This window comes from Rana temporaria, chromosome 4 (genome assembly GCF_905171775.1).
Source record: "Rana temporaria chromosome 4, aRanTem1.1, whole genome shotgun sequence".
In the NCBI taxonomy this organism is placed as follows: Eukaryota; Metazoa; Chordata; class Amphibia; order Anura; family Ranidae; genus Rana; species Rana temporaria.
The window spans coordinates 323,978,669-325,132,101 of NC_053492.1; the positions used below are offsets into that span (position 1 = coordinate 323,978,669).

Below are 1,153,433 nucleotides of genomic sequence, written 5' to 3' on the forward strand. Positions count from 1 at the left end.
AAAGGAGAAAGGAGAACGTCAGTGTACAGTTATTGGAGGAATGTCAGACAGGAGCAGTGGGGTGGCTTTTATGACTATAACCTGGATGTCCAGGGATACTTTGGTTTCACTGGGTGTACAATATGGCACTGGCGGGCAAGAATGCTCATGCGTCTTAAAAACGTATATGACTAGTTACATTATCCTGAGAAGATGGATGATAGAAACCAAAAGAAAAACTTAGAGAGCATACTATTACCAAAGGAAAGGACGAGAGGCGAGTAATGAAAAAAAGAATAAGGAAAATAGAAAAAAAAAATAATAATAAATATAAAAAAATAAAAACTACAGATTTAATGCTGCTCCAACCAAGATCTCCAGTTTACATTCCACTTTAGATTGTTAAAGAGCATTGAATCTGTATCCAAAAAAACGAATACCTAGTTACCCTGCCAACTTTAGCTGACAGGAGACACGACCCTTCCTTGTGCCAGCATTGTTGTCTCATGATCCTATCCTGTTTCCCTTGACATAACACCATCCCTTCCTTTCTCCAGCACCCACCAGTATCAATCATTTGAGGTTGTTCAGACTCAGAAACCATCAGATCATGATGGACTCTGGGGTGTAACACGGTAGTGCCCGATAGGATAGTACCCAAATTAACTGTGGTATAAGCACGATGTTCAATCCCGGCGACCGGAATCAGGGATGAGACTGTGCAAATCAGGTTTTGACAGCCATGGAATTGAGTCATCCACCAATCCATATGACTCATAGCAAATTTTGATACTACCCTACCTGCTTGTTTTCTCAATTTTAGTGGAAATTGTCCTGCTGAAGCAATCATTACTCTGAGGTCCTAGGACAGTTCTGATTGTACCTGGGTGCAAGATAAAGCAAGTTGGATGTCTTCCTGTACCTTGGCTAATCCCACTATCAGACCAGTGAACTTCTGTTTCATTATCTCAGACAATGAGGCAGTAGCATCAATATGAGCATGTTGTAGATTTTCAAGGATATGATTCACATCTAGCTGCACCTCAACCCCTTCCCCAACATGCTATGCCAAACTTCCTAGCTTGTTTCTGAGTACCTCTAAATCCATTGTGTTTAGGCTACTCAGGACAACACCTCCTGCTCCTCAGGCAGTATCTATTAGGTCTCTCTTTGCTCTAATGGGGGAATATTCTCCCCACCCCCATATGTCCAGTCAGGCACTACCCTTTCCACACCTAGGTGTCCAAAAAACGATTTTATCCGGGAAGCCTACCCCACCTCCACCTAAAATGTTCTCTCAGCCAGCTCCATGTCCGATAATTCCCAGCAGTTATTATATTTGTTCCACCCCCTCCCCTTAGATTATAAACCCCTTGAGACGGGCCTTTTTATTCACGCCTTGCACAAACTGTTGGCACCATTTAATTTCTGTTGCCCAAAGTTTAACTACCTAACTTTTAATTCCTCCCCGAATCCCAACGGAAGTTTCAGTAAGTGTAAAGGGGATGTCAGGTTTGCTATAAAACCTTTCTTCAGGGCAACTCGGGGTGTAACCCGGGGTTCCGTCTATATCCATCCCAAGGACAAGAGAATAGGTACAATAGACTCCCCGAGGTAGTGTACCCAGCTGGGTACAATTCAACCTAGTGCTGACAACAGTGCATGATTAGACATGTGATACCAGCACCCCGGCATTTGGTATTGAGTCTAACAGCACATATACCATTGAAACAATGACAAAACTCACAAAAAACTCCATCCTTGTGACTAGATTTCAGTGACCCTGCCCCTCTACCACCTGGTAGGTTCAAGAAACACCCTAGTTCCATGACTAACACCCAATCTGTATCCTCTAGGACAAAGAAACAAAACTCGCCTATGTCATAAATAATACTTAGGTGTTTCCTCCCCCGCCATGATCTCCCCATCCAGAACACAGAGTGAAATGCCTTCCCAACATTTCTCATTCACCACCAAAAGACATCGTGGTCACGCTTCTGACAGGGGAAATATCAACCTGCTCTCAGCTTCCGTACCCTCTGCTCACATGTGGGTCACTTAGCCACAAATGCACCAAGATAGAATCCCCAGTCAGTAAGCTCATTGATGCCAACAGATCTACAGATCGAGTCTGCACTTCCGTATATGGGATCATACAGCACCTCACCTTTCACAATCCAAACCAGTACAGCCCATCCCGGCATTTGACTACTACTTTGGATTAGTGTAAGCGACGAGTTTTGTCAGTCTTACTGAGTGGTGATGCTAACTCCTCAGGCTACCGCCCATCATACAGAGATTTGTACAATCAGCCTGATACTGGTCAATAACTCCGCCTGCCCCTGCATGTACCCCAGAGCCAATTACATATTTTTGTCCTATACCCTATCACACTCTCTTCCAACCTCTTATCATGGTCAATAAAATCTTGAGCCATATTAAACTGGGTATTTATGTAACTTTGTTGCATGTTGTCACAACTGTCACCAATCTCTCTGAGCAACAAAGCCGTGCTTATTGTCTGAAGCCATGGCTGCGAGTTTGTTCCTCAGGAGACCACTGTCCACTCCATTACTAACACCCATCCCAGCTCCTATTCCCCCCCATTGTAGCACCGAATACATTTCTCCTCTTTTGGGTTACTCCTCAGAAATAAGCGTCCTGCGTGAGCCTCATTCTGTGTCCGCACATCTCTGGGAGAAAGCCACTGGTCACTTGATTCAGTGTATACTCAGCACATACAGGGTAATAGTCTTATCAACCACTGTGAGATGCTGCATCGCCATGTGGTGAAGGCATACTGTACCCTGTTAGCCAGCATTTATTCCCTTTATTTAACAGGGCATGTTCCGGTATGTAGTTACTGGCATTATTCGTGCAGGGATTCAACCTCTCAGGTGAGACATCAACTAGGTGTACCTCTCCCATGTCCCGTAACCGAGAGCTTCTCTGTAGGACTGCTAAGCTTGAGACACTGCCTCTACGAGGAAGTTTTCACCCTATTGATGTATCACCTGGCACCCTCTAGTTTGGCCAACAGACACCTTATTATGCATAGGTGCCAGTCTCCTGGGTACCTGCACCACATACATTTATGTCATACTAGTCACCCATTCCAACATTTCTTTCAATTCCTGTCTGGACTCACAACCCTCAGAACAGGATGGACTCCAGGGTGTAACCCAGTAGAGTCTGATAGGATAGTACCCAAATTGACCGTGATATATGCCCAAAGTTCTGTCCATGCCCAAAGTTCCGTCCCTGCCCTTAGGGATGAGAATAGAACGAGTTGGATTTTCCTAATCTTCCCTGATATGTAGCCCAGGGCCTCCCAATGTGTTCCTGATTATCTCCAGCTCTATAGTGATTACGGTACCCAATGACCCACCTCCCGCTCCAAAGACAGTCGCCATTGAGCCTCTCTTTAATATGGGAAATAGTCTGGATACCCGGATTGAAAACCACCTGCCACCAGGTACACCCGATCCCTCATAGAGGCTGCACACTTTCTCCCTCCTCTATAAATTCAGTAATTACACTATGTTATCCTTCACCCCTACAAAACAAACTGCCTTCACCATTCAGACAGGACTCCCATGAAAGACAGGAGTCTAGTGCCACCCTGGGGCACTGATATTCTTGGCATGCAAGTCACAGACCACCAGTTAAGGTACACAAGTAATCTAGGACAGGAAGGACACCTGAATATTAACTGAGGAGAATACTGCATGCCCACATATATAATCGGAAGTGAGGGCCCCTGGAACAGCCAAGAGCTGGTATCACCCCATACAATCTTCTTGCACACCTTTTCTCCAGACTCAACCACTCAACCCAAAAACTATACAATACAAGGCCAGACCTATGCACTTTCAACTCGTATGCCACCAGGCAGGCCCTCGTACTACATGTCAAAGAGGGGTGTAACGTTCGGGGGCTATAGCTCGGCGGGATTAAGTGCGTAAACTGCTTGGGGGGACCAAAAAAGGCTTTTATTCCCAGACAAACCAACAACAAGGCTTTGCTCAGCACACAAGGAGAAACTATAACAGAAAAGTCCATTTATCTTCGGCATCAAATAAAAGTCTGCTTTTCTTCAGCACAAAATTAGTCAAAGCAAAACACATACGGTTTAGTTGTAGACGGGTCTCCGGGCCCCACAATTCAAAGGAAAGTCCTCACTGTGTTCTTAACAGCACTCCGAAGTAGCTGACAGCTAGGCAGGCCGGTGCTCTCCCAGCCCTCCGCGGCAGCCTCTCTCCCCCTGTTTTTTTTTTCTCCCCTGGCTTTCCCCACTGCTCCCCCCCCCTTCCTCCACCGCAGCCTCCGCAGGACGCACGGCTCCCAGAGCCAGATAGGCAGGGCTTTCCACCCCCAGCCGCAGCGTCCACTGCCAGACTCTCTCTTGCCCCACGATCCGCCTTCCCTGGATCCCCTGAGGTCCCCCCTGGTCTCTCCCCTGTCTCCCAGGAATCCAGCCTCAAGGTAAGCCCCTGATACAGGGCCTTCTCTCTCACCTCACTGTGCACCGCTGGCGGGCGTCCTTTTCAGGATAAACCGCGGCGGTGACCCTCGCGCCACCTCGTGGAACTGTTCGGTGGCCGCGAATCTAGGATAGACCACGGCTTCACCCGCGGCCTAGCGGCGCGCCGCTCTGTTCTCCCCAGCAAACCCCAAATAATCCTCAAACAGGAACTAGCCCACCTGTACCCCCAGCAGATTCCCCATCCATCACCTGGCATTCCTGGGCTACCTTAGGAGTGGTGATTCGGGTCCCCCAGCCACACACCCCTGACTGGGCCCCTGAAATCCTCACTCTTGCATCCATCTTGCTACACCCCCTGTAATCTGGGCTCCCCACCCCCCCTACTTACATCCAAATCGCTCTTTGATCCAGGGACTCCTCCGATCGCCCCCAGGGGATCAGGAAGGGATTCTTTTTCCCCGGACGTGGCTTATTGGCATTGCACGGACCGGGGTTTTTTCGCCTTCCTCTGGATCAAACAGGGAGGCAGGTTCTAGCGTAACCTCCCCCCCACCCATCACCAAAAATCCCCTACCCATGTCAGACATCTGCCCCCAATACATCAGTATCATGAGATACTCGGCAGAAACCATTCTGGGGTTAAAGCCGTTTGCCTCAATATTACCAGTCGAACACCTGTTTAGAATCAATCGACGATCGGCAGTCAAACACCACTTCCCAATATCCCAACCAAGGCGCATATCATGCGCTTTGGTCAACACAAGATCGGCAGTAAGACACTGTTTAGAAATCCATGATCTCATCCTACAATGTGATTTAGACTGTCTCTTTATTACAGAAAGCTGGCTCACAGCGGACTGTAACACCATCCTAGACGAACTGGTGCCTGGAAATTATCGCATCATAACGGAAAATAGAGTAGGGCAAAGAGGAGGAGGCCTGGCAGTGATTCACAAGACTCACCTCGCGATCACTAAACCAGTCCTTCAGAACCCACTTCCACTCATGGAAACCCTTTCTCTACAATTTCAAACAAACCCCCAGGAGACCGTCCATATCCTACTCTGCTACAGACCACCCGGTCCAAAATCGCAGTTTTTCCCATCTTTAACATAATTCATTTCCACTTATACCCTAAGCAGCAAACACCTCTTGCTGCTTGGAGATTTCAACCTGTGGGCAAATTGCTCACAGGACCCCATTGCCGACGCTTGCATTGACCACTTGGAAGGACTGGGTCTGCAGCAACTAGTATGTGGGCCCACACATGCTTCAGGGCACACACTTGATCTTATCTTCAGACAAGATCTGGAAGTAAAGATCCTCAAAAATGAGCCGTTACCATGGTCTGACCACCATGTAATCAAGTTCATTATTACCAAAAATGCCCCTTTAACAAAAACATCTAAACCAGCGACAATGCACTGGACGAGATCGCAGAAGAAGCTCCATTCGGAGCTCTTGAAAACAATATTAAAAAACAAAATAAAAACAATCCAACCACACCTAACAACCACAGAAACCCTGGATGCCATCAACAAGGCTCTGCTGCAGTCAGCTGACTCAGCAGTGCCAAAACGCAAAATCTGCATCCGAAAAAACAATTCCAGCTGGTTCAACGACCAGCTGTCATTGCTGAAGCAAGAGCGCAGGAGGGCCGAAGCCGCCTGGAAAAGAAGCTCTTCCGAGGGAAACCATGCCATCTACAAGGCAATAACAAATAAATACCATAAAGAAATTTTTCAAGCCAAAAGAAAAATACTTTTCAACTGTCATCACCGATGCCCTAAACCGCCCCGAGAACTTTTCAGACCTGTCACCCAGGCTATGAATCCAGCCTGTCTTGAAGCCCCCAACACATATAGTCAAGAATTCTGCAATGAATTGTCGGACTATTTTATCAGTTAAATTGAGGGAATCCGTCAAAGCATTCAGCAAAATAACACCACCGCCAACCTCCCCCTCAAGCATTCCCCCAACTTCCACAAAACTTCACCGCAATCACCAAAGTTCACTCTCAAACCCATTTCCATCGATACCACCAACAATATCATCGGCGCTCTGCGAAATAGCACAGCGCCCAATGATATCATCCCAACCAAACTGCTGAAGGAATGTGCTGATATTCTGGCTCCTCCCATCACGCAGCTTATAAATCAGTCCTTCAGGGAGGGCATAGTGCCCACACATTTGAAACCAGGCATAATCCAACCGATCCTAAAGAAACCAACCCTTGACCCCAAAGACCCAACTCACCGTTGCCCCATAACAGGCCTAAACGCCCTCTCCAAAGTAATGGAGAAAGTAGTGGTACAACAGCTGCAACAGCATCTAGATACCCATAATCTACTCGATCCACTCCAATCGGGTTTCCCCCCTGGTCATGGAACGGAAACAGCACTACTTAAAATATGGGATGACGCTCTCAAGGCCGCAGACGAAGGAGAATCTTGTCTTCTAGTTCTGTTGGACCTTAGCGCAGCTTTCGATACGGTAGATCAAAAACTATTACTGGCACGGCTAGCGGAAGTAGCCAAAGTCGCAGAAAATGATCTTTCCTGGTTCTCCTCTTTTTTGGAAAACCGATCACCGATAGTGAAACTGGGACCTTTCACTTCTGAAAAACGCACGGTCCTTCAAGAATCCCCTCTGTCACCGGTGCTCTTCAACATCTATCTCCGCCCTCTTTTTGAAATCATCAGTAGCCAAAATCTACTTCACCACTCCTATGCAGATGACACACAACTGTATTTTCACATCTGCAACAAAAAGGATCATCATCTCAATCTAGAGACATGTCTCTCTTTGATAGAAAACTGGATGACAGAAAACTGGATGACAAAGAGTTATCTTAAACTCAACAGCTCCAAAACAGAACTTCTCCTGTTTCACGCCAGTCGTAAGAACCAACCTGCAACAACTTGGACACCCCCACCCATTTTGGGCCAAATCATCACCCCTAGCACCAAAGTCAAAAGTCTGGGGGTCATCTTCGACACCTACATGACAATGGATGCACAAATAGTGTCAAGTAGTCAGCGGATCGCACCATCTGCTGCACCTACTACGCAGACTTACTCCATTTATTCCCAAAGAAGACATAGTAGTCGTGGTGGGAACAGTTGTGAACTCCAGACTGGACTATGCTAATGCCCTCTAACTCGGACTCCCAAAGTAACAAATTGCTCGTCTGCAAGTCGTACAAAATACGGCCGCCAGACTGGTGACCGGGAAAAAACCCTGGGAATCAATCTCAGCTTCGTTAAGAACCCTCCATTGGTTGCCAGTGAAAGACAGAATTGATTTTAAAGTGCTCTGTCTGACGCATAAGTGCATCCATGGGAAGGCCCCCCAATACCTATGCGAAAAAATAAAAACCTACAATCCCAATCGCATTCTGCGATCCACTGACCAAAATCTGCTTCAGATGCCCAAAGCCAGATACAAATCCAAAGGGGAAAGAAGATTTGCGTTTCAAGGCCCTAGGCTATGGAACGCTTTACCAACCAGCATTAGGTTAGAGGAGAACCACTTGGCCTTCAGAAGAAAGATCAAAACTCATCTCTTTTGATCTCAAAAGAGAAAGGAACAGCAAGCGCCCAGAGGCGATTTAGTTCGCATGTGCTGCGCTATATAAGTTTCTCACTCACTCACTCACTAACAGCAGATAGCAGGCTCCCAGCTCACCTTCACAGGTGCAATCCCCACACTCCTTCACACACCTCCAGCACCACTTCCTGTTTTATGTGTGGTTCTCTGGAAGTGTTAACTCCTTGTGTGCTGACTCTCAGTGTTTAGGAGTGGAGGCTCTTTCCCACCCAAATAGCACTTTAGAGCCTCCAGAATTCCAGGCCCCAAATTACTCTATCAAGACAGAGAGAACTGCGAGCCAGTCCTCTCTGGATTAACTCTTACCTGGAATCCTTCATCCACTTTGGGTGACCCCCTGAACACTCTTCCCGTTATTTAAAGGGACCATAGCCCAAATAGTGGTGCTGTATAGCACCCGTCCAGGACCCAACCCTGGCGTCCTGTACATATGCCCCCCTCTGCCTCAACGCGGAGGTGTTGGAGGCACCAGTAGACACCATACAATGGACACGGGAGAGGGCATCGGCATTCTGATGTTGTCTCCCGGGTCTGTGCTCTACCACGAAATTGAACTCCTGGAGAGAAAGGAACCACCTTGTTACCCTGGCATTGGTGTGCTTGTTTTGTCTCATCCACATAAGGGGAGCGTGGTCTGACACCAAGCGAAACTTCCTACCCAGGAGGAAATATCGTAGGGAGTCCAAAGCCCACTTGATGGCCAGACACTCCCGCTCCACCACTGCGTAGTTTCTCTCAGCTGACGTCAGCTTCCTACTAAGAAAAACCACGGGGTGCTCCTCTCCATTGATTTCCTGAGACAGGACCGCTCCCAACCCTTCACTGGAATCATTTGTCTGCACTACAAAATCTTTTTTAAAATCTGGAGCTACAAGCACCGGATCTTGGCACAAAGCTGTCTTAAGCTTTTGAAAAGCTGTCTCGGCTTTGGCGTTCCACTTTATCATCACTGACTTTCTGCCTTTGGTCAAGTCAGTCAGCGGTGCAGCAATACTGGCGAAGTTGGGAACAAACCTCCTATAATAGCCAACTATGCCTAAAAATGCTCTGACCTGCTTCTTGGTTAGGGGACGGGGCCAGTCCTGTATGGCCTCCACCTTATTCATTTGGGGCTTCACCAGCCCTCTACCCACAATATACCCTAGGTATTTTGCTTCCTCCATCCCAATGGCACACTTCTCTGGATTGATGGTGAATCCTGCTCTTCTCAAGGAGTCTACGACTGCCTGAACCCGGGGAAGGTGGGACTCCCAATCAGTGCTGAAGATGACTATGTCATCTAGATAGACCGAAGCGTACCATTGGTGTGGACGCAGAGTTTTGTCCATGGCCCTTTGGAATGTGGCGGGGGCTGAGTGTAGACCAAACGGCATCCTTTTATATTGGAAGTGGCCTTCCGGGGTAGAGAAGGCCGTTTTCTCCCTGGCTTCCTTAGTCAGGGGGATCTGCCAGTACCATTTTGTGAGGTCCAGCGTGGTGATGTACCTGGCAGGACCTAACCTCTCAATTAGCTCATCTACCCGTGGCATGGGATATGCGTCAAACTTGGAGACTTCATTAAGTTTTCTGAAGTCGTTGCAGAAGCGGAGGGTGACGTTGGGCTTGGGTACCAACACGATTGGACTTGACCACTCGCTCTGCGACTCTTCAATGACTCCAAGCTCGAACATTCTTTTAACCTCTTCCGACACTGCCACCCTATGAGCTTCTGGGATACGGTAAGGCCTTAATCGGATTTTTACATTCGGCTCGGTCACAATGTCATGCTCGATGACATTGGTGAGACCAGGCAACCCTGAAAACATATCCTATTTCTTTGTAAAAATGATTTTGTTTGCTGGGTTTGGGGCCCAGTCAGGGTAGCAGCAACCTGCACCAGGTCGATCCCTGCATGGTCCCTTGACTGTACCCCTACTACCGCGGACACTTGTTCTCTGTCTCTCCCAGGGTTTCAACAAATTAACATGATAGATCTGGTATGGTTTTCTTTTCCCTGGCTGGTGTACCTTGTAGTCCATCTCACCGACTTTCTCTACCACCTCAAACGGGCCTTGCCACTTGGCCAAGAATTTGCTCTCTACCGTGGGTATTAGAACAGCCACCCGGTCTCCTACTTGGAACTGTCTAATTTTAGTCGACCTGTTATACACTCTTCTTTGGGCATCCTGAGCCTTCTGCATGTGCTCCCTCACTAGCAGCATCACCTTAGCCACTCTCTCTCGCATTTGAGAGATATGCTCTACCACCGTTTTATGCGGTGAGGACTCACTTTCCCACGTCTCTTTTACCAGATCGAGTAACCCCCGGGGCCTTCGTCCATACACTAATTCAAATGGTGGGAAGCCCGTGGATGCTTGTGGAATCTCCCGGATAGCAAACAACAGAGCAGGGAGTAACATATCTCAATCCTTCCCATCTTTCTGGACCTCTTTTCAACATGGACTTTAGGGTTTTATTAAACCTCTCAACCAGGCCATCAGTCTGCGGGTGATAGACGGACGTCCGCAACTGCTTAATTTGAAACAGTTTGCACAAGTCCGCCATCACCTTTGACATAAAAGGGGTACCCTGATCTGTCAGTATCTCTTTGGGGAACCCAGTTTGTGAGAACATTTGAAACAATTCCTTGGCAATGGCCTTAGAGGAGATTTTCCTCAAAGGGACGGCTTCTGGATACCTAGTTGCATAATCTAGGATGACCAATGTGTATTGGTGCCCCCGGGCCGACCTTTACCAGGGGTCCCACCAGATCCATAGCGATCCGCTCAAACAGGACCTCAATAATTGGCAAGGGTACCAGAGGGTTTCTATAGTGGGACACTGGGGTGGTTAACTGGCAAATAGGACAAGACGCACAATACCTTTTAACCTCGGCCTTCATCCCTGGCCAGTAAAACCGGTCGGTTATCCTAGCCTCTGTTTTCTCCGCCCCCAGGTGTCCTCCCAGTGCATCGTTGTGGGCCAGATCAAGGAGTATCCGCCTATACGGTTGGGGAACCAGCAACTACTCTATAGTTTCCCCTCGGCTCTCAGCCACTCGATATACCAAGTTCCCCTTCAATGCAAAGTGAGGAAACCTATGATCTGCGCCTGGCATTTGTGAGACCCCATCAATAACAGAAACCTGCTCTCAAGCATTGACCAAGGTAGGGTCCTGTAATTGGGCGGTGCCAAACGCACCCCTGGATACATCCAGGTCTGGATGTACTGGCCTTGAGGATGTTTCCCCTTCCCCCTCCTCAACCTGGGAGAGCTCCTCATCATCCTCCCCCAGCATAACTTGCAATGGGAAGACTCCCCCCCCCCCTCAGAGATCAACTCGGTTTCTAGACCTGGGACAGGGGCATTATCCTCCACATTAGCATTCTCTGCAGTTTCATTATTGGTGACAGGTATCTCCATATCAGAGGGGTGTGTTGGGGAGGTTTCAGGTTCGGACCCCTCAGACCCTGTCCCTTCCAGGTCCAGTGTCCCCAGTTCTCCTGGCAGCCCCATCTGTACCTGGGTCCATAGTTCCAGAAATAGTGGACAGTCCCGCCCCACTATGATGTCATGAATTAAACATTTTACCTCCCCAACTTCCTGTGTAACTGAGGCATGGCCATAGGAAACAGTCACCGGGACCATGGGGTACTCCTTGGTGTCCCCATGGATACACACTACCCGTAGCGTCTTGGTTACTGGCCCAAGCCTCCCAAGTACCCTGGCATGTACTAGTGTTACCATGCTACCGGAGTCCAGTAGAGCCCTGGCAGGAAGGTGGTTCACCCACACTTCACATTCAAACCGTCCTGCAGCCAGATCAAGATGAGTGGCACACACACTTTGCACATAGAAGGAGCTTCTCTGACCAGTCCCGCAGTCCATAGGCTCTGCCTGCAGTGGGCATTGTGCCCGGGTATGCCCCCAGGACTGACACCGCCAGTCCTGGGGGCATCAGCTTCCGCAGAAGCACAAAGGTTGGCGCCAGTCCCAAGGACAGGGTGCGGAAGCTGATGCAGGTCTGCAAGTTCCCATGTCTGGTAGGGCTTCTCTCCTAGGTGTTGTGGTCGGTCTGGTTGGCCTTAGCGTGGGTTCCCGACGCTTGGCAGGCCCAAGCAAGTCCTCTACAACGGTATACCTTTCAACCAACTCAACCAGCTGGTCAGCAGTTGCAGGGTCTCCATGGCTTATCCAGCGCTGTAGGTCCTCTGGCAGGGACCGTACCAGTCCATCACCACCCATTCCACCATTTGTGGACCGGACAACTTTTCGGGCTGCAGCGATTTTTTGACCAACTGTATCAGTTCATGCATTTGTGACCTGGGTGGTCTGTCAGGTTTGTACCGCCAGCGATGCACCCTCTGAGCCCGGACGGCTGTGGTTACCCCCAGGCGGGCCAGGATCTCTGCCTTCAGTCGCTCATAGTTGCTGATGTGCTCAGACGGGAGATCAAAGTGGGCCTTTTGCGGGTCACCGGTGAGGAAAGGGGAGATAATGCCAGCCCATTGGTCACGGGGCCACCCCTCTCTCTCTGCTATCCTTTCGAAGGTGGCAAGAAAGGCCTCTACATCATCGCTGGGTGTTAACTTTTGTAAAAAATGACTGGCTCTCACAGACACTGGGTTGCTAGCGGTAACGACCGCTTGCTCTCGTCCCTGAACCAGACGCTGTACTGCTTCCTGCAAGGCAGCCACCTGTGCTTGAGAGGACTCCTGCTGAGCCGTAAACTGGGCAACTAGCAGTCGTGTGTTTTCTTGCTGCTGAGCCATCGCTTCCTCATGGCGACGGTTTGCCTCTGCCAACGCTTGTTGCTGGGTCGCAGTGGCTTGCTGCTGGGTCACAGTGGCTTGTGCCAAAGCCTTGATGACCTCCTCCATGCCTTTATCTGCAGTTTGCAATGTCTGAGCTGACTTCACCCAAGACATGCCATAAGCACACTGGGGTAGATTCAGGTACGACTTGCGCCCACGCATTCTCGATTTGCGCCGCGTAAGTATGGATTTGCGCCCACGCAACTATGCGGGTGACCCAGAAAAAGAGCTAAGCCTGAAATTTGGCTTCTTCCTACAGACGCAGTTTCTCTGCCCCGGGGCATGTAATGTGCATTTTTGCGCAGGGTGCAACTTGCGCTCTCATTGTTTTCCCTCAGCAAATATGCAAATGAGGAACTAACGCTGATTCAAAAACCTGCGCGTGTGAGGCGCAGTTTGCGCAGAAAGCGCGCAAGCTGTTTGGCCAGGGCAAACTTGCTCCTTATAAAAGCAGGGGCAAGTTAGCAACAGACATCCACAGGTCAGCTGGAGAGCAACTACAGCAGCACCAATACGGACGAGCTGAGCAAGCAGAGCACCCACACTTGCAGGACCTCACATCTGTGTGCCAACATTCCAGGGGCAGCCATGGTTCTAGCAATACTACTGAGTGAACCGACTCGTAGGAGGGCACGGGAGAGGATATACCGAGTGCGCAGGAACATCTTTGACATGGGGGAATCGGAGGTGTATCGCATGTTTTAGATACAGCCCTGAAGTCATCCTGGAATTAGCCACAATCCTGCATGATGACATCACCAGCAAGACACATCGTGGGCATGCAGTGGAGCCACTGGTCAAGGTAGTGGCAACCCTGCATTTCCTGGCAAGTGGATCTTTTCAGCGTACAGGTGGAATTGTGGCTGGGATGTCACAATCCTCCATGAGCAGATGTGTGCACCAGGTTGTCCCTGCAATCCTGAGACGCATGTCCCACCACTTCATCAAACCCACCCAGGATGACCTGCGGCAGAAGGCAGTGACAGATTTCTTTCAAATTGCCAGATTTCCACGCACCGTGGGGGCCATTGATTGCACACATGTGGCACTACGGCCCCCCCGTGACATAGAGCATATATACTGTAATAGGAAGCATTGGCATTCCATCAATGTCCAGGTGATAGTGGATGCTGTCAGAACCATTGACGTATCTCGGCATAGAGCCTACATATACCGTCAGAATATTTATTCTGAACTATAAAATATTATTGTATTATGAAAATATGTATATCTGTGCTTTGGGAGAAATACAATTTTCCTACAATACAAGATATCTAAAATTCTTTTATCCGTGCTATTTTGAGGACAAGCAATACAAATGAATATTTAAAATATATATATTTATTAACTAAAGGTACAGTGCAAAATCTAAAATCAGGTACAATTCGTATTACAACAATTAATTGATATGTTTCTATAATCAGAAATAAGCAATGGCTGCATGTTTAGAGACTATTTACAATATTATGACAAGGCATTCATAGCTCTCATATTTAAATCATCTTGGCGTATTTAAAACCTTTTAGCTTTTAGTGACATAACCTTGACATTGAATTATCTCTTCTCAATAACAAACAGATCTCTTGCCACTGCTACATAAAACACAAGGACAAGATGTCCTGTGGACAGTTCTTGGTAATTTGGCCAATAATGTCTTTTTAACACACAAGGCTATCTCTACTGCATCACCTGTTTAAACATATCCCAACATTAGGCCATTCACTAGGATTCACAATGATATAGTGATCGATATATGTAGGAAGTGTCTATTTACAGCACGTCTAGGCGTTACTTATCTAATTGCCTCTGAAGAATCTCATGCTGCAGTTAAAGATATTTCAGATCCAATTAACACTTGCTAAGATAATACAATGGCCCCAGTTGGTAACTGTTTAAACGACCTATTGCATAGAGGATGTAAGATCAAAATTATACGTTACCAGTAATAAGAGATCTTTCTGTTTGAGAAGGGAAAGTCCTGATGAAGGACCCTCTTCATTCCCCTACATCTTTGCGGTCACTCTCTGCCTTTCCAGCTTCCTTCAGAGATCAGAGCAGCTGGAGTCATCTCCCATCAAGCTTCTTCCCATCAGACTCCCCTCCTGTCTGGTGTAATCCCTTTTTATCTCTCCCAAGAAGTGGGTGTGTCACATCACTATCACATGACTGCCGATGTCACATAATAATATGTTTTGATAAGTCTATATTGAACCAATGCCGATATTAACCTGTAGGGGGCAGTAGCGTGTAAGGAATTATTCCTAATGATGAGGTCAAGCAGAGTTAATCATGACTTATGACCTCTCTAACTTGGGCCTATAAAACCCCCCCCATAAATTGTCCTGTATGTCAAACAATTGTCAGACATCTTGGCAACATCTAAAGTTATGATTGAGATAAGGTTTTATGATCAACAGACAGGCCTTGGAAAGTTCCTTTAAACTAATGTCGGGCTGTGATCAAGGCAGTCTAATACTTTGAAGTTATTTTAGGATCCTTTACCTGGGACCCCAGTAGTGTCTATGTATTAACGAGTAGTATTATGTGAATTACTGATATACATGTTGTTGTTGTGGCATTATAAAGATACAATACTATTTAAGATAATATAATTTCACTGGGATTGTGAATAGCCCCCTTAGTCTCATAGTGCAAAGACAATGCTGAGTTTCGTGTCATGCTGTGCAGGCTTTTCATCTCCCATGAAACCAGAATTCCTCATCATTCTCTTATCTTCTAAGTGTTAACCCCCCAAGATATATGACCTTGGAGATGGCACAGATAGGCATCCAGTTTCTTGTGAAGAGATAGGTCATTCTGGGAACAAGGCCTTATTCACAGGTTTAAGACACAAAATGGCATCTCTTCTGCTAAACATATTATGAATATGGAACACTATGAAACATATCAAATGTGCGATCTTATGTGTATTCTTTTAACCCCAAATGTTCCGACAATGCCCAAGGCCTCATATGGCACGTCCGTGCCAAACACCCCGGGTCCTGTCATGATAGCTTCATATTCCGTCAGAGCAGCATCCCAACAGAATTTGAACAGAACGTGTATGGGGACAGCTGGCTGGTTGGTGAGTGACATGGGTGTCAGGTATGACTGTCCCCCCCCATGATGCAGACATCACGAGGGGCACATGCATGACTAACATCCTCCTGTCTTTTCCCTTCCAGGTGACTCTGCATATGCACTGGGACCCCATCTTATGACCCCATTCCGGAACCCCCAAACCCCAGGAGAAGAAAGATACAATGCTGCACACGCACGTACCCGTGCAGTGGTGGAACGCACCTTTGGCCTCCTGAAGTCCCGTTTCCGATGCCTGGATAAGTCTTTGGGGAATACAACAGGGTACCCCCACTTTGTATGCAAGATCATCGGGGCATGTTGCATTCTGCACAACTTTGCCGAGAGAAAGGGCCTGCAGATTGACATACGTGATGACCTGACCCCCCAACCACACAATCCCCCCCCAAGAAACTCTACCCGGTCTACTGAGGGAAGAGCAATCAGGAGTGGTCTCGTGGAACGTATCTTTGCATGTTAAACACACACATTAATCATGTCACAAGTAGAATGCACGCGTGCACACCACTGTGGTCCCTAGCACACACACCCCACATGCACCAAAATTGGATTAGACCCAAGGATACCGCATGGTATTAGGGAGCAGCAACGCCGCACCAAGGCTCCAATTATGTTGCTGTCCATTCATACACCTTTCACATGGCAGAGGGTGACACCCCTTTTCCAGCAGGAGTGACACCCCCCCCATTCACACACCAGTCACACTGTAGTATACACTCCTCACCGTGTGTAGGGACTACAAAATAAAAATAAAGCTCAAACTTTGAGCATAAAATAAATTAAAAAAAAGCTCATAATCTGAGCATTATACAAATTAAAAAAAAAGCTCATAATCTGAGCACAAATCGCTATTTAAAAATAAAATAAAAAAAACGTTGAAAATTATTTTTTTTTCTTTTTGACATCCTGGTGCCAAGGGTGCCCCGGCTCTGGCTCCTCAGTCGGCGTGGTGGAGCCTGGTCTGAGGATGGAGCCTGGTCTGAGGATGGAGCCTGGTCTGAGGATGGAGCCTGGTCTGAGGATGGAGCCTTGGGTGGGGATGAAGGGGGGGGAGGAGCAGCAAAATCCCCTACTTCCTCACTCCTGGCAGGTGGTGCCTGCCTGCCCTCCATGGCGTTGGCCAGGCGGGTGAGCACACAGTTGGTTTGTGCCAGCATCCGCAGCTGCCGGGTGGTGTTGTGCTGCTGTTCCCAGCGGGTAAGTCTCCCCTCCTCCCGCACAGCGGCAGTGTTGGCCTCAACCGCCCCTGCCAACCTGCTCACCTCCGCTGTCAGCAAAGCGGTGGCGCCCTGCTGCTCCACCATGCAGGTGACCATGGCCAGACAGTTGGAGCTCACTTCCTGCAAGCTCTCAGAGTCTTTTTCCCCAGATCCGCATGCAGGGTGAGGGCCTGCTGCACTGAGGAGGAGGAGGAGGCCAGGCTGTCCGCCACCCGCCTCAAATCTCCCACCATGGCCCCTATATGATGGGTCTGCCGGCCCTGTTCCTTCTGCAGCCCTTCTCGGAGGCCTGAGGGGACACCCCTCGTTTTCGAGAGAGCCTTCCTGGGAGGAAAGGCTGGGGCACGGACTGAGGGAGAAGAAGGGGAGGGGGCCACACTGGAGGGGGCGACACTGGAGGGGGCTACAATGGTGGGAGGGACACTGGAGGGGGGTGATGTGATGATCCGGGGGGTGGTGGCTTGGTCAGGGATGGTGGGATCCTCCTGGAGGTATATGGAGTCCTCCTGGTGGAGGTCAATCGACTCCTCCAACACTTCCTCCTCCATAGATGGCCTATGGGTGCTCTCCTCCTCCACCAACATGGCCAGGATCTGCATGGGGGTTGACTGGACCCCATGATGTTGTGGGGATGGCGTGGGTCGCCCTGCAGCCGACGACGGCCCAGCTTCATCCTCAACATCTGTGGATGACACAAAAAAACACATGTTTCTGGAGCCACACACTTGTCACATGTTCCCTTCTACCCCCTCACATGTTCCCTTCTACCCCCTCCCATGATACACAGCAAATAGGAGATAAAACACACTTACCTGTCCCCAAGTCCCCAACAGTGGAATCATAGCCTGGGACTCCCTCCACCTGCTCCAGCGATAAACTTTGGGCGATCACCTCCTCCTCCGCATTCAATCGCAATGGGCAGGCTGGTCCTCCTCCCGTGCCCCTGGTATGTTTGCGGATTATTACCAGTTTATCCCGGACCCGACGCCGCATGTCATTTAATTTTTTTTGGATCTCGACCCAGGTCCTCTCCTCATTCCCGAGCGCATTGATGTCCAGCGTTATCGCATCATAGATTGCCCTCCTTTGGGCTATGGTGGTGTGTTTGCGCTGGGCACCATACAGGGCAGCAGTATGTCTAGTGAGTGCCGCCAGCATAATCTCCATCTCAGAGGAATTAAAGTTATTTTTCCTCTTTTTTACCCTCTGAGGAGCTGCCATTGCAAATAAGGGGCAAAATTACCTTGCTCAGGGGGGGTGAAAAAAGCAGGATGTAATTTTGCACAGGACCTGCGCATGTCTGCCCCTATTTATTTGCTCAGTGCAAGCAGGTGGGCCGGCGTAGCCCAGGAAGTAGGACAGGCGCAGTTGCACGCATGCGCACACGGAAGCGTTCGATCTGCGCATGCTCCGTCGAGGATGCTCCGGGCGCAAGCCACTGCTGGACATGCAGACCATCATTTGCATAGGGGCACACTCACTTTCACTTGCGCAGGCTTGCGCCCTCAAATTTGTCTTACGCAGGCGCAAATTTACACACAAAGGCATCCTGAATCAGGTGGCAATCTCGCACGATTGCGCCGGTGCAGCGCAATTGAGCTGCGCTGCGTATGTGTAATAAATGGACAAATCTACCTGAATCTACCCCACTGTCTTTTTAAATGTCAGTTTTTAGTTTTAAACGGTTTTTGCGCCTGCAAATGTACTTTGCCCGCATTCGACACCAGTTGTAACGTTCGGGGGCTATAGCTCGGCGGGATTAAGTGCGTAAACCGTTTGGGGGGACCAAAAAAGGCTTTTATTCACAGACAAACCAAAAACAAGGCTTTGCTCAGCACACAAGGAGAAACTATAACAGAAAAGTCCATTTATCTTCGGCATCAAATAAAAGACTGCTTTTCTTCAGCACAAAATTAGTCAAAGCATACAGATTAGTTGTAGACGGGTCTCCGGGCCCCACAATTCAAAGGAAATTCCTCACTGTGTTCTTAACAGCAGATAGCAGGCTCCCAGCTCACCTTCACAGGTGCAATCCCCACACTCCTTCACACACCTCCAGCACCACTTCCTGTTTTATGTGTGGTTCTCTGGAAGTGTTAACTCCTTGTGTGCTGACTCCCAGTGTTTAGGAGTGGAGGCTCTTTCCCACCCAAATAGCACTTTAGAGCCTCCAGAATTCCAGGCCCCAAATTACTCTATCAAGACAGAGAGAACTGCGAGCCAGTCCTCTCTGGATTAACTCTTACCTGGAATCCTTCACCCACTTTGGGTGACCCCCTGAACACTCTTCCCGCTATTTAAAGGGACCATAGCCCAAATAGTGGTGCTGTATAGCACTCGTCCAGGACCCAACCCTTGCGTCCTGTACAGGGGGTGTAGGTGTCCAATTGGAATTAAGCCAAACAAACCTAGGTCTCACCACATCCCTGAATTAGAACAAATATGTGTACCCCAAAATTGGGGTTGTGTTTCCTCGGTGGGACTTTTAGATTGGGAGACTGGTTGTAAATAAAGTGAAAAATTGATTGGTAAACAATGATATTGTCACAAAGTATCACATTTTATTCAGTGTTGTTAAGGTGAACAACACATCAAGGCCAAAGTTACAAAATGTAATACAAGCATCCAATATGACCAAGAAAAGGGGAAAGCAAATCCGGGCATACAGAGGTCAAACAACTTTAAACATCAAAAATTACAAGGATAATAACAAAACACAGAAAACAATATATAATAGCGACAAAAAATTGCGTATAGAAAACACCCCCTCAGAAAGCTGTCCATTGCAGTAAAGACAGACGTTTCGAGGCTTATATAGGGTGGAGCCTCTTCATCAGAGCGAGGGTCAAGCAAGGTTGTCGCTGTATAATCTAAAATGAAAGAAAAAATATAAATAGTAATGCAAAAGTGAGATACCAGAAAACAAAAACACAGAAAATATCAATATTCCCTCATTCAGGTCGTTCCCCTTGTGTGAGGAGATGCACAAATGGACATACAGGGGGAGGGGCCATAAAAATGTGTGCCCCCTATGTCAGTAAATGTATGTCTGGCTGCACAGCTTATGCGCTAAAAAGCACTTAAAAATCAATTGGTTTGAACATTAAAATAATTAAATTAATTAAATATTGGAGTTGCTTGGGATTACTGACAACAGAAGGCGGCCGGGGGAGGGGCTTGTGGCATACCTTAAAACGCGAGAAACATAGGTCATCTGCTGAAAATATTAGAATGAACTTGAAGTGCCTTTCCCATAGTGAGACATGTAAATTGAATACTGTGAAGGGAAAGCAAACATCTATGTAGGGAGCCCCAAGCCATATAGAAGGAATATAATGATCTGAATTCCTTTATAATGTTTACATGTCTGCCGGTAAATCTAAGGCCCCATACACACGATAGAATCCATCCGCTGAAAAATCCCAGCGAATGGGTTTCAGCGGATAGATCCTATGGTGTGTACACTCCAGCGGATCTGTTTCCGCTGATATTTCTCCCCTGGGATGGATTCCAGCAGATCAAATATTTGCTGACATGCTAAACAAATCTATCTGCTGGAATCCATCCCAACGGATGGATCCGCTGGTCTGTATAGACTCACCGGATCCATCCGTCCGAAGGGATCCCACGCATGCATCGTAATGATTCGACGCATGCGTGGAATTCCTTATATGACAGCGTCGCGCACGTCGCCGCGTCATAATCGCGGCGACGGCGCGACACGTCATCGCCAGAGGATTTCGGCGCGGATTTCAATGCGATGGTGAGTACACTCCATCGCATGGAAATCCGCTGAAATCCTCGAGAGGATTTATCCGCGGAAACGGTCCGCTGGACCGTATTCGCGGATAAATCCTCTCGTGTGTATGGGGCCTAAAAGAAATTGGAAAACAAGAATTGCATAATGTGTATCCAGCTCAAGGGAACGGGTGCTACCAGGCACAACTGACCAATAGACTAAGGAAAATCCCTTGTAGCACTGAGGCGCCGGGATCACTGAACCGTAGGGGATACACGAGACGACCAGTGTGCCTGGACACACACAGCTATTCATTAGGCAATTGGTAACAAATAGCCACCACAACTGACAAAATAAACTCTAGGAGAAAATAGTGTCGCATGGTGACACGGAAAGAAACCGTTGTGAACTTCATTTGGGGACATACAGATAGCTAGGGACATTAGCATAACTTAGCCTGAGGCAATGCAACCATGTATAGCCAGGCTTAACAGCAGGGGGGAGTTTAAGCAGTCCTAAAACACAAGTCTGGCCAAAGTAGCATCATGCTTTTACCTTTTCGATCAGGGGTCCTCAAACTAAGGCCCGCGGGCCGGATCCGGCCCGCCAGTGTGATTTACCCGGCCCGCGGACTGCCCCATTAATATCGCAGCAATCCCCCTCCCCTCTGCTACCTTTTTATCACACAAGATGAGAAACATGACAGGTCCAGACAAAAGGCGGGTCTTTTGAGTTAAGCAGCGGGGCGGTTTCAGCAATCAAACACCTGCCTTTTACTAGCAAAGCCCCGCCCTTTGTCCGGATTTGCCATGCTTTGCGTCTTGTGTGATTGAGGTAGCAGAGAGGCGGAGTGCTGGGATGTTATAGAAGGGGCAGCAGTGTAATATCGATGGGGGTATCTGTGATAGGGTGGGAGATTTGTGATGGGGAGGCCTGTTATGGGGGGCTATGTGAGGAGAGGAGTTTGTGTTGGGTGGGCTTTGTGATGGGGGGAAGTCTGTAATGGGGAGGATCTGATATGGGGGGGACCTGATATGGGGGCTTTTTGATGGGGGAAATCTGTGAATGGAGAGGAGTCTGTGATGGGGGACCTGTTATGGGGGGTCTATGATGGTGTGGTCCGTTATTGAGGGCTTTGTGTTGCAGATGTGTTTGTGTTGGGGGGCTTTATGATGGGGAGGATCTGTTATGGTTTTTTTTTGATGGAGAGGAGATTGTGGTGGGGTCTGTTATTGGGGCTTTGTGATATAGAGGAGTTTGTGTTGGGGGGCTTTGTGATGGAGAGAAATTTGTGTTGGGAGGGCTTGTGATGGGGGGCCTAATATGGGGGAATCTTTTATGGGGGAGGAATCTGTGATGGGGTGGTTCCGTGATGAGGGGGGTCTGTGTTGTGGAGGGGTTCTGTGATGAGGGGAGTCTGTGAAATACTAATACGTTTTTATGTTGAATAAAACTGTTCTTTATTTTAAATATTGTATTGTTTTTTCCTGTTTTTTAAACTATAGTCTGTGTCTGAGGGACCGTGAACTGGCCCCCTGTTTAAAAAGTTTGAGGACCCCTGTTTTAGATCTATGGAACTACACGTGTGAGCATGGCTGATCTTCGGTAATAAGAAAACAGATATGCCACGGATCTATGGCCGATCCATTTTAACCCCAAAACCCTTTTACCACTTAGTGTGGTACCCCTGAACGCTACTTAGCCTAATATATGTGACTTCAGTTAGTTTGTTCTGCTATTCAGTGGATCAGAACTTGCAACCCACACTAGGTGGTCCAAAAACATAGTCTGGTGGACTGACAACTAGACGTTCCAACTAGATAATGGTCATGAAAACCTAAAACACTTTGAAACCTGACCGACCAACATAAAGTGGTCCATGGGGGCTAAGATTTCCTCTTATTCTGAAAGGCTGAAAACCCAGTTATCGAGTCTGAGGGATAAAACACAAAATAAAAGTTAGTAATAAACATTCAATTTTTTTTAACCTGGAAACAAAAACAATGGTTATATACCTGTAACAAGACATTAGCATATGAAACACAAATATTCATTACTATATATTACATAAACCGTGCACTTTTTTTTAAAATACCAAAAAATTTTGAGCTCAACTTTTTATTAATATGTATTACTATAATGCATATTAATGCCATATGGATTTTCGTTTTATGGTATACCAATAATTCCCCCTAAAAAAAAAAAAAATGTTTTTACTATGGTAGGAGAAAAAAAATTAACAACTCGTAATAAACCTTTTAACGGTACCATTTATTAACCAATCATAATACTTCATCACAACGTTTTCGCAGAACCTTCTGTAAAAAAAACATTTTAGTAAATGCCCTTTTCGATTCACCATTACAGATGTTTCCTTGGCTCAGGTCATTTGCAAGTCAATACGATCTGTTTTACATTCTCACAGACCTGGAAAGAAGGGGGGTCATTTGGGCTGTCAGCAGCTGAGAACACACGTCGCACACTCTCAATTTAACTTGTGTCAAGGAAAGAGAGGGGGGGTGGTTGCTCTTTGAACTATAGAACACCATTCATAATTTTTAAACTTTAGACAACACAAAACAAATCATCATGCCACCACACACAACCTCACAATCCATGGATCTCACACATTTCTGCACAACACACTTAGCTAGGTCAAATATGACCTCAAGACCTTACACAGATCTGCATGTTCTATATCCTACTTAAACCCATAACCTCTGTTCATCACTTCTTTTGGGATGTGGATTCCCACCATTTTAGTGGCTGTCCCTATTAAAAATACTCACCTCATCAGTTCTGTTATCCTACCATCCCTGCCCTCCAAGCATCTCTCATTTCTCTTAAAAATACAGTTTCCAGTCTAGCGATTCCCATCATCTATATATTTCACAACCCAAGGTCTATATTTATCAATCATTACTTCCTTCGGAGTCAAGTGGTAAGGTTCCCCACGGTTAGACTTCCTTTTTAAAGCGATTTGATTTCCCATCCTTTTACGGACGAAGGACTTTGAGCTGATCCCGCAAACCTTATAGGTCGCTTATTCCAAAGCTAGCTAAACTTTGACATGATTGGGTTGGCGGGTACCTCCCCCATCCCCTTTACCGCTTTTTTTTCACTACTTGCCAGAACAATCCATGTACTGATTATAGTCCTTCAAAAAATTAGCCCGGAGATTTTCCAAACCAAATGGTTCAATTTCCCCGTGGACTTTCCAAAGTATTCCAAAAGAAATGCTTACCAAGCGTTAAGCTTGATTAGACCCTATGATGGCTTGTAGTACAGAAGGCAATTTTAACTGATGAACACCTAATTACACTATGATTTTTTAGCAGTTACAATATAGCCAGTGTTTCCAGATTTAATTACACCGCTTACAATCCCCAGTTATTAGTTTAAACAGAGGAAAAGATTCACATACATCCAGATAATTCAGTGTGATTTAGTCTCCGTTTCCACTGATGCGATTTGCCATGCGACTTTGGACACAAAGTCGCATTACAAATCGCAGTCCATTGATTTCAATATCACCCATTCCAATCTATGTGGCTCAAAGCTGCAGCGACCGATAAGGTACCTGCACCATTTTGATGCGACTTCTGCATTAAAAACGCATTCAAAGCCACACCACAGTCGCACTAAAGTTGCATCTCAAAATCGCACCCTGGATCAGGCGACATTGGAGTTGCACCAGTGGAAACGCAGCCCAAAAGCATAGGTGTGTTTCACTTACAAAGATTGGCCTAATCTCATTCAAAGGGTCAACTGCAGAGAGGCAAACTGTCTTCAAGATTCCAAACAGAATCCCTATTATTTGCACTGACACCCTGCTGCAATTTCATTCTATATATCTACATTATTCAAAATCAGTCTCATCAACATATTCGCATAGACAAAAATAAAAAAGTTAAGTTCTGAAAAGTTAGTTTGTTGTTAGGTATTCAGACAGGTTAAAACAAAAGACTTAAACCAGCTCTGTCTACCATACAAGAAATCATATTCATCCAAACTTTAAACTCTGCTTACACACAGGGCACCATTTGTCATAGAAATATTAATATTGCATGTAAATAATTAAAATAAGCTATAAAAACCTTTTTGTCTATATAAAAATTAAAGCAAACGATAGGGGTGCGAAAAAGAGAAAAATATTACATTTATTGATACAGAGAAGAAACTTGTATTACTCCAATATTCGTGACTATAACATAACCGATACCACCTTTAAAACCAAGATGATATCCAAGGCACACATTTATACAAACAGTAAGATGGCTAAAATGGATACATCAGTAAGTAATGACAAGTTATAGTTAAAGGAATCTAGGAGGAAAGCAACAGATAAGTGAGATTAATCTTAAAATAGAAGCAAAGTAAAGAGGGGGAGAGAGAGAGAGGGATATTACGTCACCATGCTGCCAGGTCATCGTGCCCAGGGAAAGAAGAGCTCTGAGAGCTTTCTCTCTGACCTTTATGCTCCCCTGGCCTCCTCTACCCCCCCTCCAGGTTTCAAAATCCTTAGGATGCTATTGGTGTAAAATTGCCTTACAACCAGATTGGTTGAATCTCAAGCCTAGATATTCATTGGTCCCGAGTACCAATCCGTATTGGATTGGTCGCATTTTCAAGCCTTAAAGCAATGTTTCTAGTATTAAAAAAACTCTGTTTGATGTGTCAAGCAATCCTTTGATGACCATTTGTTACACTAGTATGTTAAGGGCCCCTGCTGTGATGGAGCCTTTCAGCCTGTCCAGCTTCCCTTCAAACAAAGGGACAATTAGGCTAATGTAATTTTTATCTGGGGTCTTTACCCATGACACAGGAAGAAGTCATTTTTAAAAGCCCAGCTGAGTGCTTAGTTTTGTCATATCACAAAATTGAACCAGTCCAGTAAAACATATACATTATCTTTGCACTGGTTCCCCTGGTATAAATATGAAATTCAAACTTTCCACCACAGTCCGGTGCCTCAGCAGAAGCGCTGGCTACAGGGCAGAGTGCCGCTGGCCTCTGCCCAGCATCAGAAAAATAGTTGGATCTAGAGAGTCTAAGAGATAATTTTTCGTGAGCCGTTTCCCCAACAGCAGATAACCCAACTGGGAGTAGAGGAAGCAATTCTCCCTCCCGAGCAATTGGACACTATCCCAATGTTCATCCCCCCAGCAGAAGCGCTGGCTACGAGGCAGAGTTCCGCTGGCCTCTGCCCACCCTCAGAGTTAGATCCAGGGAGTCAGAGGGATGACTTCAGTGAGCTGTTTCCCCAGCACTTGGACACTACCCCAGTGTTTATCCCCCCAACAGAAGTGCTGGCTGCATGACAGAGTTCCGCTGGCCCCTGCCCATCCCTCAGTATGTTTTTGGAGGGCTTGGGGGACAGCCCCTGTCAGAAGTCGCCTCAGCAGCTGGTCACAGAACCAGGAGGGGAGAAAACCCTTCCCCCTCTCCAGCGGTTGAACCCTACCGTTGTATATGTCCCCCTAGCAGAAGCACTGGCTACGGGGCAGAGCCATGTTGGCCTCTGCACAGCATCAGAAAAAGAGATGGAGAAGTTCCTGCAAGATACCTTCTCAGCGGCTGGTAACTACACCAGGAGAAAAGCAAGTACCTTTTCCTCCCCAAATGCATAGCCCTACCAGCCTACGTTCCCTACCAGATGAAGCGCTGGCATCGGGGCAGAGGATTATTCAGCTCCCCCCAATATCTGCAACCCAGCCCTGGATCAGAGGAGTGCGGACAGCTGTTCCCACTCTGCAGCGGCTGTTTTTATTCATGGGAGACCGTATGTGCGGTTTTGCTCCCCAGTGCCAGAGTCATACTATTAATTTTTCTGTTTGTTTGGGGTGGAAGTTTGTGACTAACACAGGTCCAGACCAGTTGAGGGTCAGGAACCTGTTTGCCTGTTTGTAAAAGGGGAGAAATGTGACAGAACCCACTGTCACTGTGTGTTTTGGAAGGGACTGTGGGCGGGCCTCTTACGCACAGACTATAGCCCAGAAGAGACTGGAGACCTGGGGACAAGCTGGCATTGAGATAATGTAATGTAATGCTACATGCCTTCTCCCCCATCCCCCCCTCTTGTTGCTGTGTCTAATTGTGTTGGCAAATGACACATAGCATAGACAATGGTCTGGACTGGAGATATCTCTCCGCAGGGGATATGTATTGAGAGGCTGCCTGCTTACCATAATCTGATTATGTTTATCTGTAGTCTCAATGTACAAGTGTTCCGTTCCCATTGGTTGTTCCTTGTCCCCTACCCCTCCCCTCTATGACAAAGCTAAGGGGAGTGTCCCTAACTGTGTGTAAAAGTGTATGTCTTGTATTTAATAAACAGTTTATTCTCTGCATGTTTAACCCTCAACACCTGTGTGGATTGTCTCGTGATTGAGGGGTTAAGGGCTGGTTATGGCAAATCTGCAGGCTGCGGGTGCGTTTGGAGGACAGGAGACACAGGTCTGGCGGATGTGTCCACCTGGGGTATCCAAGATCCGTCACAGGGCCTACTAGTCCAGAGGTGGTCCTGTGCTGTCTTGCCTGCGGGAAGAAGCCGAGCAAATGAGAAGATCTAGGGGAGGACTTTTCTTGGAGAGAACCGAGTGGAAGGCTGGTTTCTCAAAATGGGCCTGGTGTCTCATTTGGAGGACACATCTAAACCAATTTACTCTCACAGTACTGCCGGGTGGCTTAAAGGCTCTGGTACTGTGTGGCTGTGTTTCAATCTACCAAACACTGGTCACACAATCCTGTGGCAAAGGATTAACCAGCAGTTTCGTTGTATTTCTAAGTCTGTGGCAGAGACGTTGGGTTAGATTCACATAGCCCGCCCTAACTTTGTGGCGGCGTAGTGTATCGTGTTTACACTACGCCGCCGTAAGTTAGCGAGGCAAGTACATGATTCACAAAGTACTTGCCTGCTAAGTTACGGCGGCGTAGCCTAAAGCAAGCGGGCGTAAGGGCGCCTAATTCAAAATAGGCTGAGGGGGCGTGTTCTATGTTAATTTGTGTTGACCTGACGTGATTGGCGCCGTCCGCCTACATATCCCAGTGTGCATTGCGGCAAAGTACGCCGCACGGGCCTATTGGTTTCGACGTGTACTTAAATGACGTAAATCCCTATTCACGGACGACTTACGCAAACAACGTAAAATTTTCAAACATTAGCTACGCCACCTAGGGGGCATGTTTATCTTTAGGCGGCCTATCTCTTACGGAAACGGCGTATCTTTACTGCGACGGGTGGACGTAAGTTCATGAATAGGCGTACAGTAGCTAGTGATTTACATATTCTACGCAGACCGCAATGGAAGCGCCACCTAGCGGTCAGCCTAAATATTGCACCCTAAGATAGGACGGCGCAAGCCATCGTATCTTAGATTTTAGGTTTAAGTGTATCTCTGTTTGAGAATACACTTAAACTTAGGACAGCGCAAATTCCGAGTTAGGTCGGCATATCTACTGATACGCCGGCCTAACTCTTACTGAATCTAGCCCTTTGTCTGTGCATCATACCGGCTGCTAGGTCGGTGAGAGAGGCCTATCCGGGTGTGCAAAAAATCCACTGACAGAAAGTGGCATTTGTCTTTTGGATCCTAAAGTTCCTCAGTGATCTGCAATAAGGTATCTGAACTTCCCCTAACCCTCCATCCCTCTATTGCTACTATTGCAAGTTTTGTTTATTAAAAGCATTTGGAAAACATGACTAAGTGATTTTTCCAATATAGACTCCAATATAGACTCTTATGCCCTGTACACACGATTGGGCCATCCGATGAGAACGTTCTGATGGATTTTTCCATCCGTTAACCCAGGGTTTGACAAATTTGCTTGGAATCTAGGGGCCAGCTAAAAAAGTTAGGAACCAGAAAACGCGCCCCCACGCGATCGTTAGAGCGAGAGCAATAATTCTAGCTCTAGACCTCCACTGTAACTCAAAACATGTGTAGCGCTACCCCCTCAGGAGCCGCTGGTTGTTGTTGGGATCGGCATATTAAGTTACCTCTCAGTGTTGTCTAGGGGTGTAGTTGATGAGCAGAGTAGTAAGCAAAGTAGTGAGCGAATGTCCAGTTAATGAATAAAGGTTTTCAAATGCTTTATTTCCAGGCCCAACATCAACATGAGGTATAGCAAAAAGGTTGATGAAGCAAAAGAGAACTTTGCAGTATCAGGCCTGGATAAGAACCTTGCAATCCTGCTATCGACAGCACAGTAGTAGTAGTTACAGTTTGTCGCCACTCTAGCCAGAGTGGGTGTAGTGCCCCCGGACAGACTCCTGCCACAAACCTGGCAGCCGAAGTGTCACTTTAGGTTGCTGGGAGGAACAGGCCTCTGCCACAGGCCTGGCTCTAGGGTATCTGCCACAGGCCTAGTACTTTAAGTGAACCGAACGGATTGAGCGAATCCTCCCAGTAGATTAAATAAGGGTCACCGGGTGACAGTTGAAGTGTACCTGTCAATGTCCTGGTCACCAGATCCCCGATGGTTCGTTCAAGCCCTGTTGGACAACCTGCCTCCGGGTTCTCCTCAAGCCGATCCCCCATCGAACGGCATCCAGCCTGGGATCTCCTTAGTTGAGTTGGGAACCCAGTAAGTCACTGGGACCCCTTTTCAGGAACATGGAGCTCCGCGTAGCGTGTGACCCCGGCCTGGTAGGCCATCGCCGGGGCCGGTTGGATGCGCACACCCTGAAGGTGGGTGCCGCATCTGGAACCTGGTACCCGCGAAGAACCACACAAAATGGCGTCTGCCACAGATATACTCTCCCCCAGCATACCCCGCGAGGGAAAACTCCTCTAATTGGCTGCTGGGGAAAAGTGGCTCTGCCAATACCCCTCTAGCGCCACCTGTCGCCCAGGGGTGGAATTAGCACCCCTGGATCGCAGACCGATCTACAGAACAGTTCAGAAAAGGCAGCAGCCCAGAATTTAGCAAATTGTGAATGGGAGCAAAATAACTCTCCCATTCCCCACTAACTTTAGCGTAGTGCCCATACTGAAAGTAAGGGGGTGCTACATACTCCCCCACTTGAAATGACATTGTCCCCAGTGTCCTAAGGCATTTAAGCCTGAATGCCAGCCTGATACTTGCTAACCAGATAGAAAAGTGGGAAAAAGAGAAAACACAATTGTAACATCAATTACAATATTGTCATCATTTAAATAACATATGACATACACACATACACAACCCTATCTATCTAGCTGCCCATTCTCCTCAGTGTTGATAGTAGGTGGGTCAAGAACCTGCATAGGAAATATAAAAACATATGCGTCCTAACATATTAATATCATTGTCTATCTATATACAACCTCCAAGGTCAGAACTGAAACTGTACACTCGGGCCCGAGTGCAAAATTTCCCTTCCTCCCAAAGAGTCCTAAATGTTAGTGCTTGAGCAATAATATCACAGTTGCAAGAAATATAAAATAAAAAAAGTAAAAGAACTGTATGTACATTTCTGTCTTGCAATGTAAATGTTGCAGAACACTGCCCCTAGCGGTCAGTGCGCTGGTACTGCGGCAGTTCAGTTCAAGTGCAAAGAAATAGCAGCAAAAGGGAAGTTGAAAGGCAAAACAATTATTTTCTTACTGAATCTTCCTGTACTGCTGTGGAGAAGTTGGCAAGGTCCCACTCTAACTGACTGAACCCAACCCCTCTGAAGTTCTTCATATAAACCGTGATATGGATCCAGAGGGGCCAGGGGGGAAAGGGAAAACTGGGAGAAACAAAATAAGTGGGGGCAAAAGCCCTTGTCCAAAACTTCTTTAGCACGAGTAGGTCAGGCAAACTCACCATCCGACCTACTCAGTAAAACAAAAGGGCCCGACATCACAAGCATCGGATGCCCACATGGGGTGGACACAACACGGGTTGGAGGAGCGGTGAAAGAAAAACACACAGCGAAGGACTCACCGGCTCCTCAAGTTGGGCATGTAATGCTCGGACAAGCAGTGCCAGGCTCACGAGCCGCACTCCGGACGGAGCGCTTCTTCCTCCTGCTGTGAGAACCCAGAACTCCCCTGAAACCTTACGACTGGGGGAATTGAGGCTCAAAAAGGTGATCGGGAAAATCGCCGCCATCCGTTAGGGAATCGCCCGACCAGGATTCGAAATCCGATGAATGGTACTCCTCCGTGGGAAGACAGTTTCGGCCCTTGGATAGAACAGGAGCCAAATCGGGTCGATAGGGTAGCTTCCATTCACTGAATCTAGGTCGTTGGAGGGGTCCTTCTCCAGCAGTGACACACTGGACAGAGGCCGCACCGACTGAAATGGCCTCTCGGGTGATCTCGGCCTGCGCGCTGGGCACGCGGCCCACATAGTCATTATGCTCCATCTCGTCCGGCGGGCTTACCTCCATCAAGCGGGAGGGCGAGGTAGCCGATGCTGAAGTCTTGGAAGGCGGGACGATGATAGCAGCATCAGCACTCAGGGTCTCTGATTCCACGATCCCCTCGAGAAAGAGAGGTTCCGGCCATGGGGCCTCCACCTCCGCGGTGACTGCTCCCGAGAATCGGTCCACTCGGTATTCTCGTGGGAGTTCAACCGACGGCATAACATTAAATAGGTATGCCCGACATCTACAGCACTGGGCGAAGGGTAGAAGGCGAACGGCCAACTCCTGGCATTTAGGGCAGGCCAGGCCCAGCATTTCTGTCCCTCCGGAAGACAGCAACATGAATTTTCCCTGCGTGGACAACCGAATGCCCGTATCTGTTACGGATATACCGGGTGCGGCAGCCGCCGAGAACATCTCCGGTGCGGTCAAAGGGCGTCTCAACCCAGCAAAGGCAGCAGAACTCTCAGACGGTACAGACATCTTCGATAGTGGTCCGTCCTTCACGAAGAAAATGGTGGTTCTGCTGATTTGGCGCAAAGGTGGGCATTTCTTTTCTCGTTGGCACGAAACTTTACCCACGTCTCACGCAGAGGAGTGTGGCTCCTCCCACTTGAAGAACTTGTCCAGACACATTGTAGGCGCGTGCTGTGCTGCACGTACGCCCAAGCTTAGCTGTGTGAGGTTAACTCCCTTGTAGCCGGACAGTTCTAAGTACACAACACTCTTCGCTCTTTAATAAATCGCTACTCACGATTTCCGTTGCCAGAGGTAACAGCCGATAATCCCGCAAGAGCCCCCACGTGCCCTCAGGAGCCGCTGGTTGTTGTTGGGATCGGCATATTAAGTTACCTCTCAGTGTTGTCTAGGGGTGTAGTGGTCCCCCTCAGCCTCTGTCCGATCTGACGTCACGCATCAGCTGATGAACTCATTGCCAAGCAGCGGCACAACAGCGAGGATTTAGCCGTCTCTCCCCGGCTCCCTCCGGCTGCCCAGCCCTCATGCCTTGCGGACTGTCAGCTACACCAGCTCCCACGATTGCACCATACTACTATGATGTAAGTGCTGGATATATTTTTATGTTTTAAAATTAAAAGCAGTATACTCAGAGGCGCTTTTCTCTTTTGTCTTTCTCCTGCATATACTGAGCTGGCTTCGCTCCTGGACAGCAGCCCTGATTTACTGCCTTCATCCACAACAGTTCCTCATTGTCATCAATCACAGCCTTTTTGGCATCCTGCTGAGACTGAACCTTTCATGGACTTCTGAATATGAAAATTTATACCATATATCCCCAATGTGGTTCGTGATTTTAATCTTAATTTAATTGATCATTTAATTTTATTATTATTTTTATTATTATTTTTAATTTTTAACCCTTTGTTGATTGCTTTGTGCAAACACCCTGAGCGCTGTACTCCATCCATTTTTTCTAGGGGTGTAGTTGATGAGCAGAGTAGTAAGCGAAGTAGTAAGCGAATGTCCAGTCAATGAATAAAGGTTTTCAAATGCTTTATTTCCAGGCCCAACATGGCCAACATCAACATGAGGTATAGCAAAATAGTTGATGAAGCAAAAGAGAACTTTGCAGTATTAGGCCTGGATAAGAACCGAGCAATCATGCTCTTGACAGCACAGTAGTAGTAGACACAGTTCGTCGCCACTCTAGCCAGAGTGGGTGAAGTGCCCCCGGACAGACTCCTTCCACAAGCCTGGCAGCCGAAGTGTCACTTTAGGTTGCTGGGAGGAACAGGCCTCTGCCACAGGCCTGGCTCTAGGGCCTCTGCCACAGGCCTAGTACTTTAAGTGAACCGAACGGATTGAGCGAATCCTCCCAGTAGATTAAATAAGGGTCACCGGGTGACAGTTGAAGTGTACCTGTCAATGTCCCGGTCACCAGATCCCCGATGGTTCGTTCAAGCCCTGTTGGACAACCTGCCTCAGGGTTCTCCTCAAGCCGACCCCCCATCGAACGGCATCCAGCCTGGGATCTCCTCAGTAGAGTTGGGAACCCAGTAAGTCACTGGGGCCCCTTTTCAGGAACATGGAGCTCCGCGTAGAGTGTGACCCCGGCCTGGTAGGCCATCGCCGGGGTCCATTGGATGCGCACACCCTGAAAGTGGGTGCCACACCTGGAACCTGGAACCCGCGAAGAACCACACAAAATGGCGTCTGCCACAGATATACTCTCCCCCAGCATGCCCCGCAAGGGAAAACTCCTCTAATTGGCTGCTGGGGAAAAGTGGCTCTGCCAGAACCCCTATAGCGCCACCTGTCGCCCAGGGGTGGAATTAGCACCCCTGGAGCGCAGACCGACCTACAGGACAGTTCAGGAATGACAGCAGCCCAGAATTTAGCAAAATGTGAATGGGAGCATAATAACTCTCCCATTCCCCACTAACTTTAGCGTAGTCCCCATACTGAAAGTAAGGGGGCGCTACATATGCAACCTGTAGAATTTTTTGAACGTCACCTATGGAGATTTTAAAGGGTAAAAGTTTGTCGGCATTCCACGAGCGGACGCAATTTTGAAGCATAACATGTTGGGTATCAATTTACTCGGCGTAAAATTATCTTTCACAATATAAAAAAAAACTGGGCTAACTTTACTGTTGTCTTATTTCTTAATTTAAAAAAGTGTATTTTTCCCCAAAAAAAGTGCGCTTGTAAGGCCGCTGCGCAAATACGGCGTGACAGAAAGTATTGCAACGACCATTTTATTCTCTAGGGTGTTAGAATAAAAAATATATATAATGTTTGGGGGTTCTAATTAGAGGGAAGGCGATGGCAGTGAAAAATTACATATTAGAACTGCTGTTTTACTTGTAATTCCAACGGCCACCACCAGATGGCGCAGGTCACAGAAGGAAGTTTGGCACTTCGCAAAGCCGCTGCATCAATTACCGGCCATCGCGGGCCCGCCACGATTGCGCGGCGGTAGAGGTGGGGGCGCACACTGTGCCTCCGTGCACCCCCACCTCCCCCGCGGCGCGATCGGCAGGCCCGTGGCAGCCTTGTAGGCCGCAAAGCCGCTGCCTCAATTACCGGCGGGCGCGGGCGCCGGCGCCAGGTCACAATTTATTTTTGCAATTGCGACCTGGCGCCCGGATTTTGTCGAGCCCTGGGTTAACCGATGAAGCTGACTGATGGTCAGTCACGCCTACACACCATCGGTTAAAAAAACGATCATGTCAGAACGCGGACGCGTAAACCACGTACAACGGCACTATAAAGGGGAAGGTCAAATCCAATGGCGCCACCCTTGGGGCTGCTTTTGCTGATTCCGTGTTACCGCATGTTAGTAAATGTTTGGTTAGAGCCGATTCGCGCTTTTCAGTCTCTGTGTTTTGCAGATCGTTTTCTCGGGTTCAGTTTGTTCTTGTGGGTTCGTATCTGTTTTTCAGTGCTTGCAGTCAGGTCGTATCTGTTTAGCAGTGCGTTCCTGTCCACTCGTTTTCTGTTTTTCAGTACATTCTTTAAGGGCCTTACTTAGGTACTTTCTGTTTTAAGTGCGTTCAGCCGACCGGTTTGAAGCCATGTTGGAGGCGCGTTCTCATGCTTGAGTTCGTGCTGCATATGGGCTGTCTTCTGCAGTTCATACTGTTTCCAGATCTCTGGCCGTGAACAGGGTGAGGGGGAGTTCATGGGCCAAGAATTGGTTGCGCCAGCGTGACCAATTCTCTCATATGCCTCTGCTTAGGGAAATCCAGGAGAATAACCCTGATGATTTCAGGAACTTTCTCTGTATGTCGGACCACCGTCTTTTGGATATTCTGTCCCCCTATATCACGAGGCAGGACACTGTGATGCGCCAAGCATGTTCTGCCATCATACAAGTGATGAGTGAGTGAGTGAGAAACTTATATAGCGCAACATATGCAAACTGAATCGCCTCTGGGCGCTTTGCATGCAGAAGGACTATATAAAGGTAAGTTTTCTCCTTTCACATTACAATCTATGTCTTTAATGTATGCTAATGTCTTGTATTTCTTGCATCATTCCCTAATTACCATGATTGTAATATGCTGTGAATGTCCCCATGCATGTTGTAAGCTTTCATTGCTCCTGGCCTGCATGCATATTTCCCTTCACTAACCTGTCCAGCATGCTATCCTAGGCCCAAACACACCTAGCCTAGTCTGTTTCAAACTTGTTTTTGTCTGCTCCATTGTAGTTCTGCCCCCCCACCCCCCTTAAAATGTGTCCCATTTTTTTTCACATTCAATTTAGGCCGAGTGCTAGAGGGATTTTTTTTCTGGGCCCAAACTCAGCTAGAACACCCTTCCCCCCTTAAAATGTTTAATGGCCCATCAGAGGGGTGAGGAGTCTGATAAGTGGGCCTATTTTATTTTTGGCATGAAATGCTCCAATAATAAATGTTATACTGATGTTGGACAGAAATGTCTTTTGTATTGAGATTGCAATGTTTATGTGCCAAAGTACTAATTTTTTTTGTTTGACTCCACAGTTTCCTTCAACGCCACAGGAATGGCAGACTGTGGCTTCTCAATTTGCCCAGTGGTGGGACTTCCCGAACTGCGGAGGGTCAATAGACGGGAAACACGTCCGCATAGTGCTGCCACCCCGTTCGGGGTCATACTATTATAACTATAAAGGTTTTAATAGTATTGTGTTGATGGCGGTGGTGTCGGCACAGTATGACTTTCTATATGTGGACGTGGGTAAGAACGTATGTCCGACTGTTGCAAAGAATGAATTGTCAAAGGCTTGAGGGACTTAAAAAGACGATTGTTGTGATAATTGTGCATAATAACTGTCTTTATGTTCATTTTTCTAGAGGCCAGGGAAGACGTTAAACTGGTTTGGATACTAATGTTTGTTTTTTTTACAGATCCTACAAGTGAGAACAACAGTGGGCAAATTTACCAGAAAAGGGGTTGGGTTATTGTAAATGTATAATCGATTATCACATGGTACCATGAGCTCATTAATTAGTAATTGTTTGCAAACAATGAAAAAAATATTAAACAATAGTCAGACATTGATGGATTATAGAGTTACAAGTGAGGTTACAAATGATTGTGATGAAGTACAGATGTTTGTTTTTGTTTTGTTTTTCCCATTAACTAATTCTCTTCCAGATAGAAATGAGCGCTTACTCTTCTCAGGAGGAAAGTCCATGGATATCTTCAATTAAAAGTTGAGTGTTTGTCATTGTTTGATGGTGGTTGTCTTGCCGTGTTATTGTTGTGTGTTGATGGCCAGATTTTAATTTTTTTTTCCATAATTTGTAGTATAATTTTTTAAATCTTTGTTATTTTTTTCATTGTTCATTTTTTTATGATTATAATTTTATTAATTTTCATTTTTAATTATTTTTCTTATTTTTCAATTTGTTTTATTATTTTTAATTTTCATTTTTTATTTAAATTTTTTTTTTCATTTTTAATTTTTCCATTTTTTTTATTATAATTTTAATATTTGTTTTATTATTATTATTTTTTTTTTTTATCAAGTAACTTTTTATTGAAAATAAGAAAGAGAAGGAGTACATTTCTTACAGAATACAGAGCCACATGTCGCAGCATGAGGAGACACAAGTAGACAAGGCACAGGTCAACTTTCCTTTGGTTTCCTACTGCTTCAGTGCAGATAATAACAAGTATGAACCGTCTACACGATCCTATATAATAACAGGCAGTTTTATTATTATTTTATTCATTTTCATTTTTTTCCCAAGTTTTTTTATTATTATTATTAATTTTTAATTTTTCAATTTTTTTTTGTTCATTTTCAAAAAATAAATAAATGTCTCCTTCATTTGTTGGTCACTAGTGTTTAATCTATTTTATGTTTGTTTCATTCAGGTGGAAAGAATTCCAATATTTTTGTGATTTATCCACCTGAAAGGGAGAGTAGTGCATAGATCTTAAAATACAGATAATGCATTGGTTTTTTTTAGTGCTTAAAATTTTGAATTTTTGGGAAGCAATGTTCAGTTTTTTATTATTTTAGATTTTTGCTTGTACCATGGGGATCCATTTTAGAATGGGTCATCCGAGAGGAGTCATGGTTGTTTTGATAATTTGTTTAGAAGTCAGGAACACTAAATTACTGTGTTATGAGATATTATAAATATGAATTTGATTCTGCCCTTGTGTTTAATTCCAGAATCTTGGTGGAGCGAAATTGGAGAGGATTCTGGAACAGAGATGAAGAATGTTCATCTGGTTGGCAGTTTGCCTGTGCCATACCACACCGAAAATTTGTTCTGATAAACGTTCAGGAGAGGAAAGATTCAGATCAACTAATACTTGAAATATAAGTGTTAGGACCTGGACTCGAACTTGGGACCTCTGGTGTGTCTGGTGGTGACTCTGCTTGCTGAGCCACCTGGAATGCTGGACAGCTCCTTAGACATTTCCTGGCTAGTTCCTTGAATGATCTTGTCTTGAATCTTGTTTGCCTTGAACTTTGAACCCTTTGCTCCTCCCATGAACTTCCTATAAAAGCCATGTCCCTGCATTTCCTGGTTGCCAGAATATTGTGCTATCTCCAGCCTGTATCTCGCTCCTGTCTTCCCTGCTGCCGTCCATACTTTCTACTGCTCGTTATCGACCCTTGGCTTGTTCATCGACTACGCTTCTGCTTGATCCCAACCTGAAAAATACTCATTACCGACCTTTTGGCTTGTTTACCGACCACGCTTCTGTTTGATCCTTACCTGCTCATCCGCTATTGTACCCCGGCTTGCTCACCTCCTGGTGGGGCGATCCTGAGGACTGCGACCTGGTGCTAACACGCAGCAAAATCCATCTCCACCTTCAGGAGCCCTGGTGAAAACCAGTTAGCGCTTAGACTCCGCACCTCAGGTGACCCTGTGTCATCTGCCAGAAGTGACTGTCTGTACATCTGTCATCAACTGCTACAGCTACTGGCCTCTGAGCCTGACTCCAGACCGTGACAGAATATTCTGGCCCAAAACATGGAGGCCGTTGTAGCAGCTGCTGTAGCTCCTCTCAGGGTGCAAATCGCTGAGTTGCAGACCTTTGCTGTTAACTACCAGGAAAAATGTTCTGAGTTACAAATTGAAGTGAAAGCACTACAAGAGGAGATCCTTGAGCTGAATAAACAATTACGTGACTTTCGTGCCCGAGATACTGCTGCCGTAGATACTAATGCACGAATGCCCCTACCACTTAAGTTTAACGGAGACCGCCGCCATTATAGAGGGTTCTTTAATCAATGTCGTATATACTTTCAGATGCAACCTGCTGCATTTACTTCTGGAAAAAAAAAGGTGCTGTTTATTATCAACCTCCTGACTGAGGAAGCTTTAGCCTGGGCCTCCCCTTATGTGGAGAAAAATGATGTCATCCTGGATAATTTAGATTCTTTTGTGACTGCAATGAACCAAGTTTTCGATGATCCTAACCGCTGCGCTACTGCTGAAGCAAAATTGCACAATTAACGGCAGGGTAGACGCTCTGTTGCAGAGTACACAACTGAATTTCGACGTTGGATCTCAGATACCAATTGGAATCCAGCAGCACAAAAGAGTCAGTTCTGTCAAGGACTCTCGGAACAAGTAAAAGATGAGCTTGCCAGAGTAGAAAGTCATGCCGACCTTGAGGCTTTCATTAAATTATGTATTCGAATTGATCAGAGACTTACTGAAAGGAGAAAGGAGAGACTGGGAATCTTAGGCAGTAATGGTGGCATGCGTTTTTTTACTACTCAGTATCCTCCTAAGGGTCCAAGAGTTTTTCCTGATTCTGACACTCCTGAACCTATGCAGGTGGATGCTATTAAAAGATCCATTACCACTCAGGAGAAAGAAAGAACTTATGTCTGTATTGTGGAGACTCCGGACATTATGCAGTTAATTGTCCCAATAAATTTAAAAGAACAATTGCAGCAACAGATATTACTGTATCTGAACAAATAAACTCAATTTCTCAGTCCGTCTCTCCTTTGATTCAGGAAGCAAATAAAGTTAATTCTTTTTTTTTTTTTACCACCTCAGCTTTTTACCAAATACTAGAGACCCGCTCATGATTCGATGCTTCTTACGTCTCTATTTGCGGTTTGCATCATGTGTGGTATATATTCTGTTCACTATCTTTCTCTTTTTTTTTTTTTATTTATAATTTATTTTATTATTTGCGCCCCCCCTCCCTCCCCTCATCCCCCCTCATGGCTCCCAGGAATCTCCTGCTTGTCCCTAGGAAAAAAAGAAAACAATAGGAAGAATAAGAAGTAAGGAGGAAAGGAAGAAGACTTATCCTCTTCTGTTCGACTAAAGATAAACTAGGAAAATGGAGAAGAATAGGTAAGATGTAAATAGGAGAGATACGAAGGGGGAGAAAGATATATGTGTCTCGCATTAGGATGACAGAGGAAGGGATGCAAATATTTGCAAGACCCTTGCATAATCAGACCCTAACTCTCTCTGCTTAGCTCCATGTTTTTTTATATTCCTTCCATTTTCCCCATTTCTCCCTATGTTCGCTATTCCTCTCCAAATAACTAACCTTTAGTTCTTCTAATCTATACGTTTCCTCCACCGCGTCTATCCAACTCCAGATATGTGGGCTTTCCGTCTCCTGCCACTTCTTAGGTATAAGTCTCTTGGCTGCATTTAAAAGGTGGGGGAGTAGGGACTGCTTGTATTTTTTTACGCCTTCTTGGCTGCCATGAAAGAGGACGACCCATGGGTCTTTCTTGATCTCCTCTCCCGTGATAATCTTTATTTGGCTCAATATTGTGTCCCAATACGTTTGGATTTTAGGGCATAGCCACCATAGATGGGCCATCGTACCTCTTTCTAGGCAGCCCCTCCAGCAGTCTGCGGTCTGACCTGCTTTAAATTTGTTTACTTTGTCGGGGGTAATATACCATCCTGAGAGGCACTTATAATTTGCTTCGGCTGTTCGTATATCTATTGCAGATGTGTGAGTTAATTGAGTGATCCTCGAAACAGTGTTAGTCCCCCTCGTGACCCCTAACTCTCTTTCCCATTTGTCTATAAAAGGTGCTTCGCCCCGAGTTCCCAGCTTAACCAATATCCCGTACAATTTAGTGATTGTGCCCTTAGAATTCATAGATTTGCAAATTTTCTCAAGTGAGGTCAGCTCCGCCTCCGTCCGTAGTGGGCGGGGGAGGTGCCGCACAAAGTGAGTCAACTGGGAGTAATGCCACCTATCCAGATTCCAATAATCCGTTTTAGCTTTCAAATCTTCGTAGGTCATTATCTCTCCGTTTTTTATAATATCCCCCAAGTGCACTGTGTCTCTCCTAATCCAGTTCCCTCCTATTTTTTTTTCCCCAGGTGGGAAATAAGAGTTTTCTTTTAGGTTCATTAATGGGGAATTGAATTTCCCTTCTAATTGTGCCTGCGTCCTATCCCACATTCTTAAAGTATCCCGTGTTATATCGTGTGTTTTGTGATCTAGTGCTCTGTGTTGTGCAGGGATCCAAATAATATTATTCAGATAATTGTTTGTTAGCGCCTTCTCAATTTGCACCCACCTTTTATCTATCCTGTCCCTAGCCCACTCTACCGCTCGCGATAAGACCGCCGCCTTATAATAACTTTTGATGTCCGGGACTGCCAGGCCGCCGAGTGGTTTGCCCTGTTTTATTATGGAGAGGGATAATCTATGCTTTTTATTTTTCCAAACGTAATTTAGTAGCAAGGTGTTAAGGATTCTCATAAATTGCTGGGGGAAAGCAATTAGAACTAGTAAGAATTTGTAGAGAATTTTAGGAACTACCACCATCTTCAACATATTTATGCGTCCAATCCATGATATGGGTTTATTGATCGTTCTTTTTAATTCATTCTTGATCTCATTTAATAAGGGAATATAATTTATTTTATACATCTTCTGTATTGTGTTGGCAAGTTTTATTCCTAGGTACTTAAGATCTTTAGTCCAGGGGAACGCGCATACTTCCTTAACTAAATATACCTCTCTTTTATTTAAATTAATGTTCAGAATTTCAGATTTGGTTACGTTAATTTTAAAGTTGGAGATAGCGCCGTATTGTTGCAACACTCTAGAAAGCTTGGGGATAGATTTGACTGGGTTGGTTACATCAAATAATATATCATCGGCAAAGGCCGATAGTTTGTGTTCCTCCCCTTCTACTCTCACTCCGTTGATGTCCGGGTCATTACGAATAGTGGCCAACAGCGGCTCTAGGGATAGGATAAAGAGGAGGGGGGATAATGGACACCCCTGCCTCGTCCCGTTTTTCATCTCAAAAGGTTCCGATAATGAGCCATTAATTTTTATTTGCGCGGTAGGGTGGTGATATAATGTTTTAATCCAGCTAGACATCCTACTTCCTATTCCCATAACAGTGAGGGTTTCCATCATGAGCCCCCAGTCTACCCTGTCAAATGCTTTTTCAGCATCAACTGACAGGAATAGACCTGGGGGCTCATTCAGCCTTATGGTCTGGAGCAAAAGGATTGCCCTTAGGCTGTTATCTTTGCCCTCTCTGTTGGGGACAAAGCCTACCTGGTCGGGGTGTACCAGTAAGTGCATGACCCCTTTCAGGCGGCCCGCCAGAATTTTTGCAAAAAGTTTGATGTCTGTATTTAACAGAGAAATAGGTCTGTATCCCGAACAGAGAGAGCTATCCTTACCTTCCTTCAAAATTATTGCAACCACTGCCGCTATCGCTCCACTGCTAGTTTCAAATTCCGACCCCAGTCCATTAAAATATTTACATAACCTCGGTATCAAAATGTTACTAAATCTCTTATAATAAAAGGTGGAAAACCCATCCGGCCCCGGACTCTTTCCACCAGTGGTGGAATTTATGGCCCTTTTTATTTCTTCCTCGTTATGGGGCGGTCGATGGTCAGGCTTTCCATCTCCTCCAGTCTAGGAAGTCCTGCATTATCAAGGAACACACGGGTCTCCTCCTCCCTTCCCCTTCCTGCCGTCCTGGATGTTTTATAGTGTATAGGTCCTCATAATATTTTTTGAATGTATCCGCGATTTCGCAGGTTGCGTAAACCAATTTCCCGTCTTTACCTTTAATTTTCTCAATATAATTCCTGGCTTTCTTTTTTTGGGCCATTTTAGCTAAAAGTTTGCTTGGTTTGTTTCCCCATATGTACCTCTCTTTGGAGATGCAGTTTAGTTTATACCTTGCTTCTTGTTCCATGATCTCTTTGAGTGCGTCTCTTTTTAGGATTAATTTATGATAAGTCTCTTTGGATCTCTGCGCTTTATGTTCGCGTTCTAAAGTCTCTATCTCTTTCCTCAAGGTGATAACTTTGCTTTTTCTCTAGTTTTTTTTTTTGCGCCTTCGGCGATTAGAATCCCTCTGATATAAGCTTTGTGCGTCTCCCACAGGGTTGCGCTGGTAATACCCTCTGTGTCATTCGTGAGGAAGAATTGTTTTAATTCTGCCTCCACCCTGCTTCCCCCTCCTTCATCATGGATCAGGCTATCATCCAGGCGCCACATCGGCCGCTGTCTCCTTTGTATAGCTAATATGATTTTCATAGAGACAGGGGCATGGTCCGATACAGTCATAATTCCGATTTCTGTCTCCGTAATAGAGTCAATCAGCCTGTGGTCCGCCAGGATGTAGTCGATCCTGGAGTACGTTCCGTGGGGGGGGGGGGGAAACGTGTAATTATGTTCATTTGGATGGTTAATCCGCCAAACATCCACTAGTTGACATTCATGGAGCTTATGTTTAATTCTCTGTAGGGCACATTTTTTGTCTCCCTCCCACGGAACGTGCTATCATCTGTTGGATTCAAAACAAAGTTTAAATCGCCCATCAGGATTATAAAACCCTCGGCGAAGTTGTTCAATTTTCCCAGAATTTTGTTTAAATATTGAGTTGGGTGTACGTTTGGGGCGTATATGTTAGCTAATGTGTAAATAATATTTTCAATCCTTATTTTAAGAAACAAGAATCTCCCTTCTGGGTCAGTCATCCTTGCCTCCAAGGTAAACCCAAACCCTCTTATGAACCCAATTTCCACTCCCCTTGCGCGTTTTGAGATGGAGTCACCGTAAAACCAAATAGGGTACGCCGGGGAGTACAGCTTGACATTAGCATCCAGGGTCAAGTGGGATTCTTGAATAAACACTACATCCGCTCTAAGTTGTTCAATCTCTGCTAAGACCTTTAATCTTTTACCTGCTGAGTTTAGTCCCTTTACATTATAGGATAAAAATTTTACTTCTGTCATTTCCAATAACTAAGTCACCTCCTTGAACACAGAGGACTTTTCAGGCAGATCCCTGGGAGCCATGATCCCCTTCCCACCCCCCTCCCCTTCCCTCCCCCCCACCCACATCCCCCCCCCACCCAGGCCTAACCATCACCTCTGAACCGTAGGGATCCTCGATCTCCCCTACCCGTCGGTTCTTGTGGATGAGGTGGGGCCTCGCAACGTCCCACCCTCCCATTTTCCCCCTCGAGGTGTTCTTCTGGGGGTTGATCTTGTATGGGTAGGGTACGGACCTGGCCTCCTTGCTCCCCTATCCAATCCCCCCCACCCTCACCCTCCCGTCCCCCCCAGTCACCCTAGATCAAACCTCTTCAAACCACTAGAGGAGGCGATCTGTGTCGTGTGACTATTCAACCCAACCTGGGATCTCCAGCACGGGCATGTCCAATTTGCGACAGAACTCTACCAAGTCCTCAGGAAATATCAACTTTGCCGAGATCCCCTCTTTGTGACCTATCAGACATGCCGGGAACCCCCATTGATAATTGATATTAAGCTGGCGCATCTGTTCCAGGAGAGGTTTGAGGAACCTTCTCCTGGCCAGAGTTTCCCAGGCTAGGTCCGTGAAAATCTGGATATCAGTCCCGTCGTAGCATAGGGGGGGCTTTCTTCTCAGTTTTGACCAGATCTCATCTTTATCTCCAAAATATCTGAACCTCACAATAATGTCCCTGGGCCATTTGCCTCCTCCCTCTCTCATCTTTCCTACACGGTGTACCCGTTCTATTTTGAGGGGGCCCTCCGTGCCATTATCTAGGAGGGGGAGAAATAGGTTGTTGAGAATTTTTCTCAAATCTTCCCCTTTCTCCTCCTTGATAGATCGTATTCTTAAATTTTGTCTTCTGTTACGGTTCTCTTGGCCCTCTAATCGGTATTGCAGCCACCTCTGGTTTTGTTTCATAGTCTGATGTTGGTTTTTTAATTCATTTAATTCTAGATCCTGTTTTTCCATTCTTTTTTCCACTTCCTCTACCCGTTCCAACATATGAGATAAATCCTTTCTTAATGCGCTAATTTCTTCTCTTATCGCGATTTCCACTCTCCTTAGCATCCCGTCCAGTTCCCCCTTTGTGGGGATGTGAGTGTCCAGTCTGGGGTCGTCCATTTGGCTAACCTCATGTTCACAATCTATTGATGTGTCCGCAATTGGGGTAACTGCCCCCCCTACTCCCTTTTTAGTTGTCCCGGTTTTTTCTGCTCTTTTTGACAGGCCTGGGCTCTTGGAGCTCCCCTCAGAGGTCATATAGTGTCTGATCGTACTGGTGGGGGGGTTATCTTTAGGAATTTTCAGGGCGGCCCCCCTTGTAGATTTATTCATGTTATATTTCTTTGTCCCTCTAATACGTTTCCCCAGTTTGAACAGCAGATGGTCACCCCCCCACCTTTTTTTTTTTTTTTAGACGGTGGTTTTTATTTATTTAAGGAGGGAAGGTAAAACAGAGAAGTGTTAGCTTCTCCTTCTGAGGATTTTACGCTGGAGTTCTAGAGAATCAAGGGGTCGTCCCGTGTCGCTAGACTGTGAACAAAGGGGAAAATCACCCACGCTCTGTTTTAAGGGTGCTATACCCCCCGTTGAGCCAATAGAGCAGACCAGGCAAGGCTCATGTAGTGGGCCAATGGTGAAAGAAAAAAAAATGACTCCAATATTTCCGCCAGTGCTTCAAATCCAACCCACTGTAGTTTAACAATGCTTAGCGCCGAGGGAGGTATAATGTCTCTAGATAGCTGAGGCCTTTCAGCCAAGCCCCCTTACCAATGTCCTCAATATATATGGGGTAAGGATTTACAGTCCGTGGGTGTTTAATGCATTTAATGCATTCAGTAAAACTGTGTAATGGGTGCGGGTTAAATCTTAATGGAGACTAGGCAACTGGATGCCCCAAGGTGTTCAAAACAATATTGCACAAGTCATTCAAACTGAGTTCGTGGCTAGTTTCACCAGCTAAGTTGCATCAATAACATATGGAATGTACTTTACAGTGCAGTGATACACATGACACTCTTACCACATCCCTCTGCTGTCAGGGCTCGATCCCAGGTTCAACACGCTGGTCCAATTGCATCCTTATAAAGAAAGGGTTAATATTACCTGATAGACGTTTTTTTTTTTTTTTTCCCAGCCTAGGACCGGAATGGCCAGATATCACAGCAGGCAGGGGGGGGGGGCAGCTGCTAGGTGCACCACAGATGGAGGCTTCTGTGCCTTCCTCTACGCTGCACCGCGCCTGCCTTCTCCTCGGGGGGCAGGGGTTAGGGGGAGGAGGGTTTCCCGGAGAGCAGCGTGAGACGGTATGTCGGGCGTTCGGCGGGCTTGGCGACTAGCAGCTCCGCAGACTCCCGCTCTGCATCATAGCCGCTGCCGCTGGAACGCCGTCGGATCTTCCTCCTTCCGTCTCCCATGTTCAGGCCAGGTCCGTAGCGCAGGAGGCCCCTCCCTCAGACGTGCGTGCTTCACGTGCACCACGTCATCTCCTCTCATAAAGTTAATTCTTTATCAACTCATTTTGTCATCCCAATTAGGCTCATCGTTGAAGGCAATGAAATACCTTGCTCTGCTATGCTGGACTCAGAGGCCGGGGGAAATTTCATGGACATAGAATTTGCCCAAAGTAATAACATTCAAATAAGAAAAAAACTCGCCCCTATTGATATGGAAACTGTGGATGGCTCACCTTTGTCTTCAGGACCAGTTACCCATGAGACCATCCCGCTTAAACTCCTAATTGAGACTGACCATCAGGAGACTACCAGCTTTGAGTTGATCACATCACCCAAGTTCCCTATTATCCTAGGCATTCCTTGGTTCTCTATCCATAATCCCTCCATCAACTAAGAGACAAGTTCTTTAAGCTTTACATCCGATCCATTGCAAAAAACATTGCAAAGAATCTAAACAAATAAGCCATCCGTCAACACAAGATTTACAAGCAGCTTTGGCAACTATCAAGTCATACGACAAGCTACCTCCACAATATCTCGAGTTTCGGGACGTTTGTGATAAAAAGAGCGCAGATCAGCTGCCTCCTCATCGCTCTTATGATTGTCCCATTGAATTGCTTCCAGGGGCAGAAATACCATTTGGGCGCCAGTTTATTCTTTATCAGAACCTGAACTGAAGGTGCTCAAAGAGTGGATTAATGAGAATCTAGAGAAGGGTTTTATCAGACACTCAACCTCTCCTGCTGGGGCAGCCTTATTCTTTGTGGTGAAAAAGGACTCCACACTGAGCCCGTGTATTGACTACAGAGATTTAAATAGGATCACAATTAAGAATCGCTATCCACTCCCACTGATTCCAGAAATGCTTGAGAGACTCCGCTGCACCAAGCTCTTTACCAAATTAGATTTACGGGGGGCATACAACCTTGTCCGCATTCGTCCCGGAGATGAATATAAAACTGCTTTCAGAACCAGATATGGACATTTTGAGTCTTTGTTCATGCCCTTTGAGCTTTGCAATGCTCCTGCAACTTTTCAACATTTTATTAATGATGTTTTTCGAGATTTGCTTGATCAGTTTGTAATAGCATATTTAGATGACATTCTCATTTTCTCTGATACTTTGGAAGAACACCGCAAGCATGTCTGTACTGTTTTTTCGAGAGATTAAGGCAGAATAAACTTTACATCAAACTAGAGAAATGCGAGTTTGAACAAACTCAGATCCAGTTCTTGGGATACATAATCTCTTCTGAAGGGATAAGCATGGATCCTGATAAGATCAAAGCAGTGGTGGATTGGCCTGTCCCTAGAAATGTTAAGGAGATACAGCAATTTGTTGGATTTGCCAACTTATACAGAAGATTTATAAGGAATTTCTCCAAGGTAATTGCTCCAATTACACAGCTGACAAAAAAAGGCCCTTTTTGTGGTCACCTGAGGCACAGGCTGCCTTTAATAAACTTAAAACTCTCTTCACTTCTGCGCCAATACTGGTACATCCAGATCCAGAACTACCTTTCATCGTAGAAGTTGATGTTTCTAATTCTGCTGTGGGAGCTATCCTTTCTCAGCGAATTGGAGAAAAGATGCAGCTTCATCCTTGCGCTTATTTCTCTCGACTGATGTCTTCTGCCGAGAGGAATTATGACATTGGAAACAAGGAGCTGCTGGCAATTAAGGAAGCATTTTCTGAGTGGAGCCATCTGCTGGAAGGGGCTAAGCACCCTGTAACCGTTCTCACCGATCATAGAAATTTGGAATTTATTAGGTCTGCTAAAAGGTTGTCATCTAGACAAGCACGTTGGACCCTTTTCTTCTCCAGGTTCAATTTTGTTATTTCATACCGCCCTGGGTCGAGGAATGGTAAGGCTGATGCCCTATCACGGAAGTTGCCTGGGCCTCTCCAGGAAAGCAACTCTGAATGTACAATCCTGCCTCAAAAGAATTTTCTAGGGGCCACAAGTTCAAAGACATTTCTTTTTTTTTTGAAATTTTTTATTTATAACAGGAAGATCGGCCCACACAGGCCATAATGGTACAACAGTTCAACTTGTGTGATACCACACATCAGGTTACAGGGTCAACAACAGTGCAGCCTATTATCTCATGGGACATTACAGATCAGTTATTGAAAGTCTGTATTATCTACTGGTGGTATCATCAAACAACATCAGCGTGTGTCTAAATATAAGACGTCTCTAGAGAATCCCTGGATGTATGACCCCATTTAGAGTGGCAGTGTGTGTGCTATTGAGAGGCCTAAGAATCTGTCTGCCAATCTACGTGTGATGTCCCTCGCATGGATCCCCTCAGGGGTCCGAACGAGCATCACGTATTCCCCTTGGCCTAGGGGGGCCCTTAGGTAGCTTGACCCATGCCGGACCAATCCCTCCTTCATTTTCCAAAGTATTTAAATAATAAGAAATTAGAAAGACCAGGTACTGGTGTACCGAAAGAGAAGAAGAAGAGAAAAGAGAGAGAGAAGAGAAGTATCAGGTTGGTGGGGGGGGATTCCTGGGGGGGGGGGGTGTGGTCAGTCAGTCAGGGGAACGTACTAATCGGCATCTCCTGCTTGCTCTTCCCTAAGGCTCCGTCCTCCAGAGGAGTATTTAAACACGTAAAAACAAAGTGCAACACAGGACCTCGTGGCACTACTCAGCGCCTTGGTCCGTATACCGATCTGCAGTCTGATTGACAAATCTGACTAAATAATATTGATCATATGGGACAAAGTGATTATCTCTATATGTCAGTATTAGGAGACCTAGATCAAAAATAACAAAAATATGTTGCCGGGTTCAGATGACAGAACTGATTAACAATTGTGTGGACAGCAGCTATTTAAATACATTGTCAATTGGCAATGCAGCAAGCAATTACAAAAAAAGAATCAAACAGAAGGAACAGTAAAGTTCAAGTTGATAAACAGCGCTCAGTATTGGTATTTAGGTTGGATTGAGGTTTTGGGGGGCCGAACACCTCAGCCCAAATTGGAGGGGTTGCAATCGGATAAGAGAGTTATCTAAGCTTGAAACTAAATGGTTCCATTCGCTTGATACTCTTGCTCCGAGAGGTTTAAACATAGAACTGGACATTAACTGTTTTATAAGTGATTTTTAATCTTGCTCTGTTTAATGACCAATTTCTTATGAATACCTCTCTCTTGGTTTTATATTATTTCATAGACACTCTTTCTCTTATATATATCGTATATATATTTATACTCTTATATATATATATCTGTATTTTAATATTTTTATCTGTACTTCTAAGAAGTTTTAATACGATTTTTATGTATATATTTTAACATATATCATAATCAAGTACATTAATATGAATTTCCTAACATGAGTAATTCCTGTACTATATGAATATATTGTTTTATATATATATATATATTTATTATAATTTTACTTTGTCCTATTTATGGACTCCTCACTATTGTTTCCCACTTATAGGAATGAGTGACTTTTAATTACAATCTGCATTATCCATTTTAATATTAATTTATATATCGAAATACTGCTAAGATAACCATATATTCATATAGGAACCACTATAGTGGAGATCTGTGTATATTGTCAAATGCACTTTAGATTCTCCACTGACAGTTTTACATGAATTATGTTAGCAGGAAGTAGTTCCGACTGGTGACCCGTGACCCCAGTTTACCTTGTTAATATTTTTAATATATTTGGTTGTTTTTATTAATCATAGTTAACTTATGGCAGCTCCGCATTGTCGGGACAGTAAATGTGCGCCGATATCGTATGGAGACTGTTTCTGTGCTTTTATACTCTCTAGCGCATTACCTTGTGAATCGTTTGTTTACTTCCGCCTTTAGGGCGGATGTTTAACTCTCTGATAACTAATTATGCGCTGCTCCCGTCCATTGATTGGATGCCGAGCTCTATTTGATAGAGAGACTGACACCGCTGGTCCACGCCCTCTGTGGAAGTTGATTGGACAACGAAACCGGTCAGGGCGGGACTACAGCGGCGATCCGGAAGTGACGAGTGCGTTCCAGCCGTGCGCTCCACTAGCGCTCTATCCAGGAAGGGACTCGGCGTTTCGATTCTCGACCGAACCCCTGGAGATACGAACACCGGTTGGAATCTGCTTACACTGCTTTTAATGAGTGTTTACATCTACTTAATGGTACGTGCATTGAGAGCGGGGTTTTGATTGTGAAGGGGTGTATATATTGTATCAATTAAACGGGATTACACTATTTTTGGCATCCTCTTGTATTTTATATGGAGCTTTACCTTCACTGATCCCTACTTTGGAGCGGATGATCCAGCACAAAGATACCTTTCAGAGCCTGTTTTTACTTAACCTTCTGGTGAGTGAATACCCCAAAGGGGAGTGTGCCCCACGTGTGGTGTCTCTTTCGGGAAAAGGTGTAGGACTATCTTCACATCTGCGATCTATAAAACCTGCACCCCAATGAATGCACTTTATCCAATTGGACATTAATACCAATACTGAGCGCTGTTTATCAACTTGAACTTTACTGTTCCTTCTGTTTGATTCTTTTTTGTAATTGAGTATTTAAACATGTTCCACAGTTGCCATGTGTTTTTGTATGCTTCCTGTCTATTTTGGCTGGTGAGGATAAGATCCTCCAAACGGTTGATACTATCGACTTTGTTGAGCCAGAGGGCTAGTGTGGGTGGGTTCTGGGATTTCCAAGTCAGCGGGATGCAGGCCTTAGCCGCATCTATCAGGTGGCGTACCACCGATTTCTTGTAAACCCGCAACGGGGTGTCCGTCGCGTGAAGCAGGAAGAAAGCTGGGTTGTCTGGGATTTCCCGGTCACTGAATTTCTGTGTTATGCGACGTACTTCGCTCCAGAATCCCCATAGGCGGGTACAGGACCAGAAAACATGTAGGAGGGTACCTCTCTCCTCCCGACAGCGCCAACACAGGTCCGACGCCTCCGGGAAGAGAGTGTGCAGCAGCGCCGGGGTCCTGTACCATCGAGTCAAAATGTTATACTTAGTTTCTTGGGTCCTGGAGCATATGGAGGACTTGTGGGTTAGCTCAAGGATGCGTTGTTTTTTACCCGTGGAGAAGGAGCAGCCCAAATCCCTCTCCCATTTAAGAATGCATGGGACAGTGCTGTCAGCGGGCGGGACATTTAGTATACCGTACATCAGTGACAGAGTGTGAGATACCATCCCAGACCCCATACACAACTCCTCCAGGGGCGTGAGTGGTTGCTGTGTGCCATCAGGAGGTGGCATGCTGCTCAGGAAATGTCCCAGCTGAAGCGCTCTCATGTGGTCCAACCCATAAGGACCCGTGGGATCCGCCAGCTCCGCGGCGGTCTTCCATTTCCCCCTATTACTAAAGTGTGATGCCTGGCTAAACCCGGCCTCACGTAATTCAAGGAATTTTTTATCCAGCAGGCCCGGGGAGAATTGGGGATGGCCCAGTATTGGTCTCAGCCTGGAGTTGCGCGTTGTGAGCAAGGGTTTTATCCACAATTGCGAGCAGATCTTAGTTGTCGTACCTATCAGTGGGTGACTCTTTAGACCCGGCGGCAGCGCCGCAAAGCACCACGGGGCTCCGCGTAGTGGGACAGAAATCTGGCTCTGCTCAATCTGTGTCCACAGTTTGGTGTCTGTATTACGACACCAATCCACAAGTCTCCCCAGGTGTGTCGCCTAGTAGTAAGTGCGAAGGTCTGGCATTGCCAGGCCCCCGTGGAGTTTCGGGAGTGACAGCATTTTCCTGTTCAAACAGGGGCATTTCCCCGCCCAGAGGAATTTAGTAAATGCAGAGTGGGCCTGTCTAAAGAAATCTCCCGGTATCCGTACCGGTAGGGCCTGCAAAAGATACAGGAACTTAGGCAGTATCGACATCTTAAGGATGTTGCAGCGCCCCAGCCACGAGTGTAAGCCGCCATTCCATTGGTCCAGTAATTTTTTCACTGACCCGAGAAGGGGTGGGAAGTTAAATTGAAATAGGTGGGATAGTGACGTTGGTATATAGGTCCCAAGATATTTCAGGGCCTTATCTGTCCAGCTTAAGTCAAAGTCGTTCCTAAGCTCCCGAAGTTTGTGTTGTGGGATCCCCACTCCCAATGGCCTCCGACTTACTGAAGTTAATCTTCAGGTTAGAGAGCTGGCCATACACCTCGAACTCCTGTAGGAGATTTGCCAGCGAAGTGTAGGGTTTCGTGAGGGTGAACATCAGGTCGTCCGCATAAGCCGAGATCTTATGCTGTGTTCCGCCCACCGTTATCCCAGATATGTTGGGGTTCTGTCTGATGTGGCAGAGGAAGGGCTCCAGTGACAGAGCAAAGAGCAGGGGTGAGAGAGGGCACCCCTCTCTGGTGCCTTTAGATATCGGGAATGGCTTTGATAACACCCCGTTCGCTTTGACTCTGGCCGTAGGGTCAACGTAGGCAGCCCCCACCCATCGCATCATCCGCTCCCCCAGGCCTACGTGTCTCAACGTTGCAAACATGTATTTCCAATTCACGCGGTCAAACGCCTTTTCGGCGTCTGTCCCTACGAGGACCCAAGGTGTCTTGCTGCTAACTGTGACATGTAATAGGTTAAGGACTTTGGTGGTATTGTCCCTGGCCTCTCTCGTCAGGACGAATCCCACCTGATCCAAATGAACCAGTTGGGGAAGATGTTGCTGCAATCTGGAAGCCAGGACCTTGGTAAATACCTTAAGGTCTGCGTTGAGGGAGATGGGGCGGTAACTTCCGCACAGAGATGGGTCCTTGCCCTCTTTCGGTATAACCGAGATCTGTGCCTGCAGCGTGGTGGTGTGAAACTGTTTCCCGGTACCGAGGCCATTGAACAACCCAACCATCCTTTGACCTAAAGATGGCAGCAAGGTCTTGTAATAGTGTGCGGTAAGGCCATCCGGGCCGGGGGCTTTGCCTAATTTAGTATTGCTGAGGGCAAGTTGGAGTTCAGGTAGGGTGATGGGTTCTTCTAGTAGTTCACGGACGTCGGTCGGTAGTGTGGTCATATGAGATCCGTCAAGATAGATGTCGGCATGTGCAGGTTATACAGGGCTTCATAAAATGTCCTAAATTCCTGGGTGATTTGGTGCGGTAGTGATGTCTTCAACCCGGCTGCGGAGACTACATGTGGGATGTAAGATGCTAGGCGTTGTGCCTGTAGGGTCTGGGCCAGAAGTCTGCCGCACTTGTTGCCCGACTCATATACCTTCCTCCGGCATCTCTGCATCGCCGTCTTGGCTTTATGTTGCAGCATGTCGGTAATCTGCGAGCGGACTACATTTAGGTCCGCCCCCAGATCATCCGTTGGGGCTGTCTTATGTGCAGCCTCCAATGTCTGTAGCTTTGTGAGGAGTACGTTCAGTTGTGCCGTCCGGGCCCGTTTTAGTCTCGCCCCATGTTTTATAATCACGGCTTTATGAGCCTCCCAGACCACCCCGACGTCACTATCTGCTGTAGTATTAGTCTCAAAGTAGCGGTCTATTTCCGTAACCACATCTGCCAAGACCACTGGGTCTTGTAAGAGGCTTTCATTAAGCCTCCAGGTCGGATTCTGTCCCGCCCGAACGTCGGACAGCGCGTATTTCATCCCTACCGGCGCGTGGTCTGACCACGTGATGGAGCCAATCGAGGTATCTTTAACCATATGCAATTGGCCGTGGGGTACCAGGATGTAGTCAATGCGCGAATACGATTGATGGGGTTTGGAGTAGAAAGAGTAATCCCTCTCACCAGGGTGAAAGAGCCGCCAAGTATCAATCAACTGCGCAGCATGAAGCGCCGCAACTATCCGTCCCCGGGCGTCTCGCGACGTAGACGACGTCCCCGCGGAGGTACCCTCTGGGGGAGAGAGGGGTATGTTCAGATCCCCTCCCAGGAGAAGTTGTCCTTCCGTGTATCGCATAAGTCTATCTACAGTTTTCTTAATGAAAGTGTCCTGATGGACATTGGGGGCATACAAGTTCGCTAACGTCACCCTACTGTTTCCGACAAGGCCTTTCAGGAACAGAAAGCGTCCCTCGCTGTCTGTCTGGGTGTCTTCAAGTCTCCAAGGTACCTGTCAGGTCACCAGTGGCCAGGTGACAAGTGCACCCTGTAGGGGTCAGGGATGCACCACAGGAAAGTGAACCCTATAGCCGACTACTGCTGGCAGGGAGGAAGCGTAACCCAAGATCACCCAGGGCGCGGAGTCTAAGACCCAGTTTTGTATTCACCAGAGCCCTTGGTGGTAGGGATGGTCTTGGCCGCAACTGGGTCCAGGTCGCGTTCCCGGGATTCCTCAAGTCACACTCCGCAGGGAGAAGGGGGAAGCAGCCAGCAGGACAAACAGTGGTGATGGACAGGCCGAGGTCAGGGCAACAGGCAGACAAGGATAACCGTGGGACATGCAAATAGTCAGGGGCACAGGCAGACAGGGAAGTCGGGGACAAGCCAAAACGGTACACGGAAGATGATCGTAGCACTCTGCAACCAGGAACTAGCAATACACTGCAGACAGGAACTGAGCATAGGAACACTGTTGAACAGCACTGCAGACCTGTAGAGCAAAGGTTAATATAGGCTTCCTGGGATGGACTAGGGTGGAGCCATACAGGAAGAGGAAGTGATAAGAAGGGAAACCAGAACAGGATCTGCCTCTAATGAACACATGGAGATCAGGTAGGCAGACAGACATGATGCATATTCATGACAGTACCCTCCCTCTTACGAGGCCTCCCCCTTCCCTGCCTGGGTCCGGGTTTAGAGGGAAACTTGAGATGAAAATTCTTCAATAGACGAGGTGCAAAGACCTCTGATGCAGGAACCCAAGACCTCTCCTCAGGACCAAAGCCTTTCCAATGAACAAGGTACTGAAGAGCGCCTCTACAGAGTCGGGAATCCAGAACTTGACTGACCTCATATTCCTGATTCTCCTCAGAGACTGGTGCCGTGGTGGGGAGAGGACGAGAGAACCTATTAAGGACTAAAGGCTTCAGAAGGGAAACATGGAAGGAGTTAGAGATTTTGAGGTTTTTGGGAATCTGAAGCTTGAAACAAACTGGATTCAGCTTAGCCATTATGGTGTATGGACCAATGAATCTTGGAGCAAACTTCAGAGAAGGAACTCGGAGCTTGATGTTTCTGGTGGAGAGCCAGACTTTGTCCCCTGGTTGAAGAGAAGGCGGTTTACGCCTGCGGCGGTCAGCAAAGCCTTTGAATTTGTCGGCAGCTGCCCGGAGGGAATCATGGACGTCGCTCCAGATGGAATTGAATGACTCTTGAGCTGAAGCCAAAGCTGGGATATCCAGAGAACAGGTCATGGGAAGTGGAAGTTGAGGATGTCTTCCATAAACTGAGAAAAAGGGTGTTCTCTGCGAACTGGTATTCACATGATTGTTATGGGAAAATTCCGCCCATGGAAGTAGAGAGGACCAATCGTCATGATGAGCGGAGACTAAGGTACGAAGAAAAACCTCTAACTCCTGATTAACCCTCTCCGTCTGCCCATTGGATTGAGGATGGTAAGAAGAGGAAAAATCCAAAGCAATATTGAGGGATTTGCAAAAGGCTCTCCAAAAACGAGACGTAAATTGAACACCCCTGTCAGAAACAATATGAGAAGGAACCCCATGAAGACGGAAAATCTCTCGAACAAAAATGGGGACCAAAGCAGGAGCAGAAGGCAGACCAGGAAGGGGAACAAAATGTGCCATTTTGGAGAACCGATCGATTACCACCCAAATGACCGTATTACCGTCAGACAGTGGAAGATCGGTGATAAAATCCATGGCAATGTGAGCCCAGGGCTTCTTGGGAATGGGCAAGGGCATGAGGAGACCAGCAGGAGCTTGTGTGGAGGATTTGAACTGAGCACAGACATGACAAGCCTTGACATAGTCTTTAACCTCTGAGCGGAGATTTGGCCACCAATAGTGACGACTAATGAGTAGGAAGGACCGGAGGAAACCAGCATGGCCCGCCACCTTGGAATCATGTCCCCAACGAAGGATCTTGGCTCTTAGCTCAGTGGGGACAAAGGTCTTACCAGGAGGAATTTTTGAGTCCAGGGTGGTAGAATGGGCAACAATGCATGAAGTTGGAATGATCGGCTCAGGTTCAAGAGTGAGATCTTCGTCCAAGGTGTCAAAGGATCTAGAAAGCGCATCAGCCCGACCGTTGCAGGAACCAGGTTTGTATGTAATCGTGAAACTGAAACGGGACAAGAAGAGACTCCACCTGGCCTGTCTGGGATTCAGACGTTTAGCATTCTGTAAGTACTGTAGATTCTTATGATCGGTGAAGATCGTTATGGAGTGAGGAGAACCCTCCAAAAGATGACGCCACTCTTCTAGCGCCAATTTAATTGCGAGAAGTTCCCGGTCACCGATGGCATAATTTCTCTCTGCCTGAGAACATTTTTTGGAAAAGAACGCACATGGTTGACGTCTCTTCTCAAAAAGTTGAAGAAGCACCGCTCCCACTCCCACTGAAGAAGCGTCCACTTCAATAAAGAATGCCTCCTCAGGGTTTGGTCTCCTCAAAAGAGGTCCAGAGACGAAGGCCTGTTTCAGATCGTGAAACGCAGAGACAGCTTCGGGAGGCCAGTCTTTGGCATTAGCACCCTTCTTGGTCAAAGCGATAATAGGCGCGGCAATGGAAGAATAATTCCTGATGAACTGCCTATAATAATTTGTGAAACCAAGAAAGCGCTGTGTGGCCTTGAGGCTAGCAGGAAGAGGCCAATTGGTAATGGCTAAGACCTTCCCAGGATCCATACGAAGGCCCAAGCTTGAAACAAAGCATCCTAGAAACAGGACCTCAGAACATTCAAAGGAGCATTTCTCCAGTTTGGCATAGAGATTATTCTCTCTGAGGCGCTGGAGTACAGTGCGAACATGGTTCCTGTGGACATGCAGATTTTTTGAAAAGATTAGAATGTCATCCAGATAGATGACAACAAACTGGTACAGCAGGTCCCTGAAGATTTCGTTGACAAAGTTTTGAAACACGGCTGGGGCATTACATAACCCGAAAGGCATGACCAGATACTCATAATGGCCGTCTCGAGTGTTAAACGCAGTCTTCCACTCATCACCTTCTCGTATTCAAATGAGGTTGTACGCCCCCCTGAGATCCAACTTAGTGAAAATGGAGGCACCCCTCAACCTATCGAACAATTCAGATATCAAGGGTAAGGGGTAACGATTCTTAATAGTAACAGCGTTTAATCCTCGATAATCAATACAGGGTCTCAAAGTACCATCCTTCTTGGCAACAAAAAAGAACCCTGCTCCTGCAGGCGATGACGATTTCCGAATGAAACCTCTGTCAAGGTTTTCTGCGACATACTCAGACATGGCCTGGGTCTCTGGGATGGACAAAGGGTATGTGCGACCCCTGGGCAGAATTGCTCCCGGAACAAGGTCAATGGCACAGTCAAAAGATCTGTGGGGAGGAAGCACCTCGGCTGATTTCTTACAGAACACATCCCGGTAATCGCTGTAAGCAGTGGGAAGATCCGAAGATACTGATGTGGTAGCAACCGGAAGTTCCCCCTTAGGAGTCACCTTGGAAAGACATGACGAGAAACATGAAGGACCCCAAGCCAGAATCTGCCCAGAAGCCCAGTCCACATGGGGAGAGTGGAGCTGTAGCCAAGGAAGGCCCAATACAATGGGAGTGGAGGCTTTAGGTAGGATGAGAAAGGATATCCACTCCTGGTGGAGAATCCCTATCGACATCCTAATGGGTAGTGTCTGGAAGCGAATAGGACCCCCTGGGAGAATAGTGCCATCAATTGCCGAGACTACCAGCGGCGTAGTGAGGGGTGAAAGGGTAAGCTTCATAGAAGAAGCAGTTCTCCAGTCCATAAAGTTGCCGGCAGCCCCGGAATCCAGATATGCAGAGATCGATAGGGGAGAAGTGCCTACATGAAGGGACACCGGAAGGAGCAGACGGGAAGGTGATGTTTCTGGGTCCAATACTCCACCTTCTAAATGTATTAGACCTGAGCGTTTCCCGGGAGAAGCGGGCAGGAGGCACGAAGATGGCCCTTGCCTCCACAATAGAGGCACAAGCCCAGAGTTCTGCGTCTAGCACGTTCTTCGGGTGTTAGTCTGGTCCGGCCCAGCTGCATAGGTTCCTCAGCAGGCAGGGGATGGTCTACGGGACGAAGTGAGGGAAGCACAGACTGACTACGACCTAGGGAATGCTGGTGTCTTTTCTCAATGGACCTCTCCTGAAAACGAATATCGATCTGATTGCACAGGGAGATGACATCGTCCAGACCGACGGGGATGGTTCTTCCCGCAAATTCGTCCTTCACTCGGTCAGAGAGGCCATGTAAAAAGGTAGCGACCAGGGCCTCATTGTTCCAGCTCAATTCAGCTGAGAGTATACGGAACTGAAGAGCATATTGACCCACTGAACGAGATTCTTGGCGGAGACGTAGCAGAGCACTGGCTGCTGAAGAGGCCCGAGCCGGCTCTTCAAAGATGTTCCGAAAGAGCTTTAGGAAGTTGAACAGGCTGGAAACTACCGGATCATTCCTCTCCCACATAGGGGCAGCCCAGGCTAAAGCTTCACCGGAAAGGAGGGAAATAATATAGGCTACCTTTGCCCGATCAGACAAGAAGTTTTGAGGCTGTAGTTCAAAATGGATGGTGCACTGGCTAAGAAACCCCCTGCAGGCCTTGGAGTCTCCAGAAAAACGGACTGGAGGTGGTAGCTTCAGCGAATGCGACTCTGCGACTGGTGCGACGGGCGCAGCCGCTGCCGCTGGTTGTACTTGGGGTTGTAGATTCGGGGCTCCCAACGAGGTCTGAAGCTGATCAAAGCGGGAAGCCAGATCCTGAAGGAAACGCATCACCTGAGCCTGATTAGCTTCATGCGTCTCGAGTCTGTGAACAACGCCCTGTAATGGGTCATCTGCAGGAAGTCAGGGGCACAGGCAGACAGGGAAGTCGGGGACAAGCCAAAACGGTACACGGAAGATGATCGTAGCACTCTGCAACCAGGAACTAGCAATACACTGCAGACAGGAACTGAGCATAGGAACACTGTTGAACAGCACTGCAGACCTGTAGAGCAAAGGTTAATATAGGCTTCCTGGGATGGACTAGGGTGGAGCCATACAGGAAGAGGAAGTGATAAGAAGGGAAACCAGAACAGGATCTGCCTCTAATGAACACATGGAGATCAGGTAGGCAGACAGACATGATGCATATTCATGACAGTACCTTTGCTGAGATAAGGATGGAGACTCCTCTGGATTTGGCCTCTGAGTACGCCGAATGATAGACCAGGGGGTAGTATCTATTCTTAAGTAGTGGCAATCTAATGTCCCTGAAATGTGTTTCCTGTATCATGACAATGTCTGCCTTCAGGCGACGCATGTCATGGAGTAACATCTTTCGCTTTTCGGGGGTGTTCAAGCCCTTTGCATTTAGGGATATGATGTTGAGTGGGTCCATGACCGCACCTTGTATAGGGGGGTTGGGGGAGGGGGTATTAAGGTAGGGGGGGTTGGTTGGTGTGAGTAAGAAGCAGAGAACAGTACACCAGGGAGAACTAGAAAAAGAAAGAGAGAATAGAATAGAACGCTGGCACTAGGTCGTGCAGCTACAGGGAGAACTAATATAGCCCTAACAGCTGTGGCGCTCGCCGAGGCCCCCGCTCAAAGGGTGACCCCGGGGTATAGAGGGCCGCCCTACTTGGGGAAGTGGGTGTGCAGAGCCAAGGTATGAGCTACACGGCCCTCTCCCCCAAAATGTGTAGGTGAAAAGTGTAACATATATCGGTAATATGAATAAGGCATAGTTATACCAAAGAACATGTAAAAAGGTACTACAGCGCTATTACTAAAACCATATAAAATACTAAAGATAAGCTTCAGACAAGTGAGGTGCACAAAACCAAAGTGAATAAATAAGAAAATATTGTGTTGCGCTGATAATCAAGTAAAAAATTGCATACATATATATATACCATATACATAAATAATAACCCCCTACACCTCAAATCAGGGAGGTATATGTGCAAAAGATAAACAAAAACCACTAAAAAACTATAATGTGAAAAAGTTCTAATAGAACCAGCAAAAATAGTTCATGGAAAAAACACAGTTCAGTCCATAGGCACTAGGAGACAGGTGTGAGATCCACAGTCCTCTGGTGTGCAGCTGTCATTATAGCAAATTCCCTTCTGGACTCCCCGATTAAACACAGGATATCAGCCGCTCATAAGGAGAAAAGAAAGATATGGTGCAAATAACGTAATAAAATGGGAAATGAACCCTGCAATACAATGATTGCACTCACGGAACCTTGATGGTAAAAAGGCTCAACTGCAATCAGTCATTGAACGCCGCTCAGTGCTACGATCTCCTCAGAAGGACGGATTCGACCCGACCGTCGACCGTCGATCGCGTCACTCGGCTTCTCCCCCACGCGTATCGTCAATAGCCACTTGACTTATTCATGGGTTGCCATGTGACCATGTCAGCAGTCTATTTATACAAGCTGACAATGGAGGCAAGAGCAGAGGGGTGGATCCTTCACATCATTGCCGACTGACTGGTGCGCTTTAGCCACAACATTTTAATGTGATCTTTACAAGCAAATAAAATACATATATACGAGACCATTTGGAACAAATTAAATGTTAAAATACATTATAGAATTCATTTATGAAACCTTCATTATGAACAACTAATAGCCTATACACATCACTGCCTCCAGTGGTGAGAAGAATAAATACACCTAATATTACTCAACCACTTTCAAAAATAAATAAATAAAAGAAGGCATAGATAATCACCCCCCCTAGTGGGTGATAGTAATATTACAAGAATTACTATAGACATGACATACAATGGAAGGGGATAAAAATCCCCCATACTGGTGAATCTTCACCAAAAAAAACACATGATCAGCTGATCAATAGGTTATAATAATAAACCCAGTCCATAAGATTATTAAAAAATATTAATAACAATATATAATGATAAAAATATATTGATAAAAATATATATATATATAAAAAATATATATATATATATAAAAAATATATATATATATAAAAAATATATATATATATGGATAAAAAATATAAAAATGTCTATAAAATGCCCCTAATTAGAAATCTGCGATGAAGCAATTGAGGTCAAACTCGATGTTAAGGCCATTAGGTGCCAGGGTAGCCATCTCGTGAATCCACCGAGATTCACATTTACTCAGCTTCCTGACTTTGTTACTCCCCCTCCAGTGGGGTATATACTTGTCTATGGCCCAAAATTTGAAACCTCTTGGATCATTATTATGGCATTGTTTGAAGTGTCGTGAGACATAATGTTCATCACAACCTTTTTCAATGTTTTTTGTACGTGCTCCCTAATCCTTTTCCACATGGGTCTCTTAGTGCGTCCCACATACTGCAAAGAGCACGGGCACTGGAGCACATACACCACCCCCTCAGTCCTGCACGTTATTAGCTCTTTTATTTTATAGTCTTTTTTGGTCACATTAGATGAAAAACTGGAACATTTTTGGCCATTTTGATTTGTCTTCCTACATGCAAAACAGCGTTTGCAAGGGAAAAAAACTTTTCCTTGCCAAAAAGTCAGAACCTCCTTTTTATTTGGGGGGTCTGGGACACTTTTTGCAACTAGATCCCTTAAAGTGGGAGCTCTTCGATACACAACTTTAGGTGCGACAGGCAATACATCCTGGAGCTGCCTATCAGCTTTTAAAATCGGCCAATGTTTCCTGAATATTGATTCTAGTTGCCTGTGTTGTACATTGAAATTTAGGATGATAGGTATTTCTTGTTCCACTTTTGCAAACTTTTTTTTATCTGAAATCAGGTTCTCTCTTGATACATTCTTAACTTCCTCAATCTTTAGTTGAATAAAATCTTCACTGTAGCCCTTTTGTGTAAACTTAGAGCCTACAAATTTGGCCTGATCCATAAATGTATTATCATCCGTACAGTTCCTTCTGATCCGCGTCAATTGCCCTTTTGGTACGTTGATCAGCCACGGGTCATAATGACAACTGTCTGTTGGGATGTAACTATTACGGTCTACTGGCTTGAAGAACGTTTTGGTACTTATTTTCTGATTTTCCAAGGAGATTTCTTTTTTTTTTTTTTATCTTAATTTCTTTTTATTGTTTTCAAGAGAATAAACATAAATACAGGTTTATATGCTTACATATCTGTAGTGTAAAATTGCTTAATTTAGTTGCATTAATTCATATAAACAAACATGTATTATTTAAGTTCATTAATTTACCCCCTCCCCTCCCTCTCTTCTCCCCCCTCCCACCCCCCCCTGTTAATATTATAGAGAGATAGGAGTAGGTATCTTCGTCCTAATTAATTTTTAGTTGGTTGAAGGAGAGAGAGTAAAAAGAGAAAGTGGAGTCCCAGAGACATATAAAAGAGAATCCAGTCCATCAGAGGGCAGAGAGTGCAGAGATGTCTTTAATTTCTCCTTGTCGTTAGAGAGCTTTACCAGCCTCTGAGATAGTGGGGTTTACACACTCTATACGGAGGCTATCTCTCCAAGGGGACTCCCATTTCTATCAGCCAAGGCTCCCACACTCCTCTAAATCTGTTATAGTTTCCTTGTTTAATAAAGGCTACCCTCTCGCACCAAATCAGAGCATTGATTGTTTCAACCCAATTCTCAACTGTTGGAGGTACATGCGCTTGCCATCTCTGTGCTATCAGCTTCCGAGCTTGGAATAGGCACCTAAGCACACTTTCCATGGCTCCTGCAGGGATTCTATGGTCTTCCATATCACCTAGCAGGCAAGTTCTAGCCTCCGGCTCTAGAGAGGTCTTGAAGATTTTATTGATCTTAGTTATCACTGCTGTCCAATATCTAAAGAGCTTGGGGCATCTCCAAAACATGTGTATAAGGTCCCCTGTTGCCCTACACCTGGGGCATTCATCGCTTTGCTTCCAACCTAGTACAAACATATTTTTAGGGGTATTATAGACCCGATGGAGTAGGAATAGGTGGGACAATCTCTGAGCTGGGGCAATTGACACCAATGTTCCTCTATATAGGATTTCATTCCACTTTTCCGGGGTCAATAGCCCAATGTCTCTTTCCCACTTTTCTCGGCTCTTAGACACCCCGATTTGACTTATGGATTTGGCCCCCAATTTGTCGTATAGTACAGAGAATTGACCTTTTGTAATGTTAGTCTGGATCATTTTGAGAAGTGCAGGGGTATGAGTCCTAACCATCGGATGGATCTTAAACTGGGTCTGGAGAGCATGCCTAACCTGTAGATAATTAAAGAATGTCTTATTTGGTATGTTAAATTCATCTCTCAATTCCGAAAAAGTTTTAATAAGGTTTCCCTCATACATGTGTAGTAGCCGTGTTATCCCCTGGTTCTCCCAAATTTTAGGAATTTCTATGTCTCTAAGTTCTGTTAGGTTCTTATTATGCCAGAGAGGGGCAAACTCAGTTACACCAGTGTATCCCAACAAGGCTTTCGTGGTCTGCCATACTTTGTTAATTAGCTTTACAGTTGGGCATTGATAGTAAAATGAGTTTGCCTCTAGGGCTTCTATTAGGATCGTATGTGGAGCCCTTAATAGCATTAATTTAAAACTATTATTACCCAGATTTTGAGAGCCACACCCCACTATGTGCTGTAATTGGGATGCCAAGAAATATGTTCTCGGGTGTGGGACCGCCATCCCCCCCTCCTTCACCGGTAGTTGCATAGTCTGGAGTCTGATTCTGGCCTGACCTCCCTTCCACACTAACTCCCTAAACAGTGTCTCCATTCGTTTGAACCATATTTGGTTCACCCAGACTGGAGAGTTGTGAAGAACATACAATATCTGGGGAAGCCAGATCATTTTTATCAAATTGCATCTCCCGGCTACAGAGAGGGGGAGGCGGCTCCAGATATCTTTTTTTAGTTTCAATTTTAACAGTAGTGGAGCAATGTTATTACTGGTGTACTCCTTAACCTCGCTAGTGATCCAGACCCCCAAGTATTTCAATTTTGTTGTAATTTTCAGCTGGGGCATTTTGGCTATTGTCTGGTCCCCCAACGGGTCTATCGGGAGTAGGGCCGACTTATCCCAATTAACCACTAGTCCCGAAAACTTTCCAAACTCCCCAACCATTTGAACCACTGTGGTCAGCGAACTATCCACATTCCCTATAAAGAACAGGACATCATCCGCGAAGAGCGATATCTTGTCTTCCTCTGAACCCCTTCTAAACCCCTGTATGTCTTTATTTAGTCTAGTTTTGATAGCAAGAGGTTCCATGGCAAGTGCGAACAAAAGCGGTGAAAGGGGGCAGCCCTGTCTCGTCCCTCTCTCGAGCTTAAATGTGTCTGAGACTTCACCGTTAATTTAAATTTTTGCTCGTGGTTCGCTATATAGGAGTTGAACCCACTTGATAAACAATGGGCCAAATCCAAAGCTTTCCAAAACCTTCCATAGGTATGGCCACTCAATGCTATCGAAGGCCTTAGCTGCGTCTAAGGCCAACAGTGCTCTGGGGCCCTCGTTGTCAGTGGGGATCTGTATGTTCAGGAAGGCCCTTCTGATGTTTATGCTAGTTGACCTGTTTGGAATGAACCCTGATTGATCAGAGTGGATAAGGCTCTCAATACACCCTTTTAGTTGATTTGCCAGTACTTTAGCAAGAATTTTTGCGTCTGTACAGAGCAATGATATTGGACGATAAGAGGTAGGATCTAGTTTATCTTTTTCCTCCTTATGGATTACAACAATCGTTGCCTCCATCATAGAGGAAGGGAGCTGCCCCTCCAAGAAAGCACTTTTTAAGATCTGAAGCAGTTCTGGTAGTAAGATTTTACTAAAGCGCTTGTAGATCTCTATTGGGAGCCCGTCCGGGCCAGGTGATTTATGGCTGGACATCCCCGCTACTGCCGACTGTAGTTCTTCCAGTGTAAGTGGGGATTCCAGTTTTTCCCTGTCCACTTCTGGGAGAGTTGGAACTGGAATTCCCTGGAAGAAGGCCTCCATTCCTGCATTTCCTCCCCTAGACTTATAGAGGGATTTATAAAAGCCATGAAATATTTGTCTTATCTCACTACTATCAGTGAAAATATCGCCTGTTGAGGCCCTAATTGCCGAAATATTTGAAGAGGGGGAATTGGCCTGAGTCAGCAAGGACAGAACTCGCCCCACCTTCTCCCCCTCCCCAAATTGGGCTTGTTTCTGGAATATTCGATGGTTCTCTGCCTTTCTCATGGTGGCCATCTTATAGGCCTTCTGTTTGTCGAGCCACTCTCTTTGACTACTTACGGACGGGGTCTCAATATATCTCTGTTCAGCCACCATCACTTCACTTCTAAGATCCTCTTCCCATGCCCTAGACTCCCTCTGTACTCTTGCCACTCCCTGGATCAACAAACCCCTCAAATAGGCCTTCAGCGAGTCCCAGACCACTCCAGACCTTGCCGAGCCTGTATTTATTTCGAGATATTCTTTCAAGCTGTTCAACATTTCCTGTGGTTCACCCAATAGCTCAAGCCAGTATGGACTAATTTTCCACTCTCTTTGAAGGGTATTCTTGCTCCTCCTAATAACTAGATCCAATGGTGAGTGGTCTGAGACCCCCCTTGGCCCATATTCTATCTCCTCGACCATACCCAGAGCCAACTCGTTGCCCAAGGCCATGTCGATTCTGGACAAGGTAGCATGGGAGCTAGAGAGACAGGAATACTGTCGAATACAAGGATGACGAGTGCGCCAAATGTCCTTTAGTCCCATCTCATCCAGGAATCGGGTCAATCGGCTCCCTTGTTCTATATTTGGTTCGTGTGCAGAGGGAAATCTATCATAGGCTCTATCTAGCACTTCATTGTAGTCGCCTACTGCTATCAGGGGAATATCGGTTTTATCCAGCATAAATTCCACTAGTTTCTGTAAGACATCGAACTTGAATGGGGGGGGATGTAGATATTGGCAAGAATATAGGGCTTATTTTCAATAGAGCAGGTCAAAAATACATACCGACCCTGTTCGTCTATCAAACTCCTCTCACAAGTAAATGACACACCTTTCCCTACCATTATGCTCACTCCCCTCGAATATGAGGAGTGTACAGAATGGTAGCGAAATGGGAATTTTCGAAGGCCCAACTGGGTCATTGTATCCTTGGTTAGGTGTGTTTCCTGTAGGCAGAGTATCCCTGGCCCCCTCCTTCCATTGATGCTAACACCAGTGCTTTCTTAGTGGGGTCCCCTAGCCCCCGTACATTCCAAGATCTAATCCTCAGAGCCATGGACTAGATAAAGTAGTAATAACATGAAATAAGATAACGCCACATAAGACAGCCACCTTTTTTTCCCTCTCTCCTTCTTTTTCTCTCCCCCTCAACCACTTTTTTTTCCCTTTTCCCCATCTTCCTGTTGCTTATCAAGACCAAGACCTCTCCTCTTTTCCATGATAGTTAAAGTATCTCTCTCCCCCAAAATTCTCTCCCAACACCCTCCCTCCCAGATCTCCCTCCCCTCCCTTCCTCCCCCTGCCCACCTGGGCTTCCCCATAGGGCTTCACTTGTGACCTCACCACTCTCGCCTACCCACACCCATCCTCCCATTCTCACACTTGTTCACCTCTCTCTCCCTCTATTGAGGAGCGAGAGCCTCTCATCTCCACCCCCCCATCACCCTAGTCAAAATCTGGTACCCCATCTCCCATATCTGAAAAAGAGGCTACCTGTCTTCCCCCAAACAAAAAAAAAAAAAAAAAAAAAGAGAAAAAAAAAAAGGGGGGGGAACCCCACAATCAATCAAATTGGTCAAATTGATCCAGTTATCGAAAAGTGTAACAATCTAGGCTAGTTGTAATCATTGGCATAGTAGAAAAAGAATAGTGCACCCCCACCCCCCGATTAATAAAATTAATTAATTGTCAATACATGTAGAAACTCAATTAAGCTAAACCCACTAATAATAAAAAAATAGACGTAGTTCAACTGTAAGAATATCAATAAAGTGCCTATAGATACAGATTGCTCCCTCTATACCCCAAAGCAACCTCCACCTAAAAAAAAAAAAAAGAAAAAAAAAGGGGAAAAGAGGGACCCCCCCATTGGTCAAGTTAATCAAATTAAAGTTAAAGTGTAAGAATCTAAACAAATTTAAATCATTGACATTGACATAATAAAAGTGAACATAGTGCACCCCCGTCCCCAATTAGTGAAATTAATCAATTATCAATACATGTAATATATCAAACCAACTGGAACCAGTGATAATAAGAAAGTAATCATAATTCAGCTATAAAAGTGTCAAATAAGTGTCTATAGATAGGAATTTCTCTATACCCCAGATCCGCCCCCCCCCCCTAAAAAAAAAACAAAAAAAGAAAAAAAGGGGGGAACAGAATAGTGGAACATTTAATACCACTTATCCTCTAGTGCGATCTCCCTTATATACATGATCAAACTAAAAAGGAAAAAAAGGGGGGAGAAAAGGGGAGAAGGGAAAAAACAACAAAAAAAAAAGGGGGGAAAGGGGGGGGGAGGACGAGGGGAGACCCCCAAGTTAATTAACTTAGGCCAACTATCCATATAGTATAGAAGTGAGTATTGTATTGTGTGACTATACAAGTGACTATACAAGTGGCAATACATATCGCTCCCTCCAAAAAAAAAAAAAAAGCAAAAAAAAAGGAAATCTTACCATACTGATTTTCCCTACCCTCCTCCCTCCCCTCTCCCCCCCTCTCCCCCCCCCCAAAAAAAAAAAGGGGGGGAACCCTCACAGAAATATTAAGACATTTGGTGAAACATTTAGTGCTATTAATCTTATAATACTATTCTTCTTGTGTAATCAATCAAGGGAAAATTTCAGTAGCTCAGTTGCTACCCAATAGAAAAAAGTGTCCCTCTCCAAAAAAAAAAAAAAAAGGAAGGGGAGGTATATATCTATACTATGTCAATGTCTATAGATCTTTGCTATTTGCTTCCAGCCATTGTGTCCCCTCTGCCGGCGAGTTGAAAAAAAAAGTCTTGCCAAGGGCTGTGACCCATAAACGAGCCGGATACTGTAAGGCATATACCACCTTGTGGTGCTGTAGGGTACGCTTTATTTGTATAAATTCAGCTCTACGTTTTTGCAGATCAGGAGAGAAGTCGGGGTAAAAGGAAATTCTCGCTCCGTTGTACATAATATCCCCCCTTTCCCTGGCTTTTTGAAGCAAGGTGACTTTATCGCCATAGTAGAAAAACTTAAAGAGTAATGATCTAGGGCGTCCTCCTTCCTGCGGGGGTTTGAAAGGGACTCGATGAGCCCTCTCAATAGAAAAGAAAGCTGAAAAAGTGGCGGGGCAAAAGATTTCCCTAAGCCAGTTCTCCATAAAGGATATAGTGTTGGAGCCCTCACTCCTTTCCGGAAGACCACTCGGAATATCACTCGGATATTATTTCTTTGAAGCCTATTCATCGATTTCATCTAATTTGGCTGCTTGTTGGTTCGTTTTCTCCTGTAAGCCCCTAAGTTCATTCTCAAACGGATATAGGGTATCCTCAACCGTACTTATTCGTTCTTCCAGGGTATTAACTCTTTCGACAGTTTTGCTCATATCCTGATGTATTAAAACCAGCTCGTCTCTCAGGTTTTTTAGCTGATTATCAAAGCCCACCATAAATTCTTTACAATCATTGACAGCCCGCAGAACATCCTTCAGTGTAGGTTCTTCTACTAATACAGGCCCAGGTAGGGTGGTAAGATCAGGTATTGCAAGTGCAACCAATGCAGGTTCGGTCCCATGTCCCCCCCCCTTAAGCCCTTTAATACTCGGGGCCTTGGTCACAGCTAGATTTATGGGGTTGGTTGGTTTAGAGGCCACCGAACCCTGGCTTTTTCTAGCAGCCGATGATCCTACGGAGCCCTTAGGTTGTGTAACTGATGGTGATAGGCCTCCTTTAGTGGGTGAATGAGATGTAGACTGAGAGGGATGGAAGAAACGCTCTAGCTTAGCCGCTGCAACCTGACTACCCTTCTCCTTTCCCTTAGCAGACCGTGTGGTGGGAGCTCCCTCTGAGTGCTGCTGGTCCTCAGGCCCACGTTTGTTGGTCATAGTGAACATGGGTGTGAGTTACAGGAGGAAGAAAAAAAATAAAAAAAAATAAAAAAAATTTAGTTACCATACAAATTGTCTCCGAAAGGAAAAAAAAAAAAAAAGGGGGGGAAGAGGTCAAATTTCTGAGGAGTTCCTAGGGACTGTCAGGGATCCCCACCTCGTAACAGTTCATATGGGAGGGTAATCCCCCTTTGGAGAAAAATGGGCAGCAAGTTGTGATTTATGCAATACACAGTCCACAATCTATATAGCAGGCAAATCTATTGATAGATTTTAAGTTTGATAAATTTTAAGTCCACTCCTCCTTTTATCCTTTTTCCCCCCTTCTTTAACCACTTGACAACTGGGCACTTAAACCCACTTAATAACCAGACCAATTTTCAGCTTTCGGTGCTCTCACATTTTGAATGACAATAACTCAGTCATACAACACTGTAACCAAATGAAATTTTTGTCCTTTTTTTCCCACAAATAGAGCTTTCTTTTGGTGGTATTTGATCACCTCTGCGGTTTTTATTTTTTTCGCTATAAATGAAAAAAGAACGAAAATTTTGTAAAAAAATGAATTTTTCTTCATTTCTATTATAAAATTTTGCAAAAAATGAATTTTTCTTCATAAATTTGGCCTAAAATGTATACTGCTACATATCTTTGGTTAAAAAAAAAATAAAAATTTGGATATTATTTAGTCTGGGTGAAAGTTATAGGGTCTACAAGCTATGGTACCAATTACTGAAAATTGATCAATTTGATCACATCTGATGTACTGACAGCCTCTCTCATTTCTTGAGACCCTAACATGCCAGAAAAGTACAAATACCCCCTAAATGACCCCTTTTTGGAAAGAAGACATTCCAAGGTATTTAGAAAGAGGCATGGTGAGTTTTTTGAAGTTGTCATTTTTTCCCACAATTCTTTGCAAAATCAAGGTTTTTTTTATTTTTATTTTTTTTTCCACAAAAGTTTCATATTAGCAGGTTATTTCTCACACACAGCATATGCATACCACAAATTACACCCCAAAACACATTCTGCTATTCCTCCCGAGTATGGCAATACCACATGTCTGAGACTTTTACACAGCGTGGCCACATACAGAGGCCCGACATGCAGGGAGCACCATCAGGCGTTCTGGAACACCCAGACCAATTCTGACATTCCTCTCCTACATGTAAAAATCATCATTTATTTGCTAGAAAATTACATAGAACCCCAAAACATTATATATGCTTTTTTAGCAAAGACCCTAGAGAATACAATGGCGGTCATTGCAACTTTTTATCGCGCATGGTATTTGCACAGCAATTTTTCGAACGCATTTTTTTGGGAAATAAAACAGTTTTGTGCTTTTTAAAAAAAAAAACATTAAAGTTAGCCCAATGTTTTTTCATAATATGAAAGACGAAGTTACGCCGAGTAAATAGATACCCAACATGTCACCCTTCAATATTGCACACGCTTGTGGAATGGCGCCAAACTTCGCTACTTAAAAATCCCCATAGGTGACGTTTTAAATGTTTTTACTGGTTACATGTTTTTAGTTACAGAGGAGTTCTGGGGCCAAAATGATTGCTCTCGCTCTAACGTTCGCAGAGATACCCCACATGTGTGGTTTGAACACCGTTTTCATATGTGGCCGGGACTTACGTACACATTCGCTTCTGTATACGAGCACGCGGGAACAGGGGCGCTTTAAATATTTATTTTTTATTTTTATTGTTCATTTTACTTAATTTATTTTAGTTTGACACGTTTTCCCCCAAAAATAAATGTTTTGATCACTTTTATTCCAATTACAAGGAATGGAAACATCCCTTGTAATAGGAATATAGCATGACAGGTCCTCTTTACAGTGAGATATGGGGTCAATAAGACCCCACATCTCACCTCTAGGCTGGGAAGCCTGAAAAAAAACAAGAAAAAAAACGATCCTGGCTTCAATCGCAGCGGTGAGTCAGAAGAAGCACCGGAGGGCGAAGAGAGTGGGGACGTCCCTTTTTGCCTCCGGTAAGAACGATCAAGAGGCGGAACAGCCGACATGATCGTTCTTATGGTGTAGAGAATCGCCGGCTGAAAAAAATGATATCTGAATGATGCCTGTAGCTGCAGGCATCATTTAGATATCCCTGCACAAAGTCAAGGACCTCATATGACGTGGGCGGGAAGTGGTTAAAACACATTTTTTTCCCCAGAGTATTTTCTGGGTATTGCAGAGTATTGGCTGGGGTATTGCAAAGTATTGGCCGGGGTATTGCAAAGTATTGGTGCGGGGGTATTGCAGAGTATGGTGCGGGGGTATTGCAGAGTATTGGTGCGGGGGTATTGCAGAGTATTGGTGCGGGGGTATTGCAGAGTATTGGTGTGGGGGGTATTGCAGAGTATTGTGTGGGGGGTATTGCAGAGTATTGTGTGGGGGGTATTGCAGAGTATTGTGTGGGGGGTATTGCAGAGTATTGTGTGGGGGGTATTGCAGAGTATTGTGCGGGGGGTATTGCAGAGTATGGTGCGGGGGTATTGCAGAGTATTGTGTGGGGGGTATTGCAGAGTATTGTGCGGGGGGTATTGCAGAGTATTGTGCGTGGGGTATTGCAGAGTATTGTGCGGGGGTATTGCAGAGTATTGTGCGGGGGGTATTGCAGAGTATTGTGTGGGGGGTATTGCAGAGTATTGTGCGGGGGGTATTGCAGAGTATGGTGCGGGGGTATTGCAGAGTATTGTGTGGGGGGTATTGCAGAGTATTGTGCGGGGGGTATTGCAGAGTATTGTGCATGGGGTATTGCAGAGTATTGTGCGGGGGGTATTGCAGAGTATTGTGCGGGGGGTATTGCAGAGTATTGTGCGGGGGGTACTGCAGAGTATTGCGCGGGGGGTACTGCAGAGTATTGCGCGGGGGGTATTGCAGAGTATTGTGCGGGGGTACTGCAGAGTATTGCGCAAGGGGTACTGCAGAGTACTGGCAGGGGGTACTGCAGAGTATTGCGTGGGGGTATTGCAGAGTATTGCGCGGAGGTATTGCAGAGTATTGCGCGGGGGTATTGCAGAGTATTGCGCGGGGGTACTGCAGAGTATTGCGCAAGGGGTACTGCAGAGTATTGCGCGGGGGTATTGCAGAGTATTGCGCGGGGGTATTGCAGAGTATTGGTGCGGGGTATTGCAGTGTATTGTGTGGGGGGTATTGCAGAGTATTGTGCGGGGGTATTGCAGAGTATTGAGCGGGGGTATTGCAGAGTATTGAGCGGGGGTATTGCAGAGTATTGAGCGGGGGTATTGCAGAGTATTGAGCGGGGGTATTGCAGAGTATTGCGCGGGGGTATTGCAGAGTATTGCGCGGGGGTTTTGCAGAGTATTGCGCGGGGGTATTGCAGAGTATTGCGCGGGGGTTTTGCAGAGTATTGCGCGGGGGTTTTGCAGAGTATTGCGCGGGGGTTTTGCAGAGTATTGCGCGGGGGTATTGCAGAGTATTGCGCAGGGGGTATTGCAGAGTAATTGCGCAGGGAAGGCAGAGCATTGCAGAGTATTGCGCAGGGAAGGCAGAGTATTGCAGGGGTTAATGCAGGGATGGCTGAGCAGGGATGGATGGATCTGTGACTGCAATAGTCACAGATCCATCCCACACTGCTGCTGCCATCCGCGCTCTCCTCTCACACTGTACCGATCGGTACAGCGAGAGGAGGGAGGAACCGGCGTCATCAAATGACGCCGGTTTGTTTACCTGTGATCGCGCCGCCATTGGACGGCGCGATCACATGGTAAAAGACCGCTGTTGTCAGTCAGTTACCGTGATCTGTGTAGCGCCGGGTCTCATAGACCCGGCGCGCACAGAATTTTCTGTGTGCGCGCCCGAGGCGGCGCGCATTACAGCTTCTGCGGGGCGCCGTTTCAGAACGGCGACCCCCAGTTAAGCAACCACCTTGCCGCCGTTTTTGGACGGCGGCTGGTGGTTAAGTGGTTAAGGGGTAATTGCATCCACTCTCCCTATTCCTTTATATGTAGTATATAGCAGTCCTTAAAGAAAGAGAGGAGAGACCTCGATACAACTCAGGCAGCCACCAGGGAGCCTTAGGTGGCCATACCTCTGTACAGGAGCAGATATCTCCTTACCAGTACCGCCGCGTTAGTGTCCCGCTCCTCTATGGGCTCCTCTGTCCCCTGCAATAGTGTCCAGTAACTTTCCTCCGACTCGCCGACCCGTCTCTCCTCGCTCTAGTCAGTGTGACCGGCAGACACACGAGGTCCCGTAGTCTCGCGAGATCACGGGAGCAGCGTCGGGGGAGGCTCCAGGCCCCAGACTCTCGCCTCTCCTTCGCAGCGTGCACAGCAGCTCCAGCCCACACAGCCCGCAGACCAGCACACAGCGCCCAGCAGCGTCCAGCGTCCAGTCCCCGAGCCCCAAACAGCCGAGGTCCAGGGCAGGAGGTAGGTGGCAATCCTATTGAGATGGAAGTTTCCAGGGATAGGGGTCCATTCGTGGGTTTAGGTATAGCAATGGAGCGGCATGGTTTTTCACTCTGGTGTGGGGAGGTGTGGAGATCCTTACTCACTCATACTGCCACCACTACTCTCACACTCGCTCCCTCGCTCCCTCCTGCATCCGGTCACGCCCCCCAAGCCTACATTTTTTAGTTTTAATCCCAAGGAGATTTCTAAATCCAAGAACTGGATAATCTTATCGCTTATAGTATAAGTGAGTTTTATATTTTTTCCATTCTTATTCAACTTTTCAAAAAATTGTTTCAGTGAGGTGTCATCCCCTTTCCATAACACAATGCAGTCATCTATAAATCTTTTGTAAACTATTAAAGAGTCCGGTGAATCATTATATATGGCAGTCTCCTCCCATTCTGCCATATAGATATTGGCAACACTTGGTGCATATTTGGCACCCATAGCTACTCTGTTAAGCTGTCTGAAATATTCCGATTTGTGCCAAAAGTAGTTGTGTTGCAAACCGTAGGCCAGACTCCTCAAAATAAAGCGTTTTTGCTTGGACACCAAGTCGCTGAATTTATCCAAGGCCCATTTGGACGCATCAATAGCCTCCTTATGGTTGATCACCGTATAAAGTGAGGCCACATCTGCTGTGGCAAGCAGATAGGTATCACCCGTCTCCATTTTAATAGTTTCCAAGATTTGTATAAGATGTTTTGTATCCCTTAGATACGCTCGAGTCTTGGGCACCAATGGTTGCATGAAACGATCCACATATTCACCCAACCTAGAGTTTATGGATTGAATGCCATTTATAATTGGTCGCCCGGGAGGTTTTTTAGCATCTTTGTGTATCTTGGGAATTGTATATATGATAGGTACCCTGCATGTGTCTGGCACCAGATACTTATACTCTCTCTTATTCAGGACCCCTTTTTGTCTCCCTCTGTACACCAGATAAGCCAATTCTTCTTTATATTCTCGTGTGGGGTTCCCTTTAAGTTTAATATACGTATTAGTGTCCTTTAGTTGATTATCCAGTTCCTCATAGTAGTACTCCCTTGAAAGGACCACAATTGCTCCGCCTTTATCTGCGGGCCTTATAATGATTCCTTTGTTCTTCTCCAGCTCCTTGATCCCCCTATGTATAATCATAGGGTCAGGTATGCGTTTAACCTTTAGGCTATCCAAATCTTTCAGGACCATTTTACTGAATACCTCAATATGGTGATTATTAGGCACCTGAGGGTTAAAGAGGGATTTGTTTCTAAGAGTGCTATATTGAACTCTACCTTCATCCATGTTTCTATCAGCCTGATTCCTAACAGGCTGATTAAGCATATATTTCTTAATGTTCAGCTTACGCACAAATTTTCGAACATCAACATATGCATCTAATTTATTTAAATTCCGTTTCGGGGCAAATTTCAAACCCTTATCTAATGTCATTAATTCTGCAGGGGTAAGGTCAATTCCACTTAGGTTATAGATACCCTCGCCTACTGTACTTTCCGTCTTTTTGACCTTGTGTCCCCCTCTGCACCCCCTGGTTCGTTGGGGCTTCGGGCGTGATCTAACTGTTCGTACCGAGGTGGGGTCTTGTCGCTCCGGCGATATTCTAAAAAAGAGGAACGTGAATCTTCTTCGTTCCTATAGGTGCTAAGTGGTTCATATCTGTTTTGCGTATGCCCCGGGCTCCTTCTGTTATCATAATAATAATTATTATGGGGAGGAGCACCAGTTTGCTGGGGGTGCTGAGAAGGTCCTCCTTGTTGTTGGTAATAATTTACTGGTGGTTTATAATAATCTCTTGGGTCTCTATACTCCTGATTATGTTGTCTAGATTCCTGATGGTAATTTTGTTCATAACCCTGTTGGTTCTGGGGTTGTCCATGATTTTTATTTTTATTTTTCCAGTTTGTCTTCCTTGGAGATTTTGATTTCGGTTTTTGATTACCTTTATTCTTCCACCAAGACTTTGGTGTCCTAGGTCCATTGTGATCATTCCTAGGATGTCTATCATCAGAGTGGTCTCTAGGGGGCCTAATATGATTGGCTTCTGATGGTCTAGAAGATTCACCAGGCCTAGGGTCAGGGCCTCTGGTGGGAGACCTTATCCGTACCTCTCTATCCGGGGAGGAGGCCACCGATCCTCCATGATGTTCACGGAGGTTCAGCTGCCATTTAAACACCTGATGCAATTTGTAATCATGTGTATCCCTCAGATATTTTCTTTTCTTTCTTTGCTTAATTTCCATATCCCTTTGTTCTAAGACTTTGTTCAGTTGGTTAGTGAGTGTAACAAACGAGGGTGAGTCCTTATACCCCTCCAAGAGTTTTACACTCTGAGATTTGTTTATTAATATTTGCCATCTTTCTCTGTTTGCGTTTTAAAAGAAACTGCTGCACTTCCATACCCTTGGTATTAAAAAATAGGTACCATTCTTCAATGGAATCTTTATCTGTTAGGCCATCCATAATAGGGAGATCCCACCTAAGTCTTCTAGGGACTATATTCTCCTTAATGTACTGATCATGAGTGGTAAGATCCCACCAAACACTCATCTTTTTTTCTATCAGGTGTCCAAATCTTCTAAAATTAGTGTCTAGATCACCCGACTCTACTGTAGGCTTAGTGGTAAATACATCCTTCGGGTCTATTGTGCGATTTTCCATGTACTGAAAAATCTCCATAATGGCTGCTGGTAGTGATATAGTGAAAAAGTAATAATATGTAAAAAGGTACTACAGCGCAATTACTAAAACCATATAAAATACTAAAGATAAGCTGCAGACACGTGAGGTGCACAAAACCAAAGTGAATAAATAAGAAAATATTGTGTTGCGCTGATAATCAAGTAAAAAATTGCATACATATACCAAAGAACATACTCTACAACAACACCTAGGAGTAGTGTAAGCAATACAACGATAGGCATTAGAAAAAACATCCCAAACTTAGCAGTGCAAAATAAGGTGCAGATCGCTCAGCAGTCCCCCTCCCCTCCCAAGCAAACCAAAACCAACTGGTGCCCGTCCCCCACATCTCCCACCCAGTGGCAGGTCCAACTTTCCCAGGCATAATATAACGCGTGGCGGGGGGATTCTCCGCACGGAAGTCAAGGCCCCCCCTCCCGATTCCAGCCGCTCCATGTCAGTAAAACGTGATATCTACCTCCAGGCAGTGGATCGTCATCCTCTAAGCGTTGTGGGGAGACAGCCATGGCCCCCTCCAAAAACAACAGCCCACACCCCTCAATAGGAGCATCCCTAAACAACCACCCTCCCCGAAAAAACCCCCCGGGCAGCCGGCACACTACCAGCGGGCTGTCGCTCCGTTGTGCGTGCGTGTCTGCATCAATCAGTTTCATCAGTGCGGGGGGGGGGGTGAGGGGTGGTCCGGCAGGCACCACAAAGTACACCCGGTGCGTGTCATGGTTCGGGCCGCGGCCCTGCATGCCTGAATCTGGCGTGCATGGCAAGGGGGCAACAAGGCAAGATAATGGGATGTGGTGGGGCAAAACAGGCCAGTGCGAACAGCGGGAGGAGTGGAGTGGAGATCAGAGACGGGGAGATATGGCCCTCGGCCTACTCACGTGGCTCATCCCGCGATGCCGAACGGTTCCTCCATCTTCCCCGTTGCTGGCAATGTGGAGGGGGGCCGCGTCTTGCAGAGGGTCCGGAGCGCCCGGGAGGTCTCGGCAGCAGCTGCAGCCAGTTGGGTACCTGGATGGGTTCTGCTTCTAGGAAGTCGAATAGCGCCGGGAGGTCCGCCATCGTCTGCAGCGTGAAGGATCCCGAGTCTCCCCGGAAGGTCACCGATAGCGGGTATCCCCACCTGTATGTTAGGTATTTCTGCCTAGCCAGGTCAAGCAAGGGACGTAGTAGGGCTCTTCGGCGTAGCGTCGCCCTGGAGAGGTCCGGGAGGATCCTAACGTGTGCGCCCGCAAGCTCCACGTCGCCATGGTCCCAGGCTCGCCAGAGAATGTCCTCCTTCTGCACGTAGCGATGGAGCCGGCAGATGACATCTGGCGGCCTGTCTGGTGATCGCAGGCCTAGTGCTCTGTGCGCGCGGTCCAGGATTATCGTCGCCTCCGGGTCTTCCAGCACGCTTCAGAACAGCCCCATGACCGTATCTCCGAGGGTCTCTCCCTCCGCACCCTCCGGGATTCCCCGCAGCCGCAGATTATTGAGGTGGCTGCGGTCTTCGATGTCCTCTAGGTGGAGCTGTAGATCCACTGCCGCGTCCCGGTGCAGGTCCCTCGCGGTCTCCAGGGCCGCCACCCTCGCCTCCAAGGCCGACACCGATGCCTCTCCAGTCGTCACCCGTTCCGTCAATGTGGAAACCTCGCCACGGACCTCCTGGATGTCCCGGTTATGCGTTTCCTCCAGCCGGAGGATAAGAGACTCTATGTCTGACCGGGTCGGGAGGGCCTCAATGTCTGCGCGTGTTGGGAGGGCCAAAAGCAGAGTCCTTATTTCCTGGTCTTGCATCTAGTCGGCGGTTTGTTGGGTCTCGGGCAGCTCAGGACCAGGTAAGCAGTGAAGCTGTCTCGGAGGCTCAACCACCGGGGGGGCTGTATTAGGTGAGCCCGCTCTGGTAGATGGCGAGGTGCCTCCCTGTGGGGATACACGTGTTAGGCCTCGTGGTGCAGTTGCTCTGGTGCCCGGGGATCTGCTATGTAGGCTGTGGAAATATTTGTGAATTTCGCCTGGTCTTGCTCCAGAGGGTGCCTTGCGGTTAGTTGCCCTAGTGCTATACCTTCTAGCCGGGTGCATACTGATATTTCAGTGTATTTGCTGGGTTTTAGGGGATTCGGGCCGGGAGCTCACAGAAAGTGCTGCTTCACTCAGCCATGTCCAGGCCATGCCCCCAAAGACATTTCTTTAATCTCCTTAAGGAGGGGTATGAGAATGACCAACTTCTTAATAATCCTCCTAAAGACATTAACCTCAAGTACAACAATGGTGTAACGTACCTGGTGTGTAGAGTCTGATGCAGGGTAGCCTCTCTTACGACTCTGGTTCACGAGCCACTGGATATGGGACAGCGGGCTCGGAGCACAGAGGGGTAGGAGTGCCGGGTGGTGATGTGTAGAAGCAGGTGGACGAATACCTCTGGCAAGTAGATGCTGAACGTACAGCGGAGGATGGGTCAGCGACCCGCACAGAAGCTGCGACTACAGCGGCACAAGTTGGTAACGGTTCAGGTAGGATGGGTCAGCCACCCGCACAGAAGCTGCGACTACAGCGGCACAAGTTAGTAATAGTTCAGGTATACCGGGAAAGCAGGGTCAAACAAGCCGGGTCATAACAGGTGATCGTGCAGAAAGATGACTGAAGAATGGTCGGTAAACAAGCAGGTGGATCTGGCAGCAGTGAAGTCAAGCAGGCGGATGGTCAAACGGAGCCGGGTCAGGATAGGAGAGATGAGAGGAGTCAGACAAGCCGGGTTCGGTGTTCAAATCAGGTTTCAGGTAGAGTAGTCAAAACAAGCCAAGTTCAGTGTTCAAATCAGGTTTCAGATAGCAAACAGGTCTCAGATAGGATCCACGTCAGAACTGCAGATCAGGCAGCAAAGACCCTGTGCTGCTGAAGTGTTTAAATAGGGCAGCCTGCTGTTAATCACTGAAATCAGTCTGCACCATTAACCCTTAAGTGGCAGATCCATGACATTGCCCCCCCCCAAGGGGCAGCCTCCGGATGCCCAGTCGGTCTTCTTTGTCAGGATGAGCAAGGAAAAAAGCACGTAACAACCTCTTGGCATGTATATTACCTTCTGGCTCCCAAGAATTATCCTCTGGGCCGTACCCCTTCCATTTGACTAGGAACTGATTCTGAGCCTTGGTAATTGCGTCGTGCAAAAGTTGATTGTTGCGTCTGAGAAAGTCCATAGTACTTTGTACGGCTGGAACTGGTGACTCTGAAAAGAAATCTGTCAAAAATGTTAAATTGAACCCATAATTAGCAAAGAAAGGAGATTGCCCAGTAGCTGAATGATTGGCATTGTTGTATGCAAATTCTGCCAAAGGTAGCAGGGAGACCCAATCGTCTTGGGAGAAGGTTGTGAAACATCTAATATATTGCTCTAATGTTTGATTCGTCCTTTCCGTTTGTCCATTGGACTGAGGATGATAGGCAGAGGACAAGGACAGTTGAATTTGTAGTGTTTCGCAGAGAGCTCTCCAGAATCGGGAAGTAAACTGAACCCCTCTGTCAGAGACGATATTAGAAGGTACTCCATGCAATCTGATAATCTCCTTGATAAACACGCGGGCCGTCTCCGCTGCAGAAGGCGTGTTTTTCAGGGGCAAGAAATGGGCCATTTTGGTGAAACGATCCACAACAACAAAGATCGCCGTACATCCCTCGGAACGAGGAAGTTCAACAATGAAATCCATTGCGATCATTTCCCATGGTCGGTTGGGTACTGGTAACGGTTTTAGTAAACCCCAAGCTTGTTTCCGGGGTGTTTTATTTCGGTTGCATATAGGACAGGAATTGATGTATGACCTACAGAAGTCCTCCAGATTGGGCCACCAGAATGTGCGTCGTATTAATTCAAGAGTTTTATTAACTCCAAAGTGGCCTGCTAATGGATGATCATGGCAAACTTTCAAGACCTCGACTCTGATATCTTCTGGTACAAAAACCTGACTTCCTCTCCAAAATAGTCCGTCTCTAGAGGTTAGTGAGATATTAGAGGGTTTAGAGGAATCGGAAGAGGCCCTTCTGATCATAGAGAGTAGGTCGGTATGTAACAGTAGGAAGTTGTTGTCCGGTAAAATGGTATTAGGAGTGGATGCATCCTTCGGATTGTCGTGCATTCGGGATAATGCATCCGGTTTCACGTTTTTAGATCCTGGCCGGTAAGTAATGTGAAAACAAAAACGAGAAAAGAAAAGAGCCCAACGAGCTTGTCGAGGTTTAAGGCGTCTGGCAGTTTTTAAGTATTCCAAATTTTTGTGATCCGTATAGATCAGAACAGGGTGAGCGGCACCTTCTAGCAAATATCTCCATTCCTCTAAGGCGGTCTTAATGGCTAGTAATTCCCGATCTCCCACGTCGTAATTCTTTTCTGTGGGGGAAAGCTTTCGAGAAAAGAATCCTATTGGATGTATTAGATCTTTATCTCCTAAACGTTGGGAGAGGATGGCCCCAACGGCAACTTCAGAGGCGTCTACTTCGAGGAGGAAGGGTAACGCTGGATTGGGGTGTCTGAGAATTGGAGCTGAAGTAAAAAGTATTTTTAGAGTGTCGAAGGCCTTCTGGGCTTCAGGGTTCCAACGGAAGCGAAGGTTCTGTTTTGTGAGTTGTGTGATGGGGGCGACAATAGCAGAAAAACCTTTAATAAATTTTCTATAAAAATTCCCGAATCCTATGAAGCGTTGTACCCCTTTCTTATCTAGAGGTGTTGGCCAGTCTAAGATTGCAGATACCTTCTTTTGATCCATCTCAATTCCTGTTGGAGAAATTACCAAGCCTAAAAATTGAATGGTTTGCTGCTCGAACTCGCATTTTTCTGCTTTCGCATACAAACTGTGCTGGCGAAGACGATCCAAAACTTTACAGACATGTCCTCGGTGTTCTTCTAAGGAACGAGAGAAAATTAATATGTCATCTAAATAAACAATAACGAAAATGTCCAAGAAATCTCTGAACACGTCATTAACAAAATGTTGGAATGTAGCAGGCGCATTGCATAACCCGAAGGGCATGACCAAGTACTCGTAGTGGCCATAATGGGTACGAAATGCTGTCTTCCACTCATGTCCGTCTTTGATACGTATTAGGTTATACGCTCCCCTCAGGTCTAATTTCGTGAAAATGACGGCAAACCTTAGCTTTTGAAAGAGTTCCGGTATTAGGGGTAAGGGGTAACGGTTTTTCACTGTAACATTGTTGAGTTCCCGGTAGTCAATGCAGGGACGGAGAGATTGATCTTTCTTTGTAACAAAAAATATTCCGGCACCTGCTGGTCAAGTGGACGGGCGGATAAATCCCTTTTCCAGATTTTCATCCAGGTAGATCTTTAATGCGTCCTGTTCTTTTTCGGAGAGTGGAAAAATTCGTCCGAAGGAAATCTCAGCCCCGGGAAGGAGGTCGATCGGACAATCATATTGCCGATGAGGTGGAAGGGAGTCAGCTCCCTTCTTGCTGAAGACATCCAGGAATTGGTGGTAGGGTTTAGGGACGGATTGTAGCAGACTTGGATCGGTATTCAAACAAAGTAGGGCAGAAGATGGATCAGGGCGTCCAGGTAGACAGTGTACTTGACAGTAGGGGGATGAAAACAAGATTTCTTTGGATATCCAGTCGATCTGAGGATTATGTGCTTTAAGCCAAGGTATTCCCAGGATCACCGGGAACAAAGGAGACGAGATAACGTCCAAAATCAAAAGTTCCTTATGATTGGAGGCAGTGATGGCAGGTAAAGGAAAGGTTTCCTGGGTGACTTGCCCGGATTTGATATGTGAGCCATCAGCCAAAAAAACTGAAAGTGTAAAGATCTTTAAGCGGACAGGGATGTTGTGCATATCGGCAAATGAGGAGTCAATAAAGCAGCTGCACGCACCTGAATCAACGATGGCTTTGACCGACACCGTCTTTCCTGGAAGCTGTAACAAAAGGGAGATATCGAGAAGGTTGGTATTGGTAGAGATAGCAGAAATGTTACCAGGAACTGATGATCGGGACTTACGTAGTTTAACAGGGCAATTGTGAACGTAGTGGCCGGCCTCACCGCAATACAGGCATAAGTTCAGCTGGCGGCGGCGAATGCGTTCTTCTGGCGGTAAGGTAGGTCGCATCACGCCTAACTGCATGGGTTCAGGAGTGTCCAAGGAAGAGCCAGTAGAGTTAGAAGAAGTTGGTGGCTGATAACGAGAAGGAGGCAAAGGAGCTCGGGTAGTGACCCAGACTGGGCGACTTGGCTGAGAAGATCGTTCTGCTCGGCGCTCCCTTAATCGTCGGTCGATCTGCACAGCTTTATCGATCAGGTCATCCAGGGTGTCAGGTACCCCAATACGGGCCAATTCGTCTTTTAAAGCTTCGGACAAACCTAAACGAAATTGATGGCGCAAGGCTGCGCTATTCCACTGAGTGTCCGCACTCCAGCGGCGGAAATCTGTAACATAGTCCTCTACGGCCCTTCGCCCCTGTTGGAGAGAGAGTAGAGCCGCTTCAGCTGTGGCAGTTCTCTGAGGGTCGTCATAAAGTTGCGCCATGGCCTGGAAAAAGAATGGCAAAGTCTCGGTTTGGACACTGTTCTCCTCCAGTAATCGATGTGCCCAATTCAAAGGTTCCCCTTGAAGCAAAGAAACAACAAATCCTACTTTGGTAGCTTCCAAAGAAAATGTGCGAGGTTGCAAGGCGAAATACAACTGACAGGAGTTGCGAAAGTCCCGGAATTTGGTTCGATCTCCAGAAAATCGTTCGGGCATGGGAACCCTGGGTTCGGGCAGTAACATCACTACTGACGGACCAGAAGCGGATGAAGATGTAGATGGTCTAGCAGCAGATGCTGAAGTTGCGTCCCCAGATGCTGTTAAGTTCTGAACTTGTCCCTCCAACCTTAGATAGCCATCTTGCAGATTTTTCACGGCTTGGGTAAGGAAAGCTAGATGTTTACACACCTCTTCCATGGCCGGAACTACACCTGCAGACTCTGTCATGGCTGCCTGATACTGTAACGTACCTGGTGTGTAGAGTCTGATGCAGGGTAGCCTCTCTTACGACTCTGGTTCGCGAGCCACTGGATATGGGACAGCGGGCTCGGAGCACAGAGGGGTAGGGGTGCCGGGTGGTGATGTGTAGAAGCAGGTGGACGAATACCTCTGGCAAGTAGATGCTGAACGTACAGCGGAGGATGGGTCAGCGACCCGCACAGAAGCTGCGACTACAGCGGCACAAGTTGGTAACGGTTCAGGTAGGATGGGTCAGCCACCCGCACAGAAGCTGCGACTACAGCGGCACAAGTTAGTAATAGTTCAGGTATACCGGGAAAGCAGGGTCAAACAAGCCAGGTCATAACAGGTGATCGTGCAGAAAGATGACTGAAGAATGGTCGGTAAACAAGCAGGTGGATCTGGCAGCAGTGAAGTCAAGCAGGCGGATGGTCAAACGGAGCCGGGTCAGGATAGGAGAGATGAGAGGAGTCAGACAAGCCGGGTTCGGTGTTCAAATCAGGTTTCAGGTAGAGTAGTCAAAACAAGCCAAGTTCAGTGTTCAAATCAGGTTTCAGATAGCAAACAGGTCTCAGATAGGATCCACGTCAGAACTGCAGATCAGGCAGCAAAGACCCTGTGCTGCTGAAGTGTTTAAATAGGGCAGCCTGCTGTTAATCACTGAAATCAGTCTGCACCATTAACCCTTAAGTGGCAGATCCATGACAAATGGTTTTTGGACTCAAGCACATTGCCTTTATGTACCTGAATCAGTTTGGGTAGAAGCCCTCAGGTTGGTACACGACTCTAAACTTGCTGGTCATTTTGGGGTTTCTAAGACAGAAGAACTCTTATCACGTTCCTTTTGGTGGCCTGGGTACAAGAAAGATGTAAAGAGATATGTGGCTTCATGTCTAACCTGTGCCCGCAATAAGACACCCCGATCTTCTCCTCTGGGTTTACTTCTACCACTGCCTGTTCCATCAAGACCATGGGGGTCAATTTCTATGGACTTTGTGGTCGACCTTCCTCTTTCAAAAGGGATGACCACCATTCTGGTAGTCGTTGACCGTCTCACTAAGATGGCGCACTTTATTCCAGTTAAAGGGGTACCCTCTGCCGAACATACTGCTGAGGTAATGGTTAGAGAAGTTTTTAAACTTCATGGAATTCCTGATGATGTGGTGTCTGACAGAGGGGTACAGTTTACCTCAAAATTTTGGAAACGTTTTTGCTCAGCTTTGGGTGTAACAATTAATCTGTCCTCAGCTTTTCATCCGCAGTCTAATGGTCAAACCGAGAGGACCAAACTCTGGAGCAATACCTTCGATGTTTCGTGAGTTATCTCCAGGATGACTGGGTGGACTACCTTCCTACGGCAGAGTTTGCTTATAATAACTCTAAACATAGCTCCACTTCCCAAAGCCTATTTTTCCTAAACACTGGGTATAATCCAGTTTTTATTCCTGATCTCCCTATCTCAACTTCAATTCCTGCTGTTACCAACAGACTAACTTCATTACATGAGATCCAGGAGAAATTGACCGATACATTGAAGGAGACGCAGGAATATTACAAGAAGGTTGCTGACAGACACTGTAGGTCTATTCCCACCTTTCAGGTAGGTGACAAAGTTTGGTTATCTACCAAAAATGTAAAGGTTCAGGTTCCATGTGCTAAGTTGGGTCAAAAGTTTATTGGACCTTTTGAGATTTCTGCTCAAATCAACCCTGTCACTTTTCACCTAAAACTTCCTGACAATATGAAGATTCACCCTGTTTTTCATATATCACTACTCAAACAGTTTCATGAAAATGCTTTTTCTGGAGGAATTCATCCTCCTCCTCCACCTGTTGAGGTACAGGGTGAAGAAGAATTTGTGGTGGGAAAAATTCTTGACTCCAGGATCTCTAGGAACAAATTACAATATTTGGTTCAATGGGAAGGATATGGGCCAGAAGAAAATTCTTGGGAGCCTGAAAACAATGTTAATGCCCCTAGATTAACAAGGGAATTTCACCAGAGGTTTCCTCAGAAACCTGGCCCTAAGACGTCCAGGGGACATCCTGGGAGGAGGGGAGTACTGTTAGGACCTGGACCAGGGCCGTCTTTAATATGGTTTGGGCCCTGGGCAAAAAAATTTTTGGGGCCCCCTCCAGCTTATTTTGGGCCTGGCTGGTTCACATGTATGTTTTGGCGGTCCTCATTTGTGAAGGTACAGCAGCCCATTGATTTGAATGGGCTGCCATGCTTTTGTTTCCTGCAGAAGGTACATTCAGCATTTTAAAAATACAGTTGCCTTGAAATCCATTCTGTGTTTTTAAAAGCGTGACCTAAACGTCTAAAAATGCAGCAAGTTTGACAGTGCGGGAACTGCAGATAAGTCACAGCAGACAGCATAATGGACAGACAGTGCTGTGTTTCAGTGCTTGATGGGCATAGGCATGCCGCGTGCGCAGCCTATTACATGAGGCATGCGCTTTTCTTTGCAGGAAACGCAGGCATGGCGGCCCATTCAAATGAATGGGCTGCTGTGCCTGCACAAATGTGGGCCGCCAAAACACATACATGTGAACCAGCCAGGCCCAAAATAAGCCCATCAAGCAGTTAAAAACAGACAGTAATGCCATGTGCTCTGAGGCCTTACTCAGCCTGGACTGCAGGTCTGGTCTGTGATTTAAAGAGTTCCTCAATTTTACACATGGCATGGCATGGGGTCTCATGGTGCTAAAGCAGAATGGACAGACGGTGCTGTAACCCCCATGCCATGCCATGTGTAAAATAGAGGAACTTTTTAAAACACTGACCAGACCTGCAGTGAATCATCAAATATTATAAAGACTTTGGGCACACTCTACAGAAAACTTCTATTTACAACAGGGGTGTCCAAACTTTTTTCAAAGAGGGCCAGATTTTATGAAGTGAACATGCGTGAGGGCCGACTATTTTGCCTGACATTCTTTGAACCATTAAAATTCTGTCTAAGTGTGGTCGTCTGAGCACGGCCCAACAAGAATTCTCTTGCTGCTGTGTGTGGTGAAGTGATGAGCTTGGGCGTGTTATTTGGATATACTGTCTATATTTTATTTGTGGCCCCAACGAATCCCAGAGCGCTGCTTAGGACTTATGATGAGCTTGGGCGTGTTATTTGGATATACCGTATTTATTGGCGTATAACATGCACAGCCTCGCCATTGCCATGAGTGCAGCCTCGCCATTGCCATGAGTGCAGCCTGAACAATGCCCATCTGCAGCCTCGGAGGGCAGAGGGAGGAGGCGTGACGAGTGCCGACAGATTACAAACGGGAGAATGTCTTATTTACCCTGTGGCCTCTTTAATACAAAGTCCTGCCTCCTATGATAGACAGAACAGTCGTCCAATGGCATCCCAGGAGACGGGACTTCCAATAGAGATGCTGCTGACCAAACAGGAGATTTTCTTCATGTAATCTGATAGCGCTCGTCCTGCCCCCTCCCTGTCCCCTCCAAGGCAGCGCCAATAAATACAGTATATATCTTTTGTGGCCCTGGGGGCCACAAACAATATATATATCCAAATCCCCAGGGGGGCCATATTAAATCAACAGGGGGGCCGCATTTGGCCCCCGGGCCTGACTTTGGACATGCCTGATTTACAATATAGATTAGCAAACAGTGACATACCTTGAGGAGCAGGACATGAAGAAGTCAGCCTCGGGAAGAGCAAACTGGGGATGTTATAAAATCACATTCTAAAGGGAAGCCAGGGGTGCTGTACATTTTAAAACACTGGGAAGGGAAGCAGTACTGTCACTGGCTGCGTGCCGCTGATGATTTTCAGCCTGATTTGTGGGCAGCACAGGGGCTTAACGGGCGGCAGGGATCAGGAATTATGGGGCCACTTACACAGCTTCAGGCATGGGCCCCCTGGAGCAGAGAACGGGGGGGGGGGGGTGCTGCCGCCTGAAATTGAGAAGCAGGGGGGGGCTGCCGCGAATTTAGAAGCAGGGGGGCCCTTTACAAAAAAAAAATAAAAAAAATTAAGTAAAATATATATAAAAAAAGGGGTGTAGCCATCCGGGGGCCCTGGGGACCTCTGAGCCCTTTAATAAAAAGAAAAAAAGAAATAAAAAATATATAAAATATATAAAAATAAATTACAAAAAAAGGGGGTTGCCATCCGGGACCTCTGGGCCCTTTAATAAAAAATAAAAAAAAAAATATATAAAAAAGAAACATTTATAAAAAAAAGGGGGGGTTGCCATACAGGGCCCTGGGGACCTCTGGGCCCTTTAATAATAAAATATATATATATATAAACAAAAATAAAAAAATAAACATTTATAAAAAAAATAAAAAAGGGTGTTTGCCACATGGGGCCCTGGGGACCTCTGAGCCCTTTAATAAAATATATAAAAAAGAAATAAAAAGAAAAAAAAGAAATAAAATAATATGAAAAAAATTATACAAAAAGGGGGGTTGCCATCCGGGGGCCCTGGGAACCTCTGAAACCTTTAATAATAATAATAATAATAATAATAATATATTATATATATATATATATATATATATATATATATATATATATATATATATATATATATATATATATATATATATATATAAAATAAAAGAAATAAAGAAATATATAAAAAAAAAAAAATTTATAAAAAAGGGGGGGTTGTCATCCAGGGCCCTGGGGAACTACGGGCCCCTGGGGACCCCCAAACCTCTAAAAAAAATTGGTTCTTTAATAAAAAATAAATTAAAATATATTAAAAAAATATATTTTTTTTATTTAAAAATAAATAAAAAAAGGGGGGTTGCCATCTGGGGCCCCGGGGGCCTCCTGGCCCCTGTGAACCACTAAAAAAAATTGTCCCTTTGAAAAAAAATAAAATAAAATATATTAAAAAAATATATTTTTTTTTATTTAAAAATAAATAAAAAAAGGGGGGTTGCCATCTGGGGCCCTGGGAAGCTCCAAAAAAAAATTGTCCCTTTGAAAAAAAACTCTAAAAAAAATTGGCCCTTTAATAAAAAATAAAATAAAATATATTTTTTTTATTTAAAAATAAATAAAAAAATGGGGGTTGCCATCTGGGGCCCTGGGGGCCTCCGGGCCCCTGGGGACATCCTGACCCCTAAAAAAAAAAAGTTTTTTTTTTTTTTAAAGGGGGTTGCTTTGGGCCCCCAACAGTGACAGGGCCCTGGGCAGCTTCCCCATTTGCCCTGTGGTAAAGACGGCCCTGACCTGGACTCGAACCTGGGACCTCTGGTGTGTCTGGTGGTGACTCTGCTTGCTGAGCCACCTGGAATGCTGGACAGCTCCTTAGACATTTCCTGGCAAGTTCCTTGAATGATCTTGTCTTGAATCTTGTTTGCCTTGAACCTTGAACCCTCTGCTCCTCCCATGAACTTCCTATAAAAGCCATGTCCCTGCACTTCCTGGTTGCCAGAATATTGTGCTATCTCCAGCCTGTATCTCGCTCCTGTCTTCCCTGCTGCCGTCCATACTTTCTACTGCTCGTTATCGACCCTTGGCTTGTTCATCGACTACGCTTCTGCTTGATCCCAACCTGCAAATACTCATTACCGACCCTTTGGCTTGTTTACCGACCACGCTTCTGTTTGATCCTTACCTGCTCATCCGCTATTGTACCCCGGCTTGCTCACCTCCTGGTGGGGCGATCCTGAGGACTGCGACCTGGTGCTAACACGCAGCAAAATCCATCTCCACCTTCAGGAGCCCTGGTGAAAACCGGTTAGCGCTTAGACTCCGCACCTCAGGTGACCCTGTGTCATCTGCCAGAAGTGACTGTCTGTACATCTGTCATCAACTGCTACAGCTACTGGCCTCTGAGCCTGACTCCAGACCGTGACAATAAGGTTTCTTTTTCAAGGACAATTTTTGCACTAACACTGAATCTGAAAGACTTTGCCCAACAACGAGACGCGTGAAACATTTTGCCAAAGTCTCTCCTGTCATTTATGGATGCAAACGGACTTGAATTTAAATGCAATGGGTTGGAGGTTGGGGAAGGAATATAACGTATCCAATCCTTCAGAACAAGAGATGTAAAATATGTTTTTTTTTTATTTTGAAAGAAGGAAATGTTTTTTTGTTTAGATGTATTGACATAACTGAATATGGTGCAGGTACCTAGGAGGCTGGCACTTATGCATAATACAGTGTCTGTTGGCCAGACTAGAGGGTGCCAGGTGATACATCAATGGGGTGAAAACTTCCTCGCAGGGGCGGTGTCTCAATCTTAGCAGTCCTATAGAGAAGCTCTCGGTTACTGGACATGTGGAAGATACACCTAATTGATGTCTTACCTGAGAGGTTGAAACCCTGCATAGGTAATGCCAGTGACAGCAATTAAACGCTGGCTACCAGGGTACAGTATGCCGCCACCACATGGCGCTTCAGCATCTCGCAGTGGTCGAATGAGTCCTAGTACCCTATATGTGCTGAATATACTTATTTGTGGCTTGCTCTCAGAGATGTGCGGACACAGAGTGAGGTTCAGGGCGCTTATCTCTGAGGAGTAACCAGAAGAGGAGGATGTATTCAGCACTATATTGGGGGGAATGGGACCCAGTATAAAGTGGCTCAAGATTTTGTCAACCAGGGTGAGAGGTTGGTAGAGAGTGTGAGATGGTATAGGACAGATATGTCAGTGGCTCTGGCGTGCACGCAGCGGCAGGCGGAGTTATCGACCACCATCAAGCTGATTGTACAGTCTCTCTATGAGGGGCAGTGGCCTGATGAGTTAGCATCACCGCTTAGTAAGACTTTGCAAAACACGTCGCTTACACTAATCCAAAGTGGTAGTCGAATGCCTGGATGGGCTGTACTGGTTTGGATTGTGAAAGGGTGTGCTGTATGATCCATGTACAGAAGTGCAGACTCGGTCTGTAGATTTTTGGGGCGTCAATGGACCTACTGACTGGGGATTCTATCTTGTTGCATGTGTGGCTAAATGACTCGCATGTGGTCAGAGAGTACGGAGCTGGGGGCAGGTTTATATTTCCCTCTGTTGAAAGCATGACCACGATGTCCTTTTCCTCATAATGTCCATTTCACTACTGCATTCCATTATTTCTTGTATCACAATTTTTGCACTAGCACTGGAGAAAGGTGTACTAGTACTTGCTGTGACAGCACCATGTTCATCCCCTAAAAAAATAAAAAAAAATAAAAAGGGGTTTATTAGAAATATGCAGGCCTACATCTCTTTTTACCTGAAGCTGTGGTGACAGACACTGACCTGTTGTGCTGATAATCTCCACCTCCCCTTCTTCTACCTCCCCTTCTTCCACACCTCCTTCTTCCACATCCACCTCCTCCACATGCTGAGGTTGGTGGTGTTTTTCATGTCTGTGCTTCCTTGCCTCCTCCGAATGATGTCCTCTTCTTTCCCCTAAAAAATGAAAGAAAATGTATACTCAGCAGCACACAGATATTGTAGGGCAGAAATAGAAAACATTGCTTGGAAGTGGGGTACAATTGTCTGTTTGGGATCATTCCTAAAAACATCACCTTTGTTTTTCTGAGTTTACCCAAGCTGGAATACTGACGCTTTTTGTCAAAGTTGCACACATGGAGGCACCCCAAAAGTATCCTTTTGTGTGAGACCCTCATAAAAAGGTTATTTATGGGGGACACACAGGTGCTTCTGAGTCCAGATGTGTTACCAGCTGCTTATTATCCTCTCCTTTACACTGTGTGAATGAATCCGATTTGCATTTCACATTCTAGTAAGGTCGAACAAACACATCATCTTGACAACAATGTTTAAAAACTTTGGTTTATGCCAAATAGGCATGACCATGTGTGCTTTTCCTGGATCTGCAGTAAAACATTGGATTTTGGAGGAACAAGGTTTACTACGAATGAAAAATACTACACTTTGCCCACTTTTAACCTGAAACTTGCCATGTTCAAAAGTACAACCAGGCCAAACAAGCACATGGAGAAAAACATGTAAAGATATAATAAAGATAATTGCAACAAACACATGAAAAATACCTACTTTTGTCAATAATTTTCCTGATCTTCCTAGACTGCTCTGGCTCCCGCAATTTCAGGTCAGACCACCTTTTACGGAGCTGCTCCTTGGACCTCCTGACCCCAAATTTATTGTAAAGATTCCTCGCCACTTTGTCCATTATTTGGGCCTTCCTCCGATTAGGGGTGTTGTATGGGCCATGATCGCCATCGTAATCTTTCCTCCGCAGTATGTCCACCATCTCCACCATCTCTTCAAGTGACATATTCATGGCTTTGTAGTGTCTGGGCCTAGATCGTGACATTCCCGCCTCCGGGCTTTCCTCGTCGGGACAGGGTATACCACGCACCTGTGACACCGCCATATTGTCGTTTCACACTGATTAGGGGCGTGGAATAGAGGAAAAGGTCCGTCATGGGCGGGCGAAGAGGGTGGCATTTCACGCATGCGTGGGGTATATAAGGAGAACGACGTGACTACGTTGATTACGCGGAGTCTGGACGAGCGCAAGTGACGACCGACTTAAACAAAGGTAAAAATGAAAATGGGGCCAGCAGAGGCCTATATAGACTTGAGTCATGGGATGGGGGGTTTATGTTAATTGGACCCTTGAGCAATTTAATCTTGGGACCCCCCATGCAATTTTGCTCTCTATCTGCTCGGCGAAATCTACAATATGTATATGGGAGACTCAAAAACATCTTTATTTTACTGTGTATCAGATCAGGCAATGATTGTGATTGTTGGACAGAGGTAATTAAGCAGGGTATCATCTCATCAATGCTGAGGGGCATGATATCTCCACATAAATGGTGCCTTGATGAATGCTCTCATTACTTTTGCATATTTTAATGCCACTTATTTATTTACATGTAAACACAGGGTCTGCAGTTAAATCATCATTACACAACAATGGGGCAGAGCTGGGCAGCATTTTAGTGGCAGCAGTAGACACAGGGCCAGATTCAGAAAGGAGATACAACGGCGTATCTCTGGATACGCCGTTGTATCTCTTAGTGTGCGGCGTCGTATCTATGCGACTGATTCATAGAATCAGTTACGCATAGATTTCCCTAAGATCCGACAGGCGTAAGTGTCTTACACCGTCGTATCTTAGGCTGCATATTTACGCTGGCCGCTAGGTGGCGCTTCCGTATAGTTACGTGATGAATATGCTAATTAAGAAAAGTATACCGCTCTAAAAACAATCAATCCCCATTATTTCCGTCCCAACAAACCAAGAGGGTGCTGGCTGTGCTCAATTACCATGAGATGAAAGAAAAATCCTGGATTGCCGCACTCCTCAAAAACGATGTCTTTATTCAAAACATGAAAAAACAACAAAAATTCTAATGGATAAAACAGCCAAAATTCATGCAGTCAACCAAGAAGTGGATTAGGAAAAAAGAGCTGACATGTTTCGCATCCTGTGATGCTTACTCATAGCTAGTGAACAAATGACCAAAGTGTGCTTAAATAGGGGAGGGAAAGAGGTGAATGGGGCGTTTCACCAAACACTCCCAGGTCATCATTAGTCAAAGGAACACCATTTTCCTTGATGTATCACACATGAGGTGCTCCTGTGTATGAGATTAAAAAAGATTTGTGAATAAAAAAATCTAATTTCTCAAACTCTTGATGGTGAAACCAAACAAGAGAAAGAAAAAAAGAGGAGAGACCCCATGTGTGAGACACATATATATGTCATAACCAGTGAAAAGGATGAATGAACAACAACAAATAAAACAAATAATAATACATTTGTGTGACATTATAAAAAGGTTGTGAAGTAGACATATGTGGCTATAGGGTGAAATAGGCAATAAATAAAGAATGTGGAAATTCTGAAGACTGCAGCCTTTTGTATGTCTAAAAACAAACAACATTTATATGTATAAAAATACGATATTTTAATTAAAATGGTATATGTGTGGTTATGATACCATGCACTATGTCGCTGCGCATTTCTGGTTTGCATGTCATTATTAAACGTATATAGTCATTGTAATGTCTATATAAAAAGAAAGAAAAAAGTAAGCAATATATATGCTCCAAAAAAAAAAAACCTTTCTTCAAAAAATGACATAATGAACAAAAACCAAACCTGAAATGACGCAGCGGTATGTGTCAAGGGCAGAACCTGTTGGAAAGCTCCACTATAATTTATCTTCTATTTTTTATATTATATATTTAAAGTGGGACACATCCCACTCAAAGTTGAGCCCTGAAGGGCGTCTGGAATTAAGAATAAAAATCCATCGGACTTCTTGCCTGCACAGTATGTTAAATTTGTCCCCACCTCTAGCTGGTTTTGTGATTCTTTCTAGCCCTTGAATGACTAAACTAGAAGTGTCCTTGTCATGAGCAATGTTCCAATGTCGTGCGACATTGGTGGCATGGTCTTTATTGATATCGTATAGGTGATCATAGAGGCGATCCTTAAGTCTTCTGGTTGTCCTACCAACATATTGTATTAAACAAAGTTTGCATGTGATCACATATACTACATATCGTGTGTTGCAATTAATGAAAGAATGTAGCTTGTGCGATTTCCCTGTAGAGGTGGAAGTAACAGTGTCCCCTTTTTGGATGAAAGGGCAGTATGTGCAACTGCGACCACCACATCTAAATCTTCCATTAAAAGATAACCAATTGGTGGGAGTGCGCCTACTGCAAAAAAGACTGGGGGATAACAAACTGCTGAGGGATGGAGCCCTCCTGGATACAGTGCGGACACCTCCTTTTAAAATTTCACAATAAATAGGGTCATTAGACAAAATTGGAAGATATTTGGTGACAATCTTTTTTATTTTGTGAAACTCACTGCTGTATGGAGTAGAAAAAGTAGTGGTATAATTTTGATCTTTAAGCTTTTTTGTACGGCCCTGTCCGTCGTGACCAGGAAGTTTATCTAAGAGCAGTTATTTTCTTTGTACTCTCTTGGCTATTGATATGCCCCTATTTATTATGGCTCTTGGGTAACCCCTTTCCTTGAATCTATTGGACATGTGTATGACTTCCTGATCAAAGTCTGATTCTTTGCTGCAAAGCCTCCTCAATCTTAGGAATTGACCAACCGGGATACTGTTTATAGTATGTCCCGGATGGTTAGAATCAGCCCGTAGGAGGGTATTCCCAGCGCTGGGTTTCCTATAGAGGTTGGAAATAACTGTACTGTTTTCACCCGTCAGTGTGACATCTAGAAATTCTATGCATTTCTTATCTAGAACTCCAGTAAAATTTAAATTGAGTTGATTGTCATTCATATAGTTTAACCACTCCTGTAAATCTACATGTGGATCGGAAACAATAAACAAGAGGTCATCTATATAAACAAGTACTCTAACACTTATTGAAAAGGTAAGTCCATTCAACAAAAATAAAGCACAACAGCGCTACTCTATAGGTGGTGTTATCACTCCCACCAAGCAGTCCAAAAATCAAAAATCAATGCTGAGAAGCAGATGAGAAATGTCCCAGAAGGAATGTTGAAAAAGAAAGAAAAATAGCAGCGTGCACCATCCACCAAGACTTACCTTTTCAATAAGTGTTAGAGTACTTGTTTATATATGCTTTTCTTTCTAAACAGCTGCTTTTGTTTAGGTTGTCTGCTATTCATTTAAGTTAACCTAAGATTTAGATCTTTTTTCTTTTACTCTAGGTTGTGTATAGGTATTCATCCAAGTGGCGCTAAGCAGTGTATTATAGGCCTTTTTTTACACTACTTTATTAAGAGGTCATCTATGTACCTGCAATAGAAAGCCGTGTCACTGCGGCGGGGGCTACCAGGTCCAAAAATGCGGTGCCTCTCCCACCATCCCATGTAGAGGTTAGCTAAAGATGGTGAAAATTTGGCGCCCATCGAGGCACCGCACTTTTGGAGATAGTAGTCCCCGTCAAACATAAAGAAATTATGGGTGAGAAGATATTCCAAACATATCACAATAAATTCTTGGAGCAAGAGAGAAAAGCATCCCGATCTTTTCAAAAAGAAAGACACCGCTTGCAAAGCAAGGGTGTGTGGGATGTAGGAGTATAAATTGGACACATCACAAGTAATCCAGCAGAAATTCTCCTTCCACACAAAGTCTTCCATTTTGTAAAGCAGCTGTTTAGTATCCGGGTAGTTCCATAACTAAAGGTTGCAGTTGTTCATCCACCCATTGTCCTAGGCATTCGTTCAGAGAACCAATTCCTGCCACAATGGGCCTGCCTGTCAAAGGTGTAAGTCCCTTGTGTAACTTAGGGAGGTGATGAAAAATAGGCATAATCGGAAAATCAGGAATAAGAGTGTCTTTATCTTTGATGGAAAAAATGCCTGTTGCAACCGCCCTGTCTAAAATAGAGGAGAGTTCTCCTTTAAAGGGTTCCGTGGGGTCACCTTTGAGTTTCTGGTAGGTTTTAATGTCAGAGAGCTGGAGTAATGCTTCTGCCCTATAAGAAGTCGAATCTAGGACTACCACAACCCCACCTTTGTCAGCATTTTCTGATGACTATAGAGGGGTCTGATTTTAACCCCTCGAGGGATGCTTTTTCACCTGCAGTGAGGTTGTTGGTTTTGTCTTTTGTGATATTTTTTGCTAGGAGTGTAAGGTCTCTTTCAACCAGCTTTTGATATAAGTCCATGTCTTTACCCCTAGAACTAATTGGGTAAAAGTCTGATCGTGTCTTAAAAGAAACAGGATTAGGTTCAACATGAATCTCACTATCCATATTGACATCAGACTCTATGGCTATATCTGTCAAATCTAGTAAAGCACAAATATCAATGAAACAATTAGGGGAAGGAACGGACTCACCAGTTGATGACTTGTCTTCAGACAGCTTTGATTGATCACTCTCTTGTTCGGTGTAAAAATGTTTTTGCAAAGTCAGTGTCCGTGCCAGGCGGTTAACGTCCAAAATTGTGCCAAAGAGATCAAAGTGGTTTGAGGGGCAGAAATTCAAGCCCCTAGATAAAAGAGAAACATCGATATCAGATAAGGGACGCGCCGACAAACCAGCTGCAGTCATTTCTGAAGTGGACATAGGATTTAGCAGAACCCTAAAGGCTCCATCTGAGAATCCGCTTCGTTCCAGTAAAAGTTGTCTGCTGCAAGTCCCAGATGAGGATATATCCCTGAAATGCACCTTTCGCAGACTGGAAAGCCTTATGGCTAAGGAAATAAAAGCATTCTGGGATGTTAACACTCTTAAGGAGTATTTATCACTGGAACAAATTCCTCGAGGACTACGCATCAAAAAGTTTCCAACCTTTGAGTTCCCCAATGAGGAGTCTAAATTGGAATGGACTAATACCCTCTCAACATGTTCTTTTGAACTAATGAAAATCATTGTAGATTTCAAACAAAAGGAATTGGATAGAGTACAAAAGGAAATGATTCCCATACAAATTGAACTCACTGAACAACAGAACTCACCTGGCTATAATGATCTGGACAGCCAGCTTAATAAAAGGATGGATAAGTTAGAAAGAAGTGTTATTGCCACCAAAAAAGAAAAACGCATCAGAGACCAATCGGATTATGACAGCAACAATGTGTACATTTGGAAGAAACCAGCTTTTCACACCAATCGCTCAAGGAGATCCACATCCAAAAAGCGAGTGAGCTTTTCTGACACAGAGGGGGAACCCTTGAATGACACGATGGCAGCCACTGGATCAGATTCTTTTTCGGACAACAGTCCGGATCTTGAACATACACCAAAAGGAAACGTCATGCCTTTAAACCAGGGCGGCCGTGGCCGCAACAAGAAGGGAAAAAAGAAAGGCACAAAACAAGAAGAGGGGGGAGGAAAAATAAAAGAGCCCAATGGAAATCGCTATCCACTTCGGGGTCGCAAACAGGTAGGGAGACCGCCGCTCCAGGTGAGCACAGGCAGGTAATCAATGTCCACTCAGGAATCACACGGGTTCTGGCAATGCATAGAATTAAGCAGGTGGGAGAATGGATGGACAGCCGCACTCCAAAAAGTCTTGTTGAAAAAAGACGTGCTCTTTATTGTAAAAAGGAAAAAATGCACAGCACACAACAGCATACAGTGGGATAGACAGCTGACGCGTTTTGCATTAACAACTAATGCTTAGTCAGCATGCCTTTAAACCAGGGCAGCCGTGGCCGCAACAAGAAGGGAAAAAAGAAAGGCACAAAACAAGAAGAGGGGGGAGGAAAAATAAAAGAGCCCAATGGAAATCTCTATCCACTTCGGGGTCGCAAACAATAGAAAGACACAATGGGCCTGATTCCCAAAAAAGCTGCCTAACTTAACTTTCAGCAGTTAAGTTACACTGACTTAAAATCTCTACCTAAGTGCCTGATCCACAAAGCACTTACCTAGAAATTTCAGGCCGTGTAACTTAAGTGCCGCCATCGCAAGGCGGTCCTCCTCTCCGGGGGGCGTTTAAAATTTAAATGAGGCGCGCTCCCGCGCCGGCCGTACTGCGCATGCGTGTGACGTAATTTTCCCGACGTGCAGCGCATGAACGTAATTGACGCCGGGCGGCTTTGTGGATTGGGACGGGACCCTAAAGTTGCGACGGGTGAAAAAAAATAGACGCGCCGGGAAAACAAATAATTTTAAAAAAAAATGACAGCGTCGCTCAGCATGCATTCCTGAGAGGGAGAACTCCATGCCAATTTTCAAAGAAAAAAACGGCATGGGTTCCCCCCCCAGGAGCATACCAGGCCCTTAGGTCTGGTATGGGTTGTAAGGAGACCCCCCCATGCCGAAAATTCGACGTAGGGGGTCCCCCTACAATCCATACCAGACCCGTATCCAGAGCACGCTACCCGGCCGGTCAGGAAGGGAGTGGGGACGAGCGAGCGCCCCCCCCCTCCTGAGCCGTGCCAGGCCGCATGCCCTCAACATGGGGGGGTTGGGTGCTCTGGGGCAGGGGGGCGCACTGCGGGCCCCCCCACCCCAGAGCACCCTGTCCCCATGTTGATGAGGACAGGACCTCTTCCCGACAACCCTTGCCGTTGGTTGTCGGGGTCTGCGGGCGGGGGCTTATCGGAATCTGGGAGTCCCCTCAAATAAGGGGGCCCCCAGATACCGGCCCCCCACCCTAAGTGAATGGATATGGGGTACATCGTACCCCTACCCATTCACCTGGAGGCAAAAAGTAAAAGTTATTAAACACACAACACAAGGGTTTTTAAAATAATTTATTATTCTGCTCCGGAGGCCCCCCCTGTCTTCTTTATTAGCTCTATTATCAGGGGGGGCTTCTTCTTCCACTCTCCGGGGGTCTTCTTCCACTCTCCGGGGGTCTTCTTCCACTCTCCGGGGGGGGTTTCTTCTTCCGCTCTCCGGGGGGGGCTTCTCCGCTCTCCGGGGGTCTTCTTCTCTCTTCGCCGCTCTCCGCTGTTGACTCGGCGAACCCCGGTTCTTCTCCAGCTGTCCGGTGCCTTCTTCTTCAGCGCTGGCTGCCTGCTATCTTTGTGTGTTAGCTCAATTAGTAACAGGCAGCCAGCGCGGTCTTCTGTGACGTCATGTTCTTCTTCTCCCCTCTTCCGATGTTGACTCGTCGCCTCTTGTCGCTGTAATGATGGAAGCGCGCCTTGCATCCCATTTATATAGGCATCACCGTCCCATCATGCTCCGGTAGGTACCCACGTGGTGGGTGCACGTGGGTAGGCAGCCAGCGCTGAAGAAGAAGGCACCGGACAGCTGGAGAAGAACCGGGGTTCGCCGAGTCAACAGCGGAGAGCGGCGAAGAGAGAAGAAGACCCCCGGAGAGCGGAGAAGCCCCCCCCCGGAGAGCGGAAGAAGAAACCCCCCCCGGAGAGTGGAAGAAGACCCCCGGAGAGTGGAAGAAGACCCCCGGAGAGTGGAAGAAGAAGCCCCCCCTGGTAATAGAGCTAATAAAGAAGACAGGGGGGGCCTCCGGAGCAGAATAATAAATTATTTTAAAAACCCTTGTGTTGTGTGTTTAATAACTTTTACTTTTTGCCTCCAGGTGAATGGGTAGGGGTACGATGTACCCCATATCCATTCACTTAGGGTGGGGGGCCGGTATCTGGGGGCCCCCTTATTTGAGGGGACTCCCAGATTCCGATAAGCCCCCGCCCGCAGACCCCGACAACCAACGGCAAGAGTTGTCAGGAAGAGGTCCTGTCCTCATCAACATGGGGACAGGGTGCTCTGGGGTGGGGGGGCCCGCAGTGCGCCCCCCTGCCCCAGAGCACCCAACCCCCCCATGTTGAGGGCATGCGGCCTGGCACGGCTCAGGAGGGGGGGGGCGCTCGCTCGTCCCCACTCCCTTCCTGACCGGCCGGGTAGCGTGCTCTGGATACGGGTCTGGTATGGATTGTAGGGGGACCCCCTACGTCGAATTTTCGGCATGGGGGGGTCTCCTTACAACCCATACCAGACCTAAGGGCCTGGTATGCTCCTGGGGGGGGAACCCATGCCGTTTTTTTCTTTGAAAATTGGCATGGAGTTCTCCCTCGGGAATGTATACCAAATGCCGTCGCTTGAATGGGCCTTTACAAGGTGTGACTAACTTTCCACATTGTAAAACCAGCCCTAGTTTTGCGCAGGCAAAATCGGAACTTATGCAGAAATCACAGTGCTGGAAAGCGTTGTGGATCTGCTTAAGTCCTCATTTGCATACTCAAAGCTGCATTTCCATGAGAAATGCCCCCAGTGGCGGATGCGGTACTGCATCCTAAGATCTGACCGTGTAAGTGTCTTACACATGTCAGATTTTCTGCCTAACTTTGGAAAAAGCCTTTTGAGGATCGTTTCCAAAGTTAGGCACAGACTGAACAGCAGTTAAGTCTGCGTATCTCTTTTGGGAATCAGGCCCAATGTCACCAATTTGTCGGCGCGTCCATTATCTGATATCAATGTTTCTCTTTTATCTAGGGGCTTGAATTTCTGCCCCTCAAACCACTTTGATCTCTTTGGCACAATTTTGGACGTTAACCGCCTGGCACGGACACTGACACTTACCCAATTAGTTCTAGGGGTAAAGACATGGACTTATATCAAAAGCTGGTTGAAAGAGACCTTACACTCCTCGCAAAAAATATCACAAAAGACAAAACCAACAACCTCACTGCAGGTGAAAAGGCATCCCTTGAGGGGTTAAAATCAGACCCCTCTATAGTCATCAGAAATGCTGACAAAGGTGAGGTTGTGGTAGTCCTAGATGCGACTTCTTATAGGGCAGAAGCATTACGCCAGCTCTCTGACATTAAAACCTACCAGAAACTCAAAGGTGACCCCACGGAACCCTTTAAAAGAGAACTCTCCTCTATTTTCGACAAGGCGGTTGCAACAGGCATTTTTTCCATCAAAGATAAAGACACTCTTATTCCTGATTTTCCGATTATGCCTATTTTTCATCACCTCCCTAAGTTACACAAGGGACTTACACCTTTGTCATACACATGTCCAATAGATTCAAGGAAAGGGGTTACCCAAGAGCCATAATAAATAGGGGCATATCAATAGCCAAGAGAGTACAAAGAAAATAACTGCTCTTAGATAAACTTCCTGGTCACGACGGACAGGGCCGTACAAAAAAGCTTAAAGATCAAAATTATACCACTACTTTTTCTACTCCATACAGCAGTGAGTTTCACAAAATAAAAAAGATTGTCGCCAAATATCTTCCAATTTTGTCTAATGACCCTATTTATTGTGAAATTTTAAAAGGAGGTGTCCGCACTGTATCCAGGAGGGCTCCATCCCTCAGCAGTTTGTTATCCCCCAGTCTTTTTTGCAGTAGGCCCACTCCCACCAATTGGTTATCTTTTAATGGAACATTTAGATGTGGTGGTCGCAGTTGCACATACTGCCCTTTCATCCAAAAAGGGGACACTGTTACTTCCACTTCTACAGGGAAATCGCACAAGCTACATTCTTTCATTAATTGCAACACACGATATGTAGTATATGTGATCACATGCAAACTTTGTTTAATACAATATGTTGGTAGGACAACCAGAAGACTTAAGGATCGCCTCTATGATCACCTATACGATATCGATAAAGACCATGCCACCAATGTCGCACGGCATTGGAACATTGCTCATGACAAGGACACTTCTAGTTTAGTCATTCAAGGGCTAGAAAGAATCACAAAACCAGCTAGAGGTGGGGACAAATTTAACATACTGTGCAGGCAAGAAGTCCGATGGATTTTTATTCTTAATTCCAGACGCCCTTCAGGGCTCAACTTTGAGTGGGATGTGTCCCACTTTTATTAGTTGGGCCTGGCTGGTTCACATGATCATTCCATACCCCATTATACCCCATTATATATGAAACATATAATTTTCTGTTTTGTTTCAGATATTCTTATTGTATATACTTCTTTCCTTTGGCCACATTTTTCTGATCACTTTTTCTCAAAACGTTTTCTCTTTTTGGGGACATTAGGAACATTGCGGCTCCTTTATCACCCTTCTTTCTAAATAGGCACTAATTTTGTGCCTCAATTTAAATATATAATATACAAAATAGAAGATAAATGATAGTGGAGCTTTCCAACAGGTTCTGCCCTTGACACATACCGCTGCGTCATTTCAGGTTTGGTTTTTGCTCATTATGTCATTTTTTTAAGAAAGGTTTTTTTTTTTTGGAGCATATATATTGCTTCCTTTTTTCTTTCTTTTTATATAGACATTACAATGACTATATACGTTTATTAATGACATGCAAACCAGAAATGCGCAGCGACATAGTGCATGGTATCATAACCACACATATACCATTTTAATTAAAATATCGTATTTTTATACATATAAATGTTGTTTGTTTTTAGACATACAAAAGGCTGCAGTCTTCAGAATTTCCACATTCTTTATTTATTGCCTATTTCACCCTATAGCCACATATGTCTACTTCACAACCTTTTTATAATGTCACACAAAATGTATTATTATTTGTTTTATTTGTTGTTGTTCATTCATCCTTTTCACTGGTTATGACATATATATGTGTCTCACACATGGGGTCTCTCCTCTTTTTTTCTTTCTCTTGTTTGGTTTCACCATCAAGAGTTTGAGAAATTAGATTTTTTTATTCACAAATCTTTTTTAATCTCATACACAGGAGCACCTCATGTGTGATACATCAAGGAAAATGGTGTTCCTTTGACTAATGATCACCTGGGAACGTTTGGTGAAACGCCCCATTCACCTCTTTCTCTCCCCTATTTAAGCACACTTTGGTCATTTGTTCACTAGCTACGAGTAAGCATCACAGGATGCGAAACATGTCAGCTCTTTTTTCCTAATCCACTTCTTGGTTGACTGCATGAATTTTGGCTGTTTTTTCCATTTGAATTTTTGTTGTTTTTTCATGTTTTGAATAAAGACATAGTTTTTTGAGGAGTGCGGCAATCCAGGATTTTTCTTTCATCTCAATATGCTAATTAGGTAGATACGCCGATTCAGAAACGTACGTCCGGCCGGCGCATTTTTTACGTCGTTTACGTTAGTCTTTTTCTGGCGTAAAGTTACCCCTGCTATATGAGGCATAGCCAATGTTAAGTATGGACGTCGTTCCTGCGTCGAGTTTTGAAAATTTTACGTCGTTTGCCTAAGTCGTTCGCGAATAGGGCTGTACGTAAGTTACGTTCACGTCTAAAGCAATGACGATTTGCGGCGTAATTTCGAGCATGCGCACTGTGATTTTTTCACGAACGGCGCTATGTTTTTTGTTTTCTCTTCTAGAAATTTCTGGAATATGCATAAGCTCAAAGATCCCGATACCATGATGCACGTCATTGAGAAATATTGGGAACTAAAATGCTTGTGGGAAATAAAAAAAAAACTACTATCATAATAAAAATGTCCGAAGGACAACAATTGACCATTTGGTCACTTATACAGTATGCAGACCTGGTATCAGAGCTGACTTCCACCATGATAACCAATAAAATCAATAACATCAGGAATGCTTACAAGAAGTGTTTAAACAGGTCCGTGCTTCTCGGAGGTCAGGAGCAGCAGCAAATGAAGTACAGGAGCCCACGCTGTGGTACTATAAACAGCTCAGTTTTCTGGACGATCAGATCGAGGACCGGGAATAACTTTCGAGTCTTCCTTCCACCCTTCCCTCCACCGTTCCCTCCAGCGATCCTTCCACTGTTCCCCCCGACCCTGCAGAGTGTGCCGAGGAGCTGGCTGAGATTGAGGAGCCAGATCTGCACATCTTCAGTCAGGTATAGTAGTTTACGATACAAGTGTTGCTGGCGCAAGTGAAATTATTCTGTAATAGTGGGTGTGTTGCAATCAGAAAAGAAGGGGCAAGACAACCTATGGTGTCTAGTCCTTAAAAATGAATGTGGTATGTGAATTGCGCTCCCCTGGTGGTTCATCTATCGCCACCTACTTCTGAGCAATATTTTTAATTATTAACCCCAATGCATATCACCTCCATTTGACAATACACCAAATAAATATAAATATATATATAAATGTGTGCCAAGTGCCCAGTTCCAAGTGCTTATATACAGATATTCTTCTCAGAAATAATGCAAAAAAACATACATATATATGCTATACACTTATTAAATAGTGCTCTTATAAAGCATGTGTTTCCCTATAGTGATGTCGCGAACCTAAAATTTTCGGTTTGCGAACGGCAAACGCGAACTTGCGCAAATGTTCGCAAACGGGCAAATCGGGCGAACCGCCATAGACTTCAATGGGCAGGCAAATTTTAAAACCCACAGGGACTCTTTCTGGCCACAATAGTGATGGAAAAGTTCTTTCAAGGGGACTAACACCTGGACTGTGGCATGCCGGAGGGGGATCCATGGCAAAACTCCCATGGAAAATTACGTAGTTGTCGCAGATTCTGTTTTTAATCCATAAAGGGCATAAATCACCTAACATTCATAAATTGTTTGGAATAACGTGCTTTAAAACATCAGGTATGATGTTGTATCGATCAGGTAGTGTAAGGCTTAGGGTTACAGATAGGGTTACAGACAGGGTTAGGGTTAGGGAAACAGATAGGGTTAGGGTTAGAGTTACAGACAGGGTTAGGGTAACAGATAGGGTTAGGGTTAGGGTTACAGATAGGGTTAGGGTTACATACAGGGTTAGGGTTAGGGTAACAGGGTTAGGGTTACAGACAGGGTTAGGAATAGGGTCACAGATAGGGTTAGGGTTACAGATAGGGTTAGGGTTAGGGTTACAGACAGGGTTAGGGTTAGGGTAACAGATAGGGTTAGGGTTATTACTGTCTGTAATAGGGTTAGGGTTCACAGTAACAGACCAAACTCTGACAGACCAAACTCCCCGTTTAACGCACCGCAAACACCTGCAAACAGTCAATTTGCACAACTGCAAACTCCCCATTTACACAAGGTTGGATACCAAGCTAGCCATGTCCCGTTACTTGTCCTCACTGACGTCAATGAACGTTTTGGAGATTGCAGGCGATGGGGGTTTTTCAAAGCCTATGGTCGTACTGAGGTATTTCAGTGACAGCTAAGTGACCCAGAAAACAATGATTCTGCAGTGTGGGCCCATTGTTGGTCTAGTAGGCTTTAATGATCACCTTAGATGATCACAAAGAAAATTAATGTTTTTTCTATGCAAAATTATCCAGCCGATCGCTTTTGGTCTGTTCACAATGAAGCAACGATCTTATCATCTGGGGTGTGCCAACATTGCCATTGCCAACACACTCATAGAGGTGGTCGCTTCATTGTGATATGCAAGCCCCTTCACCACAACAAGGTAACGATCACGAAGGGGAATTGACACATGTATGTGACTTTTTTTTTGTTTTGTTTTTGCAGCCACAGTGCAGCACAAGAGGCCAGAAAAATTAGGCATGTACACATGCCTGAAAAAGTAGGTATTGTTGCAGCTGCTGCTGTAGCAGCGGGCAGAAAAATTGATGTTTTTCAGGCAGAAAGTGCACTAAAACATTGTGGCTTGAACCCTATTTGGTGGCGGATAAGTCACGCAAGTCATCCAGCATGCAGAGATAAAATACAGCAGCGTGTGGACCATTTGTAACCCAAGGAAGCTCATCTCATCAGGCCTTTAGTCAAATGTATCGCCCACTGTCAGTCCCTTCTGGATCCATGCCTCATTCATCTTTTTTTTTTTAACAACAAGGTTGGTCTTTATTGAGTCAGAGATAAAATAAGGACATATACAAATCAACGGGTTACAGTGCATACATGGCTGGGCGGAGAAGTACATATAGAAACAATACAGAGCAAAATGAAATCAAAAGAGATCCAATCGTGGACTTGGTGTACGCTACAGGACTGCAGTACTTATTTCAGGCGGGGAGACAAGGGGGGAACGTAAAGTGGGAGAGAAAGAGGGGGGAGGGGGGAAGGGAAGGCAGGGGAAGGGAGAAGGGAGAAGGGGAGAGAGGCGGGGCCGAGAGGGGGGGGGGGAAGCACAAGGATGCCTGAGAAATCAGCGACAATCCCAAGTGTGGTGCTGACTCTTATCAGAGGATGTCCGTCCATGGACCCCACACCCGCTCAAACTTTGTCGGGCACCCCCTGCACAGATAAGTCATTTTATATAAAGGAAGGACGGCGTTGACCGCATCTATCCACATTCCCAGAGTAGGAGGAGCCCTGGATGTCCATTTAACCAGAATAACCTTCTTAGCGTAGAAGAACAGCAGGGACATTAGCAGTTTAGTAAACCTGGGTCTCTGCTCATCATCCTGCACCCCCAATAGAGCCAGCTCTGGAGCGGTCGGAAGGTTGAGTTGAAGGCGGACGTTCACCGTTTCAAAAACCGCGGACCAAAAGTCCGATAATTTGGGGCAGGACCAGAACATATGCATGTATGTGCCTTCAGAGGTACAACACCTCTGGCAATTTGGGGAGCATTGCGGATAAATCCCATGCAGCCTCTGAGGCGTAAAGTAAACCCTGTGCAGGAACTTAGTTTGTATCAACTTATGCCTAGAGGAGATCACCAGCTTATAACTATCTTCAAAACAGTCATCCCATGTCTCCCTATCCAGGGACGGAATATCCCCCACCCATTTCCTCCACAGGGAATCCATCTTAGGGGAGTCTTTAGTTAGAAGTGTAAAATATAAGGAGGACAGAGTCTTAGTCAACGAGCACTGGGCCAGCAGTTCCTCCACAACATCCGCCTGGAGTACAGGCGGGGTGGGGAATTGTGCGCTGAAGGCAGGGCCGTTTGAAGGAATTTGGGGGCCCCAAGCAAAAATGGACATAGAGGCCCCCCAACCCCCCCCTGTACGCACACAAAGCCTACAGGAACCAGTGGGCGGCCTCCTCCTGGCGGCTCCGGACTGTGAGGGAGGGAGGAGGAGGGGAGAGGGAGCCAGGCAGTACACGAGCGGCGCATGGATACAGACCGACGGTAGTGGCTGCTACATGGCGGTGGCGATCTTACCGAAGGCTGGGACAGACTCGTATTTAGGTTTTGTGCTGCCCTAGGCCTGGTGAAACTCGCGCACCCCTTCCTTTTTAAGACTCGTCCTGTCATTTTCATGGGATGAGGACAGAGGGACAGGGTGGGAGAGGGACAGGGTGGGATGAGCACAGGGGAACAGGGTGGGATGAGTGCAGGGTGGGATGAGCGCAGGGTGGGATGAGCGCAGGGTGGGATGAGCAGAGGTGGGATGGATGAGCAGAGGGTGGGATGAGTGCAGGGTGGGATGAGCACAGGGTGGGATGAGCAGAGGTGGGATGGATTAGCAGAGGATGGGATGAGCAGAGGGTGGGATGAGCAGAGGGTGGGATGAGTGCAGGGTGGGATGAGTGCAGGGTGGGATGAGCGCAGGGTGGGATGAGCAGAGGGTGGGATGGTTGAGCAGAGGTGGGATGGATTAGCAGAGGGTGGGATGAGCGCAGGGTGGGATGAGCAGAGGTGGGATGGATGAGCAGAGGGTGGGATGAGCAGAGGGTGGGATGAGCAGAGGGTGGGATGAGTGCAGGGTGGGATGAGCGCAGGGTGGGATGAGCAGAGGGTGGGATGGTTGAGCAGAGGTGGGATGGATTAGCAGAGGGTGGGATGAGCGCAGGGTGGGATGAGCGCAGGGTGGGATGAGCGCAGGGTGGGATGGATGAGCAGAAGGTGGGATGAGCAGAGGGTGGGATGAGCAGAGGGTGGGATGGATGAGCACAGGGTGGGATGAGCAGAGGGTGGGATGAGCACAGGGTGGGATGAGTGCAGGGTGGGATGAGCGCAGGGTGGGATGAGCAGAGGGTGGGATGAGTGCAGGGTGGGATGAGCGCAGGGTGGGATGAGCAGAGGGTGGGATGGTTGAGCAGAGGTGGGATGGATTAGCAGAGGGTGGGATGAGCGCAGGGTGGGATGAGCACAGGGTGGGATGAGTGCAGGGTGGGATGAGCAGAGGGTGGGATGGTTGAGCAGAGGTGGGATGGATTAGCAGAGGGTGGGATGAGCAGAGGGTGGGATGGATGAGCACAGGGTGGGATGAGCAGAGGGTGGGATGGATGAGCACAGGGTGGGATGAGCACAGGGTGGGATGGATGAGCAGAGGGTGGGATGAGCACAGGGTGGGATGAGCACAGGGTGGGATGAGTGCAGGGTGGGATGAGCAGAGGGTGGGATGAGCAGAGGGTGGGATGGATGAGCACAGGGTGGGATGAGCAGAGGGTGGGATGAGCACAGGGTGGGATGGATGAGCAGAGGGTGGGATGAGCACAGGGTGGGATGGATGAGCACAGGGTGGGATGAGCACAGGGTGGGATGAGCACAGGGTGGGATGAGCACAGGGTGGGATGGATGAGCAGAGGGTGGGATGAGCACAGGGTGGGATGAGCACAGGGTGGGATGAGTGCAGGGTGGGATGAGCGCAGGGTGGGATGAGCAGAGGGTGGGATGAGTGCAGGGTGGGATGAGCGCAGGGTGGGATGAGCAGAGGGTGGGATGGTTGAGCAGAGGTGGGATGGATTAGCAGAGGGTGGGATGAGCGCAGGGTGGGATGAGCACAGGGTGGGATGAGTGCAGGGTGGGATGAGTGCAGGGTGGGATGAGCAGAGGGTGGGATGGTTGAGCAGAGGTGGGATGGATTAGCAGAGGGTGGGATGAGCAGAGGGTGGGATGGATGAGCACAGGGTGGGATGAGCAGAGGGTGGGATGGATGAGCACAGGGTGGGATGAGCAGAGGGTGGGATGGATGAGCACAGGGTGGGATGAGCACAGGGTGGGATGAGCACAGGGTGGGATGGATGAGCAGAGGGTGGGTGGGATGAGTACAGGGTGGGATGAGTATAGGGGGACAGAGCATATTTTAATTTGGGGGGGGGAGAGGGTGGTATGGAGATATGTGCTGGGGAGTGATTTTAGAGGGAAGATATGTGCTAGTGGGGGGGGGGGAATCGGACCCCCCCACACACACATATCATCTTCCCTTACAGGGTGGGATGGATGAGCAGAGGGTGGGATGAGCACAGGGTGGGATGGATGAGCAGAGGGTGGGATGAGCAGAGGGTGGGATGAGCACAGGGTGGGATGAGTGCAGGGTGGGATGAGCGCAGGGTGGGATGAGCAGAGGGTGGGATGAGTGCAGGGTGGGATGAGCGCAGGGTGGGATGAGCAGAGGGTGGGATGGTTGAGCAGAGGTGGGATGGATTAGCAGAGGGTGGGATGAGCGCAGGGTGGGATGAGCACAGGGTGGGATGAGTGCAGGGTGGGATGAGCAGAGGGTGGGATGGTTGAGCAGAGGTGGGATGGATTAGCAGAGGGTGGGATGAGCAGAGGGTGGGATGGATGAGCACAGGGTGGGATGAGCAGAGGGTGTGATGGATGAGCACAGGGTGGGATGAGCACAGGGTGGGATGGATGAGCAGAGGGTGGGATGAGCACAGGGTGGGATGAGCACAGGGTGGGATGAGCAGAGGGTGGGATGGATGAGCACAGGGTGGGATGAGCAGAGGGTGGGATGGATGAGCACAGGGTGGGATGAGCACAGGGTGGGATGAGCACAGGGTGGGATGGATGAGCAGAGGGTGGGTGGGATGAGTACAGGGTGGGATGAGTATAGGGGGACAGAGCATATTTTAATTTGGGGGGGGAGAGGGTGGTATGGAGATATGTGCTGGGGAGTGATTTTAGAGGGAAGATATGTGCTAGTGGGGGGGGGGGGGAATCGGACCCCCCCACACACACATATCATCTTCCCTCTAAAATCACTCCCCAGCACATATCTCCATACCACCCTCTCCCATCACTTCATTTGTTCACCTTGTATCTGCTCCCCCCCCCTTACCTCCTGCTTACTGTGCAGCACGGCTCTCTCTCACTCGTGTCTCTCCTCGGCTCCTCCTCCTGGCTGTGTACACATTAAACCAAGAGGGGGGAGGAGCCGAAGTGTGACTGTGTATTGCAGTCAGTGGAGAGAGAGGGACGGCTGCGGGACCCCGGGAGGCAGATGTCCCGGGTGACCGCGCCACTTTGCGGGGGGGCGGCCCCCCCCTTCCGCACGGGGTGCAGTTGCACTGGAGTTCAGTGCAACTGCACGCTTCGGCACTGAACTCCAGGATTCAGCTGTGCGGCTCTCCGTGCAGGAGGAGGGGGGTTCGCGGGGAGCCTGTGAACAGCAGCAGGCAGAAAGACGAGCCAGCTTGGGGGCCCCTTACTAGCTCGGGGCCCCAAGCAATTGCTTGCCTTGCCTGTGCTGTTGCGACGGGCCTGGCTGAAGGCATGCCGCAGTTGAAAGTAGCGGAATAGCATCCAGGGCGGCAGGTCAAATCGCCTTGACATATCCTGAAAGGGCAACAGGGAGCCCCCCGAGACGATATCCCGTAGTACCTTGACGCCCCGCCGGGCCCACAGGTGTGGGTCGGGCACCGAGCGGAAGTGAGCGAGCGCAGGGTTGCCCCATAGCGGGGTGAAGGAAGACCATTGACCCGGAGACAGGAAACGCCGTCTGGCCCTGCTCCACACCCGTAGCGTAGTTCTCGTCGGACCCGGTAGCGCGGGGTACGGAGATGACCCTCTATAGAGCAGATTACTGAGTTCCGTCAGGGACCCGACTATCGCCGCCTCGAGGCAAACAGCTGCATTAGCCCTGGACTGCTCAAACCACCAACGCGCCGTAACCAGTACAGCGGCCCAGTAGTAGACCATCAGGTTGGGCAGGGCCAACCCCCCAAAGCTAACAGGCAGCTGGAGGGTGGTCCTGGCCAATCGAGGGGGGGAACCCCGCCAGAGAAATGAGCCAATGCAGCCATCCAGATTCCCAAAAAAGGAAGGGGGCACCCACACAGGACAGTTCCGGAACAAGTAGTTGAATCTAGGGAGGAAGATCATCTTCAATACGTTGATTCTACCAAGGAGATTTAACGGGAGATTACGCCAACGCGTACAGTGATCCTTCAGGCGTCCAACCACCGGACTCAGATTAAGCCGGTCGAAGGACTGAAGGTCCCGGGAGACCCTGATCCCCAAATACGTGAACTCATCCACCCATTGTAGCGCCGTCGTCGGGGCCATCTCTCTAGCCTTAGCATCTATCGGGAACAAAGCAGATTTAGACCAGTTGATGCGTATCCCCGAATACTTACCAAATTCGTCAAACAACTCCAAGGCCGCCACCAAGGAGTCACCAGGATCCCGGAGATAGAGTAGAGTGTCATCTGCGTATAACGATATTTTCTCCTCCAGAGGGCCAACCCTAAGACCGACTATGCGATCCGAATCTCGGACCAACACCGCCAAGGGTTCCAAAGCCAAGGCGAACAAGCTGGGTGACAAGGGGCACCCCTGCCGGGTCCCCCTCTGGAGGAGAAAATAGTCAGACAGAGAGTCAGTCACTCGGATCCTAGCCTTAGGGGACTTATACAACATCTCAAGCCACTGTAGAAATTTAGGTCCCACACCGAATCTCCTCAACACTGCCCACAAGTAACCCCACTCCACAGAGTCGAAGGCCTTCTCCGCGTCCAGAGAGGCCACAACTCGAGTCCCCGCATTGCTGTGGGCCGTAGATAGGTTAAGGAACAGCCGACGGATATTAATGTCGGTGCCTTTGCCCGGCATAAAGCCCGTCTGATCCACCTGAACCAACGACTCAATCACTGCCCCAAGCCTGATAGCCAAAATTTTTGCAAGGAGTTTTGCGTCCGCATTGATCAGAGAGATGGGCCTGTATGAGCCACACTCCTCCGGGTCCTTACCAGGCTTGGGGACCAGCACGACTATCGCTTCCGACATGGAGTCCGAGAGGGACGTCGCAGAAAAGTCTAGGTAAGTCTAGGAGCAATAAGCTCTTGAAACACAGAGTAAAACTCAACAGGAATCCCATCCGGCCCAGGTGTCTTCCCGGACTGCATGGAGCTCAGGGCAACCTGCACCTCCTCCAGAGTAACATCAGAGTCTAGTTGAGCACTCTGCGCGTCGGTCAAGGACGGAAGTGTTATCCGGTCCAAGTACCGACGCAATTCAGATACATCGTACTGCACCCTAGAGGAGTACAGGGCCCAGTAGAACTCCAGAAACCGGGCCCCAATATCCTTCGGTGATGTGAGCAGCCCCCCCGCACCGTCCCTCAACCTGCAAACGTGTGTCATCGGCCGCTGACCCCTGGCTAACCAAGCTAGCAGCCTACCATTCTTATCCCCGTACTCGAACACCCATTGGGCACTTTCCAGCATAGATTTCTTGGTGAGATCAACTCTGAGCAGGGAAAGATCCCTAAGGGAGATCTTCCAGGGCACATAGTGGTCAGGATCAGGAGAGCGGACATATTCAGCCTCCTGAATCCTAGCTCGTTCCTCAAGGTCCCTCAAAGACTGCATAGCACCCCGTTTCCGCACCGCAACTCGAGCCACAAAGTCACCCCTCAACCAGGCCTTAAAGGCGTCCCACCCCACCAGGGGACCCACCGAACCCTTGTTATCTAACCAGTAAGTACACAAGGCCTCCGGCATCTCCTCCTGAATGTCCGGGTCCATTATCCAATACTTAGACAGCCGCAACAGCCGCACCCCTACCTCTTTGGATAGCTGGATCGTGACAGAGAGCGGAGCATGATCCGAAATACCCCTAGATAGTATCTCCGCATCAACCACCCTACGCAGCAGACCTTGGGAGGCAAATGCCAGGTTGATGCGGGACATAGTTCGATATGTGCTTGAAAGGCACGTATATCCTCTGGTGGAAGGATGCACATGACGCCAGACATCTGTCATATGGAAAGCAGACGCCCAGTCGGCAAGTCCATGCTGCCTAGGGCCCGAGGCCCGGAGTCTGTCTAGCTTCCTGGAGACAACTAAGTTGAAATCCCCTGTGATAAGCACATTCTCAACATTATACATGGTCACCTGATGCATGAGAGAGTGAAGCATGTCCAGATCCGCCGGGGGGGGGGGGGCAGATATACCCCCACTAGCACAAAAGGAATTGCAGAGATCAAGGCATGTAGGAGCACATATCTGCCACCGGGGTCCAATTTCACATCCAGAAGCTGAAAGGGCAAAGATCTATGCACAAGGATGCTAACGCCTCTGGCGTAGTTAGAGTAGGGTGCATGATAGTGCGCACCGACCCATGCCCGCTTCAGACTCAGGTGCGTCTCCTGAAGAATGCACACATGCGGGTGGAGTTTCCTCAGGTAGTTAAGCACCAGAGAGCGCTTCACAGCTGAGTTCAACCCCCTCACGTTCCATGAAACTATCTGACAATTAGTCATAAGGGGGGGTCACATAACATAACTGAGCCAGCCCTCCCTAGACCACAGTCGAGCCCAACGCGGCAGGGAGAGGAAAACCCCCTTCCCCCGCCTCGCCAGGGCCGAGGAGGACCTCCCACCCAGAGCAGCATCCAAGCCCCTAGTCCTCTGCAGCAGCCCAAAAACACTGTATTGACCCAGACCTACCAAAATAAAACCAGTGTCAGTAAAGAATAACCCCAAAAAAAACCAAGCAGCCGAACATCGGCGGGAACCCCCAACCCCCCCCTCCCCCCACCCCATGCACCTCGAGAACCTGAGGAGCATTTAGTCCCAAAAAACCCATAACACAGGAGCCTAGAACGAAGGCTGGGGGCGTGTAGCCAGTGTCAGAACTCCTCAGCAGCCAGAGGGTAGAAGAGAAAGGGCAAGCACAAGTCTCTTTCCGCCGGCCCTGGAGTGATACAGTACACATTCAAAAGGTCTCCATTTCTCCCGCCATGGGGGGGCACAAACTTAGGGTGTTACAAACAGGTGCTGGCGGGGGCAGCCATCACAGTACAGTTATAGTTCCATACGGGAGTCCGTGTGAGGGGCATCGTCCCGGAGAGTTCCCAAGGGCAGACCCAGTCCATCAAAAACCACATAACTTACCCCCAAGCCGGAACGCCAACCAGGACCGGCGCGGCAGCGGAACAAGGCACAGTGGCGCACAGCTCAGGGAGTCACAGTACAGCAGTAGGGCCCTCATTCACACGGTCTCACCAGATAGTAGGAACATAGGCTTACCCGGTAGGGACAACAGAACATGGAGAGGTCCGCCAGCCCAGCAAAGGGAACAGGAACAGCGCAAGGCAGCCATCGGAACAGCGATTAGGGTAGGGTGTCCACCCACGCAGAAGCATCCCTCGGCGAGGTAAAGAATCGCACCGTCTCACCATCCACGACCCGCAGCTTAGCTGGAAACAGAACACTGTATTTAATGCCTTTGCGGCAGGGAGCGGCCTTCACCGCGTCAAAAGTGCGGCGCTGTCGTTGGGTCTCCATGGTGTAGTCGGGGAACAGAAGCAGCTTCCCATTGCGGTACGCCAGGTCTCCAGCGGCACGGGAGGCACGAAGCAGTTCATCTCTGTCCCTAAAATTCAGCAGCCTGAGAATAAACGTGCGGGGGGGGGACCCCTCGGGCCCGGGCCTAGGAGGGACCCGGTGAGCGTGCTCAACCGCAAAGTAGGAAGAGAGCCGGGCCGCAGAGACCGAAGGACCTTTCAGCAAACAGGGCAGGAGCACGGCCTTCTGCACCCTCCGGTAGGCCCACTATCCAGATATTGTTGCGGCGGCTCCTATTTTCAGCATCTTCGGCGCGGTATTCAAGCGCCTTAACCTTCGACTGCAGGGCCCTAATGGAGGCGTCGTGATCCGACACAGTGTCCTCCACCTCCCCCGCGCGTCTCTCAGCCTCCGTCACCCTCGACCTGATCTTGTCGAAGTCCTGCCGGATCAGACTGACATGCAGCTGGACCTCCTCGATCTTGTTCGTCAGGGCCGCCTGGCACATCGTGATCGCCGCCATCACTTCTGGAATACCAGGGGCATTTGGAGCATCGCCCTCCTCATGGTCCGTTTGCGACGCCATGTTGCAGAGGCGCGCAGGAGACGGCGGGGAGACAACAGCCGGCGCAGGATCCTCCGGGATGTAGGTAGGGAACTTCAATCTTTTAGGCTTCTTGCGGGACCCGAACGCCTTGTGAGACATCCAGAGCACTGCGGAGCCTCAAGGCAGGCTCAGGCAGGAGATAGGGGATAAAATACGGATCACACTCCAGGAGAGCTTAGGGAACACGTCCGCTCAGTCCGCCATCTTGGCCACGCCCCATGCCTCATTCATCTTAATAAAGGTGAGGCAATCTAGACTTTTTTGACCTAGGCGACTTCTCTTCTCAGTGACAATACCTCCTGCTGCACTGAAGGTCCTTTCTGAAAGGACACTTGAGGCCGAGTACTCACGGCAGGACATGTCCGATGAAAACGGTCTGCAGACCGTTTCCATCGGACATGTCTGGCCGGGGACTGCCCGGGGACTTCTGTTCGATGGCTATACACACCATCGAACAGAAGCCCGCGCGTAAACATTACGCGGGGCGTGTCCGCGGTGTCGCCGCGTCGATGACGCGGTGTCGCCGCGACAATGACGCGGCGACGTGGGCGGGCCGCCTTAAAAATGCTTCCACGCATGCGTCGAAGTCATTCGACGCATGCGAGGGATGCGGGCGGCAGGACATGTACGGTAGGTCTGTACAGACGACCGTACATGTCCGGGCGGACAGGTTTCCAGCGGACTGTTTTAAAACAAGTCCGGGAAACAGTTGTCCGCTGGAAACCTGTCCGATCCGTCCCAAAATGGTCCGCTCGGGCCAACACACGGCCAAACATGTCTGCTGAAACTGGTCTGCGGACCAGTTTCAGCAGACATGTTTGGTCGTGAGTACGGGGCCTGAAGCGGGGCAGGCCAGAAGTTCTATCGCAAATCGGGATAGCTCAGGCCACAGGTCAAGCCTGCACACCCAGTAGTCAAGGGGTTCATCGCTCCTCAGAGTGTCGATATCTGCAGTTAAGGCAAGGTAGTCTGCTACCTGTCGGTCGAGTCGTTCTCTGAGGGTGGACCCCGAAGGGCTGTGGCGACGCGTAGGACTGAAAAAGCTCCGCATGTCCACCATCAACAACATGTCTGTAAAGCGTCCTGTCCTTGCCGGCGTGGTCATGGTAGGAGGAGGATTACTTTCACCTCTTCCACTGTTAGATTCCCGTTGTGCTGTGACATCACCCTTGTATGCTGTGTAAAGCATACTTTTTAATTTATTTTGGAACTGCTGCATCCTTTCTGACTTCCAGTAATTTGGTAACATTTCAGGCACTTTCTGCTTATACCGGGGGTCTAGTAGCATGGCCACCCAGTACAGGTCGTTCTCCTTCAGCCTATTTATACGAGGGTCCCTCAACAGGCACGACAGCATGAAAGACCTCATTTGCACAAGGTTGGATGCCGAGCTACTCATGCTCCGTTCCTCGTCCTCACTGATCTCACTGAAGGTCTGTTCTTCCTCCCAGCCATGTACAACACCACGAGTACCAGATAGGTGACAACGAGCACCCTGGGATGCCTGCTGTGGTTGGTCTTCCTCCTCCTCAAAGCCACATTCTTCCTCTGACTCCTCTTCCTCACACTCCTCTTCCAGCGTTTCTGCAGGTCCAGCAAGTGATGCTGATAAGGCTGTTTCTGGTGGTGATGGTGACCACAACTCTTCCTCTTCCTCTCGCTCATCTACGGCCTGATCCAGCACTCTTCGCAGGGCACGTTCCAGGAAGAAAACAAATGGGATGATGTCACTGATGCTGCCTTCAGTGCGACTGACTAGGTTTTTCACCTCTTCAAAAGGACGCATGAGCCTACAGGCATTGCGCATGAGCATCCAGTAACGTGGCAAAACAATTCCCAGCTGCGCAGAGGCTGTCCTAGCACACCGGTCATACAAATACTCGTTGACGGCTTTTTCTTGTTGGAGCAGGCGGTCGAACATTAGGAGTGTTGAATTCCAACGTGTCGGGCTGTCGCAAATCAAGTGCCTCACTGGCATGTTGTTTCGCCGCTTGATATCTGAAAAGTGCGCCATGGCCGTGTAGAAACGCCTGAAATGGCCACACACCTTCCTGGCCTGCTTGAGGACGTCCTGTAAGTCTGGGTACTTATGCACAAAGCCTTGTACAATCAGATTCATCACATGTGCCATGCACGGGACATGTGTCAACTTGCCCAAATTCAATACCGCCAACAAATTGCTTCCGTTGTCACACACCACTTTGCCGATCTCCAGTTGGTGCGGAGTCAGCCACTGATCCATCTGTGTGTTCAGGGCGGACAGGAGTGCTGGTCCGGTGTGACTCTCTGCTTTCAGGCAAGTCAACCCCAAGACGGCGTGACACTGTCGTATCCGTGATGTGGAATAGCCCCTGGGGAGCTGGGGGGTGCAGTTGATGTGGAGCAAGACGCAGCAGCAGAAGAGGACTCAGCCAAGGAGGTTATCGAAGAGGATGGAGTAGGGGGAGTAGAGGAGGAGGCAGCAGACCTGACTGCAAGTCGTGGCGGTGTCACCAACTCCTCTGCAGAGCCACGCATTACATGCTTGGCAGCCGTCAGCAGGTTTACCCAATGCGCACTGTAGGTGATATACCTGCCCTGACCATGCTTTGCAGACCAGGTATCAGTGGTCAGATGGACCCTTGCCCCAACACTGTGTGCCAGGGATGCCATGACTTCCTTTTGCACAATAGAGTACAGGTTGGGGATTGCCTTTTGTGAAAAGAAATTTCAGCCGGGTACCTTCCACTGCGGTGTCCCAATAGCTACAAATTTTTTGAAGGCCCCAGACTCCACCAGCTTGTATGGTAAAAGCTGGCGGGGCTAAGAGTTCCGAAAAGCCAGCTGTCAGACGCTGGGCAAGGGGGTGACTCTGTGACATTGTGCTTCTTATGCTCAAACATGTCCTTGACAGACACCTGACTGTGGGCAGATGAGCATGAACTGCTCAAGGTGAGAGACGGAGTGGCGGATGGTTGAGAGGGGGCAAGGAGGACAACAGTGGTTGACGTGACTGAAGATGCTGCACCAGGAGGAGGATGGTGGCTTTGAGCTTGTGTGCTGCTTGTACTCGTCATCATGTGTTGATCCCATAGGCGTTTGTGATGTGCGATCATGTGCCTTCGCAAAGCAGTTGTACCTAGGTGGGTGTTGGATTTCCCACGACTCAGTTTCTTTTGGCACAGGTTGCAAATGGCATCACTGTTATCAGAGGCAGACACACAAAAAAAATGCCACACTGCAGAGCTTTGCAATGACGGCATTCTGGTGGTGGCAACAGCATGCGTTGATTGGCGTGCTGTGTGGCTGACCCCGGGTGCCGATACATGCTGTCTGACTGTGCCGCTAGCTCCTTGCGACGACCTCCCCCTGCTTCCAACTCGTCTCCTCCTCCTCTCTGTCTCCCCATCTGAACTCTCCCCCTGTTCTTCTTCTCTTCGAGCGGGCACCCACGTGACATCCCCGGACACATCGTCATCATCAACCGCTTCACTTGTATCTGACAACTCAGCAAAGGAAGCAGCAGCGGGTACATGATCATCACACCATACGTCCATGTGTGTAATGCTGCCTGACTAAGTCATATCCCTTTTATCTACAACCTCTGGCAATAATGGTTGCGCATCACTCATTTCTTCCAACTCATCTGTAAATAACTCCTCTGACAGATCAAGTGAAGCAGCTGTGATGCTAGTGTTGGTGGTGGCGGCATGCGGGCGAGTGGTAACTTGAGAGGTGCCCGAAGCTGAGCTGGAGGAGGATGGTGTGTCAAGGTTCCGAGCGGAAGCTGTAGAAGATTGGGTGTCCTGTGTTAGCCAGTCAACTATGTCCTCTGAACTTTTCGAGTTCAGGGTACGTGGCCTCTGAACACTGGGCATTATTCTAGGGCCAAAGGGAATCACAGCACCACGACGGCCCCTGCGGGGTGGCCTGCCTCTGCCAGTCATTTTTTTTTATTTGTTTAGTTGTACTATGCGTGCAAGCTACTGTGACACCAGATATGAGTGGCACTGTGCACTGGCAGAAGTTGGCAAAGTAGACGCTGTAGGCCTGACACACGCCTGCAGACAACTAACTGCTATTCTATTGCAGTCAAAATTTCGTTTTTTTTTTAATTTAATCTACTATGCCACCAGATATATGAGTGGTGGCACTAGGCAAGTGGGCACAGTATACACTATGAGCCTGACACACGCTGGCAGCCAGGCAACTGACTACTATTCTATTGCAGTCAAATATATATATATTTTAAATGTTATGTACTGTGCCACCAAGATAGATGAGTGGTGGGTGGCACTGGGCACAGTGTACGCTGTACCCCTGACACACGCTGGCAGCCAGGAAACTGACTACTATTCTATTGCAGTAAAAAAACTTTTTTTTTTAAATGTTATGTACTGTGCCACCAAGATAGATGAGTGGTGGGTGGCACTGGGCACAGTGTACGCTGTACCCCTGACACACGCTGGCAGCCAGGTAACTCACTACTATTCTATTGCAGTCAAATAATTTTTTTTTTAAATGTTATGTACTGTGCCACCAAGATAGATGAGTGGTGGGTGGCACTGGGCACAGTGTACGCTGTACCCCTGACACACGCTGGCAGCCAGGCAACTGACTACTATTCTATTGCAGTAAAAAATATTTTTTTTAAATGTTATCTACTGTGCCACCAAGATAGATGAGTGGTGGGTGGCACTGGGCACAGTGTACGCTGTACCCCTGACAGACACACGCTGGCAGCCAGGCAACTGACTACTATTCTATTGCAGTAAAAAAACATTTTTTTAAATGTTATCTACTGTGCCACCAAGATAGATGAGTGGTGGGTTGCACTGGGCACAGTGTACGCTGTGATCCTGACACACACACGCTGCCTAGCAGGCAACTGCAATTAGATTACAGAGAAAAAAAAAGCAGACTGATATACTAGCCCTAAAAAGGGCTTTTTGGGGTGCTGTCCTTACAGCAGAGATCAGATGAGTCTTTCAGGACTGGAGTGGACACTGAAAACACTAGCCTAGCTATAGATTTCCCTATCAATTCAGCAGCAGCAACACTCTCCCTCCTCTCACTAAGAATGCAGGTTCAGAATGAATCTAAAATGGATGCTGCCCATGAGGTGGGAGGGTCAGGGAGGGAGGGTATGCTGCTGATTGGCTGGAATGTGTCTGCTGACTGTGAGGTAGAGGGTCAAAGTTTGCTCAATGTTAATTAATAGGAGGCGGATCGAACATCGCATATGTTCGCCCGCAGCGGCGAACGCGCAAAAATCGCCGCTAATTATTCGCCGGCGAACAGTTCTGTACATCTCTATTCCCCTATGCCAGATTCAAAGAATCACTGCCACAAAAACAAACAAATATTATAGTAACCACAAAGAAATTTGAAATGTATATATGGAAAAAAACATGTGACAATTAGGATTTCTAGATTGGTCCTCTTCTCATTAAAGTCCCAATATCAAGTGCTTATATGAATGCTTCTCCCGTGAGATGTTAAAACACAACGAAATTTCACCACTTCAGTGATATTCCCGTCATCATTAGAAATGGCCACTCACCAGATCTCATTTAATATATATGTATTTCCAACTGCCAGGTACCTTGGATATACTAGTGGGGTCTCTTTTTTTCCTACAAAGGCTCACAAAAAAGAGGAGTGCCCCTCATGGTGTAGTACGTAAAAAATGTATTAGTTTCTTAAAAACAAGTAAGTATTGCACTCACATTTGGTTGTGCCCGTATGCCGGCACCAAGCTTCTCCATCCGTGTATGCAAAACAGGTGAAGGATAAAAGCCGTTCCTCTTGTATTCCCCCTACGCCTATCTCACGATCAGCGCGTGTTTTTCCGTAGATGTCAGCAGCCTCTACGCGTTTCACAAGGTATATTGCGTCCTCAGGAAGCCTCCCGAGGACGCAATATACCTTGCGAAACGCGTATATATACATTTCAAATTTCTTTGTGGTTACTATAATATTTGTTTGTTTTTGTGGCAGTGATTCTTTGAATCTGGCATAGGGGAACACATTTATAAGAGCACTATTTAATAACTGTATAGCATACAGTATATATTAGGGTTGTCCCGGTACCGATACCAATACCAAGCATTTGCCTGAGTACTTGTACAAATTCACATACCACATTCAGGTATAGTAGTTTACAACATATTCAGCCAGGAGGAGGAGGAGGCTCCGGGATGTGGCAGCCAGGAGGAGGAAGGGGTGAGTGGCAGACAGGAGGAGGCAGGGCCGAGTGGCAGTCAGCAGGTGTCCGGGCCCAGTGGAAGCACTGTATCCCAGGTGCCTCCCCTCCAGATGCACCACAAAAGACCTAAGCACATGTCCCAACTGGAGGAGGAGTCTCTGCGGGTCATTAAGGAGGCAGCTGAAATCATGAGGGCCCCCCTTAAACCTGTTGAGGGCTACAGCTCCTACCTTGCACACCAGCTGCAAGAAATGGATGAGCGACAACGGGCCCTGGCAGAGGATATCTTTGCATCTGTGATACAGAGGGGAAGAAGAGGCGTGCTGACTGAGACCACACGACTCAGTGACCCAGCCAAGTCTCCTCCTCCTCCTCCTGCTGCCACATTCTCACAACCTGCAGGGGGCCATGGAGGGAGCCATGGAAGGAACGCTGCAGGGAGCCGTGGAAGGAAGGCTGCAAGGAAGACCAGAAAGTGATTCCCTGGCTTTAAGCTGATCTGCCAGACAACTGAGGTTGTTGTAGTACCACAGCTTGGGGTCATGTATGACATCTGCTGCTGCTTCTGATTTCTGGGATTTGGGGAGCACATTGTGACCCAAATTAGAGGGACTCCTCATGTTATTGATTTTGTTGGTTATCATGGTGGAATGTGGCTTTGGGCTCCAAAGTCTGTATATATTTGGCTGATTGGTCAATTGTTGCGAGGGGAGGGCTGGCAGGCTTAGGCCTGGGGGGCAAGTCCAGTCAAGTGGCCCATTGAATTGCCGAATAAGCTCACCATCCATGGCCCGCCTGTTTTTTCAATGCAGCCTCACCAGTGCCAATCAGTGCAGCAAACTCCAGTGCCCATCAATGCAGCCTGATCACTGGGGCAGGTTACATGGGGTGTATGGGGGGTCAGAGTCTCTCACCTCAGTGATCTCAGCTCAGCAGGTCCTTGCATGCCATGGCCTCCTGGGGGGTAATGCTCCTGGTCCTGAGGTCAAGTTGCAGCCAGCGCCCAGCCCTGTATCCTGAATCCATGTCACACACTGCCTCTGCCTACTTCCAAGAATCCGGTCCCAGGGAGTTGTAGTTTCCTCTGCACTGCTCTGTTTTCCACCCACCGAGAGCTTGAGCATGGACTACAACTCCTGGAATGCAACAGCTAGTGGTCAGCCGCTGTGGCCGTGCCCCCAGCCCTACTTCCTAGTGCAGAATAAAAAAGAAAATGGTAGCGGGCAGCAGCTGCAGGCCAGTTTGAACATAAATTAGAGAGGCCTGGGAGGCAATTGCCACTCTGCCCCCTGGCCCAACCCTCCCCTGATTGTTGCCCTTCATGTTTAATTTTTTGATCCAGAATAAATGGAGATTTAATTTAAGTTAAATACTTGTCTATTGTGTTTTTTTGGTGAATAGCCATCAAACATTACAGAAATACAATGTGTAATTAACAAAGGACACAACCTCCTTAAGGGGGGGAGGAACACAAATTTTGTTGTGAGAACTTGATTTTAAAAAAAAAGGAAATAAAAAAAAAAAAAGATGTGGAGTACAAAAAAGTATTTTGGAGATCTGGCTTTTTAAAAAAAAGGGATTATTCATGAGATCACAAGCCAAAAAAAAGTCAGTATGGGAGAACTCTGTCTAAATACCATCAGCAAAACAACGTCTTTATTCTAGCAATAGAATGAAGAAAAAAATGCGCTGCAATAAACGAGGCACTAATTTAAAAAATGTAGAATAACGAACGGTAGTTTTACCAGAACGAGCGCTCCAGTCCCCTAATTTAGTCTGAGCATGCGTGAATTTTTAACCGATGGTCGTGCCTACCAACGATCGTTTTTTTCTATCGGTTAGGAATCCATCGGTTAAATTTAAAACAAGTTGCCTTTTTTTAACTGATGGTTAAATAACCGATGGCGCCCACTCCATCAGAACATTTGTTTCATGTATCCTGCTCTGCATCCCCTCTTCCTGGTGGGCTTCTTCTTGACCTGTCATCTGTCCTTCCGTTTGGGGGTCCGTTCCTGATTCCGCTCCTTTAAAAAAATGCCTCAGGTTTCTGTTAGCATCAGAATCATCCCTCAAAGGTTCATATCTATTTTGAATTTGTAGGGGGCTTCTTGCTTGATGGTAGTAATTTTGCTGTGGTTCCTGTCTATAGTATGTTGGTGGGGGGGGGGTTCGTGTTTGGTGACCAGAAGTCACGTTGGTTCTCTTGTCTTTGGTGACCCGGTCCTGGGCTCCTCCTTTCATTTTTTTGGTTTCCATGCTGCTGATATCCTTCATTGTGATTTGCATAATTATTGGGTCCTCTATAAGCATAGTAGGGTCTTCCCCCCCCCCTCTCCATTGATTTCCACCTCAATGGCCTTCTCCACTATGTTAACCTTGATCTTCCCTTTGTCTCCACAGTCCCCTGGGTGTTTGGTAATTGCCCTGTTGTTGATTAGGTTGAGGAACACAGCGTCTCGTGTTTTGTGTGTAAGTTCCATTTGTGCCATTCACGGCTATTCTTACTCCCTTTTCTGGTGTTGAGCTGGTTGAGGGTAATTCTCCTTCCTTCAGTTTATTCTGCCATTTAAAAACTGAATTGGTACAATAATCATTTATATCCCTTTGGTACTTTTTCTTGTTATGCTTCTTAATCTTTTGATTTTTAAACTCCAAATCATTGTTTAGATCAGGGATCTCCAAACTTTTTACTTCGAGGGCCACATTTTACTGTATTCATATATTCGCGGGCCGGAAAAAAAAAGAAGTTATTTATAAATGAATCTGCAGCAGCAGAATAGAATAGAATTTGACAGGCTGCCGGCAGGAGAGCTGGATGGCGCACCTGTATTCTCAGATCAAACCTAAATGCTGTAGCCTCATGCAGGGGGATAAACTTCCAGTGTGCACAAGACCTTACATCTGTGTTACCGTGACACACACTGCCCATACATTTGGTCCTCATCAGAGTCTCCCAACACATTTGTGTCCCCATCAGCCTCTCCGCTGCACATTTGTGTCCCCCTTAGGTCCCCCTTCCATATTTGTGTCCGTATCAGAGACCCCTGCACAATAATGTCCCCATCAGAGACCCCCACACACAATAATGACCCCATCAGAGACCCCTGCACATTATTGTCCCCATCAGAGCCCCCCCCCCCCACACGCACACATTAATGTCCCCATCAGAGACTCCCCACACACATTAATGTCCCCATCAGAGACCCCTGCACAATACTGTCCCCATCAGAGACCCCCAACACACATTAATGTCCCCATCAGAGACCCCCCTGCACAATAATGTCCATCAGAGACCCCCTGCACAATAATGTCCCCATCCGAGACCCCCTGCACAATAATGTCCCCATCAGAGACCCCCACACACATTAATGACCCCATCAGAGACCCCTGCACAATAATGACCCCATCAGAGACCCCTGCACATTAATGTCCCCATCAGAGACCCCTGCACATTATTGTCCCCATCAGAGACCCCCACACACACACATTAATGTCCCCATCAGAGACTCCCCACACACATTAATGACCCCATCAGAAACCCCTGCACAATATTGTCCCCATCAGAGACCCCCCACACACATTAATGTCCCCATCAGAGACCCCCTGCACAATAATGTCCCCATTAGAGACCACCCACAAACATTAATGTCCCCATCAGAGACCCCTGGACAATATTGTCCCCATCAGAGACCCCCCACAAACATTAATGTCACCATCACAGACCCCCTGCACAATAATGTCCCCATCAGAGACCCCTGCACAATAATGTCCCCATCAGAGACCCCCACACACATTAATGACCCCATCAGAGACCCCTCCACAATAATGACCCCATCAGAGACCCCTGCACATTAATGTCCCCATCAGAGACCCCTGTACATTAATGTCCCCATCAGAGACCCCCCCCCCCCCCCACACACACACACACACATTAATGTCCCTATCAGAGACTCCCCACACACATTAATGACCCCGTCAGAAACCCCTGCACAATATTGTCCCCATCAGAGACCACCCACAAACATTAATGTCACCATCAGAGACCCCCTGCACAATAATGTCCCCATCAGAGACCCCCTGCACAATAATGTCCCCATCAGAGACCCCCTGCACAATAATGTCCCATCAGAGCAGTGGCATAGCGTGGGTTGTCAGCGCCAGGGGCAAGGTAAGTAATTTGTGCCCCCCTAATCCGCTGACTTTTCGCACGCCCCGAGTACATTCCCTTCCTACAATAGTACTGACCTGCCTGATTCCTATACTGACCACTACACTATACACTGACCTATCTTATTCCTATACTGACCCTTACACTAACCCACTTGATCAACCACTACACTACACACTGACCTACCCGATTTCCCACAGACTGCTACACAATACACACTGACCGCTACACAATAAACTACCCACTGACCGCTACACAATGCACACAGTGACCGCTACACAATACACACAGTGACCGCTACACAATACACACAGTGACCGCTACACAATACACACAGTGACCGCTACACAATACACATAGTGACCGCTACACAAACTACCCACTGACCGCTACACAATACACAGACTGACCACTACACAATACACTACCCACAGACCACTACACAATACACACTGACACTACAGCATTGGTGCATTTTACTATAGAGGCATTGGTGGACTACAAGGTCCAGCATTTTACTATAGGAGGCTTTGGTGGACTACAAGGCCCAGCATTTTACTATAGGAGGCATTGGTGGACTACAAGGCCCAGCATTTTCCTATAGGAGGCATTGGTGGACTACAAGGCCCAGCAGCTGGGCCTTGTAGGCCACCAATGCCTCCTAAAGTAAAATGCTGGGCCTTGTAGTGATCACTTCAGTATAAAAAGAGAATAAAAGCAATATGGGGTGCAGGTATAGCAAGCCCGACGCGTTTCGTCCAAGTGGACTTCAACTGGGGCATCTGGACGAAACGCGTTGGGCTTGCTATACCTGCACCCCATATTGCTTTTATTCTCTTTTTATACTGAAGTGATCACTTTTATGTTATTTTTGGTTTTATTACAATAAAACCTATCCTCTTTTACCTGCACCATCCGGCGCATTGTTTTCTTTCTCTCCCCTGCATGACCTGCTTGGATACAAAGTTTTTTCAAACTCCATGTCTGTGTGCACCTTGCATCAGTGGACACCACTGTTCACATCATCGTTTGTCGCTTGCAACAAGCTGACCTTCTGTTACTGTTCACGAATCGGAGTTGGAGCAAGTACACCTACGGTGAGGTTCCAGTCCAGGCTTACAGCCATCCATCAGGATACCCCGTGGTGAGTCTACTATTGTGCCATCGTCCAGCCGAGCAGATTCGAGTGGAGTCCTTCCATGCGTTTATGATCTGTTGTCGCTGACAAGCAGATCCACGTCATCTGGTAAGAGTATTCCATCTACTCCTGATTTTATCGTGCAGAAAGTTTTTCCAATGATGAGGATGTGGTCATACACCCCCTATTGATGGACTTTTTGTTTTGCGTTTTTTTGTGTTTTTCATTTCAAATGGACACTCATTCACAGGTTACTGTGATCTTATCACATTGACGCATAATTTGTACCTTTGTAAGAATTTTCAGCGCTGCATATTTTTTTCACCCTAGCATAAATAGTACATGCGTGTATTTTTTGTATTGCTTTGTATTTTATCATATTTTTCTTAGAACAAGCATTACAGACATAGGCCCGGATTCACAAAGCACTTGCGCCGATGTATCTCCAGATACGCCGCGTAAGTGCAAATATGCGCCGTCGTATCTGTGCGCCGTACCCACAAACTAAGATACGCCTAAAAACAGGCTTAATCCCGCCAACGTAACTTGCCTACGTCGGCGTAGGGTGGGCGCACATTTACGCTGGCCGCATGGTGGCGCTGCCATTGATTAGCTATTCAAATATGCAAATGAGGAAAATACGGCAATTCACGAACCTGCGCCCACCCGATGCAGGCTACGAGAGGTGCGCGTAAGTTGTACGTCCGGCGTAAAGTTAAGCCCAATAAAGGAGGTGTAACTCAGCAGCAGACATGTAAAGGTCTGCATCAGGGAACAGAAGCCGCCGGTTTTTACATAGTTTACGTTGGACGTGTGTCTGGATGGGCGTAGATTACGTTCATGGCGTAGGCAGTGATCCGGCGTATCTTAGGTAGTTGCTCCGATGTGGTTAAGAGCGTGCGCACGGGGGTGCGTCCACGACAACGTTCAACGTACTTGTCTGGCTCTCAAACCATCATTTGCATGGGGTCACGCCTCATTTGCATGGCTTTGCATGGGGCAAGCCCACTTCCACCTACGCCGGCCTGCGCCTTCGAAATCTACGCCACGCCGACGCAGCTTTGGGAGCACTGGCTTCCTGAATTCCATGCTTGCCTCTTTGCGCTGCGTCGGCGTAGCGTACATTGAGATGCGTTACGGCGGCGTAATGTGCGCCCGTTCTCTGTGAATCAGGGCCATATTGTTTAGTAAAGATATATTAAAAACACGACCTGTTTCCTGAAATACACGTAATCTGTCTCCTGAAATAACTAAAGAAATTATGTTAACACACTGCCAATCACTACCCTACTTTCTTGTAGAATTGAAAAAGTTTTTGTTAAGAAAAAAATAAAAATAGACAGCTGTATAGTTTGACAAACAAGAAAACATTTGTCACAATTACAAGTGAAATGCAACTTGTACAAAAAAAAAAAAAAAGCAAAAAGTACAAACAGGATATATTAGATAAATTCGGGGTATATAATCAGTATTATTGCATTTTTGACAGCACATTCAGGTAGCATGACAAAATGTAACAACATTTTACCTTAGGGCAGTAAGAAGGAGAAAGAAAGGAAATAAAAACAAGAAGAATAATAAAGTTAGGGTAAAAAAAAGAACAGAGGAGGTAAGCCTCAATAAAGTAAGGGGTCCACTGCCCTTTTCAAAGGTCAATGTTTTTTTTTTTTTTTACGTAATTTGTAATGAAGATATTTTATCCTTTATGACCTAATAAAAGCTGCCCTTTTGCTCGCTATTGCTGTTCATCGAGTGAATGAGTAACCATTTGTAAAAAAAACATTGTAGGATCAATAACATTTTAAAGCTCAGAGTCTTACAGACAACATTTGCTACCTTCCAGATCAAATAATACAAACTGCATATATATGCTAAAAAAACATAAGAACATTTAATTGATCTTACTTTAGGCTAAATATTGGAATGGACAAGTACCTTAAAAACGTTCTTGTTGTATCCTTTGGATTTTTATTACTATTTACTGCTTTTGGAGGACTTCAAAGTTTACAGGTAAGAAAAGCAAAAATAAAAAGTTTAATTGTTAAAGCATTACTCTACTTTGTTTTTAACATTCAACTATACGTTGCTGCATGATGTTTAATCAACCTCATTAATATCTAATTACATTTATTTTACTTTTTGTCAGTGTTAAAAGGGATAACATGGTTATATGCTAATTTGAAGGATATCTAAACTCATTGCAATCCTTAATTGTGGGGGCAGGATTAGTTGTAATTTTTCAGACTATGACAGAAAATACCTGATGATCCTCCCAGGAACTACAGCACCCCTGTCACTCCCTGTGAGCCAAACTGAAATCACAAATGTTAACTTCTATCCTATAAACTACTTATTTCAACCTAAGGAAGAAGACATATTTAAGAATCAGGCCTGGGTAAGAAACATGGCTACATCCACAGTGGACTTGAGTGAGCATAGTCACCTTAGGACAGGAAGTGTATTAATTGCGGAAATGTCAGGAGAAAAATAATGAAAAAAAGGAAAACTAGTGCAACCATCTCATCCAAGGATTGGTGAGCTGCAGAGTGTTGAAATATTGTCTTGGGCTTGCACTTAAGGCATGTGGCATTTAGAACATTATTTTAGCCAGATGTGATTAAAATTTGCCTAATTAGGCTGTAGTTACTAACCTGTAAGTTGAACTCCTTTGTAAACAAATTTATTACTCAATTCCAATTTCTGGAATTGTGGGTCCTGGAGCTCTGAAGCTTTGTAGAAATTTAAGAAGGATGAAATATCCATTCTTAGGTCCTTGTTTTGCCAATAGCAAGCACAATAGTTCACTCCTGACTGGACAGGAGTGAACAGCCCTCATGATAGAATGTTGTAACACAGTGCCTTGAAAAAGTGTTCATACCCCTTGCGTTTTCATGTAGTGGGTCCACACCAAACAGGCATATATTGTTAAGGGCCTGGTAGCCCACTTTATTAAATGAGAAAAAACAAAACAAAAGTCCACTCAGGAATCTCACGCAAGGGTTTAAACGTCATTCAGAGATAACTGAAAATACTAGCCAACCTGGCTACCCTTAACAGCACTGCAGCTATAGGTACTGGTACCTTAAACCACCAGATCTTCCAGTCTCACAGTCTTGGACTCACACAGCTTTGGGCTTCTTAACACACACAGCTTGAAGTCCCTTAATGCACACAGCTTTAGGCTCCTTGGGCGCACACAGCTTTGAAGCCCTTCAACGCACACAGCTTAGAACTTCTTAATGCACACAGTATTTATCTTCATACAGAGACACTCACTAGCAGCCACTGCTCCAACTCCACCTTCCTCTCACTTCTGCTCTCCCCAGCCCTTCATTATATGGGCTGTGTGTACCTGGGCACAAACCCTGCAACCTTGCTATAAGATCTGGACACAGGGTTGGAGATCCTGTCCCACTCAAGACTCTGAAGGATCTCCAAGCCACAGAGCCCCATGCAGAAATAGAAAAATCTGAGAAAACTGAGTATTTTTCTCTGTTTTTAAATTTACGCTCTGCAGCACTGCACTCAGCCTATATGCAGCCTCTGTGTCCACTTTAATCCCATTTTCATTGGGACAGAGCCTTACTCTGCCACAATATATATATATATATATATATATATATATATATATATATATATATATATATGAAAAGTGTGGCGTGCATTTGTATTCAGCCCTCCTGAGTCAATAATTTGTAGAACCACCTTTTGCTGAACTTATAGCTGCAAGTCTTTTTGGGGATGCCTCTACCAGCTTTGCACATCTAAAGAGTGACAATTTTTGCCCATTCTTCTTTGCAAAATAGCTCAAGCTCTATCAGATTGGATAGAGAGCCTCTGTGAACAGCAATTTTCAAGTCTTGCAACATATTCTCAATTGGATTACGGTCTGGACTTTGACTGGCCCATTCTATAACATGAATATGCTTTGATCTAAACCATTCCATTGTAGCTCTGGCTATATGATTAGGGCCTTGTCCTGCTGTAAGGTGACCCTCTGCCCCAGTCTTATGCAGACTCTGAGGCCACGTACACACGGTCGGACAAAACCGATGAGAATGGACCGAGGTTCAGTTTCGTCGGTCCAAACCGACCGTGTGTATAGCCCATCGGTCTGTTTTCCTTCGGTCCAAAATTTTAAAACATGCTTTAAAATCGAACCGATGGACTGCTGCCGATCAGTCCAAACTGATGGTTAGTACAGAAAGCATCGGTTCAAAACTTGCGCATGCTCAGAATCAAGTCGACGCATGCTTGGAAGCATTGAACTTAATTTTATTCAGCACGTCGTGTGTTTGACGTCACCGCGTTCTGACCCGATCGGTTTTTGGAACGATGGTGTGTACACACATCAGACCATCAGGCCACTTCAGCGGTGAACCGATGGAAATGGCCCGTCGGACCATTCTCAAAGGTTTGGAACGACCGTGTGTACGCGGCCTAACAGGTTTTCTTCTAAGATTGCCCTGTATTTGGCACCATCCATCTCCCCATAAATTCTGACCAGCTTCCCTGCCCCTGGTGAAGAAAAGCATCCCTACAACATGATGCTGTCACCAGCATTTGTTTAAGCCAAATAGTGTGATTCAAGGCTACCACTTTTTTTTTTTTTTTAACAAAAAGATTTTTATTGATGTATAAACAGAGCAAATATACAGTTGCCAGACATTGGTTATACATAGATCAGCAGTAAATGCAGTTTAGATACCTGAAAGCAAGTTAAAACAACACATAAGGTGAACGTCCATGTAGGAGCACGCACTCCCTGTACCAAAATTGACAAGAAAAGGAAAGGGTACACAGACAGAGATAAAAATTGAGAAAGAGGGAGACGGAGTGCATAGCCCAGATTCAATAAATACGTCAGCACTTGTATACTCCAAGTAACCCCCGAGACCCCCCCCCTTACAGAAACACACATGTTGGGAACAATAGCAATACCACACATTCTACACTTGAGACGGATATATTTTTCCCTAACAGGGCAAAAGGGAAGACCTCCACCACTGTACCATGAGTCGTGTATTCAGGGGAGAAGGGGGATGGGGTGGGGTGGAGGGGGGGGGAGAGAGGCCTCCATTACCGGATCTAAGGAGCTTCAAGGTTCTTGCCACCGCCCCCATGTGACCCCACGTGGCTCCCAGTGCAACCAACCCCAAGACCCAAAAACATAGGGGAAAAGAAGGGGAAAGAAAGGGGTAACCAGGCCATCCCGGGATGCCATCCACCTAGTCTAGCTGCAACTTTTCTGCCTTTACCCAGGCCGCCCATACCTTTTCGAACTTCCCGGGGCAGTTGCGACCCATATATGTGAGTTTATACAGAGGAAGGGCCGCATTGATCAATGCCCTCCATTGCTGCACCGAAGGGGGAGGGGCCTCCCTCCATTTTAAGAGAATTGCTTTCCTGGCATAGAAAGCAGCGAAGAAGATGAACAATTTCTTTGACTGAGTGCCCGGCAGTGTATCAACTATACCTAAGAGCAGCGGCAAGGGTTCACAGGGTACACTTATCTTACTCACGGATTGAATCACACTCACCACCCCCTGCCAATAGGTTAGCAACGCGGGACAAGACCAGACCACATGGAAAAAGGATCCCTCCTCTTCTCCACAACGTGGGCAGATGGGGCTCCGCTGCGGGTATATTTTAGCCAGGCGCTGGGGGGAGTAATAAGCCCTGTGTAAAAATTTAAGTTGGATAAATCTATCCCTGGCAGACACCACCAGGGTAAGATACTGTTGTATCCCCTCTTCCCAGTCGTCATCAGCCAGTGTTGGAATGTCCCCCTGCCACACCGAGTACAGCTGAGAGACCTTAGAGGTGTCCAAGCCTATCAATAGTGAGTACAAGGCGGACAAGGGCTTAGTCTCGTCCTCCGCCCTCAGCAAGCGTTCCACCCCTGTAGTCTCCAGCACCACCAGTTCAGGAAATTGCGATTTAAATGCATGACGCAGCTGAAGAAACCGAAAGAACATCGGATTCGTGAGTCCCTTCCTCTGCTTCAATTCATCAAAGGTGAGTAACCTACCCGACGGGGCTATGTCCGCTAGCGTCTTTACCTCAAAGCGAGCCCATAGGGCCGGGTCAGGTATGGTGTGGAAGTGTAACAGTCGCGGGTTCCCCCATAGCGGAGTACGCGGAGAGCAGCGACCCGGGCCCTGAACCTTGGTCCTAACTACCTCCCATACCCGCAGGGTAGTCTTCATAGAAGGTGTGACAGACGGACTGGACCTAGGTCCCCTATAAATCAGATTGCGGAGTTCAGAATAGGATCCCAGAAGCGCAGCCTCCAGAGTAGCAGCCGGGTTGGCCGGCTCCTCCGAAAGCCACCACCTGAGTGTGACAAGGACCGCAGCCCAGTAGTACTTCTGGAAGCATGGCAAAGCCAGACCGCCAAGAGTAACCGGCAGCTGCAGGGTGGACCTGGCTATTCTAGGAGTACTTCCATTCCAAATAAAGGAAGTGATCAAGGCATCCAGTTTCTTGAAAAATGTGTTGGGAATAGGGACGGGGGTCTGTCTAAAAATATACAAAAACTTCGGCAAGACAGTCATCTTGACCAGATTGACCCTCCCAACCGGGGTAAGGGGTAGTGTCTTCCAAGCAGCGCACCTCTGAGTCAGGAGGGACAAGACCGGGGTCAAGTTGAGGGGGATAAACTGTCTTAGGTCCCTGTGGATCTCCACCCCCAAATACCTGAATTGTGATACCTGTCTCAACGGGGTGCCCGCCGTGGCCGCCGCTTCCGAAGACATTAGGGCGAAAACGACCGACTTCCCCCAGTTAATGCGAACGCCGGAAAACCTGCCAAAGGTGTCAATAAGCGCGAGGGCCGCCCCAAGAGAGACAGCGGGGTCCCTTAAATACAACATTGTATCGTCCGCGTACAGAGATATTTTTTCTTGGATCGGACCCACAGGAATACCGCGCACCGCCGGGGAGGAGCGAAGGAGGATCGCCATAGGCTCAATAGCCAGAGCAAAAAGGCCGGGAGATAGGGGGCAACCCTGCCTTGTACCCCTGTGTAGGCGAAATGGTTGGGAGAGAGCCGACCCGGTACGGACCCTAGCAGTGGGCGCCCTGTAGAGGGCCTGCACCCACGATACAAACCTGGGACCAAAGCCGAACCGACGCAGGACCTCCCACAGGTATGACCACTCTACTGAGTCGAAAGCTTTTTCCGCATCTAGGGAGGCCACCACGTCGGACTCAGCCAGGGCCCCTTGAGCACCCAGTACCGTGTACAACCTACGGAGGTTTATATCCGTGCCCTTTCCAGGCATGAAGCCGGTCTGATCCTCATGCACCAACGTCAAAATAACCGAATTAAGACGTCTGGCCAGAACCTTAGCGAGGATTTTAGCATCCGCATTCAAAAGCGAGATAGGCCTGTAGGAGGCACACAACTCGGGGTCCTTGCCCGGCTTAGGGATCACTACGATGACGGCCTCTGCCATAGAGGGAGGGAGACTGCCATCTTTGAGAGTCGCAACCACCATAGCATGAAGCCTTGGGGACAGCAACTCTCCGTGTTCCTTATAAAATTCTGGGGGAAGGCCATCCACCCCCGGTGTTTTCCCCGCCTGCAACTCCCCCAAAGCCTGCTGCACCTCCTCAAGGGTTATTCCACTGTCCAGGTGGGTACGGGCCTCATCCGAAAGGCTCGGAAAGGTCAGTTGCCCCAAAAAGGAGTCCAGCTCCTCTCCCGTGTAGTCAACCCTGGACGAGTACAGCGCCTCATAGTAGGAAGCGAAGCATGCGTTGATGGCCACTGGGTCTACCTCAACCAGTCCGTTAGTATTTTGAATCCTAGCTATGGTAGTAACGGGTTGCTGCTCCCTAGCCAACCAGGCCAAGAGGCGCCCCGTCTTCTCCCCCTGCTCAAAGATGCGCTGCGTTTGGGCCAACTGTCTCTTCCCCGCCCTGGCCACCCGAAGAAGCATAGCTTCCCGATAGGCTGCCTGCATGTCCACGTATGTGACTGGGTTTTGGGTCGCTACATATTGGGCCTCTAAATCTTGGGCTTTAGCCTCAGCTTCCTCCAAACAGATAGTGGCGGCCCTGCGCTCCCGAGAGATAGCAGCCTGATAGCACCCCCTTGTAAATGCTTTGAATGCATCCCACCTGTTGCCCTCCGTTGTGGATTCCTCATTGTCACCCCAAAACTCAGAGATGCGTCTGGGGATCTCCGCCGTCACTCTCTCATCCGAGATCCAGTAGCGAGAGAGTCGCCACAGTCTCTCCGATGGGGGCGTTAGGGTCTGTATTGCTAGGAGCACGGGCGAGTGGTCCGAGATACCTCTGGGGAGTATCTGCACCTCCCTGACCTTCGAGAGCATTCCCCCACTGGCATATACTAGATCTATCCTAGACATAGCTCTAAAGGAAGTGGAGTGGCAAGTGTAGGCTTTAACATCTGGGAACTTCCATCGCCAAACATCCGTAAGACCGTACAGGGAAGCCCATCGCCGCAGGGGAGAGTCAACGGTAACATCAGAGGACAGCCTATCCATGGATGGGCTTGGGGCCATGTTGAAATCCCCTGCAATGATGATATTATCCGTAGGATACGTGGCCAATATAGGAATCAGGGATTTCAGGAAGGACATCGTAGCCGGTGGCGGTATATAGATACCCAGAATTAACATTTCAACCGTGTCTACCACAGCATGCAGGAGCACGTATTTACCCTCAGGGTCAATCTTAACGTCTAGAAGGGAGTAGGACAAGGACTTGTGGATCAACACGCTAACCCCCCTGGCATAGTTGGAGTAAGTGGCGTGGTATGAATGACCCACCCATTGCTTTCTCAAGCCTAAAATCTTCCGTCCCGTCAGGTGAGTCTCCTGCAGGAGGCATATATGGGGAGAGTATTTCTTGAGGTAGGCCATAACCAACGACCTCTTTATTTTGTCGTTTAGCCCGCGGACATTCCACGAGATTAGCCTAATGGGAGCCATTGGAATTCCAACCCTACAGGGCAGCTGAGATAATAGCAGTGGAGCCAGCGTGGGAAAGGGTACCCCCCCGACCACACATAAACCTTCACCTCAAGAGCATTGGACGCCCAGCCCAAGCGCCCCGAGGAGGCCGAGCTAGGCGCCCAAGGCATATTACTGCATGTATTAGTCTGGCAAACGAATTGGCAACTCAAAAAAACATCAAATAATAAAGAAAAAAACATGAAAACATAACCAAACCGCCCCTCCCCCCCACCCCGCACGTCCGGAAAAAGGACCGGAGTGCATACACCTAAAACCAACCCCATCAAACAGTAGGAAGGTCTCCTATGGGAGCAACTGGCAAGGCGACCAATCCAGAGGCACCAGAAGAGCAAACACCCGGCTCAGCAGCGGCCTCGAAAGAGGATATCGCCCCCAGACCCATACAGAGCACTGGATAACATTGGATCCACCATAGCATAGTGACTGAAATATGATCATCTTAAACGAATATAAAATATAAAAATTAAAGGCACAAAACGGTTCACCTAGTTACACTAGGGGCACACACTTAAACATTATAACGTTACAACCCCAGTCCCGGTCAGCATCAACTCGGAAGAGCCCCCCCGAGCCCCCCCATATCAACCAGCACCCATTCCCGAGCTGCCCCGAGTCCCCCATCCTCTAATGCACCTCCAGCAAGCCTGAAGTCCAGCCGGCCAGCACCAAACAGTGCCATATTTGCTACCCGTGGAGGCTCATGCGGGGGGACAGGCAATAGACAGGGGGGGAGGAAATGGCGGGGGCCTCTGGCCAAGCACGCCATAGAGGCACAGCTCTGTCCCCCAATCCATGTGGCAGGTAGCCAAGAGAGCAACGTTCAGGTGCAGCCACTTTTGAGGAGAAGAAACAAAATAAGAGGGGGAAGGGAGCAAGGAGGGGATCACAGCTGAAACAATACAGTTACTGATGCCGGGGCAGGGTGTCCAGCCAGTGAGAAGCTTCTTCCGGCGAGGTAAAGTAGCGGGTGGACTCGCCGTCGATGACCCTCAAGCGAGCCGGGAACAGCATACTATATTTCAGGCCTTTAGCCCGGAGCAGCACCTTGACATGGTCGAATGTCCTGCGAAGCCTCTGGGTGTCCAAGGAGTAGTCCGGGAACATCATCAGCCGCGTGTTTTCAAAGCAGAGTTCCCCCACTCTCCTGGCCTCTCTAAGCGCCAGATCCCTGTCGCGAAAGTTGAGCAGACAGAAAATAAAGGTGCGCGGGGGGGCCCCAGGCATGGCGCGGCCCGGTGGCATCCTGTGGGCCCTCTCAACCACGAAGTGCGGGGAAAATTGGGCCTGCGGCAGCAAATTCCGGAGCAGAGTTTCAGTGAACGCCGTCGGGTCTTGGCCCTCCGCCCCCTCCGGGAGACCCACCACACGGAGATTATTTCTCCTGCTGCGGTTCTCGCTTCTCGTCTTCTGCCTGCGACTCTAGGGCCTTCACTCTCACCTGAAGAGTATGTATGGAGGCACGGTGATCGCGGATGGAGTCCTCCGAATCACCGACCCGCCGCTCCGCCTCCCCCAGCCGCTCCCGTATGCCATCCAGGTCCCTCCGCAGGAGCCCGAGGTCCAGCTGCAGGGTGTCGATCTTACCCGTGAGGGTGGTCTGGCAGCCTTGTATCGCCAGCATGAGCGCCTGGAAGCGGTCTTCCTCCGATGCATTTGCCGGGGGAGGCGCCGTCTGGGATGCCATGTGCGCGCGGCCTACAGGAGTCAGCGGCAATCTCGGCTGGGGACTTGCATTAATCGTGGAGCCTCCTTTCCGTCCAGAGCCGGCCTTGCCCTTACGCATACCCGAGGGCCTCCAGCTTCCGTCAGGGTAAAAGATATTGGTGGATCCCTGGAATAACGGGTAAATGGGTCTCGGTGAGCGGAGCTCCTCTAGCACACGTCCGTCTAGGTCGCCATCTTGGCCACGCCCCCCCAAAGCTACCACTTTGATTACCGTTTTGGCACAGCAATACATATTACTGCTCTGGACCAGCCGTGTCTCCCCTATTCCACTTTTTGCTTACCAGCACAGATCGTCCTGTCATTTGCTACCCTAAATTTGTTTACATAGTGAGACTTTGTTTATCATGCTACCTTTTTTTTAGACCTTGATATGTACCGGACAGCTATGGTTGTTATGGTTGTTCGATGTTTACATAGTAATTAATAACCCGGATGTATATTTTACATATCCCTGTTGTTACTACTATCTACAGATACGACTCCCTTGACTGGTTATTTGTTACAACACATTGCCAATGTCCAGGCAAAAAGAACGATTGTTGTCTATTCTCAATGCGGTCAGTTTTCTATGACCAAACTTTACTATGTTAATACTATTGTGATAACCTGTGTGGACCAGTTATTGATTTAATTTCTTTATTTTTTTTATTTATAACAGTTTTTTATGACATCTTTATAAATAAAATACCTCTAGTTTTTTTTACTATATTTACTGTGTGCCTTTAAAGTCCAAAATTACTAGTCTCTAGTCAAAATCTACATGATGCTGTCACCACTAGGTTTCACGGTGGGTATAGTGTGTTTGCTTTTAGGCCAAAAAGTTCAATTTTAGCCTCATATGACCAGAGCACCTTCTTCCCCATGTTTGCTGTGTCACCCACATGGCTTCTCGCAAACTGAAAACAGGACTTCTTATAGCTTTTTTTTTTTCAAAATGGCTTTCTTTTTGCCACTCTTCCATAAAGGTCACATTTTTGGAGTGCAGGACTAATAGTTGTCCTATGGACAGATTCTCCCACCTGAGCTGTGGATCTCTGCAGTTCCTCCAGAGTTACCATGGGCCTCTTGGGTGCTTCTCTGATTAATGCTCTCCTTGCCAGGCCTGTCAGTTTAGGTGGATGGCCATGTCTTGGTAGGTTTGCAGTTGTGCCATACCCTTTCCATTTTCGGGTAATGGATTAAACAGTGCTCTCTGAGATGTTCAAAGCTTGGGATATTTTGATTATAACCTAACCCTGCTTTAAACTTTTCCACAACTTTATCCCTGACCTGTCTGGGCGTTCCTTGGCCTTCATGATGCCGTTTGTTCACTAAGGTTGTTTAACAAATCTCTGAGGGCTTCACAGAACAGCTGTATTTATATTGAGATTAAATTACACACAGGTGAACTCTATTTACTAATTAGGTGATTTCTGAAGGCAATTGGTTCCACTAGATTTTAGTTATGGGTATCAGAGTAAGGGGGGCTGAATACAAATGCACGCCACAGATTCAGATTTTCAGATCACGTTTATTTGTAAAAAAAAATTGAAAACCATTTATCATTTTCTTCCCACTTCACAATTATGTGCCACTTTGTGTTGGTCTATCACATAAAATCCCAATAGAATACATTTATGTTTTTGGTTGTAACTTGACACAATATAGAACATTTCAAGGGAGTATGAATACTTTTTCAAGGTACTGTAGTTGAGTACTCGATGTGGCTACAAAGGACTAACCATAAGAGCATATATGTGTGCAGTAGTTGAGAGGCCTACGTTTAAGGCCAGAGCAAAAGTGCTTCAAGAGCAAGCCAGGAGGTGGGTACATGTGTTTATATGCTGTGGATTGCTAAAATAATATTGTTTATTTTTAAATAAATTAACTGAAGAGTTTTTGGAAGCATTAACACTTAAGCTACTTTCACACTGTTTCTAATGACAGGCTGCAACAAATTATTCAATATTTTTCCTGACGTTGGTCCACAAATATGTTCTGAAAATAATACTCTTGGTTTTAGGGGCATGGTTCGGAGTCGCTGCCACCTTTGGTTCAATAATGATCTCTCGCTTTTGTGGTTCAGCTAAATTCTGAGTTTAAAGCAAAAAATATGTGCCCTAATTCAATATGTATCAGATTTGTGCTAGGTTCAGCAAGATCAGCAGACGGGCGAGAGTCATATGTCCTAGTGGCACTGGTATCTTTGGAGGGATAGGAGTGGGACCAAGTGCTGGAGAAGGTGGTCTAGTAACATAAAAGTAGAAGCAGCAAAAATATATTTATTTTAAAATAAAATAATAAATACTGTATGTATTTTACATTACCCCATCATTGTTCTACACAATATTACTACAATGCTAACATAAATATTATAATTCTATTCCAAACTTTTTGAAATCTGTGGGCTGACTTTTTCTCTGCACAGGGAACTACAAGAACAAGGCATGTCAAATTAGTTTTAAGCTGAGAAGATATGGTTGATAGGGTTGAAGTTTAGCACCAGCCAGACTTACCAGAAGTTCTGAGGAAAATAAATGTAAAACAGCTAAAACAAATTTGCCTTAATGTAAAAAAGTTGTCTGTGATTATTAACCATTTTGAAGACTGTTCCTGTACCTCAGCTCTTTTGAGACTTATAAAGTCAGTGTCAACAACCACTTTACTGGGGATTCCTCGCATTCTAAACTATTACAAGTGTAGTGTTCTCCCCCAACTTCCAAGGGCCTGATGGTGACCCCAGAGCCAGGGAGAACTGACATATCTCCTCAGGGTGCCAGTCACAGTTGTGTAAAAATTAACAAAGATATTTTATTTCTCTTAACATGAATGGTGGGAGAGAGGGTTGGAGCACAGGACACCTACAAAAATAGACTTCTTGGACTCTCAGCTACCTGCTGGATCCCTCAAGCTTCACCCACAGCTAACCAACCAATGTACTTATCTTCAAGCTTTACTTACAGAAACCTACCATACTCCTTTAAGCTTTACTTACAGCTACCCACTGTATTCCTGGATGAGTCTCCACTGAAGCTTTCCCATTTATTTCACCGTCCCCGGCTAGTGAAGCATCTGCTCTGATAACAGGAATGTTCGTCCTTCCGGCAACTTCTTCTCCTTTACCTCTGGCAACTGTCAGGCTCCCCTCGGACCGAACCTCTAACACATGCCCTTCGGGCTTAACCTTTGTTGCTCCTCCTTTGCGGAACCCTGAATTACTGGATAGGCCTCACATAGACCTAGCAGCCAGTAGGACTCCTAAATAGGCCTCAAGCTTCAGGGCTAGCAGCCAGGAGCTGTTTGACACATGTCCACCCAGGCTGCAGCCCCAAGCTGGAGGAACCCCGATCACCTGACTCCTCCTGAAAAAATAAACTCTGACTTAGGACAGAAGTCAGTGGATCAAAACTACCAATTAACCAGGCCAGTTACCACCCAGCACAACTAGATTTATTAGCAGCCCTGTTTAGGTCCAGGGTGCTACACAAGAAATTGTCTCATCATGCAACAGGACTGGAAGGTAAGCAAGAGAAGGGCTATGGGTACCAATCAATCATCTGCACATTGTCACACATGACAAACAATGATACCCTTCCCCTTCTCTGAGTTTCTTCTCTGCAGCTCGAAGCTGAAGGTTGGGCAGAGTAATAATCAGACAAAAAATATTGCTGAACCCCCCGGTACTGTGCTTCTTGACCTCCCAGTACTGTGTTCTCCTAACCTCCCAGTACCATGCTCTCCTGACCCCCCCTGTATTGGGCCCTCCTGATCGCCTTTGCTGTGCTAACCACCTGTTTTCTACCCTGCTCTTCCCTGAACACTGCCGTACCTACTACTGACCTCTATACATTATGATAGGCGAAAATTCATGATTCATTGTTTACTATTGTGATTGCTGTTGTTTATAGACATGTGATCACTGTGATTTTCTACTGAGTTTGTGTAATTGTCTCTTATCTGCTCGTACAGCAATATTTTTTGTCTGATTATTACTCTGCCCAACCTTCAGCTTCGAGCTGCAGAGAAGAAACTCAGAGAAGGGGGAGGGTATCATTGTTTGGGCATGGTACAGGAGGGATCCGGGGGGCACAAGGAGTCATTGTACAGGGGGGAGCAAGATGGCACACCACAATAGGGCTCAGAATGGCATGGTAAAGGGAGCCTCAGGAGGGCACAGTACAAAAGGGATACCACAGAGGGGCTCAGGAGGGTGCACCACTGGGTAGCTCACAAGTGAAAAGTACAGGGGGGGCTCAGGTGGGCACACCACATTAGGGCTCAGGAGGGCATGGTGGAGGGGGGCTCAGGAAGAAACACCACAGGGAGACTTAGGAGGGTGACGTGGAAATTTCACTATACGCTATGCATAATCCATGTCTCCTGCACTAATAAAGTGCCCTTTCAGCCTTTTGGTATAATGCATCTTTGTACACCCCTGTTTCCCAAGTAAAACAGCTATAACCACCATCCTCACATCCTTAGCTCCACTAACAGACTTGATGATAATGGTAGCAATCTTTATTTACATACTGCCTGGTTGCTCCACAATCGGACAATCAAGCACAGGCATTCCTTCAAACAGGAGGAGTTATACAAATCTCAACCAATGAACAATGACTAGGGGAGTTTATGGGCTTGTCTGGGTAAGGGCAGTGTGTATGATTTCAGCCCCCTGTACCTCTAAGCTGTGTTCTCCTGTAAGACAAAGAAAGCCGCATGGCTGGCTTTGAAATCATGAACACTGTCCCCGACCATAACGCACCCAAAGACTCACGTTTTTCCATTGGCGTGAATCCCTATTCTGCATTGTTCAGAGAACAACGCATACTCAGATTATCCTACCATTCCTGTTGATCAGATATTATCTGCAGGGACACGCCATAGTCCCCCCATGTGCTGATCAGACACACAGAGACACACAAGCGTACATCCTCATAACCGATAATGTCTTCGCAGAGTGAACACATCCCCCCAGACGATCGTCTGTGCATTGCACAGGGGCCCTTCGCTGGCAAACATATCCACAATCTGCAAATATTTTCCTACATCTTACAGGAAGCTTTTCACTACCAAAACGGGTCTCAACATGCGTCAGTCCGCTCTTTAGAGCAGACTGCAGGAGAACTAACACTGGGAGACACTGTGACAATACATATTGTGAAGAAAATAGACTTTATTCTGTATTTTCTCATAGGTTCGGTTTTCTTTTAAGAACCCCTGCACCGATCTGGGTGAAATTTGGATATGTTGGTCCCCCAGTTCGGGGCTATCAGGGGATATGTAATTGTAGGGATACCTTGTGTGGAAAGGGGTGTTCCAACTTTTGGGAAAATTGTGTACTCTCTGCCTGGAGATAATTGGTTTATACCTTAACTGATCTCAATATCTCCCAGGCAGAGAGAGGGCAGGTGTGGGGTACTCCTGTTTCAGCTTCACCGATGACTCTTATGTCTAAAGTCATCCTATGTCCACTAGGGGCATAGGATGACTGAGAAATTATATCTTGGATTACAGGAAATGGAACAGTAATGATAATTCACAATGTATTCCAGGATATCTTGAAATATTACAGGTTGTTGATTCTAAACCCAACCGGCCAATAGAAAGAGTGATTCATTCAATGTGGGAACACAGACTGTTAGGGTGTTTAATGTCATCTGCTACTGTCATGTAAATGAACCTTAGTCTGGCTCTCAAGAACCTTTCATTGTGTGATGCTAATTGACACTGTATTGTGTGAATTTCTATTGATGATAAATGTGTATTGTATAGCAGGTGAGAAGAGCTTATCTCGGAGTCAGTAGAATTTTTTTGGGGAAAAAATGGAATGGGAGAGTGCGCAAGTCTAGTCCAGTAGGTAATGAACATGTGTAGGATCTCTCATTAATGATGGGAGTGGGGCCGTAACCATTAGCATATATCAAAGAATTAGCAGATGAAAAAGATCAGTAATAAAGATGAGATAGAAAAAAACCTTAGATAAGGTCGTGAAAAAAAGGGGTTACGATGGGCCACACTGTAGTGATCCTGATCTTAATAATGGCAAACTCAAGAATATGGTATCAAAAAGTTTATACCAAAGATTAAATAATCAAGTAAGGATCAATTCAGATGTCACAACACAGTTTAAAAAGAACATGGTATTGATTGACTAGTATCTGACCATGAACACACATAACGTACAAGACATACAATAGACAACATAAACACACAACACTGTCCGGACTATACAGGGGTCAGTCATTGGTTGTCGGCACTATAATTCGGGTAGTGTGGTGTGCGGGTTATTTAAGATAACGGTGGTCAGGAAGATAATTAACACCTGACATCCGAGCTATGGCCCTATGGGTGCACTCACCAATGACTGAGCCCTGGAGGAAAGGGAGGGGGGGAGACGTGAGAAGGGTGAGGAAGTTGGGAAATAAGGCTGCAGCAGGTATTGATGATTATGCCAGTAAACGAGAAAAAATAGTAAACTAGAATTAGGTTCACTATTGATGAAAAAACATTTCCCCTCATAGGAAATGCAAAAATTTACATAAATTATTGGTACATTAACTCTGCATGATGTTGTAGCATTTTGGTATTATCAATGATCGTTCGAGTGGATGGTGAATCACATTGGTCTGGAGATGAATGCACTCAGTATTCTCTGCGGTCTGGATATATGTATTCAGTTAATCAGATTGCATTGGATGCTGTGTGCAGTATGCTATTGACTGTGAAGGTATTTGATATCTGGAAATGCACAGATATATCGGTATAGATAATACGGATTATTACAGTGTATGTGGAGTTACACACCGCCGATCCTTTATATGACCTTCCAGTGGAGATAGTGCTTATTGCAACACAGCTATATTATCCCACAAGTGTAATTAGGTAGGACTATACATGAATGGTTCTCAATTTTCAATGCAATACAGGCTGTATTTCGATTAGATTCAGAAAACTGTGTCCCGAGGGATATATGACATCAACGTGTCAGTACTTGTTTGTAGTGATTTCAATGCATATGATGGTCATCCATATAAGTCCAGACAGGAGCATTCAATAAAAGATAACTACAGACCTTTTGGTTGACATTTGTTCGCTCGATGTAACGATCAGAGTGGGAATAGCACCTGTGCAGTCAATCCTCTGGTTGTTCAGCCCGTGTAGTATGCCCGAAAATGCAGGGGGCCTGATGGAAAGTAAGTGAAGTTCACTCCGTGTCCGGAGTGCGGGCTGAATAGCCCAGTATAGCGCCTCCGTCTCTATATTCCTCCCTCGTTAGGTCGAATCACATGGACAGGTCACATGGACAGCGTCAGGTGATGACGTCGACGTGTTTCGCCGTAGCCAATGGCGTAGCTTCTTCCTGGACGTAATGAAATGTCTGCTGATGGATGTTTTTATACGCAATCCACAGCTGATACGAGCACCAATACAATGTGAGTTGATGCTGAACTGATGTATGATGCGGCGGACGCTATGGCGGTCATGGGGGTCAGACAATCATGTTACTTTGAAATTTAGGAGAAAGTTTATTTTTCCTGGTCACTTTCTTTCTTCATTGGATATGGCGTATTTGGACGTTATTATCCTATTATAAAGTGAAAACACAGTGGGGGAAAGGCACAGCAAGGGAAGGGGAGGGGAGAAAAATATATAGACGTTTTGGCTTAACAGATAACAGTCACAACAGAGATTAACCATGTCCTTGCTGATATTCTAATATAACAGTCCACTCATGCAACGGATATGTAACAGATATTAATATTTTAGTCCCTCCGCCTGATTAATCACAGGCTAGAAGTGCAATAAAAGAGACTATTGATGTGGGAAGGTGCTATAAGTTGGATGCATGATTATAGGACATGATTATCCTGGCAATGGTCTAAGCTCCATATTTAGTGATGAATGGTATTTGGGCGTTATACAATAATAGGTCAGGAGTGGCTATGGAGAATTAACAATAGGATAGCTGGGCTATATATTAATGATATGCAAAATGCCTAGTGCACATTGAAAATATATGTTAGTATAGTAGAGATCGAAGTCAAAGCTAACCTAAGGATTTAGGAAGACTTGTAAGTTTAATTCTGTATTCAAGCCAACAGGGACAAGGGATTTGAGACGGTATACCCACCACTTCTCTTTTTGCTGGAGTATACGGTCAAAATCACCGCGTCTGCCTGGTAATTTGAGGGCATAAATTCCCCTCACAGTCATACCCTTAGAGCTTCTATTATGATGTTCAGCGAAATGCTTGGCAAGTGGCTTTTCAGGGTTTTTTGTTTTTCGTTGATTTCACGTAGGTGCTCACCTATCCGAACTTTCAGGGCACGTTTCGTTTTGCCCACGTATATTTTGGGACAGGGGCGGTGATTAAGTAAATCACCCGGGTTGTCGAACAGTTTATCAGGTCCCTAATCTCAAAAGTACATTGTCCGTGCGCATCCTGAAAAGAAGCTGTACGGTCAACGTAGGGGCAAATTTGACATTTATTGCATGGGAACATTCCCAAAGATCTTGGATAGTTAGAGAGCCAGGTGGCATTTGGTTCTTTTACGAACTCCGACTTGATAAGAATGTCGCCTAGGCTATGTGCACGTCGTGCCACCAATTTAGGTACAGGGCTGACTATCTTGGATAGGCCCGGAGCATTGGTTAGGATCCCCCAATGTTTCTCCAGGGCTGTTCGAACCGAATTCCACTGTGACCCAAAAGGAGTCTCGCTTTTTTAATTTGGCCGTGCGAGTAGCCACGCTCGCGAAATCGCGTATATAATTCGTGGCTTTCGCGTCGGTAATCAGAGATGTTGGAGCAGTTGCGTTTTATACGCATGAACTGTCCCACCGGAATACCATTTTTAAGCCAATGTGGATGATGGCTGGCGGCGTATAAGAGGGTATTAGCCGCAGTATTTTTGCGGAATGTACAGGTGCTTAGTTTATCCTCTTTTAAAGTAATCAGTAGGTCAAGGAAGGATAGGTGTTCAGTGTCAACAGTATAAGTTAGGTGAATATTGCGTCCGTTCTGATTAAGTTCGGTCATAAACCGGTGCAATAATTCAATATCTCCTTTCCATATCATTAGTACATCATCTATGTACCGCCACCAGGTTAATACGTGGTGGCGTGTAGAAAAAATGCTATACTAAAAGTATAAACAAACACCGCGCTACTAAATTAACCATATAAATTGCAGCCAACACCACAGAATAGATCAATCCTGCCAAAAATAAACAAATAGAACATAAAGTGTAGGTGAATAAGAGATTGGATATGTTGATAAATAACCAATCATATAAAACTGTACATGTGAAACATGATGAAAATATCCACAAACATAAACTGAAAAAAAGTCTCTACTGAATAGATCCTCAAAACCAGTTCATAATTGGCAATTGTGCAAAAAATTGAAGTGGCTAATCTTCATAGATAAAAGATGGAAAAAAGTGGGTCATATGCGCTTGTGATTGATGGTACCAGCATAGAGGTGAAGTCCAACGCAGGATCAGGGGAGGGCCAACTTGGAATCAAATTGTTGTAAACTTGGATCCATAAGGAGGTTCAGACACTCAATGTAACAAAGGGAAGGAGAAAGAAGGCAAAGATGCACATAGTGTAAATCCGTTTTAAAAGTTTACTTGGTAGCAAAATTAAAAGGTTACACTCACATTTTCAGCACTTGTATCAAGCATATAACAAAGAGCAGTAATGTCAGCAGGTTCCCGACATGTTTCGATCTACACGATCATCATCTGGGGTGGCGGTACATAGACGAAGTGTAGACATCTTCCTCTTCCCAGAGGCCTAGATGGAGGCAGGCATAGGCCGGGGCCCATGCTGCGCCCACCTAGGTACCTCGTATTTGTCGATAAAAGTTTCCCATGAATTGAAAATGATTATTCATGAGAGCAATCTCCAACAGTTCAGTGACAAACTCATTTTGCGGTCCAGAGAGGGGGTAGGTATTTTCCAAGAAAGCCCCAACTGCCCGGATTCCTGTCTCGTGGGGTATTGAGGTATATAATGATTCCACGTCTATACCTACCAGTAAACAGCCTTCAGGCTGCTGACTGGTGCCGAGATCATCCAACTTTGCCAGGACATGTTGTGCGTCTTGTACAAAAGACTTTAGGTCAGTCACCATCTCTTTTAACATTAGGTCTAAGTATCGTCCCATACGTTCCATAGGTCCCTGGCAGTAACCTTGCTCCCTCGGAGTCACCTTGTCTGGGTAAATGATTAGTAATTAGTTCATGTAGATTATCTCGGAGACAGAATGTCTGTATCCTAAAGGATGTGTATTGGAGGCTCGTTAGTACCCGTTGTATGATGTTGTGGGTGGAGTGTGTCATTGTCCATTTGATTACTGCAAGTATTCTTTTTGGTGTATTTAAGAGCCTGCCTTCTCAATAAAGATGTTCTATGCCTGGTACACCCTTCATGAAGTCTTGGCTCATGTTTAGTGTTGCTCACGAATATTCGTATTGCGAATATTCGGCTCGAATATGGCATAATCGAGTATTCGCGAATATCTCGAATTTCGCGGCCAATATTCGCTATTCCGAATATTTGTGATATTTTATAAAAAAAAAAAAAATTGCGAAATTGCGCTAATGCGATTTTGCGATTTTTTTTTTTTCGATTTTTTTTTTTTTTGGTGATTGGCTCTGATGCAAAAGAAGGGCGGAGAAAGTATTCTCGAATATTCGGAAATAGAATATTTGGAATATTTTATCAAAAAAAAAAATGTTGTGAAATATTCTATTTCCGAATATTCGAGATTACTTTCTCCTCCCTTCTTTTGCATCAGAGCCAATCACCAAAAAAAAAAAAAAAAAATTCTATATACTCTATATACAGACAGGAAAAAGTATTCATACCCCTCTATATACAGGAAAAAGTATTTATACCCCTCTATACACAGGAAAAAGTATTCATACCCCTCTATACACAGAGACAGGAAAAAGTATTCATACCCCTCTATACACAGAGACAGGAAAAAGTATTCATACCCCTCTATAGACAGGAAAAAGTATTCATACCCCTCTATACACAGAGACAGGAAAAAGTATTCATACCCCTCTATATACAGACAGGAAAAAGTATTCATACCCCTCTATACACAGAGACAGGAAAAAGTATTCATACCCCTCTATATACAGACAGGAAAAAGTATTCATACCCCTCTATACACAGAGACAGGAAAAAGTATTCATACCCCTCTATATACAGACAGGAAAAAGTATTCATACCCCTCTATACACAGAGACAGGAACAAGTATTCACACCCCTCTATAGACAGAGGCAGGAAAAAGTATTCATACCCCTCTATACACAGACAGGAAAAAGTATTCATACCCCTCTATATACAGGAAAAAGTATTTATACCCCTCTATACACAGGAAAAAGTATTCATACCCCTCTATACACAGAGACAGGAAAAAGTATTCATACCCCTCTATACACAGAGACAGGAAAAAGTATTCATACCCCTCTATAGACAGGAAAAAGTATTCATACCCCTCTATACACAGAGACAGGAAAAAATATTCATACCCCTCTATACACAGAGACAGGAAAAAGTATTCATACCCCTCTATACACAGGAAAAAGTATTCATACCCCTCTATACACAGAGACAGGGAAAAGTATTCATACCCCTCTATAGACAGAGACAGGAAAAAGTATTCATACCCCTCTATAGACAGAGGCAGGAAAAAGTATTCATACCCCTCTATATACAGACAGGAAAAAGTATTCATACCCCTCTATAGACAGGAAAAAGTATTCATACCCCTATATACACAGAGACAGGAAAAAGTATTCATACCCCTCTATAGACAGGAAAAAGTATTCATACCCTTCTATACACAGAGACAGGAAAAAGTATTCATACCCCTCTATAGACAGGAAAAAGTATTCATACCCCTCTATACACAGAGACAGGAAAAAGTATTCATACCCCTCTATATACAGACAGGAAAAAGTATTCACACCCCTCTATAGACAGGAAAAAGTATTCATACCCCTCTATAGACAGGAAAAAGTATTCATACCCCTCTATAGACAGAGACAGGAAAACGTATTCATACCCCTCTATACACATACAGGAAAAAGTATTCATACCCCTCTATACACAGAGGCAGGAAAAAGTATTCATACCCCTCTATACACAGAGACAGGAAAAAGTATTCATACCCCTCTATAGACAGGAAAAAGTATTCATACCCCTCTATAGACAGAGGCAGGAAAAAGTATTCATACCCCTCTATATACAGACATGAAAAAGTATTCATACCCCTCTATACACAGAGACAGGAAAAAGTATTCATACCCCTCTATAGACAGAGGCAGGAAAAAGTATTCATACCCCTCTATACACAGACAGGAAAAAGTATTCATACCCCTCTATACACAGAGACAGGAAAAAGTATTCATACCCCTCTATAGACAGAGACAGGAAAAAGTATTCATACCCCTCTATAGACAGAGGCAGGAAAAAGTATTCATACCCCTCTATATACAGACAGGAAAAAGTATTCATACCCCTCTATAGACAGGAAAAAGTATTCATACCCCTCTATATACAGACAGGAAAAAGTATTCATACCCCTCTATGCACAGAGACAGGAAAAAGTATTCATACCCCTCTATAGACAGAGGCGGGAAAAAGTATTCATACCCCTCTATACACAGACAGGAAAAAGTATTCATACCCCTCTATAGACAGGAAAAAGTATTCATACCCCTCTATACACAGAGACAGGAAAAAGTATTCATACCCCTCTATAGACAGAGACAGGAAAAAGTATTCATACCCCTCTATACACAGAGACAGGAAAAAGTATTCATACCCCTCTATAGACAGAGACAGGAAAAAGTATTCATACCCCTCTATACACAGAGACAGGAAAAAGTATTCATACCCCTCTATAGACAGAGACAGGAAAAGGTATTCATACCCCTCTATACACAGACAGGAAAAAGTATTCATACCCCTCTATATACAGACAGGAAAAAGTATTCATACCCATCTATACACAGAGACAGAAAAAAGTATTCATACCCCTCTATAGACAGGCAAAAGTATTCATACCCCTCTATACACAGAGACAGGAAAAAGTATTCATACCCTTCTATACACAGAGACAGGAAAAAGTATTCATACCCCTCTATAGACAGGAAAAAGTATTCATACCCCTCTATAGACAGAGGCAGGAAAAAGTATTCATACCCCTCTATATACAGACAGGAAAAAGTATTCATATCCCTCTATATACAGAGACAGGAAAAAGTATTCATACCCATCTATACACAGAGACAGAAAAAAGTATTCATACCCCTCTATAGACAGGCAAAAGTATTCATACCCCTCTATACACAGAGACAGGAAAAAGTATTCTTTTCAATTGGTTTTTTATTGTTTTTTTTTAAAAAGGAACATATCATAGGCAAGACATCAAAAAGAGGACACACAGGTCCACAGAAGATAGTCAATTAGTAATAACAATATATTGTGTGATATCCAAAAAGAAGTTACTACATGTTGTAAATGAAAATTCAGGGTCGGAGACCGCGCGTCCTACTACACAATGTGGAGCCACGGTCCCCTACAAAGGGAAAAGCTAGTAACCTGAAGCATGTTAGGTAAATCAATCAAATATTGTTGTAATAAGGCATGTTTCTTTTAGTGCTTATTCAAAGCGATAGACCATTGCCCGCAGGCCGGACCCAAGTGGGCGGGCCCACAAGCAAAGGCCGAAACCACTATGTGTATACCCATATCATTTTTAACATTATGATATGGATTGTAGAACTCATTAAAGTAATTAAAGAGTAACAAAAAAAGAAAAAAGGGGAGAACAAAATAATAATATTAACACATAAAACATAAAACATAAAACGTCTGTACCAAATGATCCCCTATTGGTTGTCATTAGACAGTTGAGCGGAGTGACTTAATCAGGAAATTTAGAAGTCCAAGGTAGCCATTGTTCATGGAAAGAGCGGGAGTTGCCAGACTGAATGGAAAAGTATTTTTCATATGAGTGTTGTGTAGATACTCTTTGTATTACCTCGATTAGCTTGGGAACCTGGGCAGTTTTCCACTTTGAAGTAAGGGTTAATCTGGCAGCTATTAGAATATGTATCACTATGCTTCTTAATGAGACCGGTATGGGAGTAATCGAAATATTCATTAAAGCTAGAGGAGGTGTTGGATACACAATAATACCTGTGACATATGACATTAACTTAAATACATCGTTCCAATATGTACAAATGCGTTCACAGTCCCATAGTATATGGAAGATATTACCTTTGGTTCCGCATTTCCTCCAGCAGAGGCAAGTTTCGGAAGGGAAGATCAATGACAGTCTAACTGGCGTGAGGTAGGACCTATGTAGGATTTTTAGCATGTTATCCCAATGGTTGGTACAATGGGTATATCTGTACGTCAGTTTAATCGCCTTTGTCCATACATCAAGTGGGAATGTGTGGCCCCAGTCTTTTTCCCAGTTAGTCATGTGTGATGTCTTAGTAAGTTTTTTGCTATGTTGTAATAGGGCATAAAACCAAGATAGTCCCCTAGGTTTATCATAGGATGTGCAAAGATATGACCAGATATCTATAGGGAGTTCAAAAGTTAAATTCGAATGTGAATGTTGGAAGTGTTTCAGTCTAGTGAAAGAGTACATATGTGTGGGCGGATGTCTATTCAATACCCCTTGGACGGTTGTTAGTCCGTCCTGTCTCCATGAGGAGGTTGTTAGGTCAGGTATCAGGTGTTCAATGATTGCAAGGTCGGTAATTCTGCGTTTATTTTTGGTCGTAGGGTCAATGTGGGGTTGTATGTTCCCCCAAACTGTGAGTGTGGTCTCAATAGAAGGCAAAACAGTTTGTGGTAACGGTAGGCTCGTCAATTTAGCTAATAGTAGTGCCGGAAGGTCCCTTCCTCTGACAGTTGCCTTTTCTATTTTAACCCAAAGTTTGGAGGGAGCTGGTTCAAACCACGCCTTCATTTGGTCTAGGATTGCGGCTCTATAGTAATTTCGTAGAGTGGGGAACCCTATACCTCCTTCCCATTTATGTCTTTGAATTGTGGCAAACGTCACTCTAGGCATCTTACCCTGCCATATGAACCTCCTGAATATCTTCTCAACTTGTGAAAAAAAGGCCTCAGGAATCACCACAGGGATGGTCCTAAAATAGTAAATGATTTTGGGGAGAAGTGTCATTTTTAGTGCTGCTATTCTGCCTAGCCATGACATTTCAAATGTTGTGATATGTTCTAGGTCCGTTTTGATAGTTGCGAGAAGTGAGTTAAAATTCATCTTGTATGTTTGTTTAGAGGGATGGATCAATTTAATACCCAGGTATGTTAGGGAGTTAGTCATCCATTGGAATGGGAATCTTTCTTTGAGATATGCCACCATTGACTTAGAGAGGTTAATGGGTAGGATACAGGATTTAGTGATATTTAATTTATAATAGGATACTGCACCAAACTGCTGTAATATTTCTTGTGCCTTTGCCAAGGAAGAAGCCGGATTTGTCACTGTCAAGACTACATCGTCTGCAAAGAGACCAATTTTATGGATGTCTCCCGCTACCTTAATCCCTGATATGTCTAGGTTGGATCTGATAGTCTCGGCCAGGGGTTCCATCATCAGGGTGAAGATTATAGGGGACAACGGGCATCCTTGACGAGTGCCATTTGTAATATGGAATTGATCGGAGATGGCGCCGGACGAGAAGACCCTAGCCGAGGGGCATGTGTATAGTGCAGAAATTGCTGATAGGATGGTGCCTTGCAGGCCAAATTTTTGTAGGGTAGCACTGAGATAACCCCAGTGCACCCTATCAAAAGCTTTTTCTGCGTCTAGGGCTAAAAAAGCTGCTGGTGTCTTCCTGTTTTCCAATAGGCTGATCAGATTAAATAGTCTCCTAGTGCCATCTGGGGCTTGACGTCCCTTAACAAATCCCACTTGATCCGACTTTACTAAATAAGGAGTGATATTGGCCAACCTATTCGCTATAATCTTCGCGTAGACCTTAAGGTCTGTGTTAAGGAGAGATATAGGTCTAAAATTCTGTGGAGTATCGGGCTTCTTCCCTGGTTTAGGCAATGTTACAATAGTTGCTTGTAGCATTTCTTCAGGAAATATAGAGGAGGAGGCAACACTGTTAAACAAGGCGCATAAGGACGGAGCTAGAATCGGAGAGAAAACCTTATAGTACTCTGACGAGAAACCGTCTGTACCTGGAGATTTATTATTAGGAAGGGCATGTATGGTGTCTGTGACTTCTGTAAGGGTGATCGGGGCATTGAGTGTGGTTAAGTGCTCGGCATTTAATGAGGGTAAAGAGATTGCATTGAGAAATGAGTTAATATTTAATTCGGTGGGTTGCGTGGTGAGTGGGTCTAGTTGGAGATTATAAAGATCTCTATAGTATTTCATAAATGCGTTTGCTATATGTGTCGGGTGATTAACCATGTCATTAGAATGTGGATCTCTAATGTAGGGTAATTTGGTCTGTTGTTGCCGTTTAGTTATGTATCTTGCCAAGACTTTCCCTGCTTTATTGCCGTGGGCATAGTATGTTGCCTTAGACCTTCGTAAGTACGTTTGGTGAGTGGCCATTAGTAATATGCGAAGGTTGTGTCTACATAGAAATAGTTTGTCTTCTAGAGTGGGGGTAGGTTGTTGTTTGTGATGGGATTCTAGGGTTTTAAGCTCCTCTAGCAAGTCGTTCAACTGTTTTGCCTTCCTCCTCTTTTGCCTGGCAGAAGCCTGGATCAAAATGCCTCTACTGAATGCTTTATGTGAACACCACAGGGAGGCCACAGAAGTGTCATCATTGTCATTAATAGCAAAAAACTCTTTAAGTTGCAATCCAATTCCATCCGTCAAGACAGGGTTGGAAAGCAACTCAACATTATTCCTCCACAAATAGGTCGGAGCGGATGGATAGCCGTCCTGCAACAGGATGGTCACAGGAGCATGGTCCGACCACGTTATAGAGTGTATTTTGACCTCCAAAGTCCTTTGTAGAAGAGGTAGGTCGGAGAGGATCAGGTCAATCCTGGAGTATGCCCGGTGGGGGTAGGAATAGTGGGTGTAGTCCCTTTCTGAGGAGTGAAGGCATCTCCAGGTGTCATATAAATTATGGCTGTGGATAAGGGATCGAATCTCTGTTCTGCATGAGACCTGCGGTTGAGAACAGTCCAAAGTTTGATCAGGTATGCAGTTAAAGTCACCGCACAGAATCAGAGATCCTTTTTTGATTTTTTCAATTTTCCTCAGCAGAGAATTCAAAAATCTCGGTTGCCTCCTGTTCGGTGCATATAGGTTAACCAAGGTATAGGTTGCATTATTCAGATCACAGGTCAGGATGATGTATCTTCCGTTCGTGTCACACACTAACTCGTGCAATTTAAACGCCACAGTATGTTTAATGGCCAACAGAACACCTCTTTTCTTGACAGGGGCAGTGGATTGAAAGATGTGTGGATAGGCCTTGTGTGAACACTTAGGTTGTTTAGAAGTCATAAAATGTGTTTCTTGGATGCATATCACATCTCCTTTAAGTTTGGCCATTTCTGACCACATGGAAGATCTCTTAAAGGGGCTGTTAAGACCATGTACATTCATGGATACTATTGAAATCGTCATGGTGGTAACAATAAGGGATGCTCCATGTGTGGTGAGGAGTATTCTGTATGCAGATGTAGTGCTTTAAGTTTACCTGAAGATGGTGCTGTTGGTCCACTTTTCCAAGGCTGTAAAAGTTCTGAAATGCTGAAGGTGTCTGTGGTTAGCAAGTTCTCTGAAGGGAGATCCTTCCTAGTGTGGGAATCCTTTGGTACAGTAAAAATGAAAAATAAAACAAATAACTTGAACAAAAACGTGAAAAACAAACGAACAGTTCCACTAGGTGCAAGCATTTTCGCAATGGAGATAGGGGGGTACGTCTCCCCGAGACCCAGAGCCAGCTACTCTGGTGTTCATACTTTTAAGGCAATGCATAGTACTGCGGTGAGAAAGGAAGAAGGGAGCAGGATAATGCTCATTTGAAGGTGTGGAGTGTCACTTCTGACGCCACTCAGGGGATAGCCTTGGGAGATTTTGATCCTGTGTGGGGACATCAGCTTCCTCTGGGAGCAGGTTCCATTTTTTGGCCAGGACAATTCCATCTTCAATATTGGTAATCGCATATGTGCGATTCTCTTTGGTAACCAGTATTTTGGTCGGAAAGCCCCAGGAGTATGTGATATGGTGATTCTGCAGTATTTTGGTAAATGAGGATAGATTTTTGCGCGCCATCATGGTGTGTTTGGACAGGTCAGCAAAGACACTAATGTTGGAGTAGGGGCCTGGCAGGGGCTGATTCTTCCGGGTGAATCTCATGAGGTCATCTTTAACGTGGAAAAAGTGTACCCGAGCTATGACATCCCTTGGTACCCCTTCAGGCAGGTATTTGGGCTTAGGGAGCCTATGAGCCCTGTCCACTATAATTTCGTTAGTAGAAGCATCAGGAAGCAGGGCTGCTATGAAGGCCTGTACATAATGCCGAAGCTCCGCTGGGGTCACGGCCTCCTCCACCCCCCTCAGCTTTATGTTATTCCTTCTCGACCTGTCTTCCAAATCTGCTAATTTCTCTTTTAGGGCTTGCATTTCTCCCTCAGCATCGTTGTGGGCATCCACTAGTTCATTGTGGGCTGTAGTGAAGTCCCCCATCTTGTCTTCAACATGGCTGATTCTATCCCCAATGGCAGACACCTCACTTTTTAGCTGGGTGACACATAGCATCATGTCCTTATGCAGGGAGCCTCTGAGTGTAATCAACATGTCCCTCATCACTGTATCACTAAGGGGTTGGCCTGTAGTGGGGAATTCATTAATCTGCTCCACAAAGTCACTGGTGCTATTTTGTGAGTTACACCCATCCCCTGGCTCACCTGCATATCTGTGGGATGAGGACGTTTTCTGCGCCGATTTTTGCGGGCTGTGTATGGGTGATGTGCCGGGCGATGAGACTGCTGATGGTATGTGGAGGATAGGAGCCTTGGCCGCGAGGTGGAGTTGCTCCGTCACCGCTACTGAGGTGCAGGCCGGAACGCGAGTCCGAGGCCTCGGCGCCATCTTGCGGCCTAGGCGTGCTCGCCGACGGGTAGAAGTCCGTCAATTTCCTCGGCCCTTTCTCCTTCTTTCTCTTCCCCATGGCTGCGTCTGGGTTCCCCGAGGTAAGGGACAGTCGGATGATGCCCAAAAATAGCTGCTGCGTCGCTGGATGGAGCTGGATTCGAGCGGGTCTCACGGAGCTCTCTCCTTACACAGCCATCCGCCTCGGCTGCTGGCCACGCCCCTCCCAGGAAAAAGTATTCATACCCCTCTATAGACAGGAAAAAGTATTCATACCCCTCTATACACAGAGACAGGAAAAAGTATTCATACCCCTCTATAGACAGAGGCAGGAAAAAGTATTCATACCCCTCTATATACAGACAGGAAAAAGTATTCATACCCCTCTATAGACAGGAAAAAGTATTCATACCCCTCTATAGACAGAGGCAGGAAAAAGTATTCATACCCCTCTATATACAGACAGGAAAAAGTATTCATACCCCTCTATAGACAGAGACAGGAAAAGTATTCATACCCCTCTATACACAGACAGGAAAAAGTATTCATACCCCTCTATATACAGACAGGAAAAAGTATTCATACCCCTCTATACATAGAGGAAGGAAAAAGTATTCATACCCTTCTATACACAGAGACAGGAAAAAGTATTCATACCCCTCTATAGACAGGAAAAAGTATTCATACCCCTCTATAGACAGAGGCAGGAAAAAGTATTCATACCCCTCTATATACAGACAGGAAAAAGTATTCATACCCCTCTATAGACAGGAAAAAGTATTCATACCCCTCTATACACAGAGACAGGAAAAAGTATTCATACCCCTCTATACACAGAGACAGGAAAAGGTATTCATACCCCTCTATAGACAGAGACAGGAAAAAGTATTCATACCCCTCTATAGACAGAGGCAGGAAAAAGTATTCATACCCCTCTATATACAGACAGGAAAAAGTATTCATACCCCTCTATAGACAGGAAAAAGTATTCATACCCCTCTATATACAGAAAGGAAAAAGTATTCATACCCCTCTATATACAGAGACAGGAAAAAGTATTCATACCCCTCTATACACAGAGACAGGGAAAAGTATTCATACCCCTCTATACACAGGAAAAAGTATTCATACTCCTCTATAGACAGAGACAGGAAAAAGTATTCATACCCCTCTATGCACAGAGACAGGAAAAGGTATTCATACCCCTCTATAGACAGAGACAGGAAAAGTATTCATACCCCTCTATACACAGACAGGAAAAAGTATTCATACCCCTCTATACACAGAGGCAGGAAAAAGTATTCATACCCCTCTATATACAGACAGGAAAAAGTATTCATACCCCTCTATAGATAGGAAAAAGTATTCATACCCCTCTATAGACAGAGACAGGAAAAAGTATTCATACCCCTCTATACACAGAGACAGGAAAAAGTATTCATACCCCTCTATAGACAGAGACAGGAAAAGTATTCATACCCCTCTATACACAGACAGGAAAAAGTATTCATACCCCTCTATATACAGACAGGAAAAAGTATTCATACCCCTCTATACACAGAGGCAGGAAAAAGTATTCATACCCTTCTATACACAGAGACAGGAAAAAGTATTCATACCCCTCTATAGACAGGAAAAAGTATTCATACCCCTCTATAGACAGAGGCAGGAAAAAGTATTCATACCCCTCTATAGACAGGAAAAAGTATTCATACCCCTCTATAGACAGAGGCAGGAAAAAGTATTCATACCCCTCTATATACAGACAGGAAAAAGTATTCATACCCCTCTATAGACAGGAAAAAGTATTCATACCCCTCTATAGACAGAGACAGGAAAAAGTATTCATACCCCTCTATACACAGAGACAGAAAAAAGTATTCATACCCCTCTATAGACAGAGACAGGAACAGTATTCATACCCCTCTATACACAGACAGGAAAAAGTATTCATACCCCTCTATATACAGACAGGAAAAAGTATTCATACCCCTCTATACACAGAGGCAGGAAAAAGTATTCATACCCTTCTATACACAGAGACAGGAAAAAGTATTCATACCCCTCTATAGACAGGAAAAAGTATTCATACCCCTCTATAGACAGAGGCAGGAAAAAGTATTCATACCCCTCTATATACAGACAGGAAAAAGTATTCATACCCCTCTATAGACAGGAAAAGGTATTCATACCCCTCTATACACAGAGACAGGAAAACGTATTCATACCCCTCTATACACAGAGACAGGAAAAAGTATTCATACCCCTCTATAGACAGAGACAGGAAAAAGTATTCATACCCCTCTATAGACAGAGACAGGAAAAAGTATTCATACCCCTCTATAGACAGAGGCAGGAAAAAGTATTCATACCCCTCTATATACAGACAGGAAAAAGTATTCATACCCCTCTATAGACAGGAAAAAGTATTCATACCCCTCTATATACAGACAGGAAAAATTATTCATACCCCTCTATATACAGAGACAGGAAAAAGTATTCATACCCCTCTATACACAGAGACAGGAAAAAGTATTCATACCCCTCTATAGACAGGCAAAAGTATTCATACCCCTCTATAGACAGAGGCAGGAAAAAGTATTCATACCCCTCTATATACAGACAGGAAAAAGTATTCATACCCCTCTATAGACAGGAAAAAGTATTCATACCCCTCTATAGACAGAGACAGGAAAAAGTATTCATACCCCTCTATACACAGAGACAGGAAAAAGTATTCATACCCCTCTATAGACAGAGACAGGAAAAGTTTTCATACCCCTCTATACACAGACAGGAAAAAGTATTCATACCCCTCTATATACAGACAGGAAAAAGTATTCATACCCCTCTATACACAGAGGCAGGAAAAAGTATTCATACCCTTCTATACACAGAGACAGGAAAAAGTATTCATACCCCTCTATAGACAGGAAAAAGTATTCATACCCCTCTATAGACAGAGGCAGGAAAAAGTATTCATACCCCTCTATATACAGACAGGAAAAAGTATTCATACCCCTCTATATACAGAGACAGGAAAAAGTATTCATACCCATCTATACACAGAGACAGGAAAAAGTATTCATACCCCTCTATAGACAGGCAAAAGTATTCATACCCCTCTATACACAGAGACATGAAAAAGTATTCATACCCCTCTATAGACAGGAAAAAGTATTCATACCCCTCTATACACAGAGACAGGAAAAAGTATTCATACCCCTCTATAGACAGAGACAGGAAAAGTATTCATACCCCTCTATACACAGACAGGAAAAAGTATTCATACCCCTCTATATACAGACAGGAAAAAGTATTCATACCCCTCTATACACAGAGGCAGGAAAAAGTATTCATACCCTTCTATACACAGAGACAGGAAAAAGTATTTATACCCCTCTATAGACAGGAAAAAGTATTCATACCCCTCTATAGACAGAGGCAGGAAAAAGTATTCATACCCCTCTATATACAGACAGGAAAAAGTATTCATACCCCTCTATAGACAGGAAAAAGTATTCATACCCCTCTATACACAGAGACAGGAAAAAGTATTCATACCCCTCTATACACAGAGACAGGAAAAAGTATTCATACCCCTCTATAGACAGAGACAGGAAAAAGTATTCATACCCCTCTATAGACAGAGGCAGGAAAAAGTATTCATACCCCTCTATATACAGACAGGAAAAAGTATTCATACCCCTCTATAGACAGGAAAACGTATTCATACCCCTCTATATACAGACAGGAAAAAGTATTCATACCCCTCTATATACAGAGACAGGAAAAAGTATTCATACCCCTCTATACACAGAGACAGGAAAAAGTATTCATACCCCTCTATAGACAGGAAAAAGTATTCATACCCCTCTATACACAGAGACAGGAAAAGGTATTCATACCCCTCTATAGACAGGAAAAGGTATTCATACCCCTCTATACACAGAGACAGGAAAAAGTATTCATACCCCTCTATAGACAGGAAAAGTATTCATACCCCTCTATAGACAGGAAAAAGTATTCATACCCCTCTATAGACAGGAAAAAGTATTCATACCCCTCTATACACAGAGACAGGAAAAAGTATTCATACCCCTCTATAGACAGAGGCAGGAAAAAGTATTCATACCCCTCTATAGACAGAGGCAGGAAAAGGTATTCATACCCCTCTATAGACAGGAAAAAGTATTCATACCCCTCTATAGACAGAGACAGGAAAAAGTATTCATACCCCTCTATAGACAGGAAAACGTATTCATACCCCTCTATAGACAGGAAAAAGTATTCATACCCCTCTATAGACAGAGGCAGGAAAAAGTATTCATACCCCTCTATAGACAGGAAAAAGTATTCATACCCCTCTATAGACAGAGACAGGAAAAAGTATTCATACCCCTCTATACACAGACAGGAAAAAGTATTCATACCCCTCTATAGACAGGAAAAAGTATTCATACCCCTCTATACACAGGAAAAAGTATTCATACCCCTCTATACACAGAGACAGGAAAAAATATTCATACCCCTCTATACACAGAGACAGGAAAAAGTATTCATACCCGGAAATCGGGTATTCGCGAATACAGTTGTCAAAATATTTCACAACATTTTTTTTTGATAAACTTTTTCCTGTGTATAGAGGGGTATGAATACTTTTTCCTGTCTCTGTGTATAGAGGGGTATGAATACTTTTTCCTGCCTCTGTCTATAGAGGGGTATGAATACTTTTTCCTGTCTATAGAGGGTATGAATACCTTTTCCTGTCTCTGTCTATAGAGGGGTATGAATACTTTTTCCTGTCTATAGAGGGGTATGAATACTTTTTCCTGCCTCTGTCTATAGAGGGGTATGAATACTTTTTCCTGCCTCTGTCTATAGAGGGGTATGAATACTTTTTCCTGTCTATAGAGGGGTATGAATACTTTTTCCTGTCTCTGTCTATAGAGGGGTATGAATACTTTTTCCTGTCTATAGAGGGGTATGAATACTTTTTCCTGCCTCTGTCTATAGAGGGGTATGAATACTTTTTCCTGCCTCTGTCTATAGAGGGGTATGAATACTTTTTCCTGTCTCAGTGTATAGAGGGGTATGAATACTTTTTCCTGTCTATAGAGGGGTATGAATACTTTTTCCTGTCTATAGAGGGGTATGAATACTTTTTCCTGTCTATAGAGGGGTATGAATACTTTTTCCTGTCTATAGAGGGGTATGAATACTTTTTCCTGCCTCTGTCTATAGAGGGGTATGAATACTTTTTCCTGTCTCTGTCTATAGAGGGGTATGAATACTTTTTCCTGTCTATAGAGGGGTATGAATACTTTTTCCTGTCTCTGTGTATAGAGGGGTGTGAATACTTTTTCCTGTGTATAGAGGGGTATTAATACTTTTTCCTGTCTATAGAGGGGTATGAATACTTTTTCCTGTCTGTATATAGAGGGGTATGAATACTTTTTCCTGCCTCTGTCTATAGAGGGGTAAGAATACTTTTTCCTGTCTCTGTGTATAGAGGGGTGTGAATACTTTTTCCTGTGTATAGAGGGGTATGAATACTTTTTCCTGTCTATAGAGGGGTATGAATACTTTTTCCTGCCTGTATATAGAGGGTATGAATACTTTTTCCTGCCTCTGTCTATAGAGGGGTATGAATACTTTTTTCCCTGTCTCTGTGTATAGAGGGGTATGAATACTTTTTCCTGTGTATAGAGGGGTATGAATACTTTTTCCTGTCTCTGTATATAGAGGGGTATGAATACTTTTTCCTGCCTCTGTCTATAGAGGGGTATGAATACTTTTTCCTGCCTCTGTCTATAGAGGGGTATGAATAATTTTTCTTGTCTCTGTGTATAGAGGGGTATGAATACTTTTTCCTGTCTCTGTCTATAGAGGGGTATGAATACTTTTTCCTGCCTCTGTCTATAGAGGGGTATGAATACTTTTTCCTGTCTCTGTGTATAGAGGGGTATGAATACTTTTTCCTGCCTCTGTCTATAGAGGGGTATGAATACTTTTTCCTGTCTCTGTGTATAGAGGGGTATGAATACTTTTTCCTGTCTCTGTCTATACAGGGGTATGAATACTTTTTCCTGTCTCTGTCTATAGAGGGGTATGAATACTTTTTCCGGCCTCTGTCTACAGAGGGGTATGAATACTTTTTCCTGTCTCTGTGTATAGAGGGGTATGAATACTTTTTCCTGTCTCTGTGTATAGAGGGGTGTGAATACTTTTTCCTGTGTATAGAGGGGTATGAACACTTTTTCCTGTCTCTGTGTATAGAGGGGTATGAATACTTTTTCCTGTCTGTATATAGAATATATAGAATTTTTTTTTTTTTTTGGTGATTGGCTCTGATGCAAAAGAAGGGCAGAAAAAGTATTCTCGAATATTCGGAAATAGAATATTCGGAATATTTTATCAAAAAAAAAATGTTGTGAAATATTTTGACAACTGTGGTAGGAGAACTCTGATTGGCTCTGATGCAAAAGAAGGGTGGAGAAAGTATTCGCGAATATTCGGAAATAGAATATTCGCGAATACTTTCTCCACCCTTTTTTTGCATCAGAGCCAATCAGAGTTGTCAAAATCTCGCAATCAATTTCGCATTCGCATTTGCGAAATTTTGATAAAATATTCAGAATATTCTATTTCCGAATATTCGAGAATACTTTCTCCGCCCTTCTTTTGCATCAGAGCCAATCACCAAAAAAAAAAAAAAAATCGCAAAAAAAAACATCGCAAAAAATAAAAAATCGCAAAATCGCATTAGCGGAATTTCGCAATTTTTTTTTTTTTTAAATATCACGAATATTCGATTTTAGCGAATATTTCACGAATATTCGGCTATATATTCGTGATATATCGCGAAATCGAATATGGCGTATTCCGCTCAACACTACTCATGTTTGGGGGAATATTCTAACAATTGGGAAGAATCATCCTGGAAACTGCATTCATCTCCACTAGCCCTCTACCTCCTATGGTAGCGATAATCACTTATGCTCGGCGATTGAGGGATGGAAAGAAGGCCGCAGTACCATAACCACTGCAGGTCTTAACACATATTAAATACATCTTAATAAAATTTGCACAACAGTGGAGTGTACAGAGGGCTCAGGAGGCGGCGATACAGATATCCTCAGGGGGCTCAGGAAGGAACAGTACATGGGAGGCTCAGGAGGGAGAAGTACAGTGGGGGCTCAGAAGGGCAGGGTACAGGTTGGCTCAGGAAGTATAGTACCGGCAAGCTCAGAAGGGAACACCACTGGAGGGCACAAAAGGAGTTTAATTATGCAGCACAGTTCAGGAAACCTACTGCAGCTGATCTACATGTTCTGGTCCCCGGTGGCCCTACTCTTGTCTATTTCATTTGATATCATCTAAATGATCCTTGGGTGGACTGGAGAGGAGGGACGATCAGTGCAGTGCAGTCTGGGGATGAGCTATCTCAAATGAAAGGCTTGAGTGACGCCCACTCCTGTTATCAGAGGCAAGTTTGGAAGGGATGAAGTTCTGAAGGAGTACCATAGGCAGCAGAAGTCTGTGCCCCGCAGCTGCTAGTAAACAAGGGATAGGCTTTGGGACAGGGATTGGATTTGACAGCTTCCCAGCCTTTAAACTCAGGCGGTCAATATGCCCGAGCCAGAGGCGGCTCTATAATTAGGCAAATTAGGCGATTGCCTTAGGCCTCGCCCACAGAAAAGGCCTCGCGTCGACTAATTTGCCTTTAAGGTGTTGTGTGACTTGTGTCATATTGTTGTGCAGTGTGTGCACAGTGCGGGACAGACAGGGACTCGCAAGCGGCGGGGTGAGCGGGTGGCTGGCGTGCGGCTGCACATAGCAGCAGACTGAGGGAGCTGAGCCACCGCCGCGATCCGCGGCGGCAGACGAGGCAGGCGAACAAGTGGCAATGCGATCATTCCTGGGGTGGATGGTGGGCAGGCTCAGGCTGCCTGCATCCAATAGCAGGCTGCCTGGCTCCCAGGCTCCACCTAAAATCAGCGATGGCGGCCCCAGTGCATGGCGGGAGTTGTAGTTCTCCCACAGAGCACAGGCACACAGACTTTAACTTGGCCGTATGGTGCCTGTGCTCTGCAGAGAGACTACAACTCCCAGATTGCACTGCAGGGCAGTCTCAGAGAGAGCGGGAGAGATAGAAGTTGCTTCTCCCTCAGAGTCCTGCTGCCTATAGTCGTGGAGGAGGACCAAGTCACCAAGCAGGTGAGGAGCAGAAGGTGGTCTAATATATATATACAGGGCTCAAAATTTCAAGTCCTGAGCTACTAGCCAGGCCTCAAGAGTAGTGTTGAGCAGAATATGCCATATTCGATTTCGCGATATATCTCGAATATATATTCGAATATTCGAGATATATTCGCTAAATTCGAATATTCGTGATATTTTATCGAAATTAATTGAATGCGATTTTTCGCTATTGCGAATGCGAAAATAATTGCGATTTTTTAATAACTGCGGTAGGAGCGCTCTGATTGGCTTAGAATATTCGTGATATTTTATCGAAATATCGCAACATGCGAATGCGATATTTATTGCGCAATTTCGAGATATGCTGGAGGAGCGCTCTGATTGGCTCAGAATATTCGTGATATTTTATCGAAATATCGCAACATGCGAATGCGATATTTATTGCGCAATTTCGAGATATGCTGGAGGAGCGCTCTGATTGGCTCAGAATATTCGTGATATTTTATCGAAATATCGCAACATGCGATTGCGATATTTATTGCGCAATTTCGAGATATGCTGGAGGAGCGCTCTGATTGGCTCAGAATATTCCTGATATTTTATCGAAATATCGCAACATGCGAATGCGATATTTATTGCGCAATTTCGAGATATGCTGGAGGAGCGCTCTGATTGGCTCAGAATATTCCTGATATTTTATCGAAATATCGCAACATGCGAATGCGAAATTTATTGCAGATATTTCGAAAACTGCTGTAGCAGCACTCTGAAATCGAATATGTATGATATTTTAACCAAAATACATATTGCGATTGCGATTTTTCGATCGCGCATGCGCAATTGCGCGAACAACACGCGACCATTTCCTGGAGCCTTGCCAGTTTCCCAATATTACAGCAACATGGTGGGAAGCAATTTCTCAAAGTCTGAGGAAAAGTTGCTGATTTGTGTAAGTATTTTGACCACTGTTATTTCATCATCTTCAACTGCATTTAAGTCTAGTTTAAAAGTTAGTATATATGATCAGATATTAGTATTTAACCAAAAATGTGTCTCCTGCTTTTACAAAACTACAAGTCCCAGCATGCCTGGACAGCTGCAGACACCCTGGTTGGCAAATGTGTATTTAGGCACTTTTCCTTGTTATTTAGCATAATGAATTTAAAATTTTTTTGGACATAGGACGTATGCGAACGTCATGACTTCAGTGTCCTCAAGGCCCAAGGACGTTCGAATACATATTGCCCTTTAGATGTTGCAGAACTACAACTTCCAGCATGCCTGGGAATGCTGGCACTTCTAGTATTGTAAGTTCTGCAGGCCCACATTTTTCAGGCCTTTATGCACGGGTCTCTAAACTGTGGCACCCTAGATGCAGCAAAAGTAAAATTCTTAGCATGCACTGACAGACCGTGGCTGATGGGAGTAGTAGTTTTGCAACAGCTGGAGGTGGACTGGTCTTGAAACCCAGAGTTAGGTAACAAACCCGTAGTGTTTTGCAACCATTCTGCCTCCAGCTGGTTATTTTCTGTTGAAAAGCCTGTGGCGTGCAAAACACAACCCAAAAACTCCACCCGGTGCAAGGAAAAATTTGCACACACCTAAAGAGTGACATCACAAAAAACTGCGACGGTTGCATACGTCAGTGGTCCTCCGAAAAGGTCCCGTCTCTGACCCCCCGGGGCGTTAGGCTCCTGACAGGGAAAAGAGTTACTGTGGTCCATACAGCCGAAGCCATATGGACCCATCTCGGTCCAAGCAGCGCAATCAACACGCGAACAACACGCGACCATTTCCTGGACCCTTGCCAGTTTCCAACTTTATGATCGCAACGCAATCGCAGAGCAAGATGGTTGGAAGTAATTTCACTGTATCTGAGGAAAAGTTGCTGATTTGTGTAAGTATTTTGACCACTGTTATTTCATTATCTTCAACTGCATTTTAGTCTAGTTTAAAAGTTAGTATATATTCATAATTATGCAAATGATAATGGCTGCTATATTTATGTAAAAAAGGTGGCGACGGAAATGGCAGTATATAAAATCTGTCATGTTACCCCTGTCATTGATTAATAAGGCGAGAATGCTTCCAATTGTTGAATAGCATACATTTATGTCATATATCCATAAGGCTGTCAACAAAAGTATTACAATATACTTTGTTCTTCATCTTGCAGAAGTTCCTGGAAACAGGATACGATGAGCTGCGGAGGCAGCAAGAAAAACAGGGAGTTATAAGCTCCCTGATTGAGGAACTAGGCGAAGAACACACTCGCATGGCGATCCTCAAAAAGTGGTCCGACCTGAAGAGGCGCCAGATGAACCGGGTCAGGCGTATCCGGAATAAATATCATCCTGGTAAGTTATTGGTCACAGTTATGTTTTTTTTTCCCTAAAGTGTATTTTGTGCGTGTACTCGAGAGAGGAGCCGGACTGCAGGAGTTGGGAGTAGGCAGGCCTCCCCCAGAGGTAATCTGCCACCTTTCTCCATGCCCCGGGTGGCAATGGCGGGTGTGAGGGGGTCCTCCCACACAGACCGTCCTACCTGCTCCGCTTCGAAGCCCCACGGGGCAGAGGGACTCCCTATAAGGGAGTGAGAGGATTTGCCCGCTCAACCAGCCCCGTTAGTCCTTCGCCTCTCTTTTTAGAGACCGCATGGTCAGAGTGCGTGCATGTTAACCCAATTGCGAGTGCGTGTGTAAGTGTGGTGGTTTTTGTGGGAGGGAGGTGGGCATACTAAGCGCAGGCTTACCTTGCATAGCACACCCACCGGGGGCCGAGCTGAGACCACCAAACTCAATTCACATGTAGCCGAGAGCGGGATCCGAACCCCTAGCTGCAGAGGTGAATGGCTTGTCAGCGCAGTGGCAATCGCGTTGAGCCAGCCCGGGTCCCTTGGGGACAGTTATGTAAGGTCATATGTAATTAATGTAAGGTCAGATGTTGTTAACCAAGACGCCATGTTGTTGTAACATATATCACCACCAGCCAAGGTATTCATAGTACTGTTGGAAAAAAACATGGGACAGCAGACAGGAACACAGAAGTTATGTGGGAACATACTTTTCCCATTGCTTTGCATGGGACTTTAAACAAAAAGCCCGACCCTCACCAATGGGGTTAGTTAAGGGATAAATTAACGATCCTATACTTTAAGTGGACGTATAGATAACATGTGACCAAGTGTTATCGAAATATCTACAGCTGTTATGAAATAACATGTATTTCCCATAGAGTTGAATGGGACTTTAAAGAAAAACCCTGACCAAGGCAAATGGGGGTGGGTATGGGTTAAACCACCAATCCTATATTTGTGGCTGACATATAAGTAACCTGTGTGCCAAGTTTCATGTAAATATCTTTAGCCGTTTGGACGTGATGGTGGAACATACATACATACATGCACACACACGTTGAGTTTTATATATATAGATTCCCACTAAATTCCTGTGTTAGGCGTGGGGTTGTTATAGTAATCCTGTGTACTCCATCAAGTACTTTTTTTTAACATGAGATCGTCTGAACAAAACAAAGGAGACAAAAACAGCTCATTTTACCATGGTGGCAGCCCAGCTCACGCTCAGTCCCCTGTAGTGCCCACAAGACCCTTTAATATAACATTGTCCCATTGGTTAACTGTCTATATAAATTAATTTGTATTCATATACAATTCAGTAGAGTACACAGAATTTGCATACGTCATTAGAAAACATTTTTATAATATATGAACATTGTGTTATTATAGGAGCTCCGCTACCAACTGTGCGCCCCAAGCGCACAAGGCGACAGGCCGCAGAGGAGGAGCAGGAGGAGGATGTGGAAGAGGAGGAGAGGGATGAGGAGGAGCAGCCAGGGCCATCCACATCACCACCCCCAGTTCCTGTGGAGGAGCAAGAGGAGGAGCTGCACCCCCCCCCCGAAACTTCTGGTGGAGTAGTGGGTGACGAGGAAGAGGAGCAGGATGAGACGGTTAATTATACCGTCAATCAGGAGGGTAAATATGTGCACATATATTAATAAAATTTCAACAATAAAATGTAGCTCTAAAAATGGACAGCATTTAAAGCAGGGCTGTGGAGTCGGTAGATAAATTTTTCGACTCCGACTCCTCAGTTTTATGTACTTCAGACTCCGACTCCCCGACTCCCCGACTCCCCGACTCCGACTCCTCTGTATTAATATGCGAATGTATTTTATAGATTCCTTGAGGGAAAGAAACGCAAACTACCACAGGACTACTGGCTGGGAAGCCAACAGTCTACTGTATTGCACAGTTTAAGCAAAAGACAAACACAATGAAAACAATCAAGTGACTGGATAGTAGCAGCAGGCTTAAACATCAGGAACATGATCTTTAACAGTTCAAAAATACAGACCACATTATTTGGCTGTTTTAGAACCAAAACAAAGCTTATCTATAATGAACCCAAAAAAAAAATATGAAAAACCTAGAAATGGTTTATATTAATCTTGAAATGTAGTTCTAGGCTTAGCAAATGCAAATAAATGCAATGTAGAGTTCTAAGGAAGAGAATTGCCTCTGCCAGATCCTCTTTCATAGAGTCTCTTAAGTCAGACTTTATTATTTTTATGGCTGAAAATAATCTTTCGTAACGGTCTTTGAAATCCAAATGTTTTTTTCTTATATCCTAACAGTTCTAAAAAAGCTAGAGGTGAAACAAGCTGCCATGAAAAACCTCACGAAGAGAGTAATGGCAAATGAGCAGCAGATACTGTTTTTGATGCGCCAAAATCAACAACTGGTGCAACAACTGGCGAAAAACATGGATGAGGTGACAGAGCTTCAGAAGTTAATGTCCTAATTTTTTTTTTTTTTTTTTTAATAAAAAATGTTATATTTTGCAAAGGTTTCATTTCTTATTGAAATTGTTAGTTTTTTAAACACATCTAACTTCACATCTAACTTCACATCTAACACATCAACATCAACATCAACACATCTAGCTTAATAATAACCGAAAACATTTTATACTATTACTAGCTGAATACCCGGCGTTGCCCGGTCTTCCTATCTTAACCTTTTGGGGAGGAAAATCATAGTAATATAAATATACCCATCTTTTATATAAGGGTGTTGGTAAGGGTTAATTTAACTGTTATATATTTTTATTTGGCATATAAGTAATATGTATAGCGGGTATTATTGAAATATCTCCAGGCGTACAGAAGTTATGTGGGAACATACATTTTCCATTGATTTGCATGGGACTTTAAAGGAAAACCCCGACCCTCACAAATGGGGGTAGTTAAGGGATAAATTAACTATCAGTGGTATCAGTGAACAGCAGTGGTAATAGGAGTATATATAGAGTGGGAATTAACTTTTTACATAGGTGTCTTGACAGAGCAGCAGCAGCAGCAGTAGTAGTAGTAGTAGTAGATACAGAGTCATATCACTTGGGCAGGAGGTGCCATGATGAACAGCAGTGGTAATAGGAGTATATAGAGTGGGAAATTACTTTTGACATAGTTGTCTTGACTGAGCAGCAGCAGCAGCAGCAGCAGCAGTAGTAGTATTAGCAGTAGTAGTTGATACAGAGTCATATCACTTGGGCAGGAGTTGCCATGATGAACAGCAGTAGGAATAAGAGTATATAGAGTGTGAAACAACTGCTGACATAGGTGTATTGACTGGGCGGCAGCAGCAGCAGCAGAAGCAGCAGTAGTAGTATTAACAGTAGTAGTTGATACAGAGTCATATCACATGGGCAGGAGTTGCCATGATGTACAGCAGTCTTAATAAGAGTATATAGAGTGTGAAATAACTGCTGACATAGGTGTATTGACTGGGCGGCAGCAGCAGCAGAAGCATCAGTAGTAGTATTAACAGTAGTAGTTGATACAGAGTCATATCACATGGGCAGGAGTTGCCATGATGTACAGCAGTCTTAATAAGAGTATATAGAGTGTGAAATAACTGCTGACATAGGTGTATTGACTGGGCGGCAGCAGCAGCAGAAGCATCAGTAGTAGTATTAACAGTAGTAGTTGATACAGAGTCATATCACATGGGCAGGAGTTGCCATGATGTACAGCAGTCTTAATAAGAGTATATAGAGTGTGAAATAACTGCTGACATAGGTGTATTGACTGGGCGGCAGCAGAAGCAGCAGTAGTAGTATTAACAGTAGTAGTTGATACAGAGTCATATCACATGGGCAGGAGTTGCCATGATGTACAGCAGTCTTAATAAGAGTATATAGAGTGTGAAATAACTGCTGACATAGGTGTATTGACTGGGCGGCAGCAGCAGCAGAAGCATCAGTAGTAGTATTAACAGTAGTAGTTGATACAGAGTCATATCACATGGGCAGGAGTTGCCATGATGTACAGCAGTCTTAATAAGAGTATATAGAGTGTGAAATAACTGCTGACATAGGTGTATTGACTGGGCGGCAGCAGCAGCAGAAGCAGCAGTAGTAGTATTAACAGTAGTAGTTGATACAGAGTCATATCACATGGGCAGGAGTTGCCATGATGTACAGCAGTCTTAATAAGAGTATATAGAGTGTGAAATGACTGCTGACATAGGTGTATTGACTGGGCGGCAGCAGCAGCAGAAGCATCAGTAGTAGTATTAACAGTAGTAGTTGATACAGAGTCATATCACATGGGCAGGAGTTGCCATGATGTACAGCAGTCTTAATAAGAGTATATAGAGTGTGAAATAACTGCTGACATAGGTGTATTGACTGGGCGGCAGCAGCAGCAGAAGCATCAGTAGTAGTATTAACAGTAGTAGTTGATACAGAGTCATATCACATGGGCAGGAGTTGCCATGATGTACAGCAGTCTTAATAAGAGTATATAGAGTGTGAAATAACTGCTGACATAGGTGTATTGACTGGGCGGCAGCAGCAGCAGAAGCATCAGTAGTAGTATTAACAGTAGTAGTTGATACAGAGTCATATCACATGGGCAGGAGTTGCCATGATGTACAGCAGTCTTAATAAGAGTATATAGAGTGTGAAATAACTGCTGACATAGGTGTATTGACTGGGCGGCAGCAGCAGCAGAAGCAGCAGTAGTAGTATTAACAGTAGTAGTTGATACAGAGTCATATCACATGGGCAGGAGTTGCCATGATGTACAGCAGTCTTAATAAGAGTATATAGAGTGTGAAATAACTGCTGACATAGGTGTATTGACTGGGCGGCAGCAGCAGCAGAAGCATCAGTAGTAGTATTAACAGTAGTAGTTGATACAGAGTCATATCACATGGGCAGGAGTTGCCATGATGTACAGCAGTCTTAATAAGAGTATATAGAGTGTGAAATAACTGCTGACATAGGTGTATTGACTGGGCGGCAGCAGCAGCAGAAGCAGCAGTAGTAGTATTAACAGTAGTAGTTGATACAGAGTCATATCACATGGGCAGGAGTTGCCATGATGTACAGCAGTCTTAATAAGAGTATATAGAGTGTGAAATAACTGCTGACATAGGTGTATTGACTGGGCGGCAGCAGCAGCAGAAGCATCAGTAGTAGTATTAACAGTAGTAGTTGATACAGAGTCATATCACATGGGCAGGAGTTGCCATGATGTACAGCAGTCTTAATAAGAGTATATAGAGTGTGAAATAACTGCTGACATAGGTGTATTGACTGGGCGGCAGCAGCAGCAGAAGCATCAGTAGTAGTATTAACAGTAGTAGTTGATACAGAGTCATATCACATGGGCAGGAGTTGCCATGATGTACAGCAGTCTTAATAAGAGTATATAGAGTGTGAAATAACTGCTGACATAGGTGTATTGACTGGGCGGCAGCAGCAGCAGAAGCAGCAGTAGTAGTATTAACAGTAGTAGTTGATACAGAGTCATATCACATGGGCAGGAGTTGCCATGATGTACAGCAGTCTTAATAAGAGTATATAGAGTGTGAAATAACTGCTGACATAGGTGTATTGACTGGGCGGCAGCAGCAGCAGAAGCATCAGTAGTAGTATTAACAGTAGTAGTTGATACAGAGTCATATCACATGGGCAGGAGTTGCCATGATGTACAGCAGTCTTAATAAGAGTATATAGAGTGTGAAATAACTGCTGACATAGGTGTATTGACTGGGCGGCAGCAGCAGCAGAAGCAGCAGTAGTAGTATTAACAGTAGTAGTTGATACAGAGTCATATCACATGGGCAGGAGTTGCCATGATGTACAGCAGTCTTAATAAGAGTATATAGAGTGTGAAATAACTGCTGACATAGGTGTATTGACTGGGCGGCAGCAGCAGCAGAAGCATCAGTAGTAGTATTAACAGTAGTAGTTGATACAGAGTCATATCACATGGGCAGGAGTTGCCATGATGTACAGCAGTCTTAATAAGAGTATATAGAGTGTGAAATAACTGCTGACATAGGTGTATTGACTGGGCGGCAGCAGCAGCAGAAGCAGCAGTAGTAGTATTAACAGTAGTAGTTGATACAGAGTCATATCACATGGGCAGGAGTTGCCATGATGTACAGCAGTCTTAATAAGAGTATATAGAGTGTGAAATAACTGCTGACATAGGTGTATTGACTGGGCGGCAGCAGCAGCAGAAGCAGCAGTAGTAGTATTAACAGTAGTAGTTGATACAGAGTCATATCACATGGGCAGGAGTTGCCATGATGTACAGCAGTCTTAATAAGAGTATATAGGGTGTGAAATAACTGCTGACATAATTGTCTTGACTGATCCAAAGGAGTCATGGGAGAAAATCATGTGGTCAGATGAGACTATAATATAATTTTTTGATCATAATTTCACTAACCGTGTTCGGAGGAAGAATAATGATGAGTACCATGCCAAGAACGCCATCCCTAATGTGAAGCATGGGGGTGGTAGCATCATGCTTTGGTGGTGTTTTTCTGCACATGGGACAGGGTGACTGCACTGTATTAAGGAGAGGATGACCGGGGCCATGTATTGCAAGATTTTGGGCAACAACCTCCTTCCCTGAGTTAGAGCTTTGAAGATGGGTCGAGGCTGGGTCTTCCAACATGAGAATGACCCAAAGCACACAGCCAGGATAACCAAGGATTGGCTCTGTAAGGAGCATATCAAGGTTCTGGCGTGGCCTAGCCAGTCTCCAGACCTAAACCCAATAGAGAATCTTTGGAGGGAGCTCAAACTCCGTGTTTCTCAGCGATAGCCCAGAAACATGACTGATGTAGAGAAGATCTGTGTGGAGGAGTGGGCCAAAATCCCTCCTCCAGTGTGTGCAAAGTTGGTGTAAAACTACAAGAAATGTTTGACCGCTGTAATTGCAAAGAAAGCCTACTGTACCAAATATTAACATTGATTTTCTCTGATGTTGAAATAGTTATATTCAGCACTGTAAATACATCAGGTCCGGGGCTTCATCAGGGAATGCATGGCAAGGGACCCTTCAGCGCCCTGAACCGACGACGGGTGCCAGAAAGTCACCGCCGATCCAGGACTCATTCATCTTTATGAATGTGAGTCTGTCCACGGAGTCTGTGGACAGACGGGTCCTCTTGTCCGTGACCACCCCACCTGCCGCGCTGAATGTCCGCTCAGATAGTACGCTGGAGGGGGGGCAAGACAATAACTCCAGCGCATACTGAGCGAGCTCGCGGCAGGTGTCCAATCTGGCAACCCAGTACTCCATGGGGTCGTCGGTGCTCATACTGTCAGAAGCACCGACGGACGCCATGTAGTCTGCCACCATGTGGGCCAGCCGCTGGTGGTGACTGCTGCTGCTGCTGCTGGTGGTGGTACTGGGTCGCTCGGTTTGGAAGAACATCCTCATCTCTTCCATTAGGTCCCCTGCTCGGCTGCAGCTGGGTGCAGCCACCTGCTGGGTGAGATGAGGGGGGACAACTGGAGGCCGGGGAGTTGCCTGCTCCAACCGTCTGACAATGGCTGCCTGCAGTTCCTCCATCCGGTGCTGCCTCCGGCTGGCTGGGATGAACTGCTCCAGTTTCCCCTTGCACCTGGGATCCAAAAGGGTGGCCATCCAGAAATCATCCCTCGTCTTGATGGTCTTAACCCGGGGGTCCCTCCTGAGGCATCTCAGCATGTGGGCAGCCATGGGGAAGAGCACAGCCCGCTGTGACTCCTCAATGCTGGCCAGGTGAATGAGGTGCGACTCTTCTTCCCTGAGGCGCTGCTGGTCAAACTCAGACATGCCCAACCCCCGGACTATCGGTGCCCCCAACACCGGCTCTCCCTCCTGACCAGGCCCTGACTCCGGGACGACACCAGCAACCACCTCCTCCTCCTCTTCATCATCATCCTCCTCCTCCTCCTCCTCCTCCTGGTCCTGGCCCTGGTCTCGGTGGAGCATTGCTGACTCCTCCTGCTCCACCAAGGCACTCTCCCCAGCCTCGAGCAGGCGATCTAGTGTCCTCTCCAGCATGAACAGTATTGGCAGCACGCTATTGAGGCCAATTTGCTCACTGCTGACCATCTTGGTCGCCTGCTCGAAGGAGGACAACACTTGGCAGACCTGGTTTATCTGCCCCCACTCCGCACAGGCGATGAAAGGGAGTTGTGGTGAAGCCCTCTCAGTGCCTAGTTCCATCAGGTACTCCCTCACCGCCCTTTGCTGCTCCCACAACCTCTTCAGCATGTGGAGGGTGGAGTTCCACCGCGTCACACTGTCCACAATCAGCCTGTGAAGGGGCAGATTGTACTTCCGCTGCAATTTGGACAGGGACGCGGTAGCGGTTGGGGAGCGCCTGAAGTGGCTGGCAATCCTACGCGCCTTTGCCACAATGTCACTCAACCCTGGATAAGTGCGCAGGAACTTCTGCACCACCAGGTTGAGGACATGTGCCAGACAGGGCACGTGCGTCAGACTGCCAGCATGGAGGGCGGCGAGTAGGTTGCTGCCGTTATCGCAGACAACCATACCTGGCTGGAGCCTTCGGGGTGTCAGCCACTTCTGGACCTGAGCTTGAAGTGCTTTCAGCACTTCTTCTGCAGTGTGTCTCCGGTCCCCTAAACTAACAAGCTGGAGCACGGCCTGACAGCGCACGTGCCCCACACTTGAGTAGCTACGGGGGCGCTTGCTGGGAGGCTCAGCAGCTGCGGAGACAGTGGCTTGAGGGAGACCAGCAGTTCTCCCCTGGACACCCCGGGGCGGCACCACAAGATCGGTTGCCGACGATCCCTCACCGACGCCTCGGAGGGAAACCCAATGGGCCGTGAAGCTGATGTAGCGTCCCTGCCCATGCCTGCTGGTCCAGCCATCCATTGTCAGATGAACCCTGTCGCTGACAGCGTGATCCAGCGACAGGGTTACATTCTGCACAATGTGCTGGTGTAGGGCAGGGACACCAGTCCTGGCAAAGAAATGGCGGCTGGGGACACGCCATTGGGGTTGGGCCTGCTCCAACATCTGCCTGAAGGGGTTGCTGTCAACTATGTTGAAGGGCAGCAGATGTTGGGCAATAACCCTTGCCAGGAGCCCATTGAGGGAACGCACACGTCGGTCTCCAGGGGGGAAGGGAGTGGTGCGGTCAAAGGCGTCTGAAATCGACGCCTGGCGCCGGACGGCAGTGCGGGACACAGACGTGGAGGGTGCTGTGGAAGTAGAGGTCTGGCTGCCGGTACCAGTACCTCTACTAGAGGGAGCGGGGGGGCATGACCTGCTGGAAACAGATGAAGATGTGGCAGGGGCTGCTGTACCCTGCTCACTTGTGGTGGTGGCGCTGCTACCACCACCACGCTTCATCTCCTCATACAACGCCCAGTGGTTTATCCTGAGGTGCTGGTTCAGGGCTGTGGTACCCACCCGAGCCAAACACTTCCCTCTCTTCACCCTCACTTTACAAATCCGGCAGATGGCCACGGTAGGGTTGTCTGCCACCAGGGTAAAGAAATTCCAGACAGGTGACTTCAGCACCGCCCTCCTGTCAGATGGGGTGACGCTTACTTGCACCTGCTGGGATTCGGTGCGCACAGGTGGAGCTGCCTGCTGCTGCTGCTGCTGCTGCTGCTCCTCCTCCTGACACCTCCTGCTGCCATCACCAGTGGAGACCCTGACGATGGTCTCCCTGGTGGTGACCTGGCGCACCGTTTCACCAGGGTGCCTACCTTCCCCGTCGTCACTGACGTAGTGAGCCGACGCGTCAGATGGCAACCATGATGGGTCACCCTCTTCGCCCCCAGAGATGTCAGACCAAGGGCTGAGATGTGTTGGTCTGAGGGAACCACGTGACATGGAGCCTCTAGCCTGGCTCCGCTGTCCCCTCACCCACGCCTGGGTCTGACTAGGTGCTGCTGTTTCCTGCACCAAAACAGCAGCACCAGTTTGAAGGGATGTCTCTGGGATACTGCCAGCAGGTATCCCATCCTCCTCATCCATCCCTTCAAAAAGGTCCTGACCATCAGGACAGAGCTGGAGGTCTGCCTGATGCATGGCCTCCCCCAAGAGATCCCTATCACTGTCGCTGTCGAACAGTAAGATGCTGGACTCTTGGGGGCTGGGGGGGGGTAGTACAGGCAACGGTGTAATGGTGGTACTACTGTGAGTCGGGACCGACGACTCAGTGGCACTGCTGTGCCCCATGTAGTCCACCACTACTTGAGCCTGAGATGGCAATATCGGGCGGCTGCCCGATGGGAAGAACTCCCGGATCAGGCGTACTCCCCTTGCACCCGATCCTCTACCACTAGTAGGGGCACGAGAGGTACCCCGTGCTGGCAGCGATCCAGCACTGGGAGTAACTCCCCTACCCCTACTGCCACGGCCACGGATGCCGCTCATAATTGCTGATATGTGTGTGGGGGGGTTAAACTTTATTGGGGGGGAAAATGTGAACAAAATGTGTTTTTGTGTTTTTTTTACAAGACAGGCACGCAGACAAAGACGTACACAGACAGCTACTAAACTATAAGAAAAGTAGTACACCAGACAAGGACTACAAAATTAAAGAAAAAAAAAAAAAGCACTAAACAAACACTAACTTTTTTTTTTTTTTTTTTTTTAAACACAGACACTAAACACACACTAAGCTAAGCTAGATGAAATAAATGTACACTAACAGTGTGTACACTTACTACACAAAATTTAACTAAACTGAACACAAAACTTAGCTTTTATAAAAGCTCTTTAGGGAAAACTAAACAAAATTTGAACTGAGATGCCTATCAAATATCACTGAACAGTGAACCTGCAAGATCTGACAGTAACACAAGATGAACAAAACTTAGCTTTTAGAAAAGCTCTTTTATAAAGCTCAGATCAATATGTGTTCTGAAATCTCTTGCAAATATAACTGAACAGGGAGGATTGCAGGATCAAACAGTAACACAAATGAAAAAAACAGCACAAAACAGCACAAAACGTAGCTTTGAAAAAAGCTCTTGGGTCTATTGCTTTGAAAAAAGCAGTTGATATACTGGAAAAGATCCACTGGAATCACTAAATAGCAATGCTGGTGATGATCTAAATCAATCAAGAACAAAGACACAGGAAACCAGGAAACCAGGAACACAGAAACAGCCTCCACACTCTATAGCAAGCTTCTGAATCTGCAATGAAATGGTGCTGGGAGTGAGCTTATATAATGTCCATGCAGGCAGGTTCCTATTGGTTGCTAACCTGTGACGAGTGTGGAAGGAGAACTCTGATTGGCTCTGATGCAAAAGGGCGGAGCAAATAATCGCGCAATATTCCTATTGCCGAATATTCGCATTGCGAATATTCGGCAATATAAAATGATCGCTTCAGCTACTCGGCCCAATGGCTCTAATCATACCAGCAATGCTTTCAGACGTCTATGGAGATCACTAGGATGTGATCTGTTTTAAAAATGAAACTGTAAAAATCGCTCTGATGCGGAAGATCGGGGCGAGGAAAATAATCGCGCGATATTGCGTTTGCCGAATAATCGCATTGCGATCTTTCTGGAAAATTCAATGAACGCTTCAGCTACTCGGCCCAGGGTCTCTAATTATACCAGCAATGCTTTTAGACGTCGATGGAGATATCTAGGATGTGATCTGATTTAAAAAAAAAATTGTAAAAAATCGAATATTCGGAATTGCGAATATTCACCGCGAATTTCGAAATATAGCGCGATTTCTCGAATATGCTATATTCGAGTCGAATATTCGCAATGCGAATATTCGTGAGCAACACTACTCAAGAGTTACTCGCCACCAGTTGCCCCACCTAATTCATACACTGTCCTGCGCCTAATTGCACCCGTAAACACGCCCTCATAGATTATCTCATGGAATGACAATGTTTTATGCAGAATCAAGTTACAAAATTAAATATTACCAACAACAACTTTAACAAAATGGGACAGGGCACTGGGGGCAGACCAGAGGGACAGGGCACTGGGGGCAGACCAGAGAGACAGGGCACTGGGGGCAGACCAGAGGGACAGGGCACTAGAACTGGGTCTCTTCCCCATTCTCTTGCTGTCTCCTCTGCAACTCCCATCCATCCTCTCTCTCTCCCATTCATCTCATGTGTGTGCGGCTCCACGCTTGCATGTCCCCACTTCCCCCTTTTATTCAGGCTGGCAGTGAGGAGAGGAGCTGCAGCACAGCGTGAAGGAGTACAATCCAGCGCTGAGATCCACACAACTGCACAGCCATTGACACCATAGCACAGCGCACACTGACAGCGCACAGCACACATTGAGACCAGTCTGTTCACAGTGCTCAGGCTAAACTGTTGGACACTTACATGGAGCACAAGGAGAAGAAAACTGCACAAACTGGAAGGCTGCCGCTCTCATGTCAGGGCAACTTTCAGTGAGCGCTGCACCGGAGTGGTAATTTTCGCAATCCTCCACCTCACTCATTACTTTCTGCTCTCCAGCTACATTGGTCGGGCCCGGGGGAGGGGGGCAGGCTCAGAGAGGTCATACTGTTAGGTCCCATGTCTTAATGAGAATTGTAAGGAGAGCACCTGTGTACTGCTCTGCCTGTGCGCGGCTCACCAGACTACTTTTCCCGAGCATGCACCTTTCCTCTTTGGCTGCCAATCTCATCGGGACTCTAAGTGTAGGCACAGATTGGAGGGAGATTGGTCATGCAGCCCTGTCATCACTCGCCCCCAGCTTAAATCCACTCGCCAAATGCTAGTAGGCGAGTGGAAATTTTGAGGGCTGTATATATATATATATATATATATGAAAAAAAAAACCTACAATAATGCACCCCCAGGTTAAAGTGGAGGTTCACCCAATGTCCTAATGACAATCGGCTGTTTTTTTTTCTCCCGTACATACCGTATTTTCACCGCCGCTTCCAGGTATGTCGTCTGCGGGACTGGGCGTTCCTATCTGATTGACAGGCTTCCGACCGTCGCATACTGCGCGTCACGAGTTACCGAAAGAAGCCGAACGTCGGTGTGCAGGCGCCGTATAGAACCGCACCGACGTTCGGCTTCTTTCGGCAACTCATGACGCGTAGTATGCGACGGTCGGAAGCCTGTCAATCAGATAGGAACGCCCAGTCCCGCAGACGACATACCCAGAAGCGGCGGTGAAAATACTGTATGTACGAAAAAAAAACAGCCGACTATCATTAGGACAACTAGGCTGAATGTAATGTTAAAAATGTATTTTTGGGTGAACCCCCACTTTAAATACCATATTATCTCTGCAATCTGCATGGGCTTTTATGAATTCTGTTGGAGGAGTTTGTTTCTTCATTCATGCTAAGTGCTTCTTTTCTCAAATAAATAATTTTAATTGGTCTCATCATCATTGTCTGTAGTGTACCTTGTCACAGTGGCAACTTTTGATGGGCACAGTGGCAGCGTTTAATGGGCACAGTGGCTGCATTTGATGGCGCAGTGGCTGCATTTGATGGCACGGTGGCTGCGTTTGATGGGCACGGTGGCTGCGTTTGATGGGCACGGTGGCTGCATTTGATGGCACGGTGGCAGCGTTTGATAGCACAGTGGCAGCGTTCGATGGGCACAGTGGCTGTGTTTGATGGGCACGGTGGCTGCAATTTATGGGCACAGTGGCTGTGTTTGATGGACACGGTGACTGCAATTGATGGGCACGGTGGCTGCAATTTATGGGCACAGTGGCTGTGTTTAATGGACACGGTGACTGCGTTTAATGGACACGGTGACTGCGTTTGATGACACGGTGACTGCAATTGATGGGCACAGTGGCTGCGTTTGATGGGCACAGTGGCTGAGTTTGATGGCACAGTGGCTGCGTTTGATGGCACGGTGGCTGCGTTTGATGGGCACGGTGGCTGCAATTTATGGGCACAGTGGCTGTGTTGGATGGACACGGTGACTGCAATTGATGGGCACAGTGGCTGCGTTTGATAGGCAAAGTGGCTGCGTTTGATGGGCACGGTGGCTGCGTTTGATGGGGCACGGTGGCTGCGTTTGATGGGCACGGTGGCTGCGTTTGATGGCACGGTGGCTGTGTTTGATGGCACGTGGCTGCGTTTGATGGGCACAGAAGCTGCGTTTGATGGGCACGGTGGCTGCAATTGATGGGCACAGTGGCTGCAATTGATGGGCACAGTGGCTGCAATTGATGGTACAGTGGCTGCGTTTTGCACAGTGCCTGCGATTGATGGGCACAGTGGCTGCGTTTGATGGGCACAGTGGCTGTGTTTGATGGGCACAGTGGCTGAGTTTGATGGCACGGTGGCTGCGTTTGATGGGCACGGTGGCTGCAATTTATGGGCACAGTGGCTGTTTTTGATGGACACGGTGACTGCAATTGATGGGCCCATTGGCTGCGTTTGATGGGGCACGGTGGCTGTGTTTGATGGCACGGTGGCTGTGTTTGATGGGCAAAATGGCTGCGTTTGATGGGCACAGTGGCTGCAATTGATGGGCACAGTGGCTGCAATTGATGGCACAGTGGCTGCGTTTGGCACAGTGCCTGCAATTGATGGGCACAGTGGCAGCGTTTGATGGCACAGTGGCTGTGTTTGATGGCACAGTGGCTGTGTTTGATGGGCACGGTGGCTGCAATTGATGGGCACAGTGGCTGCATTTTATGGCACAGTGGCTGAGTTTGATGGGCACAGTAGCTGCGTTTGATGGCACAGGGACTGCAATTGATGGGCACAGTGGCTGTGTTTGATGGGCACAGTGAGGCTGCAATTGATGTTTTTTTTCAGTCGCTGCATTTGATGGGCACGGTGGCTGCGTTTGATGGGCACAGTGGCTGAGTTTGATGGCACAGGGGCTGCAATTGATGGGCACAGTGGCTGTGTTTGATGGGCACAGTGAGTCTGCAATTGATGTTTTTTTCAGTGGCTGCATTTGATGGGCACGGTGGCTGCGTTTGATGGGCACAGTGGCTGAGTTTGATGGCACAGGGGCTGCAATTGATGGGCACAGTGGCTGTGTTTGATGGGCACAGTGAGTCTGCAATTGATGTTTTTTTCAGTGGCTGCGTTTGATGGGCACGGTGGCTGCGTTTGATGACACAGTGGCTGCGTTTGATGACACAGTGGCTGCATTTGATGACACAGTGGCTGCGTTTGATGGGCACAGTGGCTGCGTTTGATGGGCACAGTGGCTGCGTTTGATGGGCACAGTGGCTGCAATTGATGGGCACAGTGGCTGTGTTTGATGGGCACAGTGAGGCTGCGATTGATGTTTTTTTTTTCAGTTTGTTTGTGCCCCCCCAAAAATTTGGAGCACCAGCTGCCACTGGATGGGATCATCATTGTGCCCTACTCCTTACTTGTTGAATGACAGGCTGAGGGCATGTACATTCCAGTTGAATGAGGCTGGCTGTTGTTCAAACTGGAGGGCTTATTTTATTTTTTTTATTTTAATTATTTATCTTGCTTCAAGCGGGGGTTCACCCGTACAGAACACTTTTTCCCCTTAGATGGATGCTCGCTTTGTCTAGGGGAATCGGCTAGTTGTTTTAAAATATGAGCTGTACTTACCGTTTACGAGATGCATCTTCTCTGTCGCTTCCGGGTATGGGCTGCGGGACTGGGCGTTCCTATTTTGATTGACAGTCTTCCGAGAGGCTTCCGACGGTCGCATCCATCGCGTCACGATTTTCCGAAAGAAGCAGAACGTCGGTGCGCAGGCGCAGTATAGAGCCGCACCGACGTTCGGCTTCTTTCGGCTACTAGTGACGCGATGGATGCGACCGTCGGAAGCCTCTCAATCAAGAAGGAACGCCCGCTCCCGAAGACCCATAACCGGAAGCGACGGAGAAGATGCATCTCGAAAACGGTAAGTACGGCTCATATTTTAAAACAACTAGCCGATTCCCCTAGACAAAACGAGCATCCATCTAAGGGGAAAAGAGAAAAAAACCCATCATTGGGTGAACTCCCGCTTTCAGTTCTGCTTTCAAAATTAACCCTAAGCAAACATCTATTCAAACACACATATGTGAAATGTTTCCTCTACCAATAGATTTATAGTTCTGTGCAGCTATTTTTGTGATTCATATTCCTCTCCCAGACAGTACACCCAGAATGGTGTACCAGTATTACTTTCTCTTTTACAGTTAAGTAATACAGAAGTGTTATTTATTTAAGTTAATATATGCATTTATACAGTTCATTTTTATAGTTTTTATAATATTTTTCCCATTATGGGCGTGATTGGGGCCTCAGGTCTAAGTTTTGCCTAAGGCCTCACAAAGTCTAGAGCCGCCTCTGCTCCTGTGAGCTCTCAGCCTCTGGAGGGATAGGAACACAGAGAATCTGTGATTGCCGTGCTGATCATCCATTCCTCTGTATCCTGTTCAACATTTGCAGTCAGGGTCATAATGACAGTCAGAGAAGGCAGACCGAGCAGCAGCACTTCCACCCTAAGCCCCCCCCCCCATGTGTGTGTGTGTGCAAAACTTCATCTCCAACCTGTACTGTGTGGAGAAGTGCACACAACAGGAGGCTGCATGATGATAATTCACTGTCCCGACTCCTGACCATCAAAGGGAGGGGGATATTTGCATCTCATCCCAGGTGTTAGCCAATAATGCTTTGTCCCTGTTGCAGCCCCTCCCTCTTCCCCTCCCACATTTTGCCTTCAGTTCCAGGAAGAAGACAGAAGCAGTCCTCCACTTGCTGAGGCCATGTGAGTTTTTTTTTTCATGTTAACTTCAGGGAGAAGGAAGTTCTGCAGTCATAGATTTGTGCTTTTAGTGCAGGTGACAGAGGACAGGACCAGCATTCTCTTATCTATTCATGTCATGTATTTACTCTGACACTATGTCACCTAACCTGGCACTACTACCCTAACCTGGCACTACCCTAACCTGACACTACTACCCTAACCTGACACTATGGGGCTGATTTACTATTGTCAGTGCGCTGCGCTGGTTCATGCCTTAATTAGTACTCCGGGTGAAGCCTTAATTAGGCGCATGAACCAGCGTAGCAGCCGGCGCATTGCAAGTGATATGTAAAGCCGCGCCGAACTCCCTATAGAAGTCTATGGGAGAAATCAAAAGTGTTCATATTAAAGGCTAATATGCAAGTTTTGTCCTAACAAGTGTTTGGGGACCTCAGTCCTGCCCCAGGGGACATGTATCAATGCTTTTTTTATTTTTTAAAACGGCCGTTTTTTCGGGAGCAGTGAATTTAATAATGCTTAAAGTGAAACAAAAAAAGTGAAATATTCCTTTAAATTTCGTACCTAGGGGGGGTGTATTGTCAGCATGTCCGTCCGTCCGTCCTTCAGCCTTCTCGTCCACATCTTGCCCGGTGTCTTCTCCTGTCTTCTTCTCCGTCCGCCAGCCTTCTCGTCCACATCTCGTCCGGTGTCTTCTCCTGTCTTCTTCTCCGTCCGCCAGCCTTCTCGTCCACATCTTTTTCTTCCCCGGACGCATCGCTTGAAATTGAATTAGCCGCTCCTGGGACCGCTCCTGGGACCCGCCCCCTCTGACGCCACAAGTAAACTCCTTAGAAAGTCATGTGCGTCAGAGGGGGGGCGGGGTCACAGAGCGTCACACGGCGGGGGAATTCAATTTCAAGCGCACCGTCCAGAGAAGAAGAAGCCGCCGCACTATGCTGACGAGCTTCCAATTGAAGTTCCCGCCGTGTGACGCTCTGTGACCCCGCCCCCCTCTGACGCACATATGCCACACGCAGACTTTCATATGAGTTAACCTGTGGCGTCAGAGGGGGGCGGGTCCCAGGAGCGGGAACACGGCGGGATCTTCAATTTCAAGCGCAGCGCCCAGAAGATCAAGAAGATGTGGACGAGAAGGTCGACGGACAGAGAAGAACATGGGAGAAGACGTCGGGCAAGATGAGATGAGAAGACCCTAGAAAGAAGCAGAGGAAGAAACCCGAATGAAAGAAGAAGAAGGAACCGCGGAAAGAAGATTTTATTAAAAGATTTGTCAAAAACCGGCTACTGTCATTTTTCACACTTTTGTCATTTTTTTTGGGGTGAAATGGTAGAGGTACAATGTACCCCATTACCATTTCACATAGGGGGGGGGCCGGGATCTGGGGGTCCCCTTTGTTAAAGGGGTCTTCCAGATTCTGATAAGCCCCCCGCCCGCAGACCCCCACAACCACCGGGCAAGGGTTGTGGGGATGAGGCCCTTGTCCCCATCAACATGGGGACATCCTCCTCATGTTGAGGGCATGTGGCCTGGTGCGGTTCAGGAGAGGGGGGGGGGGCGCACTCTGTCCCCCCCTCATTTCTGCGGCCGGCCAGGTTAACGTGCTCGGATAAGGGTCTGGTGTGGATTTTTAGGGGGACTCCACGCCATTTTTTTTTAAATTTGGGGTGGAGTTCCCCTTAAAATCCACACCAGACCTGAGGGGCCTGGTATGGATATTTGGGGGGACCCCACGCCATTTTTTGGGGTTTTTACGGCGGGGTTCCCCTTAATATCCATTCCAGACCTGAAGGGCCTGGTAATTTAATTTGTGGGGACCCCCATACATTTTTTTTTTTTAGTTTTAATGAGCAATGACTGTATTCTTTATAGCCATGAGTACTTTTAAATTACTTTTTTTTCACTTCAGAAATGACATCTTGTACAGGGACAGTTCTAAGCACGGGAAACATGCGTGTACCCCCCTCCCCCCCTGTAGGAAATTTAAAGGAATATTTCACTTTTATTATTTCACTTTAACCACTTCCATACCGCGCCTATTCTGGCACTTCTCTCCTCCATGTAAAAATTATATTTATTTCCTGGGAAATTACTCAGGACCCCCCAAACTTTATATATAATTTTTTAGCAGACACCCTAGGGAATAAAGTGGCGGTCATTTTTTATTTGATTTCCAACGGTATTTGCGCAATAATTTTTCTAACGCCTTTTTTTTTTGGCCCAAAAAAAAACGGTTCATGAATTAAAAAAGAACAAAACAGTAAAGTTAGCCCAATTTTTATGTATAATGTGAAAGATGATGTTACACCGAGTAAATAGATACCAACATGTCACGCTTTAATATTGTACACACTCATGGAATGGCGCCAAACTTCGGGACATAAAAATATCCATAGGCGATGTTTGATTTTTTTTTTACAGGTGACCAGTTCAGAGTTACAGAGGAGGTCTAGGGCTAGAATTATTGCTCTCGCTCTAACGCACGCGTCAATACCTCACATGTGTGGTTTAAATGGTGTTTACATATGTGGGCGGGACTTACATGCATATTCACTTCTGAGTGCGAGCTACTAGGGACAGGGACATTTTTTTTTACCTAATATTTTTCTTTTTGCTCTTTTCTGTCCCTTTTTTTTATTTTGGATCACTTTTAGTCCTATTACAAGGAATGTAAACATCCCTTGTAATAGGACTAGTGTGTGACAGGTCCTCTTTATGGAGAGAGGCGGGGTCAATAAGGCTGGAAAGCATGGTACTGGGGAAAAAAAAAAGATCTCATGCTTTCAGCTGCAATCATGTTCGTTCAGCACAGTGGTGTAGTGTATAGCACTTTGACCTAGCAGCAAAAGGGTCGCTGGTTTGAATCCCGCCCGTGACACCATCTGCCTGGAGTTTGCATGTTCTCCCTGTGCCTGCGTGGGTTTCCTCCCACAATATAAAAACATGCTGTAAATCGGATCCGATATAAATAAGCCCTAATATGCAGTAGTATATTTAGGATTTGTGCTGCCCTAGGCCTGACTACATTTCTGCACCTCCTAATAGAAAAATGACCCACCCCTTCCTGTCAAGGCCACACCCTGTTTTTGTATGACCCGCCCAGGAATTTTCAGGGGACCCACACACTAGTTGTGGGGGGGAGGGGGTTACTGGATTCCCTTAATTTGCATAGTTTTTCTCTCACTTCCTGTTTGACTATGGGGCAGGAAGTGAAGGCAAATCTCCCCAATTGGACACAGATAATACAAAATAAACTGACAGGGCCTATAACCCTCCCTCACTCTATCCAAATGTAAAGAAAATAAAAAGTGTTGATTATAGTTCTAGTTTAAGCACAAATTTCAGAGAGTTTTATTGAGAGGCCTAAGAAAATAACCATGCCAATAGGCCAGGATACAGCGTTGCTAATATGTATGAATGTGTGTGTTAGGGCCCCCCACAAACACCACCCAATGTTAACTAAAAAAATATTAATTTGCAAATAAGTATTATCTGCTCATTTTTTGGGGATGTCTGCACCTCCTGATAGTAACATTTGTGAGGTGTCTTCACCCTTTCTAATTCAAATTCATTCACTTCCTGTCACATAGCCAAACAGGAAGTGAGGGCAAATCCTTACTAATATATTTTCTTGGGGACACAGATCAATCTAAATAGTTTCCCATTATCTAAATTGCACTCTAGCATTTTGCTGTGTACACCCCAAATTATTAGGGATCTTGGACTTTGGGGGTCCATTTACTAAAGGCAAATCCACTTTGCACTACAAGTGGACAAGCAAGGAAGAAAACAAAACAACTTTGCTTCTACAGGATTGGATGTTAAAACCATCAGTGCTTCCTCTCTGATTTTCAGCGACTACGCTTGTACTGCAGAGTGGCTTTGCCTTTACTAAACCCCAAACTAAATAATCATTTGGGGCAGGGATCCTCAAACTACGGCCCTCCAGCTGTTGTAGAACTACACATCCCATGAGGCCTTGTAATGCACTGACATTCACAGACATGACTAGGCATGATGGGAATTGTAGTTCCTGAACAACTGGAGGGCCGTAGTTTGAAGACCCATGATTTGGGGTGTACACAGCAGTGCTGGAGTGCAATTTGCTTAATGGGGACACTAGTTAGATTGACCTGTGTCCCCAAGAAAAGACACTGGTAGGGTTTTAACCTCACTTTCTGTTCAGCTGTGTGACAGGAAGTGAAGCCAATTTTAAGAAAAGGGACACAAAGCTCAACCCCAAAAAAAACACAAGCAGGGGTTCGAACACTCACTTGGCTTCCCTCAAACACCCACAATTTGAATAGGATTGCCTTGCGCTAGATTTAAGCACAGTGCTGTAAATCAGCACTTCAAGCCTGTCCACCAATACCCCCCCCCCCCCAACAGGCCATGTTTGCAGGTTTTCCTTCATCTTGCACATGTGCTTTAAAAGACAGTCTGGACAGCAATTCTTGATAAGAGAAATCCACAAAACATGTCCTGTCGGGGGTACTTGAGGGCTAAGGACCACTGCAGTAAAAAGAAAATACTTACCACGTTGTCTTTAATTTCCTGGAGATTAAACATGGCAAACATTTCATGCCTACACACCAGGAAAGAAGCTTAGACAAAAATCACACCTAATTTGTTAGGCCCAAACCTATTTCAGCTGCAGCTGTCAAAATATGTAGCATGAAAAAGTAACAAAAAACAAACTTCAAAATTTGAAAGTAATTTTTATTGGTCAACAAAACAAGGAAAGCAAAAAAGACAAACAAACAATCAAACACACAAACAAAAATACATTTCAAAAATCAAAATAAACATAGGTTAACCGTCCCAACATCTTCAGAAATTTTTATCAAAATAAGGCAGCAGAGACAAATACATCAAAGTGAACATCATTTAAAAATAAACAAAAAACATTGGCAAAATAAAAATAAACATGCCCCAAACCACATTTCTGTTTAGCAACGGCAGCTGAGGACTGATCGATCCACGCTTTTTAAAACATGTGTTCTAATGAAGCAATTGAAATCACATGAACAAATTTCAGTCTCTAGTTTGGGTGAGCTTGTAAGTGCTTACACCTGGTAAGGATGTCCTTAAATTACTAACCCACCCATATGAGCATTAAGTGAATTTCACCTTTTAAAAAGAAAGGAAAGATTTTCTAACTGCCTGAGCATGCTCAGTTCATCTCACATGCAGGAACAAAGCGGCAATGGCTGCTGAAAGCATGAAATTTTTTTCCCCTGAACTCATGCTTTCCAGCCTGAAGGGGAGGTCTTAGTGAATTATTACGTAACAAAAATAAATAATAATAAATAAAATGCCCCTGGCCTCCCAGTCAGAAGCGAAGACGCACATTTTTTTTTCTTCAGGTTAACAGTTTAGAGTTACAGAGTAGGTCTAGTGCTAAAAGTATTGCTCTCGCTGTAACGCACGCGTCAATACCTCACATGTGTGGTTTGAACGATGTTTACATATGTGGGCGGGACTTGCGTAAGTCCCGCCCACATATGTAAACACCGTTCAAACCACACATGTGAGGTATTGACGCGTGCGTTAGAGCAAGAGTAATACTTTTAGCACTAGACCTCCTCTGTAGCTATAAACTGGTAACCTGAACAAAAACAAAAGGTCGCCTATGGGGATTTTAAAGTACTGAAGTTTGGCGCCATTCCATGAGTGTTTGCAATAGTAAAGCGTGACATGTAAGGTATCTATTTACTCGGTGTAACATCATCTTTCACATTATCACCAAAAATTGGGCTAACTTTAGTGTTTTGTTAATTTTTAACCACTTGAGCCCCAGACCATATTACTGGTCAATGACCGGGCCAGTTTTTGTGATTCGGCACTGCGTCGTTTTAACTGACAATTGCGCGGTCGTGCGACGTGGTTCCCAATCAAAATTGGCGTCCTTTTTTTTCCCACAAATAGATTTTTTTGGTGGTATTTGATCACCTCTGCGTATATTTTATTTTTTTGGGCTATAAACCAAAATAGAGCAACATTTTTTTTTTTACCCAAAAAAATCATTTTTACTGTTTGCTATAATAAATATCTTTTTTTCCCTCAGTTTAGGCCGGTACGTATTCTTCGACATATTTTTGAGTTCCAATAAATCGCAATAAGCGTTTGATTGGTTTGCGCAAAAGTTCTAGCGTCTACAAAATAGTGGTTAGTTTTATGGCTTTTTTATTATATATTTTTTTACTAGTAATGGCGGCGATCAGCGATTTTTATCGGTACTGCGACATTATGGCGGACACATTTTTGGGATCATTGGCATTTTTCTAGCGACCAATGTTCTAAAAATGCATTTCTTACTATGAAAATGTCACTGGCAAGGAAAGGGGTTAACACTAGGGGCGAGGGAGGGGTTAATTATTTCCCTGGGTGTGTTCTAACTGTAAGGTGGGGTGGGACTGACTAGGGGAAATGACAGATCGCTGTTCATACATTGTAAGAACAGACGATCAGGCATTTCCCCCCCTGACAGGACCGGGATAAAGGGGAACTCCGCTCCAAATTTCAAACAAGAAACCGGCGTGGGTCCCCCTCCAGGGGCACATTAGGCTCTTCGGCTTGGTCCGGAACGTGAGGGTTTAAACCCACGCCGAAAACCAGCGTGGGGTCCCCCCCTAGATCCAGACCAAGCCCTCATCCCAGGCACGCAGTCTGGCCCGGACAGGAATGGGGGTGGGGACGAGCGAGCGCCCCCCCCCCCTCCTGAGCCGTACCAGACCGCATGCCCTCAACATGGGGGAGTGTGTGCTGTGGGGGAGGGGGGCACTGCCCCCACCCCAAAGCACTCTTGTCCCCATGTCGATAGGGACAAGAGACTCTTCCTGACAACCCTGGCCATTGGTTGTCGGGGTATGCTGGCGGGGGGCTTATCACAATCTGAGAGGCCCCTTTAATAAGGTGGCCCCCAGATTCCGGCCCCCCCACCCTATGTGAATGAGTATGGGGTACATTGTACCCCTACCCATTCACCTGGGGAAAAAAATGTAAAAAAATAATACACCACACACATTTATAAATTAATTTATTAGTCAGCTGGGGGTCTTCTGCCGGGGCCCCGGGCTTCGCCGTCTTCCACCTGGGCCCCCCACCCCATAAGGCTCTTTTGCATTCGGGGGGGGGGGGGCATGCTTCACTGATTTCTGCCGGAGGGTACACCCACCCCCCCCGGTCTTCTGCGCCGTCTTCTGCCAGAGCCCCCTTCACCACGAGGCTCCTTGCCTATGGGGGAGGGCTCCGGGCTTCGACGATTTCTGCCGGGGGGGGCGGGGTGCTGTATAAACAATAATTTGTCATTGTATAAAGAGACATACTATAATAGAGGAAATGGGGAAAAGTATAAAAAAATATGGGCAAATTGGACAGAGAATGTGACAACGGCTTCAGGGTAGGGGGGCATGGAACTACAGTAATGGAAGAAAGGGATAAGAAAGAGGTTAAATGGGAATAAGATGTAATGGAATGTTTGTATTAATGTGATTTTAATAAGTAGAAAAATGAAAATGTGAAATGAATATTTGTATATGAGAAAGGAAAAAATTAATAAAGAGATTTAAAAAAAATAAGATCTCAACATCCCAACCCTATCCTATGAGTTTTGTGCGATTTGGTGTTCCACAAGGCACACTAGCGACATTAAGCTTGTTTTTTGGGAGCTTAACGTACAAAAAAGACCTTAAATGTTAACCAATTTCCCCCAAACTTCACACAATGGAAGACTCTATCCATGCCAACATATTCTAAAATTTTCACTTCACTTGGTTAATCACACCAAAAGTTATTCACATTAAGATATATTTTACAATGCTAAAACATTTAATGTGAAATCGGCTTAATGTAGCTTAATGTAGCTTAACGAGCAAAAAAGTGCCTAAACCTCAATCAATTGCCCTATCCAAGATCTCGACCTTCCAAACCTATCCAAGAAGTTTCCCACAATTTGGGGTCCCACAAGGCAAACTAGGGACATTAAGCTTGTTTTTTGGGGAGCTTAATGTGGCTTAACGTACATAAAAAACCTTAAATGTTAACCAATTTCCCCAAAGCTTCACACAATAGAAGACTCTATTCATGCCAACATATGCTGAAAATTTCAGCTCATTTGGTTAATCACACTAAATGTTTTTCACATTAAGCTATATTTTACAATGCTAAAACATTTATTGTGAAATCAGCTTAATGTAGCTTAATGTAGCTTAACGTATAATAAAGTGCCTAAACCTCAATCAATTGCACAGCCTAAGATCTCAACTGCCCAAACCTATCCAAGAATTTTTGTGCGATTCGGTGATCCACAAGGCAAACTAGTGACATTAACTGCTTGCCGACCCGCCGCCGTAGTTATAAGGCGGCAGGTCGGCTCTGCTGGGCGAGAGCACGTAGCTATATGTCACCTCGCCCAACAGCCAATAGGGGCGCGCGCGCCGCTGGAAGGCGAGCGCTCGTGCCCCCCGCTCACCCCCGACTCCCGTGCGTGTGCATAGATCGAGTGTAAACACGGCGTCCCCGTGCTTCACTGTGGCGGCTGCATCGATCGAGTGATCCCTTTTATAGGGAGACTCGATCGATGACGTCAGTCCTACAGCCACACCCCCCATCAGTTGTAAACACACACTAGGTGAACCCTAACTCTTACAGCGCCCCCTGTGGTTAACTCCCAAACTGCAACTGTCATTTTCACAATAAACAATGCAATTTAAATACATTTTTTGCTGTGAAAATGACAATGGTCCCAAAAATGTGTCAAAATTGTCCGAAGTGTCCGCCATAATTTCACAGTCATGAAAAAAATCGCTGATCGCCGCCATTAGTAGTAAAAAATAGTACCCCCCCCCCCCCCCCCCCCGCCTATTTGTGGTTTTTTTTTTTTTTTTGGTGCTTTTATTTTAAAATGCGGGTAATGTTCGCAATAAGGGAAAATTATAGTCCCTATAATAGACTGTCTTGTCTTTGTTTATTCTCTCTCTTTTTCTTCATAATATAGGGGAAATTGCTTATTCCCCTTCTGATTTTGTAGTTGTTGTTTTTTTTTTCTCTTTTCTGTTTTTATTTTGTACACTTAAGCACATACATAACAAGGGGAATTAACCCCTATGTTTTATATTATATCCTAGATAGGTCTAGTGTTTTTTTTTTCTTCACAACACAGGGGAAATTTTAATAATTTTTTATTTTTTTTTTGCTCACTGAAGTAAATGCACAATTAGGGGAAATGATCCCTATACTTTATATAGATTTCTTACAGGTTTATTGGCTTTTTTTTTTTTTATCACAAAATAGGGGAAAGTGCCTTTTTTCGTATTCCCCTTCTTATTATCTAGTACTTGATTTTTTTTTTTTTTCCTTCTCATAATATGGGGAACTTGTCTATATATTTTTGGATTTTTTTTTTTTTCTTCTCTCTCTTCTCTCTCTCCCTTCTCTTCCCTCTTTCTCCCTCTTTGCCCTTTCCCCCCATCTAATATGGGTAGGGTATTCCTATCCTTAAGTATTTCCCATAGACAATAGATAGGGAAAGACTGGTTCGGGAGGTAGAATGGGATGGAGAAATCCAGGAGTAGGACGGGCAGAGGACTATCCAGCTTTTATACTCTTTTAGTGGAAGGGGTACATATTGAGACCTTGTATGTTAGTTTGTATATTGATTTTATGTTGTATTTATTGTACTGTTTTGTAAAAAAATGAATAAAAGATTAAAAAAAAAAAAAAAGTAGTAAAAAAAAAAAAAATTATAAAAATGCAATAAAACTATCCCCTATTTTGTAAACGCTATAAATTTTGCGCAAACCAATCGATAAACGCTTATTGCGATTACCAAAAATAGGTAGAAGAATACGTATCGGCTTAAACTGAGGATTTTTTTTTTTATATATATATGTTTTTGGGGGATATTTATTATAGCAAAAAGTAAAAAATATTGCATTTTTTTCAAAATTGTCGCTCTATTTTTGTTTATAGCGCAAAAAATAAAAACCGCAGAGGTGATCAAATACCACCAAAAGAAAGCTCTATTTGTGGGGGAAAAAAGGACGTCAATTTTGTTTGGAAGCCACGTCGCACGACCGCGCAATTGTCTCTTAAAGCGACGCAGTGCCGAATCGCAAAACCTGACCTGGGCATTTAGCAACAAAATGGTCCGGGGCTTAAGTGGTTAAAGCAACCATGACAAGGGAAAATTATTATTATTTTTTTCTAATTACATGTTCCTTTGTTGAACCCCTTATTAACCCTTTAGTTTTCTCTAATCAGCACTGATTAACTCTATATTCTCCTTCTCTATTCAATTTTAATTTTCCTGGTGATTTTTTTTTTCTTTTCTATTTTATTTATCTAATAGTTAAACTTTTTTTTTGGTTTTTGTTTGCTTTGCTTATTAATATTTTTTACAACTTTTTACATATTTTTACTGCTGAAGAAAATGCCTTTTGTTTAGTTTTATTACATTTAATTGTCTAAGGATTGCAAAAAAAAAATATTGTTGCAGGACAATATTCACAAAAAGAAAGCCTTGTTTGACCTTAAATAAAAATTGTATGTATTACGTCATTATCTTAAAGCGGAGTTACACATAAAAATGGAACTTCCACTTTTCGGAATCCTCCCCCACTCTGTGTCACATTCGACACCTTTCAGGGGGAGGGAGAAGCAGATACCTGTCCAATACAGGTATTTTGCTCCCACTCCCGGGCATAGATAGCCGCAGTAGCCATGGATACGCCACGTCCGGCGCCTCCTCCGTCCCCCTGTCTTCTGGGAGACACAGGTCCCAGAAGACAGCAGGGACCAGTGGGATCGCACAGAGCGACTCGCGCATGCGCAGTAGGGAGCCAGGCTGTGAAGCTGCAAGGCTTCACTTCCTGATTCCCTTCCCGAAGATGGCGGCGCCTCCACGCGAGAGCCGAGGGACAGATTGAGGAGAGAGAGGGGGCGGGGCCAAATCATGGCTCTGTGTCTAAATGGACACACAAAGCTGTGGCTCAGCTCGAGTGGGAGGGAACTGAGAAGAGGAGGATCAGAACTGCTCTGTAAAAAAAACACTGTACAGAGGAGGTACAGTATCTCACAAAAGTAAGTACACCCCTCACATTTTTGTAAATATTTTATCTTTTCATGTGACAACACTGAAGAAATGTCCTTTAAGAGCCATAGCAGGCGCATGCCCACTGCACGGTGAGGGACCCAATGCGCATGGCCAGCAGGCGCGTTCGCCACCGCAACCAGCAATCACAGGCATGAGAGCCAGGATGGGGATTTGTGTGTGTAAACACACAAATCTCTGTTCTGACAGGGGAGCAGAGACAGATTGTCTTTTCCTACTAAGTAGGAACAAAGGGCCAGATTCACAGAAGAAATACGCCGGAGTATCTACTGATACTCCGGCGTATTTTCAAATTTGCCGCGTCGTATCTTTAGTTTGAATCCTCAAACCAAGATACGACGGCTTTTGCCTTCGATCCGACAGGCGTACGGCTTCGTACGCCTTCGGATCGTAGGTGTAATACTTTGGCGCCCGCTGGGTGGAGTTTGCGTCGTTTTCCGCGTCGGGTATGCTAATTAGCTGTTTACGGCAATTCACGAAGGTACACGCGGCCGTCGCATCCTCTTACGTCGTCGCTAGTCGGCTTTTCCCGGCGTATAGATAAAGCTGCTATTTCTTGGCCTATCTTTAGACTTGCCATGTTAAAGTATGGCCGTCGTTCCCGCTTCAAATTTAAAACATTTTTGTTTTTTGCGTAAGTCGTCCGTGAATAGGAAAGGACGTAACTCACGTTGACGTTCAAAAAATTACGTCGGTGCGACGTCATTTCGCGCAAAGCACGGCGGGAAATTTCAAAACGGAGCATGCGCAGTACGTTCGGCGTGGGAACGCGCCTAATTTAAATGATCAACGCCCCATTTGAATTAGGCGGGCTTGCACCGGAGGGATTTACGCTACGCCGCCGCAAGTTTACAGGCAAGTGCTTTGTGAATCAAGCACTTGCCCGTAAAACTTGCGGCGGTGTAACGTAAATGCAATACGTTATGCCGCCGGAATTGTACCTGAATCTGGCCCAAAGATCTGGCTCCCCTTCTTGTCATTCCCATCCCCTCACAGTTAGAAACACACTAAGGACACATTTAACCACTTGATCGCCCCCAGTGTTAACCACTTCCCTGCCAGTGACATTTGCACAGTAATTAGTGCATTTTTATAGCACTGATCGCTTTATAAATGTCGATGGTCCCAGAAAAGTGTCAAAAGTGTCCGATCTGTTTAGAGGAAGTGTCGCCTTTCTGTATATGGGAAACACATAAATGCTATATAAGAGGCATATTTATAGCAGCAGGAGCACAGAGAAAATGACAACAGGGGGCCCAATTAGAATGTTTGCTCAGAAATATTAAGAGGCTAGAGACTTTACATAAGAATTTGCAGACAATCCAGAGAGAGAAGGAACTAACGTGTCTGAGAGAGGAATTGAATGCCCGGTTAACAGATAAAGCAAAAGCAGCAATGACCTGGGGTAGACAAACTTTTTATGAATTTGGGAATAAACCTAGCAGGATGATGGCTAATGCATTGAAAGCGACAAGGATACAAAACTACATAGAACGTATTAAAATGCAGGGAGATATACTGGTAAATTCATCTCAGGCAATTGCTAAGGCGTTCCGAGACTACTACGTTGGCCTATATCAATTGGAGGCGCAAGATCAGAGAGCCAAGGTATGCAAAGAAGAAGAGGCTGGGGGATAAATAGAAGCCTCGGGATGTCTAGATTGACAGACAAAGAAGCAGAAGATATTGACGGCCCAATCACCATTGAGGAATTTCTGGAGGCTTTGAAAACATTAAAAACCTGGTAAAGCCCCGGGCCCGGATGGATTTACCCTGTTATACTATAAAACCTAAAAAAATTGGCACCAAGGTTTGTAGAGGCTTATAATTCGATATAAGAAGGCCAAATAATACCAGTAGAAATGTTGATGGCCCATATAAGGCCTTGTACACACGACCGAACATGTCCGCTGAAACTGGTCCGCGGACCAGTTTCCGCGGACATGTCCGACCGTGTGTAGGGCCTAGCGGACATTTTCCCGGCCTAGCGGACAGGTTTCCAGCGGACAAAAGTTTCTTAGCATGCTAAGAAACTTGTCCGCTGGTAACCTGTCCGTCGGACATGTCAGCTGGTTAGTACGTCTAACCAGCGGACCGAAATCCCGAGCATGCGTCGAATTGATTCGACGCATGCGTGGAAGCATTGTACTTCCGTGTTAGAGAATGTCGGTGTCGTATACGTCACCGCGTTCTCTGTCCGCGGGGATTTTGGTCTGATGGTGTGTACACACATCAGACCAAAACCTCCCAGCAGACATGTCCGATGAAAACGGTCCGCGGACCGTTTTCATCGGACATGTCTGGTCGTGTGTACAAGGCCTAAGAGTGATACACAAAGAGGTGAAAGATCCGGCTCAATGTTTAAGTTACCATCCAATCTCATTGTTGAATGTGGACCTAAAGATTCTTGCGAAAATACTTTCAACCAGACTATTACCATTTATACCCACTTTAGTACACTTTGATCAAGTAGGATTTATGCCAGAAAGGGAAGGTAGGAAGAATACGCAAAGAGTTATTAGTGCCATATATTACGCTCAATATTATCAAAAACCATTAGTATTAGTATCCACAGACGCAGAAAAAGTGTTTGACAGAGTTGACTGGTCTTTCCTGAGAGCAACTATACAACATATAGGGCTGAAGAGGGGGATGCTAGAATTAAGATAAATGAAGTACTCTCAGAGCCCTTTTCTATTAACAATGGAACACGTCAGGGATGCAAATTGTCTCCGATTATCTTTATTTAGACACTGGAGCCATTTCTAAGAACTATTAGGGCTAATTAAGACATTAGGGGCATTAGACTAAAGGGAAGGGAACATAAAGTGGCTGCATTTGCGGATGACCTATTGTTTTTTATAACCCTCCCAGCTCTGTCTCTGTCGTCATTAATGACTGAAATGGATAAGTATGGGAGATTGTACAATTTTAAGGTCAACTATAACAAATCGGAAGCAATGGGTATTGAGACGAGTATAGCATTACAACAGCAGCTATCAAATTTCTTTCCGTTTAGATGGACACACTCTCATATAGGTTACCTCGGGACAAAAATACCTAATAGGCTAAATAGGATATTTGAATTGAATTATGTACCCTTGGTATGACAGATTAAATTAGATCTACAGAAATGGGATAAGGAGGCGTTTACATGGTTCGGCAGAATCAAAATAAATGTAATGCCAAGATTGCTATATCTATTACAGACCTTGCCTATTAAGATCCCGGGCGGGATACCTGAGAGAGTTGAGAGCAAGATTGGCAAGGTTTGTATGGGCTAGAAAACCTGCTAGAATTCGTAGAGATATCCTGACCTTACCAAAAGACAAAGGAAATGTAGGGCTCCCAGATCCAGAGGGATATTATGAGGCAATACATTTAGCAAGAGTGTTGGATTGGTGTGCACTTCAAAAAGAAAAACCATGGGTACACATGGAACAAGCAATATTGTAGGTACTCTTGGAGGGGTTAATTTGGCTAAAAAACACGACTATACCACAAGTAGCAAAGCAACATCCGACAGTAGGTACGACACTTAGCATAGTTAAAAGAACATTTTTAAAAGTTAAGACATCGACCCTGCTAAACCCTATGGGGTAGATTCACGTAGAATGGCGTATCTTTGTGCGGGCGTAACGTATCCTATTTACGTTACGCCTCCGCAACATTTACAGGCAAGTGCCGTATTCTCAAAAGAAAGTTGCGGCGGCTTAGCGTAAATTGGCCGGCGTAAGCCCGCCTAATTCAAATTGTGAAGAGGTGGGCGTGTGTTATGTAAATTAACCATGACCCGACGTGATTGACGTTTTTCCCGAACAGCGCATGCGCCGTCCATGGAATTTCCCAGTGTGCATTGCTCCAAAGTACGCCGCAAGGACGTATTGGTTTCGACGTGAACGTAAATGAGGTCCAGCCCCATTCACGGACTACTTAGGCAAACGATGTAAATTATTCAAAATTCGACGCGGGAACGACGTCCATACTTAACATTGGTACGCCGCATATACGCCACCATATAGCAGGGGTAACTTTACGCCGTGAAAAGCCTAACGTTAACGGCGTAACTGTGCTGCGTCGGCTGGGCGTACGTTCATGAATTTGTGTATCTAGCTGATTTACATATTCGAGGCGTAAATCAGCGTACACGCCCCTAGCGGCCAGCGTAAATATGCAGTTAAGATCCGACGGCGTAAGAGACTTACGCCGGTCGGATCTAATACAAATCTATGCGTAACTGATTCTATGAATCAGGCGCATAGATACGACGGCTCAGACTCAGAGATGCAACGGCGTATCTGGAGATACGCTGTCGTATCTCCTTTGTGAATTTGGGCCTAAGACTCCTATCCTAGGTAACCCAGAGTTTGAAATGGGCCTAAAGGATAAAAGCTTTATGGCGCAGGTTCACAAATATCTGCCCCGGCGCAGCGCATCTGAGATACGCTACGCCGCCGTAACTTACTTTTTTTGGTTTGAATCCTGAAAGAATTTGCGCCGTAAGTTACGGCGGCGTAGTGTATCTCTCGCGGCATAACGGCGCCTAATTCAAATCGGCGAGTAGGGGGGCGTGTTTCATTTAATTGAAGCACGTCCCCGCGCCGAACGAACTGCGCATGCGCCGTCCCTAAATTTCCCGCTGTGCATTGCGCTAAATGACGTCGCAAGGACGTCATTGTTTTGACGTGGACGTAAATTACGTCCAGCCCGATTCACGGACGACTTACGCAAACTAATTTTTTTTTTTTAATTATACGCGGGAACGACGGCCATACTTAACATTGAGTACGCCACCAAACAGCAGCTTTACGCCACCATAGACGCCGAAAAAAGCCGACTAGAGACGACGTAAAAGAATGCGACGGCCGCTCGTACGTTCGTGGATCGTCGGAAATAGCTAATTTGCATACTCGATGCGGAAAACTACAGGAACGCCACCCAGCGGACGCCGAAGAAAAAATTTATTTAACACTGCTTGCGGCTTTAATGTAATGTTTGGTCCCTGCAATATGGATAAAAATCATTGAAAAAATAGCATGGGTTTCCCCGCCACCACTCCCCCCAGGTCATTACAAGACCCTTTGGCCCTATATACTTTGCAGTATACAGGCGGTGCAAACAAGACAAGGACTGTAGGTTTGTTAAGTAGAATCTGAACCATGTCATACTTTGCTGCTGCATATTGCACAATTTCCTAAAGAGACCCTCAACAAACTACATGACACTTGTGCCTGATGAGGCGATTGTTGTTCCAGTGGTGGCCCATGAGCCTGGCCATACAGGCTTGGCCCCCCAAAGCGCATGTGCTGTGTGGCAACAATATATCGATTATTTTAGGGGTGGGGGGGGGGCCATTCCAATGCCAGATCTTGGCTGAATAAATTATTTTTTTGGGAAAGAAAAATTCTAGAAAAAAGGGGGGTTGCCATCCGGGGCCCCCTTTGAACAAATTCTGTGAAGAACTCCTGTTCTCTGAAGGCCTCCATTATTTCTGCAAGTCAAAATTAAGCAAAAAAAGATGTAAGTCAAGCCTCTTACTACTAAGCTTTCTCCCCATATCTAACCCACAAACTCATCCACTGATCATAAAGTCCAAAATCAAGTTACGTACCGTCGTACTATACAATCGTTTCTTCCGCCTTTTTCTACAGACTGTGAACAACGTTTTCACTCACGCAATATCCCTTTATACACTGTGCATGCTAAAAGCTCTGCACGTTTCCCCGCCCCTGACGATCAATCTAGTACTTGCCACGCCCCTTTTCAGTCGGTCAATGCAAGACAGTGAAGACACCATGGAGGACACACAGCAAGCTGCAACCTCAAGCCAGGAGCGAGGCCAGGCGGTAGCACACACCAGGAGCAGGAGGTACAAGGCCACCAATATGTCCTTTGAGGAGATGGTAGAAATGGTGACAATCCTAAGGAGGGAGGACTATGATTGCAAACATGGCCCTTACAAGAACCCAAAGAAAGTGAAGGCCCAGATCATGGAGAATGTGCAGAGGAGTATCCATCAGAAATTCGGGGTGCAGAGGTCAAGGGAACAGTTGCGTAAAAAGGAACACTAGCTAAAGTGTTTATCTCACACGTACAGATATGGAGGAAACACTGCAAACAATGGAGGAAACACTGCAAATTATATATTTTTGCCCTAAATGGGTGTTTTTTGAATAGAACAATAGAAAAACACTAGCTAAAGTGTTTATCTCACACGTACAGATATGGAGGAAACACTGCAAACACTGGAGGAACCACTGCAAAATATATATGTTTGCCCTAAAAGGGTGTTTTTTGAATAGAACAATAGAAGAACACTAGCTAAAGTGTTTATCTCACACGTACAGATATGGAGGTAACACTGCAAACACTGGAGGAAACACTGCAAAATATATATGTTTGCCCTAAAAGGGTGTTTTTTGAATAGAACAATAGAAGAACACTAGCTAAAGTGTTTATCTCACACGTACAGATATGGAGGAAACACTGCAAACATTGGAGGAAACACTGCAAAATATATATTTTTGCCCTAAATGGGTGTTTTTTGAATAGAACAATAGAAGAACACTAGCTAAAGTGTTTATCTCACATTTACAGATATGGAGGAAACACTGCAAACACTGGAGGAAACACTGTAAAATATATATGTTTGCCCTAAAAGGGTGTTTTTTGAATAGAACAATAGAAGAACACTAGCTAAAGTGTTTATCTCACACGTACAGACATGGAGGAAACACTGCAAACACTGGAGGAAACACTGCAAAAATTTTTTTTTGCCCTAAATGTTTTTTTTTTAAATAGAACAATAGAAGAACACTAGCTAAATTGTTTATCTCACACCTACAGATATGGTGGAAACACTGCAAACACTGGAGGAAAAACTGCAAAATATATTTTTTTGCCCTAAATGGGTGTTTTTTAATAGAACAATAGAAGAACACTAGTTAAAGTGTTTATCTCACACGTACAGATATGGAGGAAACACTGCAAACACTGGAGGAAAACACTGCAAAATATATTTTTTGCCCTGAATGGGTGTTTTTTGAATAGAACAATAGTAGAACACTAGCTAAAGTGTTTATCTCACACGTACAGATATGGAGGAAACACTGCAAACACTGGAGGAAAAACAGCAAAATATATATTTTTTGCCCTAAATGGGTGTTTTTTGAATAGAACAATAGAAGAACACTAGCTAAAGTGTTTATCTCACACGTACAGATATGGAGGAAACACTGCAAACACTGGAGAAAACAGTGCAAAATATATATTTTTGCCCTAAATGGGTGTTTTTTTGAATAGAACATTAGAAGAACACTAGCTAAAGTGTTTATCTCACACCTACAGATATAGAGGAAACACTGCAAACACTGGAGGAAACACTGCAAAATATATATTTTTGCCCTAAATGGGTATTTTTTGAATAGAACAATAGAAGAACACTAGCTAAAGTGTTTATCTCACACGTAAGGATGAGCCGAACACCCCCCTGTTCGGTTCGCATCAGAACTTGCGAACACACCAAATGTTCGTATGAACTTTAGAACCCTGTTAAAGTCTATGGGACTCGAACATTTGAAATCTAAAGTGTTAATTTTAAAGGCTAATATGCAATTTATTGTCCTAAAAAGTGTTTGGGGACCTGGGTCCTGTCCCAAGAAACATGTATCAATGCAAAAAAAAGTTTTAAAAACGGACGTTTTTTCAGGAGCAGTGAATTTAATAATGCTATAAGTGAAACAATAAAAGTGTAATATTACTTTAAATTTCGTACCTAGGAGGGGTGTAAAGTCAGCATGTGAAAAAGCGCATGTTTCCCGTACATAGAACTGTCCCTGCACAAAGTGTCATTTCTGAAAGAAAAAAAGGCATTTAAAACCGGCTTTGCGGCTCTAATGAATTGTCGGCTCTAGCAATTCAGAGATGATTCATTCATAAAAAATAAAAATAAAAAAGCTGGGGGTCCCCCCAAATTCCATTAGCAGGCCCTTCAGGTCTGATATGGATATTAAGGGGAACCCCGCCGTCAATTTAAAAAAAATGACGTGGGGTTCCCCCCAAATATCCATACCAGACCCTTCAGGTCTGGTGTGGATTTTAAGGGGAACTCCACCCCAAATTTAAAAAAAAAATGGCGTGGAGTTCCCCCAAAAATCCACACCAGACCCTTATCCGAGCACGTTAACCTGGCCGGCTGCAGAAAAGAGGGGGGGACAGAGTGTGGCCCCCCCCTCTACTGAACCGCACCAGGCCACATGCCCTCAACATGAGGAGGATGTCCCCATGTTGATGGGGACAAGGGCCTCATCCCCCACAACCTTTTCCCGGTGGTTGTGGGGGTCTGCGGGCGGGGGGCTTATCAGAATCTGGAAGACCCCTTTAATAAAGGGGACCCCCAGATCCTGACCCCCCCCTATGTGAATTGGTAATGGGGTACACTGTACCTCTACCATTTCACAAAGGAAGTGTAAATAGTTAAAAAAAAACACACAGACACCGTAGAAAAAAATCCTTTATTAATAATAATAATAAAAAAAATCCAGCGATGTGAATCCACTCTCGGCCCGGCCCCCCGCTCCAACGTTGTCTTCTATCCAGCAACGGATGATCTCTCCAGCGACGGGTGATCAGCGGTCCGGTCCAGCGATGAGAAGATCCATCTGTCCAGAGCGCAGCAGGCGAGCTCCTCTCTCCGTTGGACACAGCCCAGCGGAATGACGTGCTGGAGCTGTGACATTTCTTATATAGGGGAAGCGGCCACCCGTCACGTGACCCCGCCCCCTCTGACGCACCCTCGTACGTACGATCGTACGATCTGAGGAAGGATGATCTTGATCAAATACTGAAGAAGGAGGAAAATGGGGGCGTGACCTGACGCAGCATGGAGTAGGACGTGTGTCATCTGTGCTCCGTCCATTACTCCTTCTACACAAACTCCTGCTCTCAAGCATAATCCTCCATCAGCCCAGCGGGATCACCTGAGGGCGCTTAACACTAGCAACCGCAGCTCCACTCTACTCTGACCGCACGGCGGCATCCGCGGAGCGGCGACCCCTCCCGCGGCCGCCGCATTCAGGAAAGACCACGGCTTCGGCCTAACTCCGGAGGTCCGCGGCCATCTTGCTCCACCCGGCCTGTGGGTACTTACCCACAGGCCGGGTGGAGCAAGAGTCTTGTGATTCCCCCTGGAGGCCCTGCACACCGGTGGCCACTACCCTCTGCCTGCACTACCCACACGTGGCTGCCATACTCAGGAAAGGCCGCGGCTTCGGCCTAGCATCAGAGGATGGCAGCCATCTTGCTTCACCCAGCCTCCTGGTAAGTGCTGCCCCACCAGTCCTGTGAGATCCCCTGAAGGCCCTGCACACTGGTGGCCACTGCCGTCTGCCTATACCACCCACACGTGGCTACCTGTTTGGGGAGGGCCGCGGCTTCGGCCTGGTATAGGAGGGGGGTATTTGGCTTCACCCAGCTTACTGGCCATTTCTGCTCCCAGGCCTTGCTGGCTCACAACTCTATACCTTCAGAGACAGCCTAACTAGCCAGGCACAGTGGGGGTGGGGACCACCGTAGATCTTTTGCCATGACCCCGCCGAAAACACCAAAGGCCACCCTGGCTAAACTTGATCAATACCGCCGTCAGGAGATGGAGGGCGCTGGGGAGGATGGTGGCGCCGCATGCAGCGAGCGGGACACCCCGGGAAGTGACACTGCAAAAGTGCTGGAGGCGATCACACTCTGCCGGACGTCTTTGACAGCCCAGATTGAGGAGGTCAAGGTGGACATCTCGCTTATACGACAAGACTTTCAAAATCTCAGTGAGAAGGTCATAACAGCCGAAACCCGCATAGGAGTGGTGAAGGACGCCATCGCGCCGCTTCAGGTCAGCTCGGATAGTATGCAGCTCCAAATCAACCAGATCCTGAGCAAGCAAGATGATATGGAGAATCGGCTCAGGAGGTGCAACCTCCATTTCATCAGTCTCCCCGAGGGAGCTGAGGGCAAAGATCCAACCACCTTCCTGGAGCACCTTCTTGTCAACACCTTCGGCCGTGAAGCCTTCTCCCCCACCTTGGCGATGGAGAGAGCCCACCGTATGCCTGCCAAACCTCCCCCCCAGGGGACTCCCCCCGCACGTTCAATAGCGAAATTCTTGAATTTCAAAGACAGGGATGCCGCGCTGCGCATGGCCAGGGAAAAGGGTAACATCCACCTTGGAAACTCCAGGATCGCCATCTTCCCTGACTTCTCTGCCGAGGTGCAGCGCCGCCGCTAGGGCTTCATGGAGGCGAAGAGGCGGCTCCGGTTACAACATCTTAAATATTCTATGCTGTTTCCAGCTCGCCTTCGAGTCAAGAGAAATGGTCAAATGTTCTTCTTTGAGAATCCTGAGGAAGTCCTGAATTGGTTTGAGTGCCCAGAGCCTTCTAGAAGGGCAGCGAAGTGACCTGGCCGATTGTGTCCGCCGGCTTTACTGATCATCTGTCATCATTGCTCACATATACCGCACCGTCGAGGGAGTCCGCAAATGCATTGAATCCTGGTATGTTACCTTTCAGTTGTCCTTCCTTGGCTGCCCGCGGCCAATACCCCTCCCCCCCAGCTCCTCACCCCTGGGCTATCCTGAGACCCCTCCTTGCCTTCCCCTGTTTGTCTCCTACCTCACTGTAACTTACAAGGAGAGCCTCCTACATTTAGGACTTCCTATTAAAAGGTGGATCCCTAGACGTACCCTGGACACTATAATTGCGGAGCACAATCAGTCCTACATCCCATATGCATAAAGCAGCGATTTTTCGCCCCCCCGGCAACCGGAACATGCATCTCTTTATTATATGACTGCATCCCATTGTCCCTATATTGTATTTTTTGTTCACAGTACAGGAAGAGCCTGTTGCTCTTTATTTGTTGGTCCTTTGCTCCACCTGCACTATTCATGTGGACTGATCACTGCAGTTTTTTCAAGTCGCAGCAGGACATTTTGTTTTTACCTGCTCCCGGTTGTCACTTATGTTTGGTTTTGGGCACATACCCACATCAGTTGGGGAAGATGCAGGGTGGGGAGGGGGGAAGGGGAGGTTAGTTTTCGTTTGATGGAATGCAATACAATGGAATGCGAGCCGATAATGCACAGATGGCAAGCCTTAGGTTCATGTAATATGCACAGTGTCTTTATGCTAGAACTGAAATGTGGACCACATATACATTTAGGGGAGGGGCGGGCCTCTACTGTCCCACGATATATCTTGATGTCTGACTTATGGCCTCGATTAAACTGCTCACTTGGAATGTACGTGGGCTTGGGGACAGGGTGAAGAGATCTGCGGTCTTCTCATTTTTTAAAAAACAGCGTGCTGACATTGTGGTGCTGGTGGAGACGCACGCGGGAGGTCGGCTCCAGATGGCACTCCGCCGGCCATGGATCGGGTGGGCCCATTTATTCATCCCACTCCTCCCATGCGTGTGGAATCTCAGTCTTAGTGGCCAAGTCTGTACATTTTGAGCTTTGTGATGTCCAGTCTGACCCGCAGGGGCGATATGTTTTTCTTTCTGTTAAACTATATGGTGAACCTTTTCTTTTGATGGCATTTTATGTACCTCCCCCATTTTGCTCTGCTATAGTTACAGGGAGCTTGCTGTATATGACTCGTCACCCTTCGATTCAGGTGGTGTGGCTGGGGGATTTTAATATCATGCTAAACCCAGCACTAGACAAACTCTCACCATCACCAATACCTAATACAGCTCCAACCCAGACTAGATTCTCCCGACTTATCACCTCCTTTAATCTCACCGACTGGCGCTTTAAATTCCCGCACAGTCGCGCTTACTTCTGTTTCACAGCCACTCATAACACTATGTCCCGCATAGACTTAATACTAATCTCCAACACCCTCACTCCAAGGTTACTGAGTGCCGAGTTTTCCCCTAGGATACTTTCAGACCATAGCCCATATTGGATTAGCCTCTCTGTCCCGCTAGACAACCCACCTCGTACATGGCGCCTGAACCCATTCTGGCTCACCCTGCTTTCGGAGGGTGACAAGCTTGGTAACAGTTGGAGGACCTACTTTCTTGAGAATGATGGATCCACGTCCCCAGATATAGTATAGGAAACCTTTAAACTACACGCACGCCTGACTCTGACATCCCATATCAACAGGCTGAAGGCCAACTCAGCAGCCGCACTGGACAGGGCAATATGGGACTTGTCCTCCTCTGAACAAAATTATCTGTTAGACCCCTCTCCTGCTGGGGCTGCCCAACTTAACCTGCCTGGCGGTGTTCCAGAGTCTGACTCGGGGTTAGATTTTCCTGCTGCGAGCGGTAACCCCGAGTCAGACTCGGGCTTGCCTCGCTAGATCCACAGGCAAAGTTACTTACCTTGTCCCCGGATCCAGCGATGCCACCGCGCTGTGTGAGCGAGCGGGACCTCGCTCGATTCACACAGTGCCTCCGTGTGACGCCGATCTCCGTTCCCTGCGAAGTTACGACGCACGGGGACGGAGAACGGCGCCAAATTCAAAAAAGTAAACAAACACATTACATACAGTATACTCTAATCTTATAGATTACAGTACTGTATGTAAAAAAAACACACACCCCTTGTCCCTAGTGGTCTGTCCTGTGTCATGCATGTCATTTTATATAATAAAAACGTTTCTTTCTCCCTGCAAACTGTAGATTGTCCATAGCAACCAAAAGTGTCCCTTTATGTCAAAAATAGTTTTAGATCAGCTAAAAAACAGCGATAATAAATTATAATCACTTGCAGAATTGTGCGATAGCGATTTGTGGGGAAATTCGTCATAAAAAAAAAAATAATAATGACAGCAACAATTCTGCAACTGAGCAAATTTCAGTGATTTTGATTTGATTACATTATTGAATAATTTTTATTATAATTATATTATTATTTGTTATAATTATTTATAATTATTTATTATATTATAATTTATAATTTTGTTTTTAAAAAAATGTCATACCCGGGATGCCTATTAGAAGCTTGTTTGGTCAGATTTAAGTGAGTTATTTCTAAAAATGACAGACCTACAATATAAAACGCCAAATTTCCTTGCAAATAATGGTACCGCTTTCAGCATGTTTTTTCTGAAAGAATCATACCGCCAGGGAGGTTAAGTTGCAAACCAGGGTGGTCAAAGAGTTACAACACGAGTAGGCCAGGAAAAAACTTTTCTTGGTCAGGCACAAATTGTTTGAGCATGGGGAGAGAGCGGGTAAACTGCTAGCCTATCTAGCACATAGCGAGGATAGATCCCCCACTGTCATTTCGCTTAATGGCCCTAATGGGGAGAGGATCACCGTGCCTCAGGCTGTGGCTGCCAGGTTTAGGGACTTCTATACACAGCTCTACACGACTCAGGTCTCCACCACCGAAGCCCAATTGGAGGATCTACTGGCGGGAATTACTTTCCCACAGTTAAACGATGCCCAAATGGCTATGCTAGACGCGCCTCTCACACAGGATGAAATAGCTACAGCGATTGCGAGCTTTGCTAGATCCAAGGCCCCGGGTTCGGACGGGTTACACATAGAATTCTATGCTCAATATAGTGAGATACTTACTCCCAAGTTATTATCCCTCTATAACCACTTGTTCAACAACTCCACTCTGCCCCCATCGATGAGCAAAAACCCGGGCCTCCCGGAATCTTATAGACCCATATCGCTCCTCCTCCCCTGTTGGGTCATTGGTGGTGGTGACACAGCTAAGGCCTTTGATTCGGTGGAGTGGAGTTACCTTTGGGGATGCTTACGCAACTTTGGCTTTGGGCCCATCTTTGTTAAGTGGGTGCAACTGCTATACCTGGAGCTCAAGGTAAGGTAATGGCCAACGGGAGGGCTTCCCAGACGTTCGACCTGTCCAGGGGCACTAGACAGGGCTGCCCACTGTCCCCACTCCTTTATGCTCTGGCAGCAGAGCCACTTGCAATTTCCATTAGAGATGACCCAGAGATCCAGGGTCTTTGCCTTGGATCCCTGACTGAGAAAATACGCCTATATGCAGATGACAGACTACTGTATCTAGCCGACCCCGCCACATCCCTTCAGAAGGCACTACACACGATCGAACATTTTGGCCAGTTTTCCGCCCTAAAAATTAACTGGGAAAAGACCCAAATACTCCCCATGGACAGCTTCCCCTCTCCCAGGCTACAGGAACAGTTACCTCTTCAGCGAGTAAACACTATTAAATATCTTGGAGTGTTGGTGAATAGGACACCAGGTGACTATATATCACTGAACATAGAGCCCCCTTTCAATCTCATCAAGTCTAGGACTCAGGTGAGGGTGAGACTGCCCCTTGGTGTCTGGGGACGCATTAATATTATTAAAATGATACTACTTCCCAAAATATTGTACATACTCTGTAGGGTTGTTCCGATACCACATTTTTAGGACCGAGTACAAGTACCGATACTTTTTATCAAGTACTCGCCGATACCGATTACCGATACTTTTTTTCTCATGTGTCAGTAGTTAATTTTTTTTTATTTATTTATTTTTACTTTTTTTTTTTTTTTTATAATGCTTTATTTATTGAACTTCAAAGCAGGTGCGTCTGGATACCCAACCGACAGAGGCGTTGTGTCAGTCAAAATAAAGGAACACTTCCTGGTTAGTGCTAGGAGCTTGAATAGGCCGCCCAGCAGCTTAACAGGAAGTCACAGGCTAATTAGAAAGAAGGAAGTAACTATAGTTGAACTTCAAGTGAGAGACTCTTCAGGAAGAAGGTTTGGGAAGAAAGTAACGGATGAGAGTTAACTGGGAAAGAAGCACAATTGTATTTAGTGCAAAATTGTTTGTGAGACGTTACAAGCACAGGTCTAGGAAAAGATGGGATTCTGAAATACTCTGTTGGACTCTTGTATCATCTGTGGACTTTGGACTTTGTATGTTATTGGAAATTAATTAAATTTGCGTTCTCTGGAGAGCCTGGTGTGAGTTGCTGCGAAACAATGTAATTTATAGTCATCATACTAACATCTCCTGATACGTCGTCGTATCTCTGTCATTCTCTGTCGCTGGACGCCATTTACATTAACGTCGAAACCAATGACATCTTTGCGACGTCATTTAGCGCAATGCACGTCGGGTAATTTGACAGACAGTACGGAGCATGCGCAGTACGTTCAGCGCGGGAACGCGCCTAATTTAAATGGTGCCCTCCCCATTTGAATTAGGCAGGCTTGCGCCAAGCGGATTTACGTTACACCGCCGCAAGTTTACAGGTTAGAGCTTTGTGAATCAGGCACTTACGGTGTTAACCTGCGGCGGTGTAACGTAAATTGGATACGTTACGCCGCCGCAGCGTAACATGTTTCTACCTGAATCTGGCCCTATATACTTCTATATCACTACATTTATTGAGGAACATATGAGATCACTACTACAATAGGGAGTGGGTCTCCCCCTAAAATTCCCTCTATAATTACCTCTGGGTGGCCTAGGTGGATAATGGTTGGGTCCCTGATTGTAGTAGGGATATCCATAGTCCATAGGCCTATTTTCCAGAGGGGCATACCTATTCTGAGTAGGCACAATATAGGGGGTAGAATGATATTCATTTAGTGGAGGGTAATTACCTGCATATTGAGGTGGTGGAGGCGGACCTCTCCCACCTTGTGTTCCATATCCCATATCCATATATTGAGATTTGAGGGGAGTTTAGTAGATTTCTTTGGAGTATGTGTCTTATTTTTAAAATTCTTAGCTAATTGAGCGACCACATTATGAACCTCCATGTCCCTCTCCACTGATAATTCTTTGGAACTGTTTAAATTTAATTCCTCCTGCCATTTGTAAACCTTACTATCTTCGAAGTCCTTGACATCCCTCTGATATTTTTTCAATTTTTTCTGTTTAATTTGACCATCATATTTGACTTCCTGCTGTCTAAGGTGGAACGCACGCCAGAGAACCTCCACTCGGGACACTGTTTGTCCATATTTTCATTGCTCTCTAGCCTCAGTGCCGGGTCCTTTGGCACTCCCTCATGTAAGCAGGCATTTGGCATTTTGTATTTTTTTATATTGATTTTATTAAACAGGATTACACTATTGCCGTTTTATCTTCATTTCCACATATCCTGATCCGAGCCCATGGTTAAGCAAGGTTTTTTTCCATATGCATCATCTCCACGCATACCAGCAACTGGTTTTCTACAAGCGCTATTGACTTCTTTTTCAATTAGAAGAGTAAATTTTTTCTGGTAAGCTGCCATCCTTATTTTGAGCACGATTTGGGTGTTTTGGTTTGCAATATTTGGTGAAGGTGAACATAGCAAGTTGTCACTTCCGGATATTGATTCACAGGATTCACTTCAGAAACCTTTCACAAGGACTTGTTTGTGTTGATATATCAGGACTGTCATAGCCCTGTCTATCCTGGATTTAGCACATGTTTAATTTTCATAATGTTTAAAGTTGCAAAACTTGGCACATTCACTGTGGACATTATTTTAATTGTTTTCATTCATTTTTTGTTCTAGTGGACGAATTATCACTGTTTTTTTTATCAGTTGTGTTATTATTTTAGGTTTATAGGTAGGCTTGTGTTATATAATTTACTTCCTGGGCGTCCTAAGGCGGCACACCATGGGTTAAGCCTTCCTTCTAACCCTAAAGGGAAGAAAACTAAAACTAGCACCGAGACAAGTTAATTAATCAATTAAACATAATGAGTTCACCTGTCCGAAACCCATAAACCTCCCCCAAGAACACAGACACATGTATTTATTTTTTTCTTTCTTCCTACCGGATGAAGAAGACGTGAGGCAAGTGGCTCACACCCGGTGCTTCTGGGTCCCTGAGCTTAGGGGCAGCCGTATACCGGGTGCTATCCTCGGTCCCTCAGCCTGCACCCTGACATCCCCTGGTCCGGCAGTATAGGACGTTAATCCTGAGGAGGCCACCATGTATTTCCCGTTCAATGATCGGTTAGATGGACGCCGGGGATGTCTGCGCGCCGCAGTACCGGAAGTCGCCGGAGAGGACCGCGCAGACGTGTGATGCACTTCCGGAAGTTCCGGAGTTCGCGTCTAGGACCGGATGGAGAAGGCAAGCGGTAAGCGCCGGTGATCGGCTTGAGTGCATAAGGTTACAGTAGCGCTTCCTCCGCTCGCAGCATTAACGTGGGGGACTCCAGTATGGGCGGCTGGGTCTCGCGTCTGGGGTTCCCCAGTACTCTGCCGTGTCACATCCGGTCCGGATCTCCAGGCTATTTCTGACCGGCGGGATCTGCAAATGGCTGCACTCAGCCTAGGCAGCAGATCCCTTGGCCGGTCAGAGGTAGGAGATTCTTTCATGTTCCTTTTCTTATGTTATCTGCAGAAGCATATTACTTAGGTGGGGGCCCTTTTGTGTTCTCTGTTTTTCCCAGATGGTTCCCTCTGGAAAAGCCACGAGAAAGTCTAGACACAACTTGTGCAAGAAGTGTGAACAACCCCTACCAGAATCATGTACAAGGGACACTTGTGAATCTTGTCTGAATCAATCTGATAACACCAGTTCTTTCCTATCATGGTTTAAAGGAGAAATGTGTAACATGTTCAAAGAGCTTAAAGACTCCCTGGTCCTCAAGAAGAGAAAGAGAGTTATCAGAGATGTGTCCCCTGCTGCATCCGACTCCTCATCTGGGGAATGTAGTGCCTCCTCATCCAGTCCGGAGATAGTGTTTGATGATCTGGATGACGACCTGTACTTGTTGCCCAAGGATAAAATTCCCAAATTACTGTCTGCAGTAAAGTCTTCCAAAGACGTATCGGCTAGACCAAAAAAGGACCAGTTGTACTATTTTCCACAGATCCCAGATATGAGACTGCCTTCTCACCCCATTCTGAGTGACTGGTTCAAGAAGGACTGGGCCAACCCTGATAGAAAATCTGATGCGGGGGCCCGCTTTAAAACTACTTATAGGTTGGACCCCAAAAATTCATCTGAGTGGGAAAATCCACCTAAGCTTGATCTGGCGGCTGCCCGGATGGTCAAAATGTCTCTATTCCCCTCAGACGAATCATCCAGATTGTCCGACCCATTAGAGCGCAAGGCAGATAGCTTGGCTAAAAAGAATTACCTAGCTGCAGCTTCCACCTCCAAAATTGCGGCATCCTCAGTTCCGGTAGCTAGAGCTCTAAGGATCTGGCTGAGTCAATTATCTCAGGATATAGAAGAGGGGGTGTCCAGAGACTCTTTATTGAAAGGGGTTGACATGATGAAGTCTGCCGCAGAGTTTTTATGTGATGCTCCTGTGGATGTTCTAAAGTTTTCATCCAGATCCCTCGCTTTATCCAATGCAACCAGGAGGGCGCTTTGGATAAAGCAATGGAAGGGTGACATGTCATCAAAGTTCAGTTTTGTTAACATGCCTTTTCATCCTTCATCCATGTTTGGCCCTCATCTGAAAGATATACTCAAATCTTACAATGAGGAAAAAGACGCAGCCTTTCCCTTAGAGAAGAAGCCGTTTTATGGGAGATCCAGATACTCCCCAAAGAGGAACTATTCTTTTCGGGGCAGAAGGTCCTACTATAAGAAAAGGCAAGATTCAGCGGCAGCCAAGAAGCAGCCCTTCAATAAGCCCAAAGAATCCTGACGCCATCAGCGCCTCTCCTCCAGTGGGTGGCAGGCTGAGGTTTTTTTCACAGGTCTGGCAAAAGACGTCGTCGGACTCCTGGGTGACAGACATCGTCACAAGAGCGTACTCTCTAGAGCTGAGTTCTTTCCCACCACAGAAGTTCATGCTCAACAAGCCCTCCAACCCAGTAGTTCTAGAGTTGGTGGAAGATTTCATAAGAAAGCACGCTCTAGAAAAAGTTCCAGATCAAGAGAAATTCCAAGGTCTCTACTCCCCGATATTTCCAGTACCCAAAGCCTCAGGAGGATGGAGGCTAGTAATAGACCTGTCTTATTTAAATCAGTTTTTTGTCAAACGCAAATTCAGGATGGAGTCAATCCGGTCTGCCATAGCGAATGTAGAAAAAGGAGACTTCCTAGCGTCAGTCGACCTTCAGGATGCATACCTGCACGTCCCTATTCTCAAAGCACACAGGAAATATCTACGGATCGCTCTCCTCTTCAATCACCAGATTCTCCATCTTCAGTTCACATGCCTACCATTTGGCATTACCTCGGCACCTCAAGTTTTTACAAAAGTTGTGGTGGTCCTGACTGCAGCTCTGCGGCTACAGGGGATATGTGTGACACCCTATCTAGACGACTGGCTAGTCAGAGCCCCCTCAGAAGTCATGTTGAAACAACATCTTCACAAGACTCTTCAAATGCTGGACACCCACGGTTTCATAGTGAACTTGAAAAAGTCTTCTCTGAACCCTACTCCAGTCATTCCCTACCTCGGGTTCACAATAGACACCCTTCAAATGAGGTTGTTCCTTTCAGATCAGAGGGCTACCAATCTTCAACAGGCGGTGCAAGATCTCCTGCAAACCGATCACTGCTCAGTGAGGAAGGCGATGAGGGTACTAGGAATGATGACATCATCCCTAGAAGCTGTTCCATGGGCCAGGGCTCATTTCAGGATGCTACAGAACTGCATTTTGACCCAGTGGGACAACAGCCTAGACTCTTTGGAGAGGACTATCAACATTTCTCTTGCAGTGAAGAAGGATCTCCTTTGGTGGATGCACCCTCAACGCTTCCTGCAGGGCAGATCTCTCAAGACTCCGATTCAGACGGTCCTTACCTCGGATGCCTCAGGCTTAGCCTGGGGTGCCCATGTAGAGGATCATTGGGTACAAGAAGCCTGGTCGCAGAAGGAGCTTCAAATGTCATCGAACTTGAAAGAGCTCACGGCGATCAGGAGAGCGCTCATCCATTTCAAGTCCAAGGTTCTCCACAAGGCTGTTCAGGTACAATCAGACAACTTAGCTGCAGTATTCTACCTGAACAAACAGGGGGGAACACGAAGCCCCTCCATGCAGAAGGAGTGTGCCCGCATCATGCTCTGGGCGGAGGAGAACCTCCTTTCCCTAACGGCCATCCACATCAGAGGAGTGGACAATGTGAGAGCGGATTGGCTCAGCAGAAATTCGATCGGCCCGGGAGAGTGGGAGTTGAACCCTCTGGTCTTCAGGAAGATCACGTCCATGTGGGGTCTGCCAGAATTGGATGCTATGGCCAACTCTCAGAACAAGAAGCTTCCCCAGTTCTGCTCCCTATCCAGAGTGGGGAACCCGCTAGCAATAGACGCTCTGTCAATAAGCTGGAAGAAGTTTTTCATCTATATCTTTCCCCGATTCCATTGATCCCGAAAGTGCTGCAGAAAGTTTGGGAGGAGAAGGTGAGAGCAGTAGCAATCCTGCCATTTTGGCCCAGGAGGGCATGGTTCCCGCTAGCCTTGAATATGGCAAAGAATCAGGTCTGGAAGATACCCATCCAGAAGGACCTTCTTCTTCAATCGGGGATGCTCCACCCAGACCTCGAGAGACTCCAGCTTGCGGCATGGAATTTGAACTCAGAGCCTTGACGGCTCAAGGCCTATCTCAGGAGGTTATTGCTACCCTTCTAGCATCTAGTAAACCTGCTACCCTGAAAGTCTACAGTAGAGTGTGGTCTCTCTACTCGGCCTGGTGCGCCAGGAATTCATCTTCTTGCAGTGGCATCCCTTTTGCAGTTCTTACAAGAGGGCTTCCAAAAGGGTCTGAAGCCGAACACACTCAAAGTGCAGTTGACCGCCATTAACTCCTGCCTGAATGGAATTTTTGCAAGAACACCTCTCGTCAGCAGGTTTTTCAGAGCGATTAACAAATTGCGACCGTCCTTCCATAAGCCATTACCAGCTTGGAGCTTACCCTTAGTACTAAAGAGGCTAACATCACCTCCTTTCGAGCCTCTGGAAAATTCATCCTTGAAGTTCCTGACTTTCAAGTGTATCTTCCTAGTGGCAATTACATCTGTCAGAAGAATCAGTGAGCTTCAAGCCCTGTCATCCAAAGAACCCTATCTCAGGTTACTATCGGATGCAGTTGTACTAAGGACTATGCCGGGTTTCCTTCCCAAAGTCTCCACAACCACTAATATCAATCAGGAAATCATATTGCCTGTGTTTGATGATGAGTCTGAAGACGACCTACACCTCTTGGATGTAAAAAGAACCATCTCTACTTATTTACAAAGAACCTCAGAGTTTAGACAGTCCGAAGCCCTGTTCCTACAGTTCCAAGGGCCAAACAAGGGAAAAAAAGCGAGTAAGTCATCGCTAGCAAGATGGATAAGGGGCACCATCAAGCACTGTTATTTTCTAGAAGACAAAGAATCCCCTCTTCTCTTAAGAGCTCACTCCACAAGGTCTACAGCTGCGTCCTGGGCTGAGAGGTATCATGTTCCAATGGACCAGATCTGTAAGGCGGCTACGTGGGCTTCACCGAACACGTTCATAAGACACTACAGAATCGATGTAGTATTGTCCGAGGGATCGGCCTTTGGCTCAAGAGTGCTTCAAGGTGCCATAAACCATTGATGTCCCTCCCTTTCTTTTCTTGCACTGCTTTGCAAGTCCCATGGTGTGCCGCCTTAGGACGCCCAGGAAGTAGAAAATTTACTCTTACCTGAAATTTTCTTTTCCTGTAGTCCGTAGGCGGCACAAGTATACCCTCCCATTAAATAACTTTATTGCTGCATAAGATACATGTGTCTGTGTTCTTGGGGGAGGTTTATGGGTTTCGGACAGGTGAACTCATTATGTTTAATTGATTAATTAACTTGTCTCACTGCTAGTTTTAGTTTTCTTCATTTTAGGGTTAGAAGGAAGGCTTAACCCATGGTGTGCCGCCTACGGACTACAGGAAAAGAAAAATTTCAGGTAAGAGTACATTTTCTACATATTATTTATTTTTTATATTTAATATTTTCTTATTATTTTTGTTTCATACAATTAATTCTATTAATCTTATTAGCGCTCCCATCAATATATTTATTCATATATTTTTTTCCACCACCATATATAGTCCCCACTGTAATATCCACAGACGTCTCCCCCACTGTAATATCCACAGACATCTCCCCCACTGTAATATCCACAGACATTTACCCCACTGTAATATCCACAGACATTTACCCCACTGTAATATCCACAGACATCTCCCCACTGTAATATGGTCCACATCTCCCCCACTGTATAGGAAGATTAGTGCTTGCTTAGTCTTACCAGAGAAGCCAGCGGAACACGAGCAGTTAAGGCCGGGTGATGACGTCAGCGTGCCGCTCTAGGCTTACCTAGGCCGCCGCCAGGTGGACCAAGATGGCCACTGCTCCTATGGCCGAGGCAGCAGCAGAGCTCCGGATCACGTGGTGTGCCGATCCGCATATGGTGACCCGTTCAGATCATGGATCATTTACAATCTGTTGCACCACTAGTACCGATCAAAAGATTTTTGATCGATCAAAAAAATTAACGATTAATCAAGGAATTAATCTTTAATTTCCACAGCCCTAGTTGAAACCAATCTGTATACCTTTATTTTTGATACATACTATTTTCTTTGAACTATAGCCCTGTCTGATCCCTTTTCCTCCTTCCCTTTTCTTCTTATGGGATGCCCTTTGCTCCTGGGAGCAGGAGTAAATGTTTTAATTATTCCAGCCAATGGGGACATGTCTGATTTTTAGAAGAAGGTGGATGTGTCACCTTCTAGTGTGTGCTACTAGTAGTGAGAGTAGACAAACTTTACTCTGACCCATGTTAACTGGTGAGTCTGTAATTGGGTCAAGGTCACTAAAGTTCAGGGCTGGATGACTCATCCTGGAAGCTCTCCTGGCAGGGAACTGAGAAACCCATACATAGTCATGGTCATGCCAGCAGGGGGAGTCGGGGTGGAAGATGGTTTGCATAAACCTAATGTAATTGTCAATTAATTCCTTTTTTTTTTATAAATTCTTTGTTTATTTCAAGAATCACTTTACAGGATGGTACATTGTAGTTCATCTACTTACTTAAACTATATTATAGAATTTAATAGAGTGATGGCAAGAAAAGCACCCTACCATCCCCCCTCCCACTTCCATCCTGGTTTAGCAACACTTCTCCTTTTCCTCTCTTTCTTTCTGTCTCTTACAGCCCAACCCTCCCCCCACCCCTTCCCCAAAAAAAAAAATATTATTGTAAAAAGGCACCCGCTGGCTATTCCCCGCTCCCCCTCCCCGACTCCTCCCTATACCTCTCATACGGGGCCCAAATCGATTGGTATCTCTTATCCTGATCTTTCAATGTCATCGTTAAGTTCTCCATTTGTTGGATCACTGCCACTTTTACGAGCCATTGTGCTCTTGATGGAGGTGTCTCCTGCTTCCACAAAGCTGGGATACACGCTCTTGCAGCTATAATAAGGTGTCTTATCAACGAGTTTTGATATTTTTCCATTGTCATTGGAATGTCTAATAGTAGAACCGCCGATGGTCTGTCAATCAGATTAATTCCTGTAATTTTATCAATTATTTCTGTTATCATTTGCCAGTATTCCTGTATTATTCTACACTCCCACCAAATATGTACTAACGTCCCTTCCGCTTCCCAGCATCTCCAACAGACCTCTGATGTTTCTGGATATATTCGGTGTAATACCGTTGGTGTTCTGTACCATCTTGTTAATATTTTATATCCCCCCTCCTCGTATTTACTTGCTACTGATGCTTTGTGCGTAAATCTCAAGATCTTATCTTTTTGTTCTTGTGTGAATGTCAATTTCAGGTCTCTCTCCCATGCTTTTATGAATTTAAATTCTTGTGGTATATCTAAATTTACTAATGTTGCATAGAAGTAGGACAACGAGTGTCGTATTGACTTCCCTTCTAGGCATGTCTGCTCAAATTTAGATGGGGTCCTGACTATCGTATAAATACCAGCCTTTGTCCGGAGGAATGCTTCTAGTTGCATCAGCCTCAAAAAGTCTAATTCCTGCATCCCTGCCCTTTCAATCTCTCCCCTTGTCATTAGTCGGTTATCTTTTGAAAAATGGATAACCCTGCTTATACCCTTCTGTCGCATGGCCTTAAACCTTGGATCTGTCATTCCCATTTGAAAGGCATTAGTACCCAGAATCGGTGCGAGTGGGCTTGGATATTCTGACAATTTCGTTTTTTCAAAAATCTTTTTAATAATCCGTATAGTGGCTCCTACCATGGGGTGTTTCTTTGCCTCTGATGTTATTTCACTATCTGGGGTCCATGCCAATCCTCCTAATGATACCTCTACCGTCGCTTGTTCCATTCTTATCCACAGCTTTTCGTTCCGCCCACACCAATCCACGACTTTGGCTAAATGTGCTGCCTCCTGATATTTTATCAGATCTGGAAATCCAATACCACCTTTCCCCTTAGGTAGAGATAGAATGGTCCTGCTTATCCTTGCTGGTTTCCCTGCCCATATAAATTTAAAAAATTTTGATCTTAATTCTCTTAGGTAGCTTTGAGGGATCTTAATTGGTAAGGCCTGTATTATATATAGAATTTTTGGGAGCACATTCATCTTTAATATGTTTATCCGCCCGAACCACGTGAAGGTCCATTTGTCCCATTTATCTAGGTCTGTTTTTATTCGTCTTGCCAGCGTTGCATAATTTAGCTCAAAAAGTCTATTTAGACACCCCGTTATCTTTGTGCCCAAATAATTTATATGAGAGTCTGTCCACCTAAAATCAAAATTTGTTTTAATCTGCTCCAGTGTTTCCGTTTTTACTTCTATTCCTAATGCTTCTGTTTTCCCATAATTGATTTTAAAGTTGGACAGCATTCCATACTCTCGTATTTCTGTCATTAGACACGGTAAGGAGATAATTGGTGATGTTATAAAAAAAATTAAATCATCCGCGTATGGCGCTACTTTCTGTATCTCTCCTTTGGCTGTTAACCCCCTAATATTCTCATTCGCTCGTATTTTCCGTAAAAAAGGCTCCATGGTCAACACAAAGATTATGGGCGATAAGGGACAACCTTGTCTTGTCCCATTTCGAATATCGAATGGGTCAGATATCTTACCTTCTATTTTAACTTTCGCACGTGGGTCTGAGTAAAGGTTCGTAAACCAACTCAACATTCCTACCCTCAGTCCTATATGCTGCAGTGTTGCTTTCAGAAACGACCATTCCACTCGATCAAATGCTTTTTCTGCATCGCTAGCTACTAATATCATTGACTTCTTTTGTTTTTGAGCTAAGTATATCGCGTTTACCACTCGCTATGTATTCTCTCTTCCCTCCCTTCCTGGTATGAATCCCACTTGATCTGGATGTATCAGATCTGGAATAAATTCTATTAACCTTGTAGCAAGAATCTTATGCCTTGTTTCCACTGCACGGATCGGTTCGGGTCAGAAAGAATGGAGCGGTTAGAATGGGACCGGTCTATTCTGCAGAGCATTTCCACTGCAAATCGGACCATCCGGGACCATGCAAGGTTTAGAAAAAAAGCCTAGCACGTCCACCAATCAGTGAGATGTATTTGTAGGTCCGCCCTAATGGAACCGTTCCATTCTCTATGGCCCCACATCTCAAGCAGGACCCAGAATGGTCCGGTACGGTTCGCTTTTATGGCACGCTTTCATAATGGAAACACCCAAAAAAGCGTACCGTACCGAACCGTACCGAACCGATCCGCTCAGTGGAAACGAGGCAATAGTGAATACTTTTAAGTCCACATTCAGTAATGATATAGGACGATAGCTGGCACACTGTGAGGGGTCTTTTCCTTCTTTTGGAATAACTACTATATGCACCATCAGTGTTTCGTTTGGTATTTTATTCCCTTCCCTTAATGAGTTAAAAGCTGATATAAATCTTTGTGCCAGTTTCTCTGAGAACATTCTGTAATATGTTATGGTAAACCCATCTGGGCCTGGTGCTTTACCCAATTTTAATATTTTTAAGGCATCCATAAATTCCCCTGTTGTAATTGGCTCATCTAATTTCCTTGCTATATCCTCTGGTAATTTTGGCATCAGAGTGTCTGTTATATAATCCCTGGCTTTTTCTATTTTCTCTTTTTCCTTCTCTACAGACCGTTTATCCTCCAGCTGATATAATTTCTCATAGTATTTTTTAAAACTATTTGCGATTTCTTGTGGGGTGCTGACCATTTCATCATTTGATATCTTAATTTGTACGATCTGATTAGCTTTGTGTGCTTCTTTCAAAGCATTTGCTAATATTCTACCTGGTTTATTGCCAAGCTCGTAAAATGACCTTTTCCCCCTTGTTAATTTAGCCTTAGCTTTGTCTATCAACAGAAGGTTTAATTTTTCTCGCGCCGTATCTAATTCTAGTTCTATAGCCTGAGCCTGGGATTTTTTATGTACTGTTTCTAGTTCTCCGATTCGTTTAAACAGTGTATCTATCTGTTCATTTAATTTCTTTTTTCTGTGTGCTCCCATTGCGATAAGGTTGCCTCTCATTACACATTTATGCGTTTCCCATAAACAAAAAGAGGTTATCTCATTTGTATCGTTTGTCTCAAAGAAAAACTCTAATTCTGCTCTTATTTTTTCGTCATAATTACTATCTTTCAACAAGGTCTCATTTATTTTCCAATGCCATTCTTTCTTATCTACCTCTCCCCATTTTATTGTACAGTCTGTTGGAGCATGGTCCGAGAGTGTAAAGGTTCCAATATTGGCCCCCATTAACGATGATGCTAAATTTTGCGGGATAAAAACTTAGTCGATTCTGGTGTATGACCTATGTCTTGCTGCAAAGAACGTGTAATCCCTCTCTTGTGTGTGAGCTGTTCTCCAGCTATCAATCAGTTGTAATTCTTGTAGGAGTTTTTTGGCTTTCCTTAATTTAATATAAGACAGGTGAGAGATACCTTTCGATGTATCTTTTATAGGATCCAGGGCTACATTCAGGTCACCCCCTATCACCAAAATTCCCTCTCTGTGTTGGTGGACCTTTTGTAAACATAGTTCTAAATAATTTATTTGGTCAACATTTGGTAAATATATATTTACCCGTTGGTAAATATATATTTACCAAATGTTGACCAAATAAATTATTTATTTATTGGTTTTCTGTTGGTTCAGAGTTCCTTTAACTATTAACATACGACCCACTTCATCTTTGATCACCACCGATTCCTCCCACTTCACCTGCTTAGATATCAAAATAGATACCCCACATGATTTTGAGTTCTGTGATGTACTATGATATACTGTTGGGAACTTGCGGTTTTTCAAGTTCGGGGTTTTTTCTCCTTTAAAATGAGTTTCTTGTATAAGTGTAACCTGAGATTTAAGTCTGTGTATTTCTGATAGCAATCATACTCTTTTTTCCACAATATTAAGCCCTTTAACATTATACGATGTGAATGTTATATTCGACATCTTTCTTTTTTTCAGGGGGGGGGAGCGGGGGTTTCAGCCAGCAGACAACAAACAAAAAAAAAAAACCTTATTCCCCTACGCTCGGATTGCTCCTCACGTCTGCAGTCGTCCGGTGTCCTTCAGAGACCGAACTGCCACAAAAAAATAATAAAAAATAAAAATTTCCAAACGTCTCCGGCTTATCCTCCACCCGGAGGAAAGGCGTTTGTTGTGGGGGTTCAGTAGAGCATGGCAGTGCTAGTGCCCGGCGTCCCCGTCCACGGCCCTTACTCTTCTTTTCCATATATTTAGCCCTCTTTCTCTCTTATCAAATATAGTTTTACTTTTATGCCTTTATACATTTTTACATTTCTGACTCCCTCTTTCTCTCTCCCCTCCCCTCCCCCTCCCCCCCCTGTGTACTTAGGATGTTTTCCTCCCTCTCCCCCCTCCCTCCCTGGGAACATCATTTTAACCATCCTATGTATCTTAAGTAGCATTTCGAAATTATCTGTATGTACCGCCAACATTCTCTTCTCACGTAGACATAAAAATATAGACATAGACATAATCATATAATTCATATTCATATAGATCATGCATTTCCACTTCGTTTCATATTCTTCCACTATGATCTCTCCTTCCCTCTATATTGATATTTAAACCAATCCCCTTCTAACTCCCATCCCACCTGGTCTGCCCCTTCCCCCTTTCTCCCTTTCCTCTCTATCCCCCCCCCCTATAGTGTAAATCAGTCATTTCATGTGCTCCCCTTCCTTATCCCCATTAAGTTGTGGGCCCCTGTGAGTCTGCAGGACAATCCTGTTCCATTTAATTGGTGTCTTAAACCATATTACCTTAAACCCTCCAATCTTACTTATCTACCCCCTTCATTCCTACCCCTTTAGTATCCCCTCCCCCCTTTCCCTCACCCTCACCATCCCCTCTACTGTTCCCGCATAATCTGTGATTAACCCCCTCTGTTTCTTCTCCCTCCCCCACTATTTGTCCCTCCCCTCTATCCCGCCCCTTTTACCTGCTAGCTACTCCCCAAAAAATAAAAAAAATAAAAAAAAAACCCTAGTGAATAATCACATGCAGATATCATATTTTTAACAGTCCTAAGGATATCATCATCACACACAGGGGCTGATTTACCAAGCCTTTACTTCATGACTCATGGAGTAAAAGCAGGAGTAACAGCCGTTTTGACATTTACTATTGAAATACGCTGCTAGTGCAGTGTATTTCAGTAGTTACTAAAGTGCTCAGTGCGCCCAGGAGAGGGTGCATTGTGCACCACTATAACCTGGCGCACGGCACATTGAAATGTAAATTGCGGGGGTTCGGGCGAGAGTTTATTAGGGGAGGGAGGGGGGTGATGCAGGGGAAGTGAAGTGACATGTGTTTGAATGTGTTTGGCGGGCCGAATTGAAAGTGAAAGTGTTTTTTGTAAACAGATCCCCGTACGCTTGCACAGTGCGCCTGAACTTTGGGAGGTTCATTTGCATACTGGGCATGCGTAGAGAGAAATTTCGGAGCTTCCCGTGCGCCGTGTCAGTACGCCGAGAAAATCTTGGTAAATACCAATCGGCGTACCCGTGATTACGCTGCGTGACGCGGCGCACGGGAATCTCCGACCTGTTTTCAGCCTGCGCTGACCATGAAGGGGAACTCCGCGCCAAATTTCAAACTTGAAACCGGCGCGGGTCCCCCTCCAGGGGTACATTAGGCTCTTAGGCTTGGTCTGGAACGTGAGGGGTTAAACCCGCGCCGAAAATCGTCGCGAGGTTCCCCCCCAGATCCGAACCAAACCCTCATCCCAGGCATGCAGTCTGGCCTGGACAAGAATGGGGGTGGGGACGAGCGAGCGCCCCCCCCTCCTGAGCCGTACCAGACCGCATGCCCTCAACATGGGGGAGTGTGTGCTGTGGGGGAGGGGGGCACTTCCCCCCCACCCCACAGCACTCTTGTCCCCATGTCGATAGGGACAAGAGCCTCTTCCCGACAACCCTTGCCATTGGTTGTCAGGGTATGCGGGTGGGGGCTAATCGGAATCTGCGAGCCCCCTTTAATAAGGGAGCCCCCAGATGCCGGCCCCCCACCCTATGTGAATGAGTATGGGGTACATTGTACCTCTACCCATTCACCTGGGGGAACAATTTAAAGTTAAAAAAAACACCACACAGAATAAATTAATTTATTAATCAGCTCCGGAGCCCCCCCTTTCTTCTTTAGCTCTTTCACAAGGGGGGTTTCTTCTTTCCCGATCTTCCGCCGGGACCCTGGGCTTCGGTGATTTCTGCTGGGGGAGGGCGCCATCCCTCGGTCCTCTCCGGAGCCTTCCGTCGGGGGCCCCCACCCCATTTAAGCTCTTTTACATTAGGGGGGGGCATCCGGACTTCGGCGAGTTCTGCCGGGGGATGGCGCCTATCCCCCGGTCTTTCCGGTGCCTTCCGCCAGGGTTCCGGTCTTGTTCGTCTTCTGCCGGGGGTGCGCCAACTCCCCGGTCTTTTCTCTGCTCCCTCTTCTGCCTGGCTCCCCCGCGGAGCCAGGGCTTTCTTTCCGCTTCTTTCTTCTCTGTTCCCTCTTCTGCCTGTCTCCTCCGGGAGCACAGGGCTTTCTTTCCGCTGTCTTCTCCCTTCTCTTCCATTGGATGTTGACACAACGAGGTTCCGCGCTGACATGCCGTGTGAGCGGCGGGCATCGACTTATATAGGGCAATGCCACCATGTGACCTCAACCCATGTGACATCACATTCCGTGGGCATGATGGGAATGTGATGTCATATGGGTTGAGGTCACATGGTGGCATTGCCCTATATAAGTCAATGCCCATCGCTCACACGGCATTCCAGCGCGGAACCTCGTCGTGTCAACATCGAATGGAAGAGAAGGGAGAAGACAGCAGAGACAAGCCCTGAGCTCCCGGAGGAGACAGGCAGAAGCGGAAGGCACCGCAGAAGCCCGGAGGGTGGCGCCCTCCGGCGGAAGAAAGCCCTATGCTCCGCGGAGGAGACAGGCAGAAGCGGAAGGCACCGCAGAAGCCCGCGGGTGTCGCCCCCCGGCGGAAAACACCGTAGAAGCAGAAAACACCCCGGGGGGCTACAGCACCCCCCCCCCGGCAGAAAACGACGAAGCCCGGAGCCCTCCCACATAGGCAAGGAGCCTCATGGCGAAGGGGGCTCCGGCGGAAGACGGCAAAGCCCGGGGCCTAATGGGGTGGTGGTGGGGGGCCCCGGCAGAAGACCCCCGGCTGACTAATAAATTAATTTATTAATGTGTGTGGTGTTTTATTTATTTAAATTTTTTTTCCCCAGGTGAATGAGTAGGGGTACATTGGTACCCCATACTCATTCACATAGGGTGGGGGGCCGGAATCTGGGGGCCACCTTATTAAAGGGGGCTCGCAGATTCTGATAAGCTCCCCGCCCGCATACCCCGACAACCAACGGCCAGGGTTGTCGGGAAGAGGCTCTTGTCCCTATCGACATGGGGACAAGAGTGCTTTGGGGTGGGGGGGCAGTGCCCCCCTCCCCCACAGCACACACTCCCCCATGTTGAGGGCATGTGGTCTGGTACGGCTCAGGAGGGGGGGGCGGCGCTCGCTCGTCCCCACCCCCATTCCTGTCCGGCCAGACCGTGCCTGGGATAAGAGCTTGGTTTGGATCTTGGGGGGGACCCCACGCTGGTTTTCGGCGCGGGTTTAACCCCTTATGTTCCAGACCAAGTCTAAGAGCCTGGTATGCACCTGGAGGGGAACCCCCTTTTTTTTTTTTGGTCTGGAGATTTTCTTATTTAAAGACACGACATTAAAAGCCAAGCCCCAATTGGCTACAAACGGAGTAACATAATTATGTCATTACAACATTAATACATCAACACCCCACAAACTTACTTACTCTATAAAAGAAAACAAAGTCTTCACAACAAAAAACTCCAACTCATTAAAATCCCAATATTAACAATTACCCAATATTACCAAATACTCTAGAAACATCAACACTTTTAATTACTTCATACATTTTTTTTTCCTTTTTTTCTTTTTCTCTTTTTCCTTTCTTTTTATATATATATATAAATGTTATTTACCCTTAATATACCAAACTTTACTCAACCTCCATGTTGGGGTCTCCATCTGAGGGACCCACAACTGCAGTGTCCAACACAAGAAATTTATTGTGCACGGACACTGGGTTAGGAGGAGGGGGACCAGGACCACAACCAGCACCAGACACTGAAGTCTGTTTTTTCTTGCCCTTCCCCTTGACAGATTCCCACTCAACCTCTCGACTCTTATCCCTCCTCCTCTTTTCCCCCCGAGATTCCCCAGGAGCATCAGAGAGATCAGAGGAATCGGAATCTATTGTTGTATTGTTGTACACATCCGAATTTGACTCAGAAAAAAGATTGCGACCACCATCAAAGGAAAAATCCTCATCCTCATACTCTGAGGGTGCAGGAGATGGACCAGGGGATGAAATGGAGGATGGGGCAGAGGATGGAACAGGAGATGGGGCAGGGGATGGAGTCCAAGTAGGAATGAGCTGTGAACCACCATCCAAAGGATGGAGCACCACCACAGGCACACGCTTTACCTTTTTATGATGCTTAACAGGCTCAACAGAACTCAAAACTTGGGGTGTAGGTACCTTGAAAACCCCCTGAGGTACCTCTGTAAGCACTGGGCCTACAGGAGAATCGGTCTTTTCCTCAGCTGACCTAAAAGCCGCAGGGCAACGACTGAAGGGGTGCCCCAAGACTCCGCACAAATTGCATCGAATCCGGGTACACCCCTCCGCCCTGTGCCCCACCTCATCACACCTAGAGCAACGTGTGGCAGCACACTCCGCACTAAAGTGCAAAGAGCTGCCACATTTGAAGCATAGCTTCGGTTGCCCCAGATAGAAAGCCACCAGCCTATCACGCCCAATGTACCCAGAGGCTGGGACATGGGTGACAGTTGACCCGATTCTTCGGAGTTCGACAGGGACAAACCATGCCCCCGTCCAAATCCCCTTAGAATCCAGCTCCTTCTTTGGGGGGGCCATAACCTGCCCAAACCTCCCCAGCCATGTTGTAATGTCTTCCGCGGGCACGGATTCATTGCGGACCATGACTGTAACTTTTTTAACGTCATCCTGGCGGGACAAGGGGGTTGCCTTAAAAGGCTTCCAGGCAGGACGATTTTTAACTACTTCCAATTTAGTAAGGAAGCTCTCCATCAGAGTTGCTGTACAAAAACTGATATCATACTCCGGGGAGCCCGCGGGGTGAATAATGGCAAATATATCTGCCACCCTGAAACCCAGGGCAAGCACCATATCCACCACTACACTCCTCCCCGGAGCACGATCTGAAATACATAAACCACCCTGCCAACGCAGCTGCACCACATTGCGGCGCCTCCTCTCTACCGCCGCAGCACGGGCAGCAGCCGGCACAGTGCCCGTGAAAGCCATAGTGCCATGCTGGGCATAAAATCGCCCAAGCTGCACCCTATCCCCAGCAACATCTGCAAATGACATGCCAGTTTTTAAAGCAGACACAACTTGGGCCTCTTGAGACCCACTAATCTGGGGGGGAGGTGGGGTAGGGGAAACAAAAGGAACAGGGGGGGCAGGGAGGGCAGCAGGAACGGGAGAGACAGCAGGGGGCACAACAGGGAGAACAACATGAGGGGCACCATTATCCACCAAAACATTATCAGCATTTATCATGACATTGTCCATATTGCTCTGGTCACCCACGGGAGCCGCAGGAACACTGGACATACCAGTACTACCCCCAGCCACCAAAGGTGCCCCAACACCAACCCCCTGAGATTGAACTTGTCCATTTTGTTGGTTAACCCCAGAGGGGACCACTGGAACATCAGATGACAAATTGTCCATGGTGACACCATCCACACCCTGAACCACTTTACACGGCTCACCCTCTATCTGCCTGATATAATTGATGGCAAGACTTGAGCTTGGTGATACACCCTGCTCGCACTCACCCCACTCACTGGGCAGAGGGGTCACTGCCGCAGCCGAACACATCAAGGCTGGGGAGGGTGGGGACACAGGGGGCAACTCCACTAGGGGAACAACAGGGGAGGGGGACTCAGGGAGCAACTCCACTGGGGGGACAGCACCTGGCTGTGTAAGTTCCGTTTTTGGGGACACAGCAGCCGCTGCACCAGACAGTCCATGCGGGACCTCCACCACTGTAACCACCGCCGGATCGGGTCTCTCACCTCCCACCATGACCTCCATCTCGGCTCCCTCAGCTCTCTCGTCCTCCATCGCGGCACCTCCGACCTCCATACACGCAGCAGCACCTCCGTCCATCACAAACACTTCCTGGTTAGACTCACTCGCGGCACTCGCGGAAACAGCGCCACCTAGCGGCCGAGACGCAACGGAGGTCCTGGCCCGGGAACCCCGTCTAACGGCCTGACTGCCGTTTCCATGGGCAACCACAATCCGCTGATTGAAGTCAATTATCTCAGGAGTGACAGTACCTGCAGACTTGACAAGTCCATTTAGTAGGGCAGTGTACTCAACTGAAACATCCCTCAGGGTTTGGATGTTCAGCCGAAAGCCTTTCCTGCGGTTCTTATTAACAGAATCTCTAGCACTCCTCAGTCGGGCCAGCTCAGCATATACAGCCTCCAGATACACCACCACTTTCTCCATAAGGCAATACATGGCTTGAATCCTGAGGTCTCTCTTGCTGACATCTTCCCCCGGCTGTGCTGCAAGCCAACAGACTTTCTCCTGGGAATGCAGATAGATTACTTCAACTCTACTTGGCTTTAGTCCTTCGAACAATACTGAGATCTTATGTGGGCCTCCAGGCCCACTCTCCACCGGCAAAACCTGAGACATTGACTGGGGATTTGAGCCATCCCCTGGGCTTGAAGCCTCCATAGCCTCTGGGATCTCCAGGAGCTCTCAGCACCGGTTTGGTCTGGAGTTCCCCTTCATGAACAGCGATCTGTCATTTACCCATGTCAGTCCCACCCCCCTTCAGTTAGAACACACCCAGGGAACATATTTAACCCCTCCCTCGCACCTAGTGTTAACCCCTTCCCTGCCAGTGGCATTTTTCTAGTAAGCAATGCATTTTTATAGCACTGATCGCTAGAAAAATGCCAATGGTTCCAAAAAAGTGTCCGATGTATCCGCCATAATGTCGCAGTACCGATAAAAATCGCTGATCGCCGCAATAACTAGTTAAAAAAAAAATAACCAAAATGCCATTTTTTGTAGACGCTATAACTTTTGCCAAAACCAATCAATAAACGCTATTTGCGAGTTTTTGGAACCAAAAAGATGTAGAATATGTATCGGCCTAAACTGAGGGATTTTTTTATTTTTTAGAATATATATTTTTGGGGATATTTATTATAGCAAAAAGTCAAAATTATTCTTTTTTTTTTTTAAATTGTCGCTCTATTTTTGGTTATAGCTCTAAAAAATAAAAAACCGCAGAAGTGATCAAATACCACCAAAATAAAGCTCTCTTTGTGGGAAAAAAAAAAGGCTGACAATTTTGTTTGGGAGCCACGTCGCACGACTGCGCAATTGTCAGTTAAAGCGACGCCGTGCCGAATCACAAAAACTGGCCCGGTCATTGACCAGCAATATGGTCCGGGGCTCAAGTGGTTACAAATTAACAAAACACTAAAGTTAGCCCAATTTTTGGTGATAATGTGAAATATGATGTTACACCGAGTAAATAGATACCTTACATGTCACGCTTTACTATTGCAAACACTCCTGGAATGGGGCCAAAATTCAGTACTTGAAAATCCCCATAGGCGACCTTTTTTCTTTTTCCAGTTTACCAGTTTATAGCTACAGAGAAAGTCTAGTGCTAAAAGTATTACTCTCGCTCTAACACACGCGTCAATACCTCACATGTGTGGTTTGAACGGTGTTTACATATGTGGGCGGGACTTACGCAAGTCCCGCCCACATATATAAACATCCTTCAAACCACACATGTGAGGTATTGACGTGTGCGTTAGAGCGAGAGCAATACTTTTAGCACTAGACCTTCTTTGTAACTATAAACTGGTAACCTGAAAAAAAAAGTCGCCTATGGGGATTTTCAAGTACTGAATTTTGGCCCCATTTCAGGCGTGTTTGCAATAGTAAAGCGTGACATGTAAGGTATCTATTTACTCGGTGTAACATCATCTTTCACATTATCACCAAAAATTGGGCTAACTTTAGTGTTTTGTTAATTTGTAACCACTTCAGCCCCGTACCATATTGCTGGTCAATGACCGGGCCAGTTTTTGTGATTCGGCACGGCGTCGCTTTAACTGACAATTGCGCAGTCGTGCGACGTGGCTCCCAAACCAAATTGGCAACCTTTTTTTTCCCCCACAAATAGATTATTAAATGTGCGTGTTCACTTCTGTCTGTAAGGACAGGGGCATTTTAATTATTATTCTTTAGTTTTGTTACGTAATAATTCACTAAGACCTCCCCTTCAGGCTGGAAAGCATGAGATCAGGGGAAAAAAAAAAAAAAGCTCTCATGCCATTGCAGCTTTGTTCCTACATGTGTGATGAACTGAGTCTGCTCAGACACTGAGGCCCCATACACACGACAGAGTTTCTCGGCAGAATTCAGCGAGAAACTCGGTCAGAGCCGGATTCTGCCGAGAAACTCTGTCGCGTGTACACTTTCTGCCCGATGGAGCCGCCGAGGAACTCGTCGAGAAAATAGAGAACATGCAATTGGTGGACAGGCTTGAAGTGCTGATTTACAGCACTGTGCTTAAATCTAGCGCAAGGCAATCCTATTATAATTGTGGGTGTTTGAGGGAAGCCAAGTGAGTGTTAGAACCCCTGCTTGTGTTTTTTTTGGGTTGAGCTTTGTGTCCCTTTTCTTAAAATTGGCTTCACTTCCTGTCACACAGCTGAACAGGAAGTGAGGTTAAAACCCTACCAGTGTCTTTTCTTGGGGACACAGGTCAATCTAACTAGTGTCCCCATTAAGCAAATTGCACTCCAGCACTGCTGTGTACACCCCAAATCATGGGTCTTCAAACTACGGCCCTCCAGTTGTTCAGGAACTACAATTCCCATCATGCCTAGTCATGTCTGTGAATGTCAGTGCATTACAAGGCCTCATGGGATGTGTAGTTCTACAACAGCTGGAGGGCCGTAGTTTGAGGATCCCTGCCCCAAATGATTATTTAGTTTGGGGTTTAGTAAAGGCAAAGCCACTCTGCAAGTACAAGCATAGTTGCTTAAAATGAGAGAGGAAGCACTGATGGTTTTAACATCCAATCCTGTAGAAGCAAAGTTGTTTTGTTTTCTTCCTTGCTTTGCACTTGTAGTGCAAAGTGGATTTGCCTTTAGTAAATGGACCCCAAAGTCCAAGATCCCTAATAATTTGGGGTGTACACAGCAAAATGCTAGAGTGCAATTTACATAATGGGAAACTATTTAGATTGATCTCTGTGTCCCCAAGAAAAGATATTAGTAAGGTTTTACCCTCACTTCCTGTTTGGCTATGTGACAGGAAGTGAATGAATTTGAATTAGAAAGGGTGAAGACACCTCACAAATGTTGTCACTATCAGGGGTGCAGACATCCCCAAAAAATGAGCAGATAATACTTATTTGCAAATTAATAATTTTTTAGTTAACATTGGGTGGTGTTTGTGGGGTGCCCTAACACACATTCATACATATTAGCAATGCTGTATCCTGGCCTATTGGCATGTTTATATTTTCTTAGGCCTCTCAATAAAACTCTATGAAATTTGTGCTTAAACTAGAACCAGGGGCGGACTGACAACTCATGGGGCCCCCGGGCAATAGAAGATTATGGGGCCCCTCTGGCTTACAGATGGCCACCACGCCAGGAGGCAGTGCAGAGGCAGGGCAGCTAAAATCTTGGGATCTTCACATTAAAAGCATGTCAGTTTCGGACATATCAGGGACAGATCTAAAAAAAACACAGATTTGTACATACTGTCCCTGGTTTTACTGAGCCTGGCAACCCTGACGGGGCCTCCTAGTGGCATGGGGCCCTCGGGCAGTGCCCGAGTGACTCAATGGTCAGTCCGCCCCTGACTAGAACTATAATCAACACTTTTTATTTTCTTTAATTTTGGATAGAGTGAGGGAGGGTTATAGGCCCTGTCAGTTTATTTTGTATTATCTGTGTCCAATTGGGGAGATTTGCCTTCACTTCCTGCCCCATAGCCAAACAGGAAGTGAGAGAAAAACTATGCAAATTAAGGGAGTCCAGTAACCCCCCCCCCAGAACTAGTGTGTGTGTGTGCCCTGAAAATTCCTGGGCGGGCGATACAAAAACACGGTGTGGCTTTGACAGGAAGGGGTGGGTCATTTTTCTATTAGGAGGTGCAGAAATGTAGTCAGGCCTAGGGCAGCACAAAACCTAAATATACTACTGCATATTAGGGCTTATTTAGACCGGATCCGATTTACAGCATGTTTTTATAGTGTGGGAGGAAACCCACGCAGGCACAGGGAAAACATGCAAACTCCATGCAGATGGTGTCACGGGCGGGATTCGAACCAGCGACCCTTTTGCTGCTAGGTCAAAGTGCTATACACTACACCACTGTGCTGAACGAACATGATTGCAGCTGAAAGCATGAGATCTTTTTTTTATTTCCAATACCATGCTTTCCAGCCTTATTGACCCCGCCTCTCTCCATAAAGAGGACCTGTCACACACTAGTCCTATTACAAGGGATGTTTACATTCCTTGTAATAGGAAGAAAAGTGATCCGAAATCAAAAAAGTGTCAAAAAAGTGCAAGAAGAAAAATATGAGCTAAAAATCAAATAAAAAAAAACGCCCCTGTCCCTAGAAGCTCGCACTCAGAAGCGAATATGCATGTAAGTCCCCACATATGTAAACACCATTCATACCACACATGTGAGGTATTGACGAATGCATTAGAGCGAGAGCAATAATTCTAGCCCTAGACCTCCTCTGTAACTCTGAACTGGTCACCTGTATAAAAAAAACAAGCATCGCCTATGGATATTTTTATGTCCCGAAGTTTGGCGCCATTCCATGAGTGTGTGACAAGTTGGTATCTATTTACTCGGTGTAACATCATCTTTCACATTATCCATAAAAATTGGGCTAACTTTACTGTTTTGTTATTTTTTAATTCATGGACCGTGTTTTTTTTTGGGCCAAAAAAAAAAAGGCGTTAGAAAAATGATTGCGCAAATACCGTTGGAAATCAAATAAAAAATTACCGCCACTCTATTCCCTAGGGTGTCTGCTAAAAAATTATATATAATGTTTGGGGGTCCTGAGTAATTTCACAGGAACAAAATATAATTTTTACATGAAGGAGAGAAGTGCCAGAATAGGCGCGGTATGGAAGTGGTTAAAGTGAAATAATAAAAGTGAAATATTCCTTTAAATTTCATACAGGGGGGAGGGGGTTTACACGCATGTTTCCCATGCTTAGAACTGTCCCTGTACAAGATGTCATTTCTGAAGTGAAAAACAAAAAGTAATTTTAAAGTACTCATGGCTATAAAGAATACAGGCATTGCTCATTAAAACTAAAAAAAAAAAATGTATGGGGGTCCCCCCAAATTAAATTACCAGGCCCTTCAGGTCTGGAATGGATATTAAGGGGAACCCCGCCGTAAAAACAAAAAAAAATGGCGTGGGGTCCCCCCAAATATCCATACCAGGCCCTTCAGGTCTGGTGTGGATTTTAAGGGGAACTCCACCCCAAATTAAAAAGAAAATGGCGTGGAGTCCCCCTAAAAATCCACACCAGACCCTTATCCGAGCACGTTCACGTTAACCTGGCCGGCTGCAGAAAAGAGGGGGGGACAGAGTGCGGCCCCCCCCTCTCCTGAACCGCTCCAGGCCACATGCCATCAACATGGGGAGGATGTCCCCATGTTGATGGGGACAAGGGCCTCATCCCCACAACCCTTGCCCGGTGGTTGTGGGGGTCTGCGGGCGGGGGGCTTATCAGAATCAACAAAGGGGACCCCCAGATCCCGCCCCCCCCTGTGTGAAATGGTACATTGTACCCCTACCATTTTACCAAAAAAAAGTGACAAAAGTGTGAAAAATGACAGTAGCCGGTTTTTGACAATTCTTTTAATAAAATCTTCTTTCCGCTGGTCCTTCTTCTTCTTTCATTCGGGTTTCTTCCTCTGCTTCTTTCTTGGGTCTCCTCGTCCACATCTTGCCGTCTTGCCGTCTTCTCCCATCTTCTTCTCTGTCCGTCGACCTTCTCGTCCACATCTTCTTGATCTTCTGGGTGCTGCACTTGAAATTGAAGATCCCACCGTGTTCCCGCTCCTGGGACCCGCCCCCCTCTGACGCCACAGGCTAACTCATATGAAAGTCCACGTGTGGCATATGTGCGTCAGAGGGGGGCGGGGTCACATGAGTGTGACACGGCGGGAACTTCAATTGGAAGCTGCGGCGGCTTTTTCTTCTCCGGACGTCACGCTTGAAATTGAATTCCCCCGCTGTGTGACGCTCTGTGACCCCGCCCCCTCTGACGCACATGACCTTCTAAGGAGTTTACTTGTGGCGTCAGAGGGGGGCGGGTCCCAGGAGCGGTCCCAGGAGCGGCTAATTCAATTTCAAGTGCTGCGTCCGGGGAAGAAAAAGAGGTGGACGAGAAGGCTGGCGGACTGAGAAGAAGACAGGAGAAGACACCGGGCAAGATGCGGACGAGGAGGCTGAAGGACAGAGAAGACAGGAGAAGACACCGGGCAAGATGTGGACGAGAAGGCCGACGGAAGGAGAAGAAGATAGGAGAAGACACCGGGCAAGATGTAGACGAGAAGGCTGAAGGACGGACGGAGAAGATAGAAGAACACGTCGGGCAAGATGTGGACGAGAAGACCCAAGAAAGAAGCAGCGGAAGAAACCCGAATGAAAGAAGAAAAGAAGATTTTATTAAAAGATTTGTCAAAAACCGGCTACTGTCATTTTTAACACTTTGACATTTTTTTGGGGGTGAAATGGTAGAGGTACAATGTTCCCCATTACCATTTCACCTGCCCGCCAGTACCCCCCCAAAAAAAAAAAAAACAGGACCGAAAAAAAATCACCAAAAAGCTATTTGCCAGGGGTGGAAAAAACAAACAAAAAAAAACAAAAGGGGAAAAAAAGGGGCTATCCTGATGCCCTTCTCCAGTAGGGGGAAGAAAAAAGAGGAAGGGGAAAGAAGAGCAAGAGTCAGTGTCCTTATCCTTGTCCTAGTCCTTATCATTCTCCATCTCATATCAGAAATGTAGATCCTCTCTCGAGAGACTTTTATTTACTGTTCATCAGTACTGAAATTTCTCACTGGCTTACTGGGCTCCGGCCTCGCTGTCTTGTCCCTTCCCTATTGGGGATTATCTGTACTTCTCTCCAGTTGGGTACTTCAATTGCTTCAGACCCCAATAATTTGAATAACTCTGGTAGCTGATCTGTGTCATCTAAATGGAACGTTTCTCCGTCTCTCTTAATATTCAGAGATATCGGGTACCCCCAACTGCATGACCCCCCTTTCAGACGGATGTGGTCTAACAGGGGTTTCATCCTCCTTCTTCTGGCTCTCGTCTGCTGACTAAAGTCAGGGAACACTTGGATTATGTCCTTATTTATTTCCATCGGGCCTTTCTGCCACGCCGCCCTCATTATCGCCTCCTTTATCCTAAAAAAATGCACTCTGCAGAGTACGTCTCTTGGGGGTTCTTTTATTGAATAGGGACCTGTTGGGATTCTGTGTACCCGGTCAAGCTCAATTTGATTATCGGGTAGGTTCCCAAGTATCTCGTTAAAAATGTCTGACACTCTCCCTCTTAAATCAGCTGTAGTAACTGCCTCTGATATGCCTTTAATCCGTATATTATTCCGTCTGTTTCTATTTTCATTTTCTTCTACCTGTAGTTGTAGTGTTAGCAGTCTCTGATGTTGCACTCTGATTACATCTTCCAGTTGATCTACCCTGGCCTCTGTTAATCCTTGTGCTTTTGTACAACTTAACACCTTTTCATCTAGAATTTCTGCGTTAAGCCATATCTCTTCCATTCCGCCTTCAAAGGACCCAGCCATTTACCCATCAATTCTTGAATATCATCCTTGGTAGGGAGAGAGTTTAGCAATTTTTTAATATCTAGGTCCCCCTCTTCCGCTTCCTTAGTCCCCTCGAGCTTCCTGGCCCTGTGTGGACCACTATTGTCAGCCATATAAACTGTAGCAGCCATAGAAGCTCTACCACCTCCGCTTGCCTTATTGACCATGTCTGCATCATTATCTTGGACAATACGTTTTATAATATCTCTGTCTCTGTCTGGCAACAATACGGTTTGAAATATCATTTGACTGTCTGCAACACCGTGCTCACCTGGCATGTCATGCTGCGGCTTCGGCAGCATCTCCGTCTGCGCCTTCTCCTCTGATGTCTGTGCCTTTTTTAATTGTTTTTTCTCCATCTGAAATGTGTGGGTTAAGGTTGTTTCTGAAGTAGACTCTGAAGACTCTGAGGTAGGTGTAATTATATTTAAATGCTCTTTTGTTTTGATGTTTACCCCCAGGGCACTTTTCTCACTCCCAGCCTGGGACTGCAGCCGAGTCGCATACACGTGGGGGGGATTGTTCCCAACTTGCTTCCCCTGTTTTCTCATCAGCCACCTTCCTCCACCACTACCGTCCGTCCGTCCTCTCAGCACCTTGCGTCCTGTGGCCTCCGCCGGGTCCCCCTGATCGCCTCCTCTCTGCGTGCCGCCGATCTGCAGGCTATATAGCTATGTAGCTGCCATTTATATTTCTCCGGGGGGAGGGGGGGGACATGCGGAACTTGATGCCTAGTGCCCGATGCCCAGTGTTTGCTCGGCTTACCCCCTCTGTGCCTGGGTGTCTGCAGCCACGCTCTTTGCTGCTTTTCCACTCCTCTCCACGCCGCGCTGTTCACTCCCTCTTGCTCCCTCTTGCACCTGTCAGCGTATCAGCGTGTCAGCATATCAGCCTGGAGTCAGCATGGAGTCAGCACGGATCGTGGATGTTACGAGTAAGTGAGTGACCGCTCCTCCGTTCCTCCGCTCCTCTGCTCCAGCCTTCTCCCTCACTCTCTTACTGTCTCTCTCTCCCCGCCGCTAGTTCAGCTGTTCAGCTGTTCAGTTTGCTGTTCAGCTTCAGCTCGAATGCTCGGATGCTTCAGAAGCCTCCCGTGCTTCTCAGAGAGGCCGTGTCAGGACGCCGGCACACACGCACACACGCTGTGTCTCACACCGCCATGCTCAGTCACGCCCCCAAATTTCTGTGTCATTCTCAAAACTTTTGGCCACGGCTGTATATGTTATTTATGATATATACAAGGGCCCGGATTCAGATACAATTTACAGCGGCGTAAAAAACTGCGCTGTCGTATCCTTTCGCTGATTCTCGAAGGCAGATACGCTTAAAAAATAGGCTTCCTCCGCCGACGTAACTTGCATAAGCCGGCGTATAATTGTGTGCCATTTTTTACTCTGGCCGCTAGGTGGCGCTTCCGTAGATTTCCACGTAGAATATGCAAATGACCTAGATACGCCGATTCAGAAACGTACGTGCGTCCGGCGCATTTTTTAAAGTCGTTTACGTAAGCCTTTTTCCGGCGTAAAGTTACCCCTGCTATATGAGGCGTACGCATTGTTAAGTATGGACGTCGGGCCAGCGTCGATTACGTTGTTTGCGTAAGTCGTTCGCGAATAGGGCTGTGCGTAAGCATTGACTATTGCGGCGTAATTTGGAGCATGCGCACTGGGATACCTTCACAGACGGCGCATACGCTGTTCGTTAGAAACGTCAATTACGTGGGGTCACACATAATTTAAATAAAACACTCCCACATCTTCAACATTTGATTTAGGCGGGCTTACACCGGCCCTTATACGCTACGCCGCCGTAACTTCGGGCGCAGAATCTTTCTGAATACCATACGCGGCTCACAAAGTTACGATGGCGTAGCGTATAGTAGATACGCTATGTCCGCATAAAGATACACATTTGTATCTGAATCTGGGCCAGTATGTGTAGGTAAAGGGAGGTAGAAGATTACTATTTTATTAGTATTAATATTATTATTAGTATTTAATAATTATTTTTTAATAATTAATATTAGTAATATTTATTAATATTACAATTAGAAGATTATTATCTCACTAATATATCTAATAGCGTTGTATCTTTATATACATAATACTTTAAATATCCAGCAGCAGCTGAGTTCGACTTTCTGAGCCTTTGGTGCAGACTTATTATTGTATATACAATATAATGTTTTTTAAAATTTCAGTGATTTTAAGGAAATCAATATTAATTAAATATCTTTTTTTTTTTTTTTTTTTTAGAGCAGCCTGAATGCTGATGAAGGTCTTGGAGTAGCTTCCCTAAGTATTATATATGGAGCACTTATCTTATCATCAATGTTTGTTCCTCCTATTGTTATTCAGAAAATTGGCTGCAAATGGACTATCGTTGTTTCTATGTGCTGTTATATTACATATTCTCTTGGCAATTTCTACCCCAGCTGGTACAGTATATTTAATGATTGTACAGTAGAGTTGAAAATGTTCTATGTACAGTAACTAGAATGTAATTTAAAAGACAGGTGACCAAATATGTAATATCTAATATTCTGATTGGTATACTTTTGATTTATATGAATATATATTTTTTTATCTTAAAGGGTAAGTTCACCTTTGTACAGTTTTTTTTCTAATTTCCAGCTCCCCTATGCATCAGTATAGCATTCATGTACTTTTTTTTGCAAAAATATCAAAGTGTTTCATTAAATCTAGTCACTTACTTTTTTCCTAGTCCATGTTTCAATTAGTAATGTATTCTTCCTGATCAGACTTTAGGTTATGACACAGGAAGGAGTTGACCAGCTGACCTTATTAGCACACACCTTGCATCATCCACCCTCCCATTCCCAGGTACACATTTTTTAAATGAAACACAATCAGAGATCACCCGTCTCACTAAATATACAATATACAATCAGATTGCATAGTGTATGGCCATCTTTATGCACCTAAAATTACTAGTTGCGCTTTCAGTGCCATTAACTGTTAATGGCAAACCAAACACAGAGGCAAACACACATTTTTCATGTGAAAAAACGAGGGGAAAATGCCACAAAACACACATTAAATAACACACAAACCACAAAAAGCCAAAATGTCCCATTAACCACATATTGAAATCAACAGGCTACCCTATGCGTATCACAAGAAAAACGAGCCACAAAATGTGCACTCCCACTATTCCAGATGTGAATGGGACCTGAAAGTGAAATTGGTGGGTTTACACAAGAACAACGAGGCTCCATTCACATCTGTGTGTTTCCTTGCATTTCAGAAATGCGCAGCACCAAAAATCGCAGCAAAAAAAACGCACCAGGCTCTGCTCTAAAAATAGCTTTTTTTGGGGGGTTGCTGTGTTTAGGGCAGCTCATTTAGGTGAATTGCCTGCCATATGTGTGGTGATGAGTGAAAATGCTCCAAAACACCTCCCCATCGCTATAAAAAAAAATGTGGGAATGCGAGTTTCTGCTGTGCAGAGTTGTGAACGGGCTTGACAGCTGAGTGTTTCTTTTCACCCCCCCTCTATGTACTTGTATAAATATGGCCATACACTATGCAATCTGACTGTATTTAGTGAGGAGGGTGATTGCATTTCATTTAAAAAACGTGCAGCTGGAAATGGGTGGGTAGATGATGCAGGGTGTGTAATAATGAGGTCAGCTGGTCAACTCCTTCCTGTGTGATGACCTAAAGTCTGATCAGGAAAAAGACATTACTAATGTGGAAACGTGGATTAGGACAAGAAAAGTAAGTGACTGTAGATTTAATGGAAAGCTTTGATATTTTTGCAAAAAAAGTACATGAATGCATTGAATGAATTGGTGCATAGGGGAGCTGGAATTTAGAAGAAAATAAAGTGTACAAAGGTGAACTTACCCTTTAAATAAATTATTCAAAATGCATCTTCAGTGAAAATACAAGAGGGCTATAACAACATCACTGCATCATGCAACTGCTCATGGTCAACACCCTGAGTAAACCTTTGTGGTGTTGTAGTTGGAACTAAAATCCACTGAAACAGACAACATTTTCACTAATCATGGACAACAAGTCCACCATCCAGTAGAAATATCTTTCCTGTAGAGGGCCCAGGCAAAATCTGTCAGAATGAAAAAACAGCACCCTCTTTAACTTTCTATTTTCACAAAATTAGCATCAACCTCCCCTAGTAGTTTGCAAAAAGAAAGATAGGTAAGGGGAGGTGTTTAAAATGGAAAATTGTATCAAATACTTACCATCATTTTCCTTTCCTGATGCCAAGACATGACAGCATATACATATGATATAGCCCCACCCCTATATCCACCCACAGGACTCGTTTAACTCTCTATAAAAGTCTGACTGAGAGCTACCTCCCCCATTCTCTGTATAAAGCACAAAGATCAGAGGGAGGGTTTGTATGCTGCCATATCTTGGCATCAGGAAAGGAAAATTACAGTAAGTATTTGATACAATTTTCCCTTTTCCTGACACCACACATGGCAGCATACATATGATAAATGATGAGCTTTTGAGAGGGAGGGTTTAATGCTATAAACTTAATCTTTATTTAACAAAAAGACATAGAAGCTCAAGCTTGGATAGACTTGCTCCCAAACTCTACTGTAGTAAGAGCTGCTGGATCCACCCTGTAGTGTTTTAAGAACATAATGTGATGACCAGCTAGCCACTTTGCAGACTGTCTCTAGAGACCACCCTGCCTGTGCCGTCCCAGAAGTGATGAGCTCTAACCACCTCTGGAGGTTCCTTCCCGACTCTCCATGCCCTGTGAATATTTTCACTATTCAGGCCGAGATGGTTCTGGCAGAAGCCCCTTACTCTTTAAATCTTCATGATTCTGAATGTAGAAGTAGCCCGAGATAGGCTTTGAGGACTTTTGGAATGTCTAACTTGTGCAGATCAGCATCTGATTCCACTGGGAAGGCTGGAAGCACCCATTCACTAAAAAGACGAAATATGGATGCCACTCTTTAGAACAAAATGATCCAATGGTCTCAGCACAACCCTGTCTGGGAAGAACATGGAATAATCTGCCGCCCCAAATTTTTGGAGTCAACACACTTTTCCCCGAAATCATGGCTAATAGAAAAGCCGATTTTAAGGAGATCTCACATAAGAAACAGTCTTCTGTCAAGAGTACACTGAGGGTTTGCTAGAAAATTGAGGACTACCGCCTGGTCCCATTAAGTGAACCTATTTCTCTTGGGAGGGCGTAGTCCAAGTACCTCTCATGAAGTGATCCATAAGCAGGTTTGCTGCCCATTTCTTTTGGGTAAAAGTCAAGATGGCAGAAATTTTCACCTTAAACAAACTGAGCCCCAAATCCAATTCAGGTTGTAGAAAAGACAGGATTTGAGATAAATTTGGGTCACGAGGGTCAAACTGATGTCCAGCTGCAAAGCTTGTGAACCTAATCCATATTCTGGAGTAGATAGCATTGATTGACCCTTTCATAGAACTCTGTAAAGTTCTAATCCCCTCTGGAAAACATCCTAACTCTTTTACAAGAGTAAACTCTGCCTTACAATTTCCAGGCTGCTAAGGTTAGCCGTGATGGTTGCAGATGTAGTGCATCTCCCTTAGACAAGAGGAGATGAGGGGTCACCGGCAGAGTAATCGGTGTGCACACGCTTATACCCATTGCCAGAGATACCCATGGTCTGTGAGGCCCATAAGGAAAACCTATGATGAATGTCAAAAATCTCATCAGGAATTTCGGGATTAAAGAAATTGGGGGGAAGGTATAGGCCAGTTGCCCAATCCAAGGATTGGTAAAGGCACTGTCCCCTCCACTAATGGATGAGGGTAGCGTGAGAGGAATCGGTTCCCCTTGTAATAGGCTGATGAGGCAAAACAGATCCAGTTGCGGGATGATCCTTTGGAACACTTCGGGGTGAAGGGACCATTAGTTGGGATCCTTGAATTGTCCGGATAGACAATCCGCTTCCAAATTCTGATAGCCTGGAAGATATATGGCCCTCAAATCTGGGAAATATTGCTGGGCCAAAGTCATGATTGGTTCCACCTCTCCAAAGAGGGATTGGCTGTGTGTGCCACCTTGTTGCTGTATATAAGACACTGCTGTCATGTGGTCCAGACCGAGTAGGACTGGCAGACCCTGTATGTGTGGCAGTAAGGTGTTCAATGTCATGAATGCTGGTAGAAATTCCAGAATATTGGAAACTAGGCCCTGAGTGGGAAATTCCCACCTGCCCTGGATCTTGAGATGCTCACAGGTGGTGCCCCACCCTGCTGTGCTGGCATCTGTGGCAACAATGATCCATGGCTGCAGCCCTAATAGACTAAGCCATTTAGCAGTTTTTTTTTTATCACCAGAAACTCTGGTCCCTCCGGCTGGAGATCCTGAATGGCTGGGCTAGACAAACTCTTCCATTGCATCAGGAAGCCTTGTTGGAAAACTGAGTTTCCAGTGAGCCCAGAGGATCATCGGAATACAAGAGGCGATTCAGTTCGCATGTGCCGCGCTATATAAGTTTTTCATTCATTCATTCATTCATTGTCCTGCGAGGACTCATGCACTGGGATGCTGACATCACTGATGCAGCCAACGCCTGTTGAAACGTCTCCCTGGCTTTAGGGAGTTTGAGGTGGCAAAGAAACTGAGGCCATTTGAGTATTGAATCGGGCCCCTAGGTAGAGCATATTCTGCGTAGCCTCCAGCTGGTTCTGGCAATGCCTGCCCCTCAACTCGAAACTGAGGAACTGCTGGTATGACTGAAGGATTGGGACGCGCTGATGGGTATATTGCAAGTCCACTGAAATACTCCAGTAACCAGGTTGAATGACCTGGATTTATGGTATGGAGAGACTCTATCTTGAGTCTATACTTATAAATTGATTCAGCCTCTTGAGGTACTTCTGGAGGCTGCCGTTTGAACAACCAATAATGGCGATGCCATTGGTAATGAATAAGCACAAAACGAATGTGTGAAATGTGTCTATGTGACCTTGTGTTGGTGTCTTTGGTGTTATCACTTTGAACAATAAAAGGCAATTGGAATTCCTGGATGTGCAGCCATTTCTTTTCTTACATGGCCTTGCGCCACTGTGGACTGAAACCACCATTTTTGGCTCCAACTGCCTCCTGGGCAGGCCTGGCGTTAAAAGGGCTTCTGGGTATCTTACGAAGGTTGACTGTGTCCCCCGCCAATGCCTTCTGAAGCCCTTGGATGGGCAAAAGCCTCCGAAATCCCAGTACCTGTTTGGCCCCCTCTGGCTCTTCGATCTTGGGGCAGAAGACCTGATTTTCCTCCTATAACCCTGGAGATGATAGTTTCCATTTTTTTTTTGAAAAACAGCGCCTTCCCATCAAAAGGTAGTTTACAGCAATTCTGCTTTGAGGATGGGCCAGCTGTCCAGGATTTTTGCCACAGTGCTCTTTTGGCTGTGACTGAGCCGAGCATGGCTCTGGATGACCATCGAATGATGTCTATAGCTACCTCACCTGTAAAGTCTGCTGAGAGTTTTATCTCATCAAGAGCCTTGATGACTCTTCTCTTTGGCAGCTGGTTTTAATCGCATACTCCAAGTTCTGCACCCACACGCACTTGCTACGGATGTTAAAGCAATGCGTCAATCAAGGATATCGTGAAAGGAGGAAGAGTCTTCCACCGGAAGTGTCACATTCTTGGCCAGTTTGGTGGGTTAGATAAAGGAGTCGCATCCTTCTCCGTTAGTGGATACAACTTCTGCAACCTATTGGTTGAGGAGGATTTTCTCTCTCTCCCTTTTCTTATTCCTCCTGAAACAGGCTTCTTATTTCTGTCATAAGAGAAAAGGTAGCTTACCCGCTTCTTTAGATTATTCCTATGGAACCCAAAGGCTTGTCCACACTTTCAGCAGGATCTGCTATTGTACTGAAAAGCAATCTGTGCTTAGGTCACTTTTCAGAGGCAGAGGCCTTTGATAGTGTCACTTAGAGGTGACTAGTGTTTCTGCAGTGCAATTTTCAAAGAGCGATTTGTACACAATGTTGCAACTCGCATGGGTTAGTCCAATTCACTTGGTTGCCCTATGTGTGCAAAAAGAAGCCCCTGCTCCTATTTCAGGGTGACCAGTTTTGCACAATGTTTTAAAAGGTGCGTTCTCCAACGTGACCTATCACACCAGAATCGCATGCCATTTGGGGTGCCCCGAAAGGATAACGGCACCTAATGCATATTGTACAGTGATTGTCACACAATTTTAAAATCAGATTGTATGGTATGTAATAACAGGTTTTCTCCTTCTTTGGAGGAGGTTTCCGGATCCTCCCGTTCCAGTGCAGCTTAACTGCCATAACGAATAATAATAGAGTATACATTCTATTAAACAATAAGCCCTTAATAAAAAGATATCTCCCTTCAGAATCTGATTCCATATCTCTTAATACAAAAGGGGTATTCCTATCAAACCCTATTGCTATGCCTTTAGATCTTTTATTAGATGAGTGTGCATGAAACCATAATGGAAAGTGTCTAGAGTTTAATCCAGCCTTAGAGGACAACTTAAAATGAGTCTCCTGTAAGAAAACAATATTTGATGCCCAGTTTTTCAGTTCTTGCAGTATTTGATATCTCTTGACTCTGATATTATATGTAATAATTTTTAAGGGTGCCATTTCTTATGCTCTTTCCTCTCCCCTCTCCCCCCTCAAAAGTGCACCTTTCATATATACATCATAGAGTTTGTATCCTTTTATATAACAATTTCTGTAGGATGGACCTCTCAGTGTACCCAGACAATAACAAACATAATTAAACATCACATACAATCCCTCTCCCTTCCCTCCTCCCCCACCCCCTCCCTCCATTGAAAAACAATGTTTTGGTCAGCCAAGCCGGGGCCTATTACTAACTGTTACCAAATAACTTTATATTTAAGATTTAATATCTCGCATATATGATATATGGTTAAAAATAAGAGAGTTCAAGTGTCAGAGTGAAAGTTTCAACCTAAGACATTTTTTAGAGCTTATACAAAGTCTAATCTAACAAACAGAACCTATCTATAGTCTCAAAACTCAGACCGTAGGTTAAAATACATACATTTACATGAAGGAATACAGAGTATATTCCTCTAAAACCTTAGATTACAAGCATGGCCAGTTGCTACAAGTAATTATCACATGCCTATACCATAGTTACCCTTTTAAGACCCATGCCTTTAGGCCATCTCTTCATCAAGTCACCTTTCCATCAAGTGAGGCTTCCATAAAAGTGACTCCATTAATCTGTGCTGTGGAGTATATCTTTCTAAGCTGACGTCCCATTGGTTGGCCTAGCTAGGATCATGATTGGAGGCCCGACTAAATAAGTCAGCCCCCTTTCATGCAAATCTTGGTGACTATATCCGACAGCAGAGTAAAGTGAATTTTCCCTAAGCTTAAACAGGATGTGGCTATCTTGATTGAACATCCCAGCATGGGGTCCATCACATAAGGTGGTTTAATTAATTGGCTCCACAATGTCTGTGTAACAAACAATGAACTTTGCTATATGCTAAATGCCATGAATTAGTATGCTAAATGAACCATAAACTTTGTACTCTGACTGAAATGTCTTCCGCCTATACTCAGAGAAATATATATATTTAGAATATATATATCTTTATATTCATACACAGACACAGCCATATACATATATATATATATACATATATACATACATATACACACATCTATATATATATATATATATATATATATATATATACACATATGTATACATATACATATACATACATACACATATATACACACATATCTCTATTTAATCTAGATTACCCAAAAACCATATGGCAATATAACCCTCAGACCTGGCTGGCCCTTCCTAGGGGGTCCTGTAGATGCCAGCCCGTGCCCACGGGCTCCCCCTCCCATATAGGAATGGACCCGAGGGCACAGGCGGGCACTGCCAAATCCTCCCCCCCCCCCCCGTGCAGATCTTTCTTTATGACCCAGAATCTATCCGTCTGCCACCCTTTTATTTATTCTCTTCCTTATTTCTATTGTACTTTATTCCAAGACTGGTTCCTGAGCTTTCCCCATTCTTGCGTTTTTTCCCCCCAATTTTCTATATTAATATATGGCAATTCCATCTTGGTGCAAAATTCTTTCAGATCTTCTGGGAATCGCAAGACAGCAGATATCCCTAGATTTTTAGCTGTTAGACATGCCGGGAATCCCCATCTATAATAAATCTTTTTCTCTTGTAGTTGATTAATCAAGGATTTCAGGGCTCTTCTTCGCGCCAGTGTTTCTTGTGAAAGATCTGTAAAGAGAAGCAGCTTTGATCCTCCATATTCAATATCTTCAGTATTTCTCATAACGTATTGAACTTGTTGTTTATCCTTATATTGGGAAAATCTTACTATTACGTCTCTTGATGTTTCAGGAGGAGCTTTCATGGATTTCTGTACTCTGTGTATTCTATCGAAAGCTAATGATGAATTTGCTTATTTTTTCCTTATTTTATTAAATATTTCTCAAATCACATCCTCTAGGTCTTTGTTTTCTACCGATTCTGGTAAGCCTCGGACCCTTAAATTGCTTCGTCTACTTCTATTTTCTTGGTCCTCCAGCTTATATCTGAGGTTCCTCATTTCTATCCAGTTCCTATCAGCTCTTTCCTGTAATTCCAAGATAGCTTTTTGGTGTTCACCTAATTGTGCCTCCGATTCTTCAATTCGTGTTAATACATCTTTAATATCTGCTCTGGTTGCGTTCAATTCACCTTTTATCGTACATTCCAAATACTTCATCAGCTCAGCCATGTCTTGTTTGGTAGAGGGCATCTGGGAGTTATCCATTCCTTTTCTGTTCTCCGATGTTTGCTGTTGTTTTATTTCCTCCCCATTAGAGTTTCCCACTATTGAGCTCTCCAATAGAGGGGCTAATTCTTCCATCTCCTCCACCTCTTGCTCTACCCTTAGATCTACTTTATCTTGTACCATATACGACTTTATGGAGTTCCCTTTCCCACTTTCTGTAACCTTTGGGCCTTTCTTCACCATGGTTTTGTTTCTTAGCTCCGTGATCCAATATTTCGTTGTTAGTTGTCAGTTTCCTTCCTTCCCTTCCTTCACTTTTTTCTCTCCCTTTTTCTCCTTTTCCCTTCCTTCCCTTTCCCTTCTCTTCCCCTTCCTTCCTCTTCCTCTTCTTCTCTAACCCCCCTCCTCTCCCTCCCTCCCCCTTCCCCTAATTAATTAGTGAATTTATTTAACCTCAAAGTGTACTTATCTATATATATCTATTTTATTATGTGTTTGTCGTGTGTTTACCTGTGTGTTTACCTTTATATCCAATCTTATATTATACTGTATTGCCTACTGCAATGCCTGCTGTAGTATCAGGTGTCACTGCTACTTATCTGAAATTCTGAATTTTAACATTTTCAAATTTTCGAATTAAATTATTATTATTATTCGAATCCTCGTGCGTGATTGTTATTCTCGTGCGTGATATATAAATGAAAATGATCAATAAGGATATATTTATTGGTACTTCCAACAAAATCGGTGTTTAACCACTTGACCACTGGGCACTTAAACCCCCTTCCTAACCAGACCAATTTTCAGCTTTCGGTGCTCTCACAATTTGAATGACAATAACTCAGTCATACAACATTGTGCCCATCTGAAATTTTTGTCCTTTTTTCCCCACAAATAGAGCTTTCTTTTGGTGGTATTTGATCACCTCTGAGTTTTTTATTTTTTGCGCTATAAAAGAAAAAACACTGAAAATTATGTAAAAAAAAATTAAAAAATTATCGTTTCTGTCATATTAGCAGGTATTGCGGAGTATTGGGGGTATTGCAGAGTATTGGGGGTATTTCAGAGTATGGGGGTATTGCAGAGTATTGGTGTTATTGCAGAGTATTGGTGGTATTGCAGAGTATGGGGGGTATTGCCAGAGTATTGGTGGTATTGCAGAGTATTGGGGGTATTGCAGAGTATGGGTTGTTTTGCAGAGTATGGGTTGTATTGCAGAGTATGGGGGGTATTGCAGAGTATGGGGGGTATTGCAGAGTATGGGGGTATTGCAGAGTATGGGGGGTATTGCAGAGTATGGGGGGTATTGCAGAGTATTGGTGTTATTGCAGAGTATTGCGCAGGGAGGGATGGCTGGATCTGTGACTGCATTTGTCACAGATCCAGCCCACAGCAGCTGCTGCTGCTTCCACTCTCCCCCCTCTCCTCTCACACTGTACCGATCGGTACAGAGAGGAGAGGGAGGAACCCCTTCCTAACCAGACCAATTTTCAGCTTTCGGTGCTCTCACAATTTGAATGACAATAACTCAGTCATACAACATTGTGCCCATCTGAAATTTTTGTCCTTTTTTCCCCACAAATAGAGCTTTCTTTTGGTGGTATTTGATCACCTCTGAGTTTTTTATTTTTTGCGCTATAAAAGAAAAAACACTGAAAATGATGTAAAAATAAAAAAAAATCTTGTTTGTCATATTAGCAGGTATTGCAGAGTATTGGGGGTATTGCAGAGTATTGGGGGTATTGCAAAGTATTGGGGGTATTGCAGAGTATGGGGGGTATTGCAGAGTATTGGTGGTATTGCAGAGTATTGGTGGTATTGCAGAGAATGGGGGGTATTGCAGAGTATTGGGGGTATTGCAGAGTATGGGTTGTATTGCAGAGTATGGGTTGTATTGCAGAGTATGGGTTGTATTGCAGAGTATGGGGGGTATTGCAGAGTATGGGGGGTATTGCAGAGTATTGGTGTTATTGCAGAGTATTGGTGTTATTGCAGAGTATTGCGCAGGGAGGGATGGCTGGATCTGTGACTGCATTTGTCACAGATCCAGCCCACAGCAGCTGCTGCTGCTTCCGCTCTCCCCCCTCTCCTCTCACACTGTACCGATTGGTACAGAGAGGAGAGGGAGGAACCGGCGTCATCACATGACATCACATTTGACGGAGCGATCACGTGGTAAATGGCCGCTATTAGCGGCAATTTACCGTCATCTGCTCACAGATGATTCCGGGAGCGCGCCCCAGGAAGCGTGCGAGAGGAGGATTCTGGGAGGACGTCCCAGGGACGTCCTCCCAGAACAACTCGACCGCGCTGTAGACGTCTTTTGTCTATGGCGCGGTGGGAAAGAGGTTAAACATTAACACAACGTTTGGACAATATAACACTAGCTTGAAATGCAAGAAGTTGAAAAACAAGAAATTACAGATTGAAATGGGACAGTACAAAAGCACAAATAATTTTTTAAATTTGCGATACTTCTTTGTAGAGAATTCCTTTATAATTGGCTTGAAGTCAGTGGTTTTTAGGATGTAGACATGTGCACTGCCGAAAAATTCGTTTTTTTTCCGTTTGGTTCATTCTTTTTTTGCTTTTTTCGGAAATTCAGGAAATTAGAAAAAAAAAATTTGTTTTTGTTTCATTCGGAAATTTAAAAAAATCTTTTTTAAAAGCATTTTTTAAATTCCGAATTTCCTAAAATTAGAAAATTAAAAAATTAGAAAATTCCACTATACGAAAATCCTGAATTTCGAAAATCTGAATTTTTCAATTTTCGAATTATTAATTTTAGAAATTTTCAATTTTCGAAAATTAAAAAATTTGGAATTTCGAAAATTTTAAATTTCGGAATTTCGAAAATTAAAAAATTCGGAATTTCGAAAATCTGAATTTTTCAATTTTCGAATTATTAATTTTAGAAATTTTCAATTTTCGAAATTCAGAATCTTATAATTTTCGAAATTCCGATTTTTCTAATTTTTAAAATTTCGAAATTGCAAAATTTGAAAAATCTAAAATTCGGAAATCTGAAATTCCGAAAATTTGAAAATTTATATTTTTTTTTTCCGAATTTCGGAAATTTCGAATTTTAGATTTTCGAATTTTGCAATTTAGAAATTCTGAATTTTCGAATTTTTTAATTCGAAAATTTAAAAATTCGGAATTTCGAAAATTTCGAAATGGCAAAATTCGAAAATTTTACAATTTCGAAATGTTCGAAATTCAGAATTTACAAATTTTCGAATTTTCGAAATTCAGAATCTTATAATTTTCGAAATTCCGATTTTTCTAATTTTTAAAATTTCGAAATTGCAAAATTTGAAAAATCTAAAATTCGGAAATCTGAAATTCCGAAAATTTGAAAATTTATATTTTTTTTTTCCGAATTTCGGAAATTTCGAATTTTAGATTTTCGAATTTTGCAATTTAGAAATTCTGAATTTTCGAATTTTTTAATTCGAAAATTTAAAAATTCGGAATTTCGAAAATTTCGAAATGGCAAAATTCGAAAATTTTACAATTTCGAAATGTTCGAAATTCAGAATTTACAAATTTTCGAATTTTCGAAATTCCGAATTTGAAAATTTTTGAATTTCCGAATTTATAAATTGCAAAATTAAAAAATCTAAAATTCGAAAAATGTTCGTATTTCCAAATTTCGGAAATTCGAAAATTCCGAAAATCCAAATTTCCGAAATTTGGAAATTCTAAAATTTGGAAATTAAAAAATTTGGAAATTAAAAAAATTGGAAATACGAAAATTCGGAATTAATGAATTTCTCAAAATTCGTTAAAAACTAATTAGAAACTAAACAAATTGCACATGTCTATGGGATGTCATTTTCTATACACATGAGTTAAAGCCAGTTCAAAAGCTGCTGCCCCATTGTGCTGCGAAGCTAATTTTTTTCAGTTTAGGCAGCACTGATGTTAGGCAGCATGAACTGCACTAATTTTCACTGATGAGCTGGACTGATGGGCACTGATGAGCTGGACTGATAGGCAGCACTGATGAGCTGCACTGCTGGGCACTGATAGGTGACATTGGCACTTATAGGTGGCACTGACTGATGAGCTGCACTGATAGCTGACGGCGCAAGAGGCTGTGCATTGGTGACTGCGCACCATAAGAATGATCATAGCGGCGGTTCCACTGCTTGATCGTTCTTATAGGCGGCGGGAGGGGACATCCCCCCTCCCGCCGCCATCCAGTGCTTCTCCGGGCTCCCCCGTGCCATCGGGGGCCCGGAGAAAGGATCGCCCTGCGCCGGATAGGAAGCATAGAGATGAATGGTCACCAGTCATCTCTATGACCGTCGGAGGCCCGGGAGCGATGTGATGACGTCACACCTGGGTACCCATAAGTAAACAAAGAGGATCTGTCACCCAGTATTCCTATTACAAGGGATGTTTATATTCCTTGTAATAGGAATTAAAGCGATCAAAAATATATTTTTTTTAAAAGTGTAAAAAATAAATGAATACAAAAATAAATTAAAACGCCCCTGTCCCCGGTAGCTCGCGCTCAGAAAGCGAACGCACACGCAAGTCCCGCCCACGTATGTAAACGTCAATCAAACCACACATGTGAGGTATTGCCTCGTGTGTTAGAGCATGTGCAACAATTCTAGCACTAGACCTCCTCTGTAACTCTAAACTGGTAACCTGTAAAAATTTTCAAAGAGTCGCCTATGAAGATTTTTAAGTAACGAAGTTTGGCGCCATTCCATGAGTGTGCGCAATTTTAAAGCATGACATGTTAGGTATCTATTTACTCAGCGTAACATCATCTTTCATATTTTACTTAAAAATTGGGCTAACTTTACTGTTTTGTTATTTTTTAATTAATGAAACCATTTTTTTTCCAAAAAAAAGGCGCTTGAAAGATTATTGCGCAAATACCGTGCAAGATAAAAAGTTGCAATGACTGTCATTTTATTCCCTAGGGTGTCTGCTAAAAAAACCTATATAATGTTTGGGGGCTCTGAGTAATTTTCTAGCAAAAGAATGATGATTTGTACATGTAGGAGAGAAGTGCCAGAATAGGCCCGGTATGGAGGTGGGTATAAAAGCCCTGTATTGAAGTGGTTAAACATTAAGAGTGAGTGAGTGAGTGAGTGAATGAGTAACTTGTATAGCGCAGCAAATGCAAACTTAATCGCCTCAAGGCGCTTGACATCCAGAGTTGTACAGATCTTTCAGAAGAGGTGGGTCTTTAGCTTTTTCCTGAATGCCCACATAACACAATGTTTGGACAATATAACACAAGCTTGAAAAGCAAGAAATTGAAAAGCAAGAAATTACAGATTGAAATGAGACAGTACAAAATGTTGTGCTTTTTTAAGGTCAGTAATTTATTTTAAATTCTTTTATAACGAAGATATTTTTAAATACAAGACAATCTATATGACATAGTCTATAATATGAAACTTATTCACGGAGACATATAACCATACAAAATAGCTAATTTATTGGTAGACAAAATATGAATATTTACATGAAATTAAAATACCAATTGCGTTACATGAACGACTTGAAAGTCAATAAAATACCCCCAAAATGGGAATGCAATACCTTTGATCTGTGTGTCATGGTAAGTTCTCAAAATAACTTATATAAATGACAATAAAAACAAAAGCGTCTATTTCACATGCCCAACCGTTACTATACTGCAGGTAAGTAAGTGGTTAACAATGTGAAATATATTGGACGTTTGTTTTGTCAATAAAATTTGAACCACGTAAAAATAAAAATATAATTAACCACTTAAGCCCCGGACCATATTGCTGCCTAAAGACCCAAGGTGTTTTTACAGTTTGGGACTGCGTCGCTTTAACAGACAATTGCGCGGTCGTGCGACGTGGCTCCCAAACAAAATTGGCGTCCTTTTTTCCCCACAAATAGAGCTTTCTTTTGGTGGTATTTGATCACCTCGGCGGTTTTTATTTTTTGCGCTATAATCAAAAATAGAGCGACAATTTTGAAAAAAATGCAATATTTTTTACTTTTTGCTATAATAAATATCCCCCAAAAACATATATAAAATTTTTTTTTCCTCAGTTTAGGGCGATACGTATTCTTGTACCTATTTTTGGTAAAAAAAATCGCAATAAGCGTTTATCGATTGGTTTGCGCAGAATTTATAGCGTTTACAAAATAGGGGATAGTTTTATTGCATTTTTATTAATTTTTTTTTTTTTTACTACTAATGGCGGCGATCAGCGATTTTTTTCGTGACTGCGACATTATGGTGGACACTTCGGACAATTTTGACACATTTTTGGGATTTTTGTCATTTTCACAGCAAAAAATGCATTTAAATTGCATTCTTTATTGTGAAAATGACAGTTGCAGCTTGGGAGTTAACCACAGGTGGCGCTGTAGGATTTGGTGTACACTGTGTGTGTGTTTACAACTGTAGGGGGGTGTGGCTGTAGGAATGACGTCATCGATCGAGTCTCCCTATATAAGGGATCACTCGATCGATGCAGCGCCATAGTGAAGCACGGGGAAGCCGTGTTTACACACGGCTCTCCCCGTTCTTCAGCTCCGGGGAGCGATCGCGACGGAGCGGTTATAAACAAATAGCCGCGCCGTCGTCCCGGATCGCTCCCCGAGGGGACCCGACCGCCGCAAGTCGCGGGGGGGGTCCCAATCGGACCCCGACCCACGTCTAGGCAGGGACGTACAGGTACGCCAATGTGCCTGTACGTGCCATTCTGCCGACGTATATGTACATGCGGCGGTCGGGAAGGGGTTAAAACTGTACTCTTTAAGGAAAAATTACAAGTTATTGATTATGAGAACAAACCATAACTAGAAAAGATACAATTTCTGGGGAAATTGTGCGACGTGGTCTTGCCTCCACCAATACTCCTGACTGGAGACGGTGCCACTGGAGATGTAAATGTGATCCAACAGTGTGTCGATCCAGTTCGGTCCATTGCCCCATCAAAAACTGCTCCATCAAAAACTACCCCATCAAAACTGCACCATCAAAACTGCACCATCCTATTTGCCCCATCAAAAACTGGTTGCTATGGAGGGTTGCTATGGAGTGGTTGTTATGGAGTGGTTGCTATGGAGTGGTTGCTACGGACTGGTTGCTATGGACTGGGTGCTATGGACTGGTTGCTATGGAGGGTTGCTATGGACTGGTTGCTATGGAGGGTTGCTATGGACTGGTTGCTATGGACTGTTGCTATGGACTGGTTGCTATGGACGGTTGCTATGGATGGTTGCTATGGTCGATTGCTATGGACTGGTTGCTATGGACTGGTTGCTTTGGACTGGATGCTATGGAGGGTTGCTATGGAATGGTTGCTATGGACGGTTGCTATGGAGTGGTTGCCTATGGAGTGGTTGCTATGGACAGTTGCTATGGACTGGTTGCTATGGACTGGTTGCTATGGACTGGTTGCTATGGATGGATTGCTATGGACTGGTTTCTATGGACGGTTGCTATGGACTGTTGCTATGGACTGGTTTCTATGGACTGATGGCTATGGATGGGTTGCTATGGACGGTTGCTATGGACTGGTTGCAATGGACTGGTTGCTATGGACTGGTTGCTTTGGACTGGTTGCTATAGACGGTTGCTATGGAATGGTTGCTATGGAATGGTTGCTATGGACAGTTACTATGGACTGGTTGCTATGGACTGGTTGCTATGGACTGGTTGCTATGGACGGTTGCTATGGCCTGGTTGCTATGGCCTGGTTGCTATGGACTGGTTGCTATGGACTGGTTGCTATGGACGGTTGCTCTTGACTGGTTGCTATGGACTGGTTGCTATGGACGGTTGCTATGGACTGGTTGCTATGGACTGGTTGCTATGGACGGTTGCTATGGACCGGTTGCTATGGACCGGTTGCTATGGACCGGTTGCTATGGATGGGTTGCTATGGACTGGTTGCTATGGACTGGTTGCTATGGAGGGTTGCTATGGACTGATGGCTATGGACGGGTTGCTATGGACGGTTGCTATGGACTGGTTGCTATGGACGGTTGTTTTGGACTGGTTGCTATGGAGTGGTTGCTATGGAGGGTTGCTATGGAGGGTTGCTATGGAATGGTTGCTATGGACAGTTGCTATGGACTGGTTGCTATGGAGTGGTTGGTATGGACGGTTGCTCTGGATTGGTTGCTATGGACTGGTTGCTATGGACGTATGCTATGAACTGGTTGCTATGGACTGGTTGCTTTGGACTGGTTGCTATGGAGTGGTTGCTATGGAGGGTTGCTATGGAATGGTTGCTATGGACAGTTGCTATGGACTGGTTGCTATAGACGATTGCTATGGAGTGGTTGCTATGGAGGGTTGCTATGGAATGGTTGCTATGGACAGTTGCTATGGACTGGTTGCTATGGACTGGTTGCTATGGAGTGGTTGCTATGGAGTGGTTGCTAGGGACTGGTTGCTATGGACAGTTGCTATGGACTGGTTGCTATGGACTGGTTGCTATGGAGTGGTTGGTATGGACGGTTGCTCTGGATTGGTTGCTATGGACTGGTTGCTATGGACTGGTTGCTATGGACCGGTTGCTAAGGACCGGTTGCTATGGACCGGTTGCTATGGACTGGTTGCTATGGACTGATGGCTATGGACGGGTTGCTATGGACGGTTGCTATGGACTGGTTGCTATGGACTGGTTGCTTTGGACTGGTTGCTTTGGACTGGTTGCTATGGAGGATTGCTATGGACGGTTGCTATGGAGTGGTTGCTATGGAGTGGTTGCTATGGACTGGTTGCTATGGACGGTTGCTATGGACGGCTGCTATGGACTGGTTGCTATGGAGTGGTTGCTATGGAATGGTTGCTATGGACGGGTTGCTATGGACGGGTTGCTATGGACTGGTTGCTATGGACTGGTTGCTATGGACTGGTTGCTATAGACGGTTGCTATGGAGTGGTTGCTATGGAGTGGTTGCTATGGAGTGGTTGCTATGGACAGTTGCTATGGACTGGTTGCTATAGATGGTTGCTATGGAGTGGTTGCTATGGAGGGTTGCTATGGAATGGTTGCTATGGACAGTTGCTATGGACTGGTTGCTATGGACTGGTTGCTATGGAGTGGTTGCTATGGAGTGGTTGCTAGGGACTGGTTGCTATGGACGGTTGCTATGGACTGGTTGCTATGGACTGGTTGCTATGGAGTGGTTGGTATGGACGGTTGCTCTGGATTGGTTGCTATGGACTGGTTGCTATGGACTGTTTGCTATGGACCGGTTGCTATGGACCGGTTGCCATGGACTGGTTGCTATGGACTATGGAGGGTTGCTATGGAATGGTTGCTATGGACGGTTGCTATGGAGTGGTTGCTATGGAGTGGTTGCTATGGACTGGTTGCTATGGACGGCTGCTATGGACTGGTTGCTATGGAGTGGTTGCTATGGAGGGTTGCTATGGAATGGTTGCTATGGACGGGTTGCTATGGAAGGGTTGCTATGGACTGGTTGCTATGGACTGGTTGCTATAGATGGTTGCTATGGAGTGGTTGCTATGGAGGGTTGCTATGGACTGGTTGCTATGGACTGGTTGCTCTGGACTGGTTGGTATTGACGGTTGCTCTGGACTGGTTGCTATGGACTGGTTGCTATGGACTGGTTGCTATAGATGGTTGCTATGGAGTGGTTGCTATGGAGTGGTTGCTATGGAGGGTTGCTATGGAGGGTTGCTATGGAATGGTTGCTATGGAATGTTGCTATGGAGTGGTTGCTATGAAGTGGTTGCTAGGGACTGGTTGCTAGGGACTGGTTGCTATGGACTGGTTGCTATGGACTGGTTGCTATGGACTGGTTGCTATGGAGTGGTTGCTATGGAGTGGTTGCTATGGAGTGGTTGCTATGGACGGTTGCTATGGACTGGTTGCTATGGACTGGTTGCTATGGACTGGTTGCTATATGCAGAGCATGCAGAAGTTACGCAGAGCCAAAAAAAACTGAGCCATATCACCTCACAGTGTGTGGGAGGAGCTATAGAAAGCCCTCACAGATGTGTGTATGAAGGTTTTTACCTCAGCGTCTCCTAGGAAACCAATGTAAACATATGCAAGCAGCCTCTAACCAGGCGTCTCAAACTGGCGGCCCTCCAGCTGTTGCAAAACTACAAGTCCAATGAGGCATTGCAAGAATGACAGTTACCAGCATGACTCCCACAGGCAGAGGCATGATGGGACTTATAGTTTTACAACAGCTGGAGGGCCACCAGTTTGAGACCCTTGCTCTAAGCAGAGGAAAGTTCCCTGAGCCATATCACCACAGTGTGTGGGAGGAGCTATAGAAAGCCCTCACAGATGTGTGTATGAAGGTTTTAACCTCAACGTCTCCTAGGAAACCAATATAAACATATACAAGCAGCTAAGCAGAGGAAAGTTCCCTCAGCCTTGTGTGGGAGGAGCCATTTCACCTCACAGCTGTTTGTGAGCAGTTATAAAACTCCTCAGCGTCTCCTAGGAAACCAATTGTTTGGTTTGCAGCCTCTCTGTAAACACAGCAGAAATTGAGGAATGTTTTTTATTACATGTCCTGTTCAAATGGTTGTATTTTAAAAACTATAAATCGTACAGCGAATATCTTTATATTTTACGAATCACAAGACCCAGACCTACATTTTGATGTATAGTATGTCTCTGAAGTAATAAAATTGAAGGCACAGTCGCAGTTTACAAATTCCAAAGCAGATTTTCGTTTTCTAAACTTTGACCTCCATTGACTTCCATTGAAATAATGGATGGCGTAGGTTGCAAACAAATTATCATATTGTGAAAACGGTTTGGTCAATCACTTAGCCGTGAACATGTGTGGTGGCAGCAGGGATAGCTGAACGTTTTGATATAAGATTTGTGTAGGTCGGTTTGAAAATGAGGGAGTGGTCGCAGTTTACAAATCATGTGCTGATTTTTCATTTTTAGAAATCCCACTCTAGCTCTCCCCATTCATTCCTATGGGAAAATTTTGCCGCAAAAATGACGATATTTCGCGAACGATTCGGCGAAACGTTCCACACAGTAATAGCCCACCGATCGGGAACAATCCGCACAATTCGATATATTACTCGTCTATGTAGTGTAAAAACTGTGGGAGGAGTTAGGGTGGCAAATTTGGCTAGAATAAGAATAAGAATAACTAGAAAAGATACAATTTCTGGGGAAATTGTGGGGCGTGGTCTTGCCTCCACCAATACTCCTGACTGGAGACGGTGCCCCTGGAGATGTAAATGTGATCCAACCGTGTGTCGATCCAATTCGGTCCATTGCCCCATCAAAAACTGCTCCATCAAAAACTAGCCCATCAAAACTGCACCATCAAAACTGCACCATCCTATTTGCCCCATCAAAAACTGGCTGCTATGGAGGGTTGCTATGGACTGGTTGCTATGGACGGGTTGCTATGGAGTGGTTGCTATGGAGTGGTTGCTATGGAGTGGTTGCTACGGACTGATTGCTATGGACTGGGTGCTATGGACTGGTTGCTATGGAGGGTTGCTATGGACTGGTTGCTATGGAGGGTTGCTATGGACTGATGGCTATGGACTGGTTGCTATGGACGGGTTGTTATGGACGGTTGGTATGGACTGGTTGCTATGGACGGTTGCTATGGATGGTTGCTATGGACTGGTTGCTTTGGACTGGATGCTATGGAGGGTTGCTATGGAATGGTTGCTATGGAGTGGTTGCTATGGAGGGTTGCTATGGACGGATTGCTATGGACTGTTGCTATGGACTGGTTGCTATGGACGGTTGCTATGGACTGGTTGCTATGGACTGGTTGCTATGGAGTGGTTGGTATGGACGGTTGCTATAGACTGGTTGCTATAGACGGTTGCTATGGACCGGTTGCTATAGACTGGTTGCTATAGACGGTTGCTATGGACCGGTTGCTATGGAGTGGTTGCTATGGAGTTGTTGCTATGGAGTGGTTTCTATGGACTGATGGCTATGGACGGTTGCTATGGACTGGTTGCTATGGAGTGGTTGGTATGGACAGTTGCTCTGGATTGGTTGCTATGGACGGTTGCTATGGACTGGTTGCCCTAGACTGGTTGCTATAGACGGTTGCTATGGAGTGGTTGCTATGGAGGGTTGCTATGGAGGGTTGCTATGGAGTGGTTGCTATGGAGTGGTTGCTATGGAGTGGTTGCTATGGAGGGTTGCTATGGAGGGTTGCTATGGACAGGTTGCTATGGACTGGTTGCTATGGACTGGTTGCTATGGAGTGGTTGCTATGGAGGGTTGCTATGGAGGGTTGCTATGGACAGTTGCTATGGACTGGTTGCTATGGACTGGTTGCTATGGACGGTTGCTTTGGACTGGTTGCTATAGACGGTTGCTATGGAGTGGTTGCTATGGAGGGTTGCTATGGACTGGTTGCTATGGACGGTTGCTAGGGACTGGTTGCTAGGGACTGGTTGCTAGGGACTGGTTGCTAGGGACTGGTTGCTATGGACGGTTGCTATGGAGTGGTTGCTATGGAGGGTTGCTATGGAGGGTTGCTATGGAGTGGTTGTTATGGAGGGTTGCTATGGAGTGGTTGCTATGGAGGGTTGCTATGGACGGTTGCTATGGACTGCTTGCTATGGACTGGTTGCTATGGACTGGTTGCTAGGGACTGGTTGCTATGGAGTGGTTACTATGGAGTGGTTGCTATGGAGGGTTGCTATGGAGGGTTGCTATGGAATGGTTGCTATGGACAGTTGCTATGGACAGTTGCTATGGACAGTTGCTATGGACTGGTTGCTATGGACTGGTTGCTATGGACGGTTGCTTTGGACTGGTTGCTATAGACGGTTGCTATGGAGTGGTTGCTATGGACTGGTTGCTATGGACTGGTTGCTAGGGACTGATGGCTATGGATGGGTTGCTATGGACGGTTGCTATGGACTGGTTGCTATGGACTGGTTGCTATGGAGTGGTTACTATGGAGTGGTTGCTATGGAGAGTTGCTATGGAGGGTTGCTATGGAATGGTTGCTATGGACAGTTGCTATGGACAGTTGCTATGGACTGGTTGCTATGGACTGGTTGCTATGGACTGGTTGCTATGGACGGTTGCTTTGGACTGGTTGCTATAGACGGTTGCTATGGAGTGGTTGCTATGGAGGGTTGCTATGGACTGGTTGCTATGGACGGTTGCTAGGGACTGGTTGCTAGGGACTGGTTGCTAGGGACTGGTTGCTAGGGAGGGTTGCTATGGAGTGGTTGCTATGGACTGGTTGCTAGGGACTGGTTGCTATGGACTGGTTGCTATGGACTGGTTGCTAGGGACTGGTTGCTAGGGACTGGTTGCTAGGGACTGGTTGCTATGGACTGGTTGCTAGGGACTGGTTGCTATGGACTGGTTGCTAGGGACTGGTTGCTAGGGACTGGTTGCTATGGACGGTTGCTAGGGACTGGTTGCTATGGACTGGTTGCTAGGGACTGGTTGCTATGGACTGGTTGCTAGGGACTGGTTGCTATGGAGTGGTTGCTAGGGACTGGTTGCTAGGGACTGGTTGCTATGGAGTGGCTGCTAGGGACTGGTTGCTATGGACTGGTTGCTAGGGACTGGTTGCTATGGACGGTTGCTAGGGACTGGTTGCTAGGGACTGGTTGCTAGGGACTGGTTGCTATGGAGTGGTTGATATGGACTGGTTGCTATGGAGTGGTTGCTATGGACTGGTTGCTATGGACGGTTGCTAGGGACTGGTTGCTAGGGACTGGTTGCTATGGAGTGGTTGCTATGGAGTGGTTGCTAGGGACTGGTTGCTATGGACAGTTGCTATGGACTGGTTGCTATGGACTGGTTGCTATGGACTGGTTGCTATGCATGGTTGCTATATGCAGAGCATGCAGAAGTTACGCAGAGCCAAAAAAAACTGAGCCATATCACCTCACAGTGTGTGGGAGGAGCTATAGAAAGCCCTCACAGATGTGTGTATATGAAGGATTTTACCTCAGCGTCTCCTAGGAAATCAATGTAAACATATGCAAACACACTCTAGCAGAGGAAAGTTCCCTCAGCCTTGTGTGGGAGGAGCCAACTCACCTCACAGCTGTTTGGGAGGTGTTATTAAACCCCTCAGCGTCTCCTAGGAAACCAATTGTTTGGTTTGCAGGCTCTCTGTAAACACAGCAGAAATTGAGGATTTTTTTTGAATACTTGTCCTTCAAATGAAGGTATTTACCTCACAGAAAACACCTCACAACTACCTCACAACTGTGTGTATGAAGGTATTTACCTCACAGAAAACACCTCACAACTACCTCACAACTGTGTGTATGAAGGTATTTACCTCACAAAAAACACCTCACAGAAAACACCTCACAACTGCCTCACAACTGTATGTATGAAGGTATTTACCACACAGAAAACACCTCACAACTGCCTCACAACTGTGTGGGAGGAGCTATAGAATCCCCTTACAGCTGTGCGTGAGGAGTTTTAGTTACCTCAGCGTCTCCTAGGAAACCAATGTAAACATAAGCATGCAGCCTCTAAGCAGAGACTCAGATCCTGGATTTTTCTTAAATACTTGTCCTATTCAAATGATTGTATTTTAAAAACTATAAATCGTACAGCGAAGACCCTTGCTCTAAGCAGAGGAAAGTTCCCTGAGTCATATCACCACAGTGTGTGGGAGGAGCTATAGAAAGCCCTCACAGATGTGTGTATGAAGGTTTTTACCTCAGCGTCTCCTAGGAAACCAATATAAACATATACAAGCAGCTAAGCAGAGGAAAGTTCCCTCAGCCTTGTGTGGGAGGAGCCAACTCACACTCACAGCTGTTTGTGAGCAGTTATAAAACTCCACAGCGTCTCCTAGGAAACCAATTGTTTGGTTTGCAGCCTCTCTGTAAACACAGCAGAAATTGAGGAATGTCTTTTATTACATGTCCTGTTCAAATGGTTGTATTTTAAAAACTATAAATCGTACAGCGAATATCTTTATATTTTACGAATCACAAGACCCAGACCTACATTTTGATGTATAGTATGTCTCTGAAATAATAAAATTGAAGGCACAGTCGCAGTTTACAAATTCCAAAGATGATTTTAGTTTTCTAAACTTTGACCTCCATTGACTTCCATTGAAATAATGGATGGTGTAGGTTGCAAACAAATTATCATATTGTGAAAACGGTTTGATCAATCACTTAGCCGTGAACACGTCTGGTGGCAGCAGGGATAGCTGAACGTTTTGATATAAGATTTGTGTAGGTCGGCTTGAAAATGAGGGTGTGGTCGCAGTTTGCAAATCATGTGCTGATTTTTCATTTTTAGAAATCCCACACTCTAGCTCTCCCCATTCATTCCTATGGGAAAATTTTGCCGCAAAAATGACGATATTTCGCGAACGATTCGGCGAAACGTTCCACACAGTAATAGCCCACCGATCGGGAACAATCCGCACGATTCGATATATTACTCGTTTATGTAGTGTAAAAACTGTGGGAAGAGTTAGGGTGGCAAATTTGGCTATAATAAGAATAAGAATAATAATATATATGTGAGATAACAATAAGTGCTCTTGCTATGCAAGACCACTTAACTAGAAAAGATACAATTTCTGGGGAAATTGTGCGGCGTGGTCTTGCCTCCACCAATACTCCTGACTGGAGACGGTGCCCCTGGAGATGTAAATGTGATCCAACCGTGTGTCGATCCAATTCGGTCCATTGCCCCATCAAAAACTGCTCCATCAAAAACTAGCCCATCAAAACTGCACCATCAAAACTGCACCATCCTATTTGCCCCATCAAAAACTGGCTGCTATGGAGGGTTGCTATGGATTGGTTGCTATGGACTGGTTGCTATAGACTGATGGCTATGGACGGTTGCTATGGACTGGTTGCTATGGACTGGTTGCTATGGACTGGTTGCTATGGACTGGTTGGTATGGACGGTTGCTCTGGATTGGTTCCTATGGACTGGTTGCTATGGACGGTTGCTATGGACTGGTTGCTATAGACTGGTTGCTATAGACGGTTGCTATGGAGTGGTTGCTATGGAGGGTTGCTATGGAGGGTTGCTATGGAGTGGTTGCTATGGAGGGTTGCTATGGAGTGGTTGCTATGGAGTGGTTGCTATGGAGGGTTGCTATGGAGGGTTGCTATGGACTGGTTGCTATGGACTGGTTGCTATGGATGCTATGGAGGGTTGCTATGGACTGGTTGCTATGGAGGGTTGCTATGGACTGATGGCTATGGATGGGTTGCTATGGACGGTTGCTATGGACTGGTTGCTATGGACTGGTTGCTATGGACTGGTTGCTATGGAGAGTTGCTATGGAGAGTTGCTATGGAATGGTTGCTATGGACAGTTGCTATGGACTGGTTGCTATGGAGTGGTTGGTATGGACGGTTGCTTTGGACTGGTTGCTATAGACGTTTGCTATGGAGTGGTTGCTATGGAGGGTTGCTATGGACTGGTTGCTAGGGACTGGTTGCTAGGGACTGGTTGCTAGGGACTGGTTGCTATGGACTGGTTGCTATGGACGGTTGCTATGGACTGGTTGCTATGGACTGGTTGCTAGGGACTGGTTGCTATGGACTGGTTGCTAGGGAGTGGTTGCTAGGGAGTGGTTGCTAGGGAGTGGTTGCTAGGGACTGGTTGCTAGGGACTGGTTGCTAGGGACTGATTGCTATGGACGGTTGCTATGGACGGTTGCTATGGACTGGTTGCTATGGACGGTTGCTATGGATGGTTGCTAGGGACTGGTTGCTATGGACTGGTTGCTATGGACTGGTTGCTATGGACGGTTGCTATGGACGGTTGCTATGGACTGGTTGCTAGGGATTGGTTGCTAGGGACTGGTTGCTAGGGACTGGTTGCTATGGAGTGGTTGCTAGGGACTGGTTGCTAGGGACTGGTTGCTATGGACTGGTTGCTATGGACTGGTTGCTATGGACGGTTGCTAGGGACTGGTTGCTAGGGACTGGTTGCTAGGGACTGGTTGCTATGGAGTGGTTGCGGTTGCTAGGGAGTGGTTGCTAGGGACTGGTTGCTATGGACGGTTGCTATGGACGGTTGCTATGGACTGGTTGCTAGGGACTGGTTGCTATGAACTGGTTGCTAGGGACTGGTTGCTAGGGACTGGTTGCTATGGAGTGGTTGCTATGGAGTGGTTGCTATGGAGTGGTTGCTAGGAACTGGTTGCTATGGACTGGTTGCTATGGACGGTTGCTAGGGACTGGTTGCTAGGGACTGGTTGCTATGGAGTGGTTGCTAGGGACTGGTTGCTATGGACTGGTTGCTAGGGACTGGTTGCTATGGACGGTTGCTAGGGACTGGTTGCTATGGACTGGTTGCTATGGACTGGTTGCTATGGACGGTTGCTATGGACTGGTTGCTATGGACTGGTTGCTATGCATGGTTGCTATATGCAGAGCATGCAGAAGTTACGCAGAGCCAAAAAAAACTGAGCCATATCACCTCACAGTGTGTGGGAGGAGCTATAGAAAGCCCTCACAGATGTGTGTATGAAGGATTTTACCTCAGCGTCTCCTAGGAAACCAATGTAAACATATGCAAGCAGCCTCTAACCAGGCGTCTCAAACTGGCGGCCCTCCAGCTGTTGCAAAACTACAAGTCCAATGAGGCATTGCAAGAATGACAGTTACCAGCATGACTCCCACAGGCAGAGGCATGATGGGACTTGTAGTTTTACAACAGCTGGAGGGCCACCAGTTTGAGACCCTTGCTAGCAGAGGAAAGTTCCCTCAGCCTTGTGTGGGAGGAGCCAACTCACCTCACAACTGTTTGTGAGGTGTTATTAAACTCCTCAGCGTTTCCTAGGAAACCAATTGTTTGGTTTGCAGGCTCTCTGTAAACACAGCAGAAATTGAGGAATGTTTTTTGAATACTTGTCCTTCAAATTAAGGTATTTACCTCACAGAAAACACCTCACAACTACCTCACAACTGTGTGTATGAAGGTATTTACCTCACAACTACCTCACAACTGTGTGTATGAAGGTATTTACCTCACAGAACTCACCTCACAAAAAAACACCTCACAGAAAACACCTCACAACTACCTCACAACTGTGTGTATGAAGGTATTTACCTCACAGAAAACACCTCACAACTACCTCACAACTGTGTGTATGAAGGTATTTACCTCACAGAAAACGCCTCACAACTACCTCACAACTGTGTGTATGAAGGTATTTACCTCACAGAAAACGCCTCACAGCTGTGTGTATGAAGGTATTTAACTCACAGAAAACGCCTCACAGCTGTGTGTATGAAGGTATTTACCTCACAGAAAACGCCTCACAGCTACCTCACAGCTGTGTGTATGAAGGTATTTACCTCACAGAAAACGCCTCACAACTACCTCACAACTGTGTGTATGAAAGTATTTACCTCACAGAACTCACCTCACAGAAAACACCTCACAACTGTGTGGGAGGAGCTATATAATCCCCTTACAGCTGTGAGGACTTTTAATTACCTCAGCGTCTCCTAGGAAACCAAATGTAAACATATGCAAACACACTCTAGGCAGATTCTCAGATCCTGGATTTATTTTTTAATATTTGTCCTTCAAATTGTTGTATTTTAAAAACTATAAATCGCACAGCGAATATCTTTATATTTTACGAATCACAAGACCCAGACCTACATTTTGATGTATAGTATGTCTCTGAAATAATAAAATTGAAGGCACAGTCGCAGTTTACAAATTCCAAAGCAGATTTTAGTTTTCTAAACCTTGACCTCCATTGACTTCCATTGAAATAATGGATGGCGTAGGTTGCAAACAAATTATCATATTGTGAAAACGGTTTGATCAATCACGTAGCCGTGAACACATCTGGTGGCAGCAGGGATAGCTGAACGTTTTGATATAAGATTTGTGTAGGTCGGCTTGAAAATGAGGGAGTGGTCGCAGTTTACAAATCATGTGCTGATTTTTCCGTTTCTGACATTCCACACTGTACCTCTCCCCATTCATTCCTATGGGAAAATTTTGCCGCAAAAATGACGATATTTCGCGAACGATTCGGCGAAACGTTCCACAACGTAATAGCCCACCGATCGGGAACAATCCGCACGATTCGATATATTACTCGTCTATGTAGTGTAAAAACTGTGGGAGGAGTTAGGGTGGCAAATTTGGCTATAATAAGAATAATAAGAACTAGAAAAGATACAATTTCTGGGGAAATTGTGGGGCGTGGTCTTGCCCCATCAAAAACTGCTCCATCAAAAACTAGCCCATCAAAACTGCACCATCAAAACTGCACCATCCTATTTGCCCCATCAAAAACTGGCTGCTATGGAGGGTTGCTATGGACTGGTTGCTATGGAGTGGTTGCTATGGAGTGGTTGCTATGGAGTGGTTGCTATGGAGTGGTTGCTACGGACTGATTGCTATGGACTGGGTGCTATGGACTGGTTGCTATGGAGGGTTGCTATGGACTGGTTGCTATGGAGGGTTGCTATGGACTGATGGCTATGGACTGGTTGCTATGGACGGGTTGTTATGGACGGTTGGTATGGACTGGTTGCTATGGACGGTTGCTATGGATGGTTGCTATGGACTGGTTGCTTTGGACTGGATGCTATGGAGGGTTGCTATGGAATGGTTGCTATGGAGTGGTTGCTATGGAGGGTTGCTATGGACGGATTGCTATGGACTGTTGCTATGGACTGGTTGCTATGGACGGTTGCTATGGACTGGTTGCTATGGACTGGTTGCTATGGAGTGGTTGGTATAGACTGGTTGCTATAGACGGTTGCTATGGACCGGTTGCTATAGACTGGTTGCTATAGACGGTTGCTATGGACCGGTTGCTATGGAGTGGTTGCTATGGAGTTGTTGCTATGGAGTGGTTTCTATGGACTGATGGCTATGGACGGTTGCTATGGACTGGTTGCTATGGAGTGGTTGGTATGGACGGTTGCTCTGGATTGGTTGCTATGGACGGTTGCTATGGACTGGTTGCCCTAGACTGGTTGCTATAGACGGTTGCTATGGAGTGGTTGCTATGGAGGGTTGCTATGGAGGGTTGCTATGGAGTGGTTGCTATGGAGGGTTGCTATGGAGTGGTTGCTATGGAGGGTTGCTATGGAGGGTTGCTATGGACAGGTTGCTATGGACTGGTTGCTATGGACTGGTTGCTATGGAGTGGTTGCTACGGAGGGTTGCTATGGAGGGTTGCTATGGACAGTTGCTATGGACTGGTTGCTATGGACTGGTTGCTATGGACGGTTGCTTTGGACTGGTTGCTATAGACGGTTGCTATGGAGTGGTTGCTATGGAGGGTTGCTATGGACTGGTTGCTATGGACGGTTGCTAGGGACTGGTTGCTAGGGACTGGTTGCTAGGGACTGGTTGCTAGGGACTGGTTGCTATGGACGGTTGCTATGGAGTGGTTGCTATGGAGGGTTGCTATGGAGTGGTTGCTATGGAGGGTTGCTATGGAGTGGTTGCTATGGACAGGTTGCTATGGACTGCTTGCTATGGACTGGTTGCTATGGACTGGTTGCTAGGGACTGGTTGCTATGGAGTGGTTACTATGGAGTGGTTGCTATGGAGGGTTGCTATGGAGGGTTGCTATGGAATGGTTGCTATGGACAGTTGCTATGGACAGTTGCTATGGACAGTTGCTATGGACTGGTTGCTATGGACTGGTTGCTATGGACGGTTGCTTTGGACTGGTTGCTATAGACGGTTGCTATGGAGTGGTTGCTATGGACTGGTTGCTATGGACTGGTTGCTAGGGACTGATGGCTATGGATGGGTTGCTATGGACGGTTGCTATGGACTGGTTGCTATGGACTGGTTGCTATGGAGTGGTTACTATGGAGTGGTTGCTATGGAGAGTTGCTATGGAGGGTTGCTATGGAATGGTTGCTATGGACAGTTGCTATGGACAGTTGCTATGGACTGGTTGCTATGGACTGGTTGCTATGGACTGGTTGCTATGGACGGTTGCTTTGGACTGGTTGCTATAGACGGTTGCTATGGAGTGGTTGCTATGGAGGGTTGCTATGGACTGGTTGCTATGGACGGTTGCTATGGACTGGTTGCTAGGGACTGGTTGCTAGGGACTGGTTGCTAGGGAGGGTTGCTATGGAGTGGTTGCTATGGACTGGTTTCTAGGGACTGGTTGCTATGGACTGGTTGCTAGGGACTGGTTGCTAGGGACTGGTTGCTAGGGACTGGTTGCTATGGACTGGTTGCTATGGACTGGTTGCTAGGGACTGGTTGCTATGGACTGGTTGCTAGGGACTGGTTGCTAGGGACTGGTTGCTAGGGACGGTTGCTAGGGACTGGTTGCTATGGACTGGTTGCTAGGGACTGGTTGCTATGGACTGGTTGCTAGGGACTGGTTGCTATGGAGTGGTTGCTAGGGACTGGTTGCTATGGAGTGGTTGCTATGGAGTGGTTGCTAGGGACTGGTTGCTATGGACTGGTTGCTAGGGACTGGTTGCTATGGACGGTTGCTAGGGACTGGTTGCTAGGGACTGGTTGCTAGGGACTGGTTGCTATGGAGTGGTTGATATGCACTGGTTGCTATGGAGTGGTTGCTATGGACTGGTTGCTATGGACGGTTGCTAGGGACTGGTTGCTAGGGACTGGTTGCTATGGAGTGGTTGCTATGGAGTGGTTGCTAGGGACTGGTTGCTATGGACAGTTGCTATGGACTGGTTGCTATGGACTGGTTGCTATGGACTGGTTGCTATGCATGGTTGCTATATGCAGAGCATGCAGAAGTTACGCAGAGCCAAACAAAAACTGAGCCATATCACCTCACAGTGTGTGGGAGGAGCTATAGAAAGCCCTCACAGATGTGTGTATATGAAGGATTTTACCTCAGCGTCTCCTAGGAAACCAATGTAAACATATGCAAACACACTCTAGCAGAGGAAAGTTCCCTCAGCCTTGTGTGGGAGGAGCCAACTCACCTCACAGCTGTTTGGGAGGTGTTATTAAACCCCTCAGCGTCTCCTAGGAAACCAATTGTTTGGTTTGCAGGCTCTCTGTAAACACAGCAGAAATTGAGGATTTTTTTTGAATACTTGTCCTTCAAATGAAGGTATTTACCTCACAGAAAACACCTCACAACTACCTCACAACTGTGTGTATGAAGGTATTTACCTCACAGAAAACACCTCACAACTACCTCACAACTGTGTGTATGAAGGTATTTACCTCACAAAAAACACCTCACAGAAAACACCTCACAACTGCCTCACAACTGTATGTATGAAGGTATTTACCTCACAGAAAACACCTCACAACTGCCTCACAACTGTGTGGGAGGAGCTATAGAATCCCCTTACAGCTGTGCGTGAGGAGTTTTAGTTACCTCAGCGTCTCCTAGGAAACCAATGTAAACATAAGCATGCAGCCTCTAAGCAGAGACTCAGATCCTGGATTTTTCTTAAATACTTGTCCTATTCAAATGATTGTATTTTAAAAACTATAAATCGTACAGCGAAGACCCTTGCTCTAAGCAGAGGAAAGTTCCCTGAGTCATATCACCACAGTGTGTGGGAGGAGCTATAGAAAGCCCTCACAGATGTGTGTATGAAGGTTTTTACCTCAGCGTCTCCTAGGAAACCAATATAAACATATACAAGCAGCTAAGCAGAGGAAAGTTCCCTCAGCCTTGTGTGGGAGGAGCCAACTCACACTCACAGCTGTTTGTGAGCAGTTATAAAACTCCACAGCGTCTCCTAGGAAACCAATTGTTTGGTTTGCAGCCTCTCTGTAAACACAGCAGAAATTGAGGAATGTCTTTTATTACATGTCCTGTTCAAATGGTTGTATTTTAAAAACTATAAATCGTACAGCGAATATCTTTATATTTTACGAATCACAAGACCCAGACCTACATTTTGATGTATAGTATGTCTCTGAAATAATAAAATTGAAGGCACAGTCGCAGTTTACAAATTCCAAAGATGATTTTAGTTTTCTAAACTTTGACCTCCATTGACTTCCATTGAAATAATGGATGGCGTAGGTTGCAAACAAATTATCATATTGTGAAAACGGTTTGATAAATCACTTAGCCGTGAACACGTCTGGTGGCAGCAGGGATAGCTGAACGTTTTGATATAAGATTTGTGTAGGTCGGCTTGAAAATGAGGGTGTGGTCGCAGTTTGCAAATCATGTGCTGATTTTTCATTTTTAGAAATCCCACACTCTAGCTCTCCCCATTCATTCCTATGGGAAAATTTTGCCGCAAAAATGACGATATTTCGCGAACGATTCGGCGAAATTTTCCACACAGTAATAGCCCACCGATCGGGAACAATCCGCACGATTCAATATATTACTCGTCTATGTAGTGTAAAAACTGTGGGAGGAGTTAGGGGGGCAAATTTGGCTATAAGAATAATAATAATAACTAGAAAAGATACAATTTCTGGGGAAATTGTGGGGCGTGGTCTTGCCTCCACCAATACTCCTGACTGGAGACGGTGCCCCTGGAGATGTAAATGTGATCCAACCGTGTGTCGATCCAATTCGGTCCATTGCCCCATCAAAAACTGCTCCATCAAAAACTAGCCCATCAAAACTGCACCATCAAAACTGCACCATCCTATTTGCCCCATCAAAAACTGGCTGCTATGGAGGGTTGCTATGGATTGGTTGCTATGGACTGGTTGCTATAGACTGATGGCTATGGACGGTTGCTATGGACTGGTTGCTATGGACTGGTTGCTATGGAGTGGTTGGTATGGACGGTTGCTCTGGATTGGTTCCTATGGACTGGTTGCTATGGACGGTTGCTATGGACTGGTTGCTATGGACTGGTTGCTATAGACGGTTGCTATGGAGTGGTTGCTATGGAGGGTTGCTATGGAGGGTTGCTATGGAGTGGTTGCTATGGAGGGTTGCTATGGAGTGGTTGCTATGGAGGGTTGCTATGGAGGGTTGCTATGGACTGGTTGCTATGGACTGGTTGCTATGGAGGGTTGCTATGGAGGGTTGCTATGGACTGATGGCTATGGATGGGTTGCTATGGACTGGTTGCTATGGACTGGTTGCTATGGACTGGTTGCTATGGACTGGTTGCTATGGACTGGTTGCTATGGAGAGTTGCTATGGAGGGTTGCTATGGACTGGTTGCTATGGAGTGGTTGGTATGGACGGTTGCTATAGACGTTTGCTATGGAGTGGTTGCTATGGACTGGTTGCTATGGACTGGTTGCTATGGAGAGTTGCTATGGAGGGTTGCTATGGAGTGGTTGCTATGGAGTGGTTGCTATGGACGGTTGCTAGGGACTGGTTGCTAGGGACTGGTTGCTAGGGACTGGTTGCTAGGGACTGGTTGCTATGGAGTGGTTGCGGTTGCTAGGGAGTGGTTGCTAGGGACTGGTTGCTATGGACGGTTGCTATGGACTGGTTGCTATGGACTGGTTGCTAGGGACTGGTTGCTAGGGACTGGTTGCTAGGGACTGGTTGCTAGGGACTGGTTGCTATGGACTGGTTGCTATGAACTGGTTGCTAGGGACTGGTTGCTATGGAGTGGTTGCTATGGAGTGGTTGCTATGGAGTGGTTGCTAGGGACTGGTTGCTATGGACTGGTTGCTATGGACTGGTTGCTAGGGACTGGTTGCTATGGACGGTTGCTAGGGACTGGTTGCTAGGGACTGGTTGCTATGGAGTGGTTGCTATGGAGTGGTTGCTAGGGACTGGTTGCTATGGACGGTTGCTAGGGACTGGTTGCTAGGGACTGGTTGCTATGGACTGGTTGCTATGGACGGTTGCTATGGACTGGTTGCTATGGACTGGTTGCTATGGACTGGTTGCTATTCATGGTTGCTATATGCAGAGCATGCAGAAGTTACGCAGAGCCAAAAAAAACTGAGCCATATCACCTCACAGTGTGTGGGAGGAGCTATAGAAAGCCCTCACAGATGTGTGTATGAAGGATTTTACCTCAGCGTCTCCTAGGAAACCAATGTAAACATATGCAAGCAGCCTCTAACCAGGCGTCTCAAACTGGCGGCCCTCCAGCTGTTGCAAAACTACAAGTCCAATGAGGCATTGCAAGAATGACAGTTACCAGCATGACTCCCACAGGCAGAGGCATGATGGGACTTGTAGTTTTACAACAGCTGGAGGGCCACCAGTTTGAGACCCTTGCTCTAAGCAGAGGAAAGTTCCCTCAGCCTTGTGTGGGAGGAGCCAACTCACCTCACAGCTGTTTGGGAGGTGTTATTAAACTCCTCAGCGTTTCCTAGGAAACCAATTGTTTGGTTTGCAGGCTCTCTGTAAACACAGCAGAAATTGAGGAATGTTTTTTGAATACTTGTCCTTCAAATTAAGGTATTTACCTCACAGAAAACACCTCACAACTACCTCACAACTGTGTGTATGAAGGTATTTACCTCACAACTACCTCACAACTGTGTGTATGAAGGTATTTACCTCACAGAAAACACCTCACAACTACCTCACAACTGTGTGTATGAAGGTATTTACCTCACAGAAAACGCCTCACAACTACCTCACAACTGTGTGTATGAAGGTATTTACCTCACAGAAAACGCCTCACAGCTACCTCACAGCTGTGTGTATGAAGGTATTTACCTCACAGAAAACGCCTCACAGCTACCTCACAGCTGTGTGTATGAAGGTATTTACCTCACAGAAAACACCTCACAACTAGTGATGTCCAGTTCATGAACGAATCGTTCTTTTGAATCGGTTCTTTTCAGTGAACTGAGTGACTCGATTCATCTGAGTGAACTGAATCGTTTGGAATGGTTCTCTGTGCACTCAATACAAAGCATAGCAGAGCAGGCCTGGTAATATGATCCTAGAGTGAGAGAACTCGGCCCCTCCCTGCAACCAATCAGCTCAAGGCACAGAGACGAGTTACTGAGTGAGTTGAAGAACCATAGGAGTTACTGAGTTGAAGAATCATATGAGTTGTTAGAATACAGTACACTGAAATACCAGGAGTCACCACCAGTAAATCAATGATCAGGTAGCAGAAATACATTGCAGACTGCTTTAAAGACAGAGAGGACAAAGAGTCAGGATAAGAAGAAGATCTCCTCATTCCGATTAATTCTTTAACCCTTTAGTATTTAGTTATCTTATCCTAAAGGAGATGTGTGTTAAAAGGGACAGACATCCCTTCTGGGACATGTGTCTAATTTAGTAGCCGTTTAACTGATTTTTTTTTTCATTAAACAATAAAGAAACCCCTTTGGGGCACTTTGTAATAGAGGTAGTTATAACAGGTATTACAGGACATTCATTAACCATAAATTTTATTTCTAGAATGATTGCAGTCACTCTGATGTTTGTGGTGACATCTAACGTGTGAAGCAATCATTGTTTATGTACACATGCATGCCCCCCTACGCATGTTTATTCATATGTAGATATCAGGGTCAGTGGGGATGGTTTTAGTTATTTTGTTTATTTTTTCACTTAACAAGCCCCTATGTCAAGGGTGCTCAACCCGTGGCCCTCCAGCTGTTGTGGAACTACCAGTCCCATCATCCCTCTGCCTTTGTGAGACATGTGTGTAACTATCATCCTTGCAATGCCTCATGGGGCTTTTTAGTTCTGCAACAGCCGGAGGGCTACAGGTTGAGCATCCATGCACTATGTGATAGTTTTTTTTAAAGTGACAGGTTCTCTTTATTGCTTCTGGGGTCTGTTAAATGATCATATGAGTATAGGATTGTGCTCAGTAACCTGGGTAGCAGGTGTTCTGTCAGATCAAGCAATCTATAGGATCAGCCAATATTGCCACTTACGGTGACGCACAAACAGCTGTGTAAACGAAAAGCGTGGTTTTGTGCATGTGACCTGCATTCTGATGGGCCAACGTCACAGTTAGGATGGCTAGCCATCAGATTTGTCCGTAGTCTTTACAGTGCATAATGAGGCCCCTTTCACACTTGTGCGACTTGGGACTACAGTCACATGACAAGTGGTACCCCATGATTTCCAATGAGTGCCGCCCATATCTGTGTGTCTTCAAGTCGCAGCGACTTCAAAGTAGTCACTGCACTACTTTGGTCCGAATTTGATGCGACCTGAGGCAGAAACCTCAAGATTACATAGGTATTGCTTTAAGTCGCATCAAAATCGCATCAAAGTCACTGTAAAATTTGTGGCAAAAATTGCACGACTTTCAAGTCGCACAAGCGTGAAAGGAGCCTAACGATTGGATTTTACTACCGTGGGTACTTTGCCCGCCCACGCTAGTAAAATGCGATAATTTTTCCCTGGGCATGCACTGTGAAGACTACGGAAAAATATGATGGCTAGCAATGTTAACTGAAGTTGGCCCATCACAATATCACATGCACAAAAACCTGCTTTTAATTTACACAGCTTTTTGTGCGTCACCAAAATTGATGACGCTGTCTAATCTGACAAATTGTGGTCTGATACAATAGGATTGTGCTCTGAGCAAGGAACTAAATACAATTAAATGTCCCCAGGACCTGCAAACCTTCTGTGAAGAATCGTTCTTCTGATTCTAATCATTTAAGGTTGAGTGAGAGCTTTGGTTCACTTGCTTGTCAGTAGACTCAGCAAGTGAATCGAAGAATCGATTCATTGAATCGGTTCATTTCAGTGAGTGACTCGAAATGAACCGATTCAGTTAAAAGAATCGAACTTCCCATCACTACTCACAACTACCTCACAACTGTGTGTATGAAAGTATTTACCTCACAGAACTCACCTCACAGAAAACACCTCACAACTGTGTGGGAGGAGCTATATAATCCCCTTACAGCTGTGAGGACTTTTAATTACCTCAGCGTCTCCTAGGAAACCAAATGTAAACATATGCAAACACACTCTAGGCAGATTCTCAGATCCTGGATTTATTTTTTAATATTTGTCCTTCAAATTGTTGTATTTTAAAAACTATAAATCGCACAGCGAATATCTTTATATTTTACGAATCACAAGACCCAGACTTACATTTTGATGTATAGTATGTCTCTGAAATAATAAAATTGAAGGCACAGTCGCAGTTTACAAATTCCAAAGCAGATTTGAGTTTTCTAAACCTTGACCTCCATTGACTTCCATTGAAATAATTGATGGCGTAGGTTGCAAACAAATTATCATATTGTGAAAACGGTTTGATCAATCACGTAGCCGTGAACACATCTGGTGGCAGCAGGGATAGCTGAACGTTTTGATATAAGATTTGTGTAGGTCGGCTTGAAAATGAGGGAGTGGTCGCAGTTTACAAATCATGTGCTGATTTTTCCGTTTCTGACATTCCACACTGTACCTCTCCCCATTCATTCCTATGGGAAAATTTTGCCGCAAAAATGACGATATTTCGCGAACGATTCGGCGAAACGTTCCACAACGTAATAGCCCACCGATCGGGAACAATCCGCACGATTCGATATATTACTCGTCTATGTAGTGTAAAAACTGTGGGAGGAGTTAGGGTGGCAAATTTGGCTATAATAAGAATAATAATATATATGTGAGATAACAATAAGTGCTCTTGCTATGCAAGACCACTTAATAATAATATATATGTGAGATAACAATAAGTGCTCTTGCTATGCAAGACCACTTAATAAGAATAACTAGAAAAGATACAATTTCTGGGGAAATTGTGGGGCGTGGTCTTGCCTCCACCAATACTCCTGACTGGAGACGGTGCCCCTGGAGATGTAAATGTGATCCAACCGTGTGTCGATCCAATTCGGTCCATTGCCCCATCAAAAACTGCTCCATCAAAAACTAGCCCATCAAAACTGCACCATCAAAACTGCACCATCCTATTTGCCCCATCAAAAACTGGCTGCTATGGAGGGTTGCTATGGACTGGTTGCTATGGACGGGTTGCTATGGAGTGGTTGCTATGGAGTGGTTGCTATGGAGTGGTTGCTACGGACTGATTGCTATGGACTGGGTGCTATGGACTGGTTGCTATGGAGGGTTGCTATGGACTGGTTGCTATGGACTGATGGCTATGGACTGGTTGCTATGGACGGGTTGTTATGGACGGTTGGTATGGACTGGTTGCTATGGACGGTTGCTATGGATGGTTGCTATGGACTGGTTGCTTTGGACTGGATGCTATGGAGGGTTGCTATGGAATGGTTGCTATGGAGTGGTTGCTATGGAGGGTTGCTATGGACGGATTGCTATGGACTGTTGCTATGGACTGGTTGCTATGGACGGTTGCTATGGACTGGTTGCTATGGACTGGTTGCTATGGAGTGGTTGGTATGGACGGTTGCTATAGACTGGTTGCTATAGACGGTTGCTATGGACCGGTTGCTATAGACTGGTTGCTATAGACGGTTGCTATGGACCGGTTGCTATGGAGTGGTTGCTATGGAGTTGTTGCTATGGAGTGGTTTCTATGGACTGATGGCTATGGACGGTTGCTATGGACTGGTTGCTATGGAGTGGTTGGTATGGACGGTTGCTCTGGATTGGTTGCTATGGACGGTTGCTATGGACTGGTTGCCCTAGACTGGTTGCTATAGACGGTTGCTATGGAGTGGTTGCTATGGAGGGTTGCTATGGAGGGTTGCTATGGAGTGGTTGCTATGGAGGGTTGCTATGGAGTGGTTGCTATGGAGGGTTGCTATGGACAGGTTGCTATGGACTGGTTGCTATGGAGTGGTTGCTATGGAGTGGTTGCTATGGAGGGTTGCTATGGAGGGTTGCTATGGACGGTTGCTATGGACTGGTTGCTATGGACTGGTTGCTATCGACGGTTGCTTTGGACTGGTTGCTATAGACGGTTGCTATGGAGTGGTTGCTATGGAGGGTTGCTATGGACTGGTTGCTATGGACGGTTGCTAGGGACTGGTTGCTAGGGACTGGTTGCTAGGGACTGGTTGCTAGGGACTAGTTGCTATGGACGGTTGCTATGGAGTGGTTGCTATGGAGGGTTGCTATGGAGTGGTTGCTATGGAGGGTTGCTATGGAGTGGTTGCTATGGAGGGTTGCTATGGACAGGTTGCTATGGACTGCTTGCTATGGACTGGTTGCTATGGACTGGTTGCTAGGGACTGGTTGCTATGGAGTGGTTACTATGGAGTGGTTGCTATGGAGGGTTGCTATGGAATGGTTGCTATGGACAGTTGCTATGGACAGTTGCTATGGACAGTTGCTATGGACAGTTGCTATGGACTGGTTGCTATGGACTGGTTGCTATGGACGGTTGCTTTGGACTGGTTGCTATGGAGTGGTTGCTATGGACTGGTTGCTATGGACTGGTTGCTAGGGACTGATGGCTATGGATGGGTTGCTATGGACGGTTGCTATGGACTGGTTGCTATGGACTGGTTGCTATGGAGTGGTTACTATGGAGTGGTTGCTATGGAGAGTTGCTATGGAGGGTTGCTATGGAATGGTTGCTATGGACAGTTGCTATGGACAGTTGCTATGGACAGTTGCTATGGACTGGTTGCTATGGACTGGTTGCTATGGACGGTTGCTTTGGACTGGTTGCTATAGACGGTTGCTATGGAGTGGTTGCTATGGAGGGTTGCTATGGACTGGTTGCTATGGACGGTTGCTATGGACTGGTTGCTAGGGACTGGTTGCTAGGGACTGGTTGCTAGGGAGGGTTGCTATGGAGTGGTTGCTATGGACTGGTTGCTAGGGACTGGTTGCTATGGACTGGTTGCTATGGACTGGTTGCTAGGGACTGGTTGCTAGGGACTGGTTGCTAGGGACTGGTTGCTATGGACTGGTTGCTAGGGACTGGTTGCTATGGACTGGTTGCTAGGGACTGGTTGCTAGGGACTGGTTGCTATGGACGGTTGCTAGGGACTGGTTGCTATGGACTGGTTGCTAGGCACTGGTTGCTATGGACTGGTTGCTAGGGACTGGTTGCTATGGAGTGGTTTCTAGGGACTGGTTGCTATGGAGTGGTTGCTATGGAGTGGTTGCTAGGGACTGGTTGCTATGGATTGGTTGCTAGGGACTGATTGCTATGGACGGTTGCTAGGGACTGGTTGCTAGGGACTGGTTGCTAGGGACTGGTTGCTATGGAGTGGTTGATATGGACTGGTTGCTATGGAGTGGTTGCTATGGACTGGTTGCTATGGACGGTTGCTAGGGACTGGTTGCTAGGGACTGGTTGCTATGGAGTGGTTGCTATGGAGTGGTTGCTAGGGACTGGTTGCTATGGACAGTTGCTATGGACTGGTTGCTATGGACTGGTTGCTATGGACTGGTTGCTATGCATGGTTGCTATATGCAGAGCATGCAGAAGTTACGCAGAGCCAAAAAAAACTGAGCCATATCACCTCACAGTGTGTGGGAGGAGCTATAGAAAGCCCTCACAGATGTGTGTATATGAAGGATTTTACCTCAGCGTCTCCTAGGAAACCAATGTAAACATATGCAAACACACTCTAGCAGAGGAAAGTTCCCTCAGCCTTGTGTGGGAGGAGCCAACTCACCTCACAGCTGTTTGGGAGGTGTTATTAAACCCCTCAGCGTCTCCTAGGAAACCAATTGTTTGGTTTGCAGGCTCTCTGTAAACACAGCAGAAATTGAGGATTTTTTTTGAATACTTGTCCTTCAAATGAAGGTATTTACCTCACAGAAAACACCTCACAACTACCTCACAACTGTGTGTATGAAGGTATTTACCTCACAGAAAACACCTCACAACTACCTCACAACTGTGTGTATGAAGGTATTTACCTCACAAAAAACACCTCACAGAAAACACCTCACAACTGCCTCACAACTGTATGTATGAAGGTATTTACCTCACAGAAAACACCTCACAACTGCCTCACAACTGTGTGGGAGGAGCTATAGAATCCCCTTACAGCTGTGCGTGAGGAGTTTTAGTTACCTCAACGTCTCCTAGGAAACCAATGTAAACATAAGCATGCAGCCTCTAAGCAGAGACTCAGATCCTGGATTTTTCTTAAATACTTGTCCTATTCAAATGATTGTATTTTAAAAACTATAAATCGTACAGCGAAGACCCTTGCTCTAAGCAGAGGAAAGTTCCCTGAGTCATATCACCACAGTGTGTGGGAGGAGCTATAGAAAGCCCTCACAGATGTGTGTATGAAGGTTTTTACCTCAGCGTCTCCTAGGAAACCAATATAAACATATACAAGCAGCTAAGCAGAGGAAAGTTCCCTCAGCCTTGTGTGGGAGGAGCCAACTCACACTCACAGCTGTTTGTGAGCAGTTATAAAACTCCACAGCGTCTCCTAGGAAACCAATTGTTTGGTTTGCAGCCTCTCTGTAAACACAGCAGAAATTGAGGAATGTCTTTTATTACATGTCCTGTTCAAATGGTTGTATTTTAAAAACTATAAATCGTACAGCGAATATCTTTATATTTTACGAATCACAAGACCCAGACCTACATTTTGATGTATAGTATGTCTCTGAAATAATAAAATTGAAGGCACAGTCGCAGTTTACAAATTCCAAAGATGATTTTAGTTTTCTAAACTTTGACCTCCATTGACTTCCATTGAAATAATGGATGGCGTAGGTTGCAAACAAATTATCATATTGTGAAAACGGTTTGATAAATCACTTAGCCGTGAACACGTCTGGTGGCAGCAGGGATAGCTGAACGTTTTGATATAAGATTTGTGTAGGTCGGCTTGAAAATGAGGGTGTGGTCGCAGTTTGCAAATCATGTGCTGATTTTTCATTTTTAGAAATCCCACACTCTAGCTCTCCCCATTCATTCCTATGGGAAAATTTTGCCGCAAAAATGACGATATTTCGCGAACGATTCGGCGAAATTTTCCACACAGTAATAGCCCACCGATCGGGAACAATCCGCACGATTCAATATATTACTCGTCTATGTAGTGTAAAAACTGTGGGAGGAGTTAGGGGGGCAAATTTGGCTATAAGAATAATAATAATAACTAGAAAAGATACAATTTCTGGGGAAATTGTGGGGCGTGGTCTTGCCTCCACCAATACTCCTGACTGGAGACGGTGCCCCTGGAGATGTAAATGTGATCCAACCGTGTGTCGATCCAATTCGGTCCATTGCCCCATCAAAAACTGCTCCATCAAAAACTAGCCCATCAAAACTGCACCATCAAAACTGCACCATCCTATTTGCCCCATCAAAAACTGGCTGCTATGGAGGGTTGCTATGGATTGGTTGCTATGGACTGGTTGCTATAGACTGATGGCTATGGACGGTTGCTATGGACTGGTTGCTATGGACTGGTTGCTATGGAGTGGTTGGTATGGACGGTTGCTCTGGATTGGTTCCTATGGACTGGTTGCTATGGACGGTTGCTATGGACTGGTTGCTATAGACTGGTTGCTATAGACGGTTGCTATGGAGTGGTTGCTATGGAGGGTTGCTATGGAGGGTTGCTATGGAGTGGTTGCTATGGAGGGTTGCTATGGAGTGGTTGCTATGGAGGGTTGCTATGGAGGGTTGCTATGGACTGGTTGCTATGGACTGGTTGCTATGGAGGGTTGCTATGGAGGGTTGCTATGGACTGATGGCTATGGATGGGTTGCTATGGACTGGTTGCTATGGACTGGTTGCTATGGACTGGTTGCTATGGACTGGTTGCTATGGACTGGTTGCTATGGAGAGTTGCTATGGAGGGTTGCTATGGACTGGTTGCTATGGAGTGGTTGGTATGGACGGTTGCTATAGACGTTTGCTATGGAGTGGTTGCTATGGACTGGTTGCTATGGACTGGTTGCTATGGAGAGTTGCTATGGAGGGTTGCTATGGAGTGGTTGCTATGGAGTGGTTGCTATGGACGGTTGCTAGGGACTGGTTGCTAGGGACTGGTTGCTAGGGACTGGTTGCTAGGGACTGGTTGCTATGGAGTGGTTGCGGTTGCTAGGGAGTGGTTGCTAGGGACTGGTTGCTATGGACGGTTGCTATGGACTGGTTGCTATGGACTGGTTGCTAGGGACTGGTTGCTAGGGACTGGTTGCTAGGGACTGGTTGCTAGGGACTGGTTGCTATGGACTGGTTGCTATGAACTGGTTGCTAGGGACTGGTTGCTATGGAGTGGTTGCTATGGAGTGGTTGCTATGGAGTGGTTGCTAGGGACTGGTTGCTATGGACTGGTTGCTATGGACTGGTTGCTAGGGACTGGTTGCTATGGACGGTTGCTAGGGACTGGTTGCTAGGGACTGGTTGCTATGGAGTGGTTGCTATGGAGTGGTTGCTAGGGACTGGTTGCTATGGACGGTTGCTAGGGACTGGTTGCTATGGACTGGTTGCTATGGACTGGTTGCTATGGACGGTTGCTATGGACTGGTTGCTATGGACTGGTTGCTATGGACTGGTTGCTATTCATGGTTGCTATATGCAGAGCATGCAGAAGTTACGCAGAGCCAAAAAAAACTGAGCCATATCACCTCACAGTGTGTGGGAGGAGCTATAGAAAGCCCTCACAGATGTGTGTATGAAGGATTTTACCTCAGCGTCTCCTAGGAAACCAATGTAAACATATGCAAGCAGCCTCTAACCAGGCGTCTCAAACTGGCGGCCCTCCAGCTGTTGCAAAACTACAAGTCCAATGAGGCATTGCAAGAATGACAGTTACCAGCATGACTCCCACAGGCAGAGGCATGATGGGACTTGTAGTTTTACAACAGCTGGAGGGCCACCAGTTTGAGACCCTTGCTCTAAGCAGAGGAAAGTTCCCTCAGCCTTGTGTGGGAGGAGCCAACTCACCTCACAGCTGTTTGGGAGGTGTTATTAAACTCCTCAGCGTTTCCTAGGAAACCAATTGTTTGGTTTGCAGGCTCTCTGTAAACACAGCAGAAATTGAGGAATGTTTTTTGAATACTTGTCCTTCAAATTAAGGTATTTACCTCACAGAAAACACCTCACAACTACCTCACAACTGTGTGTATGAAGGTATTTACCTCACAACTACCTCACAACTGTGTGTATGAAGGTATTTACCTCACAGAAAACACCTCACAACTACCTCACAACTGTGTGTATGAAGGTATTTACCTCACAGAAAACGCCTCACAACTACCTCACAACTGTGTGTATGAAGGTATTTACCTCACAGAAAACGCCTCACAGCTACCTCACAGCTGTGTGTATGAAGGTATTTACCTCACAGAAAACGCCTCACAGCTACCTCACAGCTGTGTGTATGAAGGTATTTACCTCACAGAAAACACCTCACAACTAGTGATGTCCAGTTCATGAACGAATCGTTCTTTTGAATCGGTTCTTTTCAGTGAACTGAGTGACTCGATTCATCTGAGTGAACTGAATCGTTTGGAATGGTTCTCTGTGCACTCAATACAAAGCATAGCAGAGCAGGCCTGGTAATATGATCCTAGAGTGAGAGAACTCGGCCCCTCCCTGCAACCAATCAGCTCAAGGCACAGAGACACTCAGGAACTGCATACAAGTCAGTCATGAGTACACACAGTACACCGAGTTAAAGAACCAAACGAGTTAAAGAATCATATGAGTTAAAGAACCGTACGAGTTACTGAGTGAGTTGAAGAACCATAGGAGTTACTGAGTTGAAGAATCATATGAGTTGTTAGAATACAGTACACTGAAATACCAGGAGTCACCACCAGTAAATCAATGATCAGGTAGCAGAAATACATTGCAGACTGCTTTAAAGACAGAGAGGACAAAGAGTCAGGATAAGAAGAAGATCTCCTCATTCCGATTAATTCTTTAACCCTTTAGTATTTAGTTATCTTATCCTAAAGGAGATGTGTGTTAAAAGGGACAGACATCCCTTCTGGGACATGTGTCTAATTTAGTAGCCGTTTAACTGATTTTTTTTTTCATTAAACAATAAAGAAACCCCTTTGGGGCACTTTGTAATAGAGGTAGTTATAACAGGTATTACAGGACATTCATTAACCATAAATTTTATTTCTAGAATGATTGCAGTCACTCTGATGTTTGTGGTGACATCTAACGTGTGAAGCAATCATTGTTTATGTACACATGCATGCCCCCCTACGCATGTTTATTCATATGTAGATATCAGGGTCAGTGGGGATGGTTTTAGTTATTTTGTTTATTTTTTCACTTAACAAGCCCCTATGTCAAGGGTGCTCAACCCGTGGCCCTCCAGCTGTTGTGGAACTACCAGTCCCATCATCCCTCTGCCTTTGTGAGACATGTGTGTAACTATCATCCTTGCAATGCCTCATGGGGCTTTTTAGTTCTGCAACAGCCGGAGGGCTACAGGTTGAGCATCCATGCACTATGTGATAGTTTTTTTTAAAGTGACAGGTTCTCTTTATTGCTTCTGGGGTCTGTTAAATGATCATATGAGTATAGGATTGTGCTCAGTAACCTGGGTAGCAGGTGTTCTGTCAGATCAAGCAATCTATAGGATCAGCCAATATTGCCACTTACGGTGACGCACAAACAGCTGTGTAAACGAAAAGCGTGGTTTTGTGCATGTGACCTGCATTCTGATGGGCCAACGTCACAGTTAGGATGGCTAGCCATCAGATTTGTCCGTAGTCTTTACAGTGCATAATGAGGCCCCTTTCACACTTGTGCGACTTGGGACTACAGTCACATGACAAGTGGTACCCCATGATTTCCAATGAGTGCCGCCCATATCTGTGTGTCTTCAAGTCGCAGCGACTTCAAAGTAGTCACTGCACTACTTTGGTCCGAATTTGATGCGACCTGAGGCAGAAACCTCAAGATTACATAGGTATTGCTTTAAGTCGCATCAAAATCGCATCAAAGTCACTGTAAAATTTGTGGCAAAAATTGCACGACTTTCAAGTCGCACAAGCGTGAAAGGAGCCTAACGATTGGATTTTACTACCGTGGGTACTTTGCCCGCCCACGCTAGTAAAATGCGATAATTTTTCCCTGGGCATGCACTGTGAAGACTACGGAAAAATATGATGGCTAGCAATGTTAACTGAAGTTGGCCCATCACAATATCACATGCACAAAAACCTGCTTTTAATTTACACAGCTTTTTGTGCGTCACCAAAATTGATGACGCTGTCTAATCTGACAAATTGTGGTCTGATACAATAGGATTGTGCTCTGAGCAAGGAACTAAATACAATTAAATGTCCCCAGGACCTGCAAACCTTCTGTGAAGAATCGTTCTTCTGATTCTAATCATTTAAGGTTGAGTGAGAGCTTTGGTTCACTTGCTTGTCAGTAGACTCAGCAAGTGAATCGAAGAATCGATTCATTGAATCGGTTCATTTCAGTGAGTGACTCGAAATGAACCGATTCAGTTAAAAGAATCGAACTTCCCATCACTACTCACAACTACCTCACAACTGTGTGTATGAAAGTATTTACCTCACAGAACTCACCTCACAGAAAACACCTCACAACTGTGTGGGAGGAGCTATATAATCCCCTTACAGCTGTGAGGACTTTTAATTACCTCAGCGTCTCCTAGGAAACCAAATGTAAACATATGCAAACACACTCTAGGCAGATTCTCAGATCCTGGATTTATTTTTTAATATTTGTCCTTCAAATTGTTGTATTTTAAAAACTATAAATCGCACAGCGAATATCTTTATATTTTACGAATCACAAGACCCAGACTTACATTTTGATGTATAGTATGTCTCTGAAATAATAAAATTGAAGGCACAGTCGCAGTTTACAAATTCCAAAGCAGATTTGAGTTTTCTAAACCTTGACCTCCATTGACTTCCATTGAAATAATTGATGGCGTAGGTTGCAAACAAATTATCATATTGTGAAAACGGTTTGATCAATCACGTAGCCGTGAACACATCTGGTGGCAGCAGGGATAGCTGAACGTTTTGATATAAGATTTGTGTAGGTCGGCTTGAAAATGAGGGAGTGGTCGCAGTTTACAAATCATGTGCTGATTTTTCCGTTTCTGACATTCCACACTGTACCTCTCCCCATTCATTCCTATGGGAAAATTTTGCCGCAAAAATGACGATATTTCGCGAACGATTCGGCGAAACGTTCCACAACGTAATAGCCCACCGATCGGGAACAATCCGCACGATTCGATATATTACTCGTCTATGTAGTGTAAAAACTGTGGGAGGAGTTAGGGTGGCAAATTTGGCTATAATAAGAATAATAATATATATGTGAGATAACAATAAGTGCTCTTGCTATGCAAGACCACTTAATAATAATATATATGTGAGATAACAATAAGTGCTCTTGCTATGCAAGACCACTTAATAAGAATAACTAGAAAAGATACAATTTCTGGGGAAATTGTGGGGCGTGGTCTTGCCTCCACCAATACTCCTGACTGGAGACGGTGCCCCTGGAGATGTAAATGTGATCCAACCGTGTGTCGATCCAATTCGGTCCATTGCCCCATCAAAAACTGCTCCATCAAAAACTAGCCCATCAAAACTGCACCATCAAAACTGCACCATCCTATTTGCCCCATCAAAAACTGGCTGCTATGGAGGGTTGCTATGGACTGGTTGCTATGGACTGGTTGCTATGGAGTGGTTGCTATGGAGTGGTTGCTATGGAGTGGTTGCTACGGACTGATTGCTATGGACTGGGTGCTATGGACTGGTTGCTATGGAGGGTTGCTATGGACTGGTTGCTATGGACTGATGGCTATGGACTGGTTGCTATGGACGGGTTGTTATGGACGGTTGGTATGGACTGGTTGCTATGGACGGTTGCTATGGATGGTTGCTATGGACTGGTTGCTTTGGACTGGATGCTATGGAGGGTTGCTATGGAATGGTTGCTATGGAGTGGTTGCTATGGAGGGTTGCTATGGACGGATTGCTATGGACTGTTGCTATGGACTGGTTGCTATGGACGGTTGCTATGGACTGGTTGCTATGGACTGGTTGCTATGGAGTGGTTGCTATGGACGGTTGCTATGGACTGGTTGCTATAGACGGTTGCTATGGACCGGTTGCTATAGACTGGTTGCTATAGACGGTTGCTATGGACCGGTTGCTATGGAGTGGTTGCTATGGAGTTGTTGCTATGGAGTGGTTTCTATGGACTGATGGCTATGGACGGTTGCTATGGACTGGTTGCTATGGAGTGGTTGGTATGGACGGTTGCTCTGGATTGGTTGCTATGGACGGTTGCTATGGACTGGTTGCCCTAGACTGGTTGCTATAGACGGTTGCTATGGAGTGGTTGCTATGGAGGGTTGCTATGGAGGGTTGCTATGGAGTGGTTGCTATGGAGGGTTGCTATGGAGTGGTTGCTATGGAGGGTTGCTATGGACAGGTTGCTATGGACTGGTTGCTATGGAGTGGTTGCTATGGAGTGGTTGCTATGGAGGGTTGCTATGGAGGGTTGCTATGGACAGTTGCTATGGACTGGTTGCTATGGACTGGTTGCTATCGACGGTTGCTTTGGACTGGTTGCTATAGACGGTTGCTATGGAGTGGTTGCTATGGAGGGTTGCTATGGACTGGTTGCTATGGACGGTTGCTAGGGACTGGTTGCTAGGGACTGGTTGCTAGGGACTGGTTGCTAGGGACTAGTTGCTATGGACGGTTGCTATGGAGTGGTTGCTATGGAGGGTTGCTATGGAGTGGTTGCTATGGAGGGTTGCTATGGAGTGGTTGCTATGGAGGGTTGCTATGGACAGGTTGCTATGGACTGCTTGCTATGGACTGGTTGCTATGGACTGGTTGCTAGGGACTGGTTGCTATGGAGTGGTTACTATGGAGTGGTTGCTATGGAGGGTTGCTATGGAATGGTTGCTATGGACAGTTGCTATGGACAGTTGCTATGGACAGTTGCTATGGACAGTTGCTATGGACTGGTTGCTATGGACTGGTTGCTATGGACGGTTGCTTTGGACTGGTTGCTATGGAGTGGTTGCTATGGACTGGTTGCTATGGACTGGTTGCTAGGGACTGATGGCTATGGATGGGTTGCTATGGACGGTTGCTATGGACTGGTTGCTATGGACTGGTTGCTATGGAGTGGTTACTATGGAGTGGTTGCTATGGAGAGTTGCTATGGAGGGTTGCTATGGAATGGTTGCTATGGACAGTTGCTATGGACAGTTGCTATGGACAGTTGCTATGGACTGGTTGCTATGGACTGGTTGCTATGGACGGTTGCTTTGGACTGGTTGCTATAGACGGTTGCTATGGAGTGGTTGCTATGGAGGGTTGCTATGGACTGGTTGCTATGGACGGTTGCTATGGACTGGTTGCTAGGGACTGGTTGCTAGGGACTGGTTGCTAGGGAGGGTTGCTATGGAGTGGTTGCTATGGACTGGTTGCTAGGGACTGGTTGCTATGGACTGGTTGCTATGGACTGGTTGCTAGGGACTGGTTGCTAGGGACTGGTTGCTAGGGACTGGTTGCTATGGACTGGTTGCTAGGGACTGGTTGCTATGGACTGGTTGCTAGGGACTGGTTGCTAGGGACTGGTTGCTATGGACGGTTGCTAGGGACTGGTTGCTATGGACTGGTTGCTAGGCACTGGTTGCTATGGACTGGTTGCTAGGGACTGGTTGCTATGGAGTGGTTTCTAGGGACTGGTTGCTATGGAGTGGTTGCTATGGAGTGGTTGCTAGGGACTGGTTGCTATGGATTGGTTGCTAGGGACTGATTGCTATGGACGGTTGCTAGGGACTGGTTGCTAGGGACTGGTTGCTAGGGACTGGTTGCTATGGAGTGGTTGATATGGACTGGTTGCTATGGAGTGGTTGCTATGGACTGGTTGCTATGGACGGTTGCTAGGGACTGGTTGCTAGGGACTGGTTGCTATGGAGTGGTTGCTATGGAGTGGTTGCTAGGGACTGGTTGCTATGGACAGTTGCTATGGACTGGTTGCTATGGACTGGTTGCTATGGACTGGTTGCTATGCATGGTTGCTATATGCAGAGCATGCAGAAGTTACGCAGAGCCAAAAAAAACTGAGCCATATCACCTCACAGTGTGTGGGAGGAGCTATAGAAAGCCCTCACAGATGTGTGTATATGAAGGATTTTACCTCAGCGTCTCCTAGGAAACCAATGTAAACATATGCAAACACACTCTAGCAGAGGAAAGTTCCCTCAGCCTTGTGTGGGAGGAGCCAACTCACCTCACAGCTGTTTGGGAGGTGTTATTAAACCCCTCAGCGTCTCCTAGGAAACCAATTGTTTGGTTTGCAGGCTCTCTGTAAACACAGCAGAAATTGAGGATTTTTTTTGAATACTTGTCCTTCAAATGAAGGTATTTACCTCACAGAAAACACCTCACAACTACCTCACAACTGTGTGTATGAAGGTATTTACCTCACAGAAAACACCTCACAACTACCTCACAACTGTGTGTATGAAGGTATTTACCTCACAAAAAACACCTCACAGAAAACACCTCACAACTGCCTCACAACTGTATGTATGAAGGTATTTACCTCACAGAAAACACCTCACAACTGCCTCACAACTGTGTGGGAGGAGCTATAGAATCCCCTTACAGCTGTGCGTGAGGAGTTTTAGTTACCTCAACGTCTCCTAGGAAACCAATGTAAACATAAGCATGCAGCCTCTAAGCAGAGACTCAGATCCTGGATTTTTCTTAAATACTTGTCCTATTCAAATGATTGTATTTTAAAAACTATAAATCGTACAGCGAAGACCCTTGCTCTAAGCAGAGGAAAGTTCCCTGAGTCATATCACCACAGTGTGTGGGAGGAGCTATAGAAAGCCCTCACAGATGTGTGTATGAAGGTTTTTACCTCAGCGTCTCCTAGGAAACCAATATAAACATATACAAGCCGCTAAGCAGAGGAAAGTTCCCTCAGCCTTGTGTGGGAGGAGCCAACTCACACTCACAGCTGTTTGTGAGCAGTTATAAAACTCCACAGCGTCTCCTAGGAAACCAATTGTTTGGTTTGCAGCCTCTCTGTAAACACAGCAGAAATTGAGGAATGTCTTTTATTACATGTCCTGTTCAAATGGTTGTATTTTAAAAACTATAAATCGTACAGCGAATATCTTTATATTTTACGAATCACAAGACCCAGACCTACATTTTGATGTATAGTATGTCTCTGAAATAATAAAATTGAAGGCACAGTCGCAGTTTACAAATTCCAAAGATGATTTTAGTTTTCTAAACTTTGACCTCCATTGACTTCCATTGAAATAATGGATGGCGTAGGTTGCAAACAAATTATCATATTGTGAAAACGGTTTGATCAATCACTTAGCCGTGAACACGTCTGGTGGCAGCAGGGATAGCTGAACGTTTTGATATAAGATTTGTGTAGGTCGGCTTGAAAATTAGGGTGTGGTCGCAGTTTGCAAATCATGTGCTGATTTTTCATTTTTAGAAATCCCACACTCTAGCTCTCCCCATTCATTCCTATGGGAAAATTTTGCCGCAAAAATGACGATATTTCGCGAACGATTCGGCGAAACGTTCCACACAGTAATAGCCCACCGATCGGGAACAATCCGCACGATTCGATATATTACTCGTCTATGTAGTGTAAAAACTGTGGGAGGAGTTAGGGTGGCAAATTTGGCTATAATAAGAATAATAAGAATAAGAACTAGAAAAGATACAATTTCTGGGGAAATTGTGGGGCGTGGTCTTGCCTCCACCAATACTCCTGACTGGAGACGGTGCCCCTGGAGATGTAAATGTGATCCAACCGTGTGTCGATCCAATTCGGTCCATTGCCCCATCAAAAACTGCTCCATCAAAAACTAGCCCATCAAAACTGCACCATCAAAACTGCACCATCCTATTTGCCCCATCAAAAACTGGCTGCTATGGAGGGTTGCTATGGACTGGTTGCTATGGACGGGTTGCTATGGAGTGGTTGCTATGGAGTGGTTGCTATGGAGTGGTTGCTACGGACTGATTGCTATGGACTGGGTGCTATGGACTGGTTGCTATGGAGGGTTGCTATGGACTGGTTGCTATGGAGGGTTGCTATGGACTGATGGCTATGGACTGGTTGCTATGGACGGGTTGTTATGGACGGTTGGTATGGACTGGTTGCTATGGATGGTTGCTATGGACTGGTTGCTTTGGACTGGATGCTATGGAGGGTTGCTATGGAATGGTTGCTATGGAGTGGTTGCTATGGAGGGTTGCTATGGACGGATTGCTATGGACTGGTTGCTATGGACGGTTGCTATGGACGGTTGCTATGGACTGGTTGCTATGGACTGGTTGCTATGGAGTGGTTGGTATGGACGGTTGCTATAGACTGGTTGCTATAGACGGTTGCTATGGACCGGTTGCTGTAGACTGGTTGCTATAGACGGTTGCTATGGACCGGTTGCTATGGAGTGGTTGCTATGGAGTGGTTGCTATGGAGTGGTTTCTATGGACGGTTGCTATGGACTGGTTGCTATGGAGTGGTTGGTATGGACGGTTGCTCTGGATTGGTTGCTATGGACGGTTGCTATGGACTGGTTGCCCTAGACTGGTTGCTATAGACGGTTGCTATGGAGTGGTTGCTATGGAGGGTTGCTATGGAGTGGTTGCTATGGAGGGTTGCTATGGAGTGGTTGCTATGGAGGGTTGCTATGGAGGGTTGCTATGGACAGGTTGCTATGGACTGGTTGCTATGGACTGGTTGCTATGGAGGGTTGCTATGGAGGGTTGCTATGGACAGTTGCTATGGACTGGTTGCTATGGACTGGTTGCTATGGACGGTTGCTTTGGACTGGTTGCTATAGACGGTTGCTATGGAGTGGTTGCTATGGAGGGTTGCTATGGACTGGTTGCTATGGACGGTTGCTAGGGACTGGTTGCTAGGGACTGGTTGCTAGGGACTGGTTGCTAGGGACTGGTTGCTATGGACGGTTGCTATGGAGTGGTTGCTATGGAGGGTTGCTATGGAGGGTTGCTATGGAGGGTTGCTATGGAGTGGTTGCTATGGAGGGTTGCTATGGACTGCTTGCTATGGACTGCTTGCTATGGACTGGTTGCTATGGACTGGTTGCTAGGGACTGGTTGCTATGGAGTGGTTACTATGGAGTGGTTGCTATGGAGAGTTGCTATGGAGGGTTGCTATGGAATGGTTGCTATGGACAGTTGCTATGGACAGTTGCTATGGACAGTTGCTATGGACTGGTTGCTATGGACTGGTTGCTATGGACGGTTGCTTTGGACTGGTTGCTATAGACGGTTGCTATGGAGTGGTTGCTATGGACTGGTTGCTATGGACTGGTTGCTAGGGACTGATGGCTATGGATGGGTTGCTATGGACGGTTGCTATGGACTGGTTGCTATGGACTGGTTGCTATGGAGTGGTTACTATGGAGTGGTTGCTATGGAGAGTTGCTATGGAGGGTTGCTATGGAATGGTTGCTATGGACAGTTGCTATGGACAGTTGCTATGGACTGGTTGCTATGGACTGGTTGCTATGGACTGGTTGCTATGGACGGTTGCTTTGGACTGGTTGCTATAGACGGTTGCTATGGAGTGGTTGCTATGGAGGGTTGCTATGGACTGGTTGCTATGGACGGTTGCTATGGACTGGTTGCTAGGGACTGGTTGCTAGGGACTGGTTGCTAGGGAGGGTTGCTATGGAGTGGTTGCTATGGACTGGTTGCTAGGGACTGGTTGCTATGGACTGGTTGCTATGGACTGGTTGCTAGGGACTGGTTGCTAGGGACTGGTTGCTATGGACTGGTTGCTATGGACTGGTTGCTAGGGACTGGTTGCTATGGACTGGTTGCTAGGGACTGGTTGCTAGGGACTGGTTGCTATGGACGGTTGCTAGGGACTGGTTGCTAGGGACTGGTTGCTATGGACTGGTTGCTAGGGACTGGTTGCTATGGACTGGTTGCTAGGGACTGGTTGCTATGGAGTGGTTGCTATGGAGTGGTTGCTATGGAGTGGTTGCTAGGGACTGGTTGCTAGGGACTGGTTGCTATGGACTGGTTGCTATGGACTGGTTGCTAGGGACTGGTTGCTATGGAGTGGTTGCTATGGAGTGGTTGCTATGGAGTGGTTGCTATGGACGGTTGCTAGGGACTGGTTGCTATGGAGTGGTTGCTATGGAGTGGTTGCTATGGAGTGGTTGCTAGGGACTGGTTGCTATGGACAGTTGCTATGGACTGGTTGCTATGGACTGGTTGCTATGGACTGGTTGCTATGCATGGTTGCTATATGCAGAGCATGCAGAAGTTACGCAGAGCCAAAAAAAACTGAGCCATATCACCTCACAGTGTGTGGGAGGAGCTATAGAAAGCCCTCACAGATGTGTGTATATGAAGGATTTTACCTCAGCGTCTCCTAGGAAACCAATGTAAACATATGCAAACACACTCTAGCAGAGGAAAGTTCCCTCAGCCTTGTGTGGGAGGAGCCAACTCACCTCACAGCTGTTTGGGAGGTGTTATTAAACCCCTCAGCGTCTCCTAGGAAACCAATTGTTTGGTTTGCAGGCTCTCTGTAAACACAGCAGAAATTGAGGATTTTTTTTGAATACTTGTCCTTCAAATGAAGGTATTTACCTCACAGAAAACACCTCACAACTACCTCACAACTGTGTGTATGAAGGTATTTACCTCACAGAAAACACCTCACAACTACCTCACAACTGTGTGTATGAAGGTATTTACCTCACAGAAAACACCTCACAACTACCTCACAACTGTGTGTATGAAGGTATTTACCTCACAAAAAACACCTCACAGAAAACACCTCACAACTGCCTCACAACTGTATGTATGAAGGTATTTACCTCACAGAAAACACCTCACAACTGCCTCACAACTGTGTGGGAGGAGCTATAGAATCCCCTTACAGCTGTGCGTGAGGAGTTTTAGTTACCTCAGCGTCTCCTAGGAAACCAATGTAAACATAAGCATGCAGCCTCTAAGCAGAGACTCAGATCCTGGATTTTTCTTAAATACTTGTCCTATTCAAATGATTGTATTTTAAAAACTATAAATCGTACAGCGAAGACCCTTGCTCTAAGCAGAGGAAAGTTCCCTGAGTCATATCACCACAGTGTGTGGGAGGAGCTATAGAAAGCCCTCACAGATGTGTGTATGAAGGTTTTTACCTCAGCGTCTCCTAGGAAACCAATATAAACATATACAAGCAGCTAAGCAGAGGAAAGTTCCCTCAGCCTTGTGTGGGAGGAGCCAACTCACACTCACAGCTGTTTGTGAGCAGTTATAAAACTCCACAGCGTCTCCTAGGAAACCAATTGTTTGGTTTGCAGCCTCTCTGTAAACACAGCAGAAATTGAGGAATGTCTTTTATTACATGTCCTGTTCAAATGGTTGTATTTTAAAAACTATAAATCGTACAGCGAATATCTTTATATTTTACGAATCACAAGACCCAGACCTACATTTTGATGTATAGTATGTCTCTGAAATAATAAAATTGAAGGCACAGTCGCAGTTTACAAATTCCAAAGATGATTTTAGTTTTCTAAACTTTGACCTCCATTGACTTCCATTGAAATAATGGATGGCGTAGGTTGCAAACAAATTATCATATTGTGAAAACGGTTTGATCAATCACTTAGCCGTGAACACGTCTGGTGGCAGCAGGGATAGCTGAACGTTTTGATATAAGATTTGTGTAGGTCGGCTTGAAAATGAGGGTGTGGTCGCAGTTTGCAAATCATGTGCTGATTTTTCATTTTTAGAAATCCCACACTCTACGCTCCCCATTCATTCCTATGGGAAAATTTTGCCGCAAAAATTACAATATTTCGCGAACGATTCGGCGAAATTTTCCACACAGTAATAGCCCACCGATCGGGAACAATCCGCACGATTCGATATATTACTCGTCTATGTAGTGTAAAAACTGTGGGAGGAGTTAGGGGGGCAAATTTGGCTATAAGAATAATAATAATAATATATATGTGAGATAACAATAAGTGCTCTTGCTATGCAAGACCACTTAATAACTAGAAAAGATACAATTTCTGGGGAAATTGTGCGGCGTGGTCTTGCCTCCACCAATACTCCTGACTGGAGACGGTGCCCCTGGAGATGTAAATGTGATCCAACCGTGTGTCGATCCAATTCGGTCCATTGCCCCATCAAAAACTGCTCCATCAAAAACTAGCCCATCAAAACTGCACCATCAAAACTGCACCATCCTATTTGCCCCATCAAAAACTGGCTGCTATGGAGGGTTGCTATGGACTGGTTGCTATGGACTGGTTGCTATAGACTGATGGCTATGGACGGTTGCTATGGACTGGTTGCTATGGACTGGTTGCTATGGACTGGTTGCTATGGACTGGTTGCTATGGAGTGGTTGGTATGGACGGTTGCTCTGGATTGGTTCCTATGGACTGGTTGCTATGGACGGTTGCTATGGACTGGTTGCTATAGACTGGTTGCTATAGACGGTTGCTATGGAGTGGTTGCTATGGAGGGTTGCTATGGAGTGGTTGCTATGGAGGGTTGCTATGGAGTGGTTGCTATGGAGGGTTGCTATGGAGGGTTGCTATGGAGGGTTGCTATGGAGGGTTGCTATGGACTGGTTGCTATGGACTGGTTGCTATGGAGGGTTGCTATGGACTGGTTGCTATGGAGGGTTGCTATGGACTGATGGCTATGGATGGGTTGCTATGGACGGTTGCTATGGACTGGTTGCTATGGACTGGTTGCTATGGAGAGTTGCTATGGAGGGTTGCTATGGAATGGTTGCTATGGACAGTTGCTATGGACAGTTGCTATGGACTGGTTGCTATGGAGTGGTTGGTATGGACGGTTGCTTTGGACTGGTTGCTATAGACGTTTGCTATGGAGTGGTTGCTATGGAGGGTTGCTATGGACTGGTTGCTAGGGACTGGTTGCTAGGGACTGGTTGCTATGGACTGGTTGCTATGGACGGTTGCTATGGACTGGTTGCTATGGACTGGTTGCTAGGGACTGGTTGCTATGGACTGGTTGCTATGGACGGTTGCTAGGGAGTGGTTGCTAGGGAGTGGTTGCTAGGGAGTGGTTGCTAGGGAGTGGTTGCTAGGGACTGGTTGCTATGGACGGTTGCTATGGACGGTTGCTATGGACTGGTTGCTATGGACGGTTGCTATGGACGGTTGCTAGGGACTGGTTGCTATGGACTGGTTGCTATGGACTGGTTGCTATGGACGGTTGCTATGGACTGGTTGCTATGGACTGGTTGCTATGGATTGGTTGCTAGGGACTGGTTGCTATGGAGTGGTTGCTAGGGAGTGGTTGCTAGGGACTGGTTGCTATGGACTGGTTGCTATGGACTGGTTGCTAGGGACTGGTTGCTATGGACTGGTTGCTATGAACTGGTTGCTATGGACTGGTTGCTAGGGACTGGTTGCTAGGGACTGGTTGCTAGGGAGTGGTTTCTAGGGACTGGTTGCTATGGACTGGTTGCTATGGACGGTTGCTAGGGACTGGTTGCTAGGGACTGGTTGCTAGGGACTGGTTGCTAGGGACTGGTTGCTATGGACTGGTTGCTATGAACTGGTTGCTAGGGACTGGTTGCTATGGAGTGGTTGCTATGGAGTGGTTGCTAGGGACTGGTTGCTATGGACTGGTTGCTAGGGACTGGTTGCTATGGACGGTTGCTAGGGACTGGTTGCTAGGGACTGGTTGCTATGGAGTGGTTGCTATGGAGTGGTTGCTATGGACTGGTTGCTAGGGACTGGTTGCTAGGGACTGGTTGCTAGGGACTGGTTGCTATGGACTGGTTGCTATGGACTGGTTGCTATGGACTGGTTGCTATGCATGGTTGCTATATGCAGAGCATGCAGAAGTTACGCAGAGCCAAAAAAAACTGAGCCATATCACCTCACAGTGTGTGGGAGGAGCTATAGAAAGCCCTCGCAGATGTGTGTATGAAGGATTTTACCTCAGCGTCTCCTAGGAAACCAATGTAAACATATGCAAGCAGCCTCTAACCAGGCGTCTCAAACTGGCGGCCCTCCAGCTGTTGCAAAACTACAAGTCCAATGAGGCATTGCAAGAATGACAGTTACCAGCATGACTCCCACAGGCAGAGGCATGATGGGACTTGTAGTTTTACAACAGCTGGAAGGCCACCAGTTTGAGACCCTTGCTAGCAGAGGAAAGTTCCCTCAGCCTTGTGTGGGAGGAGCCAACTCACCTCACAACTGTTTGTGAGGTGTTATTAAACTCCTCAGCGTTTCCTAGGAAACCAATTGTTTGGTTTGCAGGCTCTCTGTAAACACAGCAGAAATTGAGGAATGTTTTTTGAATACTTGTCCTTCAAATTAAGGTATTTACCTCACAGAAAACACCTCACAACTACCTCACAACTGTGTGTATGAAGTTATTTACCTCACAGAACTCACCTCACAAAAAAACACCTCACAGAAAACACCTCACAACTACCTCACAACTGTGTGTATGAAGGTATTTACCTCACAGAAAACACCTCACAACTACCTCACAACTGTGTGTATGAAGGTATTTACCTCACAGAAAACGCCTCACAACTACCTCACAACTGTGTGTATGAAGGTATTTACCTCACAGAAAACGCCTCACAGCTACCTCACAGCTGTGTGTATGAAGGTATTTACCTCACAGAAAACGCCTCACAACTACCTCACAACTGTGTGTATGAAAGTATTTACCTCACAGAACTCACCTCACAGAAAACGCCTCACAACTGTGTGTATGAAGGTATTTACCTCACAGAACTCACCTCACAGAAAACACCTCACAACTGTGTGGGAGGAGCTATATAATCCCCTTACAGCTGTGAGGACTTTTAATTACCTCAGCGTCTCCTAGGAAACCAAATGTAAACATATGCAAACACACTCTAGGCAGATTCTCAGATCCTGGATTTATTTTTTAATATTTGTCCTTCAAATTGTTGTATTTTAAAAACTATAAATCGCACAGCGAATATCTTTATATTTTACGAATCACAAGACCCAGACCTACATTTTGATGTATAGTATGTCTCTGAAATAATAAAATTGAAGGCACAGTCGCAGTTTACAAATTCCAAAGCAGATTTTAGTTTTCTAAACCTTGACCTCCATTGACTTCCATTGAAATAATGGATGGCGTAGGTTGCAAACAAATTATCATATTGTGAAAACGGTTTGATCAATCACGTAGCCGTGAACACATCTGGTGGCAGCAGGGATAGCTGAACGTTTTGATATAAGATTTGTGTAGGTCGGCTTGAAAATGAGGGAGTGGTCGCAGTTTACAAATCATGTGCTGATTTTTCCGTTTCTGACATTCCACACTGTACCTCTCCCCATTCATTCCTATGGGAAAATTTTGCCGCAAAAATGACGATATTTCGCGAACGATTCGGCGAAACGTTCCACAACGTAATAGCCCACCGATCGGGAACAATCCGCACGATTCGATATATTACTCGTCTATGTAGTGTAAAAACTGTGGGAGGAGTTAGGGTGGCAAATTTGGCTATAATAAGAATAATAAGAACTAGAAAAGATACAATTTCTGGGGAAATTGTGGGGCGTGGTCTTGCCTCCACCAATACTCCTGACTGGAGACGGTGCCCCTGGAGATGTAAATGTGATCCAACCGTGTGTCGATCCAATTCGGTCCATTGCCCCATCAAAAACTGCTCCATCAAAAACTAGCCCATCAAAACTGCACCATCAAAACTGCACCATCCTATTTGCCCCATCAAAAACTGGCTGCTATGGAGGGTTGCTATGGACTGGTTGCTATGGACGGGTTGCTATGGAGTGGTTGCTATGGAGTGGTTGCTATGGAGTGGTTGCTACGGACTGATTGCTATGGACTGGGTGCTATGGACTGGTTGCTATGGAGGGTTGCTATGGACTGGTTGCTATGGAGGGTTGCTATGGACTGATGGCTATGGACTGGTTGCTATGGACGGGTTGTTATGGACGGTTGGTATGGACTGGTTGCTATGGACGGTTGCTATGGATGGTTGCTATGGACTGGTTGCTTTGGACTGGATGCTATGGAGGGTTGCTATGGAATGGTTGCTATGGAGTGGTTGCTATGGAGGGTTGCTATGGACGGATTGCTATGGACTGTTGCTATGGACTGGTTGCTATGGACGGTTGCTATGGACTGGTTGCTATAGACTGGTTGCTATAGACGGTTGCTATGGACCGGTTGCTATGGAGTGGTTGCTATGGAGTTGTTGCTATGGAGTGGTTTCTATGGACTGATGGCTATGGACGGTTGCTATGGACTGGTTGCTATGGAGTGGTTGGTATGGACGGTTGCTCTGGATTGGTTGCTATGGACGGTTGCTATGGACTGGTTGCCCTAGACTGGTTGCTATAGACGGTTGCTATGGAGTGGTTGCTATGGAGGGTTGCTATGGAGGGTTGCTATGGAGTGGTTGCTATGGAGGGTTGCTATGGAGTGGTTGCTATGGAGGGTTGCTATGGAGGGTTGCTATGGACAGGTTGCTATGGACTGGTTGCTATGGACTGGTTGCTATGGAGTGGTTGCTATGGAGGGTTGCTATGGAGGGTTGCTATGGACAGTTGCTATGGACAGGTTGCTATGGACTGGTTGCTATGGACGGTTGCTTTGGACTGGTTGCTATAGACGGTTGCTATGGAGTGGTTGCTATGGAGGGTTGCTATGGACTGGTTGCTATGGACGGTTGCTAGGGACTGGTTGCTAGGGACTGGTTGCTAGGGACTGGTTGCTATGGACGGTTGCTATGGAGTGGTTGCTATGGAGGGTTGCTATGGAGGGTTGCTATGGAGTGGTTGCTATGGAGGGTTGCTATGGAGTGGTTGCTATGGAGGGTTGCTATGGACAGGTTGCTATGGACTGCTTGCTATGGACTGGTTGCTATGGACTGGTTGCTAGGGACTGGTTGCTATGGAGTGGTTACTATGGAGTGGTTGCTATGGAGGGTTGCTATGGAGGGTTGCTATGGAATGGTTGCTATGGACAGTTGCTATGGACAGTTGCTATGGACAGTTGCTATGGACTGGTTGCTATGGACTGGTTGCTATGGACGGTTGCTTTGGACTGGTTGCTATAGACGGTTGCTATGGAGTGGTTGCTATGGACTGGTTGCTATGGACTGGTTGCTAGGGACTGATGGCTATGGATGGGTTGCTATGGACGGTTGCTATGGACTGGTTGCTATGGACTGGTTGCTATGGAGTGGTTACTATGAAGTGGTTGCTATGGAGAGTTGCTATGGAGGGTTGCTATGGAATGGTTGCTATGGACAGTTGCTATGGACAGTTGCTATGGACTGGTTGCTATGGACTGGTTGCTATGGACGGTTGCTTTGGACTGGTTGCTATAGACGGTTGCTATGGAGTGGTTGCTATGGAGGGTTGCTATGGACTGGTTGCTATGGACGGTTGCTATGGACTGGTTGCTAGGGACTGGTTGCTAGGGAGGGTTGCTATGGAGTGGTTGCTATGGACTGGTTGCTAGGGACTGGTTGCTATGGACTGGTTGCTATGGACTGGTTGCTAGGGACTGGTTGCTAGGGACTGGTTGCTAGGGACTGGTTGCTATGGACTGGTTGCTAGGGACTGGTTGCTAGGGACTGGTTGCTAGGGACTGGTTGCTAGGGACTGGTTGCTATGGACGGTTGCTAGGGACTGGTTGCTATGGACTGGTTGCTAGGGACTGGTTGCTATGGACTGGTTGCTAGGGATTGGTTGCTATGGAGTGGTTGCTAGGGACTGGTTGCTATGGAGTGGTTGCTAGGGACTGGTTGCTATGGAGTGGTTGATATGGACTGGTTGCTATGGAGTGGTTGCTATGGACTGGTTGCTATGGACGGTTGCTAGGGACTGGTTGCTAGGGACTGGTTGCTATGGAGTGGTTGCTATGGAGTGGTTGCTAGGGACTGGTTGCTATGGACAGTTGCTATGGACTGGTTGCTATGGACTGGTTGCTATGGACTGGTTGCTATGCATGGTTGCTATATGCAGAGCATGCAGAAGTTACGCAGAGCCAAAAAAAACTGAGCCATATCACCTCACAGTGTGTGGGAGGAGCTATAGAAAGCCCTCACAGATGTGTGTATATGAAGGATTTTACCTCAGCGTCTCCTAGGAAACCAATGTAAACATATGCAAACACACTCTAGCAGAGGAAAGTTCCCTCAGCCTTGTGTGGGAGGAGCCAACTCACCTCACAGCTGTTTGGGAGGTGTTATTAAACCCCTCAGCGTCTCCTAGGAAACCAATTGTTTGGTTTGCAGGCTCTCTGTAAACACAGCAGAAATTGAGGATTTTTTTTGAATACTTGTCCTTCAAATGAAGGTATTTACCTCACAGAAAACACCTCACAACTACCTCACAACTGTGTGTATGAAGGTATTTACCTCACAGAAAACACCTCACAACTACCTCACAACTGTGTGTATGAAGGTATTTACCTCACAAAAAACACCTCACAGAAAACACCTCACAACTGCCTCACAACTGTATGTATGAAGGTATTTACCTCACAGAAAACACCTCACAACTGCCTCACAACTGTATGTATGAAGGTATTTACCTCACAGAAAACACCTCACAACTGCCTCACAACTGTGTGGGAGGAGCTATAGAATCCCCTTACAGCTGTGCGTGAGGAGTTTTAGTTACCTCAGCGTCTCCTAGGAAACCAATGTAAACATAAGCATGCAGCCTCTAAGCAGAGACTCAGATCCTGGATTTTTCTTAAATACTTGTCCTATTCAAATGATTGTATTTTAAAAACTATAAATCGTACAGCGAAGACCCTTGCTCTAAGCAGAGGAAAGTTCCCTGAGTCATATCACCACAGTGTGTGGGAGGAGCTATAGAAAGCCCTCACAGATGTGTGTATGAAGGTTTTTACCTCAGCGTCTCCTAGGAAACCAATATAAACATATACAAGCAGCTAAGCAGAGGAAAGTTCCCTCAGCCTTGTGTGGGAGGAGCCAACTCACACTCACAGCTGTTTGTGAGCAGTTATAAAACTCCACAGCGTCTCCTAGGAAACCAATTGTTTGGTTTGCAGCCTCTCTGTAAACACAGCAGAAATTGAGGAATGTCTTTTATTACATGTCCTGTTCAAATGGTTGTATTTTAAAAACTATAAATCGTACAGCGAATATCTTTATATTTTACGAATCACAAGACCCAGACCTACATTTTGATGTATAGTATGTCTCTGAAATAATAAAATTGAAGGCACAGTCGCAGTTTACAAATTCCAAAGATGATTTTAGTTTTCTAAACTTTGACCTCCATTGACTTCCATTGAAATAATGGATGGCGTAGGTTGCAAACAAATTATCATATTGTGAAAACGGTTTGATCAATCACTTAGCCGTGAACACGTCTGGTGGCAGCAGGGATAGCTGAACGTTTTGATATAAGATTTGTGTAGGTCGGCTTGAAAATGAGGGTGTGGTCGCAGTTTGCAAATCATGTGCTGATTTTTCATTTTTAGAAATCCCACACTCTAGCTCTCCCCATTCATTCCTATGGGAAAATTTTGCCGCAAAAATGACGATATTTCGCGAACGATTCGGCGAAATTTTCCACACAGTAATAGCCCACCGATCGGGAACAATCCGCACGATTCGATATATTACTCGTCTATGTAGTGTAAAAACTGTGGGAGGAGTTAGGGGGGCAAATTTGGCTATAAGAATAATAATAATAATAACTAGAAAAGATACAATTTCTGGGGAAATTGTGTGGCGTGGTCTTGCCTCCACCAATACTCCTGACTGGAGACGGTGCCCCTGGAGATGTAAATGTGATCCAACCGTGTGTCGATCCAATTCGGTCCATTGCCCCATCAAAAACTGCTCCATCAAAAACTAGCCCATCAAAACTGCACCATCAAAACTGCACCATCCTAATTTGCCCCATCAAAAACTGGCTGCTATGGAGGGTTGCTATGGACTGGTTGCTATGGACGGGTTGCTATGGAGGGTTGCTATGGAGGGTTGCTATGGAGTGGTTGCTATGGAGGGTTGCTATGGAGTGGTTGCTATGGAGGGTTGCTATGGACTGGTTGCTATGGACTGGTTGCTATGGACTGGTTGCTATAGAGGGTTGCTATGGACTGGTTGCTATGGACTGGTTGCTATGGACAGTTGCTATGGACTGGTTGCTATGGAGTGGTTGGTATGGACGGTTGCTTTGGACTGGTTGCTATGGATGGGTTGCTATGGACGGTTGCTATGGACTGGTTGCTATGGACTGGTTGCTGTGGAGAGTTGCTATGGAGGGTTGCTATGGAATGGTTGCTATGGACAGTTGCTATGGACAGTTGCTATGGACAGTTGCTATGGACAGTTGCTATGGACTGGTTGCTATGGAGTGGTTGGTATGGACGGTTGCTTTGGACTGGTTGCTATGGAGTGGTTGCTATGGAGGGTTGCTATGGACTGGTTGCTAGGGACTGGTTGCTATGGACTGGTTGCTATGGAGTGGTTGCTATGGACGGGTTGCTATAGACTGGTTGCTATGGACTGGTTGCTATGGACTGGTTGCTATGGAGGGTTGCTATGGAATGGTTGCTATGGACAGTTGCTATGGACAGTTGCTAGGGACTGGTTGCTAGGGACTGGTTGCTAGGGACTGGTTGCTATGGACGGTTGCTATGGACTGGTTGCTAGGGACTGGTTGCTAGGGACTGGTTGCTAGGGACGGTTGCTATGGACTGGTTGCTATGGACTGGTTGCTAGGGACTGGTTGCTATGGACTTGTTGCTAGGGACTGGTTGCTATGGACTGGTTGCTATGGACGGTTGCTATGGACTGGTTGCTATGGACTGGTTGCTAGGGACTGGTTGCTAGGGACTGGTTGCTATGGACTGGTTGCTATGGATTGGTTGCTAGGGACTGGTTGCTAGGGACTGGTTGCTAGGGAGTGGTTGCTAGGGACTGGTTGCTAGGGACTGGTTGCTAGGGACTGGTTGCTATGGACGGTTGCTAGGGACTGGTTGCTATGGACTGGTTGCTAGGGATTGGTTGCTAGTGACTGGTTGCTATGGAGTGGTTGCGGTTGCTAGGGAGTGGTTGCTAGGGACTGGTTGCTATGGACTGGTTGCTATGGACTGGTTGCTATGGACGGTTGCTAGGGACTGGTTGCTAGGGACTGGTTGCTAGGGACTGGTTGCTAGGGACAGTTGCTAGGGACTGGTTGCTATGGACTGGTTGCTAGGGACTGGTTGCTAGGGACTGGTTGCTATGGAGTGGTTGCTATGGAGTGGTTGCTAGGGACTGGTTGCTAGGGACTGGTTGCTAGGGACTGGTTGCTAGGGACGGTTGCTAGGGACTGGTTGCTAGGGACTGGTTGCTAGGGACTGGTTGCTATGGACTGGTTGCTATGGACTGGTTGCTATGGACTGGTTGCTATGCATGGTTGCTATATGCAGAGCATGCAGAAGTTACGCAGAGCCAAAAAAAATTGAGCCATATCACCTCACAGTGTGTGGGAGGAGCTATAGAAAGCCCTCACAGATGTGTGTATGAAGGATTTTACCTCAGCGTCTCCTAGGAAACCAATGTAAACATATGCAAGCAGCCTCTAACCAGGCGTCTCAAACTGGCGGCCCTCCAGCTGTTGCAAAACTATAAGTCCAATGAGGCATTGCAAGAATGACAGTTACCAGCATGACTCCCACAGGCAGAGGCATGATGGGACTTGTAGTTTTACAACAGCTGGAGGGCCACCAGTTTGAGACCCTTGCTAGCAGAGGAAAGTTCCCTCAGCCTTGTGTGGGAGGAGCCAACTCACCTCACAACTGTTTGTGAGGTGTTATTAAACTCCTCAGCGTTTCCTAGGAAACCAATTGTTTGGTTTGCAGGCTCTCTGTAAACACAGCAGAAATTGAGGAATGTTTTTTGAATACTTGTCCTTCAAATTAAGGTATTTACCTCACAGAAAACACCTCACAACTACCTCACAACTGTGTGTATGAAGGTATTTACCTCACAGAAAACACCTCACAACTGTGTGTATGAAGGTATTTACCTCACAGAACTCACCTCACAAAAAAACACCTCACAGAAAACACCTCACAACTGTGTGTATGAAGGTATTTACCTCACAGAAAACGCCTCACAACTACCTCACAACTGTGTGTATGAAGGTATTTACCTCACAGAAAACGCCTCACAGCTACCTCACAACTGTGTGTATGAAGGTATTTACCTCACAGAAAACGCCTCACAACTACCTCACAACTGTGTGTATGAAGGTATTTACCTCACAGAAAACACCTCACAGCTACCTCACAACTGTGTGTATGAAGGTTTTTACCTCACAGAAAACGCCTCACAACTACCTCACAACTGTGTGTATGAAGGTATTTACCTCACAGAAAACGCCTCACAGCTACCTCACAACTGTGTGTATGAAAGTATTTACCTCACAGAACTCACCTCACAGAAAACACCTCACAACTGTGTGGGAGGAGCTATATAATCCCCTTACAGCTGTGAGGACTTTTAATTACCTCAGCGTCTCCTAGGAAACCAAATGTAAACATATGCAAACACACTCTAGGCAGATTCTCAGATCCTGGATTTATTTTTTAATATTTGTCCTTCAAATTCTTGTATTTTAAAAACTATAAATCGCACAGCGAATATCTTTATATTTTACAACAAGACCCAGACCTACATTTTGATGTATAGTATGTCTCTGAAATAATAAAATTGAAGGCACAGTCGCAGTTTACAAATTCCAAAGCAGATTTTAGTTTTCTAAACCTTGACCTCCATTGACTTCCATTGAAATAATGGATGGCGTAGGTTGCAAACAAATTATCATATTGTGAAAACGGTTTGATCAATCACGTAGCCGTGAACACATCTGGTGGAAGCAGGGATAGCTGAACGTTTTGATATAAGATTTGTGTAGGTCGGCTTGAAAATGAGGGAGTGGTCGCAGTTTACAAATCATGTGCTGATTTTTCCGTTTCTGACATTCCACACTGTACCTCTCCCCATTCATTCCTATGGGAAAATTTTGCCGCAAAAATGACGATATTTCGCGAACGATTCGGCGAAACGTTCCACAACGTAATAGCCCACCGATCGGGAACAATCCGCACGATTCGATATATTACTCATCTATGTAGTGTAAAAACTGTGGGAGGAGTTAGGGTGGCAAATTTGGCTATAATAAGAATAATAATATATATGTGAGATAACAATAAGTGCTCTTGCTATGCAAGACCACTTAATAATAATAATATATATGTGAGATAACAATAAGTGCTCTTGCTATGCAAGACCACTTAATAAGAATAATAATATATATGTGAGATTACAATAAGTGCTCTTGCTATGCAAGACCACTTAATAATATATATGTGAGATTACAATAAGTGCTCTTGCTATGCAAGACCACTTAATAATATATATGTGAGATTACAATAAGTGCTCTTGCTATGCAAGACCACTTAACTAGAAAAGATACAATTTCTGGGGAAATTGTGGGGCGTGGTCTTGCCTCCACCAATACTCCTGACTGGAGACGGTGCCCCTGGAGATGTAAATGTGATCCAAGTGTGAGTCGATCCAATTCGGTCCATTGCCCCATCAAAAACTGCTCCATCAAAAACTAGCCCATCAAAACTGCACCATCCTATTTGCCCCATCAAAAACTGGCTGCTATGGAGGGTTGCTATGGACTGGTTGCTATGGACGGGTTGCTATGGAGTGGTTGCTACGGACTGATTGCTATGGACTGGGTGCTATGGACTGGTTGCTATGGAGGGTTGCTCTGGACTGGTTGCTATGGAGGGTTGCTATGGACTGATGGCTATGGACTGGTTGCTATGGACGGGTTGTTATGGACGGTTGGTATAGACTGGTTGCTATGGACGGTGGCTATGGATGGTTGCTATGGACTGGTTGCTTTGGACTGGATGCTATGGAGGGTTGCTATGGAATGGTTGCTATGGACGGTTTCTATGGAGTGGTTGCTATGGACGGATTGCTATGGACGGTTGCTATGGACTGGTTGCTATGGACGGTTGCTATGGACTGGTTGCTATGGACTGGTTGCTATGGAGTGGTTGGTATTGACGGTTGCTATGGACTGGTTGCTATGGACTGGTTGCTATGGACTGGTTGCTATAGACTGGTTGCTATAGACGGTTGCTATGGAGTGGTTGCTATGGAGTGGTTGCTATGGAGTGGTTGCTATGGAGTGGTTTCTATGGACTTATGGCTATGGACGGTTGCTATGGACTGGTTGCTATGGACTGGTTGCTATGGAGTGGTTGGTATGGACGGTTGCTCTGGATTGGTTGCTATGGACTGGTTGCTATGGACGGTTGCTATGGACTGGTTGCTATAGACTGGTTGCTATAGACGGTTGCTATGGATGGTTGCTATGGAGTGGTTGCTATGGAGGGTTGCTATGGAGTGGTTGCTATGGAGGGTTGCTATGGAGGGTTGCTATGGACAGGTTGCTATGGACTGGTTGCTATGGACTGGTTGCTATGGAGTGGTTGCTATGGACGGGTTGCTATAGACTGGTTGCTATGGACTGGTTGCTATGGACTGGTTGCTATGGAGGGTTGCTATGGAATGGTTGCTATGGACAGTTGCTATGGACAGTTGCTAGGGACTGGTTGCTAGGGACTGGTTGCTAGGGACTGGTTGCTATGGACGGTATCTTTGGACTGGTTGCTATAGACGGTTGCTATGGAGTGGTTGCTATGGAGGGTTGCTATGGACTGGTTGCTATGGACGGTTGCTAGGGACTGGTTGCTAGGGACTGGTTGCTATGGACTGGTTGCTATGGACGGTTGCTAGGGACTGGTTGCTATGGACTGGTTGCTAGGGACTGGTTGCTATGGACTGGTTGCTAGGGAGTGGTTGCTATGGAGTGGTTGCTAGGGACTGGTTGCTATGGAGTGGTTGCTATGGAGTGGTTGCTAGGGACTGGTTGCTATGGAGTGGTTGCTAGGGACTGGTTGCTAGGGACGGTTGCTAGGGACTGGTTGCTAGGGACTGGTTGCTATGGAGTGGTTGCTATGAAGTGGTTGCTAGGGACTGGTTGCTATGGACTGGTTGCTGTGGACTGGTTGCTAGGGACTGGTTGCTAGGGACTGGTTGCTATGGAGTGGTTGCTATGGAGTGGTTGCTATGGACTAGTTGCTATGGACTAGTTGCTAGGGACTGGTTGCTATGGACGGTTGCTATGGACTGGTTGCTATGGACTGGTTGCTATGGACTGGTTGCTATATGCAGAGCATGCAGAAGTTACGCAGAGCCAAAAAAAACTGAGCCATATCACCTCACAGTGTGTGGGAGGAGCTATAGAAAGCCCTCACAGATGTGTGTATGAAGGATTTTACCTCAGCGTCTCCTAGGAAACCAATGTAAACATATGCAAACACACTCTACCAGGCATCTCAAACTGGCGGCCCTCCAGCTGTTGCAAAACTACAAGTCCAATGAGGCATTGCAAGAATGACAGTTACCAGCATGACTCCCACAGGCAGAGGCATGATGGGACTTGTAGTTTTACAACAGCTGGAGGGCCACCAGTTTGAGACCCTTGCTAGCAGAGGAAAGTTCCCTCAGCCTTGTGTGGGAGGAGCCAACTCACCTCACAACTGTTTGTGAGGTGTTATTAAACTCCTCAGCGTTTCCTAGGAAACCAATTGTTTGGTTTGCAGGCTCTCTGTAAACACAGCAGAAATTGAGGAATGTTTTTTGAATACTTGTCCTTCAAATTAAGGTATTTACCTCACAGAAAACACCTCACAACTACCTCACAACTGTGTGTATGAAGGTATTTACCTCACAGAAAACGCCTCACAACTACCTCACAGCTGTGTGTATGAAGGTATTTACCTCACAGAACTCACCTCACAGAAAACACCTCACAACTGTGTGGGAGGAGCTATATAATCCCCTTACAGCTGTGAGGACTTTTAATTACCTCAGCGTCTCCTAGGAAACCAAATGTAAACATATGCAAACACACTCTAGGCAGATTCTCAGATCCTGGATTTATTTTTTAATACTTGTCCTTCAAATTGTTGTATTTTAAAAACTATAAATCGCACAGCGAATATCTTTATATTTTACGAATCACAAGACCCAGACCTACATTTTGATGTATAGTATGTCTCTGAAATAATAAAACTGAAGGCACAGTCGCAGTTTACAAATTCCAAAGCAGATTTTAGTTTTCTAAACCTTGACCTCCATTGAAATAATGGATGGCGTAGGTTGCAAACAAATTATCATATTGTGAAAAAAGTTTGATCAATCACGTAGCCGTGAACACATCTGGTGGCAGCAGGGATAGCTGAACGTTTTGATATAAGATTTGTGTAGGTCGGCTTGAAAATGAGGGAGTGGTCGCAGTTTACAAATCATGTGCTGATTTTTCATTTTTAGAAATCCCACACTCTAGCTCTCCCCATTCATTCCTATGGGAAAATGTTGCCGCAAAAATGACCATATTTCGCGAACGATTCGGCGAAACGTTCCACACAGTAATAGCCCACCGATCGGGAACAAGCCGCACGATTCGATATATTACTCGTCTATATAGTGTAAAAACTGTGGGAGGAGTTAGGGTGGAAAATTTGGCTATAATAATAATAATAATAATATATATGTGAGATAACAATAAGTGCTCTTGCTATGCAAGACCACTTAATAAGAATAATATATATGTGAGATAACAATAAGTGCTCTTGCTATGCAAGACCACTTAATAACTAGAAAAGATACAATTTCTGGGGAAATTGTGCGACGTGGTCTTGCCTACACCAATACTCCTGACTGGAGACGGTGCCCCTGGAGATGTAAATGTGATCCAACAGTGTGTCAATCCAGTTCGATCCATTGCCCCATCAAAAACTGCTCCATCAAAAATTACCCCATCAAAACTGCACTATCCTATTTGCCCCATCAAAAACTGGTTGCTATGGAGGGTTGCTATGGACTGGTTGCTATGGACTGGTTGTTATGGACGGATTGCTATGGAGTGGTTGCTATGGACTGGTTGCTATGGACTGGTTGCTATGGAGGGCTGCTATGGACTGGTTGCTATGGACTGGTTGCTGTGGACTGATGGCTATGGACTGGTTGCTATGGACGGGTTGCTATGGACGGTTGCTATGGACGGTTGCTATGGATGGTTGCTATGGACTGGTTGCTATGGACTGGACGCTATGGAGTAGTTGCTATAGAGTGGTTGCTATGGAGTTGTTGCTATGGACTGGGTGCTATGGACTGGGTGCTATGGACGGATTGCTATGGAGTGGTTGCTATGGACTGCGCCATTATCTGGTTTTTTTTCAGCCCTTCCGCCTGGTTGGCTGGTGGAACTGTCTGTCTCCCTCGATGTGAGAGTGGCGGGGAACACCAGCCAACCAGGCGGAAGGGCTGAAAAAAACAGATAACGGCGCAGGAGCCCAAGTGAAGTGGGACATTTTTTTCCCTAGGCAGCGATTGGCGGGCGGTGGAGTGGGAGGCGCTGTGCCTCTGGTGCGCTGATTGGCCGTATGGGATATGATGCCCATGATGTGTACACGTATTTACAGCGCGGTGGCGGCGCCAAGTTTGATTTTCTCCATCTGGAGATGGAGAATCCAGGCAGCAAGGTAAGCAAAACACTTTCTCCTGTACCGCAGGGGAGAGAGACAGTAAGCAGTGCCAAGTAGAGAGCTGCTAAAGTAAGTAAACCAGCAGGTGATTGCCCTCTGTTCAGCGCTGCTCACTGTCTCTCCATGTGCATGGTTAATGTAGGAAAGGACAGAGCTGGGGGGGTGTCTGTGTAAATCTAAAGGGGTCTAGTGGTGAAGAGTGTTGCTGTGTAATGTAAAGGGGCCCAGAGGTGCATGGTACTGTATAATGTAAAAGTGGACCAGAGCTGTGTAATGTAAAAGGGGTCCAGAGTGCTGTGTAATGTAAAAGGGGTCCAGAGATGCAGTGCTGTGTAATGTAAAAGGGGTCCAGAGATGCGGTGCTGTGTAATGTAAAAGGGGTCCAGAGGTGCAGTGCTGTGTAATGTAAAAGGGATCCAGAGTGCTGTGTAATGTAAAAGGGGTCCAGAGATGCAGTGTCGTGTAATGTAAAAGGGGTCCAGAGATGCGGTGCTGTGGAACGTAAAAGGGGTCTAGAGATGAGGGTCAGTGTAGTCCGGTCAGTGTAGTGTATGCAGGTCAGGTCAGTGTAGTGTAGTCAGGTCAGTGTAGTGCAGGGATATGCAATTAGCTGACCTCCAGCTGTTGCAAAACTACAAGTCCCATCATGCCTCTGCCTCTGGGTGTCAGGCTTGTGGCTTTCAGAGTCTTGCTATGCCTCATGGGACTTGTAGTTCTGCAACAGCTGGAGGTCCGCTAATTGCATATTCCTGGTGTAGTGTATGCAGGTCAGGTCAGGTCAGTGTAGTCAGGTCAGTGTAGTTAGGTCAGTGAGGTCAGGTCAGTGTAGTCAGGTCAGGTCAGTGTATGCAATGCAGGTCAGGTCAGTGTATGCAATGCAGGTCAGGTTAGTGTATGCAATGCAGGTCAGGTCAGTGTAGTCAGTGTAGTGTATGCAGGTCAGGTCAGTGTAGTCAGGTCAGTGTAGTGTATGCAGGTCAGTGAGGTCAGGTCAGTGTAGTGTATGCAGGTCAGCTCAGTGTAGTCAGGTCAGTGAGGTCAGGTCAGTGTAGTCAGGTCAGTGTATGCAATGCAGGTCAGGTCAGTGTAGTCTATGCAGGTCAGGTCAGTGAGGTCAGGTCAGTGTATGCAATGCAGGTCAGTGTAGGCAGGTCAGTGTAGTCAGTGTAGTGTATGCAGGTCAGTATAGTCCGGTCAGTGTATGCAATGCAGGTCAGGTCAGTGTGGTCAGGTCAGTGTATGCAGGTCAGTGTATGCAATGCAGGTCAGGTTAGTGTATGCAATGCAGGTCAGGTCAGTGTAGTCAGGTCAGTGTAGTGTATGCAGGTCAGGTCAGTGTAATCAGGTCAGTGTAGTGTATGCAGGTCAGGTCAGTGAGGTCAGGTCAGTGTAGTGTAGTGTAGTCAGGTCAGTGTAGTGTAGTCAGGTCAGTGTAGTCAGGTCAGGTCAGTGTATGCAGGTCAGTGTAGTGTATGCAGGTGAGGTCAGGTCAGTGTATGCAATGCAGGTCAGGTCAGTGTAGTGTATGCAGGTCAGGTCAGTGAGGTCAGGTAAGTGTAGTTAGGTCAGGTCAGTGTATGCAATGCAGGTCAGGTCAGTGTATGCAATGCAGGTCAGGTCAGTGTAGTCAGGTCAGTGTAGTGTATGCAGGTCAGGACAAGTCAGTGTAGTCAGGACAGGTCAGTGTTATTGTATGCAGGTTATGTCAGGGTGTACTGACACATACACATACTCACGTAGGTCTGGGTATGTGTCAGCAGGGCCATCTTACTGAGCGGGCACCCCTGGGCACAGCTGGGGCCCCATCAGAGCCAGACAAATAGCACTAGCCGGGGGAGTGTCAGACTGTCAGTTGGTGCACTCGGGACACAGAAATTAGTACTGGGAAAGCCTGCTGTGGTATGGCCGACTTCAATGCGACAGTGTAGCTGTCAAATTCTGCCTCTGATGTTGGGGATGGGCGGGCCAATCAGGTGTCCCGCCTCCTTCGTCAGGCAAACTATCTCCCCACACACAGAGTACATCCTTGACCCGGCCAACCACAGAGGGGAACCCTGCTCCTCCTCCCTTCTCCGACCATTAGAGCAGCACCCTGCCGTCCTCTTGACTCCGCCCACCACAGAGCGCCACCCTGCCCCTCCCTGACCCCACTCACCACAGAGGGGAATCCTGTTCCTCCCTTCACCGAATCGCAGAACGGCACCCTGCCCTTCGTCCTGACTCCGCCCACAGAGCAGTGGTCACCTGGTGACACGCGGGGTCCGGTGATCTCGCTGCTGATCAGCGGGATAAAGAGGATGGATGCCGGGGCCCCCAGAAGGGCCAAGAGTAGTTTGGCGATGGTCCGGAGGCCCCCCGTGGTGCGAGCCAGATCCTCCCCCTGCAGTCTCTGAACCCCAGGTGCTGGCAGCGGTAGAGTATGCTATGAGGGGGAATATCATCACCAAAGTCAGGAGATCGAGAGAGAGCTGCAGAGGGTAGTGGCTGCAACTACCAGCATGACAGGGGGACTACAACTACCAGCATGACAGGGGGACTACAACTACCAGCATGACAGGGGGACTACAACTACCAGGGGGACTACAACTACCAGCATGACAGGGGGAGTACAACTACCAGGGGGACTACAACTACCAGCATGACAGGGGGACTACAACTACCAGGGGGACTACAACTACCAGCATGACATGGGGACTACAGCTACCAGGGGGACTACAACTACCAGCATGACAGGGGGACTACAACTACCAGCATGACAGGGGGACTACAACTACCAGCATGACAAGGGGACTACAACTACCAGGGGGACTACAACTACCAGCATGACAGGGGGACTACAACTACCAGGGGGACTACAACTACCAGGGGGACTACAGCTACCAGCATGACAGGGGGACTACAACTACCAGCATGACAGGGGGACTACAACTACCAGGGGGACTACAACTACCAGCATGACAGGGGGACTACAACTACCAGCATGACAGGGGGACTACAACTACCAGCATGACAGGGGGACTACAACTACCAGCATGACAGGGGGACTACAACTACCAGCATGACAGGGGGACTACAACTACCGGGGGGACTACAACTACCAGCATGACGGGGGACTACAACTACCAGGGGGACTACAACTACCATCATGACAGGGGGACTACAACTACCAACATGACAGGGGGACTACAACTACCAGGGGGACTACAACTACCAGCATGACAGGGGGACTACAACTACCAGGGGGACTGCAACTACCAGCATGACAGGGGGACTACAACTACCAGCATGACAGGGGGACTACAACTACCAGGGGGACTACAACTACCAGCATGACAGGGGGACTACAACTACCAGCATGACAGGGGGACTACAACTACCAGCATGACAGGGGGACTACAACTACCAGGGGGACTACAACTACCATCATGACAGGGGGACTACAACTACCAACATGACAGGGGGACTACAACTACCAGGGGGACTACAACTACCAGCATGACAGGGGGACTACAACTACCAGCATGACAGGGGGACTACAACTACCAGCATGACAGGGGGACTACAACTACCAGGGGGACTACAACTACCAGCATGACAGGGGGACTACAACTACCAGCATGACAGGGGGACTACAACTACCAGGGGGACTACAACTACCAGCATGACAGGGGGACTACAACTACCAGCATGACAGGGGGACTACAACTACCAGCATGACAGGGGGACTACAACTACCAGCATGACAGGGGGACTACAACTACCAGCATGACAGGGGGACTACAACTACCGGGGGGACTACAACTACCAGCATGACGGGGGACTACAACTACCAGGGGGACTACAACTACCATCATGACAGGGGGACTACAACTACCAACATGACAGGGGGACTACAACTACCAGGGGGACTACAACTACCAGCATGACAGGGGGACTACAACTACCAGGGGGACTGCAACTACCAGCATGACAGGGGGACTACAACTACCAGCATGACAGGGGGACTACAACTACCAGGGGGACTACAACTACCAGCATGGCAGGGGGACTACAACTACCAGCATGACAGGGGGACTACAACTACCAGCATGACAGGGGGACTACAACTACCAGGGGGACTACAACTACCAGCATGCCAGGGGGACTACAACTACCAGCATGACAGGGGACTACAACTACCAGGGGGACTACAACTACCAGCATGACATGGGAACTACAACTACCAGCATGACGGGGGACTACAACTTCCAGGGGGACTACAACTACCAGCATGACAGGGGGACTACAACTACCAGCATGACACGCTGTAAATCAGATATATTGTACTTTTATTCTTGAGAGTAGGTGAGTAAATTGGGGCAACCTTGTAGGGGCCTCATAGCATCACTTTGCCCAGGGGCCCATGATGCTATTAAGATATCCCTGTGTGTCAGGTAGGTCACCCTGCGCCACTCCACCGGCCGCATTAAAAATGCTGTCCCCCCCAGATTTGTAAGGGTTCCTACACCCATGAATTTGCCTCAGTTGTGTGGTAGAAGCCAGAACTCACCTCACAGAAAACACCTCACAACTGTGTGGGAGGAGCTATAGAATCCCCTTAGAGCTGTGCATGAGGAGTTTTAATTACCTCAGCGTCTCCTAGGAAACCAATGTAAACACATGCAAACACACTCTAAGCAGAGGAAAGTCCCCTCAGCCTTGTGTGGGAGGAGCCAAACTCACCTCACAGCTGTTTGGGAGGAGTTATTAAACTCCTCAGCGTCTCCTAGGAAACCAATTGTTTGGTTTGCAGCCTCTCTGTAAACAGCAGAAATTGAGGAATGTTTTTTAATACATGTCCTGTTCAAATGGTTGTATTTTAAAAACTATAAATCATACAGCGAATATCTTTATATTTTACGAATCACAAGACCCAGACCTACATTTTGATGTATAGTATGTCTCTGAAATAATAAAATTGAAGGCACAGTCGCAGTTTACAAATTCCAAAGCAGATTTTAGTTTTCTAAACCTTGACCTCCATTGACTTCCATTGAAATAATGGATGGCGTAGGTTGCAAACAAATTATCATATTGTGAAAACGGTTTGGTCAATCACTTAGCGGTGAACACGTGTGGTGGCAGCAGGGATAGCTGAACGTTTTGATATAAGATTCGTGTAGGTCGGCTTGAAAATGAGGGAGTGGTCGCAGTTTACAAATCATGTGCTGATTTTTCAGTTTTTGACATTTCACACTCTAGCTCTCCCCATTCATTCCTATGGGAAAATTTCGCCGCAAAAATGACGATATTTCGCGAACGATTCGGTGAAACGTTCCACAAGGTAATAGCCCACCGATCGGGAACAATCCGCACGATTCGATCTATTACTCGTCTATGTAGTGTAAAAACTGTGGGAGGAGTTAGGGTGGCAAATTTGGCTATAATAAGAATAATAATATATATGTGAGATAACAATAAGTGCTCTTGCTATGCAAGACCACTTAACTACACGATTTTCAATACTTCAATATTTCAACATTTGTAGGGAACAATAATAGATTTCAGATAAAATCAAAATGGCATAATTACCGATTCCAAAAATGGCTATTTCCTACTGGCAAGTGATCGGAGCTAAAATGTTTGCAGTCTCCATGGTTGCAGTCTTCGCTAGGTTGTGCCCCTCCCCATCAGAGTCAGTCCTCCCTGCATCATACTTCAGTCATTGCTTCATTCCTGCTCTCATGGGGTGCTCCTATTGATGGGTTCTTCCTTGGGGTCTTCCTTCATTGATCCATTGATCCCTGGGCTCCCTCACCTCTAGTTTTCTTCCCTCATTATATATCGATCAGAACAATAGGATTGCTGCCAAGACGTGTCTGGTTTTTCTATTGGCTGACAGCTTAATGTTTAACTTGTTCTCTGGGCTTTGAGAACCTCAAGTAATATCACTTTCAACCACTAGGTGTCTCACCTTTATTGTGAGATTACCTATACGTTAATATCTATATCTACATATATGTATCTATATCTATATATATATATATATATATATATATATATATATATATATATATATATATATATATATACATATCCGTACACATATACAACTCTGGTAACTTTATATTATATATGATACAATTAGTATTTCTCTGATTCCTACATAACATGTTTCCACATTTCCCTACAACCGCATATTTCCCAAAAACAGTTTTTTCAATCAATGCATAGGTTTACATTTCTCAATCAAATGCAAAATAATTATTAATGTGGATACATGAATTTTTGATATGTGTTTGATGAATTTGTGTTACAGGTTAATTCACATTTTTATAATCACAATTTGATCTTTTTCATAATGTTGGTTAGCTTCTTTAACACTTCTATTTATAAAAACAAATTTCTCATATTTCTTTCTTCTAACAAAGTTCTAACTCAACGGATATGATGGTCATATTTTCCCTCTGTCCTAAGATGTCATTGATAATCTAAACATTATTTCTCATTTATTTCATATCAACATATATTCTTTGAATACCATGTGTATTTATACTGCAAGTCAAACTTGTACATTGGTTTGTGAGGATCAGACTTTGGCATCATTCAAGGATATTTTAAAAGCGACACAGCTTGTTTAAACAGTTCCTCACTTTAACACAATGGCCCAGATTCAGGTACGACTTGCGCGGGAGCAAGTGTGATTTGCGCCGCGCAAGTACGGATTTGCTCCCAGGCAAATTTGCGGGTGACCCAGAAAGCAAGCTAAGCCTGAAATGTGCCATTTTTGCACGGAGGCAGTTTCTCTGCCCCGGCGCAATTAAGGGGCAATTTTGCTCAGGGAGCAACTTGCGCTCTCATGGTTTTCCCTCAGCAAATATGCAAATGAGGAACTGCCACTGATTCATAAACTTGCGCGTGTGAGGAGGATTTTGCTCCCAAAGCGCGCAAGCTGTTTGGCCGGGGCAAATTTGCACTTTATAAAAGCAGGGACAAGTTAGCAACAGATGGCCACAGGTCAGCTGGAGAGCAACTACAGCACTCCTCACCGTGTGTAGGGACTACAAACAAAAAAAAAAAAACTTTGAGCATAAACTAAATATAGAAAAGCTCCTAATCTGAGCAAAAAAAATATATCCCCCCAAAAAAAAATATAAGCATAATCAAAATAAATAGAAAAAGCTCATTATATGAGCAGCAAGGGATAGGTAAAAAATACAAAAAATAAAAGGAATTTTTTTTTTTGTGGACATCCTTGTGCCAAGGGTGCCCCGGCTCTGGCTCCTCAGTCTGCGTGGTTGAGCCTGTGGTGGGGATGGAGCATGGGCTGAGGATGGAGCCTGTGGTGGGGATGGAGCATGGGGTGGGGATGGAGGGGGGGAGGAGCATCAACCCCTACTTCCTCACTCCTGGCAGGTGGTGCCTGCATGCCCTCCATGGCGTTGGCCAGGCGGGTGAGCACGCTGTTGGTTTGGGCCAACATCCGCAGCTGCCGGGTGGTATTGGTCCTCTGCTGCCGCCGGGTTAATCTGCCCTCCTCCTGCACAGCAGCAGTGTTGGCCTCCACCGCATCTGCCAACCTGCTCACCTCCGCTGTTAGCAAAGCGATGGCGCCCTGCTGTTCAACCATGCAGGTGACCATGGCTCCACAGTTGGCACTGACTTCCTCCAAGCTCTCAGTATCTCGTATCCCCCGGTCAGCATGCAGGGTGAGGGCCTGCTGCAGAGAGGAGGAGGAGGATGCCAGGCTGTCCGCCACCCGCCTCAAGTCTCCCACCATGTCCCCTATATGGCGGGTCTGCCGGGCCTGCTCCTCCTGCAGACCTTCACGGAGGCTGGAGGGTACACCTCTCGTTTTATATAGAGCCTTCCTTGGAGGAGAGGCTGGGGCACGAACTGAGGGAGAAGAAGGGGAGTGGGCCACACTGGAGGGAGGGACACTGGAGGGGGGGGACACTGGAGGGGCTTGCCCTGGAGGGGGATGACGTTATGGTCGGGGGGGTGGTGGGGAGGTCAGGGATGGTGGGATCCTCCTGGAGGTACACAGATTCATCCAGGTTGAGGATAATGGACTCCTCCACCACTTCCTCCTCCCTAGATGGACTATGGGCGATATCCTCCTCCACCAACATGCCCAGTATCTGCAGGGGGCCTGACTGGACCCCATGATGTTCTGGGGATGGCGTGGGTCGCCCTACAGCCGACGATGGCCCAGCCTCATCATCAACATCTGTGGATGACACAAAAAAAATATGTTGCTGGAGCAACACACTTATCAAATGTTCCCTTGTACCCCCTCCCATGATGCACAGCAGATATGAAAGAAAAATAATACTTACATCTTCACTTCTACCCACAAATATGTTCACTTGTACCCCCTCCCATGATGCACAGCAGATATGAAAGAAAAATAATACTTACATCTTCACTTCTACCCACAAATATGTTCACTTGTACCCCCTCCCATGATGCACAGCAGATATGAAAGAAAAATAACTTACCAGTCCCCAAGTTCCCAACAGTGGAGTCGTACCCTTCAAGTCCCTCCACCTGCTCCTGCACGAACGTTTGGGCAATAAGCTGCTCCTCCTGATTGAGCCGGATCATACATCGCGGCCCACCTCCCGTGCCACCGGTATGTTTCCTGATAAGAGGCAGTTTTTCCCGGACCCTGCGCCTCATATCATTTAATTTCTTCTGGATGTCATCCCAGGTACGCACTTCATTACCCAGGGCATTGATGTCCAGGGCAATGGCTTCATATATAGCCCTCCTTTGGGCAATGGTGGTGTTTGCCCGCTGGGCACCATATAGGACTTCCTTATGCTGCTGGAGTGCAGCAATTAGGATGTCCATCTCCGCAGCCACAAAGTTGGCCTTCCTTTTTTTGGTCCCTTTGGGAGGTGCCATGTCTTGCAAATGGGCTGAATTTCCTTGCTCAGGGGGGGTAGGAAAAAGCAGGATGAAATTCAGCAAAGAACCTGCGCAAGTCTGCTCCTATTTATTTGCTCAGTGCAAGCAGCTGAGCAGGATTTGCCCTGAAATTATGCTAGCAAACCTCTGCTGAGCCGAAAATTCCTCATTTACATAGGGGCACACCCACTTTGACTTGCACGGCCTTGCGCCCTCAGCTTTGCCTTAAACAGGAGCAAATTAAATGAACAAACGATTCCTGAATCAGGTGGCAATTTGGCAAAATTGCTCCAGCGCAGAGAAATTCAGCTGAGCGGCTCATGTGTAAGTAATGGGCAAATCTACCTGAATCTGGGCCAATGGTTCTTCTTAGATAAGGCTTGTTTCCGTGTCATAAATGTTTAGTTTAGTTATCTGTGAAAAATATTCTCTATTGTAGGTTTTCTAACCAGCAAGGATTTTCTGTTAATTCACCAAGGCTGGGACAACATTTATTTGTTCTGTGACGAAAGTTGCCATTGTTTCTGACCTCTCTGTTTGAGAAAAGGAGTTGTAAAAATCAGCAAATGGCTAATGTATTGGGAACTTGGAAAATATGAGTCAAGTGTGTTTTCTCTTCAATGACTGAAAGACTTCCATATACAATTGTTCACTAGTGATGTCGCGAACCTAAAATTTTGTGAACGGCGATTGCGAACTCGCGCATATGTTCGCGAATGCGCGAACCGGGCGAACCGCCATAGACTTCAATGGGCACAATAATGATGGAAAAGTTGTTTCAAGGGGACTAACACCTGGACTGTGGCATGCCGGAGGGGGATCCATGGCAAAACTCCCATGGAAAATTACGTAGTTGTCGCAGAGTCCGTTTTTAATCAATAAAGGGCATAAATCACCTAACATTCATAAATTGTTTGGAATAACGTGCTTTAAAACATCAAGTATGATGTTATATCGATCAGGTAGTTAGGGTTAGGGTTAGGGTAACAGATAGGGTTAGGGTTACAGATAGGGTTAGGGTAACAGATAGGGTTAGGGTAGGGTTAGGGTTAGGGTTACAGATAGGGTTAGGGTTACAGACAGGGTTAGGGTTACAGATAGGGTTAGGGTTACAGTCCATGCCTCATTCATCTTAACCACTTGCTTACTGGCCCATAGTCAAAAGACGTCCTGTTTTTAAAGATGGATATCTCGAGAATGGCAGCAGCTGCTGCCACAAACGAGGTATCCATCTTTAGTGTGCGCAGTCCTGTAACGGCGGTCTCCACGGCGGATTCACCGCAAGATCGCCGTTATCGGTGGCGGGAGAGGGCCCCCCCCTCCCGCCGCTCTCCAGCGCCCTCCGCCACTTACCGGAGCCGTCGGTAGCGGCGGAGGCGATCGGGACCGTTCAGCTGGTGACTGGGGACGAGACTGAAGGAAAAATCTCCTTCACCCGTCCCCATAGCTCTGCTGGGCGTAAGTGACGTCAAAACGTCAGTCCCGCCCAGCCTCTTAAAGAAACATTTTTTTTTTTTGTCATTTGAAAAAATGACATTTTCACATTTTTTTTTCTTGCATTTTAGTCTAAATATGAGATCTGAGGTCTTTTTGACCCCAGATCTCATATTTAAGAGGACCTGTCATGCTTTTTTCTATTACAAGGGATGTTTACATTCCTTGTAATAGGAATAAAAGTGATCAATTTTTTTTTTTTATTTCAGTGTAAAAATTATAAACTAAATAAAAATAAATAAGAAAACAAAAAAAAGATTTTTTTAAAACGCCCCATCCCGACGAGCTAGCGCACAGAAGCGAACGCATACGCGAGTAGCGCCCGCATATTAAAACGGTGTTCAAACCACACAAGTGAGGTATCGCCGCGATCGTTAGAGCGAGAGCAATAATTCTAGCCCTAGACCTACTCTGTAGCTCAAAAAATGCAACCTGTAGAATTTTTTAAACGTCGCCTATCGAGATTTTTAAGGGTAAAAGTTTGACGCCATGCCACGAGCGGGCGCAATTTTTAAGCGTGTCATGTTGGGTATCATTTTACTCGGCGTAACATTATCTTTCACAATATATAAAAAAATTGGGCAAAAATTATTGTTGTCTTATTTTTTAATTAAAAAAAATGATTTTTTCCCCAAAAAAATGCGCTTGTAAGACCGCTGCGCAAATACTTTGTGACAAAAAGTATTGCAATGACTGCCATTTTATTCCCTAGGATGTCTGCTAAAAAAATATATATAATGTTTGGGGGTTCTGATTAATTTTCTAGCAAAAAAAATGTGATTTTTACATGAAGGAGAGAAGTGCCAAAATAGGCCCGGTTGTCAAGTGGTTAATAAAGGTGAGGTAATCTAGACTTTTTTGACCTAGGCGACTTCTCTTCTCAGTGACAATACCTCTTGCTGCACTGAAGATCCTTTCTGAAAGGACACTTGAAGCGGGGCAGGCCAGAAGTTCTATCGCAAATTGGGATAGCTCAGGCCACAGGTCAAGCCTGCACACCCAGTAGTCAAGGGGTTCATCGCTCCTCAGAGTGTCGATATCTGCAGTTAAGGTGAGGTAGTCTGCTACCTGTCGGTCGAGTCGTTTTCTGAGGGTGAACCCCAAAGGGCTGTGGCGACGCGTAGGGCTGAAAAAGCTCCGCATGTCCTCCATCAACAACACATCTGTAAAGCGTCTTGTCCTTGCCGGCGTGGTCATGGTAGGAGAAGGATTACTTTCACCTCTTCCACTGTTAGATTCCCGTTGTGCTGTGACATCACCCTTGTATGCTGTGTAAAGCATACTTTTTAATTTATTTTGGAACTGCTGCATCCTTTCCGACTTCCGGTAATTTGGTAACATTTCAGGCACTTTCTGCATATACCGGGGGTCTAGTAGCGTGGCCACCCAGTACAGGTCGTTCTCCTTCAGCCTTTTTATATGAGGGTCCCTCAACAGGCACGACAGCATGAAAGACACCATTTGCACAAGGTTGGATGCCAAGCTACTCATGTCTCGTTCCTCGTCCTCACTGAGGGTCTGTTCTTCCTCCCAGCCACGTACAACACCACGGGTACCAGATAGGTGACAACGAGCACCCTGGGATGCCTGCTGTGGTTGGTCTTCCTCCTCCTCAAAGCCACATTCCTCCTCTGACTCCTCTTCCTCACACTCCTCTTCCAGCGTTTGTGCAGGTCCAGCAAGTGATGCTGATAAGGCTGTTTCTGATGGTGATGGTGACCACAACTCTTCCTCTTCACGCTCATCTACGGCCTGATCCAGCACTCTTCGCAGGGCACATTCCAGGAAGAAAACAAATGACTGACTAGGTTTGTCACCTCCTCAAAAAGGACACATGAGCCTACAGGCATTGCGGATGAGCGTCCAGTAACGTGGCAAAAAAATTCCCAGCTGCGCAGAGGCTGTCCTAGCACCCCGGTCATACAAATACTCGTTGACGGCTTTTTCTTGTTGGAGCAGGCGGCCGAACATTAGGAGTGTTGAATTCCAACGTGTCGGGCTGTCGCACATCAGTCGCCTCACTGGCATGTTGTTTCGCCGCTGGATATCTGAAAAGTGCGCCATGGCCGTGTAGGAACGCCTGAAATGGCCACACACCTTCCTGGCCTGCTTGAGGACGTCCTGTAAGTCTGGGTACTTATGCACAAAGCGTTGTACAATCAGAGTCATCACATGTGCCATGCACGGGACATGTGTCAACTTGCCCAAATTCATTGCCGCCAACAAATTGCTTCCGTTGTTACACACCACTTTGTCGATCTCCAGTTGGTGCAGAGTCAGCCACTGATCCACCTGTGCGTTCAGGGTGGACAGGAGTGCTGGTCCGGTGTGACTCTCTGCTTTCAGGCAAGTCAACCCCAAGACGGTGTGACACTGTCGTATCTGTGATGTGGAATAGCCCCTGGGGAGCTGGGGGGGTGCAGTTGATGTGGAGCAAGACGCAGCAGCAGAAGAGGACTCAGCCGAGGAGGTTATCGAAGAGGATGGAGTAGGAGGAGTAGAGGAGGTGGCAGCAGACCTGCCTGCAAATCGTGGCGGTGTCAACAACTCCTCTGCAGAGCCACGCATTACATGCTTGGCAGCCGTCAGCAGGTTTACCCAATGTGCAGTGTAGGTGATATACCTGCCCTGACTGTGCTTTGCAGACCAGGTATCAGTGGTCAGATGGACCCTTGCCCCAACACTGTGTGCCAGGGATGCCATGACTTCCTTTTTCACAATAGAGTGCAGGTTGGGGATTGCCTTTTGTGAAAAGAAATTTCGGCCGAGTATCTTCCACTGCGGTGTCCCAATAGCTACAAATTTTTTGAAGGCCTCAGACTCCACCAGCTTGTATGGTAAAAGCTGGCGGGCTAAGAGTTCCGACAAACCAGTTGTCAGACGCTGGGCAAGGGGGTGACTCTGTGACATTGGCTTCTTATGCTCAAATATGTCCTTGACAGACACTTGACTGTGGGCAGATGAGCAGGAACTGCTCAAGGTGAGAGACGGAGTGGCGGATGGTTGAGAGGGGGCAAGGAGGACAGCAGTGGTTGACGTGACTGAAGATGCTGCACCAGGAGGAGGATGGTGGCTTTGAGCTTGTGTGCTGCTTGTACTCTTCATCATGTGTTGATCCCATAGGCGTTTGTGATGTGCGATCATGTGCATTCGCAAAGCAGTTGTACCTAGGTGGGTGTTGGATTTCCCACGACTCAGTTTCTTTTGGCACAGGTTGCAAATGGCATCACTGTTATCAGAGGCAGACACACACTGGTGGTGGCAACAGCATGCGTTGATTGGCGTGCTGTCTGGCTGACCCCAGGTGCCGATACATGCTGTCTATATAGAAAAAAACAGCAGACTGCGCAAAGGAACAAATAATAACAAAGCTGCTGAACACTGAGGGTCAATAAGTCCTTGGTCAGAGTATGTAAAAGAAAGCAGTGCAGCACTACAAACAAAATAATGAAAGTCCAAAACAGATGACCGGTCAGGATGAAGAAAGGATAAGGGTGACTTCTGGAACCTCAATAAGGTGATCGGATGAAAACTCCTTATACACAATAGACAAATATCCTTAAAACAGAAGTGCTAGCCGCTCACCTTAACGGAAGGACCTGTGGGTGAGCAGCAGGTCAAAAACGCTGTCCCTCTATTGAGGGGATAATATGGGATGATAACAGTTCCTCCTCAGTCAATCCTTTTCTCCAAACAGACTTTCAGTGACGGATGGTCATCCGTTATACTCTCATGTGTGTTGGTGGCATGAAAAAGTATAGAATAGACACATAGTGCTCTCCGTATGATAACCAAATCACAATAAATTTATTAAAAATAGAGGTACTCACAAAAGAGGCACTATATCCTAGTGCATGGAATATGAGCATATAGCAATAAAAAAACAGGTAGGTGGCTGTCCTGACATCAAAATGAAAGCCCCCCGCACGCGTATCGTCCCAAGGTACAGGACTTCTTCAGCGGATTGACTGAGGAGGAACCGTTATCATCCCATATTATCCCCTCAATAGAGGGACAGCGTTTTTGACCTGCTGCTCACCCACAGATACATGCTGTCTGACTGTGCCACTAGCTCCTTGCGACGACCTCCCCCTGCTTCCAACTCGTCTCCTCCTCCTCTCTGTCTCCCCATCTGAACTTTCCCCCTCTTCTTCTTCTCTTCGAGCGGGCACCCACGTGACATCCCCGGACACATCGTCATCATCAACCACTTCACTTGTATCTGACAACTCAGCAAAGGAAGCAGCAGTGGGTACATCATCATCACACCATACGTCCATGTGTGTAATGCTGCCTGACTGAGTCATATCCCTTTTATCTACAACCTCTGGCAATAATGGTTGCGCATTACTAATTTCTTCCAACTGATGTGTAAATAACTCCTCTGACAGATCAAGTGAAGCAGCTGCAATGCTAGTGTTGGTGGTGGTGGCACTTGAGAGGTGCCCGAAGCTGAGCTGGAGGAGGATGGTGTGTCAAAGTTATGAGCGGAAGCTGTAGAAGATTGGGTGTCCTGTGTTAGTCAGTCAACTATGTCCTCAGAACGTTTTGAGTTCAGGGTACGTGGCCTCTGAATACTGGGCATTATTGTAGGGCCAAAGGGAATCACAGCACCACGACCACGACAGCCCCTGCGGGGTGGGCTGCCTCTGCCAGTCATTTTTTTTTATTTGTTTAGTTGTACTATGCGTGCAAGCTACTGTGACACCAGATATGAGTGGCACTGTGCACTAGCAGAAGTTGGCAGAGTAGACGCTGTAGGCCTGACACACGCCTGCAGACAACTAACTGCTATTCTATTGCAGTCAAAATTGTGTTTTTTCTCTTTAAATTTAATATACTATGCCACCGGATATATGAGTGGTGGCACTGGGCAAGTGGGCACAGTTTACACTATGAGCCTGACACACGCTGGCAACTGACTACTATTCTATTGCAGTACATTTTTGGGGTTTTTTAAATGTTATGTACTGTGCCACCAAGATAGATGAGTGGTGGGTGGCACAGTGTACGCTGTACCCCTGACACACGCTGGCAGCCAGGCAACTGACTACAATTATATTGCAGTAATAATTATTTTTTAAATGTTATGTACTGTGCCACCAAGATAGATGAGTGGTGGGTGGCACTGGGCACAGTGTACGCTGTACCCCTGACACACGCTGCCAGCCAGGCAACTGACTACTATTATATTGCAGTATTATTTTTTTTTTAATGTTATCTACTGTGCCACCAAGATAGATGAGTGGTGGGTGGCACTGGGCACAGTGTATGCTGTACCCTGACACACGCTGCCAGCCAGGCAACTGACTACTTTTATATTGCAGTAATAATATTTTTTTTTTAAATGTTATCTACTGTGCCACCAAGATAGATGAGTGGTGGGTGGCACTGGGAACAGTGTACGCTGTGATCCTGACACACGCTGCCTTGCAGGCAACTGCAATTAGATTACAGAGAAAAAAAAAAAGCTGACTGATATACTAGCCCTAAAAAGGGCTTTTTGGGGTGCTGTCCTTACAGCAGAGATCAGATGAGTCTTTCAGGACTGGAGAGGACACTGAAATCACTAGCCTAGCTATAGATTTCCCTATGAATTCAGCAGCAGCAACACTATCCCTCCTCTCACTAAGAATGCAGGTTCAGAATGAATCTAAAATGGATGCTGCCCGCGAGGTGGGAGGGAAGGTATGCTGCTGATTGGCTGGAATGTGTCTGCTGACTGTGAGGTAGAGGGTCAAAGTTTGCTCAATGATAATTAATAGGAGGCGAATCGAACAGCGCATATGTTCGCGCGCATCGGCGAACGCGCAAAAATCAATGCAAATTATTCGCCGGCGAACAGTTCTATACATCTCTATTGTTCACCTCAAATTTGAGGCCTAATGGACTTTCCATATTTTTGTTGGTAAATATTAAAATCTTATTATTATTCTCGTCAAAACCTATAACATGTAGTATTCAAATGCCGGAAGTCGTTTGATAGACTTCAAAACGCAAAATGTTGAAGGAATCTTGCTTTATTCGGCCTGGTATTGTATCCGGATTGTGGATACTGAATATAGCGTTTAAGAAGTGTTGACACCTGCAGATGGGTGTAATTCCTTGAGGAAAAGAATTGGGTTTGTGATTGATGCGTGCATCTCAGGGTTGGTTAGCCGTTGGTTATCGGGAACTGGATCACCCGGGCGCCTTGGTGTTTGGCCGTCCTGGTGGGTTCTGTCCGTGCAGACTAGCCATCAGCAGTGTCTCTGATTCCCCCATACGGTCCCTCCTCTGAATGAATCACACGTGTTGTACTCTCAGTTCTGAAGACTGGCTCATGGACATCTTAGTCCTGTAAAGGAAAATGGATTCCATGAGAAAAAGACAATATATGTTTTTTTGTTTTTTTTTACATGACCTGGGTTTTGAGATCTCAGTGTCAGGCTGGTATCCTGGCTTCCTCAGAGCCCACCCCCCCCCCCTTTTGGCCCATTGTGTCACCAGTCCTTTAACTAAACACTCTGGCTATCAAGACAATGTCTGAATATCTGTTATGGGAAACAAAGCTCTAGGGCTCATTAACATGAGGACATTTATAGCTGAGGATACCATATATTAATAACTGACATTCTTCAGAACCATTTTTTTTAGCTTAATTGTAGCGGTTCTGGAATAATAAAATTTAAAAACATGTCATTTGACATGTGACACTTACTGTCAGCAACAAAATATCTGATATGATAGTCAACCTTCTACTTAGGAGGAATAAAACAAATAAAACCTTCCCCCTTTGGGGTGTCAATACACTTCATTTTAGGCAATCAAACGACCTTATGCGGGTGACTCATCTGTTACCAAAATATCAAACCATTTTCGGCCTTCTGATATTAATGTCTTTAGGATTCGGTCATCCTCTGTAATTATCGTCTTCTGTGACTTCTTGAAATTAAGCTGTTTGGAGCGACCTGTTTATGTCAGAGGAATGAAGTGACCACTGAAAGATAGGATAACAGTTAGTTCCCAACTACCAAAATCCCTGTTAGGGATTTCAGAATCCTTACTACTGTAACCTGGAAAAAATATGGTGTTAGAACCTCTGTCTCCTCTACCTTTCCAGTGCATTCCTCTGATTTACTTTAACATAGGGGCTTCAAAGGCTCTGTGGCCATTGGCTGGCCCCAGCATTTGCCCCTTAAAGAAATGTGATTCACACTTCGTACAGCAATGAAACCGTATAACATATCCATAACTTGCTTTATTTTGGTTTCTGTATTGCCTACAGGCTGATCAGAATAGGGTTCTGTGACCCAGTTTCTGTATTTTCTGGGGACTACTGGCTCAGTTTTATCAGACATATCCTCCTCAGCAACACTGTTCTGATTCTGGGATAGTTGTCTGGGCCTTAATTTCTCCTTATTTTTCTGGGAATTTTGGGGTGTCTTACCCTGCGGCTGCTACCTATTTACCTGTGTTGGTCCCCGGGGCGAATTGGACCGGTAATAGTGCGGGTTTCTACCTTTGGGTTTAAATTTGACCCGTTGGAGGTACACCCTATAGTTTCTCTTAAACCTTGCGTCTGGTTCACTAGGGTGGTACCCCTGAGGGGGTCTTTGTTCCCTCCCTCTTAGCCCAGGTTCACACTGGGTATGATTTGGTACGATTTGAGATGCAATTTGACATGTCAAATCGCATCTCAAATCGGTGGCATTTGCCGGCAATTGTCAGCAATGGCACTGTGCTAATCGGTGCGACGCCGCATCTGCGGCGCTGCACCGATTTCAAAAAGTAGTTCCTGTACTACTTTTTGCGATTTCGGGCCGCGATTTACATTGAGCCCTACACAGATGTCTCTTAAATCGCGGCCGAAATCACGGCAAAATCGCAGCCGCAAAATCGCGGTAAAAAACGAGATTTTACCGCGATTTTGAATTTGCAGCAGTGTGAACCTAGCCTAAAGGGTGTTTTCTGTTCCCCCCTTCTAATTGGTGGGGTATGTGGTCTCCCGCTGGGAAGACTCTGTGGCATGTCTCCTCTGATTATATCAGCACATTTAATTTTCTGGGTTTCAAACCGTAACAATTGAGGAGATACATTAATTTCATCCACAATTTGAGTTATGGGTTGAGGCCTTTGTTTGTATTCACCAGTTTGTTGAATAGAGTACAAATTGTCACTCTCTTTTACCAAGTATTCCAGTGAGGACACCCCTTTGGAAAGTCTTTTGCTAAACGCACTTTTACGTGGGTAGGTAGGGGCTCGAAGAACGTGGATTTAAACTCAGTTTCATTGTAATCTGGCTCATTTTCTGCTAAGTGGTAAGCACTTCTGAGCACAGCTAAAACTTCTGTGGGGCTTTGATTACTGGCACACCTCAGATTGTGTATAGCCGCATTAGTCACTGTAACATTTTTGTACTGGCCAAATTCTAGATGACAGCGGTGTTAAATTTCTTGCCATGAAGTACCAGACAGACCTTTTAAAGATTTGCAGAATCTGCGGTGTTTGGTTTCAAATACCCACGGTAAGAAATTAATCCTTGACTGGTCATCATCTAGGCCTAAAGATGATAAGGTATCTTCATAGGCCTTGATGTGGTCAATGACACACATGGATCCCTCTTCCTCAAAGACTGGGAAAGTATCATTTAACATTTTTATTATTTCTGAGGCGTCCTGTTTAGGGGTGCCTGTCTTTTCCTCTGATCCCAGAGAAAACTGATAAGGCCTACTTTCATGTGGTGGTTCACTTTTTACCCCCCTTTGCTCTACAGGTGGCTTGGGATAGGATGAGGGTTCTTTTTCTGGTCCCTCTCCAATGTCTAACTCCCACATTTCAGATTGAGAGTCAGATATTAGATTTTGGACAGATTCTATACTTTAAGGGTTAGGCATATGAGCATTACCATGAGATACAAACTTCACTTGCTCTTTTAATTCTTCTGATTGCTTAATTGTTCTGACTGAAGCTGATTTGTTTCTTGTTTTAAATTTTCACTGCTTATTACTTGGCAACTTCCTAAATTTCCACTGCTCATTACTCTGCAAATGTGTCAGGAGACACAATTTCCTGCAGAAAATCCTCCATCTTTTCTATTAATTGTTCACAATTTTCATCTTGCACTGTCATTATAGACTTGTGATAATGATCTGCCTTGTCATTGGTCGCTTCTCAATTTTTAGTGAGCACACATTCCTTTTCTGTTAAATGTGGCTGGGGTTCTAAGATATCAGATTTCTGTTGCGCATTTTGAGACTCAAACTCTTTTTTAACACAATACAGCAGGAACCTGCATGTTTCTGTTTTTCAATTTGTTTTTATTAAGTTTTTTTAAAAAACAGATTTAATTTACATTACATTATCAGTAAGCTTACAAAAAGATTCCACAATTAAAATAAACACAACATAACATACACATAAATCACAATACTAAACAATTACATAACACAACAATATGGGTCAATCCTGCCTCCTTCTGATCTTTTACTCTCTCCTCCACCTTTACCCTTTCCTCCCCATCACCCCCACACCAGGGAGAAGGCAAAAAAAAGGGGGGGGGGGTTTTAAGTGCTTGGTGCTCAAATTCTATTTCTAAACTTATGGTGCCTATACCCTCCACATTCTATCGTTATGAGGGGACCAGAGTAAACTCTCGTACCCCATTGCCTATATACCTCTCTCAACGGAGGGAGGAAAAAAATATATATATTTTTAACCCATCTCCCTTTACTCGCCCAAGCTATATTATTTAAGTACAACTTGTGCTTCTCACCCTTTAATTTATGTGAATTCACAAATCCCCCCCCCCTCCCCTAAGCCAGGGAGAGAAGGAAGGAGAGAGAAGGGGAAAGAAGGAGAAAAAAAAAATAAAAAAATCAGCCAAACTTCCTCCCGGGGAGGGGAAAGAATCCCTAATCCTACCTCAGGCCAGAAGGCCAATGTTACCTAAGTTCTATCTTCACTACACATGTAGTCTATGTAGCCCGTGGACTGTCTAAACTTCGCCCAGCCCTCCCAAGTTCCAATATCTCCATTATTTGGTTCCTTATGTTGGATCATTACCTCCTCCATGCTTCTTATCCTTTCTACTTCCCTTAACCATTCTTGTATTGGAGGGGCTAGCTTGTCTTTCCATTTTTTCGGAATCAGTGTCTTTTCTACAATATTGGGATAATTGTCATTTTATATTTTTTCCTGGGGATAGTCATAGCGTGGAACAAACATTGCCATGGGTCCAAGCTAATTTCAATTCCGCTAATCTCTTTGACTAGTTTTAATATTTGGATCCAATATAGCTGAATCTTTGGGCACTGCCACCAAATGTGGGCATGCGTTCCCACCTCCCTACACCTGCATGTTTCTACACGAACATCTACAAGTCTTTTTATTTCCTCTGTTTCATGGGAGCTATCTTTTTGTGCAACAATTTGACCTTCCGCTTTTCCCACATCTTTTATTACCTGACTGGCGCGGTTTTTAAGGTATTTAACGTATGCTTCTAGATTAGTCTCCTTATATAAACTTTTTATGACATGGCTCTCTGCCATTTCCATATTAGAAATCATTTCCAACATTTGTTGTAGTTGTACTATTTTTCTCTGAGTACTCATCTCACCACTAAGGGCTGACTCTTGGTAATCCCCATCAACAAACAATTCACTTTGACCAGAAATTTTTAGGCAAAAAAAAAAATATTTTTTCAAAAATTAATAATTAATAATTTCATGAAAAATATTATTTATGTCACCACCATAGCTATGATTGATCTTGTACAAAACATCGACATTATCTCAGCGAGTGCCTCCATTTATATGTTGTGCTTTTTTAAGGTCATATTTACCTGCACAGTAATTTATTTTGAATTCTTTTATAACATCCTTAGATCTCAGGGGTTCATGCTGAGACTTGTAGTCCTTCAGTAGTTGGGGGGGTCAATTTCTTAGGTGTCAGGCCTTAATGCTTGGACTTGTAGTCCTTCACTAGTTGCTTCAATTGGTCGGTTTAATGGGCCACTTGACTGGACTTTCCCCACAGGTTAAGGCTCTCTGGGGACCCTGATGTAAGGGGGGGTTCTCTGGGGACCCTGATGTAAGTAGGGAGGCTCTTTGGGAAGTGAGTGGGGGGGTCTCTGGGAACCATGATGTAACAAGGAGGGCTCTGAGGACCCTAATGTAAAGAGGGGGGCTCTGGGGACCATGATGTAAGAAGGGTCAATAATAACAATAATAACAAACTATGGGATCTGCACCCAGATGATATGTAACAATATATTATATATATATATGTAGCGCTACCCCCGAAAGAAGCCGCTGGTTGATTTGGGATCTACTCTCTTAAGCTCAGCTCACCCCCTTTTAAATAGCTTGAGCCCTCCCTTGACACATCAGAAACCTAGTGGTGAGGTATGGTGACCCCTGCTGAGCTGGAGTCACAATAACTGGACCACAGTATGTAATGACAGTATGACCATAAATTACTTACTGCAATGGTACGGTCCCTCTGGATAAGAAAATATACTCCACACAGTGAATATACTTGAATATAGAAAGGGTAAGTTTACTGTTTAGAAACGTTGAAAACAACAGCAACAAGGATTTCGCATAAACACAACTAGTCAGTAGTAATTTGATCTGATTCGCAAGGGCCCTTGCAATAATCAGTAATTAAAGTGGATTAACAAGACATTCTGAAACTAAGAATGGTACCAAAATGGTTCGCCTAAACTCAAAGTCAGTTTATGCTCGCGAGCGCCCCTAGCGGGCAGTCTTTATATTAGTTAATATTTTGTGGCGGCCGGTAGGTGCACATTAAATTGTAATCCACAGGGAACAGTTAAGAGAAGAATCACACAACAGGAGGCCTATGGTAGTCAGGGAATTAGAAGCTGAGCAGGTGCTCTCTCACCCGGCGGGCGAGCTGCCCGATCTTTCCTCAGGATATTGAGTGAGCTGATGAGATGCTGCTCCGAGACACACGGAATCCCGTACGAGAGCGTCCCACTGCTACAGTTGTCAGCTGGGCTGCCTCTTCAACTCCGGGAATGCTGGCGTGGTGCTGGAATCTTGCTTCCGTCTGCATTGCTGGTCTCTCAGCAAATCTAGGCCCAGGCTTCTGGCCTAAACGTGCCGCTGTCTCCGTCCGCAGCTCCGCACAGAAGAGAAGGCTGGTCCCGAGCGCGCAAAAAGGCGCCACTCCCCTTCCTTAAGTAACCTCCCTCAACGGTCCGAGCTAAACGTCACATCCTCCTGAAGGGCAAAGAATTGCGGGAAATGTAGTCTATTGTAGTCAGTGGAGTCCATATCTCCTGCTACTTGTAGTCCCGCGATGCATAACTTGTGTAAAGGTATCCAACATATTTACAGGCGTAGGTAAAGTTCCAGCGGGGGAAAAAATCTGCCACTGGACTGGCAGGATGACCCCGCTACATATATATATATATATATATATATATATATATATATATATACACACACACACACTATTAGCCAGATTCACGTAGGCGCCTACAACGTTATACACTACGCCGTCGTAAGTTAGAGAGGCAAGTGCTGTATTCACAAAGCACTTGCCTCCTAAGTTACGGCGGCGTAGCGTAAATGGGCCGGCCTAAGCGCGCCTAATTCAAAAGAGGATGAGGGGGCGTGTTTTATGTAAATTACTCGTGACCCGACTTGATTGACGTTTTTTACGAACGGCGCATGCGCCGTCCGTGGACATATCCCAGTGTGCATTGCTCCAAAGTACGCCGCAAGGACGTATTGGTTTCGACGTGAACGTAAATTACGTCCAGCCCCATTTACGGACGACTTACGCAAACAATGTAAATTTTTCAAATTTCGTCGCGGGAACGACGGCCATACTTAACATTGACTAGGCCAGCTATTTGTTCGACTAACTTTACGCCGGGAATCGCCTTACGTAAACGGCGTATCTTTACTGCGACGGGCAAGCGTACGTTCGTGAATCGGCGTATCTCGCTGATTTACGCATTCTAGGCGTAAATCAGCGTTCACGCCCCTAGCGGCCGGCGGAACTAGACAGCTAAGATACGACGGCGCAGGCTGAAAATACACTTAAACATACGACGGCTTAGATTCCGAATTACGACGGCGTATCTATTGATACGCCAGCGTAACTCTTTGTGAATCTAGCCAAATATATTTAGCCCTGTGTAGATCAACGTGGCATTCATTAGATATTTTGTAGTTTCTCTCTTGCTTTTGGATGGATAGGCTTAATTTGAAGTTAAATAGACAGATTTTTCCCAGTCCCCGGTGGGGAGTGAATAGCTCAGTTCTCTTTACCAGTCCCTGATAAAGTATGAATGATAGGGAAACTATATGGTAGATTGTTGAAGACAGATGGACGCAATGGGGGCTAGATGGATATAGCTGGAAGTAGTAGGTCCCTGGGGGTATAGAATCTGAAGGGGTCAAATTGCTTAGGGGTTTTGGGCCTGTGGAGCCTGCCTGTAGAGATGTACAGAACTGTTCGCCGGCGAATAATTTGCGGCAATTTTTGCGCGTTCGCCAATGCGCGCGAACATATGCGCTGTTCGATCCACCTCCTATTTATTATCATTGAGCAAACTTTGACCCTCTACCTTACAGTCAGCAGACACATTCCAGCCAATCAGCAGCATACCCATCCCTCCCTGACCCTCCTACCTCTCGGGCAGCATCCATTTTAGATTCATTCTGAACCTGCATTCTTAGTGAGAGGAGGGATAGTGTTGCTGCTGCTGAATTGATAGGGAAATCTTTAGCTAGGCTAGTGTTTTTAGTGTCCACTCCAGTCCTGAAAGACTCATCCGGTCTCTGCTGTAAGGACAGCACCCCAAAAAGCTCTTTTTAGGGCTAGTATATCAGTCAGCTTTTTTTTTCTCTGTAATCTAATTGCACTAGCCTGCTAGGCAGCGTGTGTCAGGGTACAGCGTACACTGTGCCCAGTGCCACCCACCACTTATCTATCTAGGTGGCACAGTAGATAACATTTAAAGAAAAAAAATGTATTACTGAAATATAATAGTAGTCAGTTGCCTGGCTGGCGGCGTGTGTCAGGGTACAGCGTACACTGTGCCCAGTGCCACCCACCACTCATCTATCTTGGTGGCACAGTAGATAACATTTAAAAAAAAATATTATTACTGCAATATAAAAGTAGTCAGTTGCCTGGCTGGCAGCGTGTGTTAGGGTACAGCATACACTGTGCCCAGTGCCACCCACCACTCATCTATCTTGGTGGCACAGTAGATAACATTTAAAAAAAAAATATTTCTGCAATATAATAGTAGTCAGTTGCCTGGCTGGCAGCGTGTGTCAGGGGTACAGCGTACACTGTGCCCAGTGCCACCCACCACTCATCTATCTTGGTGGCACAGTACATAACATTTAAAAAAAAAAAATTACTGCAATATAATTGTAGTCAGTTGCCTGGCTGCCAGCGTGTGTCAGGGGTACAGAGTACACTGTGCCCAGTGCCATCCACCACTCATCTATCTTGGTGGCACAGTACATAACATTTAAAAAAAAAATTATTACAGCAATATAATTGTAGTCAGTTGCCTGGCTGCCAGCGTGTATCAGGGGTACAGCGTACACTGTGCCCAGTGCCACCCACCACTCATCTATCTTGGTGGCACAGTACATAACATTTAAAAACCCCCAAAAATTTACTGCAATAGAATAGTAGTCAGTTGCCGCAGGGGCTGTCGTGGTCGTGGTGCTGTGATTCCCTTTGGCCCTACAATAATGCCCAGTGTTCAGAGGCCACGTACCTTGAACTCGAAAAGTTCTGAGGACATAGTTGACTGGGTAACACAGGACACCCAATCTTCTACAGCTTCTGCTCATCACCTTGACACACCATCCTCCTCCAGCTCAGCTTCAGGCACCTCTCAAGTTACCACTCGCCCGCATGCCACCACCACCAACACTAGCATCACAGCTGCTTCACTTAATCTGTCAGAGGAGTTATTTACACATCAGTTGGAAGAAATTAGTGATGCGCAACCATTATTGCCAGAGGTTGTAGATAAAAGGTATATGACTCAGTCAGGCAGCATTACACACATGGACGTATGGTGTGATGATAATGTACCCGCTGCTGCTTCCTTTGCTGAGTTGTCAGATACAAGTGAAGTGGTTGATGATGACGATGTGTCCGGGGATGTCACGTGGGTGCCCACTCGAAGAGAAGAAGAAGAGGGGGAAAGTTCAGATGGGGAGACAGAGAAGAGGAGGAGACGAGTTGGAAGCAGGGGGAGGTCATCGCAAGGAGCTAGTGGCACAGTCAGACAGCATGTATCGGCACCCGGGGTCAGCCAGACAGCACGCCAATCAACGCATGCTGTTGCCACCACCAGAATGCCGTCATTGCAAAGCTCAGCAGTGTGGAATTTTTTTTGTGTGTCTGCCTCTGATAACAGCGATGCCATTTGCAACCTGTGCCAAAAGAAACTGAGTCGTGGGAAATCCAACACCCACCTAGGTACAACTGCTTTGCGATCACAAACGCGATCACAAACGCCTATGGGATCAACACATGATGAAGAGTACAAGCAGCACACAAGCTCAAAGCCACCATCCTCCTCCTGGTGCAGCATCTTCAGTCACGTCAACCACTGCTGTCCTCCTTGCCCCCTCTCAACCATCTGCCACTCCGTCTCTCACCTTGAGCAGTTCCTGCTCATCTGCCCACAGTCAAGTGTCTGTCAAGGACATGTTTGAGCATAAGAAGCCAATGTCACAGAGTCACCCCCTTGCCCGGCGTCTGACAGCTGGCTTGTCGGAACTCTTAGCCCGCCAGCTTTTACCATACAAGCTGGTGAAGTCTGAGGCCTTCAAAAAATTTGTAGCTATTGGGACACCGCAGTGGAAGGTACCTGGCCGAAATTTCTTTTCACAAAAGGCAATCCCCAACCTGTACTCTATTGTGCAAAAGGAAGTCATGGCATCCCTGGCACACAGTGTTGGGGCAAGGGTCCATCTGACCACTGATACCTGGTCTGCAAAGCACGGTCAGGGCAGGTAGATCACCTACACTGCGCATTGGGTAAACCTGCTGACGGCTGCCAAGCATGTAATGCGTGGCTCTGCAGAGGAGTTGTTGACACCGCCACGACTTGCAGGCAGGTCTGCTGCCACCTCCTCTACTCCTCCTACTCCATCCTCTTCGATAACCTCCTCGGCTGAGTCCTCTTCTGCTGCTGCGTCTTGCTCCACATCAACTGCACCCCCCCCCCAGCTCCCCAGGGGCTATTCCACATCACGGATACGACAGTGTCACGCCGTCTTGGGGTTGACTTGCCTGAAAGCAGAGAGTCACACCGGACCAGCACTCCTGTCCACCCTGAATGCACAGGTGGATCAGTGGCTGACTCTGCACCAACTGGAGATCGGCAAAGTGGTGTGTGACAACGGAAGCAATTTGTTGGCGGCATTGAATTTGGGCAAGTTGACACATGTCCCGTGCAAGGCACATGTGATGAATCTGATTCTACAACACTTTGTGCATAAGTACCCAGACTTACAGGACATCCTCAAGCAGGCCAGGAAGGTGTGTGGCCATTTCAGGCGTTCCTACGCGGCCATGGCACACTTTTCAGATATCCAGCGGCGAAACAACATGCCAGTGAGGCGACTTATTTGCGACAGCCCGACACGTTGGAATTCAACACTCCTAATGTTCGACCGCCTGCTCCAACAAGAAAAAGCCATCAACGAGTATTTGTATGACCGGGGTGCTAGGACAGCCTCTGCGCAGCTGGGAATTTTTTTGCCACGTTACTGGACGCTCATCTGCAATGCCTGTAGGCTCATGCGTCCTTTTGAGGAGGTGACAAACCAGTCAGTCAGTCGCACTGAAGGCAGCATCAGCGACAACATCCCATTTGTTTTCTTCCTGGAACGTGCCCTGCGAAGAGTGCTGGTAGATGAGCATGAAGAGGAAGAGAAAGAGTTGTGGTCACCATCACCACCAGAAACAGCCTTATCAGCATCACTTGCTGGACCTGCACAAATGCTGGAAGAGTGTGTGAGGAAGAGGAGTCAGAGGAGGAATGTGGCTTTGAGGAGGAGGAAGACCAACCACAGCAGGCATCCCAGGGTGCTCGTTGTCACCTATCTGGTACCTGTGGTGTTGTACGTGGCTGGGAGGAAGAACAGACCTTCAGGGAGATCAGTGAGGACGAGGAACGGGACATGAGTAGCTCGGCATCCAATCTTGTGCAAATGGGGTCTTTCATGCTGTCGTGCCTGTTGAGGGACCCTCGTATAAAAAGGCAGAAGGAGAACGACCTGTACTGGGTGGCCACGCTACTAGACCCCCGGTATAAGCAGAAAGTGCCTGAAATGTTACCAAATTACTGGAAGTCGGAAAGGATGCAGCAGTTCCAAAATAAATTAAAAAGTATGCTTTACACAGCATACAAGGGTGATGTCACAGCACAACGGGAATCTAACAGTGGAAGAGGTGAAAGTAATCCTCCTCCTACCATGACCACGCCGGCAAGGACAAGACGCTTTACAGATGTGTTGTTGATGGAGGACATGCGGAGCTTTTTCAGCCCTACGCGTTGCCACAGCCCTTTGGGGTCCACCCTCAGAGAACGACTCGACCGACGGGTAGCAGACTACCTCACCTTAACTGCAGATATCGACACTCTGAGGAGCGATGAACCCCTTGACTACTGGGTGTGCAGGCTTGACCTGTGGCCTGAGCTATCGCAATTTGCGATAGAACTTCTGGCCTGCCCCGCTTCAAGTGTCCTTTCAGAAAGGACCTTCAGTGCAGCAGGAGGTATTGTCACTGAGAAGAGAAGTCGCCTAGGTCAAAAAAGTCTAGATTACCTCACCTTTATTAAGATGAATGAGGCATGGATCCCGAAGGGACTGACAGTGGGCGATACATTTGACTAAAGGCCTGATGAGATGAGCTGCCTTGGGCTACAAATGTTCCACACGCTGCTGCATTTTATCTCTGCATGCCGGATGACTTGCGTGACTTATCCGCCACCAAATAGGGTTCAAGCCTCAATGTTTAAGTGCACTTTCTGCCTGGAAAACATACATTTTTCTGGCCGCTGCTACAGCAGCAGCTGCAACAATACCTACTTTTTCAGGCATGTGTACATGCCTAATTTTTCTGGCCTCTGGTGCTGCACTGTGGCTGCAAAAACAAAACAAAAAAAAAAGGCACATACATGTGTCAATTCCCCTTCGTGATCGTTACCTTGTTGTGGTGAAGGGGCTTGCATATCACAATGAAGCGACCACCTCTATGAGTGTGTTGGCAATGGCAATGTTGGCACACCCCAGGTGATAAGGTCGTTGCTTCATTGTGATCAGACCAAAAGCGATGGGCTGGATAATTTTGCATAGAAAAAACATTTATTTTCTTTGTGATCATCTAAGGAGATCATTAAAGCCTACTAGGCCAACAATGGGCCCACACTGCAGAATCATTGTTTTCTGGGTCACTTAACTGTCACTGAACTACCTCAGCACGACCATAGGCTTTGAAAAACCCCCATTGCCTGCAATCTCCAAAACGTTCATTGATGTCAGTGAGGACAAGGAACGGGACATGGCTAGCTTGGTATCCAACCTTGTGTAAATGGGGAGTTTGCGGTTGTGCAAATGGACTGCTTGCAGGTGTTTGCGGTGCGTTAAACGGGGAGTTTGGTCTGTCAGAATTTGGTCTGTCACTGTGAACCCTAACCCTATTACAGACAGGGTTAGGGTTACAGATAGGGTTAGGGTTACAGATAGGGGTAAGGTTAGGGTTACAGATAGGGTTAGTGTTAGGGTTACCAATAGGGTTAGGGTTAGGGTTACAGACTGTAACCCTAACCCTATCTGTAACCCTAACCCTGTCTGTAACCCTAACCATGTCTGTAACCCTAATCCTATCTGTAACCCTAACCCTGTTACCCTAACCCTGTCTGTAACCCTAACCCTGTCTGTAACCCTAACCCCAACCCTATCTGTAACCCTAACCCTATCTGTAACCCTAACCCTAACCCTTACACTACCTGATCGATATAACATCATACTTGATGTTTTAAAGCACGTTATTCCAAACAATTTATGAATGTTAGGTGATTTATGCCCTTATGGATTAAAAACGGACTCTGCGACAACTACGTAATTTTCCATGGGAGTTTTGCCATGGATCCCCCTCCGGCATGCCACAGTCCAGGTGTTAGTCCCCTTGAAACAACTTTTCCATCATTATTGTGGCTGGAAAGAGTCCCTGTGTGTTTTAAAATTCGCCTGCCCATTGAAGTCTATGGCGGTTCGCCCGGTTCGCGCATTCGCAAAATTTTAGGTTCGCGACATCACTACCTGCCTGCTCAGGAAGGGCACCATAGATAATTATGATTATGATCATAGAAAGCGTATGGGTTGAAAGCCTTGGGGAATTCAGGGTTGCCCATGATTGCCATTAGTGGGCCTGGTACCAAGGAAAAGCTTTAGCTAAACAGCTAAATCACTACACCGCCAATAGAGAATTTGTCAAAGATGACAGTGACTGCCCAGGTAGGCAAATTCTTTGCCTGATCCAGGGAAGAAAAGTTTGGGGGACGTTAGACAAGTGCTGTGGAAACATCCCTTCCAACAAATCAATTATATGTGTAAAAACCGTCACTCTATGACAAAGTTCCATGTTGGGTAGACCACAAAACTGAAATATCATGGCCTAGATGAGCCGAAGACCAAGGCCAGAAATAGCAGTATGCAGGGAGTGAAAGAAATAAGCAGAAGGTTGACGGGGAGTTTCTGGTATAAATATAAAAAGTAGGGGATCCATTTTATATAGGGTCAATTCTACCAAGACAAGAATGCTGTCCCGATGACCAGCTTTAAAGGCTACAGTAGATAGAATTTAGTAACGACAAATAGCTAAGTTTGCATAGTTTGTCTTTTGATGAGGGAATAAGAACTTCCAGATACTAAAGCATGTTGGGGTCTCTACCTAAAAGAAAAGTAGGCTGCCAAGAATTCCTTTTCACCCTGGCATTGTGATTTTGTGGCATTTACTTTAAAGTTACTCCACAAATTGGTCCAACTCATGATGAATACCAGGAAACACAATTCTAAGGAGGTCACCTGCAAAGAGTCTTAATTTATGGGAGAGATCTCCTACTTGCCTTGTTTAGCAGCGTTGGCTTGCAGGACTACAACCATTTTGTGGCTAATAATTATAATAATTAAATCTAATAATGCAGCACTTCAATAATATATATATAATGTGACAGTCTAAGTGTAAATCAATATGAGAAAAAGTTGATGTAAAACTGATAGAAGACATCCACCAGAAACTTCAGTGTGCAAAAAACAGGGGGCAGAGCACAGCACACCACCGTGCTAATAATCTGCTTACCAGATGGTAAAAGCAACAAGCGTTGTAATCATGCAATGCAGAGGGTTAATGATAAGACCGGCACTCCAAACTTGATGGATCGATCAGCATCAAAGACTTCCGCGGCTCTCAGCGTGCTTGCATCTGCCAGCCCGACATGTTTCATCCAAATTGGATCTGATGATCCATCAAGTTTGGAGCGCCGGTTTTATCATTAACCCTCTGCATCGCATGATTACAACGCTTGTTGCTTTTACCATCTGGTAAGCAGATTATTAGCACAGTGGTGTGGTGTACTCTGCCCCCTGTTATTTGCACACTGAAGTTTCTGGTGGAGATCTTCCTTTAGTTTTACATCAACTTTTTCTCGTATTGATTTACATTTGGACTGTCACATTATATATACTGTATTAGTTTAGTTAGCGCAGATATTTGTTCACCCTGGTTTACAATAATTATAATAAAGTAGGGTGGGAGTGGGCAACTTTGGCGTGTGCCTTTGGATATTTTCACGGAATCAGACAGAAGGCCGCTAACCATTATTCTGGCTGTGGGAGAGGCCATGGTTGCATGTATGAATTCTGCGGGAAGGCCAATTTGCTGCAGAGCAGCCACTAGAAAGTGCTACTTTAGGAGGTCAAATGCCTTTTTCTAGGGATGCACCAATGCCACTTTTTTGACACCGAGTACGAGTACCGATACTTTACCTCAGGTACTCGCCGATACCAATTACCAATACCTGATTTTTGTCATGTGATTTTTTTTTAAATAAATGAAAGATTATACATTTTCCTGATAATATGAGGAATTGAAACTCAAGACATTATGAAAGAAATAAAACATTTTTATTTGCTGGTCACAAAGCTGTTAACGTGCAAATTGCACATGACTATAGTAAGTCAGATAAACCTTCCATTATCATATTACCCAAAATTATACCTTAACTTATAAATAACCCAGCGACATCCATTTTGGAGTAAAATTGTCCGCTTGGCCATTTTATTGATTAATCCAACATCTTTATTTCACTACACAATCCTTCAGAGAAACATCTGCTACCCTGTTAGGAGATGATTGAAGCCACGCTAATACCCAATTTCCCTCTTACCAGCGTCACCATCCAAGATCCCAGTCGCAATGCGCCGACTCAAGGACCATAGCACTCTGAACCTTCCCCACGCTGATACTCATCAACCAATGCCAGCTAAACCACGGTTAGCTGGCATCAACCGAGGATCTCATACCTTGATGGTACCCCACTTATGCCAAATTGCCTCCAAACATCCCCAACCACCAAAACCAACCCAACACAACACATTACATACAATCCCAACATAATAGGGCGGGAGGGTGGGAGCTTCCTCTTCCTATGATGCCTACAACTGAACTGCAGACCTTCCCCCAAGCCCCTCCTACCCTGGGAAATATTAACTCCGGCTACCCCCTTCAAGCTGAAAATGGCCCTCCCTACTTTTTACACCTTCTTCGGTTCCCTGCTACTTAGTCATGCCAGCCCTCTGCCTATACTCTGTATTAGCTTCCGGGCTTCTCTGAACATGTTATATAAAAATGTCAAATGTCAATGACCTGTACATTTCAAGTTCACAATGTTTAGGCATGAGGAGAAGCAAGAACAGTACAGTACTCACAAGACATTATAAAATTAAAAAAACAAAAAAACAAAACACAACATGTGTTTGTTTCTAGTTCAACTTCTTATACATGTGTAAAAGAAACAACACATTTCACAGACAGAACAAATTATGTTTATTCCAGGATGGCAAGGATGTGTGTTAGGTTGTGACATGGCAAAATAGGCTGTATGCAGAGCACACCGCCATTCTGCCCTGTGCTAAAAAGCACATAATTTGTCTTAATGAAATAAGCCATCTTAAAGCAAAATAAGTTCACTCACCATCCATTCTCTGCCCATCCATTCAAGTCAAGAGACCTAACCAATTTTTCTCATTCCTTCTAGCTCCCAGTCATCACTGGTTTGCCAACGCCCTCACAGGCAGTTTTATTAAAAACCCAGTAGGAAGTGATGTCACAACATGTGACCTCCTCCATAGGAAGTGAGCTCACAGGGTGTGAGCTCCACCCAGCAGGATAATCCTTCTAACAGGGACTCAATACAGTAACAATAACAAAATAATACAATAACACCACACACAATACAATGAATAGAAATACATACAATGAATACAATACAATGAATAGAAATACGTACAATGCTGGCTAAAGTCTTATGGGCGTGTCTGGGCAGGGAGTGCATGTGCCCCCCTCACCCAAAAATGATCACAAGCTCTCATATTAATCGCTAATAGAATCCTTAATCTGCGCCATTCCATAGAATAATGCATTTCCAGATTATACCCTTATTAAAGGTGGAATGGAGGCTATCTACAGGCGTACGCTAGGAATCCCAAGCCATGCTGATCAGACAAGACCCAAATAAGAGATTGCTCCCACTTGTCCTTTGAATCCTGATAGTCTTCTTACACCTAGAAACTAATCAGTCTTTACAGTCCATAAAAAGGAAAACACGGCTTGACATGTAGACTCTGTTCTTCAGGAGCATGAATTATAAGGAGGGCACAACTTGGTGAGCTGTAGTAATCGCAGATCGGTCTGGGGTCCTCTGTCTTGTACGTGGGTCCGGCTTTGGGGCGTCTCATCAAGGAAGATGTGGTCATCTGCCCCAGGTCTGGTCACGCGTCCAATCAGGCAACAGGAGCCCTCATCACGACATAGAAAGAATAGAGATAAAAACGACATGAGTATATATATTACCATTTCCATCAACCACGATCCGCTGTAAAATAAAAATTAAATCCCCTCAGATTCCCAGACCCTTCAAAGGACTCCCAACCTTCACTTAGCTACAGCTCTGGCTCTGCCTTGCAGAGATCCAAACCTTGTCCATATGGGCCTGAACTCCAATTCCCAGTATTCCCGATCCAGGTATAACATAACAATCTTTACTTGTAAATTCCCAGAAATCGCCCTTGGACTGTGAGAACTTCCTTGTAGCTTCAACAGTTACATGAAACATTCCATCCTCAATAGGTTAGAATTGTTCAATCGTATCATAAGCTCAAGCCCCCCCACCTTGTACATGCAGGAAACCATGCCCAGACCTGGTCGGGGTTGGTGAACAATTCCCTTCTAGCTGTCTCTGCCATTCCTACTTTCTCTTGCGCCATCAGATCCTTGCGATCGGCCGCGATATAGGATGCTGGGACAGCTTCACCACCACGCATGAACCTCCTGCATTGGGGGGATTACCTTATAAGCTGTAGATCCGCATAAACACTAACTAAAGTTACACACTTGTGGGCTACCTATTTGTCCTGATACCCAACTGACAAGAGGCAGAGCCATAAAAACGATAACCAATTCTACCCTCTAAAAACATATCATTAAATTCCATTGACAAGTGTCTGTTTGGAGTCTTCACTAGTTTGTCAATAATCCTCATACCAATAATAACATCATAAATAGCATGTACCGTTGTCATCGCTGGGGACTAAAGCTCGGTGGAGACTCAGAACAGACCCCGCAATAGGTCCCGTTCACTTTATTAATTAGTCATAGAATACACTTTAAATAATAACTTGGGATGTGTTTCATCGTTACCCTTGTTAAAATTTACTAAACAAACAAATACAAAATAAACTAAGATACTACTCATTTCTTTGATGTGGTTGAGCCGCTTCTTGCAGTGGCTGGCGTGGTCTCATCCATCAAGCTTCTTTACAAACGACCCAGTCACCTGGTTGGGAAAAATTAAAACCAATTACCGTGTCAGGGTCCAGGAGAGACTCCTGAACCCTTTGAAGTTCATGTTACAGTGATCGCACCCACCCAATCACCTTAGAATAGACGTGACAGCCGATGAGGGGAGTACGACCCTGGTTTTGGTTGACCTCCAAACAAACCTTATGACAATAACCCAGACATCGGGACTGTGTTCACTGCACAATCTGCGTGTGGCTTACCATCACCTGTAATCGCTTACCATCGCCTGTAATCGCTTACCATCGCCTGTAATACCTAGAACCATTGAGAAGTTCTTGGCATCTAAGATGGGAACCTACTTCACCAGACTGCTGCTTGCCGATTCAAATTCTATCAAAGAAAGACAGTCTTGGCACAAACTTGATTAGAATTAGAAACATTAGTGTTATTAGTTCGAAAAACTGTCACGTTTACATTTATTTATCCCCCCCTTTTCTTCCTCATTACAGACTGGAGGAAGAAGAAACAATGAAATAGCCTATGATACTTTAACCTCCTTAGACTCTTGTTTATCAATGTGTACAGCTGTCTACATACACCTGCTCGCTATGTACAAACACTTCCAGAAACTCCTTGGACCTGAAAAATACTTATAAGCAGAAATCATTACTCCATCCTTCATATTTATCCTGCATAGAATGGCAAACAAAAATGACATTCTTGTAAATTTTCAATGACATTCTTTCAAAACCGATTCAAACAAAACTCTCTGTAACCCTTACTTTTCCTGTTCCTACAAAAATACAACAGCCGCGACGCGTTGGAGGATCGCAGCGGTAAATTCGAACATATTCACGTTACTACATACAAACATTCATATACAAATGTGGAGGAGATATTCATAGTATCCGAAACAAAAATGAAAAAAAACAAAAACCAGCCGGAATTCTGCCTTCACTTTCAGCAATAGAAGAAAATACAATGGGGAGAATATGAGAACAGCTCGAGAGCCTTGCATAGACCAGCTATACAACGTTCTCTTCTGAGGGTCACCAACGTGTGTACCACACCCTCCATCCACACTCATCATTACAGATTTCTGAAGCCACATCTGAACTACATCCAAGGCATCTTTATTCTGAGGTCTCGTACCTCCAGCCACAGTACCTTCCAAAGGAGTACACCTTACTGTACCCTCTGACCACCTATGTCATTCTTTAAGGGGTCTCATGTCCGGAGCCCCAAACCCAGACCTCATGTGCGGTGCAGCTGTCTGACTGGTGCACTGCATAGGCGGCACATCCCATGACGATTCAAATCGCTTTTTTTGGTGACCTCTGCGTCCAGAGTACCATGTGCTTTATTTTCAGAGCGGTTATGGCTTGCGCCTTTATTACCATAACCGACCCCGGACTTACCGATTATTGTACACGGCCTCACCGGGCGTTAGAATACCACTCCTCACATTTATGCTAATACAATCGTGCACAGGAATTCCGGTTATTCTACACGGCCCGACCTGTCTCACAATATAAAGCCTCCTAAATGTGTTCATCAGACAACTTACAACGCATCATGAAATCCTCCACTGTTCAAAACAATTTTATGGCTTCTTTCTACCTGCATCTAGATGTAACAACAATTAAAAACCCAGTAGGAAGTGATGTCACAACATGTGACCTCCTCCATAGGAAGTGAGCTCACAGGGTGTGAGCTCCACCCAGCAGGATAACCCTTCTAACAGGTACTCAATACAGTAACAATAACAAAATAATACAATAACACCACACACAATACAATGAATAGAAATACATACAATGAATACAATACAATGAATAGAAATACATACAATGCTGGCTAAAGTCTTATGGGCGTGTCTGGGCAGGGAGTGCATGTGCCCCCCTCACCCAAAAATGATCACAAGCTCTCATATTAATCGCTAATAGAATCCTTAATCTGCGCCATTCCATAGAATAATGCATTTCCAGATTATACCCTTATTAAAGGTGGAATGGAGGCTATCTACAGGCATACGCTACGAATCCCAAGCCATGCTGATCAGACAAGACCCAGATAAGAGCGCACATCTGTCCATAACCACTAGTGTGCTTGCGAAGTGAGCGCATCCCCTCCTCAATGATCGTCGGTGTTAAATGCACAGAGGGCCCCTCGCCGGCGGACATACACCCACGCTGCAAACATCACACTCCAACCTCAAGACATTTTCTACTACCAGATGAGATTCAACCAGCCTCAGACTGCCCCAGTCAGTTCTATTTAGAACGGGTTGCGGAAGTACTAAGACTGGGTGACACTATGACAATACATATTAAATACATCTTTACATTTCCACAACAGTTGGCATTTAGGCTCCAGTAAGGCCTCATGCACAGCTCAAAGCAGCTGCTTCTCCAGGTGTTTTAGCTCTTTTGAGTTTATTTTCTCTACCTGTTACCTCTTCCCATTGGTACCCGATGGTACCATTGTACCAGGCAGCACTTTCAGGGGGCGGCAAACAAGCCGCCCACCTACCCGCCATACCGTTCTGTGAGGCTAATTGACACCGAGGTGTGTAAGTGTAGTGTGGATGCAGGGGTGGCGCCGCAGCTCCCTCCCCCTTCTTCCGCTGCAGAGGAGAGAGGAGCAGGGAGAAGTGCATCAGGATGTCAGTACTTTCGGTAGCACCCCCCCCCCCGGCTTCTCAGGCTTCTCAATCCACGATGAAGAGGAGGGGAGGGAGAGGAGAGATGCATCCAGCTGTGCAGCCGTGCCTCTGAAGTATGTCTCTCATCTGACATCCCTCTCTCTGCACAGACACACTGGGCAGGAAGTTTGAACCCAGAAAAGTGGCAGACAGACACTGCCTCAGCCTCCATCTCTCTCCTGCCTCCCAGTGTATAAAAAAGTGGTGCTTTGTGGACTTTATTAAAGAGGAGGGGGGCAGGCTTTGGTGAACAGAGACCCCCTTTACACCAGAGTCCATAGCATGCCCCCTTAAATCAAGTTTTCCAGAACAACCCTTACATTAGATCCCCCCTTAAATCAGGGTTTCCATTTACATTAGAGTTCACAGAGCTCCCCCTTACAGTGTAAGTGGAAATGCAGACTCTGATGTAAGGGGGGGGGCCTCTGTGCAGACTCTGATGTAAGGGGGGGCCCCTGTGCAGACTGATGTAAAGGGGGGCCTCTGTGCGGACTCTGATGTAAGGGGGGGCCTCTGTGCGGACTCTGATGTAAGGGGATGGGGCCTCCCGGCTGGGGGGGTACTGCCATGCCTGGATGGGAATTTATCCAGTTTCTTATCCATTACGTTATAGTCTTCCAACAACCAAACAGGGACATTGGGGTATGAGACCATGAATTGGGCCAAGTGTTTCAAACTGTCAAAAGAAATGGGTGGAGGAACATAAATGTTTGCAACTATATATGTCAGCCCCGTCAGTAAAAAGATATGCCGTCCCTGATCGTCAATCAGGGAGTGCAGTAACTGAAAGGCGACAGCACGCAAAATGAGTATGCTGACGCCTCCCGAGTAAGCTGTGTGGACGGAGTGGAACTGGGTGGGGTAGCCATGGTTCTTGAGTGTAGATATGGAGTTGGCCTGCAAGTGAGTTTCCATGAGACTATAGTACAAACATTAGACATAAGAATGCATATTAACAATCTCTGAAAGGACACCACAACAGGTGCAGAGGGTACTCCACACCTCCACCTGGCAGCTTATAAAAAACAGGTGCTCCAGGTACAGTTCAGAAGAGTAAGTAAGTGACAGTAGACAGTATCTGTCATGTAGATACATCTCCGGCTGGAAGAACTGAAAAAAATAACAACCTATTCCCCTTGCCAACTGCAGAGGGCAGCGTGAGCAAAAAAACAACACAGTGTGAAACAAAACAGAAGAAGAAAAAAAAAGGTCCATGCATCCTGTAAACAGCAAGGAAGCATGGTAGAGAAAAATAAAAACAGTTTTTGTTGTCCACGCAGGACGAGTGTAGGAGCCCCAACGTCTAAGTTCAACTCTGATTCAAAGGGACTTGCGATTCCAAGTCAACAAATAAAAGAAGTGCAAGTAACATTCGTCCTCCGAGGCCTCTCGAAAACATAGGGACCAGAAGAGTCAAAAAGAGCAAATCCCGAGCGGCTCATCCATCCCCCTCCCACCCCCCCCCCCCCCAAACAAAAAATAAATAAAAATTTGTGTATTTTTACCCCCTCATATTTACCCCTCATTATATGTATCCCCTTTCTATATCTGTGCATATATACATATCCATACATTCGGAGAAGGGAAAGGGGAGGTCATAAATCCCCCCTTATATCCCTTCAAATTATGTGAAAAAGAAGAAAAAAAAAAAAAGGAAGAGGTCCCCCGCCTTATATATATCTAATTTCAAACATATGTGTTTATGTGTCTCTTGCCTGCAGGCCAAGAGAGAGAGAGAGAAAAAAAAGGTGATCGTGTATTTTTACCCCCTCAACCACATATATTTACCCCTCTTTGTGATCCCATGTCTATTTCTGTGCATATATACATATCCTCACTTTCGGAAAGGGGGGAGAGGAGATCATATATTTCCTCGTCCACCCTTATATCCCTTCAAATTATGTGAAAGAAAGATCGAAAAAAAAATAGGAGAGCCGCCACATATGTGTTAGTTTCTATGTACTCTCCCCACTCCCCAAAATCTCCAAATAAATTAGGGACTGCCTAAATTCCATCCATTTCCCCCATGTACTTTGAAATCTTATTTCTGCATCCTCTTGGAGACTTATTAATTCTTCCATTACCCTCATTCTGTCTACCTCCTTAAACCATTATTTTATCCTTGGAGCTTCCTTCAGTTTCCAACATTTCGGGATTAGTGCTTTCGCTGTGTTCAGCAGAAATAGGGTAAGTGCCACTCTGTACTTCTTCCTAGATCCTTTCATTGCATGAAATAAGCATTTCCAGGGATCTAATTCTACCTCCTTCCCTTCTATCTGCTTTATTAGATCTAGTATTTCTACCCAATACGTTTGAATCAATCTACATTGCCACCATATATGGGCATTATTTCCTCCCTCCCCACATTCCCTCCAACACAAAGGCGAGATGTCATGGTTCATTTTATGCATTTTGGAGGGAACATAATACCACTTAGTCAATAATTTATAATTAAGTGGTCTTGCATAGCAAGAGCACTTATTGTTATCTCACATATATATTATTCTTATTAAAGCGGATGTGCCACTAAAAAAATATATTAAAAGCCAGCAGCTACAAATACTGCAGCTGCTGACTTTTAATATAAGGACACTTACCTGTCCTGGAGTCCAGCGGTGATCGCAGCAGATGACGAGCCGATCGCTCGTCACCCTGCTGCTCCCCCCTCCATCCACGGTGAGGGAACCAGGAAGTGAAGCGCTCCGGCTTCACTGCCCGGTTCCCTACGGCGCATGCGCGAGTCGCGCTGCGCCCGCCGATTGGCTCCCGCTGTGTGCTGGGAGCCGAGTGTTCCCAGCATACAACGGGGGACGGACGGGAAGCGAGGAAAAAACCCGTCCTTTGCCCGTATCGTAGGGCCGGAAGTGGGTGCAGATACCTGTCTGTAGACAGGTATCTACACCCCCCTCCCCCCTGAAAGGTGTCAAATGTGACACCGGAGGGGGGGAGGGTGCCGATCAGCGGGACTCCACTTTAGAGTGGAGATCCGCTTTAAGTGGTCTTGCATAGCATCTCACATATATATCTTGCATCTTGCATCTCACATATATATTAAGTGGTCTTGCATAGCAAGAGCACTTATTGTTGTCTCACATATATATTATTAGTGGGAATGCTTTAATAAGCATTCCCAGTATTGATATCCGTAAATTTATTATTAGTGGGAGGGAATGCTTAATAAGCATTCCCAGTATTGATATTCGTTTTTTATTATTAGTGGGAATGCTTTAATAAGCATTCCCAGTATTGATATTCGTTTTTTATTAGTGGGAATGCTTTAATAAGCATTCCCAGTATTGATATTCGTTTTTTATTATTCTTCTTCTTAATTTTAATTTTAATTTTAATTTTAATTTTAATTTTAATTTTATTCCGTACGTTTTTTGGCTCTGCGTAACTTCTGCATACTTTCAGCTATTGAGACCATTCAACTATTAAAATGTTCGTCTCGTTCAGCTAACGATGGGACTTCTTCAAGTTTTTTTGTACTATTTATACTTTTTAAAATATTAAGCTTTTAGACACTTTTTTTTAACATTGAAGTCAATGAGAACATGCTTTTTACCGCTTCAAAACACACGTTCTGCCAAAAGTTTCAGCTCCTTCATACTTTCACTTACAGACACCAAACAAACTTTAAAGTGGTCACAAAATATTCAGCTATCCAAACATGACTTTTTAGATTGATATCTTTTACGGTTTTTGTGAAAACGCAATTTACGTTTAGTGATATTTTATCGGTTATAATGTAATCCTATGGAGCAGGTTTAGAGTGTGTCATGTGACCTTTAGAGTGCAGATCATCCACAAAAAATATTATCTTTAAAAAAAGGGGGAACAAATTGCTCTCACGCCCACAAGATCTACTTGTCATACACAATTTATATATCAAAACGTAGGTATGCTTGTCTGGTTTCAGGCAATGTGATCAGTTTTGTGATACATATTTTAGTTTTAGTTCCAGGAGCTTCTAAAGGACAAGAGTCATGTTAAAAAGTCTAAAAAATGTTTCTGCAAAACACACAAAGACGCTCTTTTCTAAATCGCTGACATGGCCACATTTTTAAGTTTATCAACATAAATTTCATATCGATGCGTTCACAAGGGCCGTGTCTTTCAAACGGTGAAGTCGCTGTATCGATCGCATGTACGGTTGTGGATTTATTACGTTTTGTTTGAAGGCTTCGATAACTGATTTTGTGTGTGGATGAAAGCGTTTCTAATGGTATTTTGATTCCCTAAATAGCTTTCTTTACCTCAGTGCAGTCCTCCTCCCCCACCTCATGTGGAGAAAGCCTCTTGAGGGGGGAGGGGCGACCAGTCAAGTCAGGACACTCTCTATATTGCAGATAGAGAAAGGACCTGTGTGATATTAGGCTTTATAAGTACTGAAGGAACACTGCTTGTATGTCCTAAAGATAGTGTAGTGGTTATGGTGAATGGCTTTTGTGCGGGCTCAGCAATTCAGCTATTCAGCATTCCCACTCGCATTTTCCTCAGGAAATGCATTGTCTAGTTATTCTTCTTCTTCTTAATTTTAATTTTAATTTTATTCCGTACGTTTTTTGGCTCTGCGTAACTTCTGCATACTTTGAGCTATTGAGACCATTCAACTTTTAAAATGTTCATCTCGTTCAGCTAACGATGGGACTTCTTCAAGTTTTTTTGTACTATTTATACTTTTTAAAATATTAAGCTTTTAGACACTTTTTTTTAACATTGAAGTCAATGAGAACATCCTTTTTCCTGCTTCAAAACACACGTTCTGCCAAAAGTTTCAGCTCCTTCATACTTTCACTTACAGACACCAAACAAACTTTAAAGCGGTCACAAAATATTCAGCTATCCAAACATGACTTTTCAGATTGATATCTTTTACGGTTTTTGTGAAAACGCAATTTACGTTTAGCGATTTTTTCAGAAAATGGAATCGGTTATAATGTAACCCTATGGAAGGGATTTAGAGTGTGTCATGTGACCTTTACAGTGGAGATCTTTGAAAACAAAAATTATCTTTAAAAAAAGGGCGAACAAATTGCTCTCACGCCCACAAGATCACTTGTCATACACAATTTATATATCAAAACGTAGGTATGCTTGTCTGGTTTCAGGCAATGTGATCAGTTTTGTGATACGTATTTTAGTTTTAGTTCCAGGAGCTTCTAAAGGACAAGAGCGACAAAACCACTCTCATTGACCGTCATGTTAAAAATTTTAAAAATGTTCCTGCAAAACACACAAAGACGCTCTTTTCTAAATCGCTGGCATGGCCACAATTTTAAGTTTATCAACATAAATTTCATATCGATGCGTTCACAAGGGCCGTGTCTTTCAAACGGTGAAGTCGCTGTATCGATCGCATGTACCGTTGTGGATTTATTACGTTTTGTTTGAAGGCGTAATTCATGTATTGGTCTGTGAATTAAAAGGCGTTTGTAATGGAATTTCTTTCCATAAATAGCTTTCTACCTCAGTGCAATATTCCTCCTCACTGACCTGGGGGAGGGGAAACCTCTTGAGGGGGGAGGGGCGACCAGGAAGTCAGCATACTCTCTACTTTGCAGATAGAGAAAGGAGCTGTGTGTCCTAAAGATAGTGTAGTGGTTATGGTGAATGGCTTTGGTGCGGGCTCAGCAATTCAGCATTCCCACTCGCATTTTCCTCAGGGAATGCATTTTCTAGTTCTTCTTCTTAATTTTAATTTTAATTTTATTATTAGTGGGAATGCTTAATAAGCATTCCCAGTATTGATATTCGTTTTTTATTATTAGTGGGAATGCTTTAATAAGCATTCCCAGTATTGATATTCGTTTTTTATTATTCTTAATTTTAATTTTATTATTCCGTACGTTTTTTGGCTCTGCGTAACTTCTGCATACTTTCAGCTATTGAGACCATTCAACTTTTAAAATGTTCATCTCGTTCAGCTAACGATGGGACTTCTTCAAGTTTTTTTGTACTATTTATACTTTTTAAAATATTAAGCTTTTAGACACTTTTTTTTAACATTGAAGTCAATGAGAACATCCTTTTTCCTGCTTCAAAACACACGTTCTGCCAAAAGTTTCAGCTCCTTCATACTTTCACTTAGAGACACCAAACAAACTTTAAAGCGGTCACAAAATATTCAGCAATCCAAACATGACTTTTCAGATTGATATCTTTTACGGTTTTTGTGAAAACGCAATTTACGTTTAGCGATTTTTTCAGAAAATGGAATCGGTTATAATGTAACCCTATGGAAGGGATTTAGAGTGTGTCATGTGACCTTTACAGTGGAGATCTTTGAAAACAAAAATTATCTTTAAAAAAAGGGCGAACAAATTGCTCTCACGCCCACAAGATCTACTTGTCATACACAATTTATATATCAAAACGTAGGTATGCTTGTCTGGTTTCAGGCAATGTGATCAGTTTTGTGATACGTATTTTAGTTTTAGTTCCAGGAGCTTCTAAAGGACAAGAGCGACAAAACCACTCTCATTGACCGTCATGTTAAAAATTTTAAAAATTTTCCTGCAAAACACACAAAGACGCTCTTTTCTAAATCGCTGGCATGGCCACAATTTTAAGTTTATCAACATAAATTTCATATCGATGCGTTCACAAGGGCCGTGTCTTTCAAACGGTGAAGTCGCTGTATCGATCGCATGTACGGTTGTGGATTTATTACGTTTTGTTTGGAGGCATAATTAATGTATTGGTCTGTGAATTAAAAGGCGTTTGTAATGGAATTTCTTTCCATAAATAGCTTTCTACCTCAGAGCAATATTCCTCCTCACTGACCTGGGGGAGGGGAAACCTCTTGAGGGGGGAGGGGCGACCAGGAAGTCAGGATACTCTCTACTTTGCAGATAGAGAAAGGAGCTGTGTGTCCTAAAGATAGTGTAGTGGTTATGGTGAATGGCTTTGGTGCGGGCTCAGCAATTCAGCATTCCCACTCGCATTTTCCTCAGGGAATGCATTTTCTAGTTCTTCTTCTTAATTTTAATTTTAATTTTATTATTAGTGGGAATGCTTAATAAGCATTCCCAGTATTGATATTCGTTTTTTATTATTAGTGGGAATGCTTTAATAAGCATTCCCAGTATTGATATTCGTTTTTTATTATTAGTGGGAATGCTTTAATAAGCATTCCCAGTATTGATATTCGTTTTTTATTAGTGGGAATGCTTTAATAAGCATTCCCAGTATTGATATTCGTTTTTTATTATTAGTGGGAATGCTTTAATAAGCATTCCCAGTATTGATATTCGTTTTTTATTATTAGTGGGAATGCTTTAATAAGCATTCCCAGTATTGATATTCGTTTTTTATTATTCTTAATTAGTGGGAATGCTTTAATAAGCATTCCCAGTATTGATATTCGTTTTTTATTATTCTTCTTCTTAATTTTATTCCGTACGTTTTTTGGCTCTGCGTAACTTCTGCATACTTTCAGCTATTGAGACCATTTAACTTTTAAAATGTTCGTCTCATTCAGCTAACGATGGGACTTCTTCAAGTTTTTTTGTACTATTTATACTTTTTAAAATATTAAGCTTTTAGACACTTTTTTTTAACATTGAAGTCAATGAGAACATCCTTTTTCCTGCTTCAAAACACACGTTCTGCCAAAAGTTTCAGCTCCTTCATACTTTCACTTACAGACACCAAACAAACTTTAAAGCGGTCACAAAATATTCAGCTATCCAAACATGACTTTTTAGATTGATATCTTATACGGTTTTTGTGAAAACGCAATTTACGTTTAGTGATTTTTTTATCGGTTATAATGTAATCCTATGGAGCAGGTTTAGAGTGTGTCATGTGACCTTTAGAGTGGAGATCTTTGAAAACAAAAATTATCTTTAAAAAAAGGGCGAACAAATTGCTCTCACGCCCACAAGATCTACTTGTCATACACAATTTATATATCAAAACGTAGGTATGCTTGTCTGGTTTCAGGCAATGTGATCAGTTTTGTGATACGTATTTTAGTTTTAGTTCCAGGAGCTTCTAAAGGACAAGAGTCATGTTAAAAAGTCTAAAAAATGTTTCTGCAAAACACACAAAGACGCTCTTTTCTAAATCGCTGACATGGCCACATTTTTAAGTTTATCAACATAAATTTCATATCGATGCGTTCACAAGGGCCGTGTCTTTCAAACGGTGAAGTCGCTGTATCGATCGCATGTACGGTTGTGGATTTATTACGTTTTGTTTGAAGGCTTCGATAACTGATTTTGTGTGTGGATGAAAGCGTTTCTAATGGTATTTTGATTCCCTAAATAGCTTTCCTTACCTCAGTGCAGTCCTCCTCCCCCACCTCATGTGGAGAAAGCCTCTTGAGGGGGGAGGGGCGACCAGTCAAGTCAGGACACTCTCTATATTGCAGATAGAGAAAGGAGCTGTGTGATATTAGGCTTTATAAGTACTGAAGGAACACTGCTTGTATGTCCTAAAGATAGTGTAGTGGTTATGGTGAATGGCTTTTGTGCGGGCTCAGCAATTCAGCTATTCAGCATTCCCACTCGCATTTTCCTCAGGAAATGCATTGTCTAGTTTTAATTTTAATTTTATTCCGTACGTTTTTTGGCTCTGCGTAACTTCTGCATACTTTCAGCTATTGAGACCATTTAACTTTTAAAATGTTCGTCTCATTCAGCTAACGATGGGACTTCTTCAAGTTTTTTTGTACTATTTATACTTTTTAAAATATTAAGCTTTTAGACACTTTTTTTTAACATTGAAATCAATGAGAACATCCTTTTTCCTGCTTCAAAACACACGTTCTGCCAAAAGTTTCAGCTCCTTCATACTTTCACTTACAGACACCAAACAAACTTTAAAGCGGTCACAAAATATTCAGCTATCCAAACATGACTTTTTAGATTGATATCTTATACGGTTTTTGTGAAAACGCAATTTACGTTTAGTGATTTTTTTATCGGTTATAATGTAATCCTATGGAGCAGGTTTAGAGTGTGTCATGTGACCTTTAGAGTGGAGATCTTTGAAAACAAAAATTATCTTTAAAAAAAGGGCGAACAAATTGCTCTCACGCCCACAAGATCTACTTGTCATACACAATTTATATATCAAAACGTAGGTATGCTTGTCTGGTTTCAGGCAATGTGATCAGTTTTGTGATACGTATTTTAGTTTTAGTTCCAGGAGCTTCTAAAGGACAAGAGCGACAAAACCACTCTCATTGACCGTCCATGTTAAAAAAATTTAAAATTTTCCTGCAAAACACACAAAGACGCTCTTTTCTAAATCGCTGGCATGGCCACAATTTTAAGTTTATCAACATAAATTTCATATCGATGCGTTCACAAGGGCCGTGTCTTTCAAACGGTGAAGTCGCTGTATCGATCGCATGTACGGTTGTGGATTTATTACGTTTTGTTTGGAGGCGTAATTAATGTATTGGTCTGTGAATTAAAAGGCGTTTGTAATGGAATTTCTTTCCATAAATAGCTTTCTACCTCAGTGCAATATTCCTCCTCACTGACCTGGGGGAGGGGAAACCTCTTGAGGGGGGAGGGGCGACCAGGAAGTCAGCATACTCTCTACTTTGCAGATAGAGAAAGGAGCTGTGTGTCCTAAAGATAGTGTAGTGGTTATGGTGAATGGCTTTGGTGCGGGCTCAGCAATTCAGCATTCCCACTCGCATTTTCCTCAGGGAATGCATTTTCTAGTTCTTAATTTTAATTTTAATTTTATTCCGTACGTTTTTTGGCTCTGCGTAACTTCTGCATACTTTCAGCTATTGAGACCATTCAACTTTTAAAATGTTCATCTCGTTCAGCTAACGATGGGACTTCTTCAAGTTTTTTTGTACTATTTATACTTTTTAAAATATTAAGCTTTTAGACACTTTTTTTTAACATTGAAGTCAATGAGAACATGCTTTTTACCGCTTCAAAACACACGTTCTGCCAAAAGTTTCAGCTCCTTCATACTTTCACTTACAGACACCAAACAAACTTTAAAGCGGTCACAAAATATTCAGCTATCCAAACATGACTTTTCAGATTGAAATCTTTTACGGTTTTTGTGAAAACGCAATTTACGTTTAGCGATTTTTTCAGAAAATGGAATCGGTTATAATGTAACCCTATGGAAGGGATTTAGAGTGTGTCATGTGACCTTTACAGTGGAGATCTTTGAAAACAAAAATTATCTTTAAAAAAAGGGCGAACAAATTGCTCTCACGCCCACAAGATCTACTTGTCATACACAATTTATATATCAAAACGTAGGTATGCTTGTCTGGTTTCAGGCAATGTGATCAGTTTTGTGATACGTATTTTAGTTTTAGTTCCAGGAGCTTCTAAAGGACAAGAGCGACAAAACCACTCTCATTGACCGTCCATGTTAAAAATTTTAAAAATTTTCCTGCAAAACACACAAAGACGCTCTTTTCTAAATCGCTGGCATGGCCACAATTTTAAGTTTATCAACATAAATTTCATATCGATGCGTTCACAAGGGCCGTGTCTTTCAAACGGTGAAGTCGCTGTATCGATCGCATGTACGGTTGTGGATTTATTACGTTTTGTTTGAAGGCGTAATTCATGTATTGGTCTGTGAATTAAAAGGCGTTTGTAATGGAATTTCTTTCCATAAATAGCTTTCCTTACCTCAGGGCAATATTCCTCCTCACTGACCTGGGGGAAGGGGAAACCTCTTGAGGGGGGAGGGGCGACCAGGAAGTCAGCATACTCTCTACTTTGCAGATAGAGAAAGGAGCTGTGTGTCCTAAAGATAGTGTAGTGGTTATGGTGAATGGCTTTGGTGCGGGCTCAGCAATTCAGCATTCCCACTCGCATTTTCCTCAGGGAATGCATTTTCTAGTTATTAGTGGGAATGCTTTCATAAGCATTCCCAGTATTGATATTCGTTTTTTATTATTCTTAATTTTAATTTTATTCCGTACGTTTTTTGGCTCTGCGTAACTCCTGCATACTTTCAGCTATTGAGACCATTCAACTTTTAAAATGTTCATCTCGTTCAGCTAACGATGGGACTTCTTCAAGTTTTTTTGTACTATTTATACTTTTTAAAATATTAAGCTTTTAGACACTTTTTTTTAACATTGAAGTCAATGAGAACATCCTTTTTCCTGCTTCAAAACACACGTTCTGCCAAAAGTTTCAGCTCCTTCATACTTTCACTTACAGACACCAAACAAACTTTAAAGCGGTCACAAAATATTCAGCTATCCAAACATGACTTTTCAGATTGATATCTTTTACGGTTTTTGTGAAAACGCAATTTACGTTTAGTGATTTTTTTATCGGTTATAATGTAATCCTATGGAGCAGGTTTAGAGTGTGTCATGTGACCTTTAGAGTGGAGATCTTTGAAAACAAAAATTATCTTTAAAAAAAGGGCGAACAAATTGCTCTCACGCCCACAAGATCTACTTGTCATACACAATTTATATATCAAAACGTAGGTATGCTTGTCTGGTTTCAGGCAATGTGATCAGTTTTGTGATACGTATTTTAGTTTTAGTTCCAGGAGCTTCTAAAGGACAAGAGTGACAAAACCACTCTCATTGACCGTCCATGTTAAAAATTTTAAAAATTTTCCTGCAAAACACACAAAGACGCTCTTTTCTAAATCGCTGGCATGGCCACAATTTTAAGTTTATCAACATAAATTTCATATCGATGCGTTCACAAGGGCCGCGTCTTTCAAACGGTGAAGTCGCTGTATCGATCGCATGTACGGTTGTGGATTTATTACGTTTTGTTTGGAGGCGTAATTAATGTATTGGTCTGTGAATTAAAAGGCGTTTGTAATGGAATTTCTTTCCATAAATAGCTTTCTACCTCAGTGCAATATTCCTCCTCACTGACCTGGGGGGAGGGGAAACCTCTTGAGGGGGAGGGGCGACCAGGAAGTCAGCATACTCTCTACTTTACAGATAGAGAAAGGAGCTGTGTGTCCTAAAGATAGTGTAGTGGTTATGGTGAATGGCTTTGGTGCGGGCTCAGCAATTCAGCATTCCCACTCGCATTTTCCTCAGGGAATGCATTTTCTAGTTCTTAATTTTAATTTTAATTTTATTCCGTACGTTTTTTGGCTCTGCGTAACTTCTGCATACTTTCAGCTATTGAGACCATTCAACTTTTAAAATGTTCATCTCGTTCAGCTAACGATGGGACTTCTTCAAGTTTTTTTGTACTATTTATACTTTTTAAAATATTAAGCTTTTAGACACTTTTTTTTAACATTGAAGTCAATGAGAACATCCTTTTTCCTGCTTCAAAACACACGTTCTGCCAAAAGTTTCAGCTCCTTCATACTTTCACTTACAGACACCAAACAAACTTTAAAGCGGTCACAAAATATTCAGCTATCCAAACATGACTTTTCAGATTGATATCTTTTACGGTTTTTGTGAAAACGCAATTTACGTTTAGTGATTTTTTTATCGGTTATAATGTAATCCTATGGAGCAGGTTTAGAGTGTGTCATGTGACCTTTAGAGTGGAGATCATCCACAAAAAATATTATCTTTAAAAAAAGGGCGAACAAATTGCTCTCACGCCCACAAGATCTACTTGTCATACACAATTTATATATCAAAACGTAGGTATGCTTGTCTGGTTTCAGGCAATGTGATCAGTTTTGTGATACGTATTTTAGTTTTAGTTCCAGGAGCTTCTAAAGGACAAGAGTGACAAAACCACTCTCATTGACCGTCCATGTTAAAAATTTTAAAAATTTTCCTGCAAAACACACAAAGACGCTCTTTTCTAAATCGCTGGCATGGCCACAATTTTAAGTTTATCAACATAAATTTCATATCGATGCGTTCACAAGGGCCGTGTCTTTCAAACGGTGAAGTCGCTGTATCGATCGCATGTACGGTTGTGGATTTATTACGTTTTGTTTGGAGGCGTAATTAATGTATTGGTCTGTGAATTAAAAGGCGTTTGTAATGGAATTTCTTTCCATAAATAGCTTTCTACCTCAGTGCAATATTCCTCCTCACTGACCTGGGGGGAGGGGAAACCTCTTGAGGGGGGAGGGGCGACCAGGAAGTCAGGACACTCTCTATATTGCAGATAGAGAAAGGAGCTGTGTGATATTAGGCTTTATAAGTACTGAACACTGCTTGTATGTCCTAAAGATAGTGTAGTGGTTATGGTGAATGGCTTTTGTGCGGGCTCAGCAATTCAGCTATTCAGCATTCCCACTCGCATTTTTCCTCAGGAAATGCATTGTCTAGTCGTTTTTTATTATTAGTGGGAATGCTTTAATAAGCATTCCCAGTATTGATATTTAGTGGGAATGCTTTAATAAGCATTCCCAGTATTGATATTCGTTTTTTATTATTCTTAATTTTAATTTTAATTTTATTCCGTACGTTTTTTGGCTCTGCGTAACTTCTGCATACTTTCAGCTATTGAGACCATTCAACTTTTAAAATGTTCATCTCGTTCAGCTAACGATGGGACTTCTTCAAGTTTTTTTGTACTATTTATACTTTTTAAAATATTAAGCTTTTAGACACTTTTTTTTAACATTGAAGTCAATGAGAACATCCTTTTTCCTGCTTCAAAACACACGTTCTGCCAAAAGTTTCAGCTCCTTCATACTTTCACTTACAGACACCAAACAAACTTTAAAGCGGTCACAAAATATTCAGCTATCCAAACATGACTTTTTAGATTGATATCTTATACGGTTTTTGTGAAAACGCAATTTACGTTTAGTGATTTTTTTATCGGTTATAATGTAATCCTATGGAGCAGGTTTAGAGTGTGTCATGTGACCTTTAGAGTGGAGATCTTTGAAAACAAAAATTATCTTTAAAAAAAGGGCGAACAAATTGCTCTCACGCCCACAAGATCTACTTGTCATACACAATTTATATATCAAAACGTAGGTATGCTTGTCTGGTTTCAGGCAATGTGATCAGTTTTGTGATACGTATTTTAGTTTTAGTTCCAGGAGCTTCTAAAGGACAAGAGTGACAAAACCACTCTCATTGACCGTCCATGTTAAAAATTTAAAAATTTTCCTGCAAAACACACAAAGACGCTCTTTTCTAAATCGCTGGCATGGCCACAATTTTAAGTTTATCAACATAAATTTCATATCGATGCGTTCACAAGGGCCGCGTCTTTCAAACGGTGAAGTCGCTGTATCGATCGCATGTACGGTTGTGGATTTATTACGTTTTGTTTGGAGGCGTAATTAATGTATTGGTCTGTGAATTAAAAGGCGTTTGTAATGGAATTTCTTTCCATAAATAGCTTTCTACCTCAGTGCAATATTCCTCCTCACTGACCTGGGGGGAGGGGAAACCTCTTGAGGGGGGAGGGGCGACCAGGAAGTCAGCATACTCTCTACTTTGCAGATAGAGAAAGGAGCTGTGTGTCCTAAAGATAGTGTAGTGGTTATGGTGAATGGCTTTGGTGCGGGCTCAGCAATTCAGCATTCCCACTCGCATTTTCCTCAGGGAATGCATTTTCTAGTCGTTTTTTATTAGTGGGAATGCTTTAATAAGCATTCCCAGTATTGATATTCGTTTTTTATTATTCTTCTTCTTAATTTTATTCCGTACGTTTTTTGGCTCTGCGTAACTTCTGCATACTTTCAGCTATTGAGACCATTTAACTTTTAAAATGTTCGTCTCATTCAGCTAACGATGGGACTTCTTCAAGTTTTTTTGTACTATTTATACTTTTTAAAATATTAAGCTTTTAGACACTTTTTTTTAACATTGAAGTCAATGAGAACATCCTTTTTCCTGCTTCAAAACACACGTTCTGCCAAAAGTTTCAGCTCCTTCATACTTTCACTTACAGACACCAAACAAACTTTAAAGCGGTCACAAAATATTCAGCTATCCAAACATGACTTTTTAGATTGATATCTTATACGGTTTTTGTGAAAACGCAATTTACGTTTAGTGATTTTTTTATCGGTTATAATGTAATCCTATGGAGCAGGTTTAGAGTGTGTCATGTGACCTTTAGAGTGGAGATCTTTGAAAACAAAAATTATCTTTAAAAAAAGGGCGAACAAATTGCTCTCACGCCCACAAGATCTACTTGTCATACACAATTTATATATCAAAACGTAGGTATGCTTGTCTGGTTTCAGGCAATGTGATCAGTTTTGTGATACGTATTTTAGTTTTAGTTCCAGGAGCTTCTAAAGGACAAGAGTGACAAAACCACTCTCATTGACCGTCCATGTTAAAAATTTAAAACATTTTCCTGCAAAACACACAAAGACGCTCTTTTCTAAATCGCTGGCATGGCCACAATTTTAAGTTTATCAACATAAATTTCATATCGATGCGTTCACAAGGGCCGTGTCTTTCAAACGGTGAAGTCGCTGTATCGATCGCATGTACGGTTGTGGATTTATTACGTTTTGTTTGGAGGCGTAATTAATGTATTGGTCTGTGAATTAAAAGGCGTTTGTAATGGAATTTCTTTCCATAAATAGCTTTCCTTACCTCAGGGCAATATTCCTCCTCACTGACCTGGGGGGGAGGGGAAACCTCTTGAGGGGGGAGGGGCGACCAGGAAGTCAGGATACTCTCTACTTTGCAGATAGAGAAAGGAGCTGTGTGTCCTAAAGATAGTGTAGTGGTTATGGTGAATGGCTTTGGTGCGGGCTCAGCAATTCAGCATTCCCACTCGCATTTTCCTCAGGGAATGCATTTTCTAGTTAGTGGGAATGCTTTAATAAGCATTCCCAGTATTGATATTCGTTTTTTATTATTCTTAATTTTAATTTTATTCCGTACGTTTTTTGGCTCTGCGTAACTTCTGCATACTTTCAGCTATTGAGACCATTCAACTTTTAAAATGTTCATCTCGTTCAGCTAACGATGGGACTTCTTCAAGTTTTTTTGTACTATTTATACTTTTTAAAATATTAAGCTTTTAGACACTTTTTTTTAACATTGAAGTCAATGAGAACATCCTTTTTCCTGCTTCAAAACACACGTTCTGCCAAAAGTTTCAGCTCCTTCATACTTTCACTTACAGACACCAAACAAACTTTAAAGCGGTCACAAAATATTCAGCTATCCAAACATGACTTTTCAGATTGATATCTTTTACGGTTTTTGTGAAAACGCAATTTACGTTTAGTGATTTTTTATCGGTTATAATGTAATCCTATGGAGCAGGTTTAGAGTGTGTCATGTGACCTTTAGAGTGGAGATCATCCACAAAAAATATTATCTTTAAAAAAAGGGGGAACAAATTGCTCTCACGCCCACACGATCTACTTGTCATACACAATTTATATATCAAAACGTAGGTATGCTTGTCTGGTTTCAGGCAATGTGATCAGTTTTGTGATACGTATTTTAGTTTTAGTTCCAGGAGCTTCTAAAGGACAAGAGTCATGTTAAAAAGTCTAAAAAATGTTTCTGCAAAACACACAGACGCTCTTTTCTAAATCGCTGACATGGCCACATTTTTAAGTTTATCAACATAAATTTCATATCGATGCGTTCACAAGGGCCGTGTCTTTCAAACGGTGAAGTCGCTGTATCGATCGCATGTACGGTTGTGGATTTATTACGTTTTGTTTGAAGGCTTCGATAACTGATTTTGCGTGTGGATGAAAGCGTTTCTAATGGTATTTTGATTCCCTAAATAGCTTTCCTTACCTCAGTGCAGTCCTCCTCCCCCACCTCATGTGGAGAAAGCCTCTTGAGGGGGGAGGGGCGACCAGTCAAGTCAGGACACTCTCTATATTGCAGATAGAGAAAGGAGCTGTGTGATATTAGGCTTTATAAGTACTGAACACTGCTTGTATGTCCTAAAGATAGTGTAGTGGTTATGGTGAATGGCTTTTGTGCGGGCTCAGCAATTCAGCTATTCAGCATTCCCACTCGCATTTTCCTCAGGAAATGCATTGTCTAGTTAGTGGGAATGCTTTAATAAGCATTCCCAGTATTGATATTCGTTTTTTATTATTCTTAATTTTAATTTTATTCCGTACGTTTTTTGGCTCTGCGTAACTCCTGCATACTTTCAGCTATTGAGACCATTCAACTTTTAAAATGTTCATCTCGTTCAGCTAACGATGGGACTTCTTCAAGTTTTTTTGTACTATTTATACTTTTTAAAATATTAAGCTTTTAGACACTTTTTTTTAACATTGAAGTCAATGAGAACATCCTTTTTCCTGCTTCAAAACACACGTTCTGCCAAAAGTTTCAGCTCCTTCATACTTTCACTTACAGACACCAAACAAACTTTAAAGCGGTCACAAAATATTCAGCTATCCAAACATGACTTTTTAGATTGATATCTTTTACGGTTTTTGTGAAAACGCAATTTACGTTTAGTGATTTTTTTATCGGTTATAATGTAATCCTATGGAGCAGGTTTAGAGTGTGTCATGTGACCTTTAGAGTGGAGATCATCCACAAAAAATATTATATTTAAAAAAAGGGGGAACAAATTGCTCTCACGCCCACAAGATCTACTTGTCATACACAATTTATATATCAAAACGTAGGTATGCTTGTCTGGTTTCAGGCAATGTGATCAGTTTTGTGATACGTATTTTAGTTTTAGTTCCAGGAGCTTCTAAAGGACAAGAGACATGTTAAAAAGTCTAAAAAATGTTTCTGCAAAACACACAACGACGCTCTTTTCTAAATCGCTGACATGGCCACATTTTTAAGTTTATCAACATAAATTTCATATCGATGCGTTCACAAGGGCCGTGTCTTTCAAACGGTGAAGTCGCTGTATCGATCGCATATACGGTTGTGGATTTATTACGTTTTGTTTGAAGGCGTAATTCATGTATTGGTCTGTGAATTAAAAGGCGTTTGTAATGTTATTTCTTTCCATAAATAGCTTTCCTTACCTCAGTGCAATATTCCTCCTCACTGACCTGGGGGGAGGGGAAACCTCTTGAGGGGGGAGGGGCGACCAGGAAGTCAGCATACTCTCTACTTTGCAGATAGAGAAAGGAGCTGTGTGTCCTAAAGATAGTGTAGTGGTTATGGTGAATGGCTTTGGTGCGGGCTCAGCAATTCAGCATTCCCACTCGCATTTTCCTCAGGGAATGCATTTTCTAGTTATTCTTTTTATTCTTATCCTTTATTCCGTACGTTTTTTGGCTCTGCGTAACTTCTGCATACTTTGAGCTATTGAGACCATTCAACTATTAAAATGTTCGTCTCGTTCAGCTAACGATGGGACTTCTTCAAGTTTTTTTGTACTATTTATACTTTTTAAAATATTAAGCTTTTAGACACTTTTTTTTAACATTGAAGTCAATGAGAACATGCTTTTTACCGCTTCAAAACACACGTTCTGCCAAAAGTTTCAACTCCTTCATACTTTCACTTACAGACACCAAACAAACTTTAAAGCGGTCACAAAATATTCAGCTATCCAAACATGACTTTTTAGATTGATATCTTTTACGGTTTTTGTGAAAACGCAATTTACGTTTAGTGATATTTTATCGGTTATAATGTAATCCTATGGAGCAGGTTTAGAGTGTGTCATGTGACCTTTAGAGTGCAGATCATCCACAAAAAATATTATCTTTAAAAAAAGGGGGAACAAATTGCTCTCACGCCCACAAGATCTACTTGTCATACACAATTTATATATCAAAACGTAGGTATGCTTGTCTGGTTTCAGGCAATGTGATCAGTTTTGTGATACGTATTTTAGTTTTAGTTCCAGGAGCTTCTAAAGGACAAGAGACATGTTAAAAAGTCTAAAAAATGTTTCTGCAAAACACACAAAGACGCTCTTTTCTAAATCGCTGACATGGCCACATTTTTAAGTTTATCAACATAAATTTTATATCGATGCGTTCACAAGGGCCGTGTCTTTCAAACGTTGAAGTCGCTGTATCGATCGCATGTACGGTTGTGGATTTATTACGTTTTGTTTGAAGGCTTCGATAACTGATTTTGTGTGTGGATGAAAGCGTTTCTAATGGTATTTTGATTCCCTAAATAGCTTTCTTTACCTCAGTGCAGTCCTCCTCCCCCACCTCATGTGGAGAAAGCCTCTTGAGGGGGGAGGGGCGACCAGTCAAGTCAGGACACTCTCTATATTGCAGATAGAGAAAGGAGCTGTGTGATATTAGGCTTTATAAGTACTGAAGGAACACTGCTTGTATGTCCTAATGATAGTGTAGTGGTTATGGTGAATGGCTTTTGTGCGGGCTCAGCAATTCAGCTATTCAGCATTCCCACTCGCATTTTCCTCAGGGAATGCATTTTCTAGTTCTTAATTTTAATTTTATTATTCCGTACGTTTTTTGGCTCTGCGTAACTTCTGCATACTTTCAGCTATTGAGACCATTCAACTATTAAAATGTTCGTCTCGTTCAGCTAACGATGGGACTTCTTCAATTTTTTTTGTAGTATTTATACTTTTTAAAATATTAAGCTTTTAGACACTTTTTTTAACATTGAAGTCAATGAGAACATCCTTTTTCCTGCTTTAAAACACAAGTTCTGCCAAAAGTTTCAGCTCCTTCATACTTTCACTTACAGACACCAAACAAACTTTAAAGCGGTCACAAAATATTCAGCTATCCAAACATGACTTTTCAGATTGATATCTTTTACGGTTTTTGTGAAAACGCAATTTACGTTTAGCGATTTTTTCAGAAAATGGAATCGGTTATAATGTAACCCTATGGAAGGGATTTAGAGTGTGTCATGTGACCTTTACAGTGGAGATCTTTGAAAACAAAAATTATCTTTAAAAAAAGGGCGAACAAATTGCTCTCACGCCCACAAGATCTACTTGTCATACACAATTTATATATCAAAACGTAGGTATGCTTGTCTGGTTTCAGGCAATGTGATCAGTTTTGTGATACGTATTTTAGTTTTAGTTCCAGGAGCTTCTAAAGGACAAGAGCGACAAAACCACTCTCATTGACCGTCATGTTAAAAATTTTAAAAATGTTCCTGCAAAACACACAAGGACGCTCTTTTCTAAATCGCTGGCATGGCCACAATTTTAAGTTTATCAACATAAATTTCATATCGGTGCGTTCACAAGGGCCGTGTCTTTCAAACGTTGAAGTCGCTGTATCGATCGCATGTACGGTTGTGGATTTATTACGTTTTGTTTGAAGGCGTAATTCATGTATTGGTCTGTGAATTAAAAGGCGTTTGTAATGGAATTTCTTTCCATAAATAGCTTTCTACCTCAGTGCAATATTCCTCCTCACTGACCTGGGGGGAGGGGAAACCTCTTGAGGGGGGAGGGGCGACCAGGAAGTCAGCATACTCTCTACTTTGCAGATAGAGAAAGGAGCTGTGTGTCCTAAAGATAGTGTAGTGGTTATGGTGAATGGCTTTGGTGCGGGCTCAGCAATTCAGCATTCCCACTCGCATTTTCCTCAGGGAATGCATTTTCTAGTTTTAATTTTAATTTTATTCCGTACGTTTTTTGGCTCTGCGTAACTTCTGCATACTTTCAGCTATTGAGACCATTTAACTTTTAAAATGTTCGTCTCATTCAGCTAACGATGGGACTTCTTCAAGTTTTTTTGTACTATTTATACTTTTTAAAATATTAAGCTTTTAGACACTTTTTTTTAACATTGAAGTCAATGAGAACATCCTTTTTCCTGCTTCAAAACACACGTTCTGCCAAAAGTTTCAGCTCCTTCATACTTTCACTTACAGACACCAAACAAACTTTAAAGCGGTCACAAAATATTCAGCTATCCAAACATGACTTTTCAGATTGATATCTTTTACGGTTTTTGTGAAAACGCAATTTACGTTTAGCGATTTTTTCAGAAAATGGAATCGGTTATAATGTAACCCTATGGAAGGGATTTAGAGTGTGTCATGTGACCTTTACAGTGGAGATCTTTGAAAACAAAAATTATCTTTAAAAAAAGGGTGAACAAATTGCTCTCACGCCCACAAGATCTACTTGTCATACACAATTTATATATCAAAACGTAGGTATGCTTGTCTGGTTTCAGGCAATGTGATCAGTTTTGTGATACGTATTTTAGTTTTAGTTCCAGGAGCTTCTAAAGGACAAGAGCGACAAAACCACTCTCATTGACCGTCATGTTAAAAAAATTTAAAATTTTCCTGCAAAACACACAAAGACGCTCTTTTCTAAATCGCTGGCATGGCCACAATTTTAAGTTTATCAACATAAATTTCATATCGATGCGTTCACAAGGGCCGTGTCTTTCAAACGGGGAAGTCGCTGTATCGATCGCATGTACGGTTGTGGATTTATTACGTTTTGTTTGGAGGCGTAATTAATGTATTGGTCTGTGAATTAAAAGGCGTTTGTAATGGAATTTCTTTCCATAAATAGCTTTCTACCTCAGAGCAATATTCCTCCTCACTGACCTGGGGGGAGGGGAAACCTCTTGAGGGGGGAGGGGCGACCAGGAAGTCAGGATACTCTCTACTTTGCAGATAGAGAAAGGAGCTGTGTGTCCTAAAGATAGTGTAGTGGTTATGGTGAATGGCTTTGGTGCGGGCTCAGCAATTCAGCATTCCCACTCGCATTTTCCTCAGGGAATGCATTTTCTAGTTTTAATTAGTGGGAATGCTTTAATAAGCATTCCCAGTATTGATATTCGTTTTTTATTATTCTTCTTCTTAATTTTAATTTTATTATTATTATTCCGTACGTTTTTTGGCTCTGCGTAACTTCTGCATACTTTCAGCTATTGAGACCATTCAACTATTAAAATGTTCGTCTCGTTCAGCTAACGATGGGACTTCTTCAATTTTTTTTGTAGTATTTATACTTTTTAAAATATTAAGCTTTTAGACACTTTTTTTTAACATTGAAGTCAATGAGAACATCCTTTTTCCTGCTTTAAAACACAAGTTCTGCCAAAAGTTTCAGCTCCTTCATACTTTCACTTACAGACACCAAACAAACTTTAAAGCGGTCACAAAATATTCAGCTATCCAAACATGACTTTTCAGATTGATATCTTTTACGGTTTTTGTGAAAACGCAATTTACGTTTAGCGATTTTTTCAGAAAATGGAATCGGTTATAATGTAACCCTATGGAAGGGATTTAGAGTGTGTCATGTGACCTTTACAGTGGAGATCTTTGAAAACAAAAATTATCTTTAAAAAAAGGGCGAACAAATTGCTCTCACGCCCACAAGATCTACTTGTCATACACAATTTATATATCAAAACGTAGGTATGCTTGTCTGGTTTCAGGCAATGTGATCAGTTTTGTGATACGTATTTTAGTTTTAGTTCCAGGAGCTTCTAAAGGACAAGAGCGACAAAACCACTCTCATTGACCGTCATGTTAAAAATTTTAAAAATGTTCCTGCAAAACACACAAGGACGCTCTTTTCTAAATCGCTGGCATGGCCACAATTTTAAGTTTATCAACATAAATTTCATATCGGTGCGTTCACAAGGGCCGTGTCTTTCAAACGGTGAAGTCGCTGTATCGATCGCATGTACGGTTGTGGATTTATTACGTTTTGTTTGAAGGCGTAATTCATGTATTGGTCTGTGAATTAAAAGGCGTTTGTAATGGAATTTCTTTCCATAAATAGCTTTCTACCTCAGTGCAATATTCCTCCTCACTGACCTGGGGGGAGGGGAAACCTCTTGAGGGGGGAGGGGCGACCAGGAAGTCAGCATACTCTCTACTTTGCAGATAGAGAAAGGAGCTGTGTGTCCTAAAGATAGTGTAGTGGTTATGGTGAATGGCTTTGGTGCGGGCTCAGCAATTCAGCATTCCCACTCGCATTTTCCTCAGGGAATGCATTTTCTAGTTCCTACTTCTTAATTTTAATTCTATTATTATTATTCCGTACGTTTTTTGGCTCTGCGTAACTTCTGCATACTTTCAGCTATTGAGACCATTCAACTATTAAAATGTTCGTCTCGTTCAGCCAACGATGGGACTTCTTCAAGTTTTTTTGTACTATTTATACTTTTTAAAATATTAAGCTTTTAGACACTTTTTTTTAACATTGAAGTCAATGAGAACATCCCTTTTCCTGCTTCAAAACACACGTTCTGCCAAAAGTTTCAGCTCCTTCATACTTTCACTTACAGACACCAAACAAACTTTAAAGCGGTCACAAAATATTCAGCTATCCAAACATGACTTTTTAGATTGATATCTTATACGGTTTTTGTGAAAACGCAATTTACGTTTAGTGATTTTTTTATCGGTTATAATGTAATCCTATGGAGCAGGTTTAGAGTGTGTCATGTGACCTTTAGAGTGGTGATCTTTGAAAACAAAAATTATCTTTAAAAAAAGGGCGAACAAATTGCTCTCACGCCCACAAGATCTACTTGTCATACACAATTTATATATCAAAACGTAGGTATGCTTGTCTGGTTTCAGGCAATGTGATCAGTTTTGCGATAGGCATTTGACTTTTAGTTCCAGGAGCTTCTAAAGGACAAGTGCCTCAAACGCCCTCCCATTGACCGTCATGTTAAAAAGTCTAAAAAAAAATCCTGCAAAACACACAAAGACGCTCTTTTCTAAATCGCTGACATGGCCACATTTTTAAGTTTATCAACATAAATTTCATATCGATGCGTTCACAAAAGCCTTGTGTTTCAAATGGTGTAGTCGCTGTATCGATCGCATGTACGGTTGTGGATTTATTACGTTTTGTTTGAAGGCTTCGATAACTGATTTTGTGTGTGGATGAAAGCGTTTCTAATGGTATTTTGATTCCCTAAATAGCTTTCCTTACCTCAGTGCAGTCCTCCTCCCCCACCTCATGTGGAGAAAGCCTCGACGGGGGAGGGGCGACCAGGCAAGTCAGGACACTCTCTATATTGCAGATAGAGAAAGGAGCTGTGTGATATTAGGCTTTATAAGTACTGAAGGAACACTGCTTGTATGTCCTAAAGATAGTGTAGTGGTTATGGTGAATGGCTTTGGTGCGGGCTCAGCAATTCAGCATTCCCACTCGCATTTTCCTCAGGAAATGCATTGTCTAGTTCTTCTTCTTAATTTTAATTTTAATTTTATTATTCCGTACGTTTTTTGGCTCTGCGTAACTTCTGCATACTTTCAGCTATTGAGACCATTCAACTTTTAAAATGTTCATCTCGTTCAGCTAACGATGGGACTTCTTCAAGTTTTTTTGTACTATTTATACTTTTTAAAATATTAAGCTTTTAGACACTTTTTTTTAACATTGAAGTCAATGAGAACATCCTTTTTCCTGCTTCAAAACACACGTTCTGCCAAAAGTTTCAGCTCCTTCATACTTTCACTTACAGACACCAAACAAACTTTAAAGCGGTCACAAAATATTCAGCTATCCAAACATGACTTTTCAGATTGATATCTTTTACGGTTTTTGTGAAAACGCAATTTACGTTTAGTGATATTTTCAGAAAATTTAATCGGTTATAATGTAACCCTATGGAAGGGATTTAGAGTGTGTCATGTGACCTTTACAGTGGAGATCTTTGAAAAAAAATTATCTTTAAAAAAAGGGGAAACAAATTGCTCTCACGCCCACAAGATCTACTTGTCATACACAATTTATATATCAAAACGTAGGTATTGTTGTCTGGTTTCAGGCAATGTGATCAGTTTTGTGATACGTATTTTAGTTTTAGTTCCTGGAGCTTCTAAATGACAACAGCCTGAAATCTTCTCTCATAGACTCTCATGTTAAATTATCTAAAAAATGTTTCTGCAAAACACACAAAGACGCTCTTTTCTAAATCGCAGACATGGCCACATTTTTAAGTTTATCAACATAAATGTCATATAGCTGCGTTCATAAGGGCCGTGTCTTTCAAACGGTGTAGTCGCTGTATCAATCGCATGTACGGTTGTGGATTTATTAAGCTTTGTTTGAAGGCTTAATTCATGTATTTGGTCTGTGAATTAAAAGCGTTTGTAATGTTATTTCTTTCCATAAATAGCTTTCCTTACCTCAGTGCAATATTCCTCCTCACTGACCTGGGGGGGAGGGAAACCTTCTGAGGGGGAGGGGCGACCAGGAAGTCAGGATACTGTCTACTTTGCAGATAGAGAAAGAAGCTGTGTGTCCTAAAGATAGTGTAGTGGTTATGGTGAATTCGCTTTGGTGCGGGCTCAGCAATTCAGCTATTCAGCATTCCCACTCGCATTTTCCTCAGGAAATGCATTGTCTAGTTATTTTTCTCCTTTATTCCGTAAGTTTTTTGGCTCTGCGTAACTTTGGCATACTTTCAGCTATTGAGACCATTCAACTATTAAAATGTTCGTCTCGTTCAGCTAATGATGGGACTTCTTCAAGTTTTTTTGTACTATTTATACTTTTTAAAATATTAAGCTTTTAGACACTTTTTTTTAACATTGAAGTCAATGAGAACATCCTTTTTCCCTTTGAAATCACATGCCCTGCCAAAAGTTTCAGCTCCTTCATACTTTCACTTACAGACACCAAACAAACTTTAAAGCGGTCACAAAATATTCAGGTATCCGGCTATGACTTTTCAGATTGATATCTTTTACGGTTTTTGTGAAAACGCAATTTACGTTTAGCGATTTTTTCAGAAAATGGAATCGGTTATAATGTAACCCTATGGAAGGGATTTAGAGTGTGTCATGTGACCTTTAGAGTGGAGATGATTGAAAAAAAAGTTATCTTTAAAAAAAAGGGGAAACAAATTGCGCTCACGCCCACAAGATCTACTTGTCATACACAATTTATATATCAAAACGTAGCTATGCTTGTCTGGTTTCAGGCAATGTGATCAGTTTTGTGATAGGCATTTGACTTTTAGTTCCAGGAGCTTCTAAAGGACAAGAGCGACAAAACCACTCTCATTGACCGTCATGTTAAAAATTTTAAAAATGTTCCTGCAAAACACACAGACACTCTTTTCTAAATCGCTGGCATGGCCACAATTTTAAGTTTATCAACATAAATTTCATATCGATGCGTTCACAAGGGCCGTGTCTTTCAAAAGGTGAAGTCGCTGTATCGATCGCATGTACGGTTGTGGATTTATTACGTTTTGTTTGAAGGCTTCAATAACTGATTTTGTGTGTGGATGAAAGCGTTTCTAATGGTATTTTGATTCCCTAAATAGCTTTCCTTACCTCAGTGCAGTCCTCCTCCCCCACCTCATGTGGAGAAAGCCTCTTGAGGGGGAGGGGCGACCAGGCAAGTCAGGACACTCTCTATATTGCAGATAGAGAAAGGAGCTATGTGATATTAGGCTTTATAAGTACTGAAGGAACACTGCTTGTATGTCCTAAAGATACTGTAGTGGTTATGGTGAATGGCTTTTGTGCGGGCTCAGCAATTCAGCTATTCAGCATTCCCACTCGCATTTTCCTCAGGAAATGCATTGTCTAGTTAGTGGGAATGCTTTAATAAGCATTCCCAGTATTGATATTCGTTTTTTATTCTTCTTCTTCTTAATTTTAATTTTAATTTTATTCCGTACGTTTTTTGGCTCTGCGTAACTTCTGCATACTTTCAGCTATTGAGACCATTCAACTTTTAAAATGTTCATCTCGTCCAGCTAACGATGGGACTTCTTCAAGTTTTTTTGTACTATTTATACTTTTTAAAATATTAAGCTTTTAGACACTTTTTTTTAACATTGAAGTCAATGAGAACATCCTTTTTCCTGCTTCAAAACACACGTTCTGCCAAAAGTTTCAGCTCCTTCATACTTTCACTTACAGACACCAAACAAACTTTAAAGCGGTCACAAAATATTCAGCTATCCAAACATGACTTTTCAGATTGATATCTTTTACGGTTTTTGTGAAAACGCAATTTACGTTTAGTGATATTTTCAAAAAAATTTAATCGGTTATAATGTAACCCTATGGAAGGGATTTAGAGTGTGTCATGTGACCTTTAGAGTGCAGATCTTTGAAAAAAAAATTATCTTTAAAAAAAGGGGAAACAAATTGCTCTCACGCCCACAAGATCTACTTGTCATACACAATTTATATATCAAAACGTAGGTATGCTTGTCTGGTTTCAGGCAATGTGATCAGTTTTGTGATACGTATTTTAGTTTTAGTTCCTGGAGCTTCTAAAGGACAACAGCCTGAAATCTTCTCTCATAGACTCTCATGTTAAATTATCTAAAAAATGTTTCTGCAAAACACACAAACACGCTCTTTTCTAAATCTCTGACATGGCCACATTTTTAAGTTTATCAACATAAATTTCATATCGATGCGTTCACAAGGGCTGTGTCTTTCAAACGGTGAAGTCGCTGTATCGATCGCATGTACGGTTGTGGATTTATTAAGGTTTGTTTGAAGGCGTAATTCATGTATTTGGTCTGTGAATTAAAAGGCGTTTGTAATGGTATTTCTTTCCATAAATAGCTTTCCTTACCTCAGTGAAGTCCTCCTCACTGACCTGGGGGGGGGAAACCTCTTGAGGGGGGAGGGGCGATCAGGAAGTCAGGATACTCTCTACTTTGCAGATAGAGAAAGGAGCTGTGTGTCCTAAAGATAGTGTTGTGGTTATGGTGAATGGCTTTGGTGCGGGCTCAGCTATTCAGCATTCCCACTCGCATTTTCCTCAGGAAATGCATTTTCTAGTTATTCTTTTTATTCTTTTTTTTTTCCATAAAAGATTTTTATTTATGCAAAACATATCATGAGATACATGACAAGGTAATTATCACAAGACAGAAAAACATGGAGACTGCATAATACAAAACACCACAGAAAGGCATCAATCAACGTGTTTAAACCATGAATGAGGCATAGAAGGTTAAATAAGCAGAAGAGGGCGGAGGATCTTAATTCTCTGTTTTCCCCTCCCCCCGCACCCCTCCCCGCCAAGTGCAGGAAGGGGAGGTGATGTAAGGCCTCATTCTCGGTCAAAATTTAAAGGGTGTCATATCATGTAAGTAATGGGGGCAAGTGTCTACATAGAATAGAAGGAAAGGACGGAAAGGAAAGAAAGGAAGGGATGGGGAAGGGAGGGGGGAGAAGAGAAGTGAAAGGGGGTAAATAAAGCCAAAGCAAAAGCGCAGAGGGGAAAGAACAGGGAGAGAGGGAATGAGGGAATGGGTCCACGCCTGCCCTCCCCCCCACACCATCGGGAGGAGGGAACTCCCTCAACTCCGTCGGCTCAAGAAACATACTGTCGGTAGCGATCAGTGGTAACAAAATGGTTCCAGCAAGCCCAAGTAAAGGAGAATTTCTGCACTCTATCCTGGGAAATGTGAATCAGCTCCTCCATTTCTTTTATCAGAGAGATCCGGGCCAGCCATTCTCTTATTGTCGGGACATCGGTAGAGCGCCAATGTCTGGGAATGCAAACTCTGGCAGCATTGACCATGTGCATGGCCAGGGACTTGAAATAATCTTTTTTGGGAATCGATGAATGATGCAGAAGGAATTGAGAAGGAGTGTAATCCAGGGTGTAGGTGGTGACATGTGAGATGAGGTCGTGGACCTCCCTCCAGAAAGGCTGGAGGGCGCCGCAATCCCACCACACATGGAGCATAGTCCCCACTCCCTTACCACATCTCCAGCAAGTGTCGGGGATATTAGGGGAAAATTTATGAAGGCGCGACAGGGTTCTGTACCATTTGGTAAGCACTTTGTAACCGTTCTCTTGAACAGCCACGTTCGCAGAGCCTTTATGGGCGAATTCATAAATAGTGTGCCAGTCCTCAGCTGACAGGGAGGCCTGAAGGTCCTTGTTCCATGCGAGCTGTGGCGGGGATGGTGTTTGCGGCTGGCCTTCCATTAAGATGGTATACAAAAGAGAGATCAGGTGCCTTTGCGGCGTTTTGCCATGGCACAGAGACTCGAAGGGCATGAGTTGTCGCGTCCAGAGCGATTGGTCCGCCACGGACGCGAGAAAATGTCGAATCTGTCTGTAGGTCCAGAACGAAAATGAGGATGTCTTAGAGCTGGCTTTCAAGGCTTCAAATGACAGAGGTCTCCCAGCGGAGAAAAATTGAAGGGCCAGTATGTCCTCAAAGGGCCATTCCTGACTCAAAAAATCCACCGACACGCCAGGTGGGAAATCTAGATTCCCCCGCAGGGACGTCAGAGGGTTCGGTTGGGAGGACGGGGGACCTAACGTTGAAGCTTTCTTGAAGACTAGAAGTGAAGGATAAATGAATGGATGAGTCTGTGAGGATTGGGGCCAATTCCTGGGAGGTAGCCATGGGAGTAGGTGTAGGGGGCTTGGAGAGAAGCTTCTCTCCAGGAGGACCCATAGCTTCCTTGAGGCGTGGATATTCCAGTCAGCTATCCTCGTGAGATGGCATGCACTATGGTACTTCTGAAGATCTGGGAGGCCAATGCCCCCTCTGGATTTAGGTAAAGTGAGTCTGGAGTACTTTATTCGTGGCTGGGACCCCCTCCAGAGGAAGGTTGAGCATGCCTTTCTATATGATGTGAAGAATCCCGAAGGCAAGGAGATGGGTATGGACTGTAGCAGGTAGAGTAAGCGTGGCAGAATTATCATTTTAATCAGGGCCGAACGACCGAACCAAGAGACATTCAGACCCATCCAATCTCTAAGGCATGATTGAGCTTTAAGAAGGGCTGGGTGGAAATTCTTCGTGTACAGGTCCGCCAGGTTGGGGGGTATTTGAATACCAAGATAAGTGAGGGAGTCCTGAGTCCATCTAAAGGGGAAAAATTCCTGACAGTGCGACACTTCCATGGAGGGGAGGGAGACGTTAAGCGCTTGAGACTTCGTATGGTTAATTTTTAGATTTGAGAGGGAGACAAAATGATCTAGGTCTTTAAGGAGATTGGGAAGGGAGATCCTGGGGGAGTGCAAGGACAGAAGAACATCGTCTGCAAAGGCAGCCACCTTGAACTCCCTTCCCCCCACATTGATCCCCAAAATATCTGGGTTGTCTCTCAGCCTATTGAGAAGGGGCTCCAGTGTAAGAATGTATATCAAAGGCGACAGGGGGCAGCCCTGTCGCGTCCCGTTGCTAATGGGAAAGACGTTCGACAGGTGGCCATTGACTTTAACCGCGGCCGAAGGACCCGCATACAGGGCCAAGATATGCGACAACAAGCGGGGCCCCAGGCCCAAAGCTACTAGCACCTCCTGCATGTAGTCCCAGGCCACTCTGTCGAACGCCTTTTCAGCATCGAGAGAAAGAAAAAATCCTTGGGTCCTTGAAGACGTGAGCCAATGGTGTAAATTCAGAGTACGGATGGTGTTGTCCCTGGCCTCCTGTCCAGGGACAAAACCCACCTGATCTAATGAGATAATACCCGGGATTAGTGGCGCCACCCTATTGGCAAGGATTTTCGCGTATATTTTTATGTCCACATTTAGGAGCGAAATCGGACGGTAGCTGGCCACTGCAGAAGGGTCCTTACCCTCCTTTGGGATCACCGTTATGTGGGCTGTCAGCATGCTGCCGGGCTTAATCTGAGGGTCGGACAGGGCATTAAATAAGTTCAGGAGCTTGGAGGTGAGTACCCCGCCAAAAGACTTATAGTACTGCAGGGAGAAGCCGTCCGGGCCCGGGGCCTTCCCGGGGCTTCATTTGTTTCACAGCCATCTCCACTTTCGCGGCTGTTATGGGGCTTTCCAGGGCGAGCGACTTTTGTGGGGAAATTGGGTTGGGGCCATATCGAGAAAGAAAGTCCTTAATCTGCGATCTCCTCGAAGAGATCTTGGACTGAGAGCGAGCTTGGGGATTGAGATTATACAGCTTAAAGTAAAAATCTTTGAATTCCTTAGCAATGTCTCCGTTCTTAACTAGCCGGGTACCACCTCGGCCTTGAATGTGGTGAATCGTGGAAGCAGGCTTAGAGTTTTGTACCGAGCGCGCCAAAAGGCGCCCACTCTTGTTGCCCTGTTCGTAGAAGATCCTCTGCCCGAGAATATACCACCTCTTAGCGCGTTTGCCCAGCTCCTCCATAAGAGAAGTCCTAGCTTGTGTCAAGTCTTGTAGGGTGGCCTGGGCGTGTGACTTCTTGTGTGATGCTTCGAGCGACTTAATCGTCGCCATAAGGGAGTTTATGTGTTCCTGGCGTTGTTTCTTGGCTTTCGTAGCCAGGGCGATCAGCTCCCCCCGAATGACGCACTTGTGCGCCTCCCAAAGGGAAACCGGGGAGACCTCCGGGCTAGAATTCTCCGTGAAGTACTGTTGGATGCGCGTGCGGATTTGGTCAGTAACAGATAGATCCTTAAGCAAGGAAGAATTCAGACGCCAAGTCTTAGTTCTAGAGGACGTTTCGGGAAAAGTTAAGGTAACACTAATCGGGTGGTGGTCCGATAAAAACATCGGTTCGATTGTGGAATTCTGGAGGTAAGTCAGATCCGATTGGGAGAGGAAAAAGTAATCGATCCTAGAGTATTTTTGGTGGGGGGCAGAAAAAAAGGTATAGTCCCTATCCGAGGGATACAGCATGCGCCAGACATCATGCAGGGACAGATTCTGTAGGCGTAGGTTGATTTGCCTAAATGCTTTATAGGTCAAGGTGGAGGTACTGGAGGAGGAGTCCAGCAGGGGGTTCAGGGGGACATTGAAGTCCCCCCCTAGAAGCAAGAGACCCGACTTGAATGACGCTAAAAGGTCGCATGTAGTCTTGAAAAAGGCCACCTGGTGGTCATTGGGACAATAAATATTGGCCAGCGTAATAGGTTTATATTCATAAGATCCCTTAAGGAAAATGTACCTACCCTCCGGGTCTATAAGGGAATCATCCAGAGTGAAATTCGCATGTTTGGACACCAGGATGGAGACCCCCTTCGTTTTGGAGCTGGGGTTAGTAGCGTGAAACGCGGTCCGATAGATATGATTAGCGAGTTTGGGAATGGCGTCCGAACGGAAGTGGGTCTCCTGTAAAAAAAGAAAATGGGCTCCATATTTGGAGAGCGAAGATAACACCTGAGACCTTTTCTCTGGTAAGTTGAGGCCTTTAACATTAAGAGATACACATTTCAAGGATATGGGTGTCATAGCTAATGGTCAATGCTGCAGGGTCTGGTATCAGGGGGATGAGGTTGAGAACGATAGGCCTGAGGATCAAGGAGCTAGAAGGGGGAGAGACGGCGGGGAGAACCACAGGGAGGACAGGCGCGGACCCAGTCGAAGGCACAGGAAGAGGGGAGATCAAGAAGAGAGGGGAGGTAGGGAAGAAGAAGAAAAGGCTAGGGGAAGGGGGAGGAGGAGGGGCGATGGGAATAGAGGGGTCGAGGTAGGGAAGAGAAGGGAAAGTAAAGGATCGGAACAGGAAGAGTAGAGGGAAGTTCGAGACAGAGAAAATATGAACCAGAGGTGATATTAGGCCTGCTAAATCACCTAAAAAGGGGGAAGGTCTGGAGGGTCAGCAAGAATCCCAGTGGGATAGCTGTGCGGGAGCGAAATCAGGGACAGAAACCTCGAAGGGAAAACGGTCCAGGGATAGAAATTAGGACGTATGATAAATAAAAAAGGGTGTTGAGGGGAACCCGTGAATTGTATAAAGATGAGGTGCAGGACAGCCCTATATAGTATGCGGAGCACATGGGCTGAGGTGAGTGGTAGGTGGTGTACAAAACAGTGGTCTCATCAGGGAGAGAGGGAGAACAGTGCATATATATTAAACAAGTGCAGATAAGTCTATGCGGTATCAGCATAGATACAACAAGTATCGCCACATATCTATAACACAGCGCCCTTATGGGCGTAAAGTTACTAAGGGACAGAAAAAGATTAACATAATAACATGCAACACGCCCGTGTGGTTAAAAAGGTATAAAATAGATGTCTGGAGGACCATAAAACACAATACAATTATAGCTCACCCTCCTCCCTCCCTCCCCCCCCCGGCCACCCCCCACCCCCGCAGATAGCGAAGGAAGAATCTCAGACTCCAAGGGGAGGACGTAGGGAGCATTGGGACCAGCGCCAGGTCAGTGGGATCGGGAGAGCCACCCCCTCAGAGAATTAGCCAATGTGAGCCAGCTGAGAGTATCTCTAACAAGGGGTAAGCGAAGAGAGGATGGGGGCCGGGGGCCAAAAGGGGGAGGGGAAGGGAGGAGAGGAGAGGGAAGCGAGGGGAAAGAAGGGGGGGTGAAGGAGAGGAGGAGAGGAAGGGGAGGGGGGCGAAGGAGGGGAAGGGAGGGATGAAGGGGGGGGGGTGGGGGAAGGTAAGGATAACAAGGGGGGAGGGAAGGGAAAGGGGAGGGTGGGGGTGAGACGGGGGGAGATAAGGGCGGGGACCAGCGCAGAGACGTGTATAGCACAGCGGACAAAAGCAGGTCACACAACATCAGCATTACCCCTTGGTTACCCTTGTGGAGACGTGGGAGCTGAGGAGGGGCCCAGAAGACCATCAGACATGCCCTTGAGGAGGACGTATCAGACCTGTAGGTTTCAGAGGCATTGCATCAAAAGGTTCTAGTCCTGATGGAAGTCCAAGTCTGCAAGAAAAAGGGGGGGGGGATGACGGAGCATTGGGGAAGAAAGAAAAAACAAAACAATATAAAAAAAAAAAAATATTACATGCAAGGAAGTCTCACAGCACATGCACGGGGCAAGGGGGATTAGAGACAAAAGGAAAAAAAATTAAAAAAAATAACACCAAAAGAAAAAAGGGGGCTAAAGTGCATGATCCCGAAAAGAAAAAAGGGGGAACAAATTGCTCTCACGCCCACAAGATCTACTTGTCATACACAATTTATATATCAAAACGTAGCTATGCTTGTCTGGTTTCAGGCAATGTGATCAGTTTTGCGATAGGCATTTGACTTTTAGTTCCAGGAGCTTCTAAAGGACAAGCACCTCAAACTCCCTCCCATTGACCGTCATGTTAAAAAGTCTAAAAAATGTTTCTGCAAAACGCACAAAGACGCTCTTTTCTAAATCGCTGACATGGCCACATTTTTAAGTTTATCAACATAAATTTCATATCGATGCGTTCACAAGGGCCGTGTCTTTCAAACGGTGAAGTCGCTGTAACGATCGCATGTACGGTTGCGGATTTATCAAGTTTTGTTTGAAGGCGTATTTCACGTATTTGGCCTGTGAATTAAAAGGCGTTTGTAATGGTAATTCTTTCCATAAATAGCTTTCCTTACCTCAGTGCAATATTCCTCCTCACTGACCTGGGGGAGGGGAGAAAACCTCTTGAGGGGGAGGGGCGACCAGGAAGTCAGGATACTCTCTACTTTGCAGATAGAGAAAGGAGCTGTGTGTCCTAAAGATAGTGTAGTGGTTATGGTGAATGGCTTTGGTGCGGGCTCAGCAATTCAGCATTCCCACTTGCATTTTCCTCAGGGAATGCATTTTCTAGTTATTAGTGGGAATGCTTTAATAAGCATTCCCAGTATTGATATTCGTTTTTTATTAGTGGGAATGCTTAATAAGCATTCCCAGTATTGATATTCGTTTTTTATTATTAGTGGGAATGCTTAATAAGCATTCCCAGTATTGATATTCGTTTTTTATTATTATTCTGTACGTTTTTTGGCTCTGCGTAACTTCGGCATACTTTCAGCTATTGAGACCATTCAACTATTAAAATGTTCATCTCGTTCAGCTAACGATGGGACTTCTTCAAGTTTTTTTTGTACTATTTATACTTTTTAAAATATTAAGCTTTTAGACACTTTTTTTTAACATTGAAGTCAATGAGAACATCCTTTTTCCCTTTGAAATCACATGCCCTGCCAAAAGTTTCAGCTCCTTCATACTTTCACTTACAGACACCAAACAAACTTTAAAGCGGTCACAAAATATTCAGGTATCCGGCTATGACTTTTCAGATTGATATCTTTTACGTTTTTTGTGAAAACGCAATTTACGTTTAGCGATTTTTTTTTTCAGAAAATGGAATCGGTTATAATGTAACCCTATGGAAGGGATTTAGAGTGTGTCATGTGACCTTTAGAGTGGAGATGATTGAAAAAAAAGTTATCTTTAAAAAAAGGGGAAACAAATTGCTCTCACGCCCACAAGATCTACTTGTCATACACAATTTATATATCAAAACGTAGGTATGGTTGTCTGGTTTCAGGCAATGTTATCAGTTTTGTGATACGTATTTTATTTTTAGTTCCAGGAGCTTCTAAAAGGACAAGAGGGACAAATAAACTCTCATTGACACTCATGTTAAAGAGACTTTAAAATGTTTCTGCAAAACACACAAAGATGCTCTTTTCTAAATCGCTGACATGCACAGATTTTTAAGTTTATCAACATAAATTTTATACTGATTTGTTCACAAAAGCCTTGTGTTTCAAACGGTGAAGTCGCTGTATCGATCGCATGTACGGTTGTGGATTTATTACGTTTTGTTTGAAGGCTTCGATAACTGATTTTGTGTGTGGATGAAAGCGTTTCTAATGGTATTTTGATTCCCTAAATAGCTTTCCTTACCTCAGTGCAGTCCTCCTCCCCCACCTCATGTGGAGAAAGCCTCTTGAGGGGGGAGGGGCGACCAGTCAAGTCAGGACACTCTCTATATTGCAGATAGAGAAAGGAGCTGTGTGATATTAGGCTTTATAAGTACTGAAGGAACACTGCTTGTATGTCCTAAATATACTGTAGTGGTTATGGTGAATGGCTTTGGTGCGGGCTCAGCTATTCAGCATTCCCACTCGCATTTTCCTCAGGAAATGCATTTTCAGGTTTTATTATTATTATTCCGTACGTTTTTTGGCTCTGCGTAACTTCTGCATACTTTCAGCTATTGAGACCATTCAACTATTAAAATGTTCGTCTCGTTCAGCTAACGATGGGACTTCTTCAATTTTTTTTGTAGTATTTATACTTTTTAAAATATTAAGCTTTTAGACACTTTTTTTTAACATTGAAGTCAATGAGAACATCCTTTTTCCTGCTTCAAAACACACGTTCTGCCAAAAGTTTCAGCTCCTTCATACTTTCACTTATAGACACCAAACAAACTTTAAAGCGGTCACAAAATATTCAGCTATCCAAACATGACTTTTCAGATTGATATCTTTTACGGTTTTTGTGAAAACGCAATTTACGTTTAGCGATTTTTTCAGAAAATGGAATCGGTTATAATGTAACCCTATGGAAGGGATTTAGAGTGTGTCATGTGACCTTTACAGTGGAGATCTTTGAAAACAAAAATTATCTTTAAAAAAAGGGCGAACAAATTGCTCTCACGCCCACAAGATCTACTTGTTATACACAATTTATATATCAAAACGTAGGTATGCTTGTCTGGTTTCAGGCAATGTGATCAGTTTTGTGATACGTATTTTAGTTTTAGTTCCAGGAGCTTCTAAAGGACAAGAGCGACAAAACCACTCTCATTGACCGTCATGTTAAAAATTTTAAAAATGTTCCTGCAAAACACACAAGGACGCTCTTTTCTAAATCGCTGGCATGGCCACAATTTTAAGTTTATCAACATAAATTTCATATCGATGCGTTCACAAGGGCCGTGTCTTTCAAACGGTGAAGTCGCTGTATCGATCGCATGTACGGTTGTGGATTTATTACGTTTTGTTTGAAGGCGTAATTCATGTATTGGTCTATGAATTAAAAGGCGTTTGTAATGGAATTTCTTTCCATAAATAGCTTTCTACCTCAGTGCAATATTCCTCCTCACTGACCTGGGGGGAGGGGAAACCTCTTGAGGGGGGAGGGGCGACCAGGAAGTCAGCATACTCTCTACTTTGCAGATAGAGAAAGGAGCTGTGTGTCCTAAAGATAGTGTAGTGGTTATGGTGAATGGCTTTGGTGCGGGCTCAGCAATTCAGCATTCCCACTCGCATTTTCCTCAGGGAATGCATTTTCTAGTTCTTCTTCTTAATTTTAATTTTATTCCGTACGTTTTTTGGCTCTGCGTAACTTCTGCATACTTTCAGCTATTGAGACCATTCAACTTTTAAAATGTTCATCTCGTTTAGCTAACGATGGGACTTCTTCAAGTTTTTTTGTACTATTTATACTTTTTAAAATATTAAGCTTTTAGACACTTTTTTTTAACATTGAAGTCAATGAGAACATCCTTTTTCCTGCTTCAAAACACACGTTCTGCCAAAAGTTTCAGCTCCTTCATACTTTCACTTACAGACACCAAACAAACTTTAAAGCGGTCACAAAATATTCAGCTATCCAAACATGACTTTTTAGATTGATATCTTTTACGGTTTTTGTGAAAACGCAATTTACGTTTAGTGATTTTTTTTATCGGTTATAATGTAATCCTATGGAGCAGGTTTAGAGTGTGTCATGTGACCTTTAGAGTGGAGATCATCCACAAAAAATATTATCTTTAAAAAAAGGGGGAACAAATTGCTCTCACGCCCACAAGATCTACTTGTCATACACAATTTATATATCAAAACATAGGTATGCTTGTCTGGTTTCAGGCAATGTGATCAGTTTTGTGATACGTATTTTAGTTTTAGTTCCTGGAGCCTCTAAAGGACAACAGCCTGAAATCTTCTCTCATAGACTCTCATGTTAAAAAGTCTAAAAAATGTTTCTGCAAAACACACAACGACGCTCTTTTCTAAATCGCTGACATGGCCACATTTTTAAGTTTATCAACATAAATGTCATATTGATGCGTTCACAAGGGCCGTGTCTTTCAAACGGTGAAGTCGCTGTATCGATCGCATATACGGTTGTGGATTTATTAACTTTTGTTTGAAGGCGTAATTCATGTATTTGGTCTGTGAATTAAAAGGCGTTTGTAATGGTATTTCTTTCCATAAATAGCTTTCCTTACCTCAGGGCAATATTCCTCCTCACTGACCTGGGGGAGGGGGGGAAACCTTTTGAGGGGGAGGGGCAACCAGGAAGTCAGGATACTCTCTACTTTGCAGATAGAGAAAGGAGCTGTGTGTCCTAAAGATAGTGTAGTGGTTATGGTGAATGGCTTTGGTGCGGGCTCAGCAATTCAGCATTCCCACTCGCATTTTCCTCAGGAAATGCATTTTCTAGTTAGTGGGAATGCTTTAATAAGCATTCCCAGTATTGATATTCGTTTTTTATTAGTGGGAATGCTTAATAAGCATTCCCAGTATTGATATTCGTTTTTTATTATTAGTGGGAATGCTTTAATAAGCATTCCCAGTATTGATATTCGTTTTTTATTATTCTTCTTCTTAATTTTAATTTTAATTTTAATTTTATTCCGTACGTTTTTTGGCTCTGCGTAACTTCTGCATACTTTCAGCTATTGAGACCATTTAACTTTTAAAATGTTCGTCTCATTCAGCTAACGATGGGACTTCTTCAAGTTTTTTTGTACTATTTATACTTTTTAAAATATTAAGCTTTTAGACACTTTTTTTTAACATTGAAGTCAATGAGAACATCCTTTTTCCTGCTTCAAAACACATGTTCTGCCAAAAGTTTCAGCTCCTTCATACTTTCACTTACAGACACCAAACAAACTTTAAAGCGGTCACAAAATATTCAGCTATCCAAACATGACTTTTCAGATTGATATCTTTTACGGTTTTTGTGAAAACGCAATTTACGTTTAGCGATTTTTTCAGAAAATGGAATCGGTTATAATGTAACCCTATGGAAGGGATTTAGAGTGTGTCATGTGACCTTTACAGTGGAGATCTTTGAAAACAAAAATTATCTTTAAAAAAAGGGCGAACAAATTGCTCTCACGCCCACAAGATCTACTTGTCATACACAATTTATATATCAAAACGTAGGTATGCTTGTCTGGTTTCAGGCAATGTGATCAGTTTTGTGATACGTATTTTAGTTTTAGTTCCAGGAGCTTCTAAAGGACAAGAGCGACAAAACCACTCTCATTGACCGTCATGTTAAAAATTTAAATTTTTTTCCTGCAAAACACACAAAGACGCTCTTTTCTAAATCGCTGGCATGGCCACAATTTTAAGTTTATCAACATAAATTTCATATCGATGCGTTCACAAGGGCCGTGTCTTTCAAACGGTGAAGTCGCTGTATCGATCGCATGTACGGTTGTGGATTTATTACGTTTTGTTTGGAGGCGTAATTAATGTATTGGTCTGTGAATTAAAAGGCGTTTGTAATGGAATTTCTTTCCATAAATAGCTTTCTACCTCAGTGCAATATTCCTCCTCACTGACCTGGGGGGAGGGGAAACCTCTTGAGGGGGGAGGGGCGACCAGGAAGTCAGCATACTCTCTACTTTGCAGATAGAGAAAGGAGCTGTGTGTCCTAAAGATAGTGTAGTGGTTATGGTGAATGGCTTTGGTGCGGGCTCAGCAATTCAGCATTCCCACTCGCATTTTCCTCAGGGAATGCATTTTCTAGTTTTAATTTTAATTTTAATTTTATTCCGTACGTTTTTTGGCTCTGCGTAACTTCTGCATACTTTCAGCTATTGAGACCATTTAACTTTTAAAATGTTCGTCTCATTCAGCTAACGATGGGACTTCTTCAAGTTTTTTTGTACTATTTATACTTTTTAAAATATTAAGCTTTTAGACACTTTTTTTTAACATTGAAGTCAATGAGAACATCCTTTTTCCTGCTTCAAAACACACGTTCTGCCAAAAGTTTCAGCTCCTTCATACTTTCACTTACAGACACCAAACAAACTTTAAAGCGGTCACAAAATATTCAGCTATCCAAACATGACTTTTCAGATTGATATCTTTTACGGTTTTTGTGAAAACGCAATTTACGTTTAGCGATTTTTTCTGAAAATGGAATCGGTTATAATGTAACCCTATGGAAGGGATTTAGAGTGTGTCATGTGACCTTTACAGTGGAGATCTTTGAAAACAAAAATTATCTTTAAAAAAAGGGCGAACAAATTGCTCTCACGCCCACAAGATCTACTTGTCATACACAATTTATATATCAAAACGTAGGTATGCTTGTCTGGTTTCAGGCAATGTGATCAGTTTTGTGATACGTATTTTAGTTTTAGTTCCAGGAGCTTCTAAAGGACAAGAGCGACAAAACCACTCTCATTGACCGTCATGTTAAAAATTTAAAAATTTTTCCTGCAAAACACACAAAGACGCTCTTTTCTAAATCGCTGGCATGGCCACAATTTTAAGTTTATTAACATAAATTTCATATCGATGCGTTCACAAGGGCCGTGTCTTTCAAACGGTGAAGTCGCTGTATCGATCGCATGTACGGTTGTGGATTTATTACGTTTTGTTTGGAGGCGTAATAAATGTATTGGTCTGTGAATTAAAAGGCGTTTGTAATGGAATTTCTTTCCATAAATAGCTTTCTACCTCAGTGCAATATTCCTCCTCACTGACCTGGGGGGAGGGGAAACCTCTTGAGGGGGGAGGGGCGACCAGGAAGTCAGCATACTCTCTACTTTTCAGATAGAGAAAGGAGCTGTGTGTCCTAAAGATAGTGTAGTGGTTATGGTGAATGGCTTTGGTGCGGGCTCAGCAATTCAGCATTCCCACTCGCATTTTCCTCAGGGAATGCATTTTCTAGTTTTAATTTTAATTTTATTCCGTACGTTTTTTGGCTCTGCGTAACTTCTGCATACTTTCAGCTATTGAGACCATTTAACATTTAAAATGTTCGTCTCGTTCAGCTAACGATGGGACTTCTTCAAGTTTTTTTGTACTATTTATACTTTTTAAAATATTAAGCTTTTAGACACTTTTTTTAACATTGAAGTCAATGAGAACATCCTTTTTCCTGCTTCAAAACACACGTTCTGCCAAAAGTTTTAGCTCCTTCATACTTTCACTTACAGACACCAAACAAACTTTAAAGCGGTCACAAAATATTCCGCTATCCAAACATGACTTTTCAGATTGATATCTTTTACGGTTTTTGTGAAAACGCAATTTACGTTTAGCGATTTTTTCAGAAAATGGAATCGGTTATAATGTAACCCTATGGAAGGGATTTAGAGTGTGTCATGTGACCTTTACAGTGGAGATCTTTGAAAACAAAAATTATCTTTAAAAAAAGGGCGAACAAATTGCTCTCACGCCCACAAGATCTACTTGTCATACACAATTTATATATCAAAACGTAGGTATGCTTGTCTGGTTTCAGGCAATGTGATCAGTTTTGTGATACGTATTTTAGTTTTAGTTCCAGGAGCTTCTAAAGGACAAGAGCGACAAAACCACTCTCATTGACCGTCATGTTAAAAATTTTAAAAATGTTCCTGCAAAACACACAAAGACGCTCTTTTCTAAATCGCTGGCATGGCCACAATTTTAAGTTTATCAACATAAATTTCATATCGATGCGTTCACAAGGGCCGTGTCTTTCAAACGGTGAAGTCGCTGTATCGATCGCATGTACGGTTGTGGATTTATTACGTTTTGTTTGAAGGTGTAATTCATGTATTGGTCTGTGAATTAAAAGGCGTTTGTAATGCTATTTCTTTCCATAAATAGCTTTCTACCTCAGTGCAATATTCCTCCTCACTGACCTGGGGGGAGGGGAAACCTCTTGAGGGGGGAGGGGCGACCAGGAAGTCAGCATACTCTCTACTTTGCAGATAGAGAAAGGAGCTGTGTGTCCTAAAGATAGTGTAGTGGTTATGGTGAATGGCTTTGGTGCGGGCTCAGCTATTCAGCATTCCCACTCGCATTTTCCTCAGGAAATGCATTTTCTAGTTCTTCTTCTTAATTTTAATTTTATTATTCCGTACGTTTTTTGGCTCTGCGTAACTTCTGCATACTTTCAGCTATTGAGACCATTCAACTATTAAAATGTTCGTCTCGTTCAGCTAACGATGGGACTTCTTCAAGTTTTTTTGTACTATTTATACTTTTTAAAATATTAAGCTTTTAGACACTTTTTTTTAACATTGAAGTCAATGAGAACATCCTTTTTCCCTTTGAAATCACATGCCCTGCCAAAAGTTTCAGCTCCTTCATACTTTCACTTACAGACACCAAACAAACTTTAAAGCGGTCACAAAATATTCAGGTATCCGGCTATGACTTTTCAGATTGATATCTTTTAAGGTTTTTGTGAAAACGCAATTTACGTTTAGCGATTTTTTCAGAAAATGTAATCGGTTATAATGTAATCGTATGGAAGGGATTTAGAGTGTGTCATGTGACCTTTAGAGTGGAGATGATTAAAAAAAAAGTTATCTTTAAAAAAAGGGGAAACAAATTGCTCTCACGCCCACAAGATCTACTTGTCATACACAATTTATATATCAAAACGTAGGTATGTTTGTCTGGTTTCAGGCACTGTTATCAGTTTTGTGATACGTATTTTATTTTTAGTTCCAGGAGCTTCTAAAGGACAAGAGGGACAAATAAACTCTCATTGACACTCATGTTAAAAAGACTTTAAAATGTTTCTGCAAAACACACAAAGACGCTCTTTTCTAAATCGCTGACATGCCCACATTTTTAAGTTTATCAACATAAATTTTATACCGATTTGTTCACAAAAGCCTTTTGTTTCAAACGGTGAAGTCGCTGTATCGATCGCATGTACGGTTGTGGATTTATTAAGTTTTGTTTGAAGGCTTCAATAACTGATTTTGTGTGTGGATTCAAGCGTTTCTAATGGTATTTTGATTCCCTAAATAGCTTTCTTTACCTCAGTGCAGTCCTCCTCCCCCACCTCATGTGGAGAAAGCCTCTTGAGGGGGGAGGGGCGACCAGGCAAGTCAGGACACTCTCTATATTGCAGATAGAGAAAGGAGCTGTGTGATATTAGGCTTTATAAGTACTGAAGGAACACTGCTTGTATGTCCTAAAGATACTGTAGTGGTTATGGTGAATGGCTTTTGTGCGGGCTCAGCAATTCAGCTATTCAGCATTCCCACTCGCATTTTCCTCAGGAAATGCATTGTCTAGTTTTAATTTTAATTTTATTCCGTACGTTTTTTGGCTCTGCGTAACTTCTGCATACTTTCAGCTATTGAGACCATTCAACTTTTAAAATGTTCATCTCGTCCAGCTAACGATGGGACTTCTTCAAGTTTTTTTGTACTATTTATACTTTTTAAAATATTAAGCTTTTAGACACTTTTTTTAACATTGAAGTCAATGAGAACATCCTTTTTCCTGCTTCAAATCACACGCGCTGCCAAATGCTTCTTCTCCTTCATACTTTCACTTACCGACACCAAACAAACTTTAAAGCGGTCACAAAATATTCAGCTATCCGAAAATGACTTTTTAGATTGATATCTTTTACGGTTTTTGTGAAAACGCAATTTACGTTTAGTGATTTTTTTCAGAAAATTTTATCGGTTATAATGTGTTTCTATGGAGCAGCTTTAGAGTGTGTCATGTGACCTTTACAGCACAGATCATCCACAAAAAAAAATTATCTTTAAAAAAGGGGAAACAAATTGCTCTCACGCCCACAAGATCTACTTGTCATACACAATTTATATATCAAAACGTAGGTATGTTTGTCTGGTTTCAGGCAATGTGATCAGTTTTGCGATAGGCATTTGACTTTTAGTTCCAGGAGCTTCTAAAGGACAAGCGCCTCAAAATCCCTCCCATTGACCGTCATGTTAAAAAGTCTAAAAATGTTTCTGCAAAACACACAAAGACGCTCTTTTCTAAATCGCTGACATGGCCACAGTTTTAAGTTTATCAACATAAATTTCATATCGATGCGTTCACAAGAGCTGTGTCTTTCAAACGGTGAAGTCGCTGTATCGATCGCATGTACGGTTGTGGATTTATTAAGCTTTGTTTGAAGGCGTAATTCATGTATTTGGTCTGTGAATAAAAGGCGTTTGTAATGGTAATTCTTTCCCTAAATGACTTTCTTTACCTCAGTGCAATATTCCTCCTCACTGACCTGGGGGGAGGGGGGGGGGAAACCTCTTGAGGGGGGAGGGGCGACCAGGAAGTCAGGATACTCTCTACTTTGCAGATAGAGAAAGGAGCTGTGTGTCCTAAAGATAGTGTAGTGGTTATGGTGAATGGCTTTGGTGCGGGCTCAGCTATTCAGCATTCCCACTCGCATTTTCCTCAGGAAATACATTTTCTATTTAAGTGGTCTTGCATAGCAAGAGCACTTATTGTAATCTCTCATATATATTATTCTTATTATTCTTATTATAGCCAAATTTGCCACCCTAACTCTTCCCACAGTTTTTACACTACATAGACGAGTAATATATCGAATCGTGCGGATTGTTCCCGATCGGTGGGCTATTACTGTGTGGAACGTTTGGCCGAATCGTTCGCGAAATATCGTCATTTTTGCGGCAAAATTTTGCCATAGGAATGAATGGGGAGAGCTAGAGTGTGGGATTTCTAAAAATGAAAAATCAGCACATGATTTGTAAACTGCGACCACTCCCTCATTTTCAAGCCGACCTACACAAATCTTATATCAAAAAGTTCAGCTATTCCTGCTGCCACCAGATGTGTTCACGGCTACGTGATTGATCTAACCGTTTTCACAATATGATAATTTGTTTGCAACCTACGCCATCCATTATTTCAATGGAAGTCAATGGAGGTCAAGGTTTAGAAAACTAAAATCTGCTTTGGAATTTGTAAACTGCGACTGTGCCTTCAATTTTATTATTTCAGAGACATACTATACAACAAAATGTAGGTCTGGGTCTTGTGATTCGTAAAATATAAAGATATTCGCTGTGCGATTTATAGTTTTTAAAATACAACAATTTGAAGGACAAGTATTAAAAAATAAATCCAGGATCTGAGAATCTGTCTAGAGTGTGTTTGCATATGTTTACATTTGGTTTCCTAAGAGACGCTGAGGTAATTAAAAGTCCTCACAGCTGTAAGGGGATTATATAGCTCCTCCCACACAGTTGTGAGGTGTTTTCTGTGAGGTGAGTTCTGTGAGGTAAATACCTTCATACACACAGTTGTGAGGTAGTTGTGAGGCGTTTTCTGTGAGGTAAATACCTTCATACACACAGTTGTGAGGTAGTTGTGAGGCGTTTTCTGTGAGGTAAATACCTTAATTTGAAGGACAAGTATTCAAAAAACATTCCTCAATTTCTGCTGTGTTTACAGAGAGCCTGCAAACCAAACAATTGGTTTCCTAGGAAACGCTGAGGAGTTTAATAACACCTCACAAACAGTTGTGAGGTGAGTTGGCTCCTCCCACACAAGGCTGAGGGAACTTTCCTCTGCTAGCAAGGGTCTCAAACTGGTGGCCCTCCAGCTGTTGTAAAACTACAAGTCCCATCATGCCTCTGCCTGTGGGAGTCATGCTGGTAACTGTCATTCTTGTAATGCCTCATTGGACTTGTAGTTTTGCAACAACTGGAGGGCCGCCAGTTTGAGATGCCTTGTAGAGTGTGTTTGCATATGTTTACATTGGTTTCCTAGGAGACGCTGAGGTAAAATCCTTCATACACACATCTGTGAGGGCTTTCTATAGCTCCTCCCACACACTGTGAGGTGATATGGCTCAGTTTTTTTTGGCTCTGCGTAACTTCTGCATGCTCTGCATATAGCAACCATGCATAGCAACCAGTCCATAGCAACCAGTCCATAGCAACCGTCCATAGCAACCAGTCCCTAGTAACCAGTCCATAGCAACCAGTCCATAGCAACCACTCCATAGCAACCACTCCATAGCAACCAGTCCCTAGCAACCAGTCCCTAGCAACCAGTCCCTAGCAATTATCCATAGCAACCAGTCCATAGCAACCAGTCCCTAGCAACCACTCCATAGCAACCAGTCCCTAGCAACCGTCCATAGCAACCAGTCCCTAGCAACCAGTCCATAGCAACCAGTCCCTAGCAACCACTCCATAGCAACCAGTCCCTAGCAACCACTCCATAGCAACCAGTCCCTAGCAACCAGTCCCTAGCAACCAGTCCATAGCAACCAGTCCATAGCAACCAGTCCCTAGCAACCGTCCATAGCAACCAGTCCATAGCAACCAGTCCATAGCAACCAGTCCCTAGAAACCAGTCCCTAGCAACCAGTCCCTAGCAACCGTCCATAGCAACCAGTCCATAGCAACCCTCCATAGCAACCACTCCATAGCAACCGTCTATAGCAACCAGTCCAAAGCAACCGTCCATAGCAACCAGTCCATAGCAACCAGTCCATAGCAACCAGTCCATAGCAATCAGTCCATAGCAACTGTCCATAGCAACCCTCCATAGCAACCACTCCATAGCAACCAGTCCATAGCAACCAGTCCATAGCAACCGTCCATAGCAACCCATCCATAGCCATCAGTCCATAGCAACCAGTCCATAGCAACCAGTCCATAGCAACCCTCCATAGCAACCACTCCATAGCAACCAGTCCATAGCAACCAGTCCATAGCAACCAGTCCATAGCAACCAGTCCATAGCAACCCTCCATAGCAACCCTCCCTAGCAACCACTCCATAGCAACCCTCCATAGCAACCCTCCATAGCAACCCTCCATAGCAACCACTCCATAGCAACCAGTCCATAGCAACCGTCCATAGCAACCAGTCCATAGCAACCAATCCAGAGCAACCGTCCATACCAACCACTCCATACCAACCAGTCCATAGCAACCAGTCCATAGAAACCACTCCATAGAAACCACTCCATAGCAACCACTCCATAGCAACCACTCCATAGCAACCAGTCCATAGCAACCAGTCCATAGCAACCAGTCCATAGCAACCAGTCCATAGCAACCGTCCATACCAACCAGTCCATAGCAACCAGTCCATAGCAACCGTCCATAGCAACCAGTCCATAGCAACCGTCCATAGCAATCCGTCCATAGCAACCCTCCATAGCAACCACTCCATAGAAACCGTCCATAGCAACCATTCCATAGCAACCCTCCATAGCATCCAGTCCAAAGCAACCAGTCCATAGCAACCATCCATAGCAACCGTCCATAGCAACCAGTCCATACCAACCATCCATAACAACCCGTCCATAGCAACCAGTCCATAGCCATCAGTCCATAGCAACCCTCCATAGCAACCAGTCCATAGCAACCACTCCATAGCAACCACTCCATAGCAACCCTCCATAGCATCCAGTCCATAGCAACCAGTTTATAGCAACCGTCCATAGCAACCAGTCCATAGCAACCAGTCCATAGCAACCCATCCATAGCAACCAGTCCATAGCCATCAGTCCATAGCAACCCTCCATAGCAACCCTCCATAGCAACCAGTTCATAGCAACCAGTCCGTAGCACCCAGTCCATAGCAATCAGTCCGTAGCAACCACTCCATAGCAACCACTCCATAGCAACCACTCCATAACAACCAGTCCATAGCAACCCTCTATAGCAACCAGTTTTTGATGGGGCAAATAGGATGGTGCAGTTTTGATGGTGCAGTTTTGATGGGGTAGTTTTTGATGGAGCAGTTTTTGATGGGGCAATGGACCGAACTGGATCGACACACTGTTGGATCACATTTACATCTCCAGGGGCACCGTCTCCAGTCAGGAGTATTGGTGGAGGCAAGACCATGCCGCACAATTTCCCCAGAAATTGTATCTTTTTTAGTTCTTATTAAGTGGTCTTGCATAGCAAGAGCACTTATTGTTATCTCACATATATATTATTAAGTGGTCTTGCATAGCAAGAGCACTTATTGTAATCTCACATATATATTATTATTCTTATTCTTATTATAGCCAAATTTGCCACCCTAACTCCTCCCACAGTTTTTACACTACATAGACGAGTAATATATCGAATCGTGCGGATTGTTCCCGATCGGTGGGCTATTACTGTGTCGAATTGTTTGCGAAATATCGTAATTTTTGCGGCAAAATTTTCCCATAGGAATGAATGGGGAGAGCTAGAGTGGGATTTCTAAAAATGAAAAATCAGCACATGATTTGTAAACTGCGACCACTCCCTCATTTTCAAGCCGACCTACACAAATCTTATATCAAAACGTTCAGCTATCCCTGCTGCCATCACACATGTTCACGGCTAAGTGATTGACCAAACCGTTTTCACAATATGATAATTTGTTTGCAACCTACGCCATCCATTATTTCAATGGAAGTCAATGGAGGTCAAAGTTTAGAAAACGAAAATCTGCTTTGGAATTTGTAAACTGCGACTGTGCCTTCAATTTTATAATTTCAGAGACATACTATACATCAAAATGTAGGTCTGGGTCTTGTGATTCGTAAAATATAAAGATATTCGCTGTATGATTTATAGTTTTTAAAATACAATCATTTGAATAGGACAAGTATTTAAGAAAAATCCAGGATCTGAGTCTCTGCTTAGAGGCTGCATGCTTATGTTTACATTGGTTTCCTAGGAGACGCTGAGGTAATTAAAACTCCTCACGCACAGCTGTAAGGGGATTCTATAGCTCCTCCCACACAGTTGTGAGGCAGTTGTGAGGTGTTTTCTGTGAGGTAAATACCTTCATACACACAGCTGTGAGGTAGTTGTGAGGTGTTTTCTGTGAGTTAAATACCTTCATACACACAGTTGTGAGGTAGTTATGAGGTGTTTTCTGTGAGGTGTTTCTGTGAGGTAAATACCTTCATACACACAGTTGTGAGGTAGTTGTGAGGTGTTTCTGTGAGGTAAATACCTTCATTTGAAGGACAAGTATTAAAAAAAAATCCTCAATTTCTGCTGTGTTTACAGAGAGGCTTCAAACCAAACAATTGGTCTCCTAGGAGACGCTGAGGAGTTTAATAACACCTCACAAACAGCTGTGAGGTGAGTTGGCTCCTCCCACACAAGGCTGAGGGAACTTTCCTCTGTGTGTTTGCATATGTTTACATTGGTTTCCTAGGAGACGCTGAGGTAAAAACCTTCATACACACATCTGTGAGGGCTTTCTATAGCTCCTCCCACACACTGTGAGGTGATATGGCTCAGTTTTTTTGGCTCTGCGTAACTTCTGCATGCTCTGCATATAGCAACCATACATAGCAACCAGTCCATAGCAACCAGTCCATAGCAACCAATCCAGAGCAACCGTCCAGAGCAACCAGTCCATAGCAACCAATCCATAGCAACCACTCCATAGCAACCACTCCATAGCAACCATTCCATAGCAACCCTCCATAGCAACCACTGCATAGCAACCAGTCCATAGCAACCAGTCCATAGCAACCAGTCCATAGCAACCAATCCAGAGCAACCAGTCCATAGCAACCAATCCATAGCAACCACTCCATAGCAACCATTCCATAGCAACCAGTCCATAGCAACCAGTCCATAGCAACCAGTCCATAGCAACCCGTCCATAGCCATCAGTCCATAGAAACCAGTCCATAGCAACCGTCCATAGCAACCGTCCATAGCAACCAGTCCATAGCAACCAGTCCATAGCAACCCATCCATAGCAACCAGTCCATAGCAACCAATCCATAGCAACCGTCCATAGCAACCGTCCATAGCAACCAGTCCATAGCAACCAGTCCATAGCAACCAGTCCATAGCAACCGTCCATAGCAATCCGTCCATAGCAACCCTCCATAGCAACCACTCCATAGCAACCATTCCAAAGCAACCGTCCATAGCAACCATCCATAGCAACCGTCCATAGCAACCGTCCATAGCAACCAGTCCATAGCAACCAGTCCATAGCCATCAGTCCATAGCAACCCTCCATAGCAACCAGTCCATAGCAACCCTCCGTAGCAACCAGTACATAGCAACCACTCCATAGCAACCAGTCCATAACAACCAGTCCATAACAACCAGTCCATAGCAACCAGTTTTTGATGGGGCAAATAGGATGGTGCAGTTTTGATGGCGCAGTTTTGATGGGGTCGTTTTTGATGGAGCAGTTTTTGATGGGGCAATGGACCGAACTGGATCGACACACTGTTGGATCACATTTACATCTCCAGGGGCACTGTCTCCAGTCAGGAGTATTGGTGGAGGCAAGACCACGTCGCACAATTTCCCCAGAAATTGTATCTTTTCTAGTTATTATTCTTATAGCAAATTTACCACCCTAACTCCTCCCATAGTTTTTACACTACATAGACGAGTAATATATCGAAACGTGCGGATTGTTCCCGATTGCGTTGCTATTACTTTGTGGAACGTTTTGCCAAATCGTTCGCGAAATATCGTCATTTTTGCGGCGAAATTTTCCCATAGGAATGAATGGGGAGAGGTACAGTGTGGAATGTCAGGAACTGAAAAATCAAGACATGATTTGTAAACTGCGACCACTCCCTCATTTTCAAGCCGACCTACACAAATCTTATATCAAAACGTTCAGCTATCCCTGCTGCCACTACACGTGTTCACGGCTAAGCGATTGATCAAACCGTTTTCACAATATGACAATTTGTTTGCAACCTACGCCATCCATTATTTCAATGGAAGTCAATGGAGGTCAAAGTTTAGAAAACAAAAACTTGCTGGGGAATTTGTAAATTGCAACTGTGCCTTCAATTTTATTATTTTAGAGACATACTATACATCAAAATGTAGGTCTGGGTCTTGTGATTCGTAACATATAATTCGCTGTATGATTTATAGTTTTTAAAATACAACCATTTGAATGACAAGTATTAAAAAAAAAATCCTCAATTTCTGCTGTGTTTACAGAGAGCCTGCAAACCAAACAATTGGTTTCCTAGGAGACGCTGAGGAGTTTAATAACACCTCACAAACAGCTGTGAGGTGAGTTGGCTCCTCCCACACAAGGCTGAGGGAACTTTCCTCTGCTTACTCGCAAGGGTCTCAAACTGGTGGCCCTCCAGCTGTTGTAAAACTACAAGTCCCATCATGCCTCTGCCTTTGGGAGTCATGCTGGTAACTGTCATTCTTGCAATGCCTCATTGGACTTGTAGTTTTGCAACAGCTGGAGGGCCGCCAGTTTGAGACGCCTGGTAGAGGCTGCTTGCATATGTTTACATTGGTTTCCTAGGAGACGCTGAGGTAAAAACCTTCATACACACATCTGTGAGGGCTTTCTATAGCTCCTCCCACACACTGTGAGGTGATATGGCTCAGTTTGTTTGGCTCTGCGTAACTTCTGCATGCTCTGCATATAGCAACCATACATAGCAACCAGTCCATAACAACCAGTCCATAGCAACCAGTCCATAGCAACCCTCCATAGTAACCAGTCTATAGCAACCAGTCCATAGCAACCAGTCCATAGCAACCAGTCCATAGCAACCAGTCCATAGCAACCATTCCATAGCAACCATTCCATAGCAACCCTCCATAGCAACCACTCCATAGCAACCACTCCATAGCAACCAGTCCAAAGCAACCAGTCCATAGCAACCAGTCCATAGCAACCAATCCATAGCAACCGTCCATAGCAACCACTCCATAGCAACCAGTTCATAGCAACCAGTCCATAGCAACCCTCCATAGCAACCAGTCCATAGCAACCATCCATAGCAACCCGTCCATAGCAACCCTCCATAGCAACCACTCCATAGCAACCAGTCCATAGCAACCAGTCCATAGCAACCGTCCATAGCAATCCATCCATAGCAATCCGTCCATAGCAACCACTCCATAGCAACCCTCCATAGCATCCAATCCATAGCAACCAGTCCATAGCAACCAGTCCATAGCAACCGTCCATAGCAACCGCCCATAGCAACCAGTCCATAGCAACCGTCTATAGCAACCCGTCCATAGCAACCAGTCCATAGCCATCAGTCCATAGCAACCCTCCATAGCAACCAGTCCATAGCAACCCCCCATAAATTTTCTAACGCTATAAAAACATGGCGGCGAACCTCAAAAAAAAACTAGTTACCTAGTGGCACGAGCGACACTAATACAGCGATCAGAAAAACGATCGCTTAGTGACGCTGGCAAAAGGGTTAACTAGGGGGTGATCAAGGGGTTAAAAGTGTTAGGTCCAGGGTAGCCCCCTACCCCCCCCCAATAAAGGTTTTAACCCCTTGATCACCCCCTAGTTAACCCTTTCACCCCCTATTGCCAGCGTCACTAAGCGATCGTTTTTCTGATCGCTGTATTAGTGTCGCTGGTGCCGCTAGGTAGCTAGTTATTTTTTGAGGTTCGCCCGCCAGGTTTTTATAGCGTTAGGTACCCCCATACATTTTCTAATAAAGGTTTTAACCCCTGATTGCCCCTAGAGTTAACCCTTTCACCCCCTATTGCCAGCGTCACTAAGCGATCGTTTTTCTGATCGCTGTATTAGTGTCGCTGGTGCCGCTAGGTAGCTAGTTATTTTTTGAGGTTCGCCCGCCAGGTTTTTTTTGTTTCATCAAAAAGCTTTTATTAAGCAAAACAACAGTTTACATGGTAGACAATAAGCGTTTCGGTACAATTGGAATCAGACAGTAGTGCAATATAAAACAGCAAAATAATAAAACAATTTTTTGAAAGAATAGATAAATGCACGGGCCATATAGAAAGAGGGAGCATGACATTCAGCAATGACTATGCTTATAAGTTTAGGAACAGGTTAAGGGTGAATTCAGCCATTTGTCCCATATCTTTTCATATTTGGCCGGGCAGCCCCTGTGAGAATAAACTAACTTTTTATACGGTAGTACACCATTGACTTCCGCCAGCCAGTGAGAGAATTCTGGGGGGTCTGGACGCATTCACCCCCGTGCTATGACCTTCCGAGCTATAAACAGTGTCTCAAGTAGGAACACCTTTACAAATTTATTCAGTTCAGCATTCAGGAATATGCCTAGCAGGCATGGCTTTGGCTGCATAGTTATGGGGGATCCCATCTTGTCATGTAGGAACTTCACCACCTGTTCCCAGAAGGCCTGAATCCTAACGCACTGCCATAGCAAGTGGAAGAAAGTACCCGCATCCTGACCACACATTGGGCAGGTGTTAGGGAAATCCCGTCTGTATTTAGAGATCCTAAGGGGTGTAAGATAGGCCCTGTTCAGAATGAAAGTTTGTGTGAGGCGGTCTGACAACTTAGGGGATACCAGTTTACATGCATCTAAGGCATCGCTCCATTCATCATCTTCCAGTGGACCCACATCCCCCACCCACCTGGACTTCAGGGCATAGGCGGACACCGTCGCACTCGGGAGCGTGATCATGGTATGAAATTGAGTGATTCGTTTCTTAGGGTCAGGGTACTTAATTGCGGCCATCAGGGGATTGTCGGCTAGGGTCAGGTCGTCTTGGGGGAACTGGGCTCGGAAGGCGTGTCACAGTTGGGCGTAGCGAAATAGCATGTGGTCAGGCAGGTCGTACTCTGCTTGTAGTATATTAAAGGGTTTAAGTTTTCCGCCTCTGGTAACGTGTGACAGGTAGTATATCCCCCTAGAACTCCATATCTCAGTGTCTTGGATGCGCTCTAGTTCTGGTAGCGCCGTGTTGTGCCACAGGGAGGTGTAAGCGTGTGGGGTCGAGATGTTCAGCCTGCCTGAGACCACGCTCCACACCCTTCTATAGTGGTACAGCAAGGAATCGAGGCCCCCCTCTGGGCAGCTTGATAGTACGCGTTGAAGTCGGGTAGTGCCAGTCCGGCCAGGTCGGTGGGGTTTTTTAGTTTGTGCCAGGGAAGCTTGTGCCTCGCTGAGCCCCAGATGAATGGTTTAAGGAGGGCCTCCATCTGCTTGAAACACCGGAGCACCAGGTAAACCGGCGAATGCCAAACCATGTATAGAACTTTTGGTAACAGAACCATTTTTACCAGATTTATCCGGCCCGTAACTCCCAGTGGGAGCCGAGCCTAGGCCTGGGTTCTCTGTTTGATCATATCATACAATGGCTCGACATTCAACAAAGTATAGTCTGCCGGGTTTCTGGTGGTTCGGATTCCCAGGTACTTAATTTCAGCCACTCTCTGCAGAGGGAGCCGGGCCCTGTCACCAGTCAGCGGGTAGCTGTCAAGTGGAAGTATTTGGGACTTGTCCCAGTTAATTCTGAGTCCCGAGAAAGCACCAAAGCGCTCTATCAGGGCCAGAGCCACCCGGAGTGAGTCAGTGGAATCGTCCAAATATAGTAACGTGTCATCAGCGTATGTGCTTATCCTTTCCTCCACTCCACCCCTCCGCAGGCCCGTTATGTCAGGGTGGGAGCGTATAGCGATCGCCAGCGGCTCCGCCGCCAGTGCATACAGTAACGGCGACAGGGGACATCCCTGCCTCGTACCCCGGCGCAAAGGGAATCGGTCTGACGGCCATCCGTTAGCTAGCACCCTGGCTACTGGATCCTGATAAAGGAGTCTTACCCAACGAATGAACCTGGGACCCAAACCAAATTTTGCAAGGCAAGCCCAGAGGTATCGCCACTCCACTGAGTCGAACGCCTTGGCAGTGTCCAAGGCGACCACTATTCTGGAGCCTGGGTTGTCATGTGGAGCCTGGAGGTTGATAAACAGCCTCCTAAGGTTGAAGGAGGTGTTCCGCCCCGGCATAAAGCCTGCCTGATCAACGTGCACAAGGGAAAGGATCACGGTGTTGAGGCGGGCTGAGAGCACCTTGGCCAGTATCTTAATGTCCACCTGTAGCAGGGAGATGGGGCGATACGACTCGGGTATGTGAGGGTCCTTCCCTGGCTTGGGGGTCAGCACAATGGTCGCTTCCCTCATTGAGGGTGGGAGCTCGGAGCCATCGAAGATAGAGTTGTATAGGGCAAGGAGTCTAGGGACCAGAGTATCAGCAGAGGTGGAATAAAACTCGGCCGGTAGGCCGACCGACCCCGGTGCTTTAGATTTCGGGAGGCCGGCCAGAGCAGCGGAGATCTCCTCCGCCGTCAGCGGCTCCTCGAGTGTCCGGGTCTGTTGTGCAGTCAGTCGGGGGATCACTAGGTTAGTCAGAAACTCCTCCGCCAAGGAGTCATCATCTGTGGCTACCGTGTCATATAGGGAAGAGAAGAAGTCTCGAAACATAGCAGTCACCTTTTCCGGGTCGGTCACGAGGTCCCCTGTTGGAGAGCGCAGGGAGATCACCACCGGCGGTCTCTCCTCGCAGTGTACCAGATAGGCTAGCAACCTCCCTGCTCTCTCCCCGTGTTCGAATGTCCTCTGCTTGAGAAAGAAGAGTTTACGCCTCGATTTTTCGTAGTGCAACTGTTCAGCCGCCCTGATACAGAGCCTTAGCTCTGCAGCCAGGTCGGCCGTCGGGCTGGCAGTGTATTCCCTCTCCTTTGCTTCAGTGAGTTTCGTGGCCCTGTCCAGCGCCTCTGCAGACCCTGCCTTTATGGAGTTTATACGGGAGGAGAGTGTCGAGCGGGCATGCAGTTTGAAGGCCTCCCAGACCGCCCGGAGAGATGCATCGTTTTTCTGATCGCTGTATTAGTGTCGCTCGTGCCGCTAGGTAGCTAGTTAGTGCCAGTAACGCTTACACCCACGCGCAAAGCATACTCCCCCCATATGTGGAATTACACCCCAAAATACATTCTGCTGCTTCTCCTGAGTACGGGGCTACCTCATGTGTGAGACTTTTTGGGAGCCTAGCCGCGTACGGGACCCCAAAAACCAATCACCGCCTTCAGGCTTTCTAAGGGTGTAAATTTTTGATTTCACTCCTCACTACCTATCACAGTTTCGAAGGCCATAAAATGCCAAAATAGCACAAAAACCCCCCAAATGACCCCATTTTGGAAAGTAGACACCCCAAGCTATTTTCTGAGAGGGATGTCGAGTCCATGGAATATTTTATATTTTGACACAAGTTGCGGGAATATGATAAACTGATTTTTTTTTGCACAAAGTTGTCACTAAATGATATATTTTTTGGGGCAAAAAAATTAAATATTCCATGGACTCAACATGCCTCTCAGCAAATAGCTTGGGGTGTCTTCTTTCCAAAATGGGGTCATTTGGGGGAGTTGTGTGCCATCTTGGCATTGTATGGCCTTCAAAACTATGATAGGTAGTGAGGAGTGAAATCAAAAATGTATGCCCTTAGAAATCTTGAAGGTGGTGATTGGTTTTCGGTGTTCCGTACGCGGCTAGGCTCCCAAAAAGTCCCACACATGTGGTATCCCTGTACTCAGGAGAAGCAGCAGAATGTATTTTGGGGTGCAATTCCACATATAACCATGGCATGTGTGAGAAATATATCATTAAGTGACAACTTTGTGCAAACAAATATCAGTTTATCATATTCCCGCAACTTGTGTCAAAATATAAAATATTCCATGGACTCGACATGCCTCTCAGCAAATAGCTTGGGGTGTCTTCTTTCCAAAATGGGGTCATTTGGGGGGGGTTTTGTGCTATTTTGGCATTTTATGGCCTTCGAAACTGTGATAGGTAGTGAGGAGTGAAATCAAAAATTTGCGCCCTTAGAAATGCTGAAGGCGGTGCTTGGTTTTCGGTGTCCCGTACGTGGCTAGGCTCCCAAAAAGTCCCACACATGTGGTATCCCCGTACTCAGAAGAAGCAGCAGAATGTATTTTGGGGTGCAATTCCACATATAACCATGGCATATTGTCATTATTTAATCACTTGGGACAAAAAAAAAAATATTCAATGGACTCAACATGCCTCTCAGCAGTTTCCCTGGGGTGTCTACTTTCCAAAATGGTGTCATTTGGGGGGGTTTTGTACTGCCTTGCCATTTTAGCACCTCAAGAAATGAGATAGGCATTTATAAAATAAAAGTTGTGTAAATTCCAGAAAATGTACCCTAGTTTGTAGACGCTATAATTTTTGCGAAAACCAATAAATATACGCTTATTGCGATTTTTTTTACAAAAGACATGTGGCTGAATACATTTTGGCCTAAATGTTTGACTAAAATTTAGTTTATTCGATATTTTTTACTTTTTGTTATAAGAAAAATCATTTTTTTTCAAAATTTTCAGTCTTTTTCCGTTTATATCGCAAAAAATAAAAATCGCATAGGCAATCAAATACCATCAAAAGAAAGCTCTATTTGTGGGAAGAAAAGGATGCAAATTTCATTTCGGTACAACATTGCATGACCGCGCAATTACCAGTTAAAGCAGCGCAGTGACAAATTATAAAAACACCTTGGGTCTTTAGACCGTATTGGTGGTTAAAGGAGCCATTTTTCAAAGGGACAAGTATATACATCACAAGGCTTATACTCACAATCTATAAAATATTTTGTAAAATATTTTCTCGAGGATGAACCATTCAGTGTACCCAGACAGTAATATACATAACTAAACAAAACATAAAATGCCCCCCCTCCCCTCTCCTCCCTTCCCCCTCCCTTTATTGAATATCAATGCTATGATCAGTCAAGTTGGGGCCTATTGCTAGGCTCCACTCCTGGCCAATCCTTTTCTGGGGGCTGTAAATGCCCACCTGAGCCGAGTCTCAACCCTCATTCGGCGGTGGTCCCTCGAGCGCAGGCGGGTACCGCCAGGTCCTCCCCGTCCCCTCCCCAACCACCCCCGAGCAAATTTGTTTCTCAACAACAACCCAGACTCTCCTTATCTACTAGACTTGCTTATTTCCAACCTTAGGACCACTATACCCTATTCCATGACTGTTTTTTTAGCTTTCCCCATTCTGGAGGTTTCCTTTCCCAGTTTTCTATGTTAATACTGGGCAATTCCATTTTACTACAGAATTCCTTCAAATCTTCTGGAAATCGCAGAATGGCTGATGTTTCTTGGTTTTTAGCTATCAAACATGCTGGAAATCCCCATCTATAGTAGATCCCTTTTTCCTGTAGTAGGTTAATCAGGGGTTTCAATGCTCTTCTGCGTGAGAGTGTTTCCTGTGACAAATCGGTAAAAAGAAGTAGCGTAGCTCCCTCGTATTCGATAACTACAGAGTTTCTCGTGCCCAGCTGAATTTTTTGTTTTTCTTTATATTGGGAGAATCTCACTATTACATCTCTTGCCATCTCAAGTGGAGCTTTCATGGTTTTCTGCACTCTGTGTATTCTGTCAAAAGCTATTGGCGTTTGTGCTTCTTTTTTCCTTATTTTGTTAAATACTTCACAAATCACATTTTCTAGATCTTTGTTTTCCACAGATTCTGGTAGGCCTCGGACCCTTAAATTATTTCGTCTATTTCTATTTTCTTGATCCTCAAGCTTATATTGAAGGTTCCTCATTTCTATCCAGTCCCTATCCGCCCTCTCACGTAATTCCAGGATAGCTTTTTTATGTTCATCTAATTGTGTTTCCTCAACTCTCGTTAATACATTTTTGATATCTGCTCTAGTTGCATTCAATTCGCCTTTAATCGTGCTTTCTAAATATGTCATCTCACACTGCCGGGTGGGGGGCGTGGCCGGATGCAGGAGGGAGCGAGAGCGCTGGAGTGAGTGAGTGAGAGCCTCCACCTTCCCCCCTACCTAGCTGAAAATCATGCCGAGATAATGCACTCAAACTCGGACCCTTGCTTGGATCTTTACCCCCCCAGGAGCTGGGACCTTAAGGCATTGTGGTGCACGATAAAGCAGCCGTGTATTCCCTGTCGTCTGGGCTGTCCGAGCCTAATATGTGAACTTTTACAGCCGCTGCCTGTTGAGCTTTCTCTATGCTCTCCCTATGCTACCATGCGCTGTGACTGCTGATGGCCCTGGCTGGCTGGTCTAGAAGCACACAGGCACTATAGGTCCGGAGCGTACTTACATTTTAACTCAGCCTCTGGGCACTGGGCTGCCTGGCCGGATCGTGGAGTGGCTCTGGGGGTGGAGGAGACCGGGAACGGGCTTCACCGAGTGGGGGATTGAGGGGTGCACAGGAGATACCCGAAAACTACGGAGCTGCCGAAATCCCGCGAGATCTCGTATACAGTGAGAGCACATCTCCTGGTCACTGTGTCTCTCTGCAGCAGGGACTGAGACCTGATCGAGGGAGTGTAAAGATCCCAGCAAGGGGATGAGGAGATTACTGGATCATTCTTGAGCACTGCATGGAGTACCACTCTTGGCATTAAATATTGATTAAATTAAGTATTAAAGTATTAAATATTGATAAACAGCTGGCTGCATAACATACATCAAAGGCAAAATAGTCAGCATCAACACTGCATCATGTATAACTGGCAGTTATCAATCATCCCTGAGCACCTAAGATCATTAAGATCATTTTCTAGCAAGAGGTTCTGCAGCAGATGAATTGCATATGTGATATTGTCTACCACATAAGCCCTGACTGGGATGTTTGCATCCATAGTTTTGGGAAGCACGTTCATTAATTGTAGGCTAATCAGCTACAGGCCAACTATTGCTCTCTCCTTTTTCTTTTTTTTTGTTTGCCCCTTTTTTTGTATTCCTTATTTATCAGCAAAAAGAAAACGGCACAGCGGCAAGAGGCGCCTGCTGTAAGCTGTAAAGGACTGCTACATAGTACATAGTACTGGTGTTATACCTTGGGGATGCGGCAGGAGTGGACACTATAGGGGCATTAAAATATAATCTGGGACACTAATATAAAAGAAAAAGCTGCGCTGCAAAAAAATTATATAAATTGTGACTTTAAGCAACATAAACTGAACAATATGCTATAAATATTGCACAAAACACACCAGTGCAGTAATAATGTCTGGTACACAAGTGAAATAAAATAAAGTCCATATGGATAAATGTATCCCAAAGGTTCCAACAAAGGGGAGATAAGACAGAGATGACAGAGAGTTCTCCGAATGGGTGATAAGAAGTCCAGACACAATCCTGTGAATCAGTATAACTGATGAGAGTAGCCTCCACCACTTATGTCCTAACTGCTTACCAAAACGATAAATCAACATTCACATCAGTGTCTATATTGAGTCCATAAGGGACGTACGTACAGATTCGATAAATCCAGGCCATTTCAAGCCTGGATAGTTCTCTGACCAATGAGCTACCTCTCCAATGGGGATCAAATTTGTCTATCCCAATGAAGAGTGTACCTTCTGGATCACGATTATGACATTGATCATAGTGGCTGGACACTGAGTGTTGAGGGAATCCAGATCTAATATTGGTAATATGTTCACCTAATCTTACATTCATTGGTCTCTTGGTCCTGCCAATGTACTGTAATCCGCACGGACATTCTAAAAGATAAACAACCCCAGTTGTACTACACGTAATAAAAGGCTCAATTTTGTGTTCTTTTAGAGTACTTGTTGAAATAAAGGATAAGGTTTTTTTAGATTTAATTTTATTTAATGTACAGACTTTACAGTTTCTGCATTGGTGAAATCCCTTGATATCTCGTTGGAAAAAAAATATCTTTTTGGTGGGAGGGTCCACCACATTAGGGGCTATTTTGTCCCGTAGTGAGGGTACGCCTCTGAATATCACTTGGGGGTTTGCTGATAAAAATGTATTAATGACCCTATCATTGGATAACAGATGCCAATGCTTTTTGATAAGTTTTTTAATGGCATAGTGCTGACTAGAATAAGTAGTGATGAATGGCACTATAGGTTTGTTTTTAGTGGATTTTGGGATAGTGTTCAATAAAGTGCATCTATCAATTGCGGCCACTTCATTAAAACTATTTTCCAATGTTAGAGGATCATATCCTTTTTCAAGTAATCTGGTTTTGAGTATACCAGCTTGAATCTCATAATCCTTCAGAGTAGAGCAATTTCTCCTCATCCTTATAAACTGGCTTCTTGGAACAGAATTTAGCCAATTATCATGGTGGCAACTTCCTATTGGAATAAATGAATTCCTATCTGTTTTTTTAAAATAAGTCTTTGTTAGAAATGAATCTTTATCCTTAATGATGGCAGGTGTGCCAATTAAGGATACAGTTGCTGCTCAAGTAACTGTTCAACACTCAGGACTTGCCAATGCTTCCACTTGGAACCCCCTTGGCACGCTGGCTCCCGCCTTGAGAGTCTTTAGGGACGTAGTGCTTAGAGACTTGGAGAAGATCAAAGTCTCTGGGCATAAAATGGATCCTAATCTAGAAATTGGTTTGGACACCTTATGCACTAATAAGGAGGTGGTTATACGTCCAGCAGACAAAGGAGGGGGGATAGTAGTCATGGACCGTACTTCTTATATTGATGGGATTAAGACAATAGTTAGCTATAGGGATACCTATGCCCCTTTATCAGGAAATCCGATTATTCAATATAAAGGCCTATTGGAAACACTGGTCCTAAAGGGCTCCGAAAAGGGGATTCTCAACGAAAAAGAACAATTGTTCTTAGTCCCTAGGGCCCCCAGAGTTCCGATCTTATACAGCCTGCCGAAGATACATAAGAGTCTTAACATGTCCCCCTGGACGCCCAATTATTAGTGGCATAGATTCGATCACGTCCAGGGTGGGGAAATATATAGACTATTATCTCCAACCTTTAGTTCAGAAAATGCCATCGCATCTCAAAGACTCAAAACAGGTTATTAATTTACTCTCTCAAATAAAGGCTAATCATACCGTGTGGATGGTGACAGCTGACGTCCAGTCATTGTATACGATCATTCCCCACAATCTGGGCCTTCAAGCTGTTAAACATTTTTTAGATCTTTCTTCTGACCTATTGCCATTGCAGAGGGAGTTTATTATGGAATTATTGGAGTACGCGGCAAGTCATAACTATTTTTGGTTTGACCATAATTATTACAGACAAATCCGCAGAGTTGCAATGGGTGCCAAATATGCACCCAGCCTGGCCAATTTATTCATGGCCAAATGGGAGGAGGACGTCATCTACCATGATCAGAACCCCCACATCAAGTTGTGGGCTAGGTATATTGATAACGTCCTCCTCCTATGGACAGGCAGCAAATCACAATTGGATTCCTTAATTTCCTCGCTCAATAACAATGAGCGAGGGATATGTTTGTCTTTTGAAGCTAGTCAGGAGTCTATTGACTTTCTTGATCTTACCATCATTAAGGATAAAGATTCATTTCTAACAAAGACTTATTTTAAAAAAACAGATAGGAATTCATTTATTCCAATAGGAAGTTGCCACCATGATAATTGGCTAAATTCTGTTCCAAGAAGCCAGTTTATAAGGATGAGGAGAAATTGCTCTACTCTGAAGGATTATGAGATTCAAGCTGGTATACTCAAAACCAGATTACTTGAAAAAGGATATGATCCTCTAACATTGGAAAATAGTTTTAATGAAGTGGCCGCAATTGATAGATGCACTTTATTGAACACTATCCCCAAATCCACTAAAAACAAACCTATAGTGCCATTCATCACTACTTATTCTAGTCAGCACTATGCCATTAAAAAACTTATCAAAAAGCATTGGCATCTGTTATCCAATGATAGGGTCATTAATACATTTTTATCAGCAAACCCCCAAGTGATATTCAGAGGCGTACCCTCACTACGGGACAAAATAGCCCCTAATGTGGTGGACCCTCCCACCAAAAGATATCTTTTTTCCAACGAGATATCAAGGGATTTCACCAATGCAGAAACTGTAAAGTCTGTACATTAAATAAAATTAAATCTAAAAAAACCTTATCCTTTATTTCAACAAGTACTCTAAAAGAACACAAAATTGAGCCTTTTATTACGTGTAGTACAACTGGGGTTGTTTATCTTTTAGAATGTCCGTGCGGATTACAGTACATTGGCAGGACCAAGAGACCAATGAATGTAAGATTAGGTGAACATATTACCAATATTAGATCTGGATTCCCTCAACACTCAGTGTCTAGCCACTATGATCAATGTCATAATCGTAATCCAGAAGGTACACTCTTCATTGGGATAGACAAATTTGATCCCCATTGGAGAGGTAGCTCATTTGTCAGAGAACTATCCAGGCTTGAAATGGCCTGGATTTATCGAATCTGTACGTACGTCCCTTATGGACTCAATATAGACACTGATGTGAATGCCTTTATAGATAATGGCTAGTCTTATGGCTCTAGATTTTCAGTTTGCTTGTAAACCAGCTCTGAATTTTGGTCTATCAGGGTCTTATTTATATTTTTTGTACTTGTTATATATAACAATTACAATATTATTTTTAGATTTTCATTAAATCTCCCTTTTTTTAAGTTCCAATTTGGGCATTATGGTCTCTCTCCTACTATTTATGCTTTAATTGTAGTGTTATTGTTGTTCTGCCTTATATGGTGCGATGTAATATGCGCACTTTTGTCAACAACACACTCATATATTTCTTACATTAATAGTTTTGATAGTCCTCATTATAGAATTTTTTGTGATTTTTTTGGCACTTTTTCTAGTTCAGTGCCTTTTTTTTTTAAATTTTTTACATTTTAATATATTTTTAAAAAATATATTTTAGTATATATTAATAAACGTCAAGTTTTCTAAATAATATTATTTACTATATTCCGTTTTGGATATCTAGTCGTTCAAATCATAGATTGCCTTTTATTTATGTTTAATTGAATCACTTTGATTTGTGACTCAAGATTATAACTTTAAACTCCTTGTAGTTTGAGTTTATCCCTTTTGGTTTTAGTACTGGCAGGGATCCCAATTCCAAAATGGCGTTTTGCGCCCTCGATCTCCAAAGCTCAGAGCTGGGCGGTCCTGGGTGTCTGTTTTGCTAAATAAAGAGTGGCGAGTCAGCACGCCGCTCGTGCCCCTGGAAGAAGTAATTGTTGTGACGAAACGGCGTAGGGAGGAGCGGCGTGCTGACGTTACCACGAGTTGTACCATGCGTTGTACTCTATCCGGAAGGACGAGCGGATAGCAGAGCCGGCCGGCTACAGTATACATGCACTTTTTATCTGCATTTCATGTGAGTGTAATCTCTTTTAACCATTAAACCTTTGAGATGGTATCACGCTATGTCAGTGTTTTCCTTTTGGGTTATATTTATGGAGGAGAGATGGTCTGACGAATAAGAGCATGGAGATACAGACAGACTGACAGCATTCCTGGACCCTTTGGCTTGGCTTATTTGATTAACATGCGCTGTTGATTTATCGTTTTGGTAAGCAGTTAGGACATAAGTGGTGGAGGCTACTCTCATCAGTTATACTGATTCACAGGATTGTGTCTGGACTTCTTATCACCCATTCGGAGAACTCTCTGTCATCTCTGTCTTATCTCCCCTTTGTTGGAACCTTTGGGATACATTTATCCATATTGACTTTATTTTATTTCACTTGTGTACCAGACATTATTACTGCACTGGTGTGTTTTGTGCAATATTTATAGCATATTGTTCAGTTTATGTTGCTTAAAGTCACAATTTATATAATTTTTTTTGCAGTGCAGCTTTCTCTTTTATATTTGCTATTTTATGTTTCTATATGACATATTAGCTGCAGCAGCATTTTTATTTATTCATTTTTTTCACTGTGATTCACTGTTCACGAATTTATAGACCTGCGCAGTATTTATTTCCAATCCTTATGGGACACTAATATGCCCAAAAAGCGTGGAGAAGGGGAGCAACCAATTCAGCATTACTCAGCCCAAGAAGGAACTCAAGGCACTCTCTCTACAAAGGCTCAGGCAGTACAACCACCCCAGGAGGGGATCAAGAACACCCGATCTGCGAAAAATCAGGCAGCAGTGGTGGCGGCGGCGGCAAAGCTGGAACGCTTTGCCCGAACTACCCTATCGCCAGCAAAGGGGATATATCCCCAGCATCAAGCCCATCAAGCCCAAGCAGGAGCAGCAGTGGATTGGAAAAGTCAGGGCAGGGGCCAGGTATCGGCCAGCCCATCCGCTGCGGTGAAGCTCAATACGAAAACTGAGTACCAAAGGGGCAAGGGGAGGAAAAATCAATACTGTAACTGCTGTAATTGCTGCATCACCCCCTGCTAAGACAGCACAGACCAATATGGAGGGAGCACCCACAGAAAGGGAGGAGGAGCCTACGTTGAGGGATTTGTTGCATGCTATTAATGCCTGTAGAGACTCAATAACTGGCCTGGATGCAGAGCTTAAAGGCATTAAGGGCGAGCTCCTCTCAAGGGAGGTGAGTAAGACTGTGGAAAAAATGACTGTGGGGATCAGCACCTGACTTCCAATTGATGGGGGAGTGGTTGACCATGATGGAGTGAGGAGGTGTCAGGTGAGAGCTTGACAGCCGTAATTGCCAGGACTGCAGCTGAGAAGGAGACCGGCTCTAACGGGAGATAAGCAGCTTGAATAGCCCGCATATACCGCACAGCTCGTACAAGTCACGATCGACGGATCACGATAGACAGGATTCCCTTCCGATATACCTGTCTATGTCCAGGCGGGGCAGAAATCCTGTGGTGCCATATATGTTTACACCGATGCACCGCTATACTACACGCAATATGGCTGGAAGACAGGACGCCAAGCAGAGCGGGATTGAAATCCTGGGCACTAATAGAGGTGGAATGCGTTCGTCCCTACCTGAAACCAGCGCGCATGCACCAGCTATCTCCACTTTACAGCGAGATCAGCGTCAGCAGCTGCAACAGCAGGTAGGAGATATGGCAACATTGAGGGGTGTTACCCCCGGAAAATGACACTGGTGATCCCTTAAAGAGCTGGTCTGATCAGAGTAACTGCAAGGAGATACAGGTATGCATGCCTGATCCACTCCATAGAGAAATGGAAGGGACAGAGGGTGAACCTAGCATCAGACAGTTACTATTGCTGATTCAAGCATTGCCTACCAGATCAGATATCCAGGAGCTGATGGCCAATTTTGCTGGTCCTATTAGAGAGGAGATTGAAGGTGTAAACAGGAAAGTAGCTGTAATTAAGAATGGATTGCAGAGTGTGTAGACAATTCAGGGAGTGGTGGAGCTACGTCTGAAAACTCTGGAGGAAAAGGTTTACTCATAAAACTCCCAAATAACAATGTTACAGCTATGCTCTGAAGAAATGAGAATAGGAGCAGAAGAAACAATATAAGGATTAAAGGTATAGCAGAGTCGATTGAAGGACCAGCATTAAGAGATGTAGTACTGACCATATTAAACAAACTTCTTAAAAATCCTCCAAATACTAGTATGGAAATGGATCGGGTGCATAGAATACCAGGCTTTAAACACCGCAATCAGAACTATCCCCGGGACGTGCTTTGTAGGATACATTTTTTTCAGGATTAAGGAGGACATTCTTAGGGCAGCCTGGCAGTCGGGGACCCTGGAGTATGATGGTGGGGAGATTCAAATCTTTCCGGACCTTTGCAGGCAGACCAAACGCAGACGACGCATGTTAAAACCACTATTAGACCTTATACTTAGCAGTGGAGCTACGTATAAATGGGGGTACCCGCTAGCAGTGTTTGTAAGAAAGGGGGGGGAAGCTTTAACTTGCGTACCCCTGAACAACTTCCAGAACTATTCAGGTTTTTGGAGACAGCACCTATAGAGGTCCCCAATTGGATCGAACTAACAACTACAACGGATTTTACTTCATAAATCAATAAAAAGGACTAAATAATAACCTAAATTATTTTTAAGGGGTGAAGAGTATACTACAGGATATAATGTGTTAATCCCTTTGTATCTTTAATTTTCCTCGTCGTTTTTTCCCCATATTTGTAGTTGTGGAAAGCGTTAAAAGTGCTAAAAGTTAAGGGCAGTTGAAAGGCCTCTGTTTTTTTTTTTTTTTTTTTGTGCGTTTTTTTTTTTCCTGTCTCTGTTTCTTTTTTTTTTTTTCTCTCTCTTCCTCCTTTTTCTTTTCTCTCTTCTCTCATCCTCTCTCTCTCTCGTGGGGTTTTTGGAGGATAGGGGATGGGGGAGGGGAGGTAGGTAAGCTGCGGGGGGGGGGGTATCACAGAGAGTTAGTAGATAGGTAACAGGGACCCCAATATTTATACCTTTTCTCTCATTCTCTCATTCTATCACATTATTAAAGTGCCACTGCATGGTAGATTATAACTCACAATTTATTTTTTATCTGATTCTCCTTCCCTAATTTGAAGGGATCATACAACATAGGGAGGTAGACACCATTGGGGAAAGGGCTCTCAGGAGAGGGCGGGTGTCACATGTAGAATATACCAGTCTCTTTTTTTTTTTTGTAGGGAGACTAATGTAGATTCACATTAGGGGGAGAGGGAGGAGGGGAGGGGAGGAATCAGAGAGAGTATTGGGAATTAATAAGGGATAATAAAGGATGAAAGAAGAAGAATAAAGAAATGTGGGCTCATAAATGGGAGCGTAATTATTGTTATCGATTGGATCCCACGATTTTGGAGAGTATCCCTTAATCGGGGTAATGGGGAGGCGTATGTAGCAGTATGTAGTGGTAGGGAATATGGGAAGATGGGGAATCAGGGATTAAGTTAAGTGGGAGTGATTGGTGGGTAATGGTCTATACTAGATATGTTATCTGGAAAAACGGTCTTTTCAGGGGGTCCCAACCATCTGAAACAATTGATCGATGTTAGTGGACGCGTCAATATTAGGGTATTTATCCCTGGACCCTCTCTCTCCCTCTCTATGGTCAACTTATATGTATATATGTGGGTATGGTGATATGCTGACGGGGGGGGGGGGGGTAATAATGTAATGAAGGGATGTTGTATAAACTCCTGTATAGATAAATGTGCAGATGGGTTTAGGTTAATTGTGAAATTCAATAATTTGAATAATTCATTGATAGTGGTGGTTATGCTATTATTTATTTATGTAGGTCGCTCCCCTTTTTCGTTTCTCTCCTCTTTCCCCCTCCCTGCTGGTGGGTCTACATATACCCATGTGGGTGTGGGGATGCACTGGCGGGGGGGGGGGGTAATGGAAGGGAGTTGTTTCTGTATATATCTGTATAATCCGGTATAGTTAAACGTCCAGGAGGGGGCAGTGTATTTGCAATAAGGGATAAATGTATTAATGTTTGTATACCTCTGTTTATGCTTATATAGTTAAAAGTCTTGGCGGGCTTAGTATAGTGTATCTGGAAACAGGGATAAGTGTCAACCCGTGATAAAAAGGGTTTTATAGGCGGGTGCAGAACGGCATAGGCCTCAGCTCTCTGTCTTGGTTTACCACTACCCCCAATTTCTACGCCTCTCCTCTGCTGGGAGGGAAGTCGGAGGCGTAGGTCCTTTTTTTTTCTTCTTTGGTCTACTCTGGGATCCTAGGGGACTAACCAGATTGGAAGACATTGAGTGGAGGCGCAGTCAGCGGGCTCTATAAAACCTTTTTTTTTCTCTCCACCCCCCTCTACCCCTCCTTCTTTGAAACATTGGGGATAGCCTAAGAGAAATATTAAAATGACTAGGATTACTTTAACCTCTTATAATGTGAAAGGGTTAAATAACCCAGAGAAACGGTCTAAGCTGCTTGCGGAATTATGGAGATTAAAGACGCATGTTGTATTCCTCCAGGAGACACATTTCAGGAAAAATAAAATTCCAAAATTAGGAAATTACAGATTCCCAACTGTGTATCATAGTGCCTCGTCGACAGCAAAGACAAAGGGGGTATCGATTATTTTCTCAAAGACGATACCATGGAAAGAATCAAATATAATCCAGGATGAGGAAGGGCGTCTACTTATTGTAAAAGGATATATAAATGAACAGAAGGTGACTTTAGTTAACTTATATCTACCTAATGAAGGACAGGTTTCAAGTCTGGAGAAATATTTAAATATCATACATCAGAATAAGGAAGGTATTGTGATTTTGGGAGGCCATATGAATATGGCATTTGATCCTATCTTAGATACATCCAAAGGTACCTCACATATAGCGTAAAAGTAAACTAAGTAAAGCAAAACACAAATCATACTCCAGAATAGATTACATATTTATATCTCAAAACTTTTTTCAGTATATAGTGGAGGTCTACATTGGATCATTTTCAATTTCAGATCACGCACCAACAAATTGTACAGTGGAATGGGGAGAACCGTCTTTACGTTAGTGGCATTGGAAAATTAATGAATCCCTTTTGAAAGACCCAGAATATGAGGAAAAAATAGCACAGGAATTAGAAGTATTTTTTTCTATTAATGAGGGGGGGGGGAAGTTACCCCAACCTGCATCTGGGAAACACATAAGTGTTTCATTAGAGGAATTTTAATTTCACTAGGAACACGTAGGAAGCGTCAGTTGGGAGCACAGATTGAAGCGCTACTGAGGGAAATCCGTAGATTGGAAAATATACATAAAAAATCACTGGCAATACAGATAGAGGAGAAGTTGAAGTGTGCACGAGATGAACTGAATTTATCATTAACAGATAAAGCAAAAGCCTCATTAAGACGATGTAAACAAGCCTTTTATGAATACGGCAATAAACCAAGTAGGATGTTAGCAAGAGCACTTAGAGTAACAAGGGCTCAAAACCATATAGAGTGTATTAAAACAACAGGGGATAAGTTAGTTAAATCCTCACAAGAAATCGCAAAGGTATTTAGAAATTATTATAGGAGTCTATACCAATTAAAAGATGAGCAAAAGACTCGACTCCGTGAGGGAGAGTCAAAGGAATATATAGAGGGGTCAGGAATGCCTGGACTTTCAGAGGAGATTGGGAGGAGTATAGATGGTCGAATTACATCAGAAGAATTTATAAGCACCCTTAAAATGTTAAAACCAGGTAAAGCTCCCGGACCGGACAGATTTACTCTATTATATTATAAGACCTATGCTGAAAAGTTGATGCCAAGGTTCTTGGATGCATTTAATTCTATACGAGAAGGGCATAAGATGCCCGAGGAAGCTCTTATGGCACACATAGCTGTTATACCAAAGGAGGGGAAAGACCCAGCACAGTGTTCAAATTACCGACCAATATCATTACTAAATGTAGATTTAAAGATTTTTACAAAAATATTAGCAAATAGACTAATGCCATATATTCCCTGTCTGGTACATCAGGATCAAGTCGGATTTACCCCAGCGAGGGAAGGTAGAGAAAACACGCAACGGGTGATAAGTGCGATCCACTTCTCAGAGTCCTATAGGAAACCCCTAGTACTTATATCTACTGATGCTGAAAAAGCATTCGATAGGGTGGATTGGAAGTTTTTAAAAACAATTATACAATATATAGGACTGGGAGAAGGGATGCAAAAATGGATTATGAGTTTATATTCTCAACCGAAAGCCAGAGTTAAGATAAACGATACCATCTCTGAGCCCTTTGCTATATGTAACGGGACACGTCAAGGGTGCCCCCTATCACCAATTATCTTTATCTTGACGTGGGAACCTTTCCTAAGAACAATAAGGCTGAATACAGATATTAGGGGTATCTGTGTAAAAGGAGGGGAACATAAATTCGCAGCATTTGTGGATGATTTGATGTTTTTCCTAACTAGGCCAGTGCTATCTCTCCCCCACTGTTATCAGAAATTGATAAATATGGGACACTCTCTAATTTTAAAGTTAATTACAATAAATCGGAAGCAATGGGGGTAGAGATAAGTATGGCACAACAACAGCAATTAAATACTTTTTTCTCGTTTAAATGGACAAACTCACACATAGGGTACCTTGGGACTAAAATACCAAAGAAATTAAATAGAATTCTGGAATTAAATTTGGTACCGTTGGTAAGACAAATTAAGTTAGACCTGCAGAAATGGGATAAAGAAGTCTTTACTTGGTTTGGCAGAATCAACATCATAAAGATGAATGTAATGCCAAGGTTGTTATACCTACTACAGACGCTTCCAACGAGGATACCCCAGGGGTTTCTAAGAGACGTCAGAGCAAAGTTTGCGGGATTTATATGGGCAGGGAAACCAGCCAGAGTGCGTAGAGACATTTTAACGCTACCAAAGGAAAAAGGGGGGGTGGGATTCCCAGACCCACTCTCGTATTATGAGGCAGTACATCTGTCAAGAGTATTGGATTGGTGCGTCACACCAAAAGACAAACCATGGATCATTTTGGAACAGGCAATGTCGGAACTACCATTAGAAGGCCTAATTTGGTTAAGTGACTCCGCGATACCACAGACAGTTAAACGACATCCAACGATAGGGACGACTATCAGTGTGGTTAAAAAGATTTTTAAAAAAATAAATAGACCAACGGAAGTGAGTCAGATGATACCAATTTTGGGCAACCCGGCTTTTGTACCTGGTTTAAAGGACCCAGGTTTTCTAAATGTGAAAAGACGGGGTAAAACCAGATTAACACATTTCATGAGGGATAACCATATAATGTCAAGTGAGGAAATAGAAAGTGAATTATCAGAAGATCTGGATCCATATAGGAGGAGACAGCTAAGGGCATACCTTCGATCAATCTTGGGACAGTCAACGGAGATTGCGACATTGTCTGAATTTGAGAAGCTATGTCTAAAAGGAGACTCGCTGAGACATTCGCTATCTCTGTTTTATACCCTAGTGAATGAACTAAAAGCTCCACAAGAATTAGGTTATATGCAGGCCTGGGAGAGAGATGTAGGGGTTTCAGAGAATCAAAATAACAAAATATTTGAATTTACCCACAAGGCATCATTAGCATCTAAATACCAGGAGGGGGGGGCACAAGATTTTGAGTAGGTGGTATAGGACCCCGGTAGTTTTGAATCAGATCTTTCCATTGGTGTCGAACCTTTGTTGGCATTGTCAAAAAGAAGAGGGCACTTTGTTACATATCTTTTGGGAGTGTGAAGGAGTAAAAGGCTTTTGGAAAATGGTATCAGAGGTAATTGAAGAAATAACTGAAGTAGCTCTCGGAGAGAATCCGGCGACAAATTTGTTGTTTGACATTCCGATTTCATTGGAAAAATATAAAAAATCTTTGGTAAGACATTTGCTCACAATAGCTAAAGCATGTATTCTGGTTTTCTGGAAAAGTAATATCTCACCAAGTAGACCACAATGGTTTGCAAAAATTACTGAAATTCAGCATATGGAAAATCTTACAATGGCCCTAAGGGAACAAGAGGACAAGTTTAGGGAAATCTGGGCCCCCTATATTAGATACAAGGAACGAGGGGAATGGGGTAGGGAGGAGGGGTAGGGGGGAAGAAGGAAAATAAATATTTTTTTTTGCTTGTTTTTGTTTTTGTTTATGCTTCTGCTGGTTGGACATACAGTTTTGAAGCAGGGGGGGGTGGGTATAACAGGGGGAGACCCCAGGTTACTGACACCTTAAACAGGGAGAGAACATGTTAAGCATTTAGCTAATGGGAAGTAGTAGAAAGGTGAGGTAAACCTCTACTTGTTTTTTGCTTAATTAGGAATAAGAAAATGTTGTTAAGAGAAAGGTTATTCTCGATTAAGAAAACCTGAATTCTGGCTGAAATGTATGACGTTTAATTGTGATGTGTTATTATCCCTGTGTGAGGGGGGAAAAAAATGGAAAAATAAAGAATTAAAAAAAAAAAATGACTGTGTTGGAGGAGAGACTCAGTACAGTGGAAGACGATCTTTCCCCCCCTTAAACAAGTAATTACTGATATGAAGAAACAGATGGATATATATGCTGCAAGAATCGACGATTTAGAAAACAGAAACCGCAGAAACAACTTTAGGATAATAGACATGCCTGAACAGAGAGAGGGAGCTAATGCAATAGCATTTTTGGAGGGATGGTTTAGGGAGGTCTTTGGGGCTACATCCTTCTCACCATTTTTGTTGTATTGAGAGAGCCCATCGTACCCCCTTTAAACCTCAACCAGCAAATAAATATCCCAGGCCACTACTTATTAACACTTCCTTACTGGGCACATATACCCCTTCCTGACCAGGTGAAATTTCAGCTTGTGGCACTGCGTCAATTTAACTGACAATTGCGCGGTCATGCGACGTGGCTCCCACACAAAATTGACGTCCTTTTTTCCCCACAAATAGAGCTTTCTTTTGGTGGTATTTGATCGCCTTTGCGGTTTTTATTTTTTGCGCTATAAACAAAAATAGAGCGACAATTTTGAAAAAAAAAAACAATATTTTTTACTTGTTGCTATAATAAATAGCCCAATTTATTTTAAAAAACATTTTTTTTCTCAGTCTAGGCGATATGTATTCTTCTACATATTTTTGGGAAAAAAATAAATAAAAAAAATCGCAAGAAGCGTCTGGTTTGCGCAAAAGTTATTGCGCTTACAAAATAGGGGACAGAATTATTATTATTTTTTATTATTTTTTTTTACTACTAATGGCGGCGATCAGCATTTTTTTCGTGACTGCGACATTATAGCGGACACATCGGACACTTTTGACACATTTTTGGCGCCATTCACATTTATACAGCGATCAGTGCTATAAATATGCACTAATTACTGTATAAATGTGACTGGCATTGAAGGTGTTAACACTAGGGGGTGAGGAAGGGGTTGAATGTGTACCCTAAATTGTGTTCTAACTGTAGGTGGAGGGGGGGTGACTGGGGGAGGTGACCGATCTATGTCCCTATGTACAAGGGACACAGATCGGTCTCCTCTCTCCCTGACAGGACATGGAGCTCTGTGTTTACGCCTGCGCCGCTGGATGCGCGCGCAGGCCGTGTTTTTACGGCCTGTTAGAGATTTAGAACCACCCCGCAGTTGTATAAAGTCGTACGGCCGTCGGGTAGTGGTTAAAATGTTAAACTACACTGATAAAGTGACTTTGCTCCGGAAGGCCAGAGAAAAGGGAGATATTTTTTTTAATGGGGCAAGAATCTCATTCTATCAGGATTTTTCCCCAGACCTGCAGAGACAAAGAGGAGAATTTATTCCTGTCAAACGAAAGCTTCAACAACATAAATTAGACTATGCATTACTTTACCCTGCACGCCTGCGAGTAATGGCGAAAGATTGTACCAAATTCTTTGATACTCCAAAGAGTGTGGAAAGGTGGCTCGAAGAAAATAAGAAAGACCTTTAAAACCATCTTCTTTCTTTGGGACATAAGTCAGGAGTAGAACAGGACTGGTTCTGTGAACCTCCTAATTGTTTATTTTTTATTTTTTTACTTATTTATTTATTTTTGTACAATGGACAATGCACAACATTTTCACAATTTAGTATAAGCACAAGAGTGTGTTGTTTTTTTTTTTTTGCTACAATGAAAAATGCACAAACTGCACAGAATGTATAGATTTGTATAATATAGCACTAGGGGGGGGGTATGGAGGGTCTAAGAAAACTGCTGCTAATATAAAGTGGTGTGGGAGTTTAGGGAAAAAAGGAAATAACTAGAATTAAATTCTGGGTATGCACTTTAAATTAACCGAATAAACACAAAAAGAAGCATGGAAGAGGCACGGAAGCACTAAAGTCAATTATAATGGGGGGGGGGGGGAGAGGGGAGGAAAGGTATAAAAGGAGTATAGATGTATGGTAGAAGGAAGCAGCGAACGGGTATGGATGAGGCAGATGTAGGCAGGTATGTGAGAGAAGAGTGGAGGAGTGTGAGTTGTAGTGAGGCCATAGGTACAACCCTGTGGGTAGGCCTAGATGGGCCGGGGGGGGGTCGGGTGGGAAGGGGGGGAAAGAGAAATCACTAAACACTAATCTACAAATACAATCACAAACAGTAAGGTGGCGAGATATGAGCTATGCACGCACTAGATGGTATAGGAGTATTAATAGAGAAACACGACTACAGTCAGATTTACTGTTTTTACACACCATAGCAGAGGGAAGTCCTGTAAGTTTTTCTTTCTTTGTTGTTTTAGTAATTTTAAGTATAACTTGTTTTTGTAAGTCTCAATGAATAAGGTAACAAAGAAGGGAGTACTACTTATGACATGGAATATCAGGGGTTTATGGAATAGAGATAAAAGGAACGCAATGTTTAGATATTTTGATAGGCTGCAGCCCCAAATAATATGCTTACAGGAGACGCATCTGCGGTCTGACTCTATCCACCGGCTGAGTTCGCGCAAGTATTCGAGGCAGTACCACTCCACATACTCTTCCTATTCTAGGGGGGTCAGTGTAATGGTGTCTGCAAATGTTTAGTTTGAATGTATTCAACAACAAGTGGACGAAGAGGGCAGATATGTTTTCCTGTTATGCAAACTCAATAAGTTAACATGTATTATTGCTGCAATCTATATTCCCCCTCCGTTTTCTGCGGTGCCCCTGAGAAGGCTGGCACAATTCATGGCTCTATACCCAGATACCCCTGTGTTAGCATTGGGGGATTTCAATAATATTTTGGATCGGGGACTAGATAGAATGTCTTTGATACCTAAGGCGACAGGACAGATGGTTGGAAAAACTACGTTTGCTCTGTTGCTCTCAAAAGTGGGACTCTGTGATGTGTGGAGGGAGAGACATGGTGACGAGAGATGTTGATCATGTCACTCGGCCTCGCATGGCGGACTCTCTCGAATAGACTTGGGCCTGGGAAACAAAACATTAATGCAAAGGGTGAGGGACTCGGCCTATGAGCCAAGAGTATTGTCGGATCACTCTCCATTTTGGGTTAGACTGGATGCTATGGTTGCAACGGGCTGCCCATTGTGGAAAGTAAACCCATTTTGGCTGACCTTACTCCCATCCCCAGATGGGACGGTAGGCCTGCTACAGGAGTATTGGCAACTTAATAGGGGCACTGCAAACGCAGGGGTGGTATGGGATACATTAAAAGCATTTTGAGGGGGTGCCTGATTAGGGAAATATCGGGCATTAAGACCCCGCTCTAGGGAATGGGAGGATAAAGTCCGGGATGAAATGAATACCAGAGAACAAGCGCTGGTAGTAGATCCCTCTCAGAGTAACCAGGATTCCTGGGTTGAGGCGCAATCTTTGTACAACTCGGTACTGCTGTCAGCAGCGGAGAAGAGGAGATATTTTCACCAACAGAGCCACTTTGAAGAAGGGGAAAATACAGGACATATCCTAGCACTGGTAGCCAGGGAGCAAAGGGCTTCCTCGAACATTTTGGCTATAAGAGTGGAGTCCGGGGAGACACACACTCTTAGCTCTGACATCTTAGATGACTTTTATAGGGAGTTATATTCCTCCAGAACCAAGACCATAGACTCGGAGATGGCTTTGTTTTTGCAGGGCTGCTCCATCCCCCAACTGGCTGAGGAGGATAGGGAGATGTTAAATCTCCCTATCACATTGGCAGAACTGAAGGAAGCCCTGGAAGGGGCTGCACAACACAAATCCCCAGGTCCAGACGGACTACCAGTGGAGGTATACTCTCAATATGGAGAGGTTATATTGCAGCCCTTGCTGGAAGCATTATCTGAAGCAGAGGAAAGGGGGACTCTACCTGACAGTATGCAGGAGGCTATAATTATACTACTTCCTAAACCAGGTAAAGATAAGTTGTCTCGAGATTCATACCGTCCAATCTCTTTACTAAATACGGATGTCAAACTTCTAGCTAAAATTCTGGCCAAAAGGTTATTGCAGGTTATAGACAGGCTGGTGCATCAAGATCAGTTTGGTTTTATACCTAACCGTTCAACGGCCGACAATATAAGAAGATTATATATGAATTTGCAGGTCCCGGTAGACAACCCAGGGGGTAGGGATATTCTGTCACTGGATGCTACCAAAGCGTTCGATAGTGTGGAGTGGCCCTACCTCTTGGAAATATTAACTAGGTTTGGATTGGGAGACAGGTTTATAAGATGGTCAAAGGTGCTTTACTCCAAACCTAGAGCTAGACTCCGAGTTAATAATAACCTTTCTCTCCCATTTGAGCTACATAGAGGCACCCGGCAGGGTTGCCCGTTATCCCCACTGCTGTTCGCCCTGGCAGTTGAGCCGTTGGCGATACTGCTTAGAAATACATCGGAGGTGGTTGGGTTTTGCAGGGGCCAGAGGGAGGAAAAAATTTCCCTATACGCAGATGATATACTTATATATTTAGGTGATACGGCAGCGTCGATGTGAACAGCAATGGGGATAATAGGAGAATTTGGAAGCTTCTCTGGGTTTAATATAAATTGGTCCAAATCAATATTAATGCCCATAGATCCATTGAGGGAGCAGTTACCTGTAGGAGCAGAGCAGATTACTATATCAAGTTGTTTTTGCTATCTGGGTGTGGTGGTTTCCCCGGATACGGCTGAATATCTTCAGCTGAACCTGGGTCCACTACTGGCAAAGCAAAGAGAGAAATGTGACAGCTGGTGCAAACTCCCCCTATCAGTGGTAGGGAGAGCTAACCTAATTAAAATGGTATGGGCTCCACAACTTCTATACATCTTCCATAATTCACCGATATGGATATCGAACAAATGGTTTAAAAGAATTGATACCCAGATGCGGGAGTTGATATGGAAGAAAAAGGTAGCCAGGATTAGTTTAACTACTCTACAATATGGAAAAGATAGGGGGGGATTGGCGGTACCCCACCCCAAAACGTACTTTTTAGCCTCTCAGTGTAACGCCGTCAGCGTTACTCCTTTTACATGGAGCGCAGGCTTGTCACTTATGACACCTGCGCTCCATTCAGACACACGTCCGCGTCACTTCCGGTGCGCGGACGTCTGCGCTCCACGTTGGAACGCGGAAGTGCGTTCCAGCGTGTGGCGCTCAGCTCAGCCCACAGCCCGGGCTATTTAAACTCCCGGGAATGGCGGCAGGGTGTTCGGATATTCCTGTTGGACCCTGCCGCCATCCGGGAACCCTGGACAAGCTACAGACTCGCTGTAGCACCTCTCTCCACAACTGACCCCTTGGAAGTTCTGTGTCTTCAGAACTTACTGGACAAAACCACCTCCTCCTGTGCGGACATCCTTGGTATAGACTACCTCCTGAACTGCAAGTATAATTTACTACCAAAAACAACTGCTGTATAAGATACCACCTCCTCCTGTGCGGACATTCCTGGTACAGACTACCTCCTAAACCGCAAGTATAATTGGAACCAGCTTCTTATAATAACAGTGATTCCTAGTCTATCTCAGAACTGTGTCTCTCACTCTATACTTAATACTATATACTAAACATCAGTTACAGCAGACAGATTTCACTCTATTGATACTAGTGTGGAAATATTCTATAAAACCTGCATTACTACTACCCTTTATTGTTGATAATACTTAAACAAGACTTTATACGAGTAGTATCCGGTTTGTAATCATTACTTGATGCTTAAGAGGAATTAAGCTATTACTCTCGTATTTGTTTCCATTAGAGGATATGATGATATAACCCCAAACTCTTATTGTTCAGTGAGAGTGATCTGGTGGTTCATTTCTGATAAGCCTCTACAGCTGCGGTCTAACCTTTTAAAGAGTCCTCTCACTGTCAGGGTCATAACATAATATCCGAACCCCCAAAAATAAAGGAAGAAAGGATATATACATATATCTTTAAAATGGATCCAGCTGACCTTGCAAATCATTTAGTTGCACTCTCTCAAAGGGTTGATAATCTTACCACCAACATGAATGAGTTACGTATGCAGAATGATGCTTTAAGAGATCAAAATTTTGCACAAGCCAGGGAAAGACCTGAACCAAAGCCCTGTTCTCCGGAACCTTTTTTTGGAGATAGAAAAAATTACAGACAGTTCATTAGTTCATGCCGATTGATGTTTGAACTGCGGCCACGTACTTATCATTCTGATAGGATAAAGATCCTCACATTAATTACTTATCTTAAAGGTGAGCCCAGGGTATGGGCTGACACCTACGTAGAAGAACACAGAGATCTCCTAGGAGATTTTGACACATTTCTTGATGAAATGTCTTTGTTATATGAAGATCCCAACATACAGTTAACAGCTGAGAATTCAATCAGGAGTCTTAAACAGGGAAGGCGGCCTGTTGAAGATTTTATTTCAGAATTCAAATGTTGGTGCAGAGAAACTCAATGGTCTGATATTTCTCTCAGAAACCAGTTCCGTTTGGGTTTATCTGAGGCCATGAAGGATGAGCTTGCCCGTGTTGACCTACCCACTACTTTGGAAGATCTTATGCACCTCTCAGTGACTATTGATCGTCGCCTTCGCGAAAGAAAGACCGAACGTGCCGTTACTTATTCTGTCACTCCCTTCAGGAGGTCTAGATCACCTCCCAAAGATTCTCCAATGGATCTTAGTGTTATTAAAGGACCTTTAACCTCTGCAGAGAAACAGCGCCGCAGAGCTAACAATCTTTGCCTATATTGTTCTGCTCCTGACCATATCGTTTCCACCTGTCCTCTTCTCAAGAAGAATTCAGAAGGTAATTTCTCCCACATTAGTAAATTAAATTCACCTGGAACCATATCTAATCATTATATTTTTCTTCCTCTCACCCTACAGTGGGATCAAGGAAAGATTTCCATTGAAGCAATGGTCGACAGCGGGGCATGTGGCAATTTCATTGATTCAAATGTTGTAAAAGCTAATAAAATTCCCAGTGTGTTAAAGCAGATTCCAGTGTCACTCACTTTTATTGATGGTTCTAACTCTTCTTTCGGTCCAGTTACATCTCAGACAGTTCCCTTAACAGTTTCTTGTGCCACTGGCCACACAGAGATTCTCAATTTTGATATTATTTCATCTCCAGTTTTCCCTATAGTTTTAGGTCTACCATGGTTGCAACTTCATCAGCCTACTATTCTCTGGTCCACAAGATCCCTTTCCTTACAGTCTACTTACTGTACAGAATTCTGTCATCCTCCATGTATCATCTCCTTTTCAGAAGTTCATCCTACTAATCTACCAAATTACTTACAAGATTTCGCTGATGTGTTCAGTAAGACTAACGCAGATAAACTTCCTCCACATAGGATTTATGATTGTCCTATTGACTTAATCCCTGACAGTCCTATCCCTACCGCTCGGATTTACCCCCTTTCACAACCAGAGCTTATACACCTAAAAGATTACTTGGATGAGAACCTTAAAAAAGGATTTATAAGGCCCTCCACTTCTTCAGCTAGTGCAGCTCTATTTTTTGTAAAAAATAAGGATGGATCACTTCGACCGATAATAGATTATCGATCCCTCAATAACGTCACTATAAAGAATAGGTATCCATTACCACTCATTCCAGAACTTATTGAACGTTTACAAACAGCTAAGATTTACACAAAGCTGGACCTCAGAGGTGCCTATAATCTGATAAGGATCCGCTCTGGAGATGAGTGGAAGACTGCCTTTAAAACTCGATACGGGCTTTTCGAGTATTGTGTAATGCCTTTCGGCTTATGTAATGCCCCAGCGACTTTTCAATGGTTTATTAACGATATTTTTCATGATCTGCTTGACATTTGTGTTGTTATTTACTTGGATGACATATTAATTTACTCTGATAATCTGGAAGAACATCACAAGCATGTGCGTTGGATTCTGGATAGGCTCAGAATTCACTCTTTATATGCAAAACTTGAGAAGTGCGTCTTCAGTCAGACGACTATCTCCTTTCTTGGTTATCAAATCACTCCTGACGGAGTTCAGATGGACCATACTAAAGTGGATTGCATTTTGTCCTGGCCTTCTCCCCAGTCTAGAAAGGCCCTTCAGAGATTCCTTGGATTTTCTAATTATTATAGAAAATTCATTAAAAATTTCTCATCAATTGTAAGACCACTTACTAGTTTAACCAGTTCTAAGATACCTTTCATTTGGTCCAAGGAAGCACAGAAATCCTTTGAAACACTTAAGCTCAGTTACTCTTCAGCTCCCATTCTCCAACTACCCAATCCAATGTTTCACTTCACTTTGGAAGTTGATGCCTCACATTTTGCCTTGGGTGCTGTACTTTCCCAACGACCCACATTAACACAAGCACTACATCCTGTTGCCTTTTATTCCAGAACTTTATCACCAGCTGAAAAGAACTATCCGATTGGTGAGAAGGAACTCTTAGCAATAAAGGACGCTCTCGCAAACTGGAGACACCTTCTGGAGGGTTCTACACACCCCATCACTATTCTCACTGACCATCGTAATTTACAGCATCTTAAAACTTGTAAAACTCTTTCTGCCCGTCAAGTCAGATGGAGTTTATTTTTTGATCGATTTGATTTCGTCATTTCATACCTCCCGGGTACTCAGAATATTAAAGCAGACTCTTTATCTCGTATGAATGAAGATCAATCCATGGACATTCCTCCACTTTCCATTATTCCCTCCAACCGATTCATTGGAACAACTTTGACATTTAATAACTTGCTCATTCAAACTCTTTCCAAAGACAAATCTCAACTCGCTAAAGGTCTACAACAGGAGTCTAATGGACTATTAACTTTCAACAACAAGATCTATGTTCCACCAAGTTTACAACTCATACTAGTAAAACAACTCCACGATGCCCCACTTGCAGGTCATCCTGGTATTAGTAAAACCCTTCATTTATTGAAGAGAAATTATTGGTGGCCTCATCTGACAAAAACTGTTCACGACTATGTGAGTTCTTGCCACACTTGTGCCATCAACAAGCATTCAAGGAAGCCTCCCTATGGTTTATTAACCTCCATCCCAATACCTAATAGACCTTGGGATGTTATTTCCATGGATTTCATAGTAGATCTTCCTAGGTCAAATGGAGCTAACACCATCATGGTCACTGTTGATATACTAACCAAGATGGCCCATTTTATACCTTTGAAAAAATTACCTACTTCTCAAGAAACAGCAAGGGCTTTTGTATCTAATATTCTTAAATTGCATGGTCTTCCATCCCAGATCATTTCGGATCGTGGGTCACAGTTTATTTCCAAGTTTTGGAGAGCCCTTTGCCAATCATTACAAATAGACCATCGCAGGTCTACTGCTTACCATCCCCAAACAAACGGGCAAACGGAACGTGTCAATCAAACACTTGAACAGTATTTGCGCTGTTATTGCACTCATCTTCAAGATGACTGGGTTGACTTACTTCCACATGCAGAGTTTGCATATAACAATGCTTCCAATTCCTCTTCTCAATTTTCACCCTTTTACGCAAACTATGGGTTTCATCCTAATAGTTTACCATCTACTTTCCTTCCAAATAATGTTCCGGCTGTTGAGAATTTCTTCTCAACCATAAAAAACACTTTAAATACTCTCCGTTCTAACCTAGAAGCTGCTCAAATTAGACAAAAAAAATATTATGACTCCCATAGAACAATATCACCTCCATACAAGATTGGAGATTTGGTATGGTTATCCACTCGGAATCTGCGACTTAATATTCCTTCAAAGAAACTTGGTCGTCAATACACAGGACCTTTCCCAATTTCTCATGTAATTAACAATAATGCTGTTAGATTACTTCTACCTTCAGATTGGAAGATTCATCCATCCTTCCATGTTTCACTAATTAAGCCTTATAAATCTAATCCCTTTCCAGATAGAGATCCACAACCTCCTCCTCCAATTCAAGTTTTTGGTGAAACTGAATATCAGGTAGAGAAGATTCTTGATTCTAGGAAGAGAGGATCCTCTATTCAATATTTGATTCGTTGGAAAGGCTATTCTCCCACAGATGATTCCTGGGAATGTTCTTCAAATATTCATGCTCCTCGACTCATTAAGCAGTTTCATCATAAATATCCTAATAAACCATCTCTTACTGGACGCCCCAGAGGTGCCCCCTTGAGGAGGGGAGTATGTAACGCCGTCAGCGTTACTCCTTTTACATGGAGCGCAGGCTTGTCACTTATGACACCTGCGCTCCATTCAGACACACGTCCGCGTCACTTCCGGTGCGCGGACGTCTGCGCTCCACGTTGGAACGCGGAAGTGCGTTCCAGCGTGTGGCGCTCAGCTCAGCCCACAGCCCGGGCTATTTAAACTCCCGGGAATGGCGGCAGGGTGTTCGGATATTCCTGTTGGACCCTGCCGCCATCCGGGAACCCTGGACAAGCTACAGACTCGCTGTAGCACCTCTCTCCACAACTGACCCCTTGGAAGTTCTGTGTCTTCAGAACTTACTGGACAAAACCACCTCCTCCTGTGCGGACATCCTTGGTATAGACTACCTCCTGAACTGCAAGTATAATTTACTACCAAAAACAACTGCTGTATAAGATACCACCTCCTCCTGTGCGGACATTCCTGGTACAGACTACCTCCTAAACCGCAAGTATAATTGGAACCAGCTTCTTATAATAACAGTGATTCCTAGTCTATCTCAGAACTGTGTCTCTCACTCTATACTTAATACTATATACTAAACATCAGTTACAGCAGACAGATTTCACTCTATTGATACTAGTGTGGAAATATTCTATAAAACCTGCATTACTACTACCCTTTATTGTTGATAATACTTAAACAAGACTTTATACGAGTAGTATCCGGTTTGTAATCATTACTTGATGCTTAAGAGGAATTAAGCTATTACTCTCGTATTTGTTTCCATTAGAGGATATGATGATATAACCCCAAACTCTTATTGTTCAGTGAGAGTGATCTGGTGGTTCATTTCTGATAAGCCTCTACAGCTGCGGTCTAACCTTTTAAAGAGTCCTCTCACTGTCAGGGTCATAACACTCAGATGCAACAGATGGCGGGATGGGGACGGGAAGAAAGAAAGGATCCGAATAGAAATATGGTAATTGGTACCGCTCCCTCATTAAAAGCAGCCTCCCATCTTGAAACGGGCTTGCCCAGTATAACACAGTCAGCACCCACAGGAACCCTCCTCAGAAAGGTATGGGGGGAGCTACGGAAGACTTTGGGGACAGAGGGAGTGTTACCATTCACTCCAATATGGAATAATCCTAGATATGCAGAGCTACAGGATCTAGTAGGCTTTACCTCCTGGAAAAAGAGGGGAATCTGTTTTTTTCACAGCTGTACGAGGGTGAGGTACTGAAAACTTACGAGCAGCTGTGCAGAGAATACCAATTAGCCCCACGGAGCTTCTATCAGTATCTCCAGCTCCGGCATGCTCTACAGAAACAACAACAAACACGATCACTGGTGGTAACTTCACCGTCACCTTTAATGACGGCGGTTCTGCAAGCAGAAGCTCGGAGAGGATTGATAACAAAAATATATGAGGGACTGTTATTAACAATTCAGAGTCATGCCTCCCTTAGAAGCCGTAGGAAGTGGGTGGAAGACATTGGGGAGATAGGCGGAGACCAGTGGGAAAGGGCGCTTGAATCTGTCCCGGTGGTATCTGTCTCTGCGTCGCACAAATTGTCGCAACTCTTTATCCTACATAGGGCTTACAGAACAGCGCCACAACTACATAGATGGGGAAGAAGGGATACCCCTATGTGCCCAAAGTGTAAAGTTCAGCAGGGGGATTTCATACACTTGATTTGGAGATGCCCAAAGCTTCACAGGTACTGGGAGGAAGTATGACAGTGTATCACTACTAGAGTGGCACAGGTACAAGTCCCACTGGACCCCCTAGTATACCTGTTGTTAGGGACCATCGACCCTGGAGAGTTTACAAAAGGAAAGTACCATATGGTAACAAGACTGTTGTATTTGGCAAGAAAACTCATTGCACGTTATTGGATGGCCCCGGGGGTCCTCACAGGGAAGCAATAGATTGCATATGTCAACTCCCTGTTGGGCAGAGAACACCTGGCCTACAAACGAAAGAAAGCAGAGGGTAAATTTGAGGAGATTTGGTATTCCTGGTTGAGAGATGCGAGTGTTGCACCACCAAAACTGGTGATGGATAGATTCTCTATGTAGAGTGCAGAGGACGGGGGGGGGGGGGGGGTGGGATATAAAGATATAGAGACGTACTTTGGAATATTATATTATAGGTAAGTAAAAATGTTGTATAATGTATGTCACTTGGAATGCAACGGATGCCGAGTAGGCATATTTATGTATGAAATAAGAAAAAAATAAATAAAAATAAAGTGGATTAAAAAAAAAAATTGTGCTTTCTAAATATGTCATTAACTCTGCCATATCCTGTTTGGTAGACGGCAGTTGGGATTTATCTTTTTCTTTTCCTCTCCCCTTATCCATTTTTTGCCATTGTTGCTCTTCTTGATTTTTCTGTGGCGACTTTCGTTCCTCCATAATGGGGTTTCCAGCTGTTAACCTCTCTAGAGGGGGGGGCTGTTCTTCTATTACCTCCATCTCCTGCTCTACCCTTTGATCTACTTTATCCTGTACCATATATGTCTTTATGGATTTCCCTTCACTTTCTGTAGCTTTTGGTCCCTTCTTCCCCATTGTTTTCTCCCATAGCTTAATGTTTAGTTAGTAGTTTCTCTTTTCTCGTGTTCTTCTTACCCACTTAACCCCCGGACCATATTGCTGGTCAAAGACCAGAGTACTTTTTGCGATTCGGCACTGCGTCGCTTCAACTGACAATTGCGCGGTCGTGCGACGTGGCTCCCAAACAAAATTGGCGTCCTTTTTTCCCCACAAATAGCTTTCTTTTGGTGGTATTTGATCACCTCTGCGGTTTTTAGTTTGTGTGCTATAAACAAAAATAGAGCGACAATTTAAAAAAAAATGAATATTTTTTACTTTTTGCTGTAATAAATATCCCCCAAAAATATATAAAAAAACGTTTCTTTTCCTCAGTTTAGGCCGATACGTATTCTTCTTGGTTTGCGCAAAAGTTATAGCGTTTACAAAATAGGGGGTATTTTTATGGCATTTTTATTAATATTTTTTTTTTACTAGTAATGGCGGCGATCAGCGATTTTTTTCGGTACTGCAACATTATGGCGGACACTTCGGACACTTTTGACACATTTTTGTGACCATTGGCATTTTTATAGCGATCAGTGCTATGAAAATGCATTGGATTACTATAAAAATGCCACTGGCAGTGAAGGTGTTAACACTAGGGGGCGGGGAAGGGGTTAAGTATGTCCCTGGGTGTGTTCCAGCTAGAGGTCGACTGATATGGGTTTTTCTCTGGCCGATGCCGATATTTAGAAATCGCGGCGGCCGATAGCCGATTTATGATGCCGATTTTTTTGGGCCGATATGTTAGGCCGATTCCCCCCCCCCCTTCATCTCATAAAATCTAACAGTTAGACCCCTTTCACACTGGGGCGTTTTTCAGGCGCTTTTGGGCTAAAAATAGCACCTGTAAAGTGCCTGCAAAACTGCTCCCCTGCAGTCTCAGTCTGAAAGCCAGAGTGCTTTGACAATGAGGCGGTGCGCTGGCAGGACGTTAAAGAAAAAGTCCTGCAAGCAGCATCTTTGAAACGGTGTATATCGCTCCTCCACCACTCCTGCCCATTGAGATGAACGCCTGCCAAGCGCTTCTGCAGTGGCACTACATGGGAGCATTTAACCCCTTAATCGGCCGCTAGCTGGGATATAAACGCCCCGCTAGCAGCCAAATAGCGCTGCTAGAATGATGGTCCAGTGTTTAGGCAGCGGAGTTCTGCGTAAAAAAAAATTAAAAGTCAGCAGCTACAAATACTGCAGCTGTTGACTTTTAATATATGGACACTTACCTGTCCTGGTAGCCCGCAATGCTGGCCACCATCTTCGGTAAGGGAATCAGGAAGTGAAGCCTTGCGGCTTCACTTCCTGGTTCCCTACTGTGCATGCGCGAGTCGCGCTGCGCGATCCCAATGGTCCCTGCTGTCTTCTGGGACCTGTGCATCTCCCAGAAGAAAGCAGGGGGCAGATTAAGCACCATATGTGGTTGTAAGGATACTGCCTTATGAATACTAATTAGTACTATTGGATCTCAGCTGCAGAGGCTTCTCAGGTCTAACCACCAGTTCACTCTCTATGTAGCCAGAAAGTTTTGGGGTTAATTCATCACAGCCTCAATCTGTACCAACATAAAGTAGCTTATTGCTGCATAGTATGAAATCATATAAGGAAAGTATTTTAAAGTCACTTGTATAAAAAAGGAAAGCTTACTGTGTACCTTGCTTGACAGTATTATGTTACACCTGACTTATGAAGGAGTAATTATTATCTGGCGTTTATATTGTTACTTCACAATATTTCTGCTTAGTACTGAAACAAGCATAGTCCATAAGAGTATTAAATCAGATAAGCATTAGCAGAGGTATATGTAATAACATTTCCTCAAACTTGCAAGTAATTGGTTTCACATCCCAATGCAGCAGGTAATTATATGAACATGATACTTGCGGTTCCGCTGGGTCTTGTAGTACACTGCTGCAGAATGTGCATAGGAGAGTCCTAGGTTAATGGATGTTGAAGAGTCTGTGCAGGGCTGAGGAAGAGTGCAGTGGGCTGAAGGCTCACTGCTTGATTAGACCAGGAGACAGAGATCTGTGGTCAGGGAGCTGACAGGTGAGAAGGTCTGCAAAGGCTCCTGGGCTTCAGGGTGTGGGATGATTGTTCACAGGTGACGGCAGGCATCCAAGAGAATAACCGAACACCCTGCCGTCATCTGTGGGGGATTTAAATAGCCCCGATTTCGCGGGGAAAACGGGAAGGACGCTGAGTCGCACTTCCGCGTTCCAGCTTGGAACGCAGACGTCCGCGCACCGGAAGTGACGCGGACGTCTTTGCAGAACAGAGCGCAGCTGCTGGGAGAAGGCACAGCTGCGCTCGTTCTGCGAACAGTAACATCAGAGATGTTACAGTGGTGTAGGTCACCACAGTCACTGCAGAAGAGGGAGCAAATACCTGGTATTACACAGGTATCTGCTTCCCCCTGCCCCCTGAAAGGTACCAAATGTGACACCAGAAGGGGGGAGGATTCGGAAAAGCGGAAGTTCCATTATTGTCATACATTTAAACACAACAAGCCTCCAATCAGTGCACTTGTATGTATATATTGTAAGGGGTTAGCTCGGTAGCGGGGTGTGTGACCCCCTGGATGGGTTCACTACACACTGAATTTATACAGACAGGCAGTCGAAAACAGTTGAAAACAAAGATTTTGGTTTATTCTTCCATCTTGCTGGAAACAAGTGCAAGCATCCAAACAGCATAAACAAAATCAAACATAAAATAAACCCTGGCCACTTGGGGCGTCTATCTTCACCACCCAGGAAAATATCTATGGAGTCTGGCACAGCCTAGTGCTGGACAGACACTGCTGGTCATACAGCAGAAAAACAATAGTCTTTTGATTTTCATCACACAGAAAAATCAATCCTCTCCTCACCTCCTCAGAAGACTTTCAGTTACTGCTCTCTTTCACTCAGAAAGCCTCAGGATGCAGCAATTCAGTGGTAATCCTCTGGATTACTTATAGAGGCCTTAACTGCCTCATTCTGAACAGCTGAAGTTTTCCAACTCCTTAGACCTTTTTTGGCTACGTTTGCAGCCGACGCCTAATAACAATTGGTGTATTGTCTAAACAAGGCAAAAATGTATGTCCCGTCTTTGACAACACCCACAGATTTACCTGACTTCCTGTCACATACCCTAGGGTTGAAACAAGAGGGGGGGCTCTTGTTTCAACCCTAGGGTTGGGACACAGGTTGCCAGGCAGGCATGCACTCAGGATAACCCATCTGCATTCCCCATTTTCCTTGTCTACTTCATCTTTTTCCTTCTGATGCTTATTAAGGGTTTTCTGCTTTGTTTGCAACTCTTGGTTTAGGTTTTCAAGGTCTTCTGTGAGGTTATTCTCTCTAGCCTTGCTAGTTTTTAGGGCCTCTTTAAGCTTTAGTTGTAGCTCATTTAAATCTTCAATCCGTGCCTTTAAATCTTTGGTCTGTCTATCAACAATCTGCTGAATGTTTAAATTGTCCTCCTTTTGTGCTGCAGCGGAAATAATCTGCTGTTCAGCATGAGCAGTCATTTCTGCCCGAAGAGCAAGCAGAGCTTTGCTTAACCTCTTTCCCACCGCGCCATAGACAAAAGACGTCTACAGCGCGGTGGAGTTATTCTGGGAGGACGTCCCTGGGACGTCCTCCCAGAATCCTTCACTCGCGCGCCCCCCGGCGCATCACAGATCGCGGTAAATTGCCGCTGATAGCGGCCGTTTACCACGTGATCGCTCCGACAAATGACGGAGCGATCACTTGTAAACAAACCGGCGTTATGTGATGACGCCGGTTCCTCCCTCTCCTCTCTGTACCGATCGGTACAGTGTGAGAGGAGAGGGGGGAGAACGGAAGCAGCAGCAGCTGCTGTGGCTGGATCTGTGACAAATGCAGTCACAGATCCAGCCGTCCATCCCTCCCTGTGCAATACTCTGCAATAACCCCCCCATACTCTGCAATAACCCCCCCATACTCTGCAATAACCCCCCATACTCTGCAATAACCCCCCCAATACTCTGCAATAACCCCCCAATACTCCGCAATACCCCGCAATACCTGCTAATATGACAGAGAGGAGATATATATATTTTTTTTTTACAGAATTTTCAGTGTTTTTTCTTTTATAGCGCAAAAAATAAAAAACCCAGAGGTGATCAAATACCACCAAAAGAAAGCTCTATTTGTGGGGGGAAAAGGACAAAAATTTCAGATGGGCACAATGTTGTATGACTGAGTAATTGTCATTCAAATTGTGAGAGCACCGAAAGCTGAAAATTGATCTGGTTAGGAAGGGGGTTTAAGTGCCCAGTGGTCAAGAGGTTAAAGCCTTCTGCTGCTTTTCCTTGTGGGATACTTGGTTCTTCAAGCGTTCCACAAGATTCTTCATTGTTGCCGTTGGAGCTCTGGTGTTTGCCTCTTTTTGGGCTTCAAGTTCAGTATTCAAGTAATTAATTTCCTTTTCCATCTCAGACACCCCGTGCTCTTAGTGTCTCAGCTTCACTCTTAAGGTTTTTGATCTCCATAATGTAATTCTCTTCAAGCCTGGCTTTTTGGTTGTCCAGTTCACTCATTTTAGCCAGATGTATCTGCTTCTGGTACTCCAGTTCTGCGGTGGAATTCTTCAGTTTGCTGGAGAGGGCAGACAGGGGGTTGTCTTGTTCAGCCACTGTCTGCTCCATGTCTTCTAAGCGCAGTAAGTAAGCTGTGGATGGCACTTCCAGAGTGAGTCTCTTCACAAGCTCCAGAGCAGCCTCAAATTTGCTAAGTGAGGCATCTGAATGTACATCCAGCTTCAGATGTAGCGCTTTAAGATCCTCTGCATGCTTTTTTGCACTCTCTTGCTGTTCCTCTCATGCTTTTGCTAGAAGATGTTGATATTTCTTAACAACTTCTTCTTTTTGATTAAGTCGAGCTTGCATATTCTCAATTGTTTGATGAGCAACTTTTAAGGCCTGGCACATCCCTGAATCCTCTTATTTTTGGTTAAACTCGGATAGCAGCTTCTCTCTGTCTATGACTGCAGGTATTCGCAATCTCAGTTCATTTATCACTTTGTCACGACTCAAAACATTTTGCTCAGCTGTCCAGAGGAGAGCTCCTTTTTCTTTAACTTTCATATGTTGGTGAACCCACACACTTGTCACATATTCCCTCCCCCCCCCCTCACATGCTACACACCAGATAGTAGAAAAAACACACTTACCTGTCCTCAAGGGCGGCTGAACCGAGTCATAGCCTGGCATTCCCTCCACTTGCACCCTGGTAAGGCAGCGGGCAACAACCTCCTCGTCAGGAGTGAGACGGACCCTGGAGGCAGGTCCACCACCAGTGCCCCTGGCATGGCTCGCCATGAGAGCCATCTTTTCCTTAACCTTCCGGCGAAGATCATTTATCTTCTTGCCAATATCTTTGGGCCTCCTTGCCTCATTGCCCACGGCATTTACCTGGTCCGTGATCCTCTGAAGGATCTCGTCCCTTCTGCCCTTGCTGGTATTCTTTCTACGGGCCCCATAGAGGTGATCATAGTACCTCTCCATGGCAGCAAGTATTATGCCTTTCTCCTCTGGAGAGAAATTCTTTTTGCGGTTCCTAGAACGCTCGGCAGACATGTCTCCAATCAGTGCAAAAGTAAAGCCACCACAATCCACCAAACCAAACCAAACAGGTGTACTTTTGCACTCGACGGGCGCATGTCTGGGCGTATTTATGCCCTGGGCGTAAACAGTGGGCCGGCGTAACTCAGGAATAACGCCAGGCGTAGTTGTGAACATGCGCAGAGTGGCGCGGGACATGCGATCACGTGACGGCGCATGCGCTGTCCGTTCGGCCCTTCATTTGCATGGGGTCACGGTTCATTTAAATGGATCACGCCCACTTCCTTCCTACTTTGAATTACGCCGACTTACGCCAACTAATTTACGCTCCGCCGGCGCAAAAATGGACGCTTCTGATTAGAGAATACGGAGCTTGCCTCTCTAAGTTACGTCGGCGTAAGGCATCCGAGACAGGACCGGGAGCTGTGTGTTTATACACACAGCTACCGGTCCCTGCTTTGTAATGAGCGATCGCGTGTGCCCGCCGGGCACGCGCACGGGAGTCGGGGGCGAGCGGGGGGCGCGCGCGCCCCTAGTGGCCTGCGAGAGAGCCGACGTAGAACTTACGGGCTCTCGCGCAGGAGAGCCAACCTGCCACCGTAGAATTACGGCGGCAGGTCGGCAAGTAGTAATTAATTATTTTTGTTTTTATTTATATCATTAGTTCTTAATCTTACGTATTTTATTATGCTATATTTAGATGTTCCCCTCCTTGTCTTTTACTGATGTTATTTCTACAGCAATTATCTTATATTAACCCCACTGCGCTCAAAAAAATGACAAGTGTGAATATCTACCTATATTCCCTCAAACAATCTGCACAAACATCATCCAGATTGTATTTATAAATGTGGAAATTGTGCTATACCTTAGTGTCCCCCAAAATACCAAATAGCCCCTTACCCTTCTGCTACCGCTTACCCTCTAATTTTATCTTAAACAATTATAAACAGTTGTACCAATATATAAATAATTATGCAAAAAAATTATTATGCACAAAAAAAAACACACCCCTGTTGCACGTGTCAGTTACCCCCCAAATAATAATAATAATAAAAAAAAAACGATATATATATATATATATATATATATATATATATATATATATATGCTTAAGTTATGTTTAAAGCGACCCCCAGCATCAAAAAAAAAAAAAATATATAATTTTATTCAAAATGGGGGCTAAAGAATTGTTTGTAGAAGACACTTGAGAACCCATCATGGTCTAAAGATAGTGACTTTATCATCCATTTTTTATGTTTCAATTAAAGCATTATTTAAAATCAATAATCCCACCACATAAAATGTTTGCATATCATTTTTAGGCTTTGTAAACGTTCCCTAGCCCAGAGAGGGAGGGGCCTCGATTCCCCTCGATTCATCCCCCACATTGTCAGGGCTATAGCCCGCCGCTGTATGCATCGGCATGGAGACATGAACCCGACCTGAACCCGAGGCCATCACGTGCACCCAGCGTCCAGCAGCTGTTTGCTTTCTGCTTCTCCATAGCGTGCGGGCGGGCGGGCGGACTGCCTGACAGCATGGAGGTCTGAGAGCTGAGTCACCACAAGCCGCGGGACGCCACATGTGCCCTTTGCGTCCAGCCGCCTCCTGCTTCCTCTATATCGTGCGGGCGGGCTGACAGCATGGAAGTTTGATAGCATGGAGGTGTGAGAGCGGAGCGACTACAAGCTGCAAGCACCTGTCGTGTCCATTGTATCCTCACATCCTGCATCCTCCATCCTCCTCAGCGTGCGGGCTGATCGCACTTCATCTCATGTCACTCATGTCACTCATGCCACGCATTTTCGTAGGATGAGCACCAAACTGCAAGTATAACTACAACTACAAGTATAATTACAAGTAAAACAAGTCTACGATAAGCCATAAGCCAGGCGCTCTGTGTGTCTAGTTACGCTACAGTCAGACCATATTAGTTATAATAGCCATATCAGTTTTTTAAAGCTATACCCATATTCATACCCTGTTTCTTATTTGGCCTAAGCGTAGGTGTAGCGGGCAAGTAGTCTGTGTCCATAGCAGAGCTGGACGGGTCACAGCAGAGCTATGTGCCCCCTGGATATGGGTCATGAGGGGATATGATGGAAGAGGAGGGTAAGTGATCGGGAGAGGGACAGGCTGTGTACTTCTGGATGCTGCTTCCGGGATCCCCCGTTCTGTGATGCCCACACATCGTGCCCACTGTCTGCTATTTGTTATGCCATTGGCTGTGCCCGCTGCTGCCCTCACTGTTGCCCTCACTGTTGCCGCAGTGGTGGAACAGGCCCTGAACAGTTTTTGAGGTGTGTATGCACTACTAATACCTATGACCCATGATACTTATGATATTTATGATACGTGTGATACTTTCCATACTTTCTATCGGTATTGACCTATATTGATCTGTCCTGACCCGTGCCAACTCGGCTATTTCCGCTACCGCTGTGCCTGGGGGCCTGGGCAGCGGTGAGCAGGGGCGGTTAGCTGGCTGCCCATTGGCTGCGCACTGACCCGACGGCACGACGGCAGTTTGGTGTATAACTAAGTGGCTTTAACCTGGTCTAAGTAGTGCAAATGAATAACTGACTAAATGCTCATACCCACTTGTCAGGTGACATTCTATGGTGGTGGTGGAGTACACCTCTAGATTTCCACCAAGGTACTCACGTATCTTTATCACCGGAATCAATAGGAAACTGTTGGCAAGTTCTTTATTTACACCCGCATATACCCATATATAGAACAGTGGGTTTTCACCAGAATATTCGATGCTCTAAGCCTTATTTTGTGTTTTTGCCACCGCTTCCTTATCCCCTTTTTTGGGAGGTGGTTTTGTAGGGTGTCAACCCCCACATTGGGACTACCAGTTTGTAGATCTGTGGGAGTGTGCAGCGGAGGTCTTCCCAGCACTGGTAGTAACAAAGGGGCCGGGTGAAGGTAAAAAGGCCATACCAGTCGAATTTTAGTGCGGCCTAATTTTGGTATAGGAGGCCTGTTCACCTATAGTTAAATCCCTAGCCCGACCCAACAAAAGGGGTATATACAGGACGCTCTTCGCATGAGTCTAAAAATGAGGGGGAGATCGGGGAGAGGAGCAACGGCAAATTTACCCAGAGCTAGCTCGAGCCCCGGATCCATAAGGAAATATATACTACAGGAGGGTGGAAAAGCCAGCCCAGGTAATAAGGCAGGAGCTAAAATACACACGGATTCGGCTAGTTTGCTGAGAGAGGAATTAGAGGACGACGGGGAAATGGAAACAAGACAAAAAAAGCAACAAATCACTAAAGGGGAGATGGCAGAAATGTTAGCAAATATGGAACTTAGACTGGAATCCTCTATAAAAGGGGAAATAAACAGTCTACGGGAGGACATGAAGCATATGCTGGAAAGAGAGGAGGAAGTAGAAGAAAGAATGGATAGCCATAGCTCAGAATTAAAAGAGTTAAAGAAACAAGTGGAAGACCTATGTAAAGAACAGAGATACATGAGATATAAAATCGAAGATCAGGAGAATAGGAATAGAAGAAAGAACATAAGGATTAGAGGCATACCGGAACAGCAAGGAGAAGAAAATCTACAAGAACAAATGGATGAGATATTTGGTCATATGCTGGGAAAAAAAGACGCCCCAAGTAAAATTAAGTTTGAAAGGATACACCGGATTAGAAAGCCACCAGAGGTGGTGGCAGAGGCACCAAGAGACGTGATAGCTAGATTTCACAATTATCAAGACAAGGAGCAGATAAACAGTTATATGAAAATGAATCAACCGACTAAATATCGAGAGACCAGCTTACAGATCTTCCCAGATCTAGCAGGAGAAACGCTATCCCGTAGAAGAATCTTGAAGCCACTACTGGAGCTTCTTAGATCAAAAAATATACAGTACACATGGGGGTTCCCGGCTTGCTTGACAGGTCGTAAGGAGGGTCGATCGGCAACATTAAGATTTCCAGAGGATACTCCTAACTTCTGTAAAAGAATGGATATAGAACTAATCGAGATTCCAGGATGGTGGGAGAAACAAGAGCAAAGAGATAACTCAGAGGAAGCACAGGAATGGCAGCCGGTCTGGAAGAGACCACCGGGCAGAAAGAAAATGTAGGGAGAGATAGAAAGGGGATGAAAGGAAAAGGGAATGGGAAGGGGAAAAAAAAAAAAAAAAAAAAGGAGAGGGACAGAAGAAGGGAAGAAAACATATAATATAAGGAGCAATCTGTTTTTCTGGATCACATAGGTGGGGTAGCTTAGGCTGGGAAGCTCTGGAGGGATGGAGTTGGAGGGAGGGGGCACGAGTGGGCAGGGTGATTAGTTTCTGCACTCTCTTAGAGCTCAACCTCGAGGAGGAGAAGCCGGGGGGCGGGAAAAGGAAAGGAGGGCCATGGCCAATGGTCTTTGAGAGACCAGTAATTCCTCCAAGGGTAGGGAGGGAGGGGAGGGAGGAGGGGGGGAAGGGGGGAGTGGGAGGGAAGTAAAGGGGGGGTAGATTGGGGGGGAGTAAGGGGGGGTTGGGTAGAAGGGTGGAGGGTACCTCAGAAATATATGAATTAGCCAGAGTATTTACAAAAAATGTTGGAGGTAAACATAATATCTTATAACGTGAGAGGCCTAAATGCACCCATCAAACACGCAAATATAGTGAAGGAGCTTAGTTTACTGAAGGGGGATGTGATTATGTTGCAAGAGACCCATCTTACCACAGAAGCAAATCGTAAAAATATGACACAATATTATCCAATGTGGTTTTTTGGAGACTCCCCAATCAGTCGAGCGAAAGGGGTCGCCATTGGCTTTGCTAAGGAGATCAGGTATATAATAGATGAGAGAAGGGTAGATCCAGAAGGTAGATATTTGTTCCTGAGAGGAAAACTGAATGGAGAAGAGATATCACTGGCAAACATATACTCCCCAAATAAAAATCCTATACGTTATGCTATGAAAACGATAACGGAGTTCATGGAGTTTAAACGGGGAATGGCTATAATAGGGGGGGATTTTAATTTTCATGTGGACCCAGACTTGGATAGTACGTCGCGTGCACAGGGGATCGGAATGGCGTGGAGAAACAAACTGAAAAAAAAACTCCATCAGCTTCAATTAGTGGATGTATGGAGGACACAACACAAACAACAGCAGGAGTTTACATTCCGTTCCCCAATGCACGAGACCTACTCAAGGATTGATTTTTTTTTGGTGGAACATAGGATGTTGGAAAAAATAAGTGATTCCAGTATAAGTGTAGCAACTTTCTCCGATCATTCTCCCATCTCAATGCGACTTAAAATAGGAGAGAATCGGGCAAATAAGATGAATTGGAGGCTTAATGAAGATCTCCTGCATGACAAAGATATAGAAATCAGTATAAGAAAGGAATTGGAGGAATTTTTTAAAATAAACTCGACAGAGGACGTCTCGGAGGCTATAGTCTGGGACACGCATAAGGCATACGTACGGGGAGCATTGATTAAGATCGGGGCGGAAAAAAAAAGAAAAATTAGGGAGAACAGATTAACTCTTACAAAAGAAATTTATAAACTAGAACAGCAACACAAACAAGACAGAAATAAAGAAACTCTGCTAAAATTAAACATTAAGAGAGAAGAGTTAAGAGAGACAATAGAACAAGAAACCAGAAGTACATTTAACCAAGTAAAGAAAGAGAGGTACCTATGGGATAATAAACCAGGGAAACATCTAGCAAAGTTATTACAAAAGAAAAAAAATCTTAACTTTATAGAGAAAATACAAACAAGTCGGGGGGAAGTAGCATATAAATCTAGTGAAATAGTAGAGAGCTTTAAGGAGTATTATGAAAAACTGTATTCAATTAATAAACAGGAAACTCAGGAAGAGCAAAGTGTAAAGGAAAAAAAAAACATATGAATTTCTAAAGGAAATAGAGTGGGAGGAAATATCTGAAGAAAATCTTAATAAGCTTGAAGCTCCGATATCTGAAGGAGAAATTAGAGACATAATCAAAAACGTACCAAACGGTAAGAGCCCAGGACCGGATGGTCTAACGGTGTTATATTACAAAAAGTTTGTCGACATTCTGGCCCCGAAAATGTGCTCGTATTTTAATGGCTTAGGAGATAAGTGGAATATGAGTAAAGAAGCCATTGAAGCTACTATCACTCTAATCCTGAAAGAGGGGAAGGACAGCACATTATGCACAAATTATAGACCGATTTCCCTATTGAACTGTGACACCAAGATCTTTTCCAAAATTTTAGCAGAAAGAATGAAGGGTATAATGAAGGACCTGATCCATACCGACCAGGTGGGGTTCGTACCAGGACGGGAGGGGAGAGATAATGGGATAAGGTCGTTGTTAGCCATTCAGAAAATTAGGGACGGTGGTGCCCCAGGCCTACTCTTATCAGTAGACGTGGAAAAAGCATTTTATAGAGTGGCCTGGGGCTTTATATATAAGACGCTAGAGAGAATAGGAATAGGGCCAAAAATGTTAAACTGGATTAAAGTATTGTATAACAAACCGGTTGCTAGAGTAAAAATCAACGGGACTCTTTCAGGGAGGTTCGAACTTTTTAACGGCACAAGACAGGGGTGTCCCTTGTCTCCCCTTTTGTTTGTCCTAGCATTAGAGCCACTCCTAAGGAGTATAAGGGAGAAACCAGACATAAAAGGCATAGAAGTAGGACAGGATGAACACAAACTCGCGGCATACGCGGATGACATCCTGTTCTACTTAACACGCCCAAGAACAACGTTACCAAATTTACTAAAACTAATGAAACAATATGGAGAGTTGTCCAATTATAAAATGAACCCAACCAAATCTGAAACTCTATATTAATATAACTAAGAAAGATCAAAATACCTATCAAAAGGAGTTTCCATTTGTTTGGGGGAAAAAGATAATAAAATATCTAGGGATAAAAATAGCTATCTCAAAAGATGGGATATATAAAGAAAATTTTGCACCTTTACTGGAGGAAATTAAAACAGAAGTGAGCAGACTTTCCGCTGGACAGGTATCCTGGGGGGGGGAGAATGAATATTTTTAAGATGGTAATTCTACCAAAAATCATGTATAAGATACAGATGTTACCGATTGCTTTACCGCAGTGGTATCTTAAGACCCTACAAACGATCTTATTAAAATTCGTTTGGCAGGGCAAAAAAGCGCGTATCAGCTGGGCAACTTTAAAAAAAAATAAGACACAAGGGGGATGGGGAGCACCGGATATTCAAAGCTACTATGAAGCAGTAATACTCACTAGAGTGATAGATTGGATTAGGGACACCAAGCAAAAAAGATAGGTAAGCATGGAATACGAGTTGAGTAAAGCCAGTTTAGGGAGTATTATTTGGATTCCTGAAAAATATAGGGAGTTAGATAAACAATCACATAACATTACACGGCACGCTATCAAAGTCTGGGACAGAGTCCATAAGAGGGAAAAATGGGACTTTAACTCACCACTTATACCACTAAAGGATTCAAGATACTTTGCACCTGGGTTAGAGAAAAATTTTGGGAAATGGATCAAGAAAAAAAATGCTCAGTTGAGGGATGTCATGACGCAGGAAAAATTAGGTACCTACGAAGAATTAAAGGAGAGAGGGGAGATAATAGACATAAACAAATGGCGGTATGGCCAGCTAAAACACTTTTATGAATCTCTCCCACAGCCACACAGATCGATGGAAAATCTTCGCCCCCTAGAGAGAATTAGTCAGGAGGATCGCGGGAAAGGAGTCATTTCTAAAATATACAAATCCTTAATAGAAGTGGGACACATGGACATTCCACCATATATCAAAAAATGGGAGGAAGAACTGGGATATTCCCTGAGTCTTCCTGAAATAAAACAAATATGGAGAAGAGTGTTCACCTCGTCAGTTAACAGTAAGATAATCGAATTAAATTACAAATGTCTGACGCGATGGTATATTACTCCAGACAAGGCCCACAAAATCAAGAAGGAGGCCTCAGAATTGTGTTGGCGAGGATGTAGACAGACCGGAGACATGTCGCATATATGGTGGCAGTGTCCTAAAATTAAGCAGTTCTGGAGAAGGATTAGACAGCTTATTACTAAAGTAACAGATATAGAGATACCAGATGACCCATGGGGCTGTTTAAACCAAATGATTAGAATTTCAACGAAACAATATAAAAAAAGTATTTTACCCCATCTATTGACAGCTGCCAAAAGCCTAATAGCCAGCCATTGGCAAGACAAGGAAAGCCCCACCATTAAAGAATGGTTTAACAAAATAAACTACACTCAAAACCTAGAGCTCCTAAGGTTTAGCGATACAGATGGTTTGGAGGAATACGCTAAGACATGGTCGAAATGGTTGGAGTTCAAACACTCTATGGTATTTGCAGAGTTGATGGGTGCATAGGGCACGGGATAGGTCGATGTAAGAAGTTCTATCTGTTCATGGCAGAATACGACTCAAGTATGCAACAAGAAGATTGATTATAAGATATAGAAAAGTAAAAGGAGGTACTGGGGGTGGGGAGGGGGGCGAGGAGGGAAGGGGGGGGAAATAATCTGTTTATTTAAAAAAAAAAAAAAAAAGAAGAGAAAAATTCCACACATGATGCGAAACCAGAAGGAGACTTGTGGGGCAAATGAAAGGCGGGAAAGGCCCGTCACCTTCCTCCAGAAAATGGTTAAGTCTGAAGTGGAAAAAAAAAAAAAAAAGTTATGTTTAAAGCGACCCCCAGCATCAAAAAAAAAAAAAATATATAATTTTATTCAAAATGGGGGCTAAAGAATTGTTTGTAGAAGACACTTGAGAACCCATCATGGTCTAAAGATAGTGACTTTATCATCCATTTTTTATGTTTCAATTAAAGCATTATTTAAAATCAATAATCCCACCACATAAAATGTTTGCATATCATTTTTTGGCTTTGTAAACGTTCCCTAGCCCTACATATAATTTGTTTTACCTGCCTATTATTACCCTGCCATACATTTCCCATTGACGTCAATGGGTTTCGTTTCAGCACCCTATTTATGTTCTGTGGACCTTCCTCGGCTCATCCTTATTGACATACCAAAATTGTATGCACGCAGAACTGTTATGAAGTTACCATAATTTAGAATTATTTTCATAGCCTGAAGATAACATAAATAAGGTATGCTTTCATCTTTCAGGTATACTCTTGTTCCAACATCTGTGATTCTTGGATTTGGAGGTGCCCCATTATGGGCTGCAAAGTGTACATACCTGACGATAAGTGGAAATCGATATGCAAAGATTGCAGAAAAGGAAAGCAAGGATATTGTCAGTCAATACTTTGGACTCTTTTTTCTAATATTTCAATCATCAGGCGTATGGGGAAATCTTATTTCATCTCTAATATTTGGACAAACACCAGATAAAGGTAAATGTATACAAAATAATTAAGCTTTAAAAGGGCTGCAAAATAACGAGCACACACTTTTAACGTGTGAGTTTATGTGGAGTTAGCTATGTTAGAGATGCTGTATATTCCCCTACAGAACAGACCGTGCACAATCTCCATGTGCTTTTCTGCTTATCTGCAAGAAGAAAATAGGAAAATGTATTCAGAGAGAAGACATATAGCTAGATTCACGTACGGCGGCGCTTCTTTAGGTCGGCGTAGCGCATCCTATTTGCACTACGCCGACGTAAGATAGTGAGGCAAGTACTGTATTCACAAAGCACTTGCCTTCTAAGTTACGTCGGCGTAGCGCAAATGGCCCGGCGTAACCCCGCCTAATTAAAAATAGGCAGGTAGGGGGCGTGTTGTATGGTAATGAATTCACGATTCATTACCATACATGCGCGCATGCTCAGTATGCGCATGCTCAGTATCACGTCGCAAATACTCCCAGCCTCATTCTGAATCGGCTTACGCAAACGACGTAAACAACGTGAAATTTGACGGCTGTCCCGACGTCCATACTTAACATTGGCTGCGCCATCTTTTTGGTGGTTTATCTTTACGCCTGAAAAACGCCTTACGTAAACGGCGTAGCTTACTGCGACGGGCGTACGTACATTCGTGAATAGGCGTATCTTGCTCATTTAAATATTCTCGGCGTAAATCGACGTTCACGCCCCTAGCGGCCAGCGTAAATATGCAGCTAAGATACGACGGCATAGGAGACTTATGCCGGTCGTATCTTAGCAAGATTTAAGCGTATCTCAGTTTGAGAATACACTTAAAGATACGACGGCGCAGATTCGGACTTACGACGGCGTATCTAGTGATACGCCGTCGTAAGTGTCTCTGAATCTAGCTAATAGAGTATACCATAGATGCAGTTACAAACTTAAACACTGCCATCTACTGGTTGAATAATATATCTCTACTGAATATTGATATAGTTGTTGCACAAAATACATAAACACTGTGGCCCGGATTCAGATAGGAGTTATGACAGCGTATCTCCGGATACGCCGTCGTAACTCTGAGTGTGCGGGGTCTCTGCGCCTGATTCGTAGAATCAGTTACGCATAGATTTCCCTAAGATCCGACCGGCGTAAGTCTCTTACACCATCGTATCTTAGGCTGCATATTTACGCTGGCCGCTAGGTGGCGCTTCCGTAGATTTACGTGAGGAATATGCAAATTAGGTAGATACGCCGATTCAGAAAGGTACGTCCGCCTGGCACATTTTTTCACATCGTTTACGTTAGGCCTTTTCCGGCATAAAGTTACCCCTGCTATATGAGGCGTATCCTATGTTAAGTATGGACGTCGGGCCAGCGTCAAATTTTTTGTCGATTACGTCGTTTGCGTAAGTCGTTCGCGAATAGGGCTGGGTGTAATTTACGTTCACGTCAAAAGCATTGGCTTTTTGCGGGTTAATTTGGAGCATGCGCACTGGGATACGTTCATGGACGGCGCATGCGCCGTTAGCCAAAATCGTCATTTACGTGGGGTCAGCCATCATTACCATACAACACGCCCACTGCATGGAGAATTTGAATTCCGCGGGCTTACGCCGGACCACATACGCTACGCAACTTAGGGCGCAAGTTCTTTCTGAATACGGAACTTGCGCCCTAATTTACGGCGGGGTAACGTATCTGAGATACGCTGCGCCCGCCGATAGATACACAATTGTATCTGAATCCGGGCCTGTATTCCAACACACTTCCACTCAACAACTACTCCTTATATTAGTCCCATTTCGGATCCCAGTTCCATAAATCTGTTTCTTGTAAGCGTTTTTTTCAAAGCATCTGCAGTCATGTTACTAGTTTCACAATACGTAAACAAAATAAAATTTTGTTCAACTAGATCATGAATGTAATGATGTCTGATGTCAATGGGCCAGATTCATGAAGCACTTACACCGTTTTTTTTGGTAGATGCACGGCGTAAGTGCAGATTTGCGCCGGCGGATCGCTGCGCCTTACCCAGAGAACCAGATTACGCCTCCAAATAGACTTCATCGCCTCGGTGTAACCTTTCCACGCCGGCACGGCGTTGGCGCAGATTTACGCTGGTCGGATCTGGCGCGGCCATGGTTTTTGTGTTTTAAATATGCAAATGAGGTTTTTGGGCCGATTCATCAACTTAAGCTTGACCGGCGCAGACTACTCCCGGTGAGCGGAGCTGAAATTTCCGGTGCAAAGTTACACCTCATAAAAGCAGGGGTAACTTTGCACCAAACTTGCAGAGGTCAGCTGGAGAGCAGCGAAAGCAGCAGCGTTACAAACGAACTGAGCAACAACACTTGCTGGACAACACATAGAGGCGGTCCCCATGTTGGGAGAGGCCCTCAATAATTACAGCCCTCTCCTCTGGGCTGAAATTGGTCATTCGCCCACCTGAGGATTCCTCATCAGCCATAACTGCCCCACCACAATGCAAACGACCTAGCTTAGAAAAAAAAAAGCTTCAGTACATTTGCACCTGCAGGGCGGAAGTCTGGGCTGATTCATGGACTGGGCTTTGGTAGTGGGTCGGCGTAGCTCAGGGATCACGCCGGGGCGCAGTTCTGAGCATGTGCAGATTGGGGCATTTACCCCTGGATGTCACTGAGCATGTGCGGTCTAAGATGCGCCCCGGCGTGACCCCTGCGCCACGGTCGGCACTTCATTAGCATAGGGTGACTCCCAGTTGGCCTTACCCCGCCTTACGCCATCTAAAATCCGCCCCGCTGGGGCATCGTAGACAAAAAAAGTTTCTTGAATCACCTAACTGCCTCTCCGCGCTGGACCGGTGTAGTCTAAAAATGATGCACCACGCCGGTGCAAATCTGCACCATTGTTCATGAATCTGGCCCAATATGTTTTGTTCTTGCATTCATCATCTCATTGGTGGCAAGTTTGATACATCCTTTTGATTGTCCTCATATAAGATTGTGGGCTGCGATATTGGCTCTCCAAGAGCTCAAATACAACTCCTGTCTCCACACTGCTAAACTATCTTCCACTACCCCACCATATAAAATTAAAAACACTCACCACAACATACAAGGTCATCCACAACATCACCCCCAGCTACATCACCAACCTCATCTGCAGATATCGCCCAAATCATTCTCTCTGCTCCTCCCAAGAATTCCTGCTCTCTAGCTTCCTTGTTACCACCTCACATGTTCACCTCCAGGACTTCTCTAGAGCCTCTCCCACCCTCTGGAGCCCCTATCCCGTCCTCCTTTAGAAGATCCCTGAAAACTAATTTATTAGGGGAGCCTATCCCACACCCACCTAAGAACTGTACCCGATTACCTTTTGTATCACCTCCCCCTCCCTTTAGAATGTAAGCTCCATGAGCAGGGCCCTCCTATCCCCTTTGTATTGAACTGTATTGTAATTGTGCTGTCCCCCCTCTACATTGTAAAGCGCTGTGCAAACTGGTGGCACAATATAAATCCTATATAATAATAATCTTCAAGCAATTGAGGTAACCACGCCGCTTCTTGACTGGCATTGGTAGCAGCAATGTATTCTGCCCTGCCTCTGTAGAAGACAAAGCTTCTGAGATCTGCTTCTTTCTGAATCGAGATGGAGGCCTTCCTCACCACATTGGGAGCATATGGTCAAGAGGGAAGAGTGATCACAGAGCCAGTGGGCTGCCTGATTACCCTGTCTCTGTCAGGGGAACCACAGTAGCTCTACTACAACCTGCATGCAACTGACGCTAAGGACGATGGGAAACTCAAGGAGGCGATCTTAGCCCTCCTTGGAGTGACTGCAGCTGTTTGGGCACAATAGATGCACCTCTGGAGGTATTATGTTGGCCTGTCCCCACGATCCCAAATCGCTTGATTGACAGGGCCACAGATCGTGCAGTTGGTGCTACCTAATGAGCTTCAGCGTTGGGTTGGCCATGAGGAGATGGTAGAGTGGTACACTGTGGTGGAGGATCTATTGGGACCTGCCAAAACCTTGAGGATTTAGTAGATCAAGACACCCACACACCCAGAAGTCATCAACTCAAGAGGGAGTGACCACCCCAGCATTCCAGAGATTTTCTCCAGCACAAACTAATGAGAATATGCTATATATGCTATGCTGGAAGTGTCACCCCTGGAGCCATATCCTGGCCCAATGTCCCCTGCAGAGGAGGAGCCCATGTAGTGTTGAGCTGTACAAGGGATGACTTTCTATGCTTGGAGGGTCTGTGTTTCTCACCTGGACCCTGAGGGGCAGTTTGAATGTGACCTCTGGGTGAACCAGCTTCACGCCAGAGTGCTGCTGGATTCCAGAAGCATGGTAACATTTGTGGGTACCAGGGTAGTTTGGGAGGTGGACCCTTTAGAAATAACCCTGAGGGTGGTGTGCATACATGGGGACACCAAGGAATATTCACCAGTGACAATCACCATGGCCTGTGGCCCAGGGGGTTGGAGTGGTACCCAAGCTCATCCAACATGTTATTGTAGGTAGGGACTACTCGTTATTTGTTGAACTTTGGGACTATGTGAGCCAGGGTATGCTGGGACAGTGTGACCTACCTGTTAAAGGGGCTGGATGCTAAGACTATAGAGAAGACTGAAAAGTCTTGCATCTGGAGCAGATGGTCTACCAGCTAAGGAGACCCCTGAGGAACCCACTCTTGTGCAGGCCTTGGCTGGGGAAAACATAGGGGAAACCTACCAATTGCTGGATATGTTGATGGAGGAAAAGGGAGAAAGTTCCAGTAATCTTGCCCATCCTGATCTCAAAATGTCATTTGACGCATTTTGTTCCACCTAAAAGACACATAAAAAAACACCTGAGAATAGGTTATCATGATTAATGGGGTGTCGCAACTACCAGAGGCTGAGAAAAAGTTTTCCCACTTTGCGGTAATTGGTGACCTGTACTGAGTTACTAAGGTCCGGGGAGATGTGGTCAACCAGTTACTGGTTCCTCAGCCTCTCAGGCGCACAATACATACCTGGCCAGGTGTGACAGCAGAGGTGAAATGCAATTCATGTCTCACCTGCCAGCTAACCGCGACCAATATCACATTTTAGGAGCCCTTTGGTGTCTTTGCCATTACCGAGATAAAATTCAAGCATGTTGTTATGGAGTTGGTGGGCCTTTTAGTGAAATCGGCTTGGGGCCACCAAGCCACTACATCCTCGTGGTACTCGATTATGCCAACAGCCATCCAGGTGCACACTCCCCTGAAGAAGACCTCCTCAAAAGCAATTGCCATGGAATTAATATGTTCTCTAGGACACACTGATGGCATTGATTTTTGCCATTGGAAAAGTACCGTACCTCAGGTGTCCGCAGGATTTTCTTCGCTTGAGTTGGTGTACAGGCAAATACCATGGGGACTGCTTGACTTGGTGAAAGAAACATGGGAAAGTGAATCTTCTCCACATGAGACAGAGCATACTGTATAATACAGATGAGAGAGAGGATACCTAAGATGATGAAGAACCACAAAGAAGGGTGTACAACTGGTCTGACAAAATTAGTTCCAGGTTGGCTGTAACTCATACCCATAGTAGAAAGCAAAATCCTGGCAATGTGGCAGGGGCCATTTGAGGTGGTTGAAAGGGTTGGGTTAGGTCAACTATAAAGTACACCAACCTGGCAAGCATAAGCCATACCAAATATACCACAAGAATCTGCTAAAGACCTGGTAAGATCTAGAGCAGGCAGTCTTACTTAGTGATGAAACTTTGACATGCGTCACTGCTAGTGTGCAGAACCAGAAGGAGATAATCACTTAGAGCCATTAATTAATTCCTTCCTGTCACGTACCTGATGGTGATGAGCCCGAATTGCAGAGGTCGGCCTCCCTTACAGCTCCCACTCGTGGCCCCCTGATAGGATAACAGAAGGCACAGGAGTAAGGAGGGGCACGGGTGCCTGGCAGGATCAACAGGAAGAGGTAGTGGGTCAGTCTAGTAGAAGCTTCCTTGCAGGAACTGGAATACCGGAACTGGATCAGCTCAGCAGAGAGGATAGGTCCAATAGACTGGATCAGCTTAGCAGACAGGATAGGTCCAATAGACTGGATCAGCTTAGCAGACAGGATAGGTCCAATAGACTGGATCAGCTTAACAGACAGGATAGGTCCAATAGACTGGATCCGCTTAGCAGACTGGAAACCCACACCAGACAGGATCAGCTCAGCAGAGAGGATAGGTCCAATAGACTGGATCAGCTTAGCAACTGGACTGGAACTAGGACAAACTGGAATCGTTCAGCTGGACTGGAACTAGGACAAACTGGAATCGTTCAGCTGGACTGGAACTAGGACAAACTGGAATCGTTCAGCTGGACTGGAACTAGGACAAACTGGAATCGTTCAGCTGGACTGGAACTAGGACAAACTGGAATCTTTCAGCAGACTGGAGCTGACTGGATCAGCACAGAAGGTCAGACAAGCCGGGTCAGATATTGGGGCGGACAGCGAGGTACAGAGGTGCAGACAGAAGGGTAGTCAGAACAGGCCAAGGATCAGGTGCAGGCGGATGGCTGGAATAGTCACAGGTAAGCCGGGGTCTTTCACAGGTAAGTCTCAGATCAGGTTTCAGGTACTCAACGCTGTAGAACAGACAGCAGGGATGGTGTGTGAGGGGCCGGCTTAAATACCCCGCCTGGCTCTAATAGGCGTGTGCACCCGTGCATGCACACGCATGCGTGATCGCAGCCGCGATCGGGAACCGCAAAATCGAAGTCGCCTGTTTCTGGCAGGATCTTCATGACACTTCCACTGACACCAATGATGGGTCACTATTCCTCCCACTGACACCAATGTTGGGTCACTATTCTTTCCATTGACACCAATAATAGGTACTATTCCTCCGAGTATAGCCAGTGCATATCAAGGAACAGTAAACCATAAAACAGACAACAGGGGGTCCCTGCTGGAATCCACATAAAGACTGCTAGTTGTAAAATAGGGTCTACCAGAAACCACAGCAAAATCCAAAAAAGAGAGAAAGAAAAAGAAAAAACTGATGGAGAAAATAAGTAGGTAAAGAGAAAGGAGACTACAGATGAGAGGAAGAAAAGGGGCGGGCAAGGTAGGGAAGCTCGACAATCAGCTCTGGGCGGATCCTCTCACCGGTGCCACTCCTCCCAGACCTTGTCATGCATATCCAGTCTATTCTGTAATCGGGCTGTTATTTTTTCCATCAACTCTATATTTTTTATTCAAGCATACAGATCTGCCTGGGAGGGTGGGGATTGGCGGGACAACAAAAGCTGTGTCTCAGTCCAAACAGGCACTATCTTGGGGCAGGTCCAGTAGATGTGGTATAGGGTCCCCCCCTTGGCTTCCTGACAGCGCCTATCCGAGCTGAAGGGATAGATAGCGTGGAGGCCATCTGGCATCAGGTACCAAAAGTAAAACATTTTATAAGCGTTCTTGTAAAGCATGTAAAAAGAGCTTTTAGCTGCCTTAGACCAGATCATTTGCCATGTCGCCTCTGGGATCTCCTCTCCCAGTACCTTTTCCCAGCGAAGCATATATGCATGCTTACCATGAGCAGCCGGTTTATGTCTGAAATCAGACCTTGGTGTGTGGATCCTTCCAATACTAGTCTCTCAAGGTGGGGTTGGCGCCGAAAAATTGGAGATTCGGGGCGAAAGATTGTGCATAGTGATGTATTTGCAAGCACCCATAAAAAACCTGGCGAGGCAGATCAATTTTTTTTGGCGTGCAGAGAATGAGAGCCTCTTGCGTGATATAGGGTCCACCAAGTGGTCAAAGTGGAATAGGTCCTGTGTCGCCCAGGGCGAAGACATCTGGTGAGTAAGACCGGCAGGCATCCCGTGGTTATAAAGGAAGGAGGTCAAAAGAGATTGTTCCTCAAAATCTTCAGAAAATTTTAGCGGACCGCCTGGCAGGAGTGATCTCTTCCCTTATTTCCCCGTTTCAGGCAGGCTTCATTCCCCATCGTCTAATTACAGATAACATCCGCTTAGCTTCTAATATAATCCAGGATGCTAATTTATACTCCAAAAAAGTGATCATGTTGAGCTTAGACATACAAAAGGCGTTCGATAGCGTCTCCTGGGATTATGTCTCAGCTCTCCTGAACCGTATGGGTTTTAGGGGTGAATTCTTACGAGGCTTTCTGGCTCTATATAACAACCCGCAGACTCGTATTAAGATTCCGGGCTGTAGCTCCGATTTCTTTAGTTTGGGCAGGGGGACGAGGCAGGGATGTCCCCTCTCTCCCCTGGTTTTTGCCCTGGCCCTTGAACCTCTGGCTATTGAGTTGCTACGTAACCCAGATGTCTCGGGATATCACAAGGGCCAGGCTGAATATAAGTTTTGCATGTATGCGGACGATGTTTTAATGTTCATCACCAACCCTCTGGTCACCCTGCCTAACCTATTTGATTCCTTGTCAAAATTTGCTAGGGTCTCAGGTCTCGAAGTCAATGTCTCTAAATCTAGTGCACTCCCTATAGGTTACCCCCATTCTGAACTTGACCTTCTTAGACACAACTTTAAATTTTCCTGGGCTGTTCATTCGCTCCCTTACCTGGGTATAAATCTTACCAATGATTATAGCAAACTTTTTGATGCGAACTATCCCCCCATAGTGGCCAAGATAAGACAACTGCTTAAAGCCTGGGCCCCCCTCCACATCTCATTTTTGGGAAGAGTAACTGCCCTGAAGATGACCTGCCTCCCGAAATTAATGTACCTATTTAGGTCCCTTCCGCTTAGATTACCCAAGTCATACATCCTCAAAATACAATCCCTGTTCAACAATTTTATATGGAAAAATAGACCCCCTAGATTTGCAAAGGAGGTCCTTTACCGTTCCGCCAGAAGGGGAGGCCTTGGGGTTCCTCAGATCTGGCTCTATTATTTATCCAGTAGATTCTCCCAACAGGCCCAATGGAATATCCGCAAGCCCAAGGTCCCATGGGTTAGATTTGAACTTGACTCGATAATGCCATTTTACCTCCCTGGCCTCATGTGGTCCTCTAACCCCACAGGTTTTGCCCTCAGGTCCAAGAACCTTATAGTAGCCTCGTCCCTTGACCTCTGGGATAGTTATAAATCCAAACTAGACTTGGTCTCACGGCCACCCCTGAACGCCTCATATTTGGGTGACTCACGTTTCTCTCCAGCCTATTCCTGCCCTGAGGCTTTTCGGACTTGGGTGGATCTGGGCCTGACCAGGTATCGGGATTTTTTACAAGACTCCAAGTTTATGTCCTTTGCCACTCTACAGTCAAAATTTGGGATATTAGGGGGGGAATTCTATAATTTTCTCCAAATCCGGCACTTTTTCCAAACTCATTATGGTACCTCCCAGTCTGACCTTCCTTCTGCTTTTGAAACTATTTGTAACTCTACCCCCAGAGGCAAGGGACTAATATCAGTGCTCTATGAGATAATGGTCGCGGCTCTTCAGTCCACTGGGTTGAAATATAGAACCCAGTGGGAACAGGAGTTACAGCTGACCACCAGTGATGTGGACTGGCAGTCCTGCTGGATCAATATACGGAAATGCACTCTTTCTCTCTCTATTAGGGAAACAGCGGTGAAGTTACTGACCCGCTGGTATTACACCCCTATACGCCTCCGCGATATGTTCCCGCAGGTCTCCCATCTATGTTTTAGGGGCTGTGGGATACCGGGCTCTTATGCCCATTTGTTCTGGGACTGTCCTAATATTAAACCCACCTGGACAGAAGTATTTAAATTGATTGACACCCTTGCAGGAGAACATGTGGACCTTAAGCTTACTCACTGTCTTCTTTTCGACAAAATTCAGGAGGTACAGTTGCCCATGGCTAGGCTCATCCACTCAGTCTGTCTGGCCATGTTATGGGCCATAGCCCTCTGCTGGAAGAAGGATTCAGTCCCTTTCTCATTGATATTGAATAGAGTTGACCAAATGATGTTATCTGAGAAAATATTTCATACCCTGTATGACTCGCTGCCCAAGTTTGATGCCAAATGGAACCCATGGTTCTTATTCAGACTCCAGGACTGATCTCTCTTTTTTTACTTCTTTTTTTTATTTTTTATTCTTGCTTCTTTTCTCTTTCTCTCTCTCTATTTTTCGACTACTCAGGACGGCCACCTCTCCGGTCTCCCGTTGAACTACAATATTGGCAATGAAGGATTATGTCTTAAGTTTAGAGTTATTCCAGTTAGATCATGTATCGGTTTATCTGCATTTTCTATGAAGTGCACTGTTCGTAGTTACTTCTGTTGTAACCAGTTCTTAAAAATGTACACAGATGCCTTTTAACCGTATGCTTGCCTTTACATGACTCTGTATTGCCTTTTCTACTTTACAATAAAACCCTTTTGAAAACAAAAAAGAGATCGTTCCGAGCCCAGGCTATGTGCTCGAGACAATCTACGCCAGAGTGACCCAAGATGGAGCATAGGGCCCAGAAGCCGGACCGAGTCCACCTCCGTGTTCACATTCCAGAGCAAAATGTTAAGGTGGGTGGGTGCAAGACATAATTTTTCATTTTCTGTCCACTTATTGTATGACTGTTGGGGAAACCAAGAAGTCACAGGGCGCAGCTGAGCTGCCTGGTAGTATTTAATTAAGTCAGGGAACCAATCCTCCATCAGAGCGAGACGCCGTCAGGACCGTGTGGGATATTCTATGCCTCCCATAGTTCCAGACAAAGCGCACCATGTCCACCTGAAGTCTCCTCAAGTCTGCATACGGAATTGGGATGGGCAGTGTCTGGAAGAGATAGAGGAGTTTGGGGAGGATAGTCATCTTCACAGATGCCCTCCCCAGGTGTACACGGCGCTTTTTGTCGTCGTATTGCATTCCACGCTGGAATGCATACCGCGACCGCACACTGACGTCATCGCCCGGCGCCGCATGTGTTCCAGTGTGAAACGCGGAAGTGCCGAGCATAATCAACGCTCTATTCGGCACACATGCTTTACCCCTATAAACAGAACAGTGTATTGTCGGGCATAGCCAGACCACGCTACAAGCAAACTACTGGCATTTGACACCCCTCAGTTGGAAACCATCGCATGCCGGATCCATGCCACATCTATGCTACAAGTTAACTTTACTAAGTATCCAGTACTTGGATTAACGCTGCCATCCTTACTGCCATTGCTCTGGGGACCCCCTAAGGCCTCGTACACACGATCGAACATGTCCGCTGAAACTGGTCCGCGGACCAGGTTCCGCGGACATGTCCGACCGTGTGTAGGGCCTAGCGGACATTTTTCCGGCCTAGCGGACAGGTTTCCAGCGGACAAAAGTTTTTTAGCATGCTAAAAAACTTGTTCGGTGGAAACCTGTCCATCGGACATGTCCGCTGGTTAGTACGTCTAACCAGCGGACCGAAATCCCGCGAATGCGTCGAATTGATTCGACGCATGCGTGGAAGCATTGTACTTCCGTGTTAGAGAACGTCGGTGTCGTATACGTCACCGCGTTCTCTGTCCGCAGGGATTTTGGTCTGATGGTGTGTACACACATCAGAACAAAACCTCCCAGCAGACATGTCCGATGAAAACGATCCACGGACCGTTTTCATCGGACATGTCTGGTCGTGTGTACAAGGCCTTAGAGACCTTCCGTTACAGAATGCCTTGCTGCTACTATAATCTGCTTACTGAAGAAGATTGGTTGTGGGGGTCTGCGGGTGGGGGGCTTATTGGAATCTGGATAACAGCTGTCAAAGCAAAAAGATGGCAGGACTGCCGGCGCCATGATTGACGATGGATTTACATTGCAGGAGACTTTTGTTCTTTTTTTTTTTAAATAAAGGAATTGTCAAAAACTGTCTTCTGTCGTTTCTACTTTAACACTTTTCTTGTAAATGGGTAGGGGTACAATATACCCGATACCCATTCACATGGGGGAGCGGGATCTGGGGGCCCCCTTGTAAACCACTTACCAACAGCACCATAGCCGAATGACGGCTACAGCATAGCTCGATAACTCTGGGAGGGCGTACATTGATGTCCTCCCAGAATCGCGCTTCCGCACAACCCCTGGGGCACACACACAGGGGTTTTGAGAGCATCACAGATCACGGTAAATGGTCACTGACAGTGGGCGTTTACCACGTGATAGCTCCGTCAAATGACGGAGCTATCACTTGTAAACAAACCGGCATCATGTCCGGTTCCTCTATCCCCTCTCTGTACCGTTCGGTACAGTATGAGCGGAGAGGGGAGAGATCAGTTGCAGCAGCGCTGTGGGCACTACAGATCCAGCCCACAGCGCTGCTGCAACTGATCTCTCCCCTCTCCGTGCTCTGTGCCCATTGTAGCCACATCCATCCATCCATGCTCACAGCCATCCATGATCATCCCTCTGTCATACTCATCCATCCCTCTGTCATACTCATCCATCACTCTGTCATACTCAGCCATCCCTTTGTCATACTCAGCCATCCACACTTAGCAATACTCATCATCCATGCTCAGCCATCCCATCCACCCCCAGCCATATTCAGTCGTAGCCAGTCATACTCAGCTGTACCCAGTTATACTCAGCAGTACCCAGTCATACTCAGCAGTACCCAGCCATACTCAGCAGTACCCAGCCGTACTCAGCAGTACCCAGCCGTACTCAGCCGTACCCAGCCGTACCCAGCCATACTCAGCAGTTCCTAAGCCGTACTCAGCAGTACCAAGCCGTACCCAGCCATACTCAGCCATACTCAGCCGTACCCAGCCATACTCAGCCGTACCCAGCCATACTCAGCCAGAATTTGGAACATCCCGCCCCCAACAACCACTTTCCTATTGGTCAATTGTAAAGTACATGTAGTTCTCCTTCAGGTCCTCTTACCAATGCAAATGAGGACTTGAAAATGGGTTCAGCAGGGATTGGTCCGATAGCTTGAGTAGAAGGACTGCTATGTGTAACGAGACAGAAGCCCCAGGGGGCAATCAATGTACACAATAGCCAGACACAGAACAATGGAGCCGTCTGGAGCCTTAAGACAGAGCAGAAGACCCCCCACTGTGTAACAGATTTCAAGGAGGAACACTTCCGCATTCCAAGGTCCATGACAATACTTCCCCTGGGAAACAGTCCAACAGCCACAGTGGGACCCGAACGGGTCAACTCGAGGATGTTGGAAAAGTTGTCTTAAGGTTCCAGGTCTGTCTGCCGGGATAACCCATCCGCCTTCCTGTTTTGAGGCCCTGGCCCATAATCGGAAGGCAAGAGGCTTGCATTCAGTCCTCTCCAAAAGCCTCTGTCCCGGCTAGGTCTGTCACACATCTCCCCCTTTGGCAGGACACTAACACAGGAAGAGACCCCAATGCCGGTACCCACTCAGTACCCCAAATAAATTGTCCCAAACCGAGCATTACTCACTGAGCCAACCTCTGCCTCACTCAGAGAGCATGCCTGCCGCTGGGGAGAAGCCTGGACTGGCCCTTCTCCCTGGAGTCCTTTCAGCCGCTGGAGAGAAGACAGGGTGACTGGTCTCAGTTCCACATGCTGTTGGGGATCTGTGCCAACTGCCCCCCATCCCTGGGTATACAAGTGGAGACTGAAGTCCCATCCACTTGTGGAAGGTGAATATCCCCCGGTGCTTGCAAAGCAAGGCTGACATCCTCCTGTCTCAGTGATTCAGCTGGGAGTAAAAGCTTTACAACCTCAGCTTGTTGCTGGAGAGAGGGGGGACAACTGCCCCGGCTCCCTGGAACTCCACAGTTGTTTCCAGTGCTGGGCAGAGATTGGTAGCACTCTGCCATGTTGCCAGTACTTGAGCTGGCGATGCATAATCCATAACATCTTTTGAACAGTCAATTAAGTCCATACATTCTGTAATCTGTGGCTGGGGAGATGAGCCAACTGCCCTAGCCCCCTGGAACTCCACATCATCTGCTTCGGCTTCAGGGATGGCAATCTTCAGATTTTCCACTGCCGATTCATCAGCCAGGATTTCAGAGATGTCAGCTGATATTTCTTGATAGTCCCAGGCAAAGGGAGCCCCACCCTGCTGCTGAGCAGAGTCTAGCAGCTGTCTGTAGGCGATCTCCAGCTCCTCTTGTCGCTCTTGTTCTCTCTCTTGTCGCTCATCCTGCAGCTGGATGCCTCTAATGGCATTCTGTATGGCGGTCTCTCATGGGTTAGCACCATATAATGCCAACCGCTTTCGAACTCGTTGCTGAAACAAGTCTTCAACTGACCAGGGTCCTGCATCACCATCCCTATGATCCATCTCAGCTAGCTCACTGATCAGGGTGGCCTTGTTCTTTGTCCCACCGGTCCCTCCATGGCTCTCAAGTAAGTCTTTCAGCGTGGCTCTCCTGCATGCTGCATAGCTGGTCATTCATTGTGGTGGTTTGGAGTGTCCCAGTAACTGGAGAGCAAATCCCACTGCTGCCAACCAATGTAACGAGACCCTTGCTCGCTCACTTCCGCTCCCCCGACACTCCTCTGCTACTATTGAGTCAGCTTGCAGGTCGCAACGTCTGATGGTTCGGTCATCCAAGGCTCCGGGATCCGAACTACAGCTATGTGCCATTCGGAATCCATTAGAACAAACACCAGGCAGGCTGTATGTAAGTTCAAACAGGAATACCTTTATTGGAAGCACACAACACACTTTTATACAGAATTTGGAACATCCCGCCCCCAACAACCGCTTTCCTATTGGTCAATTGTAAAGTACATGTAGTTCTCCTTCAGGTCCTCTTACCAATGCAAATGAGGACTTAAAAATGGGTTCAGCAGGGATTGGTCCGATAGCTTGAGTAGAAAGACTGCTATGTGTAATGAGACAGAAGCCCCAGGGGGCAATCAATGTACACAATAGCCAGACACAGAACAATGGAGCCGTCTGGAGCCTTAAGACAGAGCAGAAGACCCCCCACTGTGTAACAGATTTCAAGGAGGAACACTTCCGCATTCCAAGGTCCATGACAACCATGTTCAGCCATCCCCGTCCACGGCTCACCCATCCACATTTATACTCATCCATGCCACATCAGTTCTCATCCATGCCACTACAGTGCCTCACAAAAGTGTAATTGGTAGTTAAATTAGATTTGAGAAATGTATGCCCCTAGAACACCTGATGGTGTTTCCTGCATATTGGGCCTCTCTATGTGGCCACACTGTGTAAAAGTCCCACACATGTGGTATCGCCATACTCAGGAGGAATAGCAGAATGTGTTTTGGTGTGTAATTTGTGGTATGCATATGTTGTATGTGAGAAATAACCTGCTAATATGACAATTTTGTAGGAAAACAAAAAAAAAAACTTGATTTTGCAAAGAATTGTGGGTAAAAAATCACAACTTCAAAAAACTCACCATGCCTCTTACTAAATACATTGGAATGTCCACTTTCCAAAAAGGGGCAATTTGGGGGGTATTTTTGCTGAGAGTCTCAAGAAATGAGAGAGGCTGGCAGTACTTCAGGTGTGATCAATATTCAGTGATTGACACCATAGCTTGTGGACTCTATAATGCCCCTTTCACATGGGGGTGGGAGGTGCGCTGACGGTATGGCGGCGCTATTTTTAGCGCCGCTATACTGTCAGAATTGCCGCGGAATTGCGCAGTATTCGGCCACTAGCGGTGCAGTTTTAACCCCCACTAGCGGCCAAAAAAGGTTAATACCGCCTGCAATGCGCCTCTGCAGTTTTATTTTTTTCCAATAAAACTTGAGTTGATGTCCTCAATGTCCGCACAGCAGGCCATCACTTCGCCAATTAGCAGTTGGGCGCTGTGTGTATCCAAGCCGTCCCCAGCCATCAAAGCTCCTGAAATTTGGAAACACACCATGTATTATAAATATGCAGGCCTACATCTATTACCTGAAGCTGTGGTGTATGACACTGACCTGTTGTGGTGCCACTTTCTCCTTCCTCCGCTTGTTCTTCCTCCACATCCCGCGGGGGTGGGGCTTGGGTAGGTGGTGTGGAGTTTCTCGGCTCCTGTCTGGAAACTCCTTCTCGCCCTATGAGATTGTAACAAAAGAGATACTTGAGTCCAAAATATTTGAGGCCTGAAAGAGGAATATGAGTGGTACAATTGTCTGTTTTTTCAATCCTTCTAAGCTGAACACAGGATTGTATCCATTACCAAAGCTGCTACATTTCTCTATTTTTGATTCAAGTTTTCCACATGGAAACAAACCAAGTATCCACTGGATCACCTGTGTGTGACACCCTAAATAGGTTGTTCTTGTGGCCAACTCTTGTGCTACTGAGTCCACATGTGTAATGTGGACTCAGTAGCACAAGTAGGGATGAGCTTCCTATTCGAGTCAAACTCATGTTCGACTCGAACATCGTATGTTCGATCGTTCGTCGAATTACGAAAGTTTTGGGCCGTTCGTGCCAAATTCGAGTTATGTTTCACAGCCCATAATTTACTGTGGCATCGCAGTGCATTGCTGGCTGATGATTGGTCAAGCATGCACTATGACCCGCATGCTTGGCCAATCACAGCTTGCAATAAAACGGAGAGCCATAATTGGCCAAAGCCAGGGTGGCTTTGGCCAATTATGGCTCAGGGGGTTTGGTACACGCCCCACACTATAAAAGGCCGCCTGCAGGTCGGCCTTGTGTAGTATGTTGCGGTGGTTAAAAGAGAGAAGACAGAGCGAGAGAGAGTGTCATTTTTAGTAGTTAGATAGAGCAGGCAGGCAGGCAGGCTAGTCAGTTAAAGTTACAGTGTGTAGAGGATATATATGCATCCCAGGTGTTGTATATATATTTATACACTTTATAGTTTAGCTAGATCAGCTCTTCCTAATTTACTGGCAGGCAGGTGATTGTGCTAGCTGCAGTATTCTCACGTGGTGTATTGCCTGTGTCCCCTGCAGTGTGCACCATAAAGCTACGTGGTGTGTGTACTGCCTTTGTCCTCTGTAGTTTGCACCTAAAGCTACTTGGTGTGTACTGCCCGTGTCCTCTGCAGTTTGCACCTAAAGCTACGTGGTGTGTACTGCCCGTGTCCTCTGCAATTTGCACCTAATGCTACGTAGTGTGTATACTGCCTTTGTCCTCTGTAGTTTGCACCTAAAGCTACTTGGTGTGTACTGCCCGTGTCCTCTGCAGTTTGCACCTAAAGCTACGTGGTGTGTACTGCCCGTGTCCTCTGCAGTTTGCACCCAAAGCTACGTAGTGTGTGTACTGCCTTTGTCCTCTGCAGTTTGCACCTAAAGCTACTTGGTGTGTACTGCCCGTGTCCTCTGCAGTTTGCACCCAAAGCTACGTAGTGTGTGTACTGCCTTTGTCCTCTGCAGTTTGCACCTAAAGCTACTTGGTGTGTACTGCCCGTTTCCTCTGCAGATTGCACCTAAAGCTACGTAGTGTGTACTGCCCATGTCCTCTGCAATGTGCACCTAAAGCTACGTGGTGTGTGTACTGTCTGTGTCTGTGCTATTTTTCTCAAGGATTTTCATCCATATTACAGGGACCAGACATTACATTAAAGCCGCAAGCAGTTTTAAATTACTTTTTTCTTATAGTAATCTCATTTTGTGCAGGGACAGTTCTAAACGCGTGCCACTTCACAGGCATACTATAGACACCCAGCATGTATGATATTTAAAGGAATTTTTCATTTTATTTAATTTTTTTTAATTTAAGCATCATTAAAATCACTGCTCCAGGAAAAACGACCATTTTTAAAACTTTTTTTCCATTGATACATGTTCCCTGGGGCAAGACCCGGGTTCTCAAAGACGTTTTACGACAATAACTTGCATATTAGGCTTTAAAATGAGTACTTTTGAATTCGAACGTTCGAGTCCCATAGACGTCAATGGGGTTCTAAATGTTCGCGCGAACGGTCGGTCCGTTCGAAGGTTCTGGTGCGAACCAAACGGGGGGGGGGGGGTGTTCGGCTCATCCCTAGTAACCAACTGCTGAGCATACTCTCCTTACTGTATATTGAATTCAGTTTGATTAGTTAAATCTAGTTAACCACTTCAGCCCCGGACCATATTGCTGGTCAATGACCAGGCCACTTTTTGCGATTCGACACTGCGTCGTTTTAACTGACAATTGCGCGGTCATGCGACATGGTTCCCAAACAAAATTGGCGTCCTTTTTTTCCCACAAATAGAGCTTTCTTTTGGTGGTATTTGATCACCTCTGCGGTTTTTCGTTTTTGCGCTATAAACAAAAATAGAGCGACAATTTTGAAAAAAAATAATATTTTTTACTTTTTGCTGTAATAAATATCCCCCAAAAATATATATAAAAAATATTTTTTCCTCATTTTAGGCCGATACGTATTCTTCTACATATTTTTCGTAAAAAAAAAAAAATCGCAATAAGCGTTTGATTGGTTTGCACTAGGGTTGTCCCTACCACTTTTTTAGGACCGAGTACAAGTACCGATACTTTTTATCAAGTACACGCCGATACCGATTACCGATACTTTTTAAATAAAATGTGACAGTGGCACATGTGTCAGTAGTTTTATTTTTTATTTTATTTATTTTTTTAAATTTAATTTTTTTTTATTTTATCAGGGGGCTTTGGTGAGATATCAGGGGTCTTAACAGACCTCTGACATCTCTCCTCTGAGACAAATTTCATCATGCCTATTTAGGCATGATGAAATTTAAAAAACACTGTATAAGACGAAAAGATCGTATTTTATTAGTAGTGCGCGAAAGAACGACGACTCATACGACCAATTATTATGCCCACAATCATGAAACTTGACATCTTGAACTGTACTACATGAAAGAAAAAGCACATGCAGCACAATGATATTAATAATACTAATCTGAATACACAGGAAAATTACTTACTTTTTCTAATGAGTCTTTTAATCTTCTGGTATTGCTCAGGCTCCCTCAATTTTATGTCAGACCATCTTTTGCGGAGCTGTTCCTTGGATCTGCGCACCCCAAATTTTTGGTAGAGACTTTTCACCACTTTGTCCATTATTTGGGCCTTCACCTTATTAAGGTATTTGTATGGGCCATGTTTACCATCATAATCCTCCCTCCTCAATATTGCCACCATTTCCACCATCTCCTCAAATGCCATATTTGTGGCCTTGTATCTCCGGGATCTGGTGTGTTTTGCCGCCTGGGTTCGCTCCTGGCTTGAGGTTGCCACTTGCCGAGTGTCCTCCATGTTGTATTGCACTAGACGACTGAGAAGGGGGGGGAAAGTACTAGAACAAACGTCAGGGGTGGGGAAACGGTCGGAGCTTCACGCATGCGCAGTGTATAAAGGGATACCACATGAGTCAAAACGACGTTCAGTCTGTGGAAAAAGGCAGATAGAACGACCGTGTACAACGACCGTACGTAACATGATTTTGGACTTTATTGATCAGTGGATGAGTTTGTGGCCTATATATGGTGAGAAAGCTTATTAGTAGAGGCTTGACTGACATTAGCTTTTTTTTATTGATTTGGACTTGCAGAAAACATGGAAGATATCAAAGAACATAATTTTTTTACCGAATTTGTCCAAAGGTGGAGGGATCTCCCTATATTGTGGCAAACAAAAATTAATAAAAACAAAGAGGCCAGGAATCAAGCATTGGAGACCCTGCTTGTATTTGTTCAGACAAGGATCCCCACAGCAACAGTCAAGACTGTGAAAAAAAAATTGTGACCATTAGGGGCACCTATAGGACTCAACAAACGCAAGTCCTGAGCTCTATGAGGTCTGGAGCTTCTGCTGACAGCGTCTATAGGCAGAACCTCTGGTACTATAGTCAGCTTCAGTTCCTGGACGACCACCTGGAGTCCATGACCCATGTAGTCTGGATAACCCATTCTATAGACCGTAATGATGACTAACATGTTACCACCCCCTGACCATACCTTAGTAAACGAGGCGACACCTGATGTTGGAGTAAAACTTGGCCATAGCAGCCATACTTTATTAACAAATTAACATAGACTAATATTTATTCAAAATTCACATTAGTTTTCAATCACTTCAAATATATAAACCAATTATTACAAACAGCCATTTTTAAAAACGGCAAACATAAATACAGCCATGTGGTCAAAGACGGTACCCCCAATATTTCGATCACCACCACTATACTGCGGGACATTTACCATACACCGCCTCCAACCCTAAAGGCATGGAGACACCCCCTTTCCCGCAGTACAACCAATACCTGTACTCCAGCGGACACCGTTCCGCTGGAATACAAAGAGGGTCCATAACCGCTGGACCCCCCACACTTCCGTCATCACTGTTCGCTTGACCATCCAAGACCACATGACACCGCCGCTACCACTGCTACGATGACCCGAATCCGTGACCTGAAAAAGAAGAGAACACACGAACAAACACAAACAAAACGGGAGGGTGGGTGGGAAAAACTCAAAAGAAAAAACAGAGTGCGCCAATCTGAGTGCAGTAAGCCCAAATTTAATAGCTGGAGTAAAAAATGAATGTACATATACAAAATGCCTACTCACAAACTTGAAGCAGATGGTAGGCAAAGAGACCAAAGTAGGGAGATGTGGGCGATCAGCAAATGGATATGTGCCTGGAGTCCTGCAGTGGTCTTGGCTGGCGGGCATCCAGAATGTAAGCTGTAGCAGATGGATTGGAATCGGTGTCAGGGGACAGGAACACCGGAAAGCCACAGAGGATGCGGCGTGCGCTTCAGCGTGGAGCGCAGCGTGCCGTCGTCGCGCCGGAAGTGACGTGCAGGTCCGTGCTGGCCAATAGGATAACGCGTTTCACAGCGTCAGCTGTTTCATCAGATCCATGGATCCATTTGCTGATCGCCCACATCTCCCTACTTTGGTCTCTTTGCCTACCATCTGCTTCAAGTTTGTGAGTAGGCATTTTGTATATGTACATTCATTTTTTACTCCAGCTATTAAATTTGGGCTTACTGCACTCAGATTGGCGCACTCTGTTTTTTCTTTTGATCGTTTCAGAGCAATGCTTCTGCTTTAAGGTGCTGCCGCTAAGTGTTTCTCACAGCCACTTGTACCACATTTCATTGATCCAGGACTTTCATTGGACACTTTTATTATTGGACTCTAGCATTAGAATTGCATATACCTCATTTTATTCATTGGTTGCTCCGCAGGATCTTGCGCCACATTTCCGTTTTTTTTTTTTTGCATGGGTGGGAAAAACTGCCTCCTTCCCCTGATCTCCCTCGTGTGCTGTGACCCAAAGCTCCGCCCCTCCCTTAAATAGACACCCCCCAGCCTGGGAAAAACATCCCAGCAGCACCACCCCTTTCCTGAGCCAGCTCACTTAACCCATTGTGTCCCCAAACACCTGGTCATGCCAGCCCTGCGTTATGTCCTTTTTTGTCCTTTACTCCGGGCTTTTCTGGACATCCCTTTCGACCCTTCCCCTCAGAGGGAGCTCCAGCCTTCCCTGCAGTCAACCCTCCAGCCTTCTCTGCAGGCAAGAGCAGCCATCCTCAGAGGAAGAGCCGGAGTTCCTGGAGGAGCCTGACTGTGACCTATGGAGCCAGGTATTGCATTTTTCTAAAAATTTTTGGGAATAAAAGTATAATGATGTCAAATTGATGTTACTAGTGCTCAAAATTAAAAAGGATTGAACAAAAAGTGTTGGACATATCAATAGACAGTAGTGGCAAAACATGATGGGGACAAGAATGAAAAATGCTGGGGTCAGAATGATTGTCTGTAATCAGGAATGCCATCAGGGGGGGTACAGGCAGTACACCTGTAAGGGGCCCGGAGGTCCCCAGGGCCCCGGATGGCAACCCCCCCCTTTTTTTTTTTTTTTATATATATATTTTTCCTCATTTTTTTTGTAAAGGCCCCACTGCTTCTCAATTTCAGGCAGCAGCACCCCCCATGCTCCAGGGGGGCCATGCCTGAAGCTGTGTAAGAGGCCCCATAATTCCTGATGGCGGCTCTGTCTGTAATATATATTAGCATTCAATTTGCATCTGTCATGAGTTGAAAAATGTGTGTGATTTATTAAGACAACAAAGAAACTATGTACCTTATTTTATACACAGGGAGGCATGGCCCACAGGGAGCCAGGAGGAGGCAGGGCCCAGTGGGAGACAGGGGGCACGGCGTGACACCATCTCGCAGATTCCTCCTCTCCGCACTCCCACGAACAGGGCCAGGAGGCTTCTTCAAATGGAGGAGACCCAGGCCCTTATTTGCGAAGCAACTGCGGCCCTCCGAGAGCCCCCCAGCGCAGAAGAGGGTTTTGCAGCTCTCATTGCAAGCAAGCTCCAGAATGTGGAGAGGGGCCAGCGTGTGCGCTGTGAAACCCTCATCTTTAAGGCAGTAAACCTGGCCGTGTTAGGGAAGCTCGATGGCGGCACCGACATTGTGCAGATTGCTCCTCCTGTTCTTATTGCTCCTCCTACTCCTAGTCCTGCTCCTGCTCCTCTTCCTGAGCCTGCTCTTGGTCCTGCTCCTGGTACAACTTTGCCTCCAGGAACCCAGCCTCCGAGGACTCGGTCTGCAGGGAAGACTGCAGGGAAGAGGACAAGCAAATCAAGGAAATGAGGAGAGATGTGATGCCCCTAATGGTCGCAATTTTTTGGATCACATCCTTGGTTGTTTGCTGTGGGGATCTGCATCTTTACAAATGCAAGCAGGCTCTCCAGTGCTTCTTTCCTGGCTTCTTTGTTTTTATTAACGGAGATTTTTGTTTGCCATCAGCCTTTATTTTATGTTACTTTTACACCAGAATAAATTGATTTTTTGTTTGCTGACAAAACTTGACCATGTGTTTTTATTAAAAATAGAGAGTTTGCTAGTGAGTAGGCAGGGACATTTAAAAAAATAACATTTTCTAATTAACAAGGGACACTAACCTCTTTGTGGGTAAATTATACTAAATAATAATGTTGTTGTGGTAACTTGACACACTCAAAAAAAATAAAAAAAATGGAAAGCAGTCCAATTAATGACCAAAAAAGAAGAGCTACATTAAAAGATTTTAAATATGCAGAAAACCTTTTAGACTTTTTCTGGCTTAAAAAAAAACAATAATATTCATGAGATAACAATAATAAAGTAAAAAGCTTGTCATAACTATGTGACAATATCAGCAGCAAAAGATTTGGATTAGTGTAGCATTAAAAAGAAGAAAATAATGCGCTGCATTACACGATGCAATCATTTACAACATAACGAATGTGCTATCCCCATTCCGAACGCTAGTTTTACCAGAACGAGCGCTCCCGTCTCATAACTTGCTTCTGAGCATGCGCGGGTTTTTCACATCGTTTAAGCCCACACACGATCATTTTTTACAACCCGAAAAATGACATTGTTTAAAACGTCGTTAAAAATGCAGCATGTTCGATGTTTTTTTTTGTCGTTTTTCAGAACCCGAAAAATTATGTGAAGCACACACACGATCGTTTTAAATGAAATTTCTCTTTCATTCATGGATGTACACAGCCTTAATCTTGATATTGAGGGAAATAGGGAAATAGTCTATCTTTAGGAGTGACTAGGCAGAAAGTGTTAACAACTTCAAGTCCCACTGACTATATCCTCTCAGCCTGCACCAAGCAGTTCAGTTTTTTTATGCCTAGTCTAGTAGAAGACATGGCTCCCTTCAGGCCCAAGGCTTAAAGGCTGTTAGTTCAAATTTTTTGGGGGATTTTTTTTTTTATTGAAGTTTTTTCCTGCGATCTTCGATCAACTGCCGACTGGGCATCAGGCTGGATCCCAGATCCTTGTAATCTTCCCAGTTTCGGCCATCGAGCGTGTGCCGACCATAGCTGCGCGCTGGGTGGTCCATGTCATGCCAGTCGCTCTACGAGTGGCCGGTGAGCTATACGCTCCAGGGCTTGCATAAGGACCGGTCTGCAGTAGCCTGGCAGACAGTAACCTCCGTTACCATGCGGTAGATGCACTGTCCAGGATGATTCCAGCATAAACCCACAGGAAGGGTAAGTAGCTACTACCTTGCTTTAGCAAGAAGACAGAGCTGGGCAACCTTGGAGAGGTGAGTAAAGGGCCTTATCCCCCTTCTACCCTCCCTCTCCCCCCTCCTCCTCCTTAGGCTCTCTGAGCTAGCTGCTGGGCAGGGGTTCCTCTGGGGAGCTTCACTTGGAGAACCATAAATCAGTGTATAAAGCTGCATAAGAGATTCTGTTTACCTGTGTGTCATGCTCCATGCTGTCGGTGGCCATGTTTGGTGTGTCCATGCTGTATTTTCTTGCACAATGTGTAAAGCTGCATAAGAGATTCTGCTTACCTGTGTGTCCTGCTCCATGCTATTGGCAGCCATGTTTGGTGTGTCCATACTGTATTTCTTTACTTGCACAGTGTATAGGCTCCATAAGTGATTCTGGCTTCCTGTGTGTCCTGCTCCATGCTGTCGGCGCCCATGTGGTGTCCATGCTGTATTTTTTTTCTCACTGTTCTTGGAGCCGCATTTTTTTGGGCGATTTCTGATGTGTACTGACTGCTGCATTACTCTGCTGCATCGTGGTTTTCTGCCCTGTTGGCCTCTAGTGTCAGATCAGCGGCCATTGTACCATGGATCAGACCATTTAAAAACGGCAGATGAACAGATACACACTGCTGACTGAGCAGTCTGACAGACTGATAAAAATCGCAGCCCCACAAACAGCCTTCGATCCCAGCTTTGGAGAGCACAGATTGACAGACACACTCTGGATCCAGCGAGCGCTCATGACCCTGGCTCTGAGGTATCTGAGGATGCGGACCAAGATCGCCCAGACAGTGAGGATGACCTCGGACCCAGGTCAGCATGCGATAGGGCTCTAGTAAGTGACCTTATCACCGCGTGCGAGATACTCTAAAAAATAGAGGGGTCTGCAGAAGCAGCAGATGCGCCGGTCCCTTTTGGGGTCCGTAAGGCAACCCGCACTGCTAAAGTGTCTCCTTGTGTGTCTAATTAAACAAACTTTTATACAAGGAGTGGGATAAGCCACAGAAGGTTTTTTCAGTCCCTAAAAATCTTGAAGAGAGTTTCTAGAAAAGATGGACCTCGCCCCCGATAGTGGACCCTCCTGTGTCCAGATTAAACAAGCTCCACCATACCAGTGGAGGGGGCTCCCGCCTTCTAAGACCCTGCGGACGAGAAGGCTGAGGCGATCACCCAAAACCTGTACACGGTAGTGTGTTTGGCGGTACGCCCGACCAGAGTTGGGGCCCTCAATGGGTTACAAGCACATCAGGCTTCCTGACCAACTAGTACAAGGCCTAAAATTCATTTGTGAATCAGCCTTGGACACTATTCCTCTGCTGGCCAGAGCTTCAGGTCAGGCGGTGGTGTTACGCCGTCTACTTTGGTTAATATTTGGTCTGCCAACCAATCTTCCAAGAAAGCCCTGATGGACTTGCCCTTTAAGGGTGACAGACTTTTTGGAACTTCCCTGGATGACATAATTAAAGATGCTACAGGGGGTAAGAGCACACTGCTCCCACAGTCCAAAAAGGGGAAGGAGCCAAGCCATAGGCAATGGCCCTTTTTACCGCACACAAGCTTTTTTTTCGTCCGCCCAGTATGGCGGGTAAAAGACCACAGGCCGATAAATCGCCTGCTCATGGTATGAGACGTCCCTGGTTTCGGGAACTCAGCAAACCTGCAGACAAAGCTACATCCGCATGAAGGTTTGCCCCCACCCATCTCTCGGGTGGGGGGACGTCTTCGTGAATTTGCGACCCGGTGGACATCTCAGGTCCCCGACCGGTGGGTTTGCAAAGTAGTGTCTTCAGGGTACAAGATAGAACTTCTATCTTGCCCACCAAACAGATTTTTTTTCCTCTCCAACCGACAGCTACAACCGACTCGTCGGGAAAGCCCTATTTGGGGTTTCCCGATGAGTCGGTTTCAGGGGTTTTACTTTTTACTCCAATCTGTTCATAGTACCAAAGAAGGAGGGCGTTCGCCCAATTCTGGACCTCAGGCCCCTCAATTGCTTCGTGAAGGTACAAAGATTCCGGATAGAATCGGTTCGCTCTGTCGTCACTGCCCGCCAGCCGGGGGACTGGCATCCTTGGACATCAGGGATGCCTATTTGCATGTCCCCATATGTACAAAGCATCAGAGACTTCTGCGCTTTGCGGTCGGGGAAGACCACTATCAATTTGTGGCTCTCCCCTTTGGCCTGGCATCAGCACCAAGGGGGTTCACCAAGGTGCTCGCCCCTATTCTCGCCCTACTAAGACAATGTGGCATCGCTATCATGGGCTACTTAGACAACCTGCTTCTGAGGGCCGCTTCAGCCTCAGAATTAGAGGTGAGCGTGTCTATAACGTGTCAGACCCTCAGACACTTTGGGTGGCTACTGAACATTCAGAAGTCAGTAATGGTACCGACTCAATGCCTAGTATATCTGGGATTGATTCTGGACTCCTCAGAGGCAAGGCTTTTCTTCCCTGTGGAAAAGTTGCAGACCCTTCGGGCTGTGGTGCGGCAGTTGACATCCCAGAAATGGTTGTCACTCCGCTTTTGCATGCGAGTCCTGGGCCTCATGGTGGCCTCCTTCGAGGCGGTACCATAGGCGCAATCTCACAGTAAGAGCTACAGAAGGAAATTCTGTCCAGATGGGACAAGCGCCCATCATCCCTGGATTATCAAATCAGGGTAAGCCACTTGGTCAGGACCTCCCTTGTTTGGTGGCTGACCTCACCGGCACTTCTGTCCGGGAAGTCGTTCCTTCCTTATCACTGGATAATCATCACGACTGATGCCAGCCTTACCTGTTGGGGGGGTCTGGGGGGGTCAGTCGACCCAGGTTTCCCATTGCCGATCAATGTCCTGGAACTTCGGACGATCAGGCTGTGCCTCTCCACATGGTCTCAGAGGCTACGAGGGCATCCAGTCAGGATCCAGTCGGACAACGCCACGGCGGTGGCATATGTCAACCATCCTGGAGGAACAAGAAGCTCGGCTGCAGCGTCAGAAGTCGCTCACATCCTAAGTTGGGCAGAAAGGAGCATAACGGCCCTGTCGGCCATATATATTCCGGGTGTGGAAAACTGGCAGGCGGACTACCTGAGTCGCCAGATGCTGGACCAAGGAGAAGGGTCTCTGCACCCGGAGACGTTTCAGCTCCCTTGCCCAAGAGGGGGCACGCCAAACGTAGATCTCCTGGCGTCTCGACTCAATCGGAAGGTATTGATGTTTGTGGCCAGGTCAAAAGACCCATGGGCGGATGCAACTGATGCATTAGTTGCGCCGTGGAGTCAGTATAGGCTAATCTATGCCTTCCCTTCTCTCTTCGCAGAGTGGAGGCAGAAGGGATTCCGATGATCCTAATTGTTCCGGATTGGCCTCGGCGTCCTTGGTACACCAATCTAGTTCGGCTAGTAGCAGACGTCCCTTGGCGTCTACCGCTGAGGGAGGACCTGCTGTCACAAGGTCCCATACTGATAGTGTCCAGAGTCCTGCGGTTCTTACAGCGTGGGGTGGACCAAAAGCTTGCTTTAAGCGCGATTAAGGGGCAGATATCTGCCTTGGCTGTTTTCTTTCAGCGACTCCTGGCGGCTCACTCTCTAGTGAGAACATTTGTACAGGGGGTTCAGCATGTGGCCCCTCCGGTCCGTCCTCCACTACCTCCGTGGGGATTTGAAGAGCAGACATCCCTTGGCGTCTGCCGTTATAAGAGGACCTGCTGTCGCAAGGTCCCATAGGTCATCCTGCTTTACAGTCAATGGCTTTAACGGCATGGCCTCTAGGTGCCTCAGAAACCACCGTTTGAGAACATTAGGGAAGTTCTCAGAAAGTGGTCCTTTTGGTGGCTGTTAGGTCAGCTAAGACGGGTTCTGAGCTGGCAGCCTTGTCATGAAAAGCTCCCTATCTGATCTTCCACAAGGAAAAGGTGGTGTTGCGTCCGCAGCCTTATTTTCTTCCTACGGTCATTTCGACCTTCCATATCAAGGAAGACATTGTACTGCCATCCTTGTGTTTTCATCGTCGAATCCTAAGGAGACGACATGGCATTCCTTGGACATTGTCCGAGCTTCGAGAATATACTTGTCTGTTACTGCTTCGTTCCGGAGTTCAGACTCACTGTTTGTTTCGGTGGCTGGTCCCAAGAAGGGCCCAGCGGTCTCACCGGCCACCATTTCGAGGTGGACCTGACAGATCCTGATTAGGGTTGAGCGAACCCGAACGGTTAAGTTCCGGTTCAGTACGGACTTTGGGTTTTTTTGTACCCGGACCCGAACCCGGACAATTTGCTGTAAGTTTGGGTTCGGGTCCGGTGTTCGGCAAAGTAATGGCGCGCTGCAGGGCAGCCAATCACCATTTGTGTAAAATCCTGTGACCTAGAAGCCATCACAGCCATGCCTACTAATGGCATGGCTGTGATTGGCCAGTGCAGCATGTGACCCAGCATGTGACCCAAACTCTATATAAGCTAGAGGGACAAAGCACAGCTCGTCACTCTGCTTTAGATAGGGTAGGGAAAGCCTGCTGCTGATCTGATCTGAGGGAGAGAATTAGATAGGAGTCAGACTGTCCTGCTACAGAAATCATATTACACCAGCGCTGCATACGTTCCTGTGAGATACTCTGCATTAGATACTTTAGGGAAAGGTTCCTGATTGTTCTTATAGGGAGAGAAATATATAGGAGTCAGTCCTGCTTCACAAATCAAATTGCGCCAGCACTGTATATGTTCCTGTGAGATACTCTGCATATTGCAGCAGCACTGCATATGTTCCTGTGAGATACTCTGCATTAGATACTTTAGGGAAAGGTTCCTGATTGTTCTTATAGGGAGAGAAATATATAGGAGTCAGTCCTGCTTCGCAAATCAAATTGCAGCAGCACTGCATATGTTCCTGTGAGATACTCTGCATATTGCAGCAGCACTGCATATGTTCCTGTGAGATACTCTGCATTAGATACTTTAGGGAAAGGTTCCTGATTGTGCTTATAGGGAGAGAAATATATAGGAGTCAGTCCTGCTTCAGAAATCATATTACACCAGCACTGCATATGTTACTGTGAGATACACCCTTTATATACTTTTCTTCTATTGTGCTATTCAAAAAACATCCATTAATGGGGAAAAAAATGTGCAGTGTTTCCTCCAGTGTTTGCAGTGTTTCCTTCATATCTGTACATGTGAGATAAACACTTTAGCCAGTGTTCTTCTATTGTTCTATTCAAAAAACACCCATTTAGGGAAAAAATATATATTTTACAGTTTTTCCTCCAGTGTTTGCAGTCTTGCCTGTATATCTGTACGTGTGAGAAAAACACTTTACATACTGTTTTCTATTGTGCTATTAAAAAAAAATATTTTGGGCAAATAATTATTTTTTTGGTGTGTTTCCTGCATATCTGTACGTGTGAGATAAACACTTTAGCTAGTGTTCTTCTATTGTTCTATTCAAAAAACACCCATTTAGGGCAAAAATGTATATTTTGCAGTGTATCCTCCAGTGTTTCTCAGTGTTTCCTCCATATCTGTACGTGTGAGATAAACACTTTAGCTACTGTTTTTCTATTGTTCTATTCAAAAAACATCCATATCTGTACGTGTGAGATAAACCCTAACCCTAACCCTGACCTCGTCCTCCTAGGTCAAGATATATTTTTTTTATGTTATTTTAAGTTATTTCCCTATCCACATTTATTTGCATTTTATTGTATTTTACTTGCCATGCTCTTACCAACATTTTGCTGCCATTTGCAGCCCTCTAGACCTTTCCATTCGTTTTTTTAGAGACATTTTAGTAGTCAAAAGTCTGGGTCCCCATTGACTTCAATGGGGTTCGGGGTCAAGTTCGGGTCCGAACCCAGACTTTTTTCCAAAGTTCGGCCGAACCTGTCGAACCCGAACATCCAGGTGTCCGCTCAACTCTAATCCTGATCAGGCTTACGCCATAAAGGGTCGGGCGCCTCCCTATCACGATGCATTAGACCAGGGCAATGGCGCCTGTTGGGCTTTCTGACATCAAGTGTCTGTTTCCCAGGTGTGTAAGGCGGCAACCTGGTCGCCCGAGCACACTTTTATTAAACTTTACAAGTTGATGTGAGTGCATCTTCGGATGTTTCTTCGGCCGCAAAGTTTTGCAGGCGGCTGTTTAGAGTTACAACTCCTCAGTTGAGGAGCTCTGTTTTGGGGTGAAGTTAAATTTTATGCTGTTCCCACCCCTAATTTTGACACTGCTTTGGGACGTCCCTCTATGTCAAGATTAAGGCTGTGTCCATCCATGAACGAAAGAGAAATAGGATTTTATGCTCACCGTAAAATCTTTTTCTCTGAGTTCATGGGTGGACACAGCACCCACCCCTCTCTTTTTTTTTTAAAGTTTGTACTGCTTGCTACAAACTGAACTGCTTGGTGCAGGCTGAGAGGATATAGTCAGTGGGACCGCACCCTGAACGGGGCAGTTCGGCTTTGAAGTTGTTAACACTTTCTGCCTAGTCACTCCTAAAGATAGGCCATTTCCCTATTTCCCTCTATGTCAAAATTAAGGCTGTGTCCATCCATGAACTCAGAGAAAAAGATTTTTCGGTGAGCATAAAATCCTATTTTTTTTAAAACGCTGTTTTTTACATGCCGGAAAACGGTTGCGTGTACACGGCATAAGAGCGGGTGACAGTGTTGCAAAATAGTGGGTCATTTGGAGATACGAATATAACAAGTGGTTTGGGATTTGGCTCGTAGACTGAAGGTCTTAGAAGGAGCAAAGTTTTCAGGTGACAGGGTGCACAAGATGACAGAGTTGGAACAGGCCTGCCCTGGCCCAGGGAAACATCCGAGAGTGGGAAAGGCTATCAGGATATAAAGAGTACATTAGAAAGGGAAGGACATACGGATGCCAAGGAATATTTGATGCGGCATGAACGCCAGATCATGAGTGAAAACAGCATAGGGCTCAAGCAGAGCTCATGGAGCCTGGGGTTTGAGAATAGTTCAGGAGACCAAATAAGGGAGCATGGATGAGTTGGGAACAGAGAACCCATCTCTCCGTCCATCGATTCGGGGGTCTCAAACTAGACCAGGATACCACCGCATGGAGGTGGGAAGCCAGGTAGTACTTGTGAATATCTGGAGCACCCAAACCTCCTTGACCCCTTGGGGAAAAGATGACCAAGCTGGCTACTCTATGTGCCCTGTCTTTCCAAATAAAGTTAAGAAACCACCCTTTAAGGAGCTTCAAACAGGTAGTGTTTTGAAAAAATACAGTAATTTCGGGATAACAGACATCTTCAACACATTAATCCTGCCTATCCAAGATATCGGGAGGGGATTCCATCTGGTTAGCATGGCTTTAATGGATTTGAACAAGGGAACATAGTTGGCTGAGTAAAGGGTAGAATATGATGGTGTAATTTGAACCCCTAAATATTTGAGAGAAGAGGTGCACCATCGGTAGGGATATGAGTTCTTAAGCAAGAGAAGGTCTGCAGGAGGGAGGTGTAAGGGCAGGGCTTCTGTTTTTGACGCATTAATCTTGTATCCCGATAGGGAGCTGAACTGGGATAATAGAGCATGCAGGGATGGAAGTGAGACAGTGAGGGTCAGAAGCACGTCGTCATCAAATAGAGACAATTTATATTCCCTTTGTCACATGGGGACCCCACGTATGTCAGGGTGTGATCTGATGGCCTCAGCTAAAGGCTCCAGGCATAGGATGAAAAGGAGAGGGGAGAGGGGGCAACCTTGTCTGGTACCATTTGACATGGGAAACGAACGGGATGTAAAGGAGACTAATTGGACCTGGGATGAGAGGTTAAAGTAGAGGGAATGTAAGGCCGTGAGAAAAGAACCCAGAAGACCAAATTTAGTGAGGGTAGAAAACATATAGGGCCAGCTTAATCTATCAAATGCCTTTTGGGCATCAAGGCTAAGAATCAGGGCAGGACGTCGGACTGTGTTTAGCATGTCAATGAGATTGATGGTTCGTCTGGTATTGTCCCCAGCGTGTCTAGTGGGAAAGAAACCCACTTGGTCTCTATTAGTTTTGTTAGAAATCGGGAGAGGCAATTAGCCAGGATTTTAGTAAAAAGCTTTTAGTCTGAATTTAAAAGTACAATCGGCCTATAACTGTCTAGAAGCGAGGGATCCTTTTTGGGTATTACTGTAATATATGAGTGTAGAAATTGTTGATGGGGGTGTTGGCCCTGTAGGAGGGAATTATGAAAGGGATACCAAATGAGTTGAGAGAATCTGGAAAAAGGTCTTATAGTAAGAGTATGGAAGGCCGTCCGGGCCAGGGGATTTATGGGATGGGAGTAATTTGACAGTGTTAGTAAGCTCCTCTTCAATAATGAGGGTATTTAATGCCTGAACATCAGCCTCAGTGAGCTTTGGGAGACGAAGATCAGCCATAAACGCCTCAAAAGCTGTCTGAACGAAGGGGGGTGGGGTGTTGATCAGGGGTAAGGCAATTAGAAAGTTTCTCATAGAAATCGCCAACGACTTGGGTCATTGTCTGTGGGCAGTAGGTACATTTTAAATGGTCCGGGAAGAAAAGGAAGGGCCTAGGGTTAAGCCTGGAGACCAACATCCTATGGGGCTTATTTGAAAATTCATAGAATTTTTGTTTTGCCCAAAGAAGGGACTTATCTATTTTTGATAGGTCTAGGGACTTTATGCGGTTACGTAAGGAGGTTACCGTGCGCAGCCCGTCCATTGTGGGGGAGCCGAGCAAGAAGCGCTCAGCTGCTGCTAGTTGAGATACGCGAGAGAACCTTTAGAAGGGCAGAATCCCTCTTCCTCCGAGAACCCACAGAGAGGCATAGTCCTCTAAAGTATGCCTTGTGAGCCTCCCAAAGGACAGACGGGCTGGACACGGAACCTGTATTTAGTTGAAAGTTTTCGGTTAATATGGTAAGGAGTTTATCCTTAGTTTCAGGATACTTTAGTAGAGATTCATTGAGCCTCCAGTGGCATCTCTTGGGAAATGCAGCCGAGAAGCAAAGATCTAGTGAAAAAGGGGCTTGGTCTGACCAGGTAATAGGGCCCAGGTCGTAGGACACCCAATGGGAAGGCAGTGGGGCTGATACCAGAAAGTAGTCCAATCTGGAAAACATCTTGTGGGGGGGAGAGTAGAACGAGTACTTCCTACCTGTGGGGTGCTTAATCCGCCATGTATCAAACAAACGGTGGTTTCGGATCAGTTTCCGAAAGGAGTTGGCTAGTGATTGTGAAACGGAGGGGTGGAAGTGGCATGAAATAGGGATTTCCTATCCCGAGCGGGCGAGAGGAAAGCATTAAAGTCACCTACAATTATCATAAAAGGTTGTGAGACACGGTTCAATCGTTCAAATACCTCAGTTAGAAATTTGATTTGACCCGTGTTGGGGGCATATACATTCATGACCGTTATAGGGTTGGAAAAGTAAGTGCCCTCCAGAACTATATAATGGCCATGGGGGTCCAATTGGGTAGACTTGATCTGGAGGGGACAGGAGCGTTTAATCAAAACTGCCACTCTGGCCTTTCCAGATAAGTCGGATGCCAGGAAAGACACTGGGAAGTGTCTAGAAGGGAATTTCAGGGTTCCCCTGGAAATGCGTCTCCTGAACCAGGATTACATCCGCGCCGGAGGCCCTGAATTCCTTCAAGGCCATCCATCTTTTCTTTATGGAATTCAAACCTTTCACATTAACAGTTTCAAAGCCATGAATAAACAGTACAGTTCAGCTTAAAGGGTCACTAAAGGAATTTTTTTTTTAGCTAAATAGCTTCCTTTACATTACTGCAGTACTGGTTTCATGTCCTTATTGTTCGTTTTTGCTTTGAAGTTGCTGTAATTCTGCTGTGATCTCCACACTTCCTGCTTGTCTGGCTCCTTATAACCACAGTACTGGGAGCTTTTCACGTTGGTCTAAGGCCCCGTACACACGACCGAGGAACTCGACGTGCCAAACACATCGAGTTCCTCGTCGAGTTCTGTGTTGGACTTGTGCAGAAACTCGACAAGCTTGCTTTGCGTACACACGTAACAGACAACCATTTGCTCGTTCTCCAGCGCGGTGACGCTCACCACGTATGACACGACTATAAAGGGGAGGTTTGAAATCTTGGGCGCCACCCTTGGGGCTCCTTTTGCTGATTCCGTGTTTACGCGTGTTAGTAAAAGTTTGGTGAGTGACGATTCGTGCTTTTCAGTCTTTGTGCTTTCAGATTGATCTCTGCCGTTCAGTTTGTACTTGTGGGGTCGTATCTAGGCAATCGGGACGTGCGGTCAGGTCGTATTGTTTTACATTGCGGTCCTGTCCCTGCGTTTTTGATTTTCAGGTCGTTCTTCATAGGTCTTGCTGTTCTTCACTGCGGTCTGTTTAGTGCAATTCTGATTTGTCGTTCGTTCCTAGTCTTGTAGCCATGTTGCAGGCACCTCGTCGTCGCCGACTTCGTGCTCAGCATCTTATGTGTGTAGGTCTGTTTGTTTATGACCTAGACGATGATGAGTTCATGAACAGGAGGAGGACGCGTTCATGGACCAAGAATTGGTTGCTCCGTAGGAACCAATTCTCTAACATGCCTTTGCTGCGGGAGCTTCAGGAAAATAATCCTGTTGATTACAGGAATTTCCTGAGGATGTCTGATCCCGTCTTTCAGCACCTGTTGGCTTTGGTGTCCCCCTATATTACCAGGCAGGACACCGTTATGCGGGAAGCCATCAGTGCTGAGCAGAGGCTAGTTGCCACCCTCTGTTATCTGGCAACTGGGAGAAGCCTTCAGGACTTAAAGTTCTCGACGGGCATCTCCCCCCAGGCTCTGGGCCTCATCATTCCTGACACCTGCTCTGCCATCATCCAGGTTCTGCAGGAGGAATATATGAGGGTAAGTTTTCTCCTTTAATATCCCATTTTATGTCTATAATGTATGCTAATGTCTTGTAGTTATCTCCTCCTTCCCTAATTACCATGTTTGGCATATGCTGTGAATGTTCCCTTTGCCCCCATGCATGCTGTAAACTTTATTGATGCCCCTTTTTTGGCCTAAATGCATATTTCCCATCACTTACCTCCCCAGCATGCTATCCTGGGCCCCAACCTACCTAGCCTAGTCACTTCCCAATGTATTGTGTTATATTCATTGTAATGCTCCCCCCCTCCCCTCCCAAATGTGTTGTAAAGTCTATGTTCACCAATCTTAAATTTTATTTTTTTCACATTTTTGGACTCCCAAACTCATCTAGCCCTCCCCTCCCAAATGTGTTGTAAAGTCTATGTTCACCAATCTTAAATTTAATTTTTTTCACATTTTTGGACTCCCAAACTCATCTAGCCCTCCCCTCCCAAATGTGTTGTAAAGTCTATGTTCACCAATATTAAATTTTATTTTTTTCACATTTTAGGACTCCCAAACTCATCTAGCCCTCCCCTCCCAAATGTGTTGTAAAGTCTATGTTCACCAATATTAAATTTAATTTTTTTCACATTTTAGGACTCCCAAACTCATCTAGCCCTCCCCTCCCAAATGTGTTGTAAAGTCTATGTTCACCAATATTAAAAAAAATTTTTTTCACATTTTTGGACTCCCAAACTCATCTAGCCCTCCCCCAAACTTGGGCACTGGCCCATCAGAGGGGGGGTTTAATGTGCTAATTGTCTAAATATATTTAGATATAATATGCTAGTTCTAAGAAATGTTAGAATGCTTATAATGTCTTTGTCTAATCTGCTTGCAAGGTTATGTGGCTAATTTTTTTTTTTTTCGTCCACACCACAGGAGTGGCAGTCTGTGGCTTTGGACTTCCAGACCCGTTGGAACTTCAACTGCGGGGGAGCCATCGACGGGAAGCACGTCCGCATCGTGCCTCCACCCCGTTCGGGATCCCAGTTCTTTAATTATAAGGGGTTCAACAGTATTGTGCTGATGGCGGTGGTGTCAGCACAGTACGAATTCCTTTTTGTGGATGTCGGGATGAACGGACGGATATCGGATGGGGGAGCCTTCAGGCAGACGGAGTTTGCGCTTCGCCTTCAGGATGATGATCTGTCATTGCCACCGGATGACCAGAATGTAGAAGGCCTGCCATTTGTTTTCCTGGCTGATGAAGCGTTTGCCCTGGGACCCCATCTTATGAGGCCATTCCCTCAGCGCACCCTCACCCCAGAGAGGAGGGTGTTTAATTTCAGGCTGGGCCGAGCCCGCAGAGTGGTGGAGAACACTTTTGGCATCATGGCCAGCCGGTTCCGGCTTTTTCTCACGTCTCTCCACATGGCCGAATATAAGTGGAATACTATAATTTTTGCATGCTGCATACTTCACAATTATTTGCGGAGACAATCTACTACCTATCTGGCCCTGGTTGGGCCTGAGGCACAACATTTGACACCAGCAGAAACTTTGCCGGGCCTAGAACCTGGCCACACAGGACTGCCCCCCCAGAGTGCCCGTGAAGTGCGGGACAAATATTTAGAATATTTCATGGGTAGGGGGGCCATACCATCGCAAGCCAATTTGCCCTAATTATTTTTGGCTGGAAAAATAAATTCAACTTTTTTGCTAAAACTTGTTATGTCTCGTTTGTATAGCTTGTAGATGTTTACTAATTTTAACTATTGTTCTACATGTAGTGTCAAGTGTATTTTCCTTATCAACTATCAAACATTTCCAGGTAACCTCAAAACAAAACACATATAAACTTTGAAGTTTTTGAAGCAAAACCCCACTCACTTTTTGTAATTTACAAGTTGCTTTATTTTTGCACATAATCTTCATTTTTGACACCAACATTTCACAGATGTATATTTTTGATTGCCAAAAGATGTCTAATATTTTTTTTTTATTATTTTTTTGTTGCTTAGAAAATACAAATCAAATTTTCTTTTTTTGATTCGAAAAATAGAATCACATTTTTTTTATTTTTATTTTTATTTTTTGATTAGTAAAATACAATCAAATTTTATTAGAAAAATACAATCAAATTTTGTTATTTTTTTGTCTTTTTTTGATTAGAAAAATACAATCAAATTTTGTTATTTTTTTGTCTTTTTTTTTATTAGAAAAATACAATCAAATTGTTATTTTTTTGTCTTTTTTTTGATTAGTAAAATACAATCAAATTTTGTTATTTTTTGTCTTTTTTTTGATTAGAAAAATAAAATCAAATTTTGTTATTTTTTTGTCTTTTTTTTTATTAGAAAAATACAATCAAATTGTTATTTTTTTGTCTTTTTTTTTATTAGAAAAAAACAATCAAATTTTGTTATTTTTTTGTCTTTTTTTTGATTAGAAAAATAAAATCAAATTTTGTTATTTTTTGTCTTTTTTTTTATTAGAAAAATACAATCAAATTTTGTTATTTGTCTTTTTTTTGATTAGAAAAATAAAATCAAATTTTGTTATTTTTTTGTCTTTTTTTTTATTAGAAAAATAAAATCAAATTTTGTTATTTTTTTGTCTTTTTTTTGATTAGAAAAATACAATCAGATATATTTTTAATTACATTTTTTTGGGATTCAGACTCTCCCCAAAACGTCGATTAAATTTTTGAGTGTATTTTCAACCCTCCTTGTTCTTTTCTGTATCTCTCGGCTGGCCACATTAATTTCCTCCACCTCTTCTCTTGCGGCCCAGATTTCGGACAGCACCATCTGGGCAGTCTGCCTGTCCAAGCCACCACCTGCTCCTGAAATGTGGGACAAAACCATTTATTACAATTAGGCAGGCCTACATCTACATTACCTGAAGCTGGAATAGTTATATGTTACTTTACCGGATGTGGTGGCAGGCTGTGCATCATCACCATCCCTCGGGGGTGTGGCTTGCGTGCTGACTTGCTGCTCCCGTGTTGAAGCTTCATGACGCACTACGAGAATGAAGAAAATGTAAACATGATTTTCTAAGCTTATAGGCCTGAAAGAGGAATATGATTCACTTTATTCATTTTGGGGGCTATTGATGTTTCTAACAACCCCTCTGGCCAGAACAAAGAATTGTAGGCATTCCCAAAGCTCATGACATTTCTTGTCCCTTTGGTCTAGTTTTAAACATGTAAGCAAAACAAGTATACACTGGATCACCTCACCTCTGTATGAACCCCAAAATGGGTTATTAAAGGGGCCAACAATTATGCAAAGGAGTCACCAACTGCTAACACATGGCGCCGAAAAAAAAAAAATTATCAACATGAAAATTACTTTCTTCTTATAATAACTCTCCTGATCCTGTTCATTTGTTCCGGCTCCCGCTTTTTGAGGTCCGACCACCTTTTTCTGATCTGTTCTTTCGCTCTTTTGACCCCAAATTTGCGATGGAGACTCCTCCTCACCTTCTCCATTATTTGGGCCTTGACCTTGTTCGGGTACTTGTATGGCCCATGCCTCCCATCATAGTCCTCCGCTTTGAAGATGAGGACCATCTCCACCATTTCATCGAAGCTCATGTTGGTGGCCTTAAATCTTCTCCTCCTGGTGATCTCTCGTCCCGCCCAGCCTGGCTCCTGTAATGCTGTTATATTTTTCAACATGTGCTCCCACCATAAAACGAGAATGAAAAGGGGCGGGGAAAGGACTACAGGGGTGGGGAGACGTGCGTAGAGTCACACATGCGCGTGTATAAAGGGATACCACGTGAGTAAAAGGGGCGTTCACAGTTTGTGGAAGACGGCGGAGATATCGATTGGGTTAAAACACCGGTATGTAACTACATTTTAAATGTTATTAGTGATCGAATGCTTTTGTGGGCTACATATTATGGTAATAAGCTAAGACAAAGCTAGTTATAAAATTGAAGGAAATGGCCCGCTATAGTGCTGTCGTACATAGCCCACGCTTTGCTTCAGCATTTTGATACAACTATTGGTGTGTGGGCAATCTACTTTCTCAGGATGTTTTTTGAAACCACGTAGTTTTACACATGATGCAAATGGTCGCTTTTATGTCTTGACCAAACTAGATCGGAGTGCTTTTCTATTAACGTTTCATACACAAATGAGGAGGATATAGGCCTTATTAGTTACACACAACTGGTCATCTTTTTTTTATACGATCTGACCCAACATGATCTGCTGCTAATTCCTCCTTGTCGTTTGCGCGACGGAAGATAAGGGGCGGGGGGAAACATCTAATTCTTTAAGCATGGGCGGGCGACGTGTGCGGAGTGTATATAATGCTCGAACACACGTGGCGTCCGTACGACCGGGGTGCGGAAGAAAGACGTTTGAACGACAAGCGTGTAGGTATGCTTAGAACTTGGGACAGCAGTGGCCTATTCAGGAAAGACAGACATTTAAGGGATAGCTGGTGATAAAGACTTTCTAGACTGTGGATTGACATTATTTATTTCTCCTTGGATTTGGACAGGAAAATATGAACCAATTTAATAAGCCGGAATTTTTAGACATCTTTATAGACCGGTGGAGAGAACTGCCAGTTCTGTGGGCCACCAAAGACCCCATATCCCGGAATAGGGAGTTGCGGAAAGCAGCACTGGAGAGCCTGCTCCCACTTGTGCGGAGACAGGTGGGGCGTGATGTGACAACTGAGCAATTGGAGGTCAAAATTGGGACCTTGAGAGGCACCTACAGGAAGGCACGCAACAAAGTCTTGCATTCGATGAGGTCTGGAGCTGGAGCAGGGCAGGTATTTGTACCCAAGTTGTGGTACTATAGTAGACTGAGCTTCCTGGATGAACACCTGGAGGTAAGGGAGTCACTTTCAAGCCTTCCCCCCAGAAGAAACAGAAGGTCCAGCCTTCCCTCCAGCCTTCCCTCAAGCCAACCTGCTGCTCACTCTGCAGATGAGCCCTCTCAGCAGCCTTCCATCCTGGATGAAGATCCGGATTTGCCAGGCTGGAGCCAGGTATAGTACTTACAATGTGCAAATGTGTGGTGTTTAAATGTTGTTAAATAGATGTAGATTAAGATGTTAAAGGTAAAAAAAAGGGAAAGAAAAATGTGTTATACATATCATTTGTCAGTATTGGCCAGGAATTTATTTTCGGAGATTTAAAAAAATACATGGGTCAGAATGATTGGCTTAGCTAATTCGTGAAAAACAGTTTGCAACAGTCAGGAGCTGACAAATGGGTGTTATTTTTGAACACAAAAGTAAACTACACAGGAGGAGACCAGCAAGCAGGAGGATCTGAAAAATGCCAGGCAGGAGGAGGGCAGGGTGAGTGGCTTGGAGGAGGTTGCAGGCCCAAGTGGCTTGGACGAGGTGGCAGGCCCAAGTGGCTTGGACGAGGTGGCAGGCCCAAGTCGCTTGGAGGAGGTGGCTGAGCGAAGTCGAAGTACCAGGTGTCAGGTGCCTCCACTTCCCCTTTGTCCAAGAAGGCAGGTGAGGGATACGAGGGTGCGTGACGCCTCACTGGCCCTCATTCGGGACGCCCATGCCTGCCTTCAGCAGCCTGCCACCGCTCAGGAGGGCTTTGTAACGGTGGTTTTGGCCAAAATGGACCAAATGAGGGATGACCAGCGCCTCCTCTTTGAGGGACGGTATTGGTATGATATCACCGTCAAACAGTCCCTTCTTCCCATAAAAGAAATCACAGAAGCATCCATACATGAGCCAAGGCTTAATGCTGGTATAACACAGAGTTTTAATAGTAAAAACCAGAGCTTATATGTGGTTACAACTGTTACAATGACAAATCTCCGCCCCCCCCTTACACAGTGGGGGGTCTTAAATACAGCGCCCTTGAAATAAAGATATTTCTTTGAACTACTCAGTATCTAGCCGGTTCGGCTCCCCATATAGAGAGATAATTACCACAATGAAGCAATCAGCATAATTAACATGAGCCACTTATCTAATCACAGTAACCAGTAAACACAGGGCTAGAACAATTAACATTTGAAACAGGGCTGGCTGCAGAAGGGTAAATACAATTAACAGCCTTAAACAAGCAGGGAGGATTAACCTGAAGCATATAGGTAAAAAGTCCTTCACAATGGCCCCCCTTCTTCTCCCTGCTCCGGAAAAACCCGGTTGGACTTTTCCTGGTCCAGTAGGGTTGACGGGTTCAGAGCTTTTAGTCCGAGGTTAACTCCGTTTGGCGTGACAATCCATCAGCATTCCCGTTTTGCTTGCCTGGGCGATAATGAATCGTAAAGTCATAGGGCTGTAAGGCCAAGCTTCAGCGTAGCAAACGGGCGTTGTCCCCTGAAACCCGGTTAAGCCACACCAAGGGGTTGTGATCGGTGATGAGAGTGAAAGCCCGGCCATAAAGGTAAGGTGTGAGCTTTTTGAGTGCCCATACCAAGGCCAAACACTCTTTTTCAATGGTGGCGTAACTGACCTCCCTTGGCAACAGCTTCCGACTCAGGTATGCCACTGGGTGCTCTCCTCCATCCTCCCCGATCTGGCTTAGTACTGCCCCCAGTCCAAACATTGAAGCATCTGTGTGGACAATAAATCTTTTGTTAGGATCTGGGGTAACCAACACCGGAGCATTAACCAGAGCAGCCTTTAGGGTTTGGAAAGCCACCTCGCATTCCGGGGACCACAGGACTTGTCGGGGTAGCTTCTTTTTGGTCAAGTCGGTCAGGGGTTTGGCCAGGGCGCTATAGTCGGGTACAAAGCGTCTGTAATAGCCGGCTGTGCCCAAGAAAGCCATGACTTGTGTCTTGGTGTGGGGAGTGGGCCAATTGGCAATGGCCTCGATCTTGGCCGGCTCTGGCCGTTACCACATCCTACTCGGTGGCCCAAATATTGTACCTCTGCCATACCCAAATGACATTTGTCGGGTTTCAGGGTCAGCCCGGCCCCCTTGATCCTATCCAATACTACCCCTACGTGCTCTAGGTGCGCTTCCCATGTATCGCTGTAGATGGCGATTTCATCCAGATAAGCGCATGCAAAGCTCTGGAGACCCCCAAGTAACTGATCCACCATCCGTTGGAAGGTGGCCGGGGCGTTCTTCATCCCGAACGGCATAACCCGGAATTGGTATAGGCCGAACGGGGTGATGAAGGCCGACTTGAGTCTGGCATCTTCTGCTAGGGGAATCTGCCAATATCCCTTGCATAGGTCTATTGTGGTCAGATACTTCCCTGCAGAGATACGGTCAAGCAGCTCGTCCATCCGTGGCATCGGATAGGCGTCCGTAACTGTCTTGTCGTTGAGGCGCCGGTAATCTACACAGAAGCGGGTTGTCCCATCCTTCTTTGGCACTAAGACTACCGGCGAGGCCCAAGGACTGTCTGAGGGTTCGATTACGCCTAGCCGAAGCATCTCATCTATCTCCTTCCGCATTCCTTCCCGGACTGCTTCGGGGATACGGTAAGGAGGCTGTCTCAGGGGTGTCTGTCCTGGAGTCTCCACCTTGTGTACGGCTAGGCGTGTGTATCCAGGCTCCTGAGAGAATGTGGCCTGTTTTTCTTCTAGTAAGCGGCCAGCTTGAGCCCGCTCTTGCGGCTCCAGCTGTTCACCTAGCTGGACTTTCTCTATCTGGGTCATCCCTTCGCTACTGGCCAATAGGTCGGGAAGGGGTAGGGTCTCTGTGTCTTCTCCTGCTGGTGCACAGATAGCGGCTACCTCCTCTGCCCGTTCCTGATAGGCCTTGAGCATGTTGATGTGAAAGGTTCGTTTCACATCTTCATCCTCGCAGCTGGCTATCGTGTAGGTAGTGTCGCATATCTGTCCTATAACTTTATAGGGGCCCTGCCAGGCGGCCTGGAGCTTGTCTGTTCGGACTGGCCTTAATACCATGACCTTTTGGCCTATCTGAAAGCTCCGGTGCCTAGCCCGTCGGTCATACCATACCTTCTGGCGCTGTTGGGCCGCCTGGAGGTTCTCTCGCACTGTCTGGGCTAATTCCTCCATGCGGTCCCTCAGCTCCAGGACATAAGGTACAACCGGGGTCCCCTCAATTTCTGTTTGCCCCTCCCAGTGATCCTTGATGAGATCTAAGGGCCCCCTCACCCGCCTCCCATAGAGAAGTTCGAAGGGTGAGAATCCGGTCGATTCCTGCGGTACCTCTCGGTAGGCAAAGAGAAGGTGCGGCAGGAATCGCTCCCAATCCTTGTACGCCCCTGTGAACGATTTCAACATTTGCTTTAGCGTTCCATTGAAGCGCTCGCACAGGCCATTAGTCTGGGGGTGGTATGGGGAGCTAGTCAGGGATTTAACTCCACAGGTTTTCCATATCTGCTGGGTTACCTCGGCCGTGAATTGGGTACCTTGGTCGGACAGAACCTCCTTGGGAAAGCCTACTCGGGAAAATACTTTAACTAGGGCCTCTGCTACAGTCTCAGCCTGTATGTTAGAGAGAGCTACCGCTTCGGGGTAACGGGTGGCGTAGTCTACTACGGTGAGTATATACCGCTTGCCGGAACGGCTAGGTTGGGCCAGGGGCCCTATAATGTCCACGGCTACCCTTGTGAACGGTTCTTCAATAATGGGCATGGAAACTAGTTTAGCCTTTGGGTGGTCTCCCTTTTTACCTATACGTTGGCATACCTTGCACGTTTGACAATACGCCCTGACGTCGTCGGATACCCCAGGCCAGAAAAAGTTCTGGGTTATCCGATACCCTGTCTTGCGTATTCCCAAATGGCCTGCCAAGGGTACGTCGTGCCCAATCCTCAATAACTCCTGCCGGTACTTCCGGGGAACTACCAGCTGGCGTTTTTGCTTAGGCCCTGGGGCATTACCCCGGGTCTCTGTGAGCCTGTACAAGTGGCCTTCCTCCCAGATAAATTGCTCCTTCTCTAACCCCCCTTGGCCCCTCCTGGCTTTCTCTCGATACTTTCTGAGGGATGGGTCTCCGGTCACCTCCCGCCCAAAGTCCTCTGGGGTGTCCCAGGGTAGGGGTTCCACAGTCAAGGGTAGGTTGGGTTGGCTTACCTGGGTCTCAGTAGGAAGCGGATGGCTCTCGGCAGCGCGACTTTGTGCTCTGGTGGTTACTGCGTGGGCCTCCTGAGCGGTGGTAGAGGCGAACGCCGAAGTCAGGGGCCCAATGTCGTTGCCCAAGATGACTTCAGAAGGTAAGTCTTTCATGACGCCCACATGAACATCGCCAGCTCCCGCACCCCAGTCCAGGTGTACCTGTGCAGTAGGAATACGGTATACTGCCCCCCCTGCCACTTTCACAGCAATTGATTTCCCCGGTTTCTCTGATGCAGTAATAAGGTGTCTTTGTACCAACGTGATGGTCGCCCCACTGTCTCTTAATCCTCGGGCGGTTTTTCCGTTAACCATGACCAGCTGACAATGGTGTTTCCGGTTGTCCGTAATAACAGATTGTACCGTGAGGGCTTCGTAAAGGGGGCCCAATGGTTCTTCCTGACCCAGCTCCTGAAGATCCCAAGCCGAGTCTACACAATGGGCTGCTGCTGGTGGGCGGTACCCAGGTTGAGACCAATTTGACCTGGTGTTGTCGTTCATGGGGCAATTTTGCTTGAAGTGACCGAGCTGTTTGCACCGGAAGCAGCGTTGTTCGTTGTCCTCCTGGCGTGGATAGCGAGGGCTAGATGTCATCGGTCTGTTAGGAGGTTGGTATCTAGCGGCTGGTGGGTGTGAGGGCGCCGTTGGTCGTGGAGGTTGTACCCGTGGTGTGACCTGGTTTGTCTTGCGAGTATCCGCATATTCATCCGCCAACTTCGCGGCCTCTGGTAGAGTCATGGGCCTGCGATCTCTCACCCAATCTTTGACATCCGTCTGGATGTGATTGTAAAATTGCTCCAGGAGCATTAGTTGCAAAATGTCCTCTGCGGTGGTGGCCTGGCTGCTGTTAACCCAGTTAGAGGCCAACAGGGACAACTGGCATGCCCATTCTGCGTAAGAGTCTTTCGTGGTTTTGCGTGAGTCCCTGAACTTCTGTCGGTGGGACTCTGGGGTTACTGCATAACGAGCCAGGAGCGCTTCTTTAACCCTGGCGTAGCTATGGATATCCTGATCTGGCACGGTCCGGAAAGCATCAGAAGCTTTGCCTGACAATATTGAAACCCACTCTCCTCTAGCTATTCGGTGCAGGTTACATTGTCGCTCAAAATCCGCCAGGAAGTTATCAATCTCACAGTCCTTTTCATCAAAAGCTTTAAAAGCGCTAAACGGAATCTTCCTTGCGTCTGCTGTGCTGTACTCACTGTTCGGAGAAGGTGCGGCTGCTTGTTGGACTGCTGCTAGTTTTAACTGTAGCTCTGCGTCCCTTATTTCTTTAGCCTCCTGTAGCTCCATCACTCTCAGCACCACATCCGGTGTTGGGTTCGGGCCGAACCACGCTAGCTTCTCATTAGCTTGTTGGTTGGTGACTCCTCCTGAATCACTGGTGTCTCCATCTCTTGTACCGCTGGCGTTGCTGCAATCACGTTCTCCTGGTCTAGCTCCATTAATTCTGCTATGATGACCCGCTTGGTTTTGTTGCTAGCAATCCTTCCACGAACTTCCAGTAGTTCTTTCAGTGTATTTCTTTTAAGCCGGGTGTAGCAGCCTTCCATTCACTGTTCCCAGTGTCTGCTTGGAATCCTGGTGTAAGGTAGAGTAGAAGGGAAGATCCCGCTGCTGCCAACCAATTTGTGACGGTATTGGTATGATATCACCGTCAAACAGTCCCTTCTTCCCATAAAAGAAATCACAGAAGCATCCATACATGAGCCAAGGCTTAATGCTGGTATAACACAGAGTTTTAATAGTAAAAACCAGAGCTTATATGTGGTTACAACTGTTACAATGACAAATCTCCGCCCCCCCTTACACAGTGGGGGGTCTTCAATACAGCTCCCTTGAAATAAAGATATTTCTTTGAACTACTCAGTATCTAGCCGGTTCGGCTCCGCATATAGAGAGATAATTACCACAATGAAGCAATCAGCATAATTAACATGAGCCACTTATCTAATCACAGTAACCAGTAAACACAGGGCTAGAACAATTAACATTTGAAACAGGGCTGGCTGCAGAAGGGTAAATACAATTAACAGCCTTAAACAAGCAGGGAGGATTAACCTGAAGCATATAGGTAAAAAGTCCTTCACAGACTCCTCATCACCCTGGCCAATAAGGCGGTGAGGGGTCTTCTCACTGAGGAGACTGTTATTTGCTCACATGCCCATCCTCACCCACCAGCTAATTCACAACCTCCTCCAACTTCTTCTTCTCCTGCTCCCACTCAACCTCCTCCAACTTCTTCTTCTCCTGCTCCCACTCAACCTCCTCCAACTTCTTCTTCTCCTGCTCCCACTCAACATTCTTCTTCCTCTTCTTCTCCTGCTCCCACTCAACATTCTTCTTCCTCTTCTTCTCCTGCTCCCACTCAACATTCTTCTTCCTCTTCTTCTCCTGCTCCCACTCAACATTCTTCTTCCTCTTCTTCTACTACTCCTACTCCACCTTCTTCTACTGCTGCTCCTCCTCCTCCTACACCACCACCTTCTTCTTCTACTGCTGCTCCTCCTCCACCACCACCTTCTTCTACTCCTCCTCCTGGCACGAGTACTACCCCTGTGGCACCGCCTACAGCCAGGCAGAAGAGGAAGGCTGCTGAGAAGGCTGCAGAGAAGGTGAAAGAGCAGGCTGCAGGGAAGCCACCAAGGAAGGCCTTGAAGAAATCTAAAAAATGACTCCCTTACTTCCATGTGGTGTACCAGAGGTCAGTCTGCTATAGTACCACAACCTGGTGACATCTGCCTGCCCTGCTCCAGTTTGTGACCTCTGCGAGTCCAAGACCTTGATGCGTTCCTTCCTGAATGAACCTCTCAAGTCCCCATTTTGGCCTCCAACTGCTCACCAGTCACATCAGGCCCCACCTGGCTGTGCACAAATGGCAGCAAGCTCTCCAGTGCTGCCTTTTGCTTATTTACTTTTGTTTTCTAACCAAAATAAATGGTCATTTTTGAGTTTACAGTTCATACTTGTCCTTGTATTTTTTTGGGAAATAATGTAGCTTGTGAGAAGGCAGGTTATGTTTAAAATCAAATGGTATAAGGTGTAATTTGAAAGGGACAGATGAGATAAGACAAAGCAATAAGGTTTCAATGGGGGGAACTTGACATTCCCAAAAAAAATTGGATTTGCATTTTTGGTTTAAAAAATTAAAGGGGAAAATTAAGAGCACAATTTAAAACACAGGAACAAAATAAGGCGAACATTTTATAAGAAAATAGAATTGAGATCAGTAAGAAAAAGGTTTCACAAACTTTGTCACAACTCTGTGTGAATATCAGTAACAAAAACAAAAAAGAATAGTGGTGTTTTGTGCCCTTCTAAATTTCTGGGTAAAGCGCTGCAAATAAACGATACAATAATGTTGGAAGCGTGACGAATGTGCTATCTCCATTCCAAACGCTACTTTTACCGAGGGTGTTCTCCAGTCTCCTACTTTTTCACGGGTTTCTTAGCATACACACAACCGAGTTTCTCGTTGAGAAAACAGCCCGACGAGGAACTCGTCGATCCAAATTCGACTCCCATCGAGAAAATAGAGAACCTGCTCTCTTTTTGGCTCGACGAGTTCCTCGACGAGTTCTTCGATGAAAAGTGTACACACGACCGAGTTTCTCGGCAGAATACGACTCCCATCGAGTTTTTGGCTGAATTCTGCCGAGAAACTCGGTCGTGTGTACGGGGCCTAAGCTGTCATTACTGTGTGTCTAAAACTTAACAGAACCAATCAGATTCATTTTAAAAACAAAACACTGCCCTGGATTTGTTTGTTTTTGTTCTGTGGGTCTCTTTACTTCACAGAAACATGAAACCAGTTTAAAACCTAAAGTGAAACTAGAGGCACATTATATGATTGAATTTAATCTATTTTTAATCATTTTTAAAAGAAATCAGTTAACTTTTATGTCTCTATACCCTGTAAACAGTCATTTCAGCAAAACATTTTTTTTCCTTTAGTGACCCTTTAAGGCCGGGTACTCACGAGCAAACATGTACGGTGAAACCGGTCCGTCGGACCGTTTTCACCGTACATGCCTGCCAGAGGGCTTCTGTACGATGGTTGTACTAACCATCGTACAGAAGTCCGCGCGTAAACACTACGCGGGGCGTGTCCGCGTCGTCGCCGCGGCGATGACGCGGCGACGTGGGCGGGCCTGCCATTTAAAGGCTTCCACGCATGCGTTGAAGTCATTCGATGCATGCGAGGGACGGCGGGCGCTCGGACATGTACGGTAGGTCTGTACTGACGACCGTACATGTCCGAGCGGGCAGGATTCCAGCGGACGGTTTTAAAACACGTCCAGGAATATTTGCCCGCTGGGAAAAGGCCCGGCGGGCAAATGTTTGCTGGAATTCGGCCCGCTCGCGCCTACACACGACCGAACATGTATGCTAAAACTGGCCCGCGGACCAGTTTCAGCATACATGTTTGGTCGTGTGTACGGGGCCTAAGAGTATGCAAAACAATGGGCAATAACCCAGCAGTAGGAGCACACAAGTGTAGCCATAGGGCAGACCCGAGTTCACATAACATGGGATGATCAACAATAGAACAAAAAAGAAAAAAATGTAAAAAAGAAAAATGAAAAAGCATGACAGCAACACTGAAACCGTCATGTGATGGTCCAAAAAAGGGGACCATGAAACAGTATGTAGCTTGGCAACCAAAAGGCCTGTGTGGCCCAAAAAATAATAAAAAAAAGAACATCATCAAAAAGAGGCCTGAACAGTAAGGACTGCTCAGGAGTCCTTGACTGTAGCCTGAGGACCAGTAGGGGAGCATAGCAGTCTCCAACACGGTGAGGAACCCGTGACTTCACGCCACGGTGATCCGCCTGTAATGTTACCTGTTCGAACACTCCTCGCGGTTACCTGGTGAAGGGCAGCCGTAGGAGAACCAATGAAGAAGAAATAAAAAATCAACAGACCCTTTCAAAAACAGTTAAAAAAAAAGGAAGAAAACAAGAGAAAAAATAGCAGCAACAGAGCTGAAACTTTGCAGAGCGTCTTCATGGGAAGATGATGTGAAATACACAGTGGTCCCCTGGAGGGGGTCGACTAATAGTCCAGATCCCAAATGGGACAAAAAGAAGGGAGCGGAGGGAGGCCCAGGCGTTTGATGAATGCATCCCCTTCCTGCAGGTTACGGAGGACATGCTGGACCCCATTCAGGGTGACATTGAGACGGAAGGGAAAGCCCAAGTAGTAAGGGACCTGATGCAGCTGAAGGTGAGAGGTGATGCGTCGTAGAGAGCGGCGCTTGGCCAATGTGATCAGAGAGAGGTCACTGAACAGTTACATTTTGTTTCCTTTATAATCTATGCCTGACCTGTTGTGTGTGGCCCTGGTCAGGGTCTCTTTGCTCTCATAGAAGTGGAAACGTACCACTATGTCACGGGGGCCTAGCCCCCATAGGGGATTTGGGGGCCAGGGACCTTTGTGCTTGTTCCAGGCACTAGTCGACGTCAACAATTTCAGGTGCAAGGGTGTTGAATTGGCCCAGGAGGTGTTGTCAACCACCGTTTCAGGGACACCACAAATTCTAAGATTCTGGCATCGATCTCTGTTCTCAAGTTCCTCCTGCTGAAGCTGTAGTTGGGATACTGAGTTTTTAAAGAAGAGCGTTCTCCTCTTCGAGAGCCTGTACATAATGCAAAGTCTCATCAAATTTTGTCTCTAGGGTAGCTGTGCGTTCACCCTGTGCATCTATTTCCCCACTGCGTTCTCTAGAGAACTTCTCCATCTCCTGAGCAATGTCTCTGGTTACCTGCTGGGCCAGAGCCTGGAGTTTGAGGTCCATCATCTCCGGAGTCAGGACCGGTTGAGAAGAGGAGGCAGTGTGTGGGAGGGTAACCTGTTGCGATCCGTCCCCCGCCATCAGGGTACTGACGTAGTCCTCCGGATCTCCCTGGGAAATCGAGACCGGGGATTGAGGCCTGGTCAGGAAGCGTCGTAGCGTCTCACCTATTGGTGGCTAAAGCAGCTGTACAGAGGCCGCGAATCACGGGAAGGGAGCGGTGCTGCGAGAGAGCCGTGCATGCGCCCCTCAATGATTTTTTATGTACATTTTTTCCCGTTTAGAAATATTTTTCTGCGGTACTGTTTTAAACATGGGAAAAATGCGCTACTTTACAAGCAGACTAAGGGGACCCCCAGGCACGATATTTAAAAGAATATTACATTTTTATTGTTTCACTTTTAGCATTATTAAAATCACTGCTCCTGAAAAAACAGCTGCTTTAAAAAAAAATTTTTGCATTGATACCTACAGTACCCAGGTCCACATACACTTTTTATGGCAATAACTTGCATATAAGCCTTTAAGATGAACACTTTTGATTTTTCATGTTTATGTCCCATTGGCTTTAAGGGTGTTAATGTTCTCACAAATTTTTTGTCTGTTTGCATGATCTGGTGCGAACCGAACCTAACCTAACCGAACCGGGGGGGGGGGGGGATGAGAGAGACAAAATTTAGAGAAGGCGTGTTAAGGCCTATAGATTGGCGGCCTCTACAGTTGTACAGTTCAGCATCTAGAGCTTCCAGTAGGCATACCAGGGGTTCAAATGGATAATCAAATGGATTATCACTGTAATAATATCCTTCCAATAGCAGAAGAGCTTGGGACATCTCTAGAGCATATGAAGGAGATCTTTCTGTTCAGTGGTACATTTAGGACATAAAGGGGAGCCCCTCTTACCCCCAAAAAAGTGTTGAACAGGTGTTCTATATGGACACTGTAATATGAACAACTGGGACAGTTTTTGGGCTGCAGATACAGACACTCCCATTTCTCACCAACTGTCCGATCTCTTGTTCCTATTTATTCCTACAGGACAGAAGTGTAGAATACTGTAGAAGGAGATATAATGCCTTTCTTATTAGACTCCTTAAGAGAAGAGAAGTAATAATCCAATATTCCTGTGTAAGTGGAGGCCAGAGCATCTTGCTTGAGTTAGAAGCATCTGGTGTCATTGCAAGCAGTGGTGTATTTAGGTTTTGTGCTGCCCCAGGCCTGACTAAACTCACGCACCCCTAATTTAAATACGACCCACTCCTTCCTGTCAAGACCACACCCCTTCCTGATTAAGACCCACCCTATCAGTGCAGCTTTCGATTGAAGCCTCATTTGTGCCCAACAGTGCAGCCTCATCAGGGGCCACCAGTGCAGCCTATTATTTGCCATCAGTGCAGCCTATTAGTGCCCATCAGTGCAGCCTACCAGGGGCCACCAGTGCAGCCTCACCAGGGGCCACCAGTGCAGCCTCACCAGGGGCCACCAATGCAGCCTCACCAGGGACCACCAGTGCAGCCTCACCAGGAGCCACGAGTGCCGCCTCATCAGTGGCAATCGCTGCAGACTCATCAGTTTTATAATATAACAGCTTATTCGTGTATATGAGTTATGTTTTGATTATAGCATGGAGCACTTTGCCAACGGCTCTCATAGGCTTTTCCGAGTACAGCCCTCGGGTCCCGGAAGCTTATACAAGGAACGCACTAGGGATGCGCTCCTTGTATAAGACTGACAGGCGTCTCAGCCAATCAGGTTCACCGATTCTGGTAACCTGGTAACCTGATGGGCTGAAGCGTCATCGAGGGCGGGAGAAGACATCGAGGGACGGTGGAAGCAGGATGTGAGTGCCGGGCTGAAATGGGGAGGGGGCGTTTTACAGGGCACAGTGGCAGAATTTAACAGGGCACAGTGGCGAGTACAATTGATGGGCACAGTGGCGAGTACAATTGATGGCCACAGTGGCGAGTACAATTGATGGGCACAGTGGTGACAACAATTGATGGGCACAGTGGTGACAACAATTCATATGCACAATGGTGACAACAATTGATGGGCACAGTGGTGACAACAATTCATGGGCACAATGGTGACAACAATTCATGGGCACAATGGTGACAACAATTGATAGGCACAGTGGTGACAACAATTCATGGGCACAGTGGTGACAACAATTCATGGGCACACTGGTGACAACAATTCATGGGCACAGTGGTGACAACAATTCATGGGCACAGTGGTGACAACAATTGATGGGCACAATGGTGACAACAATTGATGGGCACAATGGTGACAACAATTGATGGGCACAGTGATAACGTTTGATGGCATGGCATAGTGGCTGCGTTTGGCATGGCACAGTGGTGACAACAATTGATGGGCACAGTGGTGACAATTGATGGGCACAGTGGTGACAATTGATGGGCACAGTGGTGACAATTGATAGCACAGTGGCTGTGTGTAATGGCATGGCACAGTGGTGACAGTTGATTGGCACAGTGGCTGCTTTTGATGGCATGGCACAGTGGCGACAATTGATGGCACAGTGGCGACAATTGATGGCATGGCACAGTGGCTGCAATTGATGGGCACAGTAGCTGTGTATGATGGGCACAGTGGCTGCCTTTGATGGGCACAGTGACTGCAATTGATGCGCACAGTAGCTGTGTATGATGGGCACTGTGAGGCTACAATTGTTTTTTTTTTTTTTGTTTGTTTGCGTCCCCCCAAAAATTTGGAGCACCAGCCGCCACTGATGCAAACTCATTAAACAGTCCACATCTAGTGAAAGTTCATGTACTGCAAAGTTTGCATTGGGTTGCATTGATTTCAACATGCATGGAGCACTTTGCAGTACATTAACTTTCACTAAATGTGGACTGTTTAATGAGCTTGTAGCATGCATGGAGCACTTAATTGCAATATGTTTTTTTATATATTATCCACGTTGAGTACTTTGTATTCTACTTGGTGTAACAGGAGTGACTTTGGGCACAGATTGAGCCAGGAGATGGGGGACACATGTTGGATTGTTTTGGCGTGGACATTGATCTACAGTATATTCCTTAATGCCTGCAAATAATATTCTATGACTCATCTCTCTGTGAAGACTGTTAACATGTTAAATAAGGCTGGCTCTTGAAAGGCCTTTAATTGTGTGATAACACTGTCTAAAGCCTATTGATGCTCAGAGGTGTGAATACCTTTCGGTCAAGCTGTATGCGAAGACAGAACGTCTGTCTAGGGATGTGGATTGAAGAGATCATTGTGTGTGATGGTGTTTTGTTTGTTATGCTGTTAATGAAGGAAGGTGCAGTGATTAGATCATGATAATTATAGCCCGGCGCCGACATGTCTAGAATGTTTAGTAATTAGCTCAAAGAATGTGATTGAAGCCCCCCACGGTGTGATGTGTGGGTGGGGAGTTGATTGTTCCTTTAATGCCTTGTACTGTATATAAGACTGAAAGAAACCATTAAAGTTGTCATTACATTTGAAACCAGAAGCAGAGCTGTGTGTCTCGTGTCTGGGGGGAATTCTTATGGGTCATGTTCGTTTGCCTGATTGTGGAGTGTCGATAAGCTGTCTTGGATGTGATGGAAGGTCGTAAACGGTGGTGACCGTTACCCTTGGCACACTCAAAAAAGTAATAGTAATTGTTGTACCTGCTGCTGTCCTGGCCTTGAGGTTCCCGTCGTCGTCCTCTCTCTCCTCCTATCCTCACTGAGAGACCAGGCCCGAGCAAAAGATGTAATGTAAGGATGCAGTGCAGAGGAGGTTAGGCGGAGCATTAAGCTCTGCCTCCACCAGTTCAATTACGTGCACCTGGTCTGGCCAGTCACCTGCCGTTTTATGTGTGCGTTAGTTGCTCCCAACCCCCAGGCCTATACTCGGGGATAGGTACTGACCAAGGCTGTGGTAGACATTTTCAAAAATTAGTGAAGGACTCACATACACACGATCATTTTTCGGCATGAAAAAACATTGTTTTAAAAAAAATGTATTTAAAATGATCGTGTGTGGGCTTCACATAATTTTTTGGGTTCTGAAAAACGACAATTTTTTTTTTAAACATGCTGCATTTTTTAACGACGTTTTAAACGATGTGGGCTAAAATTACGTTAAAAACCCACTCATGCTCAGAAGCAAATTATGAGACGGGCGTGCTCGTTCTGGTAAAACTACCGTTCATAATAGGGGGAAGCACATTCATCACGCTGTAACAGACAGAAAAGCGCGTCATTCGCATGGAAATTCCCCTTTATAGTGCCGTTGTACGTGTTGTACGTCACCACGCTTTGCTAGAGCATTTTTTTTAAACGATGATGTGTGGGCAACGTCATTTTAATGATGAAGTTGGAAAAACTTCGTTTTTTCTACATGCTGAAAAACTACGTTTTTTTTATGCCGAAAAATGGTCGTGTGTACATGGCATTAGGGAGGGACTGGTCTGGGACTGGGGAGGAGGAAGAAACAAGGGAAGAAGGTGCTGCTGATCTGGGTACCTACCTAGGTGTTTTAGCATGTGCGATGATAATAATCTGCATCTGCATTCTGTAATCATTAGTACAGGCCAGGGCTCTGCTAACTGCTGCATCACTAGTGCAGATTTGCAGAAGCTGCAGGTCTGTTTGATGCAGTAGCAAGCAAAGCAAATGCTTCCCTGCAAAGTTTGGACCCTGGCCTGTACTGATGATTGCAGAATGCAGATATAATTGCAGATACAATCATTATTATCATTGGGCATGCTAAAACACCTAGGTAGGTACCCAGACCAGCATCAGCTTCTTTTCTTCCTCCTCAGCTCTGTGCTTTTTCTCCTGCGCTGCAATGGCCGCTGCACTGACCCCCAGTGCCAGACCAGTCCCTCCCTGAGTCGTGTGACTGTCCCTGCTCCAGTGCTCCCTCAGTCAGAAGAACAAGACAAGAGTACACACTACCATAACATACTCTCTGGCTGCTCGACTCCACTCAGAGTAAGTCAGTCGGCTCCTTGGGCAGCTTATCTGACTTCCAGTTCCTTCCTCCCCATCGCGAGGCCCGCAACCCACACTGCTTTCACTGCACAGAATCACAGCCTCTCCCTCAGAGATCACTCCGCAGCAGGAGTCAGGAGGAGTGGGTGGCACTGGCACCGCGCCCTGGCTGGACGGGTTTACACAGACCTGTAAAGCCTAGGAGGAGAGACTGAAAGCAGAACAGTCATCATCATCATCGAATAAAAAAAAAGTTTGCGTCGGCCGCGAACACTGCAAGCACCGTAATGTTTCATATTCTCATTGCACACATTCCTGGTATAAGCTCTCAGAAATAGGGTGCTGTAGCAACAACCAGCTGGATACTGGTTCAAGTCACAAGGTAGATATTTGCCAGCACACCAAGGATCAGCCTAAAGTGGCGTCCAAACTGGTAGTTTATTGCATGATCACAACACAAGAAAAGTGCAACGTTTCGGGGTCACTCAGGAACCCTTCGTCAGGCATGTGATAAGTGTGGGGTAAAAGTGAAATACATTTAAATAACCATCAACCGATCAGAAAAGAAAGAAAACCAGAACTCCTCCCACCCTCAGATAGGTATGACGTCACAAATCCTGCCAAAAAGACAAAAAAAATTGCATAATTACACAGATCAAAGAAAACTTATGAGAAGAAGGGGTTAACAAGACATTCTAATGCCGCGTACACACGATCGGTTCGTCTGAAGAAAACGGTCCGATAGACCGTTTTCATCGGACGAACCGATCGTGTGTGGGCTCCATCCGTTTTTTTCCCATCGGTGAAAAAACTTAGAACCTGTTTTAAAATTATCTGATGGTTAAAAAAACAATAAAAAAAATGCATCGGTTAAAAATCAATGCATGCTCAGAATCAAGTCGACGCATGCTCGGAAGCATTAAACTTCATTTTTCTCAGTATGTCGTTGTGTTTTACGTCACCGCGTTGGACACGATCAGATTTTTAACCGATGGTGTTTATGCAAGACTGATGAAAGTCAGCTTCATCGGGTATCTTATAAAAAAATCCATCGGTCCGATTTCATCGGATGAACCGATCGTGTGTACAGGGCATAACACTACCTGTGTGCTGACATGTAAGATTTGAAACTGTGTATTATGGGTCACTGTGCAAACTAGCCCATTGCTAGGGAACCTCAATATGCAGCGCACAATCTAACTATCGATCAGCATCAGTGCAAGGGTCAGTGATCGCACATCACAGCGCCGATCGCGCATGCGTGATGCAGCGATGGTAACTAGGCAATGGGGACGCTGTAGTGCCGGGGGCCACCGACGCAATGGAGAGGTATGACATCGGCGAACCCCGGCTGGACATGGCTCAGCGCCAGTGTGGGGATGAACAAATTGTAGGTCTGCTAAGATCATTGCAGTCACCCACCGACCACGTGTGTGCGATGCACCGGCGGTAACCAAGTAACAGGGAGTGCTGCAGTGTCGGGGCTGCCAATGTCATGGAAAAGGATGACGTCCGCTGGCCCCGCCCATCAAAGCAGGTTGCAACCAATCAGGGGAAGTGGGGAGGATGAGTGAATGTGGGGAACGTGACTGAGTGGAGAGAAACAGCTGTCAAAGCGAGGAGAGAAAAACAGGAAGTGAAAGGAACAAAAGAAAAAGAGAGGATTGGGACCAAGGATTTGGGAAACAAAGAAATGGATGAGAGAAACAGATCAAGGAAAGATAAGAAAGCAGAGAGCAGAAAATAAGTCAAGGGGACAACAATAGTGCTAAACAGAAATAAAAATAAATATAAATTGTTCTGTCTCTCCAATCTAAGCATTGAAAGTGTGATCTCCGTAACTTAGTTGTGTTGAGATGTCGATAACCCCAATCTTATTTGGCTAAACAGACAGTGACTCGACCCAGACAACACCTTGTTGATCTTGTGAAGTTTACAACAATGAACAATGGATAGGTCAAAAGATCATAATGTGATCTAGTCCACACATGTGCTGATGCATTACTGGAAAAATTAACAAAGGGGTGGGGCTAACTATACAGGATAAGCTAAGCTACAGGAAGGGGAGGAATCAGGGACAGAATAATGCATATAACATTTAAAAGGCATATCACAAAGCATGTGAAACATGACACTCCCCATTGAAATCTATGATTTCAATTATTAATAACTTTAGTCCAAGTTCAAATATACGTAATGAAAATTCTTCCAAGGTAGCAACATTCATCAATCCTTCGTACCTCCCTTTGAATCAAGTTGATGACTTGTCTTCTTTAGGCAAAATAAGTACTAGTTCCTTTATAGGCCTGAAGTAAAAGTGTGCAGAGCCTTCTTTCATTACTTTAACTTCTACTTTCTGCACTTTTCCGTCGTTACTTGGCATAGTCTTTGTAATGAGACCCATAGGCCATTAGTTGCGATGAGAATCTGTCTCTTTCAAGTCTCCCACTTGTAGGTTGGTGTGACGAGACCCGTGCTCGCTCGATTCTGCTCTCCCGACACTCCTCTGCTACCAGTGAGTCAGCTTGCAGATTGCAACGTCTGATGGTCCAGTCATCCAAGATTCCGGGATCCAAACTACAGCTATGTGCCGTTCAGACCCATTAAGAACAAACACCAGGCAGGCTGTATGTAAGTTCAAACAGGACTCTTTATTTTCAAGTACACAGCACACTTTTATACAGAATTTGGAACATCCCATTCCCAACAACCGCTTTCCTATTGGTCAATTGTAAAGTATATGCAGTTCTCACTCAGGTCCTCCTTGACCATGCAAATGAGGACTTGAAATAGTCAACAGGGATTGGCCCAATAGCTTGGATAGAAAGGCTTATGTGTATTGAGACAGAAGCCCCAGGGGGTAATCAATGTACACAATAGCCCGGTCTATTTAGCAGAACTTAATTACTACCTCTGAGAGGTTACATTTCTTTAGATAATAGCATGCTAATTCAATACTCCTGACAGGAGGCTTCTGACCTTTAGAACAATACAAAGTCCCTTAGCGTAAACACATACATCTTCAAACACACATAATAGATTCAATTAAACTTCAATCCACAATTCTAGCCAGACGGACTGTCTCCGACAGATACCCACACCTGCTAATCAAAAGGCTTTTAAACAGGGTTATCACATAATGGAAATGTCTTTCACAATTCAGCTTACTTAGCATCTTAAAAGCAGGTGTCCTTGCATTGAATAAGCCAACAGCTTGTAATGTCCCTCTCCTGTGTAACAGATGTCAAGTAGAAACACTTTAATATCTCAAGGTCCATGACAGTTGGGTTTGCTGGCTTGCCATTTACTGCGACTTTGAAGGTAAGAAAGGTACTCCATCTTCCAACAGTTCCAAAACACATTAGCAAGATGTTGAACCTGTTTCCATTGATGACTGTAAACATTAGGATAATGAAGTTCATCTGAGATAGTGGCTATCCCAATTTTTGGCTAAGAGGAGTGGCTGGAGTGAGCAATACTGGGGACTCTGGATCTGAGGACACAGGGACCAGAGGCCTTGCGTTGATTATAGCAGACACCTCTGCAAGAAGAGTGACTAACATTTCATGGGTAAGATGGGAATTTTTTTGTTCCAGTAGCGTAGAGGGCTGGTATTTCGTCGGCAATGTCCTTTAAGTGAGAATGGTGAAAGGCAGCTTCAGGAGTAGGGATCTCCTCTTTGTTGCTTGGGATTTGGTTGCACTCAGTGATAGTGGGCAAGAATATTTCCACATTGTCATTCAGGGGAGCAACTATAAGACCGCTGGCTCTCCTACCTAAGACTTCTGTAGTGCCGGTGACTTGTCATTATGGTTCCCCTATCCAGATGGTTCCTGTAAGGACTGCGCAGGCGCAATCCTTGCCGATGTAAATCTCCGAACCTCGGCTGGCATCCAGGCTCATTCCTTAACATCCCTGTGGATTGGAGGATGTTGAAAAAAGAGCCATGAGGCCGAGCCAGCAGAGCGAAGGAGGAGGGAGAGAGAGGGAGGGGGAGAGAGATCTCTAGCCCCGTCCCTGTCTGCAGCCCCTCCTGTGTACCATGTCCCAGTCTGCAGTGCCGGCTGCCCCGTCCCTGTCTGCAGCCCCTCCTGTGTACCATGTCCCAGTCTGCAGTGCCGACTGGCTACTTTCCTCAAATTCCACGTCGCCCTGGATGCCAGCCGAGGTTTGGAGATTTCCATCGCCAAGGATTGCGCCTGCGCAGTCCTTACAGGAACCATCTGGATGGCCGGAACCATTATTGGCAGATCACTGGCACAAGTGCTCAGGGTATAAGGTAGAGCATCTCCTGTTATGTTCAACAGTTCAAAAAACTGTGTTCTTGCAAGAGATCTGTTGCTCTGCTCATCCAGAATAGTATACAGTATTATGGCCTTTTAAGGTTGACCTTTGGGGTATACACGAACCAAGCAAATCTTTGCACAGGATTTGTCACAGACACATGTACATGTAGCGAACACTGAGGTGGAAGGTGCTGTTTGATCTGTGCCCTCCCCGCCTTGCTATGCCTCAGGAAGATTGGTTGTGAGTATAGTAGAGTTGTGCGATATTGATGAAGAGCTTGCACATGGTCATCACTGTTGCACTCTGTATTATTTGATGATAGATTTACAGTCCTTTGCAAAGTGTTCTGTGGAGGCACAGCATTTGTATTTCTTACGTTATTGTAAGGTCTTCTTTCTGAAGCCAATACATTTCTTAAGCCGCGTAATTCCCGGGGTGTTTCCGGTGGAGACAGGTGATGCGCTGCGCTGCGCTGCGGACATCTCGTCGCTGGATCCTGGACCTAGATGAAGAGGAGAGCTTCTCATCGCTGGACCCCAGAGAGGAGAACACCCATCGCAGGATACTGACAGCGCTGGAGCGGAGACCGAGAGTGGATTACCACCGCTGGAATCTTTTTTTTAGTTTTATTTTTTTAGTTTTTAATAAAGGACTTTCCAAACGGTGTCTGTATTTTTTTTTTTACACTTTCTTTGTGAAATGGTAGGGGTCAGAGGCAGCTCTAGGCTTTGTAAGGCCTTAGCACAATTTTGACACAAGGCCTCACTCACGGCTATAATGAATAAAAAAATTCAAGCAAGTAAAAATGGCTGCAGAAAGATGCGTGGATCTAGCACACAGGCGACCAGCACCACTTCCAGGGCACCCTCCTCACCCATCAGACATATGCAGCCAATACAACATCTGGGACCCAGCAAGGTGACAACCCCTCTAGGATTTTCCCCTGTGCCTTGGGAGAATGGGAAGGGGGTGTCACTGAATAATTCCACATCCACAGAGGAGGGAGAGTGGGGGGATTCCAGCGCAGAGAGAGAGAGAGAGAGGGAGAGGGAGAGAGAAAGGGGGAGAGAGAGAGAGGGAGGGGGAGAGAGAGAGAGAGAGAGAGGGGGAGGGAGAGAGGGAGGGAGGGAGAGAGAAATGGAAGGAGGGATGGAGGGTGAGGGAGAGAGAGAGGAAGAAAGAGTGAGGGAGAAAGAGAGAGGGGTGAGAGAGAGGGAGGCCAGAGAGAGGGGAAAGAGGGTGAGGGAGGATGAAAGGGAAGGGAGGGAGGGAGAGATAGAGAGGGGGAGGGGTTGAGAGAGGGGGAGAGAGAGTGAGAGTGAAAGAGAAAGAGAGGAAGAGAGAGTGAGAGGGAGAGAGGGGGGCCAGAGAGAGGGGGGCGAGCGAGAGAAAGCGGGTGAGGGAGGGAGAGAGAGAGGATGAAAGGGAGGGAATAGATATATAGACAGATGATAGATATATAGATAGATGATAGATAGATAGATAGATAGATGGGGGATGGGGAGAGAGAGAGGGGGATGGGGAGAGAGAGGGGGGAGGGGAGAGAGAGGGGGAGGGGAGAGAGAGAGGGGGAGGGAGAGGGGGAGAGAGAGGGGGAATGAAGGAGGGGGAGAGAGGAAGAGAGAGAGGAAGGGAGAGTAAGAGAGAGAGGAAGAGAGAGTGAGAGGGGGGAGGGAGGGAGAGCAAGAGGGAGGGGTAGGGGGAGAAAGAGAGAGAGGGGGAGAGAGAAAGAGAGAGAGAGAGGGGAGAGAGATAGGGAGAGAGAGAAAGAGAGGGGAGAGAGATAGGGGGAGAGAGAGAGAGGGGGGAGAGAGGGAGGGGGAGGGAGATAGTGAGGGAGAGAGAGAGGGGAGTGAGGGAGGAGGGAGAGAGAGGGAGGGGGAGAGAGATCTCTAGCCCCGTCCCTGTCTGCAGCCCCTCCTGTGTACCATGTCCCAGTCTGCAGTGCCTGTCTGTGGGAAGCTGTGTGTGATGCTTGGTACGGTACCTTCCATCCCAGCAGCATGGGCGTCCGCAGAACTTTTTTCAGAGGGGGGCAACATTTTAAGGTCTGGTCGTGTGATCTTACCTTTGTCAGTCAACAGCGGCTACAGGGGAGAAAGTGCTTGGCGATGGCTGATAAAGCTGATGAGCAGATGTCACCCATCGATTCCCCATGTCACAGTTGTTATTGGTGCTCGCTCCTCTCCCCTGCATACGCTGCTGGATCACACAAGCTGCTGAGATAACATGACCAGATTGGAACAGTCTGAAAATAGGTTAGTCCGCATAGGTGTTAGGGGTAAGGGGGCGGGGGAAGTTTTTAAGGCTAGCGCAAGCTGGAATTCTACTTTCTACTTTCAATCTACCCTCCTTATTGGTGGCTTGTGGCAGTTTTAAAGCAGAGCTCGACCCAAAAGGGGAAGCTCCACTTGTTTGCACCCTCCCCCCTTCCTCTGCCACATTTGGCACTTTTTGGGGAGAGAGTGTACCTGGATTTGCTGTAGCGATCTGAGCCACGTGCAAAACCATGAAAAATATGCTGCGAGCGACCACAGCAAGTAAAGGTATAAATAAACATACAATTAAGCAATCAATCCATTACAAAAAAAAACTACACCTGCATGGTGCAGCATTGGCTCAAGCCGGTGGAGATTTTAAAATCTATATGGACACAAAAGCATCTTTATGCTGTTATGCCCATATAGCTGCTTTAGTGCCCATATAGATGCTGGTGTGCCTCTATATGGGTGCAACATCATCTATATTAGGCACAATAGCAGTTATATGGGCACAATGGCATAAAGATGATATTCTGTCCATATAGCTCTTTGTGGCCATACAAATGCTACTGTCTCCTATCGTGCCCAGTGACACTGACCTTGCAATGCTGCCAGTGTCGGGACAAGGTTATCTGGTGACCAGGGTGAAGGTGCTAAATTTTGAGTGTCTTCAGTTAGCCTAAAATACAGATTTCTTGTAAAAAATTAACAGCTACATACAGAATGCCCAAAATTATTTATACTGAGCAAGAGAGAGATTTTTAGACATTTGTAACTTGACATGTTAAGGACCGATCCTAGTGACCACTTAACCCTTTACCCCCATGCTCCAACCCCCTTTTATGTACTACCCCACTAACCCCAATGATACAAGGGACCACGTTGTGGAGTAAAATTGGCCTTCCGGCCTTCTTTATTTAACTAATAAAATTTTAACATAAATAACCGTTTAAATAACTTTTAAATAACTATATACAAATTTCCAACCCTTGGTGGTCTAACGGACCACCCCTCTTAACTTGGACACTGGGACAATACTTATCACCTAGGCCTCAGTCGCAAGACACCGACTCGGAGGCAGTATAACCGTCCTCAGTGACCTAACACTTTAACCCCTTCCTGGTTAACACATGCCAACCGAAAGGTACACAATAACCCCCCATACCACGTATGGGTACAAACTTTTCCTACCCCAACTACCAGACTTTTTAGTCTTACAGAGACCCAAAAAAACGCCACAGCTCTCAAGGCTAAAGCCTTAGCCTTGCGAGCACCTCCAAACCCCCAGGGCCCTCTGGATTCCCTCCTGCAGCCCTAGCACCCACAAGGCGATGCCCACCTCATTGAGGTGGACCCCATCCCTGCGCAGATACCGCCATGTGTCAACTTCCAGCTCCCTATGGCGCACCACCAATCCACCATTACGGTCAAAGAACCTCCCCACCTCCTTGTTTACTTTCACCCGGGCCTTGTTCACCTTCTCAACCGACCAGGCCCACCTCCATGCCGTTCTACCCACCATGTCGGACCAGACGATAATCATACCCGGAAACAGGGAGCGCAATCGAAGAAAATCATATTTTACGTCCCTTATCAACTGGTGCATAGACCTGGACCCCATGTCATTACCGCCTGCGTGGAGCACCAGGACATCAGGTGCCCTGTCCAGACGCGCAAACTTCAGCACCTCCGGCATGACCCTGCTCCAGACCAACCCCGGGAACCCAATCCACCTGACCTGGGCTTCTCGACAAGGGATGCCTAGTTGCCTACCGTTGGGCCGAACATCAACCTGTCTGGCCCCCCAAAACACGAATGAATGGCCTAGGATCCAGACCAGGCCATTCTCACCACCTGAAAAACATTAAACAAACACACATAAACTTCCAGAAAGAAATCCCCCTTACCAGTTTTCACACCCTTTAAACAAAACTGCCCCCACCAATGAACACTCTTGACCCTGAACTCACTCATGAATCAAATGAGGGCGAATGTAAATCCTAAATCTCTCAGAGTCCCACCTCCCAATCCTCTTCACCACATCCGCAGTCAAACCAGCCCGGGCGGCTTCAGTAGCAGCCCCAATCCGGAATGAATGCGCTGCATAATCTCTCGGGTCATACCCCGTCTCCCTCAAACATCTCCGGAAAACCGCCACAAACTGAAATTTTGACAGCGCCGACCCATCCTGATGCATTAAGAAGGACCCCACCAGTCCAGGACGCATGGAACGAAAAGCTTCCACCGCCCGTACAGGACAAATTTCCGCTCCAGGAACACTAAACAACTGGAGCCGCATGCCCTTACCCCTTTGGTCAGTCTTCGACCTGTGCACCCAAACTCCTAACACCCCTTCCAAAATCTCCACATCCTGGACCAACAAACCACCTTGCACCCCTCGTGAGGAACTGACTAGCTCACCCACCCTAAGCGCCCCCGAAAAAGGCCAGCGCAAAGGCGGCCTTGAACAGTGCACACTCATATGTCGTTGAACACACTGCTGGTAACTGCAGAAAGAGGCTCTGAAGCATCCAAAACGACACCGGCCGACGGTGATCCGCAGCCTTCCTACCCTTCCTGTACCCTTTTTTTTTTTAACAGAAAAGTTTTATTAATAAAATAAAGAAACAAAACAAAAAGCAAATCAACAAACTGTGGTACAGCAAGGTTTGACATTGCAAGGATTAGCACATACATACAATTAGCATGACAGGTACAGGGCAACACACTAGAGATAGATCTGAACGGGTCTAGGTTGGATCACTGGACAGGGTGAGGGTCAGCTAGTCAGGCTGCAGGACGGTGAGTCATGTCCCAAACACCGGGGGGGGGAGTGCAGTTCTTCTACACGATTAAAGGAGAAGCACTATGAATCCATGGAGCATATAAGAGCATTCTCAACCAGGCAGTGCCCTAGCTGCCACCCATGACCCCCACTTCCTGTACCCTTTTACCGTCTGCCTCACCCAAAATTCCTTCGTGTGGTCCGCCATCCCGTGCCACTTCAAGAAAAAGGTCAGACCTGATAACACCCGATCGATCGCTGACACCGACACCCCTTGCTCCATCTTCAAAGTAAGAAAATACAGCACAGCGATGACAGCCTCCGGCCCGACCGGGGAGATCCACAGTCCCAGAGCCAGCTCCACCCACTCTCTCCATACCTTGGAGTAGGCTTTCCACGTAGCCCCGCTCACCGACCGCTGGATCCACCTTGCTGCGCTGTCAAAACCATGTCCCACATCCAATCGGGACAGGGAACTCCGTGTTGCTCCGCTGCTGGTGCCAACTCCCGGAACCTGTCCCACTGAAAACGAGACAAAGCGTCAGCCAAAGTGTTCTCGACCCCCGGAAGGTGCACAGCATACATGTATACATTTAAGTGCAAGCACCGTAGCACCAAATGACGCAGTAAACTCACCACCAGCGGGGATGCCGCCGACAAGCGATTCACCACCTGTACCACCCCCAAGTTATCGCAATTGAAGCGCACTTTCGAATTCCGCAATGACTCACCCCGGCTCAAACCTCTTGACCAAGTCCCGCAACCCGGCCCATAAATCCTGTGCCTCGCCACCTGCAACTGACCCGCCCGTGGCCACACCCCCCACCACCTGAGCCCCGTCCTTCCCAGAGCCCCCCCCACACTACTCTGCACCAACAAATCCTGCAATAAACTACAAATAGAAGTAGAATGGGACTTACCGGGCTGCCTTGGACTAGGTCCACGCGCCGCCGGAATGGAATCCACCGCTGACCGTTGTCCCGGATCGTTGTCGCTCTCTGACCCGGACAGCTCCCCCTCCGATCGGACCTCACTCACTGCAGGCGAAACATCTCTCGGTTGGACCCCGGACTGTCGTGACGCGGTTGGCGATGGCCTGTGTTGCACTGCACTCCGACCCCTCTGTGCCGGAACACCAACCCGCTTGCAACCTCCACCGATGGACTCCGTGTCCGCCCCCTGGCCCGGGCCTCCACTGTGCGACCACCTCCTTCACGCCTCGTCGCCCCCACGCTCCTCTCCAACCTCACCTCTGGCGCTGCCGGGCCCCTGGCCGCCACGGGAGAGTGGCCCCTGGCCCGCTGGCTAGAAACATCACGCCGGGCCGCACGACTGCCACGACCGCCCACCGCAGTCTCGGCCGCGCTGTACGGGCATCTCCGACGGGCAGGGGGGAAGGCCCAGGCGGGCTATCGGACCCCCCCCCTCTGCAGAGCAACGTCTGCGACGCGGATTCCTCCCGGCCCCCCCCCACGAGGGCCCAGCTTGTGACCGCTGCGGGGATGGGGCATGAGGGCCCCTGGCGGGTTTCCGTAGTTGCCGGTGAGCTCCCAGGGAAGGCTCCGGACTGTACCGCTCCGGTGGCCGGCGGATTTACCCCCCCGGCGGGTGTTGCGGCCGGAGCATCCAATGCTGCTGACACCTGCGCCCTGACCCACTCTGCTCCCTGAGCGAACGCCGCAGCGCGCAACTGCGCTATGAGATCCGCAACGGCCGCCATTTTACACGGAGCTCACAACACGCAGCTTCTCCCTGTGTTAAAGATGGAGGAGTGACCCACGTCACTTCCTCCGCGCCAGAACCCTCTGTCGCCCCCACCCCTCTAGCAGGCAAACCCCACCCCTAACATCTACCTAGCCTATCGTCACGGCCAGTCCCTCCCGGTCATGCGGCCCCTCCCCCAAACTTTGTTTGCTTTAAGTGCAAGCACCGTAGCACCAAATGACGCAGTAAACTCACCACCAGCGGGGATGCCGCCGACAAGCGATTCACCACCTGTACCACCCCCAAGTTATCGCAATTGAAGCGCACTTTCGAATTCCGCAATGACTCACCCCACAGTTCCAGCGCCACCACTATCGGCAAGAGCTCCAGGAGCACCAGATTCTTCAAGAAACCTGCCTCCTTCCACCTATTTGGCCAAGCCTCCGCGCTCCACTTACCTTGGCAAAACGCTCCATAACCCGTAGAGCCCGCAGCGTCCGTAAACAACTCCAAGTCAAAGTTGCTAATGGGCCCAGACATCAGCAGAGTTCGGCCATTAAAGGATCCCAGGAACTCGTGCCAGACCCTCAAGTCGGCTCTGTGCCCCCTAGTGAGAGTCACGAAGTGCGTAGGGTTCCGCACACCGGCTGTCGCTCCCGACAACCTGCGACAAAACACCCTGCCCATGGGGATAATCCTGCAGGCGAAGTTGAGCTTCCCCAACAGCGACTGCATCCTGCGCAGCTGAATCTTACGCAGCCCAATTGTCCCCTTAACTTCCGCCTTCAACGCTTCCAGCTTATCCTCCGGTAGTCGACACTCCATCTTTATCGAGTCCAACACAATACCCAAGAAAACAATGGATGTTGTGGGGCCTTCCGTCTTCTCGGGTGCCAGGGGAACCCCGAAACGGTCCGCCACGTACTGCAACGTGCCCAACAGCACTGAGCATGTGTTCACCCCCGGCTGGCCAACACACAAGAAATCATCCAGATAATGGATGATGGAGCTAAGCCCCGAAACATCGCGCACTACCCACTCCAGAAAGGAACTGAACGTCTCGAACAGCGCGCAAGAGATGGAGCAACCCATGGGCAAACAACGATCCACATAGTATGCCCCATCCCATCTGCATCCCAACAACCGAAAGCTGTCCGGGTGAACCGGCAACAACCGAAAAGCCGATTCCACATCAGCCTTTGCCATGAGGGCGCCCCGACCACACCTGCGCACCCACGAAACCGCAGCGTCAAATGACGTATACAACACCGTACAATCCTCAGGTGCAATGGCGTCGTTGACCGAGCCACCCTTCGGAAAAGAGAAATGGTGTATCAACCGGAACTTGCCCGGTTCTTTTTTGGGGACCACCCCCAGCGGGGACACGAAAATCGCAAATGCTTGCAACCAATTGGAAAACGTGCGGGGGATCAATCGATACCGCCGTCTTTCCTCGTCCTCTTTCTTGCTCAATTCCGGTTTCAATCTGGTCAGATTGAATTTTTCCAGGGGAAGTAAGGTGAAAATCTCCACATACTCCCCCTTCCAAATCTTTTCCCTAACCTTCAGATGAGCCCCCAGGGTAGCCTCAAAGCAAATGTACATTTCACTTTGCGCGGCATCCGCCAACCTGATGGCATCCCTCTTTTCACTCACTGCCTCCGGCACACTCCCTGGCGCAGACGTCCCCGACCCACTTGCCGTCGCAACCCCAGCTGTTGACGCCGTCCCCGCACTTGTGCCCTCCTGCCCCACTGTCACTACCACAGGACCCCCTGTCGTCTGAGCGGACCCCCCCCTGCGGGGACCACGCCACCGCAGGAGAGGGCGTACTGACAGCCCCCGGCTCAAACCTCTTGACCAAGTCCCGCAACCCGGCCCATAAATCCTGTGCCTCGCCACCTGCAACTGACCCGCCCGTGGCCGCACCCCCCACCACCTGAGCCCCGTCCATCCCAGAGCCCCCCCACACTACTCTGCACCAACAAATCCTGCAATAAACTACAAATAGAAGTAGAATGGGACTTACCGGGCTGCCTTGGACTAGGTCCACGCGCCGCCGGAATGGAATCCACCGCTGACCGTTGTCCCGGATCGTTGTCGCTCTCTGACCCGGACAGCTCCCCCTCCGATCGGACCTCACTCACTGCAGGCGAAACATCTCTCGGTTGGACCCCGGACTGTCGTGACGCGGTTGGCGATGGCCTGTGTTGCACTGCACTCCGACCCCTCTGTGCCGGAACACCAACCCGCTTGCAACCTCCACCGATGGACTCCGTGTCCGCCCCCTGGCCCGGGCCTCCACTGTGCGACCACCTCCTTCACGCCTCGTCGCCCCCACGCTCCTCTCCAACCTCACCTCTGGCGCTGCCGGGCCCCTGGCCGCCACGGGAGAGTGGCCCCTGGCCCGCTGGCTAGAAACATCACGCCGGGCCGCACGACTGCCACGACCGCCCACCGCAGTCTCGGCCGCGCTGTACGGGCATCTCTGACGGGCAGGGGGGGAAGGCCCAGGCGGGCTATCGGACCCCCCCCCCTCTGCAGAGCAACGTCTGCGACGCGGATTCCTCCCGGCCCCCCCCCCCCGAGGGCCCAGCTTGTGACCGCTGCGGGGATGGGACATGAGGGCCCCTAGCGGGTTTCCGTAGTTGCCGGTGAGCTCCCAGGGAAGGCTCCGGACTGTACCGCTCCGGTGGCCGGCGGATTTACCCCCCCGGCGGGTGTTGCGGCCGGAGCATCCAATGCTGCTGACACCTGCGCCCTGACCCACTCTGCTCCCTGAGCGGACGCCGCAGCGCGCAACTGCGCTATGAGATCCGCAACGGCCGCCATTTTACACGGAGCTCACAACACGCAGCTTCTCCCTGTGTTAAAGATGGAGGAGTGACCCACGTCACTTCCTCCGCGCCAGAACCCTCTGTCGCCCCCACCCCTCTAGCAGGCAAACCCCACCCCTAACATCTACCTAGCCTATCGTCACGGCCAGTCCCTCCCGGTCATGCGGCCCCTCCCCCAAACTTTGTTTGCTCCGTGCCTTTCGGACCTTAAATAATTTGTAACTGATCACATGCTTGGTCAGAAATGAATGTTTGCAGATGCTCACCTCCTTTGCAATCAAAACATCTAGCCTTAAAAATGTCCATTACAGATTTGTAATGAGCCTGGGAAGTAGTAGAATTGTCCTCGTCTGGGGTCTTATCAGAGTTGCTGGATACTAATAATTAAACAGTAATCTACAAACACTGATTACAGACAGACCATGGCACAGAAACAAGCTGACACTAACCCAGTGTTTCTCAATTCCAGTCCTCAGGCCCCCCCAACAGGTCAGGTTTTCAGGATTTCCCTCAGATGAAAAGGCTGTGGTGATTACTAAGGCAGTGAAACTGATCAAATCACCTGTGCAAAATAATGGAAATCCTGAAAACCTGACCTGTTGGGGGGGCCTGAGGACTGGAATTGAGAAACACTGCACTAACCTAACTTGTTCTACAAATATAAGTTGGCATTTCACCTGGCAGCTTCCAAGGCTTGATTCAGAAACTTCTTAGCTGGCCTGGGGTGAGCTCTGGTGACTGCTGGGCTGGACAGTGGCTGCTGAGAGAATGTTATCTTCCTGCTCCGCCCACCCTCACTGCTGCTCTGACTGATCACTCTGACTTGGACAGCAGCCAAACCTGGGGGGATCGTCCTTCTCCTGTTTGGTACGGCTGCAGCTACAGAGAAGGAGGCACTCAGTTCAGTGTGCAGGCTGTATAAGAGTTCAGAACACGGTGTAGTGTGACAGCTGGGCAAGATAAGATGCTGAAGAGCTTCTCCTGAGTGTTCTGAGCATAGTGCAGCTCGCATCTGGTGCCCCCTCTCCTCCCCGCCGTGCCTGCAAGGACTGCTCAGGAATCTCACTGCCTGTGTGCAGACACCTTGCCGATTCCAGGGGGGGTCACTTGACCCCTCTTGCCCATACCAGCGGATGCCCATGCCCAGCAGGATGTTCATGATGGCCAGCAGCAGGCAGGGTCCGTTCTCGTTCTGGGTGGGGACAGTGTCCTGCTCCTTCCAGAGGATCTGTTTTCTGTCAGATGGAGTGGTACCTGGTCACCTTTACCTTCCACCCGTCCTCGTTTTCCGGCCCCAATCAGCCTGTCCCCCAGTCCTGGGAGGTCTTTAGAGCTCTTCTCCCTCAAGGACTATTCGTTCCTTGCAAGCCTCGCTGCTCAATTTGCCCACCAGGCCCAGACTGGGACAAAATTTAGACTAAGCAGCCCATGATAGCAGTCCCTTCTCCGCTCCCCAGCCTGAGAGACCCCCGCAACAGCCGGAGAAAAAAGAGGGTAGAACCTAGCAAAGCTGCCTGGGGGTGAGGGGGCCAGAAAAGAGAACAGGGGTGAGGCTGAGAGCAGCAGAGGGGGTGGGATGAGAGTGTGGGGGGCAAGAGCACAGGCAGAAGTGGAGAACCTGGCAGGGGCAGAGAGCATGGGGGGGGGGGGGTGATGGAGAGCATAGGGGCCAGAGAGTACTAGAGGAGGGGCAGAAGAGCATAGGGAAGGTGGGGGGTGGAGAGCACCGGAGGAGCTGGATAGCACAGTGTGGTGGAGAGCATGGGGGGAGCGAGGGAGCACAGGGGGAGTGGGGGCAGTTGGAAAGCACTGGGAGGGGGAGCTGGTTAGCATGGTGGGGTGGAGAGCATGGGGGGAGCCAGGGAGAAAAGTTGGGTCTGGAAAGCACAAGGGGGGGGAGCTGGAGAGCACTGTGGAGGCTGGAGAGCTAGAGAGCACGGGGGAAGTTGAAAGCACCGGGGGGAACTGGACAATACAGGGGCAGAGCGCACTGGGGGTGCAGGTAGACCTGGGGGGGTTAGGGAGCACGGGGGGAACAGAGAGCTCTGGGGGGGCTGGAGAGCACTGTTGGGGGGAGCCAGGGAGCATGAGGGTCAGAAAGTATGGGAGGACCAGAGAGCACTGTGGGGGGTATATCATTGTGGGGGAGCCAGGGAGCACAGAGCACTGGGAGGGAGGTGGAGAGCAGTGGGGGGACGCTGACCGGACAGCAAAGTGGGGGGTGGAGAGCATGGGGGAGCTGGGAGCAGTGGGGGGGACGGGCTGCACAGCACAGTGGGGAAAGATCATGGGGGGAGCTGGGGAGTAGTGGGGGGGTGGACTGGACAGCACAGTGGGGGGGGGAGAGCATGGGGGAGCAGTGGGGAGACTGGACAGCACAGTGGATGGGGGGGTGCTGGGGAGCAGTGGGGGGACTGGACAGCACAGGGGGGGATGGGGAAGGCTGGGGAGCAGTGGGGGGGTACTGGACAGCACAGTGGGGGAGCCAGGGAGCACGGGGATCAGAGAGCACTGGGGGGAGAACCAGGAAACAGAGGGGGTATGCAGGGAGAATTGGGAGGAATCAGGGAGCATGGGGTCAGTAAAAGAAGTTGGATAGGAGGAGCTCCGGTGGATGGATCCCATCCCAGCGCCTGCTGCAGCCTGACTGACCCCCAGAAAGAACGTGAATACCCGGCCGGCCGTGCCGCCCTCCTGTGTGCCTGGATAGGAGGAGCAGCGGGGACAGCTGCACATGGAGGAATTGATCTTTCCATATTCTTTCTGCAGCCAATGAACATCCGTAGAAGAAGCGGTCATTAAGGGCTGCAGGAGGAATATGAGAAGATCAATTTTTCAATGTGCAGCTGTCCCCGCCGCTCCTCCTATCCAGGCACACAGGACGGCGGAACACGGCCATGTACTCACGTACTCTCTGGGCGGTTGGCCGGCCAGACTGAAGCAGGCGCTTCAGCTCCCCTTCACAAAAAGTCAAAAGGGCAGGATAATTTCCGCCGTCTGACCCGAATAGGCAGCCAGCCAGACGCGGAGATGCCAGGCGAGCGGCTCGGCCTGAAGGAGCAGCTCAGCTGCTTTGTGTGCCCGATGGCTGCCCGCACGGCTTTAACAGACGGCCCCTGGTTCTGCCTGTTGGTCCGTCCATTAATCGAGTAGAGGCAAATGAGGCGCCCGCGAGGCCCCTGTGAGTGCGAGGCCTTAGGCGGCCGCCTCATTTGCCTAATTAGAGAGCCGCCTCTGGTAGGGGTACAATGTACCCCATTACCAATTCACATAGGGGGGCCGGGATCTGGGGGTCCCCTTTGTTAAAGGTGTCTTCCAGATTCCGATAAGCCCCCTGCCCGCAGACCCCCACAACCACCGGGCAAGGGTTGTGGGGATGAGGCCCTTGTTCCCATCAACATGGGGACATGGTGCTTTGAGGGGTCACAGACCCCCAAAGCATCCTCCCAATGTTAAGGGCATGTGGCCTGGTACAGTTCAGGAGAGGGGGGCGTGCTCGGATAAAGGGTCTGGTATTGATTTTTGGGGGGAACTCCAAGACATTTTTTTTTTAAATTTGGGGTGGCGTTCCCCTTAAAATCCATACCAGACCTGAAGGGCCTGGTATGGATATTTGGGGGGAACCCCACGTATTTTTTTTTCATAAATTTGACGCGAGGTTCCCCTTAATATCCATACCAGACCTGAAGGGCCTGGTAATTGAATTTGGGGTAACCCCCCCTGCATTTTTTTTCCTCAATGATTTTCAATGCCTTTTCTCTGTATTGCTGAGAGCCGACAATTCATTATAGTGGTTTTAAATTACTTTTTTTCCTTTAGAAATTACACTTTGTGCAGAAACAGTGCAGGAACAGTTCTAAGCATGGGAAACATGCGCTGCTTTACAGGCATACTATACACACACACCCCCCCCCCCCCCCCAGGACAACATTTAAAGGAATATTTCACTGTTATTGTTTCACTTTAAGGATTATTAAAATCACTGCTCCCGAAAAAACTCCAGAAAAAGTTTTTTTTGCATTGATACATGTCCCCTGGGGCAGGACCCAGGTCCCCAAACACTTTTTATGACAATAACTTGAATATAAGCCTTTAAAATTAGCACTTTAGATTTCTCCGATAGACTTTTACAGGGTGTTCCGAAAACACCCCAAATTGTTCGCTGTTCGCCAAACGGGCGAACAGGCAATGTTCGACTCGAACTCAAAGCTCATCCCTACAATTCAGAAAGGTCTTACATCATTATGGTAAAGACTTAGGCCCGAATTCACAAAGCACTTGCACCGACGTATCTCAAGATACACCGCGTAAGTGCAAATATGTGCCGTCGTATCTGTGCGCCGGACCCACAAACTAATATACGCCTAAAAATAGGCTTCCTCCCCGCCGACGTAACTTGCCTACGCCGGCGTAGCGTGAGCGCAAATATGGGCTGGACGCATGTTGCTTCTCCCATTGATTAGGCATTAAAATATGCAAATGAGGGAAATACGGTGATTCACGAACGTACGTGCGCCCGGCACAGGCTACGCACGGTGTGCGTAAGTTGTACGTCCGGCCTAAAGTTATTCACCATTAAGGAGGTGTAACTCAGCAACAGACGTGCACAGGTCAGCTGGAGAGCAGCTGCAGCAGCACCGTTATGGACGAGCTGAGCAACCACACTTGCAGGACAACACATCTGTATGCCACCATGCCAGGGGCAGCCATGGTCATAGCACTACTGCGTCCACAGGCACGGAGGAGGGCACAGGAGAGGATATACTGAACGCGCATGAACGTCTTTGGCATGGGGGAATCGGAGGTGTATCGCATCTTTAGATTCAGCCCTGATGCCATCCTGGAATTAGCCACAGCCCTGCATGATGAAATCTTCAGCCAGATAGAACGCTCACATGCAGTGCAGCCACTGGTCAAGGTACTGGCAACATTGCCAGCCTTACTAAAATACGTCGGACAGGAAGGGGGAATGAGTGAGAGTGTGTGACGTGTGAAGGAGGGCGAGCTCTGATCTCAGAATGCTTCCAGCGAAGAGACGCCGAGCTACACGCCGAGCTCTGAGTACAACATAGGAGCCGGCTTTCTCCCCTGCTAGAGCCTACGAGATATTGAGCTACCTGAATTGCCTCCCGCAGCTCCTGACGTGCCGACAGCGCAGCCAAGAACCGTGAGCGGAGCGGAGAGCCAGTTCCTGCAGCGTGGACGGAGGGTTCCTGGGCAGCCGCGACACTCCAGCACCGACCCCCCCTCCTGTATGGGGGGTTGACGGCATCCACTTCCTGTGTGGTTTTAGAGGCTGACGGCTTGGTTCCCCTTTGCCTATTTCCCCCCTCCTCGGAGGCCAACAGCCGGCATTTCAACCCCCCCGCAAACTGCACGCCAAACTTTGATTGCAGTAACTGCAGTAACTGGAGCCGGACTGCCTACCCCGCCAGCGCGAACGGAGTGTCCTCAGCCTGCAGTGATTGATGCAACCAGCGGGACTCTTGGCTTGATCCTTCTCCTGGCGCAGACGGACGGTTGCCATCTATAGCCCCTATACTGCATTTACACTTCAGCGCCGGTTGGCGTGCAGAGGCTGACAGTACCCTGCTCCATGTCTATTCCATCAGTGTGACCAGTCAGCCAGTATAGGACGGTGCATTCCCCCCCCTTACCTCTCACTATATTCCTCCATCAAGTACTGACACGCTGATACGACGAGAGGAAGCAACGGTTCTTGTCAATCTTCCATACCTGCTCAGCACAGATGAGAGGCATGATCGTGAGCTGAAATCCCTGGCAACCACTTTGGCAGTGTTCCACTGGAAAACGGTAGGCTTAAAAAATTGCCTTTTTTTTTTCTTTTTTTCCCTATGTTTCTTTGTGAAGAAAACTGTATGGAGGAGGAAGGAGAGGAAACTGAGTGAGGGAAGGAGGGGGGCAACATAAGTGAGCAGAGGAAGGGGAATAGACTGTTGTATACCTGCCCTGTGTATCCGCTCTGCAATACTTGGAGTAATAAGCTCCTGTATATATAATAAATAAGCACCAGGTGTGCCTTGTGGCCCATAAATCTTAATGTGAACAAGAGAAGTGTCAAGGGAGGAAAATATAAAATATAAATGGCACCGACTAAACCCAAGGTAAAATCACAATCGGCGACCCCTTGCTCCTCTCCTACGGCTATGGCAGCTAAAACGGTGAAAGTTACAGGGACAACTGCAAAATCTGCACAATCCCCTCAATCCCCTCAAAAATCCCCCAAAAAAGGGGTAACAGCAGAGACTCAAACTGGGAGGGAAGGAGACTGTGCTCCATCTGGTAAGGACATCCTGGAGGCAATTAAAGCAAGTAGTGAAGTGCTGCTAAATAAAATTTACTCCCTGGCTGTGGATGTATGCTCGATAAAACACGAATTTGATAAAATACAGAAAAAAACAGCAGAAATAGAAGTACGTGTGTCCAAGGTTGAAGAGGAATTAAAAAAGGATAATAAAGGATGGCACACATTGAAAAAACAAGTAAAAGAACTACAAGACAGAGCGATAGACACAGAGAGCCGCTTAAGAAGAAACAACGTGCGTATACTGGGTTTGCCAGAGCGAGCGGAGGGAGACAACCCAGTCAAGTTCTCAGAAAAATTATTAACGGAAATATTGAATTTGACAGAAGTATCAGCAACCTTTGTGGTGGAGAGGGCACACAGGATCTCTTTCCGCCTCCCTCAACCAGGGGCACCCCCACGTCCTTTTTTGTTACGGCTGCTGAATTATAGAGACCGAGATCAAATCCTGTCAACGGCTAGGGCAAAGGCAGATATTCAATATGAAAATGTTAAGTTATCATTTTTTCCTGATTACCCAATCGAGATCCAGCAGCAAAGAAGAGAATATACAGAAATCCGTAAAAGACTGAGGGAGAAAAGGGTTAAAGTATAGTCTTTTATACCCTAGTAAACTACGAGTGACGGATGGGACACGCACCCTTTTTTTTGAGACCCCAACCCAAGCGGTGGAATGGCTGGACACCAAATAGACAGGCCGGCTGTGCGATTTTTGTGAGACCTTCTTTTTTTTGAGGCTACCCATGACAGGGGGGCTGATGGGTCCAACCCTATGTACAAATTTGAAACTTGAAAAAAAAAGGAAGTGTTAAATCACGTTAAAATTAGGTCAAAGACAAATAAGGGAAACACAAATATTTATTGTTATGTAATAAGAGGGAAGAGGAGGAACGATACAGAGATGGGGAGGGGGTGGGGAGGGTTTTTTTTTTTTTTGGGGGGGGGAGGCAGAAGGTATAAAAGGGTATAGGGAGGATAATATTGTACAATATTTACTTTATCTTCCTCTAGGAGGAAAAAGGGGACATATACGAAGAATAAGTGACGGACTATGAATATCGATTAGTATTGATTGGCATATTTGCTACAATTTAATCAACAATGAGCACTTGGATATCTGGGTGTTCTAAAACTATGTGAATGAGGGAGGAGAGGGAAGCAGATGGGAACTGCTCTCTTCTCCTTCCGTTTACTTTGTCATATGTAGGGTTTGGGTTTTTTTTTTTTTGAAGGTCTCAAGCTATGGAATTATAATATAGACAATACAGGTGTGTAGTTGAAATATGTAGCTGAGTAGAGGAGCCCGCCGCACAAGTGAATGGGAGATAGGTGGTGGCTTTTTCTATGTATCAGGGAGGAAGGGTGGGCTATGTTAGATACTAGACCTAAAAAAGAGATTATGGTCAGTAAAATAGGGGATAGAAGAAATTCCTCTCCACTCCCATCCGAGAATGGATGGGGGGAAGATAAAAGAGAGGGGAGTGGGGAGGGGGAATGAATGTAAGAGTGAGGAGAGAATGGGGGGAGGGGGAGGGCGAATGAGTGTGAAAGTGAAGAGAGAATGGGGAGATCAATGGTGTGATTTAGGTACCCAAGAGATACCATCCAAAAAAATGGAGTGGTACAGCAAACAATGGAGGTATAAATTCCTCACATATTCTAGATATTATGCCTGGGAAGGATAGCTGCTTTTCGATTTTATCCTGGAATGTTCGAGGATTGAATTCAAAGTTTAAACGTGCATGGATGTTTCAGTATGTAAAAAAAAATTCTCCCCAATTGATTGTGCTACAGGAGACACATTTAATGGGGAAAAAGGTAATAACATTGAAAAAACCTTGGATACAGAAAACATATCACTCTACATATTCTTCATATGCTAGAGGGGTGTCGATTCTGGTGAATAAATCTTTTACAGGAGAAATAGAGAAGGTCTATATAGACGTGAATGGAAAATATGTTATTCTGGTATATAAGATAGACAAACAGAGATATGTTATGGCAGCAGTGTATATTCCACCTCCATTCTCGGTGGCAGTGCTGAATGAGATAATGGAAAAAATCATTCAGCATATGCCAGCGAGATTGATACTAATAGGAGACTTTAATGCAGTCCTATCACCAGAGTTGGACAGACCAAAACCCCCGAAACAACACTCAACAGAATTATATAACTGGGCACAGGTAATGGGGGTAACGGAAGTTTGGCGTTGGAGGAATCCAGAAGAAAGGAGATATTCTTGTTTTCCACCTCCTATAAGACGGCATCCAGAATAGACTTGGCATTTACTGATCCTACGATGTTAGCAGACATCGTGGAGGCCAAATACCTGCCGAGTGGTCTTTCGGATCACTCCCCTTTACTTCTGTCAGTACGTATTCCAACTCCCAAAAATGCGTCTCTGTGGAGATTAACTCCGCAATGGATAGATCACCCAGAGATAGCAGAGAAAATGGAATCAATAATGAGGGAATACTGGGAGAATAACGCAGGATCAGCCTCGGTAGAGATGGTGTGGGATGCGTTTAAAGCATACACACGAGGGCAATATATATCAAATGTCTCAACAGTTAAGGAACAAGGAACAAGGAACAAGAGTTGAAAAGACAGATTGATATACAAAGGGTGAGATATGGGCAGGACCCCAGCAGCACCAACTTTGATGAAATGATGGCAGCACATAGAGACCTCCACCTACATATGGAAGAAAAAACACGATTGGAAATACATAAAAATAGACAGAATATCTTTGAACAGGGAGATAGAGGGGGCAGATTTCTGGCAAGGTTAGCGCAACAAGAACATCAAGCCACAATTATATCAGAGATTGAGGACTTAAGTGGACAGATAGTAAAAGAACCCAAAGAAATATTGGAGGCCTTTAAAGAGTATTATAGAATGCTTTACACCTCCTCTCTTCTGTCTGGCTCCTGCCCAGAGGGTATGACGGACCTTTTGGACCGGATAGCCTTGGGGTGGCTGTCAGATGAGGAGAGGAGAAAATTGGTCCGGCCCATTGAGGTGGAAGAGATTATGGAGGTTATACGAACATTTTCGGGAGGAAAGGCACCAGGTCCAGATGGAATACCTGTTGAATTTTATAGAAGATATGGAACATTAATAGCCCCAAGATTAGCAGAAGTATTTACAAGTGGGTTAATGCAAGGATCCCTGCCGGAATCTATGAGGGAGGCCCACATAACATTAATACACAAGGAAAAAAAGGATTCAAAGTTTTGTTCATCATATAGACCAATTGCATTATTAAATACAGATTTGAAAATATTGACAAAAATACTAACATTTAGAGTACAGCCTCTGCTTAGAAACATAATAGACTCAGATCAAACAGGATTTATGCCACAACAGATATTAATTTACGTAGGCTTTACACAAATATACACGCACATCATATGCATGAGGGATCAAGGACAGTGGCCTCTTTAGATATTGAGAAAGCTTTTGATACGGTGGAGTGGCATTTCTCTGGGAAATACTCAGGAGGATGGGATTTCCTCTAGTATTCATTAGGTGGATCCAAATAATATATGAAAAACCAATGTCTGCAGTGAAATTAGGGGGAAGATTGTCGTCTTTTTTTCAATTATATAGGGGTACGAGGCAGGGCTGCCCCCTCTCTCCAGCACTCTTTGCAATTGCAATAGAGCCAGTGGCAGAGGCTCTTAGGACCACACCTAATATTCAGGGACTCCGGGTGGGGGGGGCTGGAGGAGAGGGTAGCCCTGTATGCCGATGACATGCTTCTATTTTTGAGAGATGCAGGTCCATCTTTGGAAGGAGCTCTGGGGGTGCTGAATGTATACTCGGAATATACAGGGCTTAAAGTAAATTGGGGCAAGTCAATATTATTCCCTATAGATCAAGGAGCAAAAAAAACAGCGGCCCCAAATACGCCATTGAAATGGGTATTGGAATTCAGATACTTAGGCATTGAAATATCTAGACAGGTTGAAGATTTTCGAAAACTAAATTTAGATCCGGAGGTACAGGAACTTGGTAGGAAAATAAAAATCTGGGCAACACTGCCTCTGTCCTTACTGGGACGTATAAACCTAGTGAAGATGAAGGTATTGCCCAAGTTTTTATACGCTTTTAGAAACTCCCCACAGTGGCTCCCAAAAAGTTTTTTTACACAGCTACATGGAATGCTATCTGCATTTATATGGGCTAATAAACCAGCTAGAATTAAACTAAGTACACTCATGAGACCGGAAGAACAGGGGGGATTGGCATTTCCAGACTTTCATAAATATTATACAGCGGCACAGTTAGTGACAGCAGGGAGATGGTTAAATCCGGATGGATACGATTCGGCCACTATGTTGGAAGCAGCAGTGGTCCAGTCGGTGGAGGCACTGCAGGGATTGTTATATAGGGGTATTAAAACTAGGAGAGACTTAACGCCAGCAATGAAAACAACAGTTAAAGTATGGAAGTCGGTTATGGGAAGAGAAGGGGAAAAAAAAATATTCTATCTCCAAATACCCCTCTGTGGAGGAACCCTGAATTGCCACATCTAGATTCAGTTCAGGACCCGGGAGCATGGACTAAATACGGGGTGAAGAAAATATCACAGTTGATACAGGAGGGAAAGTTCCTATCATATGTGGAAATGAGACAGATCTGGAATATTCCTGAGAGTTATGCGTTCAGCTATAGGCAGCACAGCCATGCCATAATAGCTCAGTTCCCAGAGGGGACTCCACTATTGATGGAACCTGAGGTGGAACAAATGATAAAAGGTGGGAAGCGGACAATCTCAAATTTCTACGGATACCTGATAAACATCACACCTTATGATATAAGCAAACTAAAGGAAAATTGGAATAGATAAGCCCCGGGTTTGAAGAATTGGGAGGAAGTATGGAGGTTCCCACTGCAGATTTTAGTATCACTCCGTGATAAATTGATACAATATAAAATTATACATAGAAGCCATTATACACCATACAAGTTGCATAGGATTTCACCGAACAACTCTCAGAACTGCTGGAGGTGTGTAGTGGCGCCAGGGGACTTCATACACATATTTTGGCTTTTTCCAAAAATAGTAGTGTTCTGGAGTGAGATTTTGACAATGATAGCAAGGGTGACATCTGTAAGGTTGGAACAAGAAGTAGAGATCTGTCTCTTGGGACTAATAGGGGGTAATGCTATTTCAAAAGAAAGGAAAATGCAGATAGGCCTGCTGCTATTCTACTCCAGGAAAGTAATAGTGCTAAATTGGAAAAAAACAGAGGCCCCTTCAATAGCACAGTGGAAAAATTTAGTAAATAGCAACCTGATATTATACAGAGAGACATACTGTAATAGAGGACATGGGGAGAAATATAGAAGAATATGGGCAAATTGGATAGAGAACTCTATAACAGCGTCAGGATAAAGGGAGAACTGGGGAGATAATCACACCATTGGGAGAGGGGGGGAAGAAGAATGTATTGCATTGGATGGAAGGATATTGTATGAATGTCTTGGAGAAATAAGGTCAATGTTAATGTCAATAGAGTTAAGTAAAATATGAATGTAATATATGTGTATGATTTTACTTTTTGTATGGAAAAAAAGGAAAAATTTAAATAAAGAGATTTATAAAAAAAAAAAGGTACTGGCAACATTCCATTTCCTTGCCAGTGGATCTTTCCAACATACAAGTTGAGTCGTGTCTGGGATGTCACAATCTACCATAAGCAGATGCGTGCACCAGGTTGTCCCTGCAATCCTCACATGCATGTCCCACCACATCATCAAACCCACCCATGAGCACCTGTGGCAGAAGGCAATGCAGGATTTCTACAGAATTGCCGGATTCTCACGCACTGTGGGGGCCATTGATTGCACACATGTGGCACTACGGCCCCCCCCGTGCCACAGAGCACATATTCCGCAATCGTAAGCAGTGGCATTCCATCAACATACAGGTGATAGTCGATGCCCAATGCCTCATATGGCACGTCCGTGCCAAACACCCCGGGGCCAGCCACGACAGCTACATATACCGTCAAAGCAACATCCCAACAGAATTTGAACAGAACGTGTACAGGGACAGCTGGCTGGTTGGTGAGTGACATGGGTGTCAGGCATGACTGTCCGACCCCATGATGCATACATCACAAGGGGCTCATGCACGACTAATATCCTCCTGTCTATTCCCTTCCAGGTGACTCTGCATATGCACTTGGGCCCCATCTCCTGACTCCATACCGGAATCCCCAAACCAGAGGCCAGAAAAGATACAATGCTGCACACATACGCACCCGTGCAGTGGTGGAGCGCACATTTGGCATCCTGAAGTCCCGTTTCCAATGCCTGGATAAGTCCGGGGGGAGCCTGTTGTATTCCCCAAACTTCGTGTGCCAGATCATCGGTGCATGTTGCGTGCTGCACAACTATGCCATGAGAAAGGGCCTGAGGGAACAGCAGTTGCCTCGTGGAATGCATCTTTGCACGTTAAACACACACATTCATCATGACACACGGACAATGCACGCATGCACACCACTGTGGTCCCTAGCTCACACACACCACATCCACCTCACATTGGTTTAGCCCAAGTCCACTGCGCGGGACTTGGGAGCAGCAACGCCACGCCAAAGCCCCAATGATGTTGCTGTCCATTCATACCACATTCACACGGTTGTGGGGATAACCTCTCCCTGACGATCCAAGGTGACACGCCTGGCTGGCAGGAATGTCACACACACATAAACACACTCACACACCATTCACACTGAAGCATCACCGGGCAAACCCTGCCCCTGCAAACTGGTGTCCAGTCACCACTTATGCACTCCTGACCGTGTGCAGTGACTAAAAAAATATAAAATAGGGATCATGCCCACGGCACATACATCTGTGCACGTCAAAAATAAAAATAAATAAATAAAAATAAAAATAATAAAGCTCATACTCTGATCTGCACTTGTCGAGAGGAGAGCAATTTGCCCTCTCGTGGGCCAGGCCTCGTGCCAATGGTTCGGCTTCTCGATTGTCTTGGTGACGACTCGGGTGGGGGGGGGTGTTGCATCATGAGGAGGTTCATCCCCTGGCCTGTCGCTCCGGGAGCGGATGGCAGATGTTGCATCCCCTCCAAGGCAACAGCAATGCTTGTTAGGAAGCTATTGGTCTCTGCCTGCATCTGCAGCTGCCGGGTGTTGGTCTGGCGCTGTAGGTGCCTGTTCTGGCAACCCTCCGTCTGCATGGCGGCAGTGTTGGCCTGCACACTCTCCCCCAGGCTCTTCACCTCCACCAGGATCCCTGTTGCTGTGGCCTGCAGCTCCACAATAGCCGCGGTGTGCTGGTCCTGGGTGGCCTGCACGTCCCCAGATCCCTGGTCCACAGATGTCGAGGGACCCCTTGCTACCATGTGGTGATGCATGGCATCGAGGGTCTGGGTTTGGTCGCAGAGGCTTGTGGCCATGGCTGCGCAGTTCGCATTCACGTCCTGAAGGCAGTCCGATATGGCCAGGGTATGTGCAGCCTGTTGGGTGAGGCACTGATGCATAGCGGCTGCGGTGCCCTGCACAGCCACTGTGCACTCAGCCTGGGTCTTTGCTGAGGACCCAACAAAGGAGGCCAGGCTGTCAGCCACTCGTTGCAGGTCGCAGGCAATATCTGCCATGCGGCGCGTCTGGCGGGCCTGTTTCCTCTCAAGCCCTTCTTGGAGGGATCCGGCTACACCCCTAGTCTTGCCCAGAGCCTTCCTAGGAGAAGTAGCCGGTTGTGTCCGTCTGGACAGGGTAGCCCTTGAGGGGGTTCCTCTGGACGGGGTAGCCCTTGAGGGGGTTTCCCTGGACGGGGTAGCCCTTGAGGGGGTTCCCCTGGACAGGGTAGCCCTTGAGGGGGTCAGGGGGGCCACCGTCTCGGAGGGACCGGCCAAGATGGAATCCTCTTCAAGATAAACACACTCCTCCTGATGGATGTCCACCTGCTCCTCCTCAACGACCTCAAAACCAGATGTTACGTGGCTTGCCAGGGGGTCAGACTCTGGAAGAGGATGTTCCCTGGATGGCCCAGCTCCCTCCAGCACATCTGTGGATGACACAAAGCATTCACATGTTGGTGGACCCACACACTTGTCGCATGTTCCCTTGCACCCCCTCACATGCCACACACCGGATGGGGAATGAAACACACTTACCTCTCCTCAAGTCCTGTTCACTGGAGTCAAAACCCTCCAGGCCCTCCACCTGCTCCTGCTCCAGGCAGCTGGCAATCACCTCCTCCTCAGCTGTCAGCTTGACAGAAGTAGCTGGTCCGCCTCCCGTGCCCCTGAGGTGCCTTCTCACCTTGGCCAGCTTCTCCCTTCTCATGTCATTTATCTTTTTTTGGACCTCCTTACAGGTCCTGGTTTCATGGCCAAGGGCATTGATCTCCAGGGTCACCTTCTGCAGAATCTCAACCTTCCTGGCCTTGCTGGTATTCCTGCTCTGTGCGCCATGGAGGAAGGAATCGTATTTGGAGATAGCAGAGGTCAGGATCGCCCTCTCCTCTCCCTCTCAGTATCGGACATCTTGGCACAGATCACAAAAGTACGTCTGCACCAGGGAACAAGCGGGCATACTTTTGCGCTATACGGGCGTACTTATGTTCTCGGCGTACGCAGTTGCGCCGGCGTGGTTGTGAGCATGCTGTGTTGTGCATACGTCACAGCGCATGCACCGTTCATGATACGCCGGGCGTAAAACACTGCACCACGCTCGGACCATCATTTGCATGGGGTCACACCCACTTCCACCTACGCCGGCCTGCGCCTTCAAAACCTACGCCATGCCGACGCAGCGTTGGGAGCAAGAGCTTGCCTCTCTGCGCTGAGTCGGCGTGGCGTACAGGGGTTATGCTACGGTGGTGTAATGTGCGCCTGCTGTCTGTGAATCCGGGCCAACATCTCCCCATTCTGCCTAGCTGACACTGCCACTGATCGTATTTCCTGTCATCGGGAACACGATCAGTGATCACAGCAAGCCACGCCCCCCTACAGTTAGAATCATGCCTTAGGGAACACTTAACCCCTACAGCGCCACCTAGTGGTTAACCCCTTCACTGCCAGTGTCCCAAAAATGTGTCAAAAGTGTCCGATGTGTCAGCCATAATGTCGCAGTCACGATAAAAAATCGCAAATCGGCACCATTACTAGTATAAAAAAAAACCCTATTTTGTAGACACTATGGGCCAGATCCACAAAAGGGATACGACGGCGTATCTACTGATACGCCGTCGTATCCCTGTTTCTATCTTCGGAACTGATCCACAGAATCAGTTTCCAATAGATAGACAGAAGATCCGACATGTGTAAGGGACTTACACTGCCGGATCTAAGGATGCAGTACCGCATCCCCCGCTGGGGGCATTTCGAGTCGAAATGCCGCGTCGGGTATGCAAATTAGCACTTACGGAGATCCACAAAGCTTTTTAGCTTCGTTTTTTTCTCCGGAAGTATTAGTTTGCAAACGCAAAATTAGGGCTGCTTTTACAAAGTGTAAAGTTAGTACACCTTGTAAAAGTAGACCCTTCTTTCCCGCGACGCTGTTATTTTTTTTTTTTATATTTTTTTTTCCCCCCGTATCTTTTTTTTTCCCGACGCAACTTTTTTTACCCGGCGCGATTCACAAAACTCGGCGTAACGTAAAACCGTGCAATGCACGTCGGGAAAATGACATAGTGAGCATGCGCAGTACGGCCGGCGCGGGAGCGCGCCTAATTTAAATGGGACTCGCCCCATTTAAATAGGAACGCCTAGCGCCAGCCGGATTTAAGTTACACAGCCGAAAATTTCTAGGTAAGTGCTTTGTGGATCGGGCACTTAGGTAGAAATTTTCCGGCATTGTAACTTAAATGGCAATATTTAAGTTACGACGGCTGGCTGTGGATCTGGCCCTATAACTTTTGCGCAAAACGATCAATAAATGCTTATTGTGATTTGTTTTACCAAAAATATGTAGACGAATACCTAAACTGAGGAAAACATTTTTTTTATATTTTTTGGGGGGATATTTATTATCTCAAAAAGTAAAAAATATTGCATTTTTTTTCAGAATTTTTTCTAAATTATCGCTCTATTTTTCTTTATTGCGCAAAAAATAAAAACCACAGAGGCGATCAAATACCACCAAATGAAAGATCTATTTGTGGGGAAAAAAGGACATCAATTTTGTTTGGGAGCCAATTTTCAGTTAAAGCGACGCAGTACCGACTTGCAAAAAGTGGCCCGGTCATTTAGCAACAAAATGGTCCACTGCTTAAGTGGTTAATCTTTTTCCAGTTTCCCCAAGCCATACATCATAATTTTCCACCCACTCACCTTCACTCCTGTTATTTCTTTCACCAGATCTTGACTCTTATTAATCACATCTTTTTCTACACCACATGCCCAGAACACATGCTCACACATGCTCACTGTCTTCCATCATTCTTGGACAAATATTAGACACACACAAAACCCTCCTTTTCATAAATAGCCTTGTAGCTAGACATTCATTCATTAAAACTCATCCATACTATCTGTCTCGGCAAATTTGTCACCCTATACACACTCATTTTCTTCCATACTTCCCCAGCCACTGACACATTAACTCCCGCGCCGGACGTACTGCGCATGCTCCATTAGGAAATTCCCTCCGTGCTTTGCGCGAAGTGACGTAATTTTTTTGAACGGCGACGTGCGTAACGTACTTTCGTATTCCCGGACGTCTTGCGCAAAAAAAAAAAAAATTGAAATTCGAAGCGGGAACGTCGGCCATACATGGCTCGTGAAAAGTTAAGGCATGTAAAACGAGGATAAACTTTGCGACGGGAAAAAATTACTAGCGACGACGTAACGAACGCGAAAACCGTTGTGGATCGCCGTAAATGCTCATTAGCATACCCGACGCAGGAAAACGACGCGAACTACACCCAGCGGCGGCCGAAGTATTGCAGCCTAAGATCCGAAGGCGTACGAAGCCGTAAGCCTGTCGGATCTTAGCCAAAAGCTGTCGTATCTTTTTTTTTTTTTTTGCAAATCTGTTTATTGAATTTTAAAACATTCAACAAAGAAAAAAAAAATTACAACATTAACATACATTGGTCATAGCAAGAATTGACTGCTGTACATAGAGAAATATGATGAGGAGCAAACTGTTACATGGAACACGGTGGGGAGCTCTAGTCATCACAATGGGCACAGCAAGCTGACGATCTCTGGTAAAAGGACAATGCCGGGCTATATAAAAAAATAAAAATAAAAGGGTGGAGCCCAGAAACACATGACATAGTTATAATTGTGTCCTGTACATCAGCAGGGAATAGAAAATTAGGTATGGTGTGGGTCAGTGGCTGTGGAGGGATCCGCCAGCCATTTGGACCAAACCTTGTCGTATTTTTGAGGGCAACCCCTGTTAGCATAGCAATCTCTGTAAAGAGGTAGGCTGTTGTTGACCAATTGTTTCCACAGGGAGATAGGAGGAGGAGTAGGCTTACGCCAGCTAAGGGCTATGGCTTTGCGGGCATAAAAGAGAAGTAACCCGACCAGGGTGCGGCCTGCCACATTGGGAATTATTTGTTCTATCAGGCCCAACATACATATTTCTATGGAGGGTTGGAGCGATATAGTGGTGATCTGTGCAATGAGCTCTAATATCTCTTTCCAGTAGTCGACAATGACTGGGCAGGACCAGAAGATATGGGCAAAGTCACCTGGTACTGTACCACAACGCCAACACCCAGGGGGGGAGGCGGGGTTCATTTTGTGTAACCTGTGCGGGGTAAAATATGCGCGGTGAACCATCTTGAACTGAATTAGTCGGCCTCTCAGGGAGACCAGGGATCTGAAGGGGAAGTCCCACATGTCATCCCAATCGTCATTGTCAAAGTCAGGAATGTCGTGTAGCCATTTGTTTCTGAGTTTATCTAGGGAAGGGAGGGAGGTCATTATTAAGTGAGAGTACAGTCGCGAGGTGGGTTTATCTGCACATCCTGACCTGAGGAGGGTCTCTAAGGAGGACTGAGTGATCTGGAGGGGAGAACTGGAGAATTGACGACCGAAGGCATGGGAAAGCTGTAAATATCTAAAAAAATAGCTCTGTGGGATGTTGAAGTCTGATACCAGTTTGGGGAGTGGGGCCAGAGATTGATTGGAAATTACTTGGGCCACCGTTTTAACACCGAATTTGGTCCAGGCGTGGGGTTCGGGCAATTTGTAAATGTGCTCAAGGGTGGGGTTCAGCCACAAGGGGGCAGCTGGGGAGAGTGCAGCCTTAGGGTATCTTTCAATTCTAAGTCCCACCCCCCATGCACGAAGTGTGGTGCGCATGGAGGGGGTCAATGGGTATGGGGCCTTGGGGCCGCGAAAAAGTAAAAATTTCAGCGCTTCCAGTGAATTTACCACCACTGCCTCAACCAAGGTAGCGGGGTTGGTCGTATCAGGAGTAAGCCACCAGGCCGCTGTAACTAGTTGGGTGGCCAGGAAATATTTATATAGGTCAGGGCACGCCAGGCCTCCCTGGGAGGATGGGCGTATTAGCGTCGACCATCCATACCTGGGGGACTGGGTCCCCCAGATGAAGGATGCGAAGAGGCCATGAAGCCGGGTGAAAAAGGATTTGGGAATCCATTGCGGAGATTGGCGGAGTAAATAGAGAAATTTGGGCAGGATTTTCATTTTTATGAGGTTTATCCGACCTAGCAATGATAAGGGTAGTGACTCCCATGCCTTCAGTCTCATCCGTGTCTCCTGAACCACAGGGGATAGATTTAGGGGCAAAAAATCTGAAGCCTGCCTCGAGATCACCACCCCGAGGTATTTGAAGCTCTCAACCCATTGTAGGGGTATATCGGAAGGGGCGGTGGTGCGGGCTGCGGGGTCTATGGGGAACAAAAGAGACTTGGACCAGTTAACCCTGAGGTCCGTGACAGCAGAGAAGGAGTTTAGGATCTGCAGTGCCCCTGTGAGCGAGGAGTCTGCATCATTGAGGAAAAGAAGGAGGTCGTCTGCATACAGGGCGACCCTCTCCTCCAGCCAGCCAACGCGCAGGCCCCTGATGTGCAGGGAGGTGTGCAGGGCCTCCGCCAGTGGTTCCATCGCAATGGCAAAAAGGGCCGGGGAGAGAGGGCAACCCTGCCGCGTGCCTCTGGACAGAGGGAAGGGCTGTGACAGACCCCCCCCCCCCCAGCTTGACAGCAGACGTGGGATGCTTATATAACGTCTGTAACGTCTGTAACCACTCAATAAATACCACGGGGAACCCCATTCTACGGAGGACCTCCCACAGAAAAGGCCATTCCACAGTGTCGAAGGCCTTCTCTATGTCTAAGGAGGCCACCACGCGGGAGCCTTCATTAAGGTGTTGTGCATGTATGTTGGTAAATAGGCGTCGCAGGTTGACGTCTGTGGCTCTATTAGCCATAAAACCAGTTTGGTCAGTCTCAATTACAGACGGCAATAGGGGTTGTAGTCTCATAGTGAGCAATTTGGTAAGAATTTTGAAGTCTGCGTTAAGCAGGCCAATAGGCCTATAAGAGGCGCAGGAAGTGGGGTCTTTATGGATTAGTATTATGTGTGCGTGGCTCATTGATGTGGGAAGGGCGCCCTCCCTTAAACAGTGAGAAAAGAGCTGGGCTAGTTTTGGAGCAAGTAGGTCCCCATGGGTTTTGTAAAACTCCATTGGGAGGCCATCAGGGCCTGGGGACTTCCCTGCAGGAAAGGATCCGATGGCCTTTACAACCTCCTCTGGGGTAATGGATCTCACTAAAGATTCTCTCTCGGCATCTGAAAGACAGCCGAGTGCCAGGGGGTCCAGCCAAGGCGCCAAGTCCTGTGGCCTGAAATCCGAGGGCAACGCGGAGGTGTAAAGGGAGCTATAGTAATGTCGAAATACGTCTAGTATGTCCGGGAGAGAAGAGACCGACTCACCCGAGGGAGACACCACGCTGGGTATCACCGTCAGGGGCAGGTCATGTTGAGCTAACATAGCTAGGAGGCGGCCGTTTCGGTCCCCCTGTTCGAAAAATCTTTGCTTGGTACGGTAGAGATCCAACCTAGTGAGTTCTGTCAGATGGAGATGCAGCTCCCGTTTAGCTGCGGTGAGGACCTCAAAGCTAGAGTCAGTGGGGTCGGCCGCGTGGGCCCTAGCCTGGTCATCTACCCTGTCCTGTAGCTCGGTTGTAGTAGTGGCTTGTTCCCTGCAGATCCCAGCTATTGAGGAGATGTACTGGCCCCTAGTGAAGGCCTTAAAGGCGTCCCAGGTGACTTCAGGGGAGGAGGATCCTGCATTAAGGTCCCAGTAGTCAGTGAGGCAAGGTGGGATAGAGTCAGTCAAGTCGGCGTGGGAGAGCCAATGGGTTCCCAGACGCCAAAGGGCGGAGGTTCGGGAGGCGGGGGAGCGAATGGTGAGGAGGAGAGGGCAGTGGTCTGACAGCCCACTAGGCAGGTATGTAGCGTCCAGCACGTCTGTCAGCATGGCCAGATTGGCAAAAGCTAAGTCAATGCGCGAGGCCGTTTTGTAGGTAGTGGAAAAGCAGGAGTAGGCCCTAGTCGAGGGGTGCTTCCACCTCCAGACCTCGGACACTCCCATTGCTTGCGCCCAGGTAGATAAGTCTGAGGAGCAATGTTTAGGGGGGATTGGTCTGTCTAGGTCCGGAGCTAGGATGGCGTTAAAATCGCCCATAAGCAGCAACTTGGCAGGGCAGTATGGGGTAACCCGGTCTAGGATGGCGTAAAAGCCGTCGTATCTTGTTTGTGAATCACAAATAACGATACAACGCGGCAAATTTGAAAATACGCCAGAGTATCAGTAGATACTCCGGCGTATCTCGTCTGAGAATCTGGCCCTTAAACTCTACCCTAAACTTTTCTAATACCCAGTAGTCGCGTGCCACCACGTAGCCCACTGGTATCCTTGAATCCCTTCCCAACCACCAAGCTCCTAAACAACTACCCACCCGAAAAAGCTATCATCCTAGCACACACTCCACCATTCCTCAAAACTTTTACCATGCAAAACCAATATTGCATTAGCAAAAACACTCTCACATTTGGAAAACCCAACCCACCATTACATTCACATCTACACACTGTGGGCCAGATTCATGAACAATGGTGCAGATTTGCACCGGCGTGGTGCATAATTTTTAGACTACACCGGTCCAGCGCGGAGAGGCAGTTAGGTGATTCAAGAAACTTTTTTTGTCTACGATGCCCCAGCAGGGCGGATTTTAGACGGCGTAAGGCGGGGTAAGGCCAACTGGGAGTCACCCTATGCTAATGAAGTGCCGACCGTGGCGCAGGGGTCACGCCGGGGCGCATCTTAGACCGCACATGCTCAGTGACATCCAGGGGTAAATGCCCCAATCTGCACATGCTCAGAACTGCGCCCCGGCGTGATCCCTGAGCTACGCCGACCCACTACCAAAGCCCAGTCAATGAATCAGCCCAGACTTCCGCCTGCAGGTGCAAATGTACTGAAGCTTTTTTTTTTCTAAGCTAGGTCGTTTGCATTGTGGTGGGGCAGTTATGGCTGATGAGGAATCCTCAGGTGGGCGGATGACCAATTTCAGCCCAGAGGAGAGGGCTGTAATTATTGAGGGCCTCTCCCAACATGGGGACCGCCTCTATGTGTTGTCCAGCAAGTGTTGTTGCTCAGTTCGTTTGTAACGCTGCTGCTTTAGCTGCTCTCCAGCTGACCTCTGCAAGTTTGGTGCAAAGTTACACCTGCTTTTATGAGGTGTAACTTTGCACCGGAAATTTCAGCTCCGCTCACCGGGAGTAGCCTGCGCCGGTCAAGCTTAAGTTGATGAATCGGCCCAAAAACCTAATTTGCATATTTAAAACACAAAAACCATGGCCGCGCCAGATCCGACCAGCGTAAATCTGCGCCAACGCCGCGCCGGCGTGGAAAGGTTACACCGAGGCGATGAAGTCTATTTGGAGGCGTAATCTGGTTCTCTGGGTAAGGCGCAGCGATCCGCCGGTGCAAATCTGCACTTACGCCGTGCATCTACCAAAAAAAACGGTGTAAGTGCTTCATGAATCTGGCCCATTCTCTCTCAACTCTTTCCATTTTCGAGTCCCATAAAAAAGTAAACAATAACTTATTAATTGTCCGCAATCTCATCTCCCCAGGAGGGAAGATATTGCTTGCATACAAAATTAAAGGTAAGATTACTGCCTTGACTACTAAAACTTTCCCATAAATCGACAATTTTCAAGACACCAGAAGCTCAAATTCTTGGCCATCTTTTTTTCCCACTTCATTCCATTCCAGCACCTATCCCCTTTCATTCCATGGTCAAACACGATACCCAAAATCCTGCCTCCATCCTCAACCTTCCTAATCTGATCATCCACACATTCCACTTGTCTCCCATACACAACCAAACTACACTTATTCCAGTTCACACTCATTCCCACACATACACAAAAAATTGACAAAAGTAACTTCATCCTTCTTTTGCCCACCACCATCTGACACACTGCCACCATGTCATCCATATAACCTAAACATTTCACAATCCCCCCCCCCCACTCCCAGGCACCAAAAAGCCCCTTACCACCTTATCACTCTGAATCATCCTTAAGAGCGGAACAATAAAACAAATAAAGACACCCCTGTCTCACCCCAGATTTAACCAAAAAAGCCTGCCCCAAACTCCCATTAACCAGAACCTGACTACTGATCCCCCAATACAACCCTTTTATTACATTAATGAGTTGTTGTGGTATACCCATCCGCTTTAAAACTTCCCACAAAAACACATGATTCACTTTATTATATGTGGATATAGAGGGGACTCCTGCGCTGTCTGTGGGCCTAAAGTAAGGGACTAAAGTAAGAACACTGCTGCAGACACTAGGAAGTCTAATCCTAGAAGACGGTGTCAAAAGTGTAAAAAGTAATATTGACTGCGCTGTGAAAGTGACATATTGTTCTGTTCTAGATTCTTGTCTTTTCTCTTTTTCCATGGTTTGAAACATAGAAGTAGGTAGGGGACGACAACCTGGGGAGGGCCCAGGTTAATGAAATCTTAACAAGGATATACCATTACAATAGATTAGTGTAAAGGGGCAGATAAAAGGAGAGGATAGATGTAGGAGAATTGAAAAAAAAAATCTTCATTATGTGTGAAAAAGGATTTAAAGTTAATTTAAAGAAGAGGTATTTTTGTTTAGAAGAACAGAATTGTTGTAGAGATGCAAACTGTTCAATGTTGTTGTTTAACTGTCCCTGTATAAGAAAAAGAAAAAATCTAAATAAAGAATTTATAAAAAAAAAAAAAAAAGATTTTGGACGTAAACTAGTGTGTACTATGGGAGAAGATGTGGGGATATGTTGAGTGAGCCACTCCAAATCTTCCTCATGATAGTTGTCATCATAAAGATCTTGCAAGGCAGCAAGGTCTGGGTCATCGAGGGAAATATCAACAGTTGATAGACTAGTGGGTTCCTGTGTACTTATAGGTTTAGGCCAGACATAAAAATATGGAAAAAATTCTAGCCAATCATTGGTCTATATTACTGGAGGATCCCCACCTCAAGTCTACTATAGCCACTTATCCTAAGGTAACATATCAGAAGGCCCATAACATCAAGAGCAAAATAGCTTGCAGTAAAGTCGTATATAACAGACAAATTTCTCCTTTGGTAATGGTTCCACTCCTTGGCATGTTCCAATGTAAAAAAGCACTTTATATATAGTAAAAATTTATAAAAATCACATAAAGTCCTTATCAAATGATACAGCACCGCTAGGAGTCACTTAAAGTGGAGTTCCACCCATAAATATAACATTGCATCAGTAGTTTTAAAAAAATGTCATTAGTCCTTTACGAAAATATTTTTTTTTTTTAGATGCCTTCAAAGTGTTGTTGCTAGGCAGAATAGTTAATCTTCCCACTTCCTGCACCTAGGTGCTCAATGCTTCCTAACCTACACCGCACAGACTCCTGGGAATGTAGTGGGTGTAACTTTCCAGGAGTCTGTGCATTCCCCAGTCTCAAAGAATCATGTGACTTGGACAGCACAGGTGCTGAAACCTGATCTGACACTGCTTGTGCAGCACTGAGCATGTGCGAGATTTGCAAGGCTGAAATCCAGGAAGTCATACAGTCTGGCTTCATGATGCACACACTTAAGATGGCCCCAGTCAATTTCTATTTTATAAAGTGTCTAAATGCTGTAACAACCTAACAAAAGGGACCTTAGTTTACAGACTAACTTTACTAGAATACATTAAGCTTGTGTATTACAGGGGTATTTATATTTAAAAAGTGAAATTGTGGCCGGAACTCCGCTTTAAATCCTCAATGTGACCACTCTTTTGCATGTGTAATAATAAGTAAAAGCAAGAAAGTTCTCCAGGAGTAAGGGGGTGAGCCAAAGTTCAGTGGGAAAGGTGTTTCTAAACAAAATGTTCAGCTGTCCGCAGCTGGTGACATCACACGTGAAAGATACACCCGTCAAACGTCTCCCGTGCCTTTTTGCCCCCCAAGGGGATCTACTCACCAGAAAGTAGAATTAATGAGGCTCTGAACATTAATCACCATCCGATCGTCTCCAACTTCAGAGAACTGCGTTCTGACCAGCGTGTTGTGTTCCTAATGACCACCAGGTGTCAGGATTCACAAAAAGACTCGATAGTGTGATAGTGTGATATCGTTTTAAAGGCTTTATTCCATGGACTGTGCCAATAACAGCATTCACTTAACACTATTTATTTTTGGCAAGAAAATATTAACAATAGTAGTAATCAAGAAAACTCGGATATTTAAATTTATGTAACTCCGGCCACAACTCAAACACCAAGACCTACACAAACATCTCAGAGGTTTAAAAATCCGAATAGATCAAATGTGACACACCCAAAACCCCATCACCTAACACCTAGGAGAGATACCCAAGGAAGAGGGAGGGGTACAAGGGGTCGAGGAAATTCGAGTAGTGATTCACATTATAGAGCATATGATGACTCTTATCATATCCCTGTCGCTAATAAATATGAACCTCTCACCAATTATGGAAATAGTAATGGAAAATATCCAACACGCCCTTTTCAATGGAGAGGAAGAGGGAACAGGAGGAGAGGACGAGGATTTCCCCCACAGAGAGGGAGACCCCTTCCCCAGTTCCCACAACAGGTGCCCATGTACCACCCAGTAGGCCCCGATTACAGGGAACAACAATGGAGGGAACAACAGAATTGGGAAAGAGATCGTATACAACAACAAAACCCAAGGAAGGAAGAACACATGGGTGTAGAGCAGGAGCAAGAGTCCAGCAAATAAAGGAGGCTGGAAAGAGACTGACTGGGATTTATAACTTAAGCAGAGCAGAATTGACGAATGAAGAAACAAATATTCTACAGATGGGATTAAAATGTGGTTTAAAACGCCCTATTAATAAATTTGATGCATATGTGGACATCCACAGATACATGAGGAAGCTCAGCATCAAAAAATATTTTCAGAATAAATCCTCAAATCCTACGTTTGGGAATACCAGCCCATCAGTTGCAGTTGATAGTGGTTTGAAGAATAAATCACTCTTTAACCCACCCAACACAGCCACACAACACTTGGATGTTTTCAAAGGTCTAGTGCGTAGAGATATGGAAAAGATAATCCCTAAAAATTGAGTAAACCCACATTATACAGTATATATGAGGGGATTAAAAAGCTGGAAACCAGAAACGATCTAATAGTCAGACCGGCTGATAAAGGGGGTGGGGTAGTAGTCCTTTCCAAAGAGTTTTACACCAATCAGATAATGGTGATGTTGTCTGATGGAGAAACTTATAAAAAATGGAAAAATTACCCTACACCCCGATATAATAAAGAACTAGAGGCCTTGGTTAATTCGGGTTATAAAAAACATGTGCTGACTGTAAAAGAAAAAAGATACTTGATACCAAGCAGTATTCAGATTCCCACTATTTATACACTCCCTAAAATACACAAAGACCCACAAAACCCCCCTGCTAGGCCTATTGTAAATGGCATAGGGTCTGTGTCCTCTAGGCTAGGACAATATTTGGACCAATTTTTACAGAAAAGTGTCCAAACCACCAAAGCCTACTTGAGGGACACGAAAGATCTTTTACAGGCCCTACAAGATGTAAAATTGACAGGGAAGAGTGAAGTCTTTTTAGTAACCTCTGATGTGACCTTGTTATATACTGTAATACAGCATGATGACGCGCTTCTAGCCCTTAATTGGGCTTTAAGCCAAATGGATGACCTCCCGCATCATCAGAAGGTATTTTTAAGGGATGTTTTAGATTTCTGTTTGTCACACAATTATTTTTGGTTTGATAGTTGTTTTTACACGCAGAAGAAAGGTGTGGCGATGGGCGCGAAATTTGCACCCAGCATCGCCAACCTCTTTATGGGGGAGTGGGAAGACAAATACATATTTTCCAATCGAAGAACTGAGTTATTATTTTACAGGCGTTTCATAGATGACGTGTTGTTTTTATGGGAAGGAACCCCATCTTCTTTGGGCGAGTTTTTAGACTTTCTGAATCAAAATCCGAACAACATTAAACTTACTAGCCAATTTAGTCAAGAGAAAAAAGATTTTTTGGATGTAAGCATCTATAGGGATGGAGATATTTTGGAAACAAAAGTCTATTTTAAACCCACAGACCGCAATAGCTTTTTACCCGTACAGAGTGGTCACCATCCGGCATGGTTAAAAAACATACCGAAAGGCCAGCTTATGCGGGTAAAGAGAAACTGCTCAACAGTAGAAAATTATGACTCTCAATCAGAGATTCTGAAAAGTAGATTCAGAGAAAAGGGATATAACGCCCAGAAATTAGATCTAATATCTGAAGAGATCAAACTTATCCCACGAGCAGATGTTTTATGTCTTCCTTCCATGCGCAATACAATGAAGTAGAAGCCATACTCCAGAATCATTGGCATATACTTTGCCTCGATAAAATGTTGAAACCTGTACTTCCAGGAAATCCTAAATTTATTTATCGAAAAGCACCAAGTATTGGAGATAAGGTTGTGAAAAAAGTATTAGACCAACCTACAAAACCGGCATCCTTTTGGAATCAAAAGGGTTTCTATGCGTGCCGGAAGTGCAAATGTTGCAAATCAGTTTCAGAACCTATGAGAGGCATAGCCAATTTCAAATCTACAGTGACTAATAAAGAGTTCAATATTGAAGAGTTTATTACATGTAATTTTACACACGTGGTATATGCCTTACGTTGTCCATGTGGACTCATGTATGTAGGCCGAACCAAAAGACATCTAAAAGTCAGAATTGGTGAGCATATCAAAAATATTAGGATCGGCTATATGGACCACAATGTTCACAATCAAGACCCGTCAGGGTTGACATTTTGGGGTATTGACGTAATTAAACCTGCATGGAGAGGAAATAACATGATCAGGGAATTATCCAAGCGTGAAACACTGTGGATATACTTATTAGATACACTCACCCCTAAGGGGTTAAATGTAGAACTCGATATAAAATTGTTTCATTAGTGATTTATAGTGGATTATAAATTTGTAGTTCTGAAAAATTCACACTTTGAAAATAGTGTTAGAATTGACATTGCATAGCTCCCCCTATTGGTGTTCTGCTTCTCTTTTATATGTATTTTAGAACAATTTATTTTAAGATGGGCATAGGGACAAAATCCCATCCCCTATGTAGGCATTTTAAATTAATTAATCAATCTTGTATTTTGGCTTTTAACTTGATATTTATTATACTGTAATTTGATTAATTTTATAACCTGTTTTATACAAAATTTGTATATTTTGTGCAGTTATCAAATCTAGGCATCTGGATTTCTGCACAGTAATACATAAAGATTAATAGCCAGATTCAGGTAGCTTTACGCCGGCGTATCAGTAGATACGCCGACGTAACTCTGAATCTACGCCGTCCTAAATTTAAGCGTATTCTGGAAACCAGATACGCTTAAATTAGGCTAAGATACAAGCGGTGTAAGTCTCCTACGCCGTCGTATCTTAGGGTGCAATATTTAGGCTGGACGCTAGGTGGCGCTTCCGTTGAGTTCGGCGTAGAATATGTAAATGACTAGATACGCCGATTCAGAAACGAACGTGCGCCCGGCGCATTTTTTTACGTTGTTTGCATACGGCTTTTTCCGGCGTAAAGTTAGTCGAACAAATAGCTGGCCTAGTCAATGTTAAGTATGGCCGTCGTTCCCGCGTCGAAATTTGAAATTTTTACGTCGTTTGCGTAAGTGGAGAAACAGCATAAAAGTGAGTAACCCAGCATAATCAAGCATAATATTGACGAAGGGGTGTACTATGCTCTGAACTGAACTGAATTGTATGGTGCACTGACGCATTGATGCATGGACTGATTAAATGCTTAAAAAGGATTAACTGATCAGTGAAGTGAGGAGAGAGCTTGATACATCTTGCAGCATGGATGATTGGGATCCCGTTATCCCTTTACCCCATACTTGTGATATGGTGCTATTGTCTGGCTGTTTCTTACCTACGGGGGCTGTCTGTGAGACTCTCGGCTTCTGGTGCTTCTGGTGCTGTCACCTATAAATGGGACACAGCGACACTGATCTGCTCCCCCTTATTTACAGTAGTTTTATATGAGACGCCCTGCTCTGGATGTTGAAATAGAGGTCAAACAGAGGGAAAAAAGAAAAAAGTTTTCTTCCTTTTTTTTTTTTTGGAGGAATTCCAGAGGACGGTGGCGATTCAGCCGGGGAATTGTGAGGGGTTAGGAGCTCAGGAAGAAGAATCGGCAAAACTTTTCAAAGCAATAAAAGCCAAACTTTTTGACCAACCGTCCTACATTGCTGCTACCCAAAAGGGGAAAAAGAGTCGCACGCTTTCTTTTTTTTTTTGGCGCTAAGGAGTTGCTTCTTTGGACTCTTAACATTAACAGAAAGCTGGGCATAATTGAAATACCTGTCTCCTTACAAAAACAGGGTAAAGTGTGGGGCACCTGCTCTGTAAATATAAAACGCATAGATGCAGCAGCTACGCTCAGCAAAGGAGAAGAACTCTCAACACTCAGCAGCTGCTGCTAAACTGGAGTCATATGCCCATTCTTCTGCCCAGACGCCTACGTCAACAAAAAAGACGATGCAACTTAAAACACAGGGAGGTGCGACTGACAGGAAAAGCCAAGGACAATCAGCAGCCACTACTATACAGGGCTCAGCAGGGATGTCAACAATTAAAACATCAAATAAAACCCCTGAGCTGATGGAACAGAATACGGCGGTAACAGCTGAGACGTGTTTACTCTTGGAAACGGAACCTACATTAAAGGATGTATTTACAGTTGTGAACGCATGCAAGAGCGCACTAAATGAACTTTGTGCTCAGAAGAAAGAGGTAAAAGAGGACTTGGTACTGGTCCGCCAAGAATTGCAAAGAACAGCGGAAAGGACCTCTGCTCTGGAGGCAAGGACAAGCCAACTGGAAGATGATGTATACCCATTAATAAACGAGGTGAAAAATTTGAAGGAGCAGATGAGCAGATATGCATCAAAGATGGATGAGATGGAGAACCGACTCAGAAGAGACAATGTTAGGCTGGTGGGATTGCCAGAAAAGAGCGAGGGCTCTAATCCTATAGAGTTCCTTGAAAAATGGTTTATTGAAATTTTTGGAAGAGAGACATTTTCAACGACATTCTCTATTGAAAGAGCACATAGAGTCCCTTTTAGAGCTCCGCCAGCAGGGGGGCACCCTAGGCCGCTCCTTATGAAGTTCCTAAATTATAGAGATAAAGTTGCACTGCTGCGGATAGCAAGAGAGGCGGGAAACATTTCTTTTAAGGATACTAAGATATCATTGTACTCTGACTTTTCGCCAGAATTACAGAGACGGAGAGCAGAGTTCATCCCAGTTAAGCGTGCATTGCAGAGACATGGGTTGACTTATGCCCTTCTTTACCCAGCAAGGCTACGGGTGGTGACAAAGGGTGGGACTCAGATTTTTGATACCCGGCGAGTGTAGAGAGATGGCTAGACGAGAAGTGGTAGATAATCTGAGGAAGAGGGGGGGAGGGGAGATGGGGAAGAGAGATATTCCTTTTTTTTTTTCCCCCCCATGGGCTGTTTCTTTTTCTCCCTGTTCTCTCTCCCTCAGGAAAACAGAAAATTAAAAACAGGGGGAGGAGTGGGGGGTGGAAGACGAGCATAGTTTTTTGAATGGGATGGGAAGGGAGTGAAAGGGAGGAATACACGGTGTGGGAGACGGTCACTGGAATGCCCTCAGGGGAAAACCAGGATAGGTGGAGGAGGGGGGAGGGAGGAGGGAGGAGGGAGGAGAGGGGGAGGATGGGTGGGAGGGGAAGGGGAGATAGGCACATGATACACAGGAATAAAGTGTTCACTAATATAAGTAAAATATATGTAAAACACGAATTGAAGGAGAGTATAGAAGGTAATGATAATGATAACGCACAAAGGAATAAGATAATTGAGAAATGGCAAGGAAACGCACAATGGGGGAAAGTTTACTATAGGGAAATAGAGTTTAAAAATTTGCGTGGAAATAATATTTGATTGTATATACACTCTTTTGGGATGCTGGGTTATAACTTTTAATAGACACGGTAAAAGAGAAATAGGCGAGAGTCACTCACAATATAAAACAAAGAAAACTAGGGTAAAGCTTAGCTATGTAATTCTTTTTTGGGATCGATACCCCTGACTTTTCATGATATACTACATACCGTCAAATGCAAAGTAAAACGTGGAGTCTAGGCTCATGGAATGTCAGGGGCCTGGGGACAGCAGCAAAAAGAGCTGCAGTGTTCTCTACGATGAAAAAAAAATGGGATAGAGCTGATATGTCTGCAGGAAACACATTTAACAAAGAATACAACTTACTCACTACAGAGTAAAAGATATCCTATTCAGTACCATGCAGTATACTCCACATATTCCAGAGGAGTAAGTATTTTGGTGAGAGCTGGAGTGAGGTTCTCCTGCAGACACACCAGCATAGATGAAAATGGCCGATATGTTTTTTTGCACTGTACAATTGACAACGAAATGTATGTAATAGCAAATATTTATGTTCCTCCACCTTTCAAAATAGAAGTTATGCTTAGATTAAATGAATTTATACTGGGAAAGGAAGAAATACCGGTTTTGGTAGTAGGAGATTTTAACGAGGTCTTGGATCAAAAGGTTGATAGGTTTCGCGTACCATTAGACCCAGCTCCTAGAGAGAGGACCCGTCTGAGCCAATTTATGGAAGAAGTTGGCTTACTAGATATGTGGAGAGTGAGGAACCCGGGCGCTCAGCAATATTCCTGCTATTCAAGTACGCACTCTACACTCTCCAGGATAGATATGGCCCTGGGGAATCATAAAGCGTTACAGACCACGGGAAAGATAATATACCTGCCAAGAGGTGTGTCTGACCACTCCCCAATGGTTTTAACCTTAAATTTAGGTGGACAAAAAACTCAGAGAGAGTGGAAAATCAATTCATATTGGTTTGAGTTAATAAAGGAGTCGGAGGAGGTTTTGCCTAAATTAAGGGAATTTGTAGACTTTAACGAAGGTACCACAGGCACCGGGATAATATGGGATGCCCTCAATGCATACCTTAGAGGTATCCTGATTCAGCAGGTGGCAACATTTAATAAAAAAACTAGAGAGGGGGAGGAAAAATCCCGTAGAGAGGTATTGGAGGCAGAAAATAACTATGTAATGGATCCAACATCGGAGAAGCAGAAAATATGGCTAGAGAAACAACAAGCATATAAGCTAGTAATCACAAGGGAGGTGGAGACTAGACGACTTTTTCTGCGACAGTCTTCCTTTGCAGAGGGTGAAAGCGTTGGAAGGATGTTGGCGCAGGTGGTGAAGTCTAACTCTTCCCCCTCCGATGTTCGGTCCATTAGATTAATTGGAGGGGCAATAACATCAGATACCCCAGAGATAGTGCAGACCTTCCAGGCATACTACCAAAAACTCTATACTACACAGAAGGTGGGGATGGGAAAAGAAATGGAGGATTTCCTGCAGAGGCTAGAGATCCCGTCCATAACACAACTGGAAAGGGAGGAATTAGAAATCCCAATATCGCTCTGGGAAATTCAGCAGGCAGTAGCAGATATGGCAAATCAAAAGTCGCCAGGCCCAGATGGGCTCCCGACAGAAATATACAAATATTATGGAGAAATATTACTACCAGAGCTCATAAAAGTACTAAATGGAGCGGCCATAGAAGGTAAACTCCCTGCTTCAATGCTGGAAGCAACTATTATAGTTATACCAAAAGAAGGGAAGGACCCTGCGGCATATAGACCTATATCCCTCTTATGCTCTGATGCCAAGATAATAGCTAAGGTCTTGGCAACAAGGCTTAACAGGCTAATTTCAAAGTTAATTCATCCAGACCAGACAGGATTCATAGCTAATAGATCTACCAGCATGAACATCAGAAGGACATTTTTAAATTTGCAGACCCTGACACAGAATGAGGGAACAAGAGCTGTATTGTCACTAGATGTGACTAAAGCCTTCGACAGTGTTGAATGGGGGTACATTTGGAGGGTTCTGGGTAAATTTGGACTTGGCCCGACATTCATTGGGTTGATAAGAATGCTTTATGATAATCCTAGTGCTAAACTAAAAATTAATAACGAATTTTCGAAAAAGATTGCTCTTGAGAGGGGGACGAGACAGGGGTGCCCTTTGTCGCCCCTGCTCTTCGCCCTAGCGATGGAACCATTGGCGATAGCCATAAGGTCAAGTACTGAGATAACCGGATTTCAGAGGAAGATGGGAGATGAAAGAATCGTGCTATATGCCGATGATATTCTCCTCTTCCTGGGGGATACGGAACAATCATTGGTAAAGGCAATGAGTCTGGTAGAGGAATTTGGGAGTTTTACGGGTTTAGAAATAAACTGGGGGAAATCCGAGCTACTCCCGATAGATCCACTTGGAGAAACGGCGATATTGGGAATGCCACAGTTAACGGTGGTGGACACAATGAGATATCTGGGGGTACTGGTGACGAAAGACCCTAATCAATACATTCATAAAAACCTAACCCCGCTATTGGCTAAATTTAAACAAAAAATCCATATTTGGAAACGGCTTCCTTTGTCAGTCGCCGGTAGATGCAGTTTAATCAAAATGATTTGGCAACCACAACTGCTATATATACTGCACAATTCTCCAATGTGGATCTGCAAAAAGTGGTTCAATAAAATCGAAACTCTCTTCAGAGAGCTAATATGGAAAGGGGGGCAAGCGAGGATTCGTCTCCGTACATTACAGCTCCCGGTGGGGGAAGGAGGACTTGCAGTCCCCCAACCCGAGATTTACTATCTATCGGCACAACTGCAACAAATAGGGGGATGCAATGTTCTGGGAGGAGGTACCCCTAATGGGAGGATACTGCTGAACGGGGTTCCCCATGATACCATCATTGAAGCACTAGAGGCAGATTCCTTTAGTCATAGGAATCCAACAGAAAAAATGATAACTAAAATATGGAAAACGGTTAAAAAGCTGATGGGATACACCGGGTTTACTGAATACTCTCCATTGTGGAATAATACCAAATTGAAGGAAATCCTCCAGATAGGAAAGGTTAGGACATGGGAAACAAAGGGCATTAAAAGGTTGAAGCAACTGTATAAAGAGGATAGGTATAGGAAGTTCCTGGACCTGAGAGAGGAATTTGGTATACCGCAACATTCATTTTTTGCCTACATGCAGGTGGGGCATGCCCTTGGGGCCCAATTTGGGTCACAAACCCCAGAGTGGAGTGAAACGCCCCTCTTCCAAGATTTGGTTAAGGTAGGACCAACTAAGGGACTCATTTCGGAGATATACGGACAGATAAGTAAAAAGGTTAATATAGGCACTAATCTCCTAAAAATAAGAGAGAAATGGGAGGAGGATATAGGGGAAATAACACAGGATCAGTGGAAGAGGGTCTTGGAGATGGGACCGAAGGTTTCGGTCTCACCTCCACAGAGGGTCTCCCATCTGATGCTGATAAATAGAGCCTATTATACGCCTAAACGTTTGTTTAAATACGGAAGAAGAATAGATGATAAATGCCCTAGATGCCAAGGGACTGGAGACCTAATACACATGATGTGGCGCTGCCCAAAGCTGTTCCGATACTGGGAGGGAGTGATAGATTACCTAAGGGATACATTCGGAATACCTTTGAAGGCGGAGGCCACATTGTGTGTATTGGGATACAGGAAGGAACGGGAGGAGAAGAAGACTACAACAGTTGTAATATTGAGATGCCTGTTCCAAGCCAGGAAATTAATAGCCACAAGATGGCAGGCGACAACACCCCCGGCAATAAGAGAATGGATCAGGGTAGTAAATGAGACGATTTGTAAAGAAAGAGCAGTCTACTGTATATAAAAAGAGGCAATCTCAAGGATTTTGAGGAGATGTGGAAACCATGGTTGGAAAGAGGGGATGCTCCTCTTTAGAGGGTAAGAACCATAGTTGGGTGGAGAATAATTAAAAATAGTAACTTAAGACAAAAGTATATGTGAGCTAACTCAGAAAAACTATGGTTAACCTTGAAACCCCACCGGGGGAGGGGAGATAATGGACCGAGGGAGTAGAGCAGACCTGGGCAAACTACGGCCCGTGGGCCGTATACGGCCCGGCGGACCTTTTAATCCGGCCCCCCCGCCGCCGCCGAAATCGCCGCCGCCGCAGCTGCCACGTTAATCACCGCGGCGGGGAACATTACAGACAGCGTTCGTTTGAACAGCTGTTTTCCCCGCCACGCATAAACACTCCCCCTTGGACGGATCTGATCCAATCGCGAGCAAGGGGGAGTCACATAGACACTACCCCTTGCTCGCGATTGGACAGATCCGTCCAAGGGGGAGTGTCTATGCGCAGCGGGAAAAACAGCTGTTCAAACGAACGGCACCTAGCAAGCAGAGTGATCAGGACATCAGGAGGAGGAGCCGAGGACGCCGCGGCCGCCCCAGCATTCACAGCGCGCCTCCGCGCCTAATTGCAAATTGCGTCCGCCCATCTCGAGTCCACAGCGTGAGGGAACTCAGGGAAGTGTGGGGTTGAGGGCTGAGGAGTGGACAAGGAGGTGAGAGAGCTGCAGTGCTGACTGTGCTGAGTGTGGTCGACCACCGACCTGACTGACAGTGTGAGCCAGCCTCCCAGACACTGAAAGAAAAGTAAGTATAGCTGTGGCATGTGTGCTGGGGGCCTGGGCAGCTTTTACTTCCTCATGGTACTGTGCACTGTCTGTCTGCATTAGTTTGTCCAGTGGCCTGCGGCTGGTGCTCAAATTTTTTTTGGGGGGGGGCGCAGACGAAAAAACAAACAAAAAAATTGAAGCCTCACTGTGCCCATCATATGCAGGCAGCCACTGGGCCCATCAATTGTCACCACTATGACATGCCATCAAACGCAGCCACTGTGCAATCAAACACAGCCACTGTGCCATGCCATCAAACGCAGCCACTGTGCCATCAATTGTCGCCACTGTGCCATGCCATCAAACGCAGCCACTTTGCCATCAATTGTCGCCACTGTGCCCATCAAACGCAACCACTGTGCCATCACACGCAGCCACTGTGCCATCACATGCAGCCACTGTTTAATCAATTGTTATTGATTAAACAGTGGCTGCCTGTCCCCAGCCTCTGTCCCCCTCCTGTGCCATGTCGCCAGCCTCTGTCCCCCTCCTGTGCCATGTCCCCAGCCTCTGTCCCCCTCCTGTGCCATGTCCCCAGCCTCTGTCCCCCTCCTGTGCCATGTCGCCAGCCTCTGTCCCCCTCCTGTGCCATGTCCCCAGCCTCTGTCCCCCTCCTGTGCCATGTCCCCAGCCTCTGTCCCCCTCCTGTGCCATGTCCCCAGCGTCTGTCCCCCTCCTGTGCCATGTCTATAACAAGTACTCGTACCAGTTGTCCAACAATGATATTTACTCACGGGGGGGGGGGGGGGGAGAAGAAAAAGCGATTGGAACCCCCAATTGAATCCACGATTTGTTGTACCGTGTTGCAAAAGAAACACTCAATGGTGAAGTATATCGTGAATCAATTGCACATAAAAATAGTGACTTAAGAACCACCACCACCGACACCATATGAATCGGAGGCTTACCAGAGCTTATGAAATAATCAGCGTGTGGCTAAAACCCTAGCCTGGGCCTTTAAGGGTCCTGGGATATACTGACAATCCTTGGTAATCCTCCGTGTTCAGCAAGTTCAGCAAGTATGTAAAAAGAGTAATGGAGCCCACATAGTGAAGTATATAGAGGCTAGACGTTTTAATAGATAAAATTACACTTACAGTGTTAAAGCAAAATAAAAAGCAGAGAGATAAGCCGGCCGGCTCGGAACAACGCCCGTCCACTCTGAACACTACGTCCTGCGTCAGCACGCTACCTTCCCGACGCGCGTTTCGTCATAGATTGACGTCATCTGGGGTACGGGCGACGTGCTGACACATCGCATAAAATACACTCCAGCCGCAACCAAGCCTCGATCTGAATCCGCGGGCTGATTGACCGCCCATGGTGGCCACGCTGGGACAATTTAAAAAATCAAATCAAATGAGAATTACAGTTAAAAAAAGGCCCTCTTGTGGTCAAATAGTAAAAAAGCAACCAGGGCCAAATGAACATAGAGTATGTTAATAGTGTAGTAACATAACAGAACGTCATTTTATACGAACATCTGTTAGAATCTACAGAGGAAAAACCTGTAGTTTATACAAATAATCCACTCTGTATGACTAACAGAAAAAACAAATTAGAAATATGGAGCACATAATTTTTAAATTACAGTGCAATAGTGAATAAATTAGTGACAAAAATTATGTGTCAAAAAAGTTTATATATTGATATTTAAATATATAGAAATATATAAAAAAATAAAATAAAAAAGACCTAGATCAGAGCAAATATTTAAATAACAAAAATGATCTAGGATGGGTGAATATTAATGTGATTATGATGTGTTGAATCAAAAATATAATAAAATACATAAATAATGTTCCGTGAATATGTGAATAGGAAAGAAAATTGATGGATAATTTAATGAAAAATAGATATAATAAAACATAAAATGTGAGAAATGTGAAAAATGAATAAATAAATAAGACTCCAAGAAAAATTGCTAGATTATAAAAAATAAATAAAAAATATTTAAACAAGGCCCATTAGTGACCATCATAAAAATAAAAAATATATAAAAATAGTTAAAAATTGTATATATAAAAAAAAGTAAATATAGATGTCTAGAATTTATAGGCCCAATTATGGGCCAACATAAGGGTCCACCTGCCATTCAGATCGAGTTCACAAATACAAAGTGGACCATAAAACATACAAACACCAACCTATAAAAATCAAGAGTTGTCAATGAAAGCATTAACGTCAACCTCGATGTTGAGTCCATATGGGGTATAACTTTTAATTTTATGGACCCATAGCATTTCTGATCTAGAAATGCTCCTCACTAGTGGGCTACCTCGCCAATGAGGGCTATATCTATCAATCCCCAGAAAGATGGTCTTTGAGGGGTCCTTATTATGTGCCAAGAGGTAATGCTTTGATACCGAATGATTTAAAAATCCAGCTAAAATGTTTGTTATGTGCTCATTCAGTCTGACTGAGAGAGCTCTCTTGGTTCTACCCACATATTGGAGCCCGCAAAGGCATTGAAGTAAGTAAACCACACCCTCCGTCCCACATGTGATGAAGGGTTTAATTGTGTGTTGTTCACCTGTAACCGTAGAAGTAAAAGTATGAGTTCTTCTATGGGTACAGCCACTAAGGGAACACACCCGACATTTCCTACACTGGTAAAAACCAGTGAAGGAATTAAGGAAGGTGGTTTTAATAACAGGTGGTTCCAAAACGTTAGGGGCCAATTTATGTCTCAAGGCCGAACCACCCTTAAATATCACTTGAGGATTATCAGGTAAGATGGGGCCCAAAATTGGGTCATTCTTAAGGATGTGCCAATGTTTTTTTAATAGTTTCTTAACACTAAAATGCTGGGTAGAAAAAGTGGTGATAAAAGGAACAACCGGCAACCTACTATTATCACGTGGTTTACTCTTGAGTAGCTCCACTCTATCGACAGACTTAACTTCCTCAAGTGTGGAAGTAAGGGAACCCAGATCATATCCCTTTTCCAAAAATCTATTTATTAAAACAGCTGATTGGTCTAAGAAATCGGTCTCATTAGAGCAATTGCGTTTAATACGCAAAAATTGGCTCTTTGGCACCGACTTCAGCCAGGAATCATGATGACAGCTGTCAGTCGGGATATAGGAATTTCTGTCTGTACCCTTAAAGTAGGTACTCGTACAAAAAATCCCCGCTTGGACCGAGATTGTGAGATCTAGGAAGTTAATATTACATTGGCTTGCCTCAAAGTTGAGGTGAATACCCCGAGTGTTGTTATTGAGGGATGTCATAAAGGACTGGAGCTCAAAAAGAGGACCGTCCCACAGGAGGAGGATGTCGTCGATGTACCTGGCCCACAACTTAAGTTGGGGTTGTTGGCAAACATAGACGACATCCTCCTCCCACATGGCCATAAACAAATTGGCCAGGCTGGGGGCATATTTAGCCCCCATCGCCACACCTCTATCTTGACGGTAGAACTGGTTTTGAAACCAGAAATAGTTTCTAGTTGCGGCAAAATGTAGTAGCTCAAGTATAAAGAAAATTTGTTCATCAAAGAGGCCAGAGTCCCGTCTAAGATAATATTCAACTGCTGACAGACCCAAATCGTGGGGGATCACCGTATACAGCGATGTTACGTCAGCTGTGACTAGCCACATATCTTTAGTAGGTTTGAGGCTGGATAATAAATTAATAACATGCCGGGAATCCTTTAAATGGGAAGGCATCTTAGAGACTAACGGTTGAAGAAAAAAATCAATATACCTGCCCACCCGGGATGTGAGGGAATCTATCCCACTCACAATGGGACGTCCCGGGGGGCAGGTAAGATGTTTGTGGATTTTTGGTAAATAATATATAACAGGTGTTCTTGGAGCCTTTGGTACAAGGTAGAGTTTCTCATTAAAAGTTATACCCCATATGGACTCAACATCGAGGTTGACGTTAATGCTTTCATTGACAACTCTTGATTTTTATAGGTTGGTGTTTGTATGTTTTATGGTCCACTTTGTATTTGTGAACTCGATCTGAATGGCAGGTGGACCCTTATGTTGGCCCATAACTGGGCCTATAAATTCTAGACATCTATATTTACTTTTTTTTATATATACAATTTTTAACTATTTTTATATATTTTTTATTTTTATGATGGTCACTAATGGGCCTTGTTTAAATATTTTTTATTTATTTTTTGTAATCTAGCAATTTTTCTTGGAGTCTTATTTATTTATTCATTTTTCACATTTCTCACATTTTATGTTTTATTATATCTATTTTTCATTAAATTATCCATCAATTTTCTTTCCTATTCACATATTCACGGAACATTATTTATGTATTTTATTATATTTTTGATTCAACACATCATAATCACATTAATATTCACCCATCCTAGATCATTTTTGTTATTTAAATATTTGCTCTGATCTAGGTCTCTTTTATTTTATTTTTTTATATATTTTTATATATTTAAATATCAATATATAAACTTTTTTGACACATAATTTTTGTCACTAATTTATTCACTATTGCACTGTAATTTAAAAATTATGTGCTCCATATTTCTAATTTGTTTTTTCTGTTAGTCATACAGAGTGGATTATTTGTATAAACTACAGGTTTTTCCTCTGTAGATTCTAACAGATGTTCGTATAAAATGACGTTCTGTTATGTTACTACACTATTAACATACTCTATGTTCATTTGGCCCTGGTTGCTTTTTTACTATTTGACCACAAGAGGGCCTTTTTTTAACTGTAATTCTCATTTGATTTGATTTTTTAAATTGTCCCAGCGTGGCCACCATGGGCGGTCAATCAGCCCGCGGATTCAGATCGAGGCTTGGTTGCGGCTGGAGTGTATTTTATGCGATGTGTCAGCACGTCGCCCGTACCCCAGATGACGTCAATCTATGACGAAACGCGCGTCGGGAAGGTAGCGTGCTGACGCAGGACGTAGTGTTCAGAGTGGACGGGCGTTGTTCCGAGCCGGCCGGCTTATCTCTCTGCTTTTTATTTTGCTTTAACACTGTAAGTGTAATTTTATCTATTAAAACGTCTAGCCTCTATATACTTCACTATGTGGGCTCCATTACTCTTTTTACATACTTGCTGAACTTGCTGAACACGGAGGATTACCAAGGATTGTCAGTATATCCCAGGACCCTTAAAGGCCCAGGCTAGGGTTTTAGCCACACGCTGATTATTTCATAAGCTCTGGTAAGCCTCCGATTCATATGGTGTCGGTGGTGGTGGTTCTTAAGTCACTATTTTTATGTGCAATTGATTCACGATATACTTCACCATTGAGTGTTTCTTTTGCAACACGGTACAACAAATCGTGGATTCAATTGGGGGTTCCAATCGCTTTTTCTTCTCCCCCCCCCCCCCGTGAGGATCGTTTAAAGGCCCTGGCTGGGGTTTGCAGCCGCAAGCATTTACTGCTTGCCTTGTGGTAAGCCTCCAATCTTTATTGCATCGTGGTGGTGGCTGTCTCATTTGCTCTTCATCATTTGTTCACCTTTATATGAATTTATTTATTGTGGACACATTGGGACTATTTTTTACCTCCTTTTCAGCTTCCCATTAATTTGGGTTTACTGGTTTCAATTTTTTATCTTATCAATTATTGTTTAGATCTAGTTAATTATTAGCGCAACATCTCTTCCCCTTTTTTTCCCATTTATACTGTGTATGTATGACACTGTGTTGTTGCAGCTCTGTTAGTAATTTTTTGACTGTATATTAGCGCGGTAACTTCTTTTTTATTAATGATATTTACTGCTTTTTATAAAGAAATACAATTGATTTTATGCAGTATTGAGTTTAGCCTTTTGGCCCGGCCCTCCAAAATATTTTTAGTTTCTCATGTGGCCCCATCGAAAAAATAATTGCCCACCCCTGGAGTAGAGCTACAAACCTAATGGCGAAAATATTAAAATAGTGGTAATTAGACTGTAAAGAGATAAAAGAGTAGATTTCCTGGCCAGTAAAGGTTATTTGGGCATTTTTTCTCTATTTTCTTTTTTTTTTTTTTTTTCTCTTTTCTCGTTTTTCCTCTATATCAGCAAGATAGTTAAGGTGACTCTACTCTTCATACTCTCTGTATTCTGTAATAAGATTATGATGTATATAAGGAATAATTCTTGTTCCTGATTTTAATGAATGAATTGCTAAACAACTGAATGTGAAAAAGAAAAAAGATAAATAAAGAATGAATATTTAAAGAGATCTATCTAATATGTTGTATAGCACCCGGTTTCTGGGGGGGTTATCCACAAAGCCGCGGCGCAACGTAACTTTTCTGATTTAAGTTACTCCGCCGCAAAATTCCCAAGTTAGGTGCCGATCCACAAGAGCTACAAACCTAATGGCGAAAATATTAAAATAGTGGTAATTAGACTGTAAAGAGATAAAAGAGTAGATTTCCTGGCCAGTAAAGGTTATTTGGGCATTTTTTCTCTATTTTCTTTTTTTTTTTTTTTTTCTCTTTTCTCGTTTTTCCTCTATATCAGCAAGATAGTTAAGGTGACTCTACTCTTCATACTCTCTGTATTCTGTAATAAGATTATGATGTATATAAGGAATAATTCTTGTTCCTGATTTTAATGAATGAATTGCTAAACAACTGAATGTGAAAAAGAAAAAAGATAAATAAAGAATGAATATTTAAAGAGATCTATCTAATATGTTGTATAGCACCCGGTTTCTGGGGGGGTTATCCACAAAGCCGCGGCGCAACGTAACTTTTCTGATTTAAGTTACTCCGCCGCAAAATTCCCAAGTTAGGTGCCGATCCACAAAGCACTTACCTGGAATTTTGCGGCGCTGTAACTTAAATCCGTCCGGCGCAAGGCGTTCCTATTCAAATGGGCGAGTCCCATTTAAATTAGGCGCGCTCCTGCGCCGGACGTACTGCGCATGCTCCGTCGGGTAAATTACCCGACGTGCATTGCGCTAACTGACGTCGCTCCGACGTCATTTGCTTAGACGTTAACGTAAATGGCGTCCAGCGCCATTCACGGACGTCTTACGCAAACGACGTAGAATTTAAAATTCGCACGGGAACGACGGCCATACTTAACATGGCTTAAGACAACTAGGGCTTAGCCCTAGTTTTACGCGGCGGAACTCGACGTAAACGACGTAGATTTAGAGCGACGGGCCCGTCGGAGCGTTCGTGGATCGCCGTAACTGGTCATTTGCATATTCTACGCCGGCCGCAATGGCCTCGCCACCTAGCGGCCGGCCTAGAATTGCATCCTTAAGATCCGACAGTGTAATTCAATTACACATGTCGGATCTTCGTCCTAACTATGGGAAACTGAGTCTGTGGATCAGTTCCATAGTTAGGACCAGGGATACGACGGAGTAACAGCAGTTACTCCGCCGTATCTCTTTTGAGGATCTGGCCCTGGATGTCTAACTATAATGATGTGCAGACGTCCCCCTCTTTTCTTATGTTTTAAATGACATTGTATTGCTGTATTATTCTTATATGTATACCAATTACATGTTAGGACAATTTGTCATTTGTGACAATAATGGCAGCATATTACATAGCCCTATTAAATGTATAGTGGAGCGCTGTGGATTTGAGCACACAACTGTAATCGCAAGCATCTCCCCAGTGAAGGAATTCCCTATGTATCCTCTCGGGTGTCCGTGAGAGATTATAGGGATACGAGGGGTTAATGCAGGAGGAGCGGGTTACACAGTTCGATCACAATATAAACTGTGCTGTCTCTTCGGGAGGTCACGCCCTCAGAGGAAGTCGGAAGGACGAAACGTTAGGGCGTGACCTCATGACAAACAGGAAGCAACACGCTTGGCGCTGCGTTCCATGTGCGCTCCAGTGTGTGGAGACTGAGCAGTGTGTGCTGGCGGTGGATGCTGACAGGCACGAGTGAAATGACCCCACTGTTAGCCCTGGACTAGCCCTAGTTTGGCTTATAGATTTATTATTTTAAACTAAGTGAATGCTGTTATTTTAAAGTGTACTGGCACAGTCTGTGGAATAAAGCCTTTAACCACTTAAGGACCGGACCAATATGCTGCTAAATGACCCAAGGGGTTTTTACAATTCGGCACTGCGTCCCTTTAACAGACAATTGCGCGGTCGTTCGATGTGGCTCCCAAACAAAATTGGCGTCCTTCTTTTCCCACAAATAGAGCTTTCTTTTGGTGGTATTTGATCACCTCTGCGGTTTTTATTTTTTGCGCTATAAACAAAAATAGAGCGACAATTTTGAAAAAAATGCAATATTTTTTACTTTTTGCTATAATAAATATCCCCCAAAAATATATAAAAAAAAATGTTTTTCCTCAGTTTAGGCCGATACGTATTCTTCTACCTATTTTTGGTAAAAAAATCGCAATAAGCGTTTATCGGTTGGTTTGCGCAAAATTCTGCCGACGTATATGTGCAGGAGGCGGTCCGGAAGTGGTTAAAACGATATCACACTATCGAGTCTTTTTGTGTATCCTGACACCTGGTGGTCATTAGGAACACAACACGCTGGTCAGAACTAGTGTTGAGCAGAATACGCCATATTCGATTTCGCGATATATCTCGAATATATAGTCGAATATTCGAGATATATTCGCTAAATTCGAATATTCGTGATATTTTATCGAAATGAAATGATTGCGAATTTTCGCTATTGCGAATGCGAAAATAATTGCGAATTTTCGAAAACTGCGGTAGGAGCACTCTGATTGGCTCAGAATATTCTTGATATTTTTTCGAAATTTCGCAAAATGCGAATGCGATATTTACTGCGCAATTTCGACAAATGCTGTAGGAGCACTCTGATTGGCTCAGAATATTCGTGATATTTTACAATACAAAATAATTGCGAATATTCGGCAAATGCGGAAGGAGCACTCTGATTGGCTCAGAATATTCTTTGATATTTTACAATAGAAAATAAAAAGTGTTTTGCATTAGTGGTGATTCTTTACTCTATCCATCTGTCACAGCCGTTTGTCAATCAAACACCTTGAAGATTGAACACGTTCATGCTGCATGCTTTGGACTTTTTTTCACTTCACATATCAAAGACATTTTTATGAAAGATTATTTTTCTATTATTGGGACTATATTTCTTTATATATTTGTTTCACTGTGTATTTCACAAGTTATTTGCGCTTGCTTATTTTATAATTTGCCCACATGTCTTGTCACTAGACATATTTTTTATTCTTGTAGAGCGACTCCATTTTCTGTCTTGAATTAATTTATGTTGTATAACATTTTTGAGTTGCTGCTGTATTCTCCCCTTTTTTTAAGGTATGCGCAATTTTTTCCTTCTTACAAAAAAATAATAATATCAAACATACAAATATTCATAACAGAAACATACACAAAGTATGTTAAAGCGGATCTCCCACAGAAAAACTTTTTTTTTAAAGGGCTATTTAAATGGTAAATGCCAGTTATTGTTTAAACTCACGTTTTTTTTTTTCCGCGGCCGCTCCGTTGCCATTCTGTGCTAAATATGTAGTTATATTCCCCGTTCTGATCATTTGCCATTTTAACTGTGGGCATAAGCCCACGAGCAGGCACTTCCTTGTTCGGGTGGATGCTGATGTCCCAGCATCCACCGCTCGTTCTCGCGCATGCGCACGAGCAACGGGGAGGAGAGGCGGGAGCGTCAGTGTTGCTATGACAACGGCAAATAGCGCGAGATTTGATATCACGGCTGCGCAGTTAAGACAGGGAGCTATGGAGAGAAGCTCCCACAGTGCACAGCATCGAACGGGAAGTGACGCAATGCCCGTCAATCTCCCGCAACGATACAGACCGGAAGCCTCAGCAATGCACAGGTACTGTACATATTTACTAAATCAAAACATCCGTTTTTAGGATTGTATATAGCGCAAGTCTCAATGAAGCAATGTTGTAATTAGGGTGGAGATCCGCTTTAAGAGCCTCATTAATTCTACTTTCTGGTGAGTAGATCCCCTTGGGGGGCGACTGGCACGGGAGACGTTTGACGGGTATATCTTTCACGTGTGATGTCACCAGCTGCGGACAGCTGAACATTTTGTTTAGGAACACCTTTCCCACTGAACTTTGGCTCACCCTCTTACTCCTGGAGAACTTTCTTGCTTTTATTTATTATTACATATGCAAAATAGTGGTCATATTGAGGATTTAAGTGACTACTAGCGCTGCTGTATCATTTGATAAGGACTTTTATCAATTTTTACTATATATATTTTTTGTTTATTTTTAAGCGGCTGCTCAATCAATGTCTTAAGTTTATTGATATTGATTTATATCTGCACTGTTGTGAATACCTTGAGCCCCATAGCGCCGAGATAGTGGAATTAGGCCATAATTTACACTATTTGCGTATATAAAAAAGCACTTTGCCTGACTTGTCAATTTGTTCAACATGTACAAAAGTCCTTGGCCCGGATTCACAACGGAGTTACAACGGCGTATCTCCGGATACGCCGTGGTAACTCTGAGTTGCGGGGTCGTATCTATGCGACCGATTCATAGAATCAGTTACGCATAGATTTTTCCTGAGATCCGACCGGCGTAAGTGTCCTACACCATCGTATCTTAGGCTGCATATTTACGCTGGCCGCTAGGTTTCCACGAGGAATATGCAAATTAGGTAGTTACGCTGATTCAGAAACGTACGTCCGCCCGGCGCATTTTTTTACGTCGTTTACGTTAGGCTTTTTCCGGCGTAAATTTACCCCTGCTATATGAGGGGTATTCTATGTTAAGTATTGACGTCGTTCCCGCGTCGAATTTTGAAAATTTTACGTCATTTGCGTAAGTCGTTCGCGAATAGGGCTGTACGTAAGTTACGTTCACGTCTAAAGCATTGACGATTTGCGGCGTAATTTCGAGCATGCGCACTGGGATTCTTTCACGAGTGGCGCATGCGCCGTTCGTAAAATACATCAAATACGTGGGGTCACAGTGAATTTGAATAAAACACGCCCACATCATCCACATTTGAATTAGGCGGGCTTACGCCGGACCACATACGTTACGCCGTCGTAACTTAGGGCGCAAGTTCTTTCTGAATACGGAACTTGCGCCCTAATTTACGGCGGCGTAACGTATCTGAGATACGTTACCCCCCCGCCGAAAGATACTCCAATGTATCTGAATCCGGGCCCTTTTTAGCAAAAGGTAATACATATATTTTTAAAAATTTTGATAACTGCTCCAGTGATTATGTTATTTATTGTCTTACCTGCCCATGTGGGCTCTTTTATGTAGGGAGGACGATCAGGACTCTGAGGGCCCGCTTTGGTGAGCACAGAAGATTCATTGAGAAGGGACGGGACCACCATAGTGTCCCCAAACATTTTCTGTACCACCAGAAAAAATCTACCACAGGCCTGAAAGTTTGGGTATTGGAAGCCATCTCTGATACCTTACCTGCAGCAGAGCGTTTCAAACGCTTATGTCAGCAGGAATCTTTTTGGATATATTCTTTGGGGACTTGGCCCCAGGAGGATTAAACGAAGAAATAGTAGTCCATACCCTCCTGTAAAATTAAAATTATAAGATTGTGTTACACTCAATCTATGCCATATATTCCCTGTGGGGGTCCCTTATATAACATCTAATATGGTTTTTTTTCCTTACAGCAGACTCTTTCTTTTTTGTCCATATTGGGTTTGCTACTCATAGTAAGTAGTTCATACCCATATATAAAGGCCCGGATTTACTACCTTTGCCGCCCCAAGGCCGGGTCCTTTAATGCTGCCCCCCCGCCAAAAAAAAACTGAAAGTCCCCCAACCCTGAAATCGCACATATACTAAACGGAGAAATCATACAGGTGCACCTATATATAAAGGGGTAGATCCACAAAGAAATTACGCCGGCGTATCTATTGATACGCCAGCGTAATTTCAAAATTCCCACGTCGTATCTTTGTTTTGAATCCTCAAAACAAGATACAACGGCATCTCGGCTAGATCCGACAGGCGTACCTCTTTGTACGCCGTCGGATCTAAGATGCAATTTTTCGACGGCCGCTAGGTGGCGTTCCCGTCGTAATCCGCGTCGAGTATGCCAATGAGCTATTTACGGCGATCCGCGAATGTACGTCGGCCTGTCGCTTTTTTTTCCGTCGTTTGCGTTCGGGTTTTTCCGGCGTATAGTTAAAGCTGCTATACTGAGGCGTACTCAATGTTAAGTATGGCCGTCCTTCCCGCGTACAATTTTGAATTTTTTACATCGTTTGCGCAAGTCGTTCGCGAATAGGAATTTGCATAGTATGACGTCACCGTCGTAAGCATTGGCGGGTTCCGGTTTAATTTCGAACATGCGCACTGGGATACCCCCAGGGACGGCAAATGCGCAGTTCCAAAAAAACGTTGTTTACGTTGGGTCACGACGTATTGACATAAAACATATATAAATGAAGTATGTGGGACTTTGAGTGAGGCAAGGACCAGGGGTAGCACCAAGCCTCCATCCCTGGGGCAATGGAAAAAGGAGGGGAGGCGGGACTTTGAATGAAGCAAACAGTTATCAGTGAAGGGTCAAGACCAGGTACATTTATTGTATACCATACATGTTCATACAGTTCAATAAATAATGTCACGGTAAAATTCATATATATACAAAAGGGAACATGATTATACATGACAGTGAGAGGGGATCATTGCTGCATATCCTGAGAACTTCCCATTGTAAAAAATGTATTATAACTCGTGGTCATCACAGACTGTATATATGAAACAAGTGGGTGGCACAGTCGCAGTAAACATTGCGTATACAAAGGCTCTACACGTTTCGTGAAGGGTTTATATTCACTCATCAGGAGCAGCAATGTCAATATCTGAAATAGAGTATGTAATTTGAGGGGTCACTAACATGCAAGAGGTATCAGAGGTAAACATATATCCCACATAGGGATTGGAGATGGAAAACAAACAAACCCTGAGTAGGGGGTACTCACAGTGAATATGCGACAGTTAACATATGAGAGCTGGAGACTTCCAGTAGGGCAGTCTCGTCCGGGAGTTGTGGAGGCAAATGGCGTGCAGAGGGACGTCATTTGTTTAGACGTTAACGTAAATGGCGTCCAGCGCCATTCACGGACGACTTACGCAAACGACGTTGTGTTTTAAATTTCGACGCGGGAACGACGGCCATACTTAACATGGCTTAGAACACCTAGGGCTCAGCCCTAATTTTACACGGTGTATCTCGACGGAAACTACGTAAAGTTAGATCGACGGGCAGCGCGGACGTTCGGGAATCGCCGTAACTAGTCATTTGCATATTCTACGCCGACCGCAATGGCCTCGCCACCTAGCGGCCGGCCTAGAATTGCATCCTTAAGATCCGACAGTGTAATTCAATTACACCTGTCGGATCTTAGGGCTATCTATGCGTAACTGATTCTATGAATCAGTCGCATAGTTAGGACGGCCGGATCACAGAGATACGACGGCGTATCAGGAGATACGCCGTCGTATCTCTTTTGTGAATCTGGCCCACAGTGTGGTCTGCCCGGGGTATGGCTTAAATGGGTCCGCACGTCAATGACTCCAACGTCACGTGGGCATGTGTGGTGAGGGGGAGGCGTCAGCACCGTGTCGGAAAGACCGCACAGTGTTTGGCGCCAAAACACCCCCGCGAGCTGCTGATGGCAATGCGCTAGCGGCGCGATCATGCTCAATACGAGACATCACACGCACGCTGCGTAGGCCGTGATGTTGACGCATAGTGTGTGAGTATCCACCCGCCCCCCAATGCTGGAGAAGGGGAGGAGATTCAGCAGTCTGCGTCACAAGTCCCGGACGTAACACGGGCCAATGGAGGCCCGCAATCCAGATCAATGGGCACTGTCAGCACGGAAGGTAAAGGCAAATGTTACTAAAAAAAGTGGTGAAAAAAATTACCTGATGCCAAAAAAAAAAAAAAAAAATGAATGTAAAATCATCAAACAAGCATGGAAATGAATCAAACAACAAAACAAAATAAATAACAAACAACTGGTCAATAGTGGCCAGTACTCAGAGAAATGTAACGACTGCAACTGTCAGGCCCGACTCTGAAAAAACTATGCACTTCCATCCCTAAAATGCAAAGCATATATAAAGGAAGTATGTGGGACTTTGAGTGAGGCAAGGACCAGGGGTAGCACCAAGCCTCCATCCTTGGGGCAATGGAAAAAGGAGGGGAGGCGGGACTTTGAATGAAGCAAACAGTTATCAGTGAAGGGTCAAGACCAGGTTTATTTATTGTATACCATACATGTTCATACAGTTCAATAAATAATGTCACAGTAAAATTCATATATATACAAAAGGGAACATGATAATACATGACAGTGAGAGGGGATCATCCTTGCATATCCTGAGAACTTCCCATTGTAAAAAAATCATTATAACTCGTGGTCATCACAGACTGTATATATGAAACAAGTGGGTGGCACAGTCGCAGTAAACATTGCGTATACAAAGGCTCTACGCGTTTCGTGAAGGGTTTATATTCACTCATCAGGAGCAGCAATGTCAATATCTGAAATAGAGTATGTAAGTTGAGGGGTCACTAACATGCAATAGGGATCAGAGGTAAACATATATCCCAAATAGGGATTGGAGATGGAAAACAAACAAACCCTGAGTAGGGGGGTACTCACAGTCCGGGAGTTGTGGAGGCAAATGGCGTGCAGAGGGACCCAAGTATGTAAGCCAGAGGGGGAGGGAATTTCCCAAGGTGGTGATGGCTCCAAAATAGTAAGAAATAATGAGGGGCAGCATACAGGATATCTGTAAGACATGCGGAATTTTATGAAATTCGCAAATGGGCCAAAAAGATAAATACTAAGTTGGGAGCAAGGAATAGAAGGTAAGGAACAGACTATAGTACCTGCAGCTGATCCATATGTCACCCGACTAAAAGGTATGGGAAGTGTGGCCATACTTCCAGGAGAGCACCATACATAGTGTGGTCTGCCCGGGGTATGGCTTAAATGGGTCCGCACGTCAATGACTCCAATGTCACGTGGGCATGCGTGGTGAGGGGGAGGTGTCAGCACCGTGTCGGAAAGACAGCACGGTGTTTGGCACCAAAACACCCCCGCGAGCTGCTGATGGCAATGCGCTAGTGGCACGATGATGCTCAATACGAGACATCATGCGCACGCTGCGTAGGCCGTGACGTTGACGCATAGTGCGTGAGTGGATACTCAACGTCAACGGCACGGCCTACGCAGCGTGCGCGTGATGTCTCGTATTGAGCATCATCGCGCCGCTAGCGCATTGCCATCAGCAGCTCGCGGGGGTGTTTTGGCGCCAAACACCATGCAGTCTTTCCGACACGGTGCTGACGCCTCTCCCTCACCACGCATGCCCACGTGACGTTGGAGTCATTGACGTGCTGACCCATTTAAGCCATACCCCGGGCAGACCACACTATGTATGGTGCTCTCCTGGAAGTATGGCCACACTTCCCATACCTTTTAGCTGGGTGACATATGGATCAGCTGCAGGTACTATAGTCTGTTCCTTACCTTCTATTCCTTGCTCCCAACTTAGTATTTATCTTTTTGGCCCATTTGCGAATTTCATAAACTTCTGCATGTCTTACAGATATCCTGTATGCTGCCCCTCATTATTTCTTACTATTTTGGAGCCATCACCACCTTGGGAAATTCCCTCCCCCTCTGGCTTACATACTTGGGTCCCTCTGCACGCCATTTGCCTCCACAACTCCCGGACGAGACTGCCCTACGGGGAGTCTTCAGCTCTCATATGTTAACTGTCGCATATTCACTGTGAGTACCCCCCTACTCAGGGTTTGTTTGTTTTCCATCTCCAATCCCTATTTGGGATATATGTTTACCTCTGATCCCTCTTGCATGTTAGTGACCCCTCAACTTACATACTCTATTTCAGATATTGACATTGCTGCTCCTGATGAGTGAATATAAACCCTTCACGAAATGCGTAGAGCCTTTGTATACGCAATGTTTACTGCGACTGTGCCACCCACTTGTTTCATATATACAGTCTGTGATGACCACGAGTTATAATGAATTTTTTACAATGCGAAGTTCTCAGGATATGCAGGGATGATCCCCTCTCACTGTCATGTATTATCATGTTCCCTTTTGTATATATATGAATTTTACCGTGACATTATTTATTGAACTGTATGAACATGTATGGTATACAATAAATGTACCTGGTCTTGACCCTTCACTGATAACTGTTTGCTTCATTCAAAGTCCCGCCTCCCCTCCTTTTTCCATTGCCCCAGGGATGGAGGCTTGGTGCTACCCCTGGTCCTTACCTCACTCAAAGTCCCACATACTTCCTTTATATATGCTTTGCATTTTAGATATGGAAGTGCACAGTTTTTTCAGAGTCGGGTCTGACAGTTGCAGTCGTTACATTTCTCTGAGTACTGGCCAATATTGACCAGTTGTTTGATTCATTTCCATGCTTGTTTGATGATTTTACATTCATTTTTTTTTTTGGCATCAGGTAATTTTTTACACCACTTTTTTTAGTAACTTTTGCCCTCACCTTCCGTGCTGACAGTGCCCATTGATCTGGATTGCGGGCCTCCACTGGCCCATGTTACGTCCGGGACTTGTGACGCAGACTGCTGAATCTCCTCCCCTTCTCCAGCTTTGGGGGGCGGGTGGATACTCACGCACTATGCGCCAACGTCACGGCCTACGCAGCGTGCGCATGATGTCTCGTATTGAGCATCATCGCACCGCTAGTGCATTGCCATCAGCAGCTCGCGGGGGTGTTTTGGCGCCAAACACCGTGCAGTCTTTCCGACACGGTGCTGACGCCTCCCCCTCACCACGCATGCCCACGTCACGTTGGAGTCATTGACGTGCGGACCCATTTAGGCCATACCCCGGGCAGACCACACTATGTATGGTGCTCTCCTGGAAGTATGGCCACACTTCCCATATTCCCATATTCCCTGTATGAACATGTATGGTATACAATAAATGTACCTGGTCTTGACCCTTCACTGATAACTGTTTGCTTCATTCAAAGTCCCGCCTCCCCTCTTTTTTCTATTAACATAAAACACGCCCCCATTAGATCCATTTGAATTCCGCGCCCTTACGCCGCGAGAGATACACTACGCCGCCGTAACTTATGGCGCAAATTCGTTGAGGATTCAAACAAAAGCAAAGTAAGTTACAGCGGCGTAGCGTATCTTACATACGCTGCGCCTGGCGCAGATGTATGTGGATCTGCCCCAAAATGTATAAGGATTGAGGGGTGATCTGTGTATGGTGTGCAGCATTGAGGGGTGATCTGTGTATGGGGGAATTGAGGGGTGATCTGTGTATGGGGGAATTGAGGGGTGATCTGTGTACGTTGTGCAGGATTGAGGGGTGATCTTCGTATGGAGTGCAGGATTTGGGGGGATCTGTGCATGGAGTGCAGGGTTTAGGGGGGATCTGTGTACATGCAAGTACCCTCCATCCCAAGTACAGATCTCTCCTCTCCCCAGATTAGTTTGGAGCCCACCCTCCATCAATACACATTCCTCTGGCATCAATCCCCCTTCTCTTCCCCCTTTCAGTAGTGAGCATTCCGATCACCCAACTAACATCAGAGATAAACTGCAGAAGAGAATCTGTAACTCACCGCATGTCCATGGAGCAACTCCTGCCTGTGTACATCCCCCACCCCTCCCCCCCCTCCCCTCTCTGCTTTCACATAGAGATAGACAATGTGTTTTGTAGAGCAGAGAGGGTTCTAAATGGCTGTCGGGAGGAGAGCGCTGTCACTTGTAAATACAGCAGCGCTTCTGTATTTACAAGTGACAGTAGAGGATTTTTTCACCCCTGTGTTGCTGCGGTGCCCAGGGCTGCTGTTAGAAATCGCGGGGCCCCGTACAGCTTACCTGACAGGGCCCCCCTAAAAAAATATCAAAACAATATTTTTGCTAAAAATACACCACAAAAAATCATTTTTAGCATACACAAGCACAAAACGTATAAACTTACAGGGGAACAGGAGGGTACAGTGTGGGGGAGGGGGCAGGATGGCACAGTACAGGGGGGCAGGAGGGTACAGTACAAGGGGGGCAGGAGGGCACAGTACAGCAGTTAGGAGGGTACAGTACAGGGGGCACAGTAGGAGAGGGACAGGAAAGTACAGTACGGGGGCAGGAAGGCACAGTATGGTGGGGTTAGGCATATACGGTACAGGGGTAGGGTAAGTGGACATAGTACAGGGGGCAAGAGGGTACAGTATAGGGGCGGTAATGTAGAATACAGATATGGTCTCTTGAAGCAGAGCTGTGCAGTGAAGCTGATGTCACAGATCCTATCTATTCTGGCAGGCTGTCACTGGACTAAATATACAACAGGAATGACAATTGCCCTCTTCCTTCCCCATCAGAGCTTCTGGCTCTCTTCTGGTGCTTTGTAGGGGTTAAAGAAGGATCCCGAGGTGGAGCATCTTACTACTGCTGCTTGTGTGGGTGGGATGTGTACTGCGCCAATCACATGGGATGAATAGGAGAAGAGGGTCAGCAGGGATTGGCGCAGTACACAGTACACATCCCACCCACACAAGCAGCAGTAGTAAGATGCTCCACCTCTGGGTTCTTCCTTAAGCCCTGAAAAAAATGGGGTGGGAATGAGAACCATGGGGTAGGGGAGAAAGAGGAGGGGGGGGGGTTATGAGATGGGGCATTCCATTGGTAGAGAAGAACTTGAATGAGAATGAGACTGGGGAAATCCTGGTCTATATAGTGATTAAAAAGGAGGAGGATTTGTGCTGGTGGGGGGAGGGAGGGCAGATAGATGGCTGTCAAGGGGACTGGAGAGGGATAATCAGAGATGGGCATGCTCTCAGCTGGTAATAAATAGCCATAGGATATGTTTTATTATAGATAGATAGATAGATAGATAGATAGATAGATAGATAGATAGATAGATAGATAGATAGATATTTTTTACATATATGTAGATTTATGTTTCTATAGGAATTAACCCTGTTTTTTATTCCCCAAATTTTAGATATAACAGACAATATAAGCCTTTTTATTGTTTTTTTGTTTTGTTTTTATACGTATATAAATATGTATTTCATTGGTGACGCTGTATAATTATGAGATCCCTGTTTTTATCAATGTGTTTTTATGCTTTTTTTCGGGGTTCTATTCTCTTCTCTTGACAGCTATTTAATTATATTCAGTAATTTCACTATATCTAACAAGCATTGGCCCATTCATGATCAGACCTTCGTTATAGTGTATAGATATCTTAGTATGCTGCTGGTGTGCTGTGGTTTGCTGTTCTCTGGGCGGCTGCAGTATATAAACACCATCACACCTGCAGTATCCCATTAGGCCTGTAGAAGGAGCTTGTCTCTGAGTGCGGAGTGCGTAGCCTGTTGTTTCTAGTCTCACCTTCCTTCCGGTGCTCTCCCTTGTCCCGTTCTCTGGTAACGTCATTATCTGCGCCTCCACGCTGAACCTGGCTGTTTCCTGGTGGCCACAGAATGTATTTCTCTCCCTGCCTGCAGATCCGTGGATCTGGATGGACCTGAGACCGGACCGCACCGCGCATCATGAGACCCTGATGAGCCTGTTTTGTAATTGTGTATTGTAAGTGCATATCTTTTGAGATTAAACATAGTATCTGACATAGTGATTGACTTTTTTTGGAATTGCGCATGCGCCGTGCGCCTACATTTCCCAGTGTGCATTGCGGCTAAGTCCACCACACGGGCCTATTGATTTAGACGTGGACGTAAACTACGTAAATCCCTATTCACGGACGACTTAAAATTTTTGAATTTCGACACGGGAATGGCGGCCATACTTTACATTACTATTCCATCTATTTGATGAAATAACTTTAGGCCTGCTAATGCGTTAGGTATACGGCGTATCTGTACTGCGTCGGCCGGGCGTACGTTCGTGAATAGGCGTATCTAGTGATTTACATATTCTACGCCGACCGCAATGGAAGCGCCACCTAGCGGCCAGCCAAAATATTGCACCCTAAGTTAGGACGGCGCAAGCCGTCTTATCTTAGATAGGCTTAAGTGTATCTCTGTTTGAGAATACACTTAAACCTAGGTCGGCGCAGATTCAGAGTTAGGTCGGCGTATCTACTGATACGCCGACCTAACTCTACCTGAATCTAGCTCTATATCATTATTCTGTCGAATCTTATTTAATATAGTGGTTCTAATGTCAATGCAAATAGTAGGGGCGACAAGGGGCAGCCCTGCCTGGTACCATTTGCAATTGCCAGGGGCTCAGAGTATACCCCATTTACTTTAACTAAGGCTCTGGGTCCCGCATACACCCCCGCTATCCACTGTAACATCCGCTCTCCCAGACCCATTTGTTTTACTGTTGTTTTACTGTTCCCTGCATAAACTCCCAATTCACTCTGTCGAATGCTTTCTCTGCGTCTGAATTCAGGAAAACACTCGATATTTTTTTTTTATTTGCTTGGTATATTAAATTTAACACTTTAATAGTACTATCTCTTGCTTCTCTAGTTGGTATAAACTAGGGTTGTCCAGATACCGATACCAGTATCGGTATCGGGACCGATACCGAGTATTTGAGGGAGTACTCGTACTCGCGCAAATACCCCCGATACCTAAATAGAATACTTTCCCCCCCCTTTCCCCCCCGCCGCATCGCACCGCCACATCAAGGGACATGGCTAGAGGGACATTGCTGCATATGTGAGGGACATGGCTGCATATGTGAGGGACATGGCTAGAGGGACATGGCTGCATATGTGAGGGACATGGCTAGAGGGACATGGCTGCATATGTGAGGGACATGGCTAGAGGGACATTGCTGCATATGTGAGGGACATGGCTAGAGGGACATTGCTGCATATGTGAGGGACATGGCTAGAGGGACATTGCTGCATATGTGAGGGACATGGCTAGAGGGACATGGCTGCATATGTGAGGGACATGGCTAGAGGGACATGGCTGCATATGTGAGGGACATGGCTAGAGGGACATGGCTGCATATGTGGGGGACATGGCTAGAGGGACATGGCTGCATATGTGAGGGACATGGCTAGAGGGACATGGCTGCATATGTGAGGGACATGGCTAGAGGGACATGGCTGCAAATGTGGGGGACATGGCTGCATATGGGGGGGACATGGCTGCATTTGGGGACACATTTAAAAAAAGTATCGGTATTCGGTATCGGCGACTACTTGAAAAAAAGTATCGGTACTTGTACTCGGTCCTAAAAAAGTGGTATCGGGACAACCCTAGTATAAACCCAACTTGGTCTAGATGAACCAGTTTTGATAGGTAGGGCTGTATGCGGGATGCCAGAATCTTTGTCAGTATTTTAATGTCTACATTTATTAATGATATTGGTCTATAGCTGGTGCATAACCCTGGATCCTTCCCTTCTTTTGGGATAACCGTTATATGTGCCAGTAACGCCTCCGGGGGTAGCGATCTTGTTTGTCCGACTGTATTAAATAATTTAGTCATATAGGTCCCCAGTAGTGTACTAAAGCTTTTATAGTATTGTATAGTGAACCCGTCTGAGCCTGGGGCTTTACCATGTTTTATTGTTTTCATTGTTGATTGCACTTCCTCCAGAGTAATTGGTTTTCCTAGATCTCTTCGTTCTGGAGATGTTAATCTAGTCAAACCTGCTGAGGATATATATTCCTCCACAGACCCAGAGGGGCTGACCCTTCCTTGAAGATTATATAAGGAAGCATAATATTTCCTGAATTCTTGCGCTATTTCTTTTGAAAGGTGGAGTTTTTGATCTGCCTTTGTTTTAATAAATGGGATATATGACCGTGACTGTAATTTTTTCAGTTTTTTTGCTAGTAGCTTCCCACATTTATCACCTGAGTCATACGTCATCTTCTCTGCGTATTGTAAAACCGCTTCAGCCTTATATCTAAGGAGATCTGCTACCTGTCTTCTTAAATGTGTAAGTTCAATTCCTATACCTATTTCTGTCTTCTTTTTATGTTGTATCTCCAGTCTCTCTATCCATTCTAATAGTTCTTTTTTTTGTTTTTCTCTTACTTTCTTAACTCGGGAGCCATGTTTGATTAGAACCCCTCGGATTACCGATTTATGGGCTTCCTGGATCACTTTCTTCATTATCATTTATCTGGAAATACCACGTTATTTTTTTTTTTACATCTTTAATTATATAGGGATTCTGTAATAGACTTTCATTTAATCTCCAGCACAGTGAAACTTTTACCCAGGAAGGAAATGGTAAATTTCCCACTATCTATAAGTGCACATTGGTGCACCCTACAGTTGCATGGTTGCATGGTTTTTCTTCAAAGGTCCGAATTTTTATGATCGTTTCTATTTTTGTCTCCTTATATTTTTTTCCAACAGGATTTCAAAATTAGTCATACATTCTATGAGAATCTATCTTTTTTCCTTCAAGGTTGGTCTCTCCACTCAGGAACGTGATTATTATAAATTTTAGCTTATCCACAATAGGATGTCGCTGCTACTTATCATCAAAACCTTAAAAAATGTTGCAAGAAAAAATTCTCTGAACACCAATGGGCTAAACAGTCCTCATAAAAGAAAAGCTCTCTGGACTGATGCTGTCAAACTTCACAGTGACATCATATGTGTACAAGAGTCGCATTTTGTGAAGGATAAAGCACCTACATTTTCGCATCGTCTTTTCCCACATATCTTCTGATCTAACAACCTCAAAAAGAAGAAAGGTGCTAGAACGGCAATCAAATGGACAGTCTCATTCCACCTTTTGGACTCAGTAATAGATGACAATGGTCGGTATATAATTCTAGTTGCTAATATAGACAATGTTACTTACACAATAGCCAACATTTATGCCCATAACAAGCATCAACAAAAATTCATCCTTAAAGTGGAGTTCCACCCATAAATATAACATTACATCAATAGTTTAAAAAAAATGTCATTAGTCCTTTTAGAATTTTTTTATTTTTTTTTAGATGCCTTCAAAGTGTTGTTGCTAGGCAGAATAGTTAATTTTCCCTCTTCCTGCACCTAGGTGCTTAAGCTTCCTAACCTACACCGCACAGACTCCTGGGAATGTAGTGGGTGTAACTTTCCAGGAGTCTGTGCACTCCCCAGTCTCGAAGAATCATGTGACTTGGACAGTACAGGTGCTGAAACCTGATCTGAAACCTATTACACTGCTTGTGCAGCACTGAGCATGTGCGAGATCTGCAAGGCTGAAATCCAGGAAGTCATACAGTCTGGCTTCATGATGCCCACACTTAGGATGGCCCCAGTTAATTTCTATTTTATAAAGTGTCTAAATGCTGTAACAACCTAACAAAACGGACCTTAGTTTATAGACTAACTTTACTAGAATACATTAGGCTTGTGTATTACAGGGGTATTTATATTTAAAAAGTGAAATTGTGTCCGGAACTCCGCTTTAAGCTGTTGAGAAAGGTACGGAAAATACAGAAAGGGCATATTATCATCTGTGGAGACTTTAATGCCCCAATGGATCCTAATTTAGATACTACTAAAAGATACCGCACAAATAGATTGAGTCTTGGTAATATTTTTCCTGAGGAAGATTTATACCATCCATGGAGGTGTTTGCACACCACTACAAAAGACAAACACGTTTTTCTCTAATGTACGTAAAACATATTCCAGAATTGATTTCTTCATTGCAGACAAAATGCTCTTACAAAAAAATTTAAATGTGCAAATTCATAATATCACTTGGTCAGACCATTTACCAATCACTGTTATCTATTACAACAGGCCAACAAGTCCTAACATCAACTCTTTGGAAGAATAATACAGTAGCCAAGAACTACTCTATAACTCATATGCAGACGACACGCAACTGTATTTTCGCATCTGCAACAAAAAGGATCATCATCTCAGTTTAGAGAAATGTCTCTCTTTGATAGAAAACTGGATGACTAAGAGTTATCTTAAACTCAACAGTTCCAAAACAGAACTTCTCCTGTTTTACGCCAGTCGTAAGAGTCAACTGGTAACAACCTGGACACCTCCGCCCATTCTGGGCCAAATCATCACCCCTAGCTCCAAAGTCAAAAGTCTCGGGGTCATCTTCGACACCTACATGACAATGGATGCACAAATTGGGAATAAATGGAATAAGTACTGACCCTAAGAGTAGCCACGGGCCCTGAAGACCTCCCGGAGACAGTCACGGCCATCTTCCATAGGCTGCTGGAGGCCCCGCCGCCTTCACTAGAAATAGACTGGGTCCACCGCACCCTAGGCCCCAAATCTACAGATCCCACCAGGCCGCATGATGTGCTGTGCCGTCTGCACCGCTATGCGCAAAAGGAGGTGATCCTACTGAGGGCCTGGGACCTGGGAGACCTGGATTTTGATGGGGCAAGCATATCCAGGGCCACACTCCAGCACTGGGTGATGCTGAAGCTGGTCCTGGAAACGGTGAGGAGACATGGCTGCACCTACTGCTGGGGTTACCCCATAACGGTCATCTTCCATATGGCGCAGACCTCCTTCACCCTGCGAACACCAGCAGATCTACCTGAGTTCTTCGCCCTCCTGGGAGCAGAGTCGATCCAGGTACCGAACTGGCTGCGGCGGATCCTGAAACAGACCGGTTGCTTGGGCCCTACCACCGGTCTATTCAACCAGCCTGCCCGCTCTCAGAGGTCTCGGGGTCGTATGCAGGCTTCATCCAATGCTGAAGCACGTGAGTCATGAATGTTCCCTAGCTGACCTAATTTTAGTTGTTCCCAGGCTGACTGCTTGCCTACCTACGTTGCCTTGAACCTCATTCGAGGATCCCCCTTGCCTTATACTGACCCCCCCCGTGGGCTTTGGGCTGTGCCTGACGCCCCCGTCCTGACTCACACAAATGCCCCTCTTGTGCCCTGCAACGTGAGCCTGAACTTGCTCTACTCATCCACCCGCACTAAAACTCCTAGTGTTTTTCTGAGCACCGACGCAGAGAAAGCATTCGATCGGGTCCGTTGGGCCTTCATGCTCACTACACTACGACATGTAGGGCAAGGCTGTAAAATGATGAGCTGGATCTCGGCGACATACGCGACACCGACAGCCAGAGTCCGGGCTAATGGGATGACCTCCGACTCTTTCCCGGTCACTAATGGAACGCGGCAAGGCTGCCCACTGTCCCCCCTCCTCTTTGCCCTCTCGTTGGAACCATTCCTATTAGAGTTGAGCGGACACCTGGATGTTTGGGTTCGGACCTGAACCCGGACTTTGAAAAAAAAGTTCGGATTCGGTCCCGACTTTGACCCGAACCCCATTGAAGTCAATAGGGACCCAGACTTTTGACTACAAAAATGTCTCTAAAAAACGAAGGGAAAGGGCTGGAGGGCTGCAAACTGTCGGGAAGAGCATGGCAAGTACTCTGGAAATAAATGTGGATAGGGAAATAACTTAAAATAACATAAAAAAATAAAAATAAAAAATATATTGATTTTGACCTTTGGAGCACGAGGTCCATACAGTTTTGTTCAAAATTATTCAACCCCCCAATGCTGTAAAGGGTTTTAGGGAATTTAGTGTACATTTGTAATTGTATTCAGAATGCAATCCTACAAGGACTTCATAAAGAACCATATGCAACTAATATGACATCAATTGGTTTTGTAATACAGTAGTAAATGCAAAATTCAAGGCAAAGGGCACTGTTGAAACGCTACCTGGTCGTGGCAGAAAGAAGATGTTGACTTCGACTGCTGTGCGTTACCTGAAGCGTAGAGTGGAGAAAAGTCCCCATGTGACTGCTGAGGAACTGAGAAAATATTTGTCAGATGTGGGTACTGAAGTTTCTGCTCAGACAATATGGCGCACACTGCGTAATGAAGGCCTCCATGCCAGAACTCCCAGGCGCACCCCCTTGCTGTCTCCAAAGAATAAGAAGAGTCGACTGCAGTATGCCAAAAGTCATGTGGGTAAACCACACAAGTTTTGGGATTGTGTTCTGTGGACTGATGAAACTAAATTACAACTGTTTGGGCCCATGGATCAACGCTATGTTTGGAGGAGGAAGAACAAGGCCTATGATGAAAAGAATACCTTGCCTACTGTGAAGCATGGCGGGGGGTCAATCATGCTTTGGGGCTGTTTTGCTTCTGCAGGTACAGGGAAGCTTCAGCGTGTGCAAGGTACCATGAACTCTCTTCAGTACCAGGAGATATTGGATGACAATGTGATGCAGTCCGTCACAAACCTGAGGCTTGGGAGACGTCAACAGGACAATGATCCCAAGCATACCTCCAAGTCCACTAGAGCATGGTTGCAGATTAAAGGCTGGAACATTTTGGAGTGGCCATCGCAGTCACCAGACTTAAATCCGATTGAGAACCTCTGGTGGGACTTAAAAAAAGCAGTTGCAGTGCGCAAGCCTAAGAATGTGACTGAAGGTGGAAGCGGCAGTGGAGGAGGAGGAGGAGGAGGTAGCCAACACAGCAGGTTTTGGTTTTTAATTTATTTATTTTTTAAATTAGGGTAAACCCCAAAAAAGTGAGAAAGATCTAGGTTTGCTTCCTCATCCCTTTAAACCTGAACACAGAGTAATTACACAGGATCTGGGGCTAGCAGCACCGTAATCAGCCAGAGAACCTGTGTAATTAATATGTTTTTTGCTTTGAAAGGGATGAGATGGCAACCCTAGAAAGCTCAGAAAAAAACAATGGCTGGGTAAGGCCGGCCCTGTGTCTATTCTACACAAGGTACGGACAACTCCTCTGGGATCCATGCCTGGTTTATTTGAATGAACGTGAGCTTGTCCAGCTCAGGCCATGTGCCCAATTTGGAGACCCAGAAGTTTAAGGGGGCATAGCCGTCATTCAGTACGTGTAGGGGTGTGCTCACATACTGCTCCACCATGTTGCTGAAATGCTGCCTCCTGCTAATCAGCTGGTGGTGCTGTTTGTTGTGGCGTGCTGACAAAGCTTTTCCACATTTCGGCCATGCTAACCCTGCCTTCTGAGGTGCTGGCGGTGCCCCTGCTGCATTGGCGACCTCTTCCTCCTCCTCTGCCTTCGCCTTCTGCTTCCACTGTGTCCCCGCTGCCAGGTGGGAATTGCACCAGCAGCGCGTCTAACAGCGTGCGCTTGTACTCGCACATCTTGCGTTCACGCTCCAGTGAGGGGATTAAGGACGGTACATTGTCCTTGTAACGGGGATCCAGCAGCGTGGCCACCCAGTAATCAGCACCTGTCATAATGTGCGAAACATGCTGGTCGTTGCGGAGACACTGCAGCATGTAATTGCTCATGTGTGCCAGGCTGCCCAGAGGCAACGAAAAGCTGTCCTCTGTGGGAGGTGTATCATCTGTGTCCTCTGTATCTCCCCAGCCACGCACCAGTAATGGCCATGAGCTGGTCTGGATGCCATCCTGCTGTGAACATGGTTCCTCCTCCTCCTCCATGTCTTCCTCCTCCTCATCCTCCACTGCGTCATCCTCCAGAACTGTGCCCTTGCTAGACAATTGTGTACCTGGCCTTTGTTGGTGCACGAACCCACCCTCGGAGCCACTTGTGAATGACTGCCCTGAAAGCCTTGCAAATGATCCCGATTCCTCCTCCTCCTTCTGTGCCACATCCTCTTCCATCATTGCCCGTAGCTTTTTTTCAAGGAGGCATAGAACTGGGATAGTCACGCTGAGAGCGGCGTCATTGGCACTGGCCATGTTGGTGGAGTACTCAAAACAGCACAACAAGGCACACAGGTCTCGCATGGAGGCCCAGTTATTTGTGGTAAAGTGGTTCTGTTCCGCAGAGTGACTCACGCGTGCGTGCTGCAGCTGGAACTCCACTATCGCCTGCTGCTGCTCGCACAGTCTGGCCAGCATGTTCAAGGTGGAGTTCCACCTTGTGGGCACATCACATATGAGGCAGTGAGCGGGAAGGCCGAAGTTACGCTGCATCGCTGCCAGGCGAGCAGCAGCAGGGTGAGAATGCCGAAAGTGCGCACAGACGGCCCGCACTTTCTGCAGCAGCTGTGGCATATCGAGGTAAGTTCTCAGGAAACTCTGCACCACCAAATTCAGCACATGCGCCAGGCAAGGGATGTGCATCAAACCGGCTAGGCCCAGAGTTGCTACAAGATTTCGCCCGTTATCGCACACCACCAGACCCGGCTTGAGGCTCACTGACGCCAACCACTCATCGGTCTGTTGTTCCATGTCCCTCCACAACTCCTGCGCGGTGTGTGGTTTTTCCCCCAAACAGGAAAGTTTTAAAACTGCCTGCTGGAGTTTACCCATGGCTGTGCTGAAGTTGGTGGTGAATTTGTTACGCTGACTGGATGAGGAGGCGATATAGGATGAGGAAGCGGAGTAGAAGGAGTTAGGAACAGGAGGCAAACTGAAGCGCCCTGCAATCCTTGGTGGTGGAAGGACATGTGCCAAACTGCTATCCGCCTCAGGCCCAGCCATCACTGCATTTACCCAGTGCGCTGTTAGGGAGATATAAAGTCCCTGACCGTGCTTACTGGTCCATGTATCTGTAGTTAGGTGGACCTTGGCACAGATGGCGTTGCGCAGTGCACACCTGATTTTGTCCTCCACTTGGTTGTGCAGGGAAGGGATGGCTCGCCTGGAAATGTAGTGGCGGCTGGGCACGACGTACTGTGGGACAGCCAATGCCATCCAGGCTTTTAAAACTCTGCATCTCCACCAGACGGAATGACAGCATTTCAAAAGGCCAGTAATTTTGAAATGCTGGCATTCAGGTTGAGAACGTTTATGCCTCGCTTCAGGCTCTGATTGCACAACGTGCAAACCACGCGTGTCTTGTCATCAGCACATTGTGTGAAGAACTGCCATGCTAGGGAACTCCTTGGACCTGGCTTTGGTGTGCTCGGTCCCTTGCTGCGTTGGGCAGTAGCAGGCGTACTGTCTAGGGGACGGACGCTCTGCTTTGGCACCCTGCTCCCTCTTCTGCTGTGCTGGTGGCTCTGTGCGACCACCGCCTCTTCCTCCGAACTACACGGGTCACCTGCATGAGGTTGATTCCATGTCTGGTCGAGGACCTCATCGTCCTGCACATCATCTTCCACCCAGTCTTCAACACTGCCCTCCTTGTCGGTCTGCACAATTGCAAAAGCACCAGCAGTTGGCAACTGTGTTTCATCATCATCATGCAAGACGTGCTGTGATGGTCCCCCCATTAACTCATCCTGAAATATAAGTGGTTGGGCATCGGTGCACTCAATCTCTTCCCCTTCTGAGGCTGGGCTAGGTGGATGGCCCTGGGAACACATGCTAACAGACTCATCAAAAAGAAGAAGATACTGCTGCATGCTTTGGGACTCAGACTGCTTGGCTGATTTGCAAGGGGGTGAGGTGAAAGACAGATGGTGGACATCGGCTGCAGGCGCCAACTCTGAACTTTCAGCACAAGACTGGTTGGAAAACAATGTGAAGGAACTGGAGGCACTGTCAGCAACCCAATCTACTACTGCCTGTTCTGCTCCTGGCCTCAACATTCGTAGAGCTGGATTAGGCCCAACCAAATACCGCTGCAGGCTCTGTCGGCTACTCGCACCTGAGAAAGGTGTTTCACGTGTGCTTCTAGCTGGCACAGATCGACCACGTCCTCTCCCTGTAACAGGAGCTCCACCAGCAGCACCACGACCGCGGCCACGTCCCTTATTTGACGTTTTCCTCATATTTCTCAAATTTAGGCTCTTGCCCTAATTTTGAGAAATTTTAAATACAAAAATAGTGTAAGCTGGTGAAATAGGCAGAGATTCACCTATATATTTCTCTACCTATAGCAATAAGCAGGAAGCCAGCACTAAACAATGTACTGCACAGACAGTATATCACAGGGGACAGGTGGAGTGCTGGTGAAATGGGCAGAGATTCACCTATATATTTCTCAAATTTAGGCTCTTGCCCTAATTTTGAGAAATTTTAAATACAAAAATAGTGTAAGCTGGTGAAATAGGCAGAGATTCACCTATATATTTCTCTACCTATAGCAATAAGCAGGAAGTCAGCCCTACACAATGTACTGCACAGACAGTATATCACAGGGGACAGGTGGAGTGCTGGTGAAATGGGCAGAGATTCACCTATATATTTCTCCACCTATTGCAAGAAGCAGGAACCCAGCCCTAAACAATGTACTGCACAGAAGTATATCACAGGGGACAGGTGCAGTGGTGTTGAAATATTTAGAGTCACCTATAGAATGCTGGCTGCCCCTATAGGAAAATATCTGGAACCTGTCCCTGAACTATGTACTTGACAGAAAAACACAGTATATCACAGGTGAAGAGGTGGTGGCAGGTGCAGTGCTGTTGAAATATTCAGAGTCACCTATAGAATGCTGACTGCCCCTATAGGAAAATATCTGGAACCTGTCCCCGAACTATGTACTTGACAAAAAACACAGTATATCACAGGTGAAGAGGTGTGGCAGGTGCAGTGCTGTTGAAATATTCAGAGTCACCTATAGAATGCTGACTGCCCCTATAGGAAAATATCTGGAACCTGTCCCTGAACTATGTACACAGTGGGGTAGATTCAGGTACAGCTGCGCGCTCCTTACGGAGGCGCAGTGTACCCTTTTTACCCTGCGCCTACGCAAATAATTTGCGCTACGCTTCATTCATGAAGCAGTAGCCACGTAATTTGAGTGGGCGCTCCTCAAAAATGCCCTGCGTAAGGGCGCCTAATGTAAATGATCCCGTAGGGGGCGAGAATCATTTAAATTAGGCGCGTTCCCGCACCGAGCGTAGAGCGCATGCTCCGTCGGGAAACTTTCCCGATGTGCATTGCGGTAAATGACGTCGCAAGGACGTCATTTGCTTCAAAGTGAACGTGAATGGCGTCCAGCGCCATTCACGATTCACTTACGCAAACGACGTAAAATTTAAACCTCGCAACGCGGGAACGACGGGTATCCTTAGCATTGGCTGCCCCTGCTTTTAGCATGTGCAGCCTTACGCAAAACCCGACGTACGCAAACGACGTAAACTGCGTACGCAGGGCTCGCGTAGGGTTGTGAATCGGCATTAGTATGCAATTTGCATACTATACGCTGACCACAACGGGAACGCCCCCTAGCGGCCAACGTAAGAATGCAGCCTACGATATGACGGCATAAGGAGGCTTATGCCAGTCATTTCTTAGGCTGCCGTCGGCGTAACGAGGTTCCTGAATCAGGAGCATTTGTAACGCCGGCACAAATAAGCAATTGCGCTGCGTAACTATGGTTACGCAGATGCAATTGCTTCTTGAATCTAGGCCAGTATATCACAGGTGAAGAGGTGGTGGCAGGTGCAGTGCTGTTGAAATATTCAGAGTCACCTATAGATTGCTGACTGCCCCTATAGTAAAATATCTGGAACCTGTCCCTGAACTATGTACTTGACAGAAAAACACAGTATATCACAGGTGAAGAGGTGGTGGCAGGTGCAGTGCTGTTGAAATATTCAGAGTCACCTATAGATTGCTGACTGCCACTATAGCTGAACAAAATTCCTAAACTATATGAAGCACAGCAGATGTCACAGGAATAAAGAGTGCTTGTTGAGAATTCTGGAGCAGGATACACCTAACACTGTCCCTAAGCAGCAACAGCAGCCTTTCCCTATCATAAGTGAAGCACAGTGACAACGAGCCAGATACCATAAGATGATGCAGATATCAAAGAAATAAAGTGTGCTTCTAGAGATTTCTGGAGCAGGATACACCTAATACTGTCCCTATGCAGCAGATTCAGCAGCCTCTCCCTATCCTAATTGAAGCAGAGTGACAATCTGTGCTGTGTGCCTCGATCTAATATAGAGGCTGGTCACATGATCGGTCACATGCTGCACTGGCCAATCACAGCCATGCCATAAGTAGGCATGGCTGTGATCAGTTCCCAGTCACAGTAGTAAAACGAATGTCGATTGGCTGCCGTGCAGTGCGCCAAAACATACCCGAACTCTGAACCCGAACCCAGACTTTTTCCAACTATTCGGGTTCGGGAAAAACCCAAAGTCCGTACACTTTACAGTTCGGGTTCGCTCAACCCTAATTCCTATGCCACGTACGACTGAATCCTGACATATCAGGAGTGACGACAAACCGTACCCAACATAAGGTGTCGGCTTATGCCGATGACCTTATGTTCTCCCTTACCAATCCCTCTATCTCCCTCCCAACCCTCCTAAGGGAATTTGAAAAATATGGGGCGCTCTCCAACTTAAAAATGTATTTCGCCAAATCGGAGGCCATGGGCGTGGGGATACCACACACACAACTCATACACTTGCAAGCCAGCTTTAAACTGAAATGGACGACAACCGCCCTGAAATACTTGGGCACACATCCCCCAAACAGTCTCAGGGCTATATGATCTCAACTTTCCACCTCTGCTGAGGACAATTTGGACACTGCTGAACAAATGGCATACAGGTCTGCACTCCTGGATAGGCCGCTGTAACATCTTCAAGATGACAATCCTCCCGATATTTCTCTATCTCATGCAAGCGCTACCTATACACATCCCGCATCCCATTTTAAACAGGTGCAGTCCACATTTACTGAATTAATTTTGGCTAAAAAGAGGCCACGGCTTTCAGCCAAACTTCTAGTCTTACCCAAATATCAGGGTGGTCTTGCACTGCCGGACATCCACGCTTACCACCAGGCAATTCACCTAGGGAGGCTTATAGATTGGTGCCGCAATCATGAGACCAAGCTTTGGGCACAACTGGAACAGGACCAAAGCGAGATCCCCCTTAACAGGGCTCCCTGGTGCTTCTCGACCCTATCGGCAGAAACCAAACACCATCCGCTGATTGGCAACACGACACGTGTTCGCGCCCGATTTATCTCTCAGACACCCATATCCTCCCCCAACTCACCTCTATATCCCATATTGGCAAACCCCTGGGCTCACACTGGGCATACGGGATGTGGCCTTTCGGAGGCTAAGCGAGGCAGGCCTCTACCAGGCCTCCCACTTTAGTTCGGGGGGGGGCGTTGGAACACTATTGCTGAACTCTCTGATTCCGCTGGCCCGTTTTGTTGGGACTTCTTGAGGTCCTGTCAACTAGGTCACTTTCTTCACTCTTCGACACCCCCGGCCGCCAACGTTTTTTTTTTTAAATCAGATAGTTTTTATTGAAAAAACAAACACAAAAAAAAACACAAATACATTTTCCAATGCGCTACATAAAAAACAAAAACAAAGGCAACATATCATTGAGGACACAGAAATAACCGTACAGCATAAGCATACACTCCAGTATAGAATTTGTTCCAAGACATACGTTTGAAGACAATTATTCAGTGGTACAGGGAATCAGTCGTGTACGTAGGATCAAGGACCCAAGTAGATTATGTGTGTCCTCCACTTTGCACTGTCCCCCACTCTGCTGCCGACCCAAATGGGGTCATGGAGCAGAACAGGGTGCCAGTCTCCCGATAACAGTGGGGGGCGGCCCAAATTGGTCATAACATTAAACTGTTGGGTAAAACATACTGTAACGGATCATGGACTATGCTGCCGGGACAGTTATAATCTTCATGAGGACTACAAGGAACTGCATGGCTTGTCACAATTGGATGTACCACATTGTATTCTGAGCTCAAAGGGTTAATTGGACAAGTCTCTTTCACTGCTAATTGCTAATGTCCCCTTCGCATAGCTAATGAACTCTTTTGTGGAGGTAACAGCTCCCCTGTGAGGTGTATGCTGATGGGGATTATGTGTGAGTGATAATTGTTTTAAAGGTTAATTGAATTCTATTGTCTGATCAAGTTAAGGAGCCAAAACGGCTAGCGGCTGATTGGCTCAAGGGAGTGTCATTGTTTCAAAGTGTGTGTATTGAAGTCCCCCCTGGGTGGGGGGGGGGAGTGTCATTTGTTTCTGTACAGTTGTAACCAGATATAAGGAGGAAAAATGTGGCAAATAAAGTCAGTCTGCTTGACTCTGCAAACGTAGCCCGTCTCGTTTCTTGGAAGGGCGTTCGATGGGATATACCGGCGGTACCTGCATATCGCAGCTTGCCAGGGAAAAGGACGTCTCCAGCGGCTGAGACCCTCACACTACTTGGGTAGCCGTTACATTGGTTGGCAGCGGTGGGATGGTCCTTTTATCCAAAGAGCAAGTGCTGAATGGAGTCGCAGTACGCCAGGCTGAAAAGATCCACACTAAAAGATCTATTGGAGAGTCGTGGTAGGAGCGCCAGCAACAGACCACGGAGGGAGCTGATAGCTGACCTGCTGGAGCTGGACGAAATGGATGGATCCATGGAAGGAACGGAGCCCCTTGCACCTGTCAGCAAAGAAGATGTAATTACTGGGATTGTACAGCGGAGATTATCCTTGTATCCAGAAACGTCCGTGGAACTAATCAACCAGCTGTTCCGGGAAGCAAGGGAAGAGATACAAACGAAGAGGGGACAAGAACTGGAACTGGTAAGATCGAGACAGCCCATTACACCTGCAGTTCCTACCCCCCCACCTGCTGCTACAGGAAAGAAAATACCGTTCACTGCATTTAAAGCTTTTGTAGAAAGTGAGGAGGAAATCGATGGATATTTGGCAGACTTTGAGAGGCAGTGCTCACTACACCAGGTACCACCAGACCAATGGGTCACTATTTTGTCGGGGAAATTGTCGGGCAAAGCCAATGAAGCCTTTCGGGCTCTTGCTCCAGAGGATATTTTACAATACCAGCAAGTTAAAAAGGCGCTGCTAACCCGATACGCCGTAACTCCAGAAGCCTACCGCCGGCGCTTCCGGGAGTCCAAGAAGATGGCTGTGGACTCCCACATGGAATGGGCCAACCAGTTACAAAGGGTGGCATCCCTTTGGGTCCAAGGGTGCAAGGCCAACACCGGGGAGGAAGTATTGCAGCTGTTCCTAATGGAACATTTCTTTCAAGACCTGGCCGCAGACATACAAGACTGGGTACGAGATCGCCGTCCCGCTAACTTAAACGAGGCGGCTCGGCTAGCAGATGAGTACGCGGAGACAAGGAAAGTAAGCCAGGGTACTATGCGGCTGGCTCAGAAGGTAGAACCGCATACTCCAACCGTCACCCCACGCCCAGAGTTTCGGGCTCCAGTCCCACCACGTCCTCAGGGGCCTAGCAACTACCCCCGGGATTCGCCTAGGGTGACGTGCCATCACTGCAGCGACACGGGACATATTGCTCGTTATTGCCCTTTGAGAGCTACAAATAACAATTGGAGACGCACAGCACCCAACACAGAGGTCACTCCATCACGTCCCTCTGCGGCCCACTGCCTGGAGACCGAGGGGGGCCCTGAGGAATGTCTGGGAATTTGGTATGAGGCAGACCCAATACAAGCGGCCTCTCCGGATAACCGTCAGCATCACCGTCAGGAGGTACGAGTGAATGGACAAGTAGCACAAGGCCTAAGAGATTCCGGGACTACTATCACTCTGATTCAAAAACATCTGGTAAAGCCAGAGAACGTGTCCACTCGCACAGTTGCCGTCCTGGTCGCAGGGGGTGCTGTATTTCGCGTACCCACCACCCGGGTGCACTTAGACTGGGGAGTCGGGTCAGGAAAGACCACAGTTGGTATCATGGACAACCTACCTGCCGAGGTGGTGCTGGGCAACGACATTGGCCCTCTGACTTCGGCTTATTTACCTACACCTGCTGCTGCTTGTGCCGTGACCACCCGCGTTGCTGGAATCAACCCACTTGCTGCTGAGAACCGGGTAAGACTACCTTCCCCGACATGTACTGTAGATCCGGCACAATATCACAGTCTAAAATGGGAATGTGACAAGTTGGCCAGTGAGAAATCAGAGATGCAACGACACTATGTCACGTATTATGAGATGTCCCGTGGCTTGAACATTGAAATGCACAAACAGGCGGAAATTGTCAAAAGATTAAATGGGATTTGCATCCAGGTGGTGCCGTATCTGTCCCAAGAGCATCAGCAACAGGTTTTGGGAGCCATTGAGAGAGCAAAGCAAGTGACTGTTCCAGAATTGAATTCTATTATTCACCGTCACCATCAGCTACCGACCTGGTAAGCCAATGGGAAGGCCGACGGACTGTCCAGGCAAACGGAACTTTTACCCTAACAGCAGACCGGACATCCCCAAGTTGATCCGAAAAGGATCAATCCGGGTCTGCCGGAGTGTTCCACAAAAGGGGGGCAGTGTAACGGATCATGGACTATGCTGCCGGGACAGTTATAATCTTCATGAGGACTACAAGGAACTGCATGGCTTGTCACAATTGGATGTACCACATTGTATTCTGAGCTCAAAGGGTTAATTGGACAAGTCTCTTTCACTGCTAATTGCTAATGTCCCCTTTGCATAGCTAATGAACTCTTTTGTGGAGGTAACAGCTCCCCTGTGAGGTGTATGCTGATGGAGATTATGTGTGAGTGATAATTGTTTTAAAGGTTAATTGAATTCTATTGTCTGATCAAGTTAAGGAGCCAAAACGGCTAGCGGCTGATTGGCTCAAGGGAGTGTCATTGTTTCAAAGTGTGTGTATTGAAGTCCCCCCTGGGTGGGGGGGAGTGTCATTTGTTTCTGTACAGTTGTAACCAGATATAAGGAGGAAAAATGTGGCAAATAAAGTCAGTCTGCTTGACTCTGCAAATGTAGCCCGTCTCGTTTCTTGGAAGGGCGTTCGATGGGATATACCGGCGGTACCTGCATATCGCAGCTTGCCAGGGAAAAGGACGTCTCCAGCGGCTGAGACCCTCACACTACTTGGGTAGCCGTTACATTGGTTGGCAGCGGTGGGATGGTCCTTTTATCCAAAGAGCAAGTGCTGAATGGAGTCGCAGTATGCCAGGCTGAAAAGATCCACACTAAAAGATCTATTGGAGAGTCGTGGTAAGAGCGCCAGCAACAGACCACGGAGGGAGCTGATAGCTGACCTGCTGGAGCTGGACGAAATGGATGGATCCATGGAAGGAACGGAGCCCCTTGACCTTTCAGCAAAGAAGATGTAATTACTGGGATTGTACAGCAGAGATTATCCTTGTATCCAGAAACGTCCGTGGAACTAATCAACCAGCTGTTCCGGGAAGCAAGGGAAGAGATACAAACGAAGAGGGGACAAGAACTGGAACTGGTAAGAGCGAGACAGCCCATTACACCTGCAGTTCCTACCCCCCCACCTGCTGCTACAGGAAAGAAAATACCGTTCACTGCATTTAAAGCTTTTGTAGAAAGTGAGGAGGAAATCAAGTCAGTCTGCTTGACTCTGCAAACGTAGACCGTCTCGTTTCTTGGAAGGGCGTTCGATGGGATATACCGGCGGTACCTGCATATCGCAGCTTGCCAGGGAAAAGGACGTCTCCAGCGGCTGAGACCCTCACACTACTTGGGTAGCCGTTACACATACAAAAAGAAAAAACAAACAATCAACCTCTGCAGGGGCCTGTAAATATATATTGGCCTCCCTCTGGGAGGCAGTGTGGGAGTATTGTTGGCTCCTCTCCTTCTCACTAGCTCCATTGGTTCCCATCTAGCATAACCGCCTAGGACGATGTAGTAGCTGGTGCGGGTATGCCCCCCAAAATTCTATTTTGTACAAGTCGCAACGGTGCCAGACCTGGGACGTCCAACCAGGGATCCCAGATATTTTCAAATTTCCCCAGACTACTCCGGTGTTTGTATGTGAGTTGTTCCCTAATAAGAGAATTGTTTTCGGATGCAATCCATTCTGAGTGTGTGGGGGCTATTGCAGACAACCACTTTCTGGCAATACATTTCCGGGCCAAATACAGGACCCTAATAATGGCAATAAACGTGTGTGGTGGGTATAATTCCTCATCTAGCCAGCCCAACAGACAGAGTTTAGGATCAGTCTTAAAGTTAAGGTTCCATATGCTATTAATAGTGGCCATCACCGCAGCCCAATATCGTTGCAATTTGGGGCATTGCCAAAGCATATGCACAAGTGTCCAGTTGACAACCGAACAATGGGGGCAAAGCGGGTCATCTCTTCTGTGCCATTTATGTAACTTTTCAGGAGTGCGGTATGTACGGTGAATATTGAAAAATTGGGTGAGCTTCTGAGCCGAGGAGAGCGACACCTTGAAACATTGCCCAGTATTGCGTCCCACTCCTCGTCAGAAATGTGTCCTATGTCGTCACCCCAGCCAGGCCTACACCTCAAAGTCATCGCCTTAGAGACGTCACAAAGAAGGGACAAAGACGAAATTTGTCCTTTCCTGGATGACGACATAGCCAGCTGTGTAAGCACCACCGGTCTAGTGAGCTCCCATGTGGAGGTCCTGGCCTGCGCCACAATGGCGTGTCGAAGTTGTAGTTACTGGAAAAACTACATGTTGGGCAGGTCAAATTCCGCACACAGGGACTGGAAGTCCTGGAGTACGCCTCCACAATATAGTTGTGATATATACTTCACTCCCTGCCTTGACCAGTTGGAGAAGTTTTGTAGTTTGTTGAGTTCTAAATAATTACGGTTGTTCCATATACGTGACCAGTTTGTGTATCCTGTGTATTGCAGGTGCTGTTTTGTTCCATATCCTATCTATAAGTACGAGCGTGGGGTATTGGGTCTCAGCACCTAGTTCGCCCGTCTCTATATACTCCACCAGGTTATCCCCAGACACCTGCGTACGCACTATGTTCCGAATGGGATCCGAGGTTTCCGGCCGCAGCCACCCAGTTAAGTGTTGTAACTGGGCCGCCATAAAATAATAAAATGGGTTCGGTACTGCTAAACCTCCCGAGTCCTTCATCTCTTGTAAGGTTTCCAATTTAATTCTCGGAACCAGTCTCTGCCAAATTAGTGCCCGATATATGGTGTTGCATCTCTTAAACACGTGGATAGGGATCCAGACAGGGGCATTGTGGAGCATATAAAGCATCTGAGGGTTCCAGATTATCTTGATCAGGTTGCAACGGCCGACAACAGACAGCAGTAACCTGATCCAGCTATTTTTTTCCTGAAATTTTTTAAGAATCGGTTCTATATTCAACTTGACATATTGATCTAGATTAGGATGAACCATAATGCCCAGATACTTGAATTTATCCACTACTTTAATCTGACTAGCAATCTGTGGCAAGGGTCCCAATAGCGGATCCAGGGGAATCAGTGTGGACTTGTCCTAATTTATTGTAAAGCCGGAGAAAGTTCCAAAGGTGTGAACCAGCTCCATAAGGCTAATTAGGTAAGCCGACGTGTCGCCCAAAAACAGAAGCGCATCGTCAGCATAAAGTGCCAATTTATCCTTGCGTTATCCCCTTTTGAATCCCCTAATGTCTAAGTTCCCCCGTATGGCAGCCGCCAAGGGTTCTATGGCCAGGGCGAAAGCAGGGGGGACAGGGGACAACCCTGTCTTGTTCCCCTGTGTAGATCAAAGGAGTGTGAAAGGGTATTATTTATCCTAATGCAAGCCTTTGGTGCTTTATATAGTAATTTAATCCAAGAATTAATACTCCTCCCAAAATTAAACTTTTCTAGTACTTGCCATAAATACTCCCGCTCAACACTATCAAAAGCCTTAGCGGTGTCTAGCGAGAGGATAGCTCTTTGTCCCTGGTTATCGGAGGGGATCTGCATGTTGAGGTAGAGGCGTTTTAAGTTATTTGCCGTGGACCTGTTAGGTATGAAACCAGACTGGTCCAGGTGCACCAGTGTAGTCACCACCGCAGAGAGTCTCATGGCAATCACCTTAGTGAGGAGTTTCAAGTCTGTATTTAACAGTGAGATAGGTCTATATGAGTCAGGTTTATCAGGTTCCTTCCTAGTTCCTCCCAGTTTTTAAGGTATTCATTTATTTTATACATATCCCTCTAATAAAGGCTTTTAGCGTGTCCCACACCACACCAGGCGCAGCCGATGGTTTGTTAGTGTCTAGAAAATTTTGGATTTGTGTCCGTATGCTCTCTGTGTCAGTAAACAGTTGTAGCCAAAAGGGGTTCATCTTCCAGTGCATAAGAAGGTGAGTTTTATGAAAATCTAAGGAGAGCTGTATCGGGGAATGGTCGGACAGACCCCTGGCCAGGTATGCGACCACCGGATCAAAGGAGAATGTCAAATCTATTAGCAAATCCTGTTTTGTAAATGCAGCAGTTCTAGAAAACAAAATACTAACACCCCTGGAGTATCTAGTATGCACAGAGTGATATTGTATAGGGTACTTAGACATACGCAACAACTGGGTAGTATCACCAGTAAGGTGGGATTCCTGCAGACATATAATAGTAGGGTTCTGTTGGGAGAAAAAGGTAAATAAGGCAGTCCTTTTCGTGAGGTCGTGCAGTCCCCTGACATTCCAGGATAAGATAGTGTCCATCTGCTTACCCATTAGGAAAGGTGGAGTGAAATGTCAGGATTCCCTCCCTCTGGGGGGCCCGGCCCGGTGAGGTGCAACAACGCGCCCACACCCAGAGGTTACCTGTACATGCACAAAGTGAGAGCTGAAGTCCTTCCATGATCAGGAACCAGTCAGTCCAATAAGGAGACGTACGAAGCGGAGCCGCAAGGCATCGGCACCTGCGGATAAGCAGCCCACCCAACCAGGGCTAAAAAACAACAAAAATACAGAAAAAAAAACAGTTTGCCAAAAACAAAAAAAGGCAATATAGTCATAACCTGAGATAACTCCAGCAGCAAAAATGCTGTGGGTGCCCCACAGGGCTGTTTAAGGGGTAGTAATGAGGGCCTGGGACCCTGTGTCTTCTAAGTCAAAGCACAAAAGTTACTGAAATAAAGTGAGGGATGGCAAAGTCTGTCATCAGTGTCTCCCTTCAAGCTCCTTTAGTGAAGGGGGTGAGCAGCATGGTTAAAGGAATGCAGGGTGTGCCGCATTTTCATTAGTGTGCCAGATCCCTGGCGGCTCAACGTAGTTGTCTCTCATGGCGGTCAAGCCAGTTAGTGGCCATGTTAGGGTTTTCAAAGAAATTAACTGCACCATCTGCCACCACATGCAACTTAGCTATATGGATACTTTGGATCCCTGAATTGCCATATCAGCTTTCTGTCTCGCCATACGGAGTATAATGTCTGTCTTTGTAATGCAGTAGTTTCAATAGGAATGGTCTATCATGGCCCCCCGGTGGTGGTGGTCGGGATGGCACCCTGTGAGCTTATTTTCCCCAAATGTCTCTGTCCGCCATGCTTCAATAAAATCAACAGGATGTTTCCTACTATACGTATATTTGACCTTCTGAGCCTATTCTCCATATCCTCAACTCTATCTGCTGTTTCATCTGTTCTGGCTGAGGTGGTGTGCAGTTCCTGGGCCAAGGGGGTTAAATCATCCTCAATAGAGCTCACCCGACCCTCCAGAGCAGTGGCCCTCTCCCTAATTTTCTGCATGTCCTGCCTAATATGTAATAGGCCGTCCTTCATGCTCTTAATCTCAGTAGACAGTTCAGTTATATGGGAGCCATATGAGTGGACTGCATTCAGAACATCCTGCAGTGAAGGCTCATCCCGTCCCTCAGCAGAGGAATTGGCTGTGTCAGGGTGGGGAAGAGGGGAGGTGGATGTACTTACTCACTGCGCTCCCCGAGGCCTCGGGCGCCATTTTCTCAGGCATATGTGCAGGCTGTGCATCGGCCGGAGGGGCTCGGTTTTTCGCCGATTTCGTGTGGCAGGGTGGCTGATTCTGCAGCCCGAGGCACACGAGACCTTCCCTGCGTGCTGCTGGAGCAGGGAGCCGCCATGTTGGGCCTGCCCGCCGGCATCCTGCTCCTCTTGCTTCTTCCTGGACATACCCGCTGAGTACTTGGAGCGACCGGGTGTCGCAGTAGGGGTGGCTCCACAACGGGAGCGAAGTGTCCGGTCTATGTCGGCGGTATAGCGGGCTCACAACAGGATTTCTTTAGTCAGGATGCAGGAGCTAGTGTGAGGCACGCCTTCTCGCATGAACGTCCAAGCCACTCCCTGGTCGCCAATGTTTAACCTCTCACAACAGTGGAGGAACTCTGCAACACCTCAGGCACCATGTCACATACACTCTCCCTTGCCATCTCAAATACACTCTTAAACGCACCACGAGCAGACTTCGTACCCCCGGGAATACTTAAATGGGAGGCGGAACTAAATTGCCATTTTAACACGACTAAACAGCGTATCCTGAGATTTACGCACAAGTCCTCCATCTGCGCCAAGACCCAGGAGACCAATTACAAACTTCTGTTGCGGTGGTACAGGACCCTAGTATTGCTCTTCCCGGCGACGTCTGACCTCTGTTGGCGCTGGCTGGGCTGACAAGGGAACGCTGCTACATATTTTTTGGTCCTTCCCCAGCCTGAGTCGCTTTTGGCGAGTGATTCGTGAAGTTGCTCAGAAATTCACGGACCACATCATACCAGCTGACCCTGCATTCTTCCTCCTGCATGTATCTAACATTCCGGAGAAAGTATACAAAAAATCCGTAATCAGACACCTTTTGGACGCAGTCAAGGCCTGCATTCCACTTCACTGGAAAGCTACACTTCCACCGACAATACCCCTATGGATCGCAAAGGTGGAAGAAATAAAACGCATGGAGAACCTCGTCCTCACAGCGCAAAATAGACAGGAAACATTTACCAATACCTGGCAAATGTGGAATATTTTCATATATTTGGCTGAGGGCCAGGCTTTGAGAGAGCCCACGGCTGATGTATGAACGTACACTTATTAGCATGTTCCCTTCCGCTCCCGGCCATTGCCAACACTAGAGAGTAAGTTTGCAATGTAGGAGAGCTCCCCCCCAGGGAATCTAAGTATGAGGTGACCAACCCCTCCGCCCCCCCCCCCCATCCTCTATCCTTTGACCGTTCTTTCCTTCTTCCTATCTCTAGTTTCATTCTTTCTATTGTCTCGAATTTTCTATACCCCCGAGATGGGGGTCCTTCTTGATATAAAGAAAAAATGAAGGGGCCGAGCGCATGGGCCCGACACCTTGCTATAAATTGACACACGTGTATCCTCCTCCAGGAAGGAGGCCCCCTTAGAGAAAAACCCTAATATGTATAATTTCGGAAAAAGATTTAGGACAATCCTTTTCGGAAGAATGTTGGTACAATGCTATGAGAACAAACCAAACTGCAACATCCTGCTTAGAGCATTGGGACAACTCCCAGAAAATATTGAATAGATGGTACCTAACTCCTTGCAAATTAGCTAAAATATATCCATCTACATCACCACTATGCTGGCATTGTATGGATCAAGTTGGTTCCTTATTCCACATTTTATGGAGTTGTAAAAATCTGACCAGTTTCTAGAACTTGATATCCACCTTTATTGCCTCTCTCACAGGCAACTTGTTAAAACTATCACCTGCTATGGCCCTATAAGGTATCAACCTTGACACTTTCCCATTTCAATACAGAATATTAGTGGCAAATATTCTTATAGCGGCTAGACTTACCATAATGAAAATGTGGAAATTAATTGAGGCCACTAACATGTGATGTCATTCTTAGAGTCAACACCCAGGCATACTACGAATAATGCCGCGTACACACGATCGGTTAAACCGATGAGAATGGTCTGATGGTGTGTGGGCGCCATCAGTTATTTATCCATCGGTTAAAAAAAAGCCAACTTGTTTTAAATTTAACCGATGGATTTCTAACCGATAGTTAAAAAACGATCGTTAGTAGGCACAACCATCGGTTAAAAATCCACGCATGCTCAGAATCAAGTCGACGCATGCTTGGAAGCATTGAACTTTGTTTTTTTCAGCACGTCGTTGTGTTTTACGTCTCCGCTTTCTGACACAATGTTTTTTTCAACCGATGGTGTGTAGGCGCGACGGACCATCAGTCAGCTTCATCGGTTAACCGATGAAAACGGTCCATCGGTCCGTTCTCATCGGATGGACTGATCGTGTATACGCGGCATTACTGTTAGCACTTAAAAATTATAACGTAATTTACTTTAAGAAGCACTGGCATGTATGGATCATGCATCCTAAAGCATCTACAGCACTAAAAGACTTGTATGCTCATTCTTAACTACCACTAAGTAGCCTGTTGGTATCACTTATTCCTTGTAGAGACTTATGCTGATTTAATTTCCTGATTGATCTGTTTTGACTCGCTAGAATACATTGATTTACATGACGACATCCTGTCCTCTCTTTTTTTTTATTCATGTTAGAATAGACCTGTTCACAGTTTGCTCCCCTAGGGGTGAATAGGTTTATTCTTGGAGGTTTACTATCTAGAAACTGAATTTAAAGAAATTAATTTGAGGGATTATTTACGATTATTATACTAACTTAATGTATTTATCAAAAAAGAATTTGCTATACTATGTAACTGTAATGGTGTGAATCCTGTTATACTTTTCTTAATGTCTTTTACTTGTTTTTTATGTTCTGATAACTAAATAAAAAATTGAATGTTGAAAAAAAAGAAAGGAAAGTAGAATCCTTTCTCCTATGTCTACTCCTGCTCCTTCTGTCTCTTTTCAGCTATGCTTGCCTCAGCTGGCCATCCCATTTCTCCACAGATGAAGAGTCAGTTACTGCTCATACAAAGACCCTCAATAACTAGGGTGGGGACCAACATATAAAAGAAAATGCTACAGGTGCAAACAAATAGATCTCTATCTGCTGCAATCAGATGTATGCGTCTATACGTTGTGAGTTTGGGGGATCAGCCTCCAATGGTAGATGCGTTTTTTCAGTGAGACGCCAATCCGGACTGAGCTTTTTTAAAGGCCTGGTAGCCCACTTTTATTTAAAAGTTCATAAATACAAATAGCAGCCCGCGCAGGGTGGTTCCACCATTCCTGTATCTTGGAAAAACATTAACAACTCAGCCTCCCGGCTTTCACATTTGCCGGATGGCTGTTCAGGCCTTTAGATTAGGCCCCAAGTTCTGCTCCTCATAACTACCAGTTTCTTAGACATAAGCACACGTCTAGCTTACGTCCTGCTGCAGCTAAGCCAGTGTTTCTCAATTCCAGTCCTCAGGCCCCCCCAACAGGTCAGGTTTTCAGGATTTCCATTATTTTGCACAGGTGATTTGATCAGTTTCACTGCCTTAGTAATCACCACAGCCTTTTCATCTGAGGGAAATCCTGAAAACCTGACCTGTTGGGGGGGCCTGAGGACTGGAATTGAGAAACACTGAGCTAAGCACACACCTAGCTTATATCTTGCTGCTCCAACAGTAACGACCTCTGCCTCCTGCAGAGATGCATCCACTCTGTGACTTCTCTCACAGAGATTTGGGAGTCACCTGACTCCTTAGCACAGACCTCCTGTCTGTGGGGTGGGGCCCTGAATGCTGTTCAGGTCAGCCTTAAAAAGCCCAAAACACAGCTGACCCATTAACGTGTGTTTCTCTACAGATTTTGGCGTAAAGCAGCCATTTCTCCCACAGCACAGGGTCCCATCCTCACATATCCTCCCCTCCTGTTTCGAACCGGAGGGAGGAACACAAAGGCCTCGTACACACGACAGAGTTTCTCGGCAGAATTCGGCGAGAAACTCGGTCAGAGCCGGATTCTGCCGAGAAACTCTGTCGTGTGTACACTTTCGGCCCGATGGAGCCGCCGAGGAACTCGTCGAGAAAATAGAGAACATGTTCTCTATTTTCTCGTTGTTCTATGGGAGCTCTCGGCCCGCCGAGCTCCTCGGCGGCTTCAGGGCTGAACTGGCCGAGGAACTCGATGTGTTTGGCACGTCGAGTTCCTCGGCCGTGTGTATGTGGCCATAGACCTCCCACCACCAATGGGACACCTCCAGGCCAGTCATAGGCTGCGTAGGCCCATGTTTTTCGGGTATGTTGCCAACACTTCACCGTGGTGCCCCTGTGCCAACTATCAGCAGCAGGGGCACTCCACCCACATCTTCTTCCGGGTGTGCTTCCACCAGCACTTCTTCCTGAACCGTGGGCTCCCTCTAATGTGTCTACCCCTTCTATCTGCTGGCCTCAAGATCCTTCTTTTTCCTCCCACGGACCTACTCCCCTGGGACTGTTGGGGACCTACTTCCACGGGGTCTGTCAGGGACTGACCGCTCTCACGTGGTTACCTTTGGCAACCAAACCATCTGAGATCAACACCACACCCTTCTGTGTAACCTCACTAGCAATGTTCCACAAAGGATTACTCAACTCAACATCGTCATTGGGACCTCTTGTCGCCTTGTTTGCTAGGACAGTGTCTATGGAGGGACCACCTACAGGCAAGCAGTTAATCCCTATGGGACAGTCCTGCAGTTTCACATCGCCCCCTGTTGTCCAACACTCCGATAGAAATTGTCCTACCAACGCACATTTTTCCATACCACTCTCTTTAACCACTGGTGTGTCCATTGGTACCTCAACCAATAGCTCAGAATTGTCTGAGAGTGCTCTACAGTGCTTCTCACACACGTTTTCGTTACAGTTACCACCACTGTTATTTCCTGTCAAAGTGTCTCCGGGTACCTCAAACTGCACCTCTTTGCGAGAGATGAACTGAATTCCCACTACTGCCACGTCCATTCCGAGCCCTTCCTTTACATGAGGTCTAGAGGGTGAGACAGTACGCGCGCCATGTACCAACCACTGCTCAGCCGTACCTCGGACCGCACCAGTAGGAATACATCCCATCAGCACACGGAGAGACTTCCACTATGTCTATTATTTCTAACAATTCTCCTGAGCGCCTTCTGCACACAACCGCAGCTGGAAGCACTCTCGAGGAGAACTGTGAGACAACCTTACACAAAATTAACCAACAGTACAGCAACCAATTTTCATCAACATTGCCTAACCATGTCTGTACCACCTGTGTCCACCGATTGGTACTACGCAGTACCACGTCACTCCTCTGCTGTGGATACATGCAGGTGTACATTGGAAAGGTTTTCACCAATTGCAACAACATCTCAGTTATTTCTAGGCATGCCACATCTAAACACACAACTCTAGGAATTTTCCCTTTACCAACGATGTGTAGGGGCTCATTTGCTAAAGCGTGAGAGGCTGAGTCATTTAAAGAGACCTCTACCTCAGAGGCAACTGCCAAAACTTGCGGCTTCCCTTGAGCACTGCAAATCGCATGTGCGACACTCATCCTCTCTCTTCCAGCAACACTGAGCGATTCCAAATCGCTATCCATTACCATATCATTCTGAAGCTCACCATTCCTAATCTCTTTTGTTGAGGACAAAACCTCTGCTATGTATGCGCCCTTTTCAGATCCTTCCAACTGGAGAGGGTAAACTTCTGCAAAAGCCAACGCACCCGTGTCTACCGGCCCTGCAGTCTCTCCATTTTGCATAGCAGAAATTGTGTCCACTGCAAACACATTTTTAAACATAGCAGGCTGCAATAGCATAACTTCACCACATTGCTCAGCTGGCGCTTCATTAAACTCATGAGAACTTTTTCTGCCATCAGTGACAGACCGTAGTAACCCATTATCACTACAAGTAATTTTAAACATTTGAGTTTTACCATTTTCCTCATCACCAGGGTCAAGTACCCTCTTATCCATCAGAGCGGCACTACAGTTGTCCCCGGCAACCTCTGACTCCGACACACAGAGCTCCCTGGAGGTTTCTAAGGACACCTCTGCAGCCTTATCTACCGTTGCTAAGGGAAATCGCATATCCTGCTTAGCGATCACCCCTACCTCATTACTAGTGAACACATCACCATAAGTACATGTATCATCAACAACATCTTCAACATCAGCATTCATAAACATAGCAGTTTTATAATCTCTATCAGACTGACTTTTGTCAGAATGCATGGCAACCTGCATGCGACTCAGCACATCACCCTTCCTCTCCAAAGGAACTATTTTGCCCACTAGGGCGGCTTCACAGTTGTCCTGGGAAACCCCTTGCCTTACCAATACAGGCTCCTTGGCAGTTTCCCTTGGCAACTCCACAGCAGCTGTCTCTATCGCTAGGGAACATGACACACCAACTGTTTTGGTCACCCCTAACATATCTCTCTCAGCATACTGCTGGACTACCTTAGGTGCACCCATAGTCCATATGTCCATTTCAGACCTTGACCTTGCTGCAAGCAGGGCTTTACCCGGTGTCTCCCCACTGATCTGGGTAGCACACTGCAGCAAGTCCATCTTTACAACTTCTGCCGATCTCCTCACCGGACACACTTCACTTGAAACAGAAACTGCAACAGTCTTACCATATTCTGAAGTCGGCAAATCGATCTTCACTTGAGGGCATCGTCTCTCAGTTGCATATTCACTGGTGAACTCCTCCTGGTGGCCACAGGACGAAATTACAGCAGGCATCTCCCACTGTTTAGCACCCCCTGCAGACACAACAGAAGACTTCTTGTTGCCAGGGGTGACTGCAAACACACCTGAAAAGGAAACTGGGCCCACCGACAAAGAGTTCTGCTCATCAACTTCACTTTCAACTGCACCCCAGAATCTAGGGCAAGAAAATATGCCGTGCCCCAGCTGACCACATTCCAGGCATGGCACTTGGCGACGTTCTCCTGCTGCTAAGGGAGATGACACTCTCCCAACACGCAGAATTTCACTTGCATCTGACCCATTTTCTCTGGTTGCTAACGGAAACGGTGCTCTCCCAGCTGCACGTTGCTGGCTCTCCGACACACGTAGACTCTCTCCATGAAGCGGCGTTGCTTTAAACTTGCCAGGACTCTCTGTAGGCAATATTTTTGTCTTGAGGTCCACTGACCTGACACCATAGGCGTTGCTATGGGCAACTGCACCCATCTGCTCACTCTTTACATTCAGCGCAGGCTTCTCATACCTTTGCTTTGTTGAAGCCTGGGACAAAGGGCATTTGGACACTTCATGCCCCCACTCACTGCATCGCAAACAGCACACCTGGCTTTCAAAACTTTTCACCTTGACAGCTGGCCGACCTACACCAGCGTTGCCAGGGGCAACAGCATGAACTTTGACTTTGGCTTGGTTCAGCGCAGCCAAGTGCTTTTTGCACGATTCTGGGGCTTGTTCTGTCGGCAACAAACCCTCCAGCCACAAAGTTCTGTCACTCATTTCAGCAAATATTGCTTTCTGTTTGCGATTTGACCTTCCCATCGCTGCAAACAGGGCAATAGTTTATCACACAGTTCCTTCTTAATACAGGAAAAATGTTGATGTACTTGCAAACAGCACACTTTCACATGCAGACTTCACTCTCTGCGATTCCACTTGAACCATCCATTCACTGGGCCTTCCCAAATGGATATGTCTTCTCAGGCCATGTGCAACACAGTCCATTAATTGACCTTCTGTGCAATGCTGTTCTCCTGACTGCCACACACAGCTAGCGGCAGAAAACTTTCAACCCTCAGTTCATATTGGCTGTTCATCATAGCATTGCTGCAAAACACACGGTTTACTCACTGTTTGGTATGCGCGGATCTGGAACTCTTCCAAACTGCCCGAAGCAATACCTCCACCATATGTGAGATTGGGGGATCAGTCTCCAATGGTAGACGCGTTTTTTCACTGAGATGCCAATCCGGACTGAGCTTTTTTAAGGGCCTGGTAGCCCACTTTTATTTAAAAGTTCATAAATACAAATAGCAGCCCGAGCAGGGGGGTTCCACCATTCCTGTATCTTGGAAAAACATCAACAACTCAGCCTCCCGGCTTTCACATTTGCCATCCGGCTGTTCAGGCCTTTAGATTAGGCCCCAAGTTCTGCTCCTCAGAACTACCAGTTTCTTAGACATAAGCACACGTCTAGCTTACGTCCTGCTGCAGCTAAGCACACACCTAGCTTATATCTTGCTGCTCCAACAGTAACGACCTCTGCCTCCTGCAGAGATGCATCCACTCTGTGACTTCTCTCACAGAGATTTGGGAGTCACCTGACTCCTTAGCACAGACCTCCTGTCTGTGGGGTGGGGCCCTGAATGCTGTTCAGATCAGCCTTAAAAAGCCCAAAACACAGCTGACCCATTAACGTGTGTTTCTCTACAGATTTTGGCGTAAAGCAGCCATTTCTCCCACAGCACAGGGTCCCATCCTCACAACGTCTATACATTCCCATCATCCCCATCCTCTGTACTTCTATACAGTCCCATCATCCTCATTTCCTGTACTCCTATACAGTCCCATCATCCCCTGTATTCTTAGTAGTGTGAAACCAACCTAAGCATATGTGCATGGAAGGTTCCATGGCCTCAAACAAATATAACAATCTGAATAGTCAAAATGATCAATTCACAATATTAGCTCTATTTTTTTTATGTTTAATTTTGCTGTAACATTAAATGCAGGCAATGCTGACAAAAAACAGTGTTGTATATTTCTTTAAAAATGTATTCTTTGCATTATAATTTTAACAGGAAAGTAGAATATAGTATAAACAGAGGCGTCCCTAGGGGGGGGCCAGAGGGGGCCCTGACCCCCCCAACATCATGCTGTGCCCCCCCAAAAAAAAAAAATAATACATTTTATTTTTATTTTTTGTATTTTGCTCCCCGAGAGGGAGAGCGTCCCCAGTCAGCTCTGCGGGGGATTCCTCCCCCTCCCTGTGCTCGCCGACACTGCATAATGCGAGCGCTCACACAACCAGATATTCTAGCCTGGGCCGTGTTTAAGTGCGTGCACTGCAGACTGCAGTACACTGTAATCACTGAACTACATTATCTCCATCCCTTCTCTTCCCCCCCCCCCCATCTGTCTCCCTCCCCCTCTCCTGTTCTTTCAAAACATTCACAATTTACTTTCACTTTCAGTTAGGCAGGTAATATATGGTGCAAATTTCTTTCCTGCATCCACAGATTGCAGGAAAGAAACTTGCATGATTCCCCCATCAACACAGACACTGCTGACGGGAATATCCCTCCTGCCCAGCAATTGTATTCTCCCGACAAACAGTGATTATCACTAGTGACTATACAGCAACCACTAGTGATAATTATAAGAGAATCTGCTCATTAATGGTTCAAATCTCAGCCAGTTTCTGCTGAACCAGCTGAGATTTAAACTGTCTATGGCTGGTCTTAGCTCTTAGGCAGCCCATACATTGATTAGCACTGTGGAGTGTCGGCTTCCTGGCGTGATCGGGGATGTGGGATTTCAAACACATCCAAGCCCATCTCTATTGGTTGTAGACAGTTGAGCTCCCTGCAGGTTGCTTAGCAGCAGTGGACCCTTCTCTGACATGCTGATCGGGATGCAATCCAGGTGATGCTCTTAGTCAAATCCTAGTCATAAATATCAGAGATTTTATTGATCAAAGCCCACACTTTACAGGCATAGAGCCCACATGGCTGCTGATCATACGGTTGATTATATTTATGTGGTTGTACTCTTGATGCTAATAAATACTGTGTTTATTAGATCTGACTTGGAGCATCACCTGGATCACATGCCGATCAGCATGTCAACAGAGAAGGTTATACAGCATTACTGTTGCTAGGTGACCAACTGGGGGCTCGGCTCTCTATAACCAATAGTGCCAGCCTTCCCCTGCATGCACCCATAATGTCACCAGCACTAGGTCCTAATAGACTGCCGCCGCTGCCAAGGAGACAGACGCCAGACCAGCGCTGTAAATAGCAGGGACAGGACAACTGGGGATCCCCACTGTGGGAGAACACCAGGGCCCGGTGGCAAGACAACCTTTGCAACCCTGATAGTTCTCCCACTGCTTTGGACCCTTATATTTTCTTGGTGTGCTGGTGACATATATCTCTTGTTTTCTGCCACCCTGGGGGGCCCCAGTATAGTAGGAAGGGAGCTCACTGCAGAACATGTGAAAGGGCCCATAGTGGGATCGTAGTAAAGGGCCCCAGGATATATATATATATATATATATATATATATATATAATTGCATTTTATAGTTGGCCCCCCTACTTTTGTCCCTGTCCCCCCATGTGCCCCCCCTAAATATGAAAGCTGGAGACGCCACTGAGTATAAAGTCCACTTTCCTGGTGCCTTCCATGTCAGCATACATATGGTTGGTAACCCCGCCCTCAACCAACCCACAGGACCAATTATAACTCTTTAAAAGAGTGTCAGCCTCTCCCATACACCATTCTTTCTTCTGTCCTCAAACCTGCAGGATCGTGGATCACATGGATCAGCCCTTACCAGGCCACTATGTCGGCCCAACCATTGCAGGTTCATGCTCTCCTGTATATGGAGTTCCATTTTTTAGGCTGCTAAAGGCACCCAAAAAGTTTGGGAACCCATTTTTCTGTGGATATTTTTTGGGGTCTGGAGTTCAGGTATTTCCTCTATCCTGTTTGACTGAGAAGACTGCTCCAAGGTAAAAGACTGCCTCCCATGGTCATTTTCAACCTGGGAGTTTACAAGCTGCTGACGCTAATTAACTAATTAATGCTAGGCTGTGTTATTTTGCCTACTTATTGTCTGTCAATGGAGGAACACCACAGGTATGGGTTGAAATATGTATACCAAAAAGACATGGTGAAGGGGCTCACTATCCCCTCTTTGCTTTTCTCCAAGCTCCGCTCCCCACTAGCGAGGCTTGTTCCATTAGTAGGTATATATGTCTTCCCATGCTGACTGGCATCTGCGGCACTTCGCGCGCGGTTTCCGGGATTGGCTTATCCCCTCCGGGGGCAGGGCCGTGTCTTCGGCGCATGCGTGGGAAATGTCTCTATGCCGTTGGCGGCCATCTTGGTGCACCCTGGAAGCCCGTCTGTATGAACTGGGTGCCTTCATTTTGGCAGCAGCTCTCATTTAGGGAACACCTCTTACAGGGGAACATTCTCCTTCCACTTATATGATGCATGTATTCCCTTATGGAGCCAGCCCAAAAATATTAGAAGCAGGTTGGATTTGTGTATTATATATATGTATATATACATTTATATCAAAGGGAAGGAGTTAGCTTATATCAAGTATATTTGGATGATTTTCTGTTAATTCAGTAAGATGCAGGTATATGTAGAGGCATGTGTGCATTCCCACTTTCCTTTTGAGAAAAAAAAAAAATATATATATATATATATATGAATAAATAAAGTATAGGATATATCCAAAAAATATATATTTGGATGGGTACATAGATGCATGTGTGTATATGTATGTGTATATATGTATGTAGATGTATGTATGTCTATATATTTATGGATATTAAAAAAATAAAAAATAAAAACCTTTTTTGATCCTCTTGCAGAAAGAGAAATCCATGCATATACACTGTAATAGCATATATTCTTTATATGTGTGTACTCAGGTATATGTATATATATGTGTATATGTATGTATATGTGTATGTCCGTCTTTCTTTTCCGTTTATAAAAAAAAAAACTCAAAGAATTATTCTAACTGGTGTCCCCCTCCGACAGTTGTTCCTCGCAGTCTAATAATTAAAAAGATCCTCAGCATTCCATTAGGTAGGTGGCTGCAACTACCAGGTAAGTTTAAATAAAAAGAGCATTTGGGCACCCTGTATGGGGAAAAGACAGAGTCTCCTGTCTTTCTTTTTTTTCAGCCCGCACCATCAATCAATGATGGAGATGTGCAATATGGAAGGTCCAGGGAGCGCAGTTTCTCAAAGAGAAATTACTCTTCTGCTCACGCACCCCCTCTTGGCATTCGGCTAAAAGACCTCCCTCTTCGCATTGTGTGCCCGCCCAAAACCCTGCTGGGCCCGTGGATGGAAACCTCTTCCAAAAAAAAAAAAAAGGGTATGCAGTAATTGCTCTCTATAAACAGCCAGGAAAAGAAGCCAAGAATCATTAGTAGTGTTGAGCAGAATATGCCATATTCGATTTCGCGATATATCTCGAATATATATTCGAATATTCGAGATATATTCGCTAAATTCGAATATTCGTGATATTTTATCGAAATTAATTGATTGCGATTTTTCGCTATTGCGAATGCGAAAATAATTGCGATTTTTTAATAACTGCGGTAGGAGCGCTCTGATTGGCTTAGAATATTCGTGATATTTTATCGAAATATCGCAACATGCGAATGCGATATTTATTGCGGAATTTCGAGATATGCTGGAGGAGCGCTCTGATTGGCTCAGAATATTCGTGATATTTTATCGAAATATCGCAACATGCGAATGCGATATTTATTGCGGAATTTTGAGATATGCTGGAGGAGCGCTCTGATTGGCTCAGAATATTCGTGATATTTTATCGAAATATCGCAACATGCGAATGCGATATTTATTGCGGAATTTCGAGATATGCTGGAGGAGCGCTCTGATTGGCTCAGAATATTCGTGATATTTTATCGAAATATCGCAACATGCGAATGCGATATTTATTGCGCAATTTCGAGATATGCTGGAGGAGCGCTCTGATTGGCTCAGAATACTCCTGATATTTTATCGAAATATCGCAACATGCGAATGCGAAATTGATTGCAGATATTTCGAAAACTGCTGTAGCAGCACTCTGAAATCGAATATGTATGATATTTTAACCAAAATACATATTGCGATTGCGATTTTTCGATCGCGCATGCGCAATTGCGCGAACAACACGCGACCATTTCCTGGAGCCTTGCCAGTTTCCAACTTATGATCGCAGCGCAATCACACAGCAACATGGTTGGAAGCAATTTCACTAAGTCTGAGGAAAAGTTGCTGATTTGTGTAAGTATTTTGACCACTGTTATTTCATCATCTTCAACTGCATTTTAGTCTAGTTTAAAAGTTAGTATATATGATCAGATATTAGTATTTCACAAAAAATGTGTCTCCTGCTTTTACAAAACTACAAGTCCCAGCATGCCTGGACAGCTGCAGACACCCTGGTTGGCAAATGTGTATTTAGGCACTTTTCCTTGTTATTTAGCATAATGAATTTAACATTTTTTTGGACATAGGACGTATGCGAACGTCCTGACTTCAGTGTCCTCAAGGCCCAAGGACGTTCGAATACATATTGCCCTTTAGATGTTGCAGAACTACAACTTCCAGCATGCCTGGGAATGCTGGCACTTCTAGTATTGTAAGTTCTGCAGGCCCCCGTTTTTCAGGCCTTTATGCACGGGTCTCTAAACTGTGGCACCCTAGATGCAGCAAAAGTAAAATTCTTAGCATGCACTGACAGACCGTGGCTGATGGGAGTAGTAGTTTTGCAACAGCTGGAGGTGGACTGGTCTTGAAACCCAGAGTTAGGTAACAAACCCGTAGTGTTTTGCAACCATCCTGCCTCCAGCTGTTTTTTTCCTGTTGAAAAGCCTGTGGCGTGCAAAACACAACCCAAAAACTCCACCCGGTGCAAGGAAAAATTTGCACACACCTAAAGACTGACATCACAAAAAACTGCGGCGGTTGCATACGTCAGTGGTCCTCCGAAAAGGTCCCGTCTCTGACCCCCCGGGGCGTTAGGCTCCTGACAGGGAAAAGAGTTACTGTGGTCCATACAGCCGAAGCCATATGGACCCATCTCGGTCCAAGCAGCGCAATCAACACGCGAACAACACGCGACCATTTCCTGGACCCTTGCTAGTTTCCAACTTTTTGATCGCAACGCAATCGCAGAGCAAGATGGTTGGAAGTAATTTCACTGTATCTGAGGAAAATTTGCTGATTTGTGTAAGTATTTCGACCACTGTTATTTCATTATCTTCAACTGCATTTCAGTCTAGTTTAAAAGTTAGTATATATGATCAGATATTAGTATTTCACAAAAAATGTGTCTCCTGCTTTTCCAAAACTACAAGTCCCAGCATGCCTGGACAGCTGCAGACACCCTGGTTGGCAAATGTGTATTTAGGCACTTTTCCTTGTTATTTAGCATAATGAATTTAAAATTTTTTTGGACATAGGACGTATGCGAACGTCCTGACTTCAGTGTCCTCAAGGCCCAAGGACGTTCGAATACATATTGCCCTTTAGATGTTGCAGAACTACAACTTCCAGCATGCCTGGGAATGCTGGCACTTCTAGTATTGTAAGTTCTGCAGGCCCCCATTTTTCAGGCCTTTATGCACGGGTCTCTAAACTGTGGCACCCTAGATGCAGCAAAAGTAAAATTCTTAGCATGCACTGACAGACCGTGGCTGATGGGAGTAGTAGTTTTGCAACAGCTGGAGGTGGACTGGTCTTGAAACCCAGAGTTAGGTAACAAACCCGTAGTGTTTTGCAACCATTCTGCCTCCAGCTGTTTTTTTCCTGTTGAAAAGCCTGTGGCGTGCAAAACACAACCCAAAAACTCCACCCGGATGCAGTGAAAAATGTGCACACACCTAAAGAGTGACATCACAAAAAACTGCGACGGGTACATACGTCAGTGGCCCTCCGAAAAGGTCCCGTCTCTGACCCCCGGGGCGTTAGGCTCCTGACAGGGAAAAGAGTTAGCAACGCATATCTCCCCTATACGTGTATCCTGTGTTGTTAATAATATATTCATAATTATGCAAATGATAATGGCTGCTATATTTATGCAAAAAAGGTGGCGACCGAAATGGCAGGATATAAAATCTGTCATGTTACCCCTGTCATTGATTAATAAGGCGAGAATGCTTCCAATTGTTGAATAGCATACATTTACGTCATATATCCATAAGGCTGTCAACAGAAGTATTACAATATACTTTGTTCTTCATCTTGCAGAAGTTCCTGGAAACAGGATACGATAAGCTGCGGAGGCAGCCAGAGAAAAGGGCTGTGGTCAGCGCCCTAATCGCTGACTTTGGCGGCCAACACGACCACAATGCAATTGTGAAGAAGTGGTCTGACCTGAAGAGGCGCCAAATGGATCAGGTCAGACGTCTTCGGGCTAAATATCATCCAGGTAAGTTATTGTTGACAGTTATGTTTTTTTTTTAAAAAGTGTATTTTGTGCGTGAACTCGAAAGAGAGAGGAGCCGGCCTGCAGGAGTTGGGAGGCCTCCCCCAGAGGCAATCTGCCACCTTTCTCCATGCCCCGGTTGGCAATGGCGGGTGTGAGGGGGTCCTCCCAACCCAACCTCGCATAGCACACCCACCAGGGGCGGGGCTGAGACCACCAAACTCAATTCACAGGTAGCCGAGAGCGGGATCCGAACCCCTAGCTGCAGAGGTGAATCACTTGTCAGTGCAGTGGCAATCGCGTGGAGCCACCGCAGCTCCTTTGGTGACAGTTATGTAAGGTCATATGTAATTCATGTAAGGTCAGATGTTGTTAACCAAGATGCCATGTTGTGCTAACATATATCACCACCAGCCAAGGTATTCATAGTACTGTTGAAAAAAGACATGGGACAGCAGACAGGAACACAGAAGTTATGTGGGAACATAATTTTCCCATTGCTTTGCATGGGACTTTAAAGAAAAACCCCGACCATGGCAAGTGGGGGTGGGTAAGGTTTAAACCACCTATCCTATGTTTGTGGCTGACATATAAGTAACCTGTGTGCCAAGTTTCATATAAATATCTTTAGCCGTTTGTACGTGATGCTGGAACATACATACATACATACATACATACATACATACATACATTTATGCACACACACACGTTGAGTTTTATATATATAGATTACCACTAAATTCCTATGTTAGGAGTGGGGTTGTTATAGTAATCCCGTGTGCTCCATCAGGCCCTTTTTTTAACATGAGATGGTCTGAACAAAACAAAGTAGACAAAAACAGCTCATTTTAACATGGTTGCATCCCAGCTCACGCTCAGTCCCCTGTAGTGCCCACAAGACCCTTTAATATAACATTGTCCCATTGGTTAACTGTCTATATAAATCAATTTGTATTCATATACAATACAGCAGAGTACACAGAATTTGCATACGTCATTAGAAAACATTTTTATAATATATGAACATTGTGTTATTATAGGAGCTCCAATGCCAGTTGTCCGCGCCAAGCGCAGAAGGCGCCAGGCCGATGAGGAGGAGGAGGAGGAGGATGCGGCAGAGGAGGATGCGGCAGAGGAGGAGATGCATGAGGAGGAGCAGCCAGGGCCCTCCCACTCCCCAACCCCCAGCTCCTGTTGAGGAGCAAGCTGAGGAGCTTCCCCCCCCACCACCCCAACTTCTCAAGCAGAAGAGCAGGAGGAAGAGAGCGGTCCTGTGAGCCTCATTCAGGAAGGTAAATATGTGCACAATGATTAATAACATTTCAACAACAAAATGTAGATATAAAAATGGACAACATATAAAGCGCACCTGTCAGATTGTAGAACCATAATATGGTATTGATGCTAGAAGTATACAGGTAGTGCATAATTATTAGGCAAGTTGTATTTTTTTGAGGATTCATTTTATTATTGAACAACAACCATGTTCTCAATGAACCCCAAAAACTCATTAATATCAAAGCTGAATTTTTTTGGAAGTAGTTTTTAGTTTGTTTTTAGTGTTAGTTATTTTCGGGGGATATCTGTGTGTGCAGGTGACTACTATTACTGTGCAGAATTATTAGGCAACTTAACCAAAAAATAAATAGATAGCCATTTCAATGATTTATTTTTAACAGTGAAACCAATATAACATCTCAACATTCACAAATACACATTTCTGACATTTAAAAACAAATCAGTGACCAATATAGCCACCTTTCTTTGCAAGGACACTCAAAAGCCTGACATCCATGGATTCTGTCAGTGTTTTGATCTGTTCACCATCAACATTGCGTGCAGCAGCAACCACAGCCTCCCAGACCATGTTCAGAGAGGTGTACTGTTTTCCCTCCTTGTAAATCCCACATTTGATGATGGACCACAGGTTCTCAATGGGGTTCAGATCAGGTGAACAAGGAGGCCATGTCATTACTTTTTTTTATTTAATACCCTTTCTTGCCAGCCACGCTGTGGAGTACTTTGACACGTGTGATGGAGCATTGTCCTGCATGAAAATCATGTTTTTCTTGAAGGATGGTGACTTTTTCCTGTACCACTGCTTGAAGAAGGTCTCTTCCATAATCTGGCAGTAGGACTGGGAGTTGAGCTTGACTCCATCCTCAATCCGAAAAGGCCCCACAAGCTCATCTTTGATGATACCAGCCCAAACCAGTACTCCACCACCACCTTGCTGGCGTCTGAGTTGGACTGGAGCTCCCTGCCCTTTACCAATCCAGCCACGGGCTCTTCCATCTGGCCCATCAAGACTCACTCTCATTTCAGCAGTCCATAAAACCTTAGAAAAATCTTTCTTGAGATATTTATTGGCACAGTCTTGACGTTGCAGCTTGTGTGTCTTGTTCAGTGGTCATCGTCTTTCAGCCTTTCTTACCTTGGCCATGTCTCTGGGTATTGCACACCTTGTGCTTTTGGGCACCCCAGTGATGTTGCAGCTCTGAAATATGGCCAATCTTGTGGCAAGTGGCATCTTGGCAGCTGCACGCTTAACTTTTCTCAGTTCATGGGCAGTTATTTTGCACCTTTGTTTTTCCACACGCTTCTTTTGTTTGATGATCACGCTTCAGAAGCTTTGCAACTTTAAGAGTGCTGCATCCCTCTGCTAGATATCTCTCTATTTTGGACTTTTCAGAGTCTGTCAAATCCTTCTTTTGGCCCATTTTGCCAAAGAAAAGGAAATTGACTAATAATTATGCACACCTGATATAGAGTGTTGATGTCATTAGACCACACACCTTCTCATTACAGAGATGTACATTACCTAATATGCCTAATCTGTAGTAGGCTTTCGAGCCTATACAGCTTGGAGTAAGACAACATGCATAAAGAGGATGATGTGGTCCAAATACTCATTTGCCTAATAATTCTGCACTCCCGGGATGTGTTAGACACATAACAAGTGTATACACATGATAATGATTGATTAATAAGCAAAAAAAAATATTTATTTATTTGGTAACGTTATTTGAAATCCAAATGTTTTTTTATTATATCCTAAAAGCATCAAGAGATATGAGGAGGCAAAACAGACTCATCGAAAAGACCCACCAGAGGATCCTGCAAAACCAGCGGAAGATGAGCTACCTCACCCAACAAAATGCTCTGCTAGAGCAGCAGCTATCGGGTCAGATTGCGGAAATGCACCGCATTCAGAAACGCATTGAGAGCTATATTTAAATTTATTTTTGTATTAAAAAAACGTATTTTTTGGAAATGTTTCATTTCTTTTTGAGATAGAGTTGTAGGTTTTTCAACACATCTAACTTCACATCAAACAAATCAACATCAACACATTTAACTTCATAATAAGCAAAAAACATTTTATACTATTATTTTATTTAACATTAACCTAGGACAAACTAAAGCACACGACACAGACACGACGAACACAAAATAAACTGTTGAAAAATGAACATAACAAAAGCAACAATATATATATATATACAAAGAGAGAGAGAGGGAGAGCAAGAAAGAGAGAGAATGCAGATGAGCTCTTGCAGTCAGCCCAATGGTTGCAGTATAAATGCCGCAAAACAGGGTTTAACATAAGGTTCATTGTTATAGTTACACTTGCTGTTTAGATCCGGTCTGGTAGTCCGGTCTGGTAGCTTGTAGCGGAGGCTGTTGGTGGATCCGCTGTGCCAGAGAGGTCATGAAGCTTTACTCAGCATGGAGGCAGCAGCAGGAGTATTAAAATATAATATAACTAGACAATGCATTTCCTGAGGAAAATGCGAGTGGGAATGCTGAATAGCTTAATTGGTGAGCCCCTTGCCAAAGACATTCACCATAACCACTACACTATCTTTAGGACACACAGCTTCTTTCTCTATCTGCAAAGTATAGAGTATGCTGACTTCCTGGTCGCCCCTCCCCCCTCAATAGGTTTCCCCTCCCCCCCAGGTCAGTGAGGAGGAATATTGCACTGAGGTCAGGAAAGTTATTTATGGAAAGAAATAACATTACAAACGCTTTTAATTCACAGATCTAATACATGATTTAAGCCTCCAAACAAAGCTTAATAAATCCTCAAACGTACATGCAATTGATACAACGACTACACCGTTTGAAATACACGGCCCTTGTAAACGCATCGATATGAAATTTATGTTGATAAACTTAAAAATGTGGCCATGTCTGCGATTTAGAAAAGAGCGTCTTTGTGAGTTCTGCAGCAACATTTTTTAGATAATTTCACATGAGAGTCTATGAGACATAATTTCTGGCTGTTGCTCCAATAATTAAAACGAAAATACGTATCGCAGAATTGGTCACATTGCCATAAACCAGACAAGCATAGCTACGTTTTGATATAAAAATTGTGTATGAAAAGTAGATCTTGTGGGCGTGAGACCAATGTGTTTCCCCTTTTTGTAAAGATATTTTTAATTACAAAGATCTCCAATGTTAAGGTCACATGACAGACTCTAAATCCCCTCCATAGGATTACATTATAACCTATTGCATTTTTGTGAAAAATTCGCAAAACGTAAATTGCGTTTTCACCAAAAAATTGTAAACGATAACGATCTGAAAAGTCATAGCCGGATAGCTAAATATTTTGTGACCGGTTTAAAGTTTTTTCAGTGTCTGTAAGTGAAAGTATGAAGTAGCTGAAACTTTTGGCATGGCATGTGAATTCAAAGGGGAAAAGGATGTTCTCATTGACTTCAATGTTTAAAAAAAGGGTCTAAAAGCTTAAAATTTATAAAAGTGTAAAAAGTAGAAAAAAACTTGAAGAAGTCCCATCATTAGCTGAACGAGACGAACATTTTTACAGTTGAATGGTCTCAATAGCTGAAAGTATGCCGAAGTTACGCAGAACCAAAAAACGTAAGGAATAATAAGATTACTAAATTTACGGATATCAATACTGGAAATGTTTATTAAAGCATTCACACTAATTAAGATTAATACATTTACGGGTATCCATACTAGGAATGCTTATTAAAGCATTCCCACTAAGTATCACACAGGCATGATTTACAAGCAGTAGTGGTAATAGTAATACATAGCATAAAAACACTTGGGGAATACTTTACAGCATCAGTAGTGGTCATAGTAGTCAATAGTGTACCAAAAAATTGGGACACAGGTGTCTTGACTGAGCTGTAATAGTAGTAGTAGACATTGACAATACAGTGTCAAATCACTCGGGCAAGAGGTGCCATGATGAACAGCAGTCTTAATAAGAGTATATAGGGTGTGAAATAACTGCTGACATAGGTGTCTTGACTGGGCAGCAGAAGCAGCAGTAGTAGTATTAACAGTAGTAGTTGATACAGAGTCATATCACATGGGCAGGAGGTGCCATGATGAACAGCAGTAGGAATAGGAGTATATAGAGTGTCAAATAACTGCTGACATAGGTGTCTTGACTGGGCAGCAGCAGCAGCAGAAGCAGCAGTAGTAGTATTAACAGTAGTAGTTGATACAGAGTCATATCACATGGGCAGGAGGTGCCATGATGAACAGCAGTAGGAATAGGAGTATATAGAGTGTCAAATAACTGCTGACATAGGTGTCTTGACTGGGCAGCAGCAGCAGCAGAAGCAGCAGTAGTAGTATTAACAGTAGTAGTTGATACAGAGTCATATCACATGGGCAGGAGGTGCCATGATGAACAGCAGTAGGAATAGGAGTATATAGAGTGTCAAATAACTGCTGACATAGGTGTCTTGACTGGGCAGCAGCAGCAGCAGAAGCAGCAGTAGTAGTATTAACAGTAGTAGTTGATACAGAGTCATATCACATGGGCAGGAGGTGCCATCATGAACAGCAGTAGGAATAGGAGTATATAGAGTGTCAAATAACTGCTGACATAGGTGTCTTGACTGGGCAGCAGCAGCAGCAGAAGCAGCAGTAGTAGTATTAACAGTAGTAGTTGATACAGAGTCATATCACATGGGCAGGAGTTGCCATGATGTACAGCAGTCTTAATAAGAGTATATAGAGTGTGAAATAACTGCTGACATAGGTGTATTGACTGGGCGGCAGCAGCAGCAGAAGCAGCAGTAGTAGTATTAACAGTAGTAGTTGATACAGAGTCATATCACATGGGCAGGAGGTGCCATGATGAACAGCAGTAGGAATAAGAGTATATAGAGTGTGAAACAACTGCTGACATAGGTGTATTGACTGGGCGGCAGCAGCAGCAGCAGAAGCAGCAGTAGTAGTATTAACAGTAGTAGTTGATACAGAGTCATATCACATGGGCAGGAGGTGCCATGATGAACAGCAGTAGGAATAAGAGTATATAGAGTGTCAAATAACTGCTGACATAGGTGTCTTGACTGGGCAGCAGCAGCAGCAGAAGCAGCAGTAGTAGTATTAACAGTAGTAGTTGATACAGAGTCATATCACATGGGCAGGAGGTGCCATGATGAACAGCAGTAGGAATAAGAGTATATAGAGTGTGAAACAACTGCTGACATAGGTGTATTGACTGGGCGGCAGCAGCAGCAGCAGAAGCAGCAGTAGTAGTATTAACAGTAGTAGTTGATACAGAGTCATATCACATGGGCAGGAGGTGCCATGATGAACAGCAGTAGGAATAAGAGTATATAGAGTGTCAAATAACTGCTGACATAGGTGTCTTGACTGGGCAGCAGCAGCAGCAGAAGCAGCAGTAGTAGTATTAACAGTAGTAGTTGATACAGAGTCATATCACATGGGCAGGAGGTGCCATGATGAACAGCAGTAGGAATAAGAGTATATAGAGTGTCAAATAACTGCTGACATAGGTGTCTTGACTGGGCAGCAGCAGCAGCAGAAGCAGCAGTAGTAGTATTAACAGTAGTAGTTGATACAGAGTCATATCACATGGGCAGGAGGTGCCATGATGAACAGCAGTAGGAATAAGAGTATATAGAGTGTGAAACAACTGCTGACATAGGTGTATTGACTGGGCGGCAGCAGCAGCAGCAGAAGCAGCAGTAGTAGTATTAACAGTAGTAGTTGATACAGAGTCATATCACATGGGCAGGAGGTGCCATGATGAACAGCAGTAGGAATAAGAGTATATAGAGTGTCAAATAACTGCTGACATAGGTGTCTTGACTGGGCAGCAGCAGCAGCAGAAGCAGCAGTAGTAGTATTAACAGTAGTAGTTGATACAGAGTCATATCACATGGGCAGGAGGTGCCATGATGAACAGTAGTAGGAATAAGAGTATATAGAGTGTCAAATAACTGCTGACATAGGTGTCTTGACTGGGCGGCAGCAGCAGCAGCAGAAGCAGCAGTAGTAGTATTAACAGTAGTAGTTGATACAGAGTCATATCACATGGGCAGGAGGTGCCATGATGAACAGCAGTAGGAATAAGAGTATATAGAGTGTGAAACAACTGCTGACATAGGTGTATTGACTGGGCGGCAGCAGCAGCAGCAGAAGCAGCAGTAGTAGTATTAACAGTAGTAGTTGATACAGAGTCATATCACATGGGCAGGAGGTGCCATGATGAACAAAAGTAGGAATAGGAGTATATAGAGTGTCAAATAACTGCTGACATAGGTGTCTTGACTGGGCAGCAGCAGCAGCAGAAGCAGCAGTAGTAGTATTAACAGTAGTAGTTGATACAGAGTCATATCACATGGGCAGGAGGTGCCATGATGAACAGCAGTAGGAATAGGAGTATATAGAGTGTCAAATAACTGCTGACATAGGTGTCTTGACTGGGCAGCAGCAGCAGAAGCAGCAGTAGTAGTATTAACAGTAGTAGTTGATACAGAGTCATATCACATGGGCAGGAGGTGCCATGATGAACAGCAGTAGGAATAGGAGTATATAGAGTGTCAAATAACTGCTGACATAGGTGTCTTGACTGGGCAGCAGCAGCAGAAGCAGCAGTAGTATTAACAGTAGTAGTTGATACAGAGTCATATCACATGGGCAGGAGGTGCCATGATGAACAGCAGTATTAATAAGAGTATATAGGGTGTGAAATAACTGCTGACATAATTGTCTTGACTGATCCAGAGGAGTCATGGGAGAAAATCATGTGGTCAGATGAGACTATAATATAACTTTTTGATCATAATTTCACTAACCGTGTTCGGAGGAAGAATAATGATGAGTACCATGCCAAGAACGCCATCCCTAATGTGAAGCATGGGGGTGGTAGCATCATGCTTTGGTGGTGTTTTTCTGCACATGGGACAGGGTGACTGCACTGTATTAAGGAGAGGATGACCGTGGCCATGTATTGCGAGATTTTGGGCAACAACCTCCTTCCCTGAGTTAGAGCTTTGAAGATGGGTCGAGGCTGGGTCTTCCAACATGACAATGACCCAAAGCACACAGCCAGGATAACCAAGGATTGGCTCTGTAAGGAGCATATCAAGGTTCTGGCGTGGCCTAGCCAGTCTCCAGACCTAAACCCAATAGAGAATCTTTGGAGGGAGCTCAAACTCCGTGTTTCTCAGCGAGAGCCCAGAAACATGACTGATGTAGAGAATATCTGTGTGGAGGAGTGGGCCAAAATCCCTCCTCCAGTGTGTGCAAAGCTGGTGTAAAACTACAAGAAAGGTTTGACCGCTGTAATTGCAAAGAAAGCCTACTGTACCAAATATTAACATTGATTTTCTCTGATGTTAAAATAGTTATATTCAGCACTGTAAATACATCAGGTCCGGGGCTTTATCAGGGAATGCATGACAAGGGACCCTTCAGCGCCCTGAACCGACGACGGGTGCCAGAAAGTCACCGCCGATCCAGGACTCATTCATCTTTATGAATGTGAGTCTGTCCACGGAGTCTGTGGACAGACGGGTCCTCTTGTCCGTGACCACCCCACCTGCCGCGCTGAATGTCCGCTCAGATAGTACGCTGGAGGGGGGGCAAGACAATAACTCCAGCGCATACTGAGCGAGCTCGCGGCAGGTGTCCAATCTGGCAACCCAGTACTCCATGGGGTCGTCGGTGCTCATACTGTCAGAAGCACCGACGGACGCCATGTAGTCTGCCACCATGTGGGCCAGCCGCTGGTGGTGACTGCTGCTGCTGCTGCTGGTGGTGGTACTGGGTCGCTCGGTTTGGAAGAACATCCTCATCTCTTCCATTAGGTCCCCTGCTCGGCTGCAGCTGGGTGCAGCCACCTGCTGGGTGAGATGAGGGGGGACAACTGGAGGCCGGGGAGTTGCCTGCTCCAACCGTCTGACAATGGCTGCCTGCAGTTCCTCCATCCGGTGCTGCCTCCGGCTGGCTGGGATGAACTGCTCCAGTTTCCCCTTGCACCTGGGATCCAAAAGGGTGGCCATCCAGAAATCATCCCTCGTCTTGATGGTCTTAACCCGGGGGTCCCTCCTGAGGCATCTCAGCATGTGGGCAACCATGGGGAAGAGCACAGCCCGCTGTGACTCCTCAATGCTGGCCAGGTGAATGAGGTGCGACTCTTCATCCCTGAGGCGCTGCTGGTCAAACTCAGACATGCCCAACCCCCGGACTATCGGTGCCCCCAACACCGGCTCTCCCTCCTGACCAGGCCCTGACTCCGGGACGACACCAGCAACCACCTCCTCCTCCTCTTCATCATCATCCTCCTCCTCCTCCTCCTCGTCCTGGCCCTGGTCTCGGTGGAGCATTGCTGACTCCTCCTGCTCCACCAAGGCACTCTCCCCAGCCTCGAGCAGGCGATCTAGTGTCCTCTCCAGCATGAACAGTATTGGCAGCACGCTATTGAGGCCAATTTGCTCACTGCTGACCATCTTGGTCGCCTGCTCGAAGGAGGACAACACTTGGCAGACCTGGTTTATCTGCCCCCACTCCGCACAGGCGATGAAAGGGAGTTGTGGTGAAGCCCTCTCAGTGCCTAGTTCCATCAGGTACTCCCTCACCGCCCTTTGCTGCTCCCACAACCTCTTCAGCATGTGGAGGGTGGAGTTCCACCGCGTCACACTGTCCACAATCAGCCTGTGAAGGGGCAGATTGTACTTCCGCTGCAATTTGGACAGGGACGCGGTAGCGGTTGGGGAGCGCCTGAAGTGGCTGGCAATCCTACGCGCCTTTGCCACAATGTCACTCAACCCTGGATAAGTGCGCAGGAACTTCTGCACCACCAGGTTGAGGACATGTGCCAGACAGGGCACGTGGGTCAGACTGCCAGCATGGAGGGCGGCGAGTAGGTTGCTGCCGTTATCGCAGACAACCATACCTGGCTGGAGCCTTCGGGGTGTCAGCCACTTCTGGACCTGAGCCTGAAGTGCTTTCAGCACTTCTTCTCCAGTGTGTCTCCGGTCCCCTAAACTAACAAGCTGGAGCACGGCCTGACAGCGCACGTGCCCCACACTTGAGTAGCTACGGGGGCGCTTGCTGGGAGGCTCAGCAGCTGCGGAGACAGTGGCTTGAGGGAGACCAGCAGTTCTCCCCTGGACACCCCGGGGCGGCACCACAAGATCGGTTGCCGCCGATCCCTCACCGACGCCTCGGAGGGAAACCCAATGGGCCGTGAAGCTGATGTAGCGTCCCTGCCCATGCCTGCTGGTCCAGCCATCCATTGTCAGATGAACCCTGTCGCTGACAGCGTGATCCAGCGACAGGGTTACATTCTGCACAATGTGCTGGTGTAGGGCAGGGACACCAGTCCTGGCAAAGAAATGGCGGCTGGGGACACGCCATTGGGGTTGGGCCTGCTCCAACATCTGCCTGAAGGGGTTGCTGTCAACTATGTTGAAGGGCAGCAGATGTTGGGCAATAACCCTTGCCAGGAGCCCATTGAGGGAACGCACACGTCGGTCTCCAGGGGGGAAGGGAGTGGTGCGGTCAAAGGCGTCTGAAATCGACGCCTGGCGCCGGACGGCAGTGCGGGACACAGACGTGGAGGGTGCTGTGGAAGTAGAGGTCTGGCTGCCGGTACCAGTACCTCTACTAGAGGGAGCGGGGGGGCATGACCTGCTGGAAAGAGATGAAGATGTGGCAGGGGCTGCTGTACCCTGCTCACTTGTGGTGGTGGCGCTGCTACCACCACCACGCTTCATCTCGTCATACAACGCCCAGTGGTTTATCCTCAGGTGCTGGTTCAGGGCTGTGGTACCCACCCGAGCCAAACACTTCCCTCTCTTCACCCTCACTTTACAAATCCGGCAGATGGCCACGGTAGGGTTGTCTGCCACCAGGGTAAAGTAATTCCAGACAGGTGACTTCAGCACCGCCCTCCTGTCAGATGGGGTGACGCTTACTTGCACCTGCTGGGACTCGGTGCGCACAGGTGGAGCTGCCTGCTGCTGCTGCTGCTGCTGCTGCTGCTCCTCCTCCTGACACCTCCTGCTGCCATCACCAGTGGAGACCCTGACGATGGTCTCCCTGGTGGTGACCTGTCGCACCGTTTCACCAGGGTGCCTACCTTCCCCGTCGTCACTGACGTAGTGAGCCGACGCGTCAGATGGCAACCATGATGGGTCACCCTCTTCGCCCCCAGAGATGTCAGACCAAGGGCTGAGATGTGTTGGTCTGAGGGAACCACCTGACATGGAGCCTCTAGCCTGGCTCCGCTGTCCCCTCACCCACGCCTGGGTCTGACTAGGTGCTGCTGTTTCCTGCACCAAAACAGCAGCACCAGTTTGAAGGGATGTCTCTGGGATACTGCCAGCAGGTATCCCATCCTCCTCATCCATCCCTTCAAAAAGGTCCTGACCATCAGGACAGAGCTGGAGGTCTGCCTGATGCATGGCCTCCCCCAAGAGATCCCTCTCACTGTCGCTGTCGAACAGTAAGATGCTGGACTCTTGGGGGCTGGGGGGGGGGGTAGTACAGGCACCGGTGTAATGGTGGTACTACTGTGAGTCGGGACCGACGACTCAGTGGCACTGCTGTGCCCCATGTAGTCCACCACTACTTGAGCCTGAGATGGCAATATCGGGCGGCTGCCCGATGGGAAGAACTCCCGGATCAGGCGTACTCCCCTTGCACCCGATCCTCTACCACTAGTAGGGGCACGAGAGGTACCCCGTGCTGGCAGCGATCCAGCACTGGGAGTAACTCCCCTACCCCTGCTGCCACGGCCACGGATGCCGCTCATTATTGCTGATATGTGTGTGGGGGGGGTAAACTTTATTGGGGGGGGAAAATGTGAACAAAATGTGTTTTTGTGTATTTTTTACAAGACAGGCACGCAGACAAAGACGTACACAGACAGCTACTAAACTATAAGAAAAGTAGTACACCAGACAAGGACTACAAAATTAAAGAAAAAAAAAAAAGCACTAAACAAACACTAACTTTTTTTTTTTTTTTTTAAACACAAAACACAGACACTAAACACACACTAAGCTAAGCTAGATGAAATAAATGTACACTAACAGTGTGTACACTTACTACACAAAATGTAACTAAACTGAACACAAAACTTAGCTTTTATAAAAGCTCTTTAGGGAAAACTAAACAAAATGTGAACTGAGATGCCTATCAAATATCACTGAACAGCGAACCTGCAAGATCTAACAGTAACACAAGATGAACAAAACTTAGCTTTTAGAAAAGCTCTTTTATAAAGCTCAGCAAAATGTGTTCTGAAATCTCTTGCAAATATCACTGAACAGCGAGGATTGCAGGATCAAACAGTAACACAAATGAAAAAAACAGCACAAAACAGCACAAAACGTAGCTTTGAAAAAAGCTCTTGGGTCTATTGCTTTGAAAAAAGCAGTTGATATACTGGAAAAGATCCACTGGAATCACTAAATAGCAATGCTGGTGATGATCTAAATCAATCAAGAACAAAGACACAGGAAACCAGGAACACAGAAACAGCCTCCACACTCTATAGCCAGCTTCTGAATCTGCAATGAAATGGTGCTGGGAGTGAGCTTATATAATGTCCATGCAGGCAGGTTCCTATTGGTTGCTAACCTGTGACGAGTGTGGAAGGAGAACTCTGATTGGCTCTGATGCAAAAGGGCGGAGCAAATAATCGCGCAATATTCCTATTGCCGAATATTCGCATTGCGAATATTCGGCAATATAAAATGATCGCTTCAGCTACTCGGCCCAATGGCTCTAATCATACCAGCAATGCTTTCAGACGTCTATGGAGATCACTAGGATGTGATCTGTTTTACAAATGAAACTGTAAAAATCGCTCTGATGCGGAAGATCGGGGCGAGGAAAGTAATCGCGCGATATTGCGTTTGCCGAATAATCGCATTGCGATCTTTCTGGAAAATTCAATGAACGCTTCAGCTACTCGGCCCAGGGTCTCTAATGATACCAGCAATGCTTTTAGACGTCGATGGAGATATCTAGGATGTGATCTGGTTCAAAAAAAAAATTGTAAAAAATCGAATATTCGGAATTGCGAATATTCACCGCGAATTTCGAAATATAGCACGATTTCTCGAATATGCTATATTCGAGTCGAATATTCGCAATGCGAATATTCGTGAGCAACACTAATCATTAGATACTATTAAATTTTTTTAATAAGGGGCTCAAGTCATGGCTTAACTTCATTTCAAGATCCATTTCTCCTTCGTCAGGTGTGGTTCCATGAAAGCCCCCTCAGCCAACAGGCTGCAGATCGATTCGTGAGAAGTCAATGGTGCAATGGAAGAACGATACTCTTCCTTATTTGAATTTTGGCGTTTAGGCATTAAAAAATAACAAAACGGGGAACCGCTCACCTATAACCAATCCCGTGAGTTATATCCTCTAGTTGGCATAGTGGCAGCTGTTTTGTTTCCTCTCCATCGGTGGCCATTTCTACCAATAAGGTAGCAGGGGATATGACACTGCCCGCAGAAAGGCAGCTTCATTCAGAAGTTCCTGGATCAAGATTGAGGTTGACCTCAAAAAGTGTGGTCAAGCGGAAAATGAGGCATGTATTCCGGCAGCTACCGTGACTTTGTTTCCGATACGGCAAAGACGTGGTCTAATGATTTCAGCCCGGAAACAGGGCGTCAAGTCAGACGAAGTTGTCAACACCCTGAAGGAACTGAAATTGAATTCAGTCTTTATGCCTGATACAGTAAGTTATTCCGCACAGGCACTACTGCATGCAGTAACCACCAGGGAATGTTCAAAAAGCCAGGGGACTTCAAATTTTCCCTCCTAAACGCAGGGAAACAGAAGGCTACATCTACTTCTCCAGAAAGTTAGAAGTCCTTTTACCATTTCGCCCACCCAAAACGGTCCAGGTGCTTTCACTCAAGTCTGGGTGAGAATCCTAGGAAGTGCAATGGATCACTTCTATAATTGTCCGCAGCCACACCAGGGGATTCAAGCACAGCTCATCCTATACCTTATTTCTACTCACCAAAATCCAGAGGAAAGACAGGAATTTCTTGTCTGATTTATACAAGAATTGGGACATCAAAGAAAGTATCAACAGCTCCAGAATCAAAGGGTTTTGGTGGGTCTTGTTGCCCAATCCCTTAGAGTGCCCTTTTAAAGTAATCAGATAGCTGAATCGGAGTTGAGTACGTTTAATTCCGGATCTAAGTCAATGCACATTCCTCAGGTTGCAACATTGCAAGATGTAATTCCTAAACACGGTAATCCTACCAGTTCAACCAGAGGATTAGGTGGTCTTTGTAGATCTCAATAACGCCTACCTACACATCATTTTCCTCCTCGTCCCCAAAAAAATTTGGGACCCTCATCCACAGCCTACCTTTCGGCACATCGTCAGCGCTAGAACCTTTACAAAGGGGCTAGTGACAATAGTGACTCTCTTCAGGAGAAGAGGTTACGTATCCTACGCTAACAAGGCGGTACACTATTCCCGCCTCATCACAATGAAGCATGCCAAACTCACCTATAGAAGGTGGTGTACACTTTACGGTTGGTCAGTAAACTACCCCCATAAAAAAAAGGGGGGGCAATTTTGCCAGCGCGGAAAAGTTTTTTTCTCAGAACCTTGTTCTGTACCCTTAAGGGGGTCTCCCCTCCTACATTTCAATAGTGCAGTGGGCACGGTAGCTTCTCTGCATTTTTCAGCAGGAGACTTTCTCTCTATAAGAAAGAAAGGAAATTATTATCTCGGAAGTCTCTGATTATGATGAAAGGCGAACCCTCACAACCTGTGGAGTCACTACAAGCTTGGTTGCACCTTTTTTTTTTTCACTCTTGCATCAGAGGACAAGATTGAGGTATCCACTTGAGGAAGTTGGTTGTTCCAGGACAAGTGGCAGTTCAATACGCAGAGCTAAAATTTTCTTACATTCTGCAGTCAGGTGCAGCTTACATAGCAATGTCTCGTCTAGGCTTTTTCTCCGAGAGGCGAATTCATCCCGCTACAATTGGTCAACAAGCCAGCCTTAACCTGTATACAGAGCCAAGAAAAGGAGTTAACTCCGATAATACACAGAGGCAGAAGGGGTTGTTCCAGCCTCAGAGCCTCTTATAGTCCAATTCTCCAGAATTACCTGGCAGATCACTCTTCGAGGAAATTTGCCAGTACCAGCAATTGGTCCTTACAAGTAGACCTTCCAATGGGTCTACCCCCAGTGAGGTAGTCCTCAGAATTGTAATCCAAATATCAAGGTACTTCAGTCTAGGGATCGGCGGGGTTGGGTGCCCCTTGTCCAGCTGGGCACCATCACCCAACAGAAAGACAAGTATCTGAACAGTAGGTCCTTATTGGTCAAGTAGGCCCCAGTTCTCTATACTGTTCAAATTGTCCCTTGGCAATCCTTTCAGCACGCATAAACGTAGGTCCTGGGAAGACCTCTTCCATCCACTTCCAGAGATCCTGGAGTTGGGCGTCTGGAAGTTAGGCAAAGAAAAGCTAGTAAAATTAGGTTGCTCCCATGGAGTCTTGCAAAGGTTGCTTCAAGCCGATAAAACTTCCACCATTATTACCTACGGCAGGATTTGGTAGAAGGTTTTTAAATTTGCTGAAACTAGCTGTCTCAGTTCTGGGCATCCCGGTTAGATTTAACTCGGGGACTTAGCTCCCTGGAGGTTCAGGCCTCAGCCTTTTTAGCCTATCAGATGGGTTTGAAATCCACTGGTAGAGCGTTTAAAAAAAAAAAACAGTTCTTAGTGATTCACCGGGAGATCTTAAGCTATGTCCTAAAAATATATATATTTTTGCCTTGGGTATTCGGTTCGGCTACAGCTCCACCGCTCGCATAAGCACAAGATTGCTCTCTAGAAGACATTGCTTTCAAAGCAAATTCATTTTTTTTTAGTCACCGTCATCGCTGACCGAAGAGTCTCAGGTACCCAGACCCTAAGGGAGATGGACTCCGGTATTACGTTCTTCCAAGCAGTGTGCTCCTCCGATAAATTTCAGCAGTTTGTGTCTAGAATTCCCTTTACAAACCACCTTGACCAGGAATGGGTGCTTCCAGCTTTTAGGGAAAGATTCAGCATCCCTAAAATTACACAAGCTGGATATGTCAAGAACTCTCAGACATTGCAGTATTCTGACACAAGATTTATCGTGAGATCATCAGGCTTCCTCTTGGATCCCTAAACTATCTAGAAATATATATAAAAAAGAAGGACAACTTTGGCAAGTTGGATCAGTTATCTCATTCGGTGGACACATCAAGCTAGTGGTCCTCCGGTTCCAGAAATCAATAAGTATTCACTCTACACAGTGGGCCGGATTCAGATACCTGAGCGTATCTTTCTTCCGGCGTAACGTATCTCTGATACGTTACACCGCTGTAACTTTGGGCGCGAGTTCTGTATTCAGAAAGAACTTGCGCCCTTATTTACAGCGGCGTAACGTATGTGTTGCGGCGTAAGGCCGCGTAATTCAAATGGGGATGTTGGGGGCGTGTTGTATTTAAATTTGACTTGACCCTGCATTTTTTTTTAACAGCGCATGCGCCGTCCGTAAAATATCCCAGTGTGCATTGCGCCAAAGTACGCCGCAAGGACGTATTGGAATCGACGTGAACGTAAATGATGTCCAGCCCTATTCGCGAATGACTTACGCAAACAACGTAAAATTTGCAAAATTCGACGCGGGAACCCCAAGCCGTGCGGGGGGGGGGGCTGCCTGCCTGTAACACTCCCCCATCTAATGCTGTCCCTCAGGGATCTCCAATTTCTCCGGAGGCAGCCTGAGTTGGTGGGCGTAGCTGGGGGTGTGTCTGCTTCCTCTACTCCTCCCACAGACTCCTTCAATCTGGCTGATCCCACAGCTGAAGGAGAAAGAAACGAGGACACAGCAGCATCTCCAGGCATGCTGTAAGTTAGCTACTGCACTGCTGCACATGTCCCTACATACTGTAGAGTCCTGACCTGGCACCATACCACCCCAGCCTGCCCTATGCCACTTCAGCCTGCCCTTTGCCACTGCAACTTGCCCTATGCCACTCCAGCCTGCCCTATAGCACCCCAGCCTGCCCTATAGCACCCCAACCTGCCCTTTAGCACCCCAGCCTGCCTTATAGCACCACAAACTGCCCTCTACCACCTCAGCCTGCCCTCTACCACCTCAGCCTGCCCTCTACCACCCCAGCCTGCCCTATACCACCGCAACCTGCTCTATGCCACCGCAACCTGCCCTATACCACCCCAGCCTGCCCTATGCCACCACAATCTGCCCTATGCCACCGCAACCTGCCCTATACCACCCCAGCCTGCCCTATGCCACCGCAACCTGCTCTATACCACCCCAACCTGCCCTATGCCACCGCAACTTGCAGCCTTCCCTATACCACCGCAACCTGCCCTTTACCACCCCAGCCTGCCCTATACCACCGCAACCTGCCCTATGCCACCTCAACCTGCCTTATGTCACCGCAAGCTGCCCTATACCACCCCAGCCTGCCCTATACCACCCCAACCTGCCCTATGCTAACGCAACCTGCCCTATGCCACCACACCCTGCTCTATACCACCCCATCCTGCCCTATGCCACCCCAGCCTGCCCTATATCACCCCAACCTGCCTTATATTACCCCAACCTGCCCTATATCGCCCCAGCCATCCCAATACCACCCAATACTTTATTTTACAGGGGCCATTTGGGGGGGGCGCCACAGGATTATCTTGCACAGGGCGCTTGAACACCTAAGGCCGGCCATGGATACGATGGTGTATCAGGAGATACGCCGTCGTATCTTGTATCTGAACCTGGCCCAGTGGCTTTTTCCTGGGCAACTGTAGCGCCTTTTTTTTTACCAGAAACTCTGTCAGGTGACAAAATAGTCGTCTTTTGTCTCATTCATGACCTACTATGGTCTGATCCTGTTTGCACTTGCTTCCCACGACTTAAAAAAAATAAAAATAATGATAATATAAAAAATATAACTAGAGAAGCAGAGGGGCTTCTTGAGCTGTCTGATCTATAGTCGAATGTTAAAAATATATTTTGGCAGCTACCCTCCCTGTAAGCGAGTTATTAACTATATGTATGCTGACATGGAAGGCACCAGGAAAACGGAAAATTGAATACTTACCTTTCTGTAATTTTCCTTTCCTAGTGCATGTCCATGGCAGCATACGCCCTCCCTTGCCATAATCCTTAAATGTTTGAGTCTAGTTACGAGAATGGTGTATGGGAGAGGCTGACACTCTTTTAAAGAGTTATAATTGGTCCTGTGGGTTGGTTGAGGGCGGGGTTACCAACCATATGACAGGCACCAGGAAAGGAAAATTACGGAAAGGTAAGTATTCAATTTTCCGTTTTCAGTGCCTTCTACAGTCACTAATACCCGCTGCTTTACTGAATGTGTGCTTAAATCGTTCTGCCTGCAACATGGAGGGAAGGAGGGGAGGGGGAAGCAGCACTGTGTGTTGTGTGCACTCTTGGGAACTAGCAGAGTGCCCAAAGCTGACATCAATCATGGAGAGGAAATGGAAGGGGGCGCATCAAGACCCCATTGTCAGCATGACACTCCAGGAAAATCTGTAGCCCCTACCACAGGTAATTAACTCTATTTTAACAGAAAGGTGCACTTTTTTTTGGAGGGCAGGGAAAGATTTTAGATACTAGCAGCTCATAAGGATTAGGATTAAGCAAAATGGAAACCCATAATTCTCTTTCTGTTTGACTTTTTTGTTTCATTATTTTTATTTTTTTTCCATGTAGGATTTGATGTAAGCTTATCAAATTATACATCCTGTGGAGCAAACGACTGTCCATATTTGGATGACAGCAAACAGAATGGAACACGTTCACAACAGCCAGCAATATACTTATTGTATACTCTTTTGGGTGTGTACACAGGTAAGTCTTTGTTTTATATTTTTGTGTTAAAATAAAATACAATATAGGAGGTATACAGCCAAACTGAATAGAGTATCTCTCTGTCCTGCTGACCATTTTCACTGCAACAAAAACTTTTACTTGTAGAAATCATCCATTTGGTAAACCTTTTCCTGGAAAAACTGTGTGAAGGGAATTTCCCTGCCCAAAAAGAGTGGGCAAAAAATAAAATAATAATAATAATTAGCTGGTTGCTGGTACTGAAGGATTAGTATAGAGGCTTATCAAATGTATAGATATACAACCATGTCTCATGAATGGATTACGAAGTTGATTACTAAAGGCAAATATACTGTGCACTACAAGTGCACTTGCTCTAGATCTGAGGGGAAGATCTGAAATGAGGGGAAGCTCTGCTGATTTCCCTTGCATGTCCCCTGAGGATCTACAGCGACTGCACTTCATAGTGCACTTGTAGTGCACAGTGGGTTTGTCTTTAGTAAATCTACCCCTCTGTGCCTACTTTCTGAATAGACATTATTATAGACATTATGCAAATGTCAACATAATAAGTTCACCTGGATCTACGCATGTAAAATTTTGTACCACAACTTCTTTAAATAGTGTAAAAACTGAGAACCGCGCCATCCACAAAAGTCCAGTATTTTATAGCCGTTTCTTGCACTCCTTCTCCTCTCTGCTGCCCAGTTGTAGAGTCAAGCAAATTAGAGTGAGTTGGGTATCTCCAGTGTAATTACATCAGACTATTTATACATATATTCCACTAACATGTATAATCTATCTTTGTTTAACCCCCCCGGGCTTCATGGCCCCTTCAATCAATGTCTTTCGGGAGCTAGTCCTCAGAGATTTAGAATTATTACCCAAAAAGAGATTCCATGACAACCCCAACATAAAATTAGGGCTCAAACAACTCTGTGAGCGGAAAGACCTCATAATCCACCCAGCAGACATGGGTGGTGGCATTGTTATCCTTGATAAATGCACATCTATAGAAGAGATGTCACGGATCCTTAATGATGTGGCTACTTACAAACTATTACCTAAGAATCCCACAGCAGAGTGCAAAAAAGCTTTGATAACTTTGGTAGATTAGGGAGTACAGTTGGGCATTCTTGATAAAAAAGAAAAATAATTCCTTGTTCCTTTAGCCCCCCCGTATACCCAAAGATGTTTTGCACCCTCCAGGACGTCCCATCATCAGCGGGATATATTCCGTTACATCCTGTGTCGGAAAATACATCGACTTTCATCTTCAGCCAATAGTTTTTTTTTTTTTAAAACAAAGATTTTTATTGAGTAAAAAAAGACAGTGTACAAAACTCCAGAGCATAATCACAATTAAAATCGCATGGGAGAGTACACATATAGCATGACATGACACTACATCGAAAGCCATACATTATTGTCATTCCCCTGCAACCATCCCCCACCTCTCCCCCCTTCGGGGGCATGTACAATTTTTCATGCACCAGTCGGTCGGAGATCTAGAATAACCTGTCGTACACAAGATCTATCGGGGCTAGCCCCGGAACATCCAGCCACTGGGCCCACAGCTTTTCATATTTGCCGCTGGTCCCTCTCCTCTGGTACACCACCTTCTCCAACCTCAAAGTAACCCCCATCTGCTTAATCCATTCCTGCACTGTAGGTAGTTCAGTGTCCTTCCAGTGTCTCAGTATCACCAAGCGAGCCTGAAACAGGGCCCTGCCTATAGCCTGTTTAGGTATATCCTCTACCAGGAGGCCTTCAGTAATCCCCAGCAGACAAACCTTAGGTTCCAAGGGAACTTGTGTCTGGAAGGCCCCATTAATGGTGTCAACCACCCCCGTCCAGTACAGATGGAGCTTCGGGCAGCGCCACAAAAGGTGGATGAGGTCACCATGGTCCCTGCACACCTGGTGCAGCAGGGATCTACTCCTAATCCCATTCGTGCCCTCCTGGCTGGCGTATAATGGACCCTCAAGAGGATGTAGAGCTGCGACAGTCTGTGTGCCACATTCAGGGAGCACATGGGGACCGCCTGCAAGGCCTCCTCCCACTGCTCATCCTCGAATGCCCCCACATCCCGTTCCCATCGCGCCACCGCCTTAAGAGGGGTACCCGATAGGAAGAGGTTTAACAACATAGCATAGCAACTGGATATGAACCCCTTGTAAGTGGAGACCTCGGACAGGAAGTTAAAGACTGCTGCCGAGTCCATGGACCAGATATCAGCCTCCCCCTGAGCATCAAAAGCGTGTTTGAGTTGTAGGTAATAAAAGTGCATGGACATTGGAAGTTGGAAGTCTGCCCTGTGCTCAGTGAAGGACCTCAACCGGCCCGCTCTAACTATGTGTGATAAGAGGGATATCCCATACTGTTTCCATTTCAGTCCATACGGTAGTTTAGCTATTTCCCGATAGTATAAGTTATCCCATATGGGACTGTATTTAGTAAACCCTGTCACCCCCTGCATCATCCTAACCTTATTCCAGATCTTCTGCATGAGTACATATGTGGGGAACCGTTCGTTTGTTAGATTTCGCATACCGCAAGGCCTCCAGGCCCTCCGTCACCTCTCCCCCGGTCGTGATGATAAAGAATCATTACTTAATTGATATCTTGATAAACTCAGGGGTACACATTTCTGCCGGCTGATTTCAAATGGCTATAAGTGAGTAAATGTAATCTATGAACAGAAAACATCTCACCTCTCCAACGTTCAAGGGCCAACAGGAAGAGCAAAACCCTGCTGGTTCTTTATTTAAAACACAGAGAGAATATCACACAACATACGTACACACCCATCGATCCCTCCCAATCACCCTTGTGAGTCTGTCATTGGTCAATTCATATCCAAACACATCGAAGAGTTGAAACAGTCCAATCAGAGCAGTTTCTTTCAAAGTTCCTTCAGTAATCCCAAAGCAAGGATTTCCTTCAATGTTTTTGAGTAAGGAGGAGGGGAAGACAGGAAATGGCCAACTTCCTCTTGAAAATCCACGTGACAAACGTTCTCTCAGTAAAGCAGAACAGTTTACATAGAATTTCTTTGGTGGGCTGCAGACAGGAAGGGGGGATGGGCTGGAGCACACATTCCAAAGATGAGAAACAGAAAGAGAAGATGTAGAGGCTTCTGAACAAAACAGCTTTCCCCTGTATCTTCAATGCTGATTTCATTACTTTAAAACAATCTCTGAAGAATCATCTCTAGTGTTGAGCAGAATATGCCATATTCGATTTCGCGATATATCTCGAATATATATTCGAATATTCAAGATATATTCGCTAAATTCGAATATTCGTGATATTTTATCGAAATTAAATGATTGCGATTTTTCGCTATTGCGAATGCGAAAATAATTGCGAATTTTTAATAACTGCGGTAGGAGCACTCTAATTGGCTCACAATATTCTTGATATTTTGTCGAAATTTCGCAAAATGCGAATGCGATATTGATGGCGAAATTTCGAAAACAGCGCTAGGAGCACTCTGATTGGCTCAGAATATTCGTGATATTTTATCGAAATTTCGCAAAATGCGAATGCGATATTTATTGCGCAATTTCGACAAATGCTGGAGGAGCGCTCTGATTGGCTCAGAATATTCGTGATATTTTATCGAAATATCGCAACATGCGAATGCGATATTTATTGCGCAATTTCGAGAAATGCTGTAGGAGCGCTCTGATTGGCTCACTCTGAAATCGAATATTCGAGATATTTTAACGCAATTTCACAAAATGCGAATGCGAAATTGATTGCAGATATTTCGAAAACTGCTGTAGGAGCACTCTGAAATCGAATATTTATGATATTTTAGCCAAAAAATATTGCGATCGCGATTTTTCGATCGCGCATGCGCAATCGCGCGAACAACACGCGACCATTTCCTGGACCCTTGCCAGTTTCCAACTTTATGATCGCAACGCAATCGCAGAGCAAGATGGTTGGAAGTAATTTCACTGCATCTGAGGAAAAGATGCTGATTTGTGTAAGTATTTTGACCACTGTTATTTCATTATCTTCAACTGCATTTTAGTCTAGTTTAAAAGTTAGTATATATGATCAGATATTAGTATTTCACAAACAATGTGTCTCCTGCTTTTACAAAACTACAAGTCCCAGCATGCCTGGACAGCTGCAGACACCCTGGTTGGTAAATGTGTATTTAGGCACTTTTCCTTGTTATTTAGCATAATGAATTTAACATTTTTTTGGACATAGGACGTATGCGAACGTCCTGACTTCAGGGTCCTCAGGGCCCAAGGATGTTCGAATACATATTGCCCTTTAGATGTTGCAGAACTACAACTTCCAGCATGCCTGGGAATGCTGGCACTTCTAGTATTGTAAGTTCTGCAGGCCCACATTTTTCAGGCCTTTATGCACGGGTCTCTAAACTGTGGCACCCTAGATGCAGCAAAAGTAAAATTCTTAGCATGCACTGACAGACCGTGGCTGATGGGAGTAGTAGTTTTGCAACAGCTGGAGGTGGACTGGTCTTGAAACCCTGAGTTAGGTAACAAACCCGTAGTGTTTTGCAACCATTCTGCCTCCAGCTGTTTTTTTTCTGTTGAAAAGCCTGTGGCGTGCAAAACACAACCCAAAAACTCCACCCGTGGCAGGGAAAAATGTGCACACACCTAAAGAGTGACATCACAAAAAACTGCGATGGTTGCATACGTCAGTGGTCCTCCGAAAAGGTCCCGTCTCTGACCCCCCGGGGCGTTAGGCTCCTGACAGGGAAAAGAGTTACTGTGGTCCATACAGCCGAAGCCATATGGACCCATCTCGGTCCAAGCAGCCGAAGCCACAAGGACCCAACATCCTCGGAGGGACTGCCGAAACAGAACCCTCCTCGGTGAGGCTCCCCCGAAGGGAGACCCCATGAGAGCCGGTGAACCTAACCAGAAGGCCGAGTCTACCAACTCCCAAGACTTTCAGAGACCGGCCCGAGGACCAGCACCCTACTCGCCACACATAAAGTGCAAGCACCAAAACAAAAAGAGTGACAAACAAAACAGAACACGGGGAAAAATAATAAAAGAAAGTGGGGAAAAGGAAGATGGGAGAGTGAGGAAAGTGACCAATGTGAAATAATTCTGCCTCCAGCTGTTGCAAAACTAAAACTCCCTGCATGCAACTGGCTGCAATTACCCCCCCCCCTCTCCCCCAATGTGAATGTACAGGGTATATTCACATGGGCTGTGGCTTACAGTGTGCTTCTAGCTGAAGCAAATTCGGCGCTGCAGCTCAAACCCTCAGCGGGAAACTACTGTGAACCCCATGCCCCTCTGACTGTACCTTAAAAACACTACACCACACTAAATATAAATGAAAAAAACATAACATATACACATACCCCTACATAACCACCCTCACCTCCACATTAAAAGAAAACATCTTGTACGGCACTGTTTCCTAAACGGAGCCTACAGCTGTTGCAAAACAACTCCCCGTTATTACTGGACAGCCATTAACTGTCCAGGCATGCTGGGAGTTAAAGTATAATTGTTGTACAGCTGGTGACGGTGAGCTACATGGTGTATCAGAGCATGCTGGTAGTTGTAGTTGTTAAATAACATCAACTCCATTATTTATTCAAAATTAATTCATCAAAAAGTCAAAATAAACAAACATATTATTGTTCCTATATAAAGATAGGGATGAAAAAAAATAATCTATTGTACAGGCCCATTATCAGTGTCCAAAAATAATTATTCAGCAACGCATATAGCAACGCATATCTCCCCTATACGTGTATCCTGTGTTGTTAATAATATATACATACTTATGCAAATGATAATGGCTGCTATATTTATGCAAAAAAGGTGGCGACCGAAATGGCAGGATATAAAATCTGTCATGTTACCCCTGTCATTGATTAATAAGGCGAGAATGCTTCCAATTGTTGAATACCATACATTTACGTCATATATCCATAAGGCTGTCAACAAAAGTATTACAATATACTTTGTTCTTCATCTTGCAGAAGTTCCTGGAAACGGGGTACGACCAGCTCCGCAGGCAGCCAGAGAAAAAGGCTGTGGTCAGCGCCCAAATGACCGACTTCGGCGGCCAACACAATCAGCTGGCGATTGTGAAGAAGTGGTCTGACCTGAAGAGGCGCAACATGGGACAGGTCAGACGTCTTCGGGATAGATATCATCCAGGTAAGTTATTGTTGACAGTTATGTTGTTTTTTTTTTCCAAAGTGTATTTTGTGCGTGAACTCTCTCGAGAGAGGAGCCGGCCTGCAGGAGTTGGGTGGCCTCCCCCAGAGGCAATCTGCCACCTTTCTCCATGCCCCGGGTGGCAATGGCGGGTGTGAGGGGGTCCTCCCAACCCCACCTCGCATAGCACACCCACCGGGGGCGGGGCTGAGACCACCAAACTCAATTCACATGTAGCCGAGAGCGGGATCTGAACCCCTAGCTGCAGAGGTGAATCGCTTGTCAGCGCAGTGGCAATCGCGTTGAGCCACCGCAGCTCCTTTGGTGACAGTTATGTAAGGTCATATGTAATTCATGTAAGGTCAGATGTTGTTAACCAAGATGCCATGTTGTGCTAACATATATCACCACCAGCCAAGGTATTCATAGTACTGTTGAAAAAAGACATGGGACAGCAGACAGGAACACAGAAGTTATGTGGGAACATACTTTTCCCATTGCTTTGCATGGGACTTTAAACAAAAACCCAGACCCTCACCAATGTGGGTAGTTAAGGGATAAATTAACGATCCTATACTTTAAGTGGACGTATAGGTAACATGTGACCAAGTGTTATTGAAATATCTACAGCTGTTATGAAGTAACATGTATTTCCCATAGAGTTGAATGGGACTTTAAAGAAAAACCCCCGACCATGGCAAATGGGGGTGGGTAAGGGTTAAACCACCTATCCTATGTTTGTGGCTGATATATAAGTAACCTGTGTGCCAAGTTTCATGTAAATATCTTTAGCCGTTTGTACGTGATGCTGGAACATACATACATACATACATGCACACACACGTTGAGTTTTATATATATAGATTCCCACTAAATTCCTGTGTTAGGCGTGGGGTTGTTATAGTAATCCCGTGTGCTCAATCAGGCCCTTTTTTTAACATGAGATCGTCTGAACAAAACAAAGGAGACAAAAACAGCTCATTTTAACATGGTGGCATCCCAGCTCACGCTCAGTCCCCTGTAGTGCCCACAAGACCCTTTAATATAACATTGTCCCATTGGTTAACTGTCTATATAAATCAATTTGTATTCATATACAATACAGCAGAGTACACAGAATTTGCATACGTCATTAGAAAACATTTTTATAATATATGAACATTGTGTTATTATAGGAGCTCCGCTACCGGTTGTACGCGCCAAGCGCAGAAGGCGCCAGGCCGATGAGGAGGAGGAGGATGCGGCAGAGGAGGATGCGGCAGAGGAGGAGATGGATGAGGAGGAGCAGCCAGGGCCCTCCCACTCGCCAACCCCAGCTCCTGTTGAGGAGCAAGCTGAGGAGCTTCCTCCCCCCCACCCCAACTTCTCAAGCAGACGAGCAGGAGGAAGACAGCGGTCCTGTGAGCCTCGCTCAGGAAGGTAAATATGTGCACAATGATTAATAACATTTCAACAATAAAATGTAGATATAAAAATGGACAACATATAAAGCGCACCTGTCAGATTGTAGAACCATAATATGGTATTTATGATAGAAGTATACAGGTAGTGCAGAATTATTAGGCAAGTTGTATTTTTGAGGATTCATTTTATTATTGAACAACCATGTTCTCAATGAACCCCAAAAAACGCATTAATATCAAAGCTGAATATTTTTGGAAGTAGTTTTTAGTTTGTTTTTAATGTTAGCTATTTTAGGGGGATATCTCTGTGTGCAGGTGACTACTATTACTGTGCAGAATTATTAGGCAACTTAACAAAAAAATAAATATATACCCATTTCAATGATTTATTTTTAACAGTGAAACCAATATAACATCTCAACATTCACAAATACACATTTCTGACATTCAAAAACAAAACAAAAACAAATCAGTGACCAATATAGCCACCTTTCTTTGCAAGGACACTCAAAAGCCTGACATCCATGGATTCTGTCAGTGTTTTGATCTGTTCACCATCAACATTGCGTGCAGCAGCAACCACAGCCTCCCAGACACTGTTCAGAGAGGTGTACTGTTTTCCCTCCTTGTAAATCTCACATTTGATGATGGACCACAGGTTCTCAATGGGGTTCAGATCAGGTGAACAAGGAGGCCATGTCATTAGTTTTTTTATTTAATACCCTTTCTTGCCAGCCACGCTGTGGAGTACTTTGACACGTGTGATGGAGCATTGTCCTGCATGAAAATCATGTTTTTCTTGAAGGATGCAGACTTCTTCCTGTACCACTGCTTGAAGAAGGTATCTTCCATAATCTGGCAGTAGGACTGGGAGTTGAGCTTGACTCCATCCTCAATCCGAAAAGGCCCCACAAGCTCATCTTTGATGATACCAGCCCAAACCAGTACTCCACCACCACCACCTTGCTGGCGTCTGAGTCGGACTGGAGCTCCCTGCCCTTTACCAATCCAGCCACGGGCTCTTCCATCTGGCCATCAAGACTCACTCTCATTTCAGCAGTCCATAAAACCTTAGAAAAATCTTTCTTGAGATATTTATTGGCACAGTCTTGACGTTGCAGCTTGTGTGTCTTGTTCAGTGGTCGTCGTCTTTCAGCCTTTCTTACCTTGGCCATGTCTCTGGGTATTGCACACCTTGTGCTTTTGGGCACCCCAGTGATGTTGCAGCTCTGAAATATGGCCAATCTGGTGGCAAGTGGCATCTTGGCAGCTGCACGCTTAACTTTTCTCAGTTCATGGGCAGTTATTTTGCGCCTTTGTTTTTCCACACGCTTCTTTTGTTTGATGATCACGCTTCAGAAGCTTTGCAATTTTAAGAGTGCTGCATCCCTCTGCTAGATATCTCTCTATTTTGGACTTTTCAGAGTCTGTCAAGTCCTTCTTTTGGCCCATTTTGCCAAAGGAAAGGAAATTGACTAATAATTATGCACACCTGATATAGAGTGTTGATGTCATTAGACCACACACCTTCTCATTACAGAGATGTACATTACCTAATATGCCTAATCGGTAGTAGGCTTTCGAGCCTATACAGCTTGGAGTAAGACAAAATGCATAAAGAGGATGATGTGGTCCAAATACTCATTTGCCTAATAATTCTGCACTCCCGGGATGTGTTAGACACATAACAAGTGTATACACATGATAATAATTGATTAATAAGCAAAACAAATATTTTATTTATTTGGTAACGTTCTTTGAAATCCAAATGTTTTTTATTATATCCTAACAGTATCAAGAAAGATGATGAGGCAGAACGCGCTCATAAAGAAAACCCACCAGAGGATCCTGGGAAATCAACGCCAGATCCGCTACCTGACTCAACAAAATGCGCTGCTAGAGCAGCAGCAATCAAAAAATATTGCGGAGATGGAACGGCTTCAGAAGCTCAATCAGAGTTATATCTGAATTTATTTTTTTATTAAAAAATCGTATTTTTTGGAAATGTTTCATTTCTTTTTGAGATAGATTTTTAGGTTTTTCAACACATCTAACTTCACATCGAACAAATCAACATCAACACATCTAACTTCATAATAAGCAAAAACATTTTATACTATAATTTTATTTAACACAAACCTAGGACAAACTAAAGCACACGGACACAGACACGACGAACACAAAATAAACTGTTGAAAAATGAACATAACAAAAGCAACAATATATATATATATATATATATATATATACAGAGAGAGAGAGAGAGCAAGAAAGAGAGAGAGAGTGCAGATTTGCTCTTGCAGACAGCCTAATGGTTGCAGTATAAAGGCCGCAAACCAGGGTTTAACATAAGGTTCATTGTTTTAGTTACACTTGCTGTTACGATCCGGTCTGGTATCTTGTAGCGGAGGCTGTTGGTGGATCCGCTGTGCCAGAGAGGTCATGAAGCTTTACTCAGCATGGAGGCAGCAGCAGTAGTATTAAAATATAATGTAACTAGACAATGCATTTCCTGAGGAAAATGCGAGTGGGAATGCTGAATAGCTTAATTGCTGAGCCCCTTGCCAAAGACATTCACCATAACCACTACACTATCTTTAGGACACACAGCTTCTTTCTCTATCTGCAAAGTATAGAGTATGCTGACTTCCTGGTCGCCCCTCCCCCCTCAAGAGGTTTCCCCTCCCCCCAGGTCAGTGAGGAGGAATATTGCACTGAGGTCAGGAAAGTTATTTATGGAAAGAAATAACATTACAAACGCTTTTAATTCACAGATCAAATACATGATTTAAGCCTCCAAACAAAGCTTAATAAATCCTCAACCGTACATGCGATCGATACAACGACTACACCGTTTGAAATACACGGCCCTTGTGAACGCATCGATATGAAATTTATGTTGATAAACTTAAAAATGTGGCCATGTCTGCGATTTAGAAAAGAGCGTCTTTGTGAGTTTTGCAGCAACATTTTTTTAGATAATTTAACATGAGAGTCTATGAGACATAATTTCTGGCTGTTGCTCCAATAACTAAAACTAAAATACATATCGCAGAATTGATCACATTGCCAGAAACCAAACAAGCATAGCTACGTTTTGATATAAAAATTGTGTATGAAAAGTAGATCTTGTGGGCGTGAGAGCAATTTGTTTCCCCTTTTTTTAAAGATATTTTTAATTACAAAGATCTCCAATGTTAAGGTCACATGACAGACTCTAAATCCCCTCCATAGGATTACATTATAACCGATTGCATTTTCGTAAAAAATTCGCCAAACTTAAATTGCGTTTTCACCAAAAATTGTAAACGATAACGATCTGAAAAGTCATAGCCGGATAGCTAAATATTTTGTGACCGCTTTAAAGTTTGTTTAGTGTCTGTAAGTGAAAGTATGAAGTAGCTGAAACTTTTGGCAGGGCATGTGATTTCAAAGGGGAAAAGGATGTTCTCATTGACTTCAATGTTAAAAAAAAGGGTCTAAAAGCTTAAAATTTATAAAAGTGTAAATAGTCCAAAAAAAATTGAAGAAGTCCCATCATTAGCTGAACGAGACGAACATTTTTACAGTTGAATGGTCTCAATAGCTGAAAGTATGCCGAAGTTACGCAGAACCAAAAAACGTAAGGAATAATAAGAATACTAAATTTACGGATATCAATACTGGAAATGTTTATTAAAGCATTCACACTAATTAAGATTAATACATTTACGGGTATCCATACTGGGAATGCTTATTAAAGCATTCCCACTAAGTATCACACAGGCAGGATTTACAAGCAGTAGTGGTAATAGTACTAGATAGCATAAAAACACTTGGGGAAGACTTTACAGCATCAGTAGTGGCCATAGTAGTCAATAGTGTACCAAAAAATTGGGACACAGGTGTCTTGACTGAGCTGCAATAGTAGTAGTAGACATTGACAATACAGTGTCAAATCACTCGGGCAAGAGGTGCCATGATGAACAGCAGCAGCAGCATCAGTAGTGGTAATATTAGTATAGAGTGGCAAATAACTAGTGACATAGGTGTCTTGATTGAGCAGTAGTAGTAGTAGTAGTAGACATTGACAATACAGAGTCATATCACTTGGGCAGGAGGTGCCATGATGAACAGCAGTGGTAATAAGAGTATATAGAGTGTGAAATAACTGCTGACATAGGTGTCTTGACTGAGCAGCAGCAGCAGAAGCAGCAGTAGTAGTATTAGCAGTAGTAGTTGATACAGAGTCATATCACTTGGGCAGGAGGTGCCATGATGAACAGCAGTGGTAATAAGAGTATATAGGGTGTGAAATAACTGCTGACATAGGTGTCTTGACTGGGCAGCAGCAGCAGCAGCAGAAGCAGCAGTAGTAGTATTAGCAGTAGTAGTTGATACAGAGTCAGATCACTTGGGCAGGAGGTGCCATGATGAACAGCAGTGGTAATAAGAGTATATAGAGTGTGAAATAACTGCTGACATAGGTGTCTTGACTGAGCAGCAGCAGTAGTAGTATTAGCAGTAGTAGTTGATACAGAGTCATATCACTTGGGCAGGAGGTGCCATGATGAACAGCAGTGGTAATAAGAGTATATAGAGTGTGAAATAACTGCTGACATAGGTGTCTTGACTGATCCAGAGGAGTCATGGGAGAAAATCATGTGGTCAGATGAGACCATAATATAACTTTTTGATCATAATTTCACTAACCGTGTTCGGAGGAAGAATAATGATGAGTACCATACCATCACATTAGGGATGAGTACCATCCCTAATGTGAAGCATGGGGGTGGTAGCATCATGCTTTGGTGGTGTTTTTCTGCACATGGGACAGGGTGACTGCACTGTATTAAGGAGAGGATGACCGTGGCCATGTATTGCGAGATTTTGGGCAACAACCTCCTTCCCTGAGTTAGAGCTTTGAAGATGGGTCGAGGCTGGGTCTTCCAACATGACAATGACCCAAAGCATTGAAGAGAGGAGGGAGTGAAAGAATGGACTTTATAGGCACTTGTATATAAAATTACAAAAATTTAATAGTACATAGGAAATAAATACAAATAAAGAAAAAGAGTTAAATTAAAGTTGAACACAGTATAGGTAATTGAAATACAAAAGAAGTGGGCCGTGCTGAGTGATTCTCTTGGTATGGAACTCTGAAGGCCTTCAATTGGCACGTTGGTCCACTCTTTGTTCAATCCTTAAACCGTGTATAATTGTTCCAGATAGTGCTCTACTAGTTTCACGGATAGATTCCGCTTCATCGGGAGCTTGGAACTGCAACATAGGAAATAAATGAGTCATAAATTACATCGATTACCAAAGTGTTAAACCAGAACACTGATTGTCCTGAAGCCAGAATATCTGGACAGGACATAAAGTGTTCCACGTAAAGTTTACTCACCATAAAAAATGGTTAGTGGTTCAGAATGAGGAGCTTTGTGTACAGAGGCACCGACCCGCGGAGGAATCCACCTCCTGAAATGACCCGGCCGGGTCAAAAAACGGATATGGGATCCTAAGTGGCAAGCGCCAGTGGCACCCGTCGGACCAATCCTAAGTTAACCTAGGGGGGACCACTGGTACTGTAGGGAAAGGAAAAAATACCCAAAGTAGTACTCATGATAAAATACACACTGGTAAGAAAATCTTTACATGGGACTATGCAAAAAAAGTCAAAAAAGATGGCCAAGATGTACTGGTGGATAATTTGATTAATGAAATAATTAGAATGGAATTAAATTAAAATTTATATTGGTAGACTATCCCGGTTGATATCTTGTATAAATGCAGCTGATTCCTTATGGGAGAGGTCTTGATGGAATGGACAGCGTAGAATCTCCTTTAGCCAAAAAAGGCTGGTAATAACAATATAAGAAGCTGCATATTTATACTTTTGTGCCAAGGTGTACATTTGAATTTTGACACCAGGCTGGCAGCGTCAGCCAAAGCTTGGAGGGCAGGGGGAGAAACAAGACACTCCAACCAAAAGAAAGACCAGCCCAAATTGAATAAAAAGGATAAACAGGGATTTACCTGAAAAAGATATACAACACTGTATGCCGCTGGAGTAGAACAAGGCACACAGTAGCAGCGCTACCGGAGCCAATCTACAAACAAATATAGGATAACAGATTAAAGAGTGAGCCTAAACCATCAAGGCTCTGTAAAGACAAGGTAATGTGGCCGGAAATAAAAAATAGCTTACCAGTGTGTATGGGTTGCTGGAGGATTAAGGTTTCCTAGCCACCGCAGCGGCGATTGTGACTGTAACTCAGCTCCACACTGAGTGAAGTGTGTGCTGCCTCGTTATATAGGGGGGGCCCCCGAGCGCTGTGCGTCAGACCGCCGTCTGACGTCATGCGCTCCAGCCAAGATAGGCCAATCGCGCATGCGCCGCGAGGCGCTAGCGCTTCTGGGAGTTGTAGTAAACAGCTCCAGAGCGCTATTGGGCGGAATTGACCTAAGCGGGCCGCTCGAACAACGGAGCGGCCCGTGATGCCACTGTGCCTAGAGCCAGACCCTAGTCCTGAGGACAGGTGGAGGCTCGGCAAGTGGCTCGGGTGGCCGCTAGGTTAAGGGAAGGTCCTGGTGTCGGCGGTGCTGCCAAAGGAAACCAATTAGGGGATCCCCCCAGGGCCAGCCTCCATACTGAGCTCCTCAGAATGAACATAGTTATAATGTGACAGTGGGCATTATCAAAATTATTCCAAAAAAGGAATCAAAAAAATACATAACATATTAAAGTAAATATAATATTTAGTTGCATTAAAGACAAAGTAAAGCTTAATATCTAAGCCAAGATTTTTACTCTGAAAACACTGAACATTTAGACACTATTATACAAATGTGTGTCAATTCAGTAACAGATTAAAAGATTAATCAACAGTTATAGTTGTTTGTATACAGTAAGTGTGGATGCTGTATAGAGTTCCCATATATGGAGTTAAATCTAAAGTGTGTTGAATCAAAGTTATGAGTCTCCGGGGGAGGGGGGGTAAAAGTGAAAGGTGCTGTAATTTGAAAAGGAGGGGCCCAAGATGTTTAAAGCGAAGATTTTTAATGCTAATGCTGCAGCGATGTTTGCATTGCAAATTCAATTATATATAAACAAACATGTATGTTGTTCTAACTCCAAAGGAGGTCATTGCACTCATGAGGTATGGACAAAAGCCGGACCACCACTCCTGATTAATCTCTGGCACTGATTTTATAAAAAACATTTATAAGAATGCATTTCATTAATGCCTGGGGGCACAGTGGCCCCCAGACGTTCTATCCAGAACGTTTCCTTTTGGAGTATGCGCTGGTCCCAATTTCCCCCTCTGGGATCCTCAGGAATAACATCTAGGACCATGAATTTGACCTGAGATAACTCAAATTTATGATATAAGCCTAGATGTCTACTCACAGGGGTTGTCATTTTGGCAAATTGCGAGTAGTATATGTGATCATAAAGTCGTTTTTTGAATTCTCTGAATGTCTTCCCGACATAAAAAGCTCCGCAGTTGCATAGCATCAAATAAACTACGCCTTTGGTGCAACAAGATGCTTGAAAAAGGGGTTTAAAGGTTTCCCCATTGGGCAGTTTGAATTTATTTCCCTCCAAAATCCAAGGGCAATATGAGCATTGCCCACATTTGGTAAGACCTCTAATAATGCCCACAGAGGAGAGCTTTGGTTTATACTCACTCGCTGTCAGTTTGCTGCCCAGAGAGGGACACCTACGAAAAACCATTTCTGGTACTTGTCTAACATATTTCCCCAAAATTGGATCCTCAGAGAGGATATGCCAATGTTGCTCCAGGCAGTTGCGTAATGCCCCATGTTGGGCAGCAAACTTGGTAATGAATTTAGTTGTTAGTAATTTCTCATCTTGTTTAGGGGGTGGATAAAGTAATGATCTTCTATTTTTCTTAAGAGCTTGATTATATGCTTTTCTCAGTAATGTTTTGGTGTAGCCACGCTGGAGCAATCTGATACGCAATTCCCTGGCTTGATTTTTAAAAATGACCCAAAGCACACAGCCAGGATAACCAAGGATTGGCTCTGTAAGGAGCATATCAAGGTTCTGGCGTGGCCTAGCCAGTCTCCAGACCTAAACCCAATAGAGAATCTTTGGAGGGAGCTCAAACTCCGTGTTTCTCAGCGAGAGCCCAGAAACCTGACTGATGTAGAGAAGATCTGTGTGGAGGAGTGGGCCCAAATCCCTCCTCCAGTGTGTGCAAAGCTGGTGTAAAACTACAAGAAAGGTTTGACCGCTGTAATTGCAAAGAAAGCCTACTGTACCAAATATTAACATTGATTTTCTCAGGTGTTAAAATAGTTATATTCAGCACTGTAAATACATCAGGTCCGGGGCTCCATCAGGGAATGCATGACAAAGGACCCTTCAGCGCCCTGAACCGACGACGGGTGCCAGAAAGTCACCGCCGATCCAGGACTCATTCATCTTTATGAATGTGAGTCTGTCCACGGAGTCTGTGGACAGACGGGTCCTCTTGTCCGCGACCACCCCACCTGCCGCGCTGAATGTCCGCTCAGATAGTACGCTGGAGGGGGGGCAAGACAATAACTCCAGCGCATACTGAGCGAGCTCGCGGCAGGTGTCCAATCTGGCAACCCAGTACTCCATGGGGTCGTCGGTGCTCATACTGTCAGAAGCACCGACGGACGCCATGTAGTCTGCCACCATGTGGGCCAGCTGCTGGTGGTGACTGCTGCTGCTGCTGGTGCTGGTACTGGGTCGCTCGGTTTGGAAGAACATCCTCATCTCATCCATTAGGTCCCCTGCTCGGCTGCTGCTGGGTGCAGCCACCTGCTGGGTGAGATGAGGGGGGACAACTGGAGGCCGGGGAGTTGCCTGCTCCAACCGGCTGACAATGCCTGCCTGCAGTTCCTCCATCCGGTGCTGCCTCCGGCTGGCTGGGATGAACTGCTCCAGTTTCCCCTTGCACCTGGGATCCAAAAGGGTGGCCATCCAGAAATCATCCCTCGCCTTGATGGTCTTAACCCGGGGGTCCCTCCTGAGGCATCTCAGCATGTGGGCAGCCATGGGGAAGAGCACAGCCCGCTGTGACTCCTCACTGCTGCCCAGATCAATGAGGTCCGACTCTTCATCCCTGAGGCGCTGCTGGTCACGCTCAGAGATGCCCAACCCCCGGACTATCGGTGCCCCCAACACCGGCTCTCCCTCCTGACCAGGCCCTGACTCCGGGACGACACCAGCAACCACCTCCTCCTCATCATCATCATCCTCCTCCTCCTCCTCGTCCTGGCCCTGGTCTCGGTGGAGCATTGCTGACTCCTCCTGCTCCACCAAGGCACTCTCCCCAGCTTCGAGCAGGCGATCTAGTGTCCTCTCCAGCATGAACACTATTGGCAGCACGTTATTGAGGCCGACATGCTCACTGCTGACCATCTTGGTCGCCTGCTCGAAGGAGGACAACACTTGGCAGACCTGGTGTATCTGCCCCCACTCCGCACAGGCGATGAAAGGGAGTTGTGGTGAAGCCCTCTCAGTGCGTAGGTCCATCAGGTACTCCCTCACCGCCCTTCGCTGCTCCCACAACCTCTTCAGCATGTGGAGGGTGGAGTTCCACCGCGTCACACTGTCCACAATCAGCCTGTGAAGGGGCAGACTGTAGTTCCGCTGCAACTCGGACAGGGACGCGGTAGCGGTTGGGGAGCGCCTGAAGTGGCTGGCAATCCTACGCGCCTTTGCCACAATGTCACTCAACCCGGGATAAGTGCGCAGGAACTTCTGCACCACCAGGTTGAGGACATGTGCCAGACAGGGCACGTGGGTCAGACTGCCAGCACTGAGGGCGGCGAGTAGGTTGCTGCCGTTATCGCAGACAACCATACCTGCCTGGAGCCTTCGGGGTGTCAGCCACTTCTGGACCTGAGCCTGAAGTGCTTTCAGCACTTCTTCTCCAGTGTGTCTCCGGTCCCCTAAACTAACAAGCTGGAGCATGGCCTGACAGCGCACGTGCCCCACACTTGAGTAGCTACGGGGGCGCTTGCTGGGAGGCTCAGCAGCTGCGGAGACAGTGGCTTGAGGGAGACCAGCAGTTCTCCCCTGGACACCCCGGGGCGGCACCACAAGATCGGTTGCCGCCGATCCCTCACCGACGCCTCGGAGGGAAACCCAATGGGCCGTGAAGCTGATGTAGCGCCCCTGCCCATGCCTGCTGGTCCAGCCATCCATTGTCAGATGAACCCTGTCGCTGACAGCGTGATCCAGCGACAGGGTTACATTCTGCACAATGTGCTGGTGTAGGGCAGGGACACCAGTCCTGGCAAAGAAATGGCGGCTGGGGACACGCCATTGGGGTTGGGCCTGCTCCAACATCTGCCTGAAGGGGTTGCTGTCAACTATGTTGAAGGGCAGCAGATGTTGGGCAATAACCCTTGCCAGGAGCCCATTGAGGGAACGCACACGTTGGTCTCCAGGGGGGAAGGGAGTGGTGCGGTCAAAGGCGTCTGAAATTGACGCCTGGCACCGGACGGCAGTGCGGGACACAGACGCGGAGGGTGCTGTGGAAGTAGAGGTCTGTCTGCCGGTACCAGTACCTCTACTAGAGGGAGCGGGGGGGGCATGACCTGCTGGAAAGAGATGAAGATGTGGCAGGGGCTGCTGTACCCTGCTCACTTGTGGTGGTGGCGCTGCTACCACCACCACGCTTCATCTCGTCAAACACCGCCCAGTGGTTTATCCTCAGGTGCTGGTTCAGGGCTGTGGTACCCACCCGAGCCAAACACTTCCCTCTCTTCACCCTCACTTTACAAATCTGGCAGATGGCCACGGTAGGGTTGTCTGCCACCAGGGTAAAGTAGTTCCAGACAGGTGACTTCAGCACCGCCCTCCTGTCAGATGGGGTGACGCTTACTTGCACCTGCTGGGACTCGGTGCGCACAGGTGGAGCTGCCTGCTGCTGCTGCTGCTGCTGCTCCTCCTGACACCTCCTGCTGCCATCACCAGTGGAGACCCTGACGATGGTCTCCCTGGTGGTGACCTGGCGCACCGTTTCACCAGGGTGCCTACCTTCCCCGTCGTCACTGACGTAGTGAGCCGACGCATCAGATGGCAACCATGATGGGTCACCCTCTTCGCCCCCAGAGATGTCAGACCAAGGGCTGAGATGTGTTGGTCTGAGGGAACCAACTGACATGGAGCCTCTAGCCTGGCTCCGCTGTCCCCCTCACCCACGCCTGGGTCTGACTAGGTGCTGCTGTTTCCTGCACCAAAACAGCAGCACCAGTTTGAAGGGATGTCTCTGGGATACTGCCAGCAGGTATCCCATCCTCCTCATCCATCCCTTCAAAAAGGTCCTGACCATCAGGACAGAGCTGGAGGTCTGCCTGATGCATGGCCTCCCCCAAGATATCCCTCTCACTGTCGCTGTCGAACAGTAAGATGCTGGACTCTTGGGGGCTGGGGGGGGTACTACAGGCACCGGTGTAATGGTGGTACTACTGTGAGTCGGGACCGACGACTCAGTGGCACTGCTGTGCCCCATGTAGTCCACCACTACTTCAGCCTGAGATGGCAATATCGGGCGGCTGCCCGATGGGAAGAACTCCCGGATCAGGCGGACTCCCCTTGCACCCGATCCTCTACCACTAGTAGGGGCACGAGAGGTACCCCGTGCTGGCAGCGACCCAGCACTGGGAGTAACTCCCCTACCCCTGCTGCCACGGCCACGGATGCCGCTCATTATTGCTGATGTGTGTGGGGGGGGTAAACTTTATTGGGGGGGGGAAATGTGAGGAAAATGTGTTTTTATGTGTTTTTTTTACAAGACAGGCACGCAGACAAAGACGTACACAGACAGCTACTAAACTATAATAAAAGTAGTACACCAAAGACAAGGACTACAAAATTAAAAAAAAAAAAAAAAAAAGCACTAAACAAACACTAACTTTTTTTTTATTTTTATTTTTAACACAAAACACAGACACTAAACACACACTAAGCTAAGCTAGATTAAATAAATGTACACTAACAGTGTGTACACTTACTACACAAAATTTAACTAAACTGAACAACACAAAACTTAGCTTTTAGAAAAGCTCTTTAGGAAAAACTAAGCAAAATGTGCACTGAAATCACTAGCAAATATCACTGAACAGCGAAGATGCAAGATCAAACAGTAACACAAGATGAACAAAACAGCACAAAACAGCACAAAACGTAGCTTTGAAAAAAGCTCTTGGGTCTATTGCTTTGAAAAAAGCAGTTGATATACTGGAAAAGATGCACTGGAATCACTAAATAGCAATGCAGCACTATGCTGATGATGATATAAATCAATCAGGAACAGACACAGGAACACAGAAACAGCCTCCACACTCTCTAGCCAGCTTCTGAATCTGCAATGAAATGGTGCTGGGAGTGACCTTATATAATGTCCGTGCAGGCAGGTTCCTATTGGTTGCTAACCTCTGACGAGTGTGGAAGGAGAACTCTGATTGGCTCTGATGCAAAAGGGCGGAGAAAATAATCGCGCAATATTCCTATTGCCGAATATTCGCATTGCGAATATTCGGCAATATAAAATGATCGCTTCAGCTACTCGGCCCAAGGTCTCTAATCATACCAGCAATGCTTTTAGACGTCTATGGAGATCACTAGGATGTGATCTGTTTTAAAAATGAAACTGTAAAAATCGCTCTGATGCGGAAGATAGGGGTGAAGAAAATAATCGCGCGATATTGCGATTGCCGAATAATCGCATTGCGATTTTTCGGCAAAATTCAATGAACACTTCAGCTACTCGGCCCAGGGTCTCTAATCATACCAGCAATGCTTTTAGACGTCGATGGAGATATCTAGGATGTGATCTGTTTTAAAAAAAAAATTGTAAAAAATCGAATATTCGGAATTGCGAATATTCACCGCGAAATTCGAAATATATCGCGATTTCTCGAATATGCTATATTCGAGTCGAATATTCGCAATGCGAATATTCGTGAGCAACACTAATCATCTCAAGGAAAATATACACTTAATTTCAGTGGTTCTAATCATAACACAAAAATATTCATTTTATTTCATATCTAACACAGTCCATCACAGTCCCCCCTTAAAACGAATATTTTATCAGTACTGTCCCTACATTCTCTTTATCTCTGGTCTGGCCTCCTTACTGGCAACTCTTTTTATTTTCCGCATAGCTCCCAGACAGGGCTAATCCGTTGTCCTTCTTCAACGAAACTTCAGGAGGCAGTCAAACACTATTCTCTCCCTCACGTGAAAATGTAGTATGTGTTTTTCTTAACAGGTGACTGTAATGGAGGACACGGTCAATATAACAAAACATTATGATAACCAATACAAACAAAATTGCTATACCTATTTGAGTACAAATACGTTATCACCCAAAATATTGTCCGCAGGTATAATTCCAGATGCACCCCCCTTGTTCACCTAATATCATGTATAAGGCCATATGTTTATACAAAGTCATTTGTGAAGTGGCCTCTAGGTGTTGAGTAATATACTGGAATGCATCCTTGTTTATAGTTAACAAACCTCTATTGACCATTGCAACCATAATTTATCCAATCTACATTCCCATTACTAAATAAAATTTCATAAAAGCATCCATTCCCACATAATTACTATATTTCCCTTCATTAGCATTTTAATGTTATATTGGGCTCTGTCCTAAATATTTTATTTCCTAAAGGAACTTTATTTATTACATTACACTAGTTTTCAGGACTGATCATGCAGCATGAATATTCTTATAAATATGGTTGTTTAAACAAACATAGCAGCCTTTGGTTCAGTCTTAAAGATTCATTGTATCTCATAGGGATCCTTCTATAAAACACAACTTCCCTCTCTGACTGAACACCTTCGTCACTCCAAAACCTGGAAGATGACCCTTTAATCCATAAATATGGCTGTATCATACCACATCATCTATCCATGTTGTATCTTTATTTTTAAACTATTTTAACTGACCTTTCTTAAGCTATGCAGATTAACACCATATTTCATTCTCTTTAAAATGACACCCTTTAACGTAAGGTATTCTTCAAAACAAATGGTGCAACAACCCACAGTTTAGTAACATATGAGAGAAAGAAAGAATGAGAGAGAAAGAAAGAAAGAAAGAAAGAGAGAGCGAAAGAAAGAGAGAGAGAAAGAAAGAAAGGAAAAGAAAGAAAGAGAAAAAGAGAGAGAAAAATAATATTTTATTAATAAGGGCTTTCTTTCAGATCTTCTAATGATTGTGTACAAATTACCTTTTATTATTAAAGAAAGATTTACCCTATAATATGCTTTTATAGTTCATAACATATTTACTTCAGACAACTATAACTTTTACTTTCAAACATTGCAAAGAGCCATTTAAATCACAGCAGCTGAGAATGTTACTGGGTGTCTGGTTTCAATGCTAGTACTGACTTCAGATAGAAGGGTAATTCACCACAGCGTGTAACCTGATCTGCATCTCTTCTGTTAAGAGAGAAGCATTTCCTTAATGACCTCTAAGGGAAAACATCTGCTCCCCCCCCACTGCTTCGAACAAATTGTACAAGTTTTAGACCATATACAATACAATCGAATTGTATCGTTTTTCTCATTTTTAACTCTTTTTCAAAAATGTTAAAACATATTTGGTTTGTACATCTGCCAAAAATCATGTACATCACATTATAACACGACATTTCCCAACTATAATAGCGAAAAACGATCGCTTAGAGGACAAATCTCATGAAATCCACTGACCAGTCCCTGCGCATGAACCGACCATTGTCTTTCTTCCGATAATGTCACTCATAATCTATATTTTATCAGAAATGTCACATTATAAAAACCTTTAACACTTGTTTATTTTTTAATTTTATTTTTACAATTTTTTATAATAATATTTTTTATAAAGTTTTTAGATTGAACATATTTTAATATTTTTCTCTGGGGAACCTTATAATAAACCAAACCCAAGTTTAGAATCTGTTGTAAACATTGCTCAAACCTCAACTTATTAATTCTTACAACCAGATCTGTAGGATTTCAGTTAAATACAAAATACCATGTTGTTTACCATTGACTGAATTGTATACAATTCTTCACACAATCTCAATCAACAATTTTCCCATTAAACCTTTGTTCCAATCCCATGGTTATGCTTTGACATGTCATAATATATTTTCAGTTGTTGGGGTAAACATATTCATAAACATTTACAGGCAGAATTAAACTTAATTATCTCATTAAAGAACTTCTTTACACTCTGACATTAATTAACTAATTACCCCATGTAACCGCGACCCCCCTTTGAGATATTCCAACCCACAAACCCCAGTGGTCACAATCCCATGTATTTGAAAAAAGATATATAATTTCATTCAAATGTGGGTGGCACAATCCATAATATCTCATCTCCAGAGAATATTTTCGAAGGAACCTCTTAATCATCACCCAGGGGATATTGGTAATTATCGGTACCTACATCAGAAATGCGAGGAAAAACTCGTACACGAATATTAGTTAATTATTTTCAAAAGCGGTCACATAATCATAGCTTGTAACAATCTAATCTAGAGACTGTCTCACACAAGATTTCAGAAAGGGATAATATATTGAATGCTCCCCCCTTGGGGCCACTAACCCACTTAACCCTGAGGGTGGCATGGCACAGTATGTGGAATAAAACCGTTTAAATGTACTATGTAAAACGTTCTAATGTTCCAATGTGATACCCAGAATCTCCTCGTCCCTCATCTGTGACTGTGAACACCAGGGCTGTAGCCAGGAACGCAGGGATTTACACACTCTCAACCACCTTTTGGGCACCCCATGAGGTCAAGGCATAGAGGTCGGGGCATCCAGGACAGCATATGAGCGGATTCTACCTTCAGGTAGGTCTGCCACTCCCATCTACATCATTCTCCTCCCTTACGTGTCTGTCCAGCGAAGTGGCATTGTAGTTACCCCCCCCTGGACAGACTAAGAAGGGCATGAAGAAGAAGGCCCGTGGGATGGAGGGCACAGAATCCAGTATGGACAGCGGGCAGGAGGTGATACCATCTGCGTTCAAGACGGGGCAAAGCCTTCAGCAGGGAAGAGCATCCGGGCAGGCCCATGCTTCCTCCAGCCGGGCATACATTTGGGCAGAGCCTGAGGGGAAGGAAGGGGCAAGGCCTCGAGCATTCCAGCAGGGAACAGCATTCGGGCGAGGCCCATGTCGGAGCATCGTGGGCAGAACATGAGGGTAATGAAAAGACAATAACAGGCCCCGGGTATCACATTACAACAATCAAACTGGCAAAAAGTCCTCTATGTATCAAGTCAAAATACAGTGCATAGCATCGTCAGGGTAAGTGGGCAACCCAGAGAGACAGGTCCCCACAGAACACCCATTCAATCTAAGCCCAGCATCATGAGGCATATAATTCTCCTGAATTAATTCTCTGTAGAAGAAGTTACTAGATCTCACAATCTTTTCTGTTACTCTAACTGCAAAACAAAGACTTAACAATGGCTTATTATGTGCATCAAATGTCTCTTCCATAGTGGTTAAACCTCTGGAGAAATATCCTATTAGTTTTTTATTACTGTTTTGTAATTGCGACAAAGTAACTGAAATCGAATTATCTGATAAATCAGCGTACAATGTAACAGACATAGACAGACCAATTTCATTTGTACTCGATGTATGCAATATCCCAATTAACCTTTTGTTAAAAAAAACTTTAGTCTTCTAGGTTGTCTTTTCCGTTGTTCCCTGGGGGGGGGGGGGGGAGCAGGATGTGGGGGTCCGGACCTCCCACATTCCTCACACACCCAGTTTTATCCCCCCACCAGGGAGGGGGCAGGAGTATATATTATATCAACGTGATCAGGGAGGCATCTCAGAACTATTAAAAAAAATAAAACAGCAAAAATAAGAAGCCCCACTGTACACATAGATTCGGATATAGAAATAGTCTGCGTTATCCCAAAAACCTCAAACTTCATGCGAATCAAAAAGATACACCAGCAGCTGCTGAGATTTCGAAACAGACAAACCACGACATATATACACACATATCTCACAGTGTTCCTCTCAGACTGGCAGCAAGGAGAGGGGGGGGGATGAAAGAGAAATCCTGCCCAGCAGGGAAAGAGTTAAAAAGGGGGGGAAGAGGGGATGGGGCCATCACTGCCTGCGTTACTCCAGCAGAGAAATCTGAAACTCCAAAAAAAAAAAAAAAAAAGTCTGCTGATAAAACTCCACACAGCCAGGTTATGCTGGAGAGGGGGGGGGGGAGGGTGGATGGAAATGAAAAAAGAAAAAAATTGGCTGCAGCATGTGCTTGTCTCCCATTTATAGAGGGCTGTTTGCATACCCATAACAAGAATGCATGTAAAAAAACGCACGGACAAACAATAAAACAACACAGAACACACAAAATACACGGAACACGACTCTTTCAGCCCCCCTGTCTGCAGGACGCTAATTCTTAACCCCTAACCCCAAAAATATGTTTCACAGAGTGGGCTGGCATCTGGGACACATCCGGGTCCCCCTCAGTACCGCACCCTGCTTTCTTAACCCCTAACCCCAAAAATGAACCCCAATTTCACAGAGTGGGCTGGCATCTGGGACACATCCAGGTCCCCCTCATTACCGCACCCTGTACCCCTTAAAAAAAAACTCCGCCTTGAACTGCCCTAGTCAAGGATCTAGGCTCACCAAGCCAAGCAACTTACTGATACACCCCAATTTGAATCCCCCCAAAAATACTAGCAACCCCCAATTTTCTTCGCAGCCTTCCTTGGTACGCCAAATCCTGACTATACCGAGTCAAGCCAAAAGCCAGCGCTACTCGCTTAGGCCAAAGCAACCCCCCACGTTAATCCCCCAGTACCCCAGTACCCCTTAAATAACTCCGCCTTGAACTGCCCTAGTCAAGGAAACCCAGCCCACTCATCCTGACCAACCGTGCCAGGCCAAATCTCGACTCACCAAGCCAAGCAAAACCCCAGTTCCCCCATTTTCTTAGCTAACCCCAAAAAAACCTCTTCATTCAGACCAGACATATTGACATGGGCATACTGCCAACCTATCCAGGGACAGTCATGCACACATAAACATCTCCACCCCAAGACCGTCTCAGGACCCCTGAAAGAAATATACTGTCCACCCACCGCCTACAGACATAGACCCCTGAAACAGTCACATTCAAACTAACACAACACTTAAACAAAAACACAAATATCAAAGAACGTCAAACCGGCAGAAAAGAACGATGGATTAAATATTTTTGCTCAAGAAATCTTTTCCCCCCATCTTTGATTGGGTGAGGCGCAGCACGACCGTAAGAATGAAGTGCGTCTGCACGGAAGTAGATCGCTGCAAAAAAACGCAGCCATGGAGGTGATCAGCCACCATCCGCACAGACGCACCCCACCACATCTGGCAGCAAGGAGTCGAGCGGGTCCTTGTCAGGTTTCAAAATCAGGACAATGTTCGCCCTGGTCATAGATATGGGAAGAGTGCCCTCCTCCCTTGCGGCGTTAAACACCTTAAGGAGATGTGGAAGTATCAGTTCCCCATACTGTTTGAATACCTCCACAGGAAGACCATCGTCTCTGGGGGCCTTTGAGTTAGGGAACAAACTGGTCGCCATCTGCAATTCGCCCAGGGTCAATGGAGCATCTAGCATCTCTCTATTGGCGGCCGACAGACGTGGCAACTGAACGGGGTCTAGATATTCTCCCAGGGAGTCCAGCGAGTATGTACTCCTGGAATCATACAGGGAGGAGTAAAACCCAACTAGTTCGGCCAGGACTTGGTCAGGGGAGTTCGTCACCCCTCCTCCGGTAGTGCGCAGTGCCCCTATAGAGGGAGACATCTGCTGGGCGTGGGCAATAGTAGCCAGCATGCGACCAGTGTGCTCACCCTCCTCATAAAATGCCGCCCTTTGGAAAAAACTTTTCCTCTCCGCCCCCGAGGTCGTGACCCGGTACAGAGCATCCCTGTGCCGATAGACATGCCTCCCTATTTGTGTCAGAAGGGTCTGCAATAAATGTGGCCTCCAAATTCTCTGCCATCCTTTCCACCCCCTCCCTTTGTGCATTTGTCCTCCCCTTGATGGCTTGAATCTCTGTGATAAAGATGCCCCTCAGGATGGACTTAAAGGCCTCCCAAGTGACCGCTATGTTGTCGGTGTCAGTGTGTATGCGCCAGTATTCCTCAATGCGGGCCTCTATATGTTCGTGGGACGGAAAAAGGCTCAACCAGAAGGCATTCATCTTCCACGGGGCCTTGGCCACTGCGGAAGAGGGACGCACCTCCAAGGATACAATCAGCGGGGAATGATCCGAAACACTTCTTAGACCATACGCCACCTCCAAAACATATCTCTCCACCGTGTGTGAACATAAACCTAGGTCTATCCTAGACAGGGATGAGTAACTTTTAGAAAAGCATGAAAATTGTTTGTCCCCAGGGTGCCTAGCCCTCCAAGGGTCCCTCCACCCCACTTCCTCCACCAGTTTTCTTAGGGCCGTCCTGCGTGTCCCCCTCCCTACCCCACCCGGTGGATGTTTATCCATAAGAGGGTCCATGTAGCAGTTGAAGTCCCCGAAGGCAAATAATGGCACCTCCGGGAACCGCACCTGGAACTGAACCAAGGCCCTCAACACCTGATTGTTGTACGTGGGGGGGGCATATATACAAAAGCAAGGATACATTTAAAGGCAAACAGCTTGCATAAAAGAAAAACATATCTCCCATCAGCATCTACATCAGCACTTAGTTCTTCGTAATCCAGTGAACTATGCACCATCACACTCACCCCCCTTGAATACGAGGTGTGAGTGGAATGATACGCCCTGCCCACCCACCGATACCCCAAGCAAGACACAGAGTCAGGGGTCAAATGAGTTTCCTGAAGGGCAAAGATAGCAGGCAACTGTTTCCTCATCAAGGACGACACCATAGTCCGCTTCAGCGGGTCCTGTAGTCCCCGAACATTCCATGATAACACAGTGACTGCCGCCATCAGGGAAGTTGATGTATATCACAAAACTGGGAAAATACTCCTCCAACCCAACCACCCGCCACCCCCTCAGTTGAAGAAGCCGGGACGGCCACCTTGGCGTGTGCTAGGTACAGGGCATTCAACCAAGTGCTGGTGAAAGAATGTGATCTCCCATGGTAAAGTAAAGAAAAAAAAAGTTGTAAAAAGCTCTGGAGTGAACTGGAATTAGGTAGCAAACTGAGATACACAGCCGTGCATCAATAAAAACCGCCGATCTTTTTCGTTGCAGGCCTTTCGCTTGTAAGGGGTGTGCACCCATCTGCCCGCAGGCCCTTTGTGAACTCAAACTTTGGGGCGCCAACTGGCAACCCCAGCAACCGTGGGACAACAGGTCCCCGAAATTTTCCAGGTGATCGACACCTATGGCAGCAGCTTCAGCATTCATCTGTGCTGGGTGCGCTAGTAACAGCATTTCCGAAATCGCATTGTAGAACAAAAAGAAAGGGTGTTGTGTGTTTCCGGCAGTTCCCTCAGCCGAGGGGTCAACGTTGGCAGGGCAAGTGATATTGAACCCGAATGTCAGTCATCTTCCACGGGAGGCCTCCGGACCTGTCGGAGTGCACCTTCATTAGCATCAAGCCAGTCATAGGCATCAGCAGGGTGTTCAAAAAAATTAGCCTGGCCATTCAGAATAACCCAAAGTCTTGCAGGATACAGCATGGAGTACGGGGCCTGCACCTTCTGCAGGCGTTTCTTAATCTCTGTGAACCGGGCTCGGCTCTTCTGTACTGCAGCAGAGAAGTCCGGATAGAATGAGACCCGGGTGCCATTAAACTGGACATTCCTCTTTTCCCTGGCCAGCCTCAGTATTATTTCTCTGTCTCTGTAGTTTAAAAGACGGGCCAGAATCGGGCGGGGGGGGGGGGTTACCTGGCGGAAGAGGCCTAGTTGGCACTCTGTGGGCCCTCTCAACCGCATATAGATGTGTGAAGGCATCTTTGCCAAACCTCGGCCATCCACTGTTCCACAAACTGCGTGGGGGTCCCGGCCCTCCACCTTCTCTGGTAGTCCAACTATGCGTACATTATTGCGCCTGAGGCGGTTCTCAAAATCCTCTGCACGCATATCAACAGCCCTGGCAAGCCTCGAGGTGGTCTGGGCCTCTCTAATCAGTGGGGGTAGCTTGTCTTCTAGGTCACTAATCCTCCCCTCCGCGGCCGTGGTCCTCTCCCTCATTTTCTGTATGTCATGTCTGATCAGGCTCACCTCTTCCTCCAAACTTCCAAACCTGAGTTGCAGGCCATTCACAGAGGCTGTACATTTATTCACTGCCTTTAATATGGCAGCAAGTGTGGGTTGATCTCCCCCCTCCACCTCAGGATCATTAGTATCATTAGTATCCCACTGCAGGCTGGAGCTGCTCCCAGCATGTTCCAAGATGGCCCCCGCTCCCTGGACAGTCTCCCCTTCCTCCATTTCAGTGTCACTGAGGGGGGCACAATCATCCATGGGCTGCGCGCCCGCTACGGTGGGTTTCCCTGCCAGTTTCTGGGCATAGTACCTCATGTCCTTGGGGGGATCCCCGGAGCCCTCTTTGGCCTTTTTCAGGGGTTTACTCACCCCCTCCTTCACTTTGTCCCCTCCGCGCGCCTTCTGAACTGATGGTGGGGCGGCGCCATCTTGGATTTCCAGCCTCGGGCCGTCTTGCCTCTGTCCCCGGGTCATCCATGCCCTCCCGGAGCGGGTAAAGTACTGCTGAGTGATGGGGGGATGTTCCCCTGCCTTCCTAGACAAAAAATTCCGGGTGTTCTAGGTGCCGGAAACCATTAAGACAGGATCAATGCGGAGCTCTGTGAACCTACGTCCGTTCACATGCCGGGCTGGCCACGCCCCCTTCGGCCAATAGTTAAAACGATGCCATCTTATCTCAAAGACACCAAGGCTACCATAAATTTATTACAGCAAGTAGTTTATAACAACAACCTTCTACTTGTCACAGCCGATGTGACATCCCTCTATACCTCATGATTTGGGATTGTCGGTGGTAGAATTCTATATTGCAAGGAGTAACAGACTCCCAGCAATCCAACAGGAATTTATTATGGATCTTCTAAAATTTGCCACCTAGAAAAACTATTTTTGGTTTGAAGGTAAATTTTATTTACAACAAAGGGGTGTCGCCATGGGGGCTAAATTTGCCCCCAGCTTGGTGAATCTCTTTATGGCCCTATGGGAGGAGGATGTTGTCTATGTCCTAGACACACCAGAGATTTGTTCATTGCAAATTATTTTCTTTGGTCTTTTTCTCTTTCTTTTACTTAGTATATTCATTTTTGCCATCCTTTTTTATAGTATGTTGCCTCTATCTATATATCATATAGATAATTTCCATTTATATTTAATATGTGCTTATGTTTGTGTTTTTATAGCATATGTTTAAACAACATCATTTGCAGCAATTCTGTTTCCACAGTGTTGCTCTCTTTTGGCTTTACTACCACTGGGATAGAGTATTCAGAGCTCATTGGTTGGGCTGGATAGGTGGTGACGGTCCGTGTGTACACACGTAGTACTGACATCCCCTTAGATTGTTTCCCCACCCATACCTATATTGTACGGCAATGATGACGCTCCTCATCTCCCGTGTGGTGGCCAATAGTAAGCGACCCTCGTCGCTTCAACCTTTTGGTTTGACGTCACAAGGTCACATGGATGTTCTCCGCCTATGACTGTCTCTCTCTGGGTTGCATGTGTCCAGTCTCCTTAGTGACACTGGACTTTACACGCTGCTGGACTCTGTCTGTCCCCAGAATGAGGCTTGGTTGCACCCAGGTGATGCTGCTGGTCATGTGACGACAGACGTAATTTTCATCCATCTCCCGCTGCTATGTGCCTCCAGTGGTGACGCTGGAGAACACACGTTTACAGTACATCTTGGTCTCTATAGTGAGGCTTGGTTTAACCACATCCGTCGCTCATTATGTGAATATGAGGATGTGTGTGAGAGACACTCCCCTCCCCCTCTGTTGGTATATTGGCTCTGTCCAATGGAGGGGAAAGATTTCCTTTCTTTTCTTTTTCCTAATGTCGTGATTGGCCGGCAGCAGCAAGGCTTGAGATGCAAACCGTTTGCCCCTTCCTGGGACAGAACACAGTCCTGTCTAATCAATTAGGAATTGATACCTTTATAAGCGCATCGTTTGTAAGCACAGATACACCCTAGTTGAAGTTCAATGGAATGAACCATGTCAGGTTTCTCTGCTTACCATTGCGCTTAATCTTGTTTTTACTTTGTGATCACTTTTTATCTTTTGTACACACCGGAGGGTGTTTTTGCTGTACAACTTTTTATATTAAATCATTTTTGATCTACGCCATGAGGAGGCTCCCTCTCTCTTTTTCTTTTGATCTATGCTCCAACATCTTTGTCGCTACGAATGTGGGGAGCCATCAAATCCATTCCTTCATGTTGACCATCACGGAACTACCTGTGCTACTGAGTACCAGCTGGACTACCACCTGGAGTTACTTCTCAGCTGTCCTTTGGAAGGATCATGCGAAGAAACAGGCATTACTATCACGCTGTTTAGACTCACTACTGTTGTGGGGGAGTCCACACCTCATGGTAAGAGGCTGTGGCTTCATAAGCATACAGTGGTGACAGTATCTGCATGACGTCAGGATCAATACCAACTATAGACTCTAGTGGATCGCACATGGGATTTGAATTTTTATGCTTATATGTATATATTTTGCAAATTTTTTTGTGTGAGTGAAGATTAAAGGGTCACTAAAGGAAAACATTTTTTTAGCTAAATAGCTTCTTTTACCTTACTGCAGTCCTGGTTTTATGTCCTCATTGTTCGTTTTTGCTTTGATGTTGCTGTAATTCCTCTCTGTTCTGGACACTTCCTGGTTGTCTGTTTCCTGATAACCACAGTACTGGGAGATTTCTCACTGTGGTCACTAATCAAGGAGGTGTGATTACTGTGTGTCTAAAACCCCTCAGCACCAATCCAGTTTCGTTTTACAAACCATCCACTGCCCTCTATTGGCTCTCTGGCTCTGTACATAAGAGAACCAGGAAACAACAGCAAAAACGAAACTAAACTGAAGGTACATTATATGATTGTTTTTTTTATCTATTTTTAATCATTTTTAAAAGGAATCAGTTAACTATTATGTCTCTATACCCTGTAAACAGTCATTTCAGCTAACAAATGTTTTTCCCTTAGTGACCCTTTAAGTTCTCATCTCTCACACATATATTTTGTCACAGTCAGACACCCCATATATATATTTTTCTCACTTGTTCTGCATCGGGACACTTGTCAGTGTCATCAGCCATACGTTTAATTGCAATAATTTTGTGTATGATTTTTTGATTATACATTGTTTATATTTTGTCATTTTGTGACATCTTACATTAATAGTGCCTCACTTGTCTTTCTTTCTGCATTCTGTCACAAATCTATCTATTTGTTGGTGCAGGCAGCTTTTTTTCATCACATGTTTATGGGCAGCACAGTATTATACCTTTTCCACCATGAATAATCTATTTCCTAAAACCACTTAGTAACACTTAACACTGAATGTTGAATAAGGCTTATTTTAGATAAGCTGCTCCAAACTTTGGTGTTTAAACTTACTGGAAAATGGAAGGTGAAATGTGGCAGAAAAGGTGCAAATGGTTGACATGTGGAGTGACAGTGCTCTTCTTTTTAATACCCAGTGGGAAAGGCTTAGACACATTTCGTTTAACCACATATAGCCAACTATTCAACGGATTCAAAGTGATTTATATTAAAGGAGGAACACTATTTCCTGACTCGCAATTTATTTTTGTTTGGGGGGGAGTGGCTTGCACGTGGCGGGATAGGACGTGTCTCCCCTGGAGCTCCCACACTGGACGCTACAATCACTGCTACACCGATGGCACACTTGCCACCCATCTTGCCTCATAAACAGGTGCAGGAGCAACACAGTTTCCCGATCCACTGGAGCACAAAAAAACTGGTGAAATCTGATGTTTTTTTCCAAAAACGGCCCGGACAACAGGAACTGTGGCTTCCAAGATGCGCACAGCCACAGCTCACGCTGCTTCACAGATACAATTCAGACACCACGCTCCCCATAGGACTCGGAAAGCGGTTTTACCTGCTCAGAAGCCCCTCGCCCACATCTCACAGCTCCAGGAGTGGTTGGGACATGGAAGCATACATTAAAGTGCTACCTACTAAAAATGATATAGAAATCTATATCAACCGGCTGGAAAAATTATACAAACAGGAGATAACCCGCCTCCGCAAGCACATAGGACACCGCATTGAGGACATTGAACAGTGGATAATTCAGTCACAAGAATAACTGAACACGAGGAGATTCTCCAAGAACACACCATACATATACAGCAACTGTTTTATGGGTTGGATAACCAAGAGAACAGAAGCAGACGCAACAATATCAGCATCCATGATCTGCCAGAAATAGTGGAACTTAGCAGTTGCTGTCACAGCCATACTCAAACAACTCCTAGCTAAACTTAAAGATTCCCTGATTGAAATTGATCGCGTCCACAGATCACTAAGGCCCCGCAACCCAAACCCAGCCTACCCGAGAGATGTCTTTTGCAGGATCCATTCCTTTAACATCAAAGATGATATCATGCAAGCTGAACGCTCACAGGACCTTGATGTCTTTGATGACACTCCAGTCATTGCTTCTGGCTGACCTGTCCAGGCATACTCTGCTGATGAGGCCCTTAGGCCCGTCACAGACGCCTTGCAAGCTAAAAAAAATCAAATACAGATGAGCTTTCAGCTTCTTACAATGGCAAGACAGCAACTTTTCGTACACTTGGAGACTTGGCTAACTATAAGGGAACTTTCAAATTGCCTCAAATCCACATATCAGATTGGCCCCTACAAGCAGCGACCCCTGGCCTGCCTCTCTCCACTGGCTGGACAACCTTCACAAAGAAGAAAGGCTCCCACTCCAATGCATCCAAATCACCAGCAGGAAGAATTCCTCTAACCTCCCACTGGCCGGTGGGAAATATTTTATCTTTTCTCCTGACCCCAGGAACCCTGACTATGATTGGCGACCCCTGATTGGTTTCTTGACCAAAGCCAGACAGGGTCCCCTGGGATCTGCCGAGTATGCTGCCGAGACAACCGTTATGTCTTTTCTGCATTGTTACTAGTTTAAAATCGTTTATATTAGCCATATGCCTTATCTAATAGATGTTTAATATCAAGTTATCTCTGCAAATGGTGGTTGGGGGGGCCTTACATTGGGAGCCATCCTCTGGAGCCACTCGGGTTACCCCTGGGATGTCTCCCTTGGGCTCCTGGAGTCCCCACCAGTTTGCCTGTTATCATATTTAAATTGCTTTTATTGCTTTTAGGCTGGGGCGGGTAGCCCCATGTATGTGTTGCCACGTTCTCCACAAATATGGGCAAAATCCAGATTTTTAACAGTATGGCAGTTTCAGCTGTTCTCCCTCCATAAGCTTGCTCTGTATTGACATCATATTTGCGTGAACAGCTTCTTCTGTTGGCAATGCCTTTAATTTTCTATGCCCTCCCTTCTCCTTCCTTTCTCTTCCCTCCCTCCCCTTACCCTCCTTTTCTGCCCGATGTCTTAGCTATAGATTTAATGATATACAGTGTTTGATTCTCTTCTGAAAAACGCCCCAAAAAAAATTCGAACATGCTGCATTTTTTAATGTCGTTTTTTAAAATGTCGTTTTTCGGGTTGTAAAAAAAGATCGTGTGGGCTAAAATTCCATTTTAAACCCACGCATGCCCATAAGCGAGTTATGAGACGGAAGCGCTCGTTCTGGTAAAACTACCATTCATAATGGAGTAAGCACATTCATCACGCTGTAACAGACAACAAAGCGCAAATTGTCTTTTACTAACACAGAATCAGCTTAAAGCAGCCCAAAGGCGAATAGAACTTCCCCTTCAGGGTGCAGTTGTACGTGTTGTACGTCACCGCGCTTTTTTCATAATTTCTCAAAAACGATGGTGTGTGGGCAACATCGTTTGATGAATGATGAAGTTGGAAAAACTTTGTTTTTTGAACATGCTGAAAAATGAAATTTTTTTTCATGCCGAAAAAAGACCGTCTGTACGCGGCATTAAACATCCCGTTGGTACCGAGACTGGACTCCTCCACCAGTAAGTCACACATCTCACCATCCACATTAACTAAAATGCACTCCATTTTCACCAACCTGTCCTTAGTGGATATCTGGAGAATACTCAATCCTACTGGTAGGGACAATACATTTTTCTCTTTGGCACATGGGTCCTATAGCAGAATAGACTACATCTTGTTATCACAATCGCTACTAGACATTGACCCCCTCCTGTAGTATTGGGCTCAGGCTCTGGTCGGATCATGCCCTTGTACACCTCACCCTAGGCAGACTTCCCAGACCCACACACAGACACACATGGCGACTGAATGACAACTTGTTATCTGACCTAGCACGATTAGAGACTTCACACACACACTCATGTTAATAACGAGACTTCTGCCATGAATAAATGGGAGCCGCTGAAATGCATATTGCAGTGAATCTTTATCCAGCATGGCTCTAGACTAAAGAGAGCCTGCATAGCAGACATGCTTCCCTTGAAGCAATACACAAACGCACGTTAGAACCTAAGACGTTAGTGGAACTTTCTAATGCACATCGAGACCTCCATTATGTTCAGGCCAACAAATATGGCAAGCACCTAGCACAATTCTTCACCCATGGCAATGCAGACAAAACGTCCTCTGTATCCTTGCACATCCTAACCGCAAGCTCCACAAGAACTCTGAGATTGTTTCCGAATTCCGGGATTATTACTCCGCTTTGTACAACCTGCGCCCCCCCCTCAAAAATAGGTACCCCCTGTCCAGATGATCTTCCCACTTACCTCAAGCCCAAATAGTAGTCATTCCCCAACCAGGGACGGATCCCGCGAGCTGTAGTAACTATAGATCCATATTGCTATTAAATGTTGACCTTAAATTGTTTTCAAAGATCATCGCAAACCGTCTTGCCTCCTTACTCCCTAAGTTGATTATTAGCAATCAAGTAGGCTTTGTCTTAGGCCGCAAGGCCAGAGATAACACCACTAAGACCCTTCAGTCTGTTGGCATGCGACACAGAAAAAGCGTTCAATAGGGTCAGCTGGCCATTCCTCTGATTATCACTACAGCAGATAGGATTAGGACCCAAATTATTTTCTAAAATTATGTCCCTTTATTCCAACCCCTCAACGAGAGTAACTGCTAACGGTGAGCATTCAGAGACATTTGAGATTAACATTGGGACCAGACACGATTTGCCCACTATCCCCCCTCCTTTTTGCTATAACCATTGAACACCTAGCCTAGGCAATCCGTCACAACAAATCCACCCCCTCGGCCCATTGTAAGCTCTCCCTATACGATGATGACCTACTGCTGTACGTGACACAACCATATATTGGCATTTCCCTCCTTCCTCCAGAAGCTTGAGCGATTCGACTCCCATAGCGACTTTAAATTGAACATAGCTAAAACAGAAGCCCTGAACATCCTTACCCACCCATGTCTTAAGCATGGTCCAACAGAACTTTCTCTTTCATTGGCAGACTAAATCCATCAAATATCTACGGACAGAGATCCCTCGGGACTACCACAATGTCTACCACCTAAATTTAAGCCCTTTACTGACTAAAATTTGATGATCACTAGAGTCCTGGCACCTCCTTTAGTTACCGTGGCTCGGTCGCATCAATGTCCTTAAGATGGATATCCTCCCCAAACTACTCCACTTGTTCTAGGCCTTCCCAATTACCCTCCCGACATCCTACTACCGAACGCACCACTCCCTATCAATTACATTTGTATGGCAACACCACCCCTTTATATTAAAACATAACCTTTTATGCTCCCACAAATCCAATGGAGGTATAGGTCTCCCTGATTTCGAGATATACTGTATCATGCGTCGGCTGTATTCTCCAGATTACTCGAATGGTTCCCACGCTCGCCAGGGGCGGATCCAGATTCTAGTCTTGGGAGGGGTACTACCAGAAAATTTTGCGGGCAATTTGTCAGGGCAATGGCTGGTGTTGGCGCTTCAATCATCACAGCGCCATGGTTGATATGGTGTCAGGATGATTGAAGCGCATTATTACTATTATTACATTGTAATATAGAATTAAATAGTTCAACTCACCGTAATGCAGAATCAGTAGGAGCCCTAAGCGTGTCACTCGCTACCGTTGCCTGCCACTGGATGCAGAATGTCACTTGCCACATCCCCTGCCACCAGATGTGTATTGTCGTTTGCCAATGTCGCCTGCCACAAGATGCGGATTGTCACTTGGAGTAGCTGTGGCCCAGAGTGAGGGCAGGCAGCGAGAGATGATGTCAGAAAGCCACTACCCATCAGAATATGCAACCAAAGTGATGTTGCATTGTGGCCATCTTGGTACACCCACACTTGTCCACAGTAAGCCTAGGGTTAGAAGTCGGCAAGCGGACATCTTTATACACTCACTGGAGTCTTGCTTTTCAAAGTTATTTTTAACATTAAACTCAGCTTATATAGTGAAATACAAGTTAAGTTTACTGTTAAATAAACGGTGAAAAGCAAGACTCCGGTGGGTGTATAAAGATGTCCACTTGCCGACTTCTAACTCTAGGCTTACTGTGGACAAGTGCGGGTGTACCAAGATGGCCGCGACGTAACGTCACTTCAGTTGCATATTCAGATGGGTAGCGGCAGCTTCCTGACAGAACACCTGCCTGCCCAGTGACTCGCCAGTCCGCTCACCATCCTTACTGCCCGGCATGATTGCTCACTCACCAGTCTGCCCGTCCTCTCGCTCACCCACCGGCGCTCACCGTACAAAAGTGGTCCAGCGACCTAGATACGGAAATCTCTCCGGGAGAATGGTAAACCTTCTTTACATTTACCCATGTCTTCAATCTCCACCTTCGTACAGTAGAAGAACTACAAACTACTCTCTAGATGGTAGAGAGATCCAGTCACGGTTCACAGAATGTTCTCCAACACCATCAATACCCGCTGGCACTGTCACAGAGGAAAAGGAACCTATCTCCACATCTGGTGGGGTTGTGAACGAGTCCGCCCCTTCTGAGGGTTTTGAGGTATATAACAAAATATATGATGACTCTCTCACCCTCTCCCCTAAGGTGGCCCTGCTGTCCATCCTCCGGGGCCCAATCCAATCCCAGAAAACAAACAATCATGTTTTTTCTGTCAGCAGCCTGCCAGCTGATTGCAAAATTCTGGAAATCAGAGGTAATCCCCCCCTCATAGATGGATTGATATTCTCAATGATATCATGCTAATGGAGGTGATGCAGGCTAGGGAGGGGGACACCTGGGACAAACACCTCAAACTGTGGTATGTTTGGATACACTATTCAGCCTCGGATATATTACAGCACTGACTATCTCGAAGATGAACTAAGGGAAGTTCTGGGAGCTCAATCCCAGGGTATCACTGGGGAATGTGGTCCCCGTGAGTTGATGACCGTGCTCCAGTAAACAGTTTTTCCAATCATTTTGTCTCAAGTACATTGAGAATTATAACAGACACACTGGGGCTGATTTACTATGAACAATGCGCTACGCCGGTTCATGCCTCAATTGGTGCGCCAGATAAATCATTACTTGAGCGTGTGAACTGGCGTAGCAGACAGGCGCAATATGTAAACGGTAGAAGCTGCGGAACACCCTTTAGAAGTCTATGGGAGAAAAGTGTTAATTTTTAAGGTTAATATGCAAGTCTTTGTCATAAAAAGTGTTTGGGGACCTGAGCCAGGGGACATGTATCAATGCAAATTATTATTTTTAAAATGGAAGTTTTTTTGGGAGCAGTGAATTTAATAATGCTTAAAGTGAAACAATAAAAGTGAAATATTCCTTTAAATTTCATACCAGGGGCGGGTGTATAGTATGCCTGTAAATTAGCGTTTGTTTCCCGTGCTTAGAACTGTCCCTGCACAAAATGAAATTTTGAAGGAAAAAAAGTAATTTAAAATCACTCGCGGCTATAATGAATTGTCGGCTCCCAGCAATACAGAGAACAGTCATTGCTAAAAAAAAAAAAAAAAAAGCGTGGGGGTCCTCCCAAATTCAATTACCAGGCCCTTCAGGTCTGGTATGGATATTAAGGGGAACCCCACGTCAAATTTAAAAAAAAATGACGTGGGGTTCCCCCTAAATATCCATACCAGGCCCTTCAGGTCTGTTATGGATTTTAAGGGGAACTCCACCCCAAATAAAAAAAAATGGCGTGGAGTTCCCCCCAAAAATCCACACCAGACCCCTTATCTGAGCACGCAACCTGGCAGGCCACAGGAAAAAATGTTGATGGGGACAAGGACCTCATCCCCACAACCCTTGCACGATGGTTGTGGGGGTCTGCGGGCGGGGGGCTTATCTTAATCTGGAAGACCCCTTTAACAAAGGGGACCCCCAAATCCCGCCCCCCCTGTGTGAAATGGTAATGGGGTACATTGTACCTCTACCATTTCACAAAAAATGTGTCAAAAATGTAAAAAAATACATTAGCCGGTTTTTGACAATTACTTTATTAATGTCTTCTTTCCGCGCTTCTTCTCCCATCTTCTTCTTTTCTGCATTCGGGTTTCTTCCTCCATCTTGTTCTTCCTCTGCTTCTTCCACCGGCTTCTTCTTCCCCATTTGGTTCTCCAGATGACCAGCTTCCATGTGAAGTTTCCGCTGTGTGACGCTTCTGTTCTTCTGACAGTTCTTTTATAAATGAGGACGCGGCATCACCCGGTGACCCCGCCCCCCTCTGACGCCATGGGGAAAGCCAAAGGGAAGTCCCAGTGAAGTCCATGTGCGTCAGAGGGGGGCGGGGTCACCGGGTGACGCCACGTCCTCAGTTATAAAAGAACTGTCAGCAGAACAGAAGCGTCACACAGCGGGAACTTCACATGGAAGCAGATCGTCCGGAGAACCAAGCGGGGAAGAAAAAGCCAGTGCAAGATGCAGACGAGAAGACCGAAGGAAGAAGCAGAGGAAGAACAAGATGGAGGAAGAATCCCAAATGCAGAAAAGAAGAAGCCAAAGCAAGATGCAGACGAGAAGACCGAAGGAAGAACAAGATGGAGGAAGAAACCCGAATGCAGAAAATAAGAAGATGGAAGAAGAAGCGCAGAAAGCAGACATTAATAAAGGAATTGTCAAAAACCCGGCTATTGTCTTTTTTTACATTTTTTACACTTTTTTTGTGAAATGGTAGAGGTACAATGTACCCCATTACCATTTCACATAGGGGGGCTGGAATCTGGGGGTCCCCTTTGTTAAAGAGGTCTTCCAGATTCCGATAAGCCCCCCGCCCGCAGACCCCCACAACCACCAGGCAAGGGTTGTGGGGATGGGGCCTTTGTCGCCATCAACATGGGGACATGGTGCTTTGAGGGGTCACAAACCCCCAAAGCATCCTCCCCATGTTGAGGGCATGTGGCCTGGTACGGTTCAGGAGGGAGGGCACTCTCTCGTCCACCCCTCTTTTCCTGCTGCCTGCCAGGTTGCGTGCTCGGATAAGGGGTCTGGTGTGGATTTTTGAGGGGGAACTCTACACCATTTTTTTAAAATTTGGGGTGAAGTTCCCCTAAAATCCATACCAAACCTGAAGGGCCTGGTATGGATATTTAGGGGGAACCCCACGTCATTTATTTTTTTAATTTGACGCAGGGTTCCCCTTAATATCCATGCCAGACCTGAAGGGCTGGGGGGGTGATCTGGGGGTGACTGGGGGGTGGATTGTGTGCCTATGTGTACTGGTGTTAGTGTAGTGTTGGTGCAACTCACGTGTGATGTCTTCACTCTACAAGCTCCGGTCAAAAAGACCGCCTCGTGGAGCGTGACATCACTTCACGCTCCACATTACACAGGAAGAGGAAGCATGTGATTCGCTGGAAGCGATCGCGAGGGGGTGGCCAGAAACCAATGGCCGCCCCCTCTTTAGGGATTGCTCCCACAGCAAAATGGACCGCTGCCAGCACCGGGGGGGGGGTCCGATCGGACCCCTCACCCGCGGAAAGGCAGACACGTACAGGTACGTGGATGTGCCTGTACGTGCCATTCTGCTGACGTATATGTGCTGGTGGCGGTCCTTAAGTGGTTAATACATCAAAAAATGTCATATTGGAATCTGAGCCAAAAATCTCCTTTTGAAGTTCCATTTGTATTTGTAAAAACTGGGTATTTGTCCCTTCCAAACAGCCGCTAAGGCTGAAATGTATTGCCCCCACACAAATGCCTTAAAAGCATCCAATACAATGTCTAGAGTCCCACTGGGGTCCCAATCTCCATAATGCTGCATTTTTTTATTAATAAATATGTGGTTTCTATAATGTCTGTCAAAGCTGGATTTGTACAGGCTAGATCTATTCAAGACAAAGTTTTATAGGAGGTGGAGAAACATGATTATGCTCTCTTTATTGGATTCTTCCATCTCCAAACTTCTGTAAGGGCTCTTTAACACGGGTGGACCGTATGTCAGCTTTTTCATCCATCGTGTATGGATTAAAAAGGGACATACATTGGTCCCTATGAGATCGTGGGTGTCAGCGGATGAACATCCGCTTTCACCCGATCTCGCCCGGTTCCGCAATTCTCCAATTCTGCACACGGAGGAAAACCCTATTTTTCCATCCGTCTGTGGATAGGATCGGGTGAACACAAATAGACGGTCTGTGTTTATCCAATCCCCCCATAGGGGAGAGCGGAGAAAAGACAGGGTGGTCCCTGCACAGTGTGCGGGGACCACCCTGTCATCCGCCTGGCTCAGCGGGAATCAGCGGAGCCCTTACTCCTGCCGCTTGTGCCCAATTATATAGTTCCGCCAAATGCTACTTCGGGTGCCTCCAGTAACTTTGCTGGACAATGCTGGATAATCCTCTCCAATATTGCATTTAGTATCCCAGGAGAAAAAGGAGGGGGAATAGAAATTGTTGCTGTGATGCATTTTTGGTGCCACAGTGTAAACACCATGAGAACATATTTACCCTGTGGATCAGTATGTATATGTATATATATATATATATATATATATATATATATATATATATATATATTCTCAATAACGCCAGGCAAAGATTTATTAATTAAAACTGACATACCTTTAGAATATGAGGAGTACATAGCATATTTTTTTGGATCCAGGTTTTTTTATGTCATCAATTTCCCTCCCATAAAATGTGTTTCCTGCAATTATATGTAGCACTACCCCCGAAGGAGCTGCTGGTTAGTTGTGGGTGGCATGTGTGGTGGAAAGTTTGAATTTCATATTTATACCAGGGGAACCAGTGCAAAGATGAATGTATATGTTTTACTGGACTGGTTCAATTTTGTGATATGACAAAACTAAGGGCTCAGCTGGCCTTTAACAAATGACTTCTTCCTGTGTCATGGATAAAGGTCCCAGGTGATAATTAAATTAGCTAAATTGTCCTTTTGTTGTGAAGGGAAGCTCGGACAGACTGAAAGGATGCCATCACAGCAGGGGCCCTTAGCATACCAGGGTAACAAATGGTCAAACTACGCATCAAAGGATTGCTTGACACACCAAAGACTAAGAGTTTTTTTTAGATTTGTGCATGCTAGAAACATTTCTAGGAGGCTTGAAAATGGGACCAATCCGATTCTGATTGGTACTTGGAACCAATGAATATCTAGGCTTGAGGTTAAACCAATCCGGTTGTAAGGCAATTTTACACCAATAGCATCCTAAGGATTTTGAATCCTGGAGGGGGATAGAGGAGGGCAGGATAGCATAAAGGTCAGAGAGAAAGCTCTGAGAACTCTCTTCCCCTGGAGATGTTGACCTGACACATAGTGATGTAGTATCTCTCTCTCTCTTTCTTTCTCTCTCTCTCTCTCTCTCCCCCTATCTTAAGATTTGGCCTAGAATTAATCTCACTCCTCTTTTGCTTTCCTCATAGATTCATTTAACTACAACTTGTCATTTTTTACTGCTGTGTCCATTATAGCCATATTACTTTTTATATAACTGTGTAACATTGGTATCTTGGTTTTAGAGGTGGTATCTTATGTTATAGTCACGAATATTGGAGTAATACAAGTTTCTTCTCTGTATCAATAAATGTAATCCTTTTCTCTTTTTTCGCACCGCTATTCTTTGTTTTCATTTTTATAAAGACAAAAAGGTTTTAATCGCTCATTTTAATTATTTAAGTGCGTTATTAAATTTTCCATGACAAATGGTGCCCTGTGTGAGGAAAGTTTAAAGTTTGGATGAATATTAGTTCTTGTATGGTAGACAGAGCTGGTTTAAGTCTTTTGTTTTAACCTGTCTGAATACCTAACAAACTAACTTTTGTGAACTTAACTTTTTAATTTTCGTCTATACGAATATGTTGATGAGACTGATTTTGAATAATGTAGATATATAGAATGAAATTGCAGCAGGGTGTCAGTGCAAATAATAAGGATTCTGTTTGGAATCTTGAAGACAGTGTGCCTCTCTGCAGTTGACCCTTTGAATGTGATTAGGCCAATCTTTGTGAGTGAAACACACCTATGCTTTTGGGCTGCGTTTCCACTAGTGCAACTCCAATGTCGCCTGATTCAGGGTGCGATTTTGAGATGCAGCTTTAGTGCGACTGTGGTGTGGCTTTGAATGCATTTTTGAACTAGAAGTCGCATCAAAATGGTGCAGGTACCTTAAACCTCGATTAAACATCAGACACAGGGAGACAGATGACAATCTATAAAACACACATCCTAGAATAAAATGTCCACATATATAAAATTTTCCACAACAGTCCTTCCTTTTTGTCATATGCTCCCAGTTGTCCCTAGAAACTATATCTCTTTATTACACCTGGAAACTAATCAGTCTTTACAGTCCATAAAAAGAAAAAAACACGGCTTGACATGTAGACTCTGTTCTTCAGGAGCATGACTTATATGGAGGACACGACATGGTGAGCTGTAGTAATCGCAGATCAGTCTGGGGGTCCTCTGTGTCTTGTAAATGGGTCCGGCTTCGGGGCGTCTCATCAAGGAAGATGTGGTCATCTGCTCGGGCTCTGGTCACGCGTCAAATCAGGCAACAGAAGCGCCTCATCACGACATAGAAAGAATAGACATAAAAACAACATGAGTATATATATTCCCATTTCCATCAACCACGATCCGCTGTAAAAAAAAAAAATTAAATCCCCTCAGATTCCCAGACCCTTCAAAGGATTCCCAACCTTCACTTAGCTACAGTTCTGGCTCTGCCTTGCAGGGACCCAAACCTTATCCATATGGGCCTGAACTCCAATTCCCAGTATCCCCGATCCAGGTATAACAATCTTTACTTGTAAATTGTAAATTGTAAATTATTTTTTGGAAATGTTTCCTTTCTTTTTGAGATAGATTTTTTAGGTTTTTCAACACATCTAACTTTACATTGAACAAATCAACATCAACACATCTAACTTCATAATAAGCAAAAACATTTTATACTATTATTTTATTTAACACAAACCTAGGACAAACTAAAGCACAAGGACACAGACACGACGAACACAAAATAAACTGTTGAAAAATGAACATAACAAAAGCAACAATATATATATATAGATATATATATATATAGAGAGAGAGAGAGAGAGCAAGAAAGAGAGAGAGAGTGCAGATTTGCTCTTGCAGACAGGCTAATGGTTGCAGTATAAAGGCCGCAAACCAGGGTTTAACATAAAGTTCATTGTTTTAGTTACACTTGCTGTTACGATCCGGTCTGGTAGCTTGTAGCGGAGGCTGTTGGTGGATCCGCTGTGCCAGAGAGGTCATGAAGCATTACTCAGCATGGAGGCAGCAGCAGTAGTATTAAAATATAATGTAACTAGACAATGCATTTCCTGAGGAAAATGCGAGTGGGAAGGCTGAATAGCTGAATTGCTGAGCCCCTTGCCAAAGCCATTCACCATAACCACTACACTATCTTTAGGACACACAGCTTCTTTCTCTATCTGCAAAGTAGAGAGTATGCTGACTTCCTGGTCGCCCCTCCCCCCTCAAGAGGTTTCCCCCCTCCCCCCCCCCAGGTAAGTGATGAGGAATATTGCACTGAGGTAAGGAAAGATATTTATGGAAAGAAATAACATTACAAACGCTTTTAATTCACAGACCAAATACATGATTTAAGCCTTCAAACAAAGCTTAATAAATCCTCAACCGTACATGCGATCGATACAGCGACTACACCGTTTGAAAGACACGGCCCTTGTGAACGCATCGATATGAAATTTATGTTGATAAACTTAAAAATGTGGCCATGTCAGTGATTTAGAAAAGAGCGTGTTTGTGTGTTTTGCAGCAACATTTTTTAGATAATTTAACATGAGAGTCTATGAGAGATAATTTCAGGCTGTTGTCCTTTAGAAGCTCCAAGAACTAAACAACCCCCCCATGTTGAGGGCATGCGGCCTGGCACGGCTCAGGAGGGGGGGGGGCGCTCGCTCGTCCCCACTCCCTTCCTGACCGGCCGGGTAGCGTGCTTTGGATACGGGTCTGGTATGGGTTGTAGGGGGACCCCTACGTCGAATTTTCGGCGTAGGGGGGGTCTCCTTACAACCCATACCAGACCTAAGGGCCTGGTATGCTCCTGGGGGGGAACCCATGCCGGTTTTGTTTTTACAAATTGCCGTGGAGTTCTCCCTCGGGAATGCATACCAAATGCCGTCGCTGGAATGGGCTTTTACATGGTGTTACTAGTTTACACTTTGTAACACCAGCCCTAGTTTTACACTTGCAAACTAAAACTTACGGCGAAAAAACGAAGCTGGAAAGCTTTGTGGATCGCCTTAAGTGCTAATTTGCATACTAGAAGCGGCATTTCGACTCGAAATGCCCCCAGCGGCGGATGCGGTACTGCATCCTAAGATTCGGCAGTGTAATTCAATTACACATGCCGGATCTTCTGCCTAACTTTGGAAAACTGCTTCTGTGGATCAGTTCCAAAGTTAGGACAAGGGATTCGATGGAGTAACAGCAGTTACTCCGTCGTATCTCTTTTGTGGATCTGGCCCCTTGTTTCCAGATGTAGGCCATATAATCGTCGTGCTGTCCAACTTTCCCAGGACAGGCTTACCATGGATGAGGTGACTGAAGGCTAAGAGCCTGAAAAAGCTGCCCTCAACTACAGAACGGAGTCTTGGATCCTTGACACAAGGCCATTGGCCCCGAGCTCATAGTTCTTGAAGTAGAGCTCCCCTACACTGGCTGGTGTCTGACTGCATCACCAGGTTGTCTGTAGGGAATAACATTGCAGACGATTAGTTTCTTCAACCACAAGTTTCGGCCACAGGTCCAGAAACCCGGCTTGGACAGAAGTGAACTGCTGGAGTGAGGCGATTTTTATGGCTCAATCTGAGACGTGAAGGATGAAAGATCTCCAAATATGGCCCAACAATGCTTTTGTCTTAGGGGACCATGTGTCAATCACCAAAGCCACACCTATGTCCAGTGAGCGTGAACGTGGAAAACTGACTCTTGAGTTTTCGGTTTTCTTTAATTCAGTAGACCTTCATCAACTGGTTAGGTGTCATCGTCATCTTTATCCTAGGTTGCTTGACCTAGGCAACATCCCTGCAGTCATATTCGTCTGTTTCTCTTTGGAAGGATCTTGTTTGCTTGGAAGGAGTGGAAAACACTCTTTAGAGTGTATTGACCACATGGTTAATGAATGCGAAACCTGTTAGGTGTCGTCATCCTTATCCTTGGTTGCTTGAACAAAGCAGAATCTATGCAGTCATGTCCATCCAGAAGTTTTGAAAATGGGCTGCTTCATCTGGTATGGTTAGGCAGCTTCTCCATGTACTACCTTCGCGATTTTAGGCCACCACCCATATTGACATCCGCACAGAGACCTACACAGATGTCTCCAGGCCCGGACTGGGACAAAAAATAGGCCCGGGCATTCTAAGCTGAGCAGCCCATTTTTTTAAAAACCAAATTACAAATAATGGCAACCAGTTTCTCTGTGTATTTTAGTTATATTTAGCCTGCTTCAGTCACCGTTACTTGTCAATCATTTGGAAATATGTAAATATATGATAATAAATGTTTTTAACCCCTTGATAACCCCTTCTTTAGGGTTAAAAGCTACCGCGCCGGTAAAGCACCGCTAAAACGAGCGGCGCTTTAACGCTACGACAGAGCGGCCTAGGTGTGAGGGCCGGTTCACACTGGTGCGCTGTGCGAGATCGCATGTGATTTGCACCACACTGCAGTTCAAATCACATGCGATGTCCATGCAGTTCGATTTCAGCCATAGGGCCGGTTTACACTGCTGCGATGCGGGAACCCTGAGAATCCACCACGGGTTCCTGCATCGCACCCGACTCGCATGGCAGTTCACACTGCCATATGCAAACTGCCGGGGAGTGTCATACAATGTTAACGACACCACCATTTCAGATCGCATATCGCACTGCGAACTGACAGTTTTGGACATGAATCTGATTGCATGGGTGTGAACACCCATGCGATTTGATTCTGGTGCGGACCAAAAAAAGGGTCCTCTGCGTGTTTGGTCCAAATGCGGTGCGATATCAGCCATACTATCTGTATGGCTGAAATTGCACTGCACAGTCATCGCATGTGATTTGCACTGCAGTGCGCTGCGAATCACATGTGATCTCGCACAGCGCATCAGTATGAACCGACCCATACAGATAGGTACATTTGGATACAAGGGCCCGGATTCAGAAAGGACTTACGACGGCGTATCTCCAGATACGCCGTCGTAAGTCCAAATGTGCGCCGTCGTATCTATGCGCTTATTCAGGAACTGAGATACGCCTGAATTTTGCAAGATACGACCGACGTAAGTCTCCTTACGCCGTCGTATCTTGGGTGCATATTTACGATGGCCGCAAGGGGCGCTTCCGTAGATTTACACGTTGAATATGCAAATGACCTATATACGCCGATTCACGAACGTACTTGCGCCCGTCGGATTTAGCTACGCCGTTTACGTAAGGCTTACCCCTCATAAAGCAGGGGTAAGTCATGTTAAGGTATGGACGTCAGAAACGTCGGAACAGCGTCGTATTTTACTTTGTTTGCGTAAGTCGTACGTGAATGGGGCTGGGCGTAGGTTACGTTCACGTCGAAAGCATTGAGCCGACGTATCTTAGGGATTATTTGCAACGTGATTCTGAGCATGCGTGCGCATGCGCCGTTTGATCGGCCATGCATTTACATGGGGTCGCTCTTCATTATAATACAACACGCCCACTGCCTTGCTACTTTGAATTACGCGGGCTTACGCCGGCCCATTTACGATACGCCGGCGTACATATGGGAGCAAGTGCTTTGTGAATACAGTACTTGCCTCTCTACGTTACGTCGGCGTAGCGCATATGAGATGCGCTACGCCCGCTCAAAGATACGCCAATGCATCTGAATCCCGGCCAAAGCATTTAGCTCACCCAACCTCTGTCATCCGACCGTCAACACTGGCACAGCACGGGCTGCGCCTGCATAGGGGGGCACTCTGCTATGACCGCTGTCCATCTTGTTTGGACCATGTGGACTCCAGACATGGCATTTAGCCATGATAAAGCCACCCTGAGGACCAGCAGCGGGGCTCCCTGGATTATGGTCATTTAGACTAGACACCAGGGACTTCGTCCAGCTTCATCCACATGTATGGACGGCCCGCCAGCCATTTAGACCAGCTAGGTAGAGGACCACACCTACGTCCTGCACGTAGGAGGAAATGAGAAGAACTCTGAGGCCAAGGTGAGTAAAACATTTATAGTTAAGTCCTGATCACGTGAGGGTGGGCGGGGCCTCACCGGCTGTGCTGACATGGAGCCGTCAGGAAAATTGTTTTTCTCATCAATAGCTGGGTGAAAAAATGAATGAATAAAAACCTGAATATGTCAGAATTATATCACAATTAACCAGGCAGCGCTGGACATATGCAAAATTTAGACTTTAAACAAATAAATATATAAATATTGAATATTGTCCTTGGAATAGAAAAGTTCTTAAATGAAGAATGGCAGTCTTTAATGCAAATACTAGACTGAACAATCCTTATTCAAACAAAGTCCACTATAGCCCAAGATGATAGGTTTGAAAAGACACCGCTCCACGTCTGTGCTCATAGAAGAAAGAGGGGGGTGTGTGAGAAGAGAGAACCCCCTCTTGAGTAGCCTCTTACCGCAAAGAAAATATATATCAGCATGTCACAGGTGCAGTCTCAGCCTCAATCTCTGCTCAGCGTCTCTGAATGGCTCAGGGTTCATACATAAAAAAGATGATAGGAAAAAGACACATAGCGTGATCCTGCTTAAAAATCGTTAATCACCCAATAAAAACATCATCCAATACACTCACATGTATAAAACTTTAAAATGGCATATCTCACTGATTTACCCAGGTCGGGTCAGGCTATCCACATCACCGAACACTCGTTGCTGATCAAGCTGCGAGGAGGGGAGCGATCTCTAATGCCGACTGACAATCAGACTGCTTCACTTGGTTCAGCTATGACTAGTTTCATCCCAAGGGATATCATCTGAGGGTGGAGCCAAGTGTCGTGCATTACAGCTTTTATACCCACGAGCACATTGCTCGCATTGCATCAGGCATCAATCCCCAGCTGACAGCTACATCAACAGAGGACAGAATGACACCGCAATGTGCAAATCAAGGGACACAGTATATTTGGCAGTGTGACAATCTATACAGAGTACACGGCATACAATACAACAGAGTGCTGTCTTTGGCTGAAAACTGCCAGCCAATCATTTACACCCGCCGGAATTATACTAGCAGACAAACAGCATTCAGCGTAAAAACCATATCAATAATTAAAAATTACCAATCAAATAGTCCAAAGCGGGTGTGCACATATGTTACATAGTTACATAGTTACATAGTTAGTCAGGTTGAAAAAAGACACAAGTCCATCCAGTTCAACCACAAAAAACAAAAATAACAAAATAAAAAACACAGTACAATCCTATACACCCAACTCCATACCCACAGTTGATCCAGAGGAAGGCAAAAAACCCCAGCAGAGCATGATCCAATTTGCTACAGCAGGGGAAAGAATTCCTTCCTGATCCTCCGAGAGGCAATCGGATTTACCCTGGATCAACTTTACCTATAAATCTTAGTACTCAGTTATTTTATGTACATTTAGGAAAGTATCCAGGCCTTTCTTGAAGCAATGTACTGAGCTGGCCCGAACCATCTCTGGAGGGAGTCTGTTCCACATTTTCACAGCTCTTAGGCCGGGTACACACGGACAAACATGTATGGTGAAAGCGGTCCGTCGGACCGTTTCCACCATACATGTCTGCCAGAGGGCTTCTGTACGATGGTTGTACACACCATCGTACAGAAGTCCGCGCGTAAACAATACGCGGGGCGTGTCCGCGGTGTCGCCGCGTCGATGACGCGGTGTCGCCGCGACAATGACGCGGCGACGTGGGCGGCCCGCCTTTAAAATGCTTCCACGCATGCGTCGAAGTCATTCGCTTACTGTGAAAAAACCTTTGCGTATTTGGAGGTGAAATCTCTTTTCCTCTAGACGTAAAGAGTGCCCCCTTGTCCTCAATGTTGACCGTAAAGTGAATAACTCAACACCAAGTTCACTGTATGGACCTCTTATATATTTGTACATGTTGATCATATCCCCCCTTATTCTCCTCTTCTCAAGAGTGAATAGATTTAGTTCTTCTAATCTTTCCTCATAGCTGAGCTCCTCCATGCCTTTTATCAGTTTGGTTGCCCTTCTCTGCACTTTCTCCAGTTCTCCGATATCCTTTTGGGGCCCAAAACTGAACTGCATATTCCAGATGAGGTCTTACTAATGATTTGTACAGGGGCAAAATTATATCTCTGTCTCTGGAGTTCATACCTCTCTTAATACAAGAAAGGACTTTGCTCGCTTTGGAAACCGCAGCTTGGCATTGCATGTTATTATTGAGCTTATGATCTACCAAGACCCCCAGATCCTTCTCCACTACAGATCCCCCCAGTTGTACTCCCCCTAGCATGTATGATGCATGCATATTCTTATTCCCTAAGTGCATAACTTTACATTTATCAACATTAAACCTCATCTGCCACTCAGTCGCCCAATTAGACAGAGTATTGAGGTCGGTTTGTAAATTGGCGACATCCTCCAAGGATGTTATTCCACTGCATAGCTTGGTGTCATCTGCAAAGACAGAAATGTTACTTTTGATCTCAGACCCAATATCATTTATAAATATATTGAAAAGTAAGGGTCCCAGCACTGAACCTTGGGGTACACCACTGATAACATTGGACCATTCAGAGTAAGAATCATTGACCACGACTCTCTGAATTCTGTCTTTCAGCCAGTTTTCTATCCATTTACAAACTGATATTTCCAATCCTGTAGACTTCTTTACCTTACACATGAGCCGTGCACAGTCACTTGAGACAAAAAATTATGATCATGGTACTAGTGAGAAAAAATATATATAACATAAGATATAGAAATGTAAATGAATCCCAGGCACCATACATTGCATATTACCGATCAGATTGAATTGGATATAATTCAACCAGACATAGAATGGTGCAATATTCACCTCTATTCAAGAGAAATAAATCATACATTTTAAACATGATGCATTCCCAATCTGTTCAAAAAATTTATACAAAATGAATTCAATACCTAAAAATTGTAAAAATACTAGACTAATAAAATAAAAAAAAAAATAATGTACAATTAAATTGAATCCTAATCCATTATAGGTAATTGAATGTCCACGTAGGGCGAATGGATTTAGTATGGACCGATTACCGATCGATACCACTTGTTACTTGCAATATGCAATCCCCCAATATCAAATAAGCTGAATGTGGTCAAGACGCCAGCAAACCTGGCATAGGTATTGTGAGGGATTAGCTCGTGGGGATCACCTTTTCTGAATCACAGTCTGCAAGCAGGCACTTTCTTTTAAGTCTGGCGGATGCCAGATTTTATTTGTAAAAGGTTTGCAGGCTAAAATAAACAAAACAGTAAATTAAATCCTTGCCGTCCGGCACTAAACTAAACAAACAGGATCTCCTCTATACAGTGTGGGGCTGGTCCCCATCACCCACAAAACATGCAGTAAAGCAAACCTTTTTAGTCCAGCACTCAGCGCTCCCCTCACTCAGGTTCCTTCCTGAGTCTCAAGCCAGAGCCCTGTTGTGCTCTCTTCCTGGTCATTTAAAGTCCAGCTGATTGTGGACTCCAGTGGACCCAAACATCCGGACCGGAACCCTAGCCAGGCCCAGAGGCTGTAAAACCCGGACCGGATTCCCGTTCAGTCCCTCATAATGGAACGTATGCGAGGTGAAATGTACCTATGATCATGTATCGCACCTCGCATACTGTCACATATCCTCCCCCTCTGCTCAAGCCCCTGCGGCTGAGCACTTGACCCTACCATACAGTGCACACGGGAGAGGGCATCTGCATTATTTTGGAGCTTTCCTGGCCTGTGCTCCACCGTAAATTTAAAAGGCTGTAAAGCCAGGAACCACCTTGTCACCCGAGCATTTTTCTCCCTGTTATTACACATCCACTTCAGGGGAGCATGGTCTGTGACCAGCTTAAATGACCTCCCCAGTAGGTAATACCTCAGGGAGTCTAAGGCCCACTTAATGGCGAGACACTCCTTTTCTACAATGGCATAATTTTTCTCGTGCTTGTTCAGCTTCCTGCTCAGGTATACCACTGGGTGCTCCTCACCATCCCTGTTCTGTGACAGTACGGCCCCTAGGCCCACCTCAGAGGCGTCCGTCTGTACAACAAACTCCTGGCTAAAATCCGGGGTTACTAGTATGGGTACCATACAAAGAGCCTGTTTTAACTTCTGAAATGCCTCCTCAGCTTCGGGGTTCCACTTGACCATGACCGACCCCCTACCCTTCGTCAGATCGGTCAAGGGGGCGGCAACGGTGTCAAAATTGGGTATAAAACGCCTGTAATACCCCGTAATGCCCAGGAAGGCCCTCACTTGTTTTTTATTGACTGGTTGGGGCCATTTTTGAATTGCCTCAATCTTATTGGTCTGCGGCTTGACCACTCCCCGGCCAATAATGTACCCAAGGTATTTGGCATCCTCCAGGCCTATGGCACATTTTTTTGGATTGGCCGTGAGACGTGCTTCCCTAAGGGAATCTACCACCGCTTGTACACGGAGCAGGTGCGATTCCCAATCTGGGCTGTGGATGACCACATCGTCCAAGTACGCCGCTGCATACGAGCTATGTGGTCTCAAAATTTTGTCCATCATTCGCTGGAATGATGCAGGGGCTCCGTGCAGACCAAACGGCATCCGCTTATACTGAAACGAGCCCTCAGGAGTGGAAAAGGCAGTCTTCTCTTTGGCCGATTCAGTAAGCGGTATCTGCCAATAACCTTTCGTTAGGTCTAGGGTCGTTATGTAGCGAGCCTGTCCCAACCTGTCCACAAGTTCGTCGACCCGGGGCATTGGGTAGGCGTCAAACTTGGACACACTGTTAAGTTTTCTAAAGTCATTACAAAACCTGATACTGCCATCAGGTTTTGGGACCAGCACTATGGGACTTGACCACTCACTGTGGGACTCTTCGATTACATCCAACTCTAACATATTTTTTATTTCCTCCGCAACTGCCTCTCGCCGGGCCTCTGGAATTCTATACGGTTTTACATTTACCCGAACCCCTGGTTCCGTCACTATGTCATGTTGGATCGTGTTGGTCAGTCCGGGTAAGGGGGAGAAAAAGTCTCTATTTTTCTGCACGAATGCCCTAACGTCAGTTTGTTGTGCTACGGACAGGGAATCCGTGATGGGAACGTCAGGCATCACGGGTATCCGGTCTGTTGGAGGTGGGGACGTGGCCAGTAAAGTCTCTCGGTCCTTCCAGGGCTTTAAGAGATTTACATGGTAAATTTGGTGGGGTTTCCTTTTGCCTGGCTGGTAGACTTTGTAGTTTACCTCTCCCACCCTTTCGACAACCTCAAAGGGACCCTGCCACTTGGCTAAAAACTTACTTTCTACCGTGGGAACCAGTACCAACACTCTGTCCCCCGGGCTGAAAGTACGGACCTTGGCACCCCGGTTATAGACCCTCCTTTGGGCCTCCTGAGCTCGCTCCATATGTTCCCGTACTAGGGGGAGGACGGCTGCGATTCGGTCCTGCATCAGGGAGACATGCTCTATGATGCTCCTATATGGGCTGACCTGTCCTTCCCACGTTTCTTTAGCAATATCTAGCAGGCCCCTGGGATGCCTACCATACAAGAGCTCAAAGGGGGAATAGCCTGCGGAGGCCTGTGGAACCTCTCGTATGGCAAACATGAGATATGGTAGCAAAAAATCCCAGTTTCTCCCATCCTTGTCGACCACCTTTTTCAACATACTCTTCAATGTTTTATTAAACCTTTCGACCAGACCATCTGTCTGGGGGTGGTAGACAGAAGTACGGAGATGGGAGATTTTGTACAATCTACACAATTCCTTGGTAACCCTGGACATAAAAGGGGTGCCTTGATCCGTCAAGATCTCTTTTGGGATCTCCACTCGACTAAATACCTGGACTAATTCCTTGGCAATAACCTTAGCGGAGGTGTTACGCAAGGGTATGGCCTCAGGATAGTGAGTCGCATAGTCCAGGATCACCAGAATATGCTGGTGACCTCGGGCAGATTTCACCACCGGCCCCACCAAGTCCATGCCAATCCTTTCAAAGGGGACATCAATTATTGGTAGAGGGACAAGGGGGCTGCGAAAATGGGGAGATGGTGCTGACATTTGGCACTCGGGGCACGATTCGCAGTACTCCTTGACCTCTGCATGCAAACCGGGCCAGAAGAATCTTTGGGTGATTCTCTCCCGGGTTTTTTCTACCCCGAGATGGCCCCCCCATTACATGACCATGAGCCAGGTCTAGCACCACCCTGCGAAAAGTTTTGGGAACCAGTAGCTGTTCTACCTCTTCCCCTCCATGTTTTATCACTCGATACAACAAATTGTTTTTAATTGCCATGTAGGGAAAGGACACCACCCAATTAGGATCCACCGGTTCCCCCTCCAACATGTTAACACTTTCCCTGGCATATATGAGGGTGGGCTCTCGCAGCTGCTCGGTACAGAAATCCTCCCTCCTGACCTCCAAGTCGGGTACCACATTTTGGCTACTCTCCATGTCAGGGTCAGCCGAGGTTTCCTGTTTGTTACCCTCAGGCTGGGTGCTAGCTTCTAAGTCCTCCGGTTCCCCAGCCATGGCAGGGAATGGTAGAGGATCTCCAGCCTCCTCGATCCCACCAACAGCAGGCCCTTCCCTTTGGCAAAACGGGTCTGGTGAGAGTTCCCGTGTTTCCCCAGTAGGGGGAGCGCTATCTACGAGCCTCCCTTCGCTCTCCCATAACTTCCAAAAATGAGGAAAGTCTCTCCCCACTAAAGCTTCATGGAGCAGTGAGGGTACCACCCCCACTGAATGTGTTACACTGCCCCAAGGGGTATCAACCTCAACCACCGCTGTCTGGTAGTCCAGAGTGTCCCCATGGATGCATATTACCCCAATACTACTGGGGTGTAGTTTTGCAGGGTCTACACACGCACTCCTGACTAAGGTCACCACACTACCAGAGTCTAGCAGGGCTGTAAGAGGCTTGCCATCTACGGAAATAATGCACATCTGTTTTTCAAGGCGACGCTGACCTGTCGCAACACATGCGACCTGTGCAAACAGAGAAATGCATCTTACCCTATCAACATAATCACATTGCATAGGTTCATCATTTAGAGGGCAGTCTGCAGCAATATGGCCTAATGCATGGCAACGAAAACACAGTATTTGCCCTACCCCCAGTCCTCTTACCGGTCCCAAAAACCTTCCTGGCTTCTTTGGCCAGTCTCCAGGTCTAGGACCTACAGTCTCATCTGCTGTAACAACAGTCTTATCCACTCTCCCCAAACTCTTGAACCCTGGAACAGTCTTACCCGAACCGCTGGGAGATCTTGCACCCCTAGACACACCGAAGTGGGGCGTAGGTGGGTTTATCAAGTCCTCAGTAGCACTGTACCTCTCCACTAGGTCCACCATTTGGGCTGCAGTGTTGGGGTCCCCCTGTCCGACCCACTTTCTCAGAGTAGCAGGGAGCGCACGCAGGTGCCGGTCCATTACCACACGCTCCACAATCTGAGGGCTGGTCAGAGTCTCTGGCTGCAACCACTTCCTGGTGAGGTGGACCAGGTCAAACATTTATGACTGGGGTGGCTTGTTGCTGGAATAGGACCACTGATGCACGCGCTGGGCCCGGACTGCCATGGTGACACCCAAGCGTGCGAGTATTTCTGTCTTTAGAGTCTCATAGTCCTGGGCCTTATCTGGTTCTAGGTCAAAATAGGCCTTTTGGGGTTCTCCTGTTAGGAATGGGGCCAATAGTCCCGCCCACTGCTCTTTTGGCCATCCTTCGCGGTCAGCGACTCTCTCGAAAGTCGCCATGTACGCCTCAACATTATCCGCCGGTGTCATCTTTTGCAGGTGGTAGGAAGCACGTACAATCTTTGGTTCCGCTAACACCGGAGGTGCGGACCCCTTTTTCAGTTCCACCAGAGCTTCGGCGAACTGTCGGTTCATCTCCTGCTGGGCAGCGTGTTGTGCTGCAACGGCCTCTGCGACTTGGCGGTGTTGTGCTGCAGCGGCCTCTGCGACTTGGCGGTTTATCTCCTGCTGGGCAGCCTGTTGTGCTGCAGCGGCCTCTTGTTGTGCTGCAGCGGCCTCTGCGACTTGGCGGTTGGTTTCCCGCTGGGCTGCATTGGCCTGTAGCAGGGCCTTTAACATTTCTTCCATTTTCAGAAAAGTGAACGCTCAATCCACCACGTGTGAGGGATTAGCTCGTGGGGATCACCTTTTCTGAATCACAGTCTGCAAGCAGGCACTTTCTTTTAAGTCTGGCGGATGCCAGATTTTATTTGTAAAAGGTTCGCAGGTTAAAATAAACAAAACAGTAAATTAAATCCTTGCCGTCCGGCACTAAACTAAACAAACAGGATCTCCTCTCTATACAGTGTGGGGCTGGTCCCCATCACCCACAAAACATGCAGTAAAGCAAACCTTTTTAGTCCAGCACTCAGCGCTCCCCTCACTCAGGTTCCTTCCTGAGTCTCAAGCCAGAGCCCTGTTGTGCTCTCTTCCTGGTCATTTAAAGTCCAGCTGATTGTGGACTCCAGTGGACCCAAACATCCGGACCGGAACCCTAGCCAGGCCCAGAGGCTGTAAAACCCGGACCGGATTCCGGTTCAGTCCCTCATAATGGAACGTATGCGAGGTGAAATGTACCTATGATCATGTATCGCACCTCGCATACTGTCACAGTATATAACCCCATACCGCGGTTAATAGACAGCCAGTTGTATTAAAGTGGATGTTCACCCAAAAACTCAATTTTTAACATTAGATTGAGGCTCGTTTTGTGAAGGGGAATCGGGTGTTTTTTTTTTAAACCTAAGCAATACTTACCGTTTTAGAGATAGATCTTCTCCGCCGCTTGGCTATGGGCATTCCTATTTGATTGACAGGTTTCCGACGGTCGCATACAGCGCGTCACGATTTTCCGAAAGTAGCCGAACGTCGGTGCGCAGGCGCCGTATAGAGCCGCACCGACGTTCGGCTTCTTTCGGCTACTCGTGACGCGATGTATGCGACCGTCGAAAGCCTGTCGGAAGCCTGTCAATCAAATAGGAACGCCCAGTCCCGAAGATCATACCCGGAAGCGGCGGAGTAGATCTCTCTCTAAAACGGTAAGTACTGCTTTGATTAAAAAAAAAAAAAAACCCGATTCCCCTTCACAAAATGAGCCTCAATCTAATGTTAAAAAAAAAATTTCGGGTGAACTCCCGCTTTAACAATATCTTCAGCTGTGGATCGTACACAAACTATATTAATCATGTGGGTCATAATGGTGCTAGTACTCCAAAGTGACCAACCAAGATCGACATAAGGAATACCTGAGAGGTGTATGGAATAAATATAAAAATATATATAAGTATATGTATATAAATGTATGACAATGGATAGAGATTTGTGATAATGCATAAAGCATAGTCGCAGAAAATAAAGTCGCAGAAAATAAAGACGACAAAGGATGCATGCCGATCAATAATCGCTTATGAAAAAATTTACATCCAATTCGACATTTAAGCCAGAAGGGGTGAGCGTATTCATTAAATAAATCCAATGGGTCTCGCTTTTAGAGATTTCCCTCACCATGTTGGAACCCCTCCAATTTGGACAGATGCTCTCTATGCCCCAAAACTTTAAGCCCGAAGGATCTTGTCCATGGAATTTTTTTAAATGGAGGGATACGCTATGATCTTTATACCCGATCTCTATACTGTATATATGTTCTGAAACGCGTTTCTTTAGTGTCCTTTTCGTGCGACCCACATACATTAGGTTGCATGGACACTGTAAAACATAGACCACATGAGTGGTACTGCATGTGATAAAATTCTTAATTTTAAAATTCATATTATTCCCCGTCGATGTAAAATCAGTCAGTCCCCGAATAGGTGAATTTACCTTAGCATAGGTCTTACACCTTCTGCAGGCATAGAAACCAGCGCAGTCCCAAAACATAGTTGGTCTAACTGGTGGATCCAGTACTTTCTTTACTATCTTGTCTCCAAAATTGGGGGCTTTTCTATATATGAAAGCAGGATTTTTTGGCACCACATTCTGTAAGATTTTATCCATTTGGAGTATGTGCCAGTGTTCCTTGAAAATTTTCTCGATGTCCCTATATTGGTCATGGAAGTTTGAAATGAAGCCCCATTCATGTTTTGAACTTGGTATTTGTACCTTATTTTCCAGACATACCGATCTTGGTGTGGCACCTACATCATTGATAATTTTATTTGGGGTCGACTCGTTGTAACCGTTCTGAATAAAGCAAGATTTAATAATCGCAGATTGAGATTGAAAATCTGAGTCGGATGTGCAATTTCTCCTTGTTCTCATTATTTGACCTTTAGGAATGTTATTGAGCCAATGTGGATGGTGTCCACTGGAGATTGGAAGATAACTATTCCTGTCGGTAGGGATAAAATAGACATTGGTGATCAACTTGTCTCCATCTCTTATTAGATTTACATCGAGAAAATGGATTTTGTCTTTACTGAACTCATAGTCTAACACAATATTGTTATTGTTGTTATTTAGTTCAGTCATGAATGCGTGTAGTGAACATTTAGTGCCTTCCCATATGAACACTAGGTCATCTATATACCTTTTGTACAATAATAGCTGGTCTCTCTTTTTAGAGAAGACCACTTTGTCCTCCCACTCCCCCATGAACAAATTGGCCAAGCTTGGAGCAAACTTGGCTCCCATGGCCACTCCTTTGCGCTGGGAATAAAAGTGTTGGTTATACCAAAAGTAATTGTGAGACAGGCAGAAATCTAAAGCCTGTCTCAAAAATACTTTCTGTTCAAAAGGTAAGTTGTCCCTTTGACATAGGGCCCAATTAAAGCATCGTCATGCTGGATGATGGTATATAACGAGGATACGTCAGCTGTCACGAGAAACACATCCTGTTTATCAGATAGATCTATTTCGCTGATAATTTGCAGGAGGTTCTTCGTATCCCTTAAATAAGCTTTGGTCGTTAAGACGCTTGCTTGTAAAAATGTGTCCAAGTATTGTCCCAATCTGGCAGTCACTGACCCAATGCAATTTACAATTGGTCGACCTGGTGGTACACTGGCACTTTTGTGGACCTTTGGCAGAGTATATATAGTAGGCACTCTGCAAGAGTTAGGAACAAGATATTTATTCTCCTTTTTGTTCAAAACTCTTTTTTCTGTTCCCAGATCGACCAACTTCTGTAGGTCCTTATGATACAGAGAAGTCGGGTCTGATTTCAGACGAACTTACGTGCTGTCATCAGCCAGCATGGTTGCGAGTTGGCTGTCATAGAAACTTTTCTCCAAAACGACCACCCCGCCTCCCTTATCTGCTGGTCTAATTATGATGCTTTTCCTTTCCTCCAACATTTTTATGCCGTCATGTATATGTCGATGGTTAACAAATTTCTTTGGGACCACTTTCTCAAAGTCTCTTAAAACAAGATTTTTAAATACATCAACGTGTTGGTTAGCTGTATTAAGCGGATTGAAAAGAGATTTTCAGGCCGCTGTCAATCCCAATAACAACTGTGTTAGTTCTGTTACTGTAATACCAGTTGGACCATTGTTCAAAAAATACTTTTTTATATTTATTTTACGTATGTATTTATGGATGTCCATATATACTTCAAATTTGTCTAAAATCTTTTTAGGGGCACATTTCAAACCTGACTGAAAGATATTGATTTCCTTATCAGTTAGCTCAGTATGGCTCAGATTGTAGATGCCTATTGGTCCTGTTCCAATCTTCTTTTTTTGGACTCTCCTGCCTGACCTGCATCCACGCCGTCCTTTATTACAGGATTTGGTGGGTGCTGAGGATCTCTCTCCCTCGGGGGAGGTTTTCACCATCCTTGTTGTGGGGGTGGGGGGTAATAAACCCCTGGAGGTTGTTGTCCGTATGGTCTGTTTGATTGGTGTCCTCCGTTTCCTCTCTTCCCCCTCCCTAAAAAAGGACGTGGGGAATGAGAATTCCTCCATTCGCCCTGTGTAGTTAGTGGGTCAAATCTATTTGAAGTTGAAGCGGCACCCTGATATTCATTATACATCCCTGGATGTTGATTATATGCATTCGGATGTTGGTATTGCATACCTTCTCTGCTCCTACCTCTTTATCTCTTTCCCTCTGCCACATTTAGCTTTAAACTGAGGGGGCATAGTACCCCAATTTTGCATTGGTTGGCGTGGGGTAGAGTATTCTGTAGGGATCAAAGACCTCACATCCTGTGTTAGGGGTGTAGGGGGAGGATCCAAATTAATTTCAACTCCAGGTTGTTTAATTTTACTTTGCCATTCAAATCTCTGTGGAATTTTTTTACTTTCTTTTTTTGTGTATCCTTATCAATTTTGTCCAGTTTTTTATTTATAGCAGTGTTGATATCAGTGCATTGTTGGGTTTCTTTAATGGGGTCTAATTTCCCATACAGATCCATAGTCATTCTGTCCTCTGTTGATGTAGCTGTCAGCTGGGGATTGATGCCTGATGCAATGCGAGCGATGTGCTCGTGGGTATAAAAGCTGTAATGCACGACACTTGGCTCCACCCTCAGATGATATCCCTTGGGATGAAACTAGTCATAGCTGAACCAAGTGGAGCAGTCTGATTCGAGGTCGGCATTAGAGATCGCTCTCCTCCTCGCAGCTTGATCAGCAACGAGTGTTCGGTGATATGGATAGCCTGACCCGACCTGGGTAAATCAGTGAGATATGCCATTTTAAAGTTTTATACATGTGAGTGTATTGGATGACGTTTTTATTGGGTGGTTAAAGATTTTTAAGCAGGATCACGATATGTGTCTGTTTCCCAGTATCTTTTTTATGTATGAACCCTGAGCCATTCAGAGACGCTGAGCAGAGATTGAGACTGAGACTGCACCTGTGACTAGGGTTGCCAACTCATCCCTTTAAAACAGAACACATATTAACCACTTCCCGACCTCCTCATGTAAATATATGTCAGCAGAATTGCACGGACAGGCACATGCACGTACCTATACGTCCTCTGCTTGACGTGGGTCGGGGGTCCGATCGGGACCCCCCCCCCCATACATGCGGCGGTCGGTAAGCCTCGGGGAGCGATCCGGGACGACGGCGCGGCTATTCGTTTCTAGCCGCCCCGTCGCGATCGCTCCCCGGAGCTGAAGAACGGGGAGAGCCGTGTGTAAACACTGCTTCCCCGTGCTTCACTATGGCGGCGCATCGATCGTGTGATCCATTTTATTAGGGAGACTCGATTGATGATGTCAGTCCTACAGCCACACCCCCCTACAGTTGTAAACACACACAAAGTAATCCCCAAATGTTACAGCGCCCAAACTGCAACTGTCATTTTCACAATAAACAATGCAATTTAAATGCATTTTTTGCTGTGAAAATGACAACGGTCCCAAAAATGTGTCAAAATTGTCCGAAGTGTCCGCCATAATGTCGCAGTCACAAAAAAAATCGCTGATCGCCACCATTATTAGTAAAAAAAATGCAATAAAACTATCCCCTATTTTGTAAGTGCTATAAATGTTGCGCAAACCAACCGATAAACGATTATTGCGATTTTTTTTACCAAAAATAGGTAGAAGAATACATATCGGCCTATATGTTTTTGGGGGATATTTATTATAGCAAAAAGTAAAAAATATTGCATTTTTTTCAAAATTGTCGCTCTATTTTTGTTTATAGCGCAAAAAATAAAAACCGCAGAGGTGATCAAATACCACCAAAAGAAAGCTCTATTTGTGGGAAAAAAAGGACGCCAATTTTGTTTGGGAGCCACGTCGCACGAGCCAGCAATTGTCTGTTAAAGCGACACAGTCCCGAACTGTAAAAACCCCTTGGGTCTTTAGGCAGCATATTGGTCCGGGGCTTAAGTGGTTAATTACACAGGTTCTGTGGCTGATTAAGGAGGTAATTAAACTCACTTGGTGCCTTATTTGCATTAAATTAGCCTCAGAACCTGTGTAATTAATATGTGTTCTGTTTTAAAGGGATGAGTTGGCAACCCTACCTGTGACACGCTGATATATATTTGCTTTGCGGTAAGAGGCTACTCAAGAGGGGGTTCTCTCTTCTCACACACCCCCCTCTTTCTTCTATGAGCACAGAGGTGGAGCGGTGTCTTTTCAAACCTATCATCTTGGGCTATAGTGGACTTTGTTTGAATAAGGATTGTTCAGTCCAGTATTTGCATTAAAGACTGCCATTCTTCATTTAAGAACTTTTCTATTCATAGGACAATATTCAATATTTATATATTTATTTGTTTAAAGTCTAAATTTTGCATATGTCCAGCGCTGCCTGGTTAATTGTGATATAATTCTGACATATTCAGGTTTTTATCCATTCATTTTATCACCCAGCTATTGATGTGTTAAACTGGTCCAAGTATAATGGCAGCAGCTGCAGTCATTTAGAGTGGCTAGTTTGGATTTTTGGCTCATTGAATCGCCTATTCATTTTTTTCTTCCAAAAGCGCTTGTTTTGTGTTTTTGCATGGGGGTTTGCTTGAACACAACTGATTAAAATTGTTTTTCTGCTAATATTCACACATAGTTCTGACAAACTTATTTCTTTATTATTTCTCATGAATAATCTTTTTAATTTTTAAAGGCAGATCTCCATAATAATGTTTTTTTTTTTTTTTAATAGTCATCTTTTTTCCTTTTTTTTTTTTGTAAAATCTTTATTTATGAAAGACAAGGCAACACATCTCAGTATACAAGAGGTCAAACAGTGCACGGTCAATCCTTTTTTTGCTATACCACAATAATTAAATAAAAAGAAAACAGAAATGACAAACAATCACACAAAAATAAAAAAAACAGTTAAACAGCCAAAGATATAGGAGGGCAATATTCAGGTAACGGGTCGGTGGCGAGGCCTCCACCCCCACAACGAGGGAGCTGAGCCCCGACCGCCGGGTTTCAAAATGTTGGGCTAAGTTGTCCTCTAAGGCCCCGTACACACGACCGAACATGTCCGCTGGAACTGGTCCGACGGACCAGTTTCAGCAGACATGTTCGGTCGTGTGTACGGCCGACCGGACAATTGTCCGACGGATCGGACAGTTTCCAGCAGACAAATGTTTCTTAGCATGCTAAGAAACACGTCTGCTGGAAGCCTGTCCGTCGGACATGTTCGGTCGTCTGTACAGACTCACCGGACATGTCCGATCGGCCGAAAGCCCTCGCATGCGTCGAAGCGATTCGACGCATGCGTGGAAGCATTGACCTTCCAGGGCCGCGCACGTCGCCGCGTCATCGTCGCAGCGACGGCGTGGCCACATCACCGCGTATCGTGTCCGCGCGGATTTCTGTCTGATGGTGTGTACAACCATCAGACAGAAATCCGGCAGCGGACGCAGCGGAGTAAGCCTAATTTCAGGCGTATCTAGTTTTGTGGGTACGGCGCATAGTTGCGACGGTGCAGATTTTGAGTTACGCGGTGCATATCGAGAAACGTCGGCGTAAGTCCTACCTGAATCTAGCCCAGTGTAAACATGTGCTATCTGCCATCAGGGGATATCAATGTATGCATTTTGTGGGTGCAACCCCTTCCTCGCAACTCAAGTAGGTGAGAGAAAGGGGTTGCACCACCAAAACACGTCCATTGATCCCCCATGATGGGAGATGGCACATGTTGACATTAGGCATGGGATCAGGAGGGAAATCCCCATTTTGACTCACAATTTGTGTGCATCTTCAAAATTTGGATTTTACAGGGGTGACATCACCCCATCTGATAAAGGCAAGATCAACACATTTTGTCTGATATTGCATTCAGTTTTTCTACGTTGAACTTTGTAAGTTCCAGAGTTGTGTATGTTATGGTTTGAAACATGCCTGTTAAAAATAAATAAAAAATTGGCAAACTTTATTAAACAAAGATTTTTTTGGTGTTAAAATTTTCTAAAACACACATGTGAATGTGCAGGGAGTAAATGTTTTTAGACTCAACAATGTGTGGCTTCTTCTTTCAATGCTCAATACCAGTTTTTGTATTAAGCTGGTGTTTACAGTGACAATGGGGGTTATTTAATAAAGGAAAAACCACTTGGCACTACAAGTGCACTAGGAGAACCTAGGAGACAGCTAAAAGAAACACAAGCAATATATCAAATTCAAGATTTTATCAGATCAAAATTATTTTTTATTTTATAAAAATAATCAGAAATGTGCTGGCATAGCATTGGCCCCCCCTAGTCATAAAATATTCAACATATTTTTGACGCACTTCACAGGTGCTTTGGGTGGGAAGCCAGGACGGCCTACCTCCAGGGCCGTCAGGGTATCTACTTCATGAAGTCCAAATAATGGAGCATTTCTCCTTAAAAGTTGTGAAGTATGCAGCACGAAAGCACTGTGATTCAGTTTATCCTCCGCCATGTTGATTGCCGTAAGGAATAGGCAGAACCGGCTGGCCATTATCCCAAAGGCATTCTCCACGACTCTTCTGGCTCTGACCAGCCAGTAGTTAAAAACCCTCTTCTTTGGGGTGAGGGTCTGCATGGGGAATGGCCTCATCAGGTGATCACCCAGACCAAACGCTTCATCAGAGACAAAGACAAACAGGAGTCCTTCCACTTTATACTAAGCAGGTGGCAAGCCCAAGCCACCACTCTGGAGCCGTCTGGAAAACTCGGTCTGGGCACAGACTCTGACATCTGGCCATTCTTCCCCACGTCCACATATAAAAACTCATATGTTTCAACTACAGTTGAAACATAAAGGGATTATGATAAACAGGCAGCCCCTCCTTACACATCCCCTGCGGTCCAGACTAGGGTTGTCCCGATACCACTTTTTTAAGACTGAGTACAAGTACTGATACTTTTTTTCAAGTACTTGCTGATACCGAATACCGATACTTTTTTTTTAATCTCATTTGACAGCAGCACATGTCAGTATTTTTTTTTTATCTTTAACAATTTTTTTTTATTTTTTTACAATTTTTTTTTATTTATAATGCTTTTTTTTTAAGGGGGGGGGGGGGTGACCGTGTCAGAGTGTTTTTTCTTTTCTTTTTTTTATTATTTTCTACAATAATATTTTTTTTATTATTCTTTCTTTTTTTCAGCCCTGTTGGGGGGCTTTGGTGAGATATCAGGGGTCTTAACAGACCTCTGATATCTCCCCTTTGAGACAGAAAAAGGGACTAGGGATACATGTTCCCCAGTCCCTTTCTCAGCAGCATCAGCTGCACTGAAAATGAAAGGAGAGAAGACAGCGTCTTCTCTTCATTCATAAACTGAAACATTGTTATCACAGTTTACGATGTTTCAGTTATGTGAATGGACCGAGTGAGTGATCACTGACTCTGTCCATTCGGAGCAGTAAGGAGCTGGATTTACCGGCTCCTACCCCACTCTCCATCCTGACAGTTCCAGGGGGTGGAGGAGGAGCACGGCGGGAATACACGCCGGAATACACTATATAGCGGTGATTGGTGCCTGTAACTTCCCCATGCACTAATCACCCCTGACAGTACAAGTATCGGGTGAAGCATCGGGAGCATTTGCCCGAGTACAAGTACTCGGGCAAATGCTTGGTATCGGTCCCGATACCAATACTAGTATCAGTATCGGGACAACCCTAGTCCAGACCATTGTCTATGTGCCATGAACCAACATAATTAAACACAGCAACAAGAGGGGGGGGATGGGGGAGAAGGGATGTACCATTACATTACATTATCTCAATGCCAGCTTGTCCGCAAGTCTCTCCAGTCTCTTCTGGGCCATAGTCTGTGGGCAGGGGGCCAGCCCACAGTCCCCTCCAAAACACACAGTGACAGTGGGTTCTGTCACATTGATGAATTACATAAACTAATAAAAAAGGTCCAGCCAATTTGGTTGTCACGGGTGTACTTACCGAGACCGAGATGCTCACCTTTGCGACCTGGCGCAATCCGCCCCCTGGAGTTGGGACAGAGGGGGGAAGGCGCAAGGAGGCACCGGTACTGGCAGTGAAGCTGAAGACTAGGTATGTTCAGATAGTAGTTTGAGCTGACAGTGGTTCACTGGAGTAAACAGTGGATCAGGCAACAATTGTCCGGGTGCACAGAGCAGGAAGCCAGGGACAAGGACAGGAGGCATGTCCAGGGTGCAAGCCGAAGGTCAAGGTTTGTAGAAGGCAGATAATCCAAAGGTGCAAGCCAGAGGTCAAGGGCAGGAGACAGCAGCAATCCAGGAACGTAAGCCAGGGGTCAGGTTCAGGAGAGAGAGCAGAGTCGTGAGGAAATCCGGGTCAACAAGGCAGGTACAACAACAGGAATCATAACAGGAGCTGATGACAAACCAGCAACCTGTCAAGGGACAGAAGCTGGTTTAAATAGGCCGGTCAGGCCTCTCATTGGTTCCGGGGGGACAGTGTGCGTGTGCGCCCGTGCACGAGGCGCGCCACCGTACCGCGCATGTGCGCGATTCGTGCACAGGCATGCGCCGCAGCGCTGTTCATGTGCGATATTCTACGTTCAGCTAAGTTAGTTCCCTGACAGTGCCCCCCCCAAGGGGCGGACTCCGGACGCCCAAACTGGCCATCAATTCCGGGTGTTCCTGGTGGAAGGCTCGAATTAGCCGTGGGGCATGTAGATTCCTGGAGGGTTCCCAAGAGTTATCTTCCGGAGGATACCTTTTCCATTTGATCAGATACTGGAGTTGCCTCCCTCTTTTTCTGCAGCCCAAGATGGATTCCACTTCGAATTCCTTCTCCCCGGGTCTGTAAGAGATGTGGAAATTGAAGCGAGTGAAGAAAATAGCCCAACGGGCTTGCCTGGGTATTAAGCGTTTTGCAGATGGTAAATACTCCAAGTTCTTGTGATCAGTGAAGATCATGATGGGATTGGCTGCCTCTTCCAGCAGGTACCTCCACTGGTGGAGGTGGAAGTTCTTCTCTCCCGGGGAAGGAGTCAGGTACAACAGGTTTAAGCAGGGAGGCATTGAAGACAGGATGGATCCTGTAAGAATCAGGTAGCGCTAGTTCAAAGGCCACAGCGTTAATCTTCTGCTTAATCTTGAATGGGCCGATGAACCTTGGGCCCAGTTTTCGTTAGGGAATTGTCAGTTTAAGGTTAATAGCGGAGAACCAAACCTTCTCTCCAACTTTAAAAGCCGGGCACTCCTTCCCCCTGTCATAGAACCTCTTGTAGTCTTCCTGGGCCTGCTGCATCACTTCCTGAAGCTTTTGGAAATTTTGTTGAATGGAGGTTATATGCTCCTGGACGGCTGGAACAGGTATCTCAGGGATGGAATCTGGGAGGAAGGAGGGATGAAAGACAAAATTGGACCAGGAGGGAGTTTGGTTAGTAGTGGAGTGAACAGAATTATTATAGGCAAATTCGGCAGACCGTAAAAAGGACAACCAATCATCCTGGGAGACTGAACAGAAGCAGCGAAGATATTGTTCCAATGTCTGATTTGTCCTTTCCGTCTGACCATTGCTCTGAGGATGGTAGGCAGAAGAAAGGCAGATTTTTATTTCCAGAGATTTGCAAAGCTCCTTCCAGAACTTAGATGTGAACTGTACTCCCCTGTCGGAAACAATGCTCTTGGGTACACCATGGAGCCTGACAATTTCCCTAAAAAAGATTCTGGCCATATCTGCATCGGAGGGCGCACCCACCATGGGCAGGAAGTGTGCCATCTTGGAGAGGCAGTCAACCACGACTAGGATAGTGGTAAAGCCCTCAGATGGCGGCAGGTCCACGATGAAGTCCATGGAGACCTCTGCCCATGGGCGTTCCCGGAATGGGTAGTGGTTTAAGTAGTCCCCAGGTCTTGGTGTTTGGCCCCTTGTTGCGCTGACAGCAGGTACAAGACGTAACGTAGTTTTTGCAGTCATGCCTCCGTTTTGGCCACCAGAAGAAACGGGAGATCAACTCGGTGGTCTTTCGTGTTCCAAAATGGCCTGCCAGCTTGTGGTCGAGAAAAGTGCTCAGGACCAACTGTCTTGCTTCCATTGGCACAAAGATCTTGCCTCGAGACCACTGTAAGTCACCCTGCCTTTCCAGGGAAGAGGCTTCCTGGTCGGAACATTGTCTAGATGCCACTTTGAGAGACATTAGTAAGTCTGCCTGGGAGACTAGAAGAAAATTCTGAGGGGTTAGGATGGTGCTGGGTTCGGATGTACAGGAGGTCTCAGGGAACATCCTAGAGAGAGCATTCTTCAAGCCGGGTCTGTAAGAGATGTGGAAATTGAAGCGAGTGAAGAAAATAGCCCAACGGGCTTGCCTGGGTATTAAGCGTTTTGCAGATGGTAAATACTCCAAGTTCTTGTGATCAGTGAAGATCATGATGGGATTGGCTGCCTCTTCCAGCAGGTACCTCCATTCTTCCAGAGCGAACTTGATGGCTAAAAGCTCCCTGTCCCCGACATCATAGTTCTTCTCTGGAGGGCTTAGTTTCTGGGAGGCATAGGCTACTGGATGTAATAGGGACTTTAGTCCTTGTCTTTGTGATAAAATAGCGCCAGTGGCAGTCTCGGAGGCGTTGACTTCCAGAATAAAGGATAGTGCTGGGTCCGGGTGGCATAGAACAGGTGCAGAAGAGAACACTGCTTTGAGTTTCATAAAGGCCTCCTGGGCCTTTTGAGACCAATGGAAACAGGTACCCTGACGGGTAAGCTTGGTGATGAGGGCAACGATAGAAGAGAAGCCGATGAAGAATCTTCGGTAGAAGTTAGTGAAGCCGACAAATCGTTGAACCCCTTTCTTGTCTGCCGGAGCTGGCCATTCCTGAATTGTCTTGACCTTCTGCGGATCCATGGCAACCCCACTGGTGGAGATGATGAACCCCAGGAATTGCATCAAAGTTTTTTCAAATTCGCACTTCTCGGCCTTGAGGTAAAGCTTGTGCCCTCTGAGTATGGCAAGGACTTGCTTGACGTGGTACCGGTGCAGCTCAATTAAAGCCGAGAAGATGAGGATGTCATCCAAATACACGACCAAAAAGTCATCCAGATGCTTGCGAAAAATTTTGTTGACCAGATGCTGAAACGTGGCAGGGGCATTACAGAGCCCAAAAGGCATTACCAGATATTCGAAGTGCCCAAATCTAGACCTGAAAGCGGTTTTCTATTAGTCTCCTGCCCTGATCCAAATGAGGTTGGAAAATATTTGGGCTGATCGGAAGAGCTGAAATTATTCCGGGATAAGAGGCAGCGGATATCTATTCTTGACAGTTATTTTGTTTAGTTCCTGGTAATCAATACAAGGTCTGAGGGAACTGTCCTTCTCGACAAAAAAGATTCCTGCCCCGGCTGGAGAAGAAGATGGGCGGATGAAGTTTTTTTCCAGATTTTCATCTATGTAGGCCTTGAGGGCCTTTAACTCGGTTTCAGACAAGGGAAAGATTAGACCGAAAGGGACCTCGGAACCAGGTAGGAGGTCAATGGGGCAGTCGTATGGCCGGTGCGGAGGAAGGTGGTCAGCCTGTTTGTCAAAGACATCCTTGAACTCCAAATAGACGAAGGGAACATGTTGAAGGTTTTCCGGTGGAGTTGTCAAGGTGGAGCATGTGTCAGTGGTTTGTAAGAGACAATGTTGGGAGCAATAGGGAGATGTGAAATTAACCTCTTTCTTGAGCCAGTCTATACAGGGTTGGTGCACCTGTAACCACAGAAGACCCAAGATAATGGGAAACATGGGGGACGGAATGAGATCCAGCCGAAGAAACTCGTGGTGCCCAGAGTCGGTGATGACATGGATAGGGTTGGTTTCTTGTGTAATTAGTCCGGACTGAGGGAGAGAGCCATAGGTGGTGATCCTTGGTGTGGAAGGGAACATGCAGCTGCTGGGCCAAGGTGGAGTCCAGGAAGCAGCTGCAGGCTCCAGAGTCAACATTTGCCGGTAGGCGGGTTGCCCCTTCCGGGAGCTGTAAAGAGAGAAAGAGAACAACATAAGTCTGTGAAATGCTCGAGACATGGTAATAGACAGCTGGTTGAGGCTTTGACTTACTGGGTCTCACTGGGCAAGTATGGAGGAAGTGGCCAGCTCTCCCACAATAGAGGCACAGGTTGGCTTGGCGCCTACGTTGTCTTTCCTCAGGAGTGAGAGGGGCCCTGACTAGGCCGAGCTGCATGGGCTCAGTGTCTGGTAGTGGGGCAGCTGGAGGAGCCAGGGGAGGTGAAGGTACCGGAGTAAATCTTGGAGGAGTCCAGTTGGGATGAGTAGCCCGGAAACGCTCAGAGTGCCGCTCCCGTAAACGCCTGTCTAGCTGGGTGGCAGACTGGATCAAGTTCTCCAAGGAGGCGGGAGTCTCAGTTCTCGCTAACTCATCTTTAAGAGCTTCAGAGAGCCCTTGGCGGTACTGATACTTTAGGCAAACTCATTCCAGCCTGTGTCGGCTGACCATTTTCTGAATTCCGCGGTATAGTCCTCCACAGGCCTCCTTCCCTGGGTTAGATTGTGAAGAGTGGCTTCCGCCGTGGCTGAACGCAGAGGGTCATTGTACAATTTGGCCATATATCAAAGAAGGTGTCGATGGTATCCAGTATTGGGCTTCTTTGCTCCATTAGGCTGTGGGCCCGTGCCTGTGGTTCATCCGTAAGAAGAGAAATCGCAAACCCCACCTTCACGGCCTCTGAACAGAAGGTTCTGGGTTGGAGGGCCAGGTATAGTGAGCAGGCATTCTTGAAGGCCCGATACTTCCTGCGGTCACCTGTGAAATGTTCGGGTGTGGGGACTCGAGGTTCAGGGTGAGTCACCACCACGGCTGGGCTTGCGGGAGCCTGTGACTGGTGCCACGGATGGAGCCGAAGGCCCAGGTGAACCGGGCAATTGCTGGAGGCGGCCATTGATCTGTAGATACCCCTCTTGTAACTTTTGTACTGCTTCGGTCAGTGCGGAGACTTGCTGGCAGAGGGTCTCAAAAGGTGAGCGCGCCCTGTCGGCCTCAGACATCTGGCTGGTTTGTTCTGTCACGGGTGTACTTACTGAGACCGAGATGCTGAGGGTGGCTCACATTTGCGACCTGGCGCAATCCACCCCCTGGAGTTGGGACAGAGGGGGGAAGGCGCAAGGAGGCACCGGTATCAGCAGTGAAGCTGAAGACTAGGTATTTTCAGAGAGTAGTTTGAGCTGACGGTGGTTCACTGGAGTAAGCAGTGGATCAGGCAACAATAGTTTGGTTGCACAGAACAGGAAGCCAGGGACAAGGACAGGAGGCAGGTCCGGGGTGCAAGCCGAAGGTCAAGGGTTGGAGAAGGCAGAGAATCCAAAGGTGCAAGCCAGAGGTCAAGGGCAGGAGACAGCAGCAATCCAGGAACGTAAGCCAGGGGTCAGGTTCAGGAGAGAGAGCAGAGTCGTGAGGAAATTCGGGTCAACAAGGCAGGTAGAGCAACAGGAATCATAACAGGAGCTGATGACAAACCAGCAACCTGTCAAGGGACAGAAGCTGGTTTAAATAGGCCGGTCAGGCCTTTGATTGGTTCCGGGGGGACAGCGTGCGTGCACGGCCGTGCACGCGGCGCGCCGCCGTACCGCGCATGCGTGCAATTCGTGCACAGGCATGCGCCGCATCGCTGTTCTACCGCGCATGTGCAGTATTCTACGTTCAGCTAAGTTAGTTCTCTGACATTGGTACAATGACCGTACTGGTGGTTCCTACAAAGTACACAGTGACTAATAAATAATTACTGCAGTAATAGACAACGTTGTCATTAAAACCCTGCTGTACCCGAATACCCCGCTCCCCCACCATGGAAGTCCTTATATCCAGGACGTGGACAAAAGATGGTGCTACAACTTATCCTGCTCCTTTTAGGAGAACCCTTGGATTATTTAATTAGTCCTTAGGCCGAATCCTTTTGTCCAATTGAAAAGGCTTATACTTGTATGACAGCAACGGGTGGTGGAAAGGGAATGGTTTGGGAGTTCATAGCAACCCTGCCTGTAGTTTGGAGAAAAAGAATGTACAGCCGCACTTCCACGAAATTCTTAAAATGTTGCTTTTAATAGTAAAAAACGGAAACAGCACGACAAGTCACAGCAGACAGTGGGGTGGATAGCTGACGCATTTCGCACTGGGGTATCAGCGCTTAGTCATAGCTAAAACAAAAATGGTACACAACTCAAAGATATACACACCTAAACCAAACCTGAACCAGTCATGTGATCCACCTTCACCTGTGGCCAACCATCGCTAATGAGGAGGGATGGTAAAAAACAATCAATGGTGATCACCTGGGAGGCTGGATCACATCAGTGGTGAAGTATAACACACATATATGTAAAAGGAACCCAAAGCTACAGTAAGCAAAAGGTGAAAAACGGTGAACAAGCCAAGTACAAGATGTATATGAAACAGACACGAACCTTCAATTTAAACAAAAAATCATAAATAAAATCTGGTGACAATAAATATACAAATATGACTAAAGTACAATACGTGATACAGAGCAATGTCATTAAATGCAAATATAAGTGCATGTGTCTCTATTCGACATATAAATCAACATTAAGATAAAAAAATAGAGAGTCCTGTGCATATATGTGCAAATATAATGGGCATCAAAATTGAGTCACATTGTGTAGCAGGAAACTCAAATGTTGTAATCGAAAAAAGGAAGAGTAGAAGAAAGTGATATAAAGACAGAGCTCTAAATAATGTGTAAAAGTGGAATTGTGTATATTTATCGGTGACTATAATGACGCTCAGGGCTGGACTGGGACAAAAATTTGGCCCTGGACTTCATCCAGACTGGCCCACTTTGACATGTCTCTCCTATGGCGGCCGGACAACTCCCGCACCCCCCCCCTCTGGCCACCCAAGCCCCCTCTCCCCCTTCACTAGCCGTTCTACTTTATTAGAATAGAACAGTTAGTACTGGTACTCTTTATAGGCAGTACCAGTGGGGAAGCTAGACATTATTTAACCCGGGGCAAAGAATCAGTTCGGTGCTCCCGGGACAAGTTTAGGCAGAAGGGAGAAACTCCCAGGCCATAGCTGTTGAGTCAGCTGTCTGTCCCCTCCCGCATGCTCCTCTGTCGTAGTCCCTGCTCCTCTGGTCCTCCCCCTGATTCTCTGTTTCCCCCAGGTGAGCGATGCAGGGAGGGAGAGAGGAGGTGAGCACTGCGGGGAGGGAGAGACAGAGGAGCAGAGGGGGCAGCAGTCCGCTGTCACTGAAGCCGGCCCACTGAGCCATCGGCCCACCGGGAAACTCCCTGTAGTCCCAATAGCCAGTCCATCCCTGATGACGCTTACATGAAGAGCTATAATAAAATGAGGTATATGGTGTGCGGTTCAAGATCCTATTGACTAAATAGGTCAAATACACACTAATCAAAAAAGTGATAGTGACGAGTGTATAGAAGAGGAGAATTTGGGTAATCGGTATGTGTGTGTCCATGTATCCAGAAACGCAGTGGGGATCGAAGGCAAAATGGACTGGGGAAGTACAAAAATTAGTATAACTCCCATAACATTGCCCTAAATGCCCACCATGTGTTTTTTATTTAGAGCATGTGCTATAATAAAAAGGCATAGACAAAGTTCTTAGGTCAAAAAAATATATTAAATGTTGGATGTTGAAAACTTCAAAGTTGTCAATCATGAGGCCATCATGTAGACTAGGCATCATATATAAGAACAGAGGCAACACGCAAGAAACTCTCTGAACAATAAACGAAAAATATATTAAATGATGGATGTTGAAAACTTCAAAGTTGTCAATCATGAGGCCATCGAGAAGATATGTGAAGGGTTAGGCCCAGATTCACAAAGCACTTACGCCGACTTAACTCGAGATGCGCAGCGTAATTTAAAAATGCGCCGCGCGTATCTTTGCGCCGTATCCTCAAAACGAGATACGCCTGAAATCCATTTTTTTCCGTCCTACCTAAAAGAATTACACCGGCGCTTCTTCGTGCGCAAAATACGCTAGACACACCACTGTTTTGATAGGCAAAGATGCAAATGAGGGAGATAAGGCGATCCACAAAATTAAGTGTGTGCGGCGTAGATTACGCCCTGTGCGCTTCTGTTAGTTTCATGGTGTAAAATTACACTTTATAAAAGCAGCCCTAACTTTGCACCAGCCGTGTAAAGGTCAGCTAAAGCAACACCATTAAGGAAGAGCTGAGCACACACACTTGCAGGACAACAATCTGTATGCCAACATGCCAGGGGCATCCATGCTCATAACTATACTAGTGACTTTAGTAACCAAGGGTACCCCCTCTTCTGAGGGAACAGCAGTCAGGAGACGCCTCGCAGAATGCATCTTTGCACAGTAAACACACACATTAATCATGGCACAATGAGAATGCATGCATGCACACCCACTGTGGTCCCTAGCACAGACACATCACATGCACATCTAATTGGATTAGATCCAATGGTACTTGGGAGCAGTAACGCCACGCCACGGCTCCAATTATGTCACTGTGCATTCATACACCATTCACATGGACCTGGGATCACTTCTCCCTGGTCCTGGGGATCCCTACTCCACCAAAACTGAGGGTGACACCCCTTATTTAATCAGGAATGTCACCCCCACATTCATACATCATTCACACACATAAAACAAATCACGGCCACGGCCCACCAGGGGAGACTCCTGGGGGGGGTGAGCAGGGGAAGGAGGAGACTCATGGGGGGGTGAGCAGGGGAAGGAGGAGCCTCCCCTGGTGACTGTCCTCCTGCTGGCCTGCCCTCCAAGGCCACTGCAATTCTGTTCAGACCCAGAGTGGGGCAGCCGTATTGGCCTGGACAGCCCGGGGGTATTGTCCTGGACAGCCTGGGTCAGGGCACTCACCTCCTGGGTCATGCCTGTTGTGGCGGTCTGCAGCTCACAAATGCATGTGATGACCGCCAAGGAGTTTGTGGCCACATCAGTGAGTGACTCCTTAATTGAGCCCAGGCTGTCCTCTATCTGGGTCAGAGTCTGGTTGATCTGACCCAGATGGCGTGTCTGCCGGGCATTTTCCCTCTGCAGATTGGCCGGCAGACACTCGCCCACCCCCCTGGTCTTCTGGGTCGCCTTCCTGCCTGCAGCTGAGTCTTGTGGCCTGGGAGGAGGGGAGAGAGAGACCCTTGTGGGGGAGGCCTGTTGGGGGAGGAGTGGGAGGGGCTACCCCTGATGGAGGCCTGACTGCTGCCAGCCTCAGGGGTAGCCTCAGGGGGAACCACATCCGAAGCCAAAAGGATTTCCCTGGCAATCTCCATATCTTCATCCTCATCCCCCCCCCTCAACCTCCTCATGAGGGGAGGTGTGGCCACTCCCCTCCCCTGGGGACTCCTGCCATTCTTGGGGCTCTTCTGCAGCCTGTTGTCCTGGGGATGGTGCAGCCTGGCCTGATGGCCCAGCAACCTCCTGGCCTGATGGCCCAGCAACCTCCTGGCCTGATGGCCCAGCAATCTCCTGGCCATCTGTGGAGGACACAAAACATTCACAGGTTGGAGGATCCACACACTTGGCACATATTCCCTTCCCCCACCCACACATGCTAATCACCAGATAGAAAAACCCCAAAATTACCTGGCCTTACAGGAGAATGAGATTGAAAGCCAGGCAGGCCCACCACCTGCTGGCTATGGAAACACAGGGCCACTGCCCATTCCTCCTCAGTCAGCCTGACGGAGCAGGGTGGGCCTCCTCCAGTGCCCGTGGCATGGGCATTTATTTTGGCCATCTTGTCCCGGACCAGGCTCCTAAGATCGTTGATCTTCTTTTGAATCCCACTGGGGGTCCTCGTCTCCCCCCCCCCCGCCGCATTGATCTGATCAGTAATTTTCTTGATGATCGCCTTCCTCCTGGCCGGGTGGTGTTCCGGCTCTCAGGGCCATGCAAATAACGCCCGAAACGGGTGATGGCCCTAGCAAGTATCTGCTTTTCTGTGTTTGAAAAATTAAGCTTCCTGCGCTTCGGTGCCATAACACCCAACACTCAGCACCAACAAAAAACAAACACAACAAACAAACACAAATACTCACACAACAAACAAACAAACACAAATACTCACAGAAGAAACACACACAAAAATCAAACCACACAAGCAGACAGCTAATACAAATTCAAAAACAAACACCGAAAAAACAAACAGAAAATACACTCAGAAAAAAAACAATCAGAAAAAACAAACAGAAAATACACTTAGAAAAAAAACACAGCTACTACACTCTACTACTCCTCCAAATCTTTTATCTAACACTAAACTCACCAACACACACCAACAGACGACAGAGCAAAAGCAACTTGCTCTAGGAAAGGGGAACACAGGGATGTACTTTTGCAAGGGAAGTGTGTTTGTCTGGGGCTATTTATACACAGGGCGATTCTCAAACTAAGTACGCTTGGCCTTTTACCTATCTCACTGATTGCGCCGAGCCGAGTTCTGCACATGCCCAGTGAGGTGCAGATTCGTGCGCGCATACGCAGTACGGCCGGCCCTTCATTTGCATGGGGTCACGGCTCATTACAATGGAGCATGCCCACTTCCTTCCCACTTGCAATAACCCCGCCTTACGCCTCGGGATTTAAGTTACGCTTGCGCAATTTTGGGCGCAAATGCGCTGTGGATACGGCACTTACGACACAAAATTAAGGCGCCGTAACTTAAATGACATACGTTTGGAGTAACTTAATTTGCACCGCTCTACGTGAATCTGGGCCTTAGTGTGTAAGTGGACTAGGCATCATATAAAAGAACAGGGGCAACACGCAAAAAACTCTCTGAACAATAAACATCTGCCAATATAAAGACTAAAGTATGTCCACATATAACAGAGGATTGTTATAAGCAATAATTTGATTATAATAAAATGAGGTAATAGAATAAAATAGTAAGCATGTGCACCCAAAAATAGATGCTGTGTAGGAAAGGCTCGATGAATCGGCCGATCCTATCAGTGGCGGTTCGTCCATAGAGGGCGCTGGAGCGCCGCCCCCTCTGGCTCTCACCGCCACTGAGTCTAATAACATAGATTCATGCATTGCACGAATCTATGTTATTATCGCCGCTGTTCTATTCAGATGGTCAGCGCTCATGTCCAGCCATCTGGATAACGGCAGCTGGTTGGCTGTACGGAAGTGCCTATCAGAGCAAACGGCTCTGATAGGCTTTCCGAGTACAGCCCTTGGGTCCCGGAAGCTTATACAAGGAACACACTAGGGATGCACTCCTTGGATAAGACTGACAGGCGTCTCAGCCAATCAGGTTGGCCGATTCTGGCTACCGGTAACCTGATTGGCTGAGACGCCTGTCAGTCATCGAGGGCGGTAGAAGACATCGAGGGACGTGGATGGCTGACTCCAGTAAAGGTAAGTGCCGGGGCGGGGGGGGAAGGGGCACTTTACAGGGCACAGCGGCGACGAAGGGCACAGTCAGTGACATCAATGGGCACAGTGGCGACAATAGGCACAGTGGGGACAATTGGCACAGCGGCGACGAAGGGCACAGTCAGTGACATCAATGGGCACAGTGGCGACAATGGGGACAATTGGCACAGCGGCATTAATGGGCACAGTGGCGACAATTAAAGGGCACAGTGACATCAACAGTGGTGACAATAGGCACAGTGGGGACAATGGGCACAGTGGGGACAATTAAAGGGCACAGCGGTGACAATTAAAGGGCACAGTGGTGACAATTGATGGCACAGTGGCTGTGTTTGATGGCATGGCACAGTGGCTCCGTTTGATGGCATGGCACAGTGGTGACAATTGATGGCACAGTGGCTGCGTTTGATGGCATGGCACAGTGGCTGCATTTAATGGCATGGCACAGTGGTGCGAATTAATGGCACAGTGGCTGTGTTTGATGGCATGGCACAGTGGTGACAATTAATGGCACAGTGGCTGCGTTTCATGGCATGGCTGCATGAGGCTGCAATTTTTTTTTTTTCGTTTGCGCCCCCCCAAAAAATTGTGAGCACCAGCCGCCACTAGATCCTATACATGAGTGGTCCTTAGTAAAAAAAAGCCCTCAAGAGCCTCATGAAACCAACGAGAAGGGATGGTAAATAATGACTGTACTGGATACAATAGGCCAGATTCTCAAAGAGATACGACGGTGTATCTCCTGATACACCGTCGTATCTCTGAGTTAGGCCAGTCGTATCTATGCGACTGATTCATAGAATCAGTTACGCATAGATTAGGTAGATTCACAAAGAGTTAGGCCGGCTTATCAGTAGATAAGCCAACCTAACTCAGAATCTACGCCACCGTATGTTTAAGCGTATGCTCAAACAGAGATACGCTTAAACATATCTAAGATAGGACGGCTTGCGCCGTCCTATCTTAGATTGCAATTTTTTGGATGGCCGCTAGGTGGCGCTTCCATTGCGGCCGGCGTAGAATATGTAAATGAGTTTCTACGTCGATTCCCGAACGTACGCCTGGCCGCCGCAGCCGCTTTACGCCGTTTCCGTAAGGCCTTAGGCGGCCTAAAGTTATTCCACCTATGAGGTGGAATAACAATGTTAAAGTATGGCCGCCGTTCCCGCAGCAAGGTTCCAATTTTTTACGTCGTTTGCGTAAGTCGTCCGCGAATCGGGATTTACGTCGTTTACGTCCCCGTCGAAATCAATAGGCCCATACGGCGTACTTAGCCGCAATGCGCACTGGGAAATGTAGGCGCCCGGCGCCTGCGCAGTTACAAAAAAACGTCAAAAACGTGAGGTCAAGCCTCATTACCATACAACACGCCCCCCTCCAACCCATTTGAATTAGGCGCCCTTACACCCGCCGCGTTTACACTACGCCGCCCTAAGTAAGGAGGCAAGTGGCTTGAGAATCATGGGCCAAATTCTCAAAAAAGCTGCGTAACTTAAATTTCAGCAGTTAAGTTACACTGACTTAAAATGCGTCCCCCCCCCTCCTGAGCCGTGCCAGGCCGCATGCCCTCAACATGGGGGGGTTGGGTGCTCTGGGGCAGGGGGGCGCACTGCGGGCCCCCCCACCCCAGAGCACCCTGTCCCCATGTTGATGAGGACAGGACCTCTTCCCGACAACCCTTGCCGTTGGTTGTCGGGGTCTGCGGGAGGGGGCTTATCGGAATCTGGGAGTCCCCTTTAATAAGAGGGCCCCCAGATAACGGCCCCCCACCCTAAGTGAATGGATATGGGGTACATCGTACCCCTATCCATTCACCTGGAGGAAAAAAGTAAAAGGTAGTAAACACACAACACAAGGCTTTTTAAAATAATTTATTATTCTGCTCCGGAGGCCCCCCCTGTCTTCGTTATTAGCTCAATTACCAGGGGGGGCTTCTTCCACTCTCCGGGGGTCTTCTCCGCTCTCCGGGGGGGGTTTCTTCTTCCGCTCTCCGGGGGGGGCTTCTCCGGACTCCGGGGGGCTTCTTCCATCTTCTCCCCTCTTCCGCTGTTGACTCGGCGAACCCCGGTTCTTCTGGAGATGTCCGGTGCCTTCTTCTTTTTTTTTTTTTTTAAATTGTTTTTATTGAGAAGAAATTTTTTCGTCAAACATCAAACATACACTTGGTACCTAGGAAGCACAGATACATACATAGTACTTCAAGAGGTCGTTGCGCACATCGCGACCAGAGATAGATTTTCATCTTACAGCTATACAGCATAACATAAATCTACTATCGCATCCATGGATCCAGTGTAAAAAAACAACAAAGAAAATGATAAAGATAAATCAAAATAAATTATAAAACCTTCAATGTATCAGTCCTCTTTCAAAGTAAGAGAAGAACAATGAGAAGGAAGGTGTCAAAAGTATAGGAACTAAAACAAGATGAGAAGAGAGGACAGAGAGGAGACAGAGGGTGAGAAGGAAGAGGAGGAAAGGGAGGGAGGGAGGGAGGGAGGGAGGGAGGGAGGGAAGGGAAGGCTGAGATGAGGAGGAGTAGGGTAGCAGTACTAAGAAGGCTGATTCCGCTTTTACGGGAGACATCAAATATATAAGAGAATTTCAGTTTTTAACCACATACCAGTTGGTCCACATCTTCCACAGGGCATCAAATTTAGACCCCATCCCTCTTCTTCTGGCCAAAAGGGACTCATGAACATAATGCGTCTGTGTCATAAGGAGAACCTCAGAGGCATTGGGGGCCCTATCAGCTTTCCATTGCTGTGCAAGCAATAGTCTAGCCGCCAAGAGGACATGAGTCACCACTACTCTGCAGTCTACCGGGAAGATTTCTATCCCCACCTGTAGAATTGCCAAGCTAGGATTGGGCCTAGTTAGAATACCGGTGATCCTGGATATGTATTGGAAAACAGAGTGCCAAAAACTAGTTAAGTTCTTGCAGGACCATAGCATATGGAACAGATTGCCTATTCCACCACAATTTCTCCAGCATAGCGGGGACCCCTGGTTTCCAAATTTAGAAATTCTATATGGAGTGAGGTACCACCGAAGTGCTATTTTCTGGGATAGCTCCCAGTGATTAATGCATCTGGAAGAAGAGTAGATTGAGCTAAACGCTTTACTCCACTGTGCTTCCGTGATTGTCATTCCTAAGTCAGACTCCCACTTCCTGAAGGGTTGGGACTTAACAAAGCGCAGTTTGTTTTGGAAGAGGTTGTAGAAAAAAGAAATACCCTTACGGGGTGTCGGGACGGTATGATAAAAATTCCACACTTCTCTAGCCATGAGTATACTATGCGGTCCAATTGAGTTCAGGAAGTGGGAGATGCGAACATAGGCATTGTGATGGACTTTTTACCTATATGCTTCAGGTTAATCCTCCCTGCTTGTTTAAGGCTGTTAATTGTAGTTACTCTTCTGCAGCTAGCCCTGTTTCAAATGTTAATTGTTTTAGCCCTGTGTTTACTGGTTACTGTGATTAGATAAGTGGCTTGTGTTAATTATGCTGATTGCTTCATTGTGATAATTATCTCTCTATATGCGGTGCCGACCCGGCTAGCTACTGAGTAGTTCAAAGAAATATCTTTATTTCAAAGGAGCTGTATTGAAGACCCCCCACTGTGTGAGGGGGGGCGGAGATTTGTCATTGTAACAGTTGTAACCACATATAAGCTCTGGTTTCTTACCATTAAAACTCTGTCTTGTTCCAGCAGTAAGCTTGTCTCATGTGTGGCTTTCTGGGCGATTCCAGGGATATCCCTCCTCGTGGAATATTGGGGTGATTGTCGTTATGGGAAGAAGGGAACGTTGACGGGGATATCATACCGTCACAATTGGTTGGTAGCAGTGGGATTTTTCCCTTCTATTCCCCTTTACACCCGGATTCCAAGCAGACACTGGAAGAACTACTGGAAGTTCGTGGAAGGATTGCTAGCAACAAAACCAAGCGGGTCATCATAGCAGAATCAATGGAGCTAGACCAGGAGGACGGGATTGCAGCAACGCCAGCAGTACAAGAGATGGAGACACCAGTGATTCAGGAGGAGGAATCGCCAGCCAACAAGCTAATGAGAGAGAAGCTAGCGTGGTTCGGCCCGAACCCAACGCCAGATGTGGTACTGAAAGTGATGGACATGTTAGTAAACGCAGAGCTACAGAAGGCTAAACAAATAAGGGACGCAGAACTACAGAAGGATAAAGAAATAAGAGACGCAGAACTACAGAAGGATAAACAAATAAGGGACGCAGAGCTACAGTTAAAACTGGCAGCAGTCCAACAAGCAGCCACACCTTCTACGAACAGTGAGTACAGCACAGCAGACGCAAGGAAGATTCCGTTTAGCGCTTTTAAAGCTTTTGATGAAAAGGACTGTGAGATTGATAACTTCCTGGCGGATTTTGAGCGACAATGTAACCTGCACCGAATAGCTAGAGGAGACTGGGTTGCAATATTGTCAGGCAAACTGTCAGGCAAAGCTTCTGATGCGTTCCGGACCGTGCCAGATCAGGATATCCATAGCTACGCCCGGGTTAAAGAAGTGCTCCTGGCTCGCTATGCAGTAACCCCAGAGTCCCACCGACAGAAGTTCAGGGACTCACGCAAAACCACGAAAGACTCTTACGCAGAATGGGCATGCCAGCTGTCCCTGTCGGCCTCTAACTGGGTTAACAGCAGCCAGGCCACCACCGCAGAGGACATTTTGCAACTAATGCTCCTGGAGCAATTTTACAATCACATCCAGACGGACGTCAAGGATTGGGTGAGAGATCGCAGGCCCATGACTCTACCAGAGGCCGCGAAGTTGGCGGATGAATATGCGGATACTCGCAAGACAAACCAGGTCACACCACGGGTACAACCCCCACAACCAACGGCGCCCTCACACCCACCAGCCGCTAGATACCAACCGCCTAACAGACCGATGACATATAGCCCTCGCTACCCACGCCAGGAGGACAACGAACAACGCTGCTTCCGGTGCAAACAGTTGGGTCACTTCAAGCAGAATTGCCCCATGAATGACAACACCAGGTCAAATTGGTCTCAACCTGGGTACCGCCCACCAGCAGCAGCCCATTGTGTAGACTCGGCTTGGGATCCCCAGGAGCTGGGTCAGGAAGAACCATTGGGCACCCCTTACGAAGCCCTCATGGTACAATCTGTTATTACGGACAACAGGGAACACCATTGTCAGCTGGTCATGGGCGACAGCCATGAGCCGGAGGGGCCTTGGAGGGAGCTGGGCAGAAAGAGGCACCGCCAGCTAACCTCCAAGAAGAAGAGGTCCTGGAAGTCATATAACCAGCGGACCTGGGAGGAGAAGAAGCGACTGGAGGAGAGGGAGTCACAGCGGGCATCCCAGATGCGGGCCGAGATGTTCGCCAAGGGCCCACCGGTGGCCCCTTACACCCCCACCCAGTTCCTGATGATGAAGGACCACGTGGAGAGCCTGCAGGACATGAGCAAGCAGGATCTGATCCGTGAGTACATGGAGCTGGAGGAGTGCATAAGCCGCATGGAGGAGGAGAACAACCACCTGAGGTCACAGCGGGCTGACCCCCCCAGGCTCCATGAACTGGAGATGGAGCTGGAGAAGCTCAAAGAGGAGAACCGGCGGCTGCGGAGGGAGCAGGGGGTGGCTGACCTTATGGGGCTCTGAGTCCCCTCTCCCCCCCCCCCCCGGACTCTGAGCACCAGTGCTACAGCACTTCAACAAATATAACTTTTTCTTTTTATGAATCTCCTGTGATTGTCACTTCAGAGCCATAACCTGCCCCTCCCATAGCGGGACACCTAGATGGCGGCGCACAGACCCATTCGCCATCTTCACACTGACTTCTGGTGACTCTGCAGATCGCACAAAGACTTGGGGACTGACCGGCGTGTGATCTGACGACCCGGTGGCATACCTGAGTCGGGAGCAGTTGTCAAGGGAGGTCAGTCATGCCAAACGGAGTTAACCTCGGACTAAAAGCTCTGAACCCGTCAACCCTACTGGACCAGGGAAGGTCCAACCGGGTTTGCCGGAGCAGGGAGAAGAAGGGGGGCCATTGTGATGGACTTTTTACCTATATGCTTCAGGTTAATCCTCCCTGCTTGTTTAAGGCTGTTAATTGTAGTTACTCTTCTGCAGCTAGCCCTGTTTCAAATGTTAATTGTTTTAGCCCTGTGTTTACTGGTTACTGTGATTAGATAAGTGGCTTGTGTTAATTATGCTGATTGCTTCATTGTGATAATTATCTCTCTATATGCGGTGCCGACCCGGCTAGCTACTGAGTAGTTCAAAGAAATATCTTTATTTCAAAGGAGCTGTATTGAAGACCCCCCACTGTGTGAGGGGGGGCGGAGATTTGTCATTGTAACAGTTGTAACCACATATAAGCTCTGGTTTCTTACCATTAAAACTCTGTCTTGTTCCAGCAGTAAGCTTGTCTCATGTGTGGCTTTCTGGGCGATTCCAGGGATATCCCTCCTCGTGGAATATTGGGGTGATTGTCGTTATGGGAAGAAGGGAACGTTGACGGGGATATCATACCGTCACAGGCATAATGATCTGGGGGGCCTAAGTTGAACTTTTTCTCCAGGGCTGGAAAGGTGAGGAGAGCCCCGTCCAGGAACAAGTCCTGAACGACGGCAATCCCCCCTGCCCTCTACCTGGGCATGGGAAGGTCCGGAATGACCAGGGAGAATGTCTCCAGTGGGATGGGGACCTCTATTAATTCAGAAGGGGGAAAATGAATCTCCCTCAAAGCCCTCCAGGCCTCAAGGGAGGCCCGAATAGTAATCGGGAGTTCTCGCAGAGTAAATGGCCTCCAGACATCCGCAAGGAGAAGAAGATCAAGGTGGGTGGAAGGTCCCAGGGCCCGTTCGATTGATCCCCAGACTGAATCATCCTGGGGGGTCATCCAGGTCTTAAGTTGCGTCAAGATGGACGCTCTGTAGTAGTCCCTAATGTCCACCAAACCCATACCTCCGGCTCTTCTGTGCTTGGTCAACAGGGGCTTAGAGCATCTGGGACGTCTGGATCGCCAAATAAATCTGGAGAGGAGTGTGTTCAAGGCTTTAAGATAAGGGGCCGGTAGAGGGACGGGGAGGGTTCTGAACACATATAGTATCTGCGGAAGAAGCAGCATTTTAAATGCCGACAGTCTTCCAGACCAGGATAGTTCCACGTTGGCAAGCCTGGTGACTTCTTTAGTTAATTTGTCAATTAGGGGAGGGTAATTGGCATTTGCTAAAGCACATGGGTCAGGGGTCAGCTTTAGGCCCAAATAGGAGATATGGGATGTGGCCCAGGAGTAGGGGAAATTAAGTTGAAGTCTTGATTTTAAGGGGGAGGGAACACTCAGACCAAGGATAATCGATTTGGTAAAATTAATTTTATAGAATGAGATCTCACTAAACATCCGTAAGGTATCGTGAGCATGGGGCAAAGACACCAGGGGGGAGGTCAAAAAGAGGATGATGTCATCCGCAAATAAGTTGATAACATGCGACCTATTGTGAATCCGAAACCCTTCGATGGCTGGATGGGACCTGATCCTCTCCGCCAACGGCTCCATTAAGAGGTTGAAGATCGAGGGGGACAGAGGGCACCCCTGGCGGGTGCCATTTGATATTGAGAATGTGTCTGACAATAGATTTGAGGTGTACACCTGGGCACACGGAAAGGAGTAGAGGGCGAGCACCGCCGAGAGAATCGGTCCAGAGAACCCAAACTTCCCCAGGGTATCTTTCATATATCCCCAATGTATCCTGTCGAACGCCTTCTCCGCATCCAAAGAGAGTAGCAGAGAAGGCGTCCGACAGGATCTAGCATGTTGCACAACTCCCAACACTCTTCTCGTGGCATCCGATGCCTGTCTTCCTGGGGTGAAGCCCGATTGGTCAGATTTAACAAGAAAGGGAAGGACAGATAAGATTCTATGAGCTAATATCTTTGCATATAATTTTACATCAGAGTTCAATAATGAGATTGGTCTGAAGTTGGAAGGGGTGGTGGGATCTTTACCAGGCTTTGGGATAGTAACCACATACGCTTTGAGCATCTCAGGAGGGAAGGAGGCAGAGGACACCGCTTTGGCATATAGGGTCTGTAAAGCAGGAACCAGATCGTCTTGGAACGTTCTATAGTAATCATTTGGAAGACCATCAGGTCCTGGAGATTTGCCTAGAGGGAGTGAGTTAATAATTTTCCTAATTTCAGGTTCCAAGATAGGGGCATTTAGAGAGTCTAGTTGTGATTGAGACAGAGCCGGGAGGTTCACACTAGCGAGAAACCCCCGGATCTTGTCATCAGAGGGTTGTGGAGTGTCAGGGTCGTCTCTTAGATTATACAGGGATGAATAGTAATCAGCAAAGGAGTTTGCTATGTCTTTAGGGTTAACAATTTTGTGTTTGTTGGTCGGATGGAACAGGAAAGGGATCTTAGCTTTAGTTTGGGCTGCTCGGAGCCTCTGGGCTAGAAATTTCCCCGCTCGATTACCAGACGAGTAATGGTTGAGTTTCAACCGCTGTAAATGTTTATCATACTGCTCGATAAGAAGGGACCTGAGCTCTGCTCGACACTGAGAGAGAGTTTTCCCCAGTGTCGTATTTGTATTGGATTTGTTTTGGGCTTCTAATTGTTTGATGTCACCTAGGAGTTGATTAATTTTCAGTGTCCTCTGCCTTTTCTCCCTCGCACAGATTTGAAGGATCACCCCCCTAACCACTGCCTTATGGGCACACCACAGAGTAGTTGGGTCAGAGACAGACCCCACATTATTTACAAAGAATTCCGACAGACATTTGGCAATCGTAGTAGCATGAGTAGGAATTTGGAAAATCCTTGAATTAGCCCTCCAAATATACGCAGGACTGGGAGTGTGCCCCTCCGCCACCGTTATAGAGACCGGAGCATGGTCAGACCACGTTATATTATGGATGGCGGAGGAGGACACCGCCTGCAAAAGCATCTTATCAACAAGTATAAGGTCAATTCTTGAATAGGAATTGTGCCTGGCTGAATGGAAAGAATAGTCACGTTCTGTTGGATGGTGGCACCTCCAAACATCAAAGATGTCCTCCGAGTGCAGCAGCTGTTGGAGTTGGGGAAGGGATCTCTTCGTCGTGGAGGAGGAATCTAGGGCATGGTCAACTGTCAGGTTGTGATCTCCACAGATTATCAGGGACCCCTGTCTCACCGAGGCGATTTTAGCATAAGTCCTCTTCAAAAAACGGAGCTGGTGGGAGTTAGGTGCGTACACATTGGCAATAGTGAAGGGTTTGTTGTTTACTTCTCCCACCACGACCAGGTACCTCCCCTCTGGATCAGCGAGGGTTTGTTGTAAGCTGAAAGCCACCGAGTCCTTTATAGCTACCAAAACACCCTTGGACTTGGTTGGAGCAGAAGCCATAAAAATGTGTGGGAAACACTTGTGTGAGAAGCGGGGCGGGTTATCAGTGGAGAAATGGGTCTCCTGAAGACAGAGGACATCAGCCTGGAGGTCCAGAGCCTCCCTCCAGACCGATGCCCGTTTGGCGGGGTGGTTGAGGCCATTCACGTTAAAGGAGACAATCTTAATCGCCATTTGGGAACAGTGAGTGAGGTTGGAAACAGTACCTTGTATTTATCTGTGGAGAGCGGTGCATCTTGCGGTGTAGACAGCCTTCAATGCCTATTGGATACAGCCTTCCCGGGGCGGCAGGGAGAATAGGGGGTGCAGATAGAGCTTTCCAGCGTAGACTTGGGTCCATCGACCAGGAAGGAGGAAAGGAAATAAAAAAGTCAGAGTCAAAGGGAAAAAAAAACAACATGGAGTCAGCTAAAAAAGCTTGAAGAAGCAAGAACCAGAGGGCAGACATTCTGCCCATAATCAAGGGGGATCAAGGAACGGAACAAAATGGATACTCCGCATGGAGTGGGAACCTTCAAGTGAGTAATGAGACACTACATCCCGAAAGGATCACGCAGCACGTTTTTTGCCGCTTTTCTTTCTGGACACTGTTTGCCATTGGTAGCGCTGGTCAATTTTGGCAGATGGCATGGGACCTGTAGGCGCCTGAGCCGGGAGGATATCTAGGGATCTGAGTAATGTAAGGCCTTCCTCCAGGCTGACAATTGTTGTGTCCTTCCCATCATGAGTGACAGTAAGCTTCACCGGAAAACCCCACCTATAGGGAACGTTGTGATTGCGCAGAGCTTTGGTAATTGTCACCAGTGACCGTCGCTTCTGCATAGTGAACTGTGATAAGTCTGTGAACAGCTGGAGCCCAGCGAACTGCTCCGGAAGTTGTTGGGCTTTCCTGAATGAAGTCATGAGCTGCTCCTTAATTTGGTAGAAATGTATTCTCAACAGGACGTCTCGGGGTACATTATCAGGCAGGAAACCAGGCTTGGGCAGCCTGTGGATTCTATCAATCTGCAGCTCTGACTCAGAGGCATCTGGGAGAATCTGCTGCAACAGGTCTCTGGCAAATTTCTGTAGTTGGGCGGGGAGCACCGTTTCCGGGACCCCCCTTAGCTTAACATTGTTGCGCCTTGACCTGTCCTCAAGGTCAGCGACCTTTGCCCTCAGCCAGGCTATCTCAGTATCGTGTTCAGAGTGGGCATCGATCAATGAATTGTGGGAGGATGCAAATTCCCCCATTTTTTCTTCCACGTGTGTAACTCTGTCCCCCAGCTCACCCACATCTGCCTTAAAGTTCCTCATGCACTGAAGCATGTCAGCATGCATGGAACTCCTGAGGGAGACCAGCATGTCTTTCAGAGTCGTGTCAGACACTGCCTTTCCTGAAGTGGGGAAGGCAGTGAAGGGGTCAATCAGCTCTCTAGTGTCCTCCAGGGCCTCGGCCCCCCCGCTCACCTGGCTGGTGTTCGCCTCCAGGCGAGGTTTGGACTTAGCAGGGCTCCTATCAAACGGGGTCGATCCTCCTGGAGACTGCTGTGTAGTGCCTGGATGCATCCGTGGACTCGAGGCGGTTGATCGGGAGCTGCAGGGTGAGGAGGGAGACGCGTCTCCCAGGCCGGCGCCAGCGCCATCTTGTATTAGGCCGCGGCCTTTTGGAGGATAAAACTCCTCTAATTTCCGGGGTTGGGACCCCTCTTTTCTCTTGCGGGTCATGCCGCGGGTGTCTCCGGACCTCCAGGCGGGAGTAGAGCGAGTGATAGGCGGAATAGTCGCCGCTGTAGCTAGGCGGAAGGTTCCCGTGGACGGAGCAACTCACTCACACGTCCATACAGCCGCGCGGTAGCCACGCCCCCCACCGGTGCCTTCTTCTTCAGCGCTGGCTGCCTGCTATCTGTGTGTGTTAGCTCAATTTCAAACAGGCAGCCGGCGCGGTCTTCTGTGACGTCAGGGTCTTCTGTTCTTCTCCCCTCTTCCGATGTTGACTCGTCGCCTATTGTCTCTGTAATGATGGAAGCGCGCCTTGCATCACATTTATATAGGCATCACCGTCCCATCATGCTCCGGCAGGTACCCACGTGGTGGGTGCCTACCCACGTGCACCCACCACGTGGGTACCTACCGGAGCATGATGGGACGGTGATGCCTATATAAATGTGATGCAAGGCGCGCTTCCATCATTACAGCGACAACAGGCGACGAGTCAACATCGGAAGAGGGGAGAAGAACAGAAGACCCTGACGTCACAGAAGACCGCGCCGGCTGCCTGTTTGAAATTGAGCTAACACACACAGATAGCAGGCAGCCAGCGCTGAAGAAGAAGGCACCGGACATCTGCAGAAGAACCGGGGTTCGCCGAGTCAACAGCGGAAGAGGGGAGAAGATGGAAGAAGCCCCCCGGAGTCCGGAGAAGCCCCCCCCGGAGAGCGGAAGAAGAAACCCCCCCCCCGGAGAGCGGAGAAGACCCCCGGAGAGTGGAAGAAGAAGCCCCCCCTGGTAATTGAGCTAATAACGAAGACAGGGGGGGCCTCCGGAGCAGAATAATAAATTATTTTAAAAAGCCTTGTGTTGTGTGTTTACTACCTTTTACTTTTTGCCTCCAGGTGAATGGATAGGTGTACAATGTACCCCATATCCATTCACTTAGGGTGGGGGGCCGGTATCTGGGGGCCCCCTTATTAAAGGGGACTCCCAGATTCCGATAAGCCCCCTCCCGCAGACCCCGACAACCAACGGCAAGGGTTGTCGGGAAGAGGTCCTGTCCTCATCAACATGGGGACAGGGTGCTCTGGGGTGGGGGGGCCCGCAGTGCGCCCCCCTGCCCCAGAGCACCCAACCCCCCCATGTTGAGGGCATGCGGCCTGGCACGGCTCAGGAGGGGGGGACGCTCGCTCGTCCCCACTCCATTCCTGGCCGGCCGGGTAGCGTGCTTTGGATATGGGTCTGGTATAGATTGTAGGGGGACCCCCTACGTCAATTTTTCGGCGTGGGGGGGTCTCCTTACAACCCATACCAGACCTAAGGGCCTGGTATGCTCCTGGGGGGGGAACCCATGCCGGTTTTGAATTTAAAAATTGCCGTGGAGTTCTCCCTCAGGAATGCATACCAAATGCCGTCGCTGGAATGGGCCTTTACAAGGTTTGACTAACTTTCCACATTATAAAACCAGCCCTAGTTTTGCGCAGGCAAATTCGGAACTTAGGCAGAAATCACAGTGCTGAAATGCTTTGAAAATCTGCTTAAGTCCTCATTTGCATACGCAAAGCTGCATTTCAATGAGAAATGCCCCCAGTGGCGGATGCGGTACTGCATCCTAAAATCTGACCATGTAAGTGTCATAGGCCTCGTACACACGACAGAGATTCTCGGCAGAATTCGCCGAGAAACTCGGTCAAAACCCGGATTCTGCCGAGAATCTCTGTCGTCTGTACAGTTTTGGCTCGATGGAGCCGCCGAGGAGCTCGACGAGAAAATAGAGAACATGTTCTCTATTTTCTCGTTGGCCGCGTTGTTCTATAGGAGAAGGCGGCCCGCCGAGCTCCTCGGCGGCTTCATCCCAAAACGAGACGAGGAACTCGACGTGCCAAGCACGTCGAGTTCCTCTGTCGTGTGTACGGGGCCTTACACATGTCAGATTTTCTGCCTAACTTTGGAAAAAGCCTTTTGAGAATCGTTTCCAAAGTTAGGCACAGGGATACGCAGGCTGAACAGCAGTTAAGTCTGCGTATCTCTTTTGAGAATTTGGCCCCATGTACTTGCCTCTCTTACTTAAGGCGGCGTAGTGTAAACACGCTAGGCTACGCCGAGCTAGTTTTGCGCGCCCCTACCTGAATCTACCCAAGATATGCCTAAGATCCGACAGGTGTAACTGTGTTACACCGTCGGATCTTAACTGCATTTTAAAAATGGCCGCTGGGGGCGTTCTCACTGATTTATGGCGAGGATATGTAAATCAGCGAGATACGCCAATTCACGAATGTACGCGGGCCCGACGCAGTCACTTTACGTAAGAGTTTTCCCGGCGTATACTTACCCCTGCTTCTATGAGGCGCAGCCAATGTTAAGTATGGCCGTCGTTCCCGCCTCAATTTTTTTTTTTTACGTCGTTTGCGTACGTCGATTCTCAAGCCGAAACCAATGACGTCCTAGCGACGTCATTGGGAGCAATGCACGCCGGGAAAATTTGCGGACGGCGCATGCGCATTTAAATCGGCGCGGGGACGCGCCTGATTTAAATACTATACTCCCCCTAACCGTGGAATTTGAATTCCGCCGGGGGGATTTACGATCCGTCGCCGCAAGTTTTGAGGTAAGTGTTTTGTGAATTACCTACTTGCCTCAAAAACTTGCGGCGGCGGATCTTAAATCACATAGGTTATGCGGATCTAAAGATCCGCTAACCTATGTGAATCTGGCCCCATATGTGGAAATGTAGTTATCTCAGCGCATAGTGTCACAAATGCATATGAGAATGTAATCAAAATAATAAAAGAAGACAGTTTGCGCTGAACTATATGTTTGTAGGTGGGATGAGTATAAAGAAGGGAAAAGAAAATAAAAAAATTGTGTACATACGTAGAGGAGTGGTAGAGCCCATTCACACCTAGGCGTTTTGTCGCCTGTAGTGTGACGCCCGCTGCCGCCCCGACACGCCAGAGGGATGATGTAACATTGCCCTCTATGGAGATGGTTCACATCTCCACGCCGAACGCCTGCCGCCTGTCGCCTGAAAAAAAGTCCCGGACCTTTTTTTCAAGCGTCTGTCGGCGTTCGGCATAGGAGATGTGAACCATCTCCATAGAGGGGGTGAAGGCTGCATTAAATCGCAGCGTTTTGTCGCCGCGAATCGCGGTACAAAACGCTGCTATTTGTCGCCGCAATTCGGGGGGAAAAAACGCCGCGATTTAGTACTCCGAGGTGTGAATGCAGCCTTACGAGACCTTTGAGATATGATTGCGGTGGCATCTATAATGTGGTCTCTCTCATGTGTGCTGGAAATTATGTTGATTGATATCTGACTGAATTGTCTGGTATTTCTAGTGTTAATAGCCCAGCAAAAGACAGCAAAGACAAAAGAGAGCTTTCCTGATGACGCAAATCTGCGAAACGCGTAGAAGCTAGGTGGACAACGTAAGAGGGAGTGCATTTTGATCTGTGGGACTACAAGTGCAGCAGGAGCCAGGCACGCAACCTAACGATTAGCTGGTGAGCGGCTGTCCATAGACTGATACTGCCAAAGACACCTGGTGCTGGTCTTAAAGCACCTCCCTTGTGAGTAGTTTGATTTTAATCTTTTAAATAAACAACATTTTTTATACATACTATACCATGATGAGCTCCCTGTTTTTTTTGAGGCATTGAGGAATACCATGTGAGGATACATCCATCGGTCATAAAGGAATAAGCTTTCGGCCTATTACCAGCTGGGGTCTGGTGAGTTTGCATTGCAGCAGATGGTGGTGGTAGCACTTATTTCTGTCGGGTGGAAGAAAATTAGTAGCACCCTGTATGCATGAGACATAGCACCAGGACTCATCACCATATTACCTTCTGATTGGACTTTAACTGTGAAGTTGTGTTCACCCATGCCGTTTGGGATGTGTCACAATATGATTGCACACAAATTTTGATACACACATTTTTTGCACATATGTTATGATATAGCACTTTATATATATTTATTTTATTTATTCACATATTTATTTATAAGTATATTCTGGTTTATATTTGTTTATAGGTAAACATTTCTTATAGCACTGTCTACAATGCACAGGCTCTAGAGAGTTGGACATTGTTGGCTTTTACACATTTTTGATATTGTCACTCCATTTATTTTAATCCAAGTTTGATGGCACAGTAGAGGTACATAATAACACGCAAGTGTATATGTTCACGACAGCTGGTTATTATCATTTGTTATTTATTTATTCAGTTATCTATAGTGACCTACTACGCACATCACTGTGATAGAGTCAGCACTATATTATCACATCTGAGTATAGATGAGCATATATTTTGGGTTTAAGGGTATATAAATATTTTTGTGGCATCACACATTTAGACCAGCGCAGTAACAATATTTTTCTGCTTTTTCATTTAAACCTTCTCGAAGGTTTACACAGTACTGCAGCAGGCCATTATAATTTATTATTCATTATATATTTGTTTGCGCCGGTGACAACTACTACTTTTTTGCAGCAAAAGACATAAGTGTGAGGTCTAGAATAGACAAATCACTGAATGAACATACCAATACTTCTGTTTTTGTTGTAGTAGGACCCTCAATAGATAAGTATGATGTGTAAATAACGTAGCGACTGCAAGAAAGTCCACAAAGTTCATTTAAATACATAAAAATGCATGTAAATGGGCCAAATTCCCAAAAGAGATACGCAGACTTAACTGCTGTTCAGCCTGCGTATCCCTGTGCCTAACTTTGGAAACGATTCTCAAAAGGCTTTTTCCAAAGTTAGGCAGAAAATCTGACATGTGTAAGACACTTACACGGTCAGATTTTAGGATGCAGTACCGCATCCGCCACTGGGGGCATTTCTCATTGAAATGCAGCTTTGCGTATGCAAATGAGGACTTAAGTAGATTTTCAAAGCATTTCATCACTGTGATTTCTGCCTAAGTTCCGAATTTGCCTGCGCAAAACTAGGGCTGGTTTTATAATGTGGAAAGTTAGTCACACATTGTAAAGGCCCATTCCAGCGACGGCATTTGGTATGCATTCCCGAGGGAGAACTCCACGGCAATTTTTACATTCAAAACCGGCATGGGTTCCCCCCCAGGAGCATACCAGGCCCTTAGGTCTGGTATGGGTTGTAAGGAGACCCCCCCTCCGCTGAAAAATCGACGTAGGGGGTCCCCCTACAATCCATACCAGACCCGTATCCAAAGCACGCTACCCGGCCGGTCAGGAAGGGAGTGGGGACGAGCGAGCGCCCCCCCCCCTCCTGAGCCGTGCCAGGCCGCATGCCCTCAACATGGGGGGGTTGGGTGCTCTGGGGCAGGGGGGCGCACTGCGGGCCCCCCCACCCCAGAGCACCCTGTCCCCATGTTGATGAGGACAGGACCTCTTCCCGACAACCCTTGCCGTTGGTTGTCGGGGTCTGCGGGAGGGGGCTTATCGGAATCTGGGAGTCCCCTCAAATAAGGGGGCCCCCAGATACCGGCCCCCCACCCTAAGTGAATGGATATGGGGTACATCGTACCCCTATCCATTCACCTGGAGGCAAAAAGTAAAAGTTAGTAAACACACAACACAAGGCTTTTTAAAATAATTTATTATTCTGCTCCGGATGCCCCCCCTGTCTTCTTTATTAGCTCAATTACCAGGGGGGGCTTCTTCTTCCACTCTCCGGGGGTCTTCCACTCTCCGGGGGTCTTCTTCCACTCTCCGGGGGGGGGTTTCTTCTTCCGCTCTCCGGGGGGGGGCTTCTCCAGACTCCGGGGGGCTTCTTCCATCTTCTCCCCTCTTCCGCTGTTGACTCGGCGAACCCCGGTTCTTCTGCAGATGTCCGGTGCCTTCTTCTTCAGCGCTGGCTGCCTGCTATCTGTGTGTGTTAGCTCAATTTCAAACAGGCAGCCGGCGCGGTCTTCTGTGACGTCAGGGTCTTCTGTTCTTCTCCCCTCTTCCGATGTTGCCTCGTCGCCTGTTGTCACTGCAATGATGGAAGCGCGCCTTGCATCCCATTTATATAGGCATCACCGTCCCATCATGCTCCGGCAGGTACCCACGTGGTGGGTGCCTACCCACGTGCACCCACCACGTGGGTACCTGCCGGAGCATGATGGGACGGTGATGCCTATATAAATGGGATGCAAGGCGCGCTTCCATCATTGCAGTGACAACAGGCGACGAGGCAACATCGGAAGAGGGGAGAAGAACAGAAGACCCTGACGTCACAGAAGACCGCGCCGGCTGCCTGTTTGAAATTGAGCTAACACACACAGATAGCAGGCAGCCAGCGCTGAAGAAGAAGGCACCGGACATCTGCAGAAGAACCGGGGTTCGCCGAGTCAACAGCGGAAGAGGGGAGAAGATGGAAGAAGCCCCCCGGAGTCCGGAGAAGCCCCCCCCCCGGAGAGCGGAAGAAGAAACCCCCCCGGAGAGTGGAAGAAGACCCCCGGAGAGAGGAAGACCCCCGGAGAGTGGAAGAAGAAGCCCCCCCTGGTAATTGAGCTAATAAAGAAGACAGGGGGGGCATCCGGAGCAGAATAATAAATTATTTTAAAAAGCCTTGTGTTGTGTGTTTACTAACTTTTACTTTTTGCCTCCAGGTGAATGGATAGGGGTACGATGTACCCCATATCCATTCACTTAGGGTGGGGGGCCGGTATCTGGGGGCCCCCTTATTAAAGGGGACTCCCAGATTCCGATAAGCCCCCGCCCGCAGACCCCGACAACCAACGGCAAGGGTTGTCGGGAAGAGGTCCTGTCCTCATCAACATGGGGACAGGGTGCTCTGGGGTGGGGGGGCCCGCAGTGCGCCCCCCTGCCCCAGAGCACCCAACCCCCCCATGTTGAGGGCATGCGGCCTGGCACGGCTCAGGAGGGGGGGGGCGCTCGCTCGTCCCCACTCCCTTCCTGACCGGCCGGGTAGCGTGCTTTGGATACGGGTCTGGTATGGATTGTAGGGGGACCCCCTACGTCAATTTTTCGGCGTGGGGGGGTCTCCTTACAACCCATACCAGACCTAAGGGCCTGGTATGCTCCTGGGGGGGAACCCATGCCGGTTTTTTCTTTGAAAATTGGCATGGAGTTCTCCCTCTCAGGAATGCATGCTGAGTGACGCTGTCATTTTTTTTTATAATTATTTGTTTTCCCGGCGCGTCTTTTTTTTTTCACCCGTCGCAACTTTAGTGTCCCGTTGAAATTCTCAAAGCCGCCCGGCGTTAATTACGTTCGCGCGCTGCACGTCGGGAAAATGACGTCACACGCATGCGCAGTACGGCCGGCGCGGGAGCGCGCCTCATTTAAATTTTAAACGCGTTTTTATTTGGCCACAGTATCTGCATCCTCTAGTCCAGGGGTGGGGAACCTTTTTTCTGCCAAGGGCCATTTGGATTTTTGTAAAATCATTCGGGGGCCGTACAAAATGATCGGACATGGTACAGGAGAGGGAGGACAGAGACTTTGGACATGGTACAGGAGGGGGATGACAGAGACTGCGGACATGGTACAGGAGGTGGGGGACAGACTGCGGACATGGTACAGGAGGGGGAGGACAGAGACTGTGGACATGGTACAGGAGGGGGAGGACAGAGACTGCGGACATGGTACAGGAGGGGGGAGGACAGAGACTGCGGACATGGTACAGGAGGGGGAGGACAGAGACTGTGGACATGGTACAGGAGGTGGGGGACAGAGACTGTGGACATGGTACAGGAGGTGGGGGACAGAGACTGCGGACATGGTACAGGAGGTGGGGGACAGAGACTGTGGACATGGTACAGGAGGGGGGGGGACAGAGACTGTGGACATGGTACAGGAGGTGGGGTACAGAGACTGTGGACATGGTACAGGAGGTGGGGGACAGGGACATGATACAGGAGGGGCCCCCACCCATAGAAAGCTCATCTCTCTCTCTCCACCATAGGATGCGATGACAGGAGCGGGGCCCATCTCACACCTCGGTGTTAGAGAAGGAGTACACCGGGGACACGGGACAGGTCCTCTTCCTCCATAGAGGAGGGCTGACCATGAAAGTGCCGGTCCCTGGGGATGGGGGGGGGGTCCCAGCTTACCTTTCCTGCGGAGGTACAGCTCCATGACAAAGCTCTGCGTTGTGTGCCCGGTCCGGTTAACTTCTTTGTAAAGTGAACACATTTCCATGTTCATCAGAGATCCTGTCACTGAATGAGTGTGTGTCTCCCGGGAAATCCACAGCTGTCCCATGCCAGGTTGCCCGTGTCACATGTCTGATCTCTATGGCCCTTACAGCCTAAAGCAAATCTGAAAGCCATTAAAATGTTCAAATGGGATGTCTGCCATACGGAATGACCTTCCAGCACACGAGATACCGGGGACCCGCTCAGCGACCCTCGCTTGCCGCACACACCCCGGCTTTCCTAATATGAATGACACTTCCTCCTTCCTGCACACTGAGCTACTGAATACAGCCCGTACGACCTTCCGGGAAACGCATGGCCTGCTGGGTAGTCTCCACTCTCCCGAATCCTCTGAAGCCCAGTCGGCCATCTTCGTTAGAGGAAACCTGGTGCCCGCGGCCATCATTTTTACGGGCACTGCTGCCCACACTCAGCGGCACGGGGGGGGCCGGATGGAATGATTTTGCGGGTTGCATGCGGCCCGCGGGCCGTAGGTTCCCCACCCCTGCTCTAGTCCCACACTTGTAGGTGCCCTGAAATTGTAGCCAATTAGTGCTGGCTGGCGTGCTCAAAAATAGGCTAGGTGAGAGGGTGCTTCCCAGGGTTGGTGCCCGCCGGGACACTGTTTTTATGCCCTTTTTCAAAATGTTCTGATAAACCGCATCATTATATAAAATCGGGAGATATTTGTCAATAGTGTTTTTTATATATTTGAATTCCAGACTGTATGGTGTAGAGAAAACTCGAATATCATTAAATGATGCAGAACATTTTTTTCTGGTGGGGGCATTTTTATTTAAGATAGACTCTCAGGCTTTAGACAGAGCTCTATTAATGATTTTGTTTGGATAACCTCTCTCTTTGAATCTTTTTGACATGTTGATGGCCTCATAAGTAAAGCCTTCTGAAGAACTATAAAGGCATTTAAGCCTTAAAAATTGGCCCTAGGGCACTCCATTAATGGTGTGTCCAGGATGGGATGAATCTGCCCGAAGGAGGGCGTTTTGTGCTGTTTTTTTCCTATGTAACCCAGTTACAATCTGCCCACCGAGTCCTGAGGCCCCATACACACGATAGAATTTATCCGCGAATACGGTCCAGCGGACCGTTTCGGCGGATAAATCCTCTCGAGGATTTCAGCAGATTTTAATGCGATGGAGTGTACTCACCATCGCATTGAAATCCGCGCCAAAATCCTCTGGCGATGACTTGTCGCGCCGTCGCCGCGATTATGACGCGGCGACGTGCGCGACGCTGTCATATAAGGAATTCCACGCATGCGTCGAATCATTACGACGCATGCGGGGGATCCCTTCGGACGGATGGATCCGGTCAGTCTGTACAGACCAGTGGATCTATCCGTTGGGATGGACTCCAGCAGATGGATATGTTCTGCATGTCAGCAAATATTCGATCTGCTGGAATCCATCCCAGGGGAGATATATCCGCGGAAACAGATCCGCTGGCGTGTACACACCATAGGATCTATCCGCTGAAACCCATTTGCTGGGATTTATCTGCGGATGGATTCTATGGTGTGTACGGGGCCTGAGAGTTTGACATCCAGAAACTCAATGGTGACAGCTTGTAAATTACCCATAAAATGGAGATTGAGGTCATTGAGATAAAAAAGCCAATCATGCAAGTCAACTGTTCTGTCAGATACAATGAACAGTAAGTCATCAATGTAGCGACAATAAAAAGGAGGTGTCAGAGCGGCGGGGGCTACCACATCCAAAGATGCGGGACCTCTCCCACCAACCCATGTATAGATTGGCAAGGGAGGGAGAAAATTTGGCTCCCATGGAGGCCCCGCATCTCTGAAGGTAGTAGTCCCCGTCAAACATAAAACAATTATGGGTCAAAAGATATTCAAGGGCCTGTAGGATGAATTCCTGAAGTACCAGGAAAAATTTTCCCGACTCTTTAACCACTTAAGGACCGCCTCCTGCACATATACGTCTGCAGAATGTCACGGCTGGGCACATCCACGTACAGGTACGTCCTGTACTAGTACCCAGCCGTGGGTCGCGGGCGCGCTCCCGCGACCCGGTCCGAAGCTCCGTGACCGGGACCGCGGGACTTGCAGACCCGATCGCCGCTGGAGTCCCGCGATCGGTCCCCGGAGCTAAAGGACGGGGAGAGCCGTGTGTAAACACGGCTTCCCCGTTCCTCACTGTGGCAGCAGCATCGATCGTGTCATCCCTTTTATAGGGGGACACAATCGATGACGTCACACCTACAGCCACACCCCACTACAGTTGTAAACACACTTCAGGTCACACATAACCCCATCAGCGCCCCCTGTGGTTAACTCCCAAACTGCAATTGTAATTTTCACAATAAACAATGCATTTTAAATGCATTTTTTGCTGTGAAAATTACAATGGTCCCAAAAATGTGTAAAAATTGTCCAAAATGTCCGCCATAATGTCGCAGTCACGAAAAAAAAAATCACTGATCGCCGCCATTAGTAGTAAAAAAAAAAATGCAATAAAACTATCCCCTATTTTGTAAACGCTATAAATTTTGCGCAAACCAACCGATAAACGCTTATTGCGATTTTTTTTACCAAAACTAGGTAGAAAAATACGTATCGGCCTAAACTGAGGAAATTTTTTTTTATATATATTTTTGGGGGATATTTATTATAGCAAAAAGTAAAAAATATTGATTTTTTTCAAAATTGTCGCTCTATTTTTGTTTATAGCGCAAAAAATAAAAACCGCAGAGGTGATCAAATACCACCAAAAGAAAGCTCTATTTGTGGGAAAAAAAGGACACCAATTTTGTTTGGGAGCCATGTCGCACGACCGCGCAATTGTCAGTTAAAGTGACGCAGTGCCGAATCGCAAAAAGGGGCCTGGTCTTTTACCTTCATTTTGGTCCGGGTCTTAAGTGGTTAAGGAAGCAACTGACTGCTATTAGCCCTAAATGGTTTGGGGATGCTGTAGTATAAACTTGTGACATCACAGGTTATCCATCTGTGTTTGTCTGACCATATAAAGCCATGGAGTTTGGTAAGCAGATCTTTAGTGTCACGAAGATGGCCAGGAAGTTCCACAACTAATGGTTGTAGTTGGCCGTCTATCCATTCACCTAAACGCTCGTTTAGAGAGCCGATTCCTGCGACTATAGGCCTTCCAACGAGCGGGTTTAAGCCCTTATGAATTTTTGGCAGATGGTGAAAAATGGGCATGATAGGGTTAACAGGGATGAAAAGCTCTTTCCTTGCTAGTAAAGATGCCTGATTGTACAGCACGGTCTAGGAGCATGGTCAATTCTTTAGAGAAAGGGATAGTAGGGTCTGATTTTAATGATAGATATGTATTAGTATCTGTTAATTGGCGGAGTGCCTCATTTTAATATACAACAGAATCTAAAATCACAACTGTACCCCCCTTATCTGCATTTCTAATAGTAATGGTCTCGTCAGTTTCTGCCCAGGTTCACACTGGGTACGATTTGGTACGATTTGAGATGCGATTTCACATGTCAAATCGCATCTCAAATCGGCGGCATTTGCCGGCAATTGTCGGCAATGGCACTGTCCTAATCGGTGCGACGCCGCATCTGCGGCGCTGCACCGATTTCAAAAAGTAGTTCCTGTACTACTTTTTGCGATTTCGGGCCGCGATTTACATTGAACCCTGCACAGATGTCTCCTAAATTGCGGCCGAAATCGCGGCAAAATCGCGGCAAAAACACAGCCGCGAAATCGTGGTAAAATCGCGATTTTACCGCGATTTTGAATTCGCAGCAGTGTGAACCTAGCCTCTAACATTTTTAAAGCACATTTCTCTCCTTCAGATAAATTACTGAAGCAATGCCCCCAGTGACAGTCCCGAGCCAAACAGGTAAGGTCCCCTCCACCATTTTCTGGAAAAGGTCCAAATCCCTGCCTCTAGATCCCACTGGGTAAAAATTAGACCTCAGTTTAAATGATATAGTACTGCTGATATCTGTGGGATCAATAGGACAGGGATCGGACAGTGGGACTCAGTAGCCAGATCTATTAAATCCTGTCTTCTCCAGTCTTCGCTCCGTGCATTGCCTGCACCCACGCTTCTGAGAGGACACTGATTGCTGAGTGCACTCACCTGGAGTGGCAGTTTCCCTTTTCTCTACCTGCCTGGACTTAGGGTGACCACATTTCCAAACTGCCATTCAGGGACACACCCCCTCTCTCACCTTCCCCCCCAAAAAATGAGGGGGGGGGGGCGTAATGTAGTCTCGTGGTTGATGGGGAACTTGGCGGCGGGTTATTTGTCAGGTGAATGTGCCACTTGCCATCAGATGCAGTGCCCCTTGCCACCCATAGCCTGCCACCAGATGTAGTGCTGCTGTCACTCCCTCTGCATGAACCACGTGTGTAGAAGGAAAGGAGTGGGGTCACTATCTGGAGAGTGAAGATCACACCAGTCCCTGCTGCTTGTCGCTGGGTGCCAGAGAAGGAGGAGGTTCCCGAGGTGGGTGGGGATAACAGTGCTGCACTAGGCGCAGGCCCCGCTCCCGGTCTCACTGGCTGAGAGTAAATTGTCACTGGTTGCAAGATGCCAGGCAGTGCTGGCCCTAGCAACCAGTTCCGGAAATGTAGTTATTAGTTAGTAGGGGGTGGCTGTGTCCTCTATTTCATTCCGGGACCCTGTATTGACCCGGAATGAAGGTGCCCGGGACCCGGGACAGACATGTCAATTGCGGGACAGTCCCGGGTAATCCGGGACATGTGGGCACCCTAGTTTGACAGGAGAAATTTTTCTATTGTTCTACTCAACAAATCACAGGTTCCAACAGAAATAGATGGTGTTGAATCATTGCCCTATCACAACGAAGGCAGCATTATCAATTCACCACTGATTGGTATTAACAGTGTACGTCTATGTATAGGGCTGCATATTGATCCTGGTGGGCAGTATATTAGTACAAGACATTAAACACAGTTCAAATTTCAGTCTTTAAATGATTGCCAAAGTGACACACTATAGGGAAATGGCCATGGGTGTCCGCTGGTATGGGCAAGGGGGGTCAAGTGACCCCCCTGGAATCGGCACGGTGTCTGCACACAGACCGTGAGATTCCTGAGCAGTCCTTGCAGGCACGGCGGGGAGGAGAGGGGGCACCAGATGCGAGCTGCACTATGCTCAGAACAACCAGGAGAAGCTCTACAGCATCTTATCTTGCCCAGCTGTCACACTACCCCTGTCCTGAACTCTTATACAGCCTGCACACTGAACTGAGTGCCTCCTTCTCTGTAGCTGCAGCCGTACCAAACAGGAGAAGGACGATCCCCCCAGGTTTGGCTGCTGTCCAAGTCAGAGTGATCATGACATGTTAAGGACTGATCCTAGTGACCACTTAACCCTTTACCCCCCATGCTCCAACCCCCTTTTATGTACTACCCCACTAACCCCAATGATACAAGGGACCACGTTGTGAAGTAAAATTGGCCTTCCGGCCTTCTTTATTTAACCAATAAAATTTTAACATAAATAACCGTTTAAATAACTTAAAAATAACTATATACAAATTTCCCACCCTTGGTGGTCTAACGGACCACCCCTCTTAACTTGGACACTGGGACAATACCTATCGCCTAGGCCTCAGCCGCAAGACACCGACTCGGAGGCAGTATAACCGTCCTCAGTGACCTAACACTTTAACCCCTTCCTGGTTAACACATGCCAACCGAAAGGTACACAATAACCCCCCATACCACGTATGGGTACAAACTTTTCCTACCCCAACTACCAGACTTTTTAGTCTTACAGAGACCCAAAAAACGCCACAGCTCTCAAGGCTAAGCCTTAGCCTTGTGAGCACCTCCAAACCCCCAGGGCCCTCTGGATTCCCTCCTGCAGCCCTAGCACCCACAAGGCGATGCCCACCTCATTGAGGTGGACCCCACCCCTGCGCAGATACTGCCATGTGTCAACTTCCAGCACCCTATGGCGCACCACCAATCCACCATTACGCACAATAAACCTCCCCACCTCCTTGTTTACTTTCACCCGGGCCTTGTTCACCTTCTCCACCGACCAGGCCCACCTGACCTGGGCTTCTCGCCAAGGGATGCCTAGTTGCCTACCGTTGGGCCGAACATCAACCTGTCTGGCCCCCCAATATACGAATGAATGGCCTAGGATCCAGACCAGGCAATTCTCACCACCTGAAAAACAGTAAACAAACACACATAAACTTCCTGAACGAAATCCCCCTTTACCAGTTTTTACACCCTTTAAACAAGTCTGCCCCCACCAATGAACTCAGCTGACCCTGAACTCACTCATGAATCAAATGAGGGCGAATGTAAATCCTAAATCTCTCAGAGTCCCACCTCCCAATCCTCTTCACCACATCCGCAGTCAAACCAGCCTGGGCGGCTTCAGTAGCAGCCCCAATCCGGAATGAATGCGCTGCATAATCTCTCGGGTCGTACCCCGTCTCCCTCGACCCATCCTGATGCATTAAGAAGGACCCTACCAGTCCAGGACGCATGGAACGAAAAGCTTCCACCGCCCGTACAGGACAAATTTCTGCTCCAGGAACACTAAACAACTGGAGCCGCATGCCCTTACCCCTTTGGTCTGTCTTTGACCTGCGCACCCAAACTCCTAACACCCCTTCCAAAATCTCCACATCCTGGACCAACAAACCACCTTGCACCCCTCGTGAGGAACTGACTAGCTCACCCACCCTAAGCGCCCCGAAAAAGGCCAGCGCAAAGGCAGCCTTGAACAGTGCACACTTATATGCCGTTGAACACACTGCTGGTAACTGCAGAAAGAGGTTCTGAAGCATCCCAAACGACACCGGACGACGGTGATCCGCAGCCTTCCTACCCTTCCTGTACCCTTTTACCGTCTGCCTCACCCAAAATTCCTTCGTGTGGTCCGTCATCCCATGCCACTTGAAGAAAAAGGTCAAACCTGATAACACCCGATCGATCGCTGACACCGACACCCCTTGCTCCATCTTCAAAGTAAGAAAATACAGCACAGCGATGCCAGCCTCCGGCCCGACCGGGGCGATCCCCAGTCCCAGAGCCAGCTCCACCCACTCTCTCCATACCTTGGAGTAGGCTTTCCACGTAGCCCCGCTCACCGACCGTTGGATCCACCTTGCTGCGCTGTCAAAACAATGTCCCACATCCAATCGGGACAGGGAACTCCGTGTTGCTCCGCTGCTGGTGCCAACTCCCGGAACCTGTCCCACTGAAAACGAGACAAAGCGTCAGCCAAAGTGTTCTCGACCCCCGGAAGGTGCACAGCATACATGTATACATTTAAGTGCAAGCACCGTAGCACCAAATGCCGCAGTAAACTCACCACCGGCAGGGATGCCGCCGACATGCGGTTCACCACCTGTACCACCCCCAAGTTATCGCAATTGAAGCGCACTTTCGAATTCCGCAACGACTCACCCCATAGTTCCAGCGCCACCACTATCGGGAAGAGCTCCAGGAGCACCAGATTCTTCAAGAAACCTGCCTCCTTCCACCTATTTGGCCAAGCCTCCGCGCTCCACTTACCTTGGCAAAACGGTCCGTAACCCGTAGAGCCCGCAGCGTCCGTAAACAACTCCAAGTCAAAGTTGCTAACCCGGCCCAGACATCCACAAAGTTCGGCCATTAAAGGATCCCAGGAACTCGTGCCAGACCCTCAAGTCGGCTCTGTGCTCCCCAGTGAGAGTCACAAAGTGTGTAGGGTTCCGCACGCCGGCTGTCGCTCCCGACAGCCTGCGGCAAAACACCCTGCCCATGGGGATAATCCTGCAGGCGAAGTTGAGCTTCCCCAACAGCGACTGCATCCTGTGCAACTGAATCTTACGCAGCCCAATTGTCCCCTTAACCTCCGCCTTCAACGCTTCCAGCTTATCCTCGGGTAGTCGACACTCCATCTTTATCGAGTCCAACACAATACCCAAGAAAACAATGGATGTTGTGGGGCCTTCCGTCTTCTCGGGTGCCAGGGGAACCCCGAAACGGTCCGACACGTACTGCAACGTGCCCAACAACACTGAGCATGTGTTCACCCCCGGCTGGCCAACACACAAGAAATCATCCAGATAATGGATGATGGAGCTAAGCCCCGAAACGTCGCGCACTACCCACTCCAGAAAGGAACTGAACGTCTCGAACAGCGCGCAAGAGATGGAGCAACCCATGGGCAAACAACGATCCAGAGTATGCCCCTTCCCATCTGCATCCCAACAACCGAAAGCTGTCCGGGTGAACCGGCAACAACCGAAAAGCCAATTCCACATCAGCCTTAGCCATGAGGGCACCCCGACCACACCTGCGCACCCACGAAACCGCAGCGTCAAATGACGTATACGACACCGTACAATCCTCAGGTGCAATGGCATCGTTGACCGAGCCACCCTTCGGAAAAGACAAATGGTGTATCAACCGGAACTTGCCCGGTTCTTTCTTGGGGACCACCCCCAGCGGGGACACGATTAGGTCGTCAACCGGAGCCGTCGCAAACGGCCCTGCCATCCTCCCCAAACGCACTTCCTTGGTAAGTTTCTCCGAAACCACCGAAGAATGCAGGGCCGCCGACCTCAAATTCTTTGCTTCTGGGGGAACTACTGAAATAGAACATGGAATCCTAAACCCGCTGGCAAAGCCGTCCTCCAGTAACTTTGCTGCGCGCCTATCAGGGTATCTATTGAGGAAGGGAAGCATCCTTCCCACCCGCACTGGGGTCGCCCCCTTTACCCCCAGACTCTCCGGGACGGTTCTTGTGGCGCTTGAAGCATTTTGCCAACGCATGGGTGCCTCCGCACCCTGAACAAGTGTGTTTAAATCGGCAGTTAGTGCCATACTTGCACGTTCCTTCATTAAACTGCCAACAAAAGCCCCATCGTTTCTCGGTCGGTTGTCCTGAGGCAGCTGCACCCCCGACCCCCCGCTGAAAAAACTGCTGCGGGGCCCGCGCCGCTGTCATCAAGGTCATCCACAGGTTAATGTCCTTCTGATTCCAGCGCAGCGTAGGTCTGAAAGCCATCCGTTGACGGAACTGCTCATCATACTGCAACCACGCCGTGCCTCCATACGTCTGGTGCGCCGACCTGATGGCCTCCAAGTAAATAAACAAACCCGAAAGTGTTCAGGAGCTTTTTCCCCCACCACGCAGGCCAAAATCGCAAATGCCTGCAACCAATTGGAAAACGTGCGGGGGATCAATCGATACCGCCGTCTTTCCTCGTCCTCTTTCTTGTTCAATTCCGGTTTCAATCTGGTCAGATTGAATTTTTCCAGGGGAAGTAAGGTGAAAATCTCCACATACTCCCCCTTCCAAATCTTTTCCCTAACCTCAGGCTTCAGATGAGCCCCCAGGGTAGCCTCAAAGCAGATGTACATTTCACTTTGCGCGGCATCCGCCAACCTGATGACATCCCTCTTTTCACTCACTGCCTCCGGCACATTCCCTGGCGCAGACGTTCCCGACCCACTTGCCGTCGCAACCCCAGCCGTTGACGCCGTCCCCGCACTTGTGCCCTCCTGCCCCACTGTCACTACCACAGGACCCCCTGTCGTCTGAGCGGACCCCCCCCCCCTGCGGGGACCACGCCACCGCAGGAGAGGGCGTACTGCCAGCCCCCGGCTCAAACCTCTTGACCAAGTCCCGCAACCCAGCCCATAAATCCTGTGCCTCGCCACCTGCAACTGACCCGCCCGTGGCTGCACCCCCCACCTCCTGAGCCTTGTCCTTCCCAGAGTCCCCCCCCACACTACTCTGCACCAACAAATCCTGCAATAAACCACAAATAGAGGTAGAATGGGACTTACCGGGCTGCCTTGGACTAGGTCCACGCGCCGCCGGAATGGAATCCACCGCTGACCGTTGTCCCGGATCGTTGTCGCTCTCTGACCCGGACAGCTCCCCCTCCGATCGGACCTCACTCACTGCAGGCGAAACATCTCTCGGTTGGACCCCGGACTGCCGTGACGCGGTTGCCGATGGCCTGTGTTGCACTGCACTCCGACCCCTCTGTGCCGGAACACCAGACCCGCTTGCGACCTCCACCGATGGACTCCGTGTCCGCCCCCTGGCCCGGGCCTCCACTGTGCGACCACCTCCTTCACGCCTCGTCGCCCCCACGCTCCGCTCCAACCTCACCTCTGGCGATGCCGGGCCCCTGGCCGCCACGGGAGAATGGCCCCTGGCCCGCTGGCTGGAAACATCACGCCGGGCCACACGACTGCCACGACCGCCCACCGCAGTCTCGGCCGCGCTGTCCGGGCATCTCCGACGGGTAGGGGGGAGGCCCAGGCGGGCTATCAGACCCCCCCTCTGCAGAGCAACGTCTGCGACGCGGATTCCTCCCTGCCCCCCCGAGGGCCCAGCTTGCGATCGCTGCGGGGATGGGGCATGAGGGCCCCTGGCGGGTTTCCGTAGTTGCCGGTCAGCTCCTGGGGAAGGCTCCGGACTGTACCGCTCCGGTGGCCTGGACCGCAGAGCGCGCGGCTGATTTACCCCCCCGGCGGGTGTTGCGGCCGGAGCATCTAACGCTGCTGACACCTGCTCCCTGACCCAGTCTGCTCCCTGAGCGGACGCCGCAGCGCGCAACTGCGCTATGAGCTCTGCAACGGCCGCCATTATACACAGAGCTCACACACGCAGCTTCTCCGTGTGTTAAGATGGAGGAGTGACCCACGTCACTTCCTCCGAGCCAGAACCCTCTGTCGCCCCCACCCCTCTAGCAGGCAAACCCCACCCCTAACCTCTGCCTAGCCTATCGTCACGGCCATGCGGCCCCTCCCCCAAACTTTGTTTGCTCCGTGCCTTTCTGTCAGAGCAGCAGTGAGGGTGAGCGGAGCAGAAAGATAACATTCTCTCAGCAGCCACTGTCCAGCCAAGCAGTCACCAGAGCTCACCCCAGGCCAGCTAAGAAGTTTCTGAATCAAGCCTTGGAAGCTGCCAGGTGAAATGCCAACTTATATTTGTAGAACAAGTTAGGTTAGTGTCAGCTTGTTTCTGTTCCATGGTCTGTCTGTAATCAGTGTTTGTAGATTACTGTTTAATTATTAGTATCCAGCAACTCTGATAAGACCCCAGACCAGGACAATTCTACTACTTCCCAGGCTCATTACAAATCTGTAATGGACATTTTAAGGCTAGATGTTTTGATTGCAAAGGAGGCGAGCATCTGCAAAAATTCATTTCTGACCAAGCATGTGATCAGTTACAAATTATTTAAGGTCAGTTACAAATGTCTAAAAATCTCTCTCTTGCTCAGTATAAATCATTTTGGGCATTCTGTATGTAGCTGTTAATTTTTTACAAGAAATCTGTATTTTAGGCTAACTGAAGACACTCAAAATTTAGCACAGTTTGGCATCTTCACCCTGGTCACCAGATAACCTTGTCCCGACACTGGCAGCATTGCAAGGTCAGTGTCACTGGGCACAATAGGAGACAGTAGCATTTGTATGGCCACAAAGAGTTATATGGACAGAATATCATCTTTATGCCATTGTGCCCATATAACTGCTATTGTGCCTAATATAGATGATGTTGCACCCATATAGAGGCACACCAGCATCTATATGGGCACTAAAGCAGCTATATGGGCATAACAGCATAAAGATGCTTTTGTGTCCATATAGATTTTAAAATCTCCACTGGCTTGAGCCAATGCTGCACCATGCAGGTGTAGTTTTTTTTTGTAATGGATTGATTGCTTAATTGTATGTTTATTTATACCTTTACTTGCTGTGGTCGATCGCAGCATATTTTTCATGGTTTTGCATGTGGCTCAGATCGCTACAGCAAATCCAGGTACACTCTCTCCCCAAAAAGTGCCAAATGTGGCAGAGGAAGGGGGGAGGGTGCAAACAAGTGGAGCTTCCCCTTTTGGGTCGAGCTCTGCTTTAAAACTGCCACAAGCCACCAATAAGGAGGGTAGATTGAAAGTAGAATTCCAGCTTGCGCTAGCCTTAAAAAATTCCCCCGCCCCCTTACACAGGGCCGATCCTGGCCGGGTGCAGCGGGTACGCAGCACCCAGGCGCTTTCAGCTGAGGCAGAGGGAGGGGCGCCATCAGGGGGGACAGCCCAGGCTGCTTTGGCTTCTGTACAAGGCAAATTTCTAGGTCTAGAGCCTGGAGGGGTGGGTGGCGGCAGAGAGAAGACTGGGCTCTGCGATCGTCAGCTTAAAAAAAAAAAAAACTGTTCCAAGACCAGCGGACTTTTGGGCGGCGCCGTGCAGTGATCTTCTAGGTCTGGAGCCTGGAGGGGTGGGTGGCGGCAGAGAGAAGACTGGGCTCCGCGATAGCCAGCAATAAAAAAAAAAAACTGTTTCAAGACTAGCTGACTTTCGGGCGGCGCCGTGCAGTGATCTTGTCATAATAATCCACCGGTGCCAGCCCTGCGCTTTCTAGCGGCTCACAGCTGACAGTGACACTTGTTTACACAGGCGCTTGGTCCTGTGTCTCCAAGCCCGGTGACAGCGCGGCTCTCCCAGCAGCGCACAGTCCAATCCTATTCCACAACAATAGAGGAGGGGCGGGCAGTGGCACAAGTGGGGGAGGTACCTCACTCCGGAAATGGCCAGCGCTTCCTCATGTTTGAAGGGGCAGTCTGCAAATGACCGACTTCAGCAGGCAGGACAAGTGGAGTGATCTGACATGCAGGAACAGAGTGAGCATACTGCAGACACCCTGCTCTCTTCTCCCCTCTAGTTTACACAGATACATTCTGAGATTAAGTGCAGTGTTTCCAATTCCACTACTAGTGTGATGGGGCTGTGGCCCCAGGCACAACATTTGGGGGGGGGGGGTGAAATTCTGCGCCAATGTGTGTCACTCTAGGCTTTGTCCTCCTATTTTCTATTTTATGTGACCCTGTGTTCTGCTCGCTCAGCCAGAGACAGAACATGGAGCACAGGGACACAGGAAATAGAAATTAGGAGGACAAAGCCAGCCTGAGAGTGACACACACTGACGACTGGGCGAATGGGGTCATGTGCGGTGGCAGGGTTGCTCCTGGAGTCCCAACTCCACTTCATTGTGAGCTCCTGCTGTCTTCTCCTCCAGACCAGATCGGTTTCCCCATTGTGGCAGCCAGTCTGGCAGTGTGACAGAGGCCGCAGAGCAGATGGGGAAAAAAAGCAGGTGGTCAGTATAGCAATACTGTGGGTAGGTCAGTGAAGTGGTCAGTGTAGGAATCAGGTAAGTAAGTGTTGTGGTCAGTATAGGAATACTTTAGGTAGGTCAGTGTAGTGGTCAGTGTAGGAATCAGGTAGGTTAGTGTTGTGGTTAGTATAGGAATCAGGTAGGTCAGTGTAGTGGTCAGTATAGGAATACTGTAGGTAAGTCAGTGTAGTGGTCAGTATAGGAATCAGGTAGGTCAGTGTAGTGGTCAGTATAGGAATACTGTAGGTAAGTCAGTGTAGTGGTCAGTATAGGAATCAGGAAGGTTAGTGTTGTGGTCAGTGTAGGAATCAGGTCACTGCAAGGGTCAGTGTAGGAGTCAGGTAGGTCAGGGTAATGGACAGGTAGGTCAGTGACTCAGTGTAGTGGCCAGTATAGGAAGCAGGTAGGTTAGTGTTGGGGTCAGTATAGGAATCAGGTAGGTCAGTGTAGTGGTCAGTATAGGAATACTGGAGGTAGGTCAGTGAAGTGGTCAGTGTAGGAATCAGGTAGGTTAGTGTTGTGGTCAGTATAGGAATTAGGTCAGTGTAGGAGTCAGGTAGGTCAGGGTAGTGGACAGGTAGGTCAGTGACTCTGTGTAGTGGGCAGTATAGGAATCAGGTAGGTTTGTTTAGTGGTCAGTGTAGGAATCAGGCTGGTCGGTACTATTGTAGCAATGGACTCGGAGAGTAATAAAAGCCCACAGGTTAGGGAGCGCAAGTTACGTGCCTTGCCCGGGCACTGACAACGCACACGACGCCGCTGGTCATGGCATCATAAAGAAAAGGCTTTCCACACAGCAGGAGACCGGGGGAGCTAGATACAGTCCTGAGTACAGTAGGTCTTTACAGTGTGCATGGGTATGTGGCTCAGCTGTTTCTTCTAGAGCAGTGGTATCCAAACTGTGGCTCTTTGCTTGTTTTTTTTCCGCCCCTTGGCCATTTTTTCTTCCACTATCAGCAACAGTAAAGCATAGTTCCTGCTACTAACACAGACAATGGGGCACTAGTCTGTTCACTGACACAACCATATATAGGGCACTTTTTCACCCATTGATGCAAACAATAGGAAACTATTCCTCCCCCTGATACCAATGATAGGAAACTATTCCTCCCCCTGATACCAATGATAGAAAACTATTCCTCCCCCTGATACCAATGATAGGAAACTATTCCTTCCCCTGATACCAATGATAGGAAACTATTCCTCCCCCTGATACCAATGATAGGAAACTATTCCTCCCCCTGATACCAATGATAGGAAACTATTCCTTCCCCTGATACCAATGATAGGAAACTATTCCTCCCCCTAATACCAATGATAGGAAACTATTCCTCCCCCCTGATATCAATGATGGGATACTATTCCTCCCCATGATACCAATGATGGGACACTATTCCTCCCCATGATACCAATGATGGGACACTATTCCTCCCCATGATACCAATGATGGGACACTATTCCTCCCATTGAAACCACTGATGGGACACTATTCCTCCCACTGACACCAATGATGGGGCACTATTCCTCCCACTGACACCAATGATGGGACAGTATTCCTCCAACTGACACCAATGATGGGGCACTATTCCTCCCACTGACACCAATGATGGGACAGTGTTCCTCCCACTGATAACAATAACGGGGCACTATACCTCCCACTGACACCAATGATGGGGCACTGTTCCTCCCATTGATCCCAAAGATGGGGCACGATTACTGTACACCACCACAGTGACACTGTCAGACTGATGTTTTTCTGGATAACCATACAAGTGATGGTCTCTGTGCATCAGAGAAATTCCTTTGGCTCTTATTTAGGCAAGTTGTCAGGCAGTCTGAATTTGTATTGTGTCCAATGGCCCTCTACTGGCTCAGAACGCCTTTCCAGCCGCAGACACTTACTTCTGTGGTGAGAACTGCATAATTGTGAGGTAGGAATAACCTGCCCAGGGTTAACACTGGAGATTGCAGCCACCACAACAGGGGATGAGACAAAGTTCCCTGTCCAGGAAAACAGTAAGCCATCTTATCTGGACAAGATCTTTAGTTGAAGGGCTCTGAAGTGGAACTGGGCAAAGAACTGCCTTGAGAAATGAGACCAGCCAGATTCCAGGCCCAGAAGCCAGGAATCAGGACCAGCAGCCGGGAGAAGCAGCAGCCAGCCCCAGTATACATTAAGGTAAGTGACATCTAGGGCTGGGCCTGGGCATCAAATATTAATATAATGTTGTGTATTTTTACTATTGTTCAGTGACACTCTATTGTAATCTCTCATGACTCCTGGAGGGGACTCTTTCTATCAGTAACTTTCCAATGATCACAGAGAGGGCCTCTGTTAGATCGACCCACCTCCAGGATCCATTAGACCCCATTGTAGTCTCTAACGGGCCTGGTGGGGCTCTTTCTAACAGTGGCCCTCTCTGTGTCCATCAGAGAGACCCCCAATCCTGTATTTGCTTATTGTTAAGAGATCGTGGGAGGATCCCAGGGTACCAAAGACTCCTTAGGGGAGGAGTTAGTAAGATGACCATGTAAGATGTGGGGGCGCCAGAAATATTTCTGCACCCAGGCGCCTGTGACCCTAGGATTGGCCCTGCCCTTACCCCTAACACCTATGCGGACTAACCTATTTTCAGACTGTTCCAATCTGGTCATGTGTTATCTCACCTGTGTGATCCAGCAGCTTATGCAGGGGAGAGGAGCAAGCACCAATAACAACTGTGACATGAGAATCGATGGGTAACATCTGCTTATCAGGCTTTATCAGCCATCGCCAAGCACTTTCTCCCCTGTAGCCGCTGTTGACTGACAAAGGTAAGATCACACGACCAGACCTTAAAATGTTGCCCCCCTCTGAAAAAAGTTCTGCGGACGCCCATGGAAATGGCATATACATAAAGTTCGCCCTGAATGGGCTCTTACCCCTCCTGTGTTCGGCTAGTTATGCCGTGATAAATGCCATTCAGTGTGTCTTCGGTAGAGGCGATAGTGTAGTATGGCTGTGAAGCCGCTTTGCTGAAGCTACCCTGACAGTCAAAATCTGTGTCTCTATAGTAGAAAGCATGTGCAACAGCGCCCTGGACTTTATGATTCACTAAAGAGAGACTGAGTGGATAATTTCTTTTCATCACCCCCCAAGCCTGGATAGAGGGGGCAGCAAGGTGCAATACTTTGCTTGCCCATGACCAAGGGACAGCTTAGTGACGGTTCACTACCAGGAAAGCCACCCTTCACCTATAGCTGGGGGATCAAGAGCAGCCAGGTGCGTTAGCATTTCTCTATGGAGCAGCACCTGGTATTCAGAAGTTGTAATTGTCTGCTATTTGTTCTGTTGTACCTCAATCCCACAGGAGGATAGCATATTTAGTGTGAGAGAGAAATTAGCAAGTACTCAAAATTGCTATCACGTTCTACATTTCTGGGCATCTAATAGAGAGTACAAAAAAGTAATGCAGGTGCAGATTTATTCAAAGTCAATCCTTCAGAGTAGTAAAGGGACTGAGACAAAGATAAAAAGTTTTGGTTTGAGTTGAGCTTCAAGCAATGTATGCTTAAAGGGGTTGTAACAGTCAGGGGTTAACGCCGTTACGATATTTCATTCCACAAACCCACGACAGCTTATCGACACTCCACAATCCAGCAGACAGGACCCATAAGAATTCCCCAGACAAACGAGACACAGCTCTGTTCTCTGGTTCAAACGGAAAGACCTTTTAATGGTAAAATTCAGGCTTTTTATACAGTTAGCAACCAAAAAGCATGCTGCACTAATCAAAGGGACAATGTCACACTCCACCCACAACATCATACAATGGGTACTAACGAGTCCCCCCCAATCCACATCTTAGACAGACATTCTGACTCCGCGATAAGCTATTCTCACCTGCTACACAATACACATTCCTTTAGTAAACATAAGTCAGACGTCTGACCTTTAGAGTGTGCTAACTGACAACACATATTATCATCAATAGAACTGTCACACAATACAGTGTCAATTAGCATAGCATAATGAAACATCTTAGGAGCCAGACTTAATTAACACAATAGACAATAGAATGCAATCACAGCAAGCTTTATCACTACAGCCAGGTAGCTGGAGGTGATTAACATCAATTAACATCTTGACAGTATGTGTCCCCACATTGAATGAATCACACTATTATTGACCGGTTGGGTTCAGAATTAACCACCTGTAATATTTCAAGATATCCTGCAATACATTGTGAATTATCCTTACTGTCCCATCTCATGTAATTCAAGATATCATTTCTCAGTTATCCTATGCCCCTAGTGGACATAGGATGACCCTAGACACAAGAGTCATTGGTGAAGCTGATCCTTCAAGAGCCTCTGGGTCCCACGGGCCATACCGTTACAGGGGTTGTAAAGGATTTGTTTTCCCTAATTAGCTTCCTTTACCTCATCCTTCGATTTTGCTTTTAAATGTCCTTATTTCTTCTGAGAAATCCTCACTTCCTGTTCTTCTGTCTGTAACTACACACAGTAATGCAAGGCTTTCTCCCTGGTGTGGAGAAAGCCTCTTGAGGGGGGAGGGGGCGAGCATGCAAGTCAGGACACTCTCTACTTTGCAGATAGAGAAAGGAGCTGTGTGTTAGTGGACGTCCTGACACTCCTGCTCGCCCCCTCCCCCAGGGCGCTGCTGCACATGCTTTCTACTATAGAGACACAGATTTTGACTGTCAGGGTAGCTTCAGCAAAGCGGCTTCACAGCCATACTACACTATCGCCTCTACAGAAGACAGAAGAACAAGAAGTGAGAATTTCTCAGGAGAAATAAGGACATTTAAAAGCAAAATCGAAGGATGAGGTGAAGGAGGACTGCACTAAGGTAAAGGAAGCTATTTAGGGAAAAAATGTTTTACCTTTACAACCCCTTTAATATCATTCATGTCCATTTTTTACAGAGTCCCCTTGTTGACTGTAAACCACCTGGAAAAATCGCTAATTTGAATGTACCTATTCAATCTTTTTATGTTCTTTTATTTAACTGCATTCTATCATATGCAGACCATTTTACAATTTTTGCAACGTTATTAGTAAAGAGTAACATTTTTTTTATTTCTTTGTTTTACATTTCATTGTCCATTGTGTTTTTTTTATCAAGGAGCTGGGATACTTGCTGTCTTGCTTATAACTATATTCTTGGATAATATTGACTTAAAAGAAGAAGAAGAAGAAGAAGAAGAAGAATCTAGAAGGGCTGACAAAAGAGAATCATTGTGGATGAAAACATTTGCAACAGTTAGGCATCTTCAAGATAAAAGACAAGCTCTTCTTATTCCTTTAACAATGTGGAGTGGTTTTGAACAAGGATTTCTTGCTGGAGACTTCACAAAGGTGCTGTAATCCAATCCTATCAAACAATTTGCCCATGTACTGTATATACATGGTATATGTACTGTGTATGTGTAAATACATTTATACAGTTTATATTGTGGAAAGTCAGCCTGTGGCAGGGTCACTACATTAACCCCCTCTTGACCCTGCCACAGGCTGACTTTCCACAATATAAACTGTATAAAGGTACTTCTCCTATAGCCCTGACTAAAATGTTGGTCATAGATGGATCACATTTTCCTTCAGTCAAGGGGCTGGAAAAAACAACCAGATTCCTCCATCCACAAGTGGAGACTCTCTCCTGACAGAATTCACTGACCAGTTTTAATCAGGTGTACAGAGAGAGAAGGATTTTCTGTTCTATGAAGAGGAGAGCCTGTGTGTGCAGTCTGGATCTCACTGAAAGACTTGCTTGACTGAAACTTTACTGGTTGGTGAGCCTGTCTGTTTGGGTTTTGAAGCGAATTACATTTCTGCTTTAAAGTTATATTAAAGGCAAAAAGTAAGAAAAAAAAAAAGTCACTTACCCATTTTGTGCAGCGGTTTTGCACAGAGCAACCCTGATCCTCCTCTTCCTCTTCTCAGGTCCCCTGCACTCCTGGCCCCTCCCTCCTGTCGAGTGCCCCCAGAGCAAGCAGCTTGCAATGGGGGCACCCAAGCTTCTGCTTCACATGTCCATTCAGACACAAAGCTGTGGCTCGGTCCGCCCCCTCTCTCTCCTTATTGGCTTACTGGCTGTGATTGACAGCAGGGGGAGCCAATGAGAGAGAGTCCCCAGAGAGCCAAAGCTTCCGTGCACATTGCTGATTTGAGAGTGAGCTCAGGTAAGTATTTGGGGGTTATAGAAAAAAATTGGGGGAGAGACAGTAGGTATTAAATGTGACCACATATGGTAAAAAATAGTTTATATCAAATTTTTTTTAGGTTTAGACCTTCTCAAAGGGATGCACGGACATAGGTAGGGATTGCATTGGCAACTATTATCTTGGATAAAATATTAATCTTGGATTAAGTATTGCACTTTGGCTCTGCATCATCTGAATAACTCTTCTCTATCCCCCCACAGGTAATCTATTCTGCTTTCAAAATCCACCTCTAATTACATAGTTATTCAGATTGTAAAAAGACACAAGTCCATGTAGTTCAGGGGTCTCAAACTGGCAGCCCTCCAGCTGTTACAAAACCAGACCCATCATGCCTTGACCTGTGAGAGTCATGCTCATAACTGTCAGCCATGCAATGCCTCATGGGACTTGTAGTTTCACAACAGCTGGAGGGCTGCCAGTTTGAGACCTCTGATCTTGTTTAACTAATAAAAAAAATCATGCAATGCCATATACACAATCCCTTTTCCCAAAGTTGGTCCAGAGGAAGGCGAAAAACCCCAGCAAAGCATGATCCAATTTTCTTACAGCAAGAGGCAATCGGATATTCCCTGGATCAACTTTACCTATAAATGTTAGTACCCAGTTAAACCATGTGTAGCGCCCCCTTACTTTCAGTGCGGGCGCTACACCAAAGTTAGTGGGGAATAGAAGGGTAAGTTACTTCCATTTGTGATTAATGGAAACTCAGGCTGCTGCCCACTTCAGAATCGGTCCTGTAGGTCAGTCTGCGCTCCAGGGGTATGTTATCACCCCTGGGCGGCAGTTGGCACTAGAGGGGTTCTGATGGACCCACCTTCTCCCAGCAGCCAATCAGAGGAGTTCTTCCCTCGTTGGGCATGCTGTCTGGGGCAGCCACTTTTGGCGGGTTGTTCTATGCGGGGCCCGAGTTCCAGGTGCGGTACCCACCTTCAGGGTATGCGCATCCATGGGCCCCACCACCGTGGCCTGCTTCGCTGAGGTTGTGCACCATGCAGAGCCTCATCCTGACATTGAGAGGGGCCCCAGCGACTTGCTGGGTCCCAATCTTCTGTTAAGAGGATCCTAAGCTGGAGGCTCGGCTTAGGGTAACCTAGAACTAGAGGTTGTCCAGGAGGCCTAGACGGACCATCGGGGATCCGGTCACCACACCATATGACCGGTATGCTCAAGCTGTCAGTGGGTGACACTGATTGAACTAACTGGGAGGATTTGCTCAAATTAATCTCACAAATCCCAAGTTGTCCGGCCTGTGGCAAAGGCCCTGAGTCAGGCCTGTGGCAGAGGTCCGTTTCCTCCCAGTGATCCGCAAGTGACGCTCCGGCTGCAAGGCCTGAGATAACCGCCTGTCCGGGGGCACTTTACCCACCCTAATTGGTGCGGCGACGTATTGAGCTATATCATTGCTGAGAGCAGGCTTGCTCTCTCTTCATATCCAAGGCCTGATACTAAAGTTTGTCTACGCTCATCAACCTTTCTCTGTCGTGTGCCATGTTGATGTTGGCCGTGTTGGGCCTTGGAATAAAGCATTGAAAACTGAATTGATGTCTGAACACTTGCTCTTTATTCACACTCACAGAAATCACCCCTAGACCAAGTCAAGAAGGTAACTCAGTAAGCCGATTCCAAACTAATCAGCGGCTCCTTCGGGGTGAGCGCTACACATGTACATTTAGGATAGAATCCAGGCCTTTTTAAAAGCAATCTACTGGACTGGCCGGAACCACCTCTGGAGGGAATCTATTCTGCATTTTCACAGGTGTACATGGTGATCATATCCCCTAGTCTCCTCTTCTCAAAAGAGAATAAATTCAGTTCCTCTAATCTTTCCTCATAGCAAAGCTCCTCCGTGCCTTTTATCAGTTTGGTTGCACTTTCTCCAGTTCTCCAATATCCTTTTTGAGAACTGGTGCCCAAAACTGAACTGCATGTTCCAGATGAGGTCTTACTAGGGGCAACATTATATAGCTTTCTCTGGAGCCCATACCTCTCTTAATACAAGAAAATACTTTGCTCGCTTTGGAAACTGTAGCTTGGCATTGCATGCTATTATTAAAGCGGATGTGCCATTAAAAAAAAATATTAAAAGCCAGCAGCTACAAATACTGCAGCTGCTGACTTTTAATATTGGGACACTTACCTGTCCTGGAGTCCAGCGCCGTCCGCAGCAGAGGATGAGCGATCGCTCATCTCTCTGCTGCTCCCCCCGCCATCCTCAGTGAGGGAACCAGGAAGTGAAGCGCTCCGGCTTCACTACCCGGTTCCCTACGGCGAATGCGCGAGTCGCGCTGCGCCCGCCGATTGGCTCACACGCTGTGTGCTGGGAGCTGAGTGTTCCCAGCACACAACGGGGGAAAGACGGGAAGTCTGGAAAAACCCATCTTTTGCCCGAGACATGTGGCCGGAAGTGGGTGCAAATACCTGTCTTTAGACAGGTATCTGCACCCCCCTCCCCCCTGAAAGGTGTCAAATGTGACACCGGAGGGGGGGCGGGTTCCGATCAGCGCGAGTTCCACTTTAGGGTGGAGCTCCGCTTTAAGCTTATGAGCTACCAAAACCCTCAGATCCTTATCATCGATTCCCTCGGTTGTACCCCCCCCCCCCCAGTATGTATGACATTAAACCTCATTTGCCACGTAGTTGCCCAATTAAACAGCACATTGAAATCATCTTGTAAATTGGAGGCATCCTGTAAGGGCATTATTCCACTGCATAGCTTGGTGACATCTGCAAAGACTGAAATGGTACTTTTAATACCAGACCCATTATCATTGATACAGATATTAAAAACTAAGGATACAAACACTGAACGTTTGGGTACACCACTAACCGGGGGATGTGGTCTGGACATGGCCAAGTGTTACACTCAATCATTGCCTATATACAGCGGTATGTACTTGGGAAAGAAGTGTAAAAAAAAGACGCTTTGCAAACCACCCAAGACAGACAAATCCAAAGCGGAGATTCCACATTTATTTACGGGCACAACTAAACCCAGCTCTGGGCCCAAGATGGTGACTACATGAGGCCGCATGGCAGAGGCCTTCTCCTCTCGGGTGCCTTAAACATCCCTGGCTGGCATCTTCCAGGTACTCTGACTCCTATTCCGAGATCCCCTTGGCACTGGTATCGGGCAGACAGGTCTCTCCCTCGTACCCTAGCCAGGTACACCTGCTTGGATGGATGACTCAGACCTCCGGACTCTCCTGCAAGCCCTCCCCACCAAGGCTGACATAGAAGTCCTTATCCCAAGGGTTAAAGAGGCCAACCACAAAGACCTACAGGTAGTCTGGACTGAAGTACAGGTGCTCCCAGACCGATTTACAGCAGAGGAGACGGCGACTACAGCCTTGGAAAAACAGGTGTTGGAGCTAGAAACTGCCCGCGACTCTCAAACTGAGGTGACCATGACCCTGCAACTGTATTTGGAGGATTGGAGTCGTCGGAACAACGTGCAGCTCCATGGCCTTCCAGAAGCTACGGCACTGTAAATCTGCGAGAAACAGTTTTAGCCAGCTTCCACTGGATTCTTGACGCTGCTCCACCTGCAAACATGAAGCTGGACAGAATACATACACTGGGTCCTAAATCATCAGACCCAACAGACCGCAGGATGTTATTTGCCGCCTCCACCATTACACCCACAAAGAAGCTATCCTTCGCAAGGCTTGGAAGACAGGTGAGGTGGACTTTGATGGAACTCAAATCAAGATTCTGCCGGATATATCCCTGGCTACACTGCAGCATAGAGCTTTTCCCCACCCGGTCCTGGACCGGGTCAGACAGCTGGGACATACCTACTGTTGGGGTTTCCCCATCGCAATCACGGTTCGCAAGGGCTCCCCTTATTTCCCCCTCCGTTCCCAGGTGGACATGCTTTGCTAAAGGTGGATCCTTTTCCAGTGCCCAACTGGTTGCAAATGCTTTTGCGGATTCCGGGACATCGGGGCGCCTTCTCATCCCTCCCCGGCCTGCCACCCAACATGCCCAGGGCCTGCCGAAGTTCCAGGGAAATATACCCAGAGGACCCTCTGGAGTTCTGATCCGAGGTAGTACTGGATCTCTGAGTGGTGCTTTGCGGTCTCTTCAGAACTCTTTTAAACATTTCAAGTTGGACCATCTGCTCTGACTGTGAGTAATTCTCTATATGATCCGGCTATATAAAAAAAAATGTTTGCATTAATACAAACTTGGAGTGTTCTGAAGACTGTTCTTAAGACTAAACGTTGTCTACTTTCCCCATTGTGACCGCTGCGGTCCGCCTTAATACTATCACTATAGCTAAGGACTTATTGCAATTCAGATGACTGACTGATCATCAATGTTGGATGCACTGGACACACCTTTACATGATGACTGGAAGATTTAACCATGCTGCCAAAGTTGTTTCGGTTGCAAATGTCCACCTAGTCTGTGTCCTGGCGGGCATGTTGAGGGATCACTGACAGGAACGATGCCTTTCACAATCATCTCACTAGCTGGGCCTCACGGACTGGCTCAGGGGGTGCAATTCAGTTGAAGTCTATGTGAACGAACAGTCATTTTTATTTTCACTACTATTCTGTGTGGATATGCATGTACCATTTACCCGGGGTTCAGGGTATTGGATTTCCCTCCATAGGCTGGTCCAATCCCTCCCATATAGGGGGTTGGACTGACCCATCATGGATGGATCTCCCTGCCTGGACTACTCCAGTGCTTTCTTTGTGGCCAAAATGATGTTGCATGAGCGGAAGGGTTGGAGGTGGATTTGCCTGTCTGGTTTGGCATGGGAAGGTTGCTACATTGACTCCAGTGTCTCTCCATTTCTGGATCCAGTGGGCTTCAGTGTCCCGGGGAAGAGATGGGGTGACCCTGCCACGTTTAGCTTGGATGAATGGTGCCATGGGTATCTACTGTCAAGATGGGCAGGTGTATACGCTGTGCTCAGCTCACACATGAACAGAGGGAAGGGCAGATGTTGATTGCAATCTCTACACACTATGGGGCTGATTTACTATGCTCTGTGCGCTGCGCTGGTTCATGCCTTAATTAGTGCGCCGGGTGAAGCCTTAATTAGGCGCATGAACCAGCGTAGCAGCCGGCGCATTGAAAGTAATATGTAAAGCCGCGCCGATCTCCCTATAGAAGTCTATGGGAGAAATCAAAAGTGTTATTATTAAAGGCTAATCTGCAAGTTTTGTCCTAAAAAGTGTTTGGGGACTTCAGTCCTGCCCCAGGGGACATGTATCAATGTTTTTTTTTTTTTTTTTAAACGGCCGTTTTTTCGGGAGCAGTGAAATTAATAATTCTTAAAGTGAAACAATAAAAGTGAAATATTCCTTTAAATTTCGTACCTAGGGGGGGGTGTAATGTCAGCATGTGAAATAGCGCATTTTTCCCGCACTTAGAACTGCCCCTGCACAAAGTGACATTCAGAAGGAAAAAAAGCCATTTAAAATTCACACGCGGCTATAATGAATTGTCGGCTCTGACAATTCTGACAGGATTAATTCATAAAACAAAAAAAAAAATGTGTAGGGGTTCCCCCAAATTAAATTACCAGGCCCTTCAGGTCTGATATGGATATTAAGGGGAACCCCGCCGTAAAAATAAATAAAAAAAAGACGTGCGGTTCCCGGCAAATATCCATACCAGGCCCTTCAGGTCTGGTGTGGATTTTAAGGGGAACTCCACCCCAAATTTAAAAAAAAAAATGGCGTGGAGTCCCCCTAAAAATCCACACCAGACCCTTATCCGAGCACGTTGACCTGGCCGGCCACAGAAAAGAGGGGGGACAGAGTGCGGCCCCCCCTCTCCTGAACCGCACCAGGCCACATGCCCTCAACATGGGGGAGTGTGTGCTGTGGGGGAGAGGGGCACTGCCCCCCCACCCCAAAGCACTCTTGTCCCCATGTCGATAGGGACAAGAGCCTCTTCCCGACAACCCTGGCCGTGGTTGTCGGGGTATGCGGGCGGGGGGCTTATCAGAATCTGAGAGGCGCCTTTAATAAGGTGGCCCCCAGATTCCGGCCCCCCACCCTATGTGAAGGAGTATGGGGTACATTGTACCCCTACCCATTCACCTGGGGAAAAAAATGTAAAGAAAGAAAACACAACACACATTAATAAATTCATTTATTAGTCTGCCGGGGGTCTTCTACCGGGGCCCCCCACCACCACCCCATTAGGCCCCGGGCTTCGCCGTCTTCTGCCGGAGCCCCCTTCACCATGAGGCTCCTGCCTATGGGGGAGGGCTCCGTCGCTTTCTGCGGGGGGGTTCACCTACCCCCCCCCCGTCTTTCACCGGGCTTCTACGTTGTTTTCCGCCGGGGGGCGACACCCGCGGGCTTCTGCGATGCCTTCCGCTTCTGCCTGTCTCCTCCGCGGAGCACAGGGCTTTCTTCCGCCGGAGGGCGCCACCCTCCGGGCTTCTGCGGTGCCTTCCGCTTCTGCCTGGCTCCTCCGGGAGCACAGGGCTTGTCTCCACTGTGTTCTCCCTTCTCTTCCATTCGATGTTGACACGACGAGGTTCCGCGCTGGAATGCCGTCTGCGCAGCGGGCATCGACTTATATAGGGCAATGCCACCATGTGACCTCAACCCATGTGACATCACATTCCCATCATGCCCAGGGAATGTGATGTCACATGGGTTGAGGTCACATGGTGGCATTGCCCTATATAAGTCAATGCCCGTCACTCACACGGCATGTCAGCGCGGAACCTCGCCGTGTCAACATCCAATGGAAGAGAAGGGAGAGGACAGCGCAGACAAGCCCTGGGCGTCCCCGGAGGAGACAGGCAGAAGAAGGAACAGAGAAGAAAGAAGACGGAAGAAAGCCCTGGCTCCGCGGGGGAGCCAGGCAGAAGAGGGAGCAGAGAAAAGACCGGGGAGTTGGCGCACCCCCGGCAGAAGACAAAGAAGACCGGAACCCTGGCGGAAGGCACCGGAAAGACCGGGGGATAGGCGCCATCCCCCGGCAGAAGTCGCCGAAGTCCGGATGGCCCCCCTAATGTAAAAGAGCTTAAATGGGGTGGGGGCCCCCGGCGGAAGGCTCCGGAGAGGACTGAGGGATGGCGCCCTCCCCCGGCAGAAATCACCGAAGCACAGGGTCCTGGCAGAAGATCGGGAGAGAAGAAACCCCCCCTTGTGACAGAGCTAAAGAAGAAAGGGGGGGCTCCGGAGCTGATTAATAAAATATTTTATTCTGTGTGGTGTTTTATTTAACTTTACATTTCCCCCAGGTGAATGGGTAGAGGTACGATGTACCCCATACTCATTCACATAGGATGGGGGCCGGCATCTGGGGGCCCCCTTATTAAAGGGAGCTCGCAGATTCCGATTAGCCCCGCCCGCATACCCCGACAACCAATGGCAAGGGTTGTCGGGAAGAGGCTCTTGTCCCTATCGACATGGGGGCAAGAGTGCTGTGGGGTGGGGGGGCAGTGCCCCCCTCCCCCACAGCACACACTCCCCCATGTTGAGGGCATGCGGTCTGGTACGGCTCAGGAGGGGGGGGCGCTCGCTCGTCCCCACCCCCATTCCTGTCCGGGCCAGACTGCGTGCTTGGGATGAGGGCTCGGTTTGGATCTGGGGGGGGAACCCCGCGCCGAATCGGCGCGGGTTTAACCCCTCACGTTCCGGACCAAGCCTAAGAGCCTAATGTACCCCTGGAGGGGAACCCGCGCCGATTTCAAGTTTGAAATTTGGCGCGGAGTTCCCTTTCATGGCTGAAAACAGCTCGGAGATTCCCGTGCGCCGCGTCTCGCAGCGCAATCACGGGTACGCCGCTTGATATTTACCAAGATTTTCATGGCGTACTGACACGGCGCACGGGAAGCTCCGAAATTTCTCTCTACGCATGCCCAGTATGCAAATGAACCTCCCTAGGTTCAGGCGCACTGTGCAAGCGTACGGGGATCTGTTTTCAAAAAACACTTTCACTTTCAATTCGGCCCGCCAAACACTTTCAAACACATGTCACTTCACTTCCCCTGCATCCCCCCACCTCCCCCCTAATAAACTCCCGCCCAAACCCCCGCAATTTACATTTCAATGTGCCGTGCGCCAGGTCTGTAGTGGTGCACAATGCACCCTCTCCTGGGCGCACGGAGCACATTAGTAACTACTGAAATACACTGCACTAGCAGCGTATTTCAGTAGTAAATGACCAAACGGCTGCTACTCCTGCTTTTACTCCATGAGTCATGGAGTAAAGGCTTGGTAAATCAGCCCCTATGTGTTGTTCCACTCTGGGTTCAGGTTACATCTCTAGATGCCTGTTAGATACAGTTTAAATTCCCCCAACCTTTTTATACTGTATTGAGGGATTTTTTTTATTTATTAATAAATCTTTTATTACATTTTTTTCTTCTTCACAAAAAAACAGACAAAAGCGCAAACAAATAACAAGTAGCCCCCCTGAATGTTTACATGTATATACAGTATCTTCCTTTCTTTATAAGCAGGTGTTCACCCCCAAAAAATGTTTTTCTTTATCTACCATTCCATCCAGCATTTTAGCGTCAGCTACAGTATGCTTTTTTTTTTTTTTTTTTGCGCTGTACTTACCGTTTAATCGTCCAGTTTCAGCCTCCGGCGGGGAAATAGGCGTTCCTATGAAGAGGGGAACATGATTGACGTCTATGGCACGTCACGCATTCCGAAAATAGCCGAAATAGGACTCGGATATATACGGCGCCTGCGCAGTCAGCTCCTAGTCTGTGCGCAAGCGCCGTATAGCGCAGCGAACAGCCGAGTCCTACTCCGGCTATTTTCGGAATGCGTGACGCACCATAGCCGGACGTCAATCATGTTCCCCTCTGCATAGGAACGCCTACTCCCCGCGGGAGTCTGAAACAAAACTGGACGATTAAACGGTAAGTACAGCGCAAAAAAAAAATGCATACTGTAGCTGACGCTAAAATGCTGGATGGGATGATACATAGTTGTTTTTTAGGGTGAACCTCCGCTTTAAATATAAAACCACAGAAAAAAAAGCGAAAAAAAAAGCACAGGAAATATAATTGGGGGGGGGGAGTGGTTAGGGCAAGGGGGAGGAGAGAGAGAGAGGGAGGAGGAGAGAGAGAGAGGGAGGAGAGGAAGAAAAAAAGAGAGATCTTTAAGTGCTATACCCAAACAAAAAATACATATATTATTATATTTAGATAAATATCTGTGTTTAAGTGCACAAAAATTCCCCTTCCTGGTAGTTAGTCCTACTTACGTAGCAATACATATTACAATTAATTTCCTTGCTCCCATACTGTTAGGCCCTGTACACACGATCAGTCCAAACTGATGAAAACGAACTGAAGGCTGAAGTCTGATGGTCTGATGGACTGATGGTCTGATGGTCTGATGTGCCTACACACCATCAGTTCAAAATTCGATCGAGTCCAACGCGGTGACGTAAAACACAACGTGCTAAAAAAACGAAGTTCAATGCTTCCAAGCATGCGTCGACTTGATTTTGAGCATGCGCGGGTTTTTAACCGATGCTTTTGCGTACTAACCATCGGTCTTGACCGATCAGACATCAGTCCATCAGTCCGATTTTAAAGCAAGTTTTAAAACTTTGGTCTGAAGGACAAAAGTCTGATGGGCCATACACACGGTAGGTTTGGACTGATGAAACTGAACTTCAGTCCGTTTTCATCAGTTTGGACTGATCGTGTGTACAGGGCCTTAAGCATCTGGGAGTACTCACTCTCTACAGATGCCCTCTGTGTTTTTAGTTAATGTTGCAGGTGGTAATAGAGATGGGATGGATACAACTGCACATTTAAGCTTGATACCATAGGTGGTTTTTCTTACGAAAACCTAAATTCAGATTGCTTTGCTGTTACTAACCGCAGGTGACTAGATTGCGGGGATTGGGATAAAGAGCTCTTACCGTTCCACACTGTTCATGGAACTGGCACATCTCAATTATGTTATGTTTACCTTTAGTCATTAATACTTTGCGCCCTATCTGTTGTTCGTGTAACTACTGGAGTTTGCCAGGGGCTCCATGCCTCAGCTGTGTTTAACCACTTCTCCCCTTAGGCCTGCACTCAGGCGGTCTTTTAAGCCAATTTTGAGTGTTCTAGTGTGTTTTTCCACTTGCTGCCCTAGAGCGAGCTGCTACGTTAGCTTTATTCTCCTTGATCTTGATCACCCTCTTTTTTTTATTTTTTGTTATCTCCTCTCCTGAGTTGGTAAAGCGATGGACACCCTAGGTTTTGTGTCTCTGAATGCCAAGGTACTCGATACACCAGAGAAGAGACTTCTGCTTCTGCATCACCTGAAACAAATGAGTGTAGATGTTGCATTCCCCCAGGAAACACGCTTTAGAGATGGCAGCCTTCCTTTGCTTAGAAAAGGTATTATCCCCTGACTTACCATGCTACCAATACCTTGGCTAAGTCTCGGGGAGTTTCTATTATGATCTCAGGTAAAGTTTCATGGAAATGTTCAGACTCTCTCGTGGATGGTGGAGGTCGTTTCCTACTCCTGAGGCCTGGTACACACGATAGGATTGATCCGCGGATTGATACCCTGTCATATAAGGATATCCACGCATGCGTCGAATCATTACGACGCATGCGAGGGATGGGTTCGGACGGATCGATCTGGTGAGTCTGTACAGACCACCGGATCGATCCGCTGGAGCCGATTCCAGCAGATAGATTTGTTAGCATGTCTACAAATTTTTATCTGCTGGAAATCGGAAATATCCGCTGGAACGTACACACCAGGGGATCTATCCGCTGAAACCGATCCGCTGAGATTTTTCAGCGGATGGATCCTCTCGTGTGTACGGGGCCTAAGAGGTACGATAATTGGTGTCAAGGTAACCTTGGCCACTATTTATGCTCCTAAAATGCAACAGGACCTCTTTCTCAGGCCCCGTACACACGAAAGGATCCATCCGTTGAAAAATCCAACGCGGATCCCAGCAGACAGAGAATGCAGTGACGTAGAAGACACCGACGTTCTCAAACACGTAAGTGCAATGCTTCCACGCATGCGTCGAATCAATTTGACGCATGCGCGGGATTTCGGGACGCTGGTTACACGTCATAACCAGCAGACATGTCCGATTAGGTGTACTAACCATCGGACATGTCCGACGGACATGTTTCCAGTGGACAAGTTTCTTAGCTTGCTAAGAAACTTTTGTCCGTTGGAAACCTGTCCGCTAGGCCGTACACACGGTCGGACATGTCCGCGGAAACTGGTCCACTGGTACGCTGCCTTAATGTCCCTCTCATACCCTGCGTAGACACATCTTCCGGTTCTTCTTTGACTCTTCCTGGCACACGTAAGCGCATCTCAAAATATCTACATGGAGCTCAGCTGGTTGACATATGGAGACTGCTGCACCCCGGTGAGAGGGACTACACCTTTTTCTCATCTCCACAAAAAACATATTCTTGTATAGATTCTTTTTTTGTTCCACATAGCCAACTTTATTCTGTTGTTGAAACTTCAATTGGGTTGATTACCTGGTCAGACCATGCACCGGACATTTTGAAATACAACATAACAGACTTCAAACACTTCAGTACAGAGACGTGGAGACTGAATGAAAGTCTCCTCCAGGCCCCTGCCATTTTCATGGACATTCTGAAGGAGATAACATGGTATTTCCAGGTAAATGATACTCCTAACTGTGACCTGGAGTGGTCTGGGAATCTTACAATTCGGTGATAAAAGGGGTTCTGATCAAGCATGGTGCCCGGGTGAAATGATAAAGAGAAGCGCAGTTGTCATCTCTTCTTGCAGACATTTAACTCCTGGAACCTCTGCATATAAACACATTCCCTCCCCAGACACTGAACAGGAAATCCTGTATCTACATAACCGGATTTCTGACCTTCTCCTTTACAGGGCTAAAGCAGGGTTAAAAAGGGGTCAAAAGTACTTTTTTAATAAATGTGGCAAGCTCCTAGCGAGATCCCTCCGCGAACCTCTTCCCAAACACATAGCCCAGTCTTCCTGCGATTTCTACTCTTCTCTGTACAACCTGAATCTGGACCCTCCATCCCCACCTAGAATTACTGATTATTTGGAGGCCTCTGGAATGCCTCTGGGTCTTTCATCCCCAATGCGGCAAGAATTAGAAGTCTTAATCATGCTGGAGGAACTGCAAACAGCAGTTGGCTCAGCTAAGTCTGGTAAAGCGCCGGGCCTGGATGGCTTTATGGCACAATACTATAATCTCTGGGTCCCTACTTGGTCAAAATGTTAAATACCCTAGGAGACTTAGTATCCAAGATACTGGCCTCCCACCTTCAAATGAATCTACCCTCCCTGGTCCATTTAGACCATCTGGGATTTGTCCCGACATGGGAGGCAAGAGAAGACACCACTAAGGTTTTTAACCTGATACATGTAACTTGTCAATCCCCGACACCATGTGTATTCTTGGGAACAGATGCAGAGAAAGCTTTTAACTGGGTCAACTGGCAATTCATGTTTGCGGTTCTGAGACATATTGACTTAGGAGACAACATGCTCCGCTGGATATTGAGTATTTACTCTTTCCAAGTCACAAACGGGACTAGACAGGGATGCCCCTTGTCACCCCTCCTATTTGCCCCTACATTAGAGCCCTTCCTATGTACTATGGCCCGGATTCACAAAGCACTTGCGCCGACGTATCTCGAGATACGCAGCGTAAGTGCAAATATGCGCCGTCGTATCTGTGTGCCGTGCCCACAAAACTAAGATACGCCTGAAAATAGGCTTCATCCGACCGACGTAACTTGCCTACGCCGGCTTAGAGTGGGTGCATATTTACGCTGGACGTATTTGGCGCTCCCATTGATTTTCTATTCACATATGCAAATGAGGGAGATACGCCGATGAACGTACGTCCGACACAGTGCGCGTAAAGTCATACGTCCAGCGTAAAGTTATGCCCCATAAAGGAGGTGTAACTCAGCAGCATCCATGCAAAAGGCTGCACCAGGGAACACAAGCCGACGTATTTTACGTAGGATGTGAATATGACTAGGCGTAGGTTACGTTCACGCCGTAGGCAGTGATCCGACGTATTTTAGGCAGTTGTTCCGACGTGATTGTGAGCATGCGCACTGAGATGCGCCCACGAGATGGCGCATGCGCAGTTGGCGATACGTATCTGTCTGGCTCTTGGTCCATCATTTGCATGGGGTCACGCCTCATTAGCATGGCTCATGCCCACTTCCACTTACGCCGACTTACGCCTTGGAAACCCAGCGCAGATTGGGAAGCACTGGCTTTGTGAATTCAGTGCTTGCCTCTCTGCGCTGCGTCGGCGTAGCGTAAAGGAGATACGCTACGGCGGCATAAATATGCGCCAGTGTCTGTGAATCCGGGCCTATCTGTTTAAACCCTGATATACAAGGCATGTGCATTGGGCGATTCCAACATAAGATCTCGGCTTATGCCAGTGACATGCTTTTTTCTCTGACCAACCTGTTAATCTCCCTTCCAAATCTGTTCAGAGAATTTGAACTATACAGGTCCCTCTCTTACCTTAAGATCAACTTTTCGAAGTCTGAAGCTATGGGTGTAGAAATTTCTTCCTCCCTGCTCCAGTCTTTGCAGCTCAACTTTAACTTTGGGTGGACAAACCGAGCCCTGAAATCAGGGCCCGCCTTAGGTGTACAGGCGCCCTGTGCAAGATAATCCTGTGGCGCCCCCCCAAATGGCCCCTGTAAAATAAAGTATAGGGTGGTATTGGGACGGCTGGGGCGATATAGGGCAGGTTGGGGTAATATAAGGCAGGTTGGGGTGATATAGGGCAGGCTGGGGTGGCATAGGGCAGGATGGGGTGGTATAGAGCAGGGTGTGGTGGCATAGGGCAGGTTGCGGTAGCATAGGGCAGGTTGGGGTGGTATAGGGCAGGCTGGGGTGGTATAGGGTAGCTTGCGGTGGCATAGGGCAGGTTGTGGTGGCATAGGGCAGGTTGCGGTGGTATAGAGTAGGTTACGGTGGCATAGGGCAGGTTGCGGTGGCATAGGGCAGGTTGCGGTGGCATAGGGCAGGCTGGGGTGGTATAGAGCAGGTTGCGGTGGTATAGGGCAGGCTGGGGTGGTAAAGGGCAGGTTGCGGTGGTATAGGGCAGGCTGGGGTGGTATAGGGCAAGCTGAGGTGGTATAGGGCAGGTTGTGGTGGTATAGGGCAGGCTGGGGTGGTATAGGGCAGGTTGCGGTGGCATAGGGCAGGTTGGGGTGATATAGGGCAGACTGATGTGGCATAGGGCAGGCTGAGGTAGCATAGGCCAATTTGCGGTGGCATAGGGCAAGTTGCGGTGGCATAGAGCAGGCTGGGGTGGTATAGGGCAGTTTGTGGTGGTATAGGGCAGGCTGGGGTGGTAGAGGGCAGGCTGGGGTGGTATATGGCAAGCTGAGGTGGTATAGGGCAGGTTGTGGTGGTATAGGGCAGGCTGGGGTGGTATAGGGCAGGTTGCGGTGGCATAGGGCAGGTTGGGGTGATATAGGGCAGACTGATGTGGCATAGGGCAGGCTGAGGTAGCATAGGCCAATTTGCGGTGGCATAGGGCAAGTTGCGGTGGCATAGAGCAGGCTGGGGTGGTATAGGGCAGTTTGTGGTGGTATAGGGCAGGCTGGGGTGGTAGAGGGCAGGCTGAGGTGGTAGAGGGCAGGCTGAGGTGGTAGAGGGAAGTTTGTGGTGCTATAGGACAGGCTGGGGTGGTATAGGGCAGGTTGCGGTGGCATAGGGCAGGCTGGGGTTGTATAGGGCCATTTGTGGTGGTATAGGGCAGGTTGTGGTGGCATAGGGCAGGTTGTGGTGGCATAGGGCAGGCTGGGGTGGTATAGGGCAGGGTGAGGTGGTATAGGGCAGTTTGTGGTGGTATAGGGCATGTTCAGTTGGTATAGGGCAGGTTGCGGTGGCATAGGGCAGGTTGGGGTGATATAGGGCAGACTGATCTGGCATAGGGCAGGCTGAGGTGGCATAGGGCAGGCTGAGGTGGCATAAGGCAAGTCGCGGTGGCATAGGGCAAGTTGCGGTGGCATAGGGCAGGTTGGGGTGGTATAGAGCAGGTTGCGGTGGCATAGGACAGGCTGGGGTGGTATAGGGCAGGTTGCGGTGGCATAGGGCAGGCTGGGGTGGTATAGGGCAGATTGTGGTGGCGGCATAGGGCAGGCTGGGGTGGTATAGGGCAGGTTGTAATGGCATAGGGCAGGTTGCGGTGGTATAGGGCAGGCTGGGGTGGTATAGGGCAGCCTGAGGTGGTAGAGAGCAGGCTGAGGTGGTAGAGGGCAGGCTGAGGTGGTAGAGGGCAGTTTGTGGTGCTATAAGGCAGGCTGGGGTGCTATAGGGCAGGTTGGGGTGCTATAGGGCAGGCTGGGGTGCTATAGGGCAGGCTGGAGTGGCATAGGGCAAGTTGCAGTGGCAAAGGGCAGGCTGAAGTGGCATAGGGCAGGCTGGGGTGGTATGGTGCCAGGTCAGGACTCTACAGTATGTAGGGACATTTGCAGCAGTGCAGTAGCTAACTTACAGCATGCCCGGAGATGCTGCGGTGTCCTTGTTTCTTTCTCCTTCAGCTGTGGCATCAGCCAGATTGAAGGAGTCTGTGGGAGGAGTAGAGGAAGCAGACACACCCCCAGCTACGCCCACCAACTCAGGCTGCCTCCGGAGAAATTGGAGATCCCTGAGGGACAGCATTAGATGGGGGAGTGTTACAGGCAGGCAGCCGTGCGGGGGGGGACCAGGTTGGACCTGGGAAACAGCGCGGTGGCTGTAAGCTGCGAGAGACACCAACAAGGGGGAGGAGTAGGGAGAGGAGCACTCTGGCGCTTGAGCGCCCCCACCTGTGTGGCGCCTGGGTGAACTGCACCCCTCCTAGGATCGGCCCTGATGTGACTCACATTCTGTGAGCTGTGTGTTTTCCTGCACGGCGCCCCCTGTTGCCCATGGCGCCCTTTGCAGCCGCACGGCTCGCACACCCCAAAGGCCGGCCCTGGACTCACATTCTGTGAGCTGTGTGTTTTCCTGCACGGCGCCCCCTGTTGCCCATGGCGCCATGTGCAGCCACACGGCTCGCACACCCCAAAGGCCGGCCCTGCCTGAAATTGTAGTACAAACAAGCTGCGCAACTAATAAGATAATTCAAACAAAAACCAGCAACTACATATGTTGCAAAACTAGTACTGTGGATGTGTTAGAATCACAAAAACAAATAGGTATCCCTATTTGAATAGAATAATGACAAGTCCCAGTGAAAAAAAAAAAAGGGAGTGAGCAAATCAATGTCCTATTTTCAAAAGAAAAGACGCTTCAAATGGTGGTTTGGTAGTTGGAAATATGCTGCTCTCCCACAGGTATAATAGTGACATCAAACCAAAGAGAAACTACAGAATAGTGATGGGATAGAAAGGGAATCCTCCACCTTCCAGAAAAACTGCCTCTTACCGAAAGAAAAGATCCCAACCAGAGATCTTCTGTTGGCGTGTGGCTTTCAAACCCAGGATAGAGGTCTAAGTAGCAGGATGTCGTTACCCCGATGTCAAATGGATCTCCCACCGCTCACAAATGGTCAGGTATGAAGGCAGCCAAGTGAGGAAGGAAAGAAGGCTGACATAGCGTAATCCAGTAAAAAACATTTTAATGTATAAAATAAGTAAAATCGCACTTACAATTTGAAGATATAAAAATCGCATGTGAAAATTTGTAGCCAGCTAACACAGCCCGTTCACTCCGGGACTCTGTATACAGTGATGACGTCAGCACGCTGCTTCACCCTACGTCGTTTTGTCTCAATAGACTTCGTCCTGGGGTACGAGCGACATGCTGACTCACCGCTATTTATATCTCAAATACACAAAAGGGACCGCCCCCATCTGAGCTCCCAGCATCCCTGATGCAAAAGTAGCCATATTGGATGTGGGAAAGGCCCCATGTACCCATGGGCAAGAACAATTTTGACAAGTTCTCCCATGGTCCCATGAGGCTCAAACCTTACATATGCAAGATAACATTTTAAATTTACTCACATGTGCTGATAAGGGTGTGTGATGTGCTGGATGGAGTATGCTCAGCGTTTTCAACTGAAACCACACAGTGGTCGTATTAAGTGACCGGACCTTACAGTGACCCTGATTGAATTGGCTATGGCCATTATTGGTATAAGATTAGACCTAGGCACATTTGCCTATGCTGGGGAAAGACTGCACTGTATAGTGCTAGTATTAATGCCGACCTGTAATGACATCCAGCGTCACATAGGGCCGGCTGGTCACATGACTAAAGAAACTCCTCCCCCTCGAGAGCGTCTGAACAGGTGCTCCCATGTTTACTGAGGGAAGGTTGCCCACACTTCAGGAGGGACACGGTGTGTTGTCACATTCTGCTCCCCATCACAGAATGTTTCGGAAGTCACGTTCCGTCGCCGCCATCTTGCTACACCCCACACCATTGCACAGTAATGATAGAGTGAGAAGGGGGCAAGCGGACATCTTGTTACACCCATCTGAGTTTTAGATTTCACACTTATTTTTAACACAAAACGGAGCTTATATGCTTAAATACAGTTGGGTAGATTCAGGTAGGGGCGCGTAAAATTAGGTCGGCATAGCCTAGCGTGTTTACACTACGCCGCCTTAAGTAAGAGAGGAAAGTACATGATTCTGAAAGCACTTACCTCCTTACTTAGGGCGGCGTAGTGTAAACATGGCGGGCGTAAGGGCGCCTAATTCAAATTGGTTGGAGGGGGGCGTGTTGTATGGAAATGAAGCTTGATCTCACGTTTTTTGACGTTTTTTGCTACTGCGCATTCGCCGGGCGTCTACATTTCCCAGTGCGCATTGCGGCTAAGTACGCTGCACGGGCCTATTGATTTCGACGTGGACGTAAACGACGTAACTCCCGATTCGCGGACGACTTACGCAAACGACTTAAAAAATTTGAACCTCGCGGCGGGAACGGCGGCCATACTTTAACATTGTTATTCCACCTCATAGGTGGAATAACTTTAGGCCGCCTAAGGCCTTACGGAAACGACGTAATTCGACTGCAGCGGCCTGGCGTACGTTCATGAATCGGCGTACAAGCTCATTTACATAATCTACGCCGGCCGCAATGGAAGCGCCACCTAGCGGCCATCCAAAAAATTGCAATCTAAGATAGGACGGCGCAAGCCGGCCTATCTTAGATATGTTTAAGCGTATCTCTGTTTGAGCATACACTTAAACATACGGCGGCGTAGATTCGGAGTTAGGTCGGCTTATCTACTGATAAGCCGTCCTAACTCTTTCTGAATCTACCTAAGTGTTTTTAAATCCGATGGCCTGTTTAGATGTTAAATGTGAAAATCAGAGGTCTTTTGTCACATGAGCAAACATGTAATGTCATCAGGTTTGCTGCTGCTTTTAACATTTAACATTTAACATTAAAAAAGTCAGTCGGATTTCCAAATACTGTCTTTAAGCATATAAGCTCCGTTTTGTGTTGAAAATAAGTCTCAAATGTAAAACTCCGGTGGGTGTAACAAGATGTCCGCTTGCCCCCTTCTCACTCTATCTTTACTGTCCAGGAGTGTGGGGTGTATCAAGATGGCGGTGAAAAAACGTCACTTCTGCAGCATTCTGTGATAGGGATCGGAATGTGACACTGCAACGGCACACGCGTCTCCTCCTGTCTTACCGCCCCTCCCACGTCATCTAAGCGTCTGAACAGGCGCTCCCATGTTAACTGAGGGAAGGTTACCCACACTTCAGGAGGGACGTCTCCTCCTGTCTTGCCGCCCCTCTCACGTCATGACGTCCTCCCGAGCGTCACTGCGTCAGAGGGCCCTGACGTGCCGCTCAGAGAGGTATATCCTCACGATACAGATGTCCTCATTGTGAGGGTGGGCAAAGTTGCCCTTACCAATGCCATAACAAATGAGTTTGAGGACATCTCGATGGAGAGGAGCTGGGCTGTATGCAATTAAAAATAACCTTGCATAAGGGGGTCAACTGAGTTAGTGGTACTCTATACATATATAAAGAGTAGTGAGTTGGATGGAATGGGTTTCTCATCACACAATATATGATTCCTGTGAGTAAAAGAATATATTATAATTCACAGAAATATGCATAATATTCAAAGGCTAAGAGAGTAACCCAATCATAATTAGACCTGGTGAATTGAATAATAACCAATAAAAAACAATGATAAAAATTATACTATGGTTTGGACATTGAGTACATAACATGTTTGTGTACTCTAGGAGGAAGGATGCTTATTGCCCCCTGTGGCTTATCGTGGTATGACACCAAGAGGCCATAGTTTATAGGGACCATATCTGTGAACTAGCTGTCACTACAGCATGACAGGTGGTACATAATCCATCACCATCGGTCTTGCTGAAATTGTATGATCAGTGACATATTGGCGATTGGAATGTAATCTATTTACATATCTAATATAAATAGATTTTTTTTAATAAAAATAAATAAAAGGAGAAGAAGGGAAAAACAGGGGGCTGGGTGATTGAGTTAATGCATGTGAAGGGACTGACCGGGAGCTCAGATAAGGTTCACAGAAACATCACCAACTATTGTCTATGAATGCGTTAACATCTATATCAATATTCAACCCATAATGTGTGTAACATCATACTCTGTGTATCCATGCCATTTCCATCCTGGATATTTCCCTAACCAAAGAACCACCTCTCCAGTGTGGGCTGTAATGGTCTATACCCAAAAAATGGTATTGGCAGGGTTACGTGGGTGACAAAGATCGTAGTGTCTTGAGACAGAATGATCCTTGAAACTGCTTTTGATGTTTATTATATGCTCCCCTCTGCGTACCTGCATTGCTCTTTTTGTTCTCCCTATATACTGGAGCCCACATGGACATTCCAACAGGTACACTACGCCTGTGGAGCTGCAGGTAACAAAAAACTCGAACCGGTGTTCCCTTGATGTGCTGGTTGATCGAAAAAATATATATTTATATATCAAAAAAAAATTATATTGAATTAAAATATACAGTTCCAATGACTGTCACCATATGTAAATACATGAAAAACCTTCTTTACACCCGATGTGTTTCGGGGTAACCTTCTTCAGGGGTGTGTAGAGAAGGACAATTAGTTCATCTAAGCATAAAAATACATAAAGTTAATTACATGCATTTAGAACATTATTATTAAATATATACAGAAAGTTTTCTTCATATGTGATGTATATACAAACAGACAACTTTCTCACCGCTCCAGGTGAGCACCGTAGGCAATCAAGGGCTGTTGAACCACCAAGGTGCTGGCAATGCTGATGATAGCAAATAGAAGAACGAAAACTGGATAGCCGCACTCCAAAATCACTTAAAAATAAGTTGTCTTTATTCTGGCATGTATGGAAACGAAAAAAAAAAAATTATTTAATTTCTTAATTTTCCAAACAATTATGACCAAAAATTACAACTTCACCTCAAGAAATGAGACAGGCTGTCAGTACATCATGATTGATACATTTTCAAATACAGTATATATATATATATATATATATATATATATATATATATATATATATATACACACTTATTGCGATTTTTTTAAACCAAAAACAGAAATTTTGCTCTATTGGATATATTTTGTAACAAAAAGTAGAATTTGTATTTTTATTTTTTACTAAAAGTTTTGGTCTTCTTTTGTGTATATATTTAATAACCCAGTGGAAATCAAATACCACCAAAAGAAATGCTACTTGCACAGTGCAGAATAGCTGCATAAAGGGGGTAAAACCTTCCAGGGCTAAAAAGATTTATGTTGATCTTAATAGGTCAGTGTGTGTCATCTTTGTGTGACTGCTGTGAGTCCCCAGCCAAGGTATTCTGGTGATGTCAGGAGGGGTGAGGTTTCACCTACTGCTAAAGAGAGAGCAGAGGACCCAGTACTACCAGTGGCTCCTGGATAATACATGGGAATGTTCTATTTGGAGTTTTTTTCAATTAGTTTCTGATTTCTACAGCTAATATTATAAAAACCCCTCTCCCACACCACCACATAGTTTTATTGTGATGTAATTGGTGAATAGGTATATAGTAATAAATTAAATCACAACATGAATCCAATTGACTAAGTGCTGAATTTAATCAAACACTTGTAGGAAAAAATTATGACCGATTGGTCCTATGGATGGTATATATGGAATACCTGCAAAGCTTAATAGTCACTATTAGGGTTGAGCGAACCCGAACTGTAAAGTTCGGGTTCGGTACGGACTTTGGTTTTTTTTTGCTCCCGAACCCAAATAATTGGAAAATGTCTGGGTTCGGAGTTCGGGTATGTTTTGGCACGCTGCACGGCAGCCAATTGCCATTCGTTTTACTACTGTGACTGGGAACTGATCACAGTCATGCCTACTTATGGCATGGCTGTGATTGGCCAGTGCAGCATGTGACCCAGGATGTGACCAGCCTCTATATTAGATAGAGGCTCACAGCACAGATTGTCACTCTGCTTTAGTAATGATAGGGAAAGGCTGCTGATTCTGCTGCTAAGGGACAGTGTTAGTGAGGTTTGATCCTGCTTCATACATCTAAACAAGCATTCTTTATTCATTGAACTCAGCTCTAGTTATGACAGGGACAGGCTGCTGAATGATTCTTAAGGACAGTGTCAGTGAGTGAGGTGTATGCTGCTTCAGAAATCTAAACCAGCACTCTTAATTTCTGTGACATCTGCTTCATATAGTACATTGTTTAGGGCTGGGTTACCTGCTTCTTGCTCTAATTAGAGAAATATATTGGTGAATCTCTGGCCATTTCACCAGCACACTCTACCTGTCCCCTGCCATATACTGTCTGTGCAGTACAATTGTTTAGGGCTGGGTTACCTGCTTCTTGCTCTAGGTAGAGAAATATATTGGTGAATCTCTGCCCATTTCACCAGCACACTCTACCTGTCCCATGTCATATACTGTCTGTGCAGTACAATTGTTTAGGGCTGGGTTACCTGCTTCTTGCTCTAGGTAGAGAAATATATTGGTGAATCTCTGCCCATTTCACCAGCACACTCTACCTGTCCCCTGTCATATACTGCCTGTGCAGTACAATTGTTTAGGGCTGGGTTACCTGCTTCTTGCTCTAGTTAGAGAAATATATTGGTGAATCTCTGGCCATTTCACCAGCACACTCTACCTGTCCCCTGTGATTTACTATCTGTGCAGTACAATTGTTTAGGCCTGGGTTACCTGCTTCTTGCTCTAGGTAGAGAAATATATTGGTGAATCTCTGCCCATTTCACCAGCACACTCTACCTGTCCCCTGTCATATACTGTCTGTGCAGTACAATTGTTTAGGGCTGGGTTACCTGCTTCTTGCTCTAGTTAGAGAAATATATTGGTGAATCTCTGGCCATTTCACCAGCACACTCTACCTGTCCCCTGTGATATACTATCTGTGCAGTACAATTGTTTAGGGCTGGGTTACCTGCTTCTTGCTCTAGTTAGAGAAATATATTGGTGAATCTCTGGCCATTTCACCAGCACACTCTACCTGTCCCCTGCCATATACTGTCTGTGCAGTACAATTGTTTAGGGCTGGGTTACCTGCTTCTTGCTGTAGTTAGAGAAATATATTGGTGAATCTCTGGCCATTTCACCAGCACACTCTACCTGTCCCCTGTCAAATACTGTCCGTGCAGTACAATTGTTTAGGGCCGGGTTACCTGCTTCTTGCTCTAGTTAGAGAAATATATTGGTGAATCTCTGGCCATTTCACCAGCACACTCTACCTGTCCCCTGTCAAATACTGTCTGTGCAGTACAATTGTTTAGGGCTGGGTTACCTGCTTCTTGCTCTAGGTAGAGAAATATATAGGTGAATCGCTGCCTATTTCACTATATTACACTATTTTTGTATTTAAAATTTCTCAAAATTAGGGCAAGACCCTAAATTTGAGAAATATGAGGAAAACGTCAAATAAGGGACGTGGCCGCGGTCGTGGTGCTGCTGGTGGAGCTCCTGTTACAGGGAGAGGACGTGGTCGATCTGTGCCAGCTACACACACAAGTGAAACACCTTTCTCAGGTGCGAGTAGCCGACAGAGCCTGCAGCGGTATTTGGTTGGGCCTAATCCAGCTCTACAAATGTTGAGGCCAGGAGCAGAACAGGCGGTAGTAGATTGGGTTGCTGACAGTGCCTCCAGTTCCTTCACATTGTTTTCCAACCAGTCTTGTGCTGAAAGTTCAGAGTTGGCACCTGCAGCCGATGTCCACCATCAGTCTTTCACCCCCTTGCAAATCAGCCAAGCAGTCTGAGCCCCAAAGCATGCAGCAGTCTCTTCTTCTTTTTAATGAGTCTGTTAGCATGTGTTCCCAGGGCCATCCACCTAGCCCAGCCTCAGAAGGGGAAGAGATTGAGTGCACCGATGACCAACCACTTATATTTCAGGATGAGTTCATGGGGGGACCATCACAGCACGTCTTGCATGATGATGATGAAACACAGTTGCCAACTGCTGGTGCTTTTGCAATTGTGCAGACCGACAATGGAGTGGTGAAGACTGGGTGGAAGATGATGTGCAGGACGATGAGGTCCTCGACCCGACATGGAATCAACCTCATGCAGGTGACCCATGTAGTTCGGAGGAAGAGGCGGTGGTCACACAGAGCCACCAGCACATCAGAAGAGGGAGCAGGGTGCCAAAGCAGAGCGTCCGTCCCCTAGACAGTACGTCTGCTACTGCCCAACGCAGCAAGGGACCGAGCACACCAAAGCCAGGTCCAAGGAGTTCCCTAGCGTGGCAGTTCTTCACACAATGTGCTGATGACAAGACACGCATGGTTTGCACGTTGTGCAATCAGAGCCTGAAGCGAGGCATAAACGTTCTCAACCTGAGTACAACCTGCATGACCAGGCATCTAAGTGCAAAGCACGAGCTGCAGTGGAGTAGACACCTCAAAAACCAAGAAAGGTCTCTGGCTCCTCCTGCTTCCTCTTCTGCATCAGTCTCGGGCCTCTCTGCCTCTTCATCCACCTCCGTAGTGACAGTGCCACCTGCCACCCCTCAATTAGAGGACCGGCAAGCAACACTACCACCTGGGTCACCAAACATCTCCACAATGTCCCATGGAAGCATTCAGCTCTCCATCTCCCAAACACTGGAGCATAAGAGGAAGTACCCCTCTACCCACCCCCGAGCCCTGGCCCTGAATGCCAGCAATTCAAAATTACTGGCCTTTGAAATGCTGTCATTCCGTCTGGTGGAGACGCAGAGTTTTAAAAGCCTGATGGCATTGGCTGTCCCACAGTACGTCGGGCCCAGCCGCCACTACTTTTCCAGGCGAGCCATCCCTTCCCTGCACAACCAAGTGGAGGACAAAATCAGGTGTGCACTGCGCAAACGCCATCTGTGCCAAGGTCCACCTAACTACGGATACGTGGACCAGTAAGCACGGTCAGGGACGTTATATCTCCCTAACAGCGCACTGGGTAAATGTAGTGGCGGCTGGGCCTGAGGCAGATAGCAGTTTGGCGCATGTCCTTCCACCACCGAGGATTGCAGGGCGCTTCAGTTTGCCTACTGTTCCTAACTCCTTCTACTCCGCTTCCTCATCCTCTACCGCCTCCTCATCCAGTCAGCGTGACAAATTCACCACCAACTTCAGCACAGCCATGGGTAAACGCCAGCAGGCAGTTTTAAAACTTTCCTGTTTGGGGGAAAAACCACACACCGCGCAGGAGTTGTGGAGGGACATGGAACAACAGACCGATGAGTGGTTGGCGTCAGTGAGCCTCAAGCCGGGCCTGGTGGTGTGCGATAACGGGCGAAATCTCGTAGCAGCTCTGGGCCAAGCCGGTGTGACGCACATCCCTTGCCTGGCGCATGTGCTGAATTTGGTGGTGCAGAGTTTCCTGAGAACTTACCCCGATATGCCACAGCTGCTGCAGAAAGTGCGGGCCGTCTGTGCGCACTTTCGGCGTTCTCACCCTGCTGCTGCTCACCTGGCAGCGCTGCAGCGTAACTTCGGCCTTCCCGCTCACCGCCTCATATGTGATGTGCCCACAAGGTGGAACTCCACCTTGCACATGCTGGCCAGACTGTGCGAGCAGCAGCAGGCGATAGTGGAGTTCCAGCTGCAGCACGCACGCGTGAGTCGCTCTGCGGAACAGAACCACTTTACCACCAATAACTGGGCCTCCATGCGAGACCTGTGTGCCTTGTTGCTCTGTTTTGAGTACTCCACCATTATGGCCAGTGCCAATGACGCTGCTCTCAGCGTGACTATCCCAGTTCTATGCCTCCTTGAAAAAACACTACGGGCGATGATGGAAGAGGATGTGGCACAGGGAGGAGGAGGAGGCAAGGCAAGGCTTTCAGGGCAGTCATTCACAAGTGGCTCCGAGGGTGGGTTTGTGCACCAACAAAGGCCAGGTACACAATTGTCTAGCAAGGGCACAGTTCTGGAGGATGACGCGGTGGAGGATGAGGAGGAGGAAGACATGGAGGAGGAGGAGCAACCATGTTCACAGCAGGATGGCATCCAGACCAGCTCATGGCCATTACTGGTGCGTGGCTGGGGGGATACAGAGGACACAGATGATACACCTCCCACAGAGGACAGCTTTTTGTTGCCTCTGGGCAGCCTGGCACACATGAGCAATTACATACTGCAGTGTCTCCGCAACGACCGGCGTGTTTCGCACATTATGACAGGTGCTGATTACTGGGTGGCCACGCTGCTGGATCCCCGTTACAAGGACAATGTACCGTCCTTAATCCCCTCACTGGAGCGTGAACGCAAGATGCGCGAGTACAAGCGCACGCTGGTAGACGCGCTGCTGGTGCAATTCCCACCTGGCAGCGGGAGCACAGTGAAAGCAGAAGGCGAAGGCAGAGGAGGAGGAAGAGGTCGCCAATGCAGCAGGGGCACCGCCAGCACCTCAGAAGGCAGGGTTAGCATGGCCGAAATGTGGAAAAGCTTTGTCAGCACGCCACAACAAACTGCCACAATATCACCAGCTGATATGGAACGTTTTAGCAGGAGGCAGCATTTCAGCAATATGGTGGAGCAGTATGTGTGCACATGCCTACACGTACTGAATGACGGCTGCCCCCTTAAACTTCTGGGTCTCCAAATTGGGCACATGGCCTGAGCTTGCCCTTTACGCCTTGGAGGTGCTGGCCTGCCCTGCGGCCAGTGTATTGTCTGAACGTGTATTTAGCACGGCAGGGGGGCGTTATCACAGACAAGCGCAGCCGCCTGTCCAGAGCCAATGTGGACAAGCTCACGTTCATTAAAATGAACCAGGCATGGATCCCACAGGACTTGTCCGTACCTTGTGCAGAATAGACACCGGGCCGGCCTTACCCAGCCATTGTTTTTTTTCTGATCTTTCTAGGGTTGCCATCTCATCCCTTTCAAAGCAAAAACATATTAATTACACAGGTTCTCTGGCTGATTAAGGTGCTGCTAATTAAACTCACTTGGTGCCTTATCGACATTAAATTAGCCCCAGAACCTGTGTAATTACTCTGTGTTCAGGTTTAAAGGGATGAGGTAGCAACCCTAGATCTGTCTCACTATCTTGGGGTTTACCCTAATTTAAAAAATAAATCAATTAAAAACCAAAACCTGCTGTGTTGGCTACCTCCTCCTCCTCCTCCACCGCCGCTTCCACCTTCAGTCACATTCTTAGGCTTGCGCACTGCAACTGCTTTCTTTAAGTCCCACCAGAGGTTCTCAATCGGATTTAAGTCTGGTGACTGCGATGGCCACTCCAAAATGTTTCAGCCTTTAATCTGCAACCATGCTCTAGTGGACTTGGAGGTATGCTTGGGATCATTGTCTTGTTGAAAGGTCCAACGTCTCCCAAGCCTCAGGTTTGTGACAGACTGCATCACATTGTCATCCAATATCTCCTGGTACTGAAGAGAATTCATGGTACCTTGCACACGCTGAAGCTTCCCTGTACCTGCAGAAGCAAAACAGCCCCAAAGCATGATTGACCCCCCGCCATGCTTCACAGTAGGAAAGGTGTTCTTTTCATCATAGGCCTTGTTCTTCCTCCTCCAAACATAGCGTTCATCCATGGGCCCAAACAGTTCTAATTTTGTTTCATCAGTCCACAGAACACAATCCCAAAACTTGTGTGGTTTTCCCACATGCCTTTTGGCATACTGTGGTCGACTCTTCTTATTCTTTGGAGACAGCAAGGGGGTGTGCCTGAGAAAGTTCTGGCATGGAGGCCTTCATTAGGCAGTGTGCGCCGTATTGTCTGAGCAGAAACTTCAGTACCCACATCTGACAAATATTTTCTCAGTTCCTCAGCAGTCACACGGGGACTTTTCTCCACTCTACGCTTCAGGTAGCGCACAGCAGTCAAAGTCAGCATCTTCTTTCTGCCACGACCAGGTAGCGTTTCAACAGTGCCCTTTGCCTTCAATTTTGCATTTACTACTGTATTACAAAACCAATTGATGTCATATTAGTTGCATATGGTTCTTTTTGAAGTCCTTGTAGGATTTCATTCTGAATACAATTACAAATGTACACTAAAACCCTTTACAGCATTGGGGGGTTGAATAATTTTGAACAAAACTGTATGGACCTCGTCCTCCAAGGTCAAAATCATTATATTTTTTATTTTTGTTATGCCATTTTGAGTTATTTCCCTATCCACATTTATTTCCAGAGTACTTGCCATGCTCTTCCTGACATTTTGCTGCCATTTGCAGTCCTCCAGCCCTTTCCCTTAGTTTTTGTACATTTTTGTAGTCAAAAGTCCGGGTCCCCATTGACTTCAATGGGGTTCGGGTCCGGGTCAAGGTTCGGGTTCGGTCCCGAACCCGAACATTTTTTTCTAAGTCCGGGTTCGGGTCCGAACCCGAACATCCAGGTGTCCGCTCAACTCTAGTCACTATGCAAAAAGAAAGGAAAAGGGGGGGGGAGAGGGTGGAGCAAAGGAATGCCCATAGAAAGCAACGGTATGCCTTTTAGAAAAATTGAATATAGCTTTATTGTAGTATCAAAATAGTAAGTAAAAACAGTCCAGCAATGTAAACAGTGACATCATTGGTAGAATATTTCCCAAAATCACCCCCAATAGAAAAAATACATATACAATATTGACAACATTGTCACATATACCGAAAACCTCAACCATACACAACCATGCATACCCAAACCAATGGATCTGAGAGGAGCTGCTATAAATGGAAAAATCTGGCCAGGAAACTAATCATCATATGTCTGCAGACGTATAGCTCTCGTAAAACAGGCTTAGTTTTTCTGCTAATATTCATGGATTGAAAAAGTTCCTGGTAAGAATAAAGTTGAAATCGAGCCCATAGTGAAAGAAACACATTCAGCTCTATATGCTGTTCATATATTAGACCTATGTCTTGACATAGAGTAAATAGTTGACCAGAAAAGAAACTGAGTATCCTGTTGAAACACAATAGTTAGCTTGATTTTAAAGCTGCAGCATCGTGAGACTTCATTAGCATGGTATGATGCACTTGTGGATTGAAACACTAATGCCGTGTACACACGATCGGAATTTCCGACAACAAATGTTCGATGTGAGCTTTTGGTCCGAAATTCCGACCATGTGTATGCTCCATCTGACATTTGCTGTTGGAATTTCCGACAACAAATGTTTGAGAGCTGGTTCTGGTTCAATTTTTCCGACAACAAGTTATTTTCTAGGCTTGTCGTACGTGTTGTACGTCACCGTGTTCTTGACGTTTGGAATTTCTGACAACATTTGTGTGACCGTGTGTATGCAACACAAGTTTGAGCCAACATTCCGTAGGAAAAAAATCCACGGTTTTGTTGTCGGAATGTCCGATCGTGTGTGTTATAGGAAGGGAAAAAGCAAAGGAAGGTGGTGTAATTTATAACATGGCCCAAAGGCTCTCACCAGTCCATCATGGGTAAATGAACCATCATGATGCCGTCCAATCTTTCTTAGGTGATCTTTCCCTGTGTGTGTCTGTGCTGCCAATGCTTGTAGGAAGTGGAGAGTGTCAGATTGTCTCTGCTGTGTTCCAGGGTTTTTCTGGTCATGTGATCAGGAGTATCACTACGGTTGGCTCGTCTAGTACAAACAGTGCAGAATTATCCTGGCAGAGCCAGAGGAAGATGTCAGTGCGGGAATACCACGCACATTAACTGGTATGCATTAGTGGAGCTTGGGGTTTGTTCGGTGCAGCCTTTGTTAATGCATTTCGTGCACTAGATTCAACGCTGGTCTGCATTGTCCTTTTAAAGGGACAGGTGTCCAATCGGTGTTCATTGCATCAAATTTTAATTAAGGGCCATCTTGTGGCAACAAAGTATATTTCATATATTAAAAAGACACAAAAGAAGTGGTAGAAAATAGAACGTGGTTAAATGGATATTGCAGCAAAATGTAATCCTAAATTGCTGAGTTTTCACCCTATACAGTGATCACAGTGAGACTACATAAATATTTTAATCAAGTATTTTAATTTTAATTTTAACAAATCTATTAAACAATCATTTTATTTAAAAGAGTATTTTTCTTTTGTGTATATTTAAATTAATACTAATAGATTGGCTGGTTCGATAAATGAAATAAAAATGTATTTAAAGCTGGAGAAAACTACCTCTGTTGTTTAATCTTTATCCATATATATTTTATGGCTCAAGGAAGACTTTGAGGCTCAGCTCATTGTTCAAGCCATTAGGCTGCAAAGTGTTAAGCCTGAAAATCCAAGATTTTTCTTTTTTAAGAAGTACAGTATCAAAATCGCCTCTGTGTGCTGACAGGTTGAGGACAAAGAAGCCATTGAACCTCAGGTCTGAGGATTTGCCCTCATGAAATTGTAGGAAATGTTGTGCCACAGGTGTCTCTTCTTTCAATTTTATGCTCTTGAGGTGTTCGCCTATCCTAATCCGTAATTGACATTTGTCTTGCCCACGTACAATTTTTTACATGGGCACTGTAAAATATAAAGTACCCATGTGGTTGCACAGTTGATGAAATATTGAATTTCATAGTTATGTTTGTTGGCTGAATTGGCGAAAACCCCGGAACATTCGACACAGAGACACATCGCACAGTGGCCACAGGGGTGCATTCCCCTAGTTCTAGGCATATCTGTTAACCAGTTCCTGTTAGGTTTTTTAGTAAATTCATATTGAACCAATGTGTCATCCAAGTTTGTGGCTCTCTTTGCCACCAAATGTGGACTAGACCCTACAATCTCAGCCATGCCTTTAGGGCGAGTTAAAATATGGAACCCACCTGGTTCCACTGTGAACCGTACTGCAAAATTAGCCTAACTGGTCCCTCTGGTTCATTGATGGTAGGTTGACAGGTAAGTAGCAGGTCTGCTCTCGTTTTGCATCCATCAATGTGTTTAGCATGTCTCAAAGTTCGGTGAGTGTAGCCCCTCTCCCTGAACCGTTGATATAATGTATCCAATTCACATCTGTAGTTCTCCTCAGTGGAACAGTTCCTGCGTATCCTGAGGAACTGTCCCACCGGGGTTTGCCCCTGACAAGTGATCTTGGGTGTTGGCTATTAGCCAAGATGAGAGTATTGGCTGCTGTGGCTTTCCTTGTATGTAGCCTACCATTGTCTAATCTGATAGATATGTAGCGCTACCCCCGGAGGAGCCGCTGGTTAGATTTGGGACAGCATTATTATGTTACCTCTGTGAAGTGTCTAGGGATGATGATGAAGGAGAGGATGGTGATGAGAGCAAATGACGGAATGCCCAGACAGCAGGGTGACGTTTTCTGTGCTTTTATTTCTGGTCCAACATGACCAACAGTCAACTTGAGGTAGATAGGATAGGTTGGTGAAAGGAGAGAAACATGCAGATTCAGGCCTCTAGATAAGCGAAGCAGTCCTGCCTAGGATAATAGCTCTTGCTTCGTCGCCACTCCGGCCGGAGTGAGTGTAGTGCCCCTGGACAGGTCCCTCTCACAGGCCTAGCAGCCAGGGCATCACTTAGAACTTCTGGGAAGGAACAAGTCTCTGCCACCGACTTGGCTCTAGTAAGATTTAGATTTGCAGTGAGACCTCTGCCACAGGCCTAATACTCATGAACATGGATGATAGAGCAAATCCTCCCAGGGAACACAATTTCGCCTGAATCTTCCTCCGGTAGACTTGTTAGCTTGGGGTCACCGACTGCCAGTTTGCAGCATACAACCTGTCAGTGTCCGGTCACCCAGATCCCCGATGGATCGTCTAAGCCCTATTGGATCACCTGCCTCCGGGTTCACCTCAGACCGACTCCCCACTGAACAGCACAACTCGCTTGGGATCTTCTTAATAAGAGGTGGGGGGACCCAGTAAGTAACTCTGCGTGGCATGTGCGCCCCAGCCTGGTAGGCCATATAGCCGGGGCCCGTGATGTGCGCACACCCTAAAGGTGGGTGCCGCACCTGGAACCAGGAACGAGCGAAGACCCCACAAAATGGCGTCTGTCACAGAAATACCCTCCCCCAGCATGCCCCGCGAGGGAAACACTCCTCCCATTGGCTGCTGGAGAAAGGCGCTCCGCCTGGACCCCTCTGGCGCCACCTGCTATCCAAAGATGGGAAGGTATCTTTGGAACACACTCTGACACCACAGGACAGCCCAGGGCTGACAGAAACCCAATTTAACAGATCAACACGGATGAGAGCAAGGTAACTCTCTCATCCCCCAACTAAATTTGACATAGCACCTGTACTGAAAAGTACACAGGCGCTACACACTCCCCCCACTTGAAATGACACTGTCCCCAGTGTCCTAAGGCATTCAAGCCTGAATGCCGGCCTGATCTGCGTAACAGCAATAGAGAAAGTAGGAAAGAAAGAAAATAATAAAACAAATGCATAACTTTGAGGTACAAATATTAGCTTCCTTCTATAGGAAGAACTATGGAATTACACAACACTACAATAAAAATAATGACATATACATTCCTATCTATCTAATCTGCCCCAGTCTCCAACAGTGTTGATAGTAGGTTGGATCAGCAACCTGCAAAGAAACAAAAGAACATGCCTACAAAATATACACTCTAATATATATATATAAGAAGGCCAGTATGGTGGCCTGAGTTTATGGGAGGAGCCCGGAGGGTATTTAAGCAGCCCACTCACACATGCTCTTTGTCGGTTCAGTGTGCGGTACTACACGTCACTGGGCCGACTCTTTCCAGCTCACCTCATGTCCGTGAGTCTGCGCATTCAATCGCATTCGACATCGCAAGCGCTTCGCAGCTTCTCCCTTCATGGTCTTCGCCGGCGGTTCCCGATTACTGTCGCAGGTAGGATTTAAACCTTTTCGTATCTTGTGCAATCTTACAATTCGTTATGCTTCCTATCCTGCATCCCTTTTGGGAAAAAATCTGCCTGAGTTACTTTTGCTCAAGTTCCAACATCATTCGGCTCAGGCATAGTACATTTGTAACTTCCTTCTGCCAAACATACGATTCATTTGTAAATCCATTTGGAGATTGACATGTGTTTGTATGGGTTCTTTGGCAGATTGAGGTGGTAATTGGACTCACATGCAGCCTTCTCTGCACTTGATTAGCCTGGGGGGATGGGTGGTTGGTAGGTGTTCGGTTTCAAAGCAAGGGGTAGCATACACTCTACAACCAATTCGTATCAGATTCGTTCAATACTCCTTACTATCAATTCGTATCGGATTCATTTCATGCATTTTACAACCGTTTTGTATCAGATACATTGCATACTTTCTACCGTTGTCATTCATTGTTTCCCCCATGTCGTGTGTTTTAGTTTCCGCAGCGGAACTTACGAATTGCTTGTACATGGCTCTTCTCTCTCATTTATTTACCAAAGTTATTGCCTGTGTGTCATGCATGGCGCCACACCACACACTTGGGATGTATTGCACATCCACTCCAGTCCAAAGCAAACCCAGTCGCACATTCACTGTCCCAGGTAGGATTCGTTAGCTTGTTTGTCATGTCAAATTCGTGGCCACTCATGGTGTCACCTGTACCATATGTTTGGTTCCCACAGTGGAGCTTACAAATCATTGATACGCACTTCTCGTGTTCTGTTTTCTACACCAAACCTCGTTGTTTTCCCCCATGCACGGCATCACGCTACACGTTCCCGACATGTTTCACTCCAGCCACAGTCCGCCACAAACTCACTCGCATGGCCCACTGTCGCAAGTAAGATTTGTTATTACATTCTTTATGTCTTATCAATTTTCTACCATTCGTTGTCTCCCATATCGTTCATTAGTGGCCCCTGCGGAACCTACGATTCAAACAAGCGTTGTCATTCTACCTTATACTGCTTGCTTAAGGTACAAACAAACCAGGTGTTTCTATCCTTTCTCAGTAACCCAATTCTTATTGATTGAGACCTTGCAACCATGCAAATCATCTCAGCAGTCTGATACCCTTGCTGAGACCCTTGCAACACATGACCCTTACAAAATGCAAAAAAAAAAAAAAAAAACGCAAAAAGGAAAAAAATATATAAAACGCAAAAAAAAAATAAAAAACAATTGCCACCACGTAATCTCAGCCCAGCAACCTGACACCTGTTGAGACCGTTGCAACAATGCAAAATTCGTCTCCACAGCCTGACACCCTTGTTAAGACCCTTGCAAACGCAATACCGTCTTAGCAGCCCCACACTCATCGAGACTCTTGCAACCACACTAAATTGTCTCAGCAGCCTGACACCCTTGTTAAGACCCTTGCAACACATGACCCTTACAAAACGAAAAAAAATTAAAAAAATTATATAAAAAAAAAAACGCAAAAAAAAAAAAATCAAAAAAAAACGCAAAAAGAAATATAAAAGTGCAGAAAAAAAAATTGCCACCACACAATCTCAGCCCCGCAACCTGACACCTGTTGAGACCGTTGCGACGACGCAAAAAATGGTCTTCGCAGCCTGACACTCTTGTTGAGACCCTTGCAAACGCAATACCGTCTCAGCAGCCCCACACTCATGGAGACTCTTGCAAGCACAGAAAATTGTCTCAGCAGCCTGACACCCTTATTAAGACCCTTGCAAACGCAATACCGTCTCAGCAGCCCCACACTCATGGAGACTCTTGCAAGCACGCAAAATTAGTCTCCGCAGCCTGACACCCTTGTTGAGACCCTTGCAAACGCAATACCGTGTCAGCAACCCCACACTCATGGAGACTCTTGCAAGCACACAAAATTGTCTCAGCAGCCTGACACCCTTGTTAAGACCCTTGCAACACATGACCCTTACAAAACGCAAAAAAAATAAATAAATAAATAAAAAGCAGAAAAAAATAAATTGTCACCACACAATCTCGGCCCAGCAACCTGACACCTGTTGAGACCATTGCAACCATGCAAAATCGTCTCAGCAGCCTCACACCATTGTTGAGACCCTCGCAAACGCAATACCGTCTCAGCAGCCCCACACTCATCAAGACCCTTTCAACCACGCAATACCGTCTCAGCAGCCTTACACCATTGTTCAGACCCTTGCAAACGCAATACCGTCTTAGCAGCCCTACACTCATCAAGTCCCTTGCAACCACGCAATACCGTCTCAGCAGCCTCACACCATAGTTCAGACCCTTACAAACACAATACCGTCTCAGCAGCCTTACACCATTGTTCAGACCCTTGCAAACGCAATACCGTCTCAGCAGCCCTACACTCATCAAGTCCCTTGCAACCACGCAATACCGTCTCAGCAGCCTCACACCATAGTTCAGACCCTTGCAAACACAATACCGTCTCAGCAGCCCCACACTCATCAAGACTCTTGCAACCACGCAATACCGTCTCGGCAGCCTCACACCATTGTTGAGTCCCTTGCAAACACAATACCGTCTCAGCAGCGCCACACTCATCGAGACCCTTGCAACCACGCAATACTGTCTTGAGCAACCTCCCACTCGTCAAAGACCTTTGTGACCATACAGTCTCGCCCCAGCAACCTGGCATTCATTGAGACCCTTGCAGCCAGACAAATCATCTTTGGCCTCATGTACACTGCTGTTGGTAAAAAAAAAAAAAAATGGGTTCAGACGGATGTTCAGAGGCATTCGAAACGCATTCGAAACGCCAATGCCTGTAACAGCTTGTAAACACTGCCAGATACGGTAACTCATGTTTACCAGCGTTTCATTCACAGTCGTTTTCATAAAAAAATTAAAATAAAGGGGAATATTGTCTCAGCAACTTGACACTCATTTGAGACCCTTGCTAAATGTAATATCATCTCAGCTACCTCACACCCTTCTAGACCTTTGCAACCACACAATCTCATCTCAGCCACCTGACACCCGTTCAGACCTTTGCAGCCATACAAAGTCATCTTAGCAACCTGACACTCATTTGAGACCATTGCAAATGCAATATCGTCTCAGCAACCTGACACCCATTCAGACCCTTGCAGCCATACAAATTTGTCTCAGCGGCCGACACTCATTTGAGACCATTGCAAAACGCAACATCGTCTCAGCAACCCCTCACTTGTTGAGACCTGTGCAACCACACCATGCCATCTCAAAACAAACCTCATAATCATCGAGACCTTTGCAACCACGCAATATCGTCTCAGCAAACCAGACTGAGACCCTTGCAACCACCAATATCATCAAACCTTCATACTCAAGGCCCCTGCCACCACACAATATCGTCCCAGCAACCTGACACTCACTGACACCCTTGCAACCACACAATATTGTCTGCAGTAGTATAAAACACTTAGCGGCACGCACCTACGTGCAAACCCGAATACAAACTAAACTTGCAAACACACCTCAGTGACAAACAATCAGCCACACAAACACACAGTGGCACCCAGTTGGCCATTCATCTTCAGTGGCACGTGGGCCACTCATATTTTCTCTGTTTTTTCCCTGCCGTTAGTTCAGGTTTTCATCCAGCACCAGTGAGTGCACGTTGGCCTGCGAGTGCACGTTGGCCTGCAAGTGCACGTTGGCCTGCGAGTGCATGTATATCGTCTTGTTGAGCACCTGTGTATTGTCTTGATTTTCTCACACCAATGCAAGATCCAGTCCAAGTTCTCAAACTAGACCAAGCATCAGTAGCAGACTTAGCTATGTGGGACAACTTCCCCACCTGATAGAACATCATTTCAATCTTCATCCCGGCAGTGTCAGCCGAGCCACCAAAGGCTTTTGCAGCCATTTTTAGGCCGCCGCTGGTTCTTCCAAAACTTGGCCCCCAGAAATTCTCTTACATTTTTGCTTCACCCAGTCTTCATCACGCCTCCTGCTGCACCCCATCGTGGCAGCTGCCCAGGTCTGGGACCACACTTGAACAGGACAGACACTGTTCTTCACCACAGACAATCAGGCCACAGCCGACATCATCAATTAAGATAGATCTAAGTCACTCCCCATCACTTCCTGTGCAGCCTCGCGCAGCTGTCACTCCGTCACCAGTTAATATCTTATGTAGACCTTTTCCAGGCAAATGCAAAAAAGCAGCTGATGCGCTTTCCTATTCCAACCTTGGAATGGATGTTTTTTCCAGCATGAGCCTGGAGCCGACCCAACAACTATCCCTGTCCCACCATGGACATTGCTGACGATGGACTGAAGTGGCATCTCGCCAACGCAATCCAACTTATTAACCACTCCTTGGCACGCAACACACTGAAGGCCTATCGCACTGCTTGGAACACTAATCGCAAATTTTTGGCCCCTTGCCCCGGAGCAGCAATAGGCAACGTTGGACACATCCTAGCCTTCATATCGTATTGCCACATGCAGCTGACCATTTCTCAATACTATCACGCCATATCTAGATGGCATCCAGCATTTCCTGTCCCTGCAGGACCCCAGTAAACCGTCAGTATTCTCGAGCCCATGCAGTCAAGTCCCTCCTACAGGGCATACAGAAGCACCAACCTGTAGTCAGTGGCAAGCGCCTACCTTTCAAGAGTCCCCTCTTTAGGGACATGTCTAAAATCCTTACTTGTTCCCTGTTTAGGGCTTTGCCCAGTCTAGTCACCCTACAGCCATCTACCAGGCCTTCTACAGTTCCCTACAACCTAGTGAATTTAGTCAGCGGCTCCGGCAGTCACACACTGCTCCGACGCCACCCGACTCGCTTTCGAACCACTACACTCTCACAGTCTGCAAACGCAACAAACCAGCACCTGGGGCTGACATCAACCTGTTTCAGGCTGACAACGCCTGACGCCCAGTGACGGTGCTCGACCCACTACTGCTCCATCTACCCAGCCAATCTGATGGTAGCTCGTTGCTACCCTTTCTAAACCAGCTCCCTGAGTGTCAGCCAGTGTGTCAAGCATGTCAGAATCCTCCTAAGTAACTTGGGCTTCAAACCCCAGTCAGTTTTCTGGACATTCTTTCCGAATTGGAGCAGCCTCAGTTGCCTCCCAACAGGGAGTACCAGACTACGTAATCAAGATACCAGGCTGATGGAAGTCTCCTTGTTTTGCCACATACATCCCAAATCCTCATGAAGGAATGGCACCAAGCTGGCTCAATAAATACAAGAAATCAATATAAACTATTTCCCTATCTGAGTCTTTTGCCCCCTTTTCTTGGCATACTGACCAGACCACCAAGGCACACTTCAGGTCTATTTATGCTGTAAGTCTTGTCGCATGTTTATGTGATCCACATCTCTCTCGGTCAGAGGGTAACGACCATAAATAATAAGGCCAGTATGGTGGCCTGAGTTTATGGGAGGAGCCCGGAGGGTATTTAAGCAGCCCACTCACACATGCTCTTTGTCGGTTCAGTGTGCGGTACTACACGTCACTGGGCCGACTCTTTCCAGCTCACCTCATGTCCGTGAGTCTGCGCATTCAATCGCATTCGACACCCTCCCGCCCTTCCCCTTTTCAGGGCACTTCTCAGCATGTCCTTCTTCAATTAACTACCCATTACTTACCTTGGGTATGCCCCCTTTTCTTGGCATACTGACCAGACCACCAAGGCACACTTCAGGTCTATTTATGTTGTAAGGCTTGTCGCGTGTTTATGTGATCCACATCTCTCTCGGTCAGAGGGTAACGACCATAAATATAATATATAATATATATATATAATTATTTTCTATTTACAATCTCCAAGGTCAGAGTTGAAACTGTACCCTCCAGCCAGAGTGAGAAATTTCCCTTCCTCCCAGGGAGCTACTGTATCAATAAGTGCTGAGATTTGAGTTGCAAGAAATAGAACAGAGCAAAAAAAATATATATTTATATACATTGAAGTTCTGTAATAAAAGCGTTGCAGAACACTGCCCCCTAGCGGTCAGTGCGCTGGTACTACACGGCAGTCCAAGTTCAATTCAAGATGTACAGCAAAAAAGAGAAAAATGTAAAATAAGGCATTTCCAGTGCTGAAATTTCTTCTGTTGCTGCAAAGAAACAGACAAGACCCTATTCTAAATAACTGAGATAAACCCAACCTAAAGTTCTGCACATGCACCAAAATGTGGATCCGGGAGGGACAAACAAAAACTTGAATAGGGGGAAAGGTCCTTGTCCATATCTTCTTCAAAAGCAGCAAGTTCAACAGTATAGGCATGGGGCCTATCGGTAGAAACGTGGGTCAGGCAGGAAAATTTTGTCCCCATTGGAGTTAATGGCAGTGATAGAGAATACTTGGTCTACCCTCCCGGGACATTTGAGAACCACACGATCATGAAACATTTACCTGCCATGGCTCCATCCTTTGAGACAACCTTCCAGCCGGTTTCCTATGCACAGGAAGGCATACGGCGTCTCCCGATCCTTGACGGGAACATTCAGATGTTCCCAAATAGCATCCCTGTACCATTTCTCCCTTAAATTTTCAAGCTCAGTCAGGAGGGATGGAGGTACATAGGGGTATTCATACCCGTATTCAGAAGCTACTCTCCGCATAAAGACACGCTGCAAACGGGCCAGTCTGGGCAGCATAAGTGGGTCTCCGAACCCAGGTTTCACTATGGCGTCAGGCGCCCGTGTAAGTACAGACACAGCAGTGGATATGGGAGCGGTCATGTCAAGAACTGGAACGGACTCACCCACTCCCCAGGTCAGCTGCGAGATGCTCGAGTTCGATGCGCTGGGCCCACACGGTGCGCTCCGGCCGGAGCGTTTCTTTCTCCTTGTGCGGAAAGCCCGAAATCCTCCGTAGCCCTGGGACTCTGGGAACTCCGGTTCGAATAAATGGTCATCTCCGGTAGGGATGAGCTTCGCGTTCGATACGAACGTATGTTTGACTCGAACATCGGTCGTTCGATCGTTCGTCGAAACTCGAACAAAACGGGTCGTTCGCGCTAAATTCGAATGACGCAAAACGTCCCATAATTCACTGCGGCGTTGAGCGCTGATGATTGGCCAAGCATGCTGTATGTCCCGCATGCTTGGCCAATCACAGCGCGCAAAAAACAAAGAGCCATAATTGGCCAAAGCCAGGCTGGCTTTGGCCAATTATGGCTCAGGGGGGGTTTAGTACACGCCCCACACTATAAAAGGCTGCCTGCAAGGCGGCCTCGTGTAGTGTGTTCCGGCTTTGTTACAGAGAGGAGCAGTCAGACAGTTAGAGAGATAGATAGAGACACAGTGTCTTTTCTACTAGATAGATAGATAGATAGATAGATAGATAGATAGATAGATAGATAGATAGATAGATAGAAAGGTAGATAGATAGAGCAGGAAGGCTAGTAGTCAGTATAGTTAAATCTACAGTTTGTAGAGAATATATTGTCAGGGTCTCAGCCCAGTGGACCCCCGTACCGCACGCCTGCGCGGTAGATTGATCTCCCATCGATTGCCTGGGCACTTCAAATGTGACCACTCGGGACCAATCACAGGCATGACCGCCCTATTTAAACCAGCCCCTGTCTGAAGACAGGTTGCTGGTTTATCTTCAGCTTGTAACCTGTTTCCTGGAAACCTTCCCATTGGAATTCCTCCCGACTCAGCTCTCACCTGGAACTTTGACCTCGGCTTGTCTCACCATTCTGTTGAACTCTCCTGACCTGACCTTTTGGCTTGTGACCCCAGACTTGTTGTTTTCTCCTTCCCTTGGACTTTGGCTTGTGACCCGGATCCGCTGCTGTCTCCGTCCCTTGAACCTCGGCCTATACCTTGGACTTACCTTGCCTGCTTCCCGAACCAGATCCGTGCCCTCATCCCTGACCTGTCACCGCTTGTTTCCTGTTTCCGGCTGCAGCCACTTAAAGCTACTGTCGTCTGCTACTACCACCTTCAAGCACCGCTTCTCCGCTGGCACCGGTACCGCCTCGTGCTTCTGTCTCCTGTCTTATCTTCAGGGGGCGGGCGCGCTTGGTCGTAAAGGTGAGCCACCCTCTGCATTTCGGTCTCGGTAAGTACTTGGTTTCTGACATATATTCACATCCCTAGGAGTTGTCAATATATTTATAAACTGTATAGCTCAGCTAGATCTGCTATTAGGCCCCGTACACACGATAGAATCCATCCGCTGAAAAATCTCAGTGGATCGGTTTCAGCGGATAGATTCTATGGTGTGTACATTCCAGCGGATATTTATCCGCGGATATTTCCGAATTCCAGCAGATAAAAATTTGTTGACATGCCAACAAATCTATCCGCTGGAATCGGATCCCACAGATCGATCCGCTGGTCTGTACAGACTCACCGGATCGATCCGTCCGAGGGGATCCCCCGCATGCGTCGTAATGATTCGACGCATGCGTGGAATTCCTTATATGACTGCGTCGCGCATGTCGCTGCGTCATCATCGTGGCGACGGCGCGACACGTCATCGCCAGAGGATTTCGGCGCGGATTTCGATTCGATGGTGAGTACACTCCATCGGATGGAAATCCGCGCAAATCCTCGAGAGGATTTATCCGCGGATACGGTCCGCTGGACCGTATCCGCGGATAAATCCTCTCGTGTGTATGGGGCCTTAGTATCTGTCAGGCAGGAGATTGTGCTTGATGCAGTGCTCTAACGTGTTGTATTGCCTGCATTAGGGTTTAGCTTAAACATAGTACTACGTGTTATTCAACGTGTGCTAGTTAATTGCACATACACGCATTACCTGTTACTGCACGTGTGCTATTTATTTGCACAGAAACGCAGTCGCTGTTAATGCAAGTGGGCTATTGAATTGCACAGAAACGCAGTCGCTCTTACTGCGCGTGTGCTGTTTAATACCACCTAAACACAGTTGGTGTCACTGCGCGTGTGCTGTTACATAGCACCTGAACGCAGTCGCTCTTACTGCGCGTGTGCTGTTTAATAGCACCTAAACGCAGTTGGTGTCACTTGCGTGTGTGCTGTTACATAGCACCTGAACGCAGTCGCTCTTACTGCGCGTGTGCTGTTTAATACCACCTAAACGCAGTTGGTGTCACTGCGTGTGTGCTGTTACATAGCACCTGAATGCAGTCGCTCTTACTGCGCGTGTGCTGTTTAATACCACCTAAACGCAGTTGGTGTCACTGCGTGTGTGCAGTTTAATACCACCTAAACGCAGTTGGTGTCACTGCGTGTGTGCTGTTACATAGCACCTGAACGCAGTCGCTCTTACTGCGCGTGTGCATTTTAATACCACCTAAACGCAGTTGGTGTCACTGCGTGTGTGCTGTTACATAGCACCTGAACGCAGTCGCTCTTACTGCGCGTGTGCAGTTTAATACCACCTAAACACAGTTGGTGTCACTGCGTTTGTGCTGTTACATAGCACCTGAACGCAGTCACTCTTACTGCGCATTTGCAGTTTTATACCACCTAAACGCAGTTGGTGTCACTGCGTGTGTGCTGTTACATAGCACCTGAACGCAGTCGCTCTTACTGCGCGTGTGCAGTTTAATACCACCTAAACGCAGTTGGTGTCACTGCATGTGTGCTGTTACATAGCACCTGAACGCAGTCGCTCTTGCTGCGCGTGTGCAGTTTTATACCACCTAAACGCAGTTGGTGTCACTGCGTGTGTGCTGTTACATAGCACCTGAACGCAGTCGCTCTTACTGCGCGTGTGCAGTTTAATACCACCTAAACGCAGTTGGTGTCACTTGCGTGTGTGCTGTTACATAGCACCTGAACGCAGTCGCTCTTACTGCGCGTGTGCTGTTTAATACCACCTAAACGCAGTTGGTGTCACTGCGTGTGTGCAGTTTAATACCACCTAAACGCAGTTGGTGTCACTGCGTGTGTGCTGTTACATAGCACCTGAACGCAGTCGCTCTTACTGCGCGTGTGCATTTTAATACCACCTAAACGCAGTTGGTGTCACTGCGTGTGTGCTGTTACATAGCACCTGAACGCAGTCGCTCTTACTGCGCGTGTGCAGTTTAATACCACCTAAACACAGTTGGTATCACTGCGTTTGTGCTGTTACATAGCACCTGAACACAGTCACTCTTACTGCGCATTTGCAGTTTTATACCACCTAAACGCAGTTGGTGTCACTGCGTGTGTGCTGTTACATAGCACCTGAACGCAGTCGCTCTTACTGCGCGTGTGCAGTTTAATACCACCTAAACGCAGTTGGTGTCACTGCATGTGTGCTGTTACATAGCACCTGAACGCAGTCGCTCTTACTGCGCGTGTGCAGTTTTATACCACCTAAACGCAGTTGGTGTCACTGCGTGTGTGCTGTTACATAGCACCTGAACGCAGTCGCTCTTACTGCGCGTGTGCAGTTTAATACCACCTAAACGCAGTTGGTGTCACTGCGTGTGTGCTGTTACATACTACCTGAACGCAGTTGTTGTCACTGCGTGTGTGCTGTTACATACCACCTGAACGCAGTTGGTTTCACTGCGTGTGTGCTGTTACATACTACCTGAACGCAGTTGTTGTCACTGCGTGTGTGCTGTTACATACCACCTGAACGCAGTTGTGTCACTGCGTGTGTGCTGTTACATACCACCTGAATGCAGTCGCTCTTACTGCGCGTGTGCAGTTTTATACCACCTAAACGCAGTTGGTGTCACTGCGTGTGTGCTGTTACATAGCACCTGAACGCAGTCGCTCTTACTGCGCGTGTGCAGTTTTATACCACCTAAACGCAGTTGGTGTCACTGCGTGTGTGCTGTTACATAGCACCTGTACGCAGTCGCTCTTACTGCGCGTGTGCTGTTTAATACCACCTAAACGCAGTTGGTGTCACTGCGTGTGTGCTGTTACATAGCACCTGAACGCAGTCGCTCTTACTGCGCGTGTGCTGTTTAATACCACCTAAGCGCAGTTGGTGTCACTGCGTGTGTGCTGTTACATACTACCTGAACGCAGTTGTTGTCACTGCATGTGTGCTGTTGCATACCACCTGAACGCAGTTGGTGTCACTGCGTGTGTGCTGTTACATACCACCTGAACGCAGTTGGTTTCACTGCGTGTGTGCTGTTACATACTACCTGAACGCAGTTGGTGTCACTGCGTGTGTGCTGTTACATAGCACCTGAACGCAGTCGCTCTTACTGCGCGTGTGCAGTTTAATACCACCTAAACGCAGTTGGTGTCACTGCATGTGTGCTGTTACATAGCACCTGAACGCAGTCGCTCTTGCTGCGCGTGTGCAGTTTTATACCACCTAAACGCAGTTGGTGTCACTGCGTGTGTGCTGTTACATAGCACCTGAACGCAGTCGCTCTTACTGCGCGTGTGCAGTTTAATACCACCTAAACGCAGTTGGTGTCACTTGCGTGTGTGCTGTTACATAGCACCTGAACGCAGTCGCTCTTACTGCGCGTGTGCTGTTTAATACCACCTAAACGCAGTTGGTGTCACTGCGTGTGTGCAGTTTAATACCACCTAAACGCAGTTGGTGTCACTGCGTGTGTGCTGTTACATAGCACCTGAACGCAGTCGCTCTTACTGCGCGTGTGCATTTTAATACCACCTAAACGCAGTTGGTGTCACTGCGTGTGTGCTGTTACATAGCACCTGAACGCAGTCGCTCTTACTGCGCGTGTGCAGTTTAATACCACCTAAACACAGTTGGTATCACTGCGTTTGTGCTGTTACATAGCACCTGAACACAGTCACTCTTACTGCGCATTTGCAGTTTTATACCACCTAAACGCAGTTGGTGTCACTGCGTGTGTGCTGTTACATAGCACCTGAACGCAGTCGCTCTTACTGCGCGTGTGCAGTTTAATACCACCTAAACGCAGTTGGTGTCACTGCATGTGTGCTGTTACATAGCACCTGAACGCAGTCGCTCTTACTGCGCGTGTGCAGTTTTATACCACCTAAACGCAGTTGGTGTCACTGCGTGTGTGCTGTTACATAGCACCTGAACGCAGTCGCTCTTACTGCGCGTGTGCAGTTTAATACCACCTAAACGCAGTTGGTGTCACTGCGTGTGTGCTGTTACATACTACCTGAACGCAGTTGTTGTCACTGCGTGTGTGCTGTTACATACCACCTGAACGCAGTTGGTTTCACTGCGTGTGTGCTGTTACATACTACCTGAACGCAGTTGTTGTCACTGCGTGTGTGCTGTTACATACCACCTGAACGCAGTTGTGTCACTGCGTGTGTGCTGTTACATACCACCTGAATGCAGTCGCTCTTACTGCGCGTGTGCAGTTTTATACCACCTAAACGCAGTTGGTGTCACTGCGTGTGTGCTGTTACATAGCACCTGAACGCAGTCGCTCTTACTGCGCGTGTGCAGTTTTATACCACCTAAACGCAGTTGGTGTCACTGCGTGTGTGCTGTTACATAGCACCTGTACGCAGTCGCTCTTACTGCGCGTGTGCTGTTTAATACCACCTAAACGCAGTTGGTGTCACTGCGTGTGTGCTGTTACATAGCACCTGAACGCAGTCGCTCTTACTGCGCGTGTGCTGTTTAATACCACCTAAGCGCAGTTGGTGTCACTGCGTGTGTGCTGTTACATACTACCTGAACGCAGTTGTTGTCACTGCATGTGTGCTGTTGCATACCACCTGAACGCAGTTGGTGTCACTGCGTGTGTGCTGTTACATACCACCTGAACGCAGTTGGTTTCACTGCGTGTGTGCTGTTACATACTACCTGAACGCAGTTGTTGTCACTGCGTGTGTGCTGTTACATACCACCTGAACGCAGTTGTGTCACTGCGTGTGTGCTGTTACATACCACCTGAACGCAGTCGCTCTTACTGCGCGTGTGCAGTTTTTTACCACCTAAACGCAGTTGGTGTCACTGCGTGTGTGCTGTTACATAGCACCTGAACGCAGTCGCTCTTACTGCGCGTGTGCAGTTTTATACCACCTAAACGCAGTTGGTGTCACTGCGTGTGTGCTGTTACATAGCACCTGTACGCAGTCGCTCTTACTGCGCGTGTGCTGTTTAATACCACCTAAACGCAGTTGGTGTCACTGCGTGTGTGCTGTTACATAGCACCTGAACGCAGTCGCTCTTACTGCGCGTGTGCTGTTTAATACCACCTAAGCGCAGTTGGTGTCACTGCGTGTGTGCTGTTACATACTACCTGAACGCAGTTGTTGTCACTGCATGTGTGCTGTTGCATACCACCTGAACGCAGTTGGTGTCACTGCGTGTGTGCTGTTACATACTACCTGAACGCAGTTGTTGTCACTGCGTGTGTGCTGTTACATACCACCTGAACGCAGTTGGTGTCACTGCGTGTGTGCTGTTACATAGCACCTGAACGCAGTCGCTCTTACTGCGCGTGTGCAGTTTAATACCACCTAAACGCAGTTGGTGTCACTGCATGTGTGCTGTTACATAGCACCTGAACGCAGTCGCTCTTACTGCACATGTGCAGTTTAATACCACCTAAACGCAGTTGGTGTCACTGCGCGTGTGCTGTTACATAGCACCTGAACGCAGTCGCTCTTACTGCGCGTGTGCAGTTTAATACCACCTAAACTCAGTTGGTGTCACTGCGTGTGTGCTGTTACATAGCACCTGAACGCAGTTGCTCTTACTGCGCGTGTGCAGTTTAATACCACCTAAACGCAGTTGGTGTCACTGCGTGTGTGCTGTTACATACTACCTGAACGCAGTTGTTGTCACTGTGTGTGTGCTGTTACATACCACCTGAACGCAGTTGGTGTCACTGTGTGTGTGCTGTTACATAGCACCTGAACGCATAAATATGTCTGGGAGGACAAAGAGAGGCAGAGAGTCACGAGGGAAAGCAGGCATCTAGAGGTAACGCTGGTGGTGGATGTGGTGCATCCTCTTTAGCACGTGGCCGTGGCCGCTTCTTTTCGGGAGATGGCCGTGTTGAGCCTCAACATGCAGAGAAATTAGTGGAGTGGATGACCAAGCCGTCCTCATCCTCCTCATCCTCTCTCACACAGACTGATCAGAGTTTGTCTAGCAAAGCAGCTGCCAAGGCGTCCTCTTCCCTCTGCACAATGGCTTCACACAATCCTTCCCTAGTCCCACCATGTCCTCCTAAGGAGTCCCCGAACTGTTTCAACACAGTGTTGGGTACATGCTGCATGAAGATGCGCAGCGTTTTGAAGACTCCGATGACGGAACACAGATAGAGGAAGGCATTGATGTGAGCCCAGGGAGAGGGGGTGGCCGAGAGGGACAACAATCTGGGAGTGATGTTCCCCCAGCTGGAGCATACTGCCAGATTTTCGACAGTGATGATGAGGAGGGAGGGGATGATGAGGTCATTGACTCTACCTGGGTACCTGATAGGAGAGAGGAGGAGGACGAGGCACAGGCACATCTCCAAAGAGGAAGGATGCCCTCCAGGGGTCAGCTTAAGGGCAGCGCACCAACTGCATTACGTGGCGCTGCTGTGTCTCAACGGTACAGCAAAAGTTCTTTGGTGTGGGCCTTTTTTGAAACATGTCCATCAGATCGTACCTTTGCTGTTTGCAACATATGTCTCAAGCGTATCTCGCGTGGCCAAAACATCACCCGCTTGGGCACCACATGCTTGTCCAGACATATGTCGAGCTGCCATGCAGCTCGTTGGCAAGCATACCAGAAAGACCCACACCAAAGACCAAAGCGGACCTCCCCTTGCCCTTCTGTGACCTCCAACCCCACTAGACCTCCAGTCCTCTCTGAAGCCTGCACTGAAGTTGTAGAAATAGGTGTGTCACAACCTAGTAGTGGTAGTACATGCGGGCAATCTACTGATAGTACCAGACAAATTTCCCTGCCCCAGCTGCTGCAGCGCCAAAAGAAGTACACTCCCAGCCATCCTCATGCCCAGCAGTTGAATGCTAGCTTAGCAAAATTGCTAGCACTTCAACTGTTACCTTTTCAGTTGGTAGATTCTGCCCCCTTCCGTGAGTTTGTGGAATGTGCAGTACCTCAGTGGCAAGTACCCAAACGCCACTTTTTCTCACGGAAGGCGATTCCGGCTCTCTACCGGCATGTGGAAGGCAATGTCCATGCCTCGCTGGACAGGGCGGTCAGTGGTAAGGTGCATCTTACCGCTAAATTCATGGTCCAGCAGGCATGGACAGGGACTTTACTTGTCTTTTACGGCCCAGTGGGTGACTCTGCTGGCAGCTGGGAAGGACGCAGGGCAAGGTACAGTAGTTTTGGAGGTTGTTTCGCCACCGCGCCTCCAAAACACTACTACTGGTTGTGACACACCTCTCTCCTCCACCCCCTCCTCTTCTTCTTCCTCTGTGGCCTCTTCCTGTGGTGATGTTTCCTCAGAACCAGCCGTGCTCCGTAGGCGTACGAGGGGCTACGCAGGAATGCAGGCCAAGAGATGCCATACGGTGCTAGAGCTGGTGTGCCTGGGAGACAGGAGCCACACTGGGGAAGAGGTTCTTTCAGCTCTGCAGGGGCAGGCTCAGAGGTGATTGACGCCACGCCAGCTGAAAGACGTTTTCCAACATTAAATTGAATATTGGTCTTTAAAATTAGCGTTTTTGAATTCGAACATTCGAGTCCCATAGACTTCAATGGGGTTCTAAATGTTCGCGCGAACCCGCGGTCTGTTCGAACGTTCTGGTGCGAACTGAACCCGGGTATGTTCAGGTCATCCCTAATCTCCGGCATCAGATAAAGAGTCCAATTCGGAGGAGTTACACTCCTCCGCAGGCGGGTAGTGGCACACCTTGGATGGGTCCCTAGGCCAGTCCAGTAGGCGGCAGGCAGATAGGTCTCGACCGCAGCCGCAGGCCCTCTCCGACAACAGCACGCCACACAGAGACCGCATTAACAGTGTCAGTCTCCGGCACAGTCTCGGCTCGCATGCTCATCACACTGGTCACACAGTCATTTTTGTCCATCTCGTCCATTGTGCTTACCTCCGGTGAGCGGGATGGCGAGGTAGCTGAAAGCAGAGTCATGGTGGATGAGACGGTGACAATCTCCGAGTCAATAGCCTCCCGCTCAACAATCTACACCGACGGGGAGTGTTCCGGCCATGGGTTTTCCTCCTCCGTGGTAACAGTCCCGGAGATCCAGTTCACCCGATACTCCCGAGGAGCTCCGGCGGGCGGCTGGACTTTGAACAAATAGGCCCGGCATCTTTGGCATCGGGCAAAAGACAAAAATCGCCAGATCCTCACTCGAATAAAGGACAAACTTGCCTTCCGTGCACATCCGGATCCCCGTATCGGTGAGTGGTTCTCCGGCTGCGGCAAACATGGTGGAGACCCCCGGGGTAGTCATTGGAGGTCTCAATCGCTCAGGGGCTGTGGGCGGTAACGAGGGAGCAGACATCTCGCACGTGGCACTCTCTCTCGTAGGCGGGCAGCAATTACTGGTTTGGCGCGAATCCTTGCCCCACGTCTCACGCAGGGGTGGGTGGCTCCTCCCACTTGAAGAAACTTTCTTCTTACACGTGGCAGACGCACGCGGCTTCACCGCACGTATGCCCAAGTTACTGCTACACATAGATCCAAGAAGAAAATCTCATAGGGGTCACCCACAAATGTGAGATGTATGTTACGGGAATTTTTACCCAGATCATCCATGTTCATCATTCATTCAGTTCATCGGTTAGCTCGGCCATGGAGTTGTCCCATACCATCAGGATGTCGTAGATGTACCTTAGCCAGGTCCGGGCGTGGCCAAGGTACATCAACGACCCATAGACCACCTCCTCCTCCCATCAGCCCAGATGGAGCCAGGCGCAAGCGGGTGCCCATGTGGAATCTTGGGATTGATATAGAATGTTGGGGTATTAAAGTCAACGACCTTCAGATAAATTAGGTAAATTATTTTTTATTAATAAGTTTCTAATGCCCAGTACAGCTTGTCATTGATGAGGGCCACAAGCGATCGAAAAGGATTATGGTCGAGTTTTCTGTAGATACATTTGTCAGACAGCAGACGGCGGACCTCCTTTTCATACCGATCAGCTGACAGTAGAACAACATTGCCCCCTTTGTCGCTTGGTTTAATCACTAGCTGTTCTGCATTTTGGAGTTCAGTTAAGGCTTGACGTTCCTCTGGCTTGAGATTATCACTGCTTTTTGGAGGTCTTCCTGTACCAGGTCCAGAAATACGCCAAGTCACTTGTTTTTTCTGAACTGGGACATAGATGTTGAATTTATTTTCAAATTAGAGTTCCTTCTTGAGGGGGAGATATGAATTGGTTCAACATCATCTAGAGGTATTTCTCCCTCTTCTAACAAGGATACCAAAGTATCTAGAGCCTTTTTGTCGGCAAGATCATCTTGAGAAATGGAATGTTTTACATTACATGTGTATAACAGTTTATAATAAACCTTTCTCAGGAATAGACAAAGGTCCTTACATATTTCAAAGGTGTCCATTCTTGAGATAGGAGAAAAGGAATAGTCCTCTACCGAGGAGTTTAAGATGTTTATCCTTGAGCTCAATAGGTATATAGACCTTAAATGTAAACAGCACCTACTTTTGGTTCCCCAGCCTGCCCAGTGGCTAGTAGAGCTGCATGATTAATCGCAATCTCGATTCACCCCCCCCCCCCCCGACGATCTCCAGGCCGGATGACCCGCGATTTTCGGGTGCGGCCATAGGAAATTCCCCGGCTTCGGCCCAGCTCCGGAGCGGCGGCCATCTTGGTACACCCGGCGGCGGCTGTCTCGTCAGGAAGTGACGTTTCGTCGCCGCCATCTTGCTCCACCCCACACTCCTGTACTGTAATGTTAGTTAGAAGGGGGGCAAGCGGACATCTTGTTACACCCAACAGAGTAATAACTTTCACAGTTATTTTCAACACAAAACAGAGCTTATATGCTTAAATAAAGTATATGAAAATCTGACAGACTGTTTACATGTTAAATTTTAAAAGCAGCAGCAAACCTTACATGCTTGCTAATGTGACAGAATACCTCTGATTTTCACATTTAGTTAAATGTGAAAATCAGAGTTGTTCTTTCACATTAGCAAGCATGTAAGGTCAGCAGGTTTGCTGCAGCTTTTAAAATGTTAGGCCGGGTACTCACGAACAAACATGTACGGTGAAAGCGGTCCGTCGGACCGTTTTCACCGTACATGTCTGCCAGAGGGCTTCTGTACGATGGTTGTACACACCATCGTACAGAAGTCCGCGCGTAAACAATACGCGGGGCGTGTCCGCGTCGTCGCCGCGACGATGACGCGGAGACGTGGGCGGGCCTGCCATTTAAAGGCTTCCACGCATGCGTCGAAGTCATTCGACGCATGTGTTGGAAAAGTTTTCTATGTGCATTGTGTGACTATTTATAAAAATGTAAAATGGAGTCCAGTTTCTGTAATGGCTTCTAAGGACACGTTGCTTTAGCTCTTCTTGTTCTATTTGTTTTACTTCCTTAAATCAAATGTTGTAAAGAGACACTGTGATTGGCAATAAAGCTGTTTGCGTCATGAGCCACCAGTGGTCTTTAAGCCAATAGTACACTTTCTGTTGACCATATAAGAAGGTCATACACCTCGTGTCTGTATGGGACTTTTTGCTTTTTCACGTAGCATGTAGACTTCCATCCAGTTATACCGGTGTAACTGAAATAAAGCTATCTTGCTTCTGGAACACTTGAAGTTTGACTGATCACAGGGGAAGAATTATCCTATCATTTTGGTCCTTCGAGCCGGTACCAATGCGTGAAGCCCGGGTCCAATGGTTCTGATCGATCAGAAATCGGTGAGTATCGGATCTCAAAACTCACTGAGAAAATAAGTCCCCCCACTTAACATTAGTGGTCAAATAGGGGCCGATTGCTACCAGGACCCGGATTCAACCATCTGGTTCCGAACCTGCCGTGATCCAGTCCTTCTATTGTGTTTTGGAGGTAAGATACTTTAAATTACATTTTTTTTTTCTCTCTCTCTCTCTAAGTCTATTCTTTTTTTCTCTGCTTGATTCTGGTTATGAGTTATAGAACAGACATTGGGACTGATTGTATGACATCTTAATAGTCCACTGATGAGTTGTGATAACAGACATTGAGACTGATTGTATAATATCTTAATAGTCCGATGTCACAGGCATTTGGGGCGTTGCCTGAGGTAAAAATGGACGTCGCCTGCTGTCCGGGACAGATAAAAAAAAAAAGATTTGAAGGGTATACCGAATGTCGTAGGTTACGGACCCGACAATTTAAGCGCTACAAGTAGCTGAGTTATCTAAATAGATTGCGAGGCCGACTGTTTTCTTGGTGATCACTTTTTTCTCTTTTTATCTCTTTCAAATGGTTAACCTTGCTAACTTTACCTTTTGTTTGAACAACAGTACTGCTGTACACACAGGTTTTAACTATTTTTTGTTTTTCCCCATAGTGTGGGGTGTTTTGATATTTATTTTGTTTCCCCTGTATTCTTATTGTTATCGTGGCCAAGGATTGCTACACCAGTGATTTACAAATTATTGGAAACCCCAATTAATGCTAACAACAGGGACGTTTTTTGTTAAGGCAGTGTCTGCAATCTGGTGTTTAAACACTGGGCTCGCTCACCCCCCCCCCCCCCCCCCCCCCCCATTCAGACATTGCTAAGTACACTTGCTCTTTTGTGTGTGTGTGTGTGTGTGCACGTGTGAATTTAGACCAGGTCATTTTTTTTTCTCTCTTCTTTTTTGTTTGTTTTGTTTGTTTGTTTGTTTTTTGTCTGTGTTTGTTTTAAACAAACTGTGCTTCTAAAAAAAAAAAAAAAAAAGAGGGGAACCTAATGCACAAGGTGATAAGAAATGTATGCATAACAAAGACCCTACAATTGTGATATACTGTGCTAAAAGGAAAAGAAAATGTGTTTTTTAGAATAATTTAACTGTAAAAGGTTGCCAGAATTTGGTGACAAAAGCTTAAATTGTTAAGATCAGAGAAGGTGTAAGTTAGAAATGGCGGCATGCTGGCTTGAACATGCTAGAAGAACAAAAGAAAAATACCAAGCCCAACTCCCCCTGGTGGACAGAGGATAATTTAATTTGTAGCACCCAGAGACCACCTCCTTATAATGGTCCTCCCCCTCAGGTGCAAGCCACTGCCCAGAGTACCACCCTCCCTGTGACATCCACCCCTGTCAGAGGAACCGCCTCTGAACAAGACCCTGACCCTACTTCCTTAATCTCTCCAGATAGCAGCATGATCTCGGAGCTGAACAGATCAATCCTTGAAACTTTAACTGACGCCATAACCTATACACTAGGCGCCCCTGCAGGTGCCAAGAGATCAAGTAAACCTCCTATTAGGTATGGTGTAGATGATGGTGAAGTATACCCTTTGATAGAAGTCCAAAACCCCAGGGGAGGACAGGCTGACGGGTTGGGAGGACAGCATCCCCTGACAATGACTGTTTTCAGGCCATGGACTGATTAGGTCCAGCGGAATTTATTGAAAACATAGAGGGATTACGGAACAGTTACAAGTTGAACGGTGTGGAGGTAGAGAGAGCCCTGAGGAGAGTGCTGGGATCAGATTGGGCTTCCGTAAAGGGGGATTGGGACCCTTGCGGCCTAGCAGACGGACAGGGGCGAAGAGATCCATTACCTCCAGATAGCCCAGACTTAGGAAACAGGTTGACTGCATTACTGAATAGATGTCAGCTTAGATGGATTCAAAGGACTGATTGGCAGAAAATAAATATGACAGTACAAGAAGACAAAAAGAGTGTCAGTGACTACCTAAATAAACTACGAGAGGTTTTTAAAGTGTTCTCCGGGATCCCCGAAGCTGAGGATGTGAATAGTGCATATCAGCAACAGCTAAAAATAGCTTTTGTAAATGGATTAAAACAGGATCATAAGGATTACATTGTTAAAAATATGGTTATTTACGGAACTGCATCAGTTCTAGATGTTTTACAATATGCTAAACATTCAGAGAAGTATCTGAAAACAATGGGAAACAAATGTGAAAGTAAAAGTTTTTGTGCAAAGTGTTGAAGGAGATGAGGATGTAGAGGAGTACACTGCCGAGGCGGAAACAGAGGAGTCCCATAGAAGGAAGCAGAGGAGGGTATTGCCTCTGTAATAGATACATTTTTACAAACAGGGGTGGTTATTCTGTGTCCTGACAGCCCCTGTAACACCCCTCTTTTCCCTGTTAAGAAGGCTCCGCCTTCCACAGGCTGGAGAATGGTACAGGATTTACAAGCTGTTAACCAGGCAGTTATACCAAGAGCTCCTATGGTACCAGATCCACACACACTATTGAATGATTTGGATCCAGGGAATGAATTCTTCTCTGTGATTGATATGAGTAATGTTTTTTTTTAGTTTTCCAGTGCACCCCGACCATCAATTTTGGTTTGCCTTCACTTACCGGGGGAAAAGGTATACCTTCACGAGGTTGCCCCAGAGCTATTGTGAGTCCCCCACCATCTTTTCACAGGCAATGTCCACAAACTTGGCTCAATTTGTGCCCCTAGGGGGAAGCCAGCTCCTCCTCTATGAAGACACAGTCTAGTGGCGTCTCCCTCAGAGGAGGTTTGTAGGACTGACACAATGGCTCTGTTGTATTTTCTCCATGATCAAGGGCATAAGGTAAATAACACTAAAACTCTAGTTGTGGCAACAGCAGGTCAAATACTTAGGGTATAATATCTCAAAAGAAGGTCGGCACCTGGATGAAGCAAGAATTCGAATCCTCCTACAGGTGTCGAGACCAAAAAACAAATGATGTATTTTTTGGGCATGAGTAATTTTTGTACGGTTTGGATCCCCGGGTATTCAATATTGACCTCCCCGTTGGTCCATGCCTTACATGGTAACCCCATGGCCCCACAGGATGCTTTTAAATGGAGTGAGGAAACAGAGATGGCTTTTACTGACCTAAAACAAGTCCTTTCTAGTTCATCAGTGCTAGCCTTAACGGAATATGATAAACCTTTTTCAAACAAACAGTAGATTTAAGGGAAGGTCACATGACATCAGTACTTACACAGTCACATGGTGAGCGCCAGAGGCCAATTGCTTACTATTCTACAAAACTAGACAGTGTAACTAGAGCACTTCCACCCTGTGTACAGGCAGTGGTAGCTGCAGCCGAAGCAGTTAAGGCCTCAGCATCTATAGTGCTATATCACCTGCTGACACTCATAGTACCTCATGCAGTATCTGTTATTCTTTTACAACAAAATATATCACATGTGAGCCCGGCACGACACCTTTCCTGTATGACGATACTCTTGACACAACTTCACTTAACAATACAGAGGTGTACTACATTAAACCCATCCACACTACTACCACTCCCTACTGATGGCCATAAACATAACTGTACTGCTGCCATCGCTGAAAAGGTACTGCCTCAAAGTGATTTGAAAAATGTACCTTTATCTAATCCTGACATGATGCTTTTTGTTGATGGCTCCAGTAGGAAAAATCCAGATGGTACAAATGCAACTGGATATTCAGTAGTGACACAGGATGAAATCTTGGAAGCTAGGCCTTTACCAAAACATTATTTAGCACAAGTAGCAGAACTTGTAGCACTGACAAGAGCATGCATAATTACAAAAGGAAAATCTGTAACCATATACACAGATAGTCAATATGCATTTTCAACTGTACATGTTTTTGCACAACAATGGAAAAACAGGGGGATGGTGACCTCTAGTGGTAAGCCAATTTCACACACGGACTTCATTTTAGAACTTCTAGATGCAATACAGTTACCAAAAGAGCTTGCAATATGCAAATGTCAAGCACACACAAAACATACAGACTCCATCTCGGAGGGAAATAAGAGAGCAGATGAAGCGGCTAAAATAGCGGCACAAGAAACACATCAAATAATGACAGAACTGGAAATCATAGAGATAGATCATACAGTCCTTACTGATATGCAGCAGAATGCTCCCCCCGGGGAGAAACAATATTGGAAAACAAAAGGTTGCACATTGATAGAGAACATTTACACATCACCTGAAGGAAAACCAGTATTGCCAAAATCCCTATTTAGGTATGCAGCAGTGTTGACACATGGAGTAACTCATGTGTCAAACAGGGGGATGACTGAGATGTTAAATAAGGTATGTACGGCCTATGGCTTTACAAACTATTCAAAAACTTTTTGTTCTCAATGCATTATATGTGCAAAACACAATGCTCAGGGAGGTATAAGACCACGAAAAGGAAAGTTCCCCACACCGCAATATCCATTCCAACACATTTGTATGGATTTTATTGAATTGGACAAATGTGAAAGGAAAAAATATTGTCTGGTAATAATAGATGCTTTGACCAAATGGGTGGAGGTATTCCGGACGCACAGACTGTAGCCAAAGCATTACTAAGAGATATAATTCCTAGGTTTGGAATCCCTGAAAAGATCTACAGCGATAATGGATCCCATTTTGTAAATAAAACTATACAACATTTGACAGAAGTGATGGGTATCCAAGTAAAAAACCATTGCGCCTACCACCCCCAATCGGCTGGATTGGTGGAGAGACACAATGGAATCCTGAAAAATAAACTGAGAAAAGCTATGGAAGAAACAGGTAAAAATTGGATGTACTGCCTACCATTAGCTGTGACTAGCATGTATATTTCACCCACACAGGAAGGTTTGAGTCCATTTGAAATGATACATGGGAGGCCATTTAGAATACCCTTACTACTAAATGAAACACCAGTTGAAGAATCTGAACGTACCTTAGCAGAATATATGTCTAACTTGTTGAAACAGAAACAAATTAATGAGGTCTGTTCTATTCCAAAAGGTCCAATCCAAGGAGAAGTGACTGGGTCCTAATAAAAGTAATAAAAAGGAAACATTGGCACTTGCCTAAGTGGGAGGGGCCATATCAGGTTCTTCTTACCACTCCCACTGCAATAAGGATTGCAGGGAGGTCTACCTGGACTCACCAGTCCCATTGCAAAAAGGTTTTACAGGCAGAGCAGGGTCAGTTGGCGGCAGAGCTCTGGTAAAGTCCGGCTACAAAGGGAGGTTCTGCACAAGGTGGGGCTTATCTCAAACCGGTGAAGAACTCCATTACCTTACCCCCAGGGCTCTGTAGCTGGTTAGGATGGAAGGGACAGTAATTATCTTGGGTCTACTGGTGACTCTAGGTGAGACGTCTATACGTGGAGGCAGAAACTGGAAAGAGAAGGAACCTCTAGAATGGGCAAGTACGGGGAAGGCCTTGAACTTAACCTTCATAGAAGAAGTAACTAGTACCATTTTAGTTGATTTTTGCCAAATGGTGGACTGTGGGGACTTAACTGAAGCAAGAAGGCTCCAATGGGCAGATAAATATGTTTGTTATATTCCAAGTGGAACTGACTGTTTAGTATGGAACCAGGTCCTGTGGACCACAGCACACCAAGATTGGGGGTACAACATTCTAGGCATAAATGGTTTAAAAGAAAGACTCACCATAACAAAGGCAGCCAATTCTCCCTGTACCCATGGCAGAGATTGCAATCAATTGCTGATAACATTAAAAGAACCTCAAAAAAAGGATCAACGGTTATATTCTATGGGAGCATGGGTGATCAGATCCTTTAGGTACATTTTTCCTCGAGGTATTACCACCCAATAAAACCAAACAGGAAAAGGTAGACACAGAAGAGAAAGAAGAAGGCCATAAACCTAACAGTAGAAGATGCCATAGCTTTGGAGACGGGTTACCAAGAAAAAAAAAAAATGAGTGGTTAGAATGGTTGAGGTACACAGTTAAAGCTCTAAAAAAAAGGAAGCTGTTTAGTTTGTGCTGGAGCTAGACCACATTTAGCGACGGTCCCTTTTCCTCTAGATTACAATACAGATCCAGAAGGTTTAAAATGTATGTTGCGGTTATATAATAAGAGTTATAAACCAGAAACAAATTCTACCTGTCACACATTGAGTTTGTTGTTTCCCCCAGTGCAGAGACCTCAGATACCTCCAGCGGTTGCTACGTATCCGGGCAATTTTACTTGTTTTACACTCCCAGGGAACAGTAGCGCGGTGGATCTTGGGTCACTACCTGATGACTGCTGTATGGAGAGGATTAACAAGGAACATGGTGACTGGGTGGAACATGACATTCAGAGAGCTGATGTCTGGTGGATGTGTGGGGATAAGAAACTGCGAGCTAGGGTCCCAGCCAATGCCCAAGGGGATTGTGCTATGGTCCAGCTGGTTATGCCCCTGAGAATCCTGTCAGAACACCCGTGGACTAAGAGTCACCAACGGTATCGAAGGGACACCTCTCTCAAAGGGTCATTTCACTCCCATATCTACATAGATGAGATTGGAGTTCCTCGAGGGGTGCCAAATGAGTTTAAGGCCAGGAGTCAGGTAACGGCTGGGTTTGAGTCTCTTTTTCTGGTGGGTGACTATAGATAAAAATGTTGACTGGATTAACTATATATACTACAACCAACAATGATTTGTAAACTATACCAGGGACGCTGTAAAAGGTCTAGCAGAACAGCTGGGCCCCACCTCTCTAATGGCATGGCAGAAACGAATGGCTTTAGATATGATCTTAGCTGAAAGAGGAGGGGTATGCAAAATGTTTGGTAGCATGTGTTGTACCTTTATCCCTAATAATACAGCTCCTGGAGGGACTGTGACCAAAGCCCTGGAAGGACTAACTGCTCTATCGAATGAATTAGCAGAGAATTCAGGTATTAATGATCCATTCACAAACTGGCTTGAAGGATGGTTTGGTAAATGGACTGGACTTATCGCATCATGTTTGATCTCAATTGCTGTGGCTTTGGCCGTTCTGGTCACTTGCGGATGTTGCTGCATTTCCTGTGTTTGAGGACTTTCACAAAAAGTGATCGAAACTGCAATCTCAAGAACAATGTATCAAGCACTTCCTACCTCCGAGGAGACGTGTGGACGTTGAAGTTCAACTTAATGACATATAGCCCGAAAGTGCATAAAACACAGGGACTATCATCGAAATGTGTTGAGATAAAATAGCCACACAAGAGGAGGGAATGTTGGAAAAGTTTTCTATGTGCATTGTGTGACTATTTATAAAAATGTAAAATGGAGTCCAGTTTCTGTAATGGCTTCTAAGGACACGTTGCTTTAGCTCTTCTTGTTCTATTTGTTTTACTTCCTTAAATCAAACGTTGTAAAGAGACACTGTGATTGGCAATAAAGCTGTTTGCGTCATGAGCCACCAGTGGTCTTTAAGCCAATAGTACACTTTCTGTTGACCATATAAGAAGGTCATACACCTCGTGTCTGTATGGGACTTTTTGCTTTTTCACGTAGCATGTAGACTTCCATCCAGTTATACCGGTGTAACTGAAATAAAGCTATCTTGCTTCTGGAACACTTGAAGTTTGACTGATCACAGGGGAAGAATTATCCTATCAGCATGCGAGGGACGGCGGGCGCCTGGACATGTACGGTAGGTCTGTACTGAAGACCGTACATGTCCGAGCAGGCAGGATTCCAGCGGACGGTTTTAAAACACGTCCAGGAATATTTGTCCGCTGGGAAAAGGCCCGGCGGGCAAATGTTTGCTGGAATTCGGCCCGCTCGCGCCCACACACGACCGAACATGTATGCTGAAACTGGCCCGCGGACCAGTTTCAGCATACATGTTTGGTCGTGTGTACGGGGCCTAACATGTAAACAGTCCGCCAGATTTAGAGACAGCGGTGTATTTTTGTGGGGGCGTAGCGCATCTGATATGCGCTACGCCGACGTAACTCTGAGAGGCAAGAGCAGTATTCACAAAGCACTTGCTCCCTAAGTTACGTCGGCGTAGCGTAAATGGGCCGGCGTAAGCCCGCCTAATTCAAATTAGGAAGGTAGTGGGCGTGTTGTATTAAAATTAGCCGTGACCCCATGTAAATTCCCGAACGAACGGCGCATACGCGAGCATGCTCAAAATCAGGTCGCATATACTCCCTAAGATACGTCGGCTCAATGCTTTCGACGTGAACTTAACCTACGCCCAGCCCCATTCACGTACGACTTACGCAAACGACGTAAAATCCGACGGCTGTTCCAACGTCCATACCCTAACATGACTTACCCCTGCTTTATGAGGGATAACTATACGCCGGATGTACGCCTTGCGCAAATGGCGTAGATTACTGCGACGGGCGCAAGTACGTTCGTGGATCGGCGTATCTAGGTCATTTACATATTCGACGCGTAAATCAATGGAAGCGCCCCTAGCGGCCAGCGTAAATATGCACCCAAGATACGACGGCGTAGGAGACTTACGTCGGTCGGATGGAGCCAGAATTCAGGCGTATCTGGTTTCAAGAATACGGCGCATAGATACGACGGCGCATCCTAGAACTTACGCGGCGTATCAACAGATACGTCGGCGTAAGTTCTCTCTGAATCTGGCCCATACTGTTTTTAAGCACATAAGCTCCGTTTTGTGTTGAAAATAACTTTAAAGGATAACCTCCCTTCTGCGCCTTGGTTCCTTCCTGTATCAAATCACTGCCTTTGAGCGCATTTGTCAGCATTGCCCAGGTGCTCGCGGCACCATCTCTATGATCTATTCTTTACTTGCTTCCAGTAGCTCTTCTACTACCCTTACTTATGTACTTAACCACTTAAGGACCGCCGCCTGTAGATATACGTCCACAGAATGGCACGGCTGGGCAGATGGACGTACCGGCACGTCCTGTACATCTACCCAGCCGTGGGTCGCGGGCGCGACCGACCTGGTCCGAAGCTCCGGGACCGGGAATGCGGGACCCGTGGACCCGATCGCCGCTGGAGTCCTGCGATCGGTCCCCAGAGCTGAAGAACGGGGAGAGCCGCGTGTAAACACGGCTTCCCTGTGCTTCACTGTGGCGGCTGCATTGATTGTGTCATCCCCTTTATAGGGAGACACAATCGATGACGTCATTTCTACAGCCACACCCCCCTACAGTTGTAAACACACACTAGGTGAAACATAATCCCTTCAGCGCCCCCTGTGGTTAACTCCCAAACTGCAACTGTAATTTCCACAATAAAGAATGCATTTTAAATGTATTTTTTGCTGTGAAAATGACAATGGTCCCAAAAATGTGTCAAAATTGTGCGAAGTGTCCGCCATAATGTCGCAGTCACGAAAAAAATCGCTGATCGCCGCCATTAGTAGTAAAAATTTTATTTTTATAAAAATGCAATAAAACTATCCCCTATTTTGTAAATGCTATACATTTTGCGCAAACCAACCAATAAAGGCTTATTGAGATTTTTTTTACCAAAAATATGTAGAAGAATACGTATTGGCCTAAACTGAGGAAACATTTTTTTTTATATATATATTTTTGGGGGGATATTTATTATAGCAAAAAGTAAAAAATATTGATTTTTTTTCAAAATTGTCGCTCTATTTTTGTTTATAGCACAAAAAATAAAAACCGCAGAGGTGATCAAATACCACCAAAAAAAAGCTCTATTTGTGGGGAAAAAAGGACGCGCAATTGTCAGTTAAAGTGACTCAGTCCCGAATCGCAAAAAGGGGCCTGGTCCTTTACCTGTATTTTGGTCCGGGGCTTAAGTGGTTAAGTGGGAGCGTTATCTATCCCCTATAGATCTTGCAGACTGGAGTAAGGCCTGGTCCATTATAGAAAAATGTTCCTTCAACACTGCCACATTGGAGGCAGCTTATAAGGTCCTCCTACGCTGGTACTGGGTCCCAGCTCGCATTGCCAAGTCGAGCCCTTCGTGTACTAACAGGTGCTTTCGAGGTTGTGGTCAACGAGGAGATGAACTGCACATATGGTGGTCCTGCCTCCGCTTAGTTAGATTTTGGTCAAGGGTCTTTGGCCTATTATCCTCCCTATTTTATGTCCCCTTCCGTAAGGAGGCCAAATATGCATTACTCCATTGCCCAATCCCGGGCCTCTTCTCTCATCAGCAGAAATTAGCCACATACCTATTTATCGCTGCCAAGCGGACAATAGCGAGGGCCTGGAAAAAAACTACTGTTTCATTCCCAGAGGTCAAGAATACCCTGACGACTCTTATGATCCATGAAAAGATGTCTGGCATCCTCCATGACTCTCATGTTAAATTTCTTAAGGTATGGGCCCCGTGGTGGTCCTATACACTCCCTAGTTTGCACCCGTCTAGTCTGGGGCTCTAAATTTAATTTGTCCTTACTTCAAGCCTGAGGGTTCTTCCTTTCTCTTTCTTTGTTTCTGAGCTTTTTCTGGCTGTTCTGCTCTATTCTTCCCCTCTTTCTACCTTTGTTGTGTATGTTTTTTTTTTTTTTTTTTTTTTCTTCTCCCCCGTTTTGCGGATAACTCCGCACCCTACCCCTTTTACCTGCCTTGGCCCCTGGGTCTTCTGGCTCAGGCATAACGCACTGCCCCCAGCCCCGGCTGGGGAGACGGTGGTAATTTATAATTAGTTCCTTTAATAGTATATATTCTATTATGTGCTTTTATGTATACTTATGTTTTATGTCCATATCCCCTGCGTGGGAACTTGTTGTCTGTTTTTCCTCTCTTTTTTTATATATTTTAATAAAAAATATTGTACCAGAAAATAACTTTAAAGTGGTAGTATACTCTGTACTACCACTTTTACCTACAGGTAAGCCTATAATAAGGCTTACCTGTAGGTATAAAGAATATCTCCTAAACCTGAACGGTTTAGGAGATATTCCCCTCGCAATGCGTCGCTGACTGCAGCGGCACATGCACAGCGGGGATCCTCGCCTAAATGCCCGGCAGCCGCCAGACCTTGCCGGCAAGAAGTCTCCCGCACGTGATGACATTGACGCTCCAGCCACTCACAGCGCTGGAGCAGCGATACCCGGAACGCTGAGGCAAGATGACATCTCCCTCGGTGTGGACCAGGTAAATTTCCTACGACTCGTTCCAAGATAAGTATTTCATAATGAGCTAGTATGCGGTGCATACTAGCTCATTATGGCTTTTGCCTTTCAGGTAGGTTTAAAAAAAAAACAAGAACAGGGTTTACTACCACTTTAAATAAAAAAAAATTGAGAATCGTGAGAGAATCGTGATCTTCATTTTATGCAAAAGAATCGCGATTCTCATTTTCGTGGAGCTCTAGTGGCTAGGCTTAGCTGTATTCACTTTGATAGAAAAACGGTTGGAAATGAGAAAAAAAATATGTTATACAGTATGTTTGGGAAAACTGTAATTCATTTTCTTTCTTTTATAGTCTTATGTTACCTGCTCTCTTGGGATTCATTTTGTTGGATATGTAATGATCTGCTTTGCAGCAGTCAATTCTATCTGCTCCTTGCTGTTTGGAAAACTTTCTCGATATACCGGAAGGATGTTTCTATTTTTCCTTGGTAAGAATCTAAGCTATAATTTGCACACTACTTGGAGTAAAAACAAAAAATTGAGAACTTTTATTTTGTAATAATTATTGTAATTGTAACATCATTAACTAATAGACAGTGTACAAAGAAGATAAAGCCAGATCCACAAATCAGATGCGCCGACTTAAGTCGAGATACGCGGCGTAATTGAAATTTGCGCCGCGCGTATTTTTGCGCCTGATCCTCAAAACGAGTTACGCCTGAAATCTGCTTTTTTCCGTCCTACCTAAAAAACTTACACCGGCGCTTCTCCGAGCGCAAAATACGCTAGACACACCGCTGTTTTGATAGGCAAAGATGCAAATGAGGGAGATAAGGCGATCCACAAAATTAAGTGTGTGCGGCGTAGATTACGCCCTGTGCACTTCTGTTATTTTCATGGTGTAAAATTACACTTTATAAAAGCAGCCCTACATTTACACATGCCTGACGAAGGGGCCCTGCGTGGTTCAGAAACGTTGCACTCTCTTTGTGTTGTGATCATGCAATAAATCATCCATTTGGACGCTATTTACGTTGTTCCATGGTGTGCTGGCAAATATTTCTACTATTCTGTTTCAGGGGTCCCACTTTCTTTATCAGAGCTTCATACTAATAAAAAAACACAAATGCTACCTTCATAATTATTTTTAACATCTAGCATGCACACTATGGGCCAGATCCACAAACAGCGGCGCAAATTAAGTTAGTCAAAACGTATGTCATTTAAGTTAAGGCGCCCTAATTTTGTGTCGTAAGTGCCGTATCCACAGCGCATTTGCGTCCAAAATTGCGCAAGTGTAACTTAAATTCCAAGACGTAAGGCGGGGTTATTGCAAGTGGGAAGGAAGTGGGCGTGTTTCATTGTCATGAGCCGTGACCCCATGCAAATGAAGTGCCAGCCGTACTGCGCATGCGCGCACGAATCTGCTCCTCACTGGGCATGTGCAGAACTTGGCTCGGCGCAATCAGTGAGATAGGTAAAAGGCCGAGTGTACTTAGTTTGAGGATTGCCCTGTGTATAAATAGCCCCACACAAACACACTTCCCTTGCAAAAGTAAATCCCTGTGTTACCCTTCCTAGAGCAAGTTGCTTCTGCTCTGTCGTTTGTTGGTGTTTGTTGGTGAGTTGTGTGTTAGAGTAAAGTTCTGTAGGAGTAGTAGAGTGTATTAGGTGTGTTATTTTTCTAAGTGTTTTTTCTGTTTGTTTTTTGTGATTGTTTTTTTTCTGAGTGTATTTTATTTTTTATTTTTCCGATTGTCTTTTTTCTGGTGTGTATTTTCTGTTTGTTTTTTCCGTGTGTGTTTTTTAATTTGTTGTAGCTGTCTGCTTGTGTGGTTTGATATTTGTGTTTGTTTGTTGTGTGTGTATTTTTGTTTGTTTGTTGTGTGTGTATTTTTGTTTGTTTGTTGTGTGTGTATTTTTGTTGGTGCTGAGTGGTGGGTGGTATGGCACCCAAACGCAGAAAATTTAATTTTTCTGCGGCTGAGAAGCAGATTCTTGCTCGGGGCATCGCCCAATATGGGCGTTTTTTACATGGCCCTGAGAGCCGGAACACTACCCCAGCCAGGAGGAAGGAGATGATCCAGAGAATAACGGATAACATCAATGCGGCGGGGGGGGGGAGAGACCAGGACCCCCAGTGGCATACAAAAGAAGATAAACGATCTTAGGAGCCTGGTTCGTGATAAAATGGCCAGGATCAATACCCATGCCAGGGGCACTGGAGGAGGCACACCCTGTCCCATCCGGCTGAGTGAGGAGGAATGGGCAGTGGCCCGGTGTTTCCACCCACAGCAGGTGGTGGGCCTGCGTGGCTATCAATCAGATGTTCCTGTGAGGACAGGTACGTTTTTGGTTTTTCTATCTGGTGATTAGCATGTGTGGGTGGGGGAAGGGAAGATGTGCCAAGTGTGTGGATCCTCCAACCTGTGAATGTTTTGTGTCCTCCACAGATGGCCAGGAGATTGCAGGCCCATCAGGCCAGGAGGTTTCTGGCCCATCAGGCCAGGCTGCTGCACCATCCCCAGGACAAGAGGCTGCTGAGGAGTCCCAAGAAGGGCAGGAGTCCCCAGGAGAGGGGAGTGGCCACACCTCCCCTCATGAGGAGGTTGAGGGGGAGGAGGATGAGGGGGGTGGAGGATGAGGATATGGACATAGCCAGGCAAGTCCTTTTGCATCAGATTCGTTTCCCCCTGAGGCTACCCCTGAGGCTGGCAGCAGTCAGGCCACCATCAGGGGTAGCCCCTCCCACTCCTCCCCCAACAGGTCTCCCCCCACAAGGGTCTCTCTCTCCCCTCCTCCCACGCCACAAGCCTCAGCTCCAGCCAGGATGGCCACCCAGGAGACCAGGGGGTGGCCGAGCGTCTGCCGGGCAGTCTGCAGAGGGACAATGCCCGGCAGACCCGCAATCTGGCTCAAATAAAACAGACAATGACCCAGATGGAGCACAGCCTGGGCAGAATGAAGGACTCACTCACTGATGTGGCCACAAACTCCATGTCGGTCATAACCTGCATTTGCGAGCTGCAGACCGCCACAACAGGCGTGGCCCAGGAGGTGTGTGCCCTCACCCAGGCTGTGCAGGCCAATACACGGGCTGTCCAGGCCAATACGGCAGCCATGACTGTGTGCCTGAACAGAATTGCAGTGGCCTTGGAGGGCAGGCCAGCAACAGTACAGTCACCAGGGGAGGCTCCTCCTACCCCTGCTTCACCCTGTGATGCATTTGCCTATATGTCTCAGTTTAAATCTCCCTGCTAGCCATGTGTGTATGTTAGAGGTAGAAAGGGATTTCATGTGTGAGTCATCCCTCTCCTAACAGGTTATTGATATGTTACTGACCCTTCCTCAGCCAGCTCCCTATTTCAAAGAGTTAATTGACTCTCTTGTGTGTATTGTTCTAAATGTTAATTGATAAAGGAATGTGTCTGATCAGGTTAAACATAGCGGAGCCGAACCGGCTAGATACTGATTAGTTCAAAGAGATATCCTTATTTCAAAGGATCTGTATTGAAGACCCCCCACTGTGTGAGGGGGGGGCGGAGCTTTCATTGGGCCAGATCCTCAAAAGAGATACGGCGGAGTAAATGCTGTTACTCCGTCGTATCCCTGGTCCTAACTATGGAACTGATCCACAGACTCAGTTTCCCATAGTTAGGACGAAGATCCGACATGTGTAATTGAATTACACTGTCGGATCTTAAGGATGCAATTCTAGGCCGGCCGCTAGGTGGCGAGGCCATTGCGGCCGGCGTAGAATATGCAAATGACCAGTTACGGCGATCCACGAACGCTCCGACGGGCCCGTCGCTCTAAATCGACGTCGTTTACGTCGAATTCCGCCGCGTAAAACTAGGGCTAAGCCCTAGTTGTCTTAAGCCATGTTAAGTATGGCCGTCGTTCCCGCGTCGAATTTTAAATTCTACGTCGTTTGCGTAAGACGTCCGTGAATGGCGCAGGACGCCATTTACATTAACGTCTAAGCAAATGACGTCGGAGCGACGTCAGTTAGCGCAATGCACGTCGGGTAATTTACCCGACGGAGCATGCGCAGTACGTCCGGCGCGGGAGCGCGCCTAATTTAAATGGGACTCGCCCATTTGAATAGGAACGCCTTGCGCCGGACGGATTTAAGTTACAGCGCCGCAAAATTCCAGGTAAGTGCTTTGTGGATCGGCACCTAACTTGGGAATTTTGCGGCGGAGTAACTTAAATCCGAAAAGTTACGTTGCGCCGCGGCTTTGTGGATAACCCCCATTGTTCCTAACAGGTTGTAACCACATAAAAGCTGAGTTTTGTGTCATTAAAGTGTCTTGTTCTAGCAGTAAGCCTGGACTCACGTGTGGCTTATTGGGGCGATTCCATGGACTCCTACTTGTGGAATATTGGGTGATTTTCGTTATGGGAAGAAGGGACTGTTTGACGGGGATATCATACCAATACCGTCACAATTGGTTGGCAGCAGCGGGATTTTCCCTTCTATTCCCCTTTACACCCGGATTCCAAGCAGACACTGGAAGAATTACTGGAAGTTCGTGGAAGGATTGCTAGCAACAAAACCAAGCGGGTCATCATAGCAGAATTAATGGAGATAGACCAGGAGGACAGGATTGCAGCAATGCCAGCAGTACAAGAGATGGAGACACCAGTGATTCAGGAGGAGGAATCGCCAGCCAACAAAGTAATGAGAGAGAAGCTAGCATGGTTCGGTCCGAACCCAACGGCGGATGTGGTGCTGAAAGTGATGGACCTGTTAGTAAACGCAGAGCTACAGAAGGATAAACAAATAAGAGATGCAGAACTACAGTTAAAACTGGCAGCAGTCCAACAAGCAGCCGCACATTCTTCAAACAGTGAGTACAGCACAGCAGACACAAGGAAGATTCCGTTTAGCGCTTTTAAAGCTTTTGATGAAAAGGACTGTGAGATTGATAACTACCTGTAACCTGCACCGAATAGCTAGAGGAGAGTGGGTTGCAATATTGTCAGGCAAACTGTCAGGCAAAGCTTCTGATGCTTTCCGGACCGTGCCAGATCAGGATATCCATAGCTACGCCCGGGTTAAAGAAGCGCTCCTGGCTCATTATGCAGTAACACCAGAGTCCCACCGACAGAAGTTCAGAGACTCACGCAAAACCACGGAAGACTCTTACGCGGAATGGGCATGCCAGTTATCCCTGTCGGCCTCTAACTGGGTTAACAGCAGCCAGGCCACCACCGCAGAGGACATTTTGAAACTAATGCTCCTGGAGCAATTTTACAATCACATCCAGACGGATGTCAAAGATTGGGTGAGAGATCGCAGGCCCATGACTCTACCAGAGGCCGCGAAGTTGGCGGATGAATATGCGGATACTCGCAAGACGAACCAGGTCACACCACGGGTACAACCTCCACGACCAACGGTGCCCTCACACCCACCAGCCGCTAGATACCAACCTCCTAACAGACCGATGACATCTAGCCCTCGCTATCCACGCCAGGAGGACAACGAACAACGCTGCTTCCGGTGCAAACAGCTGGGTCACTTCAAGCAGAATTGCCCCATGAAGGACAACACCAGGTCAAATTGGTCTCAACCTGGGTACCGCCCACCAGCAGCAGCCCATTGTGTAGACTCGGCTTGGGATCTCCAGGAGCTGGGTCAGGAAGAACCATTGGACACCCTTTACGAAGTCCTCACGGTACAATCTGTTATTACAGACAACAGGGAACATCATTGTCAGCCGGTCATGGGCGACAGCCATGACCCGGAGGGGCCTTGGAGGGAGCTGGGCAGAAAGAGGCACCGCCGGCTACCCCCCAAGAAGAAGAGGTCCTGGAAGCCGTATAACAAGCTGACCTGGGAGGAGAAGAAGCGACTGGAGGAGAGGGAGTCGCAGCGGGCGTCCTAGATGCGGGCCGAGATGTTCGCCAGGGGCCCACCGGTGGCCCCTTACACCACCACCCAGTTCCTGATGATGAAGGACCATGTGGAGAGCCTGCAGGACATGAGCAAGCAGGATCTGATCCGTGAGTACATAGAGCTGGAGGAGTGCATAAGCCGCATGGAGGAGGAGAACAACCACCTGAGGTCACAGCGGGCTGACCCCCCCAGGCTCCATGAACTGGAGATGGAGCTGGAGAAGCTCAAAGAGGAGAACTGGCGGCTGTGGAGGGAACAGAGGGTGGCTGACCCTATGGGGCACTGATCCCCCCCCCCCCCGGACTCTGAGCACCAGAGCTACAGCATTTCAACAAATATAACTTTTTCTTTTTATGAATCTCCTGTGATTGTCACTTCAGAGCCATAACCTGCCCCTCCCATAGCGAGACACCTAGATGGCGGCGCACAGACCCATTCGCCGTCTTCACACTGACTTCTGGTGACTCTGCAGATCGCACAAAGACTTGGGGACTGACCGGCGTGTGATCTGACGACCCGGTGGCATACCTAAGTCGGAAGAAGTTGCCAAGGGAGGTCAGTCACGCCAAACGGAGTTAACCTCGGACTAAAAGCTCTGAACCCGTCAACCCTACTGGACCAGGGAAGGTCCAACCGGGTTTGCCGGAGCAGGGAGAAAAAGGGGGGCCATTGTGATGCATTTGCCTATATGTCTCAGTTTAAATCTCCCTGCTAGCCATGTGTGTATGTTAGAGGTAGAAAGGGATTTCATGTGTGAGTCATCCCTCTCCTAACAGGTTATTGATATGTTAATGACCCTTCCTCAGCCAGCTCCCTATTTCAAAGAGTTAATTGACTCTCTTGTGTGTATTGTTCTAAATGTTAATTGATAAAGGAATGTGTCTGATCAGGTTAAACATAGCGGAGCCGAACCGGCTACATACTGATTAGTTCAAAGAGATATCCTTATTTCAAAGGATCTGTATTGAAGACCCCCCACTGTGTGAGGGGGGGGCGGAGCTTTCATTGTTCCTAACAGGTTGTAACCACATAAAAGCTGAGTTTTGTGTCATTAAAGTGTCTTGTTCTAGCAGTAAGCCTGGACTCACGTGTGGCTTATTGGGGCGATTCCATGGACTCCTACTTGTGGAATATTGGGTGATTTTCGTTATGGGAAGAAGGGACTGTTTGATGGGGATTTCATACCAATACCGTCACACACCCCCCCCCAAGAGCCTCCCCTGGTTGGCCGTGGCTGTGCCCGTGGCAGGCCTAGGCAAAGCTCCCGCCGCCGAAATTAAGTTTTGGGGTTACTTCTGTTTTTTTATTTTTATTATACTGTATTTATGATTTGATTTATGTGTGTGAATGATGTATGAATGTGGGGGTGGCATTCCTGATTAAATAAGGGTGTCACCCTCAGTTTTGGTGGATTAAGGGATCCTCAGGACCAGGGAGAAGTGTAATCCCAGGTCCGTGTGAAAGGTGTATGAATGCACAGTAACAGAATTGGAGCCGTGGCGGGGCATTACTGCTCCCAAGTACCAGGGGGGGGTACTTGGATCTAATCCAATTAGATGTGCATGTGATGTGTCTGTGCTAGGGACCACAGTGGCATTCATGCATTCTCATTGTGACATGATTAAGGTGTGTGTTTACTGTGCAAAGATGCATTCTGCGAGGCGTCTCCTGGCTGCTGTTCCCTCAGAAGAGGGGGTACCCTCGGTTACTAAAGTCACTAGTCTAGCTATGCGCATGGATGCCCCTGGCATGTTGGCATACAGATTGTTGTCCTGCAAGTGTGTGTGCTCAGCTCTTCCTTCATGGTGTTGCTTTAGCTGACATTTACACGGCATGTGTAAATGTAGGGCTGCTTTTATAAAGTGTAATTTTACACCATGAAAATAACAGAAGCGCACAGGGCGTAATCTACGCCGCACACACTTAATTTTGTGGATCGCCTTATCTCCCTCATTTGCATCTTTGCCTATCAAAACAGCGGTGTGTCTAGGGAAGTGTGTTTGTGTGGGGCTATTTATACACAGGGCGATCCTCAAACTAAGTACACTTGGCCTTTTACCTATCTCACATATTGCGCCGAGCCAAGTTCTGCACATGCCTAGTGAGGAGCAGATTCGTGCACGCATGCGCAGTACGGCCGGCACTTCATTTGCAATGGGGTCACGGCTCATAACAATGAAGCACGCCCACTTCCTTCCCACTTGCAATAACCCCGCCTTACGTCTTGGAATTTAAGTTACACTTGCGCAATTTTGGACGCAAATGCGCTGTGGATACGGCACTTACGACACAAAATTAGGGCGCCTTAACTTAAATGACATACGTTTTGACTAACTTAATTTGCGCCGCTGTTTGTGGATCTGGCCCATAGTGTGCATGCTAGATGTTAAAAATAATTATGAAGGTAGCATTTGTGTTTTTTTATTAGTATGAAGCTCTGATAAAGAAAGTGGGACCCCAGAAACAGAATAGTAGAAATATTTGCCAGCACACCATGGAACGACGTAAATAGCGCCCAAACTGATGATTTATTGCATGATCACAACACAAAGAGAGTGCAACGTTTCTGAACCACGCAGGGCCCCTTCGTCAGGCAAGTGTAAATGTAGGGCTGCTTTTATAAAGTGTAATTTTACACCATGAAAATAACAGAAGCGCACAGGGCGTAATCTACGCCGCACACACTTAATTTTGTGGATCGCCTTATCTCCCTCATTTGCATCTTTGCCTATCAAAACAGCGGTGTGTCTAGTGTATTTTACGCTCGGAGAAGCGCCGGTGTAAGTTTTTTAGGTAGGACGGAAAAAAGCAGATTTCAGGCGTAACTCGTTTTGAGGATCAGGTGCAAAAATACGCGCGGCGCAAATTTCAATTACGCCGCGTATCTCGAGTTAAGTCGGCACATCTGCTTTGTGGATCTGGCCCTATGTTTCTCCAAAAAGATCTAAATGAACTATGGGCCTGATTCCCAAAAGAGATACGCAGACTTAACTGCTGTTCAGTCTGTGCCTAACTTTGGAAACGATTCTCAAAAGGCTTTTTCCAAAGTCAGGCAGAAAATCTGACATGTGTAAGACACTTACACGGTCAGATCTTAGGATGCAGTACCGCATCCGCCACTGGGGGCATTTCTCATTGAAATGCAGCTTTGCGTATGCAAATGAGGACTTAAGCAGATTTTCAAAGCATTTCATCACTGTGATTTCTGCGTAAGTTCCGAATTTGCCTGCGCAAAACTAGGGCTGGTTTTATAATGTGGAAAGTTAGTCACACCTTGTAAAAGCCCATTCAAGCGACGGCATTTGGTATGCATTCCTGAGGGAGAACTCCACGGCAATTTTTAAATTCAAAACCGGCATGGGTTCCCCCCCCAGGAGCATACCAGCCCCTTAGGTCTGGTATGGGTTGTAAGGAGACCCCCCCTACGCCGAAAAATCGACGTAGGGGGTCCCCCTACAATCCATACCAGACCCGTATCCAAAGCACGCTACCCGGCCGGTCAGGAAGGGAGTGGGGACGAGCGAGCGCCCCCCCTCCTGAGCCGTGCCAGGCCGCATGCCCTCAACATGGGGGGGTTGGGTGCTCTGGGGCAGGGGGGCGCACTGCGGGCCCCCCCACCCCAGAGCACCCTGTCCCCATGTTGATGAGGACAGGACCTCTTCCCGACAACCCTTGCCGTTGGTTGTCGGGGTCTGCGGGCGGGGGCTTATCGGAATCTGGGAGTCCCCTCAAATAAGGGGGCCCCCAGATACCGGCCCCCCACCCTAAGTGAATGGATATGGGGTACATCGTACCCCTATCCATTCACCTGGAGGCAAAAAGTAAAAGTTAGTAAACACACAACACAAGGGTTTTTAAAATAATTTATTATTCTGCTCTGGAGGCCCCCCCTGTCTTCTTTATTAGCTCTATTACCAGGGGGGGCTTCTTCTTCCACTCTCCGGGGGTCTTCTTCCACTCTCCGGGGGTCTTCTTCCACTCTCCGGGGGGGGTTTCTTCTTCCGCTCTCCGGGGGGGGCTTCTCCGCTCTCCGGGGGTCGTCATCTCTCTTCGCCGCTCTCCGCTGTTGACTCGGCAAACCCCGGTTCTTCTGCAGATGTCCAGTGCCTTCTTCTTCAGCGCTGGCTGCCTGCTATCTTTGTGTGTTAGCTCAATTTCTAACAGGCAGCCAGCGCGGTCTTCTGTGACGTCAGGTTCTTCTCTTCCCTTCTTCCGATGTTGCCTCGTCGCCTCTTGTCGCTGTAATGATGGAAGCGCGCCTTGCATCCCATTTATATAGGCATCACCGTCCCATCATGCTCCGGCAGGTACCCACGTGGTGGGTGCCTACCCACGTGCACCCACCACGTGGGTACCTACCGGAGCATGATGGGACGGTGATGCCTATATAAATGGGATGCAAGGCGCGCTTCCATCATTACAGTGAGCGTGCTTTGGATACGGGTCTGGTATGGATTGTAGGGGGACCCCCTACGTAGATTTTTCGGCGTGGGGGGGTCTCCTTACAACCCATACCAGACCTAAGGGCCTGGTATGCTCCTGGGGGGGGACCCATGCCGGTTTTTTCTTTGAAAATTGGCATGGAGTTCTCCCTCTCAGGAATGCATCATGAGCGACGCTGTCATTTTTTTTTATAATTATTTGTTTTCCCGGCGCGTCTTTTTTTTTTCACCCGTCGCAACTTTAGTGTCCCGTCGAAATTCTCAAAGCCGCCCGGCGTTAATTACGTTCGCGCGCTGCACGTCGGGAAAATGACGTCACACGCATGCGCAGTACGGCCGGCGCGGGAGCGCGCCTCATTTAAATTTTAAACGCCCCCAGGAGAGGAGGACCGCCTTGCGACGGCGGCACTTAAGTTACACGGCCTGAAATTTCTAGGTAAGTGCTTTGAAGATCGGGCACTTAGGTAGAGATTTTAAGTCAGTGTAACTTAACTGCTGAAAGTTAAGTTACGCAGCTTTTTTGAGAATTTGGCCCTATATTCTGGACTTCAGTCTGAAACAGATGAGGACGAGTATAAGAACTTTACCCCTGACTCTCATATGTGAACTGTATGATGGACCTTGGTGAAATCCTGAAAGCTAAAGTGAAAGAACTGTCATAAATGAGTATAAACAGGGGGTAAATGTTAGAGAAATTAGATGCTTATGTTACAATCATTTATGCTTAGAAGTAGAATTATTTCATATAATTCATATTAGTTTACATATGTTTTATTGATAATACAAATATTATCAATATTATTCATATTATTATGATATAGTAGTGTTCTTATCAATATTATTCAATGTTAAGCAATAGTTATTAAATATTTATTAGTGTTATTCTATTATTCTATAAGAATATAGAATGTCTTTATTTTACTGAACTTTAGCTGGTATTATTAAGACAGTCATAACTGGGTGAAAGTGCACTGAAGACAGTTCCTTCTAAGTTCAACTAATTAGACAAAGGAACATTCTGCCAACAGTTGAAATATAGCTGATCAGATAAGCACCAAAGATAGTGATACAAGTGGTATAAAATCATTTGGCAGTTTTGAGAAAGTTATGCACAAAACATTAATCAAGCTTGACAGGGTCTGTTTGTGCATTATTACATTAATGTTTAGACAATATCTAATATCTAAAGTAATTGGCTGTGTGTGTATGTGTGTGTATATATGCAGTATGCGTATATATATATATATATATATATATATATATATATATATATATATATATATATATATATGTGTGTACATGTATGTATATGTAATATAGATAATACAGTACCTTTTATGAAACCAAATATATAGATACATACATATAGAATTAGTAAGACATAACAGATAAGGTGGGGTTATTGAAAGTTCATTCTCTGAAAGTTATAAATCTGTCATCCTTGAAGTTGTGGCTAACATAGTTGGGTGCTAGACTGCCTCCACACATATGTCTTTAATTGGACACAACCAGTTATAAATCACTTTAATGAACATATAGGAATTCTGGCAATAAATAAGTTTGTTTGGTTGTAGGACAGGTGTTACATTGACGTAGATCTTAGCAATCAATCACATCTAGGAGAGATGGCTTAGATTAAGCTTGTAAGGGTTGTGGAAGATTAGCTTGTGGGGATCACCTTTTCTGAATGATAGTCCGCAAGCAGGCACTTTCTTTTTAAGTCTGGCGGATGCCAGGTTTTATTTAAAAGGTTTGCAGGTTAAAAATAAAGATAACAATAAATTAAATCCTTGCTGTCCGGCGCTAACTAAACAAATAGTCTCCTCTCTATACAGTGCAGGGCTGGTCCCCGTCACCCACAAAACATGCAGTAAAGCAAACCTTCCTTTAGTCCAACATTCAGCGCTCCCTTCACTCAGGTCCCTTCCTGAGTCCCAGAGCCCTGTTGTGCTCTCTTCCTGGTCTTTTAAAGTCCAGCTGATTGTGGACTCCAGTGGACCCAAACATCCGGACCGGAACCCTAGCCAGGCCCAGAGGTTGTAAAACCCGGGCCGGATTCCGGTTCAGTCTCTCATAATAGACCGTATGCGAGGTGAAATGTACCTATGATCATGTATCGCACCTCGCATACTGTCACATATCCTCCCCCTCTGCTCAAGCCCCTGCGGCTGAGCACTTGACCCTACCATACAGTGCACACGGGAGAGGCCATCTGCATTATTTTGGAGCTTTCCTGGCCTGTTCTCCACCGTAAATTTAAAAGGCTGTAAAGCCAGGAACCACCTTGTCACCCGAGCATTTTTCTTACTGTTATCACACATCCACTTCATGGGAGCATGGTCTTTGACCAGCTTAAATGACCTCCCCAGTAGGTAATACCTCAGGGAGTCTAAGGCCCACTTAATGGCAAAACACTCCTTTTCTACGATGGCATAATTTTTCTCGTGCTTGTTCAGCTTCCTGCTCAGGTATACCACTGGGTGCTCCTCACCATCCCTGTTCTGTGACAGTACGGCCCCTAGGCCCACCTCAGAGGCGTCTGTCTGTACAACAAACTCCTGGCTAAAATCCGGGGTTACTAGTACGGGTATCATACAAAGAGCCTGTTTTAACTTCTGAAATGCCTCCTCGGCTTCGGGGTTCCACTTGACCATGACCGACCCCCTACCCTTCGTCAGATCGGTCAAGGGGGCGGCAACGGTGGCAAAATTTTGTATGAAACGCCTGTAATACCCCCTAATGCCCAGGAAGGCCCTCACTTGTTTTTTATTGACCGGTTGGGGCCATTTTTGAATTGCCTCAATCTTATTGGTCTGCGGCTTGACCACTCTCCGGCCAATAATGTACCCAAGGTATTTGGCCTCCTCCAGGCCTATGGCACATTTTTTTGGATTGGCCGTGAGACGTGCTTCCCTAAGGGAATATACCACCGCTTGTACACGGAGGAGGTGTGATTCCAAATCTGGGCTGTGGATGACCAAATCGTCCAAGTACGCCGCTGCATACGAGCGATGTGGTCTCAAAATTTTGTCCATCATTCGCTGCAGAGTACGAAGTGGTGGGGTCAATGAGCAAGGCTCTAGAAGGATCCGTCACTGTTGACTGGTTCCACCCTACAAAGTGCTGTAATTGGGCCGCATAGAAATACGTCTGAGCGTGGGGGACAGCCAGTCCCCCCTGATCCTTAGGGTATTGTAGAATGAGGAGTTTTATTCTGGCCACCCTGTTGTTCCAGACAAGGGACCGGAACTGGGAGTCTATTCGTTGAAACCAACATTTCGGGATCCACACCGGGGCGTTATGCAAGATATACAACAGCTGTGGGGCCCAAACCATCTTAATCAGGTTTACCCGTCCCGTTACCGTCAGAGGTAGCTTACACCAGGCAGAACATTTAGTTTTAAATTTATGTAGTAGAGGCTTAAGCTTTAGGGACACATAATCTGTTGGGTCTTTGGTCACTACAATTCCTAGGTACTTAAAGGATTCTACCATTTGTATCCTGGACGCTATCCCTGGCAATTCCGACGGTGGGTCGTCGAGTGGGAGGAGTACCGACTTATGCCAATTAATGGCAAAGCCAGATAGTTCCCCAAAAGTCTCTATGAGTTGCATCGCGGCGAGCAGAGATCCCTCCGTGTCCCCCAAATACAGCAGTGCATCATCCGCATACAAGGACAGTCTGGTCTCTCCATGCCTGCGTCGAAACCCCACAATATCGGGGGAAGTGCGTATTCTAGCAGCCAAAGGTTCCAATGCTAGGGCAAAGAGCAGGGGCGACAAAGGACACCCCTGCCTAGTGCCCCGAAACAAAGGAAAGGCCTCCGACATCTCGTCGTTTATCCTAATTCTCGCTGACGGGGCTGCATACAGAAGTTGTATCCATTTGACAAAGTTCTCCCCCAAGCCAATTCTATTCAACACCGACCAAAGATATCTCCATTCAACGCTGTCGAAAGCTTTGGCAGCGTCGAGCGAAAGGATCGCCCTATGTCCCGGATTCTCCACCGGCAGCTGCAGATTCAGGAAGAGTCTCCTGATGTTCAGTGCCGTGGAGCGAGCAGGGATAAAGCCAGACTGGTCCACATGGACCAGCCTAGCTATTACCTTGGAAAGCCTTGTTGCCAAAGCCTGTGCTAAAATTTTTACATCTGAATTCAATAACGATATAGGCCTGTAAGAGTCGGGCTGCAACAGGTCCTTACATGGCTTAGGAAGTACCACCACCACAGCCTCACCCATAGAGGATGGTAATCTACCCGCCTTAAAGGATTCGTTGAGTACCTCTAACAGCCCCGGTAAAAGTGTTCCACCATACCTTTTGTAGGTTTCTATGGGTAACCCATCCGCACCTGGTGCTTTACTATTTGCCATTTGCGACACAGCCAGCGACAATTCCTCCAATTTAAGTGGGGCATTCAGCATCAACACTTCCTGGGTCGTGGCCTTAGGTAAGGTGCATTGGCCCAGAAAGTTAGAGATCGCCTCCTCGGTGGGATCCACCTTGGATGTATATACCTCCTTGAGAAAATCCGTAAATACCGAGGCAACATGGGCCTGGTCACTGACAGTGTCTCCAAGCGGCGTTTGAATGGCAGCTATGTGTGTTTTACCCTGCTGTGCTCTCGCTATCACGGCTAACAGGTGCCCTGTGTTCTCCCCTTCATTGAAATAGGTTTGTTGAATAAAAAAGCATTTGTTTTCTGCTGCATTTAATGTAACTTGCTGATACATTGTCTGGGCCTCCAACCACTTCCTTTCTGTAATATCTGAGGGATCCCTGATATATTGCATCTCTGCTTCTCCAGCCATATTCATAACTGTATTTGGTTTTAGTCTTAATATTGGATATCTGTTTGATAGTGAGCCCCCTCAGGTGAGCCTTCAGGGCATCCCACACTATAGCTGGGTTGGCAGTACCGTTGTTGACTGAAAGAAAATCAGAGATTTCCCCAGAAATCGGGTCAGGGGAGGGGAATAATTCATACCAAAATGGATTCACCTTCCATAGCCTAGATTGTATTTGTTGAGCAAATCTGGCACCCAATACCAGGGGGGAATGATCTGATATATTCCTAGGGACGTACGAAATTGAGACCGTCCTATCTTGTGCCCCTACATTCCCCAAGCAAAGATCTATACGAGACAGGCAATGATAGGTGGCTGAGTAACATGAATACACTCGTACCCCAGGGTTCCTCTCCCTCCAAATGTCCCGTAGGCCCAGCTCTTCGATCAGTTTAGCAAAAGGAGTCATACCCCCCGTACTAGCCCCCCTCACCGACCTGTGAGAAAATCTATCCAGACACCTGTCGAGCACATTGTTGAAGTCCCCCAGTACCCATATAGGAACATTAGAATGCAGAGCCATAAACTGGGAAAGCTTAACCAAGCACTCGGGAGTGTACGGAGGGGGTATATAAACATTAGCAATGATACAGCAAATTCCCATTACCTTACAGAGCAAAAACACATAACGCCCCTGGTCATCAATAACCGACTGTATCAACTCAAAGGGGGTAGCATTGGCTATTAAAATGCTAACACCTCTGGAATATGCAGAATGGGTGGAGTGGAACTGAGTGTGGTATGAGCCTCTTTTAAGCGCAGCTAGAGTGTCTGGCTGCAGGTGAGTTTCTTGCAGGCAAACAACCGCCGCTGCATGTTTCTTCAGAGCAGTAAACAGGGCCACCCTCTTCACCCCGTCACTCAGCCCCCGCACATTCCAAGAGACAAAGTTCAATATAGACGCCATGATTTAAATAAACCTCCACATTAAGCACAGGGCACTTCAAAAACATGTAATGTAGCAGTGTAGCATAGGGCCCAAGGCGCGAAAGCTTCTTTCCTTCGTGCCATAAGTTCCTATAACTAGTCCAGCAGCAAATATACACTCCAGCACAGGTAAGCAAGTACATACCACCCACAGTTCTCGTGTGTGGAAGTCCATAAGTATGACAGGTAGCAGGCACACCATTTCTCGAGTCCTCAAGTAGATACTGGCAACAGGCTGGAAAAAACACAAAATCAAGAAGTGACAAAAAAACAAAGAAAAAATATAAAAAATAGGAAAAACAAGGAAAGGGGGCAGCAAAAACAAGGCACAGCTTTGCTGCAAAAACTGATCCTCGCAGGACAAGTGGGGAACTGGGGGGGCCCCAACGTCTCGATACAAGGCAACGATCGAAGGGACTTGCATCCTTGTCTATCACATCAGGACGCAACCAAACAGCTTCTTCCAGAGTTCCATCCATCCGCCTGAACAGGAACTTTGAAACAAAACAGGCTACAAATATGAAACCCCTCATGCATCTTGGCCATAAACAGGGAAAACTCTTGACAGCAGCAGTGAGGCGGGCGAAGCTCAGCGAACAGGAGGGGCGCCCCTCTTAGCGAATGTTCCATTCTATCCAGCCAAGCGGATGCTGCGGCGGGGTTCTCAAAAAAGTGGGTTTCGTTGTTGGCAACAATGCGCAATTTAGCAGGGTAGAGCAAAGCATATACCACTTCATACTTCCTGAGACGCCTTTTAACATCCGTGAACTGGGCCCGCCGACGTTGCACCTCTGCAGAAAAATCGGGATAAAAGGATATCCTGGTATTATCTATTTTCATAAGGTCGCCCTTGGTTCTGGCGCACTGTAGAATAGCATCACGGTCTTTGAAGTTCAGTAGTTTAAAGAGGAATGGGCGGGGGGGTGCACAAGGCCTCGGAGGCCTAGCTGGGACTCTGTGAGCCCTTTCCACAGCAAACATTTTCGAAAAGGCCTGGTCCCCAAACGTGTCGGTCAGCCAGCCTTCAATGAAGGCCACTGGGTTCTTGCCTTCTGCTTTTTCTGGGATCCCTACCGCCCTTATGTTGTTCCTTCTCAGTCTGTTTTCCATGTCCTCTAAACGGGCAGTATGACCAGAGGAGGGGGACTGTAAATGGTGCACTTCCCTCAACAATGGCGCCACATCATCCTCCACATTGCTCATCCTCCCCTCTAAATCAGCGGTGCGGTCACGGAGCTTTTGCATGTCATGCCTGAGCAGATTAACCTCCAATTTCACCCCCTTAATTTCTGTGGTCAAAGCAGTAATGGCCACTTTGCAGGATGTGACCGCTGATAGTACATCCCTCAGAGTAGGTTCTGCCGTAGGCCCCGAGGGACCCGGCTCCTCAGCGGTTGCAGGGAGGGGGGCCTGTGTACTCACTGCGTCCCACGTGGCGGAATCCGTGGCATCATCGGACCAGATCAGTCCCGAGGCCTCCATTTCCTCGCGCTCCGATCGGTCTGTGTGCGGATGGTCCGACCGAGGAGGGAGATCCTTAGTCCCCTGCTTGGTGAAGAGCCGTATAGCCGCCTCCTTAGCCAAACGCGTGGAGCGGGCGCCATCTTGCGCAGCATGGTCCGCCGCAGTCGGGAGGTCTTTTCCCCTCCGGGACATATCTACGTGCTGTCTCCGGGTCTCCGCAGGATAGCAAGCCTGTTCGGGTCCAAGGGAGCCAGGCAGTGAAGTTTGCGGGGTTGTAGGATGGGTGTAACAGGATCAATTGCAGGATACCCGGCGGAGCTAGAGCTCAGTGTGCGTCCTACTCCATCGGCTGCAAGCCACGCCCCCGTTAAGTTTTCTAAAGTCATTACAAAACCTGATACTGCCATCAGGTTTTGGGACTAGCACTATGGGACTTGACCACTCACTGTGGGACTCTTCGATCACATCCAACTCTAACATATTTTTTATTTCCTCCGCAACTGCCTCTCGCCAGGCCTCTGGAATTCTATACGGTTTTACATTTACCCAAACCCCTGCTTCCGTCACTATGTCATGTTGGATCATGTTGGTCAGTCCGGGTAAGGGGGAGAAAAAGTCTCTATTTTTTCTGCACGAATGCCCTAACGTCACTTTGTTGTGCTACGGACAGGGAATCCATGATGGGAACGTCAGGTATCACGGGTATCCGGTCTGTTGGAGGTGGGGACGTGGCCAGTAAAGTCTCTCGGTCCTTCCAGGGCTTTAAGAGATTTACATGGTAAATTTGGTGGGGTTTCCTTTTGCCTGGCTGGTAGACTTTGTAGTTTACCTCCCCCACCCTTTCGACAACCTCGAAGGGACCCTGCCACTTGGCTAAAAACGTACTTTCCACCGTGGGAACCAGTACCAACACTCTGTTCCCCGTGCTGAAAGTACGGACCTTGGCACCCCGGTTATAGACCCTCCTTTGGGCCTCCTGGGCTCGCTCCATATGTTCCCGTACTAGGGGCAGGACGGCTGCGATTCGGTCCTGCATCAAGGAGACATGCTCTATGACACTCCTATATGGGCTGACCTCTCTTTCCCACGTTTCTTTAGCAATATCTAGCAGGCCCCTGGGATGCCTACCATACAAGAGCTCAAAGGGGGAATAGCCTGTGGAGGCCTGTGGAACCTCTCGTATGGCAAACATGAGATATGGTAGCAAAAAATCCCAGTTTCTCCCATCCTTGTCGACCACCTTTTTCAACATACTCTTCAATGTTTTATTAAACCTTTCGACCAGACCATCTGTCTGAGGGTGGTAGACAGAAGTACGGAGATGGGAGATTTTTTATAATCTACACAATTCCTTGGTAACCCTAGACATAAAGGGGGTGCCTTGATCGGTCAAGATCTCTTTTGGGATCCCCACTCGACTAAATACCTGGACTAATTCCTTGGCAATAACCTTAGCGGAGGTGTTACCCAAGGGTATGGCCTCAGGATAGCGAGTCGCATAGTCCAGGATCACCAGAATATGCTGGTGACCTCGGGCAGATTTCACCACCGGCCCCACCAGGTCCATGCCAATCCTCTCAAAGGGGACCTCAATTATTGGTAGAGGGACAAGGGGGCTGCGAAAATGGGGCGATGGTGCTGACATTTGGCACTCGGGGCACGATTCGCAGTACTCCTTGACCTCTGTATGCAAACCGGGCCAGAAGAATCTTTGGGTGATTCTCTCCCAGAGATGTCCCCTCATTACGTGACCATGAGCCAGGTCTAACACCACCCTGCGAAAGGGTTTGGGAACCAGTAGCTGTTCTACCTCTTCCTCTCCATGCTTTATCACTCGATATAACAAATTGTTTTTAATTGCCATGTAGGGAAAGGACACCACCCAATTAGGATCCACCGGTTCCCCATCCAACATCTTAACATTTTCCCTGGCATTCATGAGGGTGGGCTCTCGGAGCTGCTCGGTACAGAAATCCTCCCTCCTGACCTCCAAGTCGGGTACCACATTTTGGCTACTCTCCATGTCAGGGTCAGGCGAGGTTTCCTGTTCGTTACCCTCAGGCTGGGTGTTAGCTTCTAAGTCCTCCGGTTCCCCAGCCATGGCAGGGAATGGTAGAGGATCTCCGGCCTCCTCGATCCCACCAACAGCATGCCCTTCCCTTTGGCAAAACGGGTCTGGTGAGAGTTCCCGTGTTTCCCCAGTAGGGGGAGCGCTATCTACAAGCTTCCCTTCGCTCTCCCATAACTTCCAAAAATGAGGAAAGTCTCTCCCCACTAAAGCTTCATGGAGCAGTGAGGGTACCACCCCCACTGAATGTGTTACACTGCCCCAGGGGGTATCAACCTCAATCACCGCTGTCTGGTAGTCCCGAGTGTCCCCATGGATGCATATTACCCCAATACTACTGGGATGTAGATTTGCGGGGTCTACACACGCACTCCTGACTAAGGTCACCACACTACCAGAGTCTAGCAGGGCTGTAAGAGGCTTGCCATCTACTGAAATGACGCACATCTGTTTTTCAAGGCGACTCGGACCTGTTGCAACACATGCGACCTGTGCAAACAGAGAAATGCGTCTTACCCTATCAACATAATCACATTGCATAGGTTCATCATTTAGAGGGCAGTCTGCAGCAATATGGCCTAATGCATGGCAACGAAAACACCGTATTTGCCCTACCCCCAGTCCTTTTAACGGTCCCAAAAACCTTCCTGGCTTCTTTGGCCAGTCTCCAGGTCTAGGACCTACAGTCTTATCTGCTGTAACAACAGTCTTATCCACTCTCCCCAAACTCTTGAACCCCGGAACAGTCTTACCCGAACCGCTGGGAGATCTTGCACCCCTAGACACACCAAAGTGGGGCGTAGGTGGGTTTATCAAGTCCTCGGTAGCACTGTACCTCTCCACTAGGTCCACCATTTGGGCTGCAGTGTTGGGGTCCCCCTGTCCGACCCACTTCCTCAGGGCAGCAGGGAGCGCCCGCAGGTACCGGTCCATTACCACATGCTCCACAATCTGAGGGCTGGTCAGGGTCTCTGGCTGCAACCACTTCCTGGTGAGGTGGATAAGGTCAAACATTTGTGACCGGGGTGGCCTGCCACTGGAGTAGGACCACCGATGCACGCGCTGGGCCCGGACTGCCATGGTGACACCCAAGCGTGCAAGTATCTCGGTCTTTAGAGTCTCATAGTCCTGGGCCTTATCTGGTTCCAAGTCGAAATAGGCCTTTTGGGCTTCTCCTGTTAGGAATGGGGCCAATTGTCCCGCCCACTGCTCTTTTGACCATCCTTTGCGGACAGCGACTCTCTCGAACGTCGTTATGTACGCCTCAACATCATCCGCTGGTGTCATCTTTTGCAGGTGGTAGGAGGCCCGTAGTATTTTTGGTTCTGCTGACACAGGAGGTGCGGACACCTTTTTCAGTTCCACCAGAGCTTCAGTGAACTGTTGGTTCATCTCCTGCTGGGCAGCGTGTTGGGCTGCAGCGGCCTCTGCGACTTGGTGGTGTTGTGCTGCAGCGGCCTCTGCGACTTGGCGGTGTTGTGCTGCAGCGGCCTCTGCGACTTGGCAGTTTATCTCCTGTTGGGCAGCCTGTTGTGCTGCAGCAGCCTCTGCGACTTGGCGGTTTATCCCCTGCTGGGCAGCCTGTTGTGCTGCAGCGGCCTCTCGTTGTGCTGCAACGGCCTCTCGTTGTGCTGCAATGGCCTCTGCAACTTGGCGGTTGGTTTCCCGCTGGGCTGCATTGGCCTGTAGCAGGGCCTTTAACATTTCTTCCATTTTCAGAAAAGTGCCCGCTGAATCCATCACGTGTGGGAGATTAGCTCGTGGGGATCACCTTTTCTGAATGATAGTCCGCAAGCAGGCACTTTTTTTTAAGTCTGGCGGATGCCAGGTTTTATTTAAAAGGTTTGCAGGTTAAAAATAAAGAAAACAATAAATTAAATCCTTGCCGTCCGGCGCTAACTAAACAAATAGTCTCCTCTCTATACAGTGCAGGGCTGGTCCCCTTCACCCACAAAACATGCAGTAAAGCAAACCTTCCTTTAGTCCAACATTCAGCGCTCCCTTCACTCAGGTCCCTTCCTGAGTCTCAAAGCCAGAGCCCTGTTGTGCTCTCTTCCTGGTCTTTTAAAGTCCAGCTGATTGTGGACTCCAGTGGACCCAAACATCCGGACCGGAACCCTAGCCAGGCCCAGAGGTTGTAAAACCCAGGCCGGATTCCGGTTCAGTCTCTCATAATAGACCGTATGGGAGGTGAAATGTACCTATGATCATGTATCGCACCTCGCATACTGTCACAGGGTATATAAGAGACAATTTTACAATTGTTAGTCAGACAAGTCAGATAGGCGTCTATCAGGTTGACCAGTAGGCAAGTATCTGTCCTTTTGTTGTAACTTGTCTCCTCGTACGAGTCAATAAAGAAAACTTCTTAACTTGTTCCAGAGTGTGGTCTCAGGTGAATTTCTCTCACACTATCTGGGCCAAGCCTGGAGTATTAGTCAAGATGCCCCAGTGTTTTTCCAAAACTGAACTAACCGAATCCCACTGAGACCCGAACGGGGTAATGATTCTTATCGGTTCATTGGAGTCTTGAGGGAATGTATCAACTGATCTCTTTTTAGTTAGTAGGTCAAGGCGATCACAAATCGCTGCTCTTTTCTTGGATTTTTTGATCTGGCCATGTGAGTATCCGCGTTCGCGGAATCACACATATAGTTCCTGACTCTCCTGTCTATAGTCACAGATGTTAGTACAGTTCCGTTTGATGCGTAGGAACTGTCCGACAGGAATTTCGTTCTTTAGCCAATGAGGGTGGTGGCTAGTTGCGTATAGCAAAGTATTCGCCGCAGTGTCCTTGCAGTAGGTACAAGTACTGAGTTGGCCCTGCTTTATTGTAATCTGCAAGTCAAGGAATGACAGTTTTTCAATATCAAAGGTATACTGATTTTGATTGAGTTCCAACATGAATTCGTGCAGTGAGTCAGCGGTCCCCTGCCATAGCATCAAAACATCGATGTACTGCCACCAGGTAAGTACATGGCGGCGGTACATCGGGGATGTATAAACATCCTCCTTCTCCCAGATGGAGGCACGCATAGGCTGGGGCCCAGGCCACCCCCATCGAGGTCCCCCGTATTGTATAGTGTACACCACCAGAAAAGTAGTAGCAACTGCACTATGGCTGCACTGTATTGTGCACTGTGTACACCACCAAAAAAGTAGTAGCAATTGCACTACGGGTGAACATTGAGCTCATCCCTAGTGATAACCCAGACATGTGGGAGCTTAATGACTGTGGTCTCTGCATAACCTTACCATCTGGGGTGTAATACCTGGAACCATTGACAAAGGTTCTTAGCATCTGGGATTGGAACGTCCTTCACCAGACTGCTGGTTGCTGGTTCAAATTCCATCAAAGAAAGACAGTCGTGGAACATGTTGTCCTACTAGGACACAAACTTGGTTAGAATTAGAAAGGTTAGTATTATTAGTTTGAAAACTGTCATTCTTACATTTATCCCTCCATTTTCTTCCCCATTAGGCCTAGTACACACGAGAGGATTTATCCGCGGATACGGTCCAGCGGACCGTTTCCGCGGATAAATCCTCTCGAGGATTTCAGCGGATTTGGATCCGATGGAGTGTACTCACCATAGGATCGAAATCCGCGCCGAAATCCCCTCGCGATGACGTGTCGCGCCGTCGCCGCGATGATGACGCGGCGACGAGCGCGACGCTGTCATATAAGGAATTCCACGCATGCGTCAAATCATTACGACGCATGCGGGGGATCCCTTCGGACGGATCGATCCGGGGAGTCTGTACAGACCACCGGATCGATCCGCGGGAGCCAATTCAAGCGGATAGATTAGTAGACATGTCTACAAATTTGTATCTGCTGGAATTGGGAAATTTCCGCGAATGTACACACCATAGAATCTATCCGCTGAAACCGATCCGCTGAGATTTTTCAGCGGATGGATTCTATGGTGTGTACGGGGCCTTACAAACTGAAGGAAGAGATGCAGGGTTTAAAGTGGTGCAGGAAAAAAGAAACAATGAAATAGCTTATGATACTTTTACCTCCTTTTAGGCATGTGTATTTATGCATGTGTACAGCTATCTACATACACCTGCTTTCTATGTACATACACTTTCAGAAAGTCCTTGGAAAGTCCTCAGAAAGTCTGCTAAGTCATACACAACATTCACTTTAGATATGTATTAAATGGGACCTACAGAGGATTCAAATATAGGTACTCCCCCAAATAATAGACCCACTTACAATGACAAAAATATAACCTACAATTAAAGTCCTGCCATTATACAGAAAGCAACAAAAAACATAAGTGGCCAAATCCACAAAGCAGATGCGCCGACTTAACTCGAGATTTCTAAATTTACACGGCGCGTATCTTTGCGTCTGATCCTCAAAACGAGATACGCATGAAATTCCGGTATTTCCGTCCTACCTAAAATAATTACACCGGCGCTTCTTTGTGCGCAAATTACGCTAGACACGCCGCTGTATTTGATAGGCAAAGATGCAAATGAGGGAGATAGGGCGATCCTCAAAATTAAGTGTGTGCGGCGTAGATTACGACCTGTGCGCTTCTGTTAGTTTCCCGGAGCAATTTTACACTTTATAAAAGCAGCCCTAATTTTACACATGCCGTGTAAAGGTCAGCTAAAGCAATACCATGAAGGAAGAGCTGAGCACACACACTTGCTGGACTACAATCTGTATGCCACCATGCCAGGGGCATCCATGCCCCTATCTATAATAGTGACTTTAGTAACCCAGGGTACCCCCTCTTCTGAGGGAACAGCAGTCAGGAGACGCTCCGCAGAATGCATATTTGCACAGTAAACGCACATTAATGATGTCACAATGAGAATGCATGAATGCACGCCACTGTGGTCCCTAGCACAGACACATCACATGCACATCGAATTGGATTAGATTGGTACTTGGGAGCAGCAACGCCACGCCACGGCTCCAATTATGTCACTGTGCATTCATACACCATTCAGGAACCTGGGATCACTTCTCCCTGGTCCTGGTGATCCCTACTCCACCAAAACTGAGGGTAACACCCTTATTTTATCAGGAATGCCACCCCCCCCCACATTCACACATCATTCACACACATAAATCAAATCATAAGTACAGAATACCAAATGAAATAATAAAAATAAAACATAAGAATAAAAAAACAAAAGTATCCCTGCTAATTAATTATCGGCGGCGATTGCTACGCCTTGGCTGGCCACGGGCACGGCCACGCCCTCGCAGAGGATGTCCATTGGGGGGGTGTGAGCTGGGGAAGGAGGATCCTCCTGGGGGGAAGGGGAAGGAGGAGCCTCCTGGGGGGGTGAGCAGGGGAAGGAGGAGCCTCCTGGGGGGGGGGTGAGCAGGGGAAGGAGGAGCCTCCCCTGCTGGCCTGCCCTCCAAGGCCACTGCAATTCTAGTGAGACAGGCAGTGAGGGCAGCCGCATTGGCCTGGCCAGACCTAGTATTGTCCTGCACAGCCTGGGTCAGGGCAGTCACCTCCCGGGCCACGCCTGTTGTGGCAGTCTGTAGGTCGTTCATGCATGTAATGACCGCCACTGAGTTGGTGGCCACATCACCGACTGCCTCCATCATTACACCCAGGCTGTGCTCCATCTGGTTCATTTTTTGTAGCATTTTAGCCAGAGTGTGGGTCTGCCGGGCATTGTCGCTCAGCAGACTGGCCGGCAGACGCTCGGCCACCCCCCTGGTGTCCTGGGTCGCCATCCTGCCTGCCCCTGAGGCTTGTGGCCTGGGAGGAGGGGATAGAGTGACCCTTGTGGGTGGAGGCCTGTTGGGGGAGAAGTGGGAGGGGCTACCCCTGATGGTGGCCTGACTGGTGCCAGCCTCTGGGGTAGCCTCAGGGGAAGACTCAAAGGTCATCATATCAGAGGCCAACAGGACTTCCCGGCCAATCTAAATATTTTCTTCCTCCTCCCCCTCATCCTCCTCATGAGGGGAGGTTTGGCCACTCCCCTCCCCTGGGGAATCCTGCCCTTCTTGGGAGTCATCAGCAGCCTGTCTTGGGGGTGGTGCAGCAGCCTGGCCCGATGGCCCAGCAACCTCCTGGCCTGATGGGCCTGCAACCTCCTGGCCATCTGTGGAGGACACAAAACAATCACAGGTTTGAGGATCCACACACTTGGCACATCTTCCCTTCCCCCACCCACACATGCTAATCACCAGAGAGAAAAACCAAAAACTTACCTGTCCTCACAGGAACATCTGATTGATAGCCAGGCAGGCCCACCACCTGCTGTGGGTGGAAACACTGGGCCACTGCCCATTCCTCCTCCGTCAGTCTGACTGGGCAGGGTCCCCCTCCTCCAGTGCCCCTGGTATGGGCGTCCATCTTTGCCATCTTATTGCGGACGACGCTCCTAAGGTCGTTAATCTTTTTCTGTATGCCAGCGGGGGTCCTGGTCTCCCCCCCCCCCGCCGCATTGACCTGATTCGTTATCCGTTTAAGGAGCTCCTTCCTCCTGGCCGGGGTGGTGTTCTGGCTCTCAGGGCCATGCAGATATCGCCCATATTGCACGATGCCCTGAGCAAGAATTTGCTTCTCTCCCAGGGTGAAATTAAGCTTCCTGCGCTTGGGGGCCATCACAGACACCACCCAGCACCAAGAAACTCACCCAAAAAACAATCACCAATACACACCCAACAAACAGACAAAAATACACACCCAAAAACCAGACAAAAATACACACCCAAAAAACAGACAAAAATATACACCCAAAAAACAGACAAAAATATACACCCAAAAAACAAACAAAAATCTAAACACACAAGCAGACAGCTACTATAAATTCAAAATAAAACACGAACAAAAAACAAACAAAATACAAGCACAAAAAAACAATCAGCAAAAACAACAAACAAACAAATTAACAAAATACACTTATCAAAAACAAACACCAACTAGACTCTCCAACTCCTCAAATACAACTTACCAACACACCAACAAACGTTAAGAGCAGAAGCAAATTGCTCATGGAAGGGAAACACTGGGATATACTTTTGCAAGGGAAGTGTGTTTGACTGGGACCTTTTATACACAGGGCGATCCTCAAACTAAGTACGCTTGGCCCTTTACCTATCTCACTGATTGCGCCGAGCAAAGTTCTGCACATGCGCAGTGAGCAGCAGATTTGTGCGTGCATGCGCAGTACGGCCGGACCTTCATTTGCATGGGGTCACGGCTCATTACAATGAAGCACGCCCACTTCCTTCCCACTTGCAATAACCCCGCCTTACGCCTCGGAATTTAAGTTACGCATGCGCAATTTTGTGCGCAAATGCGCTGTGGATACGGCACTTACGACACCAACTTAGGGCGCCGTAACTTAAATGACATAAGTTTTGACTAACTAAAATTGCGCCGCTGTTTGTGGATTAGGCCCAAGTTTTTTTGCCTAGCAGAACTTACCCTATATTGCAGACAGAAAATCAAGATCCCGAACACAGAACAGCAAAAATGTTCAAAAAACTTGAAGTATGGTTCTGGTTGTATTTTCCCACTTAAGGTCTGCTGAATAAGGAAGATCTGTTGGCTCTCTTTCTGGCCCACCAAAACTGTCCGGGAAATTTTAAGCTTCTCCTCTATAAGCAAACAATTTATTTGTGCTTAAAGCGGGAGTTCACCCGAAAAACAATTTTTAACATTAGATTGAGGCTCATTTTGTGAAGGGGAATCGGGTGTTTTTTTTTTAAATCGAAGCAGTACTTACCGTTTTAGAGATAGATCTTCTCCGCCGCTTCCGGGTATGGTCTTCAGGACTGGGCGTTCCTATTTGATTGACAGGCTTCCGACGGTCGCATACATCGCATCACGAGTAGCCGAAAGAAGCCGAACGTCGGTGCGGCTCTATACGGGGCCTGCGCACCGACGTTCGGCAACTTTCGGAAAATCATGACACGCTGTATGCGACCGTCGGAAGCTTGTCGGAAGCCTGTCAATCAAATAGGAACGCCCAGTCCCGCAGCCCATACCCGGAAGCGGCGGAGAAGATCTATCTCTAAAACGGTAAGTACTGCTTCGATTTAAAAAAAAACACCCGATTCCCCTTCACAAAATGAGCCTCAATCTAATGTTAAAAATTGAGGGCCAGATTCACATATACTTGCGGCGGCGTAACGTATCGTCTATACGTTACACCGCCGCATGTTTTCAGCGCAAGTGCCTGATTCACCAAGCACTTGCGTGTAAACTTACGGCGGTGTAACGTAAAGGCGTCCGGCGCAAGCCTGCCTAATTCAAATGGGGCGTGTACCATTTAAATTGGGCGCGCTCCCGCGCCGGACGTACTGCGCATGCTCCGTTTTGAAATTCCCGCCGTGCTTTGCGCGAAGTGACATAATTTTTTTGAACGGCGACGTGCGTAACATACTTTCGTATTCCCGGACGTCTTGCGTAAAAAAAAAAATTGAAATTCCACCCGGGAACGACGGCCATACTTTAACATGGCTCATCTAAAGTTAAGCCATGTTAAAGCAGGCTTAACTTTGTGACGGGAAAAAATTACTAGCGACGACATAACGGACGCGAAAACCGTCGTGGATCGCCGTAAAAGCTAATTTGCATACCCGACGCAGGAAAACTACGCAAACTCCACCCAGCGGCGGCCGAAGTATTGCAGCCTAAGATCCGAAGGCGTACGAAGCCGTACGCCTGTCGGATCTTAGCCAAAAGCCATCGTATCTTGTTTGTGAATCACAAATTAAGATACAACGCGGCAAATTTGAAAATACGCCGGAGTATCAGTAGATACTCCGGCGTATCTCGTCTGTGAATCTGGCCCTGAGTTTTTGGGTGAACCTCCACTTTAAAAGCACAAATATAGCTCTCTTGTATAATGCCGGGAAAAGCGTACTTGTTTATCTCCAAGTAACACAGACACAGATATTGGTATTACCTTGAGCTTAGCAGAATCCTCTCTAGGATGATCAGCTCCGTGTATTTATACTGTCAACATGAATAACAAAGAGAGGTGGTGGCTTCAGAATCAGCCAATCAGTCATTTGCATTCTTTCAAAAGAACCAATCACACACAGTAGAATTCCAGTAGTGACGTGTGCAGATGCTCATGTGCAGAGCCATGTGGCAGGCTTTCTGTGAGACACAAAGGGGCTGATTTACCAAGCCTTTGCTCCATGACTCACAGAGCAAAAGCAGGAGTATCAGCCGTTTTGACATTTACTAAAGAAATACGCTGCTAGTGCAGTGTATTTCCTTAGTTACTAAAGTGCTCAGTGCGCCCAGGAGAGGGCGCATGGTGCACCACTATAGACCTGGCGCACGGCATATTGAAATGTAAATTGCGGGGATTCGGGCTGGAGTTTATTGGGGGGGAGGTGGGGTGATGCGGGGGAAGTGAAGTGACATGTATTTGAATGTGTGTTGCGGGCCGAATTGAAAGTGAAAGTGACTTTTGAAAATCGATCCCCGTACGCTTGCACAGTGCGCCTGAACCTCGGGAGGTTCATTTTCATACTGGGCATGCGTACAGAGAACTTTCGGGCTTCCCGTGCGCCTTGTCAGTATGCCGAGAAAATCTTGGTAAATACCAAGCGGCGTACCCGTAATTGCGCTGCGTGATGCGGCGCACGGGAATCTCCGACCTGTTTTCAGCCTGCGCTGACCATGAAGGGGAACTCCGCGCCAAATTTCAAACAAGAAACCGGCGCGTGTCCCCCTCCAGGGGTACATTATGCTCTTAGGCTTGGTCTGGAACGTAAGGGGTTAAACCCGCGCCGAAAACCAGCGCGGGGTTCCCCCCAGATCCAGACCAAGCACTTATCCCAAGCACGCAGTCTGGCCGGACAGAAAAGGGGGTGGGGACGAGCGAGCGCCCCCCCCTCCTGAGCCGTACCAGACCGCATGCCCTCAACATGGCGGAGTGTGTGCTTTGGGGGAGGGGGGCACTGCCCCCCCACCCCAAAGCACTCTTGTCCCCATGTCGATAGGGACAAGAGCCTCTTCCCGACAACCCTTGCCATTGGTTGTCGGGGTATGCGGGCGGGGGCTAATCGGAATCTGCGAGCCCCCTTTAATAAGGGGGCCCCCAGATGCCGGCCCCCCACCCTATTTGAATGAGTATGGGGTACATCGTACCCCTAACCATTCACCTGGGGGAAAAGTGTAAAGTAAAAAAAACACACCACACACATTTTTAAAATAATTTATTAGTCAGCTCCGGGGGCCCCCCTTTCTTCTTTTAGCTCTTTTAGAAGGGGGGTTTCTTCTCTCCCGATCTTTCGCCGGGGCCCTGGGCTTCGCTGATTTCTGCCGGGGGAGGGCGCCATCCCACCCCGCTCTTATCTGGTGCCTTCCGCCGGGGCCCCCCAACCCATTTAAGCTCTTTAACATTGGGGGGGGCATCCGGACTTCGGCGACTTCCGCCGGGGGATGGCGCCTATCCCCCGGTCTTTCCGGTGCCTTCCGCCAGGGCTCCGGTCTTGTTCCTCGTCTTCTGCCGGGGGTGCGCCAACTCCCCGGTCTTTTCTCTGCTGTCTTGGCGTTCCCTCTTCTGCCTGTCTCCCCCGCGGAGCCAGGGCTTTCTTCTCTGTTCCCTCTTCTGCCTGTCTCCCCCGCGGAGCCAGGGCTTTCTTTACGCTTTCTTCCCTCTTCTGCCTGTCTCCTCCGGGAGCCCAGGGCTTGTCTCCGCTGTCTTCTTCCTACTCTTCCATTCGATGTTGACACGACGAGGTCCCGCGCTGAAATGCCGTTTGAGCGGTGGGCATCGAGTTATATAGGGCAATGCCACCATGTGACCTCAACCCATGTGACATCACATTCCCATCATGCCCTGGGAATGTGATGTCACATGGGTTGAGGTCACATGGTGGCATTGCCCTATATAACTCGATGCCCACCGCTCAGACGGCATTTCAGCGCGGGACCTCGTCGTGTCAACATCGAATGGAAGAGATGGAAGAAGACAGCGGAGACAAGCCCTGGGCTCCGTGGAGGAGCCAGGCAGAAGCAGAAGGCACCGCAGAAGCCCGGAGGGTGGCGCCCTCCGGCGGAAGACAGCGGAGAGAAGCCCTGGCCCCCGCGGAGGAGCCAGGTGGAAGGCAGCGGAGAAGCCTGCGGGTGTCGCCCCCGGTGGAAAACAGCGTAGAAGCCCGGGGGGGGCTATAGCACCCCCCGGCAGAAAGTGGCGAAGTCCGGGGCCCTCCCCCATAAGCAAGGAGCTTCATGGTGAAGGGGGCCCCGGCGGAAGACAGCGACGAAGCCCGCGGCCCTCACCCATAAGCAAGGAGCTTCATGGTGAAGGGTGCCCCGGCGGAAGACAGCGACGAAGCCCGCGGCCCTCCCCCATAAGCAAGGAGCTTCATGGTGAAGGGGGCCCCGGCGGAAGTGATTAATAAAATATTTTATTCTGTGTGGTGTGTTTTTTTACTTTACATTTTCCCCCCATGTGAATGGATAGGGGTACGATGTACCCCACACTCATTCACATAGGGTGGGGGGCCAGAATCTGGGGGCCACTTTATTAAAGGGGGCTCTCAGATTCTGATAAGCCCCCCGCCCGCATACCCCGACAACCAACGGCCAGGGTTGTCGGGAAGAGGCTCTTGTCCCTATCGACATGGGGACAAGAGTGCTTTGGGGTGGGGGGGCAGTGCCCCCCTCCCTCAAAGCACACACTCCCCCTTGTCGAGGGCATGCGGTCTGGTACGGCTTAGGAGGGGGGGGCGCTCGCTCGTCCCCACCCCCATTCCTGTCTGGCCAGACTGCGTGCTTGGGATAAGGGCTTGGTCTGGATCTGGGGGGACTCCACGCTGTTTTTCGGCGTGGGTTTAACCCCTCACGTTCCGGACCAAGCCGAAGAGCCTAATGTACCCCTGGAGGGGGACCTGCGGCGGTTTCAAGTTTGTCTGTTCATACAATGTATGAACAGCGATCTGTCATTTCCCCTAGTCAGTCCCACCCCCCCTTACAGTTAGAACACACCCAGGGAACATAATTAACCCCTCCCTCGCCCCTAGTGTTAACCCCTTTCCTTGCCAGTGACATTTTTATAGTAAGCAATGCATTTTTAGAAAAATGCCAATGGTCCCAAAAATGTGTCTGCCATAATGTCACAGTACCGATAAAAATCACTCATCGCCGCCATTACTATTAAAAAAATATATATTAATAAAAAAGCCATAAAACTATCCCCTATTTTGTAGACGCTATAACTTTTGCGCAAACCAATCAGACGCTTATTGCGATTTTTTGGAACCAAAAATATGTCGAACAATACGTATCGGCCTAAACTGAGGGAAAAAAATATTATTTTTAGTTAATTTTGGGGATATTTTTTATAGCAAACAGTAAAAATTATTTTAGTTTTTTTTAAAAAATGTCGCTCTATTTTTGTTTATACCAAAAAAAAGAAAAAATGCAGAGGTGATCAAATACCACCAAAAAAAATCTATTTGTGGGGAAAAAAAAGGACGCCTATTTTGTTTGGGAACCACGTCGCACGACCGCGCAATTGTCAGTTAAAACAACGCAGTGCCGAATCGCAAAAACTGGCCCGGTCATTGACCAGTAATATGGTCTGGGGCTCAAGTGGTTAAAAAATAACAAAACACTAAAGTTAGCCCAATTTTTGGCGATAATGTGAAAGATGATGTTACACCGAGTAAATAGATACCTTACATGTCACGCTTTACTATTGCAAACACTCATGGAATGGGGCCAAACTTCAGTACTTTAAAATCCCCATAGGTGACGTTTTTTTTTTCAGGTTACCAGTTTATAGTTACAGAGAAGGTCTAGTGCTAAAAGTATTGCTCTCGCTCTAACGCACGCGTCAATACCTCACATGTGTGGTTTGAACGGTGTTTACATATGTGGGCGGGACTTACGCAAGTCCCGCCCACATATGTCAACATCGTTCAAACCACACATGTGAGGTATTGACGCGTGCGTTAGAGCGAGAGCAATACCTTTAGCACTAGACCTCCTCTGTAACTATAAACTGTTAACCTGAAGAAAAAAAATGTTCGTGTTCGCTTCTGACTGGGAGCTACTAGGGACAGGGGCATTTTAATTATTATTATTTATTTTTGTTACGTAATAATTCACTAAGACCTCCCCTTCAGCCTGGAAAGCATGAGTTCAGGGGGAAAAAAAAAGCTCTCATGCTTTCAGCAGCCATTGCAGCTTTGTTCCTGCATGTGAGCTGAACTGAGCATGCTTAGACACTTAGAAATGTTTTCCTTTCTTTTTAAAGGGTGAAAATCACTTGGATGTCTCTGAGCATGCTCATAGAGCGTGGGTGGGTTAGTAATTTAAGGACATCCTTACCAGGTGTAATCACTTACAAGCTCACCCAAACTAGAGACTGAAATGTGTTCATGTGATTTCAATTGCTTCATTAGCACACAAGCACATGTTATAAAAAGCATGTATCGAGCTGCCCTCAGAGGGGCAGGCATGTTGTTGCTAAACAGAGATGTGGTTTGGAGCATGTTTATTTTGCCAATGTTTTTGGTTTATTTTTAAATGATGTTCACTTTGATGTATTTGTCTCTGCTGCCTTATTTTGAAAAATATTTCTGAAGATGTTGGGACGGTTAACCTATGTTTATTTAGATTTTTTAAATTTATTTTTGTTTTTTTTGTTTGTGTGTGTGTGTTTGTTTGTCTTTTTTGCTTTCCTTGTTTTGTTGACCAATAAAAATTACTTTCAAATTTTGAAGGTTTTTTTTTGTTACTTTTTCATGCTACATATTTTGACAGCTGCAGCTGAAATAGGTTTGGCCTAACAAATTAGGTGTGATTTATGTCTAAGCTTCTTTCCTGGTGTGTAATCATGAACAGTTTGCCATGTTTAATCTCCAGGAAATTAAAGACAGTGGTAATTTTTTTCTTTTTACTGCAGTGGTCCTCAGCCCTCAAGTACCCCCGACAGGACATGTTTTGTGGATTTCTCTTATCAAGAATTGCTGTCCAGACTGTCTTTTAAAGCACATGTGCAAGATGAATGAAAACCTGCAAACATGGCCTGTTGGGGGGGGGGGGGGTATTGGTGGACAGGCTTGAAGTGCTGATTTACAGCACTGTGCTTAAATCTAGCGCAATTGTGGGTGTTTGAATCCTATTCTAATTGTGGGTGTTTGAGGGAAGCCAAGTGAGTGTTAGAACCCCTGCTTGTGTTTTTTTGGGGTTGAGCTTTGTGTCCCTTTTCTTAAAATTGGCTTCACTTCCTGTCACACAGCTGAACAGGAAGTGAGGTTAAAACCCTACCAATGTCTTTTCTTGGGGTCAATCTAACTAGTGTCCCCATTAAGCAAAATGCACTGCTGTGTACACCCCAAATGATTAGTTAGCTTGGGGTTTAGTAAAGGCAAAGCCACTCTGCAGTACAAGCGTAGTCGCTGAAAATCGGAGGAAGCACTCACGGTTTTAATATCCAATCCTGTAGAAGCAAAGTTTTTTTGTTTTCTTCCTTGCTTGTCCACTTGTAATGCAAAGTGGATTTGCCTTTAGTAAATGGACCCCCAAAGTCCAAGATCCCTAATAATTTGGGGTGTACACAGCAAAATGCAATTTCCATAATGGGAAACTATTTAGATTGATCTGTGTCCCCAACAAAAGACATTAGTAAGGTTTTACCCTCACTTCCTGTTTGGCTATGTGACAGGAAGTGAATGAATTTGAAGTAGAAAGTGACAACATTTGTGAGGTGTCTTCACCCTATTAGGGGTGCAGGCATCCCCCAAAAATGAGCAGATAATACTTATTTGCAAATTAAGAAAATTGTTTATTTAACATTGGGTGGTGTTTGTGGGTGGCCCTAACACACACATTCATACATATTAGCAACGCTGTATCCTGGCCTATTGGCATGGTTATATTTTCTTAGGCCTCTCAATAAAACTCTCTGAAATTTGTGCTTAAACTAGAACTATAATCAACACTTTTTATTTTCTTTAATTTTGGGTAGAGTGAGGGAGGGTTATAGGCCCTGTCAGTTTATTTTGTATTATCTGTGTCCAATTGGGGAGATTTGCCTTCACTTCCTTCCCCATAGCCAAACAGGAAGTGAGAGAAAAACTATGCAAATTAAGGGAATCCAGTGCCCCCCTCCCCCCCAGAACTAGTGTGTGGGTCCCCTGAAAATTCCTGGGCGGGTCATACAAAAACAGGGTGTGGCTTTGACAGGAAGGGGTCGGTCATTTTTCTATTAGGAGGTGCAGAAATGTAGTCAGGCCTAGGGCAGCACAAAACCTAAATATACTACTGCATATTAGGGCTTATTTAGACAGGATCCGATTTGCAGCATGTTTTTATAGTGTGGGAGGAAACCCACGCAAGCTCAGGGAGAGCATGCAAACTCCAGGCAGATGGTGTCATGGGCGGGATTCGAACCAGCGACCCTTTTGCTGCTAGGTCAAAGTGCTATACACTACACCACTGTGCTGAACGAACATGATTGCAGCTGAAAGCATGAGATCTTTTTTTTTTTTTTCCAATACCATGCTTTCCAACCTTATTGACCCCGCCTCTCTCCATAAAGAGGACCTGTCACACACTAGTCCTATTACAAGGGATGTATATAAAGGAAAGGGAAGCGGGCAACATGGAGGGGTAGGGAAAGAATATGTAAAAAATAAAGTAGCAAGGTAACTAAGGGACTATGGATGAGACAGCGGCCAGTGAACTAAGCCATGGTCTCTAGTCCCAATACTTGTAAGTATGATACCTGGGGAAGGGATAAAGGGGGGAAGGGAGGGGAGGTAGGAAAAGCGGGGTGATCGGGATTGTGGGACTTTAAAATGAAACACACCACCAGAATATAATGAATCAATTGGTGAATTAAAATAACATTTATTGAGTACATCAGAGTATACCAAGCAATTAAAATTTCTAACAATAGATACTATACATATATTGACAGGCATGATTGGTAAATCATAAAGTAAATAACTTAAAACCTGATTGTACCCATGATGAAACGTGATATACATTGCTATACCCAAGTAGTACATAATAAAACAAAGAGACATATAAAGACATAAATGTCTAGAAACATGATAAACATGATACTGATTGTAGGGGTAGAAATTTGTTGATTCATAATTCACAAAGATAGACCACATGTGGTATAATATGGTTGCTGTGACCAAACATCGGTATGAAGCTCGTATGAAGCTCGACGCGTTTCGTGGATAAACTTCCACTCATCAGGAGCGAGTATGACCTGGGTATATCTATAAATATAAAATAAAATGCGCTAAATGGTAATTTAGTACATATATAATCCAGGGAAGGGACGTAACATAAAGTCCCGATCCTCTTACCTATGTGTAGGTTCACCATTAGATAGATTGTGGCCAACACTGTTGGCATCTAGGAGTATTACTCCTAGATGCCAACAGTGTTGGCCACAATCTATCTAATGGTGAACCTACACATAGGTAAGAGGATCGGGACTTTATGTTACGTCCCTTCCCTGGATTATATATGTACTAAATTACCATTTAGCGCATTTTATTTTATATTTATAAAACCGGTGGTGTGTTTCATTTTAAAGTCCCACAATCCCGATCACCCCGCTTTTCCTACCTCCCCTCCCTTCCCCTCTTTATCCCTTCCCCAGGTATCATACTTACAAGTATTGGGACTAGAGACCATGGCTTAGTTCACTGGCCGCTGTCTCATCCATAGTCCCTTAGTTACCTTGCTACTTTATTTTTTACATAATCTTTCCCTACCCCTCCATGTTGCCCGCTTCCCTTTCCTTTGTATACAACTACTAGGGATGGAGACATTGGCCGCCTATAGCCATTATCTCACTCAAAGTCCCAAATACCACTATCTCTCTTCTATTACAAGGGATGTTTACATTCCTTGTAATAGGAATAAAAGTGATCCAAAATAAAAAAAAGGGACAAAAAAGTGCAAAAAGAAAAATATTAAGTAAAAAAAAAAAAAACGCCCCTGTCCCTAGTAGCTCGCACTCAGAAGCGAACATGCTTGGAAGTCCCGCCCACATATGTAAACACCATTCAAACCACACATGTGAGGTATTGACACGTGCGTTAGAGCGAGAGCAATAATTCTAGCCCTAGACCCCCTCTAACACTGAACTGGTAACCTGTAAAAAAAATCAAGCATCGCCTATGGATATTTTTATGTCCCGAAGTTTGGCGCCATTCCATGAGTGTGTGCAATATTAAAGCGTGACAAGTTAGGTATCTATTTACTCGGTTTAACATCATCTTTCACATTATCCCTAAAAACTGGGCTAACTTTACTGTTTTGTTATTTTTTAATTCATGAACCGTTTTTTTTTTTTGGGGCCAAAAAAAAAAGGCGTTAGAAAAATTATTGCGCAAATACCGTTGGAAATCAAATAAAAAATGACCGCCACTTTATTCCCTAGGGTGTCTGCTAAAAAAAATATATATAATGTTTGGGGGTCCTGAGTAATTTCCCAGGAAATAAATATAATTTTTACATGGAGGAGAGAAGTGACAGAATAGGCGCGGTATGGAAGTGGCTAAAGTGAAATAATAAAAGTGAAATATTCCTTTAAATTTCATACAGGGGGGGTACACGCATGTTTCCCGTGCTTAGAACTGTCCCTGTACAAGATGTCATTTCTGAAGTGAAAAAAAAAGTAATTTTAAAGTACTCATGGCTATAAAGAATACAGTCATTGCTCATTAAAAAAAAAAAAATGTATGGGGGTCCCCCCAAATTAAATTACCAGGCCCTTCAGGTCTGGAATGGATATTAAGGGGAACCCCGCCTAAAAAAAAAAATGGCGTGGGGTCCCCCCAAATATCCATACCAGGCCCTTCAGGTCTGGTGTGGATTTTAAGGGGAACTCCACCCCAAATAAAAAAAAATGGCGTGGAGTCCCCCTAAAAATCCACACCAGACCCTTATCCGAGCACGTTAACCTGGCCGGCCGCAGAAAAGAGGGGAGGACAGAGTGCGGCCCCCCCTCTCCTGAACCGTACCAGGCCACATGCCCTCAACATGGGGAGGATGTCCCCATGTTGATGGGGACAAGGGCCTCATCCCCACAACCCTTGCCCGGTGGTTGTGGGGGTCTGCGGGCGGGGGGCTTATCAGAATCTGGAAGACCCCTTTAACAAAGGGGACCCCCAGATCCAGGCCCCCCCCTGTGTGAAATGGTAATGGGGTACATTGTACCTCTACCATTTCACCAAAAAAAAGTGACAAAAGTGTGAAAAATGACAGTAGCCGTTTTTTGACAAATCTTTTAATAAAATCTTCTTTCCGCGGTTCTTCTTCTTCTTTCATTCGGGTTTCTTCATCTGCTTCTTTCTTGGGTCTTCTCATCTCATCTTGCCCGACGTCTTCTCCCATGTTCCTCTCCTTCCGTCGGCCTTCTCGTCCCGCATCTTGCCTGGCGTCTTCTCCTCCGTCCGTCAGCCTTCTCGTCCACATCTTTTTCTTCCCTGGACGCAGCGCTTGAAATTAAATTAGCCGCCGTGTGCCGCTCCTGGAACCCGCCCCCCTCTGACGCCACAAGTAAACTCATATGAAAGTCCGCGTGTGGTATATGTGCGTCAGAGGGAGGCGGGGTCACATGAGCGTCACACGGCGGGAACTTCAATTGGAAGCTCGTCCGCATAGTGCGGCGGCTTCTTCTCCGGACGGCGTGCTTGAAATTGAATTCCCCCGCCGTGTGACGCTCTGTGACCCCGCCCCCCTCTGACGCACATGACTTTCTAATGAGTTTACTTGTGGCGTCAGTGGGGGGCGGGTCCCAGGCGCGGAACGCGGCGCGGAACGCGCGGCTAATTAAATTTCAAGCGATGCGTCCGGGGAAGAAAAAGAGGTGGACGAGAAGGCTGACGGACGGAGAAGAAGATGATAGGAGAAGACACCGGGCAAGATGTGGACGAGAAGGCCGACGGACGGAGAAGAAGATAGAAGAAACCCGAATGAAAGAAGAAGAAAAACCTCGGAAAGAAGAGAATAAAAGATTTGTCAAAAACTGGCTACTGTCATTTTTAACACTTTTGACATTTTTTTGGGGTGAAATGGTAGAGGTACAGTGTACCCCATTACCATTTCACACAGGGGGGGGCAGGATCTGGGGGTCCCCTTTGTTAAAGGGGTCTTCCAGATTCTGATAAGCCCCCCGCCTGCAGACCCCCACAACCACCGGGCAAGGGTTGTGGGGATGAGGCTCTTGTCCCCATCAACATGGGGACATCCTCCCTATGTTGAGGGCATGTGGCCTAGTGCGGTTCAGGAGAGGGGGGGCGTACTCTGTCCCCCCCTCTTTTCTGCGGCCGGCCAGGTTAACGCGCTCGGATAAGGGTCTGGTATGGATTTTTAGGGGGACTCCACGCCATTTTTTTTTAAATTTGGGGTGGAGTTCCCCTTAAAATCCACACCAGACCTGAAGGGCCTGGTATGGATATTTGCGGGGAACCGCACGTCTTTTTTTTTTTTTTTACGGCGGGGCGGCGCACATTTTTTTTTGTTTTATGAATGAATCCCTTTAGAATTGTCAGAGCCGACAATTCATTATTGCCGCGTGTGAATTTTAAATTACTTTTTTTCCTTCTGAATGTCATTTTGTGCAGGGACAGTTCTAAGTGCAGGAAAAATGCGCTATTTCACATGCTGACTTTACACCCCCCCCCCAGGTACGAAATTTAAAGGAATATTTCACTTTTATTGTTTCACTTCAAGCATTAATAAATTCACTGCTCCCGAAAAAACGTCCGTTTTAAAAAATAAAAAAAGCATTGATACATGTCCCCTGGGGCAGGACTGAGGTCCCCAAACACTTTTTAGGACAAAACTTGCATATTAGCCTTTAATATGAACACTTTTTATTTCTCCCATAGACTTCTATAGGGAGTTCGGCGCAGCTTTACATATCAATTGCAATGCGCCGGCTGCTACGCTGGTTCATGCGCCTAATTAAGGCTTCACCCGGCGCACTAATTAAGGCATGAACCAGCGCACCGCACAGAGAATAGTAAATCAGCCCCAAAGTGTCTCACAATTTGAACACTTCTTACATGGCTCTGAACTTGACCGTGTGCACACCATCCCATCGCTACCAAGTGATGTGAGCCATACTCTATCATGGCTCAGTGAGCCATAGTTTTTGTATGGTTATGCTATGGTTCCCATGTACGCAGATCTGTTTGCTTGGAGTTGTTAATGCAGTCGCCATGAAGTGGCCAGTCTCTTGGTGAGGCATGAATAGATCTGCCGTGTCCAAGGGAAGGTTTAAGCAGCCAATGGTCTTCCACCAATGTCTGCATGTGCGAATACGCTCACATGAGTGCAATACAGCAAAACTGACACTGGTGGACATCTGACAACATACAATAATAAAAATTTCCACAACAGCATCCCCGCAAGCTACCCACAAATTTGTTTGTGGACTTTCACTGTAATCTTCATCATACTGCATATACATAGAAACATAGAAGAGTGATGGCAGAAAAAGACCTAGTGGTCTATTGAGTCTGTCACATTAATTGCAATTGTGCAAATCACTTTTCCCTTAAAAAAATCTTCCATATCTTGTAATATAATAAATATTAACAACAGTTTATACTTAGGGGCAGATCCAGAAAGAATTGCATGGGCGCAGCGTATGTGAGATACGCTACGCCGCTGTAACTTACTTGGTGTAGCTTTGAATCCACAAAGAATTCACGCCGTAAGTTACGGCGGCGTAGTGTATCTCTCACGGCGTAACGACGCCTAATTCAAATCGGCGAGTAGGGGGGCGTGTTTCATTTAAATGAAGCCCGTCCTGGGGCCGAACGAACTGCACATGCGCCGTCCCTAAATTTCCCGCTGTGCATTGCGCGAAATGACGTCGCAAGGACGCCATTGTTTAGACTTGGACATAAATTACGTCCATCCCGCGATTCATGGACGACTTACGCAAACGGAAAAAAAAATTCAAATTAAACGCGGGAACGACGGCCATACTTAACATAGCAGGTTTAACTATACGCCACGAAACAGCAGCTTTAACTATACGCCGGAAAAAGCCGACTAGAGACGACGTAAAAGAATGCGACGGCCGCTCTTACGTTTGTGGATCGTCGGAAATAGCTAATTTGCATACTCGACGCGGAAAATGACGTGAACGCCACCCAGCGGACGCCGAAAAATTGCATCTTAGATCCGAAGGCGTACGAAGCCGTACGCCTGTCGGATCTAACCCAGATGCCGTCGTATCTTGTTTTGAGGATTCAAAACAAAGATACGACGCGGGAAATTTGAAAGTACGGTATTTGAAAGTAGATGCGCCGGCGTACTCGCTTTGTGGATCTGCCCCATAGTATATACCAGCGTTTCCCAACCAGTGTGCCGCAGCACACTGGTGTGCCGCGAAGAGTCCCCTGGTGTGCCGCGGCAAAATGACCCCCAATATAGGCAGCTATCTGATAGCTGTGCTAGCTGTGCGGGCCTCCCGACCGCGTCTTGCCAACCGAATATGTCATCGGTTGCTATGGGAGGGCCGGGCGCACACACTGTTACGGATGACGTGAGAGCCGCGGGTACAGGAGAAGACTCTGCCTGGCGCGCTTTTCCCTGAGAGGGAAGAAGAACGAGTGAGTAATAGAGGTGGAAGTATTTGTACTTGTCACTATGAATGTAAATGTGAATAGTTTTATTGCAGGCATGGTGTGTATATATAAAAAAAAAACTACATAACACTTGGCACTTTCACAGTGACTCACTTCATTGCAGGCATGGTGATTTTTTTTAAATGTAATATATTTACATGGGCTATGTGGGTTATTATTGATAATGATAACTGTATACTTCAATACTGCAGTTTGGCCGCAGTGCAGGTGTAGCGCAGTGTACCTGCGGTCTTCATGTGGTTTCTCAGACTTATATTATGTCCCTCATTTTTGGTGTGCTTTCAGAAAATGTACCAAAAATTAATAGACATAATAGAAGTTTATGAGAAACCACATGAAAACCGCTACACCTGCGCTGCGGCCAAACTGCAGTATTGAAGTATACAGTTATCATTATCAATAATAACCCACATAACCCATCTATAATATATAAAACAAATATTAAATCACCATGTCTGCAATGGAATGAGTCAATGTAAAAGTGTAACAAGTGTTATGTAGGTTTTTTTTTTTTTTTCACAAGAGCACAAAATTACAGATTTTAAATTGTTTGCCTGGGGTTATGGCTGAAGATATCAGCCATAACCTTGGTATTGTTTTTTTACAGACAGTGGCTGGCTTTCTCATGAAAACGTTCCGAGCGGCTCTTGAGCCACTGGAACGCTTTCAGAAGTGTCGGGATGGGATGTCCCCCCCTCCCACTGTCTCGTCTGAGAAACAAATAAAAATAAAAAAATCTTTTGCTTTTAAAGGTAAAGGAGAGAGATTAGGTATTTTTGACTCAGATCTCTCCATAAAGAGGACCTATCATGCTTATATCTATTACAAGGGATGTTTACATCCCTTGTAATAGGAATAAAAGTGATATTATTTTTTTACTTTTTTTTAATGGGACAGTGAAAAGGAAAAAAAAATGATAAATAAGACAACATTTTTTTTAAGCAGCCACTCCATCCCTACGCAAGTTGATGCGCAAGTCGCACACGCATATGTAAACGGTATTTGCACCACACATGTGAGGTATCACGGGTTTGGTGTGCCTTGAGATTCTGACAGATTTTAAAGGGTGCCTTGGTTTAAAAAAAGGTTGAAAAACACTGGTATATACTGTACATATTGTAATATAAATAATAACAACTTAAGCAATTTTCATTGGACTCTTATTATACTTGTTTTTTGTTTTCCTTTTAGCTGCATTGACCAATTTTGCAACAATCATAGCTTTGCTTTTTTGGATGCCTTACCCAACTGAGCTTGTTGTGTTTTTCTTATTTCCTGCAATTTGGGGCATGGCCGATGCCATATGGCAGACACAAACCAACTGTAAGTATTTATGTGCATGTTTTTTTGAGTTAATATTTATTGTTTGTCATTTACCTAAAAATTATTTTTAGCCACACAACTTTAGAGGCCTAACTTACCTGTGACAAAATATGTCCCATGTCATGCAGGTAGCAGGATCCTGGAAAAATCTTTACCACAGGAATGCTGATCCCATTTCTAGCTCTAAAGTTTTGGCACTACGATACAGTTTGTCAGGTTGAAAAAAGACCATCTAGTTCAACCAACAGAAAAAATGTATACATAAATAGAAAACCTCAATATTTAGAACCATATACCCACAGTTGATCCAAAGGAAGGGAAAATAACTATAAACATGGTCCAATTTGCTCCAGTGGATCCCCCAAGGCAATTAGATATTCCCTGGATCAACAATCTTTGGTGTTATATTCTGGATACTCAGTTCTTTTTTTAAAACAATCAACAGAGCTGTCCAGAACTAGTTCCTGAGTAGTGATGGGCGAACGGTTTGGGCCAAGCATCAGTTCTGTTGAGCTTGGCGCGCTGCACAGTGCATTCTTAGCCCTTATTAGTTGAAGCAAATTACCTGACCGCACAGTGAATAGCTGTTTTTTAAGGAATGGGCCGGAAACCGCATCCTTAACAACAAATGAGCCATCAACTCATGACCGCTGAAGAAAAAATGCTGGGGTCTTAAAGCGGAGCTCCACGCTAAAGTGGAACTCCCGCTGATCGGAATCCTCCGGTGTCACATTTGAAGACAGGTATTTGCACCCACTTCCGGCCACACAGTCTGCGGGTAGACTGCGGGCAGGACGTCAACTTCCCCCCCCCCCCCCCCCCGTTGGGTTCTGGCAACACTCGGCTCCCAGAACACAGCGGGAGCCAGACAGCAGGTGCAGCACGACTCGCGCATGCGCCGCAGTGAACCGGGCAGTGAAGCTGGAGCGCTTAACTTCATGGTTCCCTCACCAAGGAAGGCGGGGGGCAGCAGAGTGACGAGCGATCGCTCGTCCTCTGCTGTGGACGGAGCTGGACTCCAGGACAGGTAAGTGTGCCGATATTTAAAGTCAGCAGCTGCAGTATTTGTAGTTGCTGACTTTTAATTTTTTTTTTTCAGCAGACATCCACTTTAATGACCCCATATCTCACTGTAAAGAGGTACTGTCGTGTCATATTCCTATTACAAGGGATGTTTACATTCCTTGTAATAGGAAAAAAGTAGGAATAAAAGTGAACAAATTATTATTAATAAAAAATTTCAAGTAACATTAACTTTTATAAAGTGTAGTCTATTATATTATATATAAGTTCTTATATTTATAGCACTTCTACATTTCATGTAACATTAACAATAATTTTTTTTTTAAGTGCCCCTGTCCCTGTGTGCTCGCACGCAGAAGCGAACACATACGTAAGTCCCACCCACATATGAAAAGCAATAATTCTAGCCCTAGACCTTCTCTTTAACTCAAAACATGTAACCAGTAAAAAAAATTAAAGGGTCGCCTATAGGGATTTTTAAGTACCGAAGTTTGGCCCCATTCCACGAGCATGTGCAATTTTGAAGCGTGACATGTTGGGTATCTTTTTACTTGGCGTAACTTCATCTCTCACATTATGCAAAAATGGGATAACTTTTTTTAAAGCATGAAATTGTTTTTTTTTTTTTTTTTAAAACGTGCTTGAAAAATTGCTGCACAAATACCGTGCGAGATAAAAAGTTGCATTGACCGCCATTGTATTTTCTAGGGTCTCTGCTAAAAAAACATATATAGTGTTTGGGGGTTCTATTATGATTTTTACATGTTGGAGCGAAGTATCAGAATTGGCCTGGATGCAAAGTGGTTAAAAGGATGTAGGGTGCCCCTAAAATCCATACCAGACCCTTAGGTCTGGTATGAATTTTGAGGGGAACCCCCATGCCAAAATGTTTGAAAAAAATGACATGGGTTTCCCCAAAATTCATACATTCAAAAATTCAGCATGCAGCCTGGCAGGCCAGGAAAGGGGGGACAAGTGAGCGCCCCCCGAACCATACAAGGCCAGGCCTCCTACCATAGAAATTGAGATTGCTAAACTTACCTCTGAATTTTGGCGGTTGAACGACCGCACGGCCTCACTATAAAAGGAAGCTGGGAGCAGGGTGAGTGCCCTGGAGTCTCAATATGTCCTCTCTTAAAACCCAGTTACATGCCTGGGCAGGCAGCCTACCCTGAAGTGGTTCTCCTATGGGTATCCAAGGCAAAAAAAAACAATTGGCACAGACACAATGCATTTTGAACAGGGAGAGAGGTCTGGGCGACTCCTGGCCTGGCTGGCAAAAGAACAACAGCCAGCTATTAGTATAGCCCGCATCAGAGATGATCTTGGGGTGGTGACTGATCCACAGGCCATCAATGACCCCTTTGCCTCTTACTTCGAATCCCTATACTCGTCCAGGTCAGGATACTCGATGGATGAATTAGGAGACTATCTGGATCAGATTGTCTTTCCCAGACTAACTGACGCGGCTAGATAGTTCAATAACTCTCGAAGAAGTGCAGCGGGCAATAAGTGCCCTCCAGGTGGGGAAGACTCCTGGAACAGATGGCTTGCCAACGGAGTTCTACAAACAATATAGTGAACTATTGATGCCTAGACTGCACAACATGATAGCTAAAGCACTGGAGTCCTTCCTCCCTCCATGGCGGAGGCAATCATTGTTGTGATTCCCAAGCCAGATAAGGATCCTGAACTATGTACATCCTACAGACCTATCTCCTTACTCAATGTCAACGTCAAGATACTTACTAAGGTACTGGCGGGTAGGGTTAATGACGTTATCCTCACCCTGATTCATGAGGATCAGACGGGATTTATGCCTGGTAAGGGGAAGGACATCAACCTTAGGAGACTGTATATGGTTCTGGCATCTACAGACTATCTCACTCCATCGGATGCGCTGGCTTCTCTTGATGTTGAAAAAACATTTGATACGGTGGAGTGGGTCTATCTATGGGAGGTCCTACGCCGGTTCGGCTTCGGGCCCAACTTTATTTCGTGGGTCCAGGCCCTATACAGTTCTCCGAGGGCTAGAGTCCAGACAGGGTGAACCTTCTCTCTACCCTTCTGGTTCCACAGAGGTACACGGCAGGGGTGCCCCTCTTTGCATTGGCCAATCGAGCAGATGGTGATCCTCCTGCGCTCTTTGGAGGCGCTGAATGGGATTTCCGTGGGCCCGGTACAGGAGAGGATTTCACTGTATGCCGACGATACACTTCTGTATCTACGAAATGATAGGGACTCCCTGGGGGCGGCCCTGTCTATCATAGATCTGTTTGGTCGTTTTTCCGGTCTGTATTAATTGGGGCAAGTCTGTTTTATTTCCACTCTCCTCTGCAGACGTCGCACTGCCAACTAATACCCCACTAAAAATGGTCTCTCAGTTCAAATATTTAGACACCATTGTAAATAAGGATCTTTCACAGTATATCACACTGAACCTGACCCCAGTGGTCTCCTCCCTGACTGGGAGGTGTGCTGCCTGGAGAACACTGCCCCTTACTTTAGTTGGCAGGGTTAATCCAATCAACATGTCAGTTCTACCTAAATTCTTGTATCTCTTTAGACAGACCCCAATCCCCATCTCCTCCTTCTTCAAAAAAATAGATAGCATAATCACCTAAATTTCTCTGGCTCGGGGGGATGCCTCGAATAGCAAAAATGACACTACAACTCCCGACCTCCCTAGGGGGCCTGGTTCTACCATGTCTGATTAAATACTATTGGGCTGTGGTCCTGGTCTCGGTGCGCTGGTGGCTCTCGGAGGAGCCGGCCAACTCGGCTGCCATTCTTGAAGCGGCTTTGCCAAACTTAGGAACTTGGGGGCGTGGCCAAGATGGCGGACTGAGCGGACGTGCTTCCTGAGCTCTCCTGGAGTGTGATCCGTTAAATAGCTCCTTTTTCCCTGCCTGGGCCTGCTGCGGGGCTCCGCTGTGCTCTTGATGCCGCCTAAAGCCCTTGGGAGTCAGAAGAAGGTCAAGAAGCTGAAATTCCCGGCGTATATCCCGGAGGATAAGACTTTCTGTGCCGGCGGCCTGCCGTCCCCTGCACGCAGCTGCAATATGGCGTCGCAGACGGACCACGAGGAGGGACCGGCTCAACCCCCCCCTGGCATCCCCCGAAGTGATGGCGGCAATTACGACGTGTCAGGCGGCCCTGACTAACAAAATTGAAGAAGTCCAGCTGGATGTCAGCCTCATCAGGCAGGACTTCGATAAGATCAGATCCCGGGTGTCGGAGGTGGAACATCGACTGAGCAAAACGGAGGATGCGGTGGCGGGCCACGACGCTTCTATCAGGGCCCTGCAATCCAAGGTCAAGGCCCTCGAGTATCGTGCGGAGGACGCCGAGAATAGAAGCCGCCGCAACAACCTGAGGATCGTGGGTCTGCCGGGGGGGTGGAGGGCCGTGCCCCGGCCCAGTTTGCGGAGGAGCTCTTCCGCTCGTTATTACCGGCGGCCCGACTGTCACCGTACTTTGCGGTGGAGCGGGCTCACAGGGTCCCCCCTAGGCCCGGTGCCGAGGGGTCTCCCCCCCGCACGTTTATTCTCCGGTTGCTGAACTTTAGAGACCGGGATGAGCTGCTCCGAGCCTCCCGCGCTGCGGGGGAGCTGCCGTATCGAAACGTGAAGCTGATGCTGTTCCCGGATTACACGATGGAGACCCAGAGGCAACGCCGCTCCTTTGATGCAGTCAAAGCGGCTCTCCGACGCAAGGGGGTCAAATACAGTGTGCTGTTCCCGGCGAAGCTGCGGGTGGTGGACGGCGAGACGGTGCACTTTTTCACCTCTCCAAGGGATGCCTCTGCCTGGCTCGAGACCCTGGGCTGAACTCCCCCCTTCTTTGTGACTATCTCCATGGGATTGCGGAGCCTGATCGACTACTCGTGAGTACTGCCTGTGACTACCTGGTGGGTTCTGCTACCCCTGTTTGCGGATGGTGACACTTTGCCATGGCGGCGTGGCTGTGCTACTTGTGCTAAATTTCCTGGAGGAGATCTATCGTCCTCCTGTCTGTTGCCCCCCACCCGGTGTTAGACTGTGTGCCCTGTTCTGTCTGGGTGGATGATCCTCGCCGCGCCGCTGCCGGGCGCCATGCTGAGCGCCGCTGGGGGTTGCTTACAGCCCTTAGACACCGCCCGCAATCCCTGTACTTTTAGTTCCTGCAACGTTTAGACTGTTCAAGTGTGTGCCCCTGCCCAGGCAGGCGAAAAACTTTTTCAACTACTCATTCGTTATGCATCACTCCAGGGTTACTGGGGAGAGACTTGTGTTGACCCCCCCTTTTCTTTTTCTTTTTTCCCTTCCGCTCCACACGAGGAAGGTACATTACTGTCCAACTCTGGCTACACGTTCCCCAACTTTTTGTTACTGTACATAGACTATGGGGTTGATGGGATCCAAGTGCTCCTTCATGTTCCGAGGTGCACGGGGTGGGGGGTGGGGGGAGGGCTGTTCTTCCGCCACGGTTTGGCTGGATGGTTTACTGGGTTTACTATAAGTAAGGTTGGTTGGTCTATTCCTTTTACACTTGTTACTATGTATGTATGCACATGGGGATTCTGTCGCGTTCCCAGTGGGTCGACCGGATCTGGCGAACCGGACTGGGTGCGTTTGCGTCTCCCTGGTTGGCCGGCTCCGGCTGGCGCAGTCGGGGGGTGGACTCTGACACATTCTCTGATGTCCCATATGGCTAAATGTAGGGTGATCTCATGGAATGTGCGGGGACTCAACTCGGCAGTGAAACGGTCTCTGGTTATGAATTACCTAAGGAAGCTCCACCCACAGGTGTGTATCCTTCAGGAGACACATCTGCTGGGCTCCCGTATCCTGAGTTTAAAGCGGGCATGGGTTGGAGCACACTACCATGCGACATATTCTAACTATGCCCGTGGTGTCAGTGTGCTGATACACAGATCCCTCCCCTTCCAACTCCTGGATGTTAAACTGGACCCGGGTGGGAGATATGTGTTGCTGCATGCCTTGGTCTCGGGGATTCCTCTGGTGATGGTGGGCGTGTATCTACCCCCCCCCCTGCGGACTTAGATGTCCTCCATTCTATTATGCAAATGGTTACTATGTATAATGTTGGTGATGTGCTAATTGTGGGAGACTTCGATCTGGTTATGTCCAGGGATCTGGACAGGTTACATGCTTCTGGCCCGCAGCAGCATGGCCTCGCCAATTGGGCGGACGCATTCCATATGACGGATCTCTGGCGGCGGCAGCATCCCCTCACCAGGGCTTACACCTGCCTGTCTACCACTTACCGGACTATGTCCCGCATCGACTTGGCGTTTGCCTCCCCGGATCATGCTCTGGTATCTGTCACAATCCAGTTGTCTCGGGTGGAGGGAGTGCGCCTGCTGCGGTTATCCAAGTATTGGATCATGGACCCTGGGATTCAGGAGGAGCTGCCTGAGGCCCTTTGTGCCTTCTGGCTGGTGAATGAGGGTTCTGTGGACCCCCTGGTGGAGTGGGATGCGTTCAATTCCTGGCTGCGGGGTGACTTTACGGCGCGTGTGGCGGTGCGCAAGCGGGAGTCGGTGCAGTCCCTGAGGGATCATGAGGAGAGGGCAAGACTGAGGGAGGCGGAATATGTACGCTCGCCGGACTCGGACCACTATGTGCCCTGGAGCGATGCCCTGAGAGACCTTTCCCTAGTCAGGGTGGACCTTACCAAGAAGTCCATGTTAGAGAGTGCCCAGCGGGTGTTTGAATATGGGGACAAGAATGGTCGACTGTTGGCCTGGCTCGCCAGGGGGCAGCGGCCTGTGACTCATGTGGGGAGGCTGCGTGACCGGGATTGGGGGTTGCTTATGTCCTCCGTGGATATTGGGGCTAGGTTTCTGGAGTTCTACCAGTCCCTGTACTCCACTAGGGCAACTTATACGACCGCAGAGCTGCTTGGTTATATGGATCGGATCTCCCTTCCCTCCTTGACTGAGGCGCAATGCAGCTTCCTAGATTCTGACATCTCTCTGGAGGAGGTACAGGTGGCCCTACACTCTATGCAGTCCGGGAAGACCCCCGGCCCGGATGGTATTCCCATTGAGTTTTACTCGGTGCACCAGGAGCTTGTTGCTCCCAGGCTCACCTCCCTACTGAAACAGGCTTTCTCTCTGGGGGTTCTTCCTGATTCGATGTCAGAGGCGATTGTGGTGTTGGTGCCCAAACCTGGTAAGGATCCTGAAGAGTGTGCCTCATATAGGCCCATTTTGCTTATTAATGCGGACGCCAAACTCCTTGCCAAGCTTTTGGCTATTCGGCTGGCCACGGTGATAGAAGACCTGATACACGTGGACCAGACCGGGTTCATGCCCGGGAAGGGCACTGACATCAACATTCGTCGCCTGTTTTTGAACCTGGATGCTCAACATGATAATGGAGGAACCCGAGTTGTGGCATCTCTAGACGCCGAGAAGGCCTTCGACTCTGTGGAGTGGGGCTATCTGTGGGAGGTACTGTGTAGATTTGGTTTCGGTCCTAGGTTTCTTCAGTGGCTCCAGATGCTATATAGGTCCCCTCGGGCTAGGATTCGTGTAAACGACTATCTGTCTGACTATTTCCCCCTCCAGAGGGGAACCCGGCAGGGATGCCCCTTGTCACCTAGCCTGTTCGCCCTGGCCCTTGAGCCTCTGGCAGTTATGGTCAGGGACTCTGACCGTGTGCTCGGCCTCCGGGTGGGCCCTCTGGAGGAGAAAATATCCTTATATGCAGATGATACCCTTCTTTATCTCCAGGATCCAGTTGACTCCCTGTCCTCGGCGCTGGAAATTTTTGATGAATTTGGTAGGTATTCTGGGGTGCGTATTAATTGGACTAAGTCGGTTCTTTTCCCACTGGATGCCGGGGCTAGGGAGGTGTCATCGCAGTCGATGTTGCAATGGGTTGAGGAATTTGTGTACTTGGGGGAGGGTTTCCCGAGACCTGCAGTCCTACTACCGGCTCAACTTGAGGCCGGTGGTTGATAGACTTAAGGAACATTGCTCGCGCTGGAGTAATTTACCACTGAACCTCCTTGGACGCATAAACGTTCTGAAGATGATTTTTCTACCCAAGTTTAACTATTTTTTTAGGAACTGCCCTGTGTGGCTGGCCCATTCCTTTTTTCGGGACTTGGATGGCTGCGTTGGCTCTTTTCTTTGGCGGGGTTCGACCCCTCGGCTGGCCAGGTCCACCCTTCAGCTACCTGTAAGTTTTGGAGGGTTGGCGCTGCCCAACCTGATGGTGTACTATTGGGCTGCTGTATTGGTCACGGTGTGGTGGTGGTTTGAGCAGTCCAGGGCCAATGCAGCGGTCTGTTTGGAGGCGGCTATCGTGGGGTCCCTTACCGAACTTAGCAACCTGGTTTACCGGGGTCCGTCCGGATACCCCATGTTACCGGGCCCGTCTAAGACTACATTGAAGGTGTGGGGGGTGGCTAGGCGTCGCTTTCAATCCCCGGGTAGATGGTCCCCATTTACCCCACTGTGGGGCAATCCTAACCTCGGGCACTTTCGTACCATACCGGACCCGCAGCTGTGGGCCCGGCTGGGTATTAAGCTCCTGAGAGATATTGTTGACGGTGGGTCCCTCCTCCCCTTTTCGACCTTGTCCAGTCGTTTTGGTCTGGCGCCCTGGATGCTGTTCCGCTACCATCAGTTGCGGCATGCTTTTAGGGCCCAGTTCCCTACCCCCCCTATCCTCCAGGCTGACCTGGTTGAGGACTTACTGGCTCAGAGCTCCCTGAAAAAGGCGATGTCCACCCTGTATTTGACGATTCTTAGCAAAGATTCCCCTAAAATAGATGCCTTGTGGCGCAAGTGGGAGGTGGACATCCCTACCTTGGACAGGGAGGCGTGGGAGGAATGCTTTGAAGATGGGTATAAGCTGGTGATCTCCTCTAGGGATAAATTGTTGCAGGCTAAGTTCATACATAGGGTATACTTCACCCCTCAGAGACTGCATGGAGTGTATCCGCACCGCTCTCCCAACTGCCCGCGCTGCTGCACCTCAGAAGGTACATATATGCACATGTTCTGGACCTGTTCTAGGCTGTCAGACTTCTGGTCCGCTGTTTTTGAGACTGTTAATGTTCGTCTCCACCTGAGTCTTCCGGTTTCCCCAGAGCTGGCGCTCCTGGGGGTGCAGGACGACGAGCAGAGACCTTGTTATACCAAACTGTTGATGTCTTTATTATTTTTCTATGCCAAAAAGGCGATTCTGTTGAAATGGACCTCTAGGGCCCCTCCTACGGTGGGTGCATGGATGGATGCAGTCAATGCTGTCCTCCCCCTGTATAAAATGACTTATATGAACAGGGGCTGCCCTTGGAAGTTTGAGCGGGTTTGGGGGCCGTGGATAAATCCCCTATGATCTTGACTGGTTGGTGCCCTGTTGCCTTGCTGGTTCTCCCCCCTCCCCTCTCCCCCCACCTTCCCTGCCCCCCCCCTCCTCTCTCCCCCCTGCTTCCCCCTTCCCTTCTCCTGGGCCACTTTACTGTTACTTCTTATGACTGATATGCTTACCTGTACTGTGTTTTAAGTTCTGACCTACAATTGGTTACTCTACATGCGTGGATTTCTGTGTTTCATGTCTGATTGAGATGCTGATATGTACTTTATACCTTGTACCCTGTGCTGTACCACTTTTGCCTTCAATAAAGACCAACCTTGTTGTTAAAAAAAAAAACTTAGGAACTTGGTCTACCGGGGACCCCGATCCAATGCCCAGATCACCACTCCAATGAGAACCACGTTGAAAGTGTGGGGGGCCCTCTACTCCATCCTAGTGGGACTGGATACCTCGAAAGTTTCCCAGTTGTTTTCGGCATGGCAGGCAGATATTCTGGCGCTGACCGATGACAACTGGGAAGAGGGCATCCAGCAATATGTCCCATTAATGATATCAGCTAGAGATCATCTCATGCAGCTGAAATTTCTACACCGGTTCGACTATTCTCCCGAAAGATTAGCTTGTATATATTCTGACAGGCAACCAGCTTGTCATAGATGTAGTGCTGAGGTTTGATACCTTTTTTCATGTGGTGTGGTCATTTCCGCAACTGAGACCTTTCTGGATGGGGGTGGTGGAGGCAATAAACTCCATAGGTGAATTGCGGGTCCCCTGCGATCCGGTACCCCCATTGTTGGGTATCTGTGACGCGTTGGAGGCTAAGAAGCTATTTGTATTTTACGCTGCATTTTATGCTAGGAAAGCTATCCTGCTACAATGGAACAAGCCCCTTCCCCCTACGGTCCAACAATGGCAATCCCTGGTAGATTCGGCAATGTCGTTATACAAGCTAACGTATATGGGGCGTAACTGCCAAAAAAAATTTGACAAACTCTGGGCGGCATGGGTCCATGAACGCAGGGTGCCTCTGGATTAGGGCTTGGAACCAGGTAATGCAGGAAATCTGGGATGAATGGTTTTGTTCATATGGCCTAATGATGGTGACTCCTAACTGAAGCAAAATTGAAACCCTATTTTCCCCCTCTTTTCCTCCTGCCCCCCTCCCCCAGGATGTCAGGGGCTTCTCTTCTCTTTGTTTCTACACTTCCAGCATGACCCGTTTGTGCGCCCGGATGGTAGCACTTTCTCCCATGATTAATTTACTGTAATTTGCTGAAATTCTCACCAACTTGTTTCCACTAAACCTGGCTGATTTATGTACGGTTAATACGATTGTACTGCTGTTTTCTCTTTCTGTTCTCTCTAAATACTTAAATAAACTTTTTTGTTAAAAAAAAAAAAAAAGCCAGTTTTCGTCCCCCCACTACCATAATCACTGGAACATAGGTCATTGATTGTTGCTCCCGTAGTGTTCGTGCTAGTAATCTACCACATTTATTACCAGATTCGTAAGATTGTTTACGCCCCATGTGTATGGACTTTTGGGCCTTTCAAAGCAGCAAATCCGTTACCTGTCTTTGTACTGTTAAAAGGTCTCTTTCTCTCTCTGAGGAAGAGGTGTATTTGTGAATTGTTTTTAATCTATCTCTGGGGTCCCCCCCCCCCCCTTAAGAAGTTGAAAGGAGAAAGCATACTGTTTTTTATGATTGTTTTTTCCTTTTTTTTCCTCTCTTCCTTCCTTTGATGTGTAGCGCTACCCCCGCAGGAGCCGCTAATTTGTTATTGGGATACGCATATTGAGTTACCTTAGTGTGGCGTATGGGTGCAGTTGGAGAACAAAGCAGTGAGCGAAGGTCCAGACGGCGAATAAAGGGTTTTCCAATGCTTTATTCCAGGCCAAACACGGCCAACATCAACATTAAAGGAGTTCTCTGACCTAAAACTTTTAACCCCCGCTGTGCCCGGGCTGTAAAAAAATAGAAAATAAACTTTCACTTACCTGCCTACGATCCCCCGTTGTTCCGATATCGCCGTCCCGTTCTCCGGTCCCGGTCTCTTCCGCTTCCTGTGTGTCGGTGACTCATAGTGCGCTCAGCCTATCAGCGGCCGCGACGGGACATTGCTGCGGCCGCTGATAGGCTGAGCGCACTATGAGTCACCGACACACAGGAAGCGGAAGGGGCCCGGGACCGGAGAACGGGACGGCCATATCGGAACAACGGGGGATCGTAGGCAGGTAAGTGAAAGTTTATTTTCTATTTTTTTACAGCCCGGGCACAGCGGGGGTTAAAAGTTTTAGGTCAGAGAACTCCTTTAAATGGGAAGAGCAGGTTGTTGAAGAAAAGGGAGAACCTTGCAGTGTCAGGCCCGGAGATTAATTGAGCAGTCTTTGCTCAATAGAGTACCAAATTATTATTCGTCGCCACTCTAGTTGGAGTGGGTAAAGTGCCCCCGGACAGACCCCTCTCACAAGCCTGGCAGCCGAAGTGTCACTTAGGATTTGCTGGAAGGAACAGATCTCTCTCACAGACCTGGCTCCAGGGCCCCTGCCACAGGCCAATTACTTTAGGTGTGCTAGATGGACAAATGGAGCGAATCCTCTCAGTAGGTTTTAGCATAGGTCACCGGATGACAGCAAAACGTACCTGTCAACATTCCGGTCACCAGATCCTCGATTGGTTCGTTCAAGCCCTGTTGGACAACCTGCCTCCGGGTTCCCCTCAAGCCGACCCCCCAATCGAATGTTACCCAGCCTGGGATCCTCTCAACAGAACTGGGGACCCAGTAAGTCACTGGAGTCCCTTTTTACCTCCGGACGAGGGTTTGTGTAGACTGCAATTCTGGCCTGGTGGGCCGCGCTGGTGGGGTCCATGGATGCGTGCACCCTGAAGGTGGATGCCGCACCTGGAACCGGGACCCCGCAAAACTTGCCTAGCACATGACACCTCCCCCAGCATGCCCCGCGAGGGAGAAGCTCCTCTAATTGGCTGCCGGGGAAAGTTGTTCTGCCAGAACCCTTCTGGTGCCAACTGCTGGCCAGGGATGGTATTGCATCCCTGGAGCACAGACTGACCCAGTGGACGTTTCTGGAGTGACAGAAGTCCCAATTTTAGCAAATTGTGAATGGGAGCAAAGTAATTCTGCCATTCCCCACTAACTTTAGCGTAGTGCCCATACTGAAAGTAAGGGGGTGCTACAGATGGAAATATTTGTCTGAATAATTTGGAAGATTAACTATAAACTACAACATACTTATATACCACCTGTACAAGCCGGTATCCTCATCCTAATCCTATAGGGAGGATAGACTGTAAAGGTTAAGTAAAAAAGGGGGGAAAATATGATGTGAAATAGACTGTAAGGTTATACGAGAGCTGATTTATAAGACAGTAGAAATAGTTCTGGTCAGCGTGGGAAAATAGGGTAAATGCAACATTGCCACTATATAAATTGACTTATATCAGTCGTGGGTGTCCCTGGAAGTATGATAAGGTATGGCTGCCATGGACGGAACTTTAACCATTCCGGGTGGCGGAGTGTCTCTTGGATTGGACACCGTCTGTCCTGGTTCCCTGGAGCGCATTCCGCCTCCCTTCCACATTCTTTGATCTGGGTTGCGATCCTGATTGTATTGTTGAACGTGCATAGTATGTGAAATATGCGATTGCCATGCTCTATAATGCATTATCCTTGTCTGACGAGCTGTCTATATTGCTGCTATATTATGTATCTGTTATCCTTCAATAAAGCACTCCTGATTGTTAAAAAAGAAATAGTCCTGCTTTTTTTAAAAATGTTCACTGCTTTTTGCTGCTCTCCTGTCTTACTCTAAATAGCTACATACATGTGGATTGCCCAAGAATTACTTATTAAACACTGACACTAGCGATGACCACGCGCTGACAAGCAGCAGCAGCTAAGGGAAGCCAGAACGAGACAGGAGGGATACAAGCTTATATGTCCCCCCGTGCAGAGCAGGGACTGCATATAGGAAGAAAGGAAGAGGGGAGACGTGGGGCTATTGACACCAATGGAGATAGCGAGAAGCGAATGGACCGTAAGTCCCTGACATCAGGGACGATCCTGGGCGGGTGCACTGGGTACCCGGGAGCCCAGAGGGGAGGGGCGCCGAGGTCTCAGACTGTCAGAGGGCTTCCCTCCCTCCTCCTCTCCTTGATCCGTGCGGTGCCAAAGCTTCGTTATGTGTAGCAAACACACGCACAGTGAGTGACAGTGTTGTTAGGAGCGCCAGGAGGAGCCGCAGCCGCCCGCTTACAATTTTCTTCTTGTTGTGGCTTCACTCCGAGCAGCGCGTCAATCGCCTGTCTCGGAGGAGGTCGCGGACTACAACTCCCAGAAGCCACCGCCGCCGTTGTGGCTTCTGGGAGTTGCAGTCCGCGGCTTCCTCCGAGACAGGCGATTGACGCGCCGCTCGGAGTGAAGCCACAAGTAAATGTAAGTGGGCGGCTGCGGCTCCTCCTGGCGCTCCTAACAACAATGCTACTGTCACTCACTTTGCGTGTGTTTGCAAATTGCTAGCGTCCTGAGAGTCTTCCTCAAGGAAGGAGAGGAAAGAAATATGTTTGAATCGTTTTTTTTTTTTTTTTTGCTGCCTGGGCACGCTGCTTGCTGCAGTCAGTGCATGTAATTGACCCCAGCACATAAGCATCGCCATCACACCCCCCCCCCCCCCCAACAATGGAGGAGGCCATGCAACTTGCAGGGAGGAGGACCTGTCCTGCTGAGCTGGCAGCTGCCATTGGACCATGGCTGAGGTGAGAGACCCTGACCCACACATGATCATTCTATTTATCCCCCCCCCTGCTGGGAGCTGCCTATTACCTGCGGGTCCTGCTGGAAGCTAGCCATGGCCTACAGGCCAGCAGGACCCACAGGTCCGCGGCCAGCCCCCAGCAGGACCCACAGGTCCGCAGCCAGCTCTCTGCAGAACCCACAGGTCCACGGCCAGCTCCCTGCAGAACCCACAGGTCCGCGGCCAGCTCCCTGTAGGACCCACAGGTCCGCGGCCAGCTCCCTGCAGGACCCACAGGTCCGCGGCCAGCTCCCTGCAGGACCCACAGGTTCGCGGCCACCTCCCAGCAGGAGCCACAGGTCCGTGGCCACCTCCCAGCAGGATCCACAGGTCCGCGGCCACCTCCCAGCAGGACCCACAGGCTGTAGGTCCTGCTGGGAGCTGTCTGCGGACCTGTGGTTCCTGCTGGCCGCTGACCTGTGGTTCCTGCTGGCCGCTGACCTGTGGTTCCTGCTGGCCCCTGACCTGTGGTTCCTGCTGCCCCCCGACCTGTGGGTCCCGCTGCCCCCCGACCTGTGGGTCCTGCTACCCCCCGACCTGTGGGTCCCGCTGCCCCCTGACCTTGGGTCCCGCTAGCCACTGACCGCACCAGGTGACACCAACCCTAGCGATGCCACTGCTTGTGTGTGTGTCTCGTACATCGCAAGCTTTGGTCTGAAATTCCTGGCAGCACTGTAACAAAGTCCCGCCTCCTGTGAGATAGACGGAACACCGATCCAATGCAGTAAAATTGAATCAGTGTGACGTGTATCATAGAAGCCACAAGCTGGTCTAGGAGGCGGGACTTTGCTAGAGTGGATGCCCGGGAGATTCTAATCCAAGCTCTGTGACAGCAGGAGATCGTCACTGCTCTGTGTGATCCAGGAGCACTGACAGGCTGCAATTGGTGTGCACCGATGAGCTGGATTTGGTGGGCACTGGTAGGCTGCATTTGATGCATTGATTTCTTGTATAATTTCCGCAGTCTCTGACCATCTCTTGTATAATTTCCGCAGTCTCTTACCATCTCTTGTATCATGCTTGCAGTCTCTGACCATCTCTTGTATCATGTCTGCAGTCTCTGACTATCTCTTGTATCATGTTTTCAGTCTCTGACTATCTTTTGTATCATGTCTCTGACCATCTCTTGTATCATACCTGCAGTCTCTGACCATCTCTTGTTTCACGTCTGCAGTCTCTGACCATCTCTTGTTTCATGTCTGCAGTCTGACCATCTCTTGTTTCATGTCTGCAATCTCTGACCATCTCTTGTTTCATGTCTGCAGTCTCTGACCATCTCTTGTTTCATGTCTGCAGTCTCTGACCATCTCTTGTTTCATGTCTGCAGTCTCTGACCATCTCTTGTTTCATGTCTGCAGTCTCTGACCATCTCTTGTTTCATGTCTGCAGTCTCTGACCATCTCTTGTTTCATGTCTGCAGTCTCTGACCATCTCTTGTTTCATGTCTGCAGTCTCTGACCATCTCTTGTTTCATGTCTGCAGTCTCTGACCATCTCTTGTTTCATGTCTGCAGTCTCTGACCATCTCTTGTTTCATGTCCGCAGTCTCTGACCATCTCTTGTTTCATGTCTGCAGTCTCTGACCATCTCTTGTATCATGCCTGCAGTCTCTGACCATCTATGGTATCATGTCTGCAGTCTCTGACCATCTCTTGTATCATGTCTGCAGTCTCTGACTATCTCTTGTACCATGTCTGCAGTCTCTGACCACCTCTTGTACCATGTCTGCAGTCTCTGACCACCTCTTGTATCATGTCTGCAGTCTCTGACCATCTCTTGTACCATGTCTGCAGTCTCTGACCATCTCTTGTACCATGTCTGCAGTCTGTGACCATCTCTTGTACCATGTCTGCAGTCTCTGACCATCTCTTGTACCATGTCTGCAGTCTCTGACCGTCTCCTGTACTATGTATGTAGTATGTCTGTGGGCTCTTTCTACCAGACTCTCTAACAGAAGCCCTCTCTGTGTCCATCAGAGAGACCCCCCCAGGTCCCATTAGTGTACTCTCTTCCCGTAATTTGTTTATTGTTAAGAGATCATTGGAGGATCCCAGGATAATGAAGACTTCTTAAGGGAGCATCTCTGAGTCGTTGCCATAGAAACATTTGTAATGGGGAGGAGTTAGTAAGATGACCACGCCCATGTGGGGGCGCCAGAAATATTTCTGCACCCAGGCGCCTGTGACCCTAGGATCGGCCCTGCCTGACATCAAGCCGCAGTGTCCAAGCAGCTGGACGGGCCCCCATGCAGGGTATGGGAGGGGATCACCGACAACAGGATGGGGGAGGAAGCTTCCTGAGCGGGACATTGCCAATGTAGAACAATACCCCTGAGTGAGTGAAAATAAACTGCAGTGCGGGGGCAAGGCTGTTTGATGCCTGAAGGGGGGGGGGGGGGGGCAATGTGGAAAGAGAGGAAATTGACCAAGAGGGGTATAGAAATAGAGACAAAGATGTGCAAATAGCAGATGTTGTTGTGGGGGAAATATGTATTTATGCCAGTATTATACGTTACTGTGGTGACCGGGGAAGGTGAGCCCCACGGCCACACACATGCGCTTGATGGTTAGCTACTTGGTTCTTGGGGCTAGGAGCCCAGGGTCAGGTGGTATTAACCCTTAGTGAGGGCCAGATGGTATTAACCCTCTCTGTCACGTGACGCCACTGTAGTCTTGGAATACCCCGGGAAACTACAGCTCCGGGGGCCTCCGTATCCCCGCTAGTTAGGATGGTAATAACACAGTCCACAACAGGGGTTAAAACAACAAAGGCTTTACTGGCATGAAGGCAGGTGTCAAAATCTTCACATCGTTTAAACAGAGTGTCAAAATATTCTGCAGGCAGTCTCTGGATCACACAGCTGATAATGCTTGAGCTTAGTTGATCATATACTGTATATACTCGGCTGCAAAAGCCGGAATAGTAATTCAGGGCCTATGCTTAACTAGGCTGAAAAATAGATACACTTACTGAAGTGTCTGTAGACTTGAGGCTTTTCGCCGGAATAACGGATTGATCCGATAAATGAGCTGAAGTACTGGTTCTGTAATGTTTAGGGATACTCCACTCTTTGCTGTATTTTATCCTGGAGGCTTCAGGCCTGCACTGCTTCTCTGACTGTGTGTTGCTCTGCTCTGCCAGGAACTGAGGGAAGCATTAGACTGGCTTAAACAGGAAGTACAATCCCTTATAAGGGCCTGTTTAGACTGAAGCCTATTGGTTGAGAGCTGTGGATCATAGAGACTGACCTGTAGTATAACACAACACAATAAGTATTGTCTAGCATTCAGTCCTCCCGACTCTAATACACTTGAACATGAGATGGTAATACACTCTGACTGAAAATGAGATGGCTGGCTAAACCCCTTAAAGCTATACACACCTAATAAACGTATTATCAACCATAACAGTATAAATCACATCATAATTAGCTGAGTCCCTGCAGGGAGACCCCACAAGCCGAGGGCCTCAATCTGACAAGGCCTACAGCAAATACCTGTACTGGGACACCACAAACCCCACCACTAAACAGAAGTCGTCCTCGACGATCAAGGCACTGACGGATTGAGGAATGAGGTGACCTTGGGGCCACTAGAAGTCCTGAGGCATTTATACACCAATGTCCGTTCCAGGTTCTTTGGGAAAAAATAAACATATAAGAACAGGATCATATGATAAGTCCTGAGGCATTATACACATAAATGTCCCTTGCAGGCTTATTAGATAAGTGAGATCATTATTTTGTGCAGGGTAAGTGGTTATCTGTGTCCCAGACAGAATACATATCTGTTAAACGTTATCACTCAGTTTTGAACAGTATATTATTGTTAGATCACACTTTTAAGACTGAACAGGTTTTGGATTGGGCTGCCGGAGGCTTTCTACCCAATGCCTTGGCTACTGGGGCCCTTAGGCTATTAGCTCTTCTCCCCAGAACACACTTTAATATTTGCTAGACATTTTTATTCTATGCCTGAAGTACACAATTAGACATTTCTTAGAGGATACCCTTTTCTTTTTTGTAGTGCTTAAGTGAGGGATAGGAGACTTACTGGCCAGGTATGTTCCTATACACTAAATAAGGTAAGTAGGCAACTAGTGGCATATTAGTTAGTAATGATTTATACTTGAGATGTATACTAACTGAGGTGTATGTAGTCTATCTACATATATTGTAGGTATAATTAATGTATTAATCCCTATATCTTGCTGGGGGATATCCGAAATTAGGTCTGGCGGATCTACGCAACACCATTTCTGAGTTTTCTAGAGCACTGTTTTCTCCTTGAACACTTGCTTCTTCTGGACTGACAGCTGCACCTTCATCTTGGACAATGGGGGCCAGTGATGGCTCTTGACTTATGGAGCTTTCTCCCACATTAGAAGGTTCTGATGGGACTGCAGCAGGTGAGCGGATGGCTGGAGTAAACTCTGGAGCTTCTGGTGCCAAGACTGAGGTTGATGGAATGGAACTGATTGGCACATAACCAAAGAAGACATTTTGATCAGAAGGGAAGAGAGGATCATCTTCGAACATCAGAAGTGGCCTCTCAGGCTCAACTGGCTTGGTGGGCCGCACTTGTGCTGGCTGAACTGGAGGTGGAAGACTTGGTGGTGCAGAAGGAGGCACCAACACAGGCAGGTCCCCTTTGTGACACAGCTTGATCTGGGTTTCGGTGGACAACTTGTGGTTCATATCCGGCTTTTTGAACTGAGTAGACATCAGAGTCCGGATAAGGGATGGAAATCACTGTGTATGGTTCAGTTTCCCAAAGGGAGTCCAACTTATGGGTTCTAGGATGCTTCTTCAGCCAGACTTTATCACCAACTTGCAACGGCTGGGCAGAGGCATGGCGGTTGTAGTCCTGTTGCTGCCTATAGTGTGCCTCGCCCATCTTTTTGTTGACTATCTCTCTCGCTTCCTGAATCCTTTTCTGATGTTCCGAGACCCACTCCGAAGAGGCTTGGGGGGAGTGGTTGAAAGGTGCTTGAAGTCCAAAGACCCTGTCTTTAGGCAGTTGACCGTGTCGGCCCATCATGAGGTAAAATGGAGTATAACCAGTGGAACAGTGGATGGTATTGTTGTAGATTTCCAACAATTCAGGCATTAGTTGAGGCCACTCTTCAGGTCGGGATACAGAAGCCGCTCTCAGCATGTGGATAAACACCTGGTTGATCCTCTCACAGAGTCCATTCCCTTGCGGATGATAGGCAGTGGTCCTGAGTTTCTTACAAGCATGGAACTGGCACAATTCTTGAAACAGTTGGGCCTCAAAGGCCGGACCTCGGTCGGACAAGACAGTTTCAGGACATCCAAGTATCTGTACCCAATGGGTGTAGAACTTCTGGGCTGTCGTCTTGGCTGTTAAGTCTTTGACTGGCACAACCACTACCCACTTGGAATAGTGATCCACCATGGTGAGAGCATATGAATACCCGGACCGGGTAGGTGACAGCTTGACATGATCCAAGGCGACCAATTGGTTGGGCCTCTCGCTCTGAATGGAATGGAGGGGTGCTCGCGCATTCTTGCGACCATTCTTGGTGATATTGCAGACTGCACACTCACTGCACCACTTTTCAACGTCGCTCCTCATTCCAATCCAGTAGAACCGGCGTCGGATGGTGGCTTCTGTTTTATGGACCCCAAAGTGTCCTGACTGGTCGTGGTAGGCATTCAATACCATGGCGGCATCTCTCCGAGGGATCAGAATTTGGTGTAGCCTTTCACCCGACACTGGGTCCAAGAAGTTCCTGTACACCATTCCTTTGTGCACAAAGAGTCTTTTCCTCTGACGCCACAATCGCTTCAATTCGTAGTCGTTCTGGCCCCGTCGCAACCGGGGAGGTACCCTCCTGGTCAATAAATACTCCTGCAGATCTCCCATAGTCTGACTTTCTTCCTGTAGGGTCCTCCAGGTATACAGGTCTTCCTGGATTGCTTTAGACCCAGATTCACTCCCCTCGCGGGTGACGACCACATCCTGATTCACGAATCTTTGATAGAAGGGAGGCATCTCCACATCTTCCCACTTGTCCCCCACTGGGGGATCTTCGCCAGGAGCCATGCGTGATAGCACATCCGCATTAATATTAGACTTGCCACTTCGGTACTTGATAGAGAAGTCATAGTTGGCCAGTCTGGAGGCCCATCTTTGCTCAAGGGCACCTAGTTTAGCGGTGTTCAGGTGAGCCAGGGGGTTGTTATCGGTGTAGACCGTGAATGAGGTGGCTGACAAATAGTCCTTAAATTTTTCGGTGACTGCCCACACGAGGGCCAGGAGCTCTAACTTGAAGGAACTGTAGTTAGAATCATTCTTCTCAGCCCCTCGCAGATTCCGGCTGGCGTAAGCTATCACCCTCTCTTGTTTTCCCTGCATCTGGGACAACACTGCCCCGAGTCCTTCAAAGCTGGCATCTGTATACAGTCGGAAAGGCTGAGTATAATCCGGATAGGCCAGGATGGGAGGCTCTGTCAATAGATGTTTTAGAGCCTGGAAGGCCACCTCTTGCTCTTTGGCCCATTCCACAGGCAGCTTGCCATTATAGTTCCCCTTCGCCGTGCCTCGCAGGAGAGAGGTCAATGGCTCGGCAATTTGTGCAAAATGAGGAATAAAGCGGCGGTAATATCCTGAAAATCCTAAGAAGCTCCGAATATCCTTAACGGTGCGTGGGATAGGCCAATTCTTGACAACTTCGACTTTAGCTGGATCAGGTTGGACCCCTTCGGCACTGACGACGTGGCCCAGGTAATGTACTTGTGGCTTGAGTAGGTGGCACTTGGAGGGTTTGACTTTCAGTACTTGGAAGACGTCGGACAGGTGAGTCAAATGTTCCTGATAGGATTTGGAATACACAATCACGTCATCCAGGTAGAGTAGGACACTCTGGAAGTTAAGGTGGCCCAGACATCTCTCCATCAGCCGTTGAAAGGTAGCTGGGGCATTGCACAGCCCAAAGGGCATACTTTTAAATTCGAAAAGACCCATGGGGGTGACAAAGGCTGTTTTCTCCCTGTCTTCGACGGCCATGGGCACCTGCCAGTATCCGCTGATCAGATCCAATGTAGAGAAGTAGGCCGCAGAACCTAACGCGGTGAGTGACTCCTCAATCCGGGGGAGAGGGTATGCGTCTTTATGGGTGATGTCGTTCAACTTCCTGTAATCAACACAGAAACGGATGGTCCCATCCTTCTTCTTAACTAACACCATGGGTGCTGCCCAGGGACTCTGGCTCTCTTGTATTACATCTGCCTCCTTCATGTCGGTTAACAGTTTCTTGACGGTTTGGTACATGCCTGGTGCCACAGGCCGATGCCTTTCCTTGATGGGGGGTTTATCGCCGGTCAGGATTCGATGCTTAATCATGGAGGTTTTTCCAAAATCGGTTGGGTGTTTGCTGAAGGCACTCTGGCACTCCTTCACCACCTCGATGACCCCTTCGACTTGTTCTGGTGGGGTGAGAGATCCTCCTATTTGCAGTTGGCGCCACCAAGGTTCTGGAGAATTTTCGGTAGCCCCTGACACGGTTTGGGCACTCAGCTGTTGGGCCGCCTTCCGTGAAGAGAATATGTCACTGGAGTCCAAGAAAACAAGTTGGGCCACTGGAGTGTACTTTGGTAGGGTGGTGGCTACACCAGACAAATTAACTAGGCGGACTGGGACCCGTCCATTCACCACCGTCACTAGGCTCCTTGCAGCTCGGACCAAAGGAAAATCTTCAGATTGTATGGGCTCCAGTAAGGCCTGATAGTCCCGATTCCTTACACCAGGGCGCGCCCGACACCACAAAATTGTCTCTGTGTTCGGCTGCAGGGTCACGGGCCTCATGTCTTGGATCCGAACTTTACCGATTTCTCCTCTCCGGTTCGCGAACTTCTGTTCTGCTTTTAGAATTTTGAGATGGTGTTGCGCAGTCCTCTGACCTGAGGAAGACATGTGGGGGAGAGAGGCATGCAAGGCATCCAAAATATCACTGAAGCAATGTCTCATTATATTCATCCCCAATATAAACTCTGTGGCCCCTGGTACCGTGACATTAGTGACAATTATACCTTGACCTCTAAGTGTGTGACCTCTCAGCTGAATAGTGGGCTCCCAGTACCCATGTCTGGGAATTGGTTTCCCGTCCCCTGCCAGGACACTAAAATCCATATCATCTGGTTCACACAATGAATCGACATTCCAGTACCTATAGAATAGGCCCTTAGAGATGGTAGACACCTGCGAGCCTGTATCAATCAGGGCCTGCAGTTGGACACCATCTATGGTAACATTTACATAGGGGCAGGATGCAATGTATAAGGACTGTCCTGAGTATATTGGCTCTTCTTCTGGACCTGTGATTCGTTTTCCTGAGGGCCGGTCCTCGACCTCAGGGGACGCCCGTTTAAAGCCCAGCATTGCATCTTCCAATGACCGGGTTTGTCACAGAAATCACAGTAAGGCCTACTAGATGGTCCCGAGCGAGGCCCGCTATAACGGGGAGGAGGGGCAGGAGTAGGTCTCTTAGTCTCTGGAGGCTCTCTAAGTACCCGAGTGGTGTGATTAGCCAACTCCTTTACCACTTGGGTAAGCTGGGCAATATCTTGTCTAACCTCTTGAATCTCAGTAATTGTAGTGGAGGCCGGGGTGACAGCCACGGGTGCGGGGGCTGGTGGTAACAGTGGTGCAGGGCACGCCGCCGCACCCATGGGTTCCGTTTTAGGGTCAGGATGCTCCTCAGGGCTTGCCCCCTGCTCTATAACTTGAAGGGCTAGGCGCTTAAAGGCAGAGAAAGACATATTGGGGTTCTGTACAGCTAACATCTTTAATTGCGCCTTGTCCCATTTATTTTGGACCCCTTCTATGAATCTATCCATCAATAGTTTGTTACCCTGGTCAGGGGTGATATTGCCCAGTTTCTGGACTGCCTCCAGGGCATTCTGCAAGGCTACATATGCCCTTAGTGTTTCCCCCGGCTTTTGTCGCCTCTCGTACAGCCTGAGGCGGACCTCTGAGGGTGAGTGGGACTCAAATACCTGATGTAATCCCTCGAAGATCTGATCTACTGTAGTCTTCTCAGAAGTGGGCCAGGTACGGACTTCCTCACGTGCAGGTCCCTGCAACTGTCCCAAGAGCAACAGCACCTGTTGGTTAGGGGGGAGAGAGTAGAGAGAGAAAATGCTTTGGAAGCTCTCCTGGAAATCCTTGAGGGAAAAGGGATCCCCTCTGTAGTTAGGCAACACAGGTTTCCCCAGGTAGAATGGGGGGGCCCCACTGTCATGACGTCGCACTGGAGGTGATCCCGGAGGGGTAGCTTGTGCAGGAGCCGCAAGAGGATCTGGTACATCACCTGCATCTGGTGATCTTGGGGCTGACATGTTGTAGCCTTGTTTGAGTGCGCTGTCACTTTAAGAAACTTTGAGAGCGCTGTCTTTGAGTGCGCTGTCACTTTAAGAAACTTTGAGAGCGCTGTCGTTGAGTGCGATGTCGTTGAGTGCGATGTCGTTGAGTGCGACGTCTTTGAGTGCGACGTCTTTGAGTGCGACGTCTTTGAGTGCGCTGTCTTTGAGTGCGCTGTCTTTTATTGCCGGACACGTTGCTATGGCTGCGCCCGGCAACTTCCTTTTTTTTTTTTTTGGTCCGGTCAGCAATTGTTTCCTCCGTGCAACACAGAGTGGATTCTCTAGTTCCGGCTTGCACACTGAAGAGGCGTCACCGCTGGGGCTTGACTGGGCGGAGCTGCGACCGCTCCCGCGCGCGGGAAATGCTGGAAACAATTTAACCCCTTCAGGTACAGACTTTCTCTACTTAACAATGGCAGCTAACAGTCTTTCCTTCACCTCCCCCACCACTTGTATATGCGCCTCGCTGAGTAAATTACTTTCAATGACACAGTTCAGATTCTGGGGGGGGGGGAGGACTTGCTTTAGTGGCTGAATGGTTAAGGCATACACCCGTATCCTGTTCGTGACGCCAGAAAACGATGTGGTGACCGGGGAAGGTGAGCCCCACGGCCACACACATGCGCTTGATGGTTAGCTACTTGGTTCTTGGGGCTAGGAGCCCAGGGTCAGGTGGTATTAACCCTTAGTGAGGGCCAGATGGTATTAACCCTCTCTGTCACGTGACGCCACTGTAGTCTTGGAATACCCCGGGAAACTACAGCTCCGGGGGCCTCCGTATCCCCGCTAGTTAGGATGGTAATAACACAGTCCACAACAGGGGTTAAAACAACAAAGGCTTTACTGGCATGAAGGCAGGTGTCAAAATCTTCACATCGTTTAAACAGAGTGTCAAAATATTCTGCAGGCAGTCTCTGGATCACACAGCTGATAATGCTTGAGCTTAGTTGATCATATACTGTATATACCCGGCTGCAAAAGCCGGAATAGTAATTCAGGGCCTATGCTTAACTAGGCTGAAAAATAGATACACTTACTGAAGTGTCTGTAGACTTGAGGCTTTTCGCCGGAATAACGGATTGATCCGATAAATGAGCTGAAGTACTGGTTCTGTAATGTTTAGGGATACTCCACTCTTTGCTGTATTTTATCCTGGAGGCTTCAGGCCTGCACTGCTTCTCTGACTGTGTGTTGCTCTGCTCTGCCAGGAACTGAGGGAAGCATTAGACTGGCTTAAACAGGAAGTACAATCCCTTATAAGGGCCTGTTTAGACTGAAGCCTATTGGTTGAGAGCTGTGGATCATAGAGACTGACCTGTAGTATAACACAACACAATAAGTATTGTCTAGCATTCAGTCCTCCCGACTCTAATACACTTGAACATGAGATGGTAATACACTCTGACTGAACATGAGATGGCTGGCTAAACCCCTTAAAGCTATACACACCTAATAAACGTATTATCAACCATAACAGTATAAATCACATCATAATTAGCTGAGTCCCTGCAGGGAGACCCCACAAGCCGAGGGCCTCAATCTGACAAGGCCTACAGCAAATACCTGTACTGGGACACCACATTACAGTATGGGGGGACGATATAGGGCGCATCCTAACTATGAGTAAGCACTGAGTATCAGTATAAGCGGTTTTCTCGCATAGACCACATTTTCGTGAGCATCGGTTCCTCTCCACTCCTGCCCTCCACCATTCTCCCATGTGGTGGTCTCTTCCCTCTCCTCCTTTGTCCCTAGACCCAACCACACGTCTTGGTCCATTAATGACAGCTTGCTGGCAAACCCGACATATTGTCTAGCGATTGAGTGCGCTATCAAAGACTACCTTTTTTACAATGTGTCCTCGGATATTTCTCCTCTAACACTATGGGAAGAACATAAGCCTGTAACAGCCAGGCATTGTATGAGCACAGAGAGAAACATTGGCTCGTTTCCATAAACATCTTGACAAGGCTTTCCATAAGGCCTCTGAAATATTTCAAATGTCGCCCTCCCCATTGACCGAACGGGACTTTGAAAAAGCACATCTAGATCTCAACCTCTTTCTGATGGAAGCAGCGGAAAGACTCCTCCGAAGATCACGGGACACAGCCTCTACAAGAAGGCGATTAAACCAGATAAATTTTCGGCTCCTCAAAGCAGATTACACCCCCAAACCTGTAAGGTAGCAACTATCCAAGAATTTGTACACAAGCAAAACTTTGAAAATTCTTCACAAATTTTGCAGACGTCTTTCTGACCTGTACAAAACCCCCTCACACATTTGACCAGGACAGTATAGACAGCCTTCTTTCTACTATACATCTTCCCTCTATCCCCTTCCCACCGTGAGGCCCTAAACAACCTCTCAAAACAGAGGAAATACACCAAACTATCAAATCCTTGAAACCTCTCAAAAGGCCGGGCCCTGACAGCCTATCAGAATCCCTCACGGCAGCCATTGCCATTATTCCCAAACCAAGTACAGACAACACCTTATGCTCCAACTACAGACTGATATCTATACTCAACCTCGACATAAAGCTCCTATCAAAGATCCTTTTCGACTCACCTCAATCCTTTTATAGGTACGCTAAGTCACAAAGACCAAACATGGTTTATCCCCTCTCGCCAAGCGGGCAATAATATTCACTGAGCAACCCTACTAGCTCATACTCCCCAAACATGCCCTCCTGCCTTCTCTTATTAAATATACGCAAAGCGTTTTACACTCTCTTGGTCTTATTTGCATGCTATCCTGCTGGGGGTTTGGAACCCATTTCTTGTAATGGATTTCGGCTCTATACCAAAACCCCAGAGCATACGTGTATTACTCCGGTTTTCACTCTGACCCATTTCCCATAGAGTGAGGCCCCACTCCTCTTCGCTCTGGTGATTGAGCCATTAGCCCCCCTAATCTGTTCTAACCCAGGACATTAAAGGATTGGACCTTGGCAGCCATTAACATAAACTATGTCTTTTCGCGGATGATGTTCCTGACCTCTCCATTGATCTCATCCCCTAACCTATTGGAAAGTTATGCCACTTTGGAATAGTGTCAGGCCTAGGTAATCCCCAAAAAGTCAACGGGCCTATACTGTATATATCCCTGTTGCCCACTCTGCAAGCCCAGTTTAGCACAATTCTTCCCTTTACCTGGGCTACTGCACACATTCCTTTTCTAGGTATAAAATTCTCAGTAAACCCTGCAGATCTTTTTACAGCCAACTATCCTCCTATGTTGTCATATCTTACCAACCTTATGTCAAAGTGATCTTCTCTACCCCTAGCATGGATGGTGTGAAGGATATGTCAGTGTAAATCTCCCTGCTTGGTTAAATTGTGGGTTAGAGGTAAAATGGATTCATGTGCTACAAGCTATTGACATGTTAATGACCCGTCTGCAGCTAGCTCCTTGTTTCAAAGGGATGTTAAACCTGTTTACTGTGATTAGAGGTGACTCATGTTATGTATTCTGATTGCTTCATTATGCGGTGCCAGGCTGCCCAGCTAATGTGTTCTGTACACCTTGTAATTAACTTCCCTGATGTCATTATTTAAAGAAAATGTGTCTCAGGTCGGCTCCGAATTGTCTGGCTATATTCTGTATGAGAAACTCTTGAGTGTGTGAAAAGGGGGTGGAGCTCCCATTGTTCCTTGATTAAGGATTTAGCTTGTAAAACTGTATTTATAACCAGCAGCAAGCTGCCAATAAATCAGTCTTGGTTCCAGCATCCAGTCTTGACTCATGTGTGGGGGATCCTGTGATGTTCTTGTATGGAGAGGAGGGAATGCTTGATGGGGATATCATACCGATACCGTCACAGATGGGTAGGATATCTGTGGTCAAGATGACCATCTTACCCAAAATTCTCTACCTTTTTTGGGTATTGATTATAAAAGTTCCTTCCTATTACCTGAAAATCCTACGAAGAGTACTTTAATAAATTTGGGGCAAAATTAAACCCCACATTCTTAAATCGCCTTTGTACACTTTCAAGGTCAGAGCGGGGCTTAGCATGCCGGACTTTAAGATATATTACTTTGCTGCATAATTAGCACAGCTACCATGCTACAATAAGGAATCCGTGGACTGTGACCCTCTTTCTGTTGCAAATCTGCTATAGCTAGCACTGCCACAAGGAAGGTCTCCAACCCCATCACTAAACAATCTCTATCAATAAACACTCCTATCACTAAACACTAAGGCCCAGATTCTCAAAGGGCTTACGACGGCGCAGTGCCATGTACGCCGTTGTAAGTCCTAATCTGGGCCATCGTATCTATGCGACTGATTCTTAGAATCAGTTACGCATAGATATCCATTAGATTCCGACAGGCGTAAGTCTCTTACGCCGTCGGATCTTAAATGCAATTTTTTTTTTGTCCGCTAGGTGTCGCCTCCGTCGTTTTCCTCGTTGAGTATGCAAATTAGCTAGATACGTGAATTCCCGAACGTACGCGCGGCCGACGCAGTAAAGTTACGACGTTTACGTTAGGCTTGTCCCGGCGTAAAGTTGCCCCTGCTATATGAGGCGCAACCAATGTTAAGTATGGCCGTCGTTCCCACGTCAAAATTTATAAATTTACGTCGTTTGCGTAAGTCGACCGTGAATGGGGCTGGACGCCATTTACGTTCACGTCGAAACCAATGATGTCTTTGTGACGTCATTTGGAGCAATGCACCCTGGGATATTTTACGGAGGACGCATGCGCAGTACGTTCGGCGCGGGAACGCGCTTCATTTAAATGCTACACGCCCCCTACCCGCCTAATTTGAATTAGGCGTGCTTACGCCGGGTGATTTACGCTACGCCGCCGCAACTTTACACACAAGTGCTTTGTAAATGACATACGTTACGCCGCCGTGGAGATACGCCAGATGTACCAGAATCTGGCCCTAAATCGCTCTACTCCTTTGGGACAGACTTAAACTCCTCTTTGGCCTTCAATACCCTCATAACCCTCTCCTCCTTACATAACCCAGCCTGGTCCTCTCCATCCTCTTTAGAGCTCATAAATTTATCTCAGCTCGATCGCTCAAACTCTTCCCCACACATTGTGAGTCACACAGCCTCCCTTCATCGGAACTCTTCAGATACCTACAAATTAAAATCTTCTTAGCACAATGCATACCACCTGATTCTATGACCCCAAATTTCACAGCTTTTGAAAGTGCTTGCAAATCTGACCCGCATAGACGTGGACTTATCTCAGACCTGTATGTACATCTCATGTCTCATTCTTCATCCGGAACCCGGGGTTATGTTAATAAATGGGAAAGCAACCTCAACCAGGTTGACTGGAACCACATCTGGCAGGCAACTAAATCGGCCTCCCCTAATATAGTGGCCTTGGAAACCAACTACAATGTGCTCACTAAATGGTATCTGGTCCCCGCCAGGATATCCACATTTCTTTCTCCTTACTCTCCACAATGCTTTCAAGGGTGTAAAGAATTGGGCTCTCATGTCCGCATCTGGTGGGATTGCCTTGTCGTACGCACCTTCTGGTCAAAAGTTTTTGGCATATTATGAACCATCTTTGATACTCCTCAATTACTTGATCCAACAGTGGTGCTCCTGAATCTCAAACCCTTGGACTTGACCCACTGCCAGTTCAAACTTTTTCTTTTTATTACCACAGCAGACCATTGCAAAAGCATGTAAATCCCCTTAATTGTGCATCCTGGCAATGAAACATAGAATTACTCAAGCAATGATCCACGCCAAAATAGAGGCAATCATTCTAGATAGAGTGCCATCTTATGAAAAGTTGTGGAGGTCTTGGATCACTCATTATCTGCCTCCAGCCTTCGATGACTCTCTCCTGCTACCATAATAGCTGAACTGAGCCTTCTCCCCTCCCACCGTCTTGTGGTTGATCTGTCGCAGCAGCACTGGCCCTCTCTAGGGGTTTCCCCCTTCCCCTCTTCTTTTTCTGAAGCACCTGAGTTTCTTTTTTTCACATTCTCCTTCCCTCCCTTTCCAGACTGACTTGTTAACTTTTAGCCCTATGATTTCCCTCTTTTCACATGCGAATACACTTTCTTTATACTCCCCCTGGACATTCCGGGACCACTTAATCCTTGTTGAGACGCTAGATCAGTGATGGCGAACCTTGGCACCCCAGATGTTTTGGAACTGCATTTCCCATAATGCTCCACTACACTGCAGTGTGCATGAACATCATGGAAAATGTAGTTCCAAAACATCTGGGGTGCCAAGGTTCGCCATCACTGCACTAGATTATACTGACTTTGTTTACTGTCCTCCCAGGGGTGTTATTAGCAGATATTCTAATTCAATCTTATTTTATTCATTAAAGAGAAACAGAAAGACAGATAACGTCTTAAACAATACATACAGTGAGAGCTAGTACATCAACATTAGGCATTGTGCTTGACACAACAAAAGCATGTCTAAGTTACATGGGAAAAAGGAATGAAAGCATGCGTGCGTGGATCACCACAAGGCCATTCGATTCAGCGATCCCCGCATATATAAAAGAAACATTAATTGTAGCCACCAACCTCACTTTAGTGAGGGGGTCAGTGTTGCACCACACGCGGCACGTTAAGAGAGATTATACATGAATCTGCATGTAAAATAAGACATACAGTGGTCACATAATGAATCAGTAACAATAAGCGGGTCGAAGCCATGATACGTTAGCTCACTGAACTCCTAAGGATGTATTTAGAGATCAAGAAAAGGAAAAGAAGCAGGGGCAGACAGAAGGGGGGCAGTGAGATAGGGGACAAGAATCAAGGGACAAGAATCACTCCATCCTGGTACCAGGGCCACATCAACCAGGCCACACTCGGCCCAAGAGATAAACTCAGAAGAGTATCGGAACATGGACCATGAAGTCCAGGTAAGAAAAAACTGCTCACTTTTACCACCCTCTTCCGCCAACAGACGCTCAAGGTCCCTTATGCGGTCCACTTCAACAGCCCAGTCCCCCAGGGAAGGCATGGTTGCCGATCTCCAATGACGGGGGATCACCACTCTGGCCGCCACCAGGAAGTGTCGTACATCGTTTTTAATGGATTTGAACGCGCCAGGGAGTATAGATAAGAGAGCCATCTCAGGTGAAGGGTGAATAGAGGTCGCCATCAGTTTGCAGTATAGTTTGAAAATCCGCTGCCAGAACCCCTGCACAGGAGGGCACTACCACCAGATGTGGAGCATGGTTCCCCGGGATCTAAGACACCGCCAGCAGGCATCCGGCACTGCCGAATTGAAATGGTTAATAGTTGATGGGCATCTGTACCATCTCGTTAGCAGCTTGAACCCCTTCTCCTGGGTCTTAGTGGCCAAGAATAGTTTGTGTGTCAGGATAAAAACACTTCTTCCAGTCAATAAGGGAGATAGGGTGATGTAGGTCCATCTCCCAGGCTACCGAAAATGGCGGGGGGTCAGGGGAGAAGATACTGGGCAACAGGGAGTAGAGTTGAGATACCACATGTGTTGGAGGTTCCGCCTGCAGAAGCAGTGCCTCAAACCCCGTTGGTTCAGCAAGGATGTCCGGAATGGATGGGAAAGTCCGAATGTAGGAAGTAATCTGTTGCCTCTGAAAACTGCACAGGGTTTTGGGAGGTCGGATCGGAAGGGGTATTAGTCCTCAAAGTGGGGTCCACTCGAAGGACCTGGGCAAGTCTCCTATGATCCTCCTTACGCCATGGTCCGAATCTTGTTACGGACATGGTTGGCGTAAAGGCCGGGGTCCCAAAGAAGGGAATCATAGGCTCCATGTGGTTCGACAAGCCCCTCCTGGATCGCAAGCGAACCCATATCTGGATCGTTTGAAGGGTGAGGTCGCCGAGAGGGCCCGAACCCCCCCGAACCGTAGGTGAGGTCCATGGGAGAGCGGAGAGTTCAACTGGGTTCATGTGGCTTTCCAACTGAACCCAGAGCTTGGTTGAAAAGTGATGGAACCAATCCAGTATACGATCACCGCAGCCTTATGGTACAAGGAGGCGTCTGGGACTCCAGCTCCTCCCTAACCTTTGGAAGAGATAATGTTTCATATCGTATTCTGGGACAGGCAGCATTCCAAATAAATTTGGAGAACATCTGGCGCAGCTTCTTGAATTACGAATTAGGTATATGAATAGGAATGGTTTTGAACAAATATAGGAACCTAGGGAGAGCATCCATTTTCAGGGCATTCACTCTACCTAGCCATGAGAGCCGTATGGGTGGGCCCGATTGTTATGCCCTGGACCGAGGGATTGTTACGTAGAGCAACGGCTAGATGTTCCATTGTAAGAACATAGAGGAGGGGGGACAGAGGGTATCCCTGTCGCGTCCCGTTAGATATAGAGAAGGCCGGAGATAGCGAGCCATTCAACCTGACCCTAGCAGATGGAGAAGAGTAAAGGAACATTATTCTCGCTATCATATTAGGTCCCAAGCCTATTTGTTGCAGGGGTAGTCGAAGGAACTGCCAGTCTACTCGGTCGAATGCCTTCTCAGCATCGACTGTTAAGAGGCATAGTGGGACATCGTGAGACCGGGCATAATCAGTTAAAAGAAGGGTCTTTAGGGTATTGTCCCTAGCCTCACGGCCACTCACAAAGCCAACCTGATCAAGGTGTATTATCCCTGGCAACAGTGGTTGTAGTCTATTTGCCAATATTTTAGCAAAGACTTTCAGATCGACACCAATCAAAGAAATCGGCCTATAGTTAGCGCATAGATTAGGGTCTTTGCCCGGCTTTGGAATGAGAGAGATGTGGGCCTCAAGTGTTTGTGGAGGAAATATTGAGCCCCCTGTCAGAGAGTTAAACACCTTAGTTAGAAAGGGTGCGAGAAGGGCGGAAAATAGTTTATAAAACTTGGGAGTGAAGCCATCTGGGCCCGGGCTCTTTCCACTCGGCGTACCCGCTATTGCTTTGGCGACCTCATCCTCCGTGATAGGGGCTTCCAGATCAGCAATGGTGTCAGCATCTAATGTAGGAAGCGCGGTATCCGAGACATAGGACAATTGGTCATCCACCCCAGTACAAGGGGAACCTGTCGATCGGGTCGCAGGAATATTGTATAGGGATTGGTAGAAGTCCCTAAATTTCTTAGCCATCTTAGTCGGTGAGGAGATCAACTCTCCCCGCGCCCCCCGAATGTGGGGCACAAAAGCGGAAGATCCTTTTGGATGTAGGGAGCGAGCCAGCGATCGACCACATTTATCCTAAAACTTATATTGATGGAAAGCGAGCTTATCCGCTGTACAGGACGCCGTGGCTGGGTCCTGGAAGGACATTATATTTCCCCTCTGTTTGGACTGTGGTGCCTTGAAAGGAATGGAAAGGGTTAACGCACCTGTCTAAGGAAGTAGTTTAAAGCAGACAGGAAGTTGCAGGTGAGGGGTGAAGGAGTGTAGTGGAGTCTATGCTTGGCAATGGTGGAGAAGTGAAAGCAGTGGAAGCTATGAGAAGCTGTGAACAACTTTAAAAGGACTTGGCAGTGTCCTGCCTGAAAGCCTGCTACTGAAGGACTTACCTGCAAGGACTGTTTAACTGCGACAGCAGTTCTGAGCTGTACAAGTCGGTGAGACTGTTATTTCTTTTGTTTTTGCTGCTGCAAAAACATTTAAGTTTAATAAACCTCAGTTTTGATTTAAAAGCCTGTGTCCTGCGATCAAGCTGGTCCCCCCAAACATTACACTGGTGCTCGAATGCGGGCAGGACAGAATAACAGGCATAAGAAGAGAAAAAAAAAAGTTTTTTTTTTCTTTTTGCATTGGACTTTATATTGAACTGACATTTAAAGAGACAGTACATTGAATTTATGTCCTGGGTTAAAGCTGCACAAACATTGAAAGCTGAAGCAATGGAGGAGCTAATTAAACAGCTGACCCTGGCTAACATGCAAGCGCAGACTCGCCATGAGGAAGCTAATCAGCGCTTAGCAGCCCAGCTGGAGGCACAACAAATTTACCACAAAGAGGTGCTGGCTCTGCAGCAAGAAAATACTCACCTGTTGGCCGCCCAGCAAGCAACGCAGCAAGGGGTTATGCAGGCTCAGGTGACGGCTTTAAAGGAAGCAGTGCAGCAGCTGTCTCAGGTTCGGGAACAAGTTGTAGTAGTAAATGGGGTTCCCCAAGAGCCAGGTGCGAATGAGAGGTGGCCACACTTTGCAATATATAATGAATTGCTGTATCGGGTTACCAAGGAGAGAGAAAATGTGGTAGAGCAATTGTTGGTACCCCAACAATATAGACAAAAGGTCCTGGACCTGGCCCATGACGATGTGTTAAGGGGACACCTGGGAGTTGAAAAAACGGAGGCACGGATCACCGACCGGTTTTACTGGCCAGGTCTGAAAGCAGAGGTAAAGAGATACTGTACCTCTTGTCCCACCTGTCAGTTGACCGCTCCGGTGACTCATTTTCGGAGCCCTTTGGTCCCTCTGCCCATAATTGAGGTCCCGTTCGAGAGGATAGCCATAGATATAGTGGGTCCCTTGGTAAAGTCAGCTCGAGGTCACTCCTACATATTGGTAATTCTTGACTATGCCACCCGATATCCTGAGGCGCTACCCCTGCGGAATACCTCCTCAAAGGCCATTGCCCGGGAATTATTCCAGATGTTTACACGGACTGGTTTCCCCAAGGAAATACTCACAGACCAGGGTACCCCGTTTATGTCAAGGGTTATGGCTGATGTGTGCAAGCTGTTTTGGATTAAACAGCTACGCACATCGGTCTACCATCCCCAAACGGACGGGTTGGTGGAACGCTTTAATAAGACCCTTAAGTCTATGCTCAAGAAAGTGGTACAAAGGGATGGGAAAGATTGGGTCTGCCTGTTACCAGCTCTCCTGTTTGCTATCCGGGAAGTGCCCCAGGCCTCCACAGGGTTTTCGCCCTTTGAGTTGGTATATGGGCGGAGACCTCGCTGACTTCTTGACGTGGTTAAAGAGGAATGGGAAAGTGAACCTGTTCAGCATAAGAGTGTCCTGGAATATGTCTCCCAAATGCAGGAAGTGATCCAAACCGTGATGCCACTAGTCAAAGAGCATTTGCAAAAGGCCCAGGAGGCTCAACGACGGGTCTATAACAGGGCTGCTAAAATAAGGCACTTCCAAGTGGGGGATCGAGTAGCGGTGCTAATTCCTACTGTGGAAAGTAAGTTCTTAGCCAGGTGGCAAGGACCCTTTGAAGTTGTGGAAAAAGTGGGAGAGGTCAGTTATAGAGTCCACCAGCCCGGCAAGAGGAAACCGTATCAGATATATCATGTCAACTTGTTAAAGCCCTGGACAGACAGGGAACCGGTGACCTTCCTGGCTAGTGCAAGACTTGAGCCTCAGGTTGGGGTGGAGAGTGTCCAAGTAGCAAATACCCTATCTAAATACCAAAGTCAGCAGGCAAAGGAGTTCTTGCAGAGAAATAAAGAGAAGTTTTCAGACTTGCCGGGGCTAACTAGTATCATAGAGCATGAAATTATCACAGAACCTGGAGTCAAAGTGTTTGTCAGGCCCTATCGCATCCCAGAGGCTCAAAGGAAGGCCGTTTCAGAGGAAGTAAAGAAGATGCTAGACCTGGAGATCATTGAGGAGTCGCAGAGTGAGTGGTCGAGCCCGATTGTGTTGGTACCAAAGCCCAACGGGACTCTGCGATTCTGCAATGATTTCCGGAAACTTAATGAGGTTTCACGGTTTGATGCCTACCCCATGCCCCGGGTAGATGAAATTATTGAGAGACTAGGTCCAGCCAGGTATATCACAACAGTAGACCTTACCAAGGGGTATTGGCAAATCCCATTAACTAAGGCTGCTAGAGAGAAAACTGCTTTTTCTACCCCAGAGGGGAGTTTTCAGTACAAACGAATGCCTTTTGCACTGCAAACTGCTCCAGCCACGTTCCAGCGAGCAATGGATAGGATTTTACGACCTCATCGGGAGTATGCCTCAGTGTACTTGGATGACAAAGTCGTTTTTAGCAGAGACTGGGAGTCACACTTGCCCAAAGTCCAGGCAGTGCTGGACTCTCTCTGGAAGGAGGGGTTTACAATAAACCCTGAAAAATGTGCTTTGGGAATGGAGGAGGTGAAATACCTGGGCTATATCGTGGGTAGAGGGGTGGTGAAACCTCAGGTCAGCAAGGTAGAGGCTATAAAGAGTTGGCCCCGCCCCCTCACAAAAAAGCAGGTACGTGCATTCCTGGGCATGGTGGGATACTACAGGAGGTTCGTACCCAACTTTGCCACATTTTGCGGCTCCATTGACCGATCTGACTAAGGGTCGGAAATCGGTCATGGTGGAGTGGAATGCAGACGCTGAGAAGGCTTTTTTGGAGCTCAAGTCAGCACTGTGCCAACACCCTGTCTTGATAGTGCCCAATGTTTCAGAAGAGTTTGTTGTCCAAACTGATGCTTCCGATGTAGGATTGGGAGCTGTATTGTCACAGGTTGTTCATGGTGAGGAGCACCCAGTAGTCTTCCTCAGTAGGAAGTTGACACCAGCAGAGAAAAACTACGCTATTATTGAAAGAGAGTGTCTGGCCATTAAGTGGGCTCTGGAGTCCCTCAGGTATTACCTCTTGGGGAGGAAGTTTAGGCTCATTTCTGATCATACCCCTTTAACATGGATAAGGCAGGGTAAAGGGACTAATGCCAGGATTACACGTTGGTTCCTGGCGCTCCAAGAATTTAAGTTTGTAGTGGAGCATAGGCCCGGGAGACTGCATCAAAATGCAGATGCCCTCTCCCGAATCCATTGTTTGAGCTCTACTGTTGCCTCCACCTCCTTGGCGTTGGGGCACAGGGGGGGATATGTACAGGGTGCCATGGCTGGGTCCTGGAAGGACGTTATATTTCCCCTCTGTTTGGACTGTGGTGCCTTGAAGGGAATGGAAAGGGTTAACGCACCTGTCTAAGGAAGTAGTTTAAAGCAGACAGGAAGTTGCAGGTGAAGGCGTGTAGTGGAGTCTATGCTTGGTAATGGTGGAGAAGTGAAAGCAGTGGAAGCTATGAGAAGCTGTGAACAACTTTAAAAGGACTTGGCAGTGTCCTGCCTGAAAGCCTGCTACTGAAGGACTTACCTGCAAGGACTGTTTAACTGCGACAGCAGTTCTGAGCTGTACAAGTCGGTGAGACTGTTATTTCTTTTGATTTTGCTGCTGCAAAGCCATTTAAGTTTAATAAACCTCAGTTTTGATTTAAAAGCCTGTGTCCTGAGATCAAGCTGGTCCCCCAAACATTACACCGCATATGTGCGTGCGGAGGTCTCATACAGTTCTCTGAGTTGTGATCGTGCCCTAGACACATCCGACAGTGTTGACACAGTCGGGGATCGTTTGTGTTCAATTTCTAGGTTTCGAATTGCTGTCTCTATGGAGGTCGAGCGTTCCTTTTTCAGACGCGCACCCATTTGGATAAATGTTCCGCATAGAACTGCCTTTAGTGCCTCCCATTGAAAGGGCACCGCAGTCGTATCTGAGGCGTGGTCAGCAAGAAAGTTAGATATTGTATCAGAAACCCTCTGCAAACACTCCGAATTCGTAAGCAACGAATCATTCAAGCGCCATGTCCACTCCCTAATTGGAGTGGAGGGGAGCGAGAACGTCATGTGGATAGGAGAGTGGTCAGACCAGACCATCGGGTCTATGTAGCATTCAGGAGACCAATCTAGGCAGCTGTGGTCACTCATCAAGTAGTCTATGCGACTATAAGTGTGATGTACATGAGAGAAGTGGGTATAATCACGGGATGTGGGGTGCAATACCCTCCAAACGTCTACAAGACGCATATCATAAAATGCCCGCTTCAGTGCCCTCAGTTTAGGGGATGAGACACCTGATCGTGAGGTGGAGGAATCTAAAATCGGCTCCAGAGGGGTGTTAAAATCACCTCCCAAGATGAACTTACCCTCCATGAATCCTGACAGAATCTTCAAATATTTCAGCGCGGACGATACTTGATTAACATTGGGAAGATAGATGTTAGCTACCGTAAATTTGGTACCCCATAGCAGGAATTTCACAAAAACATACCTTCCGTGAGGGTCAGAAAGCTGGTCAAGCACTTCTATGGGGAGCGTCTTATGAAAGGCAACAGACACTCCCTTAGCCTTCTGAGTTGGGTTGGTGCTATGGAACCACCTATTGAAATATCTGTTGGAACAGGAAGGGGTGGAGACGGAGTGAAAATGTGTCTCCTGGAGAAGAAGCACATTAACTTGGCGTTTGTGCATTTGATAAAGGATTTGACCTCTCTTGGAGGCGACATTGAGGCCATTAACATTGTAGGAACAGAATTGTAGCCTGGGGTGAGAAACCATTGTGTGGGCCATGATGGAGTGACAAAAAAGAAGAGGAGGGGGGGAAGAGAAAGGAAGGCTGGAGCGGAGGAATAGGGATCGAGAAAAAAAAGGGGGGGGGGAGAGACAGCAGGGAAGGTAGAGACGAGGAAAAGAGAGGTGAGGGAGAGATTGAGCAAAGAGAGCACCTTGGAAAAGTGGCTCAAAAATCACGTATTAGGCACGAACTGTGCCAATCCTATTTAGGGAGAGAGAACAGGGTTAGAACAGCCGAGTTGTGATCCCGACAACTTAGCAGGCATACTGTACATAACATAAGTGCAAAACACCCAATAACCATGACATTTAATGCACAAATTCCCAGTTGCAAAAGAACATAGGGCCTGATCCACAAACAGCGGCGCAAATTAAGTTAGTCAAAACTTATGTCATTTAAGTTACGGCGCCCTAATTTGGTGTCGTAAGTGCCGTATCCACAGCACATTTGCGCATAAAATTGCGCAAGCGTAACTTAAATCCCGAGGCGTAAGGCGGGGTTATTGCAAGTGGGAAGGAAGTGGGCGTGCTTCATTGTAATGAGCCATGACCCCATGCAAATGAAGGGCCGGCCGTACTGCGCATGCGCGCACGAATCTGCTGCTCACTGGGCATGTGCAGAACTTGGCTTGGCGCAATCAGTGAGATAGGTAAAAGGCCAAGCGTACTTAGTTTGAGGATCGCCCTGTGTATAAAAATCCCCACACAAACACACTTCCCTTGCAAAAGTATTTCCCTGTGTTCCCCTTCCTAGAGCAAGTTGCTTCTGCTCTGAACGTTTGTTGGTGAGTTGTGTGTGATAGAAAAGTTTTGGAGGAGTATTAGATTGTAGTTGGTGTTTGTTTCTGCTAAGTGTATTTTTTGTTTTTTTCTGATTGTATTTTGTGTTTGTTTTTTGCGTGTTTGTTTTTGAATTTGTAGTAGCTGTCTGTGTATTTTTGTTTGTTTGTCCTGTGCGTTTATTCTTGTTGCTGAGTGGTGTCTGTGATGGCACCCAAGCGCAGGAAGCTCAATTTTTCTCAGGTAGAGAAGCAAATTCTTGCTCGGGCCATCGTCCTATATGGGCGATATTTGCATGGCCCTGATAGCCAGAACCCCCCTTTCCCGGCCCAAAGGAAGGTGATAATAAAAAAGATTATGGATCAGATCAATGTGGCGGGGGGGGGAGACGAGGATCCCTGCTGGCATCCAAAAGAAGATTAACGATCTAAAGAGCCTGGTCCGTAACAAGGTGGCCCAAATAAATGCCCATACCAGGGGCACTGGAGGAGGCCCAGCCTGCCCCATCAGGCTCAGTGAGGAGGAATGGGCAGTGGCCCGGTGTTTCCAGCCAGAGCAGGTGGTGGGCCTGCGTGGATATCAATCTGATGTTCCTGTGAGGCCAGGTAAGTTTTTGGTTTTTCTATCTGGTGATTAGCATGTGTGGGTGGGGGAAGGGAAGATGTGCCAAGTGTGTGGATCCTCAAAGCTGTGATTGTTTTGTGTCCTCCACAGATGACCAGGAGATTGCAGGCCCATCAGGCCAGGAGGTCAGGCTGATGCACCACCCCAAGGACAAGAGGCTGCTGATGAGTCCCAAGAAGGGCAGGATTCCCCAGGGGAGGGGAGTGGCCAAACCTCCCCTCATGAGGAGGGGGTGGAGGAAGTAGATCTGCAGATTGTCCGGAAAGTCCTTTTGGCCTTGGATATGTTGACCCTTGAGGCTACCCCTGAGGCTACCCCTGAGGCTGGCAGCAGTCAGGCCACCATCAGGGGTAGCCCCTCCCACTCCTCCCTCAACAGGCCTCAACCCACAAGGGTCACTCTCTCCCCTCCAGGGCCACAAGCCTCAGCGGCAGGCAGGATGGCGACTCAGGAGACCAGGGGGGTGGCCGAGCATCTGCCGGGCAGTCTGCAGAGGGACAATGCCCGGCAGACCCGCCATCTGGGTCAGATAAAAGAGACTCTGACCCAGATGGAGCACAGCCTGGGTGCAATGAAGGAGTCACTCAGTGATGGGGCCACAAACTCATTGGCGGTCATCACATGCTTGTGGGACCTGAAGACCGCCACAACAGGCGTGGCCCAGGAGGTGACTCCCCTGACCCAGGCTGTGCAGGACAATACCAGGGCTGGCCAGGCCAATACGGCTGCCCTCACAATGTGTCTCACAAGGATAGCAGTGGCCTTGGAGGGAAGGCCAGGAGGAGGACAGTCACCAGGAGAGGCTCCTCCTTCCCGTGCTCACCCACCCCCCCATGAAGATACTCCCTCCCCTGCTCACACCCCCCCCCCAATGAAGATCCTCCGGTTGGCCGTGGGCGGCCCAGGCGTAGCAAACGCCGCCGCTATTAATTTTGCAGGGGTACTTTTGTTTTTTATTTTTATGATTTTGTTTGGTATACTGTACTTATGATTTGGTTTATGTGTGTGAATTTGGGGGGGTGGCATTCCTGATTAAATAAGGGTGTCACCCTCAGTTTTGGTGGAGAAGGGATCCCCAGGACCAGGGAGAAGTGATCCCAGGTCCTTGAATGGTGTATGAATGCACAGTGACATAATTGGAGCCGTGGCGGGGCGTTACTGCTCCCAAGTACCATTGGGGGGGGTACTTGGATCTAATCCAATTCGATGTGCATGTGATGTGTCTGTGCTAGGGACCACAGAGGTGTGCATTCATGCATTCTCATTGTGACATAATTAATGTGTGTGTTTACTGTGCAAAGATACATTCTCATTGTGACATGTTTACTGTGCAAAAATGCCTTCTGCGAGGCGTCTCCTGGCTGCTGTGCCCTCAGCAGACCGGGTAGAGTTGGTTGGGGGGAGATTGTCTGGTTCATGGGTCAGGTCATCACATATGTCAATCTCCAGGCCCCTTCTCACTGCGAAGTTGTGCAGAATACAACATGCACCGATGATCTGGCACACAAAGTCTGGGGAATACAACAGGGTACCCCCAGACTTATCCAGGCATCGGAAACGTGACTTCAGGAGGCCAAATGTGCGTTCCACCACTCCACGGGTACTTATGTGTGCAGCATTGTATCTTTCCTCTCCTTGGGTTTGGGGGTTCCGGAATGGAGTCATAAGATGGGGTCTCAGTGCATATGCAGAGTCACCTGGAAGGGAAAAGACAGGAGGATGTTAGTCATGCATGTGCCCCTCGTGATGTCTGCATCATGGGGGGGGACAGTCATACCTGACACCCATGTCGCTCACCAACCAGCCAGCTGTCCCCATACATGTTCTGTTCCAATTCTCTGGAGATGTTGCTGTGACGGAATATATAGCTGTCATGGCTGGATCCTGGGAATTTGGCACAGACGTGCCATATGAGGCATTTGGCATCCACTATCACCTGAACATTGATTGAATGCCAGTGCTTCCTATTTCGGTACATGTGCTCTGTCTCATGGGGGGGTTGTAGTGCCACATGGGTGCAATCAATGGCCCAGATGGTGCGTGGGAATCCAGCAATTTGGAAAAAATCAGTCATTGTGTCCATTCGCTGGACCTCCTGGGAGGGTTTGATGAATTGATTGGCCATGCGTCGCAGGATTGCAGGGACAACCTGGTGCACACATCTGCTAATGGAGGATTGTGCCATCCCAGCCACACCTCCACTTGTGCGCTGAAAAGAGCCAGTGGCAAGGAAATGCAGTGTTGCCATTACCTTGATCAGTGGCTGCACTGCATGTGAGCGTTGTGTTGGGCTGGTGAGATCATCCTGCAGGATTGTGGTTAATTCCAGGATGGCTTCACGGTTGAATCTGAAGGTGCCATACACCTCAGAAGCAGTCATGCCAAACACATCTAGGCATCTGCGGTAAACCCTCTCCTGTGCCCTCCTCCTCCTCCTCCGTTCCCTCCTCCTTCTTAGCGCGTCTAAAGTCACTAGTGCAGTTATGATCATGGATGGCCCTGGCATGTTGGCAGACAGATTGTAGTCCAGCAAGTGTGTGTGCTCAGCTCTTCCTTAATGGTGTTGCTGTAGCAGACCTTTACACGGCAGGTGTAAAATTAGGGCTGCTTTTATAAAGTGTAAAATTGCTCCGGGAAACTAACAGAAGCGCACAGGGCGTAATCTACGGCGCACACACTTAATTTTGTGGATCGCCCTATCTCCCTCATTTGCATCTTTGCCTATCAAAACAGCGGCGTGTCTAGCGTAATTTGCGCACGAAGAAGCGCCGGTGTAATTATTTTGGGTAGGACGGAAAAACCTGGATTTCAGGCGTAACTCATTATGAGGATCAGGTGCAAAGATACGCGCAGTGTAAATTTCAATTACGCCGCGTATCTCGAGTTAAGTCGGCGCATCTGCTTTGTGGATCAGGCCCATAGTGTATAGCTAGTATCATTGGTAGTCTTGGGCATCCTAAGCAATAAAGAAGTATATGTAAAATAACAACAGGGTAGAAACTAGCTGAGGACAAAATAAAGGCACAAATATTCCCATGTGGTCCCTCGGGGACCCAACAGACCAATCGTAACATCTATGGCAGCATCGTCCCCGATCGTTGTCTCAACTTAGCCCAGACAATGATGCGAACGCACGTTGGTTGCCCCTGACATGGTTTATGAGTCCCAAGCTACCGGGGCACACAGGACCGGTACCGAGGGGTCCCCCAGGACAAGCTAGAGGACTGCATCCAGGAACCCCCAAGCCAACCCGCAGGCCCATGACCCCGAGAAGGCATAATGACAGTAGGGGAACGGGCCCGTTATAAACTAATAGGCAACATTAACAGTACTATCTGTCCCACCAGAGCCCCAGCAAGCACAACTGCACCAGCCGGGGGCAGTGGGAGAATCCTCAAGTCAAGCAAGACAGTCAAACCATTAATAGCATTCAAAGGACACGATGATCATGGGAGGGGACCACAAGTGAAAAGGGAGAAAATAAAACAGAACAACGAAAACACATTCAAGGCAGACCTGATCGAAGTCCTGGATAAGAGCTGTACCCTCCTGGTGGATAAAAAATCACAAAAAAAATAAATAAATAAGGAAAAACTAGTGCAGGTCTCATCTGAAAGAGCTCGGATCAGACTTCGGGTGACGTGGCTCGCCGCTCTCTAGTGCCGGAAGGCGCCGATCTAGACTGTGGGTACCTTTTTGACTCTGAAAAGGAGGGCCCGGTAGTTGCTGATGGTCATCTGGAGGGTCCAACCAGTTCGGGACGGTGACAGGGTCATGGTCCAGGAAGAGGAAGAAGGCAGGAAGTTGGTCCGGATCTGACAGGACAAATTTGTGGTTATTATCCCGGGTCACTTTGATGCTGAAGGGGTGGCCCCAGGTGTACGATGCACCAACTTGGCGAATCACTTCCAGAAGTGGGCGGACCACTCGTCGCATGTACAGCGTGTTACGAGAGAGATCCGGGTATAGGTGAATGGAAGATCCGTGAAAGTCCAACGGGCCTAGGCGCCAGGCCTTGCGTAAGATCTCTTCCTTCAGGGTATAGTAGTGTACCCGGCAGAGGACGTCCCGAGGGCGGTCCCTGTGATCGCCCCCCATGCCCCCCACCCTATGCACTCTGTCCAATTCGATAGGGGAAGTAACTTCCCTGCCCAGGACCTGATTGAGGATAGCAGTGACAGTGGGTTTGAGATCAGTACCCGAGGTTGCCTCCGGGACACCCTGTAACCGGATGTTGTTCCTGCGGCTTCGGTTTTCACTGTCTTCAATTCGGAGCTGGTGTTGTCGTAAATGGGAAAATTGGACTGTAGAAGCATTTTCAAGCGCCGTTATACAGGCTAAATGGTCTTCTTGGGTGGTAGACATTGCAGAAACTGCGACTTCCGATGCCGAGGGCAGTCAGTTCAACGTGTAGAGAAGCCTCCAATTTAGAGGCCCAGGAGTCAAAATCAGCCCGGAAGGCAGAGAGTAGGGCAGTGGTTGTGGAGCCCGGAGCGCCCCCCGAGGCTGGGAAAGGCATCTCCCATGGGACAGTGTTTACGCTTGTGGTAGGGGGCAGTGTGGGTCCGGATAGTGGATCTGAAGGGTCCATCGGGGGAGTCGGGTGTGGGCCCGAGCCGTTACCACCGGCTGAGGAAGTCGCTGCAGGCGGGGGAGGAGGCTTAGTTTTGCCCGGAGTTCGGCTTGCCGAAAGTTTGTCTTTCCCCGTACGAGAGTCTTGTGATGTTGTGCGTAGCAGGTACCGTTGGATAGTGCATTGTTGCAATTCAGTATGGCCATTAGATGCAGAGCTGGAGGCCGCCATCAGAAGATTGGGTGCGAGTTAATAGGAACACAGCCTGCGGTTGTCGGGAGAGCACAAAGCTCAGCGGTGCATGTTGTCAGCCACACGCCCCCATAAGTGACATGGTAACGCAGCTGCACTGTCCAGATACTTTATGGATAGAGGACTGCTCGTGCACACAGTTTAGGTAGTGGCCTGGCAGACCGGGCAGGACCAGCGGCTGAAGAAGGGGTGAGCTGAGGCCAGAGGCGAGTGTCAGCCGGTTTTCGGGAGTAGCAAGATGGCTGCCGTACCTTGTGCTGGAGCCGTGGCCACAACCCGTCTGTCAGGCGGTCTTGGGGGCAAAGAGTGCCACGATGCTGTGGTCGGGTTGTGTGTCGAGTACCCGGGAGGGCCCCGAGGCATGCAGAGGACAAGGAAGGGAGATGGCCGCCCCCCCTGTATGGGAGTAGCAAGATGGCCGCTGATGTTGCTGTGTTTTGGACAGGGAGACTCTCTGGGCTGGTATCCAGGTCTCCCCACTAGCGGGCGGGGGGTTGCCTTCAAGTTGTGGGCCCTGAGTCTGGGAAGGAGGGGGGAACAGGGCTGCTGAAAGTATGGTGGGTGACTAAAGATGGCTGCCGCTCACCTTCTGTATGATGACGTCCTCCGCCGGGTGCCCCGGCTGTGGGACATCCTTAGTGATCTCTCGGGCCGGGAAAGCAGCGGTGATCAAGTCCTGGGTGGGGAGCCGTTCGTCTCGCAATCGCGGTACTTCAGCGCGGCGATTCCAGAGGCCTCGCAGGCCTCAAAATGGCGGCGGATTCTCCGGGAGGGGAGCTGGTCCCAGCTCAAACCGCTGGATGGTTTGCTGATCCAGAGCCTCAATTCCCGGTGAGTAGCTGAGATCGGGTCGGGGGAAGGGTAGAGGCCTGGTCCGCGGCCACCGCACGCGAGCCCGGTGCGCTCTGAGGCCTTGCAGGCCGCAAGATGGCGGCGGATCCCCGTGAGCGGAGCCTGCCTCGGCTTGTATTGCAGTGTGGGCGGCTCGTCCAGAGGCGCAATAGAGCTGGTGGATCGTGCAGGATAAGTCCAGGAGGTAGGATGGTGTGTTTCCCGGGCCAAATGTGGAATATTGACCCGGGATGGCTGCAGATTTTCATTAAGCCTGACAGAGCTCCTTTGAAGCACGTCTATCCCCGCTCACGTCCGGACACGCCCCCATTAGCAGATATTCTAATATGACACCAACATGCAGTTTTGATTCCTAAAGCTGGAAATCCCTGATAAAACCCTCTTTTGAGCAGACCCCCCTCAAATTCCAAGGTTTTGGTATAGCTACTCCTGCTATGTTTAGGCTGTTACCACACTTTAGCCTGTCCTAATTGAGGCATTTCCAACCGTTTGTAGCGGTACCCTGGCTGCTGATTGACTCTGTACCCCACTGGCCACTCCGACTCTGCAGATCCTCTGACACCTTGGGTTCCATCCTGAAATGTCACGTTAGTAATGAGAAACTCGCACAATTTCACTGAACCACTCAGGAATGTTTACTGAGATAAATAATAACACCGTGAAAAGGGCATGAATAACAGATGAATGAACACAGGTTATGATCAACAGATTATTATTCAGTGCACACACATCATGTACTTGTAACCTGATGACAACCTGAAGGGGTATATGTGAAAAGGTGCACAGGGAGATAGATCTTCAATACCTTTAACACATTGTAAGGGGTTAGCTCGGTAGCGGGGGTGTGTGACCCCTGGATGGGTTCACTACACACAGAACGATACAGAGAAACAGCCGAAGACGGTTGAAAACTAAGAATTTGGTTTATTCTTCCATCTTGCTGGAAACAAGTGCAAGCATCCAAACAGCATAAACAAAATCAAACCTAAAATAAACCCTGGCCACTTGGGGCGTCTACCTTCACCACACAGGAACCTATCTATGGAGTCTGGCACAGCCTAGTGCTGGGCAGACACTGCTGGTCATACAGCAGAAAAACAAATAGTCTTTTTGATTTTTATCACACAGAAAAATCAACAGCACCTCACCTCTTCAGAAGTATTTCTGATCACTGCTCTCCTTCACTCAAAAAACCTCAGGATGCAGCAATCAGTAGTAATCCTCTGGATTACTTATAGAGGCCTTAATTGCCTCATTCTGAACAGCTGAAGTTTTCCAACGCCCTTAAATCTGCAGCCGACACCTGATAATAATTGGTATATTGTCTAAACAAGGCAGAAATGTATCTCCCGTCTGTGACAACACCCACAGATTTACCTGACTTCCTGTCACAACATGTATTGAATACCTTCCCTCTGAGACCTCAGCACATAGACCAATACCAAAAATGAACAACAGTGAATACAGTAACACAGGGTAAGTTCTCACTATTTCTCACTAAATGGCTCCCTCTAGGTTGTAGTTCAGAGTATAACTCCAATGTAGAGCAGTAAAGCTTAATAAAACAAGAAAGTGGTAAATGTTCCTTAAATTCCGGATGTCTTCAGCTAGCCAGATATTATACTGCAGTGATAATTTTGTATTTGCTTGTAATCCAAAATAACAAAAGGCAATGGCTGCAGAACAAGATGCTAAGAATTGCACAGCTGAAGAACTATTCCCACTTGTAGATTCCTTCTTATTTGTGTGAGTAATACAGTACTGACCTTTACAGCACAGGGGAAAAAGACAAAAGCCCCAAAGTCAGGCTGTATGATGCCTGGGTGAAGCAGATCCACAGCTGTGAAACTACAAGTCTCACCAGCAGTCTGTAGGAAAAACTCTGCAATACTGTAGTCACTACTTGGATGGCCAGGTTCCCTCTCACCACAATGGATCCCAGTAGATGATAGACTCCGTCTGGAATCTCCTCCTGGTGCCTCTGTTAGTGAAGATGGTGTCGCCGTGCCGTACTGCAACTCCCAGTGGCCTGGAATACAGATGGCTTCAAGTGCTCTGAAGCGCAGTCCGATTCACCTACTAGATTAGCAGGGCTGTCCTCAAAGATCCCTCTGGGGTGGGTGAACTGGCTCTCCGCTGTAGACTGCAGTCTCTCACCCCTGGTCATGCACACAGACCTCCTGCTGACAAGTGTTGAATAGGGGCCAGAGAGGCTGAACGCAGGCTGTGCCTTCTCTTTTATCTCTCCTCCCATCAGGCTGTTCTGTGCGCTTTGCATTGTGTCCTGTAGTCCAAAGCTGATTCAAAAAACAAGTCACTTCCTCAACCAGACTATATATCCCACAATGCATGGCTTTGTCAGGATTTTTCCTTCCTTTTGAGAAATGAGCAGAGTTGAGCGGACACTAAGGGGAGACAAACTCTTATTTAAAAGAAACAATTACCCGTTCAACATAACTATAGTAGCAACCCCTGGGCTACACATGTAATTTACTGTATACGGGCTTTGTATACATCTATACATCTGGTTATTTTTTATGGCTTATGATTAGTGTTGAGCGGAATACGCCATATTCGATTTTGCGATATATCACGAATATATAGCCGAATATTCGTGAAATATTCGCTAAAATCGAATATTCGTGATATTTTATCAAAAAAAAATTTTTGCGAAATTTCGCTAATGCGAAACTGATTGCAAAATTTCGCTAATGCGAATGCGAAATTGATTGCGAAATTTTGAAACATTCAATTTCACCTGCCCTTTGGAAAAACGTTGACATCTCTCAAATGTCTTTATGTTAAACAGTTATTATTCTCATTAAAGAGGTGAAATGCAAATGATGATGACACGGGACAAAAGATGGAAAATTCTTTGAAGATGTGATACACTGTAAAAACGCACAGAAACACTCCACTCTCTCCTATGACAACTGTGGTAGGAGAACTCTGATTTGCTCTGATGCAAAAGAAGGGCGGAGAAAGTATTCGCGAATATTCGGAAATCGAATATTCGCGATTGCGAATATTCGGCAACATAAAAGGATCGCCTCAGCTTAGCTACTCGGCCCAGGGTCTCTAATCATACCAGCAATGCTTTTAGACGTCGATGGAGATCACTAGGATGTGATCTGTTTTAAAAATAAAATTGAAAAAATACGAATATTCGGAATAGCGAATATCGGCCGCGAAATTCGAGTTATTCGCGAATATTCGAATATGCCATATTCGTAACGAATATTCGCAATGCGAATATTCGTGAGCAACACTACTTATGATCTGCCGATGAGGTCATCTTCGAATGTCCATATATTTTTTGACTTAAACTCCTGTATCGCCTTAATAGGATCTTTAAATAAGGCAATAAATACTCTATGGTTGGACGTGTTGTCTTACCTTCACGACATAGTTTGTTCCCAGATGGGGTGTCTGGGGGTGTTAGACAACTCTCCATGCCATGCATTCAGCCAGAGCCATGAATTCAGTCCTCCTGTGGGGGGCCCGAACAGCGGAGTGCAGTCTGACGGAGGGGCAAATTACAGGATGCCCTGTGCGGTTCTCTGCAGCAGCTGAAAACTGGTTTCTCCCCCTCCCACCAGCTTTTAGCTGCTGCAAGTAGAGACAGACACAGCCCCCCCCCCCCCCCGTGGACGCTGCCAGTTTCCCTGTCCCGTAAAAAAGAAAAAGAAAAAAAAGAAAATTGTAAAAAAAAATGTTTTTAAACATTTAGGCCCAGATTCTCAAAGGGCTTACGACGGCGCAACGCCATGTACGCCGTCGTAAGTCCTAATCTGGGCCGTCGTATCTATGTGACTGATTCTTGGAATCAGTTACGCATAGATATCCATTAGATCCGACAGGCGTAAGGCTCTTACGCAGTCGGATCTTAAATGCAATTTTTTTTGTCCGCTAGGTGTCGCCTCCGTCGTTTTCCCCGTCGAGTATGCAAATTAGCTAGATACGCGAATTCCCGAACGTACGCATGGCCGACGCAGTAATTTTACGACTTTTACGTTAGGTTTTTCTGGCGTAAAGTTGCCCCTGCTATATGAGGGGCAACCAATGTTAAGTATGGCCGTCTAAATTTATAAATTTACGTTGTTTGCGTAAGTCGTCCGTGAATGGGGCTGGACGCCATTTACGTTCACGTCGAAACCAATGACGTCCTTGCGACGTCATTTGGAGCAATGCACCCTGGGAAATTTTTCGGACGCCGCATGCGCAGTACGTTCGGCGCTGGAACGCGCTTAATTTAAATACTACACGCCCCCTACCTGCCTAATTTGAATTAGGCGGGCTTGCGCCGGGTGATTTACTCTACGCCGCCGCAACTTTACACGCAAGTGCTTTGTGAATAAAGCACTTGCCTGTAAATCTGCCCCTTAGAATTTTTTAAATTATAAAATGTTTTTTTTTCAAAAAATTTAAAAGACAATAAAAAATACTAATTCACACAGATTCTCTGTTATTTTGTGTCCGAATATATTTTTTGTGAAAATGTATAGGACAGGAGGGGGAGCTAATAATTAGACAGTTGGAGCCACCTCACAAGTGATGAAAAGATTAGGCCTGGATTGGGATAAAAAATAAGCCTGTGCATTTTAGACTGACCAGCCCAATTTTATAAAAAACAAAACAAAATTAAAATTACAAATGACAACTGCCGTTTTCTTGATGTCTTTTAGATAACTAGCCTGCTTTAGATAATTTAGCCTGCTTCATAAGAAAGTAGAAAACAGAATCTGGCTATGAACATTGTGTAAAGCCCTGTACACACGGCCCAGAATCTCGTCAGGAAAAAAAATAGTTTTTCCTGACGAGATTCTTGGCAAGATTCTCTTGCCGGCCGAGTGTACACACTCAGTTCTAAAAGAACCGCTGTTCTTTTGAATGGCGTGAACGCGGTGACATAATCGACTATGACAGCATGCGCTCGTCATATTCAATGCCATCACCTCCATCTTGCTACACCCTACCTATGCCTTGGAAGCTACCGTGCATGCGTCAAAGTCAGTGGCGTAACTAGAACCTTCAGGGCCCCGATGCAAGAAACCATGAAGGGCCCCCCTGACCCCCAGACAGGGCTCTTTTCCCCCGAGCCCGGTGGCGGAACAGAAATATAAAGTAACCGATTTCTCATTTTCCCCCTGCTTCTCCTTCTCTCCCTTCTGCAGGCATTCAGCGGCTACAGGAGGAAATTCGAGGGATTGGTCCCTCTATGTCTGTTTCTCAATCTTTTTCCAGTCAGGGCACCCTTGAAGTACATCCCTAGGTTAATGGGGCAACACTGCAACCCCCTGCAACTGTGTGCATTGCATGCAGTTGCAGCATAGTGATGATGCATTTAAGGGGTTAAAACAGGCAGTCAGTAGACAACATATTGCCTCTTTACCGTTTTTCAAATGCCCCTGAAAAGCGATCTGAGCATGGATCGCTTTTTGGAGGAACAGCATTTTTTTGCTGGTACTATGAACCAGCAAAAAAAAAAAGGCACACCTGATTGGTGGAGAGGTGGGTCAGTGTAGAAAGGCGAATTAATATTCACTTTCCTAACACACCTGGGTGGACTGTGAGCGTCCAGCATGGCGCTCGCAGTTTACCTATTTTGAAGCCTATTAGAGCCTATGGCTGGACACCTAAATATGTGGGTGGCAGCGGTGGCCATGGATAGATTCATGCACTGCATGAATCTATCCATTGGTCATATAGGGGGTGGCTGGAGAGAGGGGGCGGCACCCATGCACCCTTATGGACGCACCGCCACTGATAAACACATGCACACTCACATACATATACACACACACACACACACTATATATATATATATACATACACACACACAGGGGCGTACCTAGTGCATTTGGCACCCGGGGCGGATCCTACATCTGGCACCCCCCCACCTTAAAATGTAAAAACACCCCACTGTGCCCCCTGCATACCTCTGAATTTTTAAATATCTCTTTGTCACTATTGTGTACATTACACAGCACCTCTGGATCATTTACATTACACAGCACCCTGCACCTCTGGATCATTTACATTACACAGCACTCTGCACCTCTGGATCATTTACATTACACAGCACCCTGCATCTCTGGATCATTTACATTACACAGCACCCTGCACCTCTGGATCATTTACATTACACAGCACCCTGCACCTCTGGATCATTTACATTACACAGCACCCTGCACCTCTGGGCCCCTTTACATTACACAGCACCCTGCACCTCTGGATCATTTACATTACACAGCACCCTGCACCTCTGGATCATTTACATTACACAGCACCCTGCACCTCTGGGCCCCTTTACATTACATAGCACCCTGCACCTCTGGATCATTTACATTACACAGCACCCTGCACCTCTGGGCCCCTTTACATTACACAGCACCCTGCACCTCTGGATCATTTACATTACACAGCACCCTGCACCTCTGGATCATTTACATTACACAGCACCCTGCACCTCTGGGCCCCTTTACATTACATAGCACCCTGCACCTCTGGATCATTTACATTACACAGCACCCTGCACCTCTGGGCCCCTTTACATTACACAGCACCCTGCACCTCTGGATCATTTACATTACACAGCACCCTGCACCTCTGGATCATTTACATTACACAACACTCTGGACCCCTTTACATTACACAGCACCCTGCACCTCTGGACCCCTTTACATTACACAGCACCCTACACCACTGGATCTCTTTACATTACACAGCACCCTGCACCTCTGGACCCCTTTACATTACACAACACTCTGGACCCCTTTACATTACACAGCACCCTGCACCTCTGGACCCCTTTACATTACACAGCACCCTACACCACTGGATCTCTTTACATTACACAGCACCCTGCACCTCTGGACCCCTTTACATTACACAGCACCCTGCACCTCTGGACCCCTTTACATTACACAGCACCCTGCACCTCTGGACCCCTTTACATTACACAGCACCCTGCACCTCTGGACCCCTTTACATTATACAGCACCCTACACCACTGGATCTCTTTACATTACACAGCACCCTGCACCTCTGGACCCCTTTACATTACACAGCATCCTGCACCTCTGGACCCCTTTACATTACACAGCACCCTGCACCTCTGGACCCCTTTACATTACACAGCACCCTGCACCTCTGGACCCCTTTACATTACACAGCACCCTGCACCTCTGGGCCCCTTTACATTACACAGCACCCTGCACCCCTTTACATTACACAGCACCCTGCACCCCTTTACATTACACAGCACCCTGCACCTCTGGACCCCTTTACATTACACAACACTCTGGACCCCTTTACATTACACAGCACCCTGCACCTCTGGACCCCTTTACATTACACAGCACCCTACACCACTGGATCTCTTTACATTACACAGCACCATGCACCTCTGGACCCCTTTACATTACACATCACCCTGCACCTCTGGACCCCTTTACATTACACAGCACTATGGACCCCTTTACATTACACAGCACCCTGCACCTCTGGACCCCTTTACATTACACAGCACCCTGCACCCCTTTACATTACACAGCACCCTGCACCCCTTTACATTACACAGCACCCTGCACCTCTGGACCCTTTACATTACACAGACCCCCACAGCTCTGGACGCCTGTATGTTACACATACATCCCCCCTAACAGTTCTGGACCCCCTGCATGTTAAACAGACCCCTGTACAGTACAGTCGCCGCCACAGTGCAGTCCCCCCCTCACAGTGCCGACCCCCCCTACAGTGCAGTCCCCCCCACAGTGAAGACACCCCCCTACAGTGCAGACAGTCCCCCCCACAGTGCAGACACCCCCCACAGTGCAGTCCCCCCTCACAGTGCAGACACCCCCACAGTGCAGACAGTCCCCCCCTAAAGTGCAGACAGTCCCCCCCTAAAGTGCAGACACCCCCCCTACAATGCAGTCCCCCCACAGTGAAGACACCCCCCCTACAGTGCAGACACCCCCCCCACAGTGAAGTCCCCCCTCACAGTGCAGACACCCCCCCCACAGTGAAGTCCCCCCTCACAGTGCAGACACCTCCCCCACAGTGAAGTCCCCCCTCACAGTGCAGACACCCCCCCTCAGTGCAGACACCCCCCCCACAGTGCAGACACCCCCCCCCCCCACAGTGAAGACACCCCCCCACAGTGCAGACACCCCCCCACAGTGAAGACACCCCTCACAGTGCAGACACCCCCCCACAGTGAAGTCCCCCCCCACAGTGCAGACACCCTCCCACAGTGAAGACACCCTCCCCACAGTGAAGACACCCCCCCCCACAGTGAAGTCCCCCCTCACAGTGCAGACAAACCTCCCCCCCCCCCCACAGTGAAGACAGTCCCCCCCACAGTGCACTACAGACCCCCCCTTCAGACCTCCCGCCTGTCACCTCGGCTCAGATGATAAGCGCGGGACATGATGCACGTGTAGCAGTCTACAGGGAGGAGGGGGAGGCGGCGGCTTCACACTGACACTGCTTGGCTGCGTGAGACAGAGATAGGACACACTGCCGGGTACTGCACTCTAGGGGGAGACCAAGAGCACAGCACACACTACTTTCACTTTAGGTTAATGACGAACTCCCTGCAAATTTCAGCTAACGATCGGGGAGCTCATCTCAGCCGCCCCTGCCGCTCCTCCTATCGAAGAGTACAGGGGGCCCTCAAGGGCCCCCTGCAGCAAGGGGCCCGGTTGCCATGGCGACCTCAGCGACCCCTATAATTCTGCCACTGGTCAAAGTCATTTTGAGCATGAGCGGGTATCCACGGCGACAGGTAAGTATACAGATGCTCAGGTTTCTCGGCAGAAAAACACTGCCGAGAATCACTACGAGAGAATAGAGAACAGGTTCTCTATTTTTCTCGTCTAGACTCTGGGCAGTTTTCTTGACGAGAAACCTCAAAGCCGCACGCACGGTGTACTCGGCAAGAAAGCTCTGCCAGTAGTTTTCTTGCCGAGAAAACCGTGCATGTGTACGAGGCTTAAAGCGGGGGTTCGCCCTGTTAAAAAAAAAAAAAAAGTTTTTTTTATTAGACCATTAAATTCGGCATCGTAGCGCGAGCTACGGTATGCCGGTCTTACATTTTTTATGCCCGTACTCACTGCGGTATCGCTGATTGAAGAATCCGGGGAATGGGCGTTCCTATGGTGAGAGAAGGTGATTGACGGCCGGCCCTGGCACGTCACGCTTCTCCGGAAATAGCCGAAATAGGCTTGGCTATTCACGGCGCCTGCGCATAGCCTGTGCGCAGGCGTCGTGAATAGCCGAGACCTACTCCGGCTGTCTTCGGGGAGCGTGACGTGCCAGAGCCGGCCGTCAATCATCCTCCCTCTCCATAGGCACGCCCATTCCCCGCGGGAGTCGATTTCTTCAATCAGCGATACCACAGTGAGTACGGGGATTAAAAATTTAAGACCGGCATACCGTAGCTCGCGCTACGATGCCGAATTTAATGGTCTAATGATTGAAAGGAGGGTGAACTACCGCTTTAAGGCCCCGTACACACGACGGGATCTGTCCGCTGATATTTGTCCGACGGACAGTTTCAGTGGACAGATCCGGTCGTGTGTAGGCCCGACCGGACAATTGTCTGGCGGATCGGACCGTTTCCAGCGGATCAAAATTTCTTAGCATGCTAAGAAATATATCCGCTGGAAACCTGTCCGTCGGACGTGTTCGGTCGTCTGTACAGACTCACCGGACACGTCCGACCGACCGCCATCCCTCGCATGCGTTGTACTGATTCGACGCATGCGTGGAAGCTTTGAACTTCAATGCCGCCCACGTCGCCGCGTCATCGTCGCGCAGATTTCTGTCTGATGGTGTGTACAACCATCAGACAGAAATCTCCATGCGGACATGTCCGCTGAAAATTGTCCGTCCGTGTGTACGCGGCCTAAGAGTTTTTTTTGTCTTCCTCCACTAAGTTTTTACAGGCACATACCACTTTGCGCAGGCATCACGTTCTACCCTTTTTTTTTTAGTATACACTATAGGATTGTAAAAGACCTGGGACTCATTTGGGTGCCCCAAAGAGAGCAGCATAGCGTGCTGTGGCAAATAGTGGGTGTGGTCAAATTGTGTTAAGTGGGAGGGGCTTTAGGGGCACGGTTAAATAAAACAAAAGCATCTGGCACTTGGCTCCACAAGCTTCCCTAGTGTGGCCACTGGAGGCAATTTGGTGGAGGAGAAGAAGGGACAAACCTAGGATGGAGGGGGGAAGGAGCAAGGTGCAGGGGAGGATGGAGCCAGGGGACAGGAGAAGAGGGGATACAGCAAGGTGGAGGTGAGGCCAGAGCCAGGGGGACAAAGCAGAGGAGGGGATGCAGCCAGGTGGAGGGGAGGACTGAGCCAGTTGGACACAGGAAGAGAGGATACAGCTAGGTGGATTGAAGGACAGAGCCAGGTGGACAGAGGAGAGGGGAATACAGCCAGGTGGAGGGGAGGATGGAGCCAGGTGGACAGAGGAGAGGGGGATGCAGCTAGATGGAGGGGGGACAGAGTGGGGATGCAGCCAGGTGGAGGGGAAGATGGAGCCATGTGGAGAGAGGAGAAGGGGGATTCAGCCAGGTGAAGAGGATGAGAGAGTCAGGTAGACAGGGGAGGAGGGGATGCAGCCAGCTGGAGGGGAGGATGGAGCCAGGTGGACAGAGGAGGGGATGCAGCCAGGTGGGGGAGGATAGAGCCAGGTGGACAAACCATAGGAGGGGATGCAGCCAGGTGGAGGGGGTCACACACCAGTGATAAGGCCTGGCCCTCCTATGGAAGCCTTCATCCCCATCATCATCTCTGGTCCCCCAATTCTTCACGCTACACCCTACCTGACAAGTTCTTACCTTGGGGGATATACGGCTCCATTCACGTGTCAGTCAGCAACAGTCTCAGTCTGTGTCACTGTGAAATCTGTCCCAAGATTAGGAGATGGGGGTCTCCTCACAGGCTGAATCACAGCTCATGCAGGGAAGACCTATTCCAACTCCTCCCCCATCACGGGTCATCTGATCTCTAATTTCCACTCCCCAGTCCCCGATGGCCGACCATGAGCTTAATAGGTGAATGGCCACAGAGGGGCTGGGTGAGGCACTTAAAGAACTAGTAGTCTGCGGCCCCAGCCCACTGGGAAAAATGCTCAGTGTGCCCTATGGCCAATCCGGGCCTGATGCCAACAAAGGGGTTGATTTACTAAAGGCAAATAGACTGTACATTGCAAAATCAACTGCTTTGAAGTGCAATTGCACTTTGCGAAGGGAATTTGTTCCAGAGCTTAGTAAATGAGGAAAAGTACTGCTGACTTTCATCATGATTATATGCAAATGCTTTTTTTCCCTTAAAATGATTGGGTATTTTTTGCAAAATGACGCTTCTCCTCATTATTTACTAAGCTCTGGAGAAGATGCCCTTGCAGAGTGCAACTGTACTTGCAAAGTAAATCAATCTCAATGTGTGGCAAGGAGATGGAAGAACAGCTGTTCTGTTGTTGCCACTCACAGTGGGGGCATGGAAGGAAGCAGTTGGATAAACCAGTTATTTACAAGAAAGTAACAGATGGATGACAACAAGATTGTTCTGTTCTCGCTACACATTTGCCCCTGGTCTGTAAGTAGCTCAATATACAGTTTAACTACTTGCCGACCAGCTGCCGCCAGTTATACGGCAGCAGGTCGGCTCGGCTGGGCAAGATCACGTAGATATACGTCACCTCGCAGCTCAGCCAATAGCCCCGCTCGCCCCTGATCCCGACGCGTGTGCCGGGCTCGTTACACACAGCTCCCGGTCCTGTCAGGGGGAGAAATGCCTGATCGTCTGTTCATACAATGTATGAACAGCGATCAGTCATTTCCCCTAGTCAGTCCCACCCCCACCTTCACTTAGAACACACCCAGGGAACATTATTAACCCCTTCCTTGCCCCCTAGTGTTAACCCCCTTCCCTGCCAGTGGCATTTTTATTGTAATCAATGCATTTTTATAGCACTGATCGCTCTAAAAATGCCAATGGTCCCAAAAATGTGTCAAAAGTGTCCGAAGTGCAAAATGTCGGAGTACCGATAAAAATCGCTGATCGCCGATTACTAGTTAAAAAAAATATTAATAAAAATGCCATAAAACTATCCCCTATTTTGCGCAACTTTTTAACTTTTGCGCAAACCAATCAATAAACGCTTATTGTGATTTTTTTATGAAAAATGTGAAGAATACGTATCGGCCTAAACTGAGGAAAAAATGTGTTTTTTTTATATATTTCTGGGGATATTTATTACAGCAAACGGTTGTCGCTCTATTTTTGTTTATAGCGCAAAAAATTAAAACCACAGAGGTGATCAAATACCACCAAAAGAAAGCTCTATTTGTGGGGAAAAAAGGACGCCAATTTTGTTTGGCAGCCACGTTGCACGACCGCGCAATTGTCAGTTAAAGCGACACAGTGCCGAATCACAAAAAGTGGCCCGGTCATTGACCAGCAATATGATCCGGGGCTGAAGTGGTTAAACCTTGAACCCTAAAATAACCAGACTGTCTGTAACTTTGGATCTTTATTACAATGAACAGGTGGTTCACACGGTGAAACTAGAAATAAACAGATACATGAACATATAAGAATTACATGAACATAAACAAATGTCTACTAGGCAGTGATGCTGCCTTAAAAGGACCAGGATTTTCCTAAGAAACAAGTGGTGCATCTTAGCTGACTCCATGCGGTCTGTCTGGAAAAGGTGAAAGAGTGTTGTTAGTAGGAAGTGGAGCTAGTCATACCCAGTGATATGACAGGAAATGTGTATTCACCATAGAACACTGCCCATGAACAATGTTGGTAAGGCATGACACTCCCACGTCTGGTATCATAAGATGCCACTATTTATTCCTCAGATGACAATAAAATTAGTTCAGAAACTTTGTCTCCTTGTTTCTATGAATCTTGACTTCCACTTTTCTGACCTTTCCATTCTCACTTGGAAAGGTGTTGGTGATGAGACCCAAAGGCCACTCATTTCTTTGGGACTGACAGTCCTTAACAAGAACAAGGTCTCCCTTTTTTAGGTTGGGTTTGTTGTCTTGCCATTTAGTACGTGGCTGTAAATTGGAGAGATATTGCTTCCTCCACCTGTCCCAGAAGGTATTTGCCAGACTTTGTACTTGTCTCCACTGGTGTAAGTATAAGTCTTTAGTGGTGAAATTCCCATGGGGAGCACTGATTTCCAGTTTTCTGTGTAAGGATACAGTCGATCTCCTTAGCATAGGTTTCATGCTGTACAGTGCGGATGATAAGATCCTGAGGCTGCTGGAGCTCAAATGCTCAACTGATACTTTGACAATGATACCATCCTTTGCGGTCACAGCTGTTTGGGTCACCTTTGAAAGAGTGAGCTATATGGATAAGACAAGAAATGGTGCCTTCCATTTTGAGAATCTGGTAAATCTGTCAGATTTAACCCGGGAGTCTGAAGTTGCAGTCTGAAATGTCAATCTCAGGACGGATGTCAGTATCTGAGTCTGGATCTACTAGTGCAATAGTGTCACGCTAAGGCCCCGTACTCACGATCAAACATGTCTGCTGAAACTGGTCCGCAGACCAGTTTCAGCAGACATGTTTGGCCGTGTGTTGGCCCGAGCGGACCATTTCCGGGCGGATCGGACAGGTTTCCAGCGGACAACTGTTTCCTGGACTTGCTTTAAAACAGTCCGCTGGAAACCTGTCCGCCCGGACATGTACAGTCGTCTGTACAGACCTACCGTACATGTCCTGCCGCCCGCCATCCCTCGCATGCGTCGAATGACTTCGACGCATGCGTGGAAGCATTTTAAAGGTGGGCCGCCCACGTCGCTGCGTCATTGTCGCGGCGTCATCACGGACACGCCCCGCGTATTGTTTACGTGCGGACTTCTGTTCGATGGTGTGTATAGCCATCGAACAGCAGTCCCCGGCCAGACATGTCCGATGGAAACGGTCTGCAGACCGTTTTCATCGGACATGTCCTGCCGTGAGTACAAGGCCTTAGGAACAGTCTGTTATGCATTGTACAAGAATGCAGGTCCTGTAAACCATGTGTCTTTAAAGGGTCACTAAAGGTTTTTTTTTTTTAGCTAAATAGCTTCCTTTAACTTACTGCAGTCCTGGTTTCATGTCCTCATTGTTCGTTTTTGCTCTGATGTTGCTATAATCCTTCTCTGTTCTGAACAGTCTGTTTCCTGATGAAAAAAGTCATGGGAGCTTTCTCTCTGTGGTCACTCATCAAGGAGGTGTGATTACTGTGTGTCTAAAACCCCTCAACAACAATCAGTTTCGTTTTACAAACCATCACTGCCCTGTATTGGCTCTTTGTCTCTGTTCATCACAGAAGCATGAAACAGCATGCAAAAACAAAACTGAAACTGTAGGTACATTATATAATTGATTTTGATCTATTTTTTATCATTTTTAAAAGCAATCAGTTAACTATTATACCCTGTAAACAGTAATTTCAGCAAGATTTTTTTTTTCCTTTACAACTCCTTTAAGTCATGCAGCAACAGCTCTTGTAGCATGGTCTGCAGGATTATGGTCAGTAGGTACATAGCGCCATTGTGTTGGACGAGTGGATCTCCTAATCGTCAACACTCTGTTGTTGACATAAACATAGAAACATCTGGTCTCATTGTAGATGTAGCCTAACACTACCTTGTTGTCAGTGTAGAGCTAAATATCCTTGAGGTCAATGTCCATCTCTGAGGTCATTAGTTCTGCTCAGGGCCGGCCTTTGGGGTTTGCGAGCTGTGCGGGCGCCATGGGCAACAGGGGCGCCGTGCGGCCATCACAGCTCAGAGAAAATGTGAGCCGTGTCGGCAGTGCAGTATTCTGGCCCAGGCCTGCCGCCCCCCCCCCCCAAAGAACATGTTACATGTTGCCCTCCTCCCACTATCAGGGGAGTACTGCTTAGGAGAGCAGTGGCTCGCGCCGGGTGCGGAGGGGCCAGGAAGCAGTTTATGCTGTGGCCAATCATGGGGAGGGAAAAGCGGGCAGAAAGCTGGGCGGCGGCGCAGCAAATCCAATTGGAGCCGCTCTCTCACTTCTCCCTTTAGCTTACAGGAAGGGAAGGGGGGCGGCAGGGGAGATAGACAGCCCGCAGCTCTCCCTGTCACAGCGCCGCTGGCGAGTTCTCTGGTAAATTGTGCAGCAGCGATGTGACAGGGAGAGGAGAGCTGTCTGCATCTCCCCCGCCACCCCCCTTCCCTTCCTGTAAGCTGAAGAGAGAGAGCGGCTCGCTGCGCCGCCACCCAGCTTTCTTTTTTTTTGTAAAGGTTTTTATTGAGAATGTGAAACAATTACATGGAAAGTGACAACCATAAGATGCAAAAGTGCAGACGCAGCCGCCAACAGAAGTATAGAAATGTAGTGCTTAACAATTACAGACAGGTCATAAGACTCACAATGCGATTTTACACATGTTGTTATATGAATAACACTGTAATAAACAGTAAATTCTGTTAACCAGGAAATCAAAATGTCAACATAGCCTAACAGTACAGGAATAAAATATTCAAGAATCAAAATAAAAGCCCATGTAGATCAACGGGTATAATTCTAGGTATAAATGAGGGGGGAGGGTAAGGCAAAGGAAAGAGGAGCCTGCCACAGCTCTTGAGCACCACGCAAAAAAGCATCCAGAGCCATTACCCACCGGACCTTATACGTTTGTACTCATCAGACGTTACAAAATGTATCCAGCACGCCCAAGTTTTAGTAAACTTAGATAGGGGTATCCTTCACCTGATGGATCAGTTTCTCCATCTCCATAGTCGTTGTGGATACAATCGAACCAATCATTGATGGTCGGGGGGGTCAGCAGATTGCCATCTGATTGGTATACACATTCTGGCCGCCGTAACCATATGCATGGCTAGAGAGCGATAGTAACCTTTCAGTGTCATCAAGGAATGGTGGAGCAGAAATTGGGCGGGTGTAAAGTCTAAAGTGAAAGTGGTTATGGGGGATATATGTTTGTGAATTTCTTTCCAGTAAGGCTGGAGGTTGGGACAGGACCACCAGATATGGAGGAAAGAATCCGTCTCTTGTTTGCATCTCCAGCAGGTTTTGGAGAGTGAGGGGTTAATGCGATGTAGGTTAAGAGGGGTTTTGTACCATTGAGAAAGAATTTTCTACGCGTTCTCCTGTATCTGAACATTGACTGGTCCCTTGTGGGTCAACATGTAAACATCCTCCCATTCTAATTCCGTAAGGTCAATTGTGAGGTCCCTTTCCCACTGTTGATTAGCCCAATTGATTTTTGATGAGAGAGTAGAAAACAAGAGGGTGTACGTTGAAGAGATCAAGTGTCTTTGGGGTTCCGTGCTCATGTACCACTCTTCAAATTTGGTAGCACATCTTTCTTTCAAAGATTTTTATTTTCAAACGAAAAAGAAAAGCAACCAGTTGTACAGTCACATAGAAAAACAAAACAAAAAAATCGAACATACAGTAATGAGCAAAGGGATTGCCAAAACTAGCAACCCGAATTAAAGGATAAAAACAACAGGGCATCATAAACACAACCCAGTAAAAACGTGAAAAACCAGAGGTAACCCTGTGTAATTGCAAAGATAGTACATAACCCCCCCTCAGCTCCGAACCAAAACAGCAGACCCGGAGTCCCTACCCCAGCCCTAGGAAGCCCAAACCCGAAACCGGGGGACAGCCGGAGAACCACCACCCCCAGCACCCCTAAAGGGAACTCACTGTGCCAAAGGGTGGAGGTCCCCCAGTCCACCCATCCCCGGGCAGGGGCCCCCAGATAAGCAGACCGTTCCCTGGACCAACGACCAGGGAGGAGGTAACGGCAAAGACCAGTTGCTTAAGAAAGAAAAAAAGGGAAAGCCAAAAAAAAAAAGACAAGAAAGCGAAGGAAGAGAAAAGGAAGGGAGAGGGGGGAAGGTGAGGGGGAGAAAGGGAGGGATATTACCATCACATTTATTTAGAGACAATCTGATAAAGAATGGTTTAAATTCCAGGGATAAGAGAAATACCCATAAACTGAGCCCAGGAACCCCAAACCAATTCAAAATTAGGCATTGAGTCATTTAAAATAGCTGCAACTTTTTCCTGAGTCATGATCCATGAGACCTTCCTGATCACCGCCCTGCTAGAGACTTTTCGGAGTTTCCAAGCTCTTGCTAAAGTGATTTTCGCACCAAGCAAAATAAAGTGAATTAATCTACGCGTGTGCTTGGAAATCCCAGGAAGGTGAGCGTTCAGTAAGATAAATTCTGGAGGTCTCATGATCTCGCACCCTGTGACTTTCTTAATTAGCAAAAGGACCTTCCTCCAGAATGGCCTGATTCTGGGGCATTCCCACCAAACATAAGCAAATGAATCCAACAGTTGGCAACCCCGAAAGCATAGTGGGTCAGCTGAGGGAAAGATTTCAGCTAATCTAGTGGGAGTTAAGGTACCATCCAGTTAAATGATACAGCCAACTGCCAGGACTCCAGACTCCACCTAAATTGGAAGTCCTCCTCCCATGCCAACATGAAGGAGGACTTATCAAATTTGGGAGGGATCGGTTTGGAAGATCAGATGCTATGGAGAAAAGGACTAATTTGATTAAAAAACTGAATCTCTCTGACTGCGGGAGCTCCAGATTGCTATCACAGTAGGCAAGGGAAATAGGACCACTAGAGGTAAAAAACTGACCCCAGCGATACAGCCCCTTGTCAAGCCACCATCTAAAGGCTTGAATATCCAGTCCAGGGGGAAATTTGGGATTACGAAACAGATGAAACAAGGGTTTAACTTCTGAAGTGAGGTTGGAATTTAATTTCAATTTATCCCATAGAGCAAAGGAGTGAGAAAGGGTAGGGGTCAAAATAGGGGGACTACTCTTAGTATTTGACCAAGAGAGAAAATCCAGGGTCTAAAGGGGGGACCGCCTGTCGTTCAATCTGTACCCAATCCGGTTTCCCCCCCCTAGAATAAATAATAGAAAATTGAGCTAGTCTAGATGCTAAATAATATCTAAAAAAATTAGGCACATCCAAGCCGCCATGTTTTCTCAAGTGAAAAAGGGTTTGTTGCTTAATCCTATAACCCGAACCTCCCCATATAAATTTCAGAACTTTGCTCTGAAAGGACTTAAGGTGATCCCTCCTCAGGGGAATCGGGAGAGCCCGAAAAAGATAGAGTAGCCTAGGGAGCAAAGTCGTCTTAACAGCATTTATTCTGCCAAGCCACGATAAATTACGTTTAGACCACGACTTCAGATCCTGTTCCAATTTTTGAAACATGGGAGGATAATTCTGGACATAAAGAGTTTCAAATTTGGACGTAAGGAAGATACCCAAGTATTTGATAGCAGAGTCACTCCAGGCAAACTGAAAATCCTATTTAAGTAGGGCTACCGTCTCGGAGACATTGAGTGCTAGGGATTTAGAAAAATTGACCTGTAAACCCGATATAGCCCCCAAATCAGCTAAAATCTTGTTTAAATTGGGCAGAGAGATTAAAGGGGACGTGATAAAAAGAATTAAGCCATCGGCAAATAAACCACACTTGTGCATTTTGGAACAACAGGAGACCCCCTTAACATCGGGATTCTCTCGAATCGCGATCGCAAGCGTTTCCATGGCCATAGCAAATATTATCGGAGATAAAGGGCATCCTTGCCTCGTACCTCTAGCTATTTGCACAGGGGAGGAGTAATACCCCTGCAAGCATATACATGCTGTGGGAGAGGAGTACAGGGCTCTCAGCGTACCAATAAAACGACTACCATACCCCCATCGCTCCAGAATTGCGAAAATATAAGGCCAGGAGACCTTATCGAATTATTTTTGTATATCCAGGGAAAGAAGCATTCCCTGTTGCTTTGTGCCTCCTGGCCAATTAGATTGGAGGATTGACATAATATCTATGGCTCTCCTAGTTTGGTCCCCGGGATAAAACCCACTTGATCTTTGTGGATGTAAGATCTGATAAAAGAGTTTAATCTGTTAGATAACATTTTGGTAAGGATTTTAACGTCATTGTTTATCAACGAAATCGGCCTATAATTCCCTACCTCTTCAGGGTTTTTATCAGGTTTAGGTATAACGGTTATGAAGGCCGCGTTCAAATTGGGATTGAGGGGTGTAACGGAATGACCCGGGACAAACAGAGACTTTGTAAGGATGAGGGGTACTCCTGTACCGGCGTCACCAAGGAGTCTTATGTCTAGGGTCACCTTATGTCCGATAGGGCCATAGGGTGACTGATAAATTATATCCTAAATTACAGGACAGGGGACATCACTGATAGTTCATATTGCAGGATCTTGAGCTATTGCAAGTTGTTGGTTAATTGTGACCCAACCAGTCAATAGTGACTAATTTCTATGATTAGCCCTGGCTAGTGACATGCTAATTGAGTCTGCTTCTGAAAGACCTCTCATTGTGTGATGCTGCTTTTTGTGAATTCTATTGATATAAGATGTGTAATGGAACTTGCCAAGCTGTATGCAGAGACAGAACGTCTGTCTAGGGATGTGGATTGAGAAGAGATCATTGTGTGATGGTGTTTTGTTTGAGTTCTGTTAATGAAGGAATGTTCAGTGATTAGGTCATGATAATTATAGCCCAGCACCGAGATGTCTAGAATGTTTAGCAATTAGCCATCTGAAGGTGTATTGAAGCCCCCCAGGGTGTGGGTGGAGAGTTTGATTGTTCATGTGCCTTGAAAACTGTATAAAAGCTGAGAGTGAACCATTAAAGTTGTCTTCATTTTGAAACCAGAAAGCACAGAGCTGTGTCTTGTCTTATTGGGGAAAATGGGATGGATCGGGTCCTGTTGGTTGGAGTGTCGATAAGCTGTCGTGGGTTGATGGAAGGTCGTAAACGGTGGTGACCGTTACAAGGGGTTCACCTGACATTTTTTCATTAAAAAATTTAGTCATAAACGGGGCTAGCAACTCCGAAAATGTTTTGGAATATGGTACCGAAAGGCCGTCCGGACCAGGAGCCGAACCTCTTTTCAGACTTTTAATGACCTCTAGGGTTTCATCCACAGAAATTGGATCTTCCATGAGAGCTTAGAGATAGGAAGGGCATCGAGGAGCCGCGAAGCCCGATGTCCAGCATCGTAAAGTTTATCGTAGAAGTCTCTAAAGGCTCAAAGGATTTTAGAGGGATCAGAAGTCGTGGTCTGGTGACGAGTCCTAATCCTAGGAATAGCACAAAGTTTCATCCTAGGAGATAGTTTGTTGGCAAGCATTCGGCCCAACTTATCTTTTTGGGAATAAAATTTAGCTCCGCTCCACCTAATCAGTTTTTCAGGTCAAGTAGTAAGGGCAAGATTAAGTTCTAATCTAGCGGTATCTATTTGGGAAATATGGACACTGGAAGGATCTGCTTTATGTTGGGCTCTAAGAGAGGTATACAATTTATCAAGTCTATTAATGTCCGCCATCCTTTCTCTTTTCAATTTAGAAGCCAATTTGGATAAACCTTCCCCTAATAGTGACTTTATGGGCTGCCCAGAGAACCTCAGCTGAAACACCCCCTACATTATTTAAAGTGAAGTATTCAGACAGAGCAGTATTAATTTCGGCCACTTTAATAGGGTCAGACAAGATAGATTCATTGAGTCTCCACTGAAAGGGCTTGGGATTGAGGGGGTGAGGGATTAAAAAGAGTGGCCAGGACAATGGAATGATCAGAAAGAGGAAAGTCAATAATTTTGGACCCGGTAACATTGGGCAGGTGGCATGTAGACATGAGTATATGGTCAATTCTAGCGTAGGATTGATGAGGGCAAGAAAAATGAGTAAAGTCCCTAGTCGTTGGTGTAACGATATTGCGCGCTGGACACGCGACTAGCTGTTGTGTAAGAACCATACAGCAGCCATGTTTTTTAAAAACAGTATAAGCAGTGGAAAGAAACTCACTCCCTCCCTCCCTTATTCTCAGGAATTCATAGGCATTCTACTTCAAAAGAATTGTTATCTCCTCCGAGGAACAGAGCAATCTAGGTTCCTTAATGTCTCCTGGCAGGGTTCCTGGCCTGTCGTAAAACTGTCGCCCTCTCACCTCAGAGAATCCGCAGACCCTGGTCGTAAATGCCTTACTACTCATTAGGCTTTAACTGTGGAAATATGTTTGAAAGTTTAGCATGTTTCATAACTTCCAGCTAACTCATAGCACAGCCAAACCACGGACATATTTAGTTTCCTCAGATAATTTGTAATGTTTCAAGCTCAGACATGAATATGATCAATTATGTGGAAGGCCCCTGGCCCCATTTATCCATCCTAGGTAGAATAACCATGGTAGACTTGTCATGTTTGGACTTTTCTTAAAGCAGATATCACCCTGGACAATAAAACTGATATTAGTAGTCGGTAACCATTAGAGCTGCAGAGATATGAATATGTATCACAAAGTGTACCTGGGTTATGGGCGTGAATGTGGACCCCTCCCAGTAACCAGCCCCTAAATCAGATGACCCGACAATTGGTCACTGGTCGTGTCAACGCCCCTTCTTGATCTAACAGAAAAGAGGAGATGCCAAATGAAGGGCAGTTCTCCTTTTTACCATCCAAGCAAGAGCATCTGCCAAGTTTGAGGACCGATTACCCAGTTCATCGATCAAACTCTGATCAACCTTGGACATTAATTGCAAGTATTCTTCTTCTTCAATTCTACCTTATTACTTTGTGGCTGTATATTGTCATTATCTCTTTAAAACATATTTTTCTGTAACACTTTATTGTACCAAGTTTGCCCTTTTCGTAGTAAACCTTTTATGTTGAAAAGTGTTAACCTTGTCTCTAAAACTAATAACGTAGAAATGATGAGCGCAAAAAATAAGTGAATGGTGAATATATAAATAATGATGTTATAAATAAGATCCCCAATGAAGGAGAATAAGCCAATGAGTGAATGTATGGAATGAATCAAACCACTCAAATCACTGTGACAGTGATAAACAAACAAAAAAAAAAAAAGGAAGTGTCCAGTGTATAAAAAATAAAAATATTTAAAAAATCAATAAATGTCCCAATGTGATGAACGATACATTTGTGCATCCCAAACAAAGATGTTTAAATCCGATCCCACCGGCAGCCGGGCTCACGGAGCGCTTACCTTCCTGATGTGAATAAACAGCGTTTGGATGCTCAGGTGGAGACTTGAAACTTTCCCTCTGCTCAGGACGAGTCAGTGCGCTCCTCTATCCTTTTGCCTGGAGCACGTCACCCTCACTGTGTATGGTCCGCGGCTTCACCAAAATGGAGGCTCTGTACTCGGAGATTACACAGACCATCGATAAGATGTAAAAGAGGGAAAGAAAAAAAGGGGGCTCCAGATGGTGAAGTATTTCTCGGCAAACAGTTTTTTATTATTGGGTCCAAAAGATAAAATGCTCAACATGAGCTAAAAATCAAACTTTGAAACAGCGAGTAACAGATGTGCGGACGGAACGTCACGTCACTTCCGGTCACGTCTATACTGGGCCTTACGCGTTGCGTCACGTCACGTGACTTCATCAGAGACGTGACGCAACGCGTAAGGCCCAGTATAGACGTGACCGGAAGTGACGTGACGTTCCGTCCGCACATCTGTTACTCGCTGTTTCAAAGTTTGATTTTTAGCTCATGTTGAGCATTTTATCTTTTGGACCCAATAATAAAAAACTGTTTGCCGAGAAATACTTCACCATCTGGAGCCCCCTTTTTTTCTTTCCCTCTTTTACATCTTATCGATGGTCTGTGTAATCTCCGAGTACAGAGCCTCCATTTTGGTGAAGCCGCGGACCATACACAGTGAGGGTGACGTGCTCCAGGCAAAAGGATAGAGGAGCGCACTGACTCGTCCTGAGCAGAGGGAAAGTTTCAAGTCTCCACCTGAGCATCCAAACGCTGTTTATTCACATCAGGAAGGTAAGCGCTCCGTGAGCCCGGCTGCCGGTGGGATCGGATTTAAACATCTTTGTTTGGGATGCACAAATGTATCGTTCATCACATTGGGACATTTATTGATTTTTTAAATATTTTTATTTTTTATACACTGGACACTTCCTTTTTTTGTTTGTTTATCACTGTCACAGTGATTTGAGTGGTTTGATTCATTCCATACATTCACTCATTGGCTTATTCTCCTTCATTGGGGATCTTATTTATAACATCATTATTTATATATTCACCATTCACTTATTTTTTGCGCTCATCATTTCTACGTTATTCATTTTATATATTTTGTTGTTAGCACATTATAGATTTGAGCTGCATTAATTCACTTACATATGGTATTGTATGTACAATTTTATTCCTCACATTGAAAGTTATTGGCTAGCGCTTTAGTTTCCCCTTTATACACTTTGTCTCTAAAACTCTTAATGCAAGCTATGAATGAACCTCTGCCTTTTGAAGAGCGCTACTGTTGTAGAGTAAGGCCTCTGCGCAGACCTGCCTGTGGTGACAGTGTGTGCTGCAGACGCTTATTCTAAAATCCTAATTGGTATTGCTAATTGACGGGAGTACCAACGCTTCCTTATCAATGTTGGTGGTGGCAGTTAAAGGGTTAATTATGTCATTAGCCCAGTGACAATCGCTCTCAGGCTACTAGTACGTAGATTGTGGTCCCGCAAGCTGGAAAATCTTTGTGCTGGGCGCAGCTGAGAGTGGCATTGTTTATGTAAGTGACAGCGTGGTGTGAGGTCGGCTGGTCCTTTGTCGCAAGTTGGCGCGGAGGCTGGGGATCTGACATTCGTCACATATTGGCTGGCAGCGTAGCGGGATAGCTTTGCATTAAGAGCATTCAGTGCATTGTTAGGAATTAGCTCTGCACTGAAGGATTGTAACCTTTTTGGAAACAGTCCTTAGAGACAAGCTGGTGCATATTTTTTTTATTTTTTTTTTATGGTAAAGAGAGACATACAGCAACAGCTCCTTCCTACCCCTTTTTCCTACCTCTGCTTTCTGTTCTATCTTTTCTGCTTGCAACATGTCTGGGTTATCAGCATATAAAAAGATGAAATTTCCTGTTATGGAAAAGGACAGTGACATTGACGTGTATCTACTGTCGTTTGAAAAAACTTGCCGTCAGTACCATCTGCCCCCAGCACAATGGGCCCGGTACTTGACGCCAGGGCTACGAGGCAAGGCCCTGGATGCTTATGTTGAACTGTCAGAAGAGCAGGGCAACGATTATGAGGCCCTAAAGGCTGCGATCATCCAAAAGTTTCAGCTAACCCCGGAAGTGTTTTAGGTCCTTGCAAAAAGGGCCTGGGGACTCATACCTGGATGTGGAAAGTCGCTCACGCACCACATTCCGGCAGTGGACTAAAGGCTTGAAAGCGGATTCTTTTGAGTCCTGGAAGATCTTATGATTAAAGATCAACTTTTGCACATCTGTCCTACAGACGTCAGACAGTTTGTGCTGGAGCGAAAGCCAACCTCTGCTAGAGTAGCAGCAGAACTGGCAGATACCTATATCCACTCTCGGGTATCTGACCATCGCAAGGCTCCTCCGAACGGCTGGAAAGGAGGGAAATCGCACATGGCAACCCCTCCTCCACCTGCCAACCAAGTCCCTCAGCAGACGGAACCTGCAGTCCCTGGTGCCAAGGCATTCCTGACTAATAATCGCACATGCTACACCTGTGGGAGACCCGGACATCTCAAGGCACAGTGCCCTGAGCAGAAGAAGCTGACATCACCTGGCCATCCGGCCAGCAACCCTTCTGCTGTACTGTTCGTCAGTGGGAAACCTCCAGGAACCAATGCCAACTTGCAGCCTGTCATCGTAGGCCACCGGACTGTAATAGGATTGCGTGACACTGGAGCAGAAGTTACGTTGGTCAGACCAGAGGTGATAGAAGAAACAGACATCATCCCAGAGAAGTTTCTTACCCTCACTGGAGTGGGGGGACCCCTTTCCTGTGTGCCCCGTGCCTATGTTTTCATCGATTGGGGTGCCGGGAGTGGGATGAGAGAGGTGGGCGTCTCAGAGGAGATCCCTACTGCTGTGTTGTTGGGTGCTGATTTAGGTACCCTTGTTTCTTACTACGTCCCTGCTAAGAGCACCCAGGATGCTCCCACGGAACTCTCTGGACCTACCAAGGTACTGTGTACAGATGTTGGGGTAATATCTGGGCAACCTGTGGATGGAGGGAGGGGAGGGTGAAGTTGAAGTGCAAGGTCCTCCTTATTCAGAAACAGGAGAGGAGACCCCCTTGCTTGGGAAGGTAACTGATACAGGTTCCAATTATGCTGCAATGATAAATGTTAAATGTGACGATGCTGATGTTGATGTTGATGCTGATGTTGATGATAATGCATTGCCCGTTTTAGTGGTCACTCGCAGTGCTGCCAAGGCGGCCGAGGTGCAGGCCCTGATCGCAGAACAGCAGGAGGAGGTCTCTGGGCCCTCTCCCTGTTCTGACCCAGCGGACTTCACCTCTGTTGAGCCTCAGCAGCCGTCCTTGTTTGCCACAGGACTGCTGGCTGGGACTTGTGGTTCCGCCTTTGAAACAGCACTGCAGACAGACCAAACACTAGCACAGCTCAGGAGTTCAGCTGATCGCCCCCCTGCAGAGAATTGCAAACAAAAGGTCTACTGGGAGAAAGGGAAACTGTACAGAGAAGGTTTGCCTGCAGAGGGGAATGAATCTGACACAAGAAGCAGGCAGCTAGTTGTACCCAGTCAATTTAGGGGACAGCTGCTAAAAGTGGCTCATGAGATTCCCCTAGCAGGGCACTTGGGAATTACTAAGACCCGAGGGCGGTTGATGCATAACTTTTATTGGCCTACGATGCTCACTGACATAGCTGACTACTGTCGGTCCTGTGTTACCTGCCAGCGAGTTGGCAAGGTAGGGGATGTACAGCGGGCTCCGCTAAAACCTTTGCCTGTGATTGACGAACCTTTTAAGAGGGTGGCGGTGGATATCATTGGGCCTTTGGCCATCCCTAGCAGTTCAGGCAAACATTTTATCCTGACAGTTGTCGACTATGCCACACAGTATCCAGAGGCAGTGTCTCTCTCCTGCCTCCGGACAGACAAAGTTGCTGATGCTCTGCTGGGAATCTTCACAAGAGTGGGGTTCCCAGCCGAACTCATTAGCGATCAAGGACCTCAGTTTATGTCTGACTTGATGCAAGCTCTCTGTCTGAAAATACAGATGACGCATATCGTGGCCAGTGCTTATCATCCACAAACCAACGGCTTGTGTGAGCGTTTCAATGGCACCCTGAAACAAATGTCGTGCACCTTTGTGCACTCCCAGGGCAAGGACTGGGACCGATATCTGCCTCATCTGCTGTTTGCTTACAGAGAGGTGCCTCAGGAGTCCATAGGCTTTTCGCCATTTGAACTTCTGTATGGACGGAGGGTAAGAGGGCCCCTGGACCTAATCCGTGAGACCTGGGAGGGCAAGATTGCCGACTCAGAGGTCTCGGTTGTGAATTACGTTCTAAAATTCAGAGATAAAATGGAGACGCTGGTGGGAATTGTGCGGGAAAACATGACCAAGGCCCAGACCAACCAGAAACAGTGGTATGACCGTAATGCTAGGGAGAGGACCTTTAACGTTGGTCAGCAGGTGTATGTTCTGCTTCCCCTGCGGAAGAACAAACTCCAAGCCGCATGGGAAGGCCCGTACACCATCACCCAGCGTCTGAATTATGTCACCTACTTGGTCAGGTTGGGGGAAGGGAGTAGACGGCAGAGGGCCATTCATGTGAACATGCTCAAAGCCCATCATGAGCGCACAGCCTATGTCATGCCAGTCTGCAGCAGGCCGGAGCCTGAGGAGGCTGATCCACTTTTAGACCTGCTAGCTGACAGCAGGGAGGTAGACTCAGAACTCCTGATAAACTCCAAACTGACCCCCACCCAGGTACCTGGGCTGAAGAGAGTGCTGGCAGTACATGGTAGCAGGTTTACAGGGAAACCTGGGAGGATGCACCTCGCTATCTACCAGGTGGACACCGGGACACATCCGCCCATTAAACAGTCGGTCTATCGCGTCTCCTTGGAGGTGCTGGCTGACATGAAAAGGGAGGTTGAGGAAATGCTGCAGCTGGGGGTGATTCAGAAGTCCCACAGTGCCTGGGCATCCCCAGTAGTCCTGGTCCCCAAAAAGGATCGGACGACCAGGTTCTGTGTGGACTACCGGAAGCTGAATGCCATCACCACTGCAGATGCCTACCCCATGCCCCGGATTGATGAGTTGTTAGGCTGGCGGCCGCCCACTATATAACAATCATGGATGTGAGCAGGGGGTACTGGAAAATTCCTCTGGCCCCTGAGGCTCGGGAAAAGTCGGCTTTCATCACCCCATTCTGCTTGTTCGAATTTACCGTCATGCCGTTTGGGATGAAGAATGCCCCAGCTACCTTCCAGAGAGTTATGAATGATTTACTGGAGGGGCTGGAAACCTTTGCCGTAGCCTACCTGGATGACATCGCTGTGTTCAGCCCTACCTGGGAAGAACACCTGATGCACCTGCCACAGGTCCTGGACCGATTGACCGCTGCCAACCTGACTGTCAAATTCAGTAAGTGTCAGATCGGCATGAATGATGTGCATTACCTGGGACACCAGGTAGGAGGAGGCACCCTGAAACCCGAGACAGGAAAGGTTGAGGCCATCCTGGCCTGGCCTATCCCCCAAACCAAAAAACAGGTTATGTCTTTCTTGGGGACCGCTGGCTACTATAGGAAGTTTGTAGGTAACTATAGCAGCCTGGCCAAACCTCTGACTGACCTAACCAAAAAGAAACTGCCCAAGGTGGTGTCTTGGACACCAGAATGTGAGCAGGCATTTCAGGCCTTGAAGGAGGCACTGGCCAGCGCCCCTGTGCTACACTTCAATCGCCGTTTTCTAGTGCAGACGGATGCCTCTGCCTATGGATTGGGTGCAGTCCTGAGCCAGGTGGACAATGCCGGAGAGGAGCATCCCATCCTCTACCTGAGCCGGAAGCTGCTTCCCAGGGAAGTAGCTTATGCCACGATCGAAAAGGAGTGTCTTGCGATCGTGTGGCATCCCTGGGGCAGCTCGATGACGACACCGACATTGTGCGGATTGCTCCTCCTATCCTTGCCACTCCTCCTACTCCTGCTCCTGCTCTTTCTGAGGCTGCTCTGGCTCCTGGCACTATATCGGCTCCAGGAACCCAGCCCCCAAAGACTTGGGCTACAGGGAAGACTGCAGGGAAGGCTGCTGGGAAGAAAAAGAGCAAAAAATGAGACGGTGCCCCTGATGGAATTTTTTTTTGCCTCACAGCCTGGATTGGTGGCTTGGTGGACCCTTGTTTTAATAAGTTCAAGCACGCTCTCAAGTGCTGCCTTCCTTGGCATCTTTGTTTTTATTAAGTTGGGTTTTTTGTTTGCAACCATTTTATTATTTCCTATTTCGGCAGAATAAATGCATTTTTGTTTTCTCATACAAATTTGACCATGTTTATTTTTTACAAATTAGAGAGATCAAAGGTAAAAAAACATCCTTGTGGGTCACTTCAAATAAATAATTATGATGTTGCGGCCACTTCACACACTCCAAAATCAACCCAATATATAGATTAGACAAAAAGTTTGGGCCAAAAAACCCACCCCCTACACACGGTCAATGTTTATGACACAAAAAACGACGTTTGGGAAAAACGACACATAAAATTGAAGCATGATTCAATTTTTTTTTGTCGTTTTTTACAAGACATAAAACAAAGTTTTCCCCCACACACGGTCAATGAAATTGAAATTTTTTAAAAATGTTGTTTTTTACCATCGCATAGAGTGATGGTTACAACAAAAAGGAATTCTGCGCTCATAAAGGTTTACCACTCTAATTCCACATAATGTTTGTGAGGAATAACATTCAGTAGATCTCAGTTTGTTCGGAAGAACCAGTTCTTTATGTAGAAAAGATAAACAAATGTATACAGCACAACGCAAAAAAATGTTCCCAGTGCCTGCATGAAAACACACACAATCTTTCAGGGCTTCAAGGGTTAAAATTTTGCAATTTTGTTTCCAGCTGCATTCATAGAAAACAACCGTGCTGATTGTAATTGGAGTACATTACCCAGGACGTCACTATGGCGTTTGATGTCACTTCCTAGTTAATATCTGGCATCTGGGCTCATGGACACTCTCCTGTATGTGTCCAAACGTGCTCCAGCCTCAGTGTTTGCAGCTGCTAGGAGCGCAGCACAGAGATGACAGCCACGGAGAGACGTTCTTCCTGTTGGAACGTGCTGACAAGCAGCAGAGAAAAGTTCAGCCGAATGTTAGGCGCCCTCCAGTGGACAAAGTGCAAATTGCATTGAGGAAAAAAAATTATGTTGTAAATGGCGATTATAAATGAAAATCTTTTCTTGATATTACTGACTTAGGTCTTCCAAAATAAAAGAGGGGTTTTAAAACAGTCCCAGACTACGCGTTTCGCCCTATCCAGGGCTTTGTCACAGTCATGGTGTGTACGCGGCATTACTCTCTGACAAGGAAGCAATGGAACATCTGTTGGATGTCAGCTATGAATCTTTGGGGAAGTATAATGCCGCGTACACACGATCGGTTTTCGGCATGAAAAAAACTATTTTTTTTTAAAAAAAATGTCATTTAAAAACGATCGTGTGTGGGCTTCACATCATTTTTCGGGTTCTGAAAAACGCCCAAAAAAAGAAATTCGAACATGCTGCATTTTTTAACGACGTTTTAAACAATGTAGTTTTTCGGGTTGTAAAAAATGATCGTGTGCGGGCTAAAACGACATGAAAAACCCGCGCATGCTCAGAAGCAAGTTATTAGACGGGAGCGCTCGTTCTGGTAAAACTAGCGTTCGGAATGGAGATAGCACATTCGTTATGTTTAAATTATTGCATTGTGTAATGCAGCTCTTTCTTTTCTTCTTTTTAATGCTATACTAATCCAAATCTTTTGCTGCTGATATTGTTACATAGTTATGACAAGCTTGTTACTTTATTATTTATTGTTATCTCATGAATATTATTGTTTTTTTTTTTAAACCAGATCTCCGTCTAAAAAAGTTTTCTGCATATTTAAAATCTTTTAATGTAGCTCTTATTTTTTGGTTATTAATTGGGTAATATTTTAGACTGCTTTCCATTTTTTTTTTGTAGTGTGTCAAGTTACCACAACAACATTATTATTTAGTATAATTTACCCACAAGAAGGTTAGTGTCCCTTGTTAATTAGAAAATTTTATTTTTTTAAATGTCCCTGCCTACTTACTAGCAATCGCTCTATTTTTAATAAAAACACATGGTCAAGTTTTGTCAGCAAACAAAAAATCCATTTATTCTGGTGTAAAAGTAATAGAAAATAAAGGCTGATGGCAAACAAAAAGCTCCTGTAATAAAAACAAAGAAGCCAGGAAGGCAGCACGGGAGAGCCTGCTTGCATTTGTAAAGACACAGATCCCCACAGCAAAAAACAAGGATGTGATCCAAAAAATTGCGACCATTAGGGGCATCATATCTCTCATCTCCTTGATTTGCTTGTCCTCTTCCCTGCAGTATTCCCTGCAGTCTTCCCTGCAGACCGAGTCCTCGGAGGCTGGGTTCCTGGAGGCGAGGTTGTGCCAGGAGCAGGGCCGAGAGCAGGCTCAGGAAGAGGAGCAGGATCAGGACTAGGAGCAGGAGGAGCAGCAAGGACAGGAGAAGCGATCTGCACAATGTTGGTGTCATCATCAAGCTTCCCCAACATGGCCAGGTTTACTGCATTAAAGATTAGGGTTTCACAGCGCACACACTGGCCCCTCTCCACATTCTGGACCTTGCTTGCAAAGAGCGCTGCAAAACTGTCTTCTGCGCTGGGGGGCTCTCGGAGGGCCGCAGTTGCTTCGCGAATCAGGGCCTGGATCTCCTCCTCCATTTGAAGAAGCCTCCTGGCCCTTTTCGCGGGAGTGCAGAAAGGAGGAATCTGCAAGATGGTGTCACACTGTGACTCCTGTCTCCCACTGGGGCCTGCCTCCTCCTGGCTCCCTGTGGGCCCTGCTTCCTCCTGGCTTTGCTTTGTCTGTGTATAAAAAAAAGTGCATAGTTTATTTGTTGTCTTCATAAATCACACACATTTTTCAACTCATGACAGATGCAAATTGAATGCTAAATATATTTTACAGACAGGGCCACCATCAGAAATTATGGGGCCCCTTACACAGCATCAGGCATGGGCCCCCTGGAGCAGGGGGGGGGTGCTGCCGCCTGAAATTGAGAAGCGGGGGGGGGGCCTTTACAAAAAAAAAAAAAGGAAAAAATATATATAATTTATGGTCGTTACCCTCTGACCGAGAGAGATGTGGATCACATAAACACGCGACAAGACTTACAACATAAATAGACCTGAAGTGTGCCTTGGTGGTCTAGTCAGTATGCCAAGAAAAGGGGGCATACCCAAGGTAAGTAATGGGTAGTTAATTGAAGAAGGATATGCTGAGAAGTGCCCTGAAAAAGGGAAGGGCGGGAGGGTGTCGAATGCGATTGAATGCGCAGACTCACGGACATGAGGTGAGCTGGGAAGAGTCGGCCCAGTGACGTGTAGTACCGCACACTGAACCGACAAAGAGCATGTGTGAGTGGGCTGCATAAATACCGTCCGGGCTCCTCCCATAAACTCAGGCCACCATACTGGCCTTCTTATTTATGGTCGTTACCCTCTGACCGAGAGAGATGTGGATCACATAAACACGCGACAAGACTTACAACATAAATAGACCTGAAGTGTGCCTTGGTGGTCTGGTCAGTATGCCAAGAAAAGGGGGCAAAAGACTCAGATAGGGAAATAGTTTATATTGATTTCTTGTAATTATTGAGCCAGCTTGGTAAAGGCTTGTGCCATTCCTTCATGAGGATTTGGGATGTATGTGGCAAAACAAGGAGACTTCCCTCAGCCTGGTATCTTGATTACGTGGTCTGGTACTCCCTGTTGGGAGGCAACTGAGGCTGCTCTAATTCGGAAAGAATGTCCAGAGAACTGACTGGGGTTTGAAGCCCAAGTTACTTAGGAGGATTCTGACATGCTTGACACTGGCTGACACTCAGGGAGCTGGTTTAGAAAGGGTAGCGACGAGCTACCATCAGATTGTCTGGGTAGATGGAGCAGTAGTGGGTCGAGCACCGTCACTGGGCGTCAGGCGTTGTTAGTCTGAAACAGGTTGATGTCAACCCCAGGGGCTGGTTTGTTGCGTTTGCAGACTGTGAGAGTGTAGTGGTTCGAAAGCGAGTCGGGTGGCGTCGGAGCAGTGTCTGACTGCCAGGGCCGCTGACTAAATTCACTAGGTTGTAGGGAACCGTTGAAGGCCTGGTAGATGGCTGTTTGGGTGACTAGTCTGGGCAAAGCCCTAAACAGGGAACGAGTAAGGATTTTAGACATGTCCCTAAGAGGGGACTCTTGAAAGGTAGGTGCTTGCCACTGACTACAGGTTGGTGCTTCTGTATGCCCTGTAGGAGGGACTTGACTGCATCGGCTCGAGAATACTGACGGTTTACTGGGGTCCTGCAGGGACAGGAAATGCTGGATGCCATCTAGATATGGCGTGATAGTATTGTGAGAAATGGTCAGCTGCATGTGGCAATACGATATGAAGGCTAGGATGTGTCCAACGCTGCCTATTGTTGCTCCGGGGCAAGGGGCCAAAAATTTGCAATTAGTGTTCCAAGCAGTGCGATATGCCTTCAGTGTGTTGCGTGCCAAGGAGTGGGTAATAAGTTGGATTGCGTTGCGTTGGTGAGATGCGACTTCAGTCCATCGTCAGCAATGTCCATGGTGGGACAGGGATAGTTGTTGAGTCGGCTCCAGGCTCTTGCTGGAAAAAACATCCATTCCAAGGTTGGAATAGGAAAGCGCATCAGCTGCTTTTTGCATTTGCCTGGAAAAGGTCTACATAAGATATTAACTGGTGACGGAGTGACAGCTGCAGGAAGTGATGGGGAGTAACTTAGATCTACCTTAATTGATGATATCGGCTGTGGCCTGATTGTCTGTGGTGAAGAACAGTGTCTGTCCTGTTCAAGTGTGGTCCCAGACCTGGGCAGCTGCCACGATGGGGTGCAGCACGAGGCGTGATGAAGACTGGGTGAAGCAAAAATTTAAGAGAATTTCTGGGGGCCAAGGTTTGGAGAACCAGTGGTGGCCTAAAAATGGCTGCAAAAGCCTTTGGTGGCTTGGCTGACACTGCCGGGATGAAGATTGAAATGCTGTTCTATCAGGTGGGGAAGTTGTCCCACATAGCTAAGTCTGCTACTGATGCTTGGTCTAGTTTGAGAACTTGGACTGGATCTTGCGTTGGTGTGAGAAAATCAACAATACACAGGTTCTCAACAAGACGATATACATGCACTCGCAGGCCAACGTGCACTCGCAGGCCAAAGAGCACTCGCTGGTGCTGGATGAAAACCTGAACTAACCGCAGGGAAAAAACACAGAGAAAAGATGAGTGGCCCGCGTGCCACTGAAGATGAATGGCTAACTGGGTGCCACTGTGTGTTTGTGTGGCTGATTGTTTGTCACTGAGGTGTGTTTGCAAGTTTAGTTTGTATTCGGGTTTTCACGTAGGTGCGTGCCGCAAAGTGTTTTATACTACTGCAGACAATATTGTGCGGTTGCAAGGGTGTCAGTGAGTTTCAGGTTGCTAGGACGATATTGTGTGGTTGCAGGGACCTTGAGTATGAAGGTTTGTTTTGAGACGGCATTGCGTGGTTGCAAGGGTCTCAGTCTGGTTTGCCAAGATGGTATTGCGTGGTTGCAAAGGTCTCGATGATTATGAGGTTTGTTTTGAGGTGCCATTGTGAGGTTGCACAGGTCTCAACAAGTGAGGGGTTGCTGAGATGATGTTGCGTTTGCAATGGTCTCAAATGAGTGTCGGCCGCTGAGACAACTTTGTATGGCTGCAAGGGTCTGAATGGGTGTCAGGTTGCTGAGACGATATTGCATTTGCAATGGTCTCAAATTAGTGTCAGGTTGCTAAGACGACTTTGTATGGCTGCAAAGGTCTGAACGGGTGTCAGGTTGCTGAGATGAGATTGTGTGGTTGCAAAGGTCTAGACGGGTGTGAGGTAGCTGAGATGATATTACATTTAGCAAGGGTCTCAAATGAGTGTCAAGTTGCTGAGCCAATATTCCCCTTTATTTTTATTTTTTTATGAAAATGACTGTGAATGAAACGCTGGTAAACATGAGTTACCGCATCTGGCAGTGTTTACAAGCTGTTACAGGCATTGGCGTTTCGAATGCCTCTGAAAATCCGTCTGAACCCATTTTTTTTTTTCCGGGAAGGTTTCTAAACTCAACTGCCTAGAAACGACTATAAATGATCCTGTTTACATGTACTGATAAGATAACATAGAGGAGAAATCAGGGGCATCTGAAAAACACCCAACTGTTCCTAAACGTCTGTTTACCAACAATGATTTGTCTGGTTGCAAGGGTCTCAATGAATGCCAGGTTGCTGGTGCGAGACTGCATGGTCACAAAGGTCTTTGACGAGTGGGAGGTTGCTCAAGACGGTATTGCATGGTTGCAAGGGTCTCGATGAGTGTGGAGCTGCTGAGACGGTATTGTGTTTGCAAGGGACTCAACAATGGTGTGAGGCTGCTGAGACGGTATTGCATGGTTGCAAGAGTCTTGATGAGTGTGGGGCTGCTGAGACGGTATTGCGTTTGCAAAGGTCTGAACTATGGTGTGAGGCTGCTGAGACGGTATTCCGTGGTTGCAAGGGCCTTGATGAGTGTGGGGCTGCTGAGACGGTATTGCATTTGCGAGGGTCTCAACAATGGTGTGAGGCTGCTGAGACGGTATTGCGTGGTTGCAAGGGTCTTGAGTGTGGGGCTGCTGAGACGGTATTGCGTTTGCAAGGGTCTCAACAATGGTGTGAGGCTGCTGAGATGGTATTGCGTGGTTGCAAGGGTCTTGATGAGTGTAGGGCTGCTGAGACGGTATTGCGTTTGTATGGGTCTCAACAATGGTGTGAGGCTGCTGAGACGGTATTGTGTGGTTGCAAGGGTCTTGTTGAGTGTGAGGCTGCTGAGACGGTATTGCGTCTGCAAGGGTCTCAACAAGGGTGTCAGGCTGCTGAGACGATTTTGCATGGTTGCAATGGTCTCAACAGGTGTCAGGTTGCTGGGCCGAGATTGTGTGGTGGCAATTTTTTTTTCTGCACTTTTATATTGATTTTTGCGTTTTTTTTTTTTTTGCGTTTTTATATATTTTTTATATATCTTTTTTTTGCGTTTTGTAAGGCCCGGTACACACGAGCAAACATGTACGATGAAACCGGTCCGTCGGACCGTTTTCACCGTACATGCCTGCCAGAGGGCTTCTGTACGATGGTTGTACTAACCATCGTACAGAAGTCCGCGCGTAAACAATACGCGGGGCGTGTCCGTGTCGCCGCGACGATGACGCGGAGACGTGGGCGGGCCTGCCATTTAAAGGCTTCCACGCATGCGTCGAAGTCATTCGACGCATGCGAGGGACGACGGGCGCCTGGACATGTACGGTAGGTCTGTACTGACGACCGTACATGTCCGAGCGGGCAGGATTCCAGCGGACGGTTTTAAAACACGTCCAGGAATATTTGCCCGCTGGGAAAAGGCCCGGCGGGCAAATGTTTGCTGGAATTCGGCCCGCCTGCGGACCAGTTTCAGCATACATGTTTGGTCGTGTGTACCGGGCCTAAGAGTCATGTGTTGCAAGGGTCTTAACAAGGGTGTCAGGCTGCTGAGACGATTTTGTGTGGTTGCAAGAGTCTCGATGAGTGTGGGGCTGCTGAGACGGTATTGCGTTTGCAAGGGTCTCAACAAGGGTGTCAGGCTGCTGAGACAATTTTGCATGGTTGCAATGGTCTCAACAGGTGTCAGGTTGCTGGGCCGAGATTGTGAGGTGGCAATTTTTTTTTCTGCACTTTTATATTTATTTATTTTTATTTTTTTTGCGTTTTTATATATATATATATATATATTTCGTTTTGTAAGGGTCATGTGTTGCAAGGGTCTTGACAAGGGTGTCAGGCTGCTGAGACGATTTTGTGTGGTTGCAAGAGTCTCGATGGGTGTAGGGCTGCTGAGACGGCATTGCGTTTGCAAGGGTGTCAGGCTGCGGAGACGAATTTTGCGTGGTTGCAACGGTCTCAACAGGTGTCAGGTTGCTGGACTGAGATTACATGGTGGAAAAAAAAAATTTATTATTATTTTTTATGCGTTTTTTTTTTTTTTTTTTTATATATATAATTTTTTTTTTTCGTTTTGTAAGGGTCATGTGTTGCAAGGGTCTTAACAAGGGTGTCAGGCTGCTGAGACGATTTTGTGTGGTTGCAAGAGTCTCGATGAGTGTGGGGCTGCTGAGACGGTATTGCGTTTGCAAGGGTCTCAACAAGGGTGTCAGGCTGTGGAGACGAATTTTGCGTCGTTGCAACGGTCTCAACAGGTGTCGGGTTGCTGGGCTGAGATTACGTGGTGGCAATTTTATTTTTTTATTTTTTTTTGCGTTTTTTTTTTGCATTTTGTAAGGGTCATGTGTTGCAAGGGTCTCAACAAGAGTATCAGACTGCTGAGATGATTTGCATGGTTGCAAGGTCTCAATCAATAAGAATTGGGTTACTGAGAAAGGATAGAAACACCTGGTTTGTTTGTAGTATAAGGTAGAAGGACAACGCCTGTTTGAATCGTATGTTCCGCAGGGGCCACTAATGAACGATATGGGAGACAACGAATGGTAGCAAATTAATAAGACATAAAGAATGTAATAACAAATCTTACTTGCGACAGTGGGCCATGCGAGTAAGTTTGCGGCGGACTGTGGCTGGAGTGAAACATGTCGGGAACGTGTAGCGTGATGCCGTGCATGGGGCAAAACAACGAGGTTTGGTGTAGAAAATAGAACACGAGAAGTGCGTATCAATGCTTTGTAAGCTCCACTGTGGGAACCAAACATGAGTGGCCACGACACCATGAGTGGCCACGAATTTTGACATGACAAACAAGCTAACGAATCCTACCTGGGACAGTGAACGTGCGACTGGGTTTGCTTTGGACTGGAGTGGATGATGCATGACACACAGGCAATAACTTTGGTAAATAAATGAGAGAGAAGAACCGTGTACAAGCAATTCGTAAGTTCCGCTGCGGGAACTAAAACACACGGCATGGGGGAAACAATGAATGACAACGGTAGAAAAAATGCAATGTATCTGATACAAAACGGTTGTAAAATGCATGAAATGAATCCGATACGAATTGATAGTAAGGAGTATTGAACGAATCTGATACGAATTGGTTGTAGAGTGTATGCTACCCCTTGCTTTGAAACTGAACACCTACAAACCACCCATCCCCCCAGGCTAATCAAGTGCAGACAAGGCACCATGTGAGTCCAATTACCACCTCAATCTGCCAAAGAACCCATACAAACACATGTCAATCTCCAAATGGATTTACAAATGAATCGTATGTTTGGCAGAAGGAAGTTACAAATGTACTATGCCTGAGCCGAATGATGTTGGAACATGAGCAACAATAACTCAGAGGCAGATTTTTTTCCAAAAGGGATGCTGGATAGGAAGCATAACGAATTGCAAGATTGCACAAGATACGAAAAGGTTTGAATCCTACCTGCGACAGTAATCGGGAACCGCCGGCGAAGACCATGAAGGGAGAAGCCGCAAATCGCTTGCGATGTCAAATGCAATTGAATGCGCAGACTCACGGACATGAGGTGAGCTGGGAAGAGTCGGCCCAGTGACGTGTAGTACCGCACACTGAACCGACAAAGAGCATGTGTGAGTGGGCTGCTTAAATACCCTCCGGGCTCCTCCCATAAACTCAGGCCACCATACTGGCCTTCTTATATATATATATATATATATATATATATAATAAAATAAATACAAAAACGGGGGGTTGCCATCTGGGGCCCTGGTGACCTCAGGGCCCCTTACAGGTGTACTGCCTGTACCCCCCTGATGGCGTCCCTGAAATTTACAGACAATCATTCTGACCCCAGCATTTTTCATTCTTGTCCCCATCATGTTTGCCCACTACTGTCTATTGATATGTCCAACACTTTTTGTTCAATCCTTTTGCATTTTGCATCAACAACTGTCCCGCAGTGGATTTTGTAAAATGTTGGGAGGTATGCTATAGTACCACAGGTTCGGCCTATAGATACTTAGCTGGATTCACGTAGTCGTGCCTAACGTTAGGCAGGCATAGCGTATCTCATATACGCTACGCCGCCGTAAGTTAGAGAGGCAAGTGCTGTATTCACAAAGCACTTGCATCCTAAGTTACGGCGGCGTAGCGTAAATGTGCTGGCGTAAGCACACCTAATTCAAATTGTGAAGAGGTGGGCGTGTTTTATGTAAATAAAGCATGACCCCACGTAAATGACGTTTTTAACGAACGGCGCATGCTCCAAATTACGCCGCAAAGACTTATTGGTTTCGACGTGAACGTAAATTATGCCCAGCCCCATTCACGGACGACTTACGCAAACGACGTAAAAATTAAAAAATTAGACGCGGTTCCGACGTCCATACTTAACATTGGCTGTGTCATCTTTTTGGTGGAATATCTTTAGGCCTGAAAACGCCTTACGTAAACGGCGTATCTTTACTGCGACGGGCAAGCGTACGTTCGTGAATAGGCGTATCTCTCTGATTTACGCATTCTAGGTGTAAATCAGCGTACACGCCCCGAACGGCTGGCCTAAATAGACAGCTAAGATACGACGGCGCAGGCGGTCGTATCTTAGCTAGATTTAGGTGTATCTCAATTTGAGAATACACTTAAATATACGACGGCGCAGATTTAGAGTTATGACGGCGTATCTACTGATACGCCGGCGTAACTCTACCTGAATCTGGCTAACTGTCAGCAGAAGCTCCAGACCTCATAGAGCTCAGGACTTGTGTTCGTTGAGTCCTGTAGGTGCCCCTAATGGTTGCAATTTTTTTGCTCACAGTCTTGACTGTTGCTGTGAGGATCCTTGTCTTTACAAAAACAAGCAGGGTCTCCAGTGCTTGCTTCCTGGCCTCTTTGTTTTTATTAAGTGGGCTTTTAGTTTGCCACAATATAATAGGGTGATCCCTCCACCTTTGAACACATTTGGTAAAAAAATCTTTGTCTTTGAAGACTTGCATATTTTCTGCAAGTTAAAATCAATCAAAAAAAAGCTATGTCAGTAAAGCCTCTACTAATAAGCTTTCTTGCCATATATAGGCCACAAACTCATCCAGAGGTCAATAAAGTCCAAAATCATGTTACGTACCGTCGTTGTACACGGTTGTTTCTTCCGCCTTCTTCCACAGACTGTGAACGTCGTTTTCACTCATGCGGTATCCCTTTGAAGCTCCGCACGTTTCCCTGCCCCGGAAGTTCGTTCTAGTACTTATCCCGCCCCTTCTCGGTCGTCTAGTGCAATACAACATGGACACTCGGCAAGTGGCAACCTCAAGCCAGGAGCGAAGCCAGGCGGTACCACATACCAGATCCAGGAGATAGATACAAAGCCACAAATATGGCGTTTGAGGAAATGGTGGCAATATTGAGGAGGGAGGATTATGATGGTAAACATGGCCCATAAAAATACCCTAATAAGGTGAAGGCCCAAATAATGGACAAAGTGGTGAAAAGACTACCAAAAATTTGGGGTGCGCAGATCCAAGGAACACCTCCACAAAAGATGATCTGATATAAAATTGAGGGAGCCGGAGCAATTCCAGAGGATTAAAAGAGTCATTAGAAAAAGTAAGTAATTTTATTGTGTACTCAGATTTGTATTATTAATATCATTATGCTGCATGTGCTTTTTCTTTCATGTAGTACAGTTCAAGATGTCCAGTTTCATGTTTGTGGGCACGATAATTGGTCGTATGAGTTCATTCGCTCACTAATAATAAAATACGATCTTTTTTTCTGATACAGTGTTTTTGAAATTTCATCATGCCTATTTAGGCATATACAAATGGAGTTAACACTGTATCAGACAAAAATATCGTATTTTATTATTAGTGAGCGAATGAACGACGACTCCTACGACCAATTATTGTGCCCACAAACATGAAACATGACATCTTGAACTATTTATGTGAGAATACTTTTTTTTTTTTTTTTTTAGTGTAGGTAGATGTGTTATTAACTAGATTTAACTAATCAAACTGAATTCAATATGCAGTAAGGAGAATATGCTCAGCAGTTGGCTACACATGTGGACTCAGTAGCACAAGTGTTTGCCACAAGAACAACCTATTTAGGGTGTCACACACAGGTGATCCAGTGGATACTTGGTTGGTTTCCATGTAGGAAATAGAGAAAATGTAGCAGCTTTGGTAATGGATACAATCCTGTGTTCAGCTTAGGATTGAAAAAAAAAAAAGACAATTGTACCACGCTTACAAAAAGAATGATTCATATTCCTCTTTCAGGCCTCTAATCTTTTTGACTCATGTTTCCGTTTTGTTACAATCTCATGGGGCGCGAATGAGCTTCCAGACAGGAGCATTAAAACCCTACACCTCCTACCCAAGCCCCACCCCCGCGGGATGTGGAGGAAGAACAAGTGGAGGAAGGAGAAAGTGGCACCACAACAGGTCAGTGACATACACCACAGCTTCAGGTAACAGATGTAGGCCTGCATATTTATAATACATGGTGTGTTTCCAAATTTCAGGAGCTTTTCGGGCTGGGGACGTCTTTGGACACATACAGCGCCCAGCTGCTAATTGACGAGGTGATGGCCTGCTGGGCTGACATAGAGGACATCAACACATGTTTGGGGCAGATGAGGGAAAAAACAAAAAAAGTGGAGCAACGACTAAAAAACATGATGAATGTTCTGGGGAGGGTTTAAAAAAAAATGTATACTTTTACGTTTTTTTTGTAATGTTTTATGTGTTTTTCTTTGTATTTTAAATGTTTTTGTTTTTTAGTGGAATCTGAACTTTTCTTGCTAAAACGCATGAACAATGACAAATGCAAAAAAGTTGGTCATTGTTCATGCGTTTTAACCAGAATTTTTTTGGGGGGGGATTCTACAAAAAAGAAAGATATTTTTGGAATAAAAAAAAAACTAAAAAGATATATAAAAATATTTAAAACCAAAAAAATATATATTAAAAAAAAAAAGAAAGAAAAAAAATGACACATTTGAAATGTGAACCAATAAATGTTTTTGGATACTCAATGTGTGGCTTCCTATTATATCAATGCTGCCTAAAAGAACACATCAATATTTGTGGTGTTTACATTGACAATGATCAAACTCAATCAAAAATAATAAGACTTTTTCATTCAAAAATACATTTTTATTTCAGCCAAGATCAGGCATTGGAATGGCCCCCCTACCCATAAAATATTCTACATAACGTTGGTGCAAAGCCTGTAGGGCCAGCCTCACTGGAACATGGTCAAATGCCTCATCAGGCACAAGTGTAAGGAAATTAGAGGAATGTCTCTTCAAATAGTTATGCAAGATGCAACAGCAAACAATCACATGGTTCCATTTATATTCCGCCAGGTTGATGGCAGTAAGAAATAATCGGAACCGGCTGGCCATGATGCCAAAGGCGTTTTCGACCACCCTCCTGGCTCTGGCCAGCTGATAATTAAAAACACTCCTCTCAGGGGTGAGGGTACATTGGGGAAAAGGCCTCATGAGGTGGGGACCCAGGGCAAACGCCTCATCAGCAATGAAGACAAATGGCAGCCCATCTTCATTGTCCTCCGCAGGTGGCAATCCCAGGTCATCCGACTGAAGCCGTTGGGCGAATTTGGTCTGGGCAAAGACCCCGCCATCTGACATCCGCCCATTTTTCCCCACACGTCAAGAAATAAAAATTCATAAGTAGCCGACACCACCGCCATCAGCACAACACTGTGGAACCCTTTATAATTAAAGTAATAGGATCTCGAACGGGGTGGTGGCACGATGTGGACTTGCTTGCCATCAATGGCTCTTCCACAGTTTGGAAAGTTCCAACACTGTGCGAAGTCCAATGCCACAGTCTGCCATTCCTGTGGCGTGGTGGGGAACTGTACAGAAAAAAAAGATATTCAAACAAACATTGCAATCAGATTATCCAAAAACATTCTTGCCAAAAACAGGATATCATTAATGTTAAGGAGTATTTTAAGAGCCAAAAAAATAATGGATCACTAATCAGATTCATCACCACCTCTGATGGCCCAAAAAGTGAATGTTTTTGGGGAGGGGGGTTCAAGATGAGTTGGGGACCTAAAAAAAAAAATTCAACAACAATTTTAAAACCCACACATTTGGGGGGGGGGGGTTGGGCAAGGACTACAATGGAGCAGACAAAATACTTGGGGATATAGGGAGACACCAAATGGAGCACTACAATGGAGCAGACAAAATACTTTGGGAAGTGACTAGGCTAGGTGTGTTTGGGCCCAGGATAGAATGTTGGAGAGGTTGGCTATTGTAAATATGCATGTAGGCCAAAAAAGGAGCATACAAAGCTTACAGCATGCATGGGGACAAAGGGAACATTCACAAAAACATGTTAATTAGGGACTGATTACAAAAAAAGCAAGCATTAAATACATATAGATTGTGAGGTTAAAGGACTAAACTTACCTTAATATAGTCCTTCTGCAGAACCTGTATAATAGTAGAACAGGTGTCCGGGATTATGACGCCCAGAGCCTGGGGGGAGATGCCTGTCGAGAACTTCAAGTCCTGCAAGCTTCTCCCTGTTGCCAGGTAGCGCAACGTGGCAACTAGCCTCTGCTCAGCAGTGATGGCTACCCGCATAACGTTGTCCTGCCTGGTGATATATGGAGACACCTGTCATGGTCTTACCTCTTTGCAGGCTCCTCATCACTGACATGTGCTGGCAGCCATCTTGCTTCATGGGGTTCTTGTAACCTGCCACACCCTGCGGCTCCTCCTTTCCACTGGGAGGAGCTGGCTGCTCAGCATATATATAGGACGGCAGCTGCAGCATTTCCTCGCTTGGGCCTCTTCGTCTCACACCTCTCCTGTGATCGTGCTGACTGTTCCTGGTTTTGGACCCGGCTTTGGACGTTCCTTCTGGTTCCTGATTCGCGGCTTTGTTTCACCCCGTCTCTGGCTACAGACCCCGGCTCGGCTGACTCTCATCCCTGGCTATTGACCCTGGCACGGTTGGACGACTCTTCTGGCTGTTTCGATCATCTGTGTGGACTTTGACTTTGCTGTTTGGTTTCCAATAAAGTCTTCTTATTCATTTATCTGTTTTGTACATTTGATTCATGCTTCCATGACATTAGGCCCAAGCCATGAATCCTGACGGTACAGGGCCATCCACACTACCCATGCTGGTCGCCAGACTTGATCAGCAGGATCACCTGCTGGGTCAGTTCGCTCAGGCGTTGCAAACCCTGCTTGCACGCACTGCTCATCTCGCTTCTGATAGGTCGGTTGTCACTCCTGTTTCCGCTCCCTCTGTCGCTCTGGTTGTTGCGCCTGTGTCTACCCCGGCACCCGTTGTTGGGCCTGCGGTGTCTTGGGGCATGACCGGTTCTGCCCTCCTCCCACAGCGCTTTGGGGGCGAGCCAACTCAGTGCTGAGGTTTCCTTAACCAAGTGGGCATTTATTTCGAGTTGCTGCCACATGCTTTTCCTACTGAGAGATCGAAGACGGGCTTCCTGATCTCGCTGCTCTTGGACAAGGCCTTGGCCTGGGCGAGTCCTTTATGGGAGAACAACAATCCGGTGGTGGCCGAGTTTTCCAGTTTTGTTGCTTCTCTTCGGAGGTCTTTCGATGTGCCGGCTCGCTCTGCCTCTGCTGCGAAGCTCCTCATGTCCATCAGACAGGGTTCACGATCGGTAGCCGAATACGCCATTGAGTTTCGTACCCTGGCAGCAGAGGTGGGCTGGAATAATGAGGCCCTGGTGGCTGCTGTGACGATATTGGTATGATATCCCCGTCAAACCGTCCCTTCTTCCCATAAAAGAAATCACAGCAGCATCCATACATGAGCCAAGGCTTAATGCTGGTATAACACAGACTTTTAATAGTAAAAAAACACAGCTTATATGTGGTTACAACTGTTACAATGACAAATCTCCGCCCCCCCCCTTACACAGTGGGGGGTCTTCAATACAGATCCTTTGAAATAAAGATATTTCTTTGAACTAGTCAGTATCTAGCCGGTTCGGCACCGCATATAGAGAGATAATTATCACAATGAAGCAATCAGCATAATTAACATGAGCCACTTATCTAATCACAGTAACCAGTAAACACAGGGCTAGAACAATTAACATTTGAAACAGGACTAGCTGCAGAAGAGTAAATACAATTAACAGCCTTAAACAAGCAGGGAGGATTAAACTGAAGCATATAGGTAAAAAGTCCATCACAATGGCCCCCCTTTTTCTCCCTGCTCCGGAAAACCCGGTTGGACCTTTCCTGGTCCAGTAGGGTTGACGGGTTCAGAGCTTTTAGTCCGAGGTTAACTCCGTTTGGCGTGACAATCCATCAGCATTCCCGTTTTGCTTGCCTGGGCGGTAATGAATCGTAAAGTCATAGGGCTGTAAGGCCAAGCTCCAGCGTAGCAAACGGGCGTTGTCCCCTGAAACCCGGTTAAGCCACACCAAGGGGTTGTGATCGGTGATGAGAGTGAAAGCCCGGCCATAAAGGTAAGGTATGAGCTTTTTGAGTGCCCATACCAAGGCCAAACACTCTTTTTCAATGGTGGCGTAACTGACCTCCCTTGGCAACAGCTTCCGACTCAGGTATGCCACCAGGTGCTCTCCTCCATCCTCCCCGATCTGGCTTAGTACTGCCCCCAGTCCAAACATTGAAGCATCTGTGTGGACAATAAATCTTTTGTTAGGATCTGGGGTAACCAACACCGGAGCATTAACCAGAGCAGTCTTTAGGGTTTGGAAAGCCACCTCGCATTCCGGGGACCACAGGACTTGTCGGGGTAGCTTCTTTTTGGTCAAGTCGGTCAGGGGTTTGGCCAGGGCGCTATAGTCGGGTACAAAGCGTCTGTAATAGCCGGCTGTGCCCAAGAAAGCCATGACTTGTGTCTTGGTGTGGGGAGTGGGCCAATTGGCAACGGCCTCGATCTTGGCCGGCTCCGGCCGTTGCTTACCACATCCTACTCGGTGGCCCAAATATTGTACCTCTGCCATACCCAAATGACATTTGTCGGGTTTCAGGGTCAGCCCGGCCCCCTTGATCCTATCCAATACTACCCCTACGTGCTCTAGGTGCGCTTCCCATGTATCGCTGTAGATGGCGATGTCATCCAGATAAGCGCATGCAAAGCTCTGGAGACCCCCAAGTAACTGATCCACCATCCGTTGGAAGGTGGCCGGGGCGTTCTTCATCCCGAACGGCATAACCCGGAATTGGTATAGGCCGAACGGGGTGATGAAGGCCGACTTGAGTCTGGCATCTTCTGCTAGAGGAATCTGCCAATATCCCTTGCATAGGTCTATTGTGGTCAGATACTTCCCTGCAGAGATACGGTCAAGCAGCTCGTCCATCCGTGGCATCGGATAGGCGTCCATAACTGTCTTGTCGTTGAGGCGCCGGTAATCTACACAGAAGCGGGTTGTCCCATCCTTCTTTGGCACTAAGACTACCGGCGAGGCCCAAGGACTTTCTGAGGGTTCGATTACGCCTAGCCGAAGCATCTCATCTATTTCCTTCCGCATTCCTTCCCGGACTGCTTCGGGGATACGGTAAGGAGGCTGTCTCAGGGGTGTCTGTCCTGGAGTCTCCACCTTGTGTACGGCTAGGCGTGTGTATCCAGGCTCCTGAGAGAATGTGGCCTGTTTTTCTTCTAGTAAGCGGCCAGCTTGAGCCCGCTCTTGCGGCTCCAGCTGTTCACCTAGCTGGACTTTCTCTATCTGGGTCATCCCTTCGCTACTGGCCAATAGGTCGGGAAGGGGTAGGGTCTCTGTGTCTTCTACTGCTGGTGCACAGATAGCGGCTACCTCCTCTGCCCGTTCCTGATAGGCCTTGAGCATGTTGATGTGAAAGGTTCGTTTCACATCTTCATCCTCGCAGCTGGCTATCGTGTAGGTAGTGTCGCATATCTGTCCTATAACTTTATAGGGGCCCTGCCAGGCAGCCTGGAGCTTGTCTGTTCGGACCGGCCTTAATACCATGACCTTTTGGCCTATCTGAAAGCTCCGGTGCCTAGCCCGTCGGTCATACCATACCTTCTGGCGCTGTTGGGCCGCCTGGAGGTTCTCTCGCACTGTCTGGGCTAATTCCTCCATGCGATCCCTCAGCTCCAGGACATAAGGTACAACCGGGGTCCCCTCAATTTCTGTTTGCCCCTCCCAGTGATCCTTGATGAGATCTAAGGGCCCCCTCACCCGCCTCCCATAGAGAAGTTCGAAGGGTGAGAATCCGGTCGATTCCTGCGGTACCTCTCGGTAGGCAAAGAGAAGGTGCGGCAGGAATCGCTCCCAATCCTTGTACGCCCCTGTGAACGATTTCAACATTTGCTTTAGTGTTCCATTGAAGCGCTCTCACAGGCCGTTAGTCTGGGGGTGGTATGGGGAGCTAGTCAGGGATTTAACTCCACAGGTTTTCCATATCTGCTGGGTTACCTCGGCCGTGAATTGGGTACCTTGGTCGGACAGAACCTCCTTGGGAAAGCCTACTCGGGAAAATACTTTAACTAGGGCCTCTGCTACAGTCTCAGCCTGTATGTTAGAGAGAGCTACCGCTTCGGGGTAACGGGGTGGCGTAGTCTACTACGGTGAGTATATACCGCTTGCCGGAACGGCTAGGTTGGGCCAGGGGCCCTATAATGTCCATGGCTACCCTTGTGAACGGTTCTTCAATAATGGGCATGGAAACTAGTTTAGCCTTTGGGTGGTCTCCCTTTTTACCTATACGTTGGCATACCTCGCACGTTTGACAATACGCCCTGACGTCGTCGGATACCCCAGGCCAGAAAAAGTTCTGGGTTATCCGATACCCTGTCTTGCGTATTCCCAAATGGCCTGCCAAGGGTACGTCGTGCCCAATTCTCAATAACTCCTGCCGGTACTTCCGGGGAACTACCAGCTGGCGTTTTTGCTTAGGCCCTGGGGCATTACCCCGGGTCTCGGTGAGCCTGTACAAGCGGCCTTCCTCCCAGATAAATTGCTCCTTCTCTAACCCCCCTTGGCCCCTCCTGGCTTTCTCTCGATACTTTCTGAGGGAAGGGTCTCCGGTCACCTCCCGCCCAAAGTCCTCTGGGGTGTCCCAGGGTAGGGGTTCCACAGTCAAGGGTAGGTTGGGTTGGCTTACCTGGGTCTCAGTAGGAAGCGGATGGCTCTCGGCAGCGCGACTTTGTGCTCTGGTGGTTACTGCGTGGGCCTCCTGAGCGGTGGTAGAGGCGAACGCCGAAGTCAGGGGCCCAATGTCGTTGCCCAAGATGACTTCAGAAGGTAAGTCTTTCATGACGCCCACATGAACATCGCCAGCTCCCGCACCCCAGTCCAGGTGTACCTGCGCAGTAGGAATACGGTATACTGCCCCCCCTGCCACTTTCACAGCAATTGATTTCCCCGGTTTCTCTGATGCAGTAATAAGGTGTCTTTGTACCAACGTGATGGTCGCCCCACTGTCTCTTAATCCTCGGGCGGTTTTTCCGTTAACCATGACCAGCTGACAATGGTGTTTCCGGTTGTCCGTAATAACAGATTGTACCGTGAGGGCTTCGTAAAGGGGGCCCAATGGTTCTTCCTGACCCAGCTCCTGGGGATCCCAAGCCGAGTCTACACAATGGGCTGCTGCTGGTGGGCGGTACCCAGGTTGAGACCAATTTGACCTGGTGTTGTCGTTCATGGGGCAATTTTGCTTGAAGTGACCGAGCTGTTTGCACCGGAAGCAGCGTTGTTCGTTGTCCTCCTGGCGTGGATAGCGAGGGCTAGATGTCATCGGTCTGTTAGGAGGTTGGTATCTAGCAGCTGGTGGGTGTGAGGGCGCCGTTGGTCGTGGAGGTTGTACCCGTGGTGTGACCTGGTTTGTCTTGCGAGTATCCGCATATTCATCCGCCAACTTCGCGGCCTCTGGTAGAGTCATGGGCCTGCGATCTCTCACCCAATCTTTGACATCCGTCTGGATGTGATTGTAAAATTGCTCCAGGAGCATTAGTTGCAAAATGTCCTCTGCGGTGGTGGCCTGGCTGCTGTTAACCCAGTTAGAGGCCGACAGGGACAACTGGCATGCCCATTCTGCGTAAGAGTCTTTCGTGGTTTTGCGTGAGTCCCTGAACTTCTGTCGGTGGGACTCTGGGGTTACTGCATAACGAGCCAGGAGCGCTTCTTTAACCCTGGCGTAGCTATGGATATCCTGATCTGGCACGGTCCGGAAAGCATCAGAAGCTTTGCCTGACAGTTTGCCTGACAATATTGCAACCCACTCTCTTCTAGCTATTCGGTGCAGGTTACATTGTCGCTCAAAATCCGCCAGGTAGTTATCAATCTCACAGTCCTTTTCATCAAAAGCTTTAAAAGCGCTAAACGGAATCTTCCTTGCGTCTGCTGTGCTGTACTCACTGTTCGGAGAAGGTGCGGCTGCTTGTTGGACTGCTGCCAGTTTTAACTGTAGCTCTGCGTCTCTTATTTCTTTAGCCTCCTGTAGCTCCATCACTCTCAGCACCACATCCGGCGTTGGGTTCGGGCCGAACCACGCTAGCTTCTCTCTCATTAGCTTGTTGGTTGGTGACTCCTCCTGAATCACTGGTGTCTCCATCTCTTGTACTGCTGGCGTTGCTGCAATCCCGTTCTCCTGGTCTAGCTCCATTAATTCTGCTATGATGACCCGCTTGGTTTTGTTGCTAGCAATCCTTCCACGAACTTCCAGTAGTTCTTTCAGTGTATTTCTTTTAAGCAGGGTGTAGCAGCCTTCCATTCACTGTTCCCAGTGTCTGCTTGGAATCCTGGTGTAAAGGAGAGTAGAAGGGAAGATCCCGCTGCTGCCAACCAATTTGTGACGATATTGGTATGATATCCCCGTCAAACCGTCCCTTCTTCCCATAAAAGAAATCACAGCAGCATCTATACATGAGCCAAGGCTTAATGCTGGTATAACACAGACTTTTAATAGTAAAAAAACACAGCTTATATGTGGTTACAACTGTTACAATGACAAATCTCCGCCCCCCCTTACACAGTGGGGGGTCTTCAATACAGATCCTTTGAAATAAAGATATTTCTTTGAACTAGTCAGTATCTAGCCGGTTCGGCACCGCATATAGAGAGATAATTATCACAATGAAGCAATCAGCATAATTAACATGAGCCACTTATCTAATCACAGTAACCAGTAAACACAGGGCTAGAACAATTAACATTTGAAACAGGACTAGCTGCAGAAGAGTAAATACAATTAACAGCCTTAAACAAGCAGGGAGGATTAAACTGAAGCATATAGGTAAAAAGTCCATCACAGCTGCCTTCTCCCATGGTCTCTCTGACACCTTGAAAGATGAGACTTTGGCTAATGACCTACCCGTGGAGCTCGAGGCTCTCTTTTCTTTCCTGACATTGATTGACACCAGACTCAGGGAGAGACCTTTCTTTAAGGAGAGCCTGCGGAGGCCTTCCAACAGATTGGCGCCTACGTTTACTGTCCCACCAGTGCCTCCCTCTCCTCCCACGCCTCCTGGGGTTGACGTGTCTGGGGGTGAACCCATGAAGCTGGGGTTTGCTCGCCTGTCTGAGGGGGAAAGAGCACTTCGGAGACGTGAGGGTCGTTGCATGTACTGCGGTCTCAGTGGGCATCTTCGGTTGTCATGTCCGAATCGTCCGGGAAAAGCACGCACCTGAGATTCTGTCGGGGACAGATCTTGGGTGGAGTTTCTTCGTCCCCGGTTTTCCGTGCTGATAAACCACTGCTCACCGTCGTCCTCTCCTGGGCCGGGGGCTCGGTGGCGGCCCAGGCATTGGTGGATTCTGGTGCTGGTGGTCTTTTCATCGACAGTAAATTTGCTGCCGCAAACTCCATTCCTCTGCAGGCTCGAGTTTCTCCGCTGGTTCTTGAGGCGATTGACGGCAGACCCCTTTGGCCGCTGCAGGTGACTCATGAGACCCTACCAGTGGAGATAGCCATTGGGGCTGTTCACAGGGAGTCGGTCTGTCTTCAGGTCATTTCGTCTCCTCACTACTCGGTGGTCTTGGGGTACCCCTGGCTCCAGAGGCATAACCCGACTTTCAATTGGAGATCGGCTGAGATCCTCTCGTGGTCCCCACAGTGTGGGGCTAGTTGCATCCATGGGCCTATCAAGGTGTTGTGTGCCTCCTCGGACTCCGTGTTGCCCTCTGAATACAGGGAATACTTGGATGTATTCGATAAGGTGCGTGCTGGTGCCCTGCCTCCGCACCGCCCGTATTATTGTGCCATCGATTTACAGCCTGGTGCCATTCCTCCTTGTGGCAGGGTATATCCACTGTCGGTTGCTGAGAATGAAGCCATGGAGGAGTACGTGAGGGAGGCGCTTTCTCGGGGGCACATTCGCAAATCCTCTTCCCCAGCGGGGGCTGGATTTTTCTTTGTAAAGAAAAAGGGCGGAGAGTTGAGGCCTTGCATCGACTATAGGGGCCTAAATCGCATCACGATTAAGAATGCATACCCGATTCCGTTGATTTCCGAGTTGTTTGACCGTCTCAAGGGGGCAACGGTCTTTACCAAACTCGACCTGAGGACTGCGTATAACCTTGTAAGGATCAGGGAGGGTGATGAATTGATGACTGCGTTCAACACTAGGACCGGTCATTACGAATCCCTGGTTATGCCCTTTGGGTTGTGCAATGCGCCCGCAGTCTTTCAGGAATTTATCAATGATGTTTTTCGTGACCTCTTGCAGCAGTGTGTAGTGGTCTACTTGGATGACAGCTTGGTATATTCTGAATCCATGGAGGACCACATTCTGGACGTCAAGCGAGTGTTGCAACGGTTACGAGAGAATGAGCTTTTCTGTAAGCTTGAGAAATGTGAATTTCACCGGTCCCAGGTAACCTTCTTAGGTTACATCATTTCCGCGGAGGGGTTCTCCATGGACCCTAAGAAGGTTTTGGCAGTCCTACAGTGGCCACAGCCCACTGGTCTTCGTTCCCTGCAGCACATTTTGGGCTTCGCCAATTATTAATCAGAAGTTCATAAGGGATTTCTTCATGCTGGCCAAGCCTCTCACGGATCTGACCAGGAAGGGCAGTAATTCCCATGATTGGCTGGCCGAGGCCATCCTGGCTTTTGAGGCTCTAAAATCAGCCTTTGCTTCGGCTCCAATACTGTCTCATCCCAATCCTGGGTTGCCCTTCGTCCTTGAGGTGGATGCGTCTGAGACGGGAGTAGGCGCCCTTCTGTCTCAGCGTCGGACACCAGAGAGACCCCTGCTTCCCTGTGGGTTCTACTCCAGGAAACTGTCTCCCGCGGAATGCAATTACCAGATTGGTGACAGAGAGCTGTTAGCTATCGTGCAGGCTCTCAAAGAATGGAGGCACTTGCTCGAGGGTTCTGTGGTCCCGGTTCTCATCCTGACGGACCACAAGAATCTGACATATCTTTCGGAGGCCAAGAGATTGACACCCCGTCAGGCCAGATGGGCTCTGTTCCTGTCACGCTTTAATTACGTGGTCTCCTACTTACCCGGTTCCAAGAACGTCAGGGCGGATGCCTTATCACGTCAATTCTACGAGCTATCTAGGGAGGATTCGATACCAACTTCGGTCATACCTCCAAATCAGATCTTGGCCGCCATCCGTACCAGTTTGACCTCTCCCCTTGGTGAGCAGATTCTGGCGGCCCAATCTGGTGCTCCCTCTGGGAGACCGGATGGTAGGTGCTTCGTGCCTGAGGAGTTGCGCACCCAGCTGTTGCGAACCTACCATAACTCCAAGACCGCGGGGCATCCTGGAAAGAATCAGCTGTCCTGGGCCGTCTCACGCTTATTCTGGTGGCCTTCTCTACGGTCCGACATTGCCGCATATGTAGCGGCATGCTCTGTTTGTGCCCAGAATAAATCCCCTCGGCATCTTCCGTTGGGACTTCTACAACCCATTCCCAATGGGGAGCGCCCATGGTCACACCTGGGGATGGACTTCATTGTGGACCTCCCTGTGTCCCGAGGCCATACGGTCATTCTCATGATTGTGGATCGGTTCTCCAAAATGTGCCACTGTGTTCCACTCAAGAAGTTACCCACTGCACAGGAGTTGGCCACGGTTTTCGCCAGGGAGGGTTTGCCCAAAGAGATAGTTTCGGATCGAGGGAGTCAGTTTGTGTCCAGGTTCTGGCGCGCTTTTTGCTCTCAGTTGGGTATTCGACTCTCCTTCTCTTCGGCTTACCACCCTCAGTCCAATGGGGCCGCAGAACGATCCAATCAAGCCCTGGAGCAATTTCTTCGCTGCTATGTCTCCGATCATCAGGACAATTGGGTTGACCTTCTGCCATGGGCTGTTTGCCAGGAACACGGCGGTCAACTCTTCCTCTGGGATGTCTCCCTTCATGGCCAATTATGGGTTTCAACCTGCTGTATTACCGGAGTCATTCTCTCCCCAAGATGTTCCAGCTGTGGAGAACCATCTTTCTGCGCTAGGTGCTTCATGGGTACAGATTCAGAGGTCCCTTAGGGTCTCTGCGCAGCGCCAGAAGCTCCAGGCTGATCGCAGACGGTTGCCTGCTCCTTCCTACCAGGTCGGAGATCGTGTATGGTTGTCCACTCGCAATCTCAACCTCCCAGCGCCCACTCCCAAGCTGGCTCCTCGCTTTGTTGGTCCCTTCCGTGTGCTCCGCAGGGTGAACCCGGTTGCCTATGCCCTCGCGCTCCCACCTGGTATGCGGGTTTCCAATGTGTTTCACGTTTCCCTGTTGAAACCACTAGTTTGCAATCGTTTCACCTCCTCGGTTCCTCGGCCTCGCCTTGTCCAGGTGGGTGATCAGGAAGAATACGAGGTGAGCGATATCCTGGACTCATGCTTGGTCCGTGGCCGGTTGCAGTTCTTGGTCCACTGGCATGGTTATGGTCCAGAGGAGCGTTCCTGGGTTCCCTCCGCAGATGTCCATGCTCCTGTCCTCCTCCGAGCCTTTCACGCGCGCTTTCCTCAGAAGCCGTATTTTGCGCCGCGGCGGAGGGGCCCTTGAGGGGGAGGTACTGTCATGGTATTACCTCTTTGCAGGCTCCTCATCACTGACATGTGCTGGTAGCCATCTTGCTTCATGGGGTTCTTGTAACCTGCCACACCCTGCGGCTCCTCCTTTCCACTGGGAGGAGCTGGCTGCTCAGCATATATATAGGACGGCAGCTGCAGCATTTCCTCGCTTGGGCCTCTTCATCTCACACCTCTCCTGTGATCGTGCTGACTGTTCCTGGTTTTGGACCCGGCTTTGAACGTTCCTTCTGGTTCCTGATTCCCGGCTTCGTTTCACCCCGTCTCTGGCTACAGACCCCGGCTCGGCTGACTCTCATCCCTGGCTATTGACCCTGGCACCGTTGGACGACTCTTCTGTCTGTTTCGATCATCTGTGTGGACTTTGACTTTGCTGTTTGGTTTCCAATAAAGTCTTCTTATTCATTTATCTGTTTTGTACGTCTGATTCATGCTTCCATGACAACACCAAAGCCAAAAGCTGCTGGAAAATGGGGTCAGATATCCTCAGGAAATTCCTGAAATCATCAGGGTTATTTTCCTGGATTTCCCGCAGCAGAGGCATATGAGAGAACTGGTTCCTGCAGAGAAACCAATTCTTGGCACACAAACTCCTCCTTACCCTGTTCATGGACCGGAGCTGGGAAAAAGCAGAAATCCCTGCACCAAGCACAGCATGATCTCGGCGACGAAAACGTACCTGCAACATGGCTAGATAACGGTCGACTAATCAGAACGAACTAAAAGAACGCACTGAGATGGGGTGTGGCTTGGAGTCCATGAGAGCAGCAGTGTGATCCCTTAGCTCCGGGTCTTCACAGCTATCCTGCAGGCATCCTGTCCTTAATTTTGCACCAAAAGGCACCGATCTAAGTTAAGAATCATCTATGAAGGGAAAGCTCACTTCTGCTCTTGTCCTAAAGATGCTATGGCCTGGCTGGATGCAAGATTTGGGAACAGACCCAGACACCGTCTCAACTAAACCAGCAAGCAAAGGTTCCAGAGTTTCATAGCGACCCTTCCCCTCTTTCTTACATGCCCCCCTGGGGCACCGGGTCCTTTGGGAGAGGGGTCCTATACATTCAGATTGACTGGGGGATGGGGGGTTGTGCCTCTTGGTGATCCTTTACGTGGGGGTGTCTGAAGGTGAAGGATTTGTGGAAAAAGAAAAAGAAAAAAATTGACTTTGTAGGCACTGGTTAAAAGAATACAAAAATATTTTTAATAATGATAGAACAATTAAATAGTTTCAAGACAAGATGCTAATACATGAATCGATACATAATATTTAAAACAATCGTAGCAATGCACCAATAAATAACAAGAGAGTAAAGAACAGAATAAAGATCTTCGACTAACCATCCCCTAATGCATTATGATGAGAGAATGCACACATGCGCGCATACACTGGCAGAAGCTATCATACACGCGCACATGTGTGAAGCCACCCATCTATAGAAAAGACTTGTATGAGAGGACTTCATTGATGCCTGGGGGATAAATTGCCCCCAACCGTTCGATCCAGAAAGTCTCCTTCTGGAGGATGCGCTTGTCCCAATGGCCCCCTCTTGGGTCTTCAGGTATGACCTCAAGGACAATGAAGTTTACCAGGGATACATCAAATTTGTGGTATAGACCTAGGTGTAATCATCTTTCCGTATTGAGAAAAGTAGATATGGTCATATATACGTTTTTTGAATTCCCTTATCGTCTTGCTGACGTAGAAGGCTCCGCATCGGCAGGACATGAGGTAAACTACCCCCTTGGTGGTACAATAGGCTTGAAATGAAGGACGAAAGGTTTCTCCATTTGGTAACTCAAATTTTGTACCTTGTTGTACCCATGGGCAGTATGTACATTGTCCACATCTGGTTAGGCCCCGAACCACCCCAGTTTGGTCTTGTTTGGGTTTATATTCGCTTGCAGTGAGTTTGTTTCCTATAGATGGACACCTACGGAACACGATCTCAGGTTTGTCTCTTACGTATTTACCCAGAATTGGATCTTCCCTAAGGAGATACCAATGTCGCTCCAGACAGCTACGGAGTGCTCCATGCTGTACAGCATATTTGGTGATAAATTTAGTTGTTTGTAACTGGTCAGAGATTTTAGGTTGTGAATATAATAAAGTTGTTCTGTCTCTCTGAAATGCTTTATTGTATGCTTTTCTTAAGAGACTTTTGCTGTAACCACGTTGTAGGAGTCTATTGCGGAGTTCCCTTGCCTGGTTTTTAAAGTCTGAATCGTAGGTGCAATTCCTGCGCAGACGAATATATTGCGCGTAAGGGATACTATGCACAAGGGATAAGGGGTGCGCACTATCAGCATGCAGCAAAGTGTTTCCTGCCGTGTCTTTCCGGTATAATTTTGTGCTGATATTATGATTACAATCTCGAAAGACTGAAACATCTAAAAAAGATATTGAATTGAGTTCCCAATTGTATGTAAATTTCAAATTAACCACATCCCGACCGCCGCATGTATATGTACGTCCACAGAATGGCACGTACAGGCAAATGGGCGTACATGTACGTCCTTGCCTTCTAGCGGGTGGGGGGTCCGATCGGGACCCCCCCCCCCGCTACATGCAGCGGTCGGGTTCCCTCGGGGAGCGATCCGGGACGACGGCGCGGCTATTTGTTTATAGCCGCTCCGTCGCGATCGCTCCTCGGAGCTGAAGAACGGGGAGAGCCGTGTGTAAACACGGCTTCCCCGTGCTTCACTGTGGCGGCGTATCGATCGAGTGATCTCTTATATAAGTGTAGCACTGACCCCCGAAGGAGCTGCTGGTTTAATTTGAGCCTGCACTCTACCAATAAACCCCACTAACTTGGCTCAATCCCCTTGGCACAGCTGTGATGCAATGCAATACAATACAATGTAAGACAATACAAAATACCTGTATTATAACCCCAGGATCCACTGACTGCACTTGGAGTGAAAAAAACAGTATGCCACAACAACTGGATACTTAACCAGAGATATATTTTACTGTGAAATATGCAAATAAGTGATTACAGTAATTGTGCTGTCATCCCAACGTAAGACGACAGCACAATTGATTTAAACATATGCTATTTGAAAACAGTATACATAAACATTTTATACCTGGGAGCTCCCCCTACTTTATTAGCTATGCGTGAGATCTCACTTAAAGTACTTGGTCTTGGATCTTCTTTTCTTCGCTAGCTAAAGTGATTTGTAATCCACAGTTTTGAAGAGTCAAATTGAGGTGAAAATGCTCCTGGTGTAACTGCAACAACTATTTTAAAAATCGCTTGAAACGTCAAATTAGATAGGCCTCAAACCTTCTCAGTGTCAGTTTGTCTGCTCCTCTGTTTAACTATAAATCCCAGTGAGGCCTGTATATGAGTCTAACTGCGTGTAAACTTAGCAAACTGTGGGTCATGACCCGCTCACCCACTGGATCGGAGCTCCGGGTAGTAACTTTTGTTCAGGGTCCTATGACTGCAACTTGTTTCTCCGTCAGCTCCGTTCAGCTCCGCTGGATGGATCCGGTTCTCCGACGCTCGCATGAGTGTCTCTCGGTCTCTGCAATCCGGCCACTGTCCTCTAGCTCCCTGAGCTCAGCCTTGGCTCCCTAGCAGCTCGGCATCAGCCTCCAGCAGCCTTTTGTTTACACTCCTGTCTCCCCTCGTCTCCAAGGCAACCAAAATCCTCAACCAAACATCTCTCTGCATTACCAGTATTTGGGTCTCTCCTCGTCTCCAAGGCAACCAAAATACTAAATAAAACATCTCTCTGCATTACCAGTATTTGGTCACTAGATGGCTCCAAATACTTAAACATAGCAATGTCCATAGACGTTGTATTAAAGTATGCAAACATCAATATACAAGAATGTCAGCGCTACATAAGGGAGACTCGATCAATGACGTCAGTCCTACAGCCACACCCCCCTACAGTTGTAAACACACATTAGGTGAACCCTAACTCCTACAGCGCCCCCTGTGGTTAACTCCCAAACTGCAACTGTCATTTTCACAATAAACAATGCAATTTAAATGCATTTTTTGCTGTGAAAATGACAATGGTCCCAAAAATGTGTCAAAATTGTCCGAAGTGTCCGCCATAATGTCGCAGTCACGAAAAAAAAAACGCTGATCGCCGCCATTAGTAGTAAAAAAAAATAATTAATAAAAATGCAATAAAACTATCCCCTATTTTGTAAACGCTATAAATTGTGTGCAAACCAATCGATAAACGCTTATTGCGATTTTTTTTTACTAAAAATAGGTCGAAGAATACGTATCGGCCTAAACTGAGGGAAAAATATTTTTTATATATGTTTTTGGGGGATATTTATTATAACAAAAAGTAAAAAATATTGCATTTTTTTCAAAATTGTCGCTTTATTTTTGTTTATAGCGCAAAAAATAAAAACCGCAGAGGTGATCAAATACCACCAAAAGAAAGCTCTATTTGTGGGGGAAAAAGGAAGCCAATTGTGTTTGGGAGCCACGTCGCACGACCGCGCAATTGTCTGTTAAAGCGACACAGTGCCGAATCGCAAAACCTGGCCTGGGCATTTAGCTGCCTAAAGGTCCGGGGCTTAAGTGGTTAAATTTGTTGATATTTAGTTTACATAGAAATTCATCAAGTGAGGCGGCCATCTTTTCGTCAGGCGCTTTTTTTGATTGGCCGGCTTTCCGTAGCGGCGGCCCGTGGTTGATGCTCTTCAAAAATGGCTGACAGCGAAGGAGGGGATTTTGTCATAAACAAAAAATTTGTGATAGAATCTGAATTGGAGGAAAAAAAGAATGCAAAGGCAAGAAGAATGGGAGAAGGTGCGGAAACCTGAAGATCCAGAAGAATGTCCAGAGGAAGTGTATGACCCTCGTTCTTTATATGAGAAGCTACAGGAACAGAAGGATAAGAAACAGCAAGAATATGAAGAACAGTTTAAATTCAAAAATATGGTGCGAGGCTTAGAAGAAGATGAATCTGCATTTTTAGATGAAGTTTCAAGAAAACAGGAAATGTTGGAAAAGGAGAGAAGAGAAGAAAAGAAGGAATTAAATGAGTTTTCGAAATGCCCGCACAATAGCAGCCACATCCACAGAGCACAAGAAGAAGGAGCCTGAGAAGAAGACTGTGGCAAAACCTTCTGACAACAAGAATACTAACTCCAATACTAACATTATCACATTGTACTGTATCATTTTTTCTTTTGTGTATTTTTTATGCATTAGATCTTGCGTTTGCAAGGTCTTTCAACTGCACATATATTGCTAAGCTTTTTTTCTATAGATGCTATTGCAGCCGCACTCCTCCGGGGGGAGCCTCACTTTCCCCCTTGTTTCTACTCCAGGGACCATTGAGCCGTTCATTCGTTCTAGCACTCTAGTGGCCACCCAAGCCGTTGTGGTAGGGATTTCACCTCCTCCTCCTAGTGAGGACTCAGGTGATCATCTTCCACTAACGGCAACCTAGGACTGTGTTTTCCACCTTCACCAGTCCTCTATCCATTGCGCTATCCAACGCCCTGGGATTTCCTATAAGTCCCAGGAGCGCTAGCGCCAGCCGGCGCATGCGCAATGGACCATTCTGGCCAGGTCGCGTGACGTCAGACGCCCATCTGACACACAGCGAGCGGGGTACTTAAAGCAGCCTGGCGTGTGTGCACTCTCCAGTCTGTGTGGAGAGAGCCACACCACACCACACCACACCACACATGGTGGCTAGACAATTCCCCTCCTTTGCACTCCAACAGGTAAGTCCAATGCTCCTCTCTAAGTCCATTCCAACTTATTATTGATTACTGGACATTATGGTTTTAGTCCTGGCCAGCTAACTTGTTTCCTTTCTCTTTTCCTGTTTGGCTGCCAAATTAAATTTTACAAGCATCAATGCTGCAGTACAAACTTTCCTGTCAGCATAAGTTCATGCAGTGACACCTTACAAAGCAACCCCAATCAGGTAACAATTATTGTCCTGAAAATATTTTGCTGGGCACTACTACATTTTTCAATGCTTTATAATAATCTTTTTGCGTAATATGCAATTCCATGTATCTATCCTGGGTAGTTATTATAATATATTATATATCACTATTTTGTAGTTATATTACCAAACAGGTAATTACTCAACCACTATATATCCTATACAATATATAAAATTAACCATTTAGCTCTTTATTGGTGCAATTGGACATCTAATTGTGTCAATTACCATTACCATGCACCATCAATTCAGCCATACATTGTGGCTAATAATGGCAGGTGTTTAAGTTTAAAGCATTACATTGGCTCAACCCATATTAAAAATTCACTTTCATCAATAGTGCATTTGTTGGAGTTGCAATTTGGGAGTCTCTTTTTTTCTCCCTTTTTTTTTTTTTTTTTTTTTTTGGGGTTAATTATCCAAAATATATATACACAATCACTATATACACAATCACTATATATATATATATATATATATATATATATATATATATATATATATATATATATATATATATATATATGTATTATATATATATATATTTTTTATTTTTTTTTCAGTTATCCGAGGTACCCCCTAGTTTGCTGAACGATATTTTGCGGCTTATTTACGGTCTCTGGCGACAAACTCAGTCCATCATCACTGACCCAGCTGGGTCTGGGTAGGTGGGGGCTCAACTTTGAGGAGTGCTCATTGCGCTGCAGCATCTTATGTTAAACACCATTCCAGTGGTGAGTATACTGTATGAGAATCCATATGTCGGTCCACCAAGTGGTCCGACATCCGGTTCTCCATATTATCTCAGAATATTGTTTGATACATATATATCTTTTATACTTTAGTTCCCAAGCTCCCGAGGAAGCGGGGACATCCCGCGAAACTAGTCGAGCAAATCGTGGAACTTTCCAAGTACATGTCAAGAATTGAACAGTGTGGACCCAGTTGGAACCAAAGTTCTCTAGTGGCTAATAACAACTATCACTACCTGTGGTCTAATTATCTGGTTCTATATTCTTATAACATGTTTTAAATATTATGTATCGATTGATGTATTAGCATCTTGTCTTGAAACTATTTAATTGTTCAATCATTATTAAAAATATTTTTGTATTCTTTTAACCAGTGCCTACAAAGTCCATTTTTTTTTTCTTTTTCTTTTTCCACAAATCCTCTATTACTCAGGATGTGGCACTGTAATTATCAAGGATGTTGATTGCCATCCAAGGGCCAAGCAATCATTTTCTAACGTGTCTGAAGGTGGGTCATCCCCTCTCTCCCGGGCTTGAATGGCTTTCTTCTGGGTTTACTTTTAATTGTTATTTTAAATTCTCCTGCAGGAGCCACTACTATGCTATGGGCGACTTCGATGTGACCCTGGACAGCATTACCTGTTGCACTGCCTGTAAGGTACTATTGCTATTGTGCTACTTGCACTGATCACTGACTGTGCCTTTTATAATCACGGTTTGTTTTCGATCCTGCAACAAGGACGTTTCCAATGCACCTGTGAGCCCATATGGAACTACCACTTTCCCCAGTACCAGTAGGTGGCGTGGCCACAGGGCTCTCTACTCCCTTTCATATCGGTTGCTGAAGGGTGGGTGGGGACTTTGTTTCGGGATCCAATGCTCACTGTGTTGGGGTTAGTAGAGCGGGGTGGGACGGGGTGGGGGTTTGGGTGGTCTTCTCACAGGTTCTTTGTGCAGAGAATGACCGCTCACAGTGGGGTTTGGTTGGTAAGTTCGCACCTATGATTGATTACTTTTTATTATTAATGCATCACTACTACCGACTGTATCGTGGGATTCATTATAAGTGGGGTACTGCATTGTTTACCTATTCTTGCATTGTTCCTGTACTAACTGTATTTACTAATGGCAGACACGGTTAAAATTCTTTCATGGAATGTCAGAGGGTTGAACTCACCTCACAAGCGGTCCCTGATGTTTTCCTATTTGAAAAAACACAAGCCTCATATTATTTGTCTCCAGGATACTCACCTTATGGGCCCTAAGCTGAAGTCCCTTAAACGTCCCTGGTTGGCCACTCAATATCATGCCACTTATTCCAGTTTTTTGCGCGGGGTCTCGATCTTGGTGGCAAAGGCCCTCACGGCTGAGACTTTGAGTGTAAAGTCGGACCACACGGGCCGATTTGTTTTATACTGACCTTGTGTATAGCTTCCTCGATTTTTACGTTGAGTAAACATATATATCCCGCCACCGTTCTCTCCAGAGGTTCTCTCCCACTTATCATTAATGTTACTATCCAGATTGCCGGGGCCCCTGCTTTTTGTTGGGCGATTTTAACGCTGTGCTTGACCCTACTGTGGACCGCTTGCGGGGTGGGGGCAGGCCCTAGCTCTCCTTTGTTGACTGGACCTGGGTATATTCTCTTACGGAGTTGTGGCGTTGGAAACACCCAGAAGACAGACAATTTTCCTGTCATTCGGACTCTTTCCACACGATGTCTCGCATAGATATGGCATTTGCCCCACGGCGGATGTGCTCCCACTGGTTCACTCGGTCAGGTATTTGCCCAGAGGAATATCGGACCATGCCCCCTTGCTGGTCGGTCTCCTTCTGCCAAAAACAGGCCCTCGGGTCTGGAGATTGCACTCTTATTGGCTTGAGGACGAGATTGTACAGACAGAGTGCCAAAAAAGTATGGCTGACTATTGGAATTTAAATCAGGGTACAACTGGACTCAGCAATGCCTGGGAGGCTTCCAAGGCAGTGCTGAGAGGATCCTTTATGTCAATTACGGGTATATTGCGTAATATTGCGTAAACAATCAACAGCGCACTGAAGAACTTGAACAGGCTTTGGTGCTGTCAGAAGCTGAGTACTCTAAGCGGCCCACAGCAGAAGCGTTGGCCTCCTGGCTACGTAGTCGCAGGGACTACTAAGTTAGGTTACTAGATCTCACTAAAAAACGTATGCTCTATGTCACACAGAAGACATTTGAGCATGGTAACAAAGCGGGTCGCCTACTCGCGTATATTACCAGAGCTGAGAGTGCCCCTATTTCTATTCCTAGGATATCAATCTCAGGGAATCAGATTAGAGACGTCCCTCAGGATATAGCAGAATCCTTTCTTTCTTTTTACCGTGACCTTTATACCTCCAGAGCCGACTACTTGGACGCGCAGCTTGACGATTATTTTAACCAAATGCCACTCCCTAAACTGACGGACCGGGTTCGGGAGGAGTTGGATGAGCCGCTGTCTGTGGAGGAACTTTCACTTGCAATCTCCCAGATGCCGGCTCATAAATCGCCAGGTTTGGACAGATTTCCAGTGGAATGGTACAATAAATTCCAACACCTTCTTGGCCCTCTTTTATTGATGAGGGAGGCGCTGATTGTTTTGCTTCTCAAACCCAGGAAAGATCCGTTGAAATGTGACTCTTACCGTTCGATATCCCTTATAAATGTGGATACCAAAATTTTGTTTAAAGCCCTGGCAAACCGTCTGAACAAGGTGATTTCTCACTTGGTGGGAAGAGATCAAGGTGGTTTTATTCCGGGTAGGTCGACCAGAATGAACATTCGTAGACGGTTCCATAACTTAACGTTTGCACACGACTGTCCATCGACTCGGATTGTGGTGTCCCTAGACACCTGCAAGGCCTTTGACAGTGTGGAATGGCCATACCTGTTCCGGGTCTTGCAGTTGTACGGTTTCAGCCCTCGTCTGGTTGCCTGGATCCGACTCCTCAATACCATGCCGCTTGCCCGTATTCGCATTAATTCGCAGGTCACTGACGCCTTCCAAATTACTAGGGGGACCAGGCAGGGCTGTCACCCCTTTTATTTGCCCTGGCCATGGACCCCCTCGCTATACGGATACACAATTCCCCACTTCTTAGGGGATTACCCATTAATGGTATAGAGGAGCGGATCTCGCTCTATGCCGACGATACACTGGTGTACTTGGCTGATGCCCAGGACTCGCTAACTTATTAGTAATGGTGTCTAACTTTGGGGACTTCTCGGGATTCCGAGTAAATTGGGAGAAGTCCATCATTTACCCCATAGATCGGTCACCTACTCTACAAATTCATTCAGACTCTAGATTACAGGTAGCCACCTTGTTTAGATATTTGGGTGTTGTGGTTCAATTGCCATTATTCCTGTATATTGCCAATAACCTTTGGCCCGGTAAAACTTCAGTTGCAGACCCAGACTAAACAGTGAAGGGATTTACCCCTGGATCTGATGGGGCGTGCCCACGTCCTAAAAATGATATATCTACCCAAACTACTGTATGTCCTGGCTAACGCCCCCTGCAAAATTCCTAAATCCTTTTTTAAAAGCATCGATTCGATTTGCATAGCGTTCCTTTGGAACGGTAAGGCCCCTAAAGTGGCGCTGGAGACGCTTGGACTTCCGTCACACCTAGCAGGATTAGCTTTCCCTGATTTTTACCTTTACTATCAGGCATCCCAAATGGTTAATACTCATGATTGGATACACCCTGATTCTAATAATGCATGCACCACTACTGAAGGGGCTATGGTTACATCGTTTGAGACATTGCATAACATTGTCTATCGTGGATGCACTCTGCCTGGACTGGGACTGACTGTGCTGCATACCTCACTATCCTTGTTTAAAACAGTGACTCAAGCATGCCCCGGGTTCATGGACAACGTCCCCAAATAATCCTCTATGGTTCAATCCGTCACTTCCGGAATTTAATTCTCTGCCTGATCCTCAGAGGTGGATTACCAGAGGGGTCAAATACTTGTGCAACAGGGCTTTAAATCCTTCACCCAGATGAGAGAAGACTTCGACTTGCCACCCGCTTATTTGTTCTTTTACTATCAGCTTAGACACGCTGCACAGGCTCAGTTTGGTTCCCTAGACCAGTGGTCATCAACCCTGTCCTGCAGGGCCCACTAACAGGCCAGGTTTGCAAGATAACTGAAATACATCACAGCTGATATCATTTGCTCCTCAATGATTGCAGTATTCTAGACTGCATCTCCCCAAGGTAATACATAAAACCTGGCCTGTTAGTGGGCCCTGCAGGACAGGGTTGATGACCACTGCCCTAGACAGTCCGTTTATGACTCCTGACTTAGAAAAACTTTTGCGTTCCCTGGACCGAACAAAACTTATTTCTACCTATTATTTAGCTCTGGCTGTGAACTCTAACCCTAGATTTAAGACATCGCAACGAAAATGGGAATCCCTAGACATTTCTATGACGGAGGATGACTGGTCCGAGTTCTGTGACACTTTCAAGACTTCTGTTATATCCTCCAGGGACAGAGTGATCCAACTAAAAATTTTCCACCAATCTCACTTAACCCCCGGCTAAGATGTACAGAATGGGCATATTACCCTCGGCTGAGTGTTTTCGAGGATGTGGTCACGCTGCCGATTTTGGAGTTGCCCCGTTGTGCGGGACTTCTGGAGAAGTATAGGATCCTTCCTATTAATGGCCAACATTGCCCCCACACTAGTAAAACAGTAACACTGTAATTGCCATTTTTTTTTTTTTAAATTGTTTATTTATAGATTTTCAAATCAGACAAAGTAATCACAAAATCCAGACATTTGAATGATGAAAAAAAATGCGAGGAATATACAGTCACATTTATAACAGGACACAGACAAATCTGGTTGTATACAAGTTAGTTATACCATAAAATTGAAAATAAGTGGTGAGTTCAACATGAACAACTTATCATGGCTCTGCTGAGCAGAAGGATATATCAAACAATCTCTGACCTATGTAGAGAAAGAAGGGGGGAGAAAAGAAATACAATAAAATAAAAAGGGGGACATCCTCCTATACAAAACTGTAGGGGCAATGGGTATGCAGCTATGGTAGAGTGGAATGAGGCTCCGTGTTAAATTCAGAAGAATCCCATCTCTCCCAGATAGCTTCGAATTTGGGTAAAGAGTCATCTATAACCGCTGTAAGACGTTCCATTCTTCTAATGTCCGCAACTGTCGATAAAAATTGTGCAAAAGTGGGAGGGGAGGTAGCTCTCCAGCGTTGAGGTATGACACGTTTGGCTGCCAGTAAAAGAAACGTCATTAGTTTGCCAAGATTTTTTGGGATTTTCGGGAGTGGTAAGCCCAATAACATATGTAAAGGCTGAAAGGGCACGTCTATTTCTAGAACCTTCACCAGGAGATTATGGACTTGTGACCAAAAGGGAGTAATTACCGGACAATCCCAAAAGATGTGGAGGTGTGTACCTACAGAGGAACCACATCTCCAGCATTGGCTGTGCGGGGACAACTTATGTGCTGCTAAAAATTCAGGGGTTCTGTACCAGAACATAAGTATTTTATATGTAGTTTCTTTCTGAGCTACACATCTAGAGGCTCTAGAGGAAGCGTCCCAAATTCGTCTCCACTCTGTCAATGTGATGGGCTTGCACAATATGTGGGACCATCTCCTCATGTATGAGTGAGTATTTTCAGAGAGGGGAGAGGCTGAATGTAAAATTTTGTAGATAGTGGAAATTTGGTGAAGTTCGTGAGGTCCTCTAGAACATATCAGTTCGAAGTCAGTAGGGACGTTAAGGGTCAGTTGGGGGGACCGGGAAGCGAAGAAATGTCTAATCTGTAGGAAGGAATAAAAAAGGGTTTTCGGGATATTATGTTTTGATTGTAGGTCTGTGAAAGATAATAATGTACGCGTTATTGGGTGCACTAGGTGACGAAGTTGAAATATGTTTGCATGGGTCCAGGGTAACATTGAGTCGTAGGATAGGCTATCAGGAATTTCAGGGTTAAAGAGGATATTTATTAGGGGTGGGCAAGGGGACGATAAAGAAAATTTACTAGAACAGCGTTTCCAAATTAAGAGAGTAAATAGCATCGGATTCAGACAGACCTTTCGTATATGAGCAAAGGATTTGTCGGATGAGGGCCACAACAATGAGCACGGATGGGCAGGGACTGTAATTCCCATCTCTATTTCAGACCATCTGTTTGGGGCAAATCTAGATGTCCATGAGGTTATAGCTTTTAAGTGAGTGGCATAATAGTACTTGACTATATCGGGAGCACCTAAGCCACCCTGTGAGCGGGGGGCCATGAGGACTGAGCTGGTTATTCTATGGGAGGTGTTATTCCAGATAAAGTTTAAAAAGTTCCTATGTAATGCTTTCAGTTGGGTCATGGGAATCTGTACGGGAAGAGTTTCAAAGAAGTACAATAGTTTAGGGAGTATAGACATTTTGAGGACATTTATCCTTCCGATGAGAGACAACGGAAGCTTCGTCCACAATTTCAGTAATCTACCTATTTCAATAAATAAAGGAGGGAAATTAACCTGGTATAGGGTAGAATAAAGGTTGGACAGACGTACCCCTAAATATTTCAGAGATTGGTTGCACCAGCGATAATTGAAATTACTTTGCAGAGAGGCGAGTGCATCCGCCGGGATATTTATAGGGAGGGCCTCTGTTTTGGTTGAGTTAATCTTAAAACCGGAGAGGCTACTAAATAAGTCTAGAGTAATGTGGAGGGAAGGAAGGGAGATATGTGGGCGAGTGATTGTTAGCAATATGTCATCCGCAAAGAGTGAGAGTTTGTACTCCTCCTGTCTCAGCGCCACCCCCCTTATATCTGGATGGGATCTAATAGCCGCAGCCAAGGGCTCCAGACTTAAAATAAATAAAAGAGGAGACAGGGGACAACCCTGTCTCGTACCGTTACTCAAGGGGAATGGCGATGAGACGTAGGAAGCCAATCGAACCTGGGAAGTGGGTATGGAGTACAACGCCTTTAAGGCCTGCATAAATGGGCCTGAAAAACCATATTTTGTCAAGGTGGCAAACATAAAGGACCAATTTAGACGGTCAAAAGCTTTTTGTGCATCTAAGCTCAACACGATAGCAGGTCTCCCAGTCTTGGTCAGAAGGTCAATAGTAATTGCCATTTTTGCCACTGTAATAATAGTCATAGCCAAAATTGCCCCCACACTAGTAAACAGTAACACTGGGCCAAATTCTCAAAAGAGATACGCAGGCGGAACTGCTGTTCAGCCTGCGTATCTCTGTGCCTAACTTTGGAAACGATCCTCAAAAGGATTTTTCCAAAGTTAGGCAGAAGATCTGACATCTGTAAGACACTTACACTGTCAGATCTTAGGATGCAGTACCGCATCCGCCGCTGGGGGCATTTCTCATTGAAATGCCGCTTTGCGTATGCAAATGAGGACTTAAGCAGATCCACAAAGCTTTTAAGCATTGTGGTTTCTGCGTAAGTTCCGATTTGCTTGCGCAAAATTAGGGCTGGTTTTACAATGTGGAAAGTTAGTAACACCATGTAAAAGCACATTCAAGCGACGGCATTTGGTATGCATTCCTGAGGGAGAACTCCACGGCAATTTGTAAAATCAAAACCGGCATGGGTTCCCCCCCAGGAGCATACCAGGCCCTTAGGTCTGGTATGGGTTGTAAGGAGACCCCCCCCTACAATCCATACCAGACCCGTATCCAAAGCACGCTACCCGGCCGGCCAGGAATGGGAGTGGGGATGAGCGAGTGCCCCTCCTGAGCCGTACTAGGCCGCATGCCCTCAACATGGGGGGGTTGGGTGCTCTGGGGCAGGGGGGCGCACTGCGGGCCCCACCACCCCAGAGCACCCTGTCCCCATGTTGATGAGGACAGGACCTCTTCCCGACAACCCTGGCTGTTGGTTGTCGGGGTCTGCGGGCGGGGGCTTATCGGAATCTGGGAGTCCCCTCAAATAAGGGGGCCCCCAGATACCGGCCCCCCACCCTAAGTGAATGGATATGGGGTACATCGTACCCCTACCCATTCACCTGGAGGCAAAGTGATAGTTATTAAACACACGACACAAGGGTTTTTAAAATCATTTATTAGTCTGCTCCGGAGGCCCCCCCTGTCTTCTTTAGCTCTAATACCAGGGGTGGCTTCTTCTTCCGCTCTCCGGGGGTCTTCTTCCGCTCTCCGGGGGGGGTCTTCTCCGCTCTCCGGGGGGGCTTCTTCTTCCGCTCTCCGGGGGGGGTCTTCTCCATTCTCCGGGGGTCTTCTCCTATCTTCGCCGCTCTCCGCTGTTGACTCGGCGCACCCCGGTTCTTCTCCAGCTGTCCGGTGCCTTCTCCTTCAGCGCTAGCTGCCTGCTATCTTCGTGTGTTAGCTCAATTACTAGCAGGCAGCCAGCGCGGTCTTCTGTGACGTCATCTTCTTCTCTTCTCTTCTTCTCCCTTCTTCCGATGTTGACCCGACGCCTCTTCTCGCTGCAATGATGGAAGCGCGCCTTGCATCCGATTTATTAAGGCCTCACCGTCCCATCATGCTCCGGTAGGTACCCACGTAGAAGAAGATGACGTCACAGAAGACCGCGCTGGCTGCCTGCTAGTAATTGAGCTAACACACGAAGATAGCAGGCAGCCAGCGCTGAAGGAGAAGGCACCGGACAGCTGGAGAAGAACCGGGGTGCGCCGAGTCAACAGCGGAAAGCGGTGAAGATAGAAGAAGACCCCCGGAGAGCGGAGAAGCCCCCCCCCCCCGGAGAGCGGAAGAAGAACCCCCCCCCCCGGAGAGCGGAGAAGACCCCCGGAGAGCAGAAGAAGAAGCCCCCCCTGGTATTAGAGCTAAAGAAGACAGGGGGGGCCTCCGGAGCAGACTAATAAATGATATTAAACACACGACACAAGGGTTTTTAAAAACTATCACTTTGCCTCCAGGTGAATGGGTAGGGGTACGATGTACCCCATATCCATTCACTTAGGGTGGGGGGCCGGTATCTTGGAGCCCCCTTATTTGAGGGGACTCCCAGATTCCGATAAGCCCCCGCCCGCAGACCCCGACAACCAACGGCCAGGGTTGTCGGGAAGAGGTCCTGTCCTCATCAACATGGGGACAGGGTGCTCTGGGGTGGGGGTGCTCTGGGGTGGGGGGGCCCGGCAGTGCGCCCCCCTGCCCCAGAGCACCCAACCCCCCCCATGTTGAGGGCATGCGGCCTGGTACGGCTCAGGAGGGGGGGGCACTCGCTCGTCCCCACTCCCATTCCTGGCCGGCCGGGTAGCGTGCTTTGGATACGGGTCTGGTATGGATTGTAGGGGGACCCCCTACGTCGAATTTTTACAACCCATACCAGACCTAAGGGCCTGGTATGCTCCTGGGGGGGGGAACCCATGCCGGTTTTTTATTTGAAAATTGGCATGGAGTTCTCCCTCTCAGGAATGCATGCAATTTTTTTTTTTTTATTTATTTTTTTTTTTTCGACGCAACTTTTTTTTACCCGGCGCGATACACAAAACTCGGCGTAAAGTAACTTCGCGCATGCGCAGTACGGCCGGCGCGTGAGCGCGCCTCATTTAAATGGGAATCGCCCCCTGATGAAGAGGAACGCCTTACGCCGGCCAGATTTAAGTTACACAGCCTGAAATTTCTAGGTAAGTGCTTTGTGGATCGGGCACTTAGGTAGAAATTTTAAGGCAGTGTAACTTAAATGGGATTTTTTAAGTTGCGCCAGGTTTTTGTGGATATGCCCCACTGTGTGTATAGCCATTTTTCCCACTGTAATAGCCATTAGCCAACTCACTGTACTGATGTACTCGGTCCGTCTCACTGTACTCAGGTTGCATGCAAAGTCAGCGCGCTCTTGCAGAATAGAAAAGATCCACAAGCAGAGGGAGAGGTGATGACGTCAGTGCGCACCGCCGAGTGTACCAAGATGGCCGACCGCTCCGGAGCTAGGCCAATGCCGCGGTGTTTCCTAAGACTGAAAAGCGCAAATCGTCTCTCACCAAACTTTTACTAACACGCAGTAACACGAAATCAGCAAAAGCAGCCCCAAGGGTGGCGTCATCCACATGGAACTACCCCTTTATAGTGCCGTCATACATGTTGTACGTCACCGCGCTTTGCTAGAGAATTGTTTAAAACCGACCGTGTGTGGGCAACGTCGTTTTAATGATTAAGTTGGAAAAAACATTGTTTTTTCGACATGCTGAAAAACATTGTTTTTAAGGCCGCGTACACACGGGCAAACATGTACGATGAAACCGGTCCGCCAGACCGTTTTCACCGTACATGTCTGCCCGGGGATTTCTGTACGATGGCTGTACTAACCATCGTACAGAAATCCGCGCGTAAACAATACGCGGGGCGTGTCCAAGCCGTCGCCGCGGCGACGTGGGCGGCCCTGCCAGTTAAATGCTTCCACGCATGCGTCAAAGTCATTCGACGCATGCGAGGGATGTCGGGCGCTCAGACATGTACGGTAGGTCTGTACAGACGCCCGAACATGTCCGAGCGGGCAGGATTCCAGCGGACTGTTTTAAAACAAGTCCAGAAATATTTGCCCGCTGGGAAAAGGCCCGGCGGACAACTGTTTGCTGGAATCCTGCACGCTCGGGCCTACACACGACCGAACATGTCTGCTGAAACTGGTCCGCGGACCAGTTTCAGCAGACATGTTCGGTCGTCTGTACGGCCCATTACATGCCGAAAATAGATTCAAAAGGAGACACCCTTGAATTTGGCACTAGAGTCAAACACTACTCTGATTTGACCTGGCTTTATAGGATGATACATTCCGAATATAGGGAGGTACCAACACTCTTCAGAGTCTTTAAGGGTGAGAGCTATCTCGACGTGACCATTCTCAAAAGATCTTCCCCCATTAAAGAAAATAAATGTTCTCTCATCTCTGGGTTTCTTTGTAAATTACCTCTAAGGGAAGCGACAGGTTGTAGCACTTGTTTTTTATTATTGGGTAAGCGTTGTCTCTGTGCGACCCGGCAATTTTTTTTTTTTTTTTTTTTGTGCTATCTTTGAATAGTCCTTGATTCCATTATTGTCATCTTTAGTTCTTTGAAAGGCAAATTGTCACTAGTGGGGCTTGTGAAGGGACAAGACAAGTGGGTGGTGTAGGCCGATTCTGTTACAAGGAAATGGTTGTGGCATGGCCGGAAGAGAGGATGTCCATTCTCTAGGGTATTTGTGTGCATGCTTCCTATGATGACCCATCCAAGGTCTAACAAGAAGCATTGTTAGGACCATTAATCTGAGCTCTTGATTTGTGGACTCGTAAGATATATCTCCCAAGGAGTAGCATAATCTGAGCCTGAGGATCAAGTTCTGGTATCAGATGCGCTATGCGTTTAAAGTGTGGGTGATGAGCAGCCACATCTGGTGTAGGAATTTCAGATCTATGGTCAGGGATCTGGTTGCGTTCTATAAGAGTTGGCAAAGACAAGCATGACTGTCCGTCAATGGACTCCATTTGGTAGCTGAATGCTCTCCTCCCCGCCGTGTCCACTATTCCTGCACAAGTTTTTAAGGAGTAGGGGATTGCTGGGGCCGTTAATGCCAAAGATGTCAAAGAAGGTTGAGCTGGCTAAAGACTTGTTACTCTGGTCATCCAGAATTGCTTAATAGCTTTGTCTTTTTAGCCCGCTAGGTAGACTCTGACTAGGCAGATTTTGGAGCAGGACCTGCCACCTATGACTCCTTTGCAGACCTCTGTACATTGTAAAGTGATCCCTGGTGTAGTTGTAGTTGCCATGCTCACTAGTGCTGAGAGTGTAAAGTCCATTGGACGTAAACCTGTGTTGTGATCTGAGCTGTCACATTCTGTGCATTTTAAATTGACCTTACAGTCCTTGGCGAGGAGCAGCACCTGTAGCAGATGTGGTTCTCCTTGAGGAAGGCCTTGCGATCCTGCAGGGTTTTCTCTCTGAAGGCACTGCATTTTAGGAGAGCATGTGGCTTCCGATGCAAGGGACACTGCTTACCAGGATCTTTGACCTTTGTCTCCGAGTTAGAAGCTGGCAGACCTGTGAAAAGAATCTGGAGGAGTCATGTTAGTTTTGTGTACTGCTACTGGAGGTTTGCGAGGGTTAAGTCCGTAGCACTTTTCGCTGTGAAAATTACAATGGTCCCAAAAATGTGTCAAAAGTGTCCGCCATAATGTCGTAGTCACAAAAAAAAAAAAAAAAAAAAATCGCTGATCGCCGCCATTACTAGTAAAAAAAAAAAATAATAATAAAAATGGCATAAAACTATCCCCTATTTTGTAAACGCTATAACTTTTGCGCAAACCAATCAATAAACGCTTATTGCGATTTTTTTTTTTTTTAATACGTATCGGCCTAAACTGAGGAAAAAAATGTTTTTTTTATATATATATATATTTTTGGAGATATTTATTATAGCATAAAATATAGAATTATTTTTAAAATGGTCGCTCTATTTTTGTTTATAGCGCAAAAAATAAAAACCGCAGAGGTGATCAAATACCACCAAAAGAGAACAATTTGTGGGAAAAAAAAGGACGCCAATTTTGTTTGGGAGCCACGTCGCACGACCGCGCAATTGTCAATTAAAGCGACACCGTGCCGAATAGCAAAAGGGGCCAGGTCCTTTACCTGCATAATGGTCCGGGTCTTAAGTGGTTAAATGTTGATTGATGTAATCTGAAGTTTGTTGTAGAGAATCTTGAGTTTCAGCTTCTGGGTCAAGAATATTGCTGCGTCTGCTACATTCACTTCTCGGGTATACAGCTAATTCTAAGGCCTCTGCTTCGGCTATGGCGGCTGCTGCTTCCTTCTCTACAGTGAGTTTCTCTAGGGCTACTTCTAGGAGGGCTTCCTCAGCCTCTTGTGTCTTTAGCCTCACTTTCTCCTTTTTGATCTGCATTTCTTGCTCGGCAAAGGCTGCTCGGGCTTGGCGGCTTCAGCTTTTGCATGTGCGATAGCGAGTGCATTGCTTGTGGAGGAAGATCTAGAGGAGCCGAAAACTTGGGACCTTGTCTTGAGTGAGGATGCCTGGCTATGTGACATGCTGCTTGCAGGAATGCTTGACTGTGTAGAGACTGCTGTATTGCCATATGCAGGTGACTGACTGCACTGATAGGGTAGCAGGCCTCTGTGTAGTCACTGTCCCAAATCCCGCTTGCTGGATAGCCGCTGTTTCACTGTTCTGTTCTCACTACACGTTTGCACCTGGTGTGTATGTAGCTCAACATACAGTTTATACCTAGAATCCTAAAATAACCAGACTGTCTGTAACTTTGGATCTTTATTACAATGAGCAGGTGGTGGTCGTCATATAAGAATAGGATGTACATGCAGTAAAACTAGAAATTAACAGATAAATTAACATAGTAGACATTTGTTTATGTAATTCTTATAAGTATACAGGTAAACAATCTTGAGCATACCAGTGATGCTACCTTAGAAGGACCAGGATTTTCCAAAGAAACACGTGGTGCAGGCTTAGCTGGCGCCATGCGGTCTGTCCCAGTGGAAAAGGTGAAAGAGTTGTAAATGTATATTCACCATAGAACATTGCTCAAGTGGCATCTAGTGGACAATGTTGGTATTGCAAGTCCAGAAGGCATGACAAAGATTCTGCTCACAGGTATAGTGTGAAGTTTTAACAAGATATACACAGAGAATTGTTTGGGGTTTAATGACACGTTGACTAAGCTTTGAATAAAATTGATTCCAATTAAACATTAAAAATGTTTTTTTTTTTCACAGCTCTTTATGGAGTATTGTTTGACAAGAACAAAGAAGCTGCTTTTGCCAATTATCGTCTGTGGGAGTCTTTGGGATTCGTTATAGCTTATGGGTACAGCAATTTTTTGTGTGTATCTGCAAAATTGTATATATTGCTTTCTGTACTTTTCCTTGGAATAACACTTTATGCTGTAGTTGAATATATTGAAAAAAAAGAGAGAACGCTAAGCAGTGAAGCAAATGAAGTACTGGGTAAAAAGGGCTGCCTTTACCAGCAGACTAAAATGTAAAATTATATCATGTTAGGCATATGTTTGATCACAGTTTGCATGGTCAATAAATATTCAATATTATTTAATTATGTGTGAACATCACTCCACTGGTGTTAAATAACATTTAATTAATTATTATTTATGATTTTAACAGATTTTAAAGGGACAAAAAGTGTATTTGGTGTGTGTTCAATTACTCAATTCATGACTTTGTAGTACAGATGGTGCATTTTTAAAGAAAATATTAGTATTACAAGGGTATACAACAGAATTCCATTCTCCTGTTCACTCCAGGACTTGTAAATGTACCTCAAGCAGGGCCGGTGCAAGGATTTTTGCCAACTAAGGCGAAGGTGCATTTTGCCTCAGACAAGGAGAGGAGGAGGGAGCGGAGCACTCTGGCACTTGAGCGCCACCACCTCTGTGGCGCCTGGGTGAACTGCACCCCGCACGGCGCACTCATAGTGGAAGCCAAGCAAGCGGCTTCAGCTTGTTCTTGTTCTTGAGGTCTCGTTCGGGCGGCCGGCCGCAACCAATTTTCCACCCTGGCTGGCGCTACCGCCGTAAGGCAAGCGTCAATGTTGCCTTGCGCTAGCGCCGGCCCTGACCTCAAGTGTATAGATAAATCGCTTCTAAAGTGAGTTGGGAAAAGGAACATGTTCAGGAAAGAGTTTTGGTTTTGATCTGAAGCTAATTTTCAGGATTGGATATGGCCAAACGCGTGAATGTTTGGCTGACCTTGCCCTGGCAAATGTTGTGACATCCCATAATGCACTGCTTTGACCCTAGCCAGCAGACTCACAAGATCCAATAATGGGAAGAATAGATGTTGCAATCTGAAGTCTGTTCCCATTAGGGGCAGTGTAACGTACCTGGTCCTGAAGGCAAAATGCTGAGAGGGCTCTCCTTGCAGCTGAGTGCCCATGCCCCTGAAGGTGATAACATGGGACATGAAGGCCAACGAAGCAGGGATTGCCAGATGTGCCTCAGATGAGAAATGGTGGTGGTGTAAAGATCTCTGCAGTTGGATACCAGATGAGGTGTGCGGTAGGACCCAGGAGAGTTGAAGGTGGTGCAGACTGCACACAGCAGGAAGCAGGTAGCAATGGCAAGTGCAGCAGTGCAATATACCCAATATGGTCCTTCTTTTTGGCAGGTCTCAATCAGCTCGGTCCATGGATGAGTGAGTAAATGCTTCTCTCAAATAAATGTCTGAAAGAGTTTGAATCTTCTATGTGGGTACCAGTGTTGTAAGTAACGGCATTTAAATAAACGCCGTTACCTAACGCAGCCCCTTTTGAGGGTAACGAGTAATCTACCAGATTACTCTTCTCCTCACGGCAACGCTGTTCCCATTACTTGGGCGGCGTTACCGTAATTACACCTAGCTGTCACTCAGCCGCCCGTCGGCCATCCCATCAATTATTAAAAAAGCGTGCCTCCCCCTCTGACTGTTCCGTCCGTGATAGGCGGAACAGTCATTTTCCCAGCAGAGCCTCTGTTTAGTGTTCAGCCTATCACGCATGCCTTCTCATCCTCGGCCTCGGATGAGAGGACATCCATGATAGGCTGAACACTAAACAGAGGCTCTGCTGGGAAAATGACTGTTCCGCCTATCACGGAACAGCCTGAGAAGGAGGCGCAGCTTTTGAATCCAATGAATGGCCGCCGGCTCCCTCCCCCCTCCTCCCTCCCGCCCTGTTGGCTGAGCATGGTTTCTCCGGTCACACTATGTCAGCACTGTCCAAGACAGCGATGTCCATAGAGCGGCGGCAGCAGCAGCGTTCAGTGACCGGGCTGTGCTCAGTGCTGCTTCTATTCTGGAGCCTGGGCTGTGCCAGGGCGGAGGAGGACAAGCCGCCTCACCGCAGGTTCAAGTACAAGTACAGCTTTAAGGGGCCCTACCTGGTGCAGTCTGATGGCTCTGTCCACTTCTGGACTCACAGTGGAAGTAAGTGCTGAGTGAGGGGGGACTGTGTACAACCTATATATATATATATATATACACTCCACTAAGGAGAAGACACCCCCCATATATACTGCACTGGGGAGAAGACACCCCCCATATATACTGCACTGGGGAGAAGACACCCCCCATATATACTCCACTGGGGAGAAGACACCCCCCATATATACTCCACTGGGGAGAAGACACCCCCCATATATACTGCACCGGGGAGATCACTGTGCCATCATACATGCCTCACTGTGCCATCATACATGCCTCACTGTGCCATCATACATGCCTCACTGTCAGTGAGGCAAGTTACAGGCACATTGAGGCATGTTGCAGATGGCACAGTGAGGCGTGTATGATGGCACAGTGAGGCATGTATGATGGCACAGTGAGGGGTCGTCTTATACAGTGAGTATATCCCAAAACCAAAACTTTAGCTGGAAAATTAGGGGGTCGTCAAACGCCGGCAAAAAAAAAGTCAGTTACTTTGCTGAGTAACTAATTACTTTGCCAATGTAGTAACTGAGTCACTAACTCAATTACTTTTTCGGACAAGTAATTTGTAACTAACTAATTACTTTTTTAAAGGAAGATGAGCAACACTGGTGGGTACACAAACGCAGACAGTGTTTGTTTATTGCAATACCTGTTTTATGTCCTAAAAACGTGCACCAAAAGTCCCTGACCCTTTTTAACCACTTTAAGACCAGGCATATTCTAACACGTCCACAAATATATGTACAAATCTGATTTTTTTGCCCGAAAATTACTTAGAACCCCCAATTATTATGTATTTTTGTAGGTAATTTTGGAAACGATATACTTTAATGAATTTTAGTGCGCACAAATACAATACAATAATAGAGTGCTTATTGCGCCAAATCTAATTATATATATATATATATACACACACACTACAGCCAGCAGCTGATACAATATTGTTGGATACAATGGAAAATAATGAAAGTTGTGGTGTAGCGCTAAAACAATAATAAAAAAATAATAAAAAATAAAAAGTTCATATGTAACATTCCAATAAATGACAATTGAAATGTGGATCCAATCCAAAGATCATATGTATCACTCCAATAGATGACAATCTGAAATATGGATCCAATCCAAAAGAAATCCAGAAGAGAGGAGGAATCAAGTGCAAGGATAATAGCCGAGCCTCCACCAACACCCAAACACACCGACCCTTACCGTCAGTCGGGGCAGACTGACAACTCATGGGGCCCCCGGGCAATAGAAGATTATGGGGCCCCTGGGCTTACAGATGGCCACCACGCTTGGGGGCAGTGCAGAGGCGGGGCAGCTAAAATCTCAGGATTTTCATATCAAAAGCATGTCAGTTTCAGACATATCAGGGACAGATGTAAAAAAAAAAACACAAATTTTTACATACTGTCCCTGGTTTTACTGAGCCTGGCAACCCTGATGGGGCCCCCTAGTGGCATGGAACTCTTGATTCACAGGATAATAGATCATTCAAAGCAGTGGCGGCTGGTGCTCCATTTTTTTAGGGGGGCGCAAACAAAATCACAACCACCCCCCCCCCCCCCAACGTCACTCACCCATGATTGGGTTTACAGACAGACGGACAGAGATATAGGATGGATAGATAGATAGATATACACAGCATGCGCTGCATGACTCTAGGAGGTTGCAGACCTGGGAGCCCTCGTGTTACACATACTGGAGATGTGTAATAACACTAACAGCCCCATCCAGATTACTGTCCCCAGGAAATAAAAGCTTCTTAGCCTTTCACTGCACTCCCCCTCCTTCTACCTCCCAGATCCACTACACACAGTACACAGGAAACTGCTGCACGTTCTGAGAGCACAACACAAGAGTTCTCTGCCTAATTACCTGCTAGCAGCTCAGTGAGATGTCCCGATCACCGGCCGAAATCCTCTCATGTTCAGACTAGCCAGGATGAGTCACTGAGAAAACCGGAAGTGATTGGCTGGTCCGATAAAAGCACCACCCTAAGTCCTATGGACCAGCCAATCACTAACCACCAACAGGACACATCCAGCACAGAGTGGTTGTGAGAGCGCGGAGCTTTGCGCTCCATGGGCAGTATAAAAGCCAGCCGATAGATTTGCTTGCCCAATCTCACGATTTCGATGGAAAAATGCTTCCCACAGCACCTCTGTGGCCGGCGCTCCGCCCCCCCCCCCCCACACACACACACTTAAAGGGACATGTTATAAAAAAAAAATGTGGGCCGCCACTGATTCAAAGAAAAAACATCCACCACTCCTCCTTCTATGGACTTGCAATTTCAAAGTGAGCTTGGAGATCAGCAAGGCATATAATCCAATAGGCTCCAATAGGCACATGTGTAGGAAATGAAAACAAAAATGCAGACATCCCATTAAACAAAGGTTTATTTTAAATGGTGTAAGGATGCGCTCACATGTAAAATATAAAAAGCGCTTCCTACCAGTAAGATGGCGCTCTTCCGTTCAGCCCTCCATTAACAAAATAGAGTTAGCCTTCCTCCACTGGCCCAACGTTTCTACACCAACGTGTGTCATCAGGGGCATGGCTAAGATGCATAGCATTGCTGTTTATATAGGAACCGGAAGTGAACTCAAAACCGGAAGTGAACTCAAAACCGGAAGTGGACCCAAAAACCGGACGTGGGATGCGTTCCAACAGGCAGAAATGATGTCATCATTACACAGAGGAACACATCATCCCATCAGGACAAGAACTAGAACAAAAAATGTTCACCGTTTTGAAATGATCCCTCTTTGGAAGCTAGATGTTTATATACATTCTTCCTAGCTTTTTATTTAGTCCCAGAGACCGAGGTTATGTTTGCTTCCGCCGTTTGGAACACATTTTTTGTTATAGTTTTTGTCCTGATGGGATGCTGTGCTTCTCTGTGTAATGATGACATAATTTGCGGTTGGGTTCACTTCCGGTTTTGAGTTCACTTCCGGTTTTCAGTTTACTTCTTCACTTCAGTTCTTCAGTTCACTTCCGGTTCCTATATAAACAGCAATGCTATGCGTCAGGAACCTGAAAAAGAAAGTGGAAGTTGGAATTTGTTTTTCAGTCTATCAAATGTAAATATCCCTGACCAATCAGATATCCCTCAAATACCTGATGCCCTTACTGGCCCACAAACCCAGGTCTTGCAGAAAGTGGAATTCCTTCAACCTTAGCCTTTACCAAATTAGGTTTAATTACTACCCTGTGCCATGCCTAATAATCGCTTTCATAGCCAGTGTTAAAGGTACCGGAGAACCCCCCGACCCCTATAGAGTTGCGAAAGGCCTCAAAGGATCCCAGTTATGCTGCCTCTAGGATGACTGTCGCATTGGTGTCGTCTGAGACCAGCCAGTTATGTGCATGAGTGAGCATTGCAGCTAAATAATAGGTTTTCACATCTATTATTTAGCTGCAATGCTCACTCATGCACACAACGGGCTGGTCTCGGACGACACCAATGTGGGCAAGTCCCCCCTGTGTCCAGGGCCTATGCAAGATTTTTTCATTGAATCTAGCCAGGTGTGATTGCCACAAGAAGGAGGCCACTGTGGAATCCAACTGCCAGAAAAGAGTCTTCGGTATCCAGACCGGGGAGTGTTGTAAATCATACAGAAAGACCAGGCGTAGTTTCATTTTTATTAAGTTCATTTTCCCTATAAGTGATAATGGGAGGTTCAACCAGGCCTTCAGTTTCAGTTTACACCACTGCACCGCTGGGGATAATTTAAGTTTGCTAAAGTCCTGGGTATTGGAAGAGATATTGATTCCTAGGTATTTAATGGTGCTTGCCCATTGTAGAGGTGAAGCAGGGTCACTCAACCTCTTTGCCCCAGGATCTATGGGTAGAATAAGTGATTTGCTCCAGTTAGTTTGGATGCCAGAGAGAGCCACAAAGCGGTCCAGAAGCTGAAGCACCCTGGAAAGCAAGGGACCAGGGTCCTGAAAGGAACAGGATTAGATCATCCACATGCAATGCTAGTTTCTCGACCACCGAGTCAACCCGGATTCTAGACACCTCGCTCAATCTCCGCAAGGCCTCAGCCAAAGGCTCCATCACCAGGGCAAACAGCGCAGGGGAAAGAGGTCTTACCATCCCTTGTCAATATAGATCAGACCGGCTTCATGCCTGGCAAGTCCAAGGGCACCCCTGTCTTGTCCTCCTCCTAATTGGAAAAGAGGGAGAAAGCCTACCATTTAGTTTAATATTGGCTGTGGGAGTCGTGTATAATAAACCGATCCATTTCCGGAAAATTGGGCCAAAGCCAAAACCTTCCAGAACCTGCATCATATAGGACCATCTTACTGTATTGAAAAGCCTTTTAGATGTCAAAGGATACCGAGACCCGGGAGGCATTCTCCTCAGTGGGAGCTGGAGATGGGTAAAGACTTGTCTAAGGTTTATGCCCGTGGATAGGGATGAGCCGAACACCCCCATGTTCGGTTCGCCCCAGAACTTGCAAACACACCAAATGTTCGTGTGAACTTTAGAACCCCGTTAAAGTCTATGGGACTCGAACATTTGAAATCTAAAGTGCTAATTTTAAAGGCTAATATGCAAGTTATTGTCCTTAAAAGTGTTTGGGGATCTGGGTCCTGCAAAATTATTTTTTTTTTTTTCGGGAGCAGTGATTTTAATAATGCTAAAAGTGAAACAATAAAAGTGAAATATTACTTTAAATTTCGTACCTAGGGGGGGAGTAAAGTAAGCATGTGAAAAAGCGCATGTTTCCGGTACATAGAACTGTCCCTGCACAAAGTGTAATTTCTGAAAGGAAAAAAAGGCATTTAAAACCGGACTTGCGGCTATAATGAATTGTCGGCTCTGGCAATTCAGAGAGAATTCATTCATTAAAAAAAAAGCATGGGGGTCCCCCCAAATTCAATTACCAGGCCCTTCAGGTCTGGTATGGATATTAAGGGGAACCCCGCCATCCATTTAAAAAAAAAATGACGTGGGGTTGCCCCCAAATATCCATTCCAGACCCTTTAGGTCTGGTGTGGATTTTAAGTTAAACTCCACCCCAAATTTTAAAAAAAATGGCGCGGAGTTCCCCCAAAAATCCACACCAGACCCCTTATCCGAGCACGTTAACCTGGCCAGCCGCAGAAAAGAGGGGGGGACAGAGTGCGGCCCCCCTCTCCTGAACCGTACCAGGCCACATGCCCTCAACATGGGGAGTTTGTCCCCATGTTGATGGGGACAAGGGCCTCATCCCCACAACCCTTGCCCGGTGGTTGTGGGGGTCTGCGGGCGGGGGGCTTATCAGAATCTGGAAGACCCCTTTAACAAAGGGGACCCCCAGATCCTGGCCCCCCCTATGTGAATTGGTAATGGGGTACATTGTAACCCTACCATTTCACGAAGGAATTGTAAATAGTTGTAAAAAACACACACAGACTCCGTAGAAAAAAGTCCTTTATTAATAAAAAACAAAGAAAAAACATCCAGCGGTGGTAATCCACTCGGTCCCGGCTCCCTGGTTCAATGTTGTCTGTATCCAGCGACGTGTGATCTCCTCTCCGGTCCAGTGATGAGAAGATCGTCCGGGATCCAGAGCGAAGCATCGCCTGCCTCCTCTCTCCGCCGGACACCGCCCAGCGAATGACGTGGCTGGAGCTTTGACACTTCTTATATTTGTGAGGCAGGGCCACCGTCACGTGACCCCGCCCCCTCTGACGCAAGGGACTTCCCCAGTGACATAGCAGAGGGTGCGTCAGAGGGGGATGGGGTCACGTGATGGTGGCCCCGCCTCACAAATATAAGAAATGTTAAAGCTCCAGCCGCTCATTCGCCGGGCGGTGTCCGGCGGAGAGAGAAGGCCGGCGATGCTTTAATACTGATGTACATAGCTCAATTTGGTGGTTAGCCCTACAGGGGATTAAACTGTGACAATATGCAGGAACAAATACACAAAATATGACAGTATGTGGGGAAAAAAACTGGCAAAACGGACACCGCCCAGCGAATGACGCAGCTGGAGCTTTGACATTTCTTATATTTGTGAGACGGGGCCACCGTCACGTGACCCCGCCCCCTGACGCAAGAGGAAAGCCTGGACTTCACCAGTGACGTAGCAGAGGGTGCGTCAGAGGGGGACGGGGTCACGTGACGGTGGCCCCACCTTACAAATATAAGTGTAGCGCCTGTGTACTTTCGTACAGGTGCTATGCTTAAATTTAGTGGGAGAATGAGAGAGTTATGTTGCTCTCATTCTTTAATTTGACAAATTTGGCTGTCGCCAAATCTGGATTGTCCTGTGGGTCAGTCTGTGCCCCAGAGATGCAGTATAATCTCTGGACGGCAGGTGGTGCAAGAGGGGTCCAGGCGGAGCCGCTTTTTCCCAGCAGCCAATTGGAGGAGTTTTCCCTCGTGGGGCATGCTGGGGAGGAGTATTTCTGTGGCGGAGGCCGTTGTTCGGGGTTCTTCGCGGGTTCCTGGTTCCAGGTGCGGCACCCACCTTTAGGGTGTGCGCACATCACGGGCCCCACTACTATGGCCCACCAGGCCGGGGTCGCGTGCTACGCGGAGTTCCTGACTCTAGGCTCTCATAGCCCGGAGCAACCGATGCTGCAAAGGGGCCCCAGTGACTTACTGGGTCCCCTCTTCTATTGAGAAGATCCCAAGCTGGGTGCTGTTCGGTGGGGGATCGGTCTGAGGAGAACCCGGAGGCAGGTGATCCAACAGGGCTTGAACGAACCACCGGGGATCTGGGCATCGGACACTGACAGGTCACATTCAAGCTGTCAGTCAGTGACCCCAAAGAACATACTGGAAGGATTTTCTCTACCGTCCTAACTTCCAAGCACTAGGCCTGTGGCAGAGGTCTCATCTGGACATCCAAATCTAACTTAGAGCCAAGTCTGTGGCAGAGACTTGTTTTCCTTTCCCAGAAGCTTTAAGTGGCGCTCTGGCTGCCAGGCCTGTGAGAGAGGTCTGTCCAGGGGCACTTCACCCACTCCGGCTGGAGTGGCGATGCATGTAAATACAGGACTGCCTTTATTATCCATAGCCTGATACTGTAAAGTTGCTCTACCTACACCTATCCTGTCTACCTCAAGTTGCATGTTGGTCGTTAGGGATGAGCCGAACACCCCCAGGTTTGGTTCACACCAGAACCTTCGAACGGACCGAACGTTTGCGCGAACATTTAGAACCCCATTGACGTCTATGGGACTCGAACGTTCGAATTCTAAAGTGCTCATTTTAAAGCCCAATATTCAAGTTATTGTTGGAAAACGTCTTTGAGAACCCGGGTCTTGCCCCAGGGAACATGTATCAATGGAAAAAAAGTTTTAAAAACTGTATTTTTTTCTGGAGCAGCGATTTTAATGATGCTTAACCACTTCCTTACTGGGCACTTAAACCCCCTTCCTGCCCAGAGGACTTTTTGCGATTCGGCACTGCGTCGCTTTAACTGACAATTGCGCGGTCGTGCAACGTGGCTCCCAAACAAAATTGACGTCCTTTTTTTCCCACAAATAGAGCTTTCTTTTGGTGGTATTTGATCACCTCTGCGGTTTTTATTTTTTGCGCTATAAACAAAAATAGAGCGACAATTTTGAAAAATAAAAAAAATATTTTTTACTTGTGGCTATAATAAATAGCTCAATTTTTTTTTACAATTTTTTTTTATCCTCAGTCTAGGCCGATACGTATTCTACATATTTTTAGTAAAAAAAAAAATAAATCGCTATAAGCGACTGGTTTGCGCAAAAGTTATAGCGCCTACAAAATAAGGGACAGAATTATTATTTTGTATTATTTATTTTTTTACTAGTAATGGCGGCGATCTGCGATTTTTATTGCGACTGCGACATTATGGCGGACACATCGGACACTTTTGACACATTTTTGGCACCATTCACATTTATACTGCAATCAGTGCTATAAATATGCACTAATTACTGTATAAATGTGACTGGCAGGGAAGGGGTTAACACTAGGGGGTGAGGAAGGGGTTAAATGTGTACCCTATATAGTGTTCTAACTGTGGGGGAAGGGGGGTGACAGGGGGAGGTGACCGATCTGTGTCCCTATGTACAAGAGACAAATATCGGTCTCCTCTCTCCCTGACAGGACGCTGTCAGTGTGTGAGCCGGCAATGAGAGATGATCTCATATGTTTACATATGAGATCATCTCTCATTGGCCGCACAGATAGCCTAGCAAACGGCCACTCCAATTGGCCGTTCACGGCGATCTGTGATTGGCTGTGTCCAAGGGACACGGCCAGCACAGAAGTTCCCCGATGCGCGCGCGGGGACCGAGCAAAGGGGCGGCCGTAAAAAGACGGCGCCCCAGAGAAGTAGAACCACTCTGCGGCCGTATATAGTCGTACGGCCGTCGGGAAGTGGTTAAAGTGAGAAAAAAAAATGCAAAATTCCTTTAAATATCGTACCTGCTGGGTGTCTATAGTATGCCTGTGAGGTGCCACGTGTTTAGAACTGTCCCTGCACAAAATGAGATTACTATAAGAAAAAAGAAATTTAATACTGCTTGCGGCTTTAATGTAATGTTTGGTCCCTGCAATATGGATAAAAATCACTGAAAAAAATAGCATGGGTTTCCCCGCCACCACTCCCCCCAGGTCATTACAAGACCCTTTGGCCCTATATACTTTGAACAGCAGTATACAGGCGGTGCAAACAAGACAAGGACTGTAGGTTTCTTAAGTAGAATCTGAACCATGTCATACTTTGCTGCTGCATATTTCACAATTTCCTAAAGAGACCCTCAACAAACTGCATGACACCTGTGCCTGATGAGGCCATTGATGTTCCAGTGGCGGCCCGTGAGCCTGGCTATACAGGCTTGGCCCCCAAAGCGCACGTGCTGTGTGGCAACAATATGTCGATTATTTTAGGGGTGGGGGGGCCATTCCAATGCCAGATCTTGGCTGAATAAATTATTTTTTGGGGAAAGAAAAATTCTAGAAAAAAGGGGGGTTGCCATCCGGGGCCCCCTTTGAACAAATTCTGTGAAGAACTCCTGTTCTCTGAAGGCCTCCATTATTTCTGCAAGTCAAAATTAAGCAAAAAAAGCTAATGTCAGGCAAGCCTCTTACTACTAAGCTTTCTCCCCATATCTAACCCACAAACTCATCCACTGATCATAAAGTCCAAAATCAAGTTACGTACCGTCGTACTACACGATCGTTTCTTCCGCCTTTTTCTACAGACTGTGAGCGACGTTTTCACTCACGCGATATCCCTTTATACACTGCGCATGTGAGAAGCTCCGCACGTTTCCCACGCCCCTGACGATCGTTCTAGTGCTTGCCACGCCCCTTTTCTGTTGGTCAATGCAAGACAGTGAAGACACCATGGAGGACACACAGCAAGCTGCAACCTCAAGCCAGGAGCGAGGCCAGGTGGTAGCACACACCAGTAGCAGGAGGTACAAGGCCACCAATATGTCCTTTGAGGAGATGGTAGAAATGGTGGCAATCCTAAGGAGGGAGGACTTTGATTGCAAACATGGCCCTTACAAGAACCCAAACAAAGTGAAGGCCAAGATCATGGACAATGTGCAGAGGAGTATCCGTCAGAAATTCGGGGTGCAGAGGTCAAGGGAACAGTTGCGTAAAAGGTGGTCTGACCTTAAATTAAGAGAGCCGGAGCAGATGGAGGGGATTAAAAAAGTCATCAGAAGAAGTAATTTTCATGTGTACTCTGATTATTTGTTTTTATTATTGTGCGGCATTTGTGCTTTTTCTTTCAGGTTGTATATATACAGTTCAAGAATAGATGTCTCAAGGTTCATGTTTGTGGGCATAATAATTGGTCGTTTGAGTCGTCGTTCATTCTATTTATGATCTATTTATGTGAGACCATTTTTTATTTACAGTAATGTAGATGTGTTCTTAACTAGATTTAAATAATCCAACTTCAATATACAGTAAAAGGAGAGTATGCTCAGCAGTTGGTTACACATATGGACTCAGTAGCACAAGTGTTGGCAGGGCCGATCCGCCCTATAGGCTCACTATGCAAGCCGCTTAGGGCCCCGCAAAGCTGCGAAGAGCCCCCCAAATTACTAGAGGCCCCACCTGGTAAAAAGTGATTTTCGCCCCCTCACTCCGCTTCTCAACTCGCTGGCTGCATGGGAGAAGAGGTAAGAAGTCAGCACCCCCTGCTTCTCAATTTAATGTAAGATGTCATTTGCGACAGCAGAACACCCCCTCCCCTTTAACTTTCTTTAATGTGACATGTCACTGTCGTCAGCGCCCCCCGCTTCTCATTTTTAATGTGCCATGTCATTTTGCTTAGGGCCCCAGGGAGGTCAGGATCAGCACTGAGTGTTGGCCACAAGAACAACCTATTTAGGGTGTCACACAGAGGTGATCCAGTGAATACTTGGGGCCGGATTCAGAAAGAAGATATGACGGCGTAATCTCCTGATACGCCGTTGTATCTCTGAGTTCGGCCGTCGTATCTATGCGCCTGATTCATAGAATCAGGTTACGCATAGATATGCCTAAGATCCGACAGGTGTAAGTGACTTACACCGTCGGATCTTAGGCTGCAATTCCAGGCCGGCCGCTAGGTGGCGCTTCCATATCTTTTACGCGTTGAATATGCAAATGAGCATTACGCCGATTCAGAAACGAACGACCGCCCCGCGCTTTTTTTTTTACGTCGTTTGCGTTCGGCTTTTTCCGGCGGAAAGTTACCCCTGGTATAGCAGGGGTAAGTGCGGCGTATCCTATGTTAAGTATGGCCGTCGTTCCCGCGCCGAGTTTTGAATTTTTAACGTTGTTTGCATAAGTCGTTCGCGAATACGGCCGGACGTAATATACGTTAACGTCGAAACCAATGACGTCCTTGCGACGTCATTTGGAGCAATGCTCGCTGGGAAAATTTGCAGATGGCGCATGCGCTGTTCGATCGGCGCAGGGACGCGCCTGATTTAAATAGTACACACCCCCTAGCCGCGGAATTTTAATTCCGCCGGGGGATTTACGATACGCCGCCGCAACTTTAGAGGCAAGTGCTTTCTGAATAAAGCACTTGCCTCAAAAAATTGCGGCGGCGTAACGTTAATCAGATAGGTTACGCGGATCTAAAGATCCGCTAACCTATCTGAATCTAGCCCCTGGTGTTTTTCCACGTAATAAATTTGGCCAAAGATAGAGAAATGTAGCAGCTTTGGTAATGGATAAAATCCTGTGTTAAGCTTAGAAGGATTGTAAAAACAGACAATTGTACCACACTTTATAAAAAGAATGATTGATATTCCTCTTTCAGACCTCTAATATTTTTGATTCATGTATCCCTTTTTTACAATCTCATAGGGCGCAATCAAGCTTCACGACTGGAGCAGACAAACCCCACACAAACCCAAGCCCCACCCCCGCGGGGTGTGCAGAAAATGCCACCACATCAGGTCAGTGTCATAAAGCACAGCTTCAGGTAATATGCCCCGTACACACGATCACTTTTTGTCATGAAAGAAAACAACGTTTTTCATCATGAAAAAAAAAGACGTTTTTCCAACTCCAACAATCATAAAAAACTACGTTGCCCACACACCATAGTTTTTTAAAAATGCTCTAGCAAAGCGTGGTGACGTACAACACGTACGACTGCACTATAAAGGGGAAGTTCCATTCCCATTCCATGCGCTGCTTTAGCTGATTCCGTGTTAGTAAAAGACGATTCGCGCTTTACTGTCTGTTACAGCGTGATGAATGTTCTTACTCCATTATGAATGGTAGTTTTACCAGAATGAGCGCTCCCATCTCATAACTTGCTTCTGAGCATGCGCAAGTTTAAAACGTCGTTTTAGCCCACACACGATCATTTTTTACAACACAAAAAACAACATTTTCAAAAACGACATAAAAAATTGAAGAACATTCGAAAAAAAAAATGTTGTCGTTTTTTAGAAGACGGAAAACGATGTGAAGCCCACACACAATCATTTTAAATGACGTTTTTAAAAATGTCATATTATTTCATGCCAAAAAACGACCGTGTGTACGCGGCAATAGATGTAGGCCTGCATAATTGTAATTGTTTCCAAATTTCAGGAGGTATTCGTGCTGTTGTGGGGGCGGATTGGACACCTACAGCGCCCAGGTCTTAATTGGGGAGGTGTTGTCCTGCAGGGCTGAAATTGAGGACATCCACATCTGCTTAGGGCAGATGAGAAAGAAAACACAACCGGTGGAGCGAAAACTAAAGAATTTAATGGATGTTCTGGGGAGGGTTTAAAAAAAAAAGTTTTAAAGTTTTTCTTGTTTTTCTATGTATGTTTTGTTTTATTTTTTTAAAGTGTAATCTCTATTTTTCTGGCTAAAACGCATGAACAATGACAACTGCTAAAAAGTTGGTCATTGTTCATGCGTTTTAACCAGATATTTTTTAATTTTGTTATTGTCAAAGGAAATACATCAAAAAAAAAAAAGATATCTAAGAAAAAAAAGATATCTAAGAAAAAAAAATTCTAAAAAAAAATATTTCTAGGCAAAAATATATTTCTTGATATTAAAAAAAAATTAAAAAAATTAAAATAAAGAATTTCTATTAAGATATTTTTGGAAAAAATAAAAATGACACATTTTAAATGTGAAACAATAAATATTTTTGGGTACTCAACAATGTGTGGCTTATTATTATATCAATGCTGCCTAAAAGAACAACTCTAGATTTGTCGTGTTTACATTGACAATGATGAGTATTTAGTACAGGAAAATAAAAATGACACTATGATAACGTAGGAGAAAGCTACAATAAACTCAAATTAGAAAATAATCAAACAAAGAAAAATACTAGAACAGGGGAAGAAAAATTGGGCCTTAGACACTGGTGGTGGTGCCACAACACTGCAACCCCTTACAGATACTCTTTTTTTTTTTACTTCAATACTTTTTTTTATTGTTTCCATAGAAATACAAAACAGAAAATATAAATCCATATTTTACACTCAGTACATTTTATATGCATACAAAAAGTTAATAACAAAAGCTAAAAATATCCATCAATGCCACCCCCCTCCCCCCTCCTATCTTACTTTTAAAGTGCATACACGTTTTTAATCCTGTACTTTTCCTTAAATGTTCTTTACCAGTCTTTCCTTAATTAAAGTGAACGGCCTATTTTACATAACCAGTACTCCCATATTGAATTACAATTTCTAAGGTTATCACGTCTAATCCATGTTCCCCTCTCCTTCCCTATTGTGCTGTTCATTACATTAAAGCGGTTGTAAACCTTAAATTTGCACTTTTACCTACAGGTAAGCCTATAACACGGCTTACCTGTAGGTAAAAAGAATATCTCCTAAACCTATACGGTTTAGGAGATATTCCCCTCGCAATGCGGGCGGCGCAGGGGGGGATCCACGGCGGAAGATCCGGCAGCCGCCGGACCTTGCCGATTTTAAATCTCCCGCGTGCATGCGCGGGAGTGACGTCATCGCCGCTCCAGCCAATCACAGGAGCGGAGCGGCGCCGCTCCAGCCAATCACAGCGCTGGAGCGGCGATACCCGGAAGACACGCCGGAGCAAGATGACATCTCGCTCGGCGTGAACCAGGTAAGTGTTGTTCACCTCGTTTTGAGGTAAGTATTTCATAATCAGCTATTATGCGGTGCATACTAGCTGATTATGCATTTTGCCTTGCAGGTAAAAAAAAAAAAAAAAATTATATATGCGGTTTACAACCGCTTTAAGCCATTCCGCTACTGTGGGTGGATTTTTTGCTTGCCATTTTAGTGCTATCAATTTCCTCGCCTGGAACCGACATCTTATAGCTGCTTCTGATATATCCCCCTGCCCCCTTCTCTCCTCAATGCATCCTAATAGGCAAACCCTGGCTTCGAGTTCCAAAGTAATTCCAAAGGTTACATTTATAATGTCCAGAATCTTAACCCAGTATCTATGCAATTTTGTGCACTTCCACATCATATGGATAAGGTCCCCTGTATTTTGACATCTGGGACATTTATCATCAGACTTCCATCCAAATCCATATAATTTCTTGGGAGTATAATAAACCCTGTGGAAGAGGAATAAATGGGAGACCCGTTGTGACGGGGCTAGTGAGACTACTGTCCCCAGTTCCAATATCCTGTCCCATTGGTCGTTCGTTATGAGGCCAATATCCTCCTCCCACCTCTGTTTATTCCTACTCAACTTCTCTTTTCCTATTAACTGATCACTGATCCGTTCATACAATTCTGAGATAAGACCCTGTGGTAAAATCCAAGAATTCCCTTAATTTGATGCTAACTTCTTTGGAAATGCGTAAGCTTTTGACATCTTACCGGCTGTAGCTTAAATTGGGCTTGTAGTGCGTGTCTGACCTGCAAATAGGTAAAACACATGGAGTTTGGAATGCTATATTCACTACTTAGCTCTGAGAAGAGTTTTAATGTGCAACCTGTGTACAGTTGTGCCACTCTAGTTATCCCATGTTTATCCCATTCTTTTAGTTTCCCCATGGCCAAAATTTCTTTTAAGTTATTGTTTTTCCATAATGGAGAATATTCTGTTAGTCCTTTATAGCCCAAGGCTAATTTTCCTGCTTGCCATATTCTTGCTATCATTTTTACTGTTGGGCTTTTTACCAAGAAAGAGTTGGCCTCTAAGGTCTCTATTACAGATCTATGTTTTCCCACTTGCATTTCCTTCCCCCCTCTATGCTACACCCCCCCAAATGCTGCAACTGTGCCGCCAAAAAGTAACTATAGGTGTGTGGGACCGCTAGCCCTCCTCTATTTGTTGGTAATTGTAACGTTCGGAGACTAATCCTTGCTTTTCCCTTTTTCCAGATTAGGGTCCTAAAGAGGGTCTCTATCTTTTTAAACCATCGGTTATCAATCCATACTGGGGAGTTGTGAAGTATAAAAAGCAATTGTGGCATCCAGATCATTTTGATAAGATTGCTGCGGCCGGCTACCGACAGTGGCAAATGTCCCCATATATCCGCTTTGCGTTTAAATTTACCCAGAAGTGGCACTAGATTATTATTTATAAATTGTTCTGGGTTACGTGTTACCACGATTCCCAGATACTCCATCTTCTCCCCAATTTTTAATTGAGGGATTCCTATCCCATCCATATTGCTTACCGGGTCCACTGTTGATTTTTCCCAGTTTATCACCAGGCCCGAAAATCGTCCGAACGCTTCTACTCTTTGAACTGCAGTTTTGAGGGAGGTTGTAGCAGAGGAGGAAAAAGTCGCGCTTTATGCGGACGATATCCTCCTTTTCTTGGGGAATTCTACATTCCCCAAGAAAAGGAGGATATCGTCCGCATAAAGCGCGACTTTTTCCTCCTCTGCTCCTCTCTGGAACCCCTGTATTTCCTGTCTAGCTCTAATTACAGTCACCAAGGGCTCAATTGCCAGGGCGAAAAGGAGGGGGGACAGTGGGCATCCCTGTCTCGTTCCCCTTTCCAATTCAAACGACTGTGAAACTTCATTATTTATTTTTATTTTGGCCCTTGGGGAATTATACAGTAGCTTTATCCATTTGATAAAAGATGGACCAAACCCAAACTTCTCCAGAGCGTACCAGAGATAGTCCCACTCCAGACTATCAAAGGCCTTGGTGGCATCCAATGATAGGATAGATCTATCTCCCACATTCTCCGTCGGAGTCTGTAAGTTTAAGTACAGCCTTCTTATATTTATACTCGTGGACCGATTTGGAATAAATCCCGATTGATCTGGGTGTATTAATTTCTGAATATATTTGTTTATTCTCGTTGCCAGTACCTTGGCCAAGATTTTTACATCTGAGCAAAGCAAAGATATCGGTCTATAAGATGATGTATCTAGTTGATCCTTCCCTTCCTTCTGGAGCACTATAATAATTGCTTCTAACATTGAAGGGGGTAGCCTTCCACCTTCTATCGCCCAGTTCAGCGTTTTTAGTAGTTCCGGGAGCAGCACCTCACCGTATTGTTTGTAAATCTCCGCTCGTAGCCATCTGGCCCTGGGGACTTTTGATTGGAAAGTCCTTTGACTGCCTGTTGTAGTTCCAATAATGTAATTGGGGATTCCATAGCATTTCTGTCCTCCTCTGATAGAACTGGGATTCCTATTTCCCTGAAGAATTCTTCCATTTGCACCTTAGCTTCCCCCTTTTTTGATCTATATAGATCTTTATAATATACAGCAAACGTGTCTACTATTACAGATGTTTCAGATGATATCCCACCTCCTACCGTCCTGACTGCGGGAACATTTGAGGGCGCCATATTAGTTTTCGCTAGGAGGGCCAAAGTATGGCCCACACTTTCCCCTTCCGAAAAAAAGCACTCTGCTCCTGAAATAGACGCTTATTTTCTACTTTCTTGTTTACCACCAGCTTATATTCCTGTTGCTTCTCCAACCATAGCCTTTGTTTAGTCGGTGTTGGATTTTCCACATATTGCTTTTCAGCCTCTAGAACCTCTTCCCTGATTTTCTCCTCCCATTCCCTAGAGTTCCTCTTGATCTTAGCTACCTGCTGGATCAATATCCCCCTGAGGAATGCCTTAAGGGCGTCCCACACCACTCCCTCTGAAGCCGTCCCTGTGTTAAAATCCAAGAATTCCCTTAATTTGATGCCAACTTCTTCTGGCTTCCCCATCACTTCTAGCCAGAAGGGACTTATTTTCCAATTACTTGGCGAACATTTTTTCCCTGTGCTCAGTGACAGCACCAGAGGGGAGTGATCAGAAACCCCTCTTGGATAATAGGATATTTTACTGGCTGCTTGTAAACTTGCACAGTTTCCCAGGGCCATGTCTATTCTTGACAGTGTAGAATATGTACTTGAAAAACAGGAGTACTGCCGCAGATCTGGATGTTTCACCCTCCAAATATCCTACCACCCAACCTCTTCCAAAAATTTACTTAGATACCCTTCTCCTAACCCTGGGCTCCGTGTCCCCGGTGGAAATCTATCCATCGTTCTATTTAGCACGTTATTTAAATCTCCAACCACTAATACCGGGATATTTACCTTATTTACCACAAATTCTGTTAACTTATACAAAACCTCCATCTTAAAGGGAGGGGGCATATACATATATATATATATATATATATATATATATATATATACATATATATATACATATATATATATATATATATATGGGTATATACATATATATATATATATATATATTTATATAAATATTAGCCAATACATATGGTACATTTTCTATCAAACAGTGCAGAAAAATATAGCGACCCAGTTCATCTGTTCTTGACTCTATACATGCAAATGATACGCCTGTCTTTACCATTATGCTCACTCCTCTAGAATAGGAAGAGTGGACAGAGTGGTACTGGCTTTGATATTTTTTTTTTTTGACCAATTTTAACTTTGTTTCTTTAGTCAAATGGGTCTCTTGGATACATATCACCTCCACCCCATACCACTCCAGGGTAGTAAAAATTGCAGCTTTTTTCACTGGGTCCCCCATCCCCCGGACATTCCAGGAGCCTATATTTATCATTTTAGGTCTCATACCCAGCCTCATAGACAAGATTTACAAGGATGTAAAGCTTCCCAGTGGGAACTTGGGTTTCCCAAACTATCGGAAAAAATAGTCGACTAAAGCCGTGGATGCATTTTAACATTGTAGCAACAAAAAACAACAAAAAAAACAACAACAAAAAAAGGCCTCTAAAGAGCAAAAAGAAAAAATATATACCATTTTAAATATACCTAGAAAAGAAAAACATTTAAATGTGCATTCAAATACATTCCCTTCACTTGTGCTTGATAAGTGATACGTGATACTCGTGCTCTGATACAATTTAGCCCCGCCCTCCCCCTATCCTTTAATTCTTGCATCTGTTGTTTTAAAGAGTACACCTCATCTTCTACTTGACTCACTCTCTCTTCCGCTGATGTTATCCTTTGTACATTCTTTTGCACTTCCTGGCCCATTGTCACTAGATCTTCCTTTATTTCATTTATCTGTTCAGTTAAATTATTCAGTGACCCCTTGCATGCATTTATAGCGTTTAATATCTCCTTCAATGTTGGCTCGCCTGGGGTCATCTACTGTGCTTACCAAAGGAATTTCTATAATGGTTTTTGCTAGTGCTGTTGTCCCCCCCCCCCCCCCCCCCCCGGGACTCTACCACAGGATTTTTTTTCATTTTGAGAGCTGATGACCCTTGTCCAATACTTTTCCTGTCCGTCACTGCCCCTGTTTGATTTTTAACCTGTGTTTGTGGGTGCTGAACTGATTTTCCAGGAGACTTTACTAAAGTATGTGAAAATGGTTCCAATTTGGCTGCAGCTGCAGCTGCTGCTGCCTGTGCCGCTTTTTCCTTGTCTTTCGCGGCTCGCGTTATTTGAGGGCCACCGCTCTCCTGATTAGACTGTCCCTTTTTTATGGCTGCTGCCATTCTTTAAAGAAATGTAACCAAAGAGGTCACTTTAACCGTATACCTGGTATGTCAGTCTGCTCAAGTATAATTACCGACAGTCACTTAATCAATTAAAGTTCAATATGTGTCCACCTTAATAGCTCTTATTTTAAGCAATTTCCAAAATACAAAGAGTACAGGGCTCAGCTTTCCTGTGACTACCTGATAACATTCCAAGCAACAATCTGTTACAAGCCACTTTTCACATATCCCATGTCCCATGTAGAAGGGAGAAAAAGGGAGTATAGGGAGTGTAAGGATACACTGCACCGTTCCGGATCTCTCAGTCTCTGCTGTAGAGGTTGTTTAAAAGAAGATCTGTTGGGGGTGCATGCGCGAGGCTCACGATGGAGGATGTGTTCCTTTAGAGCTCCGCACTCCCCGCCACTACATCGGGACTTAATTAGCCTCCTGAACCACGCAGCAACCCTGCTTTTTCGAGCACTCTCCTCTGGAACGGACACTGCTTCACCCGGGATGGTTTTAACCGGTCACCGCTGCAAAACAAAGCCTAAACCGATCAAGGAAGCCCTGGCCCGCGCCTCTTCCAAGATGGCGGCGAAGGCCCTGGCTAAGCAACAGGCCGCTTCCCCGGATAGATCCCTGCAGGCAGACAGTGAGGAGGATGATTGCACTGAATATCATACCAGCGATCCCCTTACTCTACCGTCGTCAGGTATGTCTCAGACTGACTTTCTTAAACATATGGAATCCATGCTTCATAAGGCCCTCAAAACTACCTCTGACCAAATCACCAACAGACTGTCACGTGAGATCAGGGAGCTAGGCCAGCGGACAGCAGACTTAGAAACCAGGGTAGACAATATGGAGCTCACCCTCCAAGAACAGGCCCAAGAACAGGCGGCTCTGCGTGACGAGAATGCCGCCCTCCTCTCACGTTTAGAGGACGCGGAGAATCGCTCTCGAAGGTCTAACTTACGCATTCGTGGCATACCCGAGACTATTGATGATCTGCAGTCTTTTTCCATGGCCCTGTTCCAGGAGCTTTCAGCGTCCTCCATACTGATCGAAAGATTGTAATTTGACCGAATTCACAGGGCCTTAACCCGCCGCCAACAAGATGGTCCCCCATGGGACATCATAGTAAAATGACACTACTTCCGCACGAAGGAACAATTGCTTGCGGCTGCTCGCAATAAGGATGCTCTCCTGTTCCAGGGTCATACCTACCAGCTTTTCTCTGACCTGGCTCCCCTCACAATTGCAAAGCGACGTGCCATGAAACCGCAGCTACAAGTGCTTGTGCAACATCAACTGAAATACACATGGCGATTTCCCTTTGCCCTGCAATTCTCCTATCACGGTCAGCAACATTCCTGCACATCACCGGAATCCCTCCAGTGCCTGTTGGAGTCTCTTCATCTGGTCGTTCCGGCACAAGTTTCAGAGACTACCTTACCTCGCACCCCGGCCCCCAATGCTGCTCACCCATATGCGGCTACCCCACAGAGATCCCAGCCGGGACCGTCTTCTGTTCATAAGGGAACCCCTGCTCGCTTGCCAAAAGATGGATCACCCGATCGCCAACTGTACTCACCCTGTTGAGTTTGTTTGATTACCTTTCTTTTTGCAGGTTTCTTATTTCTTCCCTGATGTCGAAACAAGCCTCCTTCTCTGAGTCAATCGAATCGTCTGGACCCTCCATTATCAACCGTTATACCCATTGACGATCCTCCACTCGAGGCACTCAGGGACTGCCTGCCTTAGGTTTTCCCCTTCACGAGGTGGAGGCTGCTGCAACCCCTCTTCGTTCCTAGTGGTTGCCCAGGTTCAGTGTTACACCACATTGAAATATATTTTTTGTTCTGTTTATTTTTAAGTTTTACTCTTTAATACTGGTGCTTCAGACAGTCTGTGCCAGTCTATTTCCCCTTTCCCCAATTATCCCTCTGCAGGTGACTCTTTATGGGCAAGTGGTTTGACCCCCGCCCATATCCATTTGGTGCTGACGGGTGTTGACCAGTGACTGCTACATATTGTGCTGGAGGTTACCTGTTGTAGCCTACAAGATGCAGGAAATGTACTACTACACCTTTACTACTATGTGTATTTTTATGCCCTGCTCTTCTGAGGCTCCCCTCCTCCCTTCTTCCCCCCCCCCCACGTCCCTCCTCTCTCCCTCCCACTCCCTTCCTCCCCGCTCCTTCCTCTCTTTCATATCCCCCTTCATCCTTTATGTTTGCTTCCCATGTTCTTCCCTCTACCTCCCCAGTGTTTGTCTTACTTTCCCCCCTCCCCCTTTCTCCCATCCTCATCCACACCTCCCCCCTGCCTCCCCCCTGCTCTTACCTCTAAGTAATGGTTTTCTGGCCTCCTACTAGACCTACCCTCTCGGATATCCCCTGGGACGGCCGAGATGTCTGGCTGAGGATATCAGCCCTGATTATTGTGAACTTACCAGTATTTATTATCTGTTTTGTTATTATTGCTGCTGAGCACAGGCTATTTAACTAGTTGACTGACTATTGCAAACTGTTTCACAATATGTGATTTGTATATTCCGTTTGTGGCGGGGAGCTGTCACTGCTCCCCCTTTCTACGGTCCACCCACCAACGGGCTAGGTGGCTGGCCCCTGTGTTGGTGTACTATCTGGTCGGGTGATAGAGTTAGTCTCTTCTCCCTCCCTATGACCATTTGCTTGCCCTACATGGTTACTCTTGTCTTCTATCTTCTCTTTCTACTCTCTTTTGTCTACTTTTTTCTTCTCCTTTTCCCAGGTCGGCTGGGTTGCATGGCCCTGAAGATGTCGTCTCTATCTCCCTCATCCGTTCCCAGATGGCCCCCTTGAAAGTACTCTTGTTAAATGTTAAGGGACTCAACTCGCCCAATAAGAGAGTCAAGGCTTTCTAAACATTTGCATCTTTAAAAGCAGGTATAGTTGCCCTTCAGGAAACACACTTTTCAGCTCATACTACCCCCAAATTTTTTAGTTACCGTTATCCCTAGGTGTTCACTGCATCGGCCCACACAAAACACAGCGGAGTCCTGATTGCTCTTCATTACACTCTCCCTTTCACAGTCTCTTCCGAGATTAAAGACCCGGAAGGTCGCTATATTATACTAGTGGGTCTTCTTCAAGATTTTGAGACTACCCTTGTCTCTTATTATGCCCCAAATACCAATCCGAACCCCTTTTTTTCACACTTGTTTCAGGTAGTACGCTCTCACTGTAAAGGAACACTATTCTTATGTGGTGACTCCAATTTAGTGCTACAACCACATATAGATAAATCACCTTACGCTCCTGATCAATATTCCCCCTCTGTGCGTTTTCGGAAACTCCTACAACAAGCTTCTTTGCTTGACACTTGGCGTGAATGCAACCCAACAAAGAAAAATTATACCTTCTATTCATACCCACATAAATCCTTTTCTAGAATTGACCATATCTTTATCTCAGTTGCCTCCTCCCCCATATTACTTAACTCCACTATCCAGCCTATCTCTTGGTCCGACCACTGTGCAGTACTTACCACGGTCTCTTCCCTAGTCCCTATGTCCAAAGACCATACCTGGTGTATAAATGAAGCTCACCTTACTAATCAATCTTACTGTTTCGATATCCAAATTGATTTGGCAGACTATTTGAAACTCAATTCTACCCCTGACATTTCTCCTGTTCTTCTTTGGGAAGCGCACAAGCCTGTAATCAGGGGTAAATGCATTTCAGTATCTACTCATCTAAACTGCGATAAGAAAGCCACTAAATTGGAATGTGATTTCCATCACTGTTTCCTCCAGTTTCAGTCCTCCCCGTCTGAGGCTCATAGAATACAGATGGAAAAATCAAGGACAGAACTTGATCTAGCATTAGCTGAATCGGCTGATAAGGCTATTCGTAGGTCGAACCATACTATCTACACTAAGGCTAATAAACCGGATTCCTTTCTGGCCCTCCGTCTTCGTCGTCAAGAACGGAACCATGTTCCTATCAGGTGTGATAGTACAGTTCCCTGTCCTGGTAATGGTCGCCCAGGACTCTCAAATAGGCAGGAATCTCCAATCCTGGGACCGGGTTTTGGAAACAGCCAGGAGTCTGGCTGGTTGATTGAGCAGGTGGGTCCTGGGCTTATAGTAGAATCAAGACCAGTGTTCTGGACTCCACCCTCCCGAGGAGTCCAGGCAAGCAAGGGAGAAGCATGCATGTCTGCATGGTATAGACAAAGGACCCAAAGCTGTGGGCTGAGCAGCACAGAAGCTGAGAGAAGGTACAGTGATTTGTACAGGTACTTTGGTACGTGGCCAAGAGGGCTGAAGTGTAAGCCTAGGGGGCTGTATTTCTGAAGAGAGCCAGGTGGCTTGGCATTTTCGTTTGACCATTTCTTTATTGCTGTAACAACTTGAAACCCCCTGCGTGGGAAATTCTGGATGGACGTTTTTCTTTCTTTTAATAAAAGTGGGTCAACAAACCCTTAAAAAGCACAACTGGCGTGGACTCTGCTCACTAGTATGCTCTACCCAGATGCTAAATCACCCCAACATTACACAGGCTATGTATAGACAAAAACACGCACACTAGCAATCCCGTGAAAGTCTTAGCCGAATTTCGGAAACGGTTACAAGAACTTTATAAAGCCCAGTCCTCCTTCTCCTCCTCTACTGCAGAGGCGCTATTCCAAAATATTCCTTTACCCACTCTGTCAGTCTCTAATCGTGAGTCCCTTGAGAAGCCCATCACGACTGAAGAGGTCCTTGCCGCTATCAAGACTCTTAAACCCCATAAAAGACCGGGTCCTGATGGGCTCTCGGCCACTTACTTCAAGAAATTTGCTGGCACCCTCGCCCCACTTCTCACTAAATCTTTCAATGCCTTGCTTCAACATCACTCTTTTGGTCGAGACACATTGACAGCTATAATAGCTATGATCCCTAAACTCAATGTGGATAACTCCCTTTGGTCAAACTTTAGGCCTATTTCACTACTCAATCTCGATGTTAAACTATTGGCCAAAGTAATGGCCTTACGCCTTAATCCCATCATAGGTGGACTGATCCATAAAGATCAGGTAGGTTTTATACCACGCCGACAGGCCAGTGATAATATTAGAAGAGTTGTTCTCCTACAGCATCTTGCCAGAACTCGTAAGGTCCCTATGCACTTACTATCCCTGGACATTAGAAAAGCTTTTGATACGGTCTCCTGGCCTTATTTAAACAATATCCTTGCCCATTGGGGTTTCGGTCCACACTTTTTGCAGTGGGTGAACTCCCTTTATAATCAACCTCAAGCTTATATTAAATACTCCGGCTTTTGCTCAGAAAGTCTTCAGATAAGTAGAGGCACTAGGCAGGGGTGCCCCCTTTCCCCTTTAATATTCGCTTTGGCGATAAAACCCCTGGCGGCCCTGATTAGGGCTAGCCCTGATATCAAAGGCTTGGAGGTGGCTTCTACCTCCCATAAAGTCTGCTTATTTGCAGATGATGCGCTTCTATTTGTCACTAGAGTTGAGCGGACACCTGGATGTTCGGGTTCGGACCCGAACCTGGACTTTGAAAAAAAAGTTCGGGTTCGGGACCGAACCCGAACCCGGACTGTGACCCGAACCCGAACCCCATTGAAGTCAATGGGGACCCGGACTTTTGACTACAAAAATGTCTCTAAAAAACTAAGGGAAAGGGCTGGAGGGCTGCAAATGGCAGCAAAATGTCAGGAAGAGCATGGCAAGTACTCTGGAAATAAATGTGGATAGGGAAATAACTTAAAATAACATAAAACAATTAAAATAAAAAATATAATGATTTTTGACCTTTGAGGACGAGGTCCATACAATTTGTTCAAAAGTATTGAACCCCCCAATGCTGTAAAGGGTTTTAGGGAATTTAGTGTACATTTGTAATTGTATTCAGAATGAAATCCTACAAGGACTTCATAAAGAACCATATGCAACTAAGGCCCCGTACTCACGACCAAACATGTCTGCTGAAACTGGTCCACAGACCAGTTTCAGAAGACATGTTTGGCCGTGTGTTGGTCCGAGCGGACCATTTTCGGGCCGATCGGACAGGTTTCCAGCGGACAACTGTTTCCTGGACTTGCTTTAAAACAGTCCGCTGGAAACCTGTCTGCCCGGACATGTACGGTCGTCTGTACAGACCTACCGTACATGTCCTGCCGCCCGCCATCCCTCGCATGCGTCGAATGACTTCGACGCATGCGTGGAAGCATTTTAAAGGCGGGCCGCCCACGTCGCCGCGTCATTGTCGCGGCGACACCGCGTCATCGACGCGGCGACACCGCGGACACGCCCCGCATATTGTTTACGCGCGGACTTCTGTTCGATGGTGTGTATAGCCATCGAACAGAAGTCCCCGGGCAGTCCCCGGCCAGACATGTCCGATGGAAACGGTCTGCAGACTGTTTTCATCGGACATGTCCTGCCGTGAGTACAAGGCCTAATATGACATCAATTGGTTTTGTAATACAGTAGTAAATGCAAAATTCAAGGCAATGGGCACTGTTGAAACGCTACCTGGTCGTGGCAGAAAGAAGATGCTGACTTCGACTGCTGTGTGCTACCTGAAGCATAGAGTGGAGAAAAGTCCCCGTGTGACTGCTGAGGAACTGAGAAAATATTTGTCAGATGTGGGTACTGAAGTTTCTGCTCAGACAATATGGCGCACACTGCATAATGAAGGTCTCCATGCCAGAACTCCCAGGCGCACCCCCTTGCTGTCTCCAAAGAATAAGAGTCGACTGCAGTATGCCGAAAGTCATGTGGGCAAACCACACACGTTTTGGGATTGTGTTCTGTGGACTGATGAAACAAAATTACAACTGTTTGGGCCCATGGATCAATGCTATGTTTGGAGGAGGAAGAACAAGGCCTATGATGAAAAGAACACCTTGCCTACTGTGAAGCATGGCGGGGGGTTAATCATGCTTTGGGGCTGTTTTGCTTCTGCAGGTACAGGGAAGCTTCAGCGTGTGCAAGGTACCATGAATTCTCTTCAGTACCAGGTGATATTGGATGACAATGTGATGCAGTCTGTCACAAACCTGAGGCTTGGGAGACGTTGGACCTTTCAACAGGACAATGATCCCAAGCATACCTCCAACTCCACTAGAGCATGGTTGCAGATTAAAGGCTGAAACATTTTGGAGTGGCCATCGCAGTCACCAGACTTAAATCCGATTGAGAACCTCTGGTGGGACTTAAAGAAAGCAGTTGCAGTGCGCAAGCCTAAGAATGTGACTGAAGGTGGAAGCGGCGGTGGAGGAGGAGGAGGAGGTAGCCAACACAGCAGGTTTTGGTTTTTAATTGATTTATTTTTTAAATTAGGGTAAACCCCAAGATAGTGAGACAGATCTAGGGTTGCTACCTCATCCCTTTAAACCTGAACACAGAGTTACACAGGTTCTGGAGCTAATTTGATGTCGATAAGGCACCAAGTGAGTTTAATTAGCAGCACCTTAATCAGCCAGAGAACCTGTGTAATTAATATGTTTTTGCTTTGAAAGGGATGAGATGGCAACCCTAGAAATCTCAGAAAAAAACAATGGCTGGGTAAGGCCGGCCGGTGTCTATTCTGCACAAGGTACGGACAACTCCTCTGGGATCCATGCCTGGTTCATTTTAATGAACGTGAGCTTGTCCACATTGGTTCTGGACAGGCGGCTGCGCTTGTCTGTGATAACGCCCCCCTGCCGTGCTAAATATACGTTCAGACAATACACTGGCCGCAGGCCAGCACCTCCAAGGCGTAAAGGGCAAGCTCAGGCCATGTGCCCAATTTGGAGACCCAGAAGTTTAAGGGGGCATAGCCGTCATTCAGTACGTGTAGGGGTGTTCTCACATATTGCTCCACCATGTTGCCGAAATGCTGCCTCCTGCTAAAACGTTCCATATCAGCTGGTGGTGCTGTTTGTTGTGGCGTGCTGACAAAGCTTTTCCACATTTCGGCCATGCTAACCCTGCCTTCTGAGGTGCTGGCGGTGCCCCTGCTGCGTTGGCGACCTCTTCCTCCTCCTCTGCCTTCTGCTTCCACTGTGGCCCCGCTGCCAGGTGGCAATTGCACCAGCAGCGCGTCTAACAGCGTGCGCTTGTACTCGCGCATCTTGCGTTCACGCTCCAGTGAGGGGATTAAGGACGGTACATTGTCCTTGTAACGGGGATCCAGTAGCGTGGCCACCCAGTAATCAGCACCTGTCATAATGTGCGAAACACGCCGGTCGGCGGAGACACTGCAGCATGTAATTGCTCATGTGTGCCAGGCTGCCCAGAGGCAACGAAAAGCTGTCCTCTGTGGGAGGTGTATCATCTGTGTCCTCTGTATCCCCCCAGCCATGCACCAGTAATGGCCATGAGCTGGTCTGGGTGCCATCCTGCTGTGAACATGGTTCCTCCTCCTCCTCCATGTCTTCCTCCTCCTCATCCTCCACCGCGTCATCCTCCAGAACTGTGCCCTTGCTAGACAATTGTGTACCTGGCCTTTGTTGGTGCACGAACCCACCCTCGGAGCCACTTGTGAATGACTGGCCTGAAAGCCTTGCAAATGATCCCGATTCCTCCTCCTCCTCTTCCTCCTGTGCCACATCCTCTTCCATCATCGCCCGTAGCGTTTTTTCAAGGAGGCATAGAAGTGGGATAGTCACGCTGAGAGCGGCGTCATTGGCACTGGCCATGTTGGTGGAGTACTCAAAACAGCGCAACAAGGCACACAGGTCTCGCATGGAGGCCCAGTTATTGGTGGTAAAGTGGTTCTGTTCCGCAGAGCGACTCACGCGTGCGTGCTGCAGCTGGAACTCCACTATTGCCTGCTGCTGTTTGCACAGTCTGGCCAGCAAGTGCAAGGTGGAGTTCCACCTTGTGGGCACATCACATATGAGGCAGTGAGCGGGAAGGCCGAAGTTACGCTGCAGCGCTGCCAGGCGAGCAGCAGCAGGGTGAGAACGCCGAAAGTGCGCACAGACGGCCCGCACTTTCTGCAGCAGCTGTGGCATATTGGGGTAAGTTCTCAGGAAACTCTGCACCACCAAATTCAGCACATGCGCCAGGCAAGGAATGTGCGTCAAACCGGCTAGGCCCAGAGCTGCTACGAGATTTTGCCCGTTATCGCACACCACCAGGCCCGGCTTGAGGCTCACTGACGCCAACCACTCATCGGTCTGTTGTTCCATGTCCCTCCACATGTGTGTGGTTTTTTCCCCAAACAGGAAAGTTTTAAAACTGCCTGCTGGCGTTTACCCATGGCTGTGCTGAAGTTGGTGGTGAGTTTGTTACGCTGACTGGATGAGGAGGTGGTAGAGGATGAGGAAGCGGAGTAGAACGAGTTAGGAACAGGAGGCAAACTGAAGCGCCCTGCAATCCTCGGTGGTGGAAGGACATGCGCCAAACTGCTATCCGCCTCAGGCCCAGCCGCCACTGCATTTACCCAGTGCGCTGTTAGGGAGATATAACGTCCCTGACCGTGCTTACTGGTCCACGTATCCGTAGTTAGGTGGACCTTGGCACAGATGGCGTTGCGCAGTGCACACCTGATTTTGTCCCCCACTTGGTTGTGCAGGGAAGGGATGGCTCGCCTGGAAAAGTAGTGGCGGCTGGGCACGACGTACTGTGGGACAGCCAATGCCATCAGGCTTTTAAAACTCTGCGTCTCCACCAGACGGAATGACAGCATTTCAAAGGCCAGTAATTTTGAAATGCTGGCATTCAGGGCCAGGGATCGCGGGTGGGTAGAGGGGTACTTCCTCTTACGCTCCAGTGTTTGGGAGATGGAGAGCTGAATGCTTCCATGGGACATTGTGGAGATGTTTGGTGACCCAGGTGGTAGTGTTGCTTGCCGGTCCTCTAATTGAGGGGTGGCAGGTGGCACTGTCACTACGGAGGTGGATGAAGAGGCAGAGAGGCCCGAGACTGATGCAGAAGAGGAAGCAGGAGGAGCCAGAGACCTTTCTTTTTATTGCTCTTTTTTTTTATTGTTGTTTGCATACACAAAATACAGAAAGTGGTACACCAATTTACATAGAGTTAACACACTGCATACGCAAGCATACATTCCCCCCCCCCCACATCTCCGTATCCTTGTGATTGAGTGAGAAAAGCCCCATTGAGCTCCAAAATTATCTTCCCTTATGTCCGCCCTCCCCCCCCCACCCCTCTCCCGCCCCTCCACCCTCCCATCACACCGTGGACTAGTTTCTTAAGGTTAGTTTGTTTCATTAAATAAATCCTCCCCATATAGGGATGTCAAATAACTGGTTAAAGTGTATATCAATTTTGGGAGACTTCCTCTTATTATATAGAGCATCCCATTATGTCTAGCCAAGGTTTCCACATCCTCACATATTTTCCATAGTTGCCCTGTCTAGTGAGTGTCACTCTCTCGCTCCAGATCATTGTATTAATGGTTTCAACCCAAGATTTAACAGTAGGTGGAGTCTGGGCCTGCCACCTCCACGCAATTAACTTCCTTGCCTGGAAGAGGCATCTCAGCACCACCTCAAGGGTACCAGCAGGCACTCTGTTCTCCTCGATACTACCTAGTAGGCATGTCTTAGACTCAGCTTCCAACTTCGTTTTGAAAGTTTTATTTATTGTGTCTATTACCTCCTCCCAGTATCTAAATAGCTTGGGGCATTTCCACATCATGTGGATGAGACTGCCTGTCGCTCTGCACCTTGGACATTCGTCAGTACTTCTCCACCCAAGGTTGAACATTCTCCTGGGGGTATAGTATACTCTATGCAAGAGGAACAAATGTGATACTTTCTGAGCCGGAGAGATCGAGACCAGTACCCCCCTCCTCAAGATCGCGCTCCACTGTTCCGTGGTCATTTGCCCCAAGTCTTTCTCCCACCCCGTCCTACTCTTAATGGGGCCTGCCCTACTTATTGTTTTAGCTCCTATTCTGGAATACAGTTCAGAGATCAGGCCTTTAGTTGTTTTTGAAGAGGTTATTTTCAAGAGGGTAGGGGCCGAGGACCATACAATGGGTTGTGACCCAAACTGGGCTTGGATGCCGTGTCGGATCTGGAGGTATCTGTAAAATGTTTTATTTGCTATATTGAATTCCTGTCGCAAATCTGCAAAGGATTTCATATGTTCTCCATCGTACAATTGATTCAAGCATTTTATCCCTTGTCTCTCCCATTCCTTGCATCTCTCAATGTCTTTTAGTTCCCTTAAGTTCTGGTTGCACCAGAGAGGGGCAAAGGTTGTTATTCCCTTATAGCCCAACAGTGCTTTTGTTGTTTGCCATACTTTAAGGATTAGTTTTATGGTTGGACCCTTATAAATAAACGAGCCAGCCTCGAGTGCTTCCAATATTGTCCTGTGTGGTGCCCCTAATAACATCAGTGTACCGAGATTCCCAACTCCCTCTGGTCCACCATTCGCAAGGTGTTGTAGTTGCGAAGCTAGGAAGTATGTTTTCGGGTGGGGAACTGCCATTCCCCCCTCTTTAGCTGGTAACTGCATGGTCTGGAGACCAATCCGGGCTTGTCCCTTCTTCCAAATTAAATCTCTGAAAATGGATTCTATCCTTTTGTACCATTTTTGGTCTATCCAGACTGGGGAATTATGAAGGATATAGAGTAGCTGGGGCAGCCACAACATCTTTATTAGATTGCATCGCCCCGCTATGGATAGCGGTAGTCTGCACCAGATGTCTCTTTTTTGTTCCCATTTGGACAAGAGGGGAATTAAGTTGTTTGAAACGAAGCTGTTAATATCCCTCGTGATCCATATCCCAAGGTATTTCATCATATCTACTATTTTTAACTGGGGGACATCATGGGGTATCTGCACACCAAGGGAATCAATTGGCAATAGTGCTGACTTTTCCCAATTAATGACCACCCCAGAGCATAGCCCGAACTCACCCACTGTTTTGATCACATTTTTTAACGAGATTTCTGTATCTCCCAGAAAAAAAAGGACATCGTCCGCAAACAGTGCGATCTTATCCTCCATGGTTAGTCTACGGAACCCCTGTATATCTTCTGATCCTCAAATTTTAATAGCCAATGGTTCCATCGCCAGCGCGAACAGAAGGGGGGAAAGTGGGCAACCCTGTCGAGTTCCTCTCTCTAGTTGAAAGATTTCAGAGAATTCGTTGTTGATTTTAATTGTTGCTCTTGGCTGATTGTATAACAGCTTCACCCAACCAATAAACCTGGGGCCACACCCGAACTTCTCCAGGACCTTCCATAGGTAGTCCCATTCCAGACTGTCAAAAGCCTTGGCCGCATCCAGGGCCAAGACAGCTCTGGAACCCACCCCTTCTGTTGGAATTTGCATATTCAAGAATAGTCTCCTGATATTAATACTGGTTGACCTATTAGGGATGAAGCCAGACTGATCAGAATGTATGAGCGCTTGGATATACCGGTTTAGGCGCATTGCTAATACTTTAGCCAAAATCTTGGCGTCAGTGCATAGGAGTGATATGGGACGATACGACGAGGCCTCAATTGGATCCTTCCCCTCCTTGTGTAAGACAATGATGGTGGCTTCCATCATAGAGGTGGGGAGTGTTCCGTGGGTCAATGCCCAATTTAATGTCTTGAGGAGTTCTGGTAGCAGAATATCGCCATATCTTTTATAGATCTCCACGGGCAACCCGTCTGGGCCAGGTGACTTTTGAGTTGACATCCCCGCCACTGCCTGTTTTAGTTCACCTAAAGTAATTGGCGCCTCCATATCAATGTTATCTTCCTCCGTCAGGGAAGGGACGGACATTCCCTGTAGGAAGTTTCCCGGTCCTTCGGTCCCCTCCCTCCTCTTGGAGCTATAAAGGGATACGTAGAATTCTCTAAAGGTGTTTAATATTACAGTTTTGTCGGTAGACGTTTCCCCACTTGCTAACTTGACTGCTGTAACAGTGGAGGGGGGGGAATTGGTTCTAATAAGCAGAGACAATAGACGCCCTACTCGCTCTCCCTCTCCAAACTGATTCTGTCTCTGAAATATTCGTTTTCCCTCCGTTCTCTTTAATGTGGTCATTTTATATATCTGTTGTTTTTCTAACCACTCTTTTAAGCTGTACGGGGTTGGGGCTTCAATGTATCTCTTCTCTGCCTGTAACAACTGGTTCCTTACCTCGCACTCTCCCTCTCTGTTCTTCCTCTTAATCCCTGCTATCTTTTGAATCAGGAGACCTCGGAGGTGGGCTTTTAGGGTATCCCATACCACTCCCACTGGTGCAGTTCCCACATTTATCTGTAAAAATTCTTTAAGAGCAAACATCACTGTATTATGTTCGCTCATTAGCTCGAGCCAGTGAGATACCTCTTGGGCCATATTCTATATTTGTTACCAGTGTTACTGCCTCGTCGTTACCCAACGCCATGTCTATTCTGGATAAAGTATGGTGAGTCTTCGAGAAACAGGAATATTGGCGTTCCTGCGGATAGCGCGTACGCCAGATATCACATAGTCCAACTTCATCCAGAAATAGTGCTAGTCGATCCTCTCCCTTTGTTTTAGGTCTGTTTCCCGGCGGGAACCTGTCCTGCGTCCTATCTAGGGCTTCATTGAAATCTCCTATAATAAGTATCGGTATCCCTGGTTTGTCCAATGTAAACTCGATCAATTTGTGTAGAACTTCGAATTTAAATGGAGGAGGGATATAAACACTGGCTATCACAAATAATTTATTTTCAATGGAGCAGAATAAAAATATGAACCTCCCCTGGTCGTCTATCCTGCTCTCTCTGCAGGAGAATACCACTCCTCTCCCCACCAGTACGCTCACTCCCCTGGAGTAGGATGAGTGGTACGAGTGATAAATGGACTGGAATTTTGGACCGCTCAGCTGTGCGGCTGTTTTTGCGGTTAAGTGCGTCTCCTGCAGACAGAGCAGGCCTGCTCCTCTCGCCCCCAGCATATCTAGAATGGTCGTTCTCTTAATGGAGTCCCTCATTCCACGCACATTAACCAGAGACCTTTCTTGGTTTTTGCGGTGTCTACTCCACTGCAGCTCGTGCTTTGCACTTAGATGCCTGGTCATGCAGGTTGTGCTCAGGTTGAGAACGTTTATGCCTCACTTCAGGCTCTGATTGCACAACGTGCAAACCACGCGTGTCTTGTCATCAGCACATTGTGTGAAGAACTGCCACGCTAGGGAACTCCTTGGACCTGGCTTTGGTGTGCTCGGTCCCTTGCTGCGTTGGGCAGTAGCAGGCGTACTGTCTAGGGGACGGACGCTCTGCTTTGGCACCCTGCTCCCTCTTCTGCTGTGCTGGTGGCTCTGTGCGACCACCGCCTCTTCCTCCGAACTACATGGGTCACCTGCATGAGGTTGATTCCATGTCGGGTCGAGGACCTCATCGTCCTCCACATCATCTTCCACCCAATCTTCACCACTGCCCTCCTTGTCGGTCTGCACAATTGCAAAAGCACCAGTAGTTGGCAACTGTGTTTCATCATCATCATGCAAGACGTGCTGTGATGGTCCCCCCATGAACTCATCCTGAAATATAAGTGGTTGGGCATCGGTGCACTCAATCTCTTCCCCTTCTGGGGCTGGGCTAGGTGGATGGCCCTGGGAACACATGCTAACAGACTCATCAAAAAGAAGAAGAGACTGCTGCATGCTTTGGGGCTCAGACTGCTTGGCTGATTTCCAAGGGGGTGAGGTGAAAGACTGATGGTGGACATCGGCTGCAGGCGCCAACTCTGAACTTTCAGCACAAGACTGGTTGGAAAACGATGTGAAGGAACTGGAGGCACTGTCAGCAACCCAATCTACTACCGCCTGTTATGCTCCTGGCCTCAACATTCGTAGAGCTGGATTAGGGCCCAACCAAATACTTCTGCAGGCTCTGTCGGCTACTCGCACCTGAGAAAGGTGTTTCACTTGTGCTTGTAGCTGGCACAGATCGACCACATCCTCTCCCTGTAACAGGAGCTCCACCAGCAGCACCATGACCGCGGCCACGTCCCTTATTTGAGGTTTTCCTCATATTTCTCAAATTTAGGGTCTTGCCCTAATTTTGAGAAATTTTAAATCCAAAAATAGTGTAAGCTGGTGAAATAGGCAGAGATTCAGCTATATATTTCTCTACCTATAGCAAGAGGCAGGAACACAGCAATAAACAATGTACTGGCGGAGTGCTGGTGAAATGGGCAGAGATTCACCTATATATTTCTCAAATTTAGGGTCTTGTCCTAATTTTGAGAAATTTTAAATACAAAAATAGTGTAAGCTGGTGAAATAGGCAGAGATTCACCTATATATTTCTCTACCTATAGCAAGAGGCAGGAACACAGCCCTAAACAATGTACTGGCGGAGTGCTGGTGAAATGGGCAGAGATTCACCTATATATTTCTCAAATTTAGGGTCTTGCCCTAATTTTGAGAAATTTTAAATACAAAAATAGTGTAAACTGGTGAAATAGGCAGAGATTCACCTATATATTTCTCTACCTATAGCAAGAAGCAGGAACCCAGCCCTAAACAATTTACTGCACAGACAGTATATCACAGGGGAGAGGTGCAGTGCTGTTGAAATATCCAGAGTCACCTATAGATTTCTGACTGCCCCAATAGGAAAATTGCAGGAACCTGTCCCTGAACTATGTACTTTATAGAAAAACACAGTATATCACAGGTGCACAGGTGGTGGCAGGTGCAGTGCTGTTGAAATATTCAGAGTCACCTATAGATTTCTGACTGTCCCATAGGAAAATTGCAGGAACCTGTCCCTGAACTATGTACTTTATAGAAAAACACAGTATATCACAGGTGGTGGCAGGTGCAGTGCTGTTGAAATATGCAGAGTCACCTATAGATTTCTGACTGCCCCTATAGGAAAATTGCAGGAACCTGTCCCTGAACTATGTACTTGACAGAAAAACACAATATATCACAGGTGCAGTGCTGTTGCAATATTCAGTCACCTATAGATTCCTGACTGCCCCTATAGGAAAATTGCAGGAACCTGTCCCTGAACTATGTACTTTATAGAAAAACACAGTATATCACAGGTGCACAGGTGGTGGCAGGTGCAGTGCTGTTGAAATATTCAGAGTCACCTATAGATTTCTGACTGCCCCTATAGGAAAATTGCAGGAACCTGTCCCTGAACTATGTACTTTATAGAAAAACACAGTATATCACAGGTGCACAGGTGGTGGCAGGTGCAGTGCTGTTGAAATATTCAGAGTCACCTATAGATTTCTGACTGCCCCTATAGGAAAATTGCAGGAACCTGTCCCTGAACTATGTACTTTATAGAAAAACACAGTATATCACAGGTGCACAGGTGGTGGCAGGTGCAGTGCTGTTGAAATATTCAGAGTCACCTATAGATTTCTGACTGCCCCTATAGGAAAATTGCAGGAACCTGTCCCTGAACTATGTACTTTATAGAAAAACACAGTATATCACAGGTGCACAGGTGGTGGCAGGTGCAGTGCTGTTGAAATATTCAGAGTCACCTATAGCAATAAGCAGGAACCCAGCCCCAAACAATGTACTGAACAAACAGTATATCACAGGGGACAGGTGGAGTGCTGGTGAAATAAGCAGAGGTTCACCTATATATTTCTCAAATTTAGGGTCTTGCCCTAATTTTGAGAAATTTTAAATACAAAAATAGTGTAAGCTGGTGAAATAGGCAGAGATTCACCTATATATTTCTCCACCTATAGCAAGAAGCAGGAACCCAGCCCTAAACAATTTACTGCACAGACAGTATATCACAGGGGAGAGGTGCAATGCTGTTGAAATATTCAGAGTCACCTATAGAACCTGTCACTGAACTATGTACTTTATAGAAAAACACAGTATATCACTGGTGCAGTGCTGTTGAAATATTTCCCTATCGTAAGTGAAGCACAGTCAGTGACAGGGAGCCAGATAGCATTAGATGATGCAGATATCAAAAAAAATAAAATGTGTTTCTTGAGATTTCTGGAGACAGCAGAGTACACCTAACACTGTCCCTGGACGCCAAATGCAGTCTTTCCCTATCGTAAGTGAAGCACAGTGACAGCGAGTCAGAAAGCATTAGATGATGTAGATATCAAAAAAATAAAGTGTGTTTCTTGAGATTTCTGGAGCAGAGAACACCTAACACTGTCCCTGAACGCCGAATGCAGCAGCCTTCCCCTATCATGAGTGAAGCAGAGTGACGATCTGTGCTGTGTGCCTCTTTCTAATATAGAGGCTGGTCACATGATAGGTCACATGCTACACTGGCCAATCACAGCCATGCCATAAGCAGGCATGGCTGTGATCAGTTCCCAGTCACAGTTGTAAAACGAATGGCGATTGACTGCCGTGCAGCGCGCCAAAACATACCCGAACTCCGAACCCGTACCCGGACTTTTTCCAATTATTCGGGTTTGGGTCCGGGTTCGGGAAAAACCCAAAGTCCGTACCGAACCCGAACTTTACAGTTCTGGTTCGCTCAACCCTATTTGTCACCTCTCCCCGTCCCAAATCTTATAAAAATTTTGGAGAAATTTGCAAATATCTCTGGCTTAGAAGTGAACAAATCCAAATCAAAGGCTCTCAATGTGTCTCTTCCCCCTCGGAAGTTGCTCATTTACAAGAATATTTCCCTTTTACTTGGTCCACCACTTCTCTTCCATACTTGGGTATAAAACTGACGTCTGATCCAACCTCTCTTTACAGATCTAATTACCTTCCTATGCTGTCACACTTAGCTTCCCTATTAGATTCTTGGAAACCGCTCTGTGTTTCTTGGTTAGGACGTGTGGCAGCTGTCAAGATGTCCCTACTCCCAAAATTACTATATTTATATAGAGTCCTCCCGATTTCTGTCCCCTCTTACTTTCATCGTGTCATCCAATCCCGAGTTTTTAAATATATTTGGGGCCCCATAAAACCTTGAGTTTCTAGATCCATTCTCCTTCGTAATAAACTTAGTGGAGGTCTGGGAATTCCCAATTTTGCCCGCTACTACCAGGCCGCTCAGCTGGCTCAAATTTCACTTTTTCACGCTTTATCAGAAACTCCTATATGGGTTAGCTTAGAGGCCGTGGATATTTTTCCGTTGTTAGTGTCCAATCTCCTCTGGTTGCCTCCGTTGGCCCGAGGCCCTATAATTAACCCGGTTACGTGCCACTTACTCAAACTTTGGGATAGCTTATGTGGACAATTTTGAATGCTATCTTCCCACGCTCCGCTACTTTCCTTTCTAGGTAATCCGCTTTTTTATCCTGCCTACACGGAGCCTGACTCTTTCCGGCTCTGGCGTCAGGCAGGGTTACACAGGATAGGTGATCTTGTCAATGACAATACTCTCAAATCTTTTCCGGATCTACAGACCCAGGCTAAACTTCCTTCCAGGGAATGCTTTCGTTACCTACAGATAACCCATTTCGTCCGCTCAGTAATTGGTGATTGCTCCTCCCTGGACAGTATGTCCTTTTATGAAAATATTTGTAAGTCGGATCCCCATGCTCCTGGTATTATCTCTCTAATTTATAGTCACTTCACCACTTCTTCGCTTGATCTTCCCCTGTATGCTGCACAGTGGTCCAAGGACCTTCAGATTACACTGGATAAGGAGGATTGGACCGAAATTTGGACCCGTACAAAGTCCTCTTTCCAGAACATAGTGGCCCTTGAGGCCAACTACAAGGTCCTTATGCGGTGGTACCTGGTCCCCGCTAGGATTTCTAAATTTTTGATATCCTACCCACCTGTGTGTTTCCGAGGATGTGGAGAGAGGGGAACCCATGAACATATCTGGTGGTCGTGCCCGATAGTGCAACAGTTTTGGGTATTAATATTCCAAATGGCCTCCACCCTTCTAAATGACGAACTTCTACCTGACCCATCCCTGGCTCTTTTAAATCATATACAACAAGACTACACCAGAGCCCAAGTTAGACTCTTATTACAACTGACCACTGCTGCCAAACAGTCTATAGCTAGGGCTTGGAAGACCCCAAATATACACATAGCGGAAGTTAAGAACAGGGTGACCCAAGCTATGATACATAGTGAAATAGAGGCTACAATTCTGGACCGGATGGCCCAACACGACAAAACCTGGACCCCCTGGGTGGAACATTTTCTTCCCCCAGGATTCGACACTGCCTTGCTGGTGTCGTAATTGCCCGGAGGGCGGGGAGGGATATAGTAGTAAAACACTAAAACATAAAAAAGAAACCTTGTTTTATTACACTACGCCCTTCTGGGGTCCGTGTGACCCAGCCGACACTCCCTCTATCTTTCCCTATTCTTTTTTGTCTTCCTTTTCCCTCCTGTTTCTTTTCTCTCTCTCCTTTCCTTTTCCTTCTCTGCTTTCTAATTTACCTGAAATGCCCTAAGTGAATCCTCTCAGGCATACCTACAGACTACTGCCTGGATTTATTTTACGGCCTCTCCCCTGTTTACTTACGAAGTACTCTTCCGAAATGTACGTTGATAAAGGATTAGTACTTTCCCCTTCTGATACTCCCTTTATAAGTTTTCTGATGTTGGACCCACGGTCCTTCTATTTTGCTACAATGTATGTAATATTCCTTGATCTGGACGTTAGCTGTCCATGTTTTGAATACTGCATTTTTTGTTGCTATGGTTTCACTTGTCTCACCAAGATTGTACCATACCATACCCTTTTGTGTGACAATATGAAAACGTCTGTTTCTGTACTCTGTGTTTGAATACTCAATAAAAAATTTGAAAAGAAAAAGAAGATCTGTTTCCTCTTTCTTTTAAAAAAAACTTTGTTTCTCTCTTCCTCCATTTAATTCACTAGTTCACTGGTTAATGCTCCCAACATAATAGGCTTGATAGATGCAGAGATGTAACTTTATAAAGTCATGTGGAGCAACAAACTGGGCCAATACACAGTTCCGAATACAGCCAATACACACAGCTTAGACCATCATACTGCGCTTAATCCCGACCACTGCACCAAGGTTATCAAACAGTCTTATAAATGTCAGGCTTTTAAGGGATTCCTGGTGCAGGTTTTCAGGATGCCTCAGATACATCAGCTGGCCATTTATGTGTGTGTACAGTGGAGGTTGTCTCCTTACCAGACGCAGCTCCTGCTCTATGTCTCTCTGCCTCCACTGGATGCTCCGACTGCTTCTAAGTCCCGTATCACTGCAATCTCATGTGCCAGAAATCCCAATGCTGGACGCAGGATGGACCCCCCCCGAGATCCCGCGAGACCACGGACGGCCCCCGTATGCTGCAGCGCCTTCGGCTCTCGGCTCCCCGTCTGTGGAGCCCGACAGCCCCAGGAGAGACCGGGACAGCCGGCGCGAGGAGCTCTCTACACGCCCGCCACAGGCACAACAGCAATCAGGGTTCAGAATGCCAGAACAATGCGCGGCCCCCAGCAAAGCCAGACAAGCGGCCACTACGAGGAAGTCCTTCCCAGCTGATGAGGGGCAAGGGGAGGTCCGCTTTGTTCTTTGGTGTGGGTCTTTCAGGTATGCTTGCCAACGAACTGCATGGCAGGTCGACATATGTCTGGTCAAGCATGTGGTGCCCAAGCGGGTGATGTTTTGGCCATGCGAGATACGCTTGAGACATATGTTACAAATAGCAACGGTGCGATCTGATGCACATGTCTCAAAAAAGGCCCACACCAAAGAACTTTTGGAGTAATGCTGAGACACAGCAGCACCCTGCACAGGCGTAGATCTGCGATGTAATGCAGTTGGTGTGCTGCCCTTAAGATGGCCCCTGGAGGGCATCCTGCCTCTTTGGAGATGTGCCTGTGCCTCCTCCTCCTCCTCCTCTCTCCTATCAGGCACCCACGTAGAGTCAGTGACCTCATCATCCCCTCCCTCCTCATCACTGTTGAAAACCTGGCAGTATGCTGCAGCTGGGGGAACATGACTGCCAGATTGATGTCCCTCTCGGGCACCCCCTCTATCTGAGCCTTCCTCTATCTGTGTTCCATCATCGGAGCCTTCAAAACGCTGCGCATCTTCATGCAGCATGTACCCAACACTGTGTTGAAACAGTTCGGGGGACTCCTCAGGAGGACATGGTGGGACTAGGGAAAGAATGAGTGATGCCATTGTGCAGAGGGAAGAGGACGCCTTGGCAGCTGCTTTGCCAGACAAAGAAAGCTCAGCCTGGGTGAGAGAGGATGAGGACGGCTTGGTCATCCACTCTACCAATTTGTCTGCATGTTAAGGCTCAACACGGCCAGCTCCCGAAAAGAAGGACGAGCGTGCCCAACGGCCACGTGCTGAAGAGGATGCACCGTGTCCACCACCAGCACTGTTGCCTCTAGATGCAGAGCCTGCTTGCCCTCGTGACTCTCTGCCTCTCTTTGTTGTCCTTCCAGACATTATAATGGCCTGCAGAGGACAAAGTCAGTACACACACCTCGTAGCTTTAGGTGCAAACTGCAGAGGACACGTGCAGTACACACCAAGTGGGTTTAGATGCAAAGTAATGAGCAGCACACTAGCACTATGCACCAAGTGGGTTTAGATGCAAAGTAATGAGCAGCACACTAGCACTATGCACCAAGTGGGTTTATTTTCAAAGTAATGAGCAGCACACTAGCACTATGCACCAAGTGGGTTTAGGTGCAAGGTAACGAGCAGCACACTAGCACTATGCACCAAGTGGGTTTAGGTGCAAGGTAATGAGCAGCACACTAGTACTATGCACCAAGTGGGTTTAGATGCAAAGTAATGAGCAGCACACTAGCACTATGCACCAAGTGGGTTTAGATGCAAAGTAATGAGCAGCACACTAGCACTATGCACCAAGTGACTTTAGGTGCAAGGTAATGAGTAGCACACTAGTACTATGCACCAAGTGGGTTTAGATGCAAAGTAATGAGCAGCACACTAGCACTATGCACCAAGAGGGTTTAGGTGCAAGGTAATGAGCAGCACACTAGCACTATGCACCAAGTGGGTTTAGTTGCAAAGTAATGAGCAGCACACTAGCACTATGCACCAAGTGGGTTTAGGTGAAAATTAATGAGCAGCACACTAGCACTATGCACCAAGTGGGTTTAGGAGCAAGGTAATGAGCAGCACACTAGCACTATGCACCAAGTGGGTTTAGGTGCAAATTAATGAGCAGCACACTAGCACTATGCACCAAGTGGGTTTAGGTGCAAGGTAACAAGCAGCACACTAGCACTATGCACCAAGTGGGTTTAGGTGCAAGGTAATGAGCAGCACACTAGTACTATGCACCAAGTGGGTTTAGATGCAAAGTAATGAGCAGCACACCAGCACTAAGCACCAACTGGGTTTAGGTGCAAGGTAACGAGCAGCACACTAGCACTATGAATAAAGAATGATGAGCGCAAACTGAAAATCTAAAAGTGAATATAAAGACAGTCCATAGGGGACTGATAACAATCAATAAAGATATGCAGTGAATTCAAAATTAGTGAAATAACCCAAAACTGATAATAAATCCAAAAATAAAAGTCCAAATATATAAATCAAAGTTTGGATAAATCAATCTAGTGTGCCAGTGATAAACAAAACTTCTGCACTTCGGGCATCAATGTGGACAATCTTGATAACTCTTTGCTTAGCCTGGGCTCACAGTGCGCTTACCTCCAGACACTAGGTCATGCGTGTCAACGAAATCCTCCCAAAACTGGAACAGAATCCAAACAGTGGGTAACTCGTGTTGCACGGAATCTTCCCAGTGCTGAGATAGAATCGAGGGGCGTTCTCTGTATCCAATACCAGTATAGGTCCAGGCGCAGCGAAGTCGACTCCACAGGATAGCCACAAGGTGTATCAGGAGCAAATGTAGAAATAAAAAGCTCTCATGGTGAAGTATGCAAGCACTTTAAAATTTAATAAAGGTAAAAATGTGCTTACATTGAAAAAACGAATAAAACGCCAAACAGCGGCACTTCCGGTGGACGGTCAGGGTGTCACGTCACTTCCGGTCACATCTAACCTTATGCATTACGTCACGACACGTGACTTCATCAGAGGTTACTGAGTGACTAATGGATACTGCCTTATATTGATACAAACAGGAAATGGTCCAGCAGCCATTTTAGATTACAAAATGGCATTTGAACAGAGCTAGGCTGCGGCCATTTTAGAGAAGGGCAAAGATAAGGGAAAAAAATATTTATTTATTTGAACTGGTGACGTAACAGAAATACGGACCAGACCATGTCACGCTAAAAACAACAGAAATATTGAATATGCACAACTCATAATGCCAAAAATAAATTATATTCAATTAAATGTAAAACCCACATTAAAACTTGTCAAAATAAAATATGTATATAAATGACAAGATAACAGACTAAGGACACCAATATTGGATAGATAAACGTTTCATAACAATTAACCAATGGGGTCCTAAACATTATCCAATTATTAATTGATGGTAGTCTGTAAATTTTAATAACCTTTCAAGATAAAATTTAAAATATTAAAATGTAAAATACATAAAATCTTGAATTGTGAATGAGGTACTGGACTAGACTGGAGTGAGTGATACCCCTTGTGTTTACAAGTGAATCCCCCTCCAATGAATAGATCACATAATTGCATTTTAAACCAGAAATCTAAAACAACTAAAAATTGCTTAAAAAACAGTTGACGTCGAACTCAACATTTAACCCATTAGGCACTAAAGTATTTAAAGAGTGAATCCACTGAGATTCTTTCTGACTTATTGTCCTAACCAAATGGGCTCCTCTCCATGGCTTGTTGAATTTATCTATCCCCCAAAACATTAGTTGTTTAGGATCTTTATTATGTTTCTCCGCAAAATGCCTACTAACGTTGTGCTTCGGGAAGCCATTTTCTATATTAACAACATGCTCCTTTATTCGAACCATTAATGCTCTCTTCGTTCTTCCTACATATTGCAAGTTGCAGGAGCACTGGAGAACATATACCACCCCTTCAGTATGGCAACTAATGAAGTCATTAATGGTATGACATTCATTTGTATGGGTGGAGATGAACTCAGTCCTTTTCTTTTGAGGACCTTTAGAATGTTTACAGGCATAACAATATTTACAGGCAACAAAGCCCTTCGTATTAAAGAACGTATAACCACTCTTAGGTGGAGGGTCAACCACATTTTTCACCAAAATGTCTTTTATGGTTGGGGCTCTTTTGTACACAATATTGGGTTTTTCTGGCAATATGGATTTTAAATGCCTGTCTTCTTTCAAAATATGCCAATGTCTTTTGATCAATTTTTCCACATCTTTATGCTGAATATTGTAATCCAAAATAATGGCAGGGGCCATCATATCCCGCTGTTTCTTAATATTTCCCTGTAGCATCGTATTTCGATCTAGACCCGCAACTGATTGAATTTGTTCATCAATAAAGTTATCTGAGTATCCTTTGTTTTTAAATCTTGCACCTATGAACTCTGCCTGAGTCAAAAAATCTGTATTGTTTGTGCAATTCCGTTTAATACGAACCAGCTGTCCCTTAGGAATATTTAGCAACCATGATTTATGATGACAGCTATTCAGTGACAAATAACTATTAGAATCAACACTTTTAAAGTGTGTTTTGGTAATCAATTTGTTGGTTGATATAGTAATATCTAGATCCAAAAATGTTACTGATTTGTCACTAATATTGAACACCAAATTAATGTTTTGATCATTAATATTTAATTCTGCACAGAAATTCTCAAATGTTTCCTTGGTACCTTTCCACACCTGGGGCCAGATCCACAAAAACCTGGCGTAACTTAAAAAATCCCATTTAAGTTACACTGCCTTAAAGTTTCTACCTAAGTGCCTGATCCACAAAGCACTTATCTAGAAATTTCAGGCTGTGTAACTAAAATTCCGCCGGCGCAAGGCGTTCCTATTCAAATGGGGCGAGTCCCATTTAAATGAGGCGCGCTCCCACGCCGGCCGTACTGCGCATGCGCGAAGTTACGTTACGCCGAGTTTTGAGGATCGCGACGGCTTAAAAAAGTTGCGTCGGGAAAAAAAAAAAAAAAAATGACAGCGTCGCTCGGCATGCATTCCTGAGAGGGAGAACTCCATGCCAATTTTCAAAGAAAAAACCGGCATGGGTTCACCCCCCAGGAGCATACCAGGCCCTTAGGTCTGGTATGGGTTGTAAGGGGACCCCCCCTACGCCGAAAAATCGACGTAGGGGGTCCCCCTACAATCCATACCAGACCCGTATCCAAAGCACGCTACCCGGCCGGTCAGGAAGGGAGTGGGGACGAGCGAGCGCCCCCCCTCCTGAGCCGTGCCAGGCCGCATGCCCTCAACATGGGGGGGTTGGGTGCTCTGGGGCAGGGGGGCGCACTGCGGGCCCCCCCACCTCAGAGCACCCTGTCCCCATGTTGATGAGGACAGGACCTCTTCCCGACAACCCTTGCCATTGGTTGTCGGGGTCTGCGGGCGGGGGCTTATCGGAATCTGGGAGTCCCCTCAAATAAGGGGGCCCCCAGATACCGGCCCCCCACCCTAAGTGAATGGATATGGGGTACATCGTACCCCTATCCATTCACCTGTAGGCAAAAAGTTAGTTAGTAAACACACAACACAAGGCTTTTTAAAATAATTTATTATTCTGCTCCGGAGGCCCCCCCTGTCTTCGTTATTAGCTCAATTACCAGGGGGGGCTTCTTCTTCCACTCTCCGGGGGTCTTCTCCGCTCTCCGGGGGGGGTTTCTTCTTCCGCTCTCCGGGGGGGGGCTTCTCCGGACTCCGGGGGTGTTCTTCCATCTTCTCCCCTCTTCCGCTGTTGACTCGGCGAACCCCGGTTCTTCTGCAGATGTCCGGTGCCTTCTTCTTCAGCGCTGGCTGCCTGCTATCTTTGTGTGTTAGCTCAATTAGTAACAGGCAGCCAGCGCGGTCTTCTGTGACGTCAGGGTCTTCTCTTCTGTTCTTCTCCCCTCTTCCGATGTTGCCTCGTCGCCTGTTGTCGCTGTAATGATGGAAGCGCGCCTTGCATCCCATTTATATAGGCATCACCGTCCCATCATGCTCCGGCAGGTACTCACGTGGTGGGTGCCTACCCACGTGCACCCACTACGTGGGTACCTACCGGAGCATGATGGGACGGTGATGCCTATATAAATGGGATGCAAGGCGCGCTTCCATCATTACAGCGACAACAGGCGACGAGGCAACATCGGAAGAGGGGAGAAGAACAGAAGAGAAGAAGATGACGTCACAGAAGACCGCGCTGGCTGCCGTGTACTAATTGAGCTAACACACAAAGATAGCAGGCAGCCAGCGCTGAAGAAGAAGGCACCGGACATCTGCAGAAGAACCGGGGTTCGCCGAGTCAACAGCGGAAGAGGGGAGAAGATGGAAGAACACCCCCTGGAGTCCGGAGAAGCCCCCCCCGGAGAGCGGAAGAAGAAACCCCCCCCGGAGAGCGGAGAAGACCCCCGGAGAGTGGAAGAAGAAGCCCCCCCTGGTAATTGAGCTAATAACGAAGACAGGGGGGGCCTCCGGAGCAGAATAATAAATTATTTTAAAAAGCCTTGTGTTGTGTGTTTACTAACTAACTTTTTGCCTACAGGTGAATGGATAGGGGTACGATGTACCCCATATCCATTCACTTAGGGTGGGGGGCCGGTATCTGGGGGCCCCCTTATTTGAGGGGACTCCCAGATTCCGATAAGCCCCCGCCCGCAGACCCCGACAACCAATGGCAAGGGTTGTCGGGAAGAGGTCCTGTCCTCATCAACATGGGGACAGGGTGCTCTGAGGTGGGGGGGCCCGCAGTGCGCCCCCCTGCCCCAGAGCACCCAACCCCCCCATGTTGAGGGCATGCGGCCTGGCACGGCTCAGGAGGGGGGGGGGGCTCGCTCGTCCCCACTCCCTTCCTGACCGGCCGGGTAGCGTGCTTTGGATACGGGTCTGGTATGGATTGTAGGGGGACCCCCTACGTCGATTTTTCGGCATAGGGGGGGTCCCCTTACAACCCATACCAGACCTAAGGGCCTGGTATGCTCCTGGGGGGGAACCCATGCCGGTTTTGTTTTTACAAATTGCCGTGGAGTTCTCCCTCGGGAATGCATACCAAATGCCGTCGCTGGAATGGGCTTTTACAAGGTGTGACTAGTTTACACTTTGTAGAACCAGCCCTAATTTTACACTTGCAAAATAACACTTACGGCGAAAAAACGATGCTGGAAAGCTTTGTGGATCGCCTTAAGTGCTAATTTGCATACTAGAAACGGCATTTCGACTCGAAATGCCCCCAGCGGCGGATGCGGTACTGCATCCTAAGATTCGGCAGTGTAATTCAATTACACATGCCGGATCTTCTGCCTAACTTTGGAAAAAGCCTTTTGAGGATCGTTTCCAAAGTTACACACAGACTGAACAGCAGTTAAGTCGGCGTATCTCTTTTGTGGATCTGGCCCCATGAGCACATCATCGATGTATCTTTTGTAGAATACTAATTGAGTGGGGGTATTGGAATAAATGGCACTCTCCTCCCACTGTGCCATGAAGGCATTAGCCACCGAGGGTGCAAATTTTGCGCTCATGGCGATGCCGGTTCTTTGGTTATAGTACGATTGATTGTACCAGAAATAATTAGATTTCAGACAGAATTCCAAGCATTTAATGAGAAATTTCCGTTGCTTGCAAATAAGCATAGTATAATTTCTCAAAAGCCACTTCGTAGCACTACAAGCTTGGTGATGTTTTACTATTGTATATAAAGAGGATACATCTGCCGTGGCGATCCAGGTTTGTCCCTCCACAACAGGTACCTCTTCTAATAGCTGCAAAACATGTTTAGTGTCTCTTAGATATGCTTTGGTTTGCTGAATAGCTGGTTGCAAAAATTGGTCAAGGTATTGACCCATCCTGGCTGTGAGTGAGTCAACACCATTGACGATGGGTCTGCCTGGTGGGTTGACCTTATCTTTATGTATTTTCAGAATGATGTATATTATCGGTATTCTACAAACTTCCGGTAATAAAAATACGGATTCTTTTTTATTCAGGATATCACCTTTCACTCCCAAATGAATAAGTTGTTTCAATTGCTCCTTGTATTTGGAGGTGGGATTTCCTAATAATTTGGTGTAGGTCTCAGTATCTTCCAGTTGTCTCAGGAGTTCTGTATTGTATTGTTCTTTGGATAGAACCACAACTCCTCCTCCCTTATCGGCAGGTCTAATTACAATGTCTTTGCGTTTTTTCAGGGACTGCATTCCCTTTTTGAGATGTATGGGATCACTCGCTTTTTTCAGTTTTAGTCCATCAAGGTCCTGAAGGACTAATTTTTTGAAAACTTCAATATTTGGATTATTGCTGACCTGTGGATTAAACACAGAATTATTGCGGAGTGTACTATGTTGAATGGGATTTGTGGATGTCAATGTGGAAGATCCATATTTGATTGGATTACCTAAAAAATATTTTTTAATGTTCATTTTCCTGATATATTTTTGTATGCCTATAAAAGTAGGCATTTTGCGGAGAAACATAATAAAGATCCTAAACAACTAATGTTTTGGGGGATAGATAAATTCAACAAGCCATGGAGAGGAGCCCATTTGGTTAGGACAATAAGTCAGAAAGAATCTCAGTGGATTCACTCTTTAAATACTTTAGTGCCTAATGGGTTAAATGTTGAGTTCAACGTCAACTGTTTTTTAAGCAATTTTTAGTTGTTTTAGATTTCTGGTTTAGAATGCAATTATGTGATCTATTCATTGGAGGGGGATTCACTTGTAAACGCAAGGGGTATCACTCACTCCAGTCTAGTCCAGTACCTCATTCACAATTCAAGATTTTATGTATTTTACATTTTAATATTTTAAATTTTATCTTGAAAGGTTATTAAAATTTACAGACTACCATCAATTAATAATTGGATAATGTTTAGGACCCCATTGGTTAATTGTTATGAAACGTTTATCTATCCAATATTGGTGTCCTTAGTCTGTTATCTTGTCATTTATATACATATTTTATTTTGACAAGTTTTAATGTGGGTTTTACATTTAATTGAATATAATTAATTTTTGGCATTTTGAGTTGTGCATATTCAATATGTCCGTTGTTTTTAGCGTGACATGGTCTGGTCCGTATTTCTGTTACGTCACCAGTTCAAATAAATAAATATTTTTTTCCCTTATCTTTGCCCTTCTCTAAAATGGCCGCAGCCTAGCTCTGTTCAAATGCCATTTTGTAATCTAAAATGGCTGCTGGACCATTTCCTGTTTGTATCAATATAAGGCAGTATCCATTAGTCACTCAGTAACCTCTGATGAAGTCACGTGTCGTGACGTAATGCATAAGGTTAGATGTGACCGGAAGTGACGTGACACCCTGACCGTCCACCGGAAGTGCCGCTGTTTGGCGTTTTATTCGTTTTTTCAATGTAAGCACATTTTTACCTTTATTAAATTTTAAAGTGCTTGCATACTTCACCATGAGAGCTTTTTATTTCTACATTTGCTCCTGATACACCTTGTGGCTATCCTGTGGAGTCGACTTCGCTGCGCCTGGACCTATACTGGTATTGGATACAGAGAACGCCCCTCGATTCTATCTCAGCACTGGGAAGATTCCGTGCAACACGAGTTACCCACTGTTTGGATTCTGTTCCAGTTTTGGGAGGATTTCGTTGACACGCATGACCTAGTGTCTGGAGGTAAGCGCACTGTGAGCCCAGGCTAAGCAAAGAGTTATCAAGATTGTCCACATTGATGCCCGAAGTGCAGAAGTTTTGTTTATCACTGGCACACTAGATTGATTTATCCAAACTTTGATTTATATATTTGGACTTTTATTTTTGGATTTATTATCAGTTTTGGGTTATTTCACTAATTTTGAATTCACTGCATATCTTTATTGATTGTTATCAGTCCCCTATGGACTGTCTTTATATTCACTTTTAGATTTTCAGTTTGCGCTCATCATTCTTTATTCAGACCTTTATTTGTTGTTAGCACATTTTGTTTTTCACTGGTCACTTTAAATTTTCACTGTTGGCTAGCGCTTTAGTCACCCACTTGTTTATTACACTAGCACTATGCACCAAAGTGGGTTTAGGTGCAAGGTAATGAGAAGCACACTAGTACTATGCACCAAGTGGGTTTAGATGCAAAGTAATGAGCAGCACACTAGCACTATGCACCAAGTGGGTTTAGGTGCAAGGTAATGAGCAGCACACTAGCACTATGCACCAAGTGGGTTTAGATGCAAAGTAATGAGCAGCACACTAGCACTATGCACCAAGTGGGTTTAGGTGCAAGGTAATGAGCAGCACACTAGCACTATGCACCAAGTGGGTTTAGATGCAAAGTAATGAGCAGCACACTAGTACTATGCACCAAGTGGGTTTAGTTGCAAAGTAATGAGCAGCACACTAGCACTATGCACCAAGTGGGTTTAGTTAGGTTCAAATTAATGAGCAGCACACTAGTACTATGCACCAAGTGAGTTTAGATGCAAAGTAATGAGCAGCACACTGGCACTATGCAGCAAGTGGTGCAAGGTAACGAGCAGCACACTAGCACTCTGCACCAAGTGGGTTTAGGTGCAAGGTAATGAGTAGCACACTAGTACTATGCACCAAGTGGGTTAAGATGCAAAGTAATGAGCAGCACACCAGCACTAAGCACCAAGTGGGTTTAGGTGCAAGGTAACGAGCAGCACACTAGCACTATGCACCAAGTGGGTTTAGGTGCAAGGTAATGAGCAGCACACTAGCACTATGCACCAAGTGGGTTTAGATGCAAAGCAATGAGCAGCACACTAGCACTATGCACCAAGTGGGTTTAGTTGCAAAGTAATGAGCAGCACACTAGCACTATGCACCAAGTGGGTTTAGGTTCAAATTAATGAGAAGCACACTGGCACTATGCACCAAGTGGGTTTAGTTGCAAATGAATGAGCAGCACACTTGCACTATCCACCAAGTGGGTTTAGTTGCACACGGGCAATACAACACGTGAGAACACTGCAGCTAGCACAATCAACTGCCTGCCAGATTAGGAACAACCAATCTAACCAAACTATACAGTGTATAAATATATGTACAACTCCTGGGATGTACAGTACAGACCAAAAGTTTGGACACACCTTCTCATTCAAAGAGTTTTCTTTATTTTTATGACTATGAAAATTGTAGATTCACACTGAAGGCATCAAAACTATAAATTATGTGGAATTATACATAACAAAAAAGTGTGAAACAACTGAAAATATATTTCATATTCTAGGTTCTTCAAAGTAGCCACCTTTTGCTTTGATTACTGCTTTGCAATCTTGGCATTCTCTTGATTCTCTTGCTTCAAGAGGTAGTCACCTGGCGCAGCACCCCATCACTCTCCTTCTTGGTCAAATAGCCCTTACACATGCAGCGTCCCACTCAGGACATGTGGGAACTGCAAAAGTATTACTTCTTTGTCATTGCTATATTGCATGTCATTTTGCATTGCTACACCTGTGGTATCCCTGTTCATAGGCTGGTCAAGTGTGCTTCATACTTCCCACCACAAGATGGGGATAGCACCACTCTGGGATATCTATCCCAGCTCAGGTTATCTGTGGTCAGTTGTTGAGTACAGGAAGCAGTGTGCAGAGAGAAAAAGCAGAATGTGAAGGTGAGAGAGAAGGTCAGTCCAGAGAAGGGACAAATTGAAACTGCTCAAATCAAAGGGTAACAGCCATCAAGCGGCAGCAAAGACCTTTGAGTATAAAGGTGAAGGATTTCTTAGCCACCGGCAACCTCACCCAAGTCACTGGATTCAAAAGAGACCAGAACCAAGTAAGCATTATACTGAACCACAGCCTGAGTCCCGGCCTACTAAAGCCTATTAGCAGGGGATCAGCAGAACTCCTCTATTTACCCAGAGACTGTACTCTAACTGGATGTTTGTACTGCAACCAAAATCACCCAGTAAAAGTTGTGAGTTGTATTCTACCACTGTCTACCTCATTCTTCAACATTGCTACTACAACTGGTTGTACCACCATTAACGGTACTGGCGTCACGACAAATATCATCAAGGGACCCAGCCGCTACAAGCACTCTAAACACCCCTGTCATCACGGGCACCTCAACCACCATCTTGGCTGGCGTTTCCCTATCACAGAGCGTGCCCCGGAGGATTTCGTGCTGTCTTCCCATTCACTGTGCGACCGGCCCAGGGAGGCTTTCTGCTAACCGTGAGTAAACCGATGAACTGTATTATTGCTGTCTCTCATCGGCCCACCGTGCACCTCACGTGTTCCCCTGCGGTTCTGGCTCGTCGCATAAAAATTTGGCGTCACGAACAGGATTCGAACCTGTGCGGGGACACCCCCTGAATAGCGGGAAAGTTTGGTGCCACCCATTTATGCAAAATTGTCCGGCCAGCCCGCCTTACCTTTGCTGTGTCAATCCTGGGAGGAGAGTGTGACAAACGCACACCCCAGAAGTCGCGAGACTTCGCATGCGAGCAAAAGAAGAGAAAATAATCGCATTGCTTGCCGTTCGAGCAGTAATCGCAACCTGTCAGTTGCCTCTACTAACTATAAGGAGCCCTGATAGCTGGAACTCTGCCAGAGCCCCAAATCAACATCGCTGCAGCATTGCATTCAGCTGGCATTAAATTCTTAAAGGGCCATACACCCGCAAGACAGCAGTTGCCCATAGCAACACTGCACAAAAAGTGTCTAAAAACGCATTTGACTTATCTAACTAGAACTCACCTGCTGTTACCATGTCTGTGCAGGAAGACGTGCAGCCTGGCCTCAGCGGACCCCCTGCATCAGCCGCAGTCAGTCCCAATGCAATACCAACCGCTGCAGCACCAAGCTTAATGCCTTTAATCATGCCTTATTATTTTGGGGCCCCCTGGTTCCCACGATATTCTGGAGAAATTCATACTTTAAGGGACTTTAAAGAAAAAATTCTGTCTATGTTCAGATTGTACCCTGTATCCCCAGAGCAACAGATGGAGATTCTTCTTGCGCAATTGGAAGGAGCTGCACTCAGAGAAGTGAAATCTTGGCCGAGCTCAGAGAGAAAGACCATGGAGCAGATTTTTGAACGTCTCTACACCACCTTTGAACCCAGAACCGTGTCAGAGGTCAAGATGAGGTTCTTCAGCAAGAGACAGCAATCCGGTGAGTCACTCAGAGACTTTGCATTATCTTTGCAGGAAGCCCTTAGGCCCCATACACACCATAGAATCTATCCGCAGATAAATCCCATCAAATGGGTTTCTGCGGATAGATCCTATGGTGTGTACACTCCGTCGGATATCTATCCGCAGATAAATCTCCCCTGGAATGGATTTCCAGCAGATAAATATTTGTCGACATGCACAGAATATCTATCTGCTGGAATCCATTCCAACGGATGGATCCGCTCGTCTGTACAGACTTACCGGATCCATCCGTCCAAAGGGATTCCCCGCACGCGCCGTAATGAATAGACGCATGCGTGGAATTCCTTATATGACAGTGTCGCGCCCGTCGCCGCGTCATAATAGCGGCGACGGCGCGACACGTCATCGGCAGAGGATTTCAGCGCGGATTTCAATGCGATGGTGTGTACACGCCATCGCATTGAAATCCTCTGAAATCTTAGAGAGGATTTATCCGCGGATACGGTCCGCTGAACCGTATCTGCGGATAAATTCTATCGTGTGTATGGGGCCTGAGAGCTGTTGTCCAAGTAGACCCCCATGAGGCAGAAAATCAGGACAAAACCCTGAAAGAACAATTTATTGAAGGCGTCGATACAGACAATCTAAAGAGCCAACTAAGAATGTTAGCCGCCCAACATCCAAGCGCTACCTTCTTAGACTTCAAAGAACTAGCTATCAGCATACTGGGAAAAAGCCCACCAACAGAACCTGTTAGATCTGTTGACGTGCCTGTATCACAGCTGGTTACCCCTGTAAAGTCTTTACCTATAGTCAGTCAGGCAACCCAAGCTCCAGTTCCTGACGCAGTTGCTGCCTTGACGGAGCAAATCCATTTCCTGACTAAAAGTCTGGAGAAAGTCAACCAAAAATTGGAACAATGGGAGAAACCATTAATGCTAGAGGATGAGAAACCTGTGTCCAGAAGACTCTTCCCCTCTAATCATAGAGAGACTTATTCCAGAAATTCTGGCGGACGCCCCCCTGACCGCACTAGTACCCCTAAGCGGCCTATCTGCACGTACTGTCACAAACCAGGCCATACAGAAGCAACCTGCTGGCAGTTAAACGGGAAAACCCCCGAGGCCAAGGACCACCCCTCGGGAGGTAAACCAATAGGTCCAGAAGATCCCCACTGGATGCCAAGATACGTTGGATCCCGTCCTGAAGTGGCACTTCAAATAAATGGAGTTCCTTTTGTTGCCCTAGTTGACACTGGATCCCAAGTCACCACCATCCAACAAGCAGCCTTTGAAAAATACTGGGATCAAAATCAGCTTACCCAGCCTCCAGAATCCTGGCTGAGTCTCATAGCCAGTAACGGCAAACCCATACCAGTCCATGGTTATTGGGAACCTACCATTCAAGTAGGAGGAACTACACTACCTCGACAAGGCCTTATTGTGGTACAAGTCAGAGACAATAACCCTAACCCTCCAATAGTCCTAGGAATGAATGTCCTCAGGAACTGTTATGTTGAGATGCTAGAAGCCTTGCACCAGTTAGTGCCTACTGCCCCTCCTGATTCTAAGAAGGTGATCCAACAAACCATCCGTGTACTAAAGGCGCAACAGAGATTCACCAACGAAAAAGGAGAAATTTGCTGTGCCCGCATCCGGGATAAGCAACTTGTGATCCTCAAACCCAACACCGAAACTCTCTTGTGGTGCCAAGCTGTAGTCGGAATCCAAGGTCAAGACTACCAAGCCCTGGTAGAGCCTGTTGTTTTGGAAGACTATCCTCTAGTTAGAGCTGCAAGGAGCCTAGTAACCGTCTCTGAAGGTAAAGTGCCTATACGACTCCTAAACTTGAGTGATAGCAGTGTAACACTAGCAAAACACCGTCCTATTGCACAGCTAATCCAAGTCACTTTTCAAGATGTCATCAGTGTGGCTACAGCTACCACAGAGCAAATTACCGAGAGACAGAACCCACCGGACCAAAATGTAAACACATCCTGGTGGAAAGAACTTCATGTGGGAGATGCTTCCACACCAGCAAACCAAATGGAGGGAGTACTAAAAATTGTGAAGGAGCTTCACCGTGCCTTCAGTAAGCATTCCACAGACTATGGGGAAGTGGATATTATCAAGCACTCCATTCCTACAGGTTCACACCCACCGATCAAGGAAAGATATCGGCCTATACCACCAACTATGTACCAATCCGTAAAGCAAATGATCCAGGAGATGAAGGACTCCAATGTCATTAGAGACAGCCATAGTCCATGGGCTGCACCTCTAGTCCTTGTCCGTAAAAAGGATGGTAACATCAGATTCTGTGTGGATTACAGAAAAATTAACCAAATCACCCACAAGGATGCTTACCCTTTACCACGCATAGAGGAATCTTTGACAGCTTTAGGATCTTCAGCCTACTTCTCTACCCTTGATTTAACCAGTGGATACTGGCAAGTACCCATGGCACCTGAAGATCGTGAGAAGACTGCATTTACCACCCCGATGGGCCTATTTGAGTTCAACCGCATGCCTTTTGGACTTTGCAATGCGCCCGGAACCTTTCAAAGGTTAATGGAGCATTTTTTAGGACACAAAAATTTTGAAACCGTCCTGTTGTACTTAGATGATGTCATCATCTACTCCAAATCTTATGAAGATCACTTGAAACATTTGGCCGAAGTTTTTCAAATCCTCATTAAACATGGACTCAAAGTCAAACCATCTAAGTGCTATCTACTGAAGACAGAAGTCAAATACTTAGGGCATATTGTAAGCTCTGAAGGTGTTAAACCGGATCCAGAGAAGATAGCCGCAGTCCGAAATTGGCCTGCTCCTACTACAGTGAAAGAAGTGAGGAGCTTTCTCAGTTTCGCAGGATACTACAGACGCTTTATTCCTCATTTTGCCCAAATTGCAGGGCCAATATTAGAACTTCTGAGAGGACATCCTAAGAGGTACCAAAAGTCTCCAATACCAGTCGAATGGAACACAGAAAGAGAAATTGCCTTCCAGCTCCTAAAGAAGAAGTTAACAGAACCACCAATCCTAGGCTATCCAGATTACCAGCAGCCATTTCATCTTTACACAGATGCTAGTAAGAAAGGTCTAGGAGCTGTCCTGTCGCAGGTACAGGAAGGAAAAGAAAGAGTTATTTCCTACGCTAGTAGATCTCTTAAAGGTACTGAAAGAAACGACCAAAACTATAGTTCCTTCCAATTGGAATTCCTCGCACTCGTGTGGGCTGTTACAGAAAAATTTTAAGATTACCTTGCCGCAACACCATTTGTGGCCTTCACAGATAACAACCCGCTAGCACATCTGAATACCGCCAAGTTGGGAGCATTGGAACAAAGATGGGCCTCACGCCTAGCTAACTACGATTTCACCATAAAATACAGAACAGGAAAAGCAAATGAAAATGCGGATGCATTATTCCGTCTGCCTACCCAAGAAGACCCTACTACACAGGAAGATGTTTGGGAAGAGGTAGAAATGCCAGCTTTTTACAAAAATTTTGCCCAACAAGACATTATCACCATCAAAGGGAGAAAAGTCCTTAACCTTCAACAACAAGTGGATCCAAGATCCCAAGTGGACAAAGAAAGGTGGATCAAGCTGCAAAATGAAAGCAGAGTGTTGGGAGAACTGCAAGATTTCTTCACCAGCGGAAGAACACCTGAAAGAATTCGCAGAAGAAATGCTGATCCAGAATTGTCAAAACTTTGGAGACACAGAAAACATCTCTTCCTACAGAAGGGCCTGCTATTAAGAAGAACTTTAGACCCAATTACCTGGGATCGTCTATACCAAATCTTAATACCACGCCGAGATGCAAGAATCATTCTTGAGATGTATCATGATCAATCAGGACACTTTGGCGTGCAGAAGACAGAAGCCACCATCCGTAGAAGATTCTACTGGATTGGGATGAGAGGAGACATTGAAAAGTGGTGTCGAGAGTGTTCCACCTGTGCTGTTGGAAGAAATGAAAAACATGACCAAAAAGCACCCTTACATCCCATTGTAAGCCGAACACCGCTAGAAATAGTTGCAATTGACCATGTGAAGCTGGAACCTAGTCGCTCAGGTTACACATACGCCATGACCATCATTGATCATTATACCAAGTTTGTTGTAGCCGTACCTGTCAAGGACCTGACCGCTAAAACAACTGCAGATGCCTTCTGGAAACATTTCCTATTGCCATATGGATGCCCAGAAAGAATCCTTACAGATCAGGGATCTGCCTTTGAGTCGCAACTCTTCAAAGAACTGTGTACACTTCACAATTGCCAGAAAATCAGGACCACAGCCTACCACCCCCAAGGGAATGGACTCTGCGAGAAAAAGAACCAAACTTTAATTGAGATGTTAAGGGCAGTAACACCTGCTACAAGAAGTGATTGGCCTACTCTATTGCCTCAATTGATATACACCTACAACAACACCATTCACTGTTCTACTGGGTATACACCTTACTATCTCATGTTTGGCCGACAAGGTAAACTACCTGCTGACCATACTTTGGACGTACAAGTGCCTGATGCAATCAACCCTCTACCAAAGACTGATTGGGTGAGTGAGCACCAAAGACGTCTAATTGATGCACAAGAAATTGTTCAACATCGCATGGAACGTGCTCATGAAAAGCAACAAAAAGATTATAACCAATCTGCCAAAGCAGAACCTCTCAAAATTGGTGACCATGTATGGTTAAAAAACAACCATCGCACCAGCAAGTTAGATAGCAAATGGGAGAGAGAACCTTACACCATTACAGCTATTCTCAATCCAGAGACTGATACTTATGAGATCACTAAAGAAAACAAATCACGTGTAGTACATCGCAATCGCCTTAAGTTATGTCTCAAGGAAAGTACTCAAGAAGAAACTCTTCAAGAAGATCAATATCTTAGCGCCTGCCAAGACCAATACAACCGCACTTCAACCAGAGGAGCTATCTCAAGAAGTGTCTACTACAGCTCAAGAGACGCCAAGTTCCCTTGAAACAAGGCCTGTAGAAACTCAGCCGCTAAGAAGATCTGACAGGACTACAAGAGGACGACCACCTGTCCGTTTTGAGGATTACCTGCACCAGCAGCCGGTAAGACAACTACCAACCCTGCCATCTCATCGTTGAGTGCATCCTTGCGTCGTCTGAAGTTCCAGAGTGAGAAGAAGACTTACTTGGGATATCATGTTTATTTCCTTTAAATTACTTTTACTTTTTAAAAGGACTACTTACCTACTGTTTTGCAACGTTCAAGCCTGCACCCGGAGATAGACTTTCACGTACCTGAGCCTCCGTGATATTCATCTGTTGACATTTTCCTGTGCCCAGGGAACGGACTCATACCCTGTGAGCCTCCTGAGATGTTATTTTTGTTTTGTTTTCCTTTTTCCATCTCATCATGGACTATTCTGGTTTTGCCATACATCACCAGTCTTCAGAGGAAAAACTACACCCCTTTTTGTCACCTTTTGTCACATTTCGTTGTTGCCTGAGATATGTTTGCCTAACCCATTTTACTTGCAGATACAAGAAGTACAAGAATTAGGGTTATATTGTTATTTCCTATGCATGCATGCTTTTCCCTTTCTCTTATATCTTACAGGAAGACACAACATCGAGTCAAAAGTGTGCCGAGGTCGACACACGTTTTACCATGGGGGTATGCAGCGTCCCACTCAGGACATGTGGGAACTGCAAAAGTATTACTTCTTTGTCATTGCTATATTGCATGTCATTTTGCATTGCTACACCTGTGGTATCCCTGTTCATAGGCTGGTCAAGTGTGCTTCATACTTCCCACCACAAGATGGGGATAGCACCACTCTGGGATATCTATCCCAGCTCAGGTTATCTGTGGTCAGTTGTTGAGTACAGGAAGCAGTGTGCAGAGAGAAAAAGCAGAATGTGAAGGTGAGAGAGAAGGTCAGTCCAGAGAAGGGACAAATTGAAACTGCTCAAATCAAAGGGTAACAGCCATCAAGCGGCAGCAAAGACCTTTGAGTATAAAGGTGAAGGATTTCTTAGCCACCGGCAACCTCACCCAAGTCACTGGATTCAAAAGAGACCAGAACCAAGTAAGCATTATACTGAACCACAGCCTGAGTCCCGGCCTACTAAAGCCTATTAGCAGGGGATCAGCAGAACTCCTCTATTTACCCAGAGACTGTACTCTAACTGGATGTTTGTACTGCAACCAAAATCACCCAGTAAAAGTTGTGAGTTGTATTCTACCACTGTCTACCTCATTCTTCAACATTGCTACTACAACTGGTTGTACCACCATTAACGGTACTGGCGTCACGACAAATATCATCAAGGGACCCAGCCGCTACAAGCACTCTAAACACCCCTGTCATCACGGGCACCTCAACCACCATCTTGGCTGGCGTTTCCCTATCACAGAGCGTGCCCCGGAGGATTTCGTGCTGTCTTCCCATTCACTGTGCGACCGGCCCAGGGAGGCTTTCTGCTAACCGTGAGTAAACCGATGAACTGTATTATTGCTGTCTCTCATCGGCCCACCGTGCACCTCACGTGTTCCCCTGCGGTTCTGGCTCGTCGCACACAGCCTGGAGGTGTGTTTGGGGTCATTGTCCTGTTGAAAAATAAATGGTGGTCCAACTAATCGCAAACCGGATGGAATAGCATGCCGCTGCAAGATGCTGTGGTAGCCATGCTGGTTCAGTATGCCTTCAATTTTGAATAAATCCCAAACAGTGTCACCAGCAAAGCACCCCCACACCATCACCATCACACCTCCTCCTCCAGGCTTCACGGTGGGAACCAGGCATGTAGAGTCCATCCGTTCACCTTTTCTGCGTCGCACAAAGACACGGGGGTTGGAACCAAAGATCTCAAGTTTGGACTCATCAGACCAAAGCACAGATTTCCACTGGTCTAATGTCCATTCCTTGTGTTCTTTAGCCCAAACAAGTCTCTTTTGCTTGTTGCCTTTCTTTAGCAGTGGTTTCCTAGCAGATATTCTACCATGAAGGCCTGATTTACACAGTCTCCTCTTAACAGTTCTAGAGATGTGTCTGCTGCAAAAGGTGGCTACTTTGAAGAACCTAGAATATGAAATATATTTTCAGTTGTTTCACACTTTTTTGTTATGTATAATTCCACATGTGTTAATTCATAGTTTTGATGCCTTCAGTGTGAATCTACAATTTTCATAGTCATGAAAATAAAGAAAACTCTTTGAATGAAAAGGTGTGTCCAAACTTTTGGTCTGTACTGTATATATATCCTCTACACACTGTAAGTGAGAACACTGCAGCTAGCACAATCAACTGCCTGACAGATTAGGAACAACCAATCTAACTAAACTATAGAGTGTATAAATATATGTACAACTCCTGATATGTATATATATCCTCTACACACTGTAAATTTAACTAACTAGCCTGCCTGCTCTATCTAGCTAGGAAAAAGACAATGGCCCGGATTCACGTAGAGCGGCGTATATTTGTGCGGGCGTAGCGCATCTCATATGCGCTATGCCGACGTAACATTGAGAGGCAAGAACAGTATTCACAAAGCACTCGCTCCCAACGTTGCGCCGGCGTAACGTAAATTGTCTGGCGTAAGCCCGCCTAATTCAAAGTAGGAGGGAAGTGGGCGTGATCCATTTAAATGAAGCTTGACCCCATGCAAATGATGGGCCAACGAACGGCGCATGCGCGTGCATGCTCACAATAACGTCGAATTTACTCCCTAAGATACGACGGCTCAATGCCTATGACATGAACGTAACCTACGCCCAGCCCCATTCACGTACGACTTACGTAAACGACGTAAAATACGACGGCTGTTCCCTGGTCTATACCCTAACATGACTTACACCTGCTTTATGTGGAATAACTTTACGCCTGACGTATGCCTTACGTAAATGGCGTAGATTACTGCGACAGGCGTAAGTACGTTCGTGAATCGGCGTATCTCGCTCATTTACATATTCGACGCGTAAGTCAATGGAAGCGTCCCTTGCGGCCAGCGTAAATATGCGCCCAAGATACGACGGCATAGGAGACTTACATCGGTCGGATGGAGCCAAAATTTAGGCGTATCTTATTTGCAGAATCAGGCGCAGAGATATGACGACGCATCCGTGCACTTACGTGGCGTATCAGTAGATACGTCGGCGTAAGTGCTTTAAGAATCCGGGCCAGTCTCTCTCTCTCTCTCTTTCTGAACTGGAACAAGCCTGGAACACACTACACGAGGCCGCCCTGCAGGCTGCCTTTCATAGTGTGGGGCGTGTGCTAAAGCCCTGAGCCATAAATTGGCCAAAGCCACCCTGGCTTTGGCCAATAAGGCTCTCTTTACTGACGGCGCTGTGATTGGCCAAGCAATGCGGGACATACAGTATGCTTGGCCAATCATCAGCGCACAATGCCGCAGTGAATTATGGGCCGTGGCGCGTCACTCGAATTTGGCGTGAACGACCCGTTTTGTTCGTATTTCGTCGAACATACGATGTCCGAGTCGAACATACGTTCAATTCGAACACTATTGGTCGTGTTGTACCGGGAAAATAAAGCATTTGAAAAACGTCAACCAACGGTTCTGGACATTCTGTTATTGCTCTCAGAATTACCATTACCCCTGGACACAGTAAGAGGTAACTTACAGTAAACACGCTGATCCCAAATCTGACCAGCGGCTCCTTCGGGGGTAGCGCTACATAAGAAATTTCAAAGCTCCAGCCACTCATTAGTCGTGCGGGGCCAAATCCTCAAAAGGGATACGCAGGCGGAACTGCTGTTCAGCCTGCGTATCCCTGTGCCTATCTTTGGAACTGATCCTCAGAAGCAGTTTTCCAAAGATAGGCAGAAGATCTGACATCTGTAAGACACTTACACTGTCAGATCTTAGGATGCAGTACCGCATCCGCCGCTGGGGGCATTTCGCATTGAAATGCCGCATTGCGTATGCAAATGAGGACTTACGGAGATCCACAAAGCTTTTCAGCTTTGTTTTTTCTGCGTAAGTTTACGTTTGCATACGTAAAATTAGGGCTGCTTTTACAAGGTGTAAACTGTTTACACCTTGTAAAAACAGACCTTTTTTTCGATCGCCGCGATTTTTTTTAAATTTTGAATTTTATTTTTCGGCGCGTAACTTTTTTTTTACCCGACGCAACTTTATTGTCCCGTCGCAATCCACAAAGCCCGACGTAACGTAATTTTGCGCGCTGCCCGTCGGGAAAATGACTTCACGAGCATGCGCAGTACGGCCGGCGCGGGAGCGCGCCTCATTTAAATTGTCATCGCCCCCTGCAGAAGAGGACCGCCTTGCGCCGGAGACATTTAAGTTACACGGCCGAAAATTTCTAGGTAAGTGCTTTGTGGATCGGGCACTTAGGTAGAAATTTTCCGCCAGTGTAACTTAAATGGTAAAAGTTAAGTTACGCCGCCTGGCTGAGGATTTGGCCCACGGTGTCCAGCGGAGAGAGAAGGCAGGCGATTGCTGCGCTCTGGATCCCGGGCGATCTTCTCATTGCTGGACCGGAGAGGAGATCACCCGTCGCTGGATACAGACAACGTTGGAGCAGGGAACCGGGACCGAGTAGATTACCACCGCTGGATTTTTTTTCTTTTTTTTAATTAATAAAGGACTTTTTTCTATGGTGTCTGTGTGTGTTTTTTACAACTATTTACACTTCCTTCGTGAAATGGTAGGGGTACAATGTACCCCATTACCAATTCACATATGGGGGAGGCAGGATCTGAGGGGCCCCTTTGTTAAAGGGGTCTTCTAGATTCTGATAAGCCCCCTGCCCGCAGACCCCCACAACCACCAGGCAAGGGTTGTGGGGATGAGGCCCTTGTCCCCATCAACATGGGGACATCCTCCCCATGTTGAGGGCATGTGGCCTGGTACGGTTCAGGAAATGGGGGTGGCCGCACTCTTTCCCCCCCTCTTTTCTGCGGCTGGCCAGGTTAACGTGCTCAGATAAGGGGTCTGGTGTGGATTTTTGGGGGAACTCCACGCCATTTAAAAAAAAAAATTGGGGTGGAGTTCCCCTTAAAATCCACACCACACGTGAACCCCACGTCATTTTTTTTAAAATTGACGGCGGGGTTAAGGGCCTGGTAATTGAATGAATTCTCTATGATTTGCCGGAGCCGACAATTCATTATAGCCGCAAGTCCGGTTTTAAATGCCTTTTTTTCCTTTCAGAAATGACACTTTGTGCAGGGACAGTTCTAAGTACGGGAAACATGCGATATTTCACATGGTAACTTTACACCCCCCCTAGGTATGGAATTTAAAGGAATATTTCACTTTTATTGTTTCACTTTTAGCATTATTAAATTCACTGCTCCCGAAAAAAAGTCAGTTTTTAAAACTTTTTTTTGCATTGATACATGTTTCGGGACCTGGGACAGGACCCAGGTCCCCAAACACTTTTTAGGACAATAACTTGCATATTAGCCTTTAAAATTAGCACTTTATATTTCTCCCATAGACTTTAACCGGGTGTTCAGCGGCTTTTTCGAATTTGCCGCGAACATCCCAAATTGTTCGTTGTTCGCCGAATAGGCGAACAGTCAATGTTCGAGTTGAACATGAGTTCGACCCGAACTCGTAGCTCATCCCTACCTGTGGACTTGCCAGGCATGAATACGGTCTGATCTATATTGACAAGTGATGGTAGGACCTTCATGAGTCTATTGGTTAGCACTTTGGTTAGTATCTTAAAGGGGTTGAAAAGACAAAAATATTTTCCTCTTAAAGCGGAGTTCCGGCCACAATTTTAAATATAAAAACTTTTTAAATATAAATACCCCTGTAATACACAAGCTTAATGTATTCTACTACAGTTAGTCTGTAAACTAAGGTCCGTTTTGTTAGGTTGTTACAGCATTTAGACACTTTATAAAACAGAAATTGACTGGGGCCATCTTAAGTGTGGGCATCATGAAGCCAGACTGTATGACTTCCTGGATTTCAGCCTCGCACATGCTCAGTGCTGCACAAGCAATGTAATGGTTTCAGATCAGGTTTCAATAGCAACGGGAGTGTCAGAGGAAGTTACCGCCCCTTATCTATGCAAACCTCTCCTCCCCTCCTCCTTCCAGGAACCAGTAAATATACGAAATAATTTGTTCCTGTGCAGATATATCTACACAACACGATATTATATATATATCTTGTTATATATGTGGTGTGTATACATATACCAGACATGTGCACTGTCAATAAATTCATTTTGTTTAGTTCCGTTTCGCATTAGCCGTTATTTCGTATTTTCGAAACTCACTTCGGATTCGTACGCTCATAATGGACACAGCAGCAGTACAGGCACAGGAAGTCAGCACAGAACAGGGATGGTGGGAACCCTTCATGAGGAATTCCCAGCCATCCCTGCACTGAGTTCCCGGGTCTGTACACCCGCTGTGCCCATTATGAGGGGTTCCCACCATCCCTGTGCTGAGTTCCCGGGTCTTTACACCCGCTGTGCCCATTATGAGGGGTTCCAACCATCCCTGTGCTGTGTTCCTCCTGCTTCCTTCTTCCCCCAGCACAGCACATTGCCACCATAACATTGCCCACCGCATCGTCCCCGGCACAGCACCCCGCATCGGCCCCGGCACCCCACATCGGCCCCAGCCAACTGCATCATCCCCGGCCCCGGCACCCCGCATCGGCCCCAGCCCACCGCATCATCCCCGGCACAGCACCCCGCATCGGCCCCGGCACAGCACCCCGCATCGGCCCCGGCACAGCACACTGCATCGGCCCCGGCACAGCTCCCCGCATCGGCCCCGGGCCCCTGCATCGGCCCCGGAACCACAACCAGATCCAAATGTCAGGGTACACCAGTGCAGATTATCAGTGCCCACCAGTGCATTATCAGTGCCCATTAGTGCGGTGACACCAGTTCATTATCTGTGCAGTGGCACCAGTGCCTTATATCAGTGCGGTGACAACATTATTAGTGCCCATCAGTGCGGTGACATTATTAGTGCCCATCAGTGCGATGACAACATTATTAGTGCCCATCAGTGCGGTGACATTATTAGTGCCCATCAGTGCGGTGACAACATTAGTGCCCATCAGTGCGGTGACAACATTAGTGCCCATCTATAGCAACCAGTCCATAGCAATCAGTCAATAGCAACCCGTCCATAGCAACCCGTCCATAGCAACCAGTCCATAGCAATCCAGACCATAGCAACCGTCCATAGCAACCAGTCCATAGCAACCGGTCCATAGCAACCCTCCATAGCAACGGTCCATAGCAACCAGTCCATAGCAACCAGTCCATAGCAACCCTCCATAGCAACCAGTCAATAGCAACCAGTCCATAGAAACCATCCAAAGCAACCAGTCCAAAGCAACCAGTCCATAGCAACCAGTCCATACAAACCCTCCATAGCAACCAGTCCATAGAAACCATCCAAAGCAACCAGTCTATAGCAACCAGTCCATAGCAACCCTCCATAGCAACACACAACCAGAAAATATGCAACAAATGCCAATTGCCAATTGGCAACAAATGCCAATTTTAACTTGAAGAAGCAATACATCACCAGAAGATATGCCACAAATGCCGATTTCAACTTGAAGCAGAAGCAATACATCACCAGGAAATACCATAATTGATCCTGCTTTCAGAAAACGTCACTTGCAACATTAAATGAGTTACATGAAAATGAAGCAGCAGATTAACTCATAACCCATGAGATGCAATGTGCCTTCAAAATAAGAATGAAATACAGACTTGTGTCATGCGGGAATGCAGTCAACCAGTGGACAACAGCTACATCCACTTGCCATGAATGCATTAAAGCTAGGCCAATTTTTGTGTGCGCGATGTGTCATCGCACCCTTTTCCCTAACCAAGTGAAACATTGCATTCACAGCAATTACAAGAAGAATCTACACATTGTTGCTTCCTGTTTGACAGGGAACTATGTCCATGTGTGCAACAATCACTGTCAAGGCCCTGAACAATGCACTGTACCAGATGAAAGGACCAAAGAATGGATTTGTCACAACTGTGATTCACATTTAAAAGCAGGACACAAATCATCCATCGCTGTGACTAACAACATGGTGCTGGCGCCCATTCCTTCAGAGCTCTGCGATTTGAATGTGCTGGAAAAACAACTTTTGGCCCAAATACTGCCATTTTCCAAAGATCATCACACTTCCCAAAGGTCGACAAGCAGCTAAACACGGCGCTGTAGTGTGTGTGCCATCCGAGGTGGAAACCACGGTCTACCAAGATCGCACAGCACATCCCAGTTACACAGAGTGAAGCTGGAAAGACGTCTGACTTACAAAGACCACCAGCTGTGCCACAATGTCAACATGAGAAATGTAGTAGCAGGTCTTTCAAAACTCATTGACACACACCCCGACTACAGTGACATTTCAATCAGAGTGAATGAGACAATCGCTGATGATGATGATGATGATGATGATGATGATGATGATGATACTAATAATGATGGGTTTAAACTCGACAGTTGTGATGAAACTGAAATGATGGAGATACTTGAACGCATCGAAAATTGTGAGGTACAGTTTGCATGTTTACCGGATGCTTTTGAGCAACAGAAAGGCCATGACCAACACAACCTCCCAATGCAGAGGATGAGAAGGATGCACTAAGACCTGGAATTGGCCAAAACAGCTGTTTGCAGCCATCTGACCAAGGAAGCACGGTGATGGAATATTCAGCATTGCACCTGCACAAGTTAACACACCTGTCAGCTTCTTTAAAGTTCCTAGGCTTGAGGCAATGACTTTTCCTGTTCAGTTCCCTACTGGACAAGTCAAACTGTCCCCGAGCAATGTATTTCAATGCAAGGCTTTTTTGTGTTGATACTCGTTTTGCAAGAGACACAAGCTACCTCTTCTTTGCGCAGTCTTTCACAGAAACACATATGGCCAAAAGCAGCATGTCCATCCAGTTAAGGAAAGGAACACCCAATACCAGGGGTGGGCCGAAAAAATCCAACAAGTTTAAGAGGTTGGTGCGAAACCGAAATGCCACAATGTTCATGCAACCACTGAGAGGGGACTCCAGCTTACTGGGATAAAAATCGGAAGAATTTACTAGCCATGGTCAGACAATTGGGTAAGCTGACATTTTTTCTTACTTGCGGCAGAATTCAGATGGCCAGAGGTATTTGCTTAATAATCCAAAAGTGCAGCTTGAAGACATGTCACAGCTACTTGCACAGTGTGATATGACTTTGAATCAGTACAACTCGTACAGTGAGGCATTGACCTCCTCAAGCGTGATTCTAATGAAGCGTGATGTCAAGGACTGCTGGGTTGAACAACTACAATCCACATTTGCTAACGGAGTATACACGTCACAAACATTGCGCTTACTGTGAAGGCCCCACAAATGTGTCCTGATTTCCTACGGAAAATGTACAGAAACCTTAAGCGGACACAAGCTCAGACATTCTACTTAGTTTGTGACTGGTGCACTAAACGCGTGCGTGGCCTAAATCCTGGTGGCGCGGAGACAGGCAAATCACAAAGCAACAAAGATATTCTCTAAACTTACCAGACTACGTGAGGAAGCAGACATATCCATGCCAAGTGTTTTATTAACTGCATTTACAGGAACAGCATCTTTAAACCTTTCAGGCAAGACTTTGCATTCTCTGCTGAAGTTGCCAAGTAGCTTGATTCCACCCACCAAGGACTCGGAAATCTCATAGATGAAGTAAGGGCACAGCTGTCAAATGCGGAGATCATTGTAATTGACGAGGTGTCAATGATTTCAAAGCCCCTGTTTGCCTTCATCAACTGGAGATTACAGCAAATCAAAGGCAGTAAGAAAACTTTTGGTGGTATGTCAGTACTAGCAGTAGGAGACTTTTACCAGGTCCCCCCGCTGTGAAAAGTAAGCCACTCTGCGTGTTTGAGGAAAATACCAATGACGTCTAGAAACACTACTTTTAGATGATCACGCTGACAGGATTTCATTTGTTGAGCTTTTGAATAGAATCAGAGTCTAGCAGAAGACTGACACCTTAAGCAATGATGACAAAGCTCTGCTTGCTCAGGTCCCACCCACTGACCTGATGATGTGCTGCACATCTTTGCCACCAACAAAGAGGTTCACAAACATAATGCCGCAACTGTGTCTGTTCTCCATTCAAACGTCACCAACATAGATGCAGACGTTTACAGAAAAGACCCTAAAACAGGAGTGATGCTGAGGCAACACCAACCTTTCAAAGGACACAAAGACAATCTGATTGACACACTGCAAGCAGCTGAAGGTGCACGTATCATGATCACAAGAAACATTGATGTTGGATGACGGGCTTGTTACGGGACATTTGGCAAGATTGCAAGAATAATTCTCCAGACTGAGAATGGCTGCTACTACGGTAAACAAGATTGGGCTTGTGCTTAACAATCCAAATGCAGGACAGAGATACCGTAACGTAACTTGTCGTCTTGTGATGCTGACAACTTGGTGTACATAGAAAGGGTAGAGGAAAACCTAAGAGTTGTTCGCAGGGGATGTCGATACAGTCGGCAGTGGTCTCATTGAAACGGGTCTTCCAACCTGGGAATGGCCTATGTTTCTCTGAGAAGAACGACTACACTGTAAGGACTGCACATGACCGACTTTTTTCTAATGAAGAATTTCTTTGCTGATCCCGAAATCACAGCCTCCCTTGACTCAATGAAGAATGCATCACTGGAAAGTGTTATGTCCCTCGTAAAGTTACTTCTGCATACGGGCATACTCTGTCAGCAACCATCCATAGAAACCGTCCATAGCAACCAATCCATAGCAACCAGTCCATAGCAACCCTCCATAGCAACCATCCATAGCAACTAGTCCATATCAACCCTCCATAGCAACCAGTCCATAGCAACCCTTCATGGCAACCAGTCCATAGCAACCGTCCATAGCAACTAGTCCATAGCAACCATCCAAAGCAACCAGTCCATAGCAAACAGTCCATAGCAACCGTTCATAGCTACCCTCCATATAAATCGTCCATAGCAACCAGTCCTTAGCAACCGTCCATAGCAACCAGTCCATTGCAATCGTCCATAGCAACCAGTCCATAGCAACCCTCCATAGCAACCAGTCCATAGCAAACAGTCCATAGCAACCAGACCAAAGCAACCCTCCATAGCAACCAGTCCATCGCAACCAGTCCATAGCAACCATCCATAGCAACCATCTAAGCAACCAGAACATAACAACCAGTCCATAGCAACCAACCATCCATAGCAACCAGTCCATAGCACCCCTCCATAGCAACCAGAACATAGCAACCAGAACATAGCAACCAGTCCATAGCAACCAACCAAAGCAACCAGTCCATAGCAACCAGTCCATAGCAACCATCCAAAGCAACCAGTCCATAGCAACCAGTCCATAGCAACCAGTCCATAGCAACCAATCCATAGCAACCAGTCCATAGCAACCCTCCATAGCAACCAGTCCATAGCAAACAGTCCATAGCAACCAGACCAAAGCAACCATCTAAGCAACCAGACCATAACAACCAGTCCATAGCAACCAACCATCCATAGCTACCAGTCCATAGCAACCCTCTATAGCAACCATTCCATAGCAACGAGTCCATAGCAACTGTCCATAGCAACCATCCAAAGCAACCAGTCCATAGCAACCCTACATAGCAACCAGTCCATATCAACCCTCCATAGCAACCAGTCCATAGCAACCCTCCATAGCAACCAGTCCATAGCAACCAGTCCATAGCAACCATCCATAGAAACCAGCCCATAGCAACCATCCGAAGCAGCCAGTCCATAGCAACCCTCCATAGCAACCCGTTCATAGGAACCAGTCCATAGCAACCGTCCATAGCATCCAGTCCATTGCAACAGTCCATAGCAACCCTCCATGGCAACCATCCATAGCAACCAGTCCATATCACCCCTCCATAGCAACCCTCAATAGCAACCAGAATATAGCAAACAGTCCATAGCAACCAACCAAAGCAACCAGTACATAGCAACCCTCCAAAGCAACCAGTCCATAGCAACCAGTCCATATCAACCAGTCCATAGCAACCAGTCCATAGCAACCAGTCCATAGCAACCAATTCATAGCAACCAGTCCATAGCAACCGTCCAAAGCAACCAGTCCATAGCAACGAGTCCATAGCAACCCTCCATTGCATCCAGTCCATAGCAACCAGTCCATAGCAACAAGACCATAGCAACCCTCCATAGCAACCAGTCCATAGCAAACATCCATAGCAACCAGTCCATAGCAACCAGTCCATAGCAACCATCTAAGCAACCAGACCATAACAACCAGTCCATAGAAACCATCCAAATCAACCAGTCCATAGCAACCCGTCCATAGCAACCCGTTCATAGGAACCAGTCCATAGCAACCGTCTATAGCAACCAGTCCATTTCAACCAGTCCATAGCAACCATCCATAGCAACCAGTCCATATCACCCCTCCAGAGCAACCAGTTCATAGCAACCCTCCATAGCAACCAGTCCATAGCAACCATCCATAGCAACCAGTCCATAGCAGCCAGTCCATAGAAACCATCCAAAGCAACCAGTCCATAGCAACCAGTCCATATCAACCAGTGCATAGCAACCCGTCCATTGCAACCATCAATAGCAACCAGTCCATAGCAACCGTCCAAAGCAACCAGTCCATAGCAACGAGTCCATAGCAACCCTCCATTGCATCCAGTCCATAGCAACCAGACCATAGCAACCCTCCTTTGCAACCATCCATAGCAACCCATCCATAGCATCCATAGAAACCAGTTCATTGCAACAGTCCATAGCAACCCGTCCATTGCAACCATCCATAGCAACCAGTCCATAGCAACCCTCCATAGCAACCAGTCCATAGCAACCCGTCCATAGCAACCCGTCCATAGCAACCAGTCCATAGCAACCAGTCCATAGCAAACGTCCATAGCAACCAGTCCATAGCAACCCTCCATAGCAACCAGTCCATAGCAACCAGTCCATAGCAATCCTCCATAGCAACCATCCATAGCAACCAGTCCATAGCAACCCTCCATAGCAACCGTCCATAGCAACAGTCCATAGCAACCATCCAGAGCAACCAGTCCATAGCAACCCTCCATAGCAACCAGTCCATAGCAACCATCCAAAGCAACCAGTCTATAGCAACCATCCAAAGCAACCAGTCCATAGCAACCAGTCCATATCAACCAGTGCATAGCAACCCATCCATTGCAACCATCAATAGCAACCAGTCCATAGCAACCCTCCATTGCATCCAGTCCATAGCAACCAGACCATAGCAACCCTCCTTTGCAACCATCCATAGCAACCCTCCATTGCAACCAGTCCATAGCAACCCATCCATAGCATCCATAGAAACCAGTTCATTGCAACAGTCCATAGCAACCCGTCCATTGCAACCATCCATAGCAACCAGTCCATAGCAACCCTCCATAGCAACCAGTCCATAGCAACCCGTCCATAGCAACCCGTCCATAGCAACCCGTCCATAGCAACCAGTCCATAGCAACCAGTCCATAGCAAACGTCCATAGCAACCAGTCCATAGCAACCCTCCATAGCAACCAGTCCATAGCAACCAGTCCATAGCAATCCTCCATAGCAACCATCCATAGCAACCAGTCCATAGCAACCCTCCATAGCAACCGTCCATAGCAACAGTCCATAGCAACCATCCAGAGCAACCAGTCCATAGCAACCAGTCCATAGCAACCATCCAAAGCAACCAGTCTATAGCAACCATCCAAAGCAACCAGTCCATAGCAACCAGTCCATATCAACCAGTGCATAGCAACCCATCCATTGCAACCATCAATAGCAACCAGTCCATAGCAACCCTCCATTGCATCCAGTCCATAGCAACCAGACCATAGCAACCCTCCTTTGCAACCATCCATAGCAACCCTCCATAGCAACCAGTCCATAGCAACCCATCCATAGCATCCATAGAAACCAGTTCATTGCAACAGTCCATAGCAACCCGTCCATTGCAACCATCCATAGCAACCAGTCCGTAGCAACCCTCCATAGCAACCAGTCCATAGCAACCTGTCCATAGCAACCCGTCCATAGCAACCAGTCCATAGCAACCAGTCTATAGCAAACGTCCATAGCAACCAGTCCATAGCAACCCTCCATAGCAACCAGTCCATAGCAACCGTCCATAGCAACCAGTCCATAGCAACCAGTCCATAGCAATCCTCCATAGCAACCATCCATAGCAACCAGTCCATAGCAACCCTCAATAGCAACCGTCCATAGCAACAGTCCAAAGCAACCATCCATAGCAACCAGTCCATAGCAACCATCTAAGCAACCAGACCATAACAACCAGTACATAGCAACCCTCTATAGCAACCCTCCATAGCAACCAGAACATAGCAAACAGTCCATAGCAACCAACCAAAGCAACCAGTCCATAGCAACCAGTCCATAGCAACCATCCAAAGCAACCAGTCCATAACAACCAGTCCATAGCAATCAGTCCATAGCAACCAATCCATAGCAACCAGTCCATAGCAACCCTCCATAGCAACCAGTCCATAGCAAACAGTCCATAGCAACCAGACCAAAGCAACCCTCCATAGCAACCCGTTCATAGGAACCAGTCCATAGCAACCAGTCCATAGCAACAGTCCATAGCAACCAGTCCATAGCAACCCGTCCACTGCAACCATCCATAGCAACCAGTCCATAGCAACCCGTCCATAGAAACCATCCACTGCAACCATCCATAACAAACAGTCCATAGCAACCAACCAAAGCAACCAGTCCATAGCAACCAGTCCATAGCAACCATCCAAAGCAACCAGTCCATAGCAACCAGTCCATATCAACCAGTCCATAGCAACCAGTCCATGGCAACCAATCCATAGCAACCAGTCCATAGCAACCGTCCAAAGCAACCAGTCCATAGCAACGAGTCCATAGCAACCCTCCATTGCATCCAGTCCATAGCAACCAGTCCATAGCAACAAGACCATAGCAACCCTCCATTGCAACCATCCATAGCAACCAGTCCATAGCAACCCTCCATAGCAACCAGTCCATAGCAACAGTCCATAGCAACCAGTCCATAGCAACCAGTCCATAGCAACCTGTCCATTGCAACCATCCATAGCAACCAGTCCATAGCAACCCGTCCATAGCAACCCGTCCATAGCAACAAATCCATAGAAACCATCCAAAGCAATCAGTCCATAGCAACCCGTTCATAGCAAACAATCCACAGCAACCGTCCATTGCAACCAGTTCATTGCATCAGTCCATAGCAAACATCCATAGCAACCAGTCCATAGCAACCAGTCCATAGCAACCATCTAAGCAACCAGACCATAACAACCAGTCCATAGAAACCATTCAAAGCAACCAGTCCATAGCAACCCGTTCATAGGAACCAGTCCATAGCAACCGTCTATAGCAACCAGTCCATTCCAACCAGTCCATAGCAACTAGTCCATAGCAACCATCCATAGCAACCAGTCCATATCACCCCTCCAGAGCAACCAGTTCATAGCAATCCTCCATAGCAACCAGTCCATAGCAACCATCCATAGCAACCAGTCCATAGCAACCAGTCCATAGAAACCATCCAAAGCAACCAGTCCATAGCAACCAATGCATAGCAACCCGTCCATTGCAACCATCAATAGCAACCAGTCCATAGCAACCAATCCATAGCAACCAGTCCATAGCAACCGTCCAAAGCAACCAGTCCATAGCAACGAGTCCATAGCAACGAGTCCATAGCAACCCTCCATTGCATCCAGTCCATAGCAACCAGACCATAGCAACCCTCCTTTGCAACCATCCATAGCAACCCTCCATAGCAACCAGTCCATAGCAACCCATCCATAGCATCCATAGAAACCAGTTTATTGCAACAGTCCATAGCAACCCGTCCATTGCAACCATCCATAGCAACCAGTCCATAGCAACCCTCCATAGCAACCAGTCCATAGCAACCAGTCCATAGCAAACGTCCATAGCAACCCTCCATAGCAACCAGTCCATAGCAACCGTCCATAGCAACCAGTCCATAGCAAACAAGTCCATAGCAATCCTCCATAGCAACCATCAATAAGAACCAGTCCATAGCAACCCTCCATAGCAACCGTCCATAGCAACCCTCCATAGCAACCGTCCATAGCAACAGTCCATAGCAACCGTCCATAGCAACCAGTCCATATCAGCCCTCCATAGCAACCAGTCCATAGCAACCATCCAAAGCAACCAGTCCATAGCAACCATCCAAAGCAACCAGTCCATAGCAACCAGTCCATATCAACCAGTGCATAGCAACCCGTCCATAGCAACCAGTCCATAGCAACCCTCCATAGCAACCAGTCCATAGCAACCAATCCATAGCAACCAGTCCATAGCAACCGTCCAAAGCAACCAGTCCATAGCAACCCTCCATAGAAACCAGTCCATAGCAACCAATCCATAGCAACCAGTCCATAGCAACCGTCCAAAGCAAAAAGTCAATAGCAACCAGTCCATAGCAACCAGTCCATAGCAACCAGACCATAGCAACCAGTCCATAGCAACAGTCCATAGCAACCAGTCCATAGCAACCCGTCCACTGCAACCATCCATAGCAACCAGTCCATAGCAACCCGTCCATAGAAACCATCCACTGCAACCATCCATAGCAACAATTCCATAGCAACCAGTCCATAGCAACCGTCCAAAGCAACCAGTCCATAGCAACCCTCCATAGCAACCAATCCATAGCAACCAGTCCATAGCAACCGTCCAAAGCAACCAGTCCATAGCAACCAGTCCATAGCAACAGTCAATAGCAACCAGTCCATAGCAACCCGTCCACTGCAACCATCCATAGCAACCAGTCCATTGCAACCCGTCCATAGAAACCATCCACTTCAACCATCCATAGCAACAATTCCATAGCAACCCGTCCATAGCAACCAGTCCATAGCAACCGTCCATAGCACCCAGTCCATAGCAACCCTCCATAGCAACCATCCATAGCAACCAGTCCATATCAACCCTCCATAGCAACCATCCAAAGCAACCAGTCCATAGCAACCATCCAAAGCAACCAGTTCATAGCAACCAGTGCATAGCAACCATCCAAAGCAACCAGTCCATAGCAACCAAACCATATCAACCAGTTCATAGCAACCAGTCCATAGCAACCAATACATAGCAACCAGTCCATAGCAACCGTCCATAGCAACCCTCCATAGCAATCGTCCATAGCAACCAGTCCTTAGCAACCAGTCCATAGCAACCCTTCATTGCATCCAGTCCATAGGAACCAATCCATAGCAACCAGTCCTTAGCAACCCTCCATTGCAACCAGTCCATAGCAACCAGTCCATAGCAACCGTCCAAGTCAACCAGTCCATAGCAACCCTCCATAGCAACCATCCATAGCAACCAGTCCATATCAACCCTCCATAGCAACCAGTCCATAGCAACCCTCTATAGCAACCAGTCCATAGCAACCAGTCCATAGCAACCAGTGCATAGCAACCATCCAAAGCAACCAGTCCATAGCAACCAGTCCATATCAACCAGTTCATAGCAACCAGTCCATAGCAACCCTCCATAGCAACCAGTTCATACCAACCAATCCATAGCAACCAGTCCATAGCAACCCTCCATTGCAATAGTCTATAGCAATCAGTCCATAGCAACCAGTCCATAGCAACCCTCCATTGCAACCAGTCCATAGCAACCAGTCCATAGCAACCCTCCATTGCAATAGTCCATAGCAACCAGTCCATAGCAACCAGTCCATAGCAACCCTCCATTGCATCCAGTCCATAGCAACCAGTCCATTGCAACGCTCCATGGCAACCAGTCCATAGCAACCAGACCATAGCAACCCTCCATAGCAACCATCCTGAAAAGGATTTTAAAAGCAATGTTTATATGCTGCTATTGTGTCACAAATTGCATTCAACATGTCATGTAATTTTGCTACTGCTATGGAATCAGTTCAGTCTGGTTAGTTGAGGTAAGTTGTTAACTTGCTGGACAAAAGTGTTTGCAGAATTAGATTAGCAAGAAAGGATAGGCAGTTATGATTTATTGCCTATATTGTCCTATTGCCTTAGGACAGTGGTCATCAACCTTGTCCTGCAGGGCCCACTAACATGCCAGGTTTTATGTATTACCTTGGGGAAATGCAGTCTAGAATACTGCAGTCACTGAGCAGCAAATGATATCACGTGGCCTGTTAGTGGGCCCTGCAGGACAATGTTGATGACCACTGCCTTAGGACATTCCCATTGCCCAATAGAGCTGATTCAGCAATTTCAACTATTTGCAAGGCATTCCATTTTTTTGTCACATGCGAATGGCTCTCCTTTAACAGAATCATAATTTAAATCTGTTCTTAAAAAATGTTCATGGTACAGGATATACAGCTGCTACATAGGGAGTGAATCAGGATGTAGATGTAAATAATAAATAAATAATAAATAAATAAAAATAAAAAAATAATAATTAATAAAAAATAAATAAATAATAAATAAATAATAAATAAATAAAAAATAAATAAATAATAAATAATAAAATATAAAAAAATTATAATAAATAAAAAATAAATAATAAATAATAAATAAAATAAATAATAAATAATAAAATATAAAATATAAAATACATAAATAAATAAATACATAAATAATAAATAAAAAATAAATAAATAAATAGTAAATAAATAAAAAATAAAATATAATAAATAATAAAAAAAAAATAATAAATAAATAATAAGTAAATAAATAATAACTAAATAAAAAATACATAACAAATAATAAATAACTAAGAATAAATAATAAAATAATAAAATGAATAAAAAAAATAAAATAAAACATAAATAAAAAATAAAATAAATAAAAAATAAATAATAAATAAATAATAATAATAAATAAATATTAAATAAGAAATAAATAATCAATAATAAGTAATAAAATATAAAATATAAAATAAATACATAAATAAATAAATAAATAAATACATAAATAATAAATAAAAAAAATAATAATAATAAATAAAATAAATAAATAATAAATAAATAAAAAATAAATAACAAATAAATAATAAAAAAAATAAGAATAAATAATAAAATAATAAAATTAATAATAATAAATAAATAAACAATAAATAATAATTAAATAAATAAATAAATAATAAATAAAATAAATAATAAATAATAAAATATAAAATAAATACATAAATAAATAAATAATAAATAAATAAAATATAAAATAAATAATAAATAATAAATAAATAAATAAATAATACATTTAATAAACTTTCTGGTATATTGGTACCTACCAGCTCAAACCCCACATTTATATGCCACCCAGTTTCAGGGTGGGTGGCTGTTATAGACTATAACTCATGTAGCTTTACTTTCCCCTGGATGAGAGAGACACAGTTCTCCTGTGTCCTCAGTGAGGACACCACCGCTTTGCCCTTAGTAGGAAGAGCTCTCTCCATCAACAATGGACAGACCATTACTATTGGACCTCACAGGGACACCTTTTCCTTCATGCTAGTCCCAGTCATTCTTCCAAGCAGAGGATGAGATACCTTCCTGCCTCCCTCACCTTCTCTCTGGCTCTAAAACTGAAAAAATGGACCACACTGCCTGCTTTCCACCTGACAGCGCTGAAGAGTCTTCACAACAGAAGGTAATGATTCTAATTTCATATGTGCTTATGTACATTGTCATTTAATCACTTCCTTACCGGGCCTATTCTGGCACTCCTCTTCTACATGCAAAAATCATAATTTTTTTGCTAGAAAATTAGTCAGAGCCCCCAAACACTATATATATATGTTTTTTAGCAGACACCATAGGGAATAAAATGGCAGTCATTGCAACTTTTTATCTCGCACAGTATTTGCGCAATATTTTTTCAAACGCCTTTTTTTCATGAATTAAAAAATAACACAACATTAAAGTTAGCCCAATTTTATTGCATAATGTGAAAGATGTTACGCCAAGTAAATAGATACCCAACATGTCACCCTTCAAAATTGCACACGCTCGTGGAATGGCGCCAAACTTCAGTACTTCAGTACTTAATAATCCTCATGGGCGACGCTTTATTTTTATTTTTTAAAAGTAGTCTAGGGCTAGAATTTTATTATTGTTAATTTTACTTTAAACTTTTTACTTTGACACTTAGAAATAAAAGTGATAATTTTTTTTTATTATAAGGAATGTAAACATCCCTTGTAATAGAAATATGTATGGCAGGTCCTCTTTACAGTGAGATATGGCTTTCCAGCCAAGGTGGCGTAGTTTTTTTTAATGCAAAGGCCAGGCGTGAAGTCATAATATCGTGCCCGGCCTCCGAATGATCATAGAGACTCCGGCGACCATCTGGTCCGCCAGAAATCTCTATGGTAGGCATCCAGGTCTGGCAGATGTGTTCCCGGACTCACCGATCACTGGAGGGTGGCGGGAGGGGGGACGTCCCCTTTTGCCACCTGTAAGAATGATCAAGCAGAGGAACAGCCGCTATGATCATTCTTACGGTGCACAGAATCGCCGGCTCTAAAAGACGATATCTGAATGATGCCTGTAGCTGCAAATAAATAATAAATAAATAAAAAATAAATAAATATTAAATAATAAATAAAAAATAAAATAAATAAATAAAAAATAAATGATACATAAATAAATAAATAAGAAATAATATATAATAAAAAAATAATAAAAAATAATAAAATAAATAATAATAAATAAATAAACAATAAATAATAATTAAATAAATAAATAAATAATAAATAATAAATTAATAAATAATAAATAAATAAATACATAAATTAAAAATAAATATTAAATAATAAATAATAAATAATAAATAAATAAATAATAAATAAATAATAAATAAATAATAAATAAATAATAAATAAAAATAATAAAAAAATAAAAAATACATAATAAAAAAAAATAGTAAATAATAAATAAAAAATAAATAAATATTAAATAAATAAAAAATAAATGATAAATAAATAAATAAATATTAAATAATAAATAAATAATCAATAATAAATAAATAAATAATAAATAATATATAATAAAAAATAATAAATAATCAAATAAATAAATAATAAATAATAAATCATAGCAACCCTCCATTGCAACCATCCATAGCAACCAGTCCATAGCAACCCTCCATAGCAACCAGTCCATAGCAACCCGTCCATAGCAACCATCCATAGCAACCAGTCCATTGCAACAGTCCACAGCAACCAGTCCATAGCAACCCGTCCATTGCAACCATCCATAGCAACCAGTCCATAGCAACCCTCCATAGCAACCAATCCATTGCAACTGTCCATAGCAACCAGTCCATAGCAACCCGTCCATTGCAACCAGTCCATAGCAACATGTCCATTGCAACCATCCATAGCAACCAGTCCATAGCAACCCTCCATAGCAACCAGTCCATAGCAACCCGTCCATAGCAATAAATCCATAGCAACAAATCCATAGAAACCATCCAAAGCAACAAGTCCATAGCAACCAGTCCATAGCAACCTGTCCATAGCAACCCGTTCATAGCAACCAGTCCATTTTAACCAGTCCATAGCAACCGTCCATAGCAACCAGTCCATAGCAACCCTCTATAGCAACCAGTCCATAGTAACCAGTCCATATTAACCAGTCAATAGCAATCCAGACCATAGCAACCGTCCATAGCAACCAGTCCATAGCAACCCGTTCATAGCAACCCGTCCATAGCAAACATTTCATAGCAACCATCCATAGCAACCAGTCCATCGCAACAGTCTATAGCAACCAGTCCATAGCAACCCTCCATAGCAACTAGTCCATAGCAACCCGTCCATAGCAACCCATTCATAGCAACCAGTCCATAGCAACCTTACATAGCAACCAGTCCATAGCAATCCTCCATAGCAACCAGTCCATAGCAACCTGTCCATAGCAGTCCATAGCAACCAGTCCATAGCAACCCTCCATAGCAACCAGTCCATAGCAACCCGTCCATAGCAACCAGTCCATATTAACCAGTCCATATTAACCAGTCAATAGCAATCCAGACCATAGCAACCGTCCATAGCAACCAGTCCATAGCAACCAGTCCATAGCAACCCGTTCATAGCAACCCGTCCATAGCAAACAGTCCATAGCAAACATTTCATAGCAACCATCCATAGCAACCAGTCCATCGCAACAGTCTATAGCAACCAGTCCATAGCAACCCGTCCATAGCAACCCATTCATAGCAACCAGTCCATGCAACCTTCCATAGCAACCAGTCCATAGCAATCCTCCATAGCAACCAGTCCATAGCAACCTGTCCATAGCAGTCCATAGCAACCAGTCCATAGCAACCAGTCCATAGCAACCCGTCCATAGCAACCCGTCCATAGCAACCCGTCCATAGCAACCAGTCCATAGCAATCAGTCCATAGCAACCATCCATAGCAACCAGTCCATAGCAACCAGTCCATAGCAACCGTCCATAGCAACCCTCCATAGCATCCAGTCCATAGCAAGCAGTCCATAGCAACCAGTCCATAGCAACCTATCGCAACCAGTCAATAGCAACCCTCTATAGCAACCAGTCCATAGCAACCAATCCATAGCAACCAGTCAATAGCAACCCGTCCATAGCAACCAGTCCATATTAACCAGTCCATAGCAACGGTCCATAGCAACCAGTCCATAGAAACCAGTCCATAGCAACGGTCCATAGCAACCAGTCCATAGCAACCAGTCAATAGCAACCCGTCCATAGCAACCCGTCCATAGCAACCAGTCCATAGCAGTCCAGACCATAGCAACCGTCCATAGCAACCGGTCCATAGCAACCCTCCATAGCAATGGTCCATAGCAACCAGTCCATAGCAACCCTCCATAGCAACCAGTCCATAGTAACCAGTCCATAGAAACCATCCAAAGCAACCAGTCCAAAGCAACCAGTCCATAGCAACCAGTCCATACAAACCCTCCATAGCAACCAGTCCATAGAAACCATCCAAAGCAACCAGTCTATAGCAACCAGTCCATAGCAACCCTCCATAGCAACACACAACCAGAAAATTTTAATTTTAACTTGAAGAAGCAATACATCACCAGAAGATATGCGACAAATGCCAATTTCAACTTGAAGCAGAAGCAGTACATCACCAGGAAATACCACAATTGATCCTGCTTTCAGAAAACATCACTTGCAACATTAAATGAGTTACATGAAAATGAAGCAGCAGATTAACTCATAACCCATGAGATGCAATGTGCATTCAAAATAAGAATGAAATACAGACTTGTGTCATGCGGGAATGCAGTCAACCAGTGGACAACAGCTACATCCACTTGCCATAAATGCATTAAAGCTTGGCAAATTTTTGTGTGCGCGATGTGTCATCGCACCCTTTTCCCTAACCAAGTGAAACATTGCATTCACAGCAATTACAAGAAGAATCTACACATTATTGCTTCCTGTTTGACAGGGAAATATGTCCATGTGTGCAACAATCACAGTCAAGGCCCTGAACAATGCACTGTACCAGATGAAAGGACCAAAGAATGGATTTGTCACAACTGTGATTCACATTTAAAGGCATGACACAAATCATCCATCGCTGTGATTAGTCATGTTGTTAGCAACATGGAGCTGGCGCCCATTCCTTCAGAGCTCTGCGATTTGAATGTGCTGGAAAAACAACTTTTGGCCAAAATACTGCCATTTTCCAAGATCATCACACTTCCCAAAGGTCGACAGGCAGCTAAACACGGCTAAACATGGTCTACCAAGATCGCACAGCACATCCCAGTTACACAGAGTGAAGCTGGAAAGACGTCTGACTTACAAAGGCCACCAGCTGTGCCACAATGTCAACGTGAGAAATGTAGTAGCAGGTCTTTCAAAACTCATTGACACACACCCCGACTACAGTGACATTTCAATCAGAGTGGATGAGACAATCGCTGATTATAATGATGATGATGATGATGATGATGATGATGATGATGATGATGATGATGATGATGATGACGATGATGATGATACTAATAATGATGGGTTGAAACTCGACAGTTGTGATAAAACTGAAATGATGGAGATACTTGAACGCATTCGAAAATTGTGATCCATCAGAGGTACAGTTTGCATGTTTACCGGCTGCTTTTGAGCAACAGAAAGGCCATGACCAACACAACCTCCCAATGCAGAGGATGAGAAGGATGCACTAAGACCTGGAATTAGCCGAGACAGCTGTTTGCAGCCATCTGACCAAGGAAGCACGGTGATGGAATATTCAGCATTGCACCTGCACAAGTTAACACACCTGTCAGCTTCTTTAAAGTTCCTAGGCTTGAGGCAATGACTTTTCCTGTTCAGTTCCCTACTGGACAGAATACATTGGACCAGGCAAGACAAGTCAAACTGTCCCCGAGCATGTATTTCAATGCAAGGCTTTTTTGTGTTCATACTCGTTTTGCAAGTGACACAAGCTAACTCTTCTTTGCGCAGTCTTTCACAGAAACACATATGGCCAAAAGCAGCATGTCCATCCAGTTAAGGAAAGGAACACCCGATACCAGGGGTGGGCCGAAAAAATCCAAGAAGTTTAAGAGGTTGGTGCGAAACCGAAATGCCACAATGTTCATGCAACCACTGAGAGGGGACTCCAGCTTACTGGGATAAAAATCGAAAGAATTTACTAGCCATGGTCAGACAATTGGGTAAGCTGACATTTTTTCTTACCTGCGGCAGAATTCAGATGGCCAGAGGTATTTGCTTAATAATCCAAAAGTGCAGCTTGAAGACATGTCACAGCTACTTGCACAGTGTGATATGACTTTGAATCAGTACAACTCGTACAGTGAGGCATTGACCTCCTCAAGCGTGATTCTAATGAAGCGTGATGTCAAGGACTGCTGGGTTGAACAACTACAATCCACATTTGCTAACGGAGTATACACGTCACAAACATTGCGCTTACTGTGAAGGCCCCACAAACCTTAAGCGGACACAAGCTCAGACATTCTACTTAGTTTGTGACTGGTGAACTAAACGCGTGCATGGCCTAAATCCTGGTGGCGCGGAGACAGGCAAATCACAATGCAACAAAAGATATTCTCTAAACTCACCAGACTACGTGAGGAAGCAGACATATCCATGCCAAGTGTTTTATTAACTGCATTTACAGGAACAGCAGCTTTAAACCTTTCAGGCAAGACTTTGCATTCTCTGCTTAGGTTGCCAAGTAGCTTGAAGCCACCCACCAAGGACTCGGAAATCTCATAGATGAAGTAAGGGCACAGCTGTCAAATGCGGAGATCATTGTAATTGACGAGGTGTCAATGATTTCAAAGCCCCTGTTTGCCTTCATCAACTGGAGATTACAGCAAATCAAAGGCAGTAAGAAAACTTTTGGTGGTATGTCAGTACTAGCAGTAGGAGACTTTTACCAGGTCCCCCCGCTGGGAAAAGTAAGCCACTCTGCGTGTTTGAGGAAAATACCAATGACGTCTAGAAACACTACTTTTAGATGATCACGCTGACAGAGATCATGCGACAGGATTTCATTTGTTGAGCTTTTGAATAGAATCAGAGTCTAGCAGAAGACTGACACCTTAAGCAATGATGACAAAGCTCTGCTTGCTCAGGCTTTGACAGGTCCCACCCACTGCCCTGATGATGTGCTGCACATCTTTGCCACCAACAAAGAGGTTCACAAACATAATGCCGCAACTGTGTCTGTTCTCCATTCAAACGTCACCAACATAGATGCAGACGTTTACAGAAAAGACCCTAAAACAGGAGTGATGCTGAGGCAACACCAACCTTTCAAAGGACACAAAGACAATCTGATTGACACACTGCAAGCAGCTGAAGGTGCACGTATCATGATCAGAAGAAACATTGATGTTGGATGACGGGCTTGTTACGGGACATTTGGCAAGATTGCAAGAATAATTCTCCAGACTGAGAATGGCTGCTACTACGGTAAACAAGATTGGGCTTGTGCTTGACAATCCAAATGCAGGACAGAGATACCGTAATGTAACTTGTCGTCTTGTGATGCTGACAACTTGGTGTACATAGAAAGGGTAGAGGAAAACCTAAGACAGAAAGGAGGTTTTCGCAGGGGATGTCGATACAGTCGGCAGTGGTCTCATTGAAACGGATCTTCCAACCTGGGAATGGCCTATGTTTCTCTGAGAAGAACGACTACACTGTAAGGACTGCACATGACCGACTTTTTTCTAATAAAGAATTTCTTTGCTGATCCCGAAATCACAGCCTCCCTTGACTCAATGAAGAAAGCATCACTGGAAAGTGTTATGTCCCTCGTAAAGTTACTTCTGCATACTGGCATACTCTGTCAGCAACCATCCATAGAAACCGTCCATAGCAACTAATCCATAGCAACCAGTCCATAGCAACCCTCCATAGCAACCAGTCCATATCAACCCTCCATAGCAACCAGTCCATAGCAACCCTTCATGGCAACCAGTCCATAGCAACCGTCCATAGCAACTAGTCCATAGCAACCATCCAAAGCAACCAGTCCATAGCAACCAGTCCATATCAACCATCCAAAGCAATCAAAGCAATCAGTCTATAGCAACCAGTCCATTATCACCCAATCCATAGCAACCAGTCCATATCAACCAGTGCATAGCAACCCGTCCATAGTAACCCTACATAGCAACCAGTCCATAGCAACCAGTCCATAGCAAACAGTCCATAGCAACCGTTCATAGCTACCCTCCATATAAATCGTCCATAGAAACCAGTCCATAGCAACCAGTCCATAGCAACCCTCCATTGCATCCAGTCCATAGCAACCAGTCCATAGCAACCAGACCATAGCAACCCTCCATAGCAAACAGTCTATAGCAACCAGTCCTTAGCAACCAGTCCATTGCAATCGTCCATAGCAACCAGTCCAAAGCAACCCTCCATAGCAACCAGTCCATAGCAAACAGTCCATAGCAACCAGACCAAAGCAACCCTCCATAGCAACCAGTCCATAGCAACCAGACCATAGCAACCCTCCATAGCAAACAGTCTATAGCAACCAGTCCTTAGCAACCGTCCATAGCAACCAGTACATTGCAATCGTCCATAGCAACCAGTCCATAGCAACCCTCCATAGCAACCAGTCCATAGCAAACAGTCCATAGCAACCAAACCAAAGCAACCCTCCATAGCAACCAGTCCATCGCAACCAGTTCATAGCAACCATCCATAGCAACCATCTAAGCAACCAGACCATAACAACCAGTCCATAGCAACCAACCATCCATAGCAACCAGTCCATAGCAACCCTCTATAGCAACCATTCCATAGCAACCAGTCCAGAGCAACTGTCCATAGCAACCATCCAAAGCAACCAGTCCATAGCAACCCTCCATAGCAACCAGTACATATCAACCCTCCATAGCAACCAGTCCATAGCAACCCTCCATAGCAACCAGTCCATAGCAACCGTCCACAGCAACCAGTCCATAGCAACCATCAGAAGCAGCCAGTCCATAGCAACCAGTCCATAGCAACCCTCCATAGCAACCCGTTCATAGGAACCAGTCCATAACAACCGTCCATAGCATCCAGCCCATTGCAACAGTCCATAGCAACCCTCCATAGCAACCAGTCCATAGCAACCCTCCATAGCAACCATCCATAGCAACCAGTCCATATCAACCCTCCATAGCAACCAGTCCATAGCAACCCTTCATGGCAACCAGTCCATAGCAACCGTCAATAGCAACTAGTCCATAGCAACCATCCAAAGCAACCAGTCCATAGAAACCAGTCCATATTAACCATCCAAAGCAATCAAAGCAATCAGTCTATAGCAACCAGTCCATTATCACCCAATCCATAGCAACCAGTCCATATCAACCAGTGCATAGCAACCCGTCCATAGTAACCCTACATAGCAACCAGTCCATAGCAACCAGTCCATAGCAAACAGTCCATAGCAACCGTTCATAGCTACCCTCCATATAAATCGTCCATAGAAACCAGTCCATAGCAACCAGTCCATAGCAACCCTCCATTGCATCCAGTCCATAGCAACCAGTCCATAGCAACCAGACCATAGCAACCCTCCATAGCAAACAGTCTATAGCAACCAGTCCATAGCAACCAGTCCATTGCAATCGTCCATAGCAACCAGTCCATAGCAACCCTCCATAGCAACCAGTCCATAGCAAACAGTCCATAGCAACCAGACCAAAGCAACCCTCCATAGCAACCAGTCCATAGCAACCAGACCATAGCAACCCTCCATAGCAAACAGTCTATAGCAACCAGTCCATAGCAACCAGTCCATTGCAATCGTCCATAGCAACCAGTCCATAGCAACCCTCCATAGCAACCAGTCCATAGCAAACAGTCCATAGCAACCAGACCAAAGCAACCCTCCATAGCAACCAGTCCATAGCAACCAGACCATAGCAACCCTCCATAGCAAACAGTCTATAGCAACCAGTCCTTAGCAACCGTCCATAGCAACCAGTCCATTGCAATCGTCCATAGCAACCAGTCCATAGCAACCCTCCTTAGCAACCAGTCCATAGCAAACAGTCCATAGCAACCAGACCAAAGCAACCCTCCATAGCAACCAGTCCATCGCAACCAGTCCATAGCAACCATCCATAGCAACCATCTAAGCAACCAGACCATAACAACCAGTCCATAGCAACCAACCATCCATAGCAACCCGTCCATAGCAACCCTCTATAGCAACCATTCCATAGCAACCAGTCCAGAGCAACTGTCCATAGCAACCATCCAAAGCAACCAGTCCATAGCAACCCTCCATAGCAACCAGTCCATATCAACCCTCCATAGCAACCAGTCCATAGCAACCCTCCATAGCAACCAGTCCATAGCAACCAGTCCATAGCAACCGTCCACAGCAACCAGTCCATAGCAACCATCCGAAGCAGCCAGTCCATAGCAACAAGTCCATAGCAACCCTCCATAGCAACCCGTTCATAGGAACCAGTCCATACCAACCGTCCATAGCATCCAGTCCATTGCAACAGTCCATAGCAACCATCCATAGCAACCAGTCCATAGCAACCAGTCCATAGAAACCATCCAAAGCAACCAGTCCATAGCAACCAGTCCATATCAACCAGTGCATAGCAACCCGTCCATTGCAACCATCAATAGCAACCAGTCCATAGCAACCGTCCAAAGCAACCAGTCCATAGCAACGAGTCCATAGCAACCCTCCATTGCATCCAGTCCATAGCAACCAGACCATAGCAACCCTCCTTTGCAACCATCCATAGCAACCCTCCATAGCAACCAGTCCATAGCAACCCATCCATAGCATCCATAGAAACCAGTTCATTGCAACAGTCCATAGCAAACCGTCCATTGCAACCATCCATAGCAACCAGTCCATAGCAACCCGTCCATAGCAACCCGTCCATAGCAACCCGTCCATAGCAACCCGTCCATAGCAACCAGTCCATAGCAACCAGTCCATAGCAAACGTCCATAGCAACCAGTCCATAGCAACACTCCATAGCAACCAGTTCATAGCAACCGTCCATAGCAACCAGTCCATAGCAATCCTCCATAGCAACCATCCATAGCAACCAGTCCATAGCAACCCTCCATAGCAACCGTCCATAGCAACAGTCCATAGCAACCAGTCCATAGCAACCCTCCATAGCAACCAGTCCATAGCAACCATCCAAAGCAACCAGTCCATAGCAACCATCCAAAGCAACCAGTCCATAGCAACCAGTCCATATCAACCAGTGCATAGAAACCCGTCCATAGCAACCAGTCCATAGCAACCCTCCATAGCAACCAGTCCATAGCAACCAATCCATAGCAACCAGTCCATAGCAACCGTCCAAAGCAACTAGTCCATAGCAACCCTCCATAGAAACCAGTCCATAGCAACCAATCCATAGCAACCAGTCAATAGCAACCATCCAAAGCAACCAGTCCATAGCAACCAGTCCATAGCAACCAGTCCATAGCAACCAGACCATAGCAACCAGTCCATAGCAACAGTCCATAGCAACCAGTCCATAGCAACCCGTCCACTGCAACCATCCATAGCAACCAGTCCATAGCAACCCGTCCATAGAAATCATCCACTGCAACCATCCATAGCAACAATTCCATAGCAACCAGTCCATAGCAACCGTCCAAAGCAACCAGTCCATAGCAACCCTCCATAGAAACCAGTCCATAGCAACCAATCCATAGCAACCAGTCCATAGCAACCGTCCAAAGCAACCAGTCCATAGCAACCAGTCCATAGCAACCAGTCCATAGCAACAGTCCATAGCAACCCGTCCATAGCAACCCGTCCATAGCAACCCGTCCATAGAAACCATCCACTGCAACCATCCATAGCAAAAATTCCATAGCAACCCGTCCATAGCAACCCGTTCATAGCAACCAGTCCATAGCAACCGTCCATAGCACCCAGTCCATAGCAACAAATCCATAGAAACCATCCAAAGCAATCAGTCCATAGCAACCCGTTCATAGCAAACAATCCATAGCAACCGTCCATTGCAACCAGTTCATTGCATCAGTCCATAGCAACCAGTCCATAGCAACCAGTCCATAGCAACCATCTAAGCAACCAGACCATAACAACCAGTCCATAGAAACCATCCAAAGCAACCAGTCCATAGCAACCCGTCCATAGCAACCCATTCATAGGAACCAGTCCATAGCAACCGTCTATAGCAACCAGTCCATTGCAACCAGTCCATAGCAACCAGTCCATAGCAACCATCCATAGCAACCAGTCCATATCACCCCTCCAGAGCAACCAGTTCATAGCAACCCTCCATAGCAACCAGTCCATAGCAACCATCCATAGCAACCAGTCCATAGCAACCAGTCCATAGAAACCATCCAAAGCAACCAGTCCATAGCAACCAGTCCATATCAACCAGTGCATAGCAACCCGTCCATTGCAACCATCAATAGCAAACAGTCTATAGCAACCGTCCAAAGCAACCAGTCCATAGCAACCCTCCATTGCATCCAGTCCATAGCAACCAGACCATAGCAACCCTCCTTTGCAACCATCCATAGCTACCCTCCATAGCAACCAGTCCATAGCAACCCATCCATAGAAACCAGTTCATTGCAACAGTCCATAGCAACCCGTCCATTGCAACCATCCATAGCAACCAGTCCATAGCAACCCTCTATAGCAACCAGTCCATAGCAACCCGTCCATAGCATCCCGTCCATAGCAACCAGTCCATAGCAACCAGTCCATAGCAAACATCCATAGCAACCAGTCCATAGCAACCAGTCCATAGCAACCGTCCATAGCAACCAGTCCATAGCAACCAGTCCATAGCAACCAGTCCATAGCAATCCTCCATAGCAACCATCCATAGCAACCCTCCATAGCAACCGTCCATAGCAACAGTCCATAGCAACCATCCATAGCAACCAGTCCATAGCAACCCTCCATAGCAACCAGTCCATAGCAACCATCCAAAGCAACCAGTCCATAGCAACCATCCAAAGCAACCAGTCCATAGAAACCAGTCCATATCAACCAGTGCATAGCAACCCGTCCATAGCAACCAGTCCATAGCAACCCTCCATAGCAACCAGTCCATAGCAACCAATCCATAGCAACTGTCCAAAGCAACCAGTCCATAGCAACCCTCCATAGAAACCAGTCCATAGCAACCAATCCATAGCAACCAGTCCATAGCAACCGTCCAAAGCAACCAGTCCATAGCAACCAGTCCATAGCAACCAGTCCATAGCAACCAGTCCATAGCAACAGTCCATAGCAACCAGTCCATAGCAACCCGTCCACTGCAACCATCCATAACAACCAGTCCATAGCAACCCGTCCATAGAAATCATCCACTGCAACCATCCATAGCAACAATTCCATAGCAACCAGTCCATAGCAACCGTCCAAAGCATCCAGTCCATTGCAACCAGTCCATAGCAACCCTCCATAGCAACCATCCATAGCAACCAGTCCATAGCAACCGTCCATAGCACCCAGTCCATAGCAACCCTCCATAGCAACCAGTCCATAGCAACCATCCATAGCAACCAGTCCATAGAAACCATCCAAAGCAACCAGTCCATAGCAACCAGCCCATATCAACCAGTGCATAGCAACCCGTCCATTGCAACCATCAATAGCAACCAGTCCATAGCAACCAATCCATAGCAACCAGTCCATAGCAACCGTCCAAAGCAACCAGTCCATAGCAACCCTCCATTGCATCCAGTCCATAGCAACCAGACCATAGCAACCCTCCTTTGCAACCATCCATAGCAACCCTCCATAGCAACCAGTCCATAGCAACCCATCCATAGCATCCATAGAAACCAGTTCATTGCAACAGTCCATAGCAACCCGTCCATTGCAACCATCTATAGCAACCAGTCCATGGCAACCCTCCATAGCAACCAGTCTATAGCAACCCGTCCATAGCAACCTGTCCATAGCAACCAGTCCATAGCAACCAGTCCATAGCAAACGTCCATAGCAACCCTCCATAGCAACCAGTCCATAGCAACCGTCCATAGCAACCAGTCCATAGCAACCAGTCCATAGCAATCCTCCATAGCAACCATCCATAGCAACCAGTCCATAGCAACCCTCCATAGCAACCGTCCATAGCAACAGTCCATAGAAACCATCCATAGCAACCAGTCCATAGCAACCCTCCATAGCAACCAGTCCATAGCAACCATCCAAAGCAACCAGTCCATAGCAACCATCCAAAGCAACCAGTCCATAGCAACCAGTCCATATCAACCAGTGCATAGCAACCCGTCCATAGCAACCAGTCCATAGCAACCCTCCATAGCAACCAGTCCATAGCAACCAATCCATAGCAACAAGTGCATAGCAACCGTCCAAAGCAACCAGTCCATAGCAACCCTCCATAGAAACCAGTCCATAGCAACCAATCCATAGCAACCAGTCCATAGCAACCGTCCAAAGCAACCAGTCCATAGCAACCAGTCCATAGCAACCAGTCCATAGCAACCAGACCATAGCAACCAGTCCATAGCAACAGTCCATAGCAACCAGTCCATAGCAACCCGTCCACTGCAACCATCCATAGCAACCAGTCCATAGCAACCCGTCCATAGAAACCATCCACTGCAACCATCCATAGCAACAATTCCATAGCAACCAGTCCATAGCAACCGTCCAAAGCAACCAGTCCATAGCAACCCTCCATAGAAACCAGTCCATAGCAACCAATCCATAGCAACCAGTCCATAGCAACCGTCCAAAGCAACCAGTCCATAGCAACCAGTCCATAGCAACCAGTCCATAGCAACAGTCAATAGCAACCAGTCCATAGCAACCCGTCCACTGCAACCATCCATAGCAACCAGTCCATAGCAACCCGTCCATAGAAACCATCCACTGCAACCATCCATGGCAACAATTCCATAGCAACCCGTCCATATCAACCCGTTCATAGCAACCAGTCCATAGCAACCGTCCATAGCACCCAGTCCATAGCAACCCTCCATAGCAACCCTCCATAGCAACCAGTCCATATCAACCCTCCATAGCAACCAGTCCATAGCAACCATCCAAAGCAACCAGTCCATAGCAACCATCCAAAGCAACCAGTCCATAGCAACCAGTGCATAGCAACCATCCAAAGTAACCAGTCCATAGCAACCAAACCATATCAACCAGTTCATAGCAACCAGTCCATAGCAACCAGTCCATAGCAACCAATACATAGCAACCAGTCCATAGCAACCGTCCATAGCAACCCTCCATAGCAATCGTCCATAGCAACCAGTCCTTAGCAACCAGTCCATAGCAACCCTTCATTGCATCCAGTCCATAGGAACCAGTCCATAGCAACCGTCCATAGCAACCAGTCCATAGCAACCGTCCAAGGCAACCAGTCCATAGCAACCAGTCCATAGCAACCCTCCATAGCAACCATCCATAGCAACCAGTCCATATCAACCCTCCATAGCAACCAGTCCATAGCAACCCTCTATAGCAACCAGTCCATAGCAACCAGTCCATAGCAACCAGTGCATAGCAACCATCCAAAGCAACCAGTCCATAGCAACCAGTCCATATCAACCAGTTCATAGCAACCAGTCCATAGCAACCCTTCATAGCAACCAGTTCATAACAACCAATCCATAGCAACCAGTCCATAGCAACCCTCCATTGCAATAGTCTATAGCAACCAGTCCATAACAACCAGTCCATAGCAACCCTCCATTGCATCCAGTCCATAGCAACCAGTCCATAGCAACCCTCCATTGCAATAGTCCATAGCAACCAGTCCATAGCAACCCTCCATTGCATCCAGTCCATTGCAACCAGTCCATTGCAACGCTCCATGGCAACCAGTCCATAGCAACCAGACCATAGCAACCCTCCATAGCAACCATCCTGAAAAGGATTTTAAAATCAATGTTTATATGCTGCTATTGTGTCACAAATTGCATTCAACATGTCATGTAATTTTGCTACTGCTATGGAATCAGTTCAGTCTGGTTAGTTGAGGTAAGTTGTTAACTTGCTGGACAAAAGTGTTTGCAGAATTAGATTAGCAAGAAAGGATAGGCAGTTATGATTTATTGCCTATATTGTCCTATTGCCTTAGGACAGTGGTCATCAACCTTGTCCTGCAGGGCCCACTAACATGCCAGGTTTTATGTATTACCTTGGGGAAATGCAGTCTAGAATACTGCAATCACTGAGCAGCAAATGATATCACGTGGCCTGTTAGTGGGCCCTGCAGGACAATGTTGATGACCACTGCCTTAGGACATTCCCATTGCCCAATAGAGCTGATTCAGCAATTTCAACTATTTGCAAGGCATTCCATTTTTTTGTCACATGCGAATGGCTCTCCTTTAACAGAATCATAATTTAAATCTGTTCTTAAAAAATGTTCATGGTACAGGATATGCAGCTGCTACATAGGGAGTGAATCAGGATGTAGATGTAAATAATAAATAAATAATAAATAAATAAAAAATATATAAATAACAAATAAAAAAATAAATAAATAATAAATACATAAATAAATAAATATTAAATAATAAATAAATAATAAATAATAAAATATAAAATATAAAATAAATACATAAATAAATAAATAAATACATAAATAATAAATAAAAAATAAATAAATAAATAATAAATAAATAAAAAATAAAATATAATAATTAATAAAATAAATAATAAGTAAATAATAAATAAATAATAACTAAATAAAAAATACATAACTAATAAATAATAAATAACTAAGAATAAATAATAAAATAATAAAATGAATAAAAAAATAAAAATAAATAATAATAATAATAAATAAATATTAAATAAGAAATAAATAATCAATAATAAATAAATAAATAATAAATAATATATAATAAAAAATAAATAAAAAACAATAAAATAAATAATAAATAAATAAATAATAATAAATAAATAATAAATAAAAAATAAAAAATAAATAATAAATAAAAAAAATAATAAATAATAAAATATAAAATATAAAATAAATACATAAATAAATAAATAAATACATAAATAATAAAAACATAATAATAATAATAAATAAAATAAATAAATAATAAATAAATTAAATATAAAATAAATAATAAATAATAAATAAATAAATAATAAATAAATAAAAAATAAATAACAAATAAATAATAAAAAAATAAGAATAAATAATAAAATAATAAAATGAATAAAATATAAAAATAAATAAAAATAAATAAAAATAAAATAAATAAAAAATAAACAATAAATAAAAAATAAATAATAAATAAAATAAATAATAAATAATAAAATATAAAATAAATACATAAATAAATAAATAAATAATAAATAAATAAAATATAAAATAAATAATAAATAATAAATAAATAATACATTTAATAAACTTTCTGGTATATTGGTACCTACCAGCTCAAACCCCACATTTATATGCCACCCAGTTTCAGGGTGGGTGGCTGTTATAGACTATAACTCATGTAGCTTTACTTTCCCCTGGATGAGAGAGACACAGTTCTCCTGTGTCCTCTGTGAGGACACCACCGCTTTGCCCTTAGTAGGAAGAGCTCTCTCCATCAACAATGGACAGACAATCACTATTGGACCTCACAGGGACACCTTTTCCTTCATGCTAGTCCCAGTCATTCTTCCAAGCAGAGGATGAGATACCTTCCTGCCTGCCTCACCTTCTCTCTGGCTCTAAAACTGAAAAAATGGACCACACTGCCTGCTTTCCACCTGACAGCGCTGAAGAGTCTTCACAACAGAAGGTAATGATTCAATTTCATATGTGCTTTCTTTATTGCTTTAATTGTGTGTTTATTCCTGTCTTCGCTTTGTAATAATGCTGTTGTTACAGCTAGCAGTACATTGTCATTTAATCACTTCCTTACCGGGCCTATTCTGGCACTCCTCTTCTACATGCAAAAATCATAATTTTTTTGCTAGAAAATTAGTCAGAGCCCCCAAACACTATATATATATGTTTTTTAGCAGACACCATAGGGAATAAAATGGCAGTCATTGCAACTTTTTATCTCGCACAGTATTTGCGCAATATTTTTTCAAACGCCTTTTTTTCATGAATTAACCTCCCTGGCGGTATGATTCCAAAAGCGGTACATTTTTTTTCATGGAAATTTGGTGATATGTATTATAGGCCTGCAATTCTTAGTAATTACTTACTTAAACCTGTCCAAAACAAGACTCTAGTAGACATTCCAGATGTGATAAATTTGAAACACAAACACATGAATTATAATTAATCAATAATATAATTTTATTCAACAAAGCAATGAAAAATAAAGAAATTAGTCAAAGAAAGAAATTCAATACACATCCATAGTGTGAAACAAGGAAGCAAGGAAATAGACAAAGTCCGACATTGCAATCTGGGCAATAGTACCTTGATTCTTTTCGGACTTTTTTCCCATTTTCATCCCTCTTGGAGCAGCAAACGACGCACATCCTGGTAGGCGCTAACTTTCGTGCGGTTGGCGGTACAAATTCCAAAAAATGACGACCTGTCAGGCGCTCTGGATTCCCAACGTCAACAGAGCGTCGTCCGTGTCTGTTAGCAGACACTGATGCCGTCGGGTGATTGATAAAGATCTGCTCAGCCACCTTCCATATTAAGTCCGAATGAACAAGAGGTATGTTCGTGTTTTCTTTGTAAAGGATATAGGCGTTCCAAAGACATTGTTCAAGGAGATGCCTAAAAATCTTTTTATAGTACTTCTTTTGTTGTTTCCGCATCGCCGGGTAAAATGTCATCGCCTGATCGGCTCGGTGGACACCTCCCATTGTGTGGTTATAGTCGATCACGACTTGTGGTTTCAGCACTTCTTTTCCATATTTTGTGCGGACCATGGCAGTGGAGGTGCTGTGCACGGTGCTCATGGGACACACGTCCTTTTTGTCTCGCCAGCGCATTGCCATCATTTTGCCCTTTTGAAAGGCAACCATCTCTCCTTTTTTTATTTTTTTATTGCCAAACGTAGATGGCATGTCACGCCGGTTTGGCCTCACGGTACCATACCCGTTCGTTTTATTGAGGAGCAAAACCTCATAAAGTTCTGGTGACGTGTAAAAATTGTCTGTTGTCACGCAGTATCCCTGGTTCAGCAATGGGTCCAGCAGTGACAGGACAGAAGATGTGGCCATCCCATAGCGGCTGTACCTGGGATTGAATTTGGTACCTTTCCCGGTGTAAATTACCGAATTCCATATATAGCCGGTGGATGATTCACATAGCATGTAAAATTTTATCCCAAAGCGCGCTCTTTTGGACGCAATAAATTGGATCCAACTCAGGCGTCCCTTGTAGGCCATCAGACTTTCGTCCACACTTACATCCCTTTCTGGCACATAGGTCCGCTGAAAGTTGGCAACAATCATCTGGCACACCTCCCAGATTTTTTTCAGCTTTGGCGCAGGATGTGTGGCCTCGTCAAATTCTTCGTTGTTGGCGAAGTGCAGGTTTTTCATTATTAGTGAAAAGCGATACTCGGACATCACAGTGCCAAAAAACGGAGTGGCCAGCATCTTATTGGTGGTCCAGTACCACTTCTGGAGCGGTTTGCCCACCACCCCCTGAAGGATGATGAGTCCCAAAAAATTCCAAATGTCCTCCTCGGTGACCGGTTCCCATTTTCTGGACCTGGAAAATCTGCCACGCAGCGTAGCAGATTGCTGATCGTGGTAGCGATTGGTCTCCGTCACAATTTGTAAAATGACCTCCTCAGATAGAAAGAGTTTCAAATACGCCATAGGGTTGTCGGCCTCCACATCTACCTTCATCCCAGGAGATCCAGTAAATCGGAACCTCGGGGGCGCTGTCTGGTCCGCATCGCTGTCTATAGGGCACCAAGTGCGGCGTCACTTTCTATATCAGTGTCAGTGTCAGATCCAGATGATAAATCTCCATACGATTCACTGTCGCTCTGATCTGCGAGCAACTCTGTGTCGCTGCCGCTATTACTGTCGCTCAGCTGGTCCAAAAGCGCATTTGGAGGACAGCGCTTTTTTGATGCCATTTTTTATATGGTTTTATAAGGTTTTATATGTCAGCAATGACAATGGCAAGGGGCAATGAAAGGGCACTGTGTCAGTTTTCAAAGTGATACAGTGTAATCCTCTCAGATTACATTGTATCACCACCTTTTTATGTGTTTGTGTTGGTGCAACATTTGAATTTCCCTCCCAGTTCCGTTCCCATGCACCATTGCGGTGCAGGGAACGGAACCAGGAAGTCAGATGGACAAGGTAAGGAACGCCGCTGCGCTCTCTGCACATCCACCCCGAGCGTGACTCGGGCTAACCGATCGTAACATAAAAAACCAACCCCGAGTCACGCTCGGGTTTACCGCTCAGAGGGTTAAAAAATAACACAACATTACAACAGTTAGCCCAATTTTATTGCATAATGTGAAAGATGTTACGCCAAGTAAATAGATACCCAACATGTCACCCTTCAAAATTGCACACGCTCGTGGAATGGCGCCAAACTTCAGTACTTCAGTACTTAATAATCCTCATGGGCGACGCTTTATTTTTATTTTTTTACAAGTGTTTTGAGTTACAGAGTAGTCTAGGGCTAGAATTTTATTATTGTTAATTTTACGTTAAACTTTTTACTTTGACACTTAGAAATAAAAGTGATAATTATTTTTTATTATAAGGAATGTAAACATCCCTTGTAATAGAAATATGTATGGCAGGTCCTCTTTACAGTGAGATATGGCTTTCCAGCCAAGGTGGCGTAGTTTTTTTTAATGCAAAGGCCAGGCGTGAAGTCATAATATCGTGCCCGGCCTCCGAATGATCATAGAGACTCCGGCGACCATCTGGTCCGCCAGAAATCTCTATGGTAGGCATCCGGGTCTGGCAGATGTGTTCCCCGACTCACCGATCACCGGAGGGTGGCGGGAGGGGGGACGTCCCCTTTTGCCACCTGTAAGAATGATCAAGCAGAGGAACAGCCGCTATGATCATTCTTACGGTGCACAGAATCGCTGGCTCTAAAAGATGATATCTGAATGATGCCTGTAGCTGCAAATAAATAATAAATAAATAAAAAATAAATAATAAATAAATAAATATTAAATAATAAATAATAAATAAAATAAAAAATAAATGATACATAAATAAATAAATAATGTATAATAAAAAGTAAATAAAAAATAATAAAATAAATAATAATAAATAAACAATAAATAATAAATAAATGAATAAATAATAAATAATAAATTAATAAATAATAAATAAATAAATACATAAATAAAAAATAAATATTAAATAATAAATAAATAATAAATAAAAAATTAATAAATAATAAATAATAAATAAATAATAAATAAATAATAAATAAATAATAAATAAAAATAATAAAATAATAAAATAAATAAAAAATACATAATAAAAAAGAAAATAGTAAATAATACATAAAAAATAAATAAATATTAAATAAATAAAAAATAAATAATAAATAAATAAATATTAAATAATAAATAAATAATCAATAATAAATAAATAAATAAATAAATAAATAAATAATAAATAATATATAATAAAAAATAATAAATAATCAAATAAATAATAAATAAATAATAATTAATAAATCATAGCAACCCTCCATTGCAACCATCCATAGCAACCAGTCCATAGCAACCCTCCATAGCAACCAGTCCATAGCAACCATCCATAGCAACCAGTCCATTGCAACAGTCCACAGCAACCAGTCCATAGCAACCACTCCATAGCAACCCGTCCATTGCAACCATCAATAGCAACCAGTCCATAGCAACCCTCCATAGCAACCAATCCATTGCAACTGTCCATTGCAACCAGTCCATAGCAACCCGTCCATTGCAACCAGTACATAGCAACCCGTCCATTGCAACCATCCATAGCAACCAGTCCATAGCAACCCTCCATAGCAACCAGTCCATAGCAACCCATCCATAGCAACCCATCCATAGCAACAAATCCATAGAAACCATCCAAAGCAACCAGTCCATAGCAACCAGTCCATAGCAACCCGTTCATAGCAACCAGTCCATTTTAACCAGTCCATAGCAACCGTCCATAGCAACCAGTCCATAGCAACCCTCTATAGCAACCAGTCCATAGCAACCAGTCCATAGCAACCCGTCCATATCAACCCGTCCATATCAACCAGTCCATAGCAACCAGTCCATAGCAACCAGTCCATAGCAACCCGTCCATAGCAACCAGTCCATATTAACCAGTCAATAGCAATCCAGACCATAGCAACCGTCCATAGCAACCAGTCCATAGCAACCCGTTCATAGCAACCCATCCATAGAAAACATTTCATAGCAACCATCCATAGCAACCAGTCCATCGCAACAGTCTATAGCAACCAGTCCATAGCAACCCTCCATAGCAACTAGTCCATAGCAACCCGTCCATAGCAACCCATTCATAGCAACCAGTCCATAGCAACCTTACATAGCAACCAGTCCATAGCAATCCTCCATAGCAACCAGTCCATAGCAACCTGTCCATAGCAGTCCATAGCAACCAGTCCATAGCAACCCTCCATAGCAACCAGTCCATAGCAATCCGTCCATAGTAACCAGTCCATATTAACCAGTCCATATTAACCAGTCAATAGCAATCCAGACCATAGCAACCGTCCATAGCAACCAGTCCATAGCAACCAGTCCATAGCAACCCGTCCATAGCAAACAGTCCATAGCAAAAATTTCATAGCAACCAGTCCATCGCAACAGTCTATAGCAACCAGTCCATAGCAACCCGTCCATAGCAACCCATTCATAGCAACCAGTCCATGCAACCTTCCATAGCAACCAGTCCATAGCAATCCTCCATATCAACCAGTCCATAGCAACCTGTCCATAGCAGTCCATAGCAACCAGTCCATAGCAACCCTCCATAGCAACCAGTCCATAGCAACCCGTCCATAGCAACCAGTCCATAGCAACCAGTCCATAGCAAACGTCCATAGCAACCCTCCATAGCAACCAGTCCATAGCAATCAGTCCATAGCAACCATCCAAGGCAACCAGTCCATAGCAACCAGTCCATAGCAACCGTCCATAGCAACCCTCCATAGCATCCAGTCCATAGCAAGCAGTCCATAGCAACCAGTCCATAGCAACCTATCGCAACCAGTCAATAGCAACCCTCTATAGCAACCAGTCTATAGCAACCCATCCATAGCAACCAGTCCATATTAACCAGTCCATAGCAACGGTCCATAGCAACCAGTCCATAGCAACCAGTCCATAGCAACCAGTCCATAGCAACGGTCCATAGCAACCAGTCCATAGCAACCAGTCCATAGCAACCAGTCCATAGCAACCCGTCCATAGCAACCCGTCCATAGCAACCCGTCCATAGCAACCAGTCCATAGCAGTCCAGACCATAGCAACCGTCCATAGCAACCAGTCCATAGCAAACGGTCCATAGCAACCCTCCATAGCAACGGTCCATAGCAACCCTCCATAGCAACCAGTCAATAGTAACCAGTCCATAGAAACCATCCAAAGCAACCAGTCCAAAGCAACCAGTCCATAGCAACCAGTCCATACAAACCCTCCATAGCAACCAGTCCATAGAAACCATCCAAAGCAACCAGTCTATAGCAACCAGTCCATAGCAACCCTCCATAGCAACACACAACCAGAAAATGCCAATTTTAACTTGAAGAAGCAATACATCACCAGAAGATATGCGACAAATGCCAATTTCAACTTGAAGCAGAAGCAATACATCACCAGGAAATACCACAATTGATCCTGCTTTCAGAAAACGTCACTTGCAACATTAAATGAGTTACATGAAAATGAAGCAGCAGATTAACTCATAACCCATGAGATGCAATGTGCCTTCAAAAAAAGAATGAAATACAGACTTGTGTCATGCGGGAATGCAGTCAACCAGTGGACAACAGCTACATCCACTTGGATGTAGGTCAAAAGCGGTCAAAAGCGATGTAGGAAAGCGGTCAAAAAATATTCAGGTATCCGGCTATGACTTTTCAGATTGATATCTTTTACGGTTTTTGTGAAAACGCAATTTACGTTTAGCGATTTTTTCAGAAAATGTAATCGGTTATAATGTAATCCTATGGAAGGGATTTAGAGTGTGTCATGTGACCTTTAGAGTGGAGATGATTGAAAAAAAAGTTATCTTTAAAAAAAGGGGAAACAAATTGCTCTCACGCCCACAAGATCTACTTGTCATACACAATTTATATATCAAAACGTAGGTATGTTTGTCTGGTTTCAGGCAATGTTATCAGTTTTGTGATACGTATTTTATTTTTAGTTCCAGGAGCTTCTAAATGACACTCATGTTAAAAAGACTTTAAAATGTTTCTGCAAAACACACAAAGACGCTCTTTTCTAAATCGCTGACATGCCCACATTTTTAAGTTTATCAACATAAATTTTATACCGATTTGTTCACAAAAGCCTTGTGTTTCAAACGGTGAAGTCGCTGTATCAATCGCATGTACGGTTGTGGATTTATTAAGTTTTGTTTGAAGGCTTCAATAACTGATTTTTTGATTCCCTAAATAGCTTTCTTTACCTCAGTGCAGTCCTCCTCCCCCACCTCATGTGGAGAAAGCCTCTTGAGGGGGGAGGGGCGACCAGGCAAGTCAGGACACACTCTATATTGCAGATAGAGAAAGGAGCTGTGTGATATTAGGCTTTATAAGTACTGAAGGAACACTGCTTGTATGTCCTAAAGATACTGTAGTGGTTATGGTGAATGGCTTTTGTGCGGGCTCAGCAATTCAGCTATTCAGCATTCCCACTCGCATTTTCCTCAGGAAATGCATTGTCTAGTTAGTGGGAATGCTTAATAAGCATTCCCAGTATTGATATTCGTTTTTTATTAGTGGGAATGCTTAATAAGCATTCCCAGTATTGATATTCGTTTTTTATTATTCTTAATTTTAATTTTATTATTCCGTACGTTTTTTGACTCTGCGTAACTTCTGCATACTTTCAGCTATTGAGACCATTCAACTTTTAAAATGTTCATCTCGTTCAGCTAACGATGGGACTTCTTCAAGTTTTTTTGTACTATTTATACTTTTTAAAATATTAAGCTTTTAGACACTTTTTTTAACATTGAAGTCAATGAGAACATTCTTTTTCCTGCTTCAAAACACACGTTCTGCCAAAAGTTTCAGCTCCTTCATACTTTCACTTACAGACACCAAACAAACTTTAAAGCGGTCACAAAATATTCAGCTATCCAAACATGACTTTTTAGATTGATATCTTTTATGGTTTTTGTGAAAACGCAATTTACGTTTAGTGATATTTTCAGAAAATGTAATCGGTTATAATGAATTCCTATGGAGGGGATTTAGAGTGTATCATGTGACCTTTAGAGTGCAGATCATTGAAAAAAAAATTATCTTTAAAAAAAGGGGAAACAAATTGCTCTCACGCCCACAAGATCTACTTGTCATACACAATTTATATATCAAAACGTAGCTATGCTTGTCTGGTTTCAGGCAATGTGATCAGTTTTGCGATAGGCATTTGACTTTTAGTTCCAGGAGCTTCTAAAGGACAAGCACCTCAAACTCCCTCCCATTGACCGTCATGTTAAAAAGTCTAAAAAATGTTTCTGCAAAACGCACAAAGACGCTCTTTTCTAAATCGCTGACATGGCCACATTTTTAAGTTTATCAACATAAATTTCATATCGATGCGTTCACAAGGGCCGTGTCTTTCAAACGGTGAAGTCGCTGTAACGATCGCATGTACGGTTATGGATTTATTAAGTTTTGTTTGAAGGCTTCGATAACTGATTTTGTGTGTGGATGAAAGCGTTTCTAATGGTATTTTGATTCCCTAAATAGCTTTCCTTACCTCAGTGCAGTCCTCCTCCCCCACCTCATGTGGAGAAAGCCTCTTGAGGGGGGAGGGGCGACCAGGCAAGTCAGGACACTCTCTATATTGCAGATAGAGAAAGGAGCTGTGTGATATTAGGCTTTATAAGTACTGAAGGAACACTGCTTGTATGTCCTAAAGATACTGTAGTGGTTATGGTGAATGGCTTTTGTGCGGGCTCAGCAATTCAGCTATTCAGCATTCCCACTCGCATTTTCCTCAGGAAATGCATTGTCTAGTTATTTTTATTATTCCGTACGTTTTTTGGCTCTGCGTAACTTCTGCATACTTACAGCTATTGAGACCATTCAACTATTGAAATGTGCGTCTCGTTAAGCTAACGATGGGACTTCTTCAAGTTTTTTTGTACTATTTATACTTTTTAAAATATTAAGCTTTTAGACACTTTTTTTTAACATTGAAGTCAATGAGAACATCCTTTTTCCCTTTGAAATCACATGCCCTGCCAAAAGTTTCAGCTCCTTCATACTTTCACTTACAGACACCAAACAAACTTTAAAGCGGTCACAAAATATTCAGGTATCCGGCTATGACTTTTCAGAATGATATCTTTTACGGTTTTTGTGAAAACGCAATTTACGTTTAGCGATTTTTTCAGAAAATGGAATCGGTTATAATGTAATCCTATGGAAGGGATTTAGAGTGTGTCATGGGTGAGAGCGAGAGTGGTGGTGATGTGAGTGGTGGTGTCCTCGCCTCCTCTCCCCTCCGCGAATTCTCATGCCGCTGAGCTGTGTCTGAGGATGGATCCATACCCCCAGAAATTACTGTCTTAAAGCCCACCCTCTACCTTGTCTCTCCCGGGCTGCTGGGGTTGATTGGATGCCGCTCAGTGCCGGGCTGCTAGTGGATCCCCCCCGCTGCACGTGTGTGTCCCTCTCTGAATAGGAACCGGCTTGCGTCTCTACGGAGGAGCGGCGACATCAGCTGATTCCCAAGATCTCGCGGGATCTCGGGACCCCGTGAGTGCGTCTTCCCTCTACACTGTCCGGACCAAAGCTGGGGAAGCGAATCGCAGAACCAGAGGAAAAACGTGCGGCCCCTGTTGGCGCTAGCAGAGGGACTCAACAGAGGAGCATAGACTACACCTGACGGTACTGGTAAGGGGACACCTGGTGCAGCTTGTAGGATCAAGCATTTAACGATTATTGGTGGCTATTTGAGTTGGGCTCCTGCTACTTGGGACTTGGTTTAATAGATGCGGCTCCCATCTCTTTCGTAACAATAGACTGTGTTTATTAAGGACTACAACTGCTGGCTAAGAAGGTGGGGAGAGGAAAGGAAAGGGGAAAGAGAGAGGTGAAAGAAGTGGACTTTAATATTTCTTTTAAAAAAAAGGAAAAAAAAGAAAAAAAATTTTTGGTTCGTTGGCTGAATGGTCTAATAGAGAAGGTGTATGGGGGATATATCTCACTGCATTTGGCATAAGTAGCAGTCCATTTAACCCCTAAGGGGTATTGTCTCCATATACGTACTGCCACGAACTGGGGAGATACGGGGGTTATTGATAAGTCCTGGGGGCTCCTAAGAGTCTTGTCACCCCCCCCTCCCTCCCCCTTCTTCGTTGTTTTTTTTTTTCATTTCTAGGGGGTCATTCCATTTTTTATCTTCCCCTTTATCTTCCCCACTATGTTTACCATGACTAGTAAACGCGGGGCTGAGGACCAGCAACATTTAGAGGGTGCCCTGACCACACGGTCCGCCAAGGGAAAGGAAAAGGGTAGCCAGGCTGCGGCAGCTAAGCTGGAGCGCTTCTTTCACCCTTCCCAGACCATACCTCAATCACCCACTAAAAGAGGCCCATCACCATCACCTCCAGCTACACAGTTCAAGGACTCTGCAGTAGTATCAGGGGCTAGGAAAAGTCTGGGGACGGCAGTCTCTAAACCAACCAACCCCACAAACTCAAATGCAACCAAAGCCCCGAATATTATTAAAGGGCTTAGGGGGGGGCACACGTGACTGCACCTGCATTAGCTGGACAAGTGGCACTTGATACCACTACCCCACCCGGCCATGAGCTAGTAGAAGAGCCAACATTGAAAGATGTTCTGCGGGCTGTCAATGACTGTAAAGAGTTTATGGTGGGTTTTGATAATCAGCTAAAGACTCTGAGGGATGAGCTTGTCTCAATACATCAAGACATGCGTAAAACTGTTGAAAGGGTTACCACCCTTGAAGAACGAATGAGTACAGTTGAAGATACCTTATATCCATTTGAAAATGAACTCAGAGGTTTACAGGAGAAAACGAAACAACAAGCAGCAAAAATAGACGAAATTGAGAATAGGCTCCGAAGGAATAATGTCCGTGTGATCGGCTTACCAGAACGGAGTGAGGGGCCCAATACTATAGCCTTCATGGAGGGCTGGCTCAAGGAGATTTTTGGCCCTGCTACTTTCTCGTCTTTTTTCTCTATCGAGAGGGCTCACCGCGTGCCCTTTAAACCCCCGCAGGAAGGAGAGCGGCCTAGACTATTACTCTTCAAACTCTTCTATTACGGTGACAAGGTCACTCTCCTTCAAAAAGCCAGGGGAATGGGAGATATCATGTACAAGGGAGCCAGAATCTCATTCTACCCCGATTTCTCCCCTGACCTACAAAAGCGCAGGGCCAAATTGATGCCAATAAAGCGCACCCTACAACAGCACAAGGTGGTATATGCCTTACAGTACCCAGCCCGCTTACGGGTTACAGCCTTGGGCAGGACCTTCTTCTTCAACTCCCCGGCAGAGGGGACAAAATGGCTGGAAGCAAACTCCAAGGACCTATAGACATTAACATAATTGTTTACCCTCCCCTTTTTTTTTGTGTTTTTATTTTTTTTTTTGGAGGGCCGCCCTTCCCTTTTTTTACCCCCCCCTTTTTTTTTGTGTTTTTATTTTTTTTTTTGGAGGGCCGCCCTTCCCTTTTTTTGTGAGGGGAGACTCTTTATCGACTTTAATTATTTTTTTTAACTGCTAGGTGCACAGAAAGTCCATACAGATTTTATGGAATCCTTTTCTTTATAGATCACTCTCACAAGAAAACTCAGCATAAGAGAATTTGTACCACATGATGAACGGCACTTAATACTTATTTTTTTGTTTATTCCCTTTTTTTTTTGTTGGGTACACTATATGGACTTTTAACTATTTTTCCACTTATTAGATGCACATGAATTTGGATCCTATTGATCCTCCCCTTTTTCTTTTTTTCTTAGAGAGCTTTCACAAGAAAAATTAGCACAAGAAAACTTGCACTATAAGATAAATTGCACTCAAGTCTTATTAACCTAGGGGGTCTTTTCTCTTAGGAGGGGGGAGGGGAGGGGAAGGAGGGGTGATTTTTCCTTTCCTCTCGGGGGGGGGGGCACTATGTATTCATTTGACACTTCTATATTTTTCCTGGGTTTGTTTTTTTGTATTCTTAAAGGTTCTATTTGATTTGAGATGGCACACTTAGCCATAATTCGATTTTGATTTAATTGATGGGGAGGGAGGGTGGATATTTTCGCACTTCAAAGGAGGGCGAGAGGCAAATGAGTGTAAGAATGGGAGTATGGCTGTGGGTAGATGGGAGAGGTGAGGCCATAGGTGTAGCCCCATGGGGGAGCCCAGGTGGGCAGGGGAGGGAGGGGAGAGGGAGGGGGTTTGGGGGAGAGGGAGGGGGGTTTGGGGGGGACGAAGTTGGGAGGGAGTTCTGAGAGAGGGAGGTACCTTAATTAATACAGGAAAAGGGAGGAGCTTTAGTCCGGATGGGTGTCTGGAGGAGAGGGGAGGGGGAGAGAGGGAGGAGAGGGGAAGACCAGAAGAGGTGGCTTTTTTCTACTATCTTTACTTTTGTATGGTACTGCTACTCTTTATAATTGCTTGTTTCTCTATAGTCTATGGCCTGGAGGATTAGATCATGGAACGTGCGTGGATTGGGGGACCCTATTAAGAAAGCCTTGGTACTAGCATCAATCGACGGTAGGGGGCCAGGGATACTCTGCCTGCAGGAGACACACCTAACTAAAGATACAATGGCCCAGTTGGGCTCACGGAAATTTCCATTCCGCTATCATTCAGTTCACTCCTCTTATTCGAGAGGGGTGAGCATAATGGTGGGAAGGGATGTGCCATTTACCTGCGAGAAAAGCTGGATCAACGATCAAGGTCGGTACATATTTTTGGCCTGCTCTATCGGGAACAGGCCATTTGTACTAGCCAATATTTATATCCCCCCTCCCTTTAAATTTGACATCCTACAGAGGTTGGTCGAATTTATGCTGGATAAAACCGATACCCCCCTGATTGCGGTAGGCGATTATAATGAAGTTCTAGATAGAGCCTATGATAGATTTCCCCTGACACACGAACCAAAGCTAGAACAAGTGAGCCGATTGACCCATTTCCTAGACGAGACAGGACTAATGGACATCTGGCGCACTCGCCATCCTGGTATCCGACAGTACTCTTGTTTTTCTAGCTCCTATTCTACGTTGTCGAGAATCGATATGGCCCTGGGCAATGAGTTGGTACTAGATCTAGTGGAGAAGGTAGAGTATGGGCCAAGGGGGGTCTCAGACCACTCACCCTTGGAGTTAGTTATTAGGACAAACATGAGAACTTTTCCAAGAGAATGGAAAATTAGCCCATACTGGCTTGAGCTACTGGGCGAACCACGGGAACTTCTCAATAGTCTGAATGAATACGTGCAAATAAATACAGGCTCGGCAAAGCCTGGAGTGGTCTGGGACTCGCTGAAGGCCTATTTAAGGGGCTTGTTGATTCAGAGCGTGGCCAGAGTACGCAGGGAGTCCAGGGCATGGGAAGAGGATCTAAGGAGTGAAGCGATGGTAGCCGAACAACGATTTATCGAGGCCCCGTCTCTAGACACCCAAAAAGAGTGGCGGGACAGACAAGAGGTTTATAGAATGGCTACTATGAGAAAAGCACAGAATCATCAAATATTCCAGAGACAAACACATTTTGGGGAAGGGGAGAAAGTTGGACGATTGCTGTCCATGCTGATACAGGCCAACTCTCCCTCCTCCAACATTGTGGCAATTAGGGCCCCTGCAGGGGAGATTTGCACTGATGGTAGGGAGATAAGACATATATTCTATGATTTCTATAAATCTCTCTATAAGTCTAAGGGAGTAAATGAAGGAATGGAGTCCTTTTTTCGGGGAACTCCAGTTCCAACTCTGTCAGATAAGGATAGAGAGAAATTGGAGTCCCCTGTTACACTGGAGGAACTCCGGCTGGTGATGGAGGGGATGTCTAACCACAAATCACCTGGCCCTGATGGGCTCCCAATAGAGATCTATAAGCGGTTTGGTGCAATCTTGCTACCAGAACTGCTTCAGACATTGAAAAGTGCGCTTTTGGAGGGACAGCTCCCTCCCTCTATGATGGAGGCAACGGTTGTGGTAATCTATAAGGAGGGAAAAGACAAATTAGACCCTTCCTCTTATCGCCCAATTTCATTGCTGTGCACAGATGCAAAAATCCTTGCCAAGGTTTTGGCAAATCGCTTAAAAGGGTGCATTGAGAGTCTTATCCACTCTGACCAATCAGGGTTTATCCCGAACAGGTCTACCAGCATAAATATCAGAAGGGCCTTCCTAAATATCCAGATCCCCACTGACATCGAGCGGCCTAGAGCACTGTTGGCCTTGGACGCCGCTAAAGCGTTTGACAGTATTGAATGGCCATACCTATGGAAGGTATTGGAAAGCTTCGGATTTGGTCCAATATTCACCAAGTGGGTCAAACTCCTATACAACGAACCAATAGCAAAAATAAAAATTAACGGTGATGCCTCAGATACATTCAAACTTGAGAGGGGAACGAGACAGGGGTGTCCCCTCTCCCCACTCCTGTTTGCATTGGCCATGGAACCTCTTGCTATTAAAGCTAGACTAAACAAAGACATACTGGGGTTTAGAAGGGGTTCGGAGGAAGACAAGATATCGCTTTATGCGGACGATGTCTTGTTTTTCTTAGGAGATGTGGATAGATCGTTGGCTCCAGTGGTTCGAATGGTTAGGGAATTCGGAAGGTTCTCGGGACTAATTGTCAATTGGGATAAATCGGCTCTACTTCCAATAGATCCAATATGCGAACAGACAATTGCCGAGATACCCCAGCTGAGAATTACAACAAAACTGAAGTACCTAGGGGTCTGGATTACTAGCGAGGCTAAGGAGTATACCAGTAACAACATAGCTCCACTTTTGTTAAAACTGAAATTAAAAAAAGACATTTGGAACCGTCTCCCCCTCTCTGTAGCTGGGAGATGCAACCTGATAAAAATGATCTGGCTCCCCCAGATATTATATGTGTTACACAACTCTCCAATTTGGCTGAACCAATTATGGTTTAAACGGATTGAAACATTATTTAGGGAGTTAATGTGGAAGGGAGGCCAGTCCAGAATTAGATTGCATACGATGCAGCTCCTGGTGAAGGAAGGGAGGATGGCGGTTCCACACCCAAGATCATATTTCCTGGCGTCTCAGTTACAGCAGTTAGCGGGCTGTGGCAATCTAAATTTGGGCAATAACTGCTTTAGGCTATTGCTATCAAGGGCCCCACACAAAATTTTAATAGAAGCCCTGGAGGCAAACTCATTTGTCCATCAATGCCCGACTATAAAGCTAATTAACAAAGTGTGGCAGACCACGAAAGCTTTATTGGGCTATATTGGGATAACTGAATTTGCTCCCCTCTCGCATAATAAGAACTTAATGGAACTTAAAGATCTAGAAATCCCCAAAATTTGGGAGATCCAAGGAATAACACGGGTACTACATATGTATGAGGGCAACCTTATCAAAACGTTTTCAAAACTGAGAGAAGAATTTGATGTACCTAACAAAACTTTTTTTAATTACTTACAGATTAGACATGCCCTCCAGACCCAGTTTAAGGTTTATCCAATGGTTAGGACACATATCCCTGTGCTTCTTAAGACAATCCAAACAAATATAACGAAAGGCCAAATCTCGGTACTATACGACAAAATCGGCACTAAAACTATAAGTCAAAGTGGGGCTTTTAAGAGCCGAGAAAGATGGGAAAAAGACATTGGGTCACTAACCTCGGAGCAATGGAATGATATTTTACATAGAGGGACATTGGTGTCAATCGCCCCAGCACAGAGATTGTCCCATTTATTTCTATTGCACCGGGTCTATCATACCCCTAAAAAAATGTTTTTTCTAGGTTGGAACCAGAGCGATGAATGCCCCAGGTGCAAGACCCCCGGGGGATCTTATTCATATGTTCTGGAGATGCCCCAAGCTCTTCAGATACTGGATAGAAGTGATAAACAGGATTAATAAAACCTTTAAAACTTCTTTAGAGCCGGAGGTTAGAACCTGCTTGTTAGGAGGTATGGAAGACCATAGAATCCCTCCAGGAGCAATGGAAAGTGTACTTAGGTGCTTATTCCAAGCTCGGAAATTAATAGCTCAGAGATGGCAAGCGCATGCTCCTCCATCTGTGGAGAACTGGGTCGAAACTATCAATGCACTGGTATGGTGCGAGAGGATGGCCTTTATTAAGCAGGGAAATTATGGTAGATTTAGAAGAGTGTGGGGACCTTGGCTAAGAGAAATGGGATTCCCCCTGGATAGATAACTTCTATAGGGGGTCTTAAAATCCTCTCACCCCAACAGGTGTCAAAGATTCTCTATAGCCGTGGACTGTTGTTGAAGAAAAGCAAGGTCTCCCCATTCTCCATTGCTCTTGGCTTGCTTATTTGCAGCGCCCTTCGGGCTCTCTCTCCTTTTTTCCTTTTAATCTATCTCTCTTCGCCTGATCAATGGACAATTCAGACGATGATACCTCCTCCTAGGTGTATCTCTTTTTCTTTTTCCTTTTTTCTTTTTTTCCTGTAATTTTCTATAATGATAATTGGGGGCTGGACGGGGGGGAGGGGGAGGGAGGAGGGAGGGAAGACACGAAACTAGTTGATTTATAAATTATATTATTGCTGTATACATGTATATAGTGTATTAGATAACGTGTATTATCTGCATGTAACTTGATCCCTTTTTTCTTACAAAAAGAAAACGGAAAATAATAAAGAGAAATTAAGAGTGTGTCATGTGACCTTTAGAGTGGAGATGATTGAAAAAAAAGTTATCTTTAAAAAAAGGGGAAACAAATTGCTCTCACGCCCACAAGATCTACTTGTCATACACAATTTATATATCAAAACGTAGCTATGCTTGTCTGGTTTCAGGCAGTGTTATCAGTTTTGTGATACGTATTTTATTTTTAGTTCCAGGAGCTTCTAAAGGACAAGAGGGACAAATAAACTTTCATTGACACTCATGTTAAAAAGACTTTAAAATGTTTCTGCAAAACACACAAAGACGCTCTTTTCTAAATCGCTGACATGCCCAGATTTTTAAGTTTATCAACATAAATTTTATACCGATTTGTTCACAAAAGCCTTGTGTTTCAAACGGTGAAGTCGCTGTATCGATCGCATGTACGGTTGTGGATTTATTACGTTTTGTTTGAAGGCTTCGATAACTGATTTTGTGTGTGGATGAAAGCGTTTCTAATGGTATTTTGATTCCCTAAATAGCTTTCCTTACCTCAGTGCAGTCCTCCTCCCCCACCTCATGTGGAGAAAGCCTCTTGAGGGGGGAGGGGCGACCAGGCAAGTCAGGACACTCTCTATATTGCAGATAGAGAAAGGAGCTGTGTGATATTAGGCTTTATAAGTACTGAAGGAACACTGCTTGTATGTTCTAAAGATACTGTAGTGGTTATGGTGAATGGCTTTTGTGCGGGCTCAGCAATTCAGCTATTCAGCATTCCCACTCGCATTTTCCTCAGGAAATGCATTGTCTAGTTAGTGGGAATGCTTTAATAAGCATTCCCAGTATTGATATTCGTTTTTTATTATTCTTCTTAATTTTAATTTTAATTTTAATTTTATTCCGTACGTTTTTTGGCTCTGCGTAACTTCTGCATACTTTCAGCTATTGAGACCATTCAACTTTTAAAATGTTCATCTCGTTCAGCTAACGATGGGACTTCTTCAAGTTTTTTTGTACTATTTATACTTTTTAAAATATTAAGCTTTTAGACACTTTTTTTTTAACATTGAAGTCAATGAGAACATCCTTTTTCCTGCTTCAAAACACACGTTCTGCCAAAAGTTTCAGTTCCTTCATACTTTCACTTACAGACACCAAACAAACTTTAAAGCGGTCACAAAATATTCAGCTATCCAAACATGACTTTTTAGATTGATATCTTTTACGGTTTTTGTGAAAACGCAATTTACGTTTGGTGAATTTTTCAGAAAATGTAATCGGTTATAATGTGTTTCTATGGAGCAGCTTTAGAGTGTGTCATGTGACCTTTAGAGTGCAGATCATCCACCAAAAAAATTATCTTTAAAAAAGGGGGAACAAATTGCTCTCACGCCCACAAGATCTACTTGTCATACACAATTTATATATCAAAACGTAGCTATGCTTGTCTGGTTTCGGGCAATGTGATCAGTTTTGCTATAGGCATTTGACTTTTAGTTCCAGGAGCTTCTAAAGGACAAGTGCCTCAAACTCCCTCCCATTGACCGTCATGTTAAAAAGTCTAAAAAATGTTTCTGCAAAACACACAAAGACGCTCTTTTCTAAATCGCTGACATGGCCACATTTTTAAGTTTATCAACATAAATTTCATATCGATGCGTTCACAAGGGCCGTGTCTTTCAAACGGTGAAGCCGCTGTATCGATCGCATGTACGGTTGTGGATTTATTACGTTTTGTTTGAAGGCTTCGATAACTGATTTTGTGTGTGGATGAAAGCGTTTCTAATGGTATTTTGATTCCCTAAACAGCTTTCTTTACCTCAGTGCAGTCCTCCTCCCCCACCTCATGTGGAGAAAGCCTCTTGAGGGGGGAGGGGCGACCAGGCAAGTCAGGACACTCTCTATATTGCAGATAGAGAAAGGAGCTGTGTGATATTAGGCTTTATAAGTACTGAAGGAACACTGCTTGTATGTCCTAAAGATACTGTAGTGGTTATGGTGAATGGCTTTGGTGCGGGCTCAGCAATTCAGCTATTCAGCATTCCCACTCGCATTTTCCTCAGGAAATGCATTGTCTAGTTATTATTTTTCTCCTTTATTATTCCGTACGTTTTTTGGCTCTGCGTAACTTCTGTATACTTTCAGCTATTGAGACCATTCAACTATTAAAATGTTCGTCTCATTCAGCTAACGATGGGACTTCTTCAAGTTTTTTTGTACTATTTATACTTTTTAAAATATTAAGCTTTTAGTCACTTTTTTTTAACATTGAAGTCAATGAGAACATCCTTTTTCCTGCTCCAAATCACACGTCCTGCCAAAAGTTTCAGCTCCTTCATACTTTCACTTACAGACACCAAACAAACTTTAAAGCAGTCACAAAATATTCAGCTATCCGGCTATGACTTTTCAGATTGATATCTTTTACGGTTTTTGTGAAAACGCAATTTACGTTTAATGATATTTTCAGAAAATGTAATCGGTTATAATGAATTCCTATGGAGGGGATTTAGAGTGTGTCATGTGACCTTTACAGCACAGATCATTGAAAAAGAAAATTATCTTTAAAAAAGGGGAAACAAATTGCTCTCACGCCCACAAGATCTACTTGTCATACACAATTTATATATCAAAACGTAGGTATGTTTGTCTGGTTTCAGGCAATGTGATCAGTTTTGTGATAGGCATTTGACTTTTAGTTCTAGGAGCTTCTAATGGACAAGAGCGACAAAACCACTCTCATTGATTCTCATGTTAAAAATTTTAAAAATGTTCCTGCAAAACACACAAAGACGCTCTTTTCTAAATCGCTGGCATGGCCACAATTTTAAGTTTATCAACATAAATTTCATATCGATGCGTTCACAAGGGCCGTGTCTTTCAAACGGGGAAGTCGCTGTATCGATCGCATGTACGGTTGTGGATTTATTACGTTTTGTTTGAAGGCTTCGATAACTGATTTTGTGTGTGGATGAAAGCGTTTCTAATGGTATTTTGATTCCCTAAATAGCTTTCCTTACCTCAGTGCAGTCCTCCTCCCCCACCTCATGTGGAGAAAGCCTCTTGAGGGGGGAGGGGTGACCAGGCAAGTCAGGACACTCTCTATATTGCAGATAGAGAAAGGAGCTGTGTGATATTAGGCTTTATAAGTACTGAAGGAACACTGCTTGTATGTCCTAAAGATACTGTAGTGGTTATGGTGAATGGCTTTGGTGCGGGCTCAGCAATTCAGCTATTCAGCATTCCCACTCGCATTTTCCTCAGGAAATGCATTGTCTAGTTCTTAATTTTAATTTTATTATTCCGTACGTTTTTTGGCTCTGCGTAACTTCTGCATACTTTCAGCTATTGAGACCATTCAACTATTAAAATGTTCGTCTCGTTCAGCTAACGATGGGACTTCTTCAAGTTTTTTTGTACTATTTATACTTTTTAAAATATTAAGCTTTTAGACACTTTTTTTAACATTGAAGTCAATGAGAACATCCTTTTTCCCGCTCCAAATCACACGTCCTGCCAAAAGTTTCAGCTCCTTCATACTTTCACTTACAGACACCAAACAAACTTTAAAGCGGTCACAAAATATTCAGCTATCCGGCTATGACTTTTAAGATTGATATCTTTTACGGTTTTTGTGAAAACGCAATTTACGTTTAGTGATTTTTTCAGAAAATTTTATCGGTTATAATGTAATCCTATGAAGCAGGTTTAGAGTGTGTCATGTGACCTTTAGAGTGGAGATCATCCACAAAAAAAATTATCTTTAAAAAAAGGGGAAACAAATTGCTCTCACGCCCACAAGATCTACTTGTCATACACAATTTATATATCAAAACGTAGGTATTGTTGTCTGGTTTCAGGCAATGTGATCAGTTTTGTGATATGTATTTTAGTTTTAGTTCCTGGAGCTTCTAAAGGACAACAGCCTAAAATCTTCTCTCATTGACTGTCATGTTAAAAAATCTAAAAAATGTTCCTGCAAAACACACAAAGACACTCTTTTCTAAATCGCTGACATAGCCACATTTTTAAGTTTATCAACAGAAATTTCATATCGATGCGTTCACAAAAGCCTTGTGTTTCAAACGGTGTAGTCGCTATATCGATCGCATGTACGGTTGTGGATTTATTACGTTTTGTTTGAAGGCGTATTTCACGTATTTTGTCTGTGAATTAAAAGCGTTTGTAATGGTATTTCTTTCCATAAATAGCTTTCCTTACCTCAGTGCAATATTCCTCCTCACTGACCTGGGGGGAGGGGAAACCTCTTGAGGGGGAGGGGCGACCAGGAAGTCAGGATACTCTCTACTTTGCAGATAGAGAAAGGAGCTGTGTGTCCTAAAGATAGTGTAGTGGTTATGGTGAATGGCTTTGGCGCACGCTCAGCAATTCAGCATTCCCACTCGCATTTTCCTCAGGAAATGCATTGTCTAGTTCTTCTTCTTAATTTTAATTTTATTCCGTACGTTTTTTGGCTCTGCGTAACTTCTGCATACTTTCAGCTATTGAGACCATTCAACTATTAAAATGTTCATCTCATTCAGCTAACGATGGGACTCCTTCAAGTTTTTTTGTACTATTTATACTTTTTAAAATATTAAGCTTTTAGACACTTTTTTTTAACATTGAAGTCAATAATAACATGCTTTTTACCCCTTAAAATCTCATGTGATGCCAAATGCTTCTTCTCCTTCATACTTTCACTTACAGACACCAAACAAACTTCAAACGGTCATAAAATATTCAGCTATCAGAAAATGACTTTTTAGATTGATATCTTTTACAGTTTTTGTGAAAACGCAATTTACGTTTAGTGAATTTTTCAGAAAATTTTATCGGTTATAATGAATTCCTATGGAGCAGGTTTACAGTGTGTCATGTGACCTTTACAGTGTTGAGCACTGAAAAAAAAATTATCTTTAAAAAAAGGGGAAACAAATTGCTCTCACGCCCACAAGATCTACTTGTCATACACAATTTATATATCAAAACGTAGGTATTTTTGTCTGGTTTCAGGCAACGTTATCAGTTTTGTGATACGCATTTTATTTTTAGTTTGTGGAGCTTCTAAAGGACAAGAGTACCACATTTTCTGTCATTGACTCTCATGTTAAAACGTCTAAAAAATTTCCCAGCAAAACACACAAAGACTCTCTTTTTTAAATCGCTGACATGCCCACATTTTTAAGTTTATCAACATAAATTTCATATCGATGCATTCACAAAAGCCTTGTGTTTCAAACGGTGTAGTCGCTGTATCGATCGCATGTACGGTTGTGGATTTATTAAGTTTTGTTTGAAGGCTTAATTCATGTATTTGGTCTGTGAATTAACCACTTAAGCCCCGGACCAATACGCTGTCTAAAGACCCAAGGTGTTTTTACAATTTGTCACTGCGCTGCTTTAACTGGTAATTGCGCGGTCATGCAATGTTGTACCGAAACGAAATTTGCGTCCTTTTCTTCCCACAAATAGAGCTTTCTTTTGATGGTATTTGATTGCCTATGCGATTTTTATTTTTTGCGATATAAACGGAAAAAGACCGAAAATTTTGAAAAAAAATTATTTTTCTTATAACAAAAAGTAAAAAATATCGAATAAATTAAATTTTAGTCAAACATTTAGGCCAAAATGTATTCAGCCACATGTCTTTTGTAAAAATCACAATAAGCGTATATTTATTGGTTTTCGCAAAAATTATAGCGTCTACAAACTAGGGTACATTTTCTGGAATTTACACAACTTTTATTTTATGACTGCCTATCTCATTTCTTGAGGTGCTAAAATGGCAAGGCAGTACAAAACCCCCCAAATGACCCCATTTTGGAAAGTAGACACCCCAAGGAAACTGCTGAGAGGCATGTTGAGTCCATTAAATATTTTTTTTTTGTCCCAAGTGATTGAATAATGACAAAAAAAAAAATTACAAAAAGTTGTCACTAAATGATATATTGCTCACACATTCCATGGTTATATGTGGAATTGCACCCCAAAATACATTCTGCTGCTTCTTCTGAGTACGGGGATACCACATGCGTGGGACTTTTTGGGAGCTTAGCCACGTACGGGACCCCGAAAACCAAGCACCGCCTTCAGCATTTCTAAGGGCGCAAATTTTTGATTTCACTCCTCACTACCTATCACAGTTTCGAAGGCCATAAAATGCCAAAATAGCACAAAACCCCCCCAAATGACCCCATTTTGGAAAGTAGACACCCCAAGCTATTTGCTGAGAGGCATGTCGAGTCCATGGAATATTTTATATTTTGACACAAGTTGCGGGAATATGACAAACTGATTTTTTTTTGCACAAAGTTGTCACTAAATGATATATTTCTCACACATGCCATGGTTATATGTGGAATTGCACCCCAAAATACATTCTGCTGCTTCTCCTGAGTACAGGGATACCACATGTGTGGGACTTTTTGGGAGCCTAGCCGCGTACGGGACCCAGAAAATCAATCACCACCCTCAAGATTTCTAAGGGCATACATTTTTGATTTCACTCCTCACTACCTATCATAGTTTTGAAGGCCATACAATGCCAAGATGGCACACAACCCCCCCAAATAACCCCATTTTGGAAAGAAGACACCCCAAGCTATTTGCTGAGAGGCATGTTGAGTCCATGGAATATTTAATTTTTTTGCCCCAAGTGATTGAATATTGACCAAAAAAATAAATAAAAAATAAATTACAAAATGTTGTCACTAAATGATATATTTATCACACATGCCATGGTTATATGTGGTATTGCACCCCAAAATACATTCTGCTGCTTCTCCTGAGTACGGGGATACCACATGTGTGGGACTTTTTGGGAGCTTAGCCGCGTACGGGACCCCGAAAACCAATCATCACCTTCAAGATTTATAAGGACATACATTTTTGATTTCACTCACACAAATCTTGAAGGCGGTGATTGGTTTTTGGGGTCCCGTACTTGGCTAGGCTCCCAAAAAGTCCCACACATGTGGTATCTCCGTACTCAGGAGAAGCAGCAGAATGTATTTTGGGGTGCAATTCCACATATAACCATGGCACGTGTGAGCAATATATAATTTAGTGACAACGTTTTGTAATTTTTTTTGGTCAATATTCAATCACTTGGGGCAAAAAAAAAAAAATTCCATGGACTCAACATGCCTCTCAGCAAATAGCTTGGGGTGTCTTCTTTCCAAAATGGGGTCATTTGGGGGGGTTGTGTGCCATCTTGGCATTTTATGGCCTTCAAAACTATGATTGGTAGTGAGGAGTGAAATCAAAAATTTATGCCCTTAGAAATCTTGAAGGCTTTTCGGGGCCCCGTACGCGGCTAGGCTCCCAAAAAGTCCCACACATGTGGTATCCCCGTACTCAGGAGAAGCAGCAAAATGTATTTGGGGTGCAATTCCACATATAACCATGGCATGTGTGAGCAATATATCATTTAGTGACAACTTTGTGCAAAATAATTCAGTTTATCATATTCCTGCAACTTGTGTCAAAATATAAAATATTCCATGGACTCGACATCCCTCTCAGAAAATAGCTTGGGGTGTCTACTTTCCAAAATGGGGTCATTTGGGGGTTTTTTGTGCTATTTTGGCATTTTATGGCCTTCGAAACTGTGATAGGTAGTGAGGAGTGAAATCAAAAATTTACACCCTTAGAAAGCCTGAAGGTGGTGATTGGTTTTTGGGGTCCCGTATGCGGCTAGACTCCCAAAAAGTCTCACACATGTGGTAGCCCCGTACTCAGGAGAAGCAGCAGAATGTATTTTGGGGTGTAATTCCACATATGGGGGGAGTATGCTTTGCGCGTGGGTGTAAGCGTTACTGGCACTAACTAGCTACCTAGCGGCACCAGCGACACTAATACAGCGATCAGAAAAATGATCGCTTAGTGATGCTGGCAATAGGGGGGTGAAAGGGTTAACTCTAGGGGCAATCAGGGGTTAAAACCTTTATTAGAAAATGTATGGGGGTACCTAACGCTATAAAAACCTAGCGGGCGAACCTCAAAAAATAACTAGCTACCTAGCGGCACTAATACAGCGATCAGAAAAACGATCGATTAGTGACGCTGGTAATAGGGGGTAGAAGGGTTAACTCTAGGGGCAATCAGGGGTTAAAACCTTTATTAGAAAATGTATGGGGGTACCTAACGCTATAAAAACCTGGCGGCGAACCTAAAAAAATAACTAGCTACCTAGCGGCACCAGCGACACTAATACAGCGATCAGAAAAACGATCGCTTAGTGACGCTGGCAATAGGGGGTGAAAGGGTTAACTCTAGGGGCAATCAGGGGTTAAAACCTTTATTAGAAAATGTATGGGGGTACCTAACGCTATAAAAACCTGGCGGGCGAACCTCAAAAAATAACTAGCTACCTAGCGGCACCAGCGACACTAATACAGCATTCAGAAAAACGATCGCTTAGTGGCGCTGGCAATAGGGGGTGAAAGGGTTAACTCTAGGGGCAATCAGGGGTTAAAACCTTTATTAGAACATGTATGGGGGTACCTAACGCTATAAAAACCTGGCGGGCGAACCTCAAAAAATAACTAGCTACCTAGCGGCACCAGCGACACTAATACAGCGATCAGAAAAACGATTGCTTAGTGACGCTGGCAATAGGGGGGTGAAAGGGTTAACTAGGGGGTGATCAAGGGGTTAAAAGTGTTAGGTCCAGGGTAGCCCCCTACCCCCCAATAAAGGTTTTAACTCCTTGATCACCCCCTAGTTAACCCTTTCACCCCCCTTTTGCCAGCGTCACTAAGCAATCGTTTTTCTGATCGCTGTATTAGTGTCGCTCGTGCCGCTAGGTAGCTAGTTTTTTTTTAGGTTCGCCACCATGTTTTTATAGTGTTAGGTACCCCCATACATTTTCTAACGCTATAAAAACATGGCGGCGAACCTCAAAAAAAAACTAGCTACCTAGTGGCACGAGCGACACTAATACAGCAATCACAAAAACGATCGCTTAGTGACGCTGGCAAAAGGGGGTGAAAGGGTTAACTAGGGGTGATCAAGGGGTTAAAACCTTTATTGGGGGGGTAGGGGGCTATCCTGGACCTAACACTAACTGCCTGACACTAACTGCCTGTCACACTGACACTAAATGCAGTGATCAGTAAATGATCACTGCTATTTAGTGACAGTGTGACAGGGGGGGGCTGGGGGGGTGATCGGGGGGTGACCGGGGGGGGATTGAAAGCCTATGTGTACAGGTGTCAGTGTAGTGCTTGTGTACTCACTGTGTGATGTCTCCGCTCCTCCGCCGGACGAATATACCGGCGGGAGGAGCGGTGACATCACTTCCTCCTCTGCCTGTGTTTACAATGCAGTCGGAGGAGGGCAGGGGAGGAAGCTGATTGGCTGGGGAGCGATCCGGAGGGGGCGGACAAAAATGAACTGCCGCCCCCTCATTCCGGATCGCTCGTGAAGATTACCGACCCGCGGCATGTACCGGGGGGGTCCCGATTGGACCCCCGACCCACGTCAAGCAGGGCACATACAGGTACGTTGATGTGCCTGTCTGTGCCATTCTGCTGACGTACATGAGCTGGTCGGGAACTGGTTAAAAGCCTTTGTAATGGTATTTCTTTCCATAAATAGCTTTCTACCTCAGTGCAATATTCCTCCTCACTGACCTGGGGGGAAGGAGAAAACCTTGTGAGGGGGGAGGGGCGACCAGGAAGTCAGGATACTCTCTACTTTGCAGAAAGAGAAAGGAGCTGTGTGTCCTAAAGATAGTGTAGTGGTTATGGTGAATGGCTTTGGCGCGGGCTCAGCAATTCAGTTATTCAGCATTCCCATGCGCATTTTCCTCAGGAAATGCATTTTCTAGTCGTTTTTTATTATTCTTTTTCTCCTTTATTCCGTACGTTTTTTGGCTCTGCGTAACTTCTGCATACTTTCAGCTATTGAGACCATTCAACTATTAAAATGTTCGTCTCGTTCAGCTAACGATGGGACTTCTTCAAGTTTTTTGTACTATTTATACTTTTTAAAATATTAAGCTTTTAGACACTTTTTTTTAACATTGAAGTCAATGAGAACATCCTTTTTACCGCTTTAAATCACACACGCTGCCAAAAGTTTCAGCTCCTTCATACTTTCACTTACAGACACCAAACAAACTTTAAAGCGGTCACAAAATATTCAGCTATCCAAACATGACTTTTCAGATTGATATCTTTTACGGTTTTTGTGAAAATGCAATTTACGTTTAGTGATTTCTTCAGAAAATGTTATCGGTTATAATGTAAACCTATGGAGCAGGTTTACAGTGTGTCATGTGACCTTTAGAGTGGAGATCATTGAAAAAAAATTATCTTTAAAAAAGGGGGAAACAAATTGCTCTCACGCCCACAAGATCTACTTGTCATGCACAATTTATATATCAAAACGTAGGTATTTTTGTCTGGTTTCAGGCAATGTGATCAGATTTGTGATACACATTTGACTTTTAGTTCCAGGAGCACTAAAGGACAAGAGCGCCAAAATTTCTCTCATTGAATGTAATGTTAAAAAGTCTAAAAAATGTTTCTGCAAAACGCACAAAGACACTCTTTTCTAAATCGCTGACATGGCCACATTTTTAAGTTTATCAACATAAATTTCATATCGATGCGTTCACAAAAGCCTTGTGTTTCAAACGGTGTAGTCGCTGTATCGATCGCATGTACGGTTGTGGATTTATTAAGTTTTGTTTGAAGGCTTAATTCATGTATTTGGTCTGTGAATTAAAAGCGTTTGTAATGGCAATTCTTTCCATAAATAGCTTTCTTCCTCCTCGCTGACCTGGGGGGGGGGGGGAAACCTCTTGAGGGGGGAGGGACGACCAGGAAGTCAGGATACTCTCTACTTTGCAGATAGAGAAAGGAGCTGTGTGTCCTAAGGATAGTGTAGTGGTTATGGTGAATTGGCTTTGGTGCGGGCTCAGCAATTCAGCTATTCAGCATTCCCATGCGCATTTTCCTCAGGAAATGCATTTTCTAGTTAAGAATAATACATTTACGGATATCAATACTGGGAATGCTTATTAAAGCATTCCCACTAATAAAGAATAATAAAAAACGAATATCAATACTGGGAATGCTTATTAAAGCATTCCCACTAATTAAAATTAAAATTAAGAATAATAAAAAACGAATATCAATACTGGGAATGCTTATTAAAGCATTCCCACTAATAAAAAACGAATATCAATACTGGGAATGCTTATTAAAGCATTCCCACTAATAATAAATTTACGGATATCAATACTGGGAATGCTTATTAAAGCATTCCCACTAATAATAAAAAACGAATATCAATACTGGGAATGCTTATTAAAGCATTCCTACTAACTAGAAAATGCATTTCCTGAGGAAAATGCGTGGGAATGCTGAATAGCTGAATTGCTGAGCCCGCACCAAAGCCATTCACCATAACCACTACACTATCATTAGGACACACAGCTCCTTTCTCTATCTGCAAAGTAGAGAGTGTCCTGACTTCCTGGTCGCCCCTCCCCCCTCAAGAGGTTTTCTCCCCCCCCAGGTCAGCGAGGAGGACTTCACTGAGGTAAAGAAAGATATTTAGGGAAAGAAATACCATTACAAATGCCCTTAAATTCACAGACCAAATACATGAAATAAGCCTTCAAACAAACCTTAATAAATCCACAACCGTACATGCGATCGATACAGCGACTTCACCGTTTGAAAGACACGGCCCTTGTGAACGCATTCATTTATGTTGATAAACTTAAAAATGTGGCCATGTCAGCGATTTAGAAAAGAGTGTCTTTGTGTGTTTTGCAGTAAAATTTTAAAGACGTTTTAACATGACGGTCAATGGGAGGAATTTTGGGGCTCTTGTCCTTTAGAAACTCCGAAAACTAAAAGTAAAATAGCTATCACAAAACTGATCACATTGCCTGAAACCAGACAAAAATACCTACGTTTTAATGTATAAATTGTGTATGACAAGTAGATCTTGTGGGCTTGAGAGCAATTTGTTCCCCCTTTTTTAAAGATAATTTTTTTTTCAATGATCTGCACTGTAATGGTCACATGACACACTGTAAAGCAGCTCCATAGGAACACATTATAATCGATTACATTTTCTGAAAAAAACACTAAACGTAAATTGCTTTTTTACAAAAACCGTAGAAGATATCAATCTAAAAAGTCATTTTCGGATAACTGAATATTTTGTGACCGTTTTAAAGTTTGTTTGGTGTCTGTAAGTGAAAGTATGAAGGAGAAGAAGCATTTGGCATCACATGAGATTTTAAGGGGTAAAAAGCATGTTCTCATTGACTTCAATGTTAAAAAAAGTGTCTAAAAGCTTATTATTTTAAAAAGTATAAATAGTACAAAAAAACTTGAAGAAGTCCCATTGTTAGCTGAATGAGATGCACATTTTAAAAGTTGAATGGTCTCAATAGCTGAAAGTATGCAGAAGTTACGCAGAGCCAAAAAACGTACGGAATAAAATTAAAATTAAGAAGAAAAATAACTAGAAAATGCATTTCCTGAGGAAAATGCGAGTGGGAATGCTGAATAGCTGAATTGCTGAGCCCGCACAAAAGCCATTCACCATAACCACTACAGTATCTTTAGGACACACAAGCAGTGTTCCTTCAGTACTTATAAAGCCTAATATCACACAGCTCCTTTCTCTATCTGCAATATACAGAGTGTCCTGACTTGCCTGGTCGCCCCTCCCCCCTTAAGAGGCATTCTCCACATGAGGTGGGGGAGGAGGACTGCATTGAGGTAAGGAAAGCTATTTATGGAATCAAAATACCATTAGAAACGCTTTCATCCACACACAAAATCAGTTATCGAAGCCTTCAAACAAAACGTAATAAATCCACATCCGTACATGCGATCGATACAGCGACTTCACCGTTTGAAAGACACGGCCCTTGCAAACGCATCGATATGAAATTTATGTTGATAAACTTAAAATTGTGGCCATGCCAGCGATTTAGAAAAGAGCGTCTTTGTGTGTTTTGCAGGAACATTTTTAAAATTTTTAACATGAGAGTTATTTTGGCCTTCTTGTCCTTTAGAAGCTCCTGGAACTAAAAGTCAAATGCCTATCGCAAAACTGATCACATTGCCTGAAACCAGACAAACATACCTACATTTTGATATATAAATTGTGTATGACAAGTAGATCTTGTGGGCGTGAGAGCAATTTGTTTCCCCTTTTTTTAAAGATAATTTTTTTTCAAAGATCTCCACTCTAAAGGTCACATGACACACTCTAAAAGCTGCTCCATAGGATTACATTATAACCGATAACATTTTCTGAAAAAATCAGTAAACGTAAATTGCGTTTTCACAAAAACCGTAAAAGATATCAATCTAAAAAGTCATGTTTGGATAGCTGAATATTTTGTGACCGCTTTAAAGTTTGTTTGGTGTCTGTAAGGGAAAGTATGAAGGAGCTGAAACTTTTGGCAGAACGTGTGTTTTGAAGCGGTAAAAAGCATGTTCTCATTGACTTCAATGTTAAAAAAAAGTGTCTAAAAGCTTAATATTTTAAAAAGTATAAATAGTACAAAAAAACTTGAAGATGTTCCATCGTTAGCTGAACGAGATGAACATTTTAATAGTTGAATGGTCTCAATAGCTGAAAGTATGCAGAAGTTACGCAGAGCCAAAAAACGTACGGAATAATAATAATACAATTAAAATTAAAACTAGAAAATGCATTTCCTGAGGAAAATGCGAGTGGGAATGCTGAATTGCTGAGCCCGCACCAAAGCCATTCACCATAACCACTACACTATCTTTAGGACACACAGCTCCTTTCTCTATCTGCAAAGTAGAGAGTATCCTGACTTCCTGGTCGCCCCTCCCCCTCAAGAGGTCCCCCCCCAGGTCAGTGAGGAGGACTTCACTGAGGTAAGGAAAGCTATTTATGGAAAGAAATACCATTACAAACGCCTTTTATTCACAGACCAAATACATGAATTACGCCTTCAAACAAACCTTAATAAATCCACAACCGTACATGCGATCGATACAGCGACTTCACCGTTTGAAAGACACGGCCCTTGTGAACGCATCGATATGAAATTTATGTTGATAAACTTAAAAATGTGGCCATGTCAGCGATTTAGAAAAGAGCGTCTTTGTGTGTTTTGCAGAAACATTTTTTAGACTTTTTAACATGACGGTCAATGGGAGGGATTTTGAGGCACTTGTCCTTTAGAAGCTCCTGGAACTAAAAGTCAAATGCCTATCACAAAACTGATCACATTGCCTGAAACCAGACAACAATACCTACGTTTTGATATACAAATTGTGTATGACAAGTAGATCTTGTGGGCGTGAGAGCAATTTGTTTCCCCTTTTTTTAAAGATCATTTTTTTTTCAATGATCAGCACTCTAAAGGTCACATGACACACTCTAAAACTGTTCCATAGGATTACATTATAACCGATAACATTTTCTGAAAAGATCACTAAACGTAAATTGCGTTTTCACAAAAACCGTAGAAGATATCAATCTAAAAAGTCATGTTTGGATAGCTGAATATTTTGTGACCGCTTTAAAGTTTGTTTGGTGTCTGTAAGTGAAAGTATGAAGGAGCTGAAACTTTTGGCAGAACGTGTGTTTTGATGCAGGAAAAAGGATGTTCTCATTGACTTCAATGTTAAAAAAAAGTGTCTAAAAGCTTAATATTTTAAAAAGTATAAATAGTACAAAAAAACTTGAAGAAGTCTCATCGTTAGCTGAACGAGATGAACATTTTAAAAGTTGAATGGTCTCAATAGCTGAAAGTATGCAGAAGTTACGCAGAGCCAAAAAACGTACGGAATAATAAAATTAAAATTAAAATTAAGAAGAATAACTAGACAATGCATTTCCTGAGGAAAATGCGAGTGGGAATGCTGAATTGCTGAGCCCGCACCAAAGCCATTCACCATAACCACTACAGTATCTTTAGGACATACAAGCAGTGTTCCTTCAGTACTTATAAAGCCTAATATCACACAGCTCCTTTCTCTATCTGCAATATAGAGAGTGTCCTGACTTGCCTGGTCGCCCCTCCCCCCTCAAGAGGCTTTCTCCACATGAGGTGGGGGAGGAGGACTGCACTGAGGTAAGGAAAGCTATTTAGGGAATCAAAATACCATTAGAAATGCTTTCATCCACACACAAAATCAGTTATCGAAGCCTTCAAACAAAACATAATATATCCACAACCGTACATGCGATCGATACAGCGACTTCACCGTTTGAAAGACACGGCCCTTGTGAACGCATGGATATGAAATTTATGTTGATAAACTTAAAATTGTGGCCATGCCAGCGATTTAGAAAAGAGCGTCTTTGTGTGTTTTGCAGGAACATTTTTAAATTTTTTAACATGAGAGTCAATGAGAGTGATTTGGGCCTTCTTGTCCTTTAGAAGCTCCAGGAACTAAAACTAAAATACATATCACAAAACTGTTCACATTGCCTGAAACCTGAAAACAATACCTACGTTTTGATATATAAATTGTGTATGACAAGTAGATCTTGTGGGCGTGAGAGCAATTTGTTCCCCCTTTTTTTAAAGATAATATTTTTTGTGGATGATCTCCACTCTAAAGGTCACATGACACACTCTAAACCTGCTCCATAGGATTACATTATAACCGATAAAATTTTCTGAAAAAATCACTAAACGTAAATTGCGTTTTCACAAAAAACGTCAAAGATATCAATCTGAAAAGTCATAGCCGGATAGCTGAATATTTTGTGACCGCTTTAAAGTTTGTTTGGTGTCTGTAAGTGAAAGTATGAAGGAGCTGAAACTTTTGGCAGGACGTGTGATTTGGAGCGGGAAAAAAGATGTTCTCATTGACTACAATGTTAAAAAAAAGTGTCTAAAAGCTTAATATTTTAAAAAGTATAAATAGTACAAAAAAACTTGAAGAAGTCCCATCGTTAGCTGAACGAGACGAACATTTTAATAGTTGAATGGTCTCAATAGCTGAAAGTATGCAGAAGTTACGCAGAGCCAAAAAACGTACGGAATAATAAAATTTAAAATAATAAAAAACGACTAGACAATGCATTTCCTGAGGAAAATGCGAGTGGGAATGCTGAATAGCTGAATTGCTGAGCCCGCACAAAAGCCATTCACCATAACCACTACAGTATCTTTAGGACACACAAGCAGTGTTCTTTCAGTACTTATAAAGCCTAATATCACACAGCTCCTTTCTCTATCTGCAATATAGAGAGTGTCCTGACTTGCCTGGTCGCCCCTCCCCCCTCAAGAGGCTTTCTCCACATGAGGTGGGGGAGGAGGACTGCACTGAGGTAAGGAAAGCTATTTAGGGAATCAAAATACCATTAGAAACGCTTTCATCCACACACAAAATCAGTTATCGAAGCCTTCAAACAAAACGTAATAAATCCACAACCGTACATGCGATCGATACAGCGACTTCACCGTTTGAAAAACAAGGCTTTTGTGAACAAATCGGTATAAAATTTATGTTGATAAACTTAAAAATCTGTGCATGTCAGCGATTTAGAAAAGAGCGTCTTTGTGTGTTTTGCAGAAACATTTTAAAGTTTTTTTAACATGAGTGTCAATGAGAGTTTATTTGTCCCTCTTGTCCTTTAGAAGCTCCTGGAACTAAAAATAAAATACGTATCACAAAACTGATAACATTGCCTGAAACCAGACAACCATACCTACGTTTTGATATATAAATTGTGTATGACAAGTTGATCTTGTGGGCGTGAGAGCAATTTGTTCCCCCTTTTTTTAAAGATAACTTGTTTTTCAATCATCTCCACTCTAAAGGTCACATGACACACTCTAAATCCCTTCCATAGGGTTACATTATAACCGATTACATTTTCTGAAAAAATCGCTAAACGTAAATTGCGTTTTCACAAAAACCGTAAAAGATATCAATCTGAAAAGTCATAGCCGGATACCTGAATATTTTGTGACCGCTTTAAAGTTTATTTGGTGTCTGTAAGTGAAAGTATGAAGGAGCTGAAACTTTTGGCAGGGCATGTGATTTCAAAGGGAAAAAGGATGTTCTCATTGACTTCAATGTTAAAAAAAAGTGTCTAAAAGCTTAATATTTTAAAAAGTATAAATAGTACAAAAAAACTTGAAGAAGTCCCATCGTTAGCTGAACGAGACGAACATTTTAATAGTTGAATGGTCTCAATAGCTGAAAGTATGCCGAAGTTACGCAGAGCCAAAAAACGTACGGAATAATAATAATAAAAAACGAATATCAATACTGGGAATGCTTATTAAGCATTCCCACTAAATATCAATACTGGGAATGCTTATTAAGCATTTCCACTAATAAAAAACGAATATCAATACTGGGAATGCTCATTAAAGCATTCCCACTAATTAAGAAGAAGAATAATAAAAAACGAATATCAATACTGGGAATGCTTATTAAAGCATTCCCACTAATAAAAAACGAATATCAATACTGGGAATGCTTATTAAAGCATTCCCACTAATAATAAAAAACGAATATCAATACTGGGAATGCTTATTAAAGCATTCCCACTAACTAGAAAATGCGTTTCCTGAGGAAAATGCGTGGGAATGCTGAATAGCTGAATTGCTGAGCCCGCACCAAAGCCATTCACCATAACCACTACACTATCTTTAGGACACACAGCTCCTTTCTATATCTGCAAAGTAGAGAGTGTCCTGACTTCCTGGTCGCCCCTTCCCCCTCAAGAGGTTTTCTCCCCCCCAGGTCAGTGAGGAGGACTTCACTGAGGTAAAGAAAGATATTTAGGGAAAGAAATACCATTACAAATGCCCTTAAATTCACACACCCAATACATGAAATAAGCCTTCAAACTAACCTTATTAAATCCACAACCGTACATGCGATCGATACAGCGACTTCACCGTTTGAAAGACACGGCCCTTGTGAAATTTATGTTGATAAACGTAAAAATTTGGCCATTTCAGCGATTTAGAAAAGAGTGTCTTTGTGTGTTTTGCAGTAAACTTTATTTTTTTTTTATTTATTTTTTTAATTTATATCAAAGAAACTGGCCCGTACGTACCACAGCAATTACAGATCATATCATGTCATATCGCATCATACATATCAATATCATTACAACACAACATATACTCAGGAAGGGTTCTCCTGTAGGAGTGGTGCAGCAGCAATGACGGAAACCCCCGTATATTAAGGAATTATACCGCAACCCACCAGCCACTTATTTTTCGTCTAAAAGGCGTTAAAGAAAAAAAGCAGGTTAGAAAAAAGTAAATAGAGTAGAAGAGAGTGGGCGAGATCGCCCAAATACAGAGAGGAAGAGGGGGGGGCAAGCACAGGGAGGGAGAAAAAAAAAGGGGGGGCAGCGCGGGAGGGCCCACAGACCCGGGACCGGTCTCCCACCAGAAAGGGATGGAGCCCTGTCTTCACACTATTAGCTAGGGTAGTCTCCTCGTCTCCACCAGAAAGCCCATATAAGGGCGGTCAGCGGGGGTCTAGGATGGAGGTGGGGGTGTAACTGGCTCAACCTCTCCCCTCAACAGTAGGCCTTCATTGGAATACTTAAAGTGGTTCCAGAGTTGCCAAGTCATTTTATGTTTTTCCTGTCTGTCCTGGCTGGTCAGGACCAAGTCCTCTAAGCTGCCCACCTCGTCCCCTCTTTTAAGCCATGTGGCGACTGTAGGCGGGTGTGGCGTCTTCCACAATATGGGAATGCAGGCCTTTGCCGCGTCCAGCAAATGCTGTACCACCGAGGCCTTATAAATGCGTGCTGGTGTGTCGTTGGCGTGCAGAAGGAAGTAGGCCGGGCTGTACGGGACTGGGCGGTCTGTGAATTGTTGTGTGATCCTGTGCACCTCCCCCCAGAAAAACTCCGAAGTCGGGGGCAGGACCAGAAGACATGCAAGAGGGTACCCCTCTCCTCCTGACAACGCCAGCGCAGGTCTGATGTTGCCGGGTAGAACTTGTGCAGTAGATCTGGCATTCTGTACCACCGCGTGAGGAGCTTATAGTTTGCTTCCTGAGTTTTGGTGCAGAGGGAGGATTTGTGCGTAAACTCAAGTATGTTCTGTTTTTGTGTAGCTGTGAAGCTGCAGTTCAGGTCTCCCTCCCATTTAAGGAGGTAAGGGGGTCGATAGCTCCCAGGCGGCATGATAAGCATGTCGTAAGTTAAAGAGAGCGTGTGTGGCAGCACGCCCGTCTCTGTGCAGAGCCCCTCAAACTCCGTTAAGGTCGCGTCTGCGTCTCCAAGAGGAGACAAGCTATAGAGGAAGTGTCTAAGCTGCGATGCCCTCATAAAGTCCAGGTGGAATAAACCACCTGGATCCGACAGCTCCGCCACTGTTCGCCACCTTCCCCCGCCTCCAAAGTGCGAGGCCTGATATATGCCAGCCTCCATCAAAGCCTAAAAGGGCCAAGTCTTGATTGTGTTACCAATCAGCGGGTGTGCTCTGAGGCCAGGGGACAGGGCCGTCTGACACCATGGGGCCCTGAGAAGGGGCACCATGGTCTGTGCTTGTTCAAGTTGTGGCCACAGTTTGGTTTCTGTGTGTCGACACCAGTCTAGAAGTCTGCTGAGGTGTACAGCGTGGTAATAGGTTTGGACATCGGGCATCGCCATCCCCCCAGACATTTTCGGCATTGTAAGTATCTTCTTATGAATGCGGGGTTCTTTCCCTGCCCAAAGAAACTTTGTGAAGGTGGTTTGTATTTGCCTAAAATAGCTCACCGGGATGTGAATCGGGATGGCCTGTAAGAGGTACAGGAACTTGGGTAGGATCGTCATCTTAAGGATGCTACAGCGCCCGAACCAGGAATGGAGCCCGCCGGTCCATTGGTCCAGAAGCAACTGCACCGTCCTAAGGAGGGGAGGAAAATTGAGCCTAAAAAGGCGTGAAATGGACGTCGGAATGAGGGTACCTAAATATTTTAACGCCGTCTCCGACCATTTAAGATGGAATCGTGTTCTAAGATCTGCGAGCAAGGGTTGGGGAATCCCCACTCCCATTGCCTCCGACTTACTGAAATTAATCTTTAAATTGGAGATCTTCCCATATATCTCAAACTCCTTCCTCAGGTTGGGCAGGGAGACAGCCGGGTCCGACAGGGAAAACATCAGGTCGACAGCATACGCCGAGACCTTGTATAGTACGCCCTTTACTTCCATGCCCGTTATTCCAGGATATTGTCTAACGTGGCATAGAAAGGGTTCCAGGGACAGTGCGAACAGTAGGGGCGACAATGGGCACCCCTGTCTCGTGCCATTCGTTATTGGAAAGGTGTCAGAGAGGACGCCGTTTGCCCTGACCCTGGCCGTCGGTGATGAGTACATCGCTGTTATCCAGTTCATCATTTTAGTCCCCAACCCTATATGATCAAGCGTTGCGAACATGAATTCCCAGTTGACCCTGTCGAACGCCTTCTCTGCGTCCGTCCCCAGAAATATGCTTGGTGACTTGGTGGTGTTTGCTATGTGCAGGAGGTTCAAGACCTTGATCGTATTGTCTCTAGCCTCCCTAGTTGGCACAAAGCCCACCTGGTCCAAGTGGATGAGGCGTGGTAAGTGTCCCTGAAGTCTACTGGCGATAAGCTTAGTGAAGAGTTTAAGGTCTGTATTTAAAAGGGAGATCGGGCGGTAGCTCCCGCATTGTGTCGGGTCCTTACCGTCTTTGTGTATAACTGAAATATGTGCTTTTAGGGTGTCCCTGTGTAACGTTGCTCCCTCACTAAGGTCGTTGTACAATTTTACCATATGTTGGCCTAGGGAAGGGAGTAGAGTCTTGAAGTACGTGACCGTGAGGCCATCCGGTCCTGGGGCTTTACCCGGTTTGGTAGTTTTAAGTGCCATCTGCAACTCCGCTAGAGTGATGGGGCCTTCCAGCAATTCTCTAACTTCCGTTGGTAGCGTCGGCATATGGGAATTAGCTATATACTCTGCAGTCGTTGTCCGGGAGTGAGTCGTGTGTAAATTGTAGAGGGAATTGTAGAAGGCTCTAAATTCCTCTGTAATGTGTCGGGGCAGAGTCGCCTTCTGTCCGTTGGCGGTCGCAATGTGTGGAATGTAGGATATTAATCTCTGTTATCGTAATGTTTGGGCCAGGTGTCTCCCGCATTTGTCCCCGGATTCATAGATTCTCTGTCCCTATAGGACAAGAGGTCCGTAATTTTGTGCGAACGCTGTCCAGTTCGGCTCCCAATTGTCTGGTGGGTGTCTGTTTGTGGCTAGACTCTAGGTCCTGCAGGTCCCGCAGTAACCGGTTCAGCTGTGCCGTCCGCTGCCGTTTCAGACGGGCCCGTGTCTAATTAGGACGCCCCTAATCACCGCCTTGTGGGCCTCCCACACTACCCCCGCGTCACTCCCCGGTATACCGTTGGAATCAAAATAGTGGCCGATCTCTTTCACCACGTCCGCCAAAACCTCTGGGTCTTGGAGGAGACTCTCATTTAATCGCCATGGCGGTCTCTGTGTTTTGTGGATGTCTGAAATAACATATCTCAGGCCTATCGGGGCGTGGTCCGACCACGTTATTGACCCTATGGTAACCTCTCTGATCGCATGCAGATGTTTATGTGGGATAAGGAAATAGTCAATGCGAGAGTACGTTTGGTGTGGTTTCGAGTGGAAAGTGTAATCTCTTTCCCCCGGGTGAAATAGGCGCCACGCATCAACCAATTGTGCTGAGTGGAGGGCCGCTACGACCCGCTTGCGGGCGTCTCGAGGGATGGACGAGGTACCCGAAGAGGTATCCTCCGACGGTGTCAGCAGTATATTAAAATCCCCGCCCACAATCATCTGTCCTTCCCGGTACTTCATGAGCTTCTCTAATTGGCGTTTAATAAACACGTCTTGGCGTTCGTTTGGGGCGTAGAGATTCCCAATGGTTATTTTCAGCTCGCCAATCTTACCCTTTAGGAACAGGAACCGACCCTGCGGGTCCGTACATATGTCAATACATGTCCACGGGACTCTAGCCGATATAAGAATCAACACCCCCCTCGACTTGGCCTCTGAGTACGCAGAATGGTAGGCCTGGGGGTAGAAGCGGTTTCTAAGCACTGGGAGGGAGCCGTCTCTAAAGTGGGTTTCCTGTAAGAGTACGATGTCTGCTCTCATGCGGCGCATGTCATGGAGGAGCACCCGGCATTTTTCAGACGTGCTTAGCCCCTTGGCGTTAAGAGACATCACCTGTAGTTCGTCCATGATCGTGGGTGAGAGGGAGGGGAAAGAAACCTCCGGGGGTATGTAAGAGGGGGGGAGAAGTCAGAGGATAGCTGAGAGCGGGACGGAAAATGTCCCACTCGAGAGGAAGCTACCACAGGAAGCTACCACAAGAGCGAGCAGCTGAGGGGAACCTAAAGAAGCCTAATCGGCTAGAACACTCTCCAGGAGAACCCTGGATACCGAGCGCGGTCCTATGTGGGGTGCTGGTGGTGGCAAACAGCATACATCTCATTAAACTAGAGCAAACAAATACAAACAAATACAAAAACATAAAAATAAGACCTGGACATAAACTAGAAAACAGGCAGGCATAAAAGTGCAGACATAGTATATTCATGGTATACATCAGTGTAAGCGGTGCAGTTCCCTGGTCGCATCCATTGCGTGTCATCTTCATGTCGGGCGCCCGCTCCCAGTTCATGTCCCAGAACTCCCGTAAAATGATCGGGTCGGATCCCAACCCCCCCTTTCCCCCGCCGCAACGGAGCAGCGCAATCCCACCCAGCAACACGTGCGGCCCAATCTGACTCCGTACAACTCCATCCCCGCCCCCCCAAATTAAACAGAGGGGGAGCGGGAGAGTCTCAGTGGTGGTAACATGGTGCAGTGTCTGGAGAGGAAAAGTAAAATAAGAGCAACCTGGAGACATGTAAACATCTTCTCTCAGGGCCTCAGAGTCAAGCATAGTTCCTCTGGATCCAGAGCCCGGGGGGGCACACACCCCAAAAGCACGGCGGTGCCGAGGAGGCCCAGGGGGGGGCAAGCATAGAGAGAGGCCGGGGATCCAAACAAACATCAAAGGGCCCCCAACATCTCGTATGAATCGGACCTAACAGGCACGGTGTCCCCCACAAGGGAGGGGGGGCACCAATCAGTCATGGCAGGCCACAGCATCCGTCTCCAAGAAACACTAAAATAAAAAATAAAAAACAGTGTCAGGGCACTAATTCTTACCTGCCTTCCAGAACGATGCAATCGCGGCTGTTTGCGCCGCGCGTGCGCGTGCGTGGTGTTGGCGCGCGCGTGGTGTTGGCGCGTGCATGTGCGCGCGCATGGACGCGCAAGACCTGTAGTTCCGTCCGGCCAATCAGAGCCCTGAGCGGGCTATTTAAACCTCTCCCTTTCCTGTGGCTAGTTGCTGGTTTGTCACAGCGTTTGTTTGGAGTGTTTCCTGGATCCTGGAAAAACCTTACCTGATCTTGTTCCTGTTTACCTGACCTTGGCTCTACTCTACCGGATTGCTGCTTTCTCCTACCTTGACCTCGGCTTGCTTATTGGACTATTCTGATCTCACCTGCCCTTGACCTTTTTGGCTTGAACTTGGACTACCTTGTTTATCTGAGCATTCCTTGACCACAGTCTGTTTCCTGGATTTCCCTGTTTCCTACCAATCCTGCTTCCCGGACCTCCTGGAATTCCCTGCCGTATTTCCAGCTATTTCCAAGTGGACTACTGCCTGGTTGTTCCTGTTTCTCGCACCCATCCTTCACCTTCCCATCGGTACCGGTGCCTCCTGGTGCGTCTGTTCCCCTGTCCCCACTTCAGGGGGCGGACCGCGCCGGGTCGCAAAGGGAGCCACCCTCAGCATCTTGGCCTTGGTAAGTGTACTTTTGTTACTACCTGATAGTACCTGATAGTACAAACCAGCCAGATGTCCGAGGCCGACAGGGTGCGCTCGCCTTTTGAGACGCTATGCCAACAAGTCTCAGCCCTCACCGAAGCGGTACAGAAACTTCAGGAAGGCTATCTGCATATAGATGGTCGCTTACAACAGATGAATGTCACCCTCGGATCCTCGACCGCCTCCGCGGCATTAGCTACAGGTCCTGCTTCTTCTCAACCCTCTTCTGCCTCTCCAGTGCTGGTAACTCACCCTGAACCGCGTGTGCCTACCCCGGAGCGATTCGCTGGCGACCGAAAGAAATTCCGGGCATTTAAGAACGCTTGCTCCCTGTATCTGACTCTTCAACCCAGGACTTTTTGTTCAGAAGCTGTAAAGGTTGGTTTCGTGATCTCCCTCCTTGCAGATGAACCACAAGCTTTGGCCCATAGTCTGTTGGAACAAGGGAGCCCGATATTAGACACCATGGACACTTTCTTTGAACATTTATCTAAGTTATACGATGATCCTCTCCGTTCAGCTACCGCGGAACTTACCCTTCATCAACTAACTCAGGGGAGGAGACCCGTAGAGGACTACGTTGCTGACTTCCGTAAGTGGTCTGCTGATACAGGGTGGAATGAAACTGCCCTAAAATACCAGTTTCGCCAAGGGCTGTCGGAATTCCTCAAGGACGAGCTAGCCAGAGGTGACCCGCCTGCCACTCTGGAAGCCTTAATCCAATCAGCCACCCAGCTTGATCGACGCCTTCGAGAACGCCGGCAGGAACGCTTCCAGACATCCCGTCCTAATTGGATTCTGCCTAGATTCTCTCCGGCTCCTCCACCTGCTCCAGTTCCACCTGTTGCTTCGTCTTCAGATCCAGAACCAATGCAGCTCGGTCTACTCCGGGCACCTCTCACCCCTGAAGAGAGACAACGTAGACGGCAGTCCAACCTCTGCCTGTATTGTAGCGCTGCAGGACATTTTCTTCGCACCTGTCCCATAAGACCCAGTAAGTCAAGACTACCGTCTTTTTTCAATTGCCATATTTCCAACTTACCACAGACTTATGTTGTACTTTTTCTTTCTCTACAGCTCCCGCAGGGGGCGGTCCGGCTGCCAGCCATCGTTGACTCCGGGGCTTGCAGCTGTTTCCTTGATTCTGCCCTAGCCCAGAAGCTGCATGTCCCATACCGGCCAAAAAACTTTCAGTTACAGATTCATCTGGCAGACGGCTCTCTACCCCGCTCTGGATTAGTTACCATGGAAACTCTGCCCATCCTCGCCATCTCCGACACCGGCCATCGAGAGTATCTGTGCCTGGACCTTATTCCTTCCCCTTTATTCCCTATTATTTTGGGTTTACCCTGGCTACAAGCACATCAACCTTCTATAGACTGGCTCAAAAAAGACATCACATTCCCTTTTGCTTTATGTTCTCAGCATTGTCTTCCTCCCGTTAAAGCCTCCTGCTCCACCTTGATATCTGCACCATCGGATCTTCAACACGTTCCTGCTGCATACTCAGACTTTAAGGATGTGTTCGATAAGCAACAGGCTGACCGCCTTCCCCCACATCGGCCATACGATTGCCCTGTTGATTTACTTCCCGGTTCTAAAATCCCTTTTGGTCGAATCTTCCCACTCTCAGAGACTGAATTGGTGGCCCTAAAGGCCTATATTGATGAAAATTTAGGAAAAAAATTCATCCGCCCTTCATCTTCCCCAGCCGGGGCTGGAATCTTTTTTGTTGAGAAAAAAGATGGTATTGATTACAGGGAGCTAAAAAAAATCACCGTCAAAAATGGGTATCCTTTGCCCCTCATTCCGGAACTTTTTCAACGCTTCCGATCAGCCCGGATTTTCTCTAAGCTCGATCTCCGTGGGGCCTACAACCTCACCCGGATCAGGCACGGGGACGAATGGAAGACCGCTTTTAGATCAAGGTTCGGGCACTTTGAATACCTAGTAATGCCATTCGGCCTCTGCAACGCCCCTGCCACCTTCCAACATCTGGTAAATGACATTTTTCGCCAATATCTGGATGACTTTCTAGTCGTCTACTTGGACGACATCCTCATTTTTCCGGTATCACTCGAACTACATCGCACCCACGTTAAGAAGGTCCTGACTATCCTCAGAGAACACAAGCTTTATCTTAAAGCGGAAAAATGCGAATTTGAGAAGACTACAATTCAGTTTTTGGGGTTCATCATTTCAACCGACGGTATATCCATGGATCCGCAAAAGGTCAAAGCAGTTCAGGATTGGCCAGCTCCAGTTGACAAGAAAGGGGTACAGCGTTTTATTGGCTTTGCCAACTTTTACCGAAGATTCATTGTTGGTTTCTCATCCATTGTGGCCCCTATTACTCGTCTTACACACCAAGGTCATCGCTTCCATTGGTCCCGGGAAGCTCAAGAAGCATTTAAAAAATTAAAAATCTTGTTTTCTTCAGCCCCTATCCTTAGGTACCCTGATCCAAGCTTGCCCTTTATCCTGGAGGTCGACGCTTCGGAGACGGCCATCGGTGCTATCCTGTCACAAAGGCAAGGACCCAAATCCTTACTGCACCCCATAGCTTACGCTTCACGAAAACTAAATCTTTCGGAAAGAAATTATGATGTTGGGGACCGGGAACTGTTGGCCATTAAGTTCGCTCTAGAAGAGTGGAGGTACCTCTTAGAGGGTGCTCTTCACCCCATCTTGATCTTCACAGACCATAAAAACTTGGAATACCTGCGATCTGCCAAACGTCTGAGACCTAGGCAAGCCCGTTGGGCCTTGTTCTTTGCCCGCTTCAACTTTCATATAACCTTCAGACCAGGATCTAAGAATGGAAAAGCTGACGCCCTATCCAGAATGTTCACCGAAACTCCTGATCAGTCAGAACCCAGTACCATCTTAACGTCCCAAAATTTCTTTCTGATTTCTCAGTTGGATCTACTTTCCTCTTTGAAGACGGCTTCCACTAAAATTACCAACATACCCTCACTCTCTCTTGAAAGACGGGACGGTTTACTATGGTCTCGAGGCAAAATTTTTGTACCTGAACAAGCGAGACAACTAGTACTCAGTATATTCCATGACCACAAACTAGCAGGCCATTTTGGAGCTCGGAAAACCGCGGAATTAGTTAGCCGCTCCTTCTGGTGGCCAAAGTGGAGGTCGGACTGTAAAGACTATGTAACTTCGTGTTCTCGGTGTCAGCGTTACAAAGGTCCAAACGCCAAATCCTGGGGTTTACTCAGACCTCTTCCTGTTCCTGAACGCCCCTGGGCGGACATCTCTATGGATTTTATTGTAGACTTACCACCTTCTGGAGGCTTTACTACAATCCTGGTAGTGGTCGACCAGCTGTCCAAATTTGCACATTTTGTGCCCATGATTGGCACACCCTCTGCAGCAGAAACCGCTAAAGTTTTCTTCAAAGAGATCGTGAAGCTCCACGGAACACCCAAAAGCATCGTTTCGGATAGAGATGTACAATTTACATCTAAATTTTGGAAGGAACTTTGTAAATCTCTGGAGATTAAAACCTGCCTCTCATCAGCTTACCACCCGCAGTCCAATGGTCAGACAGAGAGGACCAACCAAACGTTGGAACAGTAACTCCGTTGCTTCTGCTCCTCGTCGCAAGATGACTGGTCGTCTTTGCTACCATCCGCAGAATTTGCGTATAACAATTCTCTACATTCATCCACTAACCAGACTCCATTTTGGGCTAACTATGGTTACCATCCTACTTTCCTTCCAAATTCAATTCCCGAGATTCCTGTACCTGCTGTTCAAGAACATATAGTCGCTTTACAACAAAATTTTCAAAGACTTCAAAAAAACATGCAACAAGCCCAGAAAAATTACAAAAAATCCTATGATAAGGGAAAGAAGGAGTGTCCAGCTTTTAAAGTCGGGGAGAAGGTATGGCTACCGGCCACGAACCTTAGGTTACCCATTCCTTCTCGGAAATTAGGTCCCAGGGGCCAAATTCTCAAAAAGTCTGCCTAACTTAAATTTCAGCAGTTAAGTTACACTGACTTAAAATTTCTACCTAAGTGCCCGATCGTCAAAGCACTTACGTAGAAATTTCAGGCCGTGTAACTTAAGTGCCGCCGTCGTAAGGCGGTCCTCCTCTCCTGGGGGCGTTTAAAATTTAAATGAGGCGCGCTCCCGCGCCGGCCGTACTGCGCATGCGTGTGACGTAATTTTCCCGACGTGCAGCGCGCGAACGTAATTAACGCCGGGCGGCTTTGAGAATTTCGACGGGACACTAAAGTTGCGACGGGTGAAAAAAAAAGACGTGCCTGGAAAACAAATAATTATAAAAAAAAATGACAGCGTCGCTCAGAATGCATTCCTGAGAGGGAGAACTCCATGCCAATTTTCAAAGAAAAAAACGGCATGGGTTCCCCCCCCAGGAGCATACCAGGCCCTTAGGTCTGGTATGGGTTGTAAGGAGACCCCCCCACGCCGAAAAATTGACGTAGGGGGTCCCCCTACAATCCATACCAGACCCGTATCCAAAGCACGCTACCCGGCCGGCCAGGAATGGAGTGGGGACGAGCGAGCGTCCCCCCCCTCCTGAGCCGTGCCAGGCCGCATGCCCTCAACATGGGGGGGTTGGGTGCTCTGGGGCAGGGGGGCGCACTGCGGGCCCCCCCACCCCAGAGCACCCTGTCCCCATGTTGATGAGGACAGGACCTCTTCCCGACAACCCTTGCCGTTGGTTGTCGGGGTCTGCGGGAGGGGGCTTATCGGAATCTGGGAGTCCCCTTTAATAAGGGGGCCCCCAGATACCGGCCCCCCACCCTAAGTGAATGGATATGGGGTACATCGTACCCCTATCCATTCACCTGGAGGCAAAAAGTAAAAGGTAGTAAACACACAACACAAGGCTTTTTAAAATAATTTATTATTCTGCTCCGGAGGCCCCCCCTGTCTTCGTTATTAGCTCAATTACCAGGGGGGGCTTCTTCTTCCACTCTCCGGGGGTCTTCTCCGCTCTCCGGGGGGGGTTTCTTCTTCCGCTCTCCGGGGGGGGCTTCTCCGGACTCCGGGGGGCTTCTTCCATCTTCTCCCCTCTTCCGCTGTTGACTCGGCGAACCCCGGTTCTTCTGCAGATGTCCGGTGCCTTCTTCTTCAGCGCTGGCTGCCTGCTATCTGTGTGTGTTAGCTCAATTTCAAACAGGCAGCCGGCGCGGTCTTCTGTGACGTCAGGGTCTTCTGTTCTTCTCCCCTCTTCCGATGTTGCCTCGTCGCCTGTTGTCACTGCAATGATGGAAGCGCGCCTTGCATCCCATTTATATAGGCATCACCGTCCCATCATGCTCCGGCAGGTACCCACGTGGTGGGTGCCTACCCACGTGCACCCACCACGTGGGTACCTACCGGAGCATGATGGGACGGTGATGCCTATATAAATGTGATGCAAGGCGCGCTTCCATCATTACAGCGACAACAGGCGACGAGTCAACATCGGAAGAGGGGAGAAGAACAGAAGACCCTGACGTCACAGAAGACCGCGCCGGCTGCCTGTTTGAAATTGAGCTAACACACACAGATAGCAGGCAGCCAGCGCTGAAGAAGAAGGCACCGGACATCTGCAGAAGAACCGGGGTTCGCCGAGTCAACAGCGGAAGAGGGGAGAAGATGGAAGAAGCCCCCCGGAGTCCGGAGAAGCCCCCCCCGGAGAGCGGAAGAAGAAACCCCCCCGGAGAGCGGAGAAGACCCCCGGAGAGTGGAAGAAGAAGCCCCCCTGGTAATTGAGCTAATAACGAAGACAGGGGGGGCCTCCGGAGCAGAATAATAAATTATTTTAAAAAGCCTTGTGTTGTGTGTTTACTACCTTTTACTTTTTGCCTGCAGGTGAATGGATAGGGGTACGATGTACCCCATATCCATTCACTTAGGGTGGGGGGCCGGTATCTGGGGGCCCCCTTATTAAAGGGGACTCCCAGATTCCGATAAGCCCCCTCCCGCAGACCCCGACAACCAACGGCAAGGGTTGTCGGGAAGAGGTCCTGTCCTCATCAACATGGGGACAGGGTGCTCTGGGGTGGGGGGGCCTGCAGTGCGCCCCCCTGCCCCAGAGCACCCAACCCCCCCATGTTGAGGGCATGCGGCCTGGCACGGCTCAGGAGGGGGGGGGACGCTCGCTCGTCCCCACTCCATTCCTGGCCGGCCGGGTAGCGTGCTTTGGATACGGGTCTGGTATGGATTGTAGGGGGACCCCCTACGTCAATTTTTCGGCGTGGGGGGGTCTCCTTACAACCCATACCAGACCTAAGGGCCTGGTATGCTCCTGGGGGGGGAACCCATGCCGGTTTTGAATTTAAAAATTGCCGTGGAGTTCTCCCTCAGGAATGCATACCAAATGCCGTCGCTGGAATGGGCCTTTACAAGGTTTGACTAACTTTCCACATTATAAAACCAGCCCTAGTTTTGCGCAAGGGCAAATTCGGAACTTAGGCAGAAATCACAGTGCTGAAATGCTTTGAAAATCTGCTTAAGTCCTCATTTGCATACGCAAAGCTGCATTTCAATGAGAAATGCCCCCAGTGGCGGATGCGGTACTGCATCCTAAAATCTGACCGTGTAAGTGTCTTACACATGTCAGATTTTCTGCCTAACTTTGGAAAAAGCCTTTTGAGAATCGTTTCCAAAGTTAGGCACAGGGATACGCAGGCTGAACAGCAGTTAAGTCTGCGTATCTCTTTTGAGAATTTGGCCCCAGATTCATAGGCCCATTCGAAATTAAAAGAGTGATCAATCCTGTGGCTTTTGAACTAACATTACCAGGGTCATACAAGATCCACCCCGTATTCCACGCATCTCTGCTCAAACCCGTTATTCCAGACTCTTTTCCAGGAAGGGAGGAACTTCCACCTCCTCCAGTAGAGATTGAAGGTGAAAAAGAATTTGAGGTCGAATCTATTTTAGGTTGTCGGAAGAGAGGGAGACAACTCCAGTACCTTGTCAAGTGGAAGGGTTACCCGCCTGAAGACACCTCATGGGAACCTTCCAGAAATTTACATGCTCCCCGCCTGATCCGAATTTTTCACCGGGACCATCCGGAACTGATGGACAGTTTAGGCGTCCGGAGTCTGCCCCTAGGGAGGGGGCACTGTCAGGGCACTAATTCTTACCTGCCTTCCAGAACGATGCAATCACGGCTGTTTGCGCCGCGCGCGCGTGCGTGGTGTTGGCGCGCGCGGGCGCGTGCATGTGCGCGCGCACGGACGCGCAAGACCTGTAGTTCCGTCCGGCCAATCAGAGCCCTGAGCGGGCTATTTAAACCTCTCCCTTTCCTGTGGCTAGTTGCTGGTTTGTCACAGCGTTTGTTTGGAGTGTTTCCTGGATCCTGGAAAAACCTTACCTGATCTTGTTCCTGTTTACCTGACCTTGGCTCTACTCTACCGGATTGCTGCTTTCTCCTACCTTGACCTCGGCTTGCTTATTGGACTATTCTGATCTCACCTGCCCTTGACCTTTTTGGCTTGAACTTGGACTACCTTGTTTATCTGAGCATTCCTTGACCACAGTCTGTTTCCTGGATTTCCCTGTTTCCTACCAATCCTGCTTCCCGGACCTCCTGGAATTCCCTGCCGTATTTCCAGCTATTTCCAAGTGGACTACTGCCTGGTTGTTCCTGTTTCTCGCACCCAACCTTCACCTTCCCATCGGTACCGGTGCCTCCTGGTGCGTCTGTTCCCCTGTCCCCACTTCAGGGGGCGGACCGCGCCGGGTCGCAAAGGGAGCCACCCTCAGCATCTTGGCCTTGGTAAGTGTACTTTTGTTACTACCTGATAGTACCTGATAAACAGGGAGAGGGCCCTGGGGCTCGGACTGGGCTATCAGGGTGTATACTCGGCAGCGGGAGGGGAGCAGGGGAAGACGACTCCAGGGACATAACGGCCTAGGGCCTACTCACGTGCTCCCCCCGACACTTCTCTCTGGCGGCGTCTGCCCCTCTGCTGACGAGGAGGGGCCAGGCCACGGTGTGCAGATGGTCCCGATCTTCCCACGGCCCTCGGAGGTAGCTGCAGCCAGTCGGGCACCTGGATCCGCTCCGTCTCCATGAACCGGAACAGCGCTGGGAGGTCGGCGGTGGTCTGCAAGGTAAAAGCGCCCGCTTCCCCGCGGAACGTCACCGCGAAGGGGTAGCCCCATCTGTAGGTAAAGCCCTTGAGTTTAGCTAGTTCCAGTAGAGGACGCAGAAGGGCTCTCCGCTTCAAAGTGGCCCTGGACAGGTCCGGGAGGATCTTGACCCTGGAGCCCGCCACCTCCATCTCCAAAGTCCCATGCACGGCGCAGGATGGCCTCCTTTTGTGTGTATCTGTGGAGGCGGCAAATCACATCCCGCGGTCTGCTCGGATCTTCTGATCTCGGGCCTAGGGCTCTGTGTGTCCTGTCCAGTAGGATGTCCGCCTCCGGGTCTTCGAGGATCGAGCAAAATATGCCCTTCATCGTCTCCTCCAGGTCTTCTGTCCCCGTGCCTTCTGGGATGCCACGGAGCCGCAGATTATTGCGGCGGCTCCAGTCCTCGATGTCCTCCAGGTGGAGCTGGAGTGCCACCGCCACATCACGATGCTGATCCCGGGACTGCTCCAGCGCAAGCACCCAGCCCTCCAGCGATGTCACCGCCGACTCTCCCGTAGACACCCCCTCCGCTATGGTGGATATTTCGCCCCTCACTTCCTGTATATCCCGGCGGTGAGTCTCCTCCAACCTCAGGATCAGGGATTCAATGTCTGTGCGTGTGGGGAGGGCCGCAATGTCGGATCGGGTGGGGAGGGCCTGCAGCAGCGCCCTAATGTCCTGTTCGGGGAGGCTCACCTCCTGAGGCAGCTGGAGGGCCATGATGATGTCTCCCTGGGCAAAGGAGGTGCCCGCTGATGGTGCCGGGATCTCGGGCGGATGGGGCTCTGTCTCCAGGAGGTGAGACTGCTGTGTCGCGCCACGCAGTAGGTTCCTTGGTGCTGTAGCCCAGGCTCCTGGGGAGGCCTCCTGCTGCATGTGGTGGAAATATCGCTGAATCTCTCCTGTTTTTTTGCCTGCGGGTGTCCCTTTAGTGGATGCTCTCGTCTTATATTTTTTTGCGAGTTCATACCGAATTATGTCGGTTTTCTGCTGTTTTAGGGGGGTCTGGAGCCGGGAGCTCTGCAGAAAAACTTCCTCACTCAGCCATGTCTAGGCCACGCCCCTGCAGTAAACTTTTTAAGACGTTTTAACATGGCGGTCAATGGGAGGAATTTTGGAGCTCTTGTCCTATAGAAGCTCCGGAAACTAAAAGTAAAATACCTATCACAAAACCAGCCTGAAACCAGACAAAAATACCTACGTTTTGATATATAAATTGTGTATGACAAGTAGATCTTGTGGGCGTGAGAGCAATTTGTTCCCCCTTTTTTAAAGATAATTTTTTTTTCAATGATCTGCACTGTAATGGTCACATGACACACTGTAAAGCAGCTCCATAGGAACACATTATAATCGATTACATTTTCTGAAAAAATCACTAAACGTAAATTGCTTTTTCACAAAAACCATAAAAGATATCAATCTAAAAAGTCATTTTCGGATAGCTGAATATTTTGTGACCGTTTTAAAGTTTGTTTGGTGTCAGTAAGTGAAAGTATTAAGGAGAAGAAGCATTTGGCATCACATGAGATTTTAAGGGGTAAAAAGCATGTTCTCATTGACTTCAATGTTAAAAAAAAAGTGTCTAAAAGCTTAATATTTTAAAAAGTATAAATAGTACAAAAAAACTTGAAGAAGTCCCATCGTTAGCTGAATGAGGTGCACATTTTAAAAGTTGAATGGTCTCAATAGCTGAAAGTATGCAGAAGTTACGCAGAGCCAAAAAACGTGAAAATGCGCGTGGGAATGCTAAATAGCTGAATTGCTGAGCCCGCACCAAAGCCATTCACCATAACCACTACACTATCTTTAGGACACACAGCTCCTTTCTCTATCTGCAAAGTAGAGAGTATCCTGACTTCCTGGTCGCCCCTCCCCCCTCAAGAGGTTCCCCCCCAGGTCAGTGAGGAGGAATATTGCACTGAGGTAAAGAAAGATATTTATGGAAAGAAATACCATTACAAACGCCTTTTAATTCACAGACCAAATACATGAATTAAGCCCGCGCAAGCTTGTGAATCAGTGGTAGTATGCAATTTGCATACTACACGCTGATACACAATGGGAGCGCCCCCTAGCGGCCCCCGCAAGAATGCAGCCTAAAATCTGCGAGGCATAAGAGCCTTATGCCACGCAGATTTTAGCCTGCAGTCGGTGTAACGAGGTTCCTGAATCAGGAGCACTCGTTACACCGGAGCAAGTAAGCACTTGCGCTGCGTAACCTGTGGTTGCGCGGGCACAAGTGCTTCTTGAATCTGGGCCAATGAGAGACATTTTGGGGCTCTTGTCCTTTAGAAGCTCCTGGAACTAAAAGTCAAATGTGTATCACAAAACTGATCACATTGCCTGAAACCAGACAAAATACCTACGTTTTGATATATAAATTGTGTATGACAAGTAGATCTTGTGGGCGTGAGAGCAATTTGTTTCCCCTTTCTTTAAAGATAATTTTTTTTCAATGATCTGCACTGTACTGATCACATGACACCCTCTAAATCGCCTCCATAGGAATTCATTATAACCGATAACATTTTCTGAAAAAAACACTAAACGTAAATTGCTTTTTCACAAAAACCGTAAAAGATATGAATCTAAAAAGTCATGTTTGGATAGCTGAATATTTTGTGACCGTTTTAAAGTTTGTTTGGTGTCTGTAAGTGAAAGTATGAAGGAGCTGAAACTTTTGGCAGCACGTGTGATTTTAAGCGGTAAAAAGGATGTTCCCATTGACTTCAATGTTAAAAAAAAGTGTCTAAAAGCTTAATTTTTTAAAAAGTATAAATAGTACAAAAAAACGTGAAAAAGTCCCATCGTTAGCTGAATGAGATGCACATTTTAAAAGTTGAATGGTCTCAATAGCTGAAAGTATGCAGAAGTTACGCAGAGCCAAAAAACGTACGGAATAATAAAATTAAGAACTAGACAATGCATTTCCTGAGGAAAATGCGAGTGGGAATGCTGAATAGCTGAATTGCTGAGCCCCTTGCCAAAGCCATTCACCATAACCACTACAGTATCTTTAGGACATACAAGCAGTGTTCCTTCAGTACTTATAAAGCCTAATATCACACAGCTCCTTTCTCTATCTGCAATATAGAGAGTTTCCTGACTTGCCTGGTCGCCCCTCCCCCTCAAGAGGCTTTCTCCACATGAGGTGGGGGAGGAGGACTGCACTGAGGTAAGGAAAGCTATTTAGGGAATCAAAATACCATTAGAATCGCTTTCATCCACACACAAAATCAGTTATCGAAGCCTTCAAACAAAACGTAATAAATCCACAACCGTACATGCGATCGATACAGCGACTTCACCGTTTGAAAGACACGGCCCTTGTGAACGCATCGATATGAAATTTATGTTGATAAACTTAAAATTGTGGCCATGCCAGCGATTTAGAAAAGAGCGTCTTTGTGTGTTTTGCAGGAACATTTTTAAAAATTTTAACATGACGGTCAATGAGAGTTATTTTGGCGCACTTGTCCTTTAGAAGCTCCTGGAACTAAAAGTCAAATGCCTATCACAAAACTGATCACATTGCCTGAAACCAGACAAGCATAGCTACGTTTTGATATATAAATTGTGTATGACAAGTAGATCTTGTGGGCGTGAGAGCAATTTGTTCCCCCTTTTTTTAAAGATAATTTTTTTGTGGATGATCTGCACTCTAAATGTCACATGACACACTCTAAACCTGCTCCATAGGATTACATTATAACCGATTCCATTTTCTGAAAAGATCACTAAACGTAAATTGCGTTTTCACAAAAACCGTGAAAGATATCAATCTGAAAAGTCATGTTTGGATAGCTGAATATTTTGTGACCGCTTTAAAGTTTGTTTGGTGTCTGTAAGTGAAAGTATGAAGGAGCTGAAACTTTTGGCAGAACGTGTGTTTTGAAGCGGTAAAAAGCATGTTCTCATTGACTTCAATGTTAAAAAAAAGTGTCTAAAAGCTTAATATTTTAAAAAGTATAAATAGTACAAAAAACTTGAAGAAGTCCCATCGTTAGCTGAACGAGACGAACATTTTAATAGTTGAATGGTCTCAATAGCTGAAAGTATGCAGAAGTTACGCAGAGCCAAAAAACGTACGGAATAAAGGATAAAATTAAAATTAAGAATAATAAAAAACGAATATCAATACTGGGAATGCTTATTAAAGCATTCCCACTAACTAGAAAATGCATTTTCTGAGGAAAATGCGCGTGGGAATGCTGAATTGCTGAGCCCGCGCCAAAGCCATTCACCATAACCACTACACTATCTTTAGGACACACAGCTCCTTTCTCTATCTGCAAAGTAGAGAGTATCCTGACTTCCTGGTCGCCCCTCCCCCTCAAGAGGTCCCCCCCCCAGGTCAGTGAGGAGGACTTCACTGAGGTAAGGAAAGCTATTTATGGAAAGAAATACCATTACAAACGCCTTTTATTCACAGACCAAATACATGAATTACGCCTTCAAACAAACCTTAATAAATCCACAACCGTACATGCGATCGATACAGCGACTTCACCGTTTGAAAGACACGGCCCTTGTGAACGCATCGATATGAAATTTATGTTGATAAACTTAAAAATGTGGCCATGTCAGCGATTTAGAAAATAGCGTCTTTGTGTGTTTTGCAGAAACATTTTTTAGACTTTTTAACATGACGGTCAATGGGAGGGATTTTGAGGCACTTGTCCTTTAGAAGCTCCTGGAACTAAAAGTCAAATGCCTATCACAAAACTGATCACATTGCCTGAAACCAGACAACAATACCTACGTTTTGATATACAAATTGTGTATGACAAGTAGATCTTGTGGGCGTGAGAGCAATTTGTTTCCCCTTTTTTTAAAGATCATTTTTTTTTCAATGATCTGCACTCTAAAGGTCACATGACACACTCTAAAACTGTTCCATAGGATTACATTATAACCGATAACATTTTCTGAAAAGATCACTAAACGTAAATTGCGTTTTCACAAAAACCGTAGAAGATATCAATCTAAAAAGTCATGTTTGGATAGCTGAATATTTTGTGACCGCTTTAAAGTTTGTTTGGTGTCTGTAAGTGAAAGTATGAAGGAGCTGAAACTTTTGGCAGAACGTGTGTTTTGATGCAGGAAAAAGGATGTTCTCATTGACTTCAATGTTAAAAAAAAGTGTCTAAAAGCTTAATATTTTAAAAAGTATAAATAGTACAAAAAAACTTGAAGAAGTCTCATCGTTAGCTGAACGAGATGAACATTTTAAAAGTTGAATGGTCTCAATAGCTGAAAGTATGCAGAAGTTACGCAGAGCCAAAAAACGTACGGAATAATAAAATTAAAATTAAAATTAAGAAGAATAACTAGACAATGCATTTCCTGAGGAAAATGCGAGTGGGAATGCTGAATTGCTGAGCCCGCACCAAAGCCATTCACCATAACCACTACAGTATCTTTAGGACATACAAGCAGTGTTCCTTCAGTACTTATAAAGCCTAATATCACACAGCTCCTTTCTCTATCTGCAATATAGAGAGTGTCCTGACTTGCCTGGTCGCCCCTCCCCCCTCAAGAGGCTTTCTCCACATGAGGTGGGGGAGGAGGACTGCACTGAGGTAAGGAAAGCTATTTAGGGAATCAAAATACCATTAGAAACGCTTTCATCCACACGCAAAATCAGTTATCGTAGCCTTCAAACAAAACGTAATAAATCCACAACCGTACATGCGATCGATACAGCGACTACACCATTTGAAACACAAGGCTTTTGTGAACGCATCGATATGAAATTTATGTTGATAAACTTAAAAATGTGGCCATGTCAGCGATTTAGAAAAGAGCGTCTTTGTGTGTTTTGCAGGATTTTTTTTTAGACTTTTTAACATGACGGTCAATGGGAGGGCGTTTGAGGCACTTGTCCTTTAGAAGCTCCTGGAACTAAAAGTCAAATGCCTATCGCAAAACTGATCACATTGCCTGAAACCAGACAAGCATACCTACGTTTTGATATATAAATTGTGTATGACAAGTAGATCTTGTGGGCGTGAGAGCAATTTGTTTCCCCTTTTTTTAAAGATCATTTTTGTTTTCAAAGATCTCCACTCTAAAGGTCACATGACACACTCTAAACCTGCTCCATAGGATTACATTATAACCGATAAAAAAATCACTAAACGTAAATTGCGTTTTCACAAAAACCGTATAAGATATCAATCTAAAAAGTCATGTTTGGATAGCTGAATATTTTGTGACCGCTTTAAAGTTTGTTTGGTGTCTGTAAGTGAAAGTATGAAGGAGCTGAAACTTTTGGCAGAACGTGTGTTTTGAAGCAGGAAAAAGGATGTTCTCATTGACTTCAATGTTAAAAAAAAGTGTCTAAAAGCTTAATATTTTAAAAAGTATAAATAGTACAAAAAAACTTGAAGAAGTCCCATCGTTGGCTGAATGAGACGAACATTTTAAAAGTTAAATGGTCTCAATAGCTGAAAGTATGCAGAAGTTACGCAGAGCCAAAAAACGTACGGAATAAAATTAAAATTAAAACTAGACAATGCATTTCCTGAGGAAAATGCGAGTGGGAATGCTGAATTGCTGAGCCCGCACCAAAGCCATTCACCATAACCACTACAGTATATTTAGGACATACAAGCAGTGTTCCTTCAGTACTTATAAAGCCTAATATCACACAGCTCCTTTCTCTATCTGCAATATAGAGAGTGTCCTGACTTGACTGGTCGCCCCTCCCCCCTCAAGAGGCTTTCTCCACATGAGGTGGGGGAGGAGGACTGCACTGAGGTAAAGAAAGCTATTTAGGGAATCAAAATACCATTAGAAACGCTTTCATCCACACACAAAATCAGTTATCGAAGCCTTCAAACAAAACGTAATAAATCCACAACCGTACATGCGATCGATACAGCGACTTCACCGTTTGAAAGACACGGCCCTTGTGAACGCATCGATATGAAATTTATGTTGATAAACTTAAAAATGTGGCCATGTCAGCGATTTAGAAAAGAGCGTCTTTGTGTGTTTTGCAGAAACATTTTTTAGACTTTTTAACATGACTCTTGTCCTTTAGAAGCTCCTGGAACTAAAACTAAAATATGTATCACAAAACTGATCACATTGCCTGAAACCAGACAAGCATACCTACGTTTTGATATATAAATTGTGTATGACAAGTAGATCTTGTGGGCGTGAGAGCAATTTGTTCCCCCTTTTTTTAAAGATAATATTTTTTGTGGATGATCTGCACTCTAAAGGTCACATGACACACTCTAAACCTGCTCCATAGGATTACATTATAACCGATAAAATATCACTAAACGTAAATTGCGTTTTCACAAAAACCGTAAAAGATATCAATCTAAAAAGTCATGTTTGGATAGCTGAATGTTTTGTGACCGCTTTAAAGTTTGTTTGGTGTCTGTAAGTGAAAGTATGAAGGAGCTGAAACTTTTGGCAGAACGTGTGTTTTGAAGCGGTAAAAAGCATGTTCTCATTGACTTCAATGTTAAAAAAAAGTGTCTAAAAGCTTAATATTTTAAAAAGTATAAATAGTACAAAAAAACTTGAAGAAGTCCCATCGTTAGCTGAACGAGACGAACATTTTAATAGTTGAATGGTCTCAATAGCTCAAAGTATGCAGAAGTTACGCAGAGCCAAAAAACGTACGGAATAATAAAATTAAAATTAAAATTAAGAAGAAGAAGAATAACTAGAAAATGCATTCCCTGAGGAAAATGCGAGTGGGAATGCTGAATAGCTGAGCCCCCACCAAAGCCATTCACCATAACCACTACACTATCTTTAGGACACACAGCTCCTTTCTCTATCTGCAAAGTAGAGAGTATGCTGACTTCCTGGTCGCCCCTCCCCCCTCAAGAGGTTTCCCCTCCCCCCAGGTCAGTGAGGAGGAATATTGCACTGAGGTAGAAAGCTATTTATGGAAAGAAATTCCATTACAAACGCCTTTTAATTCACAGACCAATACATTAATTATGCCTCCAAACAAAACGTAATAAATCCACAACCGTACATGCGATCGATACAGCGACTTCACCGTTTGAAAGACGCGGACCTTGTGAACGCATCGATATGAAATTTATGTTGATAAACTTAAAATTGTGGCCATGCCAGCGATTTAGAAAAGAGCGTCTTTGTGTGTTTTGCAGGAAAATTTTTAAAATTTTTTAACATGGACGGTCAATGAGAGTGGTTTTGTCACTCTTGTCCTTTAGAAGCTCCTGGAACTAAAACTAAAATACGTATCACAAAACTGATCACATTGCCTGAAACCAGACAAGCATACCTACGTTTTGATATATAAATTGTGTATGACAAGTAGATCTTGTGGGCGTGAGAGCAATTTGTTCGCCCTTTTTTTAAAGATAATTTTTGTTTTCAAAGATCTCCACTCTAAAGGTCACATGACACACTCTAAACCTGCTCCATATGATTACATTATAACCGATAAAAAAATCACTAAACGTAAATTGCGTTTTCACAAAAACCGTATAAGATATCAATCTAAAAAGTCATGTTTGGATAGCTGAATATTTTGTGACCGCTTTAAAGTTTGTTTGGTGTCTGTAAGTGAAAGTATGAAGGAGCTGAAACTTTTGGCAGAACGTGTGTTTTGAAGCAGGAAAAAGGATGTTCTCATTGACTTCAATGTTAAAAAAAAGTGTCTAAAAGCTTAATATTTTAAAAAGTATAAATAGTACAAAAAAACTTGAAGAAGTCCCATCGTTAGCTGAACGAGATGAACATTTTAAAAGTTGAATGGTCTCAATAGCTCAAAGTATGCAGAAGTTACGCAGAGCCAAAAAACGTACGGAATAATAAAATTAAAATTAAAATTAAAATTAAAATTAAGAAGAAGAATAATAAAAAACGAATATCAATACTGGGAATGCTTATTAAAGCATTCCCACTAATAAAAAACGAATATCAATACTGGGAATGCTTATTAAAGCATTCCCACTAAATATCAATACTGGGAATGCTTATTAAAGCATTCCCACTAATAAAAAACGAATATCAATACTGGGAATGCTTATTAAAGCATTCCCACTAATAATAAAACACGAATATCAATACTGGGAATGCTTAAAGCATTCCCACTAATAATAAAAAACGAATATCAATACTGGGAATGCTTATTAAAGCATTCCCACTAATAACTAGACAATGCATTTCCTGAGGAAAATGCGATGCGTGGGAATGCTGAATTGCTGAGCCCGCGCCAAAGCCATTCACCATAACCACTACACTATCTTTAGGACACACAACTCCTTTCTCTATCTGCAAAGTAGAGAGTATCCTGACTTCCTGGTTGCCCCTCCCCCCTCAAGAGGTTTCCCCCCCCCCAGGTCAGTGAGGAGGAATATTGCACTGAGGTAGAAAGCTATTTATGGAAAGAAATACCATTACAAACGCCTTTTATTCACAGACCAACTACATGAATTAAGTCTTCAAACAAACCTTAATAAATCCACAACCGTATATGCGATCGATACAGCGACTACACCGTTTGAAACACAAGGCTTTTGTGAACGCATCGATATGAAATTTATGTCGATAAACTTAAAAATGTGGCCATGTCAGCGATTTAGAAAAGAGTGTTTTTGTGTGTTTTGCAGAAACATTTTTTAGACTTTTTAACATGACGGTCAATGGGAGGGAGTTTGAGGTGCTTGTCCTTTAGAAGCTCCTGGAACTAAAAGTCAAATGCCTATCGCAAAACTGATCACATTGCCTGAAACCAGACAAGCATAGCTACGTTTTGATATATAAATTGTGTATGACAAGTAGATCCTGTGGGCGTGAGAGCAATTTGTTTCCCCTTTTTTTAAAGATAATTTTTTTTTCAATGATCTGCACTCTAAAGGTCACATGACACACTCTAAACCTGCTCCATAGGAATTCATTATAACCGATAACATTTTCTGAAAAGATCACTAAACGTAAATTGCGTTTTCACAAAAACCGTAAAAGATATCAATCTAAAAAGTCATGTTTGGATAGCTGAATAATTTGTGACCGCTTTAAAGTTTGTTTGGTGCCTGTAAGTGAAAGTATGTAGGAGCTGAAACTTTTGGCAGCACGTGTGATTTGAAGCGGTAAAAAGGATGTTCTCATTGACTTCAATGTTAAAAAAAAAGTGTCTAAAAGCTTAATATTTTAAAAAGTATAAATAGTACAAAAAAACTTGAAGAAGCTGAACGAGATGAACACTTTAATAGTTGAATGGTCTCAATAGCTGAAAGTATGCAGAAGTTACGCAGAGCCAAAAAACGTACGGAACTAGAAAATGCATTTCCTGAGGAAAATGCGAGTGGGAATGCTGAATAGCTGAATTGCTGAGCCCGCACCAAAGCCATTCACCATAACCACTACACTATCTTTAGGACACACAGCTCCTTTCTCTATCTGCAAAGTAGAGAGTATCCTGACTTCCTGGTCGCCCCTCCCCCCTCAAGAGGTTTCCTTCCCCCCCCCCCAGGTCAGTGAGGAGGAATATTGCACTGAGGTAAAGGAAGCTATTTATGGAAAGAAATAGCATTACAAACGCTTTTAATTCACAGACCAAATACATGAATTAAGCCTTCAAACAAAACTTAATAAATCCACAACCGTACATGCGATCGATACAGCGACTACACCGTTTGAAACACAAGGCTTTTGTGAACGCATCGATATGAAATTTATGTTGATAAACTTAAAAATGTGGCCATGTCAGCGATTTAAAAAAGAGTGTCTTTGTGTGTTTTGCTGGGAATTTTTTTAGACGTTTTAACATGAGAGTCAATGACAGAAAATTTGGTACTCTTGTCCTTTAGAAGCTCCACGAAATAAAAATAAAATGCCTATCACATTGCCTGAAACCAGACAAAAATACCTACGTTTTGATATATAAATTGTGTATGACAAGTAGATCTTGTGGGCGTGAGAGCAATTTGTTTCCCCTTTTTTTAAAGATAATTTTTTTTTCAATGATCTGTGCTGTAATGGTCACATGACACACTCTAAATCACTTCCATAGGAATACATTATAACCGATAACATTTTCTGAAAAAATCACTAAACGTAAATTGCTTTTTCACAAAAACCGTAAAAGATATCAATCTAAAAAGTCATAGCCGGATAGTTGAATATTTTGTGACCGTTTTAAAGTTTGTTTGGTGTCTGTAAGTGAAAGTATGAAGGAGCTGAAAGTTTTGGCAGCGCGTGTGATTTGAAGCGGGGAAAAAGGATGTTCTCATTGACTTCAATGTTAAAAAAAGTGTCTAAAAGCTTAATATTTAAAAAGTATAAATAGTACAAAAAAACTTGAAGAAGTCCCATCGTTAGCTGAACGAGATGAACATTTTAAAAGTTGAATGGTCTCAATAGCTGAAAGTATGCAGAAGTTACGCAGAGCCAAAAAACGTACGGAATAATAAAATTAAAATTAAGAACTAGACAATGCATTTCCTGAGGAAAATGCGATGCGTGGGAATGCTGAATTGCTGAGCCCGCGCCAAAGCCATTCACCATAACCACTACACTATCTTTAGGACACACAGAGGTAGAAAGCTATTTATGGAAAGAAATACCATTACAAACGCTTTTAATTCACAGACCAAATACATGAATTAAGCCTTCAAACAAACCTTAATAAATCCACAACCGTACATGCAATCGATACAGCGACTACACCGTTTGAAAGACACGGCCCTTGTAAACGCATCGATATGAAATTTATGTTGATAAACTTAAAAATGTGGCCATGTCAGCGATTTAGAAAAGAGTGTATTTGTGTGTTTTGCAGGAACATTTTTTAGACTTTTTAACATGAGAGTCAATGAGAGAAAATTTCAGGCTCTTGTCCTTTAGAAGCTCCAGGAACTAAAACTAAAATACGTATCACAAAACTGATCACATTGCCTGAAACCAGACAAAAATACCTACGTTTTGACATATAAATTGTGTATGACAAGTATATCTTGTGGGCGTGCCTGGAATAAGAGCTTGGTCTGGATCTTGGGGGGGGACGACCCCATGCTGTTTTTTTTGCACGGGTTTAACCCCTTAAGTTCCAGACCAAGCCTAAGAGCCTGGTATGCACCTGGAGGGAACCCACGTTATTTTTTTTGGGGGGTCTGGAGTTCCCCTTCATGAACAGCGATCTGTCATTTACCCATGTCAGTCCCACCCCCCCTTCAGTTAGAACACACCCAGGGAACATATTTAACCCCTCCCTCGCACCTAGTGTTAACCCCTTCCCTGCCAGTGGCATTTTTATAGTAAGCAATGCATTTTACAGCACTGTTCGCTAGAAAAATGCCAATGGTTCCAAAAAAGTGTCCGATGTGTCCGCCATAATGTCGCAGTACCGATAAAAATCGCTGATCGCCGCAATAACTGGTTAAAACAAAAAAAAGCCATATTTTGTAGACGCTATAACTTTTGCCAAAACCAAACACTAAACGCTATTTGCGATTTTTTGGAACCAAAAAGATGTAGAATACGTATCGGCCTAAACTGAGTTTTTTTTTATTTTTTATAATATATATTTTTGGGGATATTTATTATAGCAAAAAGTAGAAATAATTCTTTATTTTTTAAAATTGTCGCTCTATTTTTAGTTAGAGCTCTAAAAAAAAAAAAACGCAGAAGTGATCAAATACCACCAAAATAAAGCTCTCTTTGTGGGGAAAAAAAAAGGTTGCCAATTTTGTTTGGGAGCCACGTCGCACGACTGCGTAATTGTCAGTTAAAGCGACGCCGTGCCGAATCACAAAAACTGGCCCGGTCATTGACCAGCAATATGGTCCGGGGCTCAAGTGGTTAAAAATTAACAAAACACTAAAGTTAGCCCAATTTTTGGGGATAATGTGAAAGATGATGTTACACCGAGTAAATAGATACCTTACATGTCACGCTTTACTATTGGAAACACTCCTGCAATGGGGCCAAAATTCATTCCGTGAATATCCCCATAGGCGACCTTTTTCTTTTTTTTCCAGGTTACCAGTTTATAGTTACAAAGAAGGTCTAGTGGTAAAAGTATTGCTCTCGCTCTAACGCACGCGTCAATACCTCACATGTGTGGTTTGAACGATGTTTATATATGTGGGCGGGACTTGCGTAAGTCCCACCCACATATGTAAACACCGTTCAAACCACACATGTGAGGTATTGACGCGTGCGTTAGAGCGAGAGCAATACTTTTAGCACTAGACCTTCTTTGTAACTATAAACTAGTAACCTGAAAAAAAAAGAAAAAGGTCGCCTATGGGGATATTCACGGAATGAATTTTGGCCCCATTGCAGGAGTGTTTCCAATAGTAAAGCGTGACATGTAAGGTATCTATTTACTCGGTGTAACATCATCTTTCACATTATCCCCAAAAATTGGGCTAACTTTAGTGTTTTGTTAATTTTTAACCACTTGAGCCCCGGACCATATTGCTGGTCAATGACCGGGCCACGCTGGAAAGCATGAGATCAGGGAAAAAAAAAAAACTCTCATGCCATTGCAGCTTTGTTCCTACATGTGTGATGAACTGAGTCTGCTCAAACACTTAGAAAAAATCCTTTCTTTTTAAAAGGTGAAAATCACTTGGATGGTCATAGAGCGTGGGTTGGGTTAATTAACCAGGTGTAAGCTCACCCACACTAGAGACTGCAATTTGTTCATGTGATTTCAATTGCTTCATTACTAGCACATGTTATAAAAACCGTGCATCGATCAGTCCTCAGCTGCCCTCATAGGGGCAGGCAGAAATGCTGTTGCGGAACACAAATGTGGTTTGTTGCATGGGTTTTTATTTTGCCAATGGTTTTTGTTTATTTTTAAATGATGTTCACTTTGATGTATTTGTCTCTGCTGCCTTATTTTATGAAAAAATTGTGAAGATGTTGCGACTTTAAATCTGTTTATTTTGAGTTTTGAAATGTATTTTTGTTTGTGTGTGTTTGTTTGTTTTTTTGCTTTCCTTGTTTTGTTGACCAATAAAAATTAATACATTTTGAAGTTTGTTTTTTGTTACTTTTTCATGCAACATATTTTGACAGCTGCAGCTGAAATAGGTTTGGGCCTAACAAATTAGGTGTGATTTTTGTCTAAGCTTCTTTCCTGGTGTGTAATCATGAAATGTTTGCCATGTTTATTCCCCATGACTTTAAAGACAAACTGGTAAGTATTTTCTTTTAACTGTAGTGGTCCTCAGCCCTCAAGTACCCCCGACAGGACATGTTTTGTGGATTTCTCTTATCAAGAATTGCTGTCCAGACTGTCTTTTAAAGCACATGTGCAAGATGAAGGAAAACCTGCAAACATGGCCTGTGGGGGGGGGGTTTGCTATTGGTGGACAGGCTTGACGTGCTGATTTACAGCACTGTGCTTAAATCTAGCGCAAGGCAATCCTATTCTAATTGTGGGTGTTTGAGGGAAGCCAAGTGAGTGTTAGAACCCCTGCTTGTGTTTTTTTTTTTTGGGTTGAGCTTTGTGTCCCTTTTCGTAAAATTGGCTTCACTTCACACAGCTGAACAGGAAGTGAGGTTAAAACCCTACCAGTGTCTTTTCTTGGGGACACAGGTCAATCTAACTAGTGTCCCCATTAAGCAAATTGCACTCCAGCACTGCTGTGTACACCCCAAATGATTATTTAGTTTGGGGTTTAGTAAAGGCAAAGCCACTCTGCAGTACAAGCATAGTTGCTGAAAATGAGAGAGGAAGCACTGATGGTTTTAACATCCAATCCTGTAGAAGCAAAGTTGTTTTGTTTTCTTCCTTGCTTTGCACTTGTAGTGCAAAGTGGATTTGCCTTTAGTAAATGGACCCCAAAGTCCAAGATCCCTAATAATTTGGGGTGTACACAGCAAAATGCTAGAGTGCAATTTACATAATGGGAAACTATTTAGATTGATCTCTGTGTCCCCAAGAAAATATATTAGTAAGGTTTTACCCTCACTTCCTGTTTGGCTATGTGACAGGAAGTGAATGAATTAGAAAGGGTGAAGACACCTCACAAATGTTCTCACTATCAGGGGTGCAGACATCCCCAAAAAATTAGCAGATAATACTTATTTGCAAATTAATAATTTTTTAGTTAACATTGGGTGGGGTGCTCTAACACACACATCCCTACATATTAGCAACGCTGTATCCTGGCCTATTGGCATGGTTATATTTTCTTAGGCCTCTCAATAAAACTCTATGAAATTTGTGCTTAAACTAGAACCAGGGGCGGACTGACAACTCATGGGGCCCCCGGGCAATAGAAGAGTATGGGGCCCCTCTGGCTTACAGATGGCCACCACGCCAGGAGGTAGTGCAGAGGCGGGCAGCTAAAATATTCACATTAAAAGCATGTCATTTTCGGACATATCAGGGACAGATCTAAAAAAAACACAGATTTTTACATACTGTCCCTGGTTTTACTGAGCCTGGCAACCCGGATGGGGCCCCCGGGCAGTGCCCGAGTGACTCAATGGTCAGTCCGCCCCTGACTAGAACTATAATCAACACGTTTTATTTTCTTTAATTTTGGATAGAGTGAGGGAGGGTTATAGGCCCTGTCAGTTTATTTTGTATTATCTGTGTCCAATTGGGGAGATTTGCCTTCACTTCCTGCCCCATAGCCAAACAGGAAGTGAGAGAAAAACTATGCAAATTAACCACTTCCCGCCCAGCCTATGGCCGATTTACGTCCGGGAAGTGGTTACACAATCCTGATAGGACGTCCTGCAGGATTTCATGCCGCGCGCGCCTGTGGGGGCACGCGGCGATCGGTGATGCGGGGTGTCAGTCTGACCACCCTGCATCTCCGATCTCGGTAAAGAGTCTCTCACGGAGACTCTTTACCACGTGATCAGCCGTGTCCAATTACGGCTGATCACGATGTAAACAGGAAGAGCCATCGATGGCTCTTCCTCACTCGCGTCTGACAGACGCGAGTATAGGAGAGCCGATCGGCGGCTCTCCTGACAGGGGGCGTTCGCGCTGATTGTTTATCAGCGCAGCCCCCCCTCGGATCACCACACTGGACCACCAGGGATGCCCACCCTGGACCACCAGGGTGGGCAAAAAAAAAAAATATGGAAAAAATAAACAAAAAGCATGAAAAAAAAAGAAAAAATATGCCAATCAGTGCCCACAAATGGGCACTGACTGGCAACCTGGGAAAATCAGTGCCACCTCACAGTGTCCATCAGTGCCACCCCACAGTGTCCATCAGTGCCACCCCACAGTGCCCATCCATGCACAGTGCCCACCTATCAGTGCCCACCTGTGCCACCCATAAGTATCCATCAGTGCCACCCATAAGTGCCGCCCATGAGTGCCCATCTGTGCCGCCCATGAGTGCCCATCAGTGCCGCCTATGAGTGCCCATCAGTGCCGCATACCAGCGCCGCCAATCAATGCCACCTCATCTGTGCCCGTCAGTACTACCTCATCGATGTCCATCAGTGCCATCTCATCGGTGCCCATCAGTGCCGCCATATCAGTGCCCATAATTGAAAGAGAAAAACTTATTTACAAAAAAATTAACAGAAAAAAATAAAAAAGTTTTTTTTTTCAAAATTTGCAGTCTTTTTTTAGTTGTTGCGCAAAAAAAAAATCGCAGAGGTGATCAAATACCAACAAAAGAAAGCTCTATTTGTGGGGGAAAAAGGACGCCAATTTTGTTTGGGTACAGTGTTGTATGACCGCGCAATTGCCATTCAAAGTGCGACAGTGCTGAAAGCTGAAAATTGGCTTGGGCGGGAAGGTGCGTAAGTGCCTGGTATGGAAGTGGTTAAGGGAATCCAGTGCCCCCCTCCCCCCCAGAACTAGTGTGTGGGTCCCTTGAAAATTTCTGGGCGGGTCATACAAAAACAGGGTGTGACCTTGACAGGAAGGAGTGGGTCATTTTTCTATTAGGAGGTGCAGATATGTAGTCAGGCCTAGGGCAGAACAAAACCTAAATATACTACTGCATATTAGGGCTTATTTAGACCGGATCCGATTTACAGCATGTTTTTATATTGTGGGAGGAAACCCACGCAGGCACAGGGAGAACATGCAAACTCCATGCAGATGGTGTCACGGGCTGGATTCGAACCAGCGACCCTTGTGCTGCTAGGTCAAAGTGCTATACACTACACCACTGTGCTGAACGAACATGATTGCAGCTGAAAGCATGACATCTTTTTTTTTTTTTCAATACCATGCTTTCCAGCCTTATTGACCCCACCTCTCTCCATAAAGAGGACCTGTCACACACTAGTCCTATTACAAGGGATGTTTACATTCCTTGTAATAGGAAGAAAAGTGATCCAAAATCAAAAAAAGTGACAAAAAAGTGCAAGAAGAAAAATATGAGGTAAAAAAAACAAACAAAAAAATAAAATAACGCCCCTGTGCCTAGAAGCTCGCACTCAGAAGCGAATATGCATGTAAGTCCCGCCCACATATGTAAACACCATTCAAACCACACATGTGAGGTATTGACGCGTGCGTTAGAGCGAGAGCAATAATTCTAGCCCTAGACCTCCTCTGTAACTCTGAACTGGTCACCTGTAAAAAAAAAACAAGCATTGCCTATGGATATTTTTATGTCCCGAAGTTCGGCGCCATTCCATGAGTGTGTGCAATATTAAAGCGTGACAAGTTAGGTATCTATTATCCATAAAAATTGGGCTAACTTTACTGTTTTTTTTTTTTTAATTCATGAACCGTGTTTTTTTTTTGGGCCAAAAAAAAAAGGCGTTAGAAAAATTATTGCGCAAATACCGTTGGAAATCAAATAAAAAATGACCGCCACTTTATTCCCTAGGGTGTCTGCTAAAAAATTATATATAATGTTTGGGGGTCCTGATTAATTTCCCAGGAACAAAATATAATTTTTACATGAAGGAGAGAAGTGCCAGAATAGGCGCGGTATGGAAGTGGTTAAAGTGAAATAATAAAAGTGAAATATTCCTTTAAATTTCATACAGGGGGGGAGGGGGTTTACACGCATGTTTCCCGTGCTTAGAACTGTCCCTGTACAAGATGTCATTTCTGAAGTGAAACAAAAAAAAGGAAGTTTAAAGTACTCATGGCTATAAAGAATACAGTCATTGCTCATTAAAAATAATAAAAAAAAAATGGGGGTCCCTCCAAATTAAATTACCAGGCCCTTCAGGTCTGGAATGGATATTAAGGGGAACCCCGCCGTAAAACCCCCCCAAAAAAATGGCGTGGGGTCCCCCCAAATATCCATACCAGGCCCTTCAGGTCTAAGGTTTAAGGGGAACTCCACACCAAATTGAAAAAAAATGGCGTGGAGTCCCCCTAAAAATCCACACCAGACCCTTATCCGAGCACGCTGACCTGGCCGGCCGCAGAAAAGAGGGGGGGACAGAGTGCGGCCCCCCCTCTCCTGAACCGCACCAGGCCACATGCCCTCAACATGGGGAGGATGTCCCCATGTTGATGGGGACAAGGGCCTCATCCCCACAACCCTTGCCCGGTGGTTGTGGGGGTCTGCGGGCGGGGGGCTTATCAGAATCTGGAAGACCCCTTTAACAAAGGGGACCCCCAGATCCTGGCCCCCCCCTGTGTGAAATGGTAATGGGGTACATTGTACCTCTACCATTTCACCCCCAAAAAAATGTCAAAAGTGTTAAAAATTACAGTAGCCGGTTTTTGACAAATCTTTTAATAAAATCTTCTTTTCTTCTTTCCTTCGAGTTTCTTCCGCTGCTTCTTTCTTGGGTCTTCTCATCCACATCTTGCCCGACGTGTTCTTCTATCTTCTCCGTCCGTCCTTCAGCCTTCTGGTCCCGCATCTTGCCCGTTGTCTTCTCCTGTCTTCTTCTCCGTCCGTCCGCCAGCCTTCTCGTCCACCTTTTTTTCTTCCCTGGACGCAGCGCTTGAATTTGATTTGGCCGCCGTGTTCCCGCTCCTGGGACCCGCCCCCCTCTGACGCCACAGGTAAACTCATATGAAAGTCCACGTGTGGCATATGTGCGTCAGAGGAGGGCGGGGTCACATGAGTGTGACACGGCGGGAACTTCAATTGGAAGCGGCGGCATCTTCTTCTCCGGGCGGCGCGCTTGAAATTGAATTCCCCCGCCGTGTGACGCTCTGTGACCCCGCCCCCTCTGACGCACATGACCTTCTAAGGAGTTTACTTGTGGCGTCAGAGGGGGGCGGGTCCCAGGAGCGCAACACGGCGGCCAATTCAAATTCAAGCGCGCCGTCCGGGGAAGAAAAAGATGTGGACGAGAAGGCTGGCGGACGGACGGAGAAGAAGACAGGAGAAGACAACGGGCAAGATGCGGGACCAGAAGGCTGAAGGACGGACGGAGAAGATAGAAGAACACGTCGGGCAAGATGTGGACGAGAAGACCCAAGAAAGAAGCAGCGGAAGAAACCCGAAGGAAAGAAGAAAAGAAGATTTTATTAAAAGATTTGTCAAAAACCGGCTACTGTAATTTTTAACACTTTTGACATTTTTTTTGGGGTGAAATGGTAGAGGTACAATGTACCCCATTACCATTTCACATAGGGGGGGCCAGGATCTGGGGGTCCCCTTTGTTAAAGAGGTCTTCCAGATTCTGATAAGCCCCCTGCCCGCAGACCCCCACAACCACCGGGCAAGGGTTGTGGGGATGAGGCCCTTGTCCCCATCAACATGGGGACATCCTCCCCATGTTGAGGGCATGTGGCCTGGTGCGGTTCAGGAGAGGGGGGGGCCGCACTCTGTCCCCCCCTCTTTTCTGCGGCCGGCCAGGTTAACGTGCTCGGATAAGGGTCTGGTGTGGATTTTTAGGGGGACTCCACGCCATTTTTTTTTTAAATTTGGGGTGGAGTTCCCCTTAAAATCCACACCAGACCTGAAGGGCCTGGAATGGATATTTGCCGGGAACCGCATGTCTTTTTTTTTTTGGTTTTTACGGCGGGGTTCCCCTTAATATCCATTCCAGACCTGAAGGGCCTGGTAATTTAATTTGGGGGAACCCCTACACATTTTGTTGTTTGTTTTATGAATGAATCCCTTTAGAATTGTCAGAGCCGACAATTCATTATAGCCGCGTGTGAATTTTTAAATGACTTTTTTCCTTCTGAATGTCATTTTGTGCAGGGGCAGTTCTAAGTGCGGGAAAAATGCGCTATTTCACATGCTGACATTACACCCCCCCTAGGTAGGAAATTTAAAGGAATATTTCACTTTTATTGTTTCACTTTAAGCATTATTCATTTCACTGCTCCCGAAAAAACGGCCGTTTAAAAAAAAAAAAAAAAATTGATACATGTCCCCTGGGGCAGGACTGAGGTCCCCAAACACTTTTTAGGACAAAACTTGCAGATTAGCCTTTAAAATGAACACTTTTGATTTCTCCCATAGACTTCTATAGGGAGTTCGGCGCGGCATTATATATTACTTTCAATGCGCCGGCTGCTACGCTGGTTCATTCGCCTAATTAAGCCTCCACCCGGCGCACTAATTAAGGCATGAACCAGCGCAGCGCACAGAGCATAGTAAATCAGCCCCACTGTAAACCTGCTCCATAGGAATTCATTATAACCGATGACATTTTCTGAAAAAATCACTAAACATAAATTGCTTTTTCACAAAAACTATAAAAGATATCAATCTGAAAAGTCATAGCCGGATAGCTGAATATTTTGTGACCGCTTTAAAGTTTATTTGGTGTCTGTAAGTGAAAGTATGAAGGAGCTGAAACTTTTGGCAGCGCGTGTGATTTGAAGCGGGAAAAAGGATGTTCTCATTGACTTCAATGTTAAAAAAAGTGTCTAAAAGCTTAATATTTTAAAAAGTATAAATAGTACAAAAAAACTTGAAGAAGTCCCATCGTTAGCTGAACGAGATGAACATTTTAATAGTTGAATGGTCTCAATAGCTGAAAGTATGCAGAAGTTACCCTCAAGAGGCTTTCTCCACATGAGGTGGGGGAGGAGGACTGCACTGAGGTAAAGAAAGCTATTTAGGGAATCAAAATACCATTAGAAACGCTTTCATCCACACACAAATTCAGTTATTGAAGCCTTCAAACAAAACTTAATAAATCCACAACCGTATATGCGATCGATACAGCGACTTCACCGTTTGAAACACAAGGCTTTTGTGAACAAATCATTATAAAATTTATGTTGATAAACTTAAAAATGTGGGCATGTCAGCGATTTAGAAAAGAGCATCTTTGTGTGTTTTGCAGAAACATTTTAAAGTCTTTTTAACATGAGTGTCAATGAGAGTTTATTTGTCCCTCTTGTCCTTTAGAAGCTCCTGGAACTAAAAATAAAATACGTATCACAAAACTGATAACATTGCCTGAAACCAGACAAACATACCTACGTTTTGATATATAAATTGTGTATGACAAGTAGATCTTGTGGGCGTGAGAGCAATTTGTTTCCCCTTTTTTTAAAGATAACTTTTTTTTCAATCATCTCCACTCTAAAGGTCACATGACACACTCTAAATCCCTTCCATAGGATTACATTATAACCGATTACATTTTCTGAAAAAATCGCTAAACGTAAATTGCGTTTTCACAAAAACCGTAAAAGATATCAATCTGAAAAGTCATAGCCGGATACCTGAATATTTTGTGACTGCTTTAAAGTTTGTTTGGTGTCTGTAAGTGAAAGTATGAAGGAGCTGAAACTTTTGGCAGGGCATGTGATTTCAAAGGGAAAAAGGATGTTCTCATTGACTTCAATGTTAAAAAAAAGTGTCTAAAAGCTTAATATTTTAAAAAGTATAAATAGTACAAAAAACTTGAAGAAGTCCCATCGTTAGCTGAACGAGACGAACATTTTAATAGTTGAATGGTCTCAATAGCTGAAAGTATGCAGAAGTTACGCAGAGCCAAAAAACGTACGGAATAAAAATAATAACTAGACAATGCATTTCCTGAGGAAAATGCGAGTGAGAATGCTGAATAGCTGAATTGCTGAGCCCGCACAAAAGCCATTCACCATAACCACTACAGTATCTTTAGGACATACAAGCAGTGTTCCTTCAGTACTTATAAAGCCTAATATCACACAGCTCCTTTCTCTATCTGCAATATAGAGAGTGTCCTGACTTGCCTGGTCGCCCCTCCCCCTCAAGAGGCTTTCTCCACATGAGGTGGGGGAGGAGGACTGCACTGAGGTAAAGAAAGCTATTTAGGGAATCAAAATACCATCAGAAACGCTTGAATCCACACACAAAATCAGTTATTGAAGCCTTCAAACAAAACTTAATAAATCCACAACTGTACATGCGATCGATACAGCGACTTCACCGTTTGAAACACAAGGCTTTTGTGAACAAATCGATATAAAATTTATGTTGATAAACTTAAAAATGTGGACATGTCAGCGATTTAGAAAAGAGCGTCTTTGTGTGTTTTGCAGAAACATTTTAAAGTCTTTTTAACATGAGTGTCAATGAGAGTTTATTTGTCCCTCTTGTCCTTTAGAAGCTCCTGGAACTAAAAATAAAATACGTATCACAAAACTGATAACATTGCCTGAAACCAGACAAACATACCTACGTTTTGATATATAAATTGTGTATGACAAGTAGATCTTGTGGGAGTGAGAGCAATTTGTTTCCCCTTTTTTTAAAGATAACTTTTTTTTCAATCATCTCCACTCTAAAGGTCACATGACACACTCTAAATCCCTTCCATAGGATTACATTATAACCGATTACATTTTCTGAAAAAATCGCTAAACGTAAATTGCGTTTTCACAAAAACCGTAAAAGATATCAATCTGAAAAGTCATAGCCGGATACCTGAATATTTTGTGACCGCTTTAAAGTTTGTTTGGTGTCTGTAAGTGAAAGTATGAAGGAGCTGAAACTTTTGGCAGGGCATGTGATTTCAAAGGGAAAAAGGATGTTCTCATTGACTTCACTGTTAAAAAAAAGTGTCTAAAAGCTTAATATTTTAAAAAGTATAAATAGTACAAAAAAACTTGAAGAAGTCCCATCGTTAGCTGAACGAGATGGACATTTTAATAGTTGAATGGTCTCAATAGCTGAAAGTATGCCGAAGTTACGCAGAGCCAAAAAACGTACGGAATAAAGGAGAAAAATAATAACTAGACATTTCCTGAGGAAAATGCGATGCGTGGGAATGCTGAATTGCTGAGCCCGCGCCAAAGCCATTCACCATAACCACTACAGTATCTTTAGGACACACAGCTCCTTTCTCTATCTGCAAAGTAGAGAGTATCCTGACTTCCTGGTCGCCCCTCCCCCCTCAAGAGGTTTCCCCCCCCAGGTCAGTGAGGAGGAATATTGCACTGAGGTAAGGAAAGCTATTTATGGAAAGAAATAGCATTACAAACGCCTTTTAATTCACAGACCAAATACATGAATTACGCCTTCAAACAAACCTTAATAAATCCACAACCGTACATGCGATCGATGCAGCGACTTCACCGTTTGAAAGACACGGCCCTTGTGAACGCATCGATATGAAATTTATGTTGATAAACTTAAAAATGTGGCCATGTCAGCGATTTAGAAAAGAGCGTCTTTGTGTGTTTTGCAGAAACATTTTTTAGACTTTTTAACATGACGGTCAATGGAAGGTATTTTTTGGCTCTTGTCCTTTAGAAGCTCCTGGAACTAAAAGTCAAATGCCTATCACAAAACTGATCACATTGCCTGAAACCAGACAAAAATACCTACGTTTTGATATATAAATTGTGTATGACAAGTAGATCTTGTGGGCGTGAGAGCAATTTGTTCCCCCTTTTTTAAAGATATTTTATTTTGTGGATGATCTGTGCTGTAATGGTCACATGACACACTGTAAATCCCCTCCATAGGAATACATTATAACCGATAAAATTTTCTGAAAAAATCACTAAACGTAAATTGCTTTTTCACAAAAACCGTAAAAGATATCAATCTAAAAAGTCATAGCCGGATAGCTGAATATTTTGTGACCGCTTTAAAGTTTGTTTGGTGCCTGTAAGTGAAAGTATGTAGGAGCTGAAACTTTTGGCAGCACGTGTGATTTGAAGCGGTAAAAAGGATGTTCTCATTGACTTCAATGTTAAAAAAAGTGTCTAAAAGCTTAATATTTTAAAAAGTATAAATAGTACAAAAAAACTTGAAGAAGTCCCATCGTTAGCTGAACGAGATGAACATTTTAATAGTTGAATGGTCTCAATAGCTGAAAGTATGCAGAAGTTACGCAGAGCCAAAAAACGTACGGAATAATAAAAAGAAGAACTAGACAATGCATTTCCTCAGGAAAATGCGAGTGGGAATGCTGAATAGCTGAATTGCTGAGCCCGCGCCAAAGCCATTCACCATAACCACTACACTAGGGGTCTCAAAGTACCGGCCCGGTTTTAAATGGCCCGCAGGCAGGGCGTGTCCCGCGGAAGTGTAGATCGAGGTGCATGAAGAGTAGCGCAGGAAGCGTCTGTCATAAGTTCACTTGTCTCTCATGTCACACTGCTACTCCCCGGCGGCCCCTTCTCTCTTCTCGTCCATCCCCATTTGCTTGTGACATCATCTGAGATGGACGAGAAGAGAGGGGGGCTGCCGGGGAGTAGCACATCAGGGCACATGGCACATCAGGGTACATGGCACATGAAACAGCACATCAGGGTACAAAGCCCAGCACATCAGGGCACATGGCACATCAGGGTACAGGGCACATGAAACAGCACATCAGGGTACAAAGCCCAGCACATCAGGGTACATGGGGTACCCCGATGTGCTGGGCTTTGTACCCTGATGTGCTGTTTCATGTGCCCTGTACCCTGATGTGCCATGTGCCCTGTCCTGATGTGCTGTGCCCTGATGTGCTCTCATGTGCCCCATGTTCCCTGGTGTGCCCCATGTTCCCTGATTGTGCCCTGATATGCTCTCATGTGCCCTGGTGTGCTCGTATGTGCCCCATGTGCCCTGATATGCCCCATGTGCCCTGATGTGCTCTGATTGTGCCCCATGTACCCTGATGTGGCCCATGTACCCTGATGTGCCATGTGCCCCATGTACCCTGATGTGCCCCATGTACCCTGATGTGCTGGGCTTTGTACCCTGATGTGCCGTTTCATGTGCCCTGTACCCTGATGTGCCATGTGCCCTGTCCTGATGTGCTGTGCCCTGATGTGCCATGTCCTGCACTGTGCCATGTGCCCTGTCCTGATATGCCCTGCCCTAATGTGCCGTGCACCCTGATGTGGCCTGTTGTGCTGGACCCCTATGTGCTGTGCTCTGATGTGCCCTGTACCCTGATGTGCTGGGCTTTGTACCCTGATGTGCGCTGTGCACTCATGTGTGCTGTGCCCTGTGCCCTGATGTGCTGTACCCTGATGGTGAGTGGTCAGTGTGTAGTGTAGTGGTCAGTGTGCAGTGTAGTGGTCAGGGTTAATAATGCTTTCGCTGACACCAGTACTGTTTTTGAAGTTTGAAAGTTTGCATGCGTTCCTTACGCGGGTATCCATTACAAGGCAAACTTTTATGCGGACGACGCTCTCCTGGTTCTTACCAACCCTATCATCACTCTTCCTAACCTTCAGGTAACGCTGGATAACTTTTCCGCTATCTCGGGTCTTCGTATTAATCTTTCTAAGACCACAGCATTGAATATAACTCTTCCTGACAACCTAGTCCTGCATCTGCAGTCCCAATTTCCTTATCGCTGGGCATCTCAGTCTATTGACTATTTGGGGATCAAACTTACTTCCTCGTACTCAACTCTGTTTTCAGCCAACTATTATCCTCTACTGCTCTCCCTGACATCTCTTCTCCACTCTTGGCAATTTCCTTCACTTTCTTGGATAGGACGGATACATGCGGCTAAAATGACGATCCTCCCCAAGGCCCTCTATTTCTTTCGGACCCTACCCATACAAGTCCCCTCCTTTTTCCTACGTCTCTTGCAGAATATAATTCTTCGGTTTATATGGGCTCACAAGCATCCCAGAGTTCCCAGATCAACGCTCTATACTCATAGATTACAGGGTGGCCTGGGAGTTCCCAACCTGGCCAAGTATTACTTGGCGGCTCAGATCTCTCAACTGTCCATGTTACACGCTACCTCTGACGTCCCATTGTGGGTGCTTTTGGAACTGCCTAATTGTGCCCCGACTTCTTTAGAAGCGCTGCTCTGGCTTCCCCATGGATTACGTCCCACTATGTTAAGCCCTTTAATGCTTCATAGTTTGAAGCTGTGGGATTCTGTTAGGTATTCCGGGAACTTGATGTCCCCCTTCCTGCCTCTCCTACCGATTGTCAACAACCCTCTTTTTCTTCCAGGGTTGGAACAACCCCGTTCTTTCTCCTGGTGGACCACCCATGGTTTTTCCAGAGTGAAATACTTTTTATCCGCGCGTTCGTTCCCATCATGGGATTCCTAGACAAGAGTATTTTCGTTATTTGCAATTGCGCAATTGGATTCTTTCTCTTCGTCGTACCTCTACTTTTCCTTTTCGAACGACTTCTTTTGAGCACACTTGTCTACATTCTCCGGGGTCCCCAGGTCTTATTTCTTTGCTTTATGCATCTCTTAATAGTAGGTCATCCTTATCGACCCTCTCCTATGTGACACAATGGGAGCGAGACCTTGGTTCTAGTGTTGAGGGAGAGGACTGGAGCAAAGCTTGGACGTCAAATGCGAAGTGTTCATTTAACACTTCCATTCTAGAGGCCGCCTATAAAGTACTTCTGCGGTGGTACTGGGTTCCAGCTAGACTAGCCCACGCTTATCCTGGTAGCAGTGACAGATGCTTTCGGAATTGTGGTCAACGTGGGGACGTCTTACATATATGGTGGTCGTGCCCACGCTTGATCGGCCTTTGGTCAAGGGTCTTCAGACTATTACAGACATTATTTCATGTGACGGTCCGTAGGGATGCCCGACTGGCTCTTTTACACTGCCCGATACTGGGCCTATTTGCGCCCCAACAGAAATTGGCCACGTATCTTTTTATTTCTGCTAAAAGGACTATTGCTCAGGCCTGGAAGACTCCGTCGGTTGCTTTCCAGGGGGTGAGATCCAGAATGACGGCTATGATGATTAATGAGCAGATGTCCAGTATATTGAAGGATTCGCATGCAAAATTCTTGAAAGTTTGGGAACCATGGATAAGTTATGCCTTTCCATCCCTGCCCCCGACCAGTTATGGTCGGCTTTAGGAAGTCTTGCTCCGGCGGGTCCCGTGTCCGTGATACTTGCCCTCTTCTGGGGCTTCTCTTTCTCTCTACTCTTTCGTTTTCCCTTCTCTTTCTTTCCTGTTTGCTTTCTCTGTCATTGTTCTTCGTTATAAGGACCAACAATGCAAGCTGCTGTACTCCTAGGTACAGAAAGATATTTGTGTTTATGACATAGGCCTATGTTTCAACCTGGTCCTCCATGGCCTGGGTTATAATTTTTTTTGTTGTATGTTCTATGTCGCCCCTGTGTTTTAACAAACCATGGCTTGTTAAAAAATGTTTTGAAAAATGTAATAAAAAATATTGGACAAGAAAGTTTGCATGCGGCCCCCCATGGGATATGGAAACTTGTCTTGTGGCCCTCAGGAAATTTGAGTTTGAGACCCCTGCACTACACTATCTTTAGGACACACAGCTCCTTTCTCTAGCTGCAAAGTAGAGAGTATCCTGACTTCCTGGTCGCCCCTCCCCCCTCAGGAGGTTTCCCCTCCCCCAGGTCAGTGAGGAGAAATATTGCACTGAGGTAAGGAAAGCTATTTATGGAAAGAAATAGCATTACAAACGCCTTTTAATTCACAGACCAAATACATGAATTACGCCTTCAAACAAAGCTTAATAAATCCAGAACCGTACATGCGATCGATACAGCGACTTCACCGTTTGAAACACAAGGCTTTTATGAACAAATCGGTATTAAAATTTATGTTGATAAACTTAAAAATGTGGACATGTCAGTGATTTAAAAAAGAGTGTCTTTGTGCATTTTGCTGGGAATTTTTTTAGACGTTTTAACATGAGAGTAAATGGGAGGGATTTTGTCGCTCTTGTCCTTTAGAAGCTCCACGAACTAAAAATAAAATGCGTATCACAAAACTGATCACATTGCCTGAAACCAGACAACAATACCTACGTTTTGATATATAAATTGTGTATGACAAGTAGATCTTGTGGGCGTGAGAGCAATTTGTTTCCCCTTTTTTTAAAGACAATTTTTTTTTTCAATGATCTGTGCTGTAAAGGTCACATGACACACTCTAAATCCCCTCCATAGGAATTCATTATAACCGATTACATTTTCTGAAAATATCACTAAACGTAAATTGCGTTTTCACAAAAACCGTAAAAGATATCAATCTGAAAAGTCATAGCCGGATACCTGAATATTTTGTGACCGCTTTAAAGTTTGTTTGGTGTCTGTAAGTGAAAGTATGAAGGAGCTGAAACTTTTGGCAGGGCATGTGATTTCAAAGGGAAAAAGGATGTTCTCATTGACTTCAATGTTAAAAAAAAGTGTCTAAAAGCTTAATATTTTAAAAAGTATAAATAGTACAAAAAAACTTGAAGACGTCCCATCGTTAGCTGAACGAGACGAACATTTTAATAGTGGAATGGTCTCAATAGCTGAAAGTATGCCGAAGTTACGCAGAGCCAAAAAACGTACGGAATAAAGGAGAAAAATAACTAGAAAATGCATTTCCTGAGGAAAATGCGAGTGGGAATGCTGAATAGCTGAGCCCGCACCAAAGCCATTCACCATAACCACTACACAATCTTTAGGACACACAGCTCCTTTCTCTATCTGCAAAGTAGAGAGTATCCTGACTTCCTGGTCGCCCCTCCCCCCTCAAGAGGTTTCCCCTCCCCCCCAGGTCAGTGAGGAGGACTTCACTGAGGTAGAAAGCTATTTATGGAAAGAAATAACATTACAAACACCTTTAATTCACAGACCAAATACATGAATTAAGCCTTCAAACAAAGCTTAATAAATCCACAACCGTACATGCGATCGATACAGCGACTACACCTTTTGAAAGACACGGCCCTTGTGAACGCAGCGATATGAAATTTATGTTGATAAACTTAAAAATGTGGCCATGTCAGCGATTTAGAAAAGAGCGTGTTTTGCAGAAACATTTTTTAGATAATTTAACATGAGAGTCTATGAGAGAAGATTTCAGGCTGTTGTCCTTTAGAAGCTCCAGAAACTAAAACTAAAATACGTATCACAAAACTGATCACATTGCCTGAAACCAGACAAGCATACCTACGTTTTGATATATAAATTGTGTATGACAAGTAGATCTTGTGGGCGTGAGAGCAATTTGTTTCCCCTTTTTTTAAAGATAATTTTTTTTCAAAGATCTCCACTGTAAAGGTCACATGACACACTCTAAATCCCTTCCATAGGGTTACATTATAACCGATTAAATTTTCTGAAAAAATCAGTAAACGTAAATTCCGTTTTCACAAAAACCGTAAAAGATATCAATCTGAAAAGTCATGTTTGGATAGCTGAATATTTTGTGACCGCTTTAAAGTTTGTTTGGTGTCTGTAAGTGAAAGTATGAAGGAGCTGAAACTTTTGGCAGAACGTGTGTTTTGAAGCAGGAAAAAGGATGTTCTCATTGACATCAATGTTAAAAAAAGTGTCTAAAAGCTTAATATTTTAAAAAGTATAAATAGTACAAAAAAACTTGAAGAAGTCCCATCGTTGGCTGAACGAGATGAACATTTTAAAAGTTGAATGGTCTCAATAGCTGAAAGTATGCAGAAGTTACGCAGAGCCAAAAAACGTACGGAATAAAGGATAAAATTAAAACTAGACAATGCATTTCCTGAGGAAAATGCGAGTGGGAATGCTGAATTACTGAGCCCGCGCCAAAGCTATTCACCATAAGCACTACACTATCTTTAGGACACACAGCTCCTTTCTCTATCTGCAAAGTAGAGAGTATCCTGACTTCCTGGTCGCCCCTCCCCCTCAAGAGGTTTCCCCTCCCCCAGGTCAGTGAGGAGAAATATTGCACTGAGGTACCGTGTTTCCCTGAAAATAAGCCCGGGTCTTATATTAATTATGCCAACAAAAGACACCGTAGGGCTTATTTTCGGGGTAGGTGTGTGTGTTTCTGTAATATAATTGTGCCAAATACCTTTGTTATAGAGCCGCTCTGTGCTTCTGTTACCCGTCGGAGCTCTCTACCCCACAATTATATTACAGAACCACACACATTGTACATTATATACTACTATAATAGAGTTGATTATAGGATTTTACAAGCATTTTTAACTAGGGCTTATTTTCAGGGTAGGGCTTATATTGCAGCCCTCCTGGAAAATAACGCTAGCTCTTATTTTCAGGGTAGGTCTTATTTTTGGGGAAACAGGGTAGAAAGCTATTTATGGAAAGAAATCGCATTACAAACGCTTTTAATTCACAGACCAAATACATGAATTAAGCCTTCAAACAAAACTTAATAAATCCACAACCGTACATGCGATCAATACAGCGACTTCACCGTTTGAAAGACACGGCCCTTGTGAACGCATCGATATGAAATTTATGTTGATAAACTTAAAATTGTGGCCATGCCAGCGATTTAGAAAAGAGCGTCTTTGTGTGTTTTGCAGGAACATTTTTAAAATTTTTAACATGAGAGTCAATGAGAGTGGTTTTGTCGCTCTTGTCCTTTAGAAGCTCCTGGAACTAAAAGTCAAATGCCTATCACAAAACTGATCACATTGCCTGAAACCAGACAAAAATACCTACGTTTTGATATATAAATTGTGTATGACAAGTAGATCTTGTGGGCGTGAGAGCAATTTGTTTCCCCTTTTTTTAAAGATAACTTTTTTTCAATCATCTCCACTCTAAAGGTCACATGACACACTGTAAATCCCTTCCATAGGATTACATTATAACTGATTACATTTTCTGAAATAATCGCTAAACGTAAATTGCGTTTTCACAAAAACCGTAAAAGATATCAATCTGAAAAGTCATAGCCGGATACCTGAATATTTTGTGACCGCTTTAAAGTTTGTTTGGTGTCTGTAAGTGAAAGTATGAAGGAGCTGAAACTTTTGGCAGGGCATGTGATTTCAAAGGGAAAAAGGATGTTCTCATTGACTTCAATCTTAAAAAAAAGTGTCTAAAAGCTTAATATTTTAAAAAGTATAAATAGTACAAAAAAACTTGAAGAAGTCCCATCGTTAGCTGAACGAGACGAACATTTTAATAGTTGAATGGTCTCAATAGCTAAAAGTATGCCGAAGTTACTCAGAGCCAAAAAACGTACGGAATAAAGGAGAAAAATAATAATAACTAGACAATGCATTTCCTGAGGAAAATGCGAGTGGGAATGCTGAATTGCTAAGCCCGCACCAAAGCCATTCACCATAACCACTACAGTATCTTTAGGACACACAGCTCCTTTCTCTATCTGCAAAGTAGAGAGTATCCTGACTTCCTGGTCGCCCCTCCCCCCTCAAGAGGTTTCCCCATCCCCCAGGTCAGTGAGGAGGAATATTGCACTGAGGTAGAAAGCTATTTATGGAAAGAAATACCATTACAAACGCTTTTAATTCACAGACCAAATACATGAATTAAGCCTTCAAACAAAGCTTAATAAATCCACAACCGTACATGCGATCGATACAGCGACTACACCATTTGAAACACAAGGCCCTTGTGAATGCAGCGATATGAAATTTATGTTGATAAACTTAAAAATGTGGCCATGTCAGCGATTTAAAAAAAGAGCGTGTTTGTGTATTTTGCAGAAACATTTTTTAGATAATTTAACATGAGAGTCTATGAGAGAAGATTTCAGGCTGTTGTCCTTTAGAAGCTCCAGGAACTAAAACTAAAATATGTATCACAAAACTGATCACATTGCCTGAAACCAGACAAGCATACCTACGTTTTGATATACAAATTGTGTATGACAAGTAGATCTTGTGGGCGTGAGAGCAATTTGTTTCCCCTTTTTTTAAAGATAATTTTTTTTTCAAAGATCTCCTCTCTAAAGGTCACATGACACACTCTAAATCCCTTCCATAGGGTTACATTATAACCGATTCAATTTTCTGAAAATATCACTAAACGTAAATTGCGTTTTCACAAAAAACGTAAAAGATATCAATCTAAAAAGTCATGTTTGGATAGCTGAATATTTTGTAACCGCTTTAAAGTTTGTTTGGTGTCTGTAAGTGAAAGTATGAAGGAGCTGAAACTTTTGGCAGAACGTGTGTTTTGAAGCAGGAAAAAGGATGTTCTCATTGACTTCAATGTTAAAAAAAAGTGTCTAAAAGCTTAATATTTTAAAAAGTATAAATAGTACCAAAAAACTTGAAGAAGTCCCATCGTTAGCTGAACGAGATGAACATTTTAAAAGTTGAATGGTCTCAATAGCTGAAAGTATGCAGAAGTTACGCAGAGCCAAAAAACGTACGGAATAATAAAATTAGAGTTAAGAATAACTAGACAATGCATTTCCTGAGGAAAATGCGAGTGGGAATGCTGAATAGCTTAATTGCTGAGCCCCTTGCCAAAGACATTCACCATAACCACTACACTATCTTTAGGACACACAGCTTCTTTCTCTATCTGCAAAGTATAGAGTATGCTGACTTCCTGGTCGCCCCTCCCCCTCAAGAGGTTTCCCCTCCCCCCCAGGTCAGTGAGGAGGAATATTGCACTGAGGTCAGGAAAGTTATTTATGGAAAGAAATAACATTACAAACGCTTTTAATTCACAGATCAAATACATGATTTAAGCCTCCAAACAAAGCTTAATAAATCCTCAACCGTACATGCAATCGATACAACGACTACACCGTTTGAAAGACACGGCCCTTGTGAACGCATCGATATGAAATTTATGTTGATAAACTTAAAATTGTGGCCATGCCAGCGATTTAGAAAAGAGCGTCTTTGTGTGTTTTGCAGGAACATTTTTAAAATTTTTAACATGAGAGTCAATGAGAGTGGTTTTGTCGCTCTTGTCCTTTAGAAGCTCCTGGAACTAAAAGTCAAATGCCTATCACAAAACTGATCACATTGCCTGAAACCAGACAAAAATACCTACGTTTTGATATATAAATTGTGTATGACAAGTAGATCTTGTGGGCGTGAGAGCAATTTGTTTCCCCTTTTTTTAAAGATAACTTTTTTTCAATCATCTCCACTCTAAAGGTCACATGACACACTGTAAATCCCTTCCATAGGATTACATTATAACCGATTACATTTTCTGAAATAATCGCTAAACGTAAATTGCGTTTTCACAAAAACCGTAAAAGATATCAATCTGAAAAGTCATAGCCGGATACCTGAATATTTTGTGACCGCTTTAAAGTTTGTTTGGTGTCTGTAAGTGAAAGTATGAAGGAGCTGAAACTTTTGGCAGGGCATGTGATTTCAAAGGGAAAAAGGATGTTCTCATTGACTTCAATCTTAAAAAAAAGTGTCTAAAAGCTTAATATTTTAAAAAGTATAAATAGTACAAAAAAACTTGAAGAAGTCCCATCGTTAGCTGAACGAGACGAACATTTTAATAGTTGAATGGTCTCAATAGCTAAAAGTATGCCGAAGTTACGCAGAGCCAAAAAACGTACGGAATAAAGGAGAAAAATAATAATAACTAGACAATGCATTTCCTGAGGAAAATGCGAGTGGGAATGCTGAATTGCTAAGCCCGCACCAAAGCCATTCACCATAACCACTACAGTATCTTTAGGACACACAGCTCCTTTCTCTATCTGCAAAGTAGAGAGTATCCTGACTTCCTGGTCGCCCCTCCCCCCTCAAGAGGTTTCCCCATCCCCCAGGTCAGTGAGGAGGAATATTGCACTGAGGTAGAAAGCTATTTATGGAAAGAAATACCATTAGAAACGCTTTTAATTCACAGACCAAATACATGAATTAAGCCTTCAAACAAAGCTTAATAAATCCACAACCGTACATGCGATCGATACAGCGACTACACCGTTTGAAACACAAGGCCCTTGTGAATGTAGCGATATGAAATTTATGTTGATAAACTTAAAAATGTGGCCATGTCAGCGATTTAGAAAAGAGCGTGTTTGTGTATTTTGCAGAAACATTTTTTAGATAATTTAACATGAGAGTCTATGAGAGAAGATTTCAGGCTGTTGTCCTTTAGAAGCTCCTGGAACTAAAACTAAAATATGTATCACAAAACTGATAACATTGCCTGAAACCAGACAACCATACCTACGTTTTGATATATAAATTGTGTATGACAAGTAGATCTTGTGGGCGTGAGAGCAATTTGTTCCCCCTTTTTTTCAATCATCTCCACTCTAAAGGTCACATGACACACTCTAAATCCCTTCCATAGGGTTACATTATAACCGATTCCATTTTCTGAAAAAATCGCTAAACGTAAATTGCGTTTTCACAAAAACCGTAAAAGATATCAATCTGAAAAGTCATAGCCGGATACCTGAATATTTTGTAACCGCTTTAAAGTTTGTTTGGTGTCTGTAAGTGAAAGTATGAAGGAGCTGAAACTTTTGGCAGGGCATGTGATTTCAAAGGGAAAAAGGATGTTCTCATTGACTTCAATGTTAAAAAAAAGTGTCTAAAAGCTTAATATTTTAAAAAGTATAAATAGTACAAAAAAACTTGAAGAAGTCCCATCGTTAGCTGAACGAGACGAACATTTTAATAGTTGAATGGTCTCAATAGCTGAAAGTATGCAGAAGTTACGCAGAGCCAAAAAACGTACGGAATAAAAATAATAATAAAAAACGAATATCAATACTGGGAATGCTTATTAAGCATTCCAACTAATTAAAACTAAACAATGCATTTCCTGAGGAAAATGCGATGCGTGGGAATGCTGAATTGCTGAGCCCGCGCCAAAGCTATTCACTATAACCACTACACTATCTTTAGGACACACAGCTCCCTTCTCTATCTGCAAAGTAGAGAGTATCCTGACTTCCTGGTCGCCCCTCCCCCCTCAAGAGGTTTCCCCTCCCCCCCGGGTCAGTGAGGAGGAATATTGCACTGAGGTAGAAAGCTATTTATGGAAAGAAATAGCATTACAAACGCTTTTAATTCACAGACCAAATACATGAATTACGCCTTCAAACAAAGCTTAATAAATCCACAACCGTACATGCGATCAATACAGCGACTACACCGTTTGAAACACAAGGCTTTTGTGAACGCATCGATATGAAATTTATGTTGATAAACTTAAAAATGTGGCCATGTCAGCGATTTAGAAAAGAGCGTCTTTGTGTGTTTTGCAGAAACATTTTTTAGACTTTTTAACATGATGGTCAATGGGAAGGAGTTTGAGGCACTTGTCCTTTAGAAGCTCCTGGAACTAAAAGTCAAATGCCTATCGCAAAACTGATCAACTGATCAACTGAAACCAGACAACAATACCTACGTTTTGATATATAAATTGTGTATGACAAGTAGATCTTGTGGGCGTGAGAGCAATTTGTTTCCCCTTTTTTTTAAAGATAATATTTTTTGTGGATGATCTCCACTCTAAAGGTCACATGACACACTCTAAACCTGCTCCATAGGATTACATTATAACCGATAAAATTTTCTGAAAAAATCACTAAACGTAAATTGCGTTTTCACAAAAAATGTAAAAGATATCAATCTGAAAAGTCATAGCCGGATAGATGAATATTTTGTGACCGCTTTAAAGTTTGTTTGGTGTCTGTAAGTGAAAGTATGAAGGAGCTAAAACTTTTGGCAGGACGTGTAATTTGGAGCCGGAAAAATTATGTTCTCATTGACTTCAATGTTAAAAAAAAGTGTCTAAAAGCTTAATATTTTAAAAAGTATAAATAGTACAAAAAAACTTGAAGACGTCCCATCGTTAGCTGAACGAGACGAACATTTTAATAGTTGAATGGTCTCAATAGCTGAAAGTATGCAGAAGTTACGCAGAGCCAAAAAACGTACGGAATAAAAATAATAATAAAAAACGAATATCAATACTGGAAATGCTTATTAAAGCATTCCCACTAATTAAGAAGAACTAGAAAATGCATTTCCTGAGGAAAATGCGAGTGGGAATGCTGAATAGCTGAATTGCTGAGCCCGCACAAAAGCCATTCACCATAACCACTACAGTATCTTTAGGACATACAAGCAGTGTTCCTTCAGTACTTATAAAGCCTAATATCACACAGCTCCTTTCTCTATCTGCAATATAGAGAGTGTCCTGACTTGCCTGGTCGCCCCTCCCCCCTCAAGAGGCTTTCTCCACATGAGGTGGGGGAGGAGGACTGCACTGAGGTAAGGAAAGCTATTTAGGGAATCAAAATACCATTAGAAACGCTTTCATCCACACACAAAATCAGTTATCGAAGCCTTCAAACAAAACATAATAAATCCACAACCGTACATGCGATCGATACAGCGACTTCAACGTTTGAAAGACACGGCCCTTGTGAACGCATCGATATGAAATTTATGTTGATAAACTTAAAATTGTGGCCATGCCAGCGATTTAGAAAAGAGCGTCTTTGTGTGTTTTGCAGGAACATTTTTAAAATTTTTAACATGAGAGTCAATGAGAGTGATTTGGGCCTTCTTGTCCTTTAGAAGCTCCAGGAACTAAAACTAAAATACATATCACAAAACTGATCACATTGCCTGAAACCAGACAACAATACCTACGTTTTGATATATAAATTGTGTATGACAAGTAGATCTTGTGGGCGTGAGAGCAATTTGTTCCCCCTTTTTTTAAAGATAATATTTTTTGTGGAACCTGCTCCATAGGATTACATTATAACCGATAAAATTTTCTGAAAAAATCACTAAACGTAAATTGCGTTTTCACAAAAACTGTAAAAGATATCAATCTGAAAAGTCATAGCCGGATAGTTGAATATTTTGTGACCGCTTTAAAGTTTGTTTGGTGTCTGTAAGTGAAAGTATGAAGGAGCTGAAACTTTTGGCAGGACGTGTGATTTGGAGCGGGAAAAAGGAAGTTCTCATTGACTTCAATGTTAAAAAAAGTGTCTAAAAGCTTAATATTTTAAAAAGTATAAATAGTACAAAAAAACTTGAAGAAGTCCCATTGTTAGCTGAACGAGAGGAACATTTTAATAGTTGAATGGTCTCAATAGCTGAAAGTATGCAGAAGTTACGCAGAGCCAAAAAACGTACGGAATAATAAAATTAAAAATAATAAAAAACGAATATCAATACTGGGAATGCTTATTAAGCATTCCCACTAATAATAAAAAACGAATATCAATACTGGGAATGCTTATTAAAGCATTCCCACTAATAAAGGATAAGAATAAAAAGAATAATAAAAAACGAATATCAATACTGGGAATGCTTATTAAAGCATTCCCACTAATAATACATTTACGGATATCAATACTGGGAATGCTTATTAAAGCATTCCCACTAAAAAATGAATATCAATACTGGGAATGCTTATTAAAGCATTCCCACTAAAAAACGAATATCAATACTGGGAATGCTTATTAAAGCATTCCCACTAATTAAGAATAATAAAAAACGAATATCAATACTGGGAATGCTTATTAAAGCATTCCCACTAATAAAAAACGAATATCAATACTGGGAATGCTTATTAAAGCATTCCCACTAAATATCAATACTGGGAATGCTTATTAAAGCATTCCCACTAATAATAAAAAACGAATATCATTACTGGGAATGCTTATTAAAGCATTCCCACTAAAAATGCTATACTATCTTTAGGACACACAGCTCCTTTCTCTATCTGCAAAGTAGAGAGTATCCTGACTTCCTGGTCACCCCTCCCCCCTCAACAGGTTTTCTCCCCCCCCAGGTCAGTGAGGAAGAATATTGCACTGAGTTAAAGAAAGCTATTTATGGAAAGAAATAGCATTACAAACGCCTTTTAATTCACAGACCAAATACATGAATTAAGCTTTCAAACAAACCTTAATAAATCCACAACCGTACATGCGATCGATACAGCGACTTCACCGTTTGAAAGACACGGCCCTTGTGAACGCATCGATATGAAATTTATGTTGATAAACTTAAACATGTGGCCATGTCAGCGATTTAGAAAAGAGCATCTTTGTGCGTTTTGCAGGAACATTTTTTTTACTTTTTAACATGACGGTCAATGGGAGGAATTTTGGGGCTCTTGTCCTTTAGAAGCTCCTGGAACTAAAAGTCAAATGCCTATCACAAAACTGATCCCATTGCCTGAAACTAGACAAAAATACCTACGTTTTGATATATAAATTGTGTATGACAAGTAGATCTTGTGGGCGTGAGAGCAATTTGTTCCCCCTTTTTTTAAAGATAATTTTTTTTTCAATGATCTGCACTGTAATGATCACATGACACACTGTAAAACACCTCCATAGGAACACATTATAATTGATTAAATTTTCTGGAAAAAAAACACTAAACGTAAATTGCTTTCCTGACGCATTCATGGCAGCACACACTGGGTTGTGACTCTGCCCCCACAACCTGACAGGATTGGTTAGCTATAAATTCGAAGGGGAGACACCCCTTCTCTTATTTTATCCTCACCTGACAAGGACGTGGACGTACAGCTGCCTCCTACCGCTATCGCCCCTGCAGGTTCAGCCTCTCCTGTTTGGAAGTCCCCCCTGTGCAGTCTCTAATAGAGCTTTATGGGGGGAGCCCCGCTCTGGTGGTCTCAGGGGCTAAAATCCCAGCAATATCGTGGCATATTACAAGCTTTAAATAAGCTTAGATTCGGCAGTGGGTCACTCTTTTATTATCAGTATCCTTTACTAAGAAGTCTGCTGCTACTCTGCTGTGTTTCATGCATCCTCATTCTGGGTGTCTAGAACCTTATTTTTTCTACTTTTTAGTTTACCTCCTCAGCGGGCTTGCTGGACTAGGTAGTCCCACGCTTCTCCCCCGCTTCACCGCATCCCCCTGTCCGCTCGGCGCTGGGCGCAGCACACTGATGACAGCGCCAGTGTCTCTCGCCCTCTTCCAAGATGGCGGCGGGATGCGCGCGGCACTACTGCGCATGCGAGGTGACGTCATCAGCGCCGCGACGGCGGCGCCGAATTTAAAAAAGGAAAAAAAATGACATTTTTTTTGTTTTCCTTCCCTAGGCTGCTGCTCTGCTGTTTTTTCTCTGGATTTCTTTCCCAGGTACTGCAGCTCCTCTCCCCTTCCAGGCATTCTTCATCTTGCCTTTTTTTTTAACCTCTCTTTGTGCCTTTTTTTCCAGCTTCCATATCTGCTGCTGTCCCTGCCCTCTTCATGGAACCCACTGCCCTTGCAGGCCACTACCAACAAACAAGGTATGGAGGCCATCATGTGATGGGTAAGTAGCGAAGAGACAAAAGAGAGCCGGCTACTGAACACTGCTTTTTTTTTGCAGTCCCAGACCAAGAGACGCAAGCCCATGACGCAGGGAGAGATCCAGGCATGCATCAAGCCGGAAGTCCCACAGAAGTCGGTCGAGGTCATCCTCCCGTTACCATCGATCAAGGCACAGCCGATCACGCCACAGCCGCTCCCGTCGCAGTCGGTCCCACCGCAGACGGTCTCCCTCATTGCACCGTGAACATTTCCAGATACCAGGAGACAGATACCAGAGTCACTTCTGATCGCTCAAGAGAGCCTGCGCGGGAAGCAGCCTGGACCATGGCCCCTCTGGCCTGCGATGACCCCACCCCGGGCACCTCTTCAGCCTTCAATCCATATGCTCAGCCGGCAGGAACCTTTCCCGATCATGAGGAACATGAGATGATGTCAGGCTTTGATTTTGGCTTGGTCGAGCCCTTTGCACGCTCTGTTAAGGAGGCCATAGGATGAGAAGAACCTGTGGCGGAACCACCAAAGGTTGGAAAATACTTTCCAGAATTAAGGAGGGACCCCGAACTGTTCCCCTTCATTGAAGAATTGGAAGACCTCATCAAGGACGAGTGGGAAAGACCAGATAGGCGGCCTGGTCTGTCTAATAAACTCGCTAAGTTATACCCTCTGAAAGAGTCTAAGGTTTCTTCTCTCATCAACGCTCCCATCGTTGATTCATCCCTAACGCGGCTAGCCAGGCATGTCATGCTGCCTATAGAAGACGCAGTCTCGTTCTGAGACGTTCTCAACCGCAAGATTGACTTAGAGCTAAAAAAGGCATACTCTACGGCAGGGGGAGCATGCAGACCGGCTATTACCACGGCGGCTGTTGCCAGAGCCATTTCCGCATGGGCAGCCAATGCTGAGAAGGCCCTCCTAGAAGGTGCTGACCAGGCGGAGGTGATATCCTCTTTACAGGAAATCAGGCTGGCGGGCGACTTTGTGGCGGGGGCTTCAGTAGACGCCATTCGCTCCTCGGCTAGATCCATGCTAGCCTCGGTGATGGCCCGCAGAGCCTTATGGCTGAAGCCCTGGGTCGCTGACACAACATCAAAATCCAATTGGTGCAAGATACCGTATGATGGGACAAACTTGTTCGGCGCTAAGTTGGACTCAGCAATCTCCAAGGTCACGGGAGGAAAGTCGGGGCTTATTCCCTCGGACAGGAGGCCCAAGCCTCAGAAGGGTCCTACCTTCAGGCGAAATCTGCCTGACAGATACAGAGAGGCCAAAACCTATCGTCCCGGCAAGGAGTTTAGGAGAGATTGAAGAACTTCTCGCCCTCCCTTTGCAAGGGCTCAGAAGGCCAAAGCCATTACCGCAGGGGACCAACCAAAGTCTTTTTGAAGTTTTGCCTGCCCACCCAGCTCAGGTGGGCGCCAGGCTCAGGGCTTTCGCACAAGTTTGGTCAGAGCACATAAACGACCCATGGACTCTTTCCACGATCGATCAGGGTCACAAGTGGAACTTTATGGGGGCATTACCTCACGCCGTCTTCCAACCCACCAAGATTCCATCTTCTCCGGACAAGAGGAAGCTTCTCGTTCGATATGCTTCGGAGCTAGCCCTGAAGGGAGCAGTCATAGAAGTTTCTTCGCACCAAAGAGGCAGGGGATCTTATTCCCCTGTATTTTTGGTCCGAAAGAAATCAGGGGACCTTCGGCCCGTTCTGGACCTCAAGCGACTCAACAGGAGAATTCAGATAGAAGCTTTCAAGATGGAGAGTCTCCAGTCTATTCTTCTGGCAGTGAATCTCGGGGATTGGATGCTGTCAGTGGATCTTTCCGACGCCTACCTCCATGTGCCAATTCATCCTGCTTTCCAGAAGTTTCTACGCTTTTCCATCAGCTAACATCACTTCCAGTTCCGTTGCCTACCATTCGGCATCTCTTCGGCACCCAGGACGTTCACAAAGGTCCTCCTACCTCTCATAGCTCTCCTCAGGGAGAAGGGGCTCCGGGTGCATCACTATCTAGACGACATCCTGCTTTTAGCAGCGAGCCAGGAGACTCTGCTCCTCCAGCGGGGGATCCTGATCTCTACCCTTCAGAATTTCGGGTGGCTGATCAATTGGCGGAAGAGCAGCCTTCAACCCTCACAGGTGATGATATTCCTTGGGGCAGAGTTGGACACCAAACAGAACAGGGTACAGCTGCCCTTGGAGAAGGTGGAACCTCTAGTTCAGAAGGTACGGAATCTACTGTCCTCCAAACTCGCGTCAGCCAGAACCTGCCTCAGCGTACTGGGCTCAATGTCCTCAACTATTCCCATGATGCAGTGGTCCCAGTGGAACATGAGAGCCTTCCAGAACTCCTTTCTAAGACAGTGGGACGGAGTTTCAATGCACCAACGCATCAGAATCCCCAGTCAAGTGAGGCACGCTCTTGTGTGGTGGACATATCCTCCCAACCTCAGGAGATCCAGACCTATAGTTCCTCCGAGTCCAGAGATCGTGACCTCAGATGCCAGCGAGAAGGGCTGGGGAGCTCACTACCGGGACCAGACAGCCCAGGGACCGTGGCACTTCCCTGCCCGGGGCACAGTTTCGAACATTTTAGAGTTCCGAGCTGCGTTCCAGGCACTCTTAGCCTTCGCGCCTCTGCTACAAGGGAAGACCGCTTTAATCCGGATGGACAATAGGGTGGCGGTAGCTTATGTCCAGAGACAGGGCGGTACCCAAAGCCACACTCTATTAGAGGAGGTTCACCCCATAATGGAATGGGCACAGGCTCACAGGCTCACCTATTAGACCTGAGAGCAGTTTACGTTCCAGCGGCACAGAACACGCTAGCCGACTTCCTGAGCAGGGAACTTCGTTCAAACAACGAGTGGTCTCTGAACCTCCGGGAGTTCTCCATTCTGACGGAGGCATGGGGGACTCCAGAGATCGACCTGGCTGCAACACCAGCAAATGCCAAATGCGTGAGGTTTCTTTCCAGAGTTCCCTTTCCGACAGCAGAAGGGACAGATTGCCTTCTTCATCCATGGGACTTCAATCTGGGGTACATCTTCCCCCCAACTCCCTTGATAGCAAGGTTTCTATCTCGGCTCCGAAGGTCATCAGTCACAGTCTCTGGCCAAGGAGACCGTGGTTCACGACTCTCCTGCAACTCAATACCCGACCTCCTATCCACCTACCGGTCTCAGCAGACCTCCTTCACCAAGGTCAGCTCCTCCATCCGGCTCCGGACAGACTCCACTTGACAGCCTGGAGGTTGAGAGGGCTAGGCTTAGAGAACAAGGATGTTCCCAGGCAGTTATAGCAACCTTAATGCAGGCCAGGAAGGTCACCACGAACACTGTCTACACCAGAGTCTGGGAAAGATTCGCCCACTTGGCGCAACTCAAAGGTTGGAATCACGTCTCTCCGGATTCTTACCAAATCCTAGAATTTCTGCAAACAGGAATCGACAAAGGCCTGAGCTCAAGCACCCTAAAAGTACAGATCTCCGCTCTGTCTGCCAAAACGGGCACTAGATGGGCCCTGCACCCGTTGATAATTCAGTTCATGAAAGCATGTATTAAAATCAGGCCGCCCAGGAAACCATCCTTTCCAGCTTGGGATCTTTCAGTGGTTCTGGAGGCGCTGTCCAATCCTCCCTTCTTCCCACCCAACTCAATCTCCTTATGGGACCTGACCCTAAAGTTGTCTACTATAAAAATACCTAAAAAAATGTTTGAACTAGGCTGGAATCCAAGTGACGAATGCCCCAGGTGCAAGGCAACAAGGGATCTTGTCCACATGTTCTGGAGATGCCCCAAGCTTTTCAGATATTGGACAGAAGTGGTAAACAGGATTAATAAAATCTTTAAGACCTCTTTAGAGCCGGAGGCCAGAACTTGCCTGCTAGGAGATATGGAAGACCATAGAATCCCCGCAGGAGCTTTGGAAAGCGTGCTTAGGTGCCTATTCCAAGCTCGGAAGCTAATAGCACATGCCTTGCCATGCCTTTCTAACAAAGACAGTGAACCGCATGCCTTGGACAATTGAGAACTGGGTTGAAACCATTAATGCCTTGATTTGGTGCGAGAGGGTGGCCTTTATTAAACAAGGAAACTATAATAGATTTAAGAGAGTGTGGAGGCCTTGGTTGATAGAAATGGGTGTTCCCTTGGAGAGATAGCCTCTATATGGGGTTCGTAAATCTCCCCATCTCAGATATGGTTAATGCTCTCCAACGACAAGGAGAAATCAAGTTCCCTCTGTTTTTTTTGGCTCCTGATCGGCTCGATTTCTTTTCTAGGCCTCTAGGATTTGACTTCTTCTTTTTTTTTTTTTCCTCTTTTCCTAAAGAGGAAAAGAGGAAAAAAAAAAGGTTAACAAATCAAAAGACAAACCTAGATGAAGATACCTGCCCCTATTTTTCTATAATATTAGCAGGGGGGGTGGGAGGGGGGAGAAGAGAGGGAGGGGATGTGGTAAATTAACGAATTTAAACAATATATGCTTGTTTATATATATCAATGGAATTGAACTACACTATCTATACCACCGATATGTAAACATATAAATCTGTATTTATATTTATTTTTTGGAAAACAATAAAGAGAAATTAAGATAAAAAAAAAAGTTGTTTTTCCTCATTGCCATTGCTTCAGCTAGGAGAGTGTCGGAGTTGCAAGCTCTCATGTCAAAGGAACCGTACTTAGTTTTCCTGCCCGACAGGGTGGTACTGAGGCCTTCGGATCGCTTCCTTCCCAAGGTTACTTCGGCCTTCCATTACGGCCAGGACATCGTCTTGCCATGCCTTTCTAACGAAGACAGTGAACCGCATGCCTTGGACATTAAGTCTGCAATTTCTAACTACCTGTCAGCCACTATCCACCTTCGGTCAACAGACGCCCTCCTGATTATACCTCACGGAGCCAGACGAGGCCAGGCAGCCTCCTCTCGGACCATCGCCTCTTGGCTAGTTAAGGCTATCGAAAAAGCATATTCCACCCAACAGCTGGAGATCCCAGAGGGCATCAAGGCGCATTCAACCAGGGCAGTGGCTACCTCCTGGGCAGCATATTGTGGAGTCTCTTCGGAGACCATCTGCAGAGCAGCAACCTGGTCTTCCAGGCATACCTTTATCACCCACTACAGGGTGGATGCCGCTCTGTTGGCGACTTCTGGATTTGGCAGATCTATCTTCAGGGCCAATTCTTCGGCTCTATAAGGAATAAAAATACTTTTGCATTGAACCCGCCCGACTAGCGAGTTATTTCCCAGTGTGTGCTGCCATGAATGCGTCAGGAAAACGGAAAATTGTATATTCACCTTTCCGTAATTTTCCTTTCTTGACGCATTTTCATGGCAGCACACAGCTGCCCACCCTGTTGTTCAATGATGATATTTACGGAGAATGATGCCGGGTGTCTCCCCTTCGAATTTATAGCTAACCAATCCTGTCAGGTTGTGGGGGCGGAGTCACAACCCAGTGTGTGCTGCCATGAAGATGCGCCAGGAAAGGAAAATTACGGAAAGGTGAGTATACAATTTTCATTTTTTTCACAAAAACTATAAAAGATATCAATCTGAAAAGTCATAGCCGGATAGCTGAATATTTTGTGACCGTTTTAAAGTTTGTTTGGTGTCTGTAAGCAAAAGTATGAAGGAGCTGAAACTTTTGGCAGCACGTGAGATTTGAAGCGGTAAAAAGGATGTTCTCATTGACTTCAATGTTAAAAAAAAGTGTCTAAAAGCTTAATATTTTAAAAAGTATAAATAGTACAAAAAAACTTGAAGAAGTCTCATTGTTAGCTGAACGAGATGAACATTTTAATAGTTGAATGGTCTCAATAGCTGAAAGTATGTAGAAGTTACACAGAGCCAAAAAACGTACGGAATAAAGTAGAAAAAGAATAATAAATTTACGGATATCAATACTGGGAATGCTTATTAAAGCATTCCCACTAATAATAAAAAACGAATATCAAAACTGGGAATGCTTATTAAAGCATTCCCACTAATAATAAATTTACGGATATCAATACTGGGAATGCTTATTAAAGCATTCCCACTAACTAGAAAAGATACAATTTCTGGCAAAATTGTGCGGCGTGGTCTTGCCTCCATCAATACTCCTGACTGGAGACAGTGCCCCTGGAGATGTAAATGTGATCCAACCGTGTGTCGATCCATTCCGATCCATTGCCCCATCAAAAACTGCCCCATCAAGACTTGTTGCTATGGACCTGTTGCTTTGGATGGTTGCTATGGACTGATGGCTATGGACTGGTTGCTATGGACTGGTTGCTATGGACTGGTTGCTATGGTCTGGTTGCTATGGACTGGTTGCTATGGACGGTTGCTATGGACTGGTTGCTATGGACTGGTTACTATGGACTGGTTGCTATGGACTGGTTGCTATGGTCTGGTTGCTAGGGACTGGTTGTTATGGACTGGTTGCTATGGACTGGTTGCTATATGCAGAGCATGCAGAAGTTACGCAGAGCCAAAAAAACAGAGCCATATCGCCTCACAGTGTGTGGGAGGAGCTATAGAAAGCCCTCACAGATGTGTGTATGAAGTTTTTTACCTCAGCGTCTCCTAGGAAACCAATGTAAACATATGCAAGCAGCCTCTAAGCCAGGCGTCTCAAACTGGCGGCCCTCCAGCTGTTGCAAAACTACAAGTCCAATGAGGCATTGCAAGAATGACAGTTACCAGCATGACTCCCACAGGCACAGGCATGATGGGACTTGTAGTTTTACAACAGCTGGAGGGCCACCAGTTTGAGACCCTTGCTCTAAGCAGAGGAAAGTTCCCTCAGCCTTGTGTGGGAGGAGCCAACTCACCTCACAGCTGTTTGTGAGGAGTTATTAAACTCCTCCGCATCTCCTACCAAACCAATTGTTTGGTTTGCAGGCTCTCTTTAAAGCGGTGGTTCACCCTAATGAAACATTTTTTTTTATAGCATTAAATTAGGCATAGTAGCGCAAGCTACAGTATGCCTGTATTGATTTTTTTAGCCCGGTACTCACTGTGCAATCCTCTATAGAAGATTCCGACTCGCCGCGGGGAATGGGCAATCCTATCAAGAGGGAGGATGATTGACGGCCGGCTATGTGTCAGGGCACAGACCTTTTACGGTCTCTTTCCCTAGTTGGTCCTGGGTGGAATCGAACCCAGGATCTCTCCATTGAAGGTCCAGCTCTTTTGTCTCTGA

At 45.8% G+C, this 1,153,433-nt stretch overlaps 3 protein-coding genes and 1 pseudogene across 3 annotated transcripts; 3 read left to right on the forward strand and 1 right to left on the reverse strand.

Annotated features, from left to right (window-relative positions):
* Window positions 1-235,644: 235,644 nt before the first annotated feature.
* Window positions 235,645-964,307, forward strand: LOC120935736 (protein unc-93 homolog A-like). Its single transcript, XM_040347796.1, has 8 exons — window positions 235,645-235,710; window positions 237,735-237,916; window positions 445,015-445,244; window positions 624,692-624,829; window positions 739,861-740,093; window positions 803,267-803,402; window positions 845,370-845,501; window positions 963,976-964,307. The coding sequence occupies exons 1-8, from the start codon at window positions 235,645-235,647 to the stop codon at window positions 964,242-964,244; spliced, it is 1,386 nt and encodes a 461-aa protein (XP_040203730.1). The 3' UTR covers window positions 964,245-964,307.
* On the forward strand, window positions 913,815-916,402 carry LOC120937449 (annotated as a pseudogene).
* LOC120937450 (PSME3-interacting protein-like) lies at window positions 948,201-948,671 on the forward strand. The gene is given in 2 exon segments (XM_040350700.1): window positions 948,201-948,291; window positions 948,293-948,671. Coding segments are annotated over 2 exon segments (399 nt in total). The 5' UTR covers window positions 948,201-948,222; the 3' UTR covers window positions 948,623-948,671.
* A 43,350-nt stretch (window positions 964,308-1,007,657) lies between the features above and the next one.
* On the reverse strand, window positions 1,007,658-1,013,626 carry LOC120935737. The gene is made up of 3 exons (XM_040347797.1): window positions 1,011,862-1,013,626; window positions 1,008,517-1,009,177; window positions 1,007,658-1,007,662 (listed from the first exon to the last, which is right to left on the reverse strand). The coding sequence occupies exons 1-3, from the start codon at window positions 1,012,936-1,012,938 to the stop codon at window positions 1,007,658-1,007,660; spliced, it is 1,743 nt and encodes a 580-aa protein (XP_040203731.1). The 5' UTR covers window positions 1,012,939-1,013,626.
* Window positions 1,013,627-1,153,433: the final 139,807 nt, after the last annotated feature.

Coding starts and splice junctions, on each gene's coding strand:
- LOC120935737 (XM_040347797.1), bottom strand. CDS start 1,012,938: ATGTTTCTCCGCAAAATGCCTACTTTTATAGGCATACAAAAATATATC. Junction 1,009,178..1,011,861: donor ACATCGATGATGTGCTCATG/GGGCCAGATCCA, acceptor ATCTGGCCCCAG/GTGTGGAAAGGTACCAAGGA.
- LOC120935736 (XM_040347796.1), top strand. CDS start 235,645: ATGTCTGCATCATTATCTTGGACAATACGTTTTATAATATCTCTGTCT. Junction 624,830..739,860: donor TCTTTTGGGTGTGTACACAG/GTAAGTCTTTGT, acceptor TTTTTTATCAAG/GAGCTGGGATACTTGCTGTC. Junction 845,502..963,975: donor ATGGCAGACACAAACCAACT/GTAAGTATTTAT, acceptor TTTTTTTCACAG/CTCTTTATGGAGTATTGTTT.